Raw genomic sequence first — 1153433 nt, forward strand, 5'->3', positions numbered from 1 at the left:
TACATCCCCCATCCCTAGAGGGCTGGAGGAGAGATCAGACCTGATACTAGTAGTATGTACGATTTTTAGATAGACAATATCAATGTCATCCCAAGTATCATCCCGAGAATTAAGGAGGCGTGCGAGAGCGTGACCTACATTATCAAGAGGATGTGACACGAACTTCGAGATTGTTAGTAGAACAGAGAATAAATAGTCATATGTTAATTTAATTATCTATTAAATGACTGATAGATTAATTTAATGGGTCTGTAAATTTTGCAACACCTGTTTAACTTGATATGACGAGTGCAAGATCAGTGGGTGAGACAAAACCAATTTTTCCGCATCTAAAACCATCAAAGCACATGTGGAGACAGCCCTCAGACACGCAGGTAAGCCTTGAGAAACAATGTGTAATGTTTTGGATAAAAACGCACAATGATGCATCCCCCCCCCCCCATGCTCCCCAAAGGCTGTGCCTTGGTGTTCACAGGCATAGAGGTGGAAGGGCTTGAAGTGAGCAGGTAACCCAGGGGCGGAACAAAGGGTGCTTTTGAGGGAGTGATAAGCGACCACCATAGTGTCAGTCCAGGTCAAAGGATGTTGCAGTGGATCGTGATGAGAGATTGCGGAACGGAGAAGCTTGTCATATAAAGAGCAGTCAGGGATCCATTTTCTGACCCAGAAAAGGCATCAGTGCATGTTTAGTTGCAGGGCGTTTTGTGTCTAGAATGACAGCCTTGAGAAAGTTCAAAACTTCAAAAGTTCAAATACTTAAGTGTCCATGCAATATTGCAGCTTGGTTCTGGAAACCTTAAAGCCCTTATGCGCCAGATGCTGAAGCAGGCGCAAGTGTCAGTGTCTTGGCAGATTTCTGGCGACTCAGCAGATACCAGAACACACAGACCACAGAGTCCTGAGGGAGGGAGAAGGTCACAGAGCACGTTATGAATTACAGCTGAAAAAAAAACAGCAGGAGAGTCAAATGAAACCTTGAGTCCAAACGCTATCTCCTCATGTGCGTGAAAAAAAGGCAGAACAGAGATCATTAATGGCAGGAACCTGTGATATTACAGAAGAAACAATCAATTCATTAATCTTACGTAAATCTTGTGTAAAGTGTCTCACCACGCCTTGCTCGAGAAGAGACTGTAGGATGACATCCAGAGAGAGAGGTACTGCTTATTAAATCATATTTTGTGTAGTTTCATGTCAATTTAAGTTCCAGGTTGCAGTGCAACAAAATGCGGAAAGGTTCAAGGACAATGAATACTTATACAAGCCAATGTATCATAATCATGATAATTTATGAAGTTTTTTTCTTAATGCTTAAACAAAGATAAACCCAAGTCTCTGATTTATAAACAAAAAGTTATTCAAGTAAATGTTTGTTAACTCTATTTCTTGCTGAAAAGAATTATGGTTAACTAAATACATTAAAAGCCTATCCATTCCATATCCTCTGTGGTTTTTAAAGGCAAAAGTATGGAGGTTTAAAACTCAGCAAGCAGTTAATCAGAGCATTTCATATCAATAGTTCGAAATTAGGAGGAACATGTTTAAGCTTAGCCTCATAAGTAGCAATAAGTTTAAAGAAAGATAAGGAGATAAAAAACAGGGTAAACTGAAATGACAAACAATTTCACTGAATGTAATTTGAATAAAATTGAATAGCTGATAAGCACTCTTTGTTGGATTCGATATGTGACAGAGACTGAAAATACATTTTTTAATTCAATTAACAGTATTAATGAGAGTGAGAATTGGTTGTCTTGGACATTTTGACTTTATGTACCGTATTTTCCGGACTATACGTCGCTCCGGAGTTTAAGTCGCATCAGCCAAAAAATGCATTATGAAGACGAAAAAAACATATATACGTCGCACCGGACTATAAGTCGCACTTTTTTGAAGGGTTATTCTATCCATAGAATCTGTGATTGTATCTGATAAGCGGCGCGTGGTTACTGCGCGACTGCATTGTTTATTTAATAAACGAACAGCTGAGCAGTGATAACGCGCCCTTTGCCCTGTAAGTAGCCGAGTCTGATTATTTTAAATATCTACTACTATCTTTAATACTATCACTATCGTTATTACTAATAGCCTATATTATTATTATAACTAATATTAGTCGCCTATTACTGATGCATTAATCAGTTTGCTTTTAGAATATTTTTACCGGTAGGGCTTATTATCGCCCCATGGCGCTTTCATCTTTGTTATTAAAGCTGTAGTCATCATCGAGGAGTGTCATTCTTCATTTTTGTCGAATTTTATTTCATCAAATCAGAGGTCAAGTAGGCTATAGGTATATCATCTCCAAAGACAGGTACGGTAGTAAAAACAACCGTCTAGTGAAAAAAAAACAACAACCGCTTTTAAATCCCCTACTTAAATCCTTAAAATGAGTCATTTAACTCATGTCTTGTGTGATCTGATCTCCAATGGTGAAATAAACCGGTTGTGATGAGTACAGTCTGTTATTTTAGAAGATAAATGTAATATATAATTTAATATATAGACTAATAAAAATTAATATTTTATAATATATCACGACATATTACTGTCTGTAACTGTCACTAAAGCATTTTCTAAGATCATAATGTCTGATATTATTATTATTATTATTATTTTACGGCGGCACGGTGGTGTAGTGGTTAGCGCTGTCGCCTCACAGCAAGAAGGTCCTGGGTTCGAGCCCCGGGGCCGGCGAGGGCCTTTCTGTGCGGAGTTTGCATGTTCTCCCCGTGTCCGCGTGGGTTTCCTCCGGGTGCTCCGGTTTCCCCCACAGTCCAAAGACATGCAGGTTAGGTTAACTGGTGACTCTAAATTGACCGTAGGTGTGAATGGTTGTCTGTGTCTATGTGTCAGCCCTGTGATGACCTGGCGACTTGTCCAGGGTGTACCCCGCCTTTCGCCCGTAGTCAGCTGGGATAGGCTCCAGCTTGCCTGCGACCCTGTAGAAGGATAAAGCGGCTAGAGATAATGTGATGTGTGTGATTATTATTTTACACACACAATAAGCGCATGTGCGTAAAGTTATAGTAAACCATCCCCCGCCTTTTTTTTTTTTTTTTGAGTCGCCGGACCCACCCACCTCCTGCGTTCTGGGACCTCCCACTTCACAAATTAAGCACTGCCTAAAATCACTACATAACTTATTTAAATAACTATAGGCCTATCATTAATAATAAAACACAGGTCAATCAAGTTTATCAAGCTGATGATTTCACTCCAAATCAGCAAATCCATTGAATTCCTCATCCTCGGTGTCGCTTCTGAACAACTCTGCCTCCAGCGGCAGACGAAGCGCCGTTTCCTCTTCTTCTGCGTGGCTGTCGTCAGACTCAGCATCAGCTCCAGTTATTCCGCGGTGAAAAAAAACAAACAAACATATATACGTCGCACCGGAGTATAAGTCGCATGGCCAGCCGAACCATGAAAAAAAGTGCGACTTATAGTCCGAAAAATACGGTATATGGAATCTACCTAGTAATATAAAGAGATTACTTATTAAATTTATTATTGTGAGAAAGTGCCAAAAATAATGATTTTCTCTGCCCATTGCAGATTTCTGTGGCTGTCCTTACCTGCTATGCTTGCATGAGTTGTTTGTTTATATTATAGCTATCTGTAACAGTCTGGGCCCTTATCTCAATGTTGACTGAGAAAGAGACAGAGAGACTATAGAGACGGAACAATTATTCAAAATACTATATTATAAAAGGACGACAATTATTCAAAAAATGTCAAAAATGAAGTAAAAAGCGGGTTAGCTCGCTGTTGAACTAATTTCATGCTTCCCAGACAAGACAAGTCCACATTTCGCTAAAACGCGTTAGAAACAGGAGTATAGGATATTTAAAGGTTAGAATTACATATGATTAATAAAAATACCACTACACGATCAGTTTTAAAATGTTTTAGATCAACATTAAACATTAGGTTAAACATTAAACTTTTCGGCATTTCCATTCACAAGTAGGGTAAATATATTTGATGCCTTTTATTATGCCTTTAAACAGGAAGTGGTATAATACTCAATATTTTAAAAATGATTCCTGATAAATATCTTCAAATCTGAAAGTGATATTTGATTTGGCTGAATTAATCAAACTCTAAGCCTTAAATATATTTCTTCTGTTTTTACCATGTCTGTTTAATTTAAGTGAATGTTTTAAAAATGGTTTTTGTGTTGTATTTGCTTGTACAGTTATTTCATTATTTAAGGTCTGAACGCATAGAATTACTGCCCAAATCTGATGAGACGAGAGTTTTGCCCAAAAGAGCTGCTTTTTCTTTTATCCAGTGCGCATGCCCAGTTCACAAGCATCATGGGAACTGGAGTTCATCACAATTTTGAAAACTTCGTATTCATCATTTATAAGATCTAGACATGCAACTGTATTAATAGCTGCACTATTAATTATTAAAACACATTAATAGTCTTGTAGAGTGCTCGTGGACCTGTTCAGAGATCACCTCGCAGGCCACTCGTGTCTTTCCTGATAACTTTCCAGTTACAAGTTTCGGACTATCAACACACAATGAATATAAAATAAAATGCAGATGATCTACTCACCAAACGCTGAAACTAATTGATTAAGAAGCAGATTTTTCCTCTGATGATGTTAAGGGAAGAGGATCTCTTCTCTTGGATTTCTAACAGTGATGAGATTCACAAACGATTCGGATCTTTTTCGGGACGAAACATAAATGACTCGATCAAGCGAATCGATACAGACGCATGGACTGCATTTGTTGAGTTCATGCACACGTAATGGTTTGAGGAAAGTTCATACTTTAATTTCATGCAGCATGAAAGTGTGATTATTGTTTACAATTTGAAAACAGGAATACAAATAAGGTTTCCGTAGTTTCTGAGTCAAGAATCAAGAGTGAATCAAGTAAATTGATTCACACGCATGCGAGTTGTTCTAAAGAATCGATGAAGCTTTCGTTGAGATTAAAATGCACAATATACAGAATGTCCGTATTTTATACGGATTTGATTCAATAAACATAGTATACGGGCGTACAAATAAAGTTATACGGATTCTTTTTAACAAAAAAAAAACACTTCAATATTTATTTAGAGCTATAATCAATTCCCACGATGATAAAAGAGCACATAACATTTACACCTTGTGTTTTTTGTCAAACATTGAAGCCTTATATTCATTCTTAAAGTTTATTGAATAAAAAGTACCTGGGATATATCATTGTTAATTATCATTCAAATTTTAGGTAAATCATTTTAATTTGCATCTTATAAGGATTTTATAAGGGAAATAAGGATTTTGGGAGTTGGTTATACAGGTTTGATTGACCAAAGGTTTGACATTTATGCACACCAGGAACACAGTTCTGACTGTTATGTCCAGACTACTGATTTGTTGTTTCATTATTTTGTGCATATCCAGTAATGCCTTATATAAATGCTAAAACAATTAAAGATACATTACACAGCTCCTAGAGATTGCAAATACCCGAATGAGGATAAATCAAAACTGAGCCGGCCAAACTGTCTAGAATTTGTGTAGAATGCTAAACCACAGCAATTCATCCAATCCCCTGGGTTTTTTCTCAGGGTCCGGGTACCTTAATACAATACAATTAATATAATACAATTTTTCCCCCCATGGTGGCACGAAGGAATCAGTCCCGAGATTAATTAGGGTAATTATTATGGGTTTAACATAAAAAGCGCGCTCTTCCCGTGACAGCTCCTTCACTTCACGAGGGTCACCTTCCCGTAAACAAATTACGAGGATAGCCTTCCCGTGGCTCTTCCACGAGGTTAAACATCCCGTAAACAAAAGTCTATGATAAAAACGTCCTGTGCCTCTACACGAGGATTACCAATAACATAACCAAAATAATAAACAACTGGGTTTTTTTTTCCTGAGACCTCCAACCAGGCGGCAGTCCAACCAATCAAACTAATCAATTAAAAGAGACCCCTTACCTGATTGGGGTCCCTGTACGGGCCACCAAATTGTTGGGGTTCAACCCAGTCTGAAACGGTCAATCGGTCAACTTATTTCTCGGGACCCCCGCCCTCGTACCACCCAGACGTCTGGGACGGAACACCGCAAAAAAACAGAGAACCAGAGATCGGTTTAACTGCTGTTTATTCACAATATTCTCGCCAAAGATGAAAGATTACAAACACCTTTTATAACAAATCATAATCTCTCCAAACGGCTATTGTGTCTGTCGAATGTGTGTGTGTTTGTATGTGACCTCAGAGAGGGGTGTGTGTGTGTGTCTATGGGAGGGTGTGAGTGAGTGACATCATTTTGATATCTGTGTCTATGTGTGTGTGTGTGTGTGTGTGTGTGTGTGTGTGTGTGTGAGAGCAGGTCACATCTTAATTACATCACTGTTCTAATGAAATGTTCAGATGTATGTGTGTGTGGTTGACTTGTGAGCAAGTGAGCAGCTTGATCTTGGGGCAGGTCAAATAATCATAACATAATAACATATTTGATCATATGACATGATAGCAAGGTCATTGCTTACGCACATACGGAATCTTTCAACAAAGATATGTTATAAGTAAATAAGAACAAACCTACAAGACAGTCATATGAAAAAATAAGAATATGTCTGGCAAAGCAAAGAAATGCTACTTCACCAGAGAAAGGTCAAACAGGATTCAGGATTAAACTCATGAAGTCTTACAGTAACATTAGAATCATAAGGTCTTAACAACCCTAAATTATATTCTGTAATTATAAAACTAACTTAAAACTATAAAACATTTAAATCACTGCCATAGTATATGCAATAATCCAAAAATATAAAGTCTTAACTCTTTGTTCAGGCTACCATTACATCCAACATTAAAGTGTGTGTGGGTCGATCTGACATCAAAACAGACCTTGGCGTCGTTCAGACACATCTCTGATCAAAAATACACATTTCATATCAAAATAAACAAAACGTTCTCAAACAATGTCCAGCCGAGACAGAAGGTCATTTTAACTGAACCGAAGTTAATCCTTAATTTTGTCACCATTTTAATAAATTACTGCCTTCTTGGTCAAGAATAATACTTATATAAACCTAACAGTTGTTAAGATGAAGATAGACAGCAGAGTCCTGACCTGAGGAACTGGCTCTCCTGTGTTGAGCCATGCGCCTGTGAAGCAGTTGTTTTGTTTCCCTAATATATGAGTCCATGCATTCCTTACTGCATTGAATTGCATACACTACGTTGTCCTGTTTGTGTCTGGCTATTCTGTCCTTAGGGTGGACCAGTTTCTGCTTCAGGGTGTTACTGGGTCTGAAATGTACTGGAATGTTGTGTTTGTAGAAGATCCTCCTGAGTTTCTCAGATAGACCAGAAATGTAGGGAATGACAATGTTCTTGCATTTGTTCCTGTTATCCTCCTTGTCCGTTATGTTCCTTTTTCTGCTCTTGAAGAAAGACCAGTTGGGATACCCGCAGTTCCCAACATTAAGGCATTATTTATTTTGAGCATACCGGTACAGTGACCCACACCAATAGGATGGCTCAACGACACCTTAGGATTGCTTTTCATCCATGAGAGGATAAATACCTGATACTCCCTATTAGTCAGACAGAACTGAAGAAGCCTTTCGGATGAGAGGTGAAACGTCTTCAAGAATCTTCAAGCAAGTCCAGTTGCTCTCTTTTACCACCCACAGTTTACTATGACCTGGATGACTGAGAATCTTCACAGACAAGTGAAGGATCAAATCCAGGACTGTGGAGCTGTGAGATGGCAAAGCGATCCACTGTGAAACTGTGCCACACACAAAACCAAAACTTTAGGGGAAAATAAAGTAAGCTTTTTAATTTGTTCATTGTCTAGTAAGGAGTTTATTTGGGAGTATTCAGGTATATTAGGACAGTATAACTAAGAAGTACAGTATATGTTTGTTATGAATTTAGAAAACGTTGCAAACCCAGTTATTACCTCTGCCAGCTTTGTTGGACGAGGTTATGTTTTCTCCTACGTTTGTTTGTTGATCTGTTCCCAATGTAACTCAAAAAGTAGTGAATGGATTTTGATTACTTTTGGTGTACAGCTTTAGTATTATCCTAGGTTCGAATGATTTGATTTTGATGTTGATCTGGATCAGGATCCACATCTGAGATAAGTAAACATCTGGATATTCTCATAATGTGGCTTGGCGGAGGTATGCACTCTACCCAGTGCCCTTCTAGTATTTTATTACATCGCATCACATTACATGACATTTTGCATATGCTCTTATCCAGAGCGATGTACAACGAGTGCAAAAGTCAGGTACATGAAGTGCTGAACTTCTAGGCAAGAAAGTTCTAGTGCCAACTGAAAAAGTGACAGCAATACCTAGTGTAATATGCTGTTGAAGTACCAATATTCAAACAGCCAGGAAACAAACCAACCATATAAAGTACAACTAAATAGAAAACTCAAACGGCTAACCCCAAGCTAGACAGTACACAGCCTGGGTTGGTCTAGACCGAAACACAGTTACACAGTGGGCAGGGAAGACGGGGAGATATACATCACATTTTAAAAAATGACGGTAAATCACTACAGTATTTGAGATTTGTCAGTCTTTTATACCAAACGTTACAGTATATACGAAAAGTTTTTTTTAACAAATTCCAAGCTCACATGGCAATGAAATGTGATAAAATTTTGAGGAAAGGTGAGCCATGGGCCAAGGAACAATTGAATAGATTTTGATGCAAATCCGGATATGTATGTGGGTCCAGGATTTTGTTTTCTTTTCCCAATGTAACTCAAAAAGTACAAAACGGATTTTGATTAAATTTTGAGGAAAGGTGAGCCAAACAATTGATTAGATTTTGATCCAAATCCGAATATGTGGCTTGACAGAGGTATGAACTCTTCCGAGTGCCGCTCTAATTGTCATTGTGGTAAGAAATGGATTAGGATGTGACTCAGGTGAACATCTTGTAACATATAATTAGAATATGTCAGTGATGAATTAGAGCATGTTAAGTAGAATATGTTAATGATGAATTAGAGTATGTTAATTTGAATATGTGAATTATGAATATTGTATTATTAAAAATAAGATTTATTGAGTCAACAAAGGGGTGGCACGGTGGTGTAGTGGTTAGCACTGTTGCCTCACAGCAAGAAGGTTCTGGGTTCAAGCCCAGTGCCTGACGGGGGCCTTTCTGTGTGGAGTTTGCATGTTCTCCCTGTGTCTGCGTGGGTTTCCTCCAGGTGCTCCGATTTCCCCCACAGTCCAGAGACATGCAGGATAAGCAGCTACAGATGATTGATTGATGGATGGATGGAGTTAACGAAGGGGTGGTGGTGTAGTGGTTAGCACTGTTGCCTCAGAGCAAAAGATTCTGGGTTCGAGCCCAGTGTCCAAAGACATGCAGGTTAGGTTAATTGGTGGCTCTAAATTGACCAGTGTGAATGTGAGTGTGAATGGTTGATCTGGCGACTTGTCCAGGGTTTACCCTGCCTCTCGCCCATAGTCAGCTGGGATAGGCTCCAGCTTGCCTGCGACCCTACACAGGATAAGCGGCTACAGATGATGGATGGATTCAATGAAGGGACAGCATGGTGGTGTAGTGGTCAGCACTGGTGCCTCACAGGAAGAAGGTTCTGGATTTGAGCCCAGTGACCAACAGGGGTGGTGTCTACATGGGTTTCCTCCAGGTGCTCTGGTTTCCCCCACAGTCCAAAGACATGCAGGTTAGTCTAATTGGTGGTTCTAAATTGACCGTGAGTGTGAATGGTTGTTTCTCTCTACGTGTCAGCCCTGCAATGACCTGGTGATTTGTTCAGGGTGTACCCCACCTCTTGCCCATAGTCAGCTGGGATAGGCTCGAGCTTGCTCGCAACCCTGCACAGGATAAGCGGTTACGCATATTGGATGGATGGAAAATTCAATGAATCAGTATGCTCGAAATAAATGATGCCTTAATGTTGGGAAAGTAAAGATTCCCAGTGGAAATATGTCTCCCAAACATTCCCAAGTCATTGAAAATAGTTTCCATTCAGCTATGAGAAACACTTAGCACAGGATGTAAACATTTCACGTTCATATGTGTGTGAAGGGCGGCACGGCGGTGTAGTGGTTAGCGCTGTCGCCTCACAGCAAGAAGGTCCGGGTTCGAGCCCCGTGGCCGATGAAGGCCTTTCTGTGCGGAGTTTGCATGTTCTCCCCGTGTCCGCGTGGGTTTCCTCCGGGTGCTCCGGTTTCCCCAACAGTCCAAAGACATGCAGGTTAGGTTAACTGGTGACTCTAAATTGACCGTAGGTGTGAATGTGAGTGTGAATGGTTGTCTATGTGTCAGCCCTGTGATGACCTGGCGACTTGTCCAGGGTGTACCCCGCCTTTCGCCCGTAGTCAGCTGGGGTAGGCTCCAGCTTGCCTGCGACCCTGTAGAACAGGATAAAGCGGCTAGAGATAATGAGATGAGATTAAACAAGGTGGAAATGGGGGGGGAGAGTGTCCCAGTAATATGTGAATTCATCCTGACACCATTAAACCAGCAGCAGCAGCAGTGTCACGACGAGTCCCAAACTTCAGGAGCTGTTGTGGTGTGACAATGACGTGAAGAGTAACAGGTTTTCCAGACAGACTCAAGTACTCGAGCGCTCTCATTGGCTGCTTGTTGCCCACGTGCGAGTTCTGATTGGCTGAGCGCCTCGCGGAAGAGAGTCGCGCGAACGCATTACTCGGGATGAGAGAGAGAGAGGGAGAGAGAGAGAGGAGAAAAAGGCGGCGAAGTGTTTGGGCATTCCGGGAGCGCGCGCGACTCCGAGCGGTTCTGTCAAACAATGCGCGTGAGAAAAGAAAACAAAGCAAAAAACAACTTTGTGCGCGCGCTCGTGTGATTATTATTATTATTATTATTATTATTATTGTTATTATTATTATTGTTATTGTTATTATTGTTATTATTATTATTGTTTTCCGATTGCGATGCATCAGGAACTCGGATGCGCTCGTGACTTTCTGCGTTTATTTCTTGAGTAGTGATCGCGTGCGTGCGCGCGCGCAGTTTTTGTGACAGCTTTGGTTGCGCGCGCGCGCGCGCGTGCCACAGAAAGCTGCGAGAGGAGCATCAGAGGAACATGGGCACCCTGCGAGACCTGCAGTACGCCTTGCAGGAGAAGATCGAGGAGCTGAGACAGAGGGACGCACTGATCGATGAGCTGGAGCTCGAGCTGGACCAGAAAGATGAGCTGATCCAGAAACTCCAGACCGAGCTGGATAAGTACCGCTCTGTGATCAGACCGGCCACACAGCAGGTCCAGCAGAAACACAACGAGCTCCAGGAGCAGCAGAGGACCAAACGGCAAGCCATCTCAGCCGAGCCAACCGCTCTGGACATCCAGGATCTCAGCCAAGTCACCCTGCCTTTCTACCCCAAGAGCCCAGAGTAGGTCTCCAAAGAAAGCCTTCATACCTTCACACATGGTCCATGCATCATGCATGTGATGCATACAGTACTGTGTAAAAGTCTTCGGCATCTTGATAGAAACTGTGCTAGATTATACTTCATGACTTCTTCTACATTAGCAAGTCAGAAAGAAAAAAAAGTTTGTATGCCAAAAAAAAAAAAGAAGAAGCAGCGTATTACTGTACATAAGAGACACTTTTCAGACAAACAACATAAAACGAAGTGCACTCGATAAAATTCATACCTCCGCCAAGCCACATATCCAGATTTGGATCAAAATCGAATCAATTGTTCCTCGGCCAGGCGGCGCGGTGGTGTAGTGGTTAGCGCTGTCGCCTCACAGCAAGAAGGTCCGGGTTCGAGCCCCGTGGCCGGCGAGGGCCTTTCTGTGTGGAGTTTGCATGTTCTCTCCGTGTCCGCGTGGGTTTCCTCCGGGTGCTCCGGTTTCCCCCACAGTCCAAAGACATGCAGGTTAGGTTAACTGGTGACTCTAAATTGACCGTAGGTGTGAATGTGAGTGTGAATGGTTGTCTGTGTCTATGTGTCAGCCCTGTGATGACCTGGCGACTTGTCCAGGGTGTACCCCGCCTTTCGCCCGTAGTCAGCTGGGATAGGCTCCAGCTCGCCTGCGACCCTGTAGAAGGATAAAGCGGCTAGAGATAATGAGATGAGATGAGATGAGATGAGATGAGATGAGATGTTCCTCGGCCCATTCCTCAAAATTTCATCAAAATCCGTTCACTACTTTTTTAGTTACATTGGGGGGAAGCCAATGTAAGGTTAGAGAAGCAGCTTTGGGACCAAAAAGTCACCGGTTCGATTCCCTATACCAGCTGGAATGGCTGAAGGGCCCTTGAGCAAGGCACCTAAACCCCCAACTGCTCCCCAGGCTGATCTGGGTATATTTGGTCACTTTGGATAAGACTGTCTGCTAAATGCCGTTAATGTAATGTAATATAACATCGGAAACAAACAGCAAACAGAGATTTAAAAAAAAAACAACAACCACGACCTCTTCCAACAAAGTGGGAGTCAAAGTGTCCAGAAGAACTGTGGCTGGTTCTGCAAGATCCTCAGTAAAACCTACAGCTCATTTCCTTATAAAACTGCACTCATTCTACCCGACACTACTATTTTTTTAAGCAAAAGGTCATCACATTGACATAAATATTGATTTTGTTTCATTTATTCCTGTTTACTGCACTTTATAGTTTTTTAAATGTAGAAATATTATTTTTAAGGCATCTTTGCTCTACAGTATTTCTTTGCGTGCGCCTGAGGCTTTCGTACATGGTGTGTTCATAGATTCTTCAAGTTGTGAAAGTTTACTGAAGCGAAGTTATCCAAGGATTAAAGTCACAGCTGAGGATGATCCCCCACTGCTCGATTAACTCCTAACTCCAGTACCACTTACACTGTATATCTTTGAATATAGATATACAGACCCTGGATGTGTCTAGCTTATGGTGGAGCAGCGTCAGGTCTCTGGTTTCAATCCTGGAATCGGTTTTATCTTTTGTTTATTCCAGGTTCCTTCCACAAAAACCTTTCAGTAGATGCTTTGGCTACTCTGATGATTCTGAAAGCGCGGGGTCTGTGAAACATAGCCGGGATGATTTTGTTTGTTTGTTTGTTTCAAAGTTTTAAATTGTGTTATGTTTATTACTGAGTTCTACATTTTTGTATTTATTATTTACAACATATGCTCGATGCACTTTCTACGTACCTGCAGTGCTGTGCAAAAGTTTTAGGCACATGGCAAGAAATGCTGTAGACCAAAAATGACTTAAAAAATAATGAAATGAAATGTTTCAACATTAAAAAATACTATAAACAATAAGTAGTAAGCCATAATAAATTAAACAAAGTCAATATTTGGTGTGAGACGACCCTTTGCTTAAAAATATATATATATATCTTAGGTACAGCGAGTGCAGTTTTATAAGGAAATGAGCTGTAGGTTTTACTGAGCATCTTACGGAAACAGCCACAGTTCTTCTGGACACTTTGACTGTCACACTCGCGTCTTCATTTTGCACCAAAACCCAGCAGCCTTCATTATGTTTTCTTTTTTAATCTGAAAAGTGGGCAGCACAGTGGTGTAGTGGTTAGCACTGTCGCCTCACAGCAAGAAGGTCCGGGTTCGAGCCCCGTGGCTGGCGAGAGCCTTTCTGTGTGGAGTTTGCATGTTCTCCCCGTGTCCGCGTGGGTTTCCTCCGGGTGCTCCGGTTTCCCCCACAGTCCAAAGACATGCAGGTTAGGTTAACTGGTGACTCTAAATTGACCGTAGGTGTGAATGGTTGTCTGTGTCTATGTGTCAGCCCTGTGATGACCTGGCGACTTGTCCAGGGTGTACCCCGCCTTTCGCCCGTAGTCAGCTGGGATAGGCTCCAGCTTGCCTGCGACCCTGTAGAACAGGATAAAGCGGCTAGAGATAATGAGATGAGATCTGAAAAGTGGTTTCTTATGTAATATGTTGCTCAAATTTAAACATTTTTTTTCTGTAACATTTAATTCTGTGCTGGAAAACGAACATTTGGAAATCTACAATGTTTTTGTACTGACTCAATAATGTAGAAATCATAAAATAAAAATCTATAATAAAGTTTGTATAAAAAAGTGCCAAAGACTTTTGCACAGTACTGTATATCATGTTTTTTTAAAAAATATTTATTTTCTTCTTTTTTTTTTCCGGATTTTGCTCGAAACATTCCCATTGGTTCCTGTCTTTTCAGACACCCTGTACTCATAAACCTATTTGACTGATTGGTCTTTTGGAATATGGGTTTAATCCGAACTTTAACACCTCAAAAACACGATGTAGTCTATAAATAAAGTCAGTTTGGACCAAATGTGTTGTGTTGGTGGAAAGTTCAGGAATTAAAAGCTTTGTGGTTGTAATAGCTAGCTGAAATATTATTGTGCATCTTTAAATAAGGTGGCACGGTGGTGTAGTGGTTAGCGCTGTCGCCTCACAGCAAAAAGGTCCGGGTTCGAGCCCCGTGGCCGGCGAGGGCCTTTCTGTGCGGAGTTTCCATGTTCTCCCCGTGTCCGCGTGGGTTTCCTCCGGGTGCTCCGGTTTCCCCCACAGTCCAAAGACATGCAGGTTAGGTTAACTGGTGACTCTAAATTGACCGTAGGTGTGAATGTGAGTGTGAATGGTTGTCTATGTGTCAGCCCTGTGATGACCTGGCGACTTGTCCAGGGTGTACCCCGCCTTTCGCCCGTAGTCAGCTGGGATAGGCTCCAGCTCGCCTGCGACCCTGTAGAACAGGATAAAGCGGCTAGAGATAATGAGATGAGATGAGATCTTTAAATAAGGAGATCAACATTTCTTTGTTCATGAAAATTCCATACTGAAGAGGCCCACTTTCAGAAAATAAAGTATATTATTGTTTATTCTATCCACATTCACTGGATATGAGCAATCATGTGCTCTGATTGGCTCCTCTACTACTAGGATATCAGCTCATATACAGTGAGTAGAGAAAAGCAAAATGGCAGAGCGTTGCTGAACCAACTGAGGATGAAATAAAAACTCTACTTGAAAACACCCCCCCCCCCCCCCCCAAAAAAAAAAAAAAAAATACAAAATAAATCAACAAAATATGGAATAAAAGTATATGATGGTATGAATGTATATTTTTTATTTTTCAAGAATTATTATTATAGCATTTTTCACAAATTGCTCCTGTCATTTTGCTGGTTTGTTTACATTCTAAGCAGAAATGATTTTGTCGGACGTTTTGTACAGTATAAAGTATTTATTTATCAAATTTGCAAAAAATAAAAATGCTCTGTTTCTCAAAATTCAGTGAATGTGGATAGAATAAAACAGTTATTCCACTCAATCTTGTCGTACATGGCTTATAGCCAAGTTGGTGCTACGTGCCTCATCAGCTATCAGCTCATGTACGACTCAATTTCGTGGCATGACTGTTAAATATTTAACGTTTAGGGGAACAACAGGTTGTGAGTGGGGCAGTACCCTCAAAAAGTACCCTTTAAATATGTGTCCTTCATATACTGCTTGGGAACATATATGGCCATAAAAAAAGCAACACATAGTTACTTTGAGAACCAATAATGAGCCCTCGGGGAGTACATTGGTGTCGACTGTATCTTGGGGGACAGAAATGGACTCATACCGTACCCCTATTTCTGACCCTGCACCTGGAATGTATTTAATAGTTAAACAGGTCCTTGGCTGTGCAGACTTTGAGAACCTGCGGACTACTTTATTGAAATCGGTGTGAATGTGTGTGAGGTGAGAGATGCATTTGACAGGCATCCTGTCGAAGCTGTAGTCCTTCCTCATACGCTGGGTTTCTAGGACAGACTCTGGATTCACCCGGAAAGTTGAGTGAGTGAATGCATATCATGGAAGCACATCAACTCAGTGTCCATTCCCCACAGGGAGTTTTGCTGCATAGTGATCAAATTGTACCTTTGACGTCGCCTCTTTTCCTTTTCTGTCACTGGGACTTGTTTGTGACAGCCACACAGGAGCATGCCCAGTTCCTGTGTTTATTCAGCATGCACAAGACTCTTTTCTGTCTTATTTAACATCATGATCTCTGTATGAAGAATTTCAGGAGAGTTTTGGCGTCAGATACTAATGCCTGCGACCTCATTCGTCTCCCTGTTCAGGGATGATCTCTGTAGCACAGACGCCAGCTCGGAAGGAACACGTAGAGTCGAGTGGTGATGGATCTGCACGGCTGGGTTGCATATTTGGTCTTTGTGTATAATGTGCAACCCATTTAAGCACAGACACAAACAGGTGCCATCTTCCCACTTGTTGCTTCAGCTCATCTGTGCTAACACTGATGTGAAACAGCTATACAGGACTAAATGTAGCTTTAAAGGGTTAATGATGTCCGTGATCATCTGCGATAGTGTAGCATCATTCAAATAATTATCTGACATCCTCCTACCTAACTTTCCTTTGAAGTGGGTGGGTTATAATGACACTGATTAGGTGAAAAGTGGGCATTTTTGTTCATGATTGAATATGAAAATAGTTTTCTTGGTAGTAATAATAATAATAATAATAATAATAATAATAATAATAATGCAAGTAGGATGTACGAGACAGGATTTTTTCCCTCCTGGAGTCAGATTACTCAGTCCCTGTCTGCATCCATTCCTCTGCTTTCCTTTCTCTCTCTCTCTCTTTCTCTCTCCCTTTTTTCTGTGCATGACAGAGCATTTTCACAGCTCCCTCTGCCTGCATGTGACATTTAACAGTTATTCCACGAAATCAAGTCGGCTATAAGCCATGTACGATGAGATTGAGTGGAATAACTGTTTAATTCTATCCACATTCACTGGATTTTGAGAAACAGAGCATTTTTATTTTTTGCAAATTTGATAAATAAAAACTTTATACAAAACGTCCGACCAAATAATTTCCGCTTAGAATGTAAACAAGCTGGCAAAATGACAGTAGCAATTTGTGAAAAGTGCTATACTAATAATTCTTGAAAAATAAAAAAACTATATATGTTCTTACCATGAAATACTTTTATTCCATATTTTGTTGCTTTTTTTTTTGTTTTGGAGTAGAGTTTTTATTTCGTCCTCGGTTGGTTCAGCAACACGCGCCGCCATTTTGTTTTTCTCTACTCACGGTATATGAGCTGATATCCTAGTATTAGAATAGCCAATCAGAGAGCACGATTGCTCATATCCAGTGAATGTAAATAGAATCAAGATATTTATTTCTAGCACAATTCAGATTGGCGAGTGCAATCCATTCTTTTTGGGGTTTCTGCTCTTTCAGTTAATACAAAGTGTGGATTAAGCGAAAAGTGTGTATATGTGTTCATTTTGAAATAGATCCAGGGTGACATGATGCTTTTTTTAATATAGAAACGGGTTCCGTCCATCCGGTTACATTTTAGTTTCCGGGCCATATCCTTAAAACTACTGAAGATATCTCCATGAAACTTTGTATACATATCAAGCAACATGTGAACTGGTGCCTTTTGCTATTTTGGATTTTTGAAAAAAAGTATTTTGCAAATTCTTACATAAAAAATAGATTTTGACTTAGTTTCTAAGAGCAATGTTCTTTTCCAGAGCATATATCCAAAACTATTCATGATATGGATTTGAAATTTGGTATACATGTTAAGGTGATGTAGATTGCCTTTTCATACTAAGAAATTTAAGAAATTTTAATTTTTCATGTTTCCATGGAAACAATTTCAGACTTAGTCTCTCATGTTACTCTTAGGTTTTGTTTCCGGAGCAGAACTTGAAAGCTATGAGTGGTACGGTCTTGAAAGTTGGTATATGTGTTGATGAAGTAATGTATATGTGCCTTTTGATACTAATAAATGAGAGAAATTTAAATTTTTAGCTCAGCTGGACCAAAGGTGTGGTGGGTTTATGCCATGGGCTGCTGAGGTCAGTGTAAAGAGGTAGGGTTGGTTTCCTGCAGCAGAACTTGAAAAATGTGACAAATAATATCTTGAAACTTGGTATATAGTTGGTATATAGGGCAGGGGATATAGGTGACTCTGTCTTCTTGTTTTTTTTTATTGGAAGAGGTGCACATAACAGTATGAAGCTAAATATCCGTGGTTGCGCTCAATTGGAAGAGATGGATGTACAGTAGTGAGATGGGCAGGGTACAAAGAGAGGATCAGATCATGTATGTGTTAAACAGTCAGATTAAATATTCCAGCAGTTAACAGAGTTGTAATGTATTATGAAGTGAGGCAGAATGTCCTTGGATGGACGTGAATGTGAACATGTACTGTATGTAAAGCAGTGCTCATTTTGAACCAGATATTAATTGTGTAATGGATCCCCAGGATATTCTATCTCTTTGCACCACCAATTTGTTTTCTTTCCAGCCATTATCTATCTTTGAAACTATTTTTGAAAAGGCGTGGGTTGGAATATATCAGAAGTTTTTCCTTGGCTTGGGTCACAGTGTTAGTTTGCAATGCCTGAAGCTACAGTGTGAACCATTTCAGAGGCTATTGTTTTTCTTTTTTTTTTCTTTTTTCAGACAGAGGCTTATCAAGTTTCCTAAGGGACTGGGCTCAGATACTGAATGCACGCGCATTGTTTTACAATATAGTTAATCTTTTTTTCTTTTGGCATTGTGCCAAATTTCATGCCATTCAACTAACCTTTGAGTGCACAGGATGACATTCAGAGTAAAAAGTATCAAGAGTCCTTGAAAAAAGTATTCAGCGTAAACTTCTCTCAATCCGAGGCCTTGGTAAAGGTTTTTTCCCTCGGAATGTGTCTATCCCTGAGAGCATACTTTCTCCTTATAAGGACGTTACTCTGACTTAGACTCTCTGGCCTCGCGCACATAAATCTTTTCAAACAAAAGACTGGAAGTGAGGTTAAGAAGTACGCACTGAACAAGAGTGGACAACCAAGCGGTTTATGATTGCAGCATACCCTGTGAGTATCCTGACCTACAACAGATGCCAGAATTTGAAATCTAGTTGGCTTGGATTAATAAAGCCAGGCTCCATGTGGCTGAAATACAGCATCAACATTCCTCTGAGCTCTAATGATGCATCTTCATATCAAAGACTTTCATTCGATATTGTGGAACCTGACTAAAGGTGGTATTTCATTCATCGTCTCCATGGCCACCCTCCTCTCAAAGCGCTGCTCGTTTTGGACAGGCTCGCATGGAGCTGGGTCTGAGGCTGCCAGCTCAAAGTGGAAACTTTGGCACTCTGCAGCACTCTCCTTTCTGATCTCGCTAATGAACAGGAGAGTCTTGACCATCTACAAACGCTGAACAAAGTGCCAGTGCCAGGACATCCCATTATCGAAGCTGATTTTTGTACTTATTGAGTTTTTGCGTGATTGGAGTGTTTATTAAGTTGATTCCAGAGTGGTGGAACGTTTTTATCAGTCCCTAGTTTTTTTTTTTTTTTTTAAATATAGTGGTTACTATAATGCTAAAGAGGCAGCGATAATCCAGGAATTTGGGAAGTATCTCATCGAGGGGCGATAATGAGAAAATTTTGCAGTGGGCCTGAGAACACTGAGAAGAGAATAACCCTATAAATTACCAGACAGCCCTCAATCAAGTCAGCCTAGGATATGGGTTTAGATTCGGAGTACAATCTCTCCAGGACACTGGTGATGAAATGATTGATGGAAATGTGATGTGCAATTTAAAATGTGTGATGATATGCACCATTGATGACAATCTATGAATATTTTAACATTTCAAAGCAGTATTCTGTGTTTCAACTGCCATTCTCTTTCTCTCTCTCACACACACACACACACACACACACACACACACACACACACACACAAAACAGCATATATTCCACAAAGCAAAGTCTTTTTTCTCCTCCATTGTCCCCCTAGTTTGGTCTTGGCCAATTCCCACCCACCAGCCAGCCCTCCGACTGCTACCAACCAGGGAAGGTGAAGCCTAATGTGCTTCCTCTGAGACATATGAAGCCAGCCAAGCACATACTTTGGAACTGCTGCTCATGCTGCATCACATGGCACTGTAACACACTCAGAGGAAAATGCTATCCGCCCTCTTCTGCATACATGAGCTCACAGATATCCCTGATTGGTCTGTGCTCTGATTGACAGGGCGACACAGTGTGCCATCTTTCCCACCCAGTTCTCTTGGACTCCCAGCTATAGATAGCTGCGGCATTATCAGCATTTGAGCTCGCGATCTCTAGGCAGTACTGCGAACAGTTTTCTATTAGAACCTAAAGCATAATTCGTTATCCACTTCACTGTGTGTTTGAATGAACAGTGTCCTAGTCTGTCACATTCCACTCAAACTTAAAGCTAGACGGCCTTTGGATTTCATAAAATCGGTGAAATTTAGTTCCCTCTGAAATTTGGTCATTGTGATATATGTTTATTTCTGTAATGTCTCACAAAAATATCAGGCCATTCTGTGGCTGAGAAGTTATTTAATTTGAGGCGATTCCTGAGCAAATAACGTGCATGAAATCACTCGCATCGCGCAGTCAGGCAGACAGAAGAAGTCCGTGTGCGCATGCGCAGGTTTACCTTCTTCTTCTTTTGGGTTTTACAGCAGCTGGCATCCACAGTGTTGCATTACTGCCATCTACAGGTTTACCTTTGACTGTGCACTGACAGTTACATCATTCTGTCGCTAAACGAACAGCTGATCACACCGAGGTGCTCGCTGAGCGCCAATATTTATTAGTTTGGTCCTGCGTTTCCTTTCCTTCACAACATAACATCTTTTCTTCTCACTTTCCGTTACCTAAATTCATTAATTGTTCTGAAAAACATCATAAAATTGGAAGCCTGTGATTCGAATTCAGTAGCTTTCGGTCCACTAAACAAAAATAATTGGGTGTTGGAAATTTTTTTGAAAAAGATCTGAAGTGCAGTCTACCTTTAATTGAATTTACATCCTTGCAAGGTTTAATCAGTCAGCAGTAAAGCATGAAACCTTATACTTCATACACAGGACACCAAAGTGGATGGTTTTCCTGTAGTACATCCCGGAGCATTTTATTCCTCTTATAGCACAAGAACAAGATATACTTTTTATCCATTTATAGTTACCTTTAATGCTGTGGAACGTTCATTAATCTAGTTAGTTCCTTTTATCATTGTTTATATCTGCTATAAAATAATCATTAACAATTGGAAAAAAAATGCAGCTTGTTACAGAGACACTACAAAACACAACCTGCTCCATCCTCAGACTTTCCTGTGTCAGAAAGTTGCAGCTTTACACTGGAGACTCCTTACAAAAATGTTAAAAATAAACATCTTACAGAAAACTTCATCATATCAATGATTATACATTTGAATTAAGGTAAAGCCTGGTTTCAAAATACTGATAACTACAACTATAAATAAATCAGTCCCCTGCAGTTTATGTGGTTGGTGCTCACACCAGACCGATAGCTTTTTTTTTTAAAGATATTTTTTGGGCTTTTTTCACCTTTATTGGATAGGACAGTGTAGAGAGGGACAGGAAGGGATCAGGAAATGACCTTGGGTTGGACTCGAACCCAGGTCCCTGGATTTATGGTATGGTGCCTTATCCACCTGAGCCACAGCACCCCCAATGATACCTATAGTTGGTATGGGTTTATCGGTATCAGTGAGATTGCTTCTGGAGCGATTTTTCCAGGTCTGGACCTGATCCGATAAAACATCTGACCAATCAGGTAATTGTTTACATTGTGACGTTGTCTGAGCACGTGCTATTTTTTCCTGGACATCTTTGTACATCCTTGTTGCATCTTGGAGGAGAAGCTGACAGTAGAAGTGTCGAATAATCCCATGCTTTATGACAAAAAGCACAAGCTGTACAAGCTGTGCCTTCTGTGCAAAACGAGCATCAAAAACAGCTCTTCCTAGCTGTCACTGTCAGTCACTGTGTGTTGCTGAGTGCACTGGGTGTGCACACAAACAGCATACATCCGCTACATTTTGCCGCGAAAACCAACAACCAGGTATATTTACCACCGGGATTATAGTTGTGGTGTGACGGCTCCAGACTTGGGTATAGTCATAGTTATAGTTATCAGTATTGTGGGATCGGGCCCTTAGGCATCACTGTAGAGATGACATATTAAAAAGAGTGTTATTAATATAAACCTGTGATTTGCCCTGCAGCACTATAGTCAGAGTTCCTGTTATAGAAAATTAATCAACCCTTCTGACCAATCAGATTTGAGAATTCAGCATGGAGTATAAGTTAATTGTCTTTTTTATCCAGAGTGCCACACAGTTATTTAGCTGCATACAGAGTAACAAAATCACTTTGCACAGGAACTTAGCCATCGTTTTCTAAACGAAAGAAAAAAATGTCCTTCTGTGTGTTTTTTCATCTATAATTAAAATTTGACCTTGTTTGTGTCTTGCATTTCAAAGCTCAACCACTGTGATGACCTGCTGTGGCAAAAAGAGGCTCAATTTGCACAAACATGGAGAAAAAGTTCTTGCTTTCACAGAACAGCATCATTTATACATTTAACTTGACACTGGGATAAAAATACTAGAGGGATTCAGACAGCTATGATACAACAAAGCTAAATGCTTTCTTTTAGCTTAGATTGAGATCTGTTTTTCACAAAAAAAGCATCACAAAAATAAACACAACAAATATAATGTAAGCGAAGAGCAAAGTGCTTATAACTCTTTAATGGGCAAGAACATTAGGGTTCAATTTACACAATTTTATTCAAAATACACATTATTTATTCTCAATTTTATATTTTGTATCTCCCAGGATATGTTGCCTGTTGAGAGTATATATTTTAATCAAATTAGGGCGGCACGGTGCTAGCACTATCGCCTCACAGCAAGAAAGTCCGGGTTCGAGCCCAGTGGTCGACTGGGGCCTTTCTGTGTGGAGTTTGCATGTTCTCCCCGTGTCTGCGTGGGTTTCCTCCAGGAGGTCTGGTTTCCTCCACAGTCCAAAGACATGCAGGTTAGGGTAATTGGTGGCTCTAAATTGACCGTAGGTGTGAATGTGAGTGTGAATAGTTGTTTGTCTCTATGTGTCTGCCCTGTGATGATCTGGTGACTTGTCCAGGGTGTACCCCGCCTCTCGCCCATAGTCAGCTGGGATAGACTCCAGCTTGCCTGCGACCCTGCACAGGTTAAGCGGTTACAGATAATAGATGGATAGATGGAAGATATACAGTGCCCTCCACAATTATTGGCACCTCTTGTCCACCCAATCAGGTGAACGTTTCAATGTCCATGGTGTTGGGAAGTGCAGTCCATTGTGGCCATATTTGTCGATGGTGTTTTTTGGGAAACTGAGTTATTTGTTGATTCTGGTGTTGACCTGACAATTGCTGGGTTTCAGTCACGCGACTTTTCTTAGCAGTTTTATCGGAAGTGAAATAGCTGGTGGTCTAAATGGCTGCTGTATTGCAACAACTAGCGATAACTTATCAGAGTGTGCTGGTAATCTAGAAGCCACTGCTTGCTTTAGATATATTCAGAAGATCGCTATGTGCAATGGAATCGACCCCTACAGTCTGGGAAAGAAGGATTTGTCATACGATCTCAAAAACTACCCTTCAGTCGAGTTCTCCAACATCTCGAACTATCTAGTGTTGTAGACATCCTTCTACACTGCAAAACAGATGAAAGTGTGGAAGAGTATGGAGGCTTACAACTTTCTTGTATGTTGCTGGGTAAAGGACCTTGGTATCAAGTCGCTGTGGAATGAGTCCTGTATTGTTTTTGCCTGTGTAAGTATTTTTTTAAGCTTTTCATTCGTGTCTTTACAACGAAGCGCTGCAAGTTGAAATGTAAACAAACAGTTTGCTTGATTCTCACTTGTGTTGGCTCTTATCTCTCAGCTAAATCATTCACAAAGATCATCAGAAACCCCTTTAAAGACCTGGATCTTAGTTAAACAAGATGGAGAAGTGATCACGGTGCATTGTAACTATGGCTGGGTAAGAATTTTGTTGCGACCTTCATGCGCTTTCGCGCTTCATGACTAAATAAAGTACTGTAAAATAACGACACATAGCAAGAAAAAGTACTTGGAAAACACTAAGGACAGAGCTGAGAGGGGTATACAAACTTTTCACCAAGTGATCACTGCAAACTCGAGCATGCTTCAACTCAGCTCCCTTCGATTTCAGTGAGAGGTTCAAAAGCCACCTTTCTCGGCATCTTTTTGTGAAATCCTTTGTTCGTTCACCCTTTTTTATTAGTTCATGGGGAACCCTGAAGAAACTTTTCAGTTTCACGGTTTGATCAAGTCAAACAACCTACAACCCCGATTCCAAAAAAGTTGGGACAAAGTACAAATTGTAAATAAAAACGGAATGCAATGATGTGGAAGTTTCAAAATTCCATATTTTATTCAGAATAGAACATAGATGACATATCAAATGTTTAAACTGAGAAAATGTATCATTTAAAGAGAAAAATTAGGTGATTTTAAATTTCATGACAACAACACATCTCAAAAAAGTTGGGACAAGGCCATGTTTCCCACTGTGAGACATCCCCTTTTCTCTGTACAACAGTCTGTAAACGTCTGGGGACTGAGGAGACAAGTTGCTCAAGTTTAGGGATAGGAATGTTAACCCATTCTTGTCTAATGTAGGATTCTAGTTGCTCAAATGTCTTAGGTCTTTTTTGTCGTATCTTCCGTTTTATGATGCGCCAAATGTTTTCTATGGGTGAAAGATCTGGACTGCAGGCTGGCCAGTTCAGTACCCGGACCCTTCTTCTACGCAGCCATGATGCTGTAATTGATGCAGTATGTGGTTTGGCATTGTCATGTTGGAAAATGCGAGGTCTTCCCTGAAAGAGACGTCATCTGGATGGGAGCATATGTTGCTCTAGGACCTGGATATACCTTTCAGCATTGATGGTGTCTTTCCAGATGTGTAAGCTGCCCATGCCACACGCACTAATGCAACCACATACCATCAGAGATGCAGGCTTCTGAACTGAGCGCTGATAACAACTTGGGTCATCCTTCTCCTCTTTAGTCCGAATGACATGCCGTCCCTGATTTCCATAAAGAACTTCAAATTTTGATTCGTCTGACCACAGAACAGTTTTCCACTTTGCCACAGTCCATTTTAAATGAGCCTTGGCCCAGAGAAGACATCTGCGCTTCTGGATCATGTTTAGATACGGCTTCTTCTTTGAACTATAGAGTTTTAGCTGGCAACGGCGGATGGCACGGTGAATTGTGTTCACAGATAATGTTCTCTGGAAATATTCCTGAGCCCATTTTGTGATTTCCAATACAGAAGCATGCCTGTATGTGATGCAGTGCCGTCTAAGGGCCCGAAGATCACGGGCACCCAGTATGGTTTTCTGGCCTTGACCCTTACGCACAGAGATTCTTCCAGATTCTCTGAATCTTTTGATGATTTTATGCACTGGAGATGATGATATGTTCAAACTCTTTGCAATTTTACACTCTCGAACTCCTTTCTGATATTGCTCCACTATTTGTCGGCGCAGAATTGGGGGGATTGGTGATCCTCTTCCCATCTTTACTTCTGAGAGCCACTGCCACTCCAAGATGCTCTTTTTATACCCAGTCATGTTAATGACCTATTGCCAGTTGACCTAATGAGTTGCAATTTGGTCCTCCAGCTGTTCCTTTTTTGTACCTTTAACTTTTCCAGCCTCTTATTGCCCCTGTCCCAACTTTTTTGAGATGTGTTGCTGTCATGAAATTTCAAATGAGCCAATATTTGGCATAAAATTTCAAAATGTCTCACTTTCGACATTTGATATGTTGTCTATGTTCTATTGTGAATACAATATCAGTTTTTGAGATTTATAAATTATTGCATTCCGTTTTTATTTACAATTTGTACTTTGTCCCAACTTTTTTGGAATCGGGGTTGTAAAACAATGCAAGCGTAAGGCATTTTTCATGTGAGCAATGCACCTTCTCCGTACAAACGCTTTGTCGACTGAGCTTTGGTAGACCACCAGCTAGTTTTGAGTAACTAATGAGGCGGATGTGACATCACGTGAAACCCAGCAATAATTCATGAGGAAAGCGCAACCTGATTGACTGATGGAAGAGGGGGTTGGGGTGAGCAGCAGCTCATTATCATTTAAAGGAACAGGCTGCTCCTCAAATCAGCCATTTTGAACAGGGCAGTTTAGACAGGGTGAGAAGGGACTTGTGGTGTTTTATCCTCATGGTATTTTGACCAAAACATGCCACAGACATTTCATTAAGACCTCAAGGAACTGGGTCAACTTGTGGAAAAGAGGTATACTATGTCACCTTTAAATCCATTTTGTATGTTGTTTTGTGTATTTTCACAGCATTTTAGGAGAATGCTAATGCTTTTAATAAAAATGCAGTGATCCTTTGAAATGATATGGCTTGAAGCCAATCATCCGAGGTTTATGTTGATTAGTAGAGAGAGAGAGAGAGAGAGAGCATCGTGGTAGCGCCAGAACTATGTCCGCAGAACTATATGACTCATGAGCCCCAGCATGTCACATGCCTCACTGATTATTCTCATTTGTGTCTCAGCACCACTATGGACCCTTTTCACGTGACGTCACGACAAACGCGGCCGCCATTTTGGACGTGTACTACCAGTAGTTTACCACAGCCAGCATTGAGGAACAGCAGCAAAGAAAGTGTTTATTTTCAGCAAGACTTCCATCATGCCACTATATTGTTGTGCACCTGGATGTAGTAACCATCAACAAACAAGGCAAGGGTTATCATTTTATCGGATCCCGGTAGATGGATAGCGGCCATAAACAGGAAAGATTGTCAGCCCTCGGCATACCAGCGCTTGTGCAGTGACCACTTTGTTGGAGGTAAGACAAATAAAATTAGCCAGAAAAGGCATTACATTGCTGTTAACATTCTGTGGCGGCGAGTGTGTAACCAAATAGGCTAAAATAACCCATTGTAACCGCTTTGTTCTTCTGTAGTAGCTATTAGCTAACGACATTAGCTAGCGTTGTGTTCCTTTGCTGTTGGTAGACTGTAGGACAGATCAGAGGCAGTGTCCTACAAACAGCGCTTAATTTGAGGGGGAGCAAGCCGGAGCGCGCTCCGGAACCTCGGGCGTTGGCTCCGGCAGCTATTTACACTGGCTCCGGTGATCCGACACCTCTTTTGACTATGTAACAAAAACAAACAAACAAACAAACAAACAAATAATTAAATAAAAAAATGCAAGTTTATTTAGTGTTAATGTCTGATTTTGATATCTGTCTTGTTGGTGATTTCTCTCATGAAACGACATCCACAAAATATCTGCAGATGAACTTAATTTGCAGTGTTACAAAACATGCCCAGAAGCGCAGCGCCGCGCCCCCCTCCCCCCTCTTTTTTTCCGCATCGGAGCCGCTCATCCTCTGCGCTCCGGGACCTCCCACTTTACAAATTAAGCACTGCCTACAAATAAGTGTTCAAACAAGAGTTTTCAGATCAATACCTGTGTATGGCGATGGGTTTTTAACGACATAGGTATAAAGATCATGTGGGCCGAAGTCAGGTAAAGACGAGGGCTTCGTGTACTTCCGTACGTCAGTGAACAATCCAGGCGGAAGCAGGTAAACGTCGTTCTCTAAGCCTGCTAACCTCAATTTTTGCAAATACCTCTCCCTCTGCTCGCCCTGTAAACGCCCTACGTCGCTGGATAGCGAAGGTGTTTTCTGCATCTCGCTCCTTTTTCTTGTATGTTCTCCGTTTGTCGCCTTCCTCGCATTCAAACCAATTCGAGCCGAAGTCCACTACATGTCCAGAATGGTGGTCGCGTTTACGAAGGTCACGTGACTGAAAAGGGTCTATATCAGGTGAAAATTCAAATTCAATCCAAATTGCTTGAAAATGTTCTCACTGAATTCAGAATTGAATGCAGAACAACATACTTTTTACAGAATTAAAATATGTTTATCCGTTCTTGAGATATTCCAAATCAAAGACTGAAAAAAAAAAGGCTTAATTTTTAGAAAGCTGCCATAATATTCTGTGTGAGGATCACATGGTCCAAAATGGGCCTCATTAACCAATGAGATCAAATGTTTTGTTTCTTAATAACTTCTATTTTTTAAGATATTTACATGGAAATTGGCAGGCACATAGATGGTTGTATACTGAATATAAAGTTTGAAAAAAGTAGTAAAAACCAATTCTGCAAATTAGTACTTAGTTAGTATTAATTATGCTAATTAGTTAAAGTTAAATCAGTACACTCTCTTCTTCAAAGTTTCACTAAATGGCTTTATTTGTGCAATATAAAGCCAGGCTTAACTCTCATTTATGCATCACAAAGAAGGAGAAATCAATGTTAATTATAAAATATGTATAAATAAGCATTGAATGTCATTCACATTTACCATTCTCTATAAAAATAAAGTAATATAAGATTATATCTAGTCCCCTCTTTGTGCTCTGTAAGTTGTGTTTCTAAGCAGGGCCTACTAGTGTTTATATGAAAGAATATAAATGATTATTTCGATTAATATTCACAGCTTTCAAGAGGAACCTCGAAAAAACTGTGTGATCCACATCCAATAAACAATTCCAGTTAATTGAATTGAAATTGACACTTACGTTTCTGACTTCTGTTTTTTTAAATATCATTCCGACCACTAAGATGTCAATATTTGTCATCAAAACAGCTACAGTTATATCCTAAAATAGTTATTTATTGACATGAATCAGTTTGATTAAAAAAAAAAGTAGGTAAAGCTATGAAAACTCACTTCAAAGTCTTCCATGAATCATACCATCAAAACTAGCAGACATAAAATTTTGCTGAATACTTCATCAGAAACAGTGGGAGCAAGAGAACATCCCTATAACATCCCTATAACATCCCATAGCCTAGTCATGTCTATGGGCACTGTGTAAGACGGCTGCCTCTCCAGTAGCTCTGTAGTTTTTAGCTCTTTAAACCTCTTTTTTTTCCACCTTTTTTTACTTTTCTGCTCTTCTTGCAAAGACAAAGTGTGTTTTACTGATATAACATGGATATTTTTAACTTTAACACGCAACCAGGAGCCAGTTTTCTCACTTATTCGAGAGAGGAGCTGCTGGCCCTGAAAACAATGGGACAAGCCGGGATATGACACCCCATCCCAGCGGAGCTGAGGAGGAAACTCAGGGGCTGCAAAGCTGGAGCTAAGCTAAAGGCTAGGCTAGCGGACAACCGACGGTGCTGCAAACTATCCATTCCCTCCGTTATCATGGGGAATGTGAACTCGCTGCCGAATAAAGTCGATGAGCTTTCCGCTCTGAACAACCAGCGGGTTACCGGGAGAGCAGCTTATTTATCTTTACGGATACATGGCTAACACACCTCGTACCAGATGCTAACGTGGACCTGTGGGGATTCACTGCTGTGAGAGCCGACAGAGACACTAACACATGCGGGAAAAGCAAAGATGGGGGACTCATCATTTATGTTAACAGCCGCTGGTGTAACCTGGAACATATCTCCGTAAAGACAGTTTTATGTTGCCCGGACTTGGAGCTGCTAGCCGTTAGCCTGCGGCCATATTATCTGCTGAGGGAGTTCAGTCACATGATCACCATCTGTGTTTATATCCCTCCGAGGGCAGACGCAGCCGCTGCATGTGAGAGGATTCACTCTGTCACAGCAAGGCTGCAGACACAGCACCCTGAGGCATTTATGATCATTTTTGGGGACTTTAATCATGCTTCTTTGGACTCTACTTTGGCTGCTTTTTACCAGGCTGTGGATTGTCCAACAAGGAGCAACAGGACAATTGACTTGCTGTATGCTAATGTGAGGGATGTATACAGAGACACACCCCTCCCCCCACTAGGGAAGTCTGACCATAACCTGGTTCATCTACAGCCGAAGTGCAACCCCCTGGTTCAAAGGCAGCCTGCAACAACTAGCTCCATCAGGAGGTAGTTCCCTGAAATGGAAGATGCTCTCAGGGACTGCTATAACATCACGGACTGGGATGTGCTGCTTAGCCCACACTGTGAGGACATAGAGGGGCTGACACACTGTCTGACGGATTACCTTAACTTCTGTGCAGACGTGGTCTCCCCTGCTAAGACTGTACGGTGTTACCCTAATAACCATGGGTAACACAGGAAGTCAAAGCTGTCCTCAACAGGAAGAAGGCTGTCTTCAGGAGCAGGGATAGGGAGGCGATGAAAGCAGCACAGCAGGAGGTAAAAAGCTGTGTGAGGGAAGCTAAGGACAGCTACAGGAGAAAGGTGGAGCAGAAGCTGAAGGAGAACAGCATGAGGGAGGTCTGGGAAGGTGTGAAAACCATCACAGGCCACAATACAAAGACCAGAGTCGTTGAGGGGACAGTGGAGAGGGCGAATGAGTTGAATGACTTCTTCAAAGGTTCAACCAGCCCACGTCCCCCCACCCTCTCCCTCACTGCAGCCATCTCTCCTTCTTCCCTCAACACACCTCCCCCCAGTCATCACAGCAGCCCCCTCCTCCCCCTCATCTCCCACCTCAACACAGACTCCTCCATGCATTACTGCAGACCAGGTCAGAGGTCAACTGAGGAAGCTTCACCCCAGGAAAGCAGCAGGCCTGGACAAGGTGTGTCCCCGACTACTGAAGACCTGCACTGCTGAACTGGGTGAACCACTCCAACGCATCTTCAACCTCAGCCTGCAGCTGGGGAGAGTGCCCACCCTCTGGAAGACATTATGTATCGTTCCAGTTCCCAAAAAGAATCGGCCCAGCGAGCTGAACGACTTCCGACCGGTGGCACTCACTTCACATCTAATGAAGACATTGGAGCAGCTCTTCCTCAGCCTCCTCAGACCCCAGGTACAACATGCCCAGGACTGTCTGCAGTTTGTGTACTGGGCAGGTGTTGGTGTGGAAGACGCCATCCTCTACCTGCTACACCGAGCCCACTCGCATCTGGATAAGGGAAATGGCACAGTGAGGATCCTCTTCTTGGACTTCTCGAGTGCCTTCAGCACCATCCAGCCCCTTATGCTTCAGGACAAACGGAACAGGATGCGAGTGGACCCCTGCCTGGTCACCTGGATCTCCAGCTACCTCACTGACAGGCTGCAGTATGTCAGGCTGAAGGACATCACATCTGACACTGTGATTAGCAGCACCGGAGCACCCCAGGGCACGGTGCTGGCCCCTCTTCTCTTAACCCTGTACACCGCAGACTTCTGCTACAACTCGGAGCTATGTCACATTCAGAAGTTTGCCAATGACACAGCCATCGTTGGGTGTATCAGTGACAACAGAGAGGAGAAGTATAGGAGCCTGGTGAGAGACTTTGCTGTGTGGTGCAACAAGAACCATCTGCAGCTCAACACCTCAAAGACCAAGGAGCTGGTCATTGACTTTAGGAGGTGCAGACCAAGGTCACGACCAGTTCTGATCGAGGAAGTCGAGGTGGAGGCTGTGGATTCCTACAAGTGGCTGGACAGCAAGCTGGACTGGACTTGCAACACCAAACACTTATACAGGAAGGGACAGAGCAGGCTATACTTCCTTAGGAGGCTGTGGTCCTTTAACATCTGCAGGAAACTCCTGTGGATGTTCTATCAGTCTGTGGTCACCAGTGTCCTGTTTTACACCATGGTGTGCTGGGGGGGCAGCACATCCAAGAAGGACACATCCAGGCTGGACAAACTGATCAGGCGGGCCGGCTCTGTGGTCGGCATGAAGCTGGACTCTCTGGTGACGGTGGCAGAGAAGAGGTCTATGGACAAACTATTGAACATCATGGACAATGCCAGTCACCCTCTGCACACCGTCATCAGCAACCAGAGGAGCCTGTTCAGTGACAGAATGCTCCTTCCCAAGTGCAGGACGGACAGACTCAAAAACTCCTTTGTCCCTCATGCCATCAGACTGTACAACTCCTCTCTGGGGGGAGGAGGGGTAACAGGAGGACAGAGGACGGGAAGGAACAGTAGCCTAGCCTAACAATAAGCAATACCGGACAATGTGCAATATAAAGTGCAATATCTCTCCTGCCGCCCCCCCTCCCCCCTTTTTTTTCTTTCCCTCCTTCCACCCCTTCCTCTCTTCCCCATATCTTATTCTTTTTATATTTGTATATGTAAATACTTAATTTATTTTAATTTATCTAGAAGTTTTCCTCTATTTCTTTTCTCTTTTTATCTGTAATGATGCTACTGGAATCTTAATTTCCTTGAGGGAACCCTCCCAATGGGATCAATAAAGTTTTATCTAATCTAATCTAATCTATAAAAGTGATTTGACTGATATTCATGAGTAATCCAGTTGGAAATTGATCAGAAGAGAGAGAGCCTGACCGCTTTCCTGTGACTCAAAAAGCACTGGCAATTTCCTGACATCACGTGAGCAGAGTTTTTACTCTGTTGTCCGAACTTCAACCTGCCGTTACTCCCAAAGTACTGAACAGATCCTAATGAGATAAATTTCTTTGGGAAGTAGAAATTATAAACTTTTTAATGATGGTATTCATGATAGAAAAATATTCAAGAGTTAAACAATGACAGATTTGGAAACTTAGATGAGCATCTATATGCACAATTTTCACAGCATGGCCAGCGAGCGTCTGATATGCCTATTATAAGTTTTAGTTTTTCAGTGTCTCCTTATCAAGCTTTTATTGTAGTTGTTGTTTGTTGTCATGTGTGCCATAGTCTGTATGTCTCTTGCCTTGTATCCATAGTTTGTTTTGGCTTTTTCTTCTCCAATAAATTACCTTCACTTGCATCTATCTCCTCTACCAATTCCTGAGAGAGAGAGAGAGAGAGAGAGAGAGAGAGAGAGCATCTGTATTTGTGTTCATGTTGTGATCTACGTTATGTCAGTGCAGATGCAATAATATTAGCGCTGGCTAGGATGCTAAGATTTGATCGTATGAGTTAAAAAAAAAAAAACAAAACCCAGTGTGCTTGGGAAAAGTATGTTTTTTTTAAACCTCTGATTTGAGATACTACTTTATTATGCAGTGTGTTGAATGTATTATTCAGCATGCAGACGTATCAAACCATGAGCCTCGTATGGAATCTGATATGCTGTATCATGACACGACCTACACTTCCTTGCTGACTTTGGATTATCAAATATTCATAAATGATTATACATACAGGACACTTTTTCCATGGAATAATAACAACATGTTTTATATTCCCTTCTAGCATGTTTATTGATGGCATGCAATATTGTTATCATATCGCTTATCCTCCATGTATTATGTCACTCTCCCCAAGGGAGAATGAGCGTGCAATATTGTTATAATATTGCACGTTGTCAAGACAACACGACATCTCACGCGAAGATCCAATGACAAAACTTTTCTGTTGTGCACACAATCATTTCTTTGTCGGCTGGGAGAGAGAGAAGATGGGGTTAATTCAGTGCTAGGCTTAAGCACTAAATAAATAAACTGAAACTAAAGACACGCTGAACACCTGAAAGGCTACCAAAACTTAATTATATATTCTTCACGCATATTTACAAGAGAAAAACATACCAACGGACATTGAAAAACTGGAAAAGAGACACGTCGGAGATGTAAAACTTCCGTGCTAGTCAGTGACTGTTACAGTTTGTAAACAAAAATGGCTGCGAAGTTTGTTTCATTAAAAACGGAAAATTTACAGAGAAAGACGCGCTGAACACCCAAAAGGTGCCGAAAATTTCACTGGATATTCTTCATGCATATTTACAAGAGAAAAACATACCAATGGACACCGAAAAACTGGAAAAGAGAGTAATAGCGGAAATATTGTCAAAGTTCTACTTGGAGGTGAGGAAAAGTGACGGAGACTTTTACCAGAGGACTTCACTCAGCAAAGCCCTTTTGTTTTGAACAACTGCAGTGGAACAATTAACTACGACCAAAAGTAACTATGAACTTGAACTGTCAACCTGGATCATCATCTTCTTTTGGCTGCTCCCAATTTAGGGGTTGCCACAGCGGATCTTTCGTCTCCATTGCTCCCTGCCTTCCGCATCCTTCTCTACCACACTTGTCACTTTCATGTCCTCTCTCACCACATGCATGTATCTCCTCTTTGGCCTTCCTCATTTTCGTGTGCCTGGCAGCTCCGTCCTCAACATTCTCCTTCCATCATGCTCTGCATCTCTTCTCAGGATGTGCCCATATGATCTCAGTCTCATCTCTCTTAGCTTAATTTTCAAGCTCTCCACATGTGCTGTCCGTCTGATGTGCTCGTTCCTTGTTGCAAACCTTAACACCCTCAACTCCACCACCTCCAACTTTGCCTCCTGTCTCTTCGTTAAGGGTACTGTCTCCAATCCATACATCACAGCTGGTCTCACTATTGTCTTATACATCTTACCTTTCACTTTTGCTGGGACTTTCCTATCAAAAATGACTCCCAAAATCCTTCTCCAATTGCTCTACCCTGCCTGCACTCTCTTTCTCACCTCACTATCGCAGCCCCCATTTTCCTGCACAGTTGACCCCAGGTACTTGAATTCACCAACTTTCTTTATGTCTACTCCTTGCATATTCACTACACTCTCATTGATGCACATGTATTCTGTTTTACTACTGTTCACCTTCATTCCTCTTCGTTCCAATGCATACCTCCATCTCTCCAAACCCAGCTCAACCTCCTTTCTACTTTCACCACATATCACAATATCATCCGCAAACATTGTGTTCCATGGTGACTCTTGCCTCACTTCGTCCATCAGGCTATCCATCACTATGGCAAACAAGAAAGGACTCAAAGCAGATCCTTGATGAAGTCCCACCTTCACCTTGAACCATTCAGTTGTTCCAACTGCACGCCTCACTGCTGTTTCACTGTTCTCATACATGTCTTGCACCACTCTAATATACTTCTCATTCACTCCACACTTTCTCATACAATACCATAACTCATCTCTTGGCACTCTATCGTATGCCTTCTCCAGGTCTACAAACACACAATGTAGCTTTCTCTGGCCTTCCCTGTACTTCTCCATTAACATTCTTAAAGCAAAAATTGCATCTGACGTGCTCTTCCTTGGCATAAACCCGTACTGCTGTTCACAGATTGCTACCTCTCTTCTCAATCTCGTCTTCAATACCCTTTCCCATAACTTCATGGTGTGGCTCATCAATTTTATCCCTCTGTAATTACTGCAGCTCTGTACATCTCCCTTATTCTTGTATATTGGGACTAGCACACTCTTTCTCCATTCATTCAGCATTTTCACATTCTCTAGGATCTTATTAAACAATCTCTTTAGGAACTCCACAGCCGTCTCACCCAAATATCTCCAAGCCTCAATCGGGATACCGTCTGGTCCAACTGCCTTTCCAGTCTTCATTCTTTTCATGGCTGCCCTCACCTCATCCTTACTAACCAACTCTACTTTCTGATTTGCTGTCTGCAACGAATCTGACCTTTTCTCTCTTGGATTCTCCTCATTTAATAAATCCTCAAAGTACTCTTCCCACCTTCTTAATCCACTCTCTTTGTTTGTCAGCACATTTCCATTTGCATCTTTCATCACTCTAAAGCCTCACCCAGAACCCGCCGTACGTGCTGCTATGGGCGGTCTACAGTAAAAAATTGGCAAAACCGTGCTTGAGACTTGCGCGACACTTGCACGTGTTCAGCGCTGTAGAAAGTCGCAGACTGCCCGTGGAGACTTTTGGTCCTGCACATGCAAATTCTACGGGTCTTGCGACAACTCAAGAATGCATACACTACGTACGGGACCCGTATTCCTTTTGTACGCTTGAACCAAGTCAGCAACGCGGCTAGCAGGGGCTTTTTGCGATGACAGTAAGGCCCAATCCCAATTCTAATTTCTACCCCTACCCCTCCCCCTTCCCCTCCGCCTTCCCCTTGGCCCTTCCCCTTGAAACTGAGCTACAAGGGATAGGGCTTGAAATTCAACCCTTACGTATTGGGATAGCCCTTCAACGATCGCATACGTCATCGCGTACCTCCGTCAGCGTTTACGTTAGCAAAACGCAACCAAATGCGTCATTGGCTGCGACCAGCCGCTACAGTCAGAGCCAGAAATCTCTGCTGGCAGGGTGTGATTTGTTAACTAACACCACTGAATGGGATATCTTTGGCGCTTCGTGCACCACATCCGACAGAATGAGGTGTCAGAACACTCATGTAAACAATAAAAGCGAGAATAACAGAACAAAACGTACGCAGTAAAGCAACCGAAAACAATACTCACTCCCAAAGCTTTTTAGCAGCAGCTTGGATTTCAGAAATCGCTGCTCATTCTCAGCTCGAAAGCGAATCAAGCGGCGTGTTTCCTCTGGATAACAACTTAAAACACGTAAATAATGGAGAAAATACATTTATGACAATCTTTCGCCGCGGGAACCGCCATCTTTCTGAAATCCGCATGAAATCTCGCTGAAATCCGCATGGCATTGTGGGAAATCACTCAAACCCCTTCGTTCGGAGTCAGCTCCAGGAAAATCTCCGTTTGGAGGGGTACAGAAGCCCTCCCCCTTCCCCTACCCCTCCGCGTTAACTGGGATTGGGATACCCCTACCCCTTCACGTGAACGCGCAAAATGGAGGGGAAGGGCCAAGGGGTTGGTCCAAGGGGTGAAATGGGATTCGGCCTAAGACTCATGAGTGACGCACGGTCATTGTATGAGTGACGTGCCTCAGACATACTTCACAAGTATCCACACTTGCTATTTGTGTGGCGCGCAAGACAGAAGTACATCTCACTTTCTACCCCATGTGTGGTGTGCACGCAGCGCACACGACCTGCACACAGCGCACGCGATCTACATGTGACACGAGGGGCAAGCCTCTGGGTATATGTATATATTGGGAAGGAACCAATTGTGTAGCATGTAGCATTGTAGAAAGGAAGAAGACCACCTCATTTGCTGTTTTTATTTGAGTATATGTTTAATTTACCATGCAAACGTCAAATAATAACACATGAGTATAAGGGAATAATGCATTTTATTCACTGTAAAAAATCCCAACTAAATAGCCCAACAGTTTGAGCCCTGAAACACACTTTGATTCCGAGCTGTTGTCCTGCTCCTACTCCTGCTGAGTGGTGGGATGGGATGTCAGGATGTCCTTGTCCTGATCACTGAGCAGGGCACAATGGCCTGACAGTGATGATGGGATTGCAATGTCCTCACTTCTGGGCGTCGTTAGCTGAAACATACATGAAAATCAGCATATATAATATTAATTACATAAGCATAGATACTGAAATGAATGTTTAAAGCATGTGTATTTACCTGTGAAAATCCCTCTGGCAGGGTGCTGTGCCTTCTGCTGACTTAAAGGCATACTTCTCCCTGTCCGTGCAGGGCTCGCCGGTGCTGCTACCATCATCATCAAATTCTTCCTCCTCCTCCCCCTCTGCTGTTTCAGGCTGGGTTACTTCACTTTTGCTTGCTTCTTCTTGGGTCCCATTTTCTAAACTTTAAGCTGAAAAATTTTAAATTTTTCCCACAAAATATCCAGTGTTCTTCAGCCAAAAGACAGATGCAGAATGCTGCAGACACGCTGGTTTTATACCCACTCCTGGCTTGCATCACACGCAAGTTATGAGTGATTGTAATGTGCTAATCACATGCATCACACACGCTTCACCAGTGCGGCCCGAACTCGTTGCGCAGGAAACTGGTAAAATGCAAATCTCACACACTCCACACTCACTGAACATGCACTGATCATGTGCGTCAGATATACGCTTTCCATGGGTGAACAGTGCAATTTTTCCCACGCCTCAAGGAAGTCAGGTGTACAACCTGTACTTGACAAGTACTTTGCCTGTACCCCCCCCCCCCCCCAAACTTTCCCCCTTGTTCACCACAACCCTGCGGCACGGCTGCGAGCTACCAAACCATGCGACCCGTGCATGTCCAAAGCACTTATGGCGGGTTGTGAGTGAGGCTTTAACTGCTGTACATCCCTTGCTTCCCAGTTTCTCTGCCTAGCTAGTCTGTATAGGTCTTTCTCTCCTTCTTTAGTCTCCAGTCTTTCGTACAACTCCTGGTATGCATCTGCTTTCGCCTTCGCCACCACTCTTTTTACCTTCTGTCTCGTCTCTCTGTATAACTACCTGCTTTCCTCATCTCTCTGATTGTCCCAATTCTTTTTTGCTCGCCTCTTCTCTTTTATAATTTCCGCACTTCTTTGTTCCATCACCATGTCTCCTTGTCTTTCTTCCTCCTTCTCAATGACCACCCTAGCACCTTCCTTGCTGCCTCTCTTACTAGTACAGCAGTAGTATCCCAATCTTCTGGCAGACTTCCATCACCACTCAATGCTCATCTCATTTCTTCCCTAAACTCCTTCTGATGTTCAACCTCTTTTAGTTTCCACCACTTAATCTTCGGCTCCACTATTTCACGCTTACTCTTTTTCACTTTCAAGCTCATCCTGCACACGACCACTTGATGTTGTCTAGCTACACTCTCCCCTGCCATCACTTTACAGTCTCCAGTCTCCTTCAGGTTACCCCTTCTGCAGAGTATGTACACAGCAAATTCCTCAGTGTTGAATTAACACCCAGAGTGTTTATATAGGTCCAATTGGACCTATATAAACACTCTGGGTGTTAATTCAACACTGGGGATTTTGCTGTGTAGTCCACCTGTGTAGATCTTCCTCCACTCTTAAACATCATCACCCTGTGCTGCTCTTTCTTCTCGAAGTATGTATTGACTTTTGCCAAATTCATCCTCTTTGAAAAATCAACCACCATTTGCCCTTCCACATTTCTCTGTTTTACACCATATTTGCCCATCACGTCCTCATCCCCTCTGTTTCCCTTGCCAACATGTCTGTTGAAATCTGCTCCTATCAGCACACGCTCCTCCCTCTGTATACTTTCTACCACTTCATCCATCTTTTCCCAGAAAAAACTCTTTCTCTTCATTCTCACATCCAACCTGTGGGGCATACGCACACACAACATTGATTACTACTCCTTGAATCTCCAACTTCATGCCGATCACTCTATCTGACACCCTCTTCACATCAATCACACTGTTGACCAACTCTCCCCTCAAAACAATACCAACACCATTTCTTTTTCCATCGACTCCATAATAAAACAACTTGCATCCACCTCCAGTGTTCTTGGCCTTGCTTCCCTTCCACCTCGTCTCCTGCACACACAAAATGTCCAACTTCCTTCTTTCCATCATACCTGCTAACTCTCTTGCTCTGCCAGTCAATGTTCCCACATTCAGTGTTCGACCCTCAATTCTGAGCTCCTTCCCTTCCATTTTTCAGGCTCTCTCCTAACACACCTCCCCCCCTCTCTTTCTCCTTCTCCGTTTTGGCACAACAGTAGCATACTTTCCACCGGCACCCTGTTGACCAACAGTACCGGAGGCAGCCGTTGTTAACCCGGGCCCCGACCGATCCGGTATGGTATTTCTCTTTTCAATCCGCAAGTTAGATTTGGCACAGTTTTACGCCGGATGCCCTTCCTGACGCAACCCTCTCCATTTATCCGGGCTTGGGACCAGCACCAAGATTATGCTTATGCACCCCCAGTGGCTGGATTAATAATAATAATAATAATAATAATAATATTGGCTGGCTTTTTTCGTGGTATATCATCTCATCTCATTATCTCTAGCCGCTTTATCCTGTTCTACAGGGTCGCAGGCAAGCTGGAGCCTATCCCAGCTGACTATGGGCGAAAGGCGGGGTACACCCTGGACAAGTCGCCAGGTCATCACAGGGCTGACACACAGACAGAGACAACCATTCACACTCACATTCACACCTACGGTCAATTTAGAGTCACCAGTTAACCTAACCTGCATGTCTTTGGACTGTGGGGGAAACCGGAGCACCCGGAGGAAACCCATGCGGACACGGGGAGAACATGCAAACTCCACACAGAAAGGCCCTCGCCGGCCACGGGGCTCGAACCCGGACCTTCTTGCTGTGAGGCGACAGCGCTAACCACTACACCACCGTGGTATATCAGATATATTCCATTCAGCTACTTGTCTTTGACTCGTTCAATGTCATGTTGGCCGAATGGAATATATCTGATATACCACTCAAAGCCAGCCAGTATTATTTAAATATAGACTTGGTAGTGCCAATGTTTTCATCTATTTCAGAGAGTCTTTAAAAGTTAGAAAGAACAAAATGGAGAACATCTCACAGAGTGATCCTGTCTGAGTCCCTGAATAAATGCAAAATGAATAATTACCCTTCTGCTTTATCCCTTTTATGGTTCCTGTTATTGGCATCCAGAGTTACCCCCAAGTCTGTGTGGAAACAGTAGGTTATCTGAATGCAATCTCTTTATCAAGTAAAGAAATTGGAGGGTGATAGAATAGGCAACATGTTCTGAAAAAAATATTAATTCCAAGTATACTGAGTCATTCAGGGCAATTTCCTTTTTATGATAACATAATTGAGCAGTAAAGATTGAAGTCTGATACTTGTAGAGAGTGGTATGTTCTTCATGTCATTTTTGTTAAGAGTGTGTCTTCATATTAATATCCGCTGTGGCTTGAATCTGTGCTGCAGGCGTAGTCACGATTTTAAGTCATTACACAACAACTCATGAAAACGTTCATACAAACTGCAGCAAATCTTTGCCAATTAAGACACATGCACATGTCTTTTCTCCTTCATGCTTGACAGGGAGAAGTTTAGCCCAAGCACAGTCATAGAAAAATAAAGAGATACTGTAGATGTAACAGTTTCTGAGAAAATTTTAGTTTTTAATCCTCATGAATTGGAGGCACGTGGCTGTAAACTTGAGCTTCATTTTATTCAAGTTCAAGTGGGCAGGTAGAAATGTCAAAACAAGCAATGGTCAGCAAGATACCGTAGGACAAAACAGGATCAAAACATGGAGAAAGCAGAAGGGCTAAAGCAAAGAAGCAACTGGAAAACAACACTCAGAGTTGTACTGAAAAGTTAACAAGAAAACCTTCCAAGGAACATGCATGATTAAGCCGTTTAAGTACCCAGTGATTGTCTTTGTCTTGTCATTTATGATGTTTATTGTCTTACATAGCTCAGTGTTCTCCCCAGAGCGCTTTTGCGTGTCGGGGCCGACACGCGTTAATTTCATGCCGACACGCTTTCAATTTGCCGACACGCTATTTTTTTGCTCTGACACTCGCTGAAAATTTACGTCAGATTTCTACCTTGTGATGTTTGGGGCATATTTTGAAAGAAAATTAAGTGTTTTGGGCCAGTTTATTGCCATGATGCACTCAGGCAAACCAGAAATACCCCTGGGAAATCCCCAATCACAGCAAACGCCCTTAATCACTTTGCTGCTGCACTGGTATCATGACGCTTCAGTACGCGGGCGAGCACCCTTGCACCGATGTCACATTTACCTGAGCAACCGTCGCTACCCTATGCCTGGGGGACAAGTGAACTTTGTTTACATACTGTTCACATACTGAAGCCAAGAGAATATGTCCGGCGTCTGCTGCCTGAAGAAAACAACAGTTAAAAAAGCTCAACTGCCAGATGACTTGGATAATCTTAGTCAGAAAGAAGCAAAGGATAGATATACACGGAAATTAGAGCTTATTCGTGGTTGATTTTGTACAAAATTCCTTGAAACGACTGGGGTGACGGTACAGATTTGTAGCCTAGTGTTAGCGTTATCATTAGCTACCTATTGGAATATACAGTGCTCAGCGTAAATGAGTCCACCCCCTTTGAAAAGTAACATTTTAAACGATATCTCAATGAACATAAACAATTTCCAAAATGTTGACAAGACAAAGTTTAAGATAACATCTGTTTAACTTATAACGTGAAAGTAAGGTTAATAATATAAACTTAGATTACACATTTTTCAGTTTTGCTCAAATTAGGGTGGTGCAAAAATGAGTACACCCCACAACAAAAACGACTACATCTAGTACTTTGTATGGCCTCCATGATTTTTAATGACAGCACCAAGTCTTCTAGGCATGGACTGAACAAGTTGGCGACATTTTGCAGAATACTGTCGCAAAAGTGGTACAACAATTTAAGAAAGCTGGAACTGCAACCATCTCACAGAGACGTCCAGGTCGTCCACGGAAGTTAACACCTCGACAGGAGCGTCTTCTGATGAGAAGGGCTGAAGAAAATTGGCATGCAAGTTCGCTGCAGTTATCTAAAGAAGTAGAAAGCCAAACTGGGGTGACTATTTCCCGTGACACAATACGGCGTACACTGCAGAGGAATGGCATGCATGGATGCCGTCCACAAAAGAAGCCTCTCCTAAAGCCCAGGCACAAAAAAGCCCACCTAGAGTTTGCCAGGGCCCATGCTGACAAAGATGAAGACTACTAGGACTCTATACTCTGGAGTGATGAGACCAAGATAAATGTTTTTGGAACTGATGGCTTCAAAACTGTATGGCATCGCAAAGGTGAGGAATACAAAGAAAAATGCATGGTGCCTACAGTGAAACATGGTGGTGGCAGTGTCCTTATGTGGGGCTGCATGAGTGCTGCTGGTGTCGGGGAGCTGCATTTCATTGATGGCATCATGAATTCACAGATGTATTGCTCTATACTGAAAGAGAAGATGCTACCATCACTCCGTGCCCTTGGTTGTCGTGCACTTTTCCAAGTGCACATCTAAGGCCACTGTTAGATTTCTGAAGAAGAACAGGGCGAAAGTGATTCAGTGGCCAAGTATGTCTCCTGATCTGAACCCAATCGAACATCTATGGGGAATTTTGAAGAGACAAGTTGAGCATCACTCTCCATCCAGCATCCAGCCACTAAAAGAGGTCATTGTTGAAGAATGGAAAAAGATTGATGTTGCAAAATGTCGCCAACTTGTTCATTCCATGCCTAGAAGACTTGGTGCTGTCATTAAAAATCATGGAGGCCATACAGTACAAAGTACTAGATGTAGTAGTTTTTGTTGTGGGGTGTACTCATTTTTGCACCAACCTAATTTGAGTAAAACTGAAATAATGTGTAATCTAAGTTATATTATTAACCTTACTTTCACATTATAATTTAAATAGATGTTATATTAAATTTTGTCTTGTCAACATTTTGGAAATTGTTTGTGTTCATTGAGATATTGTTTAAAATGTTACTTTTCAAAGGGGGTGTACTCATTTATGCTGAGCACTGTGCCTTCTTTTTCCTGACATGGAAGAACAGTTAAAAAAAAAACTACAAAAGCAAGAGAAGCTTCTTTGTATAAAGAATTTTTCCCGACATCAGCTTTTGGGAACAGCATGTTGTGAAAGTCAAAGCATTTACTCTCAAAGGACTCCAACCTGAACTGTGGGCTAGATGGTATCCCGGCCTGCCATGTCTCAGCAACCCCATGGATATCTAGTTACAGAGATACGGTATTTGCACCTGATCATTTGTACAGCAATGCTTCTCATCTCATCTCATTATGTCTAGCCGCTTTATCCTGTTCTACAGGGTCGCAGGCAAGCTGGAGCCTATCCCAGCTGACTACGGGTGAAAGGCGGGGTACACCCTGGACAAGTCACCAGGTCATCACAGGGCTGACACATAGACACAGACAACCATTCACACTCACATTCACACCTACGGTCAATTTTAGAGTCACCAGTTAACCTAACCTGCATGTCTTTGGACTGTGGGGGAAACCGGAGCACCCGGAGGAAACCCACGCGAACACGGGGAGAACATGCAAACTCCGCACAGAAAGGCCCTCGCCGGCCACGGGGCTCGAACCTGGACCTTCTTGCTGTGAGGCGACAGCGCTAACCACTACACCACCGTGCCGCCACAGCGATGCTTATTATTGTTAAAACAATATCTGAAGTGTTTTTTTTTTTGTGTAAAATAACAAAATATCTTGCTCTTGACTTTCAAACAATATTGTAAGATTTTATTTTTATTTTATCTAATAGATAGTGGATGGTACAACAATTACATTATCAATTAATACAATGATTATGTGTACTAGTACAATTGTGGTCAGAAGTTTAAATACAGTGACATGAATGTCATCTTGGATATGAATGTCATGGCAATATTTGGCCTTTCAGTAATTGCTTTGAATTGTTCTTTTTCTGTGGCAGAATGATTGTACAGCATACATCTTTAAGAAAAAAAAAACACTAGAATTTGGTGCACAAGTTTTAATTTTCTTTGGGTTTTATGAAATCAACACAGGGTCAAAATTATACATACAAGGTAAAAAATTTACATACAGCACACCTAATATTTAGTACAATGTCTCTTCGCAAGATTCACCTTGACCAAACATTTTTGTTTAACATGAACAAGCTTCTGGCAGAATTCTGGTTGGATATTTCATGGCCCTTCATGGTAGAATTGGTAGAGTTCAATTTACTTTGTTTTGTTTTTGTTTGTTTTTTTCTTGGCATGGACTTGACTGATAAGCACAGTCCATATATGTTCAATAGGGTTGAAGTCAGGACTTGTTTTAAGCTTAATGTTAGCCTGCTTTATCCTCCACAACCAGCTCTGATGCGTGTTTGGGTTCATTGTCCTGTTGTAACTCCCAAGTCCCAAGCCGTGTTCAAGTTTCTGATGGTTTATGCTGAAGAATTCTGAGGTAGTCCTCCTTCTTCATTATTCCATCCACTTTGTGCAACGAAACAGGTCAACTGGCAGCGAAACAGCCCCAGAGCATGATGATCCTACTACCACCACTAGCTGGTACAATGTCCCTCTCTACATGGTGGTCACTGTGGCTAAACAACTCAATCTTTGTCTCATCTGACCATACAGCTTTCCTCCAGAAGGCTTTTTTTCTTTGTCTGTGTGGTCAGCTTCAAACTTTAGTTAAGCTTGAAGGTGTCAATTTTGGAGCAGGGGGTTATTTCTTGGATAGCAGCCTCTTAGTCCATGGTGATCTGAACTGTAGACAGTGATCCATCAGCTTCCAGTTCATGGCAAGGCTGTGCCATGGTGGTTCCCAGGTTGTTCCTGACCATCCAAATCAATTTCCTTTCAGCTGAGGGTGACAGTTTGGGTTTTCTTGAAGCAAAGTGGCTTGACAAAGTGACTACACCTCACAATAACTTGGATACAATTATTTGAACTGATCTTGGAATTTGCAGTTGTTTAGAAATGGCTCCAAGAGACATTCTGGAGTTGTGTATATCTGCAGTCCTCATTCTCAGATCTGCACTGAGCTCCTTGGACTTTCCCATTTTACTGTGTGTTGGTCAATCCAATGAGTGCTGTAAATAAACCCTTTTTATGAAGGCATAGAGAAGCTACCAGCTGTAGTCAATCATGATCACTAACAGGAAGTTAAAAAACCTCAGCCTTGGCAAGATAAGAGACATTTTGGAAGTTTCAGCACCTCTGAATTAATAATCTAAGTGAGCGTATGTAAATTTTTGACACTGTATGTATAATTTTGACCCTGTGTTGATTTCAGGAAGACCCAAAGAAAATTAAAACTTGTGCACCAAATTCTAGTGTTTTTTTTTAAATTAAAGATGTATGCTGTACAATTATTCTGCCACAGAAAAAGAACAATTCAAAGAAATTACTTAAAGGCCAAATATTGCCATGACATTCATATCCAAGATGACTTTCATGTCACTGTATGTAAATTTCTGACCACAACTGTAGCAGTATTAATGCTCAAACATGTTTTTATTCTAAGGTGCTTTTGGTGTATAAAGTATTAAGTAGGTCTGAGTATAAAGGGCATTTGTGCAGTAAATGAAGTCTACAAGGTGTATTATTATTATTATTATTATTATTATTATTATTAATTAATTTATTAATTTTTTTCCTAACTGCAACATAGCTCATTTAAACTTTTGGTTAGTGGTGTTCTGGCAGTGGTTCAGGTAATAAAACAGTATTATTATCGATATACTACATTACTGTCAAATGATGACTTTATGTATTGCTCATGTGAACCCCATTGCTGCAAATCACAGCATCACAGACCTCCACTTGTTGTAGCAACCTTTTCAACCATGTTAACAGTAAAAAGTGACAGTGGCAGTACCACCATAAAATGCTTCTAAAAGTCACCAGATATCACCAAATGGGCTCCCTTTCTTCAAAAATTTCTAGGGGGTGCTCCCCGGATCCCCCCAACAAGAGGGTGGAAACCCCCCTCTCATGCTGTCCCCCACATGCCGACGTACTGTCCACCCTGTGGACACCCAAAAGTTAGGGCTTTATTTTAATCCTGAGGAGAACACTGTAGCTATAAATTTAGACAGCTAAATGTCTATTTAGATAGTTATAGATAGTTATTTATATACATACCTTTACACGGGAAGTCTGAGGGAAACTGTATTTCAATGCATCGTATACTTGTACATGGACGTATTGATAATAAAGCTCTCTTGAATCTTGAATTGAAGGAAAACAGGAAAAGGATGTGTTAAGCTGCTTTTACACAGGCACTCGCACCAGAACAAGTTGTTCCTGGAACAAGTTGCCCCGGCGCAACTGCCTGTCTAAACACTATTTCTTCCTGAACAATTTGACACCAGTGGGCACAATTTGCTCCACTTTACGAGGTGGTGCAACTTGTTCTGGAACATTTCGTTCCAGGTACAACTTGTTCCCGCTTATCATCTAAACACAATCAGTGGCAAGTAGGAGGGCTTACGCATGCGTGGTAGCATTCAGCTGGGTCATTTATCATCCGGACAAGACCACTTCACAGAAAACTCAGTGGTCAGTTCTTCTTGAGTGCTTTTCCTTGTCAAATTCCTCCACCTTTAAATGATGGAGTCAAGCAATTCCCAAGCCAATCGCAATGATAACTGGACTAGAGAGGAAGTTCTTACCCTCATCCAGTTGTAGGGAGATGCAGACACCCAGTTGGATTTGGAGAAATCGGGCTGCAATGAGCCGATTTACTGCCGAATCATTGAGCGTTTAAACAGAGAAACAAGCAGCGAGAGGACAGTAAAGCATGTTCAAAACAAGCTCAAAGACTTTTTTGCTTCTGATTACTGATTTGCATATGCACGCTTTTGTGTTTACCTGTCTAACTTCTGGTTTGCCACCAACAGAGAGTGAGAGTGTAAATATGAAGAAAAGTGGACACAACTTGTTCCAGGCACAACTCCTTCCTGCTGCCTGTGTGAAAGCAGCTTTAGAAACCAGGCGAGTGTAAGCCTGGGAGTGTTTCAGACCAGAATTAGGAGCGGTGGTCACTGGATTGGAAATGGATCCAGAAATGACACCTGAAATGTCTATAACCTGTTTATAAGCAGGCACAATAAATACTGAAATTCAGCCAAGTTGGGATTCATGCAGCTCAAATCTTTATATGACAGCAAACATGACAACATTTGAGATGTCGTTTTACTCTTCTCACTCGTTCGTAAGCCTGTTAGGTCATGTTTGATGACGCAAAGTTTATTTCGCTATCTTATGTAGTTCATATTTTCTTTAATCAATATGAATGTATTCTCAGCTTCTTCTTGGTGGAATACTGGAAGAACTTGAGCATGCTCACAACACCCCTGTCTTTTTGGCTTGTGACAAACAGGTGGGCTAAAACGAATCACCAGAAAAGCTTTAATGGGCTTCCGAGTGGTGCAGTAGAAAAATGGTTGCACTATTATCAGGAGACGCTTCGATGCCGCAGCCATCCATGGCTGGGAGTCCAAGGGATCAGAACTGGCCATGGTGAGAGGGGTGTCATACTCTCACCCTGTCAATCACAGCGACACTAGCCAGTCTGTGAGCTCATGTACAGTGCCTTGCAAAAGTATTCATCCCCCTTGGTGATTGTACTGTTTTGTTACATTACAAGCAGGAATTAAAATGGATTTTTTGGGGGGTTAGTAGCATTTGATTTACACAACATAGCTACCACTTTAAAGCTGCAAATTGTTTTTTTTTATTGTGACACAAATGATAATTAAGATGAAAAACCAGAAATCTGGAGTGTGCATAAGTATTCACCCCCTTTCATATAAAACTCCTAAATAAGAGCTGGTCCAACCAATTCACTTCATAAGTCACATAATTAGTTGATTAAGATCCACCTGTGTACAATCGAAGTGTCACATGATCTGTCACATGATGTCTGGATAAATCAACCTGTTCTGGAAGGACCCTGACTGTGCAACACTACGAAGCAAGCAACATGAAAACCAAGGAGCACTCCAAACAGGTCAGAGACAAAGTTGTGGAGAAGTATAGATCAGGGTTGGGTTATAAAATAATATCCCAAACTTTGAGTATCCCAGGGAACACCATTAAATCCATATAGCAAAATGGAAAGAATGTCACCACTACAAACCTGACAAGAGAAGGCCGCCCACCAAAACTCACAGACCGGAAAAGGAGGGCATTAATCAGAGACACAACAAAGACACCAACAAGAATGCTGAGGGAGCTGCAAAGATCCACAGTGGAGATGGGAGTATCTGTCCATAGGACCACTTTAAGCCATACACTCCACAGAGTGGGGCTTTATGGAAGAGTGGCCAGAAAAAAGTCATCACTTAAAAAAATTCACGTTTGGAGTTTGCCCAACAGCATGTGGCAGACTCCCCAAACACATGGAAGAAGATTCTCTAGTCAAATGAGAAAAAAAAATTGAACTTTTTGGCCATCATGGGAAATGCCATGTGTGACGCAAACCCAACACCCTGAGAACACCATCCCTACAAAGAAGCATGGTGGTGGTAGCATCATGCTGTGGGGATGTTTTTCATCGTCAGGACTGAAGGAAAGATGGATGGCACTAAATACAGGGCAATTCTGGAGGAAAACCTGTTTGAGTCAGCCAGAGGTTTGAGACTGGGACGAAGGTTCATGGTCTAGAAGGACAATGACCCTAAACATACTGCTAAAGCTACACTGGAGTGGTTTAAAGGGGAACATTTAAATGTCTTGGAATGGCCTAGTCAAAGCCCAAACCTTAATCCAATTGAGAATCTGTGGCATAATTTGAAGGTTGCTGTACATCAACGCAACCCATCTAACTTGAAGGAGTTTAAACAGTTTTGCCTTGAGGGATGGGCAAAAATCCCAGTGGCTAGATGTGCTAAGCTAATAGAGACATACCCCAAGAGACTTGCAGCTGTAATTGTAGCAAAAGGTGGCTCTATAAAGTCTTGACTTGGGGGATACCTATGCACGGTACAGATTTCTGTTTTTTCATCTTAATTATTGTTTGTGTCACAATAGAAACAACAACAACAATGTGCACCTTTAAAGTGGTAGGCATGTTATGTAAATCAAATGGTGCTAACCCCCAAAAATTCCATTTTAATTCCAGCTTGAAATGCAATAAAACAGGACAAACACCAAGGGGGATGAATGCTCTTGCAAGGCACTGTATGTGGAAGAGGGTAGATAGCGCTTTCCTCCAAGTGAGTTATGCAGCAGTTTGAAATATTGGGGTTAGGAAGCGTACATTATGCTTTACCCTCCCCAGTTGGTAGCTATCATTTAATATCAGAGAGCTAACTGGTGGGTAGGTGGACAAATTGCGACGGACAGCTTCCGTGTGTCTTGGTGTAGATTCTGTAACTGCACAGGACTGATGAACTCCATTCTTCTAAAATATATTCTCTCATTTGGTGATTTGATTAGTGACCTGTCTGTAGGTCTTAGACACTCCACAGCCCAGAGGGGACATCACTGAAGGAATTTTAACATATTAATAGAACAGAAATGGACCCTAACATATTCTTATTCAGCAAGTGTTAGCACATAGTTTGAGCAAAGACATGGGGCATACATCAAATGTATCCGCGAGTCGTTTCTCTACCTCTTGCTCTCCTCAGAGCTGCAAGTTCACTGGAGCAGATGTTTCATTTCCCAGCTGTGGAGCAGAAATTGAAGGAAAGTGTTCTGATTTATTTCAAGCAGATGGAGCGTCTCGCTTTTGCATTATCAGCATAATAAAATAATTAAAGTCAACCGGAGCATGGATGGAAAATAGTGGCTTTGAAAAGGGCATCTTTGAATGGTGTTCTGCCAGTGATGACAAGGCCTTCTGATGTACGACAAAAAGATGAAACATGCTGTGCAGACCCTCAATCAATAAGGCTGAAGCTGTTATTTAGTATTTAGTTCTGTGTAAACAAGAATCCATCCACTGACAAGAGCCAGCACTGATTGCGACAGCAAAGTCTACATCCATGGGACGTGATTTCCTGAGAGGAAATGGCCACTTTCTGGTCCTTTTTTTTTTAAATGAAAATACTTTGAGTCTGTCTGAAAGAAACAATATAATGTGAAACCATCTCATTGTTTATCTGAAAGGAGCATTAAATTCCATGCTTATCCAAGACCAAATACAGTTGTGGTCAGAAGTTTACATACAGTCACATGAATGTCATCTTGGACATGAATGTCATGGCAATATTTGGGCTTTCAGAGATTTCTTTGAACTATTCTTTTTCTGTGGCAGAATGATTGTACAGTATACATCTTTAATTAAAAAAACACTAGAAGTTGGTGCAGAAGTTTTAATTTTCTTTGGGTCTTCTGAAATCAACACAGGGTCAAAATTATACATACAGGGTCAAAAATTTGCATACGCTCACTTAGATTATTAATTCAGAGGTGCTGAAACTTCCAAAATGTCTCTTATCTTGCCAAGGCTGAGGTTTTTTAACTTCCTGTTCGTGATCATGATTGACTACAGCTGGTAGCTTCTCTGTGCCTTCATAAAAATGGTTTGTTTACAGCACTCATTGGATTGACCAACACACAGTAAAATGGGAAAGTCCAAGGAGCTCAGTGCAGATCTGAGAAAGAGGATTGCAGATGTACATAACTCCAGAATGTCTCTTGGAGCCATTTCTAAACAACTGCAAATTCCAAGCTCAGTTCAAACAATTGTATCCAAGTTATTGTGAGGTGTAGTCACTTTGCCAAGCCACTTTGCTTCAAGAAAACCCAAACTGTCACCCTCAGCTGAAAGGAAATTGGTTTGGATGGTCAGGAACAACCTGGGAATCACCATGGTACAGCCCTGCCATGAACTGGAAGCTGATGGATCACTGTCTACAGTTCAGATCACCATGGACTAAGAGGCTGCTATCCAAGAAATAACCCCCTGCTCCAAAATTGACACCTTCAAGCTTAACTAAAGTTTGAAGCTGACCACACGAACAAAGAAAGAAAGCCTTCTGGAGGAAAGCTGTAAAGATGAGACAAAGATTGAGTTGTTTAGCCACAGTGACCACCATGTACAGAGGAACATTGTACCAGCTGCTGGTGGTAGTAGGATCATCATGCTCTGTGACAGTTTTGCTGCCAGTGGAACTGGTTCATTACACAAAGTGGATGGAATAATGAAGAAGGAGGACTACCTCAGAATTCTTCAGCATAAACCATCAGAAACTTGAACACGACTTGGGACTTGGGAGTTACAACAGGACAATGAACCCAAACATGCATCAGAGCTGGTTGTGGAGGATAAAGCAGGCTAACATTAAGCTTAAAACAAGTCCTGACTTCAACCCTACTGAAAATATATGGACTGTGCTTATCAGTCAAGTCCATGCCAAGAAAAAACAAACAAAAACAAAACAAAACTAAGTAAATTGAACTCTACCAATTCTACCATGAAGAGTCATGAAATATCCAACCAGAATTCTGCCAGAAGCTTGTTCGTAGTAAACAAAAATGTTTGATCAAGGTGAGTCTTGCGAAGAGACCTTTTACCCAAATATTAGGTGTGCTGTATGTAAATTTTTTACCTTGTATGTATAATTTTGACCCTGTGTTGATTTCAGAAAACCCAAAGAAAATTAAAACTTGTGCACCAAATTCTAGTGGTTTTTTTTATGCCTCCGCCACCGTAAGGTGCAGGAGGCATTATGTTTTCGGGTTGTCCGTCTGTCTGTGCCTCCGTCTGTGCATCCGTCCATGTGTCCGTGCGTGCGTCCGTCCCACAACCTTGTGAACATGATATCTCAAAGGCTAATGAAATGAATTTCAATGAATTGTGAGTACTGAAAACTGGCAAATGATGGGTGCTAAGCCCAAAAACAAAAACAGAAGAGTAATTACTTCAACACCAGCTCGTTCTACAAATTACAATAGGATCTACAATCCTATGGAAAATCCACAGCCCATAAAGCTTCAGAATAAATTTGAATGCCTCAGGGATGTGGAAGAGGATTTGTCAAGCGGACAAACACATAGTAAAAAGAGATCGCACCAAGATCGAAGAGCTGTGAGAAGAGGTAAAAAGCAGCTCGTAACACCACCTGATCCCACAACCCTTGTTCTTGGTGATTCCACTGTAAGACAATTAAAAGGTTATGAGATGATTATTTGTTGTCTTCCAAATGCATCCATCTCTGACACCAAAGACAGCATTTTGAAACTCATGTCCGAGCATAAAACTATTAAGCGTATTGTTGTACATGTGGGAGCAAACGATGTTTTCAGAGAACAGCTGTTTGTCCAAGATGATTTCAGAAAACTTTTTTCTGAGCTCTATAAGACTGGAATTCAATCTTTTATCAGTGGCCCACTCCCAGCGAGAGGAAGTTTTGCTTTTTCTCGACTCTTCAGTCTTAACACCTGGCTTGGAAAAACTTGTTCTTCATTTGGTATGAATTTCATAGACAATTTTAATCTTTTTTGGAATCGCAAAGAATTCTACAAGCCAAATAGCACTGAACTCAGCTGGATTGGAGCCAAAGTCTTAGCAGACCACTACAAACTTGCAATCTTTTCTCAGCCAGCACCGAGGAAAACAGTTGATAAGATGTCGCAGACTGACATAGTTACAAAGCCTAAACAATCATCTTTGCAAGTCGTCATCAAGGACACACAAACATCTGACTTGCAGGCCTCCCAACATTCAAGGACAGACGACTCCACTTCTCCTCGGATGGATTTCCCAAATAGCATGAAAAAATTGCTCCCAATGGCTACACTCTCTTTTTCCAGCCCAAATTTGTCGCGACAAGCAGTGTACCCAGTTCATCAAAATTGTGTTCGTCCAGGACTTTCAGCTGGCTACAAATCTTTTTCACCATCCAAAAGATACATGTCATCTCCAGTCCTTTCACCCTCAAACCAAATGGAACATTTAGAAAGTCTTGTTTGATGTACTCTGGGTCCCTGCAAATGGATGTAGAAAAAAGCTGGGATCCGATGTTGACACTATTCCTGTGTTGATAAGAAACAGAAAACATAGAGCACATTTAACCCTGGGGGTGAACCAATCTAATCTCCTTCCTGTTTTAAAACAGCATCAGAGTGCACAACCAAATATTACTGTAAAACTAGCCCTTCTGAACATTAGATCACTTTTAAACAAGTCATTTTTAATTAATGATCTTATTTGTAAACACAATCTTGATTTTTTGCTTCTAACTGAAACCTGGCTGGATCAAGCAAATAGTGCTACCACCCTTATCGAAGCAGCTCCCCCAAATTTTAATTTTTTGAATGTTACCCGACAAGGGAAAGGTGGAGGGATCGCAAATATATTCAAAGTCTCTTTTCAATGTAAACAATCCTCACTTGGTGATTTTATGTCCTTTGAACACTTATGTGCACTTGTTACATGCTCTCCTAACATATTATTAACTATTTACAGGCCTCCGAGACATTCAGCCAAAGTCTTTCTTGAAGAGTTTGGTGAACTGTTGTCAGTCATTTGCTTAGAGTTTGATTGTCTTATTATATCTGGGGATTTTAACTTGCATGTAGATAATACTGATAACATTTATGCCAAAGAACTATTTGCAATTATTGATAACTTTAACCTAGTACAACATGTACAGGGACCAACCCACTCTCGTGGTCATACTCTTGACCTCGTCATCACAAAGGGTCTTACTGTTTCTTATACTGTTGATCTGGCCTTATCTGATCATTTCTGTGTTTTCTTTGAAGTTTCTATGTCTCCTCACATTCAGAATAGCTCAACGACTATAGGCAGGAGAGTCATAAACGACAACACATGTGCTCTTTTTAAGCAAGCTCTCTCTCAGAACTCAACCAAAATGTCAGACTCTGTAGATTATTTACTGGAATTTTTTAATTTAAATATGACCCAAATTATGGATGATATTGCTCCATTCAAAATAAAAAGAGTCAATGATAAACAGAAAGCACCATGGAAGCAGTACCCGGCTGTTAAACTGCTAAAGAGAGAATGTAGAAAGACTGAAAGAAAATGGCGCAAATCTAAACTTCACATCCATTATCAAATCCATAAAGAGATGCTTTGTAATTATAATTATGAAATTCGTAAAGCAAGACAGTCTTTCTTCTCCAATATCATCAGCAGGAATATGAACAATGCCCGTGTGCTATTTTCAACAGTTGAGAAGCTAACTAATCCCCCACCACAATTAGCACCTGAACTTCTCTCAGTTAATAAATGCAATGAGTTTGCATCTTTCTTCAAAGGTAAAATTGATAAAATACGGCAGAATATTTCTCATAATATATCTCAGTTGCAAAAAATTGAAAAACTGCAATCACCAATGACACAGATAGATAACTTTAACACAATGTCAGAATTTTGTTTAATTGATTATGAGACTCTTGAAAAAACTGTACAAAATCTCAGTTCCTCAACATCTGAACTGGACATTCTGCCCACCAACTTTTTTAAGTCTGTTCTTCATCTTATAATTACAGATGTGCTTCAAATTATAAATACATCCTTGGAGACTGGTGTTGTTCCTGTGTCCCTAAAAAAAGCTGTTGTAAAGCCCCTTCTTAAAAAAAATTATCTGGATCCTTCAGTGTTAAATAATTACAGGCCAATTTCAAATCTACCATTCATCGGGAAAATCCTGGAAAAAATTGTCTTCAATCAATTAACTGCCTTCTTGATATCAAACAGCCGTTTTGATAATTTTCAGTCAGGATTTCATGCCAATCATAGCACTGAAACAGCGCTGATTAAAGTTATAAATGACATACGTCTTAATACTGATGCAGGCAAAACATCGGTCCTGGTATTACTGGACCTCAGTGCAGCTTTTGATACTGTTGATCACAACATATTGCTATATCGACTTGAACACTGGGTTGGATTGACTGGTAAAGTTATCAATTGGTTAAAATCATACTTAAAAGATAGAAGCTTCTTTGTTACCCTGGGAAATTGTTCCTCAACGTCAATGCCCTTGACCTGTGGTGTCCCCCAGGGGTCGATTCTTGGACCATTACTTTTCAACCTTTATATGCTCCCACTTGGGCAAATTATCAATAAAAATTCAATTTTGTATCACTGCTATGCAGATGATACCCAAATTTATTTTGCTCTATCACCTAATGATTATGCCCCCCTTGAATGTCTCTACCAGTGTATCGATCAAATCAATAGCTGGATGTCACAAAATTTTCTTCAGCTGAACACAGATAAAACAGAAGTAATTCTATTTGGAAAAAAAGATGAAAGACTCAGGATTACCACTATTCTTGACACAAAAGGGATTAAAACTAAAGAAATGGTTAAAAATCTTGGTGTTTTCATTGACAGCGAGCTAAACTTTGACAGTCACATGAAAGCAATCACTAAATTGGCATTTTATCACCTAAAAAACATTTCCAAACTAAGAGGACTTATGTCAAAACATGATCTGGAAAAACTAATACATGCCTTCATTTCTAGTAGGGTTGATTACTGCAATGGCCTTTTCACAGGCCTGCCAAAAAAGACCATCAAATGACTTCAGCTGGTTCAAAATGCAGCGGCGAGGGTTCTCACACGAACAAAAAGAACAGAGCACATTACTCCAATTCTAAGGTCCCTTCACTGGCTTCCAGTAAGCTACAGAATTGACTTTAAAGCATTGCTGCTGGTGTACAAATCTCTAAATGGTACAGGGCCCAATTACCTCTCTGATATGTTGCAGCGGCCTAACCCAATCAGATCTACCAGATCGCAACAGAAAAATTTACTATTAAAACCAGTTGTTAAAACAAAGTGTGGTGAAGCAGCTTTTAGCTACTATGCAGTACAGCTATGGAACCAACTGCCAGAGGACATTAAAAATGCTCCTGCTGTTGGCAGCTTCAAATCTAGGTTAAAGACCAAGCTGTTTTCAGATGCTTTCTGTTAAATAATTAATATTTTTACATTTTTTATAATCTTTACTTTCTCTGCATGTTTAAAATTTACTTTAACTTTATTCTATTTTATTCTGCTAGGGTTTTTTTTTCTTTCTTTTTCTCCTTTTTCTTTTTCTTTTTCTTTTTGGCATTTTAATATTTTATTTCTACTATTGTTTAATTCTTATTATTTTCTTTTAATTCTTTTAATTCTTTTAATTAATTCTTTTAGAATAAAGATAAAATTATTTTATGTAATTTTATTTCTCTATTGTTTATTGTTTTTGTTTTTACTTCTGTAAAGCACATTGAACTGCCATTGTGTATGAAATGTGCTATATAAATAAACTTGCCTTGCCTTGCCTTGCCTTGACCAAACTTTTTCACCATTTGTGCGCTTTGGGACAAACATGAACTGATTAGATTTTGAGATCAAAAGGTCTAATGCCGCTTTTCCACTACAAACGCGGCTGAGTCGGGCTGAGCCGTGCCGTGCTGAGTCGGGCTGAGCGGGGCTGTTTTTTTCTCATCCTTATACTTCCTGTTTCATGGACTGTAATGGATTTGCTTATTTAGTAATTTTAGTACAGAATTTACTTTGAAATTATAATCAGACACTCCAACGCCCCCCCTAAAAAAAAATCGGATCTGCGCGATTCAGGCAGCATCCGCCAAAAGGCGCTCTGTTTGCATCCCAAACACAAATCAAATCATACAGAATAGACCTAAAATGTTTTTCAAAAATGACCCTTGTGTGAGTGAAGTGACAAGTTTCAAATAGAAACGTGACAAACGAGCGATATTAAGTGTACATTACAATGTAAACGTACACTCAGCAGTTCCAGTTAGGCATTCTCCAGAGATTGTTCACATGATGTTTTGGTTTCCAAAAACAAACTTAAACACAATTGATTGTTTATTTAAACAACTTACCACTTATAAAATGATCGGAGCAGACTTTGCTGTGTTTGGAAGGCTGATAATCCTTGCGGTTGATTCTCGCAAGGCATAGATTTCTCCTTTGTATGCTGAGTTTCTTTGTTTGCTCGCCTTCGCGCTCCCGTACAGTGGGAATTCCAAGCTCTGCTTGACTTCATCATTTGACCTATTACGACAGCCGTGAATACAACAGGTGTGCACCATTGCTAGCTTTAAATAGCCTGCTTGGGTTCTTTTGAAGACTTTGTATTCGCGCGTTACAATGTGTGCTCAGTCACCCATACGGTAAGCTTGACCCGCAAGATGGCCGCCACTAGGGAATTCCCGACTCTGTGACATCATGTGAAAACTATCTATAGTGGACTCATGAACATTAACATCAGCCAATGTGAGAGAGGCCTTCAGTTGCTTGAAAGTTACCCTGGGGTCCTTTGTGACCTTGCCGACTATTGCACGCCTTGCTCTTGGAGTGATCTTTGTTGGTCGACCACTCCTGGGGAGGGTAACAATGCTCTTGAATTTCCTCCATTTGTACACAATCTGTCTGACTGTGGATTGGTGGAGTCCAAACTCTTTAGAGATGGTTTCGTAACCTTTTCCAGCTTGATGAGCATCAACAATACTTTTTCTGAGGTCCTCAGAAATCTCCTTTGTTCGTGCCATGATACAATTCCACAAACGTGTTGTGAAGATCAGACTTTGGTCGATCCCTGTTCTTTAAATTAAACAGGGTGCCCACTCACACCTGATTGTCATCCCATTGATTGAAAACACCTGACTCCAATTTCACCTTCAAATTACCTGCTAAACCTAGAGGTTCACATACTTTTGCCACTCACAGATATGTAATATTGGATCATTTTCCTCAATAAATAAATGACCAAGTGTAATATTTTTGTCTCATTTGTTTAACTGGGTTCTCTTTATCTACTTTTAGGACTTGTGTGAAAATCTGATGATGTTTTAGGTCATATTTATGCAGAAATATAGAAAATTCTAAAGGGTTCACAGACTTTCAAGCACCACTGTATGCTGTTCATTCTGCCACAGAAAAAGAGCAGTTCAAAGAAATTACTGAAAGCCCAAATATTGCCATGACATTCATATCCAAGATGGCATTCTTGTCACTGTATGTAAACTTCTGACCACAACTGTACGCTGCTGCCTGGATAACACTGAAACACCATGAGTGGTCATTTGGTTTTATGTCTTCTTCATTAAAAAAAAAAATTATATCCAGCTCCCAACCCATTACGTTTTCACCCACAGGTCAAAGGAACTCATCAAGGAGGCCATTCTAGACAATGATTTCATGAAGAACCTGGAGCTCTCACAGATCCAGGAGATAGTGGACTGCATGTACCCGGTGGAATATGACAAGGAGAGCTGCATTATTAAAGAGGGCGATGTGGGCTCGCTCGTCTACGTTATGGAAGGTCAGTAATGATGGGGAAATTAAAATGTCGATTAAAATGTCAATTCTTCATCTCAAGACCTTTTAGCGTCATTAGAGTTTTAATTATGTAAAACTGAATTGATCACACAAAGGTTACGGACATTTATAAGCTTTATGCTGCCAGACTTATCTATAATCGTGGTAATTAATCAGTAATGCCTGTTATAAGTGTTATTATTGCCTAAATCTTGTGTTATCGACATTAATAGCCATGCACTTCACTGAATGCTTGTGTCTGGAGGGTCTTTGCGGAAAGAAGTAGACATACAGTTGCCAGGCACTTTATTAGGAACACCCATCCACCTGCTGTTTTATGCAGTTCTCTAATCAGCCGATCCCTTGACAGCAGCACAATGCATAAAATCATGCAGATACAAATCAAGAGCTTCAGTTAATGTTCAATTCAAACATCGGAATGGGAAAAATTGTGATTTCAAAGTGTGACTTTCACTGTAGCATGGGTGTTGGTTTGAGCCAGATGGACTGGTTTGAGTATTTCAGAAACTGCTGATCTCCTGGTGTTTTCACACATAACAGTCTCTCGAGTTTACACAGAATGGTGCGAAAACCAAAAAACATCAAGTGAGTGACAGTTCTGTGGTTGGAAACAAACGCCTTGTTGATCAATCAGAGAAGTCAGAGGAAAATGGCCAGATTGGTTCGAGCTTTTTTACCAGGAAGGATATAGTAACTCATAGCAACTTTTCCCAACTGTGGTGAACAGAAAAGCATCTCAGCATGCAACAGCAGAAGACCACATTGGGTTCCACTCCTGCTAGCCAAGAACAGGAATCTAAGGGCCTCTGCATGCTCTTGCGACAAGGCTTTCGCAGATAGCTTTTCGCAGACAGTTGTAATTTATCGTTGAGCGGGAAGTAATAGGCGTGCGCGATGTTATTCACCGCCACAACGCAAGGGGGCGCGAAGTCGCAAAATCGCTAGGAGTAGTTGGTGGGTGTGGTTAGTGGAGTGTTTATCCTCCGGTTACTTATAATGACTAGAACTGGAGTCGTATAGATGTACGTACTTCCTCACTTCCTCGATCAACCGCTCTTCGTGCTGCTCCATCTTCGCTCGTGTTTTTAAAAATGGCGGTAGTGAAAACAAACCAAACCGGGAAAGTAGGGAAGTGGAAGTGCGTATACAGCCGATGTAGAGTGGACCAATCAGAGCCCTCTTGTCTGCGACGCTGTCTGCGAGGCTTCTGCGGTGGTCACAATTTTTGGGAGGTGCGCGCAGAGCGTCTGCGAAGGGTGGGGGGCTACGCAGACGCCATCTGCGACGCCATCTGCGAGGACTGCGTTGTCAGCATAAATTGGCCTTTAGAATCAAGAACAAGTTCCTATTAAAGTGGCCGGTGAGTGTAGATCAGTCCTCATGTTTTTGTCCCTTTTTATATCAGGTTGTTTGGAAAGGAAATGTCAGTCTCTTCATGTTTCTCTCTTAAAGCCTCTTGATCCACTTTTCCCCTGATAAAGCTTGTTTTGGTTAAACTGATATGATCCTCATCTCCTAAGCTCAAAAGCAGATTTTCAGATGCTTTGGTAATTCAACACAAGACCCTGTTTCAGGATGTGAGTCAGGATAACACAAAATGGATAAGGACATGAAAGCAGAAAAAGAAAGTTGTCTTCATAATTAATATTGCAAAATAACTTTAACTTCAGCAATAATGAATTATACTACAGCATTGTTGAATTCTCAAATCTGATTGGTCAGAAGTTGTTGGTATTGATTTTTTTCTCCATTCTCCTTCCCAGTTTGATCATTTGCCAATTCCCACCACTAGCTCGCGCTCTTCTGTCATAACAGCAACCAACCAGGGGAGCATGAACGCTGACTCATGCTTTCTTTGAAACACCTGAAGCCAACTACCGCATTTTTTCCAACTGCTGCTATCTGCCCTCTTCCACATGCATGAGCTCACAGACTCTAGGCTAGTGTCGCTCTGATCGACAAGGAGACAGAGTAACGCTATTTATCCCACCCAGAGAGCATTGGGAATTTATTCTTATGATAAAACAAACACATACTCATTCGCGTTTATTTAATATTTATGAAAGGAGTCTCGACTATCGGGGCTTTGTAACAGTCAGTAGGTTTTTCCACTACAAGAGAGTCTTCAGGACAGAGGACTTTATGTTGTCTGGGTTCCTGGTAACATGACAAGCTTGTCTTTTTTTATTTTTGTCTTATGGTGGGTATACACAAAAAAAAACAATGGTGCTACGTTGCACTGTGAGAGAGGTTCAAAAATAGCTATTGGCTCATTCTTGCGACCAAAGATAGCCTGGGACAAAATTGTGACACTGTCGGAAATTTAAGATGATGATCTCATAATGTGACTGCCACTACCGCCTACGTCTGCTAACCAACCAATAGGAATGCAGCATGAAATGACACTGCTCAACCTGACACTGGTACTAAACCCAAATGTAACAGATGGAGGCAAAGCGTGCAAAACGAAATGTTTGGGATTCCAACAAAGAAGAAAATCTTGAGTTGTGGCAGCAGAAGCCTTGTTTGTATGATGTATCCTTCAGCTGTTATCATGACCGCGCCAAAAAAGATGTAGCATGGAAAGATATAGTGGATGAATTGTAGCTCCCAGGTGAGTAGCAAGCCAGCAAACACACACACACACACACATACACACACCAGTGTTGTAGTCAAGTCACTAAACCTCGAGTCCGAGTCCAGTCTCGAGTCCCCAGTGTTCAAGTCCAAGTCAAATCCAAGTCATTAAAAAAATTTCAAGTCGAGTCCGAGTTGAGTCCACTATTGATCTGAGTCGAGTCCGAGAACAACACTCCAACTGCACCATTTGACGGTGGCTGTTTTAGCGCCATTAACATTAGTTTGTTCCTGAACAGGTGAATGTGCATTCTCTTTGTCAGGGAGTGTGAAGTATTCTGTCAGAGATGGTTGGGAGACGGATGTAAGTGCAGAAGGTGTGTTTATTAATACAAGTGAAGACAGTAAACAATCCAGAATGGCAGGCAAAATCGTAAAACAGTGAAACAGGCAATAGGTCGAGCGAGGCACAAACAGGCTATCGTAGACTTGGCAGAATCAAAGATGAGAAACAGGAAATCAGGAAACCAAACAAGGAAATAAGGCTCGGTAATGTCAGCAATGCAACTCAATACTTCACAAAGTAAGTGTGTTTTCACAGTTTTTATATAGGCACGCTGATTGCACCTTAATCCTGTGCAGGAGCGAGTTGTTTACAGCACGCACGTGAGAGTCCGCTTGGTGCGTGCGCTGTCCGGAGTGCGCCCGAGAGTCTGATGCACGTGCCAAGGCGCGCAGGTGTGACACTCTTCCACGAAATTAGTACAAAAATGAATCCAGATATAAATATCTTATGTCAAATTATTATGGCATGTTACAAAAAATAAAGAAAAAATCCTAGTCCTCGTCTCCAATTTACGAGTCCAAATACAGTTAATGCACAAGTCCAAGTCATCAGTGCTCAAGTCCAAATCGAATCATGAGTCCTTAAAATTAGGGCACAGGTCAGACTCAAGTCTGAATCCTGGACTCGAGTACTACAAGCCTGACACACACACACACACACACACGCACACCGCAGTATATAGTGCAGTCATGTCAGCTCACAAAACTTAGTTTGCATTATTTAATAATATGACCCTCAGTTACGCTTCACAGTTGGCAAAGTAATAACCCATGCAGCATCATTGCACACTCAGTATGGAATGCTATTGCATCCAAAGTCAAGTGGAAGCGGGACAAAAGAACTTTCCCCGTGACAGAAATGGATATTAAAGCACCTAGAGATTCTCAAGGCTCATGTATTGCCTTGACAGGCCTTCAGCACTCTGTAGGTAGGTGTGTATCTGTAAATTAATAAAAAATAATGCTGATTCTTCCACATTTCCACTATATATTTCATTAAATTAAATTGTAATCATTGGACAAAATTTATTAACAGTTAACAGCTTGACCATCACATTGTACACTTATTAGGGTATTTTTAATTGAATATTGTCCCATTTAAATCATGTAAGCATATAAATCAGTTAAATCACTTGATATGATTTAAGCATGTAAGTAATATAATGAAGTAGACGTAATATCTCAAGGAAGAGTTTATACAGAGTGCAAAACAGGTTTACTCTGGGTATAACAATCTTTTAAAAGGAATCATAAATGAATAACAACATTTAATGAGTTTGCATGTCTATACCTTGACCTCCATTTCATTAGATCAAGTTTCACTGCCTGAAATGACAGACAGCAATGCTGTCCAGGGAGTGATAACCTCAGGGATTTTTCTTCATCAGCATCTTCAGCACACGACCCACTAAACCTAGTGTCCCACCCATCCTCGTCCCCACTGGATACTCAATGTGGTCAGGCAAAATGTTGATTAAGCAGGTCAAGGGGCCAGTAAGCCCCTCATTTCACTGACTACGATCTGGAAAAATCGCACGTGACCATGCGCGACTATGATCGCAGCTATCTTTTCCCGTAGTTGCGGGCAAAATCTGTGCGACCTAAACCCATTATTTTCTGTGTATGCTCTATGTTTGTTATCTCGTTCGACCTTCGATGTGTGCGCTGTACCTGCGTCCTATACGCTCTGTAGACGCTTTACATATGCTCTACTTGCGTCTGTCCACTCGATCTGATGCGATCTTAACACGACCAAGGCTCGTTCTGTTCAACCAATCTGCGACATAGCGTCGATCTCTCGGCGATCTATCCTCACAAGTGCGCGACCTCGGTCGATCAAGGCTCAATCTTGGCCGATCTAGCTACGTACAAGTTGCAATGTACCCTCGATCAATACGATTTAGTCTGCGATATAAACGTTCTAGCCTCACTCTGTATGCTCAATTCTCGATCTTTTCTAGACAGATTCTCGCCTGAGCTACGCGCAAATTTGTCACGGTCGCCTGGATTTGCATGCGACCCACTGTGACCATATAAAAAGGCCCAGAGATCTGTGGCCGACCATCAGTTTTTGACCAGCCTCTGAAGGGATAACATGGACCCAATCGCTCTGCATCATGCTATTGCGCCCTATTTATAGGACGTTTAGTAGGCATAGCTTAATCGGATTAGGCGAAGATAGGTCGCAACTTAAGCGATGGTCGATCTTTATTGGTTGAAGTAGGTCACACGTTAATCCTCTTTATGCGCCCTATTTATGCACCCTATTTATATGACATTCAGTACGCGTAGCTTTAATAGGATTAGGCGAAGGTAGGTCGCAACTTAAGCGATGGTTGATCTTTATTGATTGAAGTAGGTTGCACCTTAATCCTCTTTAGAATCCAATCATGTTTATGGGAAGAATAGGGAGCGTACGGGTCTAGGGAAGGTCTGAGACAGGTTGCGCGGAGCGAGGCTTGATTGCAAAAGAGTGAAGCTAGATTGCATGGATCGAGTGAGTGTCGAGGACGGGCCGAACAGCACAACCATGCGCGCAATCAGTTCTCACTCGAGAAGACTGAGCATCGCTCATCCCCATTCTAGCCTCGATTGTCTCTTGACCAATGCATCCTTTCCTCGACCTTGTTCGCTCTTTCAACGCTCTCTGTGCAACTTTTACGTCGAGGCTCAGTTTTTTGACATGTCAAAAAACCGAGCTACGATCTCTTTGTCGGGGAGACCATTCCTCGACCACGTGCAACCACGGAAGACCAAGGCGTGACCAACCCTCGGTCAACCGTCAACTGCGTACGACCTGCGGCGACCAAGCCATGCTCTGAGATCGCAGCTCGGTCTTCCGGGAAGATTTCTTGGTGAAATGACCCCCTAAAGGAGCAAGACAAGGGAAGAACTAAAGGGAGGAACTAAACCTTGAGAGAGAGAAAAAAAAATAAAGATCCTCAAGCAACTAGCAGCTAATAATTCATTCAGCAACAATGAAAACTGCAATGAGATATTTGGTAAGCATGTAGCCAATGAGATGCATCTCATAAAAGATCCTGTTGGGAAAAGGCATGTGAGATGGCCCATCACAAGGATTTTTTATGATGCTCAAGACAGAAGCATGTCAAACCCAACAGATGGCAACCTACTCCAGGGGTCCCACATCACAGCTAGTGTATCACACCTTCTCATAACTTGCTACACCACACCAGCTATCCTTTCTACCTTACCTCCAGCCTCCTGCCACTTCCACTGCACCTCCACCTCCTAGAAACTTTTGAGAAATGCTGACTGGAAATTCAGATCAGCAAGGTGGAGAGACTTTTTAAAAACTGTGACAACCCCAAATCAAAAAAAAGTTGAGATGGTATGGAAAATGCAAATAAAAAAAGAAAACAGTGATTTCTAAATTTACTTTGACTTGCATTTCATTGCAGACAGAATGAACCCAAGATATTTCATGTTTTGTCTGGTCAACGTCATTTCATTTGCTAATATACATCCGTTCCTGCATTTCAGGCCTGTAACACATTCCAAAAAAGTTGGGACGGAGGAAATTTAGGGCTAGTAATGAGATAAAACAATTAAATAATGATGTGATTTGAAACGGGTGATGTTAACAGGTGATCGTAATCGTGACTTGGTACAAAATCAGTATCCAGAAAAGGCTTAATCATTGAGGAGAAAAGATGGGCTGAGGATCTCCAGTTTGTCAACACATGAATGAGAAATTTATTGAAATGCTAAAAGACATACTTTTTGTGTACTTGAAGCCACACTAATCATCAATATACTTCAAGTGTGTTTATGATTAGTTAACTTGAGGCATGCTTTTTTGGAACAACTAATTTTGTACTAAATATATTTTAATTGTAATTAAATTGTAGAAAAGTGCAACTTGAAGTGTATTTAGTGTACTTTTATGTGCTAAATTACACATAACTTTCACTTAAAGTATGTTTTAGTATAATATATTTCTATCAAGTGTAATGTAGTATAATTATTTTAGTGTGTTAAAAGTGTTAGCGTGAAAGTGTGATGTGAGTATACTTTTTATATATTTACAAAAAGTACAATTTGTGCAGGCGGCGTAGTGGTTAGCGCTGTCGCCTCACAGCAAGAAGGTCCGGGTTCGAGCCCCGTGGCCGGCGAGGGCCTTTCTGTGCGGAGTTTGCATGTTCTCCCCGTGTCCGCGTGGGTTTCCTCCGGGTGCTCCGGTTTCCCCCACAGTCCAAAGACATGCAGGTTAGGTTAACTGGTGACTCTAAATTGACCGTAGGTGTGAATGTGAGTGTGAATGGTTGTCTGTGTCTATGTGTCAGCCCTGTGATGACCTGGCGACTTGTCCAGGGTGTACCCCGCCTTTCACCCGTAGTCAGCTGGGATAGGCTCCAGCTTGCCTGCGACCCTGTAGAACAGGATAAAGTGGCTAGAGATAATGAGATGAGAGACAATTTGTGCAAGTACATTTTCAATATACTATTGAAAATATGAATATACTTTAAATACAATAAAGTACATTTATTTTTCACCAGGGATGTCATGGTATGGGGTTGTGTCTGTGCCCTTGGCAAAGGTAACTTACACTTCTTTGATGGCAGACGACATCTTTTACAGGGATATTTCAACAAGACAATACAAAAACATATTACAAAGGCGTGGCTGTGGAAGAAGAGGGTGCCTGCCCCCTCTGTTCCCAAGAGAGAATGTGTGGCAGATTTTGAAACAAAAATTTATGACAACAATGACCCCATACTGTTACACACCTTAAGACCTGTTTGCAGGAAGAATGGGACAAAATAACACCTGAAACACTTCATCACTTGGTGTCTTCAGTCCCTAAACATCTTTTAAGTGTTGTGAGAAGGAATGGCGACATTATAAAGGGGTACTTGTGCAGGGACGGAGGAGTCGGGGTAATCCAGGACACTGCCTCTGGGTCTTGGGGAATTGTGGTAAGAAAGACTCACTATCTGTTGGCAAATATGCCAAACACATTCTCAACAACACACCTTGCTCTTGATAGTCTTTAATTGTATAGAGATCTTGCAGTCACGTGACCGGAAAGTACACAACCGCCATCTTGTCGGTCAAAAACACCGCTGAATACTGCTGCACTCGTGTACAGAATGGATCAATTTCAACCGACGGACTACACGGCTCATTTTTCTAATGAACAGATAACTAGATATATGTCTAAAATAAACGATCTACAGATTTGTGACCCTTATGGCTTACCGGACGGAGTTTTCACGACCGGATTTTGAACTGCCAGCGGAATACCCGGACGTGTATAATTACCTCATTAACTTTCCCTCGCTGTTCAGTGGTGAAGCACTGCATGCTTATAAATCTCTGGACAGTTATCTCTACAGAAATTCAGGATTTGTCAGCGACTCAGATGTGGCATCTTGTAACAAGAATCCTCATTGGATGGGTAAGTCACTTAAGTATTGAGTATAGCACTGACCAGCCGATTATAGAATAGAATAAGGTAATTCCAAATCGTCTGTCTTGTTTACATGGATCTGGCGTTGGAGAGGTAGAGGCTTGGCAGTGGAGATTTGAGTGGCTGTTTTCTGAGCTTAGTCAACAGGCCGGCTCTGCCTGCAGCCTCGCTTTTGCTCTCGGCACCGCCTCCTTCGCTTTGCTTCCGATAACAATCCACGGAGACCCCGCTGGTCTCGCTATCTCGTCCGGAATGTTTTTTTTTTTTTTTTCTCGTCCGGAATGTTGTGCATGCGATGGAAATCGCTACAAACCGTCATTTTCTGCTGGAAACCAATGTCCAGTAAGTCCATACGGTTGTAGTGGATATTGAAGTCCGGTACAGACAAACAACATGCAAAAATACACACAAAAAACATAAAAAACGTGCACAGGTAGGGAGAGCTTGTGGCCGCAGCCGTTGTAGTAGAATTGTATATAGTAGGGTTTTCCAGAAGAAAAGGTAGAAGTAAAAGCAGAAGTAGAACCAGAAGTAGAAGTAGAAGGCGGAATATGGCATTTGACCGACACGATGGCGTCTGTCACAATCTGGATCGGCTGTGACGTCACATGCAAGTGCTCCATACATGCTGCTCATGGTCGAGATATGTGAAGGGGGATGACTTCATTAAGTGTGTGTGGAGTAGAAAAGCCTCATCTGCCACAAACATGAAAGGCATGACTACATCTGTGCCTGGTAAAGTTTCGACTGGTGGAACATTTAAGAGTTTGATGTCCATTGCCTCTTTCAGATCAGAGTTGGGATGAACACCTCTTCAAAGACTCTGCCCTGGGTACCAATATGAGCAAACAGAAAATGGTAATGGGCATCTACAACAGCTGTCAGGACTACAGAGAAAGACTTCTAATTCCTGAAGGTGCTCCCACTGTTGTTTGGTGGAAGCATGGTGATGTGCTTGCCATCTATGGCACCAAGGCAATGGGGAACATGCCATCTATTATGAAAGCCACTGGTGACCTCTGACCACTCAGCCTATGTAGTTGGTCTCGACACAAACACAGGCAGACTGCATCCGAACAGTGACATTCATCTATTTTGTTTAAGTGTGCAATAATAATAATGTGCCACATGTTAGTATCTAGCTGCTTCAAAATAGAGCTCACCTTCAACTCATCATTCTTTAGGATACGGTGCAACATCTTACCCTTAACAATTACACCAACAATACTCTTTCTAGTATAATACTGGGAGCTTCTTCTTCTTCTTCTAGCACTTTAGCCAGGTCAGCGTCCACGTGGAACCTATTGATCCATATGTCATATTAATTGGAGCTTAGTTTTATGCCAGATGCCCTTCCTGCCACAACCCTCCAGTTTCTGGGCTTGGAAACAACCATTCACACACACAGTCACACATATGGGCAATTTCGAGTAGCCAGTTAGCTTAACTGCATGTCTTTGGACTGTGGGGGAAACTGGAGCACCCAGAGGAAACCCATGCAGACACGGGGAGAACATGCAAACTCCTCACAGAAAGGCCCCTGTCGGCCACTGGGCTCGAACCCAGAACCTTCTTGCTGTGAGTCAACAGTGCAAACCACTACACCACTGTGCCGCCCAGTACAATACTGGAAGCTCAATGAAGAATGCGAGTCTCCTGTCAAAATTGAGATTGATTGTAGAAAATTATTTTGTGTGTATGAGAATATGTGTGTTTGAACACACTGATAATGAAATGATGATGATGATGATTATTATTATTAGTTGCTAAAAATCTGAATGTCATGGACAGAATCTCTCTGGCACCGATTGCCCGTTTCAGTTGGGTAGGTGTTTTTTTTTTTTTTGTTGTTTTTGTTTTTTTCTGGAAATATCTGGAGCCACCAGTTGGATCAGATGACTCAACTGTTCCACATCCACGCAGAAAAATCCACTTTGATCATCTGTCTAAATAATATAACAAGCAGACGTTTAGTCCATTAGCTAACACAAGCTGTGATGACATTGCTCACCTTGAAAACATTGCAGTAATCATCACAAATAATCATTTCCTTTGCACTGTACATGTAGTGTGTGTTGGTGGAAAAAGACAGATCATATACTGTCGATGCTACAATGCATGAATGTATGTTTATGGATGTTAAACAAAGAATACTTACCTCAAGCTCTTTTTGCAAAATTGGCATCCTGTGTTGGCCTAGCCATAAGAAGCCAAGCCAAGAAGCCTTTATTTATCACACACACACCCAAGCACAGACTTAAGCACACAGTGAAATTTAACCCATCTGAAGCAGTGAACACACGTATGCACACACACAAGTGAGCAGTGAGCACACACACATAACCAGAGCAGTGGGCAGCTATGCTACAGAGCCCGGGGAGAAGTTGTGGGTTCGGTGCCTTGCTCAAGGGCACTTCGGCCCAACCTCAGGCCATGGCTGCCCCATGTTAGCCTAACTGCATATCTTTGAACTGTGGGGGAAACCGGAGCACCTGGAAGAAACCTGCACAGACATGGGGAGAACATGCAAACTCCGGTTCACCTTCACCTCTGTCTAACCCGGTTCACCTTCTCCTCTTCCTCCTCTTTTTTTCTTCCAAACACTTCCTTATTGCTATTACAAGGGCTCGATTATTGATTAACTTCAGTGTTTAGCAGTGCAGAAGGATGACGCATGCTGATGATGTTTTATTTTTGTATATCAACTTGCGTTATATCCTACAATTCAGTAGATCTTATGATCTTATCATTGTACCATACATACAATCAAACTTGACGTCATACCTAAGTTTATTAGATCCATGTTGCACAGCACAGTGTAGCTTACAGTAAACTTATACAATTGCTAAAACCTCTCAGTCTGTAGGAGCCATTAATAACTTAATAAAGAGAGCGACAAAGAGAGCCTGGTGAGAGATCAGCTCTTTAGAAGAGGTACTAATTTGTCCTGCAGACATTCCACAGCAATAAATGGAACTATAAACCTCATACCATGAGTTGGCCTAGTGGTCAGCGTGTCTACCTCTTGGTCAGGAGATCATGAGTTCTAGTCACGGTTGGGTCATACCAAAGGCCATCGTAAAAATGGTACCTACTGCTGTCTGGCAAGGCATGCTGCAATACAGATGTGAGTGGGGAGTCAAACTCTTGCGGTTACCAGAGGACCAGCCCCCCACTGTAACCCTAGCTATGTATTAGGCGAGAGGCCGAGGGCTACGGAAATGGGGATCGGCACCACATGGTGTGGGAAGGCCTTTGATTTTTGATAAACCTCATGGTATATGGCAGTGGTATAAGAGGAATAATTCACTTTGGAAAGGTCTGCTATTACTTCTGGATGCAGAGGTGGACAGTAACGAAGTACATTTACTTGAGTACTGTACTTAAGTACACTTTACTTGAGTATTAATTTTTTGGCAACTTATGACTTTAACTTCACTACATTTGAAAGACAAATATTGTACTTTTTACTCCACTACATATCTATCAAGGTCCTCGTTACTCGTTACTATGAAGTGGCTTTGAAAGTGGATGTTTTTTTCTTTTCTAAAACGTGACTGGTTTTTTCGCTGGTGACACTGAGACAGCCTATCAATAATCACTAGGGTCACGTCACGTCTATAGACTGGATAAAATGAAGTTCAATGATTTCTCCACAGCATTATTTAACATGATCAGTTGATGGCAGAATGGAAGGAGGTGGTTCTTCTGGGGAATGCACACACTCACGGTGCTATAGTTAGAACCCATGTTTCAGTTTTCTGAAAAGAATAAAGAGTTGTTTCATTTTAAATGTTTGCTTTGTTTGTCTAAAACGGAGCACATCACGGCCTACAAAAACTTGCCGTCTGACCTGCGGAAGCATATTGAGGTATGTAAACATTTTATTCCAAGAGAAAGCTTGCAATGAAGTTGTATGTGCTTTTAGAGCTAGCGATAATGTTGCAATAGCTATGCAGTCTGGTTAGTCAAATGACACATAGCTAGTTAACTTGGACACTGTTAGTTAGCATGTAAAAACAAAGTTACGCTAACATGAATAGCGTTAACTTATCTGAAGTGCTTTCAGAAATGTTTTAGCATAATCTTGCCAAATAAACAGAATGTAGAAATCTTTCTTTTCTAGTAACGTTAGCTACCCAATATGATTTCGAGTTTGAAAAGATTTTGTTAGCATGTCAGGTGGAGCTTCACTGACTAGCTAGCTTAATATTAAACCACCATGATTCCACAGGCAGATTCATATGTGCATGAATACATACACTTGCACATGTGCTCACACGAGACCTGTGAGATGGACAGTATTGTACTAGTCAGTCACAACAAATTGATGGAATTTTTTGTTTTGATGTCAGATGATGGTCTTGCACTTTTTTTTAATCTTGCTTAAAGCAGTGTTGCTATTGGGCAGTTATTAAGCTCGAGGTATGGACCTGGGTTTTAAGCAGGTTGGATTGTCATTTTTATCTTCTGAGCAAGCTGCATTTACAGCTATTCCACTGTCTTCCTGATTAACATACAGTGGTGCTTGAAAGTTTGTGAACACATTAGAATTTTCTATATTTCTGCATAAATATGACCTAAAACATGAACAGATTTTCACACAAGTCCTAAAAGTAGATAAAGAGAACCCAGTTAAACAAATGAGACAAAAATATTATACTCTGTCATTTATTTATTGAGGAAAATGATCCAATATTACATATCTATGAGTGGCAAAAGTATGTGAACCTCTGGGATTAGCAGTTAAATTGAAGGTGAAATTAGAGTCAGGTGTTTTTAATCAATGGGATGACAATCAGGTGTGAGTGGGCACCCTGTTTTATTTAAAGAACAGGGATCTATCAAAGTCTGATCTTCACAACACATGTTTGTGGAAGTGTATCATAGCACAAACAAAGGAGATTTCTGAGGACCTCAGAAAAAGCATTGTTGATGCTCATCAGGCTGGAAAAGGTTACAAAACCATCTCTAAAGAGTTTGGACTCCACCAATCCACAGTCAGACAGATTGTGTACCAGTGGAGGAAATTCAAGAGCATTGTTACCCTCCCTAGGAGTGGTTGACCAACAAAGATCACTCCAAGAGCAAGGCGTGTAATAGTCAGCAAGGTCACAAAGGACCCCAGGGTAACTTCTAAGCAACTGAAGGCCTCTCTCACATTGACTAATGTTAATATTCATGAGTCCACCGTCAGGAGAACACTGAGCAACAATGGTGTGCATGGCAGGGTTGCAAGGAGAAAGTCACTGCTCTCCAAAAAGAACATTGCTGCCTGTCTGCAGTTTGCTAAAGATCACGTGGACAAGCCAGAAGGCTATTGGAAAAGTGTTTTGTGGACAGATGAGACCAAAATAGAACTTTTTGGTTTAAATGAGAAGCGTTATGTTTGGAGAAATGAAAACACTGCATTCCAGCATAAGAACCTTATCCCATCTGTGAAACATTGTGGTGGTAGTATCATGGTTTGGGCCCATTTTGCTGCATCTGGGCCAGGACAGCTTGCCATCATTGATGGAACAATGAATTCTGAATTATACCAGCGAATTCTAAAGGAAAATGTCAGGACATCTGTCCATGAACTGAATCTCAAGAGAAGGTGGGTCATGCAGCAAGACAACGACCCTAAGCACACAAGTTGTTCTACCAAAGAATGGTTAAAGAAGAATAAAAGTTAATGTTTTGGATTGACCAAGTCAAAGTCCTGACCTTAATCCAATTGAAATGTTGTGGAAGGACCTGAAGCGAGCAGTTCATGTGAGGAAACCCACCAACATCCCAGAGTTGAAGCTGTTCTGTACGGAGGAATGGGCTAAAATTCCTCCAAGCCGGTGTGCAGGACTGATCAACAGTTACTGGAAACGTTTAGTTGCAGTTATTGCTGCACAAGGGGGTCACACCAGATACTGAAAGCAAAGGTTCACATACTTTTGACACTCACAGATATGTAATATTGGATCATTTTCCTCAATAAATAAATGACCAAGTATAATATTTTTGTCTCATTTGTTTAACTGGGTTCTCTTTATCTACTTTTAGGACTTGTGTGAAAATCTGATGATGTTTTAGGTCATATTTATGCAGAAATATAGAAAATTCTAAAGGGTTCGCAAACTTTCAAGCACCACTGTACACATGCATGTGTGCACACACTGACAGAGCTGGGTCAGAACACTACCATGCTGCTTTGTGGGGTGGGGAGGAGTGTTACAATTTAAAAAAAAAGACAATGGCGCTTCTTTTGTCAATTCAGTTGTGTTTAATTTTGTAACACTCTACCAGGTGTTTATTCTACACGTTCTACATGCTAGTCAGTAAATCCAGTTGGTTGCTTCAGAGGCATTAGGTTTTGTAAGCACTGTGGCAATAATACAACAATGCATTGACAGAAAATGTACTTTTAATACTTAAGTATTTTTAAAAGCAAATACTTCAGTACTTTAACTTAAGGAAAAATTTGACTGTACAACTTTCACTTGTATTGGAGTGACATTTGACCAGTGGGATCTGTACTTTGACTTAAGTAATGAAGTTGGGTACTTTGTCCACCTCTGTCTGGATGGCATCATAATTGTTTTCTGATAGCAACACATCCTGAAGTGTTTTATTTGTAATTTGACCAACAATAATGGATTACATCATGTGTAGCGGACTCTTTAGGTGTGGGACATCTGAGACATGGGTTATTGTACTTATTGGTATTCAGTGGTGTAGTCTGGGGTCAGAGTGGACCTGGAAAAGATACTTGTGCTGATTTCAGAGTGCCTGTCTGGTCATGAGTTGTGATTGAGTCGCACTAGGCTACTGATTGCATTTAAGCAAGACAAATACCCTTATTTAAATCCAGGTGCCAACGGCATCGCAGCTTAAGGCCCGGTCCCACTGGCCGATGGACACAAAACGTATGCAAAAAGGACACAGCGGACGAGCAAAATTTCGGGGGTGGCTCTATCCGTTTTCATCCGCTCCAGAAATGGACAAAATTGGCGAAAATTTGCGAAAACAGAACGGAAAAGAACGGACGTGGGTAGTATATAGCGGGGATGTTAAACGCATGTTCATAGGAAGCCTAGCGGATGAAAGCGGATGGAAGTGGATGATCGCTCTGAAGGGGTTACCGGTGATAACTGAGAAGCGGACGCATAGCAGAAAGAGCGGATGCATAGCGGATTAAGGGGATGCATCACGTACACCTAACGGAAACAAAGGGCATGTTGCGCGGATGTATATCGGATGCAGACCGATTGTCCGCTAGTTGTCCTTCTACATACTCTAGACATACTCCAGACATCCTCAATATACGAGATACATCCCAGATATAAACGCTTTGTCCGTTTTGAATACTTTATATACGAGATGCATACGCTTACATCCTTTCTATTTCCGTGCTACTAACGATGAATAGACGTTTCATGTACCTTATCTTTCCTCCCTCTTTCCGTTTTCAGCTGCAGCGGATGTGAGTTGCGAGGATGCCCAGAGGATGCAGAGAGGATACAGCAGACGTTTAACGGATGATAACGGACATAGAACGTTTGTTGCTCGTATATGTCGCAGATTTACATCGTACACGGCGGAAAGTTCATCCGTTCTAAAAGTTTTGTGCAGCTCAAAACTTTTTTCGCGGATGAAATCACAGTGGAGGGATGCTCGATGGATAGAGCGTATGAAGCACGTATGCAATGAGTACACAACGGATGCATAGCGTTTTCCAACGGATGGCAAAGATTTTTTTACGTCTTACATCCTCTTTGCATCCGTAAGTGCAGTGGGACCGGGCCTTTAGAGGCTGAGCTTGAGGTGTTCGTCTCTTGCTAAGGTCATCTGACGCGATAACCACACCTGAAAAGAAATTGGTTCTGACTGAGCCATTTTACTTTGAACATACCCTGTTGCTTGTTTATTCTGTTCTTAAAGAAAAAAAAAGAAAGAGCTATACACCTTAAAATGCCACCTAGGGTCCTGCCACAGCGGAGATGACATTCTATCGTGGTATCTTGTGGGGTTGATTTAGATCTGATGAACTCCTTTTTTCTACCTTTCAACAACAACTCTGCAAGAAGTGTAACCTTTATTGCAGAACCCTTCTCAGCAAGCTCCTCAACTCTCAGCCTTCCAGAGCCCATTGTTTCGCCATAGATTTACTTTGCTTTGTCATAAACTGGCCTTTCAGATTGAAACCGACAGCCTGCTGATTTACAAACACTTTTTTTTTTCTTTTTTTTTTATAGACCTTGACAGGTTTCCATTGGCGAAGGCTTTCTTTGGCTTTTTTTGCAGCACCATACGTTTCATCCTGCTGTGCTTTTTCAGGCTGTTATTCAACTGATGCTTCCTGGCTTTGACACATTCAAGCAGTGGGTCAGAATCTAGCAGCCAGTTCTTGTGGCGATAACGGGGCTTTTTAATTCGCACAGCTTTTCAGATTCTGCACTTGGATCCGAAAAGGATGGGCACATTTATTTTCCCTCCCTGTTGCCTGCTATATGTAGGCAGATCAGGTGAAAATTCAAATTCAATCCAAATTGCTTGAAACTGCTCTCATTGAATTCAGAATTGAATATAGAACATACTTTTTACAGAATTAAAACATGTTTACCCGTTCGTGAGATATCACAAATCAAAGATTGAAAAAAATGGCTTATTTTTTAGAAAGCTGCCATAATATTCTGTATGAGGATCACATGGTCCAAAATGGGCCTCATTAACCAATGAGATCAAAAGTTTTTTCTTAATAACTTTTTTATTTTTCAAGATATCTACATGGAAATTGGCAGGAACATAGATGGTTGTATACTCAATACAAAGTTAAAAAAATTAGTCAAAACCAATAATTCAAATTAGTATTTAATTCATATTAATTATGTTAATTAGGTAAACCATTAAATTGGTACACACTCTTCTTCAAAGTTTCACCAAATGGCTTTATTTGTGCAATATAAAGCCGATTTGAACTCTCATTTATACATCACAAAGAAGGAGAAATAATCTCATCTCATCTCATTATCTCTAGCCGCTTTATCCTGTTCTACAGGGTCGCAGGCAAGCTGGAGCCTATCCCAGCTGACTACGGGCGAAAGGCAGGGTACACCCTGGACAAGTTGCCAGGTCATCACAGGGCTGACACATAGACACAGACAACCATTCACACTCACATTCACACCTACGGTCAATTTAGAGTCACCAGTTAACCTAACCTGCATGTTTTTGGACTGTGGGGGAAACCGCAGCACCCGGAGGAAACCCACGCGGACACGGGGAGAACATGCAAACTCCACACAGAAAGGCCCTCGCCGGCCATGGGGCTCGAACCTTCTTGCTGTGAGGCGACAGCGCTAACCACTACACCACCGTGCCGCCCCACAGCTACCATTCTCTATCAAAATAGACAAAGTAATTAAAGAATATTTTTAATCCTCTCTTTGTGCTCTGTAGGTCTTTGTATTTCTAAGTAGGGTCTACTAGTGTTGATATGAAAGAATATAAATTATTGTTTCGATTAATATTCACAGCTTTCAAGGCAAACCTCGAAAAAACTGTGAGAGTCACATCCAATAAACAATCCCAATTAATTGAATTGAAATTGACACTCGCATTTCTGACTTCTGTTTTTTTTTATTTCATTCCGACCACTAAGATCTCAGTATTTTTCATCAAAACAACTACAGTTATATTCTAAAATAGTTATTTATTTACATGAATCAGTTTGATTTGAAAAAATAAGTCGGTAAAGCTATAAAAACTCACTTCAAAGTCTCCCGTGAATCATAACATCAAAACTATCAGAAACAGTGAAAGCGAGAGAAAATCCCTGTAAAAATTATCTGATCGATATTAATGAGTAATACAGTGGGAAACCGATCAGAAGAGAGAGAGCCTGACCGCTTTTCCATGACTCAAAAATCGCCGGCAGTTTCCCAGAGTGTTTTTACTGTTGTACTAACTTCAACCTGCCGTTACTCCCAAAGTACTGAACAGACCTTAATGAGATAAATTTCTTTGGAAAGCAGAAATTATAAGCGTTTTAATGATAGTATCCATGATAGAAAATATTAAAGGGTTATGCAATGACAGATTTGGAAACTCAGATGAGCGTCTGTATGCACAATTTTCACAGCACGGCCAGCGAGCGTCTAATAAGCCTGTTATATGTTTTGCTAAGGCAGGGTTACTGGATGCAATTGCAATTAAGCTATATTTAGGCACACTTTGAATTAATCCATGTTCAGTGCACATTTGACTAATGTTTTAATTAATGAGGGAGTAGGATGGGTGTCAGAGTGAAACACATCAGTGGAACTGCAGCTCGGGTTCTGCATTTTGCACATCTCTGAGTTTTGAGGGGTGAGGAAATGATTCATAATGGCTCATTATAAGACATCATAAATTCAGATGGATTCTCACAGTACAACAGGCAGTCAGATTTACTGTAAGGAGAGATACACCACATATGTTTCATAACAGCTTGAAACTGGAATGTGTGATCTCACTGTCGGGGCATAATACTTAATGAACTTTGGGTCAATTATTAAATATTTAAAGGTCTGAAAGTGCAACGGTGTTTGCTCTTATATTTATGTTTATTCTGTCCACATTCACTGGATATAAGCAATCGCATGCTCTGATTAGCTACTCTACTACTAGGCTATCAGCTCATTTACCGTGAGTAGAGAAAAACAAAATGGCAGAGCGTGTTGCTGAACCAACCGAGTACGAAATACAAACTCTACTTGAAAACAAAACCTGCAAAAATGCAAAAAAAAAGCAACTAAATATGGGATAAAAGTATTTGATGGGGCGGCACGGTGGTGTAGTGGTTAGCGCTGTTGCCTCACAGCAAGAAGGTCCGGGTTTGAGCCCCGTGGCCGGCGAGGGCCTTTCTGTGTGGAGTTTGCATGTTCTCCCCATGTCCGCGTGGGTTTCCTCCGGGTGCTCCGGTTTCCCCCACAGTCCAAAGACATGCAGGTTAGGTTAACTGGTGACTCTAAATTGACCGTAGGTGTGAATGTGAGTGTGAATGGTTGTGTGTCTCTATGTGTCAGCCCTGTGATGACCTGGCGACTTGTCCAGGGTGTACCCCGCCTTTCGCCCATAGTCAGCTGGGATAGGCTCCAGCTTGCCTGCGACCCTGTAGAAGGATAAAGCGGCTACAGATAACGAGATGAGTATTTGATGGTAAGAACGTGTCTTTTTTATTTTTCAAGAATTATTATCGCGTTTCACAAATTGCTACTGTCATTTCGCCAGTTTATTTGCATTCTAAGCGGAAATGATTTTGTCAGACGTTTTGTATAAAGTTTTTATTTATTGAATTTGCAAAAAATAAAAAATAAAAATGCTCTGTTGCTCAATATCAAGTGAATGTGGAAAGAATAAAACAGTTATTCCACTCAATCTCGTCGTACATGGCTTATAGCCAACTTGGCGCTACGTGCCTCATCGGTGATCAGCTCATGTACAACTTGATTTTGTGGAATAACTGTTAAATAGGGTGGCACGGTGGTGTAGTGGTTAGCGCTGTTGCCTCACAGCAAGAAGGTCCGGGTTCGAGCCCCGTGGACAGCGAGGGCCTTTCTGTGCGGAGTTTGCATGTTCTCCCCGTGTCCGCGTGGGTTTCCTCCGGGTGCTCCGGTTTCCCCCACAGTCCAAAGACATGCAGGTTAGGTTAACTGGTGACTCTAAATTGACCGTAGGTGAGAGTGTGAATGGTTGTCTGTGTCTGTGTGTCAGCCCTGTGATGACCTGGCGACTTGTCCAAGGTGTACCCCGCCTTTCGCCCGTAGTCAGCTGGGATAGGCTCCAGCTCGCCTGCGACCCTGTAGAACAGGATAAAGCGGCTAGAGATAATGAGATGAGGGGATGGGAGACTGTTAAATATACAGTCGGGGTTGAACACAATATCTGTCTGTTTAGTGCTCCAAATATCTATGGAAACTAGTTCCTTCCACACACAAATATTGCATAGATTTATCTTGCAATTTCACCTTTTTACCCGAGTTAAAATGTACAAGTTGCGATTTTTATCCCCCACCCAAACAAAGTTTGGCTGGGGATATAGAAACAGGTTCCATCCATCCATCCGTCCGGTCACATTTTAGTTTCCGGGCCATATCCTTAAAACTACTGAAGATAGTTTGCATGAAACTTTGTATACATATCTAGCAACATGTGAACTGGTGCCTTTTGCTATTTTGGAGTTTAAAAAAAAAGTATTTTTCAAATATTTACATAAACAATAGATTTTTGACTTAGTTTCTAAGAGCAATGTTCGTTTCCAGAGCATACAGTATATCCAAAACTATTCATGATACGGATTTGAAACTTGGTATACAGTGGGGCAAGAAAGTATTTAGTCAGTCACCAATTGTGCAAGTTCTCCCACTTAAAAAAGATGAGAGGCCTGTAATTTTCATCATAGGTACACTTCAACTATGAGAGACAAAATGAGAAAAAAAAAAATCCAGAAAATCACATTGTCTGATTTTTAAAGAATTTATTTGCAAATTATGGTGGAAAATAAGTATTTGGTCAATAACAAAAGTTCATCTCAATACTTTGTTATATACCCTTTGTTGGCAATGACAGAGGTCAAACGTTTTCTGTAAGTATTCACAAGGTTTTCACACACTGTTGCTGGTATTTTGGCCCATTCCTCCATGCAGATCTCATCTAGAGCAGTGATGTTTTGGGGCTGTCGCTGGGCAACACGGACTTTCAACTCCCTCCAAAGATTTTCTATGGGGTTGAGATCTGGAGACTGGCTAGGCCACTCCAGGACCTTGAAATGCTTCTTACGAAGCCACTCCTTCATTGCCCGGGCGGTGTGTTTGGGATCACTGTCATGCTGAAAGACCCAGCCACGTTTCATCTTCAATGCCCTTGCTGATGGAAGGAGGTTTTCACTCAAAATCTCACGATACATGGCCCCATTCATTCTTTCCTTTACACGGATCAGTCGTCCTGGTCCCTTTGCAGAAAAACAGCCCCAAAGCATGATGTTTCTACCCCCATGCTTCACAGTAGGTATGGTGTTCTTTGGATGCAACTCAGCATTCTTTCTCCTCCAAACACGACAAATTGAGTTTTTACCAAAAAGTTCTATTTTGGTTTCATCTGACCATATGACATTCTCCCAATCCTCTTCTGGATCATCCAAATGCTCTCTAGCAAACTTCAGACGGGCCTGGACATGTACTGGCTTAAGCAGGGGGACACGTCTGGCACTGCAGGATTTGAGTCCCTGGCGGCGTAGTGTGTTACTGATGGTAGCCTTTGTTACTTTGGTCCCAGCTCTCTGCAGGTCATTCATTAGGTCCCTCTGTGTGGTTCTGGGATTTTTGCTCACCATTCTTGTGATCATTTTGACCCCACGGGGTGAGATCTTGCGTGGAGCCCCAGATCGAGGGAGATTATCAGGGGTCTTGTATGTCTTCCATTTTCTAATAATTGCTCCCACAGTTGATTTCTTCACACCAAGCTGCTTACCTATTGCAGATTCAGTCTTCCCAGCCTGGTGCAGGTCTACAATTTTGTTTCTGGTGTCCTTTGACAGCTCTTTGGTCTTGGCCATAGTGGAGTTTGGAGTGTGACTGTTTGAGGTTGTGGACAGGTGTCTTTTATACTGATAACGAGTTCAAACAGGTGCCATTAATACAGGTAACGAGTGGAGGACAGAGGAGCCTCTTAAAGAAGTTGTTACAGGTCTGTGAGAGCCAGAAATCTTGCTTGTTTGTAGGTGACCAAATACTTATTTTACCGAGGAATTTACCAATTAATTCATTAAAAATCCTACAATGTGATTTCCTGGATTCTTTCCCCCCATTCTCTCTCTCATAGTTGAGGTATACCTATGATGAAAATTACAGGCCTCTCTCGTCTTTTTAAGTGGGAGAACTTGCGCAATTGGTGGCTGACTAAATACTTTTTTGCCCCACTGTACATGTTAACAAGATGATGTAGATGTGCATTTTCATACTAAGAAATTTGAGAACTTTTCATTTTTCATGTTTCCATGGAAACAATTTCAGACTTAGTCTCTCAGGTTAGTCTTCTGGGTAGGTTTTGTTTCCGGAGCAGAACTTGAAAACTATGAGTGGTATGGTCTTGAAAGTTGTTACATGTGTTGATTAAGTACTGTATATGTGCCTTTTGATACTAAGAAATGTGAGAAATTTTAATTTTTAGCTCAGCTGGACCAAAGGTTCGGTGGGTTTATGCCATGGGCTGCTGAGGTCAGTGTAAAGAGGTAGGGTTGGTTTCCTGCAGCAGAACTTGAAAAATGTGACAAATGATATCTTGAAACTTGGTATATAGTTGGTATATAGGGCGGGGGATATAGATGACTCTGTCTTCTGTTTTATCTTGCAATTGTTAGTGCAACTTTGTTCATCAGCTTATAAATCCTATCCCCCTAACCGAGCCACACCAACACCACAGGCACAACGTTTAGTTCATCCAGAAAAATTTTGCAGTAGTCACAAATGTGAAATATAAACTCACGGCTGCAAAAATAGACAGTCATGACTGCAAAAGATTTGCGGCCTGTTTCACAATCAGGGTATACTTTTCAGGTCCACGATAATCCAAAAATCAAACCTCAGATTTTTGTGTTTCTCTGCTGCAAAAATGACCTTTTGAGATGGAAATTAACTGCAGAATCTCAGAGCTTCATGTCATATACTTGTGGTGAGAAGACGGCATATAGTTTATTTGTAAAACTGACCCGCTTTCTTATAGTCCACAAGAGTAAGGGATATAAAGTGAAAAACTGTTGAAAAGCTTATGATTTTAAGTACAAATTTTCAAGTACTGTGTAGTGATGTTTGTACATGATGGTAACTGTAATAACAACTGAAGTGGTGATGATCCTTGTGGTTTTCCAGAGAGATCACTTTTTGACGGACTCACATTTCAGCCACATGTGAAGCTCTGCTGCAAATATGTCTCACATCTGTTTCAAGTGCTGTGGGTTTTTTTTTTTTAGTACTGTGCAACAACCAAGTATTCTGCTTCAAAAGAGATTGATATTTTCTTAAAAAATCATTTACAACCTCTTCATATGGTAAGTGATTTCCAGAGAGGACATTTTTGAGGGACAAAGGATTCTGTCAGAGGCACTTAGCTTACAAAAAAAAATGTAGCATCCACTTAAATATCTTTCTATTGTGAATGAAAGTACTGTATGTGTCCCAGAATAAAAAAAAGTACGAAAAATGATATAAAAACATAATTCGAATTCTTTTTACGATGTTTTGATTGGCTGAGCAAACAGCAAATATCTGCCTAAAAATAATGGTCTGCTCATGTGCATTACGTTGGAAAGCCATTTTGCTGCAAATAATGGTCTCCTCATGCGCAGTTAATGCACACTTTTGTCAACATGGCTCAATTTCTCTGCTATCGTTTGAGTCGTCGGGCAAACTTTATAATTAGTATTTTTTTTTTAATTGAATGATAATTATTGAACTCAGTTTTCACAAAATATCATGATTTGTTAGTGGCAAACAAGCAATGAATTACTTCCCAATGCCTTCAGCAAATAATTAATTGCATGCTTGCTACTAACAAATCACGATGCTTTGTTCAACCTCATCCAATAATTGCTCATTCTAAATTTAAGCAGTAAAATCTAAGCGAAATAATTAAAGTAGAATTAAATGAAATGAGCACAAGGTCAAAACTGAGATTTGTCTCTTAAAAAACAGATTTATAAGAACTTCGAAGAGACATTAGAGCTGTATGTAGGGCTGCTGTGTCCCTGTATAATAAGGTATAAGAAACTCCAGCATATATACACTGGACCTAGTTGTAGGAGTTAGTTGGTGTTATTCACAAAGAAAACCATGACTGTGAAACAACCCATGCGGTTGTGTGAAATTACAAAATACAAGGGAGAGTCAAAGGAAAGCATTACTGTTTTTTTTTTTAACTTAAGTAGAATTTGCGTGATTTAAAAAAAAAGTCATAATAGTGAGATAAATCCCCATAATATTTTCTCATATGTGACGGAAATGAGATGCCATAAATATCTGTATATGGATTTAAACCTAAAGTGGGCCTAAACGAAAAATTTTTTTTCTAGTTTAAGATAATATGCAGGGTGTGTTGTCTTTTTTAAATCTAGCTTGTGCAATTATTATTATTATTATTATTATTATTATTATTATTATTATTATTATTATTATTAATGTTTGCACTGGCCCATCACATTTTCTAACAAATTTAGACTGTTCCATTTACCAAAATGTAAACAAGCTAGTAGTAAAGTAGTAAAACCACCACAATCCTGACTGGGCAGTTACTAAAGATGAATGAATTAATGTTGTTAAAGCAGTGCTGTAAAATTCAGTGTTAAAGTCAAGCAAAACCCCCAAAATAAATGCTGTTTTCCGATCGTGGCAAGTGCCCTGATATGCCCTCCCCCCGTTTCATCTCATTTCATTATCTGTAGCCGCTTTATCCTGTTCTACAGGGTCGCAGGCAAGCTGGAGCCTATCCCAGCTGACTACGGGCGAAAGGCGGGGTACGCCCTGGACAAGTCACCAGGTCATCACAGGGCTGACACATAGACACAGACAACCATTCACATTCACACCTACGGTCAATTTAGAGTCACCAGTTAACCTAACCTGCATGTCTTTGGACTGTGGGGGAAACCGGAGCACCCGGAGGAAACCCACGTGGACACGGGGAGAACATGCAAACTCCGCACAGAAAGGCCCTCGCCGGCCACGGGGCTTGAACCCCGACCTTCTTGCTGTGAGGCGACAGCGCTAACCACTACACCACTGTGCCCCCCCGTTTCAATTAAAAATAAAAATTTTATAACAATTTATTTATTTTAAAAGTTATGATCTTGCTAAATATAGGCTTACCTGGATGAAACCATTTGAGCTGAAACAGTATCCGCCTGTGACATAACTGGATCACTAGTACACCGTTTACCTTTGATACAAAGAGCCATTAAATAAAGGCTTCTAATTAAAAAAAATAAATAAATCCCCAGACACCACTACGCTCTCTCTCTCTCTCTCTCTCTCTCTCTCTCTCTGTTTTCACTGCTTCAGATGGGTTAAATGCAGAGAAAGAGCTTCACTGTGCTGTAACGCGTACATGACAAATAAAGTCTTCTAATTCTAAAAATCTAATAAGAAATTTTCTGTAACCATGTGATTTTAACTTGCAGCAAAATCCGCGAATCAACAGACTTCACTTTTATGAAGTTTGAATCTCACTCGGCGAGATAACGCATGCACAGTACTGACACAGATAGAAGTAAACAATGTCCATTGTCATAGCAACACGATTCTTGTCATCTAAAAAGATCGCTTGTCACATAAAAATACAAGGGGAATTTTAAGTTTTTCGAAAAAACAAACAAACAAACAAACAAACAAACAAACAAACAAAAAACACTGAGTAGCTGGTGATAGTTTATAGGCAGCAAAAGGCTCCCAAAGGCTGGGTATGAGTCTGCTCCCTGTGTGTATGTGTGTGTGTTCATTGCTTCAGTGATCAGGCTTATTTTTATGCTTGACACTCAGATATCTTCAGGGTTCTTTATGAGAATTTAGAAGCAATGCATCCACTAGATTTCAGCCTTGGTAAGTCACGTAGTGTGTAATTTATGTCACAACCTCGGATTCTCTCGTGTAATTTGTACGCACAGCGTGACATTTGAACCTTGGAGAGAGTAAGATATCAGCGCCCAGGGACATTGTTTGACTTTTAAAATAAAATCTGTACACAGTATACAGGTTCAAATATGAACAAGTGAACACTCGAACATGTCTTATATAGATATAATCTGCCAGTATAAAGGAGTTTATTTTGGGGATTTGTTAATCTTTAAAGAATGTGGTCTTTATTTGTCTTGTAAACTTGGTGTCTGACCTGCAAACCTTTTTCTTAAGCTTTCTAATAAAAAAATCTGTATTTGTATCTGTTTTTAACACGTGTTTAATCTGGGTAATCGATTCATCTACGGCATTTGAGATTTATCTTTACGTTATAGCCATAAAAATATGTTATCTGTAGAAAAGCTGCAGCTGCTGAGCTGTAGATGTTATCAGGACAAAATATGATGATTCAGGTTAACTGTGTTGTCAGAGAACTGATTAGAATTAGAGGGAAAAGAATATGATTTATGATGTTTTGAAATGGCAGCGGCGGCACGGTGGTGTAGTGGTTAGCGTTGTCGCCTCACAGCAAGAAGGTCCGGGTTCGAGCCCCGTGGCCAGCGAGGGCCTTTCTGTGTGGAGTTTGCATGTTCTTCCCATGTCCGCGTGGGTTTCCTCCGGGTGCTCCGGTTTCCCCCACAGTCCAAAGACATGCAGGTTAGGTTAACTGGTGACTCTAAATTGACCGTAGGTGTGAATGTGAGTGTGAATGGTTGTCTGTGTCTATGTGTCAGCCCTGTGATGACCTGGCGACTTGTCCAGGGTGTACCCCGCCTTTCGCCCGTAGTCAGCTGGGATAGACTCCAGCTTGCCTGCGACCCTGTAGAAGGATAAAGCGGCTACAGATAATGAGATGAGATGAGATGAAATGGCAGCCATTTATTGTGTCTCCACTGAAATAACAGGCAGTTAAAATTGAAAAGCGTGACATTCTACTACTGAGTCAGTGTGATACACACGATGAAGTGCTTCCACCAGCATGGACAGTTATAAACAAGACTGTACAACAGTGAGAAAAAAAAATCTCTTCAGCTGAGATCTTTCAGTGTTCACTTTAAGCTGGAGTGATGTAAACAGGAACCCCTCTTCCTCCTGCCTATGGTGCTAATGATGAAACTGAGCTATACTTAACCCATGTAAGAGTTTGCAAATAGACAGGCATGGGATTCAGAGAGTTTCCATTTGGAAAATGCACAGATGCAGCGGATTTGCGAGCAGCAGATGAAGCAGATGATCTGTCAAACTATCACAAACTGTCACCGGACTGACGAGGGTTGCATAGCAACCTCATTAATGCTCATCTACCTGCCAGCAGGAATAAAATGACTCTGTTTAGGTTTATCTCATCTCATTATCTCTAGCCGCTTTATCCTTCTACAGGGTCGCAGGCAAGCTGGAGCCTATCCCAGCTGACTACGGGCGAAAGGCGGGGTACACCCTGGACAAGTCGCCAGGTCATCACAGGGCTGACACATAGACACAGACAACCATTCACACTCACATTCACACCTACGGTCAATTTAGAGTCACCAGTTAACCTAACCTGCATGTCTTTGGACTGTGGGGGAAACCAGAGCACCCAGAGGAAACCGGGTGAGAACATGCAAACTCCACACAGAAAGGCCCTTGCCGGCCACGGGGCTCGAACCCAGGACCTTCTTGCTGTGAGGCGACAGCGCTAACCACTACACCACCGTGCCGCCTGTTTAGGTTTATGTCATTTTTAATTATCTATCATTTATGCTTAATGTGACCTGGATTAGGACAAAGAAGTGGTCTTAATGTAATAAGTAAATATAAGTTTTTCCACTGTTCTTACCTCGCCCGTGATAGAGTAAGCAGGGCGAGGTATTGTAATCAGTGCAGTTTGTTTGTTTGTCTGTTTTTGTTTGTGTGTCTGTCTGTTAACAATCTAGCGTCTAGACGGTTGCACCGATTGACTTAAGATTTTCCGGGTAGGTGGGCAATGGTCTGCAGATTACCGGATTAAATTTTGGGGGTAATCGGGTCATGCAGCATATGGTTGCGGGAAAGGTCACCGGAAAGATCAAAATCGTTTTTTTGTGATAACTTTCTTCAAGGGGCGGCACGGTGGCGTAGTGGTTAGCGCTGTCGTCTCACAGCAAGAAGGTCCTGGGTTCGAGCCCCGGGGCCGGCGAGGGCCTTTCTGTGTGGAGTTTGCATGTTCTCCCCGTGTCCGCGTGGGTTTCCTCCGGGTGCTCCGGTTTCCCCCACAGTCCAAAGACATGCAGGTTAGGTTAACTGGTGACTCTAAATTGACCGTAGGTGTGAATGGTTGTCTGTGTCTATGTGTCAGCCCTGTGATGACCTGGCGACTTGTCCAGGGTGTACCCCGCCTTTCGCCCGTAGTCAGCTGGGATAGGCTCCAGCTTGCCTGCGACCCTGTAGAAGGATAAAGCGGCTAGAGATAATGAGATGAGATGAGACTTTCTTCAAGTTCATAATTTTGATTTCAACCCAAAACTAGGGTGACCAGATTTCCCGAGTCTAAAACCGGGACACTTTGCGCGTGACCGTGATACTCGTGCACGCACACGCGTTTTGATGTAAACATGCGCCGGCTCAAACCATGGCTCAAACAGGTGCTTTTATCATTTTGTAGAAGCTCACTTTTATCAACATTTCAGAGAATAATCAAGTATTTTCTTGTTATCTACATGTACTTCTATCACAATTCAGTTAAAGTAAGAAAATCAGACAACAGATGTGATGATAGGGAATAGGCCAATAGCCTACATTTCAACTGATTTATTTCACCTTTGTGAAAACACCAAGAAAATGCATTGCTTGCATATTAACATCAACATTTTATGCGATGAACTTTTTTTTTTAAACAATAGGCTATGTATAGTAACAGGAACGAGCGCATGAGCCTAATCGTTGTCACTTCCGAACCTTTACCCAAAATGCCTCTGTTTAATCTTAACCAGTGTCGGCTATTAACTGTTTTGAAAACATGAACCCTGAGTTGACAACAGCATCAAACAAGTCAAGACAACCTGTGATACAGATTAAAGACAGATGAAACAGATGAAAGACAACAAAAAATGTTTCAGAAACACAGCCACCCACCCTAAAGATGCCATTTTATTGCATGCATTTACATGATGAGTGAATTTGCTCCAGTAGCGCTTTATTGCCCGAGAGCCTGCTGTGAAACTGCGAGCAAGTATCGTCGAAATTGGCCCGGGTAATGAGCAAGGCTTTGAGAGGAGGCACAGTCATGCGATTCCTCTCGTCAGTCCAGGTGTTGCTCATGAGCGAAAATATTCGCTCAACTGGAGCATTGGTGCCAGGTAGGCACATGGCAAACTGGCAAAGCTGGCTGACATTGCTGTAAGGAATCTCCCTACTCTTGAAGTGCGCGAACATCTCCGCCCAGCGCTCATCTGTTCGGCATTGTCGCGTAGTAGTTGACAGCCGCTAGCGCAAAAAAACGTTATAACGCAGCCTCTATATTGCAATACTGTACAAATAGATACATTGTAATGTTGACTGCGCACACACGCACATTGATGCTGAATTGCTAGAAGCTTTATTGACATCTCGTTGGCTATATATGATCGCTGTAACCATGACAGTTTGTTAGTGTTTGGTTTAAACCGGGACATTTCAGCATCCCGACGGACCTTTGTCGGGACTGGGGACACGCAACTCAAAATCGGGACTGTCCCGGTCAAATCGGGACGTCTGGTCACGTTACCCAAAACCAAAATGTGCATCTTTCAATTATGCCTCCAACCCTATGCTGCATGATAAGGTTGCTTGGACAGACTCCATAGCAGTTGGGGGTTAAAGGTCCGGGGGGTCAAGGTCATCGGTCAAAATAGCATTTTCCATTATAACTTAAAAACAGTTGCCGATAGACAGATGTTTACTATTACAAGCATATAGGAACTCCCATATGGCCTTTCATTTGGCACCATGATCTTTGACCTTGAGTGACCTTGAAAGGTCAAACTCAAGGTCACGCATTTTCAGAGGACTGTAACTTGAAAACGGTTGATGGTAGACAGATATTTACCTTGATCAACTTATAGGAAGTGCTAAATGGGCTTTCATTTGGCATCATGATCTTTGACCTTGAAAGGTCAAACTGAAGGTCATGGGTTTTCAAAGGGCTATAACTTTAAAATGGTTCATGATAGCCAGATGTTTACCATTATCAACATATAAGAAGTCCCATATGGGCTTTCAGTTGCCGCCATGAACTTTGACCTTGAATGACTTTGAAATGTCAAACCCAAGGTCATGGATTTTCATAGGATTATAACCTGACAGCTGATGATTGAGAAATACTACCATTATCAACATATAGGTGTAAAATAAGTACTGCCGGGCGAGGTTTGTTTTCCCTGGCAACACTTGTTAAACGTTTTGGTGGTGGTGGTGCACGTTTATACATATTTTGACAGCTTGTGTATTGAAAAATAATGAAGAGAAATATTAAAGGCTCATCAAAAGCTTTATGTCAGTGCAATGTTTCAGCCTCTAGCTCTGTGGGATCTGTGCGAGATTAGGTGTCAGGTGAAATGCAAAGTTATTGAAGTTTTAACTGTAGTGGAAATCTCATTAGATTACTGATCACAATGGAAGTACATTGACATTAATCTGATGGCTAGTATTTGCATGTTATATTTACTAAAGCAGTGAAAGAAAAAAGACAGAAATTAACACAGCAACTGAAAGCAGCAGTTGGTGCAAAATAGGTTTTCGCCAGGGGAATATGATTGGTGTTCATTGTAGTTCATGACTTTTAATTGAGTTACTGGAAATGTATTATCTCGCTTTTCTACAATCCCATGAGGTTCCCATCCATCTGTTCCCGCTTGCATGAGAATAATAAAAACCGTAAGCTCTAAAGCCCACATACTGAGAGACAGAATAAAGCACGAAAATGAAGAGTTCCTTGAAATATTTTAAACAAAGATGAGAAATAATACATACACAATGTCCTGGAAATCCTGAGGGTTTTTTTTTTTTATTTTAAAATTTTTTATAAGGCATATCTAACCTGTACACCTATCACAGTGCTATAGGATAGTGCTGTTCTCGGCATCAAAATAATATTCAAAATCAGCAGAACAAATGCAGCCATAGCTATAAACCTGCGAGTCCATAAACAGTCAGGGGCTTGAATGATCATGGATTGTGTGGGGTTCAAATTACCTAGCAAGTGACACATCTGTCGTCTAAGCCCTCCTGGAAGGAAAGTGAGAACAAGCATAAAAAAAAGGTCTCTGGTGAAGGCAAAATAATGAAAATAAGATAACAGGGTAAAATAAGAAATAGCCAAAAGCAAAACAGGAAATTGTTAGCAGCAGCCGACACAAATCGAAATGGATCACTTGAAACGAAAAATAGGCAGATTACTCGGGGTGTAAAAGGAGGGATGGAAATTAACGTTTCTGTCCACCTGCTACTGCGACTGCTGGACTCCAAAATCTAGCAGCTACTCAGGTTTTCCCCAACCACTTTCTTGTTTTACCCAGAAGTGTGTAACTGCATGTGAAAAATAATACAGTAAGATCTACTACTCAAGCATCATTATAAATAATCATAATTAGATCATATCAATCATAATTAGGCACATACACCGATTAGCCATAACATTATGACCACTGACAGGTGAATGGCACCTATCAAGGGGAGGGATATATTAGGCAGCAAGAGAACAGTCAGTTCTTGAAGTTGATGTGTTGGAAACAGGAAAAAAATGGGTAAGTGCAAGGATCTGAGTGACTCTGATTAGGGCCAAATTGTGATGTCTAGATGACTGGGTCTGAGCATCTCCAAAATGGCACATCTTGTGGGGTGTTCCCAGTATGCGGTGGTTAGTACTGAACAAAAGTGGTCCAAGGAAGGACAACCAGTGAACCAGAGACAGGCCCTGTGTCCGAAATCACTCACGACTCACTATATAGTGGACCATATAGTGAGATCACCATTTTATAGTGCTCTCCGAATGTACAGTGAGAATTATTACACCCTATATAGTGCACTCAAAGTATCCCACAATCCATCATGAAAAGTAGTGTACAACCAATGGTCACTCTTTGGTAGACCGTCGATCCGACAATGGTCACTAACCAAGCAATATATCCCATTATGCATTGCGGTCGGGCTGAAAGAAAAAAAAATTGTGTTGGGGGTAAATGGACGGAGGAAGAAACACATTATAAATGGACATTCAAGTACAATTAAAAATAGTAAGAGAATAGAAAATAAGCTAAAATAGAATAAGACTGATAAAATACAAGAATAAAAGTTAGAGTGCAGAGCGAGGAATTAATCAAAAGTCTGAAATTTGATTTAATAAAAGGCAGCAGCAAAGAAGAAAGTATTCAGCCTTGATTTAAAAGAACTGAAAGATGCAGGTACTTTGTATTGATTAATGTGGGAAATACGCTCAGTATAATATGGATTTATCACAAAAATACATGCATGTATTTATTATTTTGAAAACCCACCAGCCAACTGATCTGGCACATTTTACTTGTGCAACAGTAATGACGTAAATAACAGCGCAGCGGAGTAGTGTCTGAAAATGTTTTTTCATTTTACCAATGAGCTCACTATATAGTCCTCTATCTAGTAATTCCCTATGTAGTGAGTAGGGAGTAGTGAACGAGTGAGTGATTTCAGATACAGGGAGGGTCATGGGTGACAAAGGCTAGCCCATATGGTCCAATCCCACAGAACAGCTACTGCAGTATCCCACAATGCAAAGCACATTTGTATCCCACAATGCCTTGCACGAATGGGGAAAGCCCACCACGTGATGCATGACATAGTACCTTGTTTTGCGTCATGTCGAAGCAAGAAAAAATAGCGGAGAATTTTGGGCCATGTGGCCCTAAGTTCGTTAAATGTTCTATGTAAATAAATAAATAAATAAATAAATAGAAAGTCTGTGATTCAAATTCAGTAGCTTTCGGTCCACTAAACAAAAATAATTGGGTGTCAGGGAAAATTATTTTTATGACCTACACTTAAAATCTGAAAGGCAGTACAGCTTTAACGACGAGACACGATTTCTGGCATCCACATTGGTGGCTTTGTCACCAGAACCAACTTTTGTAACCTTCCAACAAGTTTCAAGTCTCTGTCTATGGTCATGATATTTCTATGGTCATATGAAAAATGCTTTTTAGACAAATATTACATTTTTGCTCATCCTGAAGGGCACATTTTATAAAAAGGAAGCAAGATAAAGCCGTGTTACAGTACGTGCTTGCGAGCACTAACCTTTGCAGTACGCTAAATCTAGCCAGAAATACAGTGGTGCTTGAAAGTTTGTGAACCCTTTAGAATTTTCTATATTTCTGCATAAATATGACCTAAAACAACATCAGATTTTCACACAAGTCCTAAAAGTAGATAAAGAGAACCCAGTTAAACAAATAAGACAAAAATATTATACTCTGCCATTTATTTATTGAGGAAAATGATCCAATATTACATATCTGTGAGTGGCAAAAGTATGTGAAACTTTGCTTTCAGTATCTGCTGTGACCCCCTTGTGCAGCAATAACTGCAACTAAACATGTCCGGTAACTGTTGATCAGTCCTGCACACCGGCTTGGAGGAATTTTAGCCCATTCCTCTGCACAGAACAGCTTCAACTCTGGGATGTTGGTGGGTTTCCTCACATGAACTGCTCACTTCAGGTCCTTCCACAACATTTCGATTGGATTAAGGTCAGGACTTTGACTTGGCCATTCCAAAACATTAACTTTATTCTTCTTTAACCATTCTTTGGTAGAACGACTCGTGTGCTTAGGGTCGTTGTCTTGCTGCATGACCCACCTTCTCTTGAGATTCAGTTCATGGACAGATGTCCTGACCTTTTCCTTTAGAATTCGCTGGTATAATTCAGAATTCATTGTCCCATCAATGATGGCAAGCCGTCCTGGCCCAGATGCAGCAAAACAGGCTCAAACCATGATACTACCACCACCATGTTTCACAGATGGGATAAGGTTCTTATGCTGAAATGCAGTATTTTCCTTTCTCCAAACATAACGCTTCTCATTTAAACCAAAAAGTTCTATTTTGGTCTCATCCGTCCACAAAACATTTTTCCAATAGCCTTCTTGCTTGTCCACGTGATCTTTAGCAAACTGCAGACGAGCAGCAATGTTCTTTTTGGAGAGCAGTGGTTTTCTCCTTGCAACCCTGCCATGCACACCATTGTTGTTCAGTGTTCTCCTGATGGTGGACTCATGAACATTAACATTAGCCAATGTGAGAGAGGCCTTCAGTTGATTAGAAGTTACCCTGGGGTCCTTTGTGACCTCGCTGACTATTACATGCCTTGCTCTTGGAGTGATCTTTGTTGGTCAACCACTCCTGGGGAGGGTCACAGTGGTCTTGAATTTCCTCCAGTTGTACACAATCTGTCTGACTGTGGATTGGTGGAGTCCAAACTCTTCAGAGATGGTTTTGTAATCTTTTCCGGCCTGATGAGCATCAACAACGCTTTTTCTGAGGTCCTCAGAAATCTCCTTTGTTCATGCCATGATACACTTCCACAAACATGTGTTGTGAAGATCAGACTTTGATAGATCCCTGTTCTTTAAATAAAACAGGGTGCCTACTCACACCTGATTGTCATCCCATTGATTGAAAACACCTGACTCTAATTTCACCTTCAAATTAACTGCTAATCCTAGAGGTTCACATACTTTTGCCACTCACAGATATGTAATACTGGATCATTTTCCTCAATAAATAAATGACTAAGTATAACATTTTTGTCTCTTTTGTTTAACTGGGTTCTCTTTATCTACCTTTAGGACTTGTGTGAACATCTGATGATGTTTTAGGTCATATTTATGCAGAAATATAGAACATTCTAAAGGATTCGCAAACTTTCAAGCACCACTGTATTTACCAGAACACAGCTCTCACAGTGAAATCATTAAAACTGAAGCCATAGAAACTGAAGACAGCTTTATTTCTTTGTGGAATTATTATGTCCACCAAATTTGTTGGAGGAGGTTATGTTTTCGCCTCCGTTTGTTTGTCTGTTCCCAACGTAACTCAAAAAGCAGTGAACATAATGATGAAATTTGGAGGAAAGGTGAGCCATGGGCCAAGGAACAATTGATTAGATTTTGATGCCAATCTGGATATGAATATGGATCCAGTTTTTTTTTTTTTTTTACTTTCCCCAACGTAACTCAAAAAGTAGTGAACAGATTTGGATGAAATTTGGTGGACAGCTTTAGAATTATCCGAGGTTCTGGTGATTTGATTTTGATGTTGATCCTGATGAGGATCCACATCCCAGATTAGTAAACATCTGGATGGTCTAATGTGTGGCTTGATGGAGGTACACTGCAAAAAATGATATATGAGTAAGTGAAAATATCTTGAAAATAGTTGAAATGATCTAGCATTTCCCATTAGAAGAATATAAGACACCAATTCTGAGATTATTAAACCTAGTTCTAGATTGCAACCAACTTATTCTAAGATTCACTAGTATTAAGTTATTTTCTCCTCATATTCAGTTTTCAATTTTTTGCAGTGTATGCACTCTACTTTATACCAAACTTCATATACTAAATTGTTAGTAAATTCTGAGTGCACAGTGCAACCATGTCTGGTTGAGCCACAATCGAATAATTGTCTTTTTTTTTAACTGGACCCATGGAGGACTTTTAGATCGTGTTTGCACAGATATAGATCTCATCTCATCTCATTATCTCTAGCTGCTTTATCCTTCTACAGGGTCGCAGGCAAGCTGGAGCCTATCCCAGCTGACTATGGGTGAAAGGCGGGGTACACCCTGGACAAGTCGCCAGGTCATCACAGGGCTGACACATAGACACAGACAACCATTCACACTCACATTCACGCCTACGGTCAATTTAGAGTCACCAGTTAACCTAACCTGCATGTCTTTGGACTGTGGGGGAAACCGGAGCACCCGGAGGAAACCCACGCGGACACAGGGAGAACATGCAAACTCCACACAGAAAGGCCCTCACCGGCCCCGGGGCTCGAACCCAGGACCTTCTTGCTGTGAGGCAACAGCGCTAACCACTACACCACCGTGCCGCCCCACAGATATAGATAATGTGAACAATTTGAACTCTGTGTTTTGGCTTCCTGTCCACACAGAAACAGTGAAGAGTGACACTTTATAAAAACACATTTGGATGGGAAAATGCCTGTTTTTGCTGATGTCACAGCGTCAACCTGGATGTCATACTAGGATCCCATTTATCGCATCTGCTGACTAGGTTGTTACTTTATGGTTGGTAATTTTTTTATTTGATGATGTATTTGCAAGCTTTTTTAAATATTACACCCTCATGTTTTCAAACCATTATCACGTTTTGATGTGGACGGAACCATTTTCGAAAAATGGAGGCGTAAATACACCCATATGCAAACGCCCATGTTTTCTGACACTATAACCACTAAATTACAGTCTCCACACAAATACTTCAAACATGTAACTGTCACTCTGATATGGTTAAAGGAACAATTTCTCCAGACTCCTTATTTTGACAAGTGTCTAACCTTCACTACACTTGCATAACATGCCTGTGATGTCCTCTGTGGCTTATCACCCGAGAGCAGTTTCCAATTCATATCCTACCTCTCCCTGGATCTTTCTTTGTACCTATGATGTTCAGTTGCTAACTAGAAATGAAAGGCAACAGGCTGCAATTACCATGATGCAAATTAGACACTACAAGCATTACACATTTGCCACACTCTTCTTTTGTTTAACAAAGCACTCGCATAAAAATTGTGCATATGATTATAGATGCGGGCAGCACGGTGGTGTAGTGGTTAGCACTGTCGCCTCACAGCAAGAAGGTCCTGGGTTCGAGCCCAGCGGCCGATGAAGGCCTTTCTGTGTGGAGTTTGCATGTTCTCCCTGTGTCCGCGTGGGTTTCCTCCGGGTGCTCTGGTTTCTCCCACAGTCCAAAGACATGCAGGTTAGGTTAACTGGTGACTCTAAATTGACCGTAGGTGTGAATGTGAGTGTGAATGGTTGTCTGTGTCTATGGTGGGGTTTACATTAGACCGTATCAGCGGATCATCAGATTAACGTTTTTAAAACGATTAGTGTGCACACGGCAACACCAATACACGGATACGCTCGGCTCCGCAGGCATCCTGCGCTCCAAATCACTCCGCCCTGACCAGCGAGTGCCCTCTGGAGGGTGCGCACTCCGGCCCTGCGCAGCTCACAGAGCGCGCGAGTGTAGTGCACAAGCTGTGATTCGGGACTGAGCCGCTGTGTGTGTGATCCCAGCGCATATCACTTACCACTTGCAAGTGGAAGGATGGCAAGCCTAAAGACAATCATAACTACAGAATGGGCAGTATTTGCATCAGTATTTGCAGTATTTTCATACTTTTATACTCTTTAATGAAAGGTGATACAAGGCGGAAGTCCGCGCCGTTTTTCAGCAGTCGCGTCACATGACCAACGCCAGCGAATCAGGAAGGTGGATGTCACAGTGACGTTGTCCAATGACGACGCCAGCTAGAGCTCAGCACAGAGTATCCGCGTATTCTCAATGTTTACACAGCACCGGAGCTGACACGAACTGGATTGAATACGTGGACCCTGGCAGATTCCCGTTTCCCGACGTTTCCAGGCGGTTTAATGTAAACGGACAGTGCATCCGCGAAGAAAACAAGACAGATACAGTCTAATGTAAACTTGGCCTATGTGTCAGCCCTGTGATGACCTGGCGACTTGTCCAGGGTGTACCCCGCCTTTCGCCCGTAGTCAGCTGGGATAGGCTCCAGCTTGCCTGCGACCCTGTAGGACAGGATAAGTGGCTACAGATAATGGATGTATGGATTATAGATGCTTGGTTGTGCGCCAAGGAACATTAACCAAATCATCTGTAATAAAAGGAAGTGCCAGGATATAATTCCTTACTTTGACCATGATATTTAGCAGGAATATGGAACAGTATATATACACACTGTTCCATATTCTCTCTCTCTCTCTGTATATATATATATATATATATAGTGAACACACGCACACACTCAGAGCAGTGGGCAGCCACACCAGAGCACCCGGGGAGCAGTCAGGGGTCAGGTACCTTGCTCAAGGGCACCTCAGCCCAAGGCTGCCCCACGTCAACCTAACGGCATGTCTTTGTGGATTGTGGGGGAAACCCACACAGACACGGGGAGAATATGCAAACTCCACACAGAAAGGCCCTCGCCAGCCGCTGGGTTTGAACCCGGAACCTTCTTGCTGTGAGGCGACCGTGCTAACCACAACACCACCGTGCCGTTCCTGATGTTTAATGAGGCACATATTGCCAAGTTGGCTATAAGCCATGTACGACAAGATTGAGTGGAATAACTGTTTTATTCTATCCACGTTCATTGGATTTTGAGAAACACAGCATTTTTATTTTTATTTGTTGCAAATTTGATAAATAAAAACTTTATACAACACGTCCGACAAAATCATCTCTGCTTAGAATGTAAACAAACCAGCAAAATGGCAGTAGCAATTTGTGAAAAATAAAAAAAAACATACCTTCTTACCATCAAATACTTTTATTCCATATTTTGTTGCTTTTTTTTTGTATTTTTTGGGGTTTTGTTTTTGAATAGAGTTTTTATTTCATCCGTGGTTGGTTGAGCAACACGCACCGCCATTTTGTTTTTCTCTACTCATGGTATATGATCTGGTAGCCTAGTAGTAGAGTAGCCAATCAGAGCATGCGATTGCTCATATCCAGTGAATGTGGATCGAATAAATAAATTTTGTGTTCCAGAATAGTGTTATTTCTCTGTCCATTAATAACCGGTTCAGTTTTTTTCTTCACAAGATGGATCAGCAATATTGTACAAGCTTTCCATATTCAGTATTGTTTCCAGATTCAGAGCAAGTAAACATACAAATTGTATTGGCTTTTTTTTTTTTTAACGAAGAAACACTGTAAAATGATGATCATAGCATTGTTACAACAGCATACAGCAGCTGCTTCACTGCCGATAATCTACCTGGCTGAAGGCAGGTGCTTCTTTCCACTGAATCCTTTTCATTCTGCCAGCCGTTAACAACTCTGTCTCCGCTTGGCGTGCAACCAGTAGCATGCTTGTGCAGCCCACACAGCACGGCTGGCTATTTAATTCTGTCTTTTTACCAAGGGCTCCCTTCAGGGAAATAAGCTAGCATTAAAAAAAGAAAAAGAAAAAACAGAAAAAAAAACTATAATTACAATAAAAAAAGAGAGTGAGAGAGAGGGAGTAAAAAAGTCTTTGTTAGCTGATAAAGATTGTTAAACACCAGAAGCTAGGTATGTTGCCTTGGCTCTTTTAGTGTTTCTACATGGTTTCAAATATCTGTTTCTGTTCCATCACAAGTCTCTTGATTCCTATGCAAAGTAAATGCTTTATCCTGGTCAGGGTCATGGTGAATCTGGAGCCTCAGAATCTGGGAAACATTGGGTGGGAAACAGGAATACATACGGGAAACGGGCACCACACACACTCAGACAACATGCAGGACTTATAATTGTGTGGTGCAACAGTTCCTATAAAAACTGTTACTCATCTCATCTCTCATTATCTCTAGCCGCTTTATCCTGTTCTACAGGGTCGCAGGCAAGCTGGAGCCTATCCCAGCTGACTACGGGCGAAAGGCGGGGTACACCCTGGACAAGTCGCCAGGTCATCACAGGGCTGACACATAGACACAGACAACCATTCACACTCACATTCACACCTACGGTCAATTTAGAGTCACCAGTTAACCTAACCTGCGTGTCTTTGGACTGTGGGGGAAACCGGAGCACCCGGAGGAAACCCACGCGGACACGGGGAGAACATGCAAACTCCACACAGAAAGGCCCTCGCCGGCCACGGGGCTCGAACCCGGACCTTCTTGCCGTGAGGCGACAGCGCTAACCACTACACCACCGTGCCGCCCCTAAAACTGTTACTATAGAAATGAAACCATGAATGTAAACTTGAGATTTGTCTTGGAGCTAGCACGAATATCAAAGCTGCTGTTATTTAACAGTTATTCGCTGAATGTAAAGTGAGTATCGGTGAATAATAAACGAGACGAAGTCGAGGTTATTATTCACTGATATTCACTGAGCCTGAGGCGGATTTAAAAAAAAATAAATCAGACTTCGCAGACTTGTATCGCTTATCTATGACGACTCACATAAAATACTTTATTTTGAAATCGATAAATAAATCACTGTTCAACCATACCTTTGAACAGTTTTAGACCAAACTTTGTAGCATCTTTACTGCTTTTAGGAACAACATTTTCTTTCATAATTTGTAATTCTTCCTCATTTACAATGACAAAGCGCTTGGCTGCCATTTTGCCGAGTTGCTCGAGGTGATTATTGAGAAATAATCCAAATTTCTCGACCAATCAGCACGCACAATTTAATGGAATCACCTGCATATTTATACAAAAGAAAATTAATCAACCCCTTCTGACCAATCAGATTTGAGAATTCAGCATGGAGTATAAGTTAATTGTCTTTTTTTAATACAGACTGCCACACAGTTATTTAGCTGCATACAAATGATAAGCAACAAAATCACTTTGCACAGGAACTGAGCCATTATTTTCTGAAGGAAAGAAAAACATTGTCCTTCTGTGTGTTTTTTCGTCGATAATGAAAATTTGACCCTGTTTTTATCTTGCATTTTAAAGCTCAGCCACTGTGATGACCTGCTGTGGCAAAAAGAGGCTCAGTTTTTACAAACATGGAAGAAATGTTCTTGCTTTCACAGAAGAGCATCATTTATAAATTTAACTTGACACTGGGATAAAAATACCCGAGGGATTCAGATAGCTATGATACAACAAAGCTAAATGCTTTTTTTTTTTAGCTTCGATAAAGATCTGTTTTTCACAAAAATAAACACAACAAACGCAATGTAAGTGAAAACCAAAGTGCTTGTAACTCTTTAATGGGTAAGAACATTAGGGTTCAGTTTTATTCAAAATATTGTATTTATTCTCAATTTTATATTTTGTATCTCCCAGGATATGTTGCCTGTTTATACAGTGTCTTGCAAAAGTATTCATCCGCCTTGGTGTTTGCCCTGTTTTGTTGCATTGCAAGCTGGAATTAAAATGGATTTTGAGGATTAGAACCATTTGATTTACACAACATGCCTACCACTTTAAAGGTGAAAGTTGTTGTTTTATTGTGGCACAAATAATAATTAAGATGAAAAAAAACAGAAATCTGGAGTGTGCATAGGTATTCACCCCCTTTCGTATGAAACCCCTAAATAAGAGCTGGTCCAACCAATTCACTTCATAAGTCACATAACTAGTTGATTAAGATCCACCTGTGTGCAATCAAAGTGTCACATGATTGGTCACATGATGTCTGTAGAAATCAACCTGTTCTGGAAGGACCCTGACTCTGCAACACTACTAAGCAAGCAACATGAAAACCAAGGAGCCTCCAAACAGGTCAGAGACAAAGTTGTGGAGAAGTATAGATCAGGGTTGGGTTATAAAAAATATATATATCCCAAACTTTGAATAACTCACAGAGCACCATTAAATCCATTATAGCAAAATGGAAAGAATATGGCACCACTACAAACCTGACAAGAGAAGGCCACCCACCAAAACTCACAAATTGGGTAAGGAGGGCATTAATCAGAGATGCAACAAAGACACCAAAGAGAACACTGAAAGAGCTGCAAAGATCCACAGTGGAGATGGGAGTATCTGTCTGTAGGACCACTTTCAGCTTTATGCTCCACAGAGCGGGGCTTTATGGAAGAGTGGCCAGAAAAAAGTAACTGCTTAAGAAAACACGTTTGGAGTTTGCCCAACAGCATGCGGCAGACTCCCCAAACACATGGAAGAAGATTCTCTGGTCAAATGAGACAAAAATTGAACTTTTTGGCCATCATGGGAAATGCCATGTGTGGCGCAAACCCAACACCCTGAGAACACCATTCCTACAGTGAAGCATGGTGGCGGCATCATGCTGTGGGGATATTTTTCATCTGCAGGGATAGGAAAGCTTTTCAGGACTGAAGGAAAGATGGATGGCACTAAATACAGGGCAATTCTGGAGGAAAACCTGTTTGAGTCAGCCAGAGGTTTGAGACTGGGACAAAGGTTCACATTCCAGCAGGACAATGAGCCTAAACATACTGCTAAAGCTACACTGGAGTGGTTTACAGGGAAACATTTAAATGTCTTGGAATGGCCTAATCAAAGCCCAGATCTCAATCCAATTGAGAATCTTTGGCATAACTTGAAGATTGCTGTACACCAACGCAACCCATCTACCTTGAAGGAGTTAGAGCAGTTTTGCCTTGAGGAATGGACAAAAATCCCAGTGGCTAGATTGCAACAACAATTTTCACCTTTAAAGTTTTAGGCATGCTATGTAAGTCAAATGGTACTAACCCCCCCAAAATCCATTTTAATTCCAGCTTGTAATGCAACAAAGCATGACAAACACCAAGGGGGATGAAAACTTTTGCAAAACACAGTATTTACATGAATTTCAGAGTTTCTTAGTACACATATTTGCTTTGTACTGTTTTTGCTTTAAGTACAGTGTGCACTCGGGCCATGATGGACTCCGTAAGTTTGTGCAAAACCTTATTCACCCCTTTACCATATCCCACAATCCACTGTGTGGTTGGGAACTTCAGGTGGCCAGGCCCAGGCTACTGATAATGGTACAAAAACCAATATTGAGCTATATAATCAGCTTCGCATGGGTCTGTACGGGTCATATGATAATCTGCTTTTTGACTCTGTTTTTGCTTTCGTTTTGCTTTTGTAAATATTACATCTGCTAATAAACACTTCCTGTACTCACATCGGTCTCCCACTGCATACCTGACAGAATACTTGCAAAGTCTTTGTGAAAACAGCATCCTTATATGCGCATGCTGATTACGCTCAAATCAGGACCAGGTGTTTCCCGTAACAACTGGGTCCCAAGCACGTGCGCAACGCACTCCGAAGGATCCTCGAATGTAAATGCACTTTTCAAGTCTCAGTGAAGGTTAGACATCGCTGAGCTGCTGTGTTGATGAGACCCTTGCAAGCATCGGGGACATGGATTCGAGACAAATACATCTCAAGAGGTTCAACGAAGATTCCCTGAGCTTCTGGAAGTATTCCCAAAACCATCTGCGAGTATTCGCTGCTTAGTTTGCCAACGAAAACCTCACCACCAAATTTCAGTGCATGTGTTGACATTTTTTTGTGACGTTTTTGGCCACCCATGAGGTGGAGACACACCAAAAAACAACTTGTGAAGCTAGGAGAACAATCGCTATGCATTGCACAATTGGTGGCGATGCTACCAATTTTTCATCACCGAGTATTCACAAACCAATCGCGAGCTGGGGTGTGACTAGAGCCTAATGTTACAATTTCTGAGGCAGGAATGTCGTCAACCTGGGGGCTTTCTGATTTCTCAGTATCCTGGCAACCTGCATTGTCTGTCTGTGGCAGCGGGGGCGTGGTCAAGCGTCAGTCTGTGACTGGAGGGCGGAGTCAGGGAAGGTAAGTGGCAGAATCACTGCACCTGATGTTAATGTTTGTGTGTCTTCCCCAGTGACCGCACCCTATTTAAGGAGAGAGAGCGAGAGCAGAGGGAGCTCTCTCCCCAACCAGACGACTGTGTGTGTGCGTGGCTGGGAGAGTTAAAGTTTTACACTGAAAAGTGAAAATAAAAAGAGTTTTGTGAACTCCGTTCTGGCCTGCCGTCCTTCTCTTCTGTGCTCGTCCCGGGTTTCGGCACCACTGTGACAGTTTGTATGGGTGGGTGGAGCACAGAAGGACGGCAGGCCAGAACTGAGTTCACAAAACTTTTTATTTTCACTTTTCAGTGTAAAACTTTAACTCTCCCAGCCACGCACACACACAGTCATCTGGTTGGGGAGAGAGCTCCCTCTGCTCTCGCTCTCTCTCCTTAAATAGGGTGCGGTCACTGGGGAAGACACACAAACATTAACCTCAGGTGCAGTGATTCTGCCACTTGCCTTCCCTGACTCCGCCCTCCGGTCACAGACCGATGCTTGACCACACCCCCGCTGCCACACTGTCTTATGAACTTTTATTAACCTACTGACACAAGCGATACCTGGAACTTGTTTTCCAGATGTGCCACAACATAAAAGTAACTATAAATGGATAAAAATAGTTCTGTTCTTTAATAAATAGGAATGGGTCATGTTAGCAAATTGCTTTGATAAAAAATAATCAACTTTGTGGTAGCAGATGGCAGTAATTCTGCTGCACATCAGAATACGCCACACCACCCCTTGTGTTTATTCCTTCCATATGACTGTATCGTGATTCATATTCTTATTTCATATCTGAAACATTTCCAGCTGTGTTAGAAGGCCGGTGTTTGGCATGCAGTCCAAGTATAAGAGTAAGATAATGTGAGCTTAGTTTGGATTGAAGCCACTCCACCACTGCTCCAGCACTATTTATCACTTCATTTGTTCAGGCCTGCTCTGGACCTCTTGCTTAAAGCTTAAGAGTCAATTAGAAAGGCTTTACAGGTGGTAGACCTCTCTAATATGGAGACTGGATCCAATGGCATGAAATCATAATCCTTAAGAAAGAGAAATATACTCACCAAGGACTGACTTGAGGGCATAGTGAAGGCACAAAAACTGAAAGCTAGTGAGCAGTTTTAAGTGAGTAAATTGCTGTTATGTAAAAAAAAATTTAATGTGTATTTACAGTGCCTTGCAAAAGTATTCATCCCCCTTGGCGTTTGTCCTGTTTTGTTGCATTACAAGCTGGAATTAAAATGGATTTTTGGAGGGTTAGCACCATTTGATTTACACAACATGACTACCACTTTAAAGATGCACATTGTTTTTTTTTTACTGTGACACAAACAATAATTAAGATGAAAAAACAGAAATCTGGAGTGTGCATAAGTATGCACCCCCTTTCGTATGAAACCCCTAAATAAGAGCTGGTCCAACCAATTCACTTCATAAGTCACATAATTAGTTGATCAAGATCCACCTGTGTGCAATCAAAGTGTCACATGATCAGTCACATGATGTCTGTATAAATCAACCTGTTCTGGAAGGACCCTGACTCTCCAGCACTACTAATCAAGCAACATGAACATCCAGGAGCACTCCAAACAGGTCAGAGACAAAGTTGTGGAGAAGTATAGATCAGGGTTGGATTATAAAAAAAATCCCAAACTTTGAATATCCCAGGGAGCACCATTAAATCCATTATAGCAAAATGGAAAGAATATGTCACCACTACAAACCTGACAAGAGAAGGCTGCCCACTAAAACTCACAGACTGGGCAAGGAGGGCATTAATCAGAGATGCAACAAAGACACCAACGATAATGCTGAGGAAGCTGCAAACAACCAAAGTGGAGATGGGAGTATCTGTCCATAGGACCACTTTAAGCCATACACTCCACAGAGTGGGGCTTTATGGAAGAGTAGCCAGAAAAGAGTCATTGCTTAAAAAAATCACGTTTGGAGTTTGCCCAACAGCATGGGGCAGACTCGCCAAACACATGGAAGAAGATTCTCTGGTCAAATGAGATAAAAATTGAACTTTTTGGCCATCATGGGAAATGCCATGTGTGGCGCAAACCCAACACCCTGAGAACACCATTCCTGCAATGAAGCATGGTGGTGGCAGCATCATGCTGTGGGGATATTTTTAATTTGCAGGGGCAGGAAAACTGGTCAGGATTGAAGGAAAGGTGGATGGCACTAAATACAGGGCAATTCTGGAGGAAAACCTGTTTGAGTCAACCAGAGGTTTGAGACTGGGACAAAGGTTCATGGTTTAGCAGGACAATACCCTAAGCATACTGCTAAAGCTACACTGGAGTGGTTTAAAGGGAAACATTTAAATGTCTTGGAATGGCCTAATCAAAGCCCAGACCTCAATCCAATCGAGAATCTGTGACATAACTTGAAGATTGCTGTACACCAACGCAACCCATCTAACTTGAAGGAGTTGGAGCAGTTTTGCCTTGAGGAATGGGCAAAAATCCCAGTGGCTAGATGTGCTAAGCTAACAGAGACATACCCCAAGAGACTTGCAGCTGTAATTGCAACAAAGCATGGCTCTGTTAAGTATTGACTTTGGGGGGGGATACTTATGCACACTCCAGATTTCTTTTTGTTCATCTTAATTATTGTTTGTGTCACAATAAAAAAACAATGTGCACATGTGCACCTTTAAAGTGGTAGGCGTTGTGTAAATCAAATGGTGCTAACCCCCCAAAAATCCATTTTAATTCCAGCTTGTAAAGCGACAAAACAGGACAAACACCAAGGGATATGAATACTTTTGCAAGGCACTGTAACTTAAATTATAAGACACTATAAGGTGAAACCAGGTAATACAATATAAAAACTTGCTCTCAAACATACCAAAAAATTGTCACATGAATGAGGTAAATGTTACAGTAGCACTGAGGGTTGTGATATTGCTAATAATGTAGGGGTTTTGTGTGGTTTTTTTTTTTTTTTGGTTAATGAAGATGCACTGTAATATACTGCATTGTGAATAAATAAATATTGAGAAGCTATATGTGCTGTGTGCCTTTTCCTTTTTTATCCTGTGAGGAGCCACAAGAGACAGTGGCACTAAATTGTCTGTTTCTGAGAACCACGCAGGTGTTCAGCACGCTACATAATAATAAGCTCATGCAAATGCTCAGAAAATGTCCAACCAGGAACAGGGAAGCGATCACACCAACACATAATGGGTCTAATTACCTACTTAATCATAGATTTACATCCAAAGCAATATCCCGCTTGTAAGCAGGGAGACGTTTTAGTGTGATAGATAGGGGGTTTTGCCTCAATAATAAACAATCTGATGTGGGCATGGGAACATGTGATCACTTCTAAATATCAATTGCAGCAGTATTTCTGAAAGTGTAGCATCAGAGGTAACGATTAATACAGATAAATTGATGAAATTGTCTCCATTTGAAGTGTATTGTCAATTACTTATGTATGCAGGGTTTGATGATTGATTGGATGGACTGATCACAGTGGTGCTTTATCTCTCTATGAAACAATTGTGCCATACACAGTACTGTGCAAAAGCCTTAGGCACCCTATTTTTTTTTCCAACAAACTTTGTTATAGGTTTCTATTTCATGACTTCTACATTATCGAGTCAGTACAAAAACATTTTAGAGTCCAAATGTTCGTTTTCCAGCACAAAATTAAATGTTATAGAAAAACAAGTGTTTGTATCTGAGCAGCATATTACATAAGAAACCACTTTTCAGATTAAAAAAGGAAACATTTTGATGCAAAATTAAGAAGCGAGTGTGACAGTCAAAGTGTCCAGAAGAACTGTGGCTGGTTCTGTAATGCCACTTTTCCACTACCAACTCGGCTGAGTTGGGCTGAGCCGTGCCATGCTGAGTTGGGCTAAGTCGTGCTGAGTCGAGCTGAGTGGGGCTGTTGGAGTTGCATTTCGACTACAACCGCGCTGAACCGTGTTGGCTGGAAGTGGGTGGACACATTGGGTGGAGTTAGCGAAAGTGGGTGGACGTCACGTGATGTCGTTAGGCGGTGCAAACAGTGACATCAGTGACCTTTTAAGCGGTAGTCTCACGACCCGGATAGTAAACAGTAAACATGGAGGACATGGAGTCGTTAGTGTTGCTGGTCTTGGTGCTGTGGCTTGTTGTCACCGACAACGCCAACAGATACTGGCAAGAGCGTATAGATGAGGCGAGGCGCATAAGGCTTCAGAAATTCTCGTAATTCGTAATTATTCTTCTTCCGGGTTTACGGTGTTTACAGATCCCAGCGTGCTCGCGGGGCATGTGTGGGCATGTGAGGACACTCCTCCTCACCAATCAGTGCACAGGGGAGTGTCTCCTCACGTCCCCAGCCCCACTCGGCTCGGTTTGGCTCGCTTCAGCCCCACTCCAAAACCGTGTGAGTTTTGGGTGCTGAGTAGGGCTGAAGCGAGCTGAGTCGTGCTGCTCTGAGGTAGTCGAAATGCGAGCCGTGTCGGGCTGAAGTGAGCTGAAGTGAGCTGAAAAAGGGTAGTGGAAAAGGGCCATAAGATGCTCAGTAAAACCTACAGCTCATTTCCTTATAAAACTGCACTCAATGTACCTGAGACTATTATTTTTATTTTTTATTTTTTTAAAGCAAAAGGTCGTCTCACACCAAATATTGACTTTGTTTCATTTCTTTGTTTCATTTATTATGGCTTAATGCTGAAACATTTAATTTCATTACTTTTTAAGCCATTTTTTTTGTCTACAGCATTTCTTTACATGTGCCATATATACAGTGGATATAAAAAGTGTACACACCCCATTAAAATGATAGGTTTTTCTGATGTAAAAAAAATGACACCACGATAAATAATTTCAAAATTTTCCCACCTTTAATGTGACCTATAACCTGTACAATTCAATTGAAAAACAAACAAATCTGTTAGGGGGAAAAACAAACAAACAAAAAGCATAAAATAAGTTGGTTGCGTAAGTGTGTACACCCTTAAACTAATACTTTGTTGAAGCACCTTTTGATTTCATTACAGCATTCAGTGTTTTTGGGTCGGAGTCTATCAGCCTGCCACATCTAGACTTGGCAATATTTGCCCACTCTTCCTTGCAAAAACGCTCCAAATCTGTCAGATTGCGAGGGCGTCTCTTGTACACAGCCCTCTTCAGGTCACCCCACAGATTTTCAATTGGATTTAGGTCTGGGATCTGGCTGGGCCGTTCCAAAACTTTTTTGGGGTCGTTGTCATGCTGAAAGAAGAAATTTGTCTTCGTCTTCAGCTTTCTAGCAGACACCTGAAGGTTTTGGGCCAAAATTGACTGGTATTCAGAACTGTTCATAATTCCCTCCACCTTGACTAAAGCCCCTGTTCCAGCTGAAGAAAAACAACCCCAAAACATGATGCTGCCACCACCATGCTTCACCGTGGGGATGGGGTTCTTTTGGTGATGCACAGTGTTGTTTTTGTGTCAAACATACCTTTTGGAATTGTGGCTAAAAAGTTTAACCTTGGTTTCATCAGACCACAACAGATTTTCCCACATGCTTTTGGGGGAGTTGATGTATTTTTTTTTGTTTGTTTGTTTTCAAAATTTAGCCAGGCCTGGGTGTTTTCCTTTGACCCTACCTCATAATCCAGACATATGGAGAATACGGGAGATTGTTGTCACATGTAGTACACAACCAGTACTTACCAGAAATTCCTGCAGCTCCTTCAGTGTTGCTGTAGGCCTCCTGGCAGCCTCCCTGACCAGTTTTCGTTTTGTCTTTTCATCAATTTTGGAGGGACGTCCAGTTCTCGGTGATGTCACCGTCATCCCATATTTTCTCCACTTCTTGATGACGGTCTTCACTGTGCTCCATGGTATATTTAATGTTGTGGAAATGTTTTTGCACCCTTCTCCTGACTGATACCTTTCAACAATGAGCTCCCTTTGATGCTTTGTAAGCTCTCTGTGAACCCTGGCTTTTGCTGGAGGATGCAACTGAAAAAAATGTTTGAACTTTATTTGGGGTTAATCAGAGTCATTTTAATTGATGGCAGGTGTGTGCCCAAAAAGACTGAATGCTGTAATTAAATCAAAAGATGCTTCAAAAAAGTATTAGTTTAAGGGTGTGCACACTTATGCAACCAGCTTATTGTATGTTTTTTTTATTTTTTATGTTTTTCCCCCTAACAGATTTGTTTGTTTTTCAATTGAATTGTACAGGTTATAGGTCACATTAAAGGTGGGAAAAGTTTTAAAATTATTTATCGTGGTCTCATTTTTTTACATCAGAAAAACCTATCATTTTAACGGGGTGTGTACACTTTTTATATCCACTGTAAATATATGTATGTAGTCGATCCACATTCACTGGATATGAGCAATCACATGCTCTTATTGGTTACTTTACTACTAGGCTATCGGCTCATATACCATGAGTAGAGAAAAACAAAATGGCAGAGCATGTTGCTGAACCAACCAAGGATGAAATTAAGTCTCTACTTGAAAACAAAACCCCAAAAAATGTGATCAAGTATTTCAAAGAAACAAACACAGGTAAAAGAATTTATATATTTTTTCCCCCAATATCGCCTGTTCCACACTCCCGCCCAGTCGGTGGCGGTACATCTTTAAGTTGGTTTGCTAACCACCAAAAATCCCTGAAGAAGAAGAAGAAGAAGAAGAAAACCCCCCAAAAAATAAAAAAAGGCAACAAAATATGGAATGAAAGTATTTGATGGTAAGAATGTATCTTTATTTTTCAAGAATTATTATTATAGCATTTATCACAAATTGCTACTGTCATTTTGCCAGTTTGTTTACATTCTAAGCGGAAATGATTTTGTCAGACGTTTTTATTTATCAAATTTGCAAAAAAATAAAAATAAAAATGCTCTATTTCTCAAAATCCAGTGAATGTGGATAGAATAACACAATTATTCCACTCAGTCTCGTCGTACATGGGTTATAGCCAACTTGGTGCTACGCGCCTCACCAGCTATCAGCTCATGTACGACTCAATTTCATGGAATAACTTTTTTATAAGACATACAACCAAAGTAAACACAAAATAGTTTTTAAAGGTTCATTTCATTTCTTGAAGGAAAAAAAAGTTACCCACTATCATCTCACCCTGTGTGAATAAGGCAGTGCATAAGGATCAACCAATTAACCAAATTGAATTGATAATTGGGTTGAATTAGTTTTGGCACACCCTGGGTTGATTACTTCCTGCAGTGTGAAATCGGCTTAAGGGTCTCAACAGGCAGCGCACTATGCTGCAATCAAACAAAATTAAGGAAGTGAGAAAGAAAGAAACTTATTGAAATATATCAGTCAGGAAAGGATTACAAAACTATGTCTGGACTTGCAGCAAACCACAGTGTGTGCCATCATCTCCAAATGCACGCAACTTAGAACTTGAATCTTTCCAGAAGCGGCCATCCTAACAAAATTCCTCCGTCTCAATGACTCTTCCAGGAAGTCAAAATAGAACCCAAAGAAACATCTGAGGAAGCACAGGGCCTGGCACGCCTCAGATAACATCAACCATTAGAAATAGACTGGGGGAAAATGGTATCCATGGGAGAGCTGCAAAGTAAAAAACATTGCAATTGTCACATTTGCCTGGAGAAAAACAAACAAAATACTTCTTGATGACCCCCAAGCCATTTTGGATAATGTTCTGATCATGGAAATTTTTAGAAGAGCCATATTATGCCGGATTTAAGTCCTGTTATCATCTGGTGTAAAGCTAACACAGCATTCTACAATAAGAATGTCATACCAGCAGTAAAACAGGGTGGTGGTAGTGTGATAGTATGGGGGTGGTTTGCTTCCTCAGGGCCTGTGCAGCTTGCCATAAAGTGCCTGAACCATGAATTCTGTTCACTACAAGAAAATCCAAAAGGAGAATGTCTGGTCATCAGTCCATGACCTCAAGCACAGTTAGGTTATGCAGAAAGACAATGATCTGAAGCACAAGAGCAAGTTTACCTCTGAATGACTCAAAAGAAACAAAGTGAAGATTTTAGAATGATCAGAGTCCTCTTTTGAACCCCACTGAGATGTAGGGACAGGACCTTAAATGGCCAGTTCATGCTTAGGCTGCGTTTACATTAGACCGTATCTGTCTCGTTTTCTTCGCGGATGCACTGTCCGTTTACATTAAACCGCCTGGAAACGCCGGGAAACGGGAATCCGCCAGCGTCCACGTATTCAATCCAGATCGTGTCAGCTCCGGTGCTGTGTAAACATTCAGAATACGCGGATACGCTGTGCTGAGCTCTAGCTGGCATCTCATTGGACAACGTCACTGTGACATCCACCTTCCTGATTTGCTGGCGTTGGTCATGTGACGCGACTGCTGAAAAACGGCGCGGACTTCCGCCTTGTATCACCTTTCATTAAAGAGTATAAAAGTATGAAAAAATACTGCAAATACTGCCCATTGTGTAGTTATGATTGTCTTTAGGCTTGCCATCCTTCCACTTGCAAGTGGTAAGTGATGTGCGCTGGGATCACACACACAGTGGCTCAGTCCCGAATCGTGGCTTGTGCACTTCACTCGCGTGCTCTGTGAGCTGCGCAGGGCCGGAGTGCGCACCCTCCAGAGGGCACTCGCTGTTCAGGGTGGAGTGATTTGGAGCGCAGGATGCCTGCGGAGCCGAGCGTATCCGTGTATTGGTGTTGCTGTGTGCACGCAAATCGTGTATTGGTGTTGCTGTGTGCACACTAATCGTTTTAAAAACATTAATCTGATGATCCGCTGATACGGTCTAATGTAAACATGGGCTTAGAAGCCCCCAAAGTGATGTGAAAGACGGCTCTCCTGTTATCAGAAGCTTTAGGGTGCAATTGTTGCTGCTAAAGCAGTTAAGTTTAATAGGAGCAGTTACTTTTTCACATGGATGTTGCCAGTGTTGCATAACCCTTTTTCTTCAGTAAATGAACTGATCATTTAAAAAACGTGTTTTGTTTCTTTATATTATCTTGTATGAGGATCTGAAATAATTTAGCGTGACCAATATGCAAATATCAGTGAAGGAAAGGAAATCAGAAGGGGCAAATACTTTTTCACAGCACTGTATTCTTTGTCGGGGTGGAACACAATGCCTGTATCTATGTCTGTATTTGGATTGAAACCTGAAGTGGTGTGGCCTAAACCTGGAAAGATTTATTTTTTTCCTCTTTCTTTTTTGGAATTAAATAAGAACCCTGTCAGTGCAGCCCTGGATAAACATCAGCACTGTCAACCTGGTGTGACTTCTGGCTCTGACAGTTTCTCAACCTCCGCTACATCACTCGAGTTATTTGTCTCCACGAGAGGTGTGTGTGTGTGTGTGTGTTTTATCCTGCTGCACCATTATATTTGTTTGTACCTGCCCACATTTTTCTAGTTGGTTCAGTCTCCAGAAATTTAAACATACTAGAGCAGCGGCTACAATTATTGACAGTCCATAATTATCAACACCTTTTCAGATTTACCAATGAAAAACAATTTTACAAAGGTGAGTTTCAGTTACAACAGTTATTATTGGTTAAGTAATCAACCGGAAGACCCGCCTCACCCTTTGATCTTGTCGTCTGATGACACAGCTCGTTACCTGAGATGGAATTTTTTTAGCATGATCAGCAATTTGATGAAAACCCGGACGTTATCATCGCAGGTAAGCATGGTGGAAAGATCATGGATGTGTTTTTACTGATCAATTCACCAATATTTCATGATCTTGTCGAAACTTACTTTATTTCTTACTCTTTCATTTGACAGTCGCCATTTTGTATCTAAACGTGCATTTGAGAAGTCACGTGAGGTGTCGATAATAGTGATCACTTTCACCGGTGTCCACCATTATCGACACCCTGTGGAATTAAGTGACATTTACAACTGTTATGGATCAATCTTTGTGTAACATTGTTGAAGTAGATGAAGTACTTTAAAAAAATAAAAGTGCTATGATTTATAATATATTTTTATTCATAACAGAATGGAATGTTTATAAAGTATTTGAAATCCTACTGCAATAAATAGAATTAGACCAGAATTAAACTCTTAGCATATAAAAAATTACATACTTGAAATATTCTGATTTTTCTATTCCATTCAGAAAATATATTTTTGCAGTTTGTTGTAAATATCTACCACATATTACAATATCAGTAGACATTTTATATTTTGGTTCGAGGAATGACATGCGATATTTGACCTGGATTTCCATGCGGTTACAGTGTTAATTGCCTGCTGACATTTATTGGTAAGCAACAAAACTAGAAATTAATTCAAACAACAATGAACGATTAACAAAATGTGATTAACAAAATGTGACACTCACATTCACACCTACGCTCAATTTAGAGTCACCAGTTAACCTAACCTGCATGTCTTTGGACTGTGGAGGAAACCGGAGCACCCAGAGGAAACCCACGCAGACATGGGGAGAACATGCAAACTCCACACAGAAAGGCCTCCATCGGCCACTGGACTTGAACCTAGAACCTTCTTGCTGTGAGGCGACAGTGCTAACCACTACACCACCATGCCCCCCCCCCATATATTTATATAAAATATATTTTGTACTAAATATAATTCTATATAAAATAAATTTGAAATAAAAACTATGTTTTGTTAACTTACTACCACATACTGATTATTTTTTAATAAATAATCATCTGGGTGTCAGTAATTGTGGAACGGTGTCACGTGATCTGATACGCTAAGTAATCGGGAATCAACTCTTTTTTTTTCCCCAGTGGAAGTTTGAGTAATTATTCATGCACAATTTACGTATTGAAAGTCTTTTCTACTTTTGCAATGGCCAAAAGATAATTAAGGTGTCGATAATTGTTTCATATCTGATGACTAGCTTTCTCCCATATGAAAGGAAAGAAAAAACTTTCTGCAAGATCATACAGCTTCTCTGTGTGATTCATTGCATTTTTTAGCATTTTCCAATATGATTTTCTGTGACAAACACGCCAGGGATGATGCCATTAGAGCAGAACCACAGAGAAAAACACGCGCGCACGCACACACACACACACACTGCTGTTAGCTATTACACTGTGAAAAAAAGAATGAATGCTCAAAAACAGCAGGGAGTGAGAATGCAAGTGAGAAGGAATTGGGACATAAAAGTGGAGGCGTGTGTATAGTGTGTCATGTGTAGTGTACAAAGACAATGTATTTGTAAGGGAAATATTTGCATGATTTAATGCACTAGGATTGCTGCTGCTAGGAAATTTTTGTATAGTTTTTTTTTTTTTTGTATATTCATTTCAATTTTATTGAAATATTTTATTGTTTTAGTATCCGGTCATTTAGCACAAAAGTCATTTAGCACAAATCTAAAGTAATTTCGCACAAGTTATAAGAACATTTAATCTTTATTTTAAATACCTAATGATCATGTTTAAAGATCATGTTTGATGGAAAAATGATAAAAATGAAGAGGCCCCTGTGCTCTGACCGGTACCTTTGTGATTGTCTGTGCAGCATGTCGCTCGATTGTGCCTTTCTCTTTGCTGCTTACATCCACATTGCAACAACAACGTACGGCAAGTTATCCTTTCTGCTTTTTGTGATAAATTGATGATCTTCGCAAAACTGGGTCTGTAGCTGGCCAAACTGTCTCTGACCTGGTGTGATGTGACATCAAGCCACGTGGCTCATTTGGTTACATTCAGCTATTGACCAATCAAATTTCAAATATTTGACACCTTCATCTAAAGATTTGTAAAATCAAAAGTCTTTATGGGGTGGCACGGTGGTGTAGTGGTTAGCGCTGTCACCTCACAGCAAGAAGGTCCGGGTTCGAGCCCCGTGGCCGGCGAGGGCCTTTCTGTGTGGAGTTTGCATGTTCTCCCCGTGTCCGCGTGGGTTTCCTCCGGGTGCTCCGGTTTCCCCCACAGTCCAAAGACATGCAGGTTAGGTTAACTGGTGACTCTAAATTGACCGTAGGTGTGAATGTGAGTGTGAATGGTTGTCTGTGTCTATGTGTCAGCCCTGTGATGACCTGGCGACTTGTCCAGGGTGTACCCCGCCTTTCGCCCGTAGTCAGCTGGGATAGGCTCCAGCTTGCCTGCAACCCTGTAGAACAGGATAAAGCAGCTAGAGGAGATGAGATGAGAAAAGTCTTTATGGAGTGTTTAATTAGGCAAAACTTACATATTAATACCATTACTCATTTTTTTTTGTTCAGGTCTATTCATTCATTCATTTTATACCATTAGAGAAAATATAAAATTGAGATGATCTCAAATGGAGGACAAATGAGTGTCTGGCTCAAAACTGCACCAGTAGACGGATGTGTTATTTCAAAACCGGACTGTCCAACCTAAAACCGGACAGATGGTCACCTTAGTTAGTCACCAATCCTCCCTCCAGACAATTTAACAACACGAGACATATGTGGTATTTACATTAGACCGTATCCGTCTCATTTTCGTCGCGGATGCACTGTCCGTGCACATTAAAACGCCGGGAAACGACTCCACAGGCGGAACAACTTAAATCCGCCAGGGCCCATGTATTCAACCCAGTTCGTATCTGATCCGGTGCTGTGTAAACGTTGAGGAACGAGGAAACGCAGTGCTGAGCTCTAGCTGACGTCGTCATTGGACAACGTCACTGTGACATCCACCTTCCTGATTCGCTAGCGTTGGGATCACACACACAGCGGCTCAGTCCCGAATCACTGCTCGTGCGCTTCACTCGCGCGCTCTGTGAGCTGCGCAGGGCCGGAGTGCACACCCTCCAGAGGGCACTCGCTGTTCAGGGCGGAGTGATTTGGAGCGCAGGAGGAAGCGCTCAGCTGCACTGAGGTTTATTTACACATTTCAACTTATTTACCTCCTTCAGGCGCTTAAACTCAGTGAGAACATGAACATCACAGCCAGGTGTGTTTATCTGCTGGAGAAGGTGTTCGCTTGCCATCCTTCCACTTGCAAGTGGTGAGTGACTTGCGCATGCCCGATATGCACTGGGATCATGTGACGTGCTGTCTAATTAGTCATGCGATTAGCGTATCCATGTATTGGCATTGCTGTGTGCACGCAAATCGTGTATTGGCGTTGCTGTGTGCACGCGAATCGTTTTAAAAACGTTAATCTGATGATCCGCTGATACGGTCTAATGTAAACACCACCATAATTTGTTAAGCTTAAAAATCTTTGCCATATATCCCATTGTTTTAGATAGGACTTTAGATTTGTGCTAAATGACTTTGGATTTGTGCTAAATGGCTTGTGCGAAAAGACTTTTGTGCTAAATGACCGTAAACCATTGTTTTCATGTTGCATTTGAAAGAAAGCAATTCTTTTTTTTTTTAAATGGCTCTGTATTTGGTTCCAGTCAGACCGACATTAAAACAACTTTATCACATATCGTAATTTTCATGCATATCATCCTACATGCTACAGCAAGCTACCACAAGTTATGCAGAACGTCACAGGCATGACAGCTGCAGGCTAAAGTCAGTCTGAATTCATGTTCTTGTGTCTGCTTTGTGGAGTGTCACTCAACATGTTGTGTATAATCCAGGGCGTTTCTAGCTATTGAAAAGACCAGGTTTCAGTTTCTGTCTCCTTATTAGTAAGTTATTATCAACAGCCATAACATCTGGGGAAACAGAGGCATGTGTCAACTGACTATTAAATATCACTCATAAAAGTTATCATCAGTTTAATAAAAATATATAATTTCTCACTCACATATCTCTCCTTTAGGACCACAAAGACAAATTCTAAGCTACATTATTATATTACAACATTCAACATCCCAGATGACATCCCATCTCACAAGGCTATGATTATAAAAATATGTCTTCCAAGTTTCTCTCACACATGCACATACACATAAATACCATTTTCTCCAATGCATCCAGGCTCAGCTGACTGTAGCAGCTCATTTGTGGTGTGTTGACATTTAATATTGCGTGGCAAAAAAAAACAACCTATATTACCCTTATATGTGACTAATATGCCAAAGGCTGGCTGTGGGATGGTAGGCTGGCTGGTTCTTCGTAGGCTACATGTAGCATTAAAACATATGATTAAATGATGACAGGGCGACTATTGGTGTCTACATGAAGACAAATTGTCATTAACCTGTTAAATAAACTTAGTCGGGGCAAATAGACCACCACTGTAGATATTCATTAAACCATTCAGACTTTTGAGCTCGCCTGGCTCACTAATCAGACCCTATGCTGTAAAATCAACATAACCAGGCTACACGGAGCAGTTTTTGTGCATCAACATAATTCCTTAGGTTAGACTGTTGATACATTCTATACATACCATCTGTTTTCATCTTGAAAATTCCAACAATAGTGGATTTTTTTTTTTTTTTGAAGTCGTCTTCCAACCAGTTCTGAATGTTCTTCTGTTGGCGGTTACCAGAATTTTGACTGTGCATTGTGCATCGCTCAATTATGCCCCCCATCACCACTTCCCCCTCCGTCTTTGGACGCTGCAACTAAAGTTCTGATGTGTTTCAGTCACTTGTTTTCTGTTAATCTCTTAGTTTTTTGACAGTGAAAATACCCGGGGCTAGGCACAAAATACCTGGGGCTAGGCACAAAATACATGGGGCTAGGCTCAAAATGCCCAGGGCTAGGCTCAAAATACTCAGGGCTAGGCTCAAAATGCCCGGGGCTAGGCTCAAAACGCCCGGGGCTAGGCTCAAAATGCCCGGGGCTAGGCTCAAAATACTCAGGGCTAGGCTCAAAATGCCCGGGGCTAGGCTCAAAATGCCCAGGGCTAGGCTCAAAATACTCAGGGCTAGGCTCAAAATGCCCGGGGCTAGGCTCAAAATGCCCGGGGCTAGGCTCAAAATACTCAGGGCTAGGCTCAAAATGCCCGGGGCTAGGCTCAAAATGCCCGGGGCTAGGCTCAAAATGCCCGGGGCTAGGCTCAAAATGCCCGGGGCTAGGCTCAAAATGCCCGGGGCTAGGCTCAAAATACCCTGGGCTAGGCTCAAAATACCCTGGGCTAGGCTCAAAATGCCCAGGGCTAGGCTCAAAATGCCTGGGGCTAGGCTCAAAATGCCCGGGGCTAGGCTCAAAATACTCAGGGCTAGGCTCAAAATACCTGGGGCTAGGCTCAAAATACCTGGGGCTTTTGCCCTGAGTGATGGGGCCTAATGACACCACTGTGTATAATCAACCAGTTGCTACAACGTTAGGTCTATACATACAGTATATAGGATACAGACATTATTACCTCACTAAACTGCACAGTCCCAGCATTTACATTCAAATCAACAAACACTTGATATATTGTGGCATAGGTAGTTAAAATGAGCTAGCAGGGCTAAGCCCTACCTCTTGTTCAAGAAACAAGTACGTAAGACTCAGTTTTTGGCATTGGTGATGATTTCTGTTAAGAAAGTGCACAAAGTGGATTATTATTATTTTCATTTATTTATTTTTTTGAAACCAAGAACACCAACACTACCAGTGGTCATAAATAAAACATACACAGACTGTTATAATGGAGATTTTTTATATATTTTTTTATATTTTTCTTATTTGTCTCCCCCCTGCCAATTACGACCTAGCCTGGGACCGCCCATCCTAAGTGTGACGCAACACGGGGGGCTGTTGCGAACTTAGTCTGGCAAGGCAAGCTATCTCCAGCTCTTCCAAGCTCCCGAAAAATCGGGAGCCAATCAACTTTGAGCATCTCCAACGGCCCTGGGTAGAGGCGTGTTCAAGGCAGTGACGTAGTAGAACTGCGACCGGAAGCCATAGATTGTTTACAGAATCTATGCCTGAAGCGCTTCATTCACTAGAAACATTACGAACATGGAGCAGCGGCAAGCCTTTGACACAGCGGTAGAAGCTGTATTGAAAGCATTCAACGGGAAGTTCTCATTGAAAACGGAGCAAAGAGCAGCCCTGGAGGTATTTATTGAAAGGAAGGACGTTTTTGCCTTGCTCCCGACCGGCTCCTCCTCCTTCTTCTTCCTGTTACTCAAGCAGTTTCCGTCGCGTCACATACGTCAGAGGAAAGAGTGATGTGATTGGTTTAAGCTTCGTCACAGCCTTTTCTGGCTTCGACCAGTAGCAAACTGAGGCATTTCAGGGAGGCGGGTCAACCACACGCTTTGGGAAACGGTTGGGCTTAATATCTATGCCAGACCAATGCTCGCAGAGCTTTGAAGTTGCGTTAGCCAGACTAATTACGACCCACCAGCTGGTTCTCCCCATCATACAAAAACTTTTGAACTGCTGCATCACACAGCAGTGTAAAACACTCAGAGGACAGTGTTTTCTGCCCTCTTCCACATACATAAGCTTACAGATGTCCGTGATTGGCTAGTGTTGCTGTAACTAAGTGAGAAGGATGGCACACTCTCTCTCCGTTGAGATCACGGCCTTTGTTCCCTGCTATGGATGGCTGCAGAATTGGTGGGTCCATAGAAAAGTTATCTACAATAAAGTGAAATGACATCATCATCATTATTGTTCCCCTTCTACTGCTGCAGCAGGTTGGGTGTCTAGGAACGTGTCCAGTAGGAACCTTTCTTTATGCTGTGAATCCCTCTGCAGCTTCGTTTTCAATAATCCTGTGAGTTTGTCATAGTTTTTCCAGATGTCATGGACATACAGCTTCTTGTTAGATTGAAAAAGAATCTGTTTTTACAAGGCAGAGTTTGGTAGTCTGGTCATATGTGCAATATATTTAAGGTGCTGAAGTTATGAATAGGCAAGGTGTTGGTGAGTAGAATTATGTCTTCATTAGTGTATTTAAAGCATCAGTCCACATCATCATCTGTGCTCAGGAATAAAGTATTGAACATAGTAAGAAACCAAGCTGATTATTTTAATAAGTTAGTGCATGTTGGTAGGTTCGACATGCACTAACTTTTAAAAATCAAACTTTTCAAAGCACCATGTATGGCTCTGCATGTGACCCAATAAATATCTTAACAATAGTAACCCCAGTGGCTGGGTATTTTACCTAGTCTGCATGTCTTTGAACTATCATGGGAAACGCCATGTGTGGCACAAACCCAACACTTCCCATCACCCTGAGAACACCATTCCTACAGTGAAGCATGGTGGTGGCAGCATCATGCTGTGGGGGGTTCACATTCCAGCAGGACAATGACCCTAAACATACTGCTAAAGCTATACTGGAGTGGTTTAAAGGGAAACATTTAAATGTTTTGGAATGGCCTAATTAAAGTCCAGACCTCAACTGAGAATTCTCAATCCAATTGAGAATCTGTGGCATAACTTGAAGAATTCTGGACACCAACACAACCCATCTAACTTGAAAGAGTTGGAGCAGTTTTGCCTTGAGGAATGGGCAAAAATCCCAGTGGCTAGATTTGCTAAGCTAATAGAGACATACCCCAAGAGACTTGCAGCTGTAATTGCAGCAAAAGTTGGCTCTACAAAGTATTGACTTTGGGGTTGAATACCTATGCACACTCCAGATTTCTGTTTTTCATCTTAACTATTGTTTGTGTCACAATAAAACAACAATTTTCACCTTTAAAGCTGTAGACATGTAGTGTAAATCAAATGGTGCTAACCCCCCAAAAATCCATTTTAATTCCAGCTTGTAATGCAACAAAAAAGGACAAACACCAAGGGGGATGAATACTTTTGCAAGACCCTGTATCCTTTAGGATGATGAGAATGAGACATGGGTGGACTGTCTAGGAGGACAACGATCCAAAACATACTGCAAAAGAAACTCAGTTGGTTCCATAAGACGAAAATAAAGGTGTTGGAATAGAATGGCCTCAGTCAATCACCACACAAACCCAAGAGAAACGTTTGTAGACTTAATTGAAGATTAGGATTCAGCATTTCATTTAAAGACTGATGGGTGGAAGCATGAACCAAAGTCCCACCTGAAAACTATAAGAGATTAGTTAATTCATACAAGAAGCGTCTTGAAGATGCCATTGCAAACAAATACTTCTTCACCAAGTATGAAATACATTTCAGATCTCATCTCATCTCATCTCATTATCTCTAGCCGCTTTATCCTGTTCTACAGGGTCGCAGGCAAGCTGGAGCCTATCCCAGCTGACTACGGGCGAGAGGCGGGGTACACCCTGGACAAGTCGCCAGGTCATCACAGGGCTGACACATAGACACAGACAACCATTCACACTCACACCTACGGTCAATTTAGCATCACCAGTTATCCTAACCTGCATGTCTTTGGACTGTGGGGGAAACCGGAGCACCCGGAGGAAACCCACGCGGACACCGGGAGCCTTCTTGCTGTGAGGCGACAGCGCTAACCACTACACCACCGTGCCGCCCCTACATTTCAGATAGCATGCTCAATACTTTTTTTTTTCCCTGTGTCATTCCACTGTGCTATGTGTCTGCTCAACATTTCATGTGAATAGACACACTGGAAGTATGTTTAATAGAAAAAGTATTCATCTTTCTCAAAGTATTTTTGTAACTATGACTGAACATGCACTGTCCAATCAAGGCACAAGTAATAAAATGTGACATGAGGCAGAAAGGTATGTTTTGCTTGTCTTGGTTTGAATGAAAGAGGTTGCTAATGGCAAGAGCAGCTTTTCTGTTTACCACGCTTGTTATTTTGCAGGGACAGGAAATGATTGCAGACTTGAAATGCTTGATTTTTTTTTTAAGTTAGAAAGCAAGAATCTGTCTTTAAATGAATGTGTATTCCTATGTGTATGTGCAATAGTTTTATCCCTATGATGAGACTATGCTATAAGGCTCAACCATAATGAGCAGCGAGATACTGATAGTGGCAGAAATGTTTAGCTCTCCCATTCAATATTGCAAACAGCCATCAGTGTACTACATGATGCGGTGTAGCTCACACTTGCTAAATATTTTATTACCTCTGCTAGCTTTGTTGGACAAGGTTATATTTTTGTCACTGTTTGTGTGTTCCCATTGTTATTCAAAAAGCAGTGAATTGATTTTGATGAAATTTTGAAGAAAGTTGGGTCATGGGCCCAGGAACAATTGAGTAGATTTTGATGTAAATCCGCATGTGTATGTGGATCCAGGATTTTTTCCCCCCAACATAACTCAAAATATGGTGAACAGATTTTGATGAAATTTTGAGGAAAGGTGAGCCATGGGTCAAGGAACCATTGATTAGATTTTGATGCAAATCTGGATATGTATGTAAAAAAAAAAGTCAAATTCCTTCTCATGCCAGGACCTGGTCTTCCTAGGCAGTCTCCCATCCCAGTACTAACCAGGCCCTAAAGGCATATTGGGCGGCACCGACCTCCACTTCTATAGCTCTTGGCCTCTCACCTATTATACAGCTAGGGTTACAGTGTGTGTGTGGGGGGGGGGGGGGGGGGTGCAGTCCTCTGGTAACTGAGAGTTTGACTACCCATTCACATCTGTATTGCAGCGTGCCTTACCAGATGGCAGTAGGTACCATTTTTATGATGATCTTTGGTATGACCCAACCCGATCTTTGGTATCTCCCAGTTGAGAGATGGACATATTAACCACTAGGCCAGCTTACGGTGGATATGTATGTAAACATAGTAAGCATCTGGCTACGCTAACATGTGGCTTGGCAGAGGTATTCACTCTACCAAGTTCCCATCTAGTATTTTTAATGATTTTATTTCAGCTGAACTTTACCGGTATAATATCTGGATACACAAGCCTGAAGTAGTTCTCAACCCTTTTTCCCACTGCTGTTTATCAAGCCTCAGTGGGTCAGCTGCAGCTCTCTCATGCTTTTCTTAGCCAATCAGATAATGTGCAAATGGACCCACTGGGATTTGCATCGCTGGCCACACTTCATCTCTCAGAGTCCAAGAGCATGTGGTGCTGTGCCCATGAGGCAAGCGTAAATTTGTGTGCAGAAGTTACAGTTGATATTTTGGTAAAATGTCATCACGACTACCTGATGTGAACTGATGAAACTTTGTTAGCAAAAATGTCAAAGAAGCATTAACATCAGGAAGCATGGTCTTCATTTCAATGTTGGCAGCATATGACCAAACAAGAAATGCTGTTTTGGAAATGATAATGCATGAAATACAGTTCGGTCTGCTCTACTTTTTTTATCTTGTGATCTGTTTAGCTCTGCTTCATGATATTGTTTATGCCTTGCACCACGCCTCAGCCAGGAAAAGGGAATCCGTCTGATGTGACTGAATTGTAAACATATTTGTCTCAGCGTTATGAGTAACGATAGGACAACTGCTACATGCTCTGCTGGAAGCCAGGCATGTTGAAATGATCCCTGCTGTCGATGAGACGGGATTTTTTTTCCTGCCGCTTCATAACATAGAGTGTTTTCAAAGCCTTCGTTGGAAAGATGACTGTGAAAGTAGCACTCCACCATGAGGCACCAGAAGGCGGTAGAAGGGATATTAGGCCTTGTGACTGACAGCTTGAAACAGGAATGAAACAGCTGGGCATTTGTTCCAGACGTTGAGTCAGTTTGAGGTGAGCAAGCCTGTCTAGTCTTATTGCTTAGAGTCTGTCAGCTAATCTAAAAACTGATGTTAGGTTCCTCTGTACCTCTAAACTGTATCAGTATAAGGATTTAAACCTGAAGTGCGCATGGCCTAAACAGGAAGGGGATTATTAATTAATTAATTAATTAATTAATTAATTAATTTTTAAATAAACATAACTCCTACCGTTATGTTCTTGAAACACTGGACAAAAATACTCTGATGTAGAAATGCCAACAATGTCAACATGGTGTGTGAATTCTGGCTCTGAAAGATCCTTGATTCTAGCTACATCTTGCAAGTTCATGATTGGTCCCAATTATTTTTATTTGTACCCGTTGTTCTGTGATATTTTCAAAAGAATTTACCTGATTCTTTTTTTCCAAAATGCATACAAACTAGTAAACTGATCTAAACAGCCGTGACCCTGAACAATCAGGCAACAATCAGTGAATAAACATGAAGTTTATGCAAATGAACCTGATCTTTCTTTGTCCCGCGAGTGTCTTACAGCGGGTATGAAAATCGAAACACCTCTGTTAAAACTGCAGGTTTTTATGATGCAAAGAAACTGAAGCCAAGATAAATCATGTCAGATTTAATGACATGATTACCGTAAATCTAACCGGGCAGCATGGTGGTGTAGTGGTTAGCACTGTCGCCTCACAGCACGAAGGTTCTGGGTTTGAGCCCAGTGGCTGACGAGGGCCTTTCTGTGTGGAGTTTGCATGTTCTCCCCATGTCTGTGTGGGTTTCCTCCTGGTGCTCCAGTTTCCCCCACAGTCCAAAGACCTGCAGGTTAGGCTAATTGGTGGCTCTAAATTGACCGTAGGTGTGAATGTGAGTGTGAACGATTTTGTCTATATGTGTCAGCGCTGCGATGATCTGGCCCCTTGCCCATAGTCAGCTGGGATAGGCTCCAGCTTGCCTGCGACCCTGCACAGGATAAGCAGCATACATGTCAACCTATACAGAATGTCCGTATTTTATACGGATTTGATTCAATAAATGTAGTATACGGGCGTACAAATAAAGTTATACAGATTCTTTAAAAAAACTTCAATATTTATTTAGAGCTATAATAAATTCCCACGATGATAAAAGAGCGCATAACATTTACAAACGTACTGTACAGCACAGAAAGCACAGCCAGCCAGTAAAGTGTCTTATGAAATCGTGCGTTATCTTGTAGTAGCGAGACTTCGTTCCACTTTTGATCATGCGCACACCGCATTGCGAGAATCCCGCCAACTGGGAAGTAACATTTTGTTTGAAAAGCGTATTTCCACCTGAGCGACTTTCAATAGCGACTGAAAAGATTCTGAATGGGCACTCCGGCAAGATCAACACAGACGCTTGCTGTGACATGCAGCCTAGTGAGGTACAGTGGGGCAAAAAAGTATTTAGTCAGCCACCAATTGTGCAAGTTCTCCCACTTAAAAAGATGAGAGAGGCCTGTAATTTTCATCATAGGTACACTTCAACTATGAGAGACAGAATGGGGGGAAAGAATCCAGGAAATCACATTGTAGGATTTTTAATGAATTAATTGGTAAATTCCTCGGTAAAATAAGTATTTGGTCACCTACAAACAAGCAAGATTTCTGGCTCTCACAGACCTGTAACAACTTCTTTAAGAGGCTCCTCTGTCCTCCACTCGTTACCTGTATTAATGGCACCTGTTTGAACTCGTTATCAGTATAAAAGACACCTGTCCACAACCTCAAACAGTCACACTCCAAACTCCACTATGGCCAAGACCAAAGAGCTGTCAAAGGACACCAGAAACAAAATTGTAGACCTGCACCAGGCTGGGAAGACTGAATCTGCAATAGGTAAGCAGCTTGATGTGAAGAAATCAACTGTGGGAGCAATTATTAGAAAATGGAAGACATACAAGACCACTGATGATCTCCCTCGATCTGGGGCTCCACGCAAGATCTCACCCCGTGGGGTCAAAATGATCACAAGAACGGTGAGCAAAAATCCCAGAACCACACAGAGGGACCTAATGAATGACCTGCAGAGAGCTGGGACCAGAGTAACAAAGGCTACCATCAGTAACACACTACGCCGCCAGGGACTCAAATCCTGCAGTGCCAGACGTGTCCCCCTGCTTAAGCCAGTACATGTCTAGGCCCGTCTGAAGTTTGCTAGAGAGCATTTGGATGATCCAGAAGAGGATTGGGAGAATGTCATATGGTCAGATGAAACCAAAATAGAACATTTTGGTAAAAAATCAACTTGTTGTGTTTGGAGGAGAAAGAATGCTGAGTTGCATCCAAAGAACACCATACCTACTGTGAAGCATGGGGGTGGAAACATCATGCTTTGGGGCTGTTTTTCTGCAAAGGGACCAGGACGACTGATCCGTGTAAAGGAAAGAATGAATGGGGCCATGTATCGTGAGATTTTGAGTGAAAACCTCCTTCCATCAGCAAGGGCATTGAAGATGAAACGTGGCTGGGTCTTTCAGCATGGCAATGATCCCAAACACACCGCCCGGGCAACGAAGGAGTGGCTTCATAAGAAGCATTTCAAGGTCCTGGAGTGGCCTAGCCAGTCTCCAGATCTCAACCCCATAGAAAATCTTTGGAGGGAGTTGAAAGTCCGTGTTGCCCAGCGACAGCCCCAAAACATCACTGCTCTAGAGGAGATCTGCATGGAGGAATGGGCCAAAATACCAGCAACAGAGTGTGAAAACCTTGTGAAGACTTACAGAAAGTGTTTGACCTCTGTCATTGCCAACAAAGGGTATATAACAAAATATTGAGATGAACTTTTGTTATTGACCAAATACTTATTTTCCACCATAATTTGCAAATAAATTCATTAAAAATCAGACAATGTGATTTCCTGGATTCTTTCCCCCCATTTTGTCTCTCATAGTTGAGGTATACCTATGATGACAATTACAGGCCTCTCTCGTCTTTTTAAGTGGGAGAACTTGCACAATTGGTGACTGACTAAATACTTTTTTGCCCCACTGTATTGGTGCAGACTGCTAAAAAAGCTGTCATGGAGTACAATTCAGAACATTAGAGTGACACTTTGTGTTTTTGTCAAACATTGGAGCTTTGTATTCATTCTGAAGGTTTATTGTTATTAATATTGAATAAAAAGTAACTTGGATATATCATTGTTAATTATCATTCAAATTTTAGGTAAATTATTTTAATTTGCATCTTATACGGATTTTATAAGGGAAATACGGATTTTGGAGGTTGGTTATACAGGTTTGATTGACCAAAGGTTGACATGTATGAAGCAGCTACAGATAATGGATGGATTAAATCTAACCTTTAATGACCTTGAAACCGCACCTTTAATGTGATACAGTAACCAACAAAATTCAAGTGCAAAACAAATTAAAATGTTTCATGCACTATTTGCTTGTAATGTAGTATTCAGTCATCTGGGTTAGAGTTTACCATCTTTTTTTTTTAAACATATATTTATCGGGCGGCACGGTGGTGTAGTGGTTAGCGCTGTCGCCTCACAGCAAGAAGGTCCGGGTTCGAGCCCCGTGGCCAGCGAGGGCCTTTCTGTGTGGAGTTTGCATGTTCTCCCCGTGTCCGCGTGGGTTTCCTCCGGGTGCTCCGGTTTCCCCCACAGTCCAAAGACATGCAGGTTAGGTTAACTGGTGACTCTAAATTGACCGTAGGTGTGAATGTGAGTGTGAATGGTTGTCTATGTGTCAGCCCTGTGATGACCTGCCGACTTGTCCAGGGTGTACCCCGCCTTTCGCCCATAGTCAGCTGGGATAGGCTCCAGCTTGCCTGCGATCCTGTAGAACAGGATAAAGCGGCTAGAGATAATGAGATGAGATGAGACTTATATTTATTGTTTTTTGGTGTTAATACAACAACATCTAACATTTAAAACATCATCAACACATGGCAGTGATGAAAATACTAATGAAAATACACACAGAAAAAAAAAGTAGGATACAGCGAATATTCCCAACAACAAATTAGATATTTTTCATTATACTCATTCTCCCAACGCCTCCCCCATATCTCCACTCCTCAACAGTTCCAGAAATAACTTCCAAATGTTGTAAAATTCAGAAGCCCTCTTTTTAACAATATAGGTCAGTTTCTCGAGAGCCAAACTCGATATCAAGTTATTTAACCAGTGGTTAAAAGAGGGGCAACCAACATTCTTCCAACACAATGCAATACAACGTTTGGCCTATAGTAAACAAAGGTCAACCATTTTTCTTTCCTTACATGATAAATTACAGTTATCTGGATGCATGCCTAAAATACATAACTTAGGGCATAAAGGTACAGGGGAAGTTGTGATCTGAGAGATATACCTTAACACTGAGCTCCAAAATTTTTGTACCTCTTCACATTTCCATAAACAGTGATAAAGTGTACCCTGGTGATTGTTACATTTATAACATAGATCAGGTATATTAGGATCAAATTTATTTAATTGTACAGGGGAGATGTATGTTCGCATTATCCAATTGAATTGTATCATTCTCAAACGAGTGTTGATGGTTTGAGTGTGAGTTTTTAAGCATATTTTGCTCCATTCAATGAGTGAAAACTTCTTCTTGGAAGTCTCGTATCCACTCCTGTCTCTTACTATCAGCGTTTTCCTTATGATTTTCAACCAACATGTTATAAAACTGGAAGACCAGTCTTTTGCCAAAACAGTCTTTTGTACGGGTAGCTTGTGTTTCTAAGATGGAGAATGGAGGCTGTTGCACTGAATTGTTTAAGTGTGCCAGAATAAAACTTCTAAGTTGTAAATATTTGAAGAAGTGATTCTGCGGTATATCAAACTTTGCCTTTAGCTCAGAGAATGACAGAGTATAATCCTCATATACATCCTGTAGTTTTACTATGTGCTTGTTCAACCATGCCTTAAAACCCATGTCATTCTTTGCTGGGGCAAAGTAATCGTTACCCCAGATTGGGGAGAAGCAGAACAACCCTGGGGAGTCATCCAACAATTTTTGAACTACATACCAAAAAACAATGGTGTTTGGTGTTTTTTTACAAAAGGATTAGTAGAATTTTTCTTCAATGTTTTCAAGGGTGCGGAATATAGATAGCTATTCAATGGCAACCCTTTAGAGGACAGTTTTTCAATTTCTACCCAGGGCGTGAAAACATCTTTCGAAAACCAAAACATTATGGCCCTCAACTGAGCAGCCCAATAATACCATTCTAAATTTGCAACTGTAGCCCTCCCCTCTCATAAGGCAAATAAAGAAGTGAGAGTCTGAGTCTAGGCTTCCTATTATTCCAGATGAAATTAGAAAAAAGCGTTCTGGTCCGAGGGAAAAAAGAAGGAGGAGGAGCCAGTGGAATCGACTGAAAAAAATATAAAAATTTAGGTAGTATAGACATCTTTACAATGTTAATTCTTCCCAGTATAGAAAGAGGTAGTGTTGTCCATCTAGCGATCTCTTCTGACATCTCCCCTACCATGGGCTCATAATTGGCTGAACTAAGATTACACTACCGTTCAAAAGTTTGGGGTCACCCAGACAATTTTGTGTTTTCCATGAAAAGTCACACTTTTATTTACCACTATAAGTTGTAAAATGAATAGAAAATATAGTCAAGACATTTTTCTGGCCATTTTGAGCATTTAATCGACCCCACAAATGTGATGCTCCAGAAACTCAATCTGCTCAAAGGAAGGTCAGTTTTATAGCTTCTCTAAAGAGCTCAACTGTTTTCAGCTGTGCTAACATGATTGTACAAGGGTTTTCTAATCATCCATTAGCCTTCTGGGGCAATGAGCAAACACATTGTACCATTAGAACACTGGAGTGAGAGTTGCTGGAAATGGGCCTCTATACACCTATGGAGATATTGCACCAAAAAACAGACATTTGCAGCTAGAATAGTCATTTACCACATTAGCAATGTATAGAGTGTATTTCTGATTAGTTTAAAGTGATCTTCATTGAAAAGAACAGTGCTTTTCTTTCAAAAATAAGGAAATTTCAAAGTGACCCCAAACTTTTGAACGGTAGTGTACTTATCTTTGGGGTTATTCTGATGCCCAAATATTTAAATCCCTCTGTGGCATTTACAAATGGGTGGGATACTACTGGTTTCTTCCTCTCGTTTACATTTAAAAATAAAATAGATGACTTTTCTTTGTTTACTTTGAACCCAGAGATAATACCAAACTGATTAAACAACTCTAAGAGAGATGGTATCGATTCTGCAAGATGTGATAAAAACACAATAGTATCATCAGCGTACAATGCTACATTGTGTAATACTGTACTCGTGCACCTCAAAAAATTAGAATACCATGAAAAAGTTCCTTTTTTCATAATTTAATTCAAAAAGGTGAACTTAATTATATCAACAGAAAGAACAAAAGCGGAGGGGGAGTGGCAATATATGTTGATAATAGTTTGGAATATAAAATGAATAAAAAAAATGACGGTAGCTGTTGATGATTGGATGGAGTGTATTACAGTAGAAATATGTTGTGAAAAAATGAAAAATATAATGGTGAGCTGTATATACAGATCTCCTGGATCAAGCATAGAAGTTTTTATAGATTGGATGGAAAGTATGTTCATAAAATCAACACAGAAGCTCATGTACATCTGTGGTGATTTTAACATCAACCTCTTAAATCATAAGAAACATAAAATGACAGAAGAGTTCATTAACTTAATGTTTAGTATGGGACTGTATCCAACTATTACCAGACCAAGCAGGATCACTTCTCACAGTGCCACTTTAATAGATAATATATTTACTAATATCCTGGAAAATAATACAGAGAGTGGACTACTATTAACAGATATCAGTGACCACCTACCTATTTTTAATGTATATTACTGTAATTATAGCAAGAAAAAGGATACTAAAAAATATAAAAATATAAGAGTAAAAACTGAAGAAACCATGATTGCACTAAAAAATGACTTAATGATACAGGACTGGAATGTAGTTTATAAAGAAAAAGATGTTGATAAAGCATATGAGGAATTTTTAATAATATTCAATGAACTATATAATAAAAATTGTCCTATAAAGAAATACAGTAATATACATAAATATACAAATAGTCCGTGGGTCACCAAGGGGCTACAAAATGCCTGCAAAAAGAAAAATATATTATACAGACAATTCTTAAAGCATCGAACTATAGAGGCAGACGAAAAATATAAAAAATATAAAAATAAATTAACTAATATTATGAGGATATGTAAGAAAGACTATTATAATAAATTAGTGGAGAAAAATAAAAACAATATTAAAGGTATATGGACTGTACTAAATGGTATTGTGAGAAATGGATCCAAAATTACAAATTACCCAGAGTACTACACTGAAAATGATAAGACCATAAATAATATGGAGGATGTGGTGAATGGTTTTAACCAATTCTTTGTAAATGTGGGACCAGATTTAGCGGCAAAAATAAAGGAACCCGAGACAACACAATGTGGGGACATAGAAGATATGGGGGACAGAAATCCAAGTACAATTTTTCTAACTGCAACTGATGATGAAGAAATTATGCAAATTGTAAGAAAATGTAAAAACAAAACCTCTGCAGACTGGAATGATATAGACATGTCAACAGTAAAGACAGTTATTGAGGGAATTGTGAAACCACTCACCCACATCTGCAATTTATCTTTTCAATCAGGTACATTTCCAGACAAAATGAAAATTGCAAAAGTGATATCATTGTTTAAAACCGGAGATGGACACCATTTCACAAACTACAGGCCTGTTTCTTTACTCCTCCAATTCTCCAAAATACTCGAAAAACTTTTTTCAGATAGACTGGACAAATTCATTGAAAAACACAACCTCCTTACAGACAGTCAATATGGATTCAGAACAGACAGATCAACATCGATGGCACTAATGGAACTAATAGAGGAAATCACAAACTGTATAGACAATAAAAAAATAGCAATTGGAGTATTTGTGGACCTAAAAAAAAGCATTCGATACCATTGATCACAGTATATTATTAAGTAAACTAGAAAAGTGTGGTGTTAGGGGAGTTGGGTGGAGTTGGCGGTCGAGCTATCTAAGAAACAGGCAACAGTTTGTGCAGATAGGTGACCATAAATCTGATTTCATGAACATTACATGCGGGGTACCACAGGGGTCAATATTAGGTCCGAAATTATTCATATTATACAGTTAGGTCCATAAATATTTGGACAGAGACATCATTTTTCTAATTTTGGTTCTGTACATTACCACAATGAATTGTGAACAAAACAATTCAGATGCAGTTGAAGTTCAGACTTTCAGCTTTAATTCAGTGGGTTGAACAAAATGATTGCATAAAAATGTGAGGAACTAAAGCATTTTTTAAACACAATCCCTTCATTTCAGGGGCTCAAAAGTAATTGGACAATTAAATAATTGTAAATAAAATGTTCATTTCTAATACTTGGTTGAAAACCCTTTGTTGGCAATGACTACCTGAAGTCTTGAACTCATGGACATCACCAGATGCTGTGTTTCCTCCTTTTTAATGCTGTGCCATGCCTTTACTACAGCGGTTTTCAGTTGCTGTTTGTTTGTGGGCCTTTCTGTCTGAAGTTTAGTCTTTAACAAGTGAAATGCATGCTCAATTGGGTTGAGATCAGGTGACTGACTTGGCCATTCAAGAATATTCCACTTCTTTGCTTTAATAAACTCCTGGGTTGCTTTGGCTTTATGTTTTAGGTCATTGTCCATCTGTATTATGAAACGCCGACCAATCAGTTTGGCTGGATTTGAGCACACAGTATGTCTCTGAGTACCTCAGAATTCATCCGGCTGCTTCTGTCCTGTGTCACATCATCAATAAACACTAGTGACCCAGTGCCACTGGCAGCCATGCATGCCCAAGCCATCACACTGCCTCCACCGTGTTTTACAGATGATGTGGTATGCTTTGGATCATGAGCTGTACCATGCCTTCGCCATACTTTTTTCTTTCCATCATTCTGGTGGAGGTTGATCTTGGTTTCATCTGTCCAAAGAATGTTCTTCCAGAACTGTGCTGACTTTTTTAGATGTTTTTTAGCAAAGTCCAATCTAGCCTTTTTATTCTTGAGGCTTATGAGTGGCTTGCACCGTGCAGTGAACCCTCTGTATTTACTTTCACGCAGTCTTCTCTTTATGGTAGATTTGGATATTGATAGGCCTACCTCCTGGAGAGTGTTGTTCACTTGGTTGGCTGTTGTAAAGTGGTTTCTCTTCCCCATGGAAATTATTCTGCGATCATCCACTACTGTTGTCTTCTGTGAGTGTCCAGGTCTTTTTGCATTGATGAGTTCACCAGTGCTTTCTTTCTTTCTCAGGATGTACCAAACTGTAGATTTTGCCACTCCTAATATTGTAGCAATTTCTCGGATGGGTTTTTCTGTTTTCGCAGCTTAAGGATGGCTTGTTTCACCTGCATGGAGAGCTCCTTTGCCCGCATGTTTTCTTCACAGCAAAATCTTCCAAATGCAAGCACCACACCTCAAATCAACTCCAGGCCTTTTATCTGCTTAATTGAGAATGACATAACGAAGGACTTGCCCACACCTGCCCATGAAATAGCCTTTGAGTCAATTGTCCAATTACTTTTGGTCCCTTTAAAAACAGGGTGGCACATGTTAAGGAGCTCAAACTCCTAAACCCTTCATCCAATTTTAATGTGGATACCCTCAAATGAAAGCTGGAAGTCTGGACTTTATGTCCATTATATAACTATAACCTGAATATGTTTCAGTAAACAGATAAAAAAAACAAAATTTGTGTCACTGTCCAAATATATATGGACCTAACTGTATATCAATGACATACGGTATGTAGAGTTTCGCAAGTACTGAAATTTGTTTTGTTTGCAGACGACACCAATATTTTTTGTTCCGGTAAGAATTTGCAGCAGACTTTGGAGACAATCACAACTGAAATAAATAAACTAAAATTATGGTTTGACAGAAATAAATGATCATTAAATCTAAGCAAAACAAAGATCATGTTGTTTGGGAGACGCAAAATAGATTGTAATGTAGAATTGATAATAGACAATACTAAGATAGAAATGGTACAGGAAATTAAATTTCTTGGTGTGATTTTGGATCATAAAGTCTGCTGGAAACCTCATGTAGGATACATAAGAGCAAAACTGGCAAAGTGCTCGGCAATTCTGTGGAAAACAAAACATATTCTTGATTGCAAATCTTTGCGTACTCTATATTACTCATTATTTTTGCCATATCTGACTTACTGTGTCGAAGTCTGGGGAAACACCTACAAAACCACTCTGCAGCCGATATGTACAATACAGAAAAGAGCAATAAGGACAATAAACAAACCAGGATACAGAGATCACACAAACCCACTATTCATAAAATCACACATGTTGAAATTTATGGATCTGGTCAAATTCAGAACAGCACAAATAATGTACAAAGTGAGATACAAGCTATTGCCAAAAAATATACAAGGAATGTTTAGTGAAAGAGAGGGGGGATATAATCTAAGGGGAGACCTAAATAAAAAAAAAACAAACAAAAGGTTTGAACAAATATGAAAAGCATGTGCGTATCGAGCTGTGGGGTGACTTTATGGAACAGACTGGAGACAGAAATAAAACAAAGTGTAAATATAAATCTGTTTAAAAAAAGGTACAAAAAATATTTTTAAACAAGTATATAGAAGAGGAAGTATGTTAACGGAGGATGATGAGGGATAAATCTATAAATAGAATAGGGTTGATTGTTATATTAGAACTAACTTAGTATATGGTATATATGGTATGTATTTATTTATGGGGATAGTTTATATAGTTATATTTACAGGGATATGTATGTAGTATATATTTATTTTTGTAATTATATATTTATATAGATATTTATGAAGTGTAGTATATAGTATATATTTTTTGTAGTTATATATTTATATAGATATTTATGAAGTGTATATATGGTATGGAGTATATATTTATTTTTGTAATTATATATTTATATAGATATTCATGAAGTGTATATATGGTATATATTTATATAGGTGTATTAATGTAGTTAGGGTTTCAGGGTAGTTAAAAAGGGGGTGGGAAATTAAAAAAGTATTGTACTTCTTCCCACTCCTTTTTCGAACAATGTGCGGTGTTTTGTAATGTCTTAGCTTTTTATGTTATTTTATTTTTTTAATTTCTCATTTTCTTTCTTTTGTATGTAGAAATAGTTACATACATTTTTATACATGTTCAAAATAAATAAATTCATTCATTCAAATAAATTCATTCATTCATTCATTCATTCATTCATTCAAAGGTAAACTTTCATATATTCTGTATTCATTACATGTAAAGTGAAATATTTAAAGCCTTTTTTCTTTTAATTTTGATGATTATGGCTTATAGCTCATGAAAATCAGAAATCCAGTATCTCAAATTATTAGAATATTCCCTAAGATCAATCAAAAAAAGGATTTGCAATACAGAAATGTCCAACTTCTGAAAAGTATATTCATTTATACACTCAATACTTGGTTGGGGCTCCTTTACCATGAATTACTGTATCAATGCGGTGTGGCATGGAGGTGATCAGTGTGGCACTTCTGAGATGTTATTGAAGCCCAGGTTGCTTTGATAGTGGCCTTCAGCGCATCTGTATTTTTGGGTCGGGTGTTTCTCATCTTCCTCTTGACAATACCCCATAGATTCTCTATGGGGTTCAGGTCAGGCAAGTTGGCTGGCCAATCAAACACAGTAATATCATGGTCAGCAAACCATTTGGTAGTAGTTTTGTCACTGTGGGTAGGTGCTAAGTCCTGCTGGAAAAGGAAATCAGCATCTCCAAAAAGCTCGTCAGCAGATGGAAGCATGAAGTGCTCTAAAATCTCCTGGTAGATGGCTGTGTTGACTTTGGACTTGATAAAATACAGTGGACCAACACCAGCAGATGACATGGCACCCCAAATCATCACAGACTGTGGAAACTTCACACTGGGCTTCAAACACCTTGGATTCTGTGCCTCTCCACTCTTCCTCCAGACTCTAGAACTGTGATTTCCAAATTAAATGCAAAATGTACTTTCACCTGAAAAGAGGACTTTGGACCACTGAGCAACAGTCCATTTCTTTCTCTCCTTAGCCCAGATAAGACACTTCTGACATTGTCTCTGGCTCAGGAGTAGCTTGATATTAGGAATGTGAAAGTTGTATCCCCTTTCTTGAAGATGTCTGTTCGTGATGGGTCTTGATACACTGACACCAGCCTCAGTCCACTCCTTGTGAAGCTCTCCCAAGTTCTTGAATCAACTTTTCTTGACAATCCTCTCAAGACTGCGACCATCCCTGTTGCTTGTGCACCTTTTCCAGCCACCATTTTCAGCAGTGACCTTTTGTGGCTTACCCTCCTTGTGGAGGGCATCAGTGATCATCTTCTGGACAACAGTCAAGTCAGCAGTCGTCCCCATGATTGTGGCTGTGTGTACTGAACTAGACCGAGAGATATACTGTGTTCATACTGTTTTACTCAAACTCGAAATGAAATATTCTAATATTTTGAGATGTTTTTTTTTATGTTTTTGTACTGTATGCCATACTGATTAAAATTAAAATAGAAAAATGCTTGAAACATTTTAGTTTATGTGTAATGAGTCTATAATATATAACATTTTCACTTTCTTAAATAACTGATGGAAAATATTGAACTTTTTCACAATATTCTAATTTTTTGAGATGCACTAGTATATCACCAATCTTAATACCATGAATTGCGGGGTGAGATCTAATCGCTATTGCTAATGGTTCCATGGCTATTACAAAAAGTAGAGGTGAAATTGGTGACCCTTGTCTTGTGCCTCGAAATAACTCAAAAGGTTGAGAGATAAGGTTATTAGTAGATACCATTGCTGAAGAATCAACAAGTAAAATTTCGACCCATCTACAAAAGTAATCACCAAATCCGAAACGCTTAAGCACCTCAAGCAGACAGGGCCATTCGACTCGGTCGAACGCCTTTTCCGCGTCGAGTGATAGTATTGTGGTATCAGGGGACTCTCCACACTCATGGATAATATTAATAACTCTCCTCACATTGTGGAACCCCTGACGATTTTGCACAAAACCGTTCTGGTCTTCATGTATAATGACTGGTAGAACCCTCTCAAGTCTCATAGCTAGAGCCTTAGCTATGATCTTTGCATCAGAATTTAAAAGTGATATGGGTCTGTAAGAGCTGCGTTCGGTTGACACTTTACCTGGTTTTAGAATAAGAGTGATCAGTGCACAACGTAACGAAGCAGGGAGGCAACCCCCATTAAAGGATTCCAAATAAACCTCTAATAATGGGACTAATAATTTCGCTTTGAATAATTTATAAATATCTGTCGGAAGCCCATCAGGACCCGAAGACTTACCTCCTCTCATATTTGTAATGGCGTTAGAGAGGTCATTTAAATTTAATTCTCTCTCTAATTCCGTCTTTATACCTTCCGGAATACAGGGAAAGATCAGTCCATCCAGGAAACTATTTTGTTTTACCAGGTCTAGTGGGCTGTCAGAATTATAAAGGGTTTTATAATATGAGACAAATGTGTTATTAATTTCTGTGGGATCTGTGGATAATTCTCCTTGATCGTTCCTAATTGTATTGATGGCTCTGTCAGATTCCAGTTTCTTTATCTGCCAAGCTACCGGTAGCAATTTACCTGGCTTTTCACCCTGATCATAAAAAGTCTGTTTCAGTCTTATTAGACCATCTTCAGCCTTAAGCATGGAAAGCTCCTCGTATTTTGCTTTAAGGATCAGTAATTCCTGTTTTCTTTGTGTTGAATCATCCATAATAACCTCTCTCTCTAATTCTCTAATTTTTGAGTCTAATTCATTCATTGTCTGTTTAAATTTGTTAAATTTAGAGCTAGTGAAGCTTATCATTTGTCCTCTAATATACGCTTTAAAAGCTTCCCACCTAATAGCTGCAGTTGTTTGATTGATATTTATTGAAAAATAGAGATCAATGTGTTCTCCTACAAATTTTATAAAGTCAGAATCTTGTAGCCATTTAGGGTGTAAGCGCCAGTTAGTTGAGCACCTATTCACTTGGTCAACATTATACCTTAAAATAGTGAGGTTGGGGCGTGATCTGACAAAACAATACTATCATATATACAATTAGTTATACTGGGTAGCAGAGATGAGGAAATTAAAAAATAATCTATTCTAGAGTGAGTTTTAAATACTGCTGAGTAGCACATACATGCCAACCCCTCACGGCTCTCACCTGTACTCCCTGGTAAAGAAATCCATAATTTCCATACCAAATCCATAGTAATATTTCATGCATAATAAAAATGTATCAGATCTTACCTAATATATGCACTGGTTTATTTCTGTACATCCATATGTACTGTTAACACTCAATTAAACAACAGTCAGTGTTTTCTTAACCCTATATCAGTTCAACAAAATTTAGTGTCTCTTCTCACATAATCCAATAATTTGGGGTTCACTTGGCCCAAAATGCCACTTCTGATTTTAAGATAGTGTCAGATACAACCTTTGTTGGCTTTTGCGTGAAGAAATTAATTGACGGCTGTCTCTTCTTCTGGTTTGCATTCTTCACATGCATTTGAGATTTCATGTGTTCCCTCACGTCGTAAATTCCAGAGGCAAACACTTTCACGTCTCTACAACAAATTGTGCAGTTGACATACTCAGCACCCATTTTGGAAGCGATAATTATTCCATTGAATGTTTCTGTCCATTCGGGAAGAAAGCGACCTCCAGTTTTAGATGTTTTGAGTTTTTTCTTCGGTGGTGCCAACATCTTGACCTCTTGACCTGTCTATTGTTACGCTACATGTGCTGTTATTTCCCGCTCGGTGTGCAGGAAAATCACAATTGCGCATGCTCAGACATTCGGAATAGCTTGTTGGTACTAGCGGAAGTACCGGTTGAGTAATTCTAAATGTAGAAAATGGCGGCTCCCATGCATTTTCGTATTTCATGACGATTTTTTTGATGGTAATAAATCAAAATAATTTTAAGGTGAAAATGTAGAAAAACCCGTAGTTGAATACCACTACGCCCGTACCATTTTTAAAATGCCAAAATCCGTAGGGGATACGGGAAATCCGTAGGGGTTGACATGTATGGTAGCATGAGACTTCCCTTTTGTTGGGGTTTTGAGTTCTCCACGGATCACAGAGATTCAGGTCTTTCATATATTGTTGTATTTTCTTTCTCGTTTGAGAATGGGATGTATCTATCCCAGACGAGCGATCAAGCTTCGGGTCTAAAGCACAATTTAAGTCACCAGCCAATATTATCTTACCCGGGAGGGTGGCCACCAACAGGAATAAATTTTCAAAAAATGATGGGTTATCATCATTGGGGCCATATACATTAACCAAATTGATATTTTCCCTCAAGAGGGTTCCTTGAACCACCAAAAATCTACCAGTTTTATCACAGATAGTGTTGTTTACTTGGAAAGGCACCGAATTGAGAATTAACACCATAACCCCCCTCGAATGAGAAGGGAAACATGATGCTAGCACTTTGCCTGGCCATCTCCTATGTACTTTGACCAAGTCCTCTCTGAGTAAATGAGTCTCCTGGATAAACACTATTGATGACTTAAGTTGTTTAAGGCTGGTAATAACCTGTTTTAGTTTAGTCACCTTTACCATCCCTCTAATGTTCCAAGAAGTTTGGGGTCACTTTGAAATTTCCTTATTTTTGAAAGAAAAGCACTGTTCTTTTCAATGAAGATCACTTTAAACTAATCAGAAATACACTCTATACATTACTAATGTGGTAAATGACTATTCTAGCTGCAAATGTCTGGTTTTTGGTTCAATATCTCCATAGGTGTATAGAGGCCCATTTCCAGCAACTCTCACTCCAGTGTTCTAATGGTACAATGTGTTTGCTCATTGCCTCAGAAGGCTAATGGATGATTAGAAAACCCTTGTACAATCATGTTAGCACAGCTGAAAACAGTTTAGCTCTTTAGAGAAGCTATAAAACTGACCTTCCTTTGAGCAGATTGAGTTTCTGGAGCATCACGTTTGTGGGGTCGATTAAATGCTCAAAATGGCCAGAAAAATGTCTTGACTATATTTTCTATTCATTTTACAACTTATGGTGGTAAATAAAAGTGTGACTTTTCATGGAAAACACAAAATTGTCTGGGTGACCCCAAACTTTTGAACGGTAGTGTAAATTTAAAATTCTTATTTGAAGTCATCTAATCTTAATATTACAGAATGTACAGCATAACATCATCTTTTAGTTGTTGGTAAACCTGTTAAGTACCTGTTGATTGTTGTATTGGGAGTGTAAGGGCAAAATGCAACATGCTATGAAAAGTACAGGAAAACAAAACAAAAAAATAAACAAGAAAAATAAAAAAAATCTGCCATAAACAAAACAAAACCCCTTAGCTGTCAGCCTGAACAGGACAGCCCCTCGCCCTTTCCTGCCCTCCCCCTGACCTTGGGGTGCAGTTAAGTGCACACACTGATCCAATGTAAACAAGGGAGCAGTTAGACCAAACCGAACAGACATTATAACAGAACAAAACAGGACACTTGTGGCCCTGGCGAAAGTATATAATCTGCACAACCAAGTATATATGAAATGTTCATCATCGTTTTTTTTGCAACTTAACTCTCATCCAGGAAAGCCGATAGTATAGTGAACAACCACTTCTCCAATAAACAAATACAGGCCCACTTAAAAAGGGCACGTGGCAGTTTCTGTTTAAAGAGTAAGTGAAAATCCCATAACATCAGGGGAGATTGAAGGAATGACAAAAACAGAAAGTATCCCCATTTCACATGTGTTACTGGCCCATAAGGCCAGCAATATCTAACTATAGCTGTTATAGTCGAATAATAGAGAATTCAGTTCGCGATAGGCGGCACGGTGGTGTAGTGGTTAGCGCTGTCGCCTCACAGCAAGAAGGTCCGGGTTCGAGCCCCGTGGCCGGCGAGGGCCTTTCTGTGCGGAGTTTGCATGTTCTCCCCGTGTCCGCGTGGGTTTCCTCCGGGTGCTCCGGTTTCCCCCACAGTCCAAAGACATGCAGGTTAGGTTAACTGGTGACTCTAAATTGACCGTAGGTGTGAATGTGAGTGTGAATGGTTGTCTGTGTCTATGTGTCAGCCCTGTGATGACCTGGCGACTTGTCCAGGGTGTACCCCGCCTTTCGCCCGTAGTCAGCTGGGATAGGATCCAGCTTGCCTGCGACCCTGTAGAACAGGATAAAGCGGCTAGAGATAATGAGATGAGATGAGTTCGCGATAATTAATCCGAGTTCTCTGTGATCTGTAAACCTTGGACGAATTTTTCAGCATCTGCTGGGGTTTCAAACTCACGTGTTTGTCCATCAGACGACACTCATAGTTTAGCTGGGTAAATTATTCCGTAGCGTATGTTCATCGATCTCAGCTGTTGTTTTACACGGTCGAAACCCCTTCTGCAACGGTGGAGCTCAGTTGAAAGATCCGGAAAGAACATGATCTCTTGACCGCCGCAGACAACTTTGCCTTTGGCCCTGGCTGCTCGCATGACTCGGACTTTGTCCTGGAAGTTTAAAAAACTTCACGATGAGGACTCTCAGAATGGTTGATCGATTAGGTTGTATCTGGCCGGGCAACCTGTGCGCTCTTTCGATGAGAAGTGGTCTCGGGAATGTCTCTGGTCCCAGCGCTTCGGGGAGCCACTTCTCCAGGAAGGCCACCACATCATTTCCTTCCATCTTCTTCGGCACGTTAACTAGTCGCAGGTTGGAACGACGAGAGCGGTTCTCGAGCTCGTCGAGTTTGCTCATGAGAAGAGTCACTTGTTTAACTAGCACCTCAGTCTTGCCTTTCTCTGAGTTAACCGTGTCCTCTACATTGCTAATGTGCGCTTCTGCTTCATCCATGCGCACCGAAAAGTCCTGCACATCTCTTTTAATGTCCTGAATCGCTTTTAGGACCACATCAAACTTTATGGAAAAGTTATTTCTAATCTTGCCGAGTATCTGAATAACATCCATGTTACGGGTCATTCCAGTCACCATATCTACGTGAAGCGCAGTGCTAGCATCATCTGTTGAGTTAGCATCGATGTTAGCCTCTGAAATGTCGTCTTCCTCACTCAGAGAAGAGCATGCTTTAGATTTGTTTTGTGCTTTCTTCGCCGGCATATTGTCGCAGATATACGGTACAATAACACGTCGCCACAAACAATAGTTATCACTGTTCATGCAGTTAAAGGAAAATTTACAGGATTTTACTGGAATTTTGCCAGGACCTCACACAACGACGTGTGCTCAGTTCAGTGCCATAACCATGCCCCCCAGAGTTTACCATCTTAGTTTGGTGATTGAATAATTATTTCACTACTGCTTGTAAAAATGCTCCAGATCTATAAAATTGTGATGGAATCCCCTGTGCACAGATCTTCATGTCATTCCATGGGTTTTTGATAGGATTTAGCTCTGGGCTCTAACTAGACCATTCTAAAATGTTGGTCTTCTTCTTTTGAAGTCACTCCTTTGCTGACTTGGATTTGATGCGATCATTATCGTGCTAGATGGTGAATTTTAATCTTCAGCTGTTTAAAAGAGCCCTGAGGGTTTTGTGCCAAAATAGATTGGTATTAGGAGCTATCTGTGATGCCCTTTATTTTGACTAGAGTCACAGTTCCAGCTGAAGAGAAGCAGTCCCATGTAATGATGCTACCACCACCATGCCTCACCATGGGCATGGTGTTCTTTGGGTGATCAGCTGTCTTGTTTTTGTACTAAACAAACTTTTGGAATTGTGCCCAGAAGTCCATAAATACATTTTGCCACATGGTTTTATTTGGGGTTAATCAGAAGCACTTCATTGAGGACAGGTGCCTGATAATTACCTCGCCTGTGATGGAGTAAGCGGGGCGAGGTATTGTAATCAGTGCAGTTTGTTTGTTTGTGTATCTGTCGATTAACAATCTAGCGTCTAGATGGTTGCACCAATTGACTTCAAATTTTCAGGGTAGGTGGGCAATGGTCCGTAGATTACCTGATTAAATTTTGGGGGTAATCGGGTCAAGATGAAGGTCAAGGTCACCAGAAAGGTCAACCTTTCCGTCAAAATAACATTTTCCATTATAACTCAAAAACGGTTGCCAATAGACATATGTTTACTATTATGAGCATGTCTGAACTCCCATATGGCCTTTCATTTGGCACTATGATCTTTGACCTTGAGTGACCCTGAAAGGTCAAACTCAAGGTCACAGGTTTTCAGATGGCTGTAACTTGAAAACGGTTGATGGTAGACAGATATTTACCCTTATCAACTTATAGGAAGTGCCATATAGGCTTTCATTTAGCACCATGATCTTTGACCTTGAGTGACCTTGAAAGGTCAAACTGAAGGTCATGGGTTTTCAAAGGGCTATAACTTTAAAATGGTTCAAGATAGCCAGATGTTTACCATTATCAACAAATAAGAAGTCCTATATGGGCTTTCAGTTGCCACCATGACCTTTGACCTTGAATGACTCTAAAATGTCAAACTCAAGGTCATGGATTTTCATAGGACTATAACCTGACATTTGATGATTGAGAACTATTACCATTATCAACATATAGGTATAAAATGAGTGCTGCCAGGAGAGGTATGTTTTGCCTGGCAACACTTGTTACTGTTGAAAATAAGAATGAACATTATGGTTAATTCCAAGCATAATTATGCAATCAGGTTATTGTAAGTTTTTTTTTCTTTTGTTTCCCTAAAACAGTTCAATTTTTTTCACTCTAACTTTGGTCACCATTTCACATTAAATGTGGAAGAAGATCTGACATGATTTATCTGGATGCTCACTCCTACATGAAAATAAATACCTCCAGTTCATCGTGCAATAAACACCTTTAATCTCAAGCAGATGCTCAGTGATCCTTCACAGCAAGCTTTCTAAAACAGAAAACTAAAATAACTAAATGAATAGTGTGCCACTTGTTCATATCTGTATTTGTAATTGTTCTGAACAATGTACATGTATTTGTTTCCATCTGTGATTTGTATGAATTGATGATCAAGATTGAATAAGAATAGACTGTCAGAAGAAACACTACAACCCAAAGTGGATCATTTCAGAATTGATTAGTCAGCCACAGATCTGGGATCAGCACACTAATCGGCAGTTCAGTGAAGTGTGTAAAGACAGTCAGAGTGTTTGAGTGGTCTCTTCAGAGGCCATTCCTGCATGCAGGTGTCAGAGACTGAAACCTGGCAGCTGAAGCGCAGGGACACTTGAATATGTTTATGTCTCAAGGTTGGATTTATAAGTCCATACATGGAGAGATGTTCCATGGGCCAAGACCTGTAACACTGGAAAAAAAAAAGTGCCTTGAAAGATCGCCAAGGCTAAGGTTTATTTTGGGTTTGTTTTGCTCTTATATAACCAACGTGGATGTTCATCTACATACATTGCCCTTCAGAATGATTGGCACCTTTCATAAAAATGATTGCATAAAATAAACATTGCACACAATAATTAAATGCTTCCATTCAAGCAATAGAAGAAACTAAAATATTCCCTAAGGGAACTTCTGCCTAAAACTGGTATATATACACACAGGAAATCCATGGCCTAATGGTTAGAGAAGCAGCTTTGGGACTGAAAGACTGCTAGTTCAATAGAGGCTTTGCACCATCGCGTGACCCCAAAGCAATGGTAACCATGCCGCCATGACAGGCAGCACACTTGTAGTGCTTCATTCAGAAAAGTTAGTTGTTATTGATTGGTATGGGAAGGTTTTGCTGCATTTTTGGATGTGCTAATCGTTTTGAACAAAACAAAGACATCATCTCATCTCATTATCTCTAGCCACTTTATCCTGTTGTACAGGGTCACAGGCAAGCTGGAGCCTATCCCAGCTGACTACGGGCGAAAGGCAGGGTACACCCTGGACAAGTTGCCAGGTCATCACAGGGCTGACACATAGACACACACAACCATTCACACTCACACCTACACCTACGGTCAATTTAGAGTCACCAGTTAACCTAACCTGCATGTCTTTGGACTGTGGGGGAAACTGGAGCACCCGGGGGAAACCCACGCGGACACGGGTAGAACATACAAACTCCACACAGAAAGGCCCTCGCTGGCCATGGGGCTCGAACCCGGACCTTCTTGCTGTGAGGCGACAGCGCTAACCACTACACCACCGTGCTGCCCTTCCACGAAGGTAAGAATTAAAAAAAAATTTCACAACTGCAGCGCAGTGCTCATTCTTATCCAGTGAAGCAGGAATGGCTGAAGTGCACTTGAGCAAGGAACTGAACCCCCAACTGCTCTGGGTATGTTGTATGTACGTAGCTCTGCATAAGAGCGTCTGCTAAATGCCTGTAATGTAATGATGTGCACACAAACACACACACACACACAATATATATATATATATATATATATATATATATATATATATATATATATATATATATAGTGCCTTGCAAAAGTATTCATCCCCCTTGGTGTTTGTCCGGTTTTGATGCATTACAAGCTGGAATTAAAATGGATTGTTGGGGGGTTGGCACCATTTGATTTACACAACATGCCTACCACTTTAAAGGTGCACATTGTTTTTTTATTGTGACACAAAAATAATTAAGATGAAAAAACAGAAATCTGTAGCGTGCATAGGTATCCCCCAAGTCAATACTTTATAGAGCCACCTTTTGCTACAGTTACAGCTGCAAGTCTCTTGGGGTATGTCTCTATTAGCTTAGCATAACTAGCCACTGGGATTTTTGCCCATTCCTCAAGGCAAAACAGCTCCAACTCCTTCAAGTTAGAAAGGTTGCGTTGGTGTACAGCAATCTTCAAATTATGCCACAGATTCTCAATTGGATTGAGGTCTGGTGTTTGGCTAGGCCATTCCAAGACATTTAAATATTTCCCTTTAAACCACTCGAGTGTAGCTTTAGCAGTATGTTTAGGGTCATTGTACTCCTAGACCGTGAACCTTCGTCCCAGTCTCAAACCTCTGGCTGACTCATACAGGTTTTCCTCCAGAATTGCCCTGTATTTAGTGCCGTCCATCTTTCCTTCAGTTCTGACCAGCTTTCCTATCCTTGCAGATGAAAAACATCCCCACAGCATGATGCTGCCACCACCATGCTTTGTTGTAGGCATGGTATTCTCAGAGTGTTGGGTTTGCGCCACACATGGCATTTCCCATGATGGCCAAAAAGTACAATTTTTGTCTCATTTGACCAGAGAATCTTCTTCCATGTGTTTGGGGAGTCTGCCACATGCTGTTGGGCAAACTCCAAACGTGATTTTTTAAGCAGTGACATTTTCTGGCCACTCTTCCATAAAGCCCCGCTCTGTGGAGTGTACGGCTTAAAGTGGTCCTATGGACAGATATTCCCATCTCCACTTTGGATATTTGCAGCTCCCTCAGCATTATCGTTGGTGTCTTTGTTGCATCTCTGATTAATGCCCTCCTTGCCCGGTCTGTGAGTTTTGGTGGACAGCCTTCTCTTGCCAGGTTTGTAGTGGTGCCATATTCTTTCCATTTTGCTATAATGGATTTAATGGTGCTCCCTGGGATATTCAAAGTTTGGGATATTTTTTTATGACCCAATCCTGATCTATAATTCTCCACAGCTTTGTCTCTGACATGTTTGGAGTGCTCCTTGTTTTTCATGTTGCTTGCTTAGTAGTGTAGCAGAGTCAGGGTCCTTCCAGAACAGGTTGATTTATACAGACATCATGTGACAGATCATGTGACACTTTGATTGCACACAGGTGGATCTTAATCAACTAATTATGTGACTTATGAAATGAATTGGTTGGACCAACTCTTATTTAGGGGTTTCATACGAGGGGGGTGGTGAATACTTATGCACACTCTAGATTTCTGGTTTTTCATCTTAATTATTGTTTGTGTCACAATAAAACAACAATTGGCACCTTTAAAGTGGTAGGCATGTTGTGTAAATCAAATCATGCTAACCCTCTAAAAATCCATTTTAATTACAGATTGTAGTGCAATAAAATCAGGACAAACACCAAGGGGGATGAATACTTTTGCAAGGCACTTATATCTGCTTGAAGGACTGAACCAAGAACCCACTACAAGTGTCACCAGTCCCCAGTTGTTCAACATTACAGAAATATGCTGCACGGCATTACAGGAAACCCAGTGCTGTTATTCTCTCCACAACAGGCATCATAAAATATTAATGGTCTGGGTGCAGGTAGTTTTGAGACCTGCATTTTTGTCCAAAACAAATGGACTACTTGAAAGCATTTTGCCTTTGGAAAAAAAAAAGTTGAAATAAAACTATATGAAATCCCTGATTATTTATTTATTAGCTCAAAATGTCTTGTTTTATGTACAAGTATATATTAATGGGTTTTTTTTTTCTCATTTTCATTAAGGGCGCCAATCCTTCTGCAGGACACTGTATTTCACTCTGGGATTTTAGAGCTCTCCAGATAATGCAGTCTACTGAAAATGTTTGCCCCTCATTAAGTAACTTTTTACACCCACATATCTAAATAATTTAAATGGCTCACTTCTTCTTCTTCTTCTTTTTTATGTGAGGCAGCCTTTAAACAGTTGTCAGAAACATTTCTGTTCAGAAAACTACAGTATATACATAGTCATCATGATGTCATAGTTTGACCATATGAAGGGTTTTCCACAGTGCTGCTATGCGAAAAGTGATATCTTAGCAAGTGAAAATATCTTGAAAATAGTTGAACCGATCTAGCATTTCCTATTATAAGAATACAAGACACCAATTCTGACATTATTAAGCCTAGTTCTAGATAGCAACCAACTTATTCTAAGATATCTTATCAAGTAAAAATATCTGTCCATGCAGCAAGATAATTTCACTAGTTTTAAGTAATTTTCTCCTCAAATTCAGTTTTCAATTTTTTTTCAGTGTAGGCTCTTAGACTATTTTTGAGCAATGCAGAAGCAGGAAATATCAGAGCTCTGTATGAAATAAGCCAGGGTATCAGGATATTTGGGATATTTTGCTGCTGAAACCTTTTTGAGCCAGCTCCGACATGACAGAGTCTATGCTGACCTTACTTCGTTGATAGTAACTTTCATGGAATTATATGTTTTTGGTGAAATGGGGTTTTAGTCTAATCCAAGAGCAGTAGTACATTTTCTATTGATAACTCGCTTAATCTGACTGAAATGACGTGCACTTGCCTGGATACCTACTTTCCTTTAGTCTGTGATGGTTTGTGCGGGTTCACATTCTTCTGTTCTGTTAAAGAAAGAGAAAGAAAGACAGAAAGAAAGAAAGCACAACTTTATTCATCACACACTTGTGAAATTTCCTCTCTGCATTTAACCCATCTGAAGCAGTGAGCACACACACATACCCAGAGCAGTGGGCATCCATGCTAACAGCACCCAGGGAGCAGTTGGGAGTTAGGTGCCTCGCTCAAGGGCACCTCAGCCTAAGGCCATCCCATATTAACCTAACCTGCATGTCTTTGGATTGTGGGGGAAACCAGAGCACCCGGAGGAAGCCCACGTAGACACAGGGAGAACATGCAAACTCCACACAGAAAGGCCCTTGCCAGCCACTGGGTTTGAACCCAGAACCTTCTTGCTGTGAGGCGACCATGCTAAAGCACACTCCACTGATTAAAAGCTTCAGGAGTGTGTACTTTGTGCGATTGTGTGCATCCATGCATGTGTATGTGTGTGTGTGAGAAAAGTAAACTTGTATGAGTCTTTGTTGATTTGGGAAATAGAGTTGGAGTGTATGAGTGTACTCAGCAAGCAGGGGCCTTTTATTTTATCGACAAGCACTGCTCTTCTTAGACTTAGTCCTGCCTCCTGCAGAGTCTTTTCAGGCCACATGAGGCATGAGGTCAGTCTTGTCTTCATTCCCCTCTGCGCAGGTGGGAAAACATTTCCATACATCTACACACTGCCTGCCAGGCATCTCATGTGCTAGCATATGTGATACTGAAAACATGTTTTACTAGGGGAAAATGAGTGGGTAGCGTCTTCAATCAAAAAGCATTTCTTGTGGTATAAACAAATAGGTGATGCTCTGAAAATCCTTTCACTAAAACATGCAGACAATTACACTGTATGTATGAAAACTTGAGAAACAAGGAAGGACATGGAAACTGGACACAAATGCACAGTTCTGTTCTGTTTCCCGCCTCCCTTGAGGACACGGTAGTAGGCATATCGGGTGAAAATTCAAATTCAATCCAAATTGCTTGAAACTGCTCTCACTGCATTCAGAATTGAATGCAGAACAACATACTTTTCTACAGAATTAAAATATGTTTATCGGTTCTTGAGATATTACCAATGAAAGATTGAAGAAACGGCTTAATTTTTAGAAAACTGCCATAATATTCTGTATGAGGACCACATGGTCCAAAATGGGACTCATTAATGGATGAGATCAAATGTTTTTTTTCTTCATAACTTTTTTTTATCTTTCAAGATATTTACATGGAAATTGGCAGGAACATAGATGGTTGTATACTGAATACAAAGTTTGAAAAAGTACTAAAAACAAATTATGCAAATTAGTATTTAATTCATATTAATTATGCTAATTAGGTACAATGTTAAATCGGTACACTCTCTTCTTCAAAGTTTCACCAAATGACTTTATTTGTGCAATATAAAGCTGATCTTAACTCTTGCTTATACATCACAAAGAAGGAGAAATCAATGTTAATTATAAAATAAATAAGCACTGAATGTCATTCACATCTACCATTCTCTATCAAAATAAAAAAGTAATAAAATTATATTTCTAATACCCTCTTTGTGCTCTGTAGGCCTTTGTATTTCTAAGAAGGGCCTACTAGTGTTTATATGAAAGGATATAAATGATTATTTTGATTAATAACCTAAAAAAAATCCAGTGTGAGTCACATCCAATAAACAATTCCAATTAATTGAATTGAGATTGACACTCATGTTTTTGACTTCCGTTTTTTTTTTATTTCATTCTGACCACTAAGATCTCAATATTTTTCATCCAAACAACTCCAGTTATATTCTAAAATAGTTATTTATTCACATGAATCAGTTTGAGTTGAAAAAAAAATAAGTAGGTAAAGCTATGAAAACTCACTTCAAAGTCTCCTGTGAATCATAACATCAAAACTAGCAGATGGAAAATTTTGCTGAATACTTAATCAGAAACAGTGAGAGCGAGAGAACATCCCTGTAAAAGTTATCTGATTGATATCCATGAGTAACCCAGTGGGAAACTGATCAGAAGAGAGAGAGCCTGACCGCTTTCCCGTGACTCAAAAAGCACCGGCAGTTTTCTGACGTCACGCGAGCAGAGAGTGTACTCTGTTGTACCAACTTCAACCTGCCGTTAGTCAGTTACTACTGAACAGATCTTAATGAGAGAAATTTCTTTGGAAAGCAGAAATGATAATCTTTTTAATGATAGTATTCACGATAGAAAATATTCAAGAGTTAAGCAATGACAGATTTGGAAACTTAAATGAACGTCTGCATGCACAGTTTTCACAGCACGGCCAGCGAGCATCTGATATGCCTAATTGTAGCTCTGCTTCTGCCTAGGGCATTGCTGCTTCACCTCTCGTCTCCACTGTGGCCATTGTTGCTCTGTTTCCTGCCTCTCTTGAGGACATTGTAGCTCCACACCTGCCTTGGACATTGTCACTCCTCCCCCCATGTCTGCTGAAGATGTTGTTTCTTTGCCTCTGTTGAGGAGGTTGTTGCACCACCTCCCATCTCCACTGAGGACATTGTCGTTCTGCCTTGCCCATGGACATTGTTGCTCCTCTGCCACTAACGACATTGTCATTTACCCTCCTGCTTCTGTGGAGGACATTATCGCTCTACCTCATGCTTTTACAGAAGACATTTTTACTCTGACCACACTGAGGACATAGTCACTGTGTCTCCCACTTCTGCCAAGGATGCTCCACTTCCTGTCTCTCTTGAGGTCATTGTAGTGCCGCCTCCCACCTCTGCCAAGGACATTGTCACTCTGCTTTCCGTCTCCTCCTAATGGTTAGAGAAGCAGCTTTGGGACCAAAAGGTCACCGGTTTGATTCCCTGGACCAGCAGGAATGCCTGACGTGCCCTTGAGCAAGGCACCTAACCCCCAAATGCTCTCCAGGCTGCTCTGAGTATGTTGTACGTCGCTCTGGATAAGAGCATCTGCTAAATGTCTGTCATGTAATGTAATGTAATACTGTCACTCCACCTCTGCTGAGGAAGTTTTCGCACTGCCTCCCACTTCCACCAAGGACATTATCACTCTGTCTCCTGTCTCCTTTGAGTACCTTGTCATTCCACCTCCCACCTCCTTGGAAGATATTTCCCTCCACTCCCTGTGTTTGGTGACAATGTTGTCACGTCACTCCACCTCTCCTGAAGACGTGGTTGCTCCACCTCCACTCAGGAAATGGTCACTCTGATTCTGACCTCTGTCAAGGACATTGTTGCTTTGCCTTCTCTCTCCTCCAAGGACATTGTTGCTCCATTTTCACTGAGAACCCGGTCATGTCTCCTGGCTAATGCCAATCTCCAGTCCTTGTGCCACCTCTGGACAATGTAATTAGTGTATCCAGGACTCCCATCATGTCCACATTATCACACTTTAGAAGCTGTATGTCAGAGTGACCGTATCATATATGTTAAAGCTAGATGACCTTTCGATTTCATAAAATTAGTGAAATTTAGTTCCCTCTGAAATGTGGTCATTGTGATATATGTTTATTTCTGTAATATCTCACAAAATATCAGGCCATTCTGTGGCTGGGAAGTTATTTAATTTGAGGGGATTCCTGAGCAAATAATGTGCACAAAATTGCTCTCTTTGCACAGTCAAGCAGACAGAGGAAGTCCATGGTTTACCTGCTTCTTTTTCTTCTTCTTCTTTTGGGTTTTATGGCAGCTGGCATCCAGTGTTGCATTACTGCCATCTACAGGTTTACCTTGACCGTGCACTGACAGTTACATCATTCTGTTGCTAAACGAACAGCTGATCACACCGAGGTGCTCGCTGACCACTGATATTTATTAGTTTGGTCCTGTGTTTCCTTTCCTTCGCAACACAACATCTTTTCTTCTCGCTTTCTGTTACTGTAGTCAGTCTTTCACGTTTCATTCGCACACTCACATCCTCCATTTTTCTCTCCTGTTTCAAATTTGTATCCCGCAATGCCTTGTGCGAACGGGGAAAGCCCACCACGTGATGCATGACGTAGTATCTTGAATTTTGTCATGGTGAAGCAGGAAAAAATAGCGGACAATTTAGGGCCACGTAGCCCCAAATTCATTAATTATTCTATTTTTTAAAAATAATAAAATTGGAAGTCTGTGATTCAAATTCAGTAGCTTTCGACCCACTAAAACAAAAAACACTTGAAAAATCTGAAAGGCAGTCTACCTTTAAGGGGAGTTTCTGCCATAAATTCTCTCTCTGAGTGTTCATTGTGTTTTCCAGTGCAGCAAGCAATGCTTATGTGCTATTGGTTTGGTTTGGTTTTATCCCCATGGCTAGTTAATTTATCATTGGCTTATCATGTTCATGCTTGTTGGTCCTTGTTTCTTTCTTTGCTCACACATCATGCATTTTACCTTATCTGTACTTTCTTAGTTCTGTGTTAGAATTGCATTCTTTTATTCTTTTTATTTGTTTGAACCTTCCGTTTCTGGTTGAGAGTACGCTGTGTGCATTTTGGCTGCTGCTTCTCACCGGAGCTTTTTAATCCCCCCCCCCTTTGTTTTTCTTTTTGTGTTTGTATAGTCTGATGTTTGTTCTTTGTTTGAATGTTCTTTCTTTGAACGTTTTGTCCGCCGGTTGTGGTATAGCTTCGGACCCAGTTTTGGGCATCGATTTCCTTCAGGCCTTGGTCCACTGTGGGTGATGCCTGTGCTCCTCGCTATGGACTGCAGTGAGCTTGTTGCCCTTTTAACACCAGGGTTATCCAGCGCTCTGTGCAGTGGTGCTTCTGTGCTTGGTGTGGTGTTCCAAGCGATGTTGCCCTGTGGCGTTGCGATGGCTGTGCAGGTGATGTGGGACATACTTTCGTGCACCTTTTCATGGGACTGAGGGTAGCTTCGCCATTGGAATTACATTCTGACCCTCTTTTGGTGGACTTCCAGCCATCCAGCCATTATCTGTAGCCGCTTATCATGTTCTACAGGGTCGCAAGCAAGCTGGAGCCTATCCCAGCTGACTATGGGCGAGAGGCAGGGTACACCCTGGACAAGTCGGCAGGTCATCGCAGGCTTTTGGTGGACTTTTTTATTTTATTTTTTAAATTTATTTTTTCCATCCATCATCTGTAGCCGCTTATCCTGTTCTACAGGGTCGCAGGCAAGTTGGAGCCTATCCCAGCTGACTATGGGCAAGAGGCAGGGTACACCCTGGACAAGTCGCCAGGTCATCGCAGGCTTTTGGTGGAGTTTTTTATTTTATTTTAATTTTTAAATTTATTTATTCATTTATTGTAATTGTAAAGTGACCTTGGGTGTGAGAAAGGTGCGATATAAGATGAAATTATTATTATTATTATTATTATTATTATTATTATTATTCAAACCTCGTGCATTTGTATCAGATTTCCACTTAATTTCTCATTTTGATGGGCAACCTGCAATGTACAAATTTGTGTAATATTATTGACTCTCTGCCAATTCATCATATTCATGAACTAGGTTTAAAAAATGCTCAGTTTGCTAATGTGCTGTTCATGCTTCACCTCAAACAATTCCAAAGCCTTTGGAAAAGTCTTCAGTTAAATGGACATCTATGACTTTGACTGATAGGTTTATTTTTATTTTTTATAATCTGAATGGGGCGGCACGGTGGTGTAGTGGTTAGCACTCTCGCTTCACAGCAAGAAGGTCCGGGTTCGAGCCCCGTGGCCAGCGAGGGCCTTTCTGTGTGGAGTTTGCATGTTCTCCCCGTGTCCACGTGGGTTTCCTCCGGGTGCTCCGGTTTCCCCCACAGTCCAAAGACATGCAGGTTAGGTTAACTGGTGACTCTAAATTGACCGTAGGTGTGAATGTGAGTGTGAATGGTTGTCTGTGTCTATGTGTCAGCCCTGTGATAACCTAGCAACTTGTCCAGGGTGTACCCCGCCTTTCGCCCGTAGTCAGCTGGGATAGGCTCCAGCTTGCCTGCGACCCTGTAGAACAGGATAAAGCGGCTAGAGATAATGAGATGAGATGAGATGATCTGAATGAACACACATATAGTATATGTCATGATCCTGAAGTAGTCTTGGACTGGAATTGTCTCTGTGATTTAAAAAAAAAAAAGGCTTCCCTCTCATACATGTCAACCTTTGGTCAATCAAACCTGTATAACCAACCTCCAAAATCTGTATTTCCCTTATAAAATCCTTATAAGATGCAAATTAAAATAATTTACCTAAAATTTGAATGATAATTAACAATGATATATCCAAGTTACTTTTTATTCAATATTAATAACAATAAACCTTCAGAATGAATACAAAGCTCCAATGTTTGACAAAAACACAAAGTGTCACTCTAATGTTCTGAATTGTACTCCATGACAGCTTTTTTTAGCAGTCTGCACCAATACCTCACTAGGCTGCATGTCACAGCAAGTGTCTGTGTTGATCTTGCCGGAGTGCCCATTCAGAATCTTTTCAGTCGCTAGTGAAAGTCGCTCAGGTGGAAATACGCATTTCAAACAAAATGCTACTTCCCGGTTGGTGGGATTCTCGCAATGCGGTGTGCGCATGATCAAAAGTGGAACGAAGTCTCGCTACCACAAGATAACGCGCGATTTCATAAGACTCTTTACTGGCTGTTTGTGCTTTCTGTGGTGTACAGTACGTTTGTAAATGTTATTTGCTCTTTTATCATCGTGGGAATTGATTATAGCTGTAAATAAATATTGAAGTTTTTTTTTAAAGAATCCGTATAACTTTATTTGTACGCCCATATACTACGTTTATTGAATCAAATCCGTATAAAATACGGACATTCTGTATAGGTTGACATGTATGCCCTCTTTTCTGCTTATTCCTACACTTCATATCGTCTTGTCAATCTTCATAGATAAAGCTGTCAGCTGATGACAGGAATCTAATGAATGCAGAAGAAGCCCGAAGAGAGGGGTGGTGGGGTCTGGAAAAGCTGAGGAGTTGGTATTTGATGGATTACACTGAGCTCTAATACACTGCTGTGAACACTCAGGTGTTCACTGAGTACACTGAAAGCAAAGTGTTCTGCAGCACTGTGTTGACACAGTAAAGGTTTATAACTTAGCTGTTTTGACTAATAGCCACTGAGAAAGCCAGTGGTAGTGGAGCGAAGAGTCTGAGTCAGGCTCACTGTGCAATGTTTGGATTATCTCTGCTGATAGCATCATGCCAGCAAACGTGCATATGTTTGACATTCTGCGCCTGCTATGAGGCCTCTGCATGGGTCAGTGAAGTTAATAGCGGTGTTGCTGAGTTGTTGTTGATCCAGTATTAGTGTCTGGGGCTTAACTGATGGTAAGTGAGAAAGTCCAATGCTATTAGAACATGACTGGCTTCAATATAAAATATATTTATGTAGTGAAGTGCATTATTCCACAGCACTGCTAAATTCTCCAATCTGACTGGTAAGAAAGTTTAATGAATTTTTTATTACAGCATGACTCTGGGAGGAGTGCCAACTACAAGGCCAGACATACACTCACTGGCCACTTTAATAGGAACTTGTTCTTGATTTTAAGATTCCTGTCCTTGGCTGGGGCGGCACAGTGGTGTAGTGGTTAGCACTGTCGCCTCACAGCGAGAGGGTTCTGGGTTTGAGCCCAGTGGCCGATGAGGGCCTTTCTGTGTGGAGTTTGCATGTTCTCCCTGTGTCTGCATGGGTTTCCTCCCACAGTCCAAAGACATACAGGTTAGGCTAATTGGTGGCTTTAAATTGACCATAGGTGTGAATGTGAGTGTGAATTGTTGTTTGTCTCTATGTGTGCGACATGTCCAGGGTGTACCCCATCTCTTGCCCATAGTCAGCTGGGATAGGCTCCAGCTTGCCCGCGACCCTGCACAGGATAAGTGGTTACAGATGATGGATGGATGTTCTTGGCTGGCAGGAATAGAACCCAGTGTAATCTGTTGCATGCTGAGATGCTTTCCTGCTCACCACAGATGTAAAGAGTGATTATATGAGTTACTATATCCTTTCTGCCAGCGTGAACCAATCTGGCCATTTTCCTCTGACCTCTCTTATCAACAGAACTGTCGCTCACTCAATGTTTTTTGTTTTTTGCACCATTCTGTGTAAACTCTAGAGACTGTTGTGTGTGAAAACCCCAGGAGATCAGCAGTTTCTGAAATACTCAAACCAGTCCATCTGGCTCAAACCAACACCCATGCTATAGTGAAAGTCACACTTTGACTACGTTCAGACTGCACCCTGAAACGACCCATATCCGATTTTTTTGCCCATATGCGACCTGTATCCGATTTGTTATTGACAATCTGAACGACATAGATCTGATTTTTTCACATGCGACCCAGGCCGCTTGGATATGTGGTCCTAAATCCGATGCATATCCGATATTTTCACATGCGACTGCAGTCTGACCGGACAGGTCGCATTCATGCGACCTACACGTCATCAACAAGAGACAAACGTCACTATTCTGCGTTGGCTAATCCCGCCTCTTTGGTGGAAAACAACAACATTTGTACAGTTTTCAGAATTTAAATAGACTTTTATAGAATTGATCAAGCTAATGGTGGATTTGGTAGGGACCTGGATGTTGATCTGTTAGCCTGATTAAATGAAACAGTTTCTATAACTGATTTATAACTTAAACCATCCTGTATTACAAGATTATAAGATTGTTCTGGAAATTTCCAGTAATTTGACACCTTCGGTCTCATTAGTCTGCTGCCCACATTAATCAGATTATTGTGTGAGTTCCGCCGCCACCACAAAAACCACATTGCCAGGTCTCGCCTCATCTCCATAGCAAACTGCATGTTTCTGCACTTTGAGCCAGCGCTGAGAGAAGTTGCAGAATTCAGCTGGCTATAAACAATCTAAATAAATATTTATAAAAATGTAGAAAAAGTTTATTAATATGATGAAATAAATATGTGCAAATTATTAAGCCTGAATTAAGAGTTTGGTAATACAGCGGCCGTATCCCAAATGACTGCCTACTGAAGCTCGAGTGCACTATATAGAGTTTAAAAATCCATTACTTCCTAGTAACATGTAGTGCACTCATATAGAAATTAGAGAGACATTTAGGAGTCAACCCTCGTTACCAGGCTACACGTTTTCATTTCAGTTCAGAAACAAAAACACACACGAGACCTCACACTTTAACACTAACCAGATAATTAAACAAACAAACAAAAAAAGAAATCATTAAACATGGAGTGCGCTTTTTTTGTTTACGTATTACGTAGATGTGCTTATTACGTGTCAATTTGCGCATGCGGGACACTTTTGGGTCGTTTTCCGTTCATATTGGAGATCGCATACAAGTCTTATATAATTGGTAATGTGAATGGCCTAACAAAAAAATCGGATTTCACAACAAATCGGATATGGGTCGTTTCAGGTTGCAGTCTGAACGTAGTGTTTGAGATCACAATTTTTCCCATTCTGATGTTCGAAATGAACATTACCTGAAGCTTTTGACTTGTATCTGCATAATTTGATGCATTGTGCTGCTGTCAAGGGATCGGCTGATTAGATGACTGCATAAAACAGCAGGTGGATGGGTGTTCCTAATAAAGTGGCCATGAGTCTGTATTTATATCGTGTTCATTGTAATGTAGTACATTCACAGGGATATTGTTGCTTCTGAGAAGAGAGAACATTGTGCTTTCAGGCTTCTCTGTAACATGACAAGATGCATTTTTTTTCCTTATTAATATCAAGAGAGAAAAAAATGAGAGACTGGTTAAGAGAATGATTATTAGCTCATCCGGCCAACAGGCGATGAGCTTATGCCATTATGTTTTGTCCATCATCCGTCCATCATCCGTCGTCTGTCCAGCATTGTCCACATTTCATGAAAATCGCTTCTTCTCTCTCAGTTCTTCACTGATCTTTATTCTTTTTGACAGGAAGGTGGGTCTGCCTGGGGTGCATATGGCTTCTACCCAAATTTGCATAATTGTAATTAATAATGAAGATATGGAGTCATTAAGCCCACAAGTTGCTTCTTCTCCCTCAATTATTCACTGATTTTGATTCTTTCTGGCATGAAAGTAGGGGTACCTCAGGTGCAGATTTGAGTTCTACCCAGATTTGATTTCTACTCAGATTTGCCTTCTGTTCAGATTTGATTTCTCACGGGGCCGGAGTGAGCTATGCCATCATTGACGATCTCATTTATAGCTGCTACAATTGATAAAAACTATGAAAATCTACTTCAAGGGGATAGCAGTAACTCAGGTTGAATCACACAACCCCATTGTTGATTCTTTCCATTTAGCAGCACACCATGTGTTATTATTATTATTATTATTATTATTTATTTTTTTTACTTATTATTACTTTTATTGTGTCAATAAATTGAGCTAAACATACTTTTTTTCTGAAATAATCTCAATTTCAGATGTTTACACTTTTCATGATGTTTAGCCATGATTATAAAAAAAACAGTATCTGATTGAAGTTTTAAGCCTACATACTCCTCACTCTCTGCTTTTCTTTACATATCTTATTTGCCAGTGTGCATATGTAAATCAGAGATTTGCCCAACTCCAGTGACTCTTCCTTCAAACCTCAAAGTGTGTCCTGGTGTCAGCTCTACTCATAAGATGAGACCTTCATTGCAGCAGTTTGTCGAGGTCCAATCCAGAATGTTCCACTTTGTTGTGTTCATTTTCCTAAAGAAGGTGCTCTTTGATTGCTTTCAGATGGCAAGGTGGAGGTGACCAAGGAGGGCATGAAGCTGTGCACCATGGGACCAGGCAAAGTGTTTGGCGAGCTGGCCATCCTCTACAACTGCACCCGCACCGCCACTGTTCAGAGTGAGTGAGCACAGAACATCAATGCATCACCCAGAATTCCTAGCAAGTTATTATAGCTGTAGAACCTGAATGATGTGGCAGCTTGATGGTATGAATGCAAGCACTGGCCATTTATAGGTTTATTTTTAGGAAGACGTTACAGAGTCATTCAATTTTAGAAATCAGCAGAACATACATGGAGACGGTGCCCTCCATGATTAGTGGCCCTCCTTGTAAAGATCAGTAAAAGGTAAAAAAAAATCCAGCTTTTGGTGAAGTCGCCTCATCTCACACTGAAAAAATTAGAAAAATCCAACCTTTAATTGAAATAAATTTATTCAGACAAAAACAAGTCCCTCATCAGGAAATAATTATTTTTCAGCAAAAGCGCATGTGCTACGATTATTGGCACCCCTGCATTTATTCCTTTCACACACACACACCCCGCCAGTAAAACAGCATTGAGTTTCTCCTATAACATTTTATAAAGTTGGAGATACAGAGCAGGACATCTGAGACCGTTCCTCTTTACACAATCTCTCCAGATCATCCAAGGTCCTTGGCCCTCTCTTGTGCTCTCTCCTCTTCAGCTCAGCCCACAGGTTTTCAATGGGGTTCAGGTCAGGGGACTGAGATGGCCAGGGCAGAAGCTTGATTCTGTGCTCAGCAAACCATTTTTGTCTTGATTTGGACAAATGCTTTGGATCATTGTCCTGCTGGAAGATCCACTGATGATCCAGTTTTAGTTTCCTGCCAGAAGCAGCCAGATTCTGATTTAAAATGTCCTGGCATTTCATGGAGCCCATGATGCCATGTACGCTAACAAGGTTTCCAGGGCCTTTGGAGGAAAAACAGCCCCAAAACATCACAAAACCTCCACCATATTTTACAGTTGGGATCGGGTTCTTTTCATTATAGCCATCCTTCTTTTTACACCAAACCCACTTTGAGTGTTTATTGACAAAAAGCTCCATTTTTGTTACAACCCCGATTCCAAAAAAGTTGGGACAAAGTACAAATTGTTGAGCTTATAGGACTTGATGGTACAATCCCTTAACTAATCAGCACTTGGTGAGTGGTTAGGGCTAGAGGGGTAAATGCTTCACGGGGGTCTTCAGGTGGGCACCCTCCTTCATTGTTTTTTTGTTGAAAAGCCCACGACACCTCCAAAGGGCTCAACGGCAACATCTGGCATCCCAGATGTGCCCCCCTCTGCTTTTACCCCTTGATGGTCATCTTGCAGCCCAATTGCAGTCCTTTCTCTTCATCCATATCCAGTTGCTGCTCCTTTCAGCAGCTCCTGACAGTAACTTAACAGCTTGTTGGAAGGCTTGTCCTCTCACTCCCATTACCTTCAAAAGCTTGGTTGTAGATGTAGCAACAAATCCTCTACAGCCAACCTCGACAGGAAGCACCTGGGCACGCCACCCACGTTGTTCGGCGTCGGCTATTAAGTCGGAATACTTCAGTCATTTCCGCTCATATGCTTCACCAACTGCACCTTCCCAGGGTACAGTTAGCTCCACAATGAAAACCGACTTCTGTTGACCATTAAAAAAAAGTACAACCCCGATTCCAAAAAAGTTGGGACAAAGTACAAATTGTAAATAAAAACGGAATGCAATGATGTGGAAGTTTCAAAATTCCATATTTTATTCAGAATAGAACATAGATGACATATCAAATGTTTAAACTGAGAAAATGTATCATTTAAAGAGAAAAATTAGGTGATTTTAAATTTCATAACAACACATCTCAAAGTTGGGACAAGGCCATGTTTACCACGGTGAGACATCCTCTTTTCTGTTTACAACAGTCTGTAAACGTCTGGGGACTGAGGAGACAAGTTGCTCACGTTTAGGGATAGGAATGTTAACCCATTCTTGTCTAATGTAGGATTCTAGTTGCTCAACTGTCTTGGGTCTTTTTTGTCGGATCTTCCGTTTTATGATGCGCCAAATGTTTTCTATGGGTGAAAGATCTGGACTGCAGGCTGGCCAGTTCAGTACCCGGACCCTTCTTCTACACAGCCATGATGCTGTAATTGATGCAGTATGTGGTTTGGCATTGTCATGTTGGAAAATGCAAGGTCTTCCCTGAAAGAGACATCGTCTGGATGGGAGCATATGTTGCTCTAGAACCTGGATATACCTTTCAGCATTGATGGTGTCTTTCCAGATGTGTAAGCTGCCCATGCCACACGCACTAATGCAACCCCATACCATCAGAGATGCAGGCTTCTGAACTGAGCGCTGATAACAACTTGGGTCGTCCTTCTCCTCTTTAGTCCAAATGATACAGCATCCCTGATTTCCATAAAGAACTTCAAATTTTGATTCGTCTGACCACAGAACAGTCTTCCACTTTGCCACAGTCCATTTTAAATGAGCCTTGGCCCAGAGAAGACGTCTGCGCTTCTGGATCATGTTTAGATACGGCTTCTTCTTTGAGCTATAGAGTTTTAGCTGGCAACGGCGGATGGCACGGTGAATTGTGTTTACAGATAATGTTCTCTGGAAATATTCCTGAGCCCATTTTGTGATTTCCAATACAGAAGCATGCCTGTATGTGATGCAGTGCCGTCTAAGGGCCTGAAGATCACGGGCACCCAGTATGGTTTTCCGGCCTTGACCCTTATGCACAAAGATTCTTCCAGATTCTCTGAATCTTTTGATGATATTATGCACTGTAGATGATGATATGTTCAAACTCTTTGCAATTTTACACTGTCAAACTCCTTTTTGATATTGCTCCACTATTTGTCGGCGCAGAATTAGGGGGATTGGTGATCCTCTTCCCATCTTTACTTCTGAGAGCCACTGCCACTCCAAGATGCTCTTTTTATATCCAGTCATGTTAATGACCTATTGCCAATTGACCTAATGAGTTGCAATTTGGTCCTCCAGCTGTTCTTTTTTTGTACCTTTAACTTTTCCAGCCTCTTATTGCCCCTGTCCCAACTTTTTTGAGATGTGTTGCTGTCATGAAATTTCAAATGAGCCAATATTTGGCATGAAATTTCAAAATGTCTCACTTTTGACATTTGATATGTTGTCTATGTTCTATTGTGAATACAATATCAGTTTTTGAGATTTGTAAATTATTGCATTCCTTTTTTATTTACAATTTGTACTTTGTCCCAACTTTTTTGGAATCGGGGTTGTACATCAGACCATAGAACACGGTTCCAGTCAGAGTTGTCGTAGCGTTTCGCAAATTTCAGGTGCTTAAGTTTGTGGTTAACTGAGAGAAAAAGCTTCTTTTTTTTTTTCTGGCAAACCTTCCAAATAATCTGTTGGCATGGAGATGGAGTCTGATGGTGGTTTTGGAGACTTGGAAACACCAAGATTTTACTTTTTCTTGTAATTCACCAACAGTGAGCCTTGGAGTTTTTTTTTTTTTTTTGCCTCTCCTACCCTCCTCCTCACTGTACATGGTGGCAAAAATAAACTTGGGTCCTCTTCCAGGTGAGTTTGTAACAGTTCCAGTTGGTGTCCACTTTTTTATTATTACCCTAACAGTAGAAATGGACATTTTCAAGCGAATAACTTTTTTTTTTTTAATAATAACCATTCCCTGACTAATGAAAGGCAACACACTTCTCCCTTGTTTGGTTTGTATGTTCTGTTATCTTTCCCATGTTGATGGATGACTAACCCTGTGTCCGAAATCACTCACTCGTTCACTACTCCCTACTCACTATATAGGGAATTACTATATAGAGGACTATATAGTGAGCTCATTGAGAAAATGAAAAAAACACTTTCGGACTCTAGTCCGTTGCACTGGTATTTACGTCATTACTGTCGCACAATTAAAACATGCCAGATCAGTTGGCTGGTGGGTTTTCAAAATAATAAATACATGTATGTATTTTTGTGATAAATACATATTATACTGAGCGTATTTCCCCACATAAATAAATACAAAGTACTTTGTGTCTGCTGCATCTTTCAGTTTTTTTAAATCAAGGATGAATACTTTCTTCTTTGCCGCTACCTTTTATTAAATCAAATTTAAGGCTTTTAATTTGATTTTTTTCAGCGTGAACACAATGCATGATGGTATTGCTTGGTTAGTGACCATCGGTTGTACACTACTTTTCGTGATGCATTGTGGGATACTTTGAGTGCACTATATAGGGTGTAATAATTTTCACTATACATTCAGAGAGCACGACAAAATGGTGAACTCACTATAAAGTCCACTATATAGTGAGTAAGGAGTGATTTTGGACACAGGGTAAGGGAATTTGGCCTCTGTGTCACCTCATATTTGTTCCCCAATTAATCAGGAAGTCATGGATTACAGCTTGAAAGTTCCTGCACACTCCAATCAACTCAAAAATGTACAATTTAAACACACACACACACACACACACACACACACACACACCCTGCTTCAGTTACAGTGTGTTCACTATAATTTCCAGGGGTGTCAATAATAGTGGCACGTTTTTTTGTTTTGTTTTAATAATTATTTCTTGATGAGGGATTTGTTTTTCTCTGAATAAATTTATTTTAATTAAAGATTGGATTTTTCACATTTTTTCATTGTGAGATGAAGCAACTTCACCAAAATGTGGATTTTTTTTCTAACCCTTTTTACTCATCTTTACGATGGGGGGCAATAATCATGGAGGGCATTGTGTGTTTTATATATATATATATATATATATATATATATATATATATATATATATATATATATATATATACCGGTGTGTGTGTGTGTGTATATATATATATATATATATATATATATATATATATATATATATATATATATATATATATATATATATACATACATACCGGTATATATAAATAAATTCAGGAATTGACTCAGTCACCATGGAAACCTGTGCATATTCTTTTGCTGTTCTTTTGGTAATGTAGTTATGGCGGTTTTGAGAGTAACTATGGAAACACACACACACACACACACACACACACACACACACACACACACACACACCCTGGCACATATCTGCACTCTGCTAGGAATAATGACATCTGGACTCAGATGGCCCAAATTCCTCAGCAGACTACTTTTTCAGTAGGTGGTAACATTATTATTATTATTATTATTATTATATTTAAAATACAAAAATACAAATGTAGAAAAAAGCAAGTCAATTCTATTTGTCCTCCTGCAATCCACATGCATGTCAGCTCCATGATCTAATTTGCTCGTATTATTTAAACAAATAATTAGCATTGACGAAACACAATGGAGCTGATTTTTCCCCTCATTACACCAAACACAACGCTGTCAGAGATTTTAGTTTCACTCCTCAGTACACAATGTTTTCTCGAAGTCAAATCAGTTCTTTCTTCAGTGCATAAAACATTCATGATTAACAGACATAAAAACTCGTCTCTTCAGTTGTAAAGCTCCGAAATGTATGTCGGCGAGAGAAGGTGAGTGTGGATGTTCACATTTTGTGTCGCTTTGAACATGACAGCAGGTCTGAGAAAGTGTTGAGTGATAATGATGGGAATTCCCAATGCAGCCATCAGCTTACCACCAGGAAGCACATTTTGGCAGTGGGAGCTGAAGATCTTATTGTTTTTCCTCATACAGCTGTCTGCTGCAAAAGATTAATGTACATTCATTCCTCACTCTCTCTCTCTTTCTCCGATCCAACGGTTTTGTTTCCTGTTTTCAGATTTCAGAATGCAAATTCAAATGTCAGATTAAAGGAAAACAGAAAAAAAAAGCAGAAATATGCATACCGGGTCTAAATTTACATATGCTGTCAGCTAATCAAAAATCACAAGAGGGACAAGAGAAGAAATCAAGACAACCAGCATAACCCAGACCCACACACAGGTTATAGGGAGCTTCTAATGACTGTTTTGCAAGAGCTTGACATTTTCCAGGTGATATCTGGGCATCTGGCTTTCTTTAGCCAACAGCATAGAGGCCTGGAGGAGTGTAAATAGAGTCTAAACCATAAACCACCTATGAAAGAGGTGTTTACGTACTGACATTTCTCCCAGACATGAATTCAACTTTAGTACGGTTCAGACAGGATAAGGTTCCCAGGCATATATCTGTTGAGGAAGTATGCCAAAGGATGCCTGTAGTAATTATGATTAATATGCAAGGGTTATCTCTATAAATCCCAGAGAGCGGGAGTGTCATTTTTAAGTATGTATGGTTGACACACTAAAACTCCATATGTATTACATACAGTACATTGCATACACAGTTTTCATTGATTGTACTGATTGTTTTGTCTTTTTACTGTAAGTGTTTTTTTGGAGGCCGTGTCTATTATTAGTAGGTCACATAACCATAGAATAATGTGGGGTTCATAAGTCTGAAACCATATTGACAATCTGGCTTTTTTTTTCATTAAAACCTGGAAATCAACAGAATGTTAGAATTTTGACATACAGTGTCTTTCAAAAGTATTCATCCCCCTTGGTATCTGTCCTGTTTTGTTGCATTACAAGGTGGAATCAAAATGGATTTTTGGGTGGTTAGCATCATTTGATTTACACAACATGCCGTGAAAATTGTTTTTTTACTGTGACACAAACAATAATTAAGATAAAAAAAAAGAAATATGGAGTGTGCATACGTATTCACCCTCTTTCGTATGAAACCCCTAAATAAGAGCTGGTCCAACCAATTCACTTCATAAGTCACATAATTAGTTGATTAAGCTCCACCTGTGTGCAATCAAAGTGTCACATGATCTGTCACATGATGTCTGTATAAATCAACCTGTTCTGGAAGGACCCTGACTCTGCAACACTACTAAGCAAGCAACATGAAAACCAAGGAGCCTCCAAACAGGTCAGAGACAAAGTTGTGGAGAAGTATAGATCAGGGTTGGGTTATAAAAAAAATCCTAAACTTTGAGTATCCCAGGGAGCACCATTAAATCCATTATAGCAAAATGGAAAGAAATATGGCACCACTACAAACCTGACAAGGGAAGGCCACCCACCAAAACTCACAAACTGGGCAAGGAGAGTTAATCAGAGATGCAACAAAGACACCAAAGATAACACTAAAGGAGCTGCAACGATCTACATTGGAGATGGGAGTATCTGTCCATAGAACCACTTTAAGCCGTACACTCAACAGGGGGTTTATGGAAGAGTGGCCAGAAAAAAAGTAATTGCTTAAGAAAACACATTTGGAGTTTGCCCAACAGCATGTGGCAGACTCCCCAAACACATGGAAGAAGATTCTCTGGTCAAATCAGACTAAACTTTATTTATTTATTTATTTATTTGCCATCATGGGAAATGCCATGTGTGGTGCAAGCCCAACACTGTGAGAACACCATTCCTACAATGAAGCATGGTGGTGGCAGCATCATGCTGCGGAGATATTTTTCATCTGTTGGGACAGGAAAGCTGTTTGAGTCAGCCAGAGGTTTAAGACTGGGATGAAGGTTCATGGTCTAGCAGGACAATGACCCTAAACATACTGCTAAAGCTACACTGGAGTGGTTTAAAGGGAAACATTTAAATGTCCTGGAATGACCTAGTCAAAGCCCAGACCTCAATCCAATTGAGAATCTGTAGCATAACTTGATGATTACTGTCCGCCAGCGCAACCCATCTAACTTGAAGGAGCTGGAGCAGTTTTGCCTTGAGGAATGGGCAAAAATCCCAGTGGCTAGATGTGCCAAGTTAATAGAGACATACCCCAAGAGACTTCTAGCTGTAATTGCAGCAAACGGTAGCTCTACAAAGTATTGACTTTGGGGGGTGAATACCTATGCACACTCCAGATTTCTGTTTTTCATCTTAATTATTGTTTGTGTCACAATAAAAAAAACAAAAAACCCAAAAGTACGATTTGCACCTTTAAAATTGTAGCCATGTGTAAATCAAATGGTGCTAACCCTCCAAAAATTCATTTTAATTCCAGCTTGTAATGTGACAAAACAGGACAAACACCAAGGGGGATGAATACTTTTGCAAGACACTATTTTTAAAATGTAAATGTTCACTAATTTGAATATTTAATCTTCAAGATTATATTTCAATGTCAGCAAAATTGTGATATTGACCATGTTAACTGCTTTGTACCAAAAGTCAGATTTTTCTCATGCCTAATCTCTTCTACTGAAGCACATGTTCAGCTGATATACTGATGGATTTGATCTAAAATAGACCATAAGGTTTTGCAAAAACATATGGAGTGCATGTGAGCTCGAGTGCACACTGTCATTCAAGAAAAAGTAGACATGCCAAATACTAAGAAGCTCTAAAATTCATGTAAATAGTTAAATTAGTTCAATAGATTCTACTTTTCCCTTCAAATTGTTGTCAATAATATCATTTGGAATGAAAACTACTGTATTAAATTACAAACCCAAATCAGAAAAAATTTTGAGGGTATTTTGAAATTGAAACTGAAAACAATGATTTGTAAATAATCTTTGACATGTATTGCATTCAAAACAGTACAACAGCACATTATTTCATGTTTTACTTCATGAATTTTATTGTTTCTCAAAATAAACAAACACTTATTTCAATTTTAATTCTCGCAACACATTTCAAAAAAAGTTGGGACTATAAAGAATTTCCGATTTTATAATGTCATTCCTTCTCACAACACTTAAAAGATCTTTAGGGACTGAAGACACTAAGTGATGAAGTGTTTCAGGAGTTATTTTGTCCTATTCTTCCTGCAAACAGGTCTTAAGGTGTGCAACAGTACGGGGTCATCATTGTCATATTTTTCATTTCAAAGTTCTCCACACATTCTGTATTGGGGATAGAGAGGACAGGCACCCTCTTCTTCCACAGTCATGCCTTTGTAATGTGTGCTGAATGTGGTTTTGTATTGTCTTGTTGAAATATCCCTGAAAAGATGTCGTCTTGCAAGCAGCATAAGTTGCTCCAAAATCTCAATGTACTTTTCTGCATTAATGGATTGTGGATGTAACTCTGTATTGTTGTGTTTGACAAAGGTTTGGCAAAGTAATCCTGAGCCCATGTGTTTATATCAGCTACAGATAAATGACAGTTCTTGATGCAGTGCCGCCTGAGGGATCGTAGATCACGGGTGTTCAGCTTTAGCTTGTGCCCTTGTCCTCATCTCATCTCATTATCCCTAGCTGCTTTATCCTGTTCTACAGGGTTGCAGGCAAGCTGGAGCCTATCCCAGATGACTACGGGCAAAAGGCGGGGTACACCCTGATTCATGATTACGATCACCTGTTGACATCACCTCTTTCAAATCACATCATTATCTGATTGTTTTACCTCATTACTAGCCCTAAATTGCTGTAGTCCCAACTTTTCCATAGAATGTGTTGCAGGCCTGAAATGCAGGAATGGATGTCTCATCTCATCTCATCTCATCTCATTATCTCTAGCCGCTTTATCCTTCTACAGGGTCGCAGGCAAGCTGGAGCCTATCCCAGCTGACTACGGGTGAAAGGCGGGGTACACCCTGGACAAGTCGCCAGGTCATCACAGGGCTGACACATAGACACAGACAACCATTCACACTCACATTCACACCTACGCTCAATTTAGAGTCACCAGTTAACCTAACCTGCATGTCTTTGGACTGTGGGGGAAACCAGAGCACCCGGAGGAAACCCACATGGACACGGGGAGAACATGCAAACTCCGCACAGAAAGGCCCTCGCCGGCCACGGGGCTCGAACCCGGACCTTCTTGCTGTGAGGCGACAGCGCTAACCACTACACCACCGTGCCGCCCTGCCCTTGTCCTTTACTCACTAAATTTCTTCCATATTCCTTGAATCGTTTAGGGCATTATGTATCATAGAGGGTGAAATATCCAAATCCCTTCCTCTCTTTCTTTGAGGAACATTGTTTGTTTTTAAACATTTCAATAATTTTCTCATGCATTCGTTGACAAACTGGAGATCCCAGCCCATATTTGCTCCTTTAAAACTAGGCCTTTCTTGGATACTGATTTTGCTCCAAATCATGATTACGATCACCTGTTGACATCACCTCTTTCAAATCACATCATTATTTGATTGTTTTACCTCATTACTAGCCCTAAATTGCTGTAGTCCCAACTTTTCCATAGAATGTGTTGCAGGCCTGAAATGCAGGAATGGATGTCTCATATTATCTCTAGCCGCTTTATCCTTCTACAGGGTCGCAGGCAAGCTGGAGCCTATCCCAGCTGACTACGGGCGAAAGGCGGGGTACACCCTGGATAAGTCGCCAGGTCATCACAGGGCTGACACATAGACACAGACAACCATTCACACTCACATTCACACCTACGGTCAATTTAGAGTCACCAGTTAACCTAACCTGCATGTCTTTGGACTGTGGAGGAAACCGGAGCACCCGGAGGAAACCCACGCGGACACGGGGAGAACATGCAAACTCCACACAGAAAGGCCCTTGCCGACCCCGGGGCTCGAACCCAGGACCTTCTTGCTGTGAGGCGACAGCGCTAACCACTACACCACCGTGCCGCCAGGAATGGATGTAAATTAACAAATTAAATGAAGTTGACCAGACAAAACATGAAATTTCTTGGGTTTATACTGTCTGCAATGAAATACAAGTCAAGGTAAATTTAGAAATCACTGCTTTCTTTTTTTTTTTATTTGCATTGTCCATACCGTCCCAACGTTTTCTGATTTCGGGTTACGGAAATGAATGCATAATAGAAGCATTTTCACTAGTGTGCTCAGACTTTTGGACCCCACTCTAGTATATAGCCTTATGTTTTCTCAGAACTCAATAACTTACCTAAAACCCTCGAAGTGTTGCCTCTTTGACAAGTTCTTTTATCCATTGCCATTATTTTGCTGTTTGGCATTTTTGGCTAGTACTTAGTTTTATTATTATTTTTTTATTTTTTTGTGGGAGACAGGAGAAAGAGTGCTCCCTGGTAAGGTTGTGAAATTCCAGTGCAAAAACTACAAGAAGCTGGTTACAAATCAGTTGATGCTGTTAGTTTCTGGCATGAGCATTTAGTCAATTTTATTTTTAATTACCCATTAACAAGGTCAATAATGCTCACAAAACTGAAGTTAGAACTAAATAAACCTAACTATGCACGTTCTGTGCTCTGTGTTGAATAGAACTGGATAATTTATAGAGTGAAGTAGCCCTGGCAAACAAGATGTTGTCTATTAATTTAATCTCTGTTCATGTTTTGTGAGCAAAGACATTCATGGCTCTTATCTGTTTGGCAAGCACAGGTAAGGGAAGCTAAGAGAAAGGTGTTTTTTTTTTTGTCTTTGTCCGACAGGCTATTAAGGTTTACAATGGTACATTCAGACCAAACGTGGCTAGAGTCTCAAAATTTGCTCTGGCTACTCTGCCCATGATGCTGTCGAAGCTCATGGATACTCTGTGATGTAGATGAAATAAGGCGGCTTGGTCTTGCAAACTTTTTTTTTTAAGAGGCTGCAAAGCAAACGCATGTGTCAACTGGTATCTTTGTCTATTTATCTATACTGCCCGTAATGCCTGGGGCGCATAGGGCAGCAACAAAGTCTCTCCACATCTGCCGGTCATGGGCTAGGATGCTGATGGTACCCCAGGTGTAGTTGATGTTCCTCGGTTCTTGTTCGACTGTTCTCCGCCAAGTTGTTTTTGGGCTTCCCCTTTTCCTTTTGCCATCTGGTGTCCAATGGAGAGCTGTTTTGATGATGGTTCCATTTTCTCTTCTGTGTACATGACCAATCCACTGCCAACGTCTTCTCATGATAATTGTGACCATATGTTCCTGCTTACAGCGGGAGAGTAGATCTTCACTGGAAATCTTATTTGGCTAAAAAACTTTAAATATTCTCCATAAGTTCTTGATGTGGAAAGTGGAGAGCCTCATCAAATCTTGTTGGGTCATTCGTCAGCACTCAGAACCATACAGGAGCACTGGGAGAACACCGCTGTTGTATAATTTCAGCTTGGTTTTGACGCTGTGCTGTGAAGATTTCCAGATGTTGTTCATATTGATGAAGGCACCTCTTGCTTTGTTGATCCTGTTCTGAATGTCCTTCATACTTCTGCCATCTGTTGTGATGATACTGCCCAGATACCGTACACAAAGCTGTCAGTATTGGGAAGATCATTATTGTTAACTTTGATTGGAGCTGGTGCTGAGTTGTTAATAATCAGGACTTCCGATTTCTTCTGGCTAATCTTGAGGCCAACTTAGGAACTGAACTTACTCAGCCTGTCTGTCTTGTCTTGCATGTGTCGATGAGTGTGCGAAAGTAAAGCCAAGTCATCGGCAAAGTCTAGATCTTCAAGGGTGGAGAAGAGTGCCCATCTGATGCCAGTAAGTCCTGTTTCTGTGGTGCGCCGTGTCACCCAGTCAATCACAAGGTTGAAGAGAAAGGCAGACATCACACAGCCTTGGCGGACCCCGGTCTTCACCTCAAACCAGATGTCACTTCCGCCTACACAGCATTTGTAATTGTTGTAAAAGCACTTGATCAGCTGCACCATGTGACTTGGTATGCCGTAAGCCCTCAAAATGCGCCACAAGCTGTCACAGTGAATGTTGTCAAAGGCTTTTTCAAAGTCAATGAAGTTGACGTATAGTTGTCGTTGCCATTCTGCACACTGTTCAATGATATTTCGCAATGTAAAAATCTGTTCCACACAGCTCCTACCTTTTCTGAATCCTGCCTGCTCCTTTCTTAGTGCTTTGTCCACAGCTGTGGACAGTCTGCCTATGATGACCTTGGAGAGGATCTTACTGGGGATCGAAAGAAGGGTAATTCTGCACCAGCTGTTACAGTCGTTGAGTGTGCCCTTCTTTGGAATCTTAATGATTACCCCCTTGGTCCAGTCTTCTGGTACACAGGCCTCTGTCCAAACTGCTCTGAAAAGTGGTGCCACTATTTCTGCAGCTGTCTCTGGATCTGTCATGAAGAGTTCCGCATTCAAGTTGTCTTGTCCTGGAGCTTTGTTGATCTTGGGTGACTTGATGGCTGCCATAATTTCTTCCTTGTTAGGTGGTTCAATGTTAATATCTAAAACAGTCTTTTTTCTGGGATGTCTGCTGTTTCTACTGGTGGTTCTCTGTTGAGTACTTCGTGCTCTGCCCAACGTGTATCTTGTTCTGCTTCTGTTGTAAGCAGCTTGCCTTGCTTGCTCTTGATAGGTGGACTGACTGTAGAGTGGTACTTACCACAGACCTGCTTAGAGATTCTGTACAGCTGGCCTTGCTCTCCTCGGGCTGCCGCTCTCTCTGCTTCCTCTGCGAGTTCCTCAGCAAAAGCTCGGCGGTCATCATGCACCATCTTCTCCACTGACTTGTTGGCCTCACTATACTGCTGCTTGTATCTTTCCTGCAGTCTTGTTGATTGAGTGCTGATCATCTGATTCTTCAGCTTTTGTCTCTCTTCAATGACTTTCCAGGTACTTTGTGTGATCCACTCCTTGGATTTCTTCTTCTCTCTGTAGCCAAGGCATTCCTCTGTGCTCTGTTGGTATACAGTCTTGATGTTATTGTAGACTGTGTTGATGTTGTCCACACTGATTTCTGTGTCCAGCTCCTGTAGCACTTGAAATCTGTTCTTTACTTGTGTAACAAAACTATGCTTCACATGTGGGTCTCTCAACTTCTGGATATCGAATCTTTGCTGAATGTATGTCTTGTTCTGTGCTCCCCTCAGTTTCAGTCTCACCACTGCTGTTATCCGTTGATGATCACTTTGGACATCAGCTCCTAGCTTCACTCTCACATCTAGCAGTGATCTCCTCCACATTCCATTAATAAGCAGGTGGTCGATTTGGTTCTTGTCTCTGATATTGGGTGAATACCAGGTCAGCTTGTGAATGTCACGGTGTGGGAACAAAGTGCCTCCCACTACAAGGTTGTGGGTACTGCAAAAATCAACAAGTCTTTCTCTGTTTTCGTTCATGGTCCCGCATCCATGACTTCCCATTGATCATTCGTAGTTGGTGTTGTCGTTCCCAACCTTTGCATTCATATCACCCATGATGATCAATAGGTCATGCCGGTGGTGCTGACTTTACTTCTGCCGCTAGTTGTTCATAGAAGAGGTCCTTTGCTTCCTCATCACTGACGTTGGTTGGACTATAGCACTGGATAATTGTCATGTTCAGCTGCTTTCCCTTCATTCTGATTTTCATCAGTCTGCTGTTCACTGGTTTCCATTCAATTAGGCTCTTCTCTGTACCTTTCTGCAACTCCTTCCTCATGCTGGTTATCCTCCCTACCTGAGTACAGAACGGTCTGCCCTGATGATGTTGTCATTCTGCCTAATCCCGTCCATCTGCTCTCACTGATGCCTAAAATTTGCAGACTGTATCTGCACATCTCTGATGTTACTTGTGCAAGTTTGCCCGTTTGATACATTGTACAGACATTCCAAAATCCTGTTCTTGTCTTGGTTCTGGTGGTCAAGACCTCCGTCTTCCTGTCAGTGGCTTCCAAAGAATGACTTTCACCACTGACATTCATACAAGTCCCCTGGGGTGACTCTCTAAAGGCCCATTACACCAGCTAGTAAATATTGACGTCATTGCTGTTTCCGTAATCAGTAAAGTTTTCTAGGACTGGGTGGTTAACCCGGCACCAAACCCCCAACCTGGAGGACCAGGGACTATGCTTCGTCAGGCCTCTACCCCTCAACCTGTCTGGCATGGGTGGCCCTACCAGGAGCATAAATCTCCAGCCAGCATAGCTATCAGGGTCATCGAGGCACACAAACCCCTCCACCACGATAATGTGACAGTCCAAGGAGAGGGGTATCTTTGTGCCGAATGATTAATCTCAAAATTTTTTAAATGATAAGGTAAGAAATCAATTGATGAAGGAAAATAATGAACAATTATGATTTAAATGTGTAAGAAGATCAACTAATAACAAACTGATTAAAAGACATTTATGTGGTGTGACTTTTGTGTTGATGCTCAGTGCCAAGTCATATTTCAACATGCATTTATAGGACATGATTACTAGACTTGGTCTTTTAATTAACTATTATTTGCTGAAGGTGACTTGAACATTGGTGAATAATAACCAAGTCGAAGTCGACGTTATTATTCACCACTATTCACTGAGCCTGAGGTGGATAATTGTTTTAGTATAAATACACAAGTGATTTATTTAAAAAAAATAATTTATTTCAAACTCCAAAAATGGTATGCAAATGTAATGCACGCAGACTTGTGTCACTTATCTACGCTGAGTTACATAAAATACTTTGTTTTGAAACAGATAAAATAAATCCCAATTCCACCTTACCTTTTGAATAGTTTTAGATCAAACTTCATAGCGTCTTTAGTGCTTTTAGGAGCAGCATTTTCTTTCATAATTTGTAGTTGTTCCTCACTTATGGTAACAAAGCGATTGGCTTTGCTGAGTCGCTCAAGATGATTATTGAGAAATAATCCAAATCTCTTGATCAATCAACACACGATTTCCTATAATCATCTCCATATTTATACTAATTGACATTACTGATACTTCGTGTGTAACCAGATTAAAGTAGCCGTGGCCCTAGTCCTGGTTGAAGTTTGGTCGCTAATTACTGTAATTGGTCAAATCGGTATTGTTTTGAGCCAATAAATTGCATTCCTGTTTTAAACCAAGCATTCTAGAGAAAAAATGTTGCAAACAGGGATACATAAAAAGTAATGGGGAAACCCACTACAATAATTAATAATTTCTCCTCTATTATACTTGGGAACAGTTTAAATGGAACCAAAATACACATGGTTGTGTTCTCTGGTATTCTGTAGAGAGGAGCGTTTCTATATTCTGATCGGTTGCTTCCAAACCATGTCATAGCACATTACCATAAAGGTGCTTGGACTTCAACTTTATTCTGATGCCTCCACTGCCAGAGACACACCACCAATGGTCATGACACTGTTTGCTGGCTCACATAGAAAACAAAAGACTTCCGGTCGCTTTTATGCTCTCGTCACTTTTGATGTGAATGCACCATAAGACTATAAAGTAGGCTTAAAGGAAACACATAAGATACAACCCCGATTCCCAAAAAGTTGGGACAAAGTACAAAAATTGTAAATAAAAACGGAATGCAAGGATGTGGAAGTTTCAAAATTCCATATTTTATTCAGAATAGAACATAGATACTGTAACATATCAAATGTTTAAACTGAGAAAATGTATCATTTAAAGAGAAAAATTAGGTGATTTTAAATTTTAGGACAACAACACATCTCAAAAAAGTTGGGACAAGGCCATGTTTACCACTGTGAGACATCCCCTTTTCTCTTTACAACAGTCTGTAAACGTCTGGGGACTGAGGAGACAAGTTGCTCAAGTTTAGGGATAGGAATGTTAACCCATTCTTGTCTAATGTAGGATTCTAGTTGCTCAACTGTCTTGGGTCTTTTTTTGTCGTATCTTCCGTTTTATGATGCGCCAGATGTTTTCTATGGGTGAAAGATCTGGACTGCAGGCTGGCCAGTTCAGTACCCGGACCCTTCTTCTACGCAGCCATGATGCTGTAATTGATGCAGTATGCGGTTTGGCATTGTCATGTTGGAAAATGCAAGGTCTTCCCTGAAAGAGATGTCGTCTGGATGGGAGCATATGTTGCTCTAGAACCTGGATATGAGCCATTCCACCGAATCAGTGCCATTTCCGTCCTAGAAAATTCTATGTATAAATGCACATAAAAATGTACTTTTAAATACATTTCCTTATTATGCAGAATGTCCTGCACATTGATCTGATTTCAAATTTAAGATATATAATTGTAAGGATTAATAAAAACTACCTAAAACACTGAAAAATAGCATGCGTTACCTGTCCCCGCACTCTAACTTTATACTTAACTATGAAATATTATGATTAAAATCCTTCAGAAACAGTATTTCTTTTGCACTGTTGTGTGACTCCATATCCTATCCGTGGTTTAAATATATTTTTTTCATAAGAAAGCCACAATATCTTAGTTAAAATACACATTTTAGTCGTGTCCCTGGGTTTTCACTCAGTCCTGTTACCCAAACATATTACCCCATCTGACAAATTTGGAACATTCCATAAATCACATGCTCAACAGGAAGTTACATCAGTTGTGTCTTCTGAAGGCCATGGGAAGACCAAAAGTTAGTTCTCTCATTTACTTTTCTGTATATTTGATGATTTTTTAACTTTGACTGATAAGGTCAATGCCAACATACTGTCCTGTTACTTAAATTATTTCTTAGATGATATTTGTTTATTTTAAAAATACAGATTTTTGGTAAATCACTAGAATGTGCTAAGTGTGGTCATGCTATTAGCGATGACGCCATGTGGCTTAATTCCATGTATTAGCTAATCCTAGGCTAAAAACTCAGTCCTGTTACTTTCAGAGTTTTAGTAACAGGACTGAAAAAAATGCAGCCATCTTTGACTTCCAAACCTTGTAACGTAGCCTGAGGTTGACCAATACACATTTTGAATAGTTAAATATGTGTGTTATTATAATCAGTGTTGAAAAGTTATAACAAATTAAGTTTAATTTGGGAGTGGTACAACAAGCAACTGGCACCCATTCGGTGGAATGCTCCATATACCCTTCAGCATTGATGGTGTCTTTCCAGATGTGTAAGCTGCCCATGCCACACGCACTAATGCAACCCCATACCATCAGAGATGCAGGCTTCTGAACTGAGCGCTGATAACAACTTGGGTCGTCCTTCTCCTCTTTAGTCCGAATGACACGGCGTCCCTGATTTCCATAAAGAACTTCAAATTTTGATTCATCTGACCACAGAACAGTTTTCCACTTTGCCACAGTCCATTTTAAATGAGCCTTGGCCCAGAGAAGACGTCTGCGCTTCTGGATCATGTTTAGATACGGCTTCTTCTTTGAGCTATAGAGTTTTAGCTGGCAACGGCGGATTGCACGGTGAATTGTGTTTACAGATAATGTTCTCTGGAAATATTCCTGAGCCCATTTTGTGATTTCCAATACAGAAGCATGCCTGTATGTGATGCAGTGCCGTCTAAGGGCCCGAAGATCACGGGCACCCAGTATGGTTTTCCGGCCTTGACCCTTACGCACAGAGATTCTTCCAGATTCTCTGAATCTTTTGATGATATTATGCACTGTAGATGATGATATGTTCAAACTCTTTGCAATTTTACACTGTTGACCTCCTTTCTGATATTGCTCCACTATTTGTCGGCGCAGAATTAGGGGGATTGGTGATCCTCTTCCCATCTTTACTTCTGAGAGCCGCTGCCACTCCAAGATGCTCTTTTTATACCCAGTCATGTTAATGACCTATTGCCAATTGACCTAATGAGTTGCAATTTGGTCCTCCAGCTGTTCCTTTTTTTGTACCTTTAACTTTTCCAGCCTCTTATTGCCCCGTCCCAACTTTTTTGAGATGTGTTGCTGTCATGAAATTTCAAATGAGCCAATATTTGGCATGACATTTCAAAATGTCTCACTTTTGACATTTGATATGTTGTCTATGTTCTATTGTGAATACAATATCAGTTTTTGAGATTTGTAAATTATTGCATTCTGTTTTTATTTACAATTTGTACTTTGTCCCAACTTTTTTGGAATCGGGGTTGTACAATACATTTTATTTTTGTCAGTGTTGAAGCAGCAGACACCATGTTTTTCAGTCTCCGACTCGATACTGTAGTTAGAATCTATCGGTGATTTCCTTATGCTATCTTCAGTCATCCCAAGCCTGGAATGAAAAACTGGTGTGTTAAATACAAAATGCATGTGAAGTAACTTATGCAGACAAACAAAAAAGATTAATAAAGGGAAGCCATGGCCTAATGGTTAGAGAAGGAGCTTTGGGACCAGTGGATCGCTGTTTCGATTCCCTGGACCAGCAGGAATGGCTGAAGTGCTGTTGAGCAAGGCACCTAACCCCCAACTGCTCCCCAGGCTGCTCTGGGTATGTTGTATGTCACTGTGGTTAAGAGTGTCTGCTAAATGCCTGTAATGTAATATATCTCCAAATATGATTTCTCTCCAGTAATCTTAAATTGATCTTCTTGTGTATTATTGATTTACTGATTTTTTTTACCCGCACCTAAAACACACTTATCTTTTCTTACCATTCCCTCTTGTAGGTAGCATGTGTGTGTGTGTGTGTGTGTGTGTGTATAATCTCATCTCATTATCTCTTGCCGCTTTATCCTGTTCTACAGGGTCGCAGGAAAGCTGGAGCCTATCCCAGCTGACTACGGGCGAAAGGCGGGGTACACCCTGGACAAGTCGCCAGGTCATCACAGGGCTATATATAATATATATATAATTTTAAATGTTTGCTGTGTATTGAGGTCCATTATATCTCCTAATAGATTAAGAAATGCCAGAGCTCTAGAGTTTATGGAGTTTCTCTAGAGTATATAAGTTATGCCATTTATCCTGAACATTCCTTTTTTACTTTTACCCCATTTTTGTCACAATTTGTTCATTTGCCAAATCCCATCCACGATCATTCGACAGCTATCAACCTGGAAGGCTGAAGGCTAACACATGCTTCCTTTGAGATACACAAACCAGCCACTGCACCCTTTTGAACTGCTCCTTATTCCTCAGTCCTGGAACAAAGCACTAACTGTCTTCTTCGACATACATGAGCTTATTGATGCCCACAATTGGTTTGTGTCACTCTATCAGGTCCCTTCACTGGCTTCCAGTAAGCTATAGAATTGACTTTAAAGCATTGCTGCTGGTGTACAAATCTCTAAATGGTACAGGGCCCAATTACCTCTCTGATATGTTGCAGCGGCCTAACCCAATCAGATCTACCAGATCGCAGCAGAAAAATTTACTGTTAAAACAAAGTGTGGTGAAGCAGCTTTTAGCTCCTATGCAGTACAGCTATGGAACCAACTCCCAGAGGACATTAAAAATGCTCCTGCTGTTGGCAGCTTCAAATCTAGACTAAAGACCAAGCTGTTTTCAGATGCTTTCTGCTAACTGATTAATATTGTTATCTTTACATATTTTAAACTTTCTTAACTTTTACAGTCTCTGCATGTTTTAAACTTTACTTAACTTTTATTCTATTTTATTCTGCTGTTTTTTTTACTGAACTTTTACTTCATTTTATTATTTTATTTCTACTATTCTTATTATTTTTCTTCACCATTTATTTTATGTAATTTTATTTTCTATTGTTTACTGTTTTGCTTTTACTTCTGTAAAGCACATTGAACTGCCACTGTGTATGAAATGTGCTATATAAATAAACTTGCCTTGCCTATCAGGGGAGAGACTGACACCAACCCTCCCAGCCAGACAGCACGGCCAATTATTCTCTCTTGGACTTATGGCCACAGATGGCTGTGGCATCATCAGGATTTGATCTCCCCATCTCCTGAAGATAGGGCAAACATGAATCACCTGCATCCCTTCTTGTGCTCATGTGCACACATGGCAAGATATTCTAGCAAAGTCACAAAGAAATATAATGCCATGCAGGCACATACAGATGCTTTTGGATGTGATTTGCCTTTCAAGAACAGGTACTCCAAATCAATCAGTTCGGCTTCTCTCCTGTGCCATGGGAGTTGTAAGCAAGCAGCCCTATTGGCTCTGATGGCCAGGATACTCCTGTAATTGGATGAGAGGCTCATATGTGTCAAGTAGCACATTATCACACATTATGGCACTTAGTCTCATGGTGAACTTAGTAAGAGGTTTCTAGCACTGAAAACGCTATGCAATTAATTGGTGTGAAGCTAGATTCATTGAGAATGTGATCCACTCCACCTATGCGATGTCACCCCAAGGTGTTGGGGGCAGTCGAATTCAGGCAGGTTGCTATGTGCTGTATGTGCTCCTTTGGAGGATGCTGACCTGCACCTGCAGCTACAGCAGCAGTGTAGTTCACTCAGGTTATCGGCCTGTAGCTAAACCCCAAATACAACACACAGAGGCTAAGATGTGTCGGTTCCTCATGACATCATGGCAAACATTATCCAAGTGATTTGGAACCAGCAATGATCCAGTGGGAACTTGATGAGAAGTTTCCTGGGAAATGATGTCTGGATGACAACTGTTATGAATTCCCACTGTCAGTGTGTAGTGCAGATCTGAGTGTACCAAATAATGTTTGTAATTGTTTTGGGGTCTAGTTTTATTTGTGCCCCAGCCCTGCCATTGGTTTGTTCCTCAAATGTGTGCACCTGTTCCATGTTATACGCTGCTATTTCTTTGTCTCATTGCAAAGGCTTATTGTTCACTTTAGTGTTGATAAATCTGATCAATTTCCAAGGCTTGTTTTAGTTTTTGATTTTGAATATGGACTGTCCTAGATTGTTCCGGTCTGCTTTTGTATTAGAATCCACGTGGATCGCCCTAAATATGTGTCAGTCCAAAAACCCTCAGTTGAGTCCTGCCTTCATTCACCTCTTATTACAACAATGATCTTCATATCAAAGTGTCTTGCAAAAGCATTCATCCCCCTTGATGTTTGTCTTGTTTTGTCGTATTACAAGCTGGAATTAAAATAGATTTTGGGGGGTTTAGCACCATTTGATTTGCACAAAATGCCTACCACTTTAGTTGCAATTGTTTTATTTATTTATTTAATTGTGGCACAAACAATAATTAAGATAAAAAAACAGAACTCTGGAGTGTGCATAGGAAGGCTTTATGGAAGAGTGGCTGAGGAAAAAAAGCCATTGCTTCAAGGAAAAAAAGAAAACACATTTGGAGTTTGCCCAACAGCATGTGGCAGACTCCCCAAACACATGGAAGAAGATTCTCTTGTCAGATGAGACTAAAATTGAACTTTTTGGCCATCATGCCATGTGTGGTGCAAACCCAACACATCCCATTACCCTGGGAACACCATTCTTATCGTGAAGCATGGTGGTGGCAGCATCATGCTGTGGGGATATTTTTCATCTGCAGGGACAGGAAAGCAGGTCAGGACTGAAGGAAAGATGGATGACATTAAATACAGGGCAATTCTGGAGGTAAACCTGTTTGTTTGAGTTGGCTAGAGGTTTGAGACTGGGACAAAGGTTCACATTCTAGCAGGACAATGACCCTAAACATACTGCTAAAGCTACCCTGGAGTGGTTTAAAGGGAAATATTTAAATGGCTTGGAATGGCCTAGCCAAAGCCCAGACCTCAATCCAATTGAGAAGCTGTGGCATAACTTGAAGATTGCTGTACACCAATGCAACCCATCTAACTTGAAGGAGTTGGAGCAGTTTTGCCTTGAGGAATGGGCAAAAATCCCAGTGGCTAGATGTGCTGAGCTAATAGAGACATACCCCATGTGACTTGCAGCTGTAATTGCAGCAAAACCTGGCTCTACAAAGTACTGACTTTAGGGGGTGAATGCCTATGCGCACTCCAGATTTCTGTTTCTTCATCTTAATTATTGTTTGTGTAACAATAAAACAACAATTTTTATTTTTAAAGTGGTAGGCATGTTGTGTAAATCAAATGGTGCTACCCCCCCAAAAAAAAAAAAAAAAAATTAATTTCAGCTTGTAATGCGACAAAACAGGACAAACACCAAGGGGGATGAATACTTTTGCAAGACATTGTATCACTTCATGTGCTCACTTTGTGACCTTATTGGACAGGTTCAGCATATATGAGCATGCACACTAGAAGGGATCCAAGTGGTTGTCAATGTCCCTGGTTGTTAAATTATTTGTGATTTTACATAAGAAGATAATTTCCCTGGCTGGCAGATGTTTAAATTTCCTTATTTGTATTGGAAAAAAATGTTTAGTTGAAACCTGTTCAGGTGAATATTATTGTCTGATTTCTTATTTTTTTCTAATTCATACCACTTTTTAATGTGTTCTTGTGGTCCATCTGCATTTCAAAACAATGCTTGTATAGGAGTTTCCATTAGAGCAGATCCTTTATGTTTTAATTTCACACACATCACACTAACATATCAGACTTTTAAAATTTGTTGGAGCTGTACTTCCTCTGCCTGGGGTGCAGTGTACCCTGTTCCTTTATTCAGAGAACCAGAAAATATGTAGTTCTAAAATTCACCACTGGAACAAGTAAAGTAGTTTTGGGAAGATACTTATTTATATCATTAATATTCTAGTCAAGTCAGACATTGTCGCAAAGCAGCTTGACAAAAATAAAGACCTTAAATATATGAACTAATTTTATCCCTAATACATTTATTTATCCCTGAGGAGCAAGTCTGAGGTGACGGTGATGAGGAAAAACTCCCTCAGACGGCATGAGGAAGAAACCTTGAGAGGAACCAAACTCAAAAGGGAACCCATCATCATCTGGGTGATAACAGATCGTGAGATTATAAATAACTTGCTTCTATAACTGTGTCCTCTATAATCACAAAGCACAACTGTGTAACCAGGAAATTCATGAGCATGAAGTCTAGTTTGTTGAATTTATCAACTGTTCATTGATGAAGACTTGAGTGCAAAACTGTTCATGACAACTGCAGTCCTAAAGTTATCATGATGATTGTAGTCCTAAACCATTGTAGCAAAACTGTATGTGTCAGAGACAGCTTCTAAGTGTATCTTTCGATGTGGGACCATCACTGATGAGACTCCAGCCAGAAGTAGGGCATCAGGATGGATCAGGCAGGTTCAAAGAGCAGGAGAGACCAGCATCACTGGTATCTGAGGATTGACATGTAACTTGACAGAGAGAGGGAGCGAGACAGAGAGAAAACACCTATTGTTCAGTATGCCCGTTGTCACCTAATGGTGAAGAACAGTATACATTGTTTCATGTGTGTATATATATATATATATATATATATATATATATATATATATATATATATATATGAGTGATTCCACGCTTATGGGTACTGAAATGGGGACATGAACTTATTCACCTAAAACCATTTCTTTTTTTACCATCAGGTCACAAACAAAACATGTAATCTTTAATGAATGATATGTTAAAAGATAACTTTAATTTTCTGAGATGTAATAAAAACATATTTATATGCCAAAGTCAAGCCTATGAGTTCCAAAATGATGTCTGTTACATTACTTCTGTTACGATTGTCCATCTCGCGTCTGTTACAAATTAATTACAATCTAGCTCTATACCATGTTAATCTTATTGAAAGAATGTGTATGTTTATTCTACTACACATGTTTATTAATTATATTTGCTAAAACATCACCTTCCTATGTTTCAAAAAGTAATTCTACATTGTTAAAATTGAGAATCTATATGTTCACAACACTTCTGTTACGTTCTGACTTTGGCATATAAATATGTTTTTATTACATCTCAGAAAATTAAAGTTATCTTTTAACATATCATTCATTAAAGATTACATGTTTTGTGACCTGATGGTAAAAAAAGAAATGGTTTTAGGTGAATTTTTAAAAATAAGTTCATGTCCCCATTTCAGTACCCATAAGCGTGGAATCACTCATATATATATATATATATATATATATATATATATATATATATATATATATATATATATATAAATATATTTTTATATAACTCAAGAATGGAAATGGATGCGTGACAGTCATCTTAGAGCTTCTTCAGTGGTATGTAGTTATACCACCAAATACATTTCTTCTCTTTCTTGAGAGGACTTCTTCTAAGCATTTTTAAATTGCATTTAAATTCTGAATAACTTGATATTGGGCAGCACAGTGGTGTAGTGGTTAGCACTGTCACCTCACAGCAAGAAGGTTCTGGGTTTGAGCCCAGTGGCTGACTGGGGGCCTTTCTGTATGGAGTTTGCATGTTATCCCCATGTCTGCGTGGGTTTCCTCCAGGTCCTCTGGTTTCCCCCACAGTCCAAAGACATGCAGGTTAGGCTAACTGGTGGCTCTAAATTGACCGTAGGTGTGAATGGTTGTTTGTCTCTATGTGTTAGCCCTGCGATGACCTGGTGACTTGTCCAGGGTGTACCCTGCCTCTCGCCCATAGTCAGCTGGGATAGGCTTGCCCGCGACCCTGAACAGGATAAGCGGTAATGGATGGATGCATAACTTGATAGTTAGATATATGGGAGTAGAAATGAACTAAAAGCTCTTATCTTCTCTAAACTCAACTGCTTTTTGGAACATTCCCCATATAAAAACGTAAACACAGGTGGGTGTTTAATTTATTTGGAAATCTTAAGCCTCACTCACAACCCACCGTACGTGCTGCTACGGGTGGTCTACGGTAAAACATTTGGCAAAACAGTGCTTGAGACTTGCGCGCCATTAGCTGAAACATACATGAAAATCAGCATACATAATATTAATAACATAAGCATATAGATGCTGAAATGAATGTTTAAAGCATGTGTATTTACCTGTGAAAATCCCTCTGGCAGGGTGCTGTGCCTTCTGCCGGCTTGAAGGCATACTTCTCCCTGTCCGTGCAGGGCTCGCCGGTGCTGCTACCATTATCATCAATTTCGCCCTCCTCCTCCCCCTCTGCTGTTTCAGGCTGGGTTACTTCACTTTTGCTCGCTTCTTCTTGGGTTCCATTTTCTAAACTTTAAAATGAAAATTTTTAAATTTTTCCCACAAAATATTCAATGTTATTCAGCCGAAAGACAGATGCAGAATGCTGCAGGCACGCTGGTTTTATACCCACTCCTGGCTTGCATCACACGCAAGTTATGAGTGATTGTCACGTGCTAATCACATGCATCACACACGCTTCACAAGTGCGGCCCGAACTCATAGTGCAGGAAACTGGTAAAATGCAAGTCTCACACACTCCACACTCACTGAACACGCACTGATTACGTGCGTCAGATATACGCTTTCCACAGGCTAATGATGCAATTTTTCCCATGCCTTGAGGAAGTCAGGTGTGCAACCTGTACTTGACAAGTACTTTGCCCGTACTCCTCCCCCAAACTTTCCCCTAAGTTCACCGCGACCCTGCGGCACGGCTGCAAGCTATCAAACCCTGCGACCCGTGAGTGTCCAAAACACTTACGGCAGGTTGTGAGTGAGGCTTTATTATACATTCAGAATCTACAATATTTCTCCTTTTCCCATTTCTTGATAAAAAAACACATTTAATGTTCTCTCTTTTTATCTTAAAAACCTTTCCTTTCTGTCTTATTGCTCGAGCAAGAGGTTAAATATAAAGTCTGAATCATGCAAAGAATAGATGATAAGCACTATTTGTCAATTAACAGTTTATCTCTATTCCTGCTATAGGTTTTTACTACCAGACTCTATAAAAGACTGCACTGCTCAAAAATGTTACACTGTGTCCAAATAGTATGTTTTGTCCATCTTGAATATACTGTTTAGGGTGTTTCTGCCAAATAGTGCAAAACGCAGGGTGATATTTATGCAAAGTGATTAGTTTTGCAGTTTGTGAAGCAAGTCACTTTGAGAACAGAAATTGCCTGCTGAAATTATTAAAATTGAAGGGCAGGTATTACATTTGTGGAAACTCATAATAGTCTGACATAAAATGATAAAGTTTCTTAGAATTATGACTATTGTGACAAAGTTGATTTCATATTACATATTCACCCCAGTACGGCTCTCCGTTCACATATTCATCGCACGATCACATAGCACTCTATTGAAATGGCGACAGCATTAAACAGAACTATTGAAAAGGGTTTCATTTACATATACCTTATTAACATAAAATGCACTCATGTCTACACTGTTTTATTCATTCTTTCATTCATTCATATTTTGAACACCTTCCTGCTTTTAGCAGATGTTTTACTTGAGTTTCAGTTTCACTCTTCTCAGAGTTTATTTGATAGCAGAACACCCAGAGAACTATTAGCACACACAAAATATTGAGAAAATTATTTGGATATTGCTTCATTCATGGTGGTAGTGTGGTGCAGTTGTTAGCACTGTTGGTTTACAGCAAGAAGGTTCTGGGTTCAAACCTCATGGCTGACTGGGGCTTTTCTGTGTGGAGTTCCTGCCTGCATTGATTTCTTCCCACAGTCCAAGGGCATGTCGATTAGGTCAACTGGCTACTCTAAATTGCCCATGAGTGTGAATGGTTGTCTCTATGTTAGCCCTGTGATAGACTGGTGACCTGCCCTGGGCGTACCTTGCCTCTCACCCGAAGTCAGCTGGGATTGGCTCCAGCTTCCACCTTGACCCAGCAGCACAGATGAAGTACATATAGATGGCTATTTCCTCCCTGTATTTTACACATGATGTGATTTCATGCATTTATTCATTATAAATAAAGTGGAAAATACCCACTATGTCTGTAAAGGTCATCATAAACTGTAGGTTCTACTGGACTTGCTTGAAATTCTTGAAGACGTTTCACCTCTCATCCAAAAGGCTTCTTCAGTTCTGTCTGACTAGTGGGGAGTTCTAAGTATTTATCCTCTAGTGGACCAAAAGCAACCCTAAGGAGAGTCATTGAGGTCACATGGGTTGTTGGCCCTCTCAGTGGTCATCCTGTGGGTGTTAAGGTCAGTGAAGGATGGGTGTGATACCCACATACCCACTATTTACTTCATCACACACTCAAATTAGCACTGTGTATTCTGTATTGGGGCAGTATGGTGGTGTAGTGGTGAGCACTGTCGCCTCATACCGTAGCAAGAAGGTTCTGGGTTCGAGCCCAGTGGCCGACAGGGGCCTTTATGTGTGGAGTCTATGTGGGTTTCCTCTGGCTGCTCTGGCTTCCCCCGTAGTCCAAAGACATGCAGTTAGGTTAATTGGCTACTATGAATTGTCCATTGATCAAGCTTGGAGAGGGATGGGCTCTGGCAAGTTTAAATGCTGTAGACACACCAACAATGGACTGTGAAAATGTCATCAGTGGTGCCCCTACAGCCTTTGTGGGCTATGGGAAGAAGATTATTCTGCATTGTAGTAAAGATGAATTTAAAAAAAAAAAAATTATATATATATATATATATATATATATATATATATATATATATATATATATATTATTTTTGCATTCTGTTCTGTGATGAGGAGTCATAGCTGTTTGGTAATGTGTAGATGAAAAAAAAAGTTTGTGATGTTAACTTGAGCCTGACATCCTCTAATTCTTAAAATCTTTGAATTATATCAACAAAAATGCAGGCATATGGTTTGGAGTCTTCTTTTTGGGATTAATGTCAGCCAGAAAGCATTACTGTTTGACTTTACCTTATTTTAAGATGGATGAACATAACTCAGTAATATACAAATCTCAAAAACTGATATTGTATTCACAATAGAACATAGACAACATATCAAAAGTCGAAAGTGAGACATTTTGAAATTTCATGCCAAATATTGGCTCATTTGAAATTTCATGACAGCAACAAATCTCAAAAAAGTTGGGACAGGGGCAATAAGAGGCTGGAAAAGTTAAAGGTACAAAAAAGGAACAGCTGGAGGACCAAATTGCAACTCATTTGGTCAATTGGCAATAGGTCATTAACATGACTGGGTATAAAAAGAGCATCTTGGAGTGGCAGCGGCTCTCAGAAGTAAAGATGGGAAGAGGATCACCAATCCCCCTAATTCTGCACCGACAAATAGTGGAGCAATATAAGAAAGGAGTTCGACAGTGTAAAATTGCAAAGAGTTTGAACATATCATCATCTACAGTGCATAATATATCATCAAAAGATTCAGAGAATCTGGAAGAATCTCTGTGCATAAGGGCCAAGGCCGGAAAACCATACTGGGTGCCCGTGATCTTCGGGCCCTTAGACGGCACTGCATCACATACAGGCATGCTTCTGTATTGGAAATCACAAAATGGGCTCAGGAATATTTCCAGAGAACATTATCTGTGAGCACAATTCACCGTGCCATCCGCCGTTGCCAGCTAAAACTCTATAGTTCAAAGAAGAAGCCGTATCTAAACATGATCCAGAAGCGCAGACGTCTTCTCTGGGCCAAGGCTCATTTAAAATGGACTGTGGCAAAGTGGAAAACTGTTCTGTGGTCAGACGAATCAAAATTTGAAGTTCTTTATGGAAATCAGGGACGCCGTGTCATTCGGACTAAAGAGGAGAAGGACGACCCAAGTTGTTATCAGCGCTCAGTTCAGAAGCCTGCATCTCTGATGGTATGGGGTTGCATTAGTGCGTGTGGCATGGGCAGCTTACACATCTGGAAAGACACCATCAATGCTGAAAGGTATATCCAGGTTCTAGAGCAACATATGCTCCCATCCAGATGACGTCTCTTTCAGGGAAGACCTTGCATTTTCCAACATGACAATGCCAAACCACATACTGCATCAATTACAGCATCATGGCTACGTAGAAGAAGGGTCCGGGTACTGAACTGGCCAGCCTGCAGTCCAGATCTTTCACCCATAGAAAACATTTGGCGCATCATAAAACGGAAGATACGACAAAAAAGACCTAAGACAGTTGAGCAACTAGAATCCTACATTAGACAAGAATGGGTTAACATTCCTATCCCTAAACTTGAGCAACTTGTCTCCTCAGTCCCCAGACGTTTACAGACTGTTGTAAAGAGAAAAGAGGATGTCTCACAGTGGTAAACATGGCCTTGTCCCAACTTTTTTGAGATGTGTTGTTGTCATGAAATTTAAAATCACCTAATTTTTCTCTTTAAATGATACATTTTCTCAGTTTAAACATTTGATATGTCATCTATGTTTTATTCTGAATAAAATATGGAATTTTGAAACTTCCACATCATTGCATTCCATTTTTATTTACAATTTGTACTTTGTCCCAACTTTTTTGGAATCGGGGTTGTACTTTTTTTGTTCTGTGTTTGCTCATCTAAATCCTTGAAGCTTTTACAGTTTGTATTGCAGCATGCGGGTTGATCGAGTCTTGCCTTTTAGCTGGGAAAACACAGGCCTGGTGTGATTTTGGGACTGCATTACTTCTGTGTTTTGCCACCTGTCTTCTGCTATTGCAAAGTTTGTCAGTGAATATGTACATTTACAGGGTGAGAAGTGTAGCAGTGGATGTTTACGCTGTTACTGTCACAACAGCTGTTTAGTTTATATTTGAAACCTTCACTTTCACCAAATGATAAGCTGGCTTTACACTATGCGTTTTTTTGGCTTGATTATTATATTAATTATTATTACTAATTATTAATAATAATAATAATAATAATAATAATAATAATATTATTATTATTATGAATTATAATAATAATATTATGAATTATTATAACAGATACAATTTCTGGACAAACATAATTCACATCTACTTTTCTTATATTTCTTCCACTTTCAGTATAATGTGGCTCTCAAAACCAGAACAAGTTTGACATAAAAAAAAAAAAAGCACAAGGACAGGTTTCATTTTAGAAACCTTCAGTTGAACCACTCTATTTATCCAAGGCATACGTATTTTGTCTGGCTTGTGGAGATGATCACAGGCTAAAAGATGTTATTTCAAAAAATAAATTAAAACATCAGGCTCATTGTGCCAATGGAAAATGAGGGTCATAAAATAAATCAAAGAGACCAGACACAGGGTTGTTTAAATGTATTGAAATATTTCGAAAAGGAAGCTAGCTGCTGAAGAAAATAGCTTTGAAGTGAGTGATGACAAAATAATAATAAAATAAAATAAAATTCCAAACGCTTCCACGTTTTTCCTGTTTACATAGGTTTATATGACCAGTGACATGAAACAAAGTTCAGTTAAAAAAATTGAAACGTGGCGATTTTCTATGCTATGGAAAGTCCGCATTATAATGACAGGCGTACTAACACCTTCTGCGCGCTTCGACAGCGCATTGATGTGACGGTATCAATGCGCTGTCAAAGCGCGCAGAAGGTGTTAGTACGCCTGTCATTATAGTGCGGACTTTCTATAGCATAGAAAATCGCCACGTTTCAATTTTTTTAACTGAACTTTGTTTCATGTCACTGGTCATATAAACCTATGTAAACAGGAAAAACGTGGAAGAGTTTGGTCGCATCTAACTACAGCCCCAAAAAATACCGTTGGCCATACTGAGCCTAGCTACATTGCTAACAGGAGTAAACAGGAGTAACAGCGCATCTGACTGACTGGGAGGTCGCGCAAAGCTCGGAGAGGTACGGATAAGCTCGTCTCAATTCAGAAAAGAACATATTTCATTATGGAAGTGCGGTGGACTGTTCCTTTAAAGTGGTAGGCATGTTGTGTAAATCAAATGGTGCTAACCCTCCAAAAATCCATTTTAATTCCAGCTTGTAATGCGACAAAACAGGACAAACACCAAGGGGAATGAATACTTTTGCAAGACACTCTACAGTGACTCGGAAAGAGAGCAGGAGTTGGGAGAGTGTGACATTGTAATAGACCCACCTGAACCAGAAGTGCAGCTTCATTTCTCAGAGCTGCAGCTGAAGGAGGTCAGATGTCATCTGTAAAGCAAGGGCAAACTCTGCTCCAGGGCCAAGTGGCACTATGTTTAAAGTGTACAAGAACTATTCAAAACTCTTGCTACATCTGTGGAAAATTCTGCGAGTTTTCTGGAGAAGAGGGAAGATCCCAGAACAGTGGAGAGCGGCTGAAGAAGTGTAGATCCTGAAGGAGGAAAATTCCATCCAGATAGATCAGTTCTGCATCATCTCTCTGTTGTGACCGCCAAACTGGGAGAGTGGCTCCAACAGATCCCAGGAACAATATCTGAGATCTCTGTCTAGAAACGTGCAGTCCTTGGAACAGCTAAAATACTGTGCAGGACCCTCAAACTGCCAGGCCTCTGGCAGAGGACCCAAGCTTGAGGGGAAAAAATACCGCCCAAAGGAGTGGCGAGTGGGGAATTTATATTATATATACACACACATACATACATACATACATACATACATACATACATACATACATACATACATACAGGGTGTTTCAAAAAATTGATATCATTTCACAATCTAATAACTTTGCCAAGTCTTGTTCAATTGACCTCAAAATTTTAACAGCATGTGTGGAAACAGGTTAAAATTTTATGTTTAATGTTTTTAGTTTTTATCTTTTTAGGTATAGAATGCCATTCACTGGAAAAGAAAAGGTGTTTTGTGTGTTAGAGTGCCGTGTCTCAGGTGGCATGTATATTGAAAATTTGTGAAATCGTTCAAGGAATCCACATACCTTTTGAATTTCTCATTCACATTTTGAGGAATAAATCTTATATTGTTCAACATTAAGCCTGTTCAGTTTCATTTGCCTTCACTATGTAGTTTCTGGGATATATACATCTCAAATAATATACAATTTTTTGAAACACCCTGTGTGTGTGTGTGTGTTTATATATATATATATATATATATATATATATATATATATATATATATATATATATATATAATTACTAGTGTAAAAGATAAATGGCTGGGATAGAGCAAAAAATTAACAAAGTACAAAACTAGCATGAAGCTGAAATACAAAATTTGATTTCCCTTTCATATTCTTTGAACACAATGATCTCATTCCTGATCGGCCACTCCTGGAGTCACATCTGGTTCTCTTCTGGGATATCCTAAACACGTAGTACAACCCCGATTCCAAAAAAGCTGGGACAAAGTACAAATTGTAAATAAAAACGGAATGCAATAATTTACAAACCTCAAAAACTGATATTGTATTCACAATAGAACATAGACAACATATCAAATGTCGAAAGTGAGACATATTGAAATTTCATGCCAAATATTGGCTCATTTGAAATTTCATGACAGCAACAAATCTCAAAAAAGTTGGGACGGGGCAATAAGAGGCTGGAAAAGTTAAAGGTACAAAAAAGGAACAGCTGGAGGACCAAATTGCAACTCCATTAGGTCAATTGGCAATAGGTCATTAACATGACTGGGTATAAAAAGAGCATCTTGGAGTGGCAGTGGCTCTCAGAAGTAAAGATGGGAAGAGGATCACCAATCCCCCTAATTCTGCGCCGACAAAGAGTGGAGCAATATCAGAAAGGAGTTCGACAGTGTAAAATTGCAGTTTGAACATATCATCATCTACAGTGCATAATATCATCAAAAGATTCAGAGAATCTGGAAGAATCTCTGTGCGTAAGGGTCAAAGCCGGAAAACCATACTGGGTGCCCGTGATCTTCGGGCCCTTAGACGGCACTGCATCACATACAGGCATGCTTTTGTATTGGAAATCATAAAATGGGCTCAGGAATATTTCCAGAGAACATTATCTGTGAACACAATTCACCGTACCATCCACTGTTGCCAGCTAAAACTCTATAGTTCAAAGAAGAAGCCGTATCTAAACATGATCCAGAAGCGCAGACGTCTTCTCTGGGCCAAGGCTCATTTAAAATGGACTGTGGCAAAGTGGAAAACTGTTCTGTGGTCAGATGAATCAAAATTTGAAGTTCTTTATGGAAATCAGGGACGCCGTGTCATTCGGACTAAAGAGGAGAAGGACGACCCAAGTTGTTATCAGCGCTCAGTTCAGAAGCCTGCGTCTCTGATGGTATGGGGTTGCATTAGTGCGTGTGGCATGGGCAGCTTACACATCTGGAAAGACACCATCAATGCTGAAAGGTATATCCAGGTTCTAGAGCAACATATGCTCCCATCCAGACGACATCTCTTTTAGGGAAGACCTTGCATTTTCCAACATGACAATGCCAAACCACATACTGCATCAATTACAGCATCATGGCTGCGTAGAAGAAGGGTCCGGGTACTGAACTGGCCAGCCTGCAGTCCAGATCTTTCACCCATAGAAAACATTTGGCGCATCATAAAATGGAAGATACGACAAAATAGATCAAAGACAGTTGAGCAACTAGAATCCTACATTAGACAAGAATGGGTTAACATTCCTATCCCTAAACTTGAGCAACTTGTCTCCTCAGTCCCCAGACGTTTACAGACTGTTGTAAAGAGAAAAGGGGATGTCTCACAGTGGTAAACATGGCCTTGTCCCAACTTTTTTGAGATGTGTTGTTGTCATGAAATTTAAAATCACCTAATTTTTCTCTTTAAATGATACATTTTCTCAATTTAAACATTTGATATGTCATCTACCGTATGTTCTATTCTGAATAAAATATGGAATTTTGAAACTTCCACATCATTGCATTCCGTTTTTATTTACAATTTGTACTTTGTCCCAACTTTTTTGGAATCAGGTTTGTAGAGAGAGAAAGGAAGAGAGGAGCATGTCCTGTTGAAAACTGTAATGATGAAGAAACTATTGAACATTTGTGGTGTGGCTGCCCACTGCTCTGAGTGTGTGTGTGTGTTCACTGCTTCAGATGGGTTAAATGCAGAGGATGAATTTCACTGTGCTTGAAGTGTGCATGTGACAAATAAAGGTTTCTTCTTTCTTCTTCTTAAGGCCCCCGTCACACTTATTCGGAATTAGTAGGAATCAAGCAGAACCAGACGGAATGAAAAATTTTTCAAAATTCGTGCCACATTCGGGCGGGAATTTCAAACTGACCAACATTCTTACAGCTTTGTAAGAATGCCGTTCGAATACTTAGAATGCGCTTCGAACCCGCGTCGAATGATTCTTGCACATTCCGGGTGTATTAGCTTTCGAATGCAGTTCAAATGTAGTTGGAACACAGTAGGAATACCTAGAATGCTGTTAGAATGCAGTAAGAATATTAAGAATGCACTTTGAATGCTGTACGAGTGCGGTTCGATTGCTGCCCGAATACCACCCGAAGTCTGGTCGGAAGGTGCCTCGAATGCTGTACGAATTCACCTCAAATGCAGTCAGAACGCTCCCAGAATAGCCACCGAATATGTTTGGAATGTCTAAGAATTCAAAGAGAATGCAGCTCGAACACTTAGAATGTACTTCAAATATCCCAGAATATACGAAGAATTTTCATTCCAACGGGATTCCGGCTCATTTGAGGCACATTCGGGACATTCTGGCAGGATTTGAAGTTGCTTGCCATTTCGATTTTTCCCTCGAATGCGATCAGAATTTTTCGAATGTTGTTGGAATGCCGTAAGAATATTTAGAATGCAGTCAGAATGCAGTTAGAATACACTTCGAATGCCATTCGATATTTCTCCTCTTCAAATGTACCTCGAATGTTTTGAGCATGAGCAAAACATTCGGGCCGGCCACAAGAATGGGCCCGAATGTTTGAAATGCACTCAGAATGCAGTCAGAATTTTTAGAATGCACTTCGAATATCCTGGAATATACAAAGAATTTTCATTCTGACGGCATTCCGGCTCATTCCGCCTCTAGTGTGACTACCCTATAAAGGAGAACTGAAGTCATTTTTAAACTTGCTTTATTTCTTAATTAACGTGTTATTCAATTACGTTTTCAGTTTTAGTAACCTTATGTTGTGACTCATATTGGCAACTAATTGCAATTAAATATTATACTTATCGGCCTGTTCGGGGCGGCATGGTGGTGTAGTGGTTAGCGCTGTCGCCTCACAGCAAGAAGGTCCGGGTTCGAGCCCCGTGGCCGGCGAGGGCCTTTCTGTGCGGAGTTTGCATGTTCTCCCCGTGTCCGCGTGGGTTTCCTCCGGGTGCTCCAGTTTCCCCCACAGTCCAAAGACATGCAGGTTAGGTTAACTGGTGACTCTAAATTGACCGTAGGTGTGAATGTGAGTGTGAATGGTTGTCTATGTGTCAGCCCTGTGATGACCTGCCGACTTGTCCAGGGTGTACCCCACCTTTCGCCCGTAGTCAGCTGGGATAGACTCCAGCTTGCCTGCGACCCTGTAGAACAGGATAAAGCGGCTAGAGATAATGAGATGAGATGAGATCGGCCTGTTCAGCTTTTTAGCCATGTTGAATTTAGTTCGTTTGGTCCACGGCAGGCGTCACTTATCCGCACGATCTTCACGAGACTTGTGTGAGACTTTGAAACGTGAAGTGTCAGCCAGGTGTCAGTGCCGCCATTTTGAAAACTGTTTTCCAAATGAAATATTGCACAAAAACAAGTTTAAAGGAGATACGCAGAACCTTTATTTTTCAATAAATTTCTGAGTGGATAGTATCTCCATCCTTGACTCTTGTATGCTGCATAAATGGGAATTTAAAAAAATATATTTTTGAGAGTTAAAATCGACTGCAACGTTGGTATTCGAGCTACCCCGCTGAGCCAGCCAGCCCTGAGTGCGTGATGTCACTGCGGTAACCGGTTTTAAGGCCGAGGCCTTTTACAGCTATAGAACAAAGTCATATAAATAAAAATTTATGGTGAAAGTAAGAAATACCGTTACCGACTTGCTCAACTAAGACTGATTTGACTTCATTGATTGTGGGTTGACTCTCATTAAAACAGGATAGGTGTTATAACTTATGCAACATGCATGTACATGCATGCATTTTCACTGATAAAACATAAAAGGCTAATTAAATAATCAGATGAACTGAGACAATCACATTCTGAAGCAAATTAAATAATCTTATATCGGTAACTTAAACACACAATACAACCAATGTGTTGTTTTTGTTGTGTTTTGTATCCAAATGAGAGTCAGAGCTTACCCGTCTGTGTTCTCGCTTCTTGAAGGCCGATCTTGTGGCCGATTGTTTTGAAACAATCTGACTTTCAGTTGGTTGTTCAGTTCTCCGTTCATTCACTTCTTCCACGCAAGGGCGAGATGGCAGCGATATCCACTTTAGAAATAAGACGGCTGCTCCACTCTTTCTCTCCATACTGTGTATTCCGCCATTACTGCTCGGCTCAGGCAATTACTAAAACCCGGGACAGAATGGGATGTCACCGGTTTTAGCAACAACCGCGGGGAGGTCGCTGCCCGAGCAATATGTCCCGTCCCGTTCCATCCCGGGTTTTACCAACAACCCTCGGCTCATGCTCCAGGAGGACTCAACTCACTTTAAAAAAATATAATAAAATAAATACTTTCCTTTTCTTGTTTTATTTTTCTTTAATTGTTGGTACTGCACCCTCTTTCAATATGGGCTTATAGCCAATGCTCCTCAACAGATCAGAGGTTTCGTACGAGTCTTCAGTCAAATGTGCAGAGCAGAGGAGAGACCACTTTGTAGCCATCCAGTGTGTCCGTGAATTTCTCGCAAAACGCGTCCAAATCTTTGCAGTTTGAACATTCTTGGGCCATGAATGCAACATAAATCCACCTTCTGTCATGTTGCTGCACTGGCCAGCAACACATCTGTGTGGCATGGCGATAAATTAGCTCAAAATGGAGGATTGGCGTTGCAGTCAGCTCTGTGTTTTAGTATAGCGGAAATGGCGATGAGACTGATAGACTTCCTGTTGTGACATTATGGACGTCAAGGTCATTCACTCAGACCGCTACCTATATGAATCACTTTAATCGTAAAAATTACTATATTAGATTTATTGTTAACGCTTAAAACTATTTCTGTGTCATTCTTGAGGTCTCAAGGCATTTATAAACAAAAGTGAGGCCATGGTTCTGCGTATATGCTTTAAATGACGATTACTGCCTACTTTTTTCAAACTTTCCTGATTGCTATCAAAACAAATAAAACTTCCAGCTTGATTACGTCAGCATTCGAAAGGGAATGCGCGCGTCTTTTGACAACGTTGGCAGATGTTGATCACTTTGATTTCCGCTGTACGTTTTACTTCCGTCCTATGATGTCTCGTACAGGTCTCAATGAATCTCATTTACAGCCATTGCTTTGACATATGGACTGATATATTACATAGCATATTTCAAACACTCATAACTTGCTATAGCAGTGACAAAATAGCGATCAAAAATGCATTCCTATATTTAATAAAATGAGGTAAATAGAATTTTGATAATACAAATTTTGCCTTCAGTTCTTTAATCCATTGTACAAGCTCAACAGAAATACGGGAATACATGTAATGACAAGAATTGGATGAAACATAAATCTGGAGGGAAAATTGATAATGTATGGCATTCTTGATGAAAACATGACCAAAAAAAGTAAAAGGCTTCTTTTGGCTAGTCATTTGTACTGTAAATATTACATTTGGAAAACTAAATGCAAAATAGTCCTCCAGCAATACCATATGTCTGCTGAGACTAGATATAAACATATCTGTGAACTGAAAAGACAAAGGAGATGAGATAAAAGTGCAAGCATCCATGCTGAAATTATGAATTATGACATACATTTAGGTCCATATATATTTGGACACTGACACAAATTTTGTTTTTTTACCTGTTTACTGAAACATATTCAAGTTATAGTTATATAATGGACATAAAGTCCAGACTTTCAGCTTTCATTTGAGGGTATCCACATTAAAATTGGATGAAGGGTTTAGGAGTTTCAGCTCCTTAACATGTGCCACCCTGTTTTTAAAGGGACCAAAAGTAATTGGACAATTGACTCAAAGGCTATTTCATGGGCAGGTGTGGGCAATTCCTTTGTTATGCCATTCTCAATTAAGCAGATAAAAGGCCTGGAGTTGATTTGAGGTGTGGTGCTTGCATTTGGAAAATTTTGCTGTGAAGAAAACATGCGGTCAAAGGAGCTCTCCATGCAGGTGAAACAAGCCATTCTTAAGCTGCGAAAACAGAAAAAACCCATCCGAGAAATTGCTACAATATTAGGAGTGGCAAAATCCACAGTTTGGTACATCCTGAGAAAGAAAGAAAGCACTGGTGAACTCATCAATGCAAAAAGATCTGGACACTCACAGAAGACAACAGTAGTGGATGATCGCAGAATAATTTCCATGGTGAAGAGAAACCCCTTCACAACAGCCAACCAAGTGAACAACACTCTCCAGGAGGTAGACCTATCAATATCCAAATCTACCATAAAGAGAAGACTGCATGAAAGTAAATACAGAGGGTTCACTGCACGGTGCAAGCCACTCATAAGCCTCAAGAATAAAAAAGGCTAGACTGGACTTTGCTAAAAAACATCTAAAAAAGCCAGCACAGTTTTGGAAGAACATTCTTTGGACAGATGAAACCAAGATCAACCTCTACCAGAATGATGGAAAGAAAGTATGGCGAAGGCGTGGTACAGCTCATGATCCAAAGTATACCACATCATCTGTAAAACACGGCGGAGGCAGTGTGATGGCTTGGGCATGCATGGCTGCCAGTGGCACTGGGTCACTAGTGTTTATTGATGATGTGACACAGGACAGAAGCAGCCGGATGAATTCTGAGGTATTCAGAGACATACTGTGTGCTCAAATCCAGCCAAACTGATTGGTCGGAATTTCATAATACAGATGTACAATGACCCAAAACATAAAGCCAAAGCAACCCAGGAGTTTATTAAAGCAAAGAAGTGGAATATTCTTGAATGGCCAAGTCAGTCACCTGATCTCAACCCAATTGAGCATGCATTTCACTTGTTAAAGACTAAACTTCAGACAGAAAGGCCCACAAACAAACAGCAACTGAAAACCGCTGCAGTAAAGGCCTGGCAGAGCATTAAAAAGGAGGAAACACAGCGTCTGGTGATGTCCATGAGTTCAAGACTTCAGGCAGTCATTGCCAACAAAGGGTTTTCAACCAAGTATTAGAAATGAACATTTTATTTACAATTATTTAATTTGTCCAATTACTTTTGAGCCCCTGAAATGAAGGGATTGTGTTTAAAAAATGCTTTAGTTCCTCACATTTTTATGCAATCATTTTGTTCAACCCACTGAATTAAAGCTGAAAGTCTGAACTTCAACTGCATCTGAATTGTTTTGTTCACAATTCATTGTGGTAATGTACAGAACCAAAATTAGAAAAATGTTGTCTCTGTCCAAATATTTATGGACCTAACTGTATGTAAATGACTGTATACATATGAAAATAAGTGTTTTGTGTGTACTCTGTTCAAAGTAAGTGTTTTGTGTGTACTCTTCAAGGTTGTCAAAGTTGTAAATTTCTATTTTTGTCTTGATGTAATACATTTTGAAATTTCTTATATAATACTTCATTCTTCATATCACTGGCACTCTATCATTTTATTTTGCATGTATTGTTTATTCCCATTACACCACAGCGCTGTTGAATTCTCCTGTGAATTCTTGCTTGGTCACAAGGTCTTGATTAAATTTCCATAACAACAACTCTGACAACAGTGTCAGTTGTGATTTAAAGCCTCACTCACAACCCACCAAGTGTTTTGGACACTCACGGGTCGCAGGCTTTGGTAGCTCGCAGCCGTGCCGCAGGGTCACGGTGAACTTGGGGGAAAGTTTGGGGGAGGAGTACGGGCAAAGTACTTGTCAAGTACAGGTTGCACACCTGACTTCCTCGAGGCAAAATTGTGCCATTGGCCCGTGGAAAGCGTATATCTGATGCACGTGATCGGTGTGTGTTCAGTGAGTGTGGAGTGTGTGAGACTTGCATTTTACCAGTTTCCTGCGCTCTGAGTTCGGGCCGCACTTGTGAAGCGTGTGTGATGCATGTGATTAGCATGTTACAATCACTCATAACTTGCGTGTGATGCAAGCCAGGAGTGGGTATAAAACCAGCGTGTCTGCAGCATTCTGCATCTGTCTTTTGACTGAAGAACACTGGATATTTTGTGGGAAAAATTTCAACATTTTCAGTTTAAAGTTTAGAAAATGGGACCCATGAAGAAGCGAGTAAAAGTGAAGTAACCCAGCCTGAAACAGCAGAGGGGGAGGAGGAGGAAGAATTTGATGATAATGGTAGCAGCACCGGCGAGCCCTGCACGGACAGGGAGAAGTATGCCTTCAAGCCAGCAGAAGGCACAGCACCCTGCCAGAGGGATTTTCACAGGTAAATACACATGCTTTAGATATTCATTTCAGTATCTATATGCTTATGTAATTAATATTATATATGCTGATTTTCATGTATTTTTCAGCTAACGATGCCCAGAAGTGAGGACATTGCAATCCCATCATCACTGTCAGGCCATTGTGCCCTGCTCAGTGATCAGGACAAGGACATTCTGACACCCCGTCCCACCACTCAGCAGGAGCCAGGACAGTACCTCGGAGTCAAAGTGTGTTTCAGTGCTCAAATTGTTGGGCTATTTACTTGGGATTTTTTACAATGTAATAAAATGCGTTATTCCCTTATACTCATGTTTTATTATTTGATGTTTGCATGGTAAATTAAACATATACTCAAATAAAAACAGCAAATGAGGTGGTCTTCTTCCCTTCTACGATGTTACATGCTACACGATCGGTTCCTTGGTTCCTCCCCAATATATATACCCAGAGTCTTGCCCCTCGTGTCGCGTGCAGGTCGCGTGCGCTGCGTGCAGGTCGTGTGCGCTGTGTGCACACCACACGTAGGGGTAGAAAGTGAGATGTACTTCTGTCTTGTGCGCCACACAAATAGCAAGTGTGGAATACTTGTGTAGTATTTCTGAGGCATGTCAGTCATACAATGACTGTGTGTCACTCATGAGTCTTACTGTCATCACAAAAAGCCCCTACTAGCCGTGCTGCTGACTTGGTTCAGGTGTACAAGAGGAATACGGGTCCCGTACGTAGTGTATGCATTCTTGATTTGTCGCAAGACCTGTAGAATTTGCATGTGCAGGACCAAAAGTCTGCAGTCTGCAGACCTTCTATGGCGCTGAACACACGCAAGTGTTGCGCACGGTTTTGCCAGTTTTTTTACCGTAGACCGCCTCTAGCAGCCCGTACGGCGGGTTGTGAGTGAGGCTTAGTGAAAATGGTTTATATGAATGCACTTGTTCATTCAAATATGTTATTGTTTCTACAGCAACAGCTCTTTCACAGGCACTTGTAAGGTCCACACTCCACACCATAGAAGCCATAATAACATAATAAAACATTTTTAAAAGATTTTAATATCCTGTGATTTAACAAAGCAAGAACGCTGATTTACATTTGTTGATTGATACAGGAATTAACCTGTTTCGTGATTGTCGCCAGACATAATTTAAACATCCAATGTGACATCTGTTAATGATGAAAGACTGTAAAACTGGCAGATTGCTGTCATGTAGTAAGAACTATACAACACTTTGTGCTGTTATACGGAAATAATCAACTTCTGGGTGGTAACGGAAGCTCTACCACACCATCATTGATTATTTTCCCATAACATCATGCACCATTGTGTGTTATTTCTGACCCATCGTGCTTTCTTTTCTGACTCAGTCTTTCCTGTTTTAAATCTTTTTTTGCAGTTCTTGAACTCAGCCATTTTCATATTCTATCTCTTCATGCACTCTTTTCTGTCTGTGTTCACAGACATCTGTCTTCATATACAGTATTTGTTAGAACCTTGTAACTGATTGATTTCATCTTTAACTCATGACACTTCTGCTTTTGTCTTTTTTTTTAAATGTCAAAAAATTCTGCTTTTGTGACTTTTTTTTTCAAGGTTAAGCTCTCCTCTGTATCTCCTTGCTGATGACCTGTTGAATTATTCTTGCCCCTGTTTCCAATGTGCCAGTTTTCTTGTCTTTTGATTCATCTCTCCTTGCTCTTCTCCTTGTGCCTTCATTCGAGTGAGACCTTTTCATGTCTCAGCGACATTGCAAGCAGCTTGTTTGGCAATTTGGAAGGCTGTCAGTGTCAGTGCAACCTAGTTTTTTGATTATCTTCTTTCAGCCATGCTTGATTATAATAAATACAGTATATATTTTGACATAAATAAAATCCATCAAGGATTTTGACAAACAGGGGCAAATAATCAAAACATCAAATGAGCAGCAGCAAAATCCAAAATCAAGGTGAGTCCAACAAATTTGCAAAATCAAAACAGAGTGGAGGCCATATGCAGAAGTAAACAACAATTATAGCAAACCAGAAAAAAAGCTTCGAAATGCAGGCAAGACTTTGCAAAGTGTGATACAAACATAAAGGTATAGATCGAGAATGTGAAACCAAATGAGCTCCAGTTGGATACAATTAATCAGTGCTGTGTTGTGCAGTAGTTAGCACTGTCGCCCCACAGTAAGAAGGTTCTGGGTTCGAAACTCACGGCTGACAGAGGCCTTACTGTGTAGAGTTCGCATGTTGTTTACGAGGGTTTCCTCCCACTTCTAAAATACATGCAGATTAGGTAAAAATAGTTGAACTTGTTATATTACATCGACACGAGTGTTTTGCTGGGAAATACACCACTCTTATTTTTCATATGAACTATATCCGGGACATGGAGAACTACAACCGTGACACTTTTCATTATATCCCTCATCAAAAAATTCCTGTGCAGGGATTGGCCAAGGATGGCTCACATGACATTAAATAGTTCCACCATTGATTAAGCAAAGTATCTTGTGACATCAAAAAAAAAAAATAAAATAAAATAATGGATATGGTGTGAGTTGGTCGTGGTGTATCCTGAATTGACCATGAACTGAAGTCACAATTTCAAGCTATACAGCTGACTCGAGTCATAGCTGTGGCTCCGCAAGCATTTCTGTGTGTGTAGATCAATGCATCATGATCATGCCTAGTGAGACAGGCGATAGCATAGTACATTGCACATGCGCAGGTTGAAAGTCGCTCTGACGTAAGCAACAAACATGTCTGCCTCCAGTGAGTTTATGCTGAGATTCAATCTTAACACTTTTAGTTTGGAATTTTTTGACGAGGGATATAAATCAAATATGCAATGCACTGAGCGGCACCAGGAATTATGGATTTGCTTCAGTGATTCAGTGAGACTTTGGTGAGTCACCTCCAAGAACCCATAATTTCAGCCAGAGCCCCTCAGTGCATTGTATATTTGATTAATATCCTCACTCATCAGGAAATTAATGAATTGTTTTGATAAATTTGGGTACATTTTGTTTGTGAATGTGTCTATATAATAAAAAGAAAATCACATGTTGGCTTGAAGATATGAAGTTTATCTTCTCATGTTGAAAAATATATCACTCGTTCACTTTGCCCACTCGTGATAATAGCATCTGCTAAATGCTTGTAATGTAGTGTATGCAGACGAGCTAGACCAGCATGTAGGCTGTGGTGGGGAGTTCTGGGACTTAGAGAGTGAGAGATGTCATTATGACATCAACAGGTGATACACAACTGACTACAGTCAACTGACTACACAATATTCTTATATTCTAACTCACCTAAATGTAGAGGAATGTTAAAAACGTGCATTAACAGCGATCCAACAAACTCTACATAGTGTCTTGCAAAAGTAATCATCCCTCTTGGTGTTTGTCCTGTTTTGTCACATTACAAGCTAGAATTAAAAGGGATTTTGGGGAGTTAGCACCATTTGATTTACACAACATGGCAACCACTTTAAAGGTGCACATCATTGTTTTATTGTGACACAAACAATAATTAAGATGAAAAAACAGAAATCTGGAGTGTGCGTAGGTATTCATCCCCCCAGAGTCAATACTTTGTAGAGCCACCTTTTGTTGCAACTACAGCTGCAAGTCTCTTGGGGTATGTCTCTATTAGCTTAGCACATCTAGCCACTGGGATTTTTGCCTATTTCTTAAGGGAAAACTGCTTCAACTCCTTCAAGTTAGATGGGTTGCATTGGTGTACAGCAATCTTCAAGTTATGCCACGGATTCTCAAGTGGATTGAGGTCTGGGCTTTGATTAGGCCATTCCAAGACATTTAAATGTTTCCCTTTAAACCACTCCAGTGTAGCTTTAGCAGTATGTTTAGGGTCATTGTCCTGCTGGAACGTGAACCTTCATCCCAGTCTCAAACCTCTATCTGACTCACACAGGTTTACCTCCAAAATTGCCCTGTATTTAGTGCCATCCATCTTTCCTTCAGTCCTGACCAGCTTTCCTGTCCATGCAGATGAAAAATGTCCCCACAGCATGATGCTGCCGCCACCATGCTTCACTGTAGGAATGGTGTTTTCAGGGTGTTGGGTTGCGCCACACATGGCATTTCCCATGATGGCCAAAAAGATAAATTTTAGTCTCATTTGACCAGTGAATCTTCTTCCATGTTTTTGGGGAGTCTGCCACATGCTGTTGGGCAAACTCCAAACTTGTTTTCTTAAGCAGTTACTTTTTTCTGGCCACTCTTCCATAAAGCCCTGCTCTGTGGAGTGTACGGCTTAAAGTGGTCCTATGGACAGATAATCCCATCTTCACTGTGGATCTTTGCAGCTCCTTTGATGTTATCTTTGGTGTCTTTGTTGGATCTCTGATTAATGCCCTCCTTGCCCGGTCTGTGAGTTTTGGTGGGCAGGGCCTTCTCTTGTCAGGTTTGTAGTGGTGCCATATTCTTTGCATTTTGCTATAATGGATTTAACGGTGCTCCCTGGGATAGTCAAAGTTTGGGATATTTTTATAATCAAACCCTGATCTATACTTCACAACTTTGTCTCTGACCTGTTTGGAGGCTCCTTGGTTTTCATGATGCTTGCTTAGTAGTGTTGCAGAGTCAGGGTCCTTCCAGAACAGGTTGATTTCTACAGACATCATGTGACACTTTGATTGCACACAGGTGGATCTTAATCAACTAATTATGTGACTTATGAAGTGAATTGGTTGGACCAGCTCTTATTTAGGGGTTTCATACGAAAGAGGGTGAATATCTATGCACACTCCCGATTTCTGTTTTTTCATCTTAATTATTGTTTGTGTCACAATAAAATAACAGTCTTCACCTTTAAAGTGGCAGACATGTTGTGTAAATCAAATGGTGCAAACCCTCCAAAAATCCATTTGAATTCCAACTTGTAATGCGACAAAACAGAACAAACACCAAGGGGGATGAATGCCTTTGCAAGACATTGTAATTTATACAAGTTTTACTGGTTGATACATGTATCCTACCAGGAAGGTTCTTACAGATTTTACTTTTGTTCAGCTATCTTTCTTAACACACTGCTGGAAATTAAAAGTAAATAAAAGTTGTTGTTGAAGCGAATGCTCAGCTTGCTGCACTCTGCAGGTAATTCCATTGCATTGAGTGAGTGAATGATTTCTCATCTCATCTCATTACCTCTAGCTGCTTTATCCTGTTCTACAGGGTCGCAGGCAAACTGGAGCCTAACCCAGCTGACTACGGGCGAAAGGCGGGGTACACCCTGGACAAGTCGCCAGGTCATCACAGGGCTGACACATAGACACAGACAACCATTCACACCTACGGTCAATTTAGAGTCACCAGTTAACCTAACCTGCATGTCTTTGGACTGTGAGGGAAACCGGAGCACCCGGAGGAAACGCACACGGACTCGAGGAGAACATGCAAACTCCGCACAGAAAGGCCCTCGCCGGCCACGGGGCTCGAACCCGGACCTTCTTGCTGTGAGGCGACAGCGCTAACCACTACACTACCATGCCACCCAGTGAATGATTTGTCATAATGAATTGCACAGGTAGGACTGCGAGGGTTGAGATTACCTGACTTCTCACTCCACCTCTTTGTCTTCTCACTCATTAAAAGTGAGGGACAGAGGAGTGAGTTAAAGCCGCTGAGATGCACAAAGCCACTCCCTTAGACTTCCACTCTTTCTGGGCTGCATTTGAGGTATTAGCAGCCAAAGTTTAGAGAGACAGAGAGATGCATCACCAGCTGCCCCTTCATGTGTTAAGTGCTGCGATTGCCTCGTTGCCATAGAGACCAGAGGATTTTGAAATTCTCAGGGGAGAGTGTGCATCTCCCCTACTCGCACCCTATCACAGAGTGAAGCTACCACAGTAAATTAGGTTGTTAATACCACTTTTTTTTTCCTGAAAACAGTGCCAGATGCTTAATTTGAGAGAAATCGAGGATTTATCTCGAAAAGAGGAAAGAACCATGCACTCTGTCATACTGCTGCTTGGTTATGATTGTTGGAGTCATCCCTGGCTGGTCCCTCTGAACTATAGCTTTTATAATTCTACTTCTTTGTGTTCCCTTCAGGCACAGGGCTTTCATTGTAATTGCTATGAAGATTATGTTGGATTTTACAATTTCTTTTTATTTTTTTTTATTTTTTAAGGATCCAGCTCATTATGAATCCACTGGCAGTAGTCTCATCCTCTGCTTTGTCCCTTAAAAAGACCCTGGCATCAGGTTGGCCATTGCTGTCCTGTTATACAACGTCTGATTTTTCTGCAGGTTTCATTTGTAGCTTACCCAAGTCTTTCTCCTCAGCAGCTGTTTTACTTTAATGAGATATCCTGCTCTGCTCCCAGTGTGACTATTTTCATTTTATCTCTGTATACATTGCTGTCTGAAACAAAGTAACCAGGGACTCTAATGAAACATACCAATATCTGACACAACTTTTATATGGGTAATGTGCTTTGATCACATAAGAGTCCTGTTAAAATATTGATTTAAGCATCAGGTTTTCTGGGTGCATCACAACTAAAACGTTTAAATGAGATCTGATGATAAAAGGACTCACTTAAAGTATGTCTGGCCTTTGATTTGAGATTTCATCAATTCATGCTTTCTGTGAAGTATCCTTTTTTTTACAGTCTTCAAAAACCAATGGATGGGTAAAAATATGCTTAACCTTACAACCTTAAAAGCAAAACAATTCCACAAACCTTTTGCTCAAAAATGTCTTCGAATTATGTTATTGACATGCTTATAATTAGGCATATCAGGTGAAAATTCTAATTCAGTCCAAATTGCTTGAAACTGCTCTCACTGAATCCAGAATTGAATGCAGAACAACGTACTTTTTACAGAATTAAAATATGTTCATCTGTTCTTGAGATATTACAAATAAAAGATTGAAAAAATGGCTTATTTTTTTTTAGAAAACTGCTGTAATGTTCTGTATGAGGAGCACATGGTCCAAAATGGGCCTCATTAATGAATGAGAGCAAATGTTTTTTTCTTAATAATTTTTCTATTTTTCAAGATATTTACATGGAAATTGGCAGGAACATAGATGGTTTGTATACTCAATACAAAGTTTGAAAAAGTAGTAAAAACTAATTATGCAAATTAGTATTTAATTAGTATTGATTATACTAATAAGGTAAAATGTTAAATCGGTACACACTCTCTTCTTCAAAGTTTCACCAAATGGCTTTATTTGTGCAATATAAAGCTGATCTGAACCCTCATTTATACATCACAAAGAAGGAGAAATCAGTGTTAATTATAAAATATGCATGAATAAGCACTGAATGTCATTCACATCTACCATTCTCTATCAAAATAAAAAGTAATAAAATATTATTTATAATACCCTCTTTGTGCTCTGTAGGCCTTTGTATTTCTAAGAAGGGCCTACTAGTGTTTATATGAAAGAATATAAATGATTATTTCGATTAATATTCACAGCTTTCAAGGCGAACCTCGAAAAAAACTGTGTGAGTCACATCCAATAAACAATTCCAATTAATTATATTGATATTGACACTCATGTTTCTGACTTCTGGTTTTTAAAAAACATCATTTTGACCACTAAGATCTCAATATTTTTCATCAAAACAACTACAGTTATATTGTAAAATAGTTATTTATTGACATGAATCAGTTTGATTTAAAAAAAATAAAAAAGTAGGTAAATCTATGAAAACTCGCTTCAAAGTCTCCCGTGAATCATAACAACAAAACTAGCTGACAGAAAATTTTGCTGAATACTTCATCAGAAACACTGAGAGTGAGAGAACATCCCTATAAAAGTTATCTGATTGATATTCACGAGTAACCCAGTCGGAAACCGATCAGAAGGGAGAGAGAGAGCCTGACCACTTTCCCGTGACTCAGAACGCACAGGCAGTTTCCCAACATCACACGAGCAGAGTTTTTACTCTGTTGTACTAACTTCAACCTGCCATTACTCCCAAAGTACTGAACAGATCTTAATGAGATAAATTTCTTTGGAAAGCAGAGATTATAAGCTTTTTAATGATCGCATTCATGCTAGAAAATATTCAAGAGCTAAGCAATGACAGATTTGGAAACTTAGATGAGTGTCTGTATGCAAAATTTTCACAGCATGGCCAGTGAGTGTCTAATATGCCTATTATAAGCTAACACCACTCGCAGCAGGTCTAAGGTAGAGATCCAAATCGGGCAATTATTTTTGGTCCCCGAATAGGTCTTTTGCTTGTTTCTATTTTGAATGATGCTGTGAAAAGTTGCTTGTCATTGGCACATTTATGCTTGGTGGTGTGAGGTAGCATTGACACCTCTCAGCTCCAGAGTCCCCAGTTTGACCCTGAGCTTGTGTTACTGACTGTGCTGAGTTTTCCATGTTCTCCGCATGCTGGTTTGGGTTTCTCTTGGATTCTCTGATATCCTCCTGCCTGCCAAAACATGCTGGTGGGTTGTTTATGCTAAATTACCTTTAGGTGTGAATGTGTGTGTGTGTGTGTGTTGTACTTTCATCTCATTGAAGATGTATTCCTGCCTTGTACCCAGTGTTTTCAGGATAGGAAAAGCTGTGGATCCACCATGGATCCATCATCCACCATAAATATGTTTTAATGGTAAATTAGGCTAAATTTTATATATTTATAAAGTAAATATTAATAAAAATGGAACACTGTTATCCTTAGAAATGTTCAAATATTGTTTGATGTACTCAAATTTACAAAAGTGGGGAAATTATGTTTATACCATGTTTTTCTAGTGGCAGATTTGCTGCTTTCTACTGTACTAACCATCATGGTTATAGTGTTCAGAACTTCAGAAATCACTGAGTTGCCCTCGAGAGTCAATGATTGAGCTACTCTGAATGGTGTGATGTAATGGGGCATGAGTTTTATCCCACTCCTGAATGCTCCTGAATGAAAGTCTTTGGTAGACAATCATACCCAGTCAAAAGGTTCATCGTTGGAGTCTTGGATCAATATTTGTCATTGAACTGCTTCACTTCAGCCACTTGCCAACAACTATGGTGTCAGCAGATATGGCATTCCATGGAGAGAGGTGGTTAGTAGCCCAGTACTGTTAGATTCAGACTATATCCCAGTGTTATTTTGAAGCTATATGTTTAATAGCCAGGCTGCAATCTGACAAGAGGAATCTCTACAAATCACCCCTTTTGTTGAAGTAATTTTCCCAATGTCAGCAGGGCAAAGTATTCTGTCAGGGATGGTTGGAGATGGATGTATGTGCAGAAGATATTTATTATTAAGAAAAGTGCAATAAGCCAAACAATCCAAAACAGTAGGCATATATCAGAAGTGGCAAAACAGACAATAGGTCAAGCGAGGCATAGACTATCATAGACAAAAGTAGGGTCAAAAATGAGGAACAGGAAAAAGGAATCAGAAACCAGGATATAAACATGGCTCGGTAATAGGCATGAGCGAGTACAGCATTATCTATATCTGTATCTGTTAATCATATGAATTATCTGTATCCGTATCCGTACTCGGAGTGGGCGGGATTTAACCCAGAAGTGGGTCTGGTTGTCTTGAAACGGGTGGGGCTTTAACCAGTATGTTATTTTAAGCATGCAATTGATATGGGTTGATCAGAAATTGTTATATTTATTGCTGATTAGAAAACTATTTACAGGACAGCATCAGCATTGAGCTTCAGATCAATGGTTTTGATCACGATAGCAAATGAACTATTTACAGAACAAGTTTTACAATGATGAATACAACACATGCAGTTGCAATTATGAAATGAAATGTAATGAACAAGAGTTTTCATACTCAACATAACTTTCTTTTTTAACTTTTAATTTTTTATGATCAGTGTGATTTTTTTTTCTTTGGTTCTTTTTTATTTTTTTTATTTCCACACCAGGTGTGTGTGTGTGTGTGTGTGTGTGTGTGTGTGTGTAGCTTAATTTGTAATATTATTTATACCACTACTACCTAGAAAGTGTCAGACACTCAGTGCGTGAAGTAAAATAAAACTGGTTAGAGCCAACTGACGGTTTAAAAAAAAAAACTCCAACGACCGGCAGAGAGAGAGAGAGAGAGAGAGAGAGTGAGTGTAGCTTAATTTGTAATACTTATACCACTAGTGAGCAATTCCAGCGTTATGGACGTGACACTTGAACTCAAAATGGCAACAAATGACCCAGTGCATGTTTTATTGTCTCCCAGTATTTAAACAGATGTTGCATATTTTAAGGCTGTACCATACTGGAGAAGTGATAGAACAAGAACAATTCCCATAGTACATCTAGGGCATGCCAGAAAATGCCAATAAAAGATGCGTTATGGATGTGACAGAAAAAGTATCACTTTTCTTGGGTGACTGTACATTTTTATCAAACTCTGTGAAATTGTAAACCTAATGTCGAAATGGAGATATCCATTTGATAGAGGGGTCCAAGGTGAATATTAAAAAATCTTTGTTTAAAATATTTTGTATTTCATACAGAGTTTCGGAAGGAAAAGTCAGCGTTATGGATGTGACGAAATTCCGTTATGGATGTGACGCGTCTGAAATGGACATGGCATATGTTTAGAAAATCAGCAATTTAACCACCATAACCCTTTGAAAAACTCTAAATATCAGCTAAAACTATCAAAGTTCTTAAATAATATTTAGGATGGCTATTGTTTTGCTGTTTTGTGGATTTTATCATACATTTCTGTGGCTTGTGGCAATAATATAGAATTGTACATGATCAAAGTTGATTTTAGCTTGGGTTTTACATTATAAGAAAGAAAGACTGACATATTAAGGCGAAGGGAACAATTACTGTGACAAATTGGTTCAACTTATTCACATCTGTAAAATACAGGCCTAGGTGATATCTCTGGGAGTGGTTTTGATGTATTACATGTTGCTTTATTTTTGCATGGTGAGGTTGACATTTACATGGAATTGCCCTACTACCTTTATTTTTACATGAACTACAGCAAGAAAGTGTCAGACACTCAATGCGTGAAGTAAAAAAAACCCTGTTTTTAACCGACGGTTAAAAAAAGAAAAAAAAATCTCCGACAGGCAGAGACGCAACGCGAGTCGCTTTCTACCAAGCACCACGTCTGAACGAACCCACGTTTACCAGAAGTCTACTGGTTATAAGTAAGTACAAACTGAAATAAAAACAAACTTGAAGCTGAAGAAACCCGAAATGTTAACGGAAAAGAGCCGCGAACCTGAGTGACTGAGGTAGAGACAGAGAGCTGTTCTCTGTGTGAGTGAGCAGAGTGGTGTGTGTAGGGGAGGGGTGCTTTGACGCTGTGTGAGGATTTTCATTCAGTCCGAGCACAGATATTGACTCGTATTACTCGTATAATACTCGTACTCGGCAAAAGTGCTTTATCCGTACCGGATATTCGTTTCAGCCGAGTATCCGGCTCAACTCTACTCGGTAATGTGTTATAACGCAATGCTTCGCAAAGTGAGTCTACACTTCGATTCCTTATATAGGTGCGCTGATTGCACCTTAATCCAGTGCTGGTGTGGGTCATTAGCAGTGCGCATGCATTAATCAGTTTGCAGCGCACGAGTCATCCAATGTGCACGGTTGTGACACCCAACTATCTGAGATGAATCAACATCTAACAGTCTGTCTACTTCCTACCAAAATGTTTTGTTTTCTACCCAATCTAACCTCTTGTCAATAGACCAGTCAGCAGAGATAGACTGTATAAGCTTAACGTCAGTGGTTGGCTTAGTATTACAAATCAACCATGTCCTTCATAAAGTCAAGTCAAATCAAGTTTATTTATTTGTATAGCACTTTTAACAGACATTGTCGCAAAGCAGCTTTACGGAAAATTAAAGACTTTACACATGAGCTAATGTTATCCCTAATTCATCCCTGATAAGCAAGCCTGTGGTGACGGTGGCAAGGAAAAACTCCCTCAGACTACACGAGAAAGAAACCTTGAGAGGAACCAGACTCAGAAGGGAACCCATCCTCATTTGGGTGATAAAGTGACAAACTTCTGGGGATCTCTGCTGTTCTATCTAAGAATACATGTTGGAATTGTATGAGCTGGTTGGTTGAGTGGTGCAGGAATCGGCCAATTTCTTGGCTGGCTCTTTCAACTCATTCATGAACAGATATCTTTTTCTATTTCCACACAATCTATCTACATCTCAGGGTGGCATGGTGGTGTAGTGGTTAGCACCGTCGCCTCACAGCAAGGAGGTTCTAGGTTTGAGCCCAGTGGCCGATGGGGACCAGATGCTACTGCCTGCTCATCACAGTAAAGATCACTGCTAACACGAGAATGGGTATACTGAAGAGTTCACCATGACATCAGCAATGTCCAAGGAATGTTTATTGAGGAGAGTTCAAGTGGAATATTATATTGAAAATATCCCAATACATACTAGTTTTTGAAAACTCACTAGACTGGGCAGTTAGGAAAGCAGGGAAAAGCAGATTACAAGTCTGCGCTATTGTTTTGTTGTTGTTGTTGTTGTTGCTTCCCCAGCGTAGTAGGCCCCATGAGGTGCTGATATAGCATTCACCAGCATTATTTTTTCTTATGTTTAGAGATGAAAAAAACATTTCATATTGAATTTCACAAAAATCAAATAGTTTCATTTTGTGTACATGTTTAAGGGCGGCACAGTAGTGTAGTGGTTAGCACTGTTGCCTCAGAGCAAGAAGGTTCTGAGTTTGAGCCCAGTGGCCAATGGGGGCCTTTCTGCATGCTGTCCCCGTGTCTGCATGGGTTTCCTCTGGGTGCTCTGGTTTCCCCCATAGTCCAAAGACATGCAGGTTAGGTTAATTGGTGGCTCTAAATTGACTGTAGGTGTGAATGGTTGTTTGTCTCTATGTGTCGGCCCTGTGATGATTTGGCGACTTGTCCAGGATGTACCCCGCCTCTCACCCATAGTCAGCTGGGATAGGCTCCAGCTTGCCCGTGACCCTGCACAGGATAAGCAGTTATGGGTGGATGGATATCTACATCTCAATGTGTACAGTTTACTTCTTAGTGATGTTGTACGCAGCTTGCTTGCTCATTAGGAAAACATTGGCATAGTGCCATTTTTTATTATCTGTTATCTAGCTTCCAGACATTCTTGATTGTGATTTAAACCTTCCAGCATTGTAACACTGCACTTCTCTACACATTCTTGCCATGCAGTCAAGTATCAAATAATTTGATTGTCATTCTTCTATGAAACTTATATATATTATGGAACAAAATGTTGTTTTTTCAGGACCATGGTGTAACAGACTAATACAGCAACATAGTACACTGGATTACATAATGACATTGACTAGACAGGACAGAGCAGTGTTGGATAGAAAATCCCATTGTTAAGAAAATTGTAGCTTCAAGTAAAAGATTGAGTAAAAAGAAGCAACATGTAAAAAAAAAGCACCTCATGACAGCAGAAATGTCCCAAAACAGCATCCTAAATTGCAAGGCTGGATGTATGGTGGTGGGTGTTGAGAAGTGTTGATTAATCCAGGTGGATGTTAGGAAGATGAATCAGCTGACTACCTTATGGAGAATGCTTTTGCTGAGTCTGGTGGTGGTGGTGATACGGATGCTCAGCTACATCCCACCAAGTAGCAGAAGGGTGAAGAGTTCATTAGAGGTGTGAGAGCAGTCATCCACAATACTGATAGTGTTGTGGGTGCAGTGGTTGAGGTAGGAGGTGTCAACAGTTGGTATTGAGACACTGATTATCTTCTCAGCTGTTTTCACCATCAGTGGTATTCATCAATGGGATACCAGACAGTGAGACACCTGGTGAGGATGTCTTCTATTGCTCCCATGTCGAAGGCACTGAATAATAAGGTTCTGTATAATAAGCGGATTCAGCCCAAGTTCCCGTCATGCGATTGTTTATCATCAAGCCTACTTTTTGGAGCCTTGGTTAATCAGATATATATATGACTGACTCAATTAATTTCATTCATCTTCTGTAACAAATTGGTCCTAATCAGGGTTGAGGTTACACATGTGCATTCAGATATAGGGGCACTCCTAGTATTACATTACATTACATTACATTACAGGCATTTAGCAGACACTCTTATCCAGAGTGACATACAACATACCCAGATCAACCTGGGGAGCAGTTTGGGGGTTAGGTGCCCTGCTCAAGGGCACTTCAGCCATTCCTGCTGGTCCAGGGATTGAACTAGCAATGTTTTGGTCCCAAAGTTGCTTCTCTAGCCATTAGGCCAGTCCACCTACTGGTATGTTTTTTGTTTGTTTTTTTTGGGGGGGGAGGAAACTGGAGAACCTAGATGAAATTTAAGCATAAGGATATGCAAAACTCTGCACAGATCAAAGCTCAGGATCTTATTGGGAACACTAAAGCTGTGAGGTGGCAACCCTACCCACCACCAACAGTTGTCATCTATCCATTCATTATCCATCATGGTCATGAAGGAAGCTGGAGTCAATCCCAGCTGACTTTGGATGAGAGGTGGGGTACACCCTGGGCAGGTCGCTACTCTATTGCTGGGTTTCACGTGATGTCACATCTGCCTCATTAGTTATTCAAAACTTTGGCTGGTGGTCTACCAAAGCTCAGTTGACAAAGCGTTTGTATGAAGAAGGTGCATTGCTTGCATGAAAAATGCCTAATTCTTGCATTGTTTTAGGTTGTTTGAATCAATCAAACCGTGAAACTGATAATAGTTTATTCAGGGTTTCACAGGAACTAATAAAAAAGGGTAAATGAACACAGGATTTCACAAAAAGACATCAGGAAAGGTGGCTTTTGAACCTCTCACTGAAATTGAAGGGAGCTGAGTCGAAGCAGGCTCAAGTTTGCAGTGATAACTTGGTGAAAGGTTTGTATCCCTCTCAGCTGTGTCCTTAGTGTTTTCCAAGTACTTTTCTTGCTATGTGTCATTATTTTACATTATGTTTTTTAGTCACGAACCACTAAAGTCCCGAGCTGTTTCTTTCTTGACTCCTCACAAAGTCCATATGCATGAAGGTCGTGACAAAATTCTTCCCCAGCCATATAGTTACAATGAGCAGTGATCACTCCTCCGTCTTGTTTAACTAAGATCCAGGTCTTTAAAGGGGTTTCTGATGATCTTTGTGAATGATTTAGCTGAGAGATAAAAGCCAACACAAGTGAGAATCAAGCGAACTGTTGTTTGTTTACACTTCAACTTGCAGCACTTCGTTGTAAAGACACAAACAAAAAGCTTAAAAAAACATACATGGGCAAAAACAATACAGGATTCATTTGGCAGCGACTTGATACCGAGGTCCTTTACCCAACCACATACAAAAAAGTTGTAAGCCTCCATACTTTTCTATGCTTTCATCTGTTTTGTGGTGTAGAAGGATGTCTGCAACACCAGATACTGTAGTTCGAGATGTCTGGGAACTCGACTGAAGGGTAGTTTTTGAGATCATATGACAAATCCCAGACTGTAGGGGTCGATTCCATTGCACATAGCGATCTTCTGAATATATCTAAAGTGAGCAGTGGCTTCTAGATTACGAGCATACTCTAATAAGTTATCACTAGTTGTTTGCACTATGGCAGCCGTTTAGACCACCAGCTATTTCACTTCCGGTAAAATTGCTAAGAAAAGTCATGTGACTGAAACCCAGCAATTGCAGGGCTAACATGGAGATGAACAACAATTCACACTTACATTCACACCTATGGGCAATTTAGAGTAGCCAGTTGACTTATGCCGCTTTTCCACTACCAACGCGGCTGAGTTGGGCTGAGCCGTGCCGTGCTGAGTTGGGCTGAGTCGAGCTGAGTGGGGCTGTTGGAGTTGCATTTCGACTACAACTGCGCTGAACCGTGCTGGCTGGAAGTGGGTGGACACATTGGGTGGAGTTAGCGAAAGTGGGTGGACGTCACGTGATGTCGTTAGGCGGCGCAAACAGTGACATCAGTGAGCTTTTAAGCGGTAGTCTCACGACCCGGATAGTAAACAATAAACATGGAGGACATGGAGTCGTTAGTGTTGCTGGTCTTGGTGCTGTGGCTTGTTGTCACCGACAACGCCAACAAATACTGGCAAGAGTGTATAGATGAGGCGAGGCGCATAAGGCTTCAGAAATTCTTGTAATTCGTAATTATTCTTCTTCCGGGTTTACGGTGTTTACAGATCCCAGCGTGCTCGCGGGGCGTGTGTGGGCATGTGAGGACACTCCTTCTCACCAATCAGTGCACAGGGGAGTGTCTCCTCACACCCCTAGCCCCACTCGGCTCGGTTTGGCTCGCTTCAGCCCCACTCCAAAACCGTGCGAGTTTTGGGGGCTGAGCAGGACTGAAGCGAGCTGAGTCGTGCTGTTCTGAGGTAGTTGAAACGCGAGCCGTGTCGGGCTGAAGTGAGCTGAAGCGAGCTGAAGTGAGCTGAAAAAGGGTAGTGGAAAAGGGCCATTAGTCTACATGCCTTTTGGACTGTGGGAGGAAACCAAAGTACCTGGAGGAAACACACACAGGCACGGGGAGAACATGCAAACTCCACACAAAAAACCCCAGTCGGCCACGAGGTTCTAACCCAGAACCCTCTTGCTGTGAATGACAGTGCTAACAACTGCACCACTGTGCCTTCCCCTAACAGTTATCAGTTATGCAAAAACAGTGTTTTGTTATGTTAAGACATAATTTTTCCTTATGTTTGGTAAGATGCGTGTTGGCTATTTGAGTTATTTTGTCTTCTGCTTCTTCTTGATTGTTCTTTCTATTAATGCTTGTTTTTTTTATCTTTTCCTCTTTATGCACTTACATTGGTTCCCAATTGTTTGAAATTGCATTTTTTGTTACTTGTCCATTAATCTTTAGCCTTTCATGCCATGACTACATACACATTTTGCAAGCACTTTGCATCGTTGTGCTTTCAACTCTTTGCAAATCCTGTAAGTGGCTCTTGATAAGGACCAAATTACTAAATAGAAATGTACAAATGGAGCCATATTATTAGGCTCTCCACAACTTCAGTCCTTAGTGGATGAGACTTTGTCATGTTAGATTGAGGTTAGCTTTCCTTTAACGTGCCTCTTCGCATCGCCACACTGGATAAAAAGGTTTCATCCTCCTGCCGCTGACTCGCTTTTCACAGAATGACCCAAGTGTGAACTGAGCCTGTGAATTGCTGCCTGCAAAATGTCTTTTTGGTCCTGCTTGTCAGAAGAGACAAAACGATGCTACGTCACAGGTGGAAGTCCTGTGCACAGCACTGAAAAGCATAGTGCTTTCTTACACTTCTCTGAGGTTAGTATTCTGATGCTGGCTGTGTCTGGCATCTATGTGAAAAAGACAGCTTTATTTTTTCCTTTCATAAAGCCACATTTTAGGTAGCTTCTGTTAACAATGCATCCTTTTCATACTTTCCAGCTTTCAGACCTGACATCAAGGGTAGGTACTGAGCTGCATAAGCTATTTTCTTGTAAGTCTTTTGAAATTTATCAGCTGTAATAATGCAGGCTGGATTCGGTGTGCTTGATACACGGCCTGCTTTGTGTAACAATGTAGTGCTTGTAATTATCTCAGCACAGCAGGCAAACCCTCTGGTCTATCGATGTTCAGGGGTCTCGTCGCTGCTTTATTAGATATGTGCAACAGTGCTGGTAGTGACAGCTCTCACATAATTACCTCTTCTGTTTCCTATGCCTGTCATCAGGTGCGGACGGTTGTAAGAGTTTCAACAAGCTCGCCCTCCCACAGCTCTAATGTGCTGCATGTAGTACAATATATGCAATATATGCACACAGCGTTGCGTAATGAAACTATTTTAGCTCAGTTGGATGTGGACAGTGCTGTGTACCTGTGGCCTGTTTCCCCTTTTGTTAACAGGTTAGAAGCTTAGAGAGGTTTAGACTCAGGTGATGAGGCTTTTTTTTTTTTTTTTTAACAAATAGCAAGAAATTTTCTCTGCCAGGTAGGACTGGTTTAAACATAAACAGCTGGGGCTTTTTTATTATTTGTATTTATTTATTTGTTTTTGAAGAGCTCACTATAGTGCCTCAGAGCCTGACAATCGGTGCTTCATACTCCATGTGCATTCAACATATGGTTAAAGCAAACTGCTGTCATTTATGAGTTGGCCAAAGTGTTGGCCAAAATTTCAGCTTTGATATGTGATGTTTTTTCCTCACATCACAGGTAAAAAAATATTTGAGTGCATCCAGACCTGCGAACCTTTTCACATTTTGCATAGGAACTCCAAGTTTTAACATGCTAGCACCAGGAACCCCCAAGAACAATATAAACCGGTGGTTCTCAACCGGTGGGACCCGCCCCCCGGGGGTAGGCTAGGATGAGGGGAAAAAAAATCAGGAAAAAAAATCATTTAAAAAAATCAGGAAAATTCCCATGTCGAAAATGCAAGTGGTTGGACTACTATACCACAGAAACAAATCAACAACACAGTTTCATTTCAAATTTACCAATACGGGGTAGTATTTTGAGCCTGTGACGCGATGTCACGTAACTGCTAGGCTAGCCTACTATAGAGGATTTCGGCCTACGTCATTGTTTCCATAGCGACAATATTTATGCCGCCATTTTGACGGTCACAAATATGGCGACTACCGGTAGCGATACACTGTTGATCATGACGAACTCTCATTGTCAAGTATTTTATCCGGCCTAGATGACGCGAGTAAGAAGCGATATGACCAGAAAATCAATGATGCTGCTGTACATGATCCGTACACGTTACCAGGCTATCTTTTTCTGGCTTTGCAGCGCTGCAGTGCGGGTGATCTTCCTGACCTGCAGTCAGGCGTGTGGGAAATACCAGGGAATAAACATAAAAGAAAAAGGAGCGAGATGCAGAAAACACCTTCACTATCCAGCGACGTAGGGCATTTACAGGGCGAGCAGAGGGAGAGGTATTTGCAAAAACTGAGGTTAGCAGGCTTAGAGAACGACGTTTACCTGCTTCCACCAGGATTGTTCACTGACATACGGAAGTACACAAAGCCCTCGTCTTTACCTGACTTCGGCCCACATGATCTGTATACCTATGTCGTTAAAAACCCATCGCCATACACAGGTATTGATCTGAAAGCGTATAAGAGTTTGGATGCCTACAAATATTTTGTGTCAGGCTGGGTAACATGCCTACATCAGCGGGTCGTCCCTGGAGCCGGTGGTCGCCATCTTATTACAACTAAGGTTTGTTCACATTTTCATTTACTTTCAGTCCTCAGGAGGATAAACAAAATGTTATTAAATGTCATTGAAATAACTTCTTAGTCTGTTGAGACATGGCCCGTTATAAATTTGCTGTTACCAGGCAATGACCAAGAACTGTATTATTAGGGTCGGTGTAGTTGTAGCAGTGCACTAGCAGCTAGCTGTTAACACTAGCTAATGTCAACAACATAGTAGCTGGTATGTTACTGTAGCAATGTTTACGTTCAGTCATTTGGATGACTGTTAAAACCTTTCAGCCTCAAGTTTTTCCTTTACTGTATTTACTAGTTTACTGAGCTAGCGTGCTCGGGCAGGCTGGGAGTGAGCGCGCTAGCTCGGGCAGGCTGGGAGCTAGCGCGCTAGCTCGGGCAGGCTGGGAGCGAGTGCGCTAGCTCGGGCAGGCTGGGAGCAAGCGCGCTCGCTCGGGCAGGCTGGGAGCGAGCGCGCTAGCTCGGGCAGGCTGGGAGCTAGCGCGCTAGCTCGGACAGGCTGGGAGCGAGCGCGCTAGCTCGGGCAGGCTGGGAGCAAGCGCGCTAGCTCCCAGCCTGCCTGAGCTAGCGCGCTCGCTCCCAGCCTGCCCAAGCTAGCGCGCTCGCTCCCAGCCTGCCCGAGCGTGCTAGCTCAGTAAACTAGTAAATACAGTAAAGGAAAAACTTGAGACTGAAAGGTTTTAACAGTCATCCAAATGACTGAATGTAAACATTGCTACAGTAACATACCAGCTACTATGTTGTTGACATTAGCTAGCTTGACCTTCAAAATGGCGGACACCGGGGCGTCACGTGACCTGTGACGTCACGTCGAAATCCTCTATATAAGCGTCTGCACACGCGTTGAGCTTCATTCACTTTAGTCTAGTCTCTTGCCAAGTTCACTTGTGCCAGCTCTCGCTAGTCTATCTGTTATCAGTGTTGATATCGATCTACTTTAGGCCTTTACTTCAAACCCAAACAGTCTTTTTAAAGACTAATACCACAAAAAGTCTTTAAGACTATCCCAATCTCAGCCCTAGCTATTTTTTAACTGCTAAGCGTGCACTTAGCTAATAGGGTAAGCCTCTGCCTTTTTCACCGTGTTGCAACACATATGACACACGCGACTAAGACAATCACACGCTCACTCACTCACTCACTCACTCACTCACTCACTCACTCACTCACTCACTCACTCACTCAGGACTACAATCTTAAGTCTTCAAATAAAATTGGTATTGCCTGCAAAATTGTTAAACACTTGCATTAAAGAACGTGCATAAGTCCCGTCTGATTAGTCCCCGATACTTGTCTCTTGACATAGCCACACATCCAAATTATAATTAACAAAAATGGAGAGATTTCTAGTGAGGACCAACAAGGCAACCAATGCACCACCAGCTGCAAAAAAGCTTCGAAGGTATGATGAAGCATACCTGCAGTTTGGATTTACAGTCACGGCTGATCTGAGACCTCAGTGTGTTGTGTGTGCCGAGGTGCTAGCAAACGACAGCATGAAGCCCTGCAAACTTAAAAGGCACCTCGAAACAAAACATGCTGCTATTAAAGATAAACCGGCAGAATATTTTAAAAGAAAGCTTGATGGCCTCCATCAGCAACAGGCAGCCATTTCGGTGCACAGCACTGTGTCTAAACAGTGTTTGGAGGCATCGTATGTAGTGGCCAAAAGAATAGCTAAACTGGGTAAACCGCATACAATTGCCAAGACTCTCATTTTGCCGGCCGCACAAGACGTGCAGAATAATGATAGGAGATAGTGCAGCAGCCAAACTCGGTGCAGTACCACTGTCCAATGACACAGTCGCTAGGAGGATTTCAGACATGTCTAATGACATCAGAGAGAGCAACTCATAGAGTTCATAAAACAGAGTTCTTACTATGCGCTGCAGCTGGACGAATCCACTGATATTGCTGGGCAGGCACAGCTCCTCGCCTATGTCAGGTATCTGTGTGACAAGGCGATTGAGGAGGATGTCCTGTTTTGCCGGCCTCTTCAGTCGCACACTACAAGAGAAGCCATCTTCAATGTCCTTGATATTTTTATCCATGAAAATGGTTTGGCTTGGGACCGATGTGTTGGCCTATGCACGGATGGTGCACAGGCAATGACGGGCCGCGAGTGTGGCCTAGTTGCTCGTGTTCAGCAAGTAGCTCCACTTGTGAAATGGACACATTGTATGGTCCATCGCGAAGCATTAGCTGCTAAAAAAATGCCGGTTCTCTTTGACTCCGTGCTGAACCAATCCGTGAAAATGACAAATCTAATCAAATCACAGCTGCTAAACTCTCGCTTGTTTGGGGTCCTCTGCCAGGAGATGGGGTCAGGGCACGAACAGCTGCTTCTGCACACTGAAGTTCGCTGGCTCTCCAGGGGGCAGGTGTTGCAGCAGTTGTATGAGCTGCGAGAGGAGGTGAAGTGTTTTTTGACAGAAATCAAATCAGATCTGGCGAAGCATCTGGATGACACTATGTGGCTTGCGTCTTTGTCCTATTTGGTCGATATATTTGACCGTTTGAATGGCCTCAACCTGTCTCTGCAAGGCCGCGAAACTCATATTTTGCTCCTCGCAGACAGAGTGGACGCCTTCACACAAAAAATTGACCTCTGGCATGGCCGCATCAGTCGAGGGAACTGCGACATATTCCCCAGCCTTGCAGACTTTATCACTGATGCAGGCACGTCACACGATTTCTCCTCTCTATTTCAATCAGCGTCTGAGCACCTGTCTGCAATGAGAAAAGAATTTGCGACGTACTTTAAAGAGGATTATCACTCTTTTGCGTGGGTTCGAGATCCATTTGTGTGCACAGCAAACGAGCTGTCAAGTGATATGCAGGAACAGCTTATTGAGCTGAAGAGTGACAGTAGGCTGAAGGAACTTTTTACCTCCTGCCCTCTTTCGTCATTCTGGGCAGCATTGATGCAGGAATACCCTCAACTCTGTGACATCGCCTTGAAGATTCTCCTCCCTTTCGCATCCACATATTTGTGTGAGGCAGGATTCTCAAAAATGACTGCACTCAAAACGAAATACCGCAATCGTGCACAAATCGAGGATGATTTGAGGCTATGTTTATCAGACATTGCACCAAGAATTGAGGATCTTTGCAAGGCAAAGAAGGCTCAGGTCTCACATTAACATCGCCTACCTGCAAGCTTCTATAAAACATGCAGATGATATGCCTATTATTAGGCGTAGTAATAATAACAATAATAAACCATGAATTCATATCAGAGGTCTAGTGCCAATTCCCAGTTATAGCAATAGCCTAGTAATGATAATAGGCCTACTGATAATAATATTAATAATAATAATAAACAGCAAAACATGTAACCTCATAATTATATAGCTATAGCCTAGTAATGATAATAGGCCTACCACTACTCATAATAATAATAATAGTAATAATAATAATGCCTGCAAGCTCACATTAGAAGTCTGATGCTACTTCCAGTTATAACAATAGCCTAGTAATGATGATAGGCCTACCTACCGCTACTGATAATAATAATAATAATAATAATAGTGTGGGCCTAAAAATAATAGTCTATCTATCTATCTATGCAAGGTGGTGTAGTGGGGGTGGGGCCGGTAAGGGGTGGTGGCGCCGGGAGGAGGGGGGGCCCCAGCTGCAATGAACCAGCTTTGGGGGGGGCCCAGCTTGAAAAAGGTTGAGAACCCCTGATATAAACAATACAGACAAAAGTTCGTGGACACCTGACCATCACACCCATATGTGGGCCTTCCTTCAAACGTTGCCACAGAGTTGGAAGGAAATGATCGACTATGCCTTTGTATTAGTAGGTATATCAGATGCTCACTGGCCGTGCTGTGAAAACTGTGCATGCAGACGCTCATCTAAGTTTCCAAATCTGTCATTACTTAAAGCCAGTATCTCACTGGGCTGCGACAGCCTGTGACTAGTTGGAGACACAACAATTGCAATAAAATATGTGAATTAGCGACAATTTTCACTTGGAATCACACTGAATTGATATTCGCATATTTTACCGAATTTGTTGTGTCTCCAACTAGTCGCAGGCTGTTGCAGCCCGGCTTTCCCTCGGCAGGCAGGGAAGTAGAGGAAGCCTCACGGAAACTGACTTGAGAAGGATTCACGACGGCTTTGCTACACCAGCGATGCATTTGCGGGTATTTTGAGAGAAATTTTGTCGCATTAATTTTTTGAACATGTTCAAAATTTCAGCGACGAAGGAGCGACACTTTGCGACTCATGCGAGGAAATTGAGAAGCCCCGCAAATGTTTCAAGACACTTTTGAAACTCTCTCACGAATGACGTTCGCAATTTGTCGCAAGCTGTCGCAGCCCAGTGAGATACTACCCTAACTCTTGACTATTTTCTATTGTGAATACTATCATTAAAATGTTTATAACTTCTACTTCCCAAAGAAATTTCTCATCAAGGTCTGTTCATTGCTTTGGGAGTAATGGCAGGTTGAAGTTGTTACAACAGAGTAAAAACTCCCTGCTTGCGTGACGCCAGGAAACTGCCGGTGCTTTTTGAGTCACGGAAAAGCAGTCAGGCTCTCTCTCTTCTGATCGGTTTCTGACTGGATTACTTGTGAATATCAAATCAGATAACTTTTACAGGGATGTTCTCTCACTCTCACGGTTTCTGATGAAGTATTCAGCAAAATTTTCCATCAGCTAGTTTTGATGTTATGATTCATGGGAGACTTTGAAGTGAGTTTTCATAGCTTTACCTGCTTTTTTTTTTTTTCAAATCAAACTGATTCCTGTAAATAAATAACTATTTTAGAATATAACTGGAGTTGTTTTGATGAAAAATATTGAGATCTTAGTGGTCGGAATGAGATTTTAAAAACCAGAAGTCAGAAACGCGAGTGCCAATTTCAATTCAGTTAACTGGAATTGTTTATTGGATGTAGATCACAGTTTTTTCGAGGTTCGCCTTGAAAGCTGTGAATATTAATCAAAATAATCATTTATATTCTTTCATATAAACACTAAGTAGCCCTACTTTTGAGAAATACAAAGGCCTACAGAGCACAAAGAGGGTATTAGAAATATTTCATCCCTTTTTTTTATTTTGATAGAGAATGGTAGAAGTGAATGACATCCAATGCTTATTTATGCATATTTTATGCATATTAATTTATGTATAATTAACATTGATTTCTCCTTCTTTGTGATGTATAAATGAGTTAATATCAGCTTTATATTGCACAAATAAAGCCATTTGGTGAAACTTTGAAGAAGACAGTATACCAATTTAATGTTTTACCTGATTCACATACAACGTATTTAATACTAAATCAATACTAATTTACATTATCGTTTTTTTACTAATTTTTCAAACTTTGTATTGAGTATACACCCATCTATGTTCCTGCCAACTTCCATGTAAATATCTTGAAAAATAAAAAGCTATTAAGAAAAAAAAACCATTTGATCTCATTGGTTAATGAGGCCCATTTTGGACCATGTGATCTTCATACAGAATATTACGGCAGTTTTCTAAAAATTAAACCGTTTTTTCATTCTTTGATTTGTAATATCTCAAGAATGGATAAACATATTTTAATTCTGTAAAAAGGTATGTTGCTCTGCATGCAATTCTGAATTCAATGAGAGCAGTTTCAAGCAATTTGTATTGAATTTGAATTTTCATCCGATATGCCTACTATTGCAATTTTCCTTCACTGGAATGAAGGGGTCCAAATCTGTTCCAGCATGAAAATGTCCCTGTGCACAAAGCGAGCTCCATGAAGACATGATACGGACTGCATGCCAGGCCTCCTCACCCAACCTCACTAATGCTCTTGTGGCTGAATGAACACAAATCCCCACAGCCATGCTCCAAAATCTAATGGAAAGCCTTCCATGAAGTGTGAAGGTTATTACAACAGTATTGGATGTTCAACAAGCCCAAAGGGTGTGATTTTAGCCATACAGTGCATAATCTAGAATGATTGACAATTGCATGGGTGCTTTGAACTCCCCAGTAATAACAACGGACCCCTCTGGAAGCCACTCTCCCATCTCACATTCATAATATTTCAGCCTTGACTTGTTTGTCCTGCTTGAAAGATGCAGCATCCTCACTTTCTGCCAAGGGAAATGGAGAATGTTTGGTCAGCAGGTCTACTGAGGACTGTGGTTTTTGCTAGAAGTATAGTTATTATGGCGTATAGGTCCCAAGTTTCCAACTTCTAAATGTTGGTCCATTTCTGAAGTGATGCTGGAGGCTGATAGAAAGTGGCAAAGCCATCAAGGGGGGAGGGTGTGGGAGTATTCCCCTCCCACTGGGGGGTCTGGGAGTCTTCCCCAGAAAAAAAAAAATTAATGGCGTTGAAATATGCAAGTTCCCAGCATTTCAGCTTATTTTATAATATTTATACTGGTATTGATATCAAAACTTGCAAGTGGATGATGTATCTGCTGACAGTGTACAGCAGCGCATGCTAAAGGTCTGACAGCACCAAGCAGTGTTTATTTTGATGGGGCAACAACCTTGACATTTGATAAATCACACCTTAGTCTTAGATCATTATAGGTGTGAAGCTATTACAGACACTAGAGTCTATCAGATACAGATCTAAATTTTAGATACATTAAACACTGGGTATACTCTTCCAGATGGTATTCCATCTGGAAGAGAAAAGCAAAATGGATTGGACATGTTATGAGAGAAGGGTTGTTAATTGATGTGATTGAAAGTAAAATGGAGGGTAAGCGACCGAGAGGGAGAAGAAGAATCATGATGCTGGATAATATCAGGAAAGGGAGGAGCTTCCACTCAGTAAAGAGGATGGCCCAGAATAGGCAACAATGGTGACTATACTCGTGTACAGGACCTGACAAAGGGCAGACCACTTGAGAGAGAAACACTGGGATCTTTCCAACATATGGATCTCTTTACAAACCAGTAACATCAATAGAAATTTAAGTATTAGGCTTCGATCTTGTAAGCAAGTTATGAAAAATAATATATCCTCACTGGACAGAAAGCATTTCCTTGCTGATCTTTCACAGGCTGTAAACACAGAAATGCAAAAGACCACTCTTTATTGAACTTCATTTTAGAATGCACTAGCTTTCTTTTCTTTGGTGTCCTTGCACTTGGTCCATCGTAATTCTGACACGATTACATAAATGACTGACCATGCATGCGAGATATAAATTACGTATGGCAGAGATCAATAATTATGAAGATTAACTTACAACCCCGATTCCAAAAAAGTTGGGACAAAGTACAAATTGTAAATAAAAACGGAATGCAATAATTTACAAATCTCAAAAACTGATATTGTATTCACAATATAACATAGACAACATATCAAATGTCGAAAGTGAGACATTTTGAAATTTCATGCCAAATATTGGCTCATTTGAAATTTCATGACAGCAACACATCTCAAAAAAGTTGGGACAGGGGCAATAAGAGGCTGGAAAAGTTAAAGGTACAAAAAAGGAACAGCTGGAGGACCAAATTGCAACTCATTAGGTCAATTGGCAATAGGTCATTAACATGACTGGGTATAAAAAGAGCATCTTGGAGTGGCAGCGGCTCTCAGAAGTAAAGATGGGAAGAAGATCACCAATCCCCCTAATTCTGCGCCGACAAATAGTGGAGCAATATCAGAAAGGAGTTCGACAGTGTAAAATTGCAAAGAGTTTGAACATATCATCATCTACAGTGCATAATATCATCAAAAGATTCAGAGAATCTGGAAGAATCTCTGTGTGTAAGGGTCAAGGCCGGAAAACTATACTGGGTGCCCGTGATCTTCGGACCCTTAGACGGCACTGCATCACATACAGGCATGCTTCTGTATTGGAAATCACAAAATGGGCTCAGGAATATTTCCAGAGAACATTATCTGTGAACACAATTCACCGTGCCATCCGCCGTCGCCAGCTAAAACTCTATAGTTCAAAGAAGAAGCCGTATCTAAACATGATCCAGAAGCGCAGACGTCTTCTCTGGGCCAAGGCTCATTTAAAATGGACTGTGGCAAAGTGGAAAACTGTTCTGTGGTCAGACGAATCAAAATTTGAAGTTCTTTATGGAAATCAGGGACGCCGTGTCATTCGGACTAAAGAGGAGAAGGACGACCCAAGTTGTTATCAGCGCTCAGTTCAGAAGCCTGCATCTCTGATGGTATGGGGTTGCATTAGTGCGTGTGGCATGGGCCGCTTACACATCTGGAAAGACACCATCAATGCTGAAAGGTATATCCAGGTTCTAGAGCAACACATGCTCCCATCCAGACAACGTCTCTTTCAGGGAAGACCTTGCATTTTCCAAAATGACAATGCCAAACCACATACTGCATCAATTACAGCATCATGGCTGCATAGAAGAAGGGTCCGGGTACTGAACTGGCCAGCCTGCAGTCCAGATCTTTCACCCATAGAAAACATTTGGCGCATCATAAAACGGAAGATACAACAAAAAAGACCTAAGACAGTTGAGCAACTAGAATCCTACATTAGACAAGAATGGGTTAACATTCCTATCCCTAAACTTGAGCAACTTGTCTCCTCAGTCCCCAGATGTTTACAGACTGTTGTAAAGAGAAAAGGGGATGTCTCACAGTGGTAAACATGGCCTTGTCCCAAATTTTTTGAGATGTGTTGTTGTCATGAAATTTAAAATCACCTAATTTTTCTCTTTAAATGATACATTTTCTCAGTTTAAACATTTGATATGTCATCTATGTTCTATTCTGAATAAAATATGGAATTTTGAAACTTCCACATCATTGCATTCTGTTTTTATTTACAATTTGTACTTTGTCCCAACTTTTTTGGAATCGGGGTTGTACATATGTGGGCGGCACAGTGGTGTAGTGGTTTGCACTGTTGCCTCGCAGCAAGAAGGTTCTGGGTTCGAGCCCAGTGGCCAACAGGGGCCTTTCTGTGTGGAGTTTGCATGTTCTCCCTGTGTCTGCATGGGTTTCCTCCGGGTGCTCCAGTTTCCCCCACAGTCCAAAGACATGCAGGTTAGGCTAATTGGTGGCTCTAAATTGACCATAGGTGTGAATGTGAGTGTGAGTGGTTGTTTGTCTGTATGTGTCAGCCCTGCGATGATCTGGCAACTTGTCCAGGGTGTACCCTGCCTCTCGCCCATAGTCAGCTGGGATAGGCTCCAGCTTGCCTGCGACCCTGCACAAGATAAGCAGTTACAGATAATGGATGGATGGATGGAACTTATATATGTACATGCACGCAATGTCAGCAGCTGTTTTATGTCTGTAGACTTGTAAACTCGCAGGCCCCGTCAAAGCAATCAGAAAATCTTGGTGTGTGAAAAAGCAGTTTCAGAAGTGGTTGAGTAGTCAGACTGTTGTGAATGAAAAGACCAGATTTCATTCGTCACTTACCAGTATGTCCGGCAGAGGTGCCCAATCAACTAACCCCATACATATCAAAAGACAAACAGGCTGTACATTATATATGTACTTGTTTAATAAGCTGTTAATCAGCCCAAAAACACTTATCGGAAAGTTTAATTTTAGGTCAATCCTGACAGATCACTGACATTAGGCTTTAGATTTTTCTGATGCAGGTGTTTTCATGTCTTGATGGGTCAGCTGGTTTGGATATCATTTTGCAGGTCTGATCCACCAGATGCAGATCTCTTCGGTGTAATGCCTGTAGTGTTACACTAGTTTTCATTACTGTTTCTGCATACTTGCACGTTTCTGTAGTAACAGCAACAAATTGCCTCTCACCAGTTCATTACTGTAACCAGTTCGAACGTGTGGGTGGAGCACAGAGGATGGCAGGACAGAGATCAGGTGTAACAAAAGGCTTTATTGCCACACTTTTCAGTCTAACAATATTTCGGCACATAGAGAGACACACACACTAGCGTCTCGTCCAGGGAAGCTCCCCTCTGCTCTCGCTCTCCCTCCTTAAATAGGGCGCGGTCACTGGGAAGACACACAAACAGGTTAATTGCCGTCAGGTGTAGTGATTCTACCACTTACCTTCCCTGACTCCACCCTCCTGTCACAGACCGGCGCTTGACCACGCCCCCGCTGCCACATACCCCCACCGCCCGACTCAGGCCGGGCGGCTGTCCGGCCTGCCACCGACCCCCCCCCCCCCCCCCCTTGACGGGAGAGGAAGTCCGCCACGACCATCTGCGCCCCCGGCCTGTGGACCACCTTGAAATTGAAGGGTTGGAGTGCCAGATACCAACGGGTGATCCGCACGTTGGCATCTTTCATGCGGTGGAGCCACTGGAGGGGCGCGTGGTCCGAACAGAGGGTGAAAGGGCGCCCCAGAAGGTAGTAACGGAGGGCGAGGACCGCCCACTTGATCGCCAGACACTCTTTCTCGATCGTGCTGTAGCGCCCCTCACGCACTGACAGCTTCCTGCTAATGTACAGGACGGGGCGGTCCTCCCCCTCCACCTCCTGGGACAAAACCGCCCCCAGCCCTCTGTCCGACGCATCAGTCTGCAACACAAAGGGGAGAGAAAAGTCAGGGGAGTGTAAAAGTGGCCCCCCACACAGTGCAGCCTTCACTTCAGAAAAAGCCCGCTGGCATTGCTCCGTCCACTGGACCGGATCTGGTGCCCCCTTTTTAGTGAGGTCAGTCAGCGGGCTGGTGACGTCCGAATAATTAGGTATAAACCTACGGTAATAGCCAGCCAGCCCCAGGAACTGCCTCACCCCCTTTTTAGTCTTGGGCCTCGGGCAGGCCGCAATCGCTGCCGTCTTATTAATTTGGGGACGCACCTGCCCGTTGCCCAAGTGGAAGCCCAGATACCGTACTTCCACCCGCCCAATCACACACTTCTTTGGGTTGGCTGTGAGCCCCGCTCGTCTCAGCGACCTAAGGACGGCCCTCAGATGTTTGAGGTGTCTCTGCCAGTCATTACTATAGATGATAATATCATCCAGATAGGCGGCCGCATACGTGGCATGAGGGCGGAGGACTCTGTCCATCAGCCGCTGAAATGTAGCGGGTGCCCCAAACAGCCCAAATGGAAGGGTGACAAATTGGTGTAACCCAAACGGTGTGGAAAAGGCCGTTTTCTCTCGGGATAGTGGAGTCAAGGGGATCTGCCAATATCCCTTCATCAAATCCAGCGTCGAATAAAAGCGAGCAGTGCCAAGTCGATCGAGCAACTCATCAATACGAGGCATCAGGTATGCTTCAAATTTAGACACCGCATTGACTTTTCTGTAGTCCACACAGAACCGGACCGACCCGTCAGCCTTGGGTACCAAGACCACCGGGCTGCTCCAGTCACTGTGGGACTCCTCGACGATGCCCATTTCGAGCATGGTCTCGAGTTCTTCCCGAACCACTTTTTTTTTGTGTTCGGGTAATCTGTAAGGGCGGCTACGCACTACTACCCCTGGGGGCGTCTCTATGTGGTGCTCTATGAGGTTGGTGCGACCGGGCAGGGGCGAGAACACATCCGAAAACTCGGTCTGCAATTGGGCGACCTCCGTGAGTTGGGTCGGGGAGAGGTGGTCTCCACAGGGGACCGGAGAGGTGCGTGATGCCAATGCCCTCTTTTGAACCTCTGGTCCCAGCTCCGCCTTCTCCGGAACCACCAACACCAACGCCACGGGGACCTCCTCGTTCCAGAGTTTAAGCAGGTTGAGGTGGTAAATTTGTAGTGCCCCGCCCCTGTCCGTTTGCCTCACCTCATAGTCGACGTCCCCGACTCGCCGTGTGACCTCAAAGGGCCCTTGCCACTTGGCGATCAATTTAGAGCTCGAAGTGGGCAACAGTATGAGTACTTTATCTCCCTAGGTGAACTCTCTAAGGTGCGTACCCTTGTTGTACAGGCGGGCTTGCCGTTCCTGGGCCTGCCGCAAATTCTCCTGGGTTAGGTGAGTGAGCGTGTGGAGCTTTGCGCGCAGGTCCATAACGTATTGAATTTCGTTCTTGCTTTGTGAAGGTCCCTCCTCCCAATTTTCCCGCAGCACGTCTAGCTTACGCCCATATAATAATTCAAACGGGGAGAACCCCGTGGAGGCTTGGGGAACCTCTCGCACTGAGAACAACAAGGGTTCGAGCCACTTATCCCAATTACGTGCGTCCTCACTTGCGAATTTTTTAATGATATTTTTGAGGGTGCGATTGAACCGTTCTACTAAACCGTCCATTTGTGGGTGATACACACTGGTGCGGATCCGCTTAATCCCCAATAACCCATACAGTTCGCACAGTGTCCGTGACATAAATGTAGTGCCTTGATCAGTCAGAATGTCTTTCGGGATTCCGACTCAGGAGATGACGCGGAAGAGTGCCTCTGCAATACTGCGTGCCGAGATATTGCGCAGAGGCACTGCTTCCGGGTATCGCGTTGCATAGTCCACCAGAACTAATATAAAGCGGTACCCTCATGCTGACCGATCTAATGGCCCGACAAGATCCATCCCAGTTCTCTCAAACGGGGTCTCGATCAATGGAAGAGGGCGCAAAGGCGCTTTTGGAATGGCCGCTGGATTTACTAATTGGCATTCGCGGCATGCCGTACACCACCTACGGACATCGCCGCGAATCCCCGGCCAATAGAATCGGGCCATTATTTGGGCTAGTGTTTTATCCTGCCCTAAGTGTCCAGCTATGGGATTAAAGTGAGCCGCCTGGAATACCAATTCCCAGCGGCTCTTTGGAATTAAAAGTTGCGTGACTCGCTCTTTAGTTTGAGTGTCCTGCGTCACTCAGTATAACCTATCCTTCATAATTGCAAAGTAGGGGAAGGACGGGGTGGCGTTTGGCTGGAGCGTTTGACCATCGATTACTCTCACTTGGTCAAACGCGTGTCGCAGAGTCTCGTCTCGCGATAGTTCTAATGGAAAATCCGCAAGGGATTCCCCAATAGAGAGAGGAGGAGCCGGCGGCTCCTCACTCTGATGCGGAGATGACGTAGATGGCTCTGTGACAGCTGCTCCCGCCAAAGCAACACCGGGACCTCCCCCTGTCAAATGGCAGGACCCACTCTTTACTAGGCGTGTCATTAACCCCCGAAATCCCGGCCAATCAGTCCCCAAAATTAAAGAGTGGGTAAGGCAAGGATTAACCGCCGCCTTCACTATAGATTTTTCCCCTCTGAAAAAAATGTGGACTGACACCAAAGGGTAGCTGTGAACATCCCCATGCACACACAACACCTTCACCCCCTGCGCTCCCCCCAATGCCTCATTTTGCACCAGGCTTTGGCGAATTGAGGTCTGATTACAACCCGAATCCACCAACGCCTGATATGTATCCCCTTGGATACTCACCGGTATGCGATACGCTCTGGCCCGATCGAGGGCGGCCTCTGGCACATCGGGGATCCGAACCACCGCGCCCACTTCCATTGCCGTGCACTGTTGTTGAAGGTGGCCCGGCTCCCCGCAGCGCCAGCAAACTGGCCCGGGCTTTCCCTCTGCACCGGTGTTCTGGGGCTCACTCACCTGAGGGGGGGGGGGAGAGACAGACACAGAAGGGAGAAATGGGAGGGCACTGCAGGTGCAGCGGGCCGGCTGGGGTGGTGCCGGCCCCCGTCTCCACGGTGGGGGAATGGGGCGAGGACGGGACACAGAAGGAGGGGGAGAGAGAGAGAGAGAAGAGGAGAGAAGAGTAGATGTTGTCTGCTGTCCTGCCACCGGAACAGCCGCCAGATGATCCTCCGCCAGCTCGACTGCCTGATCCAGCGATGCCGGGCGGTGGCACTGGACCCACTCCGCGGTTCCTGCTGGTAAGCGGGCGATGAACTGTTCCAGCACCACCTGGTCGATGATCCCCTCGGCGTCGCGATCGTCGGCCCTCAGCCACCGCCAGCAGGCATCTCGGAGCTGCTGGCCGAACGCAAACGGCCGGCCGACTTCCTCCAAGCGCAGAGCGCGGAAGTGCTGGCGCTGCTGCTCTGGCGTGCGCCCCACACGCTGGAGGATGGCCCGGTGGAGGTCCGCGTAGGCCAGCCGGCGGTTGGCGGGGAGCTGTAGCGCGGCCAGCTGTGCCTCTCCCGTTAGCAGGGGGAGGAGGCGCGCCGCGTGCTGCTCCATCGGCCACCCCGAGGCTTCTGCGACCTGTTCAAATAGCATGATGAACGCCTCGGGGTCATCCTGCGGGCCCATCTTGGTGACGGTGAGGGGAGACGGTCCCGCGGCCGGAGCGCTGGTGGATCCCGCCGATGCGAGGAGGTGCCAGAACGCCTCGCAGTCTTCCTGCTGGGCCAGCACCAGGGCTTCGAAGCGGCGCTCTTGTTCCTTCCGGAGTGTGACGAGCGCCTGGTGCTGGCTTTGCTGGGCCATGGCGAGGGCGTGGACCAGGTCGGCGAACGGGGAGGACTCCATGGGGCTGATCGGTTGGTGCTCCACTCTGGTCCCGGGTTTTGGCACCACTGTAACCAGTTCGAACGTGTGGGTGGAGCACAGAGGACGGCAGGACAGAGATCAGGTGTAACAAAAGGCTTTATTGCCACACTTTTCAGTCTAACAATATTTCGGCACATACAGAGAGACACACACACTAGCGTCTCATCCAGGGAAGCTCCCCTCTGCTCTCGCTCTCCCTCCTTAAATAGGGCGCGGTCACTGGGAAGACACACAAACAGGTTAATTGCCGTCAGGTGTAGTGATTCTGCCACTTACCTTCCCTGACTCCACCCTCCTGTCACAGACCGGCGCTTGACCACGCCCCCGCTGCCACAGTTATGTTTAAATATATACCATCCATAACCGCTTATCCTGTGCAGGGTCGCAGGCAAGCTGGAGCCTATCCCAGTTGACTATGGATGATAGGCGGAGTACACCCTGGACAAATCGCCAGATCATTGCAGGGCTGACACAGAAACAAACAACCACTGACACTCACATTTACACCTACAGTCAATTTAGAGCCTCCAATTAGCCTAACCTGCATGTCTTTGGACTGTGGGGGAAACCGGAGCACCCAGAGGAAACCCACACAGACACGGGGAGAACATGCAAACTCCACACAGAAAGGCCCCCATCAGCCACTGGGCTTGAACCCAGAACCTTTTTGCTGTGAGGCGACAGTGCTAACCACTACATGACCGTGAAACCTTAAACATATACACAAAATGAAAATATTTGATCTCATCTCATTATCTCTAGCCGCTTTATCCTGTTCTACAGGGTTGCAGGCAAGCTGGAGCCTATCCCAGCTGACTACGGGCGAAAGGCGGGGTACACCCTGGACAAGTCGCCAGGTCATCACAGGGCTGACACATAGACACAGACAACCATTCACACCTACGGTCAATTTAGAGTCACCAGTTAACCTAACCTGCATGTCTTTGGACTGTGGGGGAAACCGGAGCACCCGGAGGAAATCTATGCGGACACGGGGAGAACATGCAAACTCTGCACAGAAAGGCCCTCGCTGGCCACAGGGCTTGAACCCAGACTTTCTTGCTGTGAGGCGACAGCGCTAACCACTACACCACCGTGCCGCCGAAAATATTTGATTTTTGTGAAATTCAAGATGAAGTGTTTTTTCATCTCTGGACATAAGAAAAAATAATGCTGGTGAATGCTATATCAGCAGCCCATGTGGTCTACTACAATGGGAAAGCAACAACAAAACAATAGCCCGGACTTGTAATCCGCTTTTCCCTGCTTTCCTAACTGCCCAGTCTTATGATTTTTCAGAAGCTAGTATGTACTGGGATATTTTCAATATCATATTCCACTTGAGCTCTCCTTAATAAACATTACTTAGACATGGCTGATGTCATGGTGAACTCTTCAGCATACCCATTCTTGTGTTAGCAGTGATCTTTCACTGCGACGAGCAGGCAGTAGCATTCAGCCACTTTACATAAATCAAGCAGGATTTTGAATGCTGCAAATGAGAATTGTATGAGGCCTTGAAAGTTTGATGCCTTTTCAATATTTCAGTTCAGTTTTATCCCTTTGTATTCTTTCAGTTCTCTATTTAGAGTAACACTAAGCTGAAATACATTCCAACTGAGTAGGCAAAAAGGAACTGGTGCTATAACCATGCAAAAATACATCAAAAATAGAAGTTGTTTTGAGCCTGCAGCTTGTGTAAAAGTTAGAACTCAAGAACCAAGGTTTGAACTTTTATTTATTTATTTATTTTTTAACACAGGCAGCCCACACACACACACCAAAAACAGTCTATTGTAAATCTCTCCACTGCCAGTCAGGCAACACGACCAACACACCTAAGCATCTGGCAGATGAGCATCATGACCTCTTCACATTAAACTAATTTGTGTAATTTAATTATGAAACCATTTTAATAATTGTACTGGCTTTTAGTTTGTATTGTGTTTTGTTTTTTTGTTTTTTTTACTTCTATTCATCTCTTAGTCATAGCTGTCACAAGTTGATCTCATCTCATTCTCTCTAGCCACTTTATCCTGTTCTACAGGGTCGCAGGCAAGCTGGAGCCTATCCCAGCTGACTACGGGCGAAAGGCGGGGTACACCCTGGACAAGTCGCCAGGTCATCACAGGGCTGACACATAGACACAGACAACCATTCACACTCACATTCACACCTACGGTCAATTTAGAGTCACCAGTTAACCTAACCTGCATGTCTTTGGACTGTGGGGGAAACCGGAGCACCCGGAGGAAACTCACGCGGACATGGGGAGAACATGCAAACTCCGCACAGAAAGGCCCTCGCTGGCCACGGGGCTCGAACCTGGACCTTCTTCCTGTGAGGCGACAGCGCTAACCACTACACCACTGTGCCACCCACAAGTTGATCATTTCAGCTTTTTTAATACATAATTCATCCATCCATCCATAACCATTTATCCTGTGCAGGGTCGCGGACAAGCTGGAGCATATCCCAATTGACTATGGATGAGAGGCGGGGTACACCCTGATCAAGTCGCCAGATCACCACAGGGCTGATACATAGAGACAAACACCCATTCACAAACCTCTGGCTGACTCAAACAGGTTTTCCTTCAGAATTGCCCTGTATTTAGTGCCATCCATCTTTCCTTCCATCCTGACTTGCTTTCCTGTCCCTGCAGATGAAAAAACATCCCCACAGCATAATGCTGCCACCACCATGCTTCACTGTAGGAACAGTGTTCTCAGGGTGATGGGAAGTGTTGGATTTGTGCCACACACAGCATTTCCCCCGATGGCTAAAAAGTTCAATTTTAGTCTCATCTGACCAGCAAATCCATCTTCTCCACAACTTTGTCTCTGACCTGTTTGGAGGTTCCTTGGTTTTCATGTTGCTTGCTTAGTAGTGTTGCAGAGTCAGGGTCCTTCCAGAACAGGTTGATTGATACAAACATCATGTGACAGATCATGTGGTTCTTTGATTGCACACAGGTGGATCTTAATCAACTAATTATGTGACTTATGAAGTGAATTGGTTGGACCAGCTCTTATTTAGGGGTTTCATACGAAAGGGGGTGCATACTTATGCACACTCCAGAGTTCTGTTTCTCCATCTTAATTATTGTTTGTGTCACAATTTAAAAAAAAAAAAAAAGCCAAAATCAGTTTGCACCTTTAAAGTGGTAGGCATGCTGTATAAATCAAATGGTGCTAACCCTCCAAAAATTCATTTTAATTCCAGCTTGTAATGCGAGAAAACAGGACAAGCACCAAGGATGATGAATACTTTTGCAAGACACTGTATACCTACCCTTCAAAGGTACACATAGCTACCTTGAAGTCCAATAATGAGCCTTTGGGGGTACATTAGTTTCGACTGCATCTTGGGGAGAGAAATGGATTCCTACTGGACCCCTATTTCTAACAGTGTATGGGAGACTGCTGCTAAATGTGACTCAGAAGTGGAGTGAGGTTTTAATCCTGGTAGACAAATTGAACTCATCATCCAAAATCCAAAATGTTAAAGCAGGCAAAGGTCAAAACACAATCAGAATGAGTAACCACGTCCAAAGAATATTTAAAAATTAAAATGGACCTTTATGATACAAACACATAAGTATGGCAAGACTTCACAATGGCTATGATAACATGGGGTGCTTCTCTGTATCAACGACAGATCCTTAATGGTGCAGCATTTCAAGGATGCCATGTCATCAAATCCTGCCGAAGGATTGTTCCAATGTCTAGGATCGTAGGATCTCATAAAATTTCATCTCATCTCATCTCATTATCTCTAGCCGCTTTATCCTTCCACAGGGTCGCAGGCAAGCTGGAGCCTATCCCAGCTGACTATGGGCGAAAGGCGGGGTACACCCTGGACAAGTCGCCAGGTCATCACAGGGCTGACACATACCTGTAGACACAACCAACCATTCACACTCACATTCACACCTACGGTCAATTTAGAGTCACCAGTTAACCTAACCTGCATGTCTTTGGACTGTGGGGGAAACCGGAGCACCCGGAGGAAACCCACACGGACACGGGGAGAACATGCAAACTCCACACAGAAAGGCCCTCATCGGCCACGGGGCTCAAACCCAGGACCTTCTTGCTGTGAGGCGACAGCGCTAACCACTACACCACCATGCCACCCTCATAAAATTTGTCTCATAAAATTAAACATCATCGTCATCATAAATAACACATATCTAATAAGTAAACCAATTCACTGATGTGCATCGTACAGTCATATCATAAAAAACAGTACTAATTTTGTGTGATCAAGAGGTGTACACATGGTGTTCTACCAACCCAGAGACAAAACATTTTACTCATGGAAGCAGTTCACAGCAAACACTGAAACATATGGTGTCAACTTGACTTACAGCTTCTACTCCTCAAGGCATCCTGTTGTTGTTGTTTTTTTAAGTATACTTTCAGCGTGTTTGGTGGTGGTTTGCTTTTTTTGTTCTGTTCTTTTGGCTCTTGACATATACTGCCAGCTTTACTCCCTGCTTGATGGACATGGAATGCATATTCATTTTCAAATTCATTAGCTAGCCCATTGGACAGGTTAAAGCTCTAGTCTGCTTACCCAGTCCCTAAAAGTCTGGGTTAAAAAGTGGCAGCTCACAATTTAATAATGTATTATGAGCTAGTTAGCTAATCCAGCCACTGGGGGTGCATAAGCGTACAGTACTCTTGGTGCCGGTCCCAAGCCTGGATAAATTGGAAAGGGTTGCGTCAGGAAGGGCATCCGGTGTAAAACTGTGCCAAATCTAACATGCGGAATGAAAAGAGAAATACCATACCGGATTGGTTGGAGCCCAGGTTAACAACGACTGCCTCTGGTACTGTTGGTCAACAGGGTGCCGGTGGAAAGTGTGCTACTGTTACGCCAAAACGGAGAAGAAGAAAGAGAGGGGGGAGGCATGTTAGGAGAGAGCGTGAAAGATGGAAGGGAAGGAGCTTAGAATTGAGGGTAGGAACACTGAATGTGGGAACATTGACTGGCAGAGTGAGAGAGTTAGCAGGTATGATGGAAAGAAGGAAGTTGGACATTTTCTGTGTGCAGGAGAGGAGGTGGAAAGGAAGCAAGGCCAAGAACATTGGAGATGGATGCAAGTTGTTTTATTATGGAGTGGATGGAAAGAGAAATGGTGTTGGTATTGTTTTGAGGGGAGAGTTGGTCAACAGTGTGATTGATGTGAAGAGGGTGTCAGATAGAGTGATCGACGTGAAGTTGGAGATTCAAGGAGTAGTAATCAATGTTGTGTGTGCATACGCCCCACAGGTTGGATGTGAGAATGAAGAGAAAGGAGACAAGGAGACATGGTGGTGGAACAAAGAAGTGCAGGAAATTATAAAAGAGAAGAGGCTGGCAAAGAAGAATTGGGATGATCAGAGAGACGAGGAAAGCAGGCGCTTATACAGAGAGATGAGACAGAAAGCAAAAAGAGCTGTAGCGAAGGCGAAAGCAGATGCATACCAGGAGTTGTATGAAAGACTGGAGACCAAAGAAGGCGAGAAAGACCTGTACAGACTAGCTAGGCAGAGAAACAGGGACGTGAGGGATGTACAGCAGGTAAGAGTGATGAAAGATGTAAATGGAAATGTGCTGACAAACAAAGAGAGTGTATTAAGAAGGTGGAAAGAGTACTTTAAGGATTTATTAAATGAGGAGAATCCAAGAGAGAAAAGGCCAGATTCATTGGAGACAGCAAATCAGGAAGCAGAGTTGGTTAGTAAGGATGAGGTGAGGGCAGCCATGAAAAGAATGAAGACTGGGAAAGCAGTCAGACCAGATGGTATCCCGATTGAGGCTTGGAGATGTTTGGGTGAGACGGCTGTGGAGTTCCTAACGAGATTGTTTAATAAGATCCTAGAGAATGAGAAGATGCCAAATGAATGGAGAAGGAGTGTGCTAGTCCCAATATACAAGAATAAGGGAGATGTACAGAGCTGCAGTAATTACAGAGGAATAAAATTGATGAGCCACACCATGAAGCTATGGGAAAGGGTACTGAAGGCGAGATTGAGAAGAGAGGTAGCAATCTGTGAACAGCAGTACGGGTTTATGCCAAGGAAGAGCACATTGGATGCAATTTTTGCTTTAAGAATGTTAATGGAGAAGTACAGAGAAAGCTACATTGTGTGTTTGTAGACCTGGAGAAAGCATATGATAGCGTGCCGAGAGATGAGTTATGGTATTGTATGAGAAAGAGTGGAGTGAATGAGAAGTATATTAGAGTAGTGCAAGACATGTATGAGAACAGTGAAACAGCAGTGAGGTGTGCAGTTGGAACGACTGAATGGTTCAAGGTGAAGGTGGGACTTCATCAAGGATCTGCTTTGAGTCCTTTTTTGTTTGCCATAGTGATGGATAGCTTGATGGACGAAGTGAGTCAAAAGCCACCATGGAACATGATGTTTGCGGATGATATTGTGATCTGTGGTGAAAGTAGAAAGGAGGTTGAGTTGGGTTTGGAGAGATGGAGGTATGCATTGGAACGAAGAGGAATGAAGGTAAGCAGGAGCAAAACAGAATACATGTGCATCAATGAGAATGGGTATGAGAGTGTAGTGAAGATGCAAGGAGTAGACGTAAAGAAAGTTGGTGAATTCAAGTACCTGGGGTCAACTGTGCAGGAAAATGGGGGCTGCGATAGTGAGGTGAGAAAGAGAGTGCAGGCAGGGTGGAGCAGTTGGAGAAGGATTTTGGGAGTCATTTGTGATAGGAAAGTCCCAGCAAAAGTGAAAGGTAAAATGTATAAGAGAGTAGTGAGACCAGCTGTGATGTATGGATTGGAGACCGTACCCTTAACAAAGAGACAGGAGGCAAAGTTGGAGGTGGTGGAGTTGAGGATGTTAAAGCTTGCGATGGGAATCACAAGGTTGGACAGGATAAGGAACAAGCACATCAGAGGGACAGCACATGTGGAGAGCTTGGGAATTAAGCTAAGAGAGATGAGACTGAGATGGTATGGGCACATCCTGAGAAGAGATGCAGAGCATGTGGGAAGGAGAATGTTGAGGATGGAGCTGCCAGGCAAACGAAAACGAGGAAGGCCAAAGAGGAGGTACATGGATGTGGTGAGAGAGGACATGAAAGTGGCAGGTGTGGTAGAGAAGGATGCAGAAGACAGGGAGCAATGGAGACGAAAGATCCACTGTGGCGACCCCTAATCAGGAGCAGCCAAAAGAAGAAGAAGAAAGAAGAAGATGATCATGAGCTAGTTGGCTAGTATATGAATCTGGATAAGGGGAAAAAACATGTAGCCATAATCCTGATTCTTTACTCATGAAGGTTTTGATGTAGCACATTGTGGCAGCGGGGGCGGGGTCAAGCGTCGGTCTGTGAAAGGAGGGCGGAGTCAGGGAGGGTAAGTGGCAGAATCACTGCACCTGACGGGAATTAACCTGTGTTTGTGTGTCTTCCCCAGTGACCGCGCCCTATAAGAGGAGCGGGAGAGCAGAGGAAGGGGGCTCTCCCGACCAGAACACGTGTGTGTGTGTGTGTGTGTGTGTGTATAAGCGAACGCTGAAGAGCTGAAAATAAAAGTTATTGAGAACTCAGTTCTGGCCTGCTGTGCTTCTGTGCTCCACCCACCTGGTATAATACTACACACATCATCTTTACTCGTTCAATTAAAGTCAATAGTAAACACACTGGTAATGAAATGCAGTGTTCTTGTCTTTGCATTGCCTGTAAAAATATAATTCAAGACTAACTATGGTCCCCTCCAGAAATGTTAGAATAGCAAGGCTAGGTTTGCTGTTGTTTTGTTTTGTTTTTGGTATACACTGAAGACATTGGGATTTGAGATCAGAATATGAAAATGAGATGATCAATAAGAATATCAGCTTTTGTTTCCTGAAATTTACAACCCCATTTCCAAAAAAAGTTTGGATGCTGTGTAAACTGTAAATAAAAACAGAATGTGATGATTTGCAAATCATGGAAGCCCTATATTTCATGGAAAATAGTACAAAGACAATATATGTTGGAACTGAGAAATTTATTTATTTTTTTCTTTCTTTTTTTTTAATATACAGTGTATATATATATATATATATATATATATATATATATATATATATATATATATATATATATGCTCATTTTGAATTTAACACCAGGAACATTTTTCCAAAAATTGTTCCTGGTATTACAGGACAGGGACAACAAAAGAGTGGAAAAGTTGTGTCATGCTAAAAACAAACAAACAAGCAAAAACTCATCTTATCTCATTATCTCTAGCCGCTTTATCCTTCTACAGGGTCGCAGGCAAGCTGGAGCCTATCCCAGCTGACTACGGGCGAAAGGCGGGGTACACCCTGGACAAGTCGCCAGGTCATCACAGGGCTGACACATAGACACAGGCAACCATTCACACTCACATTCACACCTACGGTCAATTTAGAGTCACCAGTTAACCTAACCTGCATGTCTTTGGACTGTGGGGGAAACCGGAGCACCTGGAGGAAACCCACGCGGACACGGGGAGAACATGCAAACTCCACACAGAAAGGCCCTCGCCGGCCCCGGGGCTCGAACCCAGGAACTTCTTGCTGTGAGGCGACAGCGCTAACCACTACACCACGTGCCACCACAAGCAAAAACTAATTAGGTTAATTTGGCAATAACTTGGGTAATGATTGGATATAAAAACAACCATCTCAGAGAGGCTGAGTCTCTCAGGGTTCACCACTCTATGAAAGACTGTGTGGGCAAACAGTGCAACAATTTGAATAACGTTCCTCAAATGTAAAATTACAAAAAATTTGGGGATCACATCATCTGTGGTGGGTGGCACAGTAGTGTAGTGGTTAGCACTGTTGCCTTACAGTAAGAAGGTCCTGGGTTCTAGCCTAGCGGCAGATGAGGGCCTTTCTGTGTGGATTTTGTATGTTCTCCTCTATGTACACCTTGGTCTGCGTGGGTTTCCTCTGGGTGCTCTGGTTTCCCCCCACAGTCCAAAGACATGCAGGTTAAGCTAATTGGTGGCTCTAAATTGACTGAATGCGAGTATGAATGGTTGTTTGTCTCTATGTGTCAGCCCTGTGATGACCTGGTGACTTGTCCAAGGTGTACCCCGCCTCTCGCCCACAGTCAGCTGGGATAAGCTCCAGCTTGCCTGCGATCCAGTACAGGATAAGCGGCTACAGATAATGGATGAACCATCTATGGTACATAATATCATTAAAAGATCCAGAGAATCTGGAGAAAATCTCTGTACCATATGCAAGATACAAGGCTGAAAACTGACATTGGATGCCTGTGATCCTCAGGCGACACTGCATTAAAAGCAGACATGTGTCTGTCATGCAAATCACTGTATGGGCTCAGGAACACTTCAGAAAACCAGCGTCTGTGAAAATAGTTCATTACTGCATCCACAAATGCAAGTTAAATCCATATAGAAATATTATCCAGAAATGCTGCTGCTTTCTCTTGGCCTGAGCTCTTTTACGATGGACTGAGGCAAAGTGGAAATCTGTCCTGTGGACTGATGAATTGAAATTTGAAATTCTTTTTGGAAATCATGGACACTGCATCCTCTGGGCTAAAGAGGAAAGGGACCATCTGGCTTATTATCAGTACACAGTTCAAAATCCAGCATCTGTGATGGTATGGGGTTAATTAGTGCACATGACATGGGTAGTTTGCACATCTGGGAAGGCATCATTAATGCTGAATGATATATACAGGTTTTGGAGCAACATGCTGCCATCCAGATGTTGGCTTTTTCAGGGAAGGTCTTGCTTATTTCAGCAAGACAGTGCCAAACCGCTTTCTGCTTGTATTACAACTGCATGGCTCTGTAGGAAAAGAGTCTGGGTGCCAAACTGGCCTGCCTGCAGTCCAGACCTGACACTCATTGAAAATATTTGGTGCGTTAAAGGACAAAGGACACCTGAAATGTTGAGCAGATGAAATCCTATGTCAGGCAAGAATGGGACAACATTTCACTTTCCAAACAACAGCAATTGGTCTCCTCAGTTTCCAAACATGTACAGATTGTTGGTAAAATTGGAGGTGATGTAACACAGTGGCAAACATACTCCTTGTCCCAACTTTTTTGAAACATGTTGCTGACATCAAATTCAACATGAGCATGTATTTTTCAAAACATTAAAAGTTCTCAGTTTCAATATTTCCTATGCTGTCTTTATACTATTTGCAGTGAAATATAGGGTTTTCAAATCCATGCATCCATTATCTGTAACTGCTTATCCTGTGCAGGGTCCCAGGCAAGCTGGAGCCTATCCCAGCTGACTATGGACGAGAGGCAGGGTACAGCCTGGACAAGTCACCATATCATCGCAGGGCTGACACATAGAGACAAACAACCATTCACACTCACACTTCTGGCCAATTTAGAGCCACCAATTAACCTAACCTGCATGTATTTGGACTGTCTGGGAAACCAGAGCACCCAGAGGAAACCCACCCAGACATGGGGAGAACATGCAAACTCCACACAGAAAGGCCCCTGTCAACCACTGGGCTCAAACCCAGAACTCTTGCTGTGAGGCGCCAGCACTAACTACCACACAACCATGCTGCTGGGTTTCAAATCATGAATTGCAAATCATCACATGCTGTCTTTATTTACATTTTACACAGTGTCCCAGTGAATTTTTCACTTCAGTCTACTCTTCAGGAGGTGATTGACTTGGCCAGCCATTTCCCCTGATGAAGTCTTTTGTTGTGTTTGAAGTGTGTTTGGCTCATTGTCTTGCTGCATGGTGAAGTTCCTCCCAATTAGACTGGATGCCCTGGTTTGTAAACTGGCAGACATGATGTTTCCGTCGACTTCTGAATCATCATGAGTTACATCAAATTAGTGAGATCGTTTCATCCGGCCTTTTGATTCTTACTGTTGAGTGGTTTGCAGCTTGTGATATTTCTGCTCTCAAAGTCTTCTTCGAATATTGGATTGTGGTACAGTAACTTTGCCCCTGCTCCGCAGAGGTTGTTGGTGATGTAACTGACTTTTTTTTTTTCGGGGTGTTTCTTCACAGCTCTCACAATGTTAGTCATCAACTGCTGTTGTTTTCCTTGCTCGACCTGCTTGATTTCTGTTTTTAGTACATCAGCGTTTTGTTGTATTCGCTACGCCCAATGCAATGGCAAATTGCAATGGCAATTTTGCAATATCCCCCCTTTTCTCAGCTCCAAAAGGCTTGCTTTTGTCCTATCTACACCTCTCTGGTCTTCCTGTAGGTTTATTATTTTTAACAACAAATGCAGTCTTCACAGGCAAAACCCAGGGCTCGAAGCAAGAGTAGATATTCAGAGTTCTTAATTGTTTAAACTCTAACAGCACACCTGGGCATGAAAGGACAATGGTCAGTCATGTGTTCCAATATTTTTGATCATTTGAAAAATGGATGGTTTCAAACAAAAGGTGACATGTTCCAAATTGTTCAACATTTCTAGATGTATATATCAGGAAATGAAAGTTGAAATCTGTCATTCTGTCATTTCAAACCCAAACGTATTCAGGGTATAACAATAGTTATGACCATTAAAAGGTTTTAAAACTTTTTACAAACACAAAATTCTTGGACATACCCAAGCTTTCAACTCCCTCAGGAGCCTTCATCAGGGTGTGTTTAAGGAATATGGGGTTCAGGTCCACTTTAAACGAACTATCACCTTACGGCAGTTGTTGGTGAGACCTACAGTGGTGCTTGAAAGTTTGTGAACCCTTTAGAATTGTCTGTATTTCTGCATAAATATGACCTAAAACATCATCAGATTTGCACACAAGTCCTAAAAGTAGATAAAGAGAACCCAGTTAAACAAATGAGACAAAAATATTACACTTGGTCATTTATTTATTGAGGAAAATGAGCCAATATTACATATCTGTGAGTGGCAAAAGTATGTGAACCTTTGCTTTCAGTATCTGGTGTGAACCCCTTGTGCAGCAATAACTGCAACTAAACATTTCCAGTAACTGTTGATCAGTCCTGCACACCGGCTTGGAGGAATTTTAGCCCATTCCTCCATACAGAACAGCTTCAACTCTAGGATGTTGGTGGGTTTCCTCACATGAACTGCTCGCTTCAGGTCCTTCCACAACATTTCGATGGGATTAAGGTCAGGACTTTGACTTAGCCATTCCAAAACATTAACTTTATTCTTCTTTAACCATTCTTTGGTAGAAAGACTTGTGTGCTTAGGGTCATTGTCTTGCTGCATGACCCACCTTCTCTTGAGATTCAGTTCATGGACAGGTGTCCTGACATTTTCCTTTACAATTTGCTGGTATAATTCAGAATTCATTGTTCCACCAATGATGGCAAGCCGTCCTGGCCCAGATGCAGCAAAACAGGCCCAAACCATGATACTACCACCACCATGTTTCACAGATGGGATAAGGTTCTTATGCTGGAATGCAGTGTTTTCCTTTCTCCAAACATAACACTTCTCATTTAAGCCAAAAAGTTCTATTCTGGTCTCATCCATCCACAAAACATTTTTCCAATAGCCTTCTGGCTTGTCCACATGATCTTTAGCAAACTGCAGACGAGCAGCAATGTTCTTTTTGGAGAGCAGTGGCTTTCTCCTTGCAACCCTGCCATGTACACCATTGTTGTTCAGTGTTCTCCTGATGGTGGACTCATGAACATTAACATTAGCCAATGTGAGAGAGGCCTTCAGTTGCTTAGAAGTTACCCTGGGGTCCTCTGTGACCTCGCCAACTATTACACGCCTTGCTCTTGGAGTGATCTTTGTTGATCGACCACTCCTGGGGAGGGTAACAATGGTCTTGAATTTCCTCCATTTGTACACAATCTGTCTGACTGTGGATTGGTGGAGTCCAAACTCTTGAGAGATGGTTTTGTAACCTTTTCCAGCCTGATGAGCATCAACAAAGATTTTTCTGAGGTCCTCAGAAATCTCCTTTGTTCGTGCCATGATACACTTCCACAAACGTGTTGTGAAGATCAGACTTTGATTGATCCCTGTTCTTTAAATAAAACAGGGTGCCCACTTTTGCCACTCACATATCTGTAATATTGGATCATTTTCCTCAATAAATAAATGACCAAGCATAATATTTTTGTCTCATTTGTTTCACTGGGTTCTCTTTATCTAATTTTAGGACTTGTGTGAAAATCCAATGATGTTTTATGTCATATTTATGCAGAAATATAGAAAATTCTAAAGGGTTCACAAACTTTCAAGCACCACTGTAAAGACCCTACTCCTATGAGTGAACGCTGTGGCCCCGTGTATTTAATTAAATGTGAAGGAAGTGCCACAGAACAGTGTAGTGCATCTTATGTTGGTGAGACTGAAAGGATGCTCAAAACAAGATGTATGGACCATTGCAGACCAAGCTCTATGTCTTCTGAAGTCTCCTAACATATTCACAAACATTATAAGGGACACAAATTTGATTTGGATAATGTCAAGATATTGGATCAAGATTTAAATTGGTTTAGATGGGGCATGAAGGAGGCCATTCAGATTAGGACTCACAGACACTTCCGAAACAAGGACGGGGGGAGGTATCAACTACCAGCAGTTTGGGACAATATTTTATCGGGCATGCACACTGCATGCTCGAAGGAATGACGTCACTTCCCATCCCTGATGAAGGCTCCTGAAGGAGTTGAAAGCTTGGGTATGTCCAAGAATTTTGTGCAGTAAAAAGTTTTAAAACCTTTTTATGGAATTGATCGCTGTATAGATGAAAATCTTCAATGTAATAATTATGACGGCTTTGTGCTGCACTTTATGTTGCTTGGCTTTGTCAATGTTTCCACATACCTGATTCCTGATTCTGAAAAGAGTAAAAACCATTCTATCGTCAGCCAGATTGTGACTCAGCCAATGTTCGTAGCACAGCAGGCAATGGGTTTCTGTAGTATGTGCAAAAAAGTTACAGCAACGAGGTGCATCACACCACCACAAAGGATGGCTGGATGGATGGACTATTGATCTCCAAGGAGAAATTTGGGAATACACACCAAACGAAAAACCAATGAGAAGTTGGGTTTCATTTCTTTTTTTCTTTTGGTGAGCCTACTTGTTACACAGGTTCTTATGGAAAACAAACAAACAAACAAAAATTCCTAGTGGCCAGAACATGCTGCTGATTTGTCCATCCCTGTTTTATATTTGCTAGCTTCTTTTCTAGGCTAGATATCACAACTGGTATTGGTATTAAGGTCAAAATTCTGGCACAGTGACAACCCAAATGCAGACCATGATTACAGTGCACCTGTTGTTACAGGAACTAATGGCCTGTGTTCTCTCTGCATGCGCTTCAGTAAAATTTGGAATGTCCCCCTAGCATTTCAGAAATGCACCATAAATTAAGTTTCAGCACATTAGTTACAAATGGAGCCATTAGTGTGGTGCCTGCACAGTGATGTTTACTTAGCAGGTATGCACAAACAGGAAATGAGAGAGAGAGATTTTATTGTAATTGGCTTCATTGCATTCTGTTTGAATGATTAGCATCCCTAACAGTGATTGCAGGCCATGTTTTAATGGGGCTTATTGCAGAGGGATAAACAGTAATGTAACAAAATAACACAAGCTAAGACACAAACTGGCACGACAACCTTCACAGCAGTCTGTGCTGAAAAATGAGTCGCCACTTAAAAGCTCACACAGGAATTGTTAGCAGAATTTGGAGTAGCATCAATTCCAGCGCATGAAAGCAGGCTGGCATCATCCAAACAAACACCCTTTAATCATGACTGGAAGTAGGATAAGCATTAAGTACAGTATTCCTCAGGTGCTAAACCTTCAATATTGTTGAAAGTTATACACATGTAGCATAAACAGTCTGTCAACGGATGTACTGTATTTATTTTACATCAACTAAATCTCCAGCAATGTGATTCTGCTCTGCTCATGCTATCATCTGTAAGAAGCTTGCTGCAGGTGCTTTAGTGAGTGCGATTTAAATTCTCTGCTTTATGCTCAGACATACTCACTGCCACTGCACTTTGCATGCTGTGATGAGATTCCCTGAGCAGCTCATGGATGGTAACAAGTGGCTTTTTTTTCTCTCTCGCAAACACACAGTCTTAAAGCCCTGATTCTGATTGCATTGACAACAAAATATGATGGACTTTGTTCTTTACGATTTGCATTTAATTGTCAGGCTTCGTTGTATAATTTTAGCAGTAATATCCACTCAGTGTCTGCTTTTGTAGGAACACCTGTACACTACATGCATGCAATTAAATAATAAGCCAAGCAACCAGCAGCAATCTAATGCATAAAATCATGCAAGCGCTTCAGTTAATATTCACATCAAACATCAAAATGGGAATTTTTTTTCTTTGTAACTTTGACCGTGGCATGGTTCCTGCTGCCAGATGTGCTGGTTTGAGTAATTTAGAAAATACTGATCACACATACAAAAGCTTCTGTCCAGCTTTGGTGATCCCTGTGCCCACTGTAACTGTAGCCTCAGATTTCTTTTGTTGGCTGACAAGAGTTGAACCCAGTGTCTTCTCCTTCTGGCTGCTTCTGCTTGGGGTCACCACCTACCCAATTTATGATCCATAGGTTTTTATACTAGATGCCTTACCCAATCTATCCAGGTTTGGGACTGGCACTAAGTATACACTGACTTGTGCCACTCCAGTGGCTGGGTATTTTTACCTCATGTGCATGTCTTTGAACTATGGGAAGACACCAGAGCACACCCACATATACACAGGGGGAACATGCAAACTCCACACAGAAAGGCTCCCGTCAACCGTGAGGTTCGAACCCGGAACCTTCTTGCTGTGAGGCAACAGTGCTAACCACAGCACCACCATGCCACCCAGTCAAATTCAGTGTGAACTGCTCTTGTAAGCTACCCACCACAAGGTTCCACAGAGTATGTGTTCCAAGATGTGTTTCTGCTCACCATGGTTGTAAAGAGTGATAATGTGAGTTATTATTGCCCTTCTGTCAGCTCAAACCCATCTGGCCATTCTCCTCTGACCTCTCTCGCATTTCCACCCACAGAACTGCTGCTCACACCATTCTGTGTAAACTCTACAGACTGTTGTACATGAAAACCCAAAGAGATCTGCATTTTATTGCAGTACTTATCATATGGACTTATGAATACTAAAGCACGATAAATATTAAAATGTACAGTATGTTGCAAAAGTATTCATCCCCCTTGGTGTTTGTCCTGTTTTGCCGCATTACAAGCTGGAATTAAAATGGATTTTTGGGAGGTTAGCACCATTTGATTTACACAACATGCCTGCCACTTTAAAGGTGCGAAGTGTTTTTTTTATTTTTTTACTGTGACACAAACAATAATTAAGATGAAAATAAAAGAAATCTGGAGTGTGCATAGGTATTCACCCCCTTTTGTATGAAACCCCTAAATAAGAGCTGGTCCAACCAATTCACTTCATAAGTCACATAATTAGTTGATTAAGATCCACCTGTGTGCAATCAAAGTGTCACATGATCTGTCACATGATGTCTGTATAAAGCAACTTGTCCTGGAAGGACCCTGATTCTGCAACACTACTAAGCAAGCAACATGAAAACCAAGGAGCCTCCAAACAGGTCAGAGACAAAGTTGTGAAGATGTATGGATCAGGGTTGGGTTATAAAAAATACCCCAAACTTTGAATATCCCAGGGAGCACCATTAAATCCATTCTAGCAAAATGGAAAGAATATGGCACCACTACAAACCTGACAAGAGAAGGCTGCCCACCAAAACTCACAGATCAGGCAAGGAGGGCATTAATCAGCGATGCAACAAAGACACCAAAGGTCAACAGTGGAGATGGGATTATCTGTCCATAGGACCACTTTAAGCCATACACTCCACAGAGTGGGGCTTTATGGAAGAGTGGCCAGAAAAAAGTAATTGCTTAAGAAAACACATTTGGAGTTTTCTAAACAGCATGTGGCAAACTTCCCAAACACATGGAAGAAGATTCTCTGGTCAAATGAGACGAAAATGTATCGTTTTGGCCATCATGGGAAATGCCATGTGTGGCCACTCTTTAATTTGGTGATGACGTGTGATGGTGCCAGTGTGTGTGGCCTGCCGTCCGCTGCTGTCAGCTCTGGCGTCTCTGTCTGTGTTTGTACTGTTTTCGTTTTATGTGACCAACAAAGTGAACTGTCTGCTGGTCTACGACCGACAATCACTGCTCAGCATTCGGTCAAACTATGAAAACCTGTTGCGCTGGGGCTACGGTGGACAGAACTGCCCTCCCCTTCCACTGCTGTCGGATTTACCTGCATGCATACTCCACGGACCTGTCCCTCAACGGACCCGGAGACGCAAACGTCGGGGGAAATGCAGCGGTCGACTGGTGAAGCTGAAGTTCCATCTGTCGTTGACTCCTGGGATCAAGGTCCGGGATTATTTTCCCGATCACAGCCGATTCGTCTCCTGGCGCTCCCTGGAACCTGCATACACCTGGCTGAAGACTGTCATCGCTCCCCCAGAGGCCGCCTGCCACACCCAACGCCCTCGCTCACCTTGTCTCCGCAGAGGAGGGGTGAACCACTGTCATCTTCGGCCGGTAGGTCGGGCACCCCGGGAAGAGTGCGAGCCGCTTGCCATCAGGTTTGCACTGGTGAATGCGCGTTCGGTGTGGAACAAGACCTTCACCCTGAACGACTTCTTCAAAATGCACCAATTGAATGTACTGTGCATCACAGAAACCTGGCTGTGCCCAGGTGAGCTGAGCCCTTTTGCTGAGCTGTTACCGCCAAATTGCCCATTCCTTAACTCGCCGAGAACAACTGGACGCGGTGGTGGTTTGGCATCTGTTTTTAAAAACTCTTTAAAATGCAGACAGTTGTCGCTGGCTCAGTACGCCAGCTTTGAACAGAATGTTTTTGAACTGATTGCCTCGCATGCTGTTCTGTGCGCGGTGATCTACCGTCCTCCGAAGTACAACAAGGATTTTATACAGGACTTTTCTCACTTTCTGTCCGAGGTCATGCCTAAATATAATCGCGTGCTTATAGTTGGTGACTTCAACATTCATGTCTGCTGTCCCTCCAAACCACTGTCTAATGACTTTTTAAATCTTATTGACTCTTTTAATCTTGTTCAGTCTGTGACGGGCCCCACCCAAGTATAGACCCCTTTCACTGACGTCACCCGAAACCGGAAGTAAACAGACCCTGCGCCATTTTGGAAGACCAATAAGGGGATAATAACGGCAGCGGTATGTGAACCCACGAGAATAAAGTGGAGTGGCAAACGACTTAAACAAATCTGAGCTGTTTTATTTATGATTTATTGGCCCAACAGTAGACTTGAAAGAAACCTGTGTGAGACTTGGCAAAAAACTGTGGATATAATGGATAAGTCTGTGCATGATCTGCGGACACTTTGAGGTAAGCAAACGCAAGAAATTCAGATTTAAAACATGCTAAAGTGGCCCCAAGTTGATAACTGTATGAAGAGCAAGCCTCCCAGACTTCTACAATTTAATAATAATAATAATAATAATAATAATAATTTAGGATGATTTGGGGCTTGCTCGCTGATGCCAGGTTGGTTGTTGAGTAGCCTGACTGTTTTTTTTTTTCTTGCGTGTGGTATCATTGTTGACGCGAGGTTGTTTTTTGAACATGCCAATGCGGACACGATTTCCCCTGATGAGTTATGACTTCAGACGCGATGCGTGTGTGGAGGTGTGGAGTCCGCGTGATATGTGCGTAAGATAGGCTTCTCGTGTTTGGAGATCCACGCTCCGAGACAAGCGCAAGCACCCCCCCCAAGGGAAAAAAAAGGGACCCCCCGAAAATATCGGCATAGTTCGAACACTGAGTGTAGGCACTGGGTGTAAACAACAAATAGTTTACAATGTCTGGGTAGCAAACAGATGGCAGAATTGGTGTCCGGTCCTCCTTATGTTTCCATTCTCCCTCTCTCACAGCCAGTTTCTCCACATACCGTGCTCTTTCTGCAGCTGGTAATGTACTCACATAACCAGAATTATCATCCATCGTGTCACTTTACTCTCACTCGTACTTTGTTTTATATTGTGAGTGCATGTACTTGGTCTTCCAATATGGCGCCTAACAAAATCTCGCGGCGCGGTGACGTCATGTGAAAGGGGTCTATAAGGACACACATTGGATCTGATTTTATCCTATGGACTCCATGTGCAAAATCTGAAAATACATGACGCTGTTTTCTCAGACCATATGCCCATATCATTTGAACTCCCCTGCTCTGCAAACAACTCAAATGCGCGCGCCTCCGTATGCCGGCGCCGCATTATTAATTCCACTACAGCGTCCCGCTTTTCTGCTGCATTCCATAATGCCTCTGAGTCCCATGACTCAGCTGCCTGTTACGATGTTGAACAACTGATTTCATCTTTTTACTCTACCTGCACCAGCATCCTCGACTGTGTCGCACCTGTTAAAACTCTGCGCCCAAAAACAAAGGAAGTCCCCTGGTTGACTGACGCCTCTCACTCTGTCAGACGAGAGTGCAGGAGGGCTGAATGCAGGTGGAAAAAAGACAAGTTACATGTGAACTATGACATTTTGAAGGAAACCTGGGCTAAATACCAGAAAACTGTCAAGTCTGAAAAACACAAATATTTCTCTGACATTGTCCATCGTAACAGTGATAAACCACGTGTCCTTTTAGCACCATTAACACTGCTCTAAACCCCAAGCAGCATGTAGAGTTAGACCCCTCCTCAGTTAATAGTGACACACTCCTGCAGTTTTTTGTTTCTAAAGTCAACAATATTAGAGCTTCCATAACCCCTCCCTCTTTCGATCCCTCTGTCATTTCCACTGCAACTTTTTATGAGTTTGAAACCATCTCCCTGGCCACTTTAACCAAAACAATTGGCCAAATGAAAATTACCTCTGGCCAAGCAGACACCATGCCCTCATCTCTCATCAAGCCGACACTGGAGACCACAGGTCCCAGCATACTGCGCATTATGAACTGTAGCCTTGTCTCAGGATGTGTTCCACAGTCATTTAAACATGCAATTGTACAGCCATTAATTAAAAAACCTAATTTAGACACCACTATCCCCTCCAATTACAGACCCATCTCAAAGCTTCCCTTCCTGTCCAAGGTCCTCGAAAAACTAGTGCTCCAGCAAGTGCAATCTTTTTTAGACTCCCATGGCATCTTAGAACCCCTCCACTCTGGTTTTAAAGCTCTCTATAGCACAGAGTCAGCTCTACTAAAGGTTTTAAATGATCTTTTAATAGCTTCTGACTCTGGTGACAATGCCATTTTGGTTTTACTTGACCTCACTGCTGCGTTTGACACTGTTGATCACAACATTTTAATTTCCTGTCTAGAGAACTGTGTTGGTATCAGAGGCACTGCCCTTGAATGGTTTAAATCCTACCTGACAAATAGAACCTTTTCAGTCTGCCTGGGGGACTCAGTATCCCCTTCTGTTCATCTCTCCTGTGGCGTTCCGCAAGGTTCGATTCTTGCCCCCCTACTCTTCTCTCTGTACATGCTACCCCTGGGGTCTATCCTTAGAAAATACAATGTATCTTTTCACTGTTATGCTGATGATACACAGATCTACATGCCCCTAAAACCCAGTGACCCCCATGCTTTTAAACAGCTACTAAACTGCCTTGAGGACATCAAAGCATGGATGGCCTTAAATTTCTTAAGTTTTAATGAAAGTAAAACTGACGTCCTAGTCTTCCGGCCCAGTGCCACCTCTGACCCCCTCCATGACCTAGGCCCACTCGAACCCAATGTAAAAGACAGTGAAAAACCTTGGTGTAATTTTTGGCCGAATCCCATTTCACCCCTTGGACCAACCCCTTGGCCCTTCCCCTCCATTTTGCGCGTTCACGTGAAGGGGTAGGGGTATCCCAATCCCAGTTAACGCGGAGGGGTAGGGGAAGGGGTAGGGCTTCTGTACCCCTCCAAACGGAGATTTTCCTGGAGCTGACTCCGAACGAAGGGGTTTGAGTGATTTCCCACAATGCCATGCGGATTTCAGCGAGATTTCATGCGGATTTCAGAAAGATGGCGGTTCCCGCGGCGAAAGATTGTCATAAATGTATTTTCTGCATTATTTACGTGTTTTAAGTTGTTATCCAGAGGAAACACGCCGCTTGATTCGCTTTCGAGCTGAGAATGAGCAGCGATTTCTGAAATCCAAGCTGCTGCTAAAAAGCTTTGGGAGTGAGTATTGTTTTCGGTTGCTTGACTGCGTACGTTTTGTTCTGTTATTCTCGCTTTTATTGTTTACATGAGTGTTCTGACACCTCATTCTGTCGGATGTGGTGCACGAAGCGCCAAAGATATCCCATTCAGTGGTGTTAGTTAACAAATCACACCCTGCCAGCAGAGATTTCTGGTTCTGCCTCTGGCTCTGACTGTAGCGGCTGGTCGCAGCCAATGACGCATTTGGTCGCGTTTTGCTAACGTAAACGCTGACGGAGGTACGCGATGACGTATGCGATCGTTGAAGGGCTATCCCAATACGTAAGGGTTGAATTTCAAGCCCTATCCCTTGTAGCTCAGTTTCAAGGGGAAGGGCCAAGGGGAAGGGGGAGGGGAAGGGGGAGGGGGAGGGGTAGAAATTAGAATTGGGATTGGGCCTTTGATTCATTTTTTAATATGGAGAAGCAAATCAACATGGTTGTTAAGTCAAGTTTTTATCAACTAAGGATTTTATCCAAGGTTAAGCCTTTTTTATCTTTTAAAGATTTTGAGAGGGTTATCCATGCATTTGTTTCCTCCCGCCTGGATTACTGTAACGCCCTGTAAGCTGGCATAAGTTCTTCCTCCATCTCACACCTGCAACTTGTTCAAAATGCTGCCGCCCGCCTTCTCACTAGAACACGAAGGCGAGAAAATATAACACCTGTGCTTGCTGCTCTTCTCTGGCTCCCCATACACTACAGGATACATTTTAAGATTCTTTTATTTGTTTTTAAATCCCTACATGGACTGGCACCCTCTTACTTGTCTGACCTCCTAAAAATTCACACCCCCTCCAGGGCCCTCAGGTCAGCTGACCAATTACGCCTAGTTGTACCACCCTCCAGACTGAAAAGTAGAGGGGACCGAGCCTTCGCAGTCATTGGCCCTAAACTCTGGAACGAGCTTCCACTACATATACATTTGGCCCTGTCCTTAGCTGTTTTTAAAACTCATCTCAAAACCCATTTTTATGCCTTGGCTTTTAACTCTGTATAGCTTTTATTTACTTATTTATTAATTTTTTGTTTTTCTTTTAATGTTACATGAGTCTTTTTACTTTATTTATTTTTTTAATTACTTACTCTTAGTTAATTATTACTCTAAATTTATTACTATGCCTTGGTGCCTTTTATTACATGATTTCTTGTTTTAAGATTGCACTGACCTGTGTTGTTGGTCCTTAGTTGTCAGGTCATGTTGTCATCTCTCTGTGTGTATGGTGTCCTCAAGTTACATTGTCTTTGTGTTTTGTGGTGTCCTCAAGTCATTTTACCTGCTTGTCCAGCACCTTGGTCAGCTGCCTTTGTTGTATGTTAAAGTGCTTTATAAATAAACTTGACTTGACTTGGTGTAAACCCAACACGCTGAGAACACCATTCCTACAGTGAAGCATGGTGGTGGCAGCATCATGCTGTGGGGATATTTTTCATCTGCAGGGACAGGAAAGCTGGTCAGGACTGAAGGAAAGATGGATGGCACTAAATACAGGGCAATTCTGGAGGAAAACCTGTTTGAGTCAGCCAGAGGTTTGAGACTGAGATGAAGTTTCACATTCCAGCAGGACAATGACCCTAAACATATTGCTAAAGCTACACTGGAGTGGTTTAAAGGGGAACATTTTAAATGTCTTAGAATGGCCTAGTTAAAGTCCAGATCTCAATCCAATTGAGAAATTGTGGCATAACTTGAATATTGCTGTACACCAATGCAACCCATCTAACCTGAAGGAGTTGGAGCAATTTTTCCTTGAGGAATGGGCAAAAATCCCAGTGGCTACATGTGCTAAGCTAATAGAGACATACCCCAAGAGACTTGCAGCTGTAATTGCAGCAAAAAGTTGGCTCTACAAAGTATTGACTTGGCGGGTGAATACCTATGCACACTCCAGATTTCATTTTTTTCATCTTAATTATTGTTTGTGTCACAATAAAAACACAATTTTCGCCTTTAAAGTGGTAGGCATATTGTGTAAATCAAATGGTGCTAATCGTCCAAAAATCCATTTTAATTTCAGCTGTGACAAAACAGGACAAACACCAAGGGGGATGAATACTTTTGCAAGACACTTTAAGTAGATAGTTTCATAAATAGTTATTCATTTTCATTTTGAAAAATTTTATTTCACTTACATTTGAATAAACTAGCAATGCTTTGGGGAGAAAGTGAGAAAGAAAACACACACCTTTCATGAAAAAAAACACTGCATTAGGAATTCCTTACATTTACTCCAGTGGTCCATCATGCTTCGTAGCTAGAGCTACACGTCTTCTTAGTATTTACATCTGGGGTGTTGATTTTGCTCTTGGTGGTTAGAGATGACTTTTGGTACAGTGCTGACATTGCCTTGGCAGATTTGATTCGGTCTTGCAGGGTGTTAGCGATCTTCTAATAGATGGCTATGGGAGATTGCTGCTAAACCTGACTCAGAGGTAGAGTGAGGTTTTATACAGATCCTGCCAGACAAATTGAAATCAGAATCCAAAATCCAATATATTAAGGCAGACAAAGGTCAAAACACAGTCAGGATTAGTGACCATGACCAAAGAATATGGCAAGTATGGCAAGACTTCGCAATGGTTATGGTAACAATATCAAGGAAGGATCATTAATGGCTGCATTTCAAGAATGCCATGTCTTTGAAACCTGCTCAAAGACTGTTCTGATGTCTAGGATCCTTCATTCTACCAAGGACTGAGTCCTTTGTTCAGAGAATTTTCAAGGATTTCTGTGTATATCCTCAGCATTCTTGAAGCACCCACAATCCACTTGAAGTTGAATAAAATAGGGATTTTATTGAATAAAATAGGAAAAAAATAGACAGTTTTGAAGTATGCTTTCAAAAAATGTGACTCTATTTTGTGTAAGGATTTTTGTCCTATAGGTTTCATATATTAGTGTTCATTCATTCATTCATTCATTCATTTCTTTGTTCATTTTCAGGGGCCACTGGTCAGGGTTGTGCTGGATCCAATGTCTTGTGGAGTAATGTCCTTTTGTAAGACAGACTAGTTTTTCAAAAAAAAAGTCTTCAGTGAATTAATGAGTTCAATAAATGTTTCAAAAACAGAAAAAAACCCTAAATAACTTATTGCAATTTTTGCAGCAATACAAAAAGATAGATATTAGTTTTATTTCCTTTTCCTTACTGTGATAATTTAGCTTTTTTATATTGCATGTTTTGTTTGGTATCTTGCAGTGCATCACTTGTAAATATCTGAAAATGATCAGCTATGTATTATTATTATTATTATTATTATTATTATTACATCATCTGTAACTGGTTTTCTATCATTTTTCAGATGCTCAAATGATCTTATTCAATTGGCAGATTATTCTGGTTCTTTATATAAATAAATGCTGAAATTCCCTAAATATCTACCAATAGAATAAGGTCACCTCAAGCCTAAAATGTTGAGAAATAGGCGTATCTGTGAAGATTCTCAGTCATCCAGGTCATAGTAAAATGTGAGTGGTAAGAGAGCAACTGGACTTGCTTGAAGATTCTTGAAGACGTTTCACCTCTCATCCGAAAGGCTTCTTCAGTTCTGTCTGACTAATAGGGAGTATCAGGTATTTATCCTCTCACGGATGAAAAGCAATCCTAAGGTGTCGTTGAGACATCCTGTTGGTGTGGGTCACTGGGGGCTGGGTGTGAACAGCCTAGAGAGTCTTTGGGATGATTAATGGATTGTTGGTTCTCTCTGTCCTCCTGTGAGTCACTGAAAACAGCTGGGTTTTGGTGTGCATTCAGTTGTCTGGGAAGTGTGCCAAGGACTGCATTGTAGGTGGCTGATAAATGATGTCTTAGATCACCACCTCTGTTCAGTGATGGCCGTTCCAGGTTGACAAAAATGGCTTCTTTAACTCCTCGCTCATACCAACAATCCTCTCTGGCTAAAATGCGTATGTTGCAATCCTTAAATGAGTGTCCTTTGTTGTTAAGATGAAGATAGACAGCAGAGTCCTGGCCTGAGGAACTAGCTCTCCTGTGTTGAGCCATGCGCCTGTGAAGCAGTTGTTTTGTTTCCCCAATATATGAGGCCGTGCATTCCTCACTGCACTGAATTGCATACACTACGTTGTCCTGTTTGTGTCTGGCTATTCTGTCCTTACGGTGGACCAGTTTCTGCTTCAGGGTGTTACTGGGTCTGAAATGGACCAGAATGTTGTGTTTGTAGAAGATCCTCCTGAGTTTCTCAGATAGACCAGAAATGTAGGGAATGACAATGTTCTTGCATTTGTTCCTGTTATCCTCCTTGTCCATTATGTTCCTTATGCTCTTCAAGAGCAGAAAAAGGAGAGCCAGTTCCTCAGGCTAGGACTCTGCTGTCTATCTTCATCTTAACAACAAAGGACACTCATTTCAGGATTGCAACGTACGCATTTTAGCCAGAGAGGATCGTTGGTATGAGTGAGGAGTTAAAGAAGCCATTTTTGTCAACCTGGAATGCCCATCACTGAACAGAGGGGGGGGGGTCTAAGACATCATTTATCAGCCACCTACAATGCAGTCCTTAGCACACTTCCCAGACAACTGAATGCACACCAAAACCCAGCTGTTTTCAGTCAGTGCGTTTACATGCACATAGAGAAAATCGAATTTCTGCCGTAGCTCGTCTGAAATCGAAGCTCTAAATGGCATGTAAACACCTTAGCTCGGCTGAAATTGAATCGAACTTGATTTCTCGCAATCGAGCTACACGACCTAGATTATGCGATTTTTGCCGAGCTACTTAGTGCATGTAAACCCTATCGAGCCACGCAGTCCAGCTACTTACTTCAGCACTGCCCCTTCCGGAAGTGACGAGTGACGAGACCACAAGCGGGAAACACAACACCCTCGGTCGAAAAAAAAAAAAAAAACAGCCTCGGTCGGCATAACACTTCACCTTAGCCGCCCACTTTATTAGGAACACTTCTGTTCGTACATACAAACTACAAACACTCTTCTTAGAGTTTAGAGTTTATTTTATTTTTAAAAGGGACAGTGTACAAATTAAACATTATCCTTGTGGTAAGGACAGATGTCTGTACCAGGTTATAGCAGTACATGCTAATTTCCGCCTGTAGTCACTTTGTTTATACTCTTGAATAGCTCTTCTTCATGACGACAACCGGAAGTGTACCAACACGATGGGGCGTGTAGCGCCACCTGTGGCTCGGGTGCACAATGCGCCTCATAACAATAGCTCGATTTAAACACTGTGCATGTAGGATTGGATTTCTCTGGCACCCCTGCTGGGACCCTTTGCTCGATTACTGACAGTAGCTCGATTTGGATGTGCATGTAAACGTAGTGACTGACTCACAGGACAGAGAGAACCAACAATCCACTGATCATCCCAACGACTCTGTAGGCCATTCATACCCAGCCCCCAGTGACCCACACCAACAGGATGTCTCAACAACACCTTAGGATTGCTTTTCATCCATGAGAGGATAAATACCTGATACTCCCTATTATGGCCCTTTTCCACTACCCTTTTTCAGCTCACTTCAGCTCGCGTCAGCTCACTTCAGCCCGACACGGCTCGCGTTTTGACTACCTCAGAACAGCACGACTCAGCTTGCTTCAGCCCTGCTTAGCACCCAAAACTCGCACAGTTTTGGAGTAGGGCTGAAGCGAGCCAAACCGAGCTAAGTGAGGCTGGGGGCGTGAGCAGACACTCCCCTGTGCACTGATTGGTGAGGAGGAGTGTCCTCACATGCCCACACACGCCCCGTGAGCATGCTGGGATCTGTAAACACCGTAAACCCGGAAGAAGAAGAATTACGAATTACGAGAATTTCTGAAGCCTTATGCGCCTCGTCTCATCTATACGCTCTTGCCAGTATCTGTTGGCGTTGTCGGTGACAACAAACCACAGAACCAAGACCAGCAACACTAACGACTCCATGTCCTCCATGTTTATTGTTTACTATTCGGGTCGTGAGACTACCGCTTAAAAGATCACTGATGTCACTGTTTGCGCCGCTTAACGACATCGCGTGACGTCCACCCACTTTCGCTAACTCCACCCAATGTGTCTACCCACTTCCAGCCAGCACGGTTCAGCGCGGTTGTAGTCGAAATGCAACTCCAATAGCCCCGCTCAGCTCGACTCAGCACGGCACAGCTCAGCCCGACTCAGCCGCGTTTGTAGTGGAAAAGCGGCATTAGTCAGACAGAACTGAAGAAGCCTTTCGGATGAGAGGTGAAACGTCTTCAAGAATCTTCAAGCACGTCCAGTTGTTCTCTTTTACCACCCACAGTTTAGAAATAGGCATAGTAATGTTTTTTTTTTATATAGTAATCTCATCATGAAAAATACAACCCCAATTCCAAAAAAGTTGGGACAATGTAAAACATAAATAAAAACAATGTGAACCTTTTTGACCTTTACTGAAATTACTCCTAAAACATTTTACATTATACTAGAAGGAAATATTATATACACCAAAAAAAAATCATAAATACACATAAATAAAAAAAATATATTTTAATATAAATATTGATAAAAATCATAATTAAATATACATATTCCCCGTTACAGTTCAGTAAATAATTATATAATTATAATTTGATTTTAAAAATTGGACTTCAGTAAATAAGATTTGATGCCTGAAAGGGCAACAGCCTTAAAATTGTTTTTGTTTACTTCACTAGTTATTGGTAAATTTTTCCATGATACTACTGTCCTTGGATAAAAGGAATACTTATAAACATTATTAGATACACTAAGCTGGTGGAAAGGACAACTGTTTGGTAATCTAGTAGCTCTTGTTATCTGATGCACCTCAGGAGGGAAACTGATGCCAACATGTCCCATCAAAATATTGTAGAACATGCCTGCTTGGAAGAGGAGTCTATGATCTTTGAGGGGATCCCAGCCAAGGCATTCAATCAACGGTGAAACATTACTGAAACGCGAATAATCGTTGAAAACAAATTTTGCAGCTCGATGTTGGACCATTTTAATTTGGTTGATGTTCTGTTTGGTGTAAAGATTCCAGGCACTACAAGCATATTCAAGTTTTGGACGCACCAGGGTACAGTAGGCTATATCCTTGACTTTTGGATTACAACCTCCCAGGATATGACGTAGGAGCCCAAGAGTAGAATTTGCCTTCTTGCAGATGTTATTGACATGTTCATTTCAACACAACTTATCTGATATGGTAATTCCAAGATATTTTGTTGAATTAACTCTAGAGATCCAGAAGAGTTGCAAATCATGGAAACCCTATATTTCATTGAAAATAGTACAAAGACAACATATCAAGTGTTGAAACTGAGAAATTTTATTGTTTTTTGAAAAATATATGCTCATTTTTAATTTGATGTCAGCAACATGTTTGAGAAAAGTTGGGACGGGGCAACAAAAAACTGAAAGAGTTGTGTAATGCTAAAAAAAACCAAAACCTAACTTGGTTAATTGGCAACAGGGCAGTAACATGATTGGGTATAAAAAGAGCATCCCAGAGAGGTGGAGTCTCTCAGCAGTAAAGATGGGGAGGGGTTCACCACTGTGTGAAAGACTGCATGGGCAAACAGTGCAACAATTTAATAATGTTCCTCAATGTAAAATTGCAAAGAATTTTGGGATCACATCATCTTTGGTACATAATGTCATTAAAAGATTCAGAGAATCTGGAGAAATCTCTGTATGCAAGAGACAAGGCTGAAAACTGACACTGGTTGCCTGTGATCTTCAGGCCCTCAGGCAACACTGCATTAAAAGCAGATGCGTGGCTGTAGTGGAAATCACTGTATGGGCTCAGGAACACTTCAGCAAGCCATCGTCTGTGAAAACAGTTCATTACTGCATCCACAAATGCAAGTTAAAACCAGATATAATCAATATCCAGAAACACCACCACCTTCTCTGGGTCTGAGCTCTTTTATAATGGACTGAGGTGAAGTGGAAAATTGTCCCAAGGTCTGACAAATCCAAATTAGAAATTCTTTTTAGAAATCATGGACACCACATCCTCCTGGCTAAAGAGGAGAGGGACCATCCAGCTTGTTATTAGTGCAGAGTTCAAAAGTCAGCATCTGTGATGGTATGAGGGTGCATTAGTGCACATGACATGGGTGGCTTGGACATCTGGGAAGGTATCATTAATGCTGAATGATACATACACATTTCAGAGCAATATGCTGCCATCCAGACAAAATCTTTTTCAGGGAAGGCCTTCCTTCTTTCAGCAAGACAACGCCAAACTGCTTTCTGCACATATTAAAACTTCATGGTTTTGTATTAAAAGAGTCCAGGTGCTAAACTGGCCTGTCTGCTGTTCAGACCTGTCTCCCATTTAAAACATTTGGCGCATTATAAAGTGCAAAATATGACAAAAGAGACCACGAACTGTTGAGCAACTGAAACTGTATATTAGGCAAGAATGGGACAACATTTCTCTTTCAAAACTACAGCAATTGGTCTCCTCAGTTCTCAAATGTTTACAGAGTGACAGAGTCTTGTTAAAAGTAGAGGTGATGCAACACACTGGCAAACATGCCCCTGCCCCAACTTTTCTGAAACATGTTGCTGACATCAAATTCAAATGAGCATATATTTTTCAAAAAGCAATAAAATTTCTCTTTTTCAACATTTGATATGTTGTCTTTGTACTATTTTCAATGAAATATAGGGTTTCCATGATTTGCAAATTATTGTATTCTGTTTTTATTTACAGTTTACACAGCGTCCCAACTTTTTTGGAATTAGGGTTGTATTAGGTAAGCATTAGCCTGCATATACAGAGAACATCAACCCTTGACCTTATGTGTGTTAGGGTTTTGCTGGGATTCGAACCTGGTTCGTTGGTGTGATGATCCAGCAAACCCCCACTAGGCCACCAGGGGGATGACTCAAATGCAGAGGCGTGAGGCGGAAGTAGAAAAAGAATCAAAAAGGTTTATTTAAACTATATACACTATATACAGGGCAAAACAAAAGACAAAAAAAAACCAAAGAGTGTAATCCAAAAGAAAAGCAAAGTGCAAAAATACAAAAGCTAAGAAGATCAAAAAAACACAGTACAAAGGAAACTGGAGATAAACATAACAGCACAAAGACTCCGTGACAAGAGGACTGAACTCAGGGGTATAAATAGACAAACTAATTAAGGACACAGGTGAAGATAATTAGGCAATTAACACAAACACAAGACACAGGAACAGTGGCGGCCTCTAGAGGCCAAAATAAACACGACATGAAAAGGAAATAACAGCGGCCTCTAGAGGCCAAAACAGTCCTAGTCCTAACAGGACCCCCCCCTCTAGGAGCATCTCCTGACGTTCCCAGGGCGATCCGGATGGGCCGAATGGAAGTCCCGACATAGTTCTTTATCAAGGACATCCCGAGCAGGAACCCAGCAGCGCTCCTCAGGACCATAGCCCTCCCAGTCCACCAGATATTGCAACCCGCCGCGGACCCGGCGGGAGTCAAGCAGGCGATTCACAGTGAACACAGTCTGCCCCTGGAAGATGCGGGGGGGTGGGGGGTTCCTAGGGGCAGGGGCATACGTAGACGTCAGTACGGGCCGTAACAGGGAAACATGGAAAGTGGGGTTGATCCTCAGAGTCCGGGGCAACTGGAGCCGGTAGGAGACAGGGTTCACCCTGCGCACCACCTTGAAGGGGCCAATGTAGCGAGGAGCAAGCTTGCGGTTCTCCACCCGCAGTGGAAGGTCCTTAGTGGACAGCCAAACACGCTGCCCAGGGCGGAAAGCGTGTGCAGGTCTTCTATGGCGGTTGGCCTGAGTCTGGTTGGTTCTGGAGGTCTGTATGAGGGTCTTCCTGACCTTGCTCCAGGTCTTGCGACACCGTCTCACATATTGGTTGACCGAGGGCACCCCCGCGTCCTCCTCCTGGTCCGGGAACAGAGGTGGCTGGAACCCGAATTGGCACTGGAATGGCGACAGCTTGGTGGCCGATGACTGCAGGGTGTTGTGGGCGTACTCCGCCCATGGCAGCCAGGTGCTCCACGATGTCGGGTTATCCATAGCCAGGCCTCGCAGGGTGGTTTCCAGGTCCTGGTTGAGCCTCTCCGTCTGACCATTGGACTGTGGGTGAAACCCAGAGGAGAGGCTGGCAGTGGCTCCGATGACCTTGCAGAACCCGTGCCACACTCGGGAGGAGAACTGGGGCCCTCGGTCTGAGACGATGTCCTGTGGAAGACCAAAGACTCGGAAGACATGATTAAACAAAAGTTTCGCAGTTTCAAGAGCAGAGGGGAGTTTGCACAGTGGTATGAAGCGGCAGGCCTTGGAGAATCTGTCAACTAAGACCAAAATGACCGTGTTACCTTGTGACTCAGGGAGACCCGTGATAAAGTCGACTGCCACGTGGGACCAGGGACGCCGGGGAATGGTCAGAGGATGCAGGAGACCCTGGGGACGCTGTCGTGGGTTCTTGGTTCTGGTGCAAACCTCACAGGACAGGACAAATGACCTTACTTCCTGCTCCATGTTAGGCCACCAGAAGCGTCTTTTCAGGAAGTCCAGGGTCCTCCGAGCTCCCGGGTGGGCGGTGAGAGGGGAAGAGTGACCCCACTGGAGAACCTTGGCCCGGGCTTGATGTGGGACATACAAGAGGCCTGGTGGCCCCGTCCCAGGACCGGGGTCCTGGCGTTGGGCTCGTCGGACAGCCTCCTCAATACCCCAGCGGACAGGGGCCACAATCCGGGACACAGGGATAATAGGCCCGACTTCATTCTCCCTGTTAGTGGCAGAGAACAGTCTGGACAGTGCGTCAGGTTTGGTGTTCTTGGAGCCGGGGCGGTATGAGAGGGTGAAGTCAAATCGACTGAAAAACAGGGCCCACCTAGCCTGTCGAGGGTTCAGTCTCTTGGCTTGCTGGAGGTACTCCAGGTTCTTGTGGTCAGTCCAAACCAGGAATGGATGTTGTGCTCCCTCCAGCCAGTGCCTCCACTCCTCAAGGGCCAGTTTGACCGCTAGCAGTTCTCGATCCCCCACATCGTACCGGGACTCAGCAGGACTCAGGCGGTGGGAGAAGTAAGCGCAGGGGTGCAGCTTTCCTTCCGAACGTTGAGAGAGCACCGCGCCGACACCACTGTCCGAGGCGTCCACCTCCACGATGAATGGTTGGGAGGTGTCCGGGAGAACCAGAATGGGTGCCGTGCAGAAGCGGTCCTTGAGGTCTTTGAACGCCTTTTCTGCCTGAGGAGACCAGCCATAAGATCCACCTGTCCCTTTGGTGAGGTCTGACATGGGTGCTGCCACAGAACTGAAGTTCCTGATGAACTTGCGGTAGAAGTTAGCGAATCCTAAGAACCGCTGAACCTCCTTAACGGACTTGGGAGTAGGCCAATCCCGGACGGCCAGGGTCTTGGCAGGGTCCATTTGGAGTTGGCCTGTCCGTACAATAAATCCCAGAAAGGAGACCTCGGGAACATGAAATTCGCATTTCTGGGCCTTGGCGAACAGATTGTTCTGTAGCAGCCTCTGGAGAACCTGGCGGACATGGTGGCGGTGCTCCTGCACGGTCTTGGAAAAGATAAGGATGTCATCGAGGTAGACAAAAACGTATAGGTTAATCATGTCCCTTAAGACGTCGTTGATTAGGGCCTGAAAAACAGCTGGTGCGTTGGTGAGTCCGAAGGGCATCACCTGGTATTCGTAGTGCCCAGACGGGGTGTTAAAGGCAGTCTTCCACTCGTCTCCCTGTCGGATACGGATGAGGTGGTATGCGTTCCGTAGGTCCAACTTGGTGAAGACGGTGGCGCCTTGGAGCAGGTCGAAAGCTGTGGACATCAGCGGAAGGGGATATCGGTTGCGCACAGTGATCTTATTCAGGCCCCTGTAATCAATACATGGTCGGAGCCCCCCATCCTTCTTGCCGACAAAGAAGAAGCCGGCTCCAGCAGGTGAAGTGGAGGGTCGAATAAACCCAGAGACCAGGGCATCTTTGAGGTATTCCTCCATGGCCTTGCGTTCTGGCTGAGAGAGTGAAAACAGTCTGCCACGAGGAGGGGTAGTCCCAGGGAGCAAGTCGATGGCACAGTCGTAGGCCCGGTGCGGAGGAAGAACGGCGGCCCTGCTCTTGCTGAATACCTCCTTGAGATCCCAGTACTCTGTGGGAACTTGAGATAACTCGGTGAGATCAGGGGGCTCGGCAGGAGACACAGGAGAGCTAGAGAGCAGACAAGAGGCATGGCATGCAGGGCCCCATTCCACAACCTGGCTTGTTACCCAGTCTATGCGAGGGTTGTGGCGAGTAAGCCAAGGAAGGCCTAGAATAACTGGGAACTCAGGTGAAGGAATCAGGTGCAGGGATATTTCTTCCTTGTGACCTTGAGACTGGAGGAAAACTGGAGAAGTAACTTGGGTGACTCTTCCATCACCTAACGCTTGGCCATCGAGGGCAGACACAGACAGTGGGACTTCAAGAGGTGCAGTCGGAATATTGATGCTTTGGGCGAAGTGAATATCCATAAAGTTCCCAGCCGCCCCTGAGTCTATCAAAGCTTGACAAGAGTGGACAGACTCACCCCAGGAGATGGAGACCGGGATGTAGATTCCTTGGCCAGGGAGTCCGGGAGAGAGGGTAGGCCCCGTCACAACCCTCCCTCGGCTGGACGGGGCGGTCCTTTTCCCAAGAGTTCGGGACATGATGCTCGGAAGTGACCAGGTTTGCCACAGTAGATGCAGCACTTGTCCCTCCTTCTGCGCTCCCTCTCAGATGCGGAGAGGCGAGTACGACCCACTTGCATGGGTTCTGGACAGTCACTGAAGGAGGTAGATGGTCTCCAGGTAGAGGTAGGGAGGCTGGGGGGGCTCAAGGCTTGGTGGCGTTCTCTCATCCTGTTGTCCAGACGAATAGCATGTGAGATGAGGGTTTCGAGGTCACTTGGGCATCCAATAGAGGCCAGACCGTCCTTGATGGGGTCAGACAGACCATGGTGGAAGGCTGACACCAGGGCAGTCTCGTTCCATCCACTTACTGCTGCGAGTGTTCGGAACGAGATGGCGTAATCTGCGACGCTTCCTCCTTGCCGGATGGACATGAGCTTTCGGGCTGCGTCGGTACTGATGTCTGCCTGATCGAAGACCCGAAGCATCTCTTCAGAAAACAGCTGGAAATCAAAGCACTCAGGTCCCTGTCTTTGCCAGATAGCAGTAGCCCAGGCTCGCGCCTTACCAGCTAATAAGGTGATCACAAAGGCAATCTTGCGGCGATCCGTAGTGTAGGTGGTAGGCTGAAGCTCAAAGGTGAGTTGACACTGGGTAAGGAACTCTCGGCACTCACTGTGCTTGCCGTCATACCTCTGTGGTGCAGGAAGGCTGGGTTCGCGAGGTGAAGAAGGCAGCATTGCAGGAGGCACTGGAGCAGGAGTGGGAGCTGGATCAGGAGCAGGAACTGGATCAGGAGCAGGAGATGCAGGCAGAGATGTCAGCTGTGCCAGGGTTTTCCCAATTTGCTGAAGCAGTTCCTCGTGGCGAGCGAGGGCCTCACGTTGGCTGGTGAGCGTACGTCCATGAGCGTCCATGGTTGCTCCGAAGCGTGTCAAAGCTGCCATAATTCCCTGAAGGTTGGCCGGGTAGACAGTTGAAGCAGCCTCTGCTGAGTCGGTCATGACGGAGTCTTTCTGTTAGGGTTTTGCTGGGATTCGAACCTGGTTCGTTGGTGTGATGATCCAGCAAACCCCCACTAGGCCACCAGGGGGATGACTCAAATGCAGAGGCGTGAGGCGGAAGTAGAAAAAGAATCAAAAAGGTTTATTTAAACTATATACACTATATACAGGGCAAAACAAAAGACAAAAAAAAACCAAAGAGTGTAATCCAAAAGAAAAGCAAAGTGCAAAAATACAAAAGCTAAGAAGATCAAAAAAACACAGTACAAAGGAAACTGGAGATAAACATAACAGCACAAAGACTCCGTGACAAGAGGACTGAACTCAGGGGTATAAATAGACAAACTAATTAAGGACACAGGTGAAGATAATTAGGCAATTAACACAAACACAAGACACAGGAACAGTGGCGGCCTCTAGAGGCCAAAATAAACACGACATGAAAAGGAAATAACAGCGGCCTCTAGAGGCCAAAACAGTCCTAGTCCTAACAATGTGGGTGTTTGGGAATATTTCATTGTGTTTTTCCAAAGCCTGTGTGTAGATGAAGTTAAGCTTGAGTGATGAAAAGATCTATGATGCAATAGGTGGCGTATTCTATACCCATATATCAAATGTGGCCCTTGGGGGCTGGTTTTACAAATTCTCACATGCACACAGAGATTTCAGTTCACATATGTATTTGAACTTCCACCAGTGCTCCCTGAGAGGGTATCCTTGCACTTTACATGACTGATACTTACCGTATGTGTCTCTTCAAGCTTCACACCACCATCAAACCAAAGACCTTCTCACACAACCTTCATTCTTTGTGGGCAAGTCATGCTGTGTTGTGAAACTAATCATCAGGGATTTTATTAATATGGATTCTTATATTGAGATGTACTGAGACAAGAATTCACATCTAATTCAGACGGGATAAGATTTCCAGAAATACAGTTTAATTGCAAGTTGATTTTCAACATTAGTGTACCTACTCATGGTTACAACATGTAGGCTATACTTGTGCTCAGAGCTCAATCACTTGCCTAAAACCCCTGAAGCAGTACATGCATATATTGGAGGCAGGGCATATTTGTGTAAAATGAGCATGTTATTCACTGAGGGTTATCCAAGAAATCATTGACACAGTCCATAAGGGATAAATAAAAGGCAGGCAGATACAAACAAGAAATATCCATAATCTTAAATGAGAACAAAAGGGATGGTCAAAACCTGGAAATACAATACATGTAACTACGGTAGATCTAGAAAACACAGAACTACAAACAAGGCTCAGTAATGCTAAACAGCATTGGCAAGACTTCATAATGGCAGTGTATATGTAAGTAGAGAACCACAGACAAGGTGGGGACAGACCAATGACGGAACAGGGGTGGAGACAGGGCCAAAACAAATGCACATGGCATGAATGACATGAAACATGAAATGACAGCAGCACTTGTTGAACTGGAAAACATACTGTGTGCTTGAGAAGGGGAATTTGTGACCATTTTATTGTTTTGCTTTTCAAATGATTTGGTTTCAGCAGGAGACAGTCAGTCAGGTCAGTCTTTAATACTGAAGAAAATGCATAAAACCTTATTCCTCACGATATAACAGAATATTTATCAATATAAGGTAAAATATGGGGTCATCTTTCCTGACGTGTATGTGCAGTCAAATACTGGCATGATAGGATTAAAATCCCAGAGATACTTTAATGATTACATCTCCTCCTGTAAAACTTGTCCAGTCTGAATATGGCTTAAGGGTTAATCTCCTCTTAATTTGAGTGACAATGGAATTGAGGCATAAAAAGCTCTGTCAATTATTTAGTGAGTTATTTAGCTGCCATTGTGACCTGGAGGGTGCATTTTGGCACAAGAGATGAAATTCCCTCTCTGATGGAATTGACACAGAGAGCTGAGGAATTGTAATCTGTACGCTATCCCTTACACCTTTATTCATACCAACCTGAACATCTCATGTTATCCACTGGATTTAATGCTGAATTCGCAATATTATCATATGTTTTTTTTATTTTTTGTTCTTTTAAGTATTCTGTCTACAAGTGTGTGGCAGAAATTGACAGAGAGTTAAGGCCTCATTTGACAGCTGGAATGCTTGAATCAGGCACTTTTTTTCCAGGAGACAGCCATTTTTATTTCTTTTTTTTTATTGTGTATATATTAGTGCTGTCAAGTGATTAAAATATTTAATTGCGATTAATGTCGCGACTGTCATAGTTAACTCGCGATTAATCGCAATTTAATCGCACATTTTTGTCACATGAAAAACCATTGTAATTCTCTTATCAGCATAAAAAAGTGAATGGGCTTGCTCACCGTTCGAACTACAGGGGTACTGGGGGGATCCGAGATCCCCTGAAACAGACATGAGATCCCTTGAAAACATGATTTGGGAAATGTTGGGGAGTCTCTAAAATATTGGCAAAATGATGTTTATTGACAGCAATCGTGTGTAACGGGAAGCATTTGCATATCCGAAGTGAGCGCGCGATGGAGAGCCGCGCTCTGAGACAAGCGCAAGCACCCCCCAAGGGAAAAAAAGGGACCCCCCGAAAATATCGGCATAGTTCGAACACTGGTTGTACCAATGGTTTTTTTTTTATTGCAGAGCATAACACGTCTTGTCACAGCCACTGCAAAGTCGGGCTGGAGCCGCCGATGGGAAAACAAAACCTAAGCCGAGCACCGTGGCTCTTCGTCCCGAAGCGCGGGGCTAGCGAGCCCTGCCCACGCTGGTTCTTTGGGGGGAGGGCAGAGGACTCTGGCTGTGCGGGGCGTGGCATTACAGTCGAGCTGCTATCGTTTTTCTAAGCAAAGTCTCTGTTCCAATTTCTGAAGAAGAACAGGGTGAAAGTGATTCAGTGGCCAAGTATGTCTCCTGATCTGAACCCAATCGAACACCTATGGGGAATTCTGAAGAGACAAGTTGAGCATCACTCTCCATCCAGCATCCAGTCACTAAAAGAGGTCATTGTTGAAGAATGGAAAAAGATTGATGTTGCAAAATGTCGCCAACTTGTTCATTCCATGCCTAGAAGACTTGGTGCTGTCATTAAAAATCATAGAGGCCATACAAAGTACTAGATGTAGTAGTTTTTGTTGTGGGGCGTACTCATTTTTGCACCACCCTGATCTGAGTAAAACTGAAAAAAATGTGTAATCTAAGTTATACTATTAACCTTACTTTCCCGTTATAAGTTAAACAGATGTTATATTAAACTTTGTCTTGTCAACATTTTGGAAATTGTTTGTGTTCATTGAGATATTGTTTAAAATGTTACTTTTCAAAGGGGGTGCACTCATTTACGCTGAGCACTGTATCTCCAGCAACACAACTCACACAAAGCTAAATACTGTATTTCACGGTTTTATAATTATACCATGGGGAGTCACAAATGAGAGTAATTTGCATTTATTTGAATACCACAGAAACTTTGAAACTAGAGTTAAATGAGGGAAGAAAGAAAGGAAGAGAAAAAAACAAGAAGGAAATATAGAGCCTCCTGGGAAAACTCTTCACATGGTTACACTGACATTTTCTGTTGTGAACAGTCCATCCATCTATATAATAGAGTGCAATTGTAAACAAATTGCAAAGCTTTTCTGAACTGAGCTTTATTTCTCTTTTGCATGCTCCTCAACTGGAAATAAAGTTCTAACATGTTAGAAAATAAAAACACAAAACACTGCTTTAAAAGATTTAATTCCAGTTCCCCTGAAAGATGCCTCATTCATTCTGTCCATTCTGCTGAATAAATTTCTTGTTATTAGTTTATTTTTATAAGGTAATTTAAATGAAACTTTTGAAGATTGTGTCCAGTATCATCTGTATAGAATATCGAAGTGCTCTTCTCTGTTTTGATGTTGCAGTGCAGGAGCATTGCAGATATTTTTGATATCTGCAGATACTTACCTCTGCCAAGGAGCTTATGTTGTCAGTGCAGTTTGTTTGTCTGTCTGCCTATCTGTCAGCAGGATTGCTTAAAACGTACCAAACTGATTTCCATGAAAGTTGGTGGAAAGGAGGTACATGGGCCAAGGAAGAACCCATTACATTTTGGAACAGATCTGAGCCATGGGGGAGAGCCACAAATTTATTTTCACTTTCGGTAACATTGCAAGATATTGCATTTGCCATACATCTTACAATCCAGTAGATGGGAGTAAAGTTTAATAGTGACAAAACATAGCAAATGTAGTGTCACATCAAGGAAGTAGGCCTCTGGAGGTAGCTCTTGGGTGCAGGCCACCCTGTCAGCCTCTGGAGAGAGTTCTGGAGTGAAGACCATCCTGTCAGGTTTAGAAGAGAGCTCTGGAGCAAAACCCACCCAGTCAGCCTCTGGAGGGAGCTCTTGGGTACAAGCTGCCCAGTCGGCCTCTGGAGGGAGCTCTTGGGTGCAGGCTGCCCAGTTGCCCTCTGGAGAGAGCTTTGGAGTGGAGGCTGCCCAGTGGACATCTGGAGGGAGCTCTTGGGTGCAGGCTGCCCAGTTGGCCTCTGGAGAGAGCTTTGGAGTGGAGGCCGCCTGGTAGGCCACCGGCGGGAGCTCTGGAGTGGAGGCTCCCCTGTTGGCCTCTGAGCACCCATGCAGGCTTCAGACCCCCCACCAAAAAATTTCTGTGTGGTTCTTCCTCCTGAGAATCAGGGACAGGAATGCAAGCATGCAGCCGAACCATACTACGTTCTGTAGGAATGAGTGCTTGATTGTCAGGTATTTTGCCCACTGGCATGCAGAGCCTGTGAGCCTAGACAACAAAAACATCACCCCTTTTGAGCTTCTCTGGCTTGGGCTCTGACAAGCTCTCAAAATATTGATGGGATTGCTGCAAGTAATCCTCAGCATATCCTCTGTGCCCTCATAGGGAGCTGGAGCAGACACGTCACTGCTGAAGGGACAATTTGGACCCAAATTCAGGCATAGTGGGTTGAGCCCGGCGCCATCCTCCTTGTCCTCCTGCTGCATCCATATTATTGACAAGCTATTTTGTCACATCAGGGAGGGAGGCATGATGCATATGCACATAAAAGGGTTTTATTAGAAGCACAAGTAACCAAAGCCAGAACATGAAACAGAGTTATGGAAATAGCAGGCACAAAGTCTGATGAATGGAAAACAACAGTATAACAGGCAAAATACAAAAATGAGAAACCAGGCAATGTCAAACCAGAGAAGTAAAAACAGATGGCTTGGCAGAGTCTGACACGTGAGTATAAAACAATACCTTGTGATGTGGGTGTGTGAAGTGTCTTTATATACAGAGCTGGTAATCAGCCAAAATTTGGAATAGCTGTGTGTGATGGAGTGGCACATGCATGGATTTGCAGTACATCCCAGGAACCGAAGCCTGGATCTGTAGTCCAGTACCACAAATCCAGAAGTAACCTTTTGGTAGCACCAAGTGTATGATGCATGCAGCATAGACGAAGAAATATGATGACTCCATATCACTAGCCATATTCATGGGTGCCAGTAATCATCTGAGATACACATGTAGGCACATAATTCTCATAATTTTGGAAATATATCAAGACAAAGTGGTTGGGGTTGCAGATTTGCATATCATAGAAGAGTCGACTATTGTCCTTGATGGAGGCCTGCACTCTCTGAGTGCCCTTATAGTTTCAATATATTTTTGCATTTGTAATCTGATCTAATCGATATCTGATTACAGGTTTAATTGATTAGGGTTATGACACATGGCTATCCAAAACTTGACTAAATCATGACATGCATTGTGTGAGAGAATCACATAGCTAGCAAGGTGTTGGTGTTCTTTAGGCAGATTGACTGCATTTGTTAACCTTGCTTTTTACCTCGCACAATCTCTAAAGTAGCCAAAATAAAAACATTTCCACATTGGAATAATATAGTTGTTTTCCTACAACAGAGGTTTCAAAACATATTATTGGCAGGAAAAACTCCATTTTGGTCAGGACCTGTTTTTTTTTTTTTCAAAGTTTTTTTTTTTCTCCTCTAGACCAGGTAAAACCGTGATAATACACAACAAAGCCTGGACATCAGGCAGTTATAATGACTTTGTCAGCAATCCCTTTTAAATATCTATCCCTCTAAATCTAGACAGCTGAATAATTGAAATATGCAGGGTTTTTTTTTTCCAGTGAAAAGAACATTGAGTCTCAGTTTCCATTGACGCAAATTAAATTTTTCTTCTTATTATTTGCTTTACTTGAAATTGACTTTGACATTCAGTAAATCCACCAAATGTATTGCTTGTCTTGGCTTGAAATATAGTCCTTAGATGTCTGTTTAGTCAAGAAAGCACAGCTATTGTTGCTGCAGTCTGGTGAGATTTGCTTTGGCACAGCCTTCTTAAGAGGGAGGATATGATAAGCAAAACAGCTTTTGAGAAGTTCACATTTCCATTCCTTGGGTGTTTTCACACTTTTACCCAGTAACTTAAATTTACAATTCGCAGGAGTTATTGTAAAAAAAAAAAAAAAATGCATACAAAAATGGATAACAATTGAGGATATACTGACACATCCTCTGACTGGTGTTACTAAGAAGATGTCCAAACTATGATACCTTTATCATATTGAAAATGGATGAACTGGATTCAAACTATGAACTAATAAAACATTTAAACAATACCTTTATTTCAGCTAACTTGCAGTTGTAATAATTTGACTCAAAGTGAATGATTTAAAAAAAAGTCAATTATTCATGTAAATTAATTCACAAATAATAGATTAAACATCTTAAATCTAGCTTTTTAAATAATACAAGATCAACTGTGAGCTACTTCTCACTTATGTATATCCCCGCTCTCGCTTATATCAGAATGCAAGCAGTGGAAGGAATAGGACACTTATTATGAATGTTGACTTCAACAAATAATTAACCCTGAAACAAGTAAGTAGAGAGCAGTGCTCTCTCCAGGGATTTCAAATAGGATCCTGGTAAACTGTTATTTTGAAATAGCATTTTGCTTCTTGAAATAGCATCAAAATCCACCCTATATGTTTCATAAATACATTCAGTCGGTAAACAGGAAGTCGATGTGTGACAGACCTGAAAATGGTATACATGGTATAGAACCCCAAGCTGAAGCTCAGTACCAAATATCAAGCAGTTGTGTTTTGTAGTTGCTGAGAAAAGTGTGATGAAAATTTTGTAAATCCACCTTACAGTGCTCAGCATAAATGAGTACGCCCCCTTTGAAAAGTAACATTTTAAACAATATTTCAATGAACACAGACAATTTCCAAAATGTTGAAAAGAGAAAGTTTAATATAACATCTGTTTAACTTATAACGTGAAAGTAAGATTAATAATATAAACTTAGATTACACATTTTTCAGTTTTACTCAAATTAGGGTGGCACAAAAATGAGTACACTCCACAACAAAAACTACTACATCTAGTACTTTGTATGGCCTCCATGATTTTTAATGACAGCACCAAGTCTTCTAGGCATGGAATGAACAAGTTGGCGACATTTTGCAACATCAATCTTTTTCCATTCTTCAACAATGACCTCTTTTAGTGACTGGATGCTGGATGGAGAGTGATGCTCAACTTGTCTCTTCAGAATTCCCCATAGGTGTTCGATTGGGTTCAGATCAGGAGACATACTTGGCCACTGAATCACTTTCACCCTGTTCTTCTTCAGAAATCCAACACTGGCCTTAGATGTGTGTTTAGGATCATTGCCATGTTGGAAAAGTGCATGACGACCAAGGGCACGGAGTGATGGTAGTATCTTCTCTTTCAGTATAGAGCAATATATCTGTGAACTCATGATGCCATCAATGAAATGCAGCTCCCTGACACCAGCAGCACTCATGCAGCCACACATAAGGACACTGCCACCACCATGTTTCACTGTAGGCACCATGCATTTTTCTTTGTATTCCTCACCTTTGTGACGCCATACAGTTTTGAAGCCATCAGTTCCAAAAACATTTATCTTGGTCTCATCACTCCAGAGTATAGCGTCCCAGTAGTCTTCATCTTTGTCAGCATGGGCCCTGGCAAACTCTAGGCAGGCTTTTTTGTGCCTGGGCTTTAGGAGGGGCTTCTTTCGTGGACGGCATCCATGCATACCATTCCTCTGCAGTGTATGCCGTATTCTGTCACAGGAAATAGTCACCCCAGTTTGGCTTTCTACTTCTTTAGATAACTGCAGTGAACTTGCATGCCGATTGTCTTCAACCCTTCTCATCAGAAGACGCTCCTGTCGAGGTGTTAACTTCCGTGGATGACCTGGACGTCTCTGTGAAATGGTTACAGTTCCATCTTTCTTAAATTTTTGTACCACTTTTGCTACAGTATTCTGACTGGTAAGTAAAGCTTTGCTGATCTTCTTGTAGCCTTCACCTTTGTGGTGTAAAGAAATTATTTTATTTGGGGAATTCTGAAGAGACAATTGAGCATCACTCTCCATCCAGCATCCAAAAGAGGTCATTGTTGAAGAATGGAAAAAGATTGATGTTGCAAAATGTCGCCAACTTGTTCATCCCATGCCTAGAAGACTTGGTGCTGTCATTAAAAATCATGGAGGCCATACAAAATACGAGATGTAGTAGTTTTTGTTGTGGGGTGTACTCATTTTTGCACCACCCTAATTTGAGTAAAACTGAAAAATGTGTAATCTAAGTTTATATTATTAACCTTACTTTCATGTTATAAGTTAAACAGATGTTATATTAAAGTTTGTCTTGTCAACATTTTGGAAATTGTTTGTGTTCATTGAGATATTGTTTAAAATGTTACTTTTCAAAGGGGGTGTACTCATTTACGCTGAGCACTGTATATGTTTTGTAAATACATTCAGTTGGTAAACAGGAAGTCAATGGGCGACAGACGTCAAAACGGAATAGATGGTAGAGAATCCCAAGCTGAAGTTTGGTACCAAGTGACTATGATTTGTGGTTGCTGAGAAAAAGGGTGTTTCGGACAGATGGAAATACAGAGATATGGACGGACAGAGGTAAACCAGTATTCCCCCCCCCCCCCCCCCCCCCCTTCAGAGCAGGGGTATAAAAATTAAAACAAAGCTGTGAGGAACAACATAATATTTAAGATCTTGCCAGAATGTGTCCCAGTCTGCATAATACACCTCTTCATGCAAATCCATCGAACAAAAGTGTAATATATACAAGACATTTCCAATAGTACTTCTTCGTGTAACTTCATTACAGTGCAATATATTTCAATTTTCATTTATTACAGTGCAGTATGTATTTCACCTTTTTTCTTTTTCTTTAGTGCAATATATACAGTATTTATACTGTACTATATATTCTGTATATTGTGTATATTCTTCAAAGCATTCAATCACATTTTTATTTTTTGTAATTCTGTTTATTACATTCTATTTACTCCCGTTCTTTTTACTCCCCCCCCCCCCCCCCAACTATCTTCACAACTTACAGAACATTGCAATAAGTATTTCACTGTGTATATGACAAATAAATGTAAATTTGTTACTCTACTGACTTGCTGCTAGGGTGGCACGGTGGTGTAGTGGTTAGCACTGTCGCCTCACAGCAAGAAGGTTCTGGGTTTGAGGTGTGGAGTTTGCATGATCTCCCCGTGTCTGTGTGGGTTTCCTCCGGGTGCTCCAGTTTCCCCCACAGTCCAAAGACATGCAGGTTAGGCTAATTGGTGGCTCTAAATTGACCGTAGGTGTGAGTGTGAATGGTTGTGAAGCTGTGACAGGGCTAGCAAGCCGGCAGTAGATTAAGTGTGCTCTCGATAGACACAGACAGCTTCGTAAGAGGCTGGCAACTGACAGACCAATTGGCCTACGGGGTGTCAGGATGAAAAAAAAAAAAAACCTGACTTGCTCCTCTTCTGATGATTCACTCATTAGATTAGCCCTTAGGCTTAAAGTTAGACAGCCTTTCAATTTCATAAAATCGGTGAAATTGAGTTCCTTCTGAAATTTGTTCATTGTGATATATGTTTATTTCTGTAATATCTCACAAAATATCAGGCTATTCTGTGGCTGGGAAGTTATTTAATTTGTGGGGATTCCCGAGCAAATACAGGTAGTCGTCGACTTACGACTGCGTTTGGTTATGACTGACTGGTCGTAAACCGATCTGGTCGTAAGTCGGCCTATGTTAAATGAACGTAAGTATATTGTGATGTGTAATGATATTGTAATCATCTTAAAGTCTTATTTTATCAACATTTTCTTATTTCATTACCTTGGCTCATTATTTGGTTTAAGTCAAACACTGCATACTCAGGGGTGAAAGTAACTTTTATTTCTTGCCGGTATATTATTTTGAGCCATAGTGCGCACCCGCCGAAAAATACACCTAATTATTTATTATTGTCTACTTATCAAGCATTCACTAGGACTTCTTATCACTCAGTAGTACTAGTATAGTACTTTTTTATCACACTATCACTCTTTCATCCACCTGTATCAGTTTTTGATTATAAATAAATTTCAAACACATCATTTCAACAACACAATCGTTTTAATTACATTTTTTTTTGCTGAACAGTTGAAAACTAACTTTTCATTTTGGACATTGGACACAGAACAGTGTAACAGAACAGAAAAGTGAAAGTTACTTTGATTACCAGCTGCGCATGTTATAGCACAAGATCTGGTTAAGCTGTACGCGCGTTGTAGCTCGCTCGCTGTTTGTCCAGGAAACACTGCACACAGAAGAGGCTGGATGCAGTGTTGCCAGATTGGGCGGTTTTAAGCGCATTTTGGCGGGTTTTGAACATATTTTGGGCTGGAAACCGTCAACAGTATCTGGCAACACTGGCTGGATGCTGGGCGCTGCCGGGAGCTGGGGCGGAAACTGTCGTACGTTCAGCTAGGAAACACTTGCCAGTCATAACCAGACGGTCGTAAAGTTGATTGGTCGTAAGTCACATAGGTTGTAAGTCGACGACTACCTGTAATGTGAATGAAATCATTTGCTTCGCGCAGTCAAGCAGACAGAGGAAGTCCGTGTGTGCATCCACAGGTTTACCTGCTTCTCCTTTTGGGTTTTACGGCAGCTGGCATCCACAGTGTTGCATTACTGCCACCTACAGGTTTACCTTGACCGTGCACTGACAGTTACATCATTCTGTCACTAAACTAACAGCTGATCACACCGAGGTGCTGCATTTCCTTTCCTTCACAACATAATGTCTTTTTCTTCCCTCTTTCTGTTACTGTCATCAGTCTTTCATGTTTCATTCGCACACTCACGTCCTCCATTTTTCTCTCCTGTTTCAAATTTGTATCCCACAATGCCTTGCGTGAACGGGGAAAGCCCACCATGTGATGCATGATGTAGTATCTTGAATTGCGTCATGGTGAAGCAGAAATAATAGTGGAGAATTTCGGGCCACATGGCCCTAAATTCATTAATTGTTCTAGTTTTAAAAAAAAAACTAATACAATTGGAAGTTTGTGATTCGAATTCAGTAGCTTTCGGTCCACTAAACAAAAAACTGGGTGTCGGGGAAAATTCTTTTTTATGACGTACACTTGAAAAATCTGAAAGGCAGTCTACCTTTAATCAGGAATTTGTGTTAAACAAAATTAGACTGAGAGAATCTTTCTCTCTACCTCTTTATATAAAGTGTACTAAAACATATATACATTGCCTCATCATTAATTTTAATAAGCCTAAATAATACAGACTAAACTTAACTGCCATCAGTAAACTATGAAATTGCTTCCCATATTTACATACAACATACTGTACATCCATTCTCTCACATGCTACATTAAAAAAAATCAAGGCCCTTCCATGAAATGTAATATGAGGCAATAACGTCAACTGTAGAAGCCGTTATGTGTGAAGCTGTGTCTCTCTCTGGCATCCTTCTGTCTCGGAAGACAATAGAGAAGCGCCCGGTTAGTCTTTTGTTGAGTTGCAGCATCTACTGTGACTGTACAGTCCAATCCTGGAGCGGCATACTCTGTTGCAGTTGCTGCAGGTGTAGTTGTCGTTGTTTGTCTCCGTGGGTGCAGAGTTGGCCTTGAGTCATCTGCGCTGTCTTCTCTCCTCCCACTGCTTGACTCTCCTCTTCTCTGCTGTCTGGACTCCACTCTTGATGGTGAGACGCCAGCTGTCACGGTCGGCTGTCACAGTCTCCAGGTCCACTGGGTTGGTGTCGCCTGCTCTGAGGTCATGTTTGCAAACTTCTTTGAATCGAAGGACGGGCCTTCCTGCAGGTCTGGAGCCAGCGGCCAGCTCGCTGTACAGGACGTCTTTTGGAACATGGCCGTCGTTCATGCGGCTTACGTGCCCGAGCCAGCGCAGTCGTCGTTGGGTGAGGAGGGCAAATAAGCTTGGTGTTTTGGCTTGGGCTAGAACTTCAGAGTTTGGAACATGGTCCTACCATGTGATGCCTAGTAGTCATCTGAGGCAGCGCAGGTGGAAGGAATTCAGTCTGCGTTCTTGGTGAGAGTATAGGGTCCAAGTTTTGCTTCCATAGAGAAGAGTGCTCAGTACACAGGCCTAATACACTTCCATCTTGGTGTTGGTGGTCAGCATGGGGTTGTCCCACACTCTCTTCAACAGGCAAGCCATTACTGAGGATGCCTTGCCGATCCTGGTGTTCAGCTCAACGTCCAGGGAAAGGTTGCTGGAGATGGTGGAGCCAAGGTAAGTGAAATTCTCCACCACTTTGAGGGTATGGTCGCTGATGGAGATACAGGGAGTGCTGGTGACATCTTGGCCCAAGATATTGGTCTTCTTTAGGCTGATGGTTAGACCAAACTCTGTGCAGGCACCAGCAAAGCTGGAGATGAGGTGTTGTAGGGCTTCCTCCATGTGGGCGGTCAGGGTGGCATCGTCTGCAAACATCAGCTCACGGATGAGAACTGCCGCACCTTGGTCTTTGCTCAGAGGTGGGCCAGGTTGAAGAGATTGCCATCACTTCTGGTGTGGAGGAAGACTGTCATCCGAATGCTTGAAGGCGTGGCAGAGCAGCAGCGAGAAGAAGATGCCAAAGAGTGTCAGTGTGAGCATACATCCTTACTTTACCCCATTCTTGATTGGGAAGGGGTCTGAGGATGAACCATTGTAATGGACAGTCCCCTTCATCTCCTCATGAAATTAAATGATCAACCTCAGGAGCCTTGGGGAATATCCAGTCCTCTGGAGCAGGGTGAAGAGACCTTTTCTGCTGACTAGGTCAAACGCCTTGGTTAGGTCAATAAAAGCAATGTACAGGGGTCAACGCTGTTCGCGGCACTCCTCCTGGAGCTGTTGAAGGGAGAAGACCATGACAATGGTTGATCGCTGGGCTCTGAAGCCGCACTGTGCCTCTGGGTAGACCTGCTCTGCAAGTTTCTGCAGCCTGTTCAATACCATGCAGGCAAAGGCCTTGCCGACAATGCTGAGGAGAGAGATTCCGCAATAGTTGTTGCAATCGCTGTAATCACCTTTGTTTTTATACAGCGTGATGATTTTTGCATCTTGCATGTCTTGAGGCATTGTCTCTTCTTCCCAGCACTGTAGCAGGAGTTTGTGGAGATGGTTGAGGAGAGACGTCTCATTGCTGGCCTTGATAACCTCTGGAGGAATGTCATAATTTCCTGGAGCTTTTCCACAGACAAAGAGGTTGATGGCCTTGCAGAGTTCCTCAACAGAGGGTGGGGCATCAAGCTCCTCCATGACAGGCGGCGGGGGGGTGTTCTCTACTGCTGCATCGGTAACAGAGGTCTCTCTAGCATACAGGTCCTGGTAGTGCTCGGCCCATCTCTCCATCTGCTTGCTGCGGTTGGTGAGAACATCGGCCTCAATGCCACTAAGACCGCTCCCCTCAAGTCTGCCTTGGGCAAATGCTTTCTTCATGCCTTCGTACATGGAGTGAATGTTGCCGCAGTCAGCAGAGAGCTGGATGCCCCGACAGATTTCCAGCCAGTGGTCGTTGGCACATTTCCAGGCGATTCACTGGGCATTGCTTCTAGCCTTCCTGTAACCAGTGAGGGTCTTCTCCGAGGGATTGTTCTTATAGTTGAGCAGTGCAGCTTGCTTGGATGAGATGGCTGGTTCCATTTCGATGATTCCTGCTTCAAACCAGTCTGGGTTCTGCCTTTCTTTCCTGCCAAAGGATTTCATGGCAACTTGGTAGGTGGCTTCACAGATATAGTTCCACCTCACTTCAACAGTGCTTGTTGGGCAGTTCTTCAGGGCTTCATTAATGGTGTTGGTGAAGCGTTCACGTAAGTCAGGGACCAAGGTCATGGCTGTATTGATGCAGGGGCGTCCTTTCTGCTTTGAGCGGTGGATTCATTTGGGTTGAAGGTGCACCTTGCTGCCGATTAGCAAGTGGTCAGCATCGCAGTCAGCACTATGGTAGCTGCGGGTGATAAGCATGTGGTTCAGCAAGGCTCTTTAGGTGATGACAAGATCCAGCTGGTGCCAGTGGCGTGATCTGGGGTGTCGCCAGGATAATCGACAGTGGGGTTTTGTGGGGAAGAAAGAGTTTGTGATGCAGAAGTTGTGGTAGGAGCAGAGCTGTAGCAGCCACTGCATGTTCTTGTTCAATCTGCCGACACCAAAGTGACTGATGCAGCAAGGCCAGGAGTCGTGGTCAGCCCCAATGTGAGCATTGAAGTCCCTGAGGAGGAACAGGTGTTCAGTGGCTGGCATGGACTGTGGACTCAAGTTCATTGTAGAACTCATCCTTTACTTCAGCAGAAGAGCAGAGTGTTGGAGTGTACACACTTAGGATGTCTACTGTACCTGAAGATGTTGAGAGGCAAAGGGAGAGAATATGGGATGTACCATTTGCTGGCAGTTCTATTGAGGACAGGAGAGAGTTTCTCATTGTGAATCCAACGTCGTGCAGTTGGGGCTCCTTTGGTTTCTTCCCCAGCCAGAAGAAAGTGTAGTCCCATTCCCCAAAGCTGCCATTCGAGGTGAGTCTGGTCTCTTGTAGGGTGGCTGTATCAATGTTAAGTCTCGATAGCTCCCAGTTGATGATAGCTGTTTTTCTACTGTCATCTACTTGCTGCAAGTCATCAGAGAGGCCAGGGCACATAGTCCTGACATTCCAGCTTGCCAGCCACAGGGCTGGTCTTTTGAGTTACTTCTTACTGTCTATGCCTGGTGCAGGGTTTGCAGTCTGCTTGTCGGTGTAGTTCCTAAGCTCCAAGCACCCATTGAAGCAGGCAGACTGTGGTGGGTCAGCACCTAACTGGCTGGGGGCTGCCCAACTTGAGACGGGTGACAACTGACCAATGGGACCTGAAGATCCCTCCCACCATTGGAGACAACCCGTAGCGTCTGAACTTACAGCAATTTGCTCTGGACTTATAACTGATAACTGCTGCCTCTCGTGTTGTTTCTGCCACTGGGGCAGCAGCACTGGAGTGACCTCTCCAGGGCACAAGCCTGGGCAAAATATATGGAGATCCTGGGATGCCCAGCCATCAGAACCCCCCACCCCACCCCCTCGGCCTCACTGATGTGGTCCAAAGGAATGCAGAGCAGTACATTTGGCACCAGCTCAGCTGTGGGAGCTGCTGGAAGGTGTGTGGAGTTCACAGTACCAGCTGCCTTAGGGGCTCCACTCCTGATTTTCTGTTGGGGTTTACTCCCCAAGCCTTTGCTTCTCCTGAAGCTCGCACAAGGCAGTGTAACTATTTAACCTCTAGCTGGGATCCTCTGCATATCGATCATCTGCATAGCCAAATCATTCACTGTGCCATCCCCATCAAACACCAATGATCGCCACAGGAACAACCGATAACCATGGAGCATTAGCAGGATTTTCTGTCGGGGTTGACTCCCTTAGCTCCATTGTGTTTAGCCACAGGTCCAACCTACATTGCCAGTGTCACCTCGAGGAGGATGTGGTTCTTCACCATGCACAATGGGCATTGACTGTAGAGAGGCTGAGTGGCCAGCTCTTTAGTGGCCATGTATTACACATCACATAGCCCTGGGGTGCATGAGGACCAGTCTGAGAAAACTCAGGAAAGGTACTACCTCTTAACTCCACCTTTGACACCAGTATTCAGGAGACAGATGGACTTTGAAGGCGCTTCAGGGCTCACTTGATTTTTCCAACAGGTACTTTTCAGCCCTCTCTCAACACCTCAAGTGGAAAAACACAAAATACGTTACAGAGTCAATATTTAAAGGCTTTTACCTCAATCAAGTTCACCAACACTTGACAAGCTCACGCTCCAGGTGTATGAGAGTCTGTGTGAACAAATAAGTAAGTCATGATGCCACAGATGAGAATCTTCATGTGTTACTTGCTGCTTCAACCCATCTAATCACCATCTTGACCACGACCCTGCCACTAAATCAACTTTTAGTATACGGTGTCTTGCAAAAGTATTCACCCCCCTTGGTGTTTGTCCTGTTTTGTCGCATTACAAACTGGAATTAAAATGGATTTTTGGGGGGTTAGCACCATTTGATTTACACAACATGCATACCACTTTAAAGGTGAAAATTGTTTTATTGTGATACAAACAATAATTAAGATGAAAAAACAGAAATCTGGAGTGTGCACAGGTATTCACCCCCCAAACTCAATACTGGTCCACCAATTGCAGCTGCAAGTCTCTTAGGGTATGTTTCTATTAGCTTAGCACATCTAGTCACTGGGATTTTTGCCCATTCCTCAAGGCAAAACTGCTCCAACTCCTTCAAGTTAGATGGGTTGTGTTGGTGTGCAGCAGTCTTCAAATTATGCCACAGATTCTCAATTGGATTGAGGTCTACGCTTTGTCGAGGCCATTCCAAGACATTTAAGTGTTTCCTTTTAAACCACTCCAGTGTAGCTTTAGTAGTATGTTTAGGGTCACTGTCCTGCTGGAACGTGAACCTTCATCCCAGTCTCAAACCTCTGGCTGACTCAAACAGGTTTCCCTTGAGAATTGCCCTGTATTTAGTGCCATCCATCTTTCCTTCAGTCCTGACCAGCTTTCCTGCCCCTGCAGATGAAAATTATTCCCACAGCATGATGCTTCCACCACCATGCTTCACTGTAGGAATGGTGTTCTCAGGGTGTTGGGTTTCTGCCACACATGGCACGTCCCATGATGGCCAAAACGATCAATTTAATCTCATTTGACCAGAGAATCTTCTTCTATGTGTTTGGGGAGTCTGCCACATGCTGTTGGGCAAACTCCAAATGTGTTTCCTTCAGCAATGGCTTTTTTTCTGGCCACTCTTCCATAAAGCCCTGCTCTGTGGAGTGTATGGCTTATAGTGGTCCTATGGACAGATACTCCCATCTCCGCTGGAGATCTTTGCAACTCCTTCAGTGTTATATTTGGTGTCTTTGTTGCATCTCTGATTAATGCCCTCCTTGCCTGGTCTGTGAGTTTTGGTGGGTGGCCTTCTCTTGTCAGGTTTGTAGTGGTGCCATATTCTTTCCATTTTGCTAGAATGGATTTAATGGTGCTCCCTGGTATATTCAAAGTTTGAGATATTTTTTATAACCCAACCCTCATCCATACTTCTCCACAACTTTGTCTCTGACCTGTTTGGAGTGCTCCTTGGTTTTCATGTTGCTTGCTTAGTAGTGTTGCAGAATCAGGGTCCTTCCAGAACAGGTTGATTTATGCAGACATCATGTGACAGATCATGTGAGACTTTGATTGCACACAGGTGGATCTTAATCAACTAATTATGTGACTTATGAAGTGAATTGTTTGGACCAGCTCTTATTTAGGGGTTTCATACGAAAGGGGGTGAATACCTATGCACACTCCAGAGTTCTGTTTTTCCATCTTAATTACTGTGTCACAATAAAACAACAATTGGCACCTTTCAAGTGGTAGACATGTTGTGTAAATCAAATGGTGCTAACCCCCCTAGCAGCACAGTTATTTTGTTGGTTAAGTAAAGGCCACATCATATGTAAAAAAATCATGCCAATAATTTTTCATAATCAGTAATAATAGATATTTAGGCAGTGCCTAAAAGCAGAGGTCCTGATGAGTGTATGAGCAAAATATTTGCAAGAGTATAAAATCAACCTGAATTGAATAATAATATTATAGCATATGAACCTTTGAATTGTGTAGTGTCGCGTATTTCCTGTCAATAAATTGCTGCATTGTCTTGTGACAGTAATACCGATGAGATACATATCCCAGTTACGTATACATATTTATTCCTTTTTTTGACACCATATGCATACAGTGCAAAGATACATTGCCCACTATGAAAAAACAAACAAACAAAAAAACCCTAGATATTTTTTTCAGAAACATTTTCCATAAAATGTTTTCATAAATAATTCCACATTATTTTTAAAGTTAATTAAAAATAAGCACTGGATTAAAACCCATCTATCATATGTAAATAAAGATACAAATTGAGTTGTCTGTTGGTCAAGTGTTTGAGATACATTGCCTTGCACTTATAGTTGGGTTCCCTGTGGTGGTACTCATATGTCGTTTGAATGTACAGTATGCACAGATGAATGTCTACATTCACAAAAGTCATCAGAAATCAGGTCATTGCATGACCATGGGGAAGCCATGACCTAATGGTTAGAGAAGCAGGAATGGCTGAAATGCCCTTGAGCCAAGCACTTAACCCCCAACTGCTCCTCAGGCTGCTCTGGGTATGATGTATGTCACTCTGGATAAGAGCGTCTGCTAAATACCTGTAATATAATGTAATATTCTCTTAAGTATGGAGCTTTGCTTTGCACTTATGTCAACTAATTGTTGTGGCTCCAGCGTACATGATATACTAGTGCATCTCAAAAAATTAGAATATTGTGAAAAAGTTCAATATTTTCCATCAGTTATTTAAGAAAGTGAAAATGTTATATATTATAGACTCATTACACAAACTAAAATGTTTCAAGCATTTTTCTATTTTAATTTTAATCAGTATGGCATACAGTACAAAAACATAAAAAAACATCTCAAAATATTAGAATATTTCATTTCGAGTTTGAGTAAAACAGTATGAACACAGTGTATCTCTCGGTCTAGTTCAGTACACACAACCACAATCATGGGGAAGACTGCTGACTTGACTGTTGTCCAGAAGATGATCACTGATGCCCCCCACAAGGAGGGTAAGGCACAAAAGGTCATTGCTGAAAAGGGTGGCTGGAAAAGGTGCACGAGCAACAGGGATGGCCGCAGTCTTGAGAGGATTGTCAAGAAAAGTTGATTCAAGAACTTGGGAGAGCTTCACAAGGAGTGGACTGAGGCTGGTGTCAGTGTATCAAGACCCATCACGAACAGACATCTTCAAGAAAGGGGATACAACTTTTGTATTCCTAATATCAAGCTACTCCTGAGCCAGAGACAATGTCAGAAGTGTCTTATCTGGGCTAAGGAGAGAAAGAAATGGACTGTTGCTCAGTGGTCCAAAGTCCTCTTTTCAGATGAAAGTACATTTTGCATTTAATTTGGAAATCACGGTTCTAGAGTCTGGAGGAAGAGTGGAGAGGTATAGAATCCAAGGTGTTTGAAGCCCATTGTGAAGTTTCCACAGTCTGTGATGATTTGGGGTGCCATGTCATCTGCTGGTGTTGGTCCACTGTATTTTATCAAGTCCGAAGTCAACACAGCCATCTACCAGGAGATTTTAGAGTGCTTCATGCTTCCATCTGCTGACGAGCTTTTTGGAGATGCTGATTTCCTTTTCCAGCAGGACTTGGCACCTACCCACAGTGCCAAAACTACTACCAAATGGTTTGCTGACCATGATATTACTGTGTTTGATTGGCCAGCCAACTTGCCTGACCTGAACCCCATAGAGAATCTATGGGGTATTGTCAAGAGGAAGATGAGAAACACCCAACCCAAAAATACAGATACACTGAAGGCCACTATCAAAGCAACCTGGGCTTCAATAACACCTCAGCAGTGCCACAGACTGATCACCTCCATGCCACACCGCATTGATACATTAATTCATGGTAAAGGAGCCCCAACCAAGTATTTGAGTGTATAAATGAATATACTTTTCAGAAGTTGGACATTTCTGTATTGTAAATCCTTTTTTTGATTGATCTTAGGGAATATTCTAATAATTTGAGATACTGGATTTCTGATTTTCATGAGCTATAAGCCATAATCATCAAAATTAAAACAAAGGCTTTAAATATTTCACTTTACATGTAATGAATATAGAATATATGAAAGTTTACCTTTTTGAATTAAATTATGAAAAAAGGAACTTTTTCATGGTATTCTAATTTTTTGAGATGCACTAGTATACCGTACTTGTATATACACCTTCTCCACAGAAGCAGTGGAATGACTTTGTCTGTCATTACCAGTTATGGCAAATGGAAAGAAATAGTTAAACCTCACAGGCATTCGTTACATTTTGCCAGTTTCCAAAGACTGATAGATAGCATGTAGGACTGAATCTGTGGCAGATGATGCAAGTGTGCAGACATGAGTGACCCTCTATGATTGCAAGCTTGAAATAGTTTCATCACACAATCGTACTGCTGCCACAATCAGCGGAGGCAGACATGTTGAATATTTCTCATTTTATTAGAGCCATGTGACATCATAGCGTGAAAGATGCAGTCTGAATTTAAGTCACTTACAAGTAATATTAAGATAAATGCAATCGTTGTCCTACTACATGAGTGAGTCAGTTACCAGTCCCTCAGAGAATAATCCTTCTTAACTCAGTATCTTGCTTAACTCACTTCATGGAGCCCAGTTTCTTTGTACAGTGAGTGGCTGCTCTCAAGGGATATTTCTAATCTGCTTGAAGTATATTCCACTCCTCTTTACCTTTTAATTGGAAAATTGGCAGCATCGATTGCAGTGGCTGTGTTAAAGCAGGCACTTTAAATGCTTTGAATAATAAGATCTGAATAACCTCACAACTTCAGCTTCACTCAGGTGTTCTCTCATCTCATCTCATTATCTCTAGCCGCTTTATCCTGTTCTACAGGGCCGCAGGCAAGCTGGAGCCTATCCCAGCTGACTACGGGCGAAAGGCGGGGTACACCCTGGACAAGTCGCCAGGTCATCACAGGGCTGACACATAGACACAGAACCATTCACACTCACATTCACACCTACAGTCAATTTAGAGTCACCAGTTAACCTAACCTGCATGTCTTTGGACTGTGGGGGGAAACCGGAGCACCCAGAGGAAACCCACGCGGACACGGGGAGAACATGCAAACTCTACACAGAAAGGCCCTCGTCGGCCACGGGGCTCGAACCCGGACCTTCTTGCTGTGAGGCGACATCGCTAACCACTACACCACCGTGCCACCCCACTCAGGTGTTTTCATATTAAATGAATCCTGCTTTTATAGACCCTCTGCAATATGCTCGATTTGAAAAAGATGTTTTTCAAACCCTTCGAATGCAAGCCTTACACCAAATGACTTTTCAAGCGATTTCACTTTCGCAGACAAATTTCCAGTGTCGGAATATAACCATGAGAGTATTTTGCTAGAGTTGAGGTGCGCTCCTGTCATTTCAATCGTTTGGTGTCAGATGGTCGGATAACTGTCTTAAGTCAGTCTTTTTCTCATCTTGATGTTCTGATAAAATCAATGTGTTTAATATTATGATAAGTTGTAAATATTGGCTTGTACAAATGGATATTTGGACTGGAGGAACTCTTTCATGGTGCTTAAAGTTCCCCCTTTTATGTGTGTCCTCACTGTAGGAACTGAGAATGATTGCAGTTCTTAGTAGTGTTGTAGTACTCAAGACCGGTCTGAAGCCCACTTTTTGAAGGTCTTGGTCTCGTCTCAGAATCGACCACATTTCTACTTGGTCTTGTCTTGATCTCAGACAGAGAGGACTCGGGATTTTATTTCAAGATTGGTCAAGACCACAACTGCAGAGATTTTGCTAAATTGCCTGTGCATTGTCTGATTTATAGGACACATGTCTGACTATATAGGACACAGTTATAGAAGCGAGTTATTTATAATCATGCTATCTGTTATCACCCAAATGAGGATGGGTTCCCTTTTGAGTCTGGTTCCTCTCAAGGTTTCTTCCTCATGTCATCTCAGGGAGTTTTTCCTTGCCACCATCGCCACAGGCTTGCTCATTGGGGATAGATTAAGGATAAATTAAGGATAAAATTAGCTCATGTTTAAAGTCTTTAATTCTCTGTAAAGCTGCTTTGTGACAGTGTCTACTGTTAAAAGCACTATAAAAATAAACTTGACTTGATTTATTTGTTAACATCGTTACTGTGATTGGATGCAAAATTTACTGTCTCAAGTGCAACCAATAATGTGACTCATTGCTAATTTGAAATTTTTCTTCCTGTTAACGGTCGTCACCCTTCCTCACCTCCATGCACACTAGTCTGGTTCTGGTCTTGACTTGGTCTTGGTCTTGACTTGATCTCAACCCCTCAAAGTCTTGGTCTTGTCTCTGTCACAGTCCAGTCCAGTTCATCCATGCCTGAGTTTGTGGGACTTCCATGCCGGCTCCGGGCCGGATCCGAGACAGGAATTCAGTCCTGCCCTGCTGTAGGCCATTTTCCCCAAAGCAGCACTCCCACACCTGCTACCACTCCTCTCCCATCAGCCAGGGCCTTCTTAAGAGCTGTTTGGAGCTATTCCAGTTGCCCATGGCAAAGTGGACGTGGACTTCCGGGATAAAATTAATGAGTAGGTTGTTAGCTAAACAAAGTAATTAGTTCTGCGGTGAATTAAGTGATTTATTTCATTTTAGACTAATTGAAGTCATTTGGGTTCCAGGGGGAGGGCAACGGCACGAGCTCCACACTCTTTCGAGCTGGCTACCTGATGGTCTGTTGGGACGGGCAGAGATGGCAGGAAGTGACGCAGGGGGTGAGGTGGAGATGGGGGGAAAGGACGTGGGAGAATTGAACAGCGAGGATGGCTGGCAAATAAAAGGAAAAGAAAATAGAAGGCAAGACAGAAATAAAAGAAAAATATAATTCTGAAGATTTTTGGGATTCTGATGTGGATAGTGTTATCAGTGTGGCTGCGAGTAAAGTGGAAGAGTTTAAGGTAAAGCTTCCGTTTGATTCTCCCAGTTCTGTCAACCCATTGAAGCTGTCTAAAGCACTGTATGATAGTGTAGGAGAGGTGAATGTCAAACCCCTTAGAGATGGTAATTTACTGATTACATGCAAGGACTTTCAGCAGCGAGAACATGTGATTAAGTTAACATCTTTAGGTGGAAAGAAAGTGAAATGTTCTCCCTGGGAAAGAAAGCGAACAGTGAAAGGAGTAATTACAGGAGTACCAACTGATATGTCAATTGACGACTTGCTAAGTAATGTGACAGAGGCTAATGTTGTTAAGGCCAGAAGATTGCTTTATAATAAAGATGGGGCTAAGCATGACAGTCTGTCTGTACTATTACAATTCAATGAGCAGGTGCTACCATATCGAATTAAGGTTGGGTACTTAAGTTACCCAGTGAGACTGTACATCCCGCCGCCATTAAGGTGCTACAAATGTCAAAAGTTTGGGCATGTTGCAGAGGTAGGCAGCGATGTGGCAAGTGTGGAGGCGAGGATCACGACTATGGCAAATGCCGTGAGGGCACAAAAGCCAAGTGTTGCAATTGTAGGGGTGAGCATAGCGCAGCGTATAAAGGATGTGAGGCTCACAAATGAGCAGCTCAGGTACAGAGGGTTAAAGTGGAGGAGAAGCTCACATACGCTGAGGCTACCAAAAGAGTTAATAGATCTGTGCAGAAAGACAACACTGTGGTACAACAGCAGCCGATAAGAAGAGTGGTTGAACAGGGCCCAAGTCGTAATTATTATAACACAAAGGAACAATGTGCAACTGATATGATAAACGTGGGAGTAGACAAAGTAAAGTTTGTGGCCTTTCTTGCTTATGTAATTAATTGCTCAGCCAAATCTGAAAGTAGAACAGAGAGAATTGAAATCATCATAAGGGCAGCAGAGAAATACCTTAATATGGGGAAAATCTCTCTAGAATTGATAGTTGAAACATTTAATGCGGGGATTCCAGACACTCAGACATCATGTACTAGTTCTTAATGGTCTTTATGATTTTGCAATGGAATGCCCGTAGCCTTTGCTCCAATGGGCAAGAGTTTAAGAGTTTTGTGGATGAAATGACTGAGAAACCACATGTTATTTGTGTACAAGAAACCTGGCTCAAACCACAGCTAGATTTTATTATGTATGGATATGTTGCTATTCGAAGAGATAGGGAAGGGGGTATGGGAGGTGGTGTAGTAACTTTTATTCAACAAGGATTGGGATATAGGGTAGTGAGTACATGCAAAGAATTAGAGGCAATAGTAGTGGAGGTATGGATAGGTAACAGCAATGTATGGATAGTTCATCTCATCTCATTATCTCTAGCCGCTTTATCCTGTTCTACAGGGTCGCAGGCAAGCTGGAGCCTATCCCAGCTGACTATGGGCGAAAGGCGGGGTACACCCTGGACAAGTCGCCAGGTCATCACAGGGCTGACACATAGACACAGACAACCATTCACACTCACATTCACACCTACGGTCAATTTAGAGTCACCAGTTAACCTAGCCTGCATGTCTTTGGACTGTGGGGGAAACCGGAGCACCCGGAGGAAACCCACGCGGACACGGGGAGAACATGCAAACTCCGCACAGAAAGGCCCTGGCCGGCCCCGGGGCTCGAACCCAGGACCTTCTTGCTGTGAGGCGACAGCGCTAACCACTACACCACCGTGCCGCCCTGTATGGATAGTTAATTTTTATAATCCCTGTAGGAAACTAAGTAAAGAGACCTTTAATAACATTATTGGTGAGGTACCTAATCAGATGGTGTGGTGTGGGGATTTCAATGCCCATAGTACTCTTTGGGGTAGTACACTCACTGATTATAATGGTTGTGTGGTTGAAGAATTCTTAGAGGAAATGGATTTGGTGTGCCTGAATGATGGAAGGGGTACCAGGATAGATGTGGGAAGAGGGGTGGAGTCGTCAATTGACCTTACTCTGATTTCAGAGAAAATAGCTGGTGTTACTACATGGGAGGTGCTTGACAATACCATGATAGGTAGCGATCACTACCCAATATGCTGTGAAATTGGAGTAGGGCTAGTTCAACTGGAGGAAGTGGGCTTTCCTAGATGGAAGTTAAAGGATGCTAACTGGACAGCTTATAGCATGTTTTGTAGTGTTAGGCTGCAAGCAATAAAATCAGATAGCTTTAATAGTGTGGATGATTTTAATACAAAAATAACTGAAGTCTTGCATTCTACTGCAGTAGAGATAATTGGAAAAGGGAGTGGTGTAGGATGACGTAAGATGGTTCCTTGGTGGTCAGAAGACTGTAAGACGGCTATACAGGCAAGGAACAAAGCTTTTAGGAAGGTGAAAGCTACATTCTGTTTTAATGACATGGTGGCATATAAAAAGGCTCAAGCACTTGTCAGAAGGGTTATAAGACAAGCTAAGCGACAATAGTGGCAACAATTTTGTAATGAAATAAGGAGGGAAATTCAAATTTCTGATGTTTGGGGTATGATTAGGAGGATGGGTGGTATTAGAAGGGTGCTTACTCTACCAGCTATAAGATACAATAACAAAGTTATGATTAGCAACAAGGACAAGGCAGAAGCATTGGCAAGAACATTTGTAAGAGTTCATAGCTCTGTAAACCTGACTCCAGAAGCTAGAGCAGCAAGAAGTGACCTGTTAAGACAGCACCCTAATATACATGATAGAAAGAGAGATTTTAATGAAGCAGTGGATGTCCCATTTTCCCTGTTTGAACTTAAGAGCCTTGGCTGGGGTTAGAGCTACATCCCCTGGTAAGGATGAGATATGTTATAAGATGGTGGAATGTTTAACCCCTGAGGCGCAGGAAATAATCTTGCAGCTTTACAATAAAATATGGGAGGCAGGGACAATACCATTGGCTTGGAAGCACTCAGTTGTCATACCCATTGGGAAACCAGGGAAAGATAAGTGTGAGGCAACTAGTTACCGACCTATTGCCTTAACCTCAAATATGTGTAGTTATGGAGCGTATGGTTACCAGCAGACTAAGATATGTACTGGAAAGTAGAAATTTATTCTCATGCCATCAGAGTGGTTTTAGGAAAGGGAGGACCACCATGGATCCAGTTGTGCGTTTGGAAAATGAAGTCCGGAAGGCTCAGGCAAATAAGGAACAAGTGAATGCAGTATTCTTTGATGTAGAGAAGGCATATGATATGCTGTGGAAAGATGGTCTTCTCATCAAGTTAGAGTCCATAGGTATAGGGGGAAGAATGTACAATTGGGTGACGGATTTCCTGAGAGACAGGAGTATAGAAGTAAGGGTTGGGTCATCTCACTCTAATATTTACTCTATAGAAAATGGAACTCTGCAAGGTAGTGTTTGCAGTCCTATTCTTTTTAATATTATGATCAATGATATCTTTTCAGGGATGGATGCTAGTCTTGGTAGATCATTGTATGCAGATGATGGGGCCTTATGGGCGAGGGGTCGTAATGCAGGAACTGTACAGGCAAAACTACAGGCAGCAGTTTGTACTGTGGAGGAGTGGGGAAATAAATGGGGTTTTCGTTTTTCTGTTGAGAAAACTCCAAGTAATTTGTTTTTCTAAAAAGCGAGTTAACCCGAAGGTACAGATTACTCTTTATGGGCAGTCAATTAAGCAAGTGTTAAGTATTAGATTCCTAGGAGTGTGGATGGATCATAAATTAACATATCGAGAACATATCCAAAGGGTCACAACTAAATGCAAAAAGGCTATTAATGTGATGAGATGTCTTGTAGGGAGCAGTTGGGGTGTGAGTATGGGTGCCCTTAGGCATACTATACTGCTCTAATCAGGTCAGCCTTAGACTATGCTTGCATTGTATATGGGTCAGCAGCAAAGTCTCATCTTCAGAAACTTGATTGAGTTCAATCACAGGCTTTACGGCTATGCTGTGGGGCCTTTAAGACATCGCCAGTTCCAGCATTGCAGGTGGAGGTTGGTGAAATGCCACTCTCACTGCGGCGTCTACAACTAAGCTTGAATTACTGGGTCACACTACAGGGACATACACAGGATCTTCCATCTAAGGCTGTTCTGAACAAGTGTTGGGAACATGGGCGTAAACATTTTAACAGTTTTGAATGGGTAGGAGATGATGAAGCTGAGAAATTAGACTTGACTAAGCTGTCTTATAGTCACACAGTAACATTGTCAGCTACTCCCCCTTGTTTTTATCCTGTGCCTATAGTGGACCTTGAGATAGCAAAATTGTCAAAACAAAGTAGGGAGCATGGTGGGCTGAGCAATATGGTACAACACTATTTGAACACCAAGCACAGTGATATGGTTCAGGTATATACTGATGGTTCAAAGGACCCAGACACGGGAAGGACAGGAGCAGCAGTATATGTACCAGGTTTTGACACTTCACTCAAGCAAAGAACACCAGACAACTTGGCAATTTACTCAGTGGAGCTTTTAGCTATTGTAATAGCACTTATATGGACTGAGGACTTTAAACCAAATAAGTTTGTTATATGCTCAGATTCTATGGCAGCGTTGGTCAGTATCATGAATTTTAAGTCTTCTTACAGACCTGACCTGATTTGTGAAACTTTTCAGTGCATGTATAGACTGTCTCATAAGGATATACACATGTGTTTTCTTTGGGTCCCAGCGCATGCAGAAGTAGAGGGCAATGAAGTGGCTGACTCTCTGGCCAAAAAAGCCCTTAAGATGGATCTAGGTAACCTAGTGGTGCCCTTAAGCAGAGATGAAGTAAAAAGCCTAATTAAAACTAAAGTATGCAAATTCTGGCAAGAACAGTGGAATGCAAACACAAAGGGGAGGTTCCTTTACAAGATCCAGTCGCAGGTCCCAACAAGAAGACGGGATAGTTGGGACCGAAGAAGGGAAACTGTTATCACAAGAATAGGCCATACTGGTCTTAACCACTCCCTTAGCATTATAGGGAAACATACCACTGGACAGTGCCCATCGTGCAACCGTTTAGAAAATGTAGAACATGTTTTATTAGAATGCCCAGCATATCATTGTGAGAGGGAAATCCTGCTGTGAAATGTCAAAGCAATAGGGTTGACAAGGTTGACACTGGAAGGTTTACTGTCATACTCTGATAGACCATCAGCATGGGCCCACCTTATACGATTTCTGAAGTCTACCCAGCTGTTTGAAAGAATTTAAGTTTATCTTTTCCCTTTTCCTTTCTCACTTCTGTCTTTTTTTTTTCTTTAACCCCCCTATTAATGCGTAAATCCCCATCAATGCTCCGTACCCATAGCCGAAAGTTTACTGTGTTACGCATCTGCAACAGTTGGTGGCGGTAATGCTCCATGTTGGTAGCCAACCGCCAATAAATTTCAAAGAAGAAGAAGAAAATTCCAGTTGCCAGACTGTCTCTTGCAGACTTTCCTTGCCTTGCTACAGCCCTTTAGTATTGTGACTTCTTGATTTCCCCTGCCTGTATTGTTCTGGTCTAGTTTTCCGTCCAGTTTTTGCCCATTTTACCTGCCTGTTCTTCTGGATTGTGTTTTTTGCTTCCTCTACCTGGGTTTCCCTTGTCCCTGTTTTCTTCAGTTTTTGTGAAGATTTTTCTGTCCTGTTTTTGTCCCTGACTGTGCCTGCCTGCTCTGTGTTTTTTGACCTCTTGGCCTGTTCTTTTGACCACTGACTTTTGCCTGAGCCCTATTGTACCTCTGCCATCAACTTCATTAATTTTTTTTTTTCTGTACACTACCTGTTTTGAGTCTGCTCTTGGGTCCTCACTTCACCTCAGCTTGCCATTTCTGACCGTCTCAATCTTGATACACAGTGGTCTTGGTCATGACTTGGTCTTTGTTATAGGTGGTCTTGACTACAATGCTAGTTTTTAGAACTGTTAGGACTGGGACTGTTTTGGCCTCTAGAGGCCACTGTGATTTCCTTTTCTGGTCATGTTTGTTTTGGGCCTCTAGAGGTCACCACTGTGTTCTGTTTTTGTCTTATTGCCTGTTTCCTGCCCCGCCCTGTCCTTAATTAGTTTGTGTATAAATACCCCTCTGTTTGTTCCCTTGTCACTGAGTCTTTTTCCTATGTTATGCTGTTAGTGCTAGTTCCCTCTGTCCCATGTACCTTGCTTTGTATTCTTGGTTTTTGCTTCTTTCTTTTGGACTTTGTGGATTTTGTTTTTGACCTTTTTGATCTTCTGAGCGTTTGAGTTTTTGCCTTTTTTCTTATTTGGATTTTGGACTTTGAACCTTTGGGATATTTTATTTTTTGTTTATCTTCTGAGCTTTGTATTCTTTTTGTTTTTTCCCTTGGATTGTACATGGTGTAAATAAACAGTTTTTGATACTTTTCTACTTCCGCCTCACGCCTCTGCACTTGAGTCATCCCCCTGGTGGCCTAGTGGGGGTTTGCTGGATTATCACACCAGCGAACCAGGTTCGAATCCCAGCAAAACCCTAACAAGAACATTGTTTTGAGGGACTTTTGTAGCTCCTACTTCAGGGTCGGTACTCTCCCAGTACAAAAGGGACCATTAGTGACTTCAGTGCATGGTGATTGGTCCAGACATAAGTGTATGTTGATTGATTGGTCAAACATGAGCCAATGCAGCACCAGCAACTGCCATTTAAAAAAAAAAAAGTGTGAAATATTAACCATATAAACAGTTCTGTATCAAACAGAACGCAAGGCGGAATAAAGGCGTTGGATTCCCACCTTGAACTGACTGTGAAAAAGGGGTTTTAGTAACAATCAGCAAACATGGCAAATGATATGTTTCAGGAATATAATTTTTGGCTTAAAATATGAAAGCTTGTCAAATGTGGATGAAGAGAAAGGGTGACAATTTTACCAGGAATATACAAGTCATTGTGAGCTAGCTAACTATAAAGTGAGTGTGGAATTCTGGGGATACATTTCCATTAGTGGGTGGCATGGTGGTGTAGTGGTTAGCGCTGTCGCCTCACAGCAAGAAGGTCCGGGTTCGAGCCCCGTGGCCGGCGAGGGCCTTTCTGTGTGGAGTTTGCATGTTCTCCCCGTGTCCACATGGGTTTCCCCCACAGTCCAAAGACATGCAGGTTAGGATAACTAGTGACTAAATTGACCGTAGGTGTGAATGTGAGTGTGAATGGTTGTCTGTGTCTGTGTCAGCCCTGTGATGACCTGGCGACTTGTCCAGGGTGTACCCCACCTTTCGCCCGTAGTCAGCTGGGATAGGCTCCAGCTTGCCTGTCACCCTGTAGAACAGGATAAAGCGGCTAGAGATAATGAAATGAGAGAGACTTTCTTGTTTATAGAGCTGTTGTGTAAAAGCAAATGTCACACTTGCAGCCATAGTTATACTAAAGGGCAACAGCTGTGCCTACCTACAGCCAAATCACAGCTGCACCAATGTCAAGTATACATGCACTCTTGCTCATGCGATAAGTGTACAAATATCATTTGCGATTCAGCCACAGAAAAACTCACTCCTTGTATCCTTGTTGTATTTGAACTTTTTCATTTCAAATTTGCACTCACACTTCTGTGTTGAAGTTTGAGAAGATGAAATTGTCATCCTTGACTGGTTGCATGCAGTTATTCAGTGAAAGTTTGCTTCTTAGTATTTTCATTAAACATTAATGAAGCTGTTGCTTTTAATCAGTTTCTGTCTTTTTAATAGAAGACAAGCAAAGTCTCTAAAACTGGTTCTCAATTCACCTTTTATGTAAGGAATAAAGCCAAATTTCTTATGCTGTTATCATGTAATGATCAACTATGATAGCACATTTCCAAAGATTGTTTTTATTAATTAAAGAATGACAGATCACAATTGATGTTTGTGGTTATATTTAATATTGTAGAACATCTGTGAAACAAGTTAGTTCTTGTTCTATGACTAAAAACATGTCAGCTACAAAGCACTGACACTGGAGACTTCTTCCAAAGTCTTCTTTGATTTCTGCAGTAGAACAGCTTTGTAGCTGACAACACTGACAGTCAGTGGCCTCTTGATATCCAGCCGAGAACCATCATGACATTGGGCAGTGGGCATGTGCTGTCCTTGACTGCCATGCAATGGAGTAGTAAGGCATCTCCTTCCTTCCACTAGCCTGGGGTGGTGCCTTGAGCAAGCACTCGCAACCCCTCGTTGGCCCTGGTCAGGGTTACGACCGAAGACAGGACTTGGCATACTGTGCGGAGGAGACCAGCACTTGGTGGTTCAACGGGCAGGAAGACGGACCCAGCAAAGCATTTGTGGAGCGTGATCAGGGTGCAGTGCAACACGTAGAACACTGTTGGCCATCCACTGCATCCCGACCTAGCTCCAGCCATCTTGATTCTGTCTTGCCCCTGGACCCAGTTAGGTCAGGACGAGAGAGCAAGGCTGATGGCTGCGCAACTCTCCCTCACTCTAATTCAAGTCACGCACAAGTCATGACTTCAAATTCAATCCTTCGGCGATGGGCAAGTAGCGAAGTAGCAGGTGCGGAAACACTGGAAGCTGTAGTCATGAACCTGCACACAGGCAGCCCAGGGCATAGGGTCGCTCTCTGCTAGAACAAAGCAGCAGCAGAGTTCGGCAGCCCCCTGGGTGTCTGAGCAGCCCTGTTTAGGATTTGCTCTGCTCACCTCCATGAAGAAAGGGGCAAGAAAAGGTGCCCCAAACATAGCCTGCTTCACCTCACCCCGGCCAGCACACTGCAGCTGGTGGGGATCCCACTCAGCGGTTGAAATACAACAAAAAGATAGTGAAGGTACTCAACCTTGGCATGTGGAACATCAGCATGTGGGCATACTTTGAAAGCCCGGATTGGCCTCATCAGTCACCTCCGGACCCACAACCACCACCCACCAAATTGAAGTCATGGTCATCTTTGACCCCAAAGGATGAACATTATCATCGTCATCTTGACTGTCACTTTTCCTCTTGTACACCACTTCCAGGATTATAACCTTGATAAATTCATTTCCCCTACAAAGTCCGACTCATGTTTTCCTGCTACCTTGTGTCATCTGATACGTGAAATATCATGAGTTTGGATATGAAGTTGATCAGATAGTAAAGATGATTGACAGAAATGAAACTCCAAAGTATAAAATTCTCATGTCCAATCGAATTCCAGTGACAGAAAGGCAATCTCTGTGCTAAAGGGTCGAACTTTAATTTGTTTTACTTTTCCATCAATAGCATTTAAGAGACTCCAATCAATAACTGGATGAGACTTAATTTAAGTTGTCTGATCACTGTCTCTATAATGTGTTGGCTTGCTTCTGTTTTTAAGCTCCCACCAGTGTTTTCCAGTGTACTGCAAATGACTTTGATTGAAGTGAGATGACTTGCATTACAGTTACCTGAGCCTTCCAGTGGAGGGGTGCTAACTGTTCAATGGCAGATTTGAGATTATATCCTTGTTTTATGAGAAGAGCTGAATATTTATTAACCTGGATTAGTACTTGTGATGGTGATGAGCATCTGCCAGCCACATTAATGTGTTAGTGTTCTTAGTCATCATTTGGGAGTGCAGACTTATCTGTGATGAACATCTGGACAGTTTAGTGGACTGTGTTAATTAACGGTCTGGTTTCATTCTCTGTACCCCCTTCAGACCTGATTTTTTTTTTTTCTACGGAGTGAAAACATTTTTACCCAGCTGATATTTACTCTTCTTCTCCAATTCTCTTTCTGTTTGGCACAAAGCACGGGTGAATGTTGCAGTATAGCCTCTTGCATCTGGTGGCCTCTTTATCATCATAACGGCATGTGGTCCACCATGTCAAACTGTACTTCAGGGAGGGGCCTTATATCCTTAGCTTATGGTTTGTATTGATGGACACGAGCTGGCTTAGGAGACCTGCTGGATCTTCAGTGTTTTGCTCCCACTGTCTTCTGTGCTCTCACCAGACATTGGGACACCTTCAGTTTGAAATGGAGGAAATTCAGGGTGTCTTTTTTGGGGCATTTTGGCCTTCTCAGCATCCAGCCTGTACTCAGACCAAATGTTAACTACAGCCAGGTCAAAAGCATGCATGATCATTCTCAGGCTAGACCAAATTTCAGTTCTGTACAGACCAAGTTGATCCAGTAGGTCAACACCTCCCATTGCTTCATTGTACAGCCTAACCACCTCTGGGTGGGAGACCTTCAGAAATCTGGCCTGCTTTTTGTCCCACCATTGCACCTCATCCACACGGCCAACACCAACAAAATTAGAGACCATGACAATTGATCAAACCATTTCACAAGTACCACCTTGCCATCATGGCTTACAACTTCATCACAGTTTCCTCGCTCCTTACTTGACATCTCTTTGTCAGTCTGCAGCAGAAGCTTTGCAAAGCAGCAGATCCTTGCTGTCCCAGCAGCATGAATTTTATTCTCAGCCAGTACTTCCAAAGTATTGTGTGTTGTGAAATAATTATCAAAGAACAGCTTGTGGTTGGCCTTGGTTATATACCACTAGCTGAGGTGGGTCACCACTGCAGCTCCATGTCCCAGCTGCTTCTTGGTAGCCTGGCTAACGCGACTTCAAAGCTCTCCGAGCTATTGGTCTAGCCAAGATATTAAGCCCAACCGTTTCCCAGAGCCCATGGTTGACCCGCCTCCCTGAAATGCCTCAGTTTGCTACTGGTCGAAGCCAGAAAAGGCTATGATGAAGCTTAAACCAATCACATCACTCTTTCCTCTGACGTATGCGATGCGACGGGGCTAACTGGTAGATTAAACTCTTACCAAAGCCGGTCAGGAGCAAGGCGAAAACATCCTTCCTTTCAATAAATACCTCCAGGGCTGCTCTTTGCTCCGTTTTCAATGAGAACTTCCCGTTGAATGCTTTCAATACAGCATCTATGCGTAATAGATGCGGAAGCATGAATGAAGCGCTTCCGGCATAGATTCTGTAAACAATCTATGGCTTCCGGTCGCAGTTCTACTACGTCAGTGCCTTGAACATGCCTCTACCCAGGGCCATTGGAGATGCTCAAAGTTGATTGGTTCCTGATTTTTCGGGAGCTTGGAAGAGCTGTAGATAGCTTGCCTGGCCAGACTAAGCTCGCAACAGGCCCTCGTGTTGTGTCACGCTTAGGATGGGCGGGCCTAGGCTAGCTTCTTGGTATGTTCTGCCAGCTCCATTGTAGTACCTTGATGCATCAGAAAGTCATAGGCCATGCCACTTTTGCCACATAGGAAATGTATTTTCTCTCCCCATGGGTTTGGTTTGCCTTTAACATATTACTTGACAGACAGAGCTCCACGAAATGGCACCATTTGTTCATCAGTACAAAGGTTTTCTTCATGGGAAACTCTAAGCATCTTCTATGTATGGTATTGTAGAGAGGACGTACTTTGAAGAACACATCAAGGTTTTCTGCTGGTTTCTCCATATTGTTGACCAAATGCAAATGTGATCGGAGCTGGAAGAATCTGTCACAGGACATGGTGTTTCTAAAAATGCCAATGTCCATCCCAGCTTCCCAGTACATGGACACTCTCTTGGCAATTTCATCACTCCCATAGCTAGGTGGAGACCAACTAGGGTTCTGATTTCTCCTGTACTAGCAGTTTTGAAACCTAGTGTACCACTTTGCACAGCATAAATGTTGGTGTTATTGGTCATTAAATTGAAGAGCTCATCTGGTATATACCGTTTGAAGTACTTGTATGGGCTCAAGGGATGTGTCACATCAATGGGAGGATTCTCAAAGAATCCTCAAAGAAACTTTATTCTCTAAAATTACATTTTTATTAATGGCATAAATGATGATTAAAATATTGTAACTTTATATTTTAGCTATGAAATGCTCACAGATATTCCCTAACCTGGCATACTGACACTAAATAATGAAGCGTCTTCTAATATCTTTCAACACCTAATGTCCATTGGGATGGACATAACACTTTTAAAAAATCCTGTGCTTTACAACTATGAACTATATCCAAATTGACTTGAAATGCTATTATTCCATAAGGTTAAAATTATTCTATCCATCCATTATCTGTATGTAGCATTACACTCATTTTTATCACTGTTTCTGCATGCTTGCACATTTCTATAGTAACAGCAACAAATTGCCTCTCATCAGTTCATTATGTTAAAACATATACCATCCATCCATTATCCATAACTGCTTATCCTGTGCAGGGTCACAGGCAAGCTGGAGCCTATCCCAGCTGACTATGGGCGAGAGGTGGGGTACACCCTGGACAGGTCGCCAGCTCATCACAGGGCTGACACACAGAAACAAACAACCATTCACATTTACACCTACAGTCAATTTAGAGCCACCAATTAGCTTAACCTGCATGTCTTTGGACTGTGGGGGAAACTGGAGCACCTGGAGGAAACCCACACAGACACGGGGAGAACATGCAAACTCTACACAGAAAGGTCCCCGTCAGCCACTGGGCTAGAACCCAGAACCTTCTTGCTGTGAGGCAACAATGCTAACCACTACACCACCGTGCCATTAAGCTACCATGAACATAAAGTAGTATTTAAAAGGTGCTTACTCCTTCTTCTATCCAGATGGTGAGCCATGCTTGTCTTGTATAATGGCTGAAGCTCTCTCAAATCAATGTACAGGTCATCACTTCATTATGATTGGATAATCAAGGACCAATCTGTGACCAAGCATTATTCAAATCATGGCATCACAAATTCTTATTGATTTAGACTAAAAAATATGTCCTGTCCATTCCAGTGGACGTGGGGTCTGAAGGGGGTACACACTATAGGCCAAAGTTAGTGAATCAGTATGAAAGGTTGGCTGTAACTCATTATGTTGAGAACACTATTATGGTGAATTCATAGGGTTTGTATTGATGCCTGAAACTCAAAAATGTCAGAGTATTTTTATTTCAAATTTAGGAATATGTTTGAATGAAAAGCCTAGCAAATTGTAGATTTTTTATGGTAATTAGAAATGTCTTATTATTTAATAACTTCTCAACTCCTGCAGCACCAAATGAGTTCTCTAAGCCATATCAGCAGGTGGCCTGTGCCTTTTCCAATGATCAAATGTCTACCTATTGGTTATCATTGCATCATCCGGTAGCTAGGTGTAAACTAAGGGGGGGGGGGGGGAGCTTAAAAACAACTAAACTAAAAAAGGCTGGTTACATTGAGGGCTAAACCAACAGTAAGCATACTGAAATTTTGAGAAGAAAGAAAACAGTGTCTTTGTATTTATAAGCAGCAAATAACTTTACAGTCATCAAATACCTTTGACTGGTAACAACAATAATGCCAGATGAAACTACAAACTATAAGTACAACTCCAAATCAGAAAAAAAGTTGGGATGGTATGTTGAAATTGAAATTATACCTGAAAACAATGACTTGTAAATGATCTGACCTGTACTGCACTCAAAACAATACAACAGCAAATTATTTGATGTTTTACCTCATGAATTTTATTGTTTTTTTGTTTTTCAAAATGAACACTTATTTCAGTATTGATTCTTGTAACACATTTCAAAACTAAAAGGAAACTCAGTAGAGTGTATACCTCCGCCAAGCCACATAAGACCATTAAAATCAAAATCACTTGAACCTAGGATAATGCTAACGCTGTACACCAAATTTCATCACAATCCATTCACTACTTTTTGAGTTATGTTAGGAACAGACAAAAAAAACAATCTGAAAAAAGATCTGCATACATTATCTGGATTTGCATCAAAATCCAATCAATTGTTTCTTGGCCCATGGCCCACCTTTCCTCAAAATTCATTTTGCTACTTTTTGAGTAACTTTGTTGGAGGAGGTAAAAAGTTGGGACAGTAAGGGCCCGTTTACACGAGGACGCTGTCGGGTAAAAACGACTAAATATTTTATCGGAAGTGCCTTTCGTCTACACGGGGATGGCGTTTTCGAGGCTGAAAAACGGAAAAAATTGAAAACGCCTTCCAGAGTGGATAAGTTAAAAACAGCCCCCGTTGCATATCCGTCTAAACTACCCAATACGCGAAACTCTGCTCGGATCTGCTCACGTCGGGTACGCGTTTACGTCATAGTAAGAGCATGTGTGGCAGCGGGGGCGTGGTCAAGCGCCGGTCTGTGACAGGAGGGTGGAGTCAGGGAAGGTAAGTGGCAGAATCACTACACCTGATGTCAATTAACCTGTTTTTTGTGTGTCTTCCCAGTGACTGTGCCCTATTTAAAGAGGGAGAGCAGAGAAGCTCATCCCCAAGCTAGATGCCGGTTGCGTGTGTCTCTGTTGGTTTAAAAATATTGTTAGACTGAAAAGTGTGGCAATAAAGCCTATTTGTAAACCTGATCTCTGTCCTGCCGTCCTCTGTGCTCCACCCACTCATATAGAACGGCTACAGCAGGAGTGTCCAAACAGATCCATAAAGGGCTGCGTGGCTGCAGCTTTTCATTCCAGCCATGCAGCAGCTCATTCAATCAACTGAACTGTCTTTACACAGTCAAATACTTGCAGCCACACCCACCCTTGATTAAAGGGTGGGTGTGTCAGTTGATTGAATAAGCCAAATCAGGTGTGCTGCTGCATGGCTAGAATGAAAACCTGCAGTCACACGGCCCTTTATGGATCAGTTTGGACACCCCTGGGCTACAGCATGTCTGATTACATCGATCCAATGGACCTTCAAGCTGCTCTGGCAACCTCACGAGTAGCCATAGCCAGAGTAGTCAAAGTTTTCGTGGTGTAGATTAGACAAGACGGAAGACGTTGCGCATGCGTGCAGACATAGCGGAGGTCTTTCACAGCACCACTAAGCCGCCTGGCATGCACATCCAATTGAATTCCATACATTTATGCGTCACCCAGTGTTGCCAGACATTGCTGACGTTTTCCAGCCCAAAATATGTTCAAATCCGCCAAAATGCACTTAAAACCGCCCAATGTGGCAACACTGGCATCACCGTATAGATGCAGATTTCCTCCTTGAAAACAGTCGTGTAGACGCGGAAAAAAGTGAGAACGAAAACGGACTTTTGCGTTTTTGTTTCAGACCGTCCCCGTGTAAAGTGGGCCTAAAGCATTAGGGACTGAAGACATCAAGTGATGAAGTGTTTCAGGTGTTATTTTGTCTCATTCTTCCTGCAAACAGGTCTTAAGGTGTGCAACAGTACAGGGTCGTTGTTGTCACATTTTTCGTTTCAAAGTTCTCCACACATTCTCTATCGAGGACAGAGGGGACAGGCACCCTCTTCTTCCACAGCCATGCCTTTGTAACGTGGTTTTGCATTGTCTTGTTGAAATATCCCTGGAAAAGATGTCATCTTGAAGGCAGCATATGCTGCTCCAAAATCTCAATGTACTTTTCTGCATTAATGGTTTGTTACTTTTGTCAAGGGCATTGACACGAACCTGGCACTTCTGGACACAGTTAACATCAGGCTTCCTTTTTGCACAGTAAAGTTTTAACTGGTATTTGTGGATGTAACTCCATATTGCAGTGCATGACAAAGGTTTGCCAAAGTAATCCCGAGCCAACGTGTTTATATCAGCTACAGATGAATGACAGTTCTTGATACAGTGCCATCTGATGGATCATGGGTGTTCAGCTTAGGCTTGTGCCCTTACCTTTTTGTTGACAAACTGGAGATCCCCAGCCCATCTTTGCTCCTCAAAGACTAGGCCTTTCCTGGACACTGATTTTGTACCTAATCATGATTATGATCACCTGTTGACATCACCTGTTTCAAATCACATCATTAGTTAATTGTTTTACCTCATTCCTAGCCTTAAATTGCCACCGTCCCAACTTTTTTTGAAATGTGCTGCAAACCTGAAACACAGGAATGGGTGTATATTAACAAATGAAATGAAGTTGACCAGACAAAACATGACATATATTGGGTTCACACTGTCTGCAATGAAATACAAGTCAAAGTCAATTTAGAAATCACTGCTTTCTTTTTTTAATTTGCATTTTCCATACTGTCCCAACTTTTTTTCTGATTTGAGGTTGTAGAGGTATAACACAATGCTACTATCTGTATTTGTTTAAAACTCCAAATATCCAACCAGAAATCAATCAATCAATCAATCAATCAATCAATCAATCAATCAATCAATCAATCTATTTATCTATTTATTTACTTATCTATCATTAAATGTGACCATACTACTCTGCCCCAGAAACACTGGAAAGTGTTTAAAAATTACTGCTGGGGAAAAAAGACACAATTTTTCATTAACACAATATTTAATATCAAATTAATTAATGTACCTGTGTGATTTTCTGATAAGATTTTCATGTACAGTGGATTGAAAACACACACTCTTGACATTTTACATTTTGTTGTATTGAGTGATATAAATTTGGATTTAAATTGGATTTGTTTTTTTATCATCCAAAGAACAAAGCATGCTACAAGAGAACGCATAACTGACAGAACAGAAAGTACAGTTCAGTTCAGTTTTTTCAGTAGCTTTCCACAAGGTCAGCACACCTGGATTTGGAGTTAAGCTGTTTTTTGTTGACAGACAGCAACTTTCAAGTCATTCAATAGATTCCAAATTGGATTTAGGTCAGGGCTTTCACAAGGCTACTCCAGAACATCCATCTTGTTCCTAGCTCTCCATGGTAGCTTTGGCCTTAGGTTGGGATCATTATCCTTTTAGAATACATTTTTTTTTTTACCCATTTTCAGATGTTTTGCATATTTCATCAGGTTCTTCCCCAGAATCTTTATATACTTGACTCCATCCATCTCCCCCTCAATCTTGATCAGTTCCTCAGTCTCTGCAGAAGAGAAACATCCCCACAAAATTATGCTTCCATGACGATGATTCACAGTTGGGATGGCATTGTTTTGGTGTTGGATCGTGATGGTACAGTGGTGCTTGAAAGTTTGTGAACCCTGTAGAATTTTCTATATTTCTGCATAAATATGACCTAAAGCAGCATCAGATTTTCACACAAGTCCTAAAAGTAGATAAAGAGAACCCAGTTAAACAAACAAGACAAAAATATTATACTCGGTCATTTATTTATTAAGGAAAATGATCCAATATTACATATCTGTGAGTGGCAAAAGTATGTGAACCTTTGCTTTCAGTATCTGGTGTGACCCCCTTGTGCAGCAATAACTGCAAATAAACATTTCCGGTAACTGTTCATCAGTCCTGCACACCGGCTTGGAGGAATTTTAGCCCATTCCTCCATACAGAACTGCTTCAACTCTGGGATGTTGGTGGGTTTCCTCACATGAACTGCTCGCTTCAGGTCCTTCCACAACATTTCGATTGGATTAAGGTCAGAACTTTGACTTGGCCATTCCAAAACATTAACTTTATTCTTCTTTAACCATTCTTTGGTAGAAAGACTTGTGTGCTTAGGGTCATTGTCTTGCTGCATGACCCACCTTCTCTTGAGGTTCAGTTCATGGACAGATGTCTTGACATTTTCCTTTAGAATTCGCTGGTATAATTCAGAATTCATTCTTCCATCAATGATGGCAAGTTGTCCTGACCCAGATGCAGCAAAACAGGCCCAAACCATGATACTACCACCACCATGTTTCACAGATGGGATAAGGTTCTTATGCTGGAATGCAGTGTTTTCCTTTCTCCAAACATAACGCTTCTCATTTAAACCAAAAAGTTCTATTTTGGTCTCATCCGTTCACAAAACATTTTTCCAATAGCCTTCTTGCTTGTCTATGTGATCTTTAGCAAACTGCAGATGAGCAGCAGTGTTCTTTTTGGAGAGCAGTGGCTTTCTCCTTGCAACCCTGCCATGCACACCATTGTTGCTCAGTGTTCTCCTGATGGTGGACTCATGAACATTTGCCAATGTGAGAGAGGCCTTCAGTTGCTTAGAAGTTACCCTGGGGTCCTTTGTGACCTCACTGACTAGTACACGCCTTGCTCTTGGAGTGATCTTTGTTGGTCGACCACTACTGGAGAGGATAATAATGGTCTTGAATTTCCTCCATTTGTATACAATCTGTCTGACTGTGGATTGGTGGAGTCCAAACTCTTTAGAGATGGTTTTGTAACCTTTTCCAGCCTGATGAGCATCAACAACGCTTTTTCTGAGGTCCTCAAAAATCTCCTTTGTTTCTGCCATGATACACTTCCACAAACATGTGTTGTGAAGATCAGACTTTGATAGATCCCTGTTCTTTAAATAAAACGGGGTGCCCACTCGCACCTGATTGTTATCCCATTGATTGAAAATACCTGACTCTAATTTCACCTTCAAATTAACTGCTAATCCTAGAGGTTCACATACTTTTGCCACTCACAGATATGTAATATTGGATCATTTTCCTCAATAAATAAGTGACCAAGTATAATATTTTTATCTCATTTGTTTCACTGGGTTCTCTTTATCTACTTTTAGGACTTGTGTGAAAATCTGATGATGTTTTAGGTCATATTTATGCAGAAATATAGAAAATTCTACAGGGTTCACAAACTTTCAAGCACCACTGTATCAGGCCTCAACGTTAACTTTTGACACCTTAAATGGCCTCAAAAATGTTTTGCCCCCCCCCCCGAATTTCCTTTTGCCCTAAAATTTTGCAGTATTTCGGCAAGTTTTCAAATACATGATTCAAGGCAATACTGATATGTTTTCTAGGGGTATAACTAAGTTATTTAGACAAAAGTACATGTTTAAAAAAAATAAACATTTACTTTTAAAAACAACATTTATTTCTGCAACAGAAGAACAAGACAAGTCCTGAAAACATGAAATATAAATCAATATCATATATATATATATATATATATATATATATATATATAAGACTTATGTACGGTACGAGTACATATGTCTTTTTATATTGAGTTTAGGAAAAACAAACAGACTTTGTTTTGCCTATAAAAATGACTAGCAATATTGCAAAGATGAATTATAAAACTAAAAACATTATAAAACAGGAGTCTGTACTGCAGTACTGTCTTATCATTCAGTTCGCCTTTGCATTTAGGAGGAAATTAAACAACCTGTCCTCCTCATCTACATCAGCTTCCTGTGCAGCCTCTGCAAATTGTGGGTGCCATTCACGCTGTCCCCGCCCTCTCAGCATTATATGCATCAAGATCCAGGCCTTGTAGAGCAGGGGTTCTCAACCTTTTCTGCTTTAACTCTTTACCCCTTAATGATGACATATGACGACCCCGTGTATATCCCTGAATGACGACATATGACAACCCCGTGTATATCCCATAATGACGACATATGATGCCTTGTCTAAAACCTTGTCAAAACCTTGTCTTTAGACTTTTTTTCTTGTAAATATGTTCTCAGGGTGAACAGTATATACATACGGTATACAAGGGTGGCTGTAGCAACTGCTTTAAGGGGTAAAGAGTTAAGGCCCACCTATTCATACTTGTACTGAGTCGGGGCCCATTAAAAAAGATCCCCAATTATTTTGGCTCATGTATTCTATTAAAATTTAATAACCTATTGTAAAGTGTATTAATGGGATGCAACATCACTCCCTGTTACAGATGAGAATTTAAATAAATGCAATAAAAATAAATTTTTAGATTGTAGGTATTGTATTTAAAACTGTATGGATGTGCCAGAAGCCAAACCATGCATTCAGGCCATTCTCATTCACAAGGGATTAATGATCCAAAAGTGGAGTCTGGTCGATTAACACAAGAACTTATTGCCATGTTTGTGTACAGCAAACAAGCAAGTTATTAAAACCAAGAAGTACACTCAAAAGAAGTGGATATAGAAACCAATCAATGGGATTAGAGCCTTACACGCTAATAAAGAAGGGTTTTTCCTATGAAAGAAAAATTTACCACCTAAATTTGACATTAATAGAATAAAATTTGATCATATTGTAGCCGTAACTAAATACAAAGACAGTAGTTATGCATACTATTGATTAACTTAATGTGAAGATAATTAACAGATAATCTACAGATTTTAAGATTTTTTTCAAAAGATTGTGTATATTTTAGTCTTTTATATTTGTAATTATTTGTATCTGTACATGTATGACCCCACCAGCTCTGCTGATCAACATATTGTGTTTAAATAAAGTTATTCATTCATTATAAGTTGGAAAATTATCCATCTGTTGAGTTCCCTGACATCTCAAACTACCTGGTGCTGCAGACATCGTTCTACACGGACACACAGATGAAAACCTGGAAGAGTATGGAGGCATACAACTTTTTATATGTGGCTGGGTTAAAGATCTGGGGATCAGGACACTACAAGATAAATCCTCTATCATTTTTGCCTGGGTAAATAAAGAGTTTCTGGACTTTTTATCTGTGTCTTTGCGATGGTTGCTAGGACACTACAAGTTTTGGTATTGGGTGTAAACAAACGAATGCTGCTCGATTCCCAATCCTCCCTGGTCTTCTCTTACATCAGGGATCACAGATCCATATAATTACCCACAAACATCTCTCTCTCTCTCTCTGTGTGTACGTGTACGCGTGCATCCTCTGTGTGTGTGTGTGTGTGTGTGTGCGATCTCCAGTCACTTTTGATTCTTTTGACTGCTGAGAATCCCCGGTCACAGATGCTACTTGATAGGGGGATGGTAAACACTATATGCACCACTTTAAGAACACACACACAAATGTGCACATGCACCTGAAGCGAGCCAATCAGAATCACCATTACAAATTGGGAAGAAAAAAACAAAATGGCGATCACAGGGGAGGCAAGGATGCTGGTTAATACATCTTGTTTTTTGTAATGTACTCGCTTGAAACTCATTTTTGTGCTTAAAGAAGCCAACCATAGGTGTGCCCGAACGGGCCTAACTCAGTAAAATATTTCTGCCTGAACATCTTGATCGGGCAAATCGGGCATTCGGGCAATGCCTGGTGTTGAGGCTAGGACATTCATGCAAAATAAGATCTGTTTTGGTTTCATCTGACAACAGTACTTTCTGTCAGTTTATTGCTTCAGATGTCATTGTGTAAACTTCATACAGGGCCCCAGTTGGACATTTTTGAGAAAAGTGTTCTTCTTACAACCCCCCATACATGCCAGATATGTGTAATAACCTTTTGATGAATGCTGGCTAAAACAGAAAGGTGTCAGCATTACCTTTTTCAGCAGTTTGTGCTACAGTAGCTCTTCTGTGGGATTGGACCATATGGGCTAGCCTTCGTGCCCCATGCAAATCAATGAGCCTTTGACACGTATGACCCTGTCACCAGTTCACCGGTTGTCCTTCCTTGGACCACTGTTGGTAGGTATTAACCACTGCATACTGGGAAAACCGGGCGGCACGGTGGTGTAGTGGTTAGCGCTGTCGCCTCACAGCAAGAAGGTCCTGGGTTCGAGCCCCGGGGCCGGCGAGGGCCTTTCTGTGTGGAGTTTGCATGTTCTCCCCGTGTCCGCGTGGGTTTCCTCCGGGTGCTCCGGTTTCCCCCACAGTCCAAAGACATGCAGGTTAGGTTAACTGGTGACTCTAAATTGACCGTAGGTGTGAGTGTGAATGGTTGTCTGTGTCTATGTGTCAGCCCTGTGATGACCTGGCGACTTGTCCAGGGTGTACCCCGCCTTTCGCCCGTAGTCAGCTGGGATAGGCTCCAGCTTGCCTGCGACCCTGTAGAAGGATAAAGCGGCTAGAGATAATGAGATGAGATGAGATACTGGGAAAACCCCACAAGATGTGTCATTTTGGAGATGCTCAGACCCAGTCATCTAGCCATCACAATTTGGCCCTTGTCAACGTCACTCAGATCCTTATGTGTTCCCATTTTTCCTGCTTCTAACATATCAACTTCAAGAACTTGCTGCTTAATATATCCCACCCTAAAGCTACACTGGAGTGGTTTAAAGGGAGACATTTAAATGTCTTGGAATGGCCTAATCAATCCATTTGAGAATCTGTGGCATAACTTGAAGATTGCTGCACTGTACACAAATGCAGCCCATCTAACTTGAAGGATTTGGAGCAGTTTTGCATTGAGGAATGGGCAAAAATCCCAGTGGCTAGATGTGCTAAGCTGATAGAGACATAGCCCAAGAGACTTGCAGCTGTAATTGTAGCAAAAGGTGGCTCTACAATGTCTTGACTTTGGTGGTGAATACCTAAAACAAACAAACAAACAAAAAAAGCACCTTTAAAGTGGTAGGCATGTTGTGTAAATCCAATGGTGCCCCCGTAGGCATGTTGTGTAAATCCAATGGTGCCCCCCCCCCCCCCCCCCCCCAAATCTGTTTTAATTCCAGCTTGTAATGCGACAAAACAGGACAAACACCAAGGGGGATGAATACTTTTGCAACACACTGTACACGAAGAAAATGCATGCTCATTTAATCATGTTGCATGCTGTACACAATTGGGAGAAGAAAAATGTTTAATGATAACATTTGTATTTTCCGAGTGTAAAGCAAAAAAGATTTGGTCTAATCAGAACCTGGACATCAGCCTCTAAACCTCTTTAGAGGCAACAATCCTCTAAAAGGAATTCCACTTTTGAAAAGCTGCATGAACCCTGTATCGGGTCACTTTCAGTGTTAAATTATGTGCTTGATCATGCACAGCTGTCATTTGACGCACTGTTGAATTTAATAAACTTTTAATAATTTCCTTAAGTGCCAAGTCTATTCTAGTTTTGATCTTTTTTGCTACTCACAATCTGTGCAACCATTTGTATCCTTTCACGGTATCAATTTTCCTTTTCTGGTTATTATTTCCTGTTAACATTCTCTCACACTAATGATTGGTTCCATGTGTTCCTTGATTTGGGCAGTCTATTTAAGAACATACATGTTTTTCCAGTCATTCTTTGCTAGATTTTATCTTGGTCTACTGCTTTATTTCCCCCCCATTATTTTCCTTAATTTTTATCTCATGATATTTAATGTGTTGTCATTTTGATTCTTTATGTCTTTTTGGTTTATTCTGATTTTTTTCTCTTGTTGTGGATGTTTGTAGAAGTTCTACAAATGGGTCCATGTTGTTCTACAAATGGGTCCAAGTCTTCCACACTTTGTTACATTAGGCTGAATGTTTGAATCCTGATGAAGGTTAATATTCGGCTAAAATAATGTTAATTGATTCCTGATGGCTCAATGATTGTTGGTACCTTTAGATCTTATATGACTATGATGGGCTAAATAAATCATCAAGGCCTGAGTGGATATTTGGCAGAGCAGTACATTGGATGCACTGAATCCAAGCTTGGTCATTTTACCAAGGCTTGTGTGGAAACAGACCCCGAACACAACATAGGTTTCACTTTCTCCACTCATATTAACTGGGGCAGTGTTTCCTAGAGGTTTTCCAGCATTACCCTTAAAGTGATAGAAGTGGTCTTTGCTCTGCCATGGAAACATCACTGAGGTTTAGGATACACAAATACAGTGTCTTGCAAAAGTAATCATCCCCCTAGGTGTTTGTCCTGTTTTGTTACATTACAAGATGGAATTAAAATGGATTTTTGGAGGGTTAGCATCATTTGAGTTACACAACATGCCTACCACTTTAAAGGTCAAAATTGTTGTTTTATTGTGACACAGACATTAATTAAGATGAAAAAAAAAACAGAAACCTGGAGTGTGCATAGGTATTCACCCCCTTTCATATGAAACTCCTAAATAAGAGCTGGTCCAACCAATTCACTTCAAAAGTCATGTAATTAGTTGATTAAGATCCACCTGTGTGCAATCAAAGTGTCACATGATCTGTCACATGATGTCTGTATAAATCAACCTGTTCTAGAAGGACCCTGACTCTGCAACACTACTAAGCAAGCAACATGAGAACCAAGGAGCCTCCAAACAGGTCAGAGACAAAGTTGTGGAGAAGTATAGATCAGGGTTGGGTTATAAAAAAATATCCCAAACTTTGAATATCCCAGGGAGCACCGTTAAATCCATTATAGCAAAATGGAAAGAATATGGCACCACTATAAACCTGACAAGAGAAGGCTGCCCACCAAAACTCATAGACCAGGCAAGAAGGGCATTAATCAGAGATGCAACAAAGACACCATAGATAACACTGAAGGAGCTGCAAAGATCTACAGTGGAGATGGGAGTATCTGTCAATAAGACCACTTTAAGCTGTACACTCCAAAGAGTGGGGCTTTATGGAAGAGTGGCAAAGAAAAAAGTCATTGCTTAAGAAAATATGTTTGGCATTTGCCCAACAGCATGTGGCAGACTTCCCAAACACATGGAAGATTCTCTGGTCAAATGAGACTAAAATTGATCTTTTTGGCCATCATGGGAAATGCCATGTGTAGCGCAAACCTAACACCCTGAGAACACCATTCCTACAGTGAGCATAGTGGTGGCAGCATCATGCTGTGGGGATATTTTTCATCCACAGGGACAGGACTGAAGGAAAGATGGATGGCACTAAATACAGGGCAGTTCTGTACAAAAACCTGTTTGAGTCAGACAGAGGTTTGAGACTGGGACGAAGGTTCACGTTCCAACAGGACAATGATCTGAAACATACTGCTAAAGCTACACTGGAGTAGTTTAAAGGGGAACATTTTAAATGTCTTAGAATGGCCTAATCAAAGCCCAGACCTCAATCCAATTGAGAATCTGTGGCATAACTTGAAAAATGCTGTACACCAACACAACCCATCTAACCTGAAGGAGTTGGAGCAATTTTCCCTTGAGGAATGGATAAAAATCCCAGTGGCTAGATGTGCTACCTATGCACACTCCAGATGTCTGTTTTTTTAGTTATTTATTTTTTAAATCTTAATTATTGTTTGTATCACAATAAAACAGCAATGTTCACCTTTAAAGTGGTAGGCATCTTGTGTAAGTAAAATGGTGCTAACCCCCTACAAATCCATTTTAATTCCAGCTTGTAATGCAACAAAAAAGGACAAACAACAAGGGGGATGAATACTTTTGCAAGGCACTGTATTAGCAGCGTACGAAGATACAAAGTTCACGTTTGGATACAATATGGTTTTGTTTTGATATAATCCATTTTTGAATACAGCAGTTGCCTGAGTATGTCCCTTCGGTTTCCATTTTCAGTGTTTACCTTTTAATGTTTTCTTCTACCATTTATTGGCTGTCAGTGTCATGGACCCTGGAAGCTGGTGCTCTGACAACTTAAAGAACTGGATAAATCTTTTGGTTCTTTCATGTTTGCTTGACTGTAGTCATTACTGTTTTAAAAAAGATAGTATGCTAGCAAATCACCTGACTCTGCTTCGGAGAAGCAAACAGCCCAATCTGATGTTCCATATTGTTACAGCCCTAACAAATAGACACTGCTTTGGGGTAATAAAAGAAAGAAAGAAAGAAAGAAAGAAAGAAAGAAAACACACACAAACTTTTGCTGTTCATGCTCTTATTGATGACCTGGTGCCTAGATTGCACATGTGTACCACCACAATCTAATCAGAAAGACACTCTGGTTATGTCCATTGGAGTGTGACATTTAAATGATTGTGTTCATGTTAACTTGATACATTGAAATTGTCTCTCCAAGTTGAAGAGGGATTAAGGAAAACTGAATGTATAGTGGACAGTAATTGACGGGTACTGAAATATTTCCAGAAACTTCTATATTGTACGAAACAATGACCAAACAATACTGTATTTTGACTGTCTTTTCAGAGCTGCACAATTATCTATTTGTTTCCAGCTCTACTGCCATAGTTTTAGTCTCACATATTATATTTCCAGTGATTCACATTCTTTTGTTTCTTCCTCGCTTCTTGTGCTTTTTCTGCTTCTGCATATGAGATGATGATGATCATTAGTTTAGACTCATTGAAGATGCTTATTCTAGACACATTTACTGTCACTGCTGCTGTCAGTGAACAGCAAAAAGAAAATAACCATGTGGTAGAGAAGGTATGCTGTGTGTCGGCTCTGTGGACAGTCTACCTTGGTTTGATTGCCTCTCTAATTGCCTGTCAATTCCTGACTGGAGGTGACTGACTGCTTATCCAAAAAAAAAAAGCCCTTGTCTATATTTTTCAAAGTTTCAGGTAACGCCTGAAAAGTATTTTTTCTTGCCGTCACTGTGACACTGATCTAGGATTAGATTAGATTAGATTAGATTAGATTAGATAAAACTTTATTGATCCCTTTGGGAGGGTTCCCTCAGGGAAATTAAGATTCCAGCAGCATCATTACAGATAAACAGAGAAAAGAAATAGAGAAAAAACTTCTAGATAAATTAAAATAAATTAAGTATTTACATATACAAATATAAAAAGAATAAGATATGGGGAAGAGAGGAAGGGGGGAAGGAGGAGGAAAAGTGGGGGGTGGCAGGAGAGATATTGCACTTTATATTGCACATTATATTGCACATTGTCTGGTATTGCTTATTGTTAGGCTAGGCTACTGCTTCTTCCCATCCTCTGTCCTCCTGTTACCCCTCCTCCCCCCCAGAGAGGAGTTGGACAGTCTGATGGCGTGAGGGACAAAGGAGTTTTTAAGTCTGTTCGTCCTGCACTTGGGAAGGAGCATTCTGTCACTGAACAGGCTCCTCTGGTTGCTGATGACAGTGTGCAGAGGGTGATTGGCATCGTCCATGATGTTCAATAGTTTGTCCATAGTCCTATTCTCTGCCACCGTCACCAGAGAGTCCAGCTTCATGCCTACCACAGAGCTGGCCTGCCTGATCAGTTTGTCCAGCCTGGATGTGTCCTTCTTGGATGTGCTGCCCCCCCAGCACACCACGGTGTAAAACAGGACACTGGCAACCACAGACTGATCGAACATCCACAGGAGTTTCCTGCAGATGTTAAAGGACCGCAGCCTCCTAAGGAAGTATAGCCTGCTCTGTCCCTTCCTGTATAAGTGATTGGTGTTGCAAGTCCAGTCCAGCTTGCTGTCCAGCCACAGCCTGAGGTACTTGTAGGAATCCACAGCCTCCACCTCGACTCCCTCGATCAGAACTGGCCGTGACCTTGGTCTGGACCTCCCAAAGTCAATGACCAGCTCCTTGGTCTTCGAGGTGTTGAGCTGCAGATGGTTCCTGTTGCACCACACAGCAAAGTCCCTCACCATGCTCCTATACTCCTCTCTGTCGTCACTGATATACCCAATGATGGTTGTGTCATCGGCAAACTTCTGAATGTGACACAGCTCCGAGTTGTAGCAGAAGTCCACGGTGTACAGGGTGAAGAGAAGAGGGGCCAGCATCGTGCCCTGGGGTGCTCCGGTGCTGCTAATCACAGTGTCAGACATGATGTCCTTCAGCCTGACATACTGCGGCCTGTCAGTGAGGTAGCTGGAGATCCAGGTGACCAGGCAGGGGTCCACTCGCATCCTGTTCAGTCTGTCCTGAAGCAATAGGGGCTGGATGGTGTTGAAGGCACTCAAGAAGTCCAAGAAGAGGATCCTCACTGTGCAAGTGGGCTTGGTGTAGCAGGTAGAGGATGGCGTCTTCCACACAGACACCTGCCTGGTACGCAAACTGCTTACAGTCCTGGGCATGTGTACCTGGGGTCTGAGGAGGCTGAGGAAGAGCCACTCCAACATCTTCATCTTACTATGTATATACAGTATATCGGGCTTAATTTTGATAAGCATCAAAAGTAGAATTTACCGTACCAGTCAAAAGTTTGGACACTCCTAATTCAATGTTTTTTCTTTATTTTTATTAATTAAAAGACACTTCATGTTTTAAAGTAATGATGGATGTTGCTTCTCTTTACTTAATTAATCAGTTCTTGACATAATATGGATTAATACAGTTGTGGACTATTTACTGTATTTTTATTATTTCTATTTACTGGGGCAGCACGGTGGTGTAGTGGTTAGCACTGTCACCTCATAACAAGATGGTTCTGGGGTCGAGCCCAGTGGCCGACAGGGGCCTTTCTGTGTGGAGTTTGCATGTTCTCCCCATGTCTACGTGGGTTTCCTCCGGGTGCTCCGGTTTCCCCCACAGTCCAAAGGCATGTGGTTAGGTTAACATGGAGTGGCCATGAAGTGCCCTTGAGCAAGGCACCTAACCCTCAACTGCTTCCTGGGTGCTGTAGCATAGCTGCCCACTGCTCTAGGTATGTGTGTGTGTGCACATTGCTCACTTGTGTGTGTTCACTGCTTCAGATGGGTTAAATGCAGAGGAGGAATTTCACTGTGCTTGAGTCTGTGCTTGAATGCATGTGTGACAAATAAAGGTTTCTTCTTCTTCTTCTGTTTGATCTCAAATGCATTAAGAAGGCAAGAAATTGCACTAATTAATTTTGACGAGGCATAACTGTTAATTGAAAAGCATTCCAGGTGACTACCTCATGAAGCTGGTTAAGATAATGCCAGTGTGTAAAGTGTCAAGATAAACGCTGGCTACTTTTAAGAATCTAAAATATGAAACTTTTTTTTTGTTTTTAACACTTAATTCCATCTATCTTCCTTATGCTATTTTATAGTTTTGATGTCTTCAGTATTGTTCTACAATGTAGAAAATAGTCCTACTACAGAAAAACCTATGAATGATTTAAAGGTGTACAAACTTTTGACTGGTACTGCACAGTCAGTTATAGAATTATTTGCATCATTGGGGAGAGATTAGTTAAAAAAAGACTATGGGGAGAAAAAAAACCTTAAAACACTGAAAATCCAAGGGAAATGTAATCTTTTAAGTAAAGCAATTTACTTACATTAATAATTTGTCCTAAGAAAATAAAAAAAAAAGAAGAAGATATTTTAACAAAACCGCTGTCACAATTATCGGCACCCCGTACATTCTTATGATCTGTTACTGAAGCATGTTCTCATCTATATTTCACTCAAGGTCAGGTTCACCTGAACTTGATGCCTCATTCATACACTGCAGTATGAATGAGGTCAGATGGAGGCCAATTTCCCTTAATCATTCTGAAGCAAGAAGAATAGGAAAATTAGAGATTGAACAAATGAAACAGGACAAATGTTTTGACCTTTTATAAATCAGGCAGTGGCTATAAAAATAGCTACATGAAAATGTCATTGTTAGGGCAATTATTGAAGTTTAATTAATAATTAGAAGTCCAAAGCAACCCGAGGTGTAATGAACTTGCCTAGAAGAGGATGCAAGTGTATTTTGTTTCCAATGCACATTGAAGAGGATGGTTATAAAAGACAATAAAAATAAAAATTCCAAGTATCAAAGTTAGTGCTTTGCATAAGATGCATTTGGGAGTCATGCATCTACAAATCTACAATGAGATACCACCTCCATTCCAACAACAACAAAAGCCTTTTTTCCCCCATTTAACTCCAAAGTGCCTGATGTTCACTGGACATTGCTGGAACTTTGACTGGAAACAGTTTCTGTGGGCAGATGAGGAGCAGAGGATGGACAGTTGTGGAGTGGTTTTTGCTCTGAAGTCCCTGGGATCCTTTTTAGGAAACATGGCATCATGAACTCCACAAAGATGTTCAATAAAAATCTGAGTGCAACTGCAAATCTGCAAAGAAACTGTAACTGGGACATGGTTGGATCTTTCAGCAGGACAGTGATGTAAACACGGGGGGGCATCCAGTCATGAAAAAAGTAAGTACATCCCATGAAAATTGTAGACTTTTCTCAACATATTTAAACAAGCAAACATTTCACTCTCTTTGATACAATACCTACAGATAAAGGTGATATATTCCAACAAACAAAACATAAAATTGACATTTCGTAGTCATTTTCATAATTTTAGTAAAAAAAAAAAAAATCAGTCAAAAAAGTAAGTACATCCTCACATTTATCACACTTTCAAGACCTTAAAATGAGACTCCGGTGTTCCAGATTAGGATCTATTGATCAGAACCTCCTGTAGGTGAAGATGCAGGTGGAACCTGTCTTATTTAAACCTGACATCTAGGGTCTGGTGTTCTCTTTCCTACTGATGTGTGTGGTGTCATCACATCAGGATCTAAAGAGCTCTCTAAGGACCGCCGATAAAAGGTTGTGGGTGCCTATGAATCTGGTAAGGGATTTAAAAAGATCTCTAAATTATTAGAAATAAATCATTCCACTGTAAGGAAAATCAACAAGTGGCAGAGATTTCAAGCAACTGCCAGTTTGTCCAGGACTGGCTGCCCCAGCAAATTCAGCCCAAGAGCAGACTGTTTGATGCTAAAAGAAGTCTTCAAGAACCCCAACATATAATCACTAAATCTGCAAGTAAAGCTTGCAACTGTTGGTGTGAAAGTGCATACATCTACAATCAGAAAGAGATTGGACATATTTTACCTCTGTGGGAGGCGTGCCAGGAAAAAACCTTCACTGTCCAAAAGGAACATTAAAGCAAAACTACAGTTTGCCAATGAACATGTAGGCAAAGACCAGGTCTTTTGGAATAACGTGCTCTGGACAGATGAATCAAAGGTAGAGTTGTTTGGCCACAGTAAGAGTACACATGTGTCAAAGACAAAAGATGGCTTTTCAGGAGAAGAACCTCATACCAAATGTGAAGCATGGTGGTGGAAATGTTCTGGTTTGGGATCACTTCACTGCCTCAGGGGCTGGGAAGCTCACATTCATTGATTCAACTATGAATTCTGAATCCTATCAAAGAGTGCTTGAAGATAATGTGAGGCCATCTGTTCAAAAGCTGAAATTGAATTGGAGGTGGACCTTTCAACAAGATAATGATCCCAAGCACACAAACAAATCCACCAAGGACTGGCTCAAAAAGAAGAAATGGAGAGTTATGGAATGGCTGAGTCAAAGCCCAGATTTGAACCCCATTGAAATGTTGTGGGGAGATTTGAAAATGTTGTGGGGAGATTTGACCGCTTTATTAGCATTCACCAACACTACTGATGAACGCTACACTGGCTAGAAGGTGACTTCACTGCTGCGCTGACGGCGCCAACTCGCGGTTAAGCTTGCATTGGCTTCGAGAAGTCCTAGACCAATACATTTTTGGTTTCTCCCATTATAAATCAAAATCTGATTGGTTAATTCATCTGTCACTTCCTACATAAACATACACTGCCATGGCCTTCTGTCCCGGCAATGAAGTCCTAACCAATGAGTGAGCCAGCTCTAAACTCTTCTCAGCCTAGAGACAACAAACAAAAAAATATCACTGGATAACTCAATTTTAATGCTTTCATGACAGTCACCCTTTCATTTCTGAAGTAAATTTGATAGAAAATGAGGTCAAATTAGAATTAGAAGAGAATAATTATCATGAAATTATGAAAGAAATTACATATAATATTTGAAATGCTGATATGTTTGGGCCTTCTCTGAAGGCCTAGAAGGCCCTGACAATTCCCTTCTGGTGCATTATAATGCTGGAGGTAGCCATTAGAAGGTGGTAAATTGTGCCCATTAAGGTCTGCACATGGTCAGGAACAATACTCAAATAGGCTGTGGGATTCAAACAATGCTCAATTGGCATTAAGGGGCCCAATGTGCACAAGAAACATTCCTCGCACCATTACACCCCTACCAGCAACCTGAACAGATTCAATCCATGGAGTCATGGACCTTTACATCTGCATTTCACAGCAGAAATTGAGGCCAAGTTTACATTAGACCGTATCTGTCTCGTTTTCTTCGCGGATGCACTATCCGTTTACATTAAAACGCCGGGAAACGGGAATCCGCCAGCGTCCACGTATTCGATCCAGATCGTGTCTGGTCCGGTGCTGTGTAAACATTGAGAATACGCGGATACGCTGTGCTGAGCTCTAGCTGGCGTCGTCATTGGACAACGTCACTGTGACATCCACCTTCCTGATTCGCTGGCGTTGGTCATGTGATGCGACTGCTGAAAAACGGCGCGGACTTCCGCCTTGTATCACCTTTCATTAAAGAGTATAAAAGTATGAAAATACTGCAAATACTGATGCAAATACTGCCCATTGTGTAGTTATGATTGTCTTTAGGCTTGCCATCCTTCCACTTGCAAGTGGTAAGTGATATGCACTGAGATCACACACACAGCGGCTCAGTCCCGAATCACTGCTCGTGCGCTATACTCGCGCGCTCTGTGAGCTGCGCAAGGCCGGAGTGCGCACCCTCCAGAGGGCACTCGCTGTTCAGGGCGGAGTGATTTGGAGCGCAGGATGCCTGCGGAGCCGAGCGTATCCGTGTATTGGCGTTGCTGTGTGCACGCGAATCGTGTATTGGTGTTGCTGTGTGCACGCTAATCGTTTTAAAAACGTTAATCTGATGATCCGCTGATACGGTCTAATGTAAACCCCACCAGAGGTTCAACAGACCATTTGTGATTCAGCGCTTTTCCCCAGTTTCAATATGCTCAACAGTGTGTAATCACAGATTCTTGTTCTTTGTTGAAAGGAGTGGAACACAATGCTGTCTGCTGTTGTAGCCCATCCACCTCAAGGTTCAACATGCTGCACATTTTGATGTGTCTTTCTGTTCACCATGGCTGTAAACTTTCCTGTTAGCTGGAACAAGTCTGAGCATTCTTCTGATCTCACTCATCAACATGGTGTTTCTACCTGCAGAACTGCCAATCACAGAGTATTTTTTGTTTTTCACCAATTCTGTGTTCTTTTAAGAGACTGTTTTTTTGTGTGTGTGAAAATCCCAGAAGATGGGAATTTTCTGAAATACTCAAACCAGCTCATCTGGCACAAACAACCATTCCATGAGCTAGAATCACATCCATGAAATCACATTTTCCGATTAAAGTGGAGTGTGTTCTGTGCTGGTGGAAAAAGTGATTCTTTTGTCAAGATCGTAAACAAAACATATCAGTATGAACATCCAGAACTAAAAAATACCACATGGAATGCCTGAAATCAGATGTTTTACCATTTGGGTATTTGGATATCCTCGTTAGTGAATGTCTTTTCGTAGTTTGGTGCTCTAGGCAGCTGAGATAAATCAAGCATGATAACTTCTGTGTCGAATTCTGTTCTGAGTGAGTGTCTCAGTCTGGGTGAAGCAATTAAGGAGAGTGCTGAGATGTTCAGAATAAGAGGTATTCTCCAGTGATCTGACCTGGATATCAGACAGGGAGAACAAAAGTCATTTCCGAGACACAAAAACCATTTGAAGAGAAAATGATCACTATCGGACTTTTGGAACAATCTCAAAGTCATGGTTGTCTTGAAGCTTAATGATATCCAAACTGGGTATGTCTGTATGAAACTGAAGAGGGGCAAACTGCCTGTGTGGACCAAGAAAGAAGATGATTGTGGTTATTTCATTCACTCACTGAACACAATTACTGCCTTGTATTTGAAAGATAAATCCTTCTTCATATGGTTGGTTCTTCTCTTTTCTTCAGCTGCCAGTTTTCTGCACTTTTGACTCTGGATGATCTTTCCTGGACAGCACATAGCACAGGCATAAAACTTCTAGCTTATGAAAGTCCAGATTACATTAATTTAGCAGATGCTCTTATCCAGAGCAATGTACAGCAAACACACACACATGGCCTGGGGAGCAATTAGGGGTTGGGTGGCTTGCTCAAGGACACTTCAGACATAGATTTTCCTACTGGTCCATTCAATTGAACCAGCAACTCTTTAGACCCAGGGGTGGGTTTCCCAAAAGCCTCTTAATGCTAAGAGCCTCTTAATTAGGAGAGAGAATGCTCATTGTGCTGCTCACCTTACCATTTAACGATGATCTTTGTGCTATGATGCTTTTGGGAAACTTGGCACAGATAAGTAAATAACATGACTGTATGATGACAACAGTTACTTTTTAATGCTTAAAAGGTACTGACTGCAAAGCCATCTGAAATTTTCAATTTTTTTTTTATTGTGCATGGAGCGCTATACAAATAAACTTGACTTGAATTTTCTTATGTCTCGCAAGAACAAAATGTTCTTGCGAGACATAATCATACAATATCATAGAGACGAGATGTGATCATTTTGATGTGCTGAGGATGACTTTTCTTCATTTTGGGACTGTTTTCCTACCTCTTGTAGTAAACAGTATGGCCATACAGAAATAGGCAAATGTGAGGAGCTTTAATTAATTAGCATAGCCATGGAACTGCATCACACCAAGATGGCAACATGCGGAAAACATCGTGACAATGTAAAAATTTAGATTATATCAGCAGATTGTGTTACATCCAAAAGCTGAAACATGCATCCATCACAGACCCATATCATTTACCCACAAATGTATTTATTTATTCTGCTCACTGCTCTCTCTCTCTCTCTCTCTCTCTCTCTCTCTCTCTCTGTGCGTGCGCACACACATTTACCGCTTCAGATGGGTTAAATGCAGAGGAGGAATTTCTGTGTGTTTGAGTTTACATGTGACCAAAATAAAGGCTTGTTCTTCTTAATTTACCCACAAATGTATTTATTCCACTTGAAAAGTGTTTGGCAAACCAGCTACCGGATTTGGGACACTATGACATCCTGAACTATTTAGTTTTCGGGACTTCTAAATACACGAGAGATGCGAAAGGCTGACAAAAGTACAGATGCCTACCAACATTTCAAGGCAGGTTTTGTACATACCTGAATGCTATTGGAAATTTCTGATAAAGAAAAATATCATACTATGACAAAGTTAAGCTCAAACATCGACTTCTAACAGTAATAAACAAGCCAGGATCTGGAGCTCGCATATTTTATGGTGTTTAGCTGAGTCTACATTATCAGTACATCACAAACATGCTGCTAGTCGAGCCAAGCATTAGGTCTAATAAAATATTGTGTCCAAAGCTCACATCCAGATCTACAGTTAGGTCCATATATATTTGGACACTGACAATTATTTTTTTTTTTACCTGTTTACTGAAACATATTCAAGTTATAGTTATATAAATGGACATAAAGTCCAGACTTTTCACTTGAGGGTATCCACATTAAAATTGGATGAAGGGTTTAGGAGTTTCAGCTCCTTAACATATGCCACCCTGTTTTTAAAGGGACCAAAAGTAATTGGACAATTTCATGGGCAGGTGTGGGCAATTCCTTCGTTATGTCATTCTCAATAAAGCAGATAAAAGGCCTGGAGTTGATTTGAGGTGTGGTGCTTGCATTTGGAAGATTTTGCTGTGAAGAAAACATGTGGTCAAAGGAGCTCTCCATGCAGGTGAAACAAGCTATCCTTAAGCTGCGAAAACAGAAAAAATCCATCCGAGAAATTGCTACAATATTAGGAGTGGCAAAATCTACAGTTTGGTACATCCTGAGAAAGAAAGAAAGCACTGGTGAACTCATCAATGCAAAAAGACCTGGACACTCACAGAAGACAACAGTAGTGGATGATCGCAGAATAATTTCCATGGTGAAGAGAAACCCCTTCACAACAGCCAACCAAGTGCACAACACTCTCCAGGAGGTAGGCCTATCAATATCCAAATCTACCATAAAGAGAAGACTGCATGAAAGTAAATACAGAGGGTTCACTGCACGGTGCAAGCCACTCATAATCTCAAGAATAAAAAGGCTAGATTGGACTTTGCTAAAAAACATCTAAAAAAGTCAGCACAGTTCTGGAAGAATATTCTTTGGACAGATGAAACCAAGATCAACCTCTACCAGAATGATGGAAAGAAAAAAGTATGGCGAAGGTGTGGTACAGTTCATGATCCAAAGCATACCACATCATCTGTAAAACACGGTGGAGGCAGTGTGATGGCTTGGGCATGCATGGCTGCCAGTGGCACTGGGTCACTAGTGTTTATTGATGATGTGACACAGGACAGAAGCAGCCGGATGAATTCTGAGGTATTCAGAGACATACTGTGTGCTCAAATCCAGCCAGACTGATTGGTCGGCATTTCATAATACAGATGGACAATGACCCAAAACATAAAGCTAAAGCAACCCAGGAGTTTATTAAAGCAAAGAAGTGGAATATTCTTGAATGGCCAAATCAGTCACCTGATCTCAACCCAATTGAGGATGCATTTCACTTGTTAAAGACTAAACTTCAGACAGAAAGGCCCACAAACAAACAGCAACTGAAAACCACTGCAATGCAGGCCTGGCAGAGCATTAAAAAGGAGGAAACAGCGTCTGGTGATGTCCCTGAGTTCAAGACTTCAGGCAGTCATTGCCAACAAAGGGTTTTCAACCAAGTATTAGAAATGAACATTTTATTTACAATTATTTAATTTGTCCAATTACATTTGAGCCCCTGAAATGAAGGGATTGTGTTTAAAAAATGCTTTAGTTCCTCACATTTTTATGCAATCATTTTGTTCAACCCACTGAATTAAAGCTGAAAGTCTGAACTTCAACTGCATCTGAATTGTTTTGTTCAAAATTCATTGTGGTAATGTACAGAACCAAAATTAGAAAAATGTTGCCTCTGTCCAAATATTTATGGACCTAACTGTATTTCTGAGTCTTGGCTTGAGCAGAGGGCAGTCTTTATGATTGCAGCAGGAAGTTCAAGCTTGATATCCAGGTGAAATTATTACGGAAGCGTACTGCTGCCACACCAGAAAAAAAAAAATCAGTATTATGTAATAACATGAAAAGTTAATTATTATAGCAATATATTTTCATGTTATAATGTGATCATTTATATTGTTAAAATGTGAAACTTTCCATTTTATAACATGGTAACTTTAAACTCGTGTTTGAGTCTGGCTTGAATGAGGTGTGTGGGGAATAAACTGGGTAATATGGGAATTAAACTGGGTAATATGAACCAGCCCCAGTTCTTCTGGACACTTTGACTGTCACACTCACTTCTTCATTTTGCACCAAAACCCAGTAGCCTTCATTATGTTTTCTTTTTTAATCTGAAAAGTGCTCTCTTGTGTAATATGTTGCTCAGATACAAAATTTTTTTTTTTTCTGTAACATTTAATTTTGTGCTGGAAAATGAACATTTGGAACTCTAAAATGTTTTTGCACTGACTCAGTAATGTAGAAGTCATAAAATAGAAATCTATAACAAATTATGTATAACATAAAAAAACATAAGCTGCCTCAGACTTTTGCACAGTAATGTATGTGACAAAAATAATCGTACAAAGTGCAAGGTGAGAACTCATCTGAGTTTCTGAATATGTTTAATATAATAACAGACTTATGGACTCACTGCACAGAATTTTACATGGTGGGTGTTTTTTTTTTTTTTTTTACTCTGCATGGTCAAGGAGTTATATTTTGCTGACTGGCATTTAATCTGAATTTAAGCGGTGCCTCATAAAACAAAGACTTTCGACCAAAACAAGCTCCATATGGGTAAAGCAATGCTATGCATCCATGTGCAACATTCAGAGCTGTCTTTGCAGAAGAGTCTGACTGTTTTTCATTGGAAAATAATTTTGTCTATAATTGAGCGTACCAGCATGTCTGAGTGGCCTATTATTGTCTCGGAAGAAGGCTACGGACAAACAGCTATTTCACATCACTGGCAGGCCAGATAAATTCACCAGCATTCTTTTGGCTCTGTGAACATTCCAGACAGCAGAATGATTTACCACAGATCTAAGTGAATTATGACAGTTCAGCTGTGAGCAAGAATCAGACTATGGATTGTTGTGAGGCAGATAAGGCTGTTCATCTTTGAGCTGATCTCTTGCGATTTCCTATTTACCATCGCCAGCATGAGCATATCTCCACTTTCATGAATTATTATAACAGTATGGGCTTAAAAGCAGCCCATATTATGATAGCCTAAAGCAAAAATATAAGAGAAATGTAATATGGGGCATGGCTGGCCATTTTTGCTTCTTTAAAAAGCAATAAGTCTGTGCTGCATGGCCCTTTAGGCTAGACAGGTGCTTATTTTGGATAAAGGTAGACCTTGTTTAGTGGCACTGCAGCTAAACTAGTGGTTTATGTTGCACATTGTCACATTTTTATTGCTATTTAATGCTATTTAAAGACCACTTTTTATGGGTATAAAATAATGCTGGAGGGGAATGCACATTCTCACACTGGATCTAATGTGTCTTGCTTGATTGTGTTTTGCAGCTCTCACTAATGTGAAGCTATGGGCCATTGACCGGCAGTGTTTCCAGACCATTATGATGAGGACAGGACTCATCAAGCATGCTGAGTACATGGAGTTCCTCAAAAGGTAGGCTGCTTCTTCTGCACAATGTCTTCATTTATTCTATCCACATTCACTGGATATGAGCAATTGCACACTCTGATTGGCTACTCTACTACGAGGCTATCAGCTCATATACCATGAATAGAGAAAAACAAAATGGCAGAGCGTGTTGCTGAACCAACCAAGAATGAAATAAAAACTGTACTTGAAAACAAACTTCCAAAAATACAAAAAAAGGCAACAAAATATGGATTGAAAGTATTTGATAGTAAAAAGATCTATATTTTTTTTATTTTTCAAGAATTATTATTATTATAGCATTTTTCACAAATTGCTCCTGTCATTTCGCTGGTTTGTTTACATTCTAAGCAGAAATGATTTTGTCGAACGTTTTATATAAAGTTTTTATTTATCTAATTTGCAAAAAATAAAAATGCTCTGTTTTTCAAAATCCAGTGAATGTGGATAGAATAAAACAGTGTCAAACATGGCTTATAGCCAACTCGGCATTACGCACCTCGTCGTCTATCAGCTCGTGTACAACTTGATTTTGTGGAATAACTGTTAAATATACACTCTGAGAAATAAAGGTAGTAAACTGTACTTTTCCTTGTTGTTTTGGTGGTATACACAAGGGTACAACTTTTGTAGCTTTTAGTGTGTATCTTTAACCTTGTAAGGTGCATGTAGTGTAACTTTAAAATCCAACAAAAACAAAAAAATGAACTGTTTTATATTGACAGATAATATTCATACAAGACATGCTCGAGTATTCATTTGTTCATAACTGTACCTGTGTACTGTATACAGATTGTTTTGCTTTTCTTTGAAAATAAAACATCCCTGGGCGCTGCCATTTTACTCTCTCTGAGGTTCAAATATCACTCGTTGAGTACAAATTACGCAAGAAATTCCAACATTGTGATGTATCTTACCCACTGCATGACTTACCAAGGCTGAGATCTAGTGGATACATTGCTTTTAAACTGTTATAAACAATCCCCTTAAGATGCCTGAGTGTCAAGCATTTTGGTGGAAAAATAAATCTGATCATTGCAAAGGGAAATAAATTTTTTTTTGCCATCCCCAATCCTGCAAAAGATATTCCTTTGAAGGAACAAGCAGCAAAATGGCTGCATATCATTGTTACTGGTCACACTGTAGACAAATTTCATTTCATTAGACACAAGGTGGTTTGCGAAGACCCACTTATCAGTAGATCAGCACATCAAAATATGTTAATTACTTAATAAAACCCTGCAATATACAAAAGTTTTGGCTCCTGGGGCAGTCCCAACTATTTTTGTTCATAGGCCTGCAAAATCAGACCATGGGCATGGGAAAAGATTACAGAAACAGGACGAAAAGAAAGGCAGTAAGGTGAGCGATTGTTCAGACTCTTCTATAACTGTAAAGAAATCTGTCAAATGCACTTGGCCAAGCTTACATGCATGAGATATATAAATCCCAGACATAGTATATTAATGTTAAGCTATATTGCAAGGACAGTATGACAAGTAGCAGGCCAAGTTTGGGATCCATGCCAAAGTTGCACTGATCCCGTAACCACATTGTGTGTTCAGTGAAGACTTTTCATGTTGATAGTGAATCTGAAAATACATGACTTTCTTCAATATATATGTAAGCCTAAACTGTATGCAACAATTTATTGGATATATAGGCCTGTAGATTTATGCAAACAAATATGTGTTTATTCTATCCACATTCACCAGACATGAGCAATCGCGTGCTCTGATTGGCTACTCTACAACTGGGATATCAGATTAGATAGATTAGATTAGATAAAACTTTATTGATCCCTTTGGGGTGGCACGGTGGTGTAGTGGTTAGTGCTGTCGCCTCACAGCAAGAAGGTCCAGGTTCGAGCCCCGTGGCCGGCGAGGGCCTTTCTGTGCGGAGTTTGCATGTTCTCCCTGTGTCCACGTGGGTTTCCTCCGGGTGCTCCGGTTTCCCCCAAAGACAAGCAGGTTAGGTTAACTGGTGACTCTAAATTGACCGTGAGTGTGAATGGTTGTCTGTGTCTATGTGTCAGCCCTGTGATGACCTGGCAACTTGTCCAGGGTGTACCCCGCCTTTCGCCTGTAGTCAGTTGGGATAGGCTCCAGCTTGCCTGCGACCCTGTAGGACAGGATAAAGCGGCTAGAGATAATGAGATGAGATGAGATGATCCCTTTGGGAGGGTTCCCTCAGGGAAATTAAGATTCCAGCAGCATCATTACAGATAAACAGAGAAAAGAAATAGAGAAAACTTCGAGATAATTTATTTTAATTTAAGTATTTACATATACAAATATAAAAGAATAAGATATGGGGAAGAGAGGAAGGGGGAGGGGCAAGGGGGGAGAAGTGGGGTTAGGGTAAGTGTGTGTGTGTGTGGGGGGGGGAAGCAGGAAAGATATTGCACTTTATATTGCACATTGTCCGGTATTGCTTATTGTTAGGCTAGGCTACTGCTCCTTCCCGTCCTCTGTCCTTCTGTTACCCCTCCTCCCCCCCAGAGAGGAGTTGTACAGTCTGATGATGTGAGGGACAAAGGAGTTTTCAAGTCTGTTCGTCCTGCACTTGGGAAGGAGCATTCTGTCACTGAACAGGCTCCTCTGGTTGCTGATGACAGTGTGCAGAGGGTGACTGGCATCGTCCATGATGTTCAATAGTTTGTCCATAGACCTCTTCTCTGCCACTGTCACCAGAGAGTCCAGCTTCATGCCGACCACAGAACCAGCCCGCCTGATCAGTTTGTCCAGCCTGGATGTGTCCTTCTTGGATGTGCTGCCCCCCCAGCACACCACGGTGTAAAATGGGACACTGGCGACCACAGACTGATAGAACATCCACAGGAATTTCCTGCACATGTTAAAGGACCACAGCCTCCTAAGGAAGTATAGCTTGCTCTGTCCAATCCTGTATAAGTGTTTGGTGTTGCAAGTCCAGTCCAGCTTGCTGTCCAGCCACAGCTCGAGGTACTTGTAGGAATCCACAGCCTCCACCTCGACTCCCTCGATCAGAACTGGCCGTGACCTTGGTCTGGACCTCCCAAAGTCAATGACCAGCTCCTTGGTCTTCGAGGTGTTGAGCTGCAGATGGTTCCTGTTGCACCACACAGCAAAGTCCCTCACCATGCTCCTATACTCCTCCTCTCTGTCGTCACTGATACACCCAACGATGGCTGAGTCATCTGCAAACTTCTGAATGTGACACAGCTCCGAGTTGTAGCAGAAGTCTGCGGTGTACAGGGTGAAGAGAAGAGGGGCCAGCACCGTACCCTGGGGTGCTCCGGTGCTGCTAATTACAGTGTCAGATGTGATGTCGTTCAGCCTGATGTACTGCGGCCTGTCAGTGAGGTAGCTGGAGATGCAGGTGACTACGCAGGGGTCCACTCGCATCCTGTTCAGTTTGTCCTGAAGCAATAGGGGCTGGATGGTGTTGAAGGCACTCTAGAAGTCCAAGAAGAGGATCCTCATTGTGCCATTTCCCTTATCCAGATGTGAGTGGGCTCGGTGTAGCAGGTAGAGGATGGCGTCTTCCACACCAACACCTGCCCGGTATGCAAACTGCAGACAGTCCTGGGCATGTTGTACCTGGGGTCTGAGGAAGAGCCGCTCCAATGTCTTCATCAGATGTAAAGTGAGTGCCACCGGTCAGATGTCGTTCAGCTTGCTGGGCCGATTCTTTTTGGGAACTGGAACGATACATGATGTCTTCCAGAGGGTTGGCACTCTCCCCAGCTGCAGGCTGAGGTTGAAGATGCGTTGGAGTGGTTCACCCAGTTCAGCAGCGCAGGTCTTCAGTAGTCGTGGACACACCTTGTCCGGGCCTGCTGCTTTCCTGGGGTGAAGCTTCCTCAGTTGACCTCTGACCTGGTCTGCAGTAATGCATAGAGGAGTCTGTGTTGAGGTGGGGGAGGAGGGGGCTGCTGTGATGACTGGGGGGGAAGTGTGTTGAGGGAAGAAGGAGAGATGGCTGCAGTGGGGGGGACGTGGGCTGGTTGAACTGATTGAAGAAATCATTCAACTCGTTTGCCCTCTCCACTGTCCCCTCAATGACTCTGGTCTTTGTATTGTGGCCTGTGATGGTTTTCACACCTTCCCAGACCTCCCTCATGCTGTTCTCCTTCAGCTTCTGCTCCACCTTTCTCCTGTAGCTGTCCTTAGCTTCCCTCATGCAGCGTTTCACCTCCTGCTGTGCTGCTTTCATCGCCTCCCTATCCAAGCTCCTGAAGGCAGCCTTCTTCATGTTGAGGACAGCTTTGACTTCCTGTGTTACCCATGGCTTGTTATTAGGGTAACACCGTACAGTCTTAGCAGGGGAGACCACGTCTGCACAGAAGTTGAGGTAATCTGTCAGACAGTGTGTCAGCCCCTCTATGTCTTCACAGTGTGGGCTAAGCAGCACATCCCAGTCCATGATGTCATAGCAGTCTTTGAGGGCATCTTCCATTTCAGGGGACCACCTCTTGATGGAGCTAGTTGTTGCAGGCTGCCTTTGAACCAGGGGGGTGTACTTCGGCTGTAGAAGAACCAGGTTATGGTCAGACTTCCCTAGTAGGGGAAGGGGTGTGACTCTGTATGCATCCCTCACATTAGCATACAGCAAGTCAATTGTCCTGTTGTTCCTTGTTGGACAATCCACAGCCCGGTAAAAAGCAGCCAAAGTAGAGTCCAAAGTAGCATGATTAAAGTCCCCAGAAATTATCATAAATGCCTCAGGATGCTGTGTCTGCAGCCTTGCTGTGACAGAGTGAATCCTCTCACATGCAGCAGCTGCATCTGCCTTCGGAGGGATGTAAACACAGATGGTGATCATGTGACTGAACTCCCTCAGCAGATAATATGGCCGCAGGCTAACGGCTAGCAGCTCCAAGTCCGGGCAACGTAAGACTGTCTTTACGGAGATATGTTCTGGGTTACACCAGCGGTTGTTAACATAAATAATGAGTCCCCCACCTTTGTTTTTCCCGCATGTGTTAGTGTCTCTGTCAGCTCTCACAGCAGTGAATCCCCGCAGGTCCACATTAGCATCCGGTACAAGGTGTGTTAGCCATGTCTCCGTAAAGATAAATAAGCTGCTCTCCCGGTAAATCCGCTGGTTGTTCAGAGCGGAAAGCTCATCTACTTTATTCGGCAGTGAGTTCACATTCCCCATGATAACGGAGGGAATGGATGGTTTGTAGCACCGCCGGTTGTCCGCTATCCTAGCCTTTAGCTTAGCTCCAGCTTTGCAACCCCTGGGTTTCCTCCTCAACTCGGCCGGGATGGGGTGTCATATGCTGGCTCGTCCCATTGTTTTCAGGGCCAGCAGCTCCTCTCTCAAATAAGTGAGAAAACTGGCTCCTGGTTGCGTGTTGAAGTTAAATATATCCATGTTATGTAAGTAAAACACACTATGTCTTCGTAAGAAGAGCAAAAAAGTAAAAAAAAAAAAAAAGGTGGAAAAAAGAGGTTTAAAGAGCTAAAAACTACAGAGCTACTGGAGAGGCAGTCGTCTCACACAGCGCCCAAACATGGTATGTCAGCTCATACAGTGGTGCTTGAAAGTTTGTGAACCCTTTAGAATTTTCTATATTTCTGCATAAATATGGCCTAAAACATCATCAGATTTTCACACAAGTCCTAAAAGTAGATAAAGAGAACCCAGTTAAACAAATGAGACAAAAATATTACACTTGGTCATTTATTTATTGAGGAAAATGATCCAATATTGCATATCTGTGAGTGGCAAAAGTATGTGAACCTTTGCTTTCAGTATCTGGTGTGACCCCCTTGTACAGCAATAACTGCAACTAAATGTTTCCAGTAACTGTTGATCAGTCCTGCAGACTGGCTTGGAGGAATTTTAGCCCATTCCTCCATACAGAACAGCTTCAACTCTGGGATGTTGGTGGGTTTCCTCACATGAACTGCACGCTTCAGCTCCTTCCACAACATTTCCATTGGATTAAGGCCAGGACTTTGACTTGGCCATTCCAAAACATTAACTTTATTCTTCTTTAACCATTCTTTGGTAGAATGACTTGTGTGCTTAGGATTGTTATCTTGCTGCATGACCCACCTTCTCTTGAGATTTAGTTCATGGACAGATGTTCTGACATTTTCCTTTAGAATTCGCTGGTATAATTCAGAATTCATTGTTCCATCAATGATGGCAAGCCGTCCTGGCCAAGATGCAGCAAAACAGGCCCAAACCATGATACTACCACCACCATGTTTCACACACAGGATAAGGTTCTTATGCTGGAATGCAGTGTTTTCCTTTCTCCAAACATAATGCTTCTCATTTAAACCAAAAAGTTCTATTTTGGTCTCATCTGTCCACAAAACATTTTTCCAATAGCCTGGCTTGTCTGTGTGATCCTTAGCAAACTCCTGACAAGCAGCAATGTTCTTTTTGGAGGGCAGTGGCTTTCTCCTTGCAACCCTGCCATGCACACCATTGTTGTTCAGTGTTCTCCTGATGGTGGACTCATGAACATGAACATTAGCCAATGTGAGAGAGGCCTTCAGTTGAAGTTACCCTGGGGTCCTTTGTGACCTCGCTGACTATTACATGCTTTGCTCTTGGAGTGATCTTTGTTGGTCGACCACTCCTAGGGAGGGTAACAATGGTCTTGAATTTCCTTCATTTGTACACAATCTGTCTGACTGTGGATTGGTGGAGTCCAAACTCTTTTGAGATGGTTTTGTAACCTTTTCCAGCCTGATGAGCATCAACAACGCTTTTTCTGAGGTCCTCAGAAATCTCTTTTGTTCGTGCCATGATTCACTTCCACAAACATGTGTTGTGAAGATCAGACTTTGATAGATCCCTGTTCTTTAAATAAAACAGGGTGCCCACTCACACCTGATTGTCATCCCATTGATTGAAAACAACTGACTCTAATTTCACTTTCAAATTAACTGCTAATCCTAGAGGTTCACATACTTTTGCCACTCACAGATATGCAATATTGGATAATTTTCCTCAATAAATAAATGACCAAGTATAATATTTTTGTCTCATTTGTTTAACTGGGTTCTCTTTATCTACTTTTAGGACGTGTGTGAAATCTGATGATGTTTTAGGTTATATTTATGCAGAAATATCGACAATTCTAAAGGGTTCACAAACTTTCAAGCACCACTGTATACCATGAGTAGAGAAAAACAAAATATGGAGTGTGTTGCTGAACCAACCGAGGATGAAATAAAATCTCTACTTGAAAACAAACCCCCAAAAATACAAAAAAGCAACAAAATATGGAATAAAAGTATTTGATGGTGAGAACATGTCTTTTTTTATTTTATAAGAATTATTATTATAGAATTTTTCACAAATTGCTCCTGTCATTTCGCTGGTTTGTTTGCATTCTAAGTGGAAATGATTTTGTCAGACATTTTATATGAAGTTTTTATTTATTGAATTTGCAAAAAAATAAAAATGCTTGGTTTGTCAAAATCCAGTGAATGTGGATAGAAAAAATAGTTATTCCACTCAATCTTGTCATACATGGCTTATCGCTATCAACTCATGTACGAATCAATTTTGTGGAATATCTGTTAAATATTCCCTGCAGGACAAGGCCTAATTTGCATGTCATGTCATTTAAGTCATTATATAGGTCTATAGTATAATAGTTAAATATGAAGTAATTACAAATAGAATGGTTTCTTTCTAGAAAAAGCGTATTTGATAATATACCTGGGGGAGAAGAATTATCAGTGGGTTAAAATACATGTTTCATTATTGATTAAGTATTTGTTAAATCTTTTTACATGGAGACATATTACAATTAAATAGTTATATATTCACTCACTAGCCACTTTAATAGGAACTTGTTATTGATTCTAAGGTTCCTGTTCTTGGTTGGTGGGAGTAGAACCCAATGTGGTCTTCTGCTGTTGCATGCTGAGTTGCTTTTCTGTTTACCATGGTTGAAAAGAGTTGCTATGAGTTGTTATATTCTTCCTGGCAGCTCGAACCACAAATCTGGCCATTTTCCTCTGACCTCTCTTATCAACAAGGCATTTGTCTCCACCCACAGAACTGTCACTCACTCACTCAGTGTTTTTTGTTTTTCGCACCATTCTGTGTAAACTCTAGAGACTGTTGTGTGTGAAAACCCCAGGAGATCAGCAGTTTCTGAAATACTCAAACCAGTCCATCTGGTTCAAACCAACACCCATGCCACAGTGAAAGTCACATTTTGAGATCACTGTTTTTCCCATTGTGATGTTTGAAGTGAACATTAACCCTTTGATGCAAAACACATGCACACCCCTTATAATGCACAACGTGGGTCAAAAATGACCCGCATTCATTTTCCAGGTTATTTCATGCTGACTGAGTTTTTCTTTGCTCTATCTTTTGAAATCAATTTATGATTGAATATTCCAAGTATTCTTTAAATATCTTGTTTTTAATTACCACAAATCATTAATTTGTTTCTTTCCTACTTTATGAACAAAAATACTTTTTATATTACTACACATGGGTCATCCAAGTGTGATTTAAAATTAAATGTCTTAATACTATAATAATAATTTGTTTCAAGTAATTACTTTAGCAGTGAATGGGGCCAGTTATTTATTTATTAACTATGTAGTTAGCTAAGCCAACTACAGTAAAATTAGCTAACTAAAGTAGAATATGTCAACAGCTAGGTAGCTAATAATAATTACTTGTAACTTTCTGACAAGTAATCTACTCACTCTCAAGGTAACCTAAACATAATTTTTTTCTAAGGTAATGTTAGAACAATTGAAAAACATTACTTACATGTATTAGATGGGCAAAGGGCGCTGTGCTGAGCTGTGAAATGTCTGACACAAGCACAATTCACAGTTCCCACCAAACGCTGTAGTAAACGCATGCGGGTCGTTTCTGAACCACGTGTGTAAACTTGATGTAGAATTACAAAAGCTGTGCTTGTTCATAACTTAAGAAAGGAAAAATAAAAATTATGATTTGTGCTAAACAAAAACAAGATATTTACTGCATATTTGGAAAAGTAAATGGCAAAATGAATTTATTTCAAAGGTATATGATAGAAACACTCAGCCATACATGAAATAACCTGGAAAATAAATGCAGGTCGTGTTTGACCCATGTTGTGCATTAGAAGGGTAGTGATACAAAAAGGGTTTTTATTCAAAAAGTAAGAAAGGAAAAAATAAAATAAGGATGTATGATGATCAAAAATAAGTTAATTGAGGAATACCTTGAATACTGTGTTAGGACTGGGACTGTTTTGGCCTCTAGAGGCCGCTGTTATGTTTATCTTGTCATATTTGTTTTGGCCTCTAGAGGCCGCCACTGTGTTTTGTGTTTGTCTTGATTGCCTGTTTCCTGCCCCGCCCTGTTCCTTAATTGTTTTGTGTATAAATACCCCTCTGTTTGTTCCCTTGTCACGGAGTCTTTATGCTATGCTGTCTTGTGCTAGTTTCCGCTGGCTCACGTATCTTGTCTGTGCCCTTGTGTTTTTTGATATTTTTTTGCTTTCTTTGGACTTTGTACCTTTTTGATCTTCTGAGCGTTCAGCATTTTGCCTTTCCTTTTGTTTTTGGACATTTAACCTTTGGATATTTTTATTTTGGTTTATCTTCTGAGCTTTAGGATTTTCTTTTTGTTTTTTCCATTGGATTGTATATAGTTTAAATAAACTGTTTTTTGATACTCTACTTTCGCCTCGCGCCTATGCACTTGAGTCATCCCCCTGGTGGCCTAATGGGGGTTTGCTGGATTATCACACTAGCGACCTGGGTGCAAAACCCTAACATACTGAATGATGGAATTAATTTATTGCAAAGATATAGAAGATAAAAACTCAGCCGGGTCACTTTTGACCCAGGTTTTGCATCAAAGGGGTAACTGAAGCTCCTGATTTGTATCTGCATGATTTTACGCATTGTGCTGCTGTCAAGGGATCGGCTAATTAGATAACTGCATAAAACAGCAGGTGGATGGGGGTTCCTAATAAAGTGGCTGGTGGGTAGGTATGAATATGAGGTTTTGCAGGGGAGTATTTACAATCCATTTTATTGCCTAAGATATCAGTCTAGTCGACACAGCATATACTCTCCTTATCTCAGAGCACTGGGTTACATTTTGTACACTGACACCACCCTTCAACAGGCTGACTTGCATGGCCCCTGTGTTCATTTCCCCTTTTATCGCTACTGATATCGCTAGTATCACTGTCATTGTTTGGTTCTGTCTCCCTGGGCCCATATTCTGGTTCAGGCATATAGGATTGAATCCCTTCTTGTTCAGGCACATTTTCCATGTTTGCACAGCAAAAAACATGACAGAAATTGTCTGATTAGTTGGCGCTGTGTTATTACACTAAACAGTGTGTACATATTGCGGCCTATAGAGATCTTGCAGTCACGTGACCGGACAGTACACAGCCGCCATCTTGTCGGTAAAAAACACAGCTGAATACTACTGCACTCGTGTACAGAATGGATCAATTTCAACCAACGGACTACACGGCTCATTTTTCTAATGAAGAGATAACTAGATATATGTCTAAAATAAACGATCTACAGATTAGTGACCCTTATGGCTTACCGGACGGAGTTTTCACGACCGTGTCAGTGGATATTGAACTGCCAGCGGAATACCCAGACGTGTATAATTACCTCATCAACTTTCACTTGCTGTTCAGTGGTGAAGCACTGCGTGCTTATAAATCTCTGGACAGTTATCTTTACAGAAATTCAGGATTTGTCAGCCGCGGCATCTTGTAAACAAGAAAATAATCCTCATTGGACAGGTAAGTCACTTAAGTATTGAGTATAGCACTGACCAGCCGATTATAGAATAGAATAAGGTAATTCCAGCTGTAATTCCAAATCGTCTGTCTTGTTTACCATGGATCTGGCGTTGGAGAGATAGAGGCTTAGCAGTGGAGATTTGAGTAGCTGTTTTCTGAGCTTAGTCAACAGGCCGGCTCTGCAGCCTCGCTTTTGCTTCCGCTCCCGGCGCCGCCTCCTTCGCTTTGCTTCCGATAACAATCCACGGAGACCCCGCTGGTCTCGCTATCTCGTCCGGAATGTTGTGCATGCGATGGAAATCGCTACAAACCGTCATTTTCTGCTGGAAACCAATGTCCAGTAAGTCCATACGGTTGTAGTGGATATTGAAGTCCGGTACAGACGAACAACACGCAAAAATACACACAAAAAACATAAAAAATGTGCACAGGTAGGGAGAGCTTGTAGCCACAGCCGTTGTAGTAGAATTGTATATAGTAGGGTTTTCCAGAAGAAAAGGTAGAAGTAGAAGGCGGAAATATGGCGTTTGACCAACAAGATGGTGTTTGTTACAATCTGGATCGGCTGTGACGTCACATGCAAGTGCTCCTTATATGGCATTTACAGTCTAAGCTGGAAGCTGTCAAAAAATACTAGTGGATAATGGGGTTGCAGATTTTTTTAAAAGTTGATGGTTGTGTGATGAAAGTCGAGTCAACGTTGACTAATTGCTGATTAGCCTACTTCATTAATAAAACCACAGGAAACGGGAATGCTTAGCGACAATCTTCATTCGCAAAACATAATGCATATACTGACACATAGCTATAGAAACAAGTAGAAACAACAACAGGTTGCACCTTGGCAGCAACAATTTATGCAACAGTAACACGTGTAGCCTATGCTACTACTTCCATTTAAGTGCAAAAGAAGAAATATCAGTATAACGCTTGGGAGAAAAAACAAAACTCTGACAAGATCCAGCCTGTAAGCCTACTAGTCGCGGTCATAGTCCTGTGCAGTCACAGTTTTTGCTTTTCGATCTTGGTTTGCATGTAAGAAGACAAGGGCATCAATGTGGGCTGGATGAAGACGCAACCACTGCTGTGTGGTGATATTCCCAACCAGAGAAAATTCTCTCGTTTAGGGTACTGGTGGCTGGAACAGCCAAACAGGGAAATCTGTCCTGGTTGTGAGCCCACCACTGCAGTGGGCTCTCCGTGGTGGGAATATGCGCTGCTAATAATGACGGAATTCTTTGGCTACGGTGCAGTGGTGTCCTGCCCTCCTTCCACTTTGAAACAGTGGCCCAAATTGTTGCTCACAATCTTATTCAAGCTTGGCTTTTTTCCAAGTTCCTGGCTCACTTTCATTATCAACAGTGTCCTCACTTTGGACATCCTCATGTTGTTTTTATCATGACCACGCTATCTGTGACTAGTTGACGTCAAGCATAAAGTGTCATCACAGCGCAGGAAAGTCACCTGGTCGGCTAGCCGATTACTCTGCGCAACCCCTAGTGGGTAAGCTATGTCAAAAGCGGATATCCATTTTCAGTGTAAATGGCCACGCCCAAGGAAGCCTATTCTTATCAATATCATGACTTTTAAAATGAATAAATTGTTGCTATTAAGTTTTATTTTTAATTAACAAGTGCTGGGGGAACATCAGGGCACTTGCTGTGCTGTGATTGGCAAATGAAGGGTTTTGTTTGAATTTAAAACTACTCTAAGAGCTAATTAAAGGCACAGCACTGGTCTTGATTGGCATGCCATCCAGATCCACTGCATTCTTGATGTATCAGGATATAGCAGTTACTACCATTGAGTAAATCCATCCATCCATTATCTGTAGCTGCTTATCCCATAGAGGGTCACAGGCAAGCTGAAGCCTATCCCAGCTGACTATGGGCAAGAAGCAGGGGACACCCTGGACAAGTCGCCAGGTCATCGCAGGGCTGACATATACAGACAAACAACCATTCACACCTACGGTCAATTTAGAGTCACCAGTTAACCTAACCTGCATGTCTTTGGACTGTGGGGGAAACCAGAGCACCTGGAGGAAACCCACGCAGACATGGGGAGAACATACAAACTCCACACAGAAAGGCCCTCATCGGTGACTGGGCTCGAACTCAGGACCTTCTTGCTGTGAGGCGACAGTGCTAACCACTACACTACCATGCTGCCCCATTGAGTAAATAGTTCAATCTAATTGCAAGTCCAAAATATTGACATGACAAGCAAAGGTAGAGTTTAATATATTTTTTTCTGACAGCATATCATTGACTAACTGCTCAAAATAAGGGTGCATCGATGGAAAATACTTGGGTAATTGTATTTCATTACTACACTTAAGTATTAAGTATAATACTGAATACTTGTTCTCTTACTTAATTACATCCCAAAGGGGGAAAAAAAACAACATCTTTTTACCTAGTGCATTTTTATGGAAAGTACTCAAAGGTCTTTTTTCTCTCATCCAGTCAATACATAGCCTCCATTTAGCATTAAACCTTTTCACTATAGCATCAATCAAGTTCATCACTGTAGAAAAATATCCAGAATGATACCAGTTCATCATCTGCGCTGACCTTTTCATGCTGCACAATGGAGTTAACGCTCGAGCTGTGTGTGCATCTGAGGATGGACTTGAAGATGAACTCACCTCAGTAAAATGTTTCAAAAAGACCTGTATAAAATGATCATCTCCGCCTTATGAGAAAGCAGCTAATTTGAAAAAGCATGCTGTTAATTTGCTTACATTAACTGAACATTATTTTAACTTGTTCTGTTTGCTAATGCCACGTTCCAGTAGCTAATGTAATTAACTATGCAGCTTAGCTAATAGTTCAAATTCTAGTTAATGGTAAATATCAGTTATTAACAGGATATTTACTGATGATAAATTCATCAGGAAACTACACAGCGCTAATCATGAACATGAGCAGCAAACTTACACAGAGTGAATAATGTTTTCAGGCAAAACCACATTGTTGCTTTAAACCAGAAAACAGCTTCTTACAGTTTTCACATGAAAACATGCCTTTTAATTAATTTCATCAGTTAAAACATATCTAAAAAAAAAGTTTTACTTCCTAATACTTCACCACATTTAAGAAATAGCAGCTATCACTTTGATCAAGCATTTAAATGGCTAATATTTTCCTCTCAAACAGATTATCAGAGCTCTACACCACCTCTTTCAGTCCAGTTCAACTCAATCAGAAGAGTGTAATTCAATCTGACCGAGCTGTTTACAGGAAGAAATTTCATTCTGATCGAGCTTGAATCTGATTATTAACAGATTATCATGGTCCATGTAAGCATAGCTAATGTGTAAAAGGAGCATTTTGAGAATATTATTCCAGCTTCCTGAGTTAAGGACATAATGGAGGATGCTGTTGTAGGAAAATAAGCACTGACGTGGTGATAATGCAGTGGAGTGGAGGTACTAGCCCAAATTTGATTAGTTTCCAATCACGGCATGCAGTGCTAAAGTGTTTTATTCCTCTTATACAACATTAGATTGTCCACTAATATATATATATATATATATATATATATATATATATATATATATATATATATATATATATATATATGGGCGGCACGGTGGTGTAGTGGTTAGCGCTGTTGCCTCACAGCAAGAAGGTCCTGGGTTCGAGCCCCGTGGCTGGCGAGGGCCTTTCTGTGTGGAGTTTGCATGTTCTCCCCATGTCCGCGTGGGTTTCCTCCGGGTGCTCCGGTTTCCCCCACAGTCCAAAGACATGCAGGTTAGGTTAACTGGTGACTCTAAATTGACCGTAGGTGTGAGTGTGAATGGTTGTCTGTGTCTATGTGTCAGCCCTGTGATGACCTGGCGACTTGTCCAGGGTGTACCCCGCCTTTCGCCTGTAGTCAGCTGGGATAGGCTCCAGCTTGCCTGCGACCCTGTAGAAGGATAAAGCGGCTAGAGATAATGAGATGAGATGAGATGAGATATATATGTGTGTGTGTGTGTGTGTGTGTGTGTGTGTGTGTTAAAGAATGATGTGTCATACTATACAATTTGTATGTTTATAGTTCCATTTCATGTTGTGGAACATCTGCAAATTATGTTACATACATTACAGCACGGGCGATTGCTCTAAGACAACGAGGGAGGCTCAGCCTCCTCTAAAAATGACGAACATCGTGTAGGATGAATTGCGCTAGGCTTATGTTATAGCCGACCTTATAACATTGCTATTTCAGATCCAGAATCATAGAAATATATGTGCTCAACCCAACTACAGTGCGAAATCATTCCATTATAACTTTCCCCAGTTCGCCTAATGTGTGCGTGAGTTTTTCCCCCTCGTGACAACGCGATGCAGCCCAGCCTCAGTGCACTTCAATGGCATTTGAGAGCTATGCGCTTTTCAATATCAAAATGCAAGACGATTATTGGACAAATACTGTGAAAACGCCCGCCCATGGACTCCCACGGACTCCCAGCCTCAGTGGACTTCAATGGCATTTGGGAGCTCTGCGCTTTTCAATCTCAAAATGCAAGACGGTTATTGGACAAATACTCACAGTAGGAGGAACATGGCAAAGCTTTCCGCGAGGAGACTGGTGATTGGTGAAAGCGGACGGATATTTTCTTTGATTGACAGCTCGTTTCAACTATAGACAGGCAGCGGTGAATTTCAGTTCAGTCCCATGTGGATTCGCAGGTGCTGTGGTGTATTGTAAGAGATCAGCTTACATTTCGATTTCATTCATTACATACGGTTTCTACCAGCTTTTTTTAGTTTGTATATATTTTCATTGTCAATAAAGTGTAAATATAGTGTTGTCAAGTTTGCTATCTTAGTTCCAGAAATTTCGTTTATTTGAGTGACTGAACTTGAACTCGAGGGGGCTAGTCAGCTAGCAAGAAAGCTGCGCATGGATGCCAAGCATTGCTGATTTAATTTTGGTGAAGCCATTTGCCAGTCTTCCTTTCGAGGAAAAAATTAAAATTAAAGAGCAGGGTAGACCAACGCCTCAAACTGACTTGGTGAAAAAGGTAGGGAATAATACTCGTTCCTTTCAGCTCTCCTGGTATGAGAAAGTGAATTGGCTAACAGCAAGTGACCCACATCAACAACAGTAAATAGGCTACTTTAGTAATATGTCATGGATGGACCAAAAATATAGAATCTATTTAAAATGTTTATGCTGAGTATATTATATTGGAATATATTTTTCTGGATATGAATTAAACACAGCTACAATTTGGAAAACATTTTTAAACAAAAACACAGCCGAGAACATTTCACACTACAGACCTGGATTAAAAGTGAAGGGTTATCAAAATTGTCAATAAAACATTTCTCAGTCAAAATAAGTAAAATATAGGGAAAGTGTCATTGAATGAAATGTGTGGCAACCCAGCTCTATGTTTGGCTCCCCAAGGTCAGTGCTTGTGCCTATTCCAGAACACTCTGCTGTTACTGCTGAGGTTCCTGACAAAGAGCTGCTTTCAATAATGATCAATTTTTAAACAACATGCCACAATTTTAAAATATAAAATGTTAAAATATATCCCCCCCCCAACATCACCATCATGTATATTGGACAGTAGGCTAATGGGCCAAAAGAACCTGTTATTTCACAGTTTGTGACCCTGCCAACAATCAGCCAGATCAGAGGCAAGAGTATGGGCAAAATTGATGTGTTTTTTCTTTTTTCTTTTAAAATCTGGAAATATTGTAACCGACCAGCCTCCCCTGTTTGAAAGACTACCAGCCGCCACTGCATTACAGGCATTTAGCACACACTGTTATCCAGAGCAACGTACAACAAGTTAAACAATTTTCACCTAACCTGCATGCCTTTAAAGGGGGAGGAAACCCACGCAGACGGCCATGATGTTCGAACCCAGAGCCTTCTTGCTGTGAGGCGACAGTGCTAACCACTGCATCACTGTGCCACCCTGTTATCACTTCCTGTTATCACTGACATCAGTGGCAAACCATTACTCTTAGAGCTGGGACTTGAGCTCAGCCAAAACTTAGCCAGACACACCAAAAAAGCAACAGGGCAAAGGATTTTGTAAGGGATTAGTGGCAGGCTGCCAGGTCGCTCCATTGTGTGTAGTTGTTGATGTTGATTTTAAAAGTAACTAAGTAAATTACAGAGGGAAATGAATACTTAAGTCTGAGTGAAAATTACTGGGGTGAGTGTGTATGTGTGATCAATTATAACCAGTCAGTTACTCTAATAATAATTAAGTCTCTGTGTGGCTAATAGATGATGCAGAGGAGACAAGGAGTTGATCTGTCAGCATTTATTCTGGAAAACAATGAATAACAGGACTATGAACACATGGAGACGGGGAAAGAATTCTGGCATCCCCCTTTCCAGACATCCCAAGAATGATCCCAAGAATGAAATTACATACTGTAGGCTGCATTACTTTAAACACTATTGGCATTATCTTAACCAGCTTCATGAGGTAGTCACCTGGAAGGCTTTTCAATTAACAGGTGCCTCGTCAAAAGGTAATTAGTGCAGTTTCTTGCCTTCTTAATGCGTTTGAGATCAAATGTTTTCATCGTCACTGCCGAACCCATCCCAGGCTTGAGGTGAACCATGTTTGGTTGGCTTGGCCAGAATTGCAACAGTGGGGTGGCCAGTTCCTTTCTGCGCACTCGCACACACCTATGGGCAATTCAGAATAGCCAATTAACCTAACTACATGTCTTTGGACTGTGGGGGAAACCGGAGCACCAGGAGGAAACCCACATACTGTAACCATGGGGAGAACATACAAACTCCACACAGAAAGGCCCCCATCAGCCACTGGGCTCGAACCCAGAACCTTCTTGTTGTGTGGCAACAGTGCTAACCACTGCACCACCATGCCGCCCAGCTCAAACAGTAAACAGTAAATAATAAAAATACAGTAAATAGCCCTATTCCTCAACTGTAGTAATTCATATTATATCAAAAACCGCTCAACTAAGTAAAGAGAAATGACATCCATTATCACGTGTCTTTTAATAAATAAAAATAAAGAAAAAAATTGAATTAGAGGCGCGTCCAAATTTTTGACTGGTACTGTAAACAAAGGCAAACATCAGAAAATGTGAATCAGCAAGATAAGATCAAAACCAGAACATCTGAACAAGGATGAAAGGCCTGGCATGTCCAGTAAATACACACTGAGTGTTACTGTACTTTGCAACTGAGGCATTGTCTAAAGCCTGTTTATATAAAGTGAGGTGTGATTGTGACTAGTACTTAGGTGAGTATGAAGATGCCAGTGTGGCCTGGCGCTGGGGATTGTAGTACGTGGCATCCATGTTTGTAGGCTGTGGTGTGTTTTGGGAAGTGGAGTTTCGAGTGAATTCTGGCAGTGGTGTTATGTTCTAATACACAAGTTAACATATTAGAATAAGTTCATTAATATAAACTGATGTTAGAGTTGCTGTTATAGAAAATGAATCAACGCTGGAATTGATTCCACTGGAATTGGAGATTCACAACGACTGGTCGGTCCAGAAACAGAAATCACAGTCTAAAGCTGTTGCTTTGTTCAAGCTGTTTATACTTAAATCAATTGAGGGATCAATTGACACAGCACCACTTAGTGTTTTGTTTTAGTTCATTTAACAAGTCCAGCGTGTAGACTAGAGGTGAAATGGTTTTAAAATTTCATGATATTCTGAAACTTCCCAAGCCAAAAAATTACTCACAGACACCAAAAACAGTACCATATTATACAATGGCAATATGGTGGTCAGCACAATGGTGTAGTGGTTAGCACTGTTGTCTCACAGCAAGAAGGTTATGGGTTCGAGCCAAGTGGCTAACTGGGACATTTTTGTGTGGAGTTTGCATATTTTCCCCGTGCTTGCGTGGGTTTCCTCCGGGTGCTCCGGCTTCTTCCCACAGTCCAAAGACATGCTCTAAACTGCCCATAGGTGTGTATGTGGACTTGCCACCAGATGAGAGTTTGGGTCCCTCTGGTGTGCCATAATCACACACCAACCCTCATAGCTGAGCCCTCAATCCTTGAGGATGGCAGCAGACAGACAGATAATAAGTTGGTCACCTGGATGAATGTAATTCATCATAAAAGTGGTTTATCGGTTCTTGGCCTGACTCTACTATTGCCTTTTCTGCTTCATAAAGTGTGTGTATGTATGTGTGTGAGGCAGAGAGATACTTTTTCATCGAACATTATGGACTACTTGGACACTCTGATTGGCCTGCAATTATTATTTAATAATTAACAGGCTTTCAAAACTTATTAAACAAGAAGAATGTGTAATGGCATGTGTTTCTATCGTGAGATGGAAAAAAAACAGTTAGTCATTACAGGCATTTAGCAGATGCTGTTATCCAGAGCGACATACAACATACCCAAAGCAGCCTGGAGAGCAGTTGGGGGTTAGGTACCTTGCTCATCCAGGGACTCAAACCAGTGACCTTTGGTCCTAAAGCTGCTTCTCTAACCATTAGGCCATGGTGTCCCCAGTCAAAGTCCCTCCCATGCCAGCACCTGGTCTTCCCAAGCAGTCTCCCATCCCAGTACTAATCAGGCCCTTAAGGTGCATTGGGTGGCACCAATCTCCATTTCCATAGCCCTCGGCCTCTTGTCTATACAGCTAGGGTTACAGTACGGGGCTAGTCCTCTGGTAACCGCGAGAGTCTGATTCCCTACTCGCATGGCATGCCTTGCCAGATGGCAGTAGGTACCATTTTTATCCCCTGCTGGCCAAAAGGCCCGAAGGGGAATTATGTCATGGCAATGTCTGTCCGTCTGTCCATCCGTCCATCCCAGGAAGGGTACTCGCCTTCTGAAATCAACTCCTCTCACAATTTTTGGAGGAATTTCATGAAACTTTGCAGAATTCTTTGTTATATGTGAGTAATGTGCGTGTTGCAATTTTGTTCAATTCATTCATATTTTACCAGAGTTATGGCATAGTTGCCAGCGGGGGATATTGTACTCTCAAAGCACTCTTATGATAGTCTTTGGCATGACCCAACCGCAAGTAGAACTCACAAGCTCCCAGTCAAGAGGCAGACATGCTAACCACTAAGCCAACTCAGTCAGAGGTACATAAAATTGTTACCTAAAAATGTTGTCTGCACTTTCTCAGCTGTATTTTTATCTTCTTAAGTAAAGAGAAAGTGAGTGAGGAACTATTAATAGCTACTATAATTAAAGCAATAACAAGAACTGATTTATTTCATGGATGTTCCACAACATGAAATGTAATTATAAACAGATGATAATGCAGTCAAATAGCTGACAAATGCATGTGGTATAAGAGGAATAAAACAAACAAACAAAAAAAGGGTTATCTTGTAATTGGGAAACATCAGGGTGGTAGCAGTTGACTGTTTTCCTATAACAGAATGCTCAAAACTTGTTTTATATCTTATACATTACACAAGCCTACCATACACACAATAATAGAATTTAAACACACTGATTTTATGATTGTGCTCGAGAGAAACCTGTGATAGAATCTCTCTTTTATTATTATTTGTTGGATGTGATTGGATTCGTGTTTTGGAAGTACTTCAACATCACGTAGCTCATGGCCTGTGACTGTCGGTTGTTTATCATGTGAATTTTCTACTTTTCTTTACTCTCAAGGGAAATCAGGATATGGGTTTTTATATATACAAAGGGCAGCTGCTGATTACTGTCACTGGTTTCTGCAAATTCATCTGGCTTATCCGAGACTAATCCATTCATTGATCTTGACCTCTAGTGAATTACTGATGTGAAGCATGTCCACTTTTCAGCCTGAAGCCACAGACACTGAAGACTTTTTCCCCATGTTATGTATTATGCATTAATAGACCATAATTACCTCTATCAACTGTGTTGGAGGAGGTTGTTTTTGCCTCTGTTTGTTTGTTTGTTTGTTTGTTTGTTTGTCTGTTCCCAACGTAACTCAAAAAGTAGTGAACAGATTTTGATTAAATTTGGTGTGCAGCTTTAGTATTATCTAAGGTTCAAGTGCTTTGATTTTGATGTTGATAAGTAGCTTGGCAGAGGTATGGACTTTACCGTATGCCCTTCGAGTTTTATAGACTGTGAGTTGGCCCAGTGGTTAGCGTGTCCGCCTCTCAATTGCAAGTTCTACTCACAGTCAGGTCATACCAAAGACCATCATAAAAATGGTACCTACTGCCGTCTGGCAAGGCATGCTGTAATACAGATGTGAGTGGGGAGTCAAACTTTCATGGTTACCAGAGAACCAGCTCCCCCACTGTAACCTTAGCTATCTAATAGGCGAGAGGCCGAGGGCTACAGAAACGGAGATCGGCACCACCTAATGCGTCGTATGGTGTGGGAAGGACTTTAGACTTCTAGTTTTACATGAAATGTGTGTTTATTGAGCTGGGGAATTTTTAACATATCACTTTACCCATATTAAGATGAGAATTCCAATTGAATTGGATACAGTCCTGGAGTGTTATTACGCAAAAGAAAAACTTGTGGTTGACGAAATTCTTTCATGAAATAGTATGATCATTATGTTTATATATATATATATATATATATATATATATATATATATATATATATATATATATAAAAAGTGAATCCCCATTAGTTTCACAGCAAATCTAGCAAACAACAAAAGGTCACTTTTAAATTTTGCATCTTCTATTTCTGATCATAAAAAATGACTTGTTTTTATTATAACGACTTTTTTCATTTTTCCTCCTTGAATTTTGCATACAATAACCCAAGAACCATTTATTTTTCACTGTGCTAAGACAATGTTTTCCAGCTTGTGATGTTTTGCATGGCAGGCTTGTAGTACTCAAGTCTGACTCGTGCCCTAACTTTAAGGACTTGTGACTTGACTTGGACTTGAGCACTGATGACTTGGACTCTGACTTGTGCATTAACTGCATTAGGACTCGTAAATTGGAGACGAGGACTCTGATTTTTTTCTTTATTTTTTGTAACATGCCATAATAATTTGGCATAAGATATCTATATCTACATTAATTTTTGGAGTAATTTCGTGCAAGAGTGTCACACCTTGGCACGTGCATCAGATAGACTCTTGGGTGCGCTCCGGACAGTGCGCGTGCTAAGTGGACTCTTGTGCATGTTGTAAACGACTTGCACCTGCATAGGATTAAGGCGCAGTCAGTGCACCTATATAAAAACTGTGAAAACACACTTACTTTGCGAAGTATTGAGTTGCGTTGCTGACACATTACCGAGCCTTATTTCCTTGTTTGGTTTCCTGATCCCTGATTTCCTGTTTCTCGTCTTTCATTCTGCCGAGTCTCTGATAGCCTGTTTGTGCCTCGCTTGACCTATTGCCTGTTTCACCGTTTTACGATTTTGCCTGCCATTCTGGATTGTTTACCTGTCTTCACTTGTATTAATAAACACACCTTCTGCACTTACATCCGTCTCCCAACCATCTCTGACAGAATACTTCACACTCCCTGACAAAGAGAAGTACATTCACCTGTTCATACATCATGTTCAGGGACAAACTAATGTTAATGGCGCTGAAACAGCCAACATCAAATGGAGTGGTTGAAGTCTTGTTCTCAGACTCGACTCGGATCAATAGTAGACTCGACTTGATTTTTTTTTTTAATGACTTGGACTTGACTTGGACTTGAACACTGGGGACTCGAGACTGGACTCGGACTGGAGGTTTAGTGACTTGATGACAACACTGTTGCATGGTAGTATTGAATAATATTAGCTTATAAAATGTTGATTGGCAAGTTGACACTCTGTCTAACTTACTCAGACCACAATTTTTTTTTTTTAATAAATGCATCAAGATGGGTTATTTGGGACACAGGACCATGGTTGCAGCTATGTATAGGTAGGTAGGTGGGTGGGTGTGTAATAATTTTGTGTGATAAGCACCTCATAGCAAGCAGGTTCAAACCTACCAGTTGACCGGGGTCTTTCTGTGTGGAGTTTGCATGTTCTCCTCATGCCTGACTCGGTTTTATCCTGGTGCTCTGGTTTCCTCCCACAGTCTAAAGACATACAGATTAGGTCAACTTGCTACTTTAAATTGCCCATGGGTGTGTATATGAGTGTGAATGTCTGTCTGTCTCTCTGTGTTAGCCCTGGTATTGACTAGTGACCTGTCCAGTATATCCTTCACCTCTTGCCCAATGTCAGCTGGGATTGGTTCCAGCTCACCTGCAACCCACAATGGATTATAAATGGCATAGATGCATAGTGCATTGCTTAATCCTAACAGCTTCACTATAATTCACCATCCATTTTTTGAGGAACACCTGCACATGCATGCAGTTATCTAATCAGCCAATCATGTCATAGTAGCATAATGCATAAAATTAGGCTGAGGTCAAAAGCTTCAGTTAATGTTCACATCAAACATCAGAATGAAGAAAAAAGTATAATCCCTGTCACTTTGAGTGTGGAATAAATGTTGGGACCAGATTTGAGTATTTCAGAAACTGCTGATCTCCTGGGATTTTCACACACAACAGGCTCTAGAGTTTACACAGAATAGTGCGAAAAACAAAGAACACTGAGTGAGCCACAGTTCTGTGGGTAGAAATGCATCATTGATAAGACAGGTTAGATGGAAAATGGACAGATTGGTTCAAGCTGCCAGAAAGGATATCCATCCATCCATCCATTTTGGCATATCACAACAGTGACATGGCCGCTGGGGCGGCACGGTGGTGTAATGGTTAGCGCTTTCACCTCACAGCAAGAAGGTCCGGGTTCGAGCTCCGTGGCCGGCGAAGGCCTTTCTGTGCGGAGTTTGCATGTTCTCCCCGTGGCCGCATGGGTTTCCTCCAGGTGCTCCGGTTTCCCCCACAGTCCAAAGACATGCAGGTTAGGTTAACTGGTGACTCTAAATTGACTGTAGGTGTGAATGTGAGTGTGAATGGTTGTCTCTGTCTATGTGTCAGCCCTGTGATGACCTGGCGACTTGTCCAGGGTGTACCCCGCCTCTCGCCCTTAGTCAGCTGGGATAGGCTCCAGCTTGCCTGCGACCCTGTAGAAGGATAAAGCGGCTAGAGATAATGAGATGAGATGAGATGAGACATGGCTGCTCTCACGGCTTCAGCCATCAACGTGTCTAGGGAATATTACAGTAGTGGTTTCCCATTGTCTTCTACTGGATTTTTATAGAGGTTTTCTCCTCTCAACCATTCACACTCACGCCTATGGACAATTTCGAGCCACCAATTAACATAACCTGCATGTTGTTTTTGTACTGTGGGGGAAACCGGAGCCCCTGGAGGAAACCCATGCAGACATGGGGAGAACATGCAAACTCCACACAGAAAGGCCCCCGTCGGCCCCTGGGCTCTAACCCAGAACAGGAAGGCTATAGTAGTTCATATTATCACTCTTTACAAGCATGGTGAGCAAAAAAGCATCTCAGCATGCAATAGAGTAATAAAGTGGGCGGTGAGTGTATAACTGTTATTATTTTATCCATATTCACTGGATATCAGCAATCGCACACTCTGATTGGCTACTCTACTACTAGGCTGTCAGCTCATATACCGTGAGTGGAGAAAAACAAAATGGCAGCATGCATCAAGTATTTGAAAGAAAAATGAATGGTTTGCCAACTGCCAAAAGAAGAAGAAGAAAATGGTGGCGCGTGTTGCTGAACCAACCCGAGGACAAAATAAAAACTCTATTCGAAAACAAACCCCCCCAAAATACAAAAAAAGCAACAAAATATGGAATGATAGTAGTTCATGGTAAGGACGTTTTTTTTATTTTTATTTTTTTAAGAATGATTATCACAGCATTTTTCAAAAACTGTGACTGTCATTTCGCCGGTTTGTTTACATTCTAAATGGAAATTATTTTGTCAGACGTTTTGTATAAAGTTTTTATTTATCAAATTTGCAAAAAATAAAAATGCTCTTTGTCAAAATCCAGTGAATGTGGATAGAATAAAACAGTTATTCCGCTCAATCTCGTCATACATGGCTTATAGCCAACTTGGTGCTACACACCTCATCAGCTATCAGCTTATGTACGACTCGATTTTGTGGAATAACTGTTAAATAGATATGAGAGTTTAGCCCTGCATCTAATACCACCACCAGCTGTATTATTCATGGATTATGTCCTGAAATAACCTGAGCATACAGCACAACAGTTTACATCTCTTAATTTAAGTCAACATTAAATTCTTAATACTTTCCTTTCAGTTAAAGTCCTCCTGCTGTTAAGAGAGAGATGTCTTTTTGTTTTCTTTTTGCACTGATGTTTCTTTTCCTGCAATCATTCTGACATTTACATGGCCTTAATATCTGGTGCTCCAGCAGGCCAAAAAAAATGTAGTTTTTAAAATAACTAATTGTAAAATAAATACACTTGGAAATGCAGAAGATTTTGATATAAACCTATGCATTTTAAGTGGGTGTTCAGGTCAGAGTGAGTTTAATGGCTTAGAATGCCAAGAGCGATGTGCTTTGCTGGCCCGCTACAGTACGTTTCACATGTGTTTCAGACTCAGACCTGTGTTTTTATGTCTCCTTCCTGCAGTGTTCCCACATTCCAAGGACTTGCAGAAGAAATACTCAGCAAACTTGCTGACGTGCTGGAAGAGGTATGCTTTCCGAAATTTGACACAGCTCACACACAGTTGCTTCATTTTATCAAAAATGAAAAATTCATTAAACTTCTTAACACTGAAATATCAGTCCAATTGATTTTGAAAGCACCACACAGAAACAAAAGCAAGTTTGTTACAAAACAAATTTCCCTTCAATTGCTAACGATGACTAAATTCACATTCTACTACTTGGTAGGAGAATCACTAAAAAAAAAAAGCACATGTTACCTGATAACATGCCCCTCCACACATACACAAATTCAACATAGTCATCACATGTATCCAGTGCCTCTCAGTGCATGGTATATATGATTTATCCATAACTTTCCCAAACTCTGACCTTTCCCATGTCTCATTGCTCCATCATAGTGGAAGCCGGGATCTTTTTGTTGTTGTACAAACTGTGTTGATGTTTGTAGCTAATGCTAACTGCTAGGTAGAGTCAGTGTTTTTGTTTTCTTTATTTTTATGAATTAAAAGTCACTTCATGTCTTAAAAGTATGATAATGATGGATGTCATTTCTCTTTACTTAGTTGAGCGGTTCTTGACATATGGATTACTACAGTTGTGGTGTCGAATAGGGATATTTACTATATTGTTATTATTTACTATTTACTGTTTGATCTCAAACACATTAACCCTCATCCTACCATGCTATTTTACACCTTAATCTTACCATGTGGGGTCCGTTTGGACCCCAATACTTTTCTTTAAAATTAAAGCTTATAAAGACAAAATCACCAGATAAGTTTTGTTCAGAACATCTTGTATTAATAACAGCAATACACTAAAGGGCCCAAGGCATAAAGAACACACTTAACCTTCATCCTACCAGCCAATTTTACATACACAAACTACCAGGCGGGGTCCGTATGGACCCCAGGAGGGAATACCTTGAAATCAATGCAGTAAGAACCAATTCAATGCAGCAAACAGACATAACTTTATTGAAGAACAAAATCCACTATGGCTGAATATCAATGATGTATTATAAATGCAATAACATTGCAATAATATTGCAATAACTAGCATACATGTAGCAAATTATAGCGCCACAAAAAAATTGGCATTATATACATGATTTTTGCAGCTCATGCAGCTGTAAAACATTCTGGATTACAACTTAGGTCTTTTCTTACAGAATTTAAAACAAAAAAGTAATTGTAAAATAATTTAGGGCTTTTGTTTTGCAGCCTGTGCTTATTGCAGCAGTGGGGTCCACACGGACCCCAAGAAGGAATGCCTTGGTAGTTTCATTATGGAACATAAAATAAATAAAAGAAGTTAACTTTCAGTGTGCTATTCAATTATAAAATGAAAGACAGATAAACTTTACTCTGGGGTCCGGTTGGACCCCAGTAACAAATTAATTATACCTTCACAATGCAAAAAGCTGATCTTCCGGTGCTTTAGTGTTTTAATTAAGACATAAATTCCGACAAATTCATAAAACGGTGAGGCAGTATGTCACATATTTTTAAAATGGCAAACAAACATATAGGTGCGGGGTCCAGATGGACCCCACTTGGTAGGATGAAGGTTAAGAAGGCAAGAAACTCGTCCACTAATTAATTTTTGACAAGGCACAGCTGTTAATTGAAAAGCATTCCAGGTGACAACCTCATGAAGCTGGTTAAGATAATGCCAATAGTGTGCAAAGCGTCAAGGTAAACGCTGGCTACTTGGAAGAATCTAAAATATGAAGCATATTTTGTTTTGTTTTTAATGCTTTTTTTGTTTACGACATAATTCTACGTATGTTCCATGTGTTATTTCATAGTTTTTATGTTTTCAGTATTGTTCGTCACTGTAGAAAATAGTCAAAATACAGAAAAACCCTATGAATGAGTAGGGGTGTACAAACCTTTGCCTGGTATTATAGTTAAATTGTCCAACTTGATAGACATCGCAATAGTTGGAATCCCGACGCTATCATCAATCGTCCCAAGCCTATTTGCAGGTGATGATTAAATCGATATATGGTACAAATCTATTGGAATCATTTCAACAAAGCCTGTGTGGCTGACTGGACAAACTGGAAAGGCTAAAAGATTGGGCCTAGGTAATTCACATGAGCTCGATTGGAGAGCTTTTCGACTGGGCATGGCATTTCAAAAAACAAAACAAAAAAAGAGCTCATTTTACTCTCACTTTAAGTGTCCCCAATACTAGACCTGGTTCAACAATGTAAAACCATTTTGTAAATATCCAACCTCATTCCCTTCACTAAAACATCACCACAGGATCTGATGTCAGAAATGAGCAGTGCCATTCCCAGAATGAAAGTTTTATCCACACTGGTATCATGCAAAATGGTTACTGAATGTGTGCTTAACTAAGACTTAGTGTAAATAGAGAGGTGATTATAGAAAACCTCGCGTGATGTTTGGTCGAGAAATGCAGACTATTTCTCGAAAATCACCTCAAGCGACTCGGCAAAATGGCGGCCAATAGCTTTGTCACCATAAGTGAGGAAGAATTACAAATTATGAAAGAAAATGCTGTTCCTAAAAGCTCTAAAAATGCTATGAAGTTTCGTCTAAAACTATTCAAAGGTAAGGTGGAATTGTGATTTATTTTATCGATTTCAAAACAAAGTATTTTATGTGAGTCGGTGTAGATAAGTGACACAACCCTGCGTTATGCCATTATTACATTTGCCACTTTTGAAGTTTGAAATAAATTATTTTTTTAATATGATTTGTATATTTTTGAAATGATCACCTGTGTATTTATGCTAAAACAATTATCCACTTCAGTCTCAGTGAATATCCGTGAATAATAACCTCAACTTCGTCTCAGTTATTATTCACTGATATTCACTTTGCCTTCAGTGAATAATTTAGTCACTAACAGGCAAAAAAAAAAAACATCCAGATTTTAAAGTTTCAGGAATGGGTTAAGGTTTTATGGATTTAGACTTTTAGTTTCACTTCGAATTTGGCATTTCGAAGACCATCTTGTTCCAAAAAAACAAACAAAAAAACAAAACAAAAACCTCTTTGATTGAACTTGTTAGCTGAAATAGACTTAAAAGTCAAAGCCTTGGTGGAGTTTTCACTAATTGACTGAACATTACAATCAGCTTTATAAAGAGATAAAAACACACAGTACTGTGCAAAAGTCTTAGGCACTTTATTTATTTATTTATTTATTTATTTATTAGTACACACTTTATCAAATTTTATTTTATGACTTCTACATTATGGAACCAGTACAAAAACATTGTAGAGTTCCAAACATTCATTTTCCAGCACAAAATTAAATGTTACAGAAGAAAAAAAAAATGTTTGTATTTGAGCAGCATATTACATAAGAGAGCACTTTTCAGATTAAAAAAGAAAACATAATGAAGGCTGCTGGGTTTGGGTGCAAAATTCAGAAGCAAGTGTGACAGTCAAAGTGTCCAGAAGAACTGTAGCTGGTTCTGTAAGATGCTTAGTAAAACCTACAGCTCATTTCCTTATAAAACTGCACTCACTGTACCTGACACTACAATTTTTTTTTAAGCAAAGTGTCGTCTCACACCAAATATTGACTTTCTTCATGCATTACTGCTTATTGATCTTTATGGTATTTTTTATGTAGAAACATTTAATTTCACTATTATTGAAGAAATTTTTGCTCTACAGTATTTCATAGCATGTGCCAAAGGCTTTTGCACACTACTGTATATCCTTTGACATAAATATGATTTCATCTGCTAACACAGCTGCCTGGGCTGCTTTTCTCAATAAATGGTGAATATTGTCTGGAAGCTGTTTTTAAAATTGTCAATCAAAATTAATTAAAGGTTGAATTAAGCATGTTCATATCTGTCATGTGGCAAATTTTATAAATGTATTTGTAAAACTGGTATTTTCATATGCAGCCGGCATGGTGGTGTAGTGGTTAGCACGGTTGCCTCACAGCAAGGAGGTTCTGGGTTCGAGCCTAGTGGCCGACAGGGGCCTTTCTGTATGGAGTTTGCATGTTCTCCCCGTGTCTGTGTGGGCTTCTTCTGGGTGCTCCGGTTTCCCCCACAGTCCAAAAACATGTAGGTTTGGCTAATTGGTGGCTCTAAGGTGGGGTTTACATTAGACCGTATCAGCGAATCATCAGATTAACGTTTTTAAAACGATTAGCGTGCACACAGCAACGCCAATACACGATTCGCGTGCACACAGCAACGCCAATACACGGATACGCTCGGCTCCGCAGGCATCCTGCGCTCCAAATCACTCCGCCCTGAACAGCGAGTGCCCTCTGGAGGGTGCGCACTCCGGCCCTGCGCAGCTCACAGAGCGCGCGAGTGAAGCGCACGAGCAGTGATTCGGGACTGAGCCGCTGTGTGTGTGATCTCAGTGCATATCAGGTATGCGCGTCACTTACCACTTGCAAGTGGAAGGATGGCAAGCCTAAAGACAATCATAACTACACAATGGGCAGTATTTGCATCAGTATTTGCAGTATTTTCATACTTTTATACTCTTTAATGAAAGGTGATACAAGGCGGAAGTCCGCGCCGTTTTTCAGCAGTCGCGTCACATGACCAACGCCAGCAAATCAGGAAGGTGGATGTCACAGTGACGTTGTCCAATGACGACGCCAGCTAGAGCTCAGCACAGCGTATCCGCGTATTCTCAATGTTTACACAGCACCGGACCAGACACGATCTGGATTGAATACGTGGACCCTGGCGGATTCCCGTTTCCAGGCGTTTTAATGTAAACGGACAGTGCATCCGCGAAGAAAACGAGACAGATACGGTCTAATGTAAACTTGGCCTTAATTGACCGTAGGTGTGAATGGTTGTTTGTCTCTATGTGTCAGTACTGTGATGACCTGGCGACTTGTCCAGGGTGTACCCCGCCTCTCGCCCATAGTCAGCTGGGATAGACTCCAGCTTGCCTGCGACCCTGCACAGGATAAACAGTTATGGATAATGGATTGTACAGTGGATATAAAAAGTGTACATACCCTGTTAAAATGATAGGTTTTCTGATGGGAAATAAAAAATGAGACCACAATAAATAATTTCAAAACTTTTCCCACCTTTAATGTGACCAATAACCTGTACAATTTAACTGAAAAACTAACAAATCTGTTAGGGGGAAAAACATAAAGAATAAAAAAAAAAAAACGATAAGCTGGTTGCATAAGTGTGCACACCCTTAAACTAATACTTTGTTGAAGTACCTTTTGATTTAATTACAGCATTCAGTCTTTTTGGGCACACACCTGCCATCAATTAAAATGACTCTGATTAACCCCAAATAAAGTTCAGACATTTACTCAGTTGCATCCTCCAGCAAAAGCCAGGGTTCACAGAGAGCTTACAAAGCATCAAAGGGAGCTCATTGTTGAAAGGTATCAGTCAGGAGAAGGGTACAAAAACATTTCCACGGCATTAGATATACCATGGAGCTCAGTGAAGACAGTCATCAAGAAGTGGAGAAAATATGGGACAACAGTGACATTACTGAGAACTGGACGTCCCTCCAAAATTGATGAAAAGACAAGATGAAAACTGGTCAGGAACGCTGCCAAGAGGCCTACAGCAACACTGAAGGAGCTGCAGGAATTTCTGGCAAGTACTGGTTGTGTACTAAATGTGACAACAATCTCCTTTATTCTCCATATGTCTGGATTATGAGGTAGGGTCAAAGGAAAACACCCAGGCCTGGCTAAATTTTGCAAAAAAACAAAAAACAAAAAAAGCATCAACTCTCTGAAAAGCATGTGGGAAAATGTGTTGTGGTCTGATGAAACCAAGGTTGAACATATCATCTCATCTCATTATCTCTAGCCACTTTATCCTGTTCTACAGGGTCGCAGGAAAGCTGGAGCCTATCCCAGCTGACTATGGGCGAGAGGCGGGGTACACCCTGGACAAGTCGCCAGGTCATCACAGGGCTGACACATAGACACAGACAACCATTCACACTCACATTCACACCTACGGTCAATTTAGAGTCACCAGTTAACCTAACCTGCATGTCTTTGGGGGAAACCGGAGCACCCGGAGGAAACCCACGCGGACACGGGGAGAACATGCAAACTCCACACAGAAAGGCCCTCGCCAGCCACGGGGCTCGAACCTGGACCTTCTTGCTGTGAGGCGACAGTGCTAACCACTACACCACCGTGCCGCCCAAGGTTGAACATTTTGGCCACAATTCCAAAAGGTATGTTTGGTGCAAAAACAACACTGCGCATCACCAAAAGAACCCCATCCCCACGGTGAAGCATGGTGGTGGCAGTATCATGGTTTGGGGTTGTTTTTCTTCAGCTGGAACAGAGGCTTTAGTCAAGGTGGAGGGAATTATGAACAGTTCTAAATACCAGTCAATTTTGGCCCAAAACTTTCAGGTGTCTGCTAGAAAGCTGAAGACGAAGAGGAATTTCATCGTTCAGCATGACAATGACCCCAGAAAAGTTTTGGAACGGCCCAGCCAGAGCCCAGACCTAAATCCAATTGAAAATCTGTGGGGTGACCTGAAGAGGGCTGTGCACAAGAGATGCCCTCGCAATCTGACAGATTTGGAGCGCTTTTGCAAGGAAGAGTGGGCAAATATTGCCAAGTTTAGATGTGGCAGGCTGATGGACTCCTACCCAAAAAGACTGAATGCTGTAATTAAATCAAAAGGCGCTTCAACAAAGTATTAGTTTAAGGGTGTGACACTTATGCAACCAGCTTATTGTATGTTTTTTTTTGTTTTCCCCCCTAACAGATTTGTTTGTTTTTCAATTGAATTGTACAGGTTATAGGTCACATTAAAGGTGGGAAAAGTTTTGAAATTATTTATCGTGGTCTCGTTTTTTTTTTTTTTTACATCAGAAAACCCTATCATTTTAACCGGGTGTGCAAACTTTTTATATCCACTGTATTTTTATATGATTGCAAAACCTTTGGCTTCATATGCTGTTCAAACATCTGCTGTTCCAGTGTCATAATCAACTTCAGGCTGGAACAGTAACTCCACCTCATGCTGGTCTGTGTTACACCTCTCTCTCTCTCTCTCTCTCTCTCTCTCTCTCTCTCTCTCTCTCTCTCTCTCTCTCACTGATTGTTTATCTAGAACAACATGCCCTGTTGTGTTTTATTTCTTATATAACAGTCTACATTACAAATGCATTGCATTTTGCCAGTGCAGCATCATCTATTTCTCACAGTCTCATTTAAGATAGCACAGGCACATTCATTTCTGAAAAGGCTTTAAATTATATGTAGTACACTTCGTTTCCACTCCATTAGAAACTGACTATGAGCAACTGAGGCAATTTCCCTTCCGTTCCCTGTGACAAACCGTGTCACTACACTGCACCACATTTTATATACAACAGCTTTTTCACTTCTCAAACTCAAAGATTTCATATCTGAAAGTATTTTCTCTTTTCTGTGAATTTGTGTTCTGGTTATGACTCGGAGGCTTCATGTCAAGATTGAGTCATGCTGCCAAAACCTAAACTGCTTAAGCTGTATAGTCAGAGGTCCTTGAAGAGTTACAGACAAGCTGTCTGAGGGGCAGGTTCTATTTTGGGCTGTTAAGGTTATCATGCACCTTTAGCAAAACGATGTGATTGGGTTGTAGGTTTTATAGATGCAAACTTTTCCACCTCAGTGTTCTCAGTTTTTTTTTTTTTGTCTTTCACTTTTTATATATAGTGATATATGAGTGAGGCGGCACGGTGGTGTAGTGGTTAGCGCTGTCGCCTCACAGCAAGAAGGTCCGGGTTCGAGCCCCGTGGCCGGCGAGGGCCTTTCTGTGCGGAGTTTGCATGTTCTCCCCGTGTCCGCGTGGGTTTCCTCCGGGTGCTCCGGTTTCCCCCACAGTCCAAAGACATGCAGGTTAGGTTAACTGGTGACTCTAAATTGACCGTAGGTGTGAATGTGAGTGTGAATGGTTGTCTGTGTCTATGTGTCAGCCCTGTGATGACCTGGCAACTTGTCCAGGGTGTACCCCGCCTTTCACCCGTAGTCAGCTGGGATAGGCTCCAGCTTGCCTGCGACCCTGTAGAAGGATAAAGCGGCTAGAGATAATGAGATGAGATGGGATATATGAGTGATTGATTATACTATGAGCTGATGCTCACTTCCCTGTCGGAATGGCTTCATCCTCAGTCAAATCCCTTAAATGTAAAAATAAAACCCTTAATCCATCCCTACTCGAGCACACGTGATACAGCAAATCATTTGTCTCCTGAAGACCCCGATGAGCTCGATGAGGAAGCAAAAGCTGTGAGAGAAGCATTCAGGATAGCAACATTCTTCTGCTTTGTGTCTTTCTTCCTTTTTTTTATATACAGACAGGAAACAATGATACAATATGAAATGCTATCTTTGTTGCTGATGTTACTGAGTATCATCTAAAGAAGAAACATTTATTTGAAGAAGATTATGTGCACAAGCACACAAGCACAGTGAAATTCCTCCTCTGCATTTAACCCATCTGAAGCAATGAACACACATGAGCAATGACCACACACACATACCCAGAGCAGTAGGCAGCTACAGTATGCTACAGCGTCCAGGGAGCAGTTAGGGGTTAGGTGCCTTGCTCAAGGGCACTTCATCCATGATACAGAGGGAGGGGAAAGTGCTGCTCATTCACTTAATTCCCTTCACATTTTTCCTGCCAGTCCCAGGACTCGAACTGGTGACCCTTTGGGGGTCTCTAACCTTCAGGCCATGGCTGACCCCATATACATTTGTCACATACATTATAGCACAGTGAAATTCTTTTCGTCACGTATCCCAGCTTGTTGGTGTCAGAGTACAGGGTCAGCCATGATACGGTGCCCCAGGAGCAGACGGGTAAAGGCCTTGCTCAAGGGCCCAACAGTGGCTTGAACCCTCAACCTTCTGATTGCAACCAAGAAAACTAACCACTGAGCCAGCGCAGAAATGATTAAGTCACATAATGTTTGCTTTACACTGATTCTTGGGATTTTGGATAAAACAGGTTTTAATTTTGAAAATAAAAAGTTACTTAAATTACAAAATCTAAAGGTATATCATTATAGGACAAGGCCTTGGCTGTTCAGCAATGTACCAGTGCAAGCTCCTCATTTTGTATTTTTTTCATAAAATAGGCATTTTTTCAGCTATTACTTTGTTTGTGTCAACACCGTCAGACACAATAAAAAGCAAATTATTTTGTATATATTTGGTCTAATATGTATTTAGAGTTTTTAAATCATTATCTGGCATTCTTAGCACACATACGTATACACTGTTAAAAGTTGAATATTCACTTTTATTCAATTTTTATACAGTTTCACATGTACTCCTTTAAAGATCTAATATTATACAATATTTACTTTCAGCCTAAGGAGACAAAGTAATGTTTTTTTATTTAACAAACTTATTTTTGCATTAAAAGAAACTATTACTTTCATAACTCAACAGCACTGAAGAAACATGTTGTAAGCATATTCATTTAAAACAAATAAAACTCCCTCTGCCGGTGGTGACTTTAGAACTGATGGTGGTGACAGTGGCCTCATTACAACATATAATTCCAAATTTCAATTCCAAAGTCAATGGCTTTTTGCTTAACAACTTTATTTAACTATTTGGTCCAAAAAATAACAATCCTGAGCAATGTAATAACATTTTTTCAAGGAACATAGGCCTAAGGTACAACTAAGCAATATCATTTTAAAAGTACTCCATCCCCATATCATCAAATATCAAATCATCATAGTAAGAAATAATGTTATTACCAATGGGAATAATGCACAATGCATCACTAACATCTTAAACTGTCATCAAAGTTGAGTGTAATGACTATGAAATTGAGGGAGATGTTATGAATGTTGGATTTGGTTAAAGGTCATTCCATTTCCATTTGGCTTTAGTCACTGGAGAAGGGACACTGTATACTATGTGCTATATAGGTAGGTAGTAGGTGCCCTATGTGCATCCCAAATGACATAAGTCAAATGAACATGGCGTAATAGTGAATTGAGAGCGAGAGAGGAAAGGCACACTACATCCCCTAAAGGTGGGACAATAGGGAAGAAATATAGGAGGAATTACATAAATATAAATATAAAAGAGGTTAATGAAACATCACCTGTCATATTGGTATTTATTGTGATCAACAGTTATGTTCTAGCCTCCGTTGAGGGCCATTTGGAGGTTTCTGTCACCACCGTCAGACTGTGCGTCACCACCGTCAGACAGAAAACCTGACGGTGGTGACGTCTGACGGTGGTGATAAAAACCTACTCTTTCACATGATATGCAGGAGTTGTTTACATTAGCCATCTTGTTTTCCCTCTGTTGCTAGCTACTTCAGACCTCTTCTTAAAAAGTATACATTTATGTCATAATCTAATCTAATATTTTTTATACAAAAGTGACGGTATTGACATGCTATGGTTGTGACTTGTGAGGGCCACCTGGCTCAAGGTAGCCACCACATATAAGGAGACATACACTGTTAGTGGTATATATACATGTGCGCATTTATTTTACAATATTTACAGGCTATAGTATACCAAGTAAGCAAAGACACAACAAGCAGGCCGCCAGCCACGACCGCTGGAAGAGCAAGCTACCAGCCTCTCGCCGTCAGGCCAGGGCTGGAAATGAGAGAGCTCCCAGCCTCTCGCCGTCAGGCCAGGGCTGGAAATGAGAGCCCTCTCCCAGGTGACAGAACCCCAGCTAAATTCCCTGGACTCCGCCTCCTGGTTACCCCCAGACTGCAAGCTCCAACTCCACCTGCAGGCTATGCAAAGAACACAGCAAAATCAAGACACAGCCTGCAGTTGGTATTACTGTGGGAGCATAGAGTGTGGGAGGCAGTGGCGTAACGCCGGACGGCACGGTTGAGCCAGGGCGTCACAGACTGTAGCAGTGTCCAAAAATATGAACAAGTTTAAGAGAAAATACCAAACTTACAGGAGCTTGAGTAATCTGGAAGCATGCAGTAGAGCTGAAGGTTTGAAAAGAGGGTCCTCGGGAATATAGTTGACCTTGTAGTTGCCTGATTTTATTGCTTTTTGTAAATATCTGACGGTGGTGACGAATATGTGGGACACATTTTATTTATAATTATTACTTTTTGGTTTTTTTTTAATCAAGTTGAAATGATTAGCTCCTATCCGAGGACAACTGATTTTGTAGGCAGTGGCCAGCATATAATCATTAAATTAATAAAAAATAAAAACAATCCTATAAAAGAACCTTACATATGTGCAAAGGACCCCCTGATTATAACTTTAATTTTTTTTTTTTTTATTTATGAAAATGTTATTAATTTTCAACAGACTTAGCACTTTTCTTAGTGGGACACGTTTTTGCCAAAGTTTCAAGAATCAGTGTTTAGTTTTTTTTTTATTCGGCACGATGGTGTAGTGGTTAGCACTGTTGCCTCACAGCAAGAAGGTTCTGGGTTCGAGCCCAGCAGCCAATGGGGGCCTTTCTGTGCTGAGTTTTTATGTTCTCCTCGTGTCTGCGTGGGTTTCCTCTGGGTGCTCTGGTTTCCCCCACAGTTCAAAGACATGCGGTTAGGTTAACATGGGGCAGCCATGGCCTGAGGTTGGGCTGAAGTGCCCTTGAGCAAGGCACCTAACCCCTAACTGCTCCCTGGGCGCTACAGCATAGCTGCCCACTGCTCTGGTTGTGTGTGTGTGTGTGTGTGCTCGTTGCTCACGTGTGTTTATCTGTGTGTTCACTGCTTCAGATGGGTTAAATGCAGAGGTTAAATTTCACAAGTGTACGTGAGATGAATAAAGATGTTGTTCTTCACTTGGGATATATGTGTGTGTGTGCATGTGTGTGTGTCTTGCAAAAGTATTCATACCCCTTGGTGTTTGTCCTGATTTGTTGCATTACAAGACAGAATTAAAATGGATTTTTTTTGGGGGGGTTAGCACCATTTGATTTACACGACATGCCTACCACTTTAAAAGGTCAAAATTGTTTTTTTTTATTGTGACACAAACAATAATTAAGATGAAAAAAATCAGAAATCTGGAGTGTGCATAGGTATTCACCCCCTTTCGTATGAAACCCCTAAATAAGAGCTGGTCCAAACAATTCACTTCATAAGTCACATAATTAGTTGATTAAGAGCCACTTGTGTGCAATCAAAGTGCCACATGATCTGTCACATGATGTCTGTATAAATCAACCTGTTCTGGAAGGACCCTGACTCTGTAATACTGCTAAGCAAGCAACATGAAAACCAAGGAGCACTCCAAACAGGTCAGAGACAAAGTTGTGGAGAAATATAGATCAGGGTTGGGTTATAAAAAATATCCCAAACTTTGAATATTCCACGGAGCACCATTAAATCAATTATAGCAAAATGGAAAGAATATGGCAACAAACCTGATAAGACAAGGCCGCCCACCAAAACTCACAGACCAGGCAAGGAGGGCATTAATTAGAGATGCAAAAAGACACCAAAGATAACTCTGAAAGAGCTGCAAAGATCCACAGTGGAGATGGGAGTATCTGTCCATAGGACCACTTTAAGCCGTACACTCCACAGAGCAGGGCTTTATGGAAGAGTGGCCAGAAAAAAAGCCATTGCTGAAGAAAACATGTTTTCAGTTTGCCCAACAGCATGTGGCAGGCTCCCCAAACACATGGAAGAAGATTCTTTGGTCAAATGAGACTAAAATTGATCTTTTTGGCCATCATGGGAAACGCTTTGTGTGGCGCAAACCCAACACCCTGAGAACACCATTCCGACAGTGAAGCATGGTGGTGGCAGCATCGTGCTGTGGGGATATTTTTCATCTGCAGGGACAGGAAAGCTGGTCAGGACTGAAGGAAAGATGGATGGCACTAAATACAGGGCAATTCTGAAGGAAAACCTGTTTGAGTCAGCCAGAGGTTTGAGACTGGGACGAAGGTTCATGTTCCAGCAGGACAATGATCCAGAATATACTGCTAAAGTGACACTGGAGTGGTTTAAAGGGAAACATTTAAATGTCTTGGAATGGCCTAATCAAAGCCCAGACCTCAATCCAATTGAGAATCTGTGGCATAACTTGAAGATTGCTGTACACCAATGCAACCCATCTAACTTGAAGGAGTTGGAGCAGTTTTGCCTTGAGGAATGGGCAAAAATCCCAGTGGCTAGATGTGCTAAGCTAATAGAGACATACCCCAAGAGACTTGCAGCTGTAGTTGCAACAAAAGGTGGTTCTACAAAGTATTGACTTTGGGGGGTGAATACCTATGCACACTCCAGATTTCTGTTTTTTTCATCTTCATTATTGTTTCTGTCACAATAAAACAATTTGCACCTTTAATGTGGTAGGCATGTTTTGTAAATCAAATGGTGCTAACCCCCAAAAATCCAGCTTGTAATGCGACAAAACAGGACAAACACTAAGGGGGGTGAATACTTTTGCAAGACACTGTAAATATGCAGGCCCCCTTCTAAAAAAAAATTGTTAAAGAAAAAAAAAATCCACCTTTTGGTTAAGTCGCCTCATCTGACACTGAAAAAATGAGAAAATCCAACCTTTTAATTAAAATACATTTGTTCACAGAAAACCAAATCCATCCTCAAGAAATAATTATTTTCAACAAAAATGTGTGTCACTATTATTGGCACCCCTGTAAATTATAGTGAACACTATGTAACTGGGCGGCACGGTGGTGTAGTGGTTAGCACTGTCGCCTCACAGCAAGAAGGTCCTGGGTTCGAGCCCCGTGGCCGGCGAGGGCCTCTCTGTGTGGAGTTTGCATGTTCTCCCCGTGTCCACGTGGGTTTCCTCCGGGTGCTCCGGTTTCCCCCAAAGACATGCAGGTTAGGTTAACTGGTGACTCTAAATTGACCGTAGGTGTGAATGTGAGTGTGAATGGTTGTCTGTGTCTATGTATCAGCCCTGTGATGACCTGGCGACTTGTCCAGGGTGTACCCCGCCTTTCGCCCATAGTCAGCTGGGATAGGCTCCAGCTTTCCTGCGACCCTGTAGAAGGACAAAGCGGCTAGAGATAATGAGATGAGATGACTATGTATCTGAAGCATGTTTACCATTGTACATTTGGAGTTGAATGGAGTGTGTGGGGAATTTTCAGGCTGTAATCCATGACTTCCTGATTAACTAGGGAACAAATATGAGGTGACAGAGAGGCCAAATTCCCTTAGTCATCCGTCAACATGGGAAAGATAAGACAACATACAAACCAAATGAGGGAGAAGTGTGTTGACTTTCATAAGTCAGGGAATGGCTATTATGAAAAAAAAATAGCTACTTGCCTGAAAATGTCCCTTTCTACTGTTAGGGCAATAATAAAAAAAAGTGGACACCAACTGGAACTGTTACAAACTCCACATACAGTGAGGAGGAGGATAAGAGAGGCAAGAAAAAAAATCCCCAAGGATCATGGTTGGTGAATTACAAGAAAAAGTAAAATCTTGGGGTGTCCAAGTATTCAAAACCACCATCAGACTCCACCTCCATGTCAACAGATTATTTGGAAGGTGTGCCAGAAAAAAAAAGAAGCCTTTTCTGTCTGTTATCCACAAACTTAAGCACCTGAAGTTTGCGAAACGCTACGACAACTCTGACTGGAACTGTGTTCTATGGTCTGATGACACAAAAATGGAGCTTTTTGGCAATAAACACTCAAAGTGGGTTTGGTGTAAAAAGAAGGATGGAATGCAAAACCACATTCTGTACACATTACAAAGTCATGGCTGTGGAAGAAGAGGGTGCCTGTCCCCTCTGTCCTCAAAAGAGAATGCGTGGCATATTTTGAAATGAAAACTATGACAACAATGACCCCGTACTGTTGCACACCTTAAGACCTGTTTGCAGGAAGAATGGGACAAAATAACTCCTGAAACACTTCATCATTTGGTGTCTTCAGTCCCTAAACATCTTTTAAGTGTTGTGAGAAGGAATGGCAACATTACGAAGTGGTAAATGCTTTACTATCCCAACTTTTTTTGGAAATGTGTTGCAAAAATCAAAATGGAAATGTGTTTATTTTGGGGGGGAAAACAAACAGCAATAAAATCCATGAGGTAAACCATCAAATAATATGCTGTTGTGTTGTTTTGATTGCAATACATGTCAAAGATTATTTACAAATCATTGTTTTCAGTTTTTATTTCAGCATAATGTCCAGACTATTTTTTTCTGTTTTGGGGTTGCTGAATTTTTACCAGCATGTCAATTCTAATGGGGTTATTTCTACTAATTATATAGGTCTTTTTTTTCTCTCCAGTGTTCAGCTGTCCACTTTTGGTAATCCTGTGCCCACTATATACTCAGATTCATGTTCCAGGAGCAGAACCTGATATTTAACAGTTATTCCATAAAATCAAGTCATACATGAGCTGATAGCTGACGAGGCGCATAATGATGAGTTGGCTATAAGCCATGTACGACGAGATTGAGTGGAATAACTGTTTTATTCTATCCACATTCACTGAATTTTGAGAAACAGAGCGTATTTATTTTTTTGCAAATTTGATAAATTCTGCTTAGAATGTAAACAAACTGGCAAAATGTCACTAGCAATGTGTGAAAAATGCGATAATAATAATTCTTGAAAAATAAAAAAGAGAGTTTCTTACCATCAAATACTTTTATTCTATATTTTTGTTGCTCTTTTTTTGAGTTCTGTTTTCAAGTACACTGTAAAAAAAAAATCCTAAAAAAACGGTAATTTTCTGGCAGCTGGGGCGCCAAAAAAATACCGTGAAATAACAGAAAATGACTTTCTCATAAAAATACGGTTATTTTCCATAATTAAAATACAGTTTGTAGTTGTAATTTTAACAAGATTTTGCCTTATTTTTAGGTTGTTTTTAACATTTAATTAGAAACATTTTCACATTTTAAAACAATTAAATTACCTAGAAAAATGGTAAATAAACGTTGTATTACAAATAATAATGCTTAAATCTACAGAAATGTGCCATTATTAGTTGGTTTTAATGACATTATTTTATGGAAAGAGTTTGTATAATAATTTATATTTGATGTAATATAACAGTATATGACACACAACATAATGTGATTCATCTTTCAAAACATGTCAAAAAACTGTTGAAAAACTAGATATTTGGTTTACAATTGCAAGAATTTACTGTTAATTTTAGATAACATCAAATGTATATTTAATTATTTTACATTGTTTTTAACGTTTAATTACAAACATTTTACATTTTAAAACAATGAAATTACCCATGAAGATGGTAAATTAACATTGTAATATGAATAATAATGCTTAAATTTACAGAAATGTGCTGTTATTAGTTGGTTTTAATGGCATTATTTATGGCTGTATATTATTTTATATTAGATGTAATATAACAGTATACAACAATAATTTGATTAATCTTTAAAAACGTCAAAAAAGTAACTACATATTGGGTGTACAATTGCAACAATTTACTGTTTATTGTAAATTTATTTTTTTATTTCTTTTACATTGATTTCCTGAATATTTAAAGGACTTTCAACTTTAAAAAAAAACTATACTCACCTAATAACACCAGAATTATTTTAATTTTAAATGGTTTAAACCGTTTTTTGGCCAGTGGGAAAGGGGGCTTAAATGAATTGTGTTTGAACGAGACTGAGCTGAACAAGAACAGCTACAATTTCCCATTCTCTGTATTTTTATTCAACTAACAGGTAACCATTATTACAGCAATATTCAAAAATCACTTAAATTAAAATGACTGGTTCTGAAACCAAAATAAAATAAAATTCAGCTGAATTGGAAATGAAAGAAAAAAGTTAAAAAAAAAGTAAAGTTGAGTTACCAATTTACAGTATTATTTCTTGGTCAAGTAATTATACATCCACAACATTGATAACAAAGCTACATAACAAATAGCTTACATGAAAACTCACTGGATATTAATCCATAACAGTCTGTAACTGTAACTGTAACTAAGTATCCATAGCTTGTGAGCACTTCTTATTCCCTCCACTCGTAGTCTGCAATTTTGGTGATCAGTGTGAGAACCTTTGGACTGACTGCAAGGGTCTTTTTGGTGGTGTTCCGCTCCACTTTTGATCCCTTGTCTGGATTTATCTTGAAGAGGCACCTGTCAAAAAAAAAAAAAAAAAAAAACAGCTTTAGTAACTGTGGACTGTACTGTAATTTAATGTTTTCTTACATTTGCAATAAGGTTACACAACAGTGTAGATAGAGCTTGCTTGTGAAAGAGTGTTTGGACATACAGGGAACTGTGGAATAGTGATGTAATGAAAAGATTAACATGTGAGTACTGTGTATGTGTATTGTGTATGAATGTTTGAAGGTGGTCGGAGGGGCCGTTTGGCACGAAATGGCAGCCATGCTTTCCTCAGTCTGCCCCAGGGCAGCTGTGGCTACAAACGTAGCTTACCACCACTGGTGAGAATGTGTATGAATGAATAATGGTTTCTGTAAAGCGCTTTGGGTGCATTGAAAAGCACAATATAAATCCAAGCCATTATCATTATTATTATTAGTAGTAGTATTGCAAATACTATTTCAGGGAGAAGAACGTAACTTTGGTCAGGAGGATCTGCTACTCAAAGGTTTCTTGGGTATTTGAGTTTTGTTTTGTCATTATTTCATAAATAAGCATTAACAAGCACCTGTTTCTGTAACTTGAAATGAGCATGAATCAAGGATAAATAAGACAATAAGAGACATAGCCAGTCTGAAAATTTGAAAAACAAAAATGAACTCTGAGGTATAGTTTGGGCCATTTTCATCCAGTAGGGGCCTCGATATCACATGGCAGAAATAAATATGACAGCGGCCTGTCACTCTGCCGTCTGTTGCTGCACCCGACTGTATATAAAAGAGGGCTGCGCGTCGGATAAACCACCTCCTGTTGTGAGCATGTATAGTTTGAGCTGCAGCTAAAGCTAAAGGGAGGAAGAGTAAAAGTTTGAAAAGAGTGAGGAAATGAATGCAAGTGGTGCTGATGGCAACTAAAGTGACGTGAACATGTGTGTGACTTTGGAGCTTCCTGCTATTTTCAGGTCAGTCCTGAATGTTTTATCTTTATCATTAAGATTTAAAAAAGTGCACTGAAATCGCATTATTAGGCCCCTGTATTGTTAATGAGAAATTTTTGAGATTTTCAAGTGGGCCTTGAGTTGCCAAAGTTTGGGAACCCTGTACTAATCATTTCAGCACTTGAGCAGTGGTCAGTTTTACAGTATGTGCATTATATATCTTATTTTGATGTATTAAATTGACTTGTGCTGTCTTACCTCTGTAAGAACTCCAAAGTTGATGCTTGGGCTGCTGGGTAAGATATGTTCATACAGTAGTACGAACCAAACATCAGCGTAAGAGCATCACTGAAGCTTCTGATATGGCCATTCACAATGGTCTGGTCCACAGACAGCATAAAATTCTCCGCTGTCAAAGTCGAGTTTCCTGTTGTGTACAAGGACAAGAGAAAAGGGGAACATTTTTGTGACAAACTGAGCCAAAAGACCATAACTCCAACAACAACTAAATGAAATTATGTTACAACTGAGTCCAGTACAACAATAACAATCAAAGTAATAGTAGTAATAGTTTTCTGTTTTTTTGCTTTTAATATATTGTGGTGTAGAAAGACAAATATTCATACCACACATAACAATACATGGTGTACTTGGAAGTCCAGCACAGTCCACTTCACAGGGCAGGGTTGTTTGATCCACTTTGTAGAACATCTGTTCTTCTTCTTCATTGAAGTACTTGAGGAGCAGTGGAAGAAACACTGCAACATTCACATCTGCATCATTTTTGCTTGATGTTTCCATTTCCCTGAAGATGGTCTCCATCTTCCCTGTCTTGTCACCAGATTTAAGAAATGAAATAACTCTGGCACATTTATTAGCTATGTTTTTGTCTTCCATGTCGACACCTGTAAGCTCTTTAAAATGAGTCTTCATGCCAGTTGTCTCAAACAGATATGGCCATTCCTTTGTCAAGTCAGAAGTCTCAGTCCCACTGATAATGTCTTTTCTCTGAGTGAAGAAAGTGGCTCTCATCATATTCTCAATGGCTTTGCGGTCACAGCATCTTTCTCTCCACATTTTCTTTAACTCTTCTTGTGCATGTTTCTGAGATTCAGGGGTTTCATCAGGTGGCAGCCGTTTTGGTTGCCAGTTTATCCACCCGTAAGTGTCTAGTCTTCTTTTCTGAGTTGGGGTATCCTCTCCTTCACTGCTGCTAATACTGTAACTTGTCTCTTTAAGGAAAGTGAAGTGTTTCCTCTCTTCAGGTTATCCACTCTGCTATCTGTTTGGTGAGTGAGTCATACCCACTGCCTACAACTTCACCTTCAATGACATCAGTAAATGCCACAGGGCAGGCCTTTGTCATCTTCCTTGCTATCTCACTGATATGTTTCTTCCCAGGTGTTGGGCACACGGTTAAGATTTCACTGACAGTGAGCCATATGATTTCAAGTCTCTCACTTTTTGTTGGCCGCTTTCCTGTTTCCAGCTTTCTGATGATCTCGGATGGAATTTTCTGCCAAGGAATTTGAAATTTAAAATGCCAGTTGTTGTCAGACAGTCGACGAGGTGTGGTACGTATCCATACTTGAACTACTTGTTGACTGCGGTGAACTTGCAGTTTCTGAGCTGTAACCACCTGAAGAGAACACAGAGAACATTAGCTGTTATTAAATAATAGGTGGGTTTTCATGGAGCCTTTTCCCTCTTTCGGGACGTTGGTTCTGGCCGAAACTATATAGAAATGACTTGGGTCATTTTTCCTCTTTTTTTGGCCGTGTTCGGGTCAAGACTTAATGCTAGTGAGACGCGTTGAGTCCAGGCTTCAACACCCATAGGTCCGGTCGAATTTTAATTTTCAGGCCCATAAAGAACTCGTAAATGCATAGTGATGTTTACATTTTGATTTCTCTCGACATGGAGCAGAAAGAACGGAACAAGAAAAAGTGTTTTTTGTCTTTTGGCTGTGTGTATAGGTAGGCTGTGTTCATGTCCCTTTAAGACGTGGCACACGTAGTACAGCATATGTAGTCACGTGACTCCACCCCATCCAGTCTGTAACAAGAAGGGGAAGAGACGGTGACGAAATGGAGCACAGTTCAAATGTCAAAGCAGCAGCTGCAGTGCCGGCGGTGGAGGTAGACCTGGTTGAGGAGGAAGAGCAGCAGCTTGTTCCCAAAAACGCGTCTTCAATCGTGTGGCAACGATTATACTTTTAAATTTGTTCAGTTGTGCTTAGTTGTTCAATAAATCTGTACTAAAAGTACTTAATTTGTATCTTCATTTATTTTCAGACACTGTAGGTTTTACACTCCTTTTTAAAGTGACAAAAATAGTTGCAATAAATAGGTCCGGGGAATCATACTAGTATCAATTTAACTGGCTGTGGAGCAATTATGCTGCCACAGCCCATCTAGTGGCCAAACTTTTTTTGCGCAAGGGGTGGTGGTAGTTATCGTCCATTTATCGTTATTGAGGTGAACTGCTCAATATACCGTGATATTGCTTTTAGGCCATATCGCCCAGCCCTACAAGATAGACCCAACTGATGATACGGATTTATAAGCACACTGTCAATTCACTGCTGATGATTGTACTATATTACAGTAAGTTGCAGGTAGATTATATTATTTTTCAGCCTATCTAACCCAAAAGAGTGATTCTGTGCAACAGATGCATATACTCACCAGAAAGGGGCATCTCGTCAAACTGTGTTCCTGGACTTGTAGGGGAGAGCGGGGTAAGATGAGCCAGAGGGTAAGATGAGCCACCCCCTGTTTCTAAGAAACAGTAAACAAATGTGACCATGTGACCACATTCAAAGGGGGGCGGGACCATTTACTTACACTTGTGGAGAGGAGCACCACATGTCAAACTAGGTGAGGGAGATATTTATAAAAATGTGTTTTTGTGCTTTCTAAGTCAATTCCATGTTTGTCCACAGTGAAGATGATTTAGAGAAGACAAAAGTAGAATAATATTTAGACACATTAGGGTTAAGGCTTTCTAAGCTATGATATGAATGCTAATAAAAATAATTTTGATTAGCCTAATCCCCTTTATTAGCATTTTTCTACAAAATGGTGGCCACGGGGTAAGACGAGCCATTAGATGTGGGGCAAGTTGAGCCACTGGCTCAACTTACCCCATTGGTGGCTGAGCTTACCCAATATGGATGACACTTAAGTTTTCACATTTACTGGTCATATATGACAACAACATATATATATATATATATATATATATATATATATATATATATATATATATATATATATATATGACATCAGATGAGGAAGACCAGTTGTTAGATGTGGGGGATTATGTTGTGGCAAAATTCACGGGGAAGAAGAAAGTGCATTTCTTCACTGGCCAGATAATCAAATTGGATGTCTTCGAAATAGAGGCAAGATTTGTCAAAAGAAGCCGGTCATGCCATGGCTCTGCAAGAAAGCCGACCTTTGTCTTCAAAGAGAAAGATAAGGCTGTCCTGTCAAGACAGGATATTGTGAAAAAATTGCCCCACCCCTTTACTGTTGGGGGGACAGCACGGAGGGAGAGGCAAATGGTGTTCCCTTGCAATTTGAACGCTTGGAACATTGAATAATGATGAAATGATTGATGGAATGATTGCTGCATGTTTTAGCAATGTTTTAACCTACTGAAAGAAATAAGATTTTTTGGCACTGTTCTACTCATTCATTCATTCATTATCTCTAGCCGCTTTATCCTTCTACAGGGTCGCAGGCAAGCTGGAGCCTATCCCAGCTGACTACGGGCGAGAGGCGGGGTACACCCTGGACAAGTCGCCAGGTCATCACAGGGCTGACACATAGACACAGACAACCATTCACACTCACATTCACACCTACGGTCAATTTAGAGTCACCAGTTAACCTAACCTGCATGTCTTTGGACTGTGGGGGAAACCGGAGCACCCGGAGGAAACCCACACGGACACGGGGAGAACATGCAAACTCCACACAGAAAGGCCCTCGCCGGCCCCGGGGCTCGAACCCAGGACCTTCTTGCTGTGAGGCGACAGCGCTAACCACTACACCACCGTGCCGCCGCACTGTTCTACTGTTTTAGTAATTTCTATAATATAGTATATCTCTCATTCCCTCTCTAACCATCCCTCTTTCTATCTATCTATGCATATCTCTCTCTCTATCCATCTATCTATCCCTCCCTATCCCATCTCGTTCTATCACCTCTCTCTTCATCTCCCCTTCTCTATGCAACGGCCCTATCCCCCACTTGATTGACTTGACTTGATTCACTGATTGCATTTCTAATAATAAAAGTTGTTTACTTTGTTAACCTAACATGTTTTGTGTTGGCTCAATTTACCCCACACAGTGGCTCATCTTACCCCGTGCATGGGGTAAGTTGAGCCACTTGACATTTTTTTTTTTCAAGAGGTAATATCACTCTAACCATAAGAGCTTATCAATTATTTTTTGCTCAGATAGTAACAGTACACTTTGAAATTTGGTATGGTGTGTAGACTGGAAGCAAAAATGGCTTTAACATGTAGTTATGATGAAAAATTTAAAAAGTGGCTCATCTTACCCCGCTCTCCCCTACTGGTACTGGCTCTGCTGAACTGTTGGTTGCTCTGGTTGCTTGGAGGACTGTCCAAGACATCTTGTTGGCTTTAATAAAGGACAGATAGTAGTAATATTTAACCATACAGACATCACATAGCTCAATCTGGGTATATTAATACCTAACATAATTATATACTCAGTAGCCAATTTATATATTTCAAACTGTTCCTTTCTCAATATAATGCAGTACAGTACACCACCACTAACACCCACTATGAAATCAATGATGAACAAGGTATAGTGTATAGTCATCACCTTTTTGAAAACATCAACAAAAATGTAGAGAAGATTCTTTGAAGTATAATTCATAGTAGAATTGCTGTATTGGACTGCATTAATTTGAACAGGTGTACCTAATAAGTATATTTTGACTGTGCACATTTTTCTAATGTGAAAGTTTATTATGTACAAATTGAAACATATACTTGTCTTTTTGAGCAGTGACAGAAGTTTCCTGGCTTCAGTTGGTCTCAGGACAGAAAGGAGGTCACTCTCTTGCAGGTAGCTCAGGTCCTCCAGGTCCTCAACTCCTAAACCTTGCAGATGCTCCAGCAAAGGCTCAGGGTCTCTCAGTTTAGGAAGACTTGATTTGATGAAAGACAGAAGGGGACTCTCTGCATCCATGGCTAGGAGGACTAGAAGGGATTAAAATATCCCTAGCATTTATAGGAATAAAATATCGCTAGCATGTTGTCAACTGAAGCTAACATTTCAATTGACAACATGCTAGCGGATTTGGTGCCTTTTGCTGACTGAGTAAACTCAGAGGCATGGTGGTAAATAAAGCTAATGCTACTCAGCTTCAGTTTGATACTTGCCTTCTACCTTCGTCCTTCCTCCAGAGTGGACATTAGCTGCTGTCCGTTTGAATTTTATGTGGACAAAACGGGAACCGCCGCACGGTGGTTGTTGAACTCGTTAAGCGGCACGTTCAGTGTCCCAACAGCCAATGGCATGTCATCTTCTTCTTCTGGGAGCCGCGCTTTTCACGTACTCCAATGACATGTTGCGTTTTTGTCATCACGTTGTTCCAGTTTAGGTCCCAGTCTGTGCTGTGAGAAGTCTTTTTTTTTTTTTCTTTTTTTGGTGTACATGTGTTTGTGCAGGGAGACGTTGCGGCAGTAGAATGCCTCCTGATGACACGTGTTTTGTTCAGACATGCTGTGAAGTAATCATTATAATCCAATAGCCTACAGTGTGGCCCTGCAATGATTCATACTTTATATTAATTTTTATTCCTATAAATTATATTTTCACTGTTTACCTCTGAAATTATTTTTTACTTTTTTTAGAGTTTTAAAGTTGAATTTTACAGTTTATTCCATTAAATAACAGACAAATATTTGTGAAATTACAATACATTTGTGAACATATTTTAACAATAAATATATGTATTTCTAATGGTTTTTTGTAAAAGAACAGAAATATTGTGTGTTTTCACAGTTACAGTGATCTCATGTTATTTTACATTTGTCATGTAAAATCACAGTCTCTTTTTGTAAATTAAATGGTATTTTAAAAATACAGAAAAAAATCTATAAAATAAACAGTAAAATTCTGTTTTATTACATTTTTTTTTTACAGTGTAGAGTTTTTATTTTGCCTTCAGGTGGTTTAGCAACACACTCCGCCATTGTTTTTCTCTACTCACGGTATATGAGCTGATAGCCTAGTAGTAGAGTAGCCAATCAGAGTGCGTGATTGCTCATATCCAGTGAATGTGGACAGAATAATTTAATTTATCCGCCTCAAGGTTTGATGTGTTTAGTGTTCTGATATACCATGTTTGTGAAATTTTTTTTTTTTAGTTACAGTATCCTTCCTGTTAGTTTAACCAAGTCATTCTCCTCTAACCTCTCATCAACAAGGCGTTTTCAAAGAAAAACAATGTTTTTCTTTCTTTGTTTGGGAGCTACTGCAGAATAGCGGGCCCAAGTAAGATGTCGTTTTTCCAGTCGCCATTTTGAACGAGACCGTCTGAGATTTCGCCCGACATCTTGTGTCACATGACCGGAAAAAACAGTTTTTAACCCTACCCCTAACCCTTAACCCTAGCCCTGTCCTAACCCTAACCATAACCCTAACCCTGCCCTAACCCTACCCTAACCCTGCCCTAACCATAACTCGGTATATTCGTGTACTTCACCTATTTCTAATTTCTAATTCGGCCTTAGCAACGGAGTCTGTCTGAGATCTCGCCCGACATCTCGCATCACATGACCAGAAAAACCCGGATGTTTTGGGTCCACTATTCTGCATTCTAGCCTTTGTTTGTATGTTGTGGGCGAAAATTCCAAGAGATCATCAGTTTCCAAAAGACTGAAACCAACCCGTCTGGCACCAACACAGTCAAAGTCACAGCGATCTTCCCCATTTGATGTTTGATGTGAGCATTGAATGAAGCTCTTGTCCTGTGATCATAAGTTTATAAAACAAGAACCAGTTTGAAAAGATGTCTCAGACCCAGGCAGATGAGCTACATACAGTATATATACAATTACAAATGTATGAATATATTCAGATCTGCATCATTTCCATACTCAAATGGATAATTAATTTAATATTCATACTTTTATTAAACAGTTGCAAAACAAATCTTTTAGCCCAAGAGCATTAGCTCAAAATTGAGTCCAACCCGGAACAAATTAGTAACAAGCTGAATTTTTCAGAATATGTTCAGAATACCCTTAGGAATAACATACTAAAAGTCCCCGGGAATCCACCTTGTGCTCTCTGAGAAATTCAAGATGGCGTCCAAAATGGCCGCCGATTGGAGATTTTTCAATATCTCAGGGATAAAACATAATATAAATGCAATTAAAATGTTAAATTATATGTTCTCTCATACAAGCAATGCAAATTCACCATTGTCACACTGTTAAAATTAAAATTAACCAAGATTACAAGGTCATTAATGTGGAAATTACATGGAATTTGATGGTTGACATAATTGACAGATTAGCTTAGTAGGCTACCTACATACATGAACATAATGTAAGACAACAATTAGACATCAATTTCCTTAATATTTAGTGCATCTTTAAGCTTTGATAAAATATTAAAGGGAAATTAAATTTGAGAACTCTGTCTTCTAAAACTACAATGGCAAGCTGTTTCAGTACACTTCTTCAACATTCCGGCGACTTTCATGACAAAAAGGTCTGCCTCAATAAAAGCTCTTGCTTATAAACAATGAGTAGACTTAAACACTTCTCAGTGCCTCAGTTGTAATGCTTGGACCTTTGTTGTACCATCAATGAAGTAGGGAATTTATTCAAGCTTGTTTAAGGGTGGAAAAAAATTAATCTTTGAGTTTCTAGCGCCAGTCTTTACTACTAGCAATGCCAGTGTGTTCGGACAAAAAATGATTAAACTCAGCATGACCTTTTAAAAATTACTAAACTCAGCATGACCTTTTAACATGCCATTTTTCATTTTACACCACCAATTTACTTTAATTAATATTAATGAAAATAAGTGCTCCAACCCCTAGTAATTGTTGTTTTGTGAACAGAATAGGATGATACGCAGTGAACGAGTAACCAATGGATCCACACTATACACAAATATACTGTTATAATAATGTGTACATTGTTATTATATAATGTTAATACACAATGTAATTAATACACACATGTTGGAATTTACTCTCCTACCCTACAAAACATATATTCTGACCTTTTAATTGCATAAATATTTTGTTTTGGGCCTGAGATATGGGCAGATCTCCATTTGGTGGCCATTTTGGACGCCATCTTGAATTTCTCAGAGAGCACAAGGGGGATTTCCGGGGACTTTTAGTATGTTATTCCTAAAGGTATTCTGAACATATTCTGAAATTTTCAGCTTGTTACTAATTTGTTCCGGGTATAACCCTATTACTCCTGGACTATTTGCAGATGAAAAACCACCAAATGAATAGTTATTTAAAAAGTGACACGCACAAAGACCCTAAAGAGGATTTTTAAGAGCTTATTCATTTTCAGTTGTTAAAAGTGAGAAAACATGCACAACAATTTTCCCTCCAACCACAGTAAAAGATGCCTCTCAGATCCACTTGAGATGAGTGAAGTTATTAATGATGCAAATCCACCCATGAGTAGGCATCTTTTTGCCCTTCTTGGCACCCAAGCATTGTGTATGCTAATTTCTTTTAGCAACTGAAACAATATCTACCCTTGTGGAATCTAGATCGAGGAAAGCAGCTGTTTGTTATTTGGTGTGATATGAAAATGTGACCGATAGCCTGGGGGATTAATATTAATTATAATGCTGGTGCTGGGATTAGCTTGTCTGCATTGTTTTGTTTTGCATCAAGAATGGAATTCATAATTCAGGAAATGTCATTTGAAATGTTGCCATGGTGCCAACATACATCTCAAACCTCAATATTGATTAAAAATAGTCTGTACATTTACATTAACATGCGTCTTATTACACAATAAGTTGTAAAAGAACTAACAGCTTTCTTTACATTAAGATGAACAAGAATAAGACTGTTGACAACATGGCTCATTGTTAATGTGATGGCAGTTTCATAAATCCGTATGATTTCTGAGCTTCTTCCAAGCAAAAAAGTGAAAAGGATTCATTTTCGACTTAGAGTCAACGAGACACTGACAGTGAATCAGTTCAAGCTGATATGCTTTTGCACTTTATTTATGAGCTGCACTGCAGACTCCTCTAATCTAGACTGCTTCAGTAAACTTGAAAGATGAGGCAACCCTCTCATCTCTACAACTATAATCTATTGAAATGAGATGAAGCATGACCTAAAAATCATCGAGGGACGTATGATTGAGAGCTCTGGTGATGGAGTCACCTGGAACCTGAAGTCTATAATTACTGATGCTCCTGGGTTAGCATCTTCCTCAATGACTTTTTCATCTCATTTCACTCTCCATATTATTAAAAGGTTTGTTATGATTTTGGATCATCTACGAAAGCATATGGATAAACTATGACCCTTTGAGTGTATTGCTCAGAAATATCAACCCTTCGAGTGCCTGGAGAAACCCTTTGAAGAAATTGTGTCTTTGTATGTAGTTCTGCAAACTACAGGCTTTCATTTACTGAATTTTTCATGTATCTCAGTCACAATTGTGTGTACAAAGTGTGTCATCTCATTATCTCTAGCCGCTTTATCCTGTTCTACAGGGTCGCAGGCAAGCTGGAGCCTATCCCAGCTGACTACGGGCGAAAGGCGGGGTACACCCTGGACAAGTCGCCAGGTCATCACAGGGCTGACACATAGACACAGACAACCATTCACACTCACATCCACACCTACGGTCAATTTTAGAGTCACCAGTTAACCTAACCTGCATGTCTTTGGACTGTGGGGGAAACCGGAGCACCCGAAGGAAACCCACGCGGACACAGAGAGAACATGCAGACTCCTCACAGAAAGGCCCTCGCCGGCCACAGGGCTCAAACCCGGACCTTCTTGCTGTGAGGCGACAGCGCTAACCACTACACCACCGTGCCGCCCCAGTACAAAGTGTGTAATCCCAAAAAATGAAAAGAAAATTGCATATTAAAGTGTCCATTCCAACTACGGCACAAAAGCATCACTAGCCATGTTTCTATTAAACTGCATAATGCACAATTTGAAACGGTGAACTAAAAAAGCAAGTAAGGCCATGATCACACTACAGCTTGCGAATACTTGATGCTGAAAAATTGGTCGCATTGTCACCAGTCATGCAATACATGCTGATTGTTCTCTGACCTTCGTGAGTTGTGCTTTGGTGTGTCTCTACCTCATGAGTGGTCAAAAACGCCAGGAAAAAATTCAGCGCATGCACTGAAATTTGTTGGCACTGTTTTTGTTGGCAAGCTAAGCAGCAAATACTCACAGATGGGTTTGGGAATACTTCCTGAAGCCTGGGGAAACGTTTTCAAGCCTCTTGAGATGTATTTGTCTTGAATCCATATCCCTGATGCTCAAGGAAGCCTCATCATTACAGCAGCTTGGCATCACCTAACCTTTGCTAAGACTTAAAAAGTGCAATTACATTCAGGGATCCTTCAGAGCACTTTGTGTGCACGCTTAGGACCCAGTAATTATAGGAAACACCTGACGCTGATTTGAATGCAGTCAGCACGTGCACATAAGGACGTTGTTTTCCCAGAGACTTTATGAAGTATTCTGTCAGGTATGCTGCAGCAGACGGATTTAAGTGCAAGAAGAGTGTTTATTAGCAGGTGTGATATTTATAAAAACAAAACTGAAAGCAGAGTCATAAACATAGCTAGAAACAAATGTGACAGCAGTGTTGTAGTCAAATCACTGAACCTCGAGTCCAAATCCAGTCTCAAGCCCCCAGTGTTCAACTCTGAGTCAAGTCCAAGTCATTAAAAACATTTCGAGTTGAGTCCGAGTCAAGTCGACTATTGATCCGAGTTGAGTCCGAGTCAACTATTGATCTAAGTTGAGTGCTAGTTGAGTCCGAGAACAAGACTCCAACCGCACCATTTGATGGTGCCTGTTTTAGCGCCATTAACATTAGTTTGTTCCTGAACATGACGTATGAACAGGTGAATGTGCATTCTCTTTGTCAGGGAATGCAAAGTATTCTGTCAGAGATGGTTGGGAGACGGATGTAAGTGCAGAAGGTGTGTTTATTAATACAAGTGAAGACTGGTGAACAATCCAGAATGGCAGGCAAAATCATAAAACAGTCAAAAGGGCAATAAGCCGAGCGAGGCACAAACAGGCTATCATAGACTCGGCAGAATCAAAAACGAGAAACAGGGAATCAGGGATCAAGAAACCAAACAAGAAAATAAAGCTTGGTAATGTGTCAGCAACGCAACTCAATACTTCACAAAGTGTGTTTTCACAGTTTTTATACAGGTGCGCTGATTGTGCCTTAATCTTATGCAGGTGCTAGTCGTTTATGGTGTGCGCGTGAGAGTCCGCTTGGCGTGTGTGCTGTCTGGAGCGCACCTGAGAGTCTATCTGATGCACACGCCAAGGCGTGCAGGTGTGACACTCTTGCACGAAATTAGTACAAAAATTAATGTAGATCTAAATATCTTATGCCAAATTATTATGGCATGTTATGTCTCCAATTTACGAGTCCGAATGCAGTTAATGCACAAGTCCAAGACCGAGTCATCAGTGCTCAAGTCCAAGTCAAGTCACAAGTCCTTTAAATTAGGGCACAAGTTGGACTCGAGTCTGAGTCCTGGACTCGAGTATTACAAGTCTGCGTGATGGTGATAATGATAACACTTTGCAAAGCCTTTGTGTCCTTATATGCGTGCACTGATTGTGCTCAAATCAGCATCAGGTGTTTTCCATAATGACTGGGTCCTGTGAGCAAGCATGACTGCTCGAATGTGCAAAGGCGTGACAGTCAAGTGTCCGCCTGCTGTGTGACCACAACTTTTAGCTCACCTGTATATCGCCATCCATCGCCACCAAAACCCGTCATTTTCAGCAGTAACCCATTCCAAAGCATCACGTGACCATAGTGTAATGGAAATACGTGAATTTAAAAAAAAATCAAATATCGCAAAAACACATTTTATGCTCACGAGGTGGTTTTTCAGACAATTCGATAAAGCAGTATTCTGCAAAATTGAAACGGAAACATGTTTTTCACATTTAACACACATGACATCACTCAACTGTGAATGGTCTGTGGGTCAGTCCATGAAATGGGGTTATCAAAATGTGACATAGAGGGAGTCACTTAAAACAATTTACAACTGAAAACAACTTTTATTTCCATGAAGCATTGACCATATAAGAAAATATAACATAGTTGTTAAGATAACTCCTGCTCTGCAATGTATGATAAAATCCATAAATATTTACCCGGTTGCTAATGTAACAAGGACACGAACAAGCTTTTAAAAATAAAGGAAAAATATTGATAAAATCAATTTTTTGCTTTTATTTGCTTACTTTAAACATTAACACTGAATAAGAATTCATTAGAAATATTAGTTCAACATCATAAACACTGAAAATATGAAATACCAGTATTTCACAAACTTCATAAAATCTCTTTAAGATTTGAACAATAACAACAGTCATTAACAGGAAACAGTTTCATCCTATACGGGGTAAATGAGATTATTGAATTCATTACTTTACTTAGTCACACTTATATCTGCACTTCTCTAGAGCACGTGTTGTGGTGTGTGAGATCCCGTGAGAAGTTCTCTCGCGTCAGTTCAGCTGACCTAGATTGAGTAAATAGGTCTCGCAGGTTGTGAACGAACCAGGAAGTGAGTGGACGCTAAGTTAGGATGTGAGAAAAAACATCGATAATTTCTTTTATTGCCGTTTGTTTAAATTTCTTTCTACCTACATCGTTTTATAGTATATTCTTCTTTATATTAAAAACATTAATCATGATTTCAACTCGTTTTATCATTTTTTATAAGCCTGGTTTCTAACGTAACACGGTAGGACATCACAATGTTACGTTCACAACCTATTTTTAGTGGATGAATTCGAAGCTAAATAGTTTATAGAACCTTCTTAACTTTATTATGTGAGTGTAAAACTAAATTGCAAGTACCATGAAACTAATTTTATTGAAATTCTCAGAAAGTAATGAAGGTTTATTTAAGCTCAGAGTCAGCAAATATTCCATGTCACAAAAAACGTGTCATCCGTGTCCAGTCACAGGGGAAGAACATGTTTCACATTTCTTTATTTCAAAAGAAAACTTCATTTTTTTATTTATTTTATTTCTTCAAACAATATTTATGGATAATCTGCTAAATATTTCTTTAAATCATGGAAATTAAAGATGAAATGATTATGTAAACCCGGACCAATGAAAAGTAACATCATTTCATGGACTGACCCCTGTGCGTTTTGTCAATTTTTTAAATATCACTTTTATTTTGCACAAAACTGCAATGGAAACCCGGCTACATAGATTCTGACAGCCAGTGCCCAATTCTAACCAGAATTAATTAGGTTTCATGTCTGTTTTGCTGTCCAACAATTGGTTCAAAGTATGACATTGACTATGTGAGAATCACACCAACCACAGCTAGCATGGTTTGAGACGTGTTTAGTAAACTGATGGATTTTATCACTGTCTAGCTCCTAAACCCCGTGTTCCTATTAGCATGTGATAAGTTACTTGAGTTGCTTGTAGGATGCCACTTGTGAGTGTGCACTGTGGCCTTTTTTTCCCAGTTTTGATGAGAAACAGTAGTAGCCAAACTGTATAGCCTGCAACTCACCATACACATCACTCACTTTTGTTTGATTTACATTACATACCAGGCATAGTACTCACTTCTTTGCCAGATTTGCAAAGTCAGCTAACTGTAGTAGCTATACACTCACCAGAGACCATCTTAACAATCTCCTTTACTCACTTCCAAGCCTAATTTTTCTTCATAATTTCACTATTTAACAATTATTTGCCAGAGGCGAGGTAAATATTGGTGAATAATAACCGAGACTAAGTCGAGGTTATTATTCACAGATGTTCACTGAGCCTGAGGCGGATAATTGTTTTAGCATAGTTGTGGTCAGAAGTTTAAATACAGTGACATGAATGTCATCTTGGATATGAATGTCATGGCAATATTTGGGCTTTCAGTAATTGCTTTGAACTGTTCTTTTTCTGTGGCAGAATGATTGTACAGCATACATCTTTAATTAAAAAAAACACTAGAATTTGGTGCACAAGTTTTAATTTTCTTTGGGTTTTCTGAAATCAACACAGGGTCAAAATTATACATACAGGGTCAAAAATTTACATACGCTCACTTAGATTATTAATTCAGAGGTGCTGAGACTTCCAAAATGTATTTTATCTTGCCAAGGCTGAGGTCTCTTAACGTCCTGTTAGTGATCATGATTGACTACAGCTGGTAGCTTCTCTGTGCCTTCATAAAAAGGGCACAGCCCTGCCATGAAATGGAAGCTGATGGATCACTGTCTACAGTTCAGATCAACATGGACTAAGAGGCTGCTATCCAAGAAATAACCCCCTGCTCCAAAGTTGACATCTTCAAGCTTAACTAAAGTTTGAAGCTGACCACACAGACAAAGAAAAAGCCATCTGGAGGAAAGCTGTATGGTCAGATGAGACAAAGATTGAGTTGTTTGGCCCCAATGACCACCATGTACAGAGGGACACTGTACCAGCTGGTGGTGGTGGTAGGATCATCATGCTCTGGGGCTGTTTTGCTGCCAGTGGAACTGGTTCATTGCATAAAAGAATAATGAAGAAGGAGGACTATCTCAGAATTCTTCAGCATAAACCAACAGAAACTTGAACACAACTTGGGACTTGGGAGTCACAACAGGACAATGAACCCAAACACGCATCAGAGCTGGTTGTGGAGGATAAAGCAGGCTAACATTAAGCTTAAAACAGGTCCTGACTTCAACCCTATTGAAAATATATGGACCATGCTTATAAGTCGAGTCCATGCGAAGAAAAAAAAAATTGAACTCTACCAATTCTACCATGAAGAGGCGTGAAACATCCAACCAGAATTCTGCCAGAAGCTTGTTCATGGTAAACAAAAATGTTTGGTCAAGGTGAATCTTGAGAAGAGACATTTTACCCAAATATTAAGTGTGCTGTATGTATATTTTTAACCCTGTATGTATAATTTTGACCCTGTGTTGATTTCAGAAAACCCAAAGAAAATTAAAACTTGTGCACCAAATGCTAGTGTTTTTTTTAATTAAAGGTGTATGCTGTACAATCATTCTGCCACAGAAAAAGAACAGTTCAAAGAAATTACTGAAAGGCCAAATATTGCCATGACATTCATATCCAAGATGACATTCATGTCACTATATGTAAACTTCTGACCACAACTGTAAATTCACAGGTGATTATTAAAAAAAAATGATATTTAAAAAAAATAATTTATTTCAAACTTCAAAAGCGGCTACTGTAATAAAGATGCTCAGACTTGTCACTTATCTACGCCAAGTAGTTTTAGACCAAACTTCGTAGCATCTTTACTGCTTTTAGGAACAGCATTTTTTTTTTCATAATTTGTAATTCTTCCTCATTTCATACATGTCAACCTTTGGTCAATCAAACCTGTATAAGCAACCTCCAAAATCCGTATTTCCCTTATAAAATCCGTATAAGATGCAAATTAAAATAATTTACCTAAAATTTGAATGATAATTAACAATGATATATCCAAGTTACTTTTTATTCAATATTAATAACAATAAACCTTCAGAATGAATACAAAGCTCCAGTGTTCGACAAAAACACAAAGTGTCACTCTAATGTTCTGAATTGTACTCCATGACAGCTTTTTTAGCAGTCTGCACCAATACCTCACTAGGCTGCATGTCACAGCAAGTGTCTGTGTTGATCTTGCCGGAGTGCCCATTCAGAATCTTTTCAGTCGCTATTGAAAGTCGCTCAGGTGGAAATACGCGTTTCAAACAAAATGTAACTTCCTGGTTGGCGGGATTCTCGCAATGCGGTGTGCGCATGATCAAAAGTGGAATGAATTCTCGCTTCCACGAGATAACGCACGATTTCATAAGACTCTTTACTGGCTGTTTGTGCTTTCTGTGGTGTACAGTACGTTTGTAAATGTTATGCGCTCTTTTATCATTGTGGGAATTGATTATAGCTCTAAATAAATATTGAAGTTTTTTTTAAAGAATCCGTATAACTTTATTTGTACGCCCGTATACTATGTTTATTGAATCAAATCCGTATAAAATACGGACATTCCGTATAGGTTGACATGTATGTCATTTATGGTGACAAAGCGACTGGCCGCCATTTTGCCGAGTTGCTCAAGGTGATTATCGAGAAATGGTTTGAATCTCTCAACCAATCAGCACGTGTGATTTTCTGTAATCACCTGTGTATTTACTCAATACATGGAATGATTGATGGTTGAGGTATATGACAGAATAAGATAAAACCACGGTTATGTTTTATTTGATTTTTGCTTATCGAGCAGCAAATGACTGACTTGCACATAGGCACAAAAGTTGATTGGGGAACTAAAAAAAGTCAGACCACATGTGCTATAAGATTGATCGAAGGAATCATTCGAGCTGGTCGTTTGAATTTGACACATTGATAATCTCAGTTAAAATTTTGTTGTCATGTGCTCGTGTGAACGTAGTGTGAACCAAATATTGTATTTGCAAGATGATAGTCAAGGCAAGGTGAAGCACGATATAAAAAGCAATACCCTGTTGGTTTGTTGAAATAGATTTATTTTTTCCTAAAGAGATGTCTTTTGGCCCAAACCAAGGTTTTTATATTTTTATCTCCAAGGAGATTATGCTTTTGGTGTGGGTTGTTTGACTTTAAGTAGGATTGCGCAAAACTTATCAACCTGATTTTTCGATGAACCTTGGTGGAAAGGTGTAGCATGGGGCAAGGCAGAAGCTATTACATTTTAGAGCAGATCTAATTCATGGGGAAGATCCATGGATATAGTTTCTCTGTTGCTGAAGTGGTGAGATACAGCATTTAGCCTAGGTGGAAATCTGCACTCAATAATCCAAGATATCTTAAAATCCAGTTGATGGCAGTAAAGTTTGATCGTGACAAAACATAGCCAATGCAGAAATATGATGACTCCATATCACAGTCTACATTCACAGGTCCCAGTGATCGTCTGTGATGCACATGTAGGCACATACAGTATTTCTAATAGTTTTGGAAATATGTCCAGACATATCATGTGGTTACAGTTGCAGATTTGCATATCATAGAAGATTTGACTATTGTCCTTTGAGTGCCCTTCTACTTTTTGGTTGTTTTAGCCACAGCGACAGCAGGCAGGTTTTCCCAGACCACAACACATACTGTATATACTATACTGTTTGTGATTCCCATGAAGGTTGGCTGCCGTTATGTGAAAAGCTAGTGAAACTGTCTCCAACTACTTTTGCAGTTTAGAGGCCAATGCACAGTCAAGATACCTTCAGAAAGTTGCTTTTTGTGATGGGATAGATCCTTACATGTTAGTAAAGCAGGATTTTCCCTATGATTTGAAAAAAATATCCATCCGTTGAGTTTCCCAACATCTCAAACTACCTGGTGCCGCAGGCATTGTTCTACACGGAAAACCAGATGAAAACCTGGAAGAGCATGGAGGCGTACAACTTTATATATGTGGCTGGGTTAAAGATCTGGAGATCAGGACACTACAAGATAAATCCTGTATCATTTTTGCCCGGGTAAGTAGGACTTTTGGGGCTTTTTGTATGCATCTTTGTGATGGTTGCTAGAATGCTACAAGTTTTAGTGTTGGGTGCAAACAAACCACAGCTGCTCGATTCTCAGTTCTCCCTGCTCTTCTCTTCTGGGTAAATCATTCACAAAGATCCACAGAAACCCCTTTAAAGACCTGGGTATTGGTGAAACAGGATGGAGAAATTATCACAGCTCACTCTAACTGCATGGCCGGGGAAACAGTTTCGTGCTGTTAGCTCGTGAACTCTGCTTTTGTGTTTACATGGATCGTCTCAATGATCTTATCTCTCTAGTTCTGTAGTTCAGTGTAGGAGCCCAATCTACATCATCATCCCCGTAAAGATTGTTAGGACATCCTGATAAATAAAGTGAAAACATATGAGTTAGTTTATAATATGGTGACCACGATCAAACAGGAAACAAAAACACATCTGAGGACTTAAGCATCTCCTGAACTTCAAAACATTACAAAATAATGGAAAATGGTGAGAAAAGTGATTTGTGAATCCAAACGAAATAAATCAGAGAAATTTACAAACCTTTACCAACGTGATCAACTGCAAACTTGAGCGTTCTTCGACTCAGCTCCCTTACATTGCAGTGAAAGGTTCAAGACCCACCTTTCTCATTGTCTTTTGGTAAAATCCTTTGCTCTTTCACCCTTTATCACTTCACAAGGAAGCCAGAAGAAACTTTTATCAGTTTCACAGTTTGTTTGGTTCAAGCAGCCCAAAACAACACAAGTGTAGGGCACTTTAACAACTAGCAAAGTGCCCCAGTGATAGTAACACTTTGTGAACAATGAGCTTCGCTAACCACCACTTCATGTCTTGCATATCTAATGAGGTGGATGTGACATCAGATGCAACCCACCTATAGTGTGATGTGAAGTAAACAACAGCAATGGACCATAATTCTCATCTCATCTCATTATCTGTAGCCGCTTTATCCTGTTCTACAGGGTCGCAGGCAAGCTGGAGCCTATCCCAGCTGACTACGGGTACACCCTGGACAAGTCGCCAGGTCATCACAGGGCTGACACATAGACACAGACAACCATTCACACTCACATTCACACCTACGGTCAATTTAGAGTCAACAGTTAACCTAACCTGCATGTCTTTGGACTGTGGGAGAAACTGGAGCACCCGGAGGAAACCCACGCGGACACGGGGAGAACATGCAAACTCCACACAGAAAGGTCCTCGCCGGCCACGGAGCTCGAACCCGGACCTTCTTGCTGTGAGGCGACAGCGCTAACCACTACACCACCGTGCCACCCACGGACCATAATTCTATGCATGTAAATTGTTATTGAAGCTGCTAGTTAAAAAAAAAAATGGCAGCTTTCTTATATTTCTTTCCTCAACCCTCTATTCGAATCTATTATTTTTAGAAGACTATTGTTCATTGGTGATAAAGACCAAAGCTGACGAATTTCTATTGAATTAATTCCTAATATAATTACATAGCTCGGTTTGTCTGTGAAGATTTGTGTGCATTCCTGTGTAATTATTTAGATTTGCCTGTACCGGTGCCATTTAGTCAAATTAGTTTATAGCGGAATTTGAAGATACATCAAGAGCTAGAGCTAGTTCAAGTGCACTCGCCTGTTTCTCGTCTCTTCTGGCAGATGCTGTCAAAGACCAGCAGGAAAAATCATTATACAAAACCCTTCAAAAATGACAGGACATGACCACTCTCAGCAACCCAGTCAGTCAGAGACCCAGCATTTCATTTGCACCTTGTCACTTGCTCAAACATCACATTTTTACTTTCTCTTTGCAAAGCTTTGAATGAATTTTGTCACCTTTTTGAATAGCTTTGCAAAGCACCAATTGTAAAGATAGAGTTCAAGTAACGGTTTGAAATAAATAACTGTCTAAGCACGTGTTGATTCAATGAGTAGGTGTAAATTTCAATATTTGTATGAAAAATTTGCAACTTTAAAGCTCTCTGGGCAGATAGAAGGTGTTTTTTCACTTTAAGACCCCGTCCACACGTAGCCGGGTATCTGCTAAATCGAAGATATTTTTCTACGTTTTGGCCTGTCATCCACATGAAAACACATCAAAAACGAATATTTAAAAAAACTCCGGGCAAAGTGAAGATTTTTGAAAACTCCGTGTATGCCTTTTCGTGTAGACAGAGATAACCGGAGTTTTGCGTTTTAGAACGTCACAATCTGCGCCAAAAAAACATGACAACAAATCTGCCCTGATGTCAAACGTGCGACCTTTGTTTACTGCAGAAGCCAGATTAAGCATGGACTTAAACTAGCCGCACACCACGGCGATCCACGCGGTACCGAACCGACCCATTTCAGAGCCGACTCCCGAAAGGGCACGCACATATCCCCCGACTGTTGACGAGTGCAGTCGCGATTGAAGCGACACGTGACAACTTAATAGCTTTGTGATTGGCTATTGGATATAGTTACTGTTAAATCCAACACTTGAAGATGCTACAGGCTGAATTACAAATGACACAACACGGAATATGTAGCGCACTATCTAGGCTGCATGAGCTATTATTCCCAACCTTAAATAGTGCACTTATATAGGGGAGTTAAAGCGATTTGGAATTCAGCCACACAACTTGAGCAGAGTGGCTTTCCAGCCCACTGTGTCTATGGATAAAGCTTCAGTCTATGGAATTACAGTATATACCTGCATTAGGTGCTACCAACACATATTTCTCGCGCTAGAAATTGTGTTTAATGATGTCATGTGTTATATGCGAAAGATATGATTGGCTATTGCTAGCGACTCTCGCCGATCAGTCTGGCTCCCGATTAGTTTTTCGAATCGGCTGTGAGATGAGTCGGTACCATCGAAAACTAGTCTTTACGCCTGACTCGCGACTTCAGTTGGCTCGGTACGCTGAAAATCGGCGTAGTGTGCGGCTAGCTAAAGAGTAATGGATCGGAGTAGTGCCTTGAAAGCGTTAATTATTGTGCAGGTGCTATTTACATGTTTAATTTTAGAAGCCCAACTACTGCTCCAAGAGCACAGGTGATGTGATTAGGGGGTAGGATTTGGGGAAATAATGCCATCTACAGGTTTGGAATGCTTATGAATGTGATTGAAAACGCAGATGTTCGGTTATGTGTGGAAGGGATTTTTTTCGAAGACGAGGTGGTGTGGATAAAACATTTTTATAAACGGAGGGGGGGGAAATGTTCGGTTTTAAAAATACCCGGCTACGTGTGTACATGGCATAAATTAATGAAGATTTGCCAAAGATTCATTGTGAAAGTCTGAATTTGCAACATCAAATCAAAATTTTCCAGTATCACCATTCAAAAGGTGCTCACTCGATTAAATGTCCAGTTTCAATATCACATGGAATGTGTCGTTCAGTTGGACATTTTTCAAGCAGTTTGTTTTAATCTTGAAAAGCTTGACCGAGTTTGTGGTGACCTTTGCACAAGCATTGATTTTTATTTATTTATTTATTATTATTTTTTTTTCCCCCTCTGGCCTTTTAATAGCTTTTGCCCAGACTGTGATGTCTTCAGTCTGCAAGAGCACAGAAAAACAGGAGAAAGCTGTTCAGCTGCATTTGCCCTTTGTGGCTAAAACCCAATTCCAGACTCTTTGGTCAATACAGCTCCACATAAACTCACACCTTCTAAAAATAAAGGTGTGAGCCGAAGTTAACTCTTCTTCCATGCAGCGATGGCTCGTCTAACATAAACATACACACTCATGTCCAGCACGCGCCACCCAGGCCATGTTAAACAAATCACCCTCTAAAAGAAACGCAGAGAGGATTTTGGGCTTATACTGACACTGTACAATGACAAGATGTTTGGCTTCCATCTCAGACACATGGGCTGGAGTGCAAGAGTGGGAGTCTGCACTGTTCCCATACTGTTCTGGGCTCTGCTTGGTCAGAACTCAGAGCAAGTCAGAAGGTCAGCGTTTTCCATCTGATGTGTGAGGCACAGTAATACAGTGTGGTAATGAGGGAATGAAGGAATGGGAAATAATAGAAGCTTCGCTTCATCAACCCCGTCAGTGATTGGGGACACTTCAGTAGACTTTCTCACGCTACATTATCTGTATTAGCCATCACTGTCTGAATAAAGGAGAGACAAGAGCACTCTGATGTACTAACATAAGGGCAAGAACAGTTCAGGGATGATTCCAGTTCAAAAATCTGATTGGTTGAGCTGATTTGAAGTTCTTGCAAAATACTAGATATATGTGCAATTCTGTATTAATGGACAAAGTTTGAAACCAATTCATGTTACACATGTGATGTCTGCTAAAGTGATGTCTGGCTGCAAAAAGTTTGAGAATCCCTGCCTTAGAAGGTATAAACCTTGGCAACTTGGCATCAACATTCTATAATGCAAGTAAATTATTAACAGAATTGCATATTTTCAGGTGAGAATATTTAAATAATATTGGCTGGCATTGAATGGTATATCAGATATATTCCATTCAGCTAGCTCAGAACTCGTCTTTGACTTGTTCAATATCATGCTAGCTGAATGGAATATATCTGATATGCCACAAAAAAAGCCAGCCAATATTATTATTATTATTATTATTATTATTATTATTATTATGCATTCTCATTAAACATAAAAATTCTCTCAAAATCTTCTGTATTTAACGAAGCAAACCTGACAGCCATGTTTGTTTACAAATTGCCACAGTCGCTCGCTAGCGTGGAAGTTTTACATGTAATACGTATCTTATGGGGGCGGCACGGTGGTGTAGTGGTTAGCGCTGTCGCCTCACACCAAGAAGGTCCGGTTCCGAGCCCCTTGGCCTGCGAGGGCCTTTCTGTGCGGAGTTTGCATGTTCTCCCCGTGTCCGTGTGGGTTTCCTCGGGTGCTCCGGTTTCCCCCACAGTCCAAAGACATGCAGGTTAGGTTAACTGGTGACTCTAAATTGACCGTAGGTGTGAATGTGAGTGTGAATGGTTGTCTGTGTCTATGTGTACCCCGCCTTTCGCCCGTAGTCAGCTGGGATAGGCTCCAGCTTGCCTGCGACCCTGTAGAAGGATAAAGCGGCTAGAGATAATGAGATGAGATGAGACGTATCTTATGGCATTTTCAATTCACCATGACAGTTTACTGCAGGTGCCACCAGCAAACAAAGAAATGCTTCTGCGCATGCGCAGCAGAAAACTTTCTCATTGAATATTCGCATCAGCTCTGATGTGTGACATCGTGTTGTCTTGACAACCATGCAATATCATAAACCATATTCAACACTCATCCTCCATTGGGAAAAGTGATGTAATACACGTCGGATAAGTGATATGCTAGCAATATTGCATGCTATCAAACCAAATGAGTGACACCCACTAGAAGGGAATAGAACACTTTTATTCCATCAAAAAAGTGTCTTGTATGTATGTATAATAATTGCATCTCAAACATTAGGAATCATGAGTCTTATCTTTGTGTGCTTGGTTTTCCAGAGCCCAAACAGCATGCCGTGCAACAGCTAATAATAGGATCCTTTTTGGGAAAAATTCATCTGGTTGAGCTGCTCTTCCGCTTGTAACCCTTCACACTGGAGCACTCTGGCTGCTGACCTCAGCACACACTGAGTAATCATTCAGATAGAGCATGGAGTAAGCCACTGACCAGTTGGTACTCGATAAACAACTTCCTGTGCTTCAGAGAAAGTGAGATGTATTATTTCAGGCAATATCTCGGTCGCTGATTATAAATAAAAATGACATTTTTATATTTTATTTAGAACAGGATGTTATTATTTTTATGATTAAATCAGTGAAGTAATCCCCCCCACACGTACTAAGGAAGGCGGCATGGTGGTGTCGTGGCTAGCATTGTTGCCTCACAGCAAGAAGGTTCTGGGTTCAAGCCCAGCGGTCGGTGGGGGCCTTTCTCTGTGGAGTTTGCATGTTCTCCCTGTGTCTGCATGGGTGTGCTCTGGTTTCCCTCAGTCCAAAGACATGAAGGTCAGGCTAAATGGTGGCTCTAAATTGTCCATAGGTGTGAGTGTGAATGGTTGAGAGGAGAAAACCTCTATAATAATCCAATAGAAGGCAACAGGAAACCACTACTGTAATGTTCCCCAGAGACTTTGATGGCTGAAGCCATCAGAGCGGCCACGTCACTGTAGTGATATGCCAAAATGGATGGATGGTACTAAGGAAAGTGTTTCAACCAGATTTTGTCTGTACTGTATTGTCAGTAGAGTGTAGTCAAAAAAAGTCAACTGGTATTCCCAGGCAGTCTTCCACCAAGTACTAACTAGGTTAAGGTACACTGGGTAGTGCCAATCTCTGTTTATAGCCCTTCGGCCTTTCACATATTACATAACTAGGGTTACAGTGGGGGTCTGGTCCTCTGGTAGCTGCAAGAGCTTGATGCCCTACTCACATCTGTATTACGGCGTGCCTCACCAGGTGGCAGTAGGTACCATTTTTATGATGGTCTTTGGTATGATCCGATCACGATTCACTTGGCCAACTTGCTTGGCAATAGAGTATGTCACATTATTTTTGTTGTCGGGCAGACCTCTTTCTAATTTGTATTGATAAAGGTTTTAAAATCTTATATATATTCTATGAGAATCCTTTATTTAAAACGTTCAAATCAGCAACCCACTGATATAACCAAACTGCTGCATTCTTATTCTGTGATGTTTTTCCAGGCTTGTACTGCAGCTTCTTTCAGTTTTTTTTTTTTTTTTTTGGGGGGGGGGGGGTTTCTCCCCTCAGCCTGTTCTTCAGAAGGTGATATACCTGCTTACTTGGGTTAAAATCTGGTGATTGATTTGGCCAGTCTAAAACCTTCCACGTTTGTCCCCTGATGAAGTCCTTTGCTGTGTTGGCAGTGTGTTTTGGGTCATAATCTTGCTGCATGATGAAATTCCAATTAGATTGATTGATTGCATTTCTCTGTAAATTGGCAGACAATGTTTCTGCAGACTTCTGAATTCATTCTGCTGCTACCATCATGAGGTACATCATCAATAAAGATTAGCGAACCCATTCCAGAATGTTTTGGCTCATGAGAAGATCCTTTCTTTGTTCACACTTTGGCCTTTCCATTACGTTGGTAGATGTTTTGTTAGATGTTTTCCTTGGCTGACTCATTTGATATCTGGTTGTTTGTACACCAGTGGATTCTTTCTTTTTCAAGACATTCCAAATTGCTATATTGGCTATGCCAATACAATGTGCAAAGGCTCTGATCAATTTTCCCTCTTTTCTCAGTTTTAAAAAGGCTTGCTTTTCTCCTATAGACAGCTCTCTGGTCTTGATGTTGGTTTACCCTTTTTAACAATAGATGCAATCTTCACAGGCGAAACTCAGGCTACGTTTACATTACGTCGAATCAGCGGATCATCAGATTAATGTTCTTAAAATGATTCGCGTTTACACTAAAACCGTTAGCCGTGCACACAGCAACACCAATACGCGGATACGCTCGGCTCCGCAGGCATCCTGCGCTCCAAATCACTCCGCCCTGAACAGCGAGTGCCCTCTGGAGGGTGTGCACTCCGGCCCTGCGCAGCTCACAGAGCGCGCGAGTGAAGTGAACAAGCCACGATTCGGGACTGAGCCGCTGTGTGTGTGATCCCAGCACATATCACTTATTACTTGCAAGTGGAAGGATGGCAAGCCTAAAGACAATCATAACTACACAATGGGCAGTATTTGCATCAGTATTTGCAGTATTTTCATACTTTTATACTCTTTAATGAAAGGTGATACAAGGCGGAAGTCTGCGCCGTTTTTCAGCAGTCGCGTCACATGACCAACGCCAGCGAATCAGGAAGGTGGATGTCACAATGACGTTGTCCAATGAGACGCCAGCTAGAGCTCAGCACAGCGTATTCGCGTATTCTCAATGTTTACACAGCACCGGAGCTGATACGATCTAGATTGAATACGTGGACGCTGGCGGATTCCCGTTTCCCCGCTTTTTCAGGGGGGTTAATGTAAACGGACAGTGCATCCGCGAAGAAAACGAGACAGATACGGTCTAGTGTAAACGTAGCCTCAGAGTACTGTAGATAAACAAGAGTAGACAAGAATAGACATTCAGGGCTACTGATTGTTTATATGATCTAACAAGGCACACCTGGGCAACAAAAGACACTTGTCCGTTGTGTGTTCCAATATTTTTTGATCACTTGAAAAATGGGTGTGCTCAAACAAAAGGTGTCCATATTCTAAGTTGTTTAACACATCTACATGTACTTGAAAGCTGAAATTCTGATCTATTGTCTCATTTTATTTTTCATATATCTTTTGATCTCAAACCCAAATGTCTTCAGTGTAGAATAAAAACAAATTAATTGGCCTTGCTGTTGCAGTACTTTTGGAGGATACTGTAGTTGTTTTTCTAGTACCGTATAATGCACAATATACTATTTACATGGTAGTCTGTGACTGTCTATAACACACTTTGACATCTTGACATTTAAGAACTTCCCCAAAACAATGTCAAAATCCAGTTTAACAAATGTGGCTATAAGTTTTTATGGTTGTATTTAGCTGTTTGTATTTTATTTATTGTTGTACATATTTAATTAAGGCGGCACGGTGGTGTAGTGGTTAGCGCTGTCGCCTCTCAGCAAGAAGGTCCAGGTTCGAGCCCCGTGGCTGGCGAGGGCCTTTCTGTGTGGAGTTTGCATGTTCTCCCCGTGTCCGCGTGGGTTTCCTCCGGGTGCTCCAGTTTCCCCCACAGTCCAAAGACATGCAGGTTAGGTTAACTGGTGACTCTAAATTGACCGTAGGTGTGAATGTGAGTGTGAATGGTTGTCTGTGTCTATGTGTTAGCCCTGTGATGACCTGGCGACTTGTCCAGGGTGTACCCCGCCTTTCGCCTGTAGTCAGCTGGGATAGGCTCCAGCTTGCCTGCAACCCTGTAGATCAGGATAAAGTGGCTAGAGATAATGAGATGAGATATTTAATTAAAGGCAGCACAGTGGTGTAGTGGTTAGCACTGTTGCCTCACAGCAAGAAGGTTCTGGGTTCAAGCCCAGTGGCCGGCGAGGGCCTTTCTGTGCGGAGTTTGCATGTTCTCCTCATGTCTGTGTGGGTTTCCTCTGGGTGCTCTGGTTTCCCCTACAGTCCAAAGACATGCAGGTTAGGCTAATTGGTGGCTCTAAATTGACTGTAGGTGTGAATGTGAGTGTGAATGGTTGTTTGTCTCTATGTGTCAGCCCTGTGATGATCTGGTGATTTGTCCATGGTGTACCCCACCTCCTACCCATAGTCAGCTGGGATAGGCTCCAGCTTGCCTGCGACTCTGCACAGGATAAGTGGTTACAGATAATGGATGGATGGATTGATATTTAATTAATTGCATTAAATTAAAGCAATATATACCAGTTGTTTTTAGGCAGTCAGTTTGTTGATGTCTTTCAGCTGATTAAATATTTAAATGTAATTTTCTCCCTTTTACACTTTTGGGAATAAACAGACTTTAACTTTCGATTGATTTTCAGATCAGGAAAGAACCTTGTCTGTTTTCAAAACTTTACATAATAACAAAACTTTACCTGTTTTTTTGTAGAGAAGTAACATCACACATCGAATCCTAATGTTTTGCACTAAATGCAAATGACCATTAAGTCATAAATCACATCAGAACAACCACTGAGTTTAAACCTAAATTTTATATCAAGCTTAACCCCACTAGGAATTATTTTTAAGATATTCTTGTTGACTTTCTCTCACGACTCAGAAATGAGTAACATCTGGGTCACATTGGTGGGAGAGAAAGGGGACAATAAGAAATGGATTTTTAAATCAGAAAGCACTTTTCATGATTAGCAAGCACAAGCGTGTTTCAACATAGCAAATGAAAAGATCTGTTTTGTAATATATAATAATTTTGTAAAGATTTTATTGTCTGCCTTTTTTGGACAGACAGGAAATGGGGAAGGCATCTTAAACAGAATGTGCTTTTAATTTAGTGCAGTGCTTAGTGCAGTATTAATAGTGCACTACATCTCAGTGAGTTTCCAGATGTGAGCATAGAAGTCACACTAAAAGTGCATGGCCGTTTAAGATGCAGTTTTGTCTTTCATCAGTTTCCCCTGGTGCTCACAAAGTATTTTGAGCATGTTGTTAATGAGAAAGAGCTATTAGTTAGAAAAATAGGAACAAGACAGGAAAGTGACAGATGTTCCAACTCTGCAGTCATGGGATGGGTGTTGTGTTTTTGTTACTGTTGTGTTGTGTTGACTGTACTGTAGGTTCCATGTAAAGGGTGTGCGCCATCCTTTTATGTTTATGGTATCGTTAATACGCGTGTTCACAAGCCAAAATGATAAGATGCTGCAGCAGGCTTACTGCATACACACACGTATTGGCTGTCCGGCTACTGCTCGTATTCATTAATAGGGTATCCCTGTACTCACTATAGACCCTTTTCACTCACGTGACCTTCGTAAACGCGACCGCCATTTTGGACATGAAGAAATAACGGTTTATGGCACAGACCCTTTCGGTTCTCGCTCATCTAGCTGCTACAATGACTGCTTAGACTGCAACAATAATACCTAACACACATTTAAGTATCCGTCGTAAAGACGTGAAACTCGTCGAGTGACGAGTGTGTTCATTGATAAGCTAACACAATCTAAAAGTAGACATACCATCACACTGCCCTGGCGCTGTGTACAGTTTACCTTCTATGGTTTGTGCACTCACTATTTGCCATTACTTTCTCCAACCCAGTGTTCGAACTATGCCGATATTTTCGGGGGGTCCCTTTTTTTCCCTTGGGGGGGGGGTGCTTGTGCTTGTCTCAGAGCGCGGATCTCCAAACACATGAGAAGCCTATCTTACGCACATATCACGCGGACTCCACACCTCCACACACGCATCGCGTCTGAAGTCATAACTCATCAGGGGAAATCGTGTCCGCATTGGCATGTTCAAAAAACAACCTCGCGTCAACAATGATACCACACGCAAGAAAAAAAAAAAACAGTCAGGCTACTCAACACATCTGATCCACAGCAGCACCAAAGCATCACTGGAAATCATGTCAACAACCAATCTTCCATTTCAACACGCGTCAACAAACAAATGGCACCACAAACATGAACGAATCGGTCAGGCTACCGATTCCAAACCCACAGCAGACGAATAATTAAATGCATCTTACCTTAAAGCAGAATCGACCACAAAGGAAGTCTGTTGGCACACTTCCTTTCTACTAGTTTGTGTCCCCAACCTGGCAGCAGCAGTCGTTGTCATATCGGTTTATTTTATCTTTGATGTAAACACAACACTTCGGATATGCAAATGCTTCCCATTACACACGATTGCTATGTCAATAAACATCATTTTGCCAATATTTTAGAGACCATCCATCTTCTCCGTCGGTCAGCATCTGTCGGGATCCGATAAAATGATAAATCTTGCCTTGTGTGTTGATGGTTACTACATCCAGGTGCACAACAATATAATGGCATGATGGAAGTCTTGCTGAAAGTAAAAACTTTCTTTGATGGCTATATTCTTTTCGATGCTTCGCCGTCGTTCCTCGTTGTTGGCTGTGGTAGACTACTGGTAGTTCATGTCCAAAATGGCGGCTGCGTTTGTCGTGACATCACGTGGGAAGGGTCTATACCCTGTGGATGTACGTGGGACATGTGCTGTTTGGGGGCTGAACCTCACTTTGATTTTTACGACAGCGGCTGGATTGGTCTGTGAGAGATGTTGATTTTTGCAACGGCTCTGAAGAAAATCTGCTTGAAATCCCCTGAGTCTTGGGAACTAAGACTTATTAGAGGACTTGGTCACATTCAACTCACACAATCTTTGTATCGTTATCTCAGTCTGTTAGACTCAGGAGCTCAGATTGAATAATTAATTGCATGAATTGAGAAGGGGTACAGGTGTTCCCATTAAAGTGAATGGTGAGTGTATAATTACATATATGCAACTGACACTGTTTTAAATAAGAAAAGGTTAAGGTATAAGGCTAGGGTAAGAGTTATGTGTAACAGCAATAATGAGCTGCATTAGTAATTATGCCAATGGAAGGTCGTTACAAGGATAGAAAGTTGTGTGTGTGTGTGTGTGTGTGTGTGTGTGTGTGTGTGTGTGTGTGTGTGTGTGTTCCCTGCAATACATTGGCATCTCATCCTAGGATCTATTTCTATTTGCACCCAGTATTCTCAGGACAGGCTCTGGATCTGCCATGGCCTTGACCAGAATAAAGTGCTTACTGAAGATGGGATCAGGACACTTCATCCAATAGTTGAGACATTTCATCCAAAGCCTTTTTCATACGCACTATCAATTATTACCTCACCCCCTAGTGGGACGGCAAGGTATTGTGATCACCCTGGCTGTGTGTGTGTGTGTCCCACCCCAGATTTTCGCTCATAATTCAGCAACGATTGGATGGATTGACATGAAATGTATTGGGTTGATGTATCATGATCATAGGAACCCATTCAATTAATTATGTTGTGGTGAAAAGCAAAAAGAAGAGAAAGAAAAAGAAAGAGTACTTTCACATATATATTTTCCGAACAATTATGCTTTATGAGAAAAGGATGAACCATGATTTGTACAGCTCTGTTTAATAATACTAGTGCCACACTGCCTGTCTTTAATGATGCCCTTGAAAATTGATAAAGCAATGTATTGTAACCCTACAAAAATATATTCAATTAGAGTAATGGAAGAAGCAAATAAGAAAATAGTGCATGAATATAATCTGAATGACCCCCTTCTAGCCAAGAGGAAATCATCGTTATGCTGCGGGGGTGAGGTCTGCTATCTCTGATTGCCTTGTTTTATATGTGGTGACAACATGTGCGACAAGATCAAGATATAAACAAACCATAATTCATTTAAGGGAGTGCATTAAGCAGGTTTATGACTGTGTCTCCCCATAATAAATGGAAATAAACAATTTTTGTAAAGCAAACGAGTGCCGTAGTATGAGCGCTTCGACACAAAAGAGCGGTGTAAGGAATGTAAACAAGTAGACCCTTACCATTACAGGCTGCTCTCCGAGCTTTGAGTCCAGTAAAGCTGTTTAATTCATCATATAGCCAGTCTAAATAAGGCGTGCACGCAGTCCAGAGCGCGCCCGAGAGTCCTGCGTGAAGAAGGGGTTTTGTCTAATATTTCTTGGATTTTACATGAATACTAGGTAGGAACCCATCGTTTTGAACACACTCGCCGAGAAAGGCGAGTCTGAGTCGATCTTTACTTGCCATTAGATTTCACAACGCGTGTGTGGCGGGTGGTTAAACTACACATTGCAAAAATGTGTTTTGCTTCAGTCAAATTCCATTGAGAATGCCTCCTTTTTTCAAACAAACAAATACCTGAAATATAAAATAATTGATAATGCGTATGAAAAAAGCTTTGGAATAGTTAAGAAATGTCTTAACTATTGGACAAAATGGGGGGGCGTCGTGGCTCAGGTGGATAAGACGCCATACCATAAATCCGGGGACCCGGGTTTGATTCCGACCTGAGGTCATTTCCCGATCCCTCCCCGTCTCTCTCTCCCGCTCATTTCCTGTCTCTACACTGTCCTATCCAATAAAGGTGAAAAAAGCCCCCAAAAAAAATCTTAAAAAAAAAAAAACTATTGGACAAAATGGTTGTTGGATGAAGTGTCCTGTATCCCTGAAGATGAAAGAATGAGTCAATTAGAAAATTAAGCTAAACTCGACCATAGTGCAGTCCCTTGTGTTTATCTAATTGCAGAAGCCAAAATTCATGATCACAATTAAAAAAGACAATAACTTGTACAGTGCTGTTGTAATGCTGGAACATCTGAACGGTATGTAATAAATTTAGAGATGTGGAGGTATGCACAAGAGAGAAGGGGAATGAAAGTCAGTTGGAGTAAGATGGAGTACATGTGTGTGAATGAGGGTGAGGACAGTGGAGTGGTATAGCTACAAGGAATAGTGGTGGTCAAAGCAGATGAGTTCAAATATCTGGGGTCTACTGTACAAACTAATGGCAAGTGCAGAAGAGAGTGCAAGCAGGTTGGAATGGATGGAGGAGAAGACGATGTCAAGAGTGATTTGTGACAGAAGGTTGCCAGCAAGAGTGAAAAGGAAAGTGTATGGTTTGGTGACAGTGGCACTGAGAAAAAGACAGGAGGCTGAACTGGAGGGAGCAGAGTTGAAGATACTGAGATTTTCATTGGGAGTGACAAAGTTGGACAGGATTAGAAATGAGAATATTAGAGGGACAGGACATGTAGGATGGCTTGGAGACAAAGTGAGAGAGGCGAGATTGAGATGGTTTGGACACGTACAGAGGAGAGATCCAGGGTAGATTGGGAAAAGAATGCTGGAGATGGAGTTGCCAGGTAGAAGACCAAAGATGAGATTTATGGATGTGGTGAAGGAGGACATGAGGACAATTGGTGCGACAGATTAAGATATGGAGGACAGGAGGAGATGGAGGAATATTATCTGCTATGGTGACTCCCAACAGGAACAGGCAAAAGAAGAAGAAGATCTGAATGGTCTGTAATGATTGTTTGATGTCTTTTACCAACTGAATGAACAAACTGAGCAAACTAGCCTTTACCTCATCACTGTTTTAGAAAAGTTTCATGACTATGATTAAATAAAGGTAAAAATGTGTTAATTGAGTCTTGCGTGGTATAGCTACAAGGAATAGTGGTGGTCAAAGCAGAGGAGTTCAAATATCTGGGGTCTACTGTACAAACTAATGGCAAGTGCAGAAGAAAAGTGAAGAAGAGAGTGCAAGCAGGTTGTAATGGATGGAGGAAGCCCTTGATTTTGTGTCTCAGCCTTGAGGATGCTTATTATACTGTGTTAATGGACTGCTTTATGTTCACATCAGGATAATATTTGCAGTTAAGCTGCTCAAAAGTTTATACAGTTGAAGAAACTGTTGTGTTTGCTGGGGAGAGGGACATCCTTGTGCTTTCACATGAGCACAAATCTGTGTGAACAGATGTCATGTGGTGTGTTAAACATTCCGAAGTCTAATGTGCTCTCTCTCTGTCTCTCTCTCTCTCTCTCTCTCTCTCTCTCTCTCTTGCTCGGTCACTTTTCTTAGACTCACTATAGTGATGGAGAATACATAATCAGACAGGGTGCTAGAGGAGATACCTTCTTCATCATCAGTAAAGGAAAGGTATGATTTCTCTTCGACACATAGGCATGACTATATTATATTTTGTGAGATTTGACTTTCTTAATGCACTAATTCAAATCTTCAGGACTCAAAGATGGTGCTTTTGTGATAACAGGTGAATGTTACCCGGGAGGATTCACCCAATGACATTGTTCATCTGCGTGGTTTGGAGAAAGGGGACTGGTTTGGAGAGAAAGCTCTTCAGGGGTAAGTAAATGTGCACGTCATAACCCCTGTAGAGAGAAGTGTCAGAAAAAAAAAGAATAATATGGGTGGTGGCCTGGTAAAACCTTTCACACGGTGAAATTTGTACCGTTTCTGTAAGGATAGCCTGTGAGACACTATTATGGTCCTAGGAGGCCACCGTAGCTGTGTACTGTAACGTCATCCTATGTTGAATAAAGTTAGTCGAATACTTGCTATCAATGGAATCAGTCACGTATCTTTACATGGTACCAGGAGTAAAAGTATAAAGTAGTTATTATCTGTGTGAGAAGACGGGATGGATGTCATAAAACCACCAGAAGCATTGAAGCTCACAGGAAATGTAGACCATGCGTGGAAACAGTTTAAACAGGCGTTTCAACTTTATTTGACTGCAACTGGCGCCAACGACAAGAGTGGTAGAGTGGTGAGAGGAAAGTGGCATTGCTACTCACGATAGCAGGGACACAAGCGATAGAAATATACAATACGTTTGAGTTTGCAGATAATGCTGATCAAAATAAACTGAACAAAGTTCTGGAGCACTTTGATGCATACTGCAGTCCGAAAAAGAATGAGGTGTACGAGAGACATGTTTTTCGTTGCTGCCTACAACAGCAAGACAAATCGTTTGACTCATATGTGACTGATCTAAGGCTGAAAGTGCAATCCTGTAACTATGGCGACATGCAGTCATCCATACTATGTGATCAGATAGTCTTGGGAGTATACAATAAAAAGGTGCGGGAACGCCTGCTAAGGGAGGACAGTCTGAAATTAGAAGATGCAATCAGAATTTGCAGAGCTAGCGAACAGACAGAGAAGCAGATTAAGATTTTTGGAAAACCATCCGATACTACTCAAACATCAGCGGGCGTAGACAGGGTGGTCAGAGCTCGTGCACCTCGCTCTGAGGGGGAACATTCAAGTAATGCATGTGAAGCAGGGTCAGACTACGTCATGAACTGTAGGCGCTGCGGTGGGAAACATCGCTTCAGACAATGCCCTGCATATGGGAAAATCTGCTCGAAGTGCAGGGGAAAAAATCATTTTGCAAAAGTGTGCCTATCTGCTAGTAAAAAAAAGAAACAAATTAATATGATGGAAGAGAGTGAGCCAGGCTATGAGGAGGATGACATATTCTATACTGACACTGTCACTGTGGAAAATGAAGTCACTTCAACACTTGAAGTAAGTGTGGACACAATAAATGCAGACAGGTGGATTGTACCACTTACAGTGAATGGCACAGAGATTCACATGAAACTTGACACAGGAGCTATGGCAAATCTTATCACAATGAAAGACTTCAATGCCCTGCATCACAAGCCAGTCATAGAAAACAAAAAAGTGGGACTGAGAGCTTACAATGGACAAATGATTGAAACGTGGGGTGTCTGCAGGCTACAAGTTCAGAACAAACACATCAAGAGAAGTCTAACTTTTGTGATAGTGCCAAAAGGGAAAGACTCCCTACTGGGAGATCAAGCTTGTGAGGAAATGGGCCTTGTTAAGCGCGTTCTACAGGTCGCCAAGACAGAGAGTAAAGTGCAGTCACCGCAGATGAAAAACACAAGAGTCACCACATCACAGGCAGACGGCTGGGAAGCGCAGTATCCCAACATTTTTGATGGCATAGGGGTGCTGCCGTTCACATACAGCATCAAACTAAAGGATACGGCTAGACCTGTGGTGCATGCTCCACATCGAATTCCTGTTCCGCTGAGACGAGATCTCCGCAAAGAGCTGGACAGAATGGTGTCACTAAATGTCATTCAACCCACCAAGGGAGCCACGAAGTGGGTCAACTCAATGGTCTGCGTAAGAAAGCCAAATAGAGCTCTCAGGATCTGCACGGACCCAAAGGACCTCAATGAAAATATCCTCAGAGAACAATATCAAATTCCTAAGAGGGAAGAGATCCTGAGTGAGATGGCTGGGGCACAGTGGTTCACAAAACTTGATGCATCACATGGATTTTGGCAGCTGCAAATTGGCAGTGCAAGTGCAGAGCTGTGCACCTTCAACACGCCCTTTGGGCGCTACAGCTATCAGAGACTCCCATTTGGTATTTCTTCAGCTCCAGAAATTTTTCACTGTGCAATGGAGAATGTGTTTGAAGGACTAGAGGGGGTCAGGGTTTATACTGATGATGTCATCATATGGGCAGAGACCCAAGAACAGCTCAACAGCAGAGTGCACAGTGCACTACAGAGAGTCCAACAGTACGGACTCAGACTGAACAAGGAGAAATGCCAGTTCAGCACACAAGGAGTCACGTTCCTTGGAGATCAACTGACACCGGCAGGAGTGCAGCCGGACATGAACAAAATCAAAGCCGTGACTGACATGCCCCAGCCAACGGACAAGAAGGCAGTACAAAGAGCATTAGGGATGGTGAACTACATGGGAAGGTTCGTGCCCAATCTCGCCACAAAGACTGTTGCTCTTCGCCAGCTACTGCAGTCAAACACAGAGTGGTCCTGGCACCAGGCACATGACAGAGTGGAAATAAATCAAGGACATTTTAGTCACAGAGCCAGTGTCGGCCTTTTTTGATCCAAGTAAGAAGACACGAATCTCCACGGATGCCTCAAAAGAAGGACTGGGGGCCGTCTTGCTGCAGGATCATAATGGGGCTTGGAAACCAGTGGCCTATGCTGCACGATCCATGACAGAAACTGAGAAAAGATACGCACAGATAGAAAAAGAGTGTCTGGGGCTCCTCTTTGGCTGTGATAAGTTTCACTCCTATGTTTTTGGCTTGCCACACATTGAACTTGAGACTGACCACAAGCCACTCATAATGATTAGCAAAAAGCACTTGAATGAGATGACACCACACATCCAGCGTATGATGATGCGCCTTCAGAAATACACTTATGAGCTGTCATACAAGCCGGGGAAATACCTGATAGTTGCAGATGCTCTGTCAAAGGCCAGCCCAGCGCAGGGGCTGAACACAGACGGCCCAGAGGAATATGAAGCCATAAGAGGCCATGTGGATGCCATGGTGGAAGCTCTACCTGTGAGCTCTACCCTGAAAGAGAAAATAGTAATGGAGACTGCAGTGGACCACCAGCTCCAGAAAGTGATATGGCACATGAGAAATGAGTGGCCAAAGCAAGCGTGCCCGCAGTACTACTCATTCCAGGATGTATTGGCAGTAGCTGGTGGCCTGTTGCTGAAAGGTGACCAAATAGTCATTCCAACAAAACTGTGGAAGGAGGTCCTACGAATGCTGCATAAAGGGCACTTGGGCATAGAGAAAACAAGGAGACTAGCCAGACAGACTGTTTACTGGCCAGGCATGAATCGTGACATAGCAGAGCTGATCAATGACTGTGCAACTTGCCTTACTTACCATAACAGACAGCAAAAAGAACCTCTGCTCACAGAAATGAGGGTAGAACACCCTTGGGAAAAAATTGGGACAGACCTGTTCCACTTCAAAGGGAGAGAGTATCTACTGATGATCGACTACTACTCCAACTATCCTGAGATGGCTCTGCTCACGAGCATAACAGCAACGGGAGTAGTTAAACATATGAAGTCCAGCTTTGCACGACATGGCATTCCAGAAACTGTAGTCTCAGACAATGGGCCTCAGTATGCCAGCCAGGAGTTCAAGCAGTTTGTCAGCGAGTATGGATTTGAACATGTCACAGTAAGCCCACACTTCCCACAGGCAAATGGCAAGGCTGAGAAGGGTGTCCAAATAGTGAAAGGTCTTCTGACAAAGGGAACAGAGAATGGTAAGGATCCTTATTTGGCGCTACTGGCTTATAGAGCAGCATCTCTGGCTTGCGGGAAGTCTCCAGCTCAACTGCTCATGGGCAGACGACAACAGACACAGATCCCAGCAGTAAAGAAATGAGTCACCACACCTGTGCTTGAGACCATGAAAAAACTAAAGGAAAAACAAAAGAGATACTTTGATCGCACTACAAAGGCAATGCAACCTCTACAGGCTGGCGACAGAGTCAGAGTTTTCAACACAGAAAGACAGGACTGGCAGCACGCTGGAACAGTGCTGAATGAAGTGGCTCCGAGGTCCTACACAGTCCAGACAGACACGGGGGCTGTGGTCCGACGAAACAGGTTACAGCTACTCAAAACACAGGGACACTCAAGAGAGGCCAGCAGTACAGTTCCTGCAAGAGAGGAGCACAGGGACAAAGATGCACAGCATGGAACAGTAACAGACAATCAGCCAGGTACTTCAGAGGAGCATACACCTGTCATGACAGAGCCAGAGGCGGCTCCACTGAGAAGGTCAGAGCGCAATAGAAAAGCCCCTGAAAGACTTGATCTATAGCAGACAGTGACATGGACTAAAGAGTGTAAATGCTGTAAGCTTATTATTACACAGTTGAGCTATCTTAAGTTTGTTGCTTTAAAAAAAAAGAAAAAAAAGGAAATGATCAGTTCAAACTGTTAGTATCAGGTCATGAGTTCTGTTTAATGTCAGGTAATGGGTAGAGCCTTACACTGTTGAGTTTCATGTTCAGGTTAGGCTACAGGAATCGAGACACCAAGGTCGGTCTTCCATGAGGCGGTGGTAAAGACCGTCCTCCTACGGTGTGCTAAGTACTGGCAACCTCTGGCACCAGAAGATTATTTATTATTATTTGTTTTACAAGAGTACACAGGGGACCTTTTTTTGTTTACAGAATAAGGGAGATGTAAGGATAGCCTGTGAGACACTATTATGGTCCTAGGAGGCCACCATAGCTGTGTACTGTAACGTCATCCTATGTTGAATAAAGTTAGTCGGATACTTGCTATCAATGGAATTAGTCACGTATCTTTACAGTTTCTACAAGTTATAAAAACTATCCATTTTCCTGAATTGAAATGTTTCTTGTTTTTGCATGTATCTCAATGACAGCCTTTTAAAATATGTTTACTCCTAAAAGTGAAAAAGGATTAAATCCCATTTAGAGAATCCCAACCAGCCATAACATTAAACCCGTCTGCCTAATATTGTATAGATCCCCCCTGTGCCGCCAAAATAGCTATGACCCATTGAGGCATGGACTCCACAAGACCTCTGAAAGTGTGCTGTGGTATCTGGCACCAAGACATTAGCAACAGATCCTTTAAGTCCTGTAAGTTTTGAAGTGGGCCCTTCATGGATCAGACTTGTTTGTCCAGTTTATCCCATATGTGCTTGATTGGATTGAGATCTGGAGAATTTGGAGGCCAAGTCAACACCTTGAACTCTGTCATGTTCATCACACCATTCCTAAACAATTTTTGCAGTGTGGCAGAGCACATTATCCTGCTGAAAGAGACCACTGTCATTAGGGAATACGGTTGCCATGAAATGGGGTACTTGGTAATGTTCAGGTAGGTGCTACATGTCAAAGTAACGTCCACATGAATGCCAGGAACCAAGGTTTCCCAGGAGAACATTGCCCCGAGTATCACGCTGCCTCCACCAGCATGCTTTCTTCCTATGGTGCATCCTGGTGCCATCTCTTATCCAGGTAAGTGATGCACATGTACCCAGCCATCCACATGATATAAAAGCCCAAGCTGGGTGGCACAGTGGTTAGCACTGTTGCCTCACAGCAAGATGATTCTGGGTTCAGACTTCACGGCCAATGGGGGCCTTTCTGTGTGGATCTTGCATAGTCTTCCCATGGCTGCGTGGGTTTCATCTCACAGTCCAAAGATATGCAGATTGGGTAAAAATACTCAGCCACTCGGATTGCACAAGCCAGTGCATGCCTTAGTACTGGTCCCAAGTCTGGATAGATTGGGGAGGGTTGCATCAGGAAGGTGTAAAAACCTATGCCAAATCAAATATGCAGATCATGATGATCCGCTGTGGCAACCCCTAATGGGAGCAGCTGAAAGAAGAAGATGATTCGTCAGATCAGGCCACCTTCTTCCACTGCTCCATAGTCCAGTTCTGATGCTCACATGACTATTGCAGGTGTCTTCGGACACCTTTCTGTCATAGCCAGCATTAACTTTTACAGCAGTTTGTGCTACAGGAGCTCTTCTGTGGGATTGGACCATATGGGCTAGCCTTCGTGCCCCATGTGAATCAATGAGCCTTTGACACCCATGTCCCTATCACCGGTTTACCGGTTGTCCTTCCTTGGTCTACTTTTGGTAGGCACTAACCACTGCATCCCGGGAACACTGCACAAGATGTGCCATTTTGGAGATTCTCGGACCCAGTCATCTAGCCATCACAATTTGGCCCATGTCAAAGTCACTCAGATCCTTACACTGTTGCCCATTTTTCCTGCTTCTGACACATCAACTTTGAGAAGTGACTGTTCTCTTGCTGCCTAATATGTCCCACCCCTTGACAGGTGCCATTGTAATGAGATAATTAATGTTATTCACTTTACCTGTCGGTGATTTTAATGTTAATGTTAGCATGTTGGTGATCAGTGTTTAATCTAATCTATTGAGTTTAGATCTCATTTTAAATAATTATAAGCTTACAATGAGAAATGAGTTATCATTTTGATTATCAGCTTCATCCACATAAGTCTCTCTCACGTCACCTGAGGTAAAAGTCACTCACGGAGTTTAAACAAGAGCCTCAGCATCATCTCTTCATGCCACTGATCTCTGTTCACACTAACATTGCTGGGCAAATAATTCCTGATTCATTCAGTCAGTTCAGTTGGCTAAATTTCTTATTATTGTCGTTTTATTAGATCATTTAAACATTTGAGTCATTATCTTAGAAATGATAATTGTTAACTGTCAACAGGAAGAATAATTACACATCAAGCCATAGTCACAGTACTCAACACCTGTCAGCACAAGAACCTTATATTTTAATTAGAACCTTTTCAGACCATTAATGCAGGACTATCAGAGATGTTCTAGTGCTCTCAAAACACCTCATGATGACTTCTTCTACAAGTCCTCAGCATGCTTATTAACAAAACAAAGCCTTGATTGTGGACTGTCGTACAGATGAATTGACTGTATAAACCATCCTATAGCTTCCAGCCAATATTTGTTGCATTTAAAGGGCTGATGACATGAACATGACTCTATGCAATTTCTTAAATAAACTATACAACATGGCAAACATGTTAGATTTCTGTTATAATTACGTGAAAATAAGCTGTTGTTACGCAAATATCCAACTTTTAATTGCACAGCGCAAGAAAACTGGGTCCGTGGCTCGCGGCCATGTTGTGACGTCAGCGGGAGAACATGCTGCGGTTCACTGGCTGTTCTACTCATAGACATCCTATGGTTCTACTCTGGTTCTACTCAATGGAAATGGCGCATGAAAACGCCGGTGAACTCTCTAGTGCTAGCTCTTCCTCTTTTGGGAGTCTAGAATTGTGTTGATCTCTTCCGAATAGAATCTATGATAGCCTACCCTCTTTACCCTTTGCCTCTCGTTGCTAGGCGGCAGTTACATGAAAGCCGCAAGCTTTCACAAGCAAATACATGACTGATATCACGCCGACTTTATGATTACATTTATGATTATCATGTAGAATCTATAGCTCTACGTACCTTTATCTTATGTCGTTTCACAAGACATGTTCTGACAGGAGGACTGTCTTTGGATCCAGCATAGCTACTAGTAGACCCCCTCCAGAATACTGGCAGTGTTGCCAGATTGGGATTTTTCCCGCCCAGTTGAGCGGTTTCAAGTGCATTTTGGTGGGTTTTGAACATATTTTGGGCTGGAAAATGTCAGCAGTATCTGGCAACAGATACTGCTGACATTTTCCAGCCCAAAATATGTTCAAAACCCACCAAAATGCACTTGAAACCGCTCAACTGGGCGGGAAAAATCCCAATCTGGCAACACTGTGTAGGCACTGCTGATGGTAGTAACACATGTTTGTGCTGAACTGAACACCCAAGAGATTCTTTTAAGCTGGGAAGGGTGTCAAAACAATCCAAATCGAAGTGTTCAGAGCACAGGACGGATGTTGGTGAGGGCTCCCACTTGTCACGAGTGCGCCTGACTTGCTTCACCCACTTTGCATGCAGCTCGGGATCTCTGGGAAACTTGAATAAACTTACCCCATCCTTGTAGGTTTTGGAGCAAAAGCCGGCAACACAACGCGAAGGCATAATAACTAATATATATGTATAATAATAATACTAATAATGACAAACTGAACACCTGTCGCATCAACAATAAACTGGTAAGTGAGGAGGAAGGTTCTTTCGCTGACGTCATATAGCTCCTCCTCCTCTTTCGTCTCCTGGGTGCTGCAGCCCTGTCAAATTTGCCCAAATAGCCGCGTTTTTTATCATAACTTGTAAAATAGGCGCCTTCGTGAATTAATATATGGATCATCGGGAATTACTTTTTATGTTATAAAACATCGCCAAAGATGTCAAAAACGTGTCATCAGCACTTTAAAAGCAATTATGTGTTCAATAGGATTGTTTCTTCGAAGTTCAGGCCTAATGGACAGCTTAACTGGAGTAATAATTATCTCAACAATGACGGCACTTTTAGGTGTCCTCAGAAAAATAGGCAGTCTCTGTCTTTACATGACTAGAAGATAGTGGTGGGGGGCATATGATGGCATTAAGGGCACTCATTGAAAAAAGGAACAGCACATTAAAAGATCCAAAGAGATGAGAAGGGTCAGAACAGTCAGACAATTGTCTTTCTACAGGGGTGTTCACACGGCAACTTTTACTCCGGTGTAGCACCGGGGCTGCCCTGGTAGAGCGTTCACACGGTACAAAGTTATACCGGTGTAGCCCCTGAAAGCTGCTTAAACCGGTGCAAATCTAACCCTGCTCGGGAGGTGGTTTAAGAAATTTACTCCGGAGTAAATGCTAGTTTGCGGGGCAGCACCGATGTAAAATTGGACGTCTGAACGCTACAGGAGTAGACTCGCTACGCGTGAGGAGAGTTGATTACATATGGGCATTGCATAATTTGCATCCTGGTATTTTGTGCTTCCAAAATGGCGAATATCAACAACAACAGAACTGCGTGTCTTCCAGTGTTGCCAGACTGGGCGGTTTTGAGTGCATTTTGGCAGATTTGAACATATTTTTGGCTGGAAAACGTCAGCAGTATCTGGCAACACTGGTGTCTTCATCCACGTTGTTTTCCCGGTGCTTGGTGATGCCATGACAACTGGGAAAAGGAAGTACATTTTCACGCATGCGCATATTTCATTTCTGCATTATTACTATCGTATAGCACGGTCGCAAAAACTGCCGTGTGAACGCAAGTGGGGCTGCACCGGTGCTAACACGCTTCTCTCTAGTAAGCAGGTTTGTGACGTGTGAACACTCCACAAAATTTTGTAAGATATATCGCAACAAAATACATCGGTACAGCATCGATGCAAACATGTGCTGTGTGAACACCCCTTACGTGAATTCATGAATAGGTACCATTTGGCCCTTGTAATCAATGTTGTAGTCGAGTCATTAAACCTCGAGTCCGAGTCCAGTCTCGAGCCCCCATTCTTCAAGTCTGAGTCAAGTCCAAGTCATTAAAAAAAATTTCGAGTGGAGTCCGAGTCAAATCCAATATTGATCCGAGTTGAGTCCACTATTGATCCGAGTTGAGTCTGAGTCACGTCCACTATTAATCTGAGTCGAGTCCGAGAACACTCCAATTGCACCATTTGACGTTGGCAGTTTCAGCGCCATTAACATTAGTTTGTTCCTGACCATGACATATGAACAGGTGAATGTGCATTCTCTTTGTCAGGGAATGTGAAGTATTCTGTCAGAGATGGTTGGGAGACAGATGGAAGTACAGAAGGTGTATTTATTAATAGAACTGAAGACAGGTAAGCAATCCAGGACGACAGGCAAAATCGTAAAACAGCGAAACAGGCAATAGGTCAAGAAAGCACAAACAGGCTGTTGTAGACTCGGCAGAATCAAAGATGAGAAACAGGAAATCAAGGATCAGGAAACCAAACAAGGAAATAAGGCTTGGTAAAGTGTCAGCACCGCAACTCAATACTTCACAAAGTAAGTGCGTTTTCACAGTTTTTATATAGGCGTGCTGATTGGGCCTTAATCCTGTGCAGGTGCGAGTCGTTTACAGCGCATGTGCGAGTCCTCTTGGCATGCGTGCTCTCCAGAGTGTGCCCGAGAGTCTATCTGATGCACGTGCCAAGGTGCACAGGTGTGACACTGACACAAAATTAGTACAAAATTAATGTAGATATAAATCTTATGCCACATTATTATGGCATGTTACAAAAAAAATCAGAGCCCTCATCTCCAATTTACGAGCCCTAATGCAGTTAATGCAAAAGTCTGAGTCCAAGTCCGAGTCATCAGTGCTCGAGTCCAAGTCAAGTCACAAGTCCTTAAAATTCGGGCATGACTCAGACTCGAGTATTACAAGTAATGCTGAAAAATATGCTTTGATTATTGTTTTTCAGCATGTTTTTCAGCATTATTATTTTTATTATTTTTATTATTCCAAAGATCAACCTGCCACAGGGACTAAAGATGCAAATTAGCCGTTGGCTATAATCTTGCGTATTTACATGTAAATGTTTTTATTAATATGCATTGTCCCTGTTAAAAGAATAATATAAAAAAAAAAAATGTATGTAACCATTCAAACATGCGTAAACCCATCTTAGGCTGCAACAGACCATTTTGAAAAATGTTTCTCTGCTGAGAGTGGCTTCATTTTGCTCTTAAAAAAGTTGGGTAATAGGATTGAGTTTTAATATTCGGTCAAATCATCAAATGTGGTTACCAACCATGCTGGCTATCCATGCTTTAAAGTCATTAATCAAATCCTTAATCTTTTTAACAAATATTTATTTACATTCAAAATATAATTTGGATAATGGGATTGTACCTCACCAGTACCTCCCCATCCTAATAATCTTGAAAACTAGAAGGGAAGTCGGTAGAGTGCGTACATCCACCAAGCCACATATTTGGATTTGCATCAAAATCTAATTAATTGTTCCTTGGCCCATAGCCCAACTTTCCTCCAAATTTTATCAAAATCTGTTCACTACTTTGAGTTATGTTGGGAACAAACAAACAAACAGAGGTGAAAACATAACCCCCTCCAACACAGTTGGCAGAAGTAATAATGTCTGTTGTCTGAGTGTGTAAGAGCTCTTCTCCGTTTTGATTACAATGTGACAATTCCTGAATTGAATTGTGGCATTTAGCTATACAAGCTGTTGGTTAATTTGCAAGAATAGCACACTTCAAAATATAATTTGGATAACGGGATAGCCAGGTTTTAGACACTATTGCTGTGTTTGAAATCACTCACTTGTTCACTACTCCCTACAAACTATATAGGGAACTACTATATAGAGGACTATATATAGCTCATCTCATCTCATTATTTCTAGCCGCTTTATCCTGTTCTACAGGGTCGCAGGCAAGCTGGAGCCTATCCCAGCTGACTACGGGCAAAAGGCGGGGTACACCCTGGACAAATCACGAGGTCATCACAGGGCTGACACATAGACACAGACAACCATTCACACTCACATTCACACCTACGGTCAATTTAGAGTCACCAGTTAACCTAACCTGCATGTCTTTGGACTGTGGGGGAAAACGGAGCACCCGGAGGAAACCCACGCGGACACGGAGAGAACATGCAAACTCTGCTGTAGGTATCATGCCGCCATCTTGAGTCAGAACTACAATTCCCAGGCAACTTCCGTGTGACCTACGTCACGCGTGGGCGGGATCACCTACGTCAGTCTGCTATGCACGCATAAATCCAAGCGGAAGCTCCACCATCTTTGTCTCTCGCGTCCGGACTTCAACGAGTCTAGATGCGCAAAAGGGACGCTCTCCACCCGAAAGACGTCTTCTTTCTTGCAAGATCCATCACTCAGCGCGATTTTCTTACTTACCCTTGGCAAAGGTAAACTCTAGAGTCGCATGATCTTTAAACTCAACCTGAGTTACAACCGGTTTACTTGCATTAGAAGTGACGTCACGACTGCAGCCCAGGCAGTTAAAAGTTAAGAAGCGATTGAATCCTTTTTAACTCAAAAGCGCTGTGCATCTTGTTCTGATCAGAGACTTTTCCTCACGAACGCTGAGGTTCGGACCAAGAACCCTCTGCTTTCCACGGGAACCACCCAAGTGCTCTGCTGGACCTGAAAGCTTTCTGCGCCTCCATCACGAGCGGCTCACGTGCTCCCACGGCGAGGCCCGAAACTACACCGGCGAATAGTTCTTCATATCTTGCTAAAGGCAGGATTAAGTAAGATTTTGGCATTTGGGCATAATTAGGATAGTCTTAGGAATTTGCTTTTATTGAAATAGTGTGAATTTAAACCCAGGTTTATCTGTTACACTGTTAGACACACAGCGTGTTGATTTATTTTGTTCTATGTTCTCTCAATTGTTTTTTTAATAGGCTGTGCATGCTTTTCTTTACTACTAACATATAGTTCTCTTATTATACATCTTGATCTCAAGATTTCAGTGGATTCAGTATGGTTATGAGCTAGTGGGTTAGCTACAGCTTCCCTTTTGTCTGCTTAGCAACACAAAGCTAATCAAGGCCTACCATGTGCTCAGCAGGCCATCAGGCCTGATAAACCACACCTCAGCTAGAAATCCACAAGCTAGCTTTTAGTTAGCTACGGCTAATACCCTTATCTTTAGCAACACGTGCTCAGTAGGCCTCACCAGGCCTAACAAACACACTTTAGCTAGGCCATAGGGCCTTTCACAAACCCATACTAGCAACACAAGGCTAATCTAGGCCTCCACCACGTGTAGTTAGCTACACGAGGCTAAACACATGGTCAAGTCCTTCACACACACACCTCACTGCTTGTATATATTGATTTATTATTTTATCTTTTTATCTTTGTATAATAAATTCATTTATTAAACAAACTGTTTATTTGTGTGAACAACAATATCTGAAGTCCCCAATCTCATCTCATCTCATTATCTCTAGCCGCTTTATCCTTCTACAGGGTCGCAGGCAAGCTGGAGCCTATCCCAGCTGACTACGGGCGAAAGGCAGGGTACACCCTGGACAAGTCGCCAGGTCATCACAGGGCTGACACATAGACACAGACAACCATTCACACTCACACCTATGGTCAATTTAGAGTCACCAGTTAACCTAACCTGCATGTCTTTGGACTGTGGGGGAAACCGGAGCACCCAGAGGAAACCCACACGGACACGGGGAGAACATGCAAACTCCACACAGAAAGGCCCTCGCCGGCCCCGGGGCTCGAACCCAGGACCTTCTTGCTGTGAGGCGACAGCGCTAACCACTACACCACCGTGCCGCCCCAAGTCCCCAATCTTCTCAAAGAATTCAAAAAGGGTGCATATGTTATGTAATATGGTAAGTGATCATAATAATTTGGAAATATACCATAATCTAGCTGTTTAGTAATTTATCCAGGATTAATGGTATGATTCACTAAATGATTCACTGAACGATTCACTAAATGATTCATGGAACGATTCACTAAATGATTCACTTCGAATGAGACTGATTCTATGGTATGATTCACTTCAAGTGAGTCAAAGTAAATGTTTCAATGGGATTGATTCATTTTAATTATTAACCTTCAAATTTAATGAGACTGATTTAACGAGATTGATCACTTAATTTCAATAATTAACTGATTGCACCCACACTGCACAGAAAGGCCCTCGCTGGCCAAGGAGCTCGAACCCGGACCTTCTTGCTGTGAGGCGATAGCGCTAACCACTACACCACCGTGCCGCCCCCTGCCTTGTTCTATTTTAGCTTATTTTCTATTCTCTTACTATTTTTAATTATACTTGAATGTCCGTTTATAGTGTGTTTCTTCCTCCATCCAGTCATCCCAACACATTTTTTTCTTTCAGCATGACCGCAATGCATGATGGTATATATTGCTTGGTTAGTGACCATCGGTTGTACACTACTTTTCACAATGCGCTGTGGGATACTTTGAGTGCACTATTGTATATAGGGTGTAATAATTCTCACTATACATTCGGACAGCACTACAAAATGGCGAACTCACTATATAGTCCATTATATAGTGAGTAATGAGTGATTTCAGGCAAAGAGTGTGTTTGGAAAACATGTTTTCATTCAATACTAGGACACTCAGTAGAGTGCATACCTTTGCCAAGCCACATATTAGAATCTCTGGATGTTTACTATTTTGGGATGTGGATCAACATCAAAATCAAATTACTTGGATAATACTAAAGCTGTACACCAAATTTCATCAAAATCTATTTACTGCTTTTTGAGTTACGTTGGGAAAAGACAAAGAAATCCTGGATCTGTATACATATCTGGATTTGCATCAAAATCTAATTAATTGTTCCTTGGTGCATGGCTCACCTTTCCTCCAAATTTCATCAAAATCTGTTCAATACTTTTTGGGTTACATTGGGAACAAACAAACAAACAAACAGAGGTGAAAACATAACCTCCTCCAACAAACTTGGCAGAGAGCATAATTGAAAATAAATTAAAAAATAATAGAGAATTTGATCTCCAAGGAAAGTTGGATGATGAAGCTTCCTGTTGAATATGCAGGCAATTCTTCAATAGAGGCCAAAATTATGAAATGATTAATATTGCCTTAACTTGTCAGTCCAGTGATGTTGCTAAAGTATGGAATCCAAAGCAAAATGTACTGAAAACCATATTTAAAAATCATCACCCCAATTATAGCAATGTTGCTTCAGAGAAATCTTGGTTTGAATTTTAAGAAATTAAAGTTGAGTTTTTTCTGACATAAATCCGTTAATGATTTTCTTTCCTCATAAAACATTTTGCGTTCAGAGTTAAACATAGCCAATTTTTCTATGCTTTTTAGGGTAAAAAGATCCCCTACACAGTGTGAAATTTTTATCTAATACCATTATCTTGAGTACTGCAACTAAAAATGTTACCACATTCTGTTATCAAAGAAGTACATGTGACTTGATGATTGAATATTCCAAATCAGTGTCACGGGAATAAAATGTATATTTTTCATAACTTGTACTGGATGAATCATGGAAAGGGATATATTAAGTTCAAGTCAAGTTCAAGTTCAAGTCAGCTTTATTGTCAGTTTCTTCATATGCACAGGTCATACAAGGAAATTGAAATTACGTTTCTCTCTATCTCATGCAAAGACATAGACAAACATAGGACTGACATTAACAAGACAAACATTAAAGTCCAAGACAGGACCAATAACAGTGTAACAAGCAATGGTAATAATAAAGTAATGATTTTAAAAAAAAAACAATTGAAACATTTAACATTTGAAACATTTAACATTTAGAAAAATAATCTAGGCTAAAGACAGGAAGATAAGAACAAGACTAGTATACAAGACACAGTACAGTACAGCACAGTCCAGGGCAGTCCAGTTGAGGTTATCATAGTAGCAGCATTCAGAAGCAGCATGGTAAGTTGTTATATTGCAGGGCCCAAGGCAGTTCTTATGAGATAGTTCAGGTAAGGTGCAAAGTCATATGTGTAGTTCCATAGAGAAGTATATTTTCTGTGGAGGGCAGCAGCAACAAGAAACAGTGTATGGTGTGTAAAAAAAAAAGTGAGGTAGTGCAGGTAAAGGTGCAAAGTCACATAGTGCAGTTCCATAGTCAGAGTCTTTCCTGAGTTCGTGTCTTTCCATGTGTGTGTGTGTGTGTGTGCGGGGGGGGGGTTCCTGAGTCAGAGTCTTTCCCATGCGGGGGGGCAAGATCCTAACTTCTTGGCTGTCTGGTGGGTGGAGCTGTCAGTGATGGGAGAGAGGGGAGGGAGTTCAGCATCCTGACGGCCTGGTGGATGAAGCTGTTGGTGAGTCTGGTGGTTCTGGACCGTAGGCTCCTGTACCTCTTTCCAGAGGGCAGGAGGCTAAACAGATTTTGTGCTGGGTGAGTCTCATCTCTCATGATTGTGAGAGCTTTGCGGGTGAGGCGGGTGGTGTATGTGTCTTGCAGGGAGGGGAGGGGTGCATTGATGATCTTCCCAGCTGTGTTCACTATATGCAGGGCTTTCCTGTTGTGGTCAGTGCAGCTCCCGCCCCATACAGTGATGCAGCTGGAGAGGATGCTCTCAATGGTCCCTCTGTAGAACGTAGTCATGATGGGTGGTGGGGCACTGGCGTGCTTCAGTTTGCGCAGGAAGTAGAGGCGCTGTTGGGCTTTCTTGGCCAGTGATGCGGTGTTGTTGGTCCAGGAGAGGTCCTCGCTGATGTGCACTCCAAGGAATTTTGTGCTTCTCACTCTCTCCACAGCAGCACCATCGATGGTCAGTGGCAGGCGTTGGCTGTGGCCTCTCTGGAAGTTGACAACAATCTCCTTTGTCTTGCTGACGTTCAGCAGGAGGTTGTTGTCTCTGCACCACTTGGCCAGAAGGTCCACCTCAGTCCTGTAGTGCGTCTCGTCGCCGTTGGTGATGAGACCCACCAGAGTTGTGTCGTCTGCAAACTTCACCAGGTGGTTGGTACTGTAGGTTGTTTTGCAGTCGTGTGTCAGCAGGGTGAAGAGCAGAGGACTGAGCATACAGCCTTGTGGAGCTCCTGTGCTTAGCGTGATGGTGCTCGAGGTGTTGTTGCCGACACGTACTGCTTGTGGTCTCTTGCTGAGGAAGTCTAGTAGCCAGTTGCAGAGGGAGGTACTGAGGCCCAGCTTGTCCAGTTTGCAGATCAGCTGTTGGGGTATTATGGTATTGAATGCTGAGCTGAAGTCAATGAACATCATTCTCACATATGAATCTTTTTTCTCCAGGTGAGTGAGGGCTGGGTGAAGAGCAGAGCAGATTGCATCCTCTGTGGAGCGTTGGGCCCTGTATGCGAACTGGAAGGGGTCCAGGGTGGGTGGGAGGGTGGATTTGATGTGTGCCATGACCAGTCGTTCGAAGCACTTCATAATGATGGGTGTCAGTGCTACAGGACGGTAGTCGTTGAAGCAGGATGGTGATGGCTTCTTTGGCACGGGTATGATGGTGGCGGCTTTGAAGCAGGAGGGGATGATGGCTTGTTCCAGTGAGGTGTTAAAGATGTCAGTGAAGACATGCTTTAGTTCCTCAGCGCAGTCCTTCAGCACCCGACCAGGGATGTTGTCTGGGCCTGTTGCTTTGCGTGGGTTGATGTTGGTGAGTGCTCTCTTCACGCTAGCGACAGACACAGTGTCTGGTCATGAGGTGGGGGTGGTGTTTTCTGTGGATGGGTGTTGTTTTGTTCCTTGAAACATGCGAAGAAGCTGTTCAGATCATTCAGCAGAGGTGTGTTGCTTTCGCAGCTTCATGGCGCGGGCTTGTAGTCAGTGATAGCTTGGATGCCCTTCCATAGGCTCTGTGCATTTTTGCTATCTCTGAAGTGGGAGGTTATTTTCTCTGTGTAGTCCTTTTTTGCTTTCCTAATGCCTCGTGACAGGTTGGCTCTTGCTATTTTCAGGCCCGCTTCATCCCCACCTCTGAAGGCTTTATCTCTAGCCCTCAGCAGCCTGTGGACATCTCCTGTCAGCCATGGCTTCTGGTTGGCCCGAGTGATGATGGTTTTTGTGTGCGTCACATCAATGCACTTGGTGATGTAGGAGGTCAGGGTGTCTGTGTACTCCTCAATGTCTGTTTGGTTGTTGTAGGTGGCTGCTTGTCTGAAAATGTCCCAATTAGTTATTTCAAAGCAGTGCTGGGGAGCAGCTTGGGCGCCGTCTGGCCATACTCTCACCTCTTTTGGAACCGGTTTGGCGAACATTAAACATGAGATGTTAAACACATTCCTACATTTAATGCAAAAATATTCTGATCTTGAAGTATTTTATTCAGGGCAGCATGGTGGTGTAGTGGTTAGCTCTGTCGCCTCACAGCAAGAAGGTCCTGGGTTTGATCCCAGCAGCCGACAGGGGCCTTTCTGTGTGGAATTTGCATGTTCTCTGCGTGGGTTTGCTCTGGTTTCCCCCAAAGACATGCAAGTTAGGCTAATTGGTGGCTCTAAATTGACCGTGAGTATGAATTGTTTTTTTTTGTCTCTATGTGTTAGCCCTGCAATGATCTGGCGACTTGTCCAGGGTGTGCCCCGCCTCTTGCCCATAGTCAGCTGGGATAGGTTCCAGCTTGCCCGCGACCCTACACAGGTTAAGCGGTTACGGATAATGGATGGATGGATGGATCCTGCCGATAGTTTGTTGTGAAGGACATTTTAATCCAGTCCAAATCTATTTGTGTTGTACCTTTACCTTACATACAACCCTGATTCAAAAAAAGTTGGGACAAAGTACAAATTGTAAATAAAAACGGAATGCAATGATGTGGAAGTTTCAAAATTCCATATTTTATTCAGAATAGAACATAGATGACATATCAAATGTTTAAACTGAGAAAATGTATCATTTAAAGAGAAAAATTAGGTGATTTCAAATTTCATGACAACAACACATCTCAAAAAAGTTGGGACAAGGCCATGTTTACCACTGTGAGACATCCCCTTTTCTCTTTACAACAGTCTGTAAACGTCTGGGGACTGAGGAGACAAGTTGCTCAAGTTTAGGGACAGGAATGTTAACCCATTCTTGTCTAATGTAGGATTCTAGTTGCTCAACTGTCTTTGGTCTTTTTTGTCGTATCTTCCGTTTTATGATGCACCAAATGTTTTCTATGGGTGAAAGATCTGGACTGCAGGCTGGCCAGTTCAGTACCCGGACCTTTCTTCTACACAGCCATGATGCTGTAATTGATGCAGTATGTGGTTTGGCATTGTCATGTTGGAAAATGCAAGGTCTTCCCTGAAAGAGATGTCGTCTGGATGGGAGCATATGTTGCTCTAGAACCTGGATATACCTTTCAGCATTGATAGTGTCTTTCCAGATGTGTAAGCTGCCCATGCCACACGCACTAATGCAACCCCATACCATCAGAGATGCAGGCTTCTGAACTGAGCGCTGATAACAACTTGGGTCGTCCTTCTCCTCTTTAGTCCGAATGACACGGCGTCCCTGATTTCCATAAAGAACTTCAAATTTTGATTTGTCTGACCACAGAACAGTTTTCCACTTTGCCACAGTCCATTTTAAATGAGCCTTGGCCCAGAGAAGACGTCTGCGCTTCTGGATCATGTTTAGATACGGCTTCTTCTTTGAGCTATATAGTTTTAGCTGGCAATGGCGGATGGCACGGTGAATTGTGTTCACCGATAACGTTCTCTGGAAATATTCCTGAGCCCATTTTGTGATTTCCAATACAGAAGCATGCCTATATGTGATGCAGTGCCATCTAAGGGCCCGAAGATCACAGGCACGCAGTATGGTTTTCCGGCCTTGACCCTTACGCACAGAGATTCTTCCAGATTCTCTAAATCTTTTGATGATATTATGCACTGTAGATGATGATATGTTCAAACTCTTTGCAATTTTACACTGTCGAACTCCTTTCTGATATTGCTCCACTATTTGTCGACGCAGAATTAGGGGGATTGGTGATCCTCTTCCCATCTTTACTTCTGAGAGCCACTGCCACTCCAAGATGCTCTTTTTATACCCAGTCATGTTAATGACCTATTGCCAATTGACCTAATGAGTTGCAATTTGGTCCTCCAGCTGTTCCTTTTTTGTACCTTTAACTTTTCCAGCCTCTTATTGCCCCTGTCCCAACTTTTTTGAGATGTGTTGCTGTCATGAAATTTCAAATGAGCCAATATTTGGCATGAAATTTCAAAATGTCTCACTTTCGACATTTGATATGTTGTCTATGTTCTATTGTGAATACAATATCAGTTTTTGAGATTTGTAAATTATTGCATTCCGTTTTTATTTACAATTTGTACTTTGTCCCAACTTTTTTGGAATCGGGGTTGTAAATACTGTATTTGTAAATGTGATGTCACTAGGAGAACAATTATAAGGATGCATCCATGGCTCCATGTTCAGATGAAAGGTCCCATTCTTATTACGCTGAAGTGTTATGTTGACTCTGTCAGGTATTACCTCTTTAATTTAAGTTAAAGTGGGTAAGGTATGAGACAAAATGTAGAAGGGACACCTAGTGGAAGAGGATGGTGGTGTGTGCATGTACTCCTGACAACAAGGGTAATTAGGTTGATGATGCTTGATGCTTGCGTGTTGCCATTGCAGTAATGGATTTGGGAAAACATTTTGGTAAACATAGAAAATGAATGCTTTTAACATTCTTTTACTCTGCTCATTGGTGGTTGTATGATGGTGCACAGCTCGGCCATCTTGCAAATGAGCATGGAAAAATCTGCTAACCTCGCATCACATTGGACCATCAGAGATGAGTAAAGCTCATAGACACATGCACAATAATCATGCGAGGGCAATCCATACTCCCAGGATGAAATGATTCCTTGGTTAGAGCAATCTTCCATGAGTGGAAGGGACACTGGGGGCACTGGCTAGCCTTGGTGTCATGTTGATTTTATGAGGGAAGAGAATGAGTAGTTGAGCCAGGAATTTAAATCAGAAATTAGAAGGTCTCTCAAACAGCTGAGCTTGAAAGAATGACAGTGGCATTTCAAAACATTGTAATCCGAATTTGGAATAAGTTTCTGTTGAGTTTGTCAGGCAGGATCATGTGTGGCATTTTGAAACTATGTTTTGCAAAATGAAAACATCCTTAGTTGGTTTTGAATGAATAAACCTGACTAATAATGACAGCATGTATGCATTGTCAATGTTCTCTTCAGTTTTAACCTGACAGAACAGACAAGAAACGAATATTGAGTATGATTATACAAACAGGACATTTTTTTAACGGAATAAAAATGTATTCTATTCCCTTCTAGCAGGTTTCATTCATTTGTTTTGACAGCATACAATATCGTTCGCATATCGCTTATCCTACGTGTATTACATCACTCTACCCAGTGGAGAATGAGTGTGGAATACAGGGGCGTCAGAAGCATTTTTAATGTGGGGGGGACACACTGGTGGGGGGTCTGGGGGTCCTCGCCCAGAAAATTTTTAACTAATTAGATGACATTTCCTGCATTCTGGTGTATTTTCAACAGATTGTTAAACACCTAATTTTACCTACAAAAGTCACTTAATTCAATGACTATTTTAGAGACTCAACAATAAGTCCTCATTCAACTAGTCCATATATTCATCAGCCTGTTTTTAAACCCACCGCTACACCTAAGATAATGAGATGAATGTGACACAATTTATCACCAACAATGACTTTATGGGTGCATTTTACTTTTAATTTTGTGTTTCCTTTTTTATTTAGTTTTAGAGGTAACACAACATGCCACTGGGCCAAACAACAGTGACGCTCAACTGTATGTTTAAAAATAAGAATATTCATAATTTCACACAATGAACAGGTATGACATGGCATCATGCAAACTTCATAACACAAAATCACACTGTGTCAAGCAACAGTGACACACAAAAAATAACTTCACACAATGAACAGGTGCAATTTTGTTAACCACCAGCAGTGACTTTAGTGGGTGCATTTTACTTTTTTCCGATTTAGTGATACTCATAACAAAAATGACATGGCATCATGCAGTCTTCATAACACAAAATTACACTGTGTCAAGCAATGACACATAAAAGATAACTTCACACAATGAACAAGTGCAGTTTTGTCAACCTACATGCAATGGTGGTACTACAGTAACATTTACAGATTAGTATAACAAATAGATTTATAGCTATAACTCCTTCTTACATTGGTGCCACCACAATTTCTACCACTTCATAACTTTTATCCCCCTTTCCTTCACAATCCACCTGGAATAACATCCATCTCTCTCCATTGCTTTCCTTTCTACTATTCCTTCCCCATACACTGATTTCCCATGCCACTTTCCAGAAAACTGGCAAAGACCAGACAAAACAAGGAATCAATAAATATCATCAGAGCAGACTTGACCTCATTCTTGACATTACAGTAAGGTAGGCCTACTGGGTTTGAATTAAATGATAGCTAACATTAAGCTAGCTGATACATCGCCTAACATTGACTAGCCAGCTAACTGCATTAACATTTCCATTGGGACAAAAAAAACCTGTCCTGTGGGGAAATTTTGACTTACTTTCCGCTTCTTTGTAAAGAATGTCCTTATGTCCATTGTGTCTAGGGAGGGAGCAAATACTGCAAACAATTCATCATCAACCAAGAATACCCCATTAGGCTAAGCTAGGGTGACCAGATTTCCCGAGTCTGAAACCGGGACACTTTTGCGCACGACCATGCTTGTGCACGCACACCTTTTTTTTACGTAAACGTGACACTCAGAGAGGTGCTCTTATCATTTTGTTGAAGCTCACATTTATCAACATCTCACATGAAATAAAACAAACAGGCATTTTGTTATCTAGTAGCATAGTGGTATACAGATCAGTTAAATTATGGTCAGACAACAGATTTTGTAATGGCTAAGAATAGGCCAGGCTATGTCCATAGGCCAAATTTAAACTGATTTATTTCACCTGTTTGTGAGAACACCAAGAAGAATGCATATGCACATGTAGGCTATATCTCTAAAATTGTATGCACTATAGCATGAACTTAAAAAGTAGATACCGTAAAATACCAAATAATAGCCGAGTTCCAATTAACCGCCGAGTTCCCTTTAACGGCCGGGTGTACGCGTGTGTTGTGACAAATAAAGGCCGGTTCCGAATACTTGCCGGGGTCTAAAAAAAAAAAAAAAAAAAAGCGTCCGAACGTTCTATCTAGAATCTTGAGGCCCAGCACTTTTCTGGTTTTCTGGTGTTTAAACGATTTTGCATTGCATAGTTTTCTACCGAAACAATATGAATGAATGAATGAATGAATGAAATTATTTCTATAATACTGTTTACAACATTTTGTTACGTGATAATAAACATGCCATTTCAATGTTATAATCTTGGTCTACCGTAATATTTCTTGAGGAATGCAACTCCGTAACTTTTGACAGATGTCTTAGCCACCCCTTTGGGGTATTCACCCAACGAAAGCCAGCGTGTGTGGTGACATTGAGGACTGCGGGTTTCCAAGGTTGGACTGCTGCTTCTGTTAAACGACCTAAATTGCCGAATGCATGCGTCAAAGCACACACTGAGTTTTATTAAAGACCTTATACCATTTCACTTGCCCTTACCCATTCGGATCTGGAAGACGCTTTACAAAAAAGGTGAGAGCGTTCTAACATGCATTTCAGTCTGCTCGCGGCCAATCTAATCCAAGGGGCCTTTTCAACAAGTAATCTGTCGTGCAAGTTGGGCAGAAGCACGCGTCAGGCAGGCAACATGTAGGCCTACAAGTCAGTAACCTATTCAACTAACTTTCATCCGAACTTTAAGTTTTCTACGGGGTCGAGCCACCGTACCAACTCACTCGGGGAATAGGCTCATATCGGCCAAATAGGGAGACGTCTTGGAGAGAAACGTGAGAATGCAAGATGACAGTATGTAGCCACTGCAGGTCACTTATTTTTCAGCATAAGAAAAAACCCTTTGGTTTGACACTTCGCACCCTAATTATGTTGCTTCAACGTCGTGCCCTCCATGCAATTTCAGATTGACAGACATCGCGAAGCGCAAAGGGTGGAGGCTGCATGGGTGAGGGTGATAGCAAGTGACCATAACTTTGCAGAGTAATTAAATCACAGTGCTGCGCACAGACAATGGTGTGGTTTCTTGATTATTTTGTAAAGCATGCACTTAACTAGTCATTAACAGGAAAAGGTGTGTGATTTATCCTTTATCCACCCCGACTGTGCCATGCGAAGATGCATTCTGCGTCTTCAAAATTCCCCGAAGTCGGCACCGTGCTATCTGTAATCTAACTCTAAACAAACTGTAAGTTATACTGGTTAAAAGTAGGCCTATCTGAGAATGATTTTTCCCCCGTTTTGAGGTAGATTTTGGGGAAGGTGTTTGTGAAGAAGGAATTAATCGCCTGTTCCAAATAGCCGCCTAGTCTCTAATACGCGCCGGGTCTCTTACGTGATTGAGACAAATAATCGCCCGGGCTATTATTTGGTATTTTACGGTATGTGACCTCAACGTAGCCTAGGTCAGAATCAACCTTACTAACCATTCCCCAAAACTGAATGAATAAAGCAAGAAGATGTGTACAAAAGTGAACACTTTAATGGAAGGTGCAACAAGCTGTTCAACACAGCAATATGGCCAAACTGTCAGAATGGTATGTTAAACAGAAACAAAAAAGAGACAAGTGATTTGAGAATATACACTCAAACAAAACAGCAATAAAGGAGGAGAGGGGCGACAGCCCGAGGAAAGCCCCCACAGGAGCGCACATCATTTGCAACATAGGCTACCCAACTCAGTACAAGAACAAAGCACTTACAGTGTGTGCAGTCGGCTTCGTGTGCATTGTTCTGCACCTCTCAGAGGAAGGGGTAGGTGCCCTGTAAATCTTTGGAAAAGGTACATTTTCTTTTCGGCATAATTGCTGCGGCGTTATTGCTGCTAGCTGCTAGACAAAGAACATTCGCGCCAGTTAATGTTTATTTTATTGTTGCATGGCAACACGTTCTGTTGTCTGGAATAATGTGGCTAAATAAACACCCCTGCCACAGGGCCAGGGGGCAGTAACCAGGAAAGTTTGCAATTCCTGTCAATTCATCAAAATAGTAAATGCAGACATTTCTCCGCTAATGATTCCCACGCTGCTCAGTTGCAAACATTGCGAGTGGCGAAAACCGGGACATATTCGTGTCCCAACAGACTTTTGTCAGGACTCGGGACACACAACCCCAAATCGGGACTGTCCCGGTAAAACCGGGACGTCTGGTCACCCTAGGCTAAGCTTATTTCATTGTTTAGTTGAACATTAATTTAACATGGCCTAGGGTTAATTTGGAGGGCATATAACAAAAGAATAAGGTATTAGCAAAAGCTAGACATTGTGAGATGGCAAAGGGGCTGACGTTACCTCCTCCACTTTCGAGCAGCCTGAACCTTGCACCAAAATTTCTCTGCTTGCACTGAGATTCACTTCACTTGCGTGCGGTGAGTTGTTGTAGGTAATGCCTGGAAAACCCAGAGTGGATTTTCAGTGTTATGTGTATTCTCTTATCGATCAAGTGGAATGGATTCTTTCATGAAGCAATAGAAATGGCACTGGGTGATATTTATGGAATCAATTTTGTGCCAAAATGTTCATACAATACTTTTGAAATATCAAACAAAAACGACAAATCAAAATACAAAAAAAAGAAAAAAAAAGTCTATTTTTTTTAGACTGGCAAACAAATTATTCGTGTAATCGTGCAAAATATCAGTCTATTACTCTTCAGAAACCTTTTATTTTTGTTCCGCGTCTTTCTCAGTTTTGTTTGACGTAATTTATTTTGGTTGCGATTCCAGCTTTCTCGTTTGCGCTCCCTGACTTTTTGCTTGCAGTTTTGGCACAAACTTGACGTGTGGGTGGGCTGTCCAGGAATGCATTCCCATTGGCTAACTTGTGTTTGACTGACAGCTACGCTCAGCCATTCCCTACTCGGATTCTGGCGGACTGTTTGACGAGTGACCGATCCATTGACAGTAAACAAGGATCGAGTGGACTTCAGTGGCGACTATGATATTGAATTTACACTTTGTTGAATTAATTCAATATCATAGTCGCTACTGAAGTCCACTCAATCCTTGTTTACCGTCAATGGATCGGTCACTCGTCAAACAGTCCGCCAGAATCCGAGTAGGGAATGGCTGAGCGTAGCTGTCAGTCAAACACAAGTTAGCCAATGGGAATGCATTCCTGGACAGCCCACCCACACGTGAAGTTTGTGCCAAAACTGCAAGCAAAAAGTCAGGGAGCGCAAACGAGAAAGCTGGAATCACAACCAAAATAAATTATGTCAAACAAAACTGAGAAAGACGTGGAACAAAAATAAAAGGTTTCTGAAGAGTAATAGATTGATATTTTGCACGATTACATGAATAATTTGTTTGCCAGTCTAAAAAAATTGACTTGAACATTTTGGCACAAAATTGATTCCATAATATTTTATGTTAAATGTGGGGGGTCCAAACGAAGAATTATGAAATGTGAAGGGGACACGTCCCCTTCACATTCAATGGTGGCGATGCCCACGGTTGAATATGGTTTACGATATTGCATGGTTGTCAAGACAACATGACATCACACGTCAGAGACATAAAACTTCCATGCTAATAAGCAACTGTGACAATTTGTAAACAAACATGGCCACCAGGTTTGCTTCATTAAATACGGAAAATTTTGAGAGAATTTTGAAAGAGAAAGATGCGTTGAACACCCGAAAGGAATGTCTCATCTCATCTCATTATCTGTAGCCGCTTTATCCTGTTCTACAGGGTCGCAGGCAAGCTGGAGCCTATCCCAGCTGACTACGGGCGAAAGGCGGGGTACACCCTGGACAAGTCGCCAGGTCATCACAGGGCTGACACATAGACACAGACAACCATTCACACTCACACCTACGGTCAATTTAGAGTCACCAGTTAACCTAACCTGCATGTCTTTGGACTGTGGGGGAAACTGGAGCACCCGGAGGAAACCTACGCGGACACGGGGAGAACATGCAAACTCCGCACAGAAAGGCCCTCGTCGGCCCCGGGGCTCGAACCCGGACCTTCTTGCTGTGAGGCGACAGTGCTAACCACTACACCACCATGCCGCTCCTGAAAGGAATGTGTATAATAATAATAATAATATCGGCTGGCTTTTTTTCATGCTATATCAGATAAAGTCCATTCAGCTACTCGTTTAATATCATGCTAGCTGAATGGAATATATCCGATATAATACTCAACGCCAGCCAATATTTCAGTTATTCCATGAAATCGAGTCATTAATGAGCTGACAGCCAACGAGGTGCGTAGCACCAAGTTGGCTATCAGTTATGTACGACATGAGTGAGTGGAATAACTGTTTTATTCTATCCACATTTACTGGATTTTGAGAAACAGAGCATTTTTATTTTTTGCAAATTTGATAAATAAAAACTACACAAAACGTCCAAAAAATCATTTCCGCTTAGAATATAAACAAACCAGCGAAATGACAGTAGCAATTTGTGAAAAATGTGATAAAAATAATTCTTGAAAAATAAAAAAAAGATACGTTCTTACCATCAAATACTTTTATTCCATATTTTGTTGCTTTTGTTTGGGGGGGGTTGTTTTTGAGTGGAGTTTTTATTTCATCCGAGGTTGGTTCAGCAACATGCTCTGCCATTTTGTTTTTCTCTACTCATGGTATATGAGCTGATATCCTAGTATTAGAGTAGCCAATCAGAGTGCATGCTTGCTCATAACCAGTGAATGTGGATAGAATAATAAGTATACACCTTATTCTTGAAACCTGTTTTTTTTTCCTGTGTGTGTGTGTGTGTGTGTGTGTGTGTGTGAGAGAGAGAGAGAGAGAGAGAGAGAGACAAATATTTCCTCTCAGTCTTGTGCTTGATCTCTTAAGATCAAAAAGTGAGCAGTAAAATGACAGCATCCTAAAGAACAGGGTGCATGTGGGTAAGCGAGAATGTGACATTTGGCATTTGTCTTGTCAACTGTTAAAGGGGTGTTGAGAAGTTTATTATGAAAAGCTTGTCACGATGCTTTGCTGCAGTCATGTTTAGGGAATCATCCTGTTTTCTGAAGTGGTGATTTTATTTTGCACATTGCTTATATTGCATATTCATGTCTTTATGGGCAGTCAGCCAGTCATATCATGTGGCAGCAATGCAATGCATGAATCCACGCAGATACAGGAGCTTCAGTTAATGTTCACATCAAACACCAGAATGAGGAAGAAATGTGATCTCGGTGACTGACCGTTGCATGGTTGTTTATGCCAGATGTGCTGGTTTGAGTATTTCAGAAACTGGTGATCTCTTCAGAAACAGTCTTTCACATTGTGGGTTTTTTTTGTTTTGTTTTTTTGTTTTGTTTTTTAGTCTTCAACAGTCCTGTTTCAGTGTGCCTGTGCCCATTGTAGCCTCAGGTTCATGTTACTGTAGTTACCATAGACTTCCTGTTAGCTCGAACCAGTCTGTCCATTCTCCTCTGATGTCTCTCCTCAACAAGGCACTACTGCTCACTGGATGCTTTGTTATTATTTTTTTCCTGTCTGTTGTGCATGAAATTTTAAGCTCAAATCACACTTAACAAGTGCTAGCTCAAAGTTCAGTTCACACAAATTAAAATGAACTACTTCATGTTTATATTTCACAGTCCTAAAAATGAACTAAATCAAGTTCACATTCATTTCTTCTGAATTTTTTGTTAATGAGCTGCTTTGAATCCAAAGTGAAATTTTTGGTCAGCAATTAAAATATCAAATTTCACCAACCATGAGAAAGCTCTTGGAGTCTACTTTATTGATATTAGCAAATCAGCAGTGTCATGACCAGCACATTGGAGCGCATTGCTGTAAGACAGCACTGGTCAAGACAAAGAACGCTGAGAAAATCAAGATGATCATGTAATAATTTTGCAAGGTGTGATCCCAAGTCATCGTAACACATCAGATTTCATATCACAATATGGTAGGCATGTCATGATTCGATTCGATTCACGATACTGGGTTCATGATTCGATTTTCCCACAATATTTTTGAAGAAAAAAAATTAAATGAATGCAACATATACTTACCTATTTTGCATCTACTTAAACATTCCTTTGTTAAATTAACAAAAAAAAAAAAAACACCACTTTTATTTCATTTCCTTAATAACCAAAATAATTATTTACAAACATTTGTCAAGGTTGGAGTAAAATACACTGCCTGGCCAAAAATAAATAAATAAAAATCGCCATTTGGATTTAAATAAGTGAATACATAAGAGCCTTTGATTGGATAATTACTGCAGTGATTAATATGTTTCAGCCGGCGGCAATTCTTTTAACCTGAACTGATGCAGTGAGTAGCTTCTCATTCGTTAAACAACCCTGTAGAAAATGTATCCCGTGCACATGGAAAATATGTTACTGTACTTCAGAAGGGTCAAATTCTTGGCCTGCATCAAGCAAAGAAAACAACTAATGAGATTGCTGAAATGACTGGAATTGGGTTAAGAACTGTCCAATGCATTATTAAAGCCTGGAAGGGTAATAGTGAACCATCAACTTCATGCAATAAATGTGGTTTGAAAACACTCTTGACTGACTGAGTGCGTTTACATGCACATAGAGAAAATCGAATTTCTGCCGTTGCTCGACTGAAATCGAAGTTCTAAATGCCATGGAAACACCTTAGCTAGGCTGAAATCGAACCGAACTTGATTTCTCGTAATCGAGCTACACGACGTAGATTATGCGATTGTAGCCGAGCTACTTAGTGCATGTATATCCTATCGAGCTACGTAGTTGAGCTACTTACTTCAGCACTGCCCCTTCCGGAAGTGACGAGTGACGAGACCACAAGCGGGAAACACAACAGCCTCGGTCGGCATGACAACGAATCATGACAACGGCATGAATCTTTTCTTTTTGTGGCATTGTTTGCACTGTTAAAATTTAGCTCACTTACTGTATCACCAAATACATCTGTACAGCTGTTGCATAGCTGTGAATTGTGTACATAAACAAGTCATTGTATTTGTGTGTGTGTGTGTGTATATATATATATATATATATATATATATATATATATATATATATATATATATGTGTGTGTGTGTGTGTGTGTGTGTGTGTGTGTGTGTGTATGTATGTCCAACATCTGAAGAATGTCAATAAAAACAAAACAATTGAACTTTTTGTGTGTTTATTAAGACATAAGTTAAATTGTAAGCAAAAAAAATATTTTTTCGTAAGCAAAAAATGAACTTTAGAAAAATATACAATTGTGCAAAATAAGTTGTCTTACTCTAAATTGACCGTAGGTGTGAATGTGAGTGTGAATGGTTGTCTGTGTCTATGTGTCAGCCCTGTGATGACCTGGCGACTTGTCCAGGGTGTACCCCTCCTTTCGCCCGTAGTCAGCTGGGATAGGCTCCAGCTTGCCTGCGACCCTGTAGAACAGGATAAAGCGGCTAGAGATAATGAGATGAGATGAGATGAAGTTGTCTTACAAAACAGTGGTCTGCGCAGGACAGTTTGTAGCCATACAGTCTGTTAGAGCAAGCCTAACAGCTTGAGCACGGAACTTGTGAACACGGAACTGCCAGTGTTGCCAGATTGGGTGGTTTTAAGTGCATTTTGGTGGATTTGAACAAGTTTTGGGCTGGAAAACGTCAGCAGTATCTGGCAACACTGCAATAACTTTGTTTATACTCTTGAATAGCTCTTCTTCATGACGACAACTGGAAGTGTACCAACACGATGGGGCGTGTAGCGCCACCTGTGGCTCGGGTGCACAATGTACCTCACACAATAGCTCGATTTCCTTGTGTGCATGTAGGATTGGATTTCTCTGGCACCCCTGCTGGGACCCTTTGCTCGATTACCGACAGCAGCTCGATTTGGATGTGCATGTAAACGCACTGACTGTGATCAGAGATCACTTAAACACTTGAAGTCAAAGTGTAAAAAAATCAAGAGTAGAACTCACAGCTCTGTTTAATAGTGAAAGTAAGAGCATTTCCACACTCACAATGCAACAAGAACTCACAGAATTGGGACTAAACAGCTGTGTCCCCATAAGAAAACCACTCATTAGTGAGGCGAATCAGAAGAAAAAGCTTCATTTTGCTAGAGAGCATAAAGACTAGGCTCTGGAGCAATGAAAAAGGGTCATGTGGCCTCATGAGTCCAGATTTACCCTATTCCAGAGTGATGGGCATGTCAAGGTAAGAAGGAAAGTGCATGACGCAGTGCATCCACCATGCATAGACTGGTGCAGATTTAAGGGGGGGGGGGGGGTGCCCCCCCCCATCCAAAAAAAAAAATTGTTTTAGTACATGGCTACTTGGAATTGTGACTTGATTGTATTGCAGATACTGAGATATGCCAGCCGTTTTTTTAATTAATAAAGTTTAAAAAAATCTTTATCTAGGATTGAGCTGAAGAGTTTATGGTATAAATTTATATTTAATAGTAGGTCCAAGCCTAGGTTTTTTTCTCTCGCAACACGGATGCAGTGAAAAGCAAGCTGGTCAAGTTCTGTTGGATTTTAACAGGGTGTGGGAACATCTACATAATAACATACTGTATTCCTGGACTGTACTGTAGGCTCCATGTAAAGGGTGTGCACCATCCTTTTACGTTTATGGTATCGTTAACACGCATGTTCACAAGCCAAAATGATAAGATGCTGCAGTAGGCTTACTGCGTACACATGTGTCTGCTGTCTGGCTACTGCTTGTATTCATTAATAGGGTATCCCTGTACTTACTATACCCTGTGTATGTACATGGTACACGTGCCGTTTTGGGGCTGAGCCTCACTTTGAGTTTTATGACAGCGGCTGGATCGGTCTGTGAGAGATGTTGATTTTTGCAATGGCTCTGAAGAAAATCTGCTTGAAATCCCCTGAGTCTTGGGAACTAACACTTGTTATAGGACTTGTTCACATGTAACTCACACAATTACTGTATCGTTCTCTCAGTCTGTTAGACTCAGGAGCGCAGATTGCAGTTACTGACTTTGTGTTATAGACATGCAACTCCTGCAGTCTTTGTTGATAGTTACTGTATCTCGGTATTGAGCTCTGTCTTAAGTGGCCACTTACTGTACATTCCCTCAGTTTACCTGGGTATATTCACTGTCTTATATGTCCATTGAATGTCCTGAGCAGGAGCTCAGATTGCAGTTGCTAAAATAGTAATAATTTATTGATATAAGTTGTTTTGTGGTCAGTGTACTACACTGTAGTGTGTCATGCCCCTCCTTCCCAATTTCCTGGATCCACCCCGATAGTGGCCACTGTCCAAGCTTTTGGATGCAGTGTTTTGTGAAATTTGGAGGCCTCAAATTGTGAGAGTGGTTCATGGAGCATGAGGAATCATTTTCCCACATGAATTGGCCACCACAGAGTCCTGACCTTAACTCCATTGAAAGTTTTTGGGATGTGCTGGAGAAGACTTTAGAGTGGTCCAACTCTCTCGTTGTCAATACAAGATTTCGCCAAAAAATCAATACAACTCTGGATGGAAATAAATGTTGTGAGATTGCATGAGGTTGTTGAAAAAATGCCACACCAAATGTGCATATGAAGGTCATACACTCAAAATGTGGCCAAATCAAAGCTAAACACGGTCCAATGAAATATTAGTTTGCACAACTTTTTTTTTTGCCTGGGCAGTGTATAATGGCTATAATATAATCACCTATAAACTGAAATATTCCCTTTATTGAAAATGTAAAAAGGCATTTTTTAAAATAAAAATGTATGAACATTTGTGAAGGTTGAAGTAAATTAAACATAACAATTACCTCAATTTTTCTTCTCCTTTTTTGAGCTTTTAGCAGTCTATAAAATTTAGGTCTGAGTTCTTTTTAAATCTATTTGTACAGTCACTCGTACATCAGTCAATCTTTCCCATTTTAGATCTGTGTTCATGGCTTTAGTGCTGTGTTACTTCCACCTACGGTGATTACCTCTTACCTATCTGCTTCATGCCTCATGGCACATAAGGACTTCACAGACCGCTTTCACCTCTCCCTGTCACCTGCTCCTGTTCGCACTTCATTTCAGGACTTCCAGTCCATTTCTTCTCTCTTTCTCCACTGTTCATCTCCAGGTTGTTTTTGGTCTCCCTCTTTTTTTCCTTTTGCCTTCTGGGGCTCATTGCTATGTTGTGGTCGTTGTTCTGATCCTGCCTCATTATGTGGCCCATCATCTTCCAGCTTCGACACCTTATCTCCTCACTCAATGGTTTCATACTTGCTCTCTCTAGTAATTCCTCTATGCTTACATGATCTTGCCAGGGTATTTTGAGTATTCTTCATAGGCACGTGTTGTAAAACACATCAACCATTTTGTTGTCTCCCTTGTTCATTTTCCACATCTCACAACTATATAATAGGACTAGTATTTTTAGTGTCTTATACAATCTCAACTTTGTTCTCCTTGAGATGTTGTTAGAGCTCCATATCCACTTTAGTCTTATAAATGCACCCCTGGCTTTTGAAAGTCTGTTCTTAAGGTCTTTCATACCACCTCCTTCTTTACACACTGTAGCTTCCAGGTAAGTAAATTCCTCATCATCTTTGATGTCCTGTCTTCTTATCATAATCTTGTCTTGAGTTCATACATTTATTTGCATCACTGTAGTTTTCTCAATATTGATCTTATGTCCTACTCTTCTGGTTTCTTCATCTAGTCTTGTTGTTTTGTCCTGCATTTGTTGTTTGGTTGAGGAGAGTAGGGATATATCATCTGCAAAGTCTAGGTCGTCGAGTTTCGGTGTTAATTTTATGCTGTTAACACCTTACACTGTTCTCACCATTGCCAACTGTCTTCCTCATCACCCAATCCATTATGATTAAAAATGCAACCCTACTTCCATAAATTTGGGACACTGTGTAAAACAAATAAAAAACAGCATATGACAATTTGCAAATCTTGTAAACCCTATATTTCATCAAAAATAGTACAAAGACAACATATCAAATGTTCAAACTGAGAAATTTGATTGTTTTTTTGAAAAATATATGTTCATTTTGAATGTGGTTTCAGCAACACTCTTCAGCAGTGTTGTTTTTGGCAGCCATTTTTGATTTAGTTTTAGTCTTAATCTTTTGGACGAAATGCTTATTAGTTTTAGTCACATTTTAGTCAATTCCATCCTTGACAGTTTTGGTCTAGTTTTAGTCGACGAAAACTAAAAGGGTTTTAGTCCAGTTTTAGTCAGTCATTCATTTTAGTCGAAAAAATAATTACTTTAAAACATTAAATTAGGCCAATACAGAGATAGGAAATTGTAATCGAGGTTGACAGGTTGTGCATAACACACTCTGAAAACAGTGTCTCAAAACAAACTTGTTTCACTTGAACGTAAAAAGTATGTCAAATATTTGGGTTTAAAAATCAGTGACAATCTTTCTTGGAAGCCTCATATTGATTTTATTTGCAACAAAATAAGCAAGGTTGTCGGCCTTTTGGCCAAGCTTAGACATTTTATTCCACGACATACCCTTATGACATTATATCACTCTCTGATTCAACCTTATTTAACATATGGTCTTAGTTCTTGGGGACAGGCTTGTAAAACTCATATAAATAAAGTATTAATCCTACAAAAACGAGCTTTAAGATTAATCCATTTTGTTGATAATAGAGAAAGTGCCCTTCCATTGTTTTCCAAAACCAATATTTTACCAGTAAATCTTCTTTTCTATGAATGTACTTCTAAATTAATGTATGACACTGTTAATCAAAGTGCACCCTCAAACATTTGTAAATTATTTTCTTCTATTTCTAGTATCCATTCTTATAACACTAGGTCATCTTACTCCAATAACTTATATACTCAGTATTCTCGTACAAATCTACAAAAGAACTCATTTTCCCGTGTTGGTGTTAGGGTATGGAATCAGATTCCAACTTCTATAAGTTCTTCATCTAAATTGTCGTTCAAGAAAAAAGTCAGACACCACCTTTTTTCTGATTTAAGTAGATATGGATATGATGTTGACATCTCCAAACTCTTTCTTTCTACATAACTTTATTTCTATATATAATTAAGAGCTATATTTATTTATTTATTTATTTATCTTAGCTTTAACTTTGGGCGGCACGGTGGTGTAGTGGTTAGCGCTGTCGCCTCACAGCAAGAAGGTCCTGGGTTCGAGCCCTGGGGCCGGCGAGGGCCTTTCTGTGTGGAGTTTGCATGTTCTCCCCGTGTCCGCGTGGGTTTCCTCCGGGTGCTCCGGTTTCCCCCACAGTCCAAAGACATGCAGGTTAGGTTAACTGGTGACTCTAAATTGACCGTAGGTGTGAATGTGAGTGTGAATGGTTGTCTGTGTCTATGTGTCAGCCCTGTGATGACCTGGCGACTTGTCCAGGGTGTACCCTGCCTTTTGCCTGTAGTCAGCTGGGATAGGCTCCAGCTTGCCTGCGACCCTGTAGAAGGATAAAGCGGCTAGAGATGAGAATGAGTTTTAACTTTAAATATTATTTAATACCATGCATGAATTATTATTATTATTATTATTATTAACAGTATGACAAGTATACCTCTCTCTCTATATATATATTTTTTCAATGTTATTGAAATGTGTTGCTGACATCAAATTTAAAACTAACATATATTTCTCAAAGAACAATCAAATTTCTCAGTTTCAACATTTGATATGTTGTCTTTGTACTATTTTCGATGAAATATAGGGCTTACAAGATTTGCAAATCATCATATGCTGTTTTTTATTTATGTTTTACATGGTGTCCCAAATTTATAGAAGTGGGGTTGTATAAAATCAGACATGTTACATCCTTGTTTCAGTCCGGTTTTGATACTGAACCAGTCTCCTTCCTTCTCTTGGCCTTCTACAACAGCTCACTGAAAATCTTCATAGAATAGCTTCACTATTCTCATAATTTTTACCCCTAAAATGCCCCCATCCCAACTTCTTTTTCATGTGTTGCAGGCCTGAAACACAGGAACAGATGTATATTACCAAATGAAATGAAGTTGACCAGACAAAACATGAAATATTTTTGGTACATACTGTCTGCAATGAAATACAAGTCCATCATTGCTGTCTTTTTTATTCTCATTTTCCATCCTGTCCCAGCTTTTTCTGATTTGTGGTTGTACTTTGTAACAATTTCCCATTATGAATTATGACTGAAAGTACAGTATTATCCTCTTGTTTGTTTTACTTTGAGAGTTTTCTCTCTGTATGTAGAGCCAGTGTCTGTTTAAAAGAGAATCTCTTTGATCTGATCTTAAACCCACTGGCACTGATGAGGAACACTAATAGGCCATGTGGTGCATTTGTTTTAGGCTGAAAGGGTGTGACTCTTCCAAATGTCTCTTCTTTATCTTTGTCCCTTTTGATCTCACCTTTCACTATCTGTGGTAATTAGCACACCATCTTGTGTGTTTGTTAGTGCTGCACTCTTTAGCAAACCAAATCACCAATCTGTTGTGCTTGTTGGTCTGAGACGGTCTTTCATCTTCAACAATATTTGGTCACTCCCAGTTATGTTGCAGTGAGATGAGGTATAAAGAGACAATCGAGTAATAGCAGTGATGAAAAATCTGAAACATTTTATGTAAAGTCAACTTTTGTGTCAATAATCCAGTTCAAGCAAACTGATTTAATTGTTCATAATTAAGATAATTACTTATCAAGTCTCCATCAGTAAAAAGTCGTCTTCTTTCACAAAGGTTATACAATTGCACTTTTTACCAGATAGGATACAGTTAGGGAAGCTAGTAAATTATAATCCCGCTACCTGTTATCACCCAGATGAGGATGGGTTCCCTTTTGAATCTGGTTCCTCTCAAGGTTTCTTCCTCATCTCCATCCATCCATTATCTGTAGCCGCTTATCCTGTTCTACAGGGTCGCAGGCAAGCTGGAGCCTATCCCAGCTGACTATGGGCAAGAGGCGGAGTACACCCTGGACAAGTCGCCAGGTTATCGCAGGGCTGACGTCTTCCTCATCTCGTTTCAGGGAATTTTTCCTTGCCACTGTTGCCTCAGGCTTGCACATTCAGGATCCATTCATCCGTCCATCCATTCTTCCTTCCTTCCTTCCTTCCTTCCTTCCTTCCTTCCTTCCTTCCTTCCTTCCTTCCTTCCATTAACCATGAGTTGGCCTAGTGGTTAGCCTGTCTGCCTCTTGACCGGGAGATCATGAGTTCTACTCATGGTCGGGTTGTACCAAAGACCATCATAAAAATGGTACCTACTGCCATCTGGTGAGGCACGCTGCAATACAGATGTTAGTAGGGAGTCAAACTCTTGTGGTTACCAGAGGACTGGCCCCCCACTGTAATCCTAGCTATGTAATAGGCGAGAAGCTGAGAGCTATAGAAATGGAGATAGGTGCTGCCCAATGCACCTTAAGGGCCTGGTTAGTACTGGGATGGGAGACTACCTAGGAAGACCAGGTCCTGGCACAGGTGGGACTTTTTCCATCCATCCATCTTCTGCTTGTACTTGGTGGTGTTGTGGGGAGACAGAGACGCTGGTCAAGGGCTCAGTGTGTGGCTTCAGCAGTAGACAAGTGATGGATACTGAAGATCTCTCTCATGCCATCAATCCAGCATTTACAAGGGCATCCTTGAGCTCGTATCTCTGAGCTTCTCATATTATAAGCTCTGAATGCTGGATGGTGGATCGAAAATCAGTTGAGATGACCAAAACATTTGACTGTCACTGGATGTGAGTGAGGACTGGTGTTGGGCCCACCATTTTCCTTATCTCTTCGTTCCTTGTTCTGTCTTACCTGGTCTTATTTGGTGCTTTTCAAAGACATCTCATTTCACAAGTTATTATGTTTCCCTCTAATGCTTTCATCAGTGTCTATGTTTGATATTGGGATGTCAGAGTTAGTAGAAATATGCCACTTATGAGTTGTACCTTGATGATTATGGGACTGTTCGTGTGGGGAAGCCATGGCCAAATGGTTAGAGGAACAGCTTTGGGACCTAAAGATTGCTGGTTTGCTTCCCTGAACCAGCAGGACTAGCTCAAGTGCCCTTGAGCAAGGTGCCTAACCCCAACTACTCCAGCAAGAGTGGTGGCGTACCTTGTGTCTGATTAGCTAGAGAAAAACTGATGAAGTGATTATCCGTTTGGGCAAGAACCAGCCATAACTAACTAACTAGGGTGTTTAGTAAAGGAGCCAGCTGGTAACTTACATTGTTTGCTTTTTGTGTTCATATTTCTATGTCCCTGTCCAGTTTCCTATTTTCTGTAAAGATGCTGCCCAAATACTTAAATTCTTGGACTTGTTTGAGAGTCATGTCTTTGATTGTGTTAGCAGAGGTGATGGCAATTTACTCACCGACATGACTTCTGACTTGTCGGTTGAAATCTTCTTATCGTGATCCTTGCACTTAGCATTTGCCGCATGGGCGGCATAGTGGTTAGCACTGTCACCTCACAGCAAGAAGGTTCTGGGTTTGAGTGGTTGACAGGGGCCTTTCTGTGTGGAGTTTGCATGTTCTCCTCGTGTCTGCATGGGTTTCCTCCGGGTGCTCCAGTTTCCCCCACAGTTCAAAGACATGCAGTTAGGTTAACATGGGGCAGCCATGGCCTGAGGCTGGGCTGAAGTGCCTTTGAGCAAGGCACCTCAACCAGTACTGCTCCCCAGGGACTGTAGCATAGCTGCCCACTGTTCTGGGTATGTGTGTGTACTCATTGCTCACTTGTGTGTGCATGTGTGTCTGTGTTCACTGCTTCAGATGGGTTAAATGCAGACATTAAATTTCACTGTCTGTTTAAGTCTGTGCTTGAGTGTACATGTGGCAAATAAAGGCTTCTTGGCTTGGCTTCTATAATTCAGCTTGTTGTATGTGTCTGGAGCACATTCGGGATAAATGTATAAATTCATATTCATATGTTTAAAATTTATATTCAGAATTTATATATTGTGCTAATATATATATATATATATATAATGATGTGCCAAGGTTCACCTGTTAGAGCAAAGAATGTGCAAATAAATCTCAAATGACCGCACCAATGGTCACCGTTGTTTGAATATTATCTACAGCTGTTACTCTATTAATGGCTCTACTCTCTATTTAGGTCTATTAATAACTTCAAGGACTTTTATTAAGGTTGTTTGATTGTAGGTATGCTTTCCTCCTGTGCCTTGAAGGACTTGGATTCTGACTGTGCGACGGCTCGGTTACTGTGCTACTCTGTCTTCCACTTCTGTTCTCACCCCACGTGCATTTTTATCCAGTCAGATTGACAGGTTCGACCTTTTCTTTATGGGCTGATGCGAGTTGGTGTGGTCTCTTCTGACCTGGACCAGACTTTTAACAGATCACTGATGCAAGCCGTTGTTCAGCTTGGTTTATCTTCGCCATGTCTGTCTCTCGCTCTCTTTTTTCTTTTTTTTAATCAGCTTTTGTAAATTCTTGCTCTTTGACTGTGCCCTGCTCTATATCAGCTGAAATGATCAGTGACATAAGGTTACGGGGATACAGTGTTTGATTTTCTTTCAGAAGCATTGAAAAGGCAAACTGTTTCTGATTTTGACAATCATGTGAGAGAAAGTACATGTATGATGTCATGCTGCAGGGTCACACTGATCACACCCCAGTGAGTGGACTGGGAACTATCTGTTTTCATACTTTTCCCTGTTTGGTAATGTGCAGTGGTGGAAACATAATATCAAAGAAGGACCTGTATGATGCAGTGGAGCGTCACAAACGTCCTCCGTGCTATCATCAGATTAAAAATAATAAATAAATAAATAAATAAATAAATAAATAAATAAAACAGACAAAAAAAAAACCAGATTGATGACTACAAACATAATCCCTTGGTACAAACCAGAATTTACAGCTGCTCTTTTATCTGCACATGTTGATGGTCCATGTGATGTATTCAGGGATGAGGGTGGAATATATGAGGGTCTTCTTCTTTGCCTCTTCCTGGATTAGTGCTCTTTCATCCTCCTGTCCTTCTTCTAACAATTAATCAGTGAACTCTATACTAGGGATGGTAAGATTCACTGATTCACATAAAAGCTGACCATGTGATCACCACAATTTAAAAAGTGTGCTTCGGAAAAGATTTGGGAAGCATCTTTTCTGACATCTTTGCTTTGGTAAAATCTAATGTATTAATATATAATGATCAGTCGAGGCCCTATGTCTTTGTTATTTAGAAATGTGACCAATACTTTTACATTTCGATTGATTCTTCCTCTCGAAACTGTTTTCTCAAGTACACTTTCTCATGTCCACTGCTGTCAGTGGTCAATTTTTGACAAGTCTCAGACAAGTCTCGCGTGAGTTGGAGGCATATCAAGGCAAGTCATAGACTGAGTCATAGATAAAGAAGGAAGTGCTACCATCTTGAATTGCATAGCATCATGTTCTTTTGCATCACATCGGTGTTATAGTCAAGTCATGAAACCTCAAGTCCAAGTCAAGTCCAGGTCACTAAAGAAAATTGCAAGCCGAGTCAGAGTCTAGTCCAAGAACAAGATTCCAACTGCAACATTTGATGGTGGCTGTTGCTGCCTTTATGTGAAACCGTCTCTGCTGCTGTGTTGGACTAACATTACTGTTTGATATGGGGTGCCAAGTGTCACCGGGTCCATTTCGTGGACGAATGCATTTCGTCATCACAAAATGCATTTCGTCGGACGAAATCCATTTCATTCCACGAAATGCATTTCGTCCATCACAGAATGCATTTCGTCGGACAAAATGCATTTCGTCCATCACGAAATGCATTTCGTCCATCACGAAATGCATTTCATCCCACGAAATCCATTTCGTCCATCACGAAATGCCTTTCGTCCCACGAAATCCATTTCGTCCATCACAAAATGCATTTAGTGGGACGAAATGCATTTCGTCCATCACGAAATGCATTTCATGGGACGAAATGCATTTCATGATGGACAAAATGCATTTCGTCCGATGAAATGCATTTTGTGATGACGAAATGCATTCTGTGATGGACGAAATACATTTCGTCCATCACGAAATGCATTTCGTCCACAGAATGCAGTGTGGTAGATCACGAAATGAATTTTGTCAATCGCAGAATGCATTTCGTCGGACGAAATGCATTTCGTCCATCACAGAATGCATTTCGTCCATCACAGAATGCATTTCGTCATCACAAAATGCATTTCGTCATCACAAAATGCATTTCGTCATCACAAAATGCATTTTATCGGACGAAATGCATTTCGTGATGGACGAAATGCATTCTGTGATGATGAAATGCATTCTGTGATGGACGAAATGCATTTCGTGGGACGAAATGCATTTCGTCCACGAAATGGACCCGGTGACACTTGGCACCCCAAAGTTTGACTGCCCCATTTTAGTTAATAGGCTACAGATAAAAAACTTGTTCATCACTCACCAAGCCCCACCCACTATCAACAGGGCAAATAACATGAAAGAGGGTTAACACTAGCTAGTTCATCATTCAGCAAGCAAGCCCCGCTATCAACAGAGCAATGAACATAGTGTGTCACTTACTTCTCTTGTAGTCTTGCCAAATGATTGAAGTTTGAGGTTGACCCCATCGTCTCCTTGATAGTTCTTCTACATATGGAACACACAGCAGTGCATTTCTCCCCACTGCACGAGAAGTCTGTATCAGCAAAGTGGACAATCCTAGGGACATTCTCTCCAGGCATTTTAATGCCATTAACATTAGTTTGTTCCTGAACATGACGTATGAACAGGTGAATGTGCATTCGCTTGCATGAAATTAGTATAAAACTTAATGTAGATATAAATATCTTCTGCCAAATTATCATGGCATGTTACAAAAAATAAAGAAAAAAATCTGAGTCCTCATCTCCAGTCTAAGAGTTTGAATGCAGTTAATGCATGAGTCTGGGTCATCAGTGCTCAAGTCCAAGTCAAGTCACGGGTTCTTAAAATTCAGGCTCAAGTCAGATTCAAGTACTACGAGCCTGCATCACATCATGTTGAATTGTGTTCATTGTGTTGAATCAAATCATGTCAAATTGCACTGCATTGCTATAGGGCTGAATCATAACATATCACATTGCATGAGTAGTTGCTTTGTACGTCTCTTTAATGTATCGTATCGTTGGCAGTATATCGCATTGGCCTCAGAGATGGAGATGCACAACCTTAGTGAACTCAATCATCTTGGACTGTTTATCTCAAAAACAAACAAAAAAAGCAATGCTTTACTTAAACTGAATGTGAATATATCTAATTATTGTTATTATCTAATTATATATTATCCACAATGAACAGATAATGTGTTCAGAACAGACACTAACTACTTAGTAACCTCTCTTGCTCGGTCTTATAGATCAGTCTGATGCTTTCCTGTAAAGACCAAGCAAGCAAGGTTAATAAGGAGTTTATTAGTACCTCCTCAGACCCCAGGTACAACATGCCCAGAACCATCTGCAGTTTGCGTACCGGGCAGGTGTTGGTGTGGAAGACGCCATCCTCTACCTGCTACACCGAACCCACTCGCATCTGGATAAGGGAAATGGCACAGTGAGGATCCTCTTCTTGGACTTCTTGAGTGCCTTCAACACCATCCAGCCCCTTATGCTTCAGGACAAACTGAACAGGATGTGAGTGGACCCCTGCCTGGTCACCTGGATCTCCAGCTACCTCACCGACAGGCTGCAGTATGTCAGGCTGAAGGACATCATGTCTGACACTGTGATTAGCAGCACCGGAGCACCCCAGGGCACGGTGTTGGCCCCTCTTCTCTTCACCCTGTACACCGCGGACTTCTGCTACAACTCGGAGCTGTATCACATTCAGAAGTTCGCCGATGACACAGCCATCATTGGGTGTATCGGTGACAACAGAAAGGAGGAGTATGGGAGCCTGGTGAGGGACTTTGCTGTGTGGTGCAACAGGAACCATCTGCAGCTCAACACCTTGAAGACCAAGGAGCTGATCATTGACTTTGGGAGGTCCAGACCAAGGTCACGATCAGTTCTAATCGAGGGAGTCGAGGTGGAGGCTGTGGATTCCTACAAGTACCTCAGGCTGTGGCTAGACAGCAAGCTGGACTGGACTTGCAACACCAATCACTTATACAGGAAGGGACAGAGCAGGCTATAATTCCTTAGGAGGCTGCGGTCCTTTAACATCTGCAGGAAACTCCTGTGGATGTTCTATCAGTCTGTGGTTGCCAGTGTCCTGTTTTACACCGTGGTGTGCTGGGGGGGCAGCACATCCAAGAAGGACACATCCAGGCTGGACAAACTGATCAGGCGGGCCGGCTATGTGGTTGGCATGAAGCTGGAATCTCTGGTGATGGTGGCAGAGAAGAGGTCTATGGACAAACTATTGAACATCATGGACGATGCCAGTCACCCTCTGCACACCGTCATCAGCAACCAGAGGAGTCTGTTCAGTGACAGAATGCTCCTTCCCAAGTGCAGGACAAACAGTCTTAAAAAACTCCTTTGTCCCTCATGCCATCAGACTGTACAACTCCTCTCTGGGGGGAGGAGGGGTAACAGGAGGACAGAGGACAGGAAGGAGCAGTAGCCTAGCCTAACAATCAGCAATACTGGACAATGTGCAATATAATGTGTAATATTAAGTGCAATATCTCTCCTGCTGGTCCCTTCCCCATATTTTATTCTTTTATATTTCTCATCTCATCTCATCTCATTATCTCTAGCCGCTTTATCCTGTTCTACAGGGTCGCAGGCAAGCTGGAGCCTATCCCAGCTGACTACGGGCGAAAGGTGGGGTACACCCTGGACAAGTCGCCAGGTCATCACAGGGCTGACACATAGACACTGACAACCATTCACACTCACATTCACACCTACGGTCAATTTAGAGCCACCAGTTAACCTAACCTGCATGTCTTTGGACTGTGGGGGAAACCGGAGCACCCGGAGAAAACTCACGCGGACACAGGGAGAACATGCAAACTCCACACAGAAAGGCCCTCGCCGGCCACGGGGCTCGAACCCGGACCTTCTTGCTGTGAGGCGACAGCGCTAACCACTACACTACCGTGCCGCCCTTCTTTTATATTTGTATATGTAAATACTTAATTTAATTTATCTAGAAGTTTTTTCTCTATTTTCTTTTCTCTGTTTATCCTGTAATGATGCTGCTGGAATCTTAATTTCCCTGAGGGAACCCACCCAAAGGGATCAATAAAGTTCTATCTAATCTAATCTGATCTAATCTAATCTAATCTAATCTAATCTAATGACTTTTTTATTACTAAGATTAAAATAGATGGTCATTATAATGAGGTGTGATGCTGCTTTCAGTCATGTCCTATTTGTAGCATAGTTAAGTTACACATGCAGAATAAACGGCTAGTGGCTTCAAAACTGAATTGTGATTAGCGGTTTCTGAATGCTCTTCATTGCTCATTTCTTGAATAACTCAGTGACTCTTGTTTGTCTTTTGACCATTTTTGATTCCGTTTAGATTTCCAATTTATCTTTATTTGTTTTGTTTTTGTTTGCTTTTTGCAACATTGAAAGCCAAGCACCTTGGAAAGAAAATCTGTAATTGCTCACGGGCATTATGGGAAAATTCTGCCCGCCTAGGAACCAATCAGAGCACACGATTTTACCAGAAGTAGCTCGTGCCATAAAATAAAAATAAATACAGATTTTTTGAAGGCTTGTAAGGGTTCACATGGCATCTGGTTGAGACTAGTGGTGTACATTAGGACTGGGATCCTGCAGGAAGCAACAAAAAAGTCCCTTGAGCGGGACGTTTTTACTTTCATGTGAGGCATGAGCAAGGACAGGCCATTCATTTGAATATGGAGCATTGTGCAATGTATTTACAGCATCCTTAGTTACGGCCTGTTCAGGATTGCAATGCTCAAATTAATAACTGTGCAAGCAGGATGAAAGTTCATATCACAATTATGGATTAAAGTTATGTGGTGCCAGAATTCACAGAACATACTGTCAGTTTTTTCTTTTTTCTTTTTGTTTTACCTTTGGGGTCTAGGCCACACCCATGTCAGATTTAAAGTGAGACAGCTTTTCGATTTCATAAAATCGATTTCATGAAATTTAGTTCCCTCTGAAATTTAGTCATTGTGATATATGTTTATTTCTGTAATGTCTCAAAAATATCAGGCCATTCTGTGGCTGGGAAGTTATTTAATTTGAGGGGATTCCCTAGCAAATAATCTGCATGAAATCGCTTACTTCGCGCAGTCAAGCAGACAGAGGAAGTCCGTATGCGCATGCACAGGTTTACCTTCTTCTTCTTTTCCTTCTTCGTTTGGGTTTTATGGCAGCTGAGATCCACAGTGCTGCATTACTAACATCTACAGGTTTACCTTTGACCGTGCACTGACAGTTACATCATTCTGTCGCTAAACGAACAGCTGATCACACCGAGGTGCTCGCTGACCGCCGATATTTATTAGTTTGGTCCTGCATTTTCTTTCCTTTGTAACATAATGTCTTTTCTTCTCGCTTTCCGTTACCGTAGTCGGTCTTTCATGTTTCATTCACACACATCCTCCATTTTTCTCTCCTGTTTCAAATTTGTATCCCACAATGCCTTGTGCAAACAGGGAAAGCCCACCACGTGATGCATAACGTAGTATCTTGAATTGGGTCATAGTGAAGCAGGAAAAAAATAGCAGAGAATTTAGGGCCACATGGCTCTAAATTCATTAATCATTCTGTTTAAAGGATAAAATAAAATAAATTTAAAAACCTAATAAAATTGAAAGTCTGTGATTCTAATTCAGTAGCTTTCGGTCCACTAAATAAAAATAATTGTGTGTCAGGGAATTTTTTTTTCTGACCTACACTTGAAAAATCTGAAAGGCAGTCTACCTTTAAATCCAGATACTTGGAGCATTCAAGAGATCCAAATTTCATTCATCTTCATTATTTATTCATCTTCACTAAGCGCTTTATCCTGATCAGGGTCACAATGGATTCAGAGTCTTTCTCGGAAAATCTGAATGAATGAAAACAAGTGAATCCCAAGGCACCATGCAGCCACACATTCACACACACTTTCACACTGAAGAGCCTTGTATGAACTGTCAATTTAGACTTTTTTAGATGTGAAGATGCAGCATGAAGAACATTTATGGAAGTTTTTTTTATGTTTGGATGAACCTTTCTGAACAATTATGCAACAGTTCTTTTTATGTAATCATCCTCATTTGTGGATAGCTCACGATTTTCTCGAAAAGGAGAAACATTTATACAAACATATACAAAATGAATTGACCTACTGGTACTGCTGAAATAACCGTGAGCCAAAACTTGGCATTTAGTGTACAAGTGAAAAACTCCTGGCAAGAGATTGACAGATATAAACACTTACATATGTGGGTGTATTTGAGGCATTTTAGCACAGCATGCAGTGTTGCTATAGTCACCCTGTCTGTTTTAACCAAACAAACTTTACGTGCTTGTCAGTCTTGCGAGGAATATATATGTATCCTGGTAATGACAAATGATTAATAAAAAAAGATTCCTGTACCATTAAACCAGTTAAATGGACGGGAAGGTTTGTTCTATCGTCCTATAATTCTCGTCTGCACAAACAGGAGAATTAAAAGTTGATTTCTGAGCATGATTAAAGTAATTACAGCCCATCAATTTGTTACTCTTATGAATTATTAACTAATTTTAGAAGCCAATCCAGGTGCTAATTATATCCCCATCTAGGAGAATTTGTGCTATAATATATATACAGTGGTGCTTGAAAGTTTGTGAACCCTTTAGAATTTTCTATATTTCTGCATAAATATCACCTAAAACATCATCAGATTTTCACACAAGTACTAAAAGTAGATAAAGAGAACCCAGTTAAACAAATAAGACAAAAATATTATACTTGGTCATTTATTTATTGAGGAAAATGATCCAATATTACATATCTGTGAGTGCCAAAAATATGTGAACCTCTAGGATTAGCAGTTAATTTGAAGGTGAAATTAGAGTTAGGTGTTTCCAATCAATGGGATGACAATCAGGTGTGAGTGGGCACCCTGTTTTATTTAAAGAACAGGGATCTATCAAAGTCTGATCTTCACAACACATGTTTGTGGAAGTGTATCATGGCACGAACAAAGGAGATTTCTGAGGACCTCAGAAAAGGCATTGCTGTTGCTTATCAGGCTGGAAAAGGTTACAAAACCATCTCTAAAGAGTTTGGACTCCACCAATCCACAGGCAGACAGATTGTGTACAAATGGAGGAAATTCAACACCATTGTTACCCTCCCCAGGAGTGGTCGACCAACAAAGATCACTCCAAGAGCAAGGCGTGTAATAGTCGGCAAGGTCACTAAGGACCCCAGGGTAACTTCTAAGCAACTGAAGGCCTCTCTCACATTGGCTAATGTTAATGTTCATGAGTCTACCATCAGGAGAACACTGAACAACAATGGTGTGCATGGCAGGGTTGCAAGGAGAAAGCCACTGCTCTCCAAAAAGAACACTGCTGCTCATCTGCAGTTTGCTAAAGATCACATGGACAAGCCAGAAGGCTGTTGGAAAAATGTTTTGTGGACAGATGAGACCAAAATAGAACTTTTTGGTTTAAATGAGAAGCGTTATGTTTGGAGAAGGAAAAGACTGCATTCCAGCATAAGAACCTTATCTCAACTGTGAAACATGGTGGTGGTAGTATCATGGTTTGGGCCTGTTTTGCTGCATCTGGGCCAGGACGGCTTGCCATCATTGATGGAACAATGAATTCTGAATTATACCAGCCAATTCTAAAGGAAAATGTCAGGACATCTGTCCATGAACTGAATCTTAAGAGAAGGTGGGTCATGCAGCAAAACAACGACCCTAAGCACACAAGTCATTCTACCAAAGAATGGTTAAAGAAGAATAAAGTTAATGTTTTGGAATGGCCAAGTTAAAGTCCTGACCTTAATCCAATTGAAATGTTGTGGATGGACCTGAAGCGAGCAGTTCATGTGAGGAAACCCACCAACATCCCAGAGTTGAAGCTGTTCTGTATGGAGGAATGGGCTAAAATTCCTCCAAGCCGGTGTGCAGGACTGATCAACAGTTACCGGAAATGTTTACTTGCAGTTATTGCTGCACAAGGGGGTCACACCAGATACTGAAAGCAAAGGTTCACATACTTTTGCCACTCACAGATATGTAATATTGGATCATTTTCCTCAATAAATAAATGGCCAAGTATAGTATTTTTGTCTCATTTGTTTAACTGGGTTCTCTTTATCCACTTTTAGGACTTGTGTGAAAATCTGATGATGTTTTAGGTGATATTTATGCAGAAATATAGAAAATTCTAAAGGGTTCACAAACTTTCAAGCACCACTGTACACACACACACATCCATGATGCTCAGAAATGATCCACTAAGAATCACCTTTCATAATGATAATTTTGTTTATGTTGAAGCTTATAATTCTACTGACAATCATTTTAATAAATTGTATTCAAATTACAGTGCAGTCAAAGTAGAATGGACTTTGTACATGGACAAATATTGTATACAGTGGATTGCTGTTATAATACGGATCACTATTAGACGAAAACTAGTGTAACATGGTCAGCTCATGGCTCCCAAAAGTCCTCATATTCACATTATGAGGAAAGCCTTTACTTAAAGAAGCCATAAAAAGTAGAATGAAACAATGCATGCCATTAAAAGTAGATGGCCTTTCGATTTCATTAAATCGGTGAAATTTAGTTCCTTCTGAAATTTGGTCATTGTGATGTTTATTTCTGTAATATCTTTAAAAAAAAACCCAGGCCATTCTGTGGCTGGGAAGTTATTTAATTTGAGAGGATTCCCAAGCAAATAATGCACATGAAATTGCTCACTTCATGCAGTCAAGCAGACAGAGGAAGTCCGTGTGCGCATGCACAGGTTTATCTTGACCGTGCACTGACAGTTACATCATTCTATCGCTAAACAAACAGCTGATCACACCAAGGTGCTCACTGAACACCGATATTTATTAGTCTGGTCCTGCATTTCCTTTCCTTCTCAACATAATGTCTTTTCTTCTCGCTTTCCATTACTGTAGTCGGTCTTCCATGTTTCATCCGTGTCCTCAATTTTTCTCTCCTGTTTCAAATTTGTATCCCACAATGCCTTGCACAAACAGGGAAAGCCCACCACGTCATGCATGACGTAGCATCTTGAAATAGGTCACGGTGAAGCAGGAAAAAATAGCTGAGAATTTAGAGCCATGTGGCCCTAAATTCATTAATTGTTCTATTTAAAAAAAAAAAAACTAATAAAATTGGAAGTCTGTGATTCGATTTCAGTAGCTTTCAGTCCACTAAATAAAAATAATTGGGTGTCAGGGAAAGTTCTTTTTATGACCTAAACTTGAAAAATCTGAAAGGCAGTCTACCTTTAAATATGATCAAACAAATCTACATGATCACATTCTTCATCATCATCAATGAGGGGGAGGAGCCTCAAGTGTAAGCCCACCCCCAATCACCTGCCTCTTAATGTTTAAATTGGGCTGGTCCAGTCCAAGCTCCTTTATTCTCTTTTTCCTTCCAGTGTATGCCGGGTAAAATGATGTTGCTGGAAAGAAATAACAGTATTTTTTTTCTCCACTGGTTCACTTGAACTTGCCATCATGTGAAAGCTCCAGTCTAATGAGCAGCACTGAGTGACAGCTGCTAATATGGATATGGATTTTTTTGGATCCCAACTACCATGTTATAACGGCGCTCCACTGTATTTAGGCTTTATACTTAAAGTAACTGTCACTTTAAAAGCTTCTGGGTTTGCATGCTTTTCAATATGCTTTCAGTGATTTCAGTGCTTTGCATTTCACAAAGTGCAAAGCAAGTTCCTGACACAGCTCATTTGCATTGAGTGACACCCAACAAACTCCATAAAAGTTCAAGTGCACAGAAAGCTGGGGGCATGAAATAAACAATCAGGGTTAAAGGTGAAAAAGAGAAGTAGGAGTTATTTTGCCTCAAATGGAACCAGGGTGAAGACTGAAAGCCTGGAAAAGTTTAACTATGTACAGTGGTGCTTGAAAGTTTGTGAACCCTTTAGAATTTTCTATATTTCTGCATAAATATGACCTAAAACATCATCAGATTTTCACACAAGTCCGAAAAGTAGATGAGCCATTCCACCGAATCGGTGCCATTTCTGTCCCTAGAAAATTATATGTATAAATGCACATAAAAATGTACTTTAAAATAAATTTCCTTATTACGCAGAATGTCCTGCACATTGATCTGATTTCAGATTTAAGATATATAATTGTAAGGATTAATAAAAACAACCTGAAACACTGAAAAAATAGAATGTGTTACCTGTGCCCGCACTCTAACTTTATACTTAACTATGAAATATTATGATTAAAATCCTTCAGAAACAGTATTTCTTTTGCACTGTTGTGTGACTCCACATCCTATCCATGGTTTAAATATATTTTTTTCATAAGAAATCCACAATATCTTAGTTAAAATACACATTTTAATCGTGTCCCTGGGTTTTCACTCAGTCCTGTTACCCAAACATATTACCCCATCTGACAAATTTGGAACATTCCATAAATCACATGCTCAACAGGAAATTGCATCAGTTGTGTCTTCTGAAGGCCATGGGAAGGCCAAAAGTTAGTTCTCTCATTTACTTTTCTGTATATTTGATGATTTTTTAACTTTGACTGATAAGGTCAATGTCAACATACTGTCCTGTTACTTAAATTATTTCTTAGATGATATCTGTTTATTTTAAAAATACAGATTTTTGGTAAATCACTAGAATGTGCCAAGTGTGGTCATGCTATTAGCGATGACGCCATGTGGCTTAATTCCATGTATTAGCTAATCCTAGGCTAAAAACTCAGTCCTGTTACTTTCAGAGTTTTGGTAACAGGACTGAAAAAAAATGCAGCCATCTTTGACTTCCAAACCTTGTAACATAGCCTGAGGTTGACCAATACACATTTTGAATAGTTAAATATGTGTGTTATTATAATCAGTGTTGAAAAGATATCACAAATTAAGTTTAATTTGGGAGTGGTACAACAAGCAAATGGCACCCATTTGGTGGAATGTCCCAGATAAAGACAACCCAGTTAAACAAATGAGACAAAAATATTATACTTGGTCATTTATTTACTGAGGAAAATGATCCAATATTACATATACAGTGGCAAAAGTATGTGAACATCTAGGATTAGCAGTTAATTTGAAGGTGAAATTAGAGTCCGGTGTTTTCAAGCAATGGGATGACAATCAGGTGTGAGTGGGCACCCTGTTTTATTTAAAGAACAGGGATCTATCAAAGTCTGATCTTCACAACACATGTTTGTGGAAGTGTATCATGGCATGAACAAAGGAGATTTCTGAGGACCTCAGAAAAAGTGGTGTTGATGCTCATCAGGCTGGAAAAGGTTACAAAACCATCTCCAAAGAGTCTGGACTCCACTAATCCACAGTCAGACAGATTGTGTACAAATGGAGGAAATTCAAGATCATGTTACTCTCCCCAGGAGTGGTTGACCAACAAAGGGCACTCCAAGAACAAGGCGTACAATAGTCAGCAAGGTCAGAAAGGACCCCAGGGTAACTTCTAAGCAACTGAAGGCCTCTCTCACATTGGCTAATATTAATGCTCATGAGTCCACCATCAGGAGAACACTGAACAGCAATGGTGTGCATGGCAGGGTTGCAAGGAGAAAGCCAATGCTCCCCAAAAAGAACATTGCTGCTCATCTGCAGTTTGCTAAAGATCACATGGACAAACCAGAAGGCTATTGGAAAAATGTTTTGTGGATGGATGAGGCCAAAATAGACCTTTTTGGTTTAAATGAGAAGCATTATGTTTGGAGAAAGAAAAACACTGCATTCCAGCATAAGAACCTTATTCCAACAACAACAACAACAGGAGCAACAACAGTAACAACAACAGGAGCAACAGCAACAACAGCAGCAGCAGTAACAGCAACAGGGCCCTGTACTACGAACGGAGGTTAACCTACCCAGAAGTAACCCAGGGTTCCCCCGCTAAACCGGGGTTGACAAAACCTGGTTATCTTGTTTGGGGTTAAACGGTACTACGATGCCAGTTATGAAGTTGATTTGTTGAACCTGGTTTAACCTAATCAGGGTTAATGCGCGTTCACGTTAAAGGGGAGGTTATCAGCGCAAATCACCACTGTTCACAATGGCACGGTCGCCGTACTTCACGGAGGAAGAATGCGCTGTCATAATGCAAAGCTACGAGGAGTTCAAAACAACATTAAGAGCAAAATCTAACACAGCGGCTGCCAATAAGGAGCGGCAAGCATGTTGGCAACGAATTGCCGATCGGGTAAATGCGTAAGTACATTCTCCCTTCTACATGTTCCAGAACAGAAGTATAGGATGAGAGAAAGCTTCATGATCAATCACAAGTCACAGAAAATGGTCCTTCGACGTGGCCCCAGTCATATATAACTTGTTTAATGTCCGAAAAATCCTGAATAAAATTTGGTATGGTAAATTCATGGAGTAGCCTACTTAAGCTGATATGTGCACATGAGTCACATGAATTAGGATGACTGACTGTTCAGTCCCTTTGACTAAGTTGGTGTCTGTCCTGTGAACATTTCAGAGGCAACAGCAGTGCCAAACGCACCTGGCAACAGGTGAAAATGAAATATAAAAACATCATTCATAATGGTGTGTGTGTGCGTGCAAGCAAGCATTCATTTGCCTTTTATTTATTCAAGTTTTATCTGTTTGCCTAATAGTTCAAATTGTTTTGTATATAGTTTATAATGTTGTTGTGTGATATTAATGATAGTATTGTGGGAAAACTACTTTGCACGGACGTTCATTTAATTTATTCTATTGTCATTTTGTTTGTTCTATTTTTGTGTATTTTATTTATTTATCTGTTTGTCTAGTTGTATCTATTTTTCTAATAATATATTTTTTGCATTAATAGTTTGTTTTTTCCTATTAAAATAATCTTGTGTTCTTGTTATAACTTTATCTATTTATCTGACTGTTTAGTTGTATCTATTTTTGTTACACTTTCAATATTTTTAATATAGAAAGTTTGTTTTTTTCTATTAAAATGTTCTTGTGTGATAACTAGTTATTGTGTTATATTTATTGTAGTTGTATCTATTTTGTATCTCAGACTTAAATATTTTTGTAAAACAAGTGTTTTTCTATTAAATATTCTTGCGTTCTTGATAACTATGTTCTTGAGTGGGTTCTTTTTTTTTTTACAGAAAAGCTGTTCTGCATGGACATTCATTGAAGCCCTCATTGTTTTTTAATGGTTATTTATGAGTGTTTAGGGGTTACAATAATGTAAGTCTAGGTTGCTTTATATAAAAGGTATGTCCAGAAATATTGATGTCACTGTCTAAGCAGAGGGATCTGGCTTCTTTAGACGCTGTCTTCTTAAAACTGAATAAATATTTAAAAAGAGCCAAATGAGCCAGTCTTTTGAACGGCTCTTTTCAAAGAACGGATCACAAAGATGCGGATCCCATCAAAGAGACATAAATCCCATCTCTAATCTGCGCTCCGATATCGCACGGGTCATCCAGGTACGCTGGCATTGTCTCTAGAGGGAATGTCGGTGGAGAGGTGGTGTTTAAAAAGGGTGTGGTTAATCGGAAACCTCGGGTTAACCAAGAACATAACCTGAGACGAGCAGGTTTGAGATGCAGCATAAGTTGCCATGGCAGCATACCTCGGTTTGAACATAGCCAACTTTCGTAGTATGGGTTAATCGGGAAGTTACGCTGCACGTGATCAAGTTACTCTCGAAGTTACCCTGGTAAGCCAGAAAACCCGCTTCGTAGTACAGGGCCCAGGAGTAGCAACAACAGCAGCAGCAACAGTAACAACAACAGGAGCAACAGCAGCAGCAGTAACAGCAACAGGAGTAGCAATAACAGCAGCAGCAACAGTAACAACAACAACAGTAACAACAACAGGAGCAACAGCAACAACAGTAGCAACAACAGTAACAACAACAGGAGCAACAGCAGTAGCAACAACAGTAACAACAACAGGAGCAACAGCAACAACAGTAACAACAACAGGAGCAACAACAGCAGCAGTAACAGCAACAGGAGTAGCAATAACAGCAGCAGCAACAGTAACAACAACAACAACAGTAACAACAACAGGAGCAACAGCAACAACAGTAACAACAACAGGAGCAACAGCAGCAGCAGTAACAGCAACAGGAGTAGCAACAACAGCAGTAGCAACAGTAGCAGCAACAACAACAACAGGAGCAACAACAGTAACAGCAGCAGCAGCAGTAACAGCAACAGGAGTAGCAACAACAGCAGCAGCAACAGTAACAACAACAGGAGCAACAGGAAAAGCTCCTGTTAAAAGGGCTCGCAAACTTTCAAGCACCACTGTATAATATTATACATACAGGACACTTTTTTTGATGGAATACAAACATGTGTTCTATTCCCTTCTAGCAGGATTAATTCATTTGGTTTGATAGCATGCAATATTGTTAGTATATCGTTTATCCTACGTGTATTATGTCACTCTACCCAATGGAGAATGAGCACTGAGTATGGTTTACGATATTGCATGGCTGTCAAGACAACATGACATCACATGTCAGAGCTGATGTGAATATCCAATGAGAAAGTTTTCTGCTGTGCATGTGCAGAAGCATCTTTGTTCACTGGGAAAGAGAAAGACGCGCTGAACACCTGAAAGGCTACCAAAACTTTAGTAGATATTCTTCATGCATATTTACAAGAGTAAAACATACCAATGGACATCGAAAAACTGGAAAAGAGACACATTGGAGACGAAAAACTTCCACGCTAGTGAGTGACTGGGCCAATTTGTAAACAAACATGGCTGCCAGGTTTGCTTCATTGAATACGGAAGATTTTGAGAGAATCCAGAGTGATGTACAACAAGAGGGTATATGACACAGTGCTCCTGAAACAGAGAGGATTCAGGGCCTTGCTCAAGGGCCCGACATTGGCAGCTTGTCAGTGCTGGGGCTTGAACCCATGACTTTCAGATCAGTAACCCCGAGCCTTAACCGTTGAGCCACCACTGAAAAATGATCCTATACAGTAACAGCACTGAAAAATGAAATGAAGTCATATGCAACATGTAATCATTTTCATGAAATAACTCACATTTAAGGGAAGTAACAGCCTCAATATTCAGGCTATAAAACGTTTGTGTTCTTTAGTCAAGCCAGCTTTCTGGGGGAAAAAAAAAAGTCTTTCACAGAAAACTGCCCTCACAAACAGAGAGAAAGAGAGGTAACGAAGAAAAGAGAATGGAGAGACTCGTGCAAGCGACATGTTTGTGGATCAGAAATATGTCATAGGAGAAAGAGAAGACAAGTAGGAAATGATTTGAGGCAGAAAGGTACATGGACCTTCAACACCGTAGACTGAAACGCTTGATTTGTGCTGGTCTCGGAAAGTAATTTTGGTGTCAAAAACACTATACCCCTTCCGCTGTGCCAGCTGTACCTTTACACAGACATCAGTTCCGGCTCTGTTACTACCAATCATTCTGGCTCAGAGGCAGAACAACACAGACCCCCGTTTCAGATTTGGACATTTTATACAGAACGTGAGGTGGAATAAAGGCGTAAGAATTCCACCTTGAACAGGTTGTGGAAAAGAGGCTTTTGATAGAGACTCCCAAGAACTTCTATAAGTCCCTCTGGATCAGGGCATTTGCTAAATACTGGAAATGTCATAAAAATAAGCCATTTACACTCAACAGTATTCCATATATAAAAGTGCAGTAAACCATACAAAATATAAGATTTTGAAATTGATTAGTTGTGGTTTACGTTAGTTATTCTGCTTACGCATCATAAATTTACACACACTCAGGAGCACGAGTAGGATACAAAAGTAGATTTTCATGAAAACCAAATTTCTTGTGTACCGTATTTTCCGGACTATACGTCGCTCCGGAATTTAAGTCGCATCAGCCAAAAAATGCATTATGAAGACGAAAAAAACATATATACGTTGCACCGGACTACAAGTCGCACTTTTTTGAAGGGTTATTATATCCATAGAATCTGTGATTCTATCTGATAAGCGGCGCGTGGTTACTGCGCAACTGCATTGTTTATTTAATAAACGAACAGCTGAGCAGTGATAACGCGCCCTTTGCCCTGTAAGTAGCCTAGTCTGATTATTTTAAATATCTACTACTATCTTTAATACTATCACTATCGTTATTACTAATAGCCTATATTATTATTATAACTAATATTAGTAGTCTATTACTGATGCATTAATCAGTTTGCTTTTAGAATATTTTTACCGGTAGGGCTTATTATCGCCCCATGGCTCTTTCATCTTTGTCATTAAAGCTGTAGTCGTCATTGAGGAGTGTCATTCTTCATTTTTGTTGAATTTTATTTCGTCAAATCAGAGGCCAAGTAGGCTATAGGTATATCATCTCCAAAGACAGGTACGGTAGTAAAAACAACTGTCTAGTGAAAACAACAACAACAACCGCTCAGAGAAAAAAACAGGCAGAAAATGCGCCTGCCAGTTAACGTCATATCAGATAAAAACATTAAACGTTATTCAGACCATTAACACCATAACATCAGAGACGAAGAATAAAGTTCATCTTGGAAGGAGAGTTATTTTTAAAAATGCAAAACAAAATCATTTATAATAGTCCAGAGAAAAACTGGCTGAATATGTACCGTAACATCAAGTTATTCAATAGCCTATAGGCCTAAAATCAGGGCTTAATTTGAGCCGGAACATGACGGAACAAGATCCGTAACCTCCGTTGTCGGATCCGGCAGCTATTTTCATTTCATTCGGTGTTCCGGCAGCTATTTAAATGGATCAGATCACCTCCGTGACCATCACAAAGGGAAAAAAATCAAACAAATTAAATAAGTAAATAAAAATGTGTTTAGTGTTCGGTTTTGATTTTGATATCTGTTGTTGATTTCTCTCCTATGACATCCACAAAATCTATGCAAAAGGGGAAGAGGGAGGGACATGGGGTGTATACTTCCGCTCAATAGAACACCAGGTTTTTTGTAGCCGTTAGCTTGCGCTGTGGAAAAAATGGCAAAAAAAACAAGAAAGCTTACTAAAATGTTTAAAATGAATTCTCCAACTTGTTTTGTAAACCCTTTATTTCTTAACTATTACTTGAATTGATTGCACTTATGTTTGCTGGCACTGCTTTTAATGAGCAGGAGAAAAACAGGGAGGGCTCGGAAAATGACAGCAAGTCGGAATCGAACCGGGGTCCCTGGATTTATGGTGTGGCGCCTTATCCACCTGAGCCACAAACTGGCACTGCTTTTAAATACCCTACTTAAATCCTTACAATGAGTCATTTAACTCATGTCTTGTGTGATCTGAGCTCCAGTGGTGAAATAAACCGGTTGTGATATGAGTACAGTCTGTTATTTTAGAAGATAAATTTAATATATAATTTAATATATAGCCTAATAAAAAATAATATTTTATAACATAATATCACAACATATTACTGTCTGTAACTGTTCATCACTAAAGCATTTTCTAAGATCATAATGTCTGATATATATATATTTTTTACACACACAATAAGCGCGTGTGCGTAACGTTATAGTAAACCACCCCCCCCCCCCCGCCTTTTTTTGTTTTGAGTCGCTGGACCCACCCACCTCCTGCGTTCTGGGACCTCCCACTTCACAAATTAAGCACTGCCTAAAATCATTACATAACTTATTTAAATAACTATAGGCCTATCATTAATAATAAAACACAGGTCAATCAAGTTTATCAAGCTGACGATTTCACTCCAAATCAGCAAATCCATTGAATTCCTCATCCTCGGTGTCGCTTCTGAACAACTCTGCCAACCCCAGCGGCAGACGAAGCGCCGTTTCCTCTTCTTCTGCGTAGCTGTCGTCAGACTCGGCATCAGCTCCAGTTATTCCGCGGTGAAAAAAAAACATATATATGTCGCACCGGAGTATAAGTCGCATGGCCAGCCGATCCATGAAAAAAAGTGCGACTTATAGTCCGAAAAATATGGTAAATGCTCAATTTATAAATAAATCTGTTCTCATCCAGCTTGATAAATATATCACGATCTAGTGTCTCTGCCCTTATTAAAATTTGTCTGGAAGCCCATTTCTGCCATGTAGAAAAAGAAAGTCAGAAAGGAAAAAAAAAATCACAATTTATTTTGTTTATTTCAGCAGCTGAAATTTTGACTTATTATCTTAAAATTCTGATTGTGAATTCTCCAAATTTTTACTTATTTTCTTACTGAAAATGTATGTTGGTAATGTTTAATTACTGTTAAAGAACTGCCACATCATTTTTATGCCCCGCTGGCTGAAAGGCCCAAAGGGGGATTATGTTGTGGCGATGTCCGTCCATCCCAGGAAGGGTGCTCAACTTCTGAAATCAAAACCTCTCACAATTTTTGGAGGAATTTCACGAAACTTGACAGGATTCTTTGTTATATGCTGGTAATACGCATATTACAATTTTGTTCAATTCAGTCGCATTTTACCAGAGTCATGGCATAGTTGCCAGTGGGGGATATTGTGCTCTCAAAGCACTCTTGTTGGGGTTAGTTAAAGGTGCTGACTGCAAAGTCATCTGAAATTTCTAAATGTTTTTTTATTGTGCGTGGCATTTTCCGATGTCCCGCAAGAACAATATCATGTGAATGAGATGCGATCATTTTGATGTGCTGAGGGTCATTTTCCTCTGTTTTGGGACCGAATATCCTACCTCTTGAGGTAAACAGTATGGCCCTATGGAAACAACCGAACACAAGGAGCTTGAACTAATTAGCATAACTGTGGAACTCCGTCACACCAAGATGGCGACGTGAGGAAAACATCTTCACTCTACATCGACCTCGGAGAGTTTTGAGTCACAGGGATGTAATTTGTGGCTGACATTCGCAAATAGATCCGTGAAACAAAAGATGAATATATCTTTCCTCTGTTACTACTTTTGTGTTATCGTTTCTTTCTCTGTAAGATCAAACCATGAAGTATATAACTCCATACGCAGACTTACCAATCCAAGACAAGTGCTGCAAATTCTTCATCAGATTTCACACCTGTTTCATCCTTCAGTTGATTCCAGCAGTCGATCTGTCCCTTCCAAAAAATTCTCGCAGACAACCTTTTTCATCGTGTTTCTGGTGCACTTTCTAATTGATTTGCTTTCATATTTTCCTTTTCTTTTCCACTGGCTTTTAGCTGGCAAGAGAGCAGAGTCCGCCATGTTTGCCCACACTGATTTGTTTTGGTTAAAAGTCGGTCAAACATGCCCCACGCTGATATTGTTGCTCACTTGCTTCAGCAATCTCCAGAATCATAAAATACAGGATGCATTTTATCTCGGCAAAACATTTACACGTACATGGCACATGGTTACATGGTACAGGATACATGGTGTGTGTGGAGCAGAGAAACATCTCGAAACTCCAACAGCAATAGAAATAGAAAATTTTTGCCCAGAATTCAACTTTGTAGTCAGAACCTTTAATAAGAACCAGCCCCTGATCTTTGATCCCATATTCAGATGTTGATCATTTGGCTTTACTTTCCATTCACACAAGGAACAGGAGTGATTTAGCTAACTGAAGATTTGCTTGTTGGAGGTTATGTTGAAAACATATGCTTTAAAAGTAATAGTAGATGTTGTGTACTGTAAGTATGAATTCACAATCTGAACGGCTATCTAAGTTAGCTGTTAAAACTAAGCAGGTAGTAACCTATAGGATAGACAAAGCTAGTTAATTCAGTTATCCTGCTGAACAGCTTTGAGTTATGGACTGGATAAAATTAAGATTGATGGATAAGAATTTTATTATTTGTACCACACCAAGTCAAATTTTGAGAAGTCAGAGTTTTGAGATGTCAATATTTTGACAGAATAAGTACAATTTTGAGATAATAAAGTAAAAATTTTGAGATCAGTTAGAATTTGGGATAATAAAATAAAAATTGAGAAGTCAGAATTTCGTGCAAAATCAATATTTTGAGATAATTAAAAAAGTTGAGAAGTCAGAATTTTGAGAAGTCAATATTTTGAGACAATAATTTACAATTTTGAGATAATAAAATAAAAATTGAGATCAGTAGAGAATTTGAGGCATAAAAATTGAGATGTCAGAATTTTGAGAAAAGACAATATTTTGAGATAATAAAGTATAAAAATGCGAAGTCAGAATTTTGAGAAAAATTTATATTTTGATATATTCAGTTTTGAGATAATAAAGTCAAATTTGAGATTTGACAGAATTTGAGAAATAAAAAAAATTACAATTCCAAATGTATAGATACAGTTAAAATTTTAAGATAAGTCAAATTTTTGACATACTACTGCTGCCAAAAATAAAGAAAACATGTTTTGTTTGTTTGTTTGTTTGTTTTTCTGTCTGGCTTGAATGGGCTTCCATTTGGGTACTGAATTTTTATCAGCAGTTATCCCATTTCTCCATGGGGAAATGAGCAGTTTTAAATGGGGAGTAAGAGTGTCAACTGACTCCAGGACAATGTAGTGTATGCAATTCAGTGCAGTGAGTAATGCACAGACTCGTATATTGGGGAAACAAAACAACCGCTTCACAGGCGCATGGCTCAACACAGGAGAGCCAGTTCCTCAGGCCAGGACTCTGCTGTCTATCTTCATCTTAACAACAAAGAACAGTCATTTCAGGATTGTAACGTACGCATTTTAGCCAGAGAGGATCGTTGGTATGAGCGAGGAGTTAAAGAAGCCATTTTTGTCAACCTGGAATGCCCATCACTGAACAGAGGTGGGGGTCTAAGACATCATTTATCAGCCACCTACAATGCAGTCCTTGGCACACTTCCCAGACAACTGAATGCACACCAAAACCCAGCTGTTTTCAGTGACTCACAGGAGGACAGAGAGAACCAACAATCCACTGATCACCCCAACGACTCTCTAGGCCGTTCACACCCAGCCCCCAGTGACCCACACCAACAGGATGACTCAACGACACCTTAGGATTGCTTTTCATCCATGAGAGGATAAATACCTGATACTCCCTATTAGTCAGACAGAACTGAAGAAGCCTTTCGGATGAGAGGTGAAATGTCTTCAAGAATCTTCAAGCAAGTCCAGTTGCTCTTTTTTACCACCCACAGTTTACTATGACCTGGATGACTGAGAATCTTCACAGACACATTTCCCATGATGGCCAAAAAGTTAAATTTTAGTCTCATCTGACCAGAGAATCTTCTTCCATGTGTTTGGGGAGTCTGCCACATGCTGTTGGGCAACCTCCAGACGTGCTTTCTTGTTTTTTTTTTCTTTAGGCAATGACTTTTTTCTGGCCACTCTTCCATAAAGCCCCACTCTGTGGAGTGTACAGCTTAAAGTGGTCCTATGGACAGATACTCCCATCTCGGCTGGGGATCTTTGCAGCTCCTTCAGTGCTATCTTTGGTGTCTTTGTTGCATCTCTGATTAATGCCCTCCTTGCCCAGTCTGTGAGTTTTGGTGGGTGGCGTTCTCTTGTCAGGCTTGTAGTGGTGCTATATTCTTTCCATTTTGCTATAATGGATTTAATGGTGCTCTGTGGGATATTCAAAGTTTGGAATATTTTTTATAACCCAACCCTGATCTATACATCTCCACAACTTTGTCTCTGACCTGTTTGAAGTGCTCCTTGGTTTTCATGTTGCTTGCTTAGTAGTGTTGCAGAGTCAGGGTCCTTCCAGAATAGTTTGATTTATACAGACATCATGTGACAGATCATGTGACACTTTGATTGCACACAGGTGGATCTTGATCAACTAATTATGTGACTTCTGAAGTGAACTGTTTGGACCAGCTCTTATTTAGGGGTTTCATATGAAAGGGGATGAATACCTATGCACACTCCAAATTTATGTTTTTTCATCTTAATTGTTGTTTGTGTCACAATAAAACAACAATGTGCACCTTTAAAGTGGTAGGCATGTTGTATAAATCAAATGGTGCTAAACCCCCACCCCCAATCAATTTTAATTCCAGCTTGTAATGCAATAAAACAGGGCAAACACCAAGGGGGTTGAATACTTTTGCAATACACTGTAATAGTACATGGACCAGCTGAGTATCTCTGATACAAACTTCCAGCATTGTATTTCAAGCATTACAAGAATAATAAAGAATGCATTATGATATGAACATGTTGCTTCATTACTGGGAGTCAATTTTTCATCATATTCCATCAAGTGCAGTTTTTAAGCATTAGAGATGTGAACTAGACTCGCACTGGCTGAAATCCTTGCTGGGCTGGATGTATGTGTGGGTGTGTGTGCCCTGCATGGACACCTGTATTCAGTGCTTTATCAGAGTGGTGTTCCAGATCTCCTCATCTCTGTATGCTTCCCTTGATACAGAGTTAGAGCTTGAGCCACACTTTAGTTCACGGCCACATGGCATTTCAGTGATGGAGGATCTAAAAGGTCTATTTCAGTCTGCTATGGTCTCTTTCAAATCTGAACGTCTCCTCTTCTTCTGCAGCGAGGAGGACTTCAAAGATACTGAGGCGAGGTGTACAGAGTAATTTCATAGATATTGCTGCTAGAATTACTGTACTGTTTGTGTATTCAGAGAATGATTGATGTCTTATTAAGCTTGAACTGTGTTGAGCATTTACATGGTAGTTGGTAATAATATACAGCGCCAATCAAAAGTTTGGACACCACTACTCATTCATAGGTTTGCTGTATTGTGACTATTTTCTATATTGTAGAGAAATACTGAAGACATCAAAACTATGAAATAACACATGGATATTCATATTTTAGATTCTTCAAAGTAGCCACCGTTTACCTTGATGACGCTTTGTACAGTATTGGCATTATCTTAACCTGATTCATGAGGTAGTCACATGGAATGCTTTTCAATTAACAGGTGTGCCTCGTCAAAAGTTAATTAGTGCAATTTCTTGCCTTCTTAATATGTTTGAGATCAAACAGTAAATAGTAAATAAAAAAATACAGTAAGTAGTCCTATTCTATAACTGTAGTAATCCATATTACGGTACATCAAGAACTGCTAAACTAGGGTAAAAAGAAATGACATTGTAGAAATAGTTGAAGGTGGGTGGAACACAGAAGCACGGCAGGCCAGAACTGAATTCTTACAAAATACTTTTATTTGCGCTTTTCAGCGTCTTGCTTCGCTCGCCCACACACACACATGCACACACAAGTGTCCAGGTTGGGGAGAGTTCCCTTCCTCTGCTCTCCCTCTCCTCTTATACGGCGTGGTCACTGGGGAAGACACACAAACACAGGTTAATTCCCATCAGGTGCAGTGATTCTGCCACTTACCTTCCCTGACTCGGCCCTCCATTCACAGACCGACGCTTGACCATGCCCCTGCTGCCACATACCCCCACCGCCTGACTCAGACCGGGGAGCCATCTGGCCTGCAGCTGACTCACACCCCCCCCCCCCCCCCCCAACGTGAGGGGAAATCCGCCACGACCATCTGCGCCCCCGGCCTGTGGACCACCTCGAACTTAAACGGCTGGAGTGCCAGATACCAACGGGTGATCCATGTGTTGGCATCCTTCATGCGGTGGAGCCACTGGAGGGGCGCGTGGTCCAAGCAGAGGGTGAAAGGGCACCCCAGCAGGTAGTAGTGGAGGGCGAGGACCGCCCACTTGATTGCAAGGCATTCCTTTTCTATTGTGCTGTACCTGCCCTCATGCACCAACAGCTTTAGGCTGATGTACAGCACTGGGCGGTCCTTCCCCTCCACCTCCTGGGACAGAACAGCCCCCAGCCCTCTGTCCGATGCGTCCATCTGCAAAACAAAGGGGAGAGAAAAGTCAGGGGAGTGTAACAGTGGCCCCCCACACAGTGCAGCCTTTACCTCAGAGAAAGCCCTCTGGCATTGCTCCGTCCACTGGACCGGATCTGGTGCCCCCTTTTTAGTGAGATCAGTCAGCGGGCTGGTGACGTCCGAACAATTAGGTATAAACCTACGATAGTAGCCAGCCAGCCCCAGGAACTGTCTCACCCCCTTTTTGGTCTTGGGCCTCGGGCAGGCCGCAATCGCTGCTGTCTTATTGATTTGGGGACGCACCTGCCCATTGCTCAAGTGGAAGCCCAGATACCGTACTTCCACCCACCCAATCGCACACTTCTTCGGGTTGGCTGTGAGACCCGCTTGCCTCAGCCACCTAAGGATGGCCCTTAGGTGTTCTAAGTGCCACGGCCAGTCGTTACTATAAATAATGATGTTACCCAAGTATGCGGCTGTGTAGGTAGCGTGGGGGCGGAGGACCCTATCCATAAGCCACTGGAACATAGCAGGCACCCCAAACAGCCCAAAAGGAAGTGTGACGAACTGGTGTAAGCCAAATGGCATGGAAAAGGCAGTTTTCTCTCGGGATAGCAGAGTCAAGGAGATCTGCCAATGTCCCTTTGTCAAATCCAGTGTCGAATAAAAATGAGCTGTGCCTAGTCGATCGAGCAACTTGTCAATACGAGGCATTGGGTACACATCGAATTTAGACACTGCATTGACTTTTCCATAGTCCACACAAAACCGGACCGACCCGTCGGCCTTGGGAACCAAGACCACCAGGCTGCTCCAGTCACTGTGGGATTCCTCGACGATGCCCATTTCGAGCATGGCCTCGAGTTCTTCCCGAACCACCTTTTTTTTTGTGTTTGGGCAGTCTGTAAGGGCGGCTGTGCACTACTACCCCTGGGGGCATCTCAATGTGGTGTTCTATGAGGTGGGTGCGGCCAGGCAGGGGTGAGAACACGTCAGAAAATTCTGTCTGCAACTGGGCGACCTCTGTGAGTTGGGTCGGGGAGAGGTGGTCTCCACAGGGGACCAGAGCAGTGGGCGATGTTGATCTTCCTTTTTGAACCTCCAGCCCCAGCTCCGCCTTCTCTGGAACCACCGACACCAACGCCACGGGGACCTCCTCGTTCCAAAGTTTTAACAGATTGAGGTGGTAAATCTGTAACGCCCCACCCCTGTCCATTCGCCTCACCTCATAGTCGATGTCCCTGACTCGCCGTGTGACCTCAAAGGGTCCTTGCCACCTGGCGATCAATTTGGAGCTCGACGTGGGCAGCAACACAAGTACTTTATCTCCCGGTGTGAATTCCCTAAGGTGTGTGCCCCTGTCGTACAGATGGACTTGACATTCTTGGGCCTGCCGCAAATTCTCCTGGATTAGGTGCGTGAGTGTGTGGAGTTTGGCGCGCAGGTCGATAACGTAAAAATTAAATTCAATACTTGTTGAAGGTGGGCGGCACGGTGGTGTAGTTGTTAGCGCTGTCGCCTCACAGCAAGAAGGTCCTGGATTCAAGCCCCGTGGCCGGCGAGGGCCTTTCTGTGCGGAGTTTGCATGTTCTCCCCGTGTCCGCGTGGGTTTCCTCCGGGTGCTCCGGTTTCCCCCACAGTCCAAAGACATGCAGGTTAGGTTAACTGGTGACTCTAAATTGACCGTAGGTGTGAATGTGAGTGTGAATGGTTGTCTGTGTCTATGTGTCAGCCCTGTGATGACCTGGCGACTTGTCCAGGGTGTACCCCGCCTTTCGCCCGTAGTCAGCTGGGATAGGCTCCAGCTTGCCTGCGACCCTGTAGAACAGGATAAAGCGGCTACAGATCATGAGATGAGATGAGACTTGTTGAAGGTCCCTCCTCCCAATTTTCACACAGCACATCTAGAATGCCATGCAGCTTACGCCCGTATAATAATTTGAACGGGAAGAACCCTGTGGAGGCTTGTGGGACCTCTCGCACTGCGAATAACAGGTGCTTGAGCCATTTATCCCAGTTGCATGCGTCCTCGCTTACAAATTTCCAAATTATGTTCTTAAGGGTGCGATTGAACCATTTGACTAAGCCATCCATTTGTGGGTGATAAACGCTGGTGTGGATAGGCTTAATTCCCAGTAACCAATACAGTTTGCGCAGTGTGCGTGACATAAACATAGTGCCTTGATCAGTCAGAATCTCTTTGGGGATTCTGACTCAGGAGATGACACAGAAGAGTGCTTCTGCAATACTACGTGCTGAGATATTGCGAAGAGGCACTGCTTCTGGATATTGCGTTGCATAGTCCACCAGAACTAAAATAAAGCAATATCCTCATGTTGACCGATCTAATGGCCCGACGAGATCCATCCCAATTCTTTCGAACGGGGTCTCGATTAATGGCAGAGGGCACAAAGGCGCTTTTGGAATGGCCGCGGGATTTACTAACTGGCATTTGCGGCAGGCCGTACACCACCTACAGACATTGCCGCGAATCCCTGGCCAAAAGAACCGGGTCATTATTCGGGCTAGTGTCTTATCCTGCCCCAAGTGTCCGGCCATGGGATTAATGTGAGCCGCCTGGAATATAAATTCCCGGCAGCTCTTTGGGATTAAAAGCTGTGTTATCGGTTCCTTAGTCTGAGTGTCCTGTGTCACTCGGTATAACCTATCCTTAATAATTGAGAAATAGGGGAAGGACGGGGTGGCGTTTGGCTGGAGTGTTTGACCATTGATTACTCTCACTTGGTCAAACGCATGCCGCAGAGTTTCGTCTCGCGACTGCTCCAATGGGAAATCTGCGAGGGATTCCCCGAAAGAGGGAGGAGGAGCCTGCTGCTCCTCACTCTGACACGGTGATGATGTAGACGGCTCTGTGACAGCTGCTCCCGCCAATGCCACACCGGGACCTCCCCCTGCTAAATTATGGCAGGCCCCACTCTTCACTAAATGTGCCATTAATTCCCTAAATCCCGGCCAATCAGTCCCCAAAATTATCGAGTGGGTAAGGCGAGGATTAACCGCCTTTACTCTAAATTTCTCCCCTCGAAATAGAATGTTGACCGACACTAAAGGGTAGTTGTGAACATCCCCATGCACACACAACACCTTCACCAATTGTGCTCTCCCCAATGCCTCGTCTTGCACCAGGCTTTGGTGGATTGAGGTCTGATTACAGCCGGAGTCCACCAAAGCCTGATACGTATCCCCTTGGATACTCACTGGTATGCGATACGCTCTGGCCCGATCAAGGGCGGTCCCTGGCACGTCAGGGATCCGGACCACCGTGCCCACCTCCATCGCTGAGCACTGATGCTGGAGGTGCCCCAGCTTCCCGCAGCACCAGCATACCAGCCCAGGCTCTCCCTCTGCACCGGTGTTCCGGAGCTCACTCACCTGAGGGGGGAAGACACAGACATGGAAGTAGGAAATGGTAGGGCACCGCCTGTGTGGCAGGCCGGCTGGGGTGGAGCCGGCCCCCACCTCCATGGTGGGGGAATGGGGCGAGGACGAGGAACAGAAGGAGAGAGAGAGAAAAGAGGGGAGAAGAGGAGACACGCTGTCCTGCCATCGGAACAGCCACCATATGGTCCTCTGCCAGCACGATGGCCTGATCCAGTGACGCCAGGCAATGGCACTGGACCCACTCCGCTGTTCCTTCCAGAAGTCGGGCGATGAATTGTTCCAGCGCCACCAGATCAATGATTCCCTTGGCGTCGCGGTTGTCGGCCCTCAGCCACCGCCGGCAGGCGTCCCGGAGTTGCTGGCCAAACACAAATGGCCAGCCGACCTCCTCCAGGCGCAGTGCGCGGAAGCGCTGCCGTTGCTGCTCCGGGGTGCACCCCACGCGTTGGAGGACAGCCCTGTGGAGGTCGGCATAGACTAGCCGGCTGTCGGCGGGAAGCTGTAGCGCTGCCAGCTACACCTCGCCCATTAGCAGGGGGAGGAGGCATGCCGCATGCTGTTCCACCGGCCAACCCCACGCCTCTGCTGCCTGCTCAAAAAGAGCAAGGAAGGCTTCGGGGTCATCCTACAGACCCATCTTCGTTAGGGTGAGGTGGGGAGGGTCTGCGGCAGTGGTGATGGTGGACCCCACCGACGCGAGCAGGTGCCGGAACGCCTGGCGATCTTCCTGCTGCGCCAGCACCAGGGCTTCGAACCGTTGTTCCTGCTCCTTCCGGAGGGTGACCGGTGCCTGGTGCTGGCTCTGTTGGGCCATGGTGAGGGCATGGACCAGATCCTTGAAGGGGGAGGACTCCATGAGGCTGTTCTGTTCTGTACTCCGTCCTGGGTTTTGGCACCACTGTAGAAATAGTTAAAGGTGGGTGGAGCACAGAAGCACGGCAGGCCAGAACTGAGTTCTCACAAAATACTTTTATTTGCGCTTTTCAGCGTCTTACTTCGCTCACCCCCACACACACACGCACGCACACAAGTGTCCAGGTTGGGGAGAGCTCCCTTCCTCTGCTCTCTCTCTCATAGGGCGCAGTCACTGGGGAAGACACACAAACACAGGTTACTTCCCATCAGGTGCAGTGATTCTGCCACTTACATTCCCTGACTCTGCCCTCCATTCACAGACCGACGCTTGACCATGCCCCCGCTGCCACAGACATCCATCATTACTTTAAGACATGAAGTGTCTTTTAATTAATAAAAATAAACACCATTGAATTAGAAGGTGTGTCCAAACTTTTGTCTGATACTGTATATTAATAATTATTTTATCCACATTCACTGGATATGAGCAGTCGTGCACTCTGATTGGCTACTCTACTACTAGGATATCAGCTCATATATCATGAGTAGAGAAAAACAAAATGGCAGAGCATGTTGCTGAACCAACCGAGGATGAAATAAAAGCTCTACTCAAAAACAAAACCCCAAAAAATTGTTATTAAGTACTTAAGACAAACAGAAATAGTGAAAAGAATATAGTGTTGATTTTTTGTTTTTGTTATTTTAAACCCCCAATATCGCCTGTTCTGCACTTCAGCCCAGTTGGTGGCAGCAATGCACCTTTAGGTTGGTTTGCCAACCATCAAAAAAAAAAACTAAAGAAGAAGAAGAAGAAAATGGCAGAGCGTGTTGCTGAACCAACTCTACTCAAAAACAAAACCCCCCAAAAATGTTAAGTATTTAAAAGAAACAGAAATAGTGAAAAGAATATTGTGTTTTGTTTTTTTCCCCCCCAATATCTCCTGTTCCATACTCCAGCCCAGTCGGTGGTGGTAATGCACCTTTATGTTGGTTTGCCAACTGCCAAAAAACCCTAAAGAAGAAGAAGAACCCCCCCCCCCCCCCCAAAAAAAAAATACAAAAAAGCAACAAAATATGGAATGAAAGTATTTGATGGTAAGAATGTATCTTTATTTATTTTTCAAGAATTATTATTATTATCGCATTTTTCACAAATTGTTACTGTCATTTCGCTGGTTTGTTTACATTCCAAGCGGGAATGATTTTGTCTGACGTTTTTTATAAAGTTTTTAATTTATCGAATTTGCAAAAATAAAAATGCTCCATTTCTCAAAATCCAGTGAATATGGATAGAAAAAAAGTTATTCCACTCAATCTCATCATACATGATTTATAGCCGACTCAGCATTATGCACCTCGTCAACTATCAGCTCATGTAAGACTCGATTTCATAGAATAACTGTTAAATATATTTAGGATGTAAAAGATAGTAATTTATCAATTACCATTATTTTATTATTTGATTTAATGAATTTCATATAAATTCATTTCTGGATGAATTGTTAACCAAATTTTATATTCATTAAAGATCTCTTTTTTATGAATTTTGCCATCATTTACCTATATTTCATATATTTCATATTGTTTACCAATTTCTCTCTGGGCTATACAATTTTTGAATCCTGCTTGTCAGCTGAAGTCACACCACCCCCAGGCAGGATCACATGACCACATTTTCTGTCTGCCCTAATGAAGTGATATCCACATGGTGCTTTGGTTGATAAATTAATCCAGAGTGTTGAACAGATTTGACAGCATGTGACTGATGTGTTGTCATTTTATGTTTCCACAGAGAAGACATTCGGACAGCCAATGTCATTGCTGCTGATGCTGTCACCTGCCTGGTCATCGACAGAGAGTGAGTTACATCTGTTTGTCTCCCATGATCTTTGTGTCTGTGTTCTCAAAGCCATGATGGTTTTCTTAGTCTTTCATTCCATCACAAAGTTTCATTAATATATTCCATTCCCATACGGAACAAAAGTCCAAAGGCTGCATGTGAGAGAACGGCCACTCTTGGTGAAATACCTCACACGTTATGTTTCTCTGGTCTTAGACCTCCAGGGATACAAAACCCCCAGTGTGTCTGAGTCTGACTCTACTGAGCTCTGAGGTGTGTGTGAGGTGTGTGCTGCTAAAAATACACAATCCCACCACCCCCAAAGAGCATGCTCCACAGGAGAACAGCAGTGACTGTGCTCCCACTGGCTATTTAAAATTATCTTGTTTTGGACGTTGTATATCCGTGTTGGCATTTCAGTCTTGAGGTGGTTATGCAGTGTGAGTGGAATCAGCCTGTGCGTCTCGTCTGATGTCAGAACTGTGAAAAGTCATAGAGATGTTGAGTCTGTACAAGTCCACAGTGGACTGATTACAGACTAGGGTCACACCTCTCTCAGGCCAGCTCAGTTCAAGTCTCACATCTGGTGCTCATGGAACATGCCTGAACAAGCTTATTGATTCCTAAAAAACTATTACATGTCTCCAAAGATGAATGCTCAGTGGGCTTCCTGTGTCATGTTCCTGACTTGCAGTACATTCAGAGACGCCTATATTATTTTACTGGGATGAATTACTATCACTACACAGTACCTAGTAAGAGTACAATAGGTGCTTTTAGATCAAACAGTTCTCGGAACTTATTGAGAGGAACGACCAACTGGGGAGCTCCCCAAGAACTATAGTCATGGCCAAAAGTTTTGAGACTGACACTAATTTTGGTTTTCACAAAGTTTGCTGCTTCAGTGTTTTTAGTTCTTTTTGTCAGATGTTTCTGTGGACTACTGAAGTATAGTTATAAGCATTTCACAAGTTTCAAAGGCTTTTATTGACAAATACAGTGGTGCTTGAAAGTTTGTGAACCCTTTAGAATTTTCTATGTTTCTACATAAATATGACCTAAAACATCATCAGATTTTCACACAAGTCCTAAAAGTAGATAAAGAGAACCCAGTTAAACAAATGAGACAAAAATATTATACTCTGTCATTTATTTACTGAGGAAAATGATCCAATATTACATATCTGTGAGTGGCAAAAGTATGTGAACCTCTAGGATTAGCAGTTAATTTGAATGTGAAATTAGAGTCAGGTGTTTTCAATCAATGGGATGACAATCAGGTGTGAGTGGGCACCCTGTTTTATTTAAAGAACAGGCATCTGTCAAAGTCTGATCTTCACAACACATGTTTGTGGAAGTGTATCATGGCACGAAAAAAATGTATTTCTGAGGACCTCAGAAAAAGCGTTGTTGATGCTCATCAGGCTGGAAAAGGTTACAAAACCATCTCTCAAGAGTTTGGACTCCACTAATCCACAGTCAGACAGATTGTGTACAAATGGAGGGAATTCAAGACCATTGTTACCCTCCCCAGGAGTGGTCGACCAACAAAGATCACTCCAAGAGCAAGGCGTGTAATAGTTAGCAAGGTCACAAAGGACCCCAGGGTAACTTCTAAGCAATTGAAGGCCTCTCTCACATTGGCTAATGTTAATGTTCATGAGTCCACCATCAGGAGAACACTGAACAACAGTGGTGTGCATGGCAGGGTTGTCAGGAGAAAGCCACTGTTCTCCAAAAAGAACATTGCTGCTCGTCTGCAATTTGCTAAAGATCATGTGGACAAACCAGAAGGCTACTGGAAAAATGTTTTGTGGACAGATGAGACCAAAATAGAACTTTTTGGTTTAAATGAGACATGTTATGTTTGGAGAAAGGAAAACACTGCATTCCAGCATAAGAACCTTATCCCATGTGTGAAACATGGTGGTGGTAGTATCATGGTTTGGGCCTGTTTTGCTGCATCTGGGCCAGGATGGCTTGCCATCATTGATGGAACAATGAATTCTGAATTATACCAGTGAATTCTAAAGGAAAATGTCAGGACATCTGTCCATGAACTGAATCTCAAGAGAAGGTGGGTCATGCAGCAAGACAACGACCCTAAGCACACAAGTCGTTCTACCAAAGAATGGTTAAAAAAGAATAAATTTAATGTTTTGGAATAGCCAAGTCAAAGTCCTGACCTTAATCCAATCGAAATGTTGTGGAAGGACCTGAAGTGAGCAGTTCATGTGAGGAAACCCACCAACATCCCAGAGTTGAAGCTGTTCTGTACAGAGGAATGAGCTAAAATCACTCCAAGCCGGTGTGCAGGACTGATCAACAGTTACCACAAATGTTTAGTTGCAGTTATTGCTGCACAAGGGGGTCGCACCAGATACTGAAAGCAAAGGTTCACATACTTTTGCCACTCACAGATATGTAATATTGGATCATTTTCCTCAATAAATAAATGACCAAATATAATATTTTTGTCTCATTTGTTTAACTGGGTTCTCTTTATCTACTTTTAGGACTTGTGTGAAAATCTGATGTTTTAGGTCATATTTATACAGAAATATAGAAAATTCTAAAGGGTTCACAAACTTTCAAGCACCACTGTACATCAAGTTTATGCAAAGAGTCAATATTTACAGTGTTGACCCTTCTTTTTCAAGGCTCCTGCAATTCGCCCAGGTACACTGGATGTCAGCTTCTGGGCCAAATCCTGACTGATGGCAACCCATTCTTGCATAATCAGTGCTCGGAGTTTTGGGTTTTTGTTTGTCCATCCGCTTTTTGAGGATTGACCACAGATTCTCAATGGGATTAAGATCTGGGGTGTCTGGGGACTAAATGAAGAGCATTTTCAGCTCGTCATACAGATGAGCACCGTTTATCACCAGGGTTTTGCTTGTGCGTAATCTCTCACTGCTCCTGAAAGGGTAATGACGGATTATCTGTTGAACCATTTTCAATCACCATTATGGTTCATTTTGTTGTCGTTTTGAGGATTTATTGAAGGAAGAAACTTATGTTGTTGACCTTTCTTCCATTATTCAGTCAGTACCTCAATTCTTCATAGAAGAACGGGAAGATTGAAATCCTATGTTGTCTTTTTATGAAACACAAACAGTTTGAAGGAAAGCATTTATTACATTCATTGCTCTTCTTTAGCAGCAGTGCGGTCATTATAGTGTGGTATTGGCACTCTGCAGCACAGGATTTCTTTTTTAGATGCAGAGACTGCCATGGCCACTGGTTCAAGGCTTCCTAATAGACTCGCTCAACTTAGCTTCAGGCTATGGTGCACTTTAATTGACTGCATAATGTTCCTTCAAGAGAGAGAAGGCATGTCAATCTTCTATGGAATAAAACACAGCACGGGATGCTATTATAGGAAAGTAATCAATCACAGGGTGGTCTTACCATACTAGAAATTATTTTCTTGATTTTTTTTTCATTTTATATCACAGCAACATACCAATGATTACAATTCTGTTTCTTAAAGAATGGCATGCTGTACATTTTGTCCATTTATGGTTGCATTTAATGCTGTCGAACATCCATGAAACAGATTGTGTCATATCAGCTATGATCATTGGTCAGACTTTTTCTGTCTTCATGTTAATAAGACCAAAAAAAAAAGGGCTTGTCCTGAGCTTCCCAAGAAAGTCCTGAAGACTTACCCATGTTGGAAAACTTTGTTACAGATTCATCTCTAACTGCTAGAAAGCCCTAACACTGGAGACTCCTTCCAATCATGTCCTCACAGCAAACAATTAACAGTTATACATCTTTATAATCTGTTTATCCAAGTCCTTGTATAATGTTAGAACAAGGGTATTAATATAAACCTATGGTTTTCCTTGAAGTGACTGCTGTCGGTTAATCAACTTCTTCTGACCAGTCAACATTTGAGAATTCAACAGTGCTGCAAGTATAATTTTGAATAAAGACTAGAAAGCATGAGACCTTCCTGAAAGACCTGTGCCTAATAATATATGAACTTGTTTTGTCGCTGATGGCATGTATGCTGCATACAACCCCAATTCCAAAAAAGTTGGGACACTGTGTAAAACATAAATAAAAACAGAATGTGAAGAGTTGCAAATCATGGAAACTCCATATTTCATTGAAAATAGTACAAAGACAACATATCAAATGTTGAAACTGAGAAACTTTTTTTTTTGAAAAATATATGCTCATTTTGAGCAGTGCGGTGGTGTAGTGGTTAGCACTATCACAGCAAGAAGGCCCTGGGTTCGAGCCCAGCGGCCAGCAAGGGCCTTTCTGTGTGGAGTTTGCATGTTCTCCCCGTGTCAGCGTGGGTTTCCTCCGCGTGCTCCGGTTTCCCCCACAGTCCAAAGACATGCAGGTTAGGCTAATTGGTGGCTCTAAATTGACTGTAGGTGTGAGTGTGAATGGTTGTTTGCAGGGCTTTGAACCGGTTCAAGGAACGAAAACGAAAACCGGGAACTTTTTCTATTTCACATGGAACAGAAACGAAACCAGAAACTTTATTATTTTTTATGTTCCGGAACAGAAACGCTTATTAAAAATAATGGTAACCGGTTAATACCGGTTTTTATTTTGTTCCTCAAAGTTTCCGTAGCCTACAAATAAAAAAGCCATTCTTCTCCTGCGCAAGTTTCTATGACCCGCTGGGGTTCACTTCCTGTGTGACGTTCGCTGACTGAATGGAGAGAGCGGGAAGGTGGACTGCTATCACGTCTCCATTACTGAGTGTCTGAGCAAAGAAGAGCCTCAACGATGCAACCTCCCTATTGGCTGTTTGTAAAAATGTATCAGTTGTTGCCCTTCCCACGGGAATCATCGCGGGCTCGAGAGACGAGACCTGACGAGTTAGTTCGTTGGTAGCAGAACAAAATGTCTGGACACAAATCGGGTTTTCAGAAAAGGAAAGAAAATAAACGGAGGGTCGAAAATACAAAAAAGGAGGCAGAAAATGCAAAACGAGTTTTAAGGTAGGACAAATGGTTACTTTTCTGAGGCAGCCCGCCGTGGCTGCAGGCTTTCAGTTGCGTCATTGAATGGTTACTTTTCTGAGGCAGCCCGCCGTGGCTGCCTGCAGGCTTATTTATTATAGCCCATTTAGTTAAAATAGTTGATATAAAATGTTTATAGTTATAGTTATGTGATGGTTGTCCTGATTTAGACTGGTGTTTTTTTTTTGGGGGGGGGAGGGGGGGGGTTGCGCGATGTTGCACCCGGGTCCAGATTAGGGCAGAACCGGCCCTGGCTACATTTCAGGTGTAGTTTGTTTTATGTATGTATGTACTTGCATAGATGTGTACTTGGTCTTCCAATATGGCACCTAACAAAATCTCGCAGCGCGGTGACGTCATGCGGTAGCCCTCTATAGGGCCTGACTAGCCTTTGGTAACACACTAAACGAATTATCTTTCATTTTTGGCACTTTTTCTGTTTGTGTAGATGGGAAGACATACTGAGAATCCAAATCGCCAACATTTGAAATAATAATTGTTTTGAATTATTTCTTGTCTTATTTAATGAAGGTTGTAATAGAATTAGCCTACATTTGGCTTAAGCTGGATGAGACAGAGACATAACTTTATAGCCATTTGTTAAACAGCTGACAGGGAACGTAATTAACCGTTCCGGGAACAAAATTTTTTTGTTCTAACCGGTTCGGGAACGTCTATTTAATGGTGGAACCCAAAACCGGAAACGTTAAAATTCCGTTTCTGTTCGGAACGAACCAATAGGAAAAACATTCTGGTTCAAAGCCCTGGTTGTTTGTCTCTGTGTCAGCCCTGCGATAACCTGGCAACTTGTCCAGAGTGTACCCTGCTTCTCGCCCATAGTCAGCTGGGATAGGCTCCAGCTTGCCTGCAACCCTGTAGAATAGGATAAGCGGCTACAGATAATGGATGGATGGATGGATGCTCATTTTGAATTTTTTGTCAGCAAGATGTTTCAGAAAAGTTGGGACAGGGGCAACAAAAGACTGAAAAAGTTGTGTAATGCTAAAAAAATTGGCAACAGGTCAGTAACATGATTGGGTATAAAAAGGGAATCCCAGAGAAGCTGAGTCACTCAGAAATAAAGATGGGAAGGGGTTCACCACTCTGTGAAAGACAATTTAAGAATAATGTTCCTCAATGTAAAATTGCAAAGAATTTGGAGATAACATCATCATGTCCTTTCATATCATGAAAAGATTCAGAGAATCTGGAGAAATCTCTGTATGCAAGAGACAAGGCTGAAAACTGACATTGGATGCCTGTGATCTTCAGGCCCTCAGGCAACACTGCATTAAAAGCAGACGTGTGTCTGTAGCGGAAATCACTATATGGGCTCAGGAACACTTCAGCAAACCATCGTATGTGAAAACAGTTCATTATTGCATCCACAAATACAAGTTAAAACCAGATATATAAAGAATATAAAGATATAAAGAATATCCAGAAACACCGCCACCTTCTCTGGTCCCAAGCTCTTTTACAGTGGACTGAGGCGAAGTGGAATATTGTCCCAAGGTCTGACAAATCAAAAGTAGAAATTCTATTTAGAAATCATGGACACCATGTCCTCTAGACTAAAGAGGAGAGGGACCATCCGGCTTGTTGTCAGTGCACAGTTCAAAAGCCAGCATCTGTGATGGTATGAGGGTGCATTAGTGTACATGACGTGTAGGTGCAACAGGCTTATCGAATCAGTCTCATGTAAAAAGGGATCAGTCTCAGAAATTCATTAATCATTAATTCAAGTCTCTAATAGTTTATAGCTAAACTATTAAAATCAGTGGAATAACTTAGTGGTGATGTTGCTATAGTGTTAGTGAGTATTGTAGCTCTGATTATAATATGTTTACTTTAGATCCATAGCATTCATATAACAACCTAATGGGCAAAGGCAAGTAGAATACTTGTTTGGCATAGGTTGGCACTCAGTGAATGTTGTAGCAATAGACAGGACACAGTTTACCCCAAAGGTACCATTTACTGAAATAGCTGACATGAATTAGTAAACTAATACTGATCAGATATAGCAACAATAGCAGCCAAGGTATAATTCAATATAAATGTTAATGCAATGTATACAAGTAATAATCAGTAGTGTATAAAGCAATAGTCAGTAGTAAGTAGAATAATAACCAACAGTAAACAGAGTAAGAAATCAGCAGTGAATATGATGATAACTAAGGCACTAATGGTGACCAGAAGTAATGGGCTATATACAAGTGTTCAGTGTAGGGGTGAGTGAATGTTAGAATGTGAGAGGAAAATCACGTGTTTGTGTGTCTGTGTGAGAGAGTGTAGGAGTGTGTGTGCATGCGCGCTGCTGCGCACTAACGAGATGAGGAGGAGCTAGGGAGAGAGAGCATGCGCAGGCGCGCGACAAAGGGGGGGAGTGAGGGAATGAGGCTGTGTGTGCGTGCGGGCGAGATAGGTGTGGTATGTGAATATAGTGTGCGAGCCTTTGTACTAGGCCTTAAACCCAAACTTCTACTCAACCCTTAGCTACTCCTGAAATCCCAATGTTGAGGGGTGTAGTGCGATGGAGGGAGTTAAAAAGAGAGTGAGAGTGAGAGAGAGAGAGAACGCATGCATGATCTAACTAAATACAGACAGTAAACAAAGCAAATCAAACAACACGCGGTCTAAGACCGACTTTCATGTGGATCAAAATGCGTACATTTAAACCATGAATGAATTCAAATAAACAACACTCTTCACATTAACTAGCCACAACTAAGACTAACAATTGCCCAGATGCCAGCCTTACTTGAGATTGCTCTTGCTTGGCGACTGAAAGTGTGCCGTCTGTTATACAAAGACAGCGTGGAGCGCAGGTCCAGGGAGAAAACAGTTCTGTTCCTTTTGCTTTTACAGCTCATCAGCTGAAGATCTTTGATGCCCCGTCGGTCATCTGATGATCTGGAAGGAATCTTGTTTGTAGTTCGTCGACATTGTGAAAGGGAAAAGGGATCCGGTCACCTTTTCTCTTTAAAATACTGTGTGGGCTGCAGTAACTAACTGGTTCAGTTATTATTGCAACTATGCGAAGATCAAACACATTGAACTTTGGCTAAAGGTCCGGTATCAATAGCTCATTCTTTGTCCTTTGTTCTTCTGTAGCACAGATGCAATGACGTCTCTTTCATGCGTGGGGATAACGCCAGAGAGAAAGAAGTTCGATTCCGCTGCGGGTTTTAAAGCACAGTCATAACGTCACTGTATTTGGTATCCGGTATCATCTCTGTATCCAATACCATTACAGGGAGTCAGAAGAATGGGCGGAGGTAGAACATGGCATCGAGTACAGGGATTGGTGTGTTCAATGCTGTAACAGTGAAAGGGGAGAAGATGGGCCATAAAGTGAAGCAGGGAATTGTGGGTACCATGGCTACGGCATGGCAGCCCCCCCTACACATGGGTAGCTTGTACATCTGGAAAGGAATCATTAATGCTGAATGATATATACATGTTTCAGAGCAATATGCTGCCATCCAGACAAAATCTTTTTCAGGGAAGGCCTTCCTTCTTTCAGCAAGACAATGCCAAACTGCTTTCTGCATAGACTAAAATTGCACGGCTCCATAGTAAAAGAGGCCGGGTGTTAAACTGGCCTGCTTGCAGTCCAGACCTGTCTCTCATTTAAAACATTTGGTGCATTATGAAGTGCAAAATATGACAAAGGAGACCGAGAACTGTTGAGCGACTAAAATTGTATATCAGGCAAGAATGGGACATCATTTCTCTTTCAAAACTTTGGCAATTGGTCTCCTCAGTTCCCAAACATTTACAGAGTGTTGTTAAAAGTAGATGTGATGCAACACAATTGTAAACATGTCCCTGTCCCAACTTTTCTGAAATGTGTTACTGACAACAAACATAAATAGTGCAGCAGATAACATAATATTTCAGTGGAATCTTTCAAATTGTGATACAAGCACCAAATTCGGCACAGGTACTCCTTAGACATTATTCTTTTGAAAAAGTACGCGGGCCACTTGAAATTCATGATGGCTGCCCATTTTAAAGATGGCGCCATGTCCAGTACAGAAATATATCGTTTTGCCATAACTATGCACAGACTTGTCCGATATGGATGATTCTGGCATCAAATTATACATTTTTGACCATGTAGAATCCAAATCTGGGAGAATAAAATCACTCAGAAGCTTACTTTTGCCTTATTCTTGGCCTTTTGTAAAATAGTCCACTAATATAGCTAGCATGCATGTTTGTATAGACTGTAGCAATAATTATAGTTTGGGGTGTAGGGTGTAGCAGTAGAGGTAGAGGATGTCCTCGTCATAGCAATCAGTGTTCTGCCTCTCCTTCAAGGGATTGGTCTGCACCAGTTGTGGGTGGCCTTTGGCCAAGGACGGAACCTGAGATGGATTCCTGTACATGACCTGCACCTCTCTTTAGGACTGGAGAAGAGCAAAGGAATACTCTTCTTCCATGCCTTCACTGGTTGCGATGTTGTATCAGGCTTCCGCAGCAAAGGGAAGAAGTCTGCATGGCAAACCTGGGATGTGTATGCTGAAGCTTCTGATGTCCTTGCCAGGCTCAGCCAGTACCCACCAACAGTAGATGATGATGATCTGGAGGTCCTGGAGAAGTTTGTGGTGACAATGTATGACAGGTCCAGTACAGTTGCACGTGTTGATGATGCCAGGCTGGATATGTTTGCTCGAAAGCAGAGGCCATATGAAGCCATCCCTCCAACTCAAGCAGCACTACTTCAGCATGCAAAGCGCGCTGCCTATCAAGCAGGTTGTATATGGAGTCAGTCAACACTGTGCCAACCAGAAACACAAAGTCCTGCTGACTGGGGATGGACAAAGAGTGGAGACACATGGAAGGTCTTCTGGACAATGCTTCCACCTATTGCCGAGAGTTGCCAACAGTTGACCAAATGTGGATGCAAATCTGAATGCCGTGGAAGGTGCAAATGCTACCGATTCAGTCTCACCTGCACCGGACTATGTAGCTGCAAATGTGAGGACAAGTGAAACCATGCAGCTCACTGAACAGTGCATTTATGAGCTCTGTATTTGACTCATTGCACTCTGCAGTGACAAACATTGACCATAACTAAACATTCCAGTTGTGCATTTAAAAATAACAAATAAATAAAATAGTTTGTAGGATATGTTCTGGTCTATGTGTATTTTTCATCATATTTTTGCTAGAAATGGCAGAAAGGGGCTCCCTAGAAGGTTAAGAGTGGGATTTTTAGATTTCTCATAGTCAAAAACCTACTTTTAGACACCAAGATCATTCAAATCGGTCAAAGTGGCTAGATTATATCCCATTTTCAAGTCTGCAGCGGCGGACATCTTGAAAATAAGCAGCCATCTTGAATTTCAGGTGGCCCGCGTACTTTTTCAAAAGAATAATGTCTAAGGAGTATTTGTGCCAAGTTTGGTGCTTGTATCACCATTTGAAAGATTGTTTCAGTTATCTGCTACACTAAAATGAGCATATATTTTACAAAAAACATTAAAATTTCTCAATTTCAACATTTGGTATGTTGTATTTGTACTATTTTCAATGAAATATAGGGTTTCCATGATTTGCCATTTATCGCATTCTGTTTTTATTCACAGTTTACACAGCGTCCCAACTTTTTTGGAATTGGGGTTGTATGATGATGCATTATTATGCAAAGAATTTGGCAGAACAACAAAAGGAAACCTGAGCTCTATGCTATTTAACTGTAATCATGTGTACTGTTTTTAAATTTTGCAGTTCATTTAAGCATTTGATTGGAGGTCTGGATGACGTCTCGAACAAAGGCTATGAGGACGCTGGAGCTAAAGCAAAGTAAGTTCTCTGCATATTAAGCAGAAGGTATGTGGTAAAAAATAAACACACACACACAGAGTAAAATACTGTACAGCACATTATACATATATGCACCCCCTCCACACACACACATACAATAACAGATGAATTCATATTAGACGAGGACCCATAAGCATAAAGGAACCACAAATGTCCAACAATCTGCTTTGAATCCTACTGAGAAACACTGTATCATATCTCATAGAGCAAAAAAAAAAAAATCTTGTTTCTCTTCCAGTTCATCTATGAATATTTTTCCTTTAATGAGTCTGGCCATGTGGTGTATAATTTGAATCGAGACCAAGCGTGAATTAACTGGTCTATATCTCTGCTCTTAATTGTATGTTTGGTTGCATCTCTCACCTACATGTGGTTGTAACTGTCTCCGGTCATCTCTGAGAGTCTAAAGGAAGAGCAACTAAATCTAACTGAATGCTTCTCAAACCTGTTTTTCTGAAGTAAAGCTACAGGTTGAAAAGTAAATATATATATTTTTAATTTCATTCAGACACCCATTTGTTTATGGGCCCAATCTACATCTTAGGTATGTAACCGAAATATACTATATCGGTATTTGGTTTTGGATAGATAGATAGATAGATAGATAGATAGATAGATAGATAGATAGATAGATAGATAGATAGATTGATTGATTGATTGATTGATTGATTGATTGATTGATTGATCCCCAAAGGGAAATTAAATTGTCATAGCAGTCTGGTCAAGTTGAACACAATAAAAAATACAATGAAATAAAATAAAGTACTAAGGTCAAAATAAAATAATCTACTGAGGTCAATAAAATAAAAAAAACCCACATGACATAAACAACATATACACATACCTTAAATAATATACTATGAATATGTACATAGAATGTACAATAGGATGCGAATATTTCAAAAATATATAAATATCAATACGGATAATATTCCCACATCACATGTCCCATAGTAAACACTAAGTATACGTTATACTATGTTATATGTGATGCAGAGGGTGACAGGTAGAATTAGTCCAGATGTGTGATCATGGCTCTAACAGAGGTAGATGAGTTGTAAAGTCTGATTGCCGTGGGTAGGAATGATTTCCTGTATCATTCCTTGGAGCAGCGGGGTTGAATGGCAAAGTGAACATGGCATAAACCAGAAACACTGGAAGTAAAACAGTGGTAGAAATGCCAGCATGCAGCATGGTCTGTGAATTTGTGCAGGTCAAGGTCTTTTTATTTGTCATTTCAACCATATACATTTGGTACAGTACACAGTTAAAATGAAACTACGTTTCTCCAGGACCATGGTGCTACATTAAACATCACCAGATTACAATCTACAATACAACATGAAGTGCAACAAGTGCAACACTGCAGACAGTAAATGCTACAATAAACGCACAATAAACAAGACAAACAACAAAGTGCAGACACAAGCAACATAAGGTGCAGAGTTGAGTGTGCATATTGAGGTAGTATATGAAAGGAAATAAATAAATGTAAACATTGTATGTGCGAGAGACATGGTAAACATTGTAAGGCAATAGTGCATTATTGGCCACTGTGCAAAAGATTGCAGCGTGAGTTGTGTGTTTAACAGTCCGTAATAATCAGTCCGAATTGAGGAGTCTGATGGCATGAGGAATTGAAGTAGTGTATGAAAATGGAATAAATAAATAAATAAATAAATGTAAATTGTGTGTGTGTGAGAGAGAGAGACAGACATTGTAACCACTGCAAGCAATAGTGCAATATTTTCCACTGTGCAAAGACTGCAGTATGAGTGGTGTGTTCAACAGTTTGTGAGTCTTAGTCCAATCCCTCAGAGTTGAGGAGTCTGATGGCATGTGGGAAGAAACTGTTACAGAGTCTGGCTGTGAAGGCCCAAAAGTTTTGGTACCTTTTTCCAGACGGCAGGAGGGTGAAGAGACTGGGTGTGGGGTCAGCCATGATGCTGGTGGCTTTCCGGATGTAGCATGTGGTGTAAATGTCCGTGATGGAGGGAAGAGAGAGTCCGATCATGTTCTCAGCTGTCCTCACTATACGCTGTAGGGTTACGAAGTAACAAAAAAAAAGTTGGTTCTCTTTCCCAAAATGGAAACAGACTCATAGCCTCATTTAAACCACCGTAGCCCTGACCAGGCTGTTACTAAGGATGAGCGAATGCTATTCGTTGATATGACTATGAACGTGTTTTATTTGTCCTGCACGCATCATAGCTGCCGGCTAGCTTACGCCTGTATGAACGTAAAATTAAACCTCACACTTGCATGATTTTTTTTTTTTTTGTTTTCTGTGGGATCCCAGTCCCGATACATAAACTCTGGTCTCAATCAGTTCCCCATCAACCTTTCTGGAAAGCATTCTAAAACAAATAAACAAAATAAATAAATAATCATCACCATAAACAGTATGCCTCCTATTCATATATATGTATTTGTATCTACCGTATTTAATACACATTATCTGTTCATTCTGAATAATGTATTTGTAATTGAATACAGACCATCAGTGATTTGTTTTGCGATAACTGAAACAATATGCAGGCAGTTTCTTAGTTTATTATTTGAGTGTGTACAGTATCATCCCAAAATTACAATGCTTCTGAAGATGCACTGGGACTGAGTGCAACCACAGAGCCACTGGAGTTTTAACTCTGGGTCAGAGCTCTCCCAGAGATGGTTTGTTGTTGTTGTCGTTGGTGGTGGTAAAAAAAAAAACATGCGAGTTTGTTTCTAGACTGATTGCAATCATGGTTTGAGGAAAAGGTTTTGAATTTCCTGCTCAAAATACAGTAAAGATATTTGATCCTGGAAAATTGTTGGTGCAAATGCTCCTCCTTGTGGTTATACTTGGTCATGTCAGGACATCATCTCCACCTCAGGGCTGATGGTCTGAGGAATGTATCAGCTGGAGAACTGCCATCAGGATCCATCTATATTTCAGTTTGTGCCCTTTCTACTTATTCTTCCAGCTTGACATGGCCATTGGCCATGAAATACTCAGACCTGAGCCACTTTCATATTTGGTCTGAGATCTGATACATATCCGATTTGTAACCATGCAGCATAAAGGAGAATGGTCAGATTCTTTTTTTTGAAAGCTCATGCGTACATCATTGTCATGTCCGTTGTATGACAAAACAATAACAAAGGACAACAGTGGTGAGGATGGGGGGAAATGGTGATTTACTTTATACTTGGAGAACTGATTCAATTAAAACTCAATGGAGTCTACTGAAACCAACCTGTTTGAAACAATTGCCCAAGAAATGGAAGTGCACATAGAGGATAGTCAGGTGACGAATGTTACAAACATCAACCCTCAAGACAGATCTGATCTGAGCAAGAAATCTGAATTGTGTAGTCTATGCTTAAACTAATCCTCAGTGCATGTAATCACAGGTGGTGGTAATCTCACTTCTCCTTTTACTGACCAAATGAGTCATGTTGCCCGAGTGGTTATCAGAGCCAGGTCTGTGTTTGTGTGTCTGTTCAGCTCCTCTTGTCTCATTAACAAGCTCAGTGCTGTAGAGAGGACTTGAGTGATGCATGAAGTGAGAGCTATAAGCTTGTGTTAATAATCACGCTGCTGCACCAGTAGTCATGTGCACTAATGTCTAAAGAATCTTCAAAGAGCACTGATGATGAACTTTCATTTGGTTCGTTAGTTACTAGGATACAAGCGTGTTTGTACAATGTGTTTTTCACTGTGCTTGTGTTTTCCTTTTTGAACAGCTAATTTTCTTTGCCACTGCTTCGTCATTGTTGTAGGTTGGATGTTTACAGGGTGCCAGTGACCACCATTGGCTTTCAATAGTGCATCAGTTCGCACAGGATCCCCCTGTGCTTTTGTGTGGTGTATAATTTCATGTTCAATACTTTCTGTAAAGCCCAGCTTTGACCTCATGTGACCCCCCGGCTGGATTCTTGGCTTGCTCAAGCCACCATAACATAGAGCAGTCCCAGATCAGTTACCTATGTACTTGGCCAGGGAGAATTACGGATGTTCTGTCCTGGACACGTGTAAACAGGGGAGATACCTGGCAGGGGGTATCAGCTGCCATTGAGTTCCCGCAGCCCTAAAATACAGTTATGGTCAAAAGTTTATATTTACTCATCATGGACGTGAAACTCATGGCAACATTGGGCTTTCAGTGATTTCTTTGAACTGTTCTTTTTCTGGGGAAGAATGATTGTACAACATCCATATTTAATAGAAAACAAAGAATTTGGTGCACAAGTTTTAATTAATTTTAGCTTTTCAGAAATCAACATGGGGTCAAAATTATGCATACAGCAAACGTAATATTTGGTTAAATCTCCTTTAGCAGGTTTCACCTTGACCAGACACTTCTGGTAGCCATCAACAAGCTTCTGGCAGAATTGTGGTTGGATACTTGCCAACTCTTCTTGGCAAAAATGGTAGAGTTTAAATACATTTGTGCGTTCCTGGCACAGACCCAACCTTGAAGCACATTACGCACATTTTCAACAGGGTTGAGGTCAAGACTTTGGGAAGGCCATTCCAAAAACAATGTCACCTTGCTTTATCCATTCTACAATTACAGTGTCTTGAAAAATAGTCATCTCCTTGGTGTTGTGTAAATTACTATTTGATTTACACAACATGCCTACCACTTTAAAGGTGCGGTTTTTTTGTGACACAAACAACAATTAAGATGGAAAAAAAAACAGAAATCTGGAGTGTGCATAGGTATTCACCCCCTTTCGTGTGAAACCCCTAAATAAGAGCTGGTCCAACCAATTCACTCACATAAGTCACATAATTAGTTGATTAAGATCCACCTGTGTGCAATCAAAGTGTCACATGATCTGTCATATGATGTCTGTATAAATCAACCTGTTCTGGAAGGACCCTGACTTTGCTACACATGAAAACCAAGGAGCACTCCAAACATGTCAGAGACAAAGTTGTGGAGAAGTATGTATCAGGGTTTGGTTATAAAAAAAACCTCAAACTTTGAAGATCCCAGGGAGCACCATTAAATCCATTATAGCAAAATGGAAAGAATATGGCACCACTACAAACCTGACAAGACAAGGCCGCCCACCAAAACTCACAGACCAGGCAATGAGGGCATTAAAGGTGGGGTATGAGATTTTTTTCAGGAGTATTTTTTACCATATTGCTTGAAAAGCTCCTCACACCCATGTTGCAAGCAGTACAATAGAAGGTTTGACCCAAAAACAAAATATTTTAATCCAGTCTACAGTGTAAAATAAAGGAAAAATGCCATCCAATCATATCGAGGTACCACCTCAAAATGATTGGATACTGACACGTCAATCAGACTGAAGCCCGCGAGCAGCCCGTCCATTCTGTGTGTGTGAGAGAGAGAGCGAGCAGCCCCTCCCCCAACCTGCGCGCTGCGAGCAGAGTGTCACACAGAGCGCAGGATTTTCTCAGTGCGCTCCCTCCAAACAATGGGGATTTACATGAAAACGGAAGGAGATATTCACAAAATTCTTTGACAGTGAGTGCCACAAGGCTCTCCTGAACACACTGATGTAATTTTTTTGTCTATAGTGTAAAAAATGAGGTCACTAGAGCGAGTTAAAAACGAGTGACTTTTCTGCCAAGTTTATAATGGCAGTCTATGGGGCAGCGCGCCTGCCCTCTCCTCACTTTCAGGCTTCTCATTCAAAAACTGCAAGTCCTATCGTGTAGGTAGACACATTATGTGAATCAGGACAAGTGTGGCTACTACTTTTGAGAAAATTATGTGTGTGGAGTGAAAATTGGGGCTGAAAACACAGTTTAAATGAGAAAGTTTGAGCTATTTTTCCAAGCTCTCTACACGCTAACTTAACGAGCTCCACTGGTGTGTAATGCAATAGACACCCATTATAAAGGCTGACTTTCTCAGGCTTTATAAGGGGGAGGAGGGGTGGAGACGCGGGGGGTGGGAGCATGGTGAGGGCGGGCATGTTTCTTTTCAAAATATGGCTTGCGGGAACCATTATTCCAAAATCTCGTACCCCACCTTTAATCAGAGATTCAACAAAGACACCAAAGATAACCCCAAAGGAGCTGCAAAGATCCACAGTGGAGATGGGAGTATCTGTCCATAGGACCACTTTAAGCCATACACTCCACAGAGTGGGGCTTTATGGAAGAGTGGCCAGAAAAAAGTAATTGCTTAAAGAAAACACATTTGGAGTTTGCCCAACAGCATGTGGCAGACTCCCCAAACACATGGAAGAAGATTCTCTGGTCAGATGAGACTGAAATTGAACTTTTTGGCCATCATGGGAAACGCCATGTGTGGCGCAAACCCAACACCCTGAGAACACCATTCCAACAGTGAAGCATGATGGTGGCAGCATCATGTTGTGGGGACATTTTTCATCTGCAGGGACAGGAAAGCTGGTCAGGACTGAAGGAAAGATGGATGGCACTAAATACAGGGCAATTCTGGAGGAAAACCTGTTTGAGTCAACCAGAGGTTTGAGACTGGGATGAAGGTTGACATTCCAGCAGGACAATGACCTTAAACATACTGCTAAAGCTACATTGGAATGGTTTAAAAGGGAAACATTTAAACGTCTCGGAATGGCCTAATCAAAGCCCAGACCTCAATCCAATTAAGAATATGTGGGATAACTTGAAGATTGCTGTACACCAACACAACCTATCTAACTTGAAGGAATTGGAGCAGTTTTGCCTTGAGGAATGGACAAAAATCCCAGTGGCTAGATGTGCTAAGCTAATTGAGACATACCCCAAGAGACTTGCAGCTGTAATCGCAGCAAAAGGTGGCTTTACAATATCTACAAAGTATATATCTATGCACACACCAGATTTGTTTTTTTTCATCCTAATTATTGTTTGTGTCACAATTAAAAAAACAAACAAAAAAAATTTGACCTTTAAAGTGGTCAGCAAGTTGTATAAATCAGATGGTGCTAATCCCTCAAAAATCAATTTTAATTCCAGCTTGTAATGTGGCAAAACAAGACAAACACCAAGGGGGGGGGGATACTTTTGCAAGACACTGTTGCTTTGATGTGTTTGAGGTCATTGTCCTGTTGGGACACTCAACTGTGGTTTGAGAATATGCTGAAGAATTCTGACGTAGTCCTTCTTCTTCATTCCATCCAAGTTGTTTAACCTTGCTTAACGTGGTTAAACAAATATACCTTTGGTCACTGGGACCAAACAACTCAGTCTTTGTCTTATCTGACTATAAAACTTTCCTCCAGAAGGCTTGTTCTTTGTCCATGTTGTCAACTGCAAACTTTAGTCGAGCTTGAAGGTATCAACTTTGGAGCAGGGGCTTTTTTTCTTGGAAGGCAGCCTCTCAGTTCATGGAGATCTTAGGATGTACTCACACTAGGACCGATTGCCTTGTGCCTTGTTCTGAGAACCAGACCTGTTATTAACCCAAATATTCTACAATGAATTTAAAAGTGCACACCTAAACAGCCAAATGAATGAGTGCATATAAATGCTATTTTGGTTTTCTGTGTTGCACGAAATGACATTCCAAAGCAGGTCTAATAAACAGTGCTATCTGTGTATAAGCATTCCCAGCACTACTGCTAGGACAGTTTAGTTAAACAGACTATTGAAAAGGCCAGCTTTGTTAATACAAAGTAGAGATTCAGCTACTTCTCATGACATACAGTGGGGCAAATAAGTATTTAGTCAGTCAGTCACCAATTGTGCAAGTTCTCCCACTTAAAAAGATGAGAGAGGCCTGTAATTTTCATCATAGGTATACCTCAACTATGAGAGACAAAATGAGAAAAAAAATCCAGAAAATCACATTGTCTGATTTTTAAAGAATTTATTTGCAAATTATGGTGGAAAATAAGTATTTGGTCAATAACAAAAAGTTCATCTCAATACTTTATTATATACCCTTTGTTGGCAATGACAGAGGTCAAACGTTTTCTGTAAGTCTTCACAAGGTTTTCACACACTGTTGCTGGTATTTTGGCCCATTCCTCCATGCAGATCTCCTCTAGAGCAGTGATGTTTTGGGGCTGTTGCTGGGCAACACGGACTTTCAACTCCCTCCAAAGATTTTCTATGGGGTTGAGATCTGGAGACTGGCTAGGCCACTCCAGGACCTTGAAATGCTTCTTACGAAGCCACTGCTTCGTTGCCCGGGCGGTGTGTTTGGGATCATTGTCATGCTGAAAGACCCAGCCACGTTTCAACTTCAATGCCCTTGCTGATGGAAGGAGGTTTTCACTCAAAATCTCACGATACATGGCCCCATTCATTCTTTCCTTTACACGGATCAGTCGTCCTGGTCTCTTTGCAGAAAAACAGCCCCAAAGCATGATGTTTCCACCCCCATGCTTCACAGTCGGTATGGTGTTCTTTGGATGCAACTCAGCATTCTTTCTCCTCCAAACACAACAAGTTGAGTTTTTACCAAAAAGTTCTATTTTGGTTTCATCTGACCATACGACATTCTCCCAACCCTCTTCTGGATCATCCAAATGCTCTCTAGCAAACTTCAGATGGGCCTGGACACGTCTGGCACTGCAGGATTTGAGTCACTGGTGGCGTAGTGTGTTACTGATGGAAGCCTTTGTTACTTTGGTCCCAGCTCTCTGCAGGTCATTCACTAGGTCCCCCCGTGTGGTTCTGGAATTTTTGCTCACCGTTCTTGTGATCATTTTGACCCCATGGGGTGAGATCTTGCATGGAGCCCCAGATCGAGGGAGATTATCAGTGGTCTTGTATGTCTTCCATTTTCTAATAATTGCTCCCACAGTTGATTTCTTCACACCAAGCTGCTTACCTATTGCAGATTCGGTCTTCCCAGCCTGGTGCAGGTCTACAATTTTGTTTCTGGTGTCCTTTGACAGCTCTTTGGTCTTGGCCATAGTGGAGTTTGGAGTGTGATTGTTTGAGGTTGTGGACAGGTGTCTTTTATACTGATAATTAGTTCAAACAGGTGCCATTAATACAGGTAACGAGTGGAGGACAGAGGAGCCTCTTAAAGAACTTGTTACAGGTCTGTGAGAGCCAGAAATCTTGCTTGTTTGTAGGTGACCAAATACTTATTTTACTGAGGAATTTACCAATTAATTCATTAAAAATCCTACAATGTGATTTCCTGGATTCTTTCCCCCCATTCTGTCTCTCATAGTTGAAGTGTACCTACGATGAAAATTACAGGCCTCTCTCATCTTTTTAAGTGGGAGAACTTGCACAATTGGTGGCTGACTAAATACTTTTTTGCCCCACTGTAGTAGCTCTGGAAGCTGCAATAATCTGAGAGTATAGCATGCATCTACTGCCATCTACTGGTTATAGTGCACTAATACACAGCAGGTACTCAGTGAATCACAAGGATAATAAGTCAAGATGGCATGATGCAACTTTTCCCCATACCTATACTGAAACTCTGAGTATCAGCCAGTATTGCTATCCATCCACTATTTTTTCATAACTGCTAAGATTTTAATTTATTTACTTTTTAAACATGCAGCATTTAAAAATCCAGGAAATAGACATAACTAAAACCCATTCACCCCTTTCACATATCCCACAATCCACTGCACGGTTGGGAACTTCTGGTGGCCAGGCCCAGACTGCTGATAACGATACAAAAACAAATACTGGGCTATATAATCAGTTTCGATGTTCAAATATTATTACAGGTTTACATGGTCTCACAGATTTTTTTCAACATAAATACTGCTCAAAATGATTTCACATTAACAATTTGTCATCATTGTAAATGTACACTGTTAATGTTGTAGGCCAGAGGTATAGTACTGAGTAGTTGAACATGTATTTCGTGTAAACAATGCAGAGAGTGAAAGTAAAAGGGCTGTATGGGTGATAATATAAGGATGACCGATTAAAGGAGAACTGAAGTAATTTTTAAACTTGCTTTATTTCTTAATTAACGTGTTATTCAATTATGTTTTCGGTTTTAGTAACCTTATATCGTGACCTTGTATTGGCAACTAATTGCAATTAAATATTATGCTTATCAGCCTATTCGGTTTTTAGCCATGTTGAATTTAGTTTGTTTGATCCATGGCAGGTGTCACTTATCCGCGCGATCTTCACGAGACTTGTGCGAGACTTCGAAACGAAGTGTCAGCCAGGTGGCCATTTTCAAAACTGTTTTCCAAACTAAATATTGTACAAAAACGAGTTTAAATGATGATTACTGCCTACTTTTTTCAACCTTTCCTGATTGCTATCAAAACAAACAAAACCTTGCTTACATCGAATGCTGATTACATCAGCATTCGAGAGAAGGCGCGCGCGTCTTTTGACGACATTGGCAGATGTTGGTCACTTTGATTTCCGCTGGAAGTTTTACTTCCGTCCTACTGTATGTTGTCTCGCACAGGTCTCAACGAATCTCGTTTATGGCCATTGCTTTGACATATGGACTGATCTATTACATAGCATATTTCAAACACTCATAACTTGCTATAGCAGTGACAAAATAGCGATCAAAAATGCATTCCTATATTTAATAAAATTAGATGAATAGAATTTTGATAAGGGGCGGCACGGTGGAGTAGTGGTTAGCGCTGTCGCCTCACAGCAAGAGGGTCCGGGTTCGAGCCCCGTGGCCGGCGAGGGCCTTTCTGTGCATAGCTTGCATGTTCTCCCCGTGTCTGCGTGGGTTTCCTCCGGGTGCTCCGGTTTCCTCCACAGTCCAAAGACATGCAGGTTAGGTTAACTGGTGACTCTAAATTGACCGTAGGTGTGAATGTGAGTGCAAATGGTTGTCTGTGTCTATGTCAGCCCTATGATGACCTGGCGACTTGCCCAGGGTGTACCCCGCCTTTCGCCCGTAGTCAGCTGGGATAGGCTCCAGCTTGCCTGCGACCCTGTAGAACAGGATAAAGCGGCTAGAGATAATGAGATGAGAATTTTGATAATAAAAATTTGCCTTCAGTTCTCCTTTAAAAGCTTGTGTGCTGATGAACAATACCATGGAACCAGTAACTAGACATATAAAAGCAATCTAATAAGATCACATTTCAGCTTGCATCCGATATTTGAACATCAAAACTAATGACAAATTTACATTGATGACAAATTGTAAATGTTTTTGTACTGTTTTCAGCAGCCTGGGCCTGACCACCAGAAGTTCCCAACTGCGCAGTCAATTGTGGGATATGTGAAAGGGGCAAATAGCTTTAACACAACTAGAGACCTGTGTAGGTCTGAGCCCAGCCTTTGTCTGATTGGGAGATAGAAGCTACGGCACACAAATAGAAAAAATAGGCCGCTCAGAAATACATTGACGCCAGGATTTGAACTGACTTTACAAAATCTGTTCTAACCTTGGACAGCACACGAGACCACTCTGTCACAGAGGATTGCATTGCAGATTGAGCTTATGTAACATGGCACTTACATAGTATGCAGTGGTGCCACACTGTGACTGTGGAATCACTACTTGAAGCTGGCATGCCATTCTTAAACACACTCAAGCTTGGTTAAACATACACATACAGACAGGTGCCTCTATAGGCTTCAGCCAAAGGCTGGGCCAAAAATGACTTGGATGCAAAGATAGAGGATAAATTGATTTCATTGGGGGGGAAGCAATCAAGTCTGTTTGTTTATATGTAAACGTTTTCTCTTTCAATTTTTTTTTCATTTGTTACAGAATCAGTTCAAATTCATTACGTTTTTTTCTCTAATAGCTAATCCTCTATTTTTGCCCGTATCAACCCAAACCCAACCTGGATATCGGATTGCTGCCATGTCTAACAATAAATAAATATTTTTGGACAACTTTTAAAAAAGAAATTGGCCTGAAAATAAAATCCTAGTTTTAGGTTAATATTAGATATACACACGCAAACAAACAATCCGACATAATGATGACGATGATATAACACACATGAAAAATTAATCACTCCAGACTGGATGTGCTTTTGTCATGTTTGGAGAGTGCGTTCATGTACACTCATGAACAGTTCCATGCTCTTGTTCTTAGGCTACATCCACATTAATATATTTTAATTTTAAAATGGCTCGTCTGGAGCGGCACGGTGGTGTAGTGGTTAGCGCTGTCGCCTCACAGCAAGAAGGTCCGGATTCGAGCCCCGTGGCCGGTGAGGGCCTTTCTGTGCGGAGTTTGCATGTTCTCCCCGTGTCCGCGTGGGTTTCCTCCGGGTGCTCCGGTTTCCCCCACAGTCCAAAGACATGCAGGTTAGGTTAACTGGTGACTCTAAATTGACCGTAGGTGTGAATGTGAGTGTGAATGGTTGTTTGTGTCTATGTGTCAGCCCTGTGATGACCTGGCGACTTGTCCAGGGTGTACCCCGCCTTTCGCCCGTAGTCAGCTGGGATAGGATCCAGCTTGTCTGCGACCCTGTAGAACAGGATAAAGCGGCTAGAGATAATGAGATGAGATGACTCGTCTGTTCAGACCAGCGTTTTAGCTCTGTGTCAGAAACAATCTCCGTCCGTACTAACCAGAGGTGGAAAAACCCGGGTGCAGAAAGTAAAAACCCTGCCACATTTTTGCTCCAGCCAATTCAATGAACCAGCTGATCCTAATTACCACATCCCCTAAGCCAGGTTGATGAGCTAATTGGTGAAATCACCTGTGTTGAGAGCACAGGCAGAAGGAAAACCTAAGCAGGACTTTTACTTTGTCAATCCAGTTTTTTCACCTCTGGTACTAACATGCCTGAAAACGTATATCACATGACCATGCATGTGCCGGTATAAACATCTGATGATGTTTGTTTTCTCCCAGAAAAGGGTCGATGATAGGAGCGTGACTAATCAGGGAAGGATTTGTCATGATTAATAAGACCCAATCATGACGATGTGGGTATCTGCGTCATCATTTCCAAACGTCTCTATTTCCAGACTAAAATGCAACCCCAGAATTTTTGAGCTAAAACAGGGCCAGTAGCATTAACAAAAGTCTCTGATTTACTGCTACAGAACATACTCACTGGCCACTTTATTAGGAACACCCATCCACCTGCTGTTTTATACAGTTCTCTAATCAGCTGGTCCCTTGACAGCAGCACAATGCATCAAATCATGCAGAAACAAATCAAGAGCTTCAGTTAATGTTCACTTCAAACATCAGAATGGGAAAAATTGTGATCTCAAAGTGTGCCTTTCACTGTGGCATGGGTGTTGGTTTGAACCAGATGGACTGGTTTGAGTATTTCAGAAACTGCTGATCTCCTGGGGTTTTCACACACAACAGTCTCTAGAGTTTACACAGAATGGTGTGAAAGACAAACAAAACAAAAAAACATTGGGTTGAGTGAGCGACAGTTCTGTGGGTGGAAACACCTTGTTGGTAAGAGAGGTCAGAGTAAAATGGCTAGAATGATTTGAGCTGCCAGGAAGGAAATAGCAACTCCTATAATCACTTTTTACAACCATAGTGAGCAGAAAAGCATCTCAGCATGCAACAGCAGAAGACCACATTGGGTTCCACTCCTGCAGCCAAGATCTTAGAATCAAGAACAAGTTCCTATTAAAGTGGCCAGTGAGTGTATGTTTCTTAGAGCATTTTTTTTGTCTCCTAGCTAGGCATGTAATGATATCGTGTGATGATAAATCACAATACAAACTTATGACATTTCAAATCGATGGAATAAGAAATGAATCGTGATTATTATCCAGCTGCATAATCACTTAGTGTTTCCGATAAGGTAAAATAGTGGGAATAAACATGACTTCACCCTAGGCAGAAATAACACAGCTCTAATGCTGCGAAAATATACAAAACCGATCTGAAATGAGAACGAGCTGTTGTGTGATTGATTGACTATACAATTAGATTTAACAAGAAACTGGAGCTCTTTTTTATAGACTAACAAAAGCTAAAGAAAAGAGAAGCAAACTGAGGTAGTACACACATTCGTAAAAGTTTATGAAGAAAAGGCCTATTTGTTATTAACTTCTTTCAGTTTTAATAAAAGGAACATTTTAGTCAGTATGTGTGTTTAGTTAAAATTGGGTAAATAATTATTGGTTGTTAAGAAAATGAAACAAAAGGGTTTTTATTCAATTTAACAAAAGGAATGCTTAAGTTAAGAAAGAAAAATAAAAAATCTTACATTTTGAGGGTAATAAAATGTACTTCATTTAACATTTTTTTAAACTATTGTGGGAAAATCAAATCATGAATCCATTATTGTGAATCAAATCGAATCGTGAATTGTTACATCCCTACTCCTAGCCTTTTGCTCGTCTGTGCATGAGGAGTGAAAACATTAATAGCTGCTTTCAGACAGGACAAACTAAAGTTCATAATTATTTTGAAACATAGGGAATGGGGCGGCACGGTGGTGTAGTGGTTAGCGCTGTCGTCTCACAGCAAGAAGGTCCGGGTTCGAGCCCCATGGCCGGCAAGGGCCTTTCTGTGTGGAGTTTGCATGTTCTCCCCGTGTCCGCATGGGTTTCCTCTGGGTGCTCCGGTTTCCCCCACAGTCCAAAGACATGCAGGTTAGGTTAACTGGTGACTCTAAATTGACCGTGAGTGTGAATGGTTGTCTGTGTCTATGTGTCAGCCCTGTGATGACCTGGCGACTTGTCCAGGGTGTACCCCGCCTTTCGCCCGTAGTCAGCTAGGATAGGCTCCAGCTTGCCTGCAACCCTGTAGAACAGGGTAAAGCAGCTAGAGATAATGAGATGAGATGAGACATAGGGAATGAGCGAGCTGTCGATATTTACATTCAACCAAATCTAGATTGATGGCACATTCTTGGATGTGTATATACAGCTCTGTTCAATCGGTATTATTATTATTTTTTTTTGTTCCTATTCATGTACATAATATAGCTGAATATTCAGTACTGTGCAAAAGTCTTAGGCACTCTAATTTTTTTTTCAAAGAAACTTTGATATAGATTTCTGTTTTATGATTTCTACATTATTTAGTCAGTACAAAAACATTTTAGAGTTCAAATATTTGTTTTCCAGCACAAAATTAAATGTTATAGAAAAAGTGTTTGTATCTGAGCAGCATAAGAGAGAACTTTTCAGATTAAAAAAATATATATCAGGGTTTTTCTAGAAAAATTTAGTATGAGGGTGCTCACCATGGGGGGGGGCCGGTTGTCCCCCCCCCCCCCCCCGCCGTGCAAAGCCTTTGAAAAATGCTCCAATGGGACATTCTGAGGCTATCTGAGAGGGAAATTGTAACAGATTGTCTGTCAACATTGAAAAAGAAAGAAGTAAGGCCAAATAAAAAAAAAAAATAGTGTGTTTCCGGTAACCCGACAGATCAAGAATTTTCGCGTCGAAATTGCCGACCGTAAAGTTTTTATTACAAATTTCCCTCGATATTTTAGTGTAAGCGGCATTGGTTTGTCATAATTTTTTGTTTCAACGCATTCAAGTTGTGAAAGAAACGATAAAAAGTAAAATGTTTCGCCACTTCTATCCGCCCTCCTGCATAAACTGAGCCGAGCTGCCATTTTGAATCCTCATTCAAGGCTGTAATGCAAATTGCTTCCTTTTCAGTATACAAGTGCACTTCCATGGCAGGGAAAAACACTACATTTTGCCGCCTATGTAGTCCCCTATTTATACAAATAGGAGTCATTCAGGATTCAGCCATGTTTTTGCTCGACCCAAGTTCTACAGTAGGCTAGGCTAGGCCGTCTGCTTTTAATGGAAGTAGCCTAGCCTAGGACGTTATTTTCACGTTATTACATGAAAATATCATGAAATATCGCTTCCGTAGATCATAACTCGAACTCTCGCGATATTTTTTTTATTCGTTTAAAGATTTAAAACAGCCCTGTGATGACCTAGCGACTTGTCCAGGGTGTACCCCGCCTTTCGCCCGTAGTCAGCTGGGATAGACTCCAGCTTGCCTGCGACCCTGTAGAACAGGATAAAGCGGCTACAAATAATGAGATGAGATGAGATGAGATTTAAAACACTTATTTTATTATGATGTGTGGTATAAATGATTCTGTGCCAAAATACTATTTTGTAAGATGTTTACTTGTGTTAATTTTTTCGAACAAAATAAAAAAAATTAAGAAAAAAAAACTTTCCTACCTACCGACCTTATTTTAGTATTTCATGTTACCGGAAACACACTTTTTTTTTTTTTGGCCTAATCTTCTTCTGCCCCGGACAGTCTTTGGCTTTCTTCCGTTTCGTGCCGCGGGATGACATCTTTAAATGCCCAAGTGTCAACAAAAGCTCCCGCGCCGGTGGGTGAAAGGTCATTCAGTCTCAAGAAATCTCACTCTACAAGTCAGCTGACCTTGTATGTAACCCATGTCAAATCTCGCGAGAGCAGCCGCGACAAGTAAACAACTAAACAACATGGCGCCTCAGTCTGGAAAACGCCAATTCGGATTGTTTTTGCACCGTCTGGCGGTGTATCTACTATGATTGGAATATTTTTGGAGCAATTATAACGTATTTGATGATCAGACACATTGTCACGTAGTGTTGCTGGGATGTTTTCACGGAGTCGGTAAGGGGGCGCACGCCGAGAGTAAGAGGGCGCAGCGCCCCTGTTCCCCCGTTTAGACGAAAGCCTGTTAATGAAGGCTACTGGGTTTTGGTGCAAAATTAAGAAGCGAGTGTGACAGTCAAAGTGTCCAGAAGAACTGTGGCTGGTTCTGCAAAATGCTCAGTAAAACCTACAGCTCATTTCCACATAAAACTGCACTCACTGTGCCTGAGACTACCATTTTTTTAAAGCAAAGGGTCGTCTCACACCAGATATTGACTTTGTTTCATTTATTATGGCTTACTGCTTACAGTATTTTTTTTTACGTTGAAACGTTTCATTTCATTATTTTTAAACCATTTTTGGTCTACAACATTTCTTTACATGTGCCTAAGACTTTCGCACAGTACTGTGTATATAGTTGGCTCAAGTCTCTAACTTATTTTAACTAAATATGTTGTTGATATTGAATTTAATACTGCTCACAAGAAACTCGGGTTAATATTAGGCTAATGTTTATATGTTACTTTACTCAAACCGTATACAGTATTTTTACACAATTCTTACAATGGAAATGTTATTGTTGCCTATGTTGAACATGTTTAACTAAATAAAAAAGAAGACACATTTTAGACTGTAAACACAACTAAAATGCAATATGGTGTCCCACGTGGCTCTGTTATTCCTGTGGACATATAATTTGCAAACATAACACCTTACCTTTTTTTTCTCTGAAGATGATAGACAATTTTACCACAGTTAGACAAGATATAGCAGCACAGCTGCACAAAATGAGAGACTGTATCAAGGATAACAAAGCTTCCTTCTACTAAAACTACCAAGCCTTCCTGCAAAAAAAAACAAAACAAAAAAAACAAACAAAAAAATACCCTTTCTGCTAATTTGATGTCTAATTCTTGGCAGCTATTTTGTGAAATGTAAATGTACATTCTGGTATCTGGGTAAATCTATACACTGGCTTATCATTTCATCCCCATGTAACATGTAGTCTCTAAAACTGCACATCTGTAAACATTTTAGAAACTGTATCATTTGAGAAACATTATATAATATAAACTAAGGCATATGGTAAGCCTAAATCAGGGGTTCTCAACCTTTTCTACTTTAAGGCCCACCTATTCATACTTGTAACGAGTCATGGCCCATTAAAATAGATCCCCAATTATTTTGGCTCATCTATTCTATTAGAATCTAATACTCTACTGTAAAGTGTATTCATGGGATGCGGCATCACTCCCTGTTACAGATGGGAGCCCAGGAATTAAATAAATGCAATAAAAACAAACTGTTTTTAATTGTAGGTATTGTATTTAAAACTGGGTGGCACGGTGGTGTAGTGGTTAGGACTGTCGCCTCACAGCAAGAAGGTTCTGGGTTTGAGCCCAGTGGCAGATGGGGGCCTTTCTGTGCAGAGTTTGCATGTTCTCTCTATGTCTGCATGGGTTTCCTCCACAGTCCCAAGACATGCGGGTTAGGCTAATTGGTGGCTCTAAATTGACTGTAGGTGTGAGTGTGAATGGTTGTTTGTCTCTATGTGTCAGCCCTGTGATGACCTGGTGACTTGTCCAGGATGTACCCTGCCTCTCGCCCATAGTCAGCTGGGATAGGCTCCAGCTTGCCTGTGACCCTGCACAGGATAAGTGCCCATCCATCCATTATCTGTAGCTGCTTATAAGTGGTTTCAGATAATGGATGGATGTAAAATTGTATGGATGTGCCAGAAGCCAACATAAAACCATGCATGCAGGGCGTTCTCAGTCAAAAGGGATTAATGATCCAAAAGTGGAGTCTGGTCCATTAACACAAGAACTTATTGCCATGTTTGTGTACAGCAAACAAACAAGCTATTAAAACCAAGATGTACACTCAAAAGAAGTGTATATAGAAAGCACTTAATGGGATTAGATGCTTACACGCTATCAAAGAAGGATTTTTCCTATGAGTTGGAAAATTATCCATCCATTAATTTCCCCGACATCTCAAACTACCTGGTGCTGCAGACATCGTTCTACACAGACACACAGATGAAAACCTGGAAGAGCATGGAGGTGTACAACTTTTAATATGTGGCTGGGTTAAAGATCTGGGGATCAGGACACTATAAGATAGACGGCGATAGACGGATCTAAGTGCAGGAAGCGTGTTTATTAGTAGGCGTGATCTTTACAAAAGCAAAACAGAAAGCAGAATCATAAAGCAGAGTATTTAAATAGCATTATAAACATTGCTAGAAACAAATGTGACAGTGATAATGATAATACTTCGCAACGCCTCTGTGAAAACAGCGTCTGTATCTGTGCATGTTGATTGCGCTCAAATCAGTATCAGGTGTTTCCCATAACAACTGGGTCCCAAGTGCACGCACAATGCGCTCTGTGAGTGCACATGGCTACTTGAGCTGCGTCACACTCAGGTGCGCAAAGGCGTGACAATCAAGTATTTGCCTGCTGTGGGCCACAACTTTCAGCATATGTGTATATCACCACCAAAATGCCTCATTTTCATTGACAACCCATCACAAAGCATCGTGAGCTGTAGTGTGGCCGTAGCTTAATGAGGCGGATGTGACATCGGATGCAACCCAGTAATTGTACCCTACTACATGTAAAAATTAGCTTCAACTTGAAAACAAAAATTTGCAGCCCACTAGATGGCGCTTCACGGCCCACTAATGGGCCACGGCCCAGTGGTTGAGAAACACTGGCCTATATGATGCTAAGAAACTAGTACATGCTGTTATAATGTCTAGATTGGGCTAATGTAGCATGTTCCTGGCTTGCTGCTTTGCTGTGTCTTTAATTAGACTTCACGAGTTCAAAAGTCAACAGCTCGTGTTGTTAAAACGAAAAGTCAGAACATATTAATTACTCTTATTTAATATCCACTGGCTGTACATTAAATGCCACATTGGCTCCAGTGTCCTGCTTCTGATGTTTAAGCTTTGATCTTGCTGATCCCCTGAACCATAGCTCCGTGTTCAATGGAAACCCCTACCATGGGTAAATCATGCTTTGTTTCAGAAGCATATCTTCATGTGGTCAAGTTGTAGGTAAGATGTTTGGAAGAGACAGATATAGATGAGGTAAATCCTCTTGTGGCAAAGTGGTTCCTTAAGATATTGGCCTGATTCTATATGCAGTAACAGAGGACACCTCCAAGAACAAGTGGACTTTCCTTACCATGTGACCAACTGTTTGATTTGTGGTTGGCTGGCTATGAGCTCATGTCTTCAAGGACATGAGCTCATGTCCAGTGTATGCTTTTAAAGACATGTTTGTCAAACATTTTATGTTCCTTGAATACATATGTTGCCTGTACATTTGGTGAATGTAAGTAAATATTCACTTAGATACAGCAGAAGTTCTTTCAATCCTTGTTAACATTACAGAAACACACTCTTGAAAGACACGTAGGTAAGCCGGTTATTTTTATGCTTAGCTTTTCATGCTCTAATAAAATCAGTTTAATCACTTTCTATACATAACACCCTGTCCACAAAGGCATAGTATGTTGTATAAAGAAGAAGAAGACCATTATGTCATACTTTTTATCAGTTTATAGTTACATTCAGTGCTGTGGAACAAAAAATCTGGAACAAAATTAGTTCCTGCTATCAGTTATAGCAGCTATAAACAGTAGTTTCTCTCAGTAATGATAAATAGAAAGTTTGTCATGTCATACCAAGAAACCACAAAGCAGTGTTGTCTGTGCTTACGAGTGGAAAACAAAGTTCCATATCAACAATTATATTTTACTCTGTTAAATAACAGCTTTCTTAAAAATATCTTTACTGTTACACATATATTACTTAAAGCATTCACTATACAGTTCCATGTGAAGGAGTTTTTGCTATAGAATTGATAAAGTCTTAGAAAACGTGCATTAATGTCAATCTGTGATCTGCCTTGTAGTGCCACGATTATCAAAGCTGCTGTTAAAGGAAATTAATTCACATCTTCAAAGCAGTCATAATTCAGCATTAAACAGCACTGAGGTATAAATATGTATATATAACAATACAAAATATAATATCCATCCATTATCCATAACCGCTTATCCTGTGCAGGATCACAGGCAAGCTGGAGCCTATCCCAGCTGGCTATGGGCGAGAGGCGGGGTGCACCCTGGACAAATTGCCAGATCATTGCAGGGCTGACACTTATGCCGCTTTTCCACTACAAACGCGGCTGAGTCGTGCCGTGCCGAGTCGAGCTGAGTCGGGCTGAGCGGGGCTGTTGGAGTTGCATTTCGACTACAACCGCGCTGAACCGTGCTGGCTGGAAGTGGGTGGACACATTGGGTGGAGTTAGCGAAAGTGGGTGGACGTCATGTGATGCCGTTAAGCAGCGCAAACAGCACACTGTATATCAGTGACAGTGGCGGAACAAGTCAGAGCCGGGCCGGGGGCGGGGCAAATGACCGGGCCCTTTATTAAAGCTTATCATAACATCATTTTAGGCTACAAAATGTCCGCAACTGCGGTGTTTACCAATTTCAACACTACCGGGTGCAACTATGTTATTTAGTACATCAAGTCCTTCAAACGAACATGTAACTCAGAAACAAAAAACATTAGGATACTGTACATGGCTCATAATAAAACATCAATAGCCTATACTGCGCACATTATTTGAAGGGCATACGAATGAGCGCTCAGAGGTTGCAACGCTGACAGGAAGAGTCAGAAATAAAAGGAGGGCGGTGCAAACCTCCCTGAATGCACTGTGTTTACCAATTTCAACACTCCGGGGTGCAACTATGTTAGTTTGTACATTAAGTCCTTCAAACGAACATGTAACTCAGAAACAAAAAAAAAACATTAGGCGACATACTGTACATGGCTCATAATAAAACATCAATAGCCTACTGCGCGCATTATTTGAAGGGCATACGACGAGCCTTGCGCTCCGCGAACTCGTCCACGATGCTCTGTATGTCACTGATTCAGTGATCTTTTAAGTGGTAGTCTCACGACCCGAATAGTAAACAATAAACATGGAGGACATGGAGTCGTTAGTGTTGCTGGTCTCGGTGCTGTGGCTTGTTGTCACCGACAACGCGGACAGATACTGGCAAGAGCGTATAGATGAGGCGAGGCGCATAAGGCTTCAGAAATTCTCGTAATTCATAATTATTCTTCTTCCGGGTTTGCGGTGTTTACAGATCCCAGCGCGCTCGCGGGGCGTGTGTGGGCATGTGAGGACACTCCTCCTCACCAATCAGTGCACAGGGGAGTGTCTGCTCACGCCCCCAACCTCAGTCGGCACGGTTTGGCTCGCTTCAGCCCTACTCCAAAACGGTGCGAGTTTTAGGGGCTAAGCAGGGCTGAAACGAGCTGAGTCGTGCTGGTTTTTGGTAGTCGAAACGCGAGCCGTGTCGGGCTGAAGTGAGCTGAAGCGAGCTGAAGTGAGCTGAAAAAGGGTAGTGGAAAAGGGCCAATAGAGACAAACAACCATTCACACTCACATTCACACCTACGGTCAATTTAGAGCCACCAATTAACCTAACCTGCATGTCTTTGGACTGTGGGGGAAACCGGAGCACCCGGAGGAAACCCATGCAGACACAGGGAGAACATGCAAACTCCACACAGAAAGGCCCCCATTGGCCGCTGGGCTCAAACCCAGAACCTTCTTGCTGTGAGGTGACAGTGCTAACCACTACACTACCGTGCCGCCCACAAAATATAATATAAAGTAGTGAACGACCAGTCCATATTTTCTACTTGGCATAGCATTTATGTATTGCACTCTAAAGTGAAAAGCTGTTCATCTGTTATCATGGGCTTACAGCCAGGTTGCTATGGATAGATTTGTTTAAATGAATGTCTTCAAATGTGTATATTAGTCCAACAGCAGCTTGTTTTCAGTTCAGAGTAAATTTACAGTTGCATGAAGAAGGCTTATTTATAACGTGACCAGACATCCCAGTTTGACCGGGACAGTCCCGATTTTGAGTTGCGTGTCCCCAGTCCCGACAAAGGTCCGTCGGGACGCTGAAATGTCCTAGTCTGGTTAACACCAGACCATATCACAAGTGAAATGGTCTGGAATCCACCTATTGAATTTCTCGTAGGGGAGGTGTGGTTTACGATTGTCAACGGCCGTTTATTGGACGTTGCGAATGTCTATCATTTGGCGTATACGTAGCCCATGGCCAATCATGGCAGTTGTACCTGGTGACGTAGTTAGAGCGACGAAGAAGACGAAGAGGCGAAGAAGAGAAGGAAAGAGAAAGAGAAGGCAAAACAAAAATAGGAAAACAATGGCACCGAACGATTACTGCCGTTTGTGCAAGACAAATATGAGAGAAGCTGGACCCTCCGTATTTGGACATTCAACAGACATGTTTGGTTTGTATCGCTCGCCGCCATGTTAAATGTGATCCGTAAACAGTCCCAAATAAACTACAAGCTTCCATTTGTCGAGTAGTACGCGTCACCGTTTTTTCCACCCCTCCCCACTCTCTGATTGGCTCCCTAACTCAGGCGAGCCTTTAGACCATAGTTTTCATGCTGTCTTTTCAGATTGGAACGATTGTGCAAAGCAGCATGGGATTTCCCAGGCTAGAAATGTCCCAGTTTACACCAAACACTAACAAACTGTCCCGGTTACAGCGATCATATATAGCCAACAAGATGCCAATAAAGCTTCTAGCAATTCAGCGTCAATGTGCGTGTGTGCGCAGTCAACCTTACAATGCATCTATTTGTACAATGGTGCAATATAGAGGTCGCGTTATAACGTTTTTTTTTTCACTAGCGGCTGTCAACTACTACACGACAATGCCGAAGAGAAAATGTTCATTTTCAAAAGATTTGCAGGTTGTTTACCCCTTTCTCCGAGAAGTCCAGGGTGCTGAACATGAAGCTAACTGCACACACTGTAAGTGCTCCTTCTCCATCGCTCATGGTGGTAGTGCTGATGTTAAAGACCACCTCAAAACAGTGAAGCACAAGCGGTGGGTAGAGGCAGGGGCTAGCAGTGTGGCCACTTACTTCAGTAAAGTTAGCGCTGGCAGTGCTGAACTTAAATGGGCTGCTGAGGAGGGTACTTTTGCCTATCATTTGGTGAACCACAACCAAAGTTTCAGGTCCATGGACTGCACCGCGGGCCTGATAAGGAAGTTTTACTACGAACGCTTCACTTGTGCACGAACCAAGGCCGAAGCGATCGTGACGAGTGTCATCTCACCCCATGCCATGGATCTGTTAAAGGCAGACCTAGGAGTGGTTCATCACGTCTCGGTGGCTATCGATGCATCCAATCACAAAGCGGTGAAGCTTATTCCCATCGTGATCCACTACTTCAAGGATACAGAGGGGGTGCAGGTGAAAATCCTGGAATTCACATCAGTTCCAGGTGAGACATCCGACATTCTTGTTGGGGAGGTCAGTCGCAGTCTCCAAGCTTTTAACCTGCTTAACAAAGTTGTTGGGTTCTGTGCTGACAACACCAACATTGGTGGGAGAGCTAGGGCTGGCGTGAACAATGTTTTTTTTCAAATTAAACGAGGCCTCCACCAATGAGTTAGTGGGAGTGGGCTGTGCTGCACACATCGCTCACAATGCTCTCCAAACTGCTGCAGATACCCTTCCCTGTGACATTGAGAGCTTTATTGTGAAAGTTTTCAGACATTTCCACATCTTTACTGTCCAAACTGAGCAATTAAAAGAGTTCTGCGACTTCGTCGAGCTCGAGTATGCAACGATGCTTGGAACAAGTAAGACGCGGTGGCTGTCCCTAGGTCCGGCTGTTGAAAGAGTGCTGAAGCTTTATCCTGCGCTGCAGTCCTACTTTGCCTCTCAAGACAGACCACCTGTGGTGATCACTGAATTCTTACAGAACCCACTTAATGAGGCCTGGATGTGGTTTCTGCACAATCAGCTGTCGTTGTTCGACGAAACCGTCAAGGCGCTGGAGAGGCAGAAAAACACAGCCGCGCACTCGGCCCATCACCTGCGCAACCTGCAAGGCAAACTGCAGGAGGGAAAGTTGGCTGTGTTCACAGGTCTCAAGGTAAGCGTGAAAGCCCAAAGACATCTGCCCCCCGCAAGAAAATATAATTTAAAAATAGGCCTACACTATACCATCTTTGTACACAATACAATAATGAAATCAAATTGAAGGCTGAGCAGTTAAAATAAAAGAGGAAAATGATCAGGGAGTAAATGCTAAGGAAAAAAGATAAGTTTTTAGACAGTAAGTGAAATATTTCTCGCCATGAGCCTATTTGTGCTAATTTTGATATGGCTTACAGCTAAAGAAAATCCCAAATTCAGCATCTAACAAAATTAGAATATTGTAATTTAACCAGGTATTAGGCTACTTTTGGCAGTGTGGGCAGGTGCCAAGTCCTGCTGGATGAATGAAATCAGCATCTTCATAAAGTTTGTCAGCATCTCCATAAAGCATAATTCTTCTTACTTTGCCCTAACATTAGGCTTAGGTTATACATAGTGTGTGGAAATAAACATGAAACATTAACCAATAAAGTGATTTGAAACTTATTTATTTGTTAATAATTTGGAAAATTGGGAAATTATTCGCTTTTATAGGTGAAGAATTTTCTAAGCGCCCTTGATGATCCATGAAAGGCAGCAGAATTTCGCAACACCGTCTGCACCTTTTACGAGTGTTGCATTTCATACTTGAAGGAATGGGGAGCTCCATTTAGGGAGCTAGAGGTCCTCTCCTGGACTCTCCTCAACACTGTCCCTCAATTGGATGAGGTTGAATCATCCATCCAGTACGTGTCATCAAGATTACATCAATGTCACATTGACAAGACCCAGCTGTTTGACGAGACGTCATCTGTGTGACTATATACCACTGAGAAGGTGGCTCAGTGGCCAACGGATGAGCGCTGGGCAGAGATGTTCGCACACTTCAAGAGTAGGGAGATTCCTTACAGCAATATCAGCCAGCTTTGCCAGTTTGCCATGTGCCTACCTGGCACCAATGCTCCAGTTGAGCGAATATTTTCACTCATGAGCAACACCTGGACTGACGAGAGGAATCGCATGACCGTGCCTACTCTCAAAGCCTTGCTCATTGCCCGGGCCAATTTTGACAATACTTGCTCGCAGTTTCACAGCAGGCTCTCGGGCAATAAAGCACTACTGGAGCAAATTCACTCATCATGTAAATGTATGCAATAAAATGTCATCTTCTTTAGGGTGGTTGGGTGGCTGTGTTTCTGAAACATTTTTTGTTGTCTTTCATCTGTTTCATCTGTCTTTAATCTGTATCACAGATTGTCTTGACTTGTTTGATGCTGTTGTCAACTCAGGGTTCACATTTTCAAAATAGTTAATAGCCTACACTGGTTAAGATTAAACAGAGGCATTTTGGGTAAAGGTTCGGAGGTGACAACGATTAGGCTCATGCGCTCGTTACTGTTACAATGCATAGCCTATTGTTTAAAAAAAAAGTTCATCGCATAAAATGTTGATGTTAATATGCAAGCAAAGCATTTTCTTGGCGTTTTCACAAAGGTGAAATAAATCAGTTGAAATTTAGGCTATTTGCCTATTCCCTATCATCACATCTGTTGTCTGATTTTCTTACTTTAACTGAATTGTGATAGAAGTACATGTAGATAACAAGAAAATACTTGATTATTCTCTGAAATGTTGATAAAAGTGAGCTTCTACAAAATGATAAAAGCACCTGTCTGAGCCATGGTTTGAGCCGGCGCATGTTTACATTAAAATGCATGTGCGTGCACGAGTATCACGGTCACGCGCAAAGTGTCCCGGTTTTAGACTCGGGAAATCTGGTCACCCTACTTATTTATCAAATAAGTTACAGGCTTGTTTAATTAGGGCCTTTAATCTCCTATGACATGAGCATCTCCTGGTTCATTGTTATTTCCATTGGTATCCTACTCCAGTTTAGACAAAGACCACCCACAGATCAGAGCCAAGGTTATCCACAGAATGAGACTAGCAGTGAACTCGAGATTGCTGGGAGGTCAGCTAAGTTACAGTATTAATATTGAGTATCTCTAGTATCCATAAAAACATAATCTCCAAAAAGTCTCCATTATATACACTCAACGGCCACTTTAATAGGAACTTATTCTCGATTCTAAGATTCCTGTTCTTGGCTGGCAGGAGTGGAGCCCAATGTGGTCTTCTGCTGTTGCATGCTGAGATGCTTTTTTGCTCATCATGGTTGTATAGAGTTGCTGCTTCCTTCCTGGCAGCTCAAACTAATCTGGCCATTTTCCTCTGACATCTCTTATCCACAGGGTGTTTCCACCCACAGAACTGTCACTCAATGAATGGTGCGAAAAACATTCTGTGTAAACTCCAGAGACTGTGGTTTGTGAAAACCCCAGGAGATCAGCAGTTTCTGAAATACTCAAACCAGTCCATTATAAGCATTTAGCAGATGCTCTTATCCAGAGTGACATACAACAAGGGGGTACATGACATGATGCTCCTGGAGCAAAGAGGGTTAAGGATGTAACAGTGGCAGCTTCTCAGTGCCAGGGCTTGAACCCATGACCTTCAGATCAGTAACTCGGAGCCTTAATGGTTGAGCCATCACTCAACAGTGTTGAGTGGTGTTGAGGCACCAACACCCATGCCACAGTGAAAGTCACAGAGATCACAATTTTTCCCATTCTGATGTTTGAAGTGAACATAAACTGAAACTCTTGATTTGTATCTGCATGATTTTATGCATTGTGCTGCTGTCAAGGGATTGGCTGATTAGATAACTGCATCAAACCGCAATCAAGAGTTAGGATATAAATTAAAAAGAGAAGAGACCCAAGAACTCTTCCCTGAGGGACCCCACACTTAACAGAAGAGGTGGTAGACTTTTATAAACCTAGTCTTATAAACTGTTTTCTGTTTGTAACATACAACCTGAACCACTGAAGGGTTATGTCAGCAATACCAATAGAGGTGAGACAGGAAATGAATCAAGAAGGAGGAGAATGAGAGAATCACTCTCAGCAGACCAGTGGAGATAATTAACAACATGCAGAAGAGCTGTCTTGGTGCTGTGATGTATACGGAACCCAGATTGAAAAGGAGTATATTATAGAGTATATTTCCATTAAGAAAGGTATGGAGCTGCATAGCTACCACTCTTTCCATCACTTTATCTAGAAAGGGAAGATTTGAGATGGGCCCATAACTGGAAAGAGATGTTGGCTCCAACTCGGGTTTCTGAAGGACAGGGGTAACTGCAGCACTTTTGAGGGCAGTAGGGACAGAGCCAGAAGAGAGACATGTACAGTCAGGCCTGAAAGTCTGCACACCCCTTTCACCTTATCCATGTTTTATTATGTTACAGAATTATTCTACAATAGATTGAGTTAATTTTTTGTCACAAAATTCTACACAAAATAGCCCATAATGACAAAGTGAAAGCAGGTTTTTAGACATTTGTGCTAATTTATTAAAAATCAAAATGTAAAATATCATATGTATACAAGTGTGCACACCCTTTGATATGACACCCAAAAATGAGCTGAGGTGCATTTTGTTTCCACTGATACTGGTTGAGATGTTTCTACAACTTAATTGGAATCCACCTGTGGTAAATTCAATTGATTGGACATGATTGAGGATTGCCAACACTTGCCTATATAAAAGTTCCACAGTTGACAGTGCATGTCAGAGCAAACTCCAAGCCATGGGGTTAAAGGGATTATCTGCAGACCTCAGAAACAGGATTGTTTCAAGGCATAGATCTGGAGAAGGGTACAGAAAAATTGCTGCAGTTTTACAGGTCCCAAAGAGCACAGTGGCCACCATCATTCGTAAATGGAAGAAGTTTGGAACCACCAAGAATCTTCCTAGACCTGGCTGCCCAGCCAAACTGAGTGATCGGGGAAGAGGGGCCTTGGCCAGGGAGGTGAGCAGGAACCCGAGGATCACTCTGACAGAGCTCTAGCATATCCTTGTGGAGATGGGGGAACCTTTCAGAATATCAACCATCCAGGCAGCATTCCAAAAATTAGGCCTTTATGGTAGAGTGGCCAGATGGAAGCCACTCCTTAGTAAATGGCACATGACCTCCCACTTGAAGTTTGCTAAAAGGCACCTAGAGGACTCACAAACCATGATAAACAAGATTCTCTGGTCTGATGAAACCAAAATTGAACTTCCTGGCCTGAATACCAAGCGTCACATCTGGAGGAAACCAGGCACCGCTCATCACCTGGCTAATGCCATCCCTACAATGAAGCATGGCAGTGGCAGCATCATGATGTGGGGATGTTTTTCAGCAGTGGGAATGGGGCAACTAGTTCTGATGGAGGGAAAGATGAATGCAGCTAAGTACACTGAGATCCTTGAAGAAAGCCTGCTCCAGAGCACTCTGGACCTCAGACTGGGGCAAAGGTTTACCTTCCAACATGACAATGACCTGAAGCACACAGCCAAGACAACAAAGGAGTGGCTTCGGAGAAAGTCTGTGAATGTCCTTGAGTGGCCTAGCCAGAGCCCAGACCTGAATCCAATTGAACATCTGTGGAAGGAGCTGAAAATGGCTGTGTACCGATGCTCCCCATCCAACCTGATGGAGCTTGCAAGGATATTCCAAGAGGAATGGGCAAAAATGCCCAGAAACAAATGTGCCAAGCTCGTAGCTTCTTTCCCAACATGCGTTGAAGATGTAATTACTGCCAAAGGTGCATCAACTATTAGGCTGAGTGTGTACAGATATGTAACCCCTAAATAACCTATTTTTGTCAGTAAAATAAAATTGCATATTTTCTAAAAATCTGCCTTCACTTTGTCATTATGGGCTATTTTGTGTAGAATTTTGTGACAAAAAAATGAACTCAATATATTGTAGAATAAGTCTGTAACATAATGAAATGTGGAGAAGGTGAAAGGGATGTGCAGACTTTCCGGCTTGACTGTATTTATCACTATGGCAATAGGAGTATTAATTATAGATGAACATGTCTTCAGTATTGAGGTGGGGGTGGGGTCAAGCAAACAAGAGGAAGAATTAGACTTGATGAGTTCAGTGACGGGCGGCATGGTGGTGTAGTGGTTAGCGCTGTCGCCTCACAGCAAGAAGGTCCGAGTTCGAGCCCCGTAGCCGGCGAGGGCCTTTCTGTGCGGAGTTTGCATGTTCTCCCCGTGTCCGTGTGGGTTTCCTCCGGGTGCTCCGGTTTCCCCCACAGTCCAAAGACATGCAGGTTAGGTTAACTGGTGACTCTAAATTGACCGTAGGTGTGAATGTGAGTGTGAATGGTTGTCTGTGTCTATGTGTCAGCCCTGTGATGACCTGGCGACTTGTCCAGGGTGTACCCTGCCTTTCGCCCGTAGTCAGCTGGGATAGGCTCCAGCTTGCCTGCGACCCTGTAGAACAGGATAAAGCGGCTAGAGATAATGAGATGAGATGAGTTCAGTGACAGAACAAGAGTCAACAGGTGTGAAGTAAGTGAATTTTATAGGCAGAGTAGGAATATGAATGGGAAGTGGAAGGAAACCAGCAATAGATTTGGTCCATTTTGTTATTAAAATAATGTAAAAATGCCTGACATTGCTTAGCTGTATTAGGGCATGCTAGTACAGGAGGCTGGAGGAGTTTGTTAACAGTTTTGAAGAGTGTCCTTAGCCGAGACTTGGCACTGTATATGATGGAGGAGTAGTAGTTGAATTGAACAGCCTTTATGGCATCCCTATACTTATGAATATGTTCATTGTAACATTGATGTAAGTCAACAGTGAGGCCAGATTTCTTATAAAGGTGCTCAAGACGCCGACTAGTGGCCTTCATTACTCTTAGCTTGGGAGTAAACCAAGGACAAGTGTGGATGGCTGGAGCAAGGATCTTCTTTAAAGGGGCTAGATCAGTGATTCTCAAACTGTGGTACAGTGGTACGCGGGCTCCATTCTAGTGGTACGCCAAAGAATCACTTAATTAAATATAAATAAAATTTAAAAAATAAAATTAAATAAAACGTGAAATACTATCCATAATATCCGAATGGATGAAAATATCTTATCAACCGATGACAAGAAAATGAAAGGAAATACAAATTAAGTTAATAATTTTAAAAAGTTTGCAAGTGCTTCTGGGTAGCCATACATAGCCTACGTACGCATTCCCGCCGGTTCCGCTGACAGACGGTTATCCGCCATTGGTAGACTAGGCTGTGATGGGAAAAGGTGGAGGTGGCTTTGCTAATTATGACGAGTACGACAAAATTACTGTCGTGGCTTAAGTCCGCGAATGGGAGCGTGGATCAGGAGAGAGGGAGAACTGAAGAGGACGTGTGTGAGCCAAGCGCGGATGCTAACGACAGTGGCAAAACCAGCCCCAGAACTGCTAGCAAATGGCAGAAACCAGTGAGGAGGAAGTATGACAAAAAATACATAAAACTGGGATTCATTTGGAGCGGGACAGAGGAGCTGCCCAGGCCGCAGTGTGTTGTATGCGGGGACAGTACTTTTTTTTACTTAACTTTTAAGTACATTTTCATTTAATCTTTAAGAACTGTCTTTTAATATTTATTTTAGTGCAATGTTTATTTCACTTTTATGTGCAATTAATTTTATTTGATTCATTATTTAAGTACAGTGTTTTATTTTCCTATATTTAAACACAGTGTTACTGTTCAAAGTACTGTGTGTAATGTTACAGTGGCCAATATTAAATATACTTGTTAAATAAAACCTCCGCCTTGTTTTTAATGAATACTTAGGCCTACTACGCTACTGTATTTTAATGTTGGTCATTATGGTGGTACTTGGAGAGCCAAGTATTTTCTGAGGTGGTACTTGGTGAAAAAAGTTTGAGAACCACTGGGCTAGATCATTGACCAGTACAGAGATAGTGTCATTATAAAGGGAAACCATACCATCAGGGGAGGAGAGTTTATGTAAGTCAAATGGGGATGGGGACTGAAGAGAAGTGGTAAACAGATTGGAATTACCAGACCTAAGATTACAATAGGTGACAGACATTTTATCCAAAGGAGGAGAAGAGGTAATGTGAAAGCTGCATTCAATAAGTTTATGATCAGAGATACCAGAAACTACACCAGAGACAGAGATTTCACTCAAACCAGTAGAACAGAGCAAATCAAGAATATGACCACGAACATGAGTCGAAAAGTCAACATGCTGCATCATGTTAAAACACTAATACTGAGATGAACTCGGATGTGTAGGAGCAGTTAGTGTCAACACGGATGTTAAAGTCACCAAGTACAATTATGGCAGGGCAAAGAGATGAGATAACTATAAGGAGTTCATTAAAATCTGACAAGAAGCTTAACTTTATTCATTAAAAAAAAAAAAACTTCCCAGACCAGCAATGCTGACTGAGTATTAAGCCATTCTCCTCAGGCCAAAGGGGCTTTCCTTGTATCTGATCATTTTCGAGCATGAGGTCAAGCCCTGCACCTGGACAAGCTTTAGCTAATCACTGACCCCTGATGAAGTTGGCCTCATCCATGCTAGATTTTGGACTTTGAGCTTATTTTTACAGCTGCCTCCTCAGAGGTGGAAATATTGAGTAACGGCCATGTTGGTACGACGGAATGTGATGGCATTGTGTCGTGGCTCTCAGTTCGCAATCTCTGAAAGGCTAGAGGTCATGTAAGGATTCAACCAATCGTCTGAAACAAACCTGGCTGCTCTGGCAAAGAGACTTGCAGTATATGCAATCTGAAATGAGTATTCCATCACTGTAGTCAACAGCTTCAAAGATATAATGCATTTCATGTTAATAAATATAATAAAACACACTGAATGCTGTTGTGAAAAGTTCACAGTTATTGAATGGTGCGAGTAAAGTAAAGCTCCTCCAAATGTTCTAATTAATAAACAGATACACCTTTCACACAGTGTGATGTACTTGTTTACTCCAAGCTGCTACACACACAGTCTGCCAGCTCAGTGGAAAATCAGTATCAGAGCTCTGCTCACAGCCTTCACAGATTTACATATCAGCTGTCAACCATTTACAAACTGGAACATATGACAGAGGCTCCTCTTCCCGCTTATGGACTTCAGAGAATCCCCATGCAAGCTGACACTTTCAGAGGGCCATGTCTGTCGCCATAGCTACAGGAAATAAACCAGTAAAATGTAAATATAAATGCAACACATGCACGGTACACACATTATACAGTGAGGTGTGGATTTGTCTGTGCCGATACTGAAATATTACTACTGTACATCTCCCAAACCAGAAGCATTTTGTTGATGCTGTGTTCTTCTGAGGTCAGATAACACTGGGGTTCCCTAAGGTGTTTTCACTCCGAAAATATCACCGGAGATCCTTTACCACACTCCTTCCCGCCACAATGAGCCTCATATGTAGTCCAGTAAAGATGTAAGGGAACTTTTTTTACCATAATAATAATAATATCTGTCCCCTGTTAGCTTTCATTATTTATTCACATCTTGAGTATTATATTCAAAGGCAAAAAATTACAAACTTATAATTACTTGACAAAATGCTTCCTAGGTGTGTGCTGTTAAATATTTATCCTAATAACTGTCAAAACGTTTATCACAGTTAAGCATATTACAGCGTATAAACATACTGCATTTGACTAATTAAACAGTACAAAGACCTCAACAAATAAATATAGAACTATGATTTCCTTTACAGTCAACAGACATCACATTTGGGAGTCATACACCAGTATTTTAATAGCTTTTTCCCCCCAAAGATATGCGAAGCACTTGCGAATGCCAATTTATTTGTTAGTTCTATTTGTTCTTGTATGAAAAGGACATTGGCATGGTTTGAAGGATAAGCTGATCGAGCATTCATTTGCCACATATAAAGCTCCCTTTAGTTACCTCCGCCATCTTTGTTGGAAGAGGTTATGTTTTTGCCTCCGTTTGGTTGTCTGTTCCCAACATAACTCAACAAGTAGTGAATGGATTTTGATGAAATTTTGATGAAATGTGAGCCATGGGCCAACGAATAACTTATTAGATTTTGATGCAAATCCGGATATGAATTCTCAGAAAATAAAGTACATTACTGTACCTTTAGAAGGCAAGTTGGCCTAGTGGTTAGCATGTCTGCCTCTCGACCGGGAGATTGTGAGTTCTACTTGCGGTTGGGTCATACGGTACCAAAGACCATCATAAAAAAAAGGTACCTACTGCCATTTGGCAAGGCATGCTGCAATACAGATGCAAGTAGGGAAGTCAAACTCTCGCACTTACCAGAGGACTAGACCCCCACTGTAACCCTAGCTGGAAAGGTGAGAGGCTATCAAAACGGAGATCAGTGCCACACCCATACACCTCAAAAGAGCTGGTTAGTACTGGGATAGGAGACTGCCTGGGAAGACCATATCCTGGCATGGAAGGGACTTTGACTTTTTTTTAAACGTACCTTTAGAGGTACAATGGCTTGTCACTGAGGCAGGACCCTCTGAGGTACTTATCTGTACCCTTTATATCCTGTTTGGGAACATACAGTGGTGCTTGAAAGTTTGTGAACCCTTTAGAATTTTCTGTATTTCTGCATAAATATGACCTAAAACATCATCAGATTTTCACACAAGTCCTAAAAGTAGATAAAGAGAACCCAGTTAAACACATGAGACAAAAATATTATACGTGGTCATTTATTTATTGAGGAAAATGATCCAATATTGCATATCTGTGAGTGGCAAAAGTATGTGAACCTTTGCTTTCAGTATCGTGTGACCCCCTTGTGCAGCAATAACTGCAACTAAATGTTTCCAGTAACTGTTGATCAGTCCTGCACACTGGCTTGAAGGAATTTTAGCCCATTCCTCCATACAGAACAGCTTCAACTCTGGGATGTTGGTGGGTTTCTCACACGAACTGCTTGCTTCAGGTCCTTCCACAGCATTTCAATAGAGATCTTGCAGTCACGTGACCGGAAAGTACACAGCCGCCATCTTGTCGGTAAAAAACACAGCTGAATACTGCTGCACTCGTGTACAGAATGGATCAATTTCAACCGATGGACTACACGGCTCATTTTTCTAATGAACAGATAACTAGATATATGTCTAAAATAAACGATCTAAAGATTAGTGACCCTTATGGCTTACCGGACGGAGTTTTCACGCCCGTGTCAGTGGATGTTGAACTGCCAGAGGTGGAATACCCAGACGTGTATAATTACCTCATTAACTTTCCCTCGCTGTTCAGTGGTGAAGCACTGTGTGCTTATAAATCTCTGGACAGTTATCTTTACAGAAATTCAGGATTTGTCAGCGAATCAGATGTGGCATCTTGTAAACAAGAATCCTCATTGGACGGGTAAGTCACTTAAGTATTGAGTATAGCACTGACTAGCCGATTATAGAATAGAATAAGGTAATTCCAGCTGTAATTCCAAATCGTCTGTCTTGTTTACCATTGGATCTGGTGTTGGAGAGGTAGAGGCTTAGCAGTGGAGGTTTGAGTGGCTGTTTTCTGAGCTTAGTCAACAGGCCGGCTCTGCCTGCAGCCTCACTTTTGCTTCCGCTCCCGACGCCGCCTCCTTCGCTTTGCTTCCGATAACAATCCACGGAGACCCCGCTGGTCTCGCTATCTCGTCCGGAATGTTGTGCATGTGATGGAAATCGCTACAAACCGTCATTTTCTGCTGGAAACCAATGTCCAGTAAGTCCATACGGTTGTAGTGGATATTGAAGTCCGGTACAGACAAACAACACGCAAAAAATACACACAAAAAACATAAACGTGCACAGGTAGGGAGAGCTTGTAGCTGCAGCCGTTGTAGTAGAATTGTATATAGTAGGGTTTTCCAGAAGAAAAGGTAGAAGTAGAAGCAGAAATAGAACCAGAAGTAGAAGGCGGAAATAGGCGTTTGACCGACAAGATGGCGTCTGTCACAATCTGGATCGGCTGTGACGTCACATGCAAGTGCTCCATTGGATTAAGGTCAGGACTTTGACTTGGCCATTCCAAAACATTAACTTTATTCTTCTTTAACCATTCTTTGGTAGGACGACTTGTGTGCTTAGGGTCGTTGTCTTGCTGCATGACTCATCTTCTCTTGAGATTCAGTTCATAGACAGATGTCCTGACATTTTCCTTTAGAATTTGCTGGTATAATTCAGAATTCATTGTTCCATCAATGATGGCAAGCCATCCTGGCCCAGATGCAGCAAAACAGGCCCAAACCATGATACTACCACCACCATGTTTCACAAATGGGATAAGGTTCTTATGCTGCAATGCAGTGTTTTCCTTTCTCCAAACATAATGCTTCTCATTTAAACCAAAAAGTTCTATTTTTGTCTCATCTGTCCACAAAATATTTTTCCACTAGCCTTCTGGCTTGTCCACGTGATCTTTAGCAAACTGCAGATGAGCAGCAATGTTCTTTTTGGAGAGCAGTGGCTTTCTACTTGCAACCCTGCCATGTACACCATTGTTGTTCAGTGTTCTCCTGATGGTGGACTCATGAACATTAACATTAGCCAATGTGAGAGAGGCCTTCAGTTGCTTAGAAGTTACCCTGGGGTCCTTTGTGACCTCGCCGACTATTGTACGCCTTGCTGTTGGAGTGATCTTTGTTGGTTGACCACTCCTGGGGAGGGTAACAATGGTCTTGAATTTCCTCCATTTGTACACAATCTGTCTGACTGTGGATTGGTGGAGTCCAAACTCTTTAGAGATGGTTTTGTAACCTTTTCCAGCCTGATGAGCATCAACAATGCTTTTTCTGAGGTCCACAGAAATCTCCTTTGTTTGTGCCATGATACACTTCCACAAACATGTGTTGTGAAGATCAGACTTTGATAGATCCCTGTTCTTTAAATAAAACAGGGTGCCCACTCACAGCTGATTGTCATCCCATTGATTAAAAACACCTGACTCTAATTTCACCTTCAAATTAACTGCTAATCCTAGAGGTTCACATACTTTTGCCATTCACAGATATGTAATATTGGATCATTTTCCTCAATAAATAAATGACCAAGTATAATATTTTTGTCTCATTTGTTTAACTGGGTTCTCTTTATATACTTTTAGGACTTGTGTGAAAATCTGATGATGTTTTAGGTCATATTTATGCAGAAATATAGAAAATTCTAAAGGGTTCGCAAGCTTTCAAGCACCACTGTATATGTACCTTTTTGGCCCTTAAAAGGTACACATAGTTACCTTGAGGTCCAATAATGAGCCCTAGGGGGTACATTAGTATAGACTGTGCCTTGGGGAACAGAAATGGACTCCTACTGTACCCCTATTTCTGACAGTGTGTATGTGGATCCAGGATTTTTTTTTTTTTTTTGCCCATTCCCACTGTAACTCAAAAAGTAGTGAACAAATTTGGATGAAATTTGGTGTACAGCTTTAATATTATCCTAGGTTCAAGTGATTTGATTTTGATGTTGATAATATGTTGCTTGGTGGAAGCATGTGCTCTGCTGAGTGCCCTTCTAGTTTCATTATAAATCCATGATGCTGTATCTCATCTCTCATCTCATTATCACTAGCCGCTTTATCCTGTTCTACAGGGTCGCAGGCAAGCTGGAGCCTATCCCAGCTGACTACGGGCGAAAGGCGGGGTACACCCTGGACAAGTCGCCAGGTCATCACAGGGCTGACAAACAGACACAGACAACCATTCACACTCACATTCACACCTACGGTCAATTTAGAGTCACCAGTTAACCTAACCTGCATGTCTTTGGACTGTGGGGGAAACCGGAGCACCCGGAGGAAACCCACGCAGACATGGGGAGAACATGCAAACTCCGCACAGAAAGGCCCTCGCCGGCCATGGGGCTCGAACCCGGACCTTCTTGCTGTGAGGCGACAGTGCTAACCACTACACCACCGTGCCGCCCAATGATGCTATATATTAATATTAATAATATTCATTGTCATATTTATAATTTAATATCAGTCTTGAATGGCATTCTATAGCTTTTACATGTATTTATAGCTCAAAACATACATTTCAGTGTGACATATTGTGCTTACATCAAGCTATCAGACAGTGGTGCTGGACTTGGTGATCTTCGTGTGAGCCAATATCAAGCAAGCAAAATGTGTTAAACTTCAAAGCCAGAGTCATGCATCATGAAGATACACTTCTGTTTTCCTCAAACTCCACGCACTTGGATTGATGTGTCCAGTTTAGTGTGTAACTTTTATTTACAGTGTAACTTTTATTTTTACTCATAATCTCTTTCTTGCCTCTAACCTTAGATAAAAACACAGCTTTTTAAATACGAAAAGGTCTTGAATAAATCTCAAACACTGAACAAGTGGCATTTTTAAAAATATAATAGCTCAAGCCTGAAAATTCATTCATCTTAAAGGTCAGGGCACAGTTGTCTTCTTGAAAACAGCCGTGCATTTAATGCCACATAAAAGAAACAAAATTACTGAGTGATGAGAGAGCTCGTTGGTATAAATTTGGAGGTCAACCTTCATTTATGAACACATAATCAGTGGCAATCATCCATTCAGCATTACATTACATGGCATTATCCAGAGTGACATATGACAAGTGATGTAATTATGTAATTTATTGAAAAGGATGCATAGACTGCTGAATTAAAATTTCTCCAACATGAATGACTTTTGAAGACATCTGTCCTCAAGTTTCCTTCCAAATGCTGTCTAAAAATGCCTAGGCAGCTGCCTCCCAGAAGAACACAGAGTATCAATGACATTAACATTATTTTATTACCTTCACCAGCTTTGTTGGAGGGGGTTATGTTTTCACCTCTGTTTGGTTATTTGTTCTCAATGTAACTCAAAGTAGTGAACAGATTTTGATGAAATTTGGAGGAAAGGTGAGCCATGGGCCAAAGAATGATTGGATTTTGATTCAAATCTGGAGGATATATTATATACACACACACACACACACACACACACACACACACAGTGGGGCAAAAAAGTATTTAGTCAGTCACCAATTGTGCAAGTTCTCCCACTTAAAAAGATGAGAGAGGCCTGTAATTTTCATCATAGGTATACCTCAACTATGAGAGACAAAATGAGAAAAAAAAAATCCAGAAAATCACATTGTCTGATTTTTAAAGAATTTATTTGCAAATTATGGTGGAAAATAAGTATTTGGTCAATAACAAAAGTTCATCTCAATACTTTGTTATATACCCTTTGTTGGCAATGACAGAGGTCAAATGTTTTCTGTAAGTCTTCACAAGGTTTTCACACACTGTTGCTGGTATTTTGGCCCATTCCTCCATGCAGATCTCCTCTAGAGCAGTGATGTTTTGGGGCTGTCGCTGGGCAACACGGACTTTCAACTCCCTCCAAAGATTTTCTATGGGGTTGAGATCTGGAGACTGGCTAGGCCACTCCAGGACCTTGAAATGTTTCTTACGAAGCCACTCCTTCATTGCCCAGGCAGTGTGTTTGGGATCATTGTCATGCTGAAAGACCCAGCCACGGTTCATCTTCAATGCCCTTGCTGATGGAAGGGGGTTTTCACTCAAAATCTCACGATACATGGCCCCATTCATTCTTTCCTTTACATGGATCAGTCATCCTGGTCCCTTTGCAGAAAAACAGCCCCAAAGCATGTTTCCACCCCCATGCTTCACAGTAGGTATGGTGTTCTTTGGATGCAACTCAGCATTCTTTCTCCTCCAAACACAAGTTGAGTTTTTACCAAAAAGTTCTATTTTGGTTTCATCTGACCATAGACATTCCCCCAATCCTCTTCTGGATCATCCAAATGCTCTCTAGCAAACTTCAGACGGGCCTGGACATGTACTGGCTTAAGCAGGGGGACACATCTGGCACTGCAGGATTTGAGTCCCTGGCGGCGTAGTGTGTTACTGATGGTAGCCTTTGTTACTTTGGTCCCAGCTCTCTGAAGGTCATTCACTAGGTCCCCCTGTGTGGTTCTGGGATTTTTGCTCACCGTTCTTGTGATCATTTTGACCCCACGGGGTGAGATCTTGCGTGGAGCCCCAGATCGAGGGAGATTATCAGTGGTCTTGTATGTCTTCCATTTTCTAATAATTGCTCCCACAGTTGATTTCTTCACACCAAGCTGCTTACCTTTTGCAGATTCAGTCTTCCCAGCCTGGTGCAGGTCTACAATTTTGTTTCTGGTATCCTTTGACAGCTCTTTGGTCTTGGCCATAGTGGAGTTTGGAGTGTGACTGTTTGAGGTTGTGGACAGGTGTCTTTTATACTGATAACGAGTTCAAACAGGTGCCATTAATACAGGTAACGAGTGGAGGATAGAGAAGCCTCTTAAAGAAGAAGTTACAGGTCTGTGAGAGCCAGAAATCTTGCTTGTTTGTAGGTGACCAAATACTTATTTTACCGAGGAATTTACCAATTAATTCATTAAAAATCCTACAATGTGATTTCCTGGATTATTTCCCCCCATTCTGTCTCTCATAGTTGAAGTGTACCTATGATGAAAATTACAGGCCTCTCTCATCTTTTTAAGTGGGAGAACTTGCACAATTGGTGGCTGACTAAATACTTTTTTGCCCCACTGAATGTGTGTGTGTGTGTGTGTGTAGCCAGGATTTTTTGTTAAATTTGGTGGACAGCTTTAGTATTATCCTAGGTTCAAGTGATTTTGATTTTGATGTTGATAATATGTGGCTTAGTGGAGGTATGGACTCTATTGAGTGCCTTTCAAGTTACTAGATTACCGCAAGAGAACTCAGCCAGGCTCACACAGTTTGGATTAAGGGTGTGTGTGTGCTTAAAATTTAGATTGCTGGATTTTTTTTTTCCCTAAAATATAAACTCGTCATGTAATTTAAACCACTACAAATCTGATCAGGCAATTAGTAAAAGCATGGTACATTCATGATAATGAACGTATACTCCATCCATCCATCCATCCATCCATCCATCCATCCATCCAGCCATCTATATCACTACAGTGATGTGGCCACTCTGACAACTTCAGCCATCAAAGTCTCTAGGGAACATTACAGTAGTGGTTTCCTGTTGCCTTCTACTGGATTATTATCAAGGTTTTCTCCTCTCAACCATTCACATTTACACCTATAGACAATTTAGAGCCACCAATTAGCCTAACCTGCATGTCTTTGGACTGTGGGGGAAACCCACGGAGACATGGGGAGAACATACAAACTCCACACAGAAAGGCCCCCATCGACTGCTGGGCTCAAACCCAGTACCTTCTTGCTGTGAGGCGACAGTGCTAACCACTACACCACCGTGCCACCGAACATGTACTAGTACATCTTCAAATATTAGAATATCATGAAAAAGTTCTTTTTTTGTCATTTAATTCGAAAAGGTAAGTTTTCATATATTCTATATTCATTACTCTCTCTCTCATTATCTCTAGCCGCTTTATCCTTCTACAGGGTCGCAGGCAAGCTAGAGCCTATCCCAGCTGACTACGGGCGAAAGGCGGGGTACACCCTGGACAAGTCGCCAGGTCATCACAGGGCTGACACATAGACACAGGCAACCATTCACACTCACATTCACACCTACGGTCAATTTAGAGTCACCGGTTAACCTAACCTGCATGTCTTTGGACTGTGGGGGAAACCGGAGCACCCGGAGGAAACCCACGCGGACACGGGGAGAACATGCAAACTCCACACAGAAAGGCCCTCGCCGGCCCCGGGGCTCGAACCCAGGACCTTCTTGCTGTGAGGCGACAGCACTAACCACTACACCACCGTGCCGCCCTATATTCATTACTTTTAAAGTGAAATATTTCAAGGCTTTTTTTTAATTTTGATGATTATAGCTTGCAGCTCATGAAAATCAGAAATCCAATATCTCAAAATATTAGAATATTTCATTTCAAGTTTGAGTAAAACATTATAGATACCATGTATCTCTCAGTCTAGTTCAGTACACATAGTCATGATCATGGGGAAGACTGCTGACTTGACAGTTTTCCAGAAGATGATCATCAGCAACCTCCACAAAGAAGGTAAGCCCCAGAAGGTAATTGCTGAAAAGACTGGCTGGAAAAGGTGCACCAGCAACAGGGATGACTGCAACCTTGAGAGGATTGTCAAAAAAAGTTGATTCAAGAACTTGGGGGGACTTCATAAGGAGTAGACTGAGGCTGGTGTCAGTGCATCAAGAACCACCACATATAGACGTCTTCAGGAAGGGGGCTACAACTGTCATATTCCTATTATCAAGCCACTTGTGAATCAGAGATGTCGTCAGAAGCATCTTGCCTGGGCTAAGGAGAGAAAGAACTGCTTTTCATGAGCTATAAGCCATAATCATCAAAATGAAAAGAAAAAAAGTCTTGAAATATTTCACTTTTAATTAAATAACAAATTTATTTTATCTCGTGAAAAAAAAGAACTTTTTCATGAGATTCCAATATTTTGAGATGCACTAGTAGAGTGCGTGTTTGTCCCGTGAGCTTCATGCTTTTTTGTTTGCAAGTTTTTGGTTGCATCCCACCAGATCTCTGTCCCAGTGGCATCCCGTCTCAAATAGATGCTCTGTCTGGCCAGCTTTCTAAAATAAAATAAAAATAATAGCAAAAAATAGCACCCCTCTTATTCATGTCTTTATTTGTATTCATTTAGAACACATTATCTGTTCTGTCTGAATAATTTACATAGTGTTTTAGATAACAGCTCCATAGTACAAGTGTTATACAGAAAGAGTTGTTTGGAAGACTGTGTATGAAAGACAGCAGTGTAGACAAAGGCATGAGTCCCATGGAAAATAAACATGAAGTGATGATTGACAGTAGTTGTTTGCAAAAGGGCAGAGGTGTAGAAAGCATGCTAACTGGGATAACCTTGAACCATGTTCACAGGCTAAAAATACTCGAGGGATCATCAGACAGACAGTACCAGTGGAGGCTGCTGCTCATAGAGGGACTCACTTAGAGGGATAGTGTTTTGGCAAGCTGACTGACCTTTAAGCATAAGGACCGCTTTGGTCTCACTATTCACATGCTGTACCAGTAAGAGGACTCTTACTGATCGAGGTTAAACCCATTTAACTGGCTTTTTGAATCACTTTGGTAACTCGTGTTTGCTGATTTGGAGAGGCTTCTGAGCTTCATGCAGGGAGACTTCAGGGATCTGGACAAGTCTTTCTTTCTCCACACACAGGCAACATTGCTCCGCAACACTCAAAATGTAAACTGCAAATGGCGCCTTAATTCAACGTTTGAGCTCGGGCTGTCGCTAACACTCTGCCGAACATTCTCATAAACTAAAGAATCAGGTGGCTTCGACAAGCAAGATCTGTAAGATCACCATAGCAGTATTCCTTTACCTTCTGAGAGGGATCCATTTGACTGTTCTGTATTGTTACATCATTTGGCTGGACCAAGAAGAAGGCAGAATGCGTGACCTTCTTCCTGTTCCAGGGCGGGAGCGGAGAGCAAGAGGGCAAATCACCAGTTTGCCTGCCTCCATTCCTGTGCCACTCACATTCCCTGTTACGTACTCGATTCAAACCTCTAAGAAGTTCCCCTTTTTTCACTTTAAAAAATGCAGATACGAGGCAGAAAACGCCTTCTTCTCCAACCTGAAGCTGGTGGACTTCAACATCATCGACACCTTAGGGGTGGGAGGATTCGGACGAGTCGAGCTGGTAGGATGGCCAGAATGCTGGGCCACCATTTTGTGCAATTCTTATCTTGCTGTTGTGACATGCCATATTTACAGTAATGTTTAACAACTTATTTATCATTACCTCAGATAAATTAATGACAGATAAATATATGACTCTGTGTTATTTTATGATGCATTGCTGCAGTGATATGCAGGTCTTGTGCATGCTGCACAGGTCAGGTCAAGGAATATTGCATCTCTATTCAGGGTAACTTTCCAGTACTAGTATAGACCAGTGTTAAAAGGTCTCGCATGTGACTCAAGGACTCTTGTTGTTTTGTTTTATGAAAAAGAGCAAAGATTCTTGTAGACAATAAGCATAATTTTCTGCTCAAACAGGAGAAACTACTTACCTTTTCTGGAATCGAATTCCCTTTACAAGAACTTATGACATAATAGTAATCATGGTATTTTGTTTGTCGAAACATGTATGACAAAAGTATTGATGCCCCCAAAGAATAGTTTAAATGATCTCAAACAAATTGTAATCCTCAGAAAAGTTATATTAATTGTATAAATTATACATTTATATTCATTTTCAAATTGCTCTTAGTCTGCAGCTATATTGCTGCCTTTGACCAAATCCTGCTATCCTGGGTTATAAGTATGATGTACATACTTGTAAAATCCCTAAAATCATCTACGACAGACAATCAGGCATATGTTATAAAAAAGCATCTGATATCTGCTGATGCTTTGGGGCTCATTTACACCTAAAGGTCCAGAGACTCTTGTGAAATTAATAGCACTGTAACTTTCCATGTAGCAGGATTATTTAGTTTAAAATGTGGTTGCCAAAGTTAAGACTTGGCTGGAGATAGATCTTGATGAAAGCCCCAAACATATATGCAAAGCAGTTATGTAATGCAAAAACAATGGTTCTCTCAGTCTCCAGATTTGAACCATGTTGTTTGAATTACAGATGGTAACATCCATGTGGAAATGTTTGAAAATATAGGAACATTAAAGGTGGCATATAATACCCCTTTTCCACAAGTTGGCATAGTTCCCTGAGGTCTTAATAAAAGGTCTGTGACATGCTTTGGTCAAAATACCTCAAGGATAAAGCACCACGGCTCCCTTCTCGCCCTGTCTAAACAGCCCTGTTCAGAACGGACGATTTGAGGAATGGCCTGTTTCTTTAAATGATAATGAGCCACTGCTCACCCCACCCCCTTCTTCCGCCAGCCAATCAGGTAGCACTTTCCTCAGGAAGATTTGTTTGCACAGGCAGTTCTCAAGCCATGAGTGGAGATACTCTAATGAGGAGGCGGGATTATTCTAATGAGCTCCACTTATGACATAGTAAAGGGGAGCGACAGCTTGTTGAACCTCATGTTTTCTGATAGAGGCTGGTAGACACTCCAGAAACCCAAAGTTATGTGCACAAGCACTGAAAAGTGACTTTTTCATTATATCTCCCCTATAAATTGTCCATATAAAAAAGCAGTTTAAGATAAACCTTCGACATTTTTAAATGCTGCTCTGTGCTGTTATTGTCTTCAAAGGAGGCTTCATCAAAGAGGCTTCATCAAATGTTAATTGTAAGGGTGCCGGAAATTACAAAGCCCTGTAGTACAATCTGCACTTTTATTATTTTTTTTTAATTAAAGTGTTAAAACTATACTAAGGTATTTGAACTCACTCGTTGGAAAGGGTATCCATTTTTTTTTCTCATTTTCATGATGTAAGCACTTCTAGAGTTGACTGAAAATTTATGAAACATCACACTTCATTAATATTTAGTTATCTATGAAAAGCAGAATGGTAACAAGATGTGAAAAACAGATTTTTCAGAAAGTATTTGTATATACTAGCATATAAAAAGGGATTGGGCTTGCCCGATACATGGAGCATGTCGCAATGCAGACCTGCGGATTCCTTTTGCAGCATCGTAAGGAAAAGGAAAAGCCCGGTTGTCTGGCCTAAGGAGGAATCCCCATGTACTGGACCTATTTTAGGCTGCGTAGCTCTATGGTAATTAAAAAAAAAGTGTCCTTTTACCAGCCGTGTATCTTCTGTGCGAGTAGTGTGATCAGATGGCGTCTGACGTGTACGATACGCTATGTGAAACATCTACGCATTCTGTTCGCCTATATTCAGGTTTCCAAAACTATGATTAGTACGTGGAAGTGGTAGCCACACTGGGTGCAAACACAGACATACATATCCAGCAAGGTGCTGCTGACGAGCATGAAATTTAATGACTTCTATATTACCCCATGCTGCTACATGCCTGAAAGTCAACATCATTTAAAGATCTCATGAGGTGAAGTCACAGTTTTGTCAGATTGAATACATGATCTGTGGCAAGCTACGTATCCAATATGGCTACCACTTCCTTCTTGTAGAAAATGTATCAAGATAATAATAACCTTCACATGTAGCAACTGGAAACAGTCAAAAACTTTCTTCTGTACAATAATTAGTCAATGAGGTAACAGTTATTCTAGGAGATACAATATTTTATCATATGACCCATATGGACCCGTGCGTACGCTCTTCATAAAACCAAGTCACGTGACTGGGCAGATACGGATTTTTGAATCCACTCTGGAAAAATCTGTATGCGGCCCTCGACTCGTTTCCTTCGCTTCCGCCATTTTCATTTTGCTCTGAATTGTTACTTTGAAAAATGTGCGACTCAATTGAGCACAATGAAAGTGAATTTTATTATCCAGATGATTTATCAGACACCGTCCTAATTAAACAAGCTGAAATTGTCAAAGAAAATGAAAAAAAGTACTTTTGAGCGAAGAAATTCACTTCTTTATACAAGGACGACAACATGAAAACACTTAAAAAAATTAAGTATGACATGAACATTTTCAAAAGATTTCTTGCTGACGTTAAGGAGGAAAGAGACATAACAGTCATCCCCTTGAAGGAGTGAGACAGCTTGACATGTAGTTTCTATATACAAGCGAAGAAAAAAAGGAAATTTAAACTATGAAATTTAAATTTGTCTTCCTTTTTGCAAAGTATTCAATGCTACCTTGACAACAACAGCAACAACAACAGTAAGATAAACATCCTGAAAGATGAAGACTTTAAAAAGTCCAGGGAAGTCCTGAAGTCCAAGCTACTCGGAAAAAATGGAAAAGGCAACAAACCAAATTCCACAGAAGCCTTGACAGGTGTTAGTTAAAAAATGGTCAGATGATAAAATGCTTATTGACTGAGTTAGGTCGGGCTGGACGGGAAAATATTTGGCTCTTGGTCATTTGTATGGACCTCGCTGCGCTCAGTTCGTACAGCATGACCTCGAGCTAAATATTTTCCTGTCCGACCCTCCCACTCAGTCAATAAGTACATATTATTACTTGCCACACTAATTGCCATATAGATGGTGCAGAAAATGAAAAATGGTGAATTGGAAAAAAAAAAGGCTGTTCGATTATACATTGAAGAGTAACTTAAATATAATTGTTCAACATTTTTACTGGCTGTTCGTTGATTTCTATTGTACTAATTATTTTAACTAATTTTTTTATTAGGTGATGTCTATCTATCTATCTATCTATCTATCTATCTATCTATCTATCTATCTATATATATATATATATATATATATATATATATATAAACAACAGCTCATGCGCTTGTCCCGGTGGCTCTTATTGGTTTCCCATACAGGTGCAGCTCAAAAGTGAGGAGACCAAAACGTTTGCCATGAAGATTCTGAAAAAGCGCCACATTGTAGACACGAGGCAACAGGAACACATCCGCTCTGAGAAACACATCATGCAGGAAGCCCATTCAGACTTTATAGTGAGGTAGTGGATAGTTCTCAATTATGAGCCAACCCTTATTTCTCATGCTGTTCAGATTTTTTACACTAGAGTTCAAACAGTGTGACAAAATGCCCATTTAATTCCTTGTGCATTTTGCCAATTCAGATTATACAGGACATTTAAAGACAGCAAATATCTGTATATGCTGATGGAAGCCTGCTTGGGAGGAGAACTATGGACCATTCTTCGAGACAGGTAACCAGCTGACTGCATTACTACAACATACGTATGTGTTACTGCAAATGACCAGACTGTGACATTTTCCCCTGATTTACCACCTACAGAGGATCTTTTGAAGACTCCACAACTCGCTTTTACACTGCCTGTGTAGTGGAAGCTTTCGCTTATTTGCATTCCAAAGGGATAATTTACCGAGATCTCAAGCCAGAAAACCTCATCCTAGACCACAGAGGCTATGCCAAGCTGGTGAGCTGCCATCTCTGACACCTTTATGAGCTTACACTCAATATAATGATGATGAATCTCAGTCATTTAATTTGGTTTCATTGCAGGTGGACTTTGGTTTTGCCAAAAAGATTGGATTTGGGAAGAAGACATGGACTTTCTGTGGAACACCGGAATATGTAGCCCCAGAAATTATTCTCAACAAAGGTCATGACATTTCAGCAGATTACTGGTCGCTTGGTATCCTCATGTATGAACTCCTGACTGGCAGGTAAAAAAATGACTGTTTTATAAAGAGTCTTCAAAGAGAAATATAAGGGGGGGGAAACGATCAAAAACATTTTGAAGTATAAAACTTCATGTCCTATCTATCATTTTGCAGCCCACCATTCTCAGGGCCAGATCCAATGAAGACATATAATATAATCTTAAGAGGTATTGATATGATTGAATTTCCAAAGAAGATCACCAAAAATGCTGCCAATCTCATAAAGAAACTATGCAGGTATGCTTTGTGAAAATGTTGTGCTGTCTGTATACTGTGTTAAGAGGAGGGGTTGCATAGACTAGTGACCTTGCTGGTGATGGAGTCAGCGGGGCAAAGTATTGTAATCAGTTTGTTTGTTTGTGTGTCTGTCTATTAACAATCGAGCGTCTAGACGGTTGCACCGATCAATTTCAAATTTTCAGGGTAGGTGGGCAATGGTCTGTAGATTACCTAATTAAATTTTGGGGGTAATCAGGTCAAGGTGAAAGTCAAGGTCACCGGAAAGGTCAACCTTTCGGTCAAAATAACATATTTTCCATCGTATCTCAAAAACGGTTGCAGACAGACAGATGTTTACTATTATGAGCATATAGGAACTCCCATATGGCCTTTCATTTGGCATCATGATCTTTGACCTTGAGTGACCTTGAAAGGTCAAACTCAAGGTAATGGATTTTCATAGGACTATAACCTGACAGCTGATGATTGAGAAATATTACCATTATCAACATATAGGTATAAAATAAGTGTTGCTGGACAAGGTTTGTTTTGCCTGGCAACACTTGTTGACTATTTACTTATTATGTTCATTAGTTACCTTCACCAGCTTTGCTGGAGAAGGTTATGTTTTCGCCTCTGTTTTTTTGTTTGTTTGTTCCCAACATAACTAAAAAAGTAGTGAGCAGATTTTGATGAATTTTTGAGGAAAGGTATGCCATGGGCCAAGGAACAATTGATTAAATTTTGATGCAAATCTGAATATGTGGCATAGCAGAGGTATGCACTCTACCAAGTGCCCTTCTAGTCAGTCTTTCTGGCTATAAAACCCTTTGGACAAATACCATGGTGTCGAGCAACAACTATTGGACAGTGAGGAGATATTTGCTGAGCTTGACAAAGCGTATTGGGTTAGAATCACTGACCACACCTTTAACAAGGAAGGAACTGGTAGTTCAGAAGACTACCCCAAGGAGATGAGCGGAAATTTTATCCTGAGGCGGAGGTTTTGGTGGCTTTTACCAGTTGGAGGCAAGAAATTGCAAGTTGCAACTTCGCCTCAAGCACTCCATACTTCATTATATTTCTCTACTAACTGATACACCATAGCAATTTTTCCGACAGTGAAATGTTTTATTTGTTAAAAACAACACTTCGTACTGTTGATTAGTTTATAGTTACAGTTAAAGTTTTGGAAAACAAAACCATCCTTCCTTAGACTGTCATGCATCGGAAAAGCTTTACCTCTGATCGTTACAAAGTGCTGACAATGGAGACTCCTTTCACTGGATGTTTCACCTCGTCAACAGTTATATATCTCGTCTCGTCTCGTCTTGTCTTCATCCGCTTATCTGGGGCCGGGTCGCGGAGGCAGCAGTCTGAGCATGGAAGCCCAAACTTCCCTTTCCCCAGACACCTCAGCCAGCTCCTCGGGAAGAACACTGAGGTGTTCCCAGGCCAGCCGAGAGACATAGTCCCTCCAGCATATCCTGGGTCTTCCCCAGGGCCTCCTCCCGGGGGGACATGCCTGGAACACCTCCCCAGGGAGGTGTCCAGGAGGCATCCGAAAGAGATGCCTGAGCCACCTCAGCTGATTCCTCTCGATGTGGAGGAGCAGCGGCTCTACTCCGAGCTCCTCCTGAGTGACTGTGCTTCTCACCCTATCTCTAAGGGAGCTCCCAGCCACCCTGCCAAGGAAACTCATTTTGGCCGCTTGTATCTGTGATCTTGTTCTTTCGGTCATTACCCAAAGCTCATGACCATAGGTGAGAGACGGAACGTAGATCGATCAGTAAATCAAGAGCTTCGCCTTTTGGCTCAGCTCCTTCTTCACCACGACGGACTGGTAAAGCGACCACATCACTGTGGAGGCTGCACCGATCTGCCTGTCGATCTCACGCTCTATCCTTCCCTCACTTGTGAACAAGATCACGAGATACTTAAACTCCTCCACTTGAGGCAGGACTTCTCCACCAACCTGGAGAGGGCAAGCCACCCTTTTCCGGTCAAGAACCATGGCCTTGGACTTGGAGGTGCTGATTCTCATCCCAGCCGCTTCACACTCGACTGCAAACCACCCCAGTGCATGCTGAAGGTCCTGGTTTGAAAAAGCCAACAGGACAACATCATCTGCAAAAGCAGAGATGAAATCCTGTGGTTCCCAAACAGGATTCCTTCCTGCCCCTGGCTGTGCCTAGAAATTCTGTCCATAAAAATTATGAACAGAACCAGTGACAAAGGGCAGCCCTGCCGGAGTCCAACATGCACTGGGAACAGGTCTGACTTACTGCCGGCAATGCGAACCAGACTCCTGCTCTGTTCGTACAGGGACCGGACAGCCCTTAGCAAAGAGCCCTGAACCCCATACTCCCAAAGCACCCCCCACAGAATACCACGAGGGACACGGTCGAATGCCTTCTCCAGATCCACAAAGCACATGTGGACTGGTTGGGCAAACTCCCATGAACCCTCGAGCACCCTATGAAGGGTATAGAGCTGGTCCAGTGTTCCACGACCAAGATTAAAACCGCATTGTTCCTCCTGCATCCGAGGTTCAACTATTGGCCGAATTCTCCTCTCCAGTACCCTGGAGTAAACCTTCCCAGGGAGGCTGAGAAGTATGATTTCCCCTATAATTGGAGCACACTCTCCGGTCCCCTTTCTTAAAAAGAAGGACCACCACCCCAGTCTGCCACTCCAGAGGCACTGTCCCTGACCACCACTTGATGTTGCAGAGGCGTGTCAGCCAAGACAGCCCCACAATATCCAGAGACTTGAGATGCTCATGGTGGATCTCATCCACCCCCAGTGCCTTGCCACTGAGGAGCTTGCAAACCACCTCAGTGACTTTGGCTTGGGTAATGGATGAGTCCACCTCTGAGTCATCAGCCTCCACTTCCTCAATTGAAGACGTGACGGTGGGATTGAGGAGATCCTCGAAGTATTCCGTCCACCACCCAACAATGTCCCCAGTCGAGGTCAACAGCTCCCCACCCGCACTGTAAACAGTGTTGGCAGAGTACTGCTTCCCCCTCCTGAGGCACCGGATGGTTTGCCAGAATTTCTTCGAGGCTGACCGATAGTCCTCCTCCATGGCCTCACTGAACTCCTCCCAGTTCCGAGTTTTTGCCTCCGCAACTGCCCGAGCTGTGGCACGCCTGGCCTGCCAATACCCATCAGCTGCCTCAGGAGTCCTGGAGGCCAACATGGCCCGATAGGACTCCTTCTTCAGCTTGACGGCATCCCTTACTTCCGATGTCCACCACCAGGTTCGGGGATTGCCGCCACGACAGGCACCAGAGACCTTGCGGCCACAGCTCCGAACAGCCGCGTCTACAATGGAGGTAGAGAACATAGTCCACTCAGACTCAATGTCCCCTGCCTCCCTCAGAAGCTGGGAGAAGCTCTCCCGGAGGTGGGAGTTAAAGACCTTCCTGACAGATTGCTCGGCTAGACATTCCCAGCAGACCCTCACCATACGTTTGGGCCTGCCAGGTCTGTCTGGCTTCCTCCTCTGCCAGCAGATCCAACTCACCACCAGGTGGTGATCAGTTGACAGCTCAGCCCCTCTCTTCACCCAAGTGTCCAAGACATGGGGCCGGAGATCAGATGAAACGACAACAAAGTCGATCATCGACCTAAGGTGTCCTGGTGCCACGTCCACCCCTATGCTCGATCATGGTGTTCATTATGGACAAACCGTGACTAGCACAGAAGTCCAATAACAAAACACCACTCGGGTTCAGATCGGGGAGGCCATTCCTCCCAATCACGCCCCTCCAGGTGTCACTGTCGTCGCCCATGTGAGCATTGAAGTCCCCCAGTAGAACAATGGAGTCCCCAGTCTGAGCACCTCTCAGTACCTCTCCCAGGGACTCCAAGAAGGCTGGATACTCTATACTGCTATTCGGCCCGTAGGCACAAACAACAGCAAGAGCCCTCTCCCCGATCCGAAGGCGCAGAGAGGCGACCCTCTTGTTCACTGGGGTAAACTCCAACGCATGGCGGCTGAGCTGGGGAACTATAAGCAAGCCCACACCAGCCTGCTGCTGCTCACCATGGGCAACTCCAGAGAAGTGGAGAGTCCAGCCCCTCTCAAGGAGCTGGGTTCCGGAGCCCAAGCTGTGCGTGGAGGTGAGCCCGACTATCTCTAGCCAGTACCTCTCAACCTCCCTCACAAGCTCAGGCTCTTTCCCCCCCAGCGAAGTGACATTCCATGTCCCAACAGCTAGCCGCTGTGTTTGGGGATCAGGTCGTCGAGGCCCCTGCCTTTGACTGCCACCCAATCCACACTGCACCGGCCCCCTACAGCTACCTCTGTGGGTGGTGAACCCACAGGAGGTCGGGCCCACGTCACCGCTTTGGGCTGAGCCCAGCCAGGCCCCGTGGGCAAAGGCCCGACCATCAAGCGCTCGCATACGAGCCCCAACCCTGGGCCTGGCTCCAGGGTGGGGCCCTGGCTGCGCCATACCGGGCAACGTCACGGTCCTTGATCTTTTATTATCCATAAGGGTTTTGGTGAACTGCTCTTGGTCTGGCCTGTCACCTAGGACCTGTCTGCCTTGGGAGACCCTAACAGGGGCGTAATGCCCCCGACAACATAGCTCCTAGGATCATTCAAGCACACAAACCCCTCCACCACAATAAGGTGGCAGTTCTAGGAGGGGCAGTTATATATCTGTATTTGTTAAATAACAAGACTTTAGGTGTAAATTATGTGCTGTGTTTGTTGTACAAGTCTCTGCAAATGAGCTGGTATGATAGAAATGATCACGTACACTGCAACCCCGCTATAATGAACTCCTTGGGGGACGTCCAAATAGATTATTATACTGAAAAGTTCATATGGTGAAAAGGATATGTATCCAAATCCAGGATTTTTTTTTTGTCTGTTCCCAACGTAACTCAAAAAGTCATGAACAGATTTGGATGAAATTTGGTGCACAGCTTTAGTATTATCCTAGGGTCAAGTGGTTTGATTTTGATGTTGATAATATGTGGCATGTTGCTGGGGGGGATGTCAACTAGTCAAGGTGGTGGGAAAAACAATAAGGAGATGCAGGCACACCATAAAGAAATCAGGCTAAATCTACTTTGCTAGTTTGCAACAATTTCTGATTAGATTGCACTTCCATGCAGAAGACTTTGCTGGGAATTTTTAATTACCTTTTTAATTGACTTTGAATATTTTGTATCACTTCGCATGAAGTGGCGAGGTCTGCGTGAGACTGTTTTTTTTATCACACTTCCTCATGCTCCTGAAGGAATTTCTCCTGCCATCGTTTTTGTTGTCTTTTAAGGCCAAATAAGATTTTAAATTATATCCCTGCACTGTTCAAAGTGAACTTTCACTATGACCACCACTATGTGAAAGAGCAACTTTTAGAGCTACGGGTTGCACATCACTGTCCGATCCCAATCCAGTCAAACCAGCAGTGCATGCCAGCTCAAAGAGGCCAATCCAGACTTTTTTCAAATGTTAATGAGGATGAAAGAAAACCTCCCAGATGCTTCTCCATCCATCAGTTTTGCGATCCATCAGTAAATGATTTCAGAGTTCAGCCACCAGCTATTCCACATGATCATTTGCACATCTTATATTATTCTATCCACATTAACTGGATATGAGCAATTGTGTACTCTGATTGTCTACTCTACTACTAGGATATCAGCTCATATACCATGAGTAGAGAAAAACAAAATGGTGGGGCTACTCAAAAACAAAACCCCCCAAAATACAAAAAAAAAGGTAACAAAATATGGAATGAAAGTATTTGATGGTAAGAACATATCTTTTAATTTTTCAAGAATTATTATTATAGCATTTTTCACAAATTGCTCCTGTCATTTCGCCACTTTGTTTACATTCTAAGCGGAAATGATTTTGTTGGACATTTTGTATAAAGATTTTGTTTATCGGATTTGCAAAAAATAAAAAATAAAAATTATTTGTTCCTCAAAATCCAGTGAATGTGGATAGAATAAAACAGCTATTCCACTCAATCCCGTTGTACATGGCTTATAGCTATCAGCTCATACACGACTCAATTTCGTGGAATAACTGTTAGTATAACATGATTCCCAAATGTATTATTTCGCACATTTATTTTAGTGTTTTATTTACTTTTCTTTGTTAACACTGTAATCTGAAAAGCACTGAAGCTGCAAATGTTATTTACAGCTTGTGTGTACTTAGTTGGATGCCTTCTTTGCTACATGAATAAAAATCTCAATTTGTGATGTCCTTATGAAAATGAGTAGACATGCAACCCCTAGTTAACACTGGGTTTTATGATCCTAGCAAATAAGCAGTTTTATTTTGTGTTTTATAAAGGGACAATCCATCTGAGAGACTAGGAAACTTGAAAAATGGGGTGAAGGACATCCAAAAGCACAAGTAAGTAGTATGCAAAATGGTATGGTGTGTACTAATAATAGCCTTTAAGTTCGACCTAAGTCTCATATTATCCTTGATCTCCTCTTATCTCCAACCCACAGATGGTTTGAAGGCTTTAACTGGGAAGGGTTGCGCAAAGGGACGCTCACCCCTCCTATTATCCCAGAAGTAAGTTTCCTGTGAAGTTTCTATTGATGATGATGGATGGAACACACAATTACACTTTGGAATTAACTTAAAAATTCTTATTAGTTGTGCTTTTCTCCTTCAGGTCTCATCACCAACTGACACCAGTAACTTTGACAGTTTTCCCGAGGACAATGAAGACCCACCACCTGACGACAACTCAGGCTGGGACACGGATTTCTGATCCAACCTCCAGGACATGACTGTGTTGAGTGACTGCTGCTCAAGGAGGCAATCTGAAGAAGAAGAAGAGTCCAGCTCTGGGTCACCATGATGCCTTCCCCAATGCTGTCCCCCTCCTGCAGCGGCATTGGGATGTCCCAGATCCATAAACATCCAAGCCCATTGTTCTGCGTGCTGAGTTTTGAAGACACACTCTGATAGCTTTATTACATCGCATTATTCCTCACACTTCTGTTCTATTTGCCTTTTACTGATTGGACAGAGCATGAGTTATACTTAATGACAGGATTTGGACCGTGCTGAATTTTCTACCTGCTGTTACAATTCCATGCTCACTGGCTTTTCTGAACTTTACTTTCTTAACCAGTGTAATAGTATATGATAATACGATTGTGTATATATGGTTATTATATATTTGGAAAGTCTCGCGCTCTATGTGTCATGATACAGTAAAGACGAGCAAATTTCTTGAATATAATGAAATGTCCTTCCACTTTAATCCTTTTCCTTCATGCTTATATTCCAATGAATATTCATAACAGTTAGTCTATTTTGCTTAAAAGCTCACATCTCTGTATTCTTGCAAAAATTTCATCCATCCACTCATTTTCTTATACTGAATGTGTCTTAGGCGAGGGTCAGTGTCTACAGGTTTACACCACCAGAGGGCAGTCTGTGACAAACACAAGCCACTTGATGTCATGAGTTCATGAAGAGAAAGGGAAACAATCAGCAAACGATTATCATGTACATGCTGCTATATGATGTGCCCTGTCATTATTGCTGGCCATGCCGACTACAAAACCACAATCATGACATCATCAATGGCTAGACAACTGCCCGAAGGCTGACAATAGCTTGAACACAAACTACTGTGCTGGAAAACAAATTAAGGATTTTTATTTATTGTAGGACCAGAGATAAATATTTATGTACATATTCAGTGCTGATATTTTGTGATATTTGTAGAAGAAGAACAATTATTGTCAGAGTAAAGCTGGCTCTGTTATTTAAGTTGTTTGGAATATGTTTTATCTGTATGGTACTTCGTAGAATTTGTTGATCTCTTTTGTGCACCTCGTGTCCAAAACTTCATGATGGACAGTTTGTGCTTATTGTTTTTGTTTTTTGTTTTGTTTTTCTTCTGGCATTATTGGAAGTGCCTTAATTCAATGGCATTCTATATAGACCCTACGTTGGTACTGATGCTGCATGACTAGGTGAAAACCTAAAATATGTAATCCTTATTCGTTTGTGGCTTTTTTTAACGTTCAGCGATTTATATGCCTTTTTTCTTACAATAAAAGCATCAAACATACCTTGGAGTCTTAATGCGAAGTTGTTCGCCACTGTTCTCTCCCTGATATCACCACTGTACCGCTACTCCATGGTCACGTCTTCAACCGTTTTCACTTGGTTATCAAGTCATAATATGGCCTCATGGTGAACGCTGAGCTTTGGCTTAACCTTGAAGAAGGACTGACTCATATCAGTTGGTGATAATGATTTTTAAACAGCTATCTTCCCTGCCCTCTCGGACACGGATAAACCTGAAAAACAGCCGTTTCCCAAAAAGCACTGTCTCATAGACATCAAAAGGTGTAATTACAGGAGGTGCACATGACATCATTGACCCCTAATTTACCACTTGAAATGTCAGTCACATATCTTAAAAGCATTAAAGAAATAATCTTTAAGGATCAGTACAATTTCTGGAGTTTAAAATCATTTATATTACATTACAGGTATTTAGCAGACGGTCTTCTCCAGAGCAAAATACAACACACCCAGAGCAGCCTGGGGAGTAGTTGGGGGTTAGGTGCCTTGCTCAAGGGCACTTCAGCCTTTCCTGCTGGTCTAGGGAAATGAACCAGCAACCTTTTGGTCCCACAGCTACTTCTCAAACAATTAGGCCATGACTTCCCCATTTAGTCATGTTTATAACATCAATAAACAACTTGGATCAATGGACTTCTATGAAATACTATATTCCAGTAGCAAACCGTTACTATTAGAGCTGGGACTTGAGCTCAGCCAAAACTTAGCCAGACACCAAAAAAGCTACAGGGCAAAGGATTTTGCAAGGGATTAGCGGCAGGCTGCCAGGTCGTGCCGTTGTGTGTAGCTGTCGATGTTGATTTTAAAAGTAATTAAGTAAATTACACAGGGAAATGAATACTTAAGTCTGAGTGAAAAATACCGTAGCAAGCATGCAGCGTGGAAGAAGGGTCAGGAGACAGAAATCTTAGTTTCTTGGTCATTAGCCTGTGCTACTTGCTCTCGATAGCACTGGCTTGACCACTTTATTAGCATTTGCTAACACTACTGATGAACGCTACACCGGCTGGAAGGTGACTTCACTGCTGCACTGAAGGTGCTGACTCACAGTTGAGCTCACGTTGGCCTTCGAGAAGGTCTAGGGCAATACATTTTTGGTCCCTCCCACTATAAATAAAAATCTGATTGGTTAATTAATCTGTCACTTCCTACATAAACATACACTGCCATGGCCTTCTGTCCTGGCAATGAAGTCCTCACCAATGAGTGAGCCAGCTCTAAACTCTTCTCAGCCTAGAGACAACAAACAAAAAAATCTCATTGGATAACTCGATTTTAATGTTTTCAGGACAGTAACCCTTTCATTTCTGAAGCAAATTTGATAGAAAATGAGGCCAAATTAGAAGAGAATAATTGTAATGAAATTAAGAAAGAGATTAAAGAATAAAAGCAATTAAATATAACATTTGAAATGCTGGGCAGCATGGTGGTGTAGTGGTTAGTGCTGTCGCCTCACAGGAAGAAGGTCCGGGTTCGAGCCCTGTGGCCGGCGAGGGCCTTTCTGTGCGGAGTTTGCATGTTCTCCCCGTGTTTGCGTGGGTTTCCTCCAGGTGCTCCGGTTTCCCCCACAGTCCAAAAGGTTAACTGGTGACTCTAAATTGACCGTAGGTGTGAATGTGAGTGTGAATGGTTGTCTGTGTCTATGTGTCAGCCTTGTAATGACCTGGTGACTTGTCCAGGGTGTACCCCGCCTTTCGCCCGTAGTCAGCTGGGATAGGCTCCAGCTTGCCTGCAACCCTGTAGAACAGGATAAAGCGGCTAGAGATAATGAGAAGAGAGATTTGAAATGCTGATATGTTTGGGCCTTCTCTGAAGGCCTAGAAGGCCCTGATGGTCCCCTTCTGCTATATTCCAGTTCTGTCAAACCCAATATTTTATTCCTTCCTTCTTTTAAATAAAACCTATTCTACATTTGGTGCATTAAATACTTGAGTTATTTCAGTGTCCAAACTGTGGTGATGTGCCAGTCAGTTAATATTAAGCAGAACGTCTGGGGCCCGTTAGAGCAGCGAGAGAGCCAATTTGTACAGCACTCCAAGCATATTCATATCTCCATCAGCAGCGTGCCTTCATGTCAGCAAAGGTACTGGTCCTGGAGCTTCATCAGACATAAGATTTCACCCTCCCTGCTCAGAATGAGTACACATGAGCTCCTGAAAACAGAACTACACGGAAAACAAGGGCTGTATCCAAAAATGCGTATTAGCATACCAAATATTTATGGCAATAGCATTTCTCTTGTGGTTCGGAACAGCAAGAGAACGGTGGTTGGAAACTCCATCCGCCTTCCTGAAGAGCTCAAACACCAATTTATGAGTCTTTTTAATAAACTGGATCAGATGTGTTGGTCTGTTGCTTTTATTGTACAACTACTTTCCTGTCAAGGATAATTCACACAGGTCTAGTTTGAATAACATTTCGCTGTCTCAAGAGGTGAGCTTCATGAAACCCAGCGCCGCTTACCATAGTGTCAAAGGTGACATCTGAAAGGGTTACGCAAAGACAAAACCACCTTTGTGAACTGAAAAACTCCTGTACTCTCTGTGATTGCACATTACATTTGAGTGCTATAGTACTACAGGTGGCCTGATTAAAATTTCATGACCATTTCCAGGGCTACAGGAAGATCACTGCTACTCCTCATAATCATCTGTCTTAGAATGAATCGGCTTGGGCACACCTCATTTGGAATGACTAATCACAGGCTTTGATGTGTAATGTGTTCGTCTTTGGAGTTCGCCCAACTTCCATGCACATGACACTGTGAGCAAATCCTCCTCGTAATTTCACCACAATGATGCCATAGTGTTGGGTGAAGCCAGCCGAATCTAACAGCAAATCTAATGGATAGAAGTTCTTGATTGTCCATCTGTCCATAGTTATCCCATCAGTTATTCCATCCATAACTGTTTCCTTTGTGTCTATTTCCCAACTACTCACTACTAGGGTTTCATTTTGTGTGTTCTTGATTGTATAGTAGTGTTTTGAAAATATGTAAAGAATTTGTGGTGCTGTTACAAGAGACAACTTCTTTCTAGAAGAAGTTATAATCTAGCTTTTTCTATTAATTTATTTTAACTGTCTTTAGGATATGTACCTAATTCATGTAGCATATTTTGATATGCAAATGATCACAATGATGAATGAATATCAAAATACCTGTGAAATCACTGGGCAAATATAGTCACTTTTTGAGAAGGCATGAGTTACTTTCCCCTGAAAAGAGTGGGCATCAGGGCACACCCGTATAACTATAATTATTCTATCCACATTCACTGGATATGGGCAATTGTGCACTCTGATTGGCTACTCTACTACTAGGCTATCAGCTCATATACGGTCTCATCTCATCTCATTATCTGTAGCCACTTTATCCTGTTCTACAGGGTCGCAGGCAAGCTGGAGCCTATCCCAGCTGACTACGGGCGAAAGGCGAGGTACACCCTGGACAAGTCGCCAGGTCATCACAGGGCTGACACATAGACACAGACAACCATTCACACTCACATTCACACCTACGGTCAATTTAGAGTCACCAGTTAACCTAACCTGCATGTCTTTGGACTGTGGGGGAAACCGGAGCACCCGGAGGAAACCCACGCGGACACGGGGAGAACATGCAAACTCCGCACAGAAAGGCCCTCGCCGGCCACGGGGCTCGAACCCAGACCTTCTTGCTGTGAGGCGACAGCGCTAACCACTACACCACCGTGCCGCCCCTCATATACGGTGTCTTGTAAAAATATTAATCCCCCCCCGGGTGTTTGTCCTGGTTTTTTTGCATTACAAGCTGGGATTAAAATGGATTTTTGGGGGGGTTAGCACCATTTGATTTACACAACATGCCTACTTAAAGGTGCAAACTGTTCTTTGTAATTGTGACACAAACAATAATTAGGATGAAAAAACAAAAATATGGAGTGTGCATAACTCCAAAAGTCAATACTTTGTAGACCCACCTTTTGCTGCAATTACATCTGCAAGTCTCTTGGGGTATGTCTCTATTAGCTTAGCACATCTAGCCATTGGGATTTTTGCCCATTCCTCAAAGCAAAACTGCTCCAACTCCTTTAAGTTAGATGGGTTGCGTTGGTGTACAGCAATCTTCAAGTTATGCCACAGATTCTCAATTGGATTGAGGTCTGGGCTTTGACTAGGCCATTCCAAGACATTTAAATGTTTCCCTTTAAACCACTCCAGTGTAGCTTTAGCAGTATGCTTAGGGTCATTGTCCTGCTGGAACATGAACTTTCGTCCCAGTCTCAAACCTCTGGCTGACTCAAACAGGTTTTCCTCCAGAATTGCCCTGTATTTAGTGCCATCCATCTTTCCTTCAGTCCTGACCAGCTTTCCTGTCCCTGAAGAAGAAAAATATGCCCACAGCATGATGCTGCCACCACCATGCTTCACTGTAGGAATGGTGTTCTCAGGGTGTTGGGTTTGTGCCACACATGGCATTTCCCATTATGGCCAAAAAGATCAATTTTAATTTCATTTGACCAGAGAATCTTCTTCTTCTTCTTGCTGTTGGGCAAACTCCAAACGTATTTTCTTAAGCAATGACTTTTTTCTGGCCACTCTTCCATAAAACCCTGCTCTGTGGTATATACGGCTTAAAGTGGTCCTATGGACAGATACTCCCATCTCCACTGTGGATCTTTGCAGCTCCTTCAGTGTTATCTTTGGTGTCTTTGCTGCATCTCTGATTAATGCCCTCCTTGCTCAGTCTGTGAGTTTTGGTGGGTGGCCTTCTTTTGTCATGTTTGTAGTGATGACATATTCTTTCCATTTTGTTATAATGGATTTAATGGTGCTCCCTGGGATATTCAAAGTTTGGGATATTTTTTTATAACCCAACCCTGATCCATACTTCTCCACAACTTTGTCTCTGACCTGTTTGGAGTGCTCCTTGGTTTTTACATTGCTTGCTTGTCGTACATGGCTTATAGCCAACTCGGCATTACACGCCTCGTCAGCTATCGGCTCATGTACGACTCGATTTGATGGAAGAACTGTTAATTATCCAGTAAACTTTTTTTTAATTTTTCATTTACCGTATGACTATATAAAATGTCAATGCTTTTTGTTTAAGCGTTATAGGCCTGCTCACTGGTGACCTATGAAACTATCTACTTTTTCTCTAGTTTGTGAAGGCAATGGCTCAGTGTTTATGCTAAAGAGACATTGTAGGTGTGATGTTTCTTGACAGATGTCGACAAACTATTCTGAGCTACATCCAGGAATTTGAAGTCAGACTTTAGTGTTACACTGTTAACAATAACTCTGAGCACAGAAAGAAAGCCGCTAAAAGTGGCCTATTGTGATAAGGGTGTTTTAGATAAAGCCAGATTACGACTGAGTGCTCAGGGCTTGTTTGATGTATGTGTTCATCAAAGAGTGCTTTCTAACAACTTCCATTTTACACCAAGTTATTGTGCTGTGCAATTAAAACAAAGCCCAAAGAACGTGAGGACGAAAAGCTGCCAATTCGCGTCTAATGAAGTGTATTGAGCGTTTGTCCTGGAGTCGACAGTTATGAGTGACCTCTGTGTCGGCCACATCAAAGAGCTTCACGTGGAAGGTTATCCCACAGTATTCAGCACACAGGCAACCGTGAAACTGTTAAATCCTTAACGAAGAAGTGTCTCATCCACAGACTTCCCAGAGGAATAAACAGGATATTATTCCACCAATATTGGGGTGAATAAGATAAGATGAAGATAAGATAAATTTTTATTAGTTTGTCATGAAGAAATTCAAGTGTTATAGCAGCATGTGTGACAGTCAATCAACCAATAAATAAATAGAAATATGAAAGAACATAAAATGAATGGCTGTATGATACACTATATGGACAAAAGTTTGTGGACCCCTGACCATCATACCCATCACCCTAATTGTATACAATGTCTTATGCTCTTGCATTACAGTTTCTCTTCACTGGAACTGATGGCTCCAAGCCTATTCCAGCGTGACAAGTTCCCTCATGCTCAAAGTGAGGTCCATGAAGACATGATCTGCCGAGGTTGGAGTGGAACCTGTACAGAGCCCTGACCTGAACCCCACTGAACACCTTAGGGACAAACTGGAATGCTGACTGAACCCCACACCTTCTCATTTAATATCAGTCCATGATCTCAGTAGTGCTCAGGAAAAACAACAACATGATATTACATTACAGGAGTTTAGCAGACACTCTTATCCAGAGCGATGTACAACACACCCAGAGCAGTCTGGGGGCAGTTGGGGGTTAGGTGCCTTGCTCAAGGGCACTTCAGCCATTCATTTCTAGAAATGGATTGAATTAGATTATGTGAAATGGATTATGCACATAAGAATGAGCACAAATCCCCATAAATCAAGCTGAAAGGCTTATCAGAAGGGTGGACATTATTATACAGCAAAGGAAGGACTAAACCTCGAATGGGATGTTCAACATGGACATATAGTTGTGATGATGAGATGTGCACAAACTTTCAGATAGATAGATAGATAGATAGATAGATAGATAGATAGATAGTGTGTGTGTGTGTGTGTGTGTGTGTGCGTGCGTGCGTGAGAGAGAGAGTGTGCGTGTGTGAGAGAGAGTGTGTGCGTGTGTGAGAGAGAGAGTGTGCGTGTGTATGAGAGAGAGAGAGAGAGAGAGAGAGAGACAGGGACAGTGTGTGTGTGTGTGTGTGTGTGAGAGAGAGAGAGAGAGAGAGAGAGAGAGAGAGAGAGAGAGTGCGTGTGTGCATGTGAGAGTGTGCGTGTGTGTGTGTGTGAGAGAGACAGTGTGCGTGTGTGAGAGACAGTGTGCGTGTGTGTGTGTGAGAGAGAGAGAGAGAGAGAGAGAGAGTGTGTGTGTGTGTGTGTGTGTGTGACAGAGAGAGTGTGTGTGTGTGTGTGTGTGTGTGAGAGAGAGAGAGAGAGAGAGAGATACACGATCTAATCTTGAAGTAATAAATTAAATATACAGTATATACCCTACAGTGTGTCACAGCTCGAGATTCATTTCTAGAACTGAATGATTTAGAGTCTCACATTTAGCCTTCAAACCCTTCCTAATTAGCTTTACACAGAAAATAGAAATGGGTGTGAGGTTCTTTCTTTCTTTCTTTTTCATCTCCCTTCCCTTTAAGACAAAACAAAGAGTTTAAATAAACGCCAGCCCTCATCTTGTCTGTGGAGTTGAGCTTCACAAGGCCAGCAGCCCTTACTGTAACTTACTGCACCTTAGTGTTAATCAGCCACTATTTACTCGCGCGCGCAGACTGAATGATAATTAATTCGGTAAACTTTCCCCGCCTTCTCATTTGCATGCCACCTTTGATCTTTGCTTACTTTTGTTTTATCGACTGCATTTCAAAGTCCCTCCATTACAAAGTGGCTAATAGAAGGAGAAGCAGAAAGGGGAGCGGAGGAGCTGTCTTATAGGGTTTTATAACATTTCATTCCCTCATACAGCAGTTTAAGTGAAGGTGTGTGTGTGTGTGTGTGTAGACGAGTTAAGCCCTTATTTACTGATATTGGCTAAACAATTACGTCACTAAGGTTGAAGAAGGCTATTAGTACTTTCTGAGACATTAAGGGAAGAAAAAAAAAGTGTCTAAATTCCTGAGTAATCCCGGCTGATTAAACTCCTTCCCAATACACATCCCTTTAATTCCAGCTGAAGCAGGATAACAGCTCGGCTAACAGAGCGCCGCGCGCTGCGTTTGATGTGAGCTCACGCACAAACACGTGTTTGTGCACGAGGCTTAAAGGCCACAATGTGCGCGCCCCGCCCATCCAAACACACTAAACACACCGGCGGCGGCGCTTTTGAAATTTCGTCTCCACCCCTCCCGGTTCTCCTCGTCCTCGCCCTCCCCCTTTTGAGTGACGGCGAGGGGCGGGGGACACAAACATCGAGCCCGGGGTATAAATAAAGCGTCACGCGCTCCAAACCGGCACGAATATAGCTAACGGTCCGGAGAGGAGCTGTGTCGCTTGCTGCTTTTGGAGGAAATATCCGCTGTGATGAGGCTCGTGACGTTTTCCGCCTTGTGCCTCACTCTGATCACGTGCTCTGCAGCCGCGAGCGCTGTTTTCCACAACTCCAACTCCATCAAGTTGAGTCCAGCTGCGGCCACCGCGAGTCCAGATGTGCAACAACCAGTGAACGGCGGGGAGCAGAATTTAGTCACTAATACAGAGCAGGTAAGCTGCATCATGACTAGTTACAGAAGCACTAATACAGAGCAGGTAAGCTGCATCATGACTAGTTACAGAAGCACTAATACAGAGCAGGTAAGCTGCATCATGACTAGTTACAGAAGTTGTGTTTTGTGATCTTATGTTGATGCTGATGTTTGTTTACTCTGCCCCTCGTGCAGCCGCTTGTGTGCACAGCTGACTCTCAGTGCGCGCACGACGAGTTCTGCGTCTTCTCTCGTGGCGCGTGCCTTCAGTGCAGGAAAAGCAGAAGGCGCTGCTTCCGGAATGCCATGTGCTGCCCAGGCAACCACTGTACCAACGGTAAGATTACTTTTTCATCTCATCTCATTATCTGTAGCCGCTTTATCCTGTTCTACAGGGTCGCAGGCAAGCTGGAGCCTATCCCAGCTGACTACGGGCGAAAGGCGGGGTACACCCTGGACAAGTCGCCAGGTCATCACAGGGCTGATACATAGACACAGACAACCATTCACATTCACACCTACGGTCAATTTAGAGTCACCAGTTAACCTAACCTGCATGTCTTTGGACTGTGGGGGAAACCGGAGCACCCGGAGGAAACCCACGCGGACACGGGGAGAACATGCAAACTCCGCACAGAAAGGTCCTCGCCGGCCTCGAACCCAGACCTTCTTGCTGTGAGGCGACAGCACTAACCACTATACCACCATCCTATAATATCCTAAACTTAATAGTTATAAAACTTTTTTGTTTTGTTTTTGTCTCCCTCAGGAGTGTGTCAAGCAAACGACCCATACCTGATTCTCCAAAAAGGAGTAGAAGAGCTTGGACCCGTCAACACTCTGCGTGAGGAGAACACTACAGCGGTCCAGCAATCCAGAGTCACAACTCAAGGTGCACCTCAAAACATTAAAGGTAAAACTAAAACCCATTATTACAAGCAAAGGAATGAAAAATCAACCCAGTGTATCTGGAAGTCTGATGTGTGTGTGTGTGTGTGTGTGTGTGTGTGTGTGTGCGCATTTATTTGTGCGTTGGTTCAGGTCTGGAAGGAGAGCTCTGCCTGAGATCTTCAGACTGCATGGAGGGTCTGTGTTGTGCCCGCCACTTTTGGTCCAGGATATGCAAACCAGTGCTGAAAGAAGGCCAGGTGTGCACGAAGCACAAGCGGAAAGGCCCTCACAATCTGGAGATCTTCCAGCGGTGCAACTGCGGGGAAGGTCTGAGCTGCAGGATGCAGAAAGGAGATCACAACAAGGCCTCACGAAGCCTCCACATATGCCAGAGACACTGAGATGCTCCACTCAGGGATTATTTCACTGAATGTTTCTGGGAAGCGGAACCAGTCTGAAATAACATAACATAGAAAAAAAAAATCACCGGTGGAAATGGATATGGAACAGGATGCTCTGTTTTTGGTTTCTGTTAACATAGGTTAACATGCTATGTTATGTTCTTATTTCTTTCCATCTCCAGTTGTGTGTGTCAACATCGCAGAGTAGATATAAATGTTTCTCTATGGAACTTGGCATTTGATGGTTGCAGTACATTACTGTATTGTAAATACTATTAGGAAGTTGGCACTTAACTCTGATTTTTGTCAACACACAGAGGATACATCACCCCCTTTTTGTATATACAGATTTTCACAATCATTCAGAGTCTGATATATGTCTATTTTTTATTCTAAATAAAGAGTGTAATGAATGATATTTTATGTTTCAGACCATATCATAAGTATGCAAAGACAACCTGGTTGATTTATTTCTCTCATAGAGCTCCTCGCTGCAGATATGTTACAATCACAAAAAGAAATAAAAAAGAAAAATGGTAAACTTTTAGAGGAATACCAGTTACATTCTTTCATTCATACTGATTTAAAATCATGTGTGAATACCTAATAGCAATAAATATGTAAAAGAGATAGCGTGGGAAGATTGGTAACAGATGGTAAGCAGTTTTGTTTACATATTTAACATGGTGGCTTAAAGCTATTTGAATAGCGGGTGATAGAAAGTTGCACAGTCACATTTCCTTTTTCTTTCAACACATTGCTTTATGAAGATGGAAATTGGGCATATGGCGGATAAGAGCTTGTGACACTGAGCATACAAAAAAAGAAATTCGTGCTAATTCTGGTCTCTCTTCCAATCTGTCTACTTTACATTACTCATTGAGCTGTTCCGTTTAAAGTGCTAGTCTTCCAAACATGACATCATAGAATCCCAGGTTCTCCTGTATGTGACATGCTCAAATAGGTTGTAAAGTTCAACGATAAATACAAAGTTGGTCTCATCTCATTATCTCTAGCCGCTTTATCCTGTTCTACAGGGTCGCAGGCAAGCTGGAGCCTATCCCAGTTGACTACGGGCGAAAGGCGGGGTACACCCTGGACAAGTCGCCAGGTCATCACAGGGCTGACACATAGACACAGACAACCATTCACACTCACATTCACACCTACAGTCAATTTAGAGTCACCAGTTAACCTAACCTGCATGTCTTTGGACTGTGGGGGAAACCGGAGCACCCGGAGGAAACCCACGCGGACGCGGGGATAACATGCAAACTCCACACAGAAAGGCCCTCGCCGGCTACGGGGCTCGAACCCGGACCTTCTTGCTGTGAGGCGACAGCGCTAACCACTACACCACCGTGCCGCCCAAAGTTGGTTTGAAAAATAATTTTTTTGCTGTTCCAAAAATCACTAAAAGCTTGTTCGCCATTAGATCGCGGTGATTTACTGGTCAGCGGTGCTGCATGTGTGACATCACATGCGCCACTGCCTTCTTTTGTAAAGCTGTCTATACAACTTTACAACAATAAGGATGAAGACATGACTCAGAGTAAGCATGTTTTGGTTTGCTTTTAGATCAGTGATTATCATCTATCTAAGTATTATATTTGACCACACAGACAATAACTTTGAATGTTATTGATCTGACAAAGGACAACTAATACATTCAAGCAACAAGCTAAACACAAGCTTGACCCTTGTGCCATGGTGAGCTCTTTGGGATGGCGCTTTTGACTTCTGTTTCCAGATCATAGGAACTGCTCTGTGTACCAGACATCACTCAAATCTTTCTATTTGAATCTGCCTCACAAATTTATCTTTTTCAGAATGTATGGAGCAGACACCAAACTGTCCTGTCGGCTTGAAGTTACCTCTCTTTGTCCGTACAAATCGAACCAATTCATTTAATAAGTGTCCCACCGACTTTGGGCTATAAGGGATCGAAATTCTGCTTTTTTTTGTCGGCTATATGGGGTGGCACAGTGGTGTAGTGGTTAGCACTGGCGCCTCACAGCAAGAAGGTTCAGGGTTCGAGCCCAGTGGCCGATGGGGGCCTTTCTGTGTGGAGTTTGCATGTTCTCCCAGTGTCTATGTGGGTTTCCTCTGGATGCTCTGGTTTCCCTCATATGTGGTTAGGTTAACATGGGCAAGGCACCTAACCCCCAACTGCTCCCTGGGTGCTGTAGCATAGCTGCCCACTGCTCTGGGTATGTGTGTGTTCACTGCTTCAGATGGGTTAAATGCAGAGGATGAATTTGAGTGTGCATGTGACAAATAAAGGCTTCTTCTTGAACGACACACCTCTTAGGAGCCATGGTTTTAATTTTGCTTTGTAATAAAAAAAATTTGTTAAAAACGTGCTACACTTTGCAAAGCAGACGAAGCCAGAAATGCCACAAACTTTCAAGTGTATGACGTCACTTCCTTTGAATTAACAATAACTTACCAGGAACGCATTCATGTAATGGCGGACTCAAAGAGGCAAACTTTACCAGCTAAATAGAACATGTTCGCAGTCTCGTATTAAAATACAGTGTTCGAAATACCCGTCTGCAGTCTGCATTTTGCAGAATGATTTTCAAGATTGCAGAAGAAAAATTAAACAACCTGCAATTTTGCAGAATGAAAAAATCAGGCTCAGGATTCAATGGTTCTCAATTTAGCAAACTCACGGCGCTGTAAATAAACTGAAACCTGCGCCACGTGAACCTGACGCCGTTTTCCAGGTCAAAGTTGAGCAATATTTACGTAATGGGAGGAGCTGACAACTACCTCGGCAGTGTGCGGCAGTTTCCGCTGTCATGGTCTGATCGTGCGCTGGTATAAATTTTCCATGCTCATGCGCAGACCGATTTTTTTTCCCGGTCAACTTTCGGGAAGTCTAAATTTACCATTTCTTGCTGCGATTTTGTACCGAGCATTTCAACACATTTGTGGACTAATAAAACACGAATTGTGACTACAATTGTGAGATTTGATTATCAGTAGACAAGCTGTTGAATATGGATGAGGAAACAAAGTTCATCATTGCTGGCTGGTCCTGATCAGCCTACTTAGTGCATAAACTGGAACTAAAACACGGGTCATTCATTCATTCATCAAGATAAAGTGAAAATAATTTATTTGTGGATCAAGTATGAACGTAAATCTCATATCATATTGGGCTGGTAAATTCTGACTAGGTCCAATGACAGGAGTCTAATTATACCAGGTTGGTAAATTTGACAGAATAACTATATTATAATCATGATGAGAGGGGCGGCACGGTGGTGTAGTGGTTAGCGCTGTCGCCTCACAGCAAGAAGGTCCTGGGTTCGAGCCCCAGGGCCGGCGAGGGCCTTTCTGTGTGGAGTTTGCATGTTCTCCCCGTGTCCGCGTGGGTTTCCTCCGGGTGCTCCGGTTTCCCCCACAGTCCAAAGACATGCCGGTTAGGTTAACTGGTGACTCTAAATTGACCGTAGGTGTGAATGTGAGTGTGAATGGTTGTCTGTGTCTATGTGTCAGCCCTGTGATGACCTGGCGACTTGTCCAGGGTGTACCCCGCCTTTCGCCCGTAGTCAGCTGGGATAGGCTCCAGCTTGCCTGCGACCCTGTAGAAGGATAAAGCGGCTAGAGATAATGAGATGAGATGAGATGAGATAATCATGATGAGCCTCACTCAAACAAATCAATATTCATCAAGATAAAGTGAAAATAATTTATTTGTGGATCGAGTATGATCATAAATCTCCCATCATATTGGGCTGGTAAATTCTGACTAGGTCCAATGACAGCAGTCTAATTATACCAAGTTGGTAAATTTGAGAGAATAACTAAATTATTATAATCATGAGGAGTCTTACTTAAATCAATATTCATCAAGATAAAGTGTAAATAATTCAAGTATGAACATGAACATAAATCTCATATTAGGCTGGTAAATTCAGACTAGGCCCAATTATACCAAGTTGGTAAATTTATACTGTGGTAAGGTTAGACCGTGGCTGCTACAGTATAAATTTACCTGGTAAATTCAGACCGTGACACCGGTTTTGCCAAGATACGACAAAATCGTCTTTGTTTTCTTGGCATTTTTGTCGGACTCTTGCCCCGAAGAAACAATCCTCTTCTTGGGAGCCATGTTTGTTGTGCCGCATTGAATTCTGGGAGATGCATGGCAGTGTCATGGTCTGACCGTGACACCGGCAGCCAGCGTGACTCCAACAACAACAGCGACAGATCGCGCGTCCGTGAGGGGGACAACAAAAAGCGAAAGCGAAGACTCTGACTAGTTCTTATCTTGCATACATATATATTGGTAAATTGTATAGGTTTGTATATATTGTATTGTTGAATCATGCAAAATTATAGTTATTATATCCCTTTTGAAGACAGCAACAGTATTTTACCTTTATTCATAGATACTTTTGAATATTTTGTTTTCTCATACCAAGCTACACTAATACATGTTTTGTGTACATGTTCTATTGTTTTTACTAGTGCTGTCTTTCCTGTGGTGCAGACTAGCACAAAGTAAAACAGTTGCCCTGTAAGACAAAGCTCATAGGTTTCAGTTCTGTAGCTTTCAGTAGTTCTGTAGCTCTCAGTTCTGCCATGATTAGTTTGTACCCAGTCCTCTGTTGTTAGTTTAGAGTAGTGAAGCCCCTGCAGTAGTTCTCAGTTCAGTTCATGACCTTGCACTTTAGAAGCCACGCAAACACAATGAACCCAAACGTCTTTCCATTTGCCAGTTGGGTTTTATTCCTTAATGGCATCGATTCTTAGCATCATCGTAAGATGTAACAGAGTGTAGAATTGAAACCTTGCTTTCAATTTAAAACTACAGGTTGCAGATGCAAACACTGTGAATGAAGTACATTTTGGGTAATGATCTATTGTTCAAGCTAGAAACTTAATCTTGACAAAATGTAACATGACATGTAACATGAAAATGAATGTTTTGTTTCTTGAAGAACAGTTGTGTTCTATTTTTTATTGTGGTGATACCTTTATTAGTATGTTGTGTGGAAGGACAATGTGTGGGTGTGATAACTAGTACATTTATGAATTAGTTGGTATACTTCAAGTTGTAGTAGCCCGTGGTGTCAGAGCGAGGGGGATGAAAGACCTGTGGAGGTATCATGGAATGATAACTTTGCTGCAGAGAAGGATCTGTGAAGACTTAAATTAAAAATAGAGTGAGAGAATAAAGAATTACAGTAATGCTATGAGTTGTAAAGCTAGATATGATGTAAATATAGGCATTATTAAGTTGAGAAGGGTGTAGTATGGAGGCTTGTGTATTTGCAGACAATATTTCCAAATTGCAGAACAAAATTTTGACATTCTGCAATATTGCAGAACACTGGAAAAAAGTATTTCGACCACTGAAATACAATTTAGGCAGTAAACTATTTAACATGTCTAGTTTTATAAGATGTAATTTCCAGGGGTGATGTCATTTTCATAAGACTAGCACTTTAAGGATGCTGAAATCATTAACGTCAAATAAAAGATGAAAACAGGCGTATATAAATGCTAGAGATGATGGGTGCATGCAGTAGTCCAAAAAGCAAAGAGTGTGTGTGTGTGTGTGTGTGTGTGTGTGTGTGTGTGTGTGTGTGTGTGTGTGTTGGAAGGGAGGGATCTAAGTGTAAAGGTGCATGTTTGTAAATGATATACAGTGCCTTGCAAAAATATTCATCCCCCTTGGTGTTTGTCCTGTTTTATCGCATTACAAGCAGGAATTAAAATGGATTTTTGGAGGGTTAGCACCATTTGATTTACACAACATGCCTACCACTTTAAAGGTGCAATTTGTTGTTTTTTTTATTGTGAGACAAACAATAATTAAGCTGAAAAAAGAGAAATCTGGAGTGTGCATAGGTATTCACCACGGGCGATTGCTCTAAGACAACGAGGGAGGCTCAGCCTCCTCTAAAAATGATGAACATCGTGTAGGATGAATTGCGCTAGGCTTATGTTATAGCCGACCTTATAACATTGCTATTTCAGATCCAGAATCATAGAAATATATGTGCTCAACCCAACTACAGTGCGAAATCATTCCATTATAACTTTCCCCAGTTCGACTAATGTGTGTGTGAGTTTTTCCCCCTCGTGACAGCGTGATGCAGCCCAGCCTCAGTGGACTTCAATGGCATTTGGGAGCGATGCGCTTTTCAATATCAAAATGCAAGACGATTATTGGACAAATACTGTGAAAACGCCCGCCCACAGAGTCTCACGGACTCCCAGCCTCAGTGGACTTCAATGGCATTTGGAAGCTATGCGCTTTTCAATCTCAAAATGCAAGACGGTTATTGGACAAATACTGTGAAAATGCCCGCCTACGGACTCCCAGCCTCACAGTGGGAGGGACATGGCAGTTTCCGCGAGGAGACTGGTGATTGGTGAAAGCGGCCGGATATTTTCTTTGATTGACAGCTCGTTTCAAATATAGACAGGCAGCGGTGAATTTCAGTTCAGTCCCATGCGGATTCGCAAGTGCTGTGGTGTATTGTAAGAGATCGGCTTACATTTCGATTTCATTCATTACATACGGTTTCTACCAGCTTTTTTAGTTTGTATATATTTTCATTGTAAATAAAGTGTAAATATAGTGTTGTCAAGTTTGCTATCTTAGTTCCAGAAATTTTGTTTATTTGAGTGACTGAACTTGAACTTGAGGGGGCTAGTCAGCTAGCAAGAAAGCTGCGCACGGATGCCAAGCATTGCTGATTTAATTTTGGCGAAGCCATTTGCCAGTCTTCCTTTCAAGGAAAAAATTAAAATTAAAGAGCAGGGTAGACCAACGCCTCAAATTGACTTGGTGAAAAAGGTAGGGAATAATACTCGTTCCTTTCAACTCTCCTGGTATGAGAAAGTGAATTGGCTAACAGCAAGTGACCCACATCAACAACAGTAAATAGGCTATTTTAGTAATATGTCATGGATGGACCAAAAATATAGAATCTATTTAAAATGTTTATGCTGAGTATATTATATTGGAATATATATATTTTTCTGGATATGAATTAAACAGGGCGGCACGGTGGTGTAGTGGTTAGCGCTGTCGCCTCACAGCAAGAAGGTCCTGGGTTCGAGCCCCGGGGCTGGCGAGGGCCTTTCTGTGTGGAGTTTGCATGTTCTCCCCGTGTCCGCGTGGGTTTCCTCCGGGTGCTCCGGTTTCCCCCACAGTCCAAAGACATGCAGGTTAGGTTAACTGGTGACTCTAAATTGACCGTAGGTGTGAATGTGAGTGTGAATGGTTGTCTGTGTCTATGTGTCAGCCCTGTGATGACCTGGCGACTTGTCCAGGGTGTACCCCGCCTTTCGCCCGTAGTCAGCTGGGATAGGCTCCAGCTTGCCTGCGACCCTGTAGAAGGATAAAGCGGCTAGAGATAATGAGATGAGATGAGATGAATTAAACAGGGTGGCACGGTGGTGTAGTGGTTAGCGCTGTCGCCTCACAGCAAGAAGGTCCTGGGTTCGAGCCCCGGGGCTGGCGAGGGCCTTTCTGTGTGGAGTTTGCATGTTCTCCCCGTGTCCGCGTGGGTTTCCTCCGGGTGCTCCGGTTTCCCCCACAGTCCAAAGACATGCAGGTTAGGTTAACTGGTGACTCTAAATTGACCGTAGGTGTGAATGTGAGTGTGAATGGTTGTCTGTGTCTATGTGTCAGCCCTGTGATGACCTGGCGACTTGTCCAGGGTGTACCCCGCCTTTCGCCCGTAGTCAGCTCCAGCTTGCCTGCGACCCTGTAGAAGGATAAAGCGGCTAGAGATAATGTGATGTGTGTGAATTAAACAGGGCGGCACGGTGGTGTAGTGGTTAGCGCTGTTGCCTCACAGCAAGAAGGTCCTGGGTTCGAGCCCCGGGGCTGGCGAGGGCCTTTCTGTGTGGAGTTTGCATGTTCTCCCCGTGTCCGCGTGGGTTTCCTCCGGGTGCTCCGGTTTCCCCCACAGTCCAAAGACATGCAGGTTAGGTTAACTGGTGACTCTAAATTGACCGTAGGTGTGAATGTGAGTGTGAATGGTTGTCTGTGTCTATGTGTCAGCCCTGTGATGACCTGGCGACTTGTCCAGGGTGTACCCCGCCTTTCGCCCGTAGTCAGCTGGGATAGGCTCCAGCTTGCCTGTGACCCTGTAGAAGGATAAAGCGGCTAGAGATAATGAGATGAGATGAGATGAATTAAACACAGCTACAATTTGGAAAACATTTCTAAACAAAAACACAGACGAGAACATTTCACACTACAGACCTGGATTAAAAGTGAAGGGTTATCAAAATTGTCAATAAAACATTTCTCAGTCAAAATAAGTAAAATATAGGGAAAGTGTCATTGAATGAAATGTGTGGCACCCAGCTCTATGTTTGGCTCCCCAAGGTCAGTGCTTGTGCCTATTCCAGAACACTCTGCTGTTACTGCTGAGGTTCCTGACAAAGAGCTGCTTTCAGTAATGATAAATTTTTAAACAACATGCCACAATTTTAAAATATAAAATGTTAAAATATACCCCCCCAACAACACCATCATGTATATTGGACAGTAGGCTAATGGGCCAAAAGAACCTGTTATTTCACAGTTTGTGACCCTGCCAACAATCAGCCAGATCAGAGGCAAGGGTATGGGCAAAATTGATGTCTTTTTTCTTTTAAAATCTGGAAATATCGTAACCGACCAGCCTCCCCTGTTTGAAAGACTACCAGCCGCCACTGGTATTCACCCCCTTTCATATGAAACTTCGAAATAAGAGCTGGTCCAACCAATTCATTTCATAAGTTACTTAATTAGTTGATTAAGCTCCACCTGTGTGCAATCAAAGTGTCACGTGATCTGTCACATGATGTCTGTGTAAAGGCCAATTTATGCTGACAACCCAGTCCTCGCAGATAGCGTCGCAGACAGCGTCTGCGTAGCCCCCCCACCTTCGCAGACGCTCTGCGCGCACCTCCCAAAAATTGTGACCACCGCAGAAGCCTCGCAGACAGCGCCGCAGACAAGAGGGCTCTGATTGGTCCACTCTACATCCGCTGTACACGCACTTCCGCTTCCCTACTTTCCCGGTTTGGTTTGTTTTCACGACCGGCATTTTTAAAAACATGAGCGAAGATGGAGCAGCATGAAGAGCGGTTGATTGAGGAAGTACGTACATCTATACGACTCCAGTTCTAGTCATTATAAAAAAAAAGTTCTAGTCATTATAAGTAACTGGAGGATAAACACTCCACTAACCACACCCACCAACTACTCCTAGCGACTTCGCGCCCCCTTGCATTGTGCCAGTGAATAACATCGCGCACGCCTATTACTCCCCGCTCAACGATAAATTACAACTGTCTGCGAAAAGCTGTCTGCGAAAGCCTTGTCGCAAGTGCATGCAGAGGCCTTAACTCAACCTGTTCTAGAAGGACCCTGACTCTGCAACACTACTAAGCAAGCAACATGAAAGCCAAGGAGCCTCCAAACAGGTCAGAGACAAAATTTTGAAGAAGTATAGATCAGGGTTGGGTTATAAAAAAAAATTGCAAACTTTGAATAACTCATGGAGTACCATTAAATCCATTATAGCAAAATGGAAAGAATATGGCACCACTACAAACCTAACAAGAGAAGGCCGCCCACCAAAACTCACAGACCAGGCAAGGAGGGCATTAATCAGAGATGCAACAAAGACACCAAAGATAACACTGAAGGAGCTGCAAAGATCCACAGCGGAGATGGGCATATCTGTTCATAGGACCACTGTTAGGACTAGGACTGTTTTGGCCTCTAGAGGCCGCTGTTATTTCCTTTTCATGTCGTGTTTATTTTGGCCTCTAGAGGCCGCCACTGTTCCTGTGTTTTGTGTTTGTGTTAATTGCCTAATTATCTTCACCTGTGTCCTTAATTAGTTTGTCTATTTATACCCCCTGAGTTCAGTCCTCTTGTCACGGAGTCTTTGTGCTGTTATGTTTATCTCCAGTTTCCTTTGTACTGTGTTTTTTTGATCTTCTTAGCTTTTGTATTTTTGCACTTTGCTTTTCTTTTGGATTATACTCTTTGGTTTTTTTTTTGTCTTTTGTTTTGCCCTGTATATAGTGTATATAGTTTAAATAAACCTTTTGATTCTTTTTCTACTTCCGCCTCACGCCTCTGCATTTGAGTCATCCCCCTGGTGGCCTAGTGGGGGTTTGCTGGATTATCACACCAACGAACCAGGTTCGAATCCCAGCAAAACCCTAACAGAAAGACTCCGTCATGACCGACTCAGCAGAGGCTGCTTCAACTGTCTACCCGGCCAACCTTCAGGGAATTATGGCAGCTTTGACACGCTTCGGAGCGACCATGGACGCTCATGGACGTACGCTCACCAGCCAACGTGAGGCCCTCGCTCGCCACGAGGAACTGCTTCAGCAAATTGGGAAAACCCTGGCACAGCTGACATCTCTGCCTGCATCTCCTGCTCCTGATCCAGTTCCTGCTCCTGATCCAGCTCCCACTCCTGCTCCAGTGCCTCCTGCAATGCTGCTTTCTTCACCTCGCGAACCCAGCCTTCCTGCACCACAGAGGTATGACGGCAAGCACAGTGAGTGCCGAGAGTTCCTTACCCAGTGTCAACTCACCTTTGAGCTTCAGCCTACCACCTACACTACGGATCGCCGCAAGATTGCCTTTGTGATCACCTTATTAGCTGGTAAGGCGCGAGCCTGGGCTACTGCTATCTGGCAAAGACAGGGACCTGAGTGCTTTGATTTCCAGCTGTTTTCTGAAGAGATGCTTCGGGTCTTCGATCAGGCAGACATCAGTACCGACGCAGCCCGAAAGCTCATGTCCATCCGGCAAGGAGGAAGCGTCGCAGATTACGCCATCTCGTTCCGAACACTCGCAGCAGTAAGTGGATGGAACGAGACTGCCCTGGTGTCAGCCTTCCACCATGGTCTGTCTGACCCCATCAAGGACGGTCTGGCCTCTATTGGATGCCCAAGTGACCTCGAAACCCTCATCTCACATGCTATTCGTCTGGACAACAGGATGAGAGAACGCCACCAAGCCTTGAGCCCCCCCAGCCTCCCTACCTCTACCTGGAGACCATCTACCTCCTTCAGTGACTGTCCAGAACCCATGCAAGTGGGTCGTACTCGCCTCTCCGCATCTGAGAGGGAGCGCAGAAGGAGGGACAAGTGCTGCATCTACTGTGGCAAGCCTGGTCACTTCCGAGCATCATGTCCCGAACTCTTGGGAAAAGGACCGCCCCGTCCAGCCGAGGGAGGGTTGTGACGGGGCCTACCCTCTCTCCCGGACTCCCTGGCCAAGGAATCTACATCCCGGTCTCCATCTCCTGGGGTGAGTCTGTCCACTCTTGTCAAGCTTTGATAGACTCAGGGGCGGCTGGGAACTTTATGGATATTCACTTCGCCCAAAGCATCAATATTCCGACTGCACCTCTTGAAGTCCCACTGTCTGTGTCTGCCCTCGATGGCCAAGCGTTAGGTGATGGAAGAGTCACCCAAGTTACTTCTCCAGTTTTCCTCCAGTCTCAAGGTCACAAGGAAGAAATATCCCTGCACCTGATTCCTTCACCTGAGTTCCCAGTTATTCTAGGCCTTCCTTGGCTTACTCGCCACAACCCTCGCATAGACTGGGTAACAAGCCAGGTTGTGGAATGGGGCCCTGCATGCCATGCCTCTTGTCTGCTCTCTAGCTCTCCTGTGTCTCCTGCCGAGCCCCCTGATCTCACCGAGTTATCTCAAGTTCCCACAGAGTACTGGGATCTCAAGGAGGTATTCAGCAAGAGCAGGGCCGCCGTTCTTCCTCCGCACCGGGCCTACGACTGTGCCATCGACTTGCTCCCTGGGACTACCCCTCCTCGTGGCAGACTGTTTTCACTCTCTCAGCCAGAACGCAAGGCCATGGAGGAATACCTCAAAGATGCCCTGGTCTCTGGGTTTATTCGACCCTCCACTTCACCTGCTGGAGCCGGCTTCTTCTTTGTCGGCAAGAAGGATGGGGGGCTCCGACCATGTATTGATTACAGGGGCCTGAATAAGATCACTGTGCGCAACCGATATCCCCTTCCGCTGATGTCCACAGCTTTCGACCTGCTCCAAGGCGCCACCGTCTTCACCAAGTTGGACCTACGGAACGCATACCACCTCATCCGTATCCGACAGGGAGACGAGTGGAAGACTGCCTTTAACACCCCGTCTGGGCACTACGAATACCAGGTGATGCCCTTCGGACTCACCAACGCACCAGCTGTTTTTCAGGCCCTAATCAACGACGTCTTAAGGGACATGATTAACCTATACGTTTTTGTCTACCTCGACGACATCCTTATCTTTTCCAAGACCGTGCAGGAGCACCGCCACCATGTCCGCCAGGTTCTCCAGAGGCTGCTACAGAACAATCTGTTCGCCAAGGCCCAGAAATGCGAATTTCATGTTCCCGAGGTCTCCTTTCTGGGATTTATTGTACGGACAGGCCAACTCCAAATGGACCCTGCCAAGACCCTGGCCGTCCGGGATTGGCCTACTCCCAAGTCCGTTAAGGAGGTTCAGCGGTTCTTAGGATTCGCTAACTTCTACCGCAAGTTCATCAGGAACTTCAGTTCTGTGGCAGCACCCATGTCAGACCTCACCAAAGGGACAGGTGGATCTTATGGCTGGTCTCCTCAGGCAGAAAAGGCGTTCAAAGACCTCAAGGACCGCTTCTGCACGGCACCCATTCTGGTTCTCCCGGACACCTCCCAACCATTCATCGTGGAGGTGGACGCCTCGGACAGTGGTGTCGGCGCGGTGCTCTCTCAACGTTCGGAAGGAAAGCTGCACCCCTGCGCTTACTTCTCCCACCGCCTGAGTCCTGCTGAGTCCCGGTACGATGTGGGGGATCGAGAACTGCTAGCGGTCAAACTGGCCCTTGAGGAGTGGAGGCACTGGCTGGAGGGAGCACAACATCCATTCCTGGTTTGGACTGACCACAAGAACCTGGAGTACCTCCAGCAAGCCAAGAGACTGAACCCTCGACAGGCTAGGTGGGCCCTGTTTTTCAGTCGGTTTGACTTCACCCTCTCGTACCGCCCCGGCTCCAAGAACACCAAACCTGACGCACTGTCCAGACTGTTCTCTGCCACTAACAGGGAGAATGAAGTCGGGCCTATTATCCCTGTGTCCCGGATTGTGGCCCCTGTCCGCTGGGGTATTGAGGAGGCTGTCCGACGAGCCCAACGCCAGGACCCCGGTCCTGGGACGGGGCCACCAGGCCTCTTGTACGTCCCACATCAAGCCCGGGCCAAGGTTCTCCAGTGGGGTCACTCTTCCCCTCTCACCGCCCACCCGGGAGCTCGGAGGACCCTGGACTTCCTGAAAAGACGCTTCTGGTGGCCTAACATGGAGAAGGAAGTAAGGTCATTTGTCCTGTCCTGTGAGGTTTGCACCAGAACCAAGAACCCACGACAGCGTCCCCAGGGTCTCCTGCATCCTCTGACCATTCCCCGGCGTCCCTGGTCCCACGTGGCAGTCGACTTTATCACGGGTCTCCCTGAGTCACAAGGTAACACGGTCATTTTGGTCTTAGTTGACAGATTCTCCAAGGCCTGCCGCTTCATACCACTGTGCAAACTCCCCTCTGCTCTTGAAACTGCGAAACTTTTGTTTAATCATGTCTTCCGAGTCTTTGGTCTTCCACAGGACATCGTCTCAGACCGAGGGCCCCAGTTCTCCTCCCGAGTGTGGCACGGGTTCTGCAAGGTCATCGGAGCCACTGCCAGCCTCTCCTCTGGGTTTCACCCACAGTCCAATGGTCAGACGGAGAGGCTCAACCAGGACCTGGAAACCACCCTGCGAGGCCTGGCTATGGATAACCCGACATCGTGGAGCACCTGGCTGCCATGGGCGGAGTACGCCCACAACACCCTGCAGTCATCGGCCACCAAGCTGTCGCCATTCCAGTGCCAATTCGGGTTCCAGCCACCTCTGTTCCCGGACCAGGAGGAGGACGCGGGGGTGCCCTCGGTCAACCAATATGTGAGACGGTGTCGCAAGACCTGGAGCAAGGTCAGGAAGACCCTCATACAGACCTCCAGAACCAACCAGACTCAGGCCAACCGCCATAGAAGACCTGCACACGCTTTCCGCCCTGGGCAGCGTGTTTGGCTGTCCACTAAGGACCTTCCACTGCGGGTGGAGAACCGCAAGCTTGCTCCTCGCTACATTGGCCCCTTCAAGGTGGTGCGCAGGGTGAACCCTGTCTCCTACCGGCTCCAGTTGCCCCGGACTCTGAGGATCAACCCCACTTTCCATGTTTCCCTGTTACGGCCCGTACTGACGTCTACGTATGCCCCTGCCCCTAGGAACCCCCCACCCCCCCGCATCTTCCAGGGGCAGACTGTGTTCACTGTGAATCGCCTGCTTGACTCCCGCCGGGTCCGCGGCGGGTTGCAATATCTGGTGGACTGGGAGGGCTATGGTCCTGAGGAGCGCTGCTGGGTTCCTGCTCGGGATGTCCTTGATAAAGAACTAAATCTAAATCTGTCTAAATCTGTCGGGACTTCCATTCGGCCCATCCGGATCGCCCTGGGAACGTCAGGAGACGCTCCTAGGGGGGGGGTCCTGTTAGGACTAGGACTGTTTTGGCCTCTAGAGGCCGCTGTTATTTCCTTTTCATGTCGTGTTTATTTTGGCCTCTAGAGGCCGCCACTGTTCCTGTGTTTTGTGTTTGTGTTAATTGCCTAATTATCTTCACCTGTGTCCTTAATTAGTTTGTCTATTTATACCCCCTGAGTTCAGTCCTCTTGTCACGGAGTCTTTGTGCTGTTATGTTTATCTCCAGTTTCCTTTGTACTGTGTTTTTTTGATCTTCTTAGCTTTTGTATTTTTGCACTTTGCTTTTCTTTTGGATTATACTCTTTGGTTTTTTTTTTGTCTTTTGTTTTGCCCTGTATATAGTGTATATAGTTTAAATAAACCTTTTGATTCTTTTTCTACTTCCGCCTCACGCCTCTGCATTTGAGTCATCCCCCTGGTGGCCTAGTGGGGGTTTGCTGGATTATCACACCAACGAACCAGGTTCGAATCCCAGCAAAACCCTAACAACCACTTTAAGCTGTACACGCCACAGAGCGGGGCTTTATGGAAGAGTGGCCAGAAAAAAGCCATTGCTGAAGAAAACAAGTTTGGAGTTTGCCCAACAGCGTGTGGCAGACTCCTCAAACACATGGAAGAAGATTCTCTGGTCAGATGAGACTGAAATTGAACTTTTTGACCATCATGGGAAACGCCATGTGTGGCGCAAACCCAACACCTTGAGAACACCATCCCTACAGTGAAGCATGGTGGTGGCAGCATCATGCTGTGGGAATATTTTTCTTCTGCAGGGACAGGAAAGCTGGACTGAAGGAAAGATGGATGGCACTAAATGCAGGGCAATTCTGGATGAAAACCTGTTTGAGTCGGCCAGAGGTCTCAGACTGGGATGAAGGTTCACGGTCCATCAGGACAATGACCCTAAACATACTGCTAAAGTGACACTGGAGTGGTTTAAAGGGAAACATTTAAATGTCTTGGCATGGCCTAATCGAAGCCCAGACCTCAATCCAGTTGAGAATCTGTGGCATAACTTGAAGATTGCTGTACACCAATGCAACCCATCTAACCTGAAGGAGTTGGAACTGTTTTGCCTTGAGGAATGGACAAAAATCCTAGTGGTTAGATGTGCTAAGCTAATAGAGACATACCCCAAGAGACTTGCAGCTGTAATTGTAGCAAAAGGTGGCTTTACAAAGTATTGACTTTGAGGGGGGTGAATACCTATGCACACTCCAGATTTCTGTTTTTTTTTTATTTTAATTATTGTTTGTGTCACAATAAAAAAAAAACAATGTGCACCTTTAAAGTGGTAGGCATGCTGTGTAAATCAAATGGTGCTAACCCCCCAAAATGCATTTTAATTCCAGCTTGTAATGCAACAAAACAGGGCAAACACCAAGCGGGATGAATACTTTTGCAAGGCACTGTATTCAAAGAAAGTACAGCAATCCCACAAAAGCAGCACATCCCACCATTTGTAACATGCTGCCCCTTTAGAACCATGTCTTCTTTGAGCACAGAGTGTCCCTTTTGCATTTCCTCCTTAGTAACTGGAAACTGAAGGTTTGAAGTCTTTACTTGGATCTGTCAAAGGCAACAAAGCAATAGGGTAGACATTTCAAAGCACAGGATATACAGTATACACACTGACATTGTCCATGTGCGTGTGCTTTGGCTGCTGTTTGAGAGGCCATCCCTCATCTTTTGTGAATACCATCAACAGCTCCGAGACCAAAACCATCTGTGCATGGAAGCCCAATCATAACAATGATGCAAACAGACACTAAAGTCTCGCAACTAAACAAACAAGTCAGGTGGCTAACTCTTTACGTGCAACAGAGCAAGCATCTCTAGAATTCTGGAGCAGCTCCAGGACTATTCAATTTGTTCTTCGCTTAAAGGGATTAAGAGGCTGTTAAGGATATCTCTGGCATTTAGTCATAACGGATCTGGAAGCATTGCAGTGAAATCATGGAGTTCTCTTCTCTTCATTTGGTCATGGGGACAATAAAATAGCAGTTCGAGCACTTCAGAAGAGGGCAGTGTGAATGTTTGCAGGCTCGTCTCACTTTGAAGTCGAAATCACTCGACGGGTTCGTGGCACAATGCTACTTTACAACAAATAGTTAAGTAACTCAAGCTTCCTGGGAGACTTAATTAGAAAGACGCAAACTCATTCATGTATGATAAATATTTGTTTTGTCATCAGGCTTCACTGTGGGCCTGTATGAAAGCACTCAAAAAAAAAAGGCATAAATATATCACTGGAAGATATGATTTGATAGGATTAAAAAAAAAACCCGAATGACCCTTTAGGTCTTTTATATAAGGAAAAAAATGTTTATCGGGTAACCAGTAGAGCTCTGGAGATGGATTGGGATCTTTCCCAGGGTATTGCTGTGTCGCTTAATGTTTCTTTGTCTTAATGTCTGTCAGATGTCCAGATGTTTAACAAGACATCACGTGACTTTATAAAGACAGAGGAAAGCACATGAGGTGCATTTTCTTCATATCAGTTGAAAGGCAGCAAGTTGCTTTTTACCCAATAGTTCTTCTTCTTCTTCTTCTTCTTCTTCTTCTTCTTCTTCTTCTCTTAGCCTTTTGTCCTTCCAGATGTTTTTCCATCTTCCATTTAAGTGGTTTCCTATTTTCAAGCTCGACGGAGTCTCTAATTTCTTAATTTTCATTAATCTTATATAGGTGGAGCACAGATATGAGGAAATGCAGCATGACCTTAAACAGTCATTCAATGGAAGAGACACTTTCTTTCCTCAACTTTTATAATCAGCCAGCCTAGTATAAATAGGGGCGTCAGGGTAGGTGTCTTTAATTTAGAGATGGATGTAATTGCTGGTGAGAGGTTACCTATCACGAGGGCTCCTCTTAGATGTTGCCATCAAAGAGGTGAAAACGTTGACACAATGATAAAAACAGGATTTCTAATTAGAGTCCTTCTCTGGAAGACGCAGAGCGCACAACCTGACACTTGAAGAGAAAAGAAACGTCTTCTATCATGATACTATAGACGGACGAGGTTTCAGAGTTAAAATGTTTTATGTTGAAGTAATCACTGTTTGCGTTCAGGAGAATAATTTCTTTCTGAAGAACTCAAAGTTCTTATACTAAATGCATAAAAAATTATAATTGTTGTAACTTGGTCACTTTTGGTTCATTGTTGTAAATTTAAGCAAACAATTCATTTTTGAAAGTTTACTGCCAGCTTAAACTATTGTTTTCTAATGTATTGGCAAGTCAGCTGAATGCACCCAATGTTCTAGCCATCTGCTCTACTTCCTTAACTGTGCTTGTGTAAAATAGGTTGCAGTCACATGGAATGATCGTTGAGTTGTGCATTCACACTCTTACTGACCCTTGTTGGTTTTGCCATTTGACTGACGCCCATGCTGGAAAATTACAGACAGGAACAGCAGACGATAATAATGGCAGGCATCAAGGAGATAAGCTGTGGAAGACATGGCAGGCTTGGAAGTGCAGACACCAGTTTGAGGAAACCCAAATAGAGAGTTTGGGAACAACAAAGCACCAGTAAGCCAATTGTATTTATTTTTTTCAAGTCAAAGAACAGCGCAGTGCCTCACGTAAAATAAAAATGAGGAACAATTAATAAATGGCAGAGCAAGCATAGATGAATTTCATGAAAGTAAAGCAGCTTGGATCCAAACACATTGCAATCTGATGATATGAAATTCATATCTGATCAGAATGACCCGGCTTTGGGATTGTTGGCGTCTTGCTTTGTAACATACAGCTACGTGTTTGCTGTTCACAAACCATGATGCAACTTTCTTGATTTTTATGAATTAAAAGTCACTTATAAAGTAATGATGAATGTCATTTCTCTTTACTTAGTTGAACAGTTCTTGATATATTTAACAGTTATCCCACGAAATCGAGTCATACATGAGCTGATAGCTGATGAGCACCGAGTTGGCTATAAGCTATATACAATGAGCTTGAGTGGAATAACTGTTTTATTCTATCCACATTCACTGGATTTTGAGAAACAGAGCATTTTTATTTCGATTTTTTGCAAATTCAATAAATAAAAACTTTATACAAAATGTCTGACAAAATCATTTCCACTTAGAATGTAAACAAACTGCCAAAATGACAGTAGCAATTTGTGAAACATACTATAATAATAATAATAATAATAATAATAATAATAATAATAATAATAATAATTCTTCAAAAAGAAAAATAGATATGCTCTTACCATCAAATAATTTTATTCCATATTTTGTTGCTTTTGTGGATTTTTATTTTTATTTTTGCATTTTGTTTTTGAGTAGAGTTTTTATTTTGTCCTCGGTTGGTTCAGCAACACGCTCTGCCATTTTGTTTTTCTCTACTCACGGTATTGCTGGGTTTCACGTGACCACATCCGTCTCATTAGTTATTCAAAATTTTTGCCGGGGGTCTACCAAAGCTCAGTTAACAAAGAGTTTGTACAAAGAAGGTGCATTGCTTGCATGAAAAATGCCTTAGGCTTGCGTTGTTTAAGGTTGTTCGAATCAATTAAACTGTGAAACTGATAAAAGTTTCTTCAGGGTCCCCCATGAACTAATAAAAAAGGGTGAACAAACACAGGATTTCACAAAAAGACGTCGAGAAAGGCGGCTTTTGAACCTCTCACTGAAATTGAAGGGAGCAGAGTCGAAGCATGCTCGAGTTTGCAGTGATCACGTTGTGAAAGGTTTGTATATCCCTCTCAGCTATGTCCTTAGTGTTTTCCAAGTACTTTTCTTGCTATGTGTCGTTATTTTACGGTACTTTTTTTTAGTCACAAAGCGCTAAAGTCCCCAGCTGTTTCTTTCTTCACTCCTCACAAAGTCCATATGCATGAAGGTTACAACAAAATTCTTACCCAGCCATATAGTTACAATGTGCCGTGATCACTTCTCCATCTTGTTTAACTAAGATCCAGGTCTTTAAAGGGGTTTCTGATCATCTTTGTGAATGATTTACCTGAGAGATAAGAGCCAACACAAGTGAGAATCAAGAAAACTGTTGTTTGTTTACACTTCAACTTGCAGCGCTTTGTTGTAAAGATGCGAACGAAAAGCTTAAAAAATCATACTTACACGGGTAAAAACAATATAGGATTCATTCGGCAGCGACTTGATAGCGAGGTCCTTTACCCAGCCACATACAAAAAAGTTGTAAGTCTCCATACTGTTCCATGCTTTCATCTGTTTTGCGGTGTAGAAGGACGTCTGCAACACCAGATAGTTTGAGATGTCGGGGAACTCGACTGAAGGGTAGTTTTCGAGATCGTATGACAAATCCTTCTTTCCCAGACTGTAGGGGTCGATTCCATTGCACATAGCAATCTTCTGAATATATCTAAAGTGAGCAGTGGCTTCTAGATTACGAGTATAATCTGATAAGTTATTGCTAGTTGTTTGTCTACGGCAGCTGTTTAGACCACCAGCTATTTCACTTCTGGTAAAACTGCTAAGAAAAGTCACGTGACTGAAACCCAGTAAAATGAGCTGATAGCCTATTAGTAGAGTAGCCAATCAGAGCATGTGATTGCTCATATCCAGTGAATGTGGATATAATAATATGGATTACTACAATTGTGGAATAGGGCTATTTACTGTATTTTTATTATTTACTATTTTGATCTCAAACACATTAAGAAGGCAAGAAATTGCACTAATTAACTTTTGACAAGGCACCTGTTAATTAAAAAGCATTCCAGGTGACTACCTCATGAAGCTGGTTAAGATAATGCCAATAGTGTACAAAGCGTCATCAAGGTGGCTACTTTGAAGAAACTAAAATACGAAACATATTTTTTAACACTTTTTTTTGTTTGGCACAAAATTCAATATATGTTCTTTATGTTACTGCATAGTTTGGATGTCTTCAGTTTTGTGAACAAGTAGGGCTGTACAAACTTTTGACTGGTAATATATCTCATCTCATCATCTCTAGCCGCTTTATCCTTCTACAGGGTCGCAGGCAAGCTGGAGCCTATCCCAGCTGACTACAGGCGAAAGGTGGGGTACACCCTGGACAAGTCGCCAGGTCATCACAGGGCCAACACATAGACACAGACAACCATTCACACTCACATTCACACCTACGGTCAATTTAGAGTCACCAGTTAACCTAACCTGCATGTCTTTGGACTGTGGGGGAAACCGGAGCACCTGGAGGAAACCCACGCGGACACGGAGAGAACATGCAAACTCCGCACAGAAGGGCCCTCGCCGGCCACGGGGCTCGAACCCAGGACCTTCTTGCTGTGAGGCGACAGCGCTAACCACTACACCACCGTGCCGCCCCACTGGTTATATATATATATATATATATATATATATATATATATATATATATATATATATATATATATATATATATATATATATATATATATATATATATATATATATATATATATATATATATATATATATATATATATATATAAAACCAGTCAAAAGTATATATATATATATACCCCCCCACACACACACCTCACCATGTAACCAGGAAGAAATGTTTTCCCTTTTCCTTCATCTGGACCCCTTAATGAGATTATGTTCTTCAATAATTTTAAATGAAACTGTTTCAGAAAATAATAGTAATAATAAAAAATAATTTAAAAAACATGTAGGTACACTTTGCTACTCTTATAAAATAATATAATGTTTTTCATTACATGCTGAAACATTTACATTTGTTTCAATAGTGATATTTGGTTTAAATTCAGATCCTCTATAAACCACTATGCATTGTGCATAATTTAAAAAAAATATCATTATAATGTTACATTTTTCATTGATAAGTCATTCAGAGAGAGCAAGCTACACAAAGAGGAGCTAATTTGCAAACAAGCATAGCATAGCAAAAAATCAAAAGAGAGAGATCATGAATATGAGCAGAAAAACAGATTATACAATATACCAAAATATTCACGTAGTAAAGGACATTAAAGATGGACAATACTGTATATGTAACTGAAAGGAAGCAGGTTGTATGATACTTACATTACCAAAACACTCACTGCAGAAACACATCCTTAAAAAAAAAAACCTGCAAATAACAAGATTATTATTTTTACATTATGGACTGAATATGTTATACGTTACTGTATCACTGTCTGAAAGTAAATTTAGGCTACATCCACACGACAACAGCAACGAGATTTTTTTTTTTTAATATCGCTTCCACATGGGCAACGGATCAGTAAAATTTCAGGTCCATATGGCAATGCAACGCTTGCTGAAAACGATGCAATACACATGCCACACCTCTACGTGCGCTGTAAGATGGTCCCATCGGAGACACCAGAACAATAGAAGAAGTAGACGCATGCGCATAAACCCCTTCTTCTGTAGCATTAGCCACATAAAGTTTTGATTATTAATCAGTAGCGTAAAACGAAAGACGCGGAAAGAGGAATGAATGGGGATAGATGGAAGCCGGTACGCCAACATTCTGATATCCTCCAGAATTCTTTAATGGTCCGGAATAAATTGAATGCTACACGTTGATGGATTACTTTGTTCTTCTACACCCTTTTTGAGGAATGTATTGTCGGACTTAAACCAACATCTGAAGAGGTGAGATCGCTCCTTTTTTTTCCTATGTTTGCTGGCGGGATTGTTTTTGTTTTTGGAAAGCGCACGGGCGGTGCGCGGTTTGGTACTGCTTCCGCAGTGTTTGGACTAAAGACTCTGCCCTAAGGACTATTCTCTCACTCTCTCTCTCTCTCTCTCTCTCACTTTGCACCATTACACAATAAATATTCAAGTGAAAATATTTTGTAAGCGCGTTTCATGAACCAAGTTATAGGATTTGTTGACAACTCGCATCGAGTTCGTTACACTTCTACCCGGCGTGAAGCACTGACAGTCATGTGGTTGTGACGTCATCGTAAACAAATCCGTTCTACTCATCTAGACGACTTCGCAACGGCGCCCTGTTTTGTTGTTGACAAAATTCAGGATATTTTCTGAAAATATGTACATTTGTGAATGAATGAATGAATGAATGAATGAAGATTTCAGTATATGCTTAATTTATTTAGAAATTTTAGCTACTGTCCAATGCTAGATATTTTGTTTATATAAAACAGTATGGGTTTGAGATGCTACATAGTACGAACTGTAAATTAATAATTTGTTGATCTTGATAGAAGTTTTTCAACATGGATGCAATATTACTGTGTTTTGACAGCTTAGTTTTCTGTAGTGTGTGTGTGTGTGTGTATGGCAGAGATGGGACCAAGTCACACATGTGCAAGTCTCAAGTAAGTCTCAAGTCTTAACCTTCAAGTCCCAAGTAAGTCCCAAGTCTTTTTTGTCTTGGGCAAGTCAAGTCAAGTCAAGTCACAGGCTATGTCAAGTCAAGTCAAGTCAAGTCCTATAATAAGTCAAGTCAAGTCCAAGTCAAGTCACCTTAGGCGTATTGGCGTAATTTTAGCAGCAGAATATGAATTTAATACATTGAAAAGGCAATACATAAGTAAATGTCAGTAAACATCCCTGGCACATGTGCCCAACCTGTTAAATATTTACATTTTAAATACTCATGTTCTGTAAAATACATAAAACAAAACAGTAATAATGTCACAAAGTTATTTATTGATGGCAAAATTGATTGCAAGATTGAAAGCCAACTAAGTTTCTCACATTGTCATCAGCCAACAAGAAAAATAAACAGAGAATTGGCATTCTGTTATGTGCGTAGTTAAAAGAGGGTAGGACGACACCTTGGGTTAACAGGGGCATGAGCTCCTCCAATCTCTAATCACGTCAGATGAGATGATTATTATTAATAAGATACACGTGGAGAAACCTGAAGTGACTTCGATGTATGTTTGCGCCAGTAAAAAAAAAAAAAAACAAAGGATAGAGAAATGTGTCAGACATAATTTAGGTCTCAAAAAGAAGACCTGTTCGCCCGTGCAAAAGTGACATCATCTTACCCCATATGACAAGCTCCAGAGGTGTGTGCAAAAGCGCTCTCTCGCTCTCCGAGGCTGCCTCAGCCTGTGCGGAGCGGGGACATATAGAACGACTTTGGCGTGGGAGTCTTGGTTCCCGCTATAATAGATTGTTACGAAAATAAATGTTAAATGAAATATGCATCCCGCGCATTCCTTTCCACAGGAACTTTGCACACAACATTTCGGTCGTGGCTAATGCACTGTCCTCCTTACCACAAGTGCAACGTTTCGGGAACAATATGGAAAGGACAGTGCGCGGGATTCATCTTTCCTTGAACAATTACCCAGAGACTTTTTAAATTACCTCACTGGGAAATATCCAGTGCACCTGTTCAGTTACAGAGTTGTGCTCTCTAAATTGTAGTCATTCAAACCATTGTTTTGGCGGCCTGGTAGCCTGATATACTAAATGTAAATTCATGGTTTGGATGACTGCACAATTTATTTTCCTAACACTGTGTTACAGCGGGAACCGAGACTCCCGCGCACAGTCAGCCTATTTTGCAGAGTTTAGTATTGCTGCTAGCCTGCATTCAAACAGCGAGTGGCATGCCGATGAATCCAAATCGTGGCGCTTTTTTCAATAGTGCATGATAGGCAGTGGGACGGAGTTTTCTTTTCTTTTTTGATCGGGTAGTGTGACGAAAAAAATGTGCAGGCTGCTGCACTGCTATTTCAAACGGCTATGATAAACTCCCCTGCCTCTATGCCCTATGGACAGTCTGGCTAATGTACACGAACACACTTACACGAATTTGTACTGCTCATGACCGTGTACATGTTCACAAGCTGACCATTAGCTTAACCCTGAAACAGAACAACAGGGTAGGAAGCTGCTTATGTTATTCAGCATCACGACTGCAAAGTGCACAATCAACTTACTACTACTGATATACAATATAATTAAACTTGACGTAACTACATTGCTTACCAGCATTCACATAAGAATTTCACAATAATAAACTGAATCCCTAGCTACATCTGCAACGGCTAAAATCCTCCTACCGCTCACTCTCGTGGCTAACATTGGCTAATGAGGAGTTTAGCTGCTATCACCAAATAACAACACATTAATAAACTTACTGGGCAGAATGGATCTTCAAATGCCGGACGAAATTGGAGGTCATGGTCTGGCTGTCAGAAATCGTCATGTTGCAAATCTTGCACTGCGCCGTTCATCATTTACCTTCTAGGCAGTAGCCCTTGAAGCCAAAAGTGATTACTCTTGGGATGGCTGACATGATGATATGATGTGAAATCTGTGAACACATCGTGGCATGGGGCGTGGTATATAGCCCACGCAGAGACCGTGCCTGATGGACAGGGCGGTGACAACGCAATGGCAGTGCAATCAAAATTACTGAAGTATGTGCATATTACATTTTATTTTCACAATAAAAACACGATGGAAATAACACTCAAGTCACTCAAGTCATCGTGTGTCAAGTCAAGTCAAGTCCCGAGTCTTAAACTTCCAAGTCCGAGTCAAGTCTCAAGTATTTTCATGTTTTGTCAAGTCAAGTCACAAGTCATGAAAACAGTGACTCGAGTCGACTCGAGTCCAAGTCCCCAAGTCTCAAGTCCCCACCTCTGGTGTATGTATGGATGGATGGATGGATGGATGGATGGAAATGAGATAGATAGATACAGTGTTGCTTGAAAGTTTGTGAACCCTTTAGAATTTTCTATATTTCTGTATAAATATGACCTAAAACATCATCAGATATCCACACAAGTCCTAAAAGTAGATAAAGAGAACCCAGCTAAACAAATGAGACAAAAATATTATACTTGGTCATTTATTTATTGAGGAAAATGATCCAATATTACATATCTGTGAGTGGCAAAAGTATGTGTACCTCTAGGATTAGCAGTTAATTTGAAGGTGAAATTAGAGTCAGGTGTATTCAATCAATGGGATGACAATCAGGTGTGAGTGGGCACCCTGTTTTATTTAAATAACAGGGATCTATCAAAGTCTGATCTTCACAACACATGTGTGGCAGCGGGGGCGTGGTCAAGCACCGGTCTGTGACAGGAGGGCGGAGTTGGGGAAGGTAAGTGGCAGAATCGCTTCACCTGAGTGTCATTAACCTGTGTTTTGTGTGTTCTCCCCAGTAAACCGCCCTATTTAAGGAGGGAGAGCGAGAGCAGAGGGAGGACCGGACGAGACGCTGTGTGTGTGTGTGTGTGTGTGTGTGTCTCTCTCGCGCTAGTGAAAAGTGTTGCAACTCTGAAAAGTGTGGCAATAAAGCCGGTTAACAAACCTGATCTCTGTCCTGCCGTCCTCTGTGCTCCACCCACACGCGATTCACTCTACAGTGGTGCCGAAACCCGGGACCGTGGAGCACCTGTCCTGCAGCCCCATGGAATCCTCCCCGTTCGCGGACTTGGTCCACGCCCTCGCCACGGCCCAGCAGAGCCAGCACCAGGCGCTCGTCACACTCCGGAAGGAGCAGGAGCGCCGCTTCGAAGCCCTGGTACTGGCTCAACAGGAAGACCGCGAGGCGTTCCGGCGCCTCCTCGCGTCGGCGGGGTCCACCAGCGCCCCGGCCGCGGGCCCATCTCCCATCACCTTGACTAAGATGGGCCCGCAGGACGACCCCGAGGCGTTCATCGCATTATTCGAACAGGTCGCCGAAGCCTCGGGGTGGCCGATGGAACAGCGCGCGGCGCGCCTCCTCCCCCTCCTGACGGGAGAGGCGCAGTTAGCCGCACTACAGCTCCCCGCCGACCACCGGCTGGCCTACGCCGACCTTCGCCGGGCTGTCCTCCAGCGCGTGGGGCGCACGCCGGAGCAGCAGCGCCAGCGCTTCCGCGCGCTGCGAATGGAGGAAGTCGGCAGCCCGTTTGCATTCGGCCAGCAGCTCCGGGACGCCTGCTGGCGGTGGCTGAGGGCCGAAGATCGCGACGCCGAGGGGATCATCGACCAGGTGGCGCTGGAGCAGTTCATCGCCCGCCTACCCGCCGGAACCGCGGAGTGGGTCCAGTGCCACCGCCCGGCGTCGCTGGATCAGGCCGTAGGACTGGCGGAGGATCATCTGGCGGCTGTCCCGGCGGCAGGACAACGGATGTCTTCTTCTCTCTCCTCTTCTCTCTCTCTCTCTCTTCCCCCTCCTCCCGTGTCCCGTCCTCGCCCCATTCCCCCACCACGGAGGCGGGGGCCAGCCCCACCCCAGCCGGCCCGCCGCACCCGTGGTGCCCTCCCGTTTCTCCCTTCTATGTCTGTCTCTTCCCCCCCTCAGGTGAGTGACCCCCAGTCCACAGCTGCAGAGGGGAGGCCCGGGCCGGTTTGCTGGCGCTGCGGGGAACCGGGCCACCTGCAGCAACAGTGTGCCGCGATGGAGGTGGGGGCGGTGGTGCGGATCCCTGACGCGCCAGAGGCTGCCCTCGATCAGGCCGGAGCATATCGCATACCGGTAAGTGTACAAGGGGCGACCTATCAGGCGTTGGTGGATTCGGGTTGCACCCAGACCTCGATCCGCCAAAGCCTGGTGCAAGACGAGGCATTGGGGGGAGCACAAGGGGTGAAGGTGTTGTGTGTGCACGGGGATGTTCACTGCTACCCGTTGGTGTCGGTCCACATACATTTCAGAGGGGACAAATCTATAGTGAAGGCGGCGGTTAATCCTCGCCTTACCCACTCTTTAATCTTGGGGACTGATTGGCCGGGATTCCGGGGGTTGATGGCACACCTAGTAAAGAGTGGGTCCTGCCGGTTAGCCGGGGAGGGTCCCGGTGTCGTTTTGGCTGGAGCTGCGGTCGCAGGGCCGTCTACGTCATCTCCGCGACAGAGTGAGGGGCCCCCGGCTCCTCCTCTTTCTATTGGGGAATCCCTCGCGGATTTCCCACTGGAACAATCGCGAGACGAAACTCTGCGACACGCGTTTGACCAAGTGAGAGTAATCGATGGTCAAACGCTCCAGCCGAATGCCACCCCGACCTTCCCCTATTTTTCCATTTTAAAAGATAGGTTATACCGAGTGACGCAGGACACTCAGACGAAGGAGCGTGTCACCCAGTTGTTAATTCCAAAGAGCCGTCGGGAATTGGTATTCCAGGCGGCTCACTTTAATCCCATGGCGGGACACCTCGGGCAGGATAAAACACTCGCCCGGATAATGGCCCGATTCTATTGGCCGGGGATTCGCGGCGACGTCCGTAAGTGGTGTACGGCGTGCCGCGAATGTCAGTTAGTAAACCCAGCGGCCATTCCAAAAGCGCCCTTGCGCCCCCTACCATTAATCGAGACCCCGTTTGAACGAATTGGGATGGATCTCGTCGGGCCATTAGATCGGTCAACACGAGGGTACCGCTTTATATTGGTTCTGGTGGACTATGCAACGCGATACCCGGAAGCGGTGCCTCTTCGCAATATCTCCGCACGTAGTATTACAGAGGCTCTCTTCCACGTCATCTCCCGGGTCGGAATCCCGAAAGAGATTCTGACTGATCAAGGCACCTCGTTTATGTCACGAACACTGGCCGAACTGTATGGGCTACTGGGTATTAAGCCGATCCGCACCAGCGTGTATCACCCACAAACGGACGGTTTAGTCGAACGGTTCAACCGCACCCTCAAGAATATTATCAAAAAATTCGTAAGTGAGGACGCACGTAACTGGGATAAGTGGCTCGAACCCTTGTTGTTTGCAGTGCGAGAGGTCCCCCAAGCCTCCACGGGGTTCTCCCCATTTGAATTACTGTATGGGCGTAAGCTGCGCGGCATCTTAGATGTACTGCGGGAAAATTGGGAGGAGGGACCTTCGCAGAGCAAAAATGAAATTCAATACGTTATGGATCTGCGCGCAAAACTCCACACGCTCACCCACTTAACTCAGGAGAATTTGCGGCAGGCCCAGGAACGGCAAACCCGCCTGTACAACAAGGGCACGCGCCTTAGAGAGTTCACTCCGGGAGATAAGGTACTCGTCCTGTTGCCCACGTCGAGCTCCAAATTAATCGCCAAGTGGCAAGGGCCCTTCGAGGTCACACGGCGAGTCGGGGATGTCGACTATGAGGTTAGGCGAACGGACAGGGAGGGGGCGCTACAGATCTACCACCTCAATCTGCTGAAGCTCTGGAATGAGGAGGTCCCCGTGGCGTTGGTGTCGGTAGTTCCGGAGAAGGCGGAGCTGGGGCCGGAGATCCAAAAAGGGTCATTGGCATCTCGCACCTCTCCGGTCCCCTGTGGAGACCACCTCTCCCCGACCCAACTCACGGAGGTCGCCCAGTTGCAGGCCGAGTTTTCGGATGTGTTCTCGCCCCGGCCCGGACGCACCAACCTCATAGAACACCACATAGAGACGCCCCCGGGGGTGGTAGTGCGTAGCCGACCTTATAGATTACCCGAACACAAAAAAAAGGTGGTTCGGGAAGAACTTCAGGCCATGCTCGAAATGGGCATCGTCGAGGAGTCCCACAGTGACTGGAGCAGCCCGGTGGTCTTGGTTCCCAAGGCCGACGGCTCGGTCCGGTTCTGCGTGGACTATAGAAAAGTCAATGCGGTGTCTAAATTCGACGCGTACCCAATGCCTCGTATTGATGAGCTGCTTGATCGACTAGGCACGGCTCGCTTTTACTCGACACTGGATTTGACGAAGGGATATTGGCAGATCCCCTTGACTCCATTATCCCGGGAAAAAACGGCCTTTTCCACACCGTTCGGCTTACACCAGTTCGTCACACTTCCGTTTGGGCTGTTTGGGGCGCCCGCTACGTTTCAGCGGCTGATGGACCGGATCCTCCGGCCCCACGCCACCTATGCAGCCGCCTATTTAGACGACATAATCATTTATAGTAATGACTGGCAGCGGCACCTGCAACACCTGAGGGCCGTCCTTAGGTCGCTGAGGCGGGCGGGGCTCACTGCCAACCCGAAGAAGTGTGCGATTGGGCGGGTGGAAGTACGGTATCTGGGCTTCCACTTGGGTAACGGGCAGGTGCGTCCCCAAATTAATAAGACAGCAGCGATTGCGGCCTGCCCGAGACCCAAGACCAAAAAGGGGGTGAGACAGTTCCTGGGGCTGGCTGGCTATTATCGTAGGTTCATACCTAATTATTCGGACGTCACCAGCCCGCTGACTGACCTCACTAAAAAGGGGGCGCCAGACCCGGTCCAGTGGACGGAGCAGTGCCAGCGGGCTTTCTCTGAGGTAAAGGCTGCACTGTGTGGGGGGCCACTTTTGCACTCCCCTGACTTCTCTCTCCCCTTTTTGTTGCAGACGGATGCGTCGGACAGAGGGCTGGGGGCCGTTTTGTCCCAGCAGGTGGGGGGAGAGGACCGCCCAGTGTTGTACATCAGCCGGAAGCTGTCAGTGCGTGAGGGGCGCTACAGCACTATCGAGAAGGAGTGCCTGGCGATCAAGTGGGCGGTCCTCGCCCTCCGTTACTACCTGCTGGGGCGCTCTTTCACCCTCTGTTCGGACCACGCGCCCCTCCAGTGGCTCCACCGCATGAAGGATGCCAACGCGCGGATCACCCGTTGGTATCTGGCGCTCCAACCTTTCAACTTCAAGGTGGTCCACAGGCCGGGGGCGCAGATGGTCGTGGCGGACTTCCTCTCCCGTCAAGGGGGGGGGGGAGTCGGCTGCGGGCCGGACGGGCGCCCGGCCTGAGTCGGGCGGTGGGGGTATGTGGCAGCGGGGGCGTGGTCAAGCACCGGTCTGTGACAGGAGGGCGGAGTTGGGGAAGGTAAGTGGCAGAATCGCTTCACCTGAGTGTCATTAACCTGTGTTTTGTGTGTTCTCCCCAGTAAACCGCCCTATTTAAGGAGGGAGAGCGAGAGCAGAGGGAGGACCGGACGAGACGCTGTGTGTGTGTGTGTGTGTGTGTCTCTCTCGCGCTAGTGAAAAGTGTTGCAACTCTGAAAAGTGTGGCAATAAAGCCGGTTAACAAACCTGATCTCTGTCCTGCCGTCCTCTGTGCTCCACCCACACGCGATTCACTCTACAACATGTTTGTGGAAGTGTATCATGGCACGAACAAAGGAGATTTCTGAGGACCTCAAAAAAGCGTTGTTGATGCTCATCAGGCTGGAAAAGGTTACAAAACCATCTCTAAAGAGTTTGGACTCCACCAATCCACAGTCAGACAGATTGTGTACAAATGGAGGAAATTCAAGACCATTGTTGCCCTCCCCAGGAGTGGTCGACCAACAAAGATCACTCCAACAGCAAGGCGTGTAATATTCGGCAAGGTCACAAAGGACCCCAGGATAACTTCTAAGCAGCTGAAGGCCTCTCTTAGATTGGTTCATGTTAATGTTCATGCGTCCACCATCAGGAGAAGACTGAACAACAATGGTGTGCATGGCAGAGTTGCAAGGAGAAAGCCACTGCTCCCCAAAAAGAACATTGCTGCTCATCTGCAGTTTGCTAAAGATCACATGGATAAGCCAGAAGGCTATTGGAAAAATGTTTTGTGGACAGATGAGACCAAAATAGAACTTTTTGGTTAAAATGAGAAGTGTTATGTTTGGAGAAAGGCAAACACTGCATTGCAGCATCAGAACCTTATCCCATCTGTGAAACATGGTGGTGGTAGTATCATGGTTTGGGCCTGTTTTGCTGCATCTGGGCCAGGACGGCTTGCTATCATTGATGGAACAATGAATTCTGAATTATACCAGCAAATTCTAAAGGAAAATGTCAGGACATCTGTCCATGAACTGAATTTCAAGAGAAGGTGGGTCATGCAGCAAGACAATGACCCTAAGCACACAATCGTTCTACCAAAGAATGGTTAAAGAAGAATAAAGTTAATGTTTTGGAATGGCCAAGTCAAAGTCCTGACCTTAATCCAGTTGAAATTTTGTGAAAGGACTTGAAGCAGGCAGTTCATGTGAGGAAACCCACCAACATCCCAGAGTTGAAGCTGTTCTCTACGGAGGAATGGGCTAAAATTCTTCCAAGCCAGTGTGCAGGACTGATCAACAGTTACCGGAAACATTTAGTTGCAGTTATTGCTGCACAAGGGGGTCACACCAGATACTGAAAGCAAAGGTTCACATACTTTTGCCACTCACAGATATGTAATATTGGATTATTTTTCTCAATAAGTAAATGACCAAGTATAATATTTTGTCTCATTTGTTTAACTGGGTTCTCTTTATCTACTTTTAGGACTTGTGTGAAAATCTGATGATGTTTTAGGTCATATTTATGCAGAAATACAGAAAATTCTAAAGGGTTCACAAACTTTCAAGCACCACTGTAGATAGATAGATAGATAGATAGATAGATAGATAGATAGATAGATAGATAGATAGATAGATGTGTTGATGGATGGATGGATGGATGGATGGATGGATGGATGGTTCAATAGATGGATGGATGGATGATGGATGGTTGGATATATGGATGGATGAATAGTTGGATATATGGATGAATGGATGGATAGATGGATGGATGAATGGTTGGATAGATGGATGGATGGATGGATGGATGGATGGATGGATGTTTGGATATATGAATGAATGGTTGGATATATGGATGGATAGATATATGGATGGATGGTTGTATATATGGACAAATGGAAGGATAGATGAATGGATGGATGGATGGATGGATGATGCAACATCGTGGTAAACATTCCCCTGTTCCTATTTTTTTTTAAACCTGTTGCTGGCAATAAATTCAAAATGAGTATATGTTTTTCAAAAACAAACAACAACAACAAAAAATTCTCAGCATCAACATTTAACATGTGAACTTTGTGCTATTTCCAATGAAGTATAGAGCTTCCATGATTTGCAAATCATTACATTCTGTTTTTATTTACATTTTACATAGCATTCCAGTTTTTTGGAAACAGGATTGTCGATATTTTCCCAACTCATACCTCTACTGAATGTAGTGAATGTCTCATGATATTTAGTCGTTTATAATCTTGTGTGGTACAGTCCCAGTCCAGCAGGTGACCACTCCATGGGATCTCATCTCATCTCATTATCTCTAGCCGCTTTATCCTTCTACAGGGTCGCAGGCAAGCTGGAGCCTATCCCAGCTGACTACGGGCGAAAGGCGGGGTACACCCTGGACAAGTCGCCAGGTCATCGCAGGGCTGACACATAGACACAGACAACCATTCACACTCACATTCACACCTACGGTCAATTTAGAGTCACCAGTTAACCTAACCTGCATGTCTTTGGACTGTGGGGGAAACCGGAGCACCCGGAGGAAACCCACGCAGACACGGGGAGAACATGCAAACTCCACACAGAAAGGCCCTCGCCGGCCCCGGGGCTCGAACCCAGGACCTTCTTGCTGTGAGGCGACAGCGCTAACCACTACACCACCGTGCCGCCCCACTCCATGGGATATTATAATAAATAAAAAAAATCGCTGTAATAAAATAATTAGAAGTGTAGATTCTACCCCTGTATCATAATGGCATAGATGAAGATTAGCAACATAAACCTTTACATATTTTTAAGACCATTTTTAAAATAAAATAAAAATAAAATGATAAAAATGTAGAACCCTACAAAGATCAGAAAGTGTGTGGAGTAATGATCCAGAAGTGTAAACTCCAAAATGCTTATTCTTTTAAGCAATTAAAAAAAGGAAAATGATAAATGATCCTCTTCGTCCTGTAAATGTCCATTCACATGAAGCTTAGTCATGGAAAGCAACAAAGTTTGAGAGTGAACGGTCACTGAGACCTCTTCTCTGCTCAAAGTCACTGTATTTAAAGCTGTAGAAAACTCGTAAAATTCCTAGCTATGATCTTAGCTTATCTGTTAAAGCTTTCATCACTTCCCCAGGCTATAAATATATGATGTAAGACAGAGAGAAAAGAGAGAGACAGGAGAGAGTGAGACAGAGAAGGGTGCATCGTATAGCAAACTAGCCAACGTAATCCATTCACTCAGAGTCGCTAATCTAACCAGAGCAGTACATTTTCAACTCACTAGAACAGAAAATGCCAAGAGAACACAGTTAGATACTGTGGAAAGTCTTGTTTTTGCATCTTGTCTGATTTGATAACTCTGTATCATCTCAGCCAGTGTTGTAGTCGAGTCACTAAACCTCAAGTCCAAGGCATGTCTCGAGTCCCCAGTGTTCAAGTCGGAGTCAAATCCAAGTCATTTAAAGAAAATTTTGAGTCAAGTCCAAGTCGAGTCCACTACTTATCCGAGTTAAGTCCGACACAAGCCCTGCTATCAACAGGGCAAATAACATGAGAGAGGGTTAACACTTGCTAGTTCATCGGTCAGCAAGCAAGCCCTGCTGTCAACAGAGCAATGAACATAGCGTGTCACTTCCTTCTCTGGGTGGAGTCTTGCCAAATGATGATTGAAGTTTTAGTTTATCCCTGTCGTCTACAACCCCGATTCCAAAAAAGTTGGGACAAAGTACAAATTGTAAATAAAAACGGAATGCAATGATGTGGAAGTTTCAAAATTCCATATTTTATACAGAATAGAACATAGATGACATATCAAATGTTTAAACTGAGAAAATGTATCATTTAAAGAGAAAAATTAGGTGATTTTAAATTTCATGACAACAACACATCTCAAAAAAGTTGGGACAAGGCCATGTTTACTACTGTGAGACATCCCCTTTTCTCTTTACAACAGTCTGTAAACATCTGGGGACTGAGGAGACGAGTTGCTCAAGTTTAGGGATAGGAATGTTAACCCATTCTTGTCTAATGTAGGATTCTAGTTGCTCAACTGTCTTTGATCTATTTTGTCGTATCTTCCATTTTATGATGCGCCAAATGTTTTCTATGGGTGAAAGATCTGGACTGCAGGCTGGCCAGTTCAGTACCCGGACCCTTCTTCTACGCAGCCATGATGCTGTAATTGATGCAGTATGTGGTTTGGCATTGTCATGTTGGAAAATGCAAGGTCTTCCCTGAAAGAGACGTCATCTGGATGGGAGCATATGTTGCTCTAGAACCTGGATATACCTTTCAGCATTGATGGTGTCTTTCCAGATGTGTAAGCTGCCCATGCCACACGCACTAATGCAACCCCATACCATCAGAGATGCAGGCTTCTGAACTGAGCGCTGATAACAACTTGGGTCATCCTTCTCCTCTTTAGTCCGAATGACACAGCGTCCCTGATTTCCATAAAGAACTTCAAATTTTGATTCGTCTGACCACAGAACAGTTTTCCACTTTGCCACAGTCCATTTTAATGAGCCTTGGCCCAGAGAAGACGTCTGCGCTTCTGGATCGTGTTTAGATACGGCTTCTTCTTTGAACTATAGAGTTTTAGCTGGCAACGGCGGATGGCACGGTGAATCGTGTTCACAGATAATGTTCTCTGGAAATATTCCTGAGCCCATTTTGTGATTTCCAATACAGAAGCATGCCTGTATGTGATGCAGTGCCATCTAAAGGCCTCTGCATGCTCTTGCGACAAGGCTTTCGCAGATAGCTTTTCGCAGACAGTTGTAATTTATTGTTGAGCGGGGAGTAATAGGCATGCGTGATGTTATTCACCGGCACAACGCAAGGGGGCGCGAAGTCGCTAGGAGTAGTTGGTGGGTGTGGTTAGTGGAGTGTTTATCCTCCGGTTACTTATAATGACTAGAACTTTTTTTTTTATAATGACTTGAACTGGAGTCGTATAGATGTACGTACTTCCTCAATCAACCGCTCTTCATGCTGCTACATCTTCGCTCGTGTTTTTAAAAATGCCGGTCGTGAAAACAAAACAAACCGGGAAAGTAGGGAAGCGGAAGTGCGTGTACAGCGGATGTAGAGTGGACCAATCAGAGCCCTCTTGTCTGCGACGCTGTCTGTGAGGCTTCTGTGGTGGTCACAATTTTTGGGAGGTGCGCGCAGAGTGTCTGCGAAGGTGGGGGGGCTACGCAGACGCTATCTGCGACACCGTCTGCGAGGACTGGGTTGTCAGCATAAATTGGCCTTAAGGGCCCGAAGATCACGGGCACCCAGTATGGTTTTCCGGCCTTGACCCATACGCACAGAGATTCTTCCAGATTCTCTGAATCTTTTGATGATATTATGCACTGTAGATGATGATATGTTCAAACTCTTTGCAATTTTACACTGTCGAACTCCTTTCTGATATTGCTCCACTATTTGTGGGCGCAGAATTAGGGGGATTAGTGATCCTCTTCTCATCTTTACTTCTGAGAGCCGCTGCCACTCCAAGATGCTCTTTTTATACCCAGTCATGTTAATGACCTATTGCCAATTGACCTAATGAGTTGCAATTTGGTCCTCCAGCTGTTCCTTTTTTGTACCTTTAGCTTTTCCAGCCTCTTATTGCCCCTGTCTCAACTTTTTTGACATGTCTTGCTGTCATGAAATTTCAAATGAGCCATTATTTGGCATGAAATTTCAAAATGTCTCACTTTCGACATTTGATATGTTGTCTATGTTCTATTGTAAATACAATATCAGTTTTTGACATTTGTAAATTATTGCATTCTGTTTTTATTTATAATTTGTACTTTGTCCCAACTTTTTTGGAATAGGGGTTGTACTTGATAGTTCTTCTACTTATGGAACACATACAGTAGCAATGCATTTTTTCTCACTGCACGACAAGTCTGTATAAGCAAAGCGGACAATCCTAGGGGCTTCTCTCCAGGCATTTTAGTTCCATTAACGTTAGTTTGTTCCTGAACATGATGCATGAACAGGTGAATGTGCACTCTCTTGCATGAAATTAGTATAAAAATTAATATAGATATAAATATCTTGTGCCAAATTATTATGGCATGTTACAAAAATAAAGAAAAAATCTGAGTCCTCACCTCCAATTTACGAGTCCAAATGCAGTTAATACACGAGTCCAAGTCATCAGTGCTCAAGTCTAAGTCAAGTCACGAGTCCTTAAAATTAAGGCATGAGTCAGACTCGAGTCCAAGTGCTCACTTAGGGAGCTAATCACATGTCCAGTTTCAACATGTCAGTTGTCCATTACCAGTGTTGGGTAAGTAATGTGTGACTGTAATTTGAATACTTTCCACAACAATGAGTAATGTAACAGATTACAATTTCTAAAACGGTAATTATATTGCAGTTACTAATCCAAGTATCACCTCGTTACCTGAACATGGTTTGAATTTTGTCCTAGATAGGCTTTCTTATTATGATGTGAATGCATAGCAGGTCAGACAAACAATGATGGAGGATGAGATAGTGGAAGAGAAGTTTGCTTTCAGAAGTTGGAAATACTGCTATTATTTTGAATTTGTGATAACCAGAGATGCAAAGAACAGTGCCATACATTATAAACTGTCAGTCTTACAACAAAACACTTTCAACTGCGAAAAATACCCCATCGAATTTACTGAAGCATCTGATGCAGCAACACAGCAATATGAAATGTGTGGGGGGAAAAAAAAACAAAAAACACAGGCGCTGATAGAGATGCATGCACTCTGGCTAAACAACAAAAACTGGACTTCAGAACAGAAAATGATGGGAGAGAGGAGTTAAGTGGAAAGGATCTGAATAATTGTTGCTGACTATATCGTAGAAGAGATGTTACCTGTTTCCACTGTGCCCACATTTTGATGCATTATAGATAGGATGACCAGATTTCCCAAGTCTGAAACTGGGACACTTTTGCGCGCGACCATGCTCGTGCACTCACACTTTTTTTTACGTAAACGTGACACTCAGAGAGGTGCTCTTATCATTTTGTTGAAGCTCACATTTATCAACATCTCACATGAAATAAAACAAACAGGCATTTTGTTATCTGGTAGCATAGTGGTATACAGATCAGTTAAATTATGGTCAGACAACAGATTTTGTAATGGCTGAGAATAGGCCAGGCTATGTCCATAGGCCAAATTTAAACTGATTTATTTCACCTGTTTGTGAGAACGCCAAGAAGAATGCATATGCACATGTAGGCTATATCTCTAAAATTGTATGCACTATAGCATGAACTTAAAAAGTAGATATCTGACCTCAACATAGCCTAGGTCAGAATCAACCTTACTAACCATTCCCCACAACTGAATGAATAAAGCAAGAAGATGTGTACAAAAGTGAACACTTTAATGGAAGGTGCAACAAGCTGTTCAACACAGCAATATGGCCAAACTGTCAGAATGGTATGTTAAACAGAAACAAAAAAGAGACAAGCGATTTGAGAATATATATACGGAAGCCGAGAGAGGCCCTTCATATAATCCTTTTTTTTATTCACCTTGTTATCCCGAGATAACGACATAATTAATTCAGGATCTCGAGAAAACAACACAACTAATTCGAGATCTCGAGAAAACAAAACCTTTATTCCGAGATCTCGAGAAAACAAAACAATTATTCCGTGATCTCGAGAAAACAAAACAATTATTTCATGATCTCGAGTAAACAGCTGAGAAATGGTTCATTCAGGTACCCCAAGAGACTTGTGATATGCTGATGGTCAATAGAATGTCTGGAATAATCGATCACCTAATAAGGCAATATTTTGATCAGGGGTTGACACAGGGAGAGATTGCATTAAGTCTTTTAATAAGGGATAATTTCAAAATTAGTCCACGGCACCGCCGCAGAAGACTGGCCCGGCTTCGTCTCTACCGACAGAGATACAGTGATCCAGCTGAGATCATGAAATAATTGTTTTGTTTTCTCGAGATCTCGAATTAGTTGTGTTGTTTTCTCGAGATCCTGAATTAATTATGTCGTTATCTCGGGATAACAAGGTGAATAAAAAAAGATTATATGAAGGGCCTCTCTCGGCTTCCGTAAATATACACTCAAACAAAACAGCAATAAAGGAGGAGAGGGGCGACAGCCCGAGGAAAGCCCCCACAGGAGCGCACATCATTTGCAACATAGGCTACCCAACTCAGTACAAGAACAAAACACTTACAGTGTGTGCAGTAGGCTTCGTGCGCATTGTTCTGCACCTCTCGGAGGAAGGGGGAGGTGCCCTGTAAATCTTTGGAAAAGGTACATTTTCTTTTTGGCATAATTGCTGCGGCATTACTGCTGCTAGCTGCTAGACAAAGAACATTCGCACCAGTTAATGTTTATTTTATTGTTGCATGGCAACACATTCTGTTGTCTGGAATAATGTGGCTAAATAAACACGCATGCCACAGGGCCAGGGGGCAGTAACCAGGAAAGTTTGCGGTTCCTGTCAATTCATCAAAATAGTAAATGCAGACATTTCTCTGCTAATGATTCCCATGCTGCTCAGTCGCAAACGTCGTGAGTGGCGAAAACCGGGACATATCTGTGTCCCAACAGACTTTTGTCGGGACTCAGGACACACAACCCCAAATCGGGACTGTCCCGGTAAAACTGGGACGTCTGGTCACCCTAATTATAGAGAAAATACCTACAAAAAGCAACACTAGGCTGCTCCAGAGACAGATGTTTGCTGATGACCTTGAGAGCAAATATGCGCTGATAGAACCTAATTTGAAGGCCACACTCAGAGAGGTAAACTTTGTGTCCACCACAGCTGACATCTAGACAGCTAACAACAAAAGCTTTCAACGAAAGAGAGAATGTTTTCTCACCCCCCCAGTCGAGATGCTGACCTCTTCTGCTCCTTGAACCTACCTGATCCATCCTGATGTCCTACGTCTGGCTGGAGTTGCATCACATTGCTCCTGTGGAGGATGGCCCCATATGGACAGTCGAAATTCACACTTGGAAGATGCTCTGGACACTTGCAGTAATGCTTTTATGGCTGAGGACTACAGTTAACTTGCTAACTCTAGGACTGCAGTTGTCATGAACAGTTTTGCACTCAAGTTTCCATCAATGAAGAGTTTATAACTTCAACAAAACAGACTTCATGTTAAAACTGTAATGATTTTCTTGATTTCACAGTTATACTTTGTGACTACAGGCTCAAGCCCCTGTTATTTGCAGTACGAGAGGTCCCGCAAGCCTCCACGAGGTTTTCTCCCTTTGAATTATTATATGGGCGTAAGCCGCGTGGCATTCTGGACGTGCTATGGGAAAATTGGGAGGAGGGACCTTCACCGAGTAAAAATGAAATCCAGTACGTTCTTGACCTGCATGCAAAACTCCACACCCTCATGCACCTAACCCAGGAGAATTTGCGGCAGGCACAAGAACGTCAAAGCCGGCTGTATGGCGGGGTACGCGCCTTAGAGAGTTCACGCCGGGAGACGAAGTGCTTGTATTATTGCCCACGTCGAGTTCGAAATTAGTCACCAAGTGGCAAGGGCCTTTTGAGGTCACACAGCGAGTCGAGGACATCGACTATGAAGTGAAGTGATTGGATAGGGGTGGGGCACTGCAAATCTACCACCTCAACCTTTTAAAATGCTGGAATGAGGGGGTCCCCATGGCTTTGGCGTCGGTAGTCCCAGAGAAGGCGGAGTTGGGGCCAGAGGTAAAAAAGATAACATCTCAGACCACTCTGGTCCCTTGTGGAGACCACCTCTCAGCGGCCCAACTCACAGAGGCAGCCAAGTTGCAGAAGGAATTTTCCGACATGTTCTCGCCCCTTCCTGGTCGTACCCACCTCATAGAACACCACATTGAAATGACCCTGGGGGTGGTAGTGCATAGCTGCCCTTACTGATTGCCCGAACACAAGAAAAAGGTGGTTTGGGACAAACTCAAGCCATGCTCGAAATGGGCATAATTGAGGAGTCCCACAGTGACTGGAGCAGCCCAGTGGTCCTGGTTCCCAAGACCGACAGGTTGGTCCGGTTCTGTGTGGACTATAGAAAGGTCAACGCAGTGTCTAAATTTGATGCATACCCAATGCCTCGCATTGATGAGTTGCTTGATTAGTTAGGTGCTGCTCGCTTTTATTCGACACTGGATCTAACAAAGGGATATTGGCAGATCCCCTTGACTCCTCTATCCTGAGAAAAAATGGCCTTTTCCACACCGTTTGGATTACACCCATTTGTCACACTCCCTTTTGGGTTGTTTGGGGCACCCGCTACGTTCCAGCGGCTTATGGACAGGGTCCGCCGCCCTCACGCTGCCTATGCGGCCACCTATCTAGACGACATTATAATTTACAGTAATGATTGGCCACAGCACCTGGAACATCTGAGGGCCATTCGAAAGTCACTGAGGCGAGCAGGCCTCACAGCTAACCCAAAAAAGTGTGCAATTGGGCAGGTGGAAGTATGGTATCTGGGGTTCCACTTGGGCCATGGGCAGGTGCATCCCGAAATTAACAAGACCGCAGCGTTTGCGGCCTGCCTGAGGCCCAAGACCAAAAAGGAGGAGAGACGGTTCTTGGTGCTGGCCGGCTATTATTGTAGGTTTATACCTAATTATTCAGACGTCACCAGCCCGCTAACCGATCTCACTAAAAAGGGGGCTCCAGATCCAGTCCAGTGGGCGGAGCAGTGCCAACGGGCCTTCTCTGAGGTAAAAGCTGCACTGTGTGGGAGGTCACTTTTACACTCCCCTGACTTCTCTCTCCCCTTTATTTTGCAGACTGATGCATCGGACAGAGGGCTGGGGGCCATTTTGTCCCAGGAGGTGGAGGGCGAGGAGCGCCCCGTGTTGTACATCAGCCAGAAACTCTCAATGCATGAAAGCAGGTACAGCACAATTGAGAAGGAGTGTCTCGCCATCAAGTGGGCGGTCCTCACCCTTCGATACTACCTGCTGGGGCACCCTTTCACTCTCTGTTAGGACCACGCACCCCTCTCCAGTGGCTCCACCTCATGAAGGATGCCAGTGTGCAGATCACCTGTTGGTATCTCACCCTCCAGCCATTTAAGTTCGAGGTGATCCACAGGCTGGGGGTGCAGATGGTGGTGGCAGACTTCCTGTCCCGTCGGGGGGGGGGGGGGGGGGGGGAGTCAGCTTCAGGCTGGACGGTTCCCTGGCCTGAGTCGGGTGGTGGGGGTATGTGGTAGTGGGGGCGTGGCCAAGCAGCAGTCTGTGAATGGAGGGCGGGGTCGGTAAGTGGCTAAGTCATTCAACCTGCTGTCAAATAATGTGTGTGTGTGTGTGTGTGTGTGTGTGTGTGTGTGTTTGTTACAGGGACGGAGCATAAAAGAGAGAGAGAGCAGAGAAAAGGAGCTCTCTCCCCGACCACAACACATGTGTGAGTGAGTGAGTGAGTGAGTGAGTGAGTGAAAGCAGGAAAGCTTAAAAGCTGAATAAAGTGCTTGGCTTTAAACTTCAACTCTTGCCTGCCGTGCTTCTGTGCTCCACCCACATCAGGAAGTGCTACAATCCATTATAACAAAATGGAAAGAACATGGCACCACTACAAACCTGACAAGAGAAGGCTGCCCACCAAAATTCACACACCGGGCAAGGAGGGTATTAATCAGAGATGCAGCAAAGACACCAAAGAGAACACTGAAGGAGCTGCAAAGAGCCACAGCAGAGATGGGAGTATCTGTCCATAGGACCACTTTAAGCTGTACACTCCATAGAGTGGGGCTTTATGGAAGCATGGCCAGAAAAAAGCCATTGTTGAAGAAATCACATTTGAAGTTTGCCCAACAGCATGTGGCAGACTCCCCAAACACATGGAAGAAGATTCTCTGGTCAAATGAGACTAAAATTGAACTTTTTGGCCATCATGGGAAATGCCATGTGTGGTGCAAACCCAACACCCTGAGAACACCATCCCTACAATGAAGCATGGTGGTGGCAGCATCATGCTGTGGGCATATTTTTCATCTGCAGGGACAGGAAAGCTGGTCAGGACTTAAGGAAGGATGGATGTCACTAAATGCAATGCAATTCTGGAGGAAAACTTGTTTAAATCAGCCAGAGGTTTCAGACTGGGATGAAGGTTCATGTTCCAGCAGGACAATGACCCTAAACATACCGCGAAACTGACACAGGAGTGGTTTAAAGGGAAACATTTAAATGTCTTGGAATGGCCTAATCAAAGCCCAGACCTCAATCCAATTGAGAATCTGTGGCATAACTTGAAGATTGCTGTACTCCAACACAACCCATCTAACTTGGAGTTGGAGCAGTTTTGCCTTGAGTAATGGGCAAAAATCCCAGTGGCTAGATGTGCTAAGCTAATAGAGGCATACCACAAGAGACTTGCAGCTGTAATTGTAGCAAAAGGTGGCTCTACAAAGTACTGACTTTGAGGGGGGTGAATACCTATGCACACTCCAGATTTCTGTTTTTTCATCTTAATTATTGCTTGTGTCACAATAAAAATACAATATGCACCTTTAAAATGGTAGGAATGTTGTAAATCAAATGGTGCTAACCCCCCAAAAATCCATTTTAATCCCAGCTTGTAATGCAACAAAACAGGACAATCACCAAGGGGGATCAATACTTTTGCAAGGCACTGTATGTAGGACACTGTTATAGAAGTAAGTTATTTATAATTACATTATCTGTTATCACCCTAATGAGGATGGGTTCCCTTTTGAGTCTGGTTCCTCTCGAGGTTTCTTCCTCATGTTGTCTGAGGGAGTTTTTCCTTGCTGCTGTCGCAACAGCCTTGCTCGTTGGGGATAGATTAGGGATAAAATTAGGTCATGTTTAAAGTCTTTAAATTTCTGTGAAGCTGCTTTGTGACAATACCTGTTGTTAAAAGCGCTATACAAATAAACTTGACTTGATTTTTACTTTTTCAGAATGGGGGTAGTATAAGTAAAGTAACGAGTAATGTAACGAATTACTTTTGATACCAAGTAATCAGTAAAGTAATTTGATTACCTTTTAAAGGCAGTAATTTATAAAAGTAACTAATTACTCTTCCTGAGTAACTTGCCTAACACTGTCCATTACATACAGATGTTAGTGAAATACAAACCATAAAAAAACAAAAAACAAAACAGAACATTACTTATCCATTAGGGTGCATCAGTTGCCCCCTAAAAATGAAAAGTTCCTCCGATCATGATGCATTTTTGTTTTTTATGTTCCTTTTGGTAAGAAAACACACTGGGTGAAATATTTTGACAAAATTCAAAAGTTTAATGGTGGCACCAGGAGCTCAAACTTATGGAAAAAGCTGCTATTTTATCACTTTTATGACATAATTTCGATCACTTTTCATGAAACATTATGGCACCTTCTAGAGTATACCAAATATCTTAGATACACATTTTTAGTACATATTCTAATATATTATCAAGCACAGTTTGAGTTTTAGCTGTTCATTGAATCATTGTTCAACTACTTTTAAACAATACAAATGTATTATGAATCACATTAATGCTTCTAAATCCTTTGCAAAGGTTCTTAACATGATCTCTGGGTCACAAGAAATCAATAAATGGAGTCCAACATTGTGATTCAAACCTTACGCGAAAACATAAAATAAGCGGTTTTTGGCAAAAAATGAACCTCATGGTGCCACCATTAGACTTTTGAATATGGTCAAAAAATTTTACAGGATGTCTTTATTGGTGAAAAGGAACACCCAAACAAAAATGCATCAGATTTTATGAAAGTGAGGGCAACTGATGCACCCTATTATCCATATAAGCTCCAGTCAGACTTAGTCTGGAACACTATGGAAGAATGGACTTCAGTATATATTTCAGGAGATACCTTATCTCTTATCACACTCATTCATGAATTGAACATGAGAAAGGGAAAGTAATGCTAAGCTAAAGAGAAGCCAAAAAGGCTCCCAGAGGATAATGAGTGGCAAAAACCCACTAACCAAACCACACCCACACTGGAGATTGACTTCTGATGGTACAAATGATAGCACAAGATTCTGCATATCAGACGCTCGCTGGCCATGCTGTGAAAATTGTGCATGCAGACGCTCATCTAAGTTTCCAAATCTGTCATTACTTAACTCTTGAATATTTTCTATTGTGAATACTATCATTCAAAAGCTTATAATTTCTGCTTTCCAAAGAAATTTATCTCATTAAGATTTGGGGTAGGTTTCCCAAAAGCCTCTTAATGCTAAGGGCATCTTAAGCCTCACTCACAACCCACTGTAAGTGTTTTGGATGCTCACGGGTCGCAGGATTTGGTAGCTCGCAGCCGTGCCACAGAGTCGCGGTGAACTTGGGGGAAAGTTTGGGGGAGGAGTATGGGCAAAGTACTTGTCAAGTACAGGTTGCACACCTGACTTCCTCAAGGCGTGGGAAAAATTGCGCTGTTTGCCCGTGGAAAGCGTATGTCTGACGCATGTGATCAGTGCGTGTTCAGTGAGTGTGGAGTGTGTGAGACTTGCATTTTACCAGTTTCCTGTGCTACGAGTTCGGGCCGCACTTGTGAAGCGTGTGTGATGCATGTGATTAGCACATTACAATCACTCATAACTTGCGTGTGATGCAAGCCAGGAGTGGGTATAAAACCAGTGTGTCTGCAGCATTCTGCATCTGTCTTTCAGCTGAAGAACATTTGATGTTTTGTGGGAAAAATGTTAAAATTTTCAGCTTAAAGTTTAGAAAATGGGGCGCAAGAAGAAGCGAGTAAAAGTGAAGTAACCCAGCCTGAAACAGCAGAGGGGGAGGAGGAGGGTGAAATTGATGATAATGGTAGCAGCACTGGCAAGCCCTGCACGGACGTGTGCCTTCAAGCCAGCAGAAGGCACAGCACCCCACCAGAGATATTTTCCGAGGTAAATACACATGCTTTAAAATTCATTTCAGTATCTATATGCTTATGTAATTAATATTATATATGCTGATTTTCATGTATGTTTCAGCTAATGACGCCCAGAAGTGAGGACATTGCAATCCCATCATTGCTGTCAGGCCATTGTGCCATGCTCAGTGACGAGGACAAGGACATCCCAACACCCCGTCCCACCACTCAGCGGGAGTAGGAGCAGGACAGCAGCTCGGAGTCAAAGTGTGTTTCAGTGCCCAAACTGTTGGGCTATTTAGTTGGGATTTTTTACAGTGTAATAAAATGCATTATTCCCTTATACTCATGTGTTATTATTTGATGTTTGCATGGTAAATTAACATATACTCAAATAAAAACAGCAAATGAGGTGGTCTTCTTTCCTTCTCCAATGCTACATGCTACACAATCAGTTACTTGGTTCCTCCCCAGTATATATACCCAGATTCTTGCCCCTCGTGTTGCGTGCAGGTCACGCGCGCCGTGTACAGGTCGCGTGCGCTGTGTGCAGATTGCATGCGCTGTGTGCACACCACACATAGGGGTAGAAAGTGAGATGTACTTCTGTCTTGCGCGCTGCACAAATAGCAAGTGTGGATACTTGTGTAGTATTTCTGAGGCATACCACTCATACAATGACCATGCGTCACTCATGAGTCTTACTGTCATCACAAAAAGCCCCTACTAGCCGTGCTGCTGACTTGGTTCAGGCGTACAAAAGGAATACGGGTCCCGTACATAGTTTATACATTCTTGATTTGCTGCAAGACCCGTAGAATTTGCATGTGCAGGACCAAAAGTTTCCACGGGCAGTCTGTGACCTTCTACGGTGCTGAACACACACAAGTCTCAAGTACGGTTTTGCCAATTTTTTTACCGTAGACTGCCCGTAGCAGCCCATACAGCGGGTTGTGAGTGAGGCTTTAACTAGGAGAGAGAGCATTCATTGTGCTGCTCACTCGACCATCTAATGATGATCATTTTGCTTTGATGCTTTTGGGAAATTCAGGTCTGTTCAGTACTTTGGGAATAACTGCAGGTTGAAGTTGATACAACAGAGTCCACTCTCTGCTTGCATGACATCAGGAAACTGCCTGTGATTTTTCAGTCACGGGAAAGCAGTTAGGCTCTCTTTCTCTTCTGATCGATTTCCGACTGGATTACTCATGAATATCAATCAGATAACTTTTATAGGGATGTTCTCTCGCTCTCACTGTTTCGGATGAAGTACTCAGCAAAATTTTCTGTCTGCTAGTTTTGATGTTATGATTCAGAGGAGACTTTGAAGTGAGTTTTCATAGCTTTACCTACTTATTGTTTCAAATCAAACAGATTCATGCAAATAAATAACTATTTTAGAATATAACTGTAGTTGTTTTGATGAAAAATATTGGGATCTTAGTGGTTAGAATGAGATTTTAAAAACCCGGAAGTTAGAAACACGAGTGTCAATTTCAGTTCAATTAATTGGAATTGTTTATTGGATGTGGATCACACAGTTTTTTCGAGGTTCGCCTTGAAAGCTGTGAATATTAGCATTTATATTCTTTAATATAAACACTAGTAGGCCGTACTTTTGAGAAATACAAAGACCTACAGAACACAAAGAGGGTATTAGAAATAACATTTTATTATTTTTTATTGAGTGCACTGATGTGGCAGCGGGGGCGTAGCCAAGCAGCAGTCTGTGAATGGAGGGCGGGGTCGGGGAAGGTAAGTGGTTGTCATTCCACCTGCTGGCAATAATGTGTGTGTGCATGTGTTTGTTACAGGGATGGAACATAAAAGGGGAGAGAGAGAGAGAGAGAGAGAGAGAGAGAGAGAGCAGAGAAAAGGAGCTCTCTCCCCAACCACAATGCATGCATGCATGTATGTATGAGTGAGTGAGTGAGTAAGAAAGAAAGAAAGCTGAAAAGCTAAATAAAGTGGTTTGGCTAGCATCAACTCTTGCCTGGAAGTATGGTACCTGGGGTTCCACTTGGGCCATGGGCAGGTGCGTCCCCAAATTAACAAGACCACAGTGATTCCGGCCTGCCCGAGGCCCAAGACCAAAACGGAGGTGTGATGGTTCTTGGGGCTGGCTGGCTATTATTGTAGGTTTATACCTAATTATTTGGATGTCACCAGCCCGCTAACCGATCTCACTAAAAAGGGGGCTCCAGATCCGGTCCAGTGGACGGAGCAGTGCCAACAGGCCTTCTCTGAGGTAAAAGCTGCACTGTGTGGGTGGCCACTTTTACACTCCCCTGACTTCTCTCTCCCCTTTATTTTGCAGACTGATGCATCGGACAGAGGGCTGGGGGCCGTTTTGTCCCAGGAGGTGGAGGGCGAGGAGCGCCCCGTGCTGTATGTCAGCCGGAAACTCTCGATGCATGAAAGCAGGTACAGCACAATCGATAAGGGTTAGGAGAGAGAAGGAGTGTCTCGCCATCAAGTGGGCGGTCCTCGCCCTTTGATACTACCTGCTGGGGCACCCTTTCACTCTCTGTTTGGACCACGCACCCCTCCAATGGCTCCACCGCATGAAGGATGCTAATGCGCGGATCACCCATTGGTATCTCACCCTCCAGCCATTTAAGTTCAAGGTGATTCACAGGCCGGGGGCACAGATGGCGGTGGCGGACTTCCTGTCCCGTCAGGAGGGGAGTCAGCTTCAGGCCGGATGGCTCCCCAGCCTGAGTCAGCGGGGGCGTGGCCAAGCAGCAGTCTGTGAATGGAGGGTGGGGTCAGAGAAGGTAAGTGGTTAAGTCATTCCACCTTCTATCAATAATGTGTGTGTGTGTGTGTGTGTGTGTGTGTGTGTGTGTGTGTGTGTGTGTGTGTTACAGGGATTGAGCATAAAAGGAGAGAGAGAGAGCAGAGAAAAGGAGCTCTCTCCCTGACCACAACGCATGTATGAATGAGTGAGTGAGTGAATGAGTAAGAAAGAAAGAAAGAAAGAAAGAAAGCTGAAAAGCTAAATAAAGTGGTTTGGCTAACATCAACTCTCGCCTGCCGTGCTTCTGTGCTCCACCCACATCAGAAATTGTTACAACTGATTTAACGTTTTTGCTGAATTAGCATAATTAATACTAATTAAATACTAATTTGCCTCATGTGTTTTTACTAAGTTTTCAACCTTTGTATTCAGTATACAACCATCTATGTACCCACCAATTTCCATATAAATATCTTGAAAAATAAAAGTTATTAAGAAAACATTTGATGTCATTCGTTAATGAGGCCCATTTTGGACCATGTGATCCTCATACAGAATATTAGGTCAGTTTTCTAAAAATTAAGGCGTATTTTCAATCTTTGATTTGTAATATCTCAAGAATGGATACACATATTTTAATTCTGTAAAAACTATATTGCTCTGCATTTGATTCTGAATTCAAAGCAATTTGGATTTAATTTGAATTTTCACTTGATATGCCGAACGAGAGCTTTTTTTTGTGACTTTACTCAGCCATCATGATGACATCTCAAAGTGCAGTTCTCACATTTAGTATAATCTTTATCCTGAATATTGCTGGAAAGAATATCATCATTATGATTTAAGAATTATATTATTCAATGTGTTTGATGCTTTTTGAGAAGTTACTATGAGTACCGATATAAGTATTTTGACTTAGCAGATCTAAGGAGAGGGCACGTGTATGAGCTCTACGAGAAAGATAACTTCACACACTGTTAAGAAGATAGACACTTGGTGAATGCCTAGAGTGATGAGGAGTAATGATGCCTAATGACAAGGAGTAATGATGATCAGGACTTCCTTCCTTCCTTCTTCTTCTAGCTGCTCATTAGGGGTTGCCACAGTGGATATTTTTTTCCACATATTTGATTTGGCATAGGTTTTACACCAGATGCCCATCCTGATGCAACCCTCCCCAGTCTATCTGGGCTTGGGACCAGCACCAAGTTGCTTGTGCAACCTCACTGGCTGGGTATTTTACTGAATCTGCATGTCTTTGAACTGTGGGAGGAAACCCATGCAGACACAGGGAGAACACACAAACTGTACACATAAGGTTTGAACCTGGAACCTTCTTGTTCAGAGATGACAGTGCTAACCACTGCACCACCATGCCGCCCTTCCATTAGCAGGAAAGAGCCAACAATGTACCAGTAATATATTTTTACTTCTGCAGCTACTAATTTAATTCACTGTTTCTCTAATTCATGTCACACTTGTACAGTTTTCATTTGACTCCACCTTATAATTTGTTATAATTTTGACACACAAATTACTGTGCGTCAAAAGCCCACTCTCATTCCATACCAAAAGGTTTACACACGTCTCATGGACCTTTTTTTTTTTTAACAGATTCATCCAAACCAAAACTCATGTCATTTTGCAGTCAACATTATTTGTTTGAACAAGTTAAAAGTGGGATAAACAGCCAAGTGTCCATGTTCACAAAAATGCCAAGATTTCCATGTTCTTGGATCCAAAACATGGGTATAAGCATTCTTCTGTAAATAGACAGTGCTTTATTCATGATGTACGTAATCACTGCCAAGATTTGATTGCCAAAGTGTTTGGGGGCATATTGCTGGTTAAATAAATATCCTGTATCATAGACAAGGCATAAACTTGGTTTATTTTGGGATGGAAAACTCATACAGTATATCATACATACAAATACAGTATATTATAGATAGATAGATAGATAGATAGATAGATAGATAGATAGATAGATAGATAGATAGATAGATAGATAGATCTCATTCTCTTTATTTTATTCATACATATGAAATCTAGCTATCTCTTATTATACAGTATTTCAATGTATCACATCTTTATTTATGGTCAAATTTATGAATTCATATGCAACTAGGAGAGCACACCTCCACCAAGCCACATATCAACATCAAAATCACATCACTTGAACCTAGGGTAATACTAAAGCTGTCCAGCAAATTTCATCAAAATCCGTTCATTACTTTTTGAGGTACACTGGGAAAAGGCCAAAAATCCTGGATCCACATACATATCCGGATTTGCATCAAAATCTAATCAATTGTTCCTTGGTTCATGGCTTACCTTTCATCAAAATTTCATCAAAATCTGTTCACTACTTTTTGAGTTACATTGGGAACAAATGGAGGCAAAAATATATCCTCTTCCAACAAAGATGGCAGAGGTAATAATTATGAAGGCAAGGCAAGGCAAGTTTATTTATATAGCACATTTCATACACAATGGCAGTTCAATGTGCTTTACAGAAGTAAAAACAAAAACAGTAAACAATAGAGAAATAAAATTACATAAAATAATTTTATCTTTATCTTTATCTTTAAAAAAGATAATTTTTTATCTTTATAAAAGATAAAAGAAAGATAATATTTCATGAATGTTGCTTTATGATAAGGACTTTATTTAAAGCAGTGATGTAGCTCTGGGTGGCCAAATCAAATATGCGCTGTGGTGAGTCCTAACAGGAGCAGTTGCAAGAAGAAGCAGCAGCTCTGGATGAATTAGGGGCCATGTTGAATCATGTGGCAACCAGCAGTAGTCCTCCTTTTATCACCACAGTGCTGTGTTTAATCGTATGAGCATATCATCTCTCTCTCTCTCTCTCTCTCTCTCTCTCTCTCTCTCACACACACACACACACACACACAACAAAGTATATAAAGTGTTGAAGAGATGTGCTTCATCTATCACCCAACAAATAACACATGAATTTAAAAGCTATCATCGATTTTTGTGTGGCAGCTTCTGATTCCCAATTTCATGCAACAATTCTTCAGGAAGTTGGTTTTGATGCTTGTCAAAGTGAGAAGCAGCATTGCCTCGTTCTGTCATTGTGCTCTGTGGGTCAGAGAGAGTTGAAAGCAGATAACGTCCTGTATCTGTACACACATTTCCTGTCTCCCCTAGAAAAGGGACAATGTCATTCCACAGGACCACTCAATTCACTGATGCCCATTCTAAATGGCTATTCTGTCACATTCGTTTTCTCCCTTCTAGAGAAGCCCAAAGCCAATTTAGCCTTCTTCTCAATCGTTTCCTTTGTTTCTTGTACAGTTTGCTGGGGCTTAATAGGGCCTGGTCGCTTCCCTTTGATCAAGGCTTTTCCTTCACCAAAACCCATAACACCCCCATTTGTTCAATACAAAAGCCCAACTTAGCCGACACAAAGAAGAGTTTGCACAGCATTTCATTTGCCTAAGTGATTGCATCCCAAGAAAAAAAAAAAGCAGGAATCTTTGATCTTAGTCAGGTGTAAATGTATTGGATTGAGTTGTCCCCCAGGCCATGGTGGAATGGTGTGAGGACCAGGCCACAAACAATGGCAGCTCTGATTCGAGCCATTACCCACACATTATTATCAGTGTGTTTGCTCATTTGCACAGTTGTTTAGGAGGCAAACAATATGTGTTATTTGGGAAGGGCAGGGAATTTGGGGGAAGGGCTTAAGACAGATGCCCCCAAGTCTGTGGGGTTTATCTACATCTGCCAACAAGGCCTGCAGGCAGCCTCGAGGCCAGTGAGGCACTTCAAAAAGAGAGGCCGTGCTTTCACAAAGCCGGTTGCTATCTAAAAACAAACAACATTTAGCACACCGGTGCCTGTTGGTAGTGACAAGCAGAAAAAGCTGCTCAGATTAGGCTTGAAAGGGATGACTGACCTTTTCACCATACTTCCTCGTACAGGGAAGAGAATCTTACAAAGAAGATATGGCATTTTTGTAATCCCATATGGAAAAGAAATAGAAGAAACTTATAAAAAATATATATAACTTTCCGTCACCTTCAGTTTATGTTTCATGTATTGTGCATCATATAAGGAATATGATTTACTCCTGAAAGTGGCCACTTTTGCATTACTGTCATATATTGTTCTGATAAATACGCAAATCATACAAGTTTCATTGTGTTCAAATTTACTAAGGATCTTATATCTGGTTTCACTGTTGTATCCTTTACATACAAGTTTCAGACAAAGGACATACAAATTTTATAAGATTTATCTACATCTTTTCCATATGGAATGTCTCGCACTAAATATGAATGGAGCTGCTTTGGAGTGGAACTTTGGGCGTGGGTGGGGAGGGGGTCGGAGTGGAGTTTATTTTTCTCAATGGTGCTTGAAACAAATACCACAAATAAGGTAAAAGGGAAGAGGGAGGGGTGGGTGTACATTACAGCACTTCAAAGGACCGCTATCATCCCACCCACCCCATCCATCTGAGAGCCCAAACCCTGCGCTTATGTTCAAGCGACTCACTAATGCGCAGAGTAAAACACAGAGACTGACTCAGTGTTACCTGAACACGTGTTAGCGACTTCCTCTCGAAAAGAGAGTCAAAACAGATCCACAGAGAAGCCTAGCTGAACTCACCTGACCCAGTAGACCATATTACATATCACACACTGACACAGAGGCACCAATGAAATCATAAAAACAAATCAAAGCAACACATATGTCCTTTAATGTTGCTTTAAAGACTTGATACATCTCTGATCTGGCACAGCTCATGTATTCTGTAAAGACGGTACTGTACGTTGATGAAAGAAAGAAAAAAGAAGAAAAGAAAGCACAACTTTATTCATCACACACTTGTGAAATTCCTCTCTGCATTTAACCCATCTGAAGCAGTGAACACACACATGCACAATGAGCACACACACATACCCAGAGCAGTGGGCAGCCATGCTAACAGTGCCTGGGGAGCAGTTGGGAGTTAGGTACCTCGCTCAAGGGCACCTCAGCCCAAGGCCATCCCATATTAACCTAACCGCATGTCTTTGAACTGTGGGGGAAACCGGAGCACCCGGAAGAAACCCACGCAGACACGGGGAGAACATGCAAACTCCACACAGAAAGGCCCCCGCCGGCCACTGGGTTCTAACCCAGAACCTTCTTGCTGTGAGGCAACCGTGCTAACCATTACACCACTGTGCCGCCCTATGAATGATGATTCAATAGCTTAAAAATCGCTTATATGGTTGACAGTACAGGCTGTGTGGCAAATAAAACGATGCATGAAGCTGTTATTATTTCCAGTCCTTTAAAATGACAGCTGGTATCTATAACAACTGCACCATCAATCATGTGCTGTTGGTGGAAGACTATCTTTTTCACCTTTCCGTCATACATTATCAGAGAGATTGTGGGTTTGTTGTTAAAACAGCATGCTTCATTTCACATGTCAAAAACAGTGACATAAGGAAGATGGAAAGAGAAGACAGTGATATGAGGAATTGTGCTCCTGTTTTGTGTTTGATGTGTGGACCAAAAAAAACCCCCAAGAACCTTTCGGGCCTATTCTTCTTGTGCAACCATGTGACAAAACCAGTGTGACGTAAGCACACCTGCCGCCATGTTGGATGATATACAAATCCAGAATGCAAGGACATGTACATAAGTAGTATATTTTATTAACATATTTTGATAGTCTAATTATTCTTGTTTTTATTTATTATTAACCCAGCAAACCTTTACATTTCATACAATAAAGACAAACTAGAGTACAAACACAGTCTAAAAGCATGCAATAAAAACATCACTAAGCAAGTAGTACTATTTTATGTTAATTTTGTTTTCTTTTCATAGACAAAGTAAAATCACTCTAATCAAAAGGAGCAATTGATAGAATTAAATTACACAAGACACAAATTCTACTTTGGCAATCTTATCAAGTTAAATCAGCTTCCAATATATTTTTTCTTAAAGGAGATATGCAGAACCTTTATTTTTAAATGCATTTCTAAGTGGATAGTATCTCCATCCTTGACTCTTGTATGCTACATGAATGGGAATAAAAAACTATATTTTTGAGAGTTAAAATTGACCGCAAAGTTGGCATTCGAGCTGCCCTGCTGAGCCAGCCAGCCCTGAGTGCGTGACGTCACAGCAGGAACCGGTTTTAAGGCCGAGGCCTTTGACGGCTATAGACCAAAGTCATATAAATAAAAATTTATGGTGAAAGTAAGAAATACCGTTACCAATTTGCTCAATTAAGACTGATTTGACTTCACTGATTGCGGGTTGACTCTCATTAAAACAGGATAGGTGTTATAACTTATGTGACATACATGTACATGCATGCATTTTCACTGATAAAACGTAAAAGGCTAATTAAATAATCAGATGAACTGAGACAATCACATTCTGAAGCAAGTTAAATAATCTTATACTGGTAACTTAAATACACAATACAAGTTACATGCATTAATCTAAATGCAGGTAAACAATGAGTGTTGTTGTTTTTGTTGTTTTGTATCCAAATGAGAGTCGTGTCTTACTCGCCTGTGTTCTCGCTTCTTGAAGGCCGACCTTGTGGCTGATTGTTTCGAAACAATCTGATTTTCAGTTGTTCAGTTCTCCATTCATTCGCTTCTTCCACGTAAGGGTGAGATATTGTTGCTGAGGCAAGCATATCCAGTGGAGAAATCAGACTGCTGGTCCACTCATTCTCCATTTTCTCCAAACTGAGTACTCTGCCATTATTGCTCGGCTCAGGCAATTACTAAAACCCAGGATGGGATGGGACGTCACTGGTTTTAGCAACAACCATGGGGAGATCACCGCCCGAGCGATAATATGTCACGCCCCTTCCGTTCCGTGTTTTAGCAACAACCTTTGGCTCACGATCCAGGAGAACTGGTGCAACTGAACTTACTTTCCTTAAAAAAAACAAACAAATACTTTCCTTTTCTTGTAGTTTTCTTTTCCTTTAATTGTTGGTACTGCACCCTCTTTCAATACGGGCTTATAGCCAACGCTCCTCAACAGATCAGAGGTCTCGTACAAGTCTTCAGTAAAATGTGCAGAGCAGAGGAGAGACCACTTCATAGGCGTCCAATGTGCCTGTGAATTTCTCACAAAACGTGTCCAAATCTTTGCAGTTTGAACATTCTTGGGCCATGAATGCAAAGTAAATCCACCTTCTGTCATGTTGCTGCACTGGCCAGCAACACATCTACATGGCATGGCGATAAATTAGCTCAAAATGGAAGCTCAAAGTTGAAGTTAGCTCTGTGTTTTAATACAGCAAAAATGGTGATGAGACCGATAGACTTCCTTCTGTGACATCACAGATGTCAAGGTCATTCACTCAGACCGCTACCTATATGAATCATTTTAATTGTAAAAATTACTATATTAGATTTATTGTTAATGCTTAAAACTATTCCTATGCCATTCTTGAGGTCTCAAGGCATTTATAAACAAAAAGTGAGGCCATGGTTCTACGTATCTCCTTTAAGTTCCACCAATTCACAAGTCATATCCCTATTGTACTGCTCCATTTGAGATGTTTGTAACCCAGTGAGTTCCATCTGATAATCACTTTCAGTGAGTGTCTCTGCTGGGAGGGTTTCAGGCACAATTTCATTTGACTCTGGTACATCTGTAAAACAAAAAGTGCAGAAGTAAAACGAAGTTACTGGGTTACTGGAACGGCATCGCTAATATCTCACCTGGCAAAGTTTTCATCTTGATCTTATCGTGTCCTAAAGTGAGCGTTGGTGCCCAATCTGGATTTGTTTTATTGTGTAGGTTTGCCGGTGCTCCTGCAAAGTGAGAAGCAGAGTGTTCACGTTAAAGCTCAAAAGTTCAATGTAATCAGCAGAATACAGCTTTAATTAGCAATGAACTCTTACTAGATATAAAGTGGTCACCACACATGCGGGTGTAATTAGTTTTTTCCTCAGTTCAGTCCTTACGATGTATATTTTTGAACCACAGCACACGCCACTCTCTGGACAGCTCTTCATCTGTTTTGTTGCCATTTTTAATTATTTTGGGAATTCTGAAGAGCCTTTTCTCTTTGTTTTGAGTAGCATTATTACCACAATTGTATCCTGCAAACAAAGTAGGCAATCCCTGTGTCCAAAATCACTCCCTACTCACTATGTAGTGGACTATATAGTGAGTTCACCATTTTGTAGTGCTGTCCGAATGTACAGTGAGAATTATTACATCCTACATAGTGCACTCAAAGTATCCCACAATGCATCATGAAAAGTAGTGTACAACCAATGATCACTAACCAAGCAACATCATGCATTGTGGTTGCACTGAAAAAAATCAAATCAAAAGCCTCCAATTTGATTTAATAAAAGGTTGCAGCAAAGAAGAAAGTATTCAGCCTTGATTTAAAAGAACTGAAAGATGCAGCAGACACAAAGTACTTTGTATTGGTTAATGTGGGAAATACGCTCAGTATAATATGGATTTATCACAAAAATACATGCATGTATTTATTATTTTGAAAACCCACCAGCCGACTGATCTGGCATGTTTTTATTGTGTGACAGTAATGAGGCAAATAACAGCATGACGGACGAGTGTCCAAAAGTGTTTTTTCATTTTATCAATGAGCTCACTATATAGTCCTCCATATAGTAATTCCCTATATAGTGAGTAGGGAGTAGTGAATGAGTAAATGATTTTGGATGCAGGAACTGTCTTTTTTCAAAGGCAATGAAATCAAAAGAAAATCATGAAGCGTTGCAGCAGCTTTTTTTTTCTGCAAAACATTATTTAGAACATATAAATACAAACAGCATGGTGGTGTAGTGGTTAGCACTGTCGCCTCACAGCAAGAAGGTTCTGGGTTTGAGCCCAGTGGCCGACAGGGGCCTTTCTGTGTGGAGTTTGCATGTTCTCCCCGTGTCTGTGTGGGTTTCCTCCGGGTGCTCCCGTTTCCTCCACAGTCCAAAGACATACAGTTAGGTTAACATAGGGGTGGCCTTGGGCTGAATTGCCCTTGAGCAAGGTACCTAACCCCTGACTGCTCCCTGGGCGCTGTAGTATGGCTGCCCACTGCTCTGGGTGTGTGTGCGTGTGTGTTCACTGCTTCAGATGGGTTAAATGCAGAGGATGAATCTCATTGTGCTTGAAGTGTGCATGCGACTGTGACAGTGGGGGCATGGTCAAGCGTCGGTCTGTGACCGGAGGGCGGAGTCAGGGAAGGTAAGTGGCAGAATCACTACACCTGAGGTGAATTAACCTGTTCGTGTGTCTTCCCCAGTGACCGCGCCCTATTTAAGGAAGAGAGGGAGAGCAGAGCGGGCTCTCTCCCGAACCAGATGACTGATGTGTGTGTGTGTGTGTGTGTATATATGCGTGTGGCTGGGAGAGTGTATGTTTTGCGACTGTAAAGTGCAAATAAAGAGAGTTTTTGGAACTCAGTTCTGGCCTGTCGTACTTCTGTGCTCCACCCACCTGCTCTGACCTCTACAGCGACAAATAAAGGTTTCTTCTTCTTCTTCTTCTTAAACAAACAAGGCACTTCAAAGTCACATACAGTTCCTTCTTTTGGTTGAGCAAAATAAAAATAATTATAACATAAAATAAAGTAAAATAAAATAAAATAAAGAATAAACAAAATATAAAGGGCTTTCTCATATTAACTTAAAGGTATCAAGTAATGAAAACAATTTAAGGGCTTTTTTATCATTAATCAGCTTTAACGACTTACTTAGGACCTTAAAGCAGATATGCAGAACCTTTATTTTTAAATACATTTCTGAGTGGATAGTATCTCCATCCTTGACTCTTGTATGCTGCATAAATGGGAATAAAAAAATATATATTTTTGAGAGTTAAAATCAACCACAAATTTGGCATTCGAGCTGCCCTGCTGAGCCAGCCAGCCCTGAGTGAGTGACATCACAGTGGGAACCGGTGCTATAGACCAAAGCCAGACTCGGCAGGCAAGAGTGGTTGCAATGGCCTCTTCGTTCGGATTTATTAGAGATTCTTTGGATTTCTCAGATAGATATCACATGTGACTGTGATAGTCCTGAAATTGGAGTGTGTGTACATGCTACTGCTATACACGTAGAACTGTATCAGTTCGAACACGTCGGCCACGGAGGCCCCCACCTTACGAAATAAAGCCAGAGAACAAAGCCGTCTAGAGAATTGGATGGAATTTAACTGACAGTCTCATGCGACTCTCATTAAAACAAGATAGGCATTATAACTTATGCAGCATACATGTACATGCATGCATTTTCACTGATAAAACATAAAAGGCTAATTAAATAATCAGATGAATTGAGACAATTGCATTCTGAAGCAAATTAAATAATCTTATACTGGTAACTTAAACACACAATACAAGTTACATGTATTAATCTAAATGGAGGTAAACAATGAGCGTTGTTGTTGTTGTTGTTATGTAACCAAATGAGAGTCGCATATTATCCGTCTATGTTCTCGCTTCTTGAAGGCCAATCTCGTGGCCAACTATTTTGAAAAATCTGACTTTCAGTTCTTCGTTCATTCACTTCTTCCACGTAAGGGTAAGATAATGCTGCTAAGGCAAGCAGATCCAGCGGTGTGGGGGTGATATCCAGTGGAGAAATCTGATGACTGGCCCACTCATTCTCCATTTTCTCCATACTGAGTACTCGACCATTACTGCTCGGCTCACGGTCCGGGAGAACTGGTGCAACTGAACTTACTTTCTTTTCCTGTAGTTTTCTTTTTCTTTAATTATTGGTACTGTACCCTCTTTCAATACGGGATTATAGCCAACACTCCTCAACAGATCAGAGGTTTTGTACGAGTCCTCAGTAAAATGCGCAGAGCAGAGGAGAGACCACTTTGTAGGCACTCAATCCGTGAATTTCTCGCAAAACAAGTCCAAATCTTTGCAGTTTGAACATTCTTGGGACATGAATGCAACATAAATCCACTTTCTGCTGTGCTGCTGCACCGGCCAGCAACACATCTGTGTGGCATGGTGATAAATTAGCTCAAAATGGAGGATCAGAGTTGCAGTCAGCTCTGTGTTTTAGTATAGTTGAAATGGTAATGAAACCGATACACTTCCTGCTGTGATGTTACGGACGTCAAGGTCATTCACTCAGACCGCTACCTATATGAATCACTTTAATCATAAAAATTACTATATTAGTTTTATTGTAAACGCTTAAAACTATTCCTGTGCCATTCTTGAGGTCTCAAGGCATTTATAAACAAAAAGTGAGGCCATGGTTCTGAGTATCTCCGTTAAGCTCATTCCTCCACCTAATCAGACAGGGTTTTGTTTTAAAATACCTGCATTTATGTATAAAGAATTTTTCAAATATTAATAAAACATTAACAACAAAATCTATATTTCTGTTATTGATAAACACACCAAATTTGACCATGTTTACAGTCAGAGGTGACAAATCAATGTTTTTGGACTGCAGCCAGCTTTGCATATAATTCCAAAAAGGTTGTACTAAGTCGCAATTGAAAAGTAAATGTTCCAGATCCTCAATTTCTTTCTCACAAAATAGGCAATTATTTACATCAAAATTAAATCTTAATCTTAGGAATTTGTTTGTCGGATAGATTTCATTTAAGATTTTAAAATTTACCTCTTTAACTTTAGGGGGAAGAGGAAATGACTTTTTTTCTTATTTTCTTTACCTCTTCAACTTCAAGTCCTTTGAGAATATGAAATTTTCTGATTGGATTGGGATGACATTCCTGCATCAGCATGTATCTAACAACCTTGTTGGAAGCATTGCAGCAGCTCACATGTGACACACCGATTCCTGGTTGTCATCCAGTATGGCGGACTTCCAGTTTGGAAAATAAGCATGGCGTCACTTGCACACGAAGAATTCTTGTATTTATTTTCCTTTTCAATTTTCACCTTTTTTTGCACTAATGCCTAGGTCTTCTCTACTACTCTACTCTACATCATGCATTTTAACTACTGCTGCTTACTGATTATTCAATATAATTCATTTCTCACTTTAATCGCAAATCCTATCAAGGAGCTACTTCCTTAAATCTATTTAATCAAGTATCTCTTGGTTAATGTGCATATAAATAACAAGCGTTTAAAGAGGAAATGTAGCTTGCAGAATTTCATGACTTAGCGTACTGAGAAATTCATCATGAAATGATTTTCCATTTGCGATTTCAATCTCTCTGCCACTCAAAAGGCACCACTTTTGATTAGATGATTAGATATGAAGTGCAGTAGTCAGAGTATTTCTATATAGTATAAAGAGAATGTATGCAGGCGGCAAGAAAGCGGCAGGTTTAAGAATTTCACGCATTCAGCATCTCATTTAACGACACTATTCTAATAAAGTAACACATATAATGGCTAGACAGACCACAGAAAAACTGCCCTATTATTATATTCTTCACTCAGATGCAGGCATTTTGACTTTTGGTAAGGGCTAATGGCAGCCATCATGGATGCAAGCAATTACAAATAACCCATGCCAGTAGAGTGGTTTTAAAATTGTTAATGGTGGTGTGACTGTACGCAATGGTCTGCTATGAGTAGAAAACATGTCTAGACACTTTTCTAATATAGCCTTGACCCAAACCATTTACAGTGGTGCTTGAAAGATTGTGAACTCTTTGGAATTTTGTATATTTCTGCATAAATATGACATAAAACATAATCAGATTTTAATATTAATATATTATCAGATTATCAGAATATCAGATATTAATATTAATTTTAATAATCAGACACAAGTCCTAAAAGTAGATAAAGAGAACCCAGTTAAATGAATGAGACAAAAATATTATACTTGGTCATTTATTTATTGAAGAAAATGATCCAATATTGCATATCTGTGAGTGGCAAAAGTATGTGAACCTCTAGGATTAGCAGTTAATTTGAAGGTGAAATTAGAGTCAGGTGTTTTCAATCAATGGGATGACAATCAGGTGTGAGTGGGCACCCTAATTTATTTAAAGAACAGGGATCTATCAAAGTCTGATCTTCACAACACATGTTTGTGGAAGTGTATCATGGCACAAACAAAGGAGATTTCTGAGGACCTCAGAAAAAGCACTGTTGATGCTCATCGGGCTGGAAAACATTACAAAACCATTTCTAAAGAGTTTGGACTCCACCAGTCCACAGTCAGACAGATTGTGTACAAATAGAGGAAATTCAAGATCATTGTTACCCTCCCCAGGAGTGGTCGACCAACAAAGATCACTCCAAGAGCAAGGGGTGTAATAGTCGGCAAGGTTACAAAGGACCCCAGGGTAACTTCTAAGCAATTGAAGGCCTCTCTCACATTGGCTAATGTTAATATACATGAGTCCACCTTCAGGAGAACACAGAACAACAATGGTGTGCATGGCAGGGTTGCAAGGAGAAGGCCACAGCTCTCCAGAAAGAACATTGCTGCTCATCTGCAGTTTGCTAAAGATCACATGGACAAGCCAGAAGGCTATTGGAAAAATGTTTTGTGGATGGATGAGACCAAAATAGAATTTTTCGGTTTAAATGAGAAGCGTTATGTTTGGAGAAAGGAAAACATTGCATTCAAGCATAAAAACCTTATCCCATCTGTGAAACATGGGAGTAGTAGTATCATGGTTTGGGCCTGTTTTGCTGCATCTGGGCCAGGACGGCTTGCCATCATTGATGGAACAATGGATTCTGAATTATACCAGCAAATTCTAAAGGAAAATGTCAGGACATCTGTCCATGAACTGAATCTCAAGAGAAGGTGACAATGAAGGTGACAATGACCCTAAGCACACAAGTTGTTCTACCAAAGAATGGTTAAAGAAAAATAAAGTTAATGTTTTGGAATGGCCAAGGCAATGTCCTGACCTTAAAGGAACAGTCCACTGTACTTCCATAATGAAATGTGTTCTTCTCTGAATTGAGATGAGCTGATCCGTACTTCTCCGAGCTTTGCGCGACTTCCCAGTCAGTCAGATGCGCTGTCACTCCTGTTAGCAATGTAGCTAGGCTCAGCATGGCCAATGGTATTTTTTGGGGCTGTAGTTAGATGCGACCAAACTCTTCCGCATTTTTCCTGTTTACATAGGTTTATATGACCAGTGAAATGAACAAAGTTCAGTTACACAAATTGAAACGTGGCGATTTTCTATGCTATGGAAAGTCCGCACTATAATGACAGGCGTACTAACACCTTCTGCGCGCTTCGACAGCGCATTAATACCTGCACTCAGGAGTGAAGGTATCAATGCGCTGTCGAAGTGCGCAGAAGGTGTTAGTACGCCTGTCATTATAGTGCGGACTTTCCATAGCATAGAAAATCGCCACGTTTCAATTTGTGTAACTGAACTTTGTTCATTTCACTGGTCATATAAACCTATGTAAACAGGAAAAACGTGGAAGAGTTTGGTCGCATCTAACTACAGCCCCCAAAAATACCATTGGCCATGCTGAGCCTAGCTACATTGCTAACAGGAGTGACAGCGTGTCTGACTGACTGGGAAGTCGCGCAAAGCTCGGAGAAGTACGGATCAGCTCGTCTCAATTCAGAGAAGAACATATTTCATTATGGAAGTACGGTGGACTATTCCTTTAAGCCAATCGAAATGTTGTGGAAGGACCTGAAGTGAACTGTTCATGTGAGAAAACCCACCAACATCCCAGAGTTGAAGCTGTTCTTTATGGAGGAATGGGCTAAAATTCCTCCAAGCCTGCACTTTTTGTGTGCAGGACTGATCAACAGTTATAGGAAACAATTAGTTGCAGTTATTGCTGCACAAGGGGGGGTCACACCAGATACTGAAAGCAAAGGTTCACATACTTTTGCCATTCACAGATATGTACTATTGGATCATTTTCCTCAATAAATAAATGACCAAGTATAATATTTTTGTCTCATTTGTTTAACTGCATTCTCTTTATCTACTTTTACGACTTGTGTGAAAATCTGATGATGCTTCAGGTCATATTTTTGCAGAAATATAGAAAATTCTAAAGGGTTCACAAACTTTCAAGCACCACTGTAAACACCCTATAAATGGAAATATTAATGTACCCAACAAGTCTACAGACTCAGTCAAGTCCCTTAGTGAAACGTACACGTGAGTTTTAGACACTATATATGCTATGTTATGTTTAAGACATTTTTCACTATTTTTCCAGACTTTTCATATGTGATTCAGTTTCACATCATCATTTGCCATATGCAAGGCCTGTGGTTTCACTTTTCAGATAAACAAACAGTGTGATCACACATTGTTGTATTTACTTGACTTCACAATTACAGTTTATAATACACTTTCACATATGTTGAAACATGTGATCACATGTTTATCATTCAGGGTTGTGGTGGATCTGGAGCATATTCCAGGAACACTGCGAGTGAGGCAGGAATGCACTTTGGATGGGACACTAGTCCATCGCAGTGCACCACACACATGTATTCACACACTCATTCACACCTAGGAGAAATTTAACAGAGACAATGCACCTACTGGCATGTTTTTGGGAGGTGGGAGTAAACTGGAGAACCCTGAGAAAACTTTTGGAAACATGAGGGAGAGGTTGCGCATATACAACCTGAGCTCTGGATTGAATCTGGAGCTATGAGGCAGAAGTGCTACCCACTGCGTCATCATGCTCCTGTACTCACAGGTCTCTCCTGTGCTGTATTTAGAGAATGACATGTAAAAGAATGAATGATCACATGGGAAACGCATGAATTTTCTGTACATGGTGTCATCAGAAGCCAGGTTTGAGCCTGAAGGCTGCATCACCACTATCTAAGAAGCCTTTATTTGGTCACATGTACACTCAAGCACAATGAAATTCCTCCTCTGTATTTACCGTAACCCAGTGAACACACGCATGTGAGCAATGAGTACACACACATATATCCAGCAGTTGGGGGTGAGGTGCATTGCTTGACACAGAGGGAAGGGTAAGTGCTGTTCATTCACTCAACTCCCCTCACATTTTTCCTGCTAGTGTCGGGAATTGAACCAGCAACCCTTTGGGCCCAAAGCTGCTTCTCTAACCTTCAGGCCATGGCTGGCCCCATAACCTTTGCTCTAGTTATTCTTAGTGGCAGTGGTTGTGGAGACTGGATGCTAATATTGTAGTACTCGAGACCAGTCTCAAGATCACTTTTTGAAGATCTCAGAATCCACCACATTTTTACTTGGGACTTGGGATTTTATTTCAAGACCGATAAAGACCACAGCTGTGGGGATTGCACTAAATTACCTATGCATTGTCTGATTAATTTGTTAACATCGTTATTGTGCTTCAAATGCAACCAATAATGTGACTCATTGCTAATTTAAAATTTTTATCCCCTGCTGGCCAAAAGGCCCAAAGGGGGATTATGTCGTGGCAATGTCTGTCCGTCCGTCTAACCCAGGAAGGGTACTCACCTTCTGAAATCAACTCCTCTCACAATTTTTGGAGGAATTCCATGAAACTTGACAGGATTCTTTTTATCCCCTGCTGGCCAAAAGGCTCAAAGGGGGGGGTTATGTCATGGCGATGTACATCTGTCTGTCCGTCCATCTGTCCATCCGTCCCAGGAAGGGTACCCACATTCTGAAATCAACTCCTCTCACAATTTTTGGAGGAATTTCACGAAACTTGACAGGCTTCTTTGTTATATGTCGGTAATACGCATATTGCAATTTTTTTAAATTCCATCACATTTTACCAGAGTTATGGTATAGTTGCCAGCAGGGGATATTGTGCTCTCAGAGCACTCTTGTTCTTCCTGTTAATGGCTGTCACCCCTCCCCCACCCCTTTCACACACACTGGTCTGATTCTAGTCTTGATTTGGTCTTGCCTTGGTCTTGACTTGACCTCGACCCCTCAAAGTTTTTGGTCTTGCTTCGGTTTCAATACCCTTTGGTATTGGTCATGACTTGGTCTCGATTTAAGTGGTTTTCCCGACAACACGATTGTACGCAGGTGACTGCTACAGAGCCATCCTTATCACAGCAAAACAGCCCTCTTCAACTGTCCTAATCTCCTCTTCAAGCACAGGTGTTTCTCATCCAAACAAACCTGTTGACAAATAACAGACTTCAAACAGAGGATCTTCTCGGTTAAAAACGAATTATGTGGATTCCAGATGAAGTTTGGGATTCAAGAAGCAGCTTGAAGCACATTCAACAGTCTGGCCAGACTAATCTCAACTGTTGGATAATAGGCTTACCTGGGTGAATTAGCAGATGTAGAACATTAAAGGCTTGTTTACTCTCGACCCACTTTAAGCCAAGTTCTGGTGATGGGGCTCATTCAGGATCACTTCAATTCCCAATTTTGGGATAATATTAATATCAGAGTAAATGCTGTGAATTTGAATATTCTGTTGTTGTATTATATTGTAGCCTCACATTGCTTTTATTACAAAAATCAGTCATTTAATTTGTTCAAAATGCACTTTGTTTTTATAAATGAAAATTCTATTAAGGAAGATCTGTTGATTTAATTAGTATGTAGACTAATAAAGTCAGTTCTCATGACTTTGCCGTGAGACTCACAATTTTTTCACTGAATCACACTCTCATGCTTCCACGATCAAATTCTCATGATTTTTCAGAAAAAATATATTAATGGAAAACAAAGCATTATCATGTAATGTCCACTATGTACACCATATTGTGTTTCTAGAAGTCCAGTGAAAGAGGTTTTGAAAAGACAGTCATGATTGGTTGACTGCAGGAAGTCGACCAATAAAATCATGTCTTACTTTGTCATCATCATTTCCATGTTACCGGCAGGAAAGATGCACATGACAGCAATTCTGGATCAGAGGGCCCTCCAAGTTCTAAAACCCAGAAAATTTCCAAGTATCAAGGTGCAGCTAAGTCTAATATGAGGTTTAATTCCAACTGGACCAAAAGCTATCCATGCATTATCGCTGATTCAGTGAGCAGGCACCATTTCCGATGCACTGTTTGCAACAGGAGTATCAGTTGTAAACACCAAGGTCTTTGAGATGTTGAATTCACATGCAAAGAAAGTCTCACAAAGATCTTGACAAAGTGAGACTGCCATCAGTATCACTCTTGACCGCATTTGTAGCACAGACTTCTGTCAGTGAGAAGGTACAGTTTGGTCAGATGTTTACATACAGTGACATGAATGTCATCTTGGATATCAATCAATCAATCAATCAATCAATCAATCAATCAATCAATCAATAGGTCTTTATTGCATAAGATAAAAACACATATCCTATGTTACAATATATAAGCATAATAAAAAGCACAAAGTTAATAGAAATAAGAATATATATATATATATATATATATATATATATATATGTGTGTGTAGTGGTTAGTGCTGTAGCCTCACAGCAAGAAGGTCTGGGTTCGAGCCCCATGGCTGGCAAGGGCCTTTCTGTGCGGAGTTTGCATGTTCTCCCCGTGTCCGCGTGAGTTTCCTCCGGGTGCTCTGGTTTCCCCCACAGTCCAAAGACATGCAGGTTAGGTTAACTGGTCACTCTAAATTGACCGTAAATGTGAGTGTGAATGGTTGTCTGTGTCTGTGTCAGCCCTGTGATGACCTGGCGACTTGTCCAGGGTGTACCCCGCCTTTCGCCCGTAGTCAGCTGGGATAGGCTCCAGCTTGCCTGCGACCCTGTAGAACAGGATAAAGCGGCTACAGATAATGAGATAAGATTTTATATATATATATATATATATATATATATATATATATATATATATATATATATATATATATATATATATACACATACACACAGTAGATATAAAGTTACTAAATAAATCTAAGGATAATTTTTAAAAGTATAAAATACGACTTCTAATTAAGCTAAATTGTATTTAAAAATTAAGCGGTTTACAAAATAACTCATAAAACGCTGAGTGTTAATTTTAGGTTTTAAAGCTGACTTTTTCTTAAGATGGTATCTAGTGTTTGTAACCTTTGGCATCATTTTATATAGCAGATGGCCATGATTTGAAATATATCTACGCTTCTTACACCTATCTAAAAAACACTGACACTGTCCAATAAAGAGCTGGAAAGTTGGCTCACCAAGGTCGACAAGTCAGGCCTGCCAGGCAGATTTAAGGCCTGGATCTGCCAGCACTCCATCCACCGTGGGTTCTGTGGCCTCTGCTGGTGTACTCAGTCCCAGTGTCAACAGTGGAGTCCCTGGAGAGGAAAATTACCAGCTTTCTCCGAAAATGGCTGGGCCTCCCTCGAAGCCTCAGTAGTGCAGCTCTCTACGGGACCAGCAATATCTTACAGCTCCCATTCAGTGGTCTCACTGAAGAATTCATGGTGGTACGCACAAGAGAAGCCCTTCAGTACAGGGACTCCTGGGACCAGAAGGTGGCAACAGCCAGCATTGAGGTGCGAATAGGGAGGAAGTGGAGAGAGCAGTGGAGGTGGCAGAGTCATGCCTCAGGCAGAAGGAGCTGGTGGGGACAGTGGCCATCGGGAGAGCTGGTTTGGGCTTTTTCTCAAAGACCCAAGTGGGCAAGGCCCGAGGGAAAGAGAGACACCAACTAATCCAAGAAGAGGTCAGAGCAGGCGTGGAGGAAGAGCGAGTGAGCAGAACAGGGGGGGCTCAGGCAGCATGGATAAAGTGGGAGGGTATCCTACAGTGCAAGGTCACCTGGACAAACATAATGCAGGTGGACCTCTATCGCATTCGTTTCCTCATCCAAGCTGTATATGATGCTCTACCAAGCCCAGCCAACCTCCATGTGTGGGGCAAGAGTGAGACACCAGCATGCCAGCTATGCTCTGGAAGGGGATCCTTACAACACCTGCTGAGTAGCTGTCCAAAGGCCCTTGCAGAAGGTTGCTACCGCTGGCGCCATGACCAAGTGCTGAAGGTGGTGGCAGAAAGCATATGCAATGCCATCACCCCTGGCAAACACCATCTTGCCCCGAAGAAAATTAACTTTGTCAAAGCTGGAGAGGAACCCTGCCGACAGCAAAGAACAAGGTCAGGGCTCCCCTACACAGCTTCTGATTGGCAGCTGCAAGCCGATCTGGGGAAGCAGCTGAAGTTCCCTCAGCATGTTGCTACAACATCACTCTAGCCAGATATAATAATCATCTCAGAGGCAACAAAACAGCTGATTGTGCTCGAACTCACAGTGCCCTGGGAAGAGCGGATGGAAGAGGCAAATGAAAGGAAACGCGCAAAGTACCAGGAGCTGGTGGAGAAGTGCCAGGAAGGGGGCTGGAAGACTCATTATGAGCCAATAGAGGTGGGCTGTAGAGGATTTCCAGGGTGTTCACTCTGCAAAGTCCTCAACCAGCTAGGCCTAACAGGAGTGGCTAAGAAGAGGGCCACCCGATCCGTATGTGAAGCAGCAGAGAAGGCCACAAGGTGGCTGTGGATAAAGAGGACTGATCCATGGGCAGTTGCTGCTGGGATGCAAGCTGGGGTCTGATCAACCTCAGCTGGGTCATCTGGGCGAGGGTGTCTGATGTTGAAAGACCTGAAACACCCAGTGACCCCAGGTTACATCACTGATGATGCGTCCCAGTGCATCCAGAGGATGTATCTTGCACACAAGGTGCAGCTAAGTCTAATCTCATCTCATCTCATTATCTCTAGCCGCTTTATCCTTCTACAGGGTCGCAGGCAAGCTGGAGCCTATCCCAGCTGACTACGGGTGAAAGGCGGGGTACACCCTGGACAAGTCGCCAGGTCATCACAGGGCTGACAAATAGACACAGACAACCATTCACACTCACACCTACAGTCAATTTAGAGTCACCAGTTAACCTAACCTGCATGTCTTTGGACTGTGGGGGAAACTGGAGCACCCGGAGGAAACCCACGCAGACACAGGGAGAACATGCAAACTCCACACAGAAAAGCCCTCGCCGGCCCCGGGGCTCGAACCCAGGACCTTCTTGCTGTGAGGCAACAGCGCTAACCACTACACCACCGTGCTGCCCGCTAAGTCTAATATGAGGTTTAATTCCAACTGGACCAAAAGCTATTCATGCATTATCGCTGATTCAGTGAGCAGGCACCATTTCCGATGCACTGTTTGCAACAGGAGTATCAGTTGTAAACACCAAGGTCTTCGAGATGTTGAATTCACATGCAAAGAAAGTCTCACAAAGATCTTGACAAAGTGAGATCACCATCTTGACCACATTTGCAGCACAGACTTCTGTCAGTGAGAAGGTACAGTTTGGTCAGAAGTTTACATACAGTGACATGAATGTCTCATCTCATCTCATTATCTCTAGCCGCTTTATCCTTCTACAGGGTCGCAGGCAAGCTGGAGCCTATCCCAGTTGACTATGGGCGAAAGGCGGGGTACACCCTGGACAAGTCGCCAGGTCATCACAGGGCTGACACATAGACACAGACAACCATTCACACCTACGGTCAATTTAGAGTCACCAGTTAACCTAACCTGCATGTCTTTGGACTGTGGGGGAAACCGGAGCACCCGGAGGAAACTCACGCGGACACGGGGAGAACATGCAAACTCCACACAGAAAGGCCCTCGCCGGCCCCGGGGCTCGAACCCAGGACCTTCTTGCTGTGAGGCGACAGCGCTAACCACTACACCACCGTGCCGCCCTGACATGAATGTCATCTTGGATATCAATCAATCAATCAATCAATAGGTTTTTATTCTCATCTCATTATCTCTAGCCGCTTTATCCTTCTACAGGGTCGCAGGCAAGCTGGAGCCTATCCCAGCTGACTACGGGCGAAAGGCGGGGTACACCCTGGACAAGTCGCCAGGTCATCACAGGGCTGACACATAGACACAGACAACCATTCACACTCACATTCACACCTACGGTCAATTTAGAGTCACCAGTTAACCTAACCTGCATGTCTTTGGACTGTGGGGGAAACCGGAGCACCCGGAGGAAACCCACGCGGACACGGGGAGAACATGCAAACTCCACACAGAAAGGCCCTCGCCGGCCCCAGGGCTCGAACCCAGGACCTTCTTGCTGTGAGGCGACAGCGCTAACCACTACACCACCGTGCCGCCCCAGGTCTTTATTGCATAAGATAAAAACACATATCCTATGTTACAATATATAAGAATAATAAAAAGCACAAAGTTAATAGAAATAAGAAAAAAAAAAAAATATATATATATATATATATATACACAGTGGGGGTGGCACGGTGGTGTAGTGGTTAGCGCTGTCGCCTCACAGCAAGAAGGTCCTGGGTTCGAGCCCCAGGGCCGGCGAGGGCCTTTCTGTGCGGAGTTTGCATGTTCTCCCCGTGTCCGCGTGGGTTTCCTCCAGGTGCTCCGGTTTCCCCCACAGTCCAAAGACATGCAGGTTAGGTTAACTGGTGACTCTAAATTGACCGTAGGTGTGAATGTGAGTGTGAATGGTTGTCTGTGTCTGTGTGTCAGCCCTGTGATGACCTGGCGACTTGTCCAGGGTGTACCCCGCCTTTCGCCCATAGTCAGCTGGGATAGGCTCCAGCTTGCCTGCGACCCTGTAGAAGGATAAAGCGGCTAGAGATAATGAGATGAGATGAGATATACACAGTGGTGCTTGAAAGTTTGTGAACCCTTTAGAATTTTCTATATTTCTGCATAAATATGACCTAAAACATCATCAGAATTTCACACAAGTCCTAAAAGTAGATAAAGAGAACCCAGTTAAACAAATGAGACAAAAATATTATACTTGGTCATTTATTTATTGAAGAAAATGATCCAATATTACATATCTGTGAGTGGCAAAAGTATGTGAACCTTTGCTTTCAGTATCTGGTGTGACCCCCTTGTGCAGCAATAACTGCAACTAAACGTTTGCGGTAACTGTTGATCAGTCCTGCACACTGGCTTGGAGGAATTTTAGCCCATTCCTCCGTACAGAACAGCTTCAACTCTGGGATGTTGGTGGGTTTCCTCACATGAACTGCTCGCTTCAGGTCCTTCCACAACATTTCGATTGGATTAAGGTCAGGACTTTGAATTGGCCATTCCAAAACATGAACTTTATTCTTCTTTAACCATTCTTTGGTAGAACGACTTGTGTGCTTAGGGTCGTTGTCTTGCTGCATGACCCACCTTCTCTTGAGATTCAGTCCATGGACAGATGTCCTGACATTTTCCTTTAGAATTTGCTGGTATAATTCAGAATTCATTGTTCCATCAATGATGGCAAGCTGTCCTGGCCCAGATGCAGCAAAACAGGCCCAAACCATGATGCTACCACCACCATGTTTCACAGATGGGATAAGGTTCTTATGCTGGAATGCAGTGTTTTCCTTTCCCCAAACATAACGCTTCTCATTTAAACCAAAAAGTTCTATTTTGGTCTCATCTGTCCACAAAACATTTTTCCAATAGCCTTCTGGCTTGTCCACATGATCTTTAGCAAACTGCAGATGAGCAGCAGTGTTCTTTTTAGAGATCAGTGGCTTTCTCCTTCCAACCCTGCCATGCACACCATTGTTGTTCAGTGTTCTCCTGATGGTGGACTCATGAACATTAACATTAGCCAATGTGAGAGAGGCCTTCAGTTGCTTAGAAGTTACCCTGGGGTCCTTTGTGACCTCACCAACTATTACATGCCTTGCTCTCAGAGTGATCTTTGTTGGTCGACCACTCCTGGGGAGGGTAATAATGGTCTTGAATTTCCTCCATTTGTACACAATCTGTTTGACTGTAGATTGGTGGAGTCCAAACTCTTTAGAGATGGCTTTGTACCCTTTTCCAGCCTGATGAGCATCAACAATGCTTTTTCTGAGGTCCTCAGAAATCTCCTTTGTTCGTGCCATGATACACTTCCACAAACATGTGTTGTGAAGATCAGACTTTGATAGATCCCTGTTCTTTAAATAAACCAGGGTGCCCACTCACACCTGATTGTCATCCCATTAATTGAAAACACCAGACTCTAATTTCACCTTCAAATTAACTGCTAATCCTAGAGGTTCACATACTTTTGCCACTCACAGATATGTAATATTGGATCATTTTCCTCAATAAATAAATGACCAAGTATAATATTTTTGTCTCATTTGTTTAACTGGGTTCTCTTTATCTACCTTTAGGACTTGTGTAAAAATCTGATGATGTTTTAGGTCATATTTATGCAGAAATATAGAAAATTCTAAAGGGTTCACAAACTTTCGAGCACCACTGTATACCGGTGTGTGTGTGTGTATATATATATATATATATATATATATATATATATATATATATATATATATATATAAAATGTAAAGTTACTAAATAAATCTAAGGGTAATTTTTAAAAGTATAAAATATGACTTCTAATTAAGCTAAATTGTATTTAAAAATTAAGCGGTTTACAAAATATCTCATAAAACGCTGAGTGTTAATTTTAGGTTTTAAAGCTGACTTTTTCCTCAGGTGGTATCTAGTGTTTGTAGTCTAGTCTTTGGCATCATTTTATATAACAGATGGCCATGGTTTGAAATATATCTACGCTTCTTACACCTATCTAAAAAACACTGAACCATTGTTAGTTCAGCTTCAGCGGCACCGTACACTGCGAGCCCATATGAAATATTAGGTAGTACGATGGTATTAAATAAATAATCAATTTCCGCCTGATTGCACCCTTCTTTTCTAAGTGATCTTATTACATATAGGCACTTATTTGCTTTTGTTAATTTCTTTTTCACATGAGTTATGAATCTGGTGTCAGACCGAAAAGTGACACCAAGCAAAACAAGTTCCTTGACCTGAGGTATACCAGCTATCCTATCAAAGCTCTCTACATTGCCCTTTTTCACAAAAGTCAGCTCCTTACATTTACTAGGATTACAAGTCATGGAATTGGAATTTGACCATTCAAAAAACTGCGTTACTAATCCGCAAGCTCAACCCTTATATCTCCACACAGGCGCTGTAATATTGGAATCATCTGCATATTTATACAAGAAAGTTGTGGAACCATCATTAATTTCATGGTCATTTAGAAAAATATTAAAAAAGATAGGGGCCACTAACACTACCCTGGGTGGTACCTTGATTGACCTCTTTCCAATGCCCTACAAAAGCATCGTGGATAATCCTTTGTTGCCTATTTTTCAAGAAATTTAGATACAGATTGGTAACATATGAGTTAAGTGGACGTTTTTCAGTTTTTTATATAATAAATAATGTTTATGCAAAACAAGAGTCAAAAGTGACCCGGCTGAGTTTTTATCTTCTATATCTTTGCAATAAATTAATTCCATCATTCAGTATTCAAGGTATTCCTCAATTAACTTGTTTTTGATCATCATACATCCTTATTTTATTTTTTCCTTTCTTACTTTTTGAATAAAAACCCTTTTTGTATCACTACCCTTCTAATGCACAACATGGGTCAAAAATGACCTGCATTCATTTTCCAGGTTATTTCATGTATGGCTGAGTGTTTCTATGATATACTTTTGAAATAAATTAATTTTGTCATTTACTTTTCCAAATATGCAGTAAATATCTTGTTTTTGTTTAGCACAAATCATCATTTTTATTTTTCCTTTCTTAAGTTATGAACAAGCACAGCTTTTGTAATTCTACATCAAGTTTACACACGGGCGGCACGGTGGTGTAGTGGTTAGCGCTGTCGCCTCACAGCAAGAAGGTCCTGGGTTCGAGCCCCGTGGCGGCGAGGGCCTTTCTGTGTGGAGTTTGCATGTTCTCCCCGTGTCCGCGTGGGTTTCCTCCGGGTGCTCCGGTTTCCCCCACAGTCCAAAGACATGCAGGTTAGGTTAACTGGTGACTCTAAATTGACCGTAGGTGTGAATGTGAGTGTGAATGGTTGTCTGTGTCTATGTGTCAGCCCTGCGATGACCTGGCGACTTGTCCAGGGTGTACCCCGCCTTTCGCCCGTAGTCAGCTGGGATAGGCTCCAGCTTGCCAGCGACCCTGTAGAAGGATAAAGCGGCTAGAGATAATGAGATGAGGTGAGATGAGAAGTTTACACACATGGGTCAGAAACGACCCACATGCATTTACTACAGCGTTTGGTGGGAACTGTGAATTGTGCTTGTGTCAGACATTTCACAGCTCAGCACAGCGCCCTTTGCCCATCTAATACATGTAAGTAATGTTTTTCAATTGTTCTAACATTACCTTAGAAAAAAATTGATTATTGTTCCGCCCTTCGGCGTTTTGAGTTTAGTTCCTAGTCGGACTGTTTTGAGCAACGGACCGATTCAAGCAATTACACGAAAATCATACCCAACACGAGTCTGCTTCAATACAGCACTGGGTACAATCTTTGTCTTCTTACAAAAAAAAAAAACTAACGGGAAGAAATCTGAGAAATAAAACTCAGGAAAGGAGAACAAAAGACCAAACCTAAATCCTCAACAAGACTTCCAGAGTTTCTCTTCATTATTGTTAACTATCTGTCTAGCTGTATAGAGCTGATGTATAGCGAGGGCAAAATAGTAAGAAGACAGTAATACACCAAGTTCTTCACGAGGCAGCTCGACACTGATTCCATCATTGCTCCGTCATCCAAGCAACCAGGATGGATGAACGGCGTAACACAGAAGAAACACATCAGTCCTTGGTGACTAGATCAATCACACAATCAAGTAGCAAATCATCAACAGCAAGCTCGGCTGCACTCAGGGCTTGAGCCAGAGCTGAAGCTGCTCACACGCAGGCTTCATTCGCTAAGAAAGAAGCAGAGATGATGGTTGAAGAGGCAACGTTAAAAGCAAAAATGCACATTCTACAGAAAGAAAAGGATGCAGCTACAGCCACCGCAGAAGAGGCAGTGTTCATGGCTGCTGAGAAAAATGCAGAGATAGACTCTCGTCATGACATTAACCTACATCTCTCACCATCCAACGCTGCACAAAGGACAAGTGAGTACGTTTCGCAACACAGCTGTGGCGCATCAGGACACATGTCTATGCACACATGTTCACAACCTGCAGTCGAGCAAGTTGAACGAGAAATGAGCAACCTCAAAATTGAAAATAAAGATACTCACCTTCAAACAGCTCATAAAGATGTGAACATCCAACCAGCAGTGAACGCCACACAACATACTCCTGTAAACATTCCTCCTGTGCAAACACAGAAAAAGAGACATTTAGATCCAACTGTAAATTCAACTTACCTGAGATAGCCTGCACAGCAGAGGTGGGACCCTGACAACTCTTTAAGGCAGACAGCAACCACACCAGATGTCGCAAAATACCTCATGCAAAGAGAAGTAGTCACATCTGGTTTAATGGAGTTCGATGACCACCCGGAGAACTACTGGGCGTGGAAAACTTCTTCTCAAAGCGTCATTGATGAACTCGCATTAACTCCAACAGAAGAGTTAGACCTCCTGATTAAATGGCTCAGACCAGCGTCTAAGGGACAAGCAAAAAGAATCAGAGCCATACACAGCCACAACTCAGCTGCAGGGCTAAACATGGTTTGACAAAGACTAGAAGAGACTTATGGATCCCCTGAGGCAGTTGAACATTCACTCCTGAAGAGGATTGAGGAATTTCCTAGAATCACGAACAGAGACAATGTGAGATTAAGAGAGCTTGGAGATCTCTTGCTTGAACTTGAATATGCAAAAGAAGGAGGATTCCTCCCTGGCCTAGCATATCTTGATACTTCACATGGGGTGAACCCCATACTAGAAAAACTCCCATTTAGTCTTCAAGAAAAGTGGATTTCCCAAGGGTCAAAGTACAAAGAATACAACCATGTCCCCTATCCACCCTTCACCTTCTTCTCACAGTTTATGCGTTCTGAAGCTAAAACCAAAAATTACCCTAGCTTTATGATATCTCAAGCTCACTACTCAGGTCCCACCAAGACGGAGAGACCCACAAGATACAACAACAAAGTAGCAGTGTCTGTGAGGAAGACTGGCGTCTTTTCTGAAGCTACAGCAGCTCCCACAGGCTCTGTCAAAAATAGAGCTATAGATCCAGACCGTCTATGCCCTCTACATAACAAACCTCACGCACTCAGAAAATGCCGCACCTTCCGCAGCAAACCCATAGAGGAGCGTAAAACCCACCTCAAGGAGAAGAACATCTGCTTCAGGTGCTGCAGCTCGACCAAACATAGAGCAAAAGACTGTGATAAAGAAATAATCTGCAGAGAATCCTGCTAGGAAGAGACATTTTGCGAGTGCATAAAGTGAGGCAGCAGTATAATGGTAACCATGACAACCCCTACACCCAACGTCTTGACCTCAGGTGGGTTATTGTAGGAGATGTTTGCCTGGACCGAGCTCACAAACCACCCAGTGTCAGAGTCTACAAGACACACACTGCCTAATGGATGTACATCCATGTTAAGTCCTTGTCCTAACAAAATACAAGTGAAAGAGACACTTAAGACAAAAAATACTCATCAACCAAGTATTGTGAACTGCACATTCCAAGGCGAGGAGACGGAAAAACTTGGAGCTACAGTCTTCGACAGCCACCCTGATGATGAAAAGGTAGCTCTGTCAGTCGACGATCAGACATTCCTAGACATCAAGGACAAACAGGTTTATATGGATCAAGCGAACAGCTGGGTAGCACCGCTGCCATTCTGCAAACCCCGCCGCCATCTTCCAAACAACAGAGACATGGCTCTGCGACAACTCTTGTCTCTCCGATGAACACTAGACAGACACACAGGCATGAAAGAACACTTTCTGGAGTTCATGAAAAAAGTGTTCAAGAATGACCAAGTAGAACTAGCACCAGCATTAGAGGAACATCAAGAAAGGTGGTACTTACCTCTATTTGGAGTCTATCATCCTCAAAAACCAAATCAGATCAGAGTGGTTTTCGATTCAAGCACCAAACATGACGGTGTATCACTGAATGACGTGCTGCTCAGCGAGCCAGACTTAAACAACGCCCTGCTGGGTGTCTTAATGCGCTTCAGGAGAGAGAACATCACAGTCACTGCTGATATTCAGCAGATGTTTTACGCATTTGTTGTTCGAGAAGATCATTGTGACTATCTACGGTTCCTTTGGTATAAGGATAACAACTTCAACAACATCACAGAATACAAAATGAAGGTGCACATATTTGGCAACAGCCCCTCACCATCAGTTGCCATATATGGTCTAAGAAGAGCTGCACAAGAACATCAGGCTGAATACGGCACAGACAGTAAGGAGTTCGTCTTGAGGAACTTCTACGTGGACGATGGATTGACGTTGGTTCCGACAGAAGAGGAAGCTATCGATCTGCTAAAGAGCACTCAAAAAATATTAGCAAGATCTAACTTAAAGCTCCACATAATTGCTTCCAATAGCAACAAAGTCATGACAGCATTTGCCCCAGAGGACCTTGCAAAAGACCTAAAAGACCTCAACTTAGGAGCAGATCCTCTCCCGCTTCAACAGAGCCTCGGACTGATATGGAATCTGGAGAGCAACAGTTTCAGTTTCCAAGTATCCCGCGAGGAGAAACCGTTCATGAAAAGAGGCATCTTATCAACAGTTCAGAGCCTCTATGATCCGCTGGGCTTCGTGGCTCCCATCACAGTTCAGGGAAAAGCTCTGGTCAGAGAACTGTCATCTAAAGAATATGACTGAGATGACCCTCTCCCATCAGATAAGCAAGTGTCCTGGAAGCTGTGGAAAGAGTCCCTCCTGGAATTAGAAAAGCTACACATCAAAAGAAGGTATGTGACTATCTCTCTTGCCTCATCTAAAAGTCGAGAGCTTTGTTTATTCTCCGATGCCTCCACTCAGGCTATCGCCGCAGTAGCCTACCTGCGTGTCACCAATGATGAAAACAAGTGCCACGTAGGATTCATCATGGGCAAAGCAAAGTTGGCACCGCATCCAGCCCATACAGTACCACGTTTAGAGCTTTGTGCTGCTGTCCTGGCAGCTGAGATGGCAGACGTGATCTGCAGTGAGATGGACATTGAGATGCATACCGTGAGATTTTTCACTGATAGCAAGATTGTTCTCGGGTACATCCATAACACCTGCAGAAGATTTCATGTGTATGTTGCTAACCGAGTCAATCGCATCAGGAAATCGAGTCATCCTCAACAGTGGCAGTATGTTGCCACCAAACAGAACCCAGTGGATCACGCCACCAGGCCCAAGTCTGTAGGCATCCTCAGAGCTTCAAACAGGTTCTCAGGTCCAGGATTCCTGAAAAACACAAGTGAGTCTCCACAAAGCAACAGTTTTGATCTTGTGGATCCTGAACATGATGTGGAAGTCCGGCCTCAGGTTGCTGTCAACTACACCAAAGCTACGGAAGGTCAGTTCAGCTCAGCATGCTTTGAATGATTTTCTAGCTGGAAGAGATTACTGCAAGCTATCACAAAACTTATTCAAGTAATAAGAACATTCTCCAAGACTCACAAAGCGAATGCTGTCAATGCACCGTGGCAAGCTAAAACAGTCGTCATTCATTGTGTCCAACAAGAATCCTATGGAGAAGAGTTAAACTGTCTGAGAGACAGGATTCAGCTCTCAAAGAAGAATCTGCTGAGAAAGTTAAATCCTTTCATCGACGAGGATGGACTCCTTCGGATTGGAGGACGCCTTACCAACGCTGACTTACCAAGAGACGAGAGACATCCTGTCATACTGCCAAAAACACATCACATCACGACTCTCATAGTGAGACATTACCATGAAGACATTTTCCATCAGGGTCATCACCTTACTGAAGGTGCCGTCCGGTCAGCAGGAGTGTGGATAGTGGGAGGCAAACGGCTGGTGTCTAGTGTCTTCTATAACTGTGTGACCTGCAAAAAACTGAGAGGGAAGTTAATGGAACAGAAAATGGCACCGTTACCAGCTGACAGACTCACCTCAGAACCACCTTTTATCCACGTCGGACTGGACGTCTTCGGGCCGTGGAGCATTGTCACTCGCCGCACTCGTGGAGGCAGTGCTGAAAGTAAGCGATGGGCAGTGTTATTCACATGTATGAGCACGAGAACGACACACATCGAAGTGTTAGAATCCATGTCCACTTCAAGTTTTATAAATGCTTTAAGACGATTCTTTGCAATCCGTGGTCCATCCAAACAGCTTCGCTCTGACAGAGGCACAAACTTTATTGGAGCATGCAGAGAGTTAAAAATCAACATCAGTGATCCAGAGCTGACAAGTTACCTTGACAAACGGGGCTGCACGTGGACTTTCAACACCCCCCATTCATCCCATATGGGAGGTTGTTGGGAAAGACTGATAGGAGTAGCAAGTCGGATTCTAGAAGGGATGTTGCTGCGGTCTGACACCAACCACCTCACACACGAAGTGTTGACAACACTGATGGCAGAAGTCATGGCCATTCTAAATGCCAGGCCATTAACTCCAGTGTCTACTGATCCCGACAATCCTACTATATTAACACCTGCAATGATTCTCACTCAAAAGATGACACCAGTGACAGCTCCTCCAGGTGACTTTGATCATAAGGATCTTCACAAAAATCAGTGGAAACAGGTGCAGTGTCTGACAGAGAGCTTCTGGAAGCAATGGAGACAGGAATATCTGGTGACTCTCCAGAAAGGTCACAAGTGGACTGATGACAAGCCAAGCATTCAAGTGGATGATGTAGTTCTGATGAAAGACAGTCAGGTTCAACGGAACGACTGGCCAATTGGACTTGTAGTGAAGACATTGCCTAGCAAAGACAACAAAGTCTGCAAGGTTGAAGTTAAAGTTGTGAGACAAGGAACAACAAAAACCTACGTCAGGCCCATCTCAGAGCTTGTTTTTCTTATGTCTAAAGGCTCATAAAGTGATAGACATTCTGATGAGTAACAATAGTGTTCATTGATTGTTTAATCTAATAGTTTGGTTGATTAACATTTGAGTAATTAAGATGTTTATAGTGTTATAATAATATGCCAGGCGAGGAGTGTTCCGCCCTTCGGCGTTTTGAGTTTAGTTCCTAGTCGGACCGTTTTGAGCGACGGACCGACTCAAGCAATTGCACGAAAATCATATCCAACACGAGTCTGCTTCAATACAGCGCTGGGTACAATCTTTGTCTTCTTACAAAAAAAAACTAATGGGAAGAAATCTGAGAAATAAAACTGAGGAAAAGAGAACAAAAGACCAAACCTAAATCCTCAACGAGACTTCCAGAGTTTCTCTTCATTATTGTTAACTATCTGTCTAGCTGTATAGAGCTGACGTATAGCAAGGGCAGAATAATTATGTTTAGGTTACCTTGAGAGTGAGTAGATTACTTGTCAGAAAGTTATAAGTAATTACTATTAGCTACCTAGCTGTTGACATATTCTACTTTAGTTAGCTAATTTTATTGTAGTTGGCTTAGCTAGCTACATAGTTAATAAATAAATAACTGGCCCCATTCACTGCTAAAGTAATTACTTGAAACAAATTATTATTATAGTATTAAGACATTTAATTTTAAATCACACTTGGATGACCCATGTGTAGTAATATAAAAAGTATTTTTGTTCATAAAGTAGGGAAGAAAAAATAAAATAATGATTTGTGGTAATTAAAAACAAGATATTTAAAGAATACTTGGAATATTCAATCATAAAATAAATTGATTTCAAAAGATAGAGCAAAGAAAAACTCAGTCAGCATGAAATAACCTGGAAAATGAATGCGGGTCATTTTTGACCCATGTTGTGCATTAGAAGGGGTGTTCATATGTTTTGCATCAAAGGGTTAACAGAGTCAAAAGCCTTGCTGAAGTCCATAGTGAATAAACACACAGCTTTACAGTCAGGACGATCTAAGTACATAATACATAGGATGATCTAAGTACATAGTACTGTATGTTGAATGGCCAGCAAAGCATCTGTACAATTTCCACCATCCCTGTAAGCAAATTGGCTTGGGCTGAGATCTTGTTTGACAACATCTTTCGCATGTTTCCTGTAAATGACCTTTTCAAATGCCCATGCTATAATTGGTGTTATACTTATTCCTCAATAATTGTTGTTGACTTGAGGGAGATCAACTTTAAGGAGAGGCTTGACATTTGCTCTTTTCCATGACCAAGGCCAGACCTGTGTAGAAAGACAGCTTTGTGACAACAGGGACGAGGATTCTAGCGTGATCCTTCCAGATCCAAAAGGGGATGTTATCCAGACCAACAGCAGTTCATTTTAACTTAGAGAGAGCATGCCATATTTCTTGTTCACTGATTTGTGGAACCTGTACACTCTCATCGATAGTTACAGGGGATGGCTCAATATAAGTGTCGTCAATACATATAATTCCAAAGTATTCATTTAGCTGTATCAATCCCTCATTATCCAGGGCAATACTAGCTGCAGGGATACGTCACTGTGATCGAGAGTCAACTTCCTTCCACCATTTATGGCTGCCTATTGGAACCTCCAACAGATGCTTCCTGTTGTCACTTATAAGATGGGAAATTCGTTTGTTCAAATGCTGTAACCAGTCGGTACTAGTACCGGAAATGGAAATTCTGTTTTTGGTCTTAAGCATAAATTTGACCAGTGGCGACATCCATAATGGATCCCGTGAAGAAATAGACACCGTTCGACAAGGCATACAGCTATCCAAATGTCCAAGAATAATCTCTTCTAGTTTCTCTACTGCTTGATCTGGGTCAGTTGCAGATAGAACTTTGTCCCAATTCTCATTCTCAAGAGCTTGGTAAAATGCTATCTTGCAATGTTCACGGCGATCCCGAATCATCACTTTTCGGTGAATAGGTCTAAGCTTAGATCTCGCCGGCAGAACAACCCCAGAATGGTCAGTCTTGATTAGCATATTCAGCAGATAACATTTGCCAAACAGGTCTTTGCAGTTAGTTAACACATTATGTATCTAAGCATGAGTTCCCTCTTGTTGGAAAATCAGCAAGTACATGCCATCCAGATAATTGTTGCAGTTGGTTAAGGTTCATCTTGTTAACATCGCCACCACAAACAATGACTGTATCAGGATGGGAATCCAAAGCATTGTCCCCAAATTCAATTATGAAGTTCATTAAGTCAAGTTCTTTATATTTGTATTTTGGTGGATGGTAAACACTATAAATTAACAGCTGATGTCCTGAGGGTAATCTCAGAGTCAGACTGTAACGGTTCAAATGTGTGGGTGGAGCACAGAGGACGGCAGGACAGAGATCAGGTGTAACCAAAGGCTTTATTGCCACACTTCAGTTTAACAATAAAATTTCGGCACATACAGAGACACACACTAGCATCTCGTCCAGGGATGAGCTCCTCTGCTCTCGCTCTCCCTCCTTAAATAGGGCGCGGTCACTGGGAAGACACACACAAACACAGGTTAATTGTCGTCAGGTGTAGTGATTCTGCCACTTACCTTCCCTGACACCGCCCTCCTGTCACAGACCGGTGCTTGACCACACCCCCACTGCCACATACCCCCACCGCCCGACTCAGGCCGGGCGGCTGTCCAGCCTGCAGCTGACTCCCCCCCCCCCCCGACGGGAGAGGAAGTCCACCACAACCATCTGCGCCCCCGGCCTGTGGACCACCTTGAAATTGAAGGGTTGGAGTGCCAGATACCAACGGGAGATCCATGCGTTGGCATCTTTCATGCAGTGGAGCCACTGGAGGGCGCGTGGTCCGAACAGAGGGTGAAAGGGCGCCCCAGCAGGTAGTAACGGAGGGCAAGGACCGCCCACTTGATCGCCAGACACTCCTTCTCGATCGTGCTGTAGCGCCCCTCACGCACTGACAGCTTCCTGCTAATGTACAGGACGGGGCGGTCCTCCCCCTCCACCTCCTGGGACAAAACCACTCCCAGCCCTCTGTCCGATGCATCGGTCTGCAACACAAAGGGGAGAGAAAAGTCAGGGGAGTGTAAAAGTGGCCCCCCACACAGTGCAGCCTTCACTTCAGAAAAAGCCCGCTGGCATTGCTCCGTCCACTGGACCGGATCTGGTGCCCCCTTTTTAGTGAGGTCAGTCAGCGGGCTGGTGACGTCCGAATAATTAGGTATAAACCTACGGTAATAGCCAGCCAGCCCCAGGAACTGTCTCACCCCCTTTTTGGTCTTGGGCCTCGGGCAGGTCGCAATCACTGCCATCTTATTAATTTGGGGACGCACCTGCCCGTTGCCCAAGTGGAAGCCCAGATACCGTACTTCCACCCGCCCAATTGCACACTTCTTTGGGTTGGCTGTGAGCCCCGCTCATCTCAGCGACCTAAGGACGGCCCTCAGATGTTCGAGGTGCCTCTGCCAGTCATTACTATAGATGATAATATCATCCAGATAGGCGGCCGCATACGTGGCGTGAGGGCGGAGGACTTTGTCCATCAGCCGCTGAAACGTAGCGGGCGCCCCAAACAGCCCAAACAGAAGGGTGACAAATTGGTGTAAACCAAACGGTGTGGAAAAGGCCATTTTCTCTCGGGATAGTGGAGTCAAGGGGATCTGCCAATATCCCTTCGTCAAATCCAGCATCGAATAAAAGCGAGCAGTGCCGAGGCAATCGAGCAACTCATCAATACGAGGCATCGGGTACGCATCGAATTTAGACACCGCGTTGACTTTTCTATAGTCCACACAGAACCGGACCGACCCGTCGGCCTTGGGTACCAAGACCACCGGGCTGCTCCAGTCACTGTGGGACTCCTCGACGATGCCCATTTCGAGCATGGTCTCAAGTTCTTCCAGAACCACCTTTTTTTTGTGTTCGGGTAACCTGTAAGGGCAGCTACGCACTACTACCCCCGGGGGCATCTCTATGTGGTGCTTTATGAGGTTGGTGCGACCGGGCAGGGGCGAGAACACATCCAAAAACTCGGTCTGCAACTGGGCGACCTCCGTGAGTTGGGTCGGGGAGAGGTGGTCTCCACAGGGGACCAGAGAGGTGTGTGATGCCAATGCCCTCTTTTGAACCTCCGGTCCCAGCTCCGCCTTCTCCAGAACCACCGACACCAACCCCACGGGGACCTCCTCATTCCAGAGTTTAAGCAGGTTGAGGTGGTAAATTTGTAGTGCCCCACCCCTGTCCGTTCGCCTCACCTCATAATCGACGTCCCCGACTCGCCGTGTGACCTCAAAGGGCCCTTGCCACTTGGCGATCAATTTGGAGCTCGAAGTGGGCAACAGTATGAGTACTCTATCTCCCTGGGTGAACTCCCTAAGGCGCGTACCCTTGTTGTACAGGCGGGCTTGCCGTTCCTGGGCCTGACGCAAATTCTCCTGAGTTAGGTGGGTGAGCGTGTGGAGTTTTGTGCACAGGTCCATAACGTATTGAATTTCGTTCTTGCTTTGTGAAGGTCCCTCCTCCCAATTTTCCCGCAGCACGTCTAGGATGCCACGCGGCTTACGCCCATATAATAATTCGAACAGGGAGAACCCCATGGAGGCTTGGGGAACCTCTCGCACTGAGAACAACAAGGGCTCGAGCCACTTATCCCAATTACATGCGTCCTCACTTACGAATTTTTTAATGATATTTTTGAGGGTGCGATTGAACCGTTCCACTAAACCGTCCATTTGTGGGTGATACACACTGGTGCGGATTGGCTTAATCCCCAATAACCCATACAGTTTGCGCAGTGTCTGTGACATAAATATAGTGCCTTGATCAGTCAGAATCTCTTTCGGGATTCCAACTCGGGAGATAACGCGGAAGAGCGCCTCTGCAATAGGAGGCGCGGAGATATTGCGCAGAGGCACTGCTTCCGGGTATTGCGTTGCATAGTCCACCAGAACTAATATAAAGTGGTACCCTCATGCTGACCGATCTAATGGCCCGACGAGATCCATCCCAATTCTCTCAAACGGGGTCTCGATCAGTGGAAGAGGGCGCAAAGGCGCTTTTGGAATGGCCGCTGGATTTACTAACTGGCATTTGCGGCATGCTGTACACCACCTACGAACATCGCCGCGAATCCCCGGCCAATAGAATCGGGCCATTTTTTGGGCTAGTGTCTTATCCTGCCCTAAGTGTCCAGCCATGGGATTAAAGTTAGCCGCCTGGAATACCAATTCCCGGCGGCTCTTCGGAATCAAAAGCTGTGTGACTCGCTCTTTAGTTTGAGTGTCCTGCGTCACTCGGTATAACCTATCCTTCCTAATTGCGAAGTAGGGGAAGGACGGGGTGGCGTTCGGCTGAAGCATTTGACCATCGATTACTCTCACTTGGTCAAACACATGTCGCAGAGTCTCGTCTCGCTATTGTTCTAATGGGAAATCCGCGAGGGATTCCCCAATAGAGAGAGGAGGAGCCGGCGGCTCCTCACTCTGACGCGGAGATGACGTAGACGGCTCTGTGACAGCTGCTCCCGCCAAAGTGACACTGGGACCTCCCCCTGTCAAATGGCAGGACCCACTCTTTACTAAGTGTGTCATTAACCCCCAAAATCCCGGCCAATCAGTCCCCAAAATTAAAGAGTGGGTAAGGCGAGGATTAACCGCCGCCTTCACTATAAATTTTTCCCCTCTGAAAAAAATGTGGACCGACACCAAAGGGTAGCTGTGAACATCCCCGTGCACACACAACACCTTCACCCCCTGTGCTCCCCCCAATGCCTCGTCTTGCACCAGGCTTTGGCAAATTGAGGTCTGATTACAACCCGTATCCTCCAACGCCTGATATGTAGCCCCTTGGATACTCACCGGTATGCGATACGCTCCGGCCCGATCGAGGGCGGCCTCTGGCGTGTCGGGGATCCGAACCACTGCGCCCACTTCCATTGCCGTGCACTGTTGTTGAAGGTGGCCCGGCTCCCCGCAGCACCAACAAACCGGCCCGGGCTTTCCCTCTGCACCGGTGTTCTGGGGCTCACTCACCTGGGGGGGGGGAGAGACAGACACAGAAGGGAGAAACGGGAGGGCACCGCGGGTGCGGCAGGCCGGCTGAGGTGGTGCCGGCCCCCGTCTCCGCAGTGGGGGAATGGGGCGAGGACGGGACACAGAAGGAGGGGGAGAGAGAGAGAGAGAAGAGGAGAGAAGAGTAAACGCCGTCTGCTGTCCTGCCGCCGGAACAGCCGCCAAATGATCCTCCGCCAGCTCCACTGCCTGATCCAGCGACTCCGGGCGGTGGCACTGGACCCACTCCGCGGTTCCTGCGGGTAAGCGAGCGATGAACTGCTCCAGCACCACCTGGTCGATGATCCCCTCGGCGTCGCGATTGTCGGCCCTCAGCCACCACCAGCAGGCGTCCCGGAGCTGCTGGCCGAACGCGAACGGCCGGCCGACTTCCTCCAAGCGCAGAGTGCGGAAGAGCTGGCGCTGCTGCTCTGGGGTGCGCCCCACGCACTGGAGGACGACCCGGCGGAGGTCCGCGTAGGCCAGCCAGCGGTTGGTGGGGAGCTATAGTGTGGCCAGCTGTGCCTCTCCTGTTAGGAGGGGGAGGAGGCGCGCCGCGCGCTGCTCCATCGGCCACCCCGAGGCTTCTGCGACCTGTTCAAATAGCGTGATGAACGCCTCGGGGTCGTCCTGCGGGCCCATCTTGGTGACGGTGAGGGGAGACGGGCCCGCGGCCGGAGCGCTGGTGGACCCCGCCGATGCGAGGAGGTGCCGGAACGCCTCGCGGTCTTCCTGCTGGGCCAGCACCAGGGCTTCGAAGCGCCGCTCTTGTTCCTTCCGGAGGGTGACGAGCGCCTGGTGCTGGCTTTGCTGGGCCATGGCGAGGGCGTGGACCAGGTCGGCGAACGGGGAGGACTCCATGGGGCTGATCGGTTGGTGCTCCACTCTGGATCCCGGGTTTCGGTACCACTGTAACGGTTCGAACGTGTGGGTGGAGCACAGAGGACGGCAGGACAGAGATCAGGTGTAACCAAAGGCTTTATTGCCACACTTTTCAGTTTAACAATATATTTTCGGCACATACAGAGACACACACTAGCGGCTCGTCCAGGGATGAGCTCCTCTGCTCTCGCTCTCCCTCCTTAAATAGGGCGTGGTCACTGGGAAGACACACACAAACACAGGTTAATTGCCGTCAGGTGTAGTGATTCTGCCACTTACCTTCCCTGACTCCGCCCTCCTGTCACAGACCGGAGCTTGACCACACCCCCGCTGCCACACAGACATATCAGTTCATAGAGTTTAGATCTGTAAATATCAATAACATCCAAGTTACTTCGCGCATAAATAGTAATTCCACCTTTACTCCTACAATCCAGTCTGAACCAATTCCTGTCCCATCTAAAGATCTTGTAATTTAGTATGTTAACTACACTATCTGGCATATCCGGTTTGAGGTGTGTCTCCGATACAATGCATATGTCAATGTCATTCTTATTCAAATCGGCTTCGAGAGCTACAGCCGCTCTTACTCGATTTTTAGTTTTGGTGAGACTGCAAATATTCGTAAACAAAAATTTCGGTACAACAAAATCTGTGTTTGGTTTTCTTGCAATAAGAGACACTTGTCTAGTGAGTGTTAATAAATTCTCGGGTGAAACTCCTCTGGTTGAACGTCGAGTAGTTCTGTCCACGCTTTGTATAACAGGGATAGGCTTGCTTTCATGTGAAGTAACCAAGTAGTTAGTAAAATTCAGACAACTTTCATGGTACTTGTGCCCTGCTCTGGATCCCCGATACCTGAACAGGTTAAGCATTTTAAGGGTGTGGATTACAACCGGAGCAGGTTTGAGTTTTACTGATGATTTTCGGAGTCCCAGTAAGTCTCTTCTCATATACTTGAATTCTTTGTTCGATTTACCGTAGGTGTCTCTAACATTACACTCGTCCTATATGAATGGATATGAATGTCATGGCAATATTTGGGCTTTCAGTAATTTCTTTGAAATGTTCTTTTTCTGTGGCAGAATGATCGTACAGCATACATCTTTAATTAAAAAACACACTAGAATTTGGTGCACGAGTTTTAATTTTCTTTGGGTTTTCTGAAATCAACAAAGGGTCAAAATTATACATACAGGGTAAAAATTTACATACACTCACTTGGATTATTAATTCAGAGGTGCTGAGACTTCCAAAACGTCTTTTATCTTGCCAAGGCCGAGGTCTCTTAACTTCCTGTTAGTGATCATGATTGACTACAGCTGGTAGCTTCTCTGTGCCTTCATAAAAAGGGTTCATTTACAGCACTCATTGGATTGACCAACACACAATACAATGGGAAAGTCCAAGGAGCTCAGTGCAGATCTGAGAAAGAGGATCGGAGATGTACACAACTCTGGAATGTCTCTTGGAGCCATTTCTAAACAATTGCAAATTCCAAGATCAGTTCAAACAATTGTATGCAAGCTATTGTGAGGTGTAGTCACTTTGCTTCAAGAAGACCCAAACTGTCAACCTCAGCTGAAAGGAAATTGGTTTGGATGATCAAGAACAACCTGGGAACCACCATGGCACAGCCCTGCCATGAACTGGAAGCTGATGGATCACTGTCTACAGTTCAGTGAGTTTTATCTCACATTGGACTAAGAGGCTGCTATCCAAGAAATAACCCCCACACAGACAAAGAAAAAGCCTTCTGGAGGAAAGCTGTATGGTCAGATGAGACAAAGATTGAGTTATTTGGCCACAGTGACCACCATGTACAGAGGGATACTGTAGCTGGTGGTGGTAGTAGGATCATCATGCTCTGGGGCTGTTTTGCTGCCAGTGGAACTGGTTCATTGCTCAAAGTGGATGGAATAATGAAGGAAAACTATCTCAGAATTCTTTAGCATAAACCATCAGATACTTGAACACGACTTGGGACTTGGTAGTTACAACAGGACAATGAACCCAAACACGCATCAGAGCTGGTTGTAGAGAATAAAGCAGAGTAACATTAAGCTTAAAACAAGTTCTGACTTCAACCCTATTGAAAATATATGGACCGTGCTTATAAGTCGAGTCCATGGCAAGAAAATAAAAATGTAATTGAACTCTACCAATTCTACCATGAAGAGTCATGAAATATCCAACCAGAATTCTGCCAGAAGCTTGTTCATGGTAAACAAAAATGTTTGGTCAAGGTGAATCTTGTGAAGAGACATTTTACCCAAATATTAGGTGTGCTGTATGTATATTTTTGACCCAGTATGTATAATTTTGACCCTGTGTTGATTTTAGAAAACCCAAAGAAAATTAAAACTTGTGCACCAAATTCCAGTGTTTTTTTTTATTAAAGATGTATGCTGTACAATTATTCTGCCACAGAAAAAGAAGTTCAAAGAAATTACAGAAATACCAAATATTGCCATGACATTCCTGTCACTGTATGTAAACTTCTGACCAAAACTGTATATTTTATCGTGTTTGAAAAAAGTTAAACGTGCTTTGTTTCAGTTAATCTAAACTCAACTCGATCTATTTGCAAAGTTGCTAAGTTAAAGTAAAATAATAGCTTATTTTGAACTGTCCCACAGATATATTCTCATAAATGTATAGCCAATTTTTTCAACAGGAACTCTGCATGCTATGTTTGGTCTGTTTATTATTGTTACAGTAGTAGCCTAGCTAGTCTGTGTTGGTGACGGGAAATAAAAAATAAGCACATAAATGTATAAAACTATAACTATATACTGTAATTGGAAGTTATGAATACATCATTGTCATAATGGTTTTGGGGTTTTTGGTGATGGTATGACTTTAAGTAATTCACTCATTTTATATTAATTTAATATTATCTTTCTAATAATTTATTTAATGTTATAAACTCTGATGAATAAATATTTTATAAATGATATTTAATACATAGGACAGAATATTAAATTTACTCAGCTTGTAGTGTTATATTCAGATAATTTTTATCAGTTAAAACCTTGATTTAGAAATGACTTGGTGGCAACACAAATTGTGTTTCTTGTTTTCTTATAAAGTGACATGCATATATAGTTTTGTGGTGAAATCTTATTGAAATGTGGTCATTGCACATCTTTCATTTCATGATCATGTTGAAATGTGTTATTGTTTACCTGGCATTGTTTTGTTAATACATGTGGTGTCCTCATGAAGCCATTTTTTTTTTCATTAATGGTAACAAGAGGGTAAAAATTAATGCCCAGGTCAGACAGCAGAAAGATGCATGCTGTGACCTGTGATCGGTCGGGTGGCGACTGATTGCAGGTGGATGCAGACGTTTTGCGTCAAATCCTTCATTGGGGTCAGACGCAAGATGCAGAGTTTTTAAGCTGAGTCAACCAGTTGGAAGCAGATGCAGCTAGACGCAGGTTGACGCAGTGCACAGAAAACCTTTAAAAAATATCAGGCCATAAGACTGCTCGCAGGTTGTTGTAAACTATTTGCAGGTGCAGTCTGTGTGTACCTGCGATGCATCGCAGCCATCTCTAAAGACTTGTCTTCCCCTGCATCAGCCTGTGTCTAGATGCCACTACCTGCTTCAACCTGCGATTGGTCGCTCAAGCGTTGCACATCCTCCTGGCTCTACACGCGTCAACTTGCTATTTGCACCGATTGGAAGCGAAACACAGCTGAAATGCAAACAGATCATGATCCACTTGCATCAACCTGCCTCTACTAAAGACCCTCTGCAACACTCTGCCATTATCTGCATCATCATGCATCGATGCAAGACCAGTCTTGCGTCTACCTATGATTTTGTTATCGCAGGTAGACGCAAGTAGTTGAAAACTAGTTGCAGCATGCTGTCTGACCTGGGCATTTATAATCATCCTAAGGCTACCAATCTGCTCTTAAAGTTGGCAAAATCATTTTCGGCTGCCCCCCTAGACCCCCCCACTGAGGCTTTGCCCTGGACCTGCCCATATGGAAAAGAAATAGAAGAAACTTATAAAAAAAATATAACTTTCCATCACCTTCAGTTTATGTTTCATGTATTGTGCATCATATAAGGAATATGATTTACTCCTGAAAGTGGCCACTTTTGCATTACTGTCATATATTGTTCTGATAAATACGCAAATCATACAAGTTTCATTTTGTTCAAATTTACTAAGGATCTTATATCTGGTTTCACTGTTGTATCCTTTACATGCAAGTTTCAGACAAAGGACATACAAATTTTATAAGATTTATCTACATCTTTTCCATATGGGCTGACTGGGGCCTGCAGCCCCTTTCTTACTTCTTTTTTCATTTTGGGGTTGACAGCTATATGTAGACCGAGAAGATGATGATGACGGTTCAAAAGCTATAATGCACATCATAAGACAGAATGTAAAGCATAAGAGGGATTGTTCTATCAAGTTGGAAATCATGTCCTCATTAATTACTGCCAATTCCAAAATTATTGGCACTCTTTTATGACACTCAAAGAAAAATAATACTTTATGTTAATTATTATACATGTCAGTAATGTTGTCATATGCATTTGAGAGAAAAAAAATCTCATAACATTTTAGGTATCTCCAACAATTTGAGTGGAATATTTGTGTGTCATTTTTATCCAATTATTTTGCTCATTTTCCAATGGTGCCAATAATTCTGGAGGTGACTATAGACAAAATAAGATAATTATGTTTTAAATCTCTCTCTCTCTCTCTCTCTCTCTCTAGTTAAAACCAACTAAAGGAACACTAATTTTTTCTTAACACGTACCCAATCTAGAACATTAAAAACACCACTAAAACTAAGTAGTGAAAGAAAGGATTTGTAAATAATTTACGACTAAATGTAAAACTATAGCAGCACGCTTCATAAGATCACAGTACAGTTGTCATAGGCCATGATGAGCTGAATTTATAATGAGCTTCAATCCCCTTAAAGTTTCCGTTACCAGGTTGCCACACATTTCTCATTCTCTGCAGAGCCAGTCATAATCATGTAGCGCCATCATTACTTCATCAGCTGTCTAATATACAAGCCCCTGGGCGAGAACGACGCACAGCTCAAGAGGCAATTAAAAACCAGTCAAGACTTTGGAGTATTTTTGAGGGGGTAGCAGAGCACAACGGCTGAAACCACAAGCAGATCTTAGACATGCTACAGGGCGGCAAACACATACTGCAGTGCTTCCAGCAGCGTGTGGTCTCAGGCATGTGCAGAACGCAGGACAAAGGGTTTTTGATGAGGTTCATACACAAGAGTATTCTCAAAACAGTGAAACAAAACCATTTTCATCAGTCATGATATTGAGTCATTTGTTGTGAAAATTAAACAGTTAGGTCAGTGACAATTAGATTGTGACAAATCAATAGGGTTTTACTTAAATAGAGCTGCCATATTATGATGATGATGATTATCTCATCTCATCTCATCTCATCTCATTATCTCTAGCCGCTTTATCCTGTTCTACAGGGTCGCAGGTAAGCTGGAGCCTATCCCAGCTGACTACGGGTGAAAGGCAGGGTACACCCTGGACAAGTCGCCAGGTCATCACAAGGCTGACACATAGACACAGACAACCATTCACACTCACATTCACACCTACGGTCAATTTAGAGTCACCAGTTAACCTAACCTGCATGTCTTTGGACTGTGGGGGAAACTGGAGCACCTGGAGGAAACCCACGTGGACACAGGGAGAACATGCAAACCCTGCACAGAAAGGCCCTCGTCGGCCACAGGGCTCGAACCCGGACCTTCTTGCTGTGAGGAGACAGCGCTAACCACTACACCACCATGCCGCCATTATTATTATTATTATTATTATTATTATTATTCCACTTTCAAGTCTCATCTCATATTTTTACATTTTAACAATTTGATGAAGTCATTTTATAGACTTTTTTCCCAGTGCTTGCAAGTTGGCATGATTGACTCTTCCACATAAGGTGATGTAGACACACTAACACTGAATTTCCAAAATGTCTGGCATTAGTTTCCTTAATGTATGCGAGAACTATAAATTGTAAGTAATGCTCCTTTCAGCATCTGCTGACGAAGCAACACACAACATATATACACATTGCCAGGTTTACCCACACTGCTTTGCATTGGCATGTGTTCTGCTCGTGTTGTTTTATTTGATGGCCAAGCTATTAAAAAAAAAAAAAGTAGGACAGTTATTTGAAAATATGCCTATAATTAAGCCTTTCAGTAGCCTTCCAGTCTGCATTACAAATATAAAAAATTTAATGACCATTAAATGGAAATAAACATGCAGACATCCAAGTTTTACTAATAAGAAATAGGCAGACATTTTGCAGACACTGTAAATAGCAATGGAGTAGAAAATGAAACACATTAGTTATATCAGCTTGAGGGCTCACGACTTTCCAAATCTCAGAATTGCTGACCCGCTCACACAAATTTAATCACTTGAGATCATTTGTTTGGTAGATGAGTGCTTGTGTACACACACACACGCGCACACACACACGCACGCACACATACACACACAACACATGATTGCTCGCAGATGAGGTGAACATACTACACAATATTTTGATCATGACTGAGCTTGGATGAGCCCTAAATCTTTCTTATGAAAATAAACACCAGAGCTGTCTATCAAGTGATTTGAGGTAGTTTTAGGGACTCATTGAGAGGAAATACCCACTGGGGAGCTCCTCGGAGAACAACATACCTTCAAGGGCTTTTCTCTGTTTGCATTTGCACTGCCAGTACAAATGCTGAAGTGATGTAAGCCCACTTGCTAGCATGATGCTTTCAGCAAATGCTAGTGAAGGTTTTTAGATTTCACTTAGAAGCGTCAAAATCGACCTGTATTTCCTCCATTGTGTATACGTTCAATAAAGCCTGGACTTCGCAGTTGGTCCATTTGTCCATGTCCTTTTTTTTTAATGCTAACATGGGGATGCTATGGCCTAATGGTTAGAGAAGCCACTTTAGGACCAAAAGGTTGCTTATTCAATTCCCTGGACTAGTTGAAGTGCCCTTGAGCAAGGCACTTAACCTCCAACTACTCCCCAGGCTCCTCTGGGTATGTTGTATAATGCTCTGGATAAGTGTCTGATAAATGCCTGTCATGTAATGTAACATTAAATGTTGTTGTTGTTTACATGGCTAATGTATTACACAGATTTTTTTTTTTTTTAAATGGCGGTTGCTGGTGCTTGCATTGGCTCATGTTCAACCAATCAACATACACTTATGTCTGGACCAGTCACCATGCACTTACTTCATTTACGGTTCCTCTTGGGAACTGGGAGCGAACCTACCCTGAAGTAGAAGCTAAAAAAGTTCCTCAAAACAGCGTTCTAAGAACGATAGTCGTTCTCAGTTCCTGCAGTGCGGACACACAAAAAAGGGGGAACTTCCTTCAACAGTTCTAAGAACTATGAAAAAGTTATTCTGGTCTGAACACACCTTTGGGGACTTAGTCACTATTTTGTACAGAAGCAAGAAAAAAGACAAATAAGAGAAAAATATGAAGGTGTGGAGAAATGTGCAGCATAGATTATCTGTTCTGCAAAGAGAACTGGAGGCACAACTTTTTATTTTATACAACCCCCAAGGAATCATGATGTTTGTTTTTATTTCTGCTCTTCCTAACAACAATTCAAACACATTTCTTATAGAAATATTATTGTTGTGCTTGCATTTTGCCCTCACCCTCCCTCCCATATCAATCAATGACAAACTGGATTCAGAGATCTGCTGCGCATTGCAACAGATTAATTTTCGTTCCTCTCAGACTCTCACTGGCTGTTTCAAAACACTGTTCTTGCTCCAAGTCACAGAAGGGTTCATGCTACACAGTTCATGATTGAAGAAGTCAAACATGCTGAAAAATATCAGAGCGTTGAGAACATCACATTGCTGGACCAGGTTTGTTACATGAGTGGTCACCACAGGAGTGAGTTCGAACCCCATAATTAATCAGCGACTGGCCAGTCAGGGTTAAAATCCTGTAGTGTGGTGATCACTCTTACTGAAATGTCCTGGGCACACAACTTATTTCAGCATACTTCAGCTCTGTCATGTTATCATGGTGCAGGAATGCTGTAAAACAAAAAAACATCCGATATTTCTGCTTAGATTGTGCTTGTGGCAGTTAAAGAGACAACTGTGGTGACTCATTTGCTGCAGTCTGTTTTACCGCTGTGCCAGATAACAAAGGAAGTGTGCCTGATAGCTGAGCCAATCTGTAATACTTAAAAGATGGCAAGAGGATGATAATGGACGGTTCGAGAGAAGGATTCCTGAAAAACTGACCACAACTCTAATGATAATTGATATCAGATGTCTTGTGCCGTCTTTACAGAGATGGAAGATTAAGGAGGAAAGCCAGAAATATCTGTGTCCTGTTCATTGAGCCTGCAGCCGAACTTCCACATCTGGGTATTTAACTCATTTGTCGGCCTCTTGTGCCTTCAATGAAAAAGGCACTAAGATAAACAAAGGATTATGGTGTGTGGACCAGGCATTAATGAAATGTCAGAGGGATTAGCGGTGACGTAGAGTCCAGCGTTTAAGCGAGGTGTGGACTTGCTTTAATCCTCCCTGAATCGCAGTCTCTTTCTTCCTCGCTCCACTCCAGCACTGCTTGATTACTTATGACTTCAAGACAAGCACCCCTGATGTAGCAAGGTTCAGATTTAATCATTGAGTAAAATAGCGCTCGGAGATACTGTATGTAGAGATCAGGAAGCTGCTACTGAGCTGAAATAGAAATATCTTATGGACTGATATAGAAAAAATGAAAAGCACAGCAAATATTCTACTCACACTGAGCTTATTGGTCAAGGGGAGTCGGTCAGGCTAAGCATGATGTGGCTGAAAGTCAAGCTGGAGCCAGTCTGTGTTCAGTGGTAGACCTGCTGGCACCAGAGCAGGGAGAGTCCACAAGTGGCAATGCTGCATGACAGAGCTTGTCATTAGAAACAGAAATACTAAATTGGAATGCAATTAATCACAACACAGCTCAGACACACACCTTCGGCCTGGATCTTTCTTGGACTGTCTCTTGGCCTTTTGTCATCCAGGATCAGGAAGACTCCCTGAACCCCATTACACTGTCTTCTGGCTTGTAGTTTTCTCTCTTTTTCCCTCAAATGCAGTCTATATAATCAAATAAAGTCAAATGCAGTCTAATAAATCAAATAAAGTCAAATGCAGTCTAATAAATCAAATAAAGTCAAATGCAGTCTAATAAATCAAATAAAGCCACATTCTTCGAATGTAACCTGAATGCTTAGAATCTGAATGGTTTGGGGGAGGAGGGCAGGGCAGGGATGATCGCTAACATGATTTGTCATGGAAATGTCATGGAAAAGCCTGTTGATCAATGAAAAAACCTTTCCAAAACTAGGATTTATGTCAATTTATAACAATGTGCTCATTTATGGACACATTGGTAATTTATAATCACTAGTCTGGAGCAAAATTAAAAAAGCAAAAAAAAAAAACCATCAAAAAACTAGTTATGCAATAACATGAGTGACAGCATGCAGTTGAAATTCTTTCCTGTAAGATAAATAACATCTACACACACACACACACACCACACACACACACACGACTGTGTATGTGGAAGGTAATGACAAGGTTCTGCGCTGCAGATATGCAAGCCGAGTTATGGAGCGATGGTGGGAAGCTCTTGTCGGCGGCATCATGGCTCCTCAGGCCCTTCATGCAATTTCTGTTATTACAAGGCTATACAGTACGGTGCATCCATGAAGCTCTGCAGAATAAGCAAGTCCATCTGATTAGACAACAACAATGAGAAGACAGTCTGGGACACAGTACGAGAAAATAAAAAGGAGGCCTTGAGGCAACTTGAGGCCTGAATAATGAATGATACATCAAAGGCCAGGCTAAATTGCTGGTTCATTAGTGGAGACACCGGCTTTCAAAATTGCATGATTTCTTCTTGAAGACAAAAACAGAGATGGAGACAGACAGGGAGGCACGGAAAGAGGAGATGACAATAAAGGAGCATCAACAAAGAAATATTTCTCCTGCCATCTGTAGATTCGAAATATGACTATGACCTTAAACAAAATGATTTGTGAAAGCTGATACAGTGCAAACACAATAAGCAACTTCTACTTCATTTATCCCTTTCTATTTTCCTTTCAGATTCCCAGTACTCCATCCCAACACTGGAGGAGGCCTATCTGCTCCTTATGTCTCTGGTTTCTTGCCAACTGCAAGGGAGATGCGTATTTGAGCTGCACTCACTCTCTCTCTCTCTCTCTCTCTCTCTCTCTCTCGCTCTCATATCCACAGCCATAGGGCTTCTAGCTTAAAGGGAGCAGGGATTGAGGTACACACTTGAAGGACATTAAAGACAAACATCTGTGGTCTATCACAGCACCACTGTTGCCATGCTATGCCTGTCATGTTGCATTTGGCTGGTCTGGCTCGAATTGGTTAGCATACAGGTTTGAGGACAGTGTGTTCACGAGTCACGGAGAGAGAATGAGCTCATATAAGCTTGTGAGGGAAAATAGTGTACAGCGTGACCATGCTGGGTCTCGTCCACACTAATAATTTCAAAATGATACTTTCATGTTTTGGCTACACTATCATTTTTCAGATTGTTTCCCAAATGTTTCTTGTCTGTAAAGAAAAATGAAAATGATATAAAACAGCACACTTGGCATGCACACTATGTATCTATCCAAAACTTTTACGCATCACAGTTTGCACCATTTTTGCTTATTTTGACGCTGTAGCAACATGACATGCAATAACATAATGAAAATGGCACAGTGCAATTCACCGGACTGAGAATATATGACACCAAAGTGTTCCTCGTACTGTATATTAGACCAAGCAAACAAACATGAACATAGCATTATGTACACCAAAAAAAAAGACACCACAATGCCAAAACTAGTGTGGATAGAAATGCAAAGTAGTAAATAAAATGATACGTTTTGAATTTTAATGTGGACTGAGCCACTCTACGCATTCACATTAATGCACTTGTCAGCAATCCTCTTGAATCTTAAGGTCATGTCTCAGAGCTACTTGTCAGTGACAAAAACCAGAGTAGGACAGCAGAGCCTCTTTCTCCAGAGGCTTGTTCATCAACTGGATCAACAAGATGACAGGAGGAGGAAGGCAATGGCCTCTCAGATCTTGAGCCTCTGAGTGCTTCCATGCACACAAACCATCTATCATTTGAAGTTCAGTCCTCTCTAACCCTGACTTTATACTGAAGAAGCATGCAGACTTCTTTGATTAAATAGCAAGTGTTTAAGCAAACCATAAGCATTCCTGATTAAAAATAATGGCTGAGAAAGGATTGCTCAACTGCAATAAATCCTGTATTTCCAAGTTGCTGTTGAAATTTCTGTTCTTTTCTTCGATATTTTATATTTACTTTTTGGTTTATTTTAACACAATGTAGCTTTATACTTGTAAAGCCTTATACTTCTATACAGTGCCTTGCAAAAGTATTCATCCTCCTTGGTGTTTGTCCTGTTTTGTCGCATTACAAGCTGGAATTAAAATGGATTTTTGAGGGGTTAGCCCCATTTGATTTACACAATATGTCTACCACTTTAAAGGTGCACTTTTTTTTTATTGTGACGCAAACAATAATTAAGATGAAAAACCAGAAATCTGGAGTATGCATCGGTATCACCCCCCCCCCCCCCCCCAAAAAAAAAGTCAATACTTTATAGAGCCACCTTTTGCTACAATTACAGCTGCAAGTCTCCTGGGGTATGTCTCGATTAGCTTAGCATATCTAGACACTGGGATTTTTGCCCATTCCTCTAGGCAAAACTGCTCCAACTCCTTCAAGTTAGATGGGTTGTGTTGGTGTACAGCAATCTTCAAGTTATGCCACAGGTTCTCAATTGGATTGAGGTCTGGACTTTGACTAGGCCATGCCAAGACATTTAAATGTTTCCCTTTAAACCACTCCAGTGCAACTTTAGCAGTATGTTTTGGATCATTGTCCTGCTAGACTGTAAACCTTCATCCTAGTCTCAAACCTCTGGCCGACTCAAACAGGTTTTCCTCCAGAATTGCCCTGCATTTAGTGCCATCCATCTTTCCTTCAGTCCTGACCAGCTTTCCTGTCCCTGCAGATGAATAACATCCCCACAGCATGATGCTGCCACCACCATGCTTCATTGTAGGGATGGTGTTCTCAGGGTGTTGGGTTTGCGCCACACATGGCATTTCCCATGATGGCCAAAAAGATCAATTTTAGTCTCATTTGACCAGAGAATCTTCTTCCATGTGTTTGGGGAGTCTGCCACATGCTGTTGGGCAAACTCCAAACGTGATTTTTTAAGCAATGACTTTTTTCGCCCACTCTTCTATAAAGCCCTGTTCTGTGGAGCGTATGGCTTAAAGTGGTCCTAGGGACAGATGCTCCCATCTTCACTGTGGATCTTTGCAGCTCCTTCAGTGTTTTCTTTGGTGTTTTTGTTGCATCTCTGATTAATGCCCTCCTTGCCCGGTCTGTGAGTTTTGGTGGACGGCTTTTTTTTATAACCCAACCCTGATCTATACTTCTTCACAGCTTTGTCTCTGACCTGTTTGGAGAGCTTCTTGGTGCTCATGTTGCTTGTTTAGTAGTGTTGCAGAGTCAGGGTCCTTCCAGAACAAGTTGATTTATACAGGCATCATGTGACAGATCATGTGACACTTTGATTGCACACAGGTGGAACTTAATCAACTAATTATGTGACTTATGAAGTGAATTGATTGGACCAGCTCTTATTTAGGGGTTTCATACAAAAGGGGGTGAATACCTATGCACACTCCAGATTTCTGTTTTTTCATCTTAATTATTGTTTGTCTCACAATAAAACAACAATGTGCACATTTAAAGTGGTAGGCATTTTATGTAAATAAAATGATGCTAACCCCCAAAAAATCCATTTTAATTCCAGCTTGTAATGCAACAAAACAGGACAATCACCAAGGGGGATGAATACTTTTGCAAGGCACTGTAATATATTAATGTTTATGTTAGAATTTATGTTAAATCAATGAACTATGTAGTGATGGCTTAGGGGTGGCATGGTGGTGCAGTGGTTTAGCACTTACAGCAAGCTGGTTCTAGGTTCAAGCCCAGTGGTTGACAGGGGCCTTTCTGTGTGGAGTTTGCATGTTCTCCCCACATCTGCATGGGTTTCCTCTTGTTTCCACAGTCCAAAGATGTGCAATTGGGCTAAATGGCTACTTTGAATTGTCCATTGATCAAGCTTGAAGAGGAATGGGCTCTGCCAAGTTTAAAATGCCCTAGACACACCAATGATGGACTGCTAATGTCATCAATGGTGCCCCTACGGCTCTTGCCAGCTATGGAAAGAGAAGTGATGGCTAAAATTATACTCTGAATGATGGCACATGGCAATATGGTAATCAAAATCCGTGTTAGAGATTGGAGGTTACATAAATAATACAAAAGTTGATTTGTATTGAATTTTATAGTAAAATTTGTCATGTGCATTTGTATATGTAAGCTGTGGGCAATTCATTCATTCATCAGTAAGAATTTTATCCTCATCAGGGTCATGGTAGATTGGGGGCCTATCCCAGGGACACTGGGCCTGAGTTGAGATACACCCTGGATGGGATACTAGCCCATGTCAGTTTGAACAATACAGGACATAACTGCAACTGGTCATGAAAAACTGATTTCAAGTGAATTTACATTTGCAGAACCAGTTTCAGGTGGTACAATGGTGTAGTGGTTAGCACTGGCACCTCACAGCAAGAAGGTTCTGGGTTCAAGCCCAGTGGCTGACAGGGGCCTTTCTGTGTGGAGTTTGCATGTTCTCCCTGCGTCTGTGTGGGTTTCCTCCGGGTGCTCCAGTTTCCCCCACAGTCCAAAGACATGCAGGTTAGGTAAATTGGTGGCTCTAAATTGACCGTAGGTGTGAGTGTGAGCAGTTATTTGTCTCTTTGTACAGCGCATCGTGAGAGCAGCTGAGAGGATCATTGGTGTCCCTCTCCCTTCTCTTATGGATATTTATAACTCCCACCTCACCCGCAAAGCCATCAGGATTGCAGGTGACCCCACCCACCCATCTCACAGCCTCTTCAGCCTGCTGCCGTCGGGGAGGAGACTGCGGAGTCTCCGGGCCAAAGCCAGCATGCTCAAGAACAGTTTCTTTCACCAGGCGGTCAGGAGGCTCAACTCCCTCCCTGTTCTGCCCCTCCTCCCCCCTCTGCCCCCTGCCACAGATTCTGCTCGCACACCCCCCTGCCCCCCCTTCAGCATCTGACATGTCATCCTCACAGTTTCCCCCCCAACACACACACACACACATACATACATACATACATCTCATCATTCATTAACAGAGTGAACTCAGGGACCGCACATCTCGCTTTACCTCGTTCATTAACGCACTGAACTCAGGGACCGCACATCTCACTTTACCTCGCTCATTTGCACTATTCCGCACTACCTCACCTTAACAGCTGCTAGTTTGTTTATACTGCTTATTTCATGTTTACCTGATATACCTCAAGTGCCCTTGACTGTTTGGTTATTTATACCAATTTATATGTGTGTGTGTGTGTGTGTATGTATATATGAGTCTTTAGTCTAGTTCATATCTAGAGTGTTTATACTGTTTATATTGTCTGTTTGAGTGTTTAGTCTGTCTTGTTCTTATCTAGTGTTTATACTGTTTATTTATACTGTTTATATTGTTGTTTGTTTGTTTTTCAATTATTCTGTTTTTATTTATTGCATTGCCAGTTTGCACTGTGGGTCAGAGAGGACTGATATTTCATCTGTGCTGTATGTCAAGCATGTATAGCATATCTGACAATAAACTTGACTTGACTTGACTTGTGTCAGCCCTGTGATGACCTAGCAACTTGTCCAGGGTGTACACCGCCTCTCATCCATAGTCAGCTGGGATAGGCTCCAGCTTGCTCACGACCCTGCACAGGATAAACGGTTACAGATAATGGATGGTGAACCAGTTTCATCCAAACCAATTTGGAGCCCTGAATTATTAAGCACTCTGTCTTATTGATAGAACTGATAGAATTATATTTTCCTGACATTTCGTCAATGTAATGACCAAGGACATTTCACTCTCTCAACATTTTTAAGCTATCACTTTTCTAAACTTAAAATGGACACAAGCCAGCTTGACATTAAACCCTAACACATCCTAAAATGAAGCCAGCATGCTCAAAGGCAAAGGCACACATTGGAAACCCAGTGCTGATTTCTAGTGTGCAGACCAAAGTGCAGTTATATGTCTCATATCAGTTGTGTGTCGTGTCAAGTCAAGTTTATTTTTTATAACGCTTTTAACAATAGACATTGTCGCAAAGCAGCTTTACAGAGTTTTAATGACTTTAAACATGAGCTAATTTTATTCCTAATCTATCCCCAATGAGCAAGCCTGTAGCGATGGTGGCAAGGAAAAACTTCCTCAGACAACATGAGGAAGAAGCCTCGAGAGGAACCAGATTCAAAAAGGAACCCATCCTCATTTGGGTGATAACAGACAACATGATTATAACACTTTTAACAGTTTTAACATGAAATCTGTTTTGTTGATGCTATAACTCTTCATCGATGGAAACTTGAGTGCAAAACTGTTCATGACAACTGTAGTCCTAAAGTTAGCAAATTAACTGTAGTCCTCAGCCATAAAAGCATTACTGTAAGTGTCCAGAGCATCTTCCAAGTGTGACTTTCAACTGTCCATATGGGGCCATCCTCCACAGGAGTGATGTGATGAGACTCCAGCCAGACATAGGGCATCAGGATGGATCAGACAGGTCTGAGGAGCAGAAGAGGTCAGCATCTCGATCTCAGGAATGACATGTAACTCAGAGGGACAGATGGGGAGAGAGAGAGAGAGAGAAAACACAAGTTGTTAGGTATGCTCAATGTCTGATGAGTAAGAACAGTATACATTTTGTTGAGTGCAAGCAGGGACTCCGGCAAAACTAACTATGACAGCATAACTAAAAGGGGAGAGCTAGAAGGTAACACAGGCATGAGGGAGCCCCGGGACATAAAGCAGCCAGTCACTACACCGTCAACAAACCCGAGTGAGCAATTGAGTGGGGGTCTGACAGCATCCATACATCCCAGTTAACCAAAACACTCTATGTCCGAGGACCCTCCAGATCTACTCCTTTACCTCCTAAACACTATTAACAAAAGTCTTGACTAAACAGATATGTTTTCAGCCTAGACTTAAACACTGAGACTGTGTCTGATTCCCAAACACTACTTGGAAGGCTGTTCCATAACTGTGAGGCTTTATAAGAAAAGGCTCTGCCCCCTGATGTAGACTTCACTATATGAGGTACCAGCAGATAGCCTGCATCTTTTGATCTAAGTAGGCGTGGCGGGTCATAGAGGAGCAGAAGTTCACTCAGGTATTGTGGCGTGAGAACATTCAGTGCTTTAAAGGTCAATAGTAATATTTTATAAACAATACGAAATTTGATTGGGAGCCAATGCAGTGTGGATACGACAGGAGTGATGTGGTCATATTTTCTAGTTCTCGTAAGGACTCTTGCTGCTGCATTTTGAACTAACTGGAGCTTGTTTATGCACTTATTGGAACATCCAGACAGTAAGACATTACGATAATCCAACCTGGAGGTAACAAAAGCATGAGCTAGTTTTTCTGCGTTGTGTAGTGACATTAAATTTCTTATCTTAGCAATATTTATGAGATGAAAGAAAGCTATCCAGATAATGTCCATGGAGGATGGATATGGACAGCTTAGCAGCAGAGCAAAACCTCAATTTACATGTGTTTTTGTTGCCTCAAACCACAGGCCCAAGGGCTTGCCTCCAAAACTATGTTTAAAATGCCTGGTATTCAGTCTGCATTACAGGGCCCATAAAAAATTCCAGCCAGACAATTATTGCTGTAAATGAGAGTGTGCTGGGCATGGCGCGTCAGTTTATGCAAACCATTGTTCAACCTATCTATTGCCAAGTCGTGGCTCCTGGTGCACGTGCCACATATGTGGGTGGACATTAAATGCAGCATGGAGGAATAGCACACCAAACACAGCTGTGCTTACGGTAGGAGCCAGCAACGCAAACATCCTATCACTTCCTCTACCAGTCACATAGTGCACATCTGTTAAGAGCTCATGGTGGAAAGAAGGTCTTTCTAAACAAATAGGAGTTGTCTGAGACTGGGAGTATGACGGCATTGTGACTGTATCTTTTGGTCAGGCCTGATGGCAAGAAATGAGCTTTCGTTGACAAAATAAATGACAAAGCATATAATTAGGGATCCATTAGAAGACTTTTGAAGCTATGGCTCAGTACAAATACCAAATGGGACACATGAATAACAGAAGTTGTTTGTGCTACCATGGGGATCACTATTTATATCCTTGCTTGTAGATGTTTTGTGAGGTATCTAATGACAGAAGTCATGGAGGAATGAAAACACAAGCCACACCCACTCACTGGACCACAAAGTTTTTGTTTTTTTCCCCCCCTCCTGATGTTATGATCTAACCCTTTAAACTCCCATGGCTCATTTACAATTTGAGACTGATATTTCTCTTTCAGTGCAATTATTATTTACACTGCTGTTATTTAACAGTTATTCCACAAAATCAAGTTGTACATGAGCTGATAGCTGATGAGATATAAGCCATGTACTATAATAAGCCATGCTATAAGCCATGTATGATGAGACTGAGTGGAAGAACTGTTTTATTATTTCCACATTCACTGGATTTTGAGAAAGAGCATTTTAATTTTTTAATTTTTTTTGCAAATTTGATAAATAAAACTTTATACAAAATGTCTGACAAAATAATTTCCACTTAGAATGTAAACAAACCGGCGAAATGACAGTAGCAATTTGTGAAAAAATGCTATAATAATAATTATTGAAAAAAGATATGTTTTTACCATCAAATACTTTTATTCCATATTTTGTTGCTTGTATCTACTTCTTCTTCTTCTTCTTCAGGGTTTTTCGGCGGTTGGCAAACCAACTTAAAGATGCATTAGCGCCACCTGGGCTGGAGTGTGAAACGCAAGATACGGGGGGGGGGACGACAAAAAAAACTATATTTGCTATTTCTGTTTCTTTTAAATACTTGCTAACAATTTTTGGGGTTTTGTTTTTGAGCAGAGATTTATTTCGTCCCCCATTGGTTCAGCAACACATGCCACCATTTTGTTTTTCTCTACTCACAGTATATGAACTGATAGCCTTAGTAGTAGAGTAGCCAATCAGAGCGCGTGATTGCTCATATCCAGTGAATGTGGATAGAATAATGGATAATATGCCTCAAGTCGAATTACTTTAATGAATTTTCTTGTTTTTGACATCTTTTTCTCACTTCGATGTGGGATTGATGTGGATAGGTTAAGCAAATAGGGTTAAGGGCACAACACCTCTGAAGGGCCCAACAGTGGCAGCTTGGTAGTGTTTGAATCCCGACCCTCAAAGTAATCCAAAGCCTTTACCCTTTGAGCTACCACTGTCCTGAATGGCAGTTAATGTTCTATAATATTTGCATAAATGAAAATGAAAAAAAAATCAAGTTATAATTCCCTTAATTAATCATATCTGACTATATGCAATATAATCTTTATAAACTGAACTTTAACTAGTATAATTGTGCTGTACTCTTATGTTGTATTTTTGGCAGTTGACCTGCCCCTGTTAGTGAAGGCTGATCACCAGGAGGTAAAAGTAAGAGGAAAATTGGAAGGTAATAACACTTAAACACCCATCTCTGACACCACAAAGCCACCCTTTAACCCCAGTGAGCTTCAGAGTCCCATCAAACTCCCACTTCACTGTCTCAACTGTGACAGAAAAAGCAAAACTGTTTCAGCAGGTAATAAGGGCAAAGGAAACAGAAATGGAGGAGCTCTGAATAGAGAAGAAGAAAAAGAAAAGAAGAAAAACAGCATTATTACAGCTAATGCACGTCTTCTTTATAATTAACCCGGGAGAGGTCACAAATCAAAGGGGTTCTCATTCTTCTGGCGCCATGCTGTACTTGAACCAAAAACATGTGCCTCTGACAAAGCATGTGGTGTGTGGTAATCTTTTTTTAATTTTATTTTATATTTATTTGATCATGTATTATTAGTTCTATTAGCAGGACCTACATATGACTGTTTCTGAATGGTCTTATTGATGTGGCATTGCGAAGCTTAATGCCATAAAACATCAAAAAAAAAAACAGAATTGGGTTCCAGTTTCTTTATTTGTCCACTGTATGCATCTTTATAACTGTATATTACAGTCATTGTCCAGTCAAGCAAAGATCTAAAGATCGCAGAGGGGTTTTACTGAAGTGAGGGAAGAAGAACATCTTGTTGGTTTATTGAATATGTACTAGTACTAGAGTAACTATAGTTCTTCAAGACTATAAAGTGGCTTTATTAGCATGACAACAAGATCAAAGTAAGGCTGATGATAGCCAGCACAGTACACAATTGTTTTAGCTATCAGTGCAATGATGGATGGGACTGCACTGATCAGTAACTTACCATTTACTCCACAGCATGAGGCCTTCTTCAAGAACTAAAGGACCGGTGTTTCGTCCTGCTTTCAAATCATTTTGGTATCAAGACATTTTCAGATCTTTGATTTTCAATGAATTACTTCAAATCAATTCCATTTTTATTTGTACAGATTTTCAGAAATTTGGATGTATATCTGTAATAAGCAAGGCATCCTTGGCAAGGGAATGCTCCCTGAGATAACACGAGGAAGAAAGTGTGAGAGGATCCAAATGCAAAAGGGAACACATCCTTATCTGGATGATATTGCATAGTGTAGTTATTCCTCACTATAATATCCAATTGACTACAGTAAGTAAGCGTGTTAAAGGGATGTTTAGTATGTTTAGCATATTGAGAATAAGAATCCTAGGATGAGCAAAGGACAAACTTTATGATTATGCCAGCAGTTTTTTTTTGTAGGATACAACGATCTCTTCTATCAATGGACAATCTTCTTCTTTTGGCTGCTCACTTTAGGGGTCACCACAGCAGATCTGTTCTGCGTATTTGATTTGGCATAGGTTTAACAGTGGATGCCCTTCCTGATGCAACCTTCCCCGATCAATCTGGTCTTTGGACCGACACCAAGTATGCACTGGCTTGTACAGTGCCTGGGTATTTTTTATCTAATCTGCATGTCTTTGGGGAAACCTGAGCACCTGGAGGAAACCCACACAGACATGGGGAGAACATGCAAACTCCACACAGAAAGGACCCCATCAGCCATGAGGTTTGAACCCGGGACCTTCTTGCTGTGAGATGACAGTGCTAACCACTGCACCACTGTGCTGCTATCTCATTTCAAAGGATAATATATGAGCCAAATCTTTTATTATCTTTGATTAAGTAGGAGTTAGGTGGCAATTGGGACGAGAGTTCTGTTCCTTTCCCCTGTCACACCCTTCTCTTTACTTTATCAATTTATGATGTGCAAGTGTTAAACTGTTGTTATTTTAGTTTGTTAGTATCATGTTGTATGATTTTGTGACGAATTCATTAAACTAAACTAAACTAGACAAATGAATAATGCAATTTATGCTATCCACATTCACTGGATATGAGCAATTGTGCGCTCTGATTGGCTCTACTACTAGACTATCAGCTCATATACCATGAGTAGAGAAAAACAAAATGGTGGAGCGCATCAAGTCAGATATGTCACTTTGTGATCAAGTATTTAAAAGAAACAGAAATAGCTAAAAGAATATATTCCCCACCACCACCACCACCATATCTCCTGTTCCACACTCCAGCCCAGTTGGTGCAGTAATGCACCTTTAAGTTGGTTTGCCAACTGCCAAAAAAAAAAAAAACCTAAAGAAGAAGAAGAAGAAGAAGATGGCGGAGTGTGTTACTTACCCAACTGAGGACAAAATAAAAACTCTACTTGAAAACAAAACCCCCCCAAAATACAAAAAAACAGCAAAATATGGAATAAAAGTATTTGATGGTAAGAACGTATCTTTTTTAATTTTTTAATAATTATTATTACAGCATTTTTCACAAATTGCTACTGTAATTTCGCTGGTTTGTTTACATTCTAAGCAGAAACAAATTTGTCAGGTGTTTTGTATCAAGTTGTTATTTATCGAATTTACAAAAAATAAAAATAAAAATGCTCTGTTTCTCAAAATCCAGTGAATGTGCATAAAATAAAACAGTTATTCCACTCAATCTCATTGTACATGGCTTATAGCCAACTCGTTGTTACACGCCTCATCGGCTATCAGCTCATGTACGACTCGATTTTGTAAAATAACTGTTAAATACCATGATTTTTCAGGTGATATATGGATGACAAAAACTTTTGCACCAAGGCTCTCCTCATCAGTCGCAATCCTAAAAACACTAGTATACACCAAACCACAGTAACAGAGATGTTGCCACCATTTAGCCAATGTCATTGTAAAAGCCCCATGGCGCCAGACTCATTAGAGTTACGGTAAGGAAAATAAAAGGAGTAGTGCTACAGAACTGTCCAGTAGAGCTGCCCAAGGTTCCTGCGGTATGACCAATTTAACTGGTATTTAGCTGGTGTTGTATAGTTAAGGTTTGCCACACTATGTTGGCACATAGAGACTTGAGCAACACAACCCAAACCCCATGCTTCTCAAAAGCTTAGAATGATTCAGTTATTATATTTGGTAAGCTTAAATGGCTTAACTTAGAAACCAAGGGGTTTAAAGATTCAAAAGATGACTTCAAGGTGTTTCAAATGCTGTGGCATGTATGAGCTGAAAGGTATAATTTCACAGCATAGCAGGAGTCATATTGCCTCGTCTATTTTGGGTTATAAGCTGAAGATTGAGCAGCTCGAATAAACTCATAACAAACATGATTTAAAACTAATTCAGAGAAGAGGAGATTTGCTTGGCTGGTGAGATGGAGGCGCTGTGGTTTTCTTGTGAATGCCCTCTAATGAGAGCAGACAATCAAATTCCCATTTCAAAACCCAAAATGCTGTGTGGAGCCTCAGTCCAGCGAGCATGCCGTTTCTCATCACATTTTGCTTTAACAAGACACCCCGCTGATTCTACACTGTGTGTTAATGCTGTCAGGCCCAACATCCAAAAATGTTTTCGAGCAGCAAGGAACAGCTGGTTGATTTACCACAGAGAACGAGTGGATTTAAATTTGGAGATCATATGCACAAGCTATGACATCACTACAAAACACAAGGAGACAAAATTATATTTTTGGCAGTGTTCCTTACTTTTCCCACTCTGCTATATTCGAAGTCAATTCCAAAATGTGATGAATAATCTTGTAAAGACAGCACTTCTGATAAACCAAGAAAGAAACGGGCCTGTGTTACAGTACAGACGCTCTAAACTACTCTTTATTTCACATCCAGAAAGCTTTGACGTGCGTGCAGGTACAGAAAGCATGCTTCACAACAAATGAAGCCACACACCAGATATTTGTGTGTTATTGTGACATGCCATATTACTGGTTCCTCTGACGTGATGGCAGGAGCCTGTCTTTTGAACACACTCTGGAGCCCCTGCTTGACTCGTGCAACCCATCATTACGAGAGCCAGACTGCCAAGCTTATATTTTTCTATATGCCCAGCCTTTCAGCAGTAATAAAATGCTTGGGTGAGATACCATCAACATTTATTTACTATGTGTGTGCATGCAGGCTTATATCCGTAGTGTTGTTTTGAAAAGAGGAAATTACACAGTGCGTCGAAGAGCCAGTATATAATTAAAAATGGTTCTAAATATACAGGGTGTTTCAAAAAAAAAAAAATTCGATATAATTTCACAATCTAATAACTTTGCCAATTCTCGTTCAATTGACCTCAAATTTTAACAGCATGTGTGGAAACAGGTCAAAATTTTATGTTGAATGTTTTTTGTTTTTCTCTTTTTAGGTATAGAAATGCCATTCACTGGAAAAGAAAAGGCGTTTTGTGTGTTTGAGTACGCTCGAACACAGTCGAACAAGACTGTGCAGCATGCATTTATGAGAGAATTCTCTAAAAATGCACCAACTGCAATGCAGATTTGGACACGGCACAAAGAGTTCAAAGAGGAAGGCTGTCTGTGCAGGGCAAAAGGATCTGGATGACCACCAGCATCGGAAGAGACGGTCGAGCGGGTTTGTGAAAAACTCTTGTGAAGCCCCAAGAAGTCCATAAGAAGAACAAGCACTGGAGACTGTTACAAAAAAGAAGTTTATTCAAGTGTGCTTCTAGTGTACTTCTTTTAAACTAAAAATAAGAGAGTATGCTTTCAGTTTACTTTTTATTTACTTATCAGAGATATACTTAATAAAGTTATACATAAGCATACTTAGCTTATACTGAAAAGTATATGGAAAAGTCTAAGTATATTAAGCTTATACTTAAACTTTTGATCAAGATATACTTAAAAAAGTGTAATAAGTATTAAAATATGTGTGCCTTATGTTTAAGTGTACTTGCCCTGTAGTTGTGTTTCAGCATTGTTGTCTCTGAGGTATGTCTGTGGTTCCATATACGTTTTTTTTTTTTTTTAATTTCTCCTGAGTGGAATATTTACATTTTTTAAAATTTATTTATTTATTTTTCTTTAGAGCTTGGATGTCAATTTCAGTTGTCATTGCCATGTTTTTATACTTTGGCATTTAATACAATGTTGCTTTAAATTTTGATTTTTAAAGAAAATGAATATGTTCTTAATCCTGAGTATCTGTTGTTATTTTGTGAATTCTTACCTTTATATCTTCATTGTAATTTAAGGTACAAAACAATGAAGTTGTCTACTGGTAGTGTGCATGAGGTAAGGGTTAGGGCTAGAAAACTAATATTATACCTAGAAGGGTAATTGCAGTATACTTCAAAACTAAAAAGTGGACTAGATGTACATAACCAGTAACTAATAGTATGTTTCCAATATGCTATAAAGTATACTTTTATAAACTAAAAAGTGGACTAGAAGTATAAAACTAGTAAACTCAGTATATTTCCAGTATACTGTGAAGTATGCTTTTGTAAACTAAAGAGTGGACTACAAGTATAGAACTAGTAAGCTATTAGTATATAAGTTTACTTGTGGTATACTTGCAGTACAAAATAATTTAAAAAATACTAGTTGTATACCGAATTTACTTCTCTTCAACTTAAAGTATACTTTCTATAAACTAAAAGTGGGCCAATTTAGTCCAAAAAGTATTAGACTAGTTAACTTACAAGTATACTGTAAGTGCATTGATATCAGTATACTTGGTACACAAAAGTATACTTAAGGGAATATACTTTACTTAAGTATACTTAATAAAATGAGCTTGAAGTATACTTTTTGATAAGGGGACCCAGATTCCTCCAATGACAGTTTGGCGTGTCCTGAGGAAATGCTTGCGAATGAAACCCTACAAAGTACACCTTGTTCAGTGACGTGTCTCAGGCAGCGCGCATACTGAAAATTTGTGAACTCGTTCATGGACTCCACATACCTTTGAATTTCTCATTCAAATTTTGAGGAATAAATCTTATATTGCTCAACATTAAGCCTGTTCAGTTTCATTTGCCTAGACTATGTAGTTTCTGGGATATTTACATCTCAAGTAATATCAATTTTTTGAAAAACAGGATGTACAATTCACCAAAACATATGATAGATGGAAACTGATATTTCAGATCTTCTAAAATCACATCGATGCTACTCTGTATATTAAGGTGGAGATGAAACTATGATAAAGTGTATCCAGTTCAAATAAGTCTAATATCAGAACAGTCTCAAACACTATAACAGACTTTTTAAAATTAATTTGGAAGAATTTAAACATATGGTCCAAGTGTTGAACTAAAGAAAATATATTGCTTTTGGATGCTTAGGATGACTCTGAACAACCTTTCTATAAACCAGTGGGTTTAAATGAGTTTAAGACAAAACCACAAACATATTATCCACCTGAAGCCAACACAGCTGGTCTGCATGTACAGTATTTGGATGTCTGCCAGAGTGATTCAGATAAGTGTGTGTGTGTGTGTGTGTGTGTGTGTGTGTGTGTGTGTGTGTGTGTGTGTGTGTGTGTTTATATCTTAGTGGGGACCAAATGTCCCTATAAGGATAGGGATATCTGACAGGGTTTTTGGGGGGGACCTTTGACTTTTTTTGTTTTGAATTAAAAACTTAAAAAAATAATTAAGAACAAAATATTTCCTTTTGGTTATGGAGATTAAAGTGCCATTCCACCATTGGATGTATTCTTTGGCATAAAATACAATATATTTTATGACAACATGACTAGACAGAGAAATCTTTTAGCTTCAAAATGATGTATCAAACATAATTTTTTGACAACGATAAGTATATTAATTTTGCGACCAAAGTCACCTACCCTTTTAATTTCCGCGCGGTAGTGAAACGTGATGTCATCGGCAGGTTCCCCTTCTTGTGTACCACGTCACGTGTGACGTGGCACAGATTATCAGCAATGGCGGATAGAACGTGATTTCCACTTGTCGATTGCTGTGCCGATATTCACCATCGACCGTCTCCTTTGGGCATCACTTGCTATTTTCCTTCGCTTCTTTTCCGAAGCTGACAATCGCGTTCTATCCGCCATTGCTGATAATCTGTGCCACGTCACACGTGACGTGGTACACAAGAAGGGGAACCTGCCGATGACATCACGTTTCACTACCGCGCGGAAATTAAAAGGGTAGGTGACTTTGGTCGCAAAATTAATATACTTGTCGTTGTCAAAAAATTATGCTTGATATATCATTTTGAAGCTAAAAGATTTCTCTGTCTAGTCATGTTGTCATAAAATATGTTGTATTTTATGCTAAAAAAATACATCCAATGGTGGAATGGCACTTTAAGGTTAGGGTTAGATTCGTGTGTAGATATTCATTCACTGCATGAATGATGATGTCAGCTGCATGTTTGTGGAAGGTCCTCACAAGGTCATTAAGACAAATGTGTGTGTGTGTGTGTGTGTGTGTGTGTGCGCGCGCACACGGTTATTTTTATATACTACTGAGGACCAAATGTCTTCATAAGGATAGTAAAATCTGACAATTTTGACCTTGTGGGGACATTTGGATGGTCCTCACAAGGAAATTGCTGGGTTTTTTTTTTTTTTACAAAAATTTTTAAAAGTAACAGGGCCAAAAAGTTTCCTTTTCATTGCTGAGGTTAAGGTTAGAGTTAGATTAGATTTTGGTGCAGGCACAGCCTGACTTAACTGCATTAATGTTAATGTCAATGGAAGGTCTTCACAAGGACAGTGAGACAAACATGTGTGTGTGTGTGCGTGCATGCTAACACACCCTGGCCCTGTATAATAGCTCCAGGATGTGCATTGGGACACTTTGAATAGCTTCTCTCTGATCTGTGAGCTAATTATAGAATTTTAAATAACCATGATGCTCATACACCTGTAATCACCAAATCAGGCACCTTGTAATTATTGACTTAATTGTTTACTTTGGACATGTTTGTTGTGAAATATTTCACCGGTAACGTGAGCTGAAGATCAAACATGTATTAATGTTATTATGGTAAACCGTATAATCTCTTAAGGTGTAATTAACTTGTCAAGCTCAGAATCACTCTTTTCATCGGTTTGATACATCAGTCATTTCCTCACTCGTAAAACCTGAGTGCGTCACACACACGTACCAAGGAAAACGCACGCGCCACTACCTAAGCATGGAAATTAACCAACTCCTGAGTTCTTATCAAATAGAACTAATTTTATTTGTTTTCTTTTAGAGTTTAAGAACACTTTAGGTATTTTTTAATGAAATTTTTAAATTACTGTCAATTGACAGAACTCACTGTTACGAAAGAAAGAAAGAGGCACCACCTTGTGGCAAAACTAGGCGTTACATCCAATCCTCTGAAATAGTAAACCAATCAAAACAACGACAAACAACAAACCACAAAAGCTCTAACTTAATACAGAGTACCATTTAAGAAAATAACGATTTTAACATTTACAAATGCACATCATTCTTCCAAATGGCTTTTGACTATGTGCGACCGAAGAGATCGACAATCAACATCGAACAAAGAACATTTAAGAGTTTCTTCTGACACAATCTGAAGAACCATAACCCTATAGTAACGTGCTTTTAAACATACTGTATTTTGGGTAACACTGTATTGTGTGGAGGATGATACCCACCAAGCCACTTTCCAGTCTGTTGCTCATAATAAGCAGGTGATAATATAAAATTTTCATATTACAATAAATGTCGAATTTATTATGGTTTATGATGTCACAATTTTGGATGAAAAAAATACAGCCTTTATTTCAACTTCAACCTGTTCCTACCTACCTGCATCTTTGGGGAGCACTTCAAGTGAATGCACAGCTGCTCTGTTGTTGTTGTTGTTGTTGTTGTTGTTTTTCCCCCTCCCTTTGCATTGAATGAAGGAAATAAATAAATACATAAATAAATAAGCTCACAGAATTTTGACCAGGAATGTTTATTCATGTGGTTGTTCTTTCTGACCTTCGGAAAAGAAAATGCTTTATTGTCCATTAGGAAACAAGAGAAGGAAATGAGTAGAATATTGGTTGACTAAAAGTATTTGCAGGTTTACATGTGATCCAATGATATACTGTACTATTAAAGGTTAAAGGAACAGTTTGTAAATTAAAGAGCCTTCTGCTGGCTATAAGGTGAGTTGTAATAAAAATAAACAGTCCCCTTTATCCCAACTGACCTCAAACCCTTTAGTGAAATGACATATGCCCAAAGGGTTGCCCTGCGGCACTGTGCAAGCTGGGATGGAGGGTTTTTAGGAGTCAGAGAAATGTGGACAAAAGCCTGGAATTAAGAAACTAGTGAGGTCCAATGCAACCGGAATCACTGCTGCTCTAAAGTTGTTGTTTTTTTTTTCCACTATAAAAGCACTTAACAATGACAAACTGCACCTTTAACTTATTACATTAGTGCATTGCTGAACAAAACCAGTTACTGCCATTGGTAAATGTGCACAAAAAATCAAAACAGAAATATAAACCCAGGGCTATCTCAAAGGATGGGCAGTCACCCAGAAACCCATGCTGACTATACATCAGCTAAAATGTGTGAAATTGGTGTCGAAAAAATCCACAAGAGTGACAGAGAACTATTTTTAGTCTTAGAATATCAACCAGGGCGGCACAGTGGTGAGCACTGTGATCTCACAGCAAGCAGGTTCTGGTTTGGAGCCTCATGGCCAACTGGGGCCTTTCTGTATGGAGTTGGCGTGTTCTCCTCATGCCTGCATGGGTTTCCTCCCACAGTACAAAGACATGCAGATTAGGTCAGCTGGCTACTCTAAATTGCCCATAAGTGTGAATGTGAGTGTGAATGGTTGTCTGTCTCACTGTGTTGGTGTCCTTTCAAAGTCAGGCTAGGTTTGGCTCCAGCTTTCCCATGACCCTGACAGATAAGTGGTATAGATAATGGATGGAATATCAAGCACCAAAGTTACTCAGAATGTGCCTTTCCAGACACTAAATAAACCAATGAGGCACATTGGTTTATTTAGTCACAGTGTTCTGTGATGAGTAGCAATGGAGGCTGGCAGTGGCGGAAAGCAGCAACTTAATAAACACAGATCTGTCCAAGTGTATAAAAGAAAACCATGCTGTTAATCAAAGATCAAGTTGTTGATGAAAAAAAAACAATGTCAAAAGTAATCACTTCCTTATTATTCTTCACTGTTGAATGTGAAGAACATTTTATTTGTATTCTGTCATTGAATCATAATGTCCTTTTTACAAGTTTATTACTAATAAATGCTATTAAAATAATGGATGAATATACAGCCTCGAATCAGAAAAAAGTTGGGACGGTATGGAAAATGCAAATAAACAAAAAAGAAAGCAGTGATTTCTAAATTTACTTTGATTTGCATTTCATTGCAGACAGTATGAACCCAAGATATTTCATGTTTTGTTCAGTCAACTTCATTTCATTTGTTAATATACAGGGTGTTTCAAAAAAAATTTGATAAGCTAATAACTTTGCCAATTCTCATTCAGTTGACCTCAAATTTTAACAGCATATGTGGAAACAGGGGCGGCACGGTGGTTAGCACTGTCGCCTCACAGTAAGAAGGTCCTGGGTTTGAGCCCCGTGGCCGGCGAGGGCCTTTCTGTGCGGAGTTTGCATGTTCTCCCCGTGTCTGCGTGGGTTTCCTCCGGGTGCTCCGGTTTCCCCCACAGTCCAAAGACATGCAGGTTAGGTTAACTGGTGACTCTAAATTGACCATAGGTGTGAATGTGAGTGTGAATGGTTGTCTGTGTCTATGTGTCAGTCCTGTGATGACCTGGCGACTTGTCCAGGGTGTACCCCGCCTTTCGCCCATAGTCAGCTGGGATAGGCTCCAGCTTGCCTGCGACCCTGTAGAACAGGATAAAGCAGCTAGAGATAATGAGATGAGATGAGATGTGGAAACAGGTCAAAATTTTATGTTTAATGTTTTTTGTTTTTATCTTTTTAGGTATAGAAATGCCATTCACTGGAAAAGAAAAGGTGCTGTGTGTATTAGAGTATGCTTGAACACAGTTGAACAAGACTGTGCAGCGTGCATTTATGACAGAATTCTCTAAAAATGCACTAACTGCAATGCAGATTTGGACATGGCACAAAAAGTTCAAAGAGGAAGGTTGTCTGTGTGTCTGTGTCTCAGGCAGCATGCATATTGAAAATTTGTGAAATCGTTCATGGACTCCACATACCTTTGAATTTCTCAGTCAAATTTTGAGGAATAAATATTATACTGCTCAACATTAAGCCTATTCAGTTTCATTTGCCTAGACTATGTAGATTCTGGGATATTTACATCTCAAATAATATCAAATTTTTTGAAACACCCAGTACATCCATTCCTCCGTTTCAGGCCTGCAACACATTCCAAAAAAAGTGGGGCAGGGCACAATTTAGGGTTAGTAATGAGGTAAAACAATAAAATAATCATGTGATTTGAAACAGGTGATTGCAATCATGCTTTGGTACAAAATCAGTATCCAGGAAAGGCCTCGACTTTAATGAGGATCTCCAGTTTGTCAACAAACCAATAAGAAAATTATTTAAATGTTTAAAAACAATGTTGCTCAAAGAAAGATATGAAGGGATTTGGATATTTCACCCTCTATGATGCAGAATATCATTAAATAATTCAAGGAATCTGGAGGAATTTCAGTGCGTGAAGGGCAAGGGCACAAGCCAAAGCTGAACACCTGTGATCTCTGATCCCTCAGCTGGCACTGCATCAAGAACCGTCATTCATCTATATAAGCCGATATAACCACATGGGCTCGGGATTACTTTGGCAAACCTTTATCAAGCTCTACAATATGGAGTTACATCCACAAATGCCAGTTAAATCTTCACTGTTCAAAAAGAAGCCTTGTGTTCACTGTGTCCAGAAGCACTGTTGGCTTCTCTGAGCTTGGAGGGATCTGGGATGGACCATCACACAGTGGAAATGTGCATTGTGGTTAGATGAATCAGTATTCCAAGTCTTTTTGGAAGAAATGGATGCCATGTGCTCCAGACCAAAGACAAAAAAGGACCACCCAGACTGTTACCAGCAACAAATCCAAAGATCAGGGTCTGTCATGGTATGGGTTTGTGTCAGTGCCCTTGCAGAATACACTGAGATTGAAATTGTGGAGCAACGCATGTTGCCTTCAGGACGACATCTTTTCTTGGGAAATTTCAACAAGACAATGCAAACCCACATTCTGCACACATTACAAAGGCATGGCTGTGGAAGAGGGTGCCTGTCCCCTCTGTCCTCAGTAGAGAATGTGTGGCGAGTTTTGAAATGAAAAATATGACAATGATGACCCCGTACTGTTATGTACCTTAAGACCTGTTAGCAAGAAGAATGGGACAAAATAACTCCTGAAACACTTCATCACTGGGTGTCTTCAGGTTGTGAGAAGGAATGGCAATGTTACAAAGTGGTAAATGTTTTACTGTCCCAACTTTTTTTTTAAATGTGTTGTAAGAATCAAAACTGAAATTGGAAGTGTTTATTTTGAAAACACACACACACACACACACACACACACACACACACACAATAAAATTCCTGAGGTTAAACCTCAAATAATGTGCTGTTGTATTGTTTTGAGTGCAATACAGGTCAAAGATTTGTAAAGAATCATTGGTTTCAGTTTTAATTTCAACATACCGTCCCAGCATTTTCTGACATGGGGATGTACTGTATGTCCTGTGTTGGGTCTTTCAGGTAAGTTCTATACACAAATCTTCACTCTCATGTTCATATTTGGATTTTTCTGAGCCTTTCACATAAAAAAAAAAAAAAAGGATTGCAATTGCAATTCACAACTCTACTCCAAAACAGCATATTTGCAAATCAATATCAGATACCAACATATCACTTACCATTTAAGCTTGTATTATAGATCCACGATTTATGCCAGTTCTGCCTCTAAATCTGAGTGGAAGGTCCAGCTCAGCAGCTGGCAGTACTTAATTTGCAATGCTGTAATTTGTGCACTGGACCTCATGCACATTCCCTCTGGAAAGGCAATAAAAATATTGTCCTGGGCTCCTGTAAACCACTTGAGACAACCCTGCTTCTGTCATAGAAATGCTAAAAAAACAAAAACAAACAAACAAAAAACCATCCAAACTAAACATTTAATTCTACAGCGTATTGGTAACAGAGAATCTTTCAAATGAACAAGTGAAGACCAGAAACACCAGTGTTTTGGTTGTTCATGATCTGGATAATCAAGAAGCAAGCTCAGTGGTGCTTTTTTAGAAACCAAATAAGTCAAATACAGAATAAAAGTGCAATTTCATTGTAAAGCTACAAATTCAGTGTATTTTTTCCTTTATTAAGACAATACAAATGAACATATCAGGGATTATATTACAAGGCATGTCACAGTTTTGTCATTGGTATGTGCAGGTTATTCCAAGGCCCCATCCACAGTTCTTCCTCGTCGGACTGCGTGCGGTCACTGTGCGACCCTAACATTTCCCTCACCTCTGCATTGTCTACAGTGGACTCTTGCTCGTCCACATTTTGTGTTATTTCAGATCTGGCTGTTGCCACATTATATTTGCAAGCTATGCTTTCTGGTCCTATACAGCTGGAGGCCATGGACCCACTGGAGGGCCTGGTGTTAATGTTCTGTTCGCCTGTGGTGGCACCTAAGGCACCAGGGCTGTTCAGAGGAACTCTCTCCTCTTGAGTCACAGCCAATTTGTCCAGTTTTTTGAAGTGCTTCCCAAGTCGGACAGGAGAGCTGAATTTAATATTGGTGTTGTGGGTGGCTCGCCGTGTTCGGATGATGGAACCATTTTGAGCCAAGTAGATACTGCCGTTGATGTTACTGTGGCTGTTTACATTGGACAGCCGGTTTCGGTGTGACTCTGGAGCACTATCGTCTCCTGTTGAACTGGTCTCGTACTCACGATCCACCACCAACTTGATTCTCTTCTTTCGACCAAACTGTCAGAGGAAAAGCACATGCACAGAACATGATTAGTTGATGGAAAACATGCAGACCCAAGAAACATGTGCACAGTGTAGTCTTAATATCCAAACAAGTTACAAATACACAACCAATATCACCCCCAAGAAATTTGAGAGATTTCACAGCAAATGGCAAGTAATTTTTTTTTGACACCAGAAAATAAGATTTTGTTCAGCAGGTTAGTGGATTGAGATTGATGAATAATCATCCTTCTTAGATAGCCAAAAGATATACACTTATTTAAAGAACAAGTTTGCTCAATTGACTCTTGCTGCCATTCTTGCTTAATGAACAAAACCTTTATTGGGGACAGTAAATACTGAAAAAATGAGGACTGCTGAAAAGAGAATATGCAGCTAGGAAAGTTCAAAATGTAGAGTGTAGGCTCTCGGGAAAACACACATCATTTCACTAACAAGCCACGCAAGCCAGAATAAAAAGGAGACATCCACGCTTACTGAGAAGGCATCAAGCCAGTTTAGTCAGCTGTAACAGTATCTTCGGTGTCTGAATCCTCCTGTTCGTCTTCTGGACATCCAGTTCCACTTGCAGACCCTTGAAATTTGTTGCCAAGACTATTCCTCCTGAGTGATCCTGCAGATGTCATCTCCTCTTCTTCATCCTCAGCTATAGGTGGGAGATTACCTTTGTCTGTGTTGCTTTGTATACAACTGCTATCTGCTGATGAGCTGCTCTTGCTCTGGCTTTTACTGCTCTTCGAAAATTCCTTTTCTTGACCCATTAAAGGCTTAGGATCCTTGTTCCTGGTCTCAGAGTCACCTCCCTTCTTCGAATGTTTCTTATTCTCTGCATTCTTGTCCTTACCTTTATGTATGGTCTCTTCAGATATTCTATAAGTGTCGTGTGTCAAGTTGAAGCCTACTGTAGAACTAATCTCTGCTACGCTGGATGTAAATCGAGGTTTCGAAGGCTGTGTTTCATTCATCGTCCACAAAACAGACCTCACAAACTCCTGGGTGCCAGTAACTTTGCAGTCTGACAAATCCTCGGTCTCTGCTTCTTTCTCACTCTCTGAAATATTCTCATCCTCTGACTCTTTTCCCGACTCGGTCTCGCTCTCAGTATCAGTCTCTGCCTCTGAGTCTTGCTCTGTATGTGTCTTGGACTCCCCTTCAGAATCATCTTGATCAATCTCTGAACTGCTCTCGCTGTTTGACTCCTCAGAAATTTCTTGCTCTCTGTCTGACTCAAAGCTGGTCATATATGCCACGTTTTGTTGGTTGGAATAAGTAGATTGAGATGATACAGCACATCTGTCTAAATAGAGGTTCAGAAAAGAATCTTCACTCTTATGAAGGTTCTTCTGTACCTTGCTCTCAGATTGCTGACTGTTGCTAACAGAGCCATATGGCTCCCTTTCCAAATCACTGTTTTCCTGCAAAACTGATGTCTTCCCATCACTTGAGCTATCTGTATTTTTGCTTGTGTTGCTCTGACATGTGTTGTGAGTGTGAAGCTGCTTGGACAGGTCTTTTTCTCCTGTAGTTTTTCCTTCTTTTGTCTGAAAAAAGATGCCATCAATGACCATACCACTCTCTGAGCTATCAGAGCCTTGGGTCGGCTGAGTGGACTCTACACTCTGTGCCGTCTCCATCAGTGGGAATATTCGAGTCTTCTTCCATGGTGGGTGGAAAGGCATTGGTGGCCCAGAGGCCTTGCCTGCAGCAAGCAGTTTGTTGAATTTCATCACTGCTTTCAGACTGATCACAGGATTTGAGCTGTGAAAAGACACGGTATCCCCTGCTGGATCAGATTGGGTCTGCTCTGGTCTGGGAACCCGATCTCCCAAAGACCAGGGAGGTCTTATCTGACTCTGAGGCTGGCTCAGCGTTCTAGCCTGCCTGGAAACCTGTTACAGTCCAAATATCTATTATTTTGAATGCAAATGGTATATAAATTCACATATTAGATATTTATATGTTGTTGCTTACAATATTGGTGAAAGTGTGCAGAATAAAAACAACTTTATGCTACCTCTCCTTCTGATTCATGAGGACTGTAATAATAGCTGCCATCATCCTCAACAATCACCTCGCCATACTCATCATACGTTCCCGCCGGAGAGATCAGCTTCCTGCGACTGCCATACTGAGGCAAGTCATATCTGAAAGACATACAGTACACACCCCCACACACAAACATAATTGTCTTACTATCCGTGTGAGGACCATTCACTGGCATACTGTAACTATTAATGCAGCAAATTAATGTTATTCTATCTGTCCACATTCACTGGATATGAGCAATCGCGTGCTCTGATTGGCTACTCCAGCCTTTCTCAACCGGGGTGCCGTGGCACTCTGGGGTGCCATCTGGCTTCATTAGGGGTGCCATCAAAAAAATTATATATTCTAACATTGAAATAAATAAAATGAATTAAAATTCCAAAAAACGATAATTACACTAATGCACATCATCGCCGCCTCATGCATCATCAAAATTTGTCTCAAGCCCCCCTTTCTCATGTCACAACGTCACTGCCGGGGTCAGTGTATGGTCAGCGTGATTGTGTATATTTTATATGGGGGTGCCTTGAGAATTTGCATACTTCTGAAGGGTGCTGTGACTGAAAAAAGGTTGAGTAACACTGGGCTACTCTACTACTAGGATATCAGCCCATAAACCGTGAGTAGAAAAAAACAAAATGGCAGAGCGCATCAATTCAGATATATCACTTTGTTATTACATATTTAAAAGAAACAGAAATAGCTAAAATAATATAGTTAGTTGTTTGTTTGTTTGTTTGTTTCTTCCCTTCCAATATTTGCTGTTCCACACTCCAGCACAGTCGGTGGCGGTAATGCACCTTTCAGTTGGTTTGCCAACCACCAAAAAAAAAAAAAACCCTAAAGAAGAAGAAGAAGAAAATGGTGGAGCGTATTACTGAACCAACCAAAGATGAAATAAAATCTCTACTCAAAAACAAAACCACAAAAAAGCAACAAAATAAGGAATGAAAGTATTTAATGATAAAAACATATCTTTTTATATTTTCCAAGAATTATTATTGCATTTTCACAAATTGCTGCTGTCATTTCACCGGTTTGTTTACATTCTAAGAGGAAACAAATTTGTCAGGTGTTTTGTATAAAGTTTTTATTTAGCGAATTTGCAAAAAATAAAAATGCTCTGTTTCTCAAAATCCAGTGAATGTATATAGAATAAAACAGTTATTCCACTCAATTTCGTCGTATATGGCTTATAGCCAACTCGGTGCTATCACCTCATTGGCTATCAGCTCATGTACGACTCAATTTTGTGGAATAACTGTTAAGTATGCTAATACTTAAAATTAAAAAGAAACCACAGTAATCAAAAAGAAAAATTTTGTCTTCTTTGACCAGCCAAAAGTCCCCACATGGTCAAATCAGTTGCATATTTGTTCCTTTGTTGGGACATTTGGTCCACACCAAGATACCTACACACAAACACAAGTACAGAGTGACAAACATACCTGTGGGGATGCACCAGAAAAAAAAAATAGTTACAATACTTTTGAATCTGCAGCACCTCTAGACAATCCAGCCTGTAAAATCTGCATTGCTAATATGTAGACATGGCACAATAACAAGTAAACAGCTAAAGGCTGAGTGAAAGCCATGTCAACAATCAGTAATTGGTTATGAGTGTCAGTTATGATATTCCTTTTACAATAAAAACTTTGCATATATTTTGCCTTCCCTTATAGTCAAGTTCAGGGCAAACACATGCTCAAACTTGGCACTCTAATACTTCCTGACTGATCAAGAGCACAACGGGCTTTGATTAAGCGCTTTGAGTCCTTCTGGCTGCCTAAAATCAAATTCAGCTAAGATTAATGAAGAGACTTTCACATCACTGAAGAAACACACGGGATCTGCTGATGCCTGCTAGCCTGTAGGGGCAGTATGAATTCACTTTTTAAAGGAAAATCTTCTCAGGGCTAATGTGAAGGACACAATGAATATATTTATTAATTGTTCAGTTCCACATGAATTCCAAAAAAAGTGGCATAATGGTGCAAAAGAACAATGTACCATCAAATTATAAAGTTCATTCTTTAAAAAAAAATGAGATTTCACATCTGCCTTCATTCAATGTCGGGAGTTTCTTGAAAATACTCATTTTTTAATTCATAGCATTTGATTTGATCTTTGTCTCCTCTTTCTCTTCTTCAGAGAGACACCATATGCACAAATCTCATTGTACATGGTTCAGTGAATAATTAGCTTGGCTATTGTAGTAGAAGAAGATGCCAGCGGCAGTCCTTGTGTCTGAGATAAGGCTACAGGATTTTTAATTCTTGTGTAAACTGAAGCGGGCTTATCAATACTGCAGCTAATGTATTCCAAGTAGTTGTCCAGGAGCACTTCAGTTTGAGCTCCACTGTTGAGATGATGGGTGTGTGGAGCACGGGAAATTGAAAGGGATGAAAATGAGCATGTGTACAGAAACACATGGGACTGAGCGCATGATGAACACACACACTTACCCGTGGTCGTAATTATAGTAATCCTGTGTATAATAGTCCTGCCCTGGGTCGATTCCTGATTCCATCGATAGTTCCTATGGCCAGAGGAAACGTCATCACTCAGCATGTGCACAGGGAGGAGTGCAGGAAAATTAAATGAAAGCTTCCACATAAATTTATATGTAGCCTAAAGCCTTTTCCTTGAAGGAGGGCTGGACCAACATTATAGCTATGATTCCTGTATGTGTCAAATACATTCACCACCCAACAGGAACATCTGTACACCTGCCCAGTCATGCAACTGTCTAATCAGCCAATCATGTAGCAGCAACTCAATGCATAAAATCATGCAGATACAGGTTAAGAGCTTCATGGATTGTTCAAACATCAGAATGGGGGAAAAGTATGATCTCAGCAACTTTAACCATGGGCAGGATTGTTGGTGCTAGCTGAGCTAGTTTGAGTATTTCAGAAACTGCTGAACGCACAAAGGTATCAAGAGGTTACACAGAATTGTGAGAAAACAAAACAAAACAAAAAAAATCCAGTGAGAGACATGTCTATGGGTGGAAACATCTTGTTGATGAAACCATTTTGAGGAGAATGGCCAGACTGGAAGGTGATGGTAACTCAAACAAGACTGTCAATGACGGCATAGCTCACTCCAGCCCCGTCTAGTCTAGAAGGAACAATCTAAAGTGGGCCACTTTGCACAATAAATGTTGCAAGCTGTATACACTATATACGTACAAGCTATATATAGAAGCTATAAACACCCTAGGAATACCAACCTATTTGCCAGAAAGAATCCAAAACAGTGAGGAATTGACCGAGAAGAAGCGATTTTTGTTGAACTGCTCATTAAGGCTTAATTAGTCCATAACTTAATTTGTAATTGTAATTAAGCAAATCTGGGTAGAAGTTATATGCACCCTAGGGACCCCTACCTTCATGCCAGAAAGAATCAAAATCAGTGAATAATTGAGGGAGAAGAACTGATTTGTGTGGAAACTGCTCGTTAGGACTTAATTACTCCATATCATCATTATTAATTGCAATAATGGAAATTTGGGTAGGTCTGCCTGGGGTAGGTGCTATATGCACCCCAGGCAGACCTACCTTCCTGCCAAAAAGAATAAAAATAGGTGAAGAATTGAGAGAGAAGAAGCGATTTTCGTGAAATGTGGATGACACTGGATGGACGACACATGATGGCATAAGCTCATCGCCTATTGACCGGATTAGCTAATAACCATTATTTACAACCATGATGAGTAGAAAACAGTGGCGGCTGGTAGTCTTTCAAATAGGGGAGGCTGGTCAGTTACGATATTTCCAGATTTTAAAAGAAAAAAGAAAAAACACATCAATTTTGCCCATACTCTTGCCTCTGATCTGGCTGATTGTTGGCAGGGTCACAAACTGTGAAATAACAGGTTCTTTTGGCCCATTAGCCGTCCAATATACATGATGGTGGTGTTGGGGGGGTATATTTTAACATTTTATATTTTAAAATTGTGGCATGTTGTTTAAAAATTGATCATTATTGAAAGCAGCTCTTTGTCAGGAACCTCAGCAGTAACATCAGAGTGTTCTGGAATAGGCACAAGGACTGACCTTGGGGAGCCAAACATAGAGCTGGGTGCCACACATTTCATTCAATGACACTTTCCCTATATTTTACTTATTTTGACTGAGAAATGTTTTATTGACAATTTTCATAACCCTTCACTTTTAATCCAGGTCTGTAGTGTGAAATGTTCTCGGCTGTGTTTTTGTTTAAAAATGTTTTCCAAATTGTAGCTGTGTTTAATTCATATCCAGAGAAATATATATTCCAATATAATATACTCAGCATAAACATTTTAAATAGATTCTATATTTTTGGTCCATCCATGACATATTACTAAAGTAGCCTATTTACTGTTGTTGATGTGGGTCACTTGCTGTTAGCCAATTCACTTTCTCGTACCAGGAGAGCTGAAAGGAACGAGTATTATTCCCTACCTTTTTCACCAAGTCAATCTGAGGCGTTGGTCTACCCTGCTCTTTAATTTTAATTTTTTCCTCGAAAGGAAGACTGGCAAATGGCTTCGCCAAAATTAAATCAACAATGCTTGGCATCCGTGCGCAGCTTTCTTGCTAGCTGACTAGCCCCCTCAAGTTCAAGTTCAGTCACTCAAATAAACGAAATTTCTGGAACTAAGATAGCAAACTTGACAACACTATATTTAAACTTTATTTACAATGAAAATATATACAAACTAAAAAAGCTGGTAGAAACCGTATGTAATGAATGAAATCGAAATGTAAGCCGATCTCTTACAATACACCACAGCACTTGCGAATCCGCATGGGACTGAACTGAAATTCACCGCTGCCTGCCTATATTTGAAACGAGCTGTCAATCAAGAAAATATCCGGCCGCTTTCACCAATCACCAGTCTCCTCACGGAAAGCTTTGCCATGTCCCTCCCACTGTGAGGCTGGGAGTCCGGTGGTTGGGCGTTTTCGCAGTATTTGTCCAATAACCGTCTTGCATTTTGATATTGAAAAGCGCATCGCTCCCAAATGCCATTGAAGTCCACTGAGGCTGGGAGTCCGTGGGGCGGGCGTTTTCGCAGTATTTGTCCAATAATCGTCTTGCATTTTGATATTGAAAGCGCATAGCTCCCAAATGCCATTGAAGTCCACTGAGGCTGGGCTGCATCGCGCTGTCATGAGGGGGAAAAACTCACGCACACATTAGGCGAACTGGGGAAAGTTATAACAGAATGATTTTGCACTGTAGTTGGGCTGAGCACATATATTTCTATGATTCTGGATCTGAAATAGCAATGTTATAAGGTCGGCTATAACATAAGCCTAGCGCAATTCATCCTACATGATGTTCGTCATTTTTAGAGGAGGCTGAGCCTCCCTCGTTGTCTTAGAGCAATCGCCCGTGGTAGAAAATCATCTCAGAATGCACAACATGTCGAATCTTCAGGCAGATGGTTGTCAACCATATCGGGTTCTACTCCTGTCTGCCAAGAGCAGGAATCTGAGGAAACACTGAACCTGGACAGCTGAAGATTGGAAAAAAATATTGTTTGTTTTTTTAATATTGAATTTAAAAATTACCTGACTTTCTCTGCATGATTGTACATATTGCACTGCTGCCACATGACTGGCTGTTTAGACAACTGCATGAGTGTGTAGATGTACAGATGACAAGTGTAAAAGTAACTCAACTACTGTAGCATTGTTCATATTTCTATTCATAAGATAAGACAAATGTACCTCTGGTCTCAAGAGAGAGGGCCGAAGCAACTGTTGTTGCTACAGATGAGCCACGAGGAATTCACAGCAGAAATAAGTGAAAGTGGAAAGGATAAATATTGTACTTTAGAAGCGTGGAGGAAATGACAAAGGAAAGGTCAAGAATAGATCCAGAAAGCAAAGAGCAGTCAAAGGTTGCATTAAATAAGATGCCTTAGTATATATACTAAGGCCTACTGATGCTAGAAGTTTCTGAAAGAAAGCAAGGATTTTTGTTGTTGTTGTCAAGCCAAATATGGACATATCCAACTGTCAGCAATATTACACATTAAAAATCTATCTCTCTCTCTCTCTCTCTCTCTCTCTCTCTCTCTATATATATATATATATATATATATATATATATATATATATATATATATATATATGTGTGTGTATTTCAACAAAGACTGATGCCGGCATAGTACTATCTGCCTCCAAAATCTTTTCATCATGCAGCATTTGCTGATAAAAAACCATTGTCAATAAAACTGCAGAATGGACATAGTTTCAATATAATTTAAGTTGAAAATAAAAGTACATACCTCTTGATGTCCGTACTCCCTCCTAGGGAGAGATAACAATACATCAGTAAGATTATCAGAAGGAATCTTTGATTTGTGCAGATTTAAATTCATGAGTCAACTTGCAATAGTTAGGAAATCATCTTACCTTATGTGGTATAAATCAATTTTTGATTTATTGCCCTACTCGTTCCATGAATTTCTCTATGTTTATCTTGCGTATACATATCCAGAAAATGAAAAATGTGAAATGCAGGATGTTTGTAGAGATGAAGAAACAATTAAAAAGAGGATTTTAACTTCAGAGAATGCTATAGTGTGAAAGCTGAGAGCCTGGAATTTTGTGTACTTTATCCAGCTTTGTTAAATGGTTTCTAAACACACCTATGGATGTCTTTAACAAATGGTTGGAAACTAAGGCTACATCCACACGACAACGGCAACGAGATGTTATTAAAAAAAAATATCACGTCCACATGGGCAACGATCAGTAAAATATCAGGTCCATATGGCAACGCAACGCTTGCTGAAAACGATGCAATACACATGCCACACCTCTAGGGGCGCTGTAAGACGGTCCCTTCGGAGACACCAGAACAATAGAAGAAGTAAGGACGCATGCACATAAACTATTATGCGCGAGACTTCATATTAGCCACAAAGTCAGAAAAATCTGTTCGTAAAATTACGTTATAATGACCAAATACAATGAAAAGTATTTTTCCAGTCTCACCTGTGAAAGGTAATCCCATGTGATCTCATTTGGACGGTAAACCTGTTGGTACAGTTAAACGCAGCACAGGAATGAGGCATCTTTATTCTCCGCTTTGACCCATCCAATATGGCGGCGAGGATGACGTACGATTCTACGCGGAAGGCGGCGTCTTTAATGGTCCGGAATAAATTGAATGCTACACGTTGATGGATTGATTTGTTCTTCTACGCCCTTTTTGAGGAATGTATTGTAGGACTTAAACCAACATCTGAAGAGGTGAGATCGCTCCTTTTTTTTCCCTATTTTTGCTGGCGGGATTGACTCTGCCCTAAGGGCTATTTTCTCTCTCTCTCTCTCTCTCTCTCTTTCACAGTGAAAATATTTTGTAAGCGCGTTTCATGAACCAAGTTATAGGATTTGTTGACAACTCACATCGAGTTCGTTACACTTCTACCAGGCATGAAGCACTCACAGTCATGTGGTTGTGACGTCATCGTAAACAAATCCGTTCTACTCATCCAGACGACTTCGCAACGGCAACGTTGCCAGATCTTTCCACTCTGGAACCCGTTCTCAAAAGATTGCGTTTTGGGGCACCCAAAACGCCGGTGCCGTGTGGACGCCAGGCCGAAACGATAAACAATTGTATCGGATTCACCTGAATCCGTTGCCGTGTGGACAGGGCCTAACTGTGCTTCAAGTCTTTTCTGGTCTAGTTCAGTGTCAAATTGCTGCTCATTGTGCAAGGACATGGATGTGTATGGCTGGGATCGCTAGCTATACATTCACATCCTTTTGAACACTAAAAAAAAATGACATACCTGCCTCTGAGAAATAGAAATGTAAAACAGTGCTTCTTAGCAAGGACACATTGCATTTATGCATGTACATGCAGAAGATTAACACAGCTTATGGCAGGTTTTAAGTAGACTCCATGGTCTGGTCAAGAAACCGATCTGCAAGAGTTCAAATAGAAAGTACAAAGGCATGCATAGAGAGAAAAGACGGAAACCAGCGTCTCTTATAGCTCTTAGTCTGGAAAACCTCTTCACAAATGCATGGCAAATTAAAATTCTGCTTGTGAAGCTGATCAGTGGGAACAAATTAGCGCTGTTGTTCTCCGAGGAGTAATGATGAATTCAAATTAAGATTTACAACTAAACAATAATCTGTGACTTTCAAAGGAAGTCACACCTGAAATGCTTACATCTGAAGTGGTTCTGTGTGTGTGTGTGTGTGTGTGTGTCTGTCTAGGACACTCATGTACAGTATACAGTACTCATTTGACCAAACTATCTCCATTAGGTCACATCCTATGCAAGGATCTGTTGAGTCTGCTGCTTTGAGGAAATCAGATATTACTGTTAACAAACAGTGCATCTATCACTGTTTTGGGATAGACTGTAAATTGTAGCTTAGAGGCTCTTTGTGTGGATGTTCTCTTGGTAAAACATTAAATTACAGGCATTTAGCAGACTCTCTTATCCAAAGAGACATACAACATACCCAGAGCAGTTGGGGGTTAGATGTTTTGCTCAAGGGCATTTCAGCCATTCCTGCTGGTCCAGGGAATCAAACCAGTGACCTTTTGGTCCCAAAGCTGCTACTCTAGTAGCATGCTACTAGATGCTACTCACGGCTGGGGAAGCCATGGCCTAAAGGTTAGAGAAGCGCAGCTTTGGGCTCAAAAGGTTGCTGGTTTGATTCCCTGGACCAGCAGGAATGGCTGAAATGCCCTTGAGCAAGGCAGCTAACTGCTCCCCAGGCTGCTCTGGGTATGTTGTACGGTATGTCACTCTGGATAAGAGTGTCTGCTAAATGCCTGTAATGTAATACTCTAACCATTAGACCATGGTTTCACCCAAACATGAGCAATTTTTTAAAAGTTCCACCTAAAATTGGCCATAATTTGATTACAAAAATCATATAATGCTTCACCACTGGTCTATACTGGTCTATAGTTTCCTGTAATATACTGCAGCAGGACTTCACAAAGAAAAGCCTTGGAAAAAATTCCATTATGTGGTGCAAGCCACACTGAAACAGATGACTAAGCACACTACCATGCATTTAGTTGCACACAGTAGTCATGACTAGTTTGGGTTGATTGCCCTCATGCTGGTCTGTGGCGTTCCTCCATACTTTAAAATGCAATAAAAATGAGATCTTGGTTCAAGAGAATATAAATTCTCAACACTGCAGCATGTTATAATGCATGGACAGCAATTGTGGGTGGACAGAATCTACACTCGGAATAAAAAGCAGAATATTATAATTACAATTAAAACAACCATGACAACGTTATCAGAATGCCCTGTTTCCATGTTCATAGTGGTCTAGCACAACCTCAAAAAAGAGACGCAATAGTGACAGATGAGGGTCACATATGCACAAAAGCTGACAATAATCACCTGTGATGAGGGATCGATCCATTAACAGAGCACTAATTAAAGCTGGGATTAAGAAGACGCTGGCTGAATTGAATGCGCTGTGTTTGCTCTTTGAAAGATGAGACTGAGACCACTTGCACACCCATGATGGATCATGTCTGTAATTAAAGCCACCCATGTTCAGAATTGACAAACCGAATGCTACTTGTAGCATTAAGACTTTTGGCACAGACACGAGCTTGGTTCACTTCAGTCTCTTTGTGTCATTCATTTGATGTTTTTCAATCTGCATAGAACTGTGAGTGAAATATCTGAAATAGACCTTTTGCTGATTGTATCCATGATTTTAAGGAAAATGGTGGGATATTAAAGACATTAGGCCTGTATGTAAGCCATATAACTTTGCTTTAAAGCCATTTGCATAATATATGAGGCTGTAAAGGAATACAGCCTCATGTATCATGTAAATACAGAAAGAGAGAGAGAGAGAGGAAGAAAGACAGAGAGGAGAAAGTAGATGCTCTTTGACAGCCAGACGCTTGGATTGTATTCCACCGCAATTTCCTTATGACTGCCAAATGAATAAATGTAAATATGAATAAATGAAAAGGGTTTCAGGCAACAGAATTGTACTCAGTGAAAAGTTTTATACAGGATATTTATTCACTGCAGCAAGGCTAAAGTATATCATATTTTTCAGGAGTATGAGTCTAGGAAAAGTGCAATAGATGATAATAAAATACTTCCATCCATCCATTATCGATACCACTTTTCTGTTAGTGACACGGGAAAAACTGGAGCCAATTCCAGCTGACTTCGGGTGAGAGGCAGGGTACACCCTGTGCAGGTCACTGATCTATTGCAGGGCTAACACAGAGATAAACAAACAACCATCCGCACTCATATTCACACCTATGAGCAATTTCGAGTAGCCACTTGACCTATCTGCATGTCTTTGGATTGTGGGAGGAAACCGGAGCACCTAAGGGAAATTCACTCAGGCACAGGGAGAACATGCAAACTCCACACAGAAAGGCCCCAGTTGACCAGCAGGTTCCAACCCAGAACCTGCTTGCTGTGAGGTGACACTGCTAACCACTGCACCACCGTGCCTCCCAATAAAATACTCTTATAAAACAACTCTCTCAGCCAACTCGCCCATATTTTCATTAACAATGCAAGTGTGTAGATGATTAAATCTAAATTAAGAAATACAAAGACTATGTGCACTTTGCTTTATAAAAAAAAAAAAATCTCAAGCAATAGTTTGTGATGTGACACAAAGATTAAAAGAAAAACAATACAGTGATATCAAACAAAACTCTGAGAGAGACACAGTAAAGAGAAATGAAGAGTCACAGTATAGTGGATTGAGATGGGAAAAATGTCTCCAGCTCTTCCACTACAGAATCTACAGTTGGACTCTTTTGCTTCTTTGCCTCCTGCGTACGAGCCACCTCTGGTTTGCCTACCTCAGACTCCTCAGAAACTTGCACCTTCTGTGTCTTCTTTAGAGGCTGCTGCTTTTTGTCTATTTGACTGTACATGTTGGCAACAGATTTCTCTATCTCAGCTATGTTCCGAATGTTCTTAAGGATCCCTTTGAGTTCTTTTTTGGAAGGCTCAGGTTCTATTGGGAGGGGACGTGGAGGAGGACGAGAGGACACGGGCCGAAGAGATGACACTGAGGGTAGGGGTGTAAGAATAAAGGGGGAGACAGGCTTAGAACAAGAGCCAGCAGGGGAAAAGGGAGGTGGTAGAGGAGGAGGAGGAGGAGGAAGAGGAGGAGGTGGTGGTGGAGGGCAAGTGTGAGGTGGTGGAGGAAGTGATGAAGGCAGCGGAGGAGAAGGGAGAGGAGGAGGGCTTGAAGTGGGAGAAGGAGATGGAGAGGACAGATGTGGTCGTGCTATTGGTGGTGAAGGTGCAGGTACATCTGGAGGGTCTGGTATTATCTCTACATTAACTTCATAGGTCTCTTCTCCAACACAGGCAGACAAGCTGACATATTTCTGGAGGCCTGGTGGAGTCGGCTTGCGGCTGGGGGGTGGCGTGCCATCATTTTGGGTGATGATGATGGCTGGAGGAGAACTGTTCTTCTCTATATCTACCACCATAGACCTCGGTGGTTCAGAAGAAGACAGCAGATTTTCAGAGGACAGTGAGCCCTGAGAGCCTCCCCGCTGCTCCCTTCGCCTCATTTCTTGCTGGGTTTGCTCCTCAAACTGCCAGGTCTGCTCCTTCACTGTCAGTTTAGACTCAGGATTGTTGTCTGGCTCCTTGACCCCTTGGTCTGCACTGTCCTTAAGCTCTGACTTGAACAGTTGCCTGGGGTCCATCACCACTTGCCGTGTACAAGAGCTTTCACTGGCCTCATATTTGCGTAGCCTGGACGGCAGTGTCTTTGAATGGCCTGATATCACAGAAGGCAAGGGCAGCTCAGAGCTCTTCAGGCTCTTGAAGCCAGATGATTGCAGCCCCAGTAGGTACTTGAGATGCTGGGTTTTTCCTATATGATCTGAGTTGCTGATGTTACCATCATCGTGGTAGAGTGGATTGGTAGTGGTCAGGGGGTTCTCATCTGACAGAAATGTGATGTTGCTCTCAGAGCGGGGGAGGTTGTTGAGCATGACTCCATTAGCTGTAGACTGCTTGTGTGCTGCAATGGCACGTGATGCAAAAGAACTGATGAGCTGTTGGCGGTCTGCCTCCTCCAAAACACACCTTTTAGCCCTTTTCTCAACATGATGGCAAAGGGGGACAGAGACATATGCTTGATAAGAGGAACAGGTCAGCAAGGATCAAGAATGTATGAGGTAGAAGGAGCCAACTATGCAATACATTTACTCCAGTTACTGCACATACTTACTGTACTTCTGGATGCACTCTATGATTATGTAGGAGACATCTAAATCCAGAGAACATGTACTAGGAACCTAGTTCATCCAAAATCCAACAATATGTTCAAAGAGAGCAGAATTATACAGTGTCTTGCAAAGCATTCATCCCCCTTGGTGTTTGTCCTGTTTTGTCGCATTACAAGATGGAATTAAAAAGGACTGTTGGGGGGTTAACACCATTTGATTTACACAACATGCCTACAACTTTAAAGGTGAAAATTGTTGTTTTATTGTAACACAAACAATAATTAAGATGAAAAAACAGAAATCTGGAGTGTGCATACATATTCACTCCCCCAAAGTCAATACTTTGTAGAGCCACCTTTTGCTGCAATTACAGCTGCAAGTCTCCTGGAGTATGTCTCTATTAGCTTAGCACATCTAGTCACTGGGATTTTTGCCCATTCCTCAAGGCAAAACTGCTCCAACTCCTTCAAGTTAGATGGGTTGCGTTGGTGTACAGCAATCTTCAAGTTACACCACAGATTCTTAATCGGATTGAGGTCTGGGCTTTGATTAGGCCATTCCAAGATATTTAAATGTTTTCCTTTAAACCACTCCAGTGTAGCTTTAGCAGTATGTTTAGGGTCATTGTCCTGCTGGAATGTGAACCTTCATCCCAGTCTCAAACCTCTGGCTGACTAATGGCCCTTTTCCACTACCCTTTTTCAGCTCACTTCAGCTCACTTCAGCCCGACACGGCTCGCGTTTCGACTATCTAAGAAGAGCACGACTCAGCTCGCTTCAGCCCTGCTCAGCCCCCAAAACTCACACGGTTTTGGAGTGGGGCTGAAGCGAGCCAAACCGAGCTGAGTGAGGCTAGGGGTGTGAGCAGACACTCCCCTGTGCACTGATTGGTGAGGAGGAGTGTCCACACACGCCCACACACGCCCCGCGAGCACACTGGGATCTGTAAACACCGTAAACCCGGAAGAAGGAGAATTACGAGAATTATGAAGCCTTATGCGCCTCGCCTCATCTATACGCTCTTGCCAGTATCTATTGGCGTTGTCGGCGACAACAAGCCACAGCACCAAGACCAGCAACACTAACGACTCCGTGTCCTCCATGTTTATTGTTTACTATCCGGGTCGTGAGACTACCGCTTAAAAGGTCACTGATGTCACTGTTTGGGCCGCCTAACGACATCACCTGACGTCCACCCACTTTTGCTAACTCCACCCAATGTGTCCACCCACTTCCAGCCAGCATGGTTCAGCGCGGTTGTAGTCGAAATGCAACTCCAACAGCCCCGCTCAGCTCGACTCAGCACGGCACGGCTCAGCCCAACTCGGCCGCGTTGGTAGTGGAAAAGCGGCATTAAACAGGTTTTCCTCCAGAATTGCCCTGCATTTAGTGCCATCCATCTTTCCTTCAGTCCTGACCAGCTTTCCTGTCCCTGCAGATGAAAAATATCCCCACAGCATGATGCTGCCACCACCATGCTTCACTGTAGGAATGGTGTTCTCAGGGTGTTGGGTTTGCGCCACACATGACATTTCCCATTATGGCCAAAAAGATCAATTTTAGTCTCATTTGACCAGAGAATCTTCTTCCATGTGTTTGGGGAGTCTGCCACATGCTGTTGAGCAAACTCCAAATGTTTTTTCTTAAGCAATGTCTATTTTCTGGCCACTCTTCCATAAAGCCTCACTCTGTGGAGGGTATGGCTTAAAGTGGCCCTATGGACAGATACTCCCATCTCCACTGTGGATTTTTGCAGCTCCTTCAGTGTTATCTTTAGTGTCTTTGTTGCATCTCTGATTAACATCCTCCTTGCCCGGTCTGTGAGTTTTGGTGGGCGGCCTTCTCTTGTCAGGTTTGTAGTAGTACCATATTCTTTCCATTTTGCTGTCATGGATTTAATGGTGCTCCGCGGGATATTCAAAGTTTGTGATATTTTTTATAACCCAACCCTGATCTATACTTTTCCATAACTTTGTCTCTGACCTGTTTGGCGTGCTCCTTGGTTTTCATGTTGCTTGCTTAGTAGTGTTGCAGAGTCAGGGTCCTTCCAGAACAGGTTGATTTATATAGACATCATGTGACAGATCATGTGACACTTTGAATCCACACAGGTGGATTTTAATCAACTAATTATATGACTTATGAAGTGAATTGGTTGGACCAGCTCTTATTTAGGGGTTTCATGCAAAAGGAGGTGAATACCTATGCACACTCCAGATTTCTTTTTTTTTAAATCTTAATTATTATTTGTGTCACAATAAAACAACAATTTTCACCTTTAAATTGGTAGGCATATCATGAAATGGTGCTAACCCTCCAAAAATTCATTTTAATTCCAGCTTGCAATACAACAAAACAGGACAAACACCAAGGGGGATGCATACTTTTGCAAGACACTGTATTAATACAGACTTGGCAGTGGATTACCAATGCAACAAAGACAGGGAGAATACTGTGAGGAACTTATTAACTAGTCTACAGAATAAGCCACAAGGACATGTATCTCCCAAACACAGGCAACACTGGGTAGCACCTACAGAATCTGTGCATCTATTATTAAAAGCAAGAAAGCCTACTTACTTAGACCTGATTTTCAAGATAGAAAGAAGAAATGACAGAAAGAAAATAGATGACACTGAATGAGGTGCTAAAAAGTATGTATCAGCAAAAGGATGATGGTGATAGCAATGCTATTTCATTTGTGATACTGCAAACTACATATGCTAGAATAATAACTGAAAAAAAACCCAACAACATTCGAACAGTCACAATGTCTCCCAAGAAAACAATGATGGTGGAAGAAAACTCATCCTGTAATATTTACTGTAATAGTGGCTGCTTATTTGTCAGAAAAAAAACCCTATTGGTTTATCTTTTTACCTTTGCCCTTGCTGGCATCTAATGAGCAACAGAATAGACACTTTTTTTTTTTCTTTTCGAGCCATATGGTACCAATTGACTCCACTTCAGATATAGGTGTGCACAGGGTTAATGTTCTAACTGCTAACTGCAGGGGTAAAACTTTTTAGACATACCCATCCATTAATTATCCTAATTATAGCACACCAACATGGCACAGAGCCAGTTTGTGTCTTATCAGCAAATTTATAGTTTATAACACCTATTTATATTTCAAATATTTGGATTACAATGCTTTTCAGTTGATATTCGCACTGTTCCTCCCAACGAGTGTGCCCTTAAAGCCTGCCTTTTCATTTTAATAGGGATTTTAATTTCTTTAAAGATTGTTTTCTTTGAATATGAAATTCCATTATGTTAATTAAGACCCATCCTGTAGTCACTTGGCTGGTCAGAATTCTCATAGAATTCATTGAGCAATATGTTAAATTACTCAAGAGCATGTTTGGCAGCAGAGTTCCATTAAGTGTTCAGAACATTTCAATTGCTAAACAGAAAGTTTGATGAAAAAGTACAAGAATTAAGACAAAGTGCTTTTACCAACATGTTAAAAAAAAAAAGCCCCTGCTCTGCTGACTAACAATGTTCTGTGTATAATTATGGACCAGGTTTTAAATGACTCTAAAAATAAAGTATAGCCAGTTCTCGAATATCATAAGAACTTACATGGTGTTGTCGCCTAGTTCCTCATACAGATTGCTCGCAGCAATGCCTCCAGGTTTGCCAGCTGGGAGAGCCATTTGGATCCTGGCGGTTTTGGCACATTCAGCCTGTCGTCTTTAGTTGATAGATTCAACAAGTTACACAAATTTATGGCATTAGCTTCATCTTGAAAATGGGGGAAATATGGTATACGTGCACTCCAGAAATAAATAAATAAATAAATAAATAAATAATGCATGCTGCTTTCATGAGCACATTTCTTATTTATCACCCCAGTGAGCAATATTTAGCAGCTGGTTTATGAGAAAACAGTCAAATTTGAAGCCATCATGCATTCATGTGTTGATGCACATTTGGATACTTACTCTTTAAACCTGCAGATAGTGCATTGTTGGAAGGGAAAAAAGAAAGAAAGAAAGAAAGAAAGAAAAGAACAGAAAAGAAATTGAAACACAGTAAAGCACTTGGAACAGGATTATCATGCAACAACCTTTTATTGCAGTAAATTTTAGTGACACAGCTGCAGGAGGTGTCCAGTGATTTCCTCTCTGTAGTTATGATGTTTTATACGGCTCCCTCATAAAAGATATGGCTCTTAGAGGAGAACGCTTATCTCCTGTGTTCCAAGCACTCTCGCTCTCTCTCTCTCTGATCACTACCTTCATCATTCATTCACTCAGTACAGAGCAAAACATCTTTCTTACAGGTCCTTTGGTTTATCTCTAGTAGCAGTAATGAATCTGCTTTCACAATAAATACACAGAATATCCGACTGGCTCTCCAAGATGTTTCCATGATAGGTTAAAGAGAAATGGATCTATGTGCTTTGTGTTGAATATTGGTAACCTGCTACTGAGGAATAAAAAATTCTCCAGAATAAAATGGGGAGGTATTATCATGCAACCTGCTCCAGAATTACTGGCTAGAAAAGTTATACTTTTGAAGAAAGAAAAAAAAAGTCTTTGTGGTTAATTAGCTTAATTCCACACTAAAACTAACCTTTCATTAAAGTCAGTTTCTTTCACCAAAAGCACATGCCAATTATTGGCACCCGTTATTTGGAAAAACCTCCTCTTACCAACATAACAGCAATGAATCTTCTCATATAATTCTTGATGAGATTGGAGAAGACATACTGTACCACTTCTCAATACATAATCTCAACAGGGTATTAGGTTCTCTCAGGTAGACTCCTCACCCTACAGGTCTTGACTGGAGTTTAGGTCAGCAGACTGGGATAGCCATGTCAAACATTTGATTCTGTTTTCATTCAACCATTCTGTTCAGGACTACTGCCCTGCTCGATGATACAACCATGACCCAGTTACAGCTTTTTGGTAGCAACAGCCAATTTTTAATTTCAAATCTCTTGGTACTACATGGAGCTCATGATATTTTGTATCCGAACAAGGCTCCCACGGCCTTTGGACGAAAATCAGCCTCGCAACATCACAGATCCTCCACCATATTTATAAGGTGCTTTTCTAATCTCCATTTGGCTTTCATGCCAAAACCCACTTTGAGTTCCTACACTGCAAAAAATTGAAAACTGAATTTGAGGAGAAAATTACTTAATACTAGTGAAATTATCTTGCCATAAAAATATTGGACAAATATTTTTACTTGACAAGACATCTTGGAATAAGTTGGTTGCAATCAAGAACTAGTTTTAATAATCTCATAATTGGTGTCTTGTATATAATTGTCTAATAGCAAATGCTAGATAATTTAAACTATTTTCAAGATATTTTCACTTGCTGAGACATAATTTTCTGCAGTGTAAAAGACAATAATCAAACCTTTAGCAGTGTTCAGAAAACTCTAGGTGCTTACATTTGGGGTTTGATCAAAGAAAAGGCTTTCTTCTAGCATGCCTTCCAAATTATTTTACATGGAGATTTGTTGACCCCCAACTGTGATCCTTCTGACATTTTTTTTCCTCTCTTCACTTTGTGTGGGGGTAAAATACACTTGTGTCCTTTTCCAGGCAGGTTCTTTACAGCTATGGTTGCTTTTTAATTACTGACCTAAGAGTGGATATGGGTATTGTCAGGAACCATTGTCTGGTTTTCAAGTGTCGCATATAAAAAGAATTTTCCCTGACACCCAATTATTTTTGTTTAGTGAACCAAAAGTTACTGAATTCTAATCACAGACTTCCAATTTTATTATTATTTTTTAAATAGAACAATTAATGAATTTAGAGCCACGTGGACCTAAATTCTCTATTTTTTCCTGCTTCACCATGACCTAATTCAAGATACTACGTCATGCATCATGTGGAGGGCATTCCCCGTTCATACAAGGCATTGTGGGATACAAATTTGAAACAGGAGAGAAAAATGGATGACGTGAGTGTGAGACTGAAACGTGAAAGACCGACTACAGTAACGGAAAGCGAGAAGAAAAGATGTTATGCTGCGAAGGAAAGGAAACACAGGACCTAACCATGGATTAAAGTTTTCCATCGCTACGACGGATTTCCGTCAACTGGGAGTGCTAAAGGTCAATAATGAGAGTGATGCAGATCCGAGGAAAAAAAAGGGGGGGTAGGCCCATAGGTCTGACACCGATGTGATTTAGAACTTCACCAAGCTGCTGTGATTGCCTGTTGTTGAACCCTTTCTTGTGCTATGTTTGAGTATATGTAAAGGAATAAGTTGTTGCGCTAGATAGGCATAAATAAATAAATACAGCCTCCGCTACTGTCTAGTCCAGGGGAGGCTCGGCATAGGCAGCGAGCCGTGGTGTTCGGCTTGAGTTTCGTTTCTATCGGCGGCTCCAGCCCGACTTTGGACGCTCGTAACTCGGCCAGGGGAGGTCCCAGCCTCTCCAAACTTGGCAGCCAGCGACCTCTGCCCTCTCCCCAACGAACCAGCACTGCCAGGGCGGGACAGCCCCGCGCCTCGGGACGCGATTCACCCCGAGGCGAGCCGCGGCGCTCCGCATCAGTTTCCTTTTAACGGCGGCTCCACTGATGAAACAATCTGGCTGTCCTACTACTAGGCAACTACTTGCCTCCTACTAATACTAGGCCTATTGTAGTAGTAGTAATAATAATAATAATAATAATAATAATAATAATAATAATATTTGCCTATTGAAAGGCGATCAGGTGAAAAATCTAAACAGCCCTGTTGAAGCCGCAGCAAGATCTATGCTATTAAGCCTTTTGTAGGTTAAACAGGCTTCGGCAGACAACGTTCTGGAAAGGCTGTGTTTTTCTTTGGTTTGATTAGCCTACGATTTAATCTTTAAACATTATGGTTTCAACAGTTCGCGTAAACATTGGAGGCTGCAGAGTCAGGCTGCAAGATTTCCTGACACTTGTTTAAGATGCCAAACTTCATAGTAAGGAGAAAATAATTCCACAGTATTTAGTGCCTTGTCAGTCTCAAAAATTAATAGTGAAGGACCAACGCGAATTAAGTGCCAAAAAAACATCTCGTAGGCCTATATTTTACATTTTCAAAAAAGTCCGGAATTGGAAGTCAGTCAGTGGAGTGTAATGAAGTGTCTCATTCACTAAGCACAAAAGGTCGGAAAACAGTGGAGAAAACAGCTATTGCTTAAATAGGCTACTAATGTTTTACATTAGTAATTTAATGTATGTGACAAATTCATTGATTAAATAGATAAAGAAGCGAATACTCCAAAGCTCAAAATTCAGGAAAGTGGCTCCGGTGTCGCAAGTGCACAAGAACAGTTATTTGAAAGTTAACCTAATGAATTTGTGCGTGCGCATGTGATTTCATGAAGAACCGGGACAATTGGCATTCAGTGAAAGATTCACACCTATGACTCATTATATTCACGCGCGCCCTCTCGCCCACTGTTGCTTCGTTTTCCCTATTTACACGAGTGTCTGAAGATGGAGTTTTCAGAAATCTCCACTTTGCCCAGAGTTTGCAAAAGTAGCTGTTTTCAGTGACTGAAACCTCCGTATAGGTGTGAATGAGAGGTGCAACCGAATAAATAAATATGCGTCTTTTTTATCCGGCTACATGTAGGCTATCACTGCGCAAAACCTCTAATGCTGAAATGGTAGTAATATTTGTTAAAATAATAGGGGGATGCCTCCCCCTACATCCCCCCTCAACTCAAGTACTGCGTATAAGGCCATATTTCACCGGACAAAGGCCCTTTGATTTCCATCACTAGAGCGCGTCAAATTACTTTCGGTTTTGCCAGCATGGATGCGCTTCTTTTAAATTAAGGCACAGATGTGTCAGACATCGACAAAATGGTAAAGAATAAGTGGAGATGGGCTTGGCGAAATGAAATGGGCGATAATAGCAAGCTCCTGCTGCTGTGCCAAGGAAAAAGAAACAAAAACAGGCATCAGGTGTTGCCAAACTAGATGCCTTTGGCTTCAGTGCGAAGAAGCAGAAAAAGTGAACTTTCACTTTACTTTTCTTGTTTCCTGGCTTTATTTCAACAGATTGTCTTATTTTTCTTTCTGTTCCACCCTTTTGAAAGCATGGTTCAAGTTCGACTGCACTTGCACTTTTCTCTTAACCACTGCTGTGCATTACTAAAGTATTGTTGAAATAAATTTGCACTTTGTTCTGAAAACTTGATGTTTCATCATGAATAGCCAGTAAGGACAATGGTCAAGTCTTGCCTTAGCTTTAGTCATTGTTAAAATTATGTAAATGTACAGTGGTGCTTGAAAGTTTGTGAACCCTTTAGAATTTTATATATTTCTGCATAAATATGACCTAAAACATCATCAGATTTTCACACAAGTCCTAAAAGTAGATAAAGAGAACCCAGTTAAACAAATGAGACAAAAATATTATCCTTGGTCATTTATTTCATCTCATCTCATTATCTCTAGCCGCTTTATCCTTCTACAGGGTCGCAGGCAAGCTGGAGCCTATCCCAGCTGACTACGGGCGAAAGGCGGGGTACACCCTGGACAAGTCGCCAGGTCATCACAGGGCTGACACATAGACACAGACAACCATTCACACTCACATTCACACCTATGGTCAATTTAGAGTCACCAGTTAACCTAACCTGCATGTCTTTGGACTGTGGGGGAAACCGGAGCACCCGGAGGAAACCCACGCGGACACGGGGAGAACATGCAAACTCCACACAGAAAGGCCCTCGCCGGCCCCGGGGCTCGAACCCAGGACCTTCTTGCTGTGAGGCGACAGCGCTAACCACTACACCACCGTGCCGCCCTGGTCATTTATTTATTGAGGAAAATGATCCAATATTACATATCTGTGAGTGGCAAAAGTATGTGAACCTGTAGGATTAGCAGTTAATTTGAAGGTGAAATTAGAGTCAGGTGTTTTCAATCAATGGGATGACAATCAGGTGTGAGTGGGCACCCTGTTTTATTTAAAGAACAGGGATCTATCAAAGTCTGATCTTCACAACACATGTTTGTGGAAGTGTATCATGGCACGAACAAAGGAGATTTCTGAGGACCTCAGTAAAAACGTTGTTGATGCTCATCAGGCTGGAAAAGGTTACAAAACCATCTCTAAAGAGTTTGGACTCCACCAATCCACAGTCAGACAGATTGTGTACAAATGGAGGAAATTCAAGACCATTGTTACCCTCCCCAGGAGTGGTCGACCAACAAAGATCACTCCAAGAGCAAGGTGTGTAATAGTCGGCGAGGTCACAAAGGACCCCAGGGTAACTTCTAAGCAACCGAAGGTCTCTCTCACATTGGTTAATATTAATGTTCATGAGGTCACCGTCAGGAGAACACTGAACAACAATGGTGTGCAAGGCAAGTTTGGAAGGAGAAAGCCACTGCTCTCCAAAAAGAATATTACTGCTCGTCTGCAGTTTGATAAAGATCACTTGGACAAGCCAGAAGGCTATTGGAAAAATGTTTTGTGGACGGATGAGACCAAAATAGAACTTTTTGGTTTAAATGAGAAGCATTATGTTTGGAGAAAGGAAAACACTGCATTCCAGCAAAAGAACCTTATCCCATCTATGAAACATGGTGGTGGTAGTATCATGGTTTGGGCCTGTTTTGCTGCATCTGGGCCAGGACGGCTTGCCATCATTGATGGAACAATGAATTCTGAATTATACCAGCAAATTCTAAAGGAAAATGTCAGGACATCTGTCCATGAACTGAGGCTACATCCACACGACAACGGCAACGAGATGTTATTTAAAAATATATCGCGTCCAAATGGGCAACAATCAGTAAAATATCAGGTCCATATGGCAACGCAACGCTTGCTGAAAACAATGCAATACACATGCCACACCTCTAGGGGCGCTGTAAGACGGTCCCTTCGGAGACACCAGAACAACCCATACGAAAAAGAACAGTAAAGAACTTATAAGAGTTTACCACTGTCTTAGTAGTAAATCCTTATAAGGATTTATAAATATATATGCCATGTATGATTTACTCCTGAAAGTGGCCCATTTTGCATTTTCCTCATACAAATTTTTTATGAAAATCTAGTATGTATGAAGTGAACATTGTGCATGGTTTTTACAGATAATGTGTATGATGAATTACACCGTCTTTGTATGCTTCACGTAATGTTTGTAGTTTTAAATTATATTTTACAGTTTAAAATGTATATGCCTTTTATATGTAAATCCAACACAAACATATGTGGATTTACATATAAAAGGCATATACATTTTAAACTGTAAAATATAATTTAAAACTACAAACATTATGTGAAGCATACAAAGACGGTGTAATTCATCATACACATTATCTGTAAAAACCATGCACAATGTTCACTTCATACATACTAGATTTTCATAAAATATTTGTATTAGGAAAATGCAAAATGGGCCACTTTCAGGAGTAAATCATACATGGCATATATATTTATAAATCCTTATAAGGATTTACTACTAAGACAGTGGTAAACTCTTATAAGTTCTTTACTGTTCTTTTTCGTATGGGAATAGAAGAAGTAAGGACGCATGCGCATAAACTATTATACGCGAGACTTCATATTAGCCACAAAGTCAGGAAAATCTGTTCGGAAAATTACATTATAATGACCAAATACAATGAAAAGTATTTTTCCAGTCTCACCTGTGAAAGGTAATCCCATGTGATCTCGTTTGGACGGTAAACCTGTTGGTACAGTTAAACGCAGCCAATCTTTATTCTCCACTTTGACCTTTCCAATATGGCGGCGAGGATGACGTACGCGGAAGGCGGCGTCTTTAATGGTCCGGAATAAATTGAATGATACACGTTGATGGATTAATTTGCTTTTTTGAGGAATGTATTCTAGGACTTAAACCATCATCTGAAGAGGTGAGATCGCTCTTTTTCCCCCTAGTTTTGCTGGCGGGATTGACTCTGCCCTAAGGGCTATTCTCTCTCTCTCTCTCTCTCTCTCTCTCTCTCTCTCTCTCTCTCACTTTGCACCATTACACAATAAATATTCACAGTGAAAATATTTTGTAAGCGCGTTTCATGAACCAAGTTATAGGATTTGTTGACAACTCGCATCGCATCGCAATGAGAAGATCATTGGCACTACTGGTGTTAAGAATCAGACCATTTCATAAATGAATATTTTGCTGTAGAGCTGCAGTGTTTGTACAATTGCATGTTTTTGCTTCACTATTACTGTCACTATTCTGCTTCTTGCATTACTACTGTGAACTAACACTGAACATAATAATAATAATAATAATAATAATAATAATTAAAGCCGCAAGCGGCCTCGACGGGCCCTCGCGCCAGCGGCCAAGGGGGGCGGGGGCATGCATCCCCGCGAAAAACCTTCCACAGCTTCTTCGGCAAGAGACATTACACCCACAATGGCGACAAAGCACAGAATTGGACACATGGCAACAATCGGGTCTCGCACTGTACGGTGCTCGGGGCCTAATAATAATAATAATAAATAATAATCCTTCAAAAACAATAGGGTCTCGCACTGTACGGTGCTCGGGCCCTAATAATAATAATAATAATAACTAGAAACTATATGCCAAGCAGGCACCTTAATGCGAGAGGCAAAAATAACAAAACGTTAGGGGGCGCTATAGAGGCCCTGAGGCCCGCCTGGATTTGGGCTTCTGGTTCTCAGTAGCGGTGGCAGTCTAAGAAAAAGGAGCCAGATCTCGTGCGTTGTCGACCATGGCAAGCGCCCCAATAAGGGTCTTGTACAGAGTTTGCTTGCCAAGGTTGACAAATCAGAAGCTGCAATATCATGTCTGCCATAACCAGCACCCCCAGGGGTGAAAGTGCACAAAATTTGGCGTATATGTCAGGTGAGCTATGAAGAGTTTGCGTATGAAGTTTGATGACAATTGAGTAAATAGAAGATGAGATATAGATTTTTGAAGAATAAATTTTTTGGTTTTTCCCATGTCAGTAGGTGGCGCTATGCCGTACATGAGCAATTATGAGTTGGAAAAATAAGTGTCTACAACAGCAACGTACTATCACAAGGTAGTGGTGTGAAGGAAAAGCATTATGGAATTATTAACCAAAAACCCGTTTTGGAGCAATTGCGTCAGCCAAAAACAGCGCCCCCCATGGATGAAAATTCCCAAAATGTGGTATACATGACATGGGAGGTAGTAAGAGGGTGGCCGTGAAGTTTGACCAAATTTGAGGAAAGATTGGATTTTTTGCCCAAAAATAGCGCCCCCAGTGGCGAAATATCACAGAAATTGGGTAACATGTCAGAAGCCCAATGCGTGATATGCGTGTGAAGTATGAGCAGTTTTGAGCAATTGGAAGATTTGTTATGAATTTTTAAGCATGTAAAATTTTGAAGTGAAAATTGATTGACGTATAACTTCTGAACGGTTGACCCTACGTGAAACGTATTTAGTAACTTTTGTCAGCCATGTCTGTAGATGATGTGTATCAATTTTGGTGACATTCCTATGAACGGTCTAGGAGGAGTTGCGCCGTCTTCGTGGCCATGCATTACGCACAAAAGTGAAATTACCTCACTTCCTGTTGGGCGTGGCTAATGCATTGGCATTACATTTTTGTCCGGCGTAGTGAGATACATATGCGTACCAAATTGCATGCCACTACTACAAACTATATGGCAACCAGGCACCTTAATGCGGGAGGCCAAAATCACAACGACTTAGGGGGCGCTATAGAGGCCCTGAGCCCCGGCCAAGTTTGGGCTTTTGGTTCTGAGTAGCGGTGGAAATTCTCGGAACTGGTGCCAAATTTCGTGCGTTTTCGCCCATGGCAAGCGCCCCGAAAATGGCCCAACAGCGGAGAAAAATAAAGAAGAAGAAGAAGACGGAAGAAGAAGAAGAAGAAGAAGAAGAAGAATAGTGAACTCTTACAAGAACAATAGGGCCTTCGCCCATTCGGGCTCGGGCCCTAATAATAATATCCAAGCTCGTGTTTCACTCTCACTAGTGCTCTGTAAGGCTTTTTCCTGGTGATATTCGTTACACTTCTACCCGGCGTGAAGCACTCACAGTCATGTGGTTGTGACGTCATCGTAAACAAATCTGTTTTACTCATCCAGATGACTTCACAACGGCAACGTTGCCAGATCTTTCCACTCTGGAACCCGTTCTCAAAAAGATTGCGTTTTGGGCACCCAAAACGCTGGTGCCGTGTGGACGCCAGGCCTAAACGATAAGCAATTGTATCGGAGTCACCTGAATCCGTTGCCGTGTGGACAGGGCCTGAATCTCAAGAGAAGGTGGGCCATGCAGCAAGACAACGACCCCAAGCACACAAGTCGTTCTACTAAAGAATGGTTAAAGAAGAATAAAGTTAATGTTTTGGAATGGCCAAGTCAAAGTCCTGACCTTAATCCAATGGAAATGTTGTGGAAGGACCTGAAGCGAGCAGTTCATGTGAGGAAACCCACCAACATCCCAGAGTTGAAGCTGTTCTGTACGGAGGAATGGGCTAAAATTCCTCCAAGCCGGTGTGCAGGACTGATCAACAGTTACCGGAAATATTTAGTTCCAGTTATTGCTGCACAAAGGGGTCACACCAGATACTGAAAGCAAAGGTTCACATACTTTTGCCACTCACAGATATGTAATATTGGATCATTTTCCTCAATAAGTAAATGACCAAATATAATATTTTAGTCTTATTTGTTTAACTGGGTTCTCTTTATCTACTTTTAGGACTTGTGTGAAAATCTGATGATGTTTTAGGTCATATTTATGCAGAAATATAGAAAATTCTATAGGGTTCACAAACTTTCGAGCACCACTGTACTATAAGTAGGGGTCTAGGGGATAATGGACAACACGGCATTTAAAATTTGACGCATCGCTGACGTGGTGGGGGCCAACGACATGGAGCTTTTTTTTTTTTCAGTCAGATGATTTTTTTTTTGCTTTAATCCATGGACCTAACTAATAAATATCAGTGGTCAGTGAGCGCCTCGGTGTGATCAGCTGTTCGTTTAGTGACAGAATGATGTAACTGTCAGTGCACGGTCAAGATAAATCTGTAGATGGCAGTAATAGAACACTGTGGATACCAGATGCCATAAAACTCAAAAGAAGAAGGTAAACCTGCGCATGTACACATGGACTTCCTCTGTCTGCTTGACTGTGCGAAGTGAGCGATTTCATGCACGCTATTTGCTCTGGAATCCCCTCAAATTAAATAACTTCCCAGCCACAGAATGGCCTGGTTTTTTTTTTTTTTTTAGATATTACAGAAATAAACATATATCACAATGACCAAATTTCAGAGGGAACTAAATTTAACCAATTTATGAAATCAAAAGGCAGTCTCGCTTTAAGAAGGTCAACACAATTTTGTCTTATTTTATTTGTGTACACGGTCCACTAATCTTCCCCGTGTTGATTAATGACAAATGGCCCTTTTCCACTACCCTTTTTCAGCTCACTTCAGCTCGCTTCAGCTCACTTCAGCCCGACACGGCTCGCATTTCGACTACCAAAAACCAGCACGACTCAGCTCGCTTCAGCCCTGCTTAGCCCCTAAAACTCGCACCGTTTTGGAGTGGGGCTGAAGCGAGCCAAACCGAGCCGAGTGAGGCTGGGGGCATGAGCAGACTCCTCCTTGGTGAGGAGGAGTGTCCTCACATGCCCACACACGCCCCGCGAGCGCGCTGGGATCTGTAAACACCGCAAACCCGGAAGGAGAAGAATTACGAATTACGAGAATTTCTGAAGCCTTATGTGCCTCGCCTCATCTATGCGCTCTTGCCAGTATCTGTCCGCGTTGTCGGTGACAACAAGCCACAGCACCAAGACCAGCAACACTAACGACTTCATGTCCTCCATGTTTATTGTTTACTATCCGGGTCGTGAGACTACCGCTTAAAAGCTCACTGATGTCACTGTTTGCGCTGCTTAACGACATCACCTGACGTCCACCCACTTTCGCTAACTCCACCCAATGTGTCCACCCACTTCCAGCCAGCACGGTTCAGCGTGGTTGTAGTCGAAATGCAACTCCAACAGCCTCACTCAGCTCGACTCAGCACGGCACGGCTCAGCCCAACTCAGCCGCGTTGGTAGTGGAAAAGCGGCATAAGGGAATTTGGTCTCTGTGTCACCTCATTTATACTCCTTTATAACAGCAAGTGATTTTGACCTGAGATTAACAAAATGTTCAAGATCTATGTCTTGGTGTATGTAAATATAAAACAAAGATGCGAGTTTCTAATACACATTAGTGTATTACCTGTTTATATTGAAGATAACAGTGATAAAACAATAGAAAAATACTTGTACATTGAACAATTGTATTATTGAGTCAGTGCAATAGCAACTGCTAAGTAGTGAAGAGAACGTGAACATGAATTATTCAAAGTGCTGCTGTCACACAGATATCATTAAGCATACTCACTGTCGGTATGTGATGATGACAATGAAGATAGCAGGGATGCAGAAAAGAACGATAATGATGGCGAGGGCCAACAGTGCTCCTTCTGTGTATCCCAAAGACTGCACGGCTTTCTTCACACTTTGCACGACGTCAGGTGTGCGGATCTCCAGGATGCGTCCGCCCCGGCCCAGGTATGGCTGGAACTCCTTATTAATGTCCAATATCTTTCCATCCAGAAATCTGAAAGAGCAAGGAGAATGAACTCCTAATGGCTATAAAGCATGTGGAATATGTCGTACGCTTATTCTTGTCCATCAATAAATCAAATGAACAGTTTGGACTGGTGATACTTTATCATATTCTGATTCACAAACTTTATCATAGGAAGAATTCTGTTTCTCTGACAGCTTCAGAAATATAAGCCTTGTCAGATTTTGTGTCTACAGTATACCTTACTTCGAGACCTATAGAAATCTAGAATATGCCATAGCAAAATCGATTCTCAAAATAATTAGAGAAGCAAGCACGTCCCTTTGCATGAAGCCATTTTACAAGCAAACACCCTAGGCCGAAACACATTCTCCTTGACATAACAGCTGTTATGCTGCACTCCATTCAGCAAAGAGCAAATTGCTAGTGTCACAGTGTACATGCAAATTGTGAGTATAAGCACGTAGAAACAGAATGAAGACAATAATAAAATCCCATAATGTGCTCGTGCTCGCATAGGACATTTGGTTAAGATTTGTAACCTATTTAAGTCTAACTGCTTAGCTTTGAAGGGAAATCCATCAAAAGGCTTGTAGCTGTATAGATGTGTGTGGTTTCAGCAAGGTGCGGATGGGAAGTGGTACTGGGGGCTAAGAAGGGTCTTTAGGGAAAAGCTGTCACTGCTTGTCAGAAGGGTGAATGCCATCACTGGGGCTGATGTCATGAGAGGGTACAACAGTGAATGGGCCCATGATGTCTCTTCAGGAAAGAACAACAACACCTTACTGATGCTCAAAACCAGGGTTGAGAAGAAGGCTGGGTCAATCGAGTGAAGGAAAACATGCAGGGATTAAAGAGATTGGGAACACAGTTACACAAAGTGAGAGTGAAGGACGGAGACAGACACCAAGGGGCTCACTTGAACAACTCCTGTCTGGAGAGAGCTCTGTTGGTCAGAGGGTCAATGGCGTACACCATGAGGTCTGAGCCGGAGTAGTCTTCCTGCTCATAGGTTTCTCCGTACCGCCGTGGCCCAATAGATTCCACCACTACTTTGGCACCCGGGATCTGGTCTTGCACGTAATTTTCCAGGATACTGCAAAGAAAGATATAGAGAAAGAAATGATACAGACAGAGAGAGACATGAGAGTATGGTAACAGTTTGGGTTCAAATAATTTTCAAAGCATACTGTAGTACTAAAGGACAGGCAATATTATGGAATAAGAAATGTGCCAATATAATTTTTATGCATTTACTTACATACTTTCATTTGTTGAATGACACCAAATTGCATTTCATGGCTTGAATATGTGCAAGGTTTCAAATTTGATTTAATTAATAATTAAGTTAGAAATTTCTAATTTGATTTCTGGTTGTACAATCCCTATTCAAATTTTCAAAACAGTACCTACATGGATTTTAGCAAAGCAAAACACTGATTTGATCACTACCATTTCAGCCAATTCGCCAATGATAAATCGATTAAATTTGACTCTGAATCCAAAAAGCTGAAGTATAAACGGGCACCAGAAACTGAATTAGAAATTTCCTGATAATTATAAAATGAAATTTGAAATCTTTCACACAAAATGAAGCTACAGAATGCATTGGAATACATAAAATATGCATGGAATACGTACATCAGTTTGATGTCATTTGACTATAAAATGTCACTTAAATGAAAATAAACTAAAAAAATACAAATTTGTACATTTTAAATTTGAATTGCTGTGCCACATTTTTCATTCCATACAACTTCAGCTCCCTTTTATCTTCAGATACGAAACCAAACAAATGTATTGGATAGAATACAAATGTGCAACTACTAGAGATGTCTAAAGCTTCCTCTACCAGACATTTCCAACCGCAACCTGTCAATATCTCTCTAGCAGGAGGTGTGAAGAATCTGTTCTGAATTCAACACGCATACCAGTGAACATGTAGTAATGATTAGCATCCACATTTGAAACAAGAAGGTAAATAATGCTAACTAACGTAATAATTGGGCTCAGAAATTGAGAATAGTGAGTAATACAGAGTAACAACTGCCCCACCTAAATATACACCAACCTTCCTGCTCGGATTTATATCTTCCTTAGATCGGACCTGATAGGTTTGACAAGAGGGACAGCAAAACTCACAGCCAAGGTTGAGATTGACTGTAACAGACCTTTAAATTCAGTGTTGTCATTTTAGCATCAGCCATGGTCTTATGATTTCTGAACCCGTCTACCAGATGCCATAAACGTAAATGTCTCTCTCTCTCTCTCTCTCTCTCTCTCTCTTTTGTCAGTCTATGGTAAAAGAGGGATATATGTGTATAGAGGATACACACACACACACACACACACACACACACACACACACACACACACACATGCCCCTTTTCCACCAAAGCAGTTCCAGGGCTGGTTCGGGGCCAGTGCTTAGTTTGGAATCGGGTTTTCTGTTTCCACTGACAAAGAACTGGCTCTGGGGCCAGAAAAACCGGTTCCAGGCTAGCACCAACTCTTTGCTGGGTCAGAGGAAAGAACCGCTTACGTCAGCGGGGGGGGGGGGGGGGGGGGGGGGTATCAGCGCTCAGTTCAGAAGCCTGCATCTCTGATGGTATGGGGTTGCATTAGTGCATGTGGCATGGGCAGCTTACACATTTGGAAAGACACCATCAATGCTGAAAGGTACGGTATATCCAGGTTCTAAAGCAACATATGCTCCCATCCAGACGACGTCTCTTTCAGGGAAGACCTTGCATTTTCCAACATGACAATGCCAAACCACATACTGCATCAATTACAGCATCATGGCTGCGTAGAAGAAGGGTCCGGGTACTGAACCGGCCAGCCTGCAGTTCAGATCTTTCACCCATAGAAAACATTTGGCGCATCATAAAACGGAAGATACGACAAAAAAGACCTAAGACAGTTGAGCAACTAGAATCCTACATTAGACAAGAATGGATTAACATTCCTATCCCTAAACTTGAGCAACTTGTCTCCTCAGTCCCCAGACGTTTACAGACTGTTGGAAAGAGAAAAGGGGATGTCTCACAGTGGTAAACATGGCCTTGTCCCAACTTTTTTGAGATGTGTTGTTGTCATGAAATTTAAAATCACCTAATTTTTCTCTTTAAATGATGCATTTTCTCAGTTTAAACATTTGATATGTCATCTATGTTCTATTCTGAATAAAATATGGAATTTTGAAACTTCCACATCACTGCATTCCGTTTTTATTTACAATTTGTACTTTGTCCCAACTTTTTTGGAATCGGAGTTGTATTTTGGACTCATCTGTCCACAAAACATTTTCCCAATAACCTTCTGGCTTGTCCACGTGATCTTTAGCAAACTGCAGACGAGCAGCAATGTTCTTTTTGGAGAGCAGTGGCTTTCTACTTGCAACCCTGCCATGCACACCACTGTTGTTCAGTGTTCTCCTGATGGTGGACTCATGAACATTAACATTAGCCAATGTGAGAGAGGCCTTCAGTTGCTTAGAAGTTACCCTGGGGTCCTTTGTGACCTTGCCGACTATTGCACGTCTTGCTCTTGGAGTGATCTTTGTTGGTCGACCACTCCTGGGGAGGGTAACAATGGTCTTGAATTTCCTCCATTTGTACACAATCTGTCTGACTGTGGACTGGTGGAATCCAAACTCTTTAGAGATGGTTTTGTAACCTTTTCCAGCCTGATGAGCATCAACAACACTTTTTCTGCAGTCCTCAGAAATCTCCTTTGTTCGTGCCATGATACACTTCCACAAATGTGTTGTGAAGATCAGACTTTGATAGATCCCTGTTCTTTAAATAAAACAGGTGACAATCACACCTGATTGTCATCCCATTGATTGAAAACACCTGACTCTAATTTCACCTTCAAATTAACTGCTAATCCTAGAGGTTCACATACTTTAGCCACTCACAGCTATGCAATATTGGACCATTTTCCTCAACAAATAAATGACCAAGTATATTATTTTTGTCTCATTTGTTTAACTGGATTCTCTTTATCTACTTTTAGGACTTGCGTGAAAATCTGATGATGTTTTAGGTCATATTTATGCAGAAATATAGAAAATTCTAAAGGGTTCACAAACTTTCAAGCACCACTGTGTATATGGGTGTATGGCATGAAATCAAGGCTGGATTGATAGTTTTTCCATTGGGAGGACAATACTGCAGGACAGCACCAGAGACTGAGATGTCAAGGCGACCAAGGTAACAGAGAGAGTCTATCACATTTGCCATTGTGAGTGTGCATGGTAGATTGCAGTTTCTCACTGCTACCTTCCTTTGAGACACCTTTCCAGGATATCTTGCTGTCCTCCAAACACAATGTATGGCAAGTCAAATGGTAAGGCTCCATCCTGTTTGGATGAGCCATCAAAAGACACAAATCATGTATATTTGGCCAAGAACATCCTGGTCATGTGTGAACAGATGAAAATATGGATCAAGGTAAAAGGAGAAAGAATGGTTAATGCTTTGCCTGCATCCATTTGGAGAACAGAGAGAGTCTGCTTTGGCGTTCTCTCCTTTGCAGGGAGCTGGGCCACAGCAGGAGGTCTGGTTCACAGATGTGTGCAACTGGAAGAATCAAACAGCTCATTGATCCATTCCACACATAAAAAAAAAAAAACAACAACTATGCCACACCCATACCAACTCCACACCTGAGGGGCTGAGCTCAGAAACAGACAGACCCTTTGATTCTTCATTACCATTTTACAACTATAAAATGTCTTTGGATGATGCCTTATACAACTTCATTCAAGGGAGAGTAATACGTTTAGTCATTTATCTTTGTCTGGGTGATGGAGAAGGAGGGGATGTGTTTACCCAATAAGCTGTTCCTTGTTCTGCTCCACCACAGTCGGGGGTACATTAGACACCACCACCTGCATGTCCAACTGATTGACCACAGATACCTGGGGGATGCAGCAATGTAAGAGTTAGAATGTCAATGGAAGCTAAGATGCAAACAATTTCAGTGAATATGAACCTTGAGAATGTTTTGTCACTCATCTGAACATAATAGTGGAACATACTAGTGTTACTTTAATACATTCTTTGCATTGCTTCAAGGTTTCAGGGGTCCTTGTGTCATGGATTTTGACAATGCAATGAATAAATGAGGTTATTTGAATGTCTAGGAACTTTTGGTTCCAAAGACATTAAATCTGTCAAGTTTTCTGGATGGTCTACAGACATTAACACAAACATGAAGTGTGTAGAATGTTTATTGATATATTTAACATGTAATACCAGTTACACACTTCTTGAAATGTTCTAATATTATCAGCACTGCATTTGGGAAATGCTACAAAATATGAGGACATTTCTGATATCCTAGTTTTCTCTGGTTCACAACCCACTGTAAACTGACCTCTTCCTTTAGCATGTGTGTTTGCTTAATGGCCAGAAAGACATAAAGAAAGTGTGTCTGTCCTGACTCCCTTTTGCTCCATTAAGCAGCAGTTAATGGACCCAGTTTGCGGATATGTTACTGTTTAATTGCCCATTCACGAGACCTTCCAACTGGCATCCACTGGATTCCTTCTGAGGGGCCATTAAGAAGTGCAAATTCATTTAAAGCTACCAGCCAGAGAACTGGCACCATCGCTAAGCTAGGAAAACCACAGATTCATGGAGGTTTAAAATGGTACCTGACTCCACAGAGTAAATGGTATCTGATAAGCTCACAAATCAATGATGTCCATTTGTCAGAACTGGTCCGTCTTGGGGTACACCCAAGACTGGGTTCATGAATAAATTAACTCCCTGCCATCTAATATAAGATGCTGGATTTGTACAGAAAATGTAACAGATGTCTGGCTTTCCAGAAAACAAGAACACAAAGTGTCATTGAAAACACCAAAGTACCACTCTTGCTTGCTTGCTCATGTCAACAAAATGGCTGCAGCAATCAATAATGACAGAAACGATCCTGCTGACCTGGTGTCAACAATACCAATGTCAGTAAAAAACAAAAAACAGATCTCATATTGTATGTGAGAAGAATTCTAGTATAGGTTTAGAAAATTTATACATTTATTCAGAGAAAGCGGCAGCACGGTGGTGTAGTGGTTAGCACTGTTGCCTCACAACAAGCAGGTCCTGGGTTTGAGCCCAGCGGCTGATGAGGGCCTTTCTGTGTGGAGTTTGCATGTTCTCCCCGTGTCTGTGTAGGTTTCCTCTGGGTGCTCCAGTTTCCCCCACAGTCCAAAGACATGCAAGTTAGGCTAATTGGTGGCTCTAAATTGACCGTAGGTGTGAGTGTGAATGGTTGTTTGTCTCTATGTGTCAGCCCTGTGATGACCTGCCGACTTGTCCAGGGTGTACCCCGCCCCTTGCCCATAGTCAGTTGGGATAGGCTCCAGCTTGCCTGCAACCCTGTACAGGATAAGCAGCTACCGATAATGGATGGATTCAGAGAATGCAAATCCTTCATCAAGAAATAATTATTTTCAATAAAAACACATGCACCACTACTATTGGCACCCATGCATTTAATCCTTTGTACACCCTCCCTTTGCAGTCTCTCCTATAACATTTTATAAGGTTAGAAATACACAGCAGGACATCTGAGACCATTCCTCTTTACACAATCTCTCCAGATTATCCAGGGTCCTTGGCCCTCTCTTGTGCTCTCTCCTCTTCAGCTCATCCCACAGGTTTTCAATAGGGTTCAGGTCAGGAGACAGAGATGGCCATGGCAGAAGCTTGATTCTGTGGTCAGCGAAACATTTTTGTGTTGATTTGGCATATGCTCCGGATCATTGTCCTGCTGGAAGATCCAATGATGACCTAGTTTTAGTTTCCTGGCAGAGGCAGCCAGATTTTGAAAATCATGTAGTGATGCCATGTACTCTAACAAGGTTTCCAGGGCCTTTGGAGGAAAAAAACAGCTCCAAAACATCACAGAAACTCCACCATATTTTACAGTTCAGGTTGCTTTATTTATACCCGTTGGTAGATTTAGTTTCAAATATAAATGTTGTCATCCATTTTGACACATTTTCACACTTAATATTCATCACACCTGACACCCACACACTGTACAGACAGCTCAGACAATTGGCACACACAGTAAAAGTTCTCAGAGTTCTGTTCCTTTGTAAAACCATTAAAAATGAAAAGTACAAATTATCAATTAACACAGATAATAAAAGTTATCAAAAGTTCTCCTGGTTCCAATCCTTTCTAAGACCATTCAAAACTAAAAGTACAATTTATCAGTGCCATGTTCCTCTGACTTGTTTCTCTGGCTGAAACAAAACTATTTTTAGACCATTTTGTTCTAGACCTTCAGACTAAAGACCTTCTTCCCGAGGAAAGAGGATGAAACTCAGTGTGCAAAGAGTGGAGTTATCATCTAAAATCGAGGCAGTTAGCTTCTTTAACTGTCTGGTGTACAGGGACTCTAGGTGAAGTTGTTTCTCTCCAATCAACTTATTAGACCATTTGATAATTTGATTAAGGGAGTTTATACTTTTAAAGGATAGGCTTCCAAATCATGACACCAAGCAAAAAGATAAAATTTATTCAATACAAGCACGAAAAAAATAAGGTCATAATGGTTTTATCAATGTAAAAGGAGCTCAGTTTCTTCAGCCAGAACAAACACCCATCCATCCATTATCCATAACCACTTATCCTGTGCAGGGTCACGGGCAAGCTGGAGCCTATCCCAGCTGGCTATGGGTGAGAGGCGGGGTACACCCTAGACAAGTCACCAGATCATCACAGGACTGACACCTCAAGACAAACAACCATTCACACTCATGGTCAATTTAGAGCCACCAATTAACCTAACCTGCATGCCTTTGGACTGTGGCAGAAACCAGAGGAAACTCACGCAGACATGGGGAGAACATGCAAACTCCACACAGAAAGGCTCCCGTCGGCCACTGGACTCAAACCCAGAACCTTCTTGCTGTGAAGCAACGGTGCTAACCACTACACCACCATGCTGCCGCAGAACAAACACTGATGCCCTTTTCTACATACAGCTTCACAATTTTCCTCAAACTTCACTTTTAAGTCAATCATTATCCCAAGGTACTTGTAAGACTGCACACATTTCACTATCTGACTCTTAATGGATGTGGCTACCTGTACTGTATATAGGCATGTTTTCTAAAATCAATTATTATATCTTTAATCTTTGATATATTTAACTGAAGGTAGGACTCCTCACACCACTTGACAAAGTCATCGATGACTGGGCCATGGCCAGTCTCATGGTTTTGGAGCTGACTAACAATAACCGAGTCATCAGGATACTTTAGGATGGTCGTATTTTCCTATCTACTCTGACACATATTTGTGTCAAGAATAAACAGTATGGGCGAGAGCACACATCCTTGTGGGAGCCAGTAGAAGAGCAAACTTGGTCAGAGAGGGTTTCCTTGGTCAGAGAGACTTGTAAAGACCTTCACTCTGTGTCCGATTAGTTAAAAAAGAATCCAAGAATCCAGCCCACAAGGTTGTTACTGAGGTTAAATTGTCAAGAATCAAGAAGGCTGCTGGTTAAAATATGGAATTGAAATTTGTTAAAAGCCAAAGATAAAAGTTTAGCATGGGGCCCATTCCCCTCCAGGTGTTTAAAAAATAAGTTAAGCAAAGTGACCGTGGCATCCTCCACTCCTTTATGTGGCTTATAAGCAAACTGCATGGGATCAAGGGCTTGCCTAATTTTCCTCATGATTTCTGCCTTTACCAGTTTTTCAAAGGTTTTCATTAACATCGAAGTGATCCACTGGTCTAAACTCCTTAAGAATTTTGGAGCAACTGGTTTTATGAACAGGAACCACCACAGCATCCTTCCAGACCTTAGGTACATGCTGTGCCTGTAAAGACTTGTTAAAAATATAATGGAATATAGGAATCAGTTCCTTTGCCCAGGATTTTATGAAATGACCACAGATGTTGTCCGGTTCATGAATCTTATTGACTTTTACAGAGATGAAGGCCTTACACATATCACTTTGGCCTATGTCAAAGTCTTGGGATAGGGATACAAAAAAAGTTGGGATAGGGTTGATTTCATTTTAACCATCCTTCTTTTTACACCAAGCCCACCTTGAGTGCTTCTTGCCAAAAAGCTCCATTTTTGTTACATCAGACCACAGAACATGGTTCCAGCCAAAGCTGTAGGAGTGTTTCGCAAACTTCAGGTGCTTATATTTGTGGTTAACTGACAGAAAAGGCTTTTTTTCTGGCAAACCTTCCAAATAAGCTGTTGGCATGGAGGTGGAGTCTGATGGTGATTTTGGAAACTTGGAATCCCCAAGATTTTACTTTTTCTTGTAATTCACCAACAGTGATTATTGAGGATTTTTTTTCTTGCCCCTCTTACCCTCCTCCTCACTGTATGTGGAGGAAAAATAAAACTTGTTTCCTCTTCCAGGTGAGTTTATAACAGTTCCAGTTGGTGTCCACATTTTTATTATTGCCCTAACAGTAGAAAGGGATATTTTCAGGCAAGTAGCTATTTATTAATAACCATTCCCTAACTTATGAAGGTCAACACACTTCTCCCTCATTTGGCTTGTCTGTTCTTTTATTTTTCCTATGTTGATGGATGACTAAGGGAATTTGACCTCTGTGTCACCTCATATTTGTTCCCCAGTTAATCTTCAAGGGATACTTGAAAGTTCCTACACACTCCAATCAACTCAAAAATGTACAATTTAAATGGGAAACATGCTTCAGTTACATTGTGTTCGCTATAATTTCCAGGGTTGCCAATAATGGCACATGCATTTTTGTTGAAAATAATTATTTCTTGATGAGGGATTTGGTTTTCTCCGAATAAACTCATCTCATCTCTCATTATCTCTAGCCGCTTTATCCTTCTACAGGGTCGCAGGCAAGCTGGAGCCTATCCCAGCTGACTATGGGCGAAAGGCAGGGTACACCCTGGACAAGTCGCCAGGTCATCACAGGGCTGACACATAGACACAGACAACCATTCACACTCACATTCACACCTACGGTCAATTTAGAGTCACCAGTTAACCTAACCTGCATGTCTTTGGACTGTGGGGGAAACCGGAGCACCCGGAGGAAACTCACGCAGAGAACATGCAAACTCCGCACAGAAAGGCCCTCGCCGGCCATGGGGCTCGAACCCGGATCTTCTTGCTGTGAGGCAACAGCGCTAACCACTACACCACCGTGCCGCCCCTGAATAAACTTATTTCAATTAAATAACATTTTATTTTACTCATTTTTTTTAGTGTGATATGAAGCAACTTGGCGGCACGGTGGTGTAGTGGTTAGCGCTGTCGCCTCACAGCAAGAAGGTCCTGGGTTCGAGCCCCGGGGCCGGCGAGGGCCTTTCTGTGCGGAGTTTGCATGTTCTCCCCGTGTCCGCGTGGGTTTCCTCCGGGTGCTCCGGTTTCCCCCACAGTCCAAAGACATGCAGGTTAGGTTAACTGGTGACTCTAAATTGACCGTAGGTGTGAATGTGAGTGTGAATGGTTGTCTGTGTCTATGTGTCAGCCCTGTGATGACCTGGCGACTTGTCCAGGGTGTACCCCGCCTTTCGCCCGTAGTCAGCTGGGATAGGCTCCAGCTTGCCTGCGACCCTGTAGAAGGATAAAGCGGCTAGAGATAATGAGATGAGATGAGATGAAGCAACTTCACAAAAAAGGTGAATTTTTTTTCGAAACATTTTTACTGATCTTTACAAAGGGAGCCCTTGTGTCTCTAGAGTTTATACAGAATGGTGTGTACACCAAAAACATCCTGTGAGTGGAGAGTCTGCAGACTGAAACACCTTGTTCATGAAAGAGATCAGAGGAGAATGATCAGGCTGGTCTGAGGTGATAGGAAGTTTATAGTAAATCAGATAATTAGTCTTTACTACTGTGGTGAGCAGAAAAGCATCTCAGCATGCACAACACATCAAACCTTGAGGTGGATGGGTTACAACAGCAGAAGACCACATCAGGTTCCACTCCTGTCAGCCAAGAACAAGAATCTGATGCTATCATGCGCATAGACTCACTGAAACTGGATGGTTGAAGACTGGAAAAAGACCAGGTGATTTTTTTTTCCTGATCTCTGTAAGATGTTTTTCTGTTCACCATGGCTGTAAAGAGTGATTATATGAGTTACTACATCCTTCCTGTCAGCTTGTACTAATTTTTCTCTGGCCTCTCTAATTAAAACTTATTTCCACCAACAGAACTGTGTTTTTTTAATTTCGCACTATTCTGTGTAAACTCTGGAGACTGTAGTACGTGAAAATCCCAGGAAACCAGCGGTGTCTGAAATACTCAAACCAGTCCATCTGGTACCAACACCCATGCCATGATCAAAGGCACAGAGATCAGACATTTTTTTCATTCTGATGTTTGATGTCATCATTTGTTTACCTGGGATCAGAAGTCGTCAACAATGGCAACCTCCTCACTGAGATCAATGGGTGACGTGGACTGGTGGTAGGCATCATGAGAAGCCTTTAGAGACCACTCTGGAGATGGCGTGACATCTCCCGATGCACCAAGCTATGGGTCTACAATGCTGCAGTTTTGCCTGTGCTACTCTACGGTGCTGAGACCTGGCCTCTCAGCAAGACCTTGGCCATTCGTGTTCTCAGCTTTGAGACCAATACCCTCAGGGCCATTGAGGGGATGCGTTGGTTCGACTGCATTTCCAATGAAGAGTTCTGCCAGAGGACTAACCAGTCAAATATCTTCCGCACCGTTGCACAGCACCGTATTCAATGGCTCGGACATATCCTGTGCTGTACAGACAACCACCCCACAAGAGCCATTTATGAGTTTGATCCACCAGCAGCGATATGGAGACACTCTTGTGGCTGACCACGCATCCGTTGGAATGATGTCGTTCATTAAGATCTCCAGCAGATTAATCTGAGACTGGAGGATATGCCAGCACTCAGTCAAGACCATGAGAGATGGCGGAGTTTGGTGGCACTGGTGGGCTCATCACCATGCTGGCATGAGGTTTAGGAGGAGAAAGAGGAGGTTTGATGTGAACGTTAACTGAAGCTCTTGCTGCATGGCTTGATGACATGATTGACTGATTAGATAATTGCAAGAATCTATAGCTGTTCCTAATAATGTGGATGGTAAGTACATATACCGTACATACTTTATGTAAATGCAGTTTGTTCATGCAAATAGACTGTACCTGCATTCACCAGTCATGATAGTGTGGGATTTTCCCAGTTTCCTCTAGTTCAACAAAGTAACACACTATAGCGACTAGTAATAGCTAACAGCTATAGTCATAGTAATTGTAGAGAATCCTTAGCTTGATGAATGTGTAAGAAAGTGAGAGACTGTGTTTGAAGGATTATGTTCTTATCATACATATGTGAGTGAATAAGTTACAAACAAGATCTACATGAGGTGCTTTTCATCTAAAAAACAGTCGAACCATGAATTCACACTGGATGTTTCATGCACGCTTCCTGTCAAGCACTGCGTGAAGTCGGATCTCACCAGCCACGTCTTGGCTGTGTTTTCACACCTGCTACTGACACAAGAAAGAGCAACTGTGCACCTTGATTTTAATCTATTTTGGCAGCTTCAACATTCAGATATCAGTTATGAGAAGGTGGATTCACACTTTTTTCCGTACAAATGCAGTTCTTTTAAGTTTAATAATTCATGGAATCAGTAGTAACTCGCTTAGTTGTTGCATATTCCACACACATTTATCTCGCACTTTCAATACCATACATTATTATACATACAGGACACTTTTTCGATGGAATTAAAACATGTATTCTATTCCCTTCTAGCAGGTTTCATTCATTTGGTTTGATAGCATGCAGCATGGGCGGCACGGTGGTGTAGTGGTTAGCGCTGTCGCCTCACAGCAAGAAGGTCCGGGTTCGCGCCCCGTGGCCGGCGAGGGCCTTTCTGTGTGGAGTTTGCATGTTGTCCGCGTGGGTTTCCTCTGGGTGCTCCGGTTTCCCCCACAGTCCAAAGACATGCAGGTTAGGTTAACTGGTGACTCTAAATTGACCGTGAGTGTGAATGGTTGTCTGTGTCTATGTGTCAGCCCTGTGATGACCTGGCGACTTGTCCAGGGTGTACCCCGCCTTTCGCCCGTAGTCAGCTGGGATAGGCTCCAGCTTGCCTGCGACCCTGTAGAACAGGATAAAGCAGCTAGAGATAATGAGATCATATTGGCTGACTTTTTTTCATGGTATATCAGATAGATTTCATTCATCTCTTCTGGTGTCTTCTTTCCATAAAAGGGAGAATGAGAATCCTTTTAAACAGTGTTAATACTGTTTAAGAAGGACTGGGCTATCTGTAATTGTGTCCTTAAAATGTGAGACAGTAAACCATTAGCTTATTTCTGTTTATTTTGTTTCCTCCATGTTGGTATATCATACTTTACAAACATTTTGCTATGCAAGTACAGGTTGCACAATCAATACATATTTGTAGTACTGTAGTAATTGATAAGTTGTCTAATGCAGCCAATGTACAATGTCTTGCAAATGTATTCAGCCCCCTTTGTGTTTGTCCTGTTTTGTCACATTACAAGATGGAATTAAAATGGATTTTTGGGGGGTTAGCACCATTTGATTTACACAACATGCCTACCACTTTAAAAGTGCACATTGTTGTTTAATTGTGATATAAACAATAATTAAAATGAAAAAAAAAAAAAAAAACCCAGAAATCTGGTGTGTGCATAGGTATTCACCACCCCAAAGTATGTAGAGCCACCTTTTGCTGCAATTATAGCTGCAAGTCTCTTGGGATATGTCTCTAGTAGCTTAGCAAGATTCAAGATTCCTTTATTGTCACTGCACCGTACAGTATAGTGAAATTGAAGCAACCAGTCCAGTCGTTGTATTCATACAAACACTTAGTATTAAGGGGGAAAAAAAGATAGTCAGATCTGTACAAGATAAACATTCAAGCAAAAAGATAAACAAATCTGTACAAGATAGATAGTCAGTAAAAAAGATAAATATATCTATACAAGAACTGCTGACAAAAAAATAAATGTAATTCTATGTATCTAGGGTGTGACCTAGAGATAGATAGATATTTATTGTTTATAATAATTATTAAAGATAATTATTGTTTATATCACAATTAAACAACAATGTGCACTTTTAAAGTGGTAGGCATGTTGTGTAAATCAAATGGTGCTAACCCCCCAAAAATCCAGCATGACAATCAGTCAGTGGGTTATTGCACAGTGATAAGTGAATGTATTACACAATTGCACATCTAGTTACTGGGATTTTTGCCCATTCCTCAAGGCAAAACTGCTCCAACTCCAAGTTAGATGGGTTGCGTTGGTGTACAGCAATCTTCAAGTTATGCCACAGATTCTCAATTGGATTGAGGTCTGGACTTTTGACTAGGCCATTCCAAGACATTTAAATGTTTCCCTTTAAACCACTACCAGGGTAGCTTTAGCAGTATGTTTAGGGTCATTGTCCTGCTGGAACGTGAACCTTCATCCCAGTCTGAAACCTCTGGCTGACTCAAACAGGTTTTCCTCCAGAATTGCTCTGTATTTAATGACATCCATCTTTCTTTCAGTCCTGACCAGCTTTCCTGTCCCTGCAGATGAAAAACATCCCCACAGCATGATGTTGCCACCACCATGCTTCACTGTAGGAATGGTGTTCTGAGGCTGATGGATTTGCACCACACACGGCGTTTCCCATGATGGCCTAAAAGATACATTTTTGTCTCATTTGACCAGAGAATCTTCTTCCACGTGTTTGAGGAGTCTGCCACATGCTGTTGAGCAAACTCCAAACATGTTTTCTTAAGCAATGGCTTTTTTTTCTGGCCACTCTTCCATAAAGCCCCTCTCTGTGGAGTGTACAGCTTAAAGTGGTCCTATGGACAGATACTCCCATCTCCTCTGTGGATCTTTGCAGCTCCTTCAGTGTCATCTTTGGTGCCTTTGTTGCATCTCTGATTAATGCCCTCCTTGCCCGGTCTGTGAGTTTTGGTGGGCGGGGCCTTCTCTTGTCAGGTTTGTAGTGGTGCCATATTCTTTCCATTTTGCTATAATGGATTTAATGGTGCTCCATGGGATATTCAAAGTTTGTGATATTTTTATAACCCAACCCTGATCTATTGAGGTTTTTCACCCACGTGACCAAGTCATGTGAGGCTGCCATTTTGGACGTCACGGCTCGAATCAGTTTGAATGCGAGGAAGGCGACAAACGAAAAACATAAAAGAAAAAGGAGCGAGATGCAGAAAACACCTTCACTATCCAGCGACGTAGGGCATTTACAGGGCGAGCAGAGGGAGAGGTATTTGCAAAAATTGAGGTTAGCAGGCTTAGAGAACGACGTTTACCTGCTTCCACCAGGACTGTTCACTGACGTATGGAAGTACACGAAGCCCTCGTCTTTACGTGACTTCGGCCCACATGATCTGTATACCTATGTCGTTAAAAACCCATCGCCATACACAGGTATTGATCTGAAAGCATATAAGAGTTTGGATGCCTACAAATATTTTGTCAGGCTGGGTAACATGCCTACATCAGTGGGTCGTCCCTGGAGCCGGTGGTCGCCATCTTATTACAGCTAGGGTTTGTTCACATTTTTATTTACTTTCGGTCCTCAGGATAAACAAAATGTTATTAAATGTCATTGAAATAACTTCTTAGTCTGTTGAGACATGGCCCGTTATAAATTTGCTGTTACCAGGCAATGACCAAGAACTGTATTATTAGGGTCGGTGTCTGTGTTGTAACAGTGTACTAGCAGCTAGCTGTTAGCACTAGCTAATGTCAACAACATAGCTAGTATGTTACTGTAGCAATGTTTACGTTCAGTCATTTGGATGACTGTTAAAACCTTTCAGTCTCAAGTTTTTCCTTTACTGTATTTACTAGTTTACTGTAATTATAATTATGATTATAAATAATTATTATTGTAATTATTATGGAGCAAGCCGGAGCGCGCTGCTTAATTTGAGGGGGAGCAAGCCGGAGTGCGCTCCGGAACCTCGGCCGGAGCACTCCGGGATCAAGGCGGAGCGCGCTGCTTAATTTAAGGGGGAGCAAGCCGGAGCGCGCTCCGGAACCTCGGCCGGAGCACTCCGGGATCAAGGCAGAGCGCGCTGCTTAATTTAAGGGGGAGCAAGCCGGAGCGCGCTCCGGAAGCTATTTACACTGGATCCGGTGTCTGTAACACGTTTTTTTTTTTTTTCAAGCTGGTTCTCCCTCTCTGTCTGCAGCGTTAGTATGTAGCTTGACCTTCAAAATGGCAGACACCGGGGCGTCACGTGACCCTGTGACGTCAGGTGAAAAACCTCAATACTTCACAACATTGTTTCTGACATGTCTGGAATGCTCGTTGGTGTTCATGTTGCTTGCTTAGCAGTGTAGCAGAGTCAGGATCCTTCCAGAACAGGTTGATTTATACAGACATCATGTGACAGATCATGTGACACTTTGATTGCACACAGGTGGCTCTTAATCAACTAATTATGTGATTTATGAAGTGAATTGGTTGGACCAGCTCTTATTTAGGGGTTTCTTACCTCTGCACACTCCAGATTTCTGTTTTTTCATCTTAATTATTGTTTGTGTCACAATTAAAAAAAAAAATCACCTTTAAAGTGGTAGGCATGTTGTGTAAATCAAATGGTGCTAACCCTCCAAAAATCCATTTTAATTCCAGCTTGTAATGCGACAAAACAGGACAAACACAAAGAGGGATGAATACTTTTGCAAGACACGGTAGATTGAAACGCTAATTAAAATGAAGCCATGTTAAATGTGTCAGAGCAATACTTCAGAAGCTGGTCTGAAACCTAAACTAAAAAAAATAAAACTTAAATGAATAAATTAAAGGCATTTCTGGTGGACAATAGCTACTGGGCTTAATCTAGGCAGAAAATCTGGCTCAATATTTCTTCAACCTCATTTAAAGATTTAGAAATAATGAAGAAACCACAGGGAATTGAAAATAATTATCAACTGTTGGACATAGCATGTAGCATATAATGAATTTTCCCACTCTGTTTTCCTGCACTCTCTTTTTTCCTCCAAGCCTCTCTTTCTCTCTGTGTTCCTCTCTCCTATCCATCACACTGCCTGTCACCGCATCTCTCTTTTTCCCTCTCTGTGGCTCTCTTTAAAGGGCTCACTGTCATACTCACCACCACTTGTGCACTGCTGCTCAGGCCCTCTCCGTAGTTGTCAGTGGCGATGACTTCGAATCTGAAGTAGGAGCGGCGCATGTTGCGGTACATGATGGCAGTTTTAATGATGCCCGTGTATGGCTCGATCACAAAGCTGTCCTTCCCCTCTGCCGCTGGAGGGATGTTAAGCCGGTACTTCATGGCACTATAATTCCCTGTGTCTTTATCCAGAGCCTGCAAAACACACAAGTTGGCCAATGACATGTGGGATAAAGGGCAGGACTAGCACTACAGTTCCCACTCAAAGATTTGTAGGATTTAAGCTTCAGGATGACAGACCTGTCACGATCGCTCTACCCTCCGCATTCTCCCCTGCACTGAATTTTCTCAGGTTTTGCTCTGCAGTGACAGTGATTTTGAGCAATTTTTATGTGTGTGCACCTGTGAGTGTCTGGCAGCACCATCAGAATAGATAGCGCTGGCTGTTGTTAATCTGAATAAAGTTCCCACTACAGATTTTCATGAGATCTGCTTCACTCAATATTGTCACTCTATGTGTATTTAAGGTCAGCAGTGTGAATTTCAAATGCACACTTGGGCTCTGTTTCTGCCATGTTTTTATTACCACTGTGAGGAAAGATGTCTAATTCACTGAACACTTCCTTGAAGCAAATTCTACCAGTATCTTGCAGATTGAATGCAAACATCAAACACGACAACATCTAGGGGAGAGCAGGGACACTTGGGATGGGGGAGACTTGGGACAATTTGTATTCCCAGAAATTAATTTCAGCCAATCAGATTTTAGATGACATCAGAAGTTAGATGTTGCCTCTTAGAGTAATCTACTTCCTTTGGCGCCACGAAGCTGGGCACTGCAGTAAGGTTTGTGCAGTCAGATATTTTTATCAACTAAAACTTGTATTTTTTTTTACTTCGCCACCAACTCCATTCTATGGTGTCTTGTACACTGGTGAATTTGGGATTTGCTAGGAATTAAAGTATGTAGCCTTGAGTTACCATATATAGTATTATTTATTAAATTTAAATTCTCAGGGGAAAAAAATGTAAGGATATTTTCAAAAAGGCCAGATGGGGAGAGTTTGGACAGTTCATCATGTTACAGGGTTTTTTTTCTTGTGGTTTACAAATATAAAATTGTTTAAAATGTTTGTTAAAAATGTGGATGTGTCCCTGCATAAGGATTAAGTTTATTTCATTCCTTCTTGAGAACGGCTGTTTAGTCGAGTCAGGTTTTGGGTAAACTGATATTTTTCTATCACTGTACCAGCATTGTATGTTCATACAGTTCATATGTTACAAGTTTTGATACAGTAATAAATTAAAAATTAAACATGTAGGCCTAGGTATTTTATTTTTGTCCCATGTCTCTCTGCAAAAATTAATGACAGAAAAGTGAAGCCTGAAGGTCAGTATATGTGACAAGCTGAGAAACTAATGTTGTGGTAAGAGTGTATAGTAAATACTCTCGATTGCAATATGAATGTGACGTGACCTGCAAAGAATTTCACACAATCTACAAAAGCTGAAAACCTGTCCCAAGTCTCCCTGCTCTGCCATAACTCATTTGCTAACTGGGAACATCACCACCATTGTTCTCATCAGCTGTTTCCTACTTGGCTAAATAATGTCTCCAAAACAATAGGTTATGCCAATTAAGCACAGGACAAAAAAAAAAAAAAGTTGCAGTTCATGAAAGTAACCTGAGATGAATCTGCTTATAACATTCAAACCATTTTTCCCTCCCTATTTGACCATTTTGCCAATTCCCATCCAGTAGCTTTTGCTTTTTTTGATCACACAACCAGGGAGGGTGAAGGATAGCACATATTTCCTGTGAGACATCTTTTCAAGCTGCTTCTCGTGCTATGTTACAGGGCAGCTTATCACACAAGCGCTATCTACCCTCTTCCACATACATGAAACTCAAAGACACCCATGATTGGCTAGTGTCACTCTGATTGATGCGATTTAGGTGCCATCCCTCCCATCCAGAAAGCACAGCCAATGTTGCTCTCATAGCCATGAATGGTTGTGGCCTTGTCTGGCTTTGAAATTGTGATTTTCCAACAACTGGGCAAATTTTATTTTCTGTGGTGCCACTTGGCAGCCCACTAATTAATTTTTATTTACTAAAGAAATACGACATCATTATCCCATTATAGTTACATTTAAAGTTGTAGAGCAGCTGTGAAACAAGTTAATTCCCAAGATAATACTTAGGAAGGGTCAGTCCCTTTTTCTTTCTCTTGATGTAAAATTACAAAAAAGTTCAGCATGTGATGTTAGCAAGAAACCGCAAAGTGCAAAGGCCTATGTCCTGCAAAGTAACTCTGACTGTAACAAAGCAGGGAAGCATGGTGGTGCAGTGGTTAGTGCTGTCGCCTCACAGCAAGCAGGTTCTGGGTTCGAACCTGTTGGTCCACTGGGGCATTTCTGTGTGCAGTTTGCATGTTCTTCTCGTTCCTGTGTGGGTACTCTGGTTTCCTTCCACAATTCAGACTTGCAGATTCAGTCAACTGGCTACTCTAATTTGCCCATAGGTGTGAATGAGTGCGAATGGCTGTCTGTCCCTCTTTGTAACACCGTAAGCGGCATACAGGCCGCTGGTTAAAGTCACCAAACCAGCTACAAAACAGATACGTGTGTGGCCAGAGGGGTCCTCAGAGGCACTCCAGGACTGTTTTTCCACCACTGACTGAAGCATGTTCAGACAGGCGGCCACCTACAGCAACATCACAGATCTCCAGGAGTACATGGAGACCGTCACTGCCTACATGAGGAAGTGCATGGACAATGTTACAGTCACCAGAACCATCTCCATTCGGGCCAATCAGAAGCCATGGCTAACAGGGGAAGTCCACAGGCTCCTGTGGGCTCGGAACGCCGCCTTCAGAGCTGGGGACGAGGTGGGCCTGAGGACAGCTAGGGCCAATCTGTCATGAGGCATCAGGGTGGCCAAGAGACAGTATTCCAGGTACATTGCTGACCATTTCAAAGACAGCAGAGACACCAGGAACCTGTGGCGGGGGATTCAGACCATCACAGACTACAAGTCCTCGCCGCAGACCTGTGACAACTCCACGTCTCTGCTGAATCAGTTGAACGACTTCTTCGCTCGCTTTGAGGCAGACAACAGCACCACAGCACAGAAGACCCCACCACCTCCCAGCGACCAGGTGTTGACGCTGTCCCCAGACAGCGTGAGGAGAGCTCTCAGGACGACAAATGCACGAAAAGCCCCGGGTCCTGATACCATTCCTGGTCGTGTCCTGAAAGACTGTGCTGAGGAGCTCATAGATGTCTTTACAGACATCTTCAACATCTCATTGAGCCACGCTGTTGTCCCCACGTCCCTCAAAACCACCACCATCATCCCGGTCCCGAAGAAGCCATCTCCCTCCTGCTTCAATGACTACCGCCCTGTTGCACTCACTCCCATCCTCATGAAGTGCTTTGAGCAGCTAGTCATGCAGCATATCAAGTCTGCCATCCCCCCCGCCCTGGACCCTTTCCAGTTTGCACATCAGTCCAACCGTTCGACCGATGACGCCATCTCCACTGCCCTCCACTCAGCCCTCACCCACCTGGAGACAAAAGACTCGTATGTCAGAATGACTTTAGCTCAGCATTCAACACAATCATTCCTCAGCAGCTCATTCATAAACTGGACCAGCTGGGACTCAACACCTCCCTCTGCAACTGGCTGCTGGACTTCCTGACGGGGAGACCACAGACTGTACGGGTCGGCAGCAACTCCTCCAGCACCATCACATTGAACACGGGGGCCCCCCAAGGATATGTGCTAAGCCCCCTCCTTTTCACTCTGTTGACCCACGACTGCACACCAACATCCAACTCTAATCTCTTCATTAAGTTTGTGGATGACACGACTGTGGTGGGTCTCATCAACAATGGTGATGAGACAATCTACAGGAGTGAGGTGAACCGCTTGGCCATGTGGTGCAAGGACAACAATCTCCACCTGAATGTAGAGAAGACGAAGGAGATTGTTGTGGACTTCAGGAGAGAGCACACCCAGCATGCTCCACTATCTATCGACAGTGCTGCAGTGGAGAGGGTGAGCAGCACCAAGTTTCTGGGTGTACACATCTCTGAAGACCTGTCCTGGAGCAACAACACTGCATCACTGGCCAAAAAAGCCCAACAGCATCTGTACTTCCTCCGCAAACTGAGGAGAGCAAGAGCCCCGGCCCCCATCATGCACACTTTCTACAGAGGCACCATCGAGAACATCCTGACCAGCTGCATCACCATGTGGTACAGCGCCTGCACTGTGTCCTGCTGCAAGTCTCTGCAGCGCATTGTGAGAGCAGCTGAGAGGATCATTGATGTCTCTCTCCCTTCTCTAATGGATATTTATAACTCCCGCCTCACCCGCAAAGCCATCAGGATTGCAGGTGACCCCACCCACCCATCTCACAGCCTCTTCAGTCTGCTGCCGTCGGGGAGGAGACTGTGGAGTCTCCGGGCCAAAACCAGCAGGCTCAAGAACAGTTTCTTTCACCAGGCGGTCAGGAGGCTCAACTCCCTCCCTGTTCTGCCCCTCCTCCCCCCTCTGCCCCTGCCACAGATTCTGCTCGCACACCCCCCTGCCCCCCCTTCAGCATCTGACATGTCATCCTCACAGTCCCCCCCCAACACACACACACACACACACACACATACATACATACATCTCATCGTTCATTAACACACTGAACTCAGGGACCGCACATCTCACTTTACCTCGCTCATTCGCACTATTCCACACTACCTCAGCTTAACAGCTGCTAGTTTGTTTATACTGCTTATTTCATGTTTACCTGCTATACCTCAAGTGCCCTTGACTGTTTGTTTATTTGCACCAATTTACGTGTGTGTGTGTGTGTGTGTGTGTGTACAGTGTATATATATATATATATATATATATATATATATATATATATATATATATATATATATATATATATATTAGTGCTGTCAAGCGATTAAAATATTTAATCGCGATTAATGTCGCGACTGTCATAGTTAACTTGCGATTAATCGCAATTTAATCGCACATTTTTGTCACATGAAAAACCATTGTAATTCTCTTATCAGCATAAAAATGTGAATGGGCTTGCTTTGTACCAATGTTTTTTTTTATTGCAAAGCATAACACGTCTTGACACAGCCACTGCAAAGTGAAACCTAAGCCAAGCACCGGTGCTGGCAAAAGAACCATGAGTGAAGTGATCTACTGCTTGAGTTAGTCTACAACTCTAATCAGAGAGACAGGTTACACAGTGACGGTAGGCTTGACATGCTTGATTATAATATAAAGTACACTATTATATTAACTTTAAGTTGTTCGTTGATAAATATTGCATTGAATCTGATCTTTACTGTTTCAGCTCACTTAACACATTTTGTACTTTTACACATTCTGCCTGTTGATGCGTCACGCTGTCCAATCAGAGGCGGCCAAATTTGCATATTACAGGAAGGATTTCTGGGATAGCATTGAGTTTACAGTTCAGAGGGACCTGGCTTCTTTAGACGCTGTCTTCTTAAAACTGAATAAATATTTAAAAAGAGCCAAATGAGCCAGTCTTTTGAACGGCTCTTTTCAAAGAACGGATCACAAAGATGCGGATCCCATCAAAGAGCCATAAATCCCATCTCTACTAGCGCGCCCTGCCCGCGCTGATTCTTTGGGGGGGGGGGGGAGGAGGGCAGAGGACTCTGGCTGTGCGGGGCGTGGCATTACAGTCTAGCTGCTATCGTTTTTCTAAGCAAAGTCTCTGTTCCAAGTTCCTGGCAGTTTCAAAAGCTTATGAAAAACCTACATCATGTCACAGAGCGTTAATCTCGCTATAAAAAAATTATCGCCGTTAAAATTGAGTCAGGGCGGCACGGTGGTGTAGTGGTTAGCGCTGTCACCTCACAGCAAGAAGGTCCTGGGTTCGAGCCCCGGGGCCGGCGAGGGCCTTTCTGTGCAGAGTTTGCATGTTCTCCCTGTGTCCGCGTGGGTTTCCTCCGGGTGCTCCGGTTTCCCCCACAGTCCAAAGACATGCAGGTTAGGTTAACTGGTGACTCTAAATTGACCGTAGGTGTGAATGTGTGTGAATGGTTGTCTGTGTCTATGTGTCAGCCCTGTGATGACCTGGTGACTTGTCCAGGGTGTACCCCGCCTTTCGCCCGTAGTCAGCTGGGATAGGCTCCAGCTTGCCTGCGACCCTGTAGAAGGATAAAGCGGCTAGAGATAATGAGATGAGAGATGAAAATTGAGTCAAGTTAACGCGTTAATAACGCAACATTTTTGACAGCACTAATATATATATTTATATATATATATATATATATATATATATATATATATATAGATATATAGATAGATAGATATATACAGTTAGGTCCATAAATATTTGGACAGAGAAAACATTTTTCTAATTTTGGTTCTGTACATTACCACAATGAATTTTGAACAAAACAATTCAGATGCAGTTGAAGTTCAGACTTTCAGCTTTAATTCAGTGGGTTGAACAAAATGATTGCATACAAATGTGAGGAACTAAAGCATTTTTTAAACACAATCCCTTCATTTCAGGGGCTCAAAAGTAATTGGACAAATTAAATAACTGTAAATAAAATGTTAATTTCTAATACTTGGTTGAAAACCCTTTGTTGGCAATGACTGCCTGAAGTCTTGAACTCATGGACATCACCAGACGCTGTGTTTCCTCCTTTTTAATGCTCTGCCAGGCCTTTACTGCAGCGGTTTTCAGTTGCTGTTTGTTTGTGGGCCTTTCTGTCTGAAGTTTAGTCTTTAACAAGTGAAATGCATGCTCAATTGGGTTGAGATCAGGTGACTGACTTGGCCATTCAAGAATATTCCACTTCTTTGCTTTAATAAACTCCTGGGTTGCTTTGGCTTTATGTTTTGGGTTATTGTCCATCTGTATTATGAAACGTCGACCAATCAATTTGGCTGGATTTGAGCACACAGTATGTCTCTGAATACCTCAGAATTCATCCGGCTGCTTCTGTCCTGTGTCACATCATCAATAAACACTAGTGACCCAGTGCCACTGGCAGCCATGCATGCCCAAGCCATCACACTGCCTCCGCCATGTTTTACAGATGATGTGGTATGCTTTGGATCATGAGCTGTACCACGCCTTCACCATACTTTTTTCTTTCCATCATTCTGGTAGAGGTTGATCTTGGTTTCATCTGTCCAAAGAATGTCCTTCCAGAATTGTGCTGGCTTTTTTAGATGTTTTTTAGCAAAGTCCAATCTAGCCTTTTTGTTCTTGAGGCTTATGAGTGGCTTGCACCGTGCAGTGAACCCTCTGTATTTACTTTCATGCAGTCTTCTCTTTATGGTAGATTTGGATATTGATATGCCTACCTCCTGGAGAGTGTTGTTCACTTGGTTGGCTGTTGTGAAGGGGTTTCTCTTCACCATGGAAATTATTCTGCGATCATCCACTACTGTTGTCTTCTGTGGGCGTCCAGGTCTTTTTGCATTGATGAGTTCACCAGTGCTTTCTTTCTTTCTCAGGATGTACCAAACTGTAGATTTTGCCACTCCTAATATTGTAGCAATTTCTCGGATGAGTTTTTTTTTTTTCTGTTTTCACAGCTTAAGGATGGCTTGTTTCACCTGCATGGAGAGCTCCTTTGACCGCATGTTTTCTTCACAGCAAAATCTTCCAAATGCAAGCACCACACCTCAAATCAACTCCAGGCCTTTTATCTGATTAATTGAGAATGACATAATGAAGGAATTGCCCATAGCTGCCCATGAAATAGCCTTTGAGTCAATTGTCCAATTACTTTTGGTCCCTTTAAAAACAGGGTGGCACAGGTTAAGGAGCTGAAACTCCTAAACCCTTCATCCAATTTTAATGTGTGTAGCCTCAAATGAAAGCTGAAAGTCTGGACTTTATGTCCATTATATAACTATAACTTCAATATGTTTCAGTAAACAGGTAAAAAAAAAACAAAATTTGTGTCAGTGTGCAAATATATATATGGACCTACAGTAACTGTATATGAGTGTTTAGTCTACGTCTAGTTCTTATCTAGAGTGTTTATACTGTTTATAATGTTTGAGTGTTTAGTCTGTCTAGTTCTTATCTAGTGTTTATACTGTTTATACCGTATTGTCTGTTTATGAGTGTTTAGTCTTTGTCTAGTTCTTATCTAGTGTTTACACTGTTTATATTGTCTGAGTGTTTATGTCTAGTTCTTATCTAGTGTTTATACTGTTTATATTTATACTGTTTATACTGTTTGTCTGAGTGTTTAGTCTATATCTAGTTCTTATCTAGAGTGTTTATACTGTTTATATTGTTTGTTTGTTTGTTTTTACAATTATTCTATTTTTATTTTTATTTATTGCATTGCCTGGTTGCACCGTGGGTCAGAGAGGACTGAAATTTCATCTGTGCTGTATGTCGAGCATGTATAGCATATTTGACAATAAAGTTGACTTGACTTGACTAATAGATTGGGGACCTGTCCATAGTGTACCCCATCTCTCAGTTAGTATCAGTTGGGATTGGCTCCAGCTCATCTGCAATCCGCAATGGATAAGCAGTGTATATAATAAATGAATGTAACAAGGCACTGAGACTGGAGACTCCTTCAAAACAATTATAGTTAAATGTCTCCTTACAGAAAACTTTAACATATCAACAAATACAGTCTATTTATGTGGCGCATCTGCCATATAATTCTCTGTTGCTTGCTTTAACATATTAGAAAGAGTGCATTAATATCAACCTATGATTTGAATTGCAGTCAGTATCGTCAGAGTTACAGAAAATTAATCAACACCTTCTGATGAAAAAGATTAGACAGTTCAATAGTGCAGTAGTATAAGTCGTGTTAATAAATCACCCAAATGCTAGAAGGAGCTGATGCTCCAGCAACGTTGTGGAGATGTCTTCTCAATCAGTTTCATGGTAAATTGTTGACATGGCTACATTTGTGTGCTATCTGGATTCCCTCATGTTTGTCCTATTTCTAACAGGAAAATCACGAGTCCTTGTTTAACTTAAAAGCAATGAACTGAACAATGCATCTGCTATCATTCTGCTCCAGCATGCAACTATATGCACAATCAGAATACAAGCATCCCTTTCAATTTCATATCTTCTTCCCCAAGTGATGGACTGAGCAGCAGTTTTAGCTGTCTTTTCTCTACCTACAAACTATTAAAAGAGGCAATGTATGATAAGGTAGCATAGTTGAAGCTGTGCACTGCCAAGCTGCTTTACAAATCTATTGCAATCTATTGCATGAGTCATACTGGCTTTCCTGTCATCACATCTCTGAGAGTGTGAGCGAGAAGATGATGCTGCCCTCTTGCTCAGAGACCTTTTAACACTACCTGCACACACACAAACGCATGTATGGCCACATTTGCTTCAATTCCCATGCACAGCTGTGCACAGAAATGTTAGTGTACTGTTGGTTTTAATAGATGGCATAGCTTGTGGGACTCTTGAAGTTAAAAGTCAATAAGCCAGGGAGTCCTTATGAGTTGTGACCCCATAAGGGTCGTTTGATTTCAAATGAGAAAAACCTACAATCTTCTCTTTTCATTTATTTATCATACATCATCCATTGAGTGGTGAGGGATTGCGCTTTCAGGTTGTTCTCATTAGTGCAATATCTCAAGAACAAAGCGTTGAATGTAGGATTTATGTACAATTATCACTGTAACCAGCAGACGAACTTATTAGATTTTGACATTGAGCCAAACAACATCACGGTCACATGTCTGAAATAGTTTTGTTTCCTTCCTCTTTGTCATCTTCATGGTCAGAAACTCAATTTCATCCCTATGAATGTTTTTTGCCATTGGACCATCCATCCATCAGTGTGTACAGTGGGGCAAAAAAGTATTTAGTCAGCTACCAATTGTGCAAATTCTCCCACTTAAAAAGATGAAAGAGGCCTGTAATTTTCATCATAGGTACACTTCAACTATGAGAGACAGAATGGGGGGAAAGAATCCAGGAAATCACATTGTAGGATTTTTAATTAATTAATTGGCAAATTCCTCGGTAAAATAAGTATTTGGTCACCTACAAACAAGCAAGATTTCTGGCTCTCACAGACCTGTAACAACTTCTTTAAGAGGCTCCTCTGTCCTCCACTCGTTACCTGTATTAATGGCACCTGTTTGAACTTGTTATCAGTATAAAAGACACCTGTCCACAACCTCAAACAGTCACGCTCCAAACTCCACTATGGCCAAGACCAAAGAGCTGTCAAAGGACACCAGAAACAAAATTGTAGACCTGCACCAGGCTGGGAAGACTGAATCTGCAATAGGTAAGCAGCTTGGTGTGAAGAAATCAACTGTGGGAGCAATTATTAGAAAATGGAAGACATACAAGACCACTGATAATCTCCCTCGATCTGGGGCTCCACACAAGATCTCACCCCGTGGGGTCAAAATGATCACAAGAATGATGAGCAAAAATCCCAGAACCACACGGGGGGACCTAGTGAATGACCTGCAGAGAGCTGGGACCAAAGTAACAAAGGCTACCATCAGTAACACACTACGCCGCTAGGGACTCAAATCCTGGAGTGCCAGACGTGTCCCCCTGCTTAAGCCAGTACATGTCCAGGCCCGTCTGAAGTTTGCTAGAGAGCATTTGGATGATCCAGAAGAGGATTGGGAGAATGTTATATGGTCAGATGAAACCAAAATAGAACTTTTTGGTAAAAACTCAACTTGTCGTGTTTGGAGGAGAAAGAATGCTGAGTTGCATCCAAAGAACACCATACCTACTGTGAAGCATGGGGGTGGAAACATCATGCTTTGGGGCTGTTTTTTTTGCAAAGGGACCAGGACGACTGATCCGTGTAAAGGGAAGAATGAATGGGGCCATGTATCGTGAGATTTTGAGTGAAAATCTCCTTCCATCAGCAAGGGCATTGAAGATGAAATGTGGCTGGGTCTTTCAGCATGACAATGATCCCAAACACACCGCCCGGGCAACGAAGGAGTGGCTTCATAAGAAGCATTTCAAGGTCCTGGAGTGGCCTAGCCAGTCTCCAGATCTCAACCCCATAGAAAATCTTTGGAGGGAGTTGAAAGTCCGTGTTGCCCAGCGACAGCCCCAAAACATCACTGCTCTAGAGGAGATCTGCATGGAGGAATGGGCCAAAATACCAGCAACAGTGTGTGAAAACCTTGTGAATACTTACAGAAAACGTTTGACCTCTGTCATTGCCAACAAAGGGTATATAACAAAGTATTGAGATGAACTTTTGTAATTGACCAAATATTTATTTTCCACCATAATTTGCAAATAAATTCTTTAAAAATCAGACAATGTGATTTTCTGGATTTTTTCTTCTCATTTTGTCTCTCATAGTTGAGGTATACCTATGATGAAAATTACAGGCCTCTCTCATCTTTTTAAGTGGGAGAACTTGCACAATTGGTGACTGACTAAATACTTTTTTGCCCCACTGTATGTGTGCCTGTCCAAGATTGTCATTTTTAACAGGATGCTCCTACCTGGAGCATTTTACAGAAATGAACAGAATATTACCGTACATTGTACTAGGCATGTAACAATTTAACTGAGCAGTTGAGGGTTAAGAGCTTTGTTCGAGGGCCCAGCAAGGGCAACTTGATCACCCTGGGATTTGAGCTTTCAGCCTTCTGATAGTAGGCCATTGCCTTAACCACTGACCCACAGCTCATGCCAACAGACAGCAACCACAGTGGAAGGCATTTTTTTTTTTTTAATGAGAGACAGAAATGTTCAGTTTAACATCATTGTGCATTAACACACCATTTTCCACTCAACTGGTAAGTCAGTGCAAGGAATAGTTTTAATTCGTTTTTAATTACTTACTGTACAGTACTGTGCAAAAGTCTCAGGCACCCTATTTTTTCATACAAACTTTGTTATAGGTTTCTATTTTATGACTTCTACATTATTGAGTTGGTACAAGAACATTGTCGAGTTCCAAACATTCGTATTCCAGCACAAAATTAAATGTTACAGGAAAAAAAAGTTTGTATCTGAGCAGCATATTACATAAGAGACCACTTTTCAGATTAAAAAAGAAAAAATAATGAAGGTTACTGGGTTTTGAAAAAGCAAGTGTGACAAAGTGTCCAGAAGAACTGTAGCTGGTTCTGCAAGATGCTCAGTAAAACCTACAGCTCATTTCCTTATAAAACTGCATTCATTGTACCTGAGACTACTATTTTTTTTAAAGCAAAGGGTCATTTCACACCAAATACTGACTTTGTTTCATTTATTAAGGCTTACTGCTGTTTATAGTATTTTTTAATGTTGCTGTTTACAGTATTTTTTTTAATGTTGAAACATTTTATTTCATTATTTTTTAAACCATTTTTGGTCTACAACATTTCTTTACATGTGCCTAAGACTTTTGAACAGTACTGTATGTTAAACATATGTTTGCTTCTACCATAATAACTTGTTCAAAAGTTACAGCAGTCCTATATTATAACTCTGGAATATATATATATATATATATATATATATATATATATATATATATATATGGGCGGCACGGTGGTGTAGTGGTTAGCGCTGTCGCCTCACAGCAAGAAGGTCCTGGGTTCGAGCCCTGGGGCCGGCGAGGGCCTTTCTGTGTGGAGTTTGCATGTTCTCCCCGTGTCCGCGTGGGTTTCCTCCGGGTGCTCCGGTTTCCCCCACAGTCCAAAGACATGCAGGTTAGGTTAACTGGTGACTCTAAATTGACCGTAGGTGTGAATGTGAGTGTGAATGGTTGTCTGTGTCTATGTGTCAGCCCTGTGATGACCTGGCGACTTGTCCAGGGTGTACCCCGCCTTTCGCCCGTAGTCAGCTGGGATGGGCTCCAGCTTGCCTGCGACCCTGTAGAAGGATAAAGCGGCTAGAGATAATGAGATGAGATGATATATATATATATATATATATGAATGACCTGGAGACTTGTCCAGGGTGTACCCCGCCTTTTGCCCATAGTCAGCTGGGATAGGCTCCAGCTTACCTGCAGAACAGGATAAAGCGGCTAGAGATAATGAGATTTTATATATACTGTATATATGTGTGTGTGTGTGTGTGTGTGTGTGTGTGTATGTATATATATATATATATATATATATATATATATATATATATATATAAAATATATATTAGTGTTCAAGGCTTGGGGTCACAGAAATTTCATGATGTCAGTTTGGGATCAAAAAGTTTTGGAACCACTGCTTTAAGAAAAAAATAAAAAAACAATCTGAAACTGGCAACTTGTCCAGGGTGTACCCCACCTTTCGCCCGTAGTCAGCTGGGATAGGCTCCAGCTTGCCTGCGACCCTGTAGAACAGAATAAAGCGGCTAGAGATAATGAGATGAGATGAGATGAGATGAGATGAATCTGAAACTGTTTTGAGATTTACTGCACAATGTTCTTCATCTCACTGAAATTACTTTAAAGTTATTTTCAGCTTTGGTTGAGATGTCAGGCAGGCTGGCTTTAAATGTCTTTAAAAATAAATTACCTAGAACAAATAGCCTATATAGGAGTAACACAAACACTCATATAAATATGTTTCCATTTTAAAGATTCCGACAGCAATGATTAAAATGGTTAATCAATTATCTTTAAATAAATACACGAAGAAACAAAAATGTTTTCTGAGTTTTGAGTTGAAATGTTCACTTCTCTGTCATCAGTGAGTCCAGTGGGGTTTTATAGAGAGGTATATAGTATATCAGTCTATTTCACGATCCTTTCAAGTTAACTTTATTGAAGGTCTTCCCATAGCACTGTGCTATTTCATTATTTATTTTGTATACACTTCAACTACACATAGACTTGGACAATAAGCATACATGATGAATGAAGAAATAAAGCCCTGGTTTCAGGAACCACTGGCAACTAGATAAACGGTAACTCTCAGTCATTATGTTCCTTCTAAACAACCTCGAGTGAATGTTGGCGTCCTCTCACCGAAATTAATTACAGCTCATACATGGCAAAACATAGTGCCTGCAGAGAGCAAGGTAGAGACAGCAGAAAGGGAGAGAGAAAAACTGTGAGAAAGGGAGAGAGGCTGTTAATGAAGACGGTCTATGTGCTGGAGGAGAATGCCTGGCTGATTTATGAGGATCTTCATGGCAGGCTTTTTGTCGCTTGCACTGTTGACAATTACGGTGAGCTCTGTATCATGGTGCCTGGGAATTTCACAGCCAAACAGTCTTACAGAAGCCAGCCGAATACTGTCCACACCTGCTTTACACACTGAACTAGCATTCCCATCACAAATAGTGCATCCATTACCATCCAAAACTTCACTTCTGACAAACACCTGCATAGCTGACAAACAAGAGTTTTCCCACTCGGTATCAAAGGCAATCTTCTGTCTAGACAGCTACATCCGAGCAATGGATTATCATTCAGTGCAACCGAGGCAGTGCTACTGAGCAGGTTATTGTGAGCAAACATTAAATATGAATGGTAATGACTTAAGATTTTAGAATGATGTACGATTTCATTGATATTTAAAAGGAGTATGTGTTTATCTGTACCTGAATTGCTGGGTATCATTTTAAAGGGCTGATGACACGAACATGACTCTATGCAATTTCTTAAATAAACTATACAACATGGCAAACATGTTAGATTTCTGTTATAATTACGTGAAAAGAAGCTGTTGTTACGCGAATATCCAACTTTTAATTGCACAGCGCAAGAAAACTGGGTCCGTTGCTCACGGCCATGCTGTGACTTCAGCGGAAGAACACGCTGCGGTTCACTGGCTGTTCTACTCAATGGAAATGGTGCATGAAAACGCCGGTGAACTCTCTAGTGCTAGCTCTTCCTCTGAACAAAAGAACAACCAAATACTGGTACTTTAAGCAGTGATCATGATGGCATGATTTTATCTGATTTTAAATAAATGAGATTGATAATAATGTGAATGTTCACAACTAGTACATACAAACTCTGCAGCTTCTGATTCAGCAGCTGCGTCATACTCCGCAAAAACATCAGCAAGAACCTACAATATAAATGGAAATGCAATACACTAAGCTCAAATGACTTTTGGAAAGTATAATTTCTAAATTTTTTCTACATATTCTTGAAGTCGGTCATCGGGGTACTTGCTACCGTTCCCTAACAACGCATGGCAAAGGGTAAAGTGTAGTGTTGCTACGAGTACTTGCTAAAGCCTCCGGTGGAAGATCCTCGATGTGCTGATAAGACATACAGTTCTATATAACACACAAGTGTCACGATAATCACAAAACAGATGCAAATTGTTAAAATACCTAATTTTTAAGCAATCATGTATTGATCTCTTCCGAATAGAATCTATGATAGCCTACCCTCTTTACCCTTTGCCTCTCATTGCTAGGCGGCAGTTACATGAAAGCCGCAAGCTTTCACAAGCAAATACATGACTGATATCACGCCGACTTTATGATTACATTTATGATTATCATGAATGTGTACTCTATGATGTGTACTCTATGAGCGCTCTGGAGCAAGTCACTTCCAAGATGGCCGCGCAGACCGCATGGTTACTATTTTTAGCATCATGTCAGAGCACTCTATTGAGGTATTTCACCTGACGTCACAGGGTTACGTGACGCCCCGGTGTCCACCATTTTGGACGGCAAGCTAGCTAATGTCAACAACAGTAGCTAGTATGTTACTGTAGCAATATTTACGTTCAGTCATTTGGATGACTGTTAAAACCTTTTAGTCTCAAGTTTTTCCTTTACTGGATTTACTAGTTTACTGAGCTAGCGCGCGATGGCTCCCGGCCTGGCCGGCGAGCGCGCGATGGCTCCCGGCCTGGCCGGCGAGCGCGCGATGGCTCCCGGCCTGGCCGGCGAGCGCGCGATGGCTCCCGGCCTGGCCGGCGAGCGCGCGATGGCTCCCGGCCTGGCCGGAGAGCGCGCGATGGCTCCCGGCCTGGCCGGAGAGCGCGCGATGGCTCCCGGCCTGGCCGGAGAGCGCGCGATGGCTCCCGGCCTGGCCGGAGAGCGCGCGATGGCTCCCGGCCTGGCCGGAGAGCGCGCGATGGCTCCCGGCTTGGCCGGAGAGCGCGCGATGGCTCAGTAAACTAGTAAATCCAGTAAAGGAAAAACTTGAGACTGAAAGGTTTTAACAGTCATCCAAATGACTGAATGTAAACATTGCTACAGTAACATACCAGCTACGATGTTGTTGACATTAGCTAGTGCTAACAGCTAGTTGCTAATACACTGCTACAACTACACCGACCCTAATAATACAGTTCTTGGTCATTGCCTGGTAACAGCAAATTTATAACGGGCCATGTCTCAACAGACTAAGAAGTTATTTCAATGACATTTAATAACATTTTGTTTATCCTGAGGACCGAAAGTAAATGAAAATGTGAACAAACCTTAGCTGTAATCAGATGGCGACCACCGGCTCCAGGGACGACCCACTGATGTAGGCATGTTACCCAGCCTGACACAAAATATTTGTAGGCATCCAAACTCGTATATGCTTTCAGATCAATACCTGTGTATGGCGATGGGTTTTTAACGACATAGGTATACAGATCATGTGAGCCGAAGTCAGGTAAAGACGAGGGCTTCGTGTACTTCCGTACGTCAGTGAACAATCCTGGTGGAAGCAGGTAAACGTCGTTCTCTAAGCCTGCTAACCTCAATTTTTGCAAATGCCTCTCCCTCTGCTCGCCCTGTAAATGCCCTACGTCGCTGGATAGTGAAGGTGTTTTCTGCATCTCGCTCCTTTTTCTTTTATGTTTTTCGTTTGTCGCCTTCCTCGCATTCAAACTGATTCGAGCCGTGCCGTCCAAAATGGCAGCGTCACATGACTTGGTCATGTGAGTGAAATACCTCAATAGCTCTACGTACCTTTATCTTATGTCGTTTCTCAACACATGTTCTGACAGGAGGACTGTCTTTGGAGGAGTCGCCTTGTCCCAGGCGACTGCTGGATCCGGCATAGCTACTAGTAGACCCCCTCCGGAATACTGTAGGCACTGCTGATGGTAGCAACACACGTTTGTGCTGAACTGAACACCCAAGAGATTCTTTTAAGCTGGGAAGGGTGTCAAAACAATCCAAATCGAAGTGTTCAGAGCACAGGACGGATGTTGGTGAGGGCTCCCACTTGTCACGAGTGCGCCTGACTTGCTTCACCCACTTCGCATGCAGCTCGGGATCTCTGGGAAACTTGAATAAACTTACCCCATCCTTGTAGGTTTTGGAGCAAAAGCCGGCAACACAACGCGAAGGCATAATAACTAATATATACTGGGTGCGATTTGCTGGGGGGGATGGTGGGGATCATCCCCCCCTCTGGTTTTTATCTCTGCTGAAAAAAAATCCTCGGGGACAACCCCGTCAATAAAACAAACAAACCAAAAAAAAAAAGTTGACATGACAGGCATGTTGTGACACAGTTTTCTATGGTCTACATTGCACTCACTTTCAAAATGACCCGAAGTGGCAGCTTTGATGTTCACGAACGTCCCCAGCAAATAGATACATTGTAGATAATAACAATATCCAGAGTGTGAACGTGGATTTAGCGCCATGAATCACATCCTTATTGATGAGCGCAACAGAATGAATGTATCCACACTGACAGCCTTCTTTTCCTCGCTGTCAATGGGCCAGACGTGCGTTCCTTCCCTGCTGAGAAATTCGCAGAAATGTGGATTAAAGAAGGGCGAAACGCGGCGGATAGCGCACCGACGGGAAAGCAGAAAAGGCCACATGAACTGCGCCATCAGAGCAAACTGTTCATTTAGTATTCATGTATTTTAGTGATTTTCGAGTCACTGTCCATTTAATCCGGAGGGAGAGAAACATCACAGCAATGCGACAAGCAATGCGAACTTTGTTGTGTGTTAGTGTTCGTGTATTTAGTCAGAGAGATAGGAAGATGAATTTACTATCTCTGGTTTAGTGTTAGTTTTCATTTAGTGTTATTCATTTGATATCATCGGATGTTATTAAAACACAGGTGTGTGAAGATGTCAAGCACATACAGGATGTCCCGAAAAAAAATGTATACACACTTTTAATCACTGCAAAGTACTGTATGTGTTTATTAAAATCCATGTAATTTTCAAAGAGTAATAGAATTTACAGACATTTTATTATTTAGTCACCGCCTGTTCTCAAACTGACATCCATTCTGGTCCAGTCACTGCTGACAATGCAAATCACATTCAATTCTCTTGGTATTTTTGGACATTCACTTTCAGTGACTGTTGCAGGTCTCAGAGCGTAGACTATAAACATCAGTTAGAGGCAGTGATAAAACAATAAAGTGATGTCTGTAAATTCTATTACACCTTGAAAATGAAATGAATTTTAATAAACACCTACTTCACAATGATTCAAAGTGTGTATACATTTTTATATGTATGTTTGCATACACAGCCTTCATATTTTTGTTGGCAGTTTTTTTTGTCTTGGGTCGCTTGTTTTCAGGGTCCATGTGTTTTATTTTTCTAGCAAATTCTGGCAACACTGCCAAATAAGCCATAAGCATTTTTACACTGACTGGAGCTATGATGTGTGTTCACGCGTGTTCAAGAGGTGTTTTGTAGCAGGGGGTTTTCCTGCGTCTTGTCCAAAGTCTTGCAAGAAGCAAGCAGGTTCAGGGGGTGTGGCGGAGCGCATGCCAGTACAACAGAACACCCCTTTCCCTCCCTCCGCATTTCAACACATTTCTTTGGCAAAATTCAACTGAATGTCGGAATGTTGAGCTTCATTTTACTATGTAGCGGCAAAGGTCTGGAAACACAAATATTTCTCCATACCCTAATTTCCATTTTCCATACTTTTCCAGACCTGGAAAATACTAAAATCAAATTCCATACTTTTCCATACTGCGTAGGAACCCTGTATATATAATGCATAATAATAATACTAATAATGATAAACTGAACACCTGTCGCATCAACAACAAACTGGTAAGTTAGGAGGAAGATTCTTTCGCTGACGTCATATAGCTCCTCCTCCTCATTCGTCTCCTGGGTGCTGCAGCCCCGTCAAATTTGCCCAAATAGCCGCGTTTTTTATCATAACTTGTAAAATAGGTGCCTTCGTGAATTAATATATGGATCATCAGGAATTACTTTTTATGTTATAAAACAAACATCGCCAAAGATGTCAAAAACGTGTCATCAGCCCTTTAAATGAAGAGAAGCCTGAGTAGACCCACTGTCTGCTGAGACAAACTTTCTTGGAAATGATGCTGCCATAAAATCTTCTGGATAGAGAGTCAAGTGGAATGATAACACTTTGAATTGTCCATAATGCCTAAAGTGTATTATAAATATTGTGGTTTATCATATTTAACAGTTATTCCACAAAATCGAGTCATACATGAGCTGATAGCCAATGAGGTGCGTAGTGCCGAGTTGGCCATAAGCTATATACGATGAGCTTGAGTGGAATAACTCTTTTACTATATCTGCATTCACTGGATTTTGAAAAACAGAGCATTTTTTTTGCGAATTCAATATATTAAAAAAAAACCTTTATAAAAAATGTCCGACAAAATCATTTCCACTGAGAATGTAAACAACCTGGCAAAATGACAGTAGCAATTTGTGAAAAATGCTATAACAATAATTCTTGAAAAATAAAAAAATGTTATTACCATCAAATACTTTTATTCCATATTTTGTTGCTTTTTTTTTGTATTTTTTGGGGGGGTTGTGTTCGAATAGAGTTTTTATTTCGTCTTCTGTTGGTTCAGAAGCATGCTCTGCCACTTTGTTTTTCTCGACTCACGGTAGATGAGGTGATAGCCTAGTAGTAGAGTAGCCAGTCAGAGTGTGTGATTGCTCAAACTGATTATCAGTGCTGCATCACAGTTAATTAAAAGCCTTAGGAGAACGCACAGTAATAATTCATTAGATCCAAAGAACACTTTCATATCTATTAATCTGTCTTTAAGTGCGAATCAGAGTGAAATCAATACATTTTGGTGTCGTGCATTTCTTATTTGGGTTGGTTTCAAGCTACATACAGTTAAACACACCAAAAAGAAAAAAAAAAGGTAATGTGAATAATGACTTTAAAACATTTTGGACAACCCTGATTCCAAAAAAGTTGGGACAAAGTACAAATTGTAAATAAAAACAGAATGCAATAATTTACAAATCTCAAAAACTGATATTGTATTCACAATAGAACATAGACAACATATCAAATGTCAAAAATGTGGCATTTTGAAATTTCTTATTGGCTCATTTGAAATTTCATGATAGTAACACATCTCAAAAAAGTTGGGACAGGGGCAATAAGAGGCTGGAAAAGTTAAAGGTACAAAAAAAGGAACAGCTGGAGGACCAAATTGCAACTCATTAGGTCAATTGGCAATAGGTCATTAACATGACTGGGTATAAAAAGAGCATCTTGGAGTGGCAGCGGCTCTCAGAAGTAAAGATGGGAAGAGGATCACCAATTCCCCCAATTCTGCGCTGACAAATAGTGGAGCACCCCTCCTAGAACTGCCACCTTATTGTGGTGGAGGGGTTTGTGTGCTTGAATGATCCTAGGAGCTATGTTGTCGGGGGCATTATGCCCCTGTCAGGGTTTCCCAAGGCAGACAGGTCCTAGGTGACAGGCCAGACCAAGAGCAGTTCACCAAAACCCCTATGGAGAAAAAACTGAGGACCATGACGTCGTCCGGTATGACGCAGCCGGGGCCCCACCCTGGAGCCAGGCCCGGGGTTGGGGCTCGTATGCGAGTGCTTGGTGGCCGGGCCTTTGCCCATGGGGCCCGGCCGGGCTCAGCCCGAAGAGGTGACGTGGACCCGACCTCCTGTGGGTTCACCACCTACAGAGGTAGCAGTAGGGGACTGGTGCAGTGTGGATTGGGTGGCAGTCGAAGGCAGGGGCCTCGACGACCTGATCCCCGGACACAGCGGCTGGCTGTTGGGACATGGAATATCACTTCGCTGGGGGGGAAAGAGCCTGAGCTTGTGCGGGAGGCTGAGAGGTACTGGCTAGAGATAGTCGGGCTCACCTCCATGCACAGCTTGGGCTCTGGAACCCAGCTCCTCGAGAGGGGCTGGACTCTCCACTTCTCTGGAGTCGCCCATGGTGAGCGGCGGCGGGCTGGTGTGGGCTTGCTTATAGCTCCCCAGCTCAGCCGCCATGTGTTGGAGTTTACCCCAGTGAACGAGAGGGTCGCCTCTCTACGCCTTCGGATTGGGGAGAGGGCTCTTGCTGTTGTTTGTGGCTACAGCCCAAATAGCAGTGTAGAGTATCTGCCCTTCTTGGAGTCCCTGGGAGAGGTACTGAGGGGTGCTCAGACTGGGGACTCCATTGTGCTACTGGGGGACTTCAATGCTCACATGGGCGACGACAGTGACACCTGGAGGGGTGTGGTTGGGAGGAACGGCCTCCCCGATCTGAACCCGAGTGGTGTTTTGTTATTGGACTTCTGTGCTAGTCACGGTTTGTCCATAACGAACACCATGTTCGAGCATAGGGGTGTCCATAAGTGCACGTGGCACCAGGACACCTTAGGTCGGAGGTCGATGATAGACTTTGTAGTCATTTCATCTGATCTCCGGCCCTATGTCTTGGACACTCGGGTGAAGAGAGGGGCTGAGCTGTCAACTGATCACCACCTGGTGGTGAGTTGGATCCGCTAGCGGAGGAGGAAGCTGGACAGACCTGGCAGGCCCAAACGTATGGTGAGGGTCTGCTGGGAACGTCTGGCCGAGCACTCTGTTGGGGAGGTCTTTAACTCCCACCTCCGGGAGAGCTTTTCCCAGCTTCCGAGGGAGGCGGTGGACATTGAGTCTGAGTGGACCATGTTCTCTACCTCCATTGTGGATGCAGCTGTTCGGAGCTGTGGCCGCAAGGTCTCCGGTGCCTGTTGTGGCGGCAATCCCCGAACCTGGTGGTGGACACCAGAAGTAAGGGATGCCGTCAAGCTGAAGAAGGAGTCCTATCGGGCCATGTTGACCTCCAGGACTCCTGAGGCAGCTGACAGGTATCGGCAGGCCAGGCGTGCTGCAGCGCGGGCAGTTGCGGAGGCAAAAACTCGGAACTGGGAGGAGTTTGGGGAGGCCATGGAGAAGGACTATCGGTCGGCCTCGAAGAAATTCTGGCAAACCGTCCGGCGCCTCAGGAGGGGGAAGCAGTACTCTGCCAACACTGTTTACAGTGCGGGGGGGACCTGTTGACCTCGACTGGGGACATTGTCGGGCGGTGGAAGGAATGCTTTGAGGATCTCCTCAATCCCACCATCATGTCTTCCACTGAGGAGACTGAGGCTAATGACTCAGAGGTGGACTCGTCCATTACACAAGCTGAAGTCACTGAGGTGGTTTGCAAGCTCCTCGGTGGCAAGGCACCGGGGGTGGATGAGATCCGCCCTGAGTATCTCAAGTCTCTGGATGTTGTGGGGCTGTCTTGGTTGACACGCCTCTGCAACATCGCGTGGCGGTCGGGGACAGTGCCTCTGGAGTGGCAGACTGGGGTGGTGGTCCCTCTTTTTAAGAAAGGGGACCGGAGAGTGTGCTCCAATTATAGGGGAATCACACTTCTCAGCCTCCCAGGGAAGGTTTACTCCAGGGTACTGGAGAGGAGAATTCGACCAATAGTCGAACCTCGGATCCAGGAGGAACAATGCGGTTTTCGTCCTGGTTGCGGAACACTGGACCAGCTCTATACCCTTCATAGGGTGCTCGAGGGTTCATGGGAGTTTGCCCAACCAGTCCACATGTGCTTTGTGGATCTGGAGAAGGCATTCAACCGTGTCCCCCGTGGTATTCTGTGGGGGGTGCTTCGGGAGTATGGGGTTCGGGGCTCTTTGCTAAGGGCTGTCCGGTCCCTGTACGAACGGAGCAGGTGTCTGGTTCGCATTGCTGGCAGTAAGTCAGACCTGTTCCCAGTGCATGTTGGACTCCGGCAGGGCTGCCCTTTGTCACCAGTTCTGTTCATAATTTTTATGGACAGAATTTCTAGGCGCAGCCAGGGGCCAGAAGGAATCCTGTTTGGGAACCACAGGATTTCATCTCTGCTTTTTGCGGATGATGTTGTCCTGTTGGCTTCTTCAAACCAGGACCTTCAGCATGCACTGGGGCGGTTTGCAGTCGAGTATGAAGTGGCTGGGATGAGAATCAGCACCTCCAAGTCCGAGGCCATGGTTCTCGACCGGAAAAGGGTGGCTTGTCCTCTCCAGGTTGGTGGAGAAGTCCTGCCTCAAGTGGAGGAGTTTAAGTATCTCGGGATCTTGTTCACGAGTGAGGGAAGGATGGAGCACAAGATCGACAGGCGGATTGGTGCAGCCTCCGCAGTGATGCGGTCGCTTTACCGGTCCGTCATAGTGAAGAAGGAGCTGAGCCAAAAGGCGAAGCTCTCAATTTACCGGTCGATCTACGTTCCGACTCTCACCTATGGTCATGAGCTTTGGGTAATGACCGAAAGAACAAGATCACGTATACAAGCGGCCGAAATGAGTTTCCTTCGCAGGGTGGCTGGGCGCTCCCTTAGAGATAGGGTGAGAAGCACAGTCACTCGGGAGGAGCTCGGAGTAGAGCCGCTGCTCCTCCACATCGAGAGGAATCAGCTGAGGTGGCTCGGGCATCTTTTTCGGATGCCTCCTGGACGCCTCCCTGGGGAGGTGTTCCAGGCATGTCCCCCCGGGAGGAGGCCCTGGGGAAGACCCAGGACACGCTGGAGGGACTATGTCTCTCGGCTGGCCTGGGAACGCCTTGGTGTTCTTCCCGAGGAGCTGGCCGAGGTGTGTGGGGAAAGGGAAGTTTGGGCTTCCCTGCTTAGACTGCTGCCTCCGCAACCCGGTCCCGGATAAAGCGGAAGAAGACGAGACGAGACGAGACGAGACAAATAGTGGAGCAATATCAGAAAGGAGTTCGACAGTGTAAAATTGCAAAGAGTTTGAATATATCATCTACAGTGCATAATATCATCAAAAGATTCAGAGAATCTGGAAGAATCTCTGTGCGTAAGGGTCAAGGCCGGAAAACCATACTGGGTGCTTGTGATCTTCAGGCCCTTAGACGGCACTGCATCACATACAGGCATGCTTCTGTATTGAAAATCACAAAATGGGCTCAGGAATATTTCCAGAGAACATTATCTGTGAGCACAATTCACCTTACCGTCCGCCGTTGCCAGCTAAAACTCTATAGTTCAAAGAAGAAGCTGTATCTAAACATGATCCAGAAGCGCAGACGTCTTCTCTGGGTCAAGGCTCATTTAAAATGGACTGTGGCAAAGTGGAAAACTGTTCTGTGGTCAGACGAATCAAAATGTGAAGTTCTATATGGAAATCAGGGACGCCGTGTCATTCGGACTAAAGAGGAGAAGGATGACCCAAGTTGTTATCAGCGCTCAGTTCAGAAGCCTGCATCTCTGATGGTATGGGGTTGCATTAGTGCGTGTGGCATGGGCAGCTTACACATCTGGAAAGACACCATCAATGCTGAAAGGTATATCCAGGTTCTAGAGCAACATATGCTCCCATCCAGACGACGTCTCTTTCAGGGAAGACCTTGCATTTTCCAACATGACAATGCCAAACCACATACTGCATCAATTACAGCATCATGGCTGCGTAGAAGAAGGGTCCAGTTACTGAACCAACCAGCCTGCAGTCCAGATCTTTCACCCATAGAAAACATTTGGCACATCATAAAATGGAAGATACGACAAAAAAGACCTAAGACAGTTGAGCAACTAGAATCCTACATTAGACAAGAATGGGTTAACATTCCTATCCCTAAACTTGAGCAACTTGTCTCCTCAGTCCCCAGACATTTACAGACTATTGTAAAGAGAAAAGGGGATGTCTCACAGTGGTAAACATGGCCTTGTCCCAACTTTTTTGAGATGTGTTGTCATGAAATTTAAAATCACCTAATTTTTCTCTTTAAATGATACATTTTCTCAGTTTAAACATTTGATATGTCATCTATGTTCTATTCTGAATAAAATATGGAATTTTGAAACTTCCACATCATTGCATTCCGTTTTTATTTACAATTTGTACTTTGTCCCAACTTTTTTGGAATCGGGGTTGTATATCAGATACAGCATTTATCCATTCTTTTAGTTTGTCCAAGAAAGTATTCAGAATACATTGCATTTCTGCTGTGCTATTACTGTCTTTTGGCTCAATTTAGCAGCTCACATCTATAAAAACCCAAACTGAATGCAACCCAAAATGCACGGCAAGTTTGATCCACCTCCTGCATTTGGGTTGATTCTGGGTTGAATAACTTTTTCACTGCAACTGATCCAATCTTTCGCTTGGAATCAGAACAAGACCACCTTGTTGTGATGTCAGCTGCCCAAACAAAAATGCACTCGGATTCATTTCAAATGGACTTAACAGTGCATAAGTGAAAGCACCCAAAGAAGGTCATGGTGTCATGTTCCAGAAATAACACTCTCGCAATACACATACGGTGTAGTAATGGTTTGCTTTACCATGTTGCTTCCATAATATTATCAGTTAGACAAAAATGAACAAAACCAGCAAAGTTTCTAGAACTGTAACATAAAAATTTGTTAGCACAGCCATTGTCATTGAGCTCCATGTATTACAGAAGCTATTGATGAAATGGTGCTTTGTATAATGTTCCAGTACAAACCTCAACCTGTAGGACAGATGTGAATGTCTTTGCATCCTCTGTGACCCCAGCCAGATAGAGCTGTTTTGTGAAAACAGGTGGATGGTCGTTTTCATCTTGCACCTCAATGAACACCTTGGCTGTGTTACCTGTATCCAAAAAAAGACAAATTAATCAAATCTTACATAACAGAGAAGTCAATGCCTTGGCCTCTTGGATTTTTTTTGACTAATCCCCTATTTAGGACAGCTTCACTGAGGTAGAGTCATGTTTTTTTTGCATATTCTAGATTTAATCACATTTTGCATTGAGCATCTTGGTCTTCATGATGCTAAGGTATGTTCTCTACCAAACTCTGGGTTCTTCCAAGAACAGGAATATTTCTTTTAATAGCAAGTACCACTTAAAGTGTACAAAGGATACCTCCATTCAACTTATAACAGTATGTGACTTCTAATGGAAATTGGTCAGAGCAGAAATAACTTTTGGATTTCAGAGCAGTGGAAGGTGAATGCTTATGTAATCACACAAAATAATGCTTTAATTTGGAAATAATTTTGCAAGGTACATTGATTTTTGTATTAATTGACTAATATCCAGGACCAGTCAAAAGTTTTTTCTGTATTTTCCTATTTTCTACACTGTAGAACAAGTACTGAAGACATTAAAACTATGAAATAAGGAACATATATGGAAATATGTGATAAACAAAAATATGCTAAAAAAGCAAACATTTCATTTTTTAGATTCTTGAAAGTAGCCACCGTTTACCTTCATGACACTTTGCACACTATTGGCATTATCTTAACCAGATTCATGAGGTAGTCACCTGGAATGCTTTTCAATGAACAGGTGTGCCTCGTCAAAAGTTAATTATTGCAATTTATTGCCTTCTTAATGTGTTTGAGATCAAACAGTAAATAGTAAATAATAAAAATACAGTAAGACCAAAGTGTATCAAGACCAAGACAAGACCAAGACTTTGAGGGGTTGAGATCAAGTCAAGACCAAGGCAGTGAGAGACCGAGTTAAGACCAAGACCAGACCAGTGGGTGTAAAGGAGGGCAGGGAGGGGTGACAGCTGTCAATAGTAATGAAAATTTTGAATTAGCAATGAGTCACATTATTGGTCGCATCTGGAGCAGGAAGTTTTACATCCATTCACAGTAACGATGTTAACAAACAAATCTGACAATGTACAGGCAATTTAGTGAGATTCACGCAGTTGTGGTCTTGACCGGTCTTGAAATAAAATCCAGAGTCTCTATGTCTGAGACCGAGATAATCAATCAATCAATCAATCAATCCATCCATCCATCCATCCATCCATCCATCCATCCATCCATCCATCCATTATCTGTAATCGCTTATCCTGTGCAGGGTCGTGGGCAAGCTGGAGCCTATCCCAACTGACCATGGGCAAGAGGCAGGGTACACCCTGGAAAAGTCGCCAGATCATCACAGGGCTGACACATGGTGACAAACAACCATTCACACACACATTCACACCTACGGTCAATTTAGAGCCACCAATTAGCCTAACCTGCATGTCTTTGGACTGTGGGAGAAACCGGAGCACCCGGAGGAAACCCATGCAGATACGGGGAGAACATGCAAACTCCACACAGAAAGGCCCCCGTCGGCTGCTGGGCCAACAGGCAACAGTGCTAACCACTACACCACTATGCCGCCCCAGACCGAGACAAGACTGAGTAAAAATGAGGTAAATTCCAAGATGAGATCAAGACCTTCAAAAAGTGGTCTTTAAACCAATCTCGAGAATATTTACTTGTGTTGTAGTACTGGTCTCAAGTCCTACAACACTAATAAATACCCCTATTTGACAACTGTATTAATCCATATTATATCAAGAACTGCTCAACTAAGTAAAGAGAAACGGCAGTCCATCATTACTTTAAGCCATAAAGTGACTTTTAATTCATAAAAATAAAGAAAAGCCATTGAATTAGAAGGTGCATCCAAACTTTTCCCTGGTACTGTGTATCATCCAAACTATTCCCATTTCATTTCCTACTTAAAGGACTACAAAATGTGTAAGTGTTCAGGGGAAATACTTATGCAAAGCACTGTAGCATTATTATATCGTTCAATCTCAATTGCAGGGAAGGAATAAATCCCTGATTAAATTATGCCGCAAATGGCAGCCGCTCTACTCCTAGTCATCTGAGTTGATAAAGTGAGTTCCTATACATAGCAAAATATTGCTTGGCAGATTATGCCCTCTTTCTGTTCTGTCATTTTTCACAGCCGAGAGCCAAGTCATGTCGCTTCTCAGTGAGGGAGAGTGATAGCTTCATCCATCATCTGACAGAACACAGCATAGTGCCAGGGGGTTCCAGAACATCCTCTTTGCCATTGGCACTCACAATGGGCTACTTGACCACAACATGTCACATGGTCACTACTAATGCATCACTGCAGGCTGATCTGTGCTTCACTTAATTGTTTCCACTAATTGAGTAAAGGAGTTTTCATCCGCACAGTTCAAAAGGTAATACATACATCCTGTCCCAGCCATATTAATCAACCAGTTCTCATGCTACCTCAGCTACATTTGCATTTCATCAATTGCGGAAGCTTTTTTTCTTTCGTGAAGTATGAACCTGTCAAGATGCCTGCCAGGAAAAGTTTCCTAACAAAGGCACTGCATGCTGTTGACATGAATGCCTGTGACATGCAAAGTTTTTCATCATAATTGGCTTTTATACCTAGCGAAACATAATCTAATGTAAGCACTGATCTGAGAAACCACGACTTGGTCTGTTCCAAACATGTCAACATATCGGGAGTAATCATATAAATAAATTAATAAATCCAAGACTCCAAGTAACTAATCAAATTTTTCAAAAGTGGCTGCATGACCGGTAAAGGCACCAAGCTCCCAATCACAGCTCTATAATTGATGGCAGAAGTGCATAATTAATCACTGATACACACTCAAGCAATAAGGTGTTTTTACTAGGTCTAAATAGATGTAAAAACACCCCAGTATAAACACTGATGTCATGTGAACTGAATTCAGAATGAGATGCGTGACATTTTGAACAAGGCTTAGGGTTTATAGCATGAAGATTTCAACAATATAATCATGTTGGAGAGACAGAACTGGTGGTTGACTCACTTTTTGCAGGAGCCCGCAGGTTGGATGAGATCACTCTCATGGAGTCGGCCTCCACACGCAGCACGTAACTGTTGTTGCTCTCAAAGTCCAGGGGCTTAGCTGTGCAGATCACTCCGGTCTGGTTGTGCAGACTGAATTCACCTGTGTCAATAGTGCATAATTGTTTGAATTTAGGGCTGCAAATATACAAATTTAATCAGTAATGTTGTAATTCTAATCTGTAAATCTGTATTCTAATCAGCAAAACTGGTAAAATTTGATAATAAAAATAGGTGGCAACAAATTTCATTATTAATTCCACTATATGGCCAAACGTATGTGGACACCTGACCATCACCCCCATATGCGGGTCTTCCCCAAACTGTTGCCACAATGTGGAAGCACACAGTTGTATACAGTATCTTTGCATGCTGTAACATTGCAATTTTCCTTCACTGGAATGAACAGGTCCAAACCTGTTCCAGCATGACAATGCCTCTGTACACAAAATGACCTTCTTGAAGACATGGTTTGCCAAAGTTGGAGTTGGAGCCCTGACCTCCTGACACTGCCGAGATGAACTGGAACGTCAAGTGTGCTCCAGATATCCTCACGCAACATCAGCGCCTGACTTCACTAATGCTCTGAATTCCTTAGTTAACTCCAAAATCGAGTGGAAACCCTTCCTGAAGAGTGGACTAATTCTGGACTGGGTTGCTGACCAAGTATATATATCCAGCACCAGTCAAAACTTTGGACATACCTTCTAATTCAATGGTTTTTCTTTATTTTTAATAATTAAAAGACTCTTCATATCTTAAAGTAATCATGCACTGTTGTTTCTGTTTCTCTTTACTTAGTTGAGCGGATCTTGACATAATATGGATTACTATAGTTGTGGTGTTGAATAGGGCTACGTACTGTATTTTTATTATTTACTATTTACTGTTTGATTTCAAACGCATTAAGAAGGCAAGAAACTCATCCGCTAATTAACTTTTGACGAGTACCAGTTAACTGAAAAGCATTCCAGGTGACTACCTCATGAAGCTGGATAAGATAATGCCAATAGTGTACAAAGTGTCATCATCAATGTAAATGGTGGCTACTTTGAAGAATCTAAAATATGAAACATAATTTGTTGTTTTAACACTTTTTGGTTTACCATATATGTTCCATATGTTATTTCATAGTTTTGATGTCTTCAATATTGTTCTACAATGTAGAAAAGAGTCAAAATACATAAAAACCTATGAATGAGTAGGTGTGTCCAAACTTTATCTGGTTCTGGAGGTGTGATTGGTCAGGTGTCTACATACTGTTAGCTATATAGTTGTAGTTGGTTTATGTTATGAAGTATGCTATGAAATGTCACTTTAGTTACATGAAAGTGAAATGCATTTGATGGAAATAGCAGACATAACAGGATGACCAGAATCCTCCAAAGAATTTCAACATTTCATTTTTACACATTGTTGTTATCGAAAACTATGTTCTTCCTGGACTGTCAATCTCATGCATATACTTTTACCTTGTATACTATTTTATGTTTTTATTCTTTTGAATGCTCTGTAAAGCAATCTGGGGTCTGTGAAAGGTACTATGAAATAATGATGTTATTATTATCCATCCATTATCTGTAGCCGCTTATCTTGTTCTACAGGGTCGCAGGCAAGCTGGAGTCTATCCCAGCTGACTATGGGTGAGAGGCGGGGTACACCCTGGACAAGTCGCCAGGTCATCACAGGGCTGACACATAGACACAGACAACCATTCACACTCACATTCACACCTACGGTCAATTTAGAGTCACCAGTTAACCTAACCTGCATGCCTTTGGACTGTGGGGGAAACCAGAGCACCCGGTGGAAACCTAAGCAGACACGGGGAGAACATGCAAACTCCGCACAGAAAGGCCCTCGCCAGCCACTAGGCTCAAACCCAGGACCTTTTTGCTGTGAGGCAACAGTGCTAACCACTACACCACATTGTCGCCTATTATTATTATTATTATTATTATTATCACCACCACTACTACTACTACTACTACTACTGACCTCATGACAGAACACACAGCTTGGGTCTTGACATGAGGAACTCCTAATCAATCATTTATAGACAATGTCCTTGCTTTTTTGTTGTCCACCTGTATTACATATTTATGGCCATATTTACAGTATCAATATACTTCTTTGGTCAAAAAAGTCAGTAGCCTGTATGGCAATAAAATGTTCTAGAAACAAGTAAACATGGTCTCAAATGAATGACTGGTCTCCAAAATAAACTCTTTCTCCTTTGAGATGTAATTCACACCAGGTTTCTTTAATGGAAGTCAATCCTCAAAAGAGTCAGTTTCTTGGTTCCAGGCATTGAACAAAGCTTTGGAGTTGATAAAACACTAAAAAAAAAGATTTGCCTCATGCAACTTGATTTTAATATCTAATATTTCAGTTACTGAGGCAACAAGAGGATCTTAGCCTTTATATTTAGCTTGATTGGTCACAATGAATGAATTAGGACTTGAAATGCAAGTCTATCTCCATTTGCTTTATTACTCACACTGACATATATGATAGTTGCAAAAAAAGTGAGGAAGTACCAAATACTGGGTCTGATTTGCTTGACAAACACTTGATCATATTCTCATGCTATGACAATCTGATCAGTGACAATAATATTGCTATGCAGTTAGTGACCTGTTATTGAATTGAGCTTAGTTAAGGATTCTGTACTGATAATAGTTGACTGAAATACTTTTAAATAAATATTTGTTCGTATTTAGTATATTGTCAAACAGAATTGTACTAATAGCGGAGCCGCATACTTAAGAGAATATGGTAATGCATCGACCTGATTTTTTATGGCTTTTGACTGTACGAACGGCGAATGTGTACCACCACAGGGAACCCGACAAGGCAATGGATCTCAAACACTTGACCACCGGACAACAAAATGTGTATCTTTATTTACATAACATAGATGGGTTTTAATCCAGCACTTATTTTTAATTTGCTTTTTAAAAACATTGGATTACTTACTAACACATACTGCAGAAGATATTCATGACAGTTTCATATAAAACTAGTTAAAACAATTTTATTCATCCACTAGCTCATTGGACAAATGATAGTTTATGTCATGTAAGTGTGATAGATGGATGTAAGTGGAGGAAGAGTTTTACTGAATGCACACTAGCAAACAGATCCAAAACGTAGACAAAGGCATAGTTGAAAAACAGGCCGTTTGTCACGTGAGACATGGACAGGATATCAGAGGAAATACAATACTCAGTCCAAAAACACAAACAGGGTCAAAATCAGAAAAGCGATCCAAAATACAAGGCTTGGTAACGTCAGATGCAGGGTACAGAGCGTATACTTTGTAAAGTCTGTGTCCTTATATGTATATGTTGTGACTGCACTCTAATCAGGAACAGGTGCATGGTAATTAGTTCTAATTGCGCTGCACACTCCAAGCACCAACATGTGTGAATGTGACAGGTATAATGAGACAACTATTTGACATATCAAGTTTGATATTAGATGGTAACTATATAGTAATGATGTAAAGTGAAAGCGCTGGTTCACTGCTGTCCACCTGGCACCCAGCAGAGTCACACCATAATAAAAGCCATGGTGTTGTTTCTGGCGCATAGCATGCGGTGTCAAAGAAAGGAATAAATATGTATTCGTAACTGTGATGTGTCTCTCATTGTTGTATCACTGTCACAAGATAATGCAGCAATTTACTGATGCGAAATACACTACGCTACACAATTTGATGGTTCATTTGCTGTAATATTATGATTCTATTCAGTGTGATTTTGTTCCCTTGCAATTATTTTGCTTATACACTCATCAGGAGCTCAGCTTTTAGGGAGTGCCTAAATATCCATATTACACTAGGTTATTGAACATTACATTGAATTGCCTTGTTTCTGGATAAATCTAGCATCTAAGCAGCATACTACTGTAATGAAATCTTCATGATGGGAGAACATTTCAAGCAAACATTAATGTGAAAAGCTACTAAAAAGAAAAAGAGGTACCCTATGGGTATATGTGCCTACTGCTTATAAATAAAATTGTTTTCTGATACTATGTCCATACAGTAAATATAGCATATATATATTTACTCTATGAGGCAGTAGCCACAAAAATGAACAATTTAAAAATCACAGAAGTAAAATATACCAAGTGTCTGTACTTTATATTATTCTACTCTTACCTCTTACAGTTTTTGAAACTGAAACCTCCAAACCGAGGCTGACATACACATGCTGTCGCCATGACTGAAACTCTTATTTCCCGGAAAAGGCCCAGCGCTAGAGCTCAGTAGTCTCAATACTCTTTTTGACAACTTCCCGTAATAACTTGGAAGTGCGTCACATCTACATCACACATGGGACCACTGGCTGGAGAAGGCGAGGACAGAGGGACAACCTGGAGTATACTTTAAAATATGAATGCACTTTCCCTCGGTAATAAGCATAAACATGTCTGAAAGCGATTTCTTTAGTCTAGTCCATTTATTTCAAATGGTGAACTGAATTTTATACACTCACCGGCCATTTTAATTGGAACACATGTATGCGCAGTGCACTATTGTTACACTCATTCTTACATTCTTACAATATGATGACATAGTGGTTACAGCCTCTATGTGAGGCAGTAGCCACAAAAATATAATGAATGAACATTAGTATGAAAAAGCTACCATAATCTATCTAACCTCTGGAAGCTTTTGTTCATAATTAGGGATGCAAATCAATTTTTTTGCTATATACCATTTACCATTAGTCTTGTTTTAAAGGCCATCAATTGGTAATGCTCTGGGTAAAATTAGGATTTCCCATTGCAGTGTGGGAAATAAGGAATTTTAAGCAGACTGTCACAGGACAGACGAGTCTGAAATGTTGTCTGTCCGTCCAAATTTCAGCCTGTCCGAATGATGGGCCAAAGGCCTGGAACAATGCAGCCAGGGGTCCAGGGCCTGCCTTAGGGCCTTGGAAGCTGAAAGGCTTTAGATGCTTGGAGATGGCTTGTCAGCTATTTCCAGGCACATTTTTGTGATCTTCAAAGGCCAAATTACACGAGACATTAGTTGTTAATTACACAACAAATTGAAGATAATTTACAAGAAAATGTCAGAAGATTCAAGAAAAGCATGCTTAAAGTTCTACCCAAGAAAACAGTAGAACACCCAAGTCAGTTCCATGTCTAGAAAAAGGTATGGGGGGCCAAGGATGGTCCAGTTGGTTACAGCTTACTGGTACTCATATATAGGTACGGTACTATAATAGCACTCATGAAACATTATATCAACAATGACTATTTTTTATACTATGTTTATAATAAGTCTATAAGAAATTTAGTAATTAACAATACAAATATTCGTACATAATAGAGTTAAAATTTTGTGGACGAGATTCCAAGTAACTTTGTCACAAAATGATTTTTTAAATAACTCAAAACTAGACATGGGAATATTATTTGGCATTCAGACTAAAATCTGGACTAGAACTTAGAAAATAGGAGAAAATAAAAAAAGTCTATTAAAATATAAATCTCCATCCTACAAAGCATATGACTGACTCTCATTCTTATTTTGAATTTAAAAAATGCACACAATAATATCAACATCACCATTGATTGGCAGTTTGGCACTTAACATCATACTGTACTGCAAAGTTTCATGTAAACTGAACTCTTAATCAACTGACTGGATCAATCAGATACTGTCAACCCTAAAGCACTAGTTCAACTGCATTGTGCAATAAAAACAACAGTGAATACTGAGTGTATTATTGTTGTCTTATTTATTGTGCCACTCGGGGAGAGGGAGGTGCCTGTGAAGTTTGGCAGGGCTAGGATCTTCTTTAGCCGAGTTATGAATTTTTAAAGGCTAGCTCAAGCCAGGGCTCATATCAAAGATTTAGGCAAGCAGCGCTCATGCGGGGTTTTCAGGAGCGAATAACAGACTGGCGTGGGGTCATAGCGGGCTGTGCCTGTGCTCGCTTGAAAGGTCTTGGGGAGAGGGATGTAACTTTTGTCGTCTTTGTAACTTTTTTGTTGTCTGAAAGGTCTTGGGGAGAGGGATGTAACTTTTGGCGGGGCTAGGACCATTGGTGGCCAAGTTATGAATTTTTAAAGTTGTGTCCGCAGGGGCCTCCGTTTCACAGGCCCGTGTTACGACGTAATGTATAGATGACTCGCAACCACGTGATCAAAATGTGCTACGTCATGAGCATCCACCATGATGGTGGATATACAAAGCAACTCGGATGGCAGCCACTGAAAGCATGTCTGTAAACAATGCTGAATTTTCTCAGTATTACCACGATTTGAAAGGTCGAGCGAAGATTCAATACAAAGAGAAAATAGATATGTGTGGTTTTGACCCATATTATTTTAAAAAGTCAGACTTTTCTGAAGATAAGATCTTTCTACCGACCATCAAGTATGAATACAGGTAATTTCGTCCATTGACCATTTCATCCAAAGCCTTTTTCATACGCACTATCAATTATTTTATATTTCCGGTATGTGTTTGTTTGAAAAAAGGAGGAATTCTTAAACTGCCATTCCACCATTGGATGTATTCTTTGGCATAAAATACAATATATTTTGACAACATATATACATGGTATCACTAGATAGAGAAATCTTTTAGCTTCAAAATGATATATCAAACATAATTTTTTGACAACGACAAGTATATTAATTATGCGACCAAAGTCAGCTACCCTTTTAATTTCCGCGCGTGATGTCATCGGCAGGTTCCCCTTCTTGTGTACCACGTGACGTGTGACGTGGCACATATTATCAGCAATGGCGGATAGAACGCGATAAAAATAATACCAATAAATCTAGCTAATACCAATAAATCTAGCTAACTGAAAGATTAACTCAATTTTTCGCAATTTTTTTGGCCCCCATATACGAGGAGAAATGACTCTCTCACTTTGGGGATTTCCTGGTCTAAAAATAGACCGACATGTGGTACACAAGAAGGGGAACCTGCCGATGACATCAGGTTTCACTACCGCGCGGAAATTAAAAGGGTAGGTGACTTTGGTCGCAAAATTAATATACTTGTCGTTGTCAAAAAATTATGTTTGATATATCATTTTGAAGCTAAAAGATTTCTCTGTCTAGTCATGTTGTCATAAAATATATTGTATTTTATGCCAAAGAATACATCCAATGGTGGAATGGCACTTTAATGGAATTTGACCGAAGCAGCTTCGACACTAAAGAGCGTACTGAGGGGGATAAAAACGTAAGCCCGTGCCACTTGCTGACCCTGGGATGAGTTAACTCTCTTGTCATTGCAGGCTGCTCGCTTGCATGTCTATGTTTCCGGCTGGATCATATTAAATCTTCAGGTGTGGAGCAACGCTCTCGTGGGGGCTTCGTTCACGAATCCCAGGCCAAGGCACGGTCCTACCGACCAGAGACTATGCTTTTTTGAAGGGGGAGTCTTAGAGGGAGGTGCCTGTAAAATTTGGCTTCGCTGTGAGCCTCATTGGCTGAGGTATTAATTTTTAAAGCCAGCTGGATCATATTAAGTCTTTAGGTGTAGAGCAGCACTCTTGCTGGGCTTTCGTTCGCGAATCCCGGGCCGATGCGTGGTCCTACCAACCCGAGACCATGCTCTTTTGAAGGGGGAGGCTTTGAGGGAGGTGCCTGTAAAATTTGGCTTCACTATGAGCTCTGTTGGCCGAGTTATTAATTTTTAAAGTCAGCTGAATCATATTAAATCTTTAGGAGTGGAGCAGCGCTCTCGCGGTGCTTTCGTTCACGAACACCGGAATACCTGAAATATAAAATAATTGATAGTCCGTATGAAAAAGGCTTTGGATGAAATGGTCATTGGATGAAGTGTCCTGATACCCTCATCTCCTCTCCGTACTAAGCCTCAGTGTTTCCTCGCCCTCTTTCCGAATCACAGACAGAATTCTAAAAAATTTGGAACGTGCCACAGTCACGAGTACTGTTGTGACCACAACCATATACAGCACAAAGATATGGCATAGCTAAAAGAACGCTTAAAGCAGTGGAAAAACTGAGAGTTGCGCACGCGTGACTATGTTTTGTATGGAATGTCACTTGACCCCGCATTTGTATATCCACCAACATGACCAACATCCGGGTTTCTATTTTGCTTTGACGTCACTCGCCCAGTGTAACGTTTGGAAGAAAATTAGAAGTGAATTAGACCCATATCTTTACAATTTTTCATGGGCCATCCGGTTTGATGCTTTTGAAATACCGACGGACACATTCAAATAATTTTTTATCGGCCATCCGGTCCAATGCTTTTGAAATACAGACGGACAAATGCGAAAATTACTGGTCAGTGTCCGCCAGTCTGGCCTTATTGCCCCACACTGAGCTGTGTCTGAAGGCTCGTCATAATTTATTCAAGATTATTTCCTCTCTGACGTTGTGGATGATGTCACTGTGCTGAATATCTTCGATTCAACAACTCTAAAGGATAGAATTGCCTTAGCTTATTCTTTTTATGGTAACAACTGGCACTGTGATTAGCTGCATACTCTGATTCTGATGAGAGTGAAGCCAAACCAATTCTCTCTCAGTTCTGACCAGCCCCCGATGTATTTTAATGTGATTCCCAATATAGCAGGCAATTTCACCTGAACACACTGAGAGTATGAGGCTTAATATTTCTGATAATATGCTTCTCTCTCTCTCTCTCTCTCTCTCTCCCTCTCTCTCTCTCTCTTTCCTACTCCCTAAAGACAACATAAGCAATAAGAAACTCCATCTCAAAGCCTACTGTCCATGCTCTGGAGCTCTCTCTGCAGCCGTGTGCTACCTTTCACCTGAATCTGCATTCTTTTTATTCTGGGCTTGATTTGTTCCACATTTAATTTTGCTACTGCTACTTTTCAGTCATCCTGCAGGCTGTTCATAATAGGATGGTGTCTTTGTATTATAGCCAGTATCCAATTTTACTATTATCATCTTAATGAAGGCCTTAATAAAGGAATATTTCATTCAAAAATGTTCATGTTAACCGAACCTCAGCCCTCTATGTCACTCCCAGTATATAATCCTTAGGCCAAAAAAAAAAAGATAGTGTGTTTCAGGTAACATGAAATACTAAAATAAGGTCGGTAGGTAGGAAAAAGTTTTTTTTTTCTTAATTTTTTTTTTTATTTTGTTCGAAAAAATTAACACAAGTAAACATCTTACAAAATAGTATTTTGGCACAGAATCCTTTATACCACACATCATAATAAAATAAAAGTGTTTTAAATCTTTAAACGAATAAAAAAAAATATCGCAAGAGTTCGAGTTACCGTATGATCTACGGAAGCGTATTGCTGCCACACTCAAAAAATTGGCTTAGAATCAAGTAATTACGTGAAAAGATATTGTTAACAAAGTTATCACGTTTTCACAATATATTTATCATGTAATAACATAACATCACGTAATTTCATGATACGAAATTATCACGTTATTTCATGATATTTTCATGTAATAACGTGAAAACACCTTATCAAGAAATAACGTGAAAATAACATCCTAGGCTAGGCTACTTCCATTAAAAGCAGACGGCCTAGCCTAGCCTACTATAGAACTTGGGTCGAGCAAAAACACTGAGCAAAAACATGGCTGAATCCTGAATGACTCCTATTTGTATAAATAGGGGACTACATAGGCAGCAAAATGTAGTGTTTTTCCCTGCCATGGAAGTGCACTTGTATACTGAAGAGGAAGCAATTTGCATTACAGCCTTGAATGAGGATTCAAAATGGCGACTCGGCTCAGTTTTGCCTTCCTCCTTCAGTATACAAGTGCGCTTCCATGTTTATGCAGGAGGGCTGATAGAAGTGGCGAAACATTTTACTTTTTATCGTTTCTTTCACAACTTGAATGCGTTGGAACAAAAAATTATGACAAACTAACACCACTTACACTAAAATATCGAGGGAAATTTGTAATAAAAACTTTACGGTCGGCAATTTCGCCGCCGAAATTCTCGGTCGGTCGGGTTACCGGAAACACACTATTTTTTTTTATTTGGCCTTATTATTCTAGCCACATTCACTGGATATGAGCAATCGCATGCTTTGATTGGCTACTCTACTATGAGGATATCAGCTCATATACCGTGAGTAGAGAAAAACAAAATGGTGGAACGTGTTGTTGAACCAACCGAGGATGGAAAAAAAACTCTACTCAAAAACAAAACCTCAAAAAATACAACAAAAAAAAAGTGCAACAAATTATGGAATGAAAGTATTTGATGGTAAGAATGTGTCTTTTTTATTTTTCAATAATTATTATAATAGCATTTTTCACAAATTGCTCCTGTCATTTCGCCGATTTGTTTACATTTTTCAAATTTAAGCATTAAAATTTGTTGAAATTTTTAGACTGGTTCAAAAGCTCAAAGAAGTTTGAAAATTACAGAACTGAAATGGCCAAGGAAGAATTAAATACTGTAAATGTCTAAAGCTATTTTATACCTCGTCATGACAGCAAGACAGCACTTTCTACAAAAAAACAACAACACTAAAGTCAATTCATGCAGCCATCGATAGGCTTTTAAGAAGTCCGCCTTAGCGGAAATGATTTTCTCGGACATTTTGTATACAGTTTTTATTTATTGAATTTGCAAAAAATAAACATAAAAATGCTCCATTTCTCAAAATCCAGTGAATGTGTCGATAATAAAACAATTATTCCACTCAATCTCATTGTACATGGCTTATAGCCGACTCGGTGCTACGTGCCTCATCGGCTATCAGCCCATGTATGACTCGATTTTGTGGAATAACTGTTAATTAGCAGTGTTAACCATATTTGAAGAGGCGCTGTAGGTCAGTTACAGTTGGTCTGTGTAGTGTGCAGGTAAAAGTGAGCACTCACCTCCTTCATTCCCCTCAATAATAGAGTAGACGATGCTCTGATTTACAGCAGAAGCCAGGATGACCCCGACCACACTCCCTACAGGAGCTTTCTCACTGACTGGTGGGAACCTGCGTGCACACACACACACACACACACACACACACACACACACACACACACACACAAGGAGAGAAATTTATTACAAAAATGGAGAAGCTTCAAAGAAAAAAATAGTCTTACAACAAAAAACAACTTTTAAGTGACAAAAAAAACGAACAGCAAAACAAAACATGAAAAACAAGCCACTCTAGCTCATCTGAGGGCATCACACCATCAGCCTGAGTGTCTCTGAACACATAAGAGTAATGTTCTTATTGCAAGATGAAGATCCATCATCTACAACACTATCATTCAGTTTTCTGCACAACTAAATGTATTTCACAGCTGATGCTGGGAATGCCAATCTAAACCACTATCATGGAACAGAAAGTACTGACGACTGATTACAGCAGCTGAAACAGACAGTGTGAGCTATAACCAAAAAGTATTCACATCCTTTCACCAAAGCACATGAATACCCAGAGTCATGGATGCAAATCGATGGCTGGGTTTTCGTTTCATGAAACAAGCTCGATTCATTTGGACTCTAAAAGCTCCCTTGACTCACATTTAGAGGGAGAGAAAAAAACCATGAGTAATTAATCAGCTACTATGGTTAATAGAATCTCAGGAGTGCTCGCTGTACCGAAGGTATTAAAATGCCAGTGAATTGTGCATGTGATGCATGAATGTCTTATTATTGAGGCGATGCAGCTGTTTTAGAGTCAAACAGCTGGCATAAAAAGTTAGCAGTGTGGAAGTGAAAAATGCCACATCTAGAATTTATGGGCTTGGGTTGTATCACTGGGTCATTAAATAGGGTGCACAAATCTTAATAGTATTTGATGCATCATGGCTTATGGGATATGTGTGACATCATCAGAATGAAGACACAAAAGGTAATTTAAAACAATATGTCACAGATGTTAACTGAAAATTAGAGAGATAGTAGAAAAGAGTATTGATTATTTATTATTATTATTATTATTATTATTATTATTATTATTATTATTATTATAAGACACTGGAAGGCCATATATACTGTCGTCATGATATTAGCTTGAGAGACTGTTCTTCATATTCTTCTTCTTCTTCCATATCTTTTTCCTTTTCTTCTTCTGCTTCACCGTTTTCATGGGTCACAAAGATCCCATATGGAAAGAGGTCAATCTTGCTTTTGGGAAAAATCGGAATTATGGTTGCTATGTAGCAATTTTTCTACCCTGAGGAACACATTGAAAATGTTCCATTGTTCCTGCTTTCTCACCATTGAAACCTTTCTTCTTTCATTTATACAGAAGACAATTACAATCGCATTGCTCCAACTACTGAAGCCCTAGCATTCATCTGGACTGTGACAGCAACCAAATGACATCCTGAGCTTCTCTAGCAGCTGACTAGCTCCACCTTAGCAACCACCTGCAATCATATTTAAACCTTCTAGAAAGACGATAGCAACCACATGGGATCCCATAATAGCAACACCTCAACAACCATCTCACAAACAAATTGGTTTCCATAGCAACAAACTAGCAGCACCTTAGCAACTAACTGGAATATGATAGCAACCACCTAGCAATCAGGTGGGAAAGCATAGTAACCACTTTTAGACACCACAGCAACCACTGAAAGGCACTAAGACACTGAACATCTACTGTAACAGCATCTGCAATATTTTTTGAATAATGCACTTTGGGGCATGCTTTAATTGGAAAAGTATCCATGCTGGGGTAGTGTAATATTGTACATTTTAACCATTTATAGTTATATTTAATGTTGTGGAACATCTGTGAAACAAGTTCCTATGATTACTTATGTTAATAGCAGCTATTTAACAATTATTTGCAGAAGGCAAAGTGAATATCAGTGAATGATAACCAAGACGAAGTCAAGGTTACTATTAATTGATTTTCACTGAGCCTGAGGTGGATAATTTTTTTCATATAAATACATTGGTTGAAGAAAAAATTTAAATTGTATTTAAAAAATTATTTCAAACTTCAAAAGCGGCATGCAAATGTAATGCGCACAGACTTGTGTCACTTATCTATGCCGACTCGCACAAAATACTTTGTTTTGAAATAGATAAAATAAATCACAATTCCACCTTACCTTTGAATAGTTTTAGACCAAACTTTGTAGCATCTTTAGTGCTTTTAGGAACAGCATTTTCTTTCATAATTTGTAATTCTTACTCACTTACGGTGATGAAGTGATTGGACACCATTTTGCCAAGTCGCTCAAGATGATTATCGAGAAATAGTCTGAATTTCTCAAACAATTAGTGCACGGGATTTCCTATAATCACCTCTGTATTTGTACTATAAACAGTTATTTCCTCAGTAGCCTCTTTCTGATCTTTCCTGAAGTTAATAAGACCACCCCCCAAAAAAACAGAAAAGAAAAACAAAACAAAAAATGAAGGTTGTCATGTTACTGAAAAAGTGCAAATGTCCACTGAAGTGAAGACTTTACTGTGGTGGAAAATTTACTGACCTTTACAAATCACTGACATGCAGTAATTTTTTTTAAACAACTTTTTTTTTTAACCTCATTATATTAAAGGTAGACTGCCTTTCAGATTTTTCAAGTGTAGATCATAAAAATAATTTTCCCTGACACCCAATTATTTTTGTTTAGTGGACCAAAGGCTACTGAATTCAAATCACAGACTTCCAATTCTATTAGTTTTTTTTAATAGAACAATTAATAAATTTAGGCCCTAAATTCTCTGCTATTTTTTTCTTGCTTCACCATGACCCAATTCAAGATACTATGTCATGCATGACGTGGTGGGCTTTCCCATTCACGCAAGGCATTGTGGGATACAAATTTGAAACAGGAGAGAACAATGGAGGATGTGAGTGTGCGAATGAAACGTGAAAGACTGACTACAGTAATGGAAAGCAAGAAGAAAAGACGTTATGTTGCGAAGGAAAGGAAACGCAGGACCAAACTAATAAATATCGGCGGTCAGCGAACACCTCGGTGTGATCAGCTGTTCGTTTAGCGACAGAATGATGTAACTGTCAGTGCACCGTCAAGGTAAACCTGTAGCTAGCAGTAATGCAACACTGTGGATGCCAGCTGCTGTAAAACCCAAAAGAAGAAGAAGAAGAAGTAGGTAAACCTGCGCATGCGCACACGGACTTCCTCTGTCTGCTTGACTGCGCGAAGCGAGCGATTTCATGCACGCTATTTGCTCGGGAATCCCCTCAAATTAAATAACTTCCCAGCCACAGAATGGCCTGATATTTTGTGAGATATTACAGAAATAAACATACATCACAATGACCAAATTTCAGCAAGAACTAAATTTCACCGATTTTATGAAATCGAAAGGCCGTCTCGCTTTAACAACTGCACATTTTTCATTGTTAAATACCAACACTTTTTTTTATTTGTGTTTTTATCCTTCGATTGTGTGGGGTGTTCACTATACAAGTCTCTGTGAATGAGCTGTTACTACTGACACAATAACCCGCTAGAACCAGCACAGTAATATAAACCTATCGTTTATGTTATAGCCAAAAGAGGTGTTATAGAAAATTATTCCACACCTCCTGATCTGAGAACTGAATAGTGCTGCGGTGACTTAATTTGCACTCATCGATAGATGAAAAATCAAATCCAAAAATAATAACTATAACCTTGAAAACTGTCAATCTTTATACCTGCCATTATTCACAGCCTACAGGCATTTTTGCAGCTGCGTTTGTTAAACTGGCTGCTTGTCGATCTAATGTGGTCTTCACTGCAATATAGGTGAGATTAAAGGCTTTATGAATAAAATAGATATTTTCTTCAAGTTGATTTTTCATGTTACAGGCAGAAAAACCCAAGTTTGATCAAAATCTTATTTTTTTTCTCTGTTTTTCAGACTTCAGTCACATCAGTGTCTAGCATGGATCCCAATCCACCAGACATTAATAACAATTAATCTGTGCTGTGTGTTCTTATGACATCTGTACAATCTATTAGTGTCACATGACACACATTTCATTTTTTTAAACAGAAAATACTCCAGTGCTCTGAAACTGAAAATCTTCTTCCTCCTCTTTTGTAAATCTCAGAGATTAAAGATGACAGACAAATACTGTATCCAATTCATGAGATATGTTCAAAACAAATCTTACAAGCCATAATATTTTTCCCATTTCCAGAAAGTCCATCTTGCTTGTTAATGTTGGTCCTGAACAAACCCACAGGGCCTCTTGTTCTGTTCCAGGTACCGGTGAAGGTGATACACTTGAGCTGTTGTTATTCCAGGCCAGCAAATGCCAGAGACTCTCAGTACCTTCTTCACCTCTTGTAATCCCTTTTTAAGTGCTCCCTGACCACACACACACACACACACACACACACACACACACACACACACACACACACACACACACCATCTGTCTCTTCACCAAGCTCCTCTTGGCCTGCCCGCCCTGTCCATGGTGTGTTGTGTTGGCCCAGATAAGAGTGTGCATTCCTTGTTTGCTCTTGGTGTGCTGACAAAGCTCTAATGACCGCTCAACCCCACCACACACCCACCCACACACACACACACACACACACACACACTACACACACATTTCAATGTCTAATGAGGTCCCCTGAGGCCAGTAACACCATGAGTACCATTGCTGATTCTCTGCACGCCACCGTACCACACTTAGCCCTCATGTCCTCTTCACTATACAGAAATGGATGTTGTTTTAACCCAGGCCATCTCTTTGGATTTTATGTGAAATTATGCGATATCGACCCAATGGCAGGTTTGAGTGCACAGGTGGGAGTGTAAATAAGTGGCAGGGGAAGTACTCTCAGGACAAAATGGCTTAAACATAATGTCTAAAGTAAATATTTATTTATTTATTTATTTATTTTTATTTTTTTCCAGGCTCAGTATAAGAAAAGTACAAAGTTCAAATTTTACATTGAGTAAATATTTCAAACAGGTCTGTGTCAGCCCTGCGATGACCTGGCGACTTGTCCAGGGTGTACCCCGCCTCTCGCTCATAGTCAGCTGGGATAGGCTCCAGCTTGCCTGCAACCCTGTAGAATAGGATAAGCGGCTACAGATAATGGATGGATGGATTCAAACAGGTCATTTTGACTCAAACAAGGTAGGATAAATTATTAGTGGACCTCATGTGTGCAATGGTAAATGTGTGATAGTCTGGGAAAACCAGTTGGAAATCAACGTGGCTGAATTAAAAAAATTGACTAAAATGGATTTTTTTTTTAAAGGATGTCTAAAACCTTGCTTTTCTCACATTTTGATAATTTGTGAAGGCAAAGTTACCGGAAAAAGAAACATGGATCAGTATCAAATTATAACATGAAATGATTTTCACATTTTCACAAGATATTTTCATGATTACGACATACAAACTTAAGTTATCTTGTTTAGAAAAACACACTATTTATCTTACGCATACTTCTTACAATATCGTCCACCTTGTTCAGCAGAATCTTGCCACGTCTCAACCCAAGCATGAAGTAAAACTTAATCAAATCGCGTAAATGAGCCACACTCCTCAGTCTTTTTTTCTGTTCTCTACACAGTTTCCATGTTATAAACAATATAAACGATCTTGTTATAACATCAAATGTTTCACGCTGTAACACGTTATCATGTTATAACATGAAACATTTTATCACGTTATAACACGATAAACAGTATATCGTTATAAAAAGAAATGTTTATTGTCATAACATGAGAAGTAGTATGTTGTAATAACATAAATGTCTTGTTAAAAACAAAAAAAATCATGTTATATAGAGTATATTACATGGTGGCTGCGAAGATATGAAGCTTATCTTCGAGTGATGAATGTATATTTCACGAGTGAGTGAAGCGAACGAGTGAAAATATTTTAAGCATGAGAAGATAAACTTCATATATTTGCACCACCATGTAAAGTTCTTTATATTATTTAGACACACCAAAAAAAAAAACATGCATGTTAATCAAAAGAATTTTAATTTTGAACCCGGTTTGTCATTTTGACAACGCGCATCTAGCCAGCGAGAACATACTGGGAGTGATGTCATCAGAGTGAAATATTATACATACAGGAATTATTATACATACAGGACACTTTTTTCATGGAATAAAAATGTATTCTATTCCCTACTAGCAGGTTTCATTCATTTGGTTTGATAGCATGCAATATTGTTAGCATATCACTTATCCTACGTGTATTATGTCACTCTACCCAATGGAGAATGAGTGTTGAATATGGTTTACGATATTGCATGATTGTCAAGACAACATGACATCACATGTCAGAGACGTAAAACTCCCATGCTAGTGAGCAACTGTGACAATTTGTAAACAAACATGGCCGCCAGGTTTGCTTTGATAAATATGGAAGCTTTTGAGAGAATTTTGAAAGAGAAAATGTGTTGAACACCCGAAAGGAATGTGGTACATCATTTAGTGGTATATCATATACAGTGGTGCTTGAAAGTTTGTGAACCCTTTAGAATTTTCTATATTTCTGCATAAATATGACCTAAAACATCAACAGATTTTCACACAAGTCCTAAAAGTAGATAAAGAAAACCCAGTTAAACAAATGAGACAAGAATATTATACTTGGCCACTTATTTATTGAGGAAAATGATCCAATATTACATACCTGGGAGTGGCAAAAGTATGTGAACCTCTAGGATTAGCAGTTAATTTGAAGGTGAAATTAGAGTCAGCTGTTTTCAATCAATGGGATGACAATCAGGTGTGAGTGGGCACCCTGTTTTATTTAAAGAACAGGGATCTATCAAAGTCTGATCTTCACAACACATGGTTGTGGAAGTGTATCATGGCACGAACAAAGGAGATTTCTGAGGACCTCAGAAAAAGCATTGTTGATGCTCATCAGGCTGGAAAAGGTGAAAAAACCATCTCTAAAGAGTTTGGACTCCACCAATCCACAGTCAGACAGATTGTGTACAAATGGAGGAAATTCAAGACCACTGTTACCCTCCCCAGGAGTGGTCGACCAACAAAGATCACTCCAAGAGCAAGACATCTAATAGTCGCCGAGTTCATAAAGGACCCCAGGGTAACTTCTAAGCAACTGAAGGCCTCTCTCACATTGGCTAATGTTAATGTTCATGAGTCCACCATCAGGAGAACACTGAACAACAATGGTGTGCATGGCAGGGTTGCAAGGAGAAAGCCACTGCTCTCCAAAAAGAATATTGCTGCTCGTCTGCAGTTTGCTAAAGATCACGTGAACAATCCAGAAGGCTATTGGAAAAATGTTTTGTGGATGGATGAGACGAAAATAGAATATTTGGTTTAAATGAGAAGTGTTATGTTTGGAGAAAGGAAAACACTGCATTCCAGCATAAGAACCTTATCCCATCTGTGAAACATGGTGGTGGTAGTATCATGGTTTGGACTTGTTTTGCTGCATCTGGGCCAGGACGGCTTGCCATCGTTGATGGAACAATGAATTCTGAATTATACCAGCGAATTCTCAAGGAAAATGTCAGGACATCTGTCCATGAACTGAATCTCAAAAGAAGGTGGTTCATGCAGCAAGACAACAACCCTAAGCACACAAGTCGTTCTACCAAAGAATGGTTAAAGAAGAATAAAGTTAATGTTTTGGAATGGCCAAGTCAAAGCCCTGATCTTAATCCATTCGAAATGTTGTGGAAGGACCTGAAGCAAGCAGTTCATGTGAGGAAACCCACCAAGATCCCAGAGGTGAAGCTGTTCTGTACGGAGGAATGGGCTAAAATTCCTCCAAACCGGTGTGCAGGACTGATCAACAGTTACCGCAAACGTTTAGTTGCAGTTATTGCTGCACAAGGGGCTCACACCAGATACTGAAAGCAAAGGTTCACATACTTTTGCCACTCACAGATATGCAATATTGGATCATTTTCTTCAATAAATAAATGACCAAGTACAATATTTTTTGTCTCATTTGTTTAACTGGGTTCTCTTTATCTACTTTTAGGACTCGTGTGAAAATCTGATGATGTTTTAGGTCATATTTATGCAGAAATATAGAAAATTCTAAAGGGTTCACAAACTTTCAAGCACCACTGTATATTCCATTCAGCTACTCATCTTTGACTCGTTCAATATCATGCTAGCTGAATGGAATATATCTGATATACCACTCAACACCAGCCCATATTATTTAAATATGTCACTCAGATCCGCGATGTATTTTGTATGAAAAATGCGAGTTTTTCAACACGAGAAGATAAACTTCATATCTTCAAGCCAATGTGTGATTTTCTTTTTATTATATAGACACGTTCACAAACAAAAAGTACCCAAATTTATCAAAACAATGCATCGATTTCCTCACAAGTGACATATAGAGGGATTTACATCATGGTTTTGATTCTCAGTGTCCTGGATGTAGCTCATATGAAAAATATGAGTGGCGTATTTCCCAGTAAAATGCTCGCGTACATATAATATAATGTGATACTTATCTGTTTTTCTTTTTCTGGAATGGCAGCAATATGCTGCTGTACAAAATAGACATAAGTGTAATCAATTCTGGTTGTAAAACGTCTGGAATGATACTGTGCCGTCACATCATCATCATCATCATCAAAATGAAGCGCTTACACTCTGTACAGAGGACAATGTTTTCAAGTGATTAAATTACCTAATGAAGGACATTTATGACAAGGAATTCCAAATGACTGACTCAGTGATTATTTCCCCACCAATGTTAGCATGAACAAAGATGAGTGAAGTGAAGAGACGACAGAGGTTCTTGTTTATATGCCATGAGTGACAGTTACCTCATGTGATGACACTGAGACTGATGTGGATGTTGCTGAGAATTAGTTTCCTGAGATTTGAAAACTTAACATTTGGCAGTAATGAGTCTTTCCCCAAAGTAAATCAGGTTATGTAAATGTAGATGTAGACAGGGCATTTTTCAGTCAGAATTGGAATAAAATCTGCAATATGTGCAAATAAGAGCCAAATAAATTCAGTGCAGGATTTCGAGCCTGTAGTTTTCAGAAGTGTATATGAGAAAATGCCAAAAGTTTTCTCAGGCTTTGACACAAATTATAATCAGTATGAGCAAAAACACTGATATAGACAAAAGATTTTAATGTCATATTTTGAGCTTGTTTGATATTTGTATAAGAACAAAGAAAAGCTTAAGCCATTTTATTGATTTGAGCTGTAACTAAGTGATGATAACGATGCAAGATCACATCAAGCACATAACTCTGAAAACAAGTAGTTTGAATTATTTTCTTTTCAGACAAAACTAATCAAATACATAATCCTTATAAATGATAGTCAACATTGTTATAAATCCTGGCATTATATTTATGGAGGACCGCCACGAAAATATCTGACTTTTCCCCGATCACAGTCCTAAAACAAATATATTCTGCATACCAGCAGGGAATTTAATCTTTGTCCATATTCATACCATTTTGTTGAAACAAGTTCAATTGCAGCTCTTCAGGAACCCCGGGCTTTGTTTTCTTGGCATGTAATAAAAGAAACAACTCGCCGGCATTCAAGCACAAAATAGGAACATAAGTTATCTAATGCAAACCAGAGTAGCTGGCTGATAGCAATTTGGCATGAATATGTGATAATTTCTTTTCTTTTTTTTCCCCCTTAAAAAAAATGGATCTGTCTGACTGGCAGACACTCTGTATACACACTGGAAAATGCACTTTAAATTATTTAAATAGAAACTGAAGTGCCTGTTTTGAAATCTTTAGTATGTGGAGGTGGCCTCTGATCCAACAGCTCAATGATATGAAAGGAGTAATCCAGTCTTTCCATGCCATTGATGATAATCATGACTGAACGCTAACAGGGTCAGGCTACAATTGTGTAAATGAAAGCTGTCAATTACGCCTCGCAATAACACTTTGGATTATCCTGTTTCTTTTATCTTCAGAGGAACAAGACTCGGCTGACAAAAGTCCTTTATACTTTGTGCAGAAACATTTAATCAGGTACTATGTGGAAATTATGACTGAAATATACTGGATAATGCTGACACCTTTCTCTTTTAGTCAGCATTAACTTTTTCAGCAGTTTGTGCTAGCTCTTCTGTGGGTGGGATTGGACCATATGGGCTAGCCTTCATACCCTGTGTGAATCAGTCAGTGCGTTTACATGCACATCCAAATCGAGCTACTGTCGGTAATCGAGCTAAGGATTCCAGCAGGGGTGCCAGAGAAATCCAATCCTACATGCACACAAGGAAATCGAGCTATTGTGTGAGGTACATTGTGCACCCGAGCCACAGGTGGCGCTACACGCCCCATCGTGTTGGTACACTTCCAGTTGTCGTCATGAAGAAGAGCTATTCAAGAGTGTAAACAAAGTTATCAGCTCCGTGTTCACAAGAAGAACGACGACGAGGACAGCAACATCGAGATATATTATTATATATATATATATATATATATATATATATATATATATATATATATATATATATATTCAACTCCTTAAAGGAACAGTCCACCGTACTTCCATAATGAAATAAGCTCTTATCTGAATTGAGACGAGCTGCTCCATACCTCTCCGAGCTTTGCGCGACCTCCCAGTCAGTCAGACGCAGTCAGACGTGCTGTCACTCCTGTTAGCAATGTAGCTAGGCTCAGCATGGCCAATGGTATTTTTTGGGGCTGTAGTTAGATGTGACCAAACTCTTCCACGTTTTTCCTGTTTACATAGGTTTATATGACCAGTGACATGAAACAAGTTCAGTTACATAAATTGAAACGTAGCGATTTTCTATGCTATGGAATGTCCGCACTATAATGACAGGCGTACTAACACCTTCTGCACGCTTCGGCAGCGCATTGATACGGAGCTCAGATATCAATGCGCTGCCGAAGCGCGCAGAAGGTGTTAGTACGCCTGTCATTATAGTGCGGACATTCCATAGCATAGAAAATCGCTACGTTTCAATTTGTGTAACTGAACTTGTTTCATATCACTGGTCATATAAACCTATGTAAACAGGAAAAACGTGGAAGAGTTTGGTCGCATCTAACTACAGCCCCAAAAAATACCGTTGGCCATGCTGAGCCTAGCTACATTGCTAACAGGAGTGACAGCACGTCTGACTGCGTCTGACTGACTGGGAAGTCGCGAAAAGCTCAGAGAGATACGGAGCAGCTCGTCTCAATTCAGATAAGAGCATATTTCATTATGGAAGTACGGTGGACTGTTCCTTTAAGCTGAATGAGCATGAACTCTATCTCCTCATTGCTCCAGAAGTGCACGTTTCTACTACTGTTGTCATGCCGACCGAGGCTGTTGTGTTTCCCGCTTGTGGTCTCGTCACTCGTCACTTCCGGAAGGGGCAGTGCTGAAGTAAGTAGCTCGACTACGTAGCTCGATAGGGTTTACATGCACTAAGTAGCTCGGCTACAATCGCATGATCTAGGTCGCGTAGCTCGATTACGAGAAATCCAGTTCGGTTCGATTTCAGCCGAGCTAAGGTGTTTCCATGGCATTTAGAACTTCGATTTCAGTCAAGCTACAGCAGAAATTCGATTTTCTCTATGTGCATGTAAACGCACTGAGTGAGCCTTCGACACTCATGACCCTATCACCGGTTCACCGGTTGTCCTTCCTTGGACCACTTTTGGTAGGTACTAACCACTGCATACCAGGAATACCCAACAAGATATGCCATTTTGGAGAGTCTCACACCCAGTCATCTAGCCATCACAATTTGACTCTTATCAAAGTCACTCAGATCCTTATGCTTACCCATTTTTCCTGCTTCCAACACATCAACTTCAAGAACTGACTGTTCTCTTGCTGCCTAATATATCCCACCCTTTGACAGGTGCCATTGCAACGAGATAATTAACATTTATTCCACGAAATCAAGTCGTACATGAGTCATAGTATAGTACCGAGGTGGCTATAAGCCATGTACGACAGATTGAGCGGAATAACTCTTTTATTCTATCCACATTCACTGGATTTTCAGAAACAGGGAAATTTTATTTTTATTTTTTGCAAATCTAATAAATAAAAACTTTATACAAAATGTCAGACAAAATCATTTCTGCTTAGAATGTAAACAAACCGGAGAAATGACAGTAGCAATTTGTGAACTAGAGATGCTGGTCTGAGCTCAGCCTTTGTCTGACTGGGAGATAGACGCTATGGTACATAAATAGAACAATTACCTGCTCAGAAATATATCGACACCAGGATTCAAACCAACGTTGCAAAATCTGTTTCTTTCCTGGGCAGCACTTTAGACCACTCAGCCAAAGATGATTACATTATGACCTAAGGTTATGTAACATGGCACTTAGTGGCATCACACTGCCACACAATGACTGTGGAATTGCTCCCTGAGACTGGCACACCAATTACATCCTTAAACACGCTTGAACTTGGTTAAACATACACATACAGACAGGTGCCTCTATAAGTTTCAGCCAAAGGCTGAGCCAAAAATGCTATAATAATATCCATCCATTATCTGTAGCCGCTTATCCTGTACAGGGTCGCAGGCAATCTGGAGCCTATCCCAGCTGACTATGAGCGAGAGGTGGGGTAAACCCTGGACAAGTCGCCAGTTCATCGCAGGGCTGACACATAGAGACAAACAACCATTCACACTCACACGTACGGTCAATTTAGAGCCACCAATTAGCCTAGCCTGCACGTCTTTGGACTGTGGGGGAAACTGGACCACCCGGAGGAAACCCACACAGACACGGGGAGAACATGCAAACTCCACACAGAAAAGCCCCCGTTGGCCACTGGGCTCGAACCCAGAACCTTCTTGCTGTTCTAAGCACTGCACCACCGTGCCACCCTATAATAATATAATTATTGAAAAAAAAAGATATGTTCTTACCATCAAATACTTTTATTCCATATTTTGCTGCCTTTTTTTTTGGGGGGGGGGGGGGATTTTGTTTTTGAGTTGAGTTTTTATTTCATCCTTGGTTGGTTCAGCAACATGCTCCACCATTTTGTTTTTCTCAACTCATGGTATATGAGCTGACAGCCTAGTAGTAGAGTAGCCAATCAGAATGCACAATTGTTCATATCCAGTGAATGTGGATAGAATAATCAATGTTATTCACTTCACCTGTCAGTGGTCATAATGTTATAGCTGATGTTTATAAGCACATTTAATTTCCTTGGTTAGTCTGGTCAGCTTTGTACAATGATGTCTTGTAATTTGACCTGATATACTGCCCGGGACAAGAAGATGAAGCGTCAGGGTTATTAAATTTTTTTTCCTAGTTGCCTGGTGGACATGTAGACTCAGTAGGCTCCTCATTATTGAATAATGACTAGATGAAAGTCGTTCCCTACATAGTAATTTATACACTCTGTTATGTCTCAGTTATTAATACACTTAACTAGCTATCCAGCTTCATCATCTCATCTCATCATCTCTAGCCGCTTTATCCTTCTACAGGGTCGCAGGCAAGCTGGAGCCTATCCCAGCTGACTATGGGCGAAAGGCAGGGTACACCCTGGACAAGTCGCCAGGTCATCACAGGGCTGACACATAGACAACCATTCACACTCACATTCACACCTACGGTCAATTTAGAGTCACCAGTTAACCTAACCTGCATGTCTTTGGACTGTGGGGGAAACCGGAGCACCCGGAGGAAACCCACGCGGACACGGGGAGAACATGCAAACTCCACACAGAAAGGCCCTCGCCGGCCCCGGGGCTCGAACCCAGGACCTTCTTGCTGTGAGGCGACAGCGCTAACCACTACACCACCGTGCCGCCGCTATCCAGCTTATCATACTTTATTATATTATGTTAGATGATATTTCTTGGTGACTTGTCCAGGGTGTACCCTGCCTCTCGCCCATAGTCAGCTGGGATACACTCCAGCTTGCCTGCGACCCTGTACAGGATAAGCGGCTACAGATAATGGATGGATGGATGGATGGATGGATAAGCTTTCACGTGCCCCATGAGCTAGCTTAGGATTTATAATTTGTCAAACTTGATCGTGTTCTAGTTCTGTGTAGACATGGAACTTCTATGAAAATGAACTTGATTAAAATGTAAGCTTTGCTCTTTTAGGCTCTCTAGACAATGTCCCACCATCTAATTCTCTCACTTTAACTGCACGCCACTGCTCCAGCTCTATGAGCAAGTGAAGTCAACAGCCTCACTCTCTCCTCTGTAGTGCACATCAGGTCTAGAGCCACCTGCCGTGAGAACTTAGCATGCCTCAAAAGCAAGCCAGGATCCCTCTACGGTAATCCGTTTTGACCCCTTTTAAATAAAAAAAGGCCCTTTTCGGCTGTGCTAAAGGTTCTGGCGGCAGGTTACGCACTGACCTTTTTAAACCGTTTGCAATCAGTGCGCTGGCAACTCGGTCCCACACTGTGCTTGTCCTTTCCAAACAAGAGCAAAAGGGCAAGCTGTATTCTGGTTAAGTTGATTGCGTAGAGGTGGTCATTGAGTGAAATGTCCTCTGCCATTCAAAAACAATTTCCACTCCACCAGAACATATTAATTCCAAGGGTACTGTGTATTATAGATCAGCTGTTGAGCCAGCAAGAACACTAACTCCAGCTGCTGCTTTACAAATCACCATTCCCAGCAATTTATCACTTCAACAAAGCAATTTTGACGCCTTTTCACTAAAGGAAGGTGTTATATTATCAGGTCTGAAGGGGTGGTGCAATCAATTAGAAAATCGTCCGGGAGAGATATAAGAGAAGATTAGTTTTGTGAAAGTGGATGATGAAACGATCTGTGAGTAAAAAAAAAAAAAAAATAGTACCCAAAGCATTCAGAGCAGATAAATACCTCCATTTTAAAGCTTGTACTCAAGTGTTTGGCTCATTTGCATACATAGCAGTCTTTTAGATGTTTACTAATCAAGCTGTAGAGCAGCATATAAAGTCTTATGAATATTTTATAAGCAGCCCTTGTCCTGCCAATGAAAATGAGTGCACAGGAAATCATCTGTGATTTCGCCATACATGGATTAAAGTAAGAGAAGTCATTAAGATGATTAATCGGTAATATGCCTGTGATTCACTTTTGTTCTGTTTCGGCTCTTGTCAGGGTGTCAGCTCATCAAAGACATCGAAGACAAACAATCCTCACTTCGATCAACATGAGGACATAAACAACACTGCATGGCAAAGGATATGACAGGACATGCCATAAAACATTATGTATGCAAATAAAAGGATTATATGGCAGTCAGAAAGCCATTATCTTGTCCACAATTATGGCTAAACAATAAGGTGTATGGGTTATAGGTTGGGAGGTGGGGAGCTCAGAGCTCTTTGGATCTCATGGAAACATCGGGGGGAAAAAGTGTTAATGCAAGTGTTAATGAAGAGAAAACAACTTTACTCTGGGTCTGCCAAAAAGTTAAAGGGGCCAGCTGACCCTTTCCAGAATCCAGTTTGGGTTTTTTGTTTGTTTGTTAAATCATATGACTTTGCTACTGTGCTAGCTTTCTCTGCAGGAAAACCTCTGCAAATTCACTGTTGGTGATCCCTTTGAAATCCATCTCAAATTTTTTTCTGCATCTACATGAAAGTTTTGAATAGAATATACATGATCGTTTCTTTCCTTCGTAGCCACCCACAAGACATCCAAGGCCAGATCTGGTCCTTTACAATGGAATAACCATACAAAAATGGAATGGATTGGATGGAATAATTTTTAATAATATAATTACTTTGACAAAATATCTTCAAGTTCACGCTACAATTTATGATCTATGGCTTAGGATGTTGGTGGATAGTTGCACATTGTTTTGCAAACCATGGAATATCCATGAATATGAAAATGGGGTCCCGCTATATGGCGCAGAGGCTTCTGGGAAGAGTGGGGCAGCCCCTTTAAAGTGAGACGGCCTTTCGATTTCATAAAATCTGTGAAATTTAGTTCCCTCTGAAATTTGGTCATTGTGATGTATGTTTATTTCTGTAATATCTCACAAAATATCGGGCCATTCTATGGCTGGGAAGTTGTTTAATTTGAAGGGATTCCTGAGCAAATAATGTGCATGAAATCGCTCGCTTCGCACAGCCAAGCAAATAGGAAATCCGTGTGCGCATGCGTAGGTTTACCTTTGACCGTGCACTGACAGTTACATTATTCTGTCACTAAACAAACAGCTGATATTTATTAGTTTGGTCCTGCATTTCCTTTCCTTTGCAACATAATGTCTTTTCTTCTTGCTTTCCATTACTGTAGTCAGTCTTTCATGGTTCATTCGCACACTCACATCCACCATTTCCCTCTCCTGCTTCAAATTTGTGTCCCACAATGCTTTGCACGAATGGGGAAAGCCCACCACATGATGCATGATGTAGTGTCTTGGTCATGGTGAAGCAGGAAAAAATAGTGAAGAATTTAGGACCACGTGGCCCTAAATTCATTAATTGTTCTACAGTTGTGCTCATAAGTTTACATACCCTGGCAGAATCTATGATTCTTTGACCATTTTCCAGAGAATATGAATGATAACACAAAAACATCTTTTCCACTCATGCTTAGTGGTTGGGTGAAACCATTTATTGTCAAACGACTGTGTTTTCTCTTTTTAAATCATAATGACAACAGAAACTACCCAAATGACCCTGATCAAAAGTTCACATACCCTGGTGATTTTGGCCTGATAGCATGCACAGAAGTTGACACAAATGGGTTTGAATGGCTACTAAAGGTAGCATCCTCACCTGTGATCTGTTTGCTTGTAATCAGTGTGTGCGCATAAAAGCTGAGTGAGTTTCTGGGATCCAGACAGACTCTTGCATCTTTCATCCAACCACTGATGTTTCTGGATTCTGAGTCATGGGGAAAGCAAAAAATTGTCAACGGATCTATGGGAAAAGGTAGTTGAACTGTATAAAACAGGAAAGGGATACAAAAAGATATCCACGGAATTGATAATGCCAGTCAGCAGTGTTCAAACTGTGATTAACAAATGGAAAATCAGGGGCTCTGTTAAAACCAAACCACGGTCAGGTAGACCAACAAAAATTTATGCCAAACAGCACAGAGACAAGCCTCAAAACTTCTGGAACAAGGTAATTTGGAGTGATGAGACCAAAATTGAACTTTTTGGCCACAACCATAAACGTTACATTTGGACAGGTGTCAACAAGGCCAATGATGAAAGGAACACCATTCCTACTGTAAAGCACGGAGGTGGATCGCTGATGCTTTGGGGATGTGTGAGCTACAAAGGCACAGGAAACTTGGTCACAGTTGAAGGAAAGATGAATGCAGCACGTTATCAGCAAATACTGGAGGCAAATTTGCACTCATCAGCCTGGAAGCTGCGCATGGGATGTACTTGGACGTTCCAACATGACAACGATCCAAAACACAAGGCCAAGTTGACCTGTCATTGGCTACAGCAGAACAAAGTGAAGGTTCTGGAGTGGCCATCTCAGTCTCCTGACCTCAATATCATCGAGCCACTCTGGGGAGATCTCAAACGCGCAGTTCATGCAAGACAGCCCAGGAATTTACAGGAACTGGAGGCTTTTTGCCAAGAAGAATGGGCAGCTTTACCATCTGAGAAAATAAAGAGCCTCATCCACAACTACCACAAAAGACTTCAGGCTGTCATTGATGTAAGAGGGGGCAATACACGGTACCCTTTGCTGACTGACCCCTTGAAAATGGTTCCTCCAGGAACGATGACGTTTCAGTTGTCAAGACAATGGAAAAAATAAAATACAAAAACAGAAAGATACGTCACAATGCTCTTGTGCACAAAACAAAATGCTCTTGTATTTTAGTTTTTCCGTTGTCTTGACAACTGAAACGTCATCGTTCCTGGAGGAACCATTTTCAAGGGGTCAGTCACCAAAGGGTTAAGAACTGGGGTATGTAAACTTTTGATCAGGGTCATTTGGATGTTTTTTGTTGTCATTATGATTTAAAAATAGAAAACACAGTTGTTTATCAATAAATGGCTTCACCCAACCTCTAACCATGAGTGGGGAAAAAAGTTTTTGTGTTATCATTCATATTCTCTGAAAAAAGGCCAAGAAAGCAAAAATTCTGCCAGGGTATGTAAACTTATGAGCACAACTGTATTTTAAATAACCTAATAGAACTGGAAGTCTGTGATTTGAATTCAGTAGCTTTCAGTCCACTAAACAAAAATAATTGGGTGTCAGGGAAAATTCTTTTTATGACCTACACTTGAAAAATCTGAAAGGCAGTCTACCTTTAAAAGTCACTAAAGCAGTTCATCTGGTATTAGAAATTCTCATAAATTACAAAATCTCAGACACACACACGTCATTAATTCACTGATTCATAGGTTCTTTCAGTTACAGGTCACGGTCAGAGCCTTTTGTTTATATGACCTTTCTATAACCCTAATCAGTACATTAGTTTGTTGCTTATCTGAGTCCACCTGCTTGTTAACACAAACAGGCAATTCCTTTAAACAGCAAATTACTTGACTGAGTATATGTCAGACATAACAAATGCTTCCAATCTGGGCAGTGCTACAGGCAGGAAGGCATGTCTGATTGTTTCTTTTTGTTTTTTTGCATACACCACTGTCTGCGGAGATACGTCCATCTACAATTTTCGTAAACAGTGTCAGATTTTATTTCTTAAACTGGATTTAGACTGTGCAGTTTCATCTGCCTTTTAAGATTACTACTTGTCACACTGTATGACATTTTCCCAATAAGATTTTGGCCGGATTTTATATCAGACTGTATGATAACATGCTCTCCACATTATATTATATGATGAAGATCCTCTAACAATAGATTTGTGATTAAAGAAAATTACTAGGTTCTGTTGGCCATCAAGCATCATGATCCGAGCTCAAACAGAAACAGAAACCTTCTTTGAAGTGAGGTTGAAGTAATAAGTACCGTACATTTCAGGCATGGATTGGCCATTAGGAAGTTCTGGAATTTTCTTGGTGAGTCAGGCTACATCCACACGACAACGGCAACGAGATTTTTTTTTTTAAATATCGTGTCCACATGGGCAACGGGTCAGTTACATTTCAGGTCCATATGGCAACGCAACGCTTGCTGAAAACGATGCAATACACATGCCACACCTCTAGGTGCGCTGTAAGACGGTCCCATCGGAGACACCAGAACAATAGAAGAAGAAGTAGACGCATGCGCATAAACCCCTTCTTCTGTAGCATTAGCCACATAAAGTTTTGATTATTAATCAGTAGCGTAAAACGAAAGATGCGGAAAGAGGAATGAATGGGGGTAGATGGAAGCTGGTACGCCAACATTCTGAGATCCTCCAGAATTCTTTAATGGTCCGGAATAAATTGAATGCTACACGTTGATGGATTACTTTCTTCTACGCCCTTTTTGAGGAATGTATTGTCGGACTTAAACCAACATCTGAAGAGGTGAGATTGCTCCTATTTTTGCTGGCAGGATTGGTTTTGTTTTTGGAAAGCGCACGGGCGGTGTGCGGTTTTGGTTACTGCTTCCGCAGTGTTTGGACTAGTTATAGGATTTGTTGATGACTCGCATCGAGTTTGTTACAATTCTACCCGGCGTGAAGCACTGACAGTCATGTGGTTGTGACGTCATCGTAAACAAATCCGTTCTACTCATCCAGACGACTTCGCAAAGGTGCCGTTGCCAGATTTTTCCACTCTGGGACCCGTTCTCAAAAGATTTCGTTTTGGGGCACCCAAAACGCTGGTGCCATGTGGACGCCAGGCCGAAACGATAAACAATTTTATCAGATTCACCTGAATCCGTTGCCGTGTGGACAGGGCCTTAGTTTTATGAGCACATACTATGTGCTGTGAACTAGCTAAATAAACGAGCTAAATGCTAGAGTCCTTCTGCAGGTTAGATCATTTCCAAAGTTTAACTATACAGACTCATAGCACTAACATTTAGAGAAGTTTCTGCTAAATTTCTCAAAAGTGTTTAAAAGATGGTAATCAATTTTGACTGTAAATGTAAAAATAAACTTGGAAATTTGATCACTTCCTTCTAGACTACTCCTCAATTCTTTTTTGCATTACAGCCTAGAAGGAATATAATGTTCAATAGCTAGCCCAACAATAAAAATTATTTGTTATTAATTAGTCCTATTTACTCTACAGTCTTAACAAACAAGTGAACATGGCTCTGAACATGAAAACGAAAGGATGGATGAGGAAGCAGAAACCAGCACATATCCAATTAGAGCTGCACAATTGAATGTTATTGTGTGACTGAAGTATAATAGAGCACAATACATTATTCATATGTTCAGGTCAGACTACGTCATTCAAGTTATTTATTGTTGCATTACAAGAAAAAGAATGGATGGCAAATATGGTGCATCGTACATGACATATTTGCCTGTGTCAAGGTTGAACTACTCATCATGAATTTAATGAATAGATCACTATTTGATGCACAAGTCAGAGAGTCCAAATCATGTCTGTTTTATGCATTTTTAACAAACAGATGAACCTGAGTCACACAGGGAACATTTTGAGGTAGCCTTTGCAAGGATATAACACAGAAAATACAAATTAAAATTTTGTTGATTGGCAAACATGTGTCAGCTCAAATATGGTGTATCAAATTGGGGCCACTTGACATCAAATTCTGGGTTGCTTTTTGTTGCCAGTCTGCCCCCTGGTGTGTGTGTTTATATATATATATATATATATATATATATATATATATATATATATATATATATACAGTGCTCAGCGTAAATGAGTACACCCCCTTTGAAAAGTAACATTTTAAACAATATCTCAATGAACACAAACAATTTCCAAAATGTTGACAAGACAAAGTTTAATATAACATCTGTTTAACTTATAAAGTGAAAGTAAGGTTAATAATATAACTTAGTTTCCACATTTTTTTCAGTTTTACTCAAATTAAGGTGGTGCAAAAATGAGTACACCCCACAACAAAACCTACAACATCTAGTACTTCATATGGCCTCCATGATTTTTAATGACAGCACCAAGTCTTCTAGGCATGGAATTAACAAGTTGGCGACATTTTGCAACATCAATCTTTTTCCATTCTTCAACAATGACCTATTTTAGTGACTGGATGCTGGATGGAGAGTGATGCTCAACTTGTCTCTTCAGTTTTTGTTGTGGGGTGTACTCATTTTTGCACCAGCCTAATTTGAGTAAAACTGAAAAATGTGTAATCTAAGTTATATTATTAACCTTACTTTTTCCCGTTATAAGTTAAACAGATGTTATACTAAACTTTGTCTTGTCAACATTTTGGAAATTGTGTTCATTGAGATATTGTTTAAAATGTTACTTTTCAAAGGGGGTGTACTCACTTACACTGAGCACTGTATATATATATATATATATATATATATATATATATATATATATATATCGCTGTCGCCTCACAGCAAGAAGGTCCTGGGTTCGAGCCCCGTGGCCGGCGAGGGCCTTTCTGTGTGGAGTTTGCATGTTCTCCCCGTGTCCATGTGGGTTTCCTCCGGGTGCTCCGGTTTCCCCCACAGTCCAAAGACATGCAGGTTAGGTTAACTGGTGACTCTAAATTGACCGTAGGTGTGAATGTGAGTGTGAATGGTTGTCTGTGTCTATGTGTCAGCCCTGTGATGACCTGGCGACTTGTCCAGGGTGTACCCCGCCTTTCGCCCGTAGTCAGCTGGGATAGGCTCCAGCTTGCCTGCGACCCTGTAGAACAGGATAAAGTAGCTAGAGATAATGAGATGAGATGAGATGAGATGAGATCAGATCAGATATTATACACACCCCAATTATACGCCATAACCTTATGACCACTGAGAGGTGACGTGAATAACAGTGATTATCTCATTACAATGGCACCTGTCAAGGGGTGGGATATATTAGGCAGCAACAAAACAGTCAGTTCTCAAAGTTGATGTGTTGGAAGCAGTTAAAATGGGAAAGTGTAACGATCTGAGAGACTTTGACAAGGGCGAAATTGTGATGGCTAGATGATTGGGTCTGAGCATCTCCAAAATGGCACATATTGTGGGGTATTCCCAGTATGCAGTGGTTAGTACCTACCAAAAGTAGTCCAAGGAAGGACAACCTAAAACAGAAAGGTGTCAACATTAACTTTTTCAGTAGCTTGTGCTACAGTAGCTCTTCTGTGGGATATGGACATTTTCTCCCATATGGGTGAGCCTTCGTGCCCCATGTGAATCAATGAGCCTTCAACACCCATGACCCTGTCGCTGGTTCACTGGTTGTCCTTCCTTGGACCACTTTTGGCAGGTACTAACCACTGCATATCAGGAACACCCCACAAGATGTGAAATTTTGGAGATGCTCAGACCTAGTCATCTAGCCATCACAATTTGGTCCTTGTCAAAGTTGCTCAGATCCTTATGCTTTACCATTTTAACTGCTTCCAACACATCAACTTTGAGAACTGACTGTTTTGTTGCTGCCTAATATATCCCACCCCTTGACAGGTGCCATGACATTGAGATAATCATAGTTTTGAGGTCTTCAGTACTGTTGTACAATGTACTTTGAAGATTCTAAAATGTGAAATATATTTTGTTTTTTGTTTACTGCATAATTCCATATATGTTCCATATGTTATTTCATAGTTTTCAGGTCTGCATTATTGTTTTACAATGTAGAAAATAATCAAAATACAGAAAAGCCTATGAATGAGTAGGTGTGTCCAAACTTACGACTGGTACTATAAGTATATATTATTATAAGTGATCCTATGCCATCCTACTCGTATTGATAGGATGGATATGCAGTTATAAAATGGATGGATGGATGGATGGATGGATGGATGGATGGATGGATGGATTTAATGACCACCAATCTCAACTCTTGACCAAACAAATCTTTTAAGATTTGCAAAATTATCCAGAATAAACCTGAATTTAGGAAAAATAACTGATGTAGTTGAAGAATTTTCTCTCTTCTATTTGCAAAGGCACCTTCCATCTTGTCCATCTTGCCCAATGAACATTGTGGGCCTAATACATTTTAGAGTGTGTTAGTCTGCTCAATTGTGTAGCCTGTTTCAATGTCCTGAGGAGCTAAGTTATGTGTAATTATTTTGATGGAGGATTTTATTACCGATGAGAAAAAGCACCAGGTTTCCATCAGCTCTGAATATATTGGTAACACTGATGTGCTGCTTCCTGTGAAGCTCATCTCAAACAGTTCATTTGCAGGTAGATTTCTAGCTATTCAAGCACTGCCTTCTGACTCATGAGGCATTCTTATAAGTATCACCTTGAGGCAGCTTCCTTCTATTTTAAATACTTCTCAGCCTCCTTCAGTCTATGCAGACTATGGATTGTACTTAGGCCAGTTTGGGGTTAAGGGTTGCAGTGATGACTGTAGCTATAAAGCCCAATATGGGATAAGCAGGTTCTCCCACAGTTGCTGTAGGCAAAGCTAGGTATTAGGTCTCTTATCTGTGTCTGGAGTTTTCTGCGCCCTCTCTTTGCATCGGCCAGCTGCCTGATCTTGTTTTCTGCTGCTTCAGCACCATGGTGGAAGGCTGATCTCCAGACTTTCCTGTCATTAGCCTTCAGATCACATGAATGAGGACTGATGTCGTAGGCTTTTAGGTGTTGTTTGACTACGTCCTTAAAGCATAGAAGTGGACAGCCGGTTTTATGACTTCCAGTGGTGAGTTCCCTGTAGAGAATGTCCTTGGGAAGTCTACCATCTGCCATCCTATGTACATGTCCAAGCCAGCGTAATCTGTGATGTTTAAGGATGATAAGCATGCTGGGAAGTTTGACCTTCTCAAGGATGGCATTGTTAGTAATTTTGTCCTTCCAAGTTAGGCCCAGAATTTGACATAGGCAGCGCATGTGGAAGGTGTTGAGCTTCTTCTCTTGGCAGGAGTAGGTGGTCCAAGACTCGCTGCCATACAGAAGTGTGCTGAGGATGCAGGCACAATATATTTGGATTTTGGTGGAAAGGAGAAGTTTGCTGTTGTCCCAAGCACGTTGTTTCAAGTTGGACATCATTGTGGCAGCTTCTCCGATCTACTTGTTGATTTCCCTATCCAGGGTAAGGTTGTTGGTGATAGTAGAACCTACGTAGATACGTAAAATGGGAAACTACATCAAGGGTGTAATTTTAGATACAGTTAATATATAAAGAACAAGGTGCCCAAATTCAGTCCTGGATGGATGGAGTTACAGCACAGTTTGGTGACATCCCTGTTTTCCAAAGGTTAATATGTGAATTAGAGCAGAACAAAATCATTACTGGACTTCAGCATGGGCTCTGACTGGTGTTGAGCTAATATAAAGAAAGCAGATATGGTCAACAGGTTTAGCTGTTGCCATGCAAGCCTTTTTAATCAGCAATATAATCCATCTTGACTGTAAGATTTTCACACACTAGAATTTCCAGAGAAAAAAAAATCCATCACATGACAGTTTTGTAGATGCACCTTGTGAATGAGAATGGTTAGAGAAGGACCCAAGCTGTTTAAGCTAACAGAAAGGTCACATGCTCACAAACACTCCATAGCAATAGTGTTTAGAGGAGCATTTCCGAACATATGTTGAACTTTCAAGTGAATAGGTTACACCAGTACAACACAATGGTAGATAAGAACAGGAAGATAAGGTCATGCGGTAGAATAATACGGGAATTGGAATATTGATTTTTGCTGTGACATCTTGACAGACTGTGAGATAGCAGGATCAGAGTTTGGTGGGAACAGCATAAATCCATGGATTCATCCTGCCACATGTTCATGGTGTTATAATTAGCATGTTCTGATGATTGCAAATGTATTTGCAGAGAAATTTGCTTTAACTAATGTGGAAATTTAAACCTAAGCTCAAAAAATGTTATTTTATTCTCTTAAAACTTAGCCACTTCTCTCTGCACTGGGATAACAGCACCAGGTAAGGATGTGAACAGAGTTTTAAGGTTCTGTCAGAGTTTGTAGTACTTATTTCCAGTGTTTCACACGTTTGACCATACCCACTGAGCATGCAGAGCATGGAGGAGATCCCATTTGCATCTAAACCAGGTCTGTCTGTCTGTCTGTCTGTCTGTCTGTCTGTCAAAGGTCCCTGTTGGATGTCCAACTTTGCATTTAGAACAGCATTGCAAAGTCTATCAGAAATTATGTGAGATTCTTATGGTTGATGAATATAAGTTTTCAGGCACCTGATTATTGTTTTTCACATTACTTATTCTTGCCAACTGATTCAAATAAAAGAGGTCTTCCTACGGACCTTACTACAACCAACCACCAAAATGCACTATTTTAAAAAAACTACTTACACAGTTCACAAAATAAAGTTATTGGCGAAATTTATATATTTTTATAAAGTGTTCTGTATTTTGACTAAAGTAGCCTATTTTGGGCTTGCACGGTGGTGCAGTAGTTAGCACTGTTGCCTCACAGCAAGAAGGTTCTGGGTTCAAAGCTCACAGCAGATGGGGGCCTTTCTGTGTGGAGTTTGCATGTTCTCCCCATGTCTGTGTGGGTTTCCTCTGGGTGCTCCAGTTTCCCTTACCATCCAAAGACATGCGGTTAGGTTAATTGGCTACTCTAAATTGTCCATACAGTGATGCTTGAAAGTTTGTGAATCCTTTAGAATGTTCTATATTTCTGCATAAATATGACCTAAAACATCATCAGATTTTCACACAAGTCCTAAAAGTAGATAAAGAGAACCCAGTTAAACAAATGAGACAAAAATATTATACTTGGTCATTTATTTATTGAGGAAAATGATCCAATATTACATATCTGTGAGTGGCAAAAGTATGTGAACCTTTGCTTTCAGTATCTGGTGTGACCTTCTTGTGCAGCAATAACTGCAACTAAATGTTTCCGGTAACTGTTGATCAGTCCTGCACACTGGCTTGGGGGAATTTTAGCCCATTCCTCCGTACAGAACAGCTTCAACTCTGGGATGTTGGTGGGTTTCCTCACATGAACTGCTTGCTTCAGGTCCTTCCACAGCATTTCAACTGGATTAACGTCAGGACTTTGACTTGGCCATTCCAAAACATTAACTTTATTCTTCTTTAACCATTCTTTGGTAGAACGACTTGTGTGCTTAGGGTCATTGTCTTGCTGCATGACCCACCTTCTCTTGAGATTCAGTTCATGGACAGATGTCCTGAGAGTTTCCTTTAGAATTCACTGGTATAATTCAGAATTTATTGTTCCATCAATGATGGCAAGTCATCCTGGCCCAGATGCAGCAAAACAGGCCCAAACCATGATTCTACCATCACCATGTTTAACAGATGGGATAAGGTTCTTATGCTGGAATGCAGTGTTTTCCTTTCTCCAAACATAACGCTTCTCATGTAAACCAAAAAGTTCTATTTTGGTCTCATCCGTCCACAAAACATTTTTCCAGTAACCTTCTGGCTTGTCCACGTGATCTTTAGCAAACTGCAGACGAGCAGCAATGTTCTTTTTGAAGAGCAGTGGCTTTCTCCTTGCAACCCTGCCATGCACACCATTGTTGTTCAGCGTTCTCCTGATGGTGGACCCATGAACATTAGCCAATGTGAGAGAGGCCTTCAGTTGCTTAGAAGTTACTCTGGGGTCCTTTGTGACCTTGCCGACTATTGCATGCCTTGCTCTTGGAGTGATCTTTGTTGGTTGACCACTCCTGGGGAGGGTAACAATGGTCTTGAATTCCCTCCATTTGTACACAATCTGTCTGACTGTGGATTGGTGGAGTCCAAACTCTTTAGAGATGGTTTTGTAACCTTTTCCAGTCTGATGAGCATCAACAACACTTTTTCTGAGGTCCTCAGAAATCTCCTTTGTTCATGCCATGATATAATTCCACAAACATGTGTTGTGAAGATCAGACTTTGACAGATCCCTGTTCTTTAAATAAAACAGGGTGCCCACTCATACCTGATTGTCATCCCATTGACTGAAAACACCTGACTAATTTCACCTTCAAATTAACTGCTAATCCTAGAGGTTCACATACTTTTGCCACTCACAGATATGCAATATTGGATCATTTTCCTCAATAAACAAATGACCAAGTATAATATTTTTGTCTCATTTGTTTAACTGGGTTCTGTTTATCTATTTTTTGGACTTCTGTGAAAATCTGATGACGTTTTAGGTCATATTTATGCATAAATATATAAAATTCTAAAGGGTTCACAAACTTTCAAGTACCACTGTAGGTGTGAATGGGTGAGAGGAGAAAACCTCGATAATAATCCAGTAGAGGGAAACCATTACTGTAATTCTTCCCGAGAAACTGATGGGTGGAGCTGTCAGAGAGGCCATGTCACTGTAGTTATATGCCAAATAGATAGATAGCTGATGCAGATTTTAATTACTTCCACAAACTTTGTTGGAGGAGATTGTTTTCACCTCTGTTTTTTTTTTGCTTGACTTTTCCCAGCATAACTCAAAAAGTAGTGAAGGGGTTTTGATGAAATTTTGAGGAAAGGTGAGCCACGGGCCAAGGAACAATTGCTTCAATTTTGATGCAAATCTAGATATGTATGTGGATCTAGGAATTTTTTTTGCCTTCTCTCAATGCAATTCAAAAAGTAGTGAATGGATTTCGATGAAATTTGGTGGACAGCTTTAGTATTATCCTAGGCTCAAGTGATTTGATTTTGATGTTGAATATATGTGGCTTGGCATAGGTATGCACTGTAATGAGTACCTTTCTAGTTGCTTTTTTTTTTAGACTGGAGATTCAGTCTAAAATTATGTGCATTGATAATGAACAGATTTGCAAGGAAAAAAAAATATTTCTTTTTCATCCATAATACTTATAAGTATTGTCTTTTTAGTTATTGAAAATCATCTGTATAAAGGCCTCTGCATGCTCTTGCGACAAGGCTTTCGCAGATAGCTTTTCGCAGACAGTTGTAATTTATTGTTGAGCGGGGAGTAATGGGCATGCGCGATGTTATTCACCGGCACAACGCAAGGGGGCGCGAAGTCGCTAGGAGTAGTTGGTGGGTGTGGTTAGTGGAGTGTTTATCCTCCGGTTACTTATAATGACTAGAACTTTTTTTTTTATAATGACTAGAACTGGAGTCGTATAGATGTACGTACTTCCTCAATCAACCGCTCTTCATGCTGCTCCATCTTCGCTCGTGTTTTTAAAAATGCCGGTCATGAAAACAAACCAAACCGGGAAAGTAGGGAAGCGGAAGTGCGTGTACAGCGGATGTAGAGTGGACCAATCAGAGCCCTCTTGTCTGCGACGCTGTCTGCGAGGCTTCTGCGGTGGTCACAATTTTTGGGAGGTACGCGCAGAACGTCTGCGAAGGTGGGGGGGGGGCTACGCAGACGCTATCTGCGACACTGTCTGCGAGGACTGGGTTGTCAGCATAAATTGGCCTTAAGACTTAGCTGCCTAGTAGATTAACCAAATGAATAGTGATAGGGCTGGACTGGCATTAACCATTGTATCTAAAGCAAGACAGAAATAAAGTGCTTCCACATTCATTGATTTTACATGATTACAACTGTACACCTGCAGTAATGAGCTGGAACAAGCAGATGGATGAGAGAACTATCCAGCATCAGGCTACAGAGCATTTGAAACAAACATGCACCAGGAAGAAGAGATGGAGGACAAAATGGACACTGAATGTGACATCCGCATTGTATGCTTCAATAAACAGCTGAAATGGAGAATACTGTCCTGTCATATCTCAGAGTCCATAACTTTGTGAGAGATATATTTTGTTTTATCGAGCTGAAGACTGGTATGACAAGGGCTGTTTCACAATAAGGGTAAACTTTCCGGGTTCACACTAGTCCAAAAATCAAACCTCAAATTTTTGTGTTTCTTTGCTCCAAAAAATTACCTTTTGAGATGGAAATGAACTGCGCAGAATTTCAGAGCTACAGGTCATATACTGGGCATGTTACTTGTGGTGAGAAGATGGCATATAGTGTATTTCTAAAACTGGCCCACTTTCTTATAGTCCGCAAGAGTAAGGAATGCAAAGTGAAAAACTATTGAAATGGATGTGATTTTAAGGGGAAATTTTCAAGTACTGTGTAGTGATGTTTGTACATGATGGCAACTGTAATAACAACTGAAATGGTGATGGTTCTTGTTGTTTTCCAGAGAGGACACTTTTTGACAGACTGAGATTTCAACCACATGTGAAGCTCTGCTGCAAATGTGTCTCACATCTGTTTCAAGTGCTGAGTTTTTTTTTTTTTTTTTTAACTGTGCAACAGCAGTGTTCTGCTTGAAAAGAGACAAATATTTTCTTGAAAAATGATTTGCAACTTCATATAGTGCATGATTAACGGAGAGGACATTTTTGATGGACAAAGGATCCTGTTGAGGCACTTAGTTTACAAAAGAAAGTAACTTCCGCTGAAATATCTTTTTATTATGAATGAAAGTACTGTATAAGTCTCAAAGTAAAACCTAGTTAGTGCTAAAAAATGCAATTCTGAATTTAACCAGTAAAGTCTAAGTGTAATAATTAAAATAGAATTCACAAGGTCAAAACTGAGCCCACATTTGACTCTTACAAACAGATTTATAAGAACTTAGAAGAGACATTTGTCCTGTATGTAGGGCTGCTGTGTCCCTGTAAAATAAGGTATAAGAAACTCCAGCATATATACACTGGACCTCATTGCAGGAGTTAGTTGATGTTATTCAAAAAGGTAACCATGACTATGAAACGCCCAAAACTTATTTGATAGTTGTTGGGGTTTTTTTTTTTTTTTTTTGGGGGGGGGGGGGGGGGGTGTTAGGCAAAATTCAGTTTAAATTTCAGTTCAAATATACGTATTCGTACAGCACTTTTAATAACTTTTAAGACATTGCCACAAAGCATCTGGTGACTGGAGATCTGTCCAGGGTGTATCCACATCTATATCCACCTGTGACTTGGAATGGAAGAGTGGTACAGGCAATGAACAAATGAATGAATGTGCAATGTAAGAAAATATCTTCCACTGGCTGGGCTGTGCCTACTGCTTGGGACAAGCATTAAACTTGTGTAGCGCCCTCTAGACAACTGGTCCATACTTACTGAGGTGCGCTCCCCAAGTTCTTTGAAATCTCTATATTAATTAATTAATTAACTAATGCTAGAAGGTAAGTGAACTGTAATTTTCTTTAATTTATGAACTGTTATTTGTATTGGTCTCTGTTATTAAAGTACCTTTTATTTAACTGAATGTGTGTTTTTATGACTGTTTTTAATGTTTTTTAATCACTCCTGTATGTAAATGAAATATTAACTGAATTAATTCTCCCACTGATAGGTACCCTTTAAGTTTTACGTTTACACTTCCAAGCACTCTTAACACAACCCTAATATTCTCTGATCTGTTTAGACAAATATCAGTATCACCAATATTTATAAGAGGAAATGTGAAGAAAGTAGGAAAAGGTAAGTTTTGACTATTTAATGTATAAACATAAACACAATCATAGACAGATATGTAAATAATAGAAAATAAAATTTAAAAAATAGTAATTCAAGTACAAATCCTTGCCTTAAATGTCCCTTTCGATAAACAAAAAAACCTCAAATAACTGTTCCTCTGTCGGTTCAAATAAACACAAATGTCTCTTCAATATTTACACTCAACCCTTCAGTTTCAAAAGCACAAAAAAAACCCCACTATATTCCCCTTAGAGCTGGCAATTTTATTAACTAAAGGAAAATAAAATGGGTCCCCGATGTGTTTGAGGAGCGATGCAGGCCTGGGTCGACGCTTGGGTACGTGGGAGCCGGAATAACTAAAATGGCTGCTTCGCGCCGAAGCGCAGAAAAGAAAATAAACTCACTGCAATGATGGCGTCGTCTCATCCTTTATGCAGCAGCGCGTTGCTGAGGCGTGGGCTGTAGACGACCCCTCAGTTCTCCAGGTAACGTCTGTTGTAGACACTCTCCACCAGTTCTCTCTTGCAGGTCTGGTCCTCGCAGCAGGATGACATAGGCCTCACCGAGTGGAGTAGCCGTGTGAGCTGCTCGTCTGTGAAGGCCGTGAGGTAAGCTAGCGCGGGCTACCTAGCTTCTGGCTGCACTTCTAGTTGAACACTCTTTTCCAGAGTCCTCTTCGTTTCAACAGTTTGCTGAGTCAACATGAACTGCAACACAAGACTCACTGTCCGTTTATCTCGCGCACTTCCATCAACCAGCGTCTTTTCTTTTCCTGCCGTAAACGTTTTCCCGTCCTCACCTTTTTCCTCCATGCTGCTCCTCTCTCTCCTCCTCGTTTTCCGGTCGACCTCTCACCCTGACCGCTGATTGGCTCTCCCACAGGTAAGTAAACCTACTAATTTATAATTTTACCTTTAAATATTACTTTTACATTCTTTTAACACAAAAATATACATTTCTTACCGGAAATAAGAAAATAAAACAAAAATTAAAAAATTAAAATGAGTGCCTTTTTTTTTCTTCTAAATTTCCATAGGGTTACACTTGCCTTAACAGTGAGAAGTGCTAATGATGGGTTATATTGCTTCAGAAGATTAGTGAAATACATTGGAGCTAAATTGCTCAGATCTTCATGGGCAGAACTTAATAGGAAGCCAATGTAACTTAAATAAGAGTGTGATAAGGTGTTCTGATGTGCTTACTGTTCTTTTCAAGGGGTGATATGTTCTGAACTAACTCAAGAATCCTTAAAAGAAGCAGGCAACCAGGCAGCAATATGTCAGTCCTGACATGTAGATATCAGGAAAGCATGTACACATTTGTTCATGTAGTGTTATTTCTTATTTTGGCTATATTTCAGATTATAATATGGTGCTAGTTACATGGGAATCAAATGATAACCCAATAACTAGGGTTGCATCAGAGTTCTGAAGTGTAGATTTTGGTCTTACAAAAAAGCCCTCAAGCTTCAGGGTTAAATCAACAGACAACAGTACGAGCATATGAACAGAACCTTTTGCTAATGTTCTAAAATGTTCTTTTAAAATCTCAGGCTCTCTAAAACCATGTCTTCATAGAATAGAATGCCTTTATTGTCACTGCACAAATGTACAACGAAATTTAGTTCATCATAGGAAAGCAAAGCTGCTGTGTATACAGTACGCGCGCCACCACTCTTAGGCACTTGAGCCCAAGGCCGTCCCATGTTAACCTAACTGCATGTCTTTGAACTGTGGGGGAAACCGGAGCACCCGGAGGAAACATGAACAAGAAAACAATGAACTGCTTACTTCTTTAACAACACCACAAAAAATGAACATCGGTTGAATTAACACTAACAGTCCACACAGTAGTCACTGACAATCAGAACCACACTGCTGTATGTGTCAGACTAACTGACTCCTGAAGCTCCTAATGCTCAGCCTCGCTGTCATCATCACTTACTTTAAATCCTATCAAACTGCTCATATCACAAAAGTTAGTAATACTATTTGACCAAAAGTTTGCGGACACCTGTTCATAACACTCGTGTGATTTTTGAACATCTCATTCCAGATTTAGTTTCCCTTTCCTGTCATAATAAGCACCAGTCTTCTGAGAAGGATTTCTACTAGATTTTGCAGTGTCATTTTGGGGATTTGTTCATTCAGCCATAAGACCATTAGTGAGGTCAGGCACTGATGGAGGAGGCCTGGGGTGCATTTGGTGTTCCAGTTCCTTCCAAAGGTGTTCAGTGAAGTTGAGGTCAGGACTCTGTCAGAACATTCGAGTTCTTCCACTCCAAACTTGGTAAACAATGTCTTCATGGAGCTCACTTTGTGCACAGGGCTATTGTCATGCTTGAACAGGTTTGGCTATCTTTGTTCCAGTGAAAGGAAATTGTAACACTACAGCATACAGTACAAAGACATTCTATACAACTGTATGCTTCTAAGTTTGTGGCAACAATTTAGAGAGCCACACATGGGTTGTGGTGATGTACCGGCGGCACGCCTCCTTAAACAAGCAAGTGCTCCTCACCGGGCTGCTCTGGCGGTGCTGAACGGACAGCTCCCACCACCTCGTCACGCTCTGCTGCGGCATTTAAGCACCACTGATGTTATGGACCACTAGTGCACACGTGGCCAGAGGGCAGGCCCTGCTGACTCTACTCGGCTGGAGCGCACTAACGACGTAGCCTCCATGAGGCGCTGAGGGAGTATAAAAAGGTGATGCTACAGCTCACATGCAAGTAAGCTCACTCATACAGACTATGTTGACGACTGAATCCCATGTTTCCAGACAGTGGAAACAAGAGCCTCCTACTCGCTGTGGCCAGTGACTTCCTCGGACGCCCTGGAGATGCTCCAGCAAGCAAGAATTAGCCACTTCACCTGCGTTTCATACCCAAGGGGGCCGACCCAGCACTGAAAGCGCACACACACACCTCACTTTCAAAAATAAAGAGCACTTTTTTCTGCACCTTATTACTGCCTCCCGAGCCTGTTTCCAACACCACCTTATGACAGCTTACAGGGTGTAATTGTCATGTTTCCACAAACCTTTAGCCACAGAGTGTACAGATACAGAGGGATAAGCCTTTAAAGGCACTGTTAATCCAACCACCACTATATAATGAACTATCTTACTATATGTCCTCATATTCGTGAAACCCCATGAAGTCATTCTAGTTCAAATGAATTCCTAAGGTGTTTTATATAATATTAGTTTGGTGTGCAATAGGCCACAGCATGATGTTATTACAGTGTAGCCTTATTCAAATAGAGACTACCAGCTCCAAAAGCATGGCTCCACAGTCCTCAAGTTACTACAATGCTTTATTGGTTTAATATTCTTGCCTGTTTGTTATATTTGTTTCCCGGTTGCTAGCTGTGGAGGAGCTTAAAGGGCAGATTTCCCATGGCCTTAATCTTCTATGTGTGATGTGTGTCTGGCCGCTGGCTGTGGATAGAGTGCAGTGTCTGATCACATTCGTTGTGTCTGTTATTTGCGTTGATGGCAGCGAGTTTAGTGCCATCATGCTGAGAGGTCTCAGGGCTGCCCAGCTCTCTGTTCATTGATGTGTTCATGCTTGCTTTGTGTTAATGCCACTGCATTTGGAGTGGCTGTGCAGACTGTGTGTGTGGGCTGTACCAGTGTAGACCTACAGCTGGACTGCGAGTGCTGTTGAAATCGGATCATGGCAATTTTTGAATGACTATTAAACAGTCTTTGTTTGATTGTTTGTATCATTTTTGTTTCCTTTCCAAATTTGTAATGCAATCTTGAGTTCAATTTATAAATTCAATTATAAATTAAACTTATGATAACTGCAGTGGGATTGTGGCACAAAACATGGCAGAAAGTATCTTGTAAATAAACAAACTGAGCTAAAAAAAAAGCTGGTCTTTATGTCTGTCGTTTATTAAAAAAAAGCTGCATATTGAATTTGTTCATAACGATATAACCATTAAAGTGCTGAAAATAGATGGGACTTTTTTTTGTCAGGGAGCCCGCCAACACCATCGTGCGTGATGTCATTTTCCGCGAGCACAATGGAGGTGTATAAGTGCATGCTACACTAGTGTCAGCGGGGTGAAGTGTTCTGTCAGGGATGGTTGGAGATGGATGTAAGTGCAGAAGATTTTTATTATAAAGAAAAGTGCAAACAGGCAAGTGGTCCAAATCGGCAGGTGTATATCATGAATGGTAAAATAGGCAAAAGGTAGAGTGAGGTACAAACAGAATATTGTAGACAGAAGCAGGGTCAAAAATGAGGAACAGGAAACAGGAATCAGAAACCAGGAAATCAGTCAGGAAACAAGGCTTGGTAATGTGTGACAACAACACAATACTTTGCAAAGTAAGTTTGCATTCTGAGTCCTTATTTAGGCATGCTGATTGCGCCTTAATCCCATGCATGTGTATGTCATTCGTGGCACACGCATGAGTCAGTTCAGAGCACATGCTGTCCAGAGCACGCCTGAGAGTCCTTCTGTTGTGACAACTAGACTATAGTAAAATATTATGGTCTAGCGTGACTTCTCAATCAACTTGTTTGCATTTCTCCACAGAAATGATAGTAATTCAGTATTGGAAAAGGAATCAAAATAAAGTAGTGGCTAGTTTATTGCCTGTTTATTTAAAAATATATATTTATCTGCCTATCTTTCACCCGTTTGATGCGTGACACGGTATGCTGTCGTGCTGAATCCTATGTCACGCAGCGCCACCCTCATTTTTGTCTCCTAATACATCCATGTATCTGGCTAATCCAGTATGGCTGCGCCTGGGGAAATGGGCCAACAGACTGATGTTACAACTTTAACATGTTTTTTAAGCTAAAGACCACTTAATTTTTTTTCATCCAGAACATCTTGTAGTAATGCATAATGATATTTCATAACTGTGTAATTTCAAAATCTCCTGGTTAATCGCTTTAAAACATTGCATAATACATTAGAACATTGATTTACAGTATTACTGAAGTACAAGCACTGAATAGAACCAGTCCAACTTTCTACACATCTCTAAGTATCAACCCACAAAAATGAAATGATGCTATCTCCTTGGTGGGAAGTGTACGTACGACCTCTAAACCTAATCTGTGTCATACTCATGTAAGCCTCATAAAGATTTTTCCATCTCAATAACTTTGTTAAATGTTAGCATATAACCTACCCACATTAGCATTCCACTCAAACACCATCCTTATCATTTCTCATCCTTCCTCGCACTTCACAAAGAAGTTGAAGTAACCTACAGCACTGTTTTCTTACAACCAGTTACTCATTTGCTGTTCTGTTGTCTAAAAAAAACCATTAAATTTATTCAGTAAATAATTTTAATAATCTAAATTGAAATACAGCACTGACATTCAAATCTTAATGCTAATCAAATATATCACAATAATGGCCACTTGCAGGTCAAGTGGAGGTGGGTGTAGCAAATATGCAGTTAAAAGCATTTACCTGGCTTTTTTGAACTGCACATACAATCAGAATCATTTTGCTCATTAGCCAGCTTGTTAATTACTTATCATGCTAACTGTCTAGGACAGAAATCTAAATAAAGTTTCATCAGCTGCCATATTAGGATGATAGAGTTGGCTAAACAGAACCATATTTTAAATAATAGTTGGCTTGCTTATATTTATATTTGCATCTTTGTCAATTGTCTGGTTGCTGCTTTGAAAAGGAATGCAGACATTTTTCAAAAGGCATTAAAATCTACAGTTATGCTTACTCGATAGCTCCAGTGGATCTTGTAAGTTCATTTGAGCTGTGTGCGCAGGTAATTGATCAACTCTTAATATGCTGATAAGATTTCCCACAAAGGAAACGGTAGAACAAATCGATGATGCTATAAAAGCATGCATTAACAAGATAGTGACACAGTTCAGGTTGGCGCATACTACTCAGTGATGCTATGCTAATGGCGTGCTTGTTTGTCTGACCCTCTGGAAAAGGCTGCATACTAATAGAACAAGTTCTGTATTGTAATGCGAGGGACTACCTTGGCCTAAAAGCCCTCATTACTCTAGTCAGCCTTGGTTGTGGGGTATATGAAGAAGATGAGCTAAAGTAGCAGCAAGAGCAGCATGCGTGGCTAATTGGAGCCTTACTGCTCTGAATGCACCGACCCATAACAGATGACATTTCAACACCATGTTGATTCGCTTCACCTGAAAGTGCAACATAACATAGTAAAACAGCCTGACAGCATTATACAGTCCCTACACGAAGGCTGCTAATCGTTGTTCTATCACTATAATCAGCTCACACTAGGAAGTTAGCACTTTTACACTCGATGTAATACTTCTGTAAGGTAGTATGTTTGGGAAAACTTAAAAATAGACCTATTAGAGTCCATGTTTCAAAGAAAAATGTTAGTGTTCAGTGATCTAAGTGTTACAGTATTAGCTATCTAGTGAGTTGTGCTAGCCACAATACTTTGTACTAACACCTGAAAACTGTTCAATTCCTTCAAATATTTGGTGTTATTCTGTCTACATTCACTGGATATGAGCAATCGCGCGCTCTGATTGGCTACTCTACTACTAAATTATCAGTTCATATACCATGAGTAGAGAAAAACAAAATGGTGGCGCATGTTGCTGAACCAACTGAGGACGAAATAAAAACTCTACTCGAAAACAAAACCCCCCAAAAATTAAAAATTCAACAAACTACGGAATAAGAGTATTTGACGGTAAGATCATGTCTTTTTTTATTTTTCAATAATTATTATTATAGCATTTTTCACAAATTGCTACTGTCATTTTGCCAGTTTGTTTACATTCTAAGTGGAAATGATTTTGTTGGATGTTTGATATAAAGATTTTATTTACCGAATGTGCAAAAAATAGTAATAAAAATGCTTTGTCCTCAAAATCCAGTGAATGTGGATGGAATAAAACAATCAGATTGGATTAGATTAGATTAGATTAGATTAGATTAGATTAGATTAGATTAGATTAGATTAGATTAGATTAGATTAGATTAGATTAGATAGAACTTTATTGATCCCTTTGGGAGGGATCCCTCAGGGAAATTAAAATTCCAGCAGCATCATTACAGGATAAACAGAGAATAGAAGAGAAAACTGCTACAACCCCGATTCCAAAAAAGTTGGGACAAAGTACAAATTGTAAATAAAAATGGAATGCAATAATTTACAAATCTCAAAAACTGATATTGTATTCACAATAGAACATAGACAACATATCAAATGTCGAAAGTGAGACATGTTGAAATTTCATGCCAAATATTGGCTCATTTGAAATTTCATGACAGCAACACATCTCAAAAAAGTTGGGACAGGGGCAATAAGAGGCTGGAAAAGTTAAAGGTACAAAAAAGGAACAGCTGGAGGACCAAATTGCAACTCATTAGGTCAATTGGCAATAGGTCATTGACATGACTGGGTATAAAAAGAGCATCTTGGAGCGGCAGCGGCTCTCAGAAGTAAAGATGGGAAGAGGATTACCAATCCCCCTAATTCTGCGCCGACAAATAGAGGAGCAATATCAGAAAGAAGTTCGACAGTGTAAAATTGCAAAAAAGTTTGAACATATCATCATCTACAGTGCAGAATATCATCAAAAGATTCAGAGAATCTGGAAGAATCTCTGTGCGTAAGGGTCAAGGCCGGAAAACCATACTGGGTGCCCGTGATCTTCGGGCCCTAAGACGGCACTGCATCACATACAGGCATGCTTCTGTATTGGAAATCACAAAATGGGCTCAGGAATATTTCCAGAGAACATTATCTGTGAACACAATTCACCGTGCCATCCGCCGTTGCCAGCTAAAACTCTGTAGTTCAAAGAAGAAGCCGTATCTAAACATGATCCAGAAGCGCAGACATCTTCTCTGGGCCAAGGCTCATTTAAAATGGACTGCGGCAAAGTGGAAAACTGTTTTGTGGTCAGGCGAATCAAAATTTGAAGTTCTTTATGGAAATCAGGGACGCAGTGTCATTCAGACTAAAGAGGAGAAGGATGACCCAAGTTGTTATCAGCACTCAGTTCAGAAGCCTGCATCTCTGATGGTATGGGGTTGCATTAGTGCATGTGGCATGGGCAGCTTACACATCTGGAAAGACACCATCAATGCTGAAAGGTATATCCAGGTTCTAGAGCAACATATGCTCCCATCCAGACGACGTCTCTTTCAGGGAAGACCTTGCATTTTCCAACATGACAATGCCAAACCACATACTGCATCAATTACAGCATCATGGCTGCATAGAAGAAGGGTCCGGGTACTGAACTGGCCAGCCTGCAGTCCAGATCTTTCACCCATAGAAAACATTTGGCGCATCATAAAACAGAAGATACGACAAAAAAGACCTAAGACAGTTGAGCAACTAGAATCCTACATTAGACAAGAATGGGTTAACATTCCTATCCCTAAACTTGAGCAACTTGTCTCCTCAGTCCCCAGACGTTTACAGACTGTTGTAAAGAGAAAAGTGGATGTCTCACAGTGGCAAACATGGCCTTGTCCCAACTTTTTTGAGATGTGTTGTTGTCATGAAATTTAAAATCACCTAATTTTTCTCTTTAAATGATAAATTTTCTCAGTTTAAACATTTGATATGTCATCTATGTTCTATTCTGAATAAAATATGGAATTTTGAAACTTCCACATCATTGCATTCCGTTTTTATTTACAATTTGTACTTTGTCCCAACTTTTTTGGAATCGGGGTTGTAGATAAATTAAATTAAGTATTTACATATACAAATATTTAAAAAAAAAGTCCAGCAGGAGAGGTATTGCACATTATATTGCACATTTATATTGCACATTGTCCAGTATTGCTTTTTGTCAGGCTAGGCTACTGCTTCTTCCCGTCCTCTGTCCTCCTGTTACCCCCCCCCCCCCCCCCCCCCCCAGAGAGGAGTCGTATAGTCTGATGGCGTGAGGGACAAAGGAGTTTTTAAGTCTGTTAGTCCTGCACTTGGGAAGGAGCATTCTGTCACTGAACAGGCTCCTCTGGTTGCTGATGATGGTGTGCAGAGGGTGACTGGCATCGTCCATGATGTTCAGTAGTTTGTCCATAGTACTCTTCTCTGCCACCGTCGCCATAGAGTCCAGCTTCATGCCAACCACAGAGCCGACCCGCCTGATCAGTTTGTCCAGCCTGGATGTGTCCTTCTTGGATGTGCTGCCCCCCCCCCCCAGGACACCACGGTGTAAAACAGGACACTGGCGACCACGGACTGATCGAACATCCACAGGAGTTTCCTGCAGATGTTAAAGGACTGCAGCCTCCTCAGGAAGTACAGCCTGCTCTGTCCCTTCCTGTACAAGTGGTTGGTGTTGCAAGTCCAGTCCAGCTTGCTGTCCAGCGACAGCCCGAGGTACTTGTAGGAATCCACAGCCTCCACCTCAACTCTGTCGATCAGAACTGGTCGTGACCTTGGTCTGGACCTCCCAAAGTCAATGATCAGCTCCTTCGTCTTCGAGGTGTTGAGCTGCAAATGGTTCCTGTTGCACCAAACAGCAAAGTCCCTCACCATGCTTCTATACTCCTCCTCTCTGTCATCCCTGATACACCCCACGATGGCTGTGTCATCGGTGAACTTCTGAATGTGACACAGCTCTGAGTTGCAGCAGAAGTCCATGGTGTACAGGGTGAAGAGAAGACGGGCCAGCACCATGCCCTGGGGTGCTCCGGTGCTGCTAATCACAGTGTCAGACATGATGTCCTTCAGCTTGACATACTGTGGCCTGTCGGTGAGGTAGCTGGAGATCCAAGTGAACAGGCAGGGGTCCACTCACATCCTGTTCATTTTGTCCTGAAGCATAAGGGGCTGGATGGTGTTGAAGGCACTCGAGAAGTCCAAGAAGAGGATCCTCACTGTGCCATTTCCCTTATCCAGATGCGAGTGGGCTCGGTGTAGCAGATAGAAGATGGCATCTTCCACACCAACACCTGCCTGGCTCGCAAACTGCAGACAGTCCTGGGCATGTTGCACCTGGGGTTGCACCTGGGGAGGCTGAGGAAGAGCTGCTCCAGTGTCTTCATCAGATGTGAAGTGAGTGCCACCGGTCGTTCAGCTCACTGGGCCGGTTCTTCTTGGGAACTGGAACTATGCATGATGTCTTCCAGAGGGTGGGCACTCTCCCCAGCTGCAGGCTGAGGTTGAAGATGCATTGGAATGGTTCACCCAGTTCACCAGCACAGGTCTTCAGTAGTTGGGAACACACCTTGTCCGGGCCTGCTGCTGTCCTGGGGCGAAGCTTCCTCAGTTGACCTCTGACCTGGTCTGCAGTAATGCATGGAGGAGTCTGTGTTGAGGTGGGGGAGGAGGAGGGGGGGGCTGCTGCGATGACTGGGGGGAGGTGTGTTGAGGGAAGAAGGAGAGATGGCTGCAGTGAGGGGGAGGGTGGGGGGGAACGTGGGCTGGTTGAACCGGTTAAAGAAGTCATTCAGCTTGTTCGCCCTCTCCACTGTCCCCTTTGTGTTGTGGCCTGTGATGGTTTTCACACCTTCCCAGACCTCCCTCATGCTGTTCTCCTTCAGCTTCTGCTCCACCTTTCTCCTGTAGCTGTCCTTAGCTTCCCTCACACAGTGTTTCACCTCCTGCTGTGCTGCTTTCAACACCTCCCTGTCCCTGCTCCTGAAGGTGGCCTTCTTGCTGTTGAGAACAGCTTTGACTTCCTGTGTTACCCATGGCTTGTTATTAGGGTTACACCGTACAGTCTTAGCGGGGGAGACCACGTCTGCACAGAAGTTGAGGTAATCCGTCAGACAGTGTGTCACCCCCTCTATGTCCTCACAGTGTGGGATAAGCAGCACATCCCAGTCCACGGTGTCATAACAGTCTCTGAGGGCATCTTCAATTTCAGGGAATCACCTCCTGATGGAGCTAGTTGTTGCAGGCTGCCTTTGGACAGGGGGGTGTACTTCGGCTGTAGATGAGCCAGATTGTGGTCAGACTTCCCTAGTGGGGGGAGGGGTGTGACTCTGTATGCATCCCTCACATTAGCATACAGCAAGTCAATTGTCCTGTTGTTCCTTGTTGGACAGTCCACAACCTGGTAAAAAGAAGCCAAAGTAGAGTCCAAAGTAGCATGATTAAAGTCCCCAGAAATGATTATAAATGCCTCAGGGTGCTGTGTCTGCAGCCTTGCTGTGACAGAGTGAATCCTCTCACATGCAGCGGCTGCGTCTGCCCTTGGAGGGATGTAAACACAGATGGTGATCACGTGACAACTCCCTCGGCAGATAATATGGCCGCAGGCTAACGGATAGCAGCTCCAAGTCCAGGCAACGTAAGACTGTCTTTACGGAGATATGTCATGGGTTACACAAGTGGTTCTTCACGTCGATGATGAGTCCCCCACCTTTGCCTTTCCCACATGTTTTAGTGTCTCTGTCAGCTCTCACAGCAGTGAATCCCCGCAGGTCCACGTTAGCATCTGGTACGAGGTGTGTTATCCATGTCTCCATAAAGATAAACAAGCTGCTCTCATTGTAAATCCGCTGGTTGTTCAGTGTGGATAGCTCGTCGACCTTGTTCAGCAGCGAGTTCACATTCTCCATGATAACGGAGGGAACGGATGGTTTGCAGTGCCGCCGGTTGTCCGCTAGTCTAGCCTTTAGCTTAGCCCTGGCTTTGCAGCCCCTGGGGCTCCTTCTCAGCTCCACCGGGATGGGGTGTTGTATCCTGGCTCATCCCATTGTTTTCAGGGCCAGCAGCTCCTCTCTCGAATAAGCGAGAAAACTGGCTCCTGTTTGTGTGTTAAAGTTAAAAATATCCATGTGATATTCCACTCAATCTTGTCATACATGGCTTATAGCCATCAGTTCATGTATGACTCGATTTCTTGGAATAACTGTTAAATATTTGACTAAACAGGCGGCACGGTGGTGTAGTGGGTAGCGCTGTCGCCTCACAGCAAGAAGGTCCTGGGTTCGAGCCCCATGGCCGGTGAGGGCCTTTCTGTGCGGAGTTTGCATGTTCTCCCCGTGTCCGCATGGGTTTCCTCTGGGTGCTCCGGTTTCCCCCACAGTCTAAAGACATGCAGGTTAGGTTAACTGGTGACTCTAAATTGACCGTAGGTGTGAATGTGAGTGTGAATGGTTGTCTGTGTCTATGTGTCAGCCCTGTGATGACCTGGCGACTTGTCCAGGGTGTACCCCGCCTTTCGCCCGTAGTCAGCTGGGATAGGCTCCAGCTTGCCTGCGACCCTGTAGAAGGATAAAGCGGCTAGAGATAATGAGATGAGATGAGATGAGATGAGATATTTGACTAAACCTAAACCTAGAGATGAAGAATCCTGCAAGCTCTTAACAAGCCAATTCTGGGGGGGGGAACAAAAAAACAAACATGTTCTCCGTGCAGCATCACAGATGTAGTTTACAATTATCAGATCACTTTGTTCCATTTCATTTCTTTACATAATTGTTATGTTTTGATGATAATCATTATCTTATCAGAAACTAAAAACAGACACCAGTCACATTCTTCACTCAAATATGAGTTCAAAACTGTCCTTCAGTTCCCCCCGAAAAACAGCAATCTACTTGCAACCATGTGGCAAATGTTAAGCACTCGTATTCATCACATCTTGCTTCAGAACCATGGCAGGTTTATCTCCTGTATATTCATGGGCCAGGAGTGGGAGGATTGGGAAGAGAAAGATGTATGTAAGCATCCACAGTGGTAAGCAGAAAAATAAGACCGCGATTGCTGTGATCGTCAAAATGACAAACTCTGAAGTTTCAAGGTGCCCAGTTGGTGATTTAGTGAAAGTTGCTGTAGCTTCATTAGGTGGATTTTATGGGATAAGCTGCATTGCAAAATTCACTGGCTGCTGGTAGTAACAGAGGAAAACTTGGAAAGTGCCACAAGCAAAATCCTTTCATTAGACTGCATTTGTGTCTAAAATACTTTCACCGTTCACATTTGGTAGAGAAAAAAATTGCATATTTGACTATTTAATGATACTTTTGTTTTGTTTCTCAGTAAAGCAAGATTAGTGTTGTTGTCTATCACAGGATATAATTAGATGAAGAATAAAGTAACCAAAAAGACTGCTGTCTGGACAATAGGGACGCCAATGAATACAAACACATTGTTCAAAGTGAACAGGTAGATGAGCTTCATTTGTCAATCTGAATGAAATAAAATTTTCGAACAGGTTTAAAAATTTTCATGAAGTGAGATTTTCTTTGTCCTCACATGTATATGTTGCTGAATAGGAACACCAGCAATGTGCAAAGTGTGTACAACGGCGCTGATTTGTATTTGAGAGAGAGAGAGAGAGAGAGAGAGAGAGAGAAAGGAATTTCTCAGAGGTGGAAAGTGGAAGTTATTTTGACTCACATCTACGCACATTACAAAAAAAATAAGAAATGTATAATTCTAAAAGCATCTGAAAAGACTACAATCTGGCCACAAAGTACAGAAAAGTATGAATTACGTGAACTGACAAGAATATGGCTTGATATGAGAACCAAGAGGAATAATGGACACCAGTGTTAAATTAGATGTTTTAAGCATCTCAGTGAATACTTATCAGAAGTATTCAACAAGCAGACATGCTCTTCAGCCTCTCATGCACCAATATACCCTCTGTGATGCCATCTAAGAAAAGCAGGAAGGAATGTGTCAGAAGTAAACTGAATGTGTTTGGGAAGAAGCCAAATAATGGAACAGAGAACACTAGGGAGGCAGCACGGTGGTGCAGTGGTTAGCGCTGTCGCCTCACAGCAAGAAGGTCCAGGTTCGAGCCCTGTGAGCCGGCGAGGGCCTTTCTGTGTGGAGTTTGCATGTTTTCCCCGTGTCCACGTGGGTTTCCTCCGGGTGCTCTAGTTTCCCCCACAGTCCAAAGACATGCAGGTTAGGTTAACTGGTGACTCTAAATTGACCGTAGGTGTGAATGTGAGTGTGAATGGTTGTCTGTGTCTATGTGTCAGCCCTGTGATGACCTGGCGACTTGTCCAGGGTGTACCCCGCCTTTCGCCCGTAGTCAGCTGGGATAGGCTCCAGCTTGCCTGCGACCCTGTAGAACAGGATAAAGCGGCTACAGATAATGAGATGAGATGAGAACACTAGGGAGAATACAGCACATACTGTAGTAGGTTGAATCACACAGATTAATCATTTATCCCTTTTTGAATCATGCCAGTAGCAAAAAATTCAAGCACTGACAAAAACTTGGACAAGCACAGAAATGGCACAACATCATTTTGTCAGTCGAGTTTGAGCTGACTCTAAAGTGTTGCACAGCATTAAAAGAAGATGCCGTGGCAAAAAGAACCGATTTATAAGCCAGTCTTCTTCACCGAAAAACAATTATATCGGCCTCTAAATATCCATTTCCTCCTAAGCAACATGTGTTAAATCTTCTAGTGGCCTAATGCCAGCTGAGCCATGGCACAGATAACAGTTATTCCACAAAAACTGAGTCATGTATGAGCTGATAGCTGATGAAGTATGTAGTGCTGAGTCGGCTATAACCCATGTATGACGAGATTGAGTGCAATAACTATTTTATTGACTATCCACATTGACTGGATTTTGAGAAACAGAGCATTTTTATTTTTATTTTTTTGCAAATTCGATAAATAAAAACTTTATACAAAATGTCTGACAAAATCATTTCTGCTTAAAATATAAATAAATCGGCGAAATGATAGTAGCAATTTGTGAAAAATGCTATAATAATAATTCTTGAAAAATAAAAAAAGATAAGCTCTAGCCATCACATACTTTTATTTCATATTTTGAACTATATTCTTTTAGCTATTTCTGTTTCTTTGAAATACTTGATAATTTTTGGGGTTTTGATTTTGAGGAGAGTTTTTCTGTGGTTTTTATTTTCTTTTTTGTTCGTTCAGCAACATGCTCCACCATTTTGTTGCTCTCTACTTACAGTATATGAGCTGATAGCCTAGTAGTAGAGTAGGTCTTATATTGAATGTGGATTATATATTTATATATATATATATATATATATATATATATATATATATATATATATATATATATACACACACACACACACACATACACACACACTGTATATATCCATCCATTATCTGTAGTCGCTTATCCTGTTCTACAGGGTCGCAGGCAAGCTGGAGCCTATCCCAGCTGACTATGGGCGAGAGGTGGGGTACACCCTGGATAAGTCACCAGGTCATCGCAGGGCTGACACATAGACACAGTTAACCATTCATGCCTACGGTCAATTTAGAGCCACCAATTAGCCTAACCTGCATGCCTTTGGACTGACTACACACACACACACACACACACACACACACACACACACACACACACACACACACACCAATCAGCCATAAAAACTAAAAACACTGACAGATGAAATGAATAACATTGATTATCTCATTACAGTGGCACCTGTCAAAGGATGGGATATATTAGGCAGCAAGAGAGCAGTCAGTTCTCAAAGTTGATGTGCTGGAAGCAGGAAAAATGGGCAAGTGTAAGGATTTGAGCAACTTTGACAAGGGCCAAATTGTGATGGCTAGATGACTGGGTCTGAGCGTCTCCAAAATGGCACATATTGTGGGGTGTTCCCCATATGCAATGGTTAGTGCCTACCAAAAGTGGTCCAAGGAAGGACAACCGGTGAACCGGAGACAGGGTCATGGGTGTCGAAGGCTCACTGATTTGCATACGGCACAAAGGCTAGCCCATATGGTCCAATCCCACAGAAGAGCTACTCTAGCACAAACTGCTCAAAAAGTTAATGCTGACACCTTTCTGTTTTATCTCTCTGTGTGTGTCTTTAGTCTTAACTGAACAACTTATCTATCTAAATTTCTGGATTTGTGCAACTGTTAGGTTTTTTTTTTTTTGCAACTGTTAGCATCTCCAAAATGGCACATATTGGGGGGTGTTCCCGGTATGCAATGGTTAGTGCCTACCAAAAGTGGTCCAAGGAAGGACAACTGGTGAAACGGAGACAGGGTCATGGGTGTCGAAGGCTCATTGATTCGCATAGGGCGCGAAGGCTAGCCCATATGGTCCAATCCCACAAAAGAGCCACTCTAGCACAAACTGCTCAAAAAGTTAATGCTGACACCTTTCTGTTTTATCTCTCTGTGCGTGTCTTTAGTCTTAACTGAACAACTTCTCATCTCATCTCATTATCTCTAGCCGCTTTATCCTGTTCTACAGGGTCGCAGGCAAGCTGGAGCCTATCCCAGCTGACTACAGGCGAAAGGCGGGGTACACTCTGGACAATTCGCCAGGTCATCACAGGGCTGACACATAGACACAGACAACCATTCACACTCACATTCACACCTACGGTCAATTTAGAGTCACCAGTTAACCTAACCTGCATGTCTTTGGACTGTGGGGGAAACCGGAGCACCTGGAGGAAACCCACGCGGACACGGGGAGAACATGCAAACTCCGCACAGAAAGGCCCTCGTCGGCCACGGGGCTCGAACCCGGACCTTCTTGCTGTGAGGCGACAGCGCTAACCACTACACCACCGTGCCGCCACTGAACAACTTATTTATCTAAATTTATGGATTTGTGCAACTGTTAGGTTTTTTTTTTTTATATATTTAATCTTTATTGAATTAATAACATTCAAATAAAATAACTTTCACTATTTTTGTATTAAATCCAAGTGTCCACTTGAAATAAATAAGTTATTTAAACTTCACATTGTAATTTGTCTATAAAATTGTTGTAACTGACTGCCAATTATACGATTTGAAGCCGATCAATCGAAGTTCACAAATATTTTCCAAATTAGCTAGATTTTTATCAATACCAAATGTCTTGTGTAAATGCTCCTTGGAATGATTTATAACTAAATTAGTTCATATACAAGTTGATAAAGGAGGAGCAAGATTCACAGGATATGTGGTTGAGACTCAAAATGAAATAAATTGTACGAATGGGCGGTTTTTACTTTCATTTGCACACAAATGGTCAGTATGAAGCTCATTAACACAAATGTGCTGAATGTATAAACAGCATTCATGCGTTCATTCATACACTTAGTAACTGCTTGGTCAGGATTGCGGTGGTTTAAACTGGATGGCTGCTTTGTTTCAATTTTTTGAACTAGAACTGACCAGAATTGTTAGAATATATCACAGATGAGTATAAACAAAAATAATCACTCAGTGCGTTTACATGCACATAGAGAGAATCGAATTTCTGCCGTTGCTCGACTGAAATCGAAGTTCTAAATGCCATGTATACACCTTAATTCGGCTGAAATTGAACCGAACTTGATTTCTCGGAATCGAGCTACACGACCTAGTTTATGCAATTTCTGCCGAGCTACTTAGTGCATGTATACCCTATCGAGCTACGTATTCGAGCTACTTACTTCAGCACTGCCCCTTCCGGAAGTGATGAGTGACGAGACCACAAGCTGGAAACACAATAGCCTCGGTCGGCATGACAACGAATCATGACAAAGGCATGAATCTTTTCTTTTTGTGGCATTGTTTGCACTGTTAAAATTTAGCTCACTTACTGTATCACCAAATACATCTGTACAGCTGTTGCATAGCTGTGAATTGTGTACATAAACAAGTCACTGTATTTGTGTGTGTGTGTGTGTGTGTATGTGTGTGTGTGTGTGTATAGATGTCCAACATCTGAAGAATGTCAATAAAAACAAAACAATTGAACTTTGCATGTTTATTAAGGGCGGCACGGTGGTGTAGTGGTTAGCGCTGTCGCCTCACAGCAAGAAGGTCCTGGGTTCGAGCCCCGGGGCCGGCGAGGGCCTTTCTGTGCAGAGTTTGCATGTTCTCCCCGTGTCCGCGTGGGTTTCCTCCGGGTGCTCCGGTTTCCCCCACAGTCCAAAGACATGCAGGTTAGGTTAACTGGTGACTCTAAATTGAGCGTAGGTGTGAATGTGAGTGTGAATGGTTGTCTATGTCTATGTGTCAGCCCTGTGATGACCTGGCGACTTGTCCAGGGTGTACCCCGCCTTTCGCCCGTAGTCAGCTGGGATAGGCTCCAGCTTGCCTGCGACCCTGTAGAAGGATAAAGTGGCTAGAGATAATGAATGAATGAATGAATGAATGTTTATTAAGACACAAGTTAAATTGTAAGCAAAAAAAAAAATTTTTGTAAGCAAAAAATGGACTTTAGAAAAATATACAATTGTGCAAAATAAGTTGTCTTACAAAACAGTGGTCTGCGTAGGACAGTTTGTAGCCATACAGTCTGTTAGAGCAAGCCTAACAGCTTGAGCACGGAACTTGTGAACACGGAACTGCCAGTGTTGCCAGATTGGGCGGTTTTAAGTGCATTTTGGCGGATTTGAACATGTTTTGGGCTGGAAAACGTCAGCAGTATCTGGCAACACTGCATAACTTTGTTTATACTCTTGAATAGCTCTTCTTCATGATGACAACCGGAAGTGTACCAACATGATGGGGCGTGTAGCGCCACCTGTGGCTCGGGTGCACAATGTACCTCACACAATAGCTCGATTTCCTTGTGTGCATGTAGGATTGGATTTCTCTGGCACCCCTGCTGGGACCCTTAGCTCGATTACCGACAGCAGCTCAATTTGGATGTGCATGTAAACGCACTGACTGTGAGAATGGGATTAAGAAAACATTCCCATACACATCTCTCGCCGAGATTTGAGTGATGTATGTAGCTTAGTTTGAACTTTCAGAGCTAGAATTCACACAACAATGTTTTCACACGACAATGCTGACAATGTTTTCATTTCTCCATGTGCACAATGGTAGGGTATATTTCTAATTAAAAACAAAGAAACAAAAATCCTTTAAGTTTAGACCATACCCAATTCAGGTTTATATATTTGGGCCATTAAACAGATACACATACAAATAGAACAAAATGCAAATAGTTACATCCCTACTGAACAACACACATATACACACATACAGTAAACATACTCACTTCCTCACTCTCAATACACCTATGAGCTCACTTGCTCTGGCATTCTTCCACCTTTGCTGGCTGTCTATTAAATGTCACTTTATGACTGCGCGCGATGACACCATCAATACCAGTCTATCGTAACATATATCAGTCTGTTTATTTGATAACTATTTATTTCATTTGCTCTGTGTTGTAATCCCAGTATGAATGGCTATGTCAGCTTTCAGCCTTACAGCAGAATATAAAGAGTGTCTATACCTGCATTGTATCACACAAGCAACTTCCTGTTTCATTTTTGTCTGAACAATCATTCAATTTAGGTACCTCATCCAACTGAAGCCATTTCAAAAAATAAATAAATAAACAAACAAACTCTATTAGTCATATAATGTACGATTACACAACTACTGACAATATCTATATATAACAAAACAGATTGCTTCTCTGGATATTATAAAACACAATGCTGTAAATGGAAATACATAACATATTTATCTTTTTTCCCCCAAGTTTGAATAACATAAGATATGCAGTAGAATATAAAATGCCATGAACGCAGGTTCCCAGTTCCTTTATTTAAATCAATAAAAGCCATTTAGCAGGCTACTTCTCAAGCGTATGTTATTTGCTTTATTTGCCAAAAGAATCGAATTGATTACCCCTGGTGTCAAATATATTAAATATTTAATCTAATAAAGTACCCATAATGCATTCAAGGAAAGTGCACTCTGCCCTTTGAGAAAACAATATTGTGAAGATAGTACATTCACACACTTTACCTTAGAGCTATCATACATATTAATACACTTTTATGATAAGAGCATCATTGGCAGGTTCACATCATTTCAAGTCCTTTTCCAAATGTGGCTCTTCAACTAGTCTTTGCAACAACCATAACTGCTCTTTAAATCTGATAGTATCAAATCTGGAATAAGAAAAAAAATCAAAACTATAATATCCTACTAGCAAACTGAATTTGCTTCTATTCCAGTGTTGTAACTGTCATTCCTGTGATGCTTGCACATGGTAATTACTTACCACCTTTCATCCTTTTAAGTATTTTTATTGTTGACAAATGCAAATTACGAAGCCCTCATTTGCATGTTAACAAAACACAGCTATGCTAATAAAACACCCACACCCACACACACATATAAAAGTGTCACTGATAACTATTTCTTGGTATCTGCAAAATATGCACAATACATCGCACATTACTTCATACTATAGATGCACAGCTTTTTTTATATACCAATATTCAATTAGACTATGCGACTTAATATCAATACAGTCAGTATTTTGATACACTATATGACCAAAAGTATGGGGATGCTTAGCCAATCACATCTTTGTCCTTAATGAACATCTCATTCCAGATTTAATCCTCTTTGCTGTTATAATAACCTCCACTCTTCTGGGAAGGTTTTTGTTGTGAGGATTTGCGTTCATTCAGCCACAAGAGCATTAGTGAGGTAAGGAACTGATGTCAATTGAGGAGGCCTAGGGTTAAGTCAGTGTTCCAGTTCATCTCAAAGCTGTTCAGTGGGGTTGAGGTCAAGACTCTGTGCAGGACACTTGAGTTCTTCTACACCAATCTTGGCACATCATGTCTTTATGGAGCTCGCTTTGTGCACAGGTGCATTGTCATGCTGGAGCAGGTTCGGGCCTCTTAGATCCAGTAATGGAAAATTTTAAATGCTACAGCATACAAATACATCCTATGATATTGTGCGCTCCCAACTTTGTGAAAACAATTTGACGAAGGCTCGTTTATGGGTGTAATGGTTAGGCGTCTACATCCTTTTGGTTATATAGTGTATTTTATTTGTTTTCATGTCAGTCTGGGTGAAAACTTTGAACGTCAGGGGCAATAAATCAATATTTAACACTTTTTTATAGATTAACTTGGAACTTAACTGCTCAGTACATCTTTAAAATAGGTTACCCTTTCAAGTTTAAGTCATAATGTGATTTCCCTGGACAACTCTCAGTTGTGTAGCAACTGATGTGCACAAAGCAACCTTGGCGTAGCTCAAGATAACTAACTGGCCTTCTTGTCTTACATTGCTAACCTGATTCGCTTATGCAGGGTTTTCCTTTGCAATGTCAGGATGGTTCTGGCTCTTGTTTAGTCCCTTGTCATCTCGCTCCTGGCAGATCTGCCCCTGCGTGCCATCCAGTGCAGCTGCAACTAGTCCAGGATGCAGCTCCAAGACTTTCTCCAAGTTCTCCCACATTACCTGATTGCTGTGTTCCCTTCACTGCCTATCTGTAGCTACTCACATCTGATTTAAACCACTGATGCTTGCTTACTAAGCCAAAAAAAAACGTACCAGCCCCCAACTATCTTCAAGCAATTGGTGTTGGAATGAACTACTCTTGGCTGTCTGAGCTGCTGACTGAATGGCTTCAACAAAAATTACCTCTTCACCAAGCACTTGAATTAACACTTACTGGGAGAAGTTGCAGACAAGTTGGACAAGATTCCTGTTTAAAGTGGTCTGGCCAAAAAAAAAAAGTCTTGGATCACGCAGTAAACTACCTATCATGTAGACTATAATATATGCCAACTGCTCATCAAATATGTGCTTTCAAATTTCCAATCGAACAATGTGATGGTGCATTGTCTTCCTCAGATAATAAGTTAAAAAAAGCAGCATTATCATCTTGAACAGACAAAAAAGCATGTACATTCACTTATTACTTGTAGCTTTTTTGATAGACAGCTACGATGCTCCAATTGTTCCATACAACCACAAACACTCAGGGCTTTCAGAATTCTTAGAAGCATTTCTGACAAAACATGAACCAGACATATGAGCTGTGTTGGTAACTCCTGGCTTAAGGGATCCAGTGGTGAGCTCAAACTCTTCCAATTCTAATTTGTTTTGCCAAAGAGAAGAGTCTTTTCTGAGATATTGCGATGTTATCATGACTAATTTATTTGTGTCTGTCCGATAGTGCAGTTCTGAAAGTTCTGAAGGCGTATTTACCTGTACTCCTCCTGAGTGAAGATGGGGATGGCAGAGGGCTGCAGGACGGTAATTTCCACCAGGGTTTTATTGGACTTCATCGGCTCCCCGTCATCATAAGCAATAATCACCAGCTTCAGGGAGATAAGGAAAAAAAATCAATTTTAGAACAAATCCAGATGGGTAAAAAAAAGTAATAAGAACAATATAATTCTTCCGAGGTAGGAGATGGGATGCAACTGCATAAACAACAGATGTTATAAAAAGATTTTGTTTTTGTGAGAAGCTTAGTGATGCTTGATATATGTACTCACAGTGAATTTGGTGTTGGGTTCCTCATTGAGGTTGACTCTGGTGAGTATATTTCCTGTGTCCTCTTCTACTTCAAAGATGCTGGCACTGTATGGGAAGTGCTCCAAGTCCACTTTGTAGTGCACTCGACTGGCTGCTGTGCCCTTTGAGGTAAAAAAACAAAAAGAGATTTTAGATCCTATGCTAGAACTTCACCCATGTAACTAGATATTTTGTCTAGAATACTAACTGATGTCTTTTACAGGACAGAAATGTGTGATTTAATGGAGTAACTATCAGATGGGTTACATCTGATGTATTTGATTCAAGAAGTTTCATGATCTAATGCTCTTTTCTTCTTAAACATTAGTTTTGCAAATGATTTTTGCTCTCAGTTCAGTCAGCATATTACATTGCCTTTATGCTATATGCAGTCACAAAGAAGAGACAAAAATGCTATATATACAGCCCAGAGAATATCACATTTTTGATGTTTTTTCTCCAAAATATTTCATTTTATATTAGATTAGATAAAACTTTATTGATCCCTTTGGGTGGGTTCCCTCAGGGAAATTAAGATTTCAGCAGCATCATTACAGATAAACAGAGAAAAGAAAATAGAGAAAACTTCTAGATAAATTAAAATAAATTAAGTATTTACATATACAAATATATAAAAAGAATAAGATATGGGGAAGAGAGGAAGGGGGAGGGGGGAGAAGAAAAAAAAGGTGGGGAGAAGGGGGGGGGCCGCGATAGGAGAGATATTGCACTTTATATTGCACATTGTCCGGTATTGCTTATTGTTAGGCTAGGCTACTGCTCCTTCCCGTCCTCTGTCCTCCTGTTACCCCTCCTCCCCCCCAGAGAGGAGTTGTACAGTCTGATGGCATGAGGGACAAAGGAGTTTTTGAGTCTATTCGTCCTGCACTTGGGAAGGAGCATTCTGTCACTGAACAGGCTCCTCTGGTTGCTGATGACGGTGTGCAGAGGGTGACTGGCATCGTCCATGATGTTCAATAGTTTGTCCATAGACCTCTTCTCTGCCACCATCACCAGAGAGTCCAGCTTCATGCCGACCACAGAGCCGGCCCGCCTGATTAGTTTGTCCAGCCTGGATGTGTCCTTCTTGGATGTGCTGCCCCCCCAGCACACCACGGTGTAAAACAGGACACTGGCAACCACGGACTGATAGAACATCCACAGGAGTTTCCTGCAGATGTTAAAGGACCGCCTGCTCTGTCCCTTCCTTTATATATATATATATATATATATATATATATATATATACACACAGGGTGTCTCAAAAAAATGTACTCACACTTTAACATTTGCGAATCCCTTGGTGCGCGTTATCAGCATTGTCTGGACAATAATGGTCATCAATTTGAACATTTGCGAACATGATTCTTCAATTGCATTTGTCTTCTGTATTCGAAGCTATTCCATTTCACTCTATGTTCATAAATAAAGTTTTTCTCGTCATTCAAAGTGTGAGTACATTTTTTTGAGACACCCTGTATATATATATATATATATATATATATATATATATATATATATATATAAGAAGATAAAGTACTTCTAGCATTTCTTTATACAGACAAGAAACTACAATAAAACTACATCTGACAAATCTTATGAATTTCAGACAATATCAACAATTCTGCACATACGTAACTAAATGCTGTTCCAAACTTTTCTTCTTCTTTTCATTTCTATCCATTTCAATACAAGACCTAGCTATAATACAGGTTTTATACACTATATGGTTTGTGGACTCCTGACCATCATACCCATATATAGGTCTTCTGCAAACTGTTACGACACAGTTGAAAGCACATGATTGTATTGAATATCTTTGTATGCTGTAACATTACAGTTTCCCTTCACTGGAACTAAGAGACCCAAACCATCACAATGCACTTGTGCACAAAGTGAGCTCCATGAAGACATAGTTTGCCAGGTTTGGCATGGAAGAACTTCAGTGTCCTGCACAAAGCCCTGACCTCATCCTCACTCACTGAACTCCGTTAGGATGAACCTGCTCGCCTGACATCGCTCTTGTAACTGATCGGCCACAAATCCCCCCCAGCCATGCTCCAAAATCTAGTGGTGTTTGTTTTAACTGCAAAGGCAGACCAATTCCATGGTAATGCCCATAGTTTAGTATTATAATATGTACTGGAGCTTCATTACTACTTCCTTTGTTGGTGATTTTTTACTTCATACTTTAAAAATGACATACCCCCTTTCCACAAGTTCATACAATTCCCTGAGGTTTTAATGAAATGTCTGTGACATGCTTTGGTCAAAATAGCACAAGGATAAAGCACAACAGCTCCCTTCTCACCCTGTCTAAACAGCCCTTTTCAAAATGGCTGATTTGAGTGACTGTTCCTTTAAATGATAATGAGCCACTGTTTACCCCATCCCCCTCTTTGCCAGGCAATCATGTAGCACTTTCCTCATGAATATTCATTTGCAAAGCCAGTTCTCAAGCCATGAGTGGAGATCGTAGATGCTAAAGAAGGCAACTGGACTTGCTTGAAATCCTTGAAGACGTTTCACCTCTCATCCAAAAGGCTTCTTCAGTTCTGTCTGACTAGTGGGGAGTTCCAGGTATTTATCCTCTAGTGGACCAAAAGCAATCCTAAAGAGAGTCGTTGAGGTCACATGGGTCGTTGACCTTCTGTCATCCTGTAGGTTGTTAGGGTCACTGGAGGTCGTTTACTCAATCTGGAACGACCATCACTGAACAGAGAAGGTGGTCTGAGGTGGGGTTTACATTAGACCATATCAGCGGATCATCAGATTAACGTTTTTAAAACGATTAGTGTGCACACAGCAACACCAATACACGATTCGCGTGCACACAGCAACACCAATACACGGATACGCTCGGCTCTGCAGGCATCCTGCGCTCCAAATCACTCCGCCCTGAACAGCGAGTGCCCTCTGGAGGGTGCGCACTCCGGCCCTGCGCAGCTCACAGAGCGCGCGAGTGAAGCACACGAGCATTGATTCGGGACTGAGCCGCTGTGTGTGTGATCCCAGTGCATATCACTTACCACTTGCAAGTGGAAGGATGGCAAGCCTAAAGACAATCATAACTACACAATGGGCAGTATTTGCATCAGTATTTGCAGTATTTTCATACTTTTATACTCTTTAATGAAAGGTGATACAAGGCGGAAGTCCGCGCCATTTTTCAGCAGTCGCGTCACATGACCAACGCCAGCGAATCAGGAAGGTGGATGTCACAGTGACGTTGTCCAATGACGACGCCAGCTAGAGCTCAGCACAGCGTATTCGCGTATCCGCGTATTCTCAATGTTTACACAGCACCGGACCAGACACCATCTAGATTGAATACGTGGACCCTGGCGGATTCCCGTTTCCCGGCGTTTCCAGGCGGTTTAATGTAAACGGACAGTGCATCCGCGAAGAAAACGAGACAGATACGGTCTAATGTAAACTTGGCCTGAGACACCACTTACCAACCACCAAATATCAACCAGTCTTGACACACTTCCCAGAAAACTGAATACACATCCACATCAAGACTCAGGTGGGGTTTACATTAGACCGTATCAGCGGATCATCAGATTAACGTTTTTAAAACGATTAGCGTGCACACAGCAACACCAATACACGATTCGCGTGCACACAGCAACACCAATACACGGATACGCTCGGCTCTGCAGGCATCCTGCGCTCCAAATCACTCCGCCCTGAACAGCGAGTGCCCTCTGGAGGGTGCGCACTCCAGCCCTGCGCAGCTCACAGAGCGCGCGAGTGGAGCGCACGAGCTGTGATTCGGGACTGAGCCGCTGTGTGTGTGATCCCAGCGCATATCACTTACCACTTGCAAGTGGAAGGATGGCAAGCCTAAAGACAATCATAACTACACAATGGGCAGTATTTGCATCAGTATTTGCAGTATTTTCATACTTTTATACTCTTTAATGAAAGGTGATACAAGGCGGAAGTCAGCGCCGTTTTTCAGCAGTCGCGTCACATGACCAACGCCAGCGAATCAGGAAAGTGGATGTCACAGTGACGTTGTCCAATGACGACACCAGCTAGAGCTCAGCACAGCGTATCCGCGTATTCTCAATGTTTACACAGCACCGGATCAGACACGATCTGGATTGAATATGTGGACGCTGGCGGATTCCCGTTTCCCGGCGTTTCCAGGCGTTTTAATGTAAACGGACAGTGCATCCGCGAAGAAAACGAGACAGATACGGTCTAATGTAAACTTGGCCTCAGGCCCTGTTTACATTATTTCGAATCAGCGGATCATCAGATTAACATTTTTAAAACAATTCGCGTACACACAGCAACGCCAATACACGGATACGCTAATCACATGACTAATTAGATGGCACGTCACATGATCCCAGTGCATATCGGGCATGCGCAAGTCACTCACCACTTGCAAGTGGAAGGATGGCAAGCGAACACCTTCTCCAGAAGATAAACACTCCTGGCTGTGATGTTCATGTTCTCACTGAGTTTAAGCGCCTGAAGGAGGTTGAAATGTGTAAATAAACCTCAGTGCAGCTCAGCGCTTCCTCCTGCGCTCCAAATCACTCTGCCCTGAACAGCGAGTGCCCTCTGGAGGGTGTGCACTCCGGCCCTGCGCAGCTCACAGAGCGCGCGAGTGAAGCGCACGAGCAGTGATTCGGGACTGAGCCGCTGTGTGTGTGATCCCAACGCCAGCGAATCAGGAAGGTGGATGTCACAGTGACGTTGTCCAATGACGACGTCAGCTAGAGCTCAGCACAGTGTATCCGCGTATTCTCAATGTTTACACAGCACCGGACCAGACACGATCTGGATTGAATACGTGGACCCTGGCGGATTCCCGTTTCCCGGCGTTTCCAGGTGTTTCAATGTAAACGGACAGTGCATCCGCGAAGAAAACGAGACAGATACGGTCTAATGTAAACTTGGCCTCAGCTAACTTCAATGACTCGCATAATGGCAGAGAGAGCCAACAATCCAGAGATCACCCTAATGACCCTCTAGGCTGCTAACACTGTTCACACCTGGCCTCCAGTGACCCTAACAACCTACAGGATAACTGAGGGTCAACGACCCATGTGACCTCAACAACTCTCTTTAGGGTTGCTTTTGGTCCGCAAGAGGATAAATACCTGAAACTCCCCACTAGTCAGACAGAACTGAAGAAGCCTTTTGGATGAGAGGTGAAATGTCCTCAAGGATTTCAAGAAAGTCCAGTTGCCTTCTTTAGCACCTACGGTTTACGATGACCTGGATGACTGAGAATCTTCACAGGCATGAGTGGAGATATTCAGATGAGGAGGTGGCATTATTCTAATGAGCTCTTGTTTCAGAGTTTGTAGGTTGGTAGGCTCCAGATACACAAATGTATGTGCACAAGCACTGAAAAAATGGTCCCTTTAAAACTAAAAAAAAAAAAGACATTACATGCAAATTATATTTGAATTACCTGATGAATATTACTCTGTTTAAATTCTGAATCAGTGGTAAGACAAGTACACTATCCCCATTGAGAAACTATAAACACATAACCTTTGGAGTGCGTATAAATATTTCTCAATCACAGTTATAAATACCAGTTGTTCATTCATAAAATAAACAGGCTTGTGATTAAAATGTACGCTCACCATACATTTTCAACGTTCAATTAAAGCTTGAAAACTCAATGACAAAACCAAATCAAGCTATGTTGAAACCTGCTCACACTTAAGCAGAAGCTCTCATAACAATACATTAGTATGTGTATCAATATAAACTATAATATACATGAAATATGAGTGTCACTCCGGTTTATATATGCTTCCATGGATGAAAACTGCAATACTGAAAACTGCTACCGTACATTGCATTTCAAATTGTGTACCTTTTACAAACAACTATGTTTAACACACCTACCATGGCAGGTAAACATCAGAATTGATGTGTATTTTTAGCCTGATTATTCATGTTGAACTTAACATCCAGTACCTTATTTGCATGTTCCCTTCCTGTTGCTTTTTTTTAACTCTTTTTTTTTTTTTAACTCTTTTTTTAAATCTGTCATGCTTTGTTGGGCTGACATGGAGCAATGCAGGGCTGCAACCCTACTGTGCCACAGACAATATAGATAATAAAGGAAAGTGACAAATAAAGACAACAGGTGGGATGCACCCTCTCAGAGCCCAAATTCATTCATCCACCCTCACGCTGCAGATTCATCCTCCATTAGTGACAGTTTTCTTCGACGCTTAATCCTTAAATGACTCATCGACTAATTGTGGCGTACTCGGGGTGAATAGAGCAAGCTGTGAGTTTTAAAAGCATGACTATAACTCTGGCATGTTGTGTTTTTATCAAAGTTCACAAACTCTTTCATTCAATTTCTGTCATCACCATCTCTGCATGTGGTAGATTCTTATTAAAATCAATCTCATTCTGTTAGACTGTCTTTTCAATTTAAGGACATAATTGCAGATATAATTACATCTCACATAATAAAAGAATTAAGCAAGTATAAAGAAAGTGTGTAGGCAGGCAGAGTAAAAAAAAAGTAATTGGTTTTACTTTAGTATGAGTGAAGACAGCTTATGAATAAAACACATGAGGTTAAAGACGGCAATGCAAATATGAAGACGGAGCTGACAGATGCTTTGAAAATGTGTGTGCCGAGTGCAGTTCGAACAAAACAACCCCACTGCCCCGTGATTCCCACCTCAGCCAAAATGAAACCAATTTGTGGATCATAGCTGTTGCCAGATCTGTTCACAACAACAAATCACAAAAACAGTTCTGCTACAAACTTGTACAATTTGCTGGAGCAATCATGAAAAATGGCATGACTACAGCAACTTGGATAGCTCAAAAGGAACCAAACAATACAATACTATACATAAACAAACAATTTATTGATTACTATGAAATCCATCTCTCATCACTGACAAGGTAAAATAGTTCAGTGATGTCTAGGACATTGACAATTGAGACTTGTTCTGAAGGCGAACTTGATGGTGAGACACTTAGCCTCCTGAACAAATATTTCAACAGGATGATGGGTAGCTGGTCTGATGGCCTGAGATACAGTATACACAGACCAGGAAGACATGAACTGACTACCAAGTCTGATGTTTGGTTGGCCAGAACTGTCTCTATTTCTTGAGGAGATTGAGATCTGATCCAGAATGTTCCAGAAACTCTCCCCAAGTTCTCCCACATTGCTGTGTTCCCTCTAATGGTTTTCTGTTAAAAAAAAAAGGCCAGTTCCCACCTACCTGAACGCACTTATCAACCCATGTCTGCATTGTGTTTGCTTCAAGCCTTCAGCATGGCTTGATTCAACACACGATCTCCCAAGGTACAAAGAAGAAATAATTGTCAGTACTCGTCTTTGTACTGGAATGAACTTTCCCTGGCTGTCTGAAGAGCTGAGTCACTAGCTGTCTTCAAACAATGTGGAGAAATACCTCTTCCCTAAACACTTAAATTAGCACAATTTTGTGTGTGTTTTTCTTGCCGCACTTCTGACCTTCTCTCTAACAGGGTTTTAGCTTGACAGTATTCTTAGACCCAGACTTAACTGTACTCGCTTGAGGATATTACCTGATTCCCACTCACAGTGAAAACAGTATACTTTCCGCTGTTATGCTGTAATGGTGTCGTTTGGGAATGGGAGCAAATTGGCAAAGTTGAAATGTTAATCTCTCCCTTGTCGATCTATTAACATTTCTCATAATCTTTTGTCATGGCTCCAGTGGGAATTGGAAAAATCAGATTTCTGGTTTGTGACTAGTCATGGTGTTGCTGGTGGTGATGTAAATGATAATGTTGTGATATTGTGATGGAACTGCTCATACTGCTTAAATGTAAAGCAACCAGCAGCAAACTCAAAACAACAACCAAAGGGAAATAAGCAAGATGGATAACGGTGGATAAGCAAGAATGTAATAAATAGTCTTTGCTTGAACAAAATAAATGTTCACAAACAGGGAAAGATACTGTATCTCTCAACAGAGACCTGATACAGCTTGACTGGTGCCATGTTGCGAATTAGCTAATGTCTTAGCTTGGGCTTTTCACAACCATGGACTTGCTGTGTTGTGAATTATACATCATGTCTGGTCTCGCATGTTTTATATGTCTCATGGAGGTTCATGCTCTGTACCATTCCATTAAATACAGTCAAGTGGGAATACATGACATGTGTTACTTTTCCATGATGGAAGACTGAGTGGGAATGAAAATTTGTAATTTATTCTGCGTTGTTTTTACCTCGTACAATGACAGATTTCGTATGTTGAAAGGGGCTAAAGTTTTTAGTAGATACAACAAAGCACTTCCGTAAATTGCACTGGATAAGGGCATCTGGCAAATTCTGTGACTATACCCTATTCCAGATTTTGCTCTCCTTTGCTGTTATAACAACCTCCAACCTTCTGGAAAGGCTGTCCACTAGATTTTGGACCTTGGGGTACAGTCGTTGAGATCAGGGCTCTGTGCAGTCCAATTGAGTTCTACACTAAATTTGGCAAACCATGTCTTCATGCACCTCATTTTGTGCACAGGGGCATTGTCATGCTGGAACAGTTTTGGGCCTCTTAGACCCTGTCCACACGGCAACGGATTCAGGTGAATCTGATAAAATTGTTTATCGTTTCGGCCTGGCGTCCACACGGCACCGGCGTTTTGGGTGCCCCAAAACGAAATCTTTTGAGAACGGGTTCCAGAGTGGAAAAATCTGACAACAGCACCGTTGCGAAGTCATCTGGATGAGTAGAACGGATTTGTTTACGATGACGTCACAACCACATGACAATCCCGCCAGCAAAAATAGGGAAAAAAAACGAGCGATCTCACCTCTTCAGATGTTGGTTTAAGTCCGACAATACATTCCTCAAAAAGGGCATAGAAGAACAAAGTAATCCATCAACGTGTAGCATTCAATTTATTCCAGACCATTAAAGAATTCTGGAGGATCTCAGAATGTTGGCGTACCGGCTTCCATCTACCCCCGTTCATTCCTCTTTCCACGTCTCCATTCAAAAAATGAGCATGTGATTTAAAGGGACTATATCCATAGGATAGGGAGTAAGAAGGTGTGTGCATGTGACAGTGACAGGGAAGAACCTAGGCTCATGCTCGCCCTGAATTTCTCTTAAAGTGAAGGCAGAAGAACGTTCAGCGCCTGGCCAGGCTTTCTATGTATTAATTTACATAGACATTTTAATATGAAATATAAATGGCTTAGACAATAGATACTATTTTATGCTACTGACTAATAATCAAAACTTTATGTGGCTGATGCTACAGAAGAAGGGGTTTATGTGCATGCGTCTACTTCTATTGTTCTGGTGTCTCCGATGGGACCGTCTTACAGCGCATGTAGAGGTGTGGCATGTGTATTGCATCGTTTTCAGCAAGCGTTGCGTTGCCATATGTACCTGATATTTTACTGATCCGTTGCCCATGTGGACACGATATTTAAAAAAAAAAATCTCGTTGCCATTGTCGTGTGGATGTAGCCTTAGTTCCACTGAAGGGAAATTGTAATACTACAGCATACAGGTACATTCTATACAATTGTGTGCTTCCAGCTTTGCGGCAATAGTTTGGTGAAGGCTCATATGGGTGTGATGGTCAGGTGTTCATATACTTACCGTATGGCCATACTGTTAGGTTTTGATCTGTCTGTCTGTCTGTTGTCATCCTCACAGTTGAGGGTCAACGATCCAGGAAGCTATCAACTAGCTTCCCTGAATTCTCTTGGGTGATTACAGCACACCAGAGGGACCCAAACCTTCATCTGGTGGCAGGTATGTCTGTACCAAAGGAGGCTGCATTGACAAAGTATGATCTAGGAACGTAGACCTCTGCCACCTCAGAAATTCTGCTTCACAGATCGACCCGGGAGCAAACAGTCACTGACACAGACACAGCTGCTCAGAGATGTTTCTTAGTTTATTGTATGACAAACGCGAGTATATTCACATTTAAGAGTGTGTTATAGCTATGTGATTGGATGAGGATGATTTAATTGATGAAGCTAAGTTATCTATGTAGAACATACATGGGTGATGAAGCATTACACCACTGGTTTAGACTATACTGTATGAAAGAAGAGAGACATTATGTACCATTATATTATTCATCAGGATCATAATCTTATGAAAGAAAAAAAAATACATTACTGGTCAACATAACCTTCATTAAGCAAAGAGCAGAATGTGCAAGCAAAGATAAATCTCAAGGATTTAGCTAACCAAAACAAGTAGCAATCAGAACAGTCTGTACCAGTCAAAGCATGCTAATTATATATTTCTATCACATACAGTGTACAAAATCTCTCCTAAGCTTGATCTACCAGTTGGACAAAGCTAGTGCAAAATTCTCTGTTTAATTATTTATTGCTGGAGCAAAAGTATTATCACAGGTGCTGTACAAAAGCTGGGTGGCACAGCGGTGTAATGGTTAGCACTGTCACCTCACAGCAAGAAGGTTCTGGGTTCATGGCCAGCGGGGGCCTTTCTGTGTGGAGTTTACATGTTCTCCCTATCTCTGCGTGGGTTTCCTCCGGGTGCTCTGGTTTCCCCCCACAGTCCAAAGACATGCAGGTTAGGCTAATTGGTTGCTCTAAATGGAGTGTGAATGTTTTTTTTTGTCTCTATGTGTCAGTCCTGTGATGATCTGGTGACTTGTCCAGGGTGTACCCCGCCTCTCGCCCATAGTCAGTTGGGATAGGCTCCAGTTTAACCGTGACCCTGCACAGGATAAGTGGTTACGGACGATGGATGGATGGATGTACACAAGCTAATAATCTGATTAAGAAGTCTACCTTAGGGGTCCAAATAGACTTCCTGGAGGCAACAAACCCAGTAAACTGATTCCCACCCTCTGTGTGCCACTCTGGTTTTAACTCTGCTTAAACAATGAAGCGCCTTCAGTAACACACTGATACTGCACTGTGCTAAGAAGCGCCATGATATACTGTATCTTTCCAACTACTACACTGTCTGTCATATTGTTCCTTGTGTCTCTTTCATATCACACTAGTACATAGAGGATTGTCACTGATAGAAAGTGGCACTGTGCCTATAAATGTTAAGGAAGAAATGAAGGCTGGAAGAGACAAAGTAACCAGAAAGTATCACCTTGTCTCCAGTCAACACCAGCTGTAGCAGCTTGAGTCTCTTGGAGTACTGTTAAAGTACTTGCTAATGCACTATTTTTAACTTGCCATTCTTAGTCAGGGTGTAACACTATCTTCAGCAATTTAGCTCTGTAATTAGTACTCTTTTTCTAGTGAATCGCTAACTCCCTTCTGAGTTACACTGCACTATTATCATCTAACATTTCCTATATCATAGCATTATTCACACTCCATCAGCCATCCATTATTGTACTATCCACATTCACTGGATATGAGCAATTGCATGGTCTTATTGGCTACTCTACTACTAGGATATCAGCTCATATTGAGGTATTTCACTCACGTGACCAAGTCATGTGACACTGCCATTTTGGACGGCACGGCTCGAATCAGTTTGAATGCGAGGAAGGCGACAAACGAAAAACATAAAAGAAAAAGGAGCGAGATGCAGAAAACACCTTCACTATCCAGCGACGTAGGGCATTTACAGGGCGAGCAGAGGGAGAGGTATTTGCAAAAATTGAGGTTAGCAGGCTTAGAGAACGACGTTTACCTGCTTCCACCAGGATTGTTAACTGACAGCTAAGATTTGTTCACATTTTCATTTACTTTCGGTCCTCAGGATAAACAAAATGTTATTAAATGTCATTGAAATAACTTCTTAGTCTGTTGAGACATGGCCCGTTATAAGTTTTTCCTTTACTGTATTTACTAGTTTACTGAGTGCGCTCCGGGGCGGGCTGGCTGGCTGGCTAGCTAGCGCTCCGGGGCCGGCTGGCTAGCGCTTCGGAGCCGGCTGGCTGGCTAGCTAGCGCTCCGGGGCCGGCTGGCTGGCTAGCTAGCGCTCCGGGGCCGGCCGGCTAGCGCTCCGGGGCTGGCTAGCGCTCCGGGGCCGGCCGGCTGGCTAGCTAGCGCTCCGGGGCCGGCCGGCTGGCTAGCTAGCGCTCCGGGGCCGGCCGGCTGGCTAGCTAGCGCTCCGGAGCCGGCTGGATGGCTAGCGCTCCGGAGCCGGCCGGCTAGCTAGCTAGCTAGCGCTCCGGGGCCGGCTGGCTGGCTAGCTAGCTAGCGCTCCGGGGCCGGCTGGCTGGCTAGCTAGCTAGCGCTCCGGGGCCGGCTGGCTGGCTAGCTAGCTAGCGCTCCGGAGCCAGCTGGATGGCTAGCGCTCCGGAGCCGGCTGGCTGGCTAGCTAGCTAGCGCTCCGGGGCCGGCTGGCTGGCTAGCTAGCTAGCGCTCCGGGGCCGGCTGGCTGGCTAGCTAGCTAGCGCTCCGGGGCCGGCTGGCTGGCTAGCTAGCTAGCGCTCCGGGGCCGGCTGGCTGGCTAGCTAGCTAGCGCTCCGGGGCCGGCTGGCTGGCTAGCTAGCTAGCGCTCCGGAGCCAGCTGGATGGCTAGCGCTCCGGAGCCGGCTGGCTGGCTAGCGCTCCGGAGCCGGCTGGCTGGCTAGCTAGCTAGCGCTCCGGGGCCGGCTGGCTGGCTAGCTAGCTAGCGCTCCGGAGCCAGCTGGATGGCTAGCGCTCCGGAGCCGGCTGGCTGGCTAGCTAGCTAGCGCTCCGGGGCCGGCTGGCTGGCTAGCTAGCTAGCGCTCCGGAGCCAGCTGGATGGCTAGCGCTCCGGAGCCGGCTGGCTGGCTAGCTAGCTAGCGCTCCGGGGCCGGCTGGCTGGCTGGCTAGCGCTCCGGGGCCGGCTGGCTGGCTGGCTAGCGCTCCGGGGCCGGCTGGCTGGCTGGCTAGCTAGCTAGCGCTCCGGGGCCGGCTGGCTGGCTGGCTGGCTAGCTAGCTAGCGCTCCGGGGCCGGCTGGCTGGCTGGCTGGCTGGCTAGCTAGCTAGCGCTCCGGGGCCGGCTGGCTGGCTGGCTGGCTGGCTAGCTAGCTAGCGCTCCGGGGCCGGCTGGCTGGCTGGCTGGCTGGCTAGCTAGCTAGCGCTCCGGGGCCGGCTGGCTGGCTGGCTGGCTAGCTAGCTAGCGCTCCGGGGCCGGCTGGCTGGCTGGCTAGCTAGCTAGCGCTCCGGGGCCGGCTGGCTCAGTAAACTAGTAAATCCAGTAAAGGAAAAACTTGAGACTGAAAGGTTTTAACAGTCATCCAAATGACTGAACGTAAACATTGCTACAGTAACATACCAGCTACTGTTGTTGACATTAGCTAACTTGCCGTCCAAAATGGTGGACATCGGGGCGTCACGTGACCCTGTGACGTCAGGTGAAATACCTCAATACTGCGAGTAGAGGAAAAACAAAATGGCAGCGCACATCAAGTCAGATATATCACCTTGTTAGCAAGTCTTTAAAAGAAACAGAAATGGCTAAAAGAATATAGATCCCCCCCAGTATCTCTTGTTCCACACTTCAGCCCAGTCAGTGGTGGTAATGCACCTTTAAGTTGGTTTTGCCAACTGCCAAAAAACCAAAAGAAGAAGAAGAAAATGGCAGAGCAATTTGCTGAACCAACCGAGGATGAAGTAAAAACTCTACTCAAAAACAAAACCCTCAAAAAATACACACACACAGAAACAACAAAATATGGAATAAAAGTATTTGATGGTAAGAATGTGTCTTTTTTTGTTTTTCAAGAATAATTATTATAGCATTTTCCACAAATTGCTACTGTCATTTTGCCGGTTTGTTTACATTCTAAGCGGAAATGAGTTTTTTGGACGTTTTGTATAAAGTTTTTATTTATCAAATTTGCAAAAAATAAAAAATGCTCTTTTTCTCAAAACAGTGAATGTGGACAGAATAAAACAGTTATTCCACTCAATCTCGTTGTACATGGCTTATAGCCGACGTGGCGCTACGCACACTCAGAAAAATGATTCTTGGTCCAGGTAAATATTAAGAAATAGTTACACATAAAATTTAAGTAAAGTTTATAAAATTGAAAATATATTCAATTAAATCATATAAACGCTATTTGAACTGGCCTACTACGAACTATATCTAAACAAATCATGGACAGTGGTGCTTGAAAGTTTGTGAACCCTTTAGAATTTTCTATATTTCTGCATAAATATGACCTAAAACATCATCAGATTTTCACACAAGTCCTAAAAGTAGATAAAGAGAACCCAGTTAAACAAATGAGACAAAAATATTATACTTGGTCATTTATTTATTGAGGAAAATGATCCAATATTACATATCTGTGAGTGGCAAAAGTATGTGAACCTCTAGGATTAGCAGTTAATTTGAAGGTGAAATTAGAGTCAGGTGTTTTCAATCAATGGGATGACAATCAGGTGTGAGTGGGCACCCTGTTTTATTTAAAGAACAGGGATCTATCAAAGTCTGATCTTCACAACACATGTTTGTGGAAGTGTATCATGGCACAAACAAAGGAGATTTCTAAGGACCTCAGAAAAAGCGTTGTTGATGCTCTTCAGGCTGGAAAAAGTTACAAAACCATCTCTAAAGAGTTTGGACTCCACCAATCCACAGTCAGACAGATTGTGTACAAATGGAGGAAATTCAAGACCATTGTTACCCTCCCCAGGAGTGGTCGACCAACAAAGATCACTCTAAGAGCAAGGCGTGTAATAGTCGGCGAGATCACAAAGGACCCCAGGGTAACTTCTAAGCAACTGAAGGCCTCTCTCACATTGGCTAATGTTAATGTTCATGAGTCCACTATCAGGAGAACACTGAACAACAATGGTGTGTATGGCAGGGTTGCAAGGAGAAAGCCACTGCTCTCCAAAAAGAACATTGCTGCTCATCTGCAGTTTGCTAAAGATCATGTGGACAAGCCAGAAGGCTATTAGAAAAATGTTTTGTGGATGGATTAGACCAAAATAGAACTTTTTGGTTTAAATGAGAAGCGTTATGTTTGGAGAAAGGTAAACACTGCATTCCAGCATAAGAACCTTATCCCATCTGTGAAACATGGTGGTGGTAGTATCATGGTTTGGGCCTGTTTTGCTACATCTGGGCCAGGACGGCTTGCCATCATTGATGGAGCAATGAATTCTGAATTATACCAGTGAATTCTAAAGAAAACTGTCAGGACATCTGTCCATGAACTGAATCTCAAGAGAAGGTGGGTCATGCAGCAAGACAACGACCCTAAGCACACAAGTTGTTCTACCAAAGAATGGTTAAAGAAGAATAAAGTTAATGTTTTTGAATGGCCAAGTCAAAGTCCTGACCTTAATCCAATCGAAATGTTGTGGAAGGACCTGAAGCAAGCAGTTCATATGAGGAAACCCACCAACATCCCAGAGTTGAAGCTGTTCTGTACAGAGGAATGGGCTAAAATTCCTCCAAGCCGGTGTGCAGGACTGATCAACAGTTACCGGAAACTTTTGGTTGCAATTATTGCTGCACAAGGGGGTCACACCAGATACTGAAAGCAAAGGTTCACATACTTTTGCCACTCACAGATATGTAATATTGGATCATTTTCCTCAATAAATAAATGACCAAGTATAATATTTTTGTCTCATTTGTTTAACTGGGTTCTCTTTATCTACTTTTAGGACTTGTGTGAAAATCTGATGATGTTTTAGGTCATATTTATGCAGAAAGATAGAAAATTCTAAAGGGTTCACAAACTTTCAAGCATCACTGTATACTTTACTTGATGAGATCTTGTAGGGACTGACATGCACATCACACTCCCGCACATTAGATGGCAGGTGGCAACATTTTCAGTCATTGTGTCAAACTTCTTCCTACTAAATCGTGACCTTATTGGTACAAATAATTATATTTAAAATTTCAGAAACAAGATATGTGAAATTCATGTCACAATTCAAGCGGAATCAAAAAATCATTTTAATGGGGGCGTCGTGGCTCGGGTGGTTGGGGCGCCGTGCCGTGGGTGCGGGCGGCCCGGGTTCGGTTCCGGCCCGGGGTCGTTTCCCGGTCCCTTCCTGTCTCTCTCTCCCGCTCATTTCCTGTCTCTGCACTGTCCTGTCCAATAAAGGTGCAAAAAGCCCAAAAAAATATCTTTAAAAAAAAAAAAAAAAAAAAAATCATTTTAATTTCACCATTGACTCATGGGGGCGTTGTGGCTTAGGTGGATAAGGCGCCATACCATAAATCCGGGGACCCGGGTTCGATTCCGACCTGAGGTCATTTCCCGATCCCTCTCTCTCCCGCTCATTTCCTGTCTCTACACTGTCCTATCTAATAATAAAGCTGAAAAAAAGCCCAAAACATATCTTAAAAAAACAACAACATTGAGCTCATTTATCCACATAAGGTTTATTTAAAAAAATCCATAACCATTATGTAATTTATTTGCATAACCTTAACATGGTTGAAACGTGTACCATAAAGCTCGGCATTTAATTAAAGTTTATGTGATAGGATTACATGGAAAATTGTCATGTGATTAAATTACATAAAGTCTATTTTTTACGGTCAATTATTTTTTTGCGTGCACCTCTTCAGCTATCAGTTTATGTACAACTCGATTTCATGGAATAACTGTTAAATGTACACAGATATAAAACACTCATAAACTTGCATGTATCAATGACTGTTAAACTACATCAGGTGTATTCATGATACATATAAGGAAGAGTGCAATTAAAAATTTCCATGGCCAAGTCAGTGATTTACACAATAAACGAGCCTTGTTAAACGGGGCAAAGTGTTTCTTTCTAAGAAGGATTATTTCATATCACTTCACTGAATGATTTGCTACTACTCCAGCAGTTTATAAAGTTTTATTAATTGCATATCACACTGAAAGAAATTAGTTAAGTCAGAAAATGAAAGAGGTAATGGGACTCCTACTGCTGAGAGCCCAGAAGACTTTGATTACTATTGCCTTCATTTACAAATGCAATTTACATTTGAAAAAATAATAACTGATGGAAAGACACAGGAGGACCTAATGGGAAAAAAAAGAAGAAAAAGGAAAAAAGAAACACTGGGTGTTGTCCATTTGTAAAATCCTTTCTGTTTCTTTCAGGAACAGAAACTACTTGAGGTTATAGACAAGAGCTGAGACTTGAGATCCTGAGGGTACAGACAGCTGGAATTGTATTGGAAGGCTACTGCGTTTGCACACAAACACTGTGCCCTTGAGCAAACTAATTAGTCCCAAATAGCTCCTCAGCTGCCGAGACACAGAGTGCCTGGCTGTCACCACTCTCCTTTTCTTCCTTAGAGGCCTCACTTGTAAAAGACAATATGTGCTCAGTGCACTTTTCCTCACTGCACTCCCAGTAAAACAGAGATTAAAGATTTATAGGTGATGTAAGGGTCACAGATATCGGCGATGTACAAAGAAAATGGCCAGTATCACGGGGCACATTTCCTGATTAAAGTTTAAAAAACAGACCATCTGTCAGATATGTAGATTTTTTTTTTCAGTTTTGAGTCAGCTTGTCAAAATGAGTTTTCTGTTCTGTTTTGCTGAACAAAAATGCACTGAATGTCATGTACTTCTGTATACAACCCTGATTCCAAAAAAGTTGGGACAAAGTACAAATTGTAAATAAAAATGGAATGCAATAATTTACAAATCTCAAAAACTGATATTGTATTCACAATAGAACATAGACAACATATCAAATGTCGAAAGTGAGACATTTTGAAATTTCATGCCAAATATTGGCTCATTTGAAATTTCATGACAGCAACACATCTCAAAATAGTTGGGACAGGGTTGTCCCAAGAGGCTGGAAAAGTTAAAGGTACAAAACAGGAACAGCTGGAGGACCAAATTGTAACTCATTAGGTCAATTGGCCTAATCTCTTTAATCTCAGTCATTAACATGACTGGGTATAAAAAGAGCATCTTGGAGTGGCAGCGGCTCTCAGAAGTAAAGATGGGAAGAGGATCACCAATCCCCCTAATTCTGTGCCAACAAATAGTGGAGCAATATCAGAAAGGAGTTCGACAGTGTAAAATTGAAAAGAGTTTGAACATATCATCATCTACAGTGCATAATATCATCAAAAGATTTGGAGAATCTGGAAGAATCTCTGTGCGTAAGGGTCAAGGCCGGAAAACCATACTGGGTGCCCGTGATCTTCAGGCCCTTAGACGGCACTGCATCACATACAGGCATGCTTCTGGATTGGAAATCACAAAATGGGCTCAGGAATATTTCCAGAGAACATTATCTGTGAACACAATTCACCGTGCCATCCGCCGTTGCCAGCTAAAACTCTATAGTTCAAAGAAGAAGCCGTATCTAAACATGATCCAGAAGCGCAGACGTTTTCTCTGGGCCAAGGCTCATTTAAAATGGACTGTGGCAAAGTGGAAAACTGTTCTGTGGTCAGACGAATCAAAATTTGAAGTTCTTTATGGAAATCAGGGACGCCGTGTCATTCGGACTAAAGAGGAGAAGGACGACCCAAGTTGTTATCAGCGCTCAGTTCAGAAGCCTGCATCTCTGATGGTATGGGGTTGCATTAGTGCGTGTGGCATGGGCAGCTTACACATCTGGAAAGACACCATCAATGCTGAAAGGTATATCCAGGTTCTAGAGCAACATATGCTCCCATCCAGACGACGTCTCTTTCAGGGAAGACCTTGCATTTTCCAACATGACAATGCCAAACCACATACTGCATCAATTACAGCATCATGGCTGCGTAGAAGAAGGGTCCGGGTACTGAACTGGCCAGCCTGCAGTCCAGATCTTTCACCCATAGAAAACATTTGGCGCATCATAAAACGGAAGATACGACAAAAAAGACCTAAGACAGTTGAGCAACTAGAATCCTACATTAGACAAGAATGAGTTAACATTCCTATCCCTAAACTTGAGCAACTTGTCTCCTCAGTCCCCAGATGTTTACAGGCTGTTGTAAAGAGAAAAGGAGATGTCTCACAGTGGTAAACATGGCCTTGTCCCAACTTTTTTGAGATGTGTTGTTATCAGGAAATTTAAAATCACCTAATTTTTCTCTTTAAATGATACATTTTCTCAGTTTAAACATTTGATATGTCATCTATGTTCTATTCTGAATAAAATATGGAATTTTGAAACTTCCACATCATTGTATTCCATTTTTATTTACAATTTGTACTTTGTCCCAACTTTTTTGGAATTGGGGTTCATCTCATCTCATCTCATCTCATCTCATTATCTCTAGCTGCTTTATCCTGTTCTACAGGGTCGCAAGCAAGCTGGAGCCTATCCCAGCTGTCTGCAGGCGAAAGGCGGGGTACACCCTGGACAAGTCACCAGGTTATCACAGGGCTGACACATAGACACAGACAACCATTCACACTCTCATTCACGCCTACGGTCAATTTAGAGTCACCAGTTAACCTAACCTGCATGTCTTTGGACTGTGGGGGAAACCGGAGCACCCGGAGGAAACCCACGCGGACACGGGGAGAACATGCAAACTCTGCACAGAAAGGCCCTCACCAGCCACGGGGCTCCAACCCGGACCATCTTGCTGTGAGGCGACAGCGCTAACCACTACACCACCGTGCCGCCGGAATCAGGGTTGTACTTTGCATAATGTGTTAAACATAATTTTGCAAACCAGTTCTAAACTGGTCATTCAATCTGCATAAATGTGAATTTAAATAGGCCAAGAGTTGGTGCTATAAGTGTATAAACAGTATAGTTTTCATTATAATGAATTCATATCAATGCTGCGTTTGCCATCAAGGAACACAATGATACCTGCTTTATTATCCTGGTATATTTATATATGATATGATATGAAGGTCCTAGGTTCAAACCTCATGGCTGACTGGGGCCTTTCTGTGTGGTGTTTGCCTGGTCCACTCGTGCCTGCGAGGGTTTCCTCTGGGTACTCTGGTTTCCTCCCACAGTCCAAAGACATGCAGATAAGGTCAACTGACAACTCCACATTACGCATAAGTGTGAACGTGAGTGACTGCAAGCTGGCCTAGTGGTTAGTGTGTCTGCCTCTCGATCAGGAGATGGCGAGTTCGACAACATCGCATCACTGGCCAAAAAAGCCCAACAGCGTCTGTACTTCCTCCGCAAACTGAGGAGAGCAAAAGTACCAGCCCCCATCATGCACACATTCTACAGAGGCACCATCGAGAACATCTTGACCAGCTGCATCACCGTGTGGTACGGCGCCTGCACCGTGTCCTGCTGCAAGACTCTGCAGCGCATCGTGAGAGCAGCTGAGAAGATCATTGGTGTCTCTCTCCCTTCTCTTATGGATATCTATAACTCCCGCCTCACCTGCAAAGCCATCAGGATTGCAGGTGACCCCACCCACCCATCTCACAGCCTCTTCAGTCTGCTGCCGTCAGGGAGGAGACTGCAGAGTCTCCGGGCCAAAACCAGCAGGCTCAAGAACAGTTTCTTTCACCAGGCGGTCAGAAGGCTCAACTCCCTCCCTGTTCTGCCCCTCCTCCCCCCTCTGCCCCCTGCCACAGATTCTGCTCGCACTCCCCCCTGCCCCCCTTCAGCATCTGACATGTCATCCTCACAGTTCCCCCCCCCCCAACACACACAAACACACACACACACATCTCATCGTTCATTAACACACTGAACTCAGGGACCGCACATCTCACTTTACGTCACTCATTTGCACTATTCCGCACTACCTCACCTTAACAGCTGCTAGTTTGTTTATTCTGCTTATTTCATGTTTACCTGCTATACCTCAAGTGCCCTTGACTGTTTGGTTATTTGTACCAATTTATGTGTGTGTGTGTGTGTGTGTGTGTGTGTGTGTGTGTGTGTGTATGAGTGTTTAGTCTAGTTAATATCTAGAGTGTTTATACTGTTTATATTGTCTGTTTGAGTGTTTTAGTGTTTAGTCTAGTTCATATCTAGAGTGTTTCATACTGCTTATATTGTCTGAGTGCTTAGTCTGTCTTGTTCTTATCTAGTGTTTATACTGTTTATTTATTCTGTTTATATTGTTTGAGTGTTTAGTCTGTCTAGTTCCTATCTAGAGTGTTTATACTGTTTATATTGTTTGTTTTTTCAATTATTCTATTTTTATTTATTGCATTGCCAGTTTGCACCGTGGGTCAGAGAGGACTGATATTTCATCTGTGCTGTTTGTCGAGCATGTATAGCATATTTGACAATAAAGTTGACTTGACTTGTGTTTGGGTCATACCAAAGACCATCATAAAAATGATAGCTACTGCTGTTTGGCAAGTAGATGCAATACAGATGCGAGTGGGGAGTTAAACTCTCGCGGTTACCAGAGGACTAGCCCCCTACTGTAACCCTAACTGTATAAGTGAGAGGCAGAGGGCTATAGAAGCAGAGATCAGTGCCATCCAATGCGCCTTAAGGGCCTGGTTAGTACTGGGATGGGAGACTACCTGGGAAGGCTTTGACTTATGTGAATGGTTACTCGTCTTTGTGTTAGCCCTGTGATAGATTGTAGACCTGCCCAGGGTGTACACTGCCTCTCACCCAAAGTTAGTTGGGATCGGTTCCAGCTTCCCCCACAGCCCTGATGGATAAGTGTTTTTGATAATGGATGGATGGATACTATGATATGATATAATGATGATATTGTACATCCAGGGTGTACTCCCATCTTTTGCCCAGTGTTCCTGTGATAGGGTCTGGAACCAGGAAGCAGGTACTGAAAATGAATGAATAAATGAATAAGTTGTCTTCAATACTTCAATTCAATAATTCCTCATTGCCTGTGCTTGTACTCTGTATCAGAGACCTTTGTTGGTCTCTTGTGTGGGTTTTCTTGCAGTTGTATCTCATCTCTTGGTTCCAGTTTAGTTGGCAAGGTTTTGGTTTGAGCAGTCATCATGCTTTGGGTAGCGTGGTTTATTTTCTGTGTTCCCTGTAAGCATGAGCTGGTTAAAAGTAAAGATTTGGGGCTCCCAAGCAGGAATGCACCGAAAATTCGGCCACCGAAAATTTTCGGCCGAAAATGGCCCAAAAGTGCATTTTCGGTTTTCGTCCGAAAGACTTTTACACGGCCGAAACAGGATGCTGTGACAAACAAAAAACACGGCCAGCACGCGCTTGTCTGGATAGGGGCCAACATGTCTGCGGTGTGGACGTATTTCAATATATCTGAGAAAGACCCATGGACAGCGATTTGCAAAACATGTAACGTTGAAATTTCAAGAGGGGGTGAATCTGCAAAGAGTTTCTCCACGTTGGGTTTGATTTATCACCTGAAATCCAAACATCCCAATCACCATTCTGAATATGAGAAGAAGGCAGCACAGAAAAGGAAAATCCCTCCGAGCACGCCCTCTCCGTCTGTGGTGGATGTATTTGAAAAGGCAAGAAAGTTTTCCAGTGATGGTGCCAAGGCAAAGGGCATTACACAAAAAAATATGGAATTCATTGCCTTAGATGATCAGCCGTTCTCTGTCGTAGAGGATGTGGGATTTCGTAGGCTGATCGAGCACATTGAGCCCCGTTATGCCATGCCGAGCAGGTGACATTTCCCAGACGTGTGTTTACCTGAGCTGTTTAATGTTGTTGCAACTCACGTCCATGAGCTTATAGCTGCAGATATTTCAGCAATCAGTTTCACGACAGGGGCGGCACGGTGGTGTAGTGGTTAGCGTTGTCGCCTCACAGCAAGAAGGTCCTGGGTTCGAGCCCCGGGGCCGGCAAGGGCCTTTCTGTGTGGAGTTTGCATGTTCTCCCCGTGTCCGCGTGGGTTTCCTCCGGGTGCTCCGGTTTCCCCCACAGTCCAAAGACATGCAGGTTAGGTTAACTGGTGACTCTAAATTGACTGTAGGTGTGAATGTGAGTGTGAATGGTTGTCTGTGTCTATGTGTCAGCCCTGTGATGACCTGGCGACTTGTCCAGGGTGTACCCCGCCTTTCGCCCGTAGTCAGCTGGGATAGGCTCCAGCTTGCCTGAGACCCTGTAGAAGGATAAAGCGGCCAGAGATAATGAGAGATGAGATGAGTTTCACGACAGACATATGGAGCTAAGATGTCAGCCTCACTAGTATGCTCAGTCTGACCGCACAGTGGATCGACACAGATTTCAAGCTGCAAAAGATTCTGCTCCATTCACAAGAGTTTAGAGGGTCACATACAGCAGCAGCCATTTCTGTTGCATTCACCAACATGTTTGACACCTGGCATATAGAACAATCTAAAGTGCATGCCATAGTCAGTGACAATGCAAGAAATATGGCAAAAGCAATCGAAGAAAGCCAGCTGAAAGGAATACGGTGCATGGCCCACACACTACATCTGGTTGTGAACGAGGGAGATTTGTCTCAGCGCAGCGTAAAAGACGTATTGGCTATAGGCAGAAGAATTGTTGGCCACTTTAAACATTCTCAGCTGGCCTATTCCCACTTACAGTCTATGCAAGATCAGTTTGGAACACCATTGAAACGGTTCCAACAAGATGTGAGTACACGGTGGAACAGCACATGTTAGTAAGCCTCTTTGCGCAAAAGCAAGTCTTGGCTGCATACAGTGCAGATCACGAGCTCCCCGCGACATTCACTTCACACCAGTGAGTCTTAATAGAGAACATTCTCCTTCTTCTTGCCCCCTTTGAGCAGCTAACTAAAGAGATCAGCTCATCTGATGCATCTGTAGCAGACGTTATTCCTTTAATTGCAGCACGAAAGCGTCTTCTAAGCAAAGAGGTTGAAACAGACCATGGAGTGAAAACAATGAAAACTACACTCTTAGAGTTTGTCAGCACAAGTTTCACTGAGATTTATTTGGATCCTCTGCACTTCATCGCGACTGTACTTGATCCGCATTATAAAGATCATTACTTGGATGTGGAAATAAAGCAGCGCGCACGAGAAATGATCCAGGCCGCGATGGATGCGGAGAACCCACTTGGAGACGGAGAAGCGCACAGCGCAGGAGACTGAGAGCAGAGCGCAGAAAAAAGGACTCGTCTCTCTGCACCAGATGAGGGGCATGCACCCTCGTTGTCTGATATGTTCAATGAGATCCTGCAAGAGAGTGCCTCAAATAACAGGTAGGCTATACTGTTCTGACTTACTATATATGGGACTATCAGATTACTTTTTTTGTCAGCTAGAATTTTTTTTTATTTGACAAAAATGTTTATTTATGCACTACCCCTATTTAAATAAAATCTCTCAAATCTTTCTCAAATGTCAGGCAAATGACAAGCTCAACCGCTCAACAGTTAGATGGTTATCTGTCTGAAGTCCCCATCCCCAGAAGTGGTAACCCTCTTGTCTACTGGAGAAATAACCAAGGTTGCTTTCCTGACCTGGCAAAGATGGCACGCAAGTACTTGTCTGCTCCATGCACAAGCACTGACAGCGAGAGACTGTTCAGTGCTGCAGCTCATGTTCTCAATGAGAAGAGGAACAGACTTCACTGTGATAAAGCAGAGAAGCTATACTCTTCATCAAGAAAAACCTGCCACTTTACCTCAAGAAGTAGAATGGGCTTGTGTCTAGTGTTTAAATAGGCTATTTGTTTTCCACTTTGCATATCTGCAATTCTTGGTGCATTTGTTGCTGTTAAAGGCCTACACTTAACACATGGGCTATGGCAATCTTTTTTTTGATACACTATTATGTTGTAGGCCTACAGAAAAAATCTCATCTCATCTCATTATCTCTAGCCGCTTTATCCTTCTACAGGGTCGCAGGCAAGCTGGAGCCTATCCCAGCTGACTATGGGCGAAAGGCGGGGTACACCCTGGACAAGTCGCCAGGTCATCACAGGGCTGACACATAGACACAGACAACCATTCACACTCACATTCACACCTACGGTCAATTTAGAGTCACCAGTTAACCTAACCTGCATGTCTTTGGACTGTGGGGGAAACCGGAGCACCCGGAGGAAACCCACGCGGACACGGGGAGAACATGCAAACTCCACACAGAAAGGCCCTCACCGGCCCCGGGGCTCCAACCCAGGACCTTCTTGCTGTGAGGTGACAGCGCTAACCACTACACCACCGTGCCGCCCTACAGAAAAAATATTATATCTTTCAGCAGTTGCACTTGTTCTGAATGCACTTTGTTGTAGTAGTCCTACAGATAAATTTTTAAAATGCACTTGGGTTAAATGCACTGTGTTTTTATGAGAGAACATATTTAATTTTACAATCTTTCAGCAGGCCAGTCAGTTATAGGCCTGTATTATTATTTAATGTACACCTGAGTGGGGTCAAGTTAAACATTTTATTTTTAATTTTGTTTTATATTGTGCATTGTTGTAATGTCAGTGCTAATAAATATTTTCATAATTTTGTAATTGATTTATTCTTTGAAGCATTAATATTAATTTATGCAATTTCAATATTTTGATTTTAGTGAGGTTAGTACACAGTCATAGCCGTGAATGCAATGGTACTAATAATTGGCATAATAATTTATTTCGGTGTTTTGGTTTTTGGCCTTGGTTTCTTCATTTTTGGTTTTCGGTTTCGGCCAAGAATTTTCATTTCGGTGCATCCCTACTCCCAAGTGGCACAACAGAAAAGCATATGCCCATCAGTGGAAGACTGAGTTCAAATTCAGACAATGCCAAAGCCATTCACGGCTGAGCATCCAAGAGATAATTAGCCATTCCATCTGGGTGGCATTACTTTCTCCCCTGTCAATCAGAGCACACACTAGCTAATCATGGGTGCCTATGAGGATATATTTCTGTAAGAGAGCAAACAGCACTTTCCTCTGATGAGTGGGTTCACCTTCTCTGGGTTGGTGGCTGTCTTATGAAAGAGGGAGAGTGAGCTAATGGATGTGAACTGGCAAATCAGTAAACTTAAATACCTGCGATTGCCTGCAGGACTGCCATTCATGTCATTTAAATCTAGGCTGTCTAAAATTCCAAGGTCAAGAAGTTACTCTTAATATACAGTTCAAGTGGTGCTTGAAAGTTTGTGAACCCTTTAGAATTTTCTATATTTCTGCATACATATGACCGAAAACATCATCAGATTTTCACACAAGTTCTAGAAGTAGATAAAGAGAACCCAGTTAAGCAAATGAGACAAAAATATTATACTCAGCCATTTATTTATTGAGGAAAATGGTCCAACGTTATATATCTGTGAATGGCAAAAGTATGTGAACATTTGCTTTCAGTATCTGGTGTGACCCCCTTGTGCAGCAATAACTGCAACGAAACGTTTCCGGTAACTGTTGATCAGTCCTGCACACTGGCTTGAAGGAATTTTAGCCCATTCCTCCATACAGAACAGCTTCAACTCTGGGATGTTGGTGGGTTTCCTCACATGAACTGCTTGCTTCAGGTCCTTCCACAACATTTCGATTGAATTAAGGTCAGGACTTTGACTTGGCCATTCCAAAACATTAACTTTATTCTTTTTTAACCATTCTTTGGTAGAACAACTTGTGTGCTTAGGGTCATTGTCTTGCTGCATGACCCACCTTCTCTTGAGATTCAGTTTATGGACAGATGTCCTGACATTTTCCTTTAGAATTCACTGGTATAATTCAGAATTCATTGTTCTATCGATGATGGCAAGCCATCCTGGCCCAGATGCAGCAAAACAGGCCCAAACCATGATACTACCACCACCATGTTTCACAGATAAGGATAAGGTTCTTATGCTGGAATGCAGTGTTTTCCTTTCTCCAAACATAACGCTTCTCTTTTAAACCAAAAAGTTCTATTTTGGTCTCATCTGTCCACAAAACATTTTTCCAATAGCCTTCTGGTTTGTCCATGTGATCTTTAGCAAACTGCAGATGAGCAGCAATGTTTTTTTTAAGAGTAGTGGCTTTCTCCTTGCAACCCTGCCATGCACACCGCTGTTGTTCAGTGTTCTCCTGATGGTGGACTCATGAACATTAACATTAGCCATTGTGAGAGAGGCCTTCAGTTGCTTAGAAGTTACCCTGGGGTCCTTTGTGACCTCGCTGACTATTACATGCCTTGCTCTTGGAGTGATCTTTGTTGGTCGACCACTCCTGGGGAGGGTAACAATGGTCTTGAATTTCCTCCATTTGTACACAATCTGTCTGACTGTGGATTGGTGGAGTCCAAACTCTTTAGAGATGGTTTTGTAACCTTTTCCAGCCTGATGAGCATCAACAACACTTTTTCTGAGGTCCTCAGAAATTTACTTTGTTCATGCCATGATATAGTTCCACAAACATCTGTTGTGAAGATCAGACTTTGATAGATCCCTGTTCTTTAAATAAAACAGGGTGCCCACTCACACCTGATTGTCATCCCATTGATTGAAAACACCTGACTCTAATTTCACCTTCAAATTAACTGCTAATCCTAGAGGTTCACATACTTTTGCCACTCACAGCTATGTAATATTGGATCATTTTCCTCAACAAATAAATGACCAAGTATATTATTTTTGTCTCATTTATTTAACTGGGTTCTCTTTATCTACTTTTAGGACTTGCGTGAAAATCTGATGATGTTTTAGGTCATATTCATGCAGAAATATAGAACATTCTAAAGGGTTCAAAAATTTTCAAGCACCACTGTATTTTTTCCACATACCGTCTTTGGAGACCCATTATCAAGATGTCCTTTCTAACACTGTAACTGCTCATCATCTTTTGTTTCCCTACTGTCTTATTTTCCTTGGACCCTGATTATTGCTGCTGGCTGTTATCGCTAACCACTCCCACAACTCATACCATCCAGACACCCACAGTAAACACCTCATTGTTATTTTTGTACTGATCACTTTCATGCAGTGCATTACCAAAACATTTGCAAATGAAGGCGAGCAGGGGGAAAAAAAAAAGAAAAAATCCAAAACATCACATTGTGAAGGTGCTGCCATTTCAATCAGAAGCTGCAGTATTCCCAAGGTGTACTTTCCTGCCAAGACTGACTCATTGAAATGTCACTCATGCCAGTAAGATGGGGGTTCATCAAATGGCTATATGGCAGTCTGCTTCATATAAAGGCATAAATGGTAGTCATTTACCACTATCTGCAACTAAACGCATCAGTTCAGAAGATAACGACGCTCCATCTGATACTCAGAGCTGGGTTCATTTAGGAGGGGTTCAGAAAAAAAAAAAACTCGTCACAAAGCTGAGTCTCTGTAGTGTCTATGGGGATATGTGACATCCACTTAGCCTTACTGAGCAGGGTAAACAAGAACTGAATTCCAGTCAGTTTGTGTACGCTGTAAAGTGCTGACATACTAAGACGAGTGACAAGCTCAATTCAATCGCCAGTCTCAGCTGGGGTTTTGTTGCTCCGGACAGATTTGGCATGAGGTGAGTTATGGGCTCTAAATGACTGAGCAGAAATCAGCCCCCTTGCAGCCTTTCAGCACGGAAGGTGAGACCATGGTCACACTGCATCTGCACTGCCATTTCTGTTAACACAAACCTTGGAAAACAGTTTGTGGGTTTTGTGTGTGTGTGTGTGTGTGTGTGTGTGTGTGTGTGTGTGTGTGTGTGTGTGTGCGTGCGCACATGAGGGAGAGGAAATGATGCAGCGAGGGAGAATGAATTTCAGAGAGGGAATGAAGCAGCGGTGAGTCAGTTGATTTTATACTCCGATATGCATACAGTTACAAGTATACGAGGATGGTGGAGATATGTTTGAGTATATTAGAGATAAACATACTTATAACTACAATGTAGCTAGAGAGACAGCTGGGGGGGGGGGGGGGGGCGGCACATAGAGACAGTCAGAGAGACAGAGGGACAGAGAGAGAGACAGACAGACAGAGGGAGAGACAGATGGACAGACAGAGGGGGAGAGACAGACAGATAGAGAGAGATACAGACAGAAAGAGAGAGAGACAGACAGACAGAGGGGGAAGAGAGAGAGAGAGAGGAAAACCAATTGTCTGTATGAGTGTTGGAGTATATTTATGTGCGTGCGAGACAGACGAGAGATCTACAGGGATGCAGGTTGCCTGCTGCAGGCACCAGACTGAGCTCTGTGCAGATGTCTCTGCTGTTTTATATATAAACCACACACACACACACACATACACACACACACGATTATTAAATAAAAATGAAGTGGACATACGAAGACAACCCAGAGAGATAGGACACATTCTGCCAGAAGCTATTTCTCCTTGAACGTATTGTATTGTAACCAGAATGAAGAAATTTGTACAGCTTTCAAACGTACCATATGAATTCTGCAAACATGTTTTACATACAGTCCTTTAGCATGTATCCTGTCAGATGTTTAGTAATGCAATTCTAGTATTTATTTTTATCTATTAGCAAAACTGCTTACTAATGAGACCAGCTGTTGAGCTATAAATATAAATTATAGATTTAAAACTGTGTTGCTACTTTAGCAAGGACTGTCCCTGGATGCGGCATATAAAATCGGATTTTGAAAATGCTCGCAAATTTACCTCATTAAGATTTAAACAAAGGCACAAACAGATAATCAGACATAATCATGCACAGAGGCATCAGAACAAATCTGAATTATCAAAGGCCATTCGGCTTCCCAAAAAGCCAAAGACTGAGAAAAAAAATCTTTGCAATAAAAATATTGTGGAATAAGCTTTCTGGACAATAAAGATGCAAGGAAAAGTAATTTGTTTCCAAAAAGTATCTAAATTTGTGCTTTCTTAAGAAACATTAAAATATAAAACATTAAAATATAAAATATTCCAATTTTGTGAACACTGATTCCGATTGTAGTGTGTTAATGCAGTTAAAGCTCTTTGAATGCGATATAGTCACCATTTACTTGTCTGTTGTAGTGTGTGTGATGCCACCTGCAAAAATCACAATCTAGCAGCTGTGCCAACTTTTAACCATTTACTGTTCAACAGAACATGTACTTTTTCTTGTGTGCACCTGTATTTTTAAAGTGTGTGTGGTAGTGGGGGCGTGGTTAAGCGTCGGTCTGTGAATGGAGGGCGGAGTCAGGGAAGGTATGTGGCAGAATCACTACACCTGATGTTAGTTAACCTGTGTTTGTGTGTCTTCCCCAGTGACCGCGCCCTATAAAAGGAGCGAGAGAGCAGAGGAAAGGAGCTCTCTCCCCAACCAGATGACTTGCGTGTGTGCATGCGTGTGTGGCTGGGAGAGTGATTTAGTCATTGGAAAGTGCAAAATAAAGAGTTTTGGAACTCAGTTCTGGCCTGCTGTACTTCTGTGCTCCACCCACCCGCTCTCATTCCTACAGTGGTGCCAAAACCCGGGACAGGAGCACAGAGGAGAACAGCCCCATGGAGTCCTCCCTCTTCAAGGACCTGATCCATGCCCTTGCCACGGCCCAACAGAGCCAGCACCAGGCACTGGTCGCCCTCCGGAAGGAGCAGGAGCAAGGGTTCGAGGCCCTGGTGCTGGTGCAGCAGGAAGATCGTCAGGCGTTCCGGCACCTCCTCGCGTCGGCAGGGTCCACCACCTCCACCGCCGCAGGCCCTCCCCACCTCACTCTAACGAAAATGGGCCTGCACGACGACCTCGAGGCCTTCCTCGCGCTCTTTGAGTAGGCAGCAGAGGCCTGGGGCTGGCCGGTGGAACAGCGCGTGGCACGCCTCCTCCCCCTGCTAACGGGCGAGGCGCAGCTGGCTGCGCTACAGTTCCCCACCGACAGCCGACTGGCTGGTCTACGCAGACCTCCGCCGGGCCATCCTCCAGCATGTGGGGCGCACTCCAGGTACAACAACGACAGCGCTTCCGCGCTCTGCGCCTAGAGGAGGTTGGCCGGCCATTCACGTTTGGCCAGCAACTCCGGGACGCCTGCCGGCGGTGGCTGAGGGCTGATAACCGCGACGCTGAGGGACTCGTTGATCTGGTGGTACTGGAACAGTTCATCGCCTGACTTCCCAAAGGAACCGTGGAGTGGGTCCAGTGCCATCACCCGGCATCGCTAGATCAGGCCATTGAGCTGGCGGAGGACCATTTGGCGGCTGTTCCAATGGCAGGACAGCATGGCTCCTCTTCTCCCCTCTCCTCTCTCCCCTTAAGTTCCTTGTCCTCGCCCCGTTCCCCCACCGCGGAGGCGGGGGCCGGCTCCACCCCAGCCAGCCCGCCGCACCCACGGTGCCCTCCCATTTCCCACTTCTGTGTCTGTCTCCCCCCCCCCCCCCCAGGTGAGTGAGCTCCAGAACACCGGTGCAGAGAGACAGCCTGGGCCGGTTTGCTGGTGCTGCGGGGAGCTGGGGCACCTCCAGCATCAGTGCTCGGCAATGGAGGTGGGCACGGTGGTCCGGTTCCCCGATGCACCAGGGACCATCCTCAATTGGGCCTAAGCGTATCGCATACCGGTGAGTATCCAAGGGGATACGTATCAGGCTTTGGTGGACTCCGGCTGTAATCAGACTTCAATCCACCAAAGCCTGGTGCAAGACAAGGCATTGGGGACAGCACAATTGGTGAAGGTGTTGTGTGTGCATGGGGACATTCACAACTGCCCTTTAGTGTCGGTCCACATTCTATTTCGAGGGGAGAAATTTAGTGTAAAGGCGGCGGTTAATCCTCGCTTTACCCACTCGATAATTTTGGGGACTGATTGGCCGGGATTTCAGGAATTAATGACTCATTTAGTGAAGAGTGGGGCCTGCCATAGTACAGCAGGGGAAGGTCCCGGTGAGGCATTGGCGGGAGCAGCTGTCACAGAGCCGTCTACGTCATCACTGCGTCAGAGTGAGAAGCAGCAGGCTCCTCCTCCCTCTCTCAGGGAATCCCTCATGGATTTCCTGTTAGGGTTTTGCTGGGATTCGAACCTGGTTCGTTGGTGTGATGATCCAGCAAACCCCCACTAGGCCACCAGGGGAATGACTCAAATGCAGAGGCGTGAGGCGGAAGTAGAAAAAGTAACAAAAGGTTTATTTATACTATGTACACTATATACAATCCAGGGCAAAACAAACAAAAAAAAAAAGAGTATAATTCAAAAAGAAAAAGGCAAAAATGCAAAAGCTCAGAAGATCCACAAAACACAGTACAAAGGAAACTGGAGATAAACATAACAGCACAAAGACTCCGTGACAAGAGGACTGAACTGAGGGGTATAAATACACAAACTAATTAAGGACACAGGTGAAGATAATTAGGACTAACAGGCAATTAACAAAAAAAAAAAACACAAAACACAGGAACAGTGGCGGCCTCTAGAGGCCAAAATAAATATGACACGAAAAGGAAATAACAGCGGCCTCTAGAGGCCAAAACAGTCCAAGTCCTAACAGGACCCCCCCCTCTAGGAGCGTCTCCTGATGTTCCCAGGGCGATCCGGATGGGCCGAATGGAAGTCCCGACACAGTTCTTTATCCAGGACATCCCGAGCAGGAACCCAGCAGCGCTCCTCAGGACCATAGCCCTCCCAGTCCACCAGATATTGCAACCCGCCGCGGACCCGGTGGGAGTCAAGCAGGCGATGCACAGTGAACACAGTCTGCCCCTGGAAGATGCGGGGGGGTGGGGGGTTCCTAGGGGCAGGGGCATACGTAGACGTCAGTACAGGCCGCAACAGGGAAACATGGAAAGTGGGGTTGATCCTCAGAGTCCGGGGCAACTGAAGCCGGTAGGAGACAGGGTTCACCCTGCGCACCACCTTGAAGGGGCCAATGTAGCGAGGAGCAAGCTTGCGGTTCTCCACCCGCAGCGGAAGGTCCTTAGTGGACAGCCAAACCCGCTGCCCAGGGCGGAAAGTGTGTGCAGGTCTTCTGTGTCGGTTGGCCTGAGTCTGGTTGGTTCTGGAGGTCTGTATGAGGGTCTTCCTGACCTTGCTCCAGGTCTTGCGACACCGTCTCACATATTGGTTGACCGAGGGCACCCCCGCGTCCTCCTCCTGGTCCGGGAACAGAGGTGGCTGGAACCCGAATTGGCACTGGAATGGCGACAGCTTGGTGGCCGATGACTGCAGGGTGTTGTGGGCGTACTCTGCCCATGGCAGCCAGGTGCTCCACGATGTCGGGTTATCCATAGCCAGGCCTCGCAGGGTGGTTTCCAGGTCCTGGTTGAGCCTCTCCGTCTGACCATTGGACTGTGGGTGAAACCCAGAGGAGAGGCTGGCAGTGGCTCCGATGACCTTGCAGAACCCGTGCCACACTCGGGAGGAGAACTGGGGCCCTCGGTCTGAGACGATGTCCTGTGGAAGACCAAAGACTCGGAAGACATGATTAAATATAAGTTTCGCTGTTTCAAGAGCAGAGGGGAGTTTGCACAGAGGTATGAAGCGGCAGGCCTTGGAGAATCTGTCAACAATGACCAAAATGACCATGTTACCTTGTGACTCAGGGAGACCCATGATGAAGTCGACTGCCACGTGGGACCAGGGACGCCGGGGAATGGTCAGAGGATGCAGGAGACCCTGGGGACGCTGTCGTGGGTTCTTGGTTCTGGTGCAAACCTCACAGGACAGGACAAATGACCTTACTTCCTGCTCCATGTTAGGCCACCAGAAGCGTCTTTTCAGGAAGTCCAGGGTCCTCCGAGCTCCCGGGTGGGCGGTGAGAGGGGAAGAGTGACCCCACTGGAGAACCTTGGCCCGGGCTTGATGTGGGACGTACAAGAGGCCCGGTGGCCCCGTCCCAGGACCGGGGTCCTGGCGTTGGGCTCGTCGAACAGCCTCCTCAATACCCCAGCGGACAGGGGCCACAATCCGGGACACCGGGATAATAGGCCCGACTTCATTCTCCCTGTTAGTGGCAGAGAACAGCCTGGACAGTGCGTCAGGTTTGGTGTTCTTGGAGCCGGGACGGTACGAGAGGGTGAAGTCAAACCGACTGAAAAACAGGGCCCACCTAGCCTGTCGAGGGTTCAGTCTCTTGGCTTGCTGGAGGTACTCCAGGTTCTTGTGGTCAGTCCAAACCAGGAATGGATGTTGCGCTCCCTCCAGCCAGTGCCTCCACTCCTCAAGGGACAGTTTGACCGCTAGCAGTTCTCGATCCCCCACATCGTACCGGGACTCCGCAGGACTCAGGCGGTGGGAGAAGTAAGCGCAGGGGTGCAGCTTTCCTTCCGAACGTTGAGAGAGTACCGCGCCGACACCACTGTCCGAGGCGTCCACCTCCACGATGAATGGTTGGGAGGTGTCCGGGAGGACCAGAATGGGTGCTGTGCAGAAGCGGGCCTTGAGGTCTTTGAACGCCTTTTCTGCCTGAGGAGACCAGCCATAAGATCCACCTGTCCCTTTGGTGAGGTCTGACATGGGTGCTGCCACAGAACTGAAGTTCCTGATGAACTTGCGGTAGAAGTTAGCGAATCCTAAGAACCGCTGAACCTCCTTAACGGACTTGGGAGTAGGCCAGTCCCGGACGGCCAGGGTCTTGGCAGGGTCCATTTGGAGTTGGCCTGTCCGTACAATAAATCCCAGAAAGGAGACCTCGGGAACATGAAATTCGCATTTCTGGGCCTTGGCGAACAGATTGTTCTGTAGCAGCCTCTGGAGAACCTGGCGGACATGGTGGCGGTGCTCCTGCAAGGTCTTGGAAAAGATAAGGATGTCATCGAGGTAGACAAAGACGTACAGGTTAATCATGTCTCTTAAGACGTCGTTGATTAGGGCCTGAAAAACAGCTGGTGCGTTGGTGAGTCCAAAGGGCATCACCTGGTATTCGTAGTGCCCAGACGGGGTGTTAAAGGCAGTCTTCCACTCGTCTCCCTGTCGGATACGGATGAGGTGGTATGCGTTCCGTAGGTCCAACTTGGTGAAGACGGTGGCGCCTTGGAGCAGGTCGAAAGCAGTGGACATCAGCGGAAGGGGATATCGGTTGCGCACAGTGATCTTGTTCAGGCCCCTGTAGTCAATACATGGTCGAAGCCCCCCATCCTTCTTGCCGACAAAGAAGAAGCCGGCACCAGCAGGTGAGGTGGAGGGTCGAATGAACCCAGAGACCAGGGCGTCTTTGAGGTATTCCTCCATAGCCTTGCGTTCTGGCTGAGAGAGGGAAAACAGTCTGCCACGAGGAGGGGTAGTCCCAGGGAGCAAGTCGATGGCACAGTCGTAGGCCCGGTGCGGAGGAAGAACGGCGGCCCTGCTCTTGCTGAATACCTCCTTGAGATCCCAGTACTCTGTGGGAACTTGAGATAACTCGGTGAGATCAGGGGGCTCGGCAGGAGACACAGGAGAGCTAGAGAGCAGACAAGAGGCATGGCATGCAGGGCCCCATTCCACAACCTGGCTTGTTGTCTATGCGAGGGTTGTGGCGAGTAAGCCAAGGAAGGCCTAGAATAACTGGGAACTCAGGTGAAGGAATCAAGTGCAGGGATATTTCTTCCTTGTGACCTTGAGACTGGAAGAAGACTGGAGAAGTAACTTGAGTGACTCTTCCATCACCTAACGCTTGGCCATCGAGGGCAGACACAGACAGAGGGACTTCAAGAGGTGCAGTAGGTATATTGATGCTTTGGGCGAAGTGAATATCCATAAAGTTCCCAGCCGCCCCTGAGTCTATCAAAGCTTGACAAGAGTGGACAGACTCACCCCAGGAGATGGAGACCGGGATGTAGATTCCTTGGCCAGGGAGTCCGGGAGAGAGGGTAGGCCCCGTCACAACCCTCCCTCGGCTGGACGGGGCGGTCCTTTTCCCAAGAGTTCGGGACATGATGCTCGGAAGTGACCAGGCTTGCCACAGTAGATGCAGCACTTGTCCCTCCTTCTGCGCTCCCTCTCAGATGCGGAGAGGCGAGTACGACCCACTTGCATGGGTTCTGGACAGTCACTGAAGGAGGTAGATGGTCTCCAGGTAGAGGTAGGGAGGCTGGGGGGTCTCAAGGCTTGGTGGCGTTCTCTCATCCTGTTGTCCAGACGAATAGCATGTGAGATGAGGGTTTCGAGGTCACTTGGGCATCCAATAGAGGCCAGACCGTCCTTGATGGGGTCAGACAGACCATGGTGGAAGGCTGACACCAGGGCAGTCTCGTTCCATCCACTTACTGCTGCGAGTGTTCGGAACGAGATGGCGTAATCTGCGACGCTTCCTCCTTGCCGGATGGACATGAGCTTTCGGGCTGCGTCGGTACTGATGTCTGCTTGATCGAAGACCCGAAGCATCTCTTCAGAAAACAGCTGGAAATCAAAGCACTCAGGTCCCTGTCTTTGCCAGATAGCAGTAGCCCAGGCTCGCGCCTTACCAGCTAATAAGGTGATCACAAAGGCAATCTTGCGGCGATCCGTAGTGTAGGTGGTAGGCTGAAGCTCAAAGGTGAGTTGACACTGGGTAAGGAACTCTCGGCACTCACTGTGCTTGCCGTCATACCTCTGTGGTGCAGGAAGGCTGGGTTCGCGAGGTGAAGAAGGCAGCATGGCAGGAGGCACTGGAGCAGGAGTGGGAGCTGGATCAGGAGCAGGAACTGGATCAGGAGCAGGAGATGCAGGCAGAGATGTCAGCTGTGCCAGGGTTTTCCCAATTTGCTGAAGCAGTTCCTCGTGGCGAGCAAGGGCCTCACGTTGGCTGGTGAGCGTACGTCCATGAGCGTCCATGGTCGCTCCGAAGCGTGTCAAAGCTGCCATAATTCCCTGAAGGTTGGCCGGGTAGACAGTTGAAGCAGCCTCTGCTGAGTCGGTCATGACGGAGTCTTTCTGTTAGGGTTTTGCTGGGATTCGAACCTGGTTCGTTGGTGTGATGATCCAGCAAACCCCCACTAGGCCACCAGGGGAATGACTCAAATGCAGAGGCGTGAGGCGGAAGTAGAAAAAGTAACAAAAGGTTTATTTATACTATGTACACTATATACAATCCAGGGCAAAACAAAAAAAAAAAAAAGAGTATAATTCAAAAAGAAAAAGGCAAAAATGCAAAAGCTCAGAAGATCCACAAAACACAGTACAAAGGAAACTGGAGATAAACATAACAGCACAAAGACTCCGTGACAAGAGGACTGAACTGAGGGGTATAAATACACAAACTAATTAAGGACACAGGTGAAGATAATTAGGACTAACAGGCAATTAACAAAAAAAAAAAAACACAAAACACAGGAACAGTGGCGGCCTCTAGAGGCCAAAATAAATATGACACGAAAAGGAAATAACAGCGGCCTCTAGAGGCCAAAACAGTCCAAGTCCTAACATTTCCCATTAGAGCAGTCGTGAGATGAGACTCTGCGGCATGCGTTTGACCAAGTGAGAGTAATCGATGGTCAAACGCTCCAGCCAAACGCCATCCCATCCCCTATTTTTCCATTATGAAGGATAGATTATACCGAGTGACACAGGACACTCAGACTAAGGAGCCGATAACACAACTTTTGATCCCAAAGAGCCACCGGGAATTGGTATTCCAGGCGGCTCATTTTAATCCCATGGCTGGACACTTGGGGCAGGATAAGACACTAGCCTGAATAATGGCCCGGTTCTATTGGCCAGGGATTCGCGGCAATGTCCATAGGTGGTGTACAGCGTGCCGCAAATGCCAGTTAGTAAATACAGCGGCCATTCCAAAAGCACCTTTGCGCCCTCTGCCATTAAATGAGACCCCGTTCGAAAGAATTGGGATGGATCTCATCGGGCCATTAGAGCAGTCAACACAAGGATATTGCTTTATTTTAGTTCTGGTGGACTATGCACCGCGATATCCGGAAGCAGTGCCACTTCGCAATATCTCAGCACGTAGTATTGCGGAAGCACTCTTCCACGTCATCTCCCAAGTTGGAATCCCCAAAGAGATTCTGACTGATCAAGGCACTATGTTTATGTCATGCACACTGCGCGAACTACAGTGGTGCTTGAAAGTTTGTGAACCCTTTAGAATTTCCTATATTTCTGCATAAATATGACCTAAAACATCATCATATTTTCACACAAGTCCTAAAAGTAGATAAAGAGAACCCAGTTAAACAAATGAGACAAAAATATTATACTTGGTCACTTATTTATTCAGGAAAATGATCCAATATTACATATCTGTGAGTGGCAAAAATATGTGAACCTCTAGGATTAGCAGTTAATTTGAAGGTGAAATTAAAGTCAGGTGTTTTCATTCAATGGGATGACAATCAGGTGTGAGTGGGCACCCTGTTTTATTTAAAGAACAGGGATCTATCAAAGTCTGATCTTCACAACACATGTTTGTGGAAGTGTATCATGACACGAACAAAGGAGGTTTCTGAGGACCTCAGAAAAAGCATTGTTGATGCTCATCAGGCTGGAAAAGGTTACAAAACCATGTCTAAAGAGTTTGGACTACACCAATCTACAGTCAGACAGATTGTGTACAAATGGAGGAAATTCAAGACCATTGTTACCCTCCCCAGGAGTGGTCGACCAACAAAGATCACTCCATGAGCAAGGTGTGTAATAGTCGGCGAGGTCACAAAGGACCCCAAGGTAACTTCTAAGCAATTGAAGACCTCTCTCAAATTAACATTAGCTAATGTTCATGAGTCCACCATCAGGAGAACACTGAACAACAATGGTGTGCATGGCAAGGTTGCAAGGAGAAAGCCACTGCTCTCCAAAAAGAACATTGCTGCTCATCTGCAGTTTGCTAAAGATCATGTGGACAAGCCAGAAGGCTATTGGAAAATGTTTTGTGGACAAATTAGATCAAAATAGAACTTTTTGGTTTCAATGAGAAGCGTTATGCTTGGAGAAAGGAAAGCACTGCATTCCAACATAAGAACCTTATCCCTTCTGTGAAACATGGTGGTGGTAGTATCACAGTTTGGGCCTGTTTTGCTGTGTCTGGGCCAGGATGGTTTGCCATCATTGTTGGAACAAGGAATTCTGAATTATACCAGCAAATTCTAAAGGAAAATATCAGGACATCTGTCCATGAACTAAATCTCAAGAGAAGGTGAGTCATGCAGCAAGACAGCAACCCTAAGCATACAAGTCGTTCTACCAAAGAATGGTTAAAGAAGAAAAAAGTTAATGTTTTGGAATGGCCAAGTCAAAGTCCTGACCTTAATCCAATCGAAATGTTGTGGAAGGACCTGAAGTGAGCAGTTCATGTGAGGAAACCCACCAACATCCCAGAGTTGAAGCTGTTCTGTATGGAGGAACGGGCTAAAATTCCTCCAAGCCGGTGTGCAGGACTGATCAACAGTTACCACAAATGTTTAGTTGCAGTTATTGCTGCACAAGGGGGTCACACCAGATACTGAACGCAAATGTTCACATACTTTTGCCACTCACAGATATGTAATTTTCCTCAATATTTTCCTCAATAAATAAATGACCAAGTATAATATTTTTGTCTCATTTGTTTAACTGGGTTCTCTTTATCTAATTTTAGGACTTGTGTGAAAATCCGATGATGTTTTAGGTCATATTTATGCAGAAATATAGAAAATTCTAAAGGGTTCACACACTTTCAAGCACCACTGTATATGGGTTACTGGGAATTAAGCCGATCCACACCAGCGTTTATCACCCACAAACGGACGGCTTAGTCGAACAGTTTAATCGCACCCTCAAAAACATAATTAAAAAATTTGTAAGCGAGGATGCATGTAACTGGGATAAATAGCTCAAGCCCCTGCTATTCGCAGTGTGAGAGGTCCCACAAGCCTCCACAGGGTTCTCCCCGTTCTAATTATTATATGGGCGTAAGCCGCGTGGCATCCTAGATGTGCTGCGGGAAAATTGGGAGGAGGGACCTTCAACAAGCAAAAATGAAATTCAATACGTTACTGACCTGCGTGCAAAACTCCACACACTCACACACCTAACCCAGGAGAATTTGCGGCAGGCCCAAGAACGGCAAATCCGCCTGTACAACAGGGGCATGCGCCTTAGGGAGTTCGCACCGGGAGATAAAGTGCTCATGCTATTGCCCACGTCGAGCTCCAAATTGATCGCCAAGTGGCAAGGACCCTTTGAGGTCACATGGCGAGTCGGGGACATCGACTATGAGGTGAGGTGAACGGACAGGGGTGGGGCGTTACAGATTTACCACCTCAATCTGTTAAAACTTTGGAACGAGGAGGTCCCCGTGGCATTGGTGCCGTTGGTTCCAGATAAGGCGGAGCTGGGGCCAGAGGTTCAAAGGGGAACATTGGCATTGCTTACCACTCCAGTCCCCTGTGGAGACCACCTCTCCTCAACCCAACTCACGGAGGTTGCACAGTTGCAAGCCGAATTTTCGGACGTGTTCTCTCCCCTGCCCAGCCACACCCACCTCATAAAACACCATATTGAGACGCCCCCAGGGGTGGTAGTGCGCAGCCGCCCTTACAGGCTGCCCGAACACAAGAAAAAGGTGGTTCGGGAAGAACTCGAGGCCATGCTCGACATGGGCATCGTTGAGGAGTCCCACAGTGACTGGAGCAGCCTGGTGGTCTTGGTTCCCAAGGCCGACGGGTTGGTCCGGTTCTGTGTGGACTACAGAAAAGTCAACGCGGTGTCTAAATTCGATGCGTACCCAATGCCTCGTATTGGCGAGTTGCTTGATCGACTAGGCACGGCTTGGTTTTATTCGACACTGGATTTGACAAAGGGATATTGGCAGATCCCCTTGACTCCATTATCCCGAGAGAAAATGGCCTTTTCCACACCGTTTGGCTTACACCAGTTTGTCACACTTCCTTTTGGGCTGTTTGGGGCACCCGCTACATTCCAGCGGTTTATGGATAGGGTCCTCCACCCCCACGCCACCTATGTGGCCGCATACCTAGATGATATTATAATCTATAGTAATGACTGGCCACAGCATTTACAACACCTGAGGGCCATCCTTAGGTCGCTGAGGCGAGCGGGGCTCACAGCCAACCCGAAGAAGTGTGCGATTGGGCGGGTGGAAGTACGGTATCTGGGCTTCCACTTGGGCAATGGGCAGGTGCGTCCCCAAATTAATAAGACAGCAGCGATTGCGACCTGCCCAAGGCCCAAGACCAAAAAGGGGGTGAGACAGTTCCTGGGGCTGGCTGGCTAATATCGTATGTTTATACCTAATTATTCGGACATCACCAGCCCGCTGACTGATCTCACTAAAAAGGGGGCACCAGATCCGGTCCAGTGGACAGAGCAATGCCAGCAGGCTTTCTCTAAGGTAAAGGCTGCACTGTGTGGGGGGTCACTGTTACACTCCCCTGACTTCACTCTCCCCTTTGTTTTGCAGACGGACGCGTCGGACAGGGGGCCTTGCCATCAAGTGGGCGGTCCTCGCCCTCCGCTACTACCTACTGGTATGCCCTTTCACCCTCTGTTCGGACCACGCGGCCCTCCAGTGGCTCCTCCGCATGAAGGATGCCAACGCGCGGATCACCCGTTGGTATCTGGCACTTCAGCCATTTAAGTTCAAGATGATCCACAGGCCGGGGGTGCAGATGGTCATGGCGGATTTCCTCTCCCATCAAGGGGGGGGCGGGGAGTCTGCTGCAGGCCGGACAGCTCCCTGGCCTGAGTCGGGCGGTGGGGGTATGTGGCAGCAGAGGCATGGTCAAGCGTCAGTCTGTGAACGGAGGGCGGAGTCAGGGAAGGTAAGTGGCAGAATCACTACACCTGATGTTAGTTAACCTGTGTTTGTGTGTCTTCCCCAGTGACCGTGCCCTATAAAAGGAGAGAGAGAGAGCAGAGGAAGGGAGCTGTCTCCCCAACGAGATGACTTGTGTGTGTGCGTGCATGTATGGCTGGGAGAGTGATTTAGTCACTGAAAAGTGCAAAGTAAAGAGTTTTGGAACTCAGTTCTGGCCTGCTGTACTTCTGTGCTCCACCCACCCGCTCTCATTCCTACAGTGTGCTTTTAGTGTTTTATGTAACATGGTAAGATGTCTTGTAACAAACTTATTAAGCATTAAATAACAATTGCATGAGTGGCGATTTGTATAGTTAATACACTTCACTGAAAAATTTTATAAATGCGCTTATTATCACAGTAATACATTTTAGCACTTTCCAGAATAAATGGACAAGTAATGTACTGAAAGGCAAGCATGAAAAAGTCCACTTAAAATTTACACTCAAATGTAAGTTTAAATATACTCAAATTTCAGGGTATTAAAATGTGCCTTTTAAAAACACGCTTTTAGTGCATTACTACAATGATCATTTTGAGTATACATTTTAAAATATACAAAAATGTATTTAACAAACAAGTTCAAATAAATACACTTTAGTAATTACACATAACTTTCACTTAAACTGTATTTTTTCTACAATATATTGATAGAAAGTGTACTATAATATACTATATAGTACAATAGTATATTGTACTATATAGTATACTATAGTACAATTATTTTTAAGTGTGTTAAAAATGCAAATATGGAAAATAGTTAAAAGCATGATGTTAGTATACTTTTCATGTATTGCCAGGTAGTACATTTCTTTGTTAGTATATGTGCATTATACGATTGAACATGTAAATATATTTGAAATACAAAAAAGTATATTTATTTTTCACCAGGGTTGCTTACTCTGTTTCTCTTTAAAAGTGATATATTGTGAAAAACTCACTTTTTCAGTGCTTATACACACATATTTGGGTATCTGGAGCCAACCAAGTCAAAAACTCAGTTTCTTTTGTGCTGTCTATTTCAGAAAACATGAGCGTCAACATGTCGTTTAGATTTGTCTCCCCTTTCTATGTCACAAGCGGAGCTCATTTGAATTATACAGCCCCCTCATTTGAATATCTCCACTCATAGCTTGAGAACGGCCTTTATGGATGAATATTCATGAGGAAAGTGCTACCTGATTGGCTGGTGGAGGAGGGCAGTGGGGTGAGCAGTGGCTCTTGCAAATACTTTGCTCACATTACCATCTATCCAGCTCATCATCTAATTTTAGTCACATACAACGTATTTAGTGTTACACCATAAATACGCTTATTAAATAGACTTATTTTAAAATATCTTCTTAGAATAAGAATTGTATGGACTGTAAACATGTCAACTCTTTAGTTCTTTCTCAGAAAAGGCTTTTTGTATGATTTCCATGTACTGCATCTCTGTCATTTGGTGCCAAGGCAGCAAAAAACAGGACACTCCTGCAAGATTTAAAGCGAGACGGCCTTTCGATTTCATAAAATCACTGAAATTTAGTTCCCTCTGAAATTGGGTCATTGTGAAATGCATTTATTACGGTAATATCTCACAAAATATCAGGCCATTGTGTGGCTGGGAAGTTATTTAATTTGAGGGGATTCCCGAGCAAATAATGTGCATGAAATCACTCGCTTCGCGCAGTCAAGCAGACAGAGGAAGTCCATGTTCGCATGCACAGGTTTACTTGCTTCTTCTTCATCTTCTTTTGGGTTTTGCGGCAGCTGGCATCCAGTGTTACATTACTGCCATCTACAGATTTACCTTGACTGTGCACTGACAGTAACATCCTTCTATCGCTAAACGAACAGCTGATCACACTGAGGTGCTCGCTGACCACTGATATTTTTTAGTTTGGTCCTGCGTTTCCCTTCCTTTGCAACATAACATCTTTTCTTCTCGCTTTCTGTTACTGTAGCCGGTTTTTCATGTTTCATTCGAACACTTACATCCTCCATTTTTCTCTCCTGTTTCAAATTTGTATCCCACAATGTCTTGCGTGAATGGGGAAAGCCCACCATGTCATGCATGACATAGTATCTTGAATTGGGTCATGGTGTAGCAGGAAAAAATAGCAGAGAATTTAGGGCCACATGGCCCTAAATTCATTAACTATTCTATTTTTTAAAAAAATAATAAAATTGGAAGTCTGTGATTTGAATTCAGTAGCTTTCGTTCCACTAAACAAAAATAATTGGGTGTCAGGGAAAATTCTTTTTATGACCTACACTTAAAAAATCTGAAAGGGAGTCTAGCTTTAAGCATTTTGGACCAAAGAAAATAACTGATCTGATATGAGTGGAGCAGTGGTTTCTTTGCATATTCCTCCCATGTGGGTTTCTTCCTCTTCTCCGGTTTCCTCCCATGTTAATAGTTGGATTGACTTCTGGGCTCTGTGTCTCTCTCTCTCTGTGTGTGTGTGTGTGTGTGTGTGTGTGTGTGTGTGTGTGTGTGTGTGTGTGTGTGTGTGTGTGTGTGCGCGCGCATGGTGGTCTGTGAAGGATTCCCATTCCAGATGTGGCTAAAGGTTAAAGACAATAGGATGAATGATCTAATACAGCACTGGCAATCCAATATTCCAATTTTACCAAGTAAACATATCTACCATAGAAAACACCAGTATCAGCGGAATTTGGCAACAGTAGGCTGATGCAAATCGACAGCAGAAGGAACCGCTTTACTTTGAAGCAGTGCTTTTGACTGGCCAGGCTTTTGATTTATGAGCGAAAGAGACATTTACCCACAAATCCCATGGTGGTAAGCACCACTACGCAATCAGCTACCAAATTCTGGGGAAATGTCATTAGTGGGCGCTGGGAGAGCTCATATCAATGATTGTTTTCCACAGTGGATAACATTTGCATGCACAGTAGACTGTATTTTCTGAAGCCAGACAATGATGCTTGTGCAAACAAAGCGGTTTTCAGATGCTGTGCTCTTTTGATTGGAAGTAAGAGTTGCCATAACAGCCATAGGATGATTGAGGAGCAACTGATGTAGCTACAATGATTAAACGAGATAGCGACTGTGACTAAAGTCACAGTAATTTGCGCAAGCTGACCTTTGTCAATTGAAGGTCAAGGTGAAGGTCATTTTGCTGAACAAAATAAAATAAACTGATTGAAAAAAAATCATGAAAATCTACAAAGTTATAAGTGATTGAAAAAAAAAAGTTTTTCATGGATCATTCCAATTCAGTGATCTGGATCAGCATCAAACGTCACAGCAACTTAATTCAACCCAGAGGTATTCCATCCATCCAGCCATCCATCCATTATCCATAACCACTTATCCTGTGCAGGGTCGCGAGCAAGCTGGAGCCTAATCTAGCTGACTATGGGCGAGAGGTGGGGTACACCCTGGACAAGTCTCCAGGTCATCGCAGGGCTGACACATAGAGACAAACAACAATCCACACTCACATTCACACCTATGGTCAATTTAGAGTCACCAGTTAACCTAACCTGCATGTCTTTGGACTGTGGGGGAAACCGGAGCACCCGGAGGAAACCCACACGGACACAGGGAGAACATGCAAACTCCACACAGAAAGGCCCTCGTCGGCCACTGGGCTCGAACCCAGAACCTTCTTGCTGTGAGGTGACATTGCTGACCACTACACCATCATGCCACCCCCAGAGGTATTCTTCATGCGAAATTTGGTGACGATTGGTTGAAAACTGAGGGAGAAATATCGTCCTAAAAACATTGGGGGAATATTAATAATCAGAAGAGGAATAAAGTAGAAAGATCCTGAGTGAGAGTAACAATTTGCATTACCGCTACTAGCTACCGCTACAAACGTCCACTGTACACCAAACTCTATGGATTACACAGAATCTTCCATTTCCTGCTTGTGCATGATGTAGCCATTGCTATTTTTCACAAGCTAATACACTAGTACACTAACAACTTGCCTAACAGTGTGTTTGGGAGAAACATTTTTTTAAACTCTACTTATGATTATGATTATAATATTTCATGATTAATAGTGGAGGAGCAGCGGCTCTACTCCGAGCTCCTCCTGAGTGATTGTGCTTCTCACCCTATCTCTAAGGGAGCACCCAGCCACCCTGCAAAGGAAACTCATTTCGGCCGCTTGTATCCATGATATTGTTCTTTCGGTCATTACCCAAAGCTCATGACCATAGGTGAGAGTCGGAACGTAGATCGACCGGTAAATCGAGAGGAATCACCTGAGGTGGCCCGGGCATCTCTTTCGTATGCCTCCTGGACGCCTCCCTGGGGAGGTGTTCCAGGCATGTCCCCCTGGGAGGAGGCCCCGGGGAAGACCCAGGACACGCTGGAGGGACTATGTCTCTCGGCTGGCCTGGGAACGCCTCAGCGTTCTTCCCGAGGAGCTGGCCGAGGTGTCTGGGGAGAGGGAAGTTTGGGCTTCCATGCTCAGACTGCTGCCTCCGCGACCCGGCTCCGGATAAGTGGAAGAAGATGAGATAAGATGAGATGAAATGATTAATAGTCTGCTTTGCAGTCTGTTAAATGTTCTGTTAAATATTCATATTTTTCACATCAAGAACCTCATCTTGAACAATAGAATACGTTACATCATATTGTAACCCCTGCTCTTTATATGAAAAGCTATGAGAAGTCTAATGTAATCAATATTCAATTATGCAGTGCCTGATTGATGCTTAATGGATCCACAGTTGCATGAAGAAACATGTGCTCAGGATGATGGAACCACAACTGTTGTGGTCAGGTTGCACTTTGGTGCAAGAAGACTGTTAACTGTAAGGTGCAGATATGGATGATGTGGATGAATAGCGAATTTTGAAGAGGGGATGGAGTGGGTGCAGGTACAATCAACATAAGGGGACTATTCAAGTCCATAATTTGTGTAGTTGTAGCATCACCTGTAACAAATGTCACCGACTACAATATTCTTCCGACTAGAAGAACCATGCCACTTAAATCAGTAGTTCTTAAAGTGAGGCTGAGGGAACCCAAGGGTCTGTGAAGCATAGTATAGCCTGGGGGTCAAAAATATTTATTTTTGTAGTTTGACTTCATAGTTATGGGTTTTATAGATATCAGCATGGTTGACTGGTCCCTTGATTGGAATGTGTTTAATCCAAACCTCAAAAACAAGCTGACGTATAAATATTGTTATACACTAATCAGACATAAGTGGTTAGCACTGTTGCCTCACAACAAGAAGGTTCTGGTTTCGAGCCCAGTGGCTGACGGGGGCCTTTTTGTGTGGAGTTTGCTTGTTCTCCCCATGCCTGCATGGGTTTCCTCTGGATGCTCTGGTTTCCCCCACAGTCCAAAGACATGCAGGTTAGGTTAACTGGTGGCTCTAAATTGACCATAGGTGTGATTGTGAGTGTGAATGGATGTTTCTCTGTGTCAGCCCTGCAATGATCTGGCGACTTGTCCAGGGTGTACCTGGTTCACCCAGTTCACCGGTTGTCCTTCCTTGGACCACTTTTGATAGGTACTAACCACTGCGTACCAGGAACACCCCACAAGATGTGCCATTTTGGAGAGGCTCACACCCAGTCATCTAGCTATCACAATTTGGCCTTTGTCAAAGTCACTCAGATCCTTACGCTTGCCCATTTTTCCTGCTTCCAACACATCAAATTCAAGAACTGACTGTTCTCTTGCTGCTTAATATATCCCAGTCCTTGACAAGTACCATTGTAATGAGATAATCAATGTTATTCACTTCACACGTCAGTGGTGTACATAAACCAATTTAGACATTTAAAACAGACATACCCTGTTTCCATAAGTCGACACAGTTCCCTGGGATGTTAATGAGATATCTGTGATAAGCTTTGGTCCAAATACCACGAGGATAAAGCACCACACCTCCCTTTTCACCCTATCTAAACAGTCCTGTTCAAAATGGCTGATTTGAGTATCTGTTAGGTTTATATAAGTATTATTCTTATTATTCCACAAAAACCACAGAGGATATGGAATGGATAGGCTTTTAATGTATTTAGTTAACCATAATTTTTTTTCAGCAAGAAACAGTTAACAAACGTTTACTTGAATAACTTTTTGTTTATAAATCGGAGACTTGGTTTTATCTTTGTTTAACCATTAAGAAAAAAACTTCATAAATTATCATGATTATGATACATTGGCTTGTATAAGTATTCATTGTCCTTGAACCTTTCCGCATTTTGTTGCACTGCAACCTGGAACTTAAATTGACATGAAACTATTCATGTGCATCCTGTTTATAATAAGCAGTACCTCTCTCTCTGGATCCATGTCATCCTACAGTCTCTTCTCGAGCAAGGCGTGGTGAGACATTTTACACAAGATTTACGTAAGATTAATGAATTGATTGTTTCTTCTGTAATATCACAGGTTCCTGCCATTAATGATCTCTGTTCTGCCTTTTCTTCCACGCACATGAGGAGATAGCGTTTGGACTCAAGGTTTCATTTGACTCTCCTGCTGTTTTTTTTTCAGCTGTAATTCATAACGTGCTCTGTGACCTTCTCCCTCCCTCAGGACTCTGTGGTCTGTGTTCTGGTGTCTGCTGAGTCACCAGAAATCTGCCAAGACACTGACACTTGCGCCTGCTCCAACATCTGGCGCATAAGGGCTTTAAGGTTTCCAGAACCAAGCTGCAATATTGTATGGACACCTAAGTATTTGAACTTTTGAAGTTTTGAACTTTCTCAAGGCTGTCATTCTAGACACAAAACCTCCTCCACTGCAACATCCTTTGACCTGGACTGACACTATGGTGGTCACTTATCACTCCCTCAGAAGCACCCTTTGTTCTGCCCCTGGGTCACCTGCTCACTTCAAGCCCTTCCACCTCTATGCCTGTGGACACCGGGGCACAGCCTCTGGGGAGCGTGAGGGGGGGGGAAATGCATCATTGTGCGTTTTTATCCAAAACATTAGACATTGTTGCTCAAGGCTTACCTGTGTGTCTGGGGGCTGTCTCCGCATGTGCTTTGATGGTTTTAGATGCGGAAAAATTGGTTTTTGTCTCACCCATTGATCTTGGACTCGTCACATCAAGTTAAACAGGTGTTGCAAAATTTACAGACCCATTAAATTAATTTATCAGTAATAGGGGTCTCTAGGGATCTTTGTTGATGGTTCTTGTTCTAAACCCTCAGACGGTTCTTGTTTTATAATTTATGATATTTATCAATACCTCCTGTGGTTATTCTGTGTTCAATCAATATCAGCCTGATATTCTGCATGAGACATACGCTCTTCCTTTCTCATTTGATTTTTGTCATCTTGATTGTGGACAAATTCTCTAAATGGGTAGAAGTTTTTCCCTGTTCTCGAGAGAACACGAAGGTAGTTACTCGTTTTGATACCTACGGTAGTTATAATAATAATAATAATGATACATTTTATTTATAAGTGCCTTTCAAGGTACCTAAGGACACTGGACAATAAAAAAGAAAGACAAACAATAAAATAACAACAATAAAATAATAAGAAATCAATAATTATTGTTATAGTTATGGGGTTTCAAATGCCTTAGACTCAGACAAGGGTACCTGTTTTACCTCAAAAGTCACACAAAACCTTTGTAAGTATCTCTAAACTAAACTGGTGTTTTCACATTCCTCAATCCTCTGGTATCGTAGAACGTACTAATCGAACATTGAAAGACAAATTAATTAAGGTCATGCAGGACCCAGGTTTGCTTCTGTAATCCATAATTCATTCTGGCTGAAATTCGTGTGACACCAAGAAATTATTTTTGGAAGACTCTCCCCTGGAAGAAGGGAACTCCGGCTCCGGGTACCTCTGATTTGAAAATGCATATGGATGAGTATTCTGCAGCCCTTATAGATAAGTTGCATAAAATTTGTACCAAGGTCAATAATACAATATTATCTCCACCACACACCCCTTTCACGTGGGAGACAGGTGCTGGTGTGATGACTTTTTAAAGTAATGATTTGGACAATTGGGAAACCGATCTAATGGGCCTGCAGACATAGTCGCCATTACTTTTGCTGCTGTTTTAACTGATCTTTTTCCACAGTGGATCCATGCCACTCGATTGAAGAAGGCTCCATAACAAAGTTGTGTTACAATAACAAGTTTGCTGCTATTTACACTTTTTGTGTCCCTATCTAGTCTCCCTCTGGCCAGTTTTTTCTCTCTCTCTCTCTCTCTCTCTCTCTCTATTTCTGAGCTCTACACAGATTCGACTGAGAATCCTCAAGACGTTGTGAACAAAGAGGGGAAAAGATCTTGCGCCCCATCTGGAACCAATCATCCTCACTACAACCATGACAGTCCTCATCACGGGTTTCGTGGCTTCATTGTTGCTCGGGGCAGGGCTACCCGCCCGAGCCTTCGTGACTGCTTCATCTTTGCTCGGGGCAGGGTTACCCGCCCGAGCCTTCTGGACCACTTCATTGCTCGGAGCAGGGTTACCCGCTCGAGCTGGACTTCATTGCTCGGAGCAGGGTTACCCGCTCGAGCTGGACTTTGAGACAACATCTTCTGGACTAACTTCGCTAACTGGACTGCACAAGCGCACACCACACGAATGTGTTATGTCTTTCATCTGATGCCGTTTTCTACTATTATTACCCATCTCTATGCTCTGAAACTCTGTATTCTTACAGGACTCTGTTCTCACTATAGGTCGATATGCCTTCTAATTTCATTTTTCCCTCACTGTTTTAGAACAAATTACTCTGAAGGAAGTAGCGTGTATCTGGGAATTAAGAGGTTTTGAGTTTCTCTAAGCTCCGGTGAGGTGGGACGAGGGCTGATTGGGCATGCCCGCCCTCTGAGCACCAATATACGTCAAGAAGGGCAAAGATTAACTCAGGATTAATTCTTGATGTAATCACATATATGATCATGAGGTGATAATAGGATTTGATAATAGTGATACTATTATCAAAGGGGGGGATTGTTAGGTTTATATAAGTATTATTCTTATTATTCTTATAAGTATTATTATTAAAATGGTGACAAAATTAAGCGTTAACTTAAGGTTCAGTTAAAAATGACCTTCTGTCTCGGCTGGACATTGTTTGGGAACATTTTGTTTATGAAATGTGTATTTTGAACAGAGAAGTGTCTGAAGGACCCACCAAGGTCTGTTTTAGTGTCAGATCGACCCCCACACACACTTTAATGTTGGATGTAATGGTAGCCTTATTGCTGAACAAAGAGTTAAGACTCTTATATTATATATTATAGTATATATTATAGTATATATTACTTATAGTACATTTTAGAGCTTTTTAAGATCCTTTATTATTTTGGACTATTGCATATACTATGGCAGTGATTTTAAACTGTTCCTGTGTAGCCTGACCTTCGTCCAGTGGAGAAGAACACTTCTTTGTTAGACCAAACATAGTCTTTGTTTAAAACATTGTCGTAAAAACATCTCACGCGCTTTGACGTGCGTAAATGAAATTGCTGAATTGCTGAAATATTATTTTGCTTATGATTGAAGGTTTCATTCACACACACATACATATGAAATTAAGATGTGATTTGCTGACCTAGCACATAGACACAGATATCAAAATGATGTCACTCACTCACACCCTCCCATAAACACACACACACACACACACCCCTCTCTGAGGTCACATACAAACACACACACATTTGACAGACACAATAGCCGTTTGGAGAGATTATGATTTGTTATAAAAGGTGTTTGTAATCTTTCATCTTTGACGAAGTGACTGTGCGAATAAACTGGCATGTGAACTCTCTGGTTCCCCTGTCTGTTTCTATCGTTCTATCATTCGTCCCAGATCCGAGGGTGGCCCACGAAGGAATCGGGGTCTCTTTCTGGGTGAACCCCAACAGTATCTGTTCCTTTAAATGATAGTCACTGCTCACCACAGCCCCTTCCTCTGCCAGCCAATCAAGTAGCACTTTCCTCATGAATATTCATTCACAAAGGCAGTTTTAAGCTATGAGTGGAGATATTCAGATGAGGGGGTGGCATCATTCTAATGAGCTCCCATTATGACAAGAAAGGGGAGACAAATCTTAAGTTTGTGGGTCTATAGGGACTCCACATACCCAAATGTATATGCACAAGTCCTGAAAAAGTGAGTTTTTCATAATATGTCTCCTTCAAATAATGTTCATGGAATAAATATTTACTGATGGGGCCTCTGCAGATTCTCTAACTGATATGACCCAAACCTGAAATTGATTTTTGATTGTTCTATTGCACCACAATCTCTGTTCATACTCAATACAGAAAGCCAGATATAAAATGTATCATAATGTGGCTAGGCAGCACGGTGGTGTAGTGGTTAGCACTGTTGCCTCACAGCAAGAAGGTTCTGGGTTTGAGCCTAGTGGCCGGCAAGGGCCTTTCTGTGTGGAGTTTGCATGTTTTTCCTGTGTCTGCGTGGGTTTGCTTCAGGTGCTCTGGTTTCCCCCACAGTCCAAAGACATGCAGGTTAGGCTAATTGGTGACTCTAAATTGACCGTGGGTGTGAATGGTTGTTTGTCTCTGTGTCAGCCCTGTGATGACCTGGCAACTTGTCCAGGGTGTACCCCGCCTCTCGCTCATAATCAGCTGGGATAGGCTCCAGCTTGCCTGCGACCCTGTAGAACAGGATAAGCGGCTACAGATAATGGATGGGTGGATAATGTGGCTAAATTGCTTGGTATTCCAGGAAAGCTGCTAAATCATGAATACATACAGATTTGATTTGATTTTCACTGTGACAGAGACTGGCCTTCTGGAGAAAAGGAAAACTGTTAGGGAGGAGAAAGGCCATGCTGTACTTAAACACACACTCTAAGTTCCTAAGTATTCTCTTGGTCCTGTATATTATTGTTTTCCCTAATCATTTTACCAACCCTACATTTCGATGAAATACATCAAGTGATCTTAAGTCCAAAAATCATGGCTATATACGGCATCAGTCAAAAGTTTCTACACCCCTACTCATTCATAGAGTTTTCTGTATTGTGACTATTTTCTACATTGTAGAACAACACTAAAGATCAAAACGATGTAATAACATACGGAACATACATGGGCTTACGTATGTGATAAACAAAAAAAAAGTGTTAAGAAAACAAAAAGTTTCATATTTTAGATTCTTCAAAGTATCCACAGTTTACCTTGATGACGCTTTGCACACTATTAGGCGGCATGGTGGTGTAGTGGTTAACACTGTCGCCTCACAGCAAGAAGGTTCTGGGTTCAAGCCCAGCGGCTGACGAGGGCCTTTCTGTGTGGAGTTTGCATGTTCTCCCTGTGTCTGCGTGGGTTTCCTCCACAGAAAACCAAAGACATGCGGTTAGGTGAACATGGGGCGGCCTTAGGCTGAGGTGCCCTTGAGCGAGGCACCTAACCCCCAACTGCTCCCTGGGCGCTGTTAGCATGGCTGCCCACTGCTCTTGGCATGTGTGTGCACTCATTGCTCACATGTGTGTGCATGTTCACTGCTTCAGATGGGTGAAATGCAGAGAGGAATTTCACAAGAGTATGTGTGATTAATAAAGTAGTAGTAGTAAGAGTAGTAGTAGTAGTTGTTGTTGTTGTTCTTCTTCTTCTATTGGCATTATCTTAACCAGCTTCATGAGATTGTCACCTGGAATGCTTTTCAATTAACAGGTGTGCCTCATTAAAAGTTAATTAGTGGACGAGTTTCTTATCTTCTTTATGCATTTGAGATCAAATAGTAAATAATAAACATATAGTAAATATCCCTATTCCGCAACTGTCGTAATCCATATTATGTCAAGAACTGCTCAACTAAGTAAAGAGAAATGACATCCATCATTACTTTAAGACATGAAGTGTCTTTTAATTAATAAAAATAAAGAGAAAACATTGAATTAGAAGAAGGTGTGTCCAAACTTTTGACTGGTACTTATACTCATATCTTTGGAGCTGAGATGCTTTTTTGTTCACCACAGCTATGAAGAGTTGCTAGATTTCTGTAGCTTTCTTCTCAGCTTAAATGAGTCTGGCTGTTCTCCTGTGACCTTTTTCATCAACAAGGTGTTTCCACTGGCATAACTGCTGCTCATTCCCCCCCCCCCCCTTCTCCACCAACAACAGTGCCACTGTCAAAATGACTGAGATCACATTTTCCTCCATTCTGCTGTTTGATATGAACATTAACTGAATCTCTTACCCTGTAGCTGCATGAGTTTATGTATTGTGCTCCTGCCACATTGCAGAACAAGCAGGGGTACAGGTGTTCCTATTAAAGTGGCTGATGACTGTATATTATGATGGATTTTTGTGGTGTCTTTCCCTGCATCTCACACTTTCTTGACACTGCCTAGTAGTGATTAATATTCATAAAATAAGTCCATGCATGCTTATTAATATTCATTATCTTGACAACATCTTGCTAATAGTGTTGGGAAAAGACTTGGCTGTTTCAAAGCAAAGCAGAAATACGCTGAAACTCTCTTTAATGTCAGAAAACCAAAATCTAAATCAGTTGCTTATAGTCATGCTAACCTCGGGAAATCTGCACTTCTGTGAGCATAAGGAGCTGGGAGAGTTGGTAATGGAGATTTATTTGCCACTTTGTATAAATGTATAATGTTAAAGGTTTCAAGGCTCTTTTCACGCATCATTGTCATTCTGTCTGCACACTAACTTCAGAGCTGTGTGCATCATCTCAAACTGCATTATAGTATGTGATAATGCCGTCACACAACATGTTACTTGATATAGTGTAGTAGTTAGCTAGTATGCAGTTTAGGACGTATCCAGTTCTATCTGTTCTACTGTGTGTTGATTGGTTGCTCTGAACCAATAACATCGAGGAGTTCAAAGAAATCTTTCATGTGACATAGAGAACGTCAGTCATTTTGAGTGACATTTAAAATAATGGAAAGTTTTTCTTTTGTTTTTTCCTTCTTTTTAAACAGCAGCACAACTTGGCTCAATCTACATTTCTACAAGAAATGTTCTACACTCAAAGCTACACAATTCTGTTTATAAATAATATGTCAAAAATAGTTTTAAAGAGTGTCAAAGGGTAGTAAAAATACATTCAGATGTAATACTGAAAACATTTATACAGAAAAAAATGTATTCAGAACTTCTGGTTTTTTTTGTTTTGTTTTTTGTTCCAATAATGCCTGCAAAGTGATGAATAAATATGGATTTTTACTGTGCGTGACTGGAAAGGGAAAAAAAAAAGTCAAAATGCCGGTGTGGGGAGGGGAAAGGCACATAAGCACACACACACACACACACACACACACACACACACACACACACACACACACACACACTCACCATGGTGTCCTGGTCCTCAGCTTGCACAGTGGTTACGATGGTCCCTTTGACTGCATTGGGAGCCACCATGCCTTGATAAAGCGTCTGGCTGAAGACGGGCGAAAAATCGTTCATGTCCTTGGCAAAAACACAGAGAAGAGAATGAAAGCCTGATTAATAGCACCTTTACACAGCCTCTCTCTCTCTCTCTCTCTCTCTCTCAGCTAAGCTTGCAATTGCAACTCTAAACCCTTATGCGAGCAGGACCCCATTACCTTGCTCTTTCGTTGCACTAAACAAAAATGGCATTTATTCAATAGAAGATCACGAACAGCATTAAGGATGTGACATGGTTTTACGTGCCCAGGGACCCTTTTTTTTTTTTTTTTAAAACCTTGGATGAAAGATAATTATTGCCTTTGAGAATGCAATGCAGAGCCCATAAAAGTCAGTGACACTAGAAAGAAGGAGATAAAGCAGATGAAGACGGAAAAGAAGATGAGCTGAAGGGGAATAGTGGAGGACGTGACTTTTCACTATGAAGTTTATTTGTGGAGGACTTGGTGAAGGCTCTGAGTAGCACGGCATTGTGAAATGAATGTTGATGAGGCAGACGGTGCGGCCCTCTCGTATTTGATACAACACGCTTCTCTTAGTCCAAGGAGAGGCCAGTGCAGTTCAGCTACCGAAATTACACATCCCTTTCCCCTCACCATGGCCCCTCCTGCAGGAGTTGGCCTTTCAAAGACTGTCCTTGGAATGATCTGAGCTTCTGACTAATAAAACTGAGCTGTTTATTCGTGTGTCAAAAATAATGGGGTATTGGAGAATGCACTTTGGAATGAAACGGCTGTAGGTTTTTCCCCCCCTTTTCCATATCCTGCTATCTGCAGGTGTTATTTCCTGTCAGAAATGAAAAAATACAGGCCTTTTATTCTGTTAGAAAAAAAAAGTGTTGCAAGCTGCTCTGGCGGTGTTAGTCTTCCGGTTATAGCTTTTCTCATCAGGACCTACACCCCGGGGGCACTATCACATCTTAATCACTCTGATATTACTCAGCCTCCATGCATCAGGCAACACATTCATCGAGTGCCTGGACCTGCACTTTCTCATTTTCCACAGTAACTAATTATCAATTAGCTATGGCATGAAAAGAGGGGAAAATTAATAAACATTCCCAGAACTCATCTGCAAAGACAATTAGCTGTTCTTTTGAGACTAAAGGGAACATAATATGCTCGCTGCCTTGTCAAGCAGCACAGCACGGCTTTGTGAATGTGATGAAATGAGCTAAGGGGAATTCCTGTGACATGAACAGAAGCCAAACAGATGGCAGGCAAAACAAACAAACAAAAAAAAAATCACTTCATGCGAGGAAAATGTGGTAAATCATGGGTATATGACAAGCAGTTTTTGAAGTTAAAAAATATGGTTAAGCTTATTTATGGCTGATGAAGCAAGCTTTATTGGACGCCTGAGATTAAATACATTGAGAGATAGTCTGAGGAGTAAGAAAAATTAGCAGCACTTTTGAAATAGCTAAGCTATTGAAATGTGACCATAGAACAATCAAACGTTTTGTTGCAAATAGTCAACAGGGTCACAAAAAAAAAATGTGTGGAGAAGAAAAGACAAATTAGACCCTAGGAATATCAATCCACCTGAAAAATATCACAACAGTGTTCTCTTTCAGTCGCTGGTACTAAACCCAGCAGCTGCCCTTCACTGAAGGCTAATTGGCATTCACCATGGGTCTGATGTCTCATCTCCAGAATCCTTCGGCATCGGGAAGCCACAGTGCTAAGAGAATTTTGTAAGAATGAATGGCCACTTGTACTCACAGCATATAGATGCACTGCTTTAATATTATTGTCCTGCTGCTAATGTGCATTAGGGCTGGACATACAAATCGAGGAAATAATCTTTAATCTGTTTTAAAAAACAAATTCATGATTCAATAGCAGATTTAATATGATATGTGTGTGTGTGTGTGTGTGTGTGTGTGTGTGTGTGTGTGTGTGTGTGTGTGTGTGTGTGTGTGCCAGCCCTACGATGACCTGGCGACTTGTCCAGGGTGTACCCCGCCTCTCGCCCATAGTCAGCTGGGATAGGCTCCAGCTTGCCTGCGACCCTGTAGAACAGGATAAGCGGCTACAGATAATGGATAGATGGATGGATATAATATGTACAGGTGCATCTAAAAAAATTAGAATATTGAGAAAAAGTTCCATATTTTCCATCAGTTATTTAAAAAAATGGAAATTAAATATATTCTCGACTCATTACATGTAAACTAAAATGTTTCAAGCATTTTTCTATTTTAATTTTGATAATCATGTTTGACAGCACAAAAAAAACCACACCTCAAAATATGAGAATATTTCATTTCAAGTTTGAGTAAAACAGGATAAATACTGTGCGTCTCTTGGTCTAGTTCAGGACACGCAACCACAATCATGGGGAAGACTGCTGACTTGGCAGTTGTCCAGAAGACAATCATCGACTCCCTCCACAAGGAGAGTAAGCCACAGAAGGTCATTGCTGAAAAGGCTGGCTGGAAAAGGTGCACCAGCAACAGGGGTGACCACAGCCTTGAGAGGATTGTCAAGAAAAGTCCATTCAAGAACTTGGGAGAGCTTCACAAGGAGTGGACTGAGGCTGGTGTCAATGCATCAAGAGCCACCACGCACAGGTGTCTTCAGGAAAGGGGCGACAACTGTCACATTCCTAATATCAAGCCATTCCTGAACCAGAGAACATCAGAAGTGTCTTACCTGGGCTAAGGAGAGAAAGAACTGGACTGTTGCTCAGTGGTCCAAAGTCCTCTTTTCAGATGAAAGTATATTTTGCATTTCATTTGGAAATCAAGGTCCTAGAGTCTGGAGGAAGAGTGGAGAGGCACAGAATTCAAGGTGTTTGAAGTCCAGTGTGAAGTTTCTGCAGTCTGTCATGATTTGGGGTGCCATGTCATCTGCTGTTGTTGGTCCACTGTGTTTTATCAAGTCCAAAGTCAACACAGCCATCAAACAGGAGATTTTAGAGCACTTCTTGCTTCGGTCTGCTGGAAAGCTTTATGGAGATGCTAATTTCCTTTTCTAGCAGGACTTAGCACCTGAACACAATGCCAAAACTACTACCAAATGACTTGCTGACCATGATATTACTGTCCTTGATTGACCAGCCAACTCACCTGACCTGAACCCCATAAAGAATCATGGGGTATGGGGGGGTATTATCAAGAGGAAGAGGAAAAACACTCAACTCAAAAATACAGATGAGCTGAAAGCTGCTATCAAAGCAACGTGGACTTCAATAATACCTCAGCAGTGCCACAGGCTGATCGCCTCTGTGTCACGCCGCATTGATGCAGTAATTTGTGGTAAAGGAGCCCTAACCAAGTACAACCCCGATTCCAAAAAAGTTGGGACAAAGTACAAATTGTAAATAAAAATGGAATGCAATGATGTGGAAGTTTCAAAATTCCATATTTTATTCAGAATAGAACATAGATGACATATCAAATGTTTAAACTGAGAAAATATATCATTTAAAGAGAAAAATTAGGTGATTTTAAATTTCATGACAACAACATCTCAAAAAAGTTGGGACAAGGCCATGTTTACCACTGTGAGACATCCCCTTTTCTCTTTACAATAGTCTGTAAACGTCTGGGGATTGAGGAGACAAGTTGCTCAAGTTTAGGGATAGGAATGTTAACTCATTCTTGTCTAATGTAGGATTCTAGTTGCTCAACTGTCTTACGGTAGGTCTTTTTTGTCGTATCTTCTGTTTTATGATGCGTCAAATGTTTTCTGTGGGTGAAAGATCTGGACTGCAGGCTGGCCAGTTCAGTACCCGGACCCTTCTTCTACGCAGCCATGATGCTGTAATTGATGCAGTATGTGGTTTGGCATTGTCATGTTGGAAAATGCAAGGTCTTCCCTGAAAGAGACGTCGTCTGGATGGGAGCATATGTTGCTCTAGAACCCGGATATACCTTTCAGCGTTGATGGTGTCTTTCCAGATGTGTAAGCTGCCCATGCCACACACACTAATGCAACCCCATACCATCAGAGATGCAGGCTTCTGAACTGAGCGCTGATAACAAGTCGGGTCGTCCTTCTCCTCTTTAGTCCGAATGACACGATGTCCCTGATTTCCATAAAGAACTTCAAATTTTGATTTGTCTGACTACAGAACAGTTTTCCACTTTGCCACAGTCCATTTTAAATGAGCCTTGGCCCAGAGAAGACGTCTACGCTTCTGGATCATGTTTAGATATGGCTTCTTCTTTGAACGATAGAGTTTTAGCTGGCAACGGCAGATGGCACAGTGAATTGTGTTCACAGATAATGTTCTCTGGAAATATTCCTGAACCCATTTTGTGATTTCCAATACAGAAGCATGCCTGTATGTGATGCAGTGCCGTCTAAGGGCCCGAAGATCACGGGCACCCAGTATGGTTTTCCAGCCTTGACCCTTACGCACAGAGATTCTTCCAGATTCTCTGAATCTTTTGATGATATCATGCACTGTAGATGATGATATGTTCAAACTCTTTGCAATTTTACACTGTCGAACTCCTTTCTGATATTGCTCCACTATTTGTCAGCGCAGAATTAGGGGGATTGGTGATCCTCTTCCCATCTTTACTTCTGAGAGCCGCTGCCACTCCAAGATGCTCTTTTTATACCCAGTCATGTTAATGACCTATTGCCGATTGACCTAATGAGTTGCAAATTGGACCTCCAGCTGTTCCTTTTTTGTACCTTTAACTTTTCCAGCCTCTTATTGCCCCTGTCCCAACTTTTTTGAGATGTGTTGCTGTCATGAAATTTCAAATGAGCCATTATTTGGCATGAAATTTCAAAATGTCTCACTTTCAACATCTGATATGTTGTCTATGTTCTATTGTGAATACAATATCAGTTTTTGAGATTTGTAAATTATTGCATTCTGTTTTTATTTACAATTTGTACTTTGTCTCAACTTTTTTGGAATTGGGGTTGTATAAATGAACATACTTTTTGGACATTTGTATATTGCAAATCCTTTTTTGATTGAGCTTAGGAAATATTCTTATCATTTGAGATCCTGGGTTCTTGGTTTTCATGAGCTATCAGCCATAATCATAAAAATTAAAACAAAAAAGGCTTGAAATTTTACATTATGTGTCATGAATATAGAATATATGAAAGTTTATCTTTTTGAATTCATTTATGAAAAAAAGAACTTTTTCACGACATTCTAATTTTTTGAGATGCACCTGTACCTTGAGTGAGAATTACAAAAACTCCTTGCATAAGATTATAAATCCTTAGGTATGTAATGATTCACCCAGTTCACATTTTGATTTGATTCATGATATTGGGTTGACGATTTGATTTTCCCACAATATTTTTTTAAAGTGGCGTTTATTTTCCTATACTTGATGAACTTCAATATTCTTTCTGTTAAATGAAAAATAAAAACATTTCTTTCATTTTCTTAATAACCAACAATAAGTATTTCCCCACATTTGTAAAAGTTGGAGTAAAATATCATAACCTATTAACTAAAACATTCCTTTAATTAAAAATCAAAAGGGTAATAACAAATAAGCCTCTTCTTATTAAATGTTTATTCATTTGCGCTAGCAGCACTGGCACAAATTGTTACTCTCAGGATCTTTCTACTTTAATATTCTCCTTCTTCTTCTTCTTCTTCCCTTAATGTTTTTAGGATGCTGTTTCTCCCTCAGTTTTCAACCAATCATCACTAAATTTCACATGAAGAATACCTCTGGGCTGAATTACATTGTTATGACTTTTGGTGGTGATCTGGATCACTGATCCGGAATGATCCATGAAAAACGGGATTTTTTTCAATCACTTATAACTCCGTCAATTTTCATGATTTTTTCAATCAATTTTTTAGGGCAGCAGGGTGCAACTTTTTCTCACTAAGCGTAATTCTCTGTCTCTTATTTTTCAGGATCTATAGGGTATGGTGACTGTCACATCCACATGCGTTGACTGACTCTTGTGCGTGCTCTGGACGGCGCATGCTGCAAACTAATTCACGCGCGTGCTGCTAATGACTCACACTGGCAGTGGATTAAGGCGCAATCAGTGCACCTATATAAGGACTCTGAATGCACACTCACATTGTGAAGTATTGAGTTGTTTAGACCAGGCTTGTAGTATTTAAGTCCAGGACTTGGACTCGAATCCGACTCGTGCCCTAATTTTAAGGATGCGTGACTTGACTTGAGCACTGATGACTCAGACTTGGACTCAGACTCATGCAGTAACTGCATTTGTACTCGTAAATTGAAGACAAGGATTTGGATTTTTTCTTTATTTTTTGTAACATGTCATAATAATTTGGCATAAGATATTTATATCTAGGTTAATTTTTATATTAATTTCATGCGAGAGAATGCACATTCACCTGTTCATACGTCATTACATAAACTAACATTAATGGCCCTAAAATGCCTGGAGAGAAGCCCCTAGGATTGTCCGCTTTGCTTATACAGACTTCTCGTGCAGTGGGAAAAAATGCACTGCTGTGTGTTCCATATGTAGAAGAACTATCAAGGAGACAATGGGGACAACCTCGAACTTCAATCATTATATGGCAAGACTCCACCCAGAGAAGGAAGTGACACGTGATGTTCATTGCCCTGTTGATAGTGGGGCTTGCTTGCTGACCAATGAACTCACTACTGTTAACCCTTTCTCATGTTATTTGCCCCGTTGATAGTGGGCGGGGCTTGCTGAGCGATGAACAAGCTTTTTATCTGTAGCCTATTAACTAAAATGGTGCAGTTGAGCAGTAACGTTAATCCAACACAGCAGCAGAAACGGTTTCACATAAAGGCAGCAACAGCCACTGTCAAATGGCGCGGTTGGAGTCTTGTTCACGGTCTTGACTCGGATCAATAGTGGACTCGACTCGGACTCAATTCGAAATTTTCTTTAATGACTTGGACTTGACTCGGACTTGAACACTGGGGATTCGAGACTGGACTCAGTTTAGTGACTCAACTACAACACTGGTTTAGACACATTACCGAACCGTGCATTGTTTTGATTTCCTGTTTTCCGAGTTCCTGTCCCTAGTCCTTTGATTCTGCCTTTAACTGATCCTAGGATATTTTGTTTGTGCTTCACTCGACCTACTGCTTGTTCCCGTTTCTGATTTATGCCTGCTGATTTGGACTGTTTGCCTGACCTTCTTATTTTTAATAAATATCTTCTGCACTTACATCTGTCTCCAAGCATCACTGACAGTGACCAGACGTCCCGGTTTGTGACAGCTAGCGCAAATTACTATGATTTTAGTCACAGTCTCTATCTAGTGAACATCTGTGCTACCTCCATTTGCTTCTCTTTTCTTTAACTTTTGTCAGTTTGTATAAAGAAAGCTACAGTTTCTTGTTAAATCTATTTGTACAGTCAATCGCACAATAGCTCTTTCCCATTTTAGATCTGTTTTGTGTGTGTGGGGGGGTGGGGGGGTGAGGGGGTTTGCAACATTAGAGCTGTGTTACTTCCACCTATAGTGAAGTCACATGTATTCCTGCTATTGTATGTCATTGTGCCCTCTGCTGTGTAAACAGCACAATTACAGCTCAGAAAAGCTATGAGATTATGCAGCCTAATAATAATCACAATTAATTATTTATTTCATCAATTAGAACTGACAAATTTGTATCATGATTTTTCATCAAACAATATATTGTTACATGCCTATAAATCATTCCTCTTCTATAACTATATTCTATAAAGTCGAACAGTACTAAGTTTGTGAAAAGGATATTCAGTATGAGCAGATTGTGAATAGGAGCTTACCGTTATCATGACTGTAACAGTGGCTAAACCGGGTGGCATGCTGCCAGAACTGTCCACTGCCTCTACCACGAAGGTGTGCATGGTTTCCTCAGGAGAGAGCTTCTCAAAGTCCAGTGTGTACAGCACCTTCAGCTCTCCTGTTACAGGGTTTAACTCAAAGAGCTTTCTAGCCTCTGTTGTCCTGATATGGTAGATGATGTTTGAGTTCAAGTCTGCATCTTGAGCCTAAATTAAGGAAGACAGAGAACTGTTCAGGAAGCATGTACAACACAAGAGAATCTCTAAAGCAGGAAATTTAACATGCACCTCTGGGTATATGTTTGGAGATCTGAGAAATCTGCCACGTCAAAACGTCTTCAGCCAAATATGATTAAAAAAAATTGTGATTTTATGCCTACAACATGCTGTGACACCTCTACTTCAAGATAATGTAAATATATTCCCTCAAATCGATAATAAATATGAAGAAGAAATGATCATATCAACTGTCTAAGCTTACCAAGGCTTTCTGCAGAGATCATATTAGGGAGATAAGGAGCCACAAATAAAGTAGGAATAAAGATGGATATAAAGATATAGTTTTCACGGTCATATTTTTTTAAAACTTTATTTATTACATGTTAAATTAAATGCAAATACATAGTACACTGTGTGCATAATTATTAGGCAAGTGAGTACTCTGACCCTACCATTATTTCTATGCATATTTTCTAACCCCAAGCTATATACACTTGAATGCTAATTGGATTTAAGCATTCTCAGGTGGTATTTATTTGTGTAAAGAGGGAGGGTGTGGCCTAAAGTCATTAACACCCGATATTAAGGTGTGCATAATTATTAGGTAGCTTCTTTATCTCAGGCAAAATAGCCAAAAAAATGAGATTTAACAGACACTGAAAAGACAAAATTTGTAAAATGCCTATCAGAGGGATGCAGCACTCTTGAAATAGCTAAGCTATTGAAATGTGACCACAGAACAATCAAACATTTTGTTGCAAATAGATAACAGGGTCACAAAAAAATGTGTGGAGAAGAAAAGATGCAAATTAACAGCAAAAGGCTTGAGAAGGATTAAACATGAAGGTACCAGGAACCCATTATCCTCCAGTGCCACCATATTCCAGAACTGGAGTGTCCAGAAGTACAAGGTGTTCGGTGCTCAGAGACATGGCCAAGGTAAGGAAGGCTGAAACACGACCACCACTAAACAAGACTCACAAGATGAAATGTCAAGATTGGGCCAAGAAATATCTAAAGACAGATTTTTCAAAGGTTTTATGGATGGATGAAATGACAGTGACTCTTGATGGACCAGATGGATGGGCCCATGGCTGGATAACTAATGGACACATGGCACCACTTCGACTCAGATGCCAGCAAGGTGGAGGAGGGATACTGGTATGGGCTGCTATTATTAAGGATGAGCTAGTTGGACCATTTCGGGTTGAAGATGGACTTAAAATCAACTCCCAAACCTACTGCCAGTTTCTCGAAGATATATTCTTCAAGCAGTAGTACAGGAAGAAGTCTACATTATTCAAGAAGGCCATGATTTTTATGCAGGACAATGCACCATCACATGCATCCAAGTACTCCACTGCTTGGCGAGACAGCAAAGGCCTTAAAGGTGAGAGAAATCCTCACCTGACTTAAACCCTACTGAGAACTTGTGGGCCCTTCTTAAACATTTACAGTGAGGGAGGACAATGCACCACCACAGCATTTGGGAGGCCATGGTTGCTGCTGCACAGAAAGTTGATCGTCAACAAATTAAAAAACTAACAGACTCCATGGATGGAAGGCTCATGGCAGTTACTGAAAAGAAGAGTGGCTATATTGATCACTGAATATTTTTGAAATGCCAAAATTGTTTATTTGTTAACTCTGAGTTGTTTATTTGTTGCACTTACTCTAAAAATTAAAATAAACAAGTGAGATGGGAAAATTTTAGCTTTTCATTTAGTTGCATAATAATTCTGCACATGAACTGTTGCCTAATAATTGTGCACACTTATATATGGGTCCGTCTCAGAAACTGGTCTCTCATTTGGGACATTATGGTCAAAAAATAAATTTTCTAATTTTACTATTTTTTTTGCATTTACCGAACACTCAATGTTTCTTTTGTCATGTTTAATAAGAATAAAGATACTATCTTGCTTTATCTGGCCTCCACTGTGGAAAAACTTTTTAATTATAATTCAAATGCTTTTGTAAAATTGATTTACATATAAAATAACTACATCATGAAGAATTAAAGCCCCTCCTTCACAAAATATTGAATAAATTTCCTCTTTTTGATTGCTTGGGTTAAAAATGCCAAGTTATGATGACTGGATTGATTATTCACTTAAATAGGAATAATATTATACATTTTGGGTATTTGATATGGCGAAATAGGACAATAGGACACAATGAAAAAATCAAGAACACACCAGAAAGATGAGAAAAACGGCGGTGATAAAAGAACAGCGACTGTACCGGCTGAAGGTCGCGCGGGTCTCTGCTGCGGCACGCAAGCAACGGGACATCACTACCGCACCGGACAGAGTGGGGACGGGGCAAAATGACTGGCTGTAGATTCTATCAAAAATTTGATCTAAATTGACCATGGTTGCAAAATATTGGCCAAAAATACGCAAACACGACGAAATATGTAAGATGAAAAAGAAACATTCTATTGCCTTATACTGCAAGACTAAAACAAAATAAAACTGTCAAAACTCACCTTTTCAGTGATAACGTCTGAACAGATCACCCGCATAACAGAAAGACCGCAAATGGAAGCACGATTAACTTCTAACTGCTGGAGTGGAAAATTCCATTCTACACATGCAAATTGTTAATGTGTGTCCTTCCCCACACACAAATAACACGCTATGGTAAAAAAATAAACCACAACTCATTTTATAGCTCAGAAATTCATACAAGACCAGCTGCCATTGTAACATATTCTGTAAGAAACATATTCTATACCTAACTTTCAGCTTTCGTTTTTAAAAAAAACAAAATCGCAGATTTATAACTAAATTTTTATATCGCGTAGTGATTTTAAATTATTACTTTTGGTGAGGTAGTGACCTTGACCCTGAGGCTTTCCGTTTAGATCAAAACACACAATCGTATTAGTTTTGGGTATGTGGAAAATGGAGTTACAACGGTGATCAAATATTTTGCATGATGTTTTATTACGGTTATGATTATTCTGTGAGTGCACCAATCTTTAGGTGTATAAAGTTACAACTTAAAATACAATTAGTGATAACTGTAGACTTTTCAGTGGACTACAACCTTTTTAAGCGAATGCGATGTAGTCAACCATTTATCATGTTCCAGATCAAGCCGCCATTTTTCCACAAATTTGCAGAATTTTTGCCAAATTCTGAATATTCACATCAAAGATTTAGTTTTATCTGTCTTATTTCTTTCATCATTTTATTTCAAATTAAAACCAACATCACCATTCAAAACTGTATAGTTTATTGACTGTGAGTATATTTAGTGGGGTACCCCCACAGTACCCAGTTTCTGAGACAGACCCATATTCCCCTGAGAAAGCCTAAACTTCCTTTTCCTTTGTTAAGCATTTGGGGTTTTAGGTTTATTAACAATTTGGATTGAGAGCACTGTATTTGTTCAACAATAAAACTAATCCTCAGGAATACAACTTGCCTAATAATTGTGCACACAGTGTAGTAGTAGTAGTTGTTCTTACAGTCAATGTGTTGGTGTATCTTAGTGGAGTTGTAATGGAAACTTTAAATGCCATTGTGGCAGCGGGGGCGTGGTCAAGTGCCGGTCTGTGACAGGAGGGTGGAGTCAGGGAAGGTAAGTGGCAGAATCATTACACCTGAGAGCAATTAACCTGTGTTTGTGTGTGTCTTCCCAGTGACCGCGCCCTATTTAAGGAGGGAGAGCGAGAGCAGAGGGGCTCTCTCCACAACCAGATAACCGGAATGTGCATGCGTGCGTGTGTGGCTGAGACAGAAAGCTATTCCACTGAAAAGTGAAAATAAAAGAGTTTTTGCGAACTCAGTCTCTGTCCTGCCATCCTCTGTGCTCCACCCACATCTAGTGAACCTTACAGTGGTGCCGAAACCCGGGATAAGAGTGGAGCACCAGCCGATCAGCCCCATGGAGTCCTCCCCGTTCGCCCGACCTGGTCCACGCCCTCGCCACGGCCCAGCAAAGCCAGCACCAGGCACTCGTCACCCTCCAGAAGGAACAGGAGCGACGCTTCGAAGCCCTGGTGCTGGCCCAGCAGGAAGACCGCAAGGCGTTCCGGCACCTCCTCGTGACGGCGGGGTCCACCAGCGCTCCGGCCGCGGGCCCGTCTCCCCTCACCGTTACCAAGATGGGTCCGCAGGACGACCCCGAGGCTTTCATCACGCTATTCGAACAAGTCGCAGAAGCCTCGGGGTGGCCGATGGAGCAGCGCGCGGCGCGCCTTCTCCCCCTCCTAACGGGAGAGGCGCAGCTGGCCGCGCTACAGCTCCCCGCCGACCGCCGGCTGGCCTACGCGGACCTCCACCGGGCCATCCTCCAGCGCGTGGGGCGCACGCCAGAGCAACAGCGCCAGCGCTTCCGCGCTTTGCACTTGGAGGAAGTTGGCCGGCCGTTCGCGTTTGGCCAGCAGCTCCGGGATGCCTGCTGGCGGTGGTTGAGGGCCGACAACCGTGACGCCGAGGGGATCATCGACCAGGTGGTACTGGAACAATTCGTCACTAGCTTACCAGTAGGAACCGCGGAGTGGGTCCAGTGCCACCGCCCGGCATCGCTGGATCAGGCAGTCGAGCTGGCGGAGGATCATTTGGCGGCTGTTCCGGCAGCAGGACAGCAGATGGCGTCTTCTCTTCTCTCCTCTTCTCTCTCTGTCTCTCTCCCTCCTTCTGTGTCCCGTCCTCGCCCCATTCCCCCACCGCGGAGACGGGGGCCGGTGCCACCCCAGCCGGCCCGCTGCACCCACGGCGCCCTCCCGTTTCTCCCTTCTGTGTCTGTCTCTCCCCCACCTCAGGTGAGTGAGCCCCAGAACACCGGTGCAGAGGGAAAGCCCAGGCCGGTTTGCTGGTGCTGCAGGGAGCTGGGCCATCTTCAACAGCAGTGCACGGCAATGGAAGTGGGCGCGGTGGTTCGGATCCCCGACACGCCAGAGGCCGCCCTCGATCGGGCCGGAGCGTATCGCATACCGGTGAGTATCCAAGGGGCTACATATCAGGCGTTGGTGGATTCTGGTTGTAATCAGACCTCAATTCGCCAAAGCCTGGTTCAAAACGAGGCATTGGGGGGAGCACAAGGGGTGAAGGTGTTGTGTGTGCACGGGGATGTTCACCGCTACCCTTTGGTGTCGGTCCACATTATTTTCAGAGGGGAAAAATTTATAGTGAAGGCGGCGGTTAATCCTCACTTTACCCACTCTTTAATTTTGGGGACTGATTGGCCGGGATTTCGGGGTTTAATGACACGCCTAGTAAAGAGTGGGTCCTGCCATTTGACAGGGGGAGGTCCCGGTGTCGCTTTGGCAGGAGCAGCTGTCACAGGGCCATCTACATCATCTCCGCGTCAGGGTGAGGAGCCGCCGGCTCCTCCTCTCTCTATTGGGGAATCCCTCGTGGATTTCCCATTAGAGCAGTCGCGAGACGAGACTCTGCGGCATGCGTTTGACCAAGTGAGAGTAATCGATGGTCAAACGCTCCAGCCGAACGCCACCCCGTCTTTCCCCTACTTCGCGATTATGAAGGATAGATTATACCGAGTGATGCAGGACACTCAAACTAAAGAGCGAGTCACGCAGCTTTTAATTCCGAAGAGCCGCCGGGAATTGGTATTCCAGGCAGCTCACTTTAATCCCATGGCTGGACACTTGGGGCAGGATAAAACACTAGCCCGAATAATGGCCCGATTCTATTGGCCGGGGATTCGCGGCGATGTCCGTAGGTGGTGTACGGCATGCCGCGAATGCCAGTTAGTAAATCCAGCGGCCATTCCAAAAGCGCCTTTGAGCCCTCTTCCATTAATCGAGACCCCATTTGAAAGAATTGGGATGGATCTCGTCGGGCCATTAGATAGGTCAGCACAGGGGTACCGCTTTATATTATTTCTGGTGGACTATGCAACGCGATACCCGGAAGCAGTGCCTCTGCGCAATATCTCAGCACGCAGTATTGCAGAGGCGCTCTTCCGCGTCATCTCCCGAGTTGAAATCCCGAAAGAGATTCTGACTGATCAAGGCACTACGTTTATGTCACGAACACTGCGCGAACTGTGTGGGTTATTGGGGATTAAGCCGATCCGCACCAGCGTGTATCACCCACAAACGGACGGTTTAGTGGAACGGTTCAACCGCACCCTCAAAAATATTATTAAAAAATTCGTAAGTGAGGACGCACGTAATTGGGATAAGTGGCTCGAACCCTTGTTGTTTTCAGTGCGAGAGGTCCCCCAAGCCTCCACGGGGTTCTCCCCATTCGAATTATTATATGGGCATAAGCCGCGCGGCATCCTAGACATGCTGCGGGAAAATTGGGAGGAGGGACCTTCACAAAGCAAGAACGAAATTCAGTACGTTACGGATCTGCGCGCAAAACTCCACACCCTCACCCACCTAACTCAGGAGAATTTGCGGCAGGCCCAGGAACGGCAAGCCCGCCTGTACAACAAGGGTACGTGCCTTAGAGAGTTCACACCGGGAGATAAGGTACTCGTACTGTTGCCCACGTCGAGCTCCAAATTGATCGCCAAGTGGCAAGGACCCTTTGAGGTCACACGGCGAGTTGGGGATGTTGACTATGAGGTGAGGCGAACGGACAGGGGTGGGGCGCTACAGATTTACCACCTCAATCTGCTTAAACTCTGGAACGAGGAGGTCCCCGTGGCATTGGTGTCGGTGGTTCCGGAGAAGGCGGAGCTGGGGCCGGAGGTTCAAAAAGGGGCATTGGCATCACGTACCTCTCCGGTCCCCTGTGGAGACCACCTCTCCCCGACCCAACTCAAGGAGGTCGCCCAGTTGCAGACCGAGTTTTCGGATGTGTTCTCGCCCCTGCCCGGTCGCACTAACCTCATAGAGCACCACATAGAGACGCCCCCGGGGGTGGTAGTGCGTAGCCGCCCTTACCGGCTACCCGAACACAAAAAAAAGGTGGTTCGGGAAGAACTTGAGACTATGCTCGAAATGGGCATTGTCGAGGAGTCCCACAGTGACTGGAGCAGCCCGGTGGTCTTGGTACCCAAGGCTGACGGGTCGGTCCGGTTCTGTGTGGACTATAGAAAAGTCAACGCGGTGTCTAAATTTGACGCGTACCCAATGCCTCGTATTGATGAGTTGCTCGATCGACTCGCCACGGCTCACTTTTATTTGACACTGGATTTGATGAAGGGATATTGGCAGATCCCCTTGACTCCGCTATCCCGAGAAAAAATGGCCTTTTCCACACCGTTTGGTTTACACCAATTCGTCACACTTCCGTTTGGGCTGTTTGGGGCACCCATGACGTTTCAGCGGCTGATGGATAGAGTCCTCCACCCCCACACCACTTATGCGGCCGCGTATCTAGATGATATAATCATCTATAGTAATGACTGGCCGAGGCACCTGGAACATCTGAGGGCCGTCCTTAGGTCGCTGAGGCGAGCGGGGCTCACAGCCAACCCAAAGAAGTGTGCGATTGGGTGGGTAGAAGTATGGTATCTGGGCTTCCACTTGGGCAACGGGCAGGTGCATCCCCAAATTAATAAGACGGCAGCGATTGCGGCCTGCCCGAGGCCCAAGACCAAAAAGGGGGTGAGACAGTTCCTGGGGCTGGCTGGCTATTACCGTAGGTTTATACGTAATTATTCAGACGTCACCAGCCCGCTGACTGATCTCACTAAAAAGGGGGCACCAGATCCGGTCCAGTGGACGGAGCAATGGCAGCAGGCTTTTTCAGAGGTAAAGGCTGCACTGTGTGGGGGGCCACTTTTACACTCCCCTGACTTTTCTCTCCCCTTTGTGTTACAGACCGATGCGTCGGACAGAGGGCTGGGGGCAGTTTTGTCCCAGGAGGTGGAGGGGGAGGACCGCCCCGTCCTCTACATCAGTAGGAAGCTGTCAGTGCGTGAGGGGCGCTACAGCACCATTGAAAAGGAGTGTCTGGCGATCAAGTGGGCGGTCCTCGCCCTCCGTTATTACCTGCTGGGGCGCCCTTTCACCCTCTGTTCGGACCACACGCCCCTCCAGTGGCTCCACCGCATGAAAGATGCCAACACGCGGATCACTCGTTGGTATCTGGCACTCCAACCCTTTAATTTCAAGGTGGTCCACAGGCCCTATTTAAGGAGGGAGAGCGAGAGCAGAGGGGCTCTCTCCACAACCAGATAACCGGAATGTGTGTGCGTGCGTGTGTGGCTGAGACAGAAAGCTATTCCACTGAAAAGTGAAAATAAAAGAGTTTTTGCGAACTCAGTCTCTGTCCTGCCGTCCTCTGTGCTCCACCCACATCTAGTGAACCTTACAGCCATTTATTCCCTTTTCACTTTTGGAAGAAAAATCGATTTTCAAATGCTTGAATTTGCTGTAAAATGCTCTAAGACACCAATTTCAGCACAGGAAAGCCTGTCATTTTCAGAACTACACAGTATATAGCAGAAAATGTCTCATAATTCACTTTTGGAAGAAAAATCGATTTTCAAATGCTTGAATTTCATGTAAAATACTGTAAAATGGGAAGGGTTTTTGCAGACTGTGACACACATGAAACATAGTACTTGTTCAAACATTGCCCTACAGCTGATCTCACACGATGTTCTTCGCTCTTATCCTATAATTGTCAGTGAGGTAGAAGCAGCAGTCCATAAAAAGGATTAGGAAACTTTTAACCTCAAACATCTGAAAACATCTGAATATTTAGATTACATTTATACAGGTCATATCAAAATCTTATTGGAATTATATTGACAAAAAAAATCATAAATATATGTTAATATTATATGGACATGAGTGTTTTACTGGGAAATGCACCACTTGTATTTTTCATATGAACTACATCCGGGACACGGAGAATCAAAACCGTTTCATAAATCTCTATGTGTCACTCGTGAGGAAATCGATGAATTATTTTGATAAATTTGGGTACTTTTTATTTGTGAATGTGTCTGTATAATAAAATGAAAATCACACATTGGCTTGAAGGTATGAAGTTTATCTTCTCATGTTGAAAAACTCGCATTTTTCATAGAAAATACATTGTGGATCTGAGTGACATATATACATGTCATTTACCAGCTGGGAGGTCCGTATCGTGAAATACCGCGACCAAGGTCTTGAAAGTACTGAGCGAGGCCCTCTGGGCTGAGGTCAGTATTCAAGGCCGAGGTCACGGTATTTCACCATACGGACCGACCTCAAGCTGGTAAATAATATATTTTTTTTTCTTTACCAAATTCTAACAGAAAATGGGAGCGCCCGAAAGGGAAACCCGAGCCAAGCCACCATTTTGAATCCTCATTCACGGCTTCCTCCTCGGTATACAAGTGCACTTCCATGGCAGGAATAAAACTACATTTGCCGCCTGTGTAGTCCCCTATTTATACAAAATTGAGTCGTTCTGGATTCAGCCATGTTTTTGCTGAGTGTTAGCAAATTACTGGTTTTAGCTTTCTCCTGAAATGTTTTCTTTAATTTTGTCTTCCTCAAGGTAGTAAAACTCGCTTTCGCTGTGAACACTGTCGTTATCGCTATCCATGATGTAAAATTAATGCTATTCTTCTGAGAAATGCTGGCAAAAATGTATAAGATTTTTGATAATCTTATAAATAAATCTTATAAAAAAAGATAAATGTTGACAAAAAATTCTACTATGTTTGTTGTTGTTGTGAACGAGTGAGTCGCCAGAGGTCCATAACCGGAGTCCGTAACTGGAGTCTGTACCATAGGATATGGACCCGCTCGCCAGCCAATCAGAGCGCAGGATTTGGACCACGAAAAAAATAACAGTTATTCCACGAAATCGAGTCATACATGAGCTGAAAGCCGACAAGGCACATAGCACTGAATTGGCTATAAGCCATGTATGACGAGACTGAGTGGAATAATTGTTTTATTCTATCTACATTCACTGGATTTTGAGAAACAGAGCATTTTATTTTTATTTTTTGCAAATTCGATAAATAAAAACTTTATGCAAAATGTCCGACAAAATAATTTCCGCTTAGGCGGACTTCTTAAAAACCTATCGATGGCTGCACGAATTGACTTTAGTGTTGTTGGGTTTTTTTTTGAGAAAGTGCCATCTTGCTGTCGTGCCGAGGTATAGAATATCCATCCATCCATTTTCTGTAGCCACTTATCCGTCCAACAGGGTCACAGGCAAGCTGGAGCCTATCCCAGCTGACTATGGGTGAGAGGCGGGGTACACCCTGGACAAGTCACCAGGTTATCGCAGGGCTGACACATAGACAAACAAGTATTCACACTCAGATTCACACCTACGGTCAATTCAAAGCCACCAATTAACCTAACCTGCATGCCTTTGGACTGTGGGGGAAACCAGAGCACCCAGAGGAAACCCATGCAGACAACATGCAAACTCCACACAGAAAGGCCCTCGCCGGCCGCTGAGCTCGAACCCAGAACCTTCTTGCTGTGAGGCGACAGTGCTAACCACTACACCACCGTGCTGCCCGGTATAGAATAGCTTTAGACATTTATTTAGTTCTTCCTCGGACATTTCAGTTATGTAATTTTCAAACTTCTTTGAGCTTTTGAACCAGTCTAAAAAATTCAACAAATTTTAATGCTTAAAGATGAAGAATGTAAACAAACCAGTGAAATAACAGTAGCAATTTGTGAAAAATAATAATTCTTGAAAAAAAGATATGTTCTTACCATCAAATACTTTTATTCCTTTTTTTATTTTTTGGGGTTTTGTGTTTGAGTAGTTTTTATTTCATCATCGGTTGGTTCAGCAACACACTCTGCCATTTTGTTTTTTTCTTCTCACGGTATATGAGCTGACAGCCAAGTAGTAGAGTAGCCAATCAGAGCGCGCGATTGCTCATATCCAGTGAATGTGGATAGAATATTTCCTGATATTTCACTCCGATGACATCACTTCCAGTGTTTTCCCACTGATTTGATGCACGTTGTCAAAATGACGAACCGGTTCAACTTTAAAAATTCTTTTGATTAACTTGCGGGTTTTTTTTTTGTGTGTGTGTAAATGTGCCCATATAATATAAAGAACATTACATGGTTGTGCGAAGATATGAAGTTTATCTTCTCATGTTGAAAATATTTTCACTCGTTTGCTTTACTCACTCATGAATATGTTCACCACACGAAGATAAATTTCATATCTGCACGCAACCATGTAACATCCTCTATACATACTGTGCAGGTACATTTACAATGTCTACATCTTAAACAGACAAGTGTTACATCAGTGCTGGTTTTGGCCGCAAAATGGCTGACAAGGACTCTGTTTCCCAGAGGCCTCACGAATCACATGACTATCAAATGGCTTGGAATCATGTGCTTTTGTGTTTACTTTAGGCTCCCAAAGGCTGGGTCTGTGTGTGCTCACTGTTTACTTGTGTGCGTATGTGTTCACTGCTTCAATGATCGGGCTTATTTTTACAGCCAAACACTTGACAATCTTTAGGGTTGTTTACAATTTAGAAGCAATGTAGCCACTAGAGGCGGCATGGTGGTTTAGTGGTTAGCACTGTCGCCTCACAGCAAGAAGGTTCTGGGTTCAAGCCCAGTGGCTGACGGGGGCCTTTCTGTGTGGGGTTTGCATGTTCTCCCCATGTCTGCGTGGGTTTCTTCCAGGTGATCCGGTTTCCCCCAAAGACATGCAGGTTAGGCTAATTGGTTGCTCTAAATTGACCGTGGGTGTGAATGTGAGTGTGAATGGTTGTTTGTCTCTACGGTATGTGTCAGCCCTGCAATGACCTGGCTACTTGTCCAGGGTGTACCCCGCCTCTTGCCCATAGTCAGCTGGAATAGGCTCCAGCTTGCCCACAACCCTGCACAGGATAAGCAGTTATGGATAACTGATAGATGGATGTGTCCAGTAGATCTCAGCCTTGGTAAGTCAGGTGGCATGTAAGTGACGTCACAATGTCGGATTCTCTCACGTAATTTGTACTCAAATGTACACGTGTTATATGAACCTGGGAAAGAGTAAGATGTCAGTGCTCAGGGACATTTTGTTTTAAAAGAAATAACATCTATACAAAGTATACAGGTAGAAATATGAACAAGTGAACACTTGAACATGTCTTGTGTGGATATTATCTGTCAGTATAAAGGAGTTTATTTTTTGGGTTTTGTTTGCCTTTAATGATCTCATTCTCATACATTACTAAGTTCTGGCCACTCATTAAGATCCTATTTGCACATGTTAATACATTAAAAAAAAAAATTCACCAACAGGTCTCTGTATATTTGCATTTTCTTCTATCCACATTCACTGGATATGAGCAATTGTGTGCTCTAATTGGCTACTCTACTATTAGGCTATCAGCTCATATACCATGAGTGGAGGAAAACAAAATGGCAGAGAGCATCAAGTCAGATATATCACTTTGTTATCAAGTATTTAAAAGAAACAGAAATAGCTAAATAAAGGAATATAGTTTTTTTTTTTTGTTTTTTCCTCCCCAGTATCTCCTGTTCTACACTCCAGCCCAATTGGTGGTGGTAATGCACCTTTAAGTTGGTTTGCCAACCACCAAAAAAAGAAGAAAAGAAAATGGTGGCGCATGTTACTGAACCAACCGAGGACAAAATAAAAACTCCATTCAGAAACAAAACTCCAAAATACACACAAAAAAAGCAACAAAATATGGAATAAAAGTATTTGATGAGAAGAATGTATCTTTTTTTATTTTTCAAGAATTATTATTATAGCATTTTTCACAAATTGCTACTGTCATTTCACCGGTTTGTTTATATTTGAAGCAAAAATGGTGCGCATGTCCAATGTCAAAGTTGGACATTTTGTTTCAAAGTTTGTATTTATCGAATTTGCAAAAAATAAAAATAAAATGCTCTTTTTCTCAAAATACAGTGAATGTAGATAGAATAAATTGGTTATTCCACACAATCTTGTCGTACATGGCTTATAGCCAACTCAGTGCTACGCACCTCGTTGGCTATCAGCGCATATCCGACTCAATTTCATGGAATAACTGAAATATGCTATTCATTTTTCAGTACTTTTATTGTTGTACATTTGGTCCTAAATAGCATAGTGCACTTCGTATTTACAGTATGATAGCCCATCTGAGGCATTCCGATCACAACAAATCACCAATATTTGTTTTGAATGTTTTCTCTCTTATTATAGCATTTACTTTTTTATATGAGACATCCTGGTATTAGGTACTACAAATAGTACACACAGTAAAAGGAGAAAAAAATAGCATTGTGAGTTGCACAAAAATTGTGCATGTCCCTAAAACTATCTGGAATAAATCACAAAAAGTGACCCTGACTTTGAAATAATAGGAGAAAAAAAATCCCCTTGTGATTTCCAGAGAGCTCACAGATTCAGAGAGAAAGTGCAGCTTTGACAATGGGGTAAAGTCCTTCTGCAGCTCAGAGAAGAACTCAAAGTCAGAAACCTTTCAGCTCTCTCTTTCTGTGTGTGTGTGTGTGTGTGTGTGTGTGTGTGTGTGTGTGTGTGTGTGAGCGAGAGAGAGAGAGAGAGAGCGAGAGAGAGAACGACACAGACAGATTGGCCACGAATCTCTGAGAGAGATAAGGCTGTCAGCAAGGCCTCCCAGCTCATGTCATTGGAGGTCTGTCACTGATGGAATGATAATTTTGTCCCTGCAGTGTAAGAAGCAGCCCACACACACACACGCACGCGTGCGCGCACACAAGGTCCACATGCACCTGGGGATTCTAGCATTCTAGCAATTACACACCTGTGATAAGCTTCAGCTGATAAGACCAGATTCATGCTCTCAGATGAGAAAACATTAGAGAACAACGGGTTTGTGATGATGAGGTAATGAGATAAAGAGGAGAGATATTGCACACAGTGTTGACGAAAAGAGCTGAAATACTGCCAGTCTTACATGAAGTAGAGAATCTCTGGTTACAAAGTCATTTTGGATTCTCATTTCTCAGGACATTTCTTGATTTGATACTAATCTGAAACGCTGGATCAGTGTCAGACGGGGTTTGAAATATTTTCCACCTTGTTTTGCAACCAAGCACATAGCTAGGTAGATTTGAACCACACTGCTATCATAGCTATGACATTTCTCCTAATGTGGCAACAGAATCTTGAACCGTGTTTGATTATCTGACAGTATTGGCTCAGTATCGGGTATCAGCCGAATATTGGTATGAAAAAGTGGGATCGGAACTAGTTTGAGAAATTTTAGTGTTCATGAATATGATGAATGCAAAAGATGTAATAAATGCAGGAAATAAAATAAACTCCAAATAATCCATTTTAAAGGTAAGAAAGTAACAGTCCAAAGTCACTAACTGGAGCACAGAAAAAAGCAAAAAAGCTTTAATAGACAGAAGAACAATACAATTGATTTGAGGGTTTAAAGTAAAATCGACAGCTGCCTGCACTGCTTCTCTCAGATATCGACTTGTTGACATTTGATCCTGGAATACGTTTTTTTCTTTTTTTTCTTCCCTTTTTTCTTTTTTTATTTTATTACCTTATCTTGAGCCCTCAGGTAGCACAAATTTGTCTGCCCAAGGAGGGCTTTGATCTTGAAGCTTTACAACATTCACAGATCTGACTTTCCTTCTGTGGGTGATCGTTAGCAGCAGTTAAATGATCTAGCTCTGTGCACATATATGATCTAGCTCTGGTCAATATCCACCCTGTGACCACTTTATTAAGAACATTTCTGCTCATTTATGCAATTATTCAACCAGCCAATCATGTGGCAGCAGAGCAATGCATAAAGTCATACAGATATAAGTCAAGAACTTCAGTTAATATTCATATCAAATATTCGCATGAGGGGAAAATGTAATCTTAGTGACTTTAACAGTGGTATGGTTGATGGTTTGTTGGGGCATGTGGGCTGGTTTGAGGATCTCAATAACTGCTGATCATCATGCTTTACAACTGAGGTGATCAGAAAAGTTTATCAGTATGCACAACTCTGAAGCGGATGGGCTACAACAGTAAAAGACCACATCGGCGTCTATGTCTGTTAGCTAAGAAAAGGAATCTAAGCACAGGCTCATCCAAATTGGACAGTATTACTGGAGAGTGCCAGTCAAAAGTTTGGATACATCTTCGAATTCAATGTTTTTTTTTTTATTGTTATTAATTAAAAGTCACTTCATGTCTTAAAGTAATGGTGGACGTCGTTTCTCTTTACTTAGTTGAGCGGTTCTTGACATAATATGGATTACTACAGTTGCTGAATTGGGATATTTACTGTATTTTTATTATTTACTATTTACTGTCTGATCTCAAACATTAAGAAAGCGAGAAATGCCACTAGACTTTTGAGCTGTTAACTGAAAAGCATTCCAGGTGACTACCTCATGAAGCTGGTTAAGATAATGCCAATAGTGTGCAAAGCGTCATTAAGGTAAACGCTGGCTACTTTGAAGAATCTAAAATAATATGTTCCATGTGTTATTTCATAGTTTTGATATCTTCTGTATTGTTCTACAATGTAGAAAATACAGAAAAACTTATGAATGAGTAGGGATATACAAACTTTTGATTGGTATTGTATGTATCACTCTAATAGGGAACATTGGAATTTGTGTGCATGTGTGTGTTTGTGTGTGTTAGAAGCTCACAGTAAGGTTTAGGATGACCATGTCTGGTGGGCTGTTCTCAGGCAGAAAGACACTGTAGGATGGCTGGGAGAACACTGGGCTGTTATCATTTATGTCCAGCACTGTGATGGAGAGTGTGATGGAGGCTCTGCGGGGGTCCACCGCCGCATCCCACGCCTCCACTACTAGCTCATAATGCTCTCTCTGCTCTCTGTCTAGAGCCACTGCTGTCCAGATGCATCCATCGGAGCCGATCCGGAAGAGGTCAGCATGACTCAGCAGCCTGTAATGCACCTGCCCGTTCACTCCCAGGTCAGAATCCATGGCCTGTGCGCGCACACACACACACACACACACACACACACACACACACACACACACACACAAATGCAAAGGATCACCCATCCACATGTTTACATGAACAATCATTGATGTATGATCACAATTCATAATTCTCTTTATTTCACAGAACTACAACTACTGTATTTAATTCCCCGAGGTTGTTGATTAATTTTCTCAAACAGTAGCTTTGACAATCATGCCAGTGTCAAGGCAAACCACAGATTCATATTAATGTGCTTATTCTAATTAAGTATTGTTTCACAGGGACTTGTGTGGTGAAAATGATACATAATGTATTCATAATGTATACATAATGTAATGCACTTCCGGAAAAGTTATGCTATAAATGTATAAACCCCACTTCCAAAAATGTTTTATTGCATTTTCCAAAATGCAATAAAAACAAAAAAAATCTGCTTTGTTAATTCATGTGAACCTTTATTTAACTGGCAAAACTACAAAGAAAAGATTTTCAATACTTTTACTGACCAACTTAATTGTATTTTGTAAATATAAATGAAGTTAGAATTTGATGCCTGCAACACACTCAAATAAAAGTTGGGACAGAGGCAAAATAAGACTGAACAGTTTATAAGATATTGAAGTAACACGATTTTGGAAGATTCCCCAATAAGCAGCATAACTGGTAACATGATTGGGTAAAAAAGGAGCATGCACCAAAGGCTCAGTCTTTGAAAGCAAGGATGGGTCATGGCTCACTCCTTTATGCCAAAATTCATGAGAGAATTGTAAGTTAATTCAAAAAGAACATTTTTCAACACAAGATTATAGGTCTTTAAAAATGCACAGTATACAATATTGTGAAAAGATTCAGGGAATTCAGAGACATCTCAGTGTGTAAAGGGCAGGTCAGAAACCACTGTTGAATGTACGTGACCTTCAAGCCCTCAGGCAGTACTGCCTGAGAAACTCATGCTAATGTGACAAATATAGTCACATGGGCTTGGGAGTACTTTGGAAAACTTATCACTTAACACAGTCTGCCACTACATTCAGAAATGCAACCTGAAACTGTATCATGCAAGGACACCATTCATCAATTCTATGCAGAAATGCTGCTGATTTTTCTGGGCCTGAATTCATCTCAGATGGACCAAAAGCAAATGTGTGCTGTGTTCAGATGAGCCCACATTTCAGATTATTTTCAGACCCACCCCCCACCCCCCAAGGAGCTCCCTCTGGGAGCAACTTCTTTTCTTGAATGACCTCTCTTCCTTGGTGCTGGTTTGTCTGCATGCTCGCTGTGGAACTCATAAGTGAGGAGGGGGCCTAAGATGTCCTTGGAGCTAACCCAGCTGTGCTCTTCTGGGCCATACCCCTCCCAGTTGACCAGGTATTCGGGTTGTCCTTGTCTGTGACGGGAGTTGAGGATCTACTTGGTAAACGGGGCTGCCTTCTAGATCTAGGGAGGTTCTTGGGTGGGTGTGTGGCTAGGGGACCTTGGATGGAAGGTTTTAAGCATGATACATGGAAAGTGGGAGTCATCTTACAGTGAGGTGGGAGCTCAAGCTTGTAGGAGACCTCGTTGACCTTGCACACTACCTTGTATGGGCTGATGTATCAGGCTTGAAGCTTCTTGCAAGTCTTGGGTTCCCTCAAGTCTTTAGTGGATACCCACACTTGGTCCCCTGGGGCATACTCTGGGGTCTCCCCTCTGTGCTTGTCGGCATATTGCTTGTACTTTGAATTGATGTGCTCCAGTCTCTGTTGGACCTCCTGTGTGAACCAAGAGGAAGCAACCCACCTCTTGGTTCACACACTCCACCTGGCTGTTGGATTGAGGGTGATATCCTGAAGTGAGACTTACTGATACTCCTAGCTTGTCCATGAATTTAGACCACAGTCTGGAGATGAAATGGGGACCATGGTCACTAACAATGTCTTCAGGAGTACCATAATAGCAGAAAATGTGATTGAACAACAGTTTTGTGGTTTCAAATGCTGTGGGTGGTGGTAGTGGTAGTGGGTAACAGGATGAGCTTGAGTGCCTTGGAGAACCAGTCTATGATCACCTGGATGACTGTATTACCTTGGGATTGAGGTAGGTCAGTAAGAAAGTCAATAGCAATGTGTGACCAGGATCATTGGGGTACTGGGAGAGGACAGAGTTTGCTGGCAGGAGGAGCTTGAGGTACCTTGGCTTGGGCACAGGCGGAGCATGAGGAGATAAAGTGGTTGATATTGGAGACCATGTTCGTCCACCAATACTTGCTCCTCAGAAGCTGGCAAGTGCGATGGCTGCTGGGATGCCCTGTGGCTGGAGAGGAGTGAGCTCATGTGATGAGTTTGCCTCTGAGTCTTGGTGGCACATGCATGAGTCCAGGAGGACAGTTCCCAGGTGGGTTAGCCAGTGGAGATTGCCTGATTTCTTTGTCTATATCCCAAGTGATAGCTTGTACAAAACAGGCTGTTGGAAGGATGGGAGTGGGTTTGGATGTGTGAGTCGGCGTGCTATGGATTCTGGAGAGTGCGTCAGCCTTAGTATTTCTGGAGCCAGGGCAGTAGGATATCATGAACTGGAATCGGGTGAAGAATAGGGCCCATCTGCCTTGGCAGGGATTCAGACATTTAGCTGTCTTTAGGTACTCCAAGTTCTTGTGGTCAGTGAGGATGGTGAATGGGTGTGCAGCACATTCCAATGAGTGCCTCCATTCCTCTAGCGCCAGTTTAATGGCCAGGAGCTCTCGGTTTCCATTGTCATAATTTCATTTGGTTGAGGTGAGCTTCTTGGAGTAGAAGGCAATGGGATATAGCTTCAGCTTTTCCCCAAGATGCTTAGAGAGAACCCCTCCTACTCCAGTCTCTGAGGTGTCTACCTCCACAACGAACAGCTTCATAAGGTCTGGATGTTGCAAGATAGGGGCCGTAGTGAAGGAGGACTTGAGCCAGTTGAATGCATATTTGGCTGCTGGGTTCCACTGGAAGCCGCGTGGTCTATTTTTCAGCAGGGTTGTGAGAGGAGTGGTGATCATGATGATCATGATCATCACTCCTGCATGATGATCATGATCACCATGAATGAAACATCAATAAAAGTTTGCAAACCCTAAGAAACATTGTAGGTCCTTCACTGATGTGGGAATGGACCATGATGTGACCACCAAGACTTTGCCCTGATCCATGCTCACACCCTCTGAGCTGATGATATATCCAAGAAATGAGATCTGGTTGATGTGGAACTCACATTTTTCGGCTTTGACATACAAATGATTCTTGAGCAAATGGGAGAGCACTGACCTGACATGTTCATGATGGGCATCCTCATCTGGGGAGTAGATCAAGATGTCATTGATGTAAGCGATTACGAACATCCCCAGCATGTCCCTGAGCACATCATTAATGAGGCACTTGAAGACACTTGGTGCACAAGAAAGGCCATAAGGTATGACCAAATATTCATAGTGACCAGCTGTGGTGCTAAACACTGTCTTCCATTTGTCGCCGTCTTGAATCCTGACCAGGTTATATGCGCTATGGAGGTCTAGTTTGGGGAACATCTTGGCTGTTCTTAACTGTTCCAGAGCTGAAGGCACCAATGGAATTGGATAGGGGTATTTGACATTGATCTGATTGAGGCCTTGATAATCGATACATGAGCGGAAACCTCCCCCTTTCTTTTCAACAAAGAAAAAGCCGTCTGAAGCTGGAGATGTTGACAGTCTAATATACCCTTGTTTCAATGGCTCTTGAACATACTTCTCCATAGCTGCTTATTCAGTTATGGACAGGGGGTAGACACAGTTGTGAGGAGGATTGTACCTGGGAGGAAGTCTATGGCACAATTGTAGGGATGAGGAGGAGGCAGGCCACTGGCTTTACCCTTGCTGAACACTTCTTTGAGATCTAGGTAGCATGAAGGAACATTATCTAGTGAATTAACCAGAGGGCTCTCCACAGAGGTGGAAGAGAGCACAAGCTAGGGAAGTTTCAGGCAGTTCTGGAAACAAGACGGGGACCATTGGAAAATTTCTTTTTGTTGCCAAGATATGAAAGGATTGTGAAGCTGAAGCCACGGGAATCCCAAAATAAGGTTATGATGGGCAGTCTGGGTGACAAACAGGGAAATGAGCTCAGAGTGGATTGCCCCCACCTGAATTTCAAGGGGTGATGTGCACAAAGTAACAAGACCATCACCAATAGGACCCCCATCGATGGCTTTTAATTTGAGCGGTCTTTGGAGTTCATCATTGGACAAGTAGAATTTCTGGATGTTTGAGCTGCTGATGAAATTTCCTTCTGCCCCTGAGTCTATGAACACAGAGAGAATACGGGTTGAGTCTGGCAGTTTTAACACAACAGGTACCTTAAATGAGTGAGACTTGTGAATAGATTCAGAACTCATGGGGCTAGGAAGACTGGTTATTTGGTGGGTCTGATTCTCCTGCGGTGGACGAACCAGGCACTTAGCAATCTGATGACCGGACTCGCCACAGTAGAAACAGAGGCCCTCACAGCATCTCCTGTCTCTCTCAGACCATTGCAAGTGAGTGTGAGAGACTTCCATGGGAGTTGGGGAGGCCAAAATAGGAGAGGGTGCTGGAGGTGGCTGTAATGAAGGTCTGTTCTTGATGAAGTGATCCAGATGAATAGCCAGATCGATCAGGGAGTCAAGAGAGAGATGTTCATCATGGCAGGCCATTTCACTGAACACTTCAGGGAGTAGACCTTGATGAAACGTGGCTTTTAGTGCTGGCTCGTTCCAACTACTACCAGTGGCCAGCGTGCGAAAGTCCAGTGCATATTCAGTGACTCTCATATCTCCCTGTCTGATGATCAACAAGCTCTTGCCGACTTCAACTCCTTCAGGCTGATGATTAAACACTCGCTTAAAAATCTCTATGAACCAGTCATAGGAGGTGGTATGTTCACCCCCAAGCTTCCACACAGCACTAGCCTACTGTAAAGCCTTGCCTGAAAGGAGACTGATGAATTGAGCAATCTTCTGTTCTTCAGTAGCTCCTGTGAGAGCAGAGAAATACAGGGAGCATTGGAGCAGGAATCCCTTGCAGTTAAACACTTCACCCGAATACTTTTCAGGTCGTGGAATCATCTGAGAAGCACCAGCAGAAGATGAGGTGTGAGGATGACCTGCGACATGACAGCAGTGAGTTACAACATCCTGGTGTTGAGATCACTGATCATATGCTGGTGTTCTCCTAACAGATGCCCCTGAGCATTAATCACAGTTTGCTTGGCTTCCTCTGCTGCATCCATTGATGGCGAAGTCTTCTGTCAGGGTGCAGGCACTTATGGATGCAAACACAGGGGAGAGTGGGTGCATTGCAAACTGTAAACAAAGCCAAATCGGGAAACTGGAGACGTAGTCAGGGACGGGCAAAGGTCAGTTGATCAGTGAACAGAATATCAGAAGTCAGAAATAAACATAAACAGAGTTCAATAACAGGAAGTCACTGCAGATAGTCAAATGGCTCTGTAAAGTCAGACACAGGGACACAGAATGATACTTCACAAAGTCAGAGTGTGGCAGCTGAGCTTATATAGGGAAGGTGATTGCCAGTAAATTAGAGACAGGTGTTAAGGTTAGAATTCTGGTGACAAGGGGCGCTGTGGCGCTTGGGAAGTGTCGTCCAGAGCAGCCATATTTGGAGGCTGCTCCAAACTCAGGTTTTCAGCACTGTTACTGACATATTGAAAATCTTTTCTTTGTACTTTTGTCAGTTAAATAAAGGTTCACATGAATTAACAAATCACAGATTTTTGTTTTTTATTGCATTTTGGAAAAAAAAATCCCAACTTTTCTGGAAATGGGGTTTGTAATTCTAATAAGAAACACATTAAAATATTTTGTTAATGAAGAAAGAACAAATCTATAATTGTTGCTATGGTGAAGGTTTCTGTAAGGAGATGTCTAACATTTTTGGAAGTCTCGAGTGTCAGTATATTCTTACAGTCAACAGGAAAGCTGGTCCTTTGTGCTTTGCAACTTGGGAATGTCTTTAGGTTTTGTACTTTCTTGGTAACAAGCTGCATTTTTTGTAGTTATGAGTGATAAAAGGAACTAATTTGTTTCTTGGATGTTAGAAGAAGAAGCCTTTACAGTATTTATCACATGCACACTCAAGCACAGGGAAATTAGTCCTCTGCATTTAGCCCATCTGAAGCAGTGAACACATGCATGCACACATGCAAATGAGCAATGAGCACACACACATACTCAGAGCAGTGGGCAGCTATGCTATAGCACCTGGTGAGAAGTTGGGGCTTAGGTGCCTTACTCAAGGGTACTTCAGCCCAAGGCCACCCCATGCCCACCTAACCACATGTCTTTGGACTGTGGGGGAAACCGGAGCACCCAGAAGAAACCCATGCAGACATGGGGAGAACATGCAAATTCCACACAGAAAGGCCCCTGTCAGCTGCTGGGCTCGAACCCAGAACTTTCTGCTGTGAGGTGACAGTGCTAACCACTACAGGTACACTACCATGTTGTGCCATGCCACACCACCGTGTTCCACAATATATAAATAAAGATAACTATACGTGTGTGTGTGTGTATATATATATATATATATATTAGTGCTGTCAAGCGATTAAAATATTTAATCGCGATTAATGTCGCGACTGTCATAGTTAACTCGCGATTAATCGCAATTTAATCACACATTTTTGTCACACGAAAAACCATTGTAATTCTCTTACCAGCATAAAAAAGTGAATGGGCTTGTTTTGTACCAATGTTTTTCTTATTGCAAAGCATAACACGTCTTGACACAGCCACTGCAAACTGAAACCTAAGCTGAACACCGTGGCTCTTCGTCCCGAGACTAACAAGAGAACCATGAGTGAAGTAATCTACTGCTTGAGTTAGTCTATCAGAGAGACAGGTTACACAGTGACGATAGGCTTGACATGCTTGATTATAATATAAAGTACACTATTATATTAACTTTAAGTTGTTCGTTGATAAATATTGCATTGAATCTGATTTTTACTGTTTCAGCTCACTTAACACATTTTGTACTTTTACACTTTCTGCCTGTTGATGTGTCGCGCTGTCCAATCAGAGGCGGCCAAATTTGCATATTACAGGAAGGATTTCTGGGATAGCATTGAGTTTACAGTTCAGAGGGATCTGGCTTCTTTAGACGCTGTCTTCTTAAAACTGAATAAATATTTAAAAAGAGCCAAATGAGCCAGTCTTTTGAACGGCTCTTTTCAAAGAACGGATCACAAAGATGTGGATCCCATCAAAGAGCCATAAATCCCATCTCTACTAGCGCGCCCTGCCCGCGCTGGTTCTTTGAGGGAGGAGGGCAGAGGACTCTGGCTGTGCGGGGCGTGGCTAGCTGCTATCGTTTTTCTAAGCAAAGTCTCTGTTCCAAGTTCCTGGCAGTTTCAAAAGCTTATGAAAAACCTACATCATGTCACAGAGCGTTAATCTCGCGATAAAAAAATTATCGCCGTTAAAATTGAGTCAAGTTAACGCGTTAATAACGCGACATTTTTGACAGCACTAATATATATATATATATATATATATATATATATATATATATATATATATATATATATATATATATATATATATATATAAATTGCTGTGATGTGTAAGAGAATTATGTAAAACACTTTGGGACATGCTGGTAGAGGTCAATAATCAGTTTTGTGGTGGGAACACAACACCACCCTGTGATTGATTTTTCTATAACGGCACATAGTGACGTGTTTATTTTTTAATTAAGACAAATAAAGGTTATCTAGCTTTACTTTGAAACATGTAGTGGCAATAAATTAAGGCAACTAGACTTGTAGTAGAATCTTGAACATGTTTCGCCACTCAGATAAGAGATGATGGGGATGAACTCATGCAGAACTGATGAAACTCCTTGAATAAGTCCATTCATTAAATTCATACTTCTAGATATGCAAGGAATATCCCAAGAACAAGTGCTGAATCAGCCACCCAGTGCATCTGTTTGGTCCAGAGAAGTAACGAATGGTTCACATAGCTTCCTCAGTGAAATGATCAATAACAGCAGCAGCACCAGGAGCAGCATCTCTGACTGTCTGCAGTGAACCACATGGGTACATTGGTTTAAACACTTACATGTGTATAGGACCTGTTCTCTTTCTCTCTCTCAACCAGGCAAAGGTTTATGAGAGCAGTGTTAACTTTAAATCTATGCATATACAGTATACTTTACATAAAGCCTCTTCTTTCCCACATACAAATACAGGACATGTTCCTCTGCAGCACGGCTCGGATTTAATGGCATCGTTCTTCTCGAATTTGAAGACAATAGAGTGGCAACACTATTCATTTGGTATTGTTTTTAGTGCATGTACTTGAAAGCAGCTTGTTGGCAGGGAGAAGAGCCAGTGTTTTTCCCTGATAAGCTTTGCACTGGACCGTAAGACTGTCTACTGCCATGAATTATACAGCAAGGTAGAGAGCACGTGCGCACACACACACACACACACACACTCAGCTTCTGTTGACATGGATACTAATTCATGCTGCGTCTACACCTAAACATAACCCTGACCTTAACCTCAGTAACCAAACGGAAATTATTTACCATGTGACGACATCCAACATGATCCTATAAAACACGTGTCTGTCTTCTAACCCCGATTCCAAAAAAGTTGGAACGCTAGGTAAAATGTAAATAAAAACAGAATGCAATGATTTGCAGATCCTTATCAACCTATTTTCACTTGAATACAATACAGAGACAAGATTAATGTTCAAATTGATCTTTTTTTTTGTAAACATACACTTATTCTAAAATTAATGCCTGTAAAACATTCCAAAAAGATGGGACAGGGGCAAGAAAAGACTGGGAATGTTGTGGAATGCCAAAAAAAAAAAAACACCTGTTTGGAACATTCTACAGGTAAACAGGTTAATTGGTATTTGAAAAGGCGCAGTGGTTCACAAGCAAGGATGGGGCGAGATTCAGCATTTTGTGAAAAACTGCCTGGGCAAAACATCCAACAGTTTAAGAACAATATTTGTCAATATATAATTGCAAGGAATTTGGGGATTTCACCATTGACAATCCATAATATCATCAAAACACTCAGAGAATCCAGAGAAATCTCTGCATTTAAATGGCAAGGCTGAAAACCAACATTGTATGCTTGTGACCTTTGATCCCTCAGGTGGCACTGCAATAAAACCTGAAATGACTGTAAAAGGACATTACTACATGGGTTCAAGAACACTTGCCGGTAAACACAATTCGGCGCTTTACCATGTAAAGCTAAAGCCATACATCAACACCACCCAGAAACGCTGCTGAATTCTTTGGCCCCGAGATCATCTGAGATGGACTGATGCAAAGTGGAAAAGTGTGCTGTGGTCTGATATGTCCATGTTTCAAAATATTTTTTGGAAATCATGGACATTGTGTCCTCCAAGCTAAAGAGCAGAAGGACCATCCAGATTGTTACCAGAATAAAGCGTTGGTAATGGTACGGGGGGGTGTTAGAGCCCATGGCATGGGTAACTTACATCTGTGAATCATATCTTTTAGATATTAGGCCAAAAAAAGGCCTACCTTGGTCTTGGTTTGGCAAAATTTAGGCAGGATTGAACGTTCATGAGAAAAGGTCTAGCCACCCTACCCCATAGTGCAGAGATGTGAAGAATACATAGGAGAGATTGTTGTAGGAAGTAACCAGTACTTGACAGATATTCCTACAGCTTCTTTCATTTTCCTGGAGGTTTCTTGGTAGCCTCCCTGATCAGATTTCTTCTTTCAACCCCCAATCAAATTAGGAGGAACATCCTGTTCTTGGAAATGTTGCTGTCATGCCCCATTTTCTCCACTTGTTGATGTCCTTCACTGTGTTGCATGGTACATTTAATGTTTTCGAATTTATTTTTTTACCCTTCTGATTGATAAGTTATACCAGTGAGATCCCGTAGATGCTTTGTAAGCTCTGCGTGGACCATGGCTAACATCAGTTAGATGAAACCAAGAAGATATCAAGAAAATCCTACTGAAACAGTCAATTTCAGTAGATTCGAACATGATTTTGAATGTGATGAGTTAATTTTGAGGCCGGCACAGTGGTGTACTGGTCAGCACTGTTGCCTCACAGCAAGAAGGTTCTGGGTTTGAGCCCAGTGGCTGACGAGGGCCTTTTTGTGTAGAGTTTGCATGTTCTCCCTGTGTCTGCGTGGGTTTCCTCTGGGTGCTCCCGTTTCCCCCACAATCCAAAGACATGCAGGTTAGATTAATTGGTGGCTCTAAATTGACCGTGAGTGTGAATAGTTGTTTGTCTCTATGTGTCAGCCCTGCAATGATCTGGTGACTTGTCCAGGGTGTATCCTGCCTCTTGCCCATAGTCAGCTGGGATAGGCTCCAGCTTGCCTGCAACCCTGCACAGGATAAGCGGTTATGGATGGATGGAGTTAATTTTGTCACATGCCCTGTTATAAAAGGGTGTACACACTTTCCACAGGTTAGATAGGTGACTGTAAGTTTTATCTTTTACTTTTCATGAAAAATGTATTTCTTTTTTCCTAAAAGGTTTCTATTTGTGTTAAAGGTGAAAAAAATATCTGACATGATTTATCTTGGTTTCATTTTTACATAAACCATCTGCAATTCTAACAGGGGTTTGCAGACTTTTTTTCCCATATCCAATATATGTCTAGAGCTAAATCTAGCCCCAACTTTGATTTCAGAAACAAAAATGAAACCTTTTGACTCGTTTAGGTTTTTCAATAAAAGCTGCAGTTTCTGTAAAGAAGTAATTTTCCTCATGAGGGCCAGCCAAATATGTCCTGACACAGGTAAAAACTGTAAAAAAATTCCTTTCTTTGTGGGGACATTTGGTCCCCACCAATACATAAAAACACCCCCCCATGCACGCACGCACACACACACACACACACACACACACACACACACACACACTTTCTCCAAATTTAAGGGTAAGCATTGGGTCCATGGCATGGCATTTGTAAAAGGAGACTCCTATATACAAGGCCCTAATAATCACTATAAAATGATAAAATGTTGAATTGCCTTTTATGGAATTAGAAAATAAGATGCACTGATCAATAAAATCTGCTATAAACCTCCAAACCATTGGGATTACTCTGTAATTAAGGATCTCTTTAAGATGTTTGTCAAAGGGAACAATGAAAGATCTGTAGCTGGAGAATAACTATTGATGACATTGTCCCTTTTACAATTTGCTATGAAAGCCCAGTTCAAAGCCTAGATTTCCCTGTGCTCATCTCCAGTCTGGGCTAAATATTTTGAGACAAGAAAACTGAAGCACGTCCTTGTTCAAAAGTCCAGCTCACACTGTACAGCTTGGCTATTGACTTAGCCCACTACACATATTATCTTCCTTTCACACACTTATGTCTCTCCTCCATCTTCATCATCATGTGACCTATTTTTGCACATTCCGGACATACTGTACAGCTTGTACTCCAACAACTCATGCACATACCCCTTAAATATGTCCACTTTTCAAATTTGTATATTTCAGATTCTTCTATTTCTTATTCTATGTATATAGCTACTTTTGGTCTTTGCTAAATTCTATCTTAACTGTTCAAGCACCAATCACCAAAGCAAATTCTTTGTATGTGAGAAACTTGATTCTGATTCTGAAGTGAAATGTGGATTGTTGGGATTACAAGCCTATTATAACGAAAATGAAATCAGAATAAAGAAAACTGTTAAAGGAGAAATGCTATGGAAAACTGTTTATTTTTCTTCTTGCTTTTGGGGATGTACTGGGCCATTCAAAGTACCTTCTCAGTTTGTAATGTCCATACAAAGGAAATAAGCAGAGAGAACAGGCCAGTTACAAAAGTACATGCTTCTAAAATACATTGTAGAATCTCCACCCATATCAATCTGAATCAAGAAGATGGAACCATGTCAACTCTGCTGGAGTCAACTGCCAGTCCATAACCATGAGTAAGAAGTTCAAAATTAAAATAAATAAATAAATTAAAACAAATCACATGTTAAATGCTGTATTGGATATTGTAAAAAAATTCTCCTTTTGGACTGAACCTTAGTTCAATTGCATGACCAGTCAAAGCCCTCAAGCAACATTAGGCAGTCAGCTAACATTAACATTCTTTCCATGACAATAAATTTGATAAAATCTACAACCCCATATCAAAAAAAAAGTTGGGACAGTATGTTGAAATTAATTTGATAAATAAATTGATTTGTAGCCCTGTGATGACCTGGCGACTTGTCCAGGGTGTACCCCGCCTTTCGCCCATAGTCAGCTGGGATAGGCTCCAGCTTGCCTGTGACCCTGTAGAACAGGATAAAGCAGCTAGAGATAATGAGATGAGATGAGATTTGACCTGTATTGCACTCAAAACAATTCAACAGCACATTATTTGTTTCAGGGGCGGCACGGTGGTGTAGTGGTTAGCGCTGTTGCCTCACAGTAAGAAGGTCCGGGTTCAAGTGCCATGGCCGGTGAGGGCCTTTCTGTGTGGAGTTTGCATGTTCTCCCCGTGTCCGTGTGGGTTTCCTCCGGGTGCTCCGGTTTCCCCCACAGTCCAAAGACATGCAGGTTAGGTTAACTGGTGACTCTAAATTGACCATAGGAGTGAATGTGAGTGTGAATGGTTGTCTGTGTCTATGTGTCAGCCCTGTGATGACCTGGCGTGTCCAGGTCCAGGGTGTATCCCGCCTTTCGCCCATAGTCAACTGGGATAGGCTCCAGCTTGCCTGCGACCCTGTAGAACAGGATAAAGCGGCAAGAGATAATGAGATGAGATGAGATTCTTGCAACACATTTCAAAAAAAGTTACCACTTTATAATGTTACCATTCCTTCTCACAACACTTAAAAGATGTTTAGGGACTGAAGACACCAAGTGATGAAGTGCTTCAGATGTTATTTTGTCCCATTCTTCCTGCAAACAGGTCTTAAGGTGTGAAAGTACAGGGTCATCGTTGTCATATTTTTCATTTCAAAGTTCTCCACACATTCTCTACTGGGAACAGAGGGGACAGGCACCCTCTTCTTTGTAATGTGTGCAGAACATGGTTTTGCGTTGTCTTGTTGAAATAATCCTGGAAAAGATGTCATCTTAAAATCAGAATAAGTTGCTCCAAAATCTCAAAGTACTTGTCTGCATTAATGCTGCCATCACAGAAGTGTAAGTTACCTTTGCCAAGGGCATTGACACAACCCTATACCATGACAGACCCTGGCTTTTGGACTTGTTGCTAGTAACAATCTGGATGGTCTTTTTCATCTTTGGGCTGGAGCACATGGTATCCATTTCTTAAAAAAAAAAAGACCTGAAATACTGATTTGTCTGACCACAATACATGTTTCTACTGTGTGATGGTCCATTCCAGATGCCTCTAAGCTCAGAGAAGCCAACAGAGCTTCTGGACACAGTTAATATTAGGCTTCTTTTTAATATTAGGCTTCTGCATGGTAAAGTTTAGCAAAGTAGTTTGCTCGGCTACATTATCAGAATTCACACTTGTACTGGAGTAATACAGTATGCAACTCCCTAGCTGTTGTGTGATTTTGATAAATTTGTCAGCCACCAAGCACTGAGGTAAGCCCCCATAAGCACTAACATTACCAAGGGTTCTTTTACACAACTCCAGGCAGTTAGCTGTTGCTACTTCAGGTTAGTTTGGTAAGGTAGCTTACCCAATGTTAGGGATGTGATAGGGCACATAAGATTTGTAAATATTATTATTACCTCCGCCAAGAAGGTTATGTTTTCGGTAGCAATGGTTTGTTTGTTTGTTTGTTTGTTTGTTGGTTTGTCTGTTCGCAACATTACGGAAAAAGTTATGAACGGATTGCTCTGAAATTTTTTCCAGAGGTGTGACTGGGCACAAGTAACAATCCATTAAATGTTGGCGGTGATCCGGATCACCTTCTGGATCCCGGATTTTTTTAAAGGATTCTTGGTGGAGGTCTGCGCTCTCCGAGTGCTTTTCTAGTATGTATATAGTTTCAGGGATCAACATGTACACAAACATCTGGATGTTATCATAAAAGCACAATGTGAAGACCATAGAAGAGTTCTCATTTAAAAATGTTAGCTAATCAGAGTGAACCTATTTACATATTATATATTTAAAATTACAGCTCCAAAATCAGCCTGTCTAATCAATAGGATTTTCATACCATGCTAAAGCAGCATGGCAAATAAAGACCATGTTTTTTTTTTTTTGCTGTTTGTTTTAAATAAAAAAAAATACATAAAAAACCCTCAAACTTTACAAATCATATAAAATAATTGAAAAGTGTGTGTCATGTTCCCTTTAAGTATTTTCTGTATATAGATGATTGACAGCTCTGCATGCATAATGTAAGAAAATGTCCTGGCTGTAGGCATTTTGTTAATGAGTGCAGTAAATCATTCATGTCACTCAGATGACATAGCAAGGCAATTAGGCTACAAAAAAAAAAGAAAAAAAAAAGAAAAAAAAAACCTCTGATGACCTGCGATTGTACGGGAAATATTTCAGCCATTTTATGTCAAATGCAAACAATTAGTAAGTGCAAAAGTGCACATTCTTCAAATCCTTTTGTCATGACGTCACTACTTTCAACAAAAATGCACACAAACTTCCTGTTAGGATAAGATTTCCAGACAATGTAGAGGATGCCTGTTGTCATTATAATTTCACAATTTGCATGAGATCAGCAATCTCTGTAGAAATCAGTGTCACACATAATGTAAATATGGATGACATCTGAATATTCCATGCAAACTACATTGTATTGATTTACAGCTGTCAGACCTGCACACTTTGGCATGCATACCAGGACTCTCAGACGCGCTCCAGACTGCGTGCGGACTCTCGCACATATGCTGTTAACAACGCACACCTCATGATTAAGGCGCAATCTGTACACCTACATAAAGATTGTTTAAATGTATGTTCAGTGCGAAGTATTGAGTTCGTTGCGACACTTTAGCAAACCTTGTTTCCGTGGTTGATTTCCTGCTTTCCTGAATTCTGATTACTGTTCTTTGTTTCCGTTTTTTTCTCTGCCTGTGATATTCTGTTTGTCTCGCCCGACCCTTTGCTCGTTTTACAGTTTTGATTTGGACTGTCTGCCTGTGTGTTTTCACTATTATAAATAAAACGTATTTCTGCACATACATCCGTATCCTACCAATCCCTGATAGAATACTTCGCCTAAACAATGGATGTAGCAGAAGGGTTCCAGTACGCTATTCCAGGCAACTTTTGGGTCTCCGTACCTCAACCTCTCGCATCGTTTTTCCGGTAGTGTACTGGAGTACACACACCAACACCCTATGATGGAGAGTATCACCCTTGTGGATTCAGCATGCAGTGGGGCCTCTTTTTTGCGGACCTTGAAGAACCCAAGCCTCCAGAACCTGTCGGGGTAAGCTGCATGATTTCCTGGCTGACTGGACGAGCAAGCCGATGGGCTGAATCCCTCATAAGAGTAGAGCACCCATACCTTCAGAGCTCACATGAGTTCCAGGTCATGCTCTGGTACATTTATGAATCTTTAGAGAAGATGGACCCCCATGAAATTTTTTGGGAAGGGGCTATCACATCTGAGGCCAATGCAGAGGCAGCAGAGGAGGCCGTTGCCACAGAGCTCCCTCCAGTGGCTGACGCAGTGACAGCAGAGGAGACAGCTGCTCCTGAGCTCCTTCTAGAGGCCATCGCTCCAGAGCCAGTCCCACAGCCCGATCCACAGTCAATCCCAGAGCCAGCATCTGAACCAGAACCAGAGATAGTGCAAGGACCAGAACCAGTGCAAGAGCTGAAGCCTGCGTCAGAGCCAGTGCCTGAACCAGAGCTAGAACCAGAGCAAGAGCCAGAGCCTGTGTCAGAGCCAGAGCCAGCTCCTAAACCAGAGTACAAGCCAGAGCCACTGCCAGAGCCAGCACCAGAGCCAGAGTCAGAGCCAGTGCCAGTGCCAGTGTCAGCTCCAGAGCCAGTGCCAGAGCCGAAGCCATAGCCAGTTCCAGAGTCAGAGCCAGTGCCAGCTCCAGAGCCAGTACCAGCACCAGAGTCAGAGCAAGAACCAGTGCCAGAGTTGGAGCCAGTGCCAGCTCCAGCACAAAAGCCAGTGCCAGAACCAGTTCCAGAACTGGTGCCAGAGGATGACAGGGCGGCCTCTGCCTCAGCATCGTCATCATCCTGCCACCACCCGGCTATGAAGATGTCGTCATCGTCCTGCCGCCACCCGGCTATGAAGACGTCATCGTCCTGCCGCTGCCCGGCTATGAAGATATCATTGTTGTCATCCCACCGCCGCCTGGCTATGAAGACGTCGCCATAATCCCGCCGTCTCCCGGCTATGAAGATGCCATTGCTGCTCTGCCGCTGCCTGGTTATGAAGATGTTGTCGTCCTGCCACCACCCGACCACGAAAACATTGTTGTCTTACCACTGGGGCCTGACCAGGACCAGAACAATGCGCAGACAGAGCTCAAATCCATGCCTGAGTCCAGTCCAGTATCCAAGTCATGTCTAGAGCTCAAGCCTGCATCCAGTCCAAGGTCCAGGTCCAGTCCAGAGCTTGAACCCATGCCTGGGTCCAATCTGAAGCCCAAGTCCTGTCCAGAGCTCGAACCCATGCCTGTGTCCAGTCTGAAGCCCAAGTCAAGTCCAGAGTTCAAGCCCACTTCCAGTCCAGAGTCCGAGTCATCTCCAGAGCTCGAGCCCACTTCCAGTCCAGAGTCTGAGTCATCTCCAGATCTCAAGCCCACTTCAAACCCAGAGTCCAAGTCCTATCCTGAGCCTGAGCCCAAGCCCCCTCCTGAGCCAAGTATCTCGTGCCATGTCGGCTCAGAGCTATGCGCCGATGGCACGGCATCTAGCGTCAGGTCCTCATCCCTGGGGCCAGGAAGGATGGATTGTCACTCCAAGAGGGAGCTCGTGGGGGGGGGGGGGGGTTACTGTCAGACCTGCATGCTTTGGCACATGTACCAGTTGGACTCTCAGGCGTGTTCTGGACTGCACATGCGCCAAGCGGACTCTTGCACATGGGCTGTTAACGATGCACACTTGCTCATGATTAAGGCTCAATCTGTGCACCTATATAAAGACTGTTTAAATGCACACTCAGTGATAAGTATTGAGTTCATTGCGACACTTTACCGAGCCTTATTTCCATGGTACCAGCGAGTGGCCTCTCAACTGGGAGATCATGAGTTCTACTCACGGTCGGGTCATACCAAAGACCATCATAAAAATGGTGCCTACTTCCATCTGGCAAGGCATGCTGCAATACAGATGCGAGTGGGGAGTCAAACTCTTGTGGTTACCAGAGGACTAGCCCCCCACTGTAACCCTAGCTATGTAACATAGGCGAGAGGCCGAGGGCTACGAAATGGAGATTGGTGCTGCCAAACGCGCCATGAATGGTATGGGAAGGACTTTGACTTTTTTGTTTCCATGGTTGATTTCCTGGTTTCCTGAATTCTGATTCGTGTTCCTTGTTTCCGTTTTTCTCTCTGCCTGTGATATTCTGTTTGTGCCTCGCCCGACCCTCTGCTCATTTTACGGTTTTGATATTGCCTGTCGATTTGGACTGTCTGCCTGTGTGTTTTCACTATTACAAATAAAGTATTTTTCTGCACATATATCTGTATCCTACCAATCCCTGACAATAGCTGCTTGTTGTTGTGAACATGGCAGCACAAGTCAGTAGTTCACATGACCATAACATGTCTTTCGGCTAACTGAATATAATAGCTTGCCTAAACCCCCTTAAGCATCACTTCTCTGACAGGTTCTTTGAAATGTCACCTATATTTTATTGTTCTCTGTATTAAACTCAGCCAATACTTGGTTTTGTTTTGTGTTTGGTGCAAGATGATAGAAAAGCGAGCTTCCTGGAGTGTCTTTACACCAATAAAAATGCACAAATCCTCTTTTCCAACATGTCATATAACATATTTACCAACATGTCAGTTTGGATTGGGTTATTTCCAGGTGTCATCTTCATCTCATCTCATTATCTCTAGCCGCTTTATCCTTCTACAGGGTCGCAGGCAAGCTGGAGCCTATCCCAGCTGACTACGGGCAAAAGGCGGGGTACACCCTGGACAAGTCGCCAGGTCATCACAGGGCTGACACATAGACACAGACAACCATTCACACTCACTCCTACGGTCAATTTAGAGTCACCAGTTAACCTAACCTACATGTCTTTGGACTGTGGGGGAAACCGGAGCACCCGGAGGAAACCCACGCAGACACGGGGAGAACATGCAAACTCCGTACAGAAAGGCCCTCACCGGCCACGGGGCTTGAACCCGGACCTTCTTGCTGTGAGGCGACAGCGCTAACCACTACACCACCGTGCCGCCCAGGTGTCATCTTATAAAAGGTAAAATACATCATAACATTTCCAGACACATGTGTCTGGAAATGTATGCATGTATGCACATTCAGGCTGTAAATAATTACTGACTTGATGGCAATAATTACATTACCCAACCTCCCCATGTACAACTAGTCCAATCCAAATCGGAGTATCTTTAAGGAGTATCTTAACCTTAGACTTATAAACCTGAGTGAATTCATGATTTATAAGCCAGGGTCATGAGTTGCTTTACATCTAACACGTCTTTTGAGTTAACTTGAGCAGTGCCTTATTTTCTAATTAACTTGGTTGTTTCTGTCATGTCAGCACTGAAAAGCAATTCCCACCATGCACCACAGCCTACAAACACGGCTACGTGGGACTACAGCACCCATCAGCCATTGCACGCACCAAGTCACAAACCATGCACACCTGCTTTCAATAATGCTATGATTAGTCTGTTTATTTAAACCTCAGTTCTGTGTTTCTGTCTTGTTTTTGTTATTATCCCATGGTATGAGCCCATGATCATTGATTCATGTTTCTAATGGTTTGATTTTCAGATACTCACTTTAATAAATTCTGTGCTTGCATCCACCACCTCCAGCACCCTATCCTGACGGTTTCTTTTCCCAGAAAATGAACAAATTAATAATTCAAACCACCATGACCAGGATAAAGCATTTACTAAAGACAGATTACAGGAGCAATCCAAACAGTGCAGTGTGCAAGCAAGAATTCAGAATAATAAAAAATAAACAAATATATTTGGTAAGAAATTATAAAATATAGTGTCGAATATAAAGTGAATACACTGTAACCTTATATACACTAATCATCTGAGTGAATGTGAAAGTGTCTGTACAGTATTGGCATATTAAACATACTTCCAATGAGTTTATACTATGAATAGGCTCTAATACATGTATGTTATTTACCAGCTGGGAGGTCCATATCGTGGTGGCACGGTGGTGTAGTGGTTAGCGCTGTCGCCTCACAGCAAGAAAGTCCGGGTTCGAGCCCCGTGGCTGGCGAGGGCCTTTCTGTGCGGAGTTTGCATGTTCTCCCTGTGTTCGCGTGGGTTTCCTCTGGGTGCTCCAGTTTCCCCCACAGTCCAAAGACATGCAGGTTAGGTTAACTGGTGACTCTAAATTGACCGTAGATGTGAGTGTGAATGGTTGTCTGCGTCTATGTGTCAGCCCTGTGATGACCTGGCGACTTGTCCAGGGTGTACCCCGCCTTTCGCCCATAGTCAGCTGGGATAGGCTCCAGCTTGCCTGCGACCCTGTAGAACAGGATAAAGCAGCTAGAGATAATGAGATGAGATGAGGTCTGTATCGTGAAATACCGTGACCGAAGTCTTGAAAGTACTGACCAAGACCCTCTGGGCCGAGGTCAGTATTCAAGGCCGAGGTCACAGTATTTCACCATATGGACCGACCTTAAGCTAGTAAATAATATGTTTATTTTTTTCTTTACCAAATTCTAACAGAAAACGAGAGCGCCCGAAAGGGAAACCCGAGACGAGCAGCCATTTTGAATCCTCATTCACGGCTGTAATGCAAATGGCTTCCTCCTCAGTATACAAGTGCACTTCCATGGCAGGAAAAAAACTACATTTTGTCACCTATGTAGTCCCCTATTTATACAAAATTGAGTCATTCAGGATTCAGCCATGTTTTTGCTCAGCGTTAGCAACAGTTACAGGTTTTTAGCTTTCTCCTGCAATGTTTTCTTTTATTTCTTCTTCCTCAGGGTAGTAAAACTCGCTTTTGCTGTGAACACTGTCGTTATCACTATCCATGCTGTAAAATTAATGCTATTCTCCTGAAAAATGCTGGCAAAAAATTATAAGATTTTTGATAATCTTATAAATAAATCTTATAAAAAAAGATAAATGTTGCCAAAAAATGCTTATTACTATGTTTGTTGTTGTGAACGAGCAAGTCGCCAGAGGTCCATAACCGGGGTCCGTAACTGGGGTCCGTATCGTAGGACACGGGCCCGCTTACCAGTCAATCAGAGCGCAGGATTTGATGGAAACCGGACCGCGAAAAAAATAAATAATATTATCTTGGGACAGTGGAGAATTGTTGTACAGGGTGACCGCTGTTGGTAAGAATGACCTCCTGTATTAGGTATATCAGAGGCTCGCTGGTCGTGGTGTGAAAATTGTGCAAGCAGACACTCATCTAAGTTTCCAAATCTGTCATTGCTTAACTCTTGAATATTTTCTATTGTGAATACTATTATTAAAAAGCTTATAATTTCTGATTTTCAAAGAAGTGTATCTTATTAAGATCTGTTCTGTACTTTGGGTGTAACAGCAGGTTGAAGTTGGTACAACAGAGTACACTTTCTGCTCGCGTGACGTCAGGAAACTGCTGATGCTTTTTGAGTCACAGGAAAGTGGTCAGGCTCTCTCGCTTCTGATCAGTTTCTGATTGGGTTACTTGTGAATATCAATCAGATAACTTTTATAGGGATTTTCTCTCGCTCTAACTGTTTCTGATGAAGTATTCAGGAAATTTTCCATCAGATTAGATTAGATTAGATTAGATTAGATAGAACTTTATTGATCCCTTTGGGAAGGTTCCCTCAGGGAAATTAAGATTCCACCAGCATCATTACAGGATAAACAGAGAATAGAAAATAAAGAAAAAACTTCGAGATAAATTAAATTAAATTAAGTATTTACATATACAAATACAACCCCGATTCCAAAAAAGTTGGGACAAAGTACAAATTGTAAATAAAAATCCCATGATTTTCATATTGTAAATAAAAATCCCATTGCAAATCCTAATGCAACCCCATACCATCAGAGATGCAGGCTTCTGAACTGAGCACTGATAACAACTTGGGTCGTCCTTCTCCTCTTTAGTCCGAATGACACGGCGTCCCTGATTTACATAAAGAACTTCAAATTTTGATTCGTCTGACCACAGAACAGTTTTCCACTTTGCCACAGTCCATTTTAAATGAGCCTTGGCCCAGAGAAGACGTCTGCGCTTCTGGATCATGTTTAGATACAGCTTCTTCTTTGAACTATAGAGTTTTAACTGGCAATGGCGGATGGCACGGTGAATTGTGTTCACAGATAATGTTCTCTGGAAATATTCCTGAGCCCATTTTGTGATTTCCAATACAGAAGCATGCCTGTATGTGATGCAGTGCCGTCTAAGGGCCCGAAGATCACGGGCACCCAGTATGGTTTTCCGGCCTTGACCCTTACGCACAGAGATTCTTCCAGATTCTCTGAATCTTTTGATGATATTATGCACTGTAGATGATATGTTCAAACTCTTTGCAATTTTACACTGTCAAACTCCTTTCTGATATTGCTCCACTATTTGTCGGCGCAGAATTGGGGGGATTGGTGATCCTCTTCCCATCTTTACTTCTGAGAGCTGCTGCCACTCCAAGATGCTCTTTTTATACCCAGTCATGTTAATGACCTATTGCCAATTGACCTAATGAGTTGCAATTTGGTCCTCCAGCTGTTCCTTTTTTGTACCTTTAACTTTTCCAGCCTCTTATTGCCCCTGTCCCAACTTTTTTGAGATGTGTTGCTGTCATGACATTTCAAATGAGCCAATATTTGGCATGAAATTTCAAAATGTCTCACTTTCGACATTTGATATGTTGTCTATGTTCTATTGTGAATACAATATCAGTTTTTGAGATTTGTAAATTATTGCATTCCATTTTTATTTACAATTTGTACTTTGTCCCAACTTTTTTGGAATCGGGGTTGTATAAAAAGAATAAGATATGGGGAAGAGAGGAAGGGGGGCAGCAGGAGAGATATTGCACTTTATATTGCACATTATATTACACATTGTCCAGTATTGTCCATCAGCTAGTTTTGATGTAATGCTTTACAGGAGATTTTGAAGTGAGTTTTCATAGCTTTACCAACTTATTTTTTTTTTTCAAATCAAACTGATTCATGTAAATAAATAACTATTTTAGGATATAACTGTAGCTGTTTTGATGAAAAATATTGAGATCTTAGTGGTCAGAATGATATTTAAAAAAACGAAAGTCAGAGACGCAAGTGTCAATTTCAATTCAATTAATTGGAAGTGTTTATTGGATGTGGAAAGCTGTGAATATTATCATTTATATTCTTTAATATAAACACTAGTAGGCCCTACTTTTGAGAAATACAAAGGCCTACACAGCACAAATCTTTTCTTACTTTTTTTTATTGAGTGTACCAATTTAATGTTTTTACCTAATTAGCAAAATGAATACTAATTAAATATTAATTTGCATAATTTATTTTTACTTATTGTTCAAACTTTGTATTCAGTATACAACTGTCTATGTTCCTGCCAATTTCCATGTAAATATTTTGAAAAATAGAAACGTTATTAAGAAAAAAACATTTGATGTTATTCATTAATGAGTCTCATTTTGGACTATGTTATTCGAATACATTACAGCAGTTTTCTAAAAATTAAGTCACTTTTTTCAATCTTTGATTTGTAATATCTCAAGAACGGATAAACATATTTTAATTCTGCAAAAAGTATGTTGTCCTGCATTCAGTTCCGAGTTCAGTGAGACCAGTTTCAAGCAATTTGGATTGAATTTGAATTTTCGCCTGATATGCCTACCTGTACTGTTCTTTACTAGGAAGGTGGTCCGCTGTTTGACCAATAAGGGGATGTAATGCATTATCTGGGATGGATGATAGTTGAAGATATGAATGAATGGTAATAATTTAAAAACTTATAAAGTGTGTCTCACAATGCACCTCAATCACATAGTCTTTTTTGTCTCACAACCTTTTACCATCTGTTCCTGACTGCATAAAAGTAAAAGCTGCTTACTCTCAGGATTTTCTTTATTGGGTCTTGTAAGATCCTGGTCTTGACGCACACTGTTCACCACTTTTCGTGGCCAATACGTTTTTTCCTTTCTTTTTCACATCACTTTGACTTTTTTCATGTTAATATATTTCTAGGAGGTCATTCAGGTGAAAGTCCATTGTTATTCTCAAAAGCCAAGCAGAAACCAGTAATGAAAGCATACATCTTCACAGTAACCAATTAAAAGTTAATTAAACCTGAACATAAGTACCGGCTGCTATAGATTTGTCCTTGCCATGTATCCCAACAGTAGCAGCAAGTGGCTACAAATAAGTCCTTTGAAATTCCTGGAAAGTGGAAGTCATGCAGCGTTGAGCAGTGTGTAAAAGAACATGGATAAACTGAACTATTGAGCCATCAATGCCCATGTTGCATTGGACAATTATGAGTAAAATCAGGCTTATATCAGTAGATAGTCAAGAGATATGCATTCATTCATCTTTAGTAAACCTTATCCTGGTCAGGGTCATGGTGAATACTCCTGGTAACATATATTCATGCATCCAGTCCACCTATTGGTGTGTTCTAAGAGGCTGGGAAGAAACTGGAAAAATTAGAAGAAGTCTACACGAGCACGGGGAGAACTCTGCAGAGACAGTAAGCCAAGCTCAGGAGCTATGAGGTGGTGTCCACTGTGCGATCATGCCGCCCATCAAGGATATAATAAAAGGGACAAGATATTGCCAGTAGATGTTTTCAAGAGACTACAGTCTACATAGATTTCTTTCATCATCTTGATGCAGGGAGTAATGTATTAGTCTTACAATTGTCTCATGCCCAATCTTAATCTCATGGTAGTTTTGATACATCTGACATGCTATATGTACAGTTGTGGTCAGAAGTTTACATACAGTGACATGAATGTCATCTTGGATATGAATGTCATGGCAATATTTGGGCTTTCAGTAATTTCTCTGAACTGTTCTTTTTCTGTGGCAGAATGTACATCATATGCCTTTAATAGAAAAAACACTGCAATTTGGTGAACAAGTTTTAATTTTCTTTGGGTTTTCTGAAATCAACACAGGGTCAAAATTATACACAGGTAGTCAAAAATATACATACAGCATATAATATAATAAATATAATAATATTTGGGTAAAATGTCTCTTTGCAAGATTCACCTTGACCAAACATTTTTGTTTACCATGAACAAGCTTCTGGCAGAATTCTGGTTGGATATTTCACGACTCTTCATGGTAGAATTGGTAGAGTTCAATTACATTTTTTTTTCTTGGCATGGACTCGACTTATAAGCACCGTCCATATATTTTCAATTGGGTTGAAGTCAGGACTTGTTTTAAGCTTAATGTTAGCCTGCTTTATCATCCACAACCAGCTCAGATGTGTGTTTGGGTTCACTGTCCTGTTGTAACTCCCAAGTTGTATTCAAGTTTCTGATGGTTTATGCTGAAGAATTCTGAGGTAGTCCTCCTTCTTCATTATCCCACTCACTTTGTGCAATGAACCAGTTCCACTGGCAACAAAACAGCCCCAGAGCATGATAATCCTACCACCACCACCAGCTGGTACAGTGACCCTTTGCACATGGTGGTCATTGTGGCCAAACAACTCAGTCTTTGTCTCATCTGACCATACAGCTTTACTCCAGAAGGCTTTTTTCTTTGTCCATGTCATCAGCTTCAAACTTTAGTTAAACTTGAAGGTGTCAATTTTGGAGCAGGGGGTTATTTCTTGGATAGCAGCCTCTTAGTCCATGGTGATATAAAACTCACTGAACTGTAGATAGTGATCCATCAGCTTCCAGTTCATGGCAGGGTTGTGCCATGGTAGTTCCCAGGTTGTTCCTGACCATCCAAACCAATTTCCTTTCAGCTGAGGGTGACAGTTTGGGTTTTCTTGAAACAAAGTGGCTTGGCCAAGTGACTACACCTCACAATAACTTGGATACAATTGTTTGAACTGAGCTTGGAATTTGCAGTTGTTTAGAAATGCTCCAAGAGACATTCTGGAGTTGTGTACATTTACGATCCTCTTTCTCAGATCTGCACTGAGCTCCTTGGACTTTCTCATTGTATTGTGTGTTGGTCAATCCAATGAGTGCTGAAAACAAACCCTTTTTATGAAGGCACAGAAAAGCTACGTACCAGCTGTAGTCAATCATGATCACTAACAGGAAGTGAAGAGACCTCGGCCTTGGCAAGATAAGACATTTTGGAAGTCTCAGCACCTCTGAATTAATAATCTAAGTGAGCGTATGTAAATTTGACAATGTATGTATAATTTTGACCCTGTGTTGATTTCAGAAAACCCAAAGAAAATTATAACTTGTGCACCAAATTCTAGTCTTTTTTTTTTAATTAGAGATGTATGCTGTACAGTCATTCTGGCACAGAAAATGAACAGATCAAAGACATTACCGAAAGCCCAAATATTTCAATGACATTCATATCCAAGGTGACATTCATGTCACAGTATGTAAACTTCTGACCACAACTGTACGTACACTATATGGCTGGCAGTTTGTGGGCACCTGACCATGACACATATGTGGGCCTTCTTGAAACTGTTGCCACAAAGTTGGAAGCACACAATTGTAGATAATGTCTGTGTATGCTGTAGCATTTCATTTTCCCTTCACTGGAACTAATAGGCCCAAACCTGTTCCAGTATGACAATGCCCCTGTGCACAAAGCAAGCTCCATGAAGACATGATGTACCAAGTTTGGAGTGGAAGAGCTCAAGTGTCCTGCACAAAGCCCTGACCTCAACCCCACTGAACATCTTTGGGCTGAACTGAAACCTTGAATACATGCTAGGCCTCCTCCCCTGACATCAGAGGCTGACCTTATAAACTCTTCTGGCTGAATGAACACAAATCCCCACAGCCATGTTCCAAAATCTAGTTGAAAGCCTTCCCAGAAGAGTGGAAATTCTTCGAACAGCAAAGGGGAGACTACATCTGGAACAGGATCTTCAGCGGGTACATATGGACATTATGGTCAGGTGTCCGCAAACTTTTGGTCATATAGTGTATAATGGATATCCAGAAGACACAGACAAAAAGTAATCAAATGTCCTGATAATGATGAGATAATAATAATGAGGTTGTGGCCAAATTAACAAAGTGAATCAAGCAAAACATGCTAATGATTCTGCATATTAGCTGGAATAGGTCTTGAGGTTCTGCTCTTGGACAAATCATGACTAATCTCAGCAGGGCCACCTCAAGTTTTCTTGCATTGCTTGAGCTGAAAGAATGTGTTTTCTTTCTATTTGGATTTTCACCCCATTTTCTCCCTATTTGGGCATTTCCCAATTCCAACCCACTAACTTTGTTCTGGTCTATCAGGCAACAGCTACCACAAAGCCACTATATCTTTTGGAATTGCATCGATATCTGGATTCCTGTAAAGCTGCTTTGTGAATCAATCTAAAAAAAAAAAAAAAATACACTGCATGACCTGCCAAAAATGTTTTCTCTCCATGTAAGATATACACGCTTTCATTCCTACTTGTCATTGCATCTCTGTGGCTGAATCAACAGCACACTCCTTGTTGTCATCTGACAAAAAACACTCTGAGTGCTTGATCTACAATGACGAAAAACAACTTTTAAAAAAAAATCATTAGAGTTTTCAATTGCTCTTTTGCATTTTTATTGCTGATTTTTATTGCAGAATTTTATTTCAATATCTGTTTCGCATAGTCAGCGTTGTACTTCATACAAATGTGAAACAGCAAATCTGATTTGTCAAATCTAGTTCAGGTCCCACAAAATATTATGGTAATAATCATACTTCTAGGTGCAGCAGTGATTGGTGTCTATATAGAAAGATAAGAGGGATCTAAGAAATAACTGTCATAGTGGGTTATATGGTCATCACACCTTACCACCCCTAGTGCACATACACAGAAACAGGCAATGAATTAAACAGAAGGCTAAACAACAACAAGAGCAAAAACAGTGTCTTACAAGGTTACTATTTGAGTCCAGTGTAATTTCCCCAGGGGTCAGATGTGTACCAAAAGGAGCTTAGTCAATAAACAGACGTCTACGTTACGTGTTATCTTCTGCTTATTCCACTGACAGAGCAGACCTATTCATCTCGACCACTAATTACATCTTGTAGCTTAACAAATCCGCTCATTGCGGCATGTCCCCGAAGGTGACACATTATTTAAATTACATTTATTTAATTGGGAAATTATAAAGAGTGCAGAGGCTTGAACGAGGCAGCCTTCTGTGACAGAATGATGAGGTGAAGCCGCTGGCACTCTGCCCATCTGCCCAGCGAGCACTGATTAGGGTTAGACTTATCAAAGCCACCTGCAGAGGAGGAGCTTTGCTCAATAATACGAGCACTAACAGGAATGATATGGTGAGGAACAATATAATGGGGTGAAGAGTCACCAAATTGGAAGCTTAAATGAACATGCCTTCATGTGCCTTTACATTTGAGCTGTGGAGCCCTTTCAATAAATCACTGCACAGGTACAGTAAATTCTGCTGTGAAAAAGGGGACATGGGAACTGGAGATGCAAACAGATTCAGAAACTTGGGGAAAATTAATTTGCAGCATGTGGACATGCACTTACCCTCACTTGACCGACAAAAGCGTTTGCCTGCTCTTCCAGGACGGTGAGATTTTGAGGCAGCAAAGGATCAAACACGGGGTCATTATCATTCACATCAGTCACCAGTATGTTCACCTTGGCAGTTGAGGTCTGGAAAAAGAAAGCATGAGGTGAGAACTTTAACTATCTGCTTGACAAAGCCAATACTGTATATTCAATTCCAGAATTAGAACCAGCTTTAATGAAATTAAATGCAATTCAGTGATACACTATATGGCCAAAAGTTTGTGGACTCCTGACCAATCACTCCCATATGGACTTGTTATACAACCTATTCCAGCTTTTGTCCTTCTTTGGCTCTCCTCTCTTCTGGGAAAGCCTTCCCGTGATTTTGGAATGTTGCTATATGGATTGGACGGCACGATGGTGTAGTGGTTAGCCCTGTCGCCTCACAGCAAGAAGGTTATGGGCTCAAGCCCAGTAGCTGACGGGGGCCTTTCTGTGTGGAGTTTGCATGTTCTCCCTGTGTCTGCATGAGATTCTCCCACAATTCAAAGACATGCAATTACTGTAGGTTAACTGGCTACTCTAAATTGCCCATAGGTGTGTGTGTGTGTGTGTGTGTGTGTGTGTGTGTGTGTGTGTGCACAGAAAGGAACTGGCCACCCTGCTGCTGCAATTTTGGCCAAGTCATGGTTCGCCTCAAGCCCGGATTGGGTTTGGCAGTGATGACAACAACGCTGCATGGATTTGCCTATTCATGTTTACCTGAATTCCACCGCTGTGACATCCAGCATACTTTCCCAGACCACCTCATCATTATTGCTAGCCCTATAATGATTATTTAGTGAAAGCTCCCTTGGAGAGAAGAATAGCACAGAGCCTCTCTCTTGAATATCTAACTTCTTTCAGCTGCTCCCATGAGGGGTCACCACAGTGGATCTGTTCTGCATATTTGATTTGACATATAGGTTTTATACCAGATGCCCTTCTTGATGCAACCCTCACCAATCTATCCAGGCTTGGGACCAGTACTAAGTATGCACTGGTTTGTGCAACTCCAGTGGCTGGGTATTTTACCTAATCTGCATGTCTTTGGACTGTTGGTAAAACCGGAGCACCCTGACAAAACCTGCACAGACACATGGAGAACATGCAAACTCTACACAGAAAGGCCCCTGTCAACTGTGAGGTTTGAGCCCGGAACCTTCTTGCTGTAATGCAACAGTGTTAACCGCTGCACCACGCTATTCTTCTCTCCAAGGGAGCTTTCACTAAATAATCATTATAGGGCTAGCAATAATGGTGAGGTGGTCTGGGAAAGCATGCTGGATGTCACAGTGGTGGAATTCAGGTAAACATGAATGGGCAAATCCATGCAGTGTTATCACTGCCAAACCTGATCTAGGCTTGAGGCGAACCATGACTTGACCAAAATTGCAGCAGTAGGGTGGCCTTTTTGAACATCTAACAAGGTTGGAGAAATGAAGGATTTTAATCGACTCCTCCATGCAAAATATTTTAAGCTCCTTTAAATTCTTAGGTTTGCACTGCAAAAAATGATATCTTAGCAAGTGAAAATATCTTGAAAATAGTTGACACGATCTAGCATTTCCTATTAGAAGAATACAAGTCACCAATTCTGAGATTATTAAGCCTAGTTCTAGATTGCAACCAACTTATTCTAAGATGTCTTATCAAGTATAAATATCTGTCCATGCAGCAAGATAATTTCACTAGTATTAAGTAATTTTCTCCTCAAATTCAGTTTTCAATTTTTTTTTTTGCAGTGTGTGTGTATGGGCTTCCTTTTGTATAATATTTTCTTTAGAATGATGAAATGTTTGCATTCACCTTAGTGGTATCAACCATTTTCCACATCCTATTGTTTGGTTGGAAGTGTAGAATTTGTTGTGTTTAATCGTTTATTTTTACCTCGCCCAGGACAGAGTCCACCAGGGGGCAAGGTATTGTTTTCAGTGGGGTTTCTTTCTTTGTTTCTTTGTGTTTTTGTTAATGATATTACAGGAAAACAACTGGACCAATCTTCATGAAACTTTCAGGATAGATGGGCATTGGTCTCAAATAAAACCACCAACATTTTGAGAGTCATCCGGTCAAGGTCACCAAAAAGGTCAAAATCATTTTTGTTGTGGCTATTGCCTCATATAGAGGCACTAGCTACTATGTCATCATGCTGTAAGAATGTAAGAGTGTAACAGTTGCACACTATGCATGCACATACACATGTTCTGATTAAAATGACTGGTGAGTGTATATACAAGTCGGTTTTACCATTTGAAATAAATGGACTAGATGAAAGAAATCGCTTTCAGACATGTTTATGCTTATTACAGAAGGAAAGTGCGTTCCACTGAGCTTTAGCGCCTGGCTATTTCCGGGAAATAAGCGTTTTGGTCATGGCAACAGCGTGTGTGTGTGTCAGCCTCAGTTCGGAGGTTTCAGTTTCGAAAACTGTAAGAGGTAAGAGTAGAATAATATAAAGTTCAGACACTTGGTATATTTTACTTCTGTGATTTTTAAATTGTTCATTTTTGGATTATGGTTCATTTTTGTGGCTACTGCCTCACAGAGTAAATATATGCTATACTTACTGTATGGACATGGGATCAGAAAACAATTTTATTTATAAGCAGTAACCACATGTACCCATAGGGTACCTATTTTTTTCACGATATCTTCCTTCATATTCATCATAAGTGCTACCGGGCAAGGTTTGTTTTGCTTGGCAACACTTATATATACTTATTTTTGCTCATTTTCCTGAATAATTCTGGCACTGTATAGTCCTACACTGAGGAGATAGGGTGTGAATAAATCAAGTCCTTAAACAGCTGAATGTGATTAATTTAGCCTATGCTTGGCGGGGGGCCACTGTTTGTTTTCATAAACAAATATCCCCTTCCACTGATTAATTTACACAGATCCAACAAAATTGATAACATATTTGCAATCATCATCAAGCTGTGAATGGAGCCTAATGAAAAATTTCCACAGCTGTTGGGCAAATTAGCATTTTCAAAGGGTGGAAATGGCAGGAACCAAATCAGCTACTGCTGTGGGAAGGCAATGCTGAATATTTTTCAAAGAAGAAAGACATTTTGAAGAAAAATCAGTTTTTGTCTCGCTCACAAATATATGGTAAAAAAGAAAACAAAAACAATCAACATAGTGTGCTGCTAAGGTGCTGTATTGGACTGTAGTGGAACGATGAGTGTCATTCTTCCTGAAGATGTTTCCTGATATTGCCTCAGTGTTTTGATGGGGAGATTTCAGACTAAAATCTCTCACAGGAGTCCAATTGGGTTGAAATCGAGTGACTGTGGAAGCCATATGATTTTACATTATTTTTTTATAATCATCAAACCATTCAGTAAGCCCGGTGGCCTTGTGGGCAGGGGTGGAGTCATCCTGGAAGAGCCCACTACCATCCATATGTTAAAGCAGAGCGGAAAATGACGGCCTATCTATTGCCTATGATGCGGTAAATGATGGCAAATGTAAGTGAATATACAACCCCGATTCCAAAAAAGTTGAGACAAAGTACAAATTGTAAATAAAAATGGAATGCAATGATGTGGAAGTTTCAAAATTCCATATTTTATTCAGAATAGAACATAGATGACATATCAAATGTTTAAACTGAGAAAATGTATCATTTAAAGAGAAAAATTAGGTGATTTTTAAATTTCATGACAACAACACATCTCAAAAAAGTTGGGACAAGGTCATGTTTACCACTGTGAGACATCCCCTTTTCTCTTTACAACAGTCTGTAAACGTCTGGGGACTGACGAGACAAGTTGCTCAAGTTTAGGGATAGGAATGTTAACCCATTCTTGTCTAATGTAGGATTCTAGTTGCTCAACTGTCTTAGGTCTTTTTTATCGTATCTTCCGTTTTATGATGTGCCAAATGTTTTCTCTGGGTGAAAGATCGGGACTGCAGGCTGGCCAGGTCAGTACCCGGACCCTTCTTCTACGCAGCCGTGATGCTGTAATTGATGCAGTATGTGGTTTAGCATTGTCATGTTGGAAAATGCAAGGTCTTCCCTGAAAGAGATGTCGTCTGGATGGGAGCATATGTTGCTCTAGAACCTGGATATACCTTTCAGCATTGATGGTGTCTTTCCAGATGTGTAAGCTGCCCATGCCACATGCACTAATGCAACCCCATACCATCAGAGATGCAAGCTTCTGAACTGAGCGCTGATAACAACTTGGGTCATCCTTCTCCTCTTTAGTCCGAATGACACGGCGTCCCTGATTTACATAAAGAACTTCAAATTTTGATTCGTCTGACAACAGAACAGTTTTCCACTTTGCCACAGTCCATTTTAAATGAGCCTTGGCCCAGGGAAGACGTCTGCGCTTCTGGATCATGTTTAGATATGGCTTCTTCTTTGAACTATAGAGTTTTAGCTGGCAACGGTGGATGGCACGGTGAATTGTGTTCACAGATAATGTTCTCTGGAAAAATTCCTGAGCCCATTTTGTGATTTCCAATACAGAAGCATGCCTGTATGTGATGCAGTGCCGTCTAAGGACCCGAAGATCACGGGCACCCAGTATGGTTTTCCGGCCTTGACCCTTATGCACAGAGATTCTTCCAGATTCTCTGAATCTTTTGATGATATGATGCACTGTAGATGATGATATGTTCAAACTCTTTGCAATTTTACACTGTTGAATTCCTTTCTGATATTGCTCCACTATTTGTCAGTGCAGAATTAGGGGGATTGGTGATCCTCTTCCCATCTTTACTTCTGAGAGCCACTGCCACTCCAAGATGCTCTTTTTATACCCAGTCATGTTAATGACCTATTGCCAATTGACCTAATGAGTTGCAATTTGGTCCTCCAGCTGTTTCTTTTTTGTACCTTTAACTTTTCCAGCCTCTTATTGCCCCTGTCCCAACTTTTTTGAGATGTGTTGCTGTCATGAAATTTCAAATGAGCCAATATTTGGCATGAAATTTCAAAATGTCTTACTTTCGACATTTGATATGTTGTCTATGTTCTACTGTGAATACAATATCAGTTTTTGAGATTTGTAAATTATTGCATTCCATTTTTATTTACAATTTGTACTTTGTCCCAACTTTTTTGGAATCGGGGTTGTATTTTTTCTGTATTGTGACTCTTTTCTACATGGTAGAATAATACTGAAGACACCAAAACTATGAAATAAAACATGGAACATACAATTGTGGTCAGAAGTTTACATCCAGTGATGTGAATGTCATCTTGGATATGAATGTCATGGCAATATTTGGGCTTTCAGTAATTTCTCTTAACTGTTCTTTTTCTGTGGCAGAATGTACAGCATACATCTTTAATAAAAAAAAAAAAAACCACTGGAATTTGGTGCACAAGTTATCATTTTCTTTGGGTTTTCTGAAATCAACACAGGGTCAAAATTATACATACAGGTCAAAAATATACATACAGCACACCTAATATTTGGGTAAAATGTCTCTTCGCAAGATTCACCTTGACCAAACATTTTTTGTTTACCATGAACAAGCTTCTAGCAGAATTCTGGTTGGATATTTCATGACTCTTCATGGTAGAATTGATAGAGTTCAGTTACTTTTTTTTCTTGGCATGGCCTTGAATTATAAGCACGGTCCATATATTTTCAATACGGTTGATGTCGGGACTTGTTTTAAGCTTAATGTTAGCCTGCTTTATCCTCCACAACCAGCTCTGATGCGTGTTTGGGTTCACTGTCCTGTTGTAACTTCCAAGTCATGTTCAAGTTTCTGATGGTTTATGCTGAAGAATTCTGAGGTAGTCCTCCTTCTTCATTATTCCATCCACTTTGTGCCATGAACCAGTTCCACTGGCAGTAAAACAGCCCCAGAGCATGATAATCCTACCACCACCACCACCAGCTGGTACAGTGTTCCTCTGTACATGATGGTCACTGTGGCCAAACAACTCAATCTTTGTCTCATCTGACCATACAGCTATCCAAGGGCTTTTTCTTTGTCTGTGTGGTCAGCTTCAAAGTTTAGTTAAGCTTGAAGGTGTCAACTTTGGAGCAGGGGGTTATTTCTTGGATAGGAGCCTCTTAGTCCATGTTGATCTGAACTGTAGACAGTGATCCATCAGCTTCCAGTTCATGGCAGGGCTGTGCCATGGTGGTTCCCGGGTTGTTCCTGACCATCCAAACCAACTTCCTTTCAGCTGAGGGTGACAGTTTGGGTTTTCTTGAAGCAAAGTGGCTTGGCCAAGTGACTACACCTCACAATAACTTGGATACAATTGTTTGAACTGATCTTGGAATTTGAAGTTGTTTTGAAATGGCTCCAAGAGACATTCCGGAGTTATAGCTGTGATCCTCTTTCTCAGATTTGCACTGAGCTCCTTGGTCTTTCCCATTTTACTGTGTGTTGGTCAATCCAATGAGTGCTGTAAACAAACCCTCTTTATGAAGGCACACAGAAGCTACCAGCTGTAGTCAATCATGATCGCTAACAGGAAGTTAAGAGACCTCGGCCTTGGCAAGAGACATTTTGGAAGTTTCAGTACCTCTGAATTAATAATCTTCGTGAGTGTATGTAAATTGTTGACCCTGTATGTATAATTTTGACCCTGTGCTAATTTCAGAAAACTCAAAGAAAATTAAAACCTGTGCACCAAATTCTAATGTTTTTTTTAATTAAAGATGCCTGCTGTACATCCTGCCACAGAAAAAGAACAGTTCAAAGAAATTACTGAAAGCCTAAATATTGCCATGACATTCATATCAAAGATGACATTCATGTAACTGTATGTAAACTTCTGACCTCAACTGTATATAGAATTATGTGGCAAACAAAATAAGTGCTAAAAACACCCAACATATTTCATATTTCAAATTCTTCAAAGTAGCCACCATTTACCTTGATGATGCTTTACACATTATTGGCATTATCTTAACCAGCTTCATGAGGTAGTCACCTGGAATGCTTTTCAATTAACAGGTTTGCCTTGTCAAAAGTTCATTAGTGGATGAGTTTCTTGCCTTCTTAATGCATTTGAGATCAAACAGTAAATAATAAACATACAGTAAATAGCCCTATTCCACAACTGTTGTAATCCATATTATGAAGAACCGCTCAACTAAGTCAAGAGAAACGACATCCATCATTACTTTACATGATGCGTCTTTTAATTAATAAACAAAGAAAAACCTTTGAATTGAAAACCACCTGTGCCCAAACAGAAGGTTTGGGAATTTTTAAACATGTGGGACAAAGAAATTAAAATTTCAATATCTTGAATATTAAATATTCAAGACTCTGTACTAAGCAAATTTATGATACTGACCATGTCCAAAAGATCAGGTTTTCCTGAAGCCTAATCTCTCCTAATCTTGTGTTCAGATGACATGCTGAAGGATTTGATCTGAAATGGCTCTTTTTTTTTTTTTTTTAGATTTTGTGCAAACTTGTGGAGTCTATGTCAGCTCAAGTGCATACTGTCATTAAAGGAAAAAAAGAGACGTACCAAATGTGAAAACTCTGAAATTCATGTAAATATTTCAAAGATTCCACTTTTCGCATAAATTCTTGTCAGTTACATGACAATTTTTGTCTTAAATTAGAAAAGAATGCATAATAGAAGTATTTTCACTTGCACTCTCAGACTTTTGGACCCTAGTTCTAGGATCTTGGTCACTTCTAGTTTGCGGGGGGAGAGTATTTGCTATGATAATGCCATACTCTATTCAGATTACTGTCATCATTGTACCTGGTTTCTCTTCCAGACCAATGAGGCTGTATTACCAAGCTGGCTGTGATAGTGAAACGCTTCATTGCATTAATTAATATCAATCATCCTCTATTGCGTATTCTGTAGAAACTGCATAAAGTCCCCCATGTTGCTCATAAAATATTCTGCTAGTTGTACTCGAGTAAATATGGACTTAGTATTTTCAGAGTTTAATATTTACCCTCAGATGTCCAGGAATTTGATATAACCTTGAGCTTCAGCTATAGAACTTATATTTTAATGACTCAAATGAGTCTTTGAGAAATTGCAGTTAATTCTGGGAGATACAAGCTTCACTCACTTCTCTTCCATCAGCTCAGTCTATTCACATCATTCCACAGTCAATTGATTATAGACCTCTATCACATCCACAAAGATACACAGGTCTCCAATATCTACCCGGGTTAAGTGCCAGGGGGTGACGGAAAATACAGTAAATTAGATAAAGCGCTTTCATTGCTCCTTGGAGTTCTTGGTTAAAGGTTTTAAATGGTGCTGTGTTTGACAGATTGTGGTTGTAAATATTTCATGTGGTGGTTATAAAGCCTCCTGAGGTTGAATTAAGTCAGTGTAAAGCTTAGTTTGTGCCAGGCGTGACGGTGCTTTAAGCTAAAAGATAAACGCACTTGCTTTTCAGTTTGTCGTTGATGTTTGTACAGCAGCATGGAATTACTCAATGACTTTCATAATGGGGGAAATTTTCATACATTTCCATAAAATGACATTAAGCTGAGCAGACACTACACAACATGTTAACCGACTGCAAAAACAAAGAGCATCTCATTCTAAATGGTGGTTTTGTGACAGAATTTCTTGTTTCTTGTCATACTGAACACTGCATCTCACTGGACTCATTTGTGACTTTATAAGAATCTTAATCCTCTTTGTCAAGAAGGGTGAAGTCTGGAAGAAGGTATTTTTACTGAGTCCCACATGCTTGTCCTCCATTCATGTGCTTATACATGTTGTCAATATTGTCTCATTTTCTGCTAACTTTGTCAATGACTCTTGCCTGCATCAGTTCGAGTCCATCACTGACAACCTCACACGACACTACCTGAATGCTTTCAGCAGGAACAATCAGAAGGCTTAGGATTGACTCATTTGCCGTCTCTTGTCACCAGATCATCTAACAATATACAGATACGGATCAAGCTAACCAATCTGGAAATTTGCTGATACAAACATAGAACAAATCAGGGGAACAAATGACTTTAACAGCGCTGTGGTACATACACATCCAACATAAAAGAAAGCAGCTTGATCAAGGCATGTCTGGCTTGGAGCACTGCTGTTATAATTCCCCCCCAACTGTGCAGAGCAAGCAGAAACAACTCTTCTAGAGTGAAGGTCAAGTAGGTCAGCTTCACTCAGGGATCTGTTCATGAGACACTTTTGCCCTACAGAGCACTTGATGTTTAAAAAATTGGCTAATGACCAAGTACTTGAAGGAAGGTCACTGCATATCAAAGATTGCGCTGGATTTCTGGATTACTCTTCCTGCCTGTCGAAACTTTCCTCAACTGTAATTGGAGGCAACAAGAACAGGGAACGGAGGGAAGTTCCAAGGAGAAAAAGGTGAGAGTATGCACAAGTGAAAGACTATATTTTGCCATTCAAGAGACAGAAACGTATCAGTTTCTCCCAAAGAACGAAGGGAAAATTGGCTTCTGCCAATTAAAGGGGGTTCTGATTAAATCATACTGGTTGCACATTGGCCACAAGAGAGGCATTTGTATTCATTTTCTGTAAAGGTTGCAGTGTTGCAATGCTAAAGCAACACTAAAAGGGACATACATGCCTTCCAAGCTTCTGTTGTGATAAATGTGCTGTCAGGAATCTGCTCAACAAGCTGGATGTTAGAAGGGAATTACCTGTATTTGGAAACTGCTTATCAAGGCTTCCATTTGCATTTACACATTTGCCAGATGCTTTTATACAAAGTGACTTATGGTTGAGCTGAGCAGATAATGGTCAAGGGCCCAACAGTGGCAGCTTGGCCATGCCAGGATTTGAATGAGGTCTTCTGACCAATAAACCACCAAAGCCTCAGCAAAAGTATCATTGGGGTAGTACAGGAAGTAGAATGCTATTAGAAAACATAGCTAACTCTGTCTCAAAATTAGACTTGGATCAGTATCTTCTGGCCACTTTTCTTGCAACAAACTCCAAGATCTTGAAGGTTGCAATCTATTTGCCTTTTGCATGCCACAACAAGCTTAAGTAAGCTTTTCAGAGCAAGATTTAGGAACTGGATTCAAATAACTTCTCACCATCATGCCATTAAAAGCTTTTAGGTTGAATAAACTAACCTCTTTCTGAGAAAGTAGGCAGTTCTTGGATATATTTGTCAACAAATTGTTCCAGACATCTAGTTTGAGATAGGCTAACTTGAAACCCAGCTGTACAATGACTTGATTCTACACTGCCAGGCATGGCAGGCTTCAACTAATCTGCTCATCAGAGAATAGCTTGCAAATGATGCCAGCTCACAGTAGATTTGAAATGAAGAGAGTGAGCTCCGTGATTAAAACACAAAAAAGCCTCTTTGCTCTTTACCACCATCATCACAGCATGATCACTCCATAGTGAGATACTCTATCCAGATCAATCACAGCGACTCTGCAGTGAGATGCACTTAAAAAAAGCACAGCAGGGACCATAAACTGAGAAAGAGGAGTGAAGTGCATAGCCTCTGAAAAGGCCATTTGAGAACAATAATCTCAAATTCTTGTCCCAGGTCAGATCTTCAATGACCAACAAATATTGCTAGCTGCCATATCCATGTCTAACACCTAACATGACTCTAGAGGTTCAGAGCTTCTTGGGAAGCAGCGCTAAGGTTCATTCTGTTCAGGCTGCACACAGATTTGGGTAAGTGACTTCTTGGTTGAAAGAGAATTGTATTCGAGGAGGTGTGAATCTCATCTGCAGTGTTGTTTGATTTAACATCTAGCCATGTTCTTACCCCGTCCGGCCTGCCATCAGAAGCAGAAACGATCAGTGTGTAGCGATCCGTGCGCTCTCTGTCCAGCATCTTTCCCAGCAGCAAGAGACCCGACCTGCAAGGCATCAATACGCCAGCATGAAAACCACAGTAGCAGACAAATGGATTTTACAAAAGTTTAATAGAGTCCTTTCATGATGAACTATAAGCCTCTTGCTTGTTTGTCCCATGTGTGAAGGAATGGGGTGTGAGGTTAAAAATGTAGAAAGAATGCACAGCCCGAATAGAGACATAGTGAGTCATTACTTTGTTGAAAGTCGCACTAACAGGCTCATTTGTTCCTAAATAAAACACCATGGAAATGCGGCAGCCATTTGTAACACTGTTAACCAGCCCTATATGTTAGCTAAATCGAAATACAGCCCTGGATTCCTCCTGAGAAACTGAAATAATAAGAACCATTGACCTAATGATCAATTATATATTTTTGATCCTGTGAGTACATTTTCAAGTTTTTTTCTGAGTAATTACAGAAAATATGAAAAGGAAAATAGGCAACATGACACAATCTTCGAAAACTTTCATGTACTGGATGTGTAGTATCTAGTCATACTTTGAGATATCCTCAAAAAGGTTCCTGAAGGCTTCTTTAGATGGTTCTATGTTTCTAAAATGCTTCTACTTGGTGCCTTTTCTGAAATGAAAACCCTCCGTTATAGGGTTCTATAAAGGATATTTCCCCCAAAGAGAAAAATTAAAGGGCTTATTTTAAGCTGTGTACATGTTTCTGAAGTTCTGTCAGACATGTACTGTATGTTGTATTACTGGGCTGAAATGAACAGTTATGTCCTTTATCTCCACTTAAGATCGCTCCAGTGATGACATGAGGTCGAGGTTATTTGAGGTTCAACTAATTTGATTTCAGAGCTTGAGTCTGTGCAAGTATGTGCGTGGGTGGACAGCCTGGAGTGTCTCTAAACCACCCAATGCCCACTCTGGTCAACACACAGCTCAGCATAATGTGGGCTTTGTAAACTCTACAGACTTAAATTTCAAAGTCTGGTTTATATGTTCAGGTCTACAAGCATTACTATTCATCAATTCAATGCTAGCTGTCTTCAGGCACCTTTTTAGGTTTATATGGATTTGATGTAGTGACTTGGAAGATGGTGGTGAACAACAGTTAGTGATCTTAATATTGCTTATTTGTTGCTTATCAAGAACTCTAACAGCCAGGTTTATTAATTTTTTTGCAATTTCCTGCCTTTGATTGTCTGTCATAAGCATGATGTAAAGCCCGGAGATGAGATGAGACCTCTTCACAAAGTATGAGCTCTTCATTGAGACTTGATGAAAGTCTATGCTTTGTGGTTCTTATGTCAGGTGAATCATATGTTTTTGAGAACGGTGAAGTTGATTACTGGGTCACAGCTTGGAGATAAGACTAAATAATCTTGATTGAATGAGTATAATTGTGCAATCATAAAGTATCAAAGGAAAAAGTATGTGAATTTGGCATGGGCTGGTATTTCATGGAACAGCTCATCTCAGTGACTGTACAGAACAGTATAGTATAGAGTACTGTGATGCTGTTGCCATCTTTTCTGCCAATTTTCTTTGAGGCTGCATCGTGTTATTAATGTCATCCTTCCCCACCAAATCTAGATTCACAATCTTGTTCTGTATTTGATTCATGACAAAGACAAATGGTAAGTGGCAAGCCAATATAATAAAATGCAGAGGCCATGAGTCCCTCAGCTATTTCCACAAGGTCTCAGTGTAAAATTAGAACATCAGCATTTCCTGGCGAGGAAAATAAACTCAACTGTCAGAGCACAACTTTTGTGAAACCCTTGAATGAGAGCTTACGTTTGATTAAGTTCAAAGATGTTATCAGGATCTCCACTGAGGATGCTGTACATAATGGGATCCTTTTCTCGGTCTGCTGCCTGCAAAAAACACACAGCACTTTCATGTAACAATAAATCAATTACTTTGCCAGGCAAGATTCAACATGACTGTGTGCCTGTAGGCAAGCGTGGACAGCCTGAAAAAACTCGACCACATCATTTAAGAAAACACCATAATTGGCTCCCAAATGTAGCTCAAACTTAATACAATAGTATTAACCATCAAGACTTGAGCAAAAAGTAGGCTGTCTTCAGTCCAGTTCTTCTCGTCCTTTGAAAACAAACAAACAAACAAACAAACAAACTTTTCCTTCACATCACATCTTATTATTTTAGGATCATTCAGTCATAAGTGAGAACGATCTAATTCTTTTTCAATTCATCACTAATTTTCAGCCATGCTGGTCACACTGGATATATGTCATGCATATTTTATTTTTATATCTTAATCTTACTTTTGCCTATGCTCTGATGATTTTCTTATTTGCTCCCTGAGGTCTGATGTAAAAGCAAAATCTTTAGGTTCACAAGTCAAGTGCCAGCGGATCAAAACAAATCTCCAAATGCATCATGGATTCCCTTGTTATTAGAACTGCAGAAGGATTTGTGGTGTTTGAGGCAGAGCTACGGATGAGAGTCATCTTTCAAAAGCAACTGTGGGAGGCTTTCTGTAAGACGGATGCTTTTTGTGTTCCACAACACAGTCGCGGCATCTGACCAAAGGGTGCTTACAATCGGGTATTCCCAAGACATGTGTGGACCTCTAAGAAGAACCTACATGTATTTTATGTTTTAAATTAAAAAAAAAATGTATACCACAGTGCTGTTCAATCTGATTGGTCAGGTGTTAATTAATTAAATTTTCTACAACAGAAAGTGAAGCCATCACAGGTGTTGCACCCCTGCTGGCTGGGCGCAACTTTTAGCCCTACCCATTTATTTCCCCCAAAAAATTAGTTTTAAAAACATTATTCTTCTATAAAGTAAGAAGGTGTGGATACACTTGGGAATGAAGTGATTGACAGCTTTCTCTGAGAAGACCCACTACAGCCAGCCAGCTAACTTCACCACAGAATTTACCATCATATACATACTTATTTGAACTTTTCTGGACACATGCCCTATTCCATACTGTTAACAAAGTATATTAAAAACCTTTGAAACATTGAAATGTTTAACAGGAAAAAAGGCTAGTTTAATTGTGCTAGCTTAAACACACTAGCGCATATAGCCACCAGCCAGCCAGCTATCAAAATTTGCACAAAAGCCATTTGTTCTGCAGTGAACACATCCACTACCAATGACACTTAAGATGGATTTTATAAGTAGGTGTCGAAAATAATGAGTTTTTAACCGACACTGTGCACTGCCGACTGTGGTCTAAACCACCTGCTCTTCTGGAAACCACAGTTAATCTATTGGCAAATGTCCAGTTTATGCCCAAGTGATAAATGTCCATATTAGATGCAAACGTATTACTGAAATATCTCCAGCTGAAGCTATTTAAGCTATCTGGATAAATGTAAGATTGATTTCCACCATGAACACATTCTGCAGTGTGCTGGAAGGGGGCGGGTCTACCAAAGGAATTTTGGTTGAACCTCTTGTTTCTACTACACAAACTCAAGGAGGAGAAAGTATCTACTGTGCAGAGGCTGGATGCAAATTTGGCAGCATGGCAGAGGTATTTTGCCTTATTTCTATAGAACGGGAGTGAACAGGGCCACGCCATTCAGGTTTTCAACAGTCAATGGTTCTAATACATTATCAATTCTGTAGTACTTACCCAAGGACTTGTATGGTGGCCGCGCCACATAAACAAAAAAAAAATGTACGTAATTATTGATATGGTGACACATTCTCTGAGGAGACATTTAAAGGTTCTGACTGCAAAGTTGAATTCTGGGCAAAATGTTGGCATTTCGAGATGCTGTGATGCTGTATACACCGTGTATCCTATGTGTAAATGTTTAGTCGAGATAAAATGCGTCCTGCAGTTTTATGATTCCGGAGATTGCCAAAACAAGTGAGCAACAATATTACCTGACCACCGTGGGGCGTGTTTGACCAACTTTAAACCAAAACAAGTCAGCATGGGCAAACATGGTGAACTCCGCTCTCCCACCAGCTAAAAGCCAATGGAAAAGAAAAAGAAAGTCTGCCTAGTGAGTGTAACTGCAAGAGAGAGCAAGGTTAGCTGTCATGTCATTTTTCTGGACAGATAACTAAATCATTCTAGCTAGTGCTTAGCTACGAGGGTACTCCAAAAAGTTCTCGGACTCACCCAGAAAACGTAACAGGAGAAAGACTGTTCTTGCATTATTTTTCAAAATAGCCTCCTTTAACCACGGTGGTGTAGTGGTTAGCGCTGTCGCCTCACAGCAAGAAGGTCCGGGTTCGAGCCCCGTGGCCGGCGAGGGCCTTTCTGTGTGGAGTTTGCATGTTCTCCCCGTGTCGGCGTGGGTTTCCTCCGGGTGCTCCGGTTTCCCCCACAGTCCAAAGACATGCAGGTTAGGTTAACTGGTGACTCTAAATTGACCGTAGGTGTGAATGTGAGTGTGAATGGTTGTCTGTGTCTATGTGTCAGCCCTGTGATGACCTGGCGACTTGTCCAGGGTGTACCCCGCCTTTCGCCCGTAGTCAGCTGGGATAGGCTCTAGCTTGCCTGCGACCCTGTAGAAGGATAAAGCGGCTAGAGATAATGAGATGAGATGAGCCTCCTTTAACCTCAGTGCACTTGGTCCACCAATATTCAAACTTCACTATCCCTTCACAGAAGGAGGTCACATCTTGAACCTCCATATCCTCCTCAACAGCATGGATGACTTCATCACTCTGAAAATGGCGACCATGCAAGTGGGGTTTCAGTTTGGGAAACAGATAGAAGTCAGATGGTGCCAGGTTGGGTGAGTAAGGTGCATGGGGCAACAGTTCAAAGCCACATTTGGCTGCTTCTGTCACTGTCACCTATGTTGTGTGGACGGGCACATTGTCCTGAAGGAACATCACGCCAGCTTGAAGCTTTCCTCTCCTTTTTTCTGTGATTGCTTCTTTCATTTGAGTTTTTGTGGACAGTGGTATAAGGCTTAATAGTATACAGTTGTGGCCCAAAATGGGAGTTACACCCCTTGTTTGCGTGTGAGGTACAGAAATTTTTGAAGTACCCTCATATCTTAGTCTTAGAATGCATGGGCTTAACTCCACGGTAGCAAGTATAGAGTTGTACACCTAATGTTTTGATCTTACAGAGAAAGAAACAAGAACACAAAAGCAGGTACAGAGAAAAGATATATTCGTCCTTTGTTTCACGGATCTATTCACGAATGTCAACCACAAATTACATACCTGTGATTCAAAACTCTCCAAGGTTGATGCAGAGTCACAATGTTTTCCACAAGTTGCCATCTTGGTGTGACACAGTTCGATAGTTATGCTAATTAGTTAAAACTCCTCATATCCACCTGTTTCTGTAGGGTCATACCTTTTACTTCAAGAGGTAGGAAAATGGTCCCAAATTGGAGAAAAGCAACCCTCAGCACGTCAAAATAATCACATCTTGTCTGCATGATATTGTTCTTGCAGGACATAGGAAAATGCCATGTACAAAAGAAAAAAGAAAAGAAAATTTCAGATGGCTTTGCAGTCAGCACCTTTAACATTTTGGGAAGGAGTCTCCAGTGTCAGTGCTCTGTAACAGTCAGAAATAAAGCTGACACAGAAACATCTTCAGGACAGGGGGTTGTGGTTTCTTGGTAATCTAACAAGCTGCATTTTTTTTTCTTGTTTACTTCGAAAGAGAAAGAAGATAAAAAGAGCTGGTGAGGGAATAACTGTTTATCACTGCTACAATGTAACAATTAACAATCTATCCATTATCTGTAGCTGCTTATCCTGTTCTACAAGGTCGCAGGCAAGCTGGAGCCTATCCCAGCTGACTATGGGCGAGAGGCGGGGTACACCCTGGACAAGTCGCCAGGTCATCACAGGGCTGGCACATAGAGACACACAACCATTCACACTCACACCTACCATCAATTTAGAGTCACCAATTAGCCTAACCTGCATGCCTTTGGACTGTGGGGGAAACCAGAGCACCCGGAGGAAACCCACACAGATACAGGGAGAGCATGCCAACTCCACACAGAAAGGCCCTCGCTGGCCGCTGGGCTCGAACCCAGGACCTTCTTGCTGTGAGGCAACAGTGCTAACCACTACACCACCGTGCCACCCCAACCATTAACAAAAACTAACTTATTTTATGGATGTTCCACAACATTAAATGTAACTATAAATGGATCAAAAAATAAGATGCTTCATTTTTTAAAAACTGTTGGCAAATTGCTGTGATATAAGAGGAATAAAACACATTGGGATGTACTGTTATGAAGGAACAACACATCACAGACTATGGGGCTGTTATGCGAAAATTACGAAAATAAAATAAATAATGTGGGGGAGGTGTGATATGATGCGAATACTGCTACAGTTTCTTTATCGAGGACATCAACCTACTCCTAAGTGCATTATATTTGTATATTTGCACAATCTGATTGTGCTACTCTGCTTATACCAAAGCGACTTGCCAATATTAATCAATAACCTATCAAGCATTTTAAAGGCATATAGTTAGATTTAATGCTGTGAAACATCTGCGAGGCAGCACAGTGGTGTAGTGGTTAGCACTGTTGCCTCACAGCAAGAAGGTTCTGGGTTTGAGGCCAATGGGGACCTTTTCTGTGTGGAGTTTGCATGTTCTCCCCGTGTCTGTGTGGGTTTCCTCCGGGTGCTCCGGTTTCTCCCACAGTCCAAAGACATGCAGGTTAGGATAATTGGTGGCTCTGAATTGACTGTAGGTGTGAATGTGAGTGTGAATGGTTGTTTGTCTCTATGTGTCAGCCCTGCAATGATTTGGTGACTTGTCCAGGGTGTACCCTGCCTCTCGCCCATAGTCAGCTGGGATAGGCTCCAGCTTGCCCACGACCCTGTACAGGATAAGCGGTTACGGTTAATGGATGGATGGATGGATGGATGGATGGAACATCTGAGAGACAAGTTAACTCCTGTTCTCACCTGTGTTATAGCTGCGATAAACACTCATTCATCAACCTCTGTTTCTCTAACATACACACACATGTGACCTGTCATTTTACAAAGAAAACAGAAAGGGTAACCAAAACTGACAGTGCTTATAAGAACTGCATAATTAAACAGCATGCTTTTTTAAAAGCCATTTATTATGAGATTTTGATTATTTGGAGCATCCACTGGACATGTTTCTTTATTATTATTAACCTATTGTTCATGTTACAGCCAGAACTACAGTGGTGCTTGAAAGTTTGTGAACCCTTTAGAATTTTCTATATTTCTGCATAAATATGACCTAAAACATCATCAGATTTTCACACAAGTCCTAAAAGTAGATAAAGAGAACCCAGTTAAACAAATGAGACAAAAATATTATATTTGGTCATTTATTTATTGAGGAAAATCATCCAATATTACATATCTGTGAGTGGCAAAAGTATGTGAACCTCTAGGATTAGCAGTTAATTTGAAGGTGAAATTAGAGTCAGGTGTTTTCAATCAATGGGATGACAATCAGGTGTGAGTGGGCACCCTGTTTTATTTAAAGAACAGGGATCTATCAAAGTCTGATCTTCACAACACATCTTTGTGGAAGTATATCATGGCACGAACAAAGGAGATTTCTGAGGACCTCAGAAAAAGTGTTGTTGATGCTCATCAGGCTGGAAAAGGTTACAAAACCATCTCTAAAAAGTTTGGACTCCACCAATGCACAGTCAGACAGATTGTGTACAAATGGAAGAAATTCAAGACCATTGTTACCTTTCTCAGGAGTGGTTCACCAACAAAGATCACTCCAAGAGCAAGGCGTGTAATAGTTGGCAAGCTCACAAAGGACCCCAGGGTAACTTCTAAGCAACTGAAGGCCTCTCTCACATTGGCTAATGTGAATGTTCATGAGTCCACCATCAAGAGAACACTGAACAACAATGGTGTGCATGGCAGGGTTGCAAGGAGAAAGCCACTGCTCTCCAAAAAGAACATTGCTGCTCGTCTGCAGTTTGCTAAAGATCACATCGACAAGCCAGAAGGCTATTGGAAAAATGTTTTGTGGATGGATGAGACCAAAATAGAACTTTTTGGTTTCAATGAGAAGAGTTATGTTTGGAGAAAGGAAAACACTGCATTCCATCATAAAAACCTTATCCCATCTGTGAAACATGGTGGTGGTGGTGGTAGTATCATGGTTTGGGCCTGTTTTGCTGAATCTGGGCCAGGACGGCTTGCCATCATTGATGGAACAATGAATTCTGAATTATACCAGCGAATTCTAAAGGAAAATGTCAGGACATCTGTCCATGAAAGAATGCTTAAAGAAGAATAAAATTAATGTTTTGGAATGGCCAAGTCAAAGTCCTGACCTTAATCCAATCGAAATGTAGTGGAAGGATCTGAAGCGAGCAGTTCATGTGAGGAAACCCACCAACATCCCAGAGTTGAAACTGTCCTGTACGGAGGACTGGGCTAAAATTCCTCCAAGCCGGTGTGCAGAACTGTAATATTGAATCATTTTCCTCAATAAATAAATGACCAAGTATAATATTTTTGTCTCATTTGTTTAACTGGGTTCTCTTTATCTACTTTTAGGACTTATGTGAAAATCTGATCATGTTTTAGGTCACATTTATGCAGAAATAGAGAAAATTCTAAAGGGTTCACAAACTTTCAAGCACCACTGTACCTGCTTTGTCATACAAAAGTAATGCACACCTTCTGACCAATCAGATTGGGACATTCAAGCATGTAGTGGTAGAAAATAATGTTTGAAATAATCAACTTAATATTACCCTACCCTATCACTGATTATTTTCCTAAAACAGCACACTGTGTAGCAAGAAATAGACCTGTAGATTTGACTGAACCAGTTTGCTTGGGCAAAATATCTACTTTTCCTGACAATTAATAGCTGGTGCTTGGGTTAACAGTATGATGGTACATTTGGATGAGGAAATAAAAAAAAAAAAGGTTTTAAATTATTTACAATCTAAAACCTTGATCAAATAGTGCTAAATACAGTACCAAAATGTACGAGTTAAGAGGACATCCAGAATAAGTATTATTCAGTATCTGACCTGTAGGTTGAGGAGTGTGGCTCCGCTCCTCATTGCCTCGCTGATCTCCAGGCTGTAGAGGAGCTGGGGGAAGCGTGGGGGGCTCTGGTTGTTCGGGGGCAACACCTCAATGTACACGGTAGTGATTGAGCTCCTGAACATCATGAACACATGAAACAGGACAGCTTTATATACTCAGCTCAGGATGTCACTTTTTTCATGGCACGATACATTAAAATATTCATGCTGGAGACTATTTATGCACTATCATCTGCTAAAATAATCAGATATGACATATATTAATGATGTTCACAACTGAAGGTTTATAATTATATTAGCATCTGATCCAAAAGATCTTCAGAACTTAATCTAGGTAATTAAAATGAAAACTTGCAAAAGTGTATCAGAGCAACTTGGTAAACTTGAAGTCAGCAGAGGTTGTAATCAAAGTAAAGTTCAGCTGAGCCAACATGCATCAGTGCATATCATGCACAGTGAGTGTAACTTTGTTCAATGCTATGGTACAGTGCTATACAGACAGAGCTGAGACAAATCTATTAAAGTAGTGGCACACACCATTACATCATGGTCCATCTAATTTATCGACTTCTGTTCAAGACAAATAATTACACCACACATGCTGCCATCTAAAACGGCTTTATATACATATATATATTGCAAACTCATATTCTCTTATGCTGAATTAATAATTTATTGCTCAGCAAGCTTTTCAAAGAAAATCAAAAATGAAAAAAAAGTTGCTTGCATAAGTATTCAAACCCCCCCAAGGTTTCAGAACCTCCAGATGAAAGACATTGTCTTAATGAGGACACAACTGATATAGTAGTGCATCTCAAACAATTAGAATATCATCAAAAAGTTCAATATTTCCCATCAGTTATTTAAGAAAGTGAAAATGTAATACATTCTAGACTCCTTACACATAAACTAAAATGTTTCAAGCATTTTTCTATTTTAATTTTGATAATTATGGCATACAGTGCAAAGAAAAATAATTGTAAAAAAAATCTCAAAATATATGGAAGTATTCTATCCGCAGTCACTGGATATGAGCAATCACGTGCTCTGATTGGCTACTCTATGACTAGGCTATTAGCTCATATACCGTGAGCAGAGAAAAACAAAATGATGGAGCGTGTTGCTGAACCAACCAAGGATGAAATAAAAACTCTCGTTGAAAATCTCATCTCATCTCATTATCTCTAGCCGCTTTATCCTTCTACAGGGTCGCAGGCAAGCTGGAGCCTATCCCAGCTGACCACGGGCGAAAGGCGGGGTACACCCTGGACAAGTCGCCAGCTCATCACAGGGCTGACACATAGACACAGACAACCATTCACACTCACATTCACACCTACGGTCAATTTAGAGTCACCAGTTAACCTAACCTGCATGTCTTTGGACTGTGGGGGAAACCGGAGCACCCGGAGGAAACCCACGCGGACACGGGGAGAACATGCAAACTCCACACAGAAAGGCCCTTGCCGGCCCCGGGGCTCGAACCCAGGACCTTCTTGCTGTGAGGCGACAGCGCTAACCACTACACCACCGTGCCGCCCCTCGTTGAAAATAAAACCACAAAAATTATCAAGTATTTAAAAGAAACAAAAATAGCTAAAAGAATATAGCCTCCCCCTTCCGCCCAAATCTCCTGCTCCACACTCCAGTCCAGTTGATGGCAGTAATGCACCTTTATGTTGGTTTGCCAACTGCCAAAAAACCTGAATTAAGAAGACCCCCCCCCCAAAAAAAAAAAATAAAATAGAATAAATATATATATATATATATATATATATATATATATATATATATATGGAATAAAAGTATTTGATTGTTAGAACATATATATTTTTTTATTTTTCAAGAATTATTATTATCGCATTTTTCACAAATTGTCACTGTCATTTCGCCAGTTTGTTTATATTCTAAGCGGAAATGATTTTGTCAGACATTTTGTATAAAGTTTTTATTTATCAAATTTGCAAAATATAAAAATAAAAATGCTCTGTTTCTCAAAATCCAGTGAATGTAGATAGAATAAAACAGTTATTCCACTCAATCTCATCGTACCTGGCTTGTAGCTAACTTGGCGCTACACACCTCTTCTGCTATCAGCTCATGTACGACTCGATTTCATGGAATAACTGTTAAATATATATTCCGAGACTCAAAATATATAGAAGAATATATAGAAGTACTCTGAGCAGTCACAGAGGCTCCAACTTGGGAAATTGCAAAGAGGGAGTTTCTCCCTCTTTGCGAGTAGCTCGGAGGGAGACAAGTTTGAGCGTCGTAGGAGCGAAGGCGAGTTTTATATATATATATATATATATATATATATATATATATATATATATATATATATAAAATGGTGTGTGTGTGTGTGTATATAAATGATTCACCACATTTCGTGTCAATTAAATCTTATTAATAGTAACCGATCTAGATAAATCCAGTGACTATAGACCAAACTTTAATATGCCTAAAGTCAATGTTAATGTCAATAATGACCATTATAAATTGCCAATGGTAGACCCTCTGATGATAATGTTCTTCTAATAATATTCTATTTCTAAGTTGTTAAAAGTCAGACAAGTTTGTTAGAATCTAACATCTAGTCTGGTGATCTAACCTTGTCAGATATACCGGTAGGGTCATCTTGCTGCCGTCCAAAATAGTCCGCCATTCGTCCCTGGTGGCCATCGCGACGGGTGATCCGAAATTTTTCTTGGTGATTTTCTGATATTTTTTCTTTGTAGTTTGGCTTTTGCCATTTCCACCAACAGAACTTCATTTCATTATCTCATTCAAGAGAACATAAAGTTAAAGACGAGCAGGCGATAAACGCAGACACAAAAAAACAAACAAAATGGTTGAGTATCGCGGGTTTTCTCGTTCTCTCGCGCATATCATTAATAGTGCCATCTGTATGCTTTATTGGTAACTGCTAAGACATTGGGTGGGCTCAAGTGTGCACCTCGCAGCATACCAAATTCCACTCGATTCATATGCATGCTTGATCTGCGCGCGCATGCCTCCGGCATTCACTCCAATCCCCCTGTTACACCGATCGGTGTACCGACCGGAGAATCGGCATATACCGCGGGGTACACACTTGAGTCAATACAATGCCAGACACACGAAAAGCAGAAAGTCAACTATTAATTTTCGTCAACATAAGCGTGTCAAGTTATATATTTTTTTAACTAATCATGTGTAGTAAGGGCAGGCAGGAGATGTCTATGTTGTCAGCGGGAGGTTGGGAGGATTTTCTAAATGTTCCCTACAGCGGGAGATCTCCCGCCCACGGCAGGAGAGTTGGAGCCTCTGCAGTCATAATTTACAAATGTTAGCCACTTGACTTCAGCATTATGACCTCAAATGTGACAAAAACACCTTTTAGGACAGCTGACACTGACTGTCATAGTTCTTTATAAATATTTATATAGGCCTATTCAAGTTTCACAATTAGCTTATTCAGATGTCACGTATCCTGATGAGAAACTGCCTAAAGTAAAGAGACTTTTTTTTTATGACACAAAAGACCCTTAAAGGAATTTTGCAAATCAGAGAACCTTCTTATTTGTTTTCTCCTACACCAACTCCACATCACTGCCCTGCCCCGATTATCGTGATTACTGTTCAGGGGTGGGTTTTCCAAAAGCCTCTTAATGCTAAGAGCATTTTAACTAGGAGAGTGTTCACTGTGATGCTCGCTCTACCATTTAACAATGATCTTTGTGCTACGATGCTTTTCGGAAACCCACCGCAGATCAGTTCAATTCGTCTTGTCTCATTAATCTGAAAATCTATACTCCACTGATTGTCATGTCTTTTCAAAGTCATATATCAATATTAATTAATCTCCAAGGCTTCACTAACTCACCAGATCTGCCTGTTATGCTTTATGACTATGATTTTTAGAGCGGCCTTAACCATTACATACTGCTGCCTCTGGCTTTGATGTCCAGTTATGTGAAAAAGTAAGTACATCCCATGGAAACTGTCGACTTTTCTTAGCATATTTAAACAAGCAAACATTTCACTTTCTTGGATACAGTGCTTACAGATCAAGGTAATATACTCCAACAAATCTCATCTCATCTCATTATCACTAGCCGCTTTATCCTTCTACAGGGTCGCAGGCAAGCTGGAGCCTATCCAACAAATGACACATAAAATTGGCATTTTGTAGTCATTCATAATTTAAACAAAAAAAAATAGTCAAAAAAAGTAAGGACACTCTGGAAAAAAGTAAGTACACTTTTGCATTTATCACACTTTCAAGTACATAAAATTAGAATCCAGTGTTCCAGATTAGGAGCTATTGATTAGAACATCCTGTAGGTATAGGTGCAGGTGGAATCCACCTTATTTAAACCTGACATCTAGGGTCTGGTGTTTTCTTTCCCATTTACATGTGTGCTGTCATCAAGCGAAAATCTAAAGAGCTCTCTAAGGACCTTAGATAAAAGGTTGTGGATGCCTATGAATCTGGCAAGGGATTTAAAAAGATTTCTAAATTATGAGAAATAAATCATCCCACTGGAAAGAAAATCATCTACAAGTGGCAGAGATTTCAAGCAACTGCCAATTTGTCCAGGACTGGCCGCCCCAGCAAAGTCAGCCCCAGAGCAGACCGTCTGTGCTAAAAGAAGTCTCCAAGAACCCCAAGATTTCATCACTGAATCTGCAGGTAAATCTTGCACCTGTTGGTGTGAAAGTGCATACATCTACAATCAGAAAGAGATTGGACATATTTGACCTGTGTGGGAGGTGTGCCAGGAAAAAACCTTCACTATCCAAAAAGAATGTTAAAGCAAAACTACAGTTTGCCAATGAACATGTAGGCAACATCCAGGTCTTTTAGAATAACATGCTCTGGACAGATGAATCAAAGGTAGAGTTGTTTGGCCACAGTAAGAGTACACATGTGACACAGACCAAAGATGGCTTTTCAGGAGAAGAACCTCATACCAAATGTGAAGCATGGTAGTGGAAATGTTATGGTTTGGGGTTGCTTCACTGCCTCAGGGGCTGGGAAGCTTGCATTTATTGATTCGACTATGAACTCTGAATCATATCAAAGAGTGCTTGAAGATAATGTGAGGCCATCTGATCAAAAGCTGAAGTTGAATCAGAGGTGGACCTTTCAACAAGATAATCATCTTAAGCACATGAGCAAATCCACCAAGGACTGGCTCAAAAAGAAGAAATTGAGAGTTATGGAATGGCTGAGTCAAAGCCCAGATTTGAACCCCATTGAAATGTTGTGGGGAGATTTGAAAAGGGCAGTACATGCAAGAAAACCCTCAAATATTTTGCAACTGAAGGAATTTTGCATGGAAGAGTGGTCAAACATTTCATCAAGCCAATGTGAGAGACTGGTGGACAATTATGCAAAAAGTTGCCTTCTTCCCATAGCCAGCAAGGGCTGTAAGGGCACCACTGATGACATTTTAACAGTCCATCATTGGTGTGTCTCAGGCATATAAACTTGGCAGAACCCATCCCTCTCCAAGCTTGATCAATGGACAATTTGGAATAGCCAGGCAAAACGCCTACAAGAAGTTATTTCTGTTAAAGGAAGCAATACTAGCTTCTGAAGCCAAGGATGTACTTACTTTCTCCACAGAACAATATTACATCTATTGATAATTTTGTGGAATAAATCATCCATCCATCATCACTTATCCTGTGCAGGGTCGCGGGCAAGCTGGAGCCTATCCCAGCTGACTATGGGTGAGAAGCAGGGTACACCCTGGACAAGCCACCAGATCATCGCAGGGCTGACACATATAGACAAACAACCATTCACACCTACAGTCAATTTAGAGCTACTGATTAACCTAACCTGCATGTCTTTGGACTGTGAGGGAAACAGGAGGACTCCGAGGAAACCCACACAGACATGGGGAGAACATGCAAACTCCACACAGAAAGGCCCCCATTGGCCACTGGGCTTGAACCCAAAACCTTCTTGCTGTGAGACGACAGTGCTAACCACTACACCACCATGCCACCCTGGAGTAAATCATTGAAAGAACAAATATTCCTTGTTGTTTTATTCATGTATATCACCTTTATCTGTCGGCACTGTACCAAAAGAATGAAATGTTTGCTTGTTTAAATATGTTGAGAAAAGTCTACAATTTCCAGGGGATGTACTTATTTTTTCACACGACTGTACGTATGGACAATAGTCATTCGCAAAAATAATTAAGTAATAATCAATTTCTGAAGCAATGGTGGCCTCATTTTTATGATAGATAGATAGATAGATAGATAGATAGATAGATAGATAGATAGATAGATAGATAGATAGATAGATAGATTTTTACAAACTAAGCACCCATAATTATATTTAAATGGAGGACCTTCTGAGAGCCAGATGGACAAATACAGGGAGCATGCTAGTCCTAAGGACATGTGGCACCCTGAGGTCTGTCACACCACTGTACTCTATCAGCATAAAACCTCCCACACGATACCTCCTCTATTCTCTCTTTTCTGTTGCGCCCTTGGCCTTATTTACCGTCGCTGGTCAGTAGCTGCATTATCTGTTGCCTTGACAGTGAGAGCATAAGAGCTGCCCACTGTTAGGTTGACTCCAGGTGCCATGCTGATCAGTCCTGTTTGGTTATTGATGCTGAAGTGGCCCTGAGATCCTGCCACTATGCTGTAGCTTATCAGGCCGTTGGGACCCTCATCAGAATCGGAAGCTGTGAGCTGAAAGAAAGTCATCAGCATGACAACAATTCAAATGACATTTCACAATGCTGCCATATGCCACATGACTTTTTACAGAGACAAGAGGTAATTAATTTAGGAGAATATTAACCTTTAAGAAGGAGGAAAATACAATTCCTGTGTAATGTCTTGTAATGGGATTAAATATCAAATACATTTGGTTAGGTAGCTGAATAGTGGTGCAAAACTCCTGTCATTTTATGCACTACTGGTCCATTTGCATGTAAACTGTGCTAGAACGTAAGCTATATTTCAGTATAATACACTAAGGCCCTGTCCACACGGCAACGGATTCAGGTGAATCTGATAAAATTGTTTATCGTTTCAGCATGGCGTCCACACGGCACCGGCGTTTTGGGTGTCCCAAGACGATATTTTTTGAGAACGGGTTCCAGAGTGGAAAAATCTGGCAACGGCGCCGTTGCGAAGTCGTCTGGATGAGTAGAACGGATTTGTTTACGATGACGTCACAACCACATGACTAGAACAAGCAGCACTCTCGCTGTTTTGTATGAACCACTGCATTGCATTCACTTTTGTATGCAGCTTTTCTTTTAAATAAACAAGTAACTGAACTATTTCTTGAATTTCTTTTTTTTTATTGGAAAGGACTGCTTTTCAAAATGTTCACACACAATATAAAAAGTTATATAAATTATATAAAAATGCTTTTCAAAATGTTCACACACAATAAGAAAATTAAGTTATATAAAACTATGCACACTAATAAAACTAATTTGTACACACAGAAGGCACGATTTCCTCGCGTAGTCGCAGCCATCTTCTTCTTGTTGTTGTGTGTTTGTTCCTGTGAGTACTTCACGCCGGGTAGAAGAAGGGGTTTATGCGCATGCGTCCTACTTCTTCTATTGTTCTGGTGTCTCCGATGGGACCGTCTTACAGCGCACGTAGAGGTGTGGCATGTGTATTGCATCGTTTTCAGCAAGCGTTGCGTTGCCATATGTACCTGATATTTTACTGATCCGTTGCCCATGTGGACGCGATATTTTTTTTAATAAAATCTCGTTGCCGTTGTCGTGTGGATGTAGCCTAAGATTATCTCTACTCCTTCCCTGTCTCTGACTGCAAGAAAACACATTCCAACATTTCAACAAACTTTTTCTTTAACCGGAGCCCATGATGTGTTAATTGTAGCACAAATTAATCCCTCTGTATCACTCTTTCCCTTGAGTATGACTGGGCAAGTTGCTTTGCTCCTGCTCTGACTACTAAACAGCCTATTAGTACAACAACTTACATGCTTCACACACTGAAGTGAAAACACAACTGAGGCTGAGCTTCAATGCAGAGCTCACACAATTATTTCTGCTATAGGCCCGTCATAAACAAGGCCACTAATCCTATTACTCTGAGCAAGTCGACTGTTTGTTAAAATGGTGAGTGAGTTATCGATTACCCATAATACCACTTCCCCGGCCTGCATGTCTGTGTAAACACTGACACTGTAGGAGACGTTGGAGAAGGTTGGAGTGTTGTCATTGGCATCGATCACCGTGATATTAACTGCAACTGGTGAGCTCTGGTGAACCCCATCTGAGGCCATCATCTGTGAAAGCACAGTCATGAAGATGGGAATAAAGCTGTGAAGCGGAGAACAATTTTCTAATGTGTGGTGTGTTTTACCCAAAATAAACACATGTAATATTTGTGGATCTTAAAACAGACAAAAGAAAAGCAGACCACACAGACAAAATACAAGCAAAATAAAAGACATAATAGTTTTAAACACAGTTACAGTTGTGGTCAGAAGTTTACATGCTGTGACAAGAATGTCATCTTGGATATGAATGTCATGGCAATATTTGGCCTTTCAGTAATTTATTTAAACTGTTCTTTTTCTGTGGCAGAATGTACAGCATACATCTTTAATTAAAAAAAACCTAGAATTTGGTGCACAAGTTTTAATTTTCTTTGGGTTTTCTGAAATCAACACAGGGTCAAAATCATAGATACAGGGTCAAAAATATACATACAGCACACTTAATATTTGAGTAAAATGTCTCTTCGCAAGATTCACCTTGACCAAACATTTTTGTTTACCATGAACAAGCTACTGGAAGAATTCTGGTTGGATATTTCATGACTCTTCATGGTAGAATTGGCAGAGTTCAATAATTTTTTTTTTTTTTCTTGGCATGGACTCGACTTATAAGCACGGTCCATATATTTTCAATAGGGTTGAAGTCAGGACTTGTTTTAAGCTTAATGTTAGCCTGCTTTATCCTCCACAACCAGCTCTGACGTGTGTTTGGGTTCATTGTCCTGTTGTGACTCCCAAGTCCCAAGTCGTGTTCAAGTTTCTGGTGGTTTATGCTGAAGAATTCTGAGGTAGTCCTTCTCCTTCATTATTCCATCCACTTTGTACAATGAACCAGTTCCACTGGCAGCAAAATAGCCCCAGATCATGATGATCCTATCACCACCACCAGCTGGTACAGTGTCCCTCTGTACATGGCTAAACAACTCAATCTTCGTCTCATCTGACCATACAGCTATCCAAAGGCTTTTTCTTTGTCTGTGTGGTCAGCTTCAAAGTTTAGTTAAGCTTGAAGGTGTCAACTTTGGAGCAGGGGGTTATTTCTTGGATAGCAGCCTCTTAGTCCATGGTGATATAAAACTCACTGAACTGTAGATAGTGATCCATCAGCTTCCAGTTCATGGCAGGGCTGTGTCATGGTGGTTCCCAGGTTGTTCCTGACCATCCAAACCAATTTCCTTTCAGCTGAGGGCGACAGTTTGGGTTTTCTTGAAGCAAAGTGGCTTGGCAAAATGATTACACCTTACAATAACTTGGATACAATTGTTTGAACTGATCTTGGAATCTGCAGTTTTTTAGAAATGACTCCAAGAGAAGTTCTGGAGTTATAATAATAATAATAATAATAATAATAATAAAGTTAAATTTATATAGCGCCTTTCAAAAAAACCAAGGACGCTTTACAATTATAGACAAGGAAAGAAAAAATAAATAAAAATATAATAAAAAGTAAAAAGTCCACCAAGTAGGGGTCAGGATGTAATTCCCATGGTGTAGCAGCCACAGTCCCACCAAAAGGCGCACGAAAACAAGTCCCACATCTCCAGCACCACCGGCGTGATGCCGTCAGCAACATCGCTCGAACACCACGCCATGGATCCACACAGCGAGCAGAGAAGCTCCGCCACACAGAGCGCTGGTGTGTCCCAAACCGCCTGCACAGCTGCCGTGACGCCACCAAGCAACATCGCTCGGAACATCACGCCAAGCGTTAAAGCACAGAGCGCTGGACAACCACGATGTAAATTGAGCAACAGGCTCACTGCAGTCCACAGCTGGGAGTGCAGGCATCACCCACAGCGAACCAAGGCCTGGAGGGAACCGACGCCCCAAACTGGGTCCAGAGCTACACCACAACCGGCGGACAAAACACTCAAACAAACACCAAACTACACAAACACACAGGAAAGAAAAAAAATAGAAAAAGAAATAAAATAAGAGCTCCGGTGAGAAGCGGCAGCCAGAATGCGCACGACGTACTCTCAACCGGAAACGGAAACGAAAAAAAAGATATGTATATCTGCGAGCCTCTTTCTCAGATCTGCATTGAGCTCCTTGAGCTTTCCCATTTTACTGTGTGTTGGTCAATCCAATGAGTGCTGTAAATAAACCCTTTTTATGAAGGCACAGAGAAGCTACCAGCTGTAGTCAATCATGATCGCCAACAGGAAGTTAAGAGACCTCGGCCTTGGCAAGATAAGAGACATTTTGGAAGTTTCAGCACCTCTGAATTAATAATTTAAGTGAGCGTATGTAATTTTTTGAAGAATCGCTCTTCTCTTGCGAAGAGACACATTACCCAAATATTAGGTGTGCTGTATGTATATTTTTTGACCCTGTATCTATGATTTTGACCCTGTGTTGATTTCAGAAAACCCAAAGAAAATTAAAACTTGTGCAATAAATTCTAGTCTTTTTTTTAAATTAAAGATGTATGCTGTACAATCATTCTGCCACAGAAAAAGAACAGTTCAAAAAATTACTGAAGGCCCAAATATTGCCATGACATTCATATCCAAGATGTCATTCATGTCACTGTATGTAAACTTCTGACCACAACTGTAATTGAAGTTGCTGTGTGGCATGAAAGCTCTTGATGTGCCTATATGGTATGTTTTAAAGATTTTAGAGATGGCTTTTTTTCCCTGTATTTTGAAATTAGCATTCACTAAATTAAATGCATGTTACAGTATTTTGTTAGATTACTCATAAACCTTTCAAAGGGAACAACTGAGCTCGCACAGCACATGGTGAAAAATGACTGAGTGCTTACTTGGATATTGCAGCCCTTTGCAATATCATTCTGCCAAAGCCAATATTGCTATAACGAGTAAAAATGATATACTCCATGGCCCTGACACTGGGATTTGATGAAGATATAAACAATATATATTCGTGTCTGGCTGTCTTTTGTTCACCTTGAAATGACCCACATCATCTTCATCTATTATTCCTGGTATGAGCTAAAATGAGAATCCTTATGAACTTCACGCCATTAAAGTGGTTTGATAACCGATAAATTATTAAGGATGTTTCCTTTAAATATAAAGATCAGAAACATGAGATAAGGCTAAAGGTCAAGTGATCAGTCTCCAGGCAAAAACAAACAAAAACAAAAGTGGGTTAAGATCAAACACTAATCAAGACAGGCAGATAACAAAATCTTGGAATCATCACAGACACAATGTAACCCAGTGTTCACACTAGCCAGCAAGAAATCAAGAAAATGACCATTAATTTTCTATGCATGTTTGCATCAAGGGGCAACAATTTCAACAACAGAGGCAAGAGACAAATCGTCAGCATGACAAGGACGCTTGAATTGAGATTTTCTCAAATTTATACAAATTAAGTAAAATGCTACCATATGAAACAACAAATCCAAACCCTTACAGAAAAACCACATGAACTTCACATGTGATTTTTCGCATGTGAAATATGTGGAAAATGTGTTTTGCACATGGGAAACATGTTATTTGCACATGGGAAACGTGGTTTTGGCCCAATTTTATGTGAATCACGTGTGGGAATGTTTTACACATGTGGTAACATGTTTTACACATGTGCTCTACATGGTAACACATGTTACAAAATCTGATACCATGTATTCCACATGTTACCACATGTGATAACATGTGATCACATGTGAAATACATGGGAAATTCATGTTTTTTTTTCTGTAAGGGAATGATTGTTGCAAATTCCTTCCTGTCAATCTTATCCCAGAATCCAGTGAGCTGTTTTGTTTTAAAAGCAGTGGCACGTCACGGAATCCAGGAACACATGTCGACCGAAACGAATCCGAGAAAATCGCAAAAGAAGTATTTTTTTTTCTAAATTTGTGATTTTCGTTTTTTTCCATCATGTGCAAGTTGAGATCTTGAAGAATGCAATCAGTATTTCAGATAATAGATTGTTTTGTTGGAAAAACATACATTTTTTGTTGCAAATTGTCTCGTTTTTGTCAGGACTGTAGCCTGCTGGGGGTGTGGGTAAATTACCATATGGGCCATTCACGTGATGATTTAAGTCTTTTTTTTTTCGCCAATCAGCTGTATGATACGAGCTGAGCTTGTGGCTACTTAAGCTGCATACAGGCATGTAATTTCACTATGGAATGAGCAAGCTAAACAGAGCGCAGGGGAGCTGAAACACCGCGAAGCAAACAGACGCACAGTATTTACATCGGAGATAACCATTTCTAGCAAAAAAAACGCAACCAAAAGGAAGTGTTCTAGGACTACATTCCATCGGAGGCATTGATGTGTGCAAGGCAACGTTTCTCTTTCTGATGGGGTAACTTTATTAATCTAAGGTTGTGTGGTTATTTTTGCATGTAACGGAGAGTGTTGTGGTTTGGTTACATGAAACTAGCGTTGTGTTAGTTGTGTTATCATCGTGCTATCTTTCTTTCTTACGGTGTGAGTAATTTTTCAACCACAAAACGTTAAAGTATACTTTAGGACTTATTTTTGTACTTCATAATTGTTTTGGGCATACTTTGCATGGAAGGAAAATTGACGTGGTGATCTTTGTTTACATGAAAGTAGCATCGTGCTAGCTAGTAGGGGGTAGGGCTTTCCTTAATGTCATGCAAATGAGCACTATTATGTGCCCTCCCTGCACCCAGAGTAACTGAGAAGGAAAACTTTGAGGGCGATTTTCTCCCTTTCCTGTTTTAAGAGGTATACACTTTCAAAAGGCCACACATTCTTCAAATATTGTCAGATCTCCACATGGAAGGCATCATTGGAAAGCTTAGAAACTGTACTTTCTGAATCTGTCAATAACTCAAAATGCCCCCGGGCAGACATGTGTCCCTGGATTCCATGATCTGACACGGCTACCTGCTAGCTTTCTGTGCAATTAAAATCTCTGCAAATTCACTGTTCATGATACCTTCATGAACCATCTCAAACTTTTCCTTCATCTTCGTGTGGAAGATGGAACAGAATGTGGAAGCTTTGAACAAAATATTCCTTTTTCCCCCCTTTGCACCCACACATGAGACGGCCAAGGTCTGATCGGGTCCATTACAACGGAATAAAATATAGACCCTATAAAAAGATACTGTGATCTTCAATTTCATGTTACAATTTGAGATTTATGGGCTAGGATGTCCTCGAATTGTTGCAGATTGTTTTTGGAAAATCGTTTGCATAGAAAGTGCAGTATGAGAAAGAGTAGAGTGAATGAGAAGTATATTAGAGTGGTGCAAGACATGTACGAGAACAGTGAAACAGCAGTGAGGTATGCAGTTGGAACAACTGAATGGTTCAAGGTGAAGGTGGGGCTCCATCAAGGATCTGCTTTGAGTCCTTTTTTGTTTGCCATAGTGATGGATAGCTTGACGGATGAAGTGAGGCAAGAGTCACCATGGAACATGATGTTTGCGGATATTGTGATATGTGGTGAAAGTAGAAAGGAGGTTGAGTTGGGTTTGGAGAGATGGAGGTATGCATTGGAATGAAGAGGAATGAAGGTGAGCAGTAGCAAAACAGAATACATGTGCATCAATGAGAATGGGGATGAGAGTGTAGTGAAGATGCAAGGAGTAGATGTAAAGAAAGTTGGTGAATTCAAGTAACTGCGGTCAACTGTGCAGGAAAATGGGGGCTGCGATAGTGAGGTCAGAAAGCGAGTGCAGGCAGGGTGGAGCAGTTAGAGAAGGATTTCGGGAGTCATTTGTGATAGGAAAGTCCCAGCAAAAGTGAAAGGTAAGATGTATAAGACAGTAGTGAGACCAGCTGTGATGTATGGATTGGAGACGGTACCCTTAACGAAGAGACAGGAGGCGGAGTTGGAGGTGGCGGAGTTGAGGATGTTAAGGTTTGCAATGGGAGTGACGAGGTTGGACAGGATAAGGAACGAGCACATCAGAGGGACAGCACATATGGAGAGCTTGGGAATTAAGCTAAGAGAGATGAGTCTGAGATGGTATGGGCACATCCTAAGAAGAGATGCAGAGCATGTGGGAAGGAGAATGTTGAGGATGGAGCTGCCAGGCAAATGAAAATGAGGAAGGCCAAAGAGGAGATACATGGATGTGGTGAGAGAGGACATGAAAGTGGCAGGTGTGGTAGAGAAGGATGCGGAAGACAGGGAGCAATGGAGACGAAAGATCTGCTGTGGCGACCCCTAATCGGGAGCAGCTAAAAGAAGAAGTTGTTTGCATAAAAAGTGCAGAATTGCTACATAGTGCAGAGGATATTGGGAAGGGTCAGCCAGCCCCTTTAACATGTATGTGGTCTGATGTTTCTTCAGTTCCCCACTCACATCTTTAGTTCCTCCCTGCTACTAATACAAGTTCTCATTTGCCAGAAAAAAGTTTGAGGAGTTGCACATAACAGAAAAACTTAGAACTATTGTTTCATCTTGTCCTGTTATGTGCAACTCCTCATTAAACTTTTTTAGAGACACTATGAAAATGTCATGAAAAATAAAGCTGGGAATGAAGTAGAAGAGGTTGTTGGTAGATCTGATGAGTGTATGTGGCTAGTAGATTTTGCTTGTTTTGCTAATCTGCAAATAAAGCCGGTGCAAAGCCTAACCTTTAAATCGCAAGTAAATCAAGCAACCCAGACACACAAACTACAAGAGCAGTGGCCATGACATACCCACGGGAGACAAACTACAAGTGACAGCCCTGTCCACAAGAGTCAAGGTATTTTAAAATGACTAGTGAGGCAGGTGAGTGTCATTAGTAAGGTGATCAGAGAAGGAGAACAAGAACTGAGTTGGGACAATTTTTCATCTTTTTGTCAACTTTCACATGCCACAAGAGGCCAACAGCAGGCAGAACATAAAAGACGCTTTTGATTCAAAGCCATATCTGTGAACATGGAATGATGCCATGGACAAAACCAGACAAAATCCCACAGGTCAGCACAGTGGCAGCTGGCGAAGTGTAAATTAGATACCCCATGGATGTTCTTTATTCGCACCCCGACAGCACACCTCTTTGGGATTTTATCTCTCATAAATAAACAAAGCCATGCCATTGTATTGATGCACTTTCCTAGTTGCCTTAGGTTCTGTTTGGGTCAAAATGACCTTTTTATAAAAGTAAAGAAAAAAAAACACTTTAAGTACTTTAATTTCTCAAAGAAAATTTTGTTTAAAAATATATATTTTGATTCCACAGGTCAAGTGTAAAAGGGTAACATTAAAACATGCATCCATCCATCCATCATGTATACCACTTATTTATTCAGTTCACAGGGAAGCTGAAGCCAGTCCCAACTGATTTTGGACGAGACGCGGGGTACATCCTGGACAAGTTGCCAATCTATCTCAGGGCGAACACAGACATGAACAACCATGTACACTCGCACCAATGGGAGGAGCCAGTTGACCAAATCCACATGTCTTTGGACCGTGGGAGGAAACCAGAGTACCCGGAGGAAACCCTCACAAGCACAAGGAGAACATGCAAACTCTACACAGAAAGGCCAAAGCTGACCACAAGGTTCGGACCCAGAACCTTCTTGCTGTGAGGCGACAGTAAAAACCATCGCACTACTATGCCGTCCCAACATAAAACCAATGAATTGTAATTATAGTCAGTGTAACAGTCTCTACATTTCTGACCACACTCCTGCTCCAGTCACATGAATCATTTATTGTGAATACATTATTTACTTCACATTGTATAAAATTCTAATAATTATGACTTTTTTGAACAAATAAACCTAAATAAATGGTGGGATATCCGTTGCTAAACAGTATCAATAGCAGATTCTGTTCTAAATCTGAATTACTACAGTGTGAGCTCCTAATGAAAACAGCATTAGCATATCCCATAATGCTAGCCTCGTTAAACAAAGTATCTTAGCCTCATTGCACTACCATACAACAGCCATTTGTGTGTACATTTCTGGTCTCATGGCACAGTAACAAAGGTGGACCTAAAGTTCCTAAAGCGCCTTAGGCATGCAGCGTGAATCAGCAGGAGTGCTGTGAATGCTAATACTGATCCTCCGCGTTATCATTCCTACTCGCTCCTTTGGATCTGCACTTTCTTCCTCTTCACTCTTTGCTGTTATTAGGCTTATCCACAGGATTAAAGGAATGGCTATTTAGTAATTATCAGCAAAAAGAAACATAACATCTTGTATAGCAGAAGGTTGCATTGTAAATGACACATCTCTAGCCAGACATTCAAGGTAATAAGCTGGTGTAATTAGGCTTTGCAGGAAAGCAAGACAGTCACATTGATTTTATTTGGTTCCAGCACTCACATCCAGGAGTTTCTGAGGTTTGGAGTGCACTTGGAGTAAAGAAATGATGATCCTGGAGAAATTCCAGCTAGCCTGTTTGCAATACGTAAACAAACTTGTCAATTTGATGGCTGCCAAGCAGCAAGGTCTCAAATGATGCCATGTGCCAGTTAACAGCTTTGCTGTGAAATGAGATCCTGCCACACTTCAGCCTGATTAGGTGCGAGCAGTGATCTCTCTGACGCACAACAACTATATACAGTGTTCACGTCATTTGTCACGAGAGCTAGTTCGATTTATGAGCGCACTTATAAGCTCTCACATATCAGACATAACAGTGTAAAATTGAATCAATGTGCTGTTAGCTTAGGAAGTCAATTATATTAATCACTGAGGTCAGGCTACAGAATAGATATTGACAGTAGCATTGGCAGGTGTAGAGCTGCCTTTTGATTTTGGCCAGTGAAAAACGTTGAAGATTTCAAATCAAGCTAGCAGCCATATGCCCTGTAAAACACACACCGCACATAAATCAAGTTCGAAGTGGAGAACTGCTGGGAGAGCTGAAGCTGTAGTACTCCACAGCAAGGGGCAATCAATCCTCAAGTCATAACATCATCTTCTAAGGACAGAAGCACAGTGTTGCCAATCCAAAGCACAAAAGTTTTAGTATGGTTAACACACAATCTCTGTCTGCTACCATAAGCACAAAGCCATCATCGCCCCAAGGTGCAGCTGGAACAAGAGCCTCTCTTGTATGTCTATCCAATAAAAAAAAATAAAGTAAAAAAAAAAAAGCAGTACACATGCCTTCATTCAGTGTCGTCTGTGTTATTAACGTACAGTAACCATAGGTTATGCCGGGATTCCATCCATGTGGCCAGTGGCATGAGAAGACAAGAACATCGAACTCAGAAGCTACAGTACTGTGCAAAAGTCTTTGGCACCCTGTTTTGTTTTTTTCATGCAAACTTTGTTATAGATTTCTATTTTATGACTTCTACATCAAGTCAGTGCATAAAACATTTTAGAGTTCCAACGTTCGTTTTCCAGCACAAAATTGAATGTTACCGAAAAATAAAATAAGTTTGTATTTGAGCAGCAAGTTGCATAAGAGAGCACTTTTCAGATTAAAAAAGAAAACATAATGAAGGCTACTGGGTTTTGGTGCAAAATGAAGAAGCGAGTGTGACAGTCAAAGTGTCCAGAAGAACTGTGGCTGGTTCTGCAAGATGCTCAGTAAAACGTACAGTACAGCTCATTTCCGCATAAAACTGCACTCACTGTGCCTGAGACTACTATTTATTTATTTATTTATTTATTTTTTAAATAAAGGATCGTCTCACACCAAATACTGACTTTATTTCATTTATCATGCCTTACTGCTTACTGTTTATAGTATTTTTTTAATGTAGAAACAGTTCATTTCATTATTTTTAAGCTGTTTTTGGTCTATAGCATTGCTTTACATGTGCCTAAGACTTTTGTACAGTACTGTACTTTTTTCATCATTAAATCTTCTTGTAGAAAGGCACTTGAATGGCAGACTTGCCGAAACATTTAATAAGGGTGGCAACTGTATTGCATTACATTACAGATGCACTATTTATCTCTTTCCACAATTTAATTTTTCAACGAAAGCTCTTACACTGATTGCTTTCTCTGTTGCCTAGAATCGATCCCCAAACTCTAGTTCCTTCCTTCTTTTTAACTTACGTATGGCTTTACAGACATAAAAATCAAAGAAACTTGGCAAAGAGCATTCTGATTGCAAATGTGTGTCGTTTGCCAAAGAATAAATGATGGGACAGGAAATTGTTCATCCTTTGTATGAGTCACAATAGACTCTTGGTCAATTATTCTTGGACAAAACACTGGTCATAAAATGTAGCACTGCATTCTGTCATTGTAATACAGGATAGTGAGAAAATCAATATGTAGTACAATAATGATTCCATGTAGTTTGTATCTCTTTTTTTTTATCAAACTGAGCTCAGTTGTTGATATCTATCATGTCTAATGGACTCTTGTCTAGAAAAGAAAGGATGGAGGTAACAGTTCTTACTGTGAAGCTGTAACTCTTCTGCTCTTCACGGTCCACAGGCTTTAGGAGTGTCAGGTAACGTGCAATCCCACTGGGTGACACCGCAAAGATGCTTTCGTAGTTGTCCAGGGAGATTCGCACCATGGGATCTTTGGTCTGTATGAAACATCAATCAAAGTCAATGCCAGCGCTGTCACAGTTCAGAATGAGAGAGAGGAAAAAGCAAAAAGAGAAAAAACACAGCAAAGGCAGAGAATAGAGGCTTCATTCACTGTGGGATATAGAATAAAATTTATGGGACAGCAAGAAACAACCACTGAAGAACAAATAAAACAGACCAGAACAAACGATATTAAAACTTAAAGGGCGGTATTCATAGTTGAGTTAAGCGCACATCAAAATTATGCACATTCGTGTTCAGAACTATGGACTTGCCCAATACTGACCATGCACTTAAGCCACTTTTTTATTGTGTAATATAAACTTGAGTGGAACACAATGCCACTGTCTGACAGTTTCACGTAACCGCCATGTGAAATGTACATTTTGGCTGTAAATACACCTGAAAACTATTACATTTCATTCAAGTCCGATATTAAATAAATGTGTAACTATAACACTAATTAATCAGATCATCCCTTTACAAACATTAAAATAACATGTTTTTCTTTCTTACACACAGGGCTTCGGAGGCTGAAACATCTTAATCTGAGATGTTGCTTTCCTCAAGGACTAAACTTTTCATGGACAGATTTATGAACAACACTAAATGTGATCTACAAGTGTAGCAGGTGAATGTTTGGTCAGCTTATCCTTCAAACCATGGACACATTCTACAACTTGCGTACAATTCACTCACACATTACAATTTCATGACTTTGATTTAGTGTCTTGTGGCATTCATAAAGCGGGCATAAATAACTGTTGATTAAAATAATAGTATGTGCTGGATCAAGTGCTATTTTATAAGCTGTTATATAATGAGGGTGTAGGCCATATTGTTGGCATGTTGGAAGCCAAACTCCTATTAAATTTTTATTTCAATGATTGAGAAGCTGGCATTCATAAAATCATACAATAGTTCTTTGTTCATATTTCAATTCTCTTGCTTTTGTTTTGCATTTGCGAGTGAAGAAAACCTAATGGAAGCAAAACAAAAAAGCACTCTCTGCTTCTTTAGTCAGCATCTTCTATCCCCCCATTTTTTCCAGGTTTAAAGCCAAGTACTTGTGTTTAAATGTGGTCGTCTAAATGTTATTAATAAACACTGTCTCAGTGACCTCAACTTCAGAAAAAAATATAGCAACAACAGAGGCATAAACTACACACAAGTGATTTGCATCATCGAAATGGGACAACCAGAAAATCAATCAAGTTCAAACTCAAGCTCCTGTTTAACCTCTCTCTGAATATGAGTAACTTATCCTATCCTCCTAACTGACATACTGACACATTTTGGACTTAAGTGTCCAATTCTGTATATGACACAAAACAAACAAAGCAGCCTGAGGGGGAAAAATGTAAAATAAAAAAGTCAGGTTTCTTGATTTTCCCTCGTTTTGTCGAGGCCAAAAAATAACTTTTTTTTTCAGTATTCTCTGAAAAATACTCCATAAAGAAAAATCAATGAAAGTTCAGGTATGCCTATTTCAGTGGATGTTTCTTCAACCTGAGTCAAGAGCAAAAATTAAGCCAAGGGGTAAACAGAATTGTCTGTACAGCTCCAAGACATGACTGTATCAAACATTTTTGCAGCTTTGAAGTGAGGGTGGCAGCTGGAGCCCAACTGAACCCGACTGAATCTTTGGGGAGAGCTTTAAATAGCAGTGCAGTGATGCTTCCCATCCAAACTCACAGAGCAAGAGAGGGTCAACAGCAGGGAGTTGGAGAACATCCACATGTCCATATCCAGATGTGCCAAGCTGGTGGTATCATACTCAAGAAGAGCTGGAAGTACTGCCAAGGGTGCTTCAACAGAGTTTTGGGTTTTAATATTTGTGTAAAAGTGATATTTCTGTTCTTTTTTTCAGTGAATTTATAAAAAATATTAAAACCTGTTTACATCATTCATTCATTCATTCATCTTCAGTAACCACTTCGTCCTTTTCACAGTGAATCTGGAGACTATTCCATGAACAGAGGGTCTACAGAGAATACACCATTGCAACAGAATGAATGAAAAAGTAAATGAATGAATGAAGGCATGAACAGATTCCTCTATTCATTTCACGATTAAAAAAAAATACGTTATACTCAGGCCGTAATGCACCAAAAAGTGATGGGATATGAATAATTTCAGAACACCACCTGTCAACGAGTGGTTCTCCTGGCTTCTTCAATGGAGTAACGGATGGGTACACTGGTTAATAACCATACTCACACCGGTGATATGTGTGTTGCTCCATGGTTGGACCATGCGTCCTACAATGCTTGAGAGGTATGATGACGAAGATAGTGCATACTGTCATGGAAAGACACCAGATGGTGAGAATGGACTCAGACGAATTTTCAAACTGGTCTCAGAGCCCATACGAGAATTATAATCCCCATTTCTCGACTGTGAACGAGTATGAACTATAGATAAAATGAGAAACTGTTCATTCTTGCTTATGGTTGTTGCTGGCTAAACAATAGTATGACAGTCATGTTTGATTTGTATAATGTAATCTGCATATTTTTCTAACTGTTAATCTGCCATTTATGTAGAGATGTATATGTCTCGCAAAAACAGCAGTATAATCATTTCCATTTCCCCTGTTAATGAAGTGCCTGTTTGAAAGCCTGCATAGGAAAGACAGGGACAGAAAAATGTATTAGGGAAAGACTTTTGCTGTATTATAATTATCAAACAATTGATAAAAGGGGGTGGCAAGGTGGTGGAGTGGTTAGCACTGTCGCCTCACAGTAAGAAGCTCCTGGGTTCAAGCCCAGTGGCCTTTCTGTGTGGAGTTTGCATGTTCTCCCTCCATGTCTGCATGGGTTTCCTCCGGGTGCTCCGGTTTTCCCCACAGTCCAAAGACATGCAGGTTAGGTTAACTGGTGGCTCTAAACTGACCGTAGGTGTGAGTGTGAATGGTTGTTTGTCTCTACGTGTCAGCCCTGCGATGACCTGGCGACTTGTCCAGGGTGTACCCCGCCTCTCGCCCATAGTCAGCTGGGATAGGCCCCAGCTTGCCTGCAACCCTGTACTGTACAGGATAAGTGGCTACAGATAATGGCTGGACGATAAAAGGGGGAATGTGTAGAGGAAATTTGCAAAGTACTGATTTTTAGAGAAGCGAGTTTTAGGAAAACACCGTCTATATAAGGTAAGGAATGTCATTATAAGTATGTGTGTGTGGAGAGATAGTGTTGTTATTAATGGCACACACCCAGAGAAGCAGCTCCAGGACAACAACCGCAGAGCAAAATGCTCTGACCACCATCCATGAAGGGAAGAAGGAAAACACGTGGCATGCCGAGACTGTATTAAAAGTGTGCGCATGTAAACAGGAAGGGCTTCTTTCCTGGGTGAAATGCTGGTATTCACTGCTTAGAAGCCTGCTTTCGTGAAAGTATAATAAAGTCAGATTTCTGTCTGCTTTCTTCTCGTCTCAAGGTGTCTATTTATTAATTTTTCCTCCACAATTCTGAATTGAACAAGAATGTAAAAATGTCTTCGACATCATTATGAACCTCACTAATTAGGAGATGTTGCTAATGAAGTTCTGCCAACTGTTTATTACTGCATGCTTATGATATAAAGTGTCCTACAGAACTATTGGCACCCCTCCATAAAAATGATCATATCTAAGAAATATTTTGAAAGAAATGCAAACAAACTGTCACTTATTATTTTTCAACTCTCAAGCATAAGCAGTCTCTGAATACAAGTTATTTTCCCTGTGTAAATACTGTACGAACTGAACTTTTGGACTTCTCTTCAAGGGTTAAGGTGATGCAAGACCCTTTATTCTTCTTGCCATCAAGAGACTTCACTAGCACAGAAGTATTTTTAAAATGATTGAGACACCTATTTCTAGCACTTCCAAGATTCACACTTTAAATGTTTTCAGAGGTGGGGGATTATGGTAAAACTTTGTGCATCGTTAGATGACTGACTATTTAGTCTACAAATGGTGTAATAAAACTCTATAGTTATATCAATATTGTAACTTGGACTGAGCGAAATAAATCTGCACTGCGCAGTTTTTATGTTTATGGCAACTTCCATTATGTGAGCTGTTTTGCTTCTCTCAGCAGTGGAGATAATGATTCTGTGGCCTTAGTTGTAAATGGATTTGATCTAGCAGCAAACAGCCATAAAAACTTGAGGGGAAAATGACCATGGTGGCTGTGGTTTATTCACACATCACTAGTCATTAACCTTACATGAATTCGCTTTCTTGCGCACACTGCCCTCCACAGATAAGATCCCCAGAAGATATGCTCATGGTCAGATCAAGTGTGTTCATCCGAGCTCTCGCTCAAAAATTAAACACAAGTAGACGTCACGTCTTTATGCTCAGAAAATGGCAAGGAAGGCAGAACATAAAAACTACAATGCAATGGGAGGAAATTATTTGTTCACCATTTCAGCCAGTACACTTTGTTTACAGTTCCCCATTAGATGTTAGTCCTTTCAGCTGCAAGCAGTCCTCGAGATTCACCACATTTTCAGTGAGATATTTCAAAGGCTTTGCTGGCAGGCTCAAAAATGTAATCTAAAAACAATAAAACTAGGCACAAAGCGGCAATAATTTTGAGCATTAAGCAAATTAAATGCCTGAAAAATGGAGAGCAGAGCCAAAAAAGAGAGATCAAGAGAAGACAGCTAAGGACTTGACAGCTTTACTCATACGCTAGTAGCACGTACATTAATAGCTACAGGCAGTTGGCTAGGTATGAGCTTCAAGAAGGAGCCATTAAATATGACACAAACTGAGACGGCTTTCAATTATTTACAAAGTCTAGGATTATGTGAGAAGAGTGTGTTAGACTTTCAGGCATGTCAGTTTGGCAAGGTGATGACACCAAGCCTTTTTATGAAATAAAATTATTGTTTTAAACACATTTTATGTAATCAACTATTGTCTTCTGGAGGAATCACTCGCCTTACATTGGAGTTATTCTCCTCACCTCATCAGTGTCATTATCCAGAGCAATGATGGTAAGTGGGGAGGAGAGACTGGCACTGCTGGAGATTGTAGTGCCAACTGGAGCGGATTCAAGGATGAAGCCTTGGTATGTGTTTGCCTGGAAATACGGTGCCTGGTCATTTTCATCCAGTACCTCGATATGGAGATTGGCGAAGGCTGGGAGTGGATGTCCGTTGTCTTGCTCTGCCTGAAAGCAAAATCCAAAGAGATCGGTCTGTAGATAGAATCTTGTTCTCTCAAATTAACACAGAGCTCCAGAAACTATTTACACAAAGATTCATTGAGTAATTAGAAATGCCAGAGGTGGTGATGTGCATTAATTAAGTTTCCGTCTTTTACAATCATATGCTGTGTTTAAATCCTTACACTTCATCAACCCAATACACAAAAGGGATCCTTATTACTGAAAGTCTTCATGCTAATTAGATAATTACTCTCTGTTAACTTCAGTTGTAACTTGTACAAGTTTAGAGAAGTTTCTGTGATGGAAGAAATACAGAAACCACAGTAATTAAGATGAACAGGCTCACATTATAATGAGACTGACACATATCTCTGTATATCACTGTATGTAAAATATAATTAAGGAGTCTCTCACAGGTTGGTAGTGAAGATGAGGTTTGTAAAAACACAATGAGACAAGCTACCAAACAGCTGCAGCTGACACTGTAATGTGTTAGACAGTAAGATAAACTTCACTAATTGGAGGACGTGTAGTTAATAAAGTGCTTTACATGAATGCCAACTGCTGACATGTAACTGTGCCATTTTTTTAAACCACATTCTTATTTTTATGTATAGTGCCTTCAATACAGTGGTGCTTGAAAGTCTGTGAAGCCTTTAGAATTTTCTATATTTCTGCATAAATATGACCTAAAACATCATCAGATTTTCACACAAGTCCTGAAAGTAGATAAAGAGAACCCAGTTAAACGAGAGAAAATATTATACTTGGTCATTTATTTATTGAGGAAAATGATCCAATATTACATATCTGTGAGTCGCAAAAGTATGTGAACCTTTGCTTTCAGTTCTGGTGTGACCCCCTTGTGCAGCAATAACTGCAACTAAACGTTTCCGGTAACTGTTGATCAGTCCTGCATGCTGGCCTGGAGGAAATTTAGCCCATTAATCCATACAGAACAGCTTCAACTTTGGTATGTTGGTGGGTTTCCTCACATGAACTGCTCACTTCAGGTCCTTCCACAACATTTCAATTGGATTAAGGTCAGGACTTTGACTTGGCCATTCTAAAACATTAACTTTATTCTTCTTTAACCATTCTTTGGTAGAATGACTTGTGTGCTTAGGATCGTTGTCTTGCTGCATGACCCACCTTCTCCTGAGATTCAGTTCATGGACAGATGTCCTGACATTTTCCTTTAGAATTCACTGGTATAATTCAGAATTCATTGTTCCATCAATGATGGCAAGCCGTCCTGGCCCAGATTCAGCAAAACAGGCCCAAACCATGATACTACCACCACCATGTTTCACAGATGGAATAAGGTTCTTATGCTGAAATGCAGTGTTTTCCTTTCTCCAAACTTAATGCTTTTCATTGACACTATTTTGGTCTCATCCATCCACAAAACATTTTTACAATAGCCTTCTGGCTTGTCCACGTGATCTTTACCAAACTGCAGACCAGCAGCAATGTTCTTTTTGGAGAGCAGTGGCTTTCTCCTTGCAACCCTGCCATGCACACCATTGCTGTTCAGTGTTCTTCTGATGGTGGACACATGAACATTAACATTAGCCAATGTGAGAGAGGCCTTCAGTTGCTTAGAAGTTACCCTTGGGTCCTTTGTGACCTCACCAACTATTACACACTTTACTCTTGGAGTGATCTTTGTTGGTCGACCACTCCTGGGTAGGGTAACAATGGCCTTGAATTTCCTCCATTTGTACACAATCTGTCTGACTGTGGATTGGTGGAGTCCAAACTCTTTAGAGATGGTTTTGTAACCTTTTCCAGCCTGATGAGCATCAACAACGATTTTTCTGAGGTCCTCAGAAATCTCCTTTGTTCGTGCCATGATACACGTCCACAAACGTGTTGTGAAGATCAGATTTCGGTAGATCCCTGTTCTTTAAATAAAACAGGGTGCCCACTCACACCTGATTGTCATCCCATTGATTGAAAACGCCTTACTCTAAGTTCACCTTCAAATTAACTGCTAATCCTAGAGGTTCACATACTTTTGCCACTCACAGATATGTAATATTGGATCATTTTCCTCAATAAATAAATGACCAAGTATAATATTTTTGTCTCATTTATTTAACTGGGTTCTCTTTATCTACTTTTAGGACTTGTGTGAAAATCTGATGATGTTTTAGGTCATATTCATGCAGAAATATAGAAAATTCTAAAGGGTTCACAAACTTTCAAGCACCACTGTAATTATTCACACTCTAAAATATGTTTTATGAAAATATTCTTGTATAATCCTTTATTAATAATTTATTTATTAATAATATTTTAGTAATTTATTTATTCAATAATTAAATTAATGCAAACAAATTGTCATTCTGGAAAAGCTTATACTGTAATTTACTCTATCCACATTCACTGGATATAAGCAATCACACGCTTTGATTGGTGACTCTACTACTAGGCTATCACCTCATATACCATGAGTAGAAAAAAATAAAATGGCGGACCGTGTTGCTGAACCAACCGATAACGAAATAAAAACTCTACTCGAACACAAAACCCCCAAAAATACAAAAAAGCAGTAAAATATGGAATAAAAGTATTTGATGGTAAGAACATATTTTTTTTCCAAGAGTGGTGATTAGAGCATTTTCCACAAATTGCTACTGTCATTTTGCCAGTTTGTTTACATCCATCCATTATCCGTAACTGCTTGTCCCATGCAGGGTCACGGGTAAGCTGAAGCCTATCCCAGCTGACTATGGGTGAGAGGTGAGGGTACACCCTGGAAAAATCACCAAATCATCACAGGGCTGACACATAGAGACAAACAACCATTCACACTCACATTCACACCTACAGTCAATTTAGAGTCACCAGTTAACATAACCTGCATGTATTTGGACAGTGGGGGAAACCGGATCACCCGGAGGAAACCCACACAGACACAGGAAGAACATGCAAACTCCACACAGAACGGCCCCCGTCAGCCACTGGGCTCAAACCCAGAACCTTCTTGCTGTGAGGCGACAGTGATAACCACTACACCACCGTGCCATCCAGTTTGTTTACATTCTCACCGGAAATTATTTTGTCTGACATTTTGTACAAAGTTTTTATTTATTGATTTTTGCAAAAAGTAAAAATAAAATGCTGTGTTTCTCAAAATTCAGTGAATATGGATATAATAAAACTATTATTCCACTCAATCTCATCGTACATGGCTTATAGCCAGCTTGGCGCTACACGCCTCTTCGGCTATCAGCTCATGTACGACTTGATTTTGTGGAATAACTGATAAATATCCCTGATCAAAAAAATTCCAGTGCAGGGATTGGCCAAGGATGGCTCACATAACATAAAATAGTTCCACCATTTTTTTTAAACCAAAAAAAAATGTATATGGTGTGAGTCAGTCATGGTGTATTCTGGATAGACCACGAACTGACGTCTCAATTTCAAGCTATATGGCCGACTCAAGTCACAGCTGTGGCTCTGCGAGCATTTCTGTGTGTGTAGATCTACATATCACGATCATGCCGAGCAAGGCAGGCAATAGCACGGTACTTTGCATATGCGCAGGTCGAAGGTCACTACGACATAAACAACAAACATGGCTGCCTCCAGTGAGTTTTAGTTTGGAATTTTTTTTTTTTTTATGAGGGATATAAATCAAATATACCATGCACTGAGAGGCACTGGAAATTATGGATTCTCTGAGGTGACTGGCATAGTGCTACTTTCTGAGAGCGCAGCCCTTCAGAAAGTAGTCCTATGCCAGTCAGCTCAGAGAATCCATAATTTCAACCGGTACCTCTCAGTGCATGGTATATTTGATTGTTATTTTTCACTTTATTTCAGTGTCCAGGAACTATTTTGCCTTTATCAGCTGTTTCCCTGAGGTATAAATATGACATTGCACAGATGTACTGTAAATTCCCTTTGTCATTCATTACAATGGGAAAACCAAAAATTGCTCAATTCCCTCTGCAATGTGTGCAACCCAACTCTGAATTCTCTGTCTAAACATTAACTTAATTAACATACATACTATACGTACTCTGGGTCTGTGTACACTGACATCTTAATGCCATCCTAAAGTTCTGAACAACGTCCAGTCGTAGTTTGCCATTTGCTCAGTTTTACTTAGTATTTCAGTATTAGGGATGAAACGGTTACCGGTTTCACAGTAAAATTCCCAATGGTTAGGATTACAGTTTCAAATTTTAATTCTCATTAAAACCATGGTTGATTAAAAGCTTACAGTAATTCCTGTCCAGCATCAACCAAAGTGAGCAACAGTCTCCCAATATCAGTACGTAAATGTTGCATGCAAGACATTTGTTGTTTTTGTATGGCATTTAAACGAGTCTCCACTTTTCAAACCCACGCATGAGTGAACTGTGAATGGAAAACCATCCTCGCACCTGTTTTGTGCACTTGTATCATGTACACATATGTGCACAGGTTTTTAATGGCATGTTTTTGGTTCTAGTCATTGGCTGGCTCCAGTCAACAACTACAGTTTGAAAAAAATCATTGTGGCTGGAGTCCGACTCGGTTGCAAAAGAGATTCAGTGTAAAAGTTTCCAAAGACTCAAGGCTTTGAATGTATGGGAGAACTTCAAAATTATAGCAGCATTAATACCATACACGAGTGTACAAGAAAAGGCAAAACCACTATAAGTGTTGTCTATTCATGTTTCTTAAATTATCAATACTGTAATAGCGAAAACTTTTTAATATAATTTGTCCTTGTAGCTGCTAAATACACTCATTATTAAAGCCATAAAGCCTCGCTGCTACCTTTGAATTTCCATTGAATAAGTGTTTGAAAAAATGTTTAGGGGTCCGTCTCAGAAACTGGTCTCTCATTTGGGACATTATGGTCAAAAAATAAATTTTCTAATTTTACTATTTTTTTTTGCATTTACCTAACACTCAATGTTTCTTTTGTCATGTTTAATAAGAATAAAAGATACTATCTTGCTTTATCTGGCCTCCACTGTGGGACATTTTTTTTTAATTACAATTCAAATGCTTTTGTAAAATTGATTTACATATAAAATAACTACATCATGAAGAATTAAAGCCCCTCCTTCACAGATGAGTGAAAATATTGAATAAATTTCCTTTTTTTTGGTTGCTTGGGTTAAAAATGCCAAGTTATGATGACTGAATTGATTATTCACTTAAATATGAATAATATGATACATTCTGGGTATTTGATATGGCGAAATAGGACAATAGGACACAATGGAAAAATCAAGAACACACCGGAAAGATGAGAATAACGGCGGTGGTAAAAGAACAACGACTGTACTGGCTGAAGGTCGCACAGGTCTCTGCTGTGGCGTGCGAGCATTGGGACATCACTACCGCACCGGACGGAGCGCGAGGCAGGGGCGGGGCAAAATGACTGGCCGTAGATTCTATCAAAAGTTCGATCTAAATTGACCATGGTTGCAAAATATTGGCCAAAAATATGCAAACACTATGAAATATGAAAGTAAGATGAAAAAGAAACATTCTACTGCCTTATACTGCAAGACTAAAACAAAATAAAACTGTCAAAACTCACCTTTTCAGTGATAACGTCTGAACAGATCACCCGCATAACAGAAAGACCGCAAATGGAAGCACGATTAACTTCTAACTGTTGGAGTGGAAAATTCCATTCTACACATGCAAATTGTTAATGTGTGTCCTTCCCCGCACACAAATAACATGCTACGGTAAAAAATAGACCACAACTCATTTTATAGCTCAGAAATTCATACAAGACCAGCTACCATCGTAACATATTCTGTAAGAAACATATTCTATACCTAACTTTCAGCTTTCGTTTTAAAAAACAAAATCGCAGATTTATAACTAAATTTTTATATGGTGTAGTGATTTTTAAGTTACCACTTTTGGTGAGGTAGTGACCTTGACCCTGAGGCTTTCCGTTTAGATCAAAACACACGATCGCATTGGTTTTGGGTATACGGAAAATGGAGTTACAACGGTGATCAAATATTTTGCATGATGTTTTATTATGGTTATGATTATTCTGTGAGCGCACCAATCCTTAGGTGTATATGGGGCGGAGCTAAGGGGTGGCCGGGGGAGCGTGGCCACCCTAGGGCACACCTTGGCCCCACCCTGGCCACCCCAGGGCCGGACAATAAAATTTATAAAACCGATATGTCCCACGAAATGTTAGTTCCACCCACTGGATTTTTGTTCCGCCTACTTGGTTTCTGCGGTGATGCATATTACTGTAGCACAAACATTTCGCGCGTTCAAGCAGCAGGTAGTATCAGATAGTCATGCTCTAGTCGCAACAACCTACGAACTACGTGAACGTGCGATAAATTTGGGATGTAAGTTATTCATCTCTTTTACTCTCTTCAAGTTTTCTCACTTTGTAGACATACAGTTACAATTCTGTCCTCAGACAATTCAGAGTTTCCAGAAATCTCCCGAGTTTCCAGAAATCTCCACTTTGCCCGGGGTTTTCGAAAGTATCCGTTTTCAGTGACTGACACCTTCATTTACATGTAAATGCAACCGTATAGATAAATATGCGTCTTTGTAGATATCCAGCTACAGTGGGATTTGTGCTGTGTGCACACATAGATAGATACTAGATAGATAGAAAGCAAAACATCGGTGGTTTTCGATTGTACGACTCAAAAGAGAAAATTACGTCGGCAAGTTAGCTGTCTGTGAATCACTTTGCTCACTTTAACCGCAGAATACAACTTTTAAAGTTAATGTTTGTCTGTTACATGAAAATATAGAGATGTTGTGTGTTACTGGTGGGAGTACACATTGATTAATAATTGTCACACTCATACATACACAACACTCATGCATTCTCTCAACACACACTCTCTCCCCCTACCCCTCTCATGCACCACATTTCTATATTTACATGTAACACACTCACTCATACAACACTTATGCGCTCTCTTAACACACTGTCTATCTCACTCTCACACACACAATTTGTGCACTACATTTCTATATTTACATGTAACATTCATACACTCTCAGCACAGACACAACTCATGCACTAAATTTTTATATTTAAATGTACGTAACACTCATGCACTGTCTTAACACTCTCTCTCTCGCTCTCATATATGAACATAATACTTCGCTCTCTTAACACACACTGTCTTTCTCTCACTCACTATAAGATACAACTCATGCACTCTCAACACACACCCTCTCTTACACACACACACACACACACACACACACCACTCATGCATGATGCACTACGTTTACATGTAACACACTCACTGGTATACACAACACTCGTGCACTCTGAACACACACTCACCCACACACCATCCATGCACTACATTTCTATATTCACATATAACACACACAACACTCATGCATTCTGAACATACACTCTCTCTCTCACACACACAACTTATGCACTTCATTTTTGTATTTACATGGAACATATCTTCACACACACACACACACACACACACACACACACACACACACTATTCATATACTACAGCTCATCTATATCTACATGCAGTGCACATACTTTCCCCCTCTCTCTCTCTCTCACACACACACCACTCATGCACTACACCTCATCTATGTCATGTGTTACATCAGTGTAACACTTTCACTCACTCACACGCACGCGCACACAAACACATTTTGTAACTCAACACATTTAGTTTGTACAGTACTTACAATGGACAATATCACAACATGTTGTAAGTGTTTACATATGCTGTATGTATGAGTTAAGTATACAAGTATTTTCCTTTTCCTGAGCAAAGCACTCTTTATTCAAGCCTGACTAATATGCTTACTACTTCCCAGGTGCCTGGGACAGGTGATCTTTTAGTTTTTACTTTTGCGTTTTAGTAGTGATCGTTAAAATCCTGATGCTTAACTAGAGTAAACAAGTTGGATGGTTTCTTTGTTTTGCAGATGCTTTATGTTACATAAATAAATTAATACATTAATTTCTGACCTCTTGGCTCACATGGGTTTTGTTCATGAGTTAGGCACCAGATATGCCACCAGATACATCAGAATACAGGAAATCAAATCTAGCTAATTCAAAATTTCCCAGGGGAGGACCCCTGCACCCCCCCCCCCCCCCCCCCATTTAGTCACAGCATGGCCACCCCCTGTATATCCTTGGCCCCCCTTTGGCCACCCCATGTAAAAAATCCTGGCTACACCACTTGGTGTATAAAGTTACAACTTAAAATACAATTAGTGATAACTGTAGACTTTTCAGTGGACTACAACCTTTTTAAGGGAATGCGATGTAGTCAACCATTTATCATGTCCCAGATCAAGCCGCCATTTTTCCACAAATTTGCAGAATTTTTGCCAAATTCTGAAAAGAGTATTCACATCAAAGATTTAGTTTTATCTGTATTATTTCTTTCATCATTTTAATTAAAATTAAAACCAACATCACCATTCAAAACCGTATAGTTTATTGACTGTGAGTATATTTAGTGGGGTACCCCCACAGTGCCCAGTTTCTGAGACAGACCCTTAGACGAGAACTGAGGCTTATTCTACATTGATTGATGGTGCCAATGTGTGTTCATGCACGCTGGGCTTACTGTGGCATTTACCTTGTTTAATTATTTTATTTCTGCCATTATTTTCAGAATATTTCTTTGTGTACGGAATGTTATAAATACAGTAGATAACATTTGAATAATTGTGCTCAGTATAATTAAAAGTGTAAATTAAAGGCACATCAGGAATATGTCTTCATTATTACATCTTATTAGATGTTAATTATGATGTGTTTGTTATTCTGTAACAATAAAATAGGCTTAAAATGAAATGAAATGGTCAATTTGATTTTCTTTCATCAAAAATCAAAATGAATCATTTAGATTCATCGACTAATGAGTAAAATAGACGATAGATTAATCGATAGGAATATAGTCATTAGTAGCAGCCCTAATGTTGTTATTTTAATGTTTAGGGGGGGAAAAAGCTTGCATATTTCTGCTCATTTTAGTTGCACTTTCCAAAGAAAAAAAACTTAGTGAAATGATTTCAGTTTGCGTATCAGTACTTTTTACACATTTCCAGCACATTTTAACACCACCACGATAATACTGATAACCGTGACAATTTTGGTCACTGCAGTTGTGGTATTAAAGTTTCATACCATTTCATCTTTATTCAGAATAAAGGTCCATCAGCATTCTGGATGTAACATGTGCACTATACTGAGATAATCTGAGATAATGTGAAGCCCATCTAGGGATTTCAATAAGCTAAGAAATAAGTCAAGGAGAAAAACTGGTACTATGGGCTGTATTTGAGAACACGGCTACAGCAATCAGGTTCAATCTCAGTTAGACAGAAAAATGCAGCGCTACATGTGAAGGTGTTTCAATGCCAGGATGTATCGATGACTCAGCAGTGAGGCTTTTGAGCTCCTGACAGGCAGTTTCTCCATCAGAACCACTTCTGACAGTGGTAATATAAGGTGTAACTCCTATTCTGACAAAACACTAGATGTAGTTCCAGAAGAGGCAGTATATTAAGTATAGACCCTTTTCAGTCACGTGACCTTCGTAAACGCGACCACCATTTTGGACATGTAGTGGACTTCGGCTCGAATCAGTTTGAATGCGAGGAAGGCGAGAAACGAAAAAAATAAAAGAAAAAGGAGCGAGATGCAGAAAACACCTTCACTATCCAGCGACGTAGGGCATTTACAGGGCGAGCAGAGGGAGAGGTATTTGCAAAAATTGAGGTTAGCAGGCTTAGAGAACGACGTTTACCTGCTTCCACCAGGATTGTTCACTGACGTACGCTCCGGCTTGCTCCCCCTCAAATTAAGCAGCGCGCTCCGGCTTGCTCCCCCTCAAATTAAGCAGCGCGCTCTGGCTTCCGGAGCGCGCTGCTTAATTTGAGGGGGAGCAAGCCAGAGCACGCTCCGGAACCTCGGCCGGAGCACTCCGGGAGCAAGCCGGAGCGCGCTGCTTAATTTGAGGGGGAGCAAGCCGGAGCGCGCTCCGGAACCTCAGACGTTGGCTCCGGCAGCTATTTACACTGGATCCAGTGTAAATAGCTGCCGGATCATAATTACAGTAAACTAGTAAATACAGTAAAGGAAAAACTTGAGACTGAAAGGTTTTAACAGTCATCCAAATGACTGAACGTAAACATTGCTACAGTAACATACTAGCTACTATGTTGTTGACATTAGCTAGTCAACAATAGCTACTACAGAAGAACAAAGAGGTTACAATGGGTTATTTTAACCTATTTGGTTACACACTTGCCGCCATAGAATGTTAACAGCAATGTAATGCCTTTTCTGGCTAATTTTATTCGTCTTACCTCCAACAAAGTGGTCACTACACAAGCATTGGTATGCCGAGGGCTGCCAATTTTTCCTGTTAATGGCCGCTATCCATCTTCTCCGTCGGGATCCGATAAAATGATAAACCTTGCCTTGTTTGTTGATGGTTACTACATCCAGGTGCACAACAATATAGTGGCATGATGGAAGTCTTGCTGAAAGTAAAAACTTTCTTTGCTGCCGTTCCTCAATGTTGGCTGTGGTAAACTACTGGTAGTACATGTCCAAAATGGCGGCCGCGTTTGTCGTGACATCACGTGAAAAGGGTCCATACTGCACCCACTAGATTATCACGAGAGTGTTGATATTGGGACTTTATGTTCAGGAGTCTATTTAACAGTTATTAGCTTGTACATGAGCTAATAGCCGATGAGGTGTGTAGCGCTGAGTCAGCTATAAGCCATGTATGATGAGATTGAGTGGAATAACTTTTATTCTATCCACATTCACTGGATTTTGAGAAACAGAGCATTTTATCTATCTATCTATCTATCTATCTATCTATCTATCTATCTATCTATCTATCTATCTATTTTTGCAAGTTCGATAAATAAAAACTTTTTACAAAACGTCTCACAAAATAATTTCCACTTAGAATGCAAACAAACCAGCAAAATGCCAGTAGCAATTTGTGAAAAATGCTATAATAATAATTCTTGAAAAATAAAAAAAGATACGTTCTTACCATCAGATACTTCCATTCCATATTTTGTCGCTTTCTTTCTTTATTTATTTATTTTTTGTATTTTGGGTGTTTTTGTTTTTTAGAGTAGAATTTTTTATTTCGTCCTCGGTTGGTTCAGCAACACACGCTGTCATTTTGTTTTTCTCTACTCATGCTTTATGAGCTGATATCCAAGTAGTAGAGTAGCCAATCAGAGCATGCGATTGCTCATATCCAGTGAATGTGGATAGAATAAAAACCTTTTAGCTGTATAAGTTCAGGCTAATATGGATAGTGTGACTACTATAAGGTGAACTGCCAACTGGGTGTCAATTGTCCAGTATGTAAACTCCAAGATAAACATGACATGTAACATTTCCAAAGAGCTACTGGAGTGAAACAAAAGTCAATGGCCACAGCTTTGCACTGTGTATAAGAGATTATCAAGGCTTTATGGTTGACAACCATTTCACTGTTTTTCGACTTTGTTAAAATACCTCCAAGCATTTTGTTTCTGTCCTTTATAATGGCATTAAGCTAATGATATTTAAATTCAAAACAGTATTAATGTATATCAGAGTAGAGCATTGAGAATGGAAAGCGAGGGGTTAAAAGGGAGGGTCAGGTTTTTCATGCATGGCTAATGTGTTGTCACACAAGCTTATCAAGCTTATTTATCTGGTGCTGAAAACCAACAGAGAGGAGGGAGGATGTGGACCTGAGAGAGTCCACAAGTTAGTTCACATGGTAAATGTATTGAGTAGGGTGCAGAAAGAGCCAGCTCTGGTTCATATGTATATGGCTAGCAATTCTTGAGAACAGAAATTTGATAAATGAGATTTGGCTGGGACTCTGAAGAAGTCAACAAAGAACAAAGCAATAAATTTTATCTCACGTGCTGATCAAGCAAATTGGGGCTGCATTGCCTGAACTAATTATTGTATTGGATGCCTCTGTAGCCCAAAGACTAGGCAGGCATCTGCCCATCCATCCATCCATCCATCCATCTCACACTGTAGCAAGAACATGGGGCATGACTTATCTTTATATCTCGCTTGGAAAAAGAGAAATAAAGCAATCTAGTTGTTTTTACGTGTTAAGCCTTTAAAAGCGGTGTCTGGCATGCTTTTCCACTCCTCACTACTTTGCTTTGATCCTATGAGGAGCTCCAGGCAGAGCTCCCAGTTAGAGTGAACTGTTTCCTGATTCACTGGCACATTAGACACACCACACCAGTTCTCTATGTGAAAAAGCTGGTGGCATGTATCATCTTTTTGATGGAAAAATACACCACACTACTCCGTCCTACACTCTGCTCTCATGCAGACCCCAATGTGCTTTCTCTTTCTTTTCTCTCATGCTTATTAGCTCATGATGTACTGCACATATCTGGGAACAAATTATGACAGCATTCGGGGGGGTTTTTTCAAGGGTATTCTTATTACCTTGATTATCAAGTCGAACCGCTGGTGCTGCTCACGGCTGATAGGCTGCAGGAGTCTGAGCTCGGCTGTGCTACTGTTTAGTGAGAAGTACTCGGCATAGAATGCAGGCTTGCCTAGGGAGAAAGAAGGAGAGTGGGGGATCGATAAGATACCAGGCCTTCATCGATGGGCTTGCTAGTGAAAATAATGACTCATTTTGGGCCCCACTGATCAAAATGCATTCAGCATCGCATTTGTTTCAGTACTGCAATCTCTCACTGTAGGATTAACAGCCTTGCTACTGCCTTCTGTTCATGCTAAAAAAAGGAAGTTGTGGTTGGCACTCCTTTCTGACAACAAAGATCTCAATACAGAAACCTACCAATGAGGATGGAGTAGAGGATCCCTGGGCGATCAGAGGGTGGCTGGATGTTCCTGTCCTGATCCACAGCCTGGATTGGAGGAGTGACATTCACTGGGTTCGCCTTGCTCTGTCAGACAAATAAATAAATCAGTTTAGTGTGCCGAGCCTTTAAAAGAGCTGCTTGGCATGCTTTTCAACACTCTGCTTCCTTTTCATCCTGACAAGATAAAGACAGATAGAGCAAGAAGTCACTAATGACTAATGTCTGTCTTCTCTGGTTGCACTTCAGGTTGATTGTAACAGCTGTGACCAGGTCATTACGGAGGCATGCTGTCACTTATTCATGACACACCCAATACTTTTAAGGATAAAAAATAAAAACAGCAGTAGCCATGTAAATGTGGCTCAAATGCATTTCTCAAAAAAAAAAACAAAGAAAAAACAAACAAAGGGCAAATTCATGAGAAGTGACTTTAACATTGCTGTCATTTGCAATGCAAAAACTTGACCATAAACATCGTATATTGCCTCCCTATCAATTATGAGCCTTAAAAGCTGATCTTCTCTTCTTGTGATCTACTCTTCCTGAGTTTCTGAAAGCCCAGGGGAGAAATAAATCTCCCCCCCCCCACACACACACACACACTTCTGCATGGATGTGCAGAATCACAAGGTCTGAGCATAATCTTGGCAGCCAGTAAATAAACAGTTCATCTATAATTCAGCTTGCCCTTGCAAAACCTATAATGACAACATTAAAAAGGGACAGCGAGTGTGAAAACCAAGGGATAATGTGAGTGAAAAATAAAGGTGCTCTGTAAATTAGGAAACATCAGGCCTATGTTAATCCAGAGTGTACAGCTTAAGACTACTTAAGGCTGCGCATGTGCAGCCACAACATATGGCCGCATATAGGTTGTGCATTAGCAACAGACGCTGACAACATAACTACTTAACAAGCTTAGACCTAAATTTAATGTGTTTGTAAAGCTGTGAGTTCTACACCACTGGGGGACTGTCATTACCTTAAAATACCCAGTTCTTCTAAAGTCTGATCAAACAGTCATCATTAAATTCAACTGGGAAAATGCAGTTAACTACAATAAATACAAAAGAAATAGGGATTGTGAGGGTCTACTGTAAGCAACTGTGCTAACTTACTCAAATGTAAACCAGCAGCCATTCAATCAGGACAAATAAGGACAAATTGTTATTTCAATAATGCTGTGCATTGCTTTTAATCACATGCAAGAAATACCTATGCATGATTAGCTCTTCTATTTGTCTTCAGCTACTTGAAATATAGAATTCTATCCAGACTTAAATGTATCTACTCACAGCTCTGAAAGCCTGGAGCCCTCTTTGCTACTCTTCCAACCCAGCAGCTGATCTCTGTTCTGCTTGGTTAAAATCTATCTTTGCAAGTTGCTATGTAATTCTCAACCCCTGCAACTGCAAAGCCTGCTGTATATCTTAAGTCCAGCTGAGTCATCCTGGTACTGTTTGGCCATGAATACACTTTCAATCACTCATTATCTATAAAAGTTGGTAACCAAGTACACGTCCAGGACTAGAGAAAGGACCCTGAAATACTGATCAAAATAGATCGACAACCTTCTTTGGCAATTTGTTATTATTTGAACATTAGTTCATGAGTTGTTTGTATTGGCATTTGACAGTGTTAAATCTATATGAATTCTAGTAACTTGGTTTTCTAGAGTGATGTCTTACCCTACATACACACAAAACGTGGTGAGTGTCAAAACGACTGGAAGTTATTAATTTTCCATGTGAGCCAAGGTCTCTCAGTGGTGAGACTGTTGGTGGCACATCTTGGGTGGTGGGAGCATGAGAATAAAGTTGAACTTCAGACAGCTTTATAGGAAAGAGCTATGATGCAGTTTGGCGGCAATCATTCACAATTTAGAAGTGTTCCGCTGCAAAGAATCCTCGTGAACACAGTCATGTAAATTTTGGCTCCATTCAAACTATTCCCTAGTCACCTACCATGGAGGAAAATTTGATAACTCTGGTGGTGGATTTTCTCATCTCATTATCTCTAGCCGCTTTATCCTGTTCTACAGGGTCGCAGGCAAGCTGGAGCCTATCCCAGCTGACTACGGGCAAAAGGCGAGGTGCACCCTGGACAAGTCGCCAGGTCATCACGGGGCTGACACACAGACAACCATTCACACCTATGGTCAATTTAGAGTCACCAGTTAACCTAACCTGCATGTCTTTGGACTGTGGGGGAAACCGGAGCACCCGGAGGAAACTCACGTGGACACGGGGAGAACATGCAAATTCCACACAGAAAGGCCCTCACCAGCCACGGGGCTCAAACCCAGACCTTCTTGCTGTGAGGCGACAGCGCTAACCACTACACCACAGTCCCACCCGGTATTGTTACCATTTTTTTAAAATTATTTTGTCTTATTTATTTATTTTTTCCAATTAAGATATGCCAGGTGACATGCAGCCCTTCAAATACAACAAAACATTCTGAATGAACTTGTAGTTGCCTACAAGGCCAACAACGTTGTGTAGTGTAGCCCTGCCAAAAAAAAGTCGCTCACTCTAATATTTGGTTGGCCCACCTTTAGCTTTGATTACAGTATGCATTCGCTGTAGCATTGTTTATTTCAGTCCAGAGTTGTATTAATTTTTTGCCGAGATCTTGTATTGAGGATGGGAGAGTCCAACCACTGTGGTGGTCTTCTCCAGCACATCCCAAAGATTCTCAGTGGGGTTAAGGTCAGGACTCTGTGGTGGCCAATTCATGTGTGAAAATGATTCCTCATGCTTCCTGGACAACTCTTTCACAATCTGACCCTTAATTTTATGCCCATGCCATCAGGGAAGAAAAAAAATCCATTGATTTGATAATAACCTGGTCATTCAGGTCTTCAGCTGACTTCATTTTATTGCCCCATAACATTGCTGAACCTCAACCTGACCAACTGAAGCCACCCCAGATCATGGCATGGCCTCCAGAGGCTTGTACAGTGGCCACTATGCACAATGGGTGCATCGCTTTATGCACATGCCTTCTTACACTGACACGCCCATCACTCAGGGATAGGGTAAATCTAGACTTATCAGACCAGATGACCTTTTTCCATTGCTCCATAGTCCCACTTTTGTGCTCCCCAGCAAATTGAAGTCTTTCCCCTTGATTAGTCTCACTAACAAGTGTTTTTATTTATTTATTTATTTATTTATTTATTTATTTAGTTAGTTAGTTAGTTAGTTAGTTAGTTAGTTAGTTTTTATGGCCACACAGCTGTTTAGTTCCAATCCTGTGAGTTCTCATCACATTGTGAGTGTGGGAATGCTCTTAATTTCACTATTAAACATAGCCATGAGTTCTACTGTGTTTTTTTTTTTTTAACAATTCAATTTCACCAAGCATTTAAGTGATCTCTGTCAGAAAACGGTTGGAGTGGAAGTGGATGTAAGTGCAGAAGAGTGTGTTTATTATAAGAATAACAAACGGGCATACAGTCCAAATCGACAAAAACAGAATCCAAAACACAGAACGTGAGTCAAGAACCAGAAAGACAATACAATAACACAGCTTGGTAATGGTGACAATCAACGCAATACTTTGCAACCTGTGTGAGTTCTCAGTGTCCTTATACATGTGTGCTGATTGCACTTTAATCTGGGACAGGTGCGAGCACTAAGTCTTTGAGGCGCGCGCTGCTCCGAGCATGTACGAGTGGAAGTTAGACATGTGTGCGTAAATGTGTGTGGATGTGACAATCTCTGATCATAGTCAAGATATTTTTCCAACTACATATTTTTTCCATGAAATTGATGTTTTACCACTATCCATCCAGGTTTTAATAATGCATTGGACTGTTCTTAACCCTGTGGGGTCGAGAGCTTCGCCGGTGAAGCTCGACAAGTTTAGAATGAGTAGGTCATGTATTTAGATAAATATCTTCAATTTTTTCATCATACAAGCATGATAAACATATTGACCAAAACTTTATACTTTACACTTTCCTATGTACCCACTGCCAAATAATATTATAGTTTTTAAATGACCTAAATTGGATGAAACATAAAACTTGTCACCTTACTCAGTCACACCGGAGTTGGAGTGCTGAGCGCGCACTTATGCATTCATAAAAGACTATTCACATGGTAATGGAATGATAATCACTTTCACTCTTCCGGTTTCGACTGGTTTCTCTTTTGCGGTGGGAATGCCCACCGTAAACGGGATAATATCTGTCAGCCATAGTTTAGGCTGTTTGGAGGTAAAACTTGTTGCAAGATGGCACATGGATTTTATGCACTTTGGATGACTCAGGACAGCGATTCAATTTCAGGACAGTGAATCAATTCATGATTCAGGACAGTGATTCAGTTCAATCTTGAGAACTGAGACGCAGTGCCTTTTTTTTCACTTCTACTTTATCCAGCCAAAGAGCAACTGGAGTAAGTGTAAATGTTTCTTCTATTTCTTATGAACTTATCGGTTGATGTGCATGTGTTGTAGTGCATACACAGGAAAAATGACTTAGCAATTTTTCCAGAGTTAAAATTATTTTCTCAAAAATAGTTAATTTTGCTCCAATTTGGAGTTGGAGTGGGAGAAAAATTCCAGAGTAAGTGTGTAAAACAGTAATAGAATAGGTTGTGGCTCTGAACTGAATAAAATAGTACAAGGGTTAATTTCAAGACACACTGAATAGAGTCAAATACCAAAATAAAGTCAAATACCAGATAAATTAAGCTGTTGTAAAAAGCAGTTTTAGAACTGTATTGGAATGTGTGAAAAAAAACAAAACAAAACATGACCTTACCCATTGTGACTTGATCTGATGGAATTAAGAGTTAATCTGAACGGATTAAGAGATGGCAGTGGGAGGGGTTTTCACTTCACATGGATTTTTTTTACCCTTCTCACTGAATACCCCTCCCACTGCAAACCCTTTATTCCAAAACAATAGGACATAATTTTTTTGATGGCCAGTTAATTGTCCAAATCAATGAAGCAGATTTAAGTTTGTGTGCTTGATCCATTCCTAAGACTGAACAAAATCACCTCAAGTGACCAAAATGATTTGACACAATGGGTAAGGTCAGTTTTTTTTTCACATATCCTCCTGAGAACCAACCCATAGACTTGTGTCCTCTGTAGTTGACATTTGTTTTACGTGCACACCCTCTTACTCTTTCAAGCTATTCACTTGAATCCTGGTGTGTTGTAAAGAGTACATCCTGGACTTTCCAATGATATATCATGTGACTAGGATGGTTGCTGGGAAATTCCTAGTAAGGAAATCACAACAAAAGAGAAATTGAGAGACACATTTTTTTCTTGGTTCCCAGGAGGTTACTCCAACACAGTTCTAAAACTGCTTTTTACAACATTTTCATTTATTTATTTATTTATCTATTTATTTATTTTTAAAAGTACAATCATGACATACATACTACACAGATATACTGTATTGTAGCTGAACTTGTGCTGAATACAAAAAAAGTCATATGACTTTGAAAATACTGCTTAGATTTGTTGAAATTGACAACAAAATCAGAGTATACTAAAATCATTAGAGTGCCAGAAAATACCCAGACCCCAGAGGGTTAACACAATTCCAGTCATTTCAGCAATCTCCTTAATTGTTTTATTTGCTTGATGCAGGCCAATAATTTGACCCTGAAACACAGTAACATCTTTTCCATAAGCATGGGATACATTTTCCGACATGGTTGTTTAAAAAGTGAGAAGCTCCTCACTGCATCAGTTAGGGTTAAAAGAATTGCTGCCTGTTGAAATACATAAATCACTGCAGTAATTATCCAATCAAAGGCTCTTATGTATTTGCTTATTTAAATCCAAATGGCAACTTTTTTTCAAGAGGATGTCTTGGCCAGCCAGTATAGGTTTAGAGTAGCGTTTGTTCATGCGGTTTAGGCTGAGAGATAGAGACAAGAAAAAGCACTTTAGACAAAAAACACTGAATGCAGGAGAAAATGAGGGGCTTGATACCCTAATCCATTTTTCAATAACCCATAAATCCTTATTTAAAATTATTTAATCTTTGCACACTTGTTCCCTTGATAGTAACCACTCCTGGCTGGGAAGCTTGGCAATAATTCCAAAGCTGTAAATGTCACTTCAGAAGATGAGAGCTGACCATTTCACAGTTTGACTCCTGGCTTATTTAAATCTTTGTGTAACAAGAGAGTGCAAATAAGAAGTTAGATTGGTTTGTTTGTATGAGGGATTGCTTAAGTCCATACTTCTAATTAATGAAGATGGAGTCTTGGAAGGATGGGAATCTCTGTAATAACCTCAGCATTGCATTTTCTCCTTTTGCACAATATACTTTTCAACCATATAGCCTCAAAAACCAATCTTTCCCATAATAACCGATAAATACACCAGTCAACCAGAAAATTAATAACAATGACAGATAAAGTGAATTACATTGATGATGTTGTTACAATGGCACCTATTAAGGGGTGGGATATATTAGGCAGCAAGAGAACAATCAGCTCTCGAAGTTGATGTGTTGGAAACAGGAAAAATGGGCAAGCGTAACTTTGTGACTTTGACAAGGGCCAAATTGTGATGGCTCGATGACTGGGTCTGAGCATCTCCAAAATGGCACATCTTGTGGGGTATTCCCAGTATGCAGCGGTTAGTACCTACCAAAAGTGGTCCAAGGAAGGACAACTGGTGAACCAGCAACAGGATCATGGGTGTCAAAGGCTCATTGATTCATATAGGGCAAGAAAGGCTATAGCCCATATGGTCCAATCCCACAGAAGAACTACTGTAGCACAAACTGCTGAAAAGGTTAATGCTGGCTATAACAGAAAGGTGTCAGCATTAACATTTTTCAGCAGTTTGGGCTACAGAAGCCGTTCAGTGGGATTTGACCATATGGGCTACACTGTAAAAAAATAAGTTGTGTTAACTTAGTGATTAACCTGGTTGCCTTAAAATTTCAAGTTTGTTGAAACTCATATAGTAAAGTAGCACAATGCAACTTGATTGCCTCATTATGCTAACTTACTAAATGAGTTTTAATGAACTCAAAATTTTAAGGTAACCAGGTTACTCACTTTTTTTAATTCAAAACATTTTTTTTTACAGTGTACACTAGAGTCGAATCAATTACGTTCTTCGCTATGACCGATTCCATAGAGTTTATTGTCCTGGGTCTCCCCTGGTTATGCCTCCACAACCCCCACATTAACTGGAGCGATGGGACCATTCTCTCTTGGAGTACTCATTGCCTGGCCTCCTGCCTATCATCTGCTCCAACTCCCCTGGCCCCTCTTATCACCAGCCCTGATGAGACTATTGATTTCTCTAATTTGCTTCCTGAATATCTGGATCTTCATGTGGTGTTCAGTAAGGCTCATGCCACCTCCCTTCCTCCACACCAACCTTACGATTGTGCCATTGAACTGCTACCTGGAACCCCACCTCCCAGGGGCCGTATCTACTCTCTTTCCCCCTTGGAGTGGGAGGCCATGGACAAATACATTTTGGAGTCTCTAGCAGGGGGCGGCATGGTGGTGTAGTGGTTAGCGCTGTCGCCTCACAGCAAGAAGGTCCGGGTTTGAGCCCTGTGGCCGGCAAGGGCCTTTCTGTGCGGAGTTTGCATGTTCTCCCCGTGTCCGCATGGGTTTCCTCTGGGTGCTCCGGTTTCCCCCACAGTCCAAAGACTTGCAGGTTAGGTTAACTGGTGACTCTAAAATTGACTGTAGGTATGAATGTGAGTGTGAATGGTTGTCTGTGTCTATGTGTCAGCCCTGTGATGACCTGGTGACTTGTCCAGGGTGTTCCCCTCCTTTCGCCTGTAGTCAGCTGGGATAGGCTCCAGCTTGCCTGTGACCTTGTAGAACAGGATAAAGCAGCTAGCAGCTAGAGATAATGAGATGAGAGTCTCTAGCAGCTGGCATCATTCACCTATCATCCTCCCCTGCTGGAGCAGGGTTCTTCTTTGTGGAAAAGAAAGACAAGTCCCTCAGGCCCTACATCGACTCTCCGGGGCTTAATGCTATCACTGTCAGGAATCGCTATCCCCTCCCACTCATGTCCACCACCTTCAAATTACTTCAGAGGGCACAGTTTTTTTTATCAAGCTAGACCTCCACAACGCATAAGAGAATAAGAAAAGGAGATGAGTGGAAGATGGCGTTTAACACTCCTATGGGCCACTATGAGTATTTCATTTTTCCCTTTGGGCTCACTAAGGCCCACTCTGTCTTTCAAGCCCTGATCAATGACATACTGCGAGACTTCATTAGCCAGTTCTTTTTTGTTTACCTCAATGATATCCTCATCTTCTCCCCCACACTGGAGGTCCATCGGTCCCATGTCAGACAGGTCCTGCCTTAGAAAACCAATTCTTTGCCAAAGCAGAAAAGTGCGAGTGTCATAAGCACACAGTATCCTTCTTGGGCTTTGTTATATCCCCTGGGGTGGTCCAAATGGACCCCAACAAGGTCAAGGCAGTGCTTGAGTGGCCTGTTCCCTTTTCCCATAAGGAACTGCAATGCTTTTTGGGTTTTGCTAATTTTTACCGAAGGTTCATCAAGAATTATAGCACCATTTCTGCCCCTCTGACCGAACTTGTGTCCTTCAAGCACCCCTTTTCTTGGACCAACCATGCTGAGAAAGCCTTCTCTTCTCTTAAGAGCAGATTCACCATGGCCCCAGTCCTCATTATCCCAGACCCCGCCATTCATTTCATTCTTGAAGTGGATGCCTCTGACGCTGGTGTCAGAGCTGTTCTGTCCCAGAGGTCAGCCAAAGACAACAAGGTACACCCCTGCACAATTTTTTTTCTCATTGCATGACCCCAGCTGAATACAACTATGGCATTGGGGCTTGCGAATTGCTAGCTATCAAGCTGGCCTTAGAAGAATGGAGGCATTGGTTGGAGGTGACAGATTCCATTTATCATTTGGACAGACCATAAGAATCTCGAGTACCTCAGGACTGCCAAACATCTCAATGCACTCCAAGCCAGGTGGTCTCTGTTTTTCCTCCCACTTCAACTCTGTGCTCTCCTTCAGACCTGGTTCTAAGAATGTCAAGCCTAATGCTCTTTCCAGGCAGTTTTCTCTGAACTCTCAGCAAGACACCACTGAGCCCATCCTCCCTGCCCATTGCCTTGTGGCCACTGCCCAACTTGATATAGAAACCACTGTCCAAAACTCCCTGTCCAGCAATCCAGGACCAGGCTATGGTCCACCCAACTGTTTGTACATGCCCCCCTTGCATGCGCTCCCAAGTACTGCACTGGGGGCACAGCTCCTTCCTAGCCTGTCATCCTGGGGCAGCACGAACCCTTGCTGTCCTTAAGCAATGTTTCTGGTGGCTGACCATGCGGTGAGACATTAGGACCTTTGTGGCAGCTTGTGACAGCTGCTCCAGGAACAAGAATAGCAACCAACTGGCTGCTGGACTATTAAGGCCCCTACCTGTACCACACTGTCCTTGGTCCCATGTTGCCATGGATTTTGTCATTGGCCTCCCCTGCTCCAAGGGCAATACCTGCATCATGATGATCATCAATCGCTTCTCTAAGGTGGCTCACTTCATTCCCCTCCCTAAGCTACCTTCTGCCAAAGAAACAGTGGAACTGATGATCTACCATGCATTTCAGATTCATGGTCTGCCTACAGACATTGTATCTGACCAAGGCCCCCAGTTCTCCAGTCATTTCTGGAAAGAGTTCTGCAGGTTATTGGGGTCACTCCCATCCTCTCCTCGGGTTACCACCCTCAGACTAATGGGCTGACAGAACACATCAATCAGAAACTGGAGATTGCTTTACAGTGCCTAACTTCTGGCGATTTGTCTTCCTGGAGCCAGGTGCTCCCTTTGATCGAATGTGCCCACAACAGCTTTCCCTCATCATCTACCAGGCTGACTCCCTTCCAGTGTCATCTCGGTTACCAGCCCCCTCTTTTCCCCAAGCAAGAGGAGGAGGCATCTGTTCCTTCAGCCCAAGCTTTTGTCCAGCACTGCTGCAGAACTTGGGTGCGTGCCAGACGCCACCTTTTGCACGCCAATCACACGTACAAAAGGATAGCAGATTGTCATCACAGGCCAGCTCGTGTTTACCACCCAGGACAAAAGGTCATGTTATCCACAGCCAATCTCGCTCTCAAGGTCTCTTCACGCAAGCTGGCCCACAGGTTTGTTGGACCCTTCCCCATTTCTAAGGTCATTAATCCCACGACTGTCAGGTTAGCATTACTCAGGTCTATGCGGTGGCTCCACTCATTTTTTCATGTCTCACAACTGAGACCCCTGGTCTCCAGCCCCTTCTCCCCTCCTTCCAAGATCCCTCCCCCTCCCAGGATCATCGATGGAGGGGAGGCTGACACAGTTAAGAAACTAGTAAAGGTCTGTCGAAGGGGTCGGGGACTACAGTACCTGTTCAACTGGGAGGGCTATGGCCCAGAGGAGAGGTGTTAGGTGCCAATGTGGTTTATCCTTGACCCTGCGCTCATCAGGGATTTCCACTGCAAGAACCCAGGAACCCTGTCTGGGACACCCAGAGGTGTCTGTAAGGGGGGGGGGGGGGGGTACTGTCACAATCCAGCCTAGAACTTCCAGATCCTGATCTGCACCTTTGCACTCCGCTCTGCATTTTTCCCCGTTCTCCCTGCACTGTGTTAGCACACCTTCTACGTGTTTTTATCAGCCATCCCATATAAACACACCGAGGAGATTCACGCAGCATCGATAAATACTTGCTGTAAGTTCTGTAAGTTTTGTCTTGCTCAGGCTCACGCTCTCATTTATGTTCATGCTCTGTTCCTTGACTTTGTTTACTTTTTTGGATTACGATTTTTGCCTGCCATTTTTGGGATCTCTGATTGTGACTCTGGCTTCAGACTTTGCTTACGTGTTGATTACGACTTTGGTTGCTGTTAATTGGGACTTAACGCCATCTTCTGGGAAATCAGTGAATTGGTTTTGGGCTGTGCTGCTGCGCCTGTCGCCTGCCTGCCTCATGAATCTACTCCTCAGGTACACTTCCTCTCATTTCCCATAATTGCACATTGGGTCCTATCTGTTTCCATGGCCTTTGGGTCATGACAAGGCACCATTAATGCTGAATGATATATACAGCTTTTGGAGCAACATGCTTCGATCCAGATGACATCTTTTTCAGGGAAGGCCTTCTTTCTTTCAGTAATACAATGCCAAACCACATTCTGCATACATTAAAACTGCATGGATCCATAGTAAAAGAGTCTGGGTGCTAAACTGGCCTGCCTGCAGTCCAGATACGACATAGGAGACCCCAAACTGTTGCGCAACTGAAATTGTATATCAGGCAAAAATGGGACGCATTCACTTTCAGAACTATAGCAACTGGTCTCCTCAGTTCCCAAACATTTACAGAATGTTGTTAAAATTAGAGGTGTTACAACACAGTGGCACTGTCATGACTTTTTTGAAATGTGTTGCTGACATCAAATTCAAAATACGCATATATTTTTCAAAAAACAATAAAATGTCTCAGTTTCAGCATTTGATATGTTGTCTTTGTACTATATTCAACGAAATATCAGGTTTCCATGATTTGCACATCACATTCTGTTTTTATTTACATGTTACACAGTGTCCCAACTGTTTTGGAATCAGAGTTGTACATCGATCAGCATGATATGTTCTTGTTAATGAACATGGTTCTTCTTTGGCCAGTGAGCTCACTCACACCCACATGAACTTAAAAACCTTTCACCCATGCGAAATTTTTATTGCGTCAAACAGGACCTCAGTCCCGATGCACATCTCTAGTCTCAACCAGTGGACCTGTTAAGCTTTCTAAACATAAAATAGTGCACCTCTGATTCATATCTGTACATGTATCTGTTTTAGCAAACATACATTCATTTTGAATAATACTTACATTTGTGTACATCTTCAGTGTCCATCAAGGACTTATGTGAAAATGTGGCCGGGACTAAAGAGAGTAAACATGGGCTTTTGTGTTTATAGTGAAAGCTATTCATGAGTGCTAACAGATAAAAGTGAGCGCAGTTCAAGTGCAAGTACATGAACACTCCAGAGGCTCCCAAAAGACCAAGCTTCAGAAAATCAGCAAGCGATAATATTCTTGTCAGCTTGCTAACTATAAATGAAAAGGGATTGCTTTGGCAGAAACGGAGGGTTCATCTGCACTGCTGAGCCTTTTTCACTGTCTGATGCAGCACTGCCCAAACTCTGGGCAGCTCATCACTGAGGTGGGGTTTACATTAGACCGTATCAGCGGATCATCAGATTAATGTTTTTAAAACGATTAGTGTGCACACAGTAACACCAATACACGATTCGCGTGCACACAGCAACACCAATACACGGATACGCTCGGCTCTGCAGGCATCCTGGCTCCAAATCACTCCGCCCTGAACAGCGAGTGCCCTCTGGAGGGTGCGCACTCTGGCCCTGCACAGCTCACAGAGCGCGCGAGTATAGTGCACGAGCAGTGATTCGGGACTGAGCCGCTGTGTGTGTGATCTCAGTGCATATCACTTACCACTTGCAAGTGGAAGGATGGCAAGCCTAAAGACAATCATAACTACACAATGGGCAGTATTTGCATCAGTATTTGCAGTATTTTCATACTTTTATACTCTTTAATGAAAGGTGATACAAGGCGGAAGTCCGCGCCGTTTTTCAGCAGTCGCGTCACATGACCAACGCCAGCGAATCAGGAAGGTGGATGTCACAGTGACGTTGTCCAATGACGACGCCAGCTAGAGCTCAGCACAGCGTATCCGCGTATTCTCAATGTTTACACAGCACCGGACCACACACGATCTGGATTGAATACGTGGACCCTGGCGGATTCCCGTTTCCCGGCGTTTCCAGGTGGTTTAATGTAAACGGACAGTGCATCCGCGAAGAAAACGAGACAGATACGGTCTAATGTAAACTTGGCCTGAGACTGCACTCACCTACACAACAATACTACTTCCAAAAGCAATTATCATCATTCTGAGTGCTCGTCATTAGACTGTGTCTTGCAATTATAATAAATCATTAAGCACTTTCACATAAGCTTTTAATTTAACATATTGTATTCACAACATACTAAATCTTGTCTGCTGTATACTGTGTCAATAATCAATGTTTTGTATTGTTCATGCATTGAATGAATTTAATAAATGATTAATTACAAGAATAATGAAACCAATAATGGTTTGAATTTGAAGTTATAATTTTGTTCTAAAGTTATGCTTGAGCTTGTCTACCTCATATTTGATTGGTTGGAGCTATACAGAAATAAGTACATTTAGAAAGCAAGCAGTTAGTAGTATCCTTAGCAGGAAGCATGACCTCTGTGGCTGATGGATGTATAAAATGTTCTGTAGTATTATGATATACACCTAAAGCAGAAAATTGCCTGAATTGAAACCCTTAGATAATGAGTAAATCCAAAATTGGTTCCTTAAACTCTTTGTACTCCACTGATCTGCGTGCCATCACAACTGAATACACTGCGCTGATTGGAGCTTCTGTAGTTTCATCTTTAATGTGGTTCTGGACAGAACTTCAAATAGCCTCTATAACTCAGTGGGAATGCATAGCAGTCACTGAGACTACTGTTGACTTCTTCACTTCCAATTACTACAACATGTCTGCTGTGAAAGCACAGCCAGTTTTCCAGGATACATCTAACTTGCACAGTGTAGTTCTATCCATATTATCTATTGAGGGAAAACTCCAGTCTTGCTCAAGCTGACCTTTCTTGTTATTGTAGCAGCAGCATGCAGGCTGTGTACCACAGGGAGAATAAAACACCTGTCAGACAGGATCACTTAGTCAGAATGAAAGCATCCTCACTTTCCCTCAAGTCCTCAGAAGTGGAGAAAGGCTGGGCATTATGGATGTGTCACCATTTCACAATTTCTCAGCTCATCTCATTATCTCTAGCCGCTTTATCCTTCTACAGGGTCGCAGGCAAGCTGGAGCCTATCCCAGCTGACTACGGGCGAAAGGCGGGGTACACCCTGGACAAGTCGCCAGGTCATCACAGGGCTGACACATAGACACAGACAACCATTCACACCTACGGTCAACTTAGAGTCACCAGTTAACCTAACCTGCATGTCTTTGGACTGTGGGGGAAACCGGAGCACCCGGAGGAAACCCACACGGACACAGGGAGAACATGCAAACTCCGCACAGAAAGGCCCTCGCCGGCCACGGGGCTCGAACCCGGACCTTCTTGCTGTGAGGCGACAGCGCTAACCACTACACCACCGTGCCGCCCCCGTTTCACAATTTGCTGGGATTAAATATTATTTTTAAAATGAAGACACTGTTAAAAAGTGTCTTGTGGAAGAAAGATAATGACGGCTAAAAAAAAAAACCTCAAAGAAAGAAGGGGACTTAACACTATTATGGATATTCAGACACTTTTTGTTTTAATCTGTCATCTTGCAGCATTCTTTTAAGTGCCATTTTATCTCCTGGAAAAAGGAAATGACTTGCATGCTTCATCTACATTAGGCCGGACCTGATCTACAGAAAGAAAGAAGGAAGGAAGGAAGGAAGGAAGGAAGAGTAGGTTCAGAAAGAAACTAAAAAAGGAAAGAAGGAAAGTAAGTTAAGAAATTAACTAATAAAGCAGGGAGGTAGGGAGGAAAGATAGATTAGAGACCAATAAATACAAGAAAATAAAATTTAAAAAATGTAAGAAAGGAAGGAAGGAAGGAAGGAAGGAATAAAGAAGGAAAGAAAGTTAATAAAGGAACTAAAATAAAGGAAATAAGGAAAGTAAAGAAATTAATAAATGAGGGTAAGAGAAATTATTTAAAGAATTGAGGAAGAAAGGAAATAAATGAAAGTAAGTTAAACTAGGGGCGGCACGGTGGTGTAGTGGTTAGCACTGTCGCCTCACAGCAAGAAGGTCCGAGTTCGAGCCCCGTGGCCGGCGAGGGCCTTTCTGTGCAGAGTTTGCATGTTCTCCTCGTGTTCGCGTGGGTTTCCTCCAGGTGCTCCGGTTTCCCCCACAGTCCAAAGACATGCAGGTTAGGTTAACTGGTGACTCTAAATTGACCGTAGGTGTGAATGTGAGTGTGAATGGTTGTCTGTGTCTATGTGTCAGCCCTGTGATGACCTGGCGACTTGTCCAGGGTGTACCCCGCCTTTCGCCCGTAGTCAGCTGGGATAGGCTCCAGCTTGCCTGCGACCCTGTAGAACAGGATAAAGCGGCTAGAGATAATGAGATGAGAAGTTAAACTAGAAGGGCACACAGCAGAGTGCATAACCAAGCTCCATATCATCAAAATCAAATGACTTGAATCTAGGATCATACAAAAGCTGTGCACCAAATTTCAGCACAATCCGTTCACTCCTTTTTGAGTTACATTGGGAAAAGACAAAGAAATCCTGGATCCACATACATATCCAGATTTGCACCAAAATCTAGCCCATTGTTCCTTGACCCATGGCTCACCTTTCCTCCAAATTTCATCAAAATCTGTTCACTACTTTTTGAGTTACATTGGAAACAGGAAAACAAACAAACAAATGGAGGCAAAAACATAACCTCAAGTTGGTGGAGGTAATAAAGGAAGGAAGGAGAGAAGTTAAGAAGGAAGGAGGGAAGGAAGAATTGAAGAAAGTAAGTTAAAAAAGGAAAGACAGATGAGATGAAAAATGTGATATCTATACTATCAAATGAAGGGCTGTCTGTCTCTCTGACTTTTCACCTATGAAAATTGACACGACTGGATACACATACTCCATACTTTCCACATGGACTGGTGACACCCCAGAGGGGCTCAAGACAACATTTTCAATTTTCCAAAACGGGATTAGTGCTAATCCAACACATGATTAATTTCCCATAGACTACATGCTCGCGCTAACACATTGCACGCAGCCTCAGCAGAGAATCCACTCCCTGACTCGCCTGACAGTTTTGATTGTATGGGACCTCGCAATCAGCGCTCCTCGCCGAAGACTTCCACTAGGGCCGAGTCTACATCACTGAGGAGATGCGGGGAGTGATTTACATCATTTTGATAGAACACAGTGACCAACACAGCCCCTCCCTGTGAAGCACACCATTCAGAGGAAATCAGGCTCATGGGCAATAACTACTAGTATGGAAAGAAAGTAACAGGAGAGGAAAAACTGAGGGCATTGCTCTGGGGATACTCACAACTTCCTAGTTAAAGAGAGCCTCTGTATTGGAATAAATAAAAGTAAAGTGAAGAAGAGACTGTGAATCAGAGGTATAGAAAGGAAGAAAACAGATGAGGCCTGTAATGGTCCAGAGTTTATTGGGCAGGTGACCTGAGAGACAACAACAATAAGGACAGTGAGACACTTTCTCCTTTAACAGCTAGCCACACTTGAGAATACCTAAACACACACAATCCTCCATAAACACTTGTGAAATGCGTCCTTAAATGTGTTTAGTTGTTTGTTCCCCTGATGTCTGGCTCAGAACAATTTGAATAAATCTTGAAAAACAAACACCTAATGCAATTACTCCTCTGCTATAAAATGCTTTAAGTGCTATGCTAAAGTTAGAAAACTGCCAGGGAGAAATCTAACTGTCCTCCGGTCACCATGGCACTTGCAGTAACAATGAAACAGAAAGCTTTTTCCCCTTTTCTCAGAAGTATTTAAGAATATATATATATATATATATATATATATATATATATATATATATATATAAACAAGTTTCCACAGGAAGTGGTTACCAAGTGGCATAGAGTTAATGGCTGAAGAATCCACATTTACAGTAAAGTGATTTCTTTTTATATTTGATTCGGAGCCATTACTCAGAACTGGGAACACCATGACACACAACAACATGCAGCTGGCTAAATCAGCTTGTGGAAAATAATTGAGATGTAAAACCTGGATGTTTTACAAGCTAAAAACAAAGAATCAAGATCATGATCAGCTCCTACTAATCATTACAACTGTAATACATTTTCTAAAGGCTATGTTGAAACACATTACACAGTTCATCAAATTTGCCATCTGGCAGCTTTAACCTATTCCTTCTTCTGTTTTGTGTATGAATGGCATCTCTTATCAGCCTAGATTCCACTACGCTATTGTTGGCAGGTCACATCTAATCTGGTGGGTCACTGCTTGGGATAAAGTCAGTAGCAAGGCTGGACCACAAAATCTATATCAAGGAGATGAAACACATCTTGAGCCATAATCACAAAAAATCTTAAGGTTATACTGACCTCCTGATTGGCAGATCAAGGAGAAACTTTTTCAATAAATAAACAAGTAAATAAATAAATAAATAAACACCACCACTTTATCTTACATTTAAGATCCTGTTCATTTTTTTCCAGTTTAACCCTTTGATGCTGGACCCTTTAAATACCAGTTCTCCAGGAATGATGACATAATGGCTGCTATGACAAAATAAAAATACCTTGACCCCCCCCCCCCCCCCCCCAAAAAAAAAAAAAAATAATAATAGTCTTAGAATTATTGTACCATCACCAATCAGACTCTGGTAAGAATTAATCATTTCTTTTGATTGGTTGCCTTTTACTGCCTTGTATTTGTAAGTAAACACAACTACCTTAGTCAGATTCAAAATGCCGTCTTCGAGTAAGCAACCGCATACACGATTTACAGCAGAACAAGTGGTGGAAATTTTTATGAATGATGGTAGTGGTGACAAAAGTAGTATAGATAGTGAAATTTGTGGATTTTCAAGTGGAGAAGAGTTTGATTAGAACCAAGGTATTATTAAGAAATAAATATCCACAAATACCATCAAGCACAGTGCAGTTATTTAGCTTATTTATTAAGCTTCAAAATAGTATCAGCATGATGGGTATTCTGAAAGGTGGCACGGTGGTGTAGTGGTTAGCACTGTCACCTCACAGCAAGAAGATTCTGCTGCTCCTCAACACAATCAACAAGGATTTTAACAGATCTGCTGCCTTGTGCTTCACCGAAACCTGGCTCGGTGAGCACATCCCAGACACTTCTCTCCACCTGCCTGGATTTCACCTGCACCGAGCGGACCGTGAAACGGAGCTCACGGGGAAAATGAGGGGAGGCGGAGTCTGCTTTTACATTAAAGAAGGTTGGTGTACTGATGTCACGGTTCTAAACAAATCATGCAGTCCTCATCTGGAGACATTATTCATAAACTGCAAACCGTTTTATGCTCCGCGAGAGTTTTCCTAGTTTATTCTGGTTGGAGTCTACATCCCTCCTCAGGCTTGTGTTACTGAGGCGTTACAACACCTGGCTGACCAGATAAACAACGTGGAGAAAAAACACCCGGACTTTGCTCATTGTTTTGGGGGACTTTAACAGAGCAAACCTCAGCCATGAACTGCCAAAATATAAACAGCACATTAAGTGTCCTACCAGGGACACTAACACTCTGGACCATTGTTACACTGTTTTAAAGGACTCATACCACTCTGTCCCCCGTGCAGCCTTGGGACTATCTGATCACTGCATTGTTCATCTTATCCCGACCTACAGGCAGAAGCTGAAATCTGCTAAGCCTGTGGTAAAGACGGTGAGGAGATGGTCCGATGAGGCCAAAGTGGAACTACAAGCCTGCTTTGACTGCACTGATTGGAGTGTTTTTGAGGCTGCAGCTTCAGACTTGCATGAACTGACTGATACCGTGACATCTTACATCAGTTTTTGTGAGGATGTGTGTGCCCACCAAGACCTTCCGCACATACAACAACAAACCCTGGTTCACTGCAAAACTCAGGCAGCTTCACCAGGCCAAGGTGGAGGCCTACAGAAGTGGGGACAGAGTCCTGTACAAACAGGCCAGAAACACACTGATGAAAGAGGTGAAAGCAGAAAAGAGGAGCTACGCTGAAAGGATCAAAAACAGCCTTTCAGCCAACGATCCGGCATCAGTGTGGAGAGGCCTGAAGAACATCACCAACTACAGGAGACCATCCCCCAACACTGCAATGAACCATCAACTGGCTGACGAGTTGAATGTGTTTTAGCCCATGTTTACATTAGACCGTATCAGTGGATCATCAGATTAACGTTTTTAAAACGATTAGTGTGCACACAGCAACACCAAAACATGATTTGCGTGCACACAGCAACACCAATACACGGATACGCTCGGTTCCGCAGGCATCCTGCGCTCCAAATCACTCCGCCCTGAACAGCGAGTGCCCTCTGGAGGGTGCACACTCCGGCCTTGCGCAGCTCACAGAGCACGCGAGTGAAGTGCACAAGCTGTGATTCGGGACTGAGCCGCTGTGTGTGTGATCCCAGCGCATATCACTTACCACTTGCAAGTGGAAGGATGGCAAGCCTAAAGACAATCATAACTACATAATGGGCAGTATTTGCATCAGTATTTGCAGTATTTTCATACTTTTATACTCTTTAATGAAAGGTGATACAAGGCAGAAGTCCGCGCCGTTTTTCAGCAGTCGCGTCACATGACCAATGCCAGCGAATCAGGAAGGTGGATGTCACAGTGACGTTGTCCAATGACGACGCCAGCTAGAGCTCAGCACAGCGTATCCGCGTATCTCAATGTTTACACAGCACTGGAGCTGACACGGTCTGGATTGAATACGTGGACGCTGGCGGATTCCCGTTTCCCAGCGTTTCCAGGCGGTTTAATGTAAATGGACAGTGCATCCGCGAAGAAAACGAGACAGATACAGTCTAATGTAAACTTGGCCTTACTGCAGATTTGACACATTCACACCTCTCCCCCCCTCAGACATTAAAGACCCATTTACACTCCCTGCTATTCTGCCTCCTCTCGCCTCTGACCCCACACCAGCACTCAAGATCTGTGAAGAGGATGCTGTCAGCTTTTTCGCAGACAAAAGATCAGGAAGGCACCCAGCCCAGACGGTGTGTCACCCTCCTGTCTGAAGGTCTGTGCTGATCAGCTGGCCCCCATCTTCACCCAGATCTTCAATAGATCCCTGGAGCTGTGTGAAGTCCCCTCAGGCTTCAAACGCTCTACAATAATCCAGGTTCCCAAGAAAACCACCATCACAGGACTGAATGACTATAGACCTGTAGCCCTCACATCTGTTGTCATGAAGTCCTTTGAGAGACTGGTGTTGTCACACCTGAAGGACATCACAGACCCCCTGCTGGACCCCCTGCAGTTTGCCTACTGGGCAAACAGGTCAGCAGATGATGCAATCAGTATGGGACTGCACTACATCCTGCAACACCTTGACTCTGCAGGGACATACGCCAGGATCCTGTTCGTGGACTTCAGTTCGGCGTTCAACACCATCATTCCAGATATCCTTCACACCAAGCTCACCCAGCTCACTGTGCCCTCCTCCACCTGTCAGTGGATTATAAACTTTCTGACTGACAGGAAGCAGCAGGGGCGGCACGGTGGTGTAGTGGTTAGCGCTGTCGCCTCACAGCAAGAAGGTCCTGGGTTCGAGCCCCAGGGCCGGCGAGGGCCTTTCTGTGTGGAGTTTGCATGTTCTCCCCGTGTCCGCGTGGGTTTCCTCCGGGTGCTCCGGTTTCCCCCACAGTCCAAAGACATGCAGGTTAGGTTAACTGGTGACTCTAAATTGACCGTAGGTGTGAGTGTGAATGGTTGTCTGTGTCTATGTGTCAGCCCTGTGATGACCTGGCGACTTGTCCAGGGTGTACCCCGCCTTTCGCCCGTAGTCAGCTGGGATAGGCTCCAGCTTGCCTGCGACCCTGTAGAAGGATAAAGCAGCTAGAGATAATGAGATGAGATGAGGAAGCAGCAGGTGAGGCTGGGGAGCATCACATCCAGCACCCAGACTATCAGCACTGGTGCCCCCCAGGGGTGTGTGCTCTCCCCATTGCTCTTCTCCCTTTACACCAACGACTGCACCTCAAGAGACCAGTCTGTTAAACTCCTGAAATTTGCAGATGACACAACAGTCATTGGCCTCATCCGAGAGAGTGACGAGTCTGCATACAGATGGGAGGTTGAACGGCTGGTCTGTTGGTGCGGTCAGAACAATCTGGAGCTGAACATGCTCAAAACTGTGGAGATGACAGTGGACTTTAGGAGGAGCCCCCCCACCCTGCCGCCCATCACCATCACGAACAACATTGTGACTGCTGTTGAAACCTTCAGGTTTCTGGGTTCCACAATCTCCCGGGACCTGAAGTGGGAGACCAACACAGTCACCATCATCAAAGAGGCCCAGCAGAGGTTGTACTTTCTGCACCAGCTCAGGAAGCTCAACCTGTCTAAGGAGCTGCTGACACAATTCTACTCTGCCATCATTCAGTCTGTTCTCTGCTCTTCCATCACTGTTTGGTTTGGATCGGTCACCAAACAGGACAAGAACAGACTGCAACGGGCAATAAGGTCTGCAGAGAAAATATTGGTGTCAGCCTGCCCTCCATCCAAGACCTGTACCTGTCCAGAGTCAGGAAACAGGCAGGTAACATCTCTGCAGACCGATCACACCCTGGTCACAAATTGTTTAAACTTCTCCCCTCTGGGAGATGCTAGAGAGCACTGGACACAAAAACAACCAGACACAAGAACAGTTTTTTTCCTCAGGCTGTCTCTGTGATGAACAGCTAACCGGACTCAAATATCAGTAACATCAACTGTGAAATATCTGCACACTCATACCATCATTCTGTGCACACTGTTGTGGCAGTGGGGGTGTGGTCAAGCATCGGTCTGTGAGCGGAGGGTGGAGTTAGGGAAGGTAAGTGGCAGAATCACTGCACCTGAGGTTAATTAACGTGTTTGTGTGTCTTCCCCAGTGACCGTGCCCTATTTAAGGAGAGAGCGAGAATAGAGGAGAGCTCTCTCCCACACCAGATGACTTGTGTGTGTGTGTATGTGTGTGGCTGGGAGAGTGTATGTGAGTACTGAAAAGTGCAAATAAAAAGAGTTTTTTGGAACTCAGTTCTGGCCTTCACTTTCATTGCGCTGTGGGGTTTCGTGCGAGGCCCTCTGACTCGCGCGTGCATTGGACTCCTTGGTCCGTGTTTCAAGATGGGTTGGTTGGGTGGCCGGCGTCACCGCGGACCCCGAGCGCCCCTGCCGGCGACGGCCTGGTATGGGCCCGACGCTCCAGCGCCATCCATTTTCAGGGCTAGTTGATTCGGCCACTTACCTTCCCTGACTCCGCCCTCCGGTCACAGACCGATGCTTGACCATGCCCCCGCTGCCACAACTGTATATTTATATTTACTAATTCATCCTTGCACTATGCTGTCTATACATATATTTACCCTTCTACATGTACATAGCTTTTTTGGTTTTGTCTACGCTTTTTATCTGTTTGTACTAAGAGAGCGAAGTGAAACCAGAGTCAAATTCCTCGTGTGTGTTTACATACCTGGCAAATAAAGTTTTATTATTATTATTATTATTATTATTATTATTATTATTCTGGGTTTGAGCTCAGCGGCCAACGGGAGCCTTTCTGTGTGGAGTTTGCATGTTCTCCCCGTGTCTGCGTGGGTTTCTTCCAGGTGCTCCGGTTTCCCCCACAGTCCAAGGACATGCAGGTTAGGCTAATTAGTGGCTCTAAATTGACCGTAGGTGTGAATGTGTGTGTGAATGGTTGTTTGTCTCTGTGTGTCAGCCCTGCGATGACCTGGCGACTTGTCCAGGGTGTACCCTGCCTTTTTTGTTTTCATTAATGAAATCACTGGCACTTTCATTTTATTTATTTATTGGAATGAGGATTTCACTACGCAGTATTTCAGTGTTGTGCAGACTGCTACTGTATCGCTGAGTTACTGCTGATATTCATTCATGAAACATTCATCATTTGCACTTCTAATGGGGTCAACCTCATTCTTTCTCTTAAATTAAGAATAATAAAGCAATTTGCTGAGCACATTTCAGCAAGGCACTCTTGAATATAGACATTTAGAGCCACTGTTCACATCTGACATTAACATGCATACTGGGTGATCAGGTCACAAGTATACATGTGTTAGCACACATCTGGCATTAGAATGCATTTCCATATGCGTCTCAAGTGATGACTTGTGATCGGATCTCACTTCCCTGCTTTATTTGCAAATAAACATGTACATCATTATTACATGTACATCAATATGGTGTGTGAATGAGTACGTAATTCTCTTATGCAGAGGACATCAATTGAGTAGGTGGTCCTTCAACATGGCCCAGGACATGAACGTGTACACGCTGCTAAAACAATGTGGCCATATGTGACTCAGACCACTTCCAACTGTGGCCTGAATGATCGGATGGCAGTGCATCTTTGGGAGCTGACCACTTGGTACCTGATCACCCAGGACGCAGGTTAATGCCAGGTGTGAACAGGGCATTATACTAGCTCTGAGTGTTAAGATAAAATTCTTTGTGAAACCAGCCCCTGATTGCTACAACACACACACACACACACACACACACACACACACACACACACACACACACACTATATATATCCATCCATCCATCCATTATCTGTAGCCACTTATCCTGTCCTACAGGGTCACAGGCAAGCTGGAGCCTATCCCAGCTGACTATGGGTGAGAGGTGGGGTACACCCTGGACAAGTCGCCAGGTCATCACAGGGCTGACATGTAGAGACAAACAGCCATTCACACCTACAATCAATTTAAAGCCACCAATTAGCCTAACCTGCATGTCTTTGGACTGTGGGGGGAAACCAGAGCACTCGAAGGAAACCCACGCAGACACAGGAAGAACATGCAAACTCCACACAGAAAAGTCCTTGTCGGCCACTGGAATCGAACCCAGAACCTTCTTGTTGTGAGGCAACAGAGCTAACCACAGGGTGGCACAGTGGTGTAGTGGTTAGCGCTGTCGCTTCACAGCAAGAAGGTCCAGGTTTGAGCCCCAGGGCCGGCTAGGGTCTTTCTGTATGGAGTTTGCATATTGTCTGCATGGGTTTCCTCCAGGTACTCCAGTTTCCCCCACAGTCTAAAGACATGCAGGTTAGGTTAACTGGTGACTCTAAATTGACCGTAGGTGTGAATGGTTGTCTGTGTCTATGCATCAGCCCTGTGATGACCTGGCAACTTGTCCAGGGTGCCTTTCGCCTGTAGTCAGCTGGGATAGGCTCCAGCTTGCCTGCGACCCTGTAAAACAGGATAAAGTGGCTAGAGATAATGAGATGAGATGCGATATATACGCAGTGGTGCTTGAAAGTTTGTGAACCCTTTAGAATTTTCTATATTTCTGCATAAATATGACCTAAAACATCATCAGATTTTTACACAAGTCCTAAAAGTAGATAAAGAGAACCCAGTTAAACAAATGAGACAAAAAATATTCTACTTGGTCATTTATTTTTTTGAGGAAAATTATCCAATATTACATATCTGTGAGTGGCAAAAGTATGTGAACCTTGGCTTTCAGTTCTGGTGTGACCCCCCTTGTGCAGCAATAACTGCAAGTAAACATTTCTGGTAACTGTTGATCAGTCCTGCACACCGGCTTGGAGGAATCTTAGCCCATTCCTCCGTACAGAACAACTTCAACTCTGGGATGTTGGTGGGTTCCCTCACATAAACTGCTCGCTTCAGGTCCTTCCACAACATTTTGATTGGACTAAGGTCAGGACTTTGACTTGGCCATTCCAAAACATTAACTTTATTCTTCTTTAACCATTCTTTGGTAGAATGACTTGTGTGCTTAGGGTCGTTGTCTTGCTGCATGACCCACCTTCTCTTGAGATTCAGTTCGAGGACAGATGTCCTGGCATTTTCCTTTAGAATTCGCTGGTATAATTCAGAATTCATTGTTCCATCAATGCTGGCAAGCCGTCCTGGCCCGGATGCAGCAAAACAGGCCAAAACCATGATACTACCACCACCATGTTTCACAGATGGAATAAGGTTCTTATGCTGGAACGCAGTGTTTTCCTTTCTCCAAACATCATGCTTCTCATTTAAACCAAAAAGTTCTATTTTGGTCTCATCCATCCACAAAACATTTTTCCAATAGCCTTCTGGCTTGTCCACATGATCTTTAGCAAACTGCAGATGAGCAGCAATGTTCTTTTTGGAGAGCAGTGGCTTTCTCCTTACAATCCTGCCATGCACACCATCATTGTTCAGTGTTCTCCTGATGGTGGACCCATGAACAAACATTAGCCAATGTGAGAGAAGCCTTCAGTTGCTTAGAAGTTACCCTGGGGTCCTTTGTGACCTTGCCGACTATTACACGCCTTGCTCTTGGAGTGCTCTTTTTTGGTCGACCACTCCTGGGGAGGGTAACAATGGTCTTGAATTTCCTCCATTTGTATACAATCTGTCTGTCTGTGGATTGGTGGAGTCCAAACTCTTTAGAGATGGTTTTGTAACCTTTTCCAGCCTGATGAGCATCAACACCACTTTTTCTGAGGTTCTCAGAAATCTCCTTTGTTCGTGCCATCATACACGTCCACAAACGTGTTGTGTAGATCAGACTCTGACAGATCCCTGTTCTTTAAATAAAACAGGGTGCCCACTCACACCTGATTGTCATCTCATTGATTGAAAACACCTGATTCTAATTTCACTTTCAAATTCACTGCTAATCCTAGAGGTTCACATACTTTCGCCACTCACAGATATGTAATATTGGATCATTTTCCTCAATAAATAAATGACCAAGTGCAATATTTCTGTCTCATTTGTTTAATTGGGTTCTCTTTATCTACTTTTAGGACTTGTGTGAAAATCTGATGATGTCTTAGGTCATATTTATGCAGAAATATAGAAAATTCTAAAGGGTTCACAAACCTTCAAGCACCACTCTCTATATTTTTTCTATCCACATTCACTGGATATGAGCAATCGTATGCTCTGATTGGCTACTCTACTAGTAGGCTATCAGCTCATATACGATGAGTAGAGAAAAACAAAATGTCGGCGCGCATCATGTCAGATATATCACTTTGTTATCGAGTATTTAAATGAAACAGAAATAGCTAAAAGAACATAATTCCCCCCTTCCAATATCTCCTGTCCCACACTCCAGCCCAGTCAGTGGCAGTAATCCATATTTAAGTTGGTTTGCCAACAACCAAAAAACCCTGAAGAAGAAGAAGAAAATGATAAGCATGTTGCTAAACCAACTGATGATGAAATAAAAACTATACTTGAAAACAAAACCCCGAAAAATACAAAAAAAGCAATAAAATATGGAATAAAAGTATTTGATGGTAAGAACATATCTTTTTGAATTTTTCAAGAATTTTTTTATTGCATTTTTCACAAATTCGTACTGTCATTTTGCTGGTTTGTTTACATTCTAAGCGGAAATTATTTTGTCAGACATTTTGTATCAAGTTTTTATTTCGCAAATTTGCAAAAAAAAAAATGCTTTGTTTCACAAAATCCAGTGAATGTGGATAGAATAAAACAGTTATTCCACTCAATCTCGTCGTACATGGCTTATAGCCAACTCAGTGCGACGCATCTTGTTGGCCATCAGCTCATGTACGACTTGATTTCGTGGAATAACTGTTAAATATCCTCATGTTTTAAAATAGCAGCCATTATTATTGCCATTATTTGTATTGTAATGTGTGTAGTATGAATGCAAATATATGACTTATAATATTTATTACATTCATGGAAGGAAAATACTGTTACAAAGGATATGCAACTAAAAAGGCAACTTGGGTATCTTTCTGAAATTCTTGAATAAGAGAGGAATGTGTAAAATAATTGAGGTCTACTAAAAAAAATGTCTATCATAATTACTCTTACAGAAAAACCACATGAACTTCACATGTGATTCCTCACATGTGAAATATGTGGAAAATGTGTTTTGCACATGGGAAACATGTTATTTGCACATGCGAAACATGTGGTTTTGGCCCAATTTTATGTGAATCACATGTGGGAATGTTTTACACATGTGGTAACATGTTTTCCACATGTGCTCTACATGGTAACGGGGTAACATGTGATCACATGTGAAATACATGGGAAATTCATGTTTTTTTTCTGTAAGGGTATAAAACAATGCATGGGCAAGGATTTGCAAATAGAAGCTCAGTAAAAGCATGTTCTTTGCATATGAAGGGCTACAAAGATTGAACATGGTCTGTGAAGAAGAATGGAAGAGGCTCACTGGTTCTGCAAGCTCCAGGATGGTGGCTCTGTAGGTGAGTGGCTTGCAGTCACGAGTGTTTTCAACCAGGCTGCAGGGTAGGAACATTGGGCCTAGGTCATCTCCATCCAGCACATCCACCGTCAGTGTTGTGGTGGCAGTCAGTCGCTCTTTAGGGTCAGGAGCTCGGTCCTAGGAAGCAAGAAAGGCTTTTTCTCAGAGCTGTCTGTATGCACAAAAAGTCATACAAGTGGCCACTTGCAGGACAAGGGAAGGATGGTGTAAGGGAGTATACCGTCATATTAATTTAGTAACTTCATGACCGCACTTCATTTAAGAGCCATACAGAGGTTACAAATTAAAGTTCCAGCTTAAATGTTTGTTTGTTTGGTTGGTTTTTTGGTTACAGAGTTAATGGCAAAAGTAAACTTAAAAAAAGTTCAGTGCAAAGCAATAAATCCGTTCATACTGTATTCCACTATTCAATACTGATTCTTAAAATGCATTCATGTATAAATTGACAGCTTAGTTGAAATGGTCTATTTTGAATCTAGGAGAGTGGTGCTCAAGCTCCTTCTAGAGAGAGAAATGATGGACAGAGGCTATGATGTCTACAGTAGTTTTTCCAAGATGTTGAACTCTAGCCTCAGCAGCATCCATCTTTGAGCTATTGATCTAACTCTAACTCTAAACTAGCTGACTGGGACTGACAGTGATGTGCAACCCACGGCTCTGAATGCTGTCTTATACACAGTGCTGGTCATAATGGAATTACCATGAATGTAGAAATGATTACGAGTGGAATATTGCTTTTCTAGTTCAATAAACAAGAAATTAAGATTGAGGAAGAGACAGTTTGATCATGGTATGGCTAAAAGTTCTTGTATATTTGCTCTGCGAGCAGAAATAGATCCCAAAGAAGCCACACTCACTTTATAGTATGTCAGCTCGCTCACTCACACTGATTTGTACATTCCCATTAATGGTGTTTCCAGTAAAATTGGTGTCCTTCCTTCCTTTTCATTTTTAAAGTCAAAAGTGATATTTATTAAAAAAAATGTATTGTTTGCATGTCTGCTGATGATGTCATTGATGATGAAGTTCATCCTTCAGGTTTGAAGATGACCATGACTTCAATTTGGTAGGTGGTGTTTGTGAGTTCGGAGGTGACTGATGAGGCCAATCCGGGCTTTGAAGGTATGTCCGCATGTCAGGCACGTGTGGGTAGGTGCTGTTGTGGGGACAGCGATAGTTCAAGCCTTTCGAGCAGTTCATTTCTTCTGGGCCGCGGTGATGCATTTCATCTCTGCTGCACGTGTGCCACAGGTGAGCTTTGCTCACCATGCTGGATGATCCTGAGCAAGCGACTCCCAGGAGTTGAGATCGATTTCTAGGGTTTTGAGGGACACTCTGAGATTCTCCTTGAAGTGTTTATTCTGCCCCCCAGATGAGTGCTTGCCTTAATTTGAATTTGAAGTCATGACTTGCACGTGACTTGGATTAGAGTGAGGGAGAGTTGTGCAGCCATCAGCTTCGCTCTCTCGTCCCGACCTAACTGGGTCCGGGGCAAGATAGGATCAAGACAACTGGCGCTAGGTCGGGATACAGTGGATGGCCAACAGTGTTCTACGTGTTGCACTGTGCCCTGATCGTGCTCCACAAATGCTTTGCTGGGTCCGCCTTCCTGCCCATTGAACCACCAGTGGTGGTCTCCTCCGCGCAGTCTGCCGAGTTCAGTCTTCAGTTGTAAACCTGACCAAGGGGAGCAGGGGGTTGCTAGTGCTTGCTCAAGGCACCACCCCAGACTAGTGGAGGGAAGGAGACACCTTACTACTCCATTGCATAGCGGTCAAGGACGGCACATACCCACTGCCTGATGTCACTAATAATGTTGTAGTAATGGTTTGGTTACTGCTGGAGTAGGAATTGGGATTTTATGCGGTGAACACAGACAAGCAGAGTGACCCAAAGAGTGAAATGTCCCAGTGCAGTTATCGTAAATATAAGCACTATTGGAACGCCGCTCAACCAATCAAATTAGTGGACTGGAACTGACTGTTGTGTACAGTACTATGCCACAGCGCAATCGATCTATCGACATTTAATTTATCTTTAAAAGACAACAGAAATTACAGCGGGTGGAATTTGTTCAGGAGTGGGCAGGAGTGGGATTAAACAACTCTCTTGCTCATAGTTTTGCACATTATGTAAGGTGAAATCAAACTGTTCATGGTCCATTAAAAAAAAAAGAAAGACTTCCCAGCATAGACCTGTGCAGTTGCCATCTGCTTGTTGTTGTTATTTTTTTTTGTTTGTTTTGTTTTTTTCACAACCCCGACTCGTCTGCAGCTTCCTACAGCCTATGCCACCATCTGGCAACATGAAACCCCAACTGAAAAGCAGCAAATTGCTTGTGATATTTATTACAATACTTATATCAATGTTTTGAAAAGACTGTCAGATCATAATGACTGATATCTGTGTAAGGTCTTCATATTTGTTTCCACTTGATTTCTGTGAAGGACTTCAACTGAGCAAACGAAGTACTGAAATGTCATTAAGGATGCAGCTGGAATTCAAGAGATGGAACCGAGTGCAAAAGTGAAGCGAGCGTTTTGAAATAAAAAGACTTTGATTCAAGTGAATATGTTCACATGACAAGGACTCATTCCTCAGATGAAATAAAGCATGTTTGAGTAAAAAAAAAAAAAAAAGATTTAGACTACAGATGATTCTAAAGCAAATGATGAAAAATAAGTAGATTTAAATATGGAATGTGAAACCTTACAATATCAGGAATTATGTGATCTGTTCAGGAATTAAATATTTAAATAATATTGGCTGGCGTTCAGTGGTATATCAGATGTATTCCATTCAGCTAGCATGATATTGAATGAGTCAAAGGCGAGTATGGGGGAAAAAACAGCCAATATTATTATTATTATTATTATTATTATACATTCCTTTCGGGTGTTCAACACGTCTTTCTCTTTCAAAATTCTCTCAAAATCTTCCATATTTGACGATGCAAACCTGGCAGCTATTTTTGTTCACAAATTGTCACAGTCACTCCCTCGCGCGGAAGTTTTACGTCTCCGATGTGTGATGTCGTGTTGTCCTGACAACAATGCAATATTGTAAACCATATTCAAAGCTCATTTTCCATTCGGTAGAGTGACGTAATACATGCAGGATAAGCAATATGCTAACAATACTGCCTGCTATCAAACCAAATGAATGAAACCCGCTAGAAGGGAGTAGAACACGTTTTTATTCCATCGAAAAAGTGTCCTGTACATATAATAAAATTTATTACTCTCTTGACACATCATCATAAGATGTCCAAAGTTTCCTTTTCATGTTGCTTCTTTTTTCTCAGACTCACATTGGCCTGGATGATGACCAGGTAGCGTGTGATCTCTTCATAGTTCAGTCTCTCTCTCAGCACCACAGAGCCAGACAGGGTGAGAGGAATGTCAAAGGTTCTGTTAGCAGTCTGTAGAGACAAAAATTAAGTATCTAGTTAGAATGTAGCAGAGGGAAAATATTAATTCTAAACACAAAATATCCTGGATTTGGTGGTTTGCCCTACCGGGTCATTAGGATTGTACTGAATGGTGTACTCGATTTGCCCATTTGGTCCATCATCAATGTCAACAGCGCCATTGTTCCCTGTGAAGCCTGAGAAGATCGTGGTTCCAACAGGAGTCAGCTGAAAGGAAAAAAAAAGTCAAAAGAAGACATCCTCTGTTTTTGAAAACAGTTGCAACCAAGAGTCAGTCAGTTTGCACTGTGATCTTGTCAAGTTTTGACTATTTCTAGTCCCATATCCTGCTCGTTTCCTGGCGCTATCAGTAAGCAAGGCTCCCCTGCGGCGACAGCATCTCACCTGCTGTTCTAAACTCTGTTCTCTTTCCGAGAAAGGATCCTGATGGACAAGGCTGAAAAGAAAGAAAGCATTTGCTCATACTTAGTCTGCTGCCTGGTTGCTGAGACCTTCTCAGGAGTGAACAGAGGAAGTAAAATGGGAGGTAATAGCTATGAGCTGTGCAAGGATGTAAAAGGCAACAGCTAGAGCACTGGTTTGATTTTTTTGTTGAAAAGACTTTAACATTCCTAAAATGTACAAAAGACCCCCCCCCCCCCCAAAAAAAAAAAAAAAAATTGATCCATCCATTATTTGCAACCACTTATCCTATACAGGGTCACGGGCAAGCTGGAGCCTATCCCAGCTGACTATGGGCGAGAGGCGGGGTACACCCTGGACAAGTCTCCAGGTCATCTCAGGCATAATAATAATAATAATAATAATAATAATAATAATAATAATCTGCCTGAACTGAACCTTTCATTTAAATCCCAGGCATCATGCATAGGGCTAATGTGTGTCATTTCAACAGGCACTTTTGTGTCAAATTATATGATGAAAGTTCTGGAGAGAAAAAAAAAAGTCAATACTGATTTCACTGATCGAATTTAAAAAAAGAAAAAAAAGTATAGTGAACAGACACGTCTGATGGGACCTAAGATTGCCTTTCTGGTGCAGTGCCTGGAAGTCATCTATCAGTATCAAAAAGAGGCACAAACACAGACACTTGCATTATGTTGGGGACCAGCACTGGGCCAGTCTCTAAATGATCAATTATTTTGTCTTACCTCGCTGTCATACTACATTCCTGCCATCTGAGCTGCGAGACTACAATCTAGCTACAGGCTAGACTACCAGGTGCTGTGTGTGCACTGTTAAACCTCAGTCTACAACCATGTAAGGTTAATTTAACCATATGCAAATTTCAGGTTAATAAAAGTGGCTTTTTATTTTTCTCTCCATCAATACCATTCATACTGATGAACTTGTTATCGACAGTGGCAAGTTAATTAAACACTCTGTTTTTGCCTCCTTGGTACCATTGTCCAGGTTCCTATGTGGAGTTAAACCCTACTGTCCAGCGTTGTTGTTGACTGATGGACTGTGGTCTGCTGAACACCTTGTCTCACTGTCAGTCTGATGCTCCTGACTTCAGGCCAAAATCGATAGCGAAGGATGGCGGCCGGTGGTTTTCTGGGCTGCAACAGCTTGTGGGTAGGCAGTCTGCCACTCTCTGCAGATGTCTCCTAATGAGGGAAATCTGTGCTGACAGTTCCCATAGGAGCCACTTTCAATTAGGCAAAAGGCTCAGAGAGCCCATGTAACCATCTCCAGCCACCCACCCAGAACGATCTGGACTCAGCCAACCACGACCCCAATCCAGTAATCTACCTTGGTCTTACTCATAAAATAGCAACCTCTATAACATCGCTCAAACAAAGAAAGGGTATTGGTTAGTATGGGCTATGCATCAAATGCAGCAAGAGTGCCTGTAATGACTTTCTTCACTATTGGAATGATGACACGAAGTCCCTCAGAACTCACAATTGGTGTTTCAGAGCTTTCTATATAGTATACGAAGAAAAAATCACTTTGGGGCTTTTGTTTGTGTAGTTCATCACTTCTGGGGAAACAATTAATATTTTCTGATGAGGACTCTTTTGTTCATCCAATGAAATGCTTTCTACACTTTTGGGGTTTAGGTCCCACCCTTGGATATAAGTCATCCTCTCATTGGTGGAGAACAAATGGTTGTACATTTGGAAGGGGGTGGCATTTGATTCAAACTTGATACATGATTGGGGCTTCTCCAATCTTCAGTGTCATTTAATCTACCATTAGATGCCTCCTGGTGATACACCCTGCAGGTCTCTGTAACCATTGGCAGTCAACCACAGCTCAAACATTTATGATAAACCTCAAAAAAAACACCGTGTCCTTGTTCCTTGTTACAAAGGGGACAGGTGTGGGTGAAAGTGGTGGTGAAAAATCCTCCACAGGTTCTCATTAAACGCTCCTTATTTATCTAGTTCGCTAAGCTGCAGTTAAGTTTGTTTCGATTCAGCGGGAGTGTGCCGTATGTCTAACTTATTCCTAAGCGATGAGGAGGCGGTTTCTCCGAGAACTGAGAATGAGCTGCAGGTGCGTGAACACTATACTGTTTCAGAATGCTTGCAGGCCTAGTTTGAGGAACGTACCTCATTAACAGCCACATAGTACCGTGGCTGCTGGAAACGAGGAGCGTTGTCATTACGATCCCTCACAACGATCCGCACCTCATGAAGAATCACTGTACCAACCAGCTCATTGGTGCACTGAACCTGCACCACAATGGAATGAATGTAGGAAGGAGGCTGGAAGAAAGAAAGGGTGCATTTAGTTTACATGTAACCCAGCAAATGCATGAGAAGATACTGAATTTAACTGCATTCCGATAACATTCATGAGGAGGCTGTTTCTGAACCACCAACACATTTTCCGTGTAATCCCGTGGGAAGTGGCTCGAAAAGAGTGGGTGGAATAAGGACACTTTTAAAAAGTGCTGCTGTAAAGACAGCTGGGTTTTAATGTTATGGTTGATTGGTGCATATACAGTATATAAATAATACATAAAAGTGGGAACACAGCCTTTATGAGTTCAGCTTCAGTGTGACACGTCAAGAAATAATTTTTCAAAGACATTTTGGCATTAAAGGGCTTCATTTAAAAGTAATATTACAATTAATTTCAGTGCCTAATATTAATCTTATGATTAATTTGTTATGATTTATTTTTGAATTTTGAAGTAAGGATTCAGTTAAAGTTTCATTATTTTCAGTAATGAGATTGCAAAGTAGCATGTCCTTGTGCATAATGCAAAGGTATTCTGTGTCAAAATAAAATTATACACACACACACACACACACACACACACACACACACACACACACACACACACACAAGGTATGTGTATGTGACCAATATCACTAGTGTACTGGCTGGGGAGTGGTAATTAAGCACTTACACACACACATGCACATCATACCCTCTCACACATTATGAAGCATCTTACAATATCAAACTCACACACACAATTACACCAAAATGTTAGGTTGGGAGTGTAAGAGAAAGAGATGAGAGGGTATTATTGCGTGTGTGTGTGTGTGTGTGTGTGTGTGTGTGTGTGTGTGTGTGTGTGTGTGTGTGTGAGTGTGTGTGTGTGTGTGTGAGGGTATGGTGGCAAATCAGAGACACCTGTTAGAGATAAATGAGACTGTAGACAATGCAGTTTGAAGTTTCAATACACGTTTCAGTTTTTATATCCTATTGATATTTTAGAAACGATAAAACCTCATGCCAACTTACATCACGATCCAGAACTCTTCCAGTACTGTTAAGGTAAAGCCGTTGTTTGATGGGGTCCAGGATTACCCAGTGGTCATAGTTGTCTCTCAAGGAGAAAGAGATGGTTCGATGAGGGTCTTCTGCCCGCCCGTTGATTTGCATGTTCTCTATCAGGACGGTCCCTGGACCAATCAGAAATGGAGAATGAGTTCATTGAGTCTTCTGGTAGCTTTCATTCTCATCTACTGGATCTTCTGTGCTTTAATTACAGTCTGTAATCATGTCTGCTTGGTTGAGCTTAAAAAAAAGAAAGTGCTGAAGCACCCCCCCCCCCCCCCCCCCCGCACATTTACATATCAAGTACACAATCATATGGTGCCTTTAATAAGTATTCACCCCTGTTTTTATTATGTTTTATATATATATATATATATATATATATATATATATATATACATACAGTGGTGCTTGAAAGTTTGTGAACCCTTTAGAATTTTCTATATTTCTGCATAAATATGACCTAAAACATCATCAGATTTTCACACAAGTCCTAAAAGTAGATAAAGAGAACCCAGTTAAACAAATGAGACAAAAATATTATACTTGGTCATTTATTTATTGAGGAAAATGATCCAATATTACATATCTGTGAGTGGCAAAAGTATGTGAACCTCTAGGATTAGCAGTTAATTTGAAGGTGAAATTAGAGTCAGGTGTTTTCAATCAATGGGATGACAATCAGGTGTGAGTGGGCACCCTGTTTTATTTAAAGAACAGGGATCTATCAAAGTCTGATCTTCACAACACATGTTTGTGGAAGTGTATCATGGCACGAACAAAGGAGATTTCCGAAGACCTCAGAAAAACATTTGTTGATACTCATCAGGCTGGAAAAGGTTTCAAACCCATTTCTAAAGAGTTTGGACTCCACCAATCCACAGTCAGATGGACTGTGTACAAATGGAGGAAATTCAAGACCATAGTTACCCTCCTCAGGAGTGGTCGACCAACAAAGATCACTCCAAGAGCAAGGCGTGTAATAGTCAGTGAGGTCACAAAGGACCGCAGGGTAACTTCTAAGCAACTGAAGGCCTCACTCACATTGGCTAATGTTAATGTTCATGAGTCCACCATCAGGAGAACACTGAACAACAATGGTGTGCATGGCAGGGTTGCAAGGAGAAAGCCACTGCTCTCCAAAAAGAACATTGCTGCTCATCTGCAGTTTGCTAAAGATCACGTGGACAAGCCAGAAAGCTATTGGAAAAATGTTTTGTGGATGGATGAGACCAAAATAGAACTTTTTGGCTTAAATGAGAAGCGTTATGTTTGGAGAAAGGAAAGCACTGCATTCCAGCATAAGAACCTTCTCCCATCTGTGAAACATGGTGGTGGTAGTATCATGGTTTGGGCCTGTTTTGCTGCATCTGGGCCAGGACAGCTTGCCATCATTGATGGAACAGTGAATTCTGAATTATACCAGTGAATTCTAAAGGAAAAAGTCAGGACATCTGTCCATGAACTGAATCTCAAGAGAAGGTGGGTCATGCAGCAAGACAACGACCCTAAGCACACAAGTCTTTCTACCAAAGAATGGTTAAAGAAGAATAAAGTTAATGTTTTGGAATGGCCAAGTCAAAGTCCTGACCTTAATCCAATGGAAATGTTGTGGAAGGACCTGAAGTGAGCAGCTCATGTGAGGAAACCCACCAACATCCCAGAGTTGAAGCTGTTCTGTATGGAGGAATGGGCTAAAATTCCTCCAAGCCTGCGTGCAGGACTGATCAACAGTTACCGCAAACGTTTAGTTGCAGTTATTGCTGCACAAGGGGGTCACACCAGATACTGAAAGCAAAGGTTCACATACTTTTGCCACTCACAGATATGTAATATTGGATCATTTTCCTCAATAAATAAATGACCAAGTATAATATTTTTGTCTCATTTGTTTAACTGGGTTCTCTTTATCAACTTTTAGGACTTGTGTGAAAATCTGATGATGTTTTAGATCATATTTATGCAGAAATATAGAAAATTCTAAAGGGTTCACAAACTTTCAAGCACCACTGTGTGTATATATATATATATATATATATATATATATATATATATATATATATATATATATATATATATATATACACACACACAGTACACACTGTGTGTGTATATATATATATACTAGTATATATGTGTATACAGTGGTGCTTGAAAATTTGTGAACCCTTTAGAATTTTCTATATTTCTGCATAAATATGGTCTAAAACATCATCAGATTTTCACACAAGTCCTAAAAGTAGATAAAGAGAACCCAGTTAAACAAATATTTGCTCATTTATTTCTCATCTCATCTCATTATCTCTAGCTGCTTTATCCTTCTACAGGGTCGCAGGCAAGCTGGAGCCTATCCCAGCTGACTACGGGTGAAAGGTGGGGTACACCCTGGACAAGTCACCAGGTCATCACAGGGCTGACACATAGACACAGACAACCATTCACACTCACTTTCACACGTACAGTCAATTTAGAGTCACCAGTTAACCTAACCTGCATGTCTTTGGACTGTGGGGGAAACCAGAGCACTCGGAGGAAACCCACGTGGACACAGGGAGAACATGCAAACTCCACACAGAAAGGCCCTCGCCGGCCATGGGGCTCGAACCCGGACCTTCTTGCTGTGAGGCGACAGCGCTAACCACTACACCACCGTGCCTCCTTGCTCATTTATTTATTGAGGAAAATTATCCAATATTACATATCTGTGAGAGGCAAAAGTATGTGAACCTCTAGGATTAGCAGTCAATTTGAAGGTGAAATTAGAGTCAGCTGTTTTCAATCAATGGGATGACAATCAGGTGTGAGTGGGCACCCTGTTTTATTTAAAGAACAGGGATATATCAATGTCTGATCTTCACAACACGTTTGTGGAAGTGTATCATGGCACGAACAAAGGAGATTTCTGAGGACCTCAGAAAAAATGTTGTTGATGCTCATCAGGCTGGAAAAGGTTACAAAACCATCTCTAAAGAGTTTGGACTCCACCAATCCACAGTCAGACAGATCATGTACAAATGGAGGAAAGTCAAGACCATTGTTACCCTCCCCAGGAGTGGTCGACCAACAAAGATCACTCTAAGACCAAGGGGTGTAATAGTCGGCGAGGTCACAAAGGACCCCAGGGTAACTTCTAAGCAACTGAAGGCCTCTCTCACATTGGCAAATGTTAAATGTTCATGAATCCACCATCAGGAGAACACTGAACAACAATGGTGTGCATGGCAGGGTTGCAAGGAGAAAGCCACTGCTCTCCAAAAAGAACATTGCTGCTCATCTGCAGTTTGCTAAAGATCACGTGGACAAGCCAGAAGGCTATTGGATGGATGAGACTAAAATAGAACTTTTTGGCTTAAATGAGAAGCGTTATGTTTGGAGAAAAGAAAACACTGCATTCCAGCATAAGAACCTTATCCCATCTGTGAAACATGGTGGTGGTAGTATCATGGTTTGGGCCTGTTTGGCTGCATCTGGGCCAGGACGGCTTGCCATCATTGATGGAACAATGAATTCTGAATTATACCAGCGAATTCTAAAGGAAAATGTCAGGACATCTGTCCATGAACTGAATCTCAAGAGAAGGTGGGTCATGCAGCAAGACAATGACCCTAAGCACACAAGTCGTTCTACCAAAGAATGGTTAAAGAAGAATAAAGTTAATGTTTTGGAATGGCCAAGTCAAAATCCTGACCTTAATCCAATCAAAATGTTGTGGAAGGACCTGAAGCAAGCAGTTCATGTGAGGAAACCCACCAACATCCCAGAGTTGAAGCTGTTCTGTACAGAGGAACGGGCTAAAATTCCTCCAAGCTGGTGTGCAGGACTGATCAACAGTTACTGGAAACATTTAGTTGCAGTTATTGCTGCACAAGGGGGTCACACCAGATTCTGAAAGCAAAGGTTCACATACTTTTGCCAATCACAGATATGTAATATCGGATTATTTCCCTGAATAAATAAATGACTAAGGATAATATTTTTTTTCTCATTTGTTTAACTGGGTTCTCTTTATCTACAGGTACTTATAGGACTTGTGTGAAAATCTGATGATGTTTTAGGCCATATTTATGCAGAAATATAGAAAATTCTAAAGGGTTCACAAACTTTCAAGCACCACTGTATACTAGTGTGTGTATATATATCTATCTATATATATATATATATATATATATATATATATATATATATATATATATGCACATATATATCTCATCTCATTATCTCTAGCCGCTTTATCCTGTTCTACAGGGTCACAGGCAAGCTGGAGCCTATCCCAGCTGACTACGGGCGAAAGGCGGGGTACACCCTCGACAAGTCGCCAGGTCATCACAGGGCTGACACATAGACACAGACAACCATTCACACTCACATTCACACCTACGGTCAATTTAGAGTCACCAGTTAACCTAACCTGCATGTCTTTGGACTGTGGGGGAAACCGGCGCACCCGGAGGAAACCCACGCGGACACGGGGCTCGAACCCGGACCTTCTTGCTGTGAGGCGACAGCGCTAACCACTACACCACCGTGCTGCCCGAACACACACACACACACACATATATATATATATATATATATATATATATATATATATATATTATCATGGAAAGAATATTAATAATTATTATATCTACATTCACTGGATATGAGCAACCACATGCTCTGATTGGCTACTCTACTACTAGGCTATCAGATCATATACTGTGAAAAATAAAATGGCAGAGCATTTTGCTGAACTAACCAAGGATGAAATAGAAACTCTACTCGAAAATAAAACCCCAAAAAATATTTAAAAAAAGCAACAAAATATGGAATAAAAGTATTTGATGGTAAGAATGTATCTTTTTTTCTTTTTCAGTCATTATTTTCATCACATTTTTCACAAATTGATACTGTCATTTCACCGGTTTGTTTACTTTCTTCATCTTTCAGCATTAAAAGTCGTTGATTTTTTTTTTTTAGACTGGTTCCAAGGCTCAAAGAAGTTTATAAATTACAGAACTGAAATGTCCAAGGAAGAATTAAATAAATGTCTAAAGCTATTCAATACCTTGACACGACAGCAAGACGGCACTTTCTCCCAAAAAAAACAACACTAAAGTCAATTTGTGCAGCCTCGATAGGTTTTTAATAAGTCTGCCTAAGCGGAAATGATTTTGTCGGACATTTTGCATAAAGTTTATATTTATCGAATTTGCAAAAAATAAAAATAAAAATGCTCTGTTTCTCAAAATCCAGTGAATGTGGATATAATAAAACAGTTATTCCACTCAACCTCATCATACATGACTGCATGCCTTGTTGGCTATCAGCTCATGTAGGACTCAATTTCATGGAATAATTGTTAATTATATAATGAATAACAACATCATTATGGACTATACAGTGCCATCACATCTTATTTCAGCTGCTCCCGTTAGGGGTCGCTACCATGGATCTGTTCCGCATATTTGATTTGGCACGGTTTTTACACCAGGTGCCCATCCTGACGCAACCCTCCCCAGTCTATCCAGGCTTAGGACCAGTACTAAGTATGCACTGGCTTGTACAACCCCAGTGGCTGGGTATTTTTACTTGATCTGCATGTCTTTGAACCGTTGGGGAAACTGGGACACCTGGAGGAAACCCACACAGACATGGGGAGAACATGCAAACTGCACACAGAAAGGCCCCTCTCGGCATTGAGGTTCGAACCCAGAACCTTCCTGCTGTGAGGTCATAGTGCCATAATCACTACGCCACTGTGCCACCCTATACTGTGTCATAACATACAGTATAATCCCAATTTAGTTCATTTCAGCTGCAGGTCATTTAACTTTACAAAATAGGTAAATGTTCAAGGGGGGTGAATACTTATGCAACATGTCACTGTGTGTAAAGTGACAGGTTCTGGCTTGATGGCTAGGTCAGTTTGGAACATTTAGGCAGGTAACCTCAGGTTAGTGCAAGCAATCACACCCATTTTCATTGACAATGTTATGATATATTTAATGTAAAATAGTGTGTTACAAGTACTTTCTTGCTCTAAACCTGCTCAAAATAACACATCACACAACTAATCCTGGTCATGTAACAACTTCCAGTCCTAATGTAAGCTTTTATCAGTGGCCTTGATTTCTATAATTTGTTCGAAATTGTTCCAGGATGCTTCAAATGCACTTGTAGAAATCTTCCTCAAACCTGGGGGGGGGACAAAACCCACCAATGCTGTTGTAAGGATGATGTGAAAGAAATTGAATGCATTTTGTCTGTTGTCATATCAAAAGCTCTTTCACCATCCTGTCACTTCCGCGCTGTGTTATTATATGCTTTTTAGCGCATTGCTCTCTCTCCTGAGAAATCTTATTTGAAAAGCATCTTATTTTTTAATTAAAAGAAAATGTTTTTCTGTCTGCTATAACCTTCAACCATCAACTTTCAGGTAAATGTGCCCTAGTGACTCACTAAATCACTCAAATCTTCATAAATTCTTCACTTGAGGGTGAAGGATTTCAAACAGACATTCATTTTTGCTGTATTAATGCTGGTAAAGAGAGATGTCCGAGGAGAATCTGAGGAGAATATCCAGACTTGTACAAGCTGACAGGGAGGCTACAACAACAACAATAATAATAATAATAATAATAATAATAATAAAGCAATAAATAATCTTGCTGCCTTGCAGGTTTGGCCTCTTTAGGTCAAAGGTACTTAGATATGGGAAGCAGCATATCTTTAGCGGGTAAAGGCGGATGAATCGCTGAAGCGGTCAATGGCTGAACTCACATGATGCTGGAGAAATCACTGACTTCAACAGGATCACTTAGTTCCTAAAGTGAACTACTGCTACAACTGTAGTGTTGTCTGGCACAGTCAGTACCTTTAGCCATCGAAAGATTCACATGACTTTATCAATCCCAAGACATTCAGCCCGCATTGCTCGTCGCACGGTTCAATAAGGAGCACATTCTTCTACTGTAAAGGCATCTCCAGCGGAGTTCAAAAAATCTGATAGAGATCCAAACCACAACCTTCTGAAATGCAGAAAGAACAGCATAGTGTCTACATTTAATGTACGCACTCTTCATACTGTCAATCAAATCTCCGAACTAACAGCTAATGCTGTTGCATTCAAAATCAATGCGATCTGCATACAGGAACATCGACTTTTCCACGACAATGTAGACCTAGATTATCATGAAGTAACTAAAGGGTATACTCTAATCACAAGCTCAGCATGCAAGAATGCCATCAATGCAACTATCGGAGGCATTGGAATGTTGCTCAGTCCCCATGCAATGAATGCTCTAAACTGTATAGAAAAAAAATTCACCCAGAATTATGATAGCAAATTTTAATGGCAATCCAATTACTACTGTAATTTCTTGCTACAGCCCAGCAAATGTCTCTGATGAAGACATGGTAATCGAATTCTACCATGGACTGTCTTCGCTTGTAAGAGATGTACCAAAGCACAATGTCCTAATTATAGCAGGAGACTTCAATGCACTAATCAGCAGTGATCGGCACAAAAGCAATATGACTTTTCACCAGACAACCAACAGAAATGGCAATCATCTCTTAGACTTTTCCATCGAAAATGAGCTTTGTATTTTTAACACCCTATTTCAAAAATGAAAGGGCAAACTCTGGACCTTTGAGCATCCGAATAGCACCAAAGCACAATTAGATTACATCTTAAATCAATCGCAAATGAGTCAACAGCTGTACAAACTGCGAATCATATAGCAGCTTCTCTAGTGTTTTCTCAGATCATTGCATCATCTCTTGCAGAATCCATTGAACTCTCAGAGCCAATAAGAGAAAAAACACTACCGACCCTCCGTACCAATGGAAAGCAATCGCCAAGGATGATGAGGTCTGAACCCAGTACACCATGGAAGTCTGGAATAGATTTGAGGCACTCCAACTAGAATCCGAAGCAAACTCTCCAAACGAAAGTTACAACAACTTCATTACAGCACATCATGAAGCCGCTAAAAGATTTGTTCTTTTAAAGCCAAAAATTTACAAAAGATTCCCATGGGAATCAGCAGATATTGAAGCACAACAAAACAAAATTAAGCAATCAGCACAGCGCAAGCAGATCAAACCCACCCCTAATAATACTGCTTCTTATAACCAACATAAAGAAGAAATGGAACAACTGTATCATGCTGAAATGAAGAATTACATTCAAAGCAAAATAGATGCAATCAACCAGAGTTCTGAAAACAAATAGTCTTCTCTTGCCTGGCAAGTTGTAAATGAAATTAGTGGCAGAAAGAAAACATGCCGAGCTAAACTTAAGGCCTCCAGTCACCAAGATCGTCTAGACAAATGGAAAACCCACTTTCAAAATCTCCTTGGTAAACCACCTACAACCCCGATTCCAAAAAAGTTGGGACAAAGTACAAATTGTAAATAAAAACGGAATGCAATGATGTGGAAGTTTCAAAATTCCATATTTTATTCAGAATAGAACATAGATGACATATCAAATGTTTAAACTGAGAAAATGTATCATTTAAAGAGAAAAATTAGGTGATTTTAAATTTCATGACAACAACACATCTCAAAAAAGTTGGGACAAGGCCATGTTTACCACTGTGAGACATCCTCTTTTCTCTTTACAACAGTCTGTAAACGTCTGGGGACTGAGGAGACAAGTTGCTCAAGTTTAGGGATAGGAATGTTAACCCATTCTTGTCTAATGTAGGATTCTAGTTGCTCAACTGTCGTAGGTCTTTTTTGTCATAGCTTCCGTTTTATGATGTGCCAAATGTTTTCTATGGGTGAAAGATCTGGGCTGCAGGCTGGCCAGTTCAGTAACCGGACTCTTCTTCTACACAGCCATGATGCTGTAATTGATGCAGTATGTGGTTTGGCATTGTCATGTTGGAAAATGCAAGGTCTTCCCTGAAAGAGACGTCGTCTGGATGGGAGCATATGTTGCTCTAGAACCTGGATATACCTTTCAGCATTGATGGTGTCTTTCCAGATGTGTAAGCTGCCCATGCCACATGCACTAATGCAACCCCATACCATCAGAGATGCAGGCTTCTGAACTGAGCGCTGATAACAACTTGGGTTATCCTTCTCCTCTTTAGTCCGAATGACACAGTGTCCCTGATTTCCATAAAGAACTTCAAATTTTGATTCATCTGACCACAGGACAGTTTTCCACCTTGCCACAGTCCATTTTAAATGAGCCTTGGCCCAGAGAAGACGTCTGCGCTTCTGGATCATGTTTAGATACGGCTTCTTCTTTGAACTATAGAGTTTTAGCTGGCAACGGCGGATGGCATGGTGAATTGTGTTCACAGATAATGTTCTCTGGAAATATTCCTGAGCCCATTTTGTGATTTCCAATACAGAAGCATGCCTGTATGTGATGCAGTGCCGTCTAAGGGCCCGAAGATCACGGGCACCCAGTATGGTTTTCCGGGCTTGACCCTTACGCACAGAGATTCTTCCAGATTCTCTGAATCTTTTGATGATATTATGCACTGTAGATGATGCTATGTTCAAACTCTTTGCAATTTTACACTGTCGAACTCCTTTCTGATATTGCTCCACTATTTGTCGGCGCAGAATTAGGGGGATTGGTGATCCTCTTCCCATCTTTACTTCTGAGAGCCGCTGCCACTCCAAGATGCTCTTTTTATACCCAGTCATGTTAATGACCTATTGCCAATTGACCTAATGAGTTGCAATTTGATCCCCCAGCTGTTCCTTTTTTGTACCTTTAACTTTTCCAGCCTCTTATTGCCCCTGTCCCAACTTTTTTGAGATTTGTTGCTGTCATGAAATTTCAAATGAGCCAATATTTGGCATGAAATTTCAAAATGTCTCACTTTCGACATTTGATATGTTGTCTATGTTTTATTGTGAATACAATATCAGTTTTTGAGATTTGTAAATTATTGCATTCTGTTTTTATTTACAATTTGTACTTTGTCCCAACTTTTTTGGAATCGGGGTTGTATTATAACTGATGGAAACATTACTCCAGTAGTACAACAAAAACTAGACATCAAACTTGGGCCCTTCAGTGAGGATGAGCTGAACATGGCTCTTTCAAAGATCAAGAATGGAAAAGCTTCAGGTCTTGATGGCATTCCACCTGAAACATGGATAACAAAAGCTTTTAATGACCTCCTGATTGACTTCTGCAACAAAGTCTACAATCAGAACCCTATTGATAATTGGACAGAAGGATGCATTCTCCCATTTCCAAAAAAGGGAGATCTTGGCTTAACTGACAACTATAGAGGCATCAGGTTAACCTCAATTGCAGCCAAAATCTACAACTCAATGCTGCTGAACAGAATTCAACCATCCATAGAAAAGATTGTACGCAGAAATCAGAATGCATTTTGCAAAGGTAGATCAACTGTTGGACAAATACTTACAATACGTAGAATCCTGGAAGGTGTTTACGCTAAAAATTTAAGTGTGGTTTTACTGTTCATAGACTTTTCAAAGGCTTTCGATTCAATTCACAGAGAAAAGATGGGGCAAATTCTACTCGCATATGGAATCCTACAAGAGATAGTCAGTCAATGTCATCATGATACTGTATAAAAACTCAAAAGCTAAAGTCCGCTCACCAGATGGAGACACTGAGTTTTTTAATATCCTGGCTGGAGTACTTCAAGGAGACACACTTGCCCCATATCTATTTATTATATGCCTGGACTATGTCCTATGAACCTCACTGGACGACTTACATGAGCTTGGATTTACCCTCAGAAAAAGAAAGAGTCAAAGACATCCTACCTTAATCATCACTGATGCAGACTATGCAGATGATCTCGTCCTAATGTCAAACACAATTGAAGGAGTAACCAAACTCCTACACTCTCTCGAGCAAGCAGCATCTAGCGTAGGACTGTATGTAAATGCAAAGAAGACTGAATATATAAACATCAACTGTCACGGAATCATCAAGTCATTATTAGGTATTCCAATTAACTCAGTGGAAACTTTTTCATACCTTGGTAGCAACATCATATCCTCAGAAAAAGACATTGACATCCAAATTGCCAAAGCATGGTCAACTCTTAAACAGCTCTCAATTACTTGGAAATCAAATCTTCCCAATGAAGTTAAGAAAAACTTTTTCTGTGCTGTAGTTGAATCTGTCATGCTCTATGGTTCCTCCACCTGAACCCTCACAAAAAAGAAAAAAAAAATGGAGAACACACTAAATGGCAACTATACTCAGATGCTCAGAGCCATTCTCAATATCTCATGGCAGGAACATACTACAAAAACCCAACTTTATGGCAATCTTGCCCCCATCTCAGAAGTTATACAATAAAGAAGACTCAGATTTGCTGGGCATAGTTTCCGAAGTAAAGATGAGTTGATCAGTGACCTAATTCTCTGGACTCCATCTCATGGTCATAGAAGTGCTGGAAGGCCTTCAAAGACTTACATAGACCAACTCATCTGTGATTCTGGACTCAACCTTGATGAATTACCTACTGTGATGATGGACAGAAATGCTTGGTGTGATATTGTCAAAAGAATCCGAGCAAGCTCGATGTGATGATGATGATGATGATGATGATGAATAAATAATCATCCTTTACAACCACGGTAAGCAGAAAAGCATCTCAGAAAGCACAACATGCCAAAACTTAATTTTATGAACCCGAGCCTATTTTCAGGGTAATTTCACTACCTTCAATTTTAAGCTCTTATTTTGATCTTTATAAAGGCTAGTTTTACATGTTTTTAAAAAATTTTATTTATTAATTTTTTCCCCAGAACAGTCTCGGCTATCCAGATAATACTTGCACCTTTTTTTATTATTATTATTTTAACCTTTATATCAAGGAACAAAAAGCTCTTATCTTATGAAATTATGTTTTTACATGTATTTCACCATAAAACGCTGGCAGTAGCATTACATTACCTTGTTCAGGTACAAGAAGTGCTAAACGTCGAGACAAGAAAGTACATAGTGCCAAATATACCAGTGACAAAATAAAACAACAATCAGCCAACGAAAACAGTATCAACCATACGAATGAGCTGACAAAGTACAACTAAATAGAGAAAAAATAAACCCCCTAAGGGCTAACACTGAGACATCATGACTAGGCTAGACAGTACACAGCTTGGGGTGGCCAAGACCACTAAGATAGCTATGTTATTACACAGTGGGCAGGGAAGCGGGGGAAAGGTGCAGCCTGAATAGGTGGGTCTTGAAGTCTGCACTTGAAGGTGGTCAGGGAGTCAGCAGTTCTGACCTTGATGGGAAGGTCATTACACCGACGAGGAGCCAGGACAGACAGTTGTCAGTAGCAGTTTCATAACTCTGTAGAGGGGATTATCTGGGATCTGGCAATATCAGAACCATGATGGTGGGAAACTCTATGACTTTTGCTTAAGATGAAAATACAGTATTTGCTTATTAGTGGTAAATGAAAAAAGTAATTGTTTTATTTTCTGTGATTCAACGACCATACGTCTCGAGAATGCTTTGTCATACAACTAGAGAAACAACTAGGATCATCAGAACATGTACGTTCAGCTGTTTATAACCTCTGTTGAGTGTTGTTGGAGGAGATTATGTTTTCACCTCCATTTGTTTGTTTGTTTGTTTGGCTGTTCTCAATGTAACTCAAAAAGTAGTGAACGGCTTTTGATGACATTTTGAGGAAAGGTGAGCCATGGGCCAAGAAACAATTGACTAGATTTTGATGCAAATCCCAATGTGGCTTGGTGGAGGTATGCACTCTACCAAGTGCCCTTCTAGTTGTTGTCACTGATAATGCAAGTTCATAGCAGCCTTCAAACATGGCCGCCACGGATTACATCTCCCAAGCGCCACAGGGCCCTCCCTCTCCTGAGTTCTGATTGAGGCCATACCTGTTCCATATCCCCAGTAATCAGCACACCCTATTTAAAGACTGCAGTCACAAACACACAACACAAAGTATCGTGCTGTGTCCCTGTACCTGATCATACTCAGCCATTTGTTATTCTGCCTGACTTTAGTGATCTTGACCCTGTTTGCGTTTACTTTCGGACTTTGAGACTGTTATTTACCTCTGATACTTTGTTTGTACATTGACCGACCTTTGGCACGACCCTGACTCTGATTCTCGCCTTACAGTACGTCTTGGATTTGATTACCAGTTTGTGACACACCTGCTCTCCCCTGCAATTGTGTCCATAAGTGCCTGCACATGCTGACAGTTGTGATATGCAGTACATTGTAAAATGATATGGACTTCGTGACTTATTCAACCAAGAAGCAGGAATGTAAGCAGGATGGGTAAAGAAACGAGTAAATATATTACTTTGCAGAAGTTTGATCTGTTTTCATAATGTGATTAGTTCAGTATGTACAAATACTTTACAAATATAACTAGCATCCATACAAAACTCTAGTTCCATTCTTTATTATGATATATATTCCATATCTATGCAATGATGAGTTCATGAGTTATTCAAACAAGAGTTATGCATGAAGAAAAGGACACAGAACTTTATGCAAATTGGAACTATGATTAACTTTGATGTAAATTAAAAATTATTTTTCTTGCTAATATTTCATCATATAGACAAGAATCTAGGATCACTGGAAAGATCGACTTGTACCATTTCAAATGATATGTGAACCACCGTGTTGCAACGAAGATTCATGACCAAGTCAACCGAGAATAGGGGATGTGAATCAGGTTAATAGGGTGAGGGTAGATGGACATCAACAGCAGAAGACCACATCACCAAGAATACTAATCTGAGGCTGTGGTAAAGATGGACTCAACAAACCTGGATAACTTCTTCTCCTTCTCCCTATAGCCAGCAAGGGCTGTAAGGGCAACAGTGATGACATTTTTAAAAGTCCATCATTGATGTGTCTAGGGCATTTAAACTTGGCAGAGTCCATCCCTCTCCAAGCTTGATCAATTGACAATTTAGGTGGGGTTTACATTAGACCGTATCAGCGGATCATCAGATTAACGTTTTTAAAACGATTAGTGTGCACACAGCAACACCAATACACGATTCGCGTGCACACAGCAACACCAATACACGGATACGCTCGGCTCCGCAGGCATCCTGCGCTCCAAATCACTCCGCCCTGAGCAGCGAGTGCCCTCTGGAGGGTGCGCACTCCGGCCCTGCGCAGCTCACAGAGCGCGCGAGTGAAGCACACGAGTAATGATTCGGGACTGAGCCGTTGTGTGTGTGATCCCAGTGCATATCACTTACCACTTGCAAGTGGAAGGATGGCAAGCCTAAAGACAATCATAACTACACAATGGGCAGTATATGCATCAGTATTTGCAGTATTTTCATACTTTTATACTCTTTAATGAAAGGTGATACAAGGCGGAAGTCCGCGCCGTTTTTCAGCAGTCATGTCACATGACCAACGCCAGCGAATCAGGAAGGTGGATGTCACAGTGACGTTGTCCAATGACGACGCCAACTAGAGCTCAGCACAGCGTATCCGCGTATTCTCAATGTTTACACAGCACCGGACTAGACACGATCTAGATTGAATACGTGGACCCTGGCGGATTCCCGTTTCCTGGTGTTTTAATGTAAATGGACAGTGCATCCGCGAAGAAAACGAGACAGATACGGTCTAATGTAAACTTGGCCTCAGAGTAGCCAGTTAGCCTAACTGCATGCTTGTGGGGGACTGTGAGGGAAACCAGAGCACCCTGAGGAAACCCACGCAGACAACATGCAAACTCCAGATAGAAATGCCCCTCATCGGTTGTGAGGTTCGAACCTGGAACCTTCTTGCTGTGAGGCGACAGTGCTAACCCAGATAACTGAAGATTTGAAAAAGACCAAGTGACTTTTTCCAGTCTTCAACTCGGTAAACCTCTGCTTAGACTGTGCCCATGTAGCCTCAGATTCCTGTTCTTGGATGCTGGCTGTTCATTTTTCATTTTATTATTTCCATCAGAATCTTTGATTTGAAAAAAAGGGGCTAACCCTTTTTGTTTCCTGATGCCCATACTCACACAGTTGGAGAACAGTTTTGAATTCATGCTTTATCTATGACACCAAGATCACATTTCTTCAACTGTAATTATTTTCTGCTCATGCATAGCAGTGAAATCCTTACTATATTAGTGCAGGTGACTGGACCATTAGGCGTGCAGTTATTATCATAATAGGTATTATGGCAATACCCACAGGCCATGGCTCTCCAGCCTCTATTTCTAGACAGGAATATGCTGAAGTTTTAACTCTGCTGCAGGGAGCACCATTGTGCCTGATGGCCCAGAGACTGCTCTGTTACCATGCATTATTACGAGGTGCAAAAATGAGCCACCGTACACCACTAACCCTGTGTCAATTACCAACATATTATTTTACTCATTTTAATGTGCAGCCTTTAATCAATCGGGGCCTCTGAGTATTTAAGAAGTAACTCACACTTGTTTGGTTGTGCATACAAGAAGTTATTTGTCTAGTCAGTTAATTTAAGATTCTGATAAAGTACTGAACCAATGAATTAAAACAATGTGGTAAGACCAATGCTTATTTTTCATTCTCTAATTCACTACCTGCTCAACTTATAACCAGAGGTGGACAAAGTACTCAACTTCATTACTTAAGTCAAAGTACAGATCCCACTGGTCAAATGTTACTCCAATACAAGTGAAAGTTGTACAAATTTTTACTTAAGTTAAAGTACTGAAGTACTTGCTTTTAAAAATACTTCAGTATTAAAAGTACATTTTCTGTCAACGCATTGTTGTATTATTGCCACAGTGCTTACAAAACCTAATGCCTCTGAAGCAACTGACTGGATTTACTGACTAGCTTGTAGAACCCGTAGAATAAACTCCTAGTAGAATGTTACAAAATGAAACACAACTGAACTGAAAAAGAGCCACTGTCTTTTTTTTTCTTTTTTTTTGTAACACTCCTCCCCACCCCACAAAGCAGCATGGTAGTGTTCTGACCCAGCTCTGTCAGTGTGTGAGCACATGCATGTGTATGTTAATCAGGGAGAGTGGAATAGCTGTAAATGCAGCTTGCTCAGAAAATAAAAATTACAATCCAACCTGCTTACAACCCAGGTCCATACCTCAAGCTTAATAACTGCCCAACAGCAACACTGCTTTAAGCAAGACCAAAAAAAAAAAAATGCAAGACCATCATCTGACATCAAAACAAAAAATTCCAGCAATTTGTTGTGACTGACTAGTACAACACTGTCCATCTCACAGGTCATGTGAGAGCATGCGTGCACAAGTGTATGTATTCATGCACATATGAATCTGCTTGTGGAATCATGGTGGTTTAAAGTTAAGCTAGGTAGTCAGTGAAGTTCCACCTGACATGCTAGCAAAATCTTTTCAGACTCAAAATCATACTGGATAGCTGATGTGACCAGTGGCGATCCTAGAGTGATTTACTCCCCGGGCGAAACCCCCTGCTGGCGCCCCCCCGCCCGTCTTTTTTTTTGTGGGACCGTTTTTTTTTTTCGCACCCGCGCTCGTGCCCCCCCCCCCCCCGCGTTGGGCTCTGTATTAGCCAACAGAATGTTAACAGTTTTACATGGTCGTTTAAACATTTCTCGTCGTGTGTTGTACGTCGCGGACACGGCCCGTTATAAATTTACTGTTACCAGAATGGCAATGATCAAGTCGTAATGTATTACTTAAGACTCTGTGTAATGTCATAGTAGTGTAGTACTATGCACGGGTGCAGATAGAGGGTGGGACGGGTGGGATTCGTCCCACCCAGATTTAAACTCACCTCGTTCGGTCCCCCCCACTTATAGGGAGGAAAAAACGTCTATGCTGTATTTCTTTGCATAAGGCAAACCTCACGGAAAAATCAAAAGACTAATTACCATTCGGTTTATTGAGGTGCACAGCAGTATATACATAGTTGCAACAACTCACATAAAACAAAACAAAGACTGATATTCGGTTGGTTGAGCTGCGCAGACTGCACAGGTTGCGAGCTCGAGCTTGGTTGCTATGGTTACCCACAACAAGTTTGACAGGCATATCGGGGTTGGGGTTGGTTTGCTGGCAGCTTTGTCCCCCCCAGTTTTTTGTCCCCCCCAGTTCAAAACCGTATCTGCACCCCTGGCACTATGGTAGTAAAGTCTTTTTGATGACTAGTACAACGTTCCGCTGGCGGGATTGTGCATATTATGGGGCTACGACAAGTTAGGCACACACACACACTGATGACGTCACCTGCGCAACTTTGGTATTGGGCTTCCCCATCCAAAATGTTCACCATTTGACTAGCCAGACTGCATAGCTATTGCAATGTTATCACTAGCTCTAAAAGCACAGACAACTTCACTGCAAGCTTTCTCTTGGAATAAAATGTTTACATACCCCAGTATGCTTCCACAGGCCAGACAGCAAGTTTTTGTAGGCTGTGATGTGCTCTGATTTAGGCAAACAAAGCAAACATTTAAAACAAAATGACTCTTTATTCCTTTCAGAAAACTGAAAAAATGGGTTCTAGCTATAGCCATGGGTACATGCATTCCCCAGAAGTACTGCCTCCTTCCATTCTGCCATCAACTGATCGTGTTAAATAATGCTGCGGAGAAATCATTGAACTTGATTTTATCTAGTCTATGGATGAGACGTGACCTTAGTGATTACTGATAGGCTGTCTCAGTGTCACCTGTGAAAAAAACAATCATGTTTTAGAAAAGAAAAGTAAAAAACATCCACTTTCAAAGCCAGTTCATAGTAATGAGTTGCGAGGACCTTGATAGAAATGTAGTGGAGTAAAAAGTACAATATTTGTCTTTCAAATGTAGTGAAGTTAAAGTCATAAGTTGCCAAAAAAATTAATACTCAAGTAAAGTACAGATACTCAAAAAGTGTACTTAAGTACAGTACTCAAGTAAATGTACTTTGTTACTGTCCACCTCTGCTTATACCACATTATTTTTGATAGAATTTAAAGTATGCCTTCAATGGAAACAAATAGAATTGAAAGCTGACTGGCACGCCTCCACCACCAACAAGTCCTTCTTCTTCTTGTGACTAATTTGTAATGCAGAAAAACCCTTAAAATATGCTTCAAACAGTAATGAAGCTATTGAAGAAAAGCTACTGTAGACAACTGACCTTGATGTGACCTTAATGTTTTGTGGATCAAATCCAAAATCTAAGCAGTTCATCTGTTGTTTACAATCGTAATTCCATATAAATCTTACATCCCGACGTTCTACCACTCATTCTTTAGATATTGCACTCATGACAGTCTTGCACAGATGAACAGATGCATGGATGGACTGATGACAAAAATCATCAATTGCTGGGAAATGGGTCTTGAATTCCTGAATATGAATATGTAAGTGCCAGTTCTGTATGACAAACAGGAAGGAAACTATAAAAAAAAAAGCTATTTCAGAAGTTTAACCTTGCTGTGACCTTGGCCCAATTTGGCTCAACTCTAATCACTTAAGCCAAATTGCTGGTTAGTGATAATTCCATACAAATCCTACAATCTTGTTCTTGAGATATTGCACTAAAGAGAATCTCAGAAGGACGGATGAACAGATGGACAACACGAAAACATACGGTAATACCTCCACCACTTAGTAGTAGAGGCATTAAAAATGCTAGGAACTACGGATTAAATCAATCCAACTGAGATATTAAGTGTGGTGCAATGTTACAGTTAGACTCCTATACAAAAAAAAAATAAAAAAGCCCCTCTATATGTACAGTTTTAATTCTTAACTTGATTAAGGATGAGGCTTTTCAGCAGAACCAAAAGTGTGTTGTTCGAACTCATTCAAACAGCCCAACACACACAACATGACCTGAGAAATTCCAAGCCAACATCCCTGAGCATTTCAAACAGCTGGACTTTGTTGCTGAACCAGTGCCCAGCCCTCTGGGAGCTCCCCTGGCAGCTGCCTTGTGGCAGATCATGCCTCTGCAAGCTGGCACTACACATGTGCCAGAAGGACAAAGCTTAGCCAAGCCTGCAGAGTCATTTCTACTCACAAGTCTTCATATCATCTCTATTTAGCTTTCCACCTCCTTATTCTCTACTTTTCTCGAAGCCATGCTCTGAGATATAACTCTTCCCAGTAATGGTTTCTAAAGTCCAGTGTATTACAGTTTTCCCAATAAGCCTCTTCACTGAACCTGCTTCCAGGAAGAAGTGCTTCAGTCAAAAAATACAACTGTCAATTTTCAGCCTTGTCTCCATAGAAATTTGCTATCCTTCATCAATTCAAAGTAGCTTTCTCCTGATTGGGGAGCTGTTCCTTGAGGCATTTCTTATTTTTAGCCAATCAGAACCATGAATGGTGTGTGATGATGATGATGCTAATAATAATAATATAAGAAGAAGAAGACGACTTTGTCACATGCACACTCAAGCACAGTGAAATTCGTCCTCTGCATTTAACCCATCTGAAGCAGTGAACACACGTACTGTATGCACACACAAGTGAGCAATGAGCACACATACTGTACATACCCAGAGCAGTGGGTAGCTATGCTATAGTGCATGGGAAGCAGTTGGGGGTTAGATGCCTTGCTCAAGGGCACCTCAGCCCAAGGCCACCCCATGTTAACCTAACCGCATGTCTTTGGACTATAGGGGAAACCGGAGCACCCAGAGGAAACACACGCAGACACGGGGAGAACATGGAAAATCCACACAGAAAGGCCCCCGTCGGCCGCTGGACTCGAACCCAGAACCTTCTTGCTGTGAGGTGACAGTGATAACCACAACACCAATCAAAGAAGACACAACGTTATTTCTATACATTTAGTCTCTCAATATGATCATGGCTCACCATAATTAACTGCTTTTTTTTGCGCCACATATATATTTAACAATTATTCCATGAAATCGAGTCGTACATGAGCTGATAGCCAACGAGGTGCGCAGCCATGTACGACGAGATTGAGTGGAATAATTGTTTTCTTATATCCATATTCACTGGATTTTGAGAAACAGAGCATTTTTATTTTTATTTTTTGCAAATTTGATAAATAAAAACTTTATACAGAACATCCGACAAAATAATTTCTGCTTAGGCAGACTTCTTTAATGCCTATCAATGGTTGCACGAATTGACTTTAGTATTGTGTGTGTGTGTGTGGGGGGGGGGGGGGGGGGGGGGGGGGGGTTTTAGAGAAAGTGGTGTCTTGCAGTCGTGCTGAGGTATCGAATAGCTTTAGACAGTTATTTAATTCTTCATAGGACATTTCAGTTCTGTAATTTTCAAACTTCTTTGAACCATGTCTAAAAAAATTCAACAAATTTTAATGCTTAAACATGAAGAATATAAACAAACCGGTGAAATGACAGCTGCAATTTGTGAAAAATGTGATAATAATAACTCTTGAAAAAAGATATGTTCTTACCATCAAATACTTTCGTTCCATATTTTGTTGCTTTTTTGTATTTTTGGGGGTTTTGTTTTGGAGTAGAGTTTTTATTTCGTCCTTGGTTGGTTCAGCAAAACACTTCACCATTTTGTTTTTCTCTACTCACGGTATATGAGCTGATAGCCTAGTAGTAGAGTAGCCAATCAGAGCATGTGATTACTCATATCCAGTGAATGTGGATAGAATAAATAAAAATATTAATTGGAATGTCTGAGGTCTGAATGCTTACAGAACGAACACACACACACACACACACACACACACACACACACACACACACACACACAAAAAGGCTTCAAAAATTGCACTACCAGGCAATAACAGTTAACAAACAATATATTGATTGTATGGCTTTTTTTTAAAGATACTGTTTCATTTTACCAGAAACACACACCAAAAAGTCTGTCATTTCCTGAAGGTTATGAGTACCAATTAAAGATTGATATTGATGCTCATGTTGAAATATTCTGTTTGGACATGTTTATTTAGCATTTTAACATCGTAGGAGGGATAGGCTTCAAGACAGAGTGCTTTATGATTTTTCAGTAACATGACAGCCTGTATTTTTGTCTTATTGAGTCTGAGAAACTGTAAATGGAATTATGAGGCTCTATGAAACCACCAAAGCCCAAGTCAGATCTCCAGATGGCGACAGTGACTTTTTCGAAATCACAGCTGTTGTTCTACAAAACACATTGGCTCTTTATATCTTCATTATCTGTCTGGATTATGTACTCCGGAAAGCTCTTAATATCAACAACACAACCTCGCATTTACTCTTGTACCCAGAAGACGTAATCGTTGTCCAGCTGTCAAATTAATAAATACTGACTATGCTAACGATTTAGCAATCCTTTCTGATCATCTAAATGATGCCGCAGCTCTTTTACAAAAACTAGAAGAGGTGACCAATGAAATTGGATTATACATTAATGCTGAATGATTGATATGTACATGTTTCAGAGCAATATGCTGCCATCCAGACAAAATCTTTTTCAGGGAACACCTTGCTTCGTTCAGCAAGATAATGCCAAACTGCTTTCTGCACATATTAAAACTGCATGGCTCCATAGTAAAAGAGTCCAGGTGCTAAACTGGTCTGCCTGCAGTCCAGATCTGTCTCCCATTTAAAACATTTGGCGCATTATGAAGTGTAAAATACGACAAAGAAGACCCTGAACTGTTGAGCAACTGAAATTGGATATCAGACAAGAATAGGACATCGGTTTTCTTTCAAAATTGCAGCAATTGGTCTCCATAGTGCCCAAACGTTTACAAAGTGTTGTTAAAAGTAGAGGTGTTGCAACACAGTGGTAAACATGCCCCTGTCCCAACTTTTTTGAAATGTGTTGTTGACATCAAATTCAAAATGAACATATTTTTCAAAAAACAATAAAAAATGTCAGTTTCAACAATTGAAATGTTGTCTTTGTACTATTTTAAATAAAATATAGGGTTTCCATGATTTGCAAATCGTCTGGGGTTTTTTTCATTAATTATTATTATTATTTTTTTTTTATTTACATTTTCCACAGTGTCCCAAATTTATGGAATTGGGGTTGTACTACTACTGGGTCGAGCTTGTTCAGCATTTCATGACACATCTCCTTCAATTGTCCCGATTGTTCATGGCATTTGGCAAGTTTTTGTAACGACATCCAGCATCTTCAATGAGTTGATCAATATCTGTTTTTAGCAGTGTTCTTTATCACTTGCTATGGTTTGGGTTCCAAAGGAGAACATCACTTGCTAGTTCATGCTTGCTATGCCAGCTGTGACCAGCAAAGCATAATCTCTGCTGGCGTATTGTTTCACTAAGGGGTGGCAGGTTGTCATACAGCTCTTTGTTGGTGATGTGTTGCTTCCATGAGATGATGAGTGCTGTGCGTAGCATTTGTATGTAGGTGCCATTTAGAGTTTTCTCTAGTGATGCTGTGAGAGTCCAAGTGTTGGACCCATACACTATGATGGATTCAACTGCAACTCAAAAGAAATCTCTTTTGAGCTGGTTTGGAAGATTGGATTTCCAGATTACATTGAGTTTGTTTCCAATTCCATATGCCTTTCTGATTCTGAACTCAATGTCTTTTTTAGTAGATGTGAAGAAACTGCCAAAATATTGAAAAGCTTGAACATATTCAATGCCTTCATCTCATCTCATCTCATCTCATCTCATCTCATCTCATCTCATCTCATCTCATCTCATTATCTCTAGCCGCTTTATCCTGTTCTACAGGGTTGCAGGCAAGGTGGAGCCTATCCCAGCTGACTACGGGCGAAAGGCGGGGTACACCCTGGACAAGTCGTCAGGTCATCACAGGGCTGACACATAGACACAGACAACCATTCACACTCACACTCACACCTACGGTCAATTTAGGCTACATCCACACGACAACGGCAACGAGATTTTTTTTTTTTAAATATCGCGTCCACATGGGCAATGGATCAGTAAAATATCAGGTACATATTGCAACGCAACGCTTGCTGAAAACGATGCAATACACATGCCACACCTCTACGTGCACTGTAAGACGGTCCCATCAGAGACACCAGAACAATAGAAGAAGTAGACACATGCGCATAAACCCCTTCTTCTGTAGCATTAGCCACATAAAGTTTTGATTATTAATCAGTAGCGTAAAATGAAAGACGTGGAAAGAGGAATGAATGGGGGTAGATGGAAGCCGGTACACCAACATTCTGAGATCCTCCAGAATTCTTTAATGGTCCAGAATAAATTGAATGCTACACGTTGATGGATTACTTTGTTCTTCTATGCCCTTTTTGAGGAATGTATTGTTGGACTTAAACCAACATCTGAAGAGGTGGGATCGCTCCTTTTTTGTTTCCTATTTTTGCTGGCGGGATTGTTTTTGTTTTTGGAAAACGCACGGGCAGTGCGCGATTTGGTTATACTCAGTACTTCCGCAGTGTTTGGACTAAAGACTCTGCCCTAAGGGCTATTCTCTCACTCACTCTCTCTCTCTCTCTCTCTCACTTTGCACCATTACACAATAAATATTCACAGTGAAAATATTTTGTAAGCGTGTTTCATGAACCAAGTTATAGGATTTGTTGACAACTCGCATCGAGTTCGTTACACTTCTACCCGGCGTGAAGCACTGACAGTCATGTGGTTGTGACGTCATCATAAACAAATCCGTTCTACTCATTCAGACGACTTTGCAACAGCGTCATTGCCAGATTTTTCCACTCTGGAACCCGTTCTCAAAAGATTTCGTTTTGGGGCACCCAAAACGCCGGTGCCGTGGACGCCAGGCCGAAACGATAAACAATTTTATCAGATTCACCTGAATCCGTTGCCGTGTGAACAGGGCCTTAGAGTCACCAATTAACCTAACCTGCATGTCTTTGGACTTTGGGGGAAACCGGAGCACCCGGAGGAAACCCACGCGGACACGGGGAGAACATGCAAACTCCGCACAGAGAGGCCCTCGTCGGCCACGGGGTTCGAACCTGAACCTTCTTGCTGTGAGGCGACAGCGCTAACCACTACACCACCGTGCTGCCCATTATTATTATTATTATTATTATTATTAATATTATTTTGCATTACACAACTTTTTCAGTCTTTAGTTGCTCCTGTCCCAACTATTCTGAAATGTATTGCTGACATCAAATTCAAAATGAGCACATATTTTTCAAAAACCAATAAAATTTCTCAGTTTCAACATTTGATATGTTGCCTTTGTACTATATTCAGTGAAATATAGGGTTTCCATGATTTGCAAATTATCATTCTATTTTTATTTACGATTTACACAGTGTCCCAAATTTATGAAATTGGGGTTGTAGTAGTAACTCAGAGAGCGAGAGACAGAGAGAGAGAGAGAGAGAAGGGAAAGAGGCTGGTCAAAGAAGGATTATTTATAGCTACTGTTACAGGAACTAACTTTTTTTTAATGGAAGCTCCACAACATTAACTAAAAATGTGTCATTCTTTCATAAATAAACAAATAAATAAATAAATAACCTTTATGATAAAAAAAAAATCACATATCCACATTGTTGATTACACCACCGATAACCAGGCTCCCTGTTGAATTGTATTCCTTATTCACTGAAAATTATTCCTCACCCACTGTACAATACAATAGTCATGACTCATATGAAAGCAGAAAGAAATACCAAAAATTTCACAGCCAGACTAACACTCTGGAAGTTCAAATGAGGCTGTGTGATGATTCAGAGCGGGAATTAGCTTGCAATACTGTCGATGAGAGGGTTTAGACCACTCGTGGCAGCACCTGAATCAATGTGGAAGGACTGTTCGGTGCCTGTGACAAATAATTAAGTGTTGCTCAGGAAAAGGAAGATAACAATGTCAAAATGAAATGTCCTTTAAAGGGCTTTGATCAGAAAGTTTTGCTCAGATGGGATTTACATTCTGAGTAGCAGCAACAGCAGCACACTGACTTTTTATGACCCAGCATTTCAAATGAGCTGCTCAAACACACACTTTGAACAAGGTGCATTTCTGGCAGCAGAAAACAACATACAAGTAAATCCATACAACATGTGTGTGCATTCAGGGAAAGTTGTAGTAGTCATCAGGTTTATCTTCAACAACTATGATTTGCAGTTATATCATCATAATCAGAATCACCACAACATGCAAGAAAAAATAGAGTATTGGCCAAAAGTATGTGGACACCTAATCATCACACGTGCTTTTTGAACGGTGTACGGTCATTTAGCACAAGTCTTTTTGCACAAATCTAAAGTCCTTTCACACAAGTTCTAAGAACATGTCATCTTTATTTTAAATACCTACTAATTATATTTAAAGATGTTTGATGGATTTTTTTTTTTTTTTTGTGTAAGTTGCTGAGGTTCCAATCGAATACAAGTGATTGTATTTTGCCACTCTGCCATTTTGGTTTCACCTGTATGTTAGTCACCAATCCTCCCTCCAAACAATTTCACACAGCATACCAGTTCAGCTACAGTCGACTTCCAGGTTTGTAATGTACATGTGACAAATAAAGACCTTTAATTCTAAAAATCTAATCAGAAATGTTCTGTAACCATGTGATTTTTACTGGCAACAAAATCTGCGACTGAACAGACTTCACTTTTATGAAGTTTAAATTTCACTCGGCGAGATAACACGTATGCAGTACTGACACGGATACTAGTAAACAGTGTCCATTCTCATAGCAATGTGATTCTTCCTGTCTAAAAATATCACTTTTCTCAGTGAATATAAACAAACAAAAGCATGCCACATAAAAATACAAGGAAAAAAAATTGAGGAAAAAAAAATAGAGTGGCCAGCGATGGAGTTTATAGGCAGCAAAATGCTCTCAAAGTCTGGGTGAGTGTGCTTACTGTTTGTGTGTGTTCACTACTTCAATGCTTATTTTTACACCCATTCGCTTGACACTCACATCTTCAGGATTATTTACAACAATTGTGTGAAAGGACTTTTGTAAAAAATGACCAGATACCTGTTGAACATCCCATTCCAGATCAAATCCCCTCTTTGCTCTGATCGTAAAAGCCACTAGATTTTGGAGCACTGCTTGCAGGATTTGTGCTCATTCAGCCACAAGATTTTGTTGAGGTCAGGCTCTGATGGAGGGTGAGGAGATCAGTTACATTACATTACAGGTATTTAGCAGACGCTCTTATCCATAGAGACGTACAACATACCCAGAGCAGCCTGGGGAGCAGTTGGGGGTTACATACCTTGCTCAAGGGCACTTTGGACATTCCTACTGGTCCGAGGAATCGAAGCGGCGACCTTCTGGTCCCAAAGCATGGTCTAACCATTAGACCATGGCTTCCCCCATTGAAGCAAAGAAACATTATTCTGGAATTTGGGCACTGGAGTGCTACATAGATTTAGCTGAATATGAGTTTGTTATTATTACTTATTTTATTCAAGAGCTATGGCATCCAAATTGAAAAGTGACAACCAACCCTATTTTATAGTGTCTAAATTAACAGCTAATTCATAGGGGCTTGTATTGTAGACGCTTTACATAAACATGAATCATGGTTGATGTGGTAGTTTGGTTATTTATGGAAGGAGTCTCCAGTGTCAGTGCTTTGTAATGGTTCGAGTGGAGAGGATGGTGAGGGGAACAATGGTTTAAGCTGTTATAACATAAGTGATAGCAGGAAATACCTTGTTTATAGACATTAGATAATGTTGAATGTATGCTGTTAGAAATAGTGGTACAGTTGGAGTCCATTTCTGTCCCTCAAGGTACAAGCTACACTAATGTATCCCCTACGGCTCATTATTAGACCCCACGATAACTATGAGCACCTTTTTAGGGCCATAAAGGTACATATATGTTCCCAAGCAGTATATAAAGGGTACAGATAAGTACCTTAGAGGATACTGCCCCGGTGACAAGCCATTGTACCCTTAAAAGTACAATAATGTACTTTATTTTCTTTAAACAGATAAAAAAAAATTGTTAGTGTTTGCAAATTGCTATGGAAAAAGAGAAATACCCACCCTATTGGTGATTATTTGTTTTTAACAGTATGCCCTACCAATACATAACACTGTACAGTATACTGTAAGAGTACATCACTGAAATACTGTAGGTCCACTTTAGCATATATACAGTAAGTACACTTAACATGGCGAAGGCCACTGCTATTTTTTATAGTAATAACACACTCAGAAAAAAAGTTCCATAAAGATGTTCCGTTTTAACATACTTTAAGTGCACTAATTGTTAACATGGCACTTTAAGTGTACTTGAATGTTTCATGTATATCATTGTTTAAGCATAGTTCTAAAACAAATAAGATTTCGCAGCTAGGATGATTCTGGAACATGGCCCCTGAAGGGCAAAAGAGGTGAAACACATTTATATTACTGATGTGTACTTGATAAAATGGCAATTCTGTGTAATTCTCCTGAGAGATTTTGACCAGAAATACACTGTCAACTGTTAAGTGTTATTAATGATGTCTGCCTACAGAAATGATTTAGAGCGATATGGAAGACAAACAAAATTTATCAGGATCCAGTGCTGGTTATGATTTTGGTCAATCTGTTATAAAAAGGAAGATAAATCAAAATGAAAGTGTGTATATATATATATATATATATATATATATATATATATATATATATATATATATATATATATATATATATATTGTAATCGGGGTAATACTTGCGTTTGAAGTAGTGGAACTTCAGTAGACTACAATATTCAAATAATCCCTTTAATAAATAGCAGGTTGTTTTATTATGTCCTGACCAATCTCAGATGTACTGGAGGGTTTGATAAAGAATAACATCCGCATGAAACAACTCAGGTCATTTGTAACCACATCAAAGCAAGTGGTCAGCACACAGCACACAGTTATTTTATACACTTGATTTCAGAGCTCTTACTGTGCATCCTCAGCACTTGGCTCTATTTTGAAGGATATCCTATTAAAAATTGGGCTGCTTTCTAAATGAAGGGCGTACCAAATGATTGATGCTGTTTTCATCTGAATGCTTATTGTACATCATTTAAATGGGAGTGCTCAGTCTGCTGTGTATGGAATCACTCGGCCTCAGAACAAGTAACCAAAATCCAATTCTAATCAACTCATGCCGCAGAAACTGAAGAACTCTCTCATACTGTTAATATTACCTGTTTTGGAAAGAAAGGTGGGGGGAAAAAGATGTTTGTTGAGGTTTTTTTTTTGCAAAATACAAATTAAAATGCATTTATATCTATTATTATTCTATCCACATTCACTGGATATGAGCAATCACATGCTCTGTATCGCTACTCTACTATTAGGCTATCAGCTCATATACCATGAGTAGAGAAAAGCAAAATGGCGGAGCATTTTGCTGAACCAACCGAGGACGAAATAACTCTACTTGAAAACAAAACCCATAAAAATACAAAAAGCAACAAAATACAGAATAAAAGTGTTTGATGGTGAGAACGTATCTTTTTCATTTTTCAAGAATTATTATTGTAGCATTTTTCACAAATTGCTACTATCATTTCGCCGGTTTGTTTACATTCTTAGCAGAAATTATTTTGTCGGACGTTTTGTATAAAGTTTTTATTTATCGAATTTGCAAAAAATAAAAATTATCTGTTTCTCAAACTCCAGTGAATGTGTATAGAATAAAATGGTTATTCCACTTAATCACGTCATATATGACTTATAGCCAATTCGATGCTACGCGTCTTGTCAGCTATCAGCTCATGTTCGACTCAATTTCGTGGAATAACTTAATTGTCGACCTGTTAATTTCACATTACCTACTCCAAGATTCTGGGTTCAAACCTTGCTGCCAACTGGGGCCTTTCTGTATGGAGTTTGCATGTTCTCTCTGTACCTGAATGGGTATCCTCTGGGTGCTCCGGTTTCCTCCCACAGTCCAAAGACATGCGGATAAGGTCAACTGGCTACTCTAACTTGCCCATCGGTGTGAATGTGAGTGTAAATGGTTGTTCCTTTCTGTGTCAGCCCTGTGATAGGTTGATGACCTGCCCAGGGTGTACCCCACCTCTTGCCTGAAGTCAGCTGGGATTGACTCCAGCTTCCCCTGCAACCCTGACAGATAGGCGGCATATATAATTGATCCATGGATACAAAAATGAAAGAGACCTTTGTAGAAAGATTATGTCATACATTTTCCTGTCAGTTTCACACTAGCTTGTGTTTTGAAATGGTTGATTAATATCATGATACAATGAAACTGTCATATACTTCAGTTATCATACAAGGACAATTTTAAACCCTAACATCGGAAAGCATGCTACCCAAAATGGCAATGTCTTCTTGATGCATTCAAACGGTGTCTTTTGTCTTTCAAGTGTTGGCACATTTGACAAATTGTCTTTTGGTTTGTAGACATTTTAGTCTGTACCATGGCTCAAAGCGAGTGAATTGAAGAGGATCAGAAAGCTAGGATTAGTAGGCAGCATTTAATGAGATCTGGGAAACAGAACAGACTGCTGAAGACTAAATAAGATGAAAGAACTGTAAGAAAGAAGGCAATACAAGTGATTTGCACGACTCCCACCCCCCGGACACTTGGAACATGACTTCGTTAATCTTTAAGAATTCTGAACATCCTTCAGGCACTCTCCAATCAACTCAAGGCCTACGCTCATACCCTTCTTCCAGTCCCTGCAGATCAATAGCTGACTGCTTCTATCCTAATGTCAGAGCTGTCTCAGGCGAAACAGCCAAAATATCCATTAAGCATTGCTCTTCATCACCTTCATTTTGTTTATTCTGAACACTCAAGGAGACCTCCCCATGCTGACCAGAGCTGGTCTGCTGACCACTGGCCATTCTCCAAGCCAGTTAAGGGAATACTTTAGTGCAGTCTGACAGTTAATCTATTCCCCAAGCAGACTTGACCTCCATCTTTAAGTCAATCCTGCTATTCCTTCCTCCACACCTGACATTCATAGCCTCACACAGGAGAGAAATTACACAAATGAGAACCCTGCTGATGAGAAATGTACTATGGGGCTGGTGTAATAATTTTGTCACAAGCCCAGGCACTAAGCGAAGTGCTTAGAAGAGAGAAATGAGATTTGATTCCACAGGGTTTTATTGGGTCTCCTCATCCAGTGACACTTTAATGTGCCTCACCAATTGATATGAAATTGTTCCTTTTTAATAAAAGCCTTTCAGCACCATAACTCCAGTCATTTCCCGGGGAAGCCAAGGCACAACTGCCTGACTGAAAAGTGCAAGGGATGAGACAGAATGCTAAAATTGCTGAGGCAAGGTAAGTGTTAAGCAGTAGTGAATGGAGTACTATGAAACAAAATGCTATGACTTGTAAAAGAAGTGATTAACTATAAAATACCTGTCACATAATAAAAGTCTCACTAGGACTTCCTGTGTAAACCTACATAAGCAACAGGAGTAGAGATGAGCAATGCTATTTTCCTCATGTACAGTTTTTGGGAGAATCTTTGAAGGTTCTACATCCTCTGCAACAAAGGTTTTCCAATTAATAGCCAGAACATTTGGAGAAAGATGTACCTGTTAAAGATCCAAAGAACCACTGAAGAACTGGGGGTTCTTCACTGAGGGAAGTCATGATCTAAAGGTTAGAGAAGCAGCTTTGAGACCAAAAGGTCGCCAGGTCGATTCCCTAGACCAGCAGGAATGGCTGAAGTGCCCTTGAGCAGGGCACCTAACCCTCAACTGCTCCCCAGGCTGCTCTGGGTATGTTGTACATTGCTCTGTAGAAGAGTGTCTATGAAATGCCTGTAATGTAACTGAAGATTTTTTCCTTAGTGTGTTGTAGTCAAGACCACCTAAACCAACACCAAGTCATGACTAAGACCAAAGTGTATTGAGACCAAGAAACAACCAAGACTTTGAGGGGTTGAGATCAAGTCAAGACCAAGGCAGAGCGAGACAGAGTCAAGACCAGGACCAGACCAGTGTGTGTGAAGGGGTGTAGGGGAAGGGTGACAGCCATTAACAGGAAGAAAAATGTCAACTTAGCAATGATTCACATTATTGGTCACATTTGAAGCAGGAAATTTGACATATAAGCACAGTAATGATATTAACAAATAAATCAGACAATGCATAGGCAATTTAGTGAAATCGCTGCAGTTGTGGTCTTGACCGGTCTTAAAATAAAATCCCGAGTCTTCTATACCTGAAACTGAGCCAAGACCGAGTAAAAATGTAGTCAATTCTGAGACGAGACTGATACCTTCAAAAAGTGGCCTTGAGATCGGTCTTGAGTACTACAACACTAGTGTGTAGATGGAGTCCAGACCAACTGTATGTACCTTCATGCAGGATATTCAACACTGCATAATCTGCAGAACAGGAAGAAAGCTTATATCTAATAGAATATCCGTGCATGGAAATTACTTATGCAACAGGCAGAGAGCAGGTCATTTGTGTCTTTATCTCTCTGACAAGGAGAGAACCTGCTTGGGATATTAGCTTCACTGACTGAACAAACCAATTTTCCACTTCTCTCAGCAGCTAGCCGCAACCATGTTTTTGCCCTTTAAACATATTTTCAGCATAGTGTTAATCAGACAGCCATGGTGAAAGGCATAATTTCATGTCCAAGCTGTTGTCATTACCTCTACAATTTGGCTTTGAATTGAGTTAATGTCTGACATCACCAACCTAAAAACCTGAGATGGAAGGAAAAACAGCATTATTTATCATTTGTGATGGATGGCATCTCTGCATAGTATGCATTATAAGGGTCTTCAAGGGGATCTTAGTTTGTCACTGTCCATTTAAAAAAATAGTCTCAATTTTTTGTACATAAAAAAACCCTTTCCATGAACATTTTCTCAATTTCCTAACATACTGCTATGCCGTCTTTGAAAAAGACGTCATTCTCTCCAATTTGTCTTGGCAAATTTTTTTGATGCTCTCTGGCTCCTTCATAAAACCCAAAATATAATAGCTCACAGTTGGCCACAAACACTGTCATGATGAGTATGAAAGGAGAAAGTAAACTGAGACTAGAAAATAAGGACCTATATTTAATATTTCATACATCCATACAGTATATTCCAGGGTTATGTTCTCACGGTTAGTCACTGTGTACAGTATAGTTCCATGGCTATCTCATGTGTCTTTGTTTCATGTCATTAAATATAGATATATTACGATATTCATTATTTCATTAAAGGTCACACTTTTCTTTATTTGGTGCACAGAATATTTGTCTCAAAGATCAATTTTAGATGCCATACTAAATTATTACAAACTTACTGCAATATGATAACTGTAAAATTAGGAATGTAGGCCTTTTTCTCCCCAATCTGTTCTTGTCAATTCCCACATCCAGTATCACTCAAAAGTTTGGACCCACCTTCTAATTCAAAGGGTTTTTTCTTTATTTTTATGAATTAAAAGACACTTCATGTCTTAAAGTAATGATGGATGTCATTTCTCTTTACTTAGCTGAGTGGTTATTGACATAATATGGATTACTGCAGTTGTGGAATAGGACTATTTACTGTATTTTTATTATTTACTATTTACTGTTTGATCTCAAATGCATTAAGAAGGCAAGAAATTGCACTAATTAACTTTTGACAAGGTACACTTGTTAATTGAAAAGCATTCCAGAGGTGACTACCTCATGAAGCTGGTTAAGATAATGCCAATAGTGTGCAAAGCATCACCAAGGTAAATGGTGGCTACTTTGAAGAATCTAAAATATGAAATAATTCAGTTATTTAACTAAATTTTGTTATTTAACACTTTTTTGAACCATATAATTGAATACATTATATGGACACAAGTGTTTTATTGGGAAATACTCCACTCATATTTTTCATATGTGCTACATCTGGGACAGAGAACCAAAACCGTGACATTAATCTCGATATGTCACTTGTGAGGAAATCGAATTGTTCTGATAAATTTGGGTATGTTTTGTTTGTGAATCTGTTGATATACTGTAATAAAAAGAAAATCACATGTTGGCTTGAAGATATGAAATTTATCTTCTTGTGTTGAAAAACTTGCATTTTTCATATGAAATACATTGCAGAACTGAGTGGCATATTTAAATAATATTGACTGGCGTTTTTTCATGGTATATCAGATATATTCCATTCAGTTAGCATGATATTGAGCGAGTCAAAGGCAAGTTCAATATCATGCTAGCTGAATGGAATATATCTGACAGACCACAAAAAAGCACCAGCCAATATTATTATGATTATTATACACACATATTACTTTCAGGTGTTCAATGCATCTTTCTCTTTCAAAATTCTCTCAAAATCTTCCGTATTTAATGAAGCAAATCTGGCAGCCATTTTTGTTTACAAATTGTCATAGTTGCTCGCTAGCACGGAAGTTTTATGTCTCTGATGTGTGATGTCATGTTGCCTTGACAACCATGCAATATAGTAAACCATATTTAACGCTCATTCTCCACTGGGGAGAGTGATGTACAGTGGTGCTTGAAAGTATGTGAACCCTTTAGAATTTTCTACATTTCAGCATAAATATGACCTAAAACATCATCAGATTTTCTCACAAGTCCTAAAAGTAGATAAAGAGAACCCAGTTAAACAAATGAGACAAAAATATTATACTTGGTCATTTATTTATTGAGGAAAATAATCCAATATTACATATCTGTGAGTGGCAAAAGTATGTGAACCTCTAGGATTAGCAGTTAATTTGAAGGTGAAATTAGAGTCAGGTGTTTTCAATCAATGGGATGACTATCAGGTGTCAGTGGGTGCCCTGTTTTATTTAAAGAACAGGGATCTATCAAAGTCTGATCTTCACAACACATGTTTGTGGAAGTGTATCATGGCACGAACAAAGGAGATTTCTGAGAACCTCAGAAAAAACGTTGTTGATGCTTATCATGCTGGAAAAGGTTACAAAACCATCTCTAAAGAGTTTGGACTCCACCAATCCACAGTCAGACAGATTGTGTACAAATGGAGGAAATTCAAGACCATTGTTACCCTCCCCAGGAGTGGTTGACCAACAAAGATCACTCCAAGAGCAAGGCATGTAATAGTCGGCGAGGTCACAAAGGACCCCAGGGTAACTTCTAAGCAACTGAAGGCCTCTCTCACATTGGCTAATGTTAATGTTCATGAGTCCACCATCAGGAGAACACTGAACAACAATGGTGTGCATGGCAGGGTTGCAAGGAGAAAGCCACTGCTCTCCAAAAAGAACATTGCTGCTCGTCTGCAGTTTGCTAAAGATCATGTGGACAAGCCAGAAGGCTACTGGAAAAATGTTTTGTGGATTGATGAGACCAAAATAGAAATTTTTGGTTTAAATGAGTAGCATTATGTTTGGAGAAAAGAAAACACTGCATTCCAGCATAAGAACCTTATCCCATCTGTGAAACATGGTGGTGGTAGTATCATGGTTTGGGCCTGTTTTGCTGCATCTGGGCCAGGATGGCTTGCCATCATTGATGGAACAATGAATTCTGAATTATACCAGCAAATTCTAAAGGAAAATGTCAGGACATCTGTCCATGAACTGAATCTCAAGAGAAGGTGGGTCATGCAGCAAGACAATGACCCTAAGCACACAAGTCGTTCTACCAAAGAATGGTTAAAGAAGAATAAAGTGAATGTTTTGGAATGGCCAAGTCAAAGTCCTGACCTTAATCCAATTGAAATGTTGTGGAAGGACCTGAAGCGAGCAGTTCATGTGAGGAAACCCACCAATATTCCAGAGTTGAAGCTGTTCTGTACGGAGGAACGGGCTAAAATTCCTCCAAGCCGGTGTGCAGGACTGATCAACAGTTACCGGAAACATTTAGTTGCAGTTATTGCTGCACAAGGGGGTCACACCAGACACTGAAATCAAAGGTTCACATACTTTTGCCACTCACAGATATGTAATATTGGATAATTTTCCTCAATAAATAAATGAACAAATATAATATTTTTGTCTCATTTGTTTAACTGGGTTCTCTTTATCTACTTTTAGGACTTGTGTGAAAATCTGATGATGTTTTAGGTCATATTTATGCAGAAATATAGAAAATTCTAAAGGGTTCACAAACTTTCAAGCACCACTGTACTTACGTTCATTTAACATAGGCCGACTTACGACCAGATCGGTTTACGACCGGTCAGTCGTAACCAAACGCAGTTGTAAGTTGACGACTACCTGTGTGTGTGTGTGTGTGTATATATATATATATATATATATATATATATATATATATATATATATATATATATATATTGAATTTATTGAAGTAAAATAACATGCTAATCAGCTATACCGTATACGGTACATGTACGCCACAACTGAAAAAACATGAAACTAAACCAAGGATTACACAAAAAGTGTAAAATACACTTATTTCCATTGTGGTCCCACAATAAAGTTTCAAGATGGCAGGAACAAGATAAAAAACAGACCAGAAATACAAACAATGGAAGTCGCTCATAAGCATATGACTAGAACATCAGCAGAAATATTACTAAGAACAATCGCATAAAAAGACAATTATGAATTTTGTAAAAAGTGCCTTTTAACAGTCCTTTTAAAACACTGAAAGCTCTGAATTGACTGTATCTGAGGTGGCAGGCTATTCCACTATTTCACAGCATTGAACAGGAAGGATTTTTTACCATGACTCTTGAACTTAGGGATCATTAACCTTCATCCTACCAAGTGGGGTCCATCTGGACCCCGCACCTATATGTTTGTTTGCCATTTTAAAAATATGTGACATACTGCCTCACCGTTTTATGAATTTGTCGGAATTTATGTCTTAATTAAAACACTAAAGCACCGGAAGATCAGCTTTTTGCATTGTGAAGGTATAATTAATTTGTTACTGGGGTCCAACCAGACCCCAGAGTAAAGTTTATCTGTCTTTCATTTTATAATTGAATAGCACACTGAAAGTTAACTTCTTTTATTTCTTTCATGTTCCATAATGAAACTACCAAGGCATTCCTTCTTGGGGTCCGTGTGGACCCCACTGCTGCAATAAGCACAGGCTGCAAAACAAAAGCCCTAAATTATTTTACAATTACTTTTTTGTTTTAAATTCTGTAAGAAAAGACCTAAGTTGTAATCCAGAATGTTTTACAGCTGCATGAGCTGCAAAAATCATGTATATAATGCCATTTTTTTTTTTGTGGCGCTATAATTTGCTACATGTATGCTAGTTATTGCAATATTATTGCAATGTTATTGCATTTATAATACATCATTGATATTCAGCCATAGTGGATTTTGTTCTTCAATAAAGTTATGTCTGTTTGCTGCATTGAATTGGTTCTTACTGCATTGATTTCAAGGTATTCCCTCCTGGGGTCCATATGGACCCCGCCTGGTAGTTTGTGTATGTAAAATTGGCTGGTAGGATGAAGGTTAAGTGTGTTCTTTATGCCTTGGGCCCTTTAGTGTATTGCTGTTATTAATATAAGATGTTCTGAACAATGTTCTGGTGATTTTGTCTTTATAAGCTTTAATTTTAAAGAAAAGTATTGGGGTCCAAACGGACCCCACATGGTAAGATTAAGGTGTAAAATAGCATGGTAGGATGAGGGTTAAACATTATCATGCATGTTTTTTTTTTCTTTTATAAATGTATTTTGTTTTTATTCTACATCAGCAAAAATAGAAAAAAAACTACACAAGAAAAATAGGGCAAACTTATTAAAACCAAAGTGGTAGCTCCTAAACAACATACTCTCCCTTGTCAATCACAGCAACACTGGCCACTCATAGGCATCTGTACGGTCATGCATGTGGGAAGGGATTGGAGAGATCTTTTCTCAGAGTGTGTTATGCCTTTCCATGATGCAGCAGGAGCAGCAATTTGACAAGATGGGGTAGGATGGCTTCATATGTCTCAGGGGAAGCCTTCATGCTTCCAGTTGTCATATGACAAAGGGAAATCTAACTGGTGGGTGGGAATTGGCCAAGAATAATTGTTGGAGACAAACAAAAGGATTATGCTATACTCAAAAATGTGAGGCAGGATAACGGTCACACCCCATTTTCAGGTATGAAAGAAGTCCAACTCCAGAGTGACAGGCAGAGAAAGAGTAAACAAACCAAACAGAAGTAACAGTGTGAGTCAGATATGGAGAGGATATGTCATGGTGGCGTGAAGATATGAAGCTTATCTTCGAGTGGTGAATATATTCATGAGTGAGCAAAGCAAACAAGTGAAAATATTTTCAACATGAAAAGATAAACTTCATATATTTGTGCCACCAGTAATGTTCTTTATATTATATGGACTCATGCACAAAAAAATACACAAGTTGATCAAAATAATTTTAATTTTGAACCGGTTTGCCATTTTGACAACGAGCATCTCGTCAGTGGGAAAACACTGGGAGTGACATCATCGGAGTGAAATATTGGGAATTATTATACATACAGGACACTTTTTTGATGGAATAAATACATATATTCTATTCCCTTCTGGCAGGTTTCATTCATTTGGTTTGATAGCATGCAATATTGTTAGCATATCGCTTATCCTACTTGTATTATGTCATTCTACCCAATGGAGAATAAGCATTGAATATGGTTTACGATATTGCATGGTTGTCAAGACAACATGACATCACGCATTGGAGACCTAAAACTTCCGTGCTAGCGAGTGGCTGTGACAATTTGTAAACAAACAGGGCTGCCAGGTTTGCTTCATTAAATATGGAAGATTTTAAGAGAATTTTGAAAGGGAAAGATGCGTTAAACACCCGAAAAGAATGTGTCTGTGTTTTAATAATAATAATAATAATAATAATAATAATAATAATATTGGCTGGCTTTTTTTGCGGTATATCAGATAAATTCCATTCAGCTAGCATGATATTGAACTCCTCTTCGACTAGTTCTATATCATGCTAACTGAATGGAATACATCTGATATACCATGAAAAAAGCCAGCCAATATTATTTTGTCACTCAGATCCATGACGTATTTGTCTGAAAAATGCGAGTTTTTCAACACAAGAAGATAAACTTCATATCTTCAAGCTAATGTATGATTTTCTTTTTATTATATAGACACATTCACAAACAAAAAGTACCCAAATTTATTAAAACAATTCATCGAGATCCTCACACATTTCATATAGAGATTAATGCCATAGTTTTGGTTCTCCATGTCCCAGATGTAGCTCATATGAAAAATACGAGTGGTATATTTCCCAGTAAAACACTCGTGTCCATGCAATATAATCTGATATGGTGGGAAGCCAGTGATAATAAATAAACTGACCATCATTATTATGCTCATTATGGAATTTATATCATTATCTCATTCAGGTAGATGGGTGGCTGTATGTTTGTATTTAAACTCAGTGATATCATGAGAGAGACAGAGAGAGAGAGAGAGAGAGTCATCCTGGCTGTCTGCTTTCCCTTGTTTATGTATTTATTGCTCTGTGTTTTAGCTAACATGCTAACACTATCTGGCTCATGCCACAATTTTTTTATTTTTTACAGGCTGGAGAACAAAATCCACAATTTAGACAATAAAATACTGTACATGGATAAGACAGTTCAGGTACTGAACATACATTTATTGGAAGTGACTGGACATGACAGTTTTATTCTCAACACTGTATTTTTGGCTAGCTCACTCCATTGGCCTTGGGGTTGCTCGCAGCTCTAATTCTCTCTGAATGTTCACTTGCAAACTTGAAATTAATCTGTGCAGAGGAGAAGAGTTCAGCACAACCAATGTCATGAAAAGTTCTTCTGCAAGTAATGATCATGCAACAGCATTTCTCAACAAGAAAGAGTGACGCTACCAAATCTTAGCTCCAGAAGGTTCAAATGAGATTATCTGAAACCAAATCCATTCCAAATTGTTCTTTTTCTTTCTGTTTTGGATAAAATTCAGTGTTGGAGTGCGATTTCAGTGTAATATCAAAACCAATTCAGCATGCTGGCATAAGATAGGTTTGCTCATAAACTACAGTATTACTCCACCTCAGGTAATACAGACTTAGTCAACTCTGTGTCCACACATACAGTATGTTCATATCCGGTCTCATTTACAGCTTTATCGTAAGCATTCTTTCTGTGTTGTACAATGTGATGAATCAAGCTAAAAACTGCTACATAAGAAAAAATAACCCTGATGCACTTTCTTCTCATCATGATGTTTCAATCACTGAAGACGGTGAAGCAATGATTTATTCTCCACTCCTAATAACCACATTCACTGCAAATACTTAAAAAAAAAATAGACACAACTAGCTCACATGAAGTTATCAAATATGACAAGGTGCCCTTTAAATTGTGTTGAAACTCCTGAGGCATCTAATATAATCATTGGACTGACTAAATGATGGTAAAATTATGGCCTGGATAAAGCGCTCTTGAATGTCTTTGTCAGTAATGGCGTTGAAAACATGAGTTCAGAGCAGCCTCCAAACATGGCCTCTCCAGACTACAAGCCCCAAGAGTCACAGTGCCTTCTGTCACCTGACTACTAATTGCACCTGTCTCTCATCCAGCTATTACCAAGCACTCCTATGTATACTCAGCTCTCACTTCCCCACTTCTGGAAGTATTGTCTAGTACCCTGTGTCTATCATTACCGAGCCATTTGTTTTCCACCTGATTTCCAGTGTACGGTATGACCTTTATCACCGACCCCGTCTTTTGCTTACTCTCTGTTGCATTGTTTGCTGATCGACTGATCCTAGCTTGTTTCCAGATTATGATTCCTGCTCTACATTTTGGCTCAGCGTGCTGTTGGCGAAGCCCCCAGTCTCCCCTGTGCCTGCATCTATAAGTACCTACATTCTGAAAGGATACTTTGCCTCACTATGGATGCAGCAGAGGAGACAAAGCAAACTGCACTCAATATTCAAGGGTGTTTGTTAGGTGAACATCAGCAGGTGCTCAGCAACCTCAACACCAGGATGGCACAACGTCGTAGGCTGTCCTAACACACCCCGCATCTCCCGTCAACACAGCTCAGCTCATTCCTCTTCCTAAAAAGTTATCAGGTGAAGTGTCACAATGTAAGGGATTTCCACTTCAATGTTCGCTATACTAGCCCTGCAATAATCTGGTGACTTGTCCAGGGTTTACCCCGCCTCTTGCCTATAGTCAGCTGGGATAGCCTCCAGCTTGCCTGTGACCCTATAGAACAGGATAAGCAGCTACAGTAAATGGAGGGATGGATGGATGCTCCCTATACTTCTTTTCACTCTCTGGGATTTCTGACGAGCAGAAGAAGATCGCAAAATTTCTCACCTTATTCACAGGAAAAGCTCTACAGTGGGCCAGCGCTGTGTGGGGCATGGTGATGAACACACTACTTCCTATGATCGGTTCCTTGAACTGTTTAAACATGTTTTTGGCCACGAACCTGACGGAAGAGCGGTTGGAGGGAGTCTCCTCACAATTAATCAAGGAGACAGAAGAGTCACAGAGTATGCTCTGGAATTTCACACAGTGGCTGCTGGTAGCTGTTGGAATGAGCCTGCATTCAAGGCTACATTTCACCAAGGGTTGTGTCCAGAAGTACTGAATGAAATGGCTTGCCATGACAAACAATTATCCCTAGACACCCTCATCAACTTAGCCATCCATCTGGACCACCTAATCCAGAACAGGCCCTTACTGTGACCCTCAACCCTTCCTTCTTCTTGCACCGACACTCTGACTCCCATGGAGGTCTCTCGCACACATTTGCAATGGTCAAAGAGAGAAAGAAGACGGTGAGAGGGGCTATGCTTTTATTACGGTGATGCCAACCATACAATTGCCAAATACCTGGTCCGCCCACATCAGGAATCTACTGCCCATCAAGCCAACGAGCAACCCAACCCAGTGAGTTCCGTAACCAGCCCTTCAGCACGATCTCTCAGATTATCTGTTATTAGTTCTGCCGGATTTAACTCATGTCCTCTCTGCTCTTATAGACTCGGGGGCCGAGGGTAAGTTCATCAACTGCTTGGTCGTCCAGCAACTCAACCTACCCACTGACACCTTACAAAGACCCATTAAAATAAAGTCCATTGATGGGGGGGGGGGGGGCATTGGAGAGGGTTTGATCACCACTCGCACCACTCCTCTCCAGATTCAGGTGGGGGCTCTCCATTCCGAGTGCATCTTGCTGTTCATCACCCAAACTGCTAACCACAACATCATTCTAGGGTATCCCTGGCTCCAATTCCATGACCCCTTAATTTCAAGGCAGCAGAAGGACATCTTACAATGGTTATCAGCATGTTTCAAAAAATGTTTACAAAAGCCCTCAGTTGGCCATCTCATCCACATCCATAGACAGCCCTCTACCTGATTCCCTTGATAACGTTCCAGCCTGTTATCTGCACCTGAAGGAGGTTTTCAATAGAGGTAAGGCTTGTGGCTTACCCCCTCACTGTCCCTATGATTGTGCCACCGACCTCCTCCCAGGCACGAACCCTTCTTGTAACTGAATCTATCCCTTGCCCCTAAAGGAGCAAGCCACCATGGAAGATTATGTGCAAGAGGCACTAAAGCAAGGGTATATCAGACCATTCACCTCTCCAGCATCTGCAAGCTTCTTCTTTATGAAGAAGAAAGGAGGTCGTCTCCAGTCCTGTATTGATTACCGAGGACTAAATCAAATCAGTGTGAAATATCCCTATCCGCTCCCTCTGGTGCCCGCAGCCTTGGAATAATTAAGAACAGCAAAAAATCTTTTCCAAACTGGACCTCTGCAGTGCATACAACCTGGTAAGAATTCGAGAAGGGGATGACTTATGATGAGTTAGCACCACCACTAGCCATTTTGAGTACCTGGTGATGCCTTATGGCCTTTCTTTGGCACCAAGCATCTTCCAGTGTCTGATTAATGATGTCTTAAGGGACACGGGCAAATTTGTCATTGCTTACCTTGACGATATTTTGATTTACTCCCCAGACATAGAAAGCCATGTGGAGCATGTCAGGTCTGTACTATCCCATCTGCTCAAGAACTACCTCTTTGTCAAGGCTGAAAAGTGCCAGTTTCACATCAACCAGATCTCCTTCCTTGGGTATATAATCAGTTCTGAGGGAGTAAGCATGGACCAGGCAAAGGTCTCTGCCATCACATCTTGGCCCAGGCCCACATCAGTCAAGGAATTACAATGCTTTTTGGGCTTTGCAAATTTTTACCAGTGCTTCATTCAGGGCTTCAGTACGATCGCTGCTCCTTTAACATCTCTGCTAAAGAAAATATTCCCTGACACCTCCAGTGGAACCCAGCAGTGGAGGAGGCCTTCAACTGGCTCAAGGTAGCATTTACCTCTGTTCCCATCTTACAACATCCTGACCCTACCAAGCTGTTCATAGTAGATGTCGATATGTTGGAGACAGGAATCGGAGGGGTGCTCTCACAACGCTTCGGAGAAAGGCCAAAGTTGCACCTGGTGGCCTTACCCGTATTTTCCAAGAAACTCACAACCACAGAGAGAAACTATGACATTGGTAACCGAGAGCTCCTAGTGATCAAACTTGCTTTGGAAGAATGGAGACATTGGCTGGAAAGGGCCACACACCCATTCATCATTCTAACTGACCATAAAAACCTAGAATACCTGAAGACTGCTAAACGTATTAATCCTAGACAGGCCAGGTGGGCTCTGTTTTTCACTTGGTTCCAATTCACTATATCCTACCACCCCGGTTTTAGAAATACTAAAACAGATGCTCTTTCCAGAATCCATAACTCCTCAACCCATACCTCGGAACCCACTCCCATACTGCCACCAGAATATTTCATACAAGCCATTACTTGGGACATTGATAAGGAGATTCAGAGTTGCAGACCTCTAATATTCCCAAGAATTGCCCCCCCCCCCTCCCCCCGGACTCCAACATGTTCCACCTGACCTCGGAGGGAAGTTCATCACCTAGGCCCACACTTCTCGCACCATGGGTCATCCCAGCAGTCATCACACATATCAGCTTATAAGGAACAAATATTGGTGGGAGAACATGATTTCAGACATTAATCAGTTTGTCTCCTCTTGTTCAGTATGCGCACAGGCCAAGGTACCATGTTCCTCACCTGCCAGAAAACTATGCCCTCTCCCAGTGCCTCAGAGACCCTTGTCACACATAGCCATGGACTTCATCATGGACCTACCACTATCACAGGGCAACACAGTCATCATGGTAATCATCAACAGACTTTCTAAAGCCATACAACTTATCCCACTACCTGGGACATACCACTTCTCAGACAGCTGAACTGATCTTCAATCATGTCTTCTGCTGTTTTGGTATTCCCGAGGATATCGTAAGTGACCAGGATCCTCAATTCATTTCCAGACTGTGGTCCAATTTTATTGAGAGATTAGGTGTATCAGTAAGCCTCATGTCCGGCTACCACCCACAGTCAATGGCCAGGTGGAACGGGCAAACCAGGAGGTGGGTTGTTTCCTGAGAATATTCTGCATGAGAAACCAGAGGGACTGGACACAGTTTCTCCCTTGGGCTGAGTATGCACAGAACTCTCTTAAACACTCCACAACTCAGTTAACACCATTCCAGTGCATACTCAGCAATCAACCCCCCTTGTTCCCTTGGGACAGCACACCTACCAAGCTACCTGCCATTGATGCCTGGTCCCAGAAAAGTCAGCATGTGTGGGAGGTAGTTCACCAGAGGCTGGAAGTAGTAAATGCCAAATATAAACAATATGCAGACAAACGTAGAAGTGAGAACCCAGAATATGCCCTGGGAGATCAGGTACAGTATGGGTCTCCACAAGGGACCTAAAGGAACCAAATATATATGTAAGAAACTACAAGCATGTTACATTGGCCCATACCGTACAAGGTATGATGCAGGGTCAATGAGGTATCCTACAGGCTAGAGTTCCCACATCACAGCAGAATGGCACCTACCTTCAATGTCTCCTGCCTGAAACCAGCCATAGGAGATCCCCTAGCCATGGACAATCCCACCCAAGAGCCCCCACCCCCAGACATCGAGGGCAAACCCATCTACCTGGTAAATAAAATCCTAAACCCCCATCACAGACAGGGGCAGCTAGAATACCTGGTAGATTGGGAGGGCTATGGCCCTGAGGAACAAAGTTGGGTCAACTCCAGGGACATATTGGACCTGCTCTTGACACAGGAGTTCCACAGCCAACACCCTAACAAACCTGCACTGAGGAGGAGAGGGTGGCCAAGAAAGATAGTAGCTCCTCAGGGGTGTTTCTGTCAGCAATGGCACTGAAAACATGAGTTCGGAGCAGCCTCCAAACATGGGCGCTCCAGACTACAAGCACCAAGAGTCACAGTGCCTTCTGTCACCTGACTACTAATTACAACTGTCTCTCATCCAGCAATTACCAAGCACTCCTATATATACTCAGCTCTCACGTCTCCATTTCGTGAAGTATCATCTAGTACCCTGTGTCTAACTTTACCTATCATTTTCATACCATTTTACAAATTTTCTATGTCCACGCCAAAATGCTTTCGTGTTTGTTACATTATTTCCAGTCAACTTAGGTTTTATTGCAAGCACGTTAAAAGCTATGATTTTCTGAGGTAACAAGCTGGTTGATGAGATGAGTGTTACAATGACCCAACCAAGAAGTGCCAAGGTGATTTTTTTTTTTTTTTAACTTGGACTGATGATGATGATGAGGTTGACTTACTACTTCAAGTTATGTATGAATATAAATCTCAAACACTGACTGGGAGTCCTGTGTGAGTAAATATAGGGATATACAACAAAGAGCTACCTCTCAGTAGATTAGAACATTTGATAGACATAAGAACATTGACTGCATTTCACCTGTTTGTTTTGGTGTCTCAAGCACAAACTTATGCCGTGTCATGGCAACCACACACCACCATTTCTGAAACTCTCTGTTTTACCTGTGCACATGACACCACGAACCCAGCATTTTCATATTTATGTTTGTAGAACAAAGAAAGACCTGTGTAGTTAGGGACATGGTGGTTTAAATTAGGCTAATAGGTTGATTAGATTTTGGGAAATAGATCTAATTGTTAGAAACTATCAAATAATGATTGTTATGCAAGTGCGATAAAAAAAAGTCATATGTACATCTCCAATTGGAGCAGTTCTGAACTTGAGTGATGCAGCTGAGTTTGAGCAACTGTTAGAGCTAGAAATAACACATTGTGCTAACAGTACTGGGTTTTCTGCATCTTTTTTTCTGAGTGTTTCTGGAGTATAATGGTAGGCTTCACATTTAATTAAAAAAAAATCCTCCTGGTTTAGGCCATACCCACTCTGAGTCTATATCAGAATACAGACTGGGATATTTGGAGCACTAAATAGAGACATACATACCCCTTTTCCACCAAATCAGTTCCAGGGCTGGTTCGGGGCCAGCGCTGGTGCTGGTTCACAACTCGTTCAACTTGCGAGCCAGCTGAGAACCAGTTTGCTTTTCCATAGCTCGCGGTGCTAAGGGAAGACGCGTCATTACATCGCTGTATACATCAGTTACGTCGTTGTATACATCATTACGTCGCTGTATACATCAGTTACGTCACTACATTTGCATAAACCTTGGTGTGAATATCGAAGCAAAAACAACACGGAAGAAGCAGCAGCAGCAACAACAACAATAATAATAATGGATGACTTCGCGTTTGTACAGCTGCTGCTTCTCGTCTCTTAAAAATGGCAATCTTTCGTGGTCTTGTTATTGTTGTTGGTCTTAACAACTCTGCCCCCCCGCTGACGTAAGTGGTTCTTTCCTCTGGCCCAGCAGAGAGTTGGTGCTAGCCTGGAACCGTTTTTTCTGGCCCCAGAGCCAGTTCTTTGTCAGTGGAAACAGAAAACCCAGTTCCAAACTAAGCACTGGCCCCGAACCAGCCCTGGAACTGCTTTGGTGGAAAAGGGGCAAGAGATAGTAGCTCTGCATTTCATCCATGTTCTACTCACTGTTCAGCACTTCTGATGATTCTATGGTGCCAAAAACAAAAATCTACACAGAAAGCAGATTATAGAAAATGAACACTAACTGCAGTGCAGTTCAGACCAGTCACAGGACTTATGAAAGTCCAAACAAGAATCCAAATCAAAACAGTGACATTAAGATTCACCCAGATTCAGTCCCAATCACTAATTACCCTAGCTGTGAGCTTAGCAAACCACTGACATTGTTCAACACCTTTGTTAATCAGGCAGGGATAGAGCAGCCATACAGATATGCGGCTCATGGGGTATTTCTGCTCAAGTGGCTGAAGTCTATCCAATAGAAAAAAATTAGATGAAATACTGGTGACACGCCTAACTGATCACATAAAATTGGCTAATCCAGAGAAATTTTCACTGCTCTAAAAGGACTACAAGCTGAAATAACCTATATACCTCGTGAATTCGGGCATGCACTGCATGATGCAGGAGAAATATTCTATTTTGTATTGTTTCTAGCAAGAAACCACTCCTGTATCACATGAAATAAAACAGAAAAGCGTATAATACAACTATGCATGCATACTGTGCAGCTGATTAACATGGGAGCATATCAGAAGCAATGTACTTACCGTCTCTGGTGTAAAAATGACTTTTGTCAGAGAACGATGCTTTACAAATAACATTTTATTGGTACCTTGGCTAATGCTAAAAGCCAGGTTTCCAGTCATACTCATAGAGTGGTTCATTAATGTGGCAGACTGTGGTGCTTAGTATGGATACTTGAAAGGGTAAGAAATGAAGTTTGCTACAACTGGAACATCAGTCATTCATGAAGCATATATCTTTGACATTCATAAATTTGTAAATATAAATTAGACCAGTCTGGGAAAAGCTTAGACAGAGTTTCTTTGAACAAACCTCATAAATCCAAGGGGATATTTTATTCTGCATTTCCTAAATGAATAAACAACTGATTAGACAAAAAAACTATGAATTACTGAATTTCTGACAATTCTGTGACAATTCTTCTTCTTACAATATCAAACAATAATATTTTGACCTTTCATGGCTGATCAAACTGGCACAATTCCAGTGTTTTGACTTCAGAGCTAATAATCCTGATTTTACATGGTTATACTCATCATCAGACAGTTTGCTTGTCTGATAGCTGAGTGATAAAAAGAAATGTTAAGCACATCCTGACACCGTTTGCAACACTGAGAGCAGTGATGGAATTGCACTGGCAAACTGAATTGCTTTATTTGTGCAAGTTATGAAAAAAGGGGATCAATACCTACCATTAGGACTCTCTTCATCTATGGCTACTATGGTGGCTGGTGGACCAGTTCTGGAGAGCTTGCACTCTGAAATGGAGGGGGAAAAAGTTTATACATTTCAAAAACTTTAAACAAAAGCTTGTTTAGAAACAGGTTGTGCTAAAGAGGCATTCCACTTGCGGCTAGTGTTTCAAATTGCTGAAGCAGCATGGCTACCACATGGAAATAGGATCTATCAAGACAGGATTCACTATGGGGTAGGTCTTAGCTGTGCAAGTGCTGCTCATAGAACAGGTAAAGACAAGAAATGCATGGGATGAAAAGAAGAAAGGCTAACAGGCTTACCCTCATACTGCCAGTCTGCAAGCAGAAACAGTGCCATCAGAGAGACGGGGTGGGGGGGGGAAGGGAAAGAGAAGAGCATGACCTTTCTCTATTAATCAATGTAAACATTGAAATATAACAGCAACTTTTCATTTTGGACATTTTTTTTCAAGTTCAACAATGTTAACTAACTGAGAAATGAGATGACAATGTTATTAGATGGATGAACTCAAATATAAACATGGTTCAAAGTGTCCCTGATCAAGTTCATTGCATAATTTCATTTCTCAAACTCCATTACATCATTGTTCACGCCTAACACGTAGAGAAGTGTACAGTACCAACAGACTCGACATCCTATTAACAAGTTTTATTCTTTGTGCACATATTTGCAGCAATCTGGGAGCATATCGGAAGCAATGTACTTACTGCATTTCCAATTCAGACAAGATTTCAATAGGATTAGAATCCAGAGGCTTGACAAAACTAATTGTGTCCTGCTATTTGGATGTATAAAATTCCCAGGTATTAAGCCACAAAACAGCCAAAAACTAGAAGGGCACTCGGTAGAGTGCATACTAGGGTGGTCCCAAAAATTTTTTTTAGGATTTTGTTACGACCACCTTACCTTTTTTGTTACATTGCCTAAAAGAAGTTATTGTGCGAAATTTGGTTAAGATTGAACAATGTTTAGAGGTGCCACAAAGCCATTAAAGTTTTCACTCAAGACACAATATAAAATAATGTGGCTTATTAACTGTTTCATATTAATACAAACAATACAGTAATATAACTTCCTGTGTTCAAAGTAACAATAGCTATTACTTGTCTGTGATTTTCTAAACCCTTCGGTATTATGGTATCTTGTGGAGATAAAAGAATACGCTAAGGACTTCCCTAGCAGAAGGAAGCTTTCTCCCAGACAGTTCCTTGGAAGTGGGACCAATTAACCAAACATAATTGTCCTTTCTGGTTTTGTGCTTTGCACCACCGGTACTACTTGTATTACTGTTGCTAGCCATCTGAAAAACATAGAAAAACATTCACAACTTCATCAGCATATTACGATCAGTGCTCATTGTTTAAGAACCCCTTAGTGCATGAAAGTTAACCTTCTATCAGTCTATAAACTCTTCCTGACTCTTCTTTTTCATAGAAGTGGCATATTCCCTCTAGAACTGTGACTTTTTAGGGGTTTATCTTCTCTGCAACAGTCTACGCACCAACTAATGTTAATGGCTTAACCTGATTTGCAACCTCGTGTGGCACCTCTAAATATTAACCAATTTTTCTGAAATTTTGCTTGTTGCCTTCTTTTAGCCTATGTAAAAAAATGGTAGGGTGGTCAGAATGTTTTGGTAAAAAAAAAAAAATTTTCCACATACATTTCGGGACCACCCTAGTGCATACCTCTGCCAAGTCATATATTATGTGACTTATATTATTAATACGAAAGCTGTACACCAAATATCATCAAAATCTGTTCACTACTTTTTGAGTTACATTCGAAAAAGACAACAACAAAAAAATCCTGGATCCACATACATATCCGGATTTGCATCAAAATCTACGCAATTGTTCCATGACCCACCTTTCCTCAAAATTTCATCAAAACCTATTCACTACTTTTTGATTTATGTTGGGAAAAGGCAAACAAATGGAGGCGAAAACATAACCTCCTCCAACAGAGTTGGTGGAGGTAATGAAAAGAATAAAACAATCATGAGCAAATTTATGTGGTATAAGAGAAATAAAATCTTTCAGGATGTCTGTTGTTGATTATTTTAGAAAATATGAAATACTATTTGCTGTGTAAATGGGATAAAAAAATCCCACACACATCTGTTGAGATGAATTCTGAACCAGTGCTGTAGTCGAGTCACTAAACCTTGAGTCTGAGTCCAGTCTCGAGTCCCCAGTGTTCAAGTCTGAGTCAAGTCCAAGTCATTAAAAAAATTTTGAGTCGAGTCCACTATTGAGCCAAGTCGAGTCCGCTATTGATCCAAGTTGAGTCTGAGTCGAGTCCATTATTGATCCAAGTTGAGTCTGAATCAAGTTCACTATTCAGACCCTCCAGGATTTTGCGATGTTGCTATTTGCAACTTCAACGCAAATTCAACCAATCCCCGCGGATTCAGGGTGGTGTTGCAATTATATCCAATCACCGCAACTTTCCCGCAAATTTGACCAATCGTTGGCGTCGTCTGGAGGTGACGTCGACAAACTACCTTCCGCCTTACTTCTGTGTATACGTTCAAGAGAAGCAGCATGTGCGCAGTGTTGCCAGATTGGGCGGTTTACCGCCCAATTGGGCGGTTTTAAGTGCATTTTGGCGGGTTTTGAACATATTTTGGGATGGAAAACATCAGCAGTATCTGGCAACACTGCATGTGCGAGTCAGTGTTTATGTAGGCTTAAATTCTGTAACTGAAAGTGTGTTATGTTTACAGTGAAGGACTGTGTGCACTTTACATTATTTTTTTACTTAATACAAGAAATTAATGGATGCCAACATTTTTGCCAAAATGGTATTTTATTTTCCATTGTTTAGGCAGCTTCAGCATCATACTGTGAGATTCTGTTCAAATAGTTTTTTTTTCTTCTATGAAGCCTGAGCCATTTATTTTATTAGTTTATAATTATTGTTTAATTTAGTCTTCAGGAGAGACTGCCTGCACACAGTACTAGTATTAATAGTTTATTTTTCTTACATGAAAGCTGAGGCATTTATATTATATTTTAAGGTAACTTCATGTTGTGCTGTGAGGTTCTCTGCACTTTAACTTTTGAACCAACAGGTGCATTTGGATAAGTAAAGACTATTTTTCTGCATTTTTGTAGTCATGCTAATCTTTTATATTGGTAAAGTTGTTTATAGGACCATTTCTCAGTGTCTTTGTTTTTTTAATCAATAGTTTTTCAGTAATAACTTAATATTTAACATATCACTCAATTTTAATCACAAAAAGAGAAAATCGCAACAATTTCTCACAACTTTCACTTCCTCCCGCAATGTAATCGCAACAAAAACCTAAAAAACACCGCAACTTTCATTGCGATTTTTTGGAAACCCCCCCGCAACATCAGACATTTTAGCCCGCAACAATCACAAAAAAGGCCCGCGGAATCCTGGGGGGACTGAATATTGATCCAAGTCGAGTCCAACACTCCAACTGCATCATTTGATGGTGGCTGTTTTAGCGCCATTAACATAAGTTTGTTCCTGATGTAGGTATCATGCCGCCATCTTGTGTCAGAACTACAATTCCCAGTCCACTTCCGTGTGACCTACGTCACGCGTGGGCGGGATCATCTACGTCATCATACAAGGAAACATAAAACAATGGGACAACGCTTCCATCTTGGTCTCTCACGTCTAGCTTCCGATGGATCTGGACGTATAAAGAGGTGCGCTCTCCACCCCAAAAAGACGTCTTCTTTCTTGCAAGATCCATCACTCAGCGCGATCTTCTTACCCTTGGCAAAGGTAAACTCTAGAATCGCGCGATCTTTAAACTCAACCTGAGTTACAACCGGTTTACTTGCATTAGAAGTGACGTCACGACTGCAGCCCAGGCAGTCAGAAGTTAAGAAGCGACTGAATCCTTTTTAACTCAAAAGCGCTGTGCATCTTATTCTGATCAGAGACTTTTCCTCACGAACGCTGAGGTTCGGACCAAGAATCCTCTGCTTTCCACGGGAACCACCCAAATGCTCCGCTGGACCAGAAAGTTTTCTCCGCCTCCATCACGAGCGGCTCACGTGCTCCCACGGCGAGGCCCAAAACTACACCGGCGAATAGTTCTTCATATCTTGCTAAAGGCAGGATTAAGTAAGATTTTGGCATTTGGGCATAATTAGGATAGTCTTAGGAATTTGCTTTTATTTGAAATAGTGTGAATTTAAACCCAGGTTTATCTGTTACACTGTTAGACATGCAGCGTGTTGATTTATTTTGTTCTATGTTCTCTCAATTGTTTAATAGATAGGCTGCGCATGCTTCTCTCTCTCTCTCTTATTCTGACTAACACTAATTTCTTTATCATACATTTTGACCTTATCAAGGTTTCAGTGAGTTTGGTAATGTTATGAGTGTGGAATCTTTTTGTTACTGAGAACACGTGCTGACCAGGCCTGATACACTTTAGATAGCTTCCCTTTGTCTTTAGCCACACGTGCTCAGTAGGCCTCACCAGGCCTAACAGACACACTTTAGCTAGGCCATAGGGCCTTTAGCAAACTCACACTAGCAACACAAGGCTAAACACAGAGCTAATCCTTTGTTCTGTTTAGATAACACTCTTTTGTTTAGCTACCAACAAGCTAGGCCTCCACCACGTGTAGTTAGCTACACGAGGCTAAACACATGGTCAAGTCCTTCACACTCACTCTCTCTCTCACACACACACACACACACCTCACTGCTTGTATATATTGATTTATTATTTTACCTTTTTATCTTTGTATAATAAATTCATTTATTAAACAAACTGTTTATTTGTGTGAACAACAATATCTGAAATCCCCAATCTTCTCGAAGAATTCAAAAGGGTGCAAATGTTATATGGTAAGTGATCTTAATAATTTGGAAATGTACCATAATTTAGCTGTTTGGTAACTTATTATTAAGCACCAGGATTAATGGTATGATTCACTAAATGATTCATTGAACGATTCACCAAATGATTCACTAAATGATTCATTGAACGATTCACCAAATGATTCACTAAACGATTCATTGAACGATTCACTTCAAATGAGTGATTCTATGGTATGATTCAATTCAAACGAGTCAAAGTAAATGATTCAATGGGATTGATTCATTTTAATTATTAACCTTCAAAATTTAATGAGACTGATTTAACTAGATTGATCACTTAATATCAATAATTAATTGATTGCACCCACAGTGAACATGCCGTATGAACAGGTGAATGTGCATTCTCTTTGCCAGGAAGTGTGACGTATTCTGTCAGAGATGGTTGGGAGATGGATGTAAGTGCAGAAGGTGTGTTTATTCATAAAAGTGAAGACAGGTAAACAATCCAAAATGGCAGGCAAAATCGTAAAACAGTGAAACAGGCAATAGGTCGAGCAAGGCGCAAACAGGCTATCGTAGACAAGGCAGAATCAAAGACGAGAAACCGGGAACCAGGGATCAGGAAACCAAACAAGGAAATAAGGCTTGGTAATGTATCAGCAACGCAACTCAATACTTCGCAGAGTAAGTGTGTTTTCACAGTTTTTATATAGGCGCACTGATTGGGCCTTAATCCTGTGCAGGTGCAAGTCGTTTACAGAGCACACACGAGAGTCTATCTGATGCACGTGCCAAGGCGTGCAGGTGTGACACTCTTGCATGAAATTAGTACAAAAATTAATGTAGATATAAATATGCCAAATTATTATGGCATGTTACAAAAAATAAAGAAAAAAATCAGAGTCCTTGTCTCCAATTTACGAGTCCTAATGCAGTTAATGCATGAGTCTGAGTCCGAGTCATCAGTGCTCAAGTCCAAATCGAGTAATCTCATCTCATCTCATTATCTCTAGCTGCTTTATCCTGTTCTACAGGGTCGCAGGCAAGCTGGAGCCTATCCCAGCTGACTATGGGTGAAAGGCGGGGTACACCCTGGACAAGTCGCCAGGTCATCACAGGGCTGACATATAGACACAGACAACCATTCACACTCACATTCACACCTACGGTCAATTTAGAGTCACCAGTTAACCTAACCTGCATGTCTTTGGACTGTGGGGGAAACCAGAGCACCCAGAGGAAACCCACACGGACACGGGGAGAACATGCAAACTCTGCACAGAAAGGCCCTCGCCGGCCACGGGGCTCGAACCCGGACCTTCTTGCTGTGAGGCGACAGCGCTAACCACTACACCACCATGCCGCCCCCAAATCGAGTAATGAGTCCTTAAAATTAGGGCATGAGTCGGACTCAAGTCTGAGTCCTGGACTCAAGTACTACAAGCCTGTTCTGAACTTGAGTGATGTAGCTGAGTTTGAGGAGCTGTTCGAGCTGGAATTCACACACCATGCTCACAATGCTTTCTGGGGTATAATGGTAGGGTTTGCATTTAATTTTAATAAATAAATAATCCATCCATCCATCCTCCCTCCCTCCTGGTTTCAGTCATACCCACTCACAGTTTAAATCTGAATACTGATACAGATAATTGAATCACTAAACAATGACAGATGCAGGTAGTAGCACTGCATTTCACCCATGTTACACTTACTGTTCACTACTTGTGATGATGCCATGGTGCCAAAATAACCAACCCCCCCCCCCCCCCCCCCCAAAAAAAAAGGGAAGTCAATTTGAGTTACTGACAGATGACTGCAGTGATAAAACACCCCAAAATAGAAAAGGGGGGAAAAATAACATATGGCTCTGGTATAAGACAAATAAAACACTTCAGGATGTCCTATGTTGATTATTTTCCTATTACAGAATGTGTTGTCACGTTTTATTCCTTATTTAATATTCTCATATTAGTTAGTTTTTCACATTGTATTCATCAGTGATTAATGTTGAATTCAAGTGTTACCAAAGGACTCCTGAAAACCAAAATGGAGCTTGTATTATTGTCATAAAGTCATGTAAGAGTCCTGTTCACACACAGTTCTCCTAAAATTTGAAATAGTAAAAACTTCATAAAACTATGTTACAGTGTCGATACAGCGTTCACCACATTTTTCTGTGAGTTTGTGAGTTGAAGTATACACAGACAAAAAAGGTTGATTTTCAGCTGAAAACAAAAAATATTCAATTGGTTTGACATTCAGGAACTGCATTTTTGTGGGTTGCTTTTAATAAAGACAGTGTCTCATATTTTATTTTAGAATAAATTAAATACACTGTGCAATTCTGAAATGATCACCATCACTATCCTCTTGAACGTACATGGGGTCAGTATGTTCATGCAGCCAATTCCTGCTATAGACCTGGAATGGATGTTATAATGTTCCTGATTGTACACAAAATCATCTGAATTACAAGTGTAGGGTCTACAAGTATTTATTCATTTATTTACTTGCCACTGGGGGCGCATAAGCATATTCTTGGTGCCGGTCCCAAGCCCCGATAAATTGGAGAGGGTTGCATCAGGAAGGGCATCCGGCTTAAAACTGTGCCAAATCTAACATGCAGATTGAAAAGAGAAATACCGTACCAGATTGGTCGGGGCCCAGGTTAATAACGACCGCCTCCGGTACTGTTGGTCAACAGGGTGCCGGTGGAAAGTATGCTACTGTTGCATTAAAACGGAGAAGGAGAAAGAGAGGGGGGAGGTGTGTATAAAGAGGAGAGGGAGAGCAGAGGAAGGAGTCTCTCTCCCAACCAGAAATGTGTGTGTGTGAGAGAGTGAGTGTGCACTGGTGGTGCAGTGGGCTGAAAAGCTAGATATATCTTTAAAAATAAAAGAGTTTTGAGAACTCATTTCTGGCCTGCCGTGCATCTGTGCTCCACCCACCTGGTCAGATACAACAGTGGTGCTGAAACCCGGGATGGAGTGCAGAAGGGAACAGCTGCATGGAGTCCTCCCCCTTCAAGGACCTGGTCCATGCCCTCGCCACGGCCCAACGGAGCCAGAACCAGGCGTTGATCACCCTCCTGAAGGAGCAGGAACAACGGTTTGAAGCCCTGGTGTTGGCGCAACAGGAAGATTGCCAGGCGTTCCGGCACCTGCTCACGTCGGTGGGGTCCCCGATCACCACCGCCGCGGACCCTCCCCAGCTCACCCTAACAAAAATGGGTCCGCATGACGACCCCGAAGCCTTCCTTGCTCTTTTTGGGCAGGCAGCAGAGGCATGGGGTTGGCTGGTGGAACAGCACGCGGTGCGACTCCTCCCCCTGCTAACTGGCGAGGCGCACCTGGTCGCGCTACAGCTCCCCGCTAACAGCCGACTGGTCTACGCAGACCTCCGCAGGGCCGTCCTCCAACGCATGGGTCGCACCCCGGAACAGCAACGGCAGCGCTTCCGTGCGCTGCGCCTGGAGGAGGTCGGCCGTCCGTTCGCGTTTGGCCAGCAACTCCGGGACGCCTGCTGGCGGTGGCTGAGGGCCAACAACCACGACGCCAATGGAATCATCGATCTGGTGGCGCTGGAACAATTCATCACCCGACTTCCGGAAGGAACAGCGGAGTGGGTCCAGTGTCATCGCCCGGCATCGCTGGATCAGGCCATCAAGCTGGCGGAGGACCATATGGCAGCCGTTCCGACGGCAGGACAGCATGTCTCCCCTTCTCCCCTCTCTTCTCTCTCTCCCTCTCCTTCTGTTCCTTGTCCTCACCCCATTCCCCCACCGCGGAGGCGGGGGCTGGCTCCACCTCAGCCGGCCCGCCGCACCTGCAGTGCCCTACCATTTCCTACTTCCTTGTCTGTGTCTTCCCCCACTAAGGTGAGTGATCTCTGGAATACCGGTGCAGGGAGAGAGCCTGGGCCGGTATGCTGGCGCTGTGGGGAACCGGGGCACCTCCAGCATCAGTGCTCAGCGATGGAGGTGGGCGCAGTGGTCCGGATCCCCGATGTGCCAGGGACCGCCCTCGATCAGGCTGGAGCATATCGCATACCGGTGAGTATCCAAGGGGATACATATCAGGCTTTGGTGGACTCCGGCTGTAATCAGACCTCAATCCACCAAAGCCTGGTACAAGACGAGGCATTGGGGAGAGCACAATTGGTGAAGGTGTTGTGTGTGAATGGGGATGTTCACAACTACCCCTTAGTGTTGGTCCACATTCTATTTCGAGGGGAAAAATTTAGAGTATAGGTGGTGGTTCATCCTCGCCTTACCCACTCGATAATTCTGGGGACTGATTGGCCGGGATTTCGGGAATTAATGACGCATTTAGTGAAGAGTGGGGCCTGCCATAGTTCAGCGGTGGGAGGGCCTGGAGTGGCATTGGTAGGAGCAGCTGTCACAGAACTGTCTACGTCATCACCGCGTCAGAGTGAGGAGCAGCATGCTCCTCCTCCCTCTCTCGGGGATTCCCTCACGGATTTCCCATTAGAGCAGTCACGAGATGAGACTCTGCAGCATGCGTTTGACCAAGTGAGAGTACTCGATGGTCAAACTCTCCAGCCAAACACCACCCCGTCCTTCCCCTATTTTTCCATTATTAAGGATAGGTTATACCGAGTGACGCAGGACACTCAGACTAAGGAACAAATAACACAGCTTTTAATCCCAAAGAGCCGCCGGGAATTTATATTCCAGGCGGCTCACTTTAATCCCATGGCCGGACACTTGGGGCAGGATAAGACACTAGCCCTAATAATGGCCCGGTTCTATTGGCCAGGGATTCGCGGCGATGTCCATAGGTGGTGTACAGCATGCCGTGAATGCCAGTTAGTAAATCCCACGGCCATTCCAAAAGCGCCTTTGTGCTCTCTGCCATTAATCGAGACCCCGTTTGAAAGAATTGGGATGGATCTCATCGGGCCATTAGATCAGTCAACATGAGGATATCACTTTATTTTAGTTCTGGTGGACTATGCAACGGGATATCTGGAAGCAGTGCCTCTTCACAATATTTCAGTACATAGTATTGCAGAAGCACGCTTCCGCGTCATCTCCCGAGTCGAAATCCCCAAAGAGATTCTGACTGATCAAGGCACTATGTTTATGTCATGCACACTGCACAAACTATATGGGTTACTGGGAATTAAGCCTATCCACACCAGCGTTTATCACCCACCAATGGATGGCTTAGTTGAACGGTTTAATTGCACCCTCAAAAACAATTAGGAAATTTGTAAGCGAAGATGCACGCAACTGGGATAAATGGCTCGAGCCACTGTTATTCGCAGTGTGAGAGGTCCCGCAAGCCTCCATGGGGTTCTCCCCATTCGAATTATTATACGGGTGTAAGCCATGTGGCATTCTGGATGTGGTACGGGAAAATTGGGAGGAGGGACCTTCAACCAGTAAAAACAAAATTCAATACGTTATCGACCTGCGCGCCAAACTTCACACCCTCACACACCTAACCCAGGAGAATTTGCGGCAGGCCCAAGAATGTCAAGTCTGTCTGTACGACAGGGTCACGCGCCTTAGGGAATTCATACCAGGAGATAAAGTACTCATGTTGTTGCCCACGTTGAGCTCCAAATTGATCGCCAGGTGGCAAGGACCCTTTGAGGTCACACGGCGAGTCGGGGACGTTGACTATGAGGTGAGGTGAACGGACAGGGGTGGGGAGTTACAGATTTACCACCTCAATCTACTAAAACTTTGGAACAAGGAGGTCCCCGTGGCATTGGTGTCAGTGGTTCCGGAGAAGGCGGAGCTGGGGCCGGAGGTTCAAAAAAGAAAACTGACATCGCCCACCACTCCGGTCCCCTGTGGAGACCATCTCTCCCCGACCCAGCTCATGGAGGTTGCCCAGTTGCAGACAGAATTTTCTGACATGTTCTCGCCCCTGCCCAGCCACACCCACCTCATAGAACACCACACTGAGATGCCCCTGGGGGTAGTAGTGCACAGCCACCCTTACAGACTACCTGAACACAAAAAAAAAAAGGTGGTTCGGGAAGAACTTGAGGCCAGGGCTTTGAACCGGTCCAAGGAACGAAAACGAAAACCGGGAACTTTTTCTATTTCACATGGAACAGAAACGAAACCAGAAATTTTATTATTTTTTATGTTCCGGAACAGAAACGCTTATTAAAAATAATGGTAACCGGTTAATACCGGTTTTTATTTCGTTCCTCAAATTTTCTGTAGCCTACAAATAAAAAAGTCATTCTTCTCCTGCGCAAGTTTCTATGACCCGCTGGGGTTCACTTCCTGTGTGACATTCGCTGACTGAATGGAAAGAGCGGGAGGGTGGACTACTATCACGTCTCCACATCTTAAATAAGAGGTAAATATTGCAGTCTATCGTTATTCAAAAACGTCAATTTCAAACACGATATCAGTATATTTGTCCATGTTAATGAGAGGCTCGCGAACATTAAATGACATTAACTTCTGTTAGCTTATCAGTGCATAGGGCCTGACTAGCCTTTGGTAACACACTAAACGAATTCTCTTTCATTTTTGGCACTTTTTCTGTTTGTGTAGATGGGAAGACATACTGAGAATCCAAATCACCAACATTTGAAATAATAATTGTTTTGAATTATTTCTTGTCTTATTTAATGAAGGTTGTAATAGAATTAGCCTACATTTGGCTTAAGCTGGATGAGACAGAGACATAATTTTATAGCCATTTGTTAAACAGCTGACAGGGAACGTAATTAACCGTTCTGGGAATGAAATTTTTTTGTTCTAACCGGTTCGGGAACGTCTATTTAATGGTGGAACCCAAAACCGGAAACGTTAAAATTCCGTTTCTGTTCGGAACGAACCAATAGGAAAAAAATTCTGGTTCAAACCCCTGCTCGAGGCCATGCTTGAAATGGGCATCATCGAGGAGTCCCACAGTGACTGGAGCAGCCCGGTGGTCTTGGTTCCCAAGGCTGACGGGTCAGTCCGGTTCTGTGTGGACTATAGAAAAGTCAACGCGGTGTCTAAATTTGACGCGTACCCAATGTCTTGTATTGACGAGTTGCTCGATTGACTAGGCACGGCTCATTTTTATTTGACACTGGATTTGACAAAGGGATATTGGCAGATCCCCTTGACTCGCTATCCCGAGAGAAAATGGCCTTTTCCACACTGTTTGGCTTACACCAGTTCGTCACACTTCCTTTTGGGCTGTTTGGGGTGCCCGCTACATTCCAGCGGCTTATGGATAGGGTCCTCCGCCCCCACGCCACCTACGCGGCCTCCTATTTGGATGATATTATTATTTACAGTAATGACTGGCCGCGGCACTTAAAACACCTAAGGGCCATCCTTAGGTCACTGAGGCGAGCGGGTCTCACAGCCAACCCAAAGAAGTGTACGATTGGGCAGGTGGAAGTACAGTATCTGGTTTTCCACTTGGGCAATGGGCAGGTGCATTCCCAAATTAATAAGACAGCAGCGACTGTGGCCTGCCCGAGGCCCAAGACCAAAAAGGGGGTGAGACAGTTCCTGGGGCTGGCTGACTACTATCGTAGGTTTATACCTAATTATTCGGACGTCACCAGCCCGCTGACTGATCTCACTAAAAAGGGAGCGCCAGATCTGGTCCAGTGGACGGAGCAATGCCAGCGGGCTTTCTCAGAGGTAAAGGCTGCACTGTGTGGGGGGCCACTGTTACACTCCCCTGACTTTTCTCTCCCCTTTATTTTGCAGATGTAAGCGTCGGACAGAGGGCTGGGGGATGTTCTGTCCCAGGAGGTGGAGGGGGAGGAACGTCCAGTGCTGTACATCAGCCAGAAGCTGTCAGTGCATGAGGGCAGGTACAGCACAATTGAAAAGGAATGCCTCGCCATCAAGTGGGTGGTCCTCGCCCTCCGCTACTACCTGCTGGGGCGCTCTTTCACCTTCTGTTCGGACCACGCACCCCTGCAGTGGCTCCACTGCATGAAGGATGCCAACGCACGGATCACCCGTTGGTATCTGGCACTCCAGCCGTTTAAGTTCGAGGTGGTCCACAGGCTGGGGGCGCAGATGGTCATGGCGGATTTCCTCTCCCGTCGGGGGGGGAGTCGGCTACAGGCCGAACAGCTCCCCGGCCTTAGTTGGGCGGTGGGGATATATGGCAGCGGGGGCGTGGCCAAGCGTCAGCCTGTGAATGAAGGGCGGAGTCAGGGAAGGTAAGTGGTGGAATCACTGCACCTGATGGGAATTAACCTGTGTTTGTGTGTCTTCCCCAGTGACCGCGCCCTATAAAGAGAAGAGGGAGAGCAGAGGAAGGGGTCTCTCTCCCGACCAGAAATGAGTGTGCACTGGTAGTGCAGTGGGCTGAAAAGCTATATATATATATCTTTAAAAATAAAAGAGTTTTGAGAACTCAGTTCTGGCCTGCCGTGCTTCTGTGCTCCACCCACCTGGTCAGATACAACAGTGTCACAATAAAAAAAAAAATGTGAAAAAGTGGTAGGCATGTTGCATAAATCAAATGGTGCTAACCCCCTAAACATCCATTTTAATTCCAGCTTGTAATGCGACAAAACAGGACAAACACCAAGGGAGATGAATACTTTTGCAAGACACTAAGTAAAGAGAAACGACATCCATCATTACTTTATGATGTGAAGTGTCTTTTAATGAATAAAAATAAAGAAAATATATTGTATTAGAAGGTGTGTCCAAACGTTTGACAGGTACTGTATGTATTCTCATATTTATAACCCAGGGAAACAGGACATCGTCAAAGAAGAAGAATAAGATCACTCTTCCAAGGATGATAATGCCACATCTGCACTTGCTCGCACTCAAGACTCCACTTCCCAGAGTTCACAGTGGCCTTCAAACATGGCCGCCGCAGACTACAACAACCGTATTGCACCTCACTGCTCTCGGTCTCCGGAGTAATGATTATTAGGCACACCTGTTCCAAATCACAGCGTTATCACCACTGCGTATAAAAGGGCTCTCTGGTCACATAACCATTGTGAAGTAAGTGCTCAATGTTTCCCGTGCCTGACTTGACCATGCCTTGTTACTCCGTGCTGTTTAGTGACTGACTGACTGACTGACCGACCCAGTTTATACTTTGATTACTGCTTATAGTCTTCACTGTTGATATTCTGTTTGTGTCTCTCCTGACCATTGCCTGATTCCTGACTCTGCCTTTCATTACTGATCTGGATTTGTCTGCCAGCTTTGCTGCAATAAACCCTCTACTGCTTTTACATCTGGCTGTCACCTGCATGCCTGACCGATTACTTGTTCGCATATACAGTGCTGTGCAAAAGTCTTCGGCACATGTAAAGAAATGCTGTCAACCAAAAATGGCTAAAAATAATGAAATGAAATGCTTCAACATAAAAAAATACAATAAACAGCAGTAAGCCATAATAAATGAAACAAAGTCAATATTTGGTGTGAGACGACCCTTCGCTTAAAAAAAACAAAACAAAATAGTAATCTCAGGTACAATGAGTGCAGTTTTATGAGGAAATGAGCTGTAGGTTTTACTGAGCATCTTGCAGAACCAGCTACAGTTCTTCTGGACACTTTGACTGTCACACTTGCTTCTTCGTTTTGCCACAAAACCCAGTTACCTTCATTATGTTTTTATTTTTAATCTGAAATGTGCTTTCTTATGTAATCTGCTGCTCAGATACAAACTTTTTTTCCTGTAACGTTTAATTTTGGGCTTGAAAACTAATGTTTGGAACTCTAAAATGTTTTTGTACTGACTCGATAATGTAGAAGTCATAAGACAGAACTCTATAGCAAAGTTTGTATAAAAAAGGATGCCTAAGACTTTTTCACAGTACTGTGTATATATAGTGTGTAGCCACATTTTGTATTAATTTTAGGTAATTCTATTGAAAAGTGCCAAAAATTCTGGAGTAGACTAACCTAGAGTCTTTGAAAAGTCTGACGACATGCTGCAAATCTGTTGAGTTTTGTTTTTTCAACAAAAAAAGAGAGAGAATTTTAAGACAAAGCAAGGAATTGTTTAATATCTTGAATATTCAGTCTGGATACTCAATATATGGGTGGCACGTTGGTATAGTGGTTAGCAGAGCGCCGTCATCTCACAGCAAGAAGGTTCTGGGTTTGACTGGTGGGGGCCTTTCTGTGTGGAGTTTGCATGTCCTCTCTGTATATGTGTGCATTTCCTTCGGGTGCTCCCATTTCCCCCACAGTCCAAAGACATGCAATTAGGTCAACTAGTGACTCTAAATTGTGTGTGTGTGTGTGTGTGTGTGTGTGTGTGTGTGTGAGTGAATGGTTGAGAGGAGTAAACCTCTCTAATAATCCAGTAGAAGGCAATGGGAAACCACTATTGTAATGTTCCCGAGAAGCTCTGATGGACGGTAGAGCCGGACCTGCCATCAGGCAGAACACTAAAGAAAAGATTTCCAATATCCAAACACTGTTTCTAAATGTAAAAAGAAAAAAAGTGATATTGATCACGTTAACTCCTTTTGTACGAAAGGTCAGATTTTCCTTCAGTCTAATTCCTTCTATTGAAACACATGTTCAGATGAGTCTCTGATCTAACACCTGCTGTCAGGTTGTACACAAACTTGTGAAGTCCATGCCAGCTCAAGTGTATGGACAAGGGAGATGTTCTGAAATTCCTGTAAATATTTCTAAGATTCTAATTTTCATTCAGGTTATTATTGATACTATCATTTATAATGAAAAACCACTGAATTAACTTCACAAAAGTTGCAGAATGAAAGCATTTTCCCTCGTGGTCTCAGACATTTTGGACCCCACTATACATGAACTGAAGGATGGACGGACAGACAGATAGTTAAATAGATAGTAGTGAGGCAATGAGGCAGTACCACGGTGCATCATGTCCGCCACTGAATGATTTGATGAACATTCTCCTTTCTAGCTCGTGTGCACACACACACACACACACACACACACACACACACACACAGATGTATGACTGCATGGGGCTGCATTTGTAAGCATGGAGAAATTTGGTTTCAGGTCACTCTCTTTCTCCTCTGCTTCTCTCTCTACTATATTTCTGCCACTTTTCATCGGGGTCAATGGGTATGAGGCAATCTCCGTACAACTGGAATAAAGCATTCTGTTAGGACTGTCAGTCTTAGGTTCAGGATGAGCAGCATAACAAAGCTGTTTGTTGTGTTTGCCAAGAGAATCCTCAAGCTATTCACATACGAAGCTTATACAGGTATCTATCTGCCTTCTGTCTGCTGCTCATGAATTAGAGATTAATAGCACGTATCTCATGTTACACGCCAAATCCGAGCGGATCGGGTTCTTAGCAACTGGGCCATTGTTTCGATGCAGTGTTTTACAACGCAGATTGGACCATATTTACTCAGACATGCACAAAATTTCAGAGGAAAAGTAAGTTGCTACATATGGGCAGTTTATTTAAAGGCAAACAAAACCCAAAAATAAACTCCTTTATACCAACAGATAATATCCACACAAAACATGTTTGAGTGTTCACTTGTTCATATTTGAACCTGTATACTGTGTACAGATTTTATTTTAAAAGAAAAACAATGTCCCTGGGTAGGGTGACCAGATTTCCCTAGTCTGAAACCGGGACACTTTTGCGCGTGACCATGCTCGTGCTCGCACACCTTTTTTTTACGTAAACGTGACACTCAGAGAGGTGCTCTCATCATTTTGTTGAAGCTCACATTTATCAACATCTCACATGAAATAAAACAAACAGGCATTTTGTTGTCTAGTAGCATAGTGGTATACAGATCAGTTAAATTATGGTCAGACAACAGATTTTGTAATGGCTGAGAATAGGCCAGGCTATGTCCATAGGCCAAATTTAAACTGATTTATTTCACCTGTTTGTGAGAACACCAAGAAGAACGCATATGCACATGTAGGCTATATCTCTAAAATTGTATGCACTATAGCATGAACTTAAAAAGTAGATATGTGACCTCAACATAGCCTAGGTCAGAATCAACCTTACTAACCATTCCCCACAACTGAATGAATAAAGCAAGAAGATGTGTACAAAAGTGAACACTTTAATGGAAGGTGCAACAAGCTGTTCAACAGCAATATGGCCAAACTGTCAGAATGGTATGTTAAACAGAATCCTTTTTTTTATTCACCTTGTTATCCCAAGATAACAACATAATTAATTCAGGATCTCGAGAAAACAACACAACTAATTCGAGATCTCGAGAAAACAAAACCGTTATTTCGAGATCTCGAGAAAACAAAACCATTATTCTGTGATCTCGAGAAAAAACAATTATTTCATGATCTCGAGTAAACAGCTGAGAAATGGTTCATTCAGGTGTGCCAAGAGACTTGTGATATGCTGACTTTGAGGCTATTTCTCATTCTGTATAGACGCAACTTTGGTCATTAGAATGTCTGGAATAATCGATAACCTAATAAGGCAATATTTTGATCAGGGGTTGACACAGGGAGAGATTGCATTAAGTCTTTTAATAAGGGATAATTTCAAAATTAGTCTGCGGCACCTCCGCAGAAGACTGGCCCAGCTTTGTCTCTACTGACGGAGATACAGTGATCCAGCTGAGATCATGAAATAATTGTTTTGTTTTCTCGAGATCACGGAATAACGGTTTTATTTTCTCGAGATTTTGAATTAGTTGTGTTGTTTCCTCGAGATCCTGAATTAATTAGGTCGTTATCTCGGGATAACAAGGTGAATAAAAAAAGATTATATGAAGGGCCTCTCTCAGCAGTAAGGGAGGAGAGGGGCGACAGCCCGAGGAAAGCCCCCACAGGAGCGCACAGCATTTGCGACATAGGCTACCCAACTCAGTACAAGAACAAAGCACTTACAGTGTGTGCAGTCGGCTTCGTGCGCATTGTTCTGCACCTCTCGGAGGAAGGGGTAGGTGCCCTGTAAATCTTTGGAAAAGGTACATTTTCTTTTCGCCATAATTGCTGCGGCATTACTGCTGCTAGCTGCTAGACAAAGAACATTCGCGCCAGTTAACATTTATTTTATTGTTGCATGGCAACACGTTCTGTTGTCTGGAATAATGTGGCTAAATAAACACCCATGCCACAGGGCCAGGGGGCAGTAACCAGGAAAGTTTGCAATTCCTGTCAATTCATCAAAATTAGTAAATGCAGACATTTCTCCGCTAATGATTCCCACGCTGCTCAGTCGCAAACGTCGCGAGTGGCGAAAACCGGGACATATCCGTGTCCCGACAGACTTTTGTCGGGACTCGGGACACACAACCCCAAATCGGGACTGTCCCGGTAAAACCGGGACGTCTGGTCACCCTATCCCTGGGTGCTGACATCTTACTCTCTCTGAGGTTCATATATCACGCTCTGAGTACAAATTATGCGAGAGAATCTGAGGTTGTGACGTCACTTATATGCTACATGACTTACCGAGGCCGAGATCTAGTGGATACATTGCTTCTAAATTGTCCTAAACAACCCTAAAGATGCCCAAGTGTCAAGCATTTGGGTGTGAAAATAAGCCCGATCATTGAAGCAGTGAAAACACACACACACACGAGCAGTGAGCAGAGGCTGTTTTACTGCCTATAAACGCTCTATCGCTGACTACTCAGTGTTTCTTTTTTCCCCCCAATTTTTTTCATTTGCCTTGTATTGTTATGTGAAATGCTTTTGTTTCATTTTATTCACTGAGGAAAGCACTCTTTTTAGATGGCAAGAATTGCGTTGCTATGACAACAACCACTGTTTACTAGTATCTGTGTCAGTAGTGTATGCGTTATCTAGTCGAGTGAGATTTGAGATTTAAACTTCATAAAAGTGAAGTCTGTTGATTCGTGGAATTTGTTACCAGTAAAAATCACATGGTTCCAGAAAAATTCTGATTAGATTTTTAGAATTAGAAGCCTTTATTTGTCATATATACATTACAGCACAGTGAAGTTCTTTCTCTGCATTCAACCCATCTGAAGCAGTGAAAACACACAAACAGAGAGAGAGAGAGAGAGAGAGCATTGCAAATTTTCTATATTTCTGCATAAATATGATTTAAAACATCATCAGATTTTCACACAAGTCCTAAAAGTAGATAAAGAGAACCCAGTTAAACAAATAAGACAAAAATATTCTACTTATATCTGTGAGTGGCAAAAATATGTGAACCTTTGCTTTCAGTATGTGGTGTGACCCCCTTGTGCAGCAATAACTGCAACTAAACATTTCTAGTAACTGTTGATCAGTCCTGCACACCGGCTTGGAGGAATTTTAGCCCATTCCTCCATACAGAACAGTTTCAACTCTGGGATGTTGGTGGGTTTCCTCACATGAACTGCTCGCTTCAGGTCCTTCCACAACATTTCGATTGGATTAAGGTCAGGACTTTGACTTGGCCATTCCAAAACATTAGCTTTATTCTTCTTTAACCATTCTTTGGTAGAATGACTTGTGTGCTTAGGGTCGTTGTCTTGCTGCATGACCCACCTTCTCTTGAAATTCAGTTCATGGACAGATGTCCTGACATTTTCCTTTAGAATTCGCTGGTATAATTCAGAATTCATTGTTCCATCAATAATGGCAAGCCGTCCTGGCCCAGATGCAGCAAAACAGGCCCAAACCATGATACTACCACCACAATGTTTCACAGGTGGGATAAGGTTCTAATGCTGGAATGCAGTGTTTTCCTTTCTCCAAACATAACGCTTCTCATTTAAACCAAAATATGTTCTGTTTTGGTCTCATCCATCCACAAAACATTTTTCTAATAGCCTTCTGGCTTGTCCATGTGATCTGCATGTCAAACTGCAGATGAGCAGCAATGTTCTTTTTGGAGAACAGTGGCTTTCTCCTTGCAACCTTGCCATGCACACCATTGTTGTTCAGTGTTCTCCTGATGGTGGACTCATGAACATGAACATTAGCCAATGTGAGAGAGGCCTTCAGTTGCTTAGAAGTTACCCTGGGGTCCTTTGTGACCTCGCCGACTAGTACACACCTTGCTCTTGGATCTTTGTTGGTCAACCACTCCTGGGGAAGGTAACAATGGTCTTGAATTTCCTCCATTTGTACACAGTCTGTCTGACTGTGGATTGGTGGAGTCCAAACTCTTTAGAGATGATTTTGTAACCTTTTCCAGCCTGATGAGCATCAACAATGCTTTTTCTGAGGTCCTCAGAAATCTCCTTTATTCATGCCATGATACACTTCCACAAACACGTGTTGTGAAGATCAGACTTTGATAGATCCCTGTTCTTTAAATAAAACAGGGTGCCCACTCACACCTGATTGTCATCCCATTGATTGAAAACACCTGACTCTAATTTCACCTTCAAATTAACTGCTAATCCTAGAGGTTCACACACTTTTGCCACTCACAGATATATAATAATATTGGATCATTTTCCTCAATAAATAAATGACCAAGTATAATATTTTTGTCTCATTTGTTTAACTGGCTTCTCTTTATCTACTTTTAGGACTTGTGTGAAAATCTGATGATGTTTTAGGTCATACTTATGCAGAAATATAGAAAATTCTAAATTCTAAAGGGTTCACAAACTTTATATATTAAAGAATTAGAAACCTCCATTTGATGGCTCTGTGTTACTACGGGAAACAGCATACCAGTGATCTGGTTATGTCACAAGTGGATATCCGGTTTCAGTGCAAATGGCTGCACCCAGGAAAGCCTATTTTTTAGCAATAGTATAACTTTTAAAATGTATAAATTGTTGTTATACAATTTTAGTTTTAATTTAAACATACAAGGAGCACATCAGGGCACTTGCCGTGATCGGCAAGCGTCGTTTATTTTTGGGATTTGTTTGGCTTTAAAGCAATGTGTTTTAGTTATCAGTCATAAATGTCAGTTTAATAATATTCCTAAGACACTCTGAATGACATCTTTGACCTGATTTATTATTATTTTTTTAAGTTTCAAGACTAAGTTTAACCATTTGCTAACTGTTCAATCAGTCAATCATGCGGCTGCAGCACAATGTATAAAATTCTGCAGATAAATGTTAAAAGCATCAGTTAATCTCACTTGATCTCAGGGACTGCCAGACAGGCTGGTTTGAGTACTTTGGAAATTGCTAAATTCCTCGGATTTCCACATAAAACAGTCTCAAGAGTTTATACAAAATGGTAGAGGGGAAAAAAAAAAACAAATAATCAAACAAGCAAAAAGCATCCAGTGAGTGGCAGTTCCATGGGTGGAAGATCAGAAGAGATTGGGCAGACTGGTTTGAGTTGACAGGAAAGCTACAGTTGCTCAAACAACCACTCTTTACAACCATGGTGAGCATAAAAACATTTCAGAATGTACAAGATATTGAACACTGAGGTGGATGAGTTACAGCAGCTGAAGCCCATGTCAGGTTCCATCAGAACAGGAACCTGAGGCATCACCAGAACTGGAAATAGACCAAGCCCATCTGTCACCAACAAGACCAATGACACAGAGATTACATTTTTCCTCTTTCTGATTTTTTTTCTTTTCTTATTCCATGTAAAAATTGCCCAAGGCTATTGACCTGTATCCGCATGATTTTATGCATTGCACCATTGGTGCATGACTGCATGCATCAGCAGCTGTTTTAAAAAAAAAAAGTGAGTTTAGTGATATTTTGTCTTGACCTGTTTCTTATGACTGAGATTTCCATAAAACTGTAAATGCCTTACCTATGACTTTACCTTCCTGCTTCAGAGGATATTTTCACCTAGAGATTTGTATCTGCAAAGAACTGCTGCTGTGGTCATATCCGAACTCTTACTCCTATGCCCATGCCAATCATCTCTGTAGTGTATCCTTTCACCACACACTGAACTGTTTGCCACTGGATGGGTTTCCTTTTGAGTTTGCTTCCTCTCAAGCATTCTTGAGAAGAATTCCAGTCATCTTCTACAGAATAAACACTGCATACAGGCACTCCTTAACCGGAAATAGATTAAATGCACAAGTTTGAAGTGTCATGATGCCCCATTATGGATCTTGATCTTAAGGAGGTATCAATCAGAGCAGATTCAAAGACCTCTTTCAAATCGATCATTTCTTTTGCCTCAGGATAAATTGCCCCAGCTGGGTAGATTCATCTCTGTCAAGCCTCATATACTGTAGACTACAGCACTTCTTTGAAAAGAGGTCAAATATCAAAGCGCAAATTCCATGTGATGTAATAATATCGGATGTAATTAAGCTTACTTTAATAGAAATGGTAACGTTTGATGAAGTGACTGGATGCTAAACAGTGTAAAACATAACTGGGGCATGCACATACTCTTCCATCATCACAGAGCATGGAACAAATATCTTTCTCCATCCAGAAATCCAACATATGAGGGATGCCGTGAAAGGGAAAATAATCAATAATAGGCTGGTGTGATTTAAAAATAAAAATAAAAAAGAGATTATTTCCCAATGTCCCAAAGTGTTTTATTCCTCATCTACCATGTCAGAATTCAACAGTGCTGTGTTATAAAGTCAAAGAACTACTTGCTCATGCTACAGGAGTGTGGGTGCCAATAATATGTACCCACATTACAGAAAGGCAAAAGATGCTGGGGATACAGATGGAGAAGCTTTTCAGTTTGCAAGATTACCTGGCCCTGAAATGCGCAGCCATACATTAGACTGCATGATACCCTCGAGAGCACAGCTTGATTCAAAAACTACTGGTACACAACCACAAAACTGTCTGCAAGTCTTTCAAACACTATTCCTCTGTCATCATTCCCATGTCAGGACTTGATCTTCCCAGGCAGTCTCCTGTCCCAGTACTAACCAAGACTGGCAGTGCCAGTCTCTGTTTCTATAGTCCTTGGCCTCACGCCTGTTACATAGCTAGGGTTACAGTGGGGGGCTGTTCCTCTGGTAACCGTGAGAGTTTGACTCCCTACTCATATTTGTATTGTCGTGTGCCTCGCCAGATGGTAATAGGTACCATTTTTATGATGTTCTTTGGTATGGTTGAACTGTGAGTAGAACTCACCTTCTCCTGGTTGAGAGACAGGCATGTGAACTACTAGGCCAGCTCGCGGTCTGTCATCTAAAAGGTGTACGATAATTCAGCTAACTCACTCAATGCTTACAGCTTGTCCCACTTACATGTGTGGGGTTGCTCCCATTGATCCACGTCATATTAATTGGAGCATAGTTTTTATGCCGGATGCCCTTCCTGCTACAACCCTCCCATTTCCAGGCTTGGGAAACAACCATTCACACACACACCTATGGACAATTTAGAGTAGTCACTTAACCTAACTGTATGTCTTTGAACTGTGGGGGAAACCAGAGCACCTGAAGAAAACCCACATAGACACAGGGAGAACATAAAAACTCCACACAGAAAGGCCCCCCGTCAGCCACTGGGCTCGAATCCAGAACCTTCTTGCTGTGAGGTCATAGTGCTAACCACTGCACCACCGTGCCACCCAATTCAGCTAGCTAACTAATATAGCTAATATAGTTAACTAATAAGCCACAACACCTAGTAGCAATTCAGATTTAAACATGCATTAGGGAAGGGCGGCACAGTGGCATAGTGGTTAGCACTGTCGCCTCACAGCAAGAAGGTCTGGGTTCGAGCCCCGTGGCCGGCGAGGGCCTTTCTGTGCGGAGTTTGCATGTTCTCCCCATGTCCGCGTGGGTTTCCTCCGGGTACTCCAGTTTTCCCCACAGTCCAAAGACATGCAGGTTAGGTTAACTGGTGACTCTAAATTGACCGTAGGTGTGAATGTGAGTGTGAATGGTTGTCTGTGTCTATGTGTCAGCCCTGTGATGACCTGGTGACTTGTCCAGGGTGTACCCCGCCTTTTCCCCGTAGTCAGCTGGGATAGGCTCCAGCTTGCCTGCGACCCTGTAGAACAGGATAAAGTGGCTAGAGATAATGAGATGAGATGACATGCATTAGGGAAGATTCGTCCAAATTTGAACCTGTCCCCAGATTCCCATGTGGAAAAAAAAGCTCCACCCCAGAACCTACAGTGACTCTAGAGCATGGTAACTCGAGTTAACATCTGCAAGGACTATCCGGACATGACTTTCAAGTGCTGTTGAATTGCTTAAAAGCTAAGTTGCACTATAACACTATAGACACTTAAAATTTGTTTCATGCTGCTTTCTGAGAATGATCAGGAGTGCCCTGTTTTGCTTTGTAATGAGCACTCATGAGCTTTAAGCTCTGGTATTAGCATCATTGGCTAATTCAGCCTTTCTCAACCAGGGTGCCGCGGCACCCTGGGGTGCCGTCTGGCTTTGTTAGGGGTGCCGTCAAAAAATTATATATCTAACATTGAAATAAATAAAATGAATTAAAATTCCAAAAAACAATAGTTACACTAATGCAGATCATCGCCGCCTCATGCATCATCAAAATTTGTCTCACGGCCCCCTTTCCGATATCACAACGTCACTGCCGGGGTCAGCGTATGGTCAGCGTAACTGTGTATATTTTATATGGGGGTGCCTTGAGAATTTGCATACTTCTGAAGGGTGCCATGACTGAAAAAAGGTTGAGAAATGCTGGGCTAATTCATCTGTATGGGGGGAGGGGGTTATCTGATGCATTGCCTTACAAGGCACTCAAAGTGATAAAAATGCATGTTCTTGATTCTTTATGTAAAGGCAAGATCACTAATTCTGCATCTAGCTTTATCCCCTTTAGAAATGACTATCATTGAAAAGCTCTGTCAATGGTTATTAATGGTTATTATCTTCTTTATTGTTGTTGGATTTTTTTTTTCCAAAATGGAGCATTTTTTTTTCCTCATAGGATAACTACCTGGCTGTGCTGGGCATGTGTCAATTTCAGCCATATGTTTTTCTCTGAGTAGACTGAGATGGGGACAGAATGAAGAGATACCATTGGAGTGTTTATAAAGTGATTGACAGGAAGCCAATCTTAACACAGACAAGCAGTGCAGAGAATAATACACTTGTCCTGAGGCCATGGCTTAAACAATTCTTTTTTACCATGTTCTACATATTTGCCAGCCTATCTGTGCAAGCAAGAAAGAAAGAAAGAAAGAAAGAAAGAAAGAATTACTATTGCAACTTTAAATGCTTTGCCTGACAGATATCGATATTTCAGGATTTATCATTTTACAGCCATGAAGCTGGTTTGTTTTTGACAGCATAATGGAGTTGGTAAGAAATGCAAAAAGCAGCCCTATGATGGTTTCTAAATTGTGCAATCAGTATGCAGCTGCAAAGCAGCAGCTCAGACCACAATCACAGCACCTTTCTTCCTGTGATGTGGGAACACAGTATTGGCAGGAGAAGATGGAACATTTGTGTTGCAGGCACAACAGAAAATATTTGACTCTTTACTAGGAAGTACGGTATATAATGGATGTGTCCTTTAGGGCTCATCATGAATAATCTGCTGATGTTTTAAGCCTCTTACAGATTCCATCGCTCTAACGTAGCATGAACGTCAGGAAGAACTAAAGAGTAAAGAAAAAAATGGGGGAAAATTATAGAAAATGTGTTTCTATAAAATAACAGCCTGCTTTCTTCTATTTATACTACAAAATCAAATAAAATTGATTAAGATTAATCCTCTTAAAACAAAAGTAAAACCTCATTTGTCTTTGTATTTTAGTATTATCACCCTTATAAGGTGGCGTGGTTCTTATACGATCGCCCAGCATTGGCCAGTCACTAAGATGGAATTCTCGAACAGTGCTCCTTTTTAAAAAATGCATGTGATTGCATTTTACTGTGTGCATCTCGCCCTTGTCCCAAGCATGTGATGTCGACTTGTCCAGACTGATCCTTGGCTGATTCATGTTCCTCACTAAAGCAAGTGTCGTACAGTTTCCAGATATGAGCATGCACCAATCGTTGGGTTTAACTGTACTGTGCAGCCTCTCCTGAGACACAATCCACCTTATTACTTGGGTGAAAACTTCACTCCTCTTAATAAGGCAGAGAGTTTAAAGGCTGCGTTTCAAAGTTTCTCTGCTTTTTGCCTTATCATGGAATTATATAAATGTAACAGAACCTAAGCCAATTCCCTTAAATTATGGTCAATTTAAGCCTTAGCAGTTTCCACAGGAGGAGATGGAGAAAAGCAGTAGGGAAACAAGTGGATGAGTGAATAAATTAGGAGCAAGACAATTGACTATAATAAACACTTGAGAGTTCAGTGTGTGTAGTGAGGGCTTAAAACCAATATCCAGACCTCAGATGTACCCACAAGCTTACACAAGAGGTACACAATTGGGTTAGAGTAAAGGCAAGTGTTTGTGTTTAAAGGCAGTGGTTTAAACATTATTTTAAAAAAAAAAAAACTGTCTCAGATGTTTCTGCTCAAGAAAATCCTTGATGGCATAAATAACATGCAAGTGATTTGCATAATCTGAATATCTGCCACGTATCCACCTACAAACATGGCCATCCCAGACTACAATACCCAAACACCGAGTTCACTGTCACATTCACAGTCACCCGTTTTCAAATCAAGCACTCATCTCCAGTCCCACCCAATGCTTTATAAAAGATTCACAAACACTCACTCAATGAGAAGTAACACTCAGTATACACATACCTGAACTTACCAAACCTTTGCATTTTGCTACTTTGGTATTTTGACAGTTTTACTTTCTAGTTTTTACAAATTTTGGTTTCTGTCTTTGTTGACACTATTTGCTGATCGCCTGACAGTTGCCTATTTACTGTTCATGATTCTGCCTGACATTTTGGAATTGTTTGTGTTTTAATAAAACCTCTAGCTGCATTTTTATCTTCCTGTAGCCTGATTTTGTGACAAGGGCACACCCAAAAGAGGACAGGTTCTCTTTTGAACATTATTAATACCTGTTATTCATCCAAGTATGTTTTTTTCTGCTTATTTTACCATTTTAAACCAGCAGGAAATGTTTTTTTTCCTTCATACTGTACATTTAAGCATACATTATTATTCAAATGAACAGTGTGTTCAAATGAGTTCAAGTGAACTCAAGAATTATTGGGAACCTTCAGTAGAATGAGGAAAAATCTTGTATAAAATTACATTATACACATTTGTAGAAGGTAAATACCCTTTTTTCCTAAGAAAAAGCATTTAGAAGAACTTTTAAATTAGAATATTTTCTATTAAATGCAGGGGCAGTAGCAGAACGGTTGTCAGCCCTAAGGAATAGTTATAATAAATGTACACAAAATGTCATCATTTACATTTTTTTCAATTGTTCTCAGTCTCCAAGAACTTGGTGCTAGTGAATTGGACCATGTCCAGTGTCCTTGGGGTGTGTGTGTTTATATATATATATATATATATATATATATATATATATATATACATACACACACATACACACATGCAAATCTAAGATGCCTCTGTCATCCATCACCAGGGAGAAAACCAAAACACTTCCAACACAAAAGAGACAGATGGCTGTTAATTAAGTGCATCTTCTAAATAATAAAATATAATATAATATTGTAGGGGCACTGCATTGTTCATAATTCATAGCCAGCTATTAGGTGTTCAATTGAAATGATTGTTTCTGTCACGTTCTGCATTACATCTGTTGAGTCGTTTTGCTCTTTACTGTGTCGCGTTATGATGATGTTGGTTGGCGTGTCTAGACTTGGCATAAAAAACTGACATGCAATAAATTTTGAGAGGATTAAAGTTTTCCCGAGTTCAGGCTTTTAAACCTATCCACTGTGTCTGTGTCTCCCCACTGTGTCAACACCTTTACACTGGTGACCCCGATGACTCTTTGGACAGTAATCCTAAGAGGTTTTTTATTTAAATTTTTTTTTTTTTACTACGATGGAGGCTAATGCTGCTGCGCTCAAGCTACCGGAGTTTTGGGAAGGTCTTGCGGCGGTGTGGTTTGCTTAAGCGGAGGCTCAATTCGCGATCAGACGGATAACGGACGACGCAACGAGATATTACTATGTGGTTGCAGCCCTGGGTAGCTCAACTGCTGTCAGAGTTGTGAGTTTGCTGCAGAATCCTCTGACTGAGGATAAATATGGTAGCCTTAAAGCGCTTTTGCTGGGGACTTTCAAACTGAATGATTCCAAACAAGCCCGCCGTTTGCTTTCATTGAGCGGTTTGGGTGACGCAAAGTCTTCGGAACTGATGGACCACATGCTGTCTCTCCTCGGCAAACGTGAGCCTTGTTTTATCTTCAGGGAGCTCTTTCTTCAGCAGCTGCCAGGGGAGGTGAGATCGGCGCTTGCTGGTTCTTCCATCAGTGACCCGCGCGACCTGGCTAAGGAGGCAGATAAGTTTTTTTTCTGTCATGCAGCACTGCAAGACAGCTGTCCACCATTGTGCTGCAGAATCAGCGCTACCAGAGGGAGCTCTCGTCGCTGCAGCGCAACAAAGGAGGCAAGGCCTGTGTTTCTACCATGCTCGTTTCGGGCCCAAGGCTACGAAGTGCCACCCACCCTGCCGCTTCAAGGCGTCGGGAAACGGGGGGGCGGTGCTCATTTACAGCAATGAGCGTTGGCCATGCAGGCGGTTTGCTGTTCGTCACCGATGCTGTTTCCGGACGTCATTTCCTCTGTGACACAGGTGTGCAGGTAAGCGTCTTGCCTGCTACAGACTTGGACATTCAGCAGGGTAAATGGGGTCCCATATTGGAGGCCACGAACGGTAGCTCCATCCAGACTTTCGGTGAGCGTAGCGCCGTGGTGTCTTTCGGTGGACAACAGTTTACCTGGAACTTTGTGGTGGCAAGAGTGTCCACTCCCCTACTAGGCACAGATTTCCTTTGAGCTCATGGCTTTCTGGTGGATGTTAGAAACCAACGACTGATCAAAACAGAGACTTTTACCTCACTCCCCTGCACACATAGCTGTTCCACTTCATCCCGTCTGTCCAGCACCTTTGTGGCGAATGAGTTCTCATGCCTCCTAGGGGAGTTCCCCGCCTTCACCCAACCAACTTTCTCATCTGGCGTGGTCAGACATGGTGTGGAGCACCACATCGCAACCGTTGATCCCCCGGTTCATGCGCGTGCTAGGCGCTTGGATCTTGGGAAGCTCGCCATTGCCAAGGCAGAGTTCGAGACGCTGGAGCACCTTGGCATCATACGGCATTCTAACAGCCCTTGGGCTTCGCCATTATACATGGTTCAGAAGCCTGGTGGAGGATGGCATCCATGTGGTGACTACCGCTGCCTGAATGAGGCCACTACACCCGACCGCTACCCTGTTCCTCATATTCAGGACTTTTCTGCCCTGTTGGCTGGTAAGGTCATTTTTTCAAAGGTGGACCTCATCCGTGGTTATCACCAGGTGCTGCTGCATCCACAGAGCAGTCTTGGAAATGTCGTCATCACTCCTTTTGGTCTGTTCGAATTCCTCCGCATGACATTTGGGTTAAAAAAACGTTGCTCAGACTTTTCAGCGACTCATGGACAGTGTTCTGCGTGACCTGCCGTTTGTTTTTGTGTACTTGGATGACATTCTCGTTGCTAGTACTTCCAAGGCTGAACACCTGGCGCACCTCAAGGTTCTATGTCAGCGTTTGAGCGATCACAGACTGATCATCAACACAGCCAAGTGCCAGTTTGGTTTGTCTGCCATTGATTTCCTTGGCCACCATGTCACGAGCAAGGGCGCAGCTCCACTGGCTGTGAAGGTGGAGGCCATATGTCTGTTCCCACGGCCGGTCACGGTCAGGGCCCTACAGGAGTTTCTAGGCATGGTGACTTTCTACCATCATTTTGTCCCACATGCAGCCCACCTCATGCGTCCCCTCTACGAAGCTCTTAAGGGTAAGGCTGCTAAGCACACAGTTGACTGGACAGAGGAAAGGACTCAGGCATTCATGGACACCAAGACAGCCTTGGCCAATGCCACCATGCTAGCACACCCATCCCCGGATGCCCCTATTGCCATCACGACAGACACCTCTGACTATGCCGTCGGGGCTGTCCACGAACAGTTAGTTGATGGCAGTTGGCAGCCACTGGCCTTTTTCAGCCAACAGTTGCACCCAGCTGAGAGGAAGTAAAGCACGTTTGACCAAGAGCTGCTAGGCCTGTTCCTGGCCGTACGACACTTTCGTTTCCTGTTGGAAGGCCGAGCATTCATTGCTTTTGTGGACCACAAGCCCTTAACCTTTGCTATGGCCAAGGTTTCAGAGCCGTGGTCTGCCCAGCAGCAGTGTCAGCTTTCCTTTATTTTGGAGTTCACAACGCATATCCGTCATGTGGCAGGGAAGGATAATCGTGTGGCAGACTGTCTCTCTCGTCGGTTTGTGTAGGCAGTGCACTTCGGGGTGGATTATGTCCGCATGGCAGTGGACCAGGTCCACGACGCTGATGTTCAGGCGTACAGGACTGCCATCAGTGGACTGTGTTTGGTGGATATTCCTTTTGGCAATGCAGGTGTCACCCTGCTTTGTGATGTATCCACAGGTCAGGCCCGACCCATTGTTCCTGGCAGTTGGTGCAGGCAGGTGTTTGATGCGGTGCATGGCCTTTCCCACCCTGGCAGGAGAGCATCACAGAAGTTGGTGGCAGCTAAGTTTGTTTGGCATGGCCTCAAAAAGGATATTTGTGACTGGGCCGCCGCCTGCCTTGAATGTCAGCAGGCTAAGGTGCACCATCACTCCAAAGCCCCTCTTGAAACCTTTCATGTCCTGGACAGACGTTTCGACCACGTACATGTGGACCTGGTGGGACCCTTGCCGACCTCCAGGGGCTTTACGCACCTGCTTACTGTGGTTGACCGCACCACTCGTTGGCCTGAGGCCATTCCACTCCAGTCCATCTCCATGGCTGATGTCACGCGGGCATTCCTGAGCACATGGGTAGCCCGTTTTGGCGTCCCTTCTGGCATAACATCAGACCATGGTTCACAGTTCACATTGGAGTTATGGGTTGCAGTCACCAACAGCCTCGGAGCACAGATACACCACACCACAGCCTACCACCCACAAGCCAATGGACTATGTGAGCGGTTTCACCGTTGATTGAAAGCCGCATTACGGGCAAGCCTCCGTGACGAAAGCTGGGTGGATTGTTTGCCTTGGGTAATGTTGGGGCTGCGGGCTGCTCCAAAAGAGGATCTACTTTCTTCTGCAGCCGAATTGGTCTATGGCCAGCCTCTGTGGGTGCTGGGCGATTTCTTGCCTGATGTTACCCGCCCATGGTCTGCTGGTCACCAGCGGCAGGTGCACCTCCAGGGTGCCCAGGTTTTTGCGCCAGTGCCCACCTCTCAGCATGGCATGCTGCGTTCACAGCTCTTACCAGGACTGCAGGATGCGGCATATGTTTTCATCCGTCATGATGCTCACCACAGCCCCTTGTGCCTGCTCTATGATGGTCCATTGCAGGTGCTGGAAACGGGGGACAAATTTTTTGTCATCGACGTCGGGGGCAAGCAAGACCGGGTGTCAGTGGACCGCCTTAAACCCGCTCACTTGGACTTGGATTCTCCGGCGGTGGTTGCCCAGACCCTGCGGTTGGGGCTGTCTGACATCTACCACACTTCCACAGTCCACAAACCCTGAACTTCCTGTTCCTGCGGCCCCAGCTCCTGAAGGCCAGAGTAGTTTTGGCCGAGCACTCCGCCCACCTCACCGGATGAACTTGTCTGTCTTTGTGAATTCTGGGGGGGCATGTATAGGGGCACCACATTGTTCATAATTCACAGCCAGCTATTAGGTGTTCAATTGAAATGATTGTTTCTGTCACGTCCTGCATTACCTGTTAAGTCGTTGTTTTGCTCTCTACTGTGTTGCATTGTGATGATGTCGGTTGGCGCATCTAGACTTGGCATAAAAAAACTGACATGCAGTAGGTTTTGAGAGAATTAGTTTTCCCGAGTTCGGGCTTATAAACCTATCCACTGTGTCTGTGTCTCCCCACTGTGTCAACACCTTTACAATATCATATAAACAAAATTAGACTCAAGTAATTAGGCAGTATGCTACCAAAGAGATGAGTAAAAAGCTAAGTGTATCGATGTTGTATTCAATTGATTGAGTCATGACCACTATTTAAATACAATTAGTTTTGCAGACATACATTCAATAGAGGTGAGTTCATTGTACCATAATGGGCCATTGTTAAAGCTAATAAATCATCAGGAAAAGCTGACATTTCGAGCATGTTTTGGCATTAAAAAAAGAAAGAAAGGCTTCAATAAATTAATAGCACACCTAAAATGACTATCGGGGGGAAAAAGAACATCACCAGACTGACACACTGAGCTAAAAAGCCCATTAAAACATCTGCCAAGAATAGTGAAAATCAGAATGTAAAATTTTCACTTCTTGAACACAACCTCAGTTCTGTGTATTTGGATGAATAAAATATGGTGAAGTGGGCAGTCATGCAACAAGAGGGAGCTGCAAAGGTGCTTTCCCTGGGATTGATGAGACACATGAAAACAGGGAAAGGAAGGAGACTTGATCTGAATATTGAATGTATGGGAACATGTTACTAGGCATATCAGGTGAAAAGTCAAATTCAATCCAAATTGCTTGAAACTGCTCTAACTGAATTCAGAATTGAATACAGAACAACATACTTTTTACAGAATTAAAATATGTTTATCTGTTCTTGAGATATTACAAATCAAAGATTGAAAAAACAGCTTAATTTTTAGAAAACTGCCATAATATTATGTATTTGGATAACATGGTCCAAAATGGGCCTCATTAAAGAATGAGATCAAATGCTTTTGTTAATAACTTTTTTTATTTTTCAAAATATTTACATGGAAATTGGCCGAAGATTAAGCAGTGGAAACTAAAAGAGGTTGATCATCAGAAGGAGTTTAGGAAAGAAATGAGACGAGCATTGAGTGGTCATGGAAGTCTGCCAGAAGATTGGGATACTACTGCTGTACTAGTAAGAGAGGCAGCAAGGAAGGTGCTAGGGTGGTCTCGGGAAGGAGGAAGGAAGACAAGGAGACATGGTGGTGGAACAAAGAAGTGCAGGAAATTATAAAAGAAAAGAGGCTAGCAAAGAAGAATTGGGATGATCAGAGAGACAAGGAAAGCAGGCAATTATACAGAGAGACGAGACAGAAGGCAAAAAGAGCAGTAGCGAAGGCGAAAGCAGATGCATACCAGGAGTTGTATGAAAGACTGGAGACCAAAGAATGAGAGAAAGAAATGTACAGACTAGCTCGGCAGAGAAACAGGGAAGTGAGGGATGTACAGCGGGTAAGACTGATGAAAGATGGAAATGGAAATGTGCTGACAAACAAAGAGAGTGTATTAAGAAGGTGGAAAGAGTACTTTGAGGATTTATTAAATGAGGAGAATCCAAGAGAGAAAAGGTCAGATTCATTGGAGACAGCAAATCAGGAAGCAGAGATGGTTAGTCAGGATGAGGTGAGGGAAGCCATGAAAAGAATGAAGACTGGGAATGCAGTCAGACCAGATGGTATCCTGACTGAGGCTTGGAGATGTTTGGGTGAGACGGCTGTGGAGTTCCTAACGAGATTGTTTAATAAGATCCTAGAGAATGAGAAAATGCCAAATGAATGGAGAGTGTGCTAGTCCCAATATACAAGAATAAGGGAGATGTACAGAACTGCAGTAATTACAGAGGAATAAAATTGATGAGCCACACCATGAAGCTATGGGAAAGGGTATTGAAGGCGAGATTGAGAAGAGAGGTAGCGATCTGTGAACAGCAGTACGGGTTTATGCCAAGGAAGAGCACGTCGGATCCAGTTTTTGAATGAATTAATTAATTTATTTTTTGAATAAATGTATTTATTTTGAACATTTTTGCTTTAAGAATGTTAATGGAGTAGTACAGAGAAGGCCAGAGAAAGCTACATTCTGTATTTGTAGACCTGGAGAAGGCATACGATAGAGTGCCGAGAGATGAGTTATGGTATTGTATGAGAAAGAGTGGAGTGAATGAGAAATATATTAGAGTGGTGCAAGACATGTATGAGAACAGTGAAACAGCAGTGAGGTGTGCAATTGGAACAACTGAATGGTTGAAGGTGAAGGTGGGACTTCATCAAGGATCTGCTTTGAGTCCTTTCTTGTTTGCCATATTGATGGATAGCTTGACGGACAGCGTGAGGCAAGAGTCACCATGGAACATGATGTTTGCGGATGATATTGTGATATGTGGTGAAAGTAGAAAGGAGGTTGAGTTGGGTTTGGAGAGATGGAGGTATGCATTGGAACGAAGAAGGATGAAGGTGAGCAGTAGCAAAACAGAATACATGTGCATCAATGAGAATGGGGATGAAAGTGTAGTGAAGATGCAAGAAGTAGATGTAAAGAAAGTTGGTGAATTCAAGTCAACTGTGCAGGAAAATGGGGGCTGCGATAGTGAGGTGGGAAAGCAAGTGCAGGCAGGGTGGAGCAGTTGGAGAAGGATTTCGGGAGTCATTTGTGATAGGAAAGTCCCAGCAAAAGTGAAAGGTAAGATGTATAAGACAGTAGTGAGACCAGCTGTGATGTATGGATTGGAGACCGTACCCTTAACGAAGAGACAGGAGGCAAAGTTGGAGGTGGCGGAGTTGAGGATGTTAAGGTTTGCGATGGGAGTGACAAGGTTCGACAGGATAAGGAACGAGCACATCAGAGGGACAGCACATGTGGAGAGCTTGGGAATTAAGCTAAGAGTGATGAGACTGAGATGGTATGGGCACATCCTGAGAAGAGATGCAGAGCATGTGGGAAGGAGAATGTTGAGGATAGAGCTGCCAGGCACACGAAAACAAGGAAGGCCAAAGAGGAGATACATGGATGTGGTGAGAGAGGACATGAAAATGGCAGGTGTGGTAGAGAAGAATGCGGAAGACAGGGAGCAATGGAGACAAAAGATCCGCTGTGGCGACCCCTAATCGGGAGCAGCCAAAAGAAGAAGACGATTTACATGGAAATTGGCAGGCACATACAGTGGGGCAAAAAAGTATTTAGTCAGCCACCAATTGTGCAAGTTCTCCCACTTAAAAAGATGAGAGAGGCCTGTAATGTTCATCATAGGTACACTTCAACTATGAGAGACAGAATGGGGGAAAGAATCCAGGAAATCACACTGTAGGATTTTTAATGAATTAATTGGTAAATTCCTCGGTCAAGTAAGTATTTGGTCACCTACAAACAAGCAAGATTTCTGGCTCTCACAGACTTGTAACTTCTTCTTTAAGAGGCTCCTCTGTCCTCCACTCGTTACCTGTATTAATGGCACCCGTTTGAACTCGTTATCAGTATAAAAGACACCTGTCCACAACCTCAAACAGTCACACTCCAAACTCCACTATGGCTAAGACCAAAGAGCTGTCAAAGGACACCAGAAACAAAATTGTAGACCTGCACCAGGCTGGGAAGACTGAATCTGCAATAGGTAAGCAGCTTGGTGTGAAGAAATCAACTGTGGGAGCAATTATTAGAAAATGGAAGACATACAAGACCACTGATAATCTCCCTTGATCTGGGGCTCCATGCAAGATCTCACCCCGTGGGATCAAAATGATCACAAGAATGGTGAGCAAAAATCCTAGAACCACACGGGGGGACCTAGTGAATGACCTGCAGAGAGCTGGGACCAAAGTAACAAAGGCTACTGTCAGTAACACACTACGCCGCCAGGGACTCAACTCCTGCAGTGCCAGACGTGTCCGCCTGCTTAAGCCAATACATGTCCAGGCCCATCTGAAGTTTGCTAGAGAGCATTTGGATGATCCAGAAGAGGATTGGGAGAATGTCATATGGTCAGATGAAACCAAAATAGAACTTTTTGGTAAAAACTCAACTTGTTGTGTTTGGAGGAGAAAGAATGCTGAGTTGCATCCAAAGAACACCATACCTACTGTGAAGCATGCGGATGGAAACATCATGCTTTGGGGCTGTTTTTCTGCAAAGGGACCAGGACGACTGATCCGTGTAAAGGAAAGAATGAATGGGGCCATGTATCGTGAGATTTTGAGTGAAAACCTCCTTCCATCAGCAAGGGCATTGAAGATGAAATGTGGCTGGGTCTTTCAGCATGACAATGATCCCAAACACACCGCCCGGGCAACGAAGGGGTGGCTTCATAAGAAGCATTTTAAGGTCCTGGAGTGGCCTAGCCAGTCTCCAGATCTCAACCCCATAGAAAATCTTTGGAGGGAGTTGAAAGTCCGTGTTGCCCAGCGACAGCCCCAAAACATCACTGCTCTAGAGGAGATCTGCATGGAGGAATGGGCCAAAATACCAGCAACAGTGTGTGAAAACCTTGTGAAGACTTACAGAAAACGTTTGACCTCTGTCATTACCAACAAAGGGTATATAACAAAGTATTGAGATTAACTTTTGTTATTGACCAAATACTTATTTTCCACCATAATTTGCAAATAAATTCTTTAAAAATCAGACAATGTGATTTTTCTGGATTTTTTTTCTTATTTTGTTTCTCATAGTTGAGGTATACCTATGATGAAAATTACAGGCCTCTCTCATCTTTTTAAGTGGGAGAACTTGCACGATTGGTGACTGACTAAATACTTTTTTGCCCCACTGTAGATGGTTGTATACTGAATACAAAGTTTGAAAAGTTAGCAAAAACAAATTCTGCAAATTAGTATTTAATTAATATTAATTATGCTCATTAGGTAAAAATGTTAAATTGGTAAACTCAGTTAAAAAATAATAAAAGATTATTTCTAATACCCTGTTTGTACTCTGTAGGCTTTTGTATTTCTCAAAAACAGGGCCTACTAGTGTTTACATGAAAGAACATGATAATATTCACAGCTTTCAAGGCAAACATCAGAAAAACTGTGTGAGCCACATCCAATAAACAATTCCAATTAATTGAATTGAAATTGATACTTGCGTTTCTGACATCCGTTTTTTTTTTAAATATCATTCTGACCGCTAAGATTTTTTACATGACCACTAAGATTTATTTACATGAATCAGTTTGATTTGAAAATATAACTAGGTAAAGCTATGAAAACTCACTTCAAAGTCTCCCGTGAATCATAACATCAAAACTAGCAGATAGAAAATTTTGCTGAATACTTCATCAGAAACAGTGAGTGCTAGAGAACATCTCTATAAAAGTTATCTGATGGATATTCACGAGTAACCCAATCAGAAACTGATCAGAAGAGAGAGAGCCTGACCGCTTTCCCGTGACTCAAAAAGTTTCCCAATGTCACACAGAGTTTTTACTCTGTTGTACCAACTTCAACCTGCTCTTACTCCCAAAGTACTGAACAGACCTTAACGAGATACATTTCTTTGGAAAGCAGAGATTATAAGCTTTTGAATGATAGTATTCACAATAGAAAATATTCAAGGGTTAAGCAATGACAGATTTGGAAACTTAGATGGGCATCTGTACAATTTTCACAGCACGGCCAGCGAGTGTCTGATATGCCTAGTGTTACATGGCCCTAATACAAGCATGAAGGTGCATGAAATTAGGATTATCCTGACACACAGAGTCATTACAGAAGCAAAAAGTGTGTCTTTTTTAAAGCTGTTTACATTGTAGAATGTAGAATCGAAATGTGTAAGCGCTATTAATGCTGGAAAGGAACCCTTAAAATACTTTGGTAAATGATTACATCAGTTTCTTATCAATGATGACTGGAAATCCAGAATTCATAGTTTGGTGTAAATATTAGTGCAGTAGTCTAAATCTATGAGTAATTTAATGAATCTCAGGTAAACAAATTAGCTAGCCTGCTGGTCAAATAAAAGCCCCAGTTCTTGTCCAGTGCCATGTTTTGGTTGCTTGGAAACCTAATTTCTAGCTAAAATGTGGCATCTAATGTAATGTAATGTAATGTCACATAATTAGCTGATTAAGTGCATTAATACAGACTATGGGAAACAAACAAATACGTGATCATGTAGCACATTGTGTTTGCATTCTTGGTGAAAAGTGCATCACATCACACATACAAGATATTTTTTGAGTCAAGCTAGCGTCTTTGATTAAGTCAGAGAGTACTATGATGGCTTTGTTCTGCACTTTATTTTGCTTGGTTTTGCCAGTGTATACACATACTGGCATGTTACTGAGTAGGAAAAAGATTATCTGCTGTGTGTGCACGCTAATTACGTATTTTGTCTTGTAAAAATCCTTCTACTCTCATTTGATGTATGTAGTGCAGCAGGCGGCAGGATTCAGGAGCACTTTTGGCAAAAGTCAATAAATTGTTTTTCTCTTTTTGTTGAACCTACTTGTCTGTCGGACAACTATGACTGACTAAATGTAATAGCATGAAATCTGGCATGATCTAGTGATTTGTCTATCTTTGATGAATGCAAATAATATAAGCATTTTAACAAGAATTAGACAATGATGAAATTATTGGATGGTCACACTGAATGTAATGTTAGGCATGTTATAGAGAGCAGTACCTACCATCTGAGTCCTGAGACCAGCTGGAAGCTGTGACTAAGAGGACACCAATGCCGATTCTCAGCCATTTAAATAGCCACGACTGCTGGCACATCTTCCCTAAGTGTTACTGCTTACCCACCTACAAAAAAGAAAGGGATATGTTCTGTACATCTCACATACAGCATTCAAACTTCTATTACATAGCAAGATCCATTTTTATTCAAAAGAATGACAATGACTATTAATTTCAACAAGTTCAAACAGGGTATGTGTACTTTTCATCAAAAGCAGTTTTGATTTGAAATGAAGTCTTTTGAAGGAAACAAAACCCAACTGTAGACCTACCGTAGTTTGGTTTACTTCTTAGGATATTTACATTTCTATTCCAGTGATTGAGGACAAATAAGATTGCTAATAGACAATTGAAAACTGAACTCCATCCATCTATTATCCGTAACCACTTATCCTGTGCAGGGTCACAGGCAAGCTGGAGCCTATCCCAGCTGAATATGGGCGAGAGGCAGGGTACTCCCTGGACAAGTCGCCAGATCATCATAGGGTTTACACATAGAGGCAAACAACCATTCATACTCACACCTACAGTTAACTTAGAGCCACCAATTAGCCTAACCTGCGTGTCTTTGGACTGTGGGGGAAACCGGAGCACCTGGAGGAAACCCACGCACACACGAGGAGAACATGCAAACTCCACACAGAAAGGCCCGCATCGGCCACTGGGCTCAAACCCAGAACCTTCTTGCTTAGGGCGGCATGGTGGTGTAGTGCTTAGCATGGTTGCCTCACACCAAGAAGGTTCCAGGTTCGTGGCCAGCGAGGACCTTTCTGTGTGGAGTTTGCATGTTCTCCCCATGTCTGCGTGGGTTTCCTCTGGGTGCTCCGGTCTCCCCACAGTCCAAAGACATGCAGTTAGGTTGACGTGGGGCAGCCTTGGGCTGAGGTGCCCTTGAGCAAGGTACCTAACCCCTGACTCCTCCCTGGGCACTGTGTGTGGCTGCCCACTGCTCTGTGTGCATGCATTCACTGCTTCAGATGGGTTAAATGCAGAGGATGAATGTCACTATGCTTGAAGTGTGCATGTGACAAATAAAGGTTTCTTCTGTCTTCTTCTGTAAGGTGACAGTGCTAAGAACTACACCACCGTGCTGCCCTGAAAACTGAACTGATTGTGTAAAATGAATATCAGTAGCTTAGGCTACTCCGTGGATGTTCGTTATATGGCTAAGTATGTGGAAATTCTCCCACACCAACCTTGACAAATCATGTCTTCATGGATCTTGTTTTGTCCACAGATGCACAGTCATGCTGGAACATGTTTTGGGCCTCTTGGTTCCAGTAAGGGAAATTGTGATGCTACAGAATACAAAAGACATCCAAGACAACTGTGTGCTTCCAATTTTGTGGCAACAGTTTGTGAAAGGAATGGTCATGTCTACAAACCTTTAGCCATATAGTTCCTTCAAAGTTCAAATATGGGTTCTCCAACATTAGACTTTTACAAAAAGGTTATTTCTGGTACGTCATTAATTTTCTGAAGGATTTGAGAACAGAGCATGCGAAAGTAGCACATCATTCGATTTTAACACTACTGAAGCTACATAGCCATATTCACAGACTTCCAAAAAATAAACAAATGTCCCTTATCTTTGTTAATGTACAGCACCTCTAATTTATTTTTTTAATTAATTAAAAGTCACTTCATGTCTTAAAGTAACGATGGACGTCATTTCTCTTTACTTAGATGTGTGGTTCTTGACATAATATGGATTACAACAGTTGTGGAATAGGACTATTTACTGTATTTTATTATTTAGTATTTACTGTTTGATCTCAAACTCATTAAGAAGGCATGGATTTGCACTAATTAACCTTTGACGAGGCAGAGCTGTTAATTGAAAAGCATTCCAGGTGACTACCTCATGAAGCTGGTTAAGATAATGCCAATAGTGTGCAAAGCGTCATCAAGGTAAACGTTGGCTACTTTGAAGAATCTAAAATATCAAACATATTTTGTTTTTTAACACTTTTTGTTGAACACATAATCCCATCCATGTTCCATATGTTACTGCATAGTTTTGATGTCTTAGTATTGTTCTACAATGTAAAAAGTAGTCAAAATACAGAACAACCTATGAATGAGTAGAAAAAAAGCTTTGGATGAAACCTATGAATGAGTAAAAAAAAAAAGCTTTGGATGAAACCTACATGGATCAAATACTCTCTTCCTTTTCTGTAATAATGGCTTTAATTTTACAGCACAGGTGCAACAGACAGCCTGGCCTTTGGGATGGTGCATGAAGCACAGCATATTTGTTAAAAAGAAAAGAAGAAGAAGAAGAAGAAGAAGAAGAAGAAATGGCATTTGTTGCACATAACCTTCTCCCTTTGAAGCCAGCAGGAGGGCTGATAGCATTTGCCATGTCTAAGATAGAACATCCCAAAGCAAATAGCTTTGAAGTTCTGCTGCTTATCTCAGGTCAGTGCAGTGCTTCCTGAATAACACTTTGTGGGCTACGTGCTTTGGCAAGGTTGGGATGTTGAGATGAGCTACAGTGAAACAACAATACAATGTGGCCTTTGTTTTTCAATGGCATCAAAGCCATGAGAGAAAAACGGTGCTGCAACAAGCAGGTTTATGACCCTATTGTTATGATTTATTGTGTTATGGACATGCTTTTCAAAGCATATGACTGTGAGTGATCATCTTATTAAGTTATGACCAAAATTTCCCACAAAACCAAACTTCAAACTTTGGACGTGAGCATTACAGAGTGTGCCCATGACAGCATTTCATGGTTGCTGACTCCAAGAGGCTTTATCAACCACATATGGCCAAACATATCTATGGCCTCATAAGGTGACTGACCCCTTGAAAATGGTTCCTCCAGGAACGATGATGTTTCAGTTGTCAAGACAACGGAAAAACTAAAATACAAGAGCATTTTGTTTTGTGCACAAGGGCATTGTGACGTATCTTTCTGTTTTTGTATTTTAGTTTTCCGTTGTCTTGACAACTGAAAAGTCATCGTTCCTGGAGGAACCATTTTCAAGGGGTCAGTCACCAAAGGGTTAAATGTAAGAGTCTAGAAGTTGTGAATGAATGCATTTTGTTGTTATTCTCATGTTAAACATGGCCAGAATAATACTGCCACAATGAAGGCTACAAGGAATGAAAGGAAGGATATAAAAGTGTACCAGGTCTGAAATAGTAATCTTACATTTCATGTAATTCCTTATGGAATGCCTGGGTTCATATTATTAGATAACAATCCAGTGCTATTCCACTCACATTGTTCTCCAATGATGGTACCAACCATAACAGCAACAAAAACTGGAACACCACCTTTTTTCTTTTATTCAATAAGGATTTGTAATGAAAGGATATTCCAAAAAAATGTTAAAGGGATACCAACTCAGTTTCCCTTTGAGTCAAGGTGGTTTTAGACTGTGTGATTACAGCAGTCTTTTATGATTATTACTTATTATCCTTTCTGAAGTGATCGCAATGTCTGACTCTGATAGCAGACTGTGTTCTTTATGTCAAAGTAAAATCCTTGAACAATAGACCTATGATTACGATGTTCTGCTTATGCCATCAGTGTACAGCAGAGAAGCACAGGCTTGTAGCTGTTCAACTACAAAACATGTAAATTTATTTAGTATGTGTTAATGCTAAATGAACTTGGTATGATGAACGAAGCTTGCCAATTAGCTAACTACATACACTATATGGCCAAAAGTAGGTGGGCACCTGAGTATTGAATATCCCATTCCAAAACCAACTGTCCCCTCTTTGCTCCTATAACAGCCCCCACTCTTTTGAGAAAGCATTCCACTATATTTTGAAGAGTTACATCAACGAAACTGTCTTCATGTTAAAACTGTTAATATTATACTCATGCTGTCTGTTGTTGCCCAAATGAGGATGGGTTCCCCTTTGAGTCTGGTTCCTCTCGAGGTTTCTTCCTCATGTCGTCTGAGGGAGTTTTTCCTTGCCACCGTCGCCACAGGCTTGCTCATTGGAGATAGATTAGGGATAAACTTAGCTCATGTTTTAAGTCATTCAAATTCTGTAAAGCTGCTTTGCGACAATGTTTATTATTAAAAGCACTATACAAATAAACGACTTGACTTGACTATATTTTGGAACATGGATGTGGAGACTTGTACTCATTCATGCTCATGACCACAAAAGGTTGGGTGCTGATGTCCAGCAAGAAGGTCTGGGATGAAGTTGGTGTTCCAGTTCATCCCAAGGTTGTTCAGTAGGGTTGAGGTCAGGGATCTGTGCAGGCCACTCAAATTTTTCCACTTCAACCTTGGCAACGTCTTCATGGAGATCACTTAGGGCACAGGAGTATTATCGTGCTAGAACAGGGTCAGGCCTCTTTGTTCCAGTGAAAGGAAATCTTAGACATCCTAGACAATTGTATGTTTCTGACATTGTGGCAACAGTATTGGGAAGACACTCATATGGATGTTCTCGTCAGCTGTCCATGTAATTTTAGCCATATAGTGATCTTAGAAGCTGTAATTCATCCTCAGTTTCTTTCTATACCCTTTTTGGCCTGTTGTGAAAGAACTATGATGAGATATCAAAGTGACATTCTTCTTGCTGCCACGAGTCAATATACCATTCTTCTTTAAATTCTACAACCCCAATTCCAAAAGAATTGAGACACTGTGTAAAACATAAATAAAAACAGAATGTGAAGATTTCCAAATCATGGTAACCCTATATTTCATTGAAAATAGTACAAAGACAACATATCAAATGCTGAAACTGAGAAATTTTATTGTTTTTTTGTTTTGTTTTTTAAATATATGCTCATTTTGAATTTGATGTCAGCAATACATTTCAGAAAAGTTGGGACAGGGCCAACAAAAGACTGAAAAAGTTACGTCATGCTAAAAAAAACCAACCCTAATTTGGTTAATTGGCAACAGGTCAGTAACACCTTCTTCTTCTTCGACTGGCTGCTCCCGATTAGGGGTTGCCACAGCGGATCTTTCGTCTCCATTGCTCCCTGTCCTCTGCATCCTTCTCTACCACACCTGCCACTTTCATGTCCTCTCTCACCACATCCATGTATCTCCTCTTTGGCCTTCCTTGTTTTCGTGTGCCTGGCAGCTCCATCCTCAACATTCTCCTTCCCACATGCTCTGCATCTCTTCTCAGGATGTGCCCATACCATCTCAGTCTCATCTCTCTTAGCTTAATTCCCAAGCTCTCCACATGTGCTGTCCCTCTGATGTGCTCACTCCTTATCCTGTCGAACCTTGTCACTCCCATCACAAACCTTAACATCCTCAACTCCGCCACCTCCAACTTTGCCTCCTGTCTCTTTGTTAAGGGTACTGTCTCCAATCCATACATCACAGCTGGTCTCACTACTGTCTTATACATCTTACCTTTCACTTTTGCTGGGACTTTCCTATCACAAATGACTCCCAAAATCATGGGCGTGTTTAGCCTATTTTTGGGGGTGCTCAAGCACCCCCAAAAACGAGCTCAGCACCCCCTAGCTCAGCACCCTCAAAAACACTGCTTTTGGACGTAATTTTCAGAAATAATTGCCCTTGCACACTGTGCAATGAATGTGTGCGCGGGCATGTGTGTGTTCTTGAATTCACCTGTTACGTGATAGTTCTATGACCAGTAAAATACCTCTCCTCCTTGCGTCCCCTCTGATTGGGCTGCCTGTCCGCGCGAGTGTTTGCTACGACATGGTGTTTTTTTAACTGTATTCCACGCCGATGAGGAACTCGAAGTAGCACCTGAGTATTACTGGCATAGCGAGATGTGAAGGTACGGACTGGAGTTACAGTTGTTAAACACAACACAATAATATGCATAATGCAATATTGATGTTCCCTGGTCTATGAACAGAATGATAAAAACGACATTTATCATCCATATTGAGATACTTTTGTGCAGAGCTGTACAGGTGCTACGGTGCTAGACCACCGTGTGTTAGTCAATTTTATTTAATGTAACATAGCGTTTACGTTTGCTTATCATTCACAAATCCAAACCCTGGGGGCTAAGCACCCCCAAAGGTCAGATGCTAGAATCGCCCCTGCCCGAAATCCTTCTCCAACTGCTTCACCCTGCCTGCACTTGCTTTCTCACCTCACTATCGCAGCCCCCATTTTCCTGCACAGTTGTCTCCAGGTACTTGAATTCACCAATTTTCTTTATGTCTACTCCTTGCATCTTCACTACACTCTCATCCCCATTCTCATTGATGCACATGTATTCTGTTTTGCTACTGCTTACCTTCATTCCTCTTCGTTCCAATGCATACCTCCAAACCCAACTCAACCTCCTTTCTACTTTCACCACATATCACAATATCATCCGCAAACATCATGTTCCATGGTGACTTTTGCCTCACTTGGTTCGTCAAGCTATCCATCACTATGGCAAACAAGAAAGGACTCAAAGCAAATCCTTGATGAAGTCCCACCTTCACTTTGAACCATTCAGTCGTTCCAACAGGCACACTTCACTACTATTTCACTGTTCTCATACATGTCTTGCACAACTCTAATATATTTCTCATTCACTCCACACTTTCTCATACAATACCATTATTAATCTCTTGGCACTCTATCGTATGCCTTCTCCAGGTCTACAAACACACAATGTAGCTTTCTCTGGCCTTCCCTGTACTTCTCCATTAACATTCTTAAAGCAAAAATTGCATCCGACGTGCTCTTCCTTGGCATAAACCCGTACTGCTGTTCACAGATTGCTACCTCTCTTCTCAATCTCGCCTCCAGTACCCTTTCCCATAACTTCATGGTGTGGCTCATCAATTTTATCCCTCTGTAATTACTGCAGCTCTGTACATCTCCCTTATTCTTGTATATTGGGACTAGCACACTCTTTCTCCATTCATTTGGCATTTTCTCATTCTCTAAGATCTTATTAAATAATCTCGTTAGGAACTCCACAGCCATCTCACCCAAATATCTCCAAGCCTCGATCAGAATACCATCTGGTCTGACTGCTTTCCCAGTCTTCATTCTTTTCATGGCTGCCCTCACCTCATCCTTACTAACCAACTCTACTTCCTGATTTGCTGTCTCCAACAAATCTGACCTTTTCTCTCTTGGAGTCTCCTCATTTAATAAATCCTCAAAGTACTCATCCCACCTTCTTAATACACTCTGTTTGTCAGCACATTTCCATTTACATCTTTCATCACTCTTACTTGCTGTACATCCCTCGCCTCCCTGTTTCTCTGCCAAGCTAGTCTGTACAGGTCTTTCTCTCATTCTTTGGTCTCCAGTCTTTCATACAACTCCTGGTATGCATCTGCTTTCGCCTTCGCTACTGCTCTTTTTGCCTTCTGTCTCGTCTCTCTGTATAATTGCCTGCTTTCCTCATCTCTCTGATCGTCCCAATTCTTCTTTGCTAGCCTCTTCTCTTTTATAATTTCCTGCACTTCTTTGTTCCACCACCATGTCTCCTTGTCTTCCTTCTTTCTTCCTGATGACCACCCTAGCACCTTCCTTGCTGCCTCTCTTACTAGTATAGCAGTAGTATCCCAATCTTCGGGCAGACTTCCATTACCACTCAATGCTAGTCTCATTTCTTCCCTAAACTCCTTCTGATGATCAATCTCTTTTTAGTTTCTACCACTTAATCTTCAGCTCCACTATTTCACGCTTCCTCTTTTTCACTTTCAATCTCATCCTGCACATGACCACTCAATGTTGTCTAGCTACACTCTCCCCTGCCATCACTTTACAGTCTCCAATCACATTCAGGTTACCCCATCTGCAGAGTATGTAGTCCACCTGTGTAGATCTTCCTCCACTCTTAAACGTCACCCTGTGCTGCTCTTTCTTCTCGAAGTATGTATTGACTATTGCCAAATTCATCCTCTTTGAAAAATCAACCACCATTTGCCTTTCTACATTTCTCTCTCTTACACCATATCTGCCCATCATGTCCTCATCTCCTCTGTTTCCCTCGCCAACATGCCTGTTGAAATCTGCTCCTATCAGCATGTGCTCCTCCCTCAGTATACTTTCAACCACTTCATCCATCTTTTCCCAGAAAAGACTCTTTCTCTTCATTCTCACATTCAACCTGTGGGGCGTACGCACACACAACATTGATTACCACTCCTTGAATCTCCAACTTCATGCCTATCACTCTGACACCCTCTTTACATCAATCCCACTGTTGATCAACCCTCCCCTCAAAACAATACCAACACCATTTCTCTTTCCATCGACTCCATAATAAAACAACTTGCATCCACCTCCAATGTTCTTGGCCTTGCTTCCTTTCCACCTCGTCTCCTGCACACACAAAATGTCCAACTTCCTTCCAGGTCAGTCCTGTCCAACAGGTTAGTAACATGATTGGGTATAAAAAAAGCATTGCAGAGAGGCTGAGTCTCTCAGAATAAAGATGGGGAGGGGTTCACTGCTCTGAGAAAGACTGTGTGGGCAAACAGTGCAACAATTTAAGAATAACGTTCCTCAATGTAAAATTGCAAAGAATTTGGAGATCGCATCATCTATGGTACATACAACCCCGATTCCAAAAAAGTTGGGACAAAGTACAAATTGTAAATAAAAACGGAATGCAATAATTTACAAATCTCAAAAACTGATATTGTATTCACAATAGAACATAGACAACATATCAAATGTCGAAAGTGAGACATTTTGAAATTTCATGCCAAATATTGGCTCATTTAAAATTTCATGACAGCAACAAATCTCAAAAAAGTTGGGACAGGGGCAATAAGAGGCTGGAAAAGTTAAAGGTACAAAAAAGGAACAGCTGGAGGACCAAATTGCAACTCATTAGGTCAACTGGCAATAGGTCATTAACATGACTGGGTATTAAAAGAGCATCTTGGAGTAGCAGCGGTTCTCAGAAGTAAAGATGGGAAGAGGATCACCAATCCCCCTAATTCTGCACCGACAAATAGTGGAGCAATATCAGAAAGGAGTTTGACAGTGTAAAATTGCAAAGAGTTTGAACATATCATCATCTACAGTGCATAATATCATCAAAAGATTCAGAGAATCTGGAAGACTCTCTGTGCGTAAGGGTCAAGGCCGGAAAACCATACTGGGTGCCCGTGATCTTCAGGCCCTTAGATGGCACTGCATCACATACAGGCATGCTACTGTATTGGAAATCACAAAATGGGCTCAGGAATATTTCCAGAGAACATTTTCTGTGAATACAATTCACCGTGCCATCCACCGTTGCCAGCTAAAATGCTATAGTTCAAAGAAGAAGCCGTATCTAAACATGATCCAGAAGCACAGACGTCTTCTCTGGGCCAAGGCTCATTTAAAATGGACTGTGGCAAATCGGAAAACTGTTCTGTGGTCAGACAAATCAAAATGTGAAGTTCTTTATGGAAATCAGGGACGCCGTGTCATTCGGACTAAAGAGGAGAAGGACGACCCAAGTTGTTATCAGCGCTCAGTTCAGAAGCCTGCATCTCTGATGGTATGGGGTTGCATTAGTGTGTGTGGCATGGGCAGCTTACACATCTGGAAAGACAGTATCAATGCTGAAAGGTATATCCAGGTTCTAGAGCAACATATGCTCCCATCCAGACGATGTCTCTTTCAGGGAAGACCTTGCATTTTCCAACATGACAATGCCAAACCACATACTGCATCAATTACAGCATCATGGCTGTGCAGAAGAAGGGTCCGGGTACTGAACTGGCCAGCCTGCAGTCCAGATCTTTCACTCATAGGAAACATTTGGTGCATCATAAAACGGAAGATACGACAAAAAGGACCTAAGACAGTTGAGCAACTACAATCCTACATTAGACAAGAATGGGTTAACATTCCTATCCCTAAACTTGAGCAACTTGTCTCCTCAGTCCCTAGACGTTTACAGACTGTTGTAAAGAGAAAAGGGGATGTCTCACAGTGGTAAACATGGCCTTGTCCCAACTTTTTTGAGATGTGTTGTTGTCATGAAATTTAAAATCACCTAATTTTTCTCTTTAAATGATACATTTTCTCAGTTTAAACATTTGATATGTCATCTATGTTCTATTCAGAATAAAATATGGAATTTTGAAACTTCCACATCATTGCATTCCGTTTTTATTTACAATTTGTACTTTGTCCCAACTTTTTTGGAATCGGGGTTGTAATATCATTAAAAGATTCAGAGAATCTGGAGAAATCTCTGTATGCAAGAGTCAAGACTGAAAACTGACACTGAATGCCTGTGATCTTCAGGCCCTCAGGCGAGACTGCATTAAAAGCAGACACATGTCTGTCATGGAAATCACTGTCTGGGCTCAGGAACACTTCAGAAAACTATTGTCTGTGAAAACAGTTCATTACTGCATCCACAAATGCAAGTTAAAACCAGATATGAACAATATCCAGAAACACTGCCACATTCTCTGGGTCTGAGCTCTTTTATGATGGACTGAGGTGAAGTGGAAAATTGTCCCGAGGTCTGATGAATCAAAAGTAGAAATTCTTTTTAGAAATCATGGACACCACATACTCCAGGCTAAAGAGGAGAGGGACCATCCGGCTTGTTATCAGTGCACAGTTCAAAAGCCAGCGTCTGTGATGGTATGAGGGTGCATTAATGTACATGACATTATTAATGCTGAATGATATATACACGTTTCAGAGCAATATGCTGCCATCCATACAAAATCTTTTTCAGGGAAGGCCTTCCTGCTTTCAGCAAGACAATGCCAAACCACTTTCTGCACATATTAAAACTGCATGGCTCTATTGTAAAAGAGTCCGGGTACTAAACTGGCCTGCCTGCAGTCCAGACCTCTCTCCCGTTTAAAACACTTGGCACATTATGAAGTGCAAAATACAGCAAAGGAGACCCTAAACTGTTGAGCAACTGAAACTGTATATCAGGCAAGAATGGGAGAACATTTCTCTTTCAAAACTAAAGCAATTGGTCTCCTCAGTTCCCAAATGTTTATCGACTGTTGTTAAAAATAGAGGTGATGCAACATAGTGGTAAATATGCCCCTGTCCCAAGGTTTTTTTTTTTTTAATGTGTTGCTGATGTCAAATTCAAAATGGGCATATATTTTTCAAAAAACAATAAAATTTCTCAGTTTCAAAATTTGATATGTTGTCTTTGTTATATTTTCAATTAAATATAGAGTTTCCATGATTTATAAATTATTGCATTCTGTTTTGATTTTTATTTCCCAGTTTACACAACGTCCCAAATTTTTTGGAATTGGAGGTGTATGTTTCATTTACAAAAAGGTTAGTTTTGAATAAAAAATTCCTGACATTGCCAGAACTTTAGTTGTCTCTGGTTGCAGTGGCACTAAATTGGTCAGAGGTGGTGAGAACAAGGCATTTGTAGCTGATCTCATCTGACAACCATAGAAGATTATTGTGATGTACAATTTTTTTTTTGTCTGTGATAGCAAAATCAGGTGAGAAATCACGTAATGTATACCTGACTTCAGTCAGTGTTCCCCCCTGCTTACTGCAACTGATCATTATAAATAGTCCTTGCTCATCATATCTACAAGAGCTTTCAGACAGACAAATCTTATTTCACTCTTTTCCCCATTTTCACAGTTTCCTCCCATGAAATATTACTATGTTTTGTTTACTGTAGTGCCTTGAGAGCAAATCCATGAGATGGACTTAAAAACTACACTATATATGACCAAATCTTTCTGGTCACCTCACCATCACACCCATGTATGGACCTTTCCAAAACTGTTGCCACAAATTTGGAAGCATACAGTTGTATTGGATATCTCTGTATGCTGTATTTGTATGCTGCAATTTCCCATCACTGGAATGAAGAGGCCAAAAACCTGTTCCAGCATGACAATGCACCCTATGCACTAAGCAGGACATGGTTTGCGAAGGTTGGAGGTGAAAAACCTGAGTGTCCTGCACAGAGCCCTGACCTCAACCCCACTGAACACCTTTGGGATGAACTGGAATGCTGATTGCATCCCAGGCCTCCTCAGCTGACATCAGTGCCTGACCTCACTAATGCTCTTGCAGCTGATGGAGCACAACAGCCACACTCCAAAATCTCGTTGAGGGTCTTCCCAGAACAGTGGAGGCTCTTATAACAGTAAAGGGGACTAAATCTGGAATGGAATGTTCAAAAAGATCATGTGTATGTGATGATTAGGTGTATGTAAACCTTTGGCCATACAGTACCCTGTTAGAAATAGGGGTACAGTAGGAGTCCATTTTTGTCCCCCAAGGTACAATCTACACTAATATACCCCCTGTGGCTCATTAGTGGACCTCAAGGTAACTATACTCAGCAAAAATAAAAACTTGACACTCATTATTTTTCAAATAGTGTTTAGAAACTTTTCTTGAAAGAGTTCTTGTTGTGATTATGGTTAAATGCATTGTCAAGGGCATTACGTCACACATTCATTCTACTGGTCGGGCCTACGTAGCACGTGCGAGAGCACTGCACGCTAAAATCACGTTTCCACGTGACACAAGTGACATGACCTATTGATACACGTGCAATTGATCTCACGGTAGCAGAGTAGAGTGTCATCTCAGAAAAACAAGGTTTTATGGTTAATTATTCGTTAATTTGCAATGCCACGACTGTCAAACATTCAGCGTGAACGTGCCATTGGCATGCTGAATACGGGAACATCCGTCACTGACGTTGCGAGGGTTATGGGATGCAGTCGACAGACCATCCATAATCTCCAGACACGTCTCCATCAAACTGGCACCACAGCCGACCATAAGGAATCCTCCACAGAACTTGCAGGAGCTTGGTGCCATGTTGGTACAAATATGGCGGCGCATTCCCCAAGCTGTGTTCAGACGCATCATCCAATCCATGAGGAGACGTTGTATCGCAGTTGTGAACGCCCATGGAGGACACACCCGATATTGACATGATTTCATTAAGTTGTGACTCACAGTTTTTGATCATGGACATTGTCGTCGCATTTCTGGTGGAACCGATTCCATGACAAACATGATCTGTATGCTATAGCATCTTTAATGACAAGATAATTTAATACAATCGTTATTTCAAACCTATTTTCCAAAATGTTCAAATTATTGACTTTGAAACGAGTGTAAAGTTTTTATTTTTGTTGAGTATATGTGTACTTTTTTTTAGGGCCAAAAAGGTACATAATATGTTCCCAAGCAGTATATAAAGGGTACAAATAAGTACCTTAGAGGGTACTGTCCCAGTGACAAGCTGTTGCACCCCTAAAGGTACACTAATGGACTTTATTTTCTGAGAGCGTATATTGCATTTGTGATCTCTGAAAGCACGTTCTGCTAACCAGTAAAGATACGAATCCTGCATGCACAAGTTCATGGTCCAGACTTGGTAATGTTCGTGTCCTCTAATAAGCTAATGGCCTAATTCTCCATGCTTCCTTTTGACTTTAATCCAACAGAAACACAGGAGCACTCACTGGCTCGCCTTTGCATCCAAGGTCAACAATTTCTCAAAGTGGTTCATGCACCCTAATACTAAAAAAAAAAAAGTTCTTTCACTACACAGTAAATGCCATCAAATATTGGATCATGAGTGAAAGGAAAAGTTCGGAAGATTTCAGTAAACAGACCAACCACAGGCAGGGGACTGATAAGGCACCAAATTGTCAAAATTGCACCTGCAAACAAAATGTGATAAGAAAATACCATATCACACCATATCATCTGGACTGACTTGTTTCCACCTATTTCAAGTCACTCAGGAGAGCAGGACCTCTATTATTGTGGAGGTTGTTGAGCGTCAATGTTGAAATCAGCCAGTTTTGGCTCTGGAGTGAGTAAACAGTGCTTCTGACAGGAAAGCCGTCAACACACCTAATCCATTACTCTCATGTCTAGATGCCTCTGGAGCAGTGCATCATTACCTCCTGCCATGAAGTGGATAGAACACAACAGTTGGAGAATAATGAGGCCGACAAGGAACCTAGCGCAATGGAACTGCAGGTAGCATTGACTGATTACTCCATAAGACTATTAACCTATTGCAGAATCAACGGGCATTACATTCTGCGCGCGCGCACACACACACACACACACACACACACACACAAATATGCTCTCTGGTGTACTAATGGTTTCAGCTCTACCATGAAAGCTTTTAGAATTTGAATCAACACACACACACACACACACACACACACACACACACACACACACACACACACACACACACACATCTCTTTATTTCTCACTCAAGGGTGCCAGCAGCTTGACTTTACTTTTTATTGGCTTTTATGACAGGATCAGAGATTCAAGAAGTGTGAAGTTTTTGGTGAAGCAGGATTTCATTTATCCCCGGTTTGACGGACAGACACAAGTTAAAAATGTCACAATGGCTCAGTGGGATTAATCTCATTCAGAGCCCTGTGCAAGAAACTAGCACAGCAGGATCAGCGGCATTGCTTTCATCCAAAAAAAAAGGGGTGGGGGGGACAAATTATTAAGACTGTGGTTCTGTTACAGGGATTTTTGTGCATGTATTTTCATATACTGTATTATATGTACACAAGCATTTTACTGGGAAATACACCACTCATATTTTTCATATGAGCTACATCCAGGACATAGAGAACCAAAACCGTGACATAATTCTCTGTCACTCGTGAGGAAATCGATGAATTGTTTTGATAAATTTGGGTAGCTTTTGTATGTGAATGTGTCTATATAATAAAAATAAAATCACACATTTGCTTGAAGATATGAAGTTTATCTTCTTGTGTTGAAAAACTTGCATTTTTCATATGAACGGATCACGGATCTGAGTAATATATCTAACAATTATTCCATGAAATCGAGTCGTACATGAGCTGATAGTCAACAAGGCGCATAGCACTGAGTTGGCTATAAGCCATGTACTATGAGATTGAGTGGAACAACTGTTTTATTATATCCACATTCACTGGATTTTGAGAAACAGAGCACTTTTATTTTTATTTTTTGCAAATTTGATAAATAAAAACTTTGTCCAACAAACCCCTTTCTGTTTAGAATGTAAACAAACCAGTGAAATGACAGTAGCAATTTGTGAAAAATGCTATAATAATAATTCTTGAAAAATAATAAAAAAAAGATATGTTCTTACCATTAAATACTTTTATTCCATTTTTGTTGTTGGGTTTTTTTTTTTGTATTTTTGAGGGTTTTGTTTTCAAGTAGAGTTTTTATTTTGTCCTCGGTTGGTTCAGCAACACGCTCCGCCATTTTGTTTTTCTCTATTCACTGTACATGAGCTGATATCCTAGTAGTAAAGTAGTCAGTCAGAGTGTACAATTGCTCATATCCAGTGGGTGTAGATAGAATAATTCCCGATATTTCACTCTGATGATGTCACTCCTAGCGTTTTCCCACTGACTAGACGTGCATTGTCAAAATGGTGAACCAGTTCAAAATTAAAATTCTTTTGATTAACTTGCATAATTTTTGTGTGTGGATGTATCTGTTAGGACTGGGACTGTTTTGGCCTCTAGAGGCCACTGTTATTTCCTTTTCTAGTCATGTTTGTTTTGGGCCTCTAGAGGTCACCACTGTGTTCTGTGTTTTGTTTTTGTCTTATTGCCTGTTTCCTGCCACGCCCTGTCCTTAATTAGTTTGTGTATAAATATCCCTCTGTTTGTTCCCTTGTCACGGAGTCTTTTTCCTATGTTATGCTGTTAGTGCTAGTTCCCTCTGTCCCATGTACCTTGCCTGTGTCTTTGTATTCTTGGTTTTTGCTTCTTTCTTTTTGGACTTTGTGGATTTTGTTTTTGACCTTTTTGATCTTCTGAGCGTTTGAGTTTTTGCCTTTTTTCTTATTTGGATTTTGGACTTTGTACCTTTGGATATTTTTATTTTTGGTTTATCTTCTGAGCTTTGGATTATTCTTTTTGTTTTTTCCCTTAGATTGTACATAGTGTAAATAAACTGTTTTTGATACCTTTCTACTTCCGCCTCACGCCTCTGCACTTGAGTCATTCCCCTGGTGGCCTAGTGGGGGTTTGCTGGATTATCACACCAGCGAACCAGGTTCAAATCCCAGCAAAACCTTAACAGAAAGACTCCGTCATGACTGACTCAGCAGAGGCTTCTTCATCTGTCTACCCGGCCAACCTTCAGGGAATGATGGCTGCGTTAACACGCCTCGGATCCACCATGGACACTCATGGATGGACTCTCGCAAGCCAATGTGAGACCCTTGCTCGCCACAAGGTACTGCCCCAGCAGATTGGGAGAACCCTGGCACAGCTGACTTCTCTGCCCCCATCTCCTCCGCCTGATTCTGCTCCTGCTCCACCATCCGCTCCAGTGCCTGCTGCCTTCTTCACCTCGCGAACCCAGCCTTCCTGCACCACAGAGGTATGATGGCAAGCACAGTGAGTGTCGAGAGTAGAGCCCGTCTACCTCCTCCAGTGACTGTCCAGAACCCATGCAAGTGGGTCGTACTCGTCTCTCCGCATCTGAGAGGGAGCGCAGAAGGAGGGACAAGTGCTGCATCTACTGTGGCAAGCCTGGTCACTTCCGAGCATCATGTCCCGAACTCTCGGGAAAAGGACCACCCCGTCCAGCCGAGGGAGGGTTGTGACGGGGCCTACCCTCTCTCCCGGACTCCCTGGCCAAGGAATCTACATCCCGGTCTCCATCTCCTGGGGTGAGTCCGTCCACTCTTGTCAAGCTTTGTTAGACTCAGGGGCGGCTGGAAACTTTATGGATATTCACTTCGCCCAAAGTATCAATGTCCCGACTGCACCTCTTGAAGTCCCACTGTCTGTGTCTGCCCTGGATGGCCAAGCCTTAGGTGATGGAAGAGTCACCCAAGTAACTTCTCCAGTCTCAAGGTCACAAGGAAGAAATATCCCTGCACCTGATTCCTTCACCAGAGTTCCCAGTGATTCTAGGCCTTCCTTGGCTTACCTGCCACAACCCTCGCATAGACTAGGTAACAAGCCAGGTTGTGGAATGGGGCCCTGCGTGCCATGCCTCTTGTCTGCTCTCTAGCTCTCCTGTGTCTCCTGCCGAGCCTCCTGATCTCACCGAGTTATCTCAAGTTCCCACAGAGTACTGGGATCTTAAGGAAGTTTTCAGCAAGAGCAGGGCCGCTGTTCTTCCTCCGCACCATGCCTACGACTGTGCCATCGACTTGCTCCCTGGGACTACCCCTCCTCATGGCAGACTGTTTTCCCTCTCTCAGCCAGAACGCAAGGCCATGGAGGAATACCTCAAAGACACCCTGGTCTCTGGGTTCATTCGACCCTCCACCTCACCCGCTGGTGCCGGCTTCTTCTTTGTCGGCAAGAAGGATGGGGGGCTCCGACCATGTATTGACTACAGGAGCCTGAACAAGATCACTGTGCGCAACCGATATCCCCTTCCGCTGATGTCCACAGCATTTGACCTGCTCCAAGGCGCCACCGTCTTCACCAAGTTGGACCTACGGAACGCATACCACCTCATCCGTATCTGACAGGGAGACGAGTGGAAGACTGCTTTCAACACCCCGTCTGGGCACTACGAATACCAGGTGATGCCCTTCGGACTCACCAATGCACCAGCTGTTTTTCAGGCCCTAATCAACGACGTCTTGAGGGACATGATTAACCTGTATGTTTTTGTCTACCTTGACGACATCTTTATCTTTTCCAAGACCATGCAGGAGCACCGCCACCATGTCCGCCAGGTTCTCCAGAGGCTGCCACAGAACAATCTGTTCGCCAAGGCCCAGAAATGTGAATTTCATGTTCCCGAGGTCTCCTTTCTGGGTTTTATTGTACGGACAGGCCAACTCCAAATGGACCCAGCCAAGACCCTGGTCGTCCGGGACTGGCCCACTCCCAAGTCTGTCAAAGAGGTTCAGCGGTTCTTAGGATTTGCTAACTTCTACCACAAATTTATCAGGAACTTTAGTTCTGTAGCAGCACCCATGTCGGACCTCACCAAAGGGACAGGTGGATCTTATGTCTGGTCTCCTCAGGCGGAAAAGGCGTTCAAAGACCTCAAGGACCGCTTCTGCACGGCACCCATTCTGGTCCTCCCGGACACCTCCCAACCATTCATCGTGGAGGTGGACGCCTCAGACAGTGGTGTCAGCGCGGTGCTCTCTCAACGTTCGGAAGGAAAGCTGCACCCCTGCGCTTACTTCTCCCACCGCCTGAGTCCTGCGGAGTCCCGGTACGATGTGGGGGATCGAGAACTGCTAGCGGTCAAACTGTCCCTTGAGGAGTGGAGGCACTGGCTGGAGGGAGCGCAACATCCATTCCTGGTTTGGACAGACCGCAAGAACCTGGAGTACCTCCAGCAAGCCAAGAGACTGAACCCACGACAGGCTAGGTGGGCCCTGTTTTTCAGTCGGTTTGACTTCACCCTATCGTACTGCCCCGGCTCCAAGAACACCAAACCTGACGCACTATCCAGGCTGTTCTCTGACACTAACAGGGAGAGTGAAGTCGGGCCTATCATCCCTATATCCCGGATTGTGGCTCCTGTCCGCTGGGGTATTGAGGAGACTGTTCGACAAGCTCAACGCCGGGACCCTGATCCTGGGACGGGGCCACCGGGCCTCCTGTACGTCCCTCGTCAAGTCCAGGCCAAGGTTCTCCAGTGGGGTCACTCTTCCCCTCTCACCGCCCACCCGGGAGCTCGGAGGACCCTGGACTTCCTGAAAAGACGCTTCTGGTGGCCTAACATGGAGAAGGAAGTGAGGTCAATCGTCCTATCCTGTGAGGTCTGCACCAGAACCAAGAACCCGCGACAGCGTCCCCAGGGTCTCCTGCATCCTCTGCCTATTCCCCGGCGTTCCTGGTCCCACGTGGCGGTCGACTTCATCATGGGTCTCCCTGAGTCTCAAGGTAACACTGTCATATTGGTCATAGTGGACAGATTCTCCAAGGCCTGCCGCTTTATTCCACTGTGCAAACTCCCCTCTGCCCTTGACACTGCTAAATTGTTGTTCACTCATGTCTTCCGAGTTTTTGGTCTCCCTCAGGACATCGTCTCTGACCGGGGGCCCCAGTTCTCCTCCCGAGTATGGCATGGCTTCTGCAAGAGCATCGGGGCCACTGCCAGCCTCTCCTCTGGGTTCCACCCCCAGTCCAACGGCCAGACGGAGAGGCTCAACCAGGACCTGGAAACCACCCTGCGAGGCCTGGCTATGGATAACCCGACATCGTGAAGCACCTGGCTGCCATGGGCAGAGTACGCCCACAACACCCTGCAGTCATCGGCCACCAAGCTGTCGCCGTTCCAGTGCCAATTCGGGTTCCAGCCACCTCTGTTCCCAGACCAGGAGGAGGACGCTGGGGTGCCCTCGGTCAACCATTACGTGAGACGGTGTCACAAGACCTGGAGCAAGGTCAGGAGGACACTCATCCAGACCTCCAGTACCAACCAGACTCAGGCCAACCGCCATAGGAGACCTGCCCACACTTTCCGCCCTGGGCAGCGGGTTTGGCTGTCCACCAAGGACCTTCCGCTGCGGGTGGAGAACCGCAAGCTTGCTCCTCGCTACATTGGCCCCTTCAAGGTTGTACGCAGAGTTAACCCTGTCTCCTACCGGCTCCAGTTACCACGTACGCTAAGGATCAACCCCACATTCCATGTTTCCCTGTTGCAGCCCGTACTGACGTCCACGTATGCCCCTGCCCCTAGGAACCCCCTGCCCCCCCGCATCTTCCAGGGTCAGACTGTGTTCACCGTGCGCCGCCTGCTGGACTCCCGCCGGGTTCACGGAGGCCTCCAATATCTTGTGGACTGGGAGGGCTATGGCCCTGAGGAGCGCTGCTGGGTCCCAGCTCGGGACATACTCGATAAAGAACTTTGTCGGGACTTCCATTCGGCCCATCCTGATCATCCTGGGAACGTCAGGAGACGCTCCTGGGGGGGGTCCTGTTAGGACTGGGACTGTTTTGGCCTCTAGAGGCCACTGTTATTTCCTTTTCTGGTCATGTTTGTTTTGGGCCTCTAGAGGTCACCACTGTGTTCTGTGTTTTGTTTTTGTCTTATTGCCTGTTTCCTGCCCCACTCTGTCCTTAATTACTTTGTGTATAAATACCCCTCTGTTTGTTCCCTTGTCACGGAGTCTTTTTCCTATGTTATGCTGTTAGTGCTAGTTCCCTCTGCCCCATGTACCTTGCCTGTGTCTTTGTATTCTTGGTTTTTGCTTCTTTCTTTTTGGACTTTGTGGATTTTGTTTTTGACCTTTTTGATCTTCTGAGCGTTTGAGTTTTTGCCTTTTTTCTTATTTGGATTTTGGACTTTGTACCTTTTGGATATTTTTATTTTTGGTTTATCTTCTGAGCTTTGGATTATTCTTTTTGTTTTTTCCCTTAGATTGTACATAGTGTAAATAAACTGTTTTTGATACCTTTCTACTTCCACCTCATGCCTCTGCACTTGAGTCATATCCCCTGGTGGCCTAGTGGGGGTTTGCTGGATTATCACACCAGCGAACCAGGTTCGAATCCCAGCAAAACAGTGTCAGTATAATATAAAGAATATTACATGGTAGCACAAAAATATTAAGTTTATTTTATCATGTTGAAAAATATATCACTTGTTTGCTTCTCTCATTCATGATATATACGTTCACCACTCGAAGATAAACTTCATATCTTGGCGCAACCATGTAATATCCTCTGTGTATATAACTGATAGTGCATAATTGATAGTGCAAACTGAGCACATTATGCACTCTCTCCTTTTCTCACTAATTTCATTAGCCAGCCCACTGTCAAGTAGAAACACCAGTGTACTACCTAGCCTCTTGTATTTTATTTTTGTCCGGAAACATAATTAACTAGAATAAAAAAGTAGCATCTATTATGTAATTATTTATAGCCAACTTAATCAGGTCAATGTTTTCGCTATTAGCTGCAGTTTTCTTGTCTCATCATCACACATATATTATTTTAGTCTGTCTAGAGTCTTCTTGAGTTTCTCACAACTTGTTTAACTGCAAGCTGACTGTGAAAAAGTAAACAAGCCATGGGGAAAGCCACGGCCCTGTAGTTGGAGAAGCAATTTTGGGACCAAAAGGTCGCTGGTTTGATTTCCTGGACCAGCCAGAATGGCTGAAGTGCCCTTGAGCAAGACACCTAACCCCCAACTGCTCCTCAGGCTGCTCTGGGTATGGTGTAGGTTGCTCTGGATAAGAACATCTGCTAAATGCCTGTAATGTAATGTAATACAACCAAGATTGTCACTTATATGATAATTTTGCACCAGATTTTTTGCTTCGGTTTTGTCAGTGGTCCCACGTACCGTAACTGCACATTTCTTTCTCTGAAAACAGTGTGCCATCCATACATGATAAATAATCCACTTAGTAAAACTATTCTACTGACTGCAGATCATGCTTGGCTGACGTCTGTAGTGCAGCAAGTGGTGCAATTCAGGATAAGGAGCTTATGCTATAGTTACAGCTACATTTAAAGTCAGCATACCAAATGATTTTTTGTGAAATTCATTCAGGAGTGTGACTTTTTTGATTTGTCTGGTTGTTTAACTTGTCCAACAGAGGTGGTTGCTTTCAAAATACATGTGCAGCCCCATCTCTAGGTTTGTGAGATTTTGTGTAAAACATCATTTTATTGTGGACCCTAACTATCGCCGATTGATTATAGCATCACCTGTAACTTTGAGAGAAGAAAAGAAGGGGGCATGGCCAGAAATAAATCATGTGTGCCTTGTAAATGTTACATTATTACAAGAAAAAAAAGTCTTGAAGCTGGTTTTGAGTCAGCTGGAGCTGCAATTGCTAGCATTAGTGTTTCCTCTTTAAAAAAAAAAAAAAAAAATTAATTATCTGTTGCCAAGGTCAGGAATGCTTGCAAAACCAAAGTAGGGACTGTAAAAACACATAACATGTTATTAGGTGTAACTAAGCTCATTATAAAACTTAAATACAAATATATAAACTACACTACACACCCTGTTTCATTTTCTTAATATAAATCTCTATTCATGTTTTCAGAACAAAGATTTTCATGACTTTATCTGCTTGGCTGCATGGAAGGGAAGCTACAATACATCAAAGGTTTCTATATTAAATATAGAATTTAATATAGAGTTTTTGTATCATTCATCACTCTTGGTGAAATTCGAAATTTTTACAGAATCAAGTGATCGGCTATCTTGATGTAACATTGTGCTGTTTGTTCATGAAACACAAGCTGTTTTTGGTGGACAGCACAGCCTGCATAAAAATCTCCTTTAAAGCCCTTGACAGTAGAAATGCAGAGATGCACAGTTTCTATGGGCTTCTTTACCATACACTGTGAATGGTAAATCCAGTACACTGTGTTTTAATAGGAGAAAAAAATGAAGCTTATTGTACTTTTAAGACATTATTTTGAGTCTAGACACAGTGCTTCTCTGGCAGTGATTTGGAGTGTAGGCGGTTGGGCTTTGTATCGAAATGAATATCCCAAAAATGTATATCTTGTTCTTGCAAGGAACACAATGATCTCTAAAAAGGACTGAAACTCATAAGCAATTGCCAATCACTGAAAGTGCAATGAACATGAACCAGCTTCGATTTAACTTCATGTGCATTTTTTAGAAAGCTGTTATAGGTCCTGACTGTTGTATCCCCACTTTGGTGCCCACACTTATGTTGAAAGAGCAAACAGGGAAAGCAATAAAAAGACATTAGCCAATTTTCATCTTATCCCAACTCCATTTGTCTCCATAACAAGAGTGGGAGACACGCATCAGTAATTATATTAATAGCAGGTGTGAACTTGAAACACAGCACTGAGAATTGTGCAATCACATTAGATTAAAAAAAAAACATTAACAATATCAATTGGCCACCAATAAAAGTGGGAGTGTCTGCTGCGTCCTGTGGGGATTCTGACAGCCAGCAACAAATTAGAGGGCCGACTCAGATCACCTGATTTGCGAAATGTTTAAGGACTTACACAGACACTTATGGCCGGCACCCCTAACCAGGAAATGTATATATTCACACAGGAATTAAACAAATATAACCAATATTTAATAAATGCTGATAAGCGCTTAACCACATGTTGGCCTAGTGATTAATGTGTCTGCCTCTTGACTGGGAGATTGCAAGTTCTACTCGTGGTTGGGTCATACCAAAGACCATCATAAAAATGGTACCTACTGCCATCTGGCAAGGCACGTCCCAATACAGATGGGAGTCAAACTCTCACAGTTACCAGAGCACTAGCCCCCCACTGTAACCCTAGCTATATCATAGGTGAGAGGCTGAGGGCTACTGAAACAGAGATTGGCGTTGCACCCATGCGCCTCAAGAGCTGGGACAGGAGACTGCCTGGGAAGACAAGATCCTGGTGTGGAAGGGACTCTGACTTGCTGACAGGTGCTTACCAACTACCACGAGAAGACAATTTTTATGTCATAGTTATTTTGCACTATATAATGAATTTATATTATTGGGTGGGGGGTTGAGAGTTATGCCCCATATTGACGAACCGCCACCGAGCATAGATAGAGAAAATCTTTTACATTACTGTCTGAGATAAGAATATTGAAACAAGCAAATATTCTGCATTCTGAAAAGGGCACATGTGTGACACATACAGTATGCACAGTAATTTAGCCTCATCACTATGAAATAACATCCCTGATAAATTAATATTAAAGAACTTGGGTACTTGATGAATTCTAAAAATAAATAAATATACATACATGTATTCATAAATATGACAGTACGTACATGAATGGACTTCATCATTGGTTCTAATCCAAGAATCAGACTTTCAAATATATTTGTGAACTGAAAGGCATGGAAAATGTCTTTGCCTCAGGCATTTAAGTCAGAAAAAAGGTCTGTAGCCTTGACCACCTTGGTTCTAAACCTAAGACCTGACATGATGAAGCCTCATAGGGCTCTGTCTGAAAGACTAACATTTGACCTCCATCAAAAGGTACCTCACTTCACCCTGTGTCATTTTCAGATCAAGCTCAGGACCCTGGGGTGGCTGGATCTTGACATGCGACATTTATTTTCAACAACAGGCCATCCTGATGACACGGCTTAGACTTTGTTGAATGGAGAGGGACACCGGGCCTCGTGAAAGTCATCTTGCTTGACGAAGATGCTGCAGCTATATAAGCATTTCCTGCAGTTGTTCAGAGAGTAGAGTAAACCCTGTTTAAGTCCCTGTGTTTAATGAGAGAGGCAGGGAAGCCATGACAATTGTGCCTAAGCCAGTGATGAATCAGCAGGCTGGTGGGAAAAGCCATGCAATATGACAGTGTATCCATGGGGCATAAATGGGTAAAGACAACAAATATGTGGCTTGTGGTGATGAAGAAGTGAAAACAAATAGCCCTGTCGCCACCATCGTAAGAGGTATGAAGGAAATGATCTCAGATGCTGTTACTATTTATTTTATAATGCAGCCGCCAGCAGGACTGTGTGACATTAAAATGGGCTATATGAAGAGCTACATTCACACTGCCAGACTAAGTGTTCAAGTCGAACTTATATTGCCATTTTTTAAAATTCCAATTTCTTTATAAAATGGACAATATCAGAACAGATCACACTTATAATGAACTGAGCTAGATGTACAAAACAGTGATTAGGATTAGAGAATTAAAGCTAAACTTAATAATAATGAGACCGTCAATGGCGGCGTAGCTCACTCCAGCCCTGTCTAATCCAGAAGGAACGATTTAAAGTGGACCACCTTGCACAATAAATGTTGCAAGCTATATACACTATATACAAGCTAAATATAGAAGCTATGTACACCCTAGGAATACCTACCTATTTGCCAGAAAGAATCCAAAATCATGAGGAATTAAACAAGAAGAAGCGATTTTTGTTGAACTGCTCATTAAGGATTAATTAGACCATACCTTCATTAATAATCATAATTAAGCAAGTCTGGGTAGAAGTTATATGCACCCTAGGGACCCCTACCTTCATGCCAGAAAGAATCAAAATTGGTGAAGAATTGAGGGAGAAGAAGTGATTTGTGTGGAAACTGCTTGTTAGGGCTTAATTACTCCATAACTTAATTATTAATTGCAATTATGCAAATTTGGGTAGAAGCTATATGCACCCCAGACAACTCTAGCTTCCTGTCAAAAAGAATAAAAATCTGTGAAGAACTGAGAGAGAAGAAGCGATTTTCATGAAATGTGGCCACCACCGGATGGACACCGGACAGACAAAGGACAACACATGATGCCATAAACATTCATTGCTCCTCCAAAAGGCAAGAGATCACCTGCAAAGTTAAGTCTTGCTTTTTTTATTCTGGTCTAGTAGGGCCTTGGATGGCAGATTTTTGGCAATGCTGATGTACGTATCTTTTAATGGTGGATGTACATACATTGTGCCTCCAAACCCTTCACTAGTTCCTTTTTTGTTGTCTTGGGGTTCAGGTGAACCTTTCTGACCAAAGTTTGTTCATGACTGGGAGATAATTTGTCCATCGTTCCTGACTGATGTGGTGTTTGTGTGGTCCCAAGGGTTGTTTTTTTAATTTTTCTGAAGTCTTGATGGAATTGCTTGCATTCTCCCATGGTAGCAAAGGCAAAAATGTACTGGCTCTAAAGAAGGCCCTTTTTCCAACCATGGGTGCATATCCTTGTTATAATTCCTAGTTATAATAATAATAATAATAATAATAATAATAATAATAATAATAAGTTCAACTTACATAGTGCCTTTCTCACACCCAAGGTCACTTTACAATTACCCAAAAAAAAAAAAAAGTCTACCAAAAGAAGGTCAGGATGTAATTCCAGTGGCGTAGCTACTTACAGTCCCACCAAAAGGCACACAAAGGTATGTCTCACACCACCTGCATACCCGCCGAGATGCCACTGGGCAACATCGCTCAGAACACCACACCACCATGGATCCACAAAACGAGCACAGAAGCACCGCCACAGAGAGCACTGGTATGTCCCAAACCACCTGCACAGCCACCGCAATGCCACCAGGCAACATCACTCAGAACACCACACCAAGCACAGAAGCACCACCACACAGAGTGCTGGACAGCCCTGATATTAAAAGAGCAATGAACTCACTGCAGTCCATAGCGAGGAGCACAGGCATCACTCACAGTGGACCAAGGCCTGAAGGGAAACGACGCCCAAAACTGGGTCTGGAGCTACACCACAACCAGCGGACAAAACATTCAAACAAAGAACATTAAAACAAAAAATAAACATCAAACTATACAATCACAAAAAGAAAAAGCTCCGGTGAGAAGCAGCAGCCAGAATGCATAGTGTACTCTCAACCAGAAACGAAAACAAATGACATATGACAAATGACGGAAACTAATAGTTATGACAATTGGCCAATCAGAAACTTCTAAATGTCATTACATTAATTTCTGGAATCGTCCAGAAGAAAGACAGTCAACTTGGTATGTAAACTTCTGAGCTACTGGAATTCTGATATAGTGTATAAGTATTATAATTAAAACTGAAACAAATCTTTTTTTAATCAATTGCTTTAAAAGTACTTGTGAACAAAGCAGATACTAATTGACTTGAAAAACCAAGATTCAATGTCTTTAGTCTAGGCATACTGTATGTAAAGTTTTGGCCTCGACTGTTGCTGTGTGTTGTAGGAGAGCCAGCTTGTCAATAAGAATTGTCAAAATGATTTTCTCCATACGGCATGGTGGTGTAGTGGTTAGCACTGTCACCTCACAGCAAGAAGGTCCTGGGTTCAAGCCCAGTGGCCGGCGAGGACCTTTCTGTGTGGAGTTGGCATGTTCAGCGTGGGTTTGCTCTGGTTTCCCCCATAGTCCAAAAACATGCAGGTTAGGCTAATTGGTGGCTCTAAATTGACCATGAGTGTGAACGGTTGTTTGTCTCTGTATCAGCCCTGCGATAACCTGGTAACTTATCCAGGGTGTACCCCGCCTCTCACCCATAGTCAGCTGGGATAGGCTCCAGCTTGCCTGCGACCCTGTAGAACAGGATAAGTGGCTACAGATAATGGATGGATTGTCTCTATATTTGGAGAAAATTAGAGAAAATAAGTATGCTGTGTTATAATCTGTGTTTTAAAACAGCTATTGAGCTAGATTTCTTAATGTTCTTTTGAACACTGTTCCAGAGTTTAGCAAAAATAGCAAGCGAGCATACATTTGAGCAAAGAGCAGATAACAGTAATGTGGCTCAGTAAGCTTAACAGAAATAACATGCATTGCCAAAAAAAGAAAAGAAAAGAAAAACACCATTGCAACTTCTTTCATATGACTAATCTAACCTTTTAAACATCCAGCTTCACTTTTTTTCTCTTTGTGAGCAATACCTCCTCTCTGTGAGCAATATCTTTGCAAAGTTCACTGAATAGAGCAGTTTATTTGCTGCACATTGTGCACAACATTGATTAATGATAAATCACTTCAAGTAACTGTTAATCTGTATTAAAATGTGTTAATAATTAAAATTTTACACATAAAGCTAATGAGAAGGCAGAATTTGTTTCTATGGCAACTGTCTCAACATACCCGAATCACATGAGATATGAAACCTAAGAACAATGCGAGAACTGAGATTCATTTTTAAAAAGCATGATGAACATGGAGCTGGGTTGGCGTAAAAATCACATGAATTCTGAACTGCATGCTCAGACTCAGGTAGCGAATCAAATCTGTGTCAGATTCTGTTCATGAAAAAGCTTTATAAATAATGTGTTGACACTATCACCTTGTTAGTAACGTGATAGAGAGCGCCACTTCCAGTCAGACTACAAACATGGCCAATCTGAACTACAACACCCAAGAACCACAGCGCCCTCTATCACCTGTCTAATAATTACACCTGTCACTCATTTCCTGGTTAATCAGCTCACACTATATAAACACCTCTCCCACACTCACTCGATGCAAAGTATTGTTCAGTGTCTTACCTATCATACAAAGACTTATGTTGCCTGCCTTATTGTGGTCTCAACCCTCATTATTGTCTTGTTCTCGTTACTCTTTAGTCTAGCCCTTATTACTCTGTCTGCCAATCAATCGACCCCTGCCTGTCCCTCGACTTCGGTTTTGTCTAGCATTTTGGATTTGTTTGCCAGTCTACATTCCCAACTCTCCTCTGCACATACATCCGTAGGTGCCTGCATCCTGACAGGGTACTTTGCCGCATATGGATGGAGCAGAGGAGGTGCGGCAGACCGCTTTGATCACTCAAGAGCGCCTCTTAGGAGAACATCAGCAGATGCTCGCCGATCTCAACACCAAAATGGCTCAGCTCGCTGCTATGATGCCACAGGTCCTCCTAACACACCCCAAAGCTCCTCCGAGTCCTACACTCAGGCCCGTTTCAAGCTATTTGGGGGCCCTAGGCAAAGGGGGATCTGGGGCCCATAATTATCCTTTGCTTGCTGTCACCTTTCCATGGCTCAGTTGAATATTCGAAAAGGCTCTGCATCTATGCATTACGTTCACGTTCCAGTTCAGTCATGATGCATGGAATTCTTTCAGAGGTTACTAGAATCAGAGAAAATGGCAAGGGCTGTCCTTCCTTCCCATGGAAGCAAAAACAATACAGAGACACAAGCGAAGCAAACTTGCCATGTCGTAGTCATTAGCCGTGCTGATCGCAGCAGGGCTTCCTTGCAGAAAGTTTGGGTTTCTTAGCTGAATTACTGCATTAATATCCGACCAAGGTCACAAACGTAGCCTATTTATGTAAAAAAGAGCTTTCTTGTGAGCCATCCCCTGTCCTACTCCATTCATGCTCACGACACACTAGCTACTTCTGATGAAAGCCATGCAGCTCGCTGAAACTAACTCTGACTATGACATTTTGATAAACATAATAAGTTAATCTGGGAGAAGTTGACAGTCTTTCACCTATTTGTGGCGCATATATTAGAATTTTTAGCCAGTCCTTGCAAGTTTGTAAGCCTGTTGTGCATGACAATGTTTACATCACTGTTATAAACACTGTCTACAAGATAACTACCATTAACGTAAGCTAGCTACCAAATTTGCTTGTCGACCCGCTTGATATTAATGAGTGTGTACATTCTCACTTACCAGTGTCTTGTTTTTTTCTGTCTTCCTCTTCCCTTTTCTTCTTTCTCTTCTGGCTCCCTGAGGGGTAATTTCGCTTCATATTTGATTTTTTTTTTTTTTGCCACGGAGCTCTGCAACCACTTGACTGGACAGAGATGGGCACTGAGGGGTTGACAACAGACTGTCATTGCACTTTTCGGCCAAAGCATGTAGGGAGGCGCTGTTGTGCATTAGGGGGCCCCCCTTGGAACTAGGGTATTTCAACAAGTGTCATTAGGCGCTGCGCTGCCGCACTCAAAAAGTTGTCATTGCTATTGAATACATAACCAGTCGTTCGGCAGCGGGGGCCCTTCGAGGGCTGGGGCCCTAGGCAATTGCCAAGTCTGCCTACCTTGTTGCAACGGGTCTGCCTACACTCCCACTTCCACGTCCTGAGAAGTACACTGGGGATGCGCTCAGCTACAAGGGGTTTCTGCTTCAGTGCTCCATGTACTTCTCCTCACTCCCACGTATCTTGGATGAATGCAGGATTGCCAGATTTCTTTCACTTTTAACCGGCGAAACGCTACAATGGGCCAGCGCAGTGTGGAGGAGCAGAGGCAAACTAGGGCTGTGTACCGGTACTGTGTACCGGTACTGTACTGTGAAAATCGATTCGGTACAGCTCCAAAATACCGGATCATGAAGTACCGGTACTGTACCGATATAAATTTACACCAAGTATATGCTTATTTTGTGACTGAAGATGCATAAATCCTACCACAGAGACGAAAATTTAGCACTGGAGAAGACGTAAAATGCCACGCTGAAACTTGAAATCAGAGCCACCTTTGATTTGAGATACTCTCGCCACAGTCTCATGGGACATTGCGAGAGCTTGGCTGATCCAGCATTCTGATTGGTCAAAAAGACTCAAAAGCAGGTCAGCCATTTTTCCTTTGCTGGCATTGGCAGCCCTTGTTGCTTTGTGTAATTTTGCCACGTGAGTTAAAGGCCACGGACTGCACGGAGTGAATTTGTTTGTCATGCCACGTGGGAAGACCAGTAAGGTCTGGGATTACGTAACAAAGCTTTCAGGGGGCCAGAATGCAAGGTGCAACCTCTATAATGCCACCATTCAGTGCAGCGGTGGAACGTCTAACATAGCAAAACAGTTACGCCGTCATCACAAGATTGAGACAACGCCACATGAGTCTGGAATGATCATTGTGTCCATGTTCAACATTAAGGGTAAGTTTTTGTTTTGTTAAGCTAAGAATGTAGTAGAATTGGTGACTGAGAAGTGAGGTAGGAAACCTAGTTATGTTCGGTTTTCTTTGAATAAAGATACTGACAAGTTGTCAACAGTTTATTAATGTTTCTGTCATTATTGAAGAAGTTCAGAAAAACACGTGAATTTGTCAAATTGTTCAGGTACAGGTCCGGACCTGTACCTAAACCTCTGTACCGGTACCTATACCTGTACCTGATGTTACATTTAGGTATGCAGCCCTAAGGCAAATGCACCACCTCCTACGACAGCTTTCTGGAGTTATTCAAGTGTGTGTTCGATCATGAACTGGAGGGAATTGAAGTCAGCGAGAGCTTACTCACCATCACCCAAGGTTCAAGGAGAGTCGCTGATTATACCCTAGATTTGCGGACCCTTGCAGCCAACAGCAGATGGAATAAGCCATTGTTAAAGGCAGTGTTTTGCCAGGGACTTTACCCCCTCAGTATTGAGTGAACTAATATGCCGCAATGGACATCTCACTCTGAATGCTCTCATTGAGCTCGCCATTTGGCTAGATCATCTGCTATCTAGCTGCCCATCCCTCCAGGAGGAAACCAAGCCTGCCATGACCTCTGATACTCCCTCTCCCATGGGAAATTTCTCGTGCTCGCCTGAAACACTCCAAACGAGATCGGAGAAAGAAGGAGGGCTTGTGCTTCAATTACAGGACCTCCAGTCACCAGTGTCCAGTCCACCCGCCACGCACCAGTTCTGAGGAGACCAAGGTTGATTCGGTGAGTTCCATGAAATCATGAGGAACTCGATCTTTCAAGCTCCCAGTATTACTGAAACTGTCTTCCTCTACCCACATGCTGTCTGCATTTATCGACTTGGGGCAGAGGGAAACTTCATCACCAGCTCAGTCATCCAGGGGTTCAATCTGCCCACAAACTCGCTGCAGAGCTCACTCAGCATCCAGCCCATTGATGGAGGCCCCATAGGGGAGGGCCTCCTCACCTCCCAGACCGCTCCTGTGCATATTCAGGTGGGAGCTCTTCATGCTGAACAAATCTCACTCCTCGTCACAGCTACCAAGCATCACGACATCATCCTGGGCTATCCATGGCTACAGCTTCATGAGCCACTCATCTCCTGGCAGAATAAGGAGATTCTCCAGTGATCCCCAACATGTTTCCAGAACTGCCTCCGATGTCCTCAGTTAAATCTTTCCTCCACCTCCATAGAGAGTCCTCACCCTGACTCCTTGGAAGGGATCCCCTTATGCTACCTGGACCTAGGGGAGATCTTCAGCAAGGGCAAGGCATGCAGCCTACCCCCACATTGTCCATATGATTGTGCCATCGACTTCCTGCCTGGTACTTCTCCCCTACACAACCACATTTACCCTCTGTCCCAGAATGAACAAGCTGCTACGGAAGAGTACATACAGGAGGCCCTCAAGCAGGGGTACATATGCCCGTCCACTTCACCAGCGTCAGCGGGATTCTTTTTCGTGGAGAAGAGAGGGATCTGACTTTGTCCGTATATAGACATTCGAGGACTCAATCAGATATCAGTGAAATACTCATTTCCACTTGTGCCCTCCACATTGGAACAGCTCCGTAGTGCCATGATCTTCTCCAAGCTTGACCTATGTAGTGCCTATAACCTGGTCCGCATCTGCGAGGGCAACGAGTGGAAGACCACCTTCAGTACCAGCACTGGCCATTTTGAGTACTGGGTCATGCCTTATGGCCTCTCTTCGGTGCCAAGCGTGTTCCAGTGCCTCATTAATGACATGCTGTGAGACATGTTGGGGAGATATGTCATAGCTTACATCGATGACATCCTGATCTACTCCTCTGATGATTCAATCAGTACTCAAGCACCTGTCTAAGAACTAGCTCTATGTTAAGGCTAAGAAGTGTGAATTTCACATGCGTAAGATCTCCTTCCTGGGGTATATCATCAGTGCTGAGGGGGTCAGCATGGACCCCTCCAAGGTAACTGCAGTCACATCCTGGCCCGTACCCACCTCGGTAAAGGAGCTCCAAGGTTTCCTAGGCTTCGCAAACTTTTATCGTCGTTTCATTAGAGGGTTCAGCACCCTCGTGGCGCCCCTGACCTCCCTCCTGAAGAAGGGATCCAAACACCTTCACTGGGACCCCACAGCCGAAGAGGCCTTCAACAGGCTCAAAACAGCTTTCACCACAGCCCCTATCCTTCAGTGGACTTGACCTGACCTTTCACGGTTGAATTGGATGTTTGTAAGATTGGTGTACGAGGGGTTCTCTCCCAGCACTTTGGTGAAAGGCCCAAGCTCCACCCAGTAGCATTCTTCTCCAAAAAGCACACTCCAGCAGAGTGAAATTATGACATTGGGAACTGAGAACTACTGGCCATCAAGGAATGGAGACAGTGGTTGGAGGGAGCCACATACCCCTTTTATTATTTTCACTAATCATAAATACCTTGAGTATCTCAAGAAGGCAAAGAGACTGAACCCACGCCAAGCCCAATGGGCACTGTTCTTCACCCATTTCAACTTCATGATATCCTATCATCCTGGCACCAAAAACACCAAGGCTGATGACCTGTCACTCATCTTCTGCCCATCTCTTCACGACCAGGAACCTCATCCCATCCTGACACCTGAATGCTTCAATCACTTGGGACCTCGACAAGGAGATAAGGGACTCACAACCACAGAATCCTCCAGTCAGCTGCCCACCAGGCCACCTGTACATCCCTAATCCTCTCAGGAGCAGACTCATCACATGGGCTCACACTTCTTCTGCCACTGGTCATCCCAGCAGCCATTGCACCCACCAGCTGCTGCAAAACAAGCACTGGTGGGAGAACATGCTGACTGAGATCATTCGTTTCATCTTTTCATGCATTGAGTGCACTCAAGCCAAGGTCCCTCAAACTCCTCTGGCTGGCAAACTATGCCCTCTTCCTGCGCCTCAGAGACCATGGTCCCACATGGCAATCGACTTCATCACCGACCTGCCGCCATCCCAAGGCAACTCCACAGTTTTGGTCATCATTGACCGCTTCTCCAAGGCACTGAGACTCATCCCATTATCCGGCCTACGCACAGCATTTCGGACCGCTGAATTGTTCCAGCACGTGTTCTGACACTTCGGCATGCCAGAAGACATAGTGATTATGGCCCTCAATTCATCTCTTGTCTGTGGGCCAGCTTCATGGAGCGGCTAGGGGTGAGCCTCACGTCGGGATATCATCTCCAGTCTAATGGCCAGGTAGAGAGAGCCAACCAAGAAATAGGATGTTTCCTCAGAATCTTCTGCATGCGAAACCAAGGGGACTGGGCCCGATTCATCCCATGGGCTGAATATGCACAAAACTCTCTCAAGCACTCAGCCACACAACTTACACCCTTCCAGTGTATGCTTGGCTACCAACCTCCCCTGTTTCCTTGGGACAACTCTCCAGCACAGGTACAGGCAATGGAAAAGTGGTTCACCCATACCCAGTCAATTTGGGAGGAAGTTCACCAACACATCATGTTAGTTAATCCCAAGTACAAGGAATATGCTGATAAGCACTGGAGCAACAACCCCGAGTACTCTCCTGGCGATTGTGTATGGGGGTCCACCAGGGACCTTAGGGAACCCAACACATGCCGAAAATTACAGGCACGCTACATCGGACCGTACAAGGTGGTCCAGCGCATCAACAAAGTTTCCTATAGACTTGAGCTCCCACCTCACAGTCATCTGTCACCCACCTTCCACATCTCCTGCCTCAAACCCTCCATCCAGGGTCCCCTGTCTGAGAACATGCCCACCCCTGACCACCTGTCTCCTGGCCCAGAAGGAGAACCCATCTACCAGGTAAATCAGATATTAGACTCTAGACTTAGAAGAGGTCAGCTAGAGTACCTGGTAGATTGGGAGGGCTATGGACCAGAGAAATGAAGCTGGGTAGGAGCTAAGGACATTCTAGACCCTCTCCTTACTCAAGTATTTCACAACCAACACCCGACAAGCCCACACCTAGAAGGAGGGGGTGTCCTAGGAAGAATGTAGCTCCTGGAGGGAGCTCCTCAGGGGGTTCTGTCAGTAACGTGATAGAGAGCTCCACTTCCAGTCAGACTACAAACATGGCCGATCTGAACTACAACACCCAAGAACCACAGCACCCTCTATCGCCTGTCTATTAATTACACCTGTCACTCATTTCCTGGTTAATCAGCCCATGTTATATAAACACCTCTCTCACACTCACTTGATGCAAAGTATCATTCAGTGTCTTACCTGTCATACCAAGCCTTGTTATTCAGCCTGCCTTATTGTGTGCTCAACCCACATTATTGTCTTGTTCTCGTTACTCTTTAATTTAGCCCTTATTACTCTGCCAATCGATTGAACCCTGCCTGTTCCTCGACTTCGATTTCGTCTAGCGTTTTGGATTTGTTTGCCAGTCTGCGTTCCCCGCTCTCCCCTGCACATACATCCATAAGTGCCTGCATCCTGACACACCTCACTCCTGGAAAATGCAGTCAATTAGATTTGAGACTAAACATTGTACCTCTGCTCAGTGCCAAACTTGTACAACATTGACTTTCAATTTTTACAGTTTTATTCTTTTGTCAAATTTTCAGTGTTTTCATTGTTTTTTTCAGAGGTGGTTTCAGACAAAATATGGACAAATGTTCTGTTTATTTTTGCTCTGCTAGGGTAAATACATCCCAAAGAAGCCACGCTCACTTTATAGCATGTCAACTAGCTGGATACCTAGCTCACATTGATTTGTACATTCCTGTTAAAGGTGTTTCCGGTAAATTTGGTGTTCTGTCTTCCTTTTCATCTTCTTCTGCCGAGCTTTCACATATTTTAAGTCAAAAGTTCCGTTCCTAAAAAGTATTGTTTCCCCTGATGTCACTAACTCTACTATAGTAACTGTTTTTAACCAAGAAGTAGAATTTTACATAGTGAACACAGATGAGTGGAGTGACACACATAGTGAAACGTCCCAATGCTGTTATAGGTAATAGGCACACTTGGAATACTGTTCACTCAAATACAGCATAACCACACCAAGTAATACACAATAATAGACTTGTGGGATATAGATTTTCCTGTGAATGTGAGTTTCCACTTTATGGCTTTTGTGGATTTGGTCAACCAGAACCATTAGCCTTTAAAAAAGACAGAAAAGTGAACATTTCCACCATTTCAATTTTAAGGAGAGTAGAAGATTGCATAATAATAATATCAGCTGTGTAGTAAGGAACTGTGGTGATTATGAAAACTTATGGATGGTGGATTTTCTTTCATATTTCAATATACTTCTTTTCTAAATCATTGTCTAATGTTCAGATGGCTGATATTTTCTTTGTTGATGCTGTTCAGTGTTGAGAGCAGCAGGGGAGAGTCGTTCAAAAAAAGAAAAGAAAACAAAAATACACTGCATATTTAATCAGTTTCCAATGGTAATCAGTATTAAAATTATTTGAAAAGTGATATTTGACATTTGCTTGTAAGCCTATTTTAATCTTTTTCTCATGTTTTTCTCTTTTGGCCAAAAACTGAAAAGAGCCTCATTAGCCACTTTCACCTGAAGTTTTGCCTATCATCACTAGAGTTAGTTGATGATAACTGTACTTGTCTACTGTTATCCAAGTCAACCATACACTGATACAGTGCTTTTTTCCCCACCTTAATTAACTCAAAATATTCCCTATTTAATGTGGCCATAGCCTTCCCAGTCCACTAGATAATCCAGTCTGCCTTCTCTCCTGTGTGAGGTGAGGATGGACTTGACACTGAAGGCAGACTGGCCATCTATTTTCAGGGATTTGTGAGGCATGGTGGGTGGCATGTCAGAGGCTAGGGGACCTGAATTGATGGGCTTGAGGCGGGATGCATAGAAGGAAAGGGAGACATGGCTGTTGCATGGGAGGTTAAGCCTGTAGATCACCTCACTTATCCTCCTGAGCACCCTGTCAGTGCCAATATATCCAGGGAGCTTGGTGCTCCCATGGGGGTTCTGGAGGTCCCTGGTGGAAAACCAGACCTCAGGAAAACCAGGACTTGAAAGTCCCTCAGGTGGTACTGGGGTATACTCTGGCAGCCAGGAGACTACTTGGTCTTCTCAGCCACTTGTTCCAGGAGCTGGTGGGTGACCAGTCCTGGACATACTCAACTTAAGGGTGAAACTATACCCATTCACCTGGATTCTCTGGAAAAAAAAAGTTCTCAGAAAGTGCCTGATCTCCTGGTTTGTCCTTTCTTCCTGACCATTAGCCTGGGGATGGTATCCAGACTTGAGACTCATGGAGACCCCCAGTTTCTCTGTGAAGCTCTTCCAGACCCTGGATGTGAAGTTTGGGTCCCAGTTGCTGATCGTGATCTCAGTGTCCCCGAAGGAGCAAAACACCGAAATGTCAAATGTGGTGGGCAGGCCAGGCAGAGGGACAAGACACAGGGACTTGCAAAACCAGTCAGTGATGATTAGGATGGTTGTGTTGTCTTGGGACTCAGGAAGGTCAGTGAGGAAATCATTGGTGATGTGTGACCAGGGGTGCTAAAGAGTTGGCAGTGGCATGAGCTTTTTGATAGGCAAGCTACGGAGCACCTTGACTTGGGTACAGACTATGTGAGATGAAACATGGCAATATGTGTGCTGGGTGCCTGGGTGGCCCATGACTGGCATAGTATGAGCCCAGGTTATGAGTTTCCCTCTGAATGACTTTGGAACAAAGGTGCAACCAACAGGGCATCAGGCAGGAACTCAGTGAGAGGGAATGTTGGCAAATTCTTTGTCAAAATCCCATATTATTGCTTGAACAAAACAGGATGGGGGAAGAATGGGTTCGTCTACTTGGTCAGTGTGATTGGCAGAGTGAATATGGGACAGGGAGTCAGCCTTGGTATTTTTTAAGTCTGGTTGGTACAAAAGGGTGAAATGAAATCTGGTGAAAAACAAGGTCAACTGTGCTTGGCATGACTTTCTATGGTCTGTGAATATCATAAAGGGGTGTGACAGCTCCATCTAACCAGTAACTCCACTCCTCTAAAGCAAGCTTGACTGCCAGCAGCTCATGATTCCCAACATCATAATTCTGCTCCATAGTTGAAATCTTTTGTGAGAAGAATGCCACAGAATGGAGTTTGGGCTTTTACCCAAAACACTGTGACAGTAAATATCAGAGCTCCCACACCTGATTCAGAGGCATCTACCTCCACTAGGAAGGGCTTAGGTGGGTCAAGTTGTCTCTGAATGGGAGCTGTTTGATGGCTGTCTTGAGCTTGGCAAAGGCTTTGTCAGCTGTGACGTTCCAAGCCAGACATTTGGGGGCTTTGCTGAGGAGGGTCGTGTGGGTGTAGCAATAAAGGCAAGGCAAGGCAAGTTTATTTATATAGCACATTTCATACACAATGGCAGTTCAATGTGCTTTACAGAAGTAAAAACAAAAACAGTAAACAACAGAGAAATTAAATGACATAAAATAATTTTATTCTAAAACAATTAATTAAAAGAATTAAAAGAATTAAAAGAAAATAATAAGAATTAAACAATAGTAGAAATAAAATAATAAAATGAAGTAGTAGTTCAAATAGGAGGAGAAAAAAGAGACCAGCAGAATAGAATAAAGAATAAAATAGAATAAAGTTAAAGTAAATTTAAAACATGCAGAGAAAGTCTCATCTCATCTCATTATCTCTAGCCGCTTTATCCTGTTCTACAGGGTCGCAGGCAAGCTGGAGCCTATCCCAGCTGACTATGGGCGAAAGGCGGGGTACACCCTGGACAAGTCGCCAGGTCATCACAGGGCTGACACATAGACACAGACAACCATTCACACTCACATTCACACCTACAGTCAATTTAGAGTCGCCAGTTAACCTAACCTGCATGTCTTTGGACTGTGGGGGAAACCGGAGCACCCGGAGGAAACCCACACGGACACGGGGAGAACATGCAAACTCCACACAGAAAGGCCCTCGCCGGCCCCGGGGCTCGAACCCAGGACCGTCTTGCTGTGAGGTGACAGCGCTAACCACTACACCACCATGCCGCCCTGCAGAGAAAGTAAAGATTATAAAAAATGTAAAGAAGACAATATTAATTATTTAACAAAAAGCATCTGAAAACAGCTTGGTCTTTAACCTAGATTTGAAGCTGCCAACAGCAGCATTTTTAATGTCCTCTGGCAGTTGGTTCCATAGCTGTACTGCATAGTAGCTAAAAGCTGCTTCACTATACTTTGTTTTAACAACTGGTTTTAATAGTAAATTTTTCTGTTTTGATCTGGTAGATCTGATTGGGTTAGGCCGCTGCAACATATCAGAGAGGTAATTGGGCCCTGTACCATTTAGAGATTTGTATACCAGCAGCAATACTTTAAAGTCAATTCTGTAGCTTACTGGAAGCCAGTGAAGGGACCTTAGAATTGGAGTAATGTGCTCTGTTCTTTTTGTTCGTGTGAGTGTGACTTTGGTTTGGACCTCCCAAAGTCAATGACCAGCTCCTTGGTCTTCGAGGTGTTGAGCTGCAGATGGTTCCTGTTGCACCACACAGCAAAGTCCCTCACCAGGCTCCTATGCTCCTCCTCTCTGAAATAAAGGTGAAGACCCAAGTGAACCTCCTGTAAAAATTGCCAAAGCCAAGGAAGCATTGCAGGTTCTTGACTGTTCTAGGAACAAGCCACTCTGTCACAGTGGTCACCTTGGCTTCATCCATAGTCACACCCTCTTAATTGACAAAGAACCCCAGGAACAAGATTTCGAGTACATGAACCTCGCAATTTTCCCCCTTGACATATTGTTGGTTGTTTAGGAGACAGGACAGAACCTTCTGACATGAGCAACATGGGTTTCAAGAGAGGGCAAATACATCAAAATTTCATCAATGTGTGTATCACTGGGTGTATCAGTGATGACAGAGAGGAGGAGCATAGGAGCCTGGTGAGGGACTTTGCTGTGTAGTGCAACAGGAACCATCTGCAGCTCAACACCTCGAAGACCAAGGAGCTGGTCATTGACTTTGGGAGGTCCAGACCAAAGTCACGACCAGTTCTGATTGAGGGAATCAAGGTGGAGGCTGTGGATTCCTACAAGTACCTTGGTCTGTGGCTGGACAGCAAGCTGGACTGGACTTGCAACGCCAATCACTTATACAGGAAGGGACAGAGCAGGCTATACTTCCTTAGGAGGCTGCAGTCCTTTTAACATCTGCAGGAAACTCCTGTGGATGTTCTATCAGTCTGTGGTCACCAGTGTCCTGTTTTACACCGTGGTGTGCTGGGGGGGCAGCACATCCAAGAAGGACACATCCAGGCTGGACAAACATCAGATGGGCCGGCTCTGTGATCGGCATGAAGCTGGACTCTCTGGTGATGGTGGCAGAGAAGAGGACTATGGACAAACTATTGAACGTCATGGACAATGCCAGTCACCCTCTGCACACCATCAGCAACCAGAGGAGTCTGTTCAGTGACAGAATGCTCCTTCCCAAGTGCAGGATGAACAGACTCAAAAACTCATTTGTCCCTAACCTAACCTGCATGTCTTTGGACTGTGGGGGAAACCGGAGCACCCGGAGGAAACCCACGCGGACACGGGGAGAACATGCAAACTCCGCACAGAAAGGCCCTTCGCCGGCCATGGGGCTCGAACCCGGACCTTCTTGCTGTGAGGCGACAGCACTAACCACTACACCACCGTGCCACCATATTACATCCTACAACATTTTATTTTTCACTGAAATACTCTGTTTGGTTGAGGAAAAGAAAAATCACAGTGACAATGTTCATCCTTAGTTCCTTGTGCCTACTGGCATACTGGACTGAAGCGTTAATAAAATAATTTTAAAAAAGATAATAATAATAATAATAATAATAATGGGGTGATGTAGTGGTTTGCACTGTCACCTCACAGCAAGAAGGTTCTCAGTTCAAGCCCAGTGGCCGACGGGGACCTTTCTGTGTGGAGTTTGCATGTTCTCCCCGTGTCCGTGTGGGTTTCCTCCAGGTGCTCCAGTTTCCCCCACAGTCCAAAGACATGCAGGTTAGGTTAATCGGTGGCTCTAAATTGACCATAGGTGTGAATGTTTTTTTGTCTCTTTGTGTTAGCCCTGCGATGACCTGGCGACTTGTCCAGGGTGTACCCTGCCTCTCACCCATAGTCAGCTGGGATAGGCTTCAGCTTGTCTGCAACCCTGCACAGGATAAGTGGTTACGGATAATGGATGGATAATAATAATATCACCACTGGCATGAATGGACAACAGCTCCTTCATTCTGACTTCCTCAAAACTTTTATTCTGTTAATCTTTTTCATTGATTTTATGCTTTATTTCCTGGTGTTGTTTTAACGGTTTGCATTTGTTCTGTTTTGATTGTGAAGCTCAGTATGATGAAATTAACTCCATCATCTTTTTCTTCATGGGATTTTATTATACAAATGTGTAAACAAAACTGCAGAATCTTGTATTTCCAAAGTACCCATTTGTAAATAATCTGAAAGTTTTTAAAAAGGGGTAAATCTGACAAAAATACAGCTTGCCTTTTACTGAGAAGCCATTCAAGTGTTAAGTCCTCTGTGCAGCCACTTCAGCTTCTAATAACAAGATAACCTCCTGAAAATTTGCTTCAATCGGTCAAATTTGCAAACCTGAATTGCATAAAACACCTTGTTTAATTGCCATTGAAGTGATTGTGTGAAATGTGTGAACGTGTTTTTGTTTGAAAGTGGGCTGTTTCAAGCTAGTCACCTGTGGTCTCCCCTCTAGAACCAGCATGTATTTTCCAGTATACTCAAGATTATCTAATCTAATTTAAGGTGACAGTAAGAGGCTTAATGTCAGGTGTAATCTGAGTAAGTTTCCTATACTGCTTCAGTCCTCTCGCTAACTATATCAAAGACACTGTGCAACCAATATGAGCCTTGTGTATTGTTTATAGCCTGCTTTGTTTTTCATGATTTATCAGTCATGCAAAAAAAAAAACCCTACCTTGTAAATATATTTATTTAAAACAGAAGGAAAAAAACAGTATTGGCTGTCACATATTGTTTTTCCATCGAATAAAATTCCTCATTCTCACTGCAAATCCTTTTAATGATCGCCAAGCTTCTGGAAACTGCTAATGAGAGAGAGAGAGAGAGAGAGAGAGAGAGAGAGAGCAGCTACAGCTCCACATACAAAGAAAATATTTACTATATTGTATTTCAAATAACTATATATCTATAGTGGTTTGGTTCACGTCAGTGGTAGGGGTAGTTAACATGACTGTTAGGTGAAAATTTATTCATCTGGGACTGCAGGCCTGCAGCATATTGGCTTATTTGACGGAGGTAAAGGTTTGGTGTAGTGGTGGAGCTGCAGCTGAATATTATCTACTACAATAATAGTTCACATTACTAGTAATATAGGGACTGAAATTGAACGTGAGTCAGGTCGACACCTTGTTCTCTTCTAATATGCAATATCCATGCACATCTTTGGCTCATCTTTTTTTTTCCTTTTTTTTTTTTTTTCCTGTGGTGTGAATCTAATAAAATCCCAAACTTTTCTCTTATCTGTTCACATTAAATACCTCATAGCACATAATCAGTGATGTAGAAATTGGAGGGAATTAGTGGTGAATCTCAATGTTACCGTATCTCAATGTCATCCATATTAGATTTTACTGCATTCTTTCTGTTGTGAAATGATAGACTTTCATTGTTTTTTTGTTCTGCCTCTGAATGGCCACATTCACTTTACATGCAAGTATGACAGCAGAGAAACATGTGCACAATGTCCTCAAGGCCTCACAGGTTCCCAGATGCAGATATGCAGTGGATATATAAAGTTTACACACCCCTGTTTAAATTGCGGGTTTTTGTGATGTAACAAAAAAAAAAAAAAATCCACGAAGACAAATCATGTCAGCTCTTTTTCCACCTTTAATGTGATGTAGCAACTAATAAAAATCACATGTAAACAAACAGCAATGTTTTAGCATAAAATGCTTACAATAACCTGCTGCACGCGCCTTAAATAAAACCTTAAATTTGTTAAAACACGTTTTGCTTGTAATACAGCATTGTCTTTTTGGGTAAGAGTCGATCAATGTCTTTAACTTGGTACACTCTAACTTTTTATTCCACTCTTCCATGCTGTCTTGTTTTTGCACCAGAAATATGTTTTAGAATTAAGTCCAAAGTGGATTTACTTGGATTTTTTAAGGGATGATGGCAGGGGGAGTGGGTAGGAGTGTGTTGTGGTTGGGGTGCTATTCTGGGGGTTAGCTGTTGATGGCTTACCAACCTCTGTCTAGCAGCTCTCCCCGATAACCTAGACATGTGAAGAATCTGAGAGATTGCTGTCACTTGCAGGGAGTGACCAATACTTGCCGAATATTCCTGCAGTTCCTTTAATGTTGTTATAGGTATCTTGGCAGTTTTAGTCATTTAGTCAATTTTGGGAGCATCTCCTGTTCTTGGTAATGTGACTATGGTGTCCCATTTCCTTCACTTGTTGATGATGGTCCTCATGATGTTGCATAGTACATCTAATGTTTTAGGAATTCTTTTATACAGTGTCTTGCAAAAGTATTCATTCCCCTTCATATTTGTCTTGTTTGTCACATTACAAGCTGAAATTAAAATGTTTTTTTTTTTTTTTTTTGGGGGGGGGGTTATCACCATTTGATTTACACAACATGCCTACCACTTTAAAGGTGCAAATTGTTTTTTTGTGTGACACAAACAAAAATTAAGATGGAAAAAACAGAAATCTGGAGTGTGCATAGGTATTCACCCCCCAAGTCAATACTTTGTAGAGGCATCTTTTTGCTGCAATTACAGCTGCAAGTCTCTTGGATTATGTATTAGCTTAGCACATCCAGCCATTAAGATTTTTGCCCATTCCTCAAGGCAAAACTGCTTCAACTCCTTCAAGTTAGATGGATTGTGTTGGTGTACAGCAATCTTTAAGTTATGCCACAGACTCAACTGGATTGAGGTCTGGGCTTTGATTAGGCCATTCCAAGACATTTAAATGTTTCCCTTTAAACCACTCCAGTGTAGTTTTAGCAGTATATTTAGGCTCATTCCTGCTGGAATGTGAACCTTCATCCCAGTATCAAACCTCTGGCTGACTCAAACAGGTTTTCCTCCAAAATTGCCCTGTATTTAGTGCCATCCATCTTTCCTTCAGTCCTGACCAGCTTTCCTCTGCCTGCAGATGAAAAACATTCCCACAGCATGATGCTACCACCATCATGTTTCACTGTAAGAATGGTGTTCTCAGGGTGTTGGGTTTGTGCCACACATGACATTTCCCATGATGGCCAAAAAGATCAATTTTAGCCCCATTTGACCAGAGAACCTTCTTCCATGTGTTTGCGGAGTCTGCCACATGCTGTTGGACAAACTCCAAACATGTTTTCTTATGTTTTTTCTTTAAGCAATGGCTTTTTTCTGGCCACTCTTCCATAAAGCCCCACTCTGTGGAGTGTATGGCTTAAAGTGGTCCAATGGACAGATACTCTCATCTCCACTTTGGATCTTTGCAGCTCCTTCAGCATTATTGTTGGTGTCTTTGTTGCATCCCTGATTAATGCACTCCTTGCCTGGTCTGTGAGTTTTGGTGGGCGGCCTTCTCTGGTCAGGTTTGTAGTGGTGCCATATTCTTTCCATTTTGCTATAATGTATTTAATGGTGCTCCATGGGATATTCAAAATTTGGGATTTTTTTTTTTATAACCTAACCCTGATCTATACTTCTCCATAACTTTGTCTCTGACCTGTTTGGACCTTGGTTTTCATGTTGCTTGCTTTGTAGTGTTGCAGAGTCAGGGTCCTTCCAGAACAGGTTCATTTATACAGGCATCATGTGACAGACCATGTGACACTTTGATTGCACACAGGTGGATCTTAACCAACTAATTATGTGACTTATGTAGTTAATTGTTTGGACCAACTCTTATTTAGGGGTTTCATATGAAAGGGGGTGAATACTTATGCACACTCCAGATTTCTGGGTTTTTTTTCATCTTAATTATTTTTTGTGTCACAATTAAAAAAAATGTGCACATTATTTATGTTGTTTTTTATTTTATTTTATTTAATAACACAAAATCCTGCCATTTTAACAGGGGTGGAGAGACTTTATATATCTATTGCACAAACCAGGCTGAAGTCTGAACAGGGTGGAAGGACTTAATAGGATAAAGAGTTAATTACACCATACAGCTTAGCAAACAACACCATAACGACAAGTTAAAAATAATATAATATAATATAATATAATATAATATAATATAATATAATATAGGGCGGCACGGTGGTGTAGTGGTTAGCGCTGTCGCCTCACAGCAAGAAGGTCCTGGGTTCGAGCCCCGGGGCCGGCGAGGGCCTTTCTGTGTGGAGTTTGCATGTTCTCCCCGTGTCCGCGTGGGTTTCCTCCGGGTGCTCCGGTTTCCCCCACAGTCCAAAGACATGCAGGTTACGTTAACTGGTGACTCTAAATTGACCGTAGGTGTGAATGTGAGTGTGAATGGTTGTCTGTGTCTATGTGTCAGCCCTGTGATGACCTGGCGACTTGTCCAGGGTGTACCCCGCCTTTCGCCCGTAGTCAGCTGGGATAGGCTCCAGCTTGCCTGCGACCCTGTAGAAGGATAAAGCGGCTAGAGATAATGAGATGAGATGATATAATATAATATAATATAATATAATATAATATAGGGGGGCGGCACGGTGGTGTAGTGGTTAGCGCTGTCGCCTCACAGCAAGAAGGTCCGGGTTCGAGCCCCGTGGCTGGCGAGGGCCTTTCTGTGCGGAGTTTGCATGTTCTCCCCGTGTCCGCGTGGGTTTCCTCCGGGTGCTCCGGTTTCCCCCACAGTCCAAAGACATGCAGGTTAGGTTAACTGGTGACTCTAAATTGACCGTAGGCGTGAATGTGAGTGTGAATGGTTGTCTGTGTCTATGTGTCAGCCCTGTGATGACCTGGCGACTTGTCCAGGGTGTACCCCGCCTCTCACCCGTAGTCAGCTGGGATAGGCTCCAGCTTGCCTGTGACCCTGTAGAACAGGATAAAGCGGCTAGAGATAATGAGATGAGATGAGATAATATATAATGATGCACTCTTAACTAATATGAGAAGCAAAACAGGATGCAAACCAGGACAATCTGAGATGTCTTGATCGAAACGCCATTTCACAACTGAAAACAATTACTAAAGAATTTGAAAATACTGCATTGCTCAAGTCACTGATGTATACATTTCAAAGGACAACTTCAAGACAACTTGCATTTTTGAACTTTTGGGAAATGTTCAACCTTGGTGACCCTAAAACACAACTCGGAGTGTGTAAGAGATGTAAAAGAGATTTAGAGAAGAGCTGTCTGTAATGGAATGGCCTGCTCAGTCACCCAGTCGTAACCCAATCAAGATGCTCAGGGAGGAGTTGGATCGAAAGTTCAAATAAGGTGTTGTATAATCTCCACTGGGAGGTCTTTCAACACACACTGCAGTACATCTCTGAAAAAACAAAAAGCCAGAAAACACTGATGGTTTGTCCAAAGTGCTACAGTTATAGCTGCTAAGGGATTTTTTGTGTGTGTGTGTGTGTTGAGATTGTTGTTTGTTTGTTTTTTAATACTTTACCACAGATATTTGGACATATGATGGTATGTTTAATACATATGGTTTCCAATGAATTTTTATAAGGTATGAAATAACTATATTCCTTTACCCTTGTAGTCAAATGCATATCTGGTAATTCGGATGAATCATAATTCAACTCATAACCATTTTCATTTGTTTGAGGAACACCTGTGAATATCAATTTCATTTGAACAAGTGTGGTGTTGGTGCCAGATGGACTGGTTTGAGTATTTCAGAAACTGACAATCCTCTGTAGTTTTTTATATACAACAGTCTCTTGAGTTTACAGAGACTGGTGCAGGAAACAAAAAACATTGAGTGAGCAACAGTTCTGTGGATGGAAACGCTTTGTTGATATGAGAGCTCAGAGGAAAATGTCCAGATAGGTTTGAGCTGCCAGGAAGGATATGGTAAATCATATAATCACTCTTTACAACCGTGGTGAGCATGCCACAGCAGAAGACCACATTGGGTGTGTATATATATATATATATATATATATATATATATATACGGTATATATATATACGGTATATATATATATGGATGTGAGTGTTTTACTGGGAAATACGCCACTCATATTTTTCATACGCACTACATCTGGGACGTTTTTCAATATGTTTGCTTCTCTTACTCATGAGACATACATTCACAACTCAAAGATAAACTTCATATCTTGGCACAACCATGTAATATCCACTCTGTGTGTGTGTGTGTGTGTGTGTGTGTGTGTGTGTGTGTGTGTGTGTGTGTGTGTGTGTGTGTGCGTGTGTGTACAGTAGTTAGCTTTAAAGTTTTAAAGTAAGACTTCATGCACCTCTCTCAGGAAAAGATACAATAAAGTTACAGACAGTGAACACTTACGGTAAGGGTATCACCCCAGTGAGGAAAGGCAACATTTCATACTCTTTTAATGTCTGACAATGTAAATATGGGTTTGTGTACACTGTAAAAAATACTATCAAATTTACAGTCTTTTACCGTATAAGCAAAAAGGTTACCAATAAAAGTACTAAAAATTACAATAACAAATATATTTATAGTACAGAATTATGGTACCTTACACAGAATAAAATAGCAACCATAGCAGATTGTCAGTGCTGGGACTTGAACACACATCCTTCTGATCTGTAATTCAAAGCTTCAACCACTGAATAACCACCACTCGCTTAACTAGCTTGCATTGGTTTGATTTAATGCAATCTTTTAGTCATGCAAATTCACTGGTAGAAACGGTTGAATCAGTGCAAGCTAGTTGAGCTACAGTAGTTGTGACGGTTCAGTGGTTAAGACTTTGAGTCACGTTTTACCTCCAATATTGACAGCATACTTTTAATTTAAAACTTTAGTCTAAAAGGTAATTACTGTTCAGTTATGTCCTTCCCTTTCATGCATAATGTCCACACTTATGAACTGTCAAGACTCTTTTTTTAATATTTAGGAAAATATAAGATGTAAATCATGTCTGAATCACTTGAGGATTACTGTAAATTAACATCATCTTCTGAAGCTCTCAAGACTATCTGTCATGTTCAAACTTTATTAACTTTCTATGTTAAAGAAATTTAAAAATTAAGTGAAATATGCCTCTGGACAGAAGCATATTGCTGCCACACAAGAAAAGGAAAAAAAATTATATACAACCCCGAATCCAAAAAAGTTGGGACAAAGTACAAATTGTAAATAAAAACGGAATGCAATGATGTGGAAGTTTCAAAATTCCATATTTTATTCAGAATAGAACATAGATGACATATCAAATGTTTAAACTGAGAAAATATATAATTTAAAGAGAAATTAGGTGATTTTAAATTTCATGACAACAACACATCTCAAAAAAGTTGGGACAAGGCCATGTTTACCACTGTGAGACATCCCCTTTTCTCTTTACAACAGTCTGTAAACGTCTGGGGACTGAGGAGACAAGCTGCTCAAGTTTAGGGATAGGAATGTTAACCCATTCTTGTCTAATGTAGGATTCTAGTTGCTCAACTGTCTTAGGTCTTTTTTGTCATATCTTCTGTTTTATGATGCGCCAAATGTTTTCTATGGGTGAAAGATCTGGGCTGCAGGCTGGCCAGTTCAGTACCCGGACCCTTCTTCTACACAGCCATGCTGCTGTAATTGATGCAGTATTTGGTTTGGCATTGTCATGTTGGAAAATGCAAGGTCTTCCCTGAAAGAGACGTCATCTGGATGGGAGCATATGTTGCTCTAGAACCTGGATATACCTTTCAGCATTGATGGTGTCTTTCCAGATGTGTAAGCTGCCCATGCCACACGCACTAATGCAACCCCATACCATCAGAGATGCAGGCTTCTGAACTGAGCGCTGATGACAACTTGGGTCGTCCTTCTCCTCTTTAGTCCGAATGACACGGCGTCCCTGATTTCCATAAAGAACTTCAAATTTTGATTCATCTGACCACAGAACAGTTTTCCACTTTGCCACAGTCCATTTTAAATGAGCCTTGGCCCAGAGAAGACGTCTGCGCTTCTGGATCATGTTTAGATACGGCTTCTTCTTTGAACTATAGAGTTTTAGCTGGCAACAGCGGATGGCACGGTGAATTGTGTTCATAGATAATGTTCTCTGGAAATATTCCTGAGCCCATTTTGTGATTTCCAATACGGAAGCATGCCTGTATATGATGCAGTGCCGTCTAAGGGCCCGAAGATCACGGGCACCCAGTATGGTTTTCCGGCCTTGACCCTTACACACAGATTCTTCCAGATTCTCTGAATCTTTTGATGATATTATGCACTGTAGATGATGATATGTTCAAACTCTTTGCAATTTTACACTGTCGAACTCCTTTCTGATATTGCTCCACTATTTGTCGGCGCAGAATTAGGGGGATTGGTGATCCTCTTCCCATCTTTACTTCTGAGAGCCGCTGCCACTCCAGGATGCTCTTTTTATACCCAGTCATGTTAATGACCTATTGCCAATTGACCTAATGAGTTGCAATTTGGTCCTCCAGCTGTTCCTTTTTTGTACCTTTAACTTTTCCAGCCTCTTATTGCCCCTGTCCCAACTTTTTTGAGATGTGTTGCTGTCATGAAATTTCAAATGAGCCAATATTTGGCATGAAATTTCAAAATGTCTCACTTTCGACATTTGATATGTTGTCTATGTTCTATTGTGAATACAGTATCAGTTTTTGAGATTTGTAAATTATTGCATTCTGTTTTTATTTACAATTTGTACTTTGTCCCAACTTTTTTGGAATCGGGGTTGTATATATTTCCCCTTTTGATGTTAACTTACAGTAATGCTCAAGTGATTCAGACATGATTTACATCTTATATTTTCCTAAATATTAAAAAAAAAAGAGCCTTGACAGTTCACATGTGTGGACATTATGCATGAAAGGGAAGAAGGACATACAGTGGAGCAAAAAAAGTATTTAGTCAGTCACCAATTGTGCAAGTTCTCCCACTTAAAAAGATGAGAGTGAGCTGTAATTTCATCATAGGTACTGTATACCTCAACTATGAGAGACAAAATGAGGAAAAAAAATCCAGAAAATCACATTGTCTGATTTTTAAAGAATTTATTTGCAAATTATGGTGGAAAATAAGTATTTGGTCAATAACAAAAGTTCATCTCAATACTTTGTTATATACCCTTTGTTGGCAATGACAGAGGTCAAACGTTTTCTGTAAGTCTTCACAAGGTTTTCACACACTGTTGCTGGTATTTTGGCCCATTCCTCCATGCAGATCTCCTCTAGAGCAGTGATGTTTTGGGGCTGTCGCTGGGCAACACGGACTTTCAACTCCCTCCAAAGATTTTCTATGGGGTTGAGATCTGGATACTGGCTAGGCCACTCCAGGACCTTGAAATGCTTCTTACGAAGCCACTCCTTCGTTGCCCGGGCGGTGTGTTTGGGATCATTGTCATGCTGAAAGACCCAGCCACGTTTCATCTTCAATGCCCTTGTTGATGGAAGGAGGTTTTCACTCAAAATCTCACGATACATGGCCCCATCCATTCTTTCCTTTACATGGATCAGTCGTCCTGGTCCCTTTACAGAAAAACAGCCCCAAGCATGATGTTTCCACCCCCATGCTTCACAGTAGGTATGGTGTTCTTTGGATGCAACTCAGCATTCTTTCTCCTCCAAACATGACAAGTTGAGTTTTTACCAAAAAGTTCTATTTTGGTTTCATCTGACCATATGACATTCTCCCAATCCTCTTCTGGATCATCCAAATGCTCTCTAGCAAACTTCAGACGGGCCTGGACATGTACTGGCTTAATCAGGCGGACACGTCTGGCACTGCAGGATTTGAGTCCCTGGCGGCGTAGTGTGTTACTGATGGTAGCCTTTGTTACTTTGGTCCCAGCTCTCTGCAGGTCATTCACTAGGTCCCCCCGTGTGGTTCTGGGATTTTTGCTCACCGTTCTTGTGATTATTTTGACCCCACGGGGTGAGATCTTGCGTGAAGCCCCAAATCGAGGGAGATTATCAGTGGTCTTGTATGTCTTCCATTTTCTAATAATTGCTCCCACAGTTGATTTCTTCACACCAAGCTGCTTACCTATTGCAGATTCAGTCTTCCCAGCCTGGTGCAGGTCTACAATTTTGTTTCTGGTGTCCTTTGACAGCTCTTTGGTCTTGGCCATAGTGGAGTTTGGAGTGTGACTGTTTAAGGTTGTGGACAGGTGTCTTTTATACTGATAACGAGTTCAAACAGGTGCCATTAATACAGGTAACGAGTGGAGGACAGAGGAGCCTCTTAAAGAAGAAGTTACAGGTCTGTGAGAGCCAGAAATCTTGCTTGTTTGTAGGTGACCAAATACTTATTTTACAGAGGAATTTACCAATTAATTCATTAAAAATCCTACAATGTGATTTCCTGGATTCTTTCCCCCCATTCTGTCTCTCATAGTTGAAGTGTACCTATGATGAAAATTACAGGCCTCTCTCATCTTTTTAAGTGGGAGAACTTGCACAATTGGTGGCTGACTAAATACTTTTTTGCCCCACTGTAACTGAACAGTAATTACCTTTGAGACTAAAGTTTTAAATTAAAAGTATGCTGTCAACATTGGAGGTAAAACATGACTCAAAGTCTTAATCACTGAACCGTCACAACTAGCTCAACTAGCTTGCACTGATTCAACCATTTCTACCAGTGAATTTGCATGACTAAAAGATTGCATTAAATCAAATCAATGCAAGCGAGTGGTGGTTATTCAGTGGTTGAAGCTTTGAGTTACAGGTCAGAAGGATGTGTGTTCAAGTCCCAGTGCTGACAATCTGCCATGGTTGCTACTTTATTCTGTATAAGGTACTATAGTTCTGTACTATAAACATATTTGTTATTGTAATTTTTCGTACTTTTATTGGTAACCTTGTTGCTTGTAAATGACTGTAAATTTGACAGTATTTTTTAGTGTACACAAACCCATATTTACATTGTCAGAGATTAAAAGAGTATGAAATGTTGCCTTTCCTCACTGGGGTGATACCCTTACCGTAAGTGTTCACCGTCTGTAACTTTAGTGTCTCTTTTCATGAAAAAGGTGCATGAAGTCTTACTTTAAAACTTTAAAGCTAACTACTGTACAGAAAGAGAGAGAGAGAGAGAGAGAGAGAGAGAGAGAGAGAGAGAGGATATTACACGGTTGTGCGAAGATATGAAGTTTATATTTGAGTTGTGAATGTATGTCTCATGAGTGAGAGAAGCAAACATATATGTATATATATAAAACAAGAAAAGGTTATTGGTATAACACAAGTTTCTATGTCATGATAATGTGAAAATATCTTGTTAAAACTTGAGAAACATCTTGTTATAACAGGAAACTTTGCACCTTACCACATGACACTGATCCATTTTTCATTTTACAGAGTGGCAGCAATACACTTCTGCACTGATGAACACTTTAGACTTTTAAAAATTAGGCTTTTTATTTGTATTATGTGCAAATTTTACGTATATTTTGAATGTTCAGAAATAACATTTTCTCTATTTGCCAGGAAAAGCCTACTGTATTTGCCTTTTTTACTCTCCATCCATTTATTTTTTAATATTTGATATTTTGACTGAGTCAAAATTCATGTATCATGCAATTTTATATTAAAAAACAAAAAGAAAAGAAAAAGTCTTCAGAATATTTAATATGTGTATAAATCATTTCCGCATGAAAAGGTTATATCTTTTTAAAGGTACACCACAATGATATTTCCAGGTGAAATATCCATAATAAAGATACAAAAAATAAACATCCCAGCAACAAACATGTTCGACCATCTTTTTTTCTCCTGAGTGTTCACTACTATTTTTCATGTTATAACAACGGCATATGTCAATATTTCTAGATTCATGTACGAATGTTGAATTGAAGGACCAATTGTCATTCAATTTGCTTGAACAAGCTTGTTTGAAAGAGTCAGTCAAACGACTCACCATTATGGATGTTCGTATTCGCATGTGGTGCAGGTCAATAATTAATGAGCAGATGAGGGGACAGTGTAAGGTGCCCATGGGTCCTTTAGAAGAAAAGGTTTTTACCCTGTCCAGGGAACAGCCACAGCATGTGGCAGGTTAATTACTTTCTGTTGCCCTGTCAGCGATCCATTTTATTAAAATCACCTGGGTAGTTTCTGAGGAAATGAATAGCTTCCCTACACCCTGGTAAAGCCTGTGAGTCTCTGGATATAACAGGGTTGAAATTTAGTTTACAGGTCTGTAAGGGTGTCAAACAGCAATGAAAGTATTGTATAGTATAATATAGTATAGGTCAAAGTTTAAAATACATAAATATGCCGAAAAAAGAGGTGACACTGACCATGAGAGGAAATAAACAATACTAAGATAAGAAATGCTTCAAAGTGCAAGCAGGCGGTTATCACAGTTTTGCTTTTTTTTCCCCCCTTGAAAAGTAATCTCCTTTCCTATCAGCTTTACTTCCTCAGTCCAACCCCAACCTGACGCTCCAGGGAAAAAAAAAAAAAAACGACGAAATAAATAAGGTTTGCAAGGTACAGTGAGCAGTGCCACTCCATTCATCTCCTATACAGCTACACTGGATTTAACACTCAATGTGCACTTTCATCTCAATCAATACTACTTCTATATTGAGGTAAGGCAACAGATTGGTGGAGGATGTTCGAGCTAATTGGATGAACTGTTCCATAATCCCCCAATTCCTCATGCGTGCAAACTAATTTTATTAACTGTGCGTGTGTGTGTAATATATATATATATATATATATATATATATATATATATATATATATATATATATATATATATACATACACACTTATATAATATATACTGTATATATAAGTAAATATCTCAAGGTGTAAATTATCATGCAAGATTCTACCTGTATACAATACAGTGCAATACAACAGGCAGGAAATTTACTACTGCACAGATTGATTATAAAAACAAGAAGGAGCTTAGGTTCATGATCTGATCCAGCCACGAACATGATGTCAGCCTGTCAGCGGAACAGGGCGCGAGTCAGTGCACAACTCCACCTGCTACCAAATACACTTTCTGTTAGTGTCGCGCTTTCACACACACACACGCATCTGTATAATGCACAGGAAAAGTCTTACCATGGTAGTTTGGAAAGGCAAGTAATCCCCCTCAGACACGGCGTGAAAGTGCCTGAGACTCGAACACATCCTGGAGAAATATAGAAATGCTCCTCCGACACACACGAGCGCCCTCTGCGCGCGTGCGTGTGTGTGTGTATATATATATATATATATATATATATATATATATATATATATATATATATATGTAGGCTATATGTGTGTGTGTGTGTGTGTGTGTGTGTATATATATATATATGTAGGTGATGTATATGTGTGTGTGTGTGTGTGTGTGTGTGTGTGTGAGAGCGAGTGTGCGCGCGCGCGCTACTCCGCTACACCAGTAAACACTCCCGTAGGCGGGTTTAAACGCTCAAACTCTCCATCTCATTTCAGTCCAGCAAAATACACATGTATTGTACAAATATTCTATTCTACCTCCACGGCTGTTGGCACCGATTTTCCTAAATGACTCTTAAATCCTCTACCACACGAGAGTAAATCGCATTACAGAGCAGACACACACCGGTATGTGTGTGTGTGTGTGTGTGTGTGTGTGCAGAGCTCTGAAGAAGACGCGGAGCTGTCCAGTTCTGCACGCGCCTGCGGGTTTTTTTTTTTTTTCCTCCAGGTGACCATGCGCATGAGATCACAGACCAATCAGCAGAGCCGAAGTCAGAAAAATTTGCATAGCGAATCGTCTTGGAGATTGAGCTGCTGAATTGACGTCACGTGCCATTCAAATGCGCTACAAGACGCCTGGAGGCACTACAATGGTAACAAAGTACAATTTTCTTGGTTTCAACCAAATGGGAGTCATCGGTCTAGGTTGGATTACTGGTTGCTGTCAGACCCTCTTTTAGGACTGGTGTCTGATGTAAGAATGTAGGCAGCTCCGTTAACAGATCATTCAGTTATCTCTCTGGTACTAAAACCCCCTGAACCACAATTTCATTCGGGTTATTGGAAATTCAACTCAGAGTTACTTTCACATGATTGTTACTGTATGGGTGTCAAGCAACTTATAAAAGAGGTTATGGATATAGAGGATTTTTCCTCATACATACTGAAGCGCTGTTGCCTCACAGCAAGAAGGTCTGGGTTCGAGCCCCGGGGCCGGCGAGGGCCTTTCTGTGTGGAGTTTGCATGTTCTCCCCGTGTCCGCGTGGGTTTCCTCCGGGTGCTCCGGTTTCCCCCACAGTCTAAAGACATGCAGGTTAGGTTAACTGGTGACTCTAAATTGACCGTAGGTGTGAATGTGAGTGTGAATGGTTGTCTGTGTCTATGTGTCAGCCCTGTGATGACCTGGCGACTTGTCCAGGGTGTACCCCGCCTTTCGCCCATAGTCAGCTGGGATAGGCTCCAGCTTGCCTGCGACCCTGTAGAAGGATGGAGCGGCTAGAGATAATGAGATGAGATGAGATACTGAAATGGGAATTCTGTAAGTATAAAATAAGACAATATTCAATTGCTGACAGTAAAAATCTTAAAAAGTCTCAAAGACAAGAGGAACTGAAGCTCATTAAGGAGCTGAATGCCACATGCAACAAGCCCACACTTACAGATAATGACAAACAAACTCTATTGACTCTGCAGACAAAGTTGGATGAAATGTATGCAAGAAAAGCCAAGGGTGCTTGTGTTAGATCTCGGGCTAGGTGGATAGAAGAGGGGGAAAAAACTCAGCATATTTTTGTCGCCTTGAAAAAACCAGACAGCAAAGGAATGAAATACGATCTTTACTGATTGATAATAACAAAGGGTTATTTCTAAAGAGATTCTAACCTTCTATAGAGATCTTGCAGTCACGTGACCGGAAAGTACACAACCCCCATCTTGTCGGTCAAAAACACCGCTGAATACTGCTGCACTCGTGTACAGAATGGATCAATTTCAACCGACGGACTACACGGCTCATTTTTCTAATGAACAGATAACTAGATATATGTCTAAAATAAACGATCTACAGATTTGTGACCCTTATGGCTTTCCGGACGGAGTTTTCACGACCGGATTTTGAACTGCCAGCGGAATACCCGGACGTGTATGATTACCTCATTAACTTTCCCTCGCTGTTCAGTGGTGAAGCACTGCATGCTTATAAATCTCTGGACAGTTTTCTCTACAGAAATTCAGGATTTGTCAGCGACTCAGATGTGGCATCTTGTAACAAGAATCCTCATTGGACGGGTAAGTCACTTAAGTATTGAGTATAGCACTGACCAGCCGATTATAGAATAGAATAAGGTAATTCCAAATCGTCCGTCTTGTTTACATGGATCTGGCGTTGGAGAGATAGAGGCTTAAGGCCCGGTCCCACTGCACTTATGGATGCAAAGAGGATGTAAAACGTAAAAAAATCTTTGCCATCCGTTGGAAAACGCTATGCATCCGTTGTGTACTCATTGCATACGTGCTTCATACGCTCTATCCATCGAGCATCCGTCCACTGTGATTTCATCCGCGCAAAAAGTTTTGAGCTGCACAAAACTTTTAGAACGGATGAACTTTCCGCCGTGTACGATGTAAATCCGCGACATATACGAGCAACAAACGTTCTATGTCCGTTATCATCCGTTAAACGTCTGCTGTATCCTCTCTGCATCCTCTGGGCATCCTCGCAACTCACATCCGCTGCAGCTGAAAACGGAAAGAGGGAGGAAAGATAAGGTACATGAAACGTCTATTCATCGTTAGTAGCACGGAAATAGAAAGGATGTAAGCGTATGCATCTCGTACAGTGGTGCTTGAAAGTTTGTGAACCCTTTAGAATTTTCTATATTTCTGCATAAATATGACCTAAAACATCATCAGATTTTCACACAAGTCCTAAAAGTAGATAAAGAGAACCCAGTTAAACAAATGAGACAAAAATAGTATACTTGGTCATTTATTTATTGAGGAAAATGATCCAATATTACATATCTGTGAGTGGCAAAAGTATGTGAACCTCTAGGATTAGCAGTTAATTTGAAGGTGAAATTAGAGTCAGGTGTTTTCAATCAATGGGATGACAATCAGGTGTGAGTGGGCACCCTGTTTTATTTAAAGAACAGGGATCTATCAAAGTCTGATCTTCACAACGCATGTTTGTGGAAGTGTATCATGGCATGAACAAAGGAGATTTCTGAGGACCTCAGAAAAAGCGTTGTTGATGCTTATCAGGCTGGAAAAGTTTACAAAACCATCTCTAAAGAGTTTGGACTCCACCACTCAACAGTCAGACAGATTGTGTACAAATGAAGGAAATTCAAGACCATTGTTACCCTCCCCAGGAGTGGTCCACCAACAAATCACTCCAAAAGCAAGGCGTGTAATAGTTGGCGAGGTCACAAAGGACCCCAGGGCAACTTCTAAGCAACTGAAGGCCTCACTCACATTGGCTAATGTTAATGTTCATGAGTCCACCATCAGGAGAACACTGAACAACAATGGTGTGCATGGCAGGGTTGCAAGGAGAAAGCCACTGCTCTCCAAAAAGAACATTGCTGCTCATCTGCAGTTTCCTAAAGATCACGTGGATAAGCCAGAAGGCTGTTGGAAAAATGTTTTGTGGATGGATGAGACCAAAATAGAACTTTTTTGGTTTAAATGAGAAGCGTTATGTTTGGAGAAAGGAAACCACTGCATTCCAGCATGAGAACCTTATCCCATCTGTGAAACATGGTGGTGGTAGCATCATGGTTTGGGCCTGTTTTGCTGCATCTGGGCCAGAACGGCTTGCCATCATTGATGGAACAATGAATTCTGAATTATACCAGCGAATTCTAAAGGAAAATGTCAGGACATCTGTCCATGAACTGAATCTCAAGAGAAGGTGGGTCATGCAGCAAGACAACGACCCTAAGCACACAAGTCATTCTACCAAAGAATGGTTAAAGAAGAATAAAGTTAATGTTTTGGAATGGCCAAGTCAAAGTCCTGACCTTAATCCAATCGAAATGTTGTGGAAGGACCTGAAGCGAGCAGTTCATGTGAGGAAACCCACCAACATCCCAGAGTTGAAGCTGTTCTGTACGGAGGAATGGGCTAAAATTCCTCCAAGCCGGTGTGCAGGACTGATCAACAGTTACCATAAACTTTTAGTTGCAGTTATTGCTGCACAAGGGGGTCACACCAGATACTGAAAGCAAAGGTTCACATACTTTTGCCACTCACGGATCTGTAATATTGGATCGTTTTCCTTAATAAATAAATGACCAAGTATAATATTTTTGTCTCATTTGTTTAACTGGGTTCTCTTTATCTACTTTTAGGACTTGTGTGAAAATCTGATGATGTTTTAGATCATATTCATGCAGAAATATAGAAAATTCTAAAGGGTTCACAAACTTTCAAGCACCACTGTATATAAAGTATTCAAAACGGACAAAGCGTTTATATCTGGGATGTATCTCGTATATTTAGGATGTCTGGAGTATGTCTAGAGTATGTAGAAGGACACCTAGCGGACAATCGATATTTTGTATAAAAAGGGGGAGAAAATCATCTAGTAGTAGAGATGTATCGATGTAGCCGCCAGCACGTCTTTCCGCTTTATGCTGACGGCGTGCGTGCTGCATCCCTTTATATCCGCGGAGCAGACGCAATTCATACCCCCCGCATGCGCAGTGAACGGTCTGCATCCGATATACATCCGCACAACATCCCCTTTGTTTCCGTTAGGCGTACGTGATGCATCCCCTTCATCCGCTATGCATCCGCTCTTTCTGCTATGCGTCCGCTTCTCAGTTATCACCGGTAACCCCTTCGGAGCTGTCATCCACTTCCATCCGCTTTCATCCGCTAGGCTTCCTATGAACATGCGTTTAACATCCCCGCTATATACTACCCACGTCCGTTCTTTTCCGTTCTGTTTTCGCAAATTTTCGCCAATTTTGTCCATTTCTGGAGCGGATGAAAACGGATAGAGCCACCCCCGAAATTTTGCTCGTCCGCTGTGTCCTTTTTGCATACGTTTTGTGTCCATTGGCCAGTGGGACCGGGCCTTTAGCAGTGGAGATTTGAGTGGCTGTTTTCTGAGCTTAGTCAACAGGCCGGCTCTGCCTGCAGCCTCGCTTTTGCTCCCGGCGCCGCCTCCTTCGCTTTGCTTCCGATAACAATCCACGGAGACCCCGCTGGTCTCGCTGTCTCGTCCGGAATGTTATAATTTTTTTTTTCTCGTCCGGAATGTTGTGCATGCGATGGAAATCGCTACAAACCGTCATTTTCTGCTGGAAACCAATGTCCAGTAAGTCCATACGGTTGTAGTGGATATTGAAGTCCGGTACAGACGAACAACACGCAAAAATACACACAAAAAAACATAAAAAACGTGCACAGGTAGGGAGAGCTTGTAGCTGCAGCCGTTGTAGTAGAATTGTATATAGTAGGGTTTTCCAGAAGAAAAGGTAGAAGTAAAAGCAGAAGTAGAACCAGAAGTAGGAGTAGAAGGCGGAATATGGCGTTTGACCGACACAATGGCGTCTGTCACAATCTGGATCGGCTGTGACGTCACATGCAAGTGCTCCATAGCCAACTGTATACTTCCAAGTTCTCAGAGAACGAGACATTCACTTTCTTTGAAGATATTAAACACCACATTCCACAAATTACAGAAGTATTCAGGGACACTTGTGATGGAGAGTTACAGATTCAAGAAATGGATGCAGTTATCAGTAAAATTAAAATTAACAAATTCCCGGGGGTTGATGGCTTAACTGCCAATTTCTACAAACATTTTTGGCCAGACGTGCGCCATTTTCTTTTCCATACATTCCTTGAAATATTAAACAGCCACACACTTTCCCCATCCATGAAACAAGGTATTATAATACTAATTCCCAAACCAGGGAAAAATTCACTGGTTTTAGATAATAGAAGACCTATTACACTTCTCACAACAGACTACAAGATTTTAACTTATGTTTTTGCAAACCGTCTTAAAACAGGTATTGAACAATGTGTTAGTGAGTCTCAGTCAGGCTTTATGAAGAATAGATCTATTCATAATAACATCAGGTTAATTCTGGACATTATACATTACAGTGATATGATAGAAGATGAAGGTTTTATACTGTTTCTAGATTTTTTCAAAGCATTTGATACTTTAGAACATAACTTCCTCTTTCAGTCTCTTGAATACTTTGGTTTTGGGAATGGATTCTGTAATTTTGTCAAGACATGTTATAAGGACATAAATAGTGTGGTTGCTCTACCCAGCAGAACAACCACACGTTTTCCAATTCAAGTAGGGGTAAGGCAAGGCTGTCCTATTAGCCCATACCTATTTATCTTGGCAGTAGAAATGTTGGCTATTCATATAAAAAATTACACAGAACTAACAGCACTCCGTGTGCTTGATACAGATATAGTCATAAGTTAATTAGCGGATGACACAACAATTTTTCTGAAGGATAAACATCAAATCCCAGTGGCGATTAAAGGGATTGAAATGTTCTCCAAAGCCTCAGGTTTATGCCTTAATATCACCAAATGTGAGCTCATGCCTATCAAACAATGTGAAGAGTTGGTCATTAATAGTATACCAGTTAAAAGGGGAATAAAATACTTGGGCATTTACATAACTAATGACAAACAGAGAAGAATCAAGCTTAATATAACAGACACCATTCAGAAAGGGAAAACAAGGCTGGATATATGGCAGCAAAGAGACTTGTCTGTTTTTGGCAGGGTGTACCTAACAAAGATGGAATTTTTATCTAGGTGCATCTATCCTTCACACTCCTTAGCCATCCCAAAAGATTAAATTAAAGCTGTTAATCAAGCTAATTTCAGCTTTATATGGAGGAGTAAAACTCACTATTTACAGAAAGCATACATTGTCAAGGACTTTAAAGAGGGGGGGTTAAAAGTTATTGACTTTAACTGTTTAAATGGCATGATTAAACTTAACTGGATTAAGGAGTACTTGAAGAAGAGTGAAGCCTTTTGGTACTGTATACCCAGACTGATCTTTAGTAGAGTTGGTGGCTTGCCTTATCTCCTGTCATGTGACTTTGCCACTTCAAAATTACCAATCAAATTGTCAGACTTTCACCAGCAAGTTCTAATGTACTGGAAACTTATCTACAAGCACAATTTCACACCCCATTCTTCCCCTATTTGGAACAATAGATATATTACACTGAGTCGTAAATCCTTGTATATAAAAGAATGGAAAGAAAATAATATTTGGTCCATATTGGATATTTTGGATGATGAAGGGAACATTTTTTCTTATAATACATTTTGTGTTAAGTATGGTTTTACCCCCCCCGAAACGACAATTTCATAATGTCATTAAAGCTATCCCTGAAGGTTTGATTAAAACTATCCAAAACTATTTGAAATATGACAGTTTACAACCCAAGTTGCCTGATTTAATTGTGAAAAGTGTGCATCTACTAGATATTAAAAGTACAAACAAGTTTATAAGAGAATGCTTACGAGAAGAGTGTCACCCGGTGAGACCAATAAGAAATACAACTTATTTTACTGAAAGCCAGTTAGTCTCACTCAGAACTAAATATTTGAAGTTCCCAATTCCACCAAAAGCAAAAGAGGTGCATTTTAAAACCATTAATAACATATATCCATCAAAATAATTGCTACACCACATATTTAATATTGATTTAGAGCTATGTGTGTTCTGTAAGAAAGAAATAGATGCAACTATACACATTTTCAGTGATTGTTTGGTAACACAAAGTTTTTGGGTTGCTGTGAAGAACTGGTTGGCAATATCTGGACCTAGACTTACAGCTGAAGAAATTCTTTTTGGCACCACAAGGGGAAACTCAGAAGAGAATTACATGGTGAATGTTGTTATAATTTTAGGTAAATTCTTTATTCATAAAACCAGATATCTAAAAACGTTCCCTCACTTTATAGTATTTAAAACAGAATTTAATACATACTGGAATTCACTTAATAAAATGACAAGTAAGAAAGCAATTGTCCTTAAAAATATTATCTGCAATTTTATCTAACAGCCCTTGTACATGTAGAAATGAAATTACTGTCCTATTTTTATTGTCTGTGGTAGTTGTGTTAGTACAAAGAGACTTGGCTATGTAGATGGCAGTGTTTTTTTTTCTTTCTCTTTTTCCTTCTTTCTTTGTTTTGTGTTTGTCTTGTTTGTTTTATGTTTTTTGACTACATGTGAGATGTAATGTTAAGTTCCTTAAAATACTCTTATATGAGCATGTAACATGTACTGGGTTATAATCTTAAGTGTACACATGCTTTGTATTGAGATTGAATTTCAATTTAAAAAAAATAAACATATATATAAAAAAATTGACGTCACATGATCTCATTTCAAGCAGGAGTTCTCAAACTGTTTGAGCTAGACAGACCTTTAACTGTAAAATATAAAAGATTTTGAAAATGATTTACATATGTACAATGTGTTTGTTTGTTTTTTTCTCTCTCATCTTGATTAGAGCTTTCCTGAAATTTCCACCGGCAAAACACTTGAGGTCCAAGTTGATATTATATAGTTGAATAATATTCACTGGGTTTTTTGTCATGGTATATCAGATGTATTCCATTCAGCTAGCATGATTATTGCTGGGGGGCGGCACGGTGGTGTAGTGGTTAGCGCTGTCGCCTCACAGCAAAATGGTCCGGGTTCGAGCCCCGTGGCCGGCGGGGGCCTTTCTGTGCGGAGTTTGCATGTTCTCCCCGTGTCCGTGTAGGTTTCCTCCGGGTGCTCTGGTTTCCCCCACAGTCCAAAGACATGCAGGTTAGGTTAACTGGCAACTCTAAATTGACTGTAGGTGTGAATGTGAGTGTGAATGGTTGTCTGTGTCTATGTGTCAGCCCTGTGATGACCTGGCGACTTGTCCAGGGTGTACCCTGCCTTTCGCCCGTAGTCAGATGGGATAGGCTCTAGCTTGCCTGTGACCGTGTAGAACAGGATAAAGTGGCTAGAGATAATGAGATGAGATGAATAATATTCGCTGGGCTTTTTGTCATGGTATATCAGATATATTCCATTCAGCTAGCATGATATTGCTGGGGGGCAGCACGGTGTTGTAGTGGTTAGCGCTGTCGCCTCACAGCAAGAGGGTCCAGGTTCAAGCCCCGTGGCCGGCGAGGGCCTTTCTGTGTGGAGTTTGCATGTTGTCCGCGTGGGTTTCCTCCGGGTGCTCCGGTTTCCCCCACAGTCCAAAGACATGCAGGTTAGGTTAACTGGCGACTCTAAATTGACCATAGGTATGAATGTGAGTATGAATGGTTGTCTGTGTCTATGTGTCAGCCCTGTGATGACCTGGCGACTTGTCCAGGGTGTACCCCGCCTTTCGCCCGTAGTCAGCTGGGATAGGCTCCAGCTTGCCTGTGACCCTGTAGAACAGGATAAAGCGGCTAGAGATAATGAGATGAGATGAGATATTGCTGGGTTTCACGTGACGTCACATCCGCCTCATTAGTTATTCAAAACTTTAGCTGGTGGTCTACCAAAGCTCAGTTGGCAAACTGTACAGAGAAGGTGCATTGCTCGCATGAAAAATACCTTTCACTTGCGTTGTTTTAGGTTGTTCAAATCGATCAAACCGTGAAACTGATAAGTTTCTTCATGGTTCCCAATTAACTAATAAAAAATAATTTTCACCCTTTTTTAATAAAAAAGGGTGAAAAAACACAGGATTTCACAAAAAAAAAACATTGAGAAAGGTGGCTTTTGAACCTCTCACTGAAATCGAAGGGAGCCGAGTCGAAGCATGTTCAAGTTTGCAGTGATCGCTTGGTGAAAGGTTTGTATCTCCCTCTCAGCTACCGTATGTCCTTAGTGTTTCCCAAGTACTTTTCTTGCTACTGTACGTGTCGTTATTTTACGGTATTTTTTTTAGTCACAAAGCACTAAAGTCCCCAGCTGTTTCTTTCTTTACTCCTTACTCCTCACAAAGTCCATATGCATGAAGGTCATGGCAAAATTCTTACCCAGCCATACAGTTATGGCCCTTTTCCACTACCTTTTTTCAGCTCACTTCAGCTCGCTTCAGCTCACTTCAGCCCGACACGGCTCGCGTTTCGACTACCAAAGAACAGCACGACTCGGCTCACTTCAGCCCTGCTTAGCCCCTAAAACTCGCACCGTTTTGGAGTGGGGCTGAAGCGAGCCAAAGCGAGCCGAGTGAGGCTGGGGGCGTGAGCAGACACTCCCCTGTGCACTGATTGGTGAGGAGGAGTGTCCTCACATGCCCACACACGCCCCGCGAGCACGCTGGGATCTGTAAACACCGTAAACCCTGAAGAAGAATAATTATGAATTACGAGAATTTCTGAAGCCTTATGCGCCTCGCCTCATCTATACGCTCTTGCCAGTATCTGTTGGCATTGTCACCGACAACAAGCCACAGCACCAAGACCAGCAACACTAACGACTCCATGTCCTCCATGTTTATGGTTTACTATCCGGGTTGTGAGACTACCGCTTAAAAGCTCACTGATGTCACTGTTTGCGCTGCTTAACGACATCACGTGACGTCCACCCACTTTCGCTAACTCCACCCAATGTGTCCACCCACTTCCAGCCAGCACGGTTCAGCGCGGTTGTAGTCGAAATGCAACTCCAACAGCCCCACTCAGCTCGACTCAGCACGGCACGGCTCAGCCCGACTCAGCCGCGTTTGTAGTGGAAAAGCGGCATTACAGTGCGCTGTGATCATTTCACCATCTTGTTTAACTAAGATCCCGGTCTTTAAAGGGGTTTCTGATGATCTTTGTGAATGATTTACCTGAGAGATAAGAGCCAACACAAGTGAAAATCAAGCAAACTGTTGTTCGTTTACACTTCAACTTGCAGGGCTTTGTTGTAAAGACGTGAATGAAAAGCTTAAAAAAATACTTACACAGGCAAAAACAATACAGGATTCATTTGGTAGCGACTTGATACCGGATTTCAAAATTGTGCATTTTCGAGGGTTGAAAAACCTGATCAAATAAAACGTAACACAGCTCAACGGTTGACAAAGATATAATGATAAAATTTGTCAAAGCTGTTCGAGACGCCTGAGAGACATGTCTTAACATGTTTTAATTATTAAAATCAGACACCTTTTGAAATTATAACATCTGTCTTAGAACTTTCTGGCTTACCTTCGTACAGGATTCATTTGGCAGCAACTTGATACCGAGGTCCTTTACCCAGACACATACAAAAAATTTGTAAGCCTCCATACTCTTCCACGCTTTCATCTGTTTTGCGGTGTAGAAGGATGTCTGCAACACCAGATAGTTCAAGATGTCGGGGAACTCGACTGAAGGGTAGTTTTTGAGATTGCATGACAAATTCTTCTTTCCCAGACTGGAGGGGTCTATTCCATTGCACATAGTAATCTTCTGAATATATCTAAAGCGAGCAGTGGCTTATAGATTATGAGCATACTCTGATAAGTTATTGCTAGTTGTTTGCACTACGACAACTGTTTAGACCACCAGCTATGTAATTTCCAGTAAAACTGCGAAGAAAAGTCACGTGACTGAAACCCAGCAATCAAATGAGTCGAAGATGAGTTCAATATCATGCTAGCTGAATGGAATATATCTAATA

At 41.8% G+C, this 1153433-nt stretch overlaps 3 protein-coding genes across 3 annotated transcripts; 2 read left to right on the forward strand and 1 right to left on the reverse strand.

Moving 5' to 3' along the window:
* The first annotated feature begins 10765 nt into the window (after positions 1 to 10765).
* prkg1b (protein kinase cGMP-dependent 1b) lies at positions 10766 to 538766 on the forward strand. The gene is made up of 18 exons (XM_060939567.1): positions 10766 to 11386; positions 58012 to 58178; positions 157073 to 157186; positions 326466 to 326571; positions 351825 to 351888; positions 402669 to 402746; positions 402862 to 402953; positions 472192 to 472257; positions 482973 to 483047; positions 525926 to 526022; positions 529679 to 529818; positions 529942 to 530031; positions 530121 to 530262; positions 530349 to 530512; positions 530624 to 530746; positions 537060 to 537122; positions 537224 to 537290; positions 537394 to 538766. The coding sequence occupies exons 1-18, from the start codon at positions 11079 to 11081 to the stop codon at positions 537490 to 537492; spliced, it is 2055 nt and encodes a 684-aa protein (XP_060795550.1). The 5' UTR covers positions 10766 to 11078; the 3' UTR covers positions 537493 to 538766.
* An 8011-nt stretch (positions 538767 to 546777) lies between these two features.
* On the forward strand, positions 546778 to 548652 carry dkk1b (dickkopf WNT signaling pathway inhibitor 1b). The gene is made up of 4 exons (XM_060938904.1): positions 546778 to 547010; positions 547187 to 547328; positions 547761 to 547904; positions 548033 to 548652. The coding sequence occupies exons 1-4, from the start codon at positions 546831 to 546833 to the stop codon at positions 548281 to 548283; spliced, it is 717 nt and encodes a 238-aa protein (XP_060794887.1). The 5' UTR covers positions 546778 to 546830; the 3' UTR covers positions 548284 to 548652.
* Positions 548653 to 679863: 131211 nt separating this feature from the next.
* On the reverse strand, positions 679864 to 1141941 carry pcdh15b (protocadherin-related 15b). Its single transcript, XM_060938905.1, is given in 34 exon segments — positions 679864 to 681243; positions 684954 to 685068; positions 685320 to 685328; positions 696758 to 696976; positions 697866 to 698042; positions 701785 to 701873; positions 714096 to 714311; positions 739747 to 739874; positions 742868 to 743008; positions 753754 to 753863; positions 806034 to 806146; positions 806327 to 806467; positions 860937 to 861053; positions 868754 to 868978; positions 884529 to 884834; positions 912613 to 912741; positions 923340 to 923433; positions 925188 to 925267; positions 932386 to 932518; positions 938921 to 939114; positions 940553 to 940702; positions 950978 to 951112; positions 956075 to 956281; positions 968742 to 968854; positions 969103 to 969211; positions 996147 to 996317; positions 999511 to 999621; positions 999718 to 999837; positions 1002192 to 1002347; positions 1003339 to 1003499; positions 1050395 to 1050460; positions 1050719 to 1050733; positions 1088503 to 1088620; positions 1141913 to 1141941. Coding segments are annotated over 33 exon segments (5721 nt in total). The 5' UTR covers positions 1088594 to 1088620; positions 1141913 to 1141941.
* Between the last annotated feature and the right edge of the window lie 11492 nt (positions 1141942 to 1153433).

The sequence above is a fragment of the Neoarius graeffei genome, chromosome 14, assembly GCF_027579695.1.
Source record: "Neoarius graeffei isolate fNeoGra1 chromosome 14, fNeoGra1.pri, whole genome shotgun sequence".
Taxonomy (NCBI): domain Eukaryota; kingdom Metazoa; phylum Chordata; class Actinopteri; order Siluriformes; family Ariidae; genus Neoarius; species Neoarius graeffei.

What these genes read in the sequence shown, in the direction of transcription:
- prkg1b (XM_060939567.1), top strand. Translation starts at nt 11,079, where the DNA reads ATGGGCACCCTGCGAGACCTGCAGTACGCCTTGCAGGAGAAGATCGAG. An exon ending in GCTCGTCTACGTTATGGAAG is followed by an intron (nt 58,179 to 157,072) that starts GTCAGTAATGAT and finishes GATTGCTTTCAG; the next exon opens with ATGGCAAGGTGGAGGTGACC. An exon ending in GGAGAGAAAGCTCTTCAGGG is followed by an intron (nt 402,954 to 472,191) that starts GTAAGTAAATGT and finishes ATGTTTCCACAG; the next exon opens with AGAAGACATTCGGACAGCCA.
- dkk1b (XM_060938904.1), top strand. Translation starts at nt 546,831, where the DNA reads ATGAGGCTCGTGACGTTTTCCGCCTTGTGCCTCACTCTGATCACGTGC. An exon ending in TAGTCACTAATACAGAGCAG is followed by an intron (nt 547,011 to 547,186) that starts GTAAGCTGCATC and finishes CCCCTCGTGCAG; the next exon opens with CCGCTTGTGTGCACAGCTGA. An exon ending in TGCACCTCAAAACATTAAAG is followed by an intron (nt 547,905 to 548,032) that starts GTAAAACTAAAA and finishes GCGTTGGTTCAG; the next exon opens with GTCTGGAAGGAGAGCTCTGC.